The sequence below is a fragment of the Anabrus simplex genome, chromosome 14, assembly GCF_040414725.1.
Source record: "Anabrus simplex isolate iqAnaSimp1 chromosome 14, ASM4041472v1, whole genome shotgun sequence".
NCBI classification, from domain to species: Eukaryota; Metazoa; Arthropoda; class Insecta; order Orthoptera; family Tettigoniidae; genus Anabrus; species Anabrus simplex.
The window spans coordinates 95,899,975-96,852,333 of record NC_090278.1 but is presented as its reverse complement, the minus strand read 5'-3'; the positions used below and the strand labels follow the sequence as shown (position 1 = coordinate 96,852,333).

The 952,359-nt window shown below is 41.0% G+C and overlaps 12 protein-coding genes across 30 annotated transcripts; 6 read left to right on the top strand and 6 right to left on the bottom strand.

The window, feature by feature from the left end:
* The first annotated feature begins 25,444 nt into the window (after positions 1–25,444).
* LOC136885536 (2-oxoglutarate dehydrogenase complex component E1) lies at positions 25,445–174,882 on the top strand. 4 transcript variants are annotated; one of them, XM_067158142.2, is made up of 19 exons: positions 25,445–25,693; positions 27,215–27,380; positions 35,206–35,341; positions 62,451–62,612; positions 119,311–119,398; positions 121,612–121,929; positions 123,825–124,061; positions 126,453–126,654; positions 130,312–130,474; positions 130,555–130,870; positions 130,957–131,085; positions 134,418–134,696; positions 139,452–139,614; positions 146,286–146,590; positions 155,935–156,196; positions 159,941–160,219; positions 162,602–162,707; positions 171,071–171,284; positions 174,526–174,882. In XM_067158142.2, the coding sequence occupies exons 6-19, from the start codon at positions 121,633–121,635 to the stop codon at positions 174,667–174,669; spliced, it is 3,096 nt and encodes a 1,031-aa protein (XP_067014243.1). In that variant the 5' UTR covers positions 25,445–25,693; positions 27,215–27,380; positions 35,206–35,341; positions 62,451–62,612; positions 119,311–119,398; positions 121,612–121,632; the 3' UTR covers positions 174,670–174,882. The 4 variants fall into 4 exon arrangements, with proteins under 4 accessions (XP_067014243.1, XP_067014245.1, XP_067014248.1 ...); XM_067158144.2 differs by having other exon boundaries at positions 25,445–25,729; XM_067158147.2 differs by lacking the exons at positions 162,602–162,707; positions 174,526–174,882 and having other exon boundaries at positions 171,071–171,258.
* On the bottom strand, positions 52,010–318,979 carry LOC136885533 (phospholipid-transporting ATPase IF). 6 transcript variants are annotated; one of them, XM_067158138.2, is made up of 23 exons: positions 318,846–318,979; positions 112,280–112,387; positions 108,379–108,468; positions 104,818–104,982; positions 103,643–103,795; positions 101,387–102,059; positions 96,461–96,542; positions 95,899–95,999; positions 89,873–89,995; positions 79,228–79,508; positions 76,219–76,370; positions 74,345–74,591; positions 72,711–72,950; positions 67,460–67,602; positions 66,684–66,840; positions 66,501–66,603; positions 65,224–65,429; positions 64,952–65,138; positions 62,445–62,590; positions 62,029–62,132; positions 58,272–58,431; positions 57,067–57,164; positions 52,010–52,263 (listed from the first exon to the last, which is right to left on the bottom strand). In XM_067158138.2, exons 1-22 carry the CDS (start codon positions 318,846–318,848, stop codon positions 57,075–57,077), a joined length of 3,714 nt encoding a protein of 1,237 aa, XP_067014239.2. In that variant the 5' UTR covers positions 318,849–318,979; the 3' UTR covers positions 52,010–52,263; positions 57,067–57,074. The 6 variants fall into 6 exon arrangements, 5 of the variants coding, with proteins under 5 accessions (XP_067014239.2, XP_067014240.2, XP_067014237.2 ...); XM_067158139.2 differs by lacking the exon at positions 318,846–318,979 and adding an exon at positions 227,839–227,902; XM_067158136.2 differs by lacking the exon at positions 318,846–318,979 and adding an exon at positions 201,508–201,619.
* On the top strand, positions 279,820–672,615 carry LOC136885539 (uncharacterized). 3 transcript variants are annotated; one of them, XM_068230447.1, is made up of 7 exons: positions 618,711–618,780; positions 628,266–628,450; positions 630,525–630,612; positions 638,963–639,119; positions 648,219–648,413; positions 662,773–662,881; positions 672,340–672,615. In XM_068230447.1, the coding sequence occupies exons 3-7, from the start codon at positions 630,549–630,551 to the stop codon at positions 672,556–672,558; spliced, it is 744 nt and encodes a 247-aa protein (XP_068086548.1). In that variant the 5' UTR covers positions 618,711–618,780; positions 628,266–628,450; positions 630,525–630,548; the 3' UTR covers positions 672,559–672,615. The 3 variants fall into 3 exon arrangements, with proteins under 3 accessions (XP_068086550.1, XP_068086548.1, XP_068086549.1); XM_068230449.1 differs by lacking the exons at positions 618,711–618,780; positions 628,266–628,450 and adding an exon at positions 279,820–279,832; XM_068230448.1 differs by lacking the exon at positions 628,266–628,450 and having other exon boundaries at positions 618,759–618,780.
* LOC136885537 (uncharacterized) lies at positions 354,060–383,713 on the bottom strand. 4 transcript variants are annotated; one of them, XM_067158149.2, is made up of 6 exons: positions 378,794–380,576; positions 378,184–378,428; positions 373,514–373,675; positions 362,622–362,738; positions 356,743–356,985; positions 354,060–356,622 (listed from the first exon to the last, which is right to left on the bottom strand). In XM_067158149.2, exons 1-6 carry the CDS (start codon positions 378,992–378,994, stop codon positions 356,322–356,324), a joined length of 1,269 nt encoding a protein of 422 aa, XP_067014250.2. In that variant the 5' UTR covers positions 378,995–380,576; the 3' UTR covers positions 354,060–356,321. The 4 variants fall into 4 exon arrangements, with proteins under 4 accessions (XP_067014250.2, XP_067014251.2, XP_067014252.2 ...); XM_067158150.2 differs by lacking the exon at positions 378,794–380,576 and adding an exon at positions 383,649–383,713 and having other exon boundaries at positions 354,060–356,985; XM_067158151.2 differs by lacking the exon at positions 378,794–380,576 and adding an exon at positions 383,165–383,475 and having other exon boundaries at positions 354,060–356,985.
* LOC136885538 (uncharacterized) lies at positions 415,418–465,532 on the bottom strand. Of its 3 annotated transcripts, none has more exons than XM_067158153.2 (5): positions 465,441–465,532; positions 435,960–436,192; positions 433,775–433,936; positions 429,472–429,588; positions 415,418–415,956 (listed from the first exon to the last, which is right to left on the bottom strand). In XM_067158153.2, the coding sequence occupies exons 2-5, from the start codon at positions 436,184–436,186 to the stop codon at positions 415,728–415,730; spliced, it is 735 nt and encodes a 244-aa protein (XP_067014254.2). In that variant the 5' UTR covers positions 436,187–436,192; positions 465,441–465,532; the 3' UTR covers positions 415,418–415,727. The 3 variants fall into 3 exon arrangements, with proteins under 3 accessions (XP_067014254.2, XP_067014253.2, XP_067014255.2); XM_067158152.2 differs by lacking the exon at positions 465,441–465,532 and adding an exon at positions 465,293–465,310; XM_067158154.2 differs by lacking the exons at positions 415,418–415,956; positions 465,441–465,532 and adding exons at positions 419,375–419,524; positions 465,293–465,310.
* Prp16 (ATP-dependent RNA helicase l(1)G0007) lies at positions 453,291–465,283 on the bottom strand. Its single transcript, XM_067158141.2, has 2 exons — positions 461,450–465,283; positions 453,291–453,755 (listed from the first exon to the last, which is right to left on the bottom strand). Exon 1 carries the CDS (start codon positions 465,159–465,161, stop codon positions 461,481–461,483), a length of 3,681 nt encoding a protein of 1,226 aa, XP_067014242.2. The 5' UTR covers positions 465,162–465,283; the 3' UTR covers positions 453,291–453,755; positions 461,450–461,480.
* LOC136885295 (uncharacterized) lies at positions 491,611–523,219 on the bottom strand. 4 transcript variants are annotated; one of them, XM_068230391.1, is made up of 5 exons: positions 522,872–523,219; positions 522,409–522,702; positions 513,031–513,192; positions 501,401–501,523; positions 491,611–492,799 (listed from the first exon to the last, which is right to left on the bottom strand). In XM_068230391.1, exons 2-5 carry the CDS (start codon positions 522,666–522,668, stop codon positions 492,613–492,615), a joined length of 732 nt encoding a protein of 243 aa, XP_068086492.1. In that variant the 5' UTR covers positions 522,669–522,702; positions 522,872–523,219; the 3' UTR covers positions 491,611–492,612. The 4 variants fall into 4 exon arrangements, with proteins under 4 accessions (XP_068086492.1, XP_067013904.2, XP_068086491.1 ...); XM_067157803.2 differs by having other exon boundaries at positions 522,946–523,219; XM_068230390.1 differs by having other exon boundaries at positions 522,409–523,219.
* LOC136885700 (tRNA pseudouridine(38/39) synthase) lies at positions 545,034–564,849 on the bottom strand. The gene is made up of 4 exons (XM_067158419.2): positions 564,720–564,849; positions 557,632–558,482; positions 549,793–550,213; positions 545,034–545,332 (listed from the first exon to the last, which is right to left on the bottom strand). The coding sequence occupies exons 2-4, from the start codon at positions 558,469–558,471 to the stop codon at positions 545,274–545,276; spliced, it is 1,320 nt and encodes a 439-aa protein (XP_067014520.2). The 5' UTR covers positions 558,472–558,482; positions 564,720–564,849; the 3' UTR covers positions 545,034–545,273.
* Positions 565,089–589,618, top strand: LOC136885699 (beta-catenin-like protein 1). The gene is made up of 11 exons (XM_067158418.2): positions 565,089–565,247; positions 565,476–565,730; positions 565,815–565,924; positions 569,070–569,241; positions 572,146–572,305; positions 574,481–574,704; positions 576,099–576,247; positions 578,860–579,041; positions 582,315–582,493; positions 586,310–586,505; positions 589,493–589,618. The coding sequence occupies exons 1-11, from the start codon at positions 565,218–565,220 to the stop codon at positions 589,579–589,581; spliced, it is 1,746 nt and encodes a 581-aa protein (XP_067014519.1). The 5' UTR covers positions 565,089–565,217; the 3' UTR covers positions 589,582–589,618.
* Positions 672,616–695,889: 23,274 nt separating the features above from the next.
* On the top strand, positions 695,890–714,151 carry LOC136885541 (uncharacterized). The gene is made up of 6 exons (XM_067158160.2): positions 695,890–695,947; positions 701,728–701,815; positions 704,601–704,760; positions 707,403–707,597; positions 711,579–711,687; positions 713,850–714,151. Exons 2-6 carry the CDS (start codon positions 701,752–701,754, stop codon positions 714,093–714,095), a joined length of 774 nt encoding a protein of 257 aa, XP_067014261.2. The 5' UTR covers positions 695,890–695,947; positions 701,728–701,751; the 3' UTR covers positions 714,096–714,151.
* A 43,223-nt stretch (positions 714,152–757,374) lies between these two features.
* On the top strand, positions 757,375–823,936 carry LOC136885645 (uncharacterized). The gene is made up of 12 exons (XM_068230308.1): positions 757,375–757,404; positions 777,713–777,804; positions 786,833–787,056; positions 789,095–789,280; positions 790,958–791,200; positions 798,080–798,102; positions 801,710–801,864; positions 803,019–803,559; positions 803,848–804,059; positions 809,746–809,911; positions 814,721–814,810; positions 823,820–823,936. Exons 1-12 carry the CDS (start codon positions 757,375–757,377, stop codon positions 823,934–823,936), a joined length of 2,079 nt encoding a protein of 692 aa, XP_068086409.1.
* Positions 823,937–885,491: 61,555 nt separating this feature from the next.
* On the top strand, positions 885,492–925,967 carry LOC136885643 (alkaline phosphatase 4). Its single transcript, XM_067158338.2, has 6 exons — positions 885,492–885,509; positions 911,405–911,834; positions 913,393–913,662; positions 915,872–916,168; positions 919,805–920,033; positions 921,754–925,967. Exons 2-6 carry the CDS (start codon positions 911,436–911,438, stop codon positions 922,218–922,220), a joined length of 1,662 nt encoding a protein of 553 aa, XP_067014439.1. The 5' UTR covers positions 885,492–885,509; positions 911,405–911,435; the 3' UTR covers positions 922,221–925,967.
* Positions 925,968–952,359: the final 26,392 nt, after the last annotated feature.

Here is a 952,359-nt window from a genome sequence, read left to right as displayed (position 1 = left end):
TCGATTAGGATGTCTAAGAAGCAAGAAAAATCTGCAAGAACTGGTCTGAAAAGGAAAGCAATGTTACCTCCTGTATAAAGATCACTTCAGTCCAAATGGAAGGAAATTTCGTTATCAACGTAACCTATCCTTGTCTTGTCGCAACATTGCTATGGTTTGCAGACTTAGCATGTAATATATTTGTTTGTGTGTATTATTACAGCTTGGTTTCTCTTCAGTCCGACAAGTAGTAGCAAGTTTCAAAAAGGGAGCAGAATTCTTTACACGAGGTAAACACCGAAGAATATGGTTGCAGTGATGCGCACTGTGTATAAAAATAGAGGCAGAAATATATAACATTAAATTGAGAGTGCATATTTCCTTAATTCCTTATTGAGCTTGGAAACTGACCTTAAATTATTGAACATCTTCGGTAAGAGAATCTCCATTATTGATACATTGAGGTTCAACTACTAATCTGCATTTAGGGCAGTCTCCCAGGTAGATTCCCTACTGTTGTTTTCCTAGCCTTTCCTTAAATGATTGCAAAGAAATCGGAAATTTATTGAACATCCCCCTTGGTAAGTTATTCCAATCCCTAACTCCCCTTCCTATAAACAAATATTTGACCCAATTTGTCCTCTTGAATTTCAGCTTTATCTTCATATTGTGATCTTTCGTACTTTTAAAGACAGTGCCCAAACTTATTCGTCTACTAATGTCATTCCACGCTCTCTCTCCACTGACAGCTCGGAACATACCACTTAAAGTCAAAGAAATATTAATGTTTATTCCACCTATTCAATACATAAAAAGTGATTTTAATTAAGAATTAAAATCTGTGAATAAAATTATAGGGACATGTTTTGCCCTTTATTTAAGGGCATCTTCAGCCTTAATCTCAATCTGAAAGATAAAAAATCAGGATCCTGATTGTTCTTAATTGTGGTTGATTTAAAAAAAAAAAATATTACAAATGAATGTGAGGATGAAGAAGGAAATATGCTTCAAAAGGTGAGAGAGATGGTTGACACTAGTTAAGATATTCTTAAAAATAAAGTCTTGCAAACAAATAGTCGTAATTTATACACTTTCTTGAATGTCCTTGTCTAAAAATGTAACAAGTTGCATATTGGTAGTTCTATAAGAACGCAAATTGCTACGTTGAATCTTGTAAAGCGGCGCCCTGTGTTGGTTGATGGCGTTAGAGAAAAGTTTGGATCCTAAACAGTTTAAACGTCAAAATAATGAAGAATGTTGTTGGTTACTCCAGGTGGAGTTTAAATATATTTTGAAGCTAGTAATGAGACGTTTCTGCCGCTCACTCAAATTATGCTGTAGGGGCAAGGTAAATGCTTGATACTTCAAGTGGGGTTTATAATAACATATGAAGTGGTTAGATTGTTGTAAATCTCGTGTGAAGAGATAAATCTGTAGTCTTCTTAAAGCACGAGTGAAGAAGAGTGCTGAACGGTAAGCAGCTGTGTTAATTATTAGCTGGAAGGAGCGACTGTAGCTTCTTGTATCGAGTTGAAAGGGAAATTTGGTTTGAAGTCTCTTTATTAATGTTAAATTGGTTAACGTAAAGTTGAGTTGGAGAGAAAGAGATAAGAAAGTGCTTGGCTAACTGGATTATAGGCCCACTATACATCTAACTTCGGTTGTCAAGTAGTACACTAGGAATACATTTTCTTTCTCTCTCAATGATAGACAAATAATGTGGATGTACGGTTCCAAATTCTGCAAACCAGTGTTCAAAAAAGGTGCTATCATGCAAGTTTACATAATATATGCTCTAAGAAAAGTCATATAATCCGATATAAATGTCCAGTTATTCGCTATGAAATCCAAATTTTTCAAAATGTGCATTAGGCACTAATTTTCTCCCAAAAGGCACAAAACATGCAAACATGAGCAGGAAAAAGTATGTTTTTTTGGAATTGATTTGTCATAAAACAAATACTTGCAAAGTTTCAGAAGTGTAAGCAGCTTATTTAGGAGCGTGCATTTGCTCTAGTTATTACTGATGCTGCTTCTATGAGAACTCGAAATATTATTCAGCTAACACACTGCGTACTGCCGTTGCCCAGGCAACACCCACACCCGATTTTCTGAAGTAGTACACACGCAATATAGCTTGTTTCTAATGACGCGTGGCCTACAGGTCCACCTGCATGTTGAGCTGTTTTGTTCAATACCAAGTGAACTGTTATTGATGTAACTCATATTTTTAAACTTACAAAAACCTTTTTTTAGATAAAATGTTGTTCATTATTTGATTTCTTGCCCCTATTATTTTCCAAGTTGTAATTTGTGTATCTTGCAATGTCTTGACAAAGTCTACCAAAAGTACCAAAAATATAATTACACGACTTCTCCGCGCAAATAATTTTCAAGGTGAGGCTCATTGACCTCCATCCACTTCTCACAGCTTCCTGGAAACACAAGAGATACGCATCAAAATGACTCCTAAACGACGTTATAGAAAGGTTGTAAACCCTGAACATCAGTGTAACTTTCACAAGATTCCGTCTGCAGGAGCCACATTTACACAATGCAGGAAAACTGAAATATAATCACCGGCACAAAAAAATGCAACACTTCAATTCGTTAAAAACACTGATTTATTTTATGATGCTCATCTAGTATTTTATGATAAAATATTGTGGTACTGGCTCCTTTAGGTGTCTCACGATGAAAAAGAATGATTTCTTATAAACAGTTGAATGGAATTAAGCCAGGCACATGAAAGCTTCATGTATCGATTTACACCTGAAGAAAATTTTGAGGAAGCTCATGAAGTTAATTCACATTCGTTTTGGTTTTCTACTCTACACTTTACTAAAGGACCTCTTTTCTTATCCTCAGAAGCACGCATTACCTCCTCTTGCACCAATTGTGCCATCCAACCTTTCGGGCATGCTCCTGATGAACGCTGCAATGTCGTGTTCCACGAAGATCTCCCGTGGGATCTGTTTGGGTAGTGCTGACGGACCACCCTCCCCAGCTTGTCCAGTATATGTTCAATAGGATTCAGTTCACTGCTTTGAGTGGGTCAAAACGTAATACAAATCATCGTTTCATCCAAAAGTTCAGGAACTTTTTTTCATTTTTCATCCAAGTGTAATGGACTTGGAAACAATTCTGTAAATATCGAGCTTAAATTATTTTAATTATTATGACTTGTGAGGTGTGGCTATGAAGTTGTTTACATCTATTAGTATTATTATACACGTAGTTTTGTATAAATCATGACCGCATTATTTGTGAGGTTAGGCTATGTCATGAAACATCTGCTGTATGTATATCAATTTGAGTTTATTTAAAGTAAGAACACGTAATTAATAGTATAGAACTTATTACCGGTATATATGATACATAAATCCAATGCAATATTGTGCAACACTCGGTAATAGTCCTGAACAACATATCTTTGGCTCTAGAGAGTTACAGAAAAATCCATTCATTGTAAATAGGCTGTTGGAGACTTCTGAAATTACGAGAAAACATGTGTCATATTCTTCTAGAAGCCTGGCCAGGCAACGTATACAAAGAGACAGTCTTGAGGGTTGAGGAGAGTTGTTTTAGTGAGAGTGAAGAGTGCAAGTCGTTAATCGAGTATGTGAATTTGTTGTGTTGGTTGACATGCAAGTGTTGCAGTCTTCTTCGTAGTACTAGTCCAGTATTCAAAATGCTGGTTTATTGATGTGTATGTATAATTTGTAAATTAAAATAGTGTACATAATTGACAGCATTGTCTTTCTGGTAGCAACATCATCTTATAACGTGAGCTTGCCTTGTTCTGCATTACAGCGGAACTATCACCATTTATTGGTGAAGGATTTTGTCTACATACTGAAGGTCCCCAGTCCCCATTCTCTACAAAGACCAAATTCATCCTTGCAGTTGTGTTGATTCCTGCCCACACTATCAGAGAACCAGCGTGAAAAAGCATCCTAGAGTAAGAATTTGTCAGGGGAATACTTTTTCCAGACAATTTCTTTATCAAGTGATTGCAGGTCAAATCGCAAGTCGACAGTGAGCAGTCATGCGGTGCTGTTTGGAGAGTTCTGGACTGAAGATTGTCTTCTTCCAATCTTTTGTGGACAGTTCTCACCCCTCAGACATTGTGGTAGTGGTGGTGGTGGCGTGATGGTTGCTCCTCTCGAGCCTGATCCTCATCCTGTAGATCGTATAGACCTCAACACTTCTGCAACGTGACCACCCTCCACCAGAGTTTACTCCAGAAAACTGATTACGATAATGACAGTTACAAACACACGTGATTAAAGGGGTAGCGTACAACACTATGGCTATAAGTGCTCGGAGAATGGAAAAACGTTATCGTGTCGCATCGCGTGATGCGTTTTCCAGGTTCTATGGCAAGGAAAAAATTAAGGCTAGCAATAAACAACCCATACTTCATTCATTGCTCACAAAATAGTCACCCACGCTGTCAAAAAAAACCATTTCTTCAGCATTCACGTGCTGCATTTTTCCTGCCAGTGACTTGTCCTTGAGACTACAAGCCAAATTGTAAGACCTAATAGTTGATAGCCTTATTCTCGTTTTCTGTATCATATGTTTCATTTTCACACTGGTAGAGGTAGGTGTGCAATAAAATGGACAGGACATGCTAACGTGACAAACATCTTCAGTGTGGAAAGAGAAGAAAGCTGAAAAAAAAAAAACACAGGACAAAGGAAGGGAGAATGCAGGTGGTGAAAGACTCGACAGTTAATGTAAGGGAACAAACAACCGGCAACTCAGGTCATGTACAGAGTAAGATTTTCTTCCTGTGCAACGCAACCTAGAAGTGAGTTAAAGGAATTAAGTAGTTCTGAGATGCGAGGACAGTGGATGTCACACTAGAGTAATGTGCGAAGACATTTTCAGGGAACTTGAATCTCTCAGCATTGTACAGTTTGTTTGTCCAACCCTTGTCCCGTTTCCCTACGGGGTCGGGTATGAGGTGAGATGAATTTGTCGTGGCGGTTTTTTATGACCGGATGCCCTTCCTGACGTCAACCTCATCAGAGGAGTTAATGGGAGATGAAATGAATGACGTGATATATGATAGTAGGGAGAGGGTGAAACCCGGTGCCGGCACATAGCCTACTCCTGTCGAATAGCACCAAGGGGTCTGCTCAAGGCTTAACGTCCCCATCCGACGGACGAATCACCATCAACAGCGTCATATGCCCTCACTCCATATGAGCAGTGCGGAGAGGTTTGGAATTTAATCCAGGCTTTTGGCACGCAATCTAGTGATTAGAAATTGTATACCACCACCTCCCCTACCCTGCCGGCCAACATTCAGATGGTGAAAATTTTTTCGACCAACGGGACTCGAACCGGCTAACCTCGGTGTTAGACCGTCTTAGACTTCAGCGCCTTAACGATCATGGCCACCAGGCGGGCTCTCAGCATTGTACAGTATTATAAAAAATCGAGGAACGATCGCTTATTAAAAATTGTACGGGATTGAGTTTGGGTTTAAATCCCATGCAAAACAGTAAAATATTAGCCTAGATGCAGCGACAAAATGATGTTTGAGACAGTAACAGGTCTGAATTGATAACAACCTTCTTAGTCTGATGTTACTGTCCTCTGTCAGGTTCATCAAGGAGGCAGGCTTCAGTACTTATTCAAGGGGTCTTCTTTATAGATCTACAGTGTTGAAGAGTAAGACGGAAGTGTGGTAAACACAGAAAAGGGAAGGGACAAATGCACAAAAATGGATGAACATATAATTTAGTTAAACAGAATGCTTTAATCCACCTATTCAATACTATACATTAATGTTTACATCATAATGCATTGCTAGGGACTAGTTTTGACCCTATTTGGGTCATCATCAGCCTAAATAAAGTACACTCATATGTCGAATGTCCTGGAACAATATCTTCTTGTGAAGCAATAAAATTAATAAAGTGAACTATATGTTCAATACAATAATTATCATTGTAAAGTATGGTTAAATGCAGGAAATGTTATATGAGATTAAAATGTTGTGGTACCGATCAATTAGATTAAAATAGTCAATAAAATGTCCAAGTTTAGTGTACATATGTTGCCAGCGAATCTATAAATATAGTTAAATTATCTATCACCTCAATTTTACAGTGGGGTTTAAGATATCACATAAACATTATATATGTATGTTCAGTCCGTCAGCACTTCCGCTGGCGAGATCCTCAACAGCTCTGCCATCAGCTGTCATAGATGGCCGAGGCGTACTAGGGAAATGAGGAGTGAGGTAGTTTCCCGTTGCTGTCCTCACCGAGCCAGAGTTGCTATTACATATCAGTCTGCCAAGCCCACTGAAATGCATCAACTGACCCTATGAGCAACATTTTCACACCATTCATAGCAGGGACTGGCTGCATAAGGAATGGCATTACTAGCATCACTCATACCTCAGTCACTTTCATATTGCCAAAGCCAAGGATGAGACTGAGACAGATCTCTGAAAGTAACAAAATTGATCTAGCCCATACCAGAAGACATAGTGCACTGTAACACTACGTCCTGCCAGCAAAGGCATACATAAACATTAAATATTGCATAATAATAAAAAAAGTATAGATTTTCATAGCAGATCGAGTACAATATACGAATTGCTTCCAGTGAATTCTATAGCTCAATTGCACCTTCTGTCAAGAGATTGATTATTTATTGTGTGCAACATTGGTCATCATCATTCCGTGTCCGGTCAGCATTTCCAAAATGTAGCAACTCCGATGGCCTTGTTGTTCACCTCAATTAGGTCCTGTGTAGTGCAGGGATGTTCTAGTAGGGGACAAATGAGCAGGTGGTACGGATCTTGTGTTACACCACACTCGCAGGATGCGTCTCCATCAGCTGGAAGTATGGCCCATTTTTGCATGTTGGTCTTGCAAAGAGGTACGCCCACCCTAAGACGATTAAGTGATCTCCAAATAGGGTAGGGCAGGTCATTTCCTGGAGCTAGCTCTTCCTTTGCAGGAGTATCAGGCGGCAGCATGCTCTTCCACCTGGTGATGCGGTTATACTCAGGTGTTCCTACCAGTGCTTGAGTCCTGGTGATGAAGCTCTTTCTCGACTTCAGTCGACAGACTACAGCCTGGTGATCATGCAGTGGGTGGTGAGAATCATTAGTCTGCTTTGTCCTCTCTGCATCAGCAGCAACAGCCCTTCTGATAGCGGGGGGAGCTATTCCAACAATCGGGTAGAGTTTGTCAACTGGGGTTGGCTTCACACATCCTGACAAGATACGTACGGTCTCGTTGATTGCAATGTCAACCTCCTTGGTGTGAGTGGATGCACTCCACACAGGTGAAGCGTACTCTGCAGCGGACACACACAAAGCAAGAGCAGAGGTTCTCAGGACGTGAGGGCTTGCTCCCCAGGTGGTGGCTGTGAGCTTTCTCAAAATACTGTTCCGTGAACTAACTTTCAGCCTGGTGTTGTGGCAATGTTTCTTGAAGGACAGTGTTCGGTCAAGAGTAACACCTAGATACACAGGTGTTAGACAATGTTCTAGTCGTTTGCCTTGCCATATAATGTCCAGTTCCCGCCGAGCTTCTCTATTCCTTAAGTGAAATGCGCACACCTGAGTCTTGTTGGGATTTGGCTTTAGATGATTGCCTTCATAGTAAGAGCCAAGAGTATCTAGTGCAGAAGTCAACTTTTCCTCCACCTCTTCAAATGTCTTTCCTTGGGCAGCCACTGCAGTATCGTCAGCATAGATGAAAAGCCTGGTATGTTCCATTATGGGTTGATCATTAGTATAAATGTTAAAGAGCACAGGGGCTAGCACACTGCCTTGAGGTAAACCGTTCTTTTGTACGTGCCATCTGCTCTTCTTACCATGGAGATAGACGTGGAATCTTCTATTCTGCAGGAGAATGCCAATAAGAGATGTTAGTTGATAATCATTAGTGAGCTGGTAAATTTTCCTCAGTAACTTCCTGTGGTTGATGGTGTCATAGGCAGCTGTTAAGTCAACAAAGGCAACTCCAGTTACCTTACGCTGTTCAAAACCATCCTCAATGTGTTGAGTAAGGTTCAGGATTTGACTGCAGCATGACTTTCCAGGTCGAAAACCAGCTTGTTGAGGAATGAACTTTCCTTCGAGGATGCCACTAATTCGGTTAAGGATAAGGCGCTCGAAGATCTTGAAACAATGGCATAACAATGATACTGGGCGAAAGTTTTTAGGATCGTTTGGCTCCTTACCAGGCTTAAGTAGTGCAACCACTCGAGCTTTCCTCCAGAGCTTGGGAATATAAAGCTTAGATACACACTCATTAATCATTGTAAGCAGCCATTGCAGAGTAGTCCTGCCGAATTTCTTGATCTGTTCTACTCTGATATCATCGATGCCAGCAGCCTTATTTAATTTCAAGGTGGAGATGACAGACTCTAGTTCATTCAAGGTGAAGGGTTCTTGGAGATTTTGGTTCTCACTTCCTGGGGTTCGTTCCAGTTGCTCCCGTGTATTCCGACCTTTAATCTTCCCGTTCATGAGTAATTGGGTTGCAATCTGGTCAGCTGTAATTGTGGTGAAGTTTCTAGGTTTTGTTGGGTCACCGCTAAGGTTTTTCAGGAGATTCCAGGCTCGCCTACTGTTCAACTTCATGTCCAGATTCTCTACCAGTGAGGTCCACTTAACTTTGCGATTTGCTGAGATAGTTTGCATCAATTCCTCACCAACCTGGATAGTTTCATCAGCAAATGGGTCAGCCTCAAAAAGATCTTTGTAATGGTTCATCAGCTGTTTGCTGTCATCAGTCATTCCTGGTATGTAATTTGTTCTACAACCTCTTGGAATGGTCCTTCTAGAGGCTGTCTGGACGCATTTGACAAATGCCTCATACATCTCAGGTTTCGGTGGGATCTTGGCAACTTCTATATCAAGCTCGTTGGTGAATCTTTCCCAACTGGCCTTCTGAAAATTAAACCTTCGCTTGAAAGGTACCTCCTCTGGCACTACCATGGCATTCACTTTGCAGATTACAGGTCTATGTTGGGTAGATGGGATAGGCTTACCCATCATCTTCACACAACTCCCAGCAACTTTTGATGACACGAAAATATTGTCAGGGTTGTAGCCTCTCTTCCACCGACCGCTATTGAAGGATGCTGGTAGTTTTGGATCATGAATTAGATGAAGATCATGATTCTCTGCCCAGGTTTCCAGTTTATCTCCATTGGTATCTGAATCTGGGTATCCCCAAGATGTGCTTCGGCAGTTGTAATCGCCAAGGATGAAATTTACGCCCTGGTACTTAAAGTTAGTAGGTTCTTCAAACGTGAAGTCAACATTAGGAGGCTTGTATACAGAAGTAACGCTAAAGTGTGGCGTACATACAGAAAGAATCTCAAAGTCATCCCTTTCAGTTAGTGAGGTTGATGTGATATTTAGGTTTGGTCTGGTGAAAATGGCACTACCGTATTTATCATGGGGCCTTTCCAGAACAAGCTCCATGCCTGCGATTTTCGGTCGATGGCTGTTGTAGCCTCGGTGAGTCTCTTGCACTAGAAGAATGTCACCTTTACATTCCTTACACAAGTCAGCCAATAGGGTCTCTTTGGCACACGAAAAACCCTCAATGTTTATCGAGACTATAACAAGTGGTCTTAAAAAAGACCCTTTAGGAGGATTACTACTTCTGTGTTGACCGGTAGTGGAAGAATCCGCCGCTGCTAATTTGCAACGTTGCCCAGGGTGCGCCCGATTGTACTGATTTTTCATAGCGTAATTTATACAATCTTCGGGGAGGTACAGAGGGTATATATAGCTTGCTCAAAGTTCAAATGTATACAGATGTATACGGGCTGGATATACGTAGCTTCTTGTGGTATATAAAGTTCTGCATATGGTGAGATAGAATCAAATGGAACCTGATGTTGAGAAAAGAACGCGAGGCTCTCAAAAAAAAAAGAAAAGGGAGGAAAACGAAAGAAATGCGCGGCAATGTGATGGGCTTGAACGGTGGTGTGCAACTGGAGTGAGGATGTGTTGGAAATGACAACGAAGGTAGGTGAGGGGAGGAGCTACCGGGTACAGCAGGTAGCGTGGGGTAAAGGTGCGAAGAGAGGGAGGGAGACTTAAGGCGGGGCCGAATGATGTGGGAGTGATGGTAATTGTTTTGATGAAAAACCTTTAATTAACATTAGAAAAAGCTATTTTTGATCAGCCAAATTATTTTTTCTGAGAAAAGTAATAAATAAATCAAATAAAATATTGGATTTCTCCGTGATTTCGTTGAGGTTGTAATTGGCATTAAAGTACTGGTCTATGTGTATGTAGTATTTTTCCATTATATTTATGTCCATGTCCTGTTATTTGTGAAATTATCATTGTAATCAACCATGTGTTGGCCGATAGCTGAAGATTTATTATATTTGGTTGCATTGATATGCTCATGGTATCTTATATTACAATTTATCCTGGTCTTCCCTGCATCTCTGATGAGCTTATGGTTGTTGTCTGTGAGTTGCATGAAGAGTTGTTGTCGTGACTGGTAATTTTAATTCTTTTCATCTAAGGCTTGTTTTGATTTTGAAAGCAACAAACTTGTCAACTCTGTTCAGCTGACTTGCTAGGCTTAACACTGTACAGGATTTTCTGTCAGGGTAATCTCCATTAGCCTTTGGAAGTCCCCTGCCACATCTGCAAGGCAGCAGCATTTTGGTGAATGTGTGTGTTATTTCCTCTCAGCCGAATGCTACCACTGTTGAGGGGTAGGGACTAGGGGGGAAGAATATTATAGGATTGATATGTGTTTTGGGTAAAAGGTTGAAAGATTTTTTCTTTGTTTGGCTGCCACATACCTCTTCCCCCATTTCTTGCCTTCTGTGTGAGGTCTAGCGGTGCGATAAAGTGTCTAGCTAGGCCGCGCGCCACCAGTCCTGTTCGTCGGAAGTACAGCAGCAGCAGTGTTGAGTGTACCCAGTTAGTTACTTGTGTAATCATGTTAGGAATTCATTCAGTCAATAACTTATCTCTGAAATGATTTATCAAGGGTAGGAGGCAAGACTGTTATGTCTTTTACGGTCTGTGGAGGAGGGATGAGACTCTAACAGTGATACGCGACAGAGCACTAACAAAGAATTAAATATTCGTGATTATGATTTACTTCTTCTTCAATGATCAGTAACAGGAAGTACAGGACACAGGTGAGAAATTCAGGCAAATATGTAGTCATTTCAAAAATGTTCCACTGTTAGACATCAGTAAATTAAACCAAACTTCTCATACCAGATATGGCATGCACTTGAATAGCAAGTTAGGATGTAACATCATTACAAGCAAAGATTAGGAAAAGACTGTCCTAGAACTACCTAGTCCGGGAAACATGTGTTAGATTCTCGACCCAGTAACATTTCAATCCAGAATTAAAGAATGACTTGGAGGATGGAAATAGGGAGTTCAAAATATTTCATCAGAACATTCAGTGTCTTAAAAATAAAATTTTACAATTACAAGTAATTTAAAATTCAATACGGGACATTATGTTTATCTGTTTGAACGAACATTGATGTAATAATGATGAACTTGAACTCATTAATATTGAAGGTTATTATCTAGCAAGTAATTACAGTCGAGTTAATAAAGAGCATGGGAGAGTTTGTATATTTCCTAAGTCAGGAATTGATTGTAAAGAAAGGAAGGATCTTGAAGTGCATAATTCTGAATTAGAATTTGAACTAACTTCAATGGAATTTAAGCTTCGCTATGGTAAAAGGGTAAATCTGTTAACTGTTCACTGGATACGGATGTGGAGATTTTCTTTGGAAAATTAGATCAAGTCCTTCATAACATTTTCGGTAGGAATAGAGGCGCAGAAGTAATACTTGTGGTGATTTTAACATAGATTTCACTGAAGAAAACCTTCCGTCAACATCACAACTACTGCATGTTCAACTTGTGAAAATTTAAATTTATAATTCCACTCTTACAATATTGTAATTGTCTTCATTGAAAAGACTACATTAAACTATACTCGTGATACATGTTTCGTCCTCTTATGGGACATCTTCTGTCCCACATACAAATATTGAAAATAAGGTGAGGACACATCTTGTGACGACTAGTAACCTGAACGAGAAACCAGCATGGCAAAATAGAATAGATAAACTGATTACAGCACTGCATGTTACCAAAAATAAATATAATAAAATGTGTCTCTCAAAGCAACCAAACTGAAACACATGAGACAGTTTATAAAGAAATAGAACCTGTGACCACTACAATGAAAAAGAAACGAATATCATTCTTAGGCCATCTAATACGGTCACCAGAAAATAGAATTGGCAGAAAAATAATAGAAAAATTATGGAAGAGTAAGAATAATATTAGATGGATCACAGAACTTAAAAAAGACATGAGAGAGTTGCATATTACAATAAAACAGTTAAAATACAAAACAAATACACTGAAAATATTGAAAGATAAACACACTAGGCTATAGATAAAAATCAACAAGCAGAGAATAGGAAGAGTGATTCCAGAAGCAGAAAGAAAATTACGTTCAGAAAGGATGAAACAGTATTGGGCTGACAAAAACAAAAACCTCCATAAACCTGACTAAAAAATTAAAATAAATAAATAAATTAAGGTGAAATTATAAATTTAAATTTTCACAAGTTGACACTTTGACAATACGGGCCCTAATATGAAATTTATAACGTGCAATACTGCATGTTCTTCAAAGCTGTAATGTAAAACACTTAATTTTTACACTCACCCGGGTAACTGCTACCTCAACTACAATGACAGACATTAATTTCTATTGTTCTAAAATGCAAGCGTCCAATATCAATTTTGGATTATCTGCAACTAGGAATTGAGAATATTAACAAGCATTCAGCCAAAATGAAGCAAACGCATCTCTGCATCTGCATGTGGCAGTTTCAGACCAGGGCTCCAATAACATTTCGTCATAGCATTGGAACCTTTTAAAGCATTTCTTAAACACAATTTGAATTACTTTTTCCAAAAAAAACTTGCAGTAATTAATGAAACTTCAAAAAACCCATGGATCACAAAGGGTATATGGATTTTAAGTCAAAAATGTAAAGTACTAAGTAGATTAGCACAGCAGACTTGTGACCTGGATTTTTGTACGTTAAAAACTACAAATCAGTCTATCAATGAGTTCTTAGGGCGGCGAAGATAATGCTCAATAACAAGAAAGTTAAAGAGTCGTGCAATCAATCACGAACCATACGGAATGTAATCAAGGGAGAAACCAACAGACACGCAGTTGAAAATAAAGTAGCTGCCATAAAAAATAAGGGAATGCAAATAAATCAGATGTATTACCAGAACTCCCAACCTTTGTACAAAATTCTATGCAATTAACTCCAGGAACAGAATTGGAAGTTCTTACAATCATACAGTCTTTGAAGAATAAAACTTCCACAGGTGTAGATGAAATTCCCACCAAACTCATTAAAAAATGTGCTCCTTATCTGGTACAACCTTTAACTTATCTCATCAATGAATCATTTTCTAGTGGGCAGTTTCCTAATCTCCTAAAAACAGCTAAAGTTATCCCAGTCTTTAAAAGTGGAAACTTACACGATTTACATAAATTGTTATTTCAAAAATATTTGAATGTGCTATGAAAGATCGGCTTACTAAATTTTTAATCAAATATAACTTGTTAAATAATGCACAACACGGGTTCAGAGCTGGCAGAACTACTTTGTCTGGGTTATCACATTTTACACAGTTGGTCGTAAATGCTCTTGATAATGATGAAACTGTGATAGGACTATTTCTTGACCTTTCAAAGGCATTTGATACTGTTGATCATGAAATATTGTTGCACAAATTATATCAGACTGGAGTTGGAGGAATTGTTAACGACTGGTTTAGATCATACCTGGATAAACGATCCCAGTTTGTTGAAATTACACATTGTAACAGTAAAGGGCATAATGAGACATATCACTCTCAGGTAAAAAACAGACTTAGGTATTCTGCAGGGTAGTATTTTGGGGCCTGTTCTTTTCTTGATCTATGTGAATGATCTTCGTTACAATAATCAAGTAGAAACTGCAGTTCTGTATGCTGATGATACAAACATAACTATTAATAATCCTGACCCTATGTCTATAGAAACTGCAGCAAATACAGTCCTGTCTAGGTTAGAATCATGGTTCAGGAAAAACAAATTAACATTTAACCTAAAATAGACCCAATACATGGAATTCAAGGCATCTAACTACCATGACAAAACCATTAAGAGAATTAGGACTTAACGACAAGATCAATAGGCTGGTGCAAGCCACCTTGCACAATACCACAGCCAGACTAAAGTTTAGAGGACAACTCTTGGAGAGTTTCGCCATTAAAACAGGGGTGAGAGGAGATGGCATCTCATGCATATTATTTAATTGCGTTCTGGAAAAGATCATTAGAGACTGGATGAGATTCCTTCCAGAGAACACTGGATTACGGATTGGGATTAAAGCCGACAACCTAAGGATACCATGCCTAGCCTTTGCAGACGATCTGACTTTATTGGCAAATGACATACAGGAGGCTACTACTCAGCTCCAAACACTGCACTCAATAGTGGCTAAAATGGGTCTTTTGATCAACATAGGAAAGACCGAGTTTGTTACTAACATCAAAGATGCCCCTGGAATGATGAGAGTCAGTGATAATATCTACATCAAGAGAGTCAAAACTGTAAAGTACCTTGGGGAATGGTTCTCAGAGGACCTCAGCAAAACAATGGCTCTTGAACACAGGAGACTCAAACTAGATAAGGCTTACCATGCCTGGAGAAAGCTATATACGTCAAAAAATCTGTTGATGAATGTCAAACTAAGACACTACAATGCAGTAATCAGACCTTCAATCCTCTATGCAGCAGAGTGTCTATATTTAACTAAGAAGACCCCACTAAGAGCCCTCGAGGTAAAAGAAAGAAAGTTCCTGAGGCGGATAGTGGGACCAAGAATTTTACCAGATGGAAGGCGATGGTATCAACCAAATCATGAGCTATATAAACACCAAGAAAATCTCATAGATGGCATCAGAAGAAGGCGACTGGCTTTTTACAGACACCTATCCAGAATGGACTCAAATTGGTTATCCCATAAGATCTTCAAGGCTGCTAACAAGGGCAAAGCTACTGGATTTGTGTGGATGAAGCAAGTGGAGAAGGACCTTCCAGAACTCCATATAAATCAAAATGACATAGCTGATCGGAGCAACTATCATACAATTCTTAGAACTAAATCCTTTGTAACATCCCTTACAGAAGTTACCCACAGACCAAAAGACAAGACCAGGAAATTGTCTCAGGAACGTAAGATTGAATTTAGCCGGAAAATGGACTACTGGGCCATCAGGAAAGCTCGAGGTACCAACAAGAAAACAGCTGCCAAACTAACCGCTAAGAGCACCAATTGTGGGAAACGACGACGATGACATCAAGAAACAGCTAAAACACAAGCACCATGGTCCATAGATGGCCCTAATGAAAAAAAAAAAAAAATGAAAATGCTAGATTTTTCCATCATGCTGAGTCGAATGATCGACAAGAGAAAGGAGATTCAGAGCTATCATTGGAGACTATCCAGCCCACAAAAGGACTAATCAAAATGAAGAGCGATTGATAGAGTTATGTAGGACCTTCAATCTGGTCATGGAATCTACAGCATTTAGACACCTCCCAAGAAAACCTAGGAGAGTTCCAGACTGATCACGTAGCGATCTCAAAACATGCGGAAAAGGAGGTCCAAAATGTTAAAGTCCTGAGGGGTGCATATTTAGATTCAGATCACTTCCTCTCCAAGATCAAAGTCAAGATCATCCCAAGATCTCAGAAAAACAGGAACACAACTCGAAGAACAAAGTTTGACAGCGAAAATCTCAGACTGCATAAAGGATTTTGCAACAGAATTAAACAAAAGGACAGTACCCAGGATGGGAACAATTAAAAGAGGCTATGATTGATTCTGCAAGAGTCACAGTTCCTCTGGAGGAAAAGAGGAAACATGCATAGTGGACATCTGAATGTGATGATACAATGGAAGAACGCCGAAAGGCGTGGGAGAATTGGTGTTCCCAGAAAACACCAGAGAACCAGAAGAAGTTCCAGGAAACAAGGAAAAGAACATCCAAGACTATCAGGAATCTGAAGAGAACGCTTGATTCAGATCAAACAGGATTTTTAAAAAATAACACTCGGGACTTTCATAAAACATTTAAGAACACCATGAGTAGATGATCCACCAAGCCTCAACTTCAGAAACCAAGAAGGAAAAGTAGCTCGCAGTGATGGGGAGAATTGCCAGATTCTGGCAGACTAATTCGCAAAACTCCTCAATTGTGAGCCGCTGTCTCAGAAATTCGACTACAGTCACAAGGAACCAAACCCAGACTCGGACCCTCCGACTGTGGACGAAGTCACGAGAAGACCTTAAAGAACAACAACGCACCTGGAGAAGATGGGATTATTGCAAAACTTTGGAAATGGGCTGACAACAGAGCGATCGTTGAACTGCCAAGAATCCTACACAATATCTGGGAAGAAGAGAAGCTGCCAGATGGATGGACATCAGCGTTAATACACCCTCTTCACAAGAAAGGAGATAAGGCAAACATCAGCAATTACAGGGAAATATCGCTACTACCAGAGGCATATAAGATCTTTTAAAAGGCACTGCTAGATAGATCAGAAAAACAATTGGAACCGCAAATTGGTGAGTATCAAGGAGGTTTCACAAAGGGCAGGTCATGTGCGGAACAGATCCTGAACCTGAAGTTGATCACAGCATATCAGAAACAGAGGAACAAGAAATTCGTGCTCATATTTGTGGACTTCAAGAAGGCCTACGATTCGGTAGATAGAGAAGCACTGATCCGTATTAGGTCATTAGAGAGTGGCACAAGAAAATGCAAGGAATAGGTGGTATACGAATGGGATATAATAGAGGGACTGTAGTTGACTGCCTAGCCTTTGTGGATGACATTGTGGTTCTGTCAGAGTCAATAGAGGAGGCACAGAACCAGATCGCCCAGCTCCAGGAACAAGCAAGTAAGGCAGGCTTCTCCTTTGAGAAGACACAGTACATGACCAATATCGAAACAGCACCCAGAGGGATGACAGTGGAAGGAGGAAGGATTCGGAAAGTAGAGAAATGTAAATATCTGGAAGAGTGGATAGATAACAACCTGTCAGAGAAAGAGGCGCTGATATCGAGAATCAACAAAATGAACTTGGCATACAAGCTAAGTATGAACATCTATAACAAGAAGAACATCTCAATCAATGCAAAACTCAGACATTAGCAGACAGTGATCCGTCCAGAAGCCTTACATGCAGCTGAATGTTTGAACCTGATAAACGTAGGATTGGTCAAGAAGTTAGAACTGGTGGAGCAAAAAATTCTAAGGAAGATACTGGGAGCCCAAAGGACAGAGGATGGATCATACAGAAAGAACCAAGAACTGTACCGCAAAGATAGAAAAGATCTCAGACACCATCCGGAAGAGGAGAGCTATGTTCTTTGGACACATCTACAGAAATGGACCTGGGAAGACTGACCAACCAGATAGTAAGGTTTTTGAGACCTGCAAAACTGTGGTACGCTGGCATCAGGAAGTGAAGAAGGACCTGACAGAAATGGGAATACGAGGATTGGAATAAGCAACAGGGACACCTACAAGTCGAAAATAAAGAACACAAAGAATTTCCAAGGAAAAGTTAGTTTGCGGACCCAAACACCATGGACGGAAGAGAGAAGAAGGTTGCAGAGTGAAAGAATGAAGGATTACTGGGCACAGATCAAAGCCCAGAAGCAACTGAAATCAAATTAACGTGGTCCACATTTGGCCAAAATGAAAGAAAGAAAGAAAGAAAGAAAGAAATGCAAATGCAATTGAAAATACATTGACCACAAAATATTTAGGTGTCCATATTGTACCGGTTACGGCCTGTACATGAGTATTTTTTGAGTATGAATGACATTTAATTATCACGCGTAATGTTCTGAGCACACCTGGTTTGTTTACCGTCAGTGGGGCAAGCAAGCGAGTGAAGGACAGCTGTGAGCTGTGACGTAGCCACAGGGGCTAGCTAGACCGCCCGCCCGTCACACCACGTGTTCCCAGCCTGGACTCGTATATTCTAGATTCCACATCACATCTTCCAGATTGTTCGACGGGGAAAATTTTGTAACTCCCTTAATAATTATGCTAGCAGCTTGAGCGATATGTCATCTTGTTTGGGATCACCTGAACGTCACAATGCTCAAGTTTCAAGTAAATCCATCGAGGGATTCAGGAGATATTCAGTCAAGCCGTATTGTGACGTAGACGTCCCGGATCGAATAAAAGGAGGGCCCACTGTAGCCTGTTCACTCAGTTACAGCTGAGTAGTCAGCGTGGACACTCGCGCTGCTACTATCGTCGTGTAGTGACAGTCCCGACGAGGAACTCTGTAATTTTCTAAGTATTCATAAAGTGAACATGTATTTTTTTCGAGTGTGGGAGAACGAATTCTTCCAAGTATTCTCAAGTGGACTTGCAATATTTCGAGTGTTAAAGAACATTTTCTAAGTCTTCATAATTGAACTTACAATATTTATGGGTGTTCGAGATTGGAATTTTTCCAATGGACTTGTATTATTTACGTATGTTAAAGAACGAATTCTTCATAAATTGAACCTGCAATACTTGCGAGTGTTAAGAGACTCATTCCTCTAATAAACAGTGATTTATAAACTTTGCTAGTGATGATCTCTGAATGTGCTTTAAGTTCCCGTAAGCATAAATTTGTGATTTTGCCGGTACTGGTTCAAAGACTTATAAACTTTGCCGGTGATGAACTCTAACTTCATTCAATGTCTTTAAAACATAAATTTAGGATCTCACCTGTGTTTATTCAAAGACTTGGATACCTTGCCAGTGATAAGACTATAAATTTATTCATGTGGATGGACTTGTGTTTTTCGTACATGTTCACTCAAAGACTTGTACATTCGCCAGTGTTGATTCAAAGACTTATAAATTTCGCCAGTGATAGACTGTAAATTTATTCAGGTGGATGGACTTGTGTTTTTCGTACATGTTCACTCAAAGACTTGTACATTCACCAGTGTTGATTCAAAACTTTATAAATTTCGTCAGTGATGAACTTTAAATCTATTCAGATGTTCATGTGGATGGACTTATGTTTTTCGTCCGTGTTCATTCAAAGACTTGTACCTTCGCCAGTGGTGAACTTTAAATTTGGTCATAGTTTCATGAGAAGGGACTTGTGTTTTTTTTTGCCAGTATTTATTCAGAGACGAAGACTTTTGCTAGTGGTGAACTCTGAAATTATTCTCCTCGTATACAGAGACATATCATTTTTACGAGTGTTAAATTTTGAAAGTCTTGATGAATAATAACCAGTGACTTTGCTAATAGGTTAATCACCCAAGGTTTTTATGAACTCAGATTTATCAGTACTGCGAGTGACCTTGGAGACATCAACCCTCTCAGTCACATTGGACTGAGGTAGTAAATGATTATCTGCAACATAACCAGGATCATCGGGGTTCAACCTGGGCCTCGAAAGTTCGAGGCATCTCTACCTTCTACCAACCCAGACAGTCCAGCCGCTTCTGTACGGAGTCCCTGGAATCTTCTGGAGCGTGATCCAACCTGCCCGGCCTGGTGAACTGGAGAATCCGAGCCATATTATAGGACTATGTGGAAGACAACTTATATCTACCTGGAGGTGATGTGCAATTTCATGTCTTATATGAATAAACTCATGTTCAGTCAAAGTCAAAGTTTTCTTGTAGATAGGACCCTACCTCCTGTACCGAGCCCTAGCTACTAGTCACCCAGTTTTTGCCCTGAGAACTATATACTTGCTTACTTTAAAATATAATCTGAGAGTTGGGCTCTTTTACCGGTACATTATAGATGAAAAATTAAGATGGGATTGTCATATTAAAAAAATAGGAAAGTCTCTGAGTTCTGTTTTTTTGGTCTTAAGGATTTTGTCTAATAGGTGAAGTGAAGAATATGTTGGAATAGCTTATTTTGGATATTTCCGTTCAGTCATCACTTATGCTATTGGTCTCTGGGGCTGCTACAAATCAAATCTTGATGTTATTTTTCAAATACAGAAACGATCTATCAGAATTATATTGAGACGTAACAGGCTAGATCATCGAGCACAAGAGTAAAACCATTGCCTTGAGACATGTAGACTCTGTTGGAATCAGATTGTATAATAAGCTTCCAAATAAGATTAAATTATTAGTCCTGTCGGTTCATTTACCACAGCTTTAAAAAAATTCCTGCTGAGTAGCTGCTTCTATAGTATAGAAGAATTATGATGAAGTGCTGGTAATGATGCTATTACGTATTAACTTGTAAATGTTCTTAATATATAGCCGTAAAAAATATGTTTATGTCACACTGATTACGTACGTATTGTTAACACCACACTCATAGATTTTTATTTTATCTTGTAAATATTGATTATTAATATTATTTTAAAAAATTAGGATGTGCTGTCCTAACATTGAGGTGTTTGGTGTTCTTGTTTTTCCTATTTCTTCTTTTTCAAACTGTTCATTATTGTGCATATATTTTTGTTAGTATTAAGAAATCACTCGACAACTCCTATACTGTTGGCATATTTCAAAATATGTAATTCTACAGTCCGTGGTAAGGCTCTATGAGATGGGTATGCTTAGCCGCCATTTTGGTTCATACAAGCGCAATGGGCCATGTGATCAAACTCTGCGAGAGCTCACTTCCTCACATTGAACATATTGCTTTAATCACCGTGTGCATGGACAGAATAGTGCTATATTTATTACACAATGGTGGGTTGTTCTGTAACGTATCTACTGTGGTATACAGGTTGTTTAGATTAATCTGCATTATGCCTCGACTGCCTCTGCTACACCTTCTACTTCAACCACTGACTTAAACCTGGATCCAGCTCCCACTGACATTACTACACCCTTTAAGTCAGTCACATTGATCATTAAATATTCAGTGTTGCCCCCAGAGTCCGGTAGCAGGAGTTTAACATCCATATACCACAGTTACAATATTTGTCAAAGCTACGGTAACTTCATATGACAGAAATAATTTGTTTAACATTGGTGGTAGTACAACAAATGTATTATTGAAAACCAAGATTTGTGGTAGGCCTATATGCAGACAGGTTTTAAACTATAAGCTTTCTGACTCAAGCTCTGAAACACTCGTACTTTTTTTTTTTTAATGGGTGGTCTAAAGAAACCAAATTGTGAAGTTATGAAATTAATTTGTAACTGTGAGGTCTTCTATGGGGACTATCAGCATTACATAATGAAAAGTCCGCCTCTGTGGTGTAGTGGTTAGCGTAATTAGCTGCCACCCCCGCAGGTCCGGGTTTGATTCCCGGCTCTGCCACGAAATTTGAAAAGTGGTACGAGGGCTGGAACGGGGTTCACTCAGCCTCGGGAGGTCAACTGAGTAGAGGGGGGTTCGATTCCCACCTCAGCATCCTAGAAGTGGTTTTCCGTGGTTTCCCACTTCTCCTCCAGGCGAATGCCGGGATGGTACCTCACTTAAGGCCACGGCCGCTTCCTTCCCTCTTCCTTGTCTATCCCTTCCAATCTTCCCATCCTTCCACAAGGCCCCTGTTCAGCATAGCAGGCGAGGCTGCCTGGGCGAGGTACTGGTCATTCTCCCTATTTGTATCCCCGACCCAAGGTCTGAAACTCCAGGACACTGCCCTTGAGGCGGTAGAGGTGGGATCCCTCGCCGAGTCCGAGGGAAAAGCCAACCCTGGAGGATAAACAGATTAAGATAGACATAATGAAAAATGGTGCAAATCTTGTAATGGAGAAAATTTTGAATAATAAATGTACCAATAGCGTACATGTTATCCAACGTCTTGTAATTTAAAATTTTAAAAAATGTTTGACACTTCTTCAAAATTCCATCCTATGCTGTTGTGGACTTTAACAAGAATGTACGGAAACGAGGTAAAATGTATGGGATTGCTTCGGAAAAAAGAGAAAATGTAAACAAGAAATGGAATGTTATTGTTTTGTAAATGCTGTAATATAAGGAGACAGTACATTTGTAAAATATTACTTAAATATCATTTTTAATGTGCTGTCTGAGCAAGTTAACCAATGTTGCAACCCTATAAGGCGATTCGTGTTGATAAATCATACTACTTCGCCTCAAACCAGAGGAATCTCTGTTAAAAAAAAAAAAAAAAAAAAAAGTAGTGTTAACTCTGCCAAAGTAAATTTTTTTCTATATTCTCCACAGCTCATGGGTCACTTGCCTTACAAGTCGTTGGTAACTGATTATCAGTGCAATACTTCACGTTGGGAGAGAAGATTCAGCTACCAGTAGTTACTATATTCCTATCTTCTTCCTGAATGTAATTTTTAATAACATAACATTTGTTTCATTAATATTCGGTTGAATAAACTAAAATCCTCTGCTCATTACAACTGCATAAGCTTATGAGATTCGTAACACTCACCACAAATTATGTTTATTTTGCTCATAGAATGTACTCTTTTAAATACAAGTAAATATGAAATGAGACAAAATTTTAAAAGAAAGAAATAAAGTTCCCTCTTATTTGGGTGTGTTCGTCACATTTCAGCATTATTTTTGTTCTAGGAATATTTTTTCTTATTATTTCGACAACATTGAAAATCAATTTCACGCAAGTATGGAATACCGACTGAGTTCGTATGGTAACAAAATCTTCTATCACAATTTGTATATCTTCGACAATGACCGATTACCACGTCAAATTCCACGACTTAAGAATGACAGTATCCTATATCAATACCCCCATGTCCCTCATTTCATTTGACAGTACCGCAGCGCATAACTTACAAACAACCTATTGTACTTACCTATTATTATTATTGATTTAAGCCCACTAAGGAGCGCTGGTGACTAGTTCTTCCTCGATAATATATAATAATAAACCGATTTATTAGTAAGCTATTTTTTCTAATATTTCTACAGTGAGAGTACATGCTTAGTTTGTTTTTTGTTAAAAGGCAAATTATCAGTGATCTTGCTTTTATAATCACTGCCTCAAATAAAACTTACACAATGATGTACAAAATATACTAATTTTAATGTTGAGTAATCGTTTGAGTAATACTGAGAATGAGTATTTTTACATTATGTTAGTATAGCATTATTTTCTAGCGTGGAGAACATTAAAAAAGAGGATATACAAGGCTGGGGTGGTCAACTGCTTTACCAACGTAGTGCAGGAAGTCTTTAGAGAGCCCTAGTCCGTGGAAGCTAAATAAATGACCTCTCGAGGCTGAGAGGACTCCGTTCCAGCTCTTTTCAAACTTTGTCGCGGAGCCCGGAATCGAACCCGGCCTCCAGAGGTCAATTTGAACGGTCAACTGAGTAGAGGTGGGTTCGATTCCCACCTCAGCCATCCTGGAAGTGATTTTCCATGTCTTCCCACTTCTCCTCCAGGTAAATGCCGGGATGGTACCTAACTTAAGGCCACGCCTGCTTCCTTTCCTGTCCCATCCCTCCACAAGGCCTCTGTTCAGCATAGCAGGTGAGGCCGCCTGGGTGAGGTACTGGTCATTCTCCTCAGTTGTATCCCCCGACCCAAAGTCTGATGCTCCAGGAAAGAGGCGAGATCCCTCACTGAGTCGGAGGGAAAAACCGACCCTGCAGGGTAAACAGGTTAAGAAGAAGAAGAAGAAGTATCCTCCGACCCAATGTCTCATGCTCCAGGACAGAGGTGAGATCCCTCGCTGAGTCCGAGGGACAAGCGAACCCTGCAGGGTAAACAGATTAAGAAAGAAAGAAAGAAAGAAAGAAAGAAAGAAAGAAAGTAGGCTAAGTCAGATATCGATGTAAATGATACACAGACTACGGCCATAGCTATAAAAATTAAATTGGCTGCCTGCCAGTCGTTTATAAAAGAAGTTCAAACAATTCTACCATCCGCGCCTGATCCGGGCAATCTGACCAAAGAGGTTGTATAATATGGTACTGTCAGTGCTCTCTATAAGCGGTGGTGTCAACCATCGCGCCTGGTCCCGCCATCTGTGAGCAAAATTATGAAAGAAGAAATCATAGAAGTCAAACCTCTATCCTCTTTGGTCAAACCATTGACTCATGTCAACATTCTCTTTGCATGACAAGACGAAGCTGTGTGGACAGGACGGCTGTGATCGACATGACATCTTGCGCAGAAAGAGGCGTCCGTTCTGTCCACACCGCGGGTATAGTGCGCATTGGTATCACCTAAATATCACTATAAAATTTGTCACAAATGGAACATAATTACTTTTACACATATCAAGTGAAAAATCCCTGGCAAATTAAGAAATATATGTTTTTTTGGAGAATATTAATACGTACTTTACTACTTTACAAGTACATTTGGTGTTGCGCTCACAGTGACACACGTATGTCTTTTGTCTTACACTTTGAACAATTTCGTGTGTGATATCTGTGTTCACTGAAGTTCTTTGCTTTCGTTTCATTCTTCACTTGTCAATGACATCATTTCATGAATTGTATCGCGATATGCAATATTTAATAGGCGACAAAATGATATGGCCAATGTACATAAGAAAAATTCAGTGGACTAGTGATTTCGTTCGAACAGAAATAAAAATATTTATTGGTCCAGGGATCATGCTATTTTTCTTTTGACTATTTTGCTGTTTGTACTGGCCAAAGATAATGAGAATCTACAGACATAGCACTCCCATTCCACGGTGCTAGCCCTGGATTGAAGAAAGTAACAAAAGACGGCACCAGCAGTGTAGTACGACATAAACCAGTCCTGTCTACAAGCCTTAAATATGTTTTCATATTTCTCAAATAACGACGGTATTTCTTAATTTGCCAGGGATTTTTCACTTGATATGTGTAAAAGCAATTATTATGTTCCATTTGTGACAAATTTTATAGTGATATTTGGGTGATACCTTTGCGCATCATACCCCACACCGCTTCGGGATATTGTAGTCCGTCTTACCAAGACCATCTACAACAATAACATATTGTATAGTTGGTCTTGGCCAAGACTATCTTGATTGACCAAAGAGGTTGTACGAGATGGTAGTGACAGAGCTCTCTATGAGCAGTAATGTTAGCTATCCCGCCATTACAACTGGTCGCGCCATCTGTGAGCAAAATTACAAAGCAAAGCGGTTGTAAAAGTTGGTACTGATAGAACTCTCGAAGAGCGATGATTTAAATCAAGGATCATAAGAGAAATTCCAATTACTTGCCAGATTGAGACATAATTTACTTATTTATTTTTGAATTTTGAAAATAAAAAATAAAAATCTATTTGTAATTGAATAGAGGAGCAGTACTATACGACTATCCAACTCCATACCGCTAGTTTGTCAAATTAGCGCAGTGGCTAGCGCATTGAATTACTAAAGCGAACTTCGTGGGTTCAAATCCCATGAGGTTCGCATAATTTATTGAGAATACGCTCTCGAGGGATGTCATAAGAAAGCCTGATTCTGAGTGGCCATAGGAATCAGACACTGCTTATGAACGAACGAGAGGGCGAGAGGTACCCTTATTCTAAAATATCCTTACTTGATACTTGTTCACATACGAATGCATCCAACGTGGGTCGCGGCGGCCCGGCGTGCCTAAATGAGATGACGGGACCGAATGTCCTACGTCGTGATGGCAGGGTGCAAGTGACGGTGTCAGGTAGGGGTATTTTGCACTTTTTCAACCTTAGAAGAGGTTAGTTTATTTTTATTATTTTACGTTTCAGAATAGTTCGTTTATTGTTATTATCATTGGAATCTTACAATTACTTCAAGAATTTACGACAAATGCTACAGAAAGCTAAGTCTGCATCAAATTATTAAGCATAGTGTCCAAGTGTAGCCAAGGTGTGTGAATTTACGACAAATGCTACAGAAAGCTAAGCCTGCGTCAAATTATTAAGCATAGTGTCCAAGTGTAGCCATTAACATTTTTGCCGTAGATTATCGTATTAACCTCCCTCCTCGTGCTTGGAGGTTCCCATGATAATAACAATAAACGAACTATTCTGAAACTGAAAACACGTTTCCGAGGGAATGTTTTAAGAAAACGTTTCTGCCAGTCAATATTACAGGTTATTTTTACCATAAATAAGCAAATTATTATACCCAGAAACTTGTGGCAGCTCGTGCCCTGACGAGTCAACGACAAGATCATACATAACCAAAATGAATGATTTAATTTCAGCGTTTTTTCATTATTATTATTATTATTATTATTATTATTATTATTATTATTATTATTATTATTATATTGTTTGAGTCTATGTCTGGTTTGATGCAGCCGTCCATACCACCTTATCCTGTGCTATTCTTTTCATTTCTACATAACTGCTGCACCCTACATCTGCTCTAATCTTCTTGTCATATTCATACGTTGGTTTGGTCTACTCCTTTCGTTTTTACCAAAAAGAATGGGTAGTTTTTATTGCCTTCACATTCCTCAAAAACCAACTGAATAAGATATGCCCTATCATTCTATCTTTTTCTTGTCAATTTAAGCCAAAGCGATCTTTCACCAATTTGATTCAGTATCTCTTTATCCTTGATTTGATTTATCCATCTTCTGTAACACCACATTTTTGACCTAGTTATCGTCCATGTTTCACTTCCATACAATGCCACATCCAGACAAAAGTCTACAAAACATATTTCTAATTCCTATATCAATGTTCGAAGTGAGCAAATTTCCAGAAATGCCGTATTTACTTGTGCTAGTCTGCATTTGATGTCCTCCTTACTTCTTCCATTAGTTATTTTACGACCCAAATAACAATATTTAAGACTTCATATCCTAATCTAATATTTGCTGCACCACCTGATTTTGTTCGACTGCACTGCATTTCTTTTGTTATGGATTTCATCCTGTACTCCTTACCCAAGACCATTCAGCAATCATTATGCGAATAATGAATTCCTCTAGCTTGGTGTCTCATAAACTCCTCTTCATTTACATTTGCACCACAAACACGAGAAACAAGCTATAAAGAAAAAATGTAATTATATCCTTACACATCGGGAAGGGTATCCCGGCATAATGGGCCAAATCTGATTCACGTGCCAACCCCAGTTAGTTGAGAAATGATTATAACTTATGTGTGAGGGGCTTGGAGTAAATAAAACAAACTTGTCAATGTTGTGATGCATGTCCCAAGCTTCTCATCTGTTGTATGACTTTCAGCGTCGGAAGTGTCCGAGGACGTGTTCGGCTCGCCTGGTGCACGTCTTGGTGTGAGATGATGATAATGCAGTAGGAAGAGAGTTCTGTTCCTGGTGAATAACTTAACGTCTCCATGATGGTGTTCATTGTGATTCACCTCATCTACAGTTATGATCACTGTGGACAGGTATGGAATTGAATCCAGGCTTTTGGCATGCAATGTAATCCTAAAAAAAAAAAAAGAAAAAAAAAAAGAGAGAGAGGTAGTTGGGAATGTAGAAACTCCGTAAAATATTAGAAATTATTTAGAGTTTTGTTTTGGAGAGTACCGTAAAATGGGGTAACTTCGGCCACTTTCTCGTATATTTTTAAAAATAAAATGTGAAATATTCCCTCTAATCTTCTGAAAAACATAAGTTCTGCCACGTTTGTTCTTCATTTTTAAATATGAACATAATTCTAATTGTTATTCAGTAATGAATTATGATTATCGAAAAAGTTGCCAGAGTTACCCCATGTTTTGGCCACGGTGAAGGTTTTTTAAAAACCTGCAGAATGCCCAGTATCAACAATCACAAACAAATTAAAACGATTTGTGGTGAAACAGATGTATACTAATCAAATTCACTTCTTCCCCAAAGAAAAAACTATTTTATTTAGCCTAAGCGTACAAGCATTGTATGATATTACAAATTACATGTTGCATTGCATAAATATTTGTAATGGTACAAAAGATAATAAATAAAAGGTACAAAAATCATAAAGCCCAATTGTATGAAGAGAGAAGGAGGTCAGAAAAGAAGCAGTCTTGTTGACTGTCCTGATAATACACTGTTTTCTCAATTAGAAAACATATGGGCCGTCAATCAATTTCTTAAATGTGTATCGTTCATGTCAACTGATATCCGTCTATTTATCATTGAAAATGGAAACTGTCTTTCCCCTCCCTCTCGGGACAAACTTCCCTGTTTATTGTTATTGTGCCTTTATTGATCTCTTCTAAAGCGTTCTTGAAGTAAACAGGATTGTAATTACAATACCTGCGGCCGCGTAATGTTTTCCTGTATGTTCTTGGCATGGCCGAAGTTACCCCGAAAGAAGGCAACTTTTATCAAACGATGATTCCCTGAAAAACCTATTTGAATAAAATGCATCAAATTGTGTTGATTGGTTACGAGACGTACTTACATAAACCACTAGAATGGAGATTCGAATGCTGGGGCTAGAGAACACTTCGTTTTCTGCTGTTTCCAGACAAGACAACAGTCGGGGCTGCGAAAAAAATCGATTGACTCAACAATGAGCCCGCCAATGTTCCTTGGACTAACGAGTGTTGACAGAGCATTCTATTGTATGTGCATTTTGGTATTGCAAGTGATTCATTTTTTTCAGTATAGGAGGCAGGAGAAAATAAGTGTTATTATTTGTTATGGCCAAAGTTACCCCACTTTATGGTAATTATTTTACATTTAACAATTTCATTTATCAACAAAATGGCTTAGGAACTGTGGCAGAAAATTGCATAGACATCTTAGAAAAACTGAAATCATTAATAAACAAAAAATGTTGATTTTTTTATCGGACCAGATATTTGGAAGATATTTTTGCTATTGTAGATCATTAGATCACAGGTGGAAAAACTGTATCAGAACATTTTACCATAGATTCTGTTTAATGTATGGAATTTTTAGGAAGCCTACCTGAACTATTAACCCCTCGATGCCAACCTCCATGCATGGTATAAGCCTAACAACATTTTGTTTTAGCTGTTAAGTTTTAAATTTGTCGGAATGGAAATGGTATATCTTTGAAGCTGAAGATCTCTACCTTTGTTTTATGTATGAATCAACCCAAACCAGTGTTTCTTTTTTTTTTTTTTTTTTTTTTTTTTTTTTTACTTTCTGTAGAATTTAAAATGGTCTGATCTTTGTTCTGCTGCATCCTAGTGGATGTATGTATTACACAAATTTCCACTATATGGATTGAGAGTGACGGTGTAAATCATTATATTCAAAATCAAATCAAATTCTCTTTATTTGCAAATGAGGTGTCTATCTCGGTGGCAAATGGTACACTAAAATACATTATTGTCATGCACTAAATTTTAAGTTAACAAGAGAAAAAGAAAATTTTCCTAGAAAACAATTTTATACAATTTGCACTAACAATTTTTTCTATTAAACACACAGCACATACTTAATAAATTTATATTGTTTACAAAATTTTACTTATATTATCTCCTGTACTTACAAACATAGTCAACTCATATACAGTATGTGAAATTACTTCTTAAATACTATACAACTGGTATAAGATTAAAATTTACATTGCATTTATTTACTTATTTATTTTTACCCATTTTGGAACCTAAGTAGCATATTGACCTGCTGCGTCTTAACCAGAGCCCCTTTTGCCACCACTTTTCAGTGTTCCTGAAGGGCCTTCACAGCTACCGTAGCGGTCCCAGGGCCCTCGAAGTCCCCACTGTACTTCACCCCTACAGGCAGTCCCCTACTTCGGCTGTCCAAACTCCTTAGACTAGGGGATGGAATTAATTGATTAATTTATTCACCTGCACTGGTCAAATGCCCTCTAACATTTCATTTATTTTCTCTGTTGCTGTTTATTCTCTTCTTGAATATCTGTACAGATTTTGGAAAAGGATCAAACACCACCCCTGGTAAATTGTTCCACTCCTTCACACCCTTCCCAATGAAAGAAAATTTACCCCAGTCGCTTCTGCTAAAATTCCTTCTAATTTTGTACTTGTGGTCAGTTCTGCCGATATAATTATTTTCCAACTGAAGCCTCTCACGGATATCTCCCCATGCTTCTTCTCCTGTATAGGCTCTATATAACCTATAAGTCTAGTTTTCTCCCTTCTCTTACTTAAAGTTTCCCACCCAAGTTCCTTTAACATTCCTGATCCACTACTCTTTCTCCAGAAATCCCCTGTTACAAATCTTGCTGCTTTCCTCTGCACACTATCTATTTCTTTTATTAGATATTCTTGGTGAGGATCCCAAACACTGTTTGCATATTCCAATAATGGACGAACCATACTCAAGTAACTTTTTTCTTTTAATTCTTTATTGCATCTTTTAAGTAGCCTCATTATGACATGTAACGATGTATGCTTTCCCAACAACGTCATCCACATGACCCTTCCAGTGCAAATTACTTTCAAATCTCACACCCAAGTATTTGCACTTGCCATCTTTTGGGATAACTACCTCATCCAAAGTATATTCAAATTCAGTTTTAAAGCTCCTGTTTGTAAATGTTGTAACAATTGATTTGCCTCTATTAACCTTCATATTATTTTCTTAAACCCATTGTTGGATACTCTCAAGGTCCCTTTGTAATTTTGAACAATCCTCAATGTTATTTATTTCCCTATAAACAATTATGTCATCTGCATACAATCTTATTTTTGATGTAATATTGTTCCCTAAATCATTTGCGTATATTAAGAAAAATAACGGACCGATTATACTACCCTGTGCAATTCCCTTCCAAACTTTCTCATCCTGCGATACATTATTTCCTACTTTGATTTTCTGAACCCTTGAATTTAGAAATGTTTTTATCCAACGTGTAACCCTTACGTCCAATCCTATTCCCTCCAATTTCTTTAATAATATTCCATGTTCCACTCTATCAAAGGCTTTGGAAAGATCTATGGCTATGCAATCTAACTGACCTCCTGAATCTAACTGATCTGATATGTCCTGCTGAAATCCCACCAGTTGTGCCTCACAAGAAAATTTCTTTCTAAATCCATACTGGCTCCTCATGAACCAATTTTTATCATCACATATCCCTCTGATGTACTTTGATATTAAACTCTCCAGTATTTTACAAACTATACTGGTCAGGATGATTGGTCTGTAGTTCTCTGGTTTCCTTTTATCACCCTTTCCTTTAAAATCGGTATTATTATAGATTCCTTCCATTCCTTTGGTATTACACTATTATTTATGACATAGTCAAAGAGAAATTTTAAATAAGGCACTATGTACCACCCCATTGTCTTTAATACCTCCCCAGTAATTTGATCACTTCCTGCTGCTTTTCCTTGCTGAAGCAGTTGGATTTGTGAATGAGAAGCTTCTTGTTTCCCTATGAGTCTCTCCCTCTGTATCTTCTGTTACGGTTTCCAACTCCTGACAATCTTCTATTGAGTCTCTGAATTCCCTACTAAATAGGTTTGCTTTCTCAGTATCTGTTAAATGGTGTTCATGCCCTTCTCCCAATATTGTAGGAATTTGGATTCCTTTTCCGTTTTGATTCCTAATATATGAATACAGCTTTTTCCATTTCCCTTTGTGGTAATTACCCTCTGAAGTATGGCATTCATATAATTCTCTTTTGCTTCCTTTTTCACTCTATTCAGTTCCCTCATTAACTGTGTTCTAGTTTCTCTATTCTCCCTACCCTCTTTGATTTTCCTGTTTACTATTCTTCATTTTCTTCTTAATTTTCTATTTCCACTGGTATTATCTGGAAGATTCCTATAATTTATTCAATGCTTTGAAACTTCTCAACTCTTTAACTAACTGGCTCACTGTCACTTTGACATTCAATATTGCATAGTACGGGAGCAATTTGAATAAATCAGATGATAAACAGTACTACACCAGCCTGAAGAGAGTGAAGTAAGAGCAGATTCGAAACGTAAGGAATGAGAGTGAATTGTACAACAAATCCTCTTTCGTCCCATAAAGCTGTGATTTGTGCTAAATGTTTCCACTTCTTCTGCTCAGAGTTACTTAAGTGTCGAACAACCCATGCAAATACAAGAATGTCTCTTTCATATATATATATATATAAAATAAGACTTTTGTCTGTACATTGCTCAGTATTTGAAAAGAATGGTATTTCTGTATCAGTCATATCCATACTAACAAGGGAATGCACTTTTTAATTTTCCATAATTTCTGTGTGTCTGTATGTATGTACACGCATCACGAGAAAACGGTTGAAGAGAATTTAATGAAAATCGGTAGGGTGAAGTCGCGGGATGAGCCACTACAATCTAGGCTATAAATCATTTTACTCATGCTGACTGAAATGGTAGTTTAGGGGAAGGCCTAAAAGTGAATTCTCAAATATTTATATTATTAATGGTGCTATCGATAAATACTACATAACTAAAGTTATATAGAATTAAATTACTGATCATTTATGTCATACATTGTTACCGTACTGGCTTTGATAACACAGATATTCATGAATTTGTATTTTTGTTGCCAAGTCCATGTCAACGCTGAGCCATGAGAAAATGGGGTAACAGAATTTAATGAAAGTCAGTGTATAGAATTGGGGAATAAGAAACTACAGTCTAAGCTATAAACAATTTTATTCACCCTGGATGAAATTGTAGTTTAGGGGAAAGCACCTAAAATTGACTTTTTAAATACCTACTGTATGTTATTGGTCTGGTCGAAAAGTTAAAGAGAATACAATTTCCGACCATTTATGTTTTATTCCCGCCTTTGCTGACAGGACCTAATGTTTACATTGCACTATGTCTTCTGGTATAGGCTAGAGCAATTTTGTTACTTTCATAGATCTGTCTCTGTCTTTGACAATATGAAAGTGACTGAGGTATGAGCGATGCTAGTAATGCCAATTCTTATGCAGCCAGTCCCTGCTATGAATGCTCATAGGGTCGGTTGGTGCATGCATTTCAGTGGGCTTGGCAGACTGATATGTAATAGCAACCCTGGCTCGGTGAGGAAAGCAATGGGAAACTATCTCACTCCTCATTTCCCTAGTACGCCTCGGCCATCTATGAAACCTGATGGCAGAGCTGTTGAGGATCCCACCAGCGGCATTGCTGACGGACTGAACATACATACATACATACATACATACATACATACATACATGTTTTATTCAGTTTTACCGTGCCAACTATGATAAGTGGTATTTCAGAGTCGGAAGAAAACTAAATGTTGAAGGCCTACAATATTGAAAGTGCATAACATTGATCATTATTTGTGGTGATGTTCCTTGTCTCTTATGCTGCTGCTCAACTCCAATAGATAGGATTACTGATGTGTACCAAGTATAATAGCCTGACTGAATATTGGCAGGAAATAGCTGGGGAATTATAAAACTTTCTTCTTTAGCATGTCATTCCTCTGGTTTGTACATTTTCTGATACCATACTGCTGGTACGTAACTCACTGGTTTATCATAGTATTCCAGCTGTTCGATCCCCACTCTGACGCGCTGTTTTAAACGAGCACTGTGCACTCTTAGCATAACAATTCACTAAATAACTCAAAATTCAACCCTGAAAAGAGCCGTTACTTAAAAAGAGCTTCTTCCTCTTCACTTTTATTAAATTCTACATTCATTTTATTCAAAATTAGCAGTGAAGAGCGGGTTTCTCCTCTGACTTGGAGGAAAAAATTTCCCTCCAAGTCAGATAGATTTTTCCACCGCCAATGTACGGGTACTCCCACGAAACAGATCAGCAAAAGGGCATAGTATTTGCCCTGGGAGTCTCCACTATTCGACACCCCCCCTGCGAAAAAAGACTAAGAGTGTTTACGGATCACGGCTGTCTGCGGCCTTGTCATTCGAGCTCTGAAACTTTGGACTGGTAGATCGGCAGCGTAGTACTGTTAGTTAAAAGTGAGAAAATGTGTGGTTTTTCAATTGATCGAGTATTTCATGTGAAATCATTGCTTTTACTCGCGCCATTCCTACTGATGTCCAGTGTTCATTTCAGTTGGGAAAAGCACTAAGGTAGTCTTTCTGAGGAGAGTGAGTGAGTGTCTGCCATTATAATGCAATTCCCCAACCTGATTGTGAATGATTGTAGGCAAGCGGGCCTACCGTTACAATGAAAATTCCCTAACGCAGTCTTCATATGAGAAAAGACGTTTGGTGATTTCTCCGTCGTGTTTCCAGGGTAATGTTAATGCTCACAACGTGTACTCTACATAACCTAGAACTCCAATAGTAGACTATAAAGTTGATGAACGTCTCTACTGCAAACACTGGAAAATAATCAGAATTAAACTGTTGTAACAGTGAATTTTTAAAGTGCTCACACCTGCTGGTTAGAGCGGCACACAAATGTTGCGTGTCACAAAGCAAGATTCTCTTCACCCAATTTCTTACAACAACAAAAAAAAAATCTTTTATACGAGTTTCTCCCATTGGTTGGCCGGCAGGAGCACCTAGCATAGCAACAAGGGCAGCATTTCGCATGACATGACATAACAATTAAAATTAAGAAAGTTTAAGAATTAAGAAAATAAGCTTGTACCTTATGAGAGATGTTGGGAATGTTCTCCTCCTGCATGCATACATTTCCTTGGAAACTCCAATTCACACGCACAAAAGTGAAATACATACAGCATTAAATAAGGGCTGCAATGGAAGTTATGTTAATAAAATAAGGCATTGCAAATGAGATCGACTGGTTATTCTAAATTCATCATGTGCTAGCCAGGAGACCTTGGACTGGCTGCTCGCGTAGCATCACCCAGGGAGCGCGTGCAGGGTTACTTTAAGGTTATACTTACGGACCTCAATGCTGTAAAAGTGGGAATCTTCACCATACTTATCCCTTCGCAAATTGCTAGTGGATTTCATCTACTATGCAGGCGGTGGGTCAGTCTTAACAGGGACCTACTGCTTAACGTCACCAGAATGCAAACCATCCCTTGCATCATCGGCAGCTACAAGCTATGTGCTTACAGTGGATCCGCTTTGCATTTATCTTTCCTTGTTGTATTGTATTCAGTTGTGTATATATGACATAATAATCTGAATAATCTAAATTCATATTCATTTTTCATCATCATGCAAGCTCTGTTGCAGACAATATGAATATTCCCTTCACAGCTGATCACAGCTGGTCAGTACGAGCAAAGAAGATGATGGTAATTCTTCTGTATAAGTTACAATCGTTTTTTGGGACGAATTGGTACGATAACTCCTCTCTGCTACTTCAGGTATCCTAAAACATTATTTTTCTATGATTTCAGCATCTGAACCGGGTACGGAAGAGCCAGCAGACTTCCTTCAGACTACGTCACCTGGGCAAGAAAGGGGCCATGGAGAAGAATTTGGCGAAGAAAGATATACTTCAGTGCCTTCAAAATCTTCATAGATCACAAGAACGTGAGTATTAAGACAATTGTGCAGTGAACTTGTAGGCATTTCCTGAGATTTTCTTCTCTTTATATTGTGTCTAAATCAATAAATAGAAATGTGTCGTCTTCATCAACATTTCATCCTCATCACGACGCGCAGGTCGCCTACGGGAGTCAAATCAAAAGACTTGCACCTGGCAAGCCGAACTTGTCCTCGGACACTCCCGGCACTAAAAGCCATACGCCATTTCATTTCATCTATATTATTTTGTGATTGATTATCATGTATTGTGGCATCATTCCATTCTCAGTTCATGACACTTTAAGGCAAAATTTTGCACAGTGTAACCCAAAGTTTGTAACATTAAAAGGAGATGGAATTGCTTTTAGAGGAGAGATGTCTAGGAACTCACATCCCACCCCCCAGAAGTACATTTACTTTTATAAAGAGTAGCACCTGCCATCGTCCATTGGTAATTAGATTGTGTAAAGGAAACCATGTAAAATACACAACAGCAATAATTTTATATGAAACTTACGTTAATGCAATGGCGGACACAGGGCTGCGGCTCTTATCGCCCTACAGAGTGCTAGACACCTAAGAGCCGCTTCACAGCTCTAACCTGGGGCCTTATGCCCTCAAACCCCCTTTGCTTGGTCACAGTCCAATGATTTTGTTACTAGTCTTAGGTTGGCAGCATTGCATTGCGAGAAGGAAGCAAACGACAGATTGATACACTTTAATTATTCACCAGAAACTAGATTTGTTTTTCTTTTAGTTCAAATCGTTTGTCACATGCAGTGAGCCCATAGAGACCAGGAATGCCCTATATACCTTGCTATCAAAATTACGGTACAAATTCTGGTTCACTGAAGTCAGTTTGATCGAGCGAGTTTGCCTGCGGATGGCGACGTGCAGCTGTGAGTTTGCATTCCGGAGATAGTGGGTTCGAATTCTACTGTAGGCAGCTCTAAGGATGGTTTTCCGTGGTTTCCCATTTTTGCACGAGGAAAATGCTGGGGCTGTACCTTAATTAAGGCCACGGCCACTGTGCTCCCACTCCTAGCCATGAGACGTATCTGTGTGTGTTCTTGATTTTCTGTTAATTTAATTTTCATAATGCAGACTTTATTTGAGAGAGAGAGTTCTATTCTTAGGGGTCATTGTGAGTACGGCACGGAGAGTTCAGGGGAGCATTGCACGTAGCTTTTGAGGTCTATGAAGTGAATGAGAGCAAAATACAGCGTTTCACACAATAAGGGCTGATATCACGCCTGTATTGAGCAATGAGATGTTCACCTTCAGATTTAAAGTTGAAACCGTTCCTGAAGAAGGTGTTGCCTGTTCTGACCAGCACGTTAGGGCGAGAAGGGATTGACTGTGGCCTATAAGCTGTACCATATTTAATATATCAGGTGGTTTATCTTCTTCTAGCTCATCCTCCTGTGAGTGGGGGAGTAGAATAACACCTACAGTGTTCCCTGCCTGTTGTAACAGGCGACTAATAGGGCCCCTGGGCCTCTAAACCTGAGAGCAAGGGACCCGCTATCAGTTTATGCTATCCGACCTCCCTTGGTCAATTCTTGTTCTTTTCGACCCCAACGGTATTAGAGCACTCGAGACCTAGAGAATCTTTCATTTCCACTCCTTTCATGACCTTCATCTTTCATTGGCCGATACCTTCTTTCTTCGAAGTGTCGGATCCCTTCCATTTTTCTCTCTGATTAGTGTAATATAGAGGATGGTTGCCCAGGTGTACTTCCTCTTTAAACAATAATCACCGCTGCCGCCGCTACGACCACTACTCCAGTATATGGCACATAACTTCATGAAGAAATACATATGAATTTTACCTTGAAATCCTTTTAGAAGAGAAGGGAACCTACCACCCTCCACAAAAGGGTACATTTACTTTTATAACCTAATGAAAGATTTCATGCGCCATTGTGGAATAGCTGGCCAGCTACGAGGACAGATATTGGTCAACATTCCCAGAATTCCAAACTCGCTGCTTCCGTTACCAACCCACGCAAAGTAAAAATACAGGAAAAGGTTCTGTTAATAGCTGTAACCTATCTTCGCAAACCCAGGTTAATCTCTGTCATCATCGTCGCCATAAGACCTATCTGTGTCGGTGCGACGTAAAGACCCTAGCAAAAAAAAAAAAATCTGTCATGAGAACAACACAGAACTCCATTAGAGAGGCTTTTAACCATCACCGTGCCTGCACGGCAAGGAAAAAATTAATTTAGTGGTTGTAATCTTCAGTGATGCCTAGGCCATGTACGACAGCTGATGGTGGAGCTGTTGCGGATGCAACCAGCCTTCGGGGTGAGGACTAAACATATATAACCTTGCAAATGGCGGGGTGGAAGAGCTTCCATGCTTTTCTCTGGATGTTTTGTTGATAGTTCAGCAATCCTGTGAACTAAGCATAGAACAGCCGCCATGTGCAATGAGTGGAGTGCCTACACTAGCCCTCTGCTGATCTGTCATATTTCATTGCCTAAAGGCTGGTCTCAACTGATTAACATTCAACACCAACATGTTACAATTGACATGTATATTGTGGTTGACTTTGCATGTTAACTCAGAATGTTGAGGTTAACACTTTTAACATGTTGGCGTGTTTTCCGCTCCAAGTGGAAAACATGTCAAGTCAATTCGTTGTTCGTAAGATGTCGGCACAGCTTCGGCAACTTCCGTAGAATTATAATTACAACACTCTGCAACACTCATTCTCTTTGTTAGCAGCTACAAATACAGTACGCGCACGTGTGTCATTCTCTCTGCACTATACTAAAATTTATAGGGGAAACCGTACAGTTATTGGCCACTTAAGCAATTTTGTTTACTTTCTATAAGCTAGAAAGGAGAGATATGGTTCAAAAATAATTTCAAATACATTTTTGGGCTCTTTATTTATTCTATAAAACACATGCAAACGGACAAATGCATGAAAAAAATTATCAACACATTATGAGACTGAAAAGAATATCTTGCACAAATGTACAGTTATTGGCCATGTAAGACAGTTATTGGCCACTTTTGGTACAGTTATTGGCCACTTTTTTTTTTTTTCATCAATATGATTAACTGTCTCTCAGTATCCATGTATTTCACTCCTGGTTCATAACATGGCCATATAATTCAGTTATATCTTCATCTTCGTCTTCTTCCTCTTCTTCACTATCGAACTTCGCCCAGTTTTCATCGCTGCTGTAGTCAGTCGCCTTTACTTGATAACATCTGTGGCAAAGAAACCCATCTTCGTCGTCGGAATAGGGAATGTGCTCCTTATGAGCTTCGGGTATACATTTCTTATGGAACACACACTTACAAACATCGCAACATATCCTGGATTCAGTCTTGATAACTCGACAGCATGTGGCGCAGGAAGACTCAGTTTCTGTTTTTCTGAATAACTTACGTTTCACTGTGGTATCACTAGGTTCTGGTTTATTCTTCTTTTCTTTTGCTTGAATATGTCTTCGTTTCCTTGCTTCTTTTTCTTCTTCTAATCTGCGTTTTGCTTCTTTTTTCTTTTCAAACATTTCCTGATATGTTTTGGAAGTTATGGCATATGGTTGTCTTTCAGTCTGTTTCTTTCCCTTACGTTTAGGGGTGTCAGGCCACACAAGGAATTCTCTAATAGGCCTAGGCGTATCTTCTGTTTGAAGAACTTTTCTGCCGGGAAAGGCCTCACTCCTAGCACTGCTCATAGATTGATCAGGTAGCATTTCACAGCTCAGCGAACTGCTTGTTTGGATATGAAAATGACCATCCGTAGAGCTTGTCGTTTTTTCTGGATCCAATTCCGTTTCTGCAGAAGTGGAAGGGTGGCTGTTTGGTTGAGAACAGTCACTCTCCACTGAACTCCTTGATCCATCACTACATAACATCGAGGGTCTTTCTTTTTTTAAATGTTCCCAGAGACGGAACAAAGTGAAAAAGTCTTCGTTATTGTCCTCAGAAATTATATCTTTCATTCTTTTGAACTTTCCAACCCTTTCCTCTCCAACAATGTTGATGAATGTCATGTAGTCCATGGAAGCAATTTCGTCATTGTCCGTACTAGAGGCACCTCTTCCTTGAGTATTTTCATTGACAGCTGCACTTTTACCAAGGCATTTGGTGTAGTCTACAGCAATGGGATTCAGTGGGTATAGACCACATGCCCGAAAACCATTGATTAGTGTTTCAGGCTTTGCGGCAGATACTATTACCTCGCTCAAAAGGGGCGCAAATGCCTCTTTATTCAGAATTTCACCTGGGTGCTCTGCGTACCAGTTCCTCACAGCTTTCCGCCAACATATTTTGATTGGCCGGAACACAGCTACATCCGCCGGTTGCAGTATTCTTGTTGCGTTTGGATATAGTGCTATTATTTCTATTTGTAATTCATTGCACAAAACACTCAACTGGTATGTAAGGTGGGATTTGTGACCATCAACAAACAAAACCACAGGAAATTTAACCCCCTGAGAAATCAGAAAAGGATGAAAAACATTAGCAATATATTCATAAAATACCTCGGATGTCATCCACCCTCTGTCACTACGAGCAATTCCCCATTCAGATGGGACTGAGTTGGAAATCCTCTCAGGAATTCTTTTGTACGGATACACAACCATTGGACAACAAGTTTTGCCTTGTGCTGAAAATGTAAACATCACGGTTATATTTTCCTTCGTCACCAGAATATACATTTTTAGTCCCTTTCCCAGCTAAGACACGACCTGTTGATGGACATATCTCAAATCCAGTTTCGTCTCCATTATATACTCTAGACGGGTCATTCATGACTTCTTCTAAATGTTTTTCTCTTATGTAGTCCTGGACTTCTTCAAACCACTTCCTTATATTCTCCTCAGCTACATATGAACTGGCTGCCGTTACTCCCTCACTTGTCCTTTCAACTATTTCAGGATGGCACCGCAGAAAACCCTAGACACAGAGAAAAAAAGAAGCACATAACTGCTCATCATTCATTACGCATGATAATAATCTATAACGAATCCTAAATACGTAAAAATTACACCTTAGTAATTTTTGACACAAATAACCTACAGTTTATGAAAACATAGTAAAATGTATATTTTACCTTTAGCCACCCTTCTCCAGGACGATTATTTTTAAATGGATTCGGCCTAGGATGCGCTATCAGGAAATTTTGGACGCTCGATAAAATATCATCTTTCTTCTTAGGGAAACCTTTCCGAGCCAATTCCAATATCCACCTTAAGTTAGAAGAACAAAAATAGGTCTTGTTAGCTAAGTACAGATAATTGATTGAAATAAACCATAAGCTGTAAAACAGTGAATTTCATCATCACTCTAACCTCACTAAATCCTCCTCTTCTTCCTGTGAAAGAATAGGTGATGGACCACAGGATTCCTTGTGTCCCGGGTTTTTCAGTTTAAACTGTAAACTTGTCCTTGGAACGCCATACTTCTTTGCTACTGCTCTCAATGAGACCTCTGGATTACTGGGCAGTTCTTGTATTGCTGCCTCCATTGAGGCAGGATCATAAACGGCTCGTTTAGGCATAGTTGTAGCCTACAACCTAAAATATGTGCGAGTACAATACGTGTAAGGTACAGTAATGGGCCACATATAATTCAGTTATTGGCCACCCGGCCAATAACTGTCTACACTAACTGTAGATTAAAATTGTCGAAACATCCTTCACCTATGAGCTAAAAGCGACCAGAAAGATAGAAATCTACATGTTTTTCTACAACACAGTTATTGGCCAGGGTGGCCAATAACTAAAAACCGAAGTAAGTCAACATCCAGTTATTGGCCATGCATCATACAAGACTTGAAGAGGAATATAATTACTTTAATTTCCTTCCTTACTTGCACATGCATGTTACTTGCCTATTAAATCACTCCCAGGCTGGAAACAATAATAGTACAGCTACCACTATATCTTTATGTAGGCCTCAAACCTTATGAAAAACACAAGAAATACCACACAAGATTTACAGCGTTGTTAGACAGCAGCCATCTTAACTTCTCAGAGTAACTATGCTAGGTGAATGTTTGAAAGTAATGGAGGGAAAGTTCCCTCTGCCATCTGGTGGCAGAAAAAGGTAATAATAACAAAGCATTCTCTTATTCTTAGATTATCTGTGGAAGGTGGCCAATTACTGTCAGGTGGCCAATAACTGTATGGTCTCCCCTAGTGAGAAATGAAGTGGAGCAAGGAGATTACTCTGGACTTGTAATAGAAAGGCCTTGTTTGTGGGATGTCTCATCGAAGGAATACAGAGATAAATTAAAGAAAGCCGACAGTTTCCAGGAATTACATAAAATCAACTTCATGGTCCGTATTGCACTCTAACAGATTCACAGCTAAGTATTTTCCACCTTGTTGATACATTAGTTGCTTAAGACAACTTAATGGTTAAAAGTGGTACGTTTCGAATATTATTAACATCTTCAGCCACATAACACTGTTTAGATGAAAAATACATAAATTGACAAAGTATCAGTGCTTGTCAACCTTGACAACTGCTTTCAATTGTAAAAAGAATTTATATATTTTCTCATGAGTATTTTGTTTTTAAGGTTGTCATTTAATTTAATGCTATTTTTAAGGACACTTTCTCTCAAAGCATTGATGCCGTGGAGCATTGTCTTGTACAACAACACGTCCGAGTAGGTGAAAGCATTTGTGGTTGAAACTCTAGATACCTCGATTGATTATTTTCTGGCATTCTTGCTCTTTCTGTTACTTGGTTTCTGAGGTGAATTGATGTAATTATTGGTCGGTCAATCGATGTTTTGTTGTTGTGAAGATCACTTCAAAGAAACACGAGTGTGAGCGGGAAAAGCTCAGTAATAATGAAATTCAAAGTTTTCCTGATCTTTTAGGTTTTGATTTCAGCAGCAACAGTGGCCTCTGCATGTATTATCACATGATTTAAACCAGTACTGAAAGTGATGTTAGCAAAGCTAGATACATGAATAGAAAATTCATTTTCAGATGACAGTAGAGTACAGTAGATTGCACATGAAACCAGTAGGCATGCCAGTACTGATGCAAACTTTTTATTGACGAACTGGCATGTATTCTAATGGAATGAGTACTGAAGCCTGCAATTCACAGTTACTGGTGCAAAGACGTAATTGTTGACATGCCGTATATGAGGACTGGCATGCCTCGTGCTGTAGCTCATTCCATGTTAAGAAAACAGTATTACTCTTATGACAACAGGGTTGTCATATTGAACGGCTCTGCCCAACACCATCACGGGAAAACAGCGGCACATAAATTTGTGAAGCAAATAGACAAATATTTTTTATGGTCTCGAGGGGGTGAGGGGTGCATTTAATTGCATTTAATAAATTTCTCCAGGCAATAAAGGCTAGAAAACAGACGCAACAAGTAAATACTGTAGATGACTTCACTACAGAAGTGAGCTGCCAGCAGTTCACAGAGAGAGAGACTACACGAGGCTTGTACCAGAGCAACACATAAGAAGGAAAATGAAGGAAAGAGATGCCTGTTCCTGCCATTGTGCCTTCTCCCTAGAAATGTATTTATGAAGAAGAAAATGTTATATAGCTATATTTATAACTCGCAGGCAAATATGCCTCATCCTTTTTATCCATCTTTCATAATACCTTACAAAGTACAGTATAATATCCCTTGATCACGAGGAATTATGGGTGTCTCCTGTTCACTCCTTGTAGGACCATAAGAGCAATACTGTAGGTTCCTCGAACTGAGTAAATATTTACATTTTATACGATATGCTCCATGTTTAAAATGTACTTGTTGTTCAGTTGGTCTATTGGGATCAATTGTGTGGTATTTCTGAATAATATAAAACAGATCCTGTGATAATATTTGCAGTAAACCACCCATATACGGATTTAACTCAAAGCATGCAATCCCAAGGTTGTATATTTGGAAGATGGTGGATTCCTAGCAAAGTCAGTGTACTTGGCGGCCAGGTGCATGTGGGTTAAGGTACTTTAGTCCATTTTTTAAATCAACAGTTGTCACATTTGAATTCAGCTTGGAAATTCATACAAGAATTGACCAAAACATCACTTTCAGAAAAAAATTGACACGTTCGACTTTGATACTACCCTACTCAGTTTTAGTAAATTCAAGGTTGTCCAATAAAAAAGGCAAACAGTTAGACAAATGTCAAAATAATAATTTTTATTTACTCGTGTCAGAAGCATACTGAATCATACAGTTACAAATAAAATAATAAACTATTTACAAAAATTAACAGACAATGGAAATTGACCAAATTTACTGTACATCTAGATGGTGTTTTTCTAAAACTGAGCAACACCCAGGGCATTGTCATCAGCAAGCATTAAATGTTGCTCCGAGCATGAAAATTGATACATATAATTCACTGTTTGTTCTTCACCGCAGTCGCACTTGCTGTCCTCTGATGTGAAGCCCAATAACTTAAGTGAGGACTTAGCTCTGCCGACACCAGTTCTTAATCGGTTAAGGGACTTCCAAACACTCCAATCTTCATTGTAGCCAGTCGGAAGTTGTTCACGCGGCTCCATCCATTCTTGCTGCTTCGATTTCCAAAAGGAAAGTCTTGCCTTATCTGGAAATCCTTTCAAGGGCTTTGATGTCTGGAGGAAGCTTTTCCTGGATTTCAGCCTAGATTGTGATTGTCGATGACCAAACAGCGGGTGAGCTTCAAAGTTTTCAACCTTCAGTCGTTCTTGATCGGCAGCGACTTCTCTACAAATACTTGGAGGTGCAACGCCAGCAAGACAGTATAGGTTCTCAACAGGGGTAGGTGATTAATCTACAAGCTTCATTCAGGGCAGGGTCCACAGTCTTGACGTGGGATGATCTATACCACACAGGGGATGCGTATTCTGCAGCAGTGGTTCTAAGAACTTGAAGAAGCATCTTTTGAAAAAAATAATAATGAAACAGACACTACCAAACAGTGATCTGCTGGATGTTTGAACCTGATAAAAACAGGATTGGTCAAGAAGTTGAAACTAGTGGAGAGAAAGATACTGGGACCCCAAATAACAGAGGATGGATCATACAGAAACCAATAATTATTTCTCAAGATGGAAAAGATCTCGGATACCATCCAGAAGAGGAGAGCCATATCTACAGACTGAACACACCAGTCTATATGTGAAAAGAGTTTACTAAAAACAGCTTTGGCAAATCCGTCTGTCCGTTCTACTGGACTGATTTGCTTCGTTTTTGTATTATTCTCTCCGGAATTATCTGAGACATTGATAGGTCTCTAAGTTCAGCCAACTTTGAGTTATCATAAAATCAAATCATGATCACTCCAATAATTGCAGGAGAAGGTACTTTGCAGGTTGCTAAGCGACTAACACTTTCATTAATATTCTGATATATGTTCTTTTCATCCTTAGTAACGTGATTGCATGCAGCCGTGTTTGATTACTATTTGTCAAGCCAGAGAGGGTACACGTCGTGTGATCACGGAAGAATACTATTCACTGCTAGATACTCTTTGATTCTCTGACCTTCCCCAGCTTCCAAATATATTCAACAAATGACAGAGCATTCCTAATAACTTACATCCTGCTGAGAGAAGAAAGTCTACGTACAAACAGACCCCATCATGACATACGCCTTAGACATTATCTGGGAACACCTATCGAAGGGTAACCTAATCACACTAGAAAGAGTGAAGGCCATGTATCTTAAAAACATTCTATGTCTGACAAAAATACAAAAAATATATATGCTCCTTCAAAACTAATCTGTGAACTCACAAGAGAACCGTTCCTGCGGGCTGATAACTAGAGCCCTGCGCGGATATACAAAATAATATCCGCATACGCACCCGCATCCGCGAATGGTTATCCGCGGATATTGTAAATATTTAAGTACAGTATAGTATATTGCATGCCTTTGCTGGCAGGACCTAGTGTTTACAGTGCACTATGTCTTCTGACATAGGCTAGAGCAATTTTGTTACTTTCATTGACCTGTCTCAATCTTATCCTTGGCTTTGACAATACGAAAGTGACTGAGGTATGAGCAATGCTAGTAATGCCAAACCTTATGCAGCCAGTCCCTGCTATGAATGGTGTGAAAGTGTTGCTCATAGGGTCGGTTGGTGCATGGATTTCAGTGGGCTTGGCAGACTAATATATAATAGCAACTCTGGCTCAGTGAGGAAAGCAACAGGAAACTACCTCACTCCTCATTTCCCTAGTACGCCTCTTCAGTGATGCCTAGGCCATCTATGACAGCTGATGGCAGAGCTGTTGAGGATCCCACCAGCGGCATCGCTGACGGACTGAACATACATACATAGTATATTACACCCAAGGTATTGAAATGGATAGATCTGTGAACATAATACAATAGGCCTGACACCAGAACCCCTACAGTCACAGGTTTATGAGGGATTTTCTCTTACGACAACTACCGACGTATTGATTTTTATGCCTTCGTTCCATTAATTGCGAGAAGGAGCCAGTTACGCTTAGGTCAAATTTACTGATTTATGGTCTCAAAGCTCTTTGTATTCTCCCATACCAGTGTCAACGATCACCTAACCGCAAACAAAAACCATCGTATACCTGGGTGAAAATCAATAAACATCATTATTTATTAGTTATCAGCAAAATTATCCGCACTGCCATACAGTTTGTATCCGCCAAGACACTATTGTCACGGCCACCAAATTAGGCGGGTGAGGAAAACTGTGCTGTCGTCAGATATGCGAACGGAAAAGCGACAGATTGGCAACGCTGATCGTGCAGTGCTGTCTAGTTGAAGCCCATCCGCTCCAGGCCACCTTACCCGAGTCATTCCCCATGATGCAGCTGCTGAGCTCGCACCGTAAGTGCAGTTAAAATGGATAGTGAATGTGAATTGATTTGGGCTCAAGTCAAGAGAGAAGTGCCAGAGAGGACCAAGATATTCAAAATAAAGGAGGCAGAAAAACTCACGTCAGAAGCCATCGGCTTTGTGACTGCTGCAGATTGGGAAAAGAGCTCCAATCGCGCAGAAAATCTTCAGACAGACGATTGGGCCAAGGAAAATAGTAAGGGACGAAAGAATGGAGCCGTTCATCATCAGTGTAAATGACAACTCTACAGATAGCGAGATGAGTGATGACATTGGCTAAGAAATCTTAGACTACCTTGAAGCTAGAAACCGATTCTTAATTCATTGTAAATTAATGTTAACCTATTCTTTAAAGTAGTTCTTTTTCCATATTACTCAGTACAATATACAGTATTCAAATATTTAAAGTTATAATGTAATAAAACTGATATGGATTTATATGTAATCCGAAAGTATTTACGGAGACCTGCAGCCTGTGCTGGCGCACGCGCCCCAAACTGCCTCAGCCAGCGACATTTACATGATCGCTTTCCGGGCCATTTTCCAGGAAAATTGCAAGACTCACAGAAATATGTTTCAGATAAAAAATATAAGTCAGGCAATTTTTTACATTTTTCCTGCAGACAAAATTTTATTGGCTGAAGAAATAAAGACTTGGCCACTTTCTGAAATTTTCAATACATGATTCTACGGATTTAAATTTACTCGTTCAAGATTTTATTTTTAATAGTTATTTGAAGTGGTCTATATGGAAAATAGTTATACCACTGGAATCAGCAGTCTTTTCTGAAGCTTGTAGTGTAATTTGTATCGAAACATTGTATGAAGTAACATCAGGAGCTTGAGAGAGAACAACTTGCCTCGCGCTCCGAAATGATGTGTTCAGTTAGACATTTCTTTGCCAGTTGCTACATAACCTTGGCAACAGCGTAATTTCTCTGACCCGCCTAATTTGGTGGCCGCGACAATAATTTCGCAGATATCCACATCCGTGTAGGGCTCTACCAATAACCTAGATGTTAGGCCCCTTTAAACAACAAGCATAATAATCGTCAGAGAACCGTTCTATATAGAAGAACTGCCCTTGCCTTCTACCAAGAAATGCAGGAAAACAAAGTAAATATATGGATAGTATTTTTACCAAACAGACGGCACGATGACATAGGAAGGGATGAATTCTGACTGCGAACTGCGGCATACCATAACGCACTTCTTTATTAAATGTTCATAAAACCATTGAAAAGGGCAGGCAAAACAGTATGACAACAGGCTTATCAGACCTATTTATAACGAATGCTGCGGATAAGATAATAAGATTTTTTGAGATCAAGAAAACTACAGTGCGCTGGTATCAGGAGGTGAAGAAGGGCCTGGACGAATTGGGAATACAAGGAACGGCAATCAGCAACAGGATCAAGGCCGCCAAGAGTTAGATCCTGTACCCAAGTGCCGTGGACAGAAGAAAGGAGAAGATTGCAGAGTGAAAGGTTGGAGGAGTACTGGTCGAGGATTAAAGCCCAAAAACAGATGAAACTGAATTCGAATTAACGTGGTGAATAGTCGGCCAAAACGAAAGAAGAAGAAGAATGTAAGAGCAATAAAGGACTCAACATATATGTTTCTGAAGATCCTAACTGTCCACTTTCAAACACAAATATACAACTACACTTCAGGGATGCCCAATTTCAGTAAAAGTATATCAAAATTTTACAGTAAATATTTTTAATCCAAGATAAACACTAAGAATGCATTTGAAAACTTTTGTGCATCTTGGCACGAAGTTACTATCAAAAGTGGTCCAGAACGGGTTATTCCAAAATTATTGCAGGTAGCCTATATGTTTCAAAACACATGTCTCCTTTGGAAGTGCTTTTCCACTGTTGAACTGTTGTACTCCTTTGGTTGTATTGAACCATTCAGAGTGACCATCACCAATTCTGACACAGCTTTTACAATCTTCCTAATAAGGTACTCCGGTACACCAAGTTTTCTAAGACTTTTCCAAATAGTTGATCTAGGAACATTATCATATGCCTTTTCAAGGTCCATAAACACAATAATTAGGTCTTTTCCTCTTTCCCTGTTTTTCTCTGCCAACATCCTCAAAGCAAATATCAGATCTGTTGTGCGTCTTCCAGTCCTAAAGCCATGTTGTTCCTCTTCTAAGATAGGCTCTAGTATATCCCATACTCTGGCTTCAATGATCTTCTTCATAATTTTAAGGCCGTGTGATAGGAGGGTAATGCCTCTGTAATTTTCACTTTTCCTTCTACTCCCTTTCTTAAAGATAGGAACTATGACCCCTTTTGTCCAATCTTCAGGTATTTCGTTATTCTTCCATATTGTTCTGAGAACTCTATACAGCCACTGTATTCCTGGTGGACCAGCAGCTTTAATCATGTCAGCTGTAATTTCATCAGCTCCTGCTGACTTACCACATCTCATCCTATGGAGAGCTTGCTCTACTTCTGTCCATGTAATTGGGATATCTTCCTCCATTGTTTCCTGTCCTACATCCTCAACAGAGATCTCTTTAGAGCCATTTAGGAGCTTGTCAAAATACTACCCCATTGTATTCGTGATATCTTTCACATTGCGAACTATATTCCCATCTACTGTCTCCAGAGCTGTAATTACTTCTTTATCAGATCTTTTACTTTTTCCTATTCCATAAATCATTTTCATATTCCCTTTACTGTCTTCTTCCAGTTTAGTTGTAAATTCTTTCCAACTTTTCTCTTTTTCTTCCCGTACAATTCTCTTGACTTCCAACTTTCTGTATCCATGTTCCTTTGCCATCTCTTCCAATTTATTGTTGTCTATTTGGTCACTGTTGATTCTTCTGTCAGACTTAGCCACATCAAGAAGTTTTTTTGGCTTTATTCCTTTTCATTATGGCTTATTTCACTTTATCATTCCACTAAGATGTTCTTTTCTCTCTCACTCTTCTGCTTGTTCTTCCACATATTTTATCTGCACTACCAACCAGACTTGCCTTAAAATCATTCCATTCTTCATTACCTTTCTTTGTGTCTGTTACTGGTATTTTAGCTCTGATTTCCTCTTGAAACTGCTGTTTGACTTCCACATCTTTCCATTTCCAGTCTTTAATTCATGGTTTTTTTCTTCTTGTTTACTTTAGTAATAGGTTTGGTGACTTTTAGGTCTGCAATGAGGAGTCTATGGTCACTATCAAGGCTCTCACTAGGTATCACTTTTACATCATGCACCTTTTCTCCACTTGACCTATCTGTGATGATAAGGTCCATCACTGATCTATACTGACCATCCCAGCTGTATCTCGTTATCTTGTGGCTATCCGGTTTCTGAAACCACGAGTTCTTCACCAGAAGTTGGTTTTGTGTACGTAGATCAAGTAGAAGTTCACCCTCCTCATTTCTATTACAAAGTCCATATGGACCAATAATGCCTTCATAATCTGACCTATCAGTTCCTACCTGGGCATTAAAATCCCCAATTATCATTATGTTCTCTTCATCAACGATGTCCTCTAGTTTTTCTAGGAAGCTTGCTTTTTGGTCATCGCTACAACCCTAATGGGGAGCATAAACTTGGATGACAGTTTGAGTTTCTCCATTTAGGCATATTTTAGCTTTGATTAATCTCTCATTGATGAAGGAGACATCTGTTACACTATCAATGTCTTTATGGAGTATAAAACCAACTCCATTCCTCGCCACTGCAGGATTACCACTCCAGTATAATTTATATCCATCCTCTAACATTCTTGTGTTGCAACCTTTCCATTTGGTTTCACTTAGCCCTAGGATGTGAATATATCTACGGTTCATTAAATCTGTGATTTTGTTGCATTTTCCTGCTAGAGTCATAATGTTTAAAGTTCCAATCCGAAGCTTGTTTCTGTGATCGGTTCTTCTTGTGCATCTTGAATGAACATCGGACATGATGTCGTCAATAGTTCCAAGAGTACTTGAAGTATTGTCGACATTTAGAATATGTTTCTTTCTGAGGCTCGTTTTCGTTTTGAAAGCAATTGCACTGTACTCCTGTACTGACTTGCTAGGCCTAACGAACTAGAGGATTTTCTCACTGCAAGGCAGCAGCTGATGAATTTATGTGTTATTTCCCACACAAAGGTCTCATCTTATCCAACCTTCTAGGGGAAAATTCCTCTGTTCGCAGCTATTGGTTTTCCCTTAGTTTGCCTGGTTTGGTATCGGCCGCCAGACCCTCGGCCAGACAATCGCAGGTGGTATCTATCGTCTACTGTCGCATACGATAGCAGAATATATAATTGGGAAATCCACTGTGTAGGTCAAAATGGTAGTTCAAGAAGAGTGTACATAATTGCCATCGATAAAGTCCAAAGAGTTGGCTTCATCATTAATCTCACAATGGTGTTCGAAACAGCCAACAGTAGTCGACCAAGAGAAGAAATAATATGAAGCAAGTGCAGACTTTTCCAAAACCACATACAGTTTAAAGAACGTTGTAGTCGTGGGACTGCTAGTGGGTGGCAGGAATACCATTCCAAAATTGTTTTCATTTTTGAAATAATTTATATAAAGATGTGGCATTATTAGCATTAAGAAGTTCTCTTCAACTTCCAATGAATCTTTATAACTAGCAATAAATGTCTTGATAAAAAAATATTGTTTTAAATCTTTTAAAATTTTATAATGTAGTATGTCTACTGGTCGGCAACAACATGAACCGTGTATATAAGCATGAGAGGGTTGGTACTGATAAATCATTTGAAATTTTTTTTTTTAGATATTTCATGCCATTGTCATTTTATCACCTACTGAAGTTAGCCAATCAGATCCTTTGTGGGCAAATTCATATGGGCTTTGCGCAGCGTTCTGCACACAGACACATTGTGTACATTGTTTTATTTACAAATGATCCTTGCACTAATAAACTGCCGTCTTGGACTGCTACAAATAAGAAGGAGAAGAAGACTGCAACATTCGCATGTCAACCAACTACCAACACAAAAGAATCACAACATGGGTTCACACACTCGGCTAACGACTTCCACTACAAGTCTCGCTAAACAACTGAACTCCACTACTCCACTACTCACGACTGCCCGGCCAGGCTTCTAGAAGACTATGACACATGTTTTCTCGTAATTTCTAGTGTCTCCAATAGCTTATTTACAATGAAAGGAATTTTCTATACAATTCTAGTGACAAGATTTGTTGTTCTGGATATTACCGTGTGTTGCACAACATTGCATTGGATTCCTACATCATATATACAGCTAATAATAAATTATATACTATTAATGAAGTGTTCTTACATTAAACGAACTCTTATTAATATACATACAGCAAATGTCTCGTAACATAACCTCGCATACAACACACAAATAATAAGAGCACGATTTGTACTAAATAGATTCCGTCCATAACTACATGACATAAACAACTTCATAAACACACCTCACAAGTCATCGAGCTTGATATTTCCATTATTTACCCATGGGTTGGAGAATTGTTTGCTCCATTACACTTGCATCATGGTGCTTTCAAGCTAGTCTTAGACAGCTCACAAAAACCATTTGAATTCGCCTACAAAGCGATCTGATTTGCTAACTTTAGCAGCTGATTAAATAACGACGTGATATTGAATTATTTTTTCAAATTATTTATCAGTATGATAAACCCTCTAGTGCTCACGTTGTTTCCGACCTCCCTGTACACTGTGGTAAGATACTTTGTATCTCCTGCTGGTGTCCTTATAACTCTATAGTGATGGAGATCTTCGGTCTTGATGTGGAAAGTGTTGATAACAAGATACTGTATCAAAATTTGTGCGGGAAAGGATCACTTAACTCTGTTATGAAAAAATGAAATAGATGAAAATTAAAAATAGTTTGTATTTCATCAGTCACTTCATATTTACAATATGTACATACTCAATAAATAAAATATATATACAAAAAACACAGTCCCAATCCAGGGGTGTTACACTCCTTGGAGTCAGTCAGGAAAGGAACCAAACAGTTGTTCCCAGCGGACACGTTTCCGAGCCTGGAAACGGATTAAGCTCTGTCTCAGCTACTCGGTACTTCTTGTGTCTGTAGTTTGTAGAGTAAAGGTTTCATACCTGCAAAAAGAACAAAGTGAGGGACTCAGTTTTAGCACAAAGCCTAAAATATTCAAGACGATCCACCATCATGTACGTGACAAATGGATCATTACTTCATAGATTTGTCACAGCTGGAGCAGATCGTAGGTTGGCGAGTGGCTAACTTCTTGCCATCATTGCAGAAAGTTTTGTCAAGACTGACTAATGAGAAGAGGTGAAAGACAGGAGTACTTGTACTGTGTGCAACGAAAGTGCTGTTATTTGCGGTAGTGTTGGAGCAGGTCCTTCTTGTGCTTGTAAAGCGAGTTCCCATACATCAGCCCTCTAAAATACTGAAATGTGTCATGGCTATCCAACAAAACCCAAGAGAGCCTACTGTCACACTACTCCCACATGACCCCATTTCACTAGCAGTCAAACATCTGCCTCTCAGCTCCACTACACCAATCAGTCAGCCTTCACAACGCCTACTGCAACAATGGTAAATGTCGAACTCTGATCACACCAAGATGAGGCACAACAGCACAAATGGATCATTGTTGGTTGAATGAAAGTCAGACATTGAGGAGAAATTCTTGTTTTGTCCTGCAAACTCAAAACACAATATCAGCAGTAGCTGTGCCTTCCTCAGTGACAGGAAGTGAGGACTTGCTAATAGAACATTACATCGCTGATGGGCCTTGATCTACCAAGCGGCTGTTGCCCAAAGGACTGCAGATTCAAGGAGATGGTGGTCAGTGTGACCAGCCACCATCTCACTGTCACATGGCTTCTCAGTTGCAGCTATCAGTGTAATAGTGGCCTAACCCACATTTTGGGGAAATTGTGATTTCACACACATCTCTTCATACCCTACCATCATGTCCTACAGTGGCCATGATGCATAACGTGACAGCACAAGATGTTGTTTATATGCACCATGCACTTCCATGTACATCTTGCCCATCCAACCAGTGTGCAGTTATTACATCAGACAAGTTATGTAATCATGTTATAAGAGCCCAGTCTAGCTGGTATATGTTATAACACTAAGCCAACTACAGCAATCACGGATGCATCAGAGGGAGATCATAAAGAATACATGAAGGTTAAAGGACATGTTGTTCCAAAGAAACGTCTCCCCCTTGGAGCATGCCTGTATAAGAATGAACATTTTCAACACTTTTTACCTTAATATCAGCAACATCTATTCGACTCTTTCTACATGTTAAATAGTTTCGACCTGCATTCGGTATATATTTTTGCTGTGGTGAAAGTTGTGTCTAAGGCATGTGCATATGATGCCCCTGGTACAACTGAGAAGCGACGAGGAACAACACAAATATACCATTTTCATAATGAAGAGGGACTTGAAGTTAAGGTGTGTAAAGTATTCTTTAAGAATATTTTGCAAATAATAGATGGCAGGTTTACAAGGTTCTTTCACAAAAAAAAGTTAAGGAACACCCCTCACCCACAGATAAGAGGCACATGCCCTGCTAAACACAAATGGAAAAGACAGTTCAAGTAGAGAACTTAATAAAACGTTTTCCAGCATATCAGAACCATTATGAATAAAACTGTCACCAGACCTTATAGTCTGAGAAAGTTATATCATTTATATCAATCCGAGCATAGTGATCTGGTTTCATACTATATTTTTGGTGATATTTTTAATAAATGATTTCATCTGTCATTTCATCCTCCCGTAAGTTATTCTTGCTGAAAATGTGACTTTTATGAAATCAAACTTGACACAGCAAACACTGCAGAAGAGAAAGGTTAAATGGGGCGTGAAACTGAGTTGCATGAATGTAAGGCGGAGAATGCACTGACAGGAATACTTCAGAATTCAGAACGGCAAACGGCGATACAACTGTTATTGCATTTTACCAATACTTTACCAACATCGGTACTAACAAGAGGTATATGTTACTAAGTAAACTGACTAACCCCATGGCACTACAGCTCTGAAGGGCCTTGGCCTACCAAGCATCTGCTGCTCAGCCCGAAGGCCTGCAGATTACGAGGTGTCATGTGGTCAGCACGACGAATCCTCTTTGCAGTTATTCTTGGCTTTCTAGAATGGGGCTGCTATCTCACCGTCCGATAACTCGTCAATTCTAATCATGTAGGCTGAGTGGACCTCAAACCAGCCCTCAGGTCCAGGTAAAAATCCCTGACCTGGCTGGGAATCGAACCCGGGGCCTCTGGGTAAGTGGCAGGCACGCTACCCCTACACCACAGGGCCGGCTGTCTGTTACTACAAGAGGCAATTGTGGACGTTCTGGCGTGGAGTACACGACTTATGTACATACAAAGCTACTATGTAAATATGTATGTAGTGAATGCGATGCATCCAGGGGCCTCATGGAGATTGGATTGTGCCTCCTACTGTACATTAAAAATAACATCAAAACAAAGAGACTGATTATGTACTCAAATCAATGTGGCAGTCAAAATCGTAATATAAAAAAGACCTTTTTGTGTCAATTCATGGTTGTTATCTAGACTTCACACCAGAAGAAATCTACCATAAATTCTTAGTCAGTGGCATTCATACCTAACATGTGATCAGGACTTCAGTATCATCACAAAAAACAAGAAATTTCACCCTAATATACACACCCTTTGACTGGATGAATGTCATTACCACTGCGTGAAAAAAAGGACCTGTTCACCGCCACACCTATGACAAGGAATGACTTCATGTCCACATTACGTATAGAGAAAAAAGATACATAACTGAAAAGTGTCTAGAGTGCAATGGCCGAATATACAGTGGCTTCTTTATAAATATTAATGTAACCCACTCCCCCCCGTATAACGTAATACAAGTATTCCAATGAGCTATATGTTTGTTCTGTTTGCTGAAGCAACTTTTGCAAAACGTGGGTTGAAAATAAGGATTGTGCTGCAATTCGTAACTACCGCTTCTTACTATGTCTGTTATCTTAATGTAAGGACATCTGTACTGCAGTTTGCAGGCACCATTCTTGTAAATTATGATGATGATGAAGATTAACGCCATATTTGTTTGCTGTCAAATATCTGAATAAAGTCTGTATTGCGATAACGGACTATTCCACATGCACCCTGTATTATGGACAAGTGTGCCGAAACAATCACGGCTGATCCCACACCAAAACAGCCAATAATTCACTATTAACACATGTACTGAATGTCTGACCACCGTATACCATACCATATTATGTGCCGCAAACACTACCTTACATGCCAGTTACCATACCCACAAACCAGACTACTGATGTGCTGACAGCCTCAATTGTTCTCACGTAGACTGAGTAGACCTCGAACCAGGCCGGGACTAAGTGTGGGGCCAGCTTCATTTTCAACACGAGTGGGAAGTGAAAATGAAATGTCCTGTGGCCTCCGGAGAGGCCTGGTGCAGGTCTTTTGATTTTACACCCATAGGCGACCTGCGCATCGTGATGAGGATAAAATTTTGATGAAGATGACATATACACCCTGTCCCCATGCCAGGGTAATTAACCAATTATGGTTAAAATTCCCGAACCTGCCAGGAATCGAACCCGGGATCTCTGTGGCCAAAGGCCAGCACGCTAACCACTTGGCCATGGAGCCGGACGAGTGGGAAGTAATAACATTGTATTTGTCGAAAGGTTTGGCTACTTATTACATGTTATAAATCTCATTTTGGTCTGTATTGAAAATTTACAGTTCAAAAACAATAAAGGTGTTTTTTAATCCACCTATTCAATACTTTTATTTTCACTTATAGTGGTTATATAAACAGACTATCAGTTAAATGGGACATGTTTTGCCCTCAATTTAGGGCATCTTCAGCCTAAAAACAATCTTCAAGAGTACATTTAATATTAAATATGGAAGCTAAAAGTTTAGCTGGTTACTAAAAATCGGGGCATAAAAATGTGAAAAATGATACATTATACAAACATGTTAACAATGATTAAACTATAATCTTGTCGGAGGCTGAAACTTCTTCCATTAAAATTCTAATTAAAATAGTTCATTTAAAATTGTTAGTGGAATATCAAAGTGATAATAACATAATGCCAATGACATGAGGGCGTGTTGATGAATTTGTGAGCATAAGGTGAAACAGAAGCATCAGTTCCTTGAACATGTTGTATTTATGACATTCATGTTTGTGCTTGTGTTCACGCCCTCATGTCGTTGGCATTATGTTATTATCACTTTGATATTCCACTAACAATTTTAAATGAACTATTTTAATTAGAATTTTAATGGAAGAAGTTTTAGCCTCCGACAAGATTATAGTTTAATCATTGTTAACATGTTTGTATAATGTATCATTTTTCACGTTTTTATGTCCCGATTTTCCGATTTTTAGTAACTAGCTAAACTTTTAGCTTCCATATTTAACATTAGATGTACTCTTGAAGATTATTTTTTGCTTTATGTCACACCGAAGACACAGATAGGTCTTATGGCGACAATGGGATGGGAAAGGGCTAGGAGTGGGAAGGAAGGGGCCGTGGCCTTAATTAAGGTACAGCCCCAGCATTTGCCTGGTGTGAAAATGGGGAACCACAGAAAACCATTTTCAGGGCTGCCGACAGGGGGGTTCGAACCTACTATCTCCCGAATACTGGATACTGGCCGCACTTAAGCGACTGCAGCTATCGAGCTCGGTTAAGATTGTTTTTAGGCTGAAGATGCCCTAAATTGAGGGCGAAACATGTCCCATTTAACTGATAGTCTGTTTATGTAACCACTATAAGTGAAAATAAAAGTATTGAATAGGTGGATTAAAAAAACACCTTTATTGTTTTTGAATTGAGGTTTGGCTACTCCAAGTATGAGGAAGGGACTCACCATTAATGTCAGCTGTTAGGTGAAGTGCGACGGGTAATACTGATCTTGCCTCTCTTCACGTTGTATATGGTCTTGAAGCAGCGTCTCCAACGTTTGTTCTGGAAAAACACAAAACACTGGTTAGAGGGTATGATATGACTGAAAAGTAGACAGTTCCTTGATTTGCCTGGTGAGCACAATATGCTTTATAACTATTTAAAATGTCTTTCTAATGTGTATAGTTGGCTGAGGATGACCCAAATAGGATTGAAACATACTTTTTTTAATGATTAAATTTACCAATTATTAGTAGTATTATTGTCTTTTGTGTAATGGAAAGGTGGACCCACAAATATAAATTCTTTTAGAATTAATATTCAAGAATTGTCAAGTCAACATAGAACAATATGAAATTTCATCGATGTTGCTAACCAGGCAAAAATACACAAAGAAAAAGAAATATCTTCATCAAAATAGCAAAACATTTTTAACACATCTCCTTTTTAAAACAATGTTTACTAGACAGTCTGACTTGAAAAGTTATAAATTCTGTATCACAAGAGGTTCAAGAGAAACACAAATTGGATCCAAAGAGCTCAGTCTAACATCAATTCTTTACAGCTTAACAGTGAAATAAAAAATTTTCACAAAAGGACGAAAGAAATTGCAATGTTTTATAGCGCTGGATCTCGTGGGCTTAAACTTTGCACTTTTATGACTTTGTAAGGCTTAAATTTCAGTTTCTAACTGCCTGCCTTACAGAAGAAAATTAAACCTCCTTTTGCTCAGTGACTTGCCTTGAAGATTTCAGGTCGATCGCTGAAGTCTTTCACAAATATCCTGAAGTTGTTTGACTAACTCATCTTTTGTTTAGCACTAAACTATAGTTTTGTATTTATTTACAATGTTCTTAATTACATAACATGTTGGCACTCGCACTCCAGGAGGTTCTCTTCTCACTCTCCCAACAGATTGGTGCTTTAAAAGTCTACACCACCTTAAAATATGCTCTCAACACTTAATTCAGAAGCCATGATAAGGCATGCACTGCGGGCCAGTATAAAGAGCAGAACTGTCGCAAGTGAAGTGGGGTCTGCTGTTGACGGTTTGAGCAGTATAACAATAGTAAGTGCTCAGATAGGAAGGACTTCCTTCAATAAAATCATCACTGTTTGGCTCCCTTGTCCGATACAAATACTTGATATAATGGTGAAAAGTGCACTCACCTTAATCCAAGAGAAGAGTAGCGGTAGGTAGCGCTGAAGTGTGGTCCAAAAGAGATCAGGAATGAGGCACATTACAGTGAGTAACATCGACATGAACCAGAACATGGGAGACATGAGCAGCTTGGTGTAGACCAAGTACATACTGCCATCCATCATGGTCCTACAACACACCATTTCCAGAAGTTACATTAAGGCTATATCTTTACATTTTTTGGATGGATCATCACAGAATTATATGATTTAGTCCTGGGAGTTAATAACTATTTCTTTAATTTTTTACAATTTGCTTTACATTGCACCACCAGATACAGTAGGTTTTATTGGGACAATGGGCTAGGTGTGGGAAGGAAGTGGCCGTGGTCTTAATTAAGGTACAGCCCCAGCATTTGCCTGGTGTGAAAATGGGAAACCACCGAAAACAATCTTCAGGGCTTCCGACAGTGGGGTTCAAACCTACTATCTCCCGAATGCAAGCTGACAGCTATGTGAGTCATTTGCTCGGTAATAATTCAATGAAATATATAATTATATTTAGAGATATGTGGGAAAGGCTTTTGAACTGATAATTACCAAATAATATTTAGTTCAGAGGCAGTGTGTAGTTTAAAGTCACTTGGTGAAGAGTTGATGATCAGGTGAGTTGGCCGTGCAGTTAGGGGCGCACAGCAATCACATAGTTAAATCTTTGTTGACTTTAAAAACTAATGTTAGTAAAGGACGTATGGGTCGGAGAGGGCGGGGGGTGTAGTGTGTGACAAGGGAGGGGGGGACGGTTGTTAAAGACGTTAAACTTTAAAATGAATTAAAATACTTTATGCTGTTTTATCTAAGCTTTTGTGTATGCAGCTGATGATGATCGCAAAGCGATCAAAACATGTCCTGTTATTCTTAGTGATTTTATAAATTGCCTAAGGCAAAAATAAAAGAAAGGTATCGATTAGGTGGAAATATTATCTTACATTGAATAGACCTATCTGTGTTGGTGCAACATAAAACAAATTGAGGGGAAAGAAAATAACAAGAGGTGATGCAGATTTCAGATGTTTCTTCATCTTATGTACGTCATGCCTTGGTATCAGTTTGGTCTGATGAGGTTTTTGAACTGTCAGCTCTCACTTTTAACTGTGAAGAAAAAAATTTAACATTTTTAAGAATAATTTTAATATTTCAATTAAAGTTCAATTTTAGGTTTTAATACAGATTTGAAGCTCAACTGAAGAACTATATATATTTGCCTAAGTCATTATCTCCAGTCTCAAAAGGTTCTGTGAATTCCATCTGGTAAAGAGATGGTGTATGTACATTAGTTTAAGCTTTCCCATACGCACAAGCTGTGGGATACAAGGAGAGTAGGCCTAACTGTGATATGCAAACATCGGAGAAGAAATGAAAACTTTTTTCTTTAGTCTAGTTGGGAAGGTTAAACACACCATGATTAGCGTTCAGTGAAGTTTAACATGTTACATTATAAATTATAATACTAGTTTTTCAATAAAAGCCAAGCTGTGGTGAAAAAAAAAAAAAAAAGCCTATGGACAAAATGATTATCTTGATGTTCAGTCTTGGGCAATCTTAGTAAACCTTCAGAAGTTCTGTTAATACCTGAGAAAAAAGAATATATAACAGTGACTGAACTAACGTTTCAGGACTGCCAACATAGATTCAGACTGTAAAATTAACAGCCAGTTTCAGTAGCAGTGAGGCATCAGCAGAACATGTATTTGATCTCTGTGCTGTAGGAACTCGTTTATATGATTAACAAACTACAGCATTTTCTGTATTGACACACAGAATCTGAATTGTAAGAAAATACACACATCAAAAAATGTTTTGCATCGCCTCAAATCAAAGAGTTCCTGATTTAAAAATTAAAAAACCACACAAACGAGAGACATTCAGAGGTACCAGATCAGCATTTTTTGCCAAAAAAAAAAAGAGAGAGAGAGAGCATGTACAAAAATACAGCTTTGCTTTCTTAATATGAGTTACTGAATATTGCACTCACCAGTACCTTAATACTGGGGGAACATGACCCCTTTATGCCTGAATTTGTTTTGGCATACTGTCCACTAGTTCATCAAGGTAATGCTGGACCAAATTGTTCCACTTCTCAATGATTGCTGGGTTGTGAAGTCTATAAACAGTCTTCTTTAATTTATCTCAGACATGTTTGATAGGGCTCATGTCCTACACTCTAATCGAGCAATAACTTGATCACAAAATGTCATTAACGAGAACTGCACTGTGGATATGTCCATTAAAACAAATTCTCCAAAATGCCACCGGGTCGCTACGGGTTGGAGGATGTCGTTTCTGTATCATACAGCCGTAGCATTGCCCTGCCTGACTAATGCCACCCTAAAACATCAGGGAAACATCACCATGTTGCACACCGAGAGGTAAACCTGACCCAAATGCCTCTAACCATGTTGCTGACGATTGTCGGGAACAAGTCTTTTGCGACAGGATTTTATGCTGAATGGTCTCTTTACAATTAACATGGAGTCTTCTGTACTGTGCCCCATGATGTCTAGGTCTGAGATCTGGGTCTCACTGTGGGGGGTTGTGAGTGAAGCGTGCCTTGTGCAACCTGTTTCTCAGAGTTTCATTTGGAATGCAGCAACCGGTGGCCCCCACAGATCATTATTCAGCATGGTCGCATTGTGTTGAACGTTCCTCTGAGCCAAAACTGAAAGGTAACGGTCATCGACTGAAATTGTAGCCCTTGGACGACCAGTGCGAGGCCATTCATCAACAGTTCCTATCTACCGTTTCCAAATTCGAACCACAGCATTCTGATTACGGCCCACATGTTGAGCAACTGCCCTTGTTGACCGTCCTTCTTGACATAATGTGATTACGTAAGCACTCTCACATACCGACACCGCATGTCATGCCATCCTACACTCTCGCTACACGTCTAATGCTTCCACATTAGTGCTACAACTTCAATTGAAGTACTCCCTCCCAGTTGAGCGTGGGAGTACTTGCAGTTTACAAACATCCTTAAGAGTCGCCTTACCAGTCTGCACAGGACAGACCAAGATAGCAACACAGGGATGATTCAAAGCGTTTTTTGATCTGTATATTTTCACTGTCTAAAACACAATGACCATCCATCTAATTGATCTGATGAAATATCAGACAGAATTTTATTTAAACTTTGTGGTATTGTAAGAGAGTGAAAATGGAAAATTTAGTCATCTTCGGTACTGATATAATCTCACCAAATTATAGTAAGTATTACCGTGTGAACATAAATTCAGGAAAACCTGTAATCTAATCTCAGCAAGGCTGACTCACCTTATGCACAATGCTGCAAAGAAATGCCTGAAAGAATTATCTTTTGATGTTGAAGGGTTAGTTCTGAAACTGTTCAATAACTTTTCCTCCTCTACAAAAAAAAAAAAAAAAAAAAAAATACTGGCATTGCAAGTCTAATGCTGTAGAATGGGTTGAAGAAGCCACAGGGTACATCTACACAATTACATACCGTTATGCTTTGTAGGGTTCAGTCTGCAAGCCTCTGTAAATTAACTAAGCACATCCTTGTGGCATCGTGTAGTTCTACACCTTGCATCTTTAAATCATTTAAAAGTGAATCTCTCTCTGCTTCTCTTACCTTCCACAACTGAGGTATTTAGTGCTGACTGCTGGTATAAAACTAAGTTACGAATAAACCTTACAGATGAAGCTGTACTTCAGTGAAAAATAGGTTATTTAATATCTCTTGGAAAAAAAAAATTCTGAAACTTACATAGTGATGGAACAGTACATGATGGCGACGTACATGAAGCCTGCGATGGAGACTGCGACTGCCATCAGGAATATAACCGTCCAATAACGACTGTGTAGCACCAGCTGGAACAAAGACAGCATATTCTATTTTTATCACTATCCTTCTCTTATTATGTCAATGGCTCCTGTGCCAGGGAACTGACGGTCAACTTCGTTTACCATTGGTTCTGCTCACCTTTAAAACAATGTTTTGATAGTTTATTGTATGAAGACATCCACAGCATCTTGTATTTATAAGTGTTTGACTGGTAACATGACACAGGCAAACACCTCCTCTGTTAAATTAAACTTTACAGTATTAGTTATATAGTTTTTGTCTGGTTTTCCTTTCTTTTTGAATATCACATCAACTAATGTCTTGTATGTTTGTGTTACCTTGAGGTTTGCGACCACAACCACGCTGTGGAAGATGAGAGATCCAAATGCCCACTGTTCGATGGGCTTGTTGTCGTACATGATGACAGGATTGGTATTCAGAACGATGTGTGGTACGTAGTAGAGGACTAGAGAGTGCCACAGACCTGCAGAACAACAACGGCAATGGTAAGTCCCACTGAATTACGTCAAGAGAAATAGAAACAATTGCATACAATGTCGACTTCCAAGAATTGTATGGTCTCAGCTTTGAACTGAATCTATCTAGATAACAACAACAAGCCCTGAGCTACCATTCAATCCCAGTTAGGCTCACTATGTGTCACTTACAATGTCCCATTTTATGTTCTACCAGATGGCAGATGTTGACCAGAGATCATACGACATGGACTCTTTCCTGCCTTTTAAAAATGCGACTACCTCGACGATGTTGGGGTCTACCATGATCCAAAGAGGGACTGTGTAGTCAGTAACCCTTTCTTCTCTTTCATCATATAACCCAGGGCATTTAAAATGCTTTCCAAGTGGCTGCGCGTAGCTATTCACTTGTATTCAGGAGATAAGAGGGTTCAAACCCCACTGTCGGCAGCCCTGAAGATGGTTCTCCGTGGTTTCACATTTTCATACCAGGCGACGTACATGAAGCCTGCGACTGCCACCACGAATATAACCGTCCAATAACGACCTTACTTGAGGTCATGGCCACTTTCCTATCCCATTGCCGCCTATCTGTGTCACTGCAACGTAAAGCAAATTGTAAAATTGTTTTAAAATGCTTTTCTGCATCCTGGCAGGCCATTTAAACACTGTTCTTTAAATAATAATAATAATAATACGTGATCCATTAAACACATTTTTCATACCTGAGCAGTAACTTTCCAGCTGGTTGTGCTTGATAATCAAAAAATGATGAAATTTCAATATTGGTAGGAATCACCATAACTACATTTTTGTCCATGACGTGCAGTATGAAAGAAGGGTCTCGTGGACGAATATTCCTGTGCGCTCCACTTATAAATACTATTCCCAGGTATGACTATATCTAATGTATAATCGCTGTAGTTACAATCTTGTGAGCGAGGCGATAAGTCATGGGCATACATGCCTCTACCTCGGGAAATTTTGAATAAAGAAGAGGATAGATCAGTTTTGCAAGTCGCATCAATTTTTATTCCAGAATTACATGTAAATGTACCTATTCTTGACAAAATGTAACCCCCTCTTGACAGAACCGCAAACCATCACTCTCATTTTTGTTCCGTATTGAAAACGGTGATCTCACTTAGTTTGCAAAAGGAGTATATTTATTACCCCACCTATTCAATACAATTAGTACCACTTTATGTGGGGTAATAAATATACTCCTTTTGTAAACTAAATGAGATATACAACAACCCCGTGGCTGTTGTCACCATCACAGTGAGCTCATATAATTCTGAACAAACCCTCCTGACCACTAACGAAGTGCACAACCACTTGAAAACGTCTCTGGACACTCAGTGACAACTATCACCACCATGTAAAGCAATGACAGCTATTCTGCACGTTGGCAAGTAAGGTGGCGATATCATTTTTTGGTATAATGACCCATTTCTTGAAGAGTTGCTGCAGCTTGGTGAGGGTATGAAAATCTTGACGTTCTACACACGCTCAGTGTTGGCCAGTCTGTCTTCTGTAGGAATATCGACGTGCACCAGAGGAGTGTCATGATGGATTTAGGCATTTAGTGCCCCATTTTTGATGGACGTCAGCTCAGTTCAAGCATAAGAAGTGCCGCTTTCCCATACAGTGACGGAACTTCCTCTGTCGAATGTTCTTGCTGAGAAGGTATAGGTGGTCTAAAGCTCTCCAGGTCCCCACACCCTCTCCCTTCCATCTGCAGAACCGAGATTGAACCTGGATTCATCAGTGAAGAGGACATGTTCTTGTGTCCAATGCTGCTGTGTCAACTGGGAGCCAGTAAGACAGATCTGCCTCTCTAAGTCGTCTTCTCAGTGCCCACTCGGTAATATTGGCCTCTCATTGATACCTTTAGCCTGTATGGCTGTGATGTGGCGATCTCTTAACACCTATCCCTGGTTGATGTAGACCTCAGACAACCTGATTCACGCGATCTATAAAAGGTGGTGTGTTCTTGATAACGCCTTATAGCTTGGTGCACAGTTGTGGATGATGTTCCCAGCACATTTGTAACAGCATTCATCATCAATTAGTGGAACAGTTCTTGCAGCATCTTCTGGACTCAAAGTCATCTCGAAAGCAACTTTCATTTACAGAAGCTCATCAAACACTAAATAAAAAGTTTTTGGAATGCATGCAAAGAACGCTAGATACAAGCTCAACAATAAGAAACTACAGTGATATTGAATTAATGTCAAACTCCTTTGTAGGAATTGGTGCCAACAGGGCATAATCTACGGCTTCCATTCTTGTCTTATTTTTGAAACATTAAGGTTGTTGCTTCGTATAATTATTGTGAACAAAGAAGTTATGCAAGTGATATTTACCAAAGGATATCCAGAGGATGAAATGTCGCCACGTCATGTGCACATTGCCTGCAATGTCCTTGTACAACTGTGGGTATTTCAGTAGTGTCTCTGCCGAATGACTCTGCTCGAAGAGGCCATAGATTAAGATGGGGAGTGATGTGAAGAACACGTTGTACAGGGTCAGGAACAAACTGTCGTATAGCGGCTGCAAGCAAACAAACCGAGACATAATTCTAGGTGGCTCTCAACAGGATGTACTTATATCACACGTCACATGAATAAAGACCAACCTGCGTGGAGTAAGCATTGTAGAAAGCGTAGTACACTTGAGGAGTGATGAACACTATGTTCTTGTAGAAGAAGTATTGGACTAGAGTGGAGATACGTTCATAGTACCAATGGCCATGAACCAGAAGGACCTTGCGCAGGAATCGGAAACGAGCAAAGGCGAAATCCGAGCAGCGGACAGCTTGACGGCCTTCCTTACCCATTATACCTGTGCAGAACAGACAAGTTTTACATTTACTGACCACATGAGTAATAAATGTGACTTCTACATCTTACACTAAGCTTGTTAGTGATAAGAGGTATGTGTACTAAACAGTACAACAATTTTTGTTTGTGAAGTGTGCTTTCCTTCAATAAACCTAGCTCTTTGAAGAGCTATCTGGTCTGTTTTCACTCCAATCCAAGTGCAATAACTGTCGTCACCTGTCATCTATGGGTCTTTCTCCAACTTCTTCACGTTTTAGAGTTTCTCTAATGCTTGTGCTAACATGGTGTAAATTTAAAAAGGCTTAGGAAACAAAAGAAGCGCTTAAGTCCAAACATACTTTATTGTCAATCAGCCGTTTCATGTTTTAATCATTTTGTACAGCAGATATTGAAAGCGAGCTCAATATTTCGCAGACAATGAAAGTGATTAGTGATGAAAGTAAAGTTTTAGTGAATCAAGGATGTTACTGAAACTAATATAAGTGAAAATGTGACCAGATTCCTAAGAAAGGTCAGGGTCTGGAGGTGGAAAATGCTAAGACTCTTAGAGAGAGATCAGTAAGTAGTAATATTTTTCTGAAGTGTTGAACATCCGATTTGATTCTGTTGAATAATTTGCATTACATTTTAGATTTTCTTAATTTTTTTGCTCAATAATGGAGGAAATCGTGGAAATCAGGTGCCTGAGAATAAAGGGTAAAAAGTTTTAAACTATAAGAAGAATTTAGAGAATGATGGCTAATGCCTGAGAGAAGAACGAGTTCTTAGAGGTGAAAGCTATTCGAACTGCAGAATAAAATCTTAGTTACATGTAAATCAGACTGAATAAACAGGAAGCTGAAGTTATGAAGGCAGAAAACAGTGCAACAGCTGTAACATTCCATGAATAGGGGTAAAGAACTGATGGAGTCTCTTAGGCAGTTTTAAACAAGGGTTAAGAATTGAGCACCTCTTCTTTGTTTGACAGCACAGAAAGATCTGAACACACAGTTCAGTGATTTTTTAAACTAATGGTTTCATTAAGTTTTATCTGAGAAATGTCACAAAAAGCACCCAAACGAGACACACGTACCGAGTCCAACGTGAGCTTCTTGAATCATAGACACGTCGTTGGCACCATCTCCTATAGCGGCTGTGATGGGTTTTGTAGCAGAGTTTTTCACCAACTGAACAACCTGAAACACAAAAACAGTACAGTTTGTGTAACAAGTCTTTTGGATAAACGTGCCATCTTGTGTGACAGAAATCTTCTCACCTCACATTTCTGAAGAGGAGACATCCGGCAACAAATGACGGCCGTGCAGGACAGACACACATCACGTAGCAGATCTGCTTCCTGCAAGGCCAGCTTCAGGCTCTGACCATCGACTATCAGACCAAACTGCTTCAGCCGCTCTGACTGTACTCGCTCCCTGGAATATATCATTGTCTTTATGACATGCTAAGTCCGGACTAGTTGTGTTGGTAATGATGGCTTTTATAAATCACATCATATATAGAGAGAAGAAGATAAACATAATGCAGGTTGAGAGAGAGAGAGTGGGGTGGGTGAGGATAAGAAAAGAACACATACATGTGATGAGCTTGTTTCTGCTCCAGGGCAGCAAGCTCAACACTCATCTTCCAGACTGACCTGCTTTATCCTATTTTGTCTTTCTTTCAATGTTCCTATCTTTCTGTATCTGGCTTGATTTGCACTTGTTTGTTTGTTTCCATTACTTATACCAATTTTGTTCTTCTTTTAACGTTTTTGTTCTTCCCTTTACCTGTGTTTACTCCTACACTTCCCACATTAAGACAGCCCCTCAATGACCGTTGATGCCTGCCCTCCTGGGAAGCAGAAACAAGCTAGTCAGGCACTGAGAAGTACTGACACTGATCAAGAGAGAGCCTATCTATTTGACGACTTAAGGTCGGCAGGTAATTAAAAAATTAAACTTTTGTAGCTATGCCATCAAAAGGGAGCTGTATGGACTGCTCACTGCGTGTTTTAGCAAAAGGATGGGTGGATGAACAGAGAATGTCACTGACCTGAACATGTTCAAAGACTTGACGCACGAGTCATAGGAGTTGTGGCCTGTGAGGTAGAGCTGTTCAGTGCCGTTCTTGAAGTGACCACATGAGAAGGAGATGTTAACTGCCGTCTCCACCTTGTCGCCTGTCAGGATCCACACCTGCACATTGAAAACAGTCATCTCCGATTTAACAAGACCTTCATATCATAAGGTTTTATTTATTTGTATCAAAAACAACAGAACAATAATAATAATAATAATAATAATAATAAAATAATAATAATACCCCAACTTGTGCATGCATTTGATGTGACTGAGACTGCCTGTGTGTCAAATACGATAACAGGGTCTGATCTGTGGCTAAGTTTTACCAGAGATCTTTTACATGCTGACAGCTTACAACATGGACTCTTATGCTCCCTTAAAAAATGCGACTAGGATTTGCAGGCTGACACTTTACCACCGATATACAATACACTATACAGTAATAATAGAGGGTGGCACATGAAATGTCATACATCGAAAATGGTTTATAAAGTGTGTAAATCTGGGCTGAGAACCATGTCCTTTTGTGAACAGAAACCTTATTTCAACATGAATCAACAGATGGCAGTAAATGTTATGCATGCGTACCGTCCTGCAGTTATACAACATGGCGGACAAAGAGAGGTTGATGCATGAGCAGAAGGTGAAGACTGTGTTGTTTTATGCGGAAGAAAAGAGTTTCGCTCGGACTCAGGAAAGGTCTTGTGTTCATTTTGGTACGCAGTGTAGTGGGATGCTTGCCGACAGACAGTGTATAGACTGCCCAGCCAATCTGAAACTGGAGGCAGTATCATGGAGAGAAAATGGCCCCGTCTCAAGCTGGTCGGCTCACCGGAGAACATTGCTGCTGTGAGAGCGGCTGTGGCTCAGAGCCCCTCCAATTCCATCAGAACGGCCTGTTTTCAGCTGGGCGTCTCTCATCGGTTAATTTAGAGTATACACTGCAGTCTGAGCTTGACCTTTTCGCTTCCAAAATGACAAAAGCTCATAAACTAGCGGTGAGTACAGTTTGCTGCATGGGATATTGCAGAAGGTGATCTCATACTGCACAGCACATGGTTCAGTGATGAGTCATACGTTTATCTCAACGGTGCTGTGAACAAACAGAATGTTCAGTTTTGGGCGAAAGAACGGCCTGACATTGTGCACTAGGTTGAAAGTCATGGTGTGAAAGTGTATGTGTGCTGGCTGCAATTTCGGAATTACTGGGCCAATCTTCTTGAATGACAGAATCAACAGTGTGAGTTAGATGGACATGTTGAAAAAGAGTTTCTGTCAACAGCTCTTTGCAACAAGAATACCAATAGCAAATGTTGTTCTGGACTTCCTGCATGAACATTTCGGACGCTGTGGATGTCCCATCAATATCGCAAATGTTTTTGCGCAGCTCAATCTGGTCACCACATAGCTTCGATCTTAATCTCAATTACTTCTTCTGGTGGGAATATTTGAAGGATATAATCTACCGACCAAACCAGAAAATGTACTGCAATTGCAAGCGGCATTCTGACTATTCCATGGGTAGAGAGTGGTCACAGACATGCAGGTTGTATACTGAGATTGTGGGCATACTGACTAATCATGCACATTCTAGTGAATGTTGTAATGGCATTTTATATTAAATATTCTATAAACAGTTTTCATTGTATGACAATTCATGCACCGCCCTGTATTTTAAAGACAACACACACTATACTTAAAACACATACGAAACTTAAAGAAATGGAATTCAAGAAAAGCACTAAGTGTTGACATATAAGAGATTAACTTAACTCGAAACCTACCTGTGATATACATACAAAGTGGTCGGAAACAACGTGGGCCGGATATATGAGCATTAGAAGGTTGGTCATACTGATAAATAATTTGAAAAAAATAAATCGATATGTGGCATTGTTTTCCTTTTATCATTGCTGAATATCGTTTTGCAAACAGGCTTGAAGCGCCAGTGTTGCTGAATCTGGATGTGACTCAAGACTGATTTGAGGGCCATATTGAGACATCAGCATCAAACACAAACCTTTAAATGCAGGTAGCTGGATACAAGTTGTAGAAATGAAATGGTCATTACCTCAATAATGGTGTATTAGCTCTTCCTCACTATCATTCTGTTTGTGTATGTTCCCTTCCCTTCACATACTGTAATTACACAAGTTGGGTTTCTTTCCTCTTTCCAGCACTTGCCTTCCCCTTTTATGGTGTTTATACAGTTTTCTGCTCTTTGTACACCAGTCAGCAGCTGTCTGCTGCATCATTTTTATGTAGTTATCACATATCATTGCCTGTTAAGCTCCTCATTTCGCTGCACAAGGTCAACTGCTTCCGCATTGAACTTTTACCACCTATGACTTAGAACCGGTTTGACCTTCATATGCAACCTTTGCCAGCATTTCAATACGAGCTTCAATAGCATCATCGAATTTTAACTTTATTCATATTCTTTGCACAATTGCATTCCACATATGTTATTCATCATAACGTTGATTGAATTCAATTCTCTTCAGCATCAAGAATAATTACCTAAAAACTTGTTAAAGACTTTCAAGTGCCCCATTCTAATGTATAATATGCGCGGCCACGTTTTAACATTACTGTGACCATTTCTAACAGACAATTTTAAGTTTTTTAATTGATCAGTTTGATCCACACATGTTTCCTGTTATGAGCTTGTACATTGTTTTCGGACTTTTTAATGCCTTGTGTAAGTATAATTTGTGCCATTGGCTGATGATGACCCAGATCTGGAGTCGAAACTAGTACCATGTATAAACAACTTGTAACCAACAGAATATAATTAATTTTTAATGTAATCTCACTTCAATACGCGCCAATCAATATGAAATTTATATCCCACAATGTAAATTTTTAGCGAGGAGGTTATCATTTCTCTACATGCGCTTCAAATATATTTTCATGATACATATACGGTTAGGTGACGCCGATTGAAGAAGAAAACTGAAGTGTTCACCACAGAAACCTCTGGAGTGATACCATATTTCTCAGAATCCAAGACAACGTTTTTTTCTCCCTCAGAATCTCATGCGAAAACTCAAGGGTTGTCGCGGCCTAGCAGTAAGTTAATGGACACCACTGGCAACTACCGCGGTAACCACGCTGCTTCTCATCCCCGCACCCGCATGCACACACAAAACTCGTTGACAATAAACAACCGCCTCTTTATTATATATCGCTATCCACAACAACCAGTTATACAGTGCCTGTGTGTAATGTCACTGGATCTCGGGAAATAGTGAAGAGAGAATGATGTTCTATTAGCCTCTACAAAAACGTTTCTCAAATCTGCAGAATCATACCAAAACTGATTGCCTTCAAATTTTTAGAAAGGTCGGCTACTCAGTGGCAGAGTTATAATGCGTCTATTATACTTGATGCTTAGTAAAATTAAGTTTTATAGACAGCAGGAATAATTTCGTGATCGATAGTCGTATTGTAAAGATATGTGGAAAAAGTATCGCCGGCAAATTTTCAACGGGTTCTTGTCGATATTATGATGTCAATTTTAAGTTAATGGTCCTTAAACCCACGGAAATAAAGAATAATTGTGAAGCTGCAAAAAAAAAAAAAAAAAAAAAAAATTATATATATATATATATATATATATATGGCACAACGATAGTTAATGTTTTGCGTCTAAAAATAGTCTATAAAACGCATAGGCCTACTGTACAACAAAGGTATTTATATGATTTTACAAAGTACTTTTTGAGCCGGATTTACAGTAAATATTTTGAAGGAAAAAGTAGGGTTCATCTTGGATTCGGAGAAATATGGTACTATATTTTTTTCAGAATGAAATTAAACATACACTTTCACGTTGTATCACATTTCGAAAAACAACAAACAAGTAAGCCATGGTGTGGATATCATCTGCAGAAACGCAAGTTTTGAACAAACTGATTGCCGTTTCATACCGATTTTAATGTGTATTGGGGGGGTTCCAACTTTTACACAAAAATTGGATATAACAACAATTCATTATAGTGAGTAAATATTTTGCTGTTATGAATTCTCGCTATAACGGACTTCTTACTGTATGTGCGACATTTCTTCAATATTAAACATATTCTCTTTCTTTTGTGACGTATTGACAACAATGCTTCCCTCGACTCTTTAACAGACAGACTGATTTGAAATCAACACTCTATTGAAAACAAGGGTTTGAAAATAAGCTTTACATTGTTGCCAACAATCTCCAAATGCATAAGAAAGAAAAATCAACATGGGACGTTATAGTCCACACATTTCTCACAAAATGTGATAGATATACGCCGTTTTGTACGATATGTCGTAATAAGCAATTTTTTAAAAAATACAGTGTTTTGGAGTTCAATGGGACTGTTAGATTTCGCCTTTATATCCAATAAGTCGTTAAATGCAGTGTCGCAGCAAACAGTTTTGACTTTTGTTCTCTGTAAAGGTTATTAATATGCTTTATATTCAAGCACTTTTAATATCAATACTGACTGTGTGTGGCCTCTGGAGAAACCTGGTACAGGTCTTTCTATTTAATGCCCATGGGCAATCTGCATATTTGGGAGTGTGATTATGATAACAATCAAATAACACCAAGGCCTCTGCTGAAGGATTAACGTCTCCATCAGACAGACAAATCACCATCAACAGCGTCATATGGGGTTCGAACCCTATTGTCGGCAGCCATGAAGATGGTTTTCCATGGTTTCCCATTTTCACACCAGGCTGCACCTTAGTTAAGGCCACGGCCGCTTCTTTCCCATTCCTAGCCCTTGCCTATCCCATCGTCGCCAGAAGAACTGTGTGTGTCGGTGTGATGTAAATCAAATTTTAAAAAAATTCACACCATATGAACACTGCGGAGAGGTTTGGAATTGAATCCAGGCTTCTGACACGCAGTCACCACCTCTCCTACACTACTGACCAACATTTTGATGGTGAAAATTGTTGCCACTAAGAACACTCGACCGCCTCAACCATCATGGCATGAGGCGGGCTTATCAATATTTATTTAATTTTGTATTTGTTTGCTAGTAGTAAAAAAATTTTTTTTTAAAATAATAATTTACAACCTCAAGCTCCACATCAGAGCTCTTGTTTATCTAAGGAAGATGTGAAGACTGTGCTTGTCGTCGTGTTCATGTTTCTACAAATGACCTGATTCACTTGTTTGTTCCTGATGTCAAGTGTGATTCTCCTCTACATGCAAATGGTGTGACAAAAATTACCTTGATACCTGCCGCTCGCAGGCTTTCTAGAGTCTCCTGAACCCCATCTTGCAACTGATCCTCCACACCGGTCGCTCCCAGCAAGACGAGACCTTGCTCCATCTTGCTATAGCTAGCAGCCACCAGGGACTCCCGACGAGTAGACACAGTCTGTCGAGACAGCTCCACGTGTTGTGATAAGGTGTTGTAGGTGGCGGTGTCCAGCCGACGGAATCCTACCACCATAGTGCGCAGGCCACGCTGCAATAATAGTACTTAATTAGCAGTATTGCCAACAAATTGCAAGGCAACAGGAAAGGAAAGAATCAACAGAACATAATGCGAAAAATACATAATATTATTCCTTGTTTAATAATGCATTGTTTTACAGGTATGTTCTAGTGTAATATTTATAGTGAACTTGTAGTTCAACAGACTGAAAAGCTTTTAGGTTACATTTAACTGAGTCAACACTGGCTTCCTTTTTAACAAATCAGCAGAGCATAACAAAAATACTTGCAAGAATTTAGGACAAGTAAGCAGGAAGTCACTCCTGGAGATTGTGTAAGTATGAGTAATTACATACTTTGTTTCCTTCAATTTGGCTGTGGTACATGGGCAGAGTACAACAGCAAGGAAAAGGAAATACACAACAAATGTAGAGCACTTCCTTGTGTCTACATTCTCTTTCAAAGTGAGTCTCTACCCAAGAGATTCACAAGTTCTATGCACTATGGGACAGCTCTCTTTCATCTTTCAAATTTTAAATAATGTTTTCCTCAAAATTCAACCCTATTATGTTTACCTATGTAGTGTCTTAGTTTGTTGTTATTTGTGGTTCTAACATTTTTTCTAGCTGATTCATTCTTTAAGAACCTGAATCTCTTTATTTCAAGATATATATTGAGAGGGGCTCATAATATTGGGTTTGCCCCCTTAAAACAACAAATGACCACCTCCAACGAAACCTTTTTATCTTGCTGTGGTTCCTGCCTCGACAGAAATCGCAGCATAAATAGGCAACCAAACTGTAGCTCATTATCAAACTGAAACATTTTCAAAGCTAGAGACAGAAGTCTAAAGGTTGACTGCATGAGAATGGACTAGAAAATGCCATATCAAGGCAGGCACGATGATCTTCGGTACATGCACAGCTCAAGACATTTGTTCCAGTTGGCAAATCAGATCTTTGTAACCTACTCTGATATTTTTAACACTTCATTCCCATAACTGCAGAGTTTAACACTACATTATCTGCTTAAGAAAAAATAAGGTAAGGTAAGGGTTATTCTGCCCGAAGGCAGGTCCGAACCTCTGCAGAGGTGTTCCTGAGCCGGAGTTTACGTACGGTAAGGAGGCCAATTCCTTTCCGCTCCTCCATTCCCTTACCCCCCACCAACAGCGCGTGGAAACCCATCCAACTCCTGACCACGCCCAATGTTGCTTTACTTCGGAGATCTCATGGGATCCAGTGTTTCAACACGGCTACGGCCGTTGGCAAGAAACAATACAAGAATCTTAAACAATGTACCTGCTCACTCCACTAAATATAAGAATGCCAAGTTACACTTGGAGAATCGTTGCGGTTCAGTTACCAAGCCTGCTCCCCCTTGGAAAAAGGATCAGGGTGAAATTCATATCTAGTCTCTACTCACCATAGCGAAATCATTGATGTGCGCTTGGGTGTCGTGTAAGTAGCCTGAATCTGCCAGCGGGATGACGGCAGACTCTGCACCCTTGCAGTAGAGCCACAGCTGACTCTGTTCGTCCTCCACCACTACGGACATGCGCTTGCGGTCCGAAGTGAACTCCAGGACATCCAACTTGCGATAGCGACACACCCTGTCTCTCAGGTACACGGACATGAAGTCTCCTTCCTCTCCCAGGTAAACCACACCACATCTGGAACACAACAAGAGTGAAGAACATCCTTTAGCCTGTGGTCAAGTGAATAAAAGAGACAAGAGCGAGTCTGCTCTGGACATAGCCTCTGTTAAAATTGTTAAAAAGTATCTCTTCTTCCAAAAAGAAGAAAAAAAGGTCTTTTAAGTTTTTTTTTTTTTTTTTAAGCTTCTGTTCGGAAGCATATTTGAAAAACACTGACTCTTCACCAACTAACTACATATTACATGTTACATGTTATTCAAGTATAATTAAAACTTATTTCTAAGTAAAATATTAATAAAAACATATGTCATCTTTCAGACGAGGAGTTAAAATCTTCTTTTTAAGTCGCATTCATGTTTGTGCTTGAAGGTTTGTGGAGAAAGCTGATTAACTTGCTTTTTTTTATTGCCAAAGGTAGATTCTTAAAATGCCCTTGCAGCTCAATGTTGGGATGTGTTTAGAAGTAATTTCGTCCATAGACCATATAATTGGGCAGCTTGTAACACGATCTGCAACTGATCTCTTCTTATTGGAAGAAGAGAAAATTTTGACAATATTTTAGTTTCACTTTTCAAGCATTCTTCTCCCCTCCCTCCTTACTACTACCATCCTCCCCCAATAACAAAAATGTGTAAGTTTCCCATGAGAAGTTATCAAGACTAATATGTGAACATACATTGTGCATATTTTTACCTTATTTACACCTAAGGTTATGTAAATATAGGGATGTTGACTGCAAAGCAGTCAAAACATATACTATTAATGATTTTATAAAATTGCCAAAGGCAAACAAAGGTATTTATTAGGTGGCTAAATATTTCTTTGATTGTTATATTGTCATATCAGTATGGACATGAAGTGGACAGTTCGTAATTCCATTCAGAAGTTAGAAATTTATTTTGTGTTGAGTCGTACAGTGAGGTTTTGTCGCATGATACAGTGGCTGTTATCTGGATTAGGAACATAATCGCGTGAAACGGCTGGAAATGGCTGGGAATCAAATTCGGGACTCCTTGGACCATGGAGCCGGACAGCACCATTTCACCACCTGATGATGGAGGGTTGTCAAGTACAACATTTAACAGTTAAAATTATTTTGTAAATAATTAATTCACATTCACGGATAAGGATTGTTTTTTTAAAGGAAAAAGATCCATGGTTATGTTTAAGAATCTATGAGTTAGAGCAGTTACACATTACCACACTCCACTTGTGATTCATAAGTCTAATGGACTCTGACACTCCCATAGATCATACTCCATTGTTGAAGTAGGTGATCTGAACCACATGTATTGGAGTGGTGCTGCCACACTTTTTTTGTTTGAAATAATAAATGTTTTACATTGGTTGAAACAAATATGCTTTATAAAATAACCAGAGGTCACGGACAGGAATGAAACTATTACATTTCAATTTAACTGTAATCCTTTACAACGCATGACATAAACTTGTACCACAAACTTTATTGCAGAAGGAGATCCCAGTTAAAAAGAAGGATTACTGATGTCGACCACATCAAAAAGTAGTCCTGACCTATAGTTATTTCATAAAACATCTGCAATAGATCTATTAAATCTCTAGTCTTTCTCCTCATCTACAGTTTACTCTTGAAGAAATGAGACACAGTACGTGTTTGTCTCACCTGGCAGCAGCTTCCACGAGAGCCTTCTCGTCGGGACTGGAAGCCTGGTAGTCGAGCTCCGTGCCGACAACGTAGTTGTTGTTGGTGAATGCTGTTCCTGGCTGAACAGAGTGACACAGCGCTAGTCCCAGTAAGAAGTGGTCCAGTTCAGGCTGCAACACAAAATATTGTGCCATGCTCATTATGTCTTTTAACATCCAGTCTGCAGTTCTAATACAACTATAGTATGTCTCTTCTGATATTTGAGTTTGAACCTGAAGCACGTGCGATAAACTGATATAACTTGAAAACAATATTCTCTCACACATGAGTAAATAATGCAAGTATCAAGCTCGATTATTATTATTATTATTATTATTATTATTATTATTATTATTATTATTATTATTATTATTATTATTATTATTATTATTATTATTATTATTTTACGATTACGGTTATTACTATTATTATTATTATTATTATTATTATTACATCATATGTACATACGATACGATAACGTTGTTTGTGAGGTTATGTCATGAAAAATGCACTCTATATAGACATTTATATCAGTTCAATTAATGTAAGAACCTGTATATAATTTATTCTTATCTGTATATATAATTTGTAATCCACTACAACATTGCAAAACACACTGCAACTTCTAGAATGGTACTGGGTAGACGAGAACAATGGAGAATATTCTGTACACTCTATCTATGTATTAAGTACTCTAGAATTTTTGAGAAGGTATAATGTGTAACGTATCTTTCTAGAAGCCTGGCCAGGCACCTATATAAGGAGGCATGGTCATGACAAGTTATTGTTTAGTAGAGTTATGCTGTAGCAGTAGTATACTTGTGACCTCGTGTTGTTGTGACATGCAGTGGTTGCAGTCTCCATGGTGAAGTGATAGGCAGTTGTTAAAATGGCAACTTTGTTGATGTGTGTATTTTGCCAGTGGCAACAGTGATAAAGGTTAATTTGTACATAGATGCGAATAAATAACTGTACCAACTGACAGCATTTCGTGTGTGTCTTTGTGGATACGTTAAACCCAAGGTAGCATCTACACTGCCAGTTTGCTCAGATATGACTGTTTTCAATAACAGAATATTGCAAATCTTAATCATCATTGTTTGCCTAGTAGTCTGTTGCATCGTCTTGGAGTACAAGTGATGTTCGTTGTGCTCTGCGCATAAATATGTTTACCTTCTAAAAACAACCGCAATGGAAACAACTTCCCCTACGAGACAGACAATACATTTTCACCTCACACTAAATTACAAACCTTGCAGGTTTAGTGTACAACACACTTGCCTTTGGAAATGAGATTTGGTCCATCAAAAAGAGTGAATGACTGATCTTACAGATTATGTACTGGCAGTGTAGATGCTAGCTTGGGTTCAAACCCAACTATCAATAGCTTTCCATGGTTTCCTATTTTCAAAGCAAATGCTAGATCTCAGCTGGTTCCTTCCCATTCCTATCCCATCATCACCAAAAGTCTATCTGAACTAGTTAAACCACCAATGACAAGTTATTTTATGCGGGCACAGTACTTGGACTCCACGTATGCACTGTGCCATCTGTGAGCGACCAGTCAAGATGTTCTCAAAACAGGAAAAACGCAGCTAAATTAAAACTAAATATTCCTGCAGCCATACAGCAGGACGGTGTCACGAAGGTCTTCGTGAGACCTGCGGGGATTCTGACTTGCTTTACAGAACTGTGGCACAATAGTCAAAGCCTTCAATGAGGGACGACAGCATGTAGCCGACTTGCCTCGGCCAGGTCACCCGGGTGTTCAGTGACCAGGACGTGTGGATTGCTGGAAACAGATACAATTCAAACGGTTCGTGAGTTACCCTGAGAGAAAGGCACAGTGACTAAAAATGTGCTTCATATTCTGAAAGACCCTGTTGGCATGAGAAAACTTTGTCGCAATGGGTTCTGCACCATTTCATTTAAATGCTCCATGGCGCTGGGAAGTGCTCCCTCATTCCTTACACTTCAGGAATACAGCTCCCACATCACTGGCAATATCTTCTACTCTTGAGAGACTGTACATGTTTCGTAGAGGTACTGTGCATCTAGGTATTATATTGGTTGTAATTAATTATTGTCACTAATAAAGAAACTGCCCTTGTATTATATTGTTTTAAAATATATGTTATTGTGTCATTTCCCCCTTCTTCAACATTTATTGTACTTCTCCTTCTTCTCCATTCCACATTATACTGGTTTTGATCAATTCTGTCTGTCATGTTTCTGTGCTGTTATTTCATGCGTGGTGCAACAGTGCCTAATCGGGAAGTAACTTGCTGGACACCGTGTGCAGGGTGACGGGTTCAATTCCCGGCAGGGTCGGGAACTTTTAACCATAATTGGTTAATTCCGCTGGCACAGGGGCTGGATGTATATGTCATCTTCAACAACGTTTCATCCTTATCACGACACAAGATCGCCTACAGGCATCAATTCAAAAGACCTGCACCTGACGAGCTGAACTTGTCCTTGGACACCCCGGGCACTAAAAGCCATACATCATTTCATTTCACACTGTTCTTTCACTGCCCTCTCTTCTTGTACATCACTTCCTTACATTCTTGTAGAATTTATTACACATTATAAATAGTACTGGCTGGCTGTTTCAAAATAAACAATAACTAGGTTAAAATTATATCCGTTATAAGATTTCTCCAGTTTCATAACATCATCAGTTTGTTTCAAATTCTCCACATACTAATGTTTTTCTTGATTAAAAATTCAAGAGATGTTCAAACAGTTCATATGAACGTATACTCAAACTTATTTTTCTATTTTGAATATAAAGAAATGACTTTGTATTAAAATTATAAACTTTTTATAGCTTACATTTGAAATAATAATAAGACATTCTTTTTCTTTTGCAGAAGTTGTGAAATATAGATGAAATTGATATTAAAGTGTGTTTATGATTTTGTGTTTCTGCCAGTGAAAACTCTGCGTATTATGAAGAAGACGATATGACTAGCATTTCCTTACCGGGAACATTTCCAGTAGTCGAACCTCCCTTTCATCCCCACTCGGCGATAAGACAAAGAGCATGCCGTCCCGCTCGAGGTAGGCTGTGCCAGCCACAGAACATCGCCGGAACTTCATGTTGTTCTCCGTGAGCGTACCAGTCTTATCTGTGAACAGGAACTGTACCTGACCGAGCTCTTCGTTCAGATCAGAGCTGTTGCAGATGGCCGGCTCGTTGGTGCGTGGACAGTACATCTCGACGTCCCACTCGAAGAACAAGGTACCAAGGAACTTCTGCATCTCTGAAACAGAACAGTGAAGACAGATGACTGCACACAGCTATTCTTGAGAAATATAGCAATTGAGGCTTTCACGGCCGGCGTTACAAAATAATGACAATGTTTTCCAGGCTTGTAGGCTGTGGTCCAGGAGCACGTGATTGTCCCGACGTTTCACAGAACACTACGCTCGGCATTATCAAGGGTTCCAACTGACTTCGATAGCAGCGAAGCTCACTGTGGAATGGAGTAGTGTTGCAATTCCACCTATTATATAGTGCAGGCTACGGTGCACTGCTTGCCTATTGGTCCGCCATGTTGTAGGGGCAGTCGCTGATTAGCTGTTCTTCGGCGAATGATTGCCTTGTCGCCTGCCAACAATGAGTGTTCAGCGACTGATGATCTGTCTGCTTGTCCCAGCCAGCTAAGTCTGTTATGCTCCTTTAGTCGTGTGGCGATGCTGCGTTTGGTAGTGCCTATGTACACCTGGCCACAGCTGCACGGGATCTTGCAGACACCTGCAGTGGAGAGAGGATGGCGCTTGTCTTTGGCAGACCTAAGTAGGTCCTGGATATTCTTTGTTGGCCTAAATATGGTTTTTAGGAAGGCCACTGGAGTTCCTGAAAGCCTTAAATCCTGGAGGAAACGATGGCCACGGCAGAACAGAAAAAACAACGGGTGATCCGTTGGCTGTCTCTACCAAAGCAGGTCAATGTACATCAATTTTGGCCGAAGAGCAGCCAATCAGCGACCGCTCCTCCAACATGGTGGACCAATAGGCAAGCAGCGCATTGTAGACTACATTATATAATGAGATGGAATTGCAACACCACACCATTCCACTGTGAGCTTCGCTGCTATCAAAGTCAGTTGGAACCCTTGATAATGCAAGTGATAAATATCATTATGGTTCTGTATTGAAGATTACTATACTTGTAGGATGCTAATAAATTTATTATTTAACCACCTATTCTATACATTATAGTCTCATATACACTATGTGATCAAAAGTATCCAGACACCCCCAAAAACATACGTTTTTCATCTTAGGTGCATTGTGCTGCCACCTACTGCCAGGTACTCTATAGCAGCGACCTCAGTAGTCATTCGACATCATGAGAGAGCAGAATGGGGCGCTTCACGGAACTCACAGACTTCGAATGTGGTCAGGTGATTGGGTGTCACTTGTGTCAGAAGTCTGTACGTGAGATTTCCCCACTCCTAAACATCCCTAGGTCCACTGTTTCTGATGTGATAGTGAAGTGGAAACGTGAAGGGACACGTACAGCACAAAAGCGTACAGGCCGACCTCGTCTGTTGACTGACAGAGACCACCGACAGTTGAAGAGGGTCGTCAAGTGTAATAGGCAGGCATCTATCCAGACCATCGTACAGGAATTCCTGATCCTGATATCCACTCCAAGTACTATGACAGTTCGGCGGGAGGTGAGAAAACTTGCATTTCATGGTTGAGCGGCTGTCCATAAGCCCCACATCACACAGGTCAATGCCAAACGACGCCTCGCTTGGTGTAAGGAGGGTAAACATTGGACGAATGAACAGTGGAAAAACGTTGTGTGGAGTGACAAATCATGGTACACAATGTGGCGAACTGATGGCAGGGTGTGGGTATGACGAATGCCCAGTGAATGTCATCTGCCAGCGTGTGTAGTGCCAACAGTAAAATTCGGAGGTGGTGGTGTTATGGTGTGCTTTTCATGGACGGGGCTTGCACCCCTTGTTGTTTTGTGTGGCACTATCACAGCACAGGCCAACATTGATGTTTTAAGCACCTTTTTGCTTCCCACTGTTGAAGAGCACTTTGGGGATGGCGATTGCATCTTTCAGCACGATCGAGCACCTGTTCATAATGCACGGCCTGTGGCGGAGTAGTTGCACGACAATAACATCCCTTTAATGGACTGGCCTGCACAGGGTCCCGACCTGAATTCTATAGAACACCTTTGGGATGTTTTGGAACACCGACTTCGTGCCAGGCCTCACCGACTGACATCGCTACCTCTCCTCAGTGCAGCGCCCCGTGAAGAATGAGCTGCCATTCCCTAAGCAACCTTCCAGCACTTCACTGAACGTATGCCTGCGAGAGTGGAACTGTCATCAAGGCCAAGGGTGGGCCAACACCATATTGAATTCCAGCATTACCGAAGGAGGGCGGCATGAACTTGTACGTCATATTCAGTCAGGTGTCCAGATACTTTTGATCACATAGTGTAATATCCTTATTACCTTAAGAAATGTGAGACATGTTTCGCCTTTCATTGAAGGCATCTTCAGTCATTGTATCTTGTCAAGGTTAAATCAGGCACCTGATTTATAATTATTAAGATTTAATATTAACATACTGTAGAGCCTCCGTGGCTCAGACGGCAGCGCGTGGCCTTTCACCGCTGGGTACCGTGGTTCAAATCCCGGTTACTCCATGTGAGATTTGTGCTGGACAAAGCGGAGGCGGGACAGGTTTTTCTCCGGGTACTCCGGTTTTCCCTGTCATCTTTCATTCCAGCAACACTCTCCATTCTCATTTCATGCCATCTATCATTCATTAATAAATCACTTTGGGAGTGGCGATCCCATCGTAATAATAGCCTATATATGATTCATTCATCACATCCCTGACCCGGTCAAAGACTGGAAAACAGGTTATAGGTTTTCATTTTCATTAACATACAGTACTTAAAATAGAAGCAGTCTAAAGGAAAAATGAATAACTATTTTTGATATTACTGTGAATAACAACAATAACAGCCGTTGGCTGTTGATTAATAGTTGTGACAAAGATACATAGTACAGTGTTTAGTAGCAGTGGTCTGTTTTGAATTTTTAAATATTACAATTTTTCGGAATGTTAGGAAAAACATTCCAGCAATATGAGAATGTTAATTGAGACCTTATTCAAAGTAAAGTTGTAAAAATAGAAAAACTATCTGGTTGAAGTCTCAGGTGCGAGATTTTTGGCGTGCAATAAGTAAACTGTTGATTTAACATTTGGCATAAGTCAACAACTTGATTGGAGTATCTTAACTTGTACAAACTTAAAATAGGAGCAGTCAAAAAGAAAGATTGAATAGACAATTTTTGGTACTATTGTGAATAACAACAATAATAACCTTTAGCTGTTGATAAATAGTTGTGTCAAGGGTACGTAGTACAGGGCTTAGTAGCAGTGGTCTATTTTGAGTTTTTAAATATTACATTTTTCCGAATGTTAGGAAAATACCGGTATTTAAAATATTTAAAAACTCAAAATAAACCACTGCTACTAAGCCCTGTACTATGTATCCTTGACACAACTATTTATCAACAGCTAACGGTTATTATTGTTGTTATTCACAATAATACCAAAAATAGTTACTCAATTTTCCTTTAGACTGCGCCTATTTTAAGTATGTTAATATTAAATCTTAATAATTATATTTTAATTATAAATCAGGTGCCTGATATAACCTTGAGGAGGTAAATGACTGAAGATGCCTTCAATGAAAGGCGAAACATGCCTCACATTTCTTAAGGTAATAAGAATAAAATCCTAATTATATAAGACTATAATAATTTTGTGTGGCTATTTCTAGCCGAGTGCAGCCCTTGTAAGGCAGACCCTCCGATGAGGGTGGAGGGCATCTGCCATGTGAAGGTAACTGCGTGTTATTGTGGTGGAGCATAGTGTTGTGTGTTGTGTGTGAGTTGCAGGGATGTTGGGTAGAGCACAAACACCCAGCCCCTGAGCCAATGGAATTAACCAATTAAGGTTAAAATCCCCGACCCGGCCGGGAATCAAACCCGGGACCCTCTGAACCGAAGGCCAGTACGTTGACCATTCAGCCAACGCGTCGGACATATAAGACTATAATGTATTGAATGCATAGGTGGTTAAATAATAAATTAATTAGCATCCGACAAGTACCCTGAATAATGCCGAGTGTAGTGTTCAGTGGAACATCGGGACCATCACATGCTCCTGGACTGCGGCCTATAAGCCTGGAAAACACTGTCATGATCCTTGAAAAATGTTTGTCTTCATGTAAGATAGGAGGAAGGTGAATCAACACAGGAGAACAGAGAAACAAGATGAGATATTTTATACAAGTAGTAGAAGATAAGAAGCATAGGACAGTCACAGAAGTTGTTGTTGTTGTTGTTGTTGGTGATGAGCTGTGGACTTTTACCGTGGTAATTTCACCCATTCTAAAATCCTTTAAGTGCTGAATAACATTAATACAAGCGAACACTTTAGTCCATAACAAGTCGTCATTTTGATGGGATGCACACCACTAAATCACTATCACTGAGCACTCCAAAAATATGATGAACCACCCCAATGGAATCAGTAGTATCTGAATATGATCCACCATACACCACATAGAGACTTATAACGCAATATTTGCATCATCCAAAAATGTATTTAGAACTTTAATGATCTTAGCAGAAGGATTACATAGCAAACAAGAAACACTGATTGGAAAAACCTGCTTGAGTCGCATGAGACTACTGATAAGCTTCCTACGCGGATTGACATATAGAGGACACTGAAAAAGTAGATGATTCGCATCTCCATCACGAGCACCACACGAACAGTTTGGGTCCTGCGTCAAATAGAACCGAAATTTGTATTGGGGCGTAAGGGCATGATTAAAACGCAACCTAATGATGTTCGTAATATGTCTTCTGGAATATGATCCTCTCATAAACCATGGTTTTACCGGTATAGATGTTTGTAGTTGATAATAAAAGGTACCTTTGACTTGTGCAGTCTGGCACCATTCATTACGCGCAGTGTTTAATTACAGTTACATAATCGGACGAAGGAACTATATTAGAATTCGGTACAGGGAGGCGAGAAGCTTGTTTTGCAAGGAAATCTGTTTGTTCATTACTCAAAATACCCATATGTCCGGGCAACCAGACTAATGTTATATAAATACCGGAATTATCAAGCATATAGAGAAGACTTTTAACGTTATATACATACCAGTTATAAGATAGAGCATAGGAGATCAGAGACTGTAAAGCACTCAGCGCATCCGTATATATCATAACTCGCTTATAGTCATGCCACTGAACAAAGAGTAAAGCTTGTTGGATAGCGAATAATTCTGCGGTAAAGATCGAAACATCACTAGGTAAATTCACAATTAAGTATTTATTTTCCACCTAGTCGATACAATGATTGCTTAAGGCAATTTTTAATGGTCAAAAGTGGTACATGTTTCGTATATTATCAACATCTTCAGCCACATAACACTGTTTAGATGAAAAATGTATAAAATTGACAAAGTAATGCTTTAGAGGAAGTGTCCTTAAAATTAACATAAGATTGACAAGATTAAAACAAACAAATGTAATCACTAGGTAAACCATATTGTTTCTTAACATGTATTGAAGGTATACAGAAAGCGGCTCCAACTCCAGTGGTATTCTTAGCCCCATCTGTGTATATATCTATGCTTGGAGAGATACCAGAAAGTTTCAACCTTTTAGCAGGCAAATGATCTGGCTCCTGTGCACGAATGACAGCATTATAGCTACTGCGGGTAGGCTGGATTATCAGTGGCCGATAATGGAGAACAGAATACGGTAAAGTATAGAGCATTAAAGTTACACTTTGCAGTACTGTACCTTGGATTGATTTTAACGCATCGAAGGCATGATATAAAGCAGGCAGGCTTCGCAAACTTTGACGCCGTATGGAATAATACTCGTGGAGGAGCTGCAATTTCGAGATTAAAGGGTGCCTCATAAGAGAAATTTTTAAAAGTAAATATTGCATAGCAAGCATTTTTTTACGCACATGTAAGGGAGGTTAGCAAGATTCCACCAAAAGTGCATTTGTAGGTGTTGATTTCAGAGCTCCTATACATGTGCGTAGCGCTTGATATTGACTTATGAGTATTCAAGTTCGCACTCGCTGCCAAGTCAAAGATATGTGCTCCATAGTCCAGTATCGATCTTATAGTGGACTTGTACAATGATATTGCCACACACGGGTCAGCTCCCCAGTGTCTACGGGTGACAGATTTTATTATCTGTATATACTGATCACTTTTCGAGCATAAGTAGAGAAAATGCTGCTTCCATGCAAGCTTATGATCTATAAATAATCCTAGATATTTATGTTGACTAACTATGGGTATTTCATAAGCATCAAAAGAAATCGGTGAGCGATCATAGGTATGATGGTGTGTGAAGATCATCGCTCGACATTTAGCAATAGAAAGATGAAGTCCATGATCATCCAACCATGTTATGGCCTCTCTAAGCGTATATATAATATGCTGTCTACAAACCTGTAAATTCTTGTGCGTATAATAAATAAAAAATCATCTTCGAACGCCTGTATACGAGCATAACGGAGAATGACTGTTTCAAAGTCCTTCATAAATATAGCAAAAAGAATGCCACTCAGTATATCTCCCTGAGGCAAACCTGTACTCACCTGACGTGGTTGTATTGCATATTGTGATGTTTTAAAGTACAATGTTCGATATGCAAGTAGTTGTCTAACAATGCTAATAATCCCCACAGGTATTTTAAGAGATGCAAGTTTATCCCATAGGATATTCAGTGGTACAGAGTCGTAGGCTCGTTGGATATCTAGAAACGCTGCAATCGTGCTATGTTTCCTATGACGCGCTAGTAACAAGTCGATAATGAACATATTAAACGCATCGTATGAACTACGTCCCTTAAAAAAAGGCATACTGATATTGCGGCGTTAGACTATAATACTCCAATGCCCATATAATTCTCCGAAGTAAAATTTTAAAAAAGACTTTGCGGATACATGAACCTAACACTATACCGCAGTAATTGTTCGGTTCAGAGGGTAATTGCCTATTTTTAAGAATAGGAATAAGAAAAAATTCATTCCACGTAGGTGGCGTAATAACATTTTGAAAGATGTCATTATACATTCCTAATAATACTTTCCTAGCTCTAAGTGGTAATAATTTAAGCATCTGGTACGATACATTATCAGGACCGGGAGATGAAGCAGTCACAGAAGAAATGAAATCCTAAGGATTCATTAGTATGAAAATGCATGTACTGGAAAAGGAAAGAAATAACTGTACGCAAATTTTGTATGTTTCTATCCTCTTACAAGGTGTCTTCAGTATGTTCTCTGTTCATTATGTACACTTTTAGAGTACAAATAGGAAATAGAGAAAAGAGAAATGGGGAAGACTACAAGAAGACCAATATGTGTAATGTTGTATAAAATATAAGCCAAGACATCAGTAGTCCCCACCCTGTCTTCTCCTAGCAATAATATGCTGTGTTTTTAGAGGCTCAGCACTATTTTGAGGTTAGGCACAGGATGGAACTTTCACTACAGAGCCTGTAATGGCAAAACATATCTGAGAATCACACTGCACATTTATACAGTAAATAGGGTCTTACTTTACAGGTTGACCAAGTATGAGATAAAGGATAAGACAAAAAGAGGCACCTGAGATAGGACTTGTCAACATCATGATTAGAAAGAGAGGATGAAATGTCAAATGAAAACTTAAGGAATTTGTTTTGAAGCAACAGAGGTCGGAATAAAACTACTGTACATAGACTTACATTATTTATGTAATATGCCCAAGAAAATGTATGAATTGTGACTTAAAGTTCAAAAATTGGCAGAGACTAACATACAGGGATATAGGAAAGTGTAAACAGAGATATCGTGGGAAGCCTATGCTCATCTGGGGACTGAACAGATGTAGTGTCAGGGTGTGTGTTTTATATAATCATGTTCATGTTCTCCGAATTTTCTGAATCTGATACTAATAATGAGAGTTCGGAAGTAACCAAATTACTTGTAACGAATGCTTCTGAGTAATTTTACTTGTAATTGTTACCTTTAGCAAAATGTAATTTTTACTCATAATTTACTTGAAATAGAATTGTGATTGTTGCATTGAAGCAGAAGCAGGGGAACAATTGATGATTAAGAGGACTACTATAGCAATACCAGTAGCTTCACCATTGCTCCATGTATTTCCAGTATTTCCAAACACGTTTATCTTATCCTACAATATCCATCACTGGTGGGGATGTTCTTAACCCGTGAGGACTCGCCGCGCGGTCTTTTCGACCGCACATTCATTTATTCACTTGTAGTCTCGTCTTGCGCTTGCTTCTCTTATCCTTCGCTGGAGAGTTGACAACGCTAGTGCAGTAACAGTTAATCTAAATTTGTTGTCCATTGTTACCGGGAGGACGAAACTCTGACCTCGACGGAAGTTGCGGTCTTTTCCACCGCGCGCGAGGTCTTGCGTTTGGCGTTGTTCTTTTGTTTGTGTTCCATAAAGATACCTTTGCGTAGGATTTTGGTTATTGAAAAAGAGGACCAACGTCACCAAACTGTAAATCAGACAGACAATGGTCGCTGTGCTTATTGTGACAGAAAGAAGAATCGGAAAACCAAAACTAAATGCGTTTCATGTTCACGTTTCATATGTAAAGAGCACAAATGGCCATCATGTGTCCAGTGCGCGAAGAAAAGTGTTGAAATCGTACAGGAGGAGGGGGGTGATGACTAAATTCTTCAGCATTTGTGAGATATGGCAAGTTCTGAACGGTTTTCCTGTAATGCACTCAGTGTTTATTTCCGAGATTTGTTTTGAAGCAGCCATAGGTGATGAAAATTACTAATGACTGGTGCATTGGGACTTGAGTGGGTTTTCATTCTTTAATGTTTATTATTGTTTGCATTTTACATTTCCAGAGTTCAATTTTTAAACATCGGTAGCCATAAGTTCTGACGGACAGATGTTCAAAGTAGTCAATTGAAATGAATATGTCTTTATTTTGTGTCTTGTAGAATATTTTCTCAGCTGATTAGACATACATTTGTGTAATAAAGCTATGATATGACGTTTCGGTGTATTGTGTTCGAAAAAATAATTTGTGCATTAAATAATGGCCCATGGATTCTGTGCAGTCGAAAAGACCGCGCGCGAGTTCTAGCGAAAAAATATCCGTGCGAGTTCTCCTGGGTTAAAACTAAACACATGTACTTTGGCTTAGCAATGAGAATTTTAAGAACCAATAATTTTGCAAAGTAAATGGCAACTTATTTGAAATGCTAGAAATCAAATACAGAATATCGTGCTCAGTCTCACGTACTGAAAATGAAAACCTACAACCTGTTTTCCAGTCATTGACCGGGTCAGGGATGGAATGAATGAAGCAGATATAGGCTGTTAGTACGATGGGGTCGCCACTCCCAAAGTGATTTATTAATGAATGATAGATGCTATGAAATGAGAATGGAGAGTGTTGCTGGAATGAAATATGACAGGGAAAACCAGAGTACCCGGAGAAAAACCTGTCCCGCCTCCGCTTTGTCCAGCACAAATCTCACATGGAGTGACCGGGATTTGAACCACGGTATCCAGCGGTGAGAGGCTGACGCGCTGCCGTCTGAGCCATGGAGGCTCTTCTCACGTACTGATGAGAGCTAAAAAAATTAAGAGCACACAAAATGAAGTAACATCTTTGTGAACTTTGGAATCATTTCAGCCCCATGCAAAAAGAATGTCTGTGATCGTAAGACAGCAGTTATGTGAAGTAATTCTAATTTTACTGGTTACTTGTTGTAAAAGTAATGTGTAATTAGAATATGAGTAAAATATTTCTCAAGTAACTGTAATTTCTACTCTTCCCATTACTGGAGATAATCCATCATCATCATCATCATCATCATCATCATCATCACTGACCAACTCCAGTTTCCCAGGTGTGATATACGAGCCCCTTCCATTTTGTTCTGTCCATGAACCATTCTTCGTTCACAATCCGCTTCCAATCCTGACCTCTCTCCTCTACATCCTTCTTCACTAAATCTGTCCATTTTTCCCTAGGTCTGCCCACTGGTCTCTTTCCCCTGATTTCTCTTTCATACTCCTTTCTTGCACCAAAGAGAAACATATCATGACATGTACATTTAAAGAAGTGGGAGAATGTGTGTAATTGGCAGGTAGTGCATCATAACGGTCGTTGTGTGTTATGCGAGAAGGCTGACACTGTTAGTCATCCTGGCATCGTCAGCGATGTAAAGATGTAAATTTAAACTACAATTTATTCATAAAACTGTATACTAATTTAATTTTCGTATAATTTAGTGTCTTTTATAATACAAATAACCATCTCTTAGTTCAAGTGGAATACGGATGAGGAATTTCATTTTTCTGAAAAAGTATTTGTTTCCCTAATTTTTGCCAAAAATGAGGGAATTTTCCTATTTCTTATGAAAAATATCTGCACGTATGTGCATAATTTGGCTTGTTTAATAAGAACTTAAGACCCACTAGCTCTGAAGGGGTCAGGGATTTAACGTAAACAATGCAAGGTTTTACATCCAAACAGATTTCACTCACCTATTGTCACGTATAACGAGATAGGTATGATGTAGTTGTAGAGGATGAAGAAAGATAAGAGATCCTGGATGATGCCAGCAGCTGTCACTTCTGGTATCTCGTTGCTGGTGAAGAGGGCAAGCTCTGTAACAGAAACTGACTTTAGATGGAGTTTTCTCTTAGAGCAGTTGTTATTTGAAGTTAAAAGAACATCAAAGTCTCTAAATCCAGTGTGGAAAGAGGAGACGTCGAGGGTTCAGACGAATTAGAATTGATGAGGAGAGAGCACACTGGCCTCATCTCCTCTCCCCACACTGTCTAGTCACTGTGTTCATACCATCATTCCTTTCCCTGTTCCTATCTATATAAGTCATTTAGGACTGAAAAAGTTAACCAAAAGGAAATGAGGACATGGTGTACAATATTCTCTGATAAACATGATTGCAGCCACTGATAGGGAATTGATCCACACAACTTCTCAATTACAATTCATTTTCACAAAACAAATTCTGCTTTAATAAGGAAAGTGAAACACACTTATCAGTACTGTCCAATTTTTAAATTCTAAAGGTTTTTAAACTTTTGTTATTGTTGTGAATTTACGTGTGTTGAAGTACTTTTATTTAATGTGGGAGAGAGAGTGTGAAATTTGGTCTGACTCACTGGCTGAATGGTCAGCATTGAGGCCTTCCATTCAGAGAGTGCCAGGTTCAATTCCCGACCAGGTCGGAGATTTTAATCGTGTCTGATTAATTCTTCTGGCCCAGGAACTGGGTGTTTGTGTTTGTCCCAACACTTTCCTCTTCATATTCAGACAACGCACAACACTACCAACCACCAGAGAAACACGCAATAGTGACTACATCCCTACATATAGGGTTGGTGTCAGGAAGGGCATCCAGCCTAAAACATGGCCAAATCCACGTGTGACACAGTTCACACCCATGACCCCACAGATGTGGGAAAGGTGGTAGAAGAAGAAGAAAGAGTGAAATCTGGTGTCAGCACATAGTCTACTCCAGTTGCAAAACACCACGGGGATCTGCTCAAGGCTTAGCGTCCTCATCTGCTGTGAACAGCATCCTATGTCCTTACTCCATATGAACTCTGTGGAGAGATATGGAATTTAATCCAGGCTTTTGGCATGCAATCTAAAAAAATTCAAACTCCACAGTGCACAGATCCGAAGGGTTGACAGCTGCTCCAGCCTGGAGGTACGCAGATTAAGAAGTGGTATGTGGGTGGCACGACGAATCCTCTCTGCCGTTATTCTTTGCTTTTTAGACTGGGGCTGCTATCTCAGATGGCTCCTCAATTGTAAACACAGAGGCTGACTGGACCTCGAACAACCCTTACCTGACCAGGAATCGAACCTGGGGCTTCTAGGTATGAGGCAGGCATGCTGTGCACCTACCTCTCCTACCCTGCCGGCCAACATTCTGATGGTGTAATTTGTTTTCCACCAACGGGACTCGAACTGGCTAACCATGGCGTTAGATCTTACAGACTTGATGCTTTAATGATCATGGCCACCAACAGTCGTCAAGAACTAAATAGTTTTTAAAATATCTCAATTCACTAAACACTAACACATTCCCTGCGGCAGTGAATTCTGATGGCCCGATCCTCATTGTTTCAGGTCAACGCTGACCTGACAAATTTGAATTTTGTTAGTCCCGGCTATGAAATCCAAAACAATGAAGGTGCACTTGTTGTGTACATTCTTGTTGTGCAGACATTCCAACAAATTTATGCCTGCGACAGTTTTCTAAACAAGTGCACAACCCAGAAGTAAATGTTGTTTCACGCTCATTGATGTGACGGCTCCATGCCTAAAAAAAAAAGACTAAGCTGCTTGGTAGATATTATCTAGGGAAGACTATAAACGAGCCAATAACTACTCCAATAAATAAAAATCTGAATATTAAATTTGCTTACCTTAGACCAATGAAAAAAGAAATAGGTTCACGAGATATCAAGAGGTTGGTACTCTTTGTATTAAACAAGAATCTGCCACCTGTAGGCTTCATTTGCCATAACCACATTAAGCGATTCCTTTAAGAAAGAAAGGTTATACAACAATCCGAACACAGTTTGACCCGAAGCGGTATGAATGGAAGGTCACCGTTGGGCTGATCAAAACTAGCCTAATCCTTTTCTTCAATATGAACACAATGTTGCCATTACTTATCAGCAATTTGTAACTAGGATGTAGTTATTTACTCCGCAATTTTGGGAAGTTCGCGCTGACAAAAGAAAAGTAACACACTTAAGGGCACAGTGACCTGAACTACAGGGAATGTATTTTTCAAGGCGAAACATCTATGATTGATTAAATTAATACATTCATATGAAATGTATATGACTGGACGATAAAACTAGCTTTGTTTGTGTTTTCAGAGGCTATTTATTCAAAATACTTCAACATTAAATTTAGTCACCTACAGGGTGTGTTAGTTTACTGTTTTGTAAACAGAAACCATGAAAACGCTTACTGAGATGGACATATGCATGAGGTTGATCTAGTTATCACCTCTGAGGGCCGGTTGTATAAACCGTGACAAAATTGATCTCAGTTCATGCTAAACTTGGACTTTTTTTGTTGTATAAATGTTAACCTGAGATCAGTTTACAATGAACTAGGATTAACTTTGACTGGAGAAATTTCTCTGATCAAATTGTTTGGTCTCAGTTCAACGAGTTGTTTTCTATTCGAGATACCAGAACAGCTGATTGTGAACTTAAAATTATCTGTGTTGTTACGATAAATCATAAGAAAATACACAACAGACTAACCTAATACACTGTTAGCTGTAGTTGTTGTCCATATATAAGCTATATTACGCTTTTCATAATGCAGTGAAACATAATTCTACAACATAATCTCTATGAATTGCTTACGATATTGCATTATCTTGTTACTGGGATACAGACGGTTATTCAGCATATTCTATGGACCGTTCAAAATAGAATGGCGTCAATATCCTCTGAGATAATGTTATTAACTTCGTTTTTCAAATGGAACAACACTGTTTTCTACACCTAGCCTCTATGAACATTACAATTCAGCATGGTGACTATTCCAAAAATTGATCCAGGTACTTCTCAAGAAAATGTACTGTATTCAAACGTGCTTCATTTGCCAGCTGGGGACTGCTCAGTTCGATCCGTGCTACGTGTGAAACATGAGCTAGCTAATGACATGCAGAGTTGCTTCACCTTTTCCTTCAACATTAAAAACTTGAAAAAAGGTGGATCAATCACATTACCCTCTATTGTATGTTATCACCTTTTCCTGACAGTTACGTATTCGCTCTGCTGTGCTCATAAAAGCACTCTGACCAGATGTATGATTTAACACTTTTAATATCGCCATAGCTAACAGGTACCGTAAAGGAAAAACAGACATGCGACGGGCTGTATATGACAGCATTTTTATCGTGATGTGATATTAAACCACACAAGACCGAACGAGCCCAGTGCAACTGGTCAATCGCCCCTTCTTAACACTAATCGATTCTTCAAAGAATGAATAAAAGAAAGAGAAGGGCTACAAAGCCGTGAAAATGAAAGACACAACGCTTTGCAAATATAATACTGTTGGGATCAGAGAAAAAAAACCAAGAGTTGACTGAGGGAAGTTGGAGATCCGTTTTTCCTTCACCTGTGTTTGCTGCAAGAAAAGCATATGAAGAAATTCTAATACATGCTGCAAATGATATTCATTTGCCAACAGTCACGGCCAGGTCAATCCCACCATTTAAGTATTATCCAACGGGCAAAGCTATTTCATATTTCATTTGTTTTGCGGTGTTGCAACATCCACTTTCTCATATTGAGTTAATGAATCCTCTGAATTGCTGGGATATCCACAAAGAAGAGCTTAGGGTCCAGCAGCCAAAGTTGTTGCTCTCTTAACACCACCCAGGGGTCACGTGTAGGGTAATATGAGGTTAAACCTACGGACGTGTAGCAACGAAAACCCCGCTCTAAAGATGGCTGACTAAGTAAGGGCAGAAGATGTAAATAAACAATTTAAGTTCTGTGGCCTAGGCAACGCATAAAATGTAGGGTAGAGTTCCCATCTGCATCGTGGTTTCCATGGCTGTGTAAAATGGCCGACATTTAGGGCAGTAAGAATGATAGAAAAAAAGGGATAAGGAAAGAACAATAAATTGCCCCTCTGACTAGTGTTTACTATGGATGGATTGTAGGAAAACAAGATGTCTGACACTTAGGGCACAAAAATATAGTAAAAATATGAACTTAATATCGCTTGTAACAGAATGTATTCAGAAGATAACACCACCACATGGACATCAGATATAAACACACCACGGATAGCTCTGAAAACCACAACTGAGGCATTAGTTCTTAATAAATCCATAAACTTCTCAGCACATCTTTATCTGATCTTAATTCAAGGCCGGATTTTTGACTTACAGCGAACATGTACGCAAAACATCTGCCAAGATCAAAACCCGCAATAACATCCTGCACAAACTCACAGGAACAAGCTGGGGCCCATCTGCATCCACCCTCCGAACTACAGCACTTGCGTTAGTATACCCAGTAGCCGAATACTGCTGCCCAGTATGGCTCAACAGTGCCCATACAAAGAAGATAGACACTCAGTTAAACGATACAATGAGGGCTATATCAGGAACCATCCAATCCACACCTTTGGAGTGGTTACCAGTTCTTTCAAATATTCCACCTCCTCATCTCCGAAGACAAATGGCACTGAAGACAGAATGGGTTAAATGCTGTGACAATCCTCTTCTACCAATACATCAAGACTGCCTAAGTGAAGATCTCAGGCTGAAATCTAGGAAACCTTCTTGGTTACTAGGAAAGAGGCTAGTCCAAGATGAATTTCATACTAACACTGCCTGGCGCTATGGGTGGGCAGCTTCAAACCCTGACAGATTAGGTCTAATTTCGGATCCAGTTATGCAACCTCCTGGTTTCAACTTACCCAGAAAAATCTGGTCATCACTTAATCGGATCAGAACTCAACATGGCAGATGCAACTTCTGGAAACACAAGTGGAAGATTACCAGCGATCCTTATTGCGACTGCTCTGATGTGCCTCAGACCGTTCAACATATCGTCACAGAGTGCCCACTCCGAAGATTCAGTGGGACAATAAAGGATATCCACGAGGCCAGTGATGAAGCTGTGAGTTGGCTAACAAAACTGGACATTCAGCTTTAGCAGCAATGCAGGTATTGATGAGCTCAAATGTATAAATATAGTTAATAACCAATCCTCATGCCATACGAAATAAATAAATAAATAACATCCACTTTTATGAACTCCGATTACATTTGAACTACACAGGTATAAACCAAGTTCAAATTAATACAACACGACAAAGTCGTAATCTTGGTTCATTTTCAGAACTAGGTTCTAAATTGATGTCCAGTCAGATGTCTTTATACAACCGGATCTTACTGTTTCTGCTCCATCAGCAATCATTTGGTAATGCTATATTGTATATACTGTAAAGGTTTTCGTATATATACTGATGTAACATAGCATAATATTAAGGTATTAACATATGTGTAACCTGTAAAAGCTAAATAAATGGCAGACCGACTATTAGAAATGACCTGATAAGCTAACAAGTGGTGAACACTCTCTGTTCTATTCTTATCAGCTTAATATCTGATACGTCTTGCATTGCACAGTTAAAATATTAAACTTATTTTTCTTGTTCTACATTTTGTTTTACTGCTTCAGCCTTATTTGAACCATCTCCATAGCATTTAAGGTAAGAATCCAACCAAATTTATTTCTAGCTGTTTGTAAGTTACCACTACAGTTTCATTATGTAGACATCAGACACAATGAACAAGAAAGAAAGGGCGCACACTACATATCTACACATTGTTATCTCTTCACCAGCATCTCTTTGCTATCATGGTGGTCCATATTCTTGAAAGAGCTTCAGTTTGATATAGGATAAGCAGAATGCTAGGAAAGGTTATGACAAACACAGGAATGAACAAACAAGGTGTATGAACAGAACGGAGGACACTTACGATCTGCATGTTTCTTCTCCATGCGGTACTTCAGGCCAAGACACACCAGCACCTCGACCATCAGGAGCACCAGGAAGAAGAGCAGGAACTTGTTGATAGACCTGGAACAGAGCAGCAAGCAGTGACTTCCATTGTCTCAGAAAACTTTATCTGAGCTTCTTTCTAATTTTAGTTACCTTCTGCTTGTTAAAACACAAGAGAAATTAACATTATTTTCTTAGTCCAGAAATACTGTTGCTTCAGGATCTTGTTCACACAGAAACACTGCACCCTGAATTCTATCTTAACATGTACAAGACAGTCATATCGTGTGGCTCGTGGTCAGCGTAGTGGCCATGGGTTCAATTCCTAGCTGGGGTAGGCTTGGGGACTGAGTGTTTGTGTTGTCCCGAACATCACTGAAACTTGTACACTACAATAACAAGCAGTTTTCTGTACACGGCTGCACGGGGCTGGCAACAGCCTCACGATTACTTCTTTGATCTCCTTGCTCTATAATAATAATTCTTCCTGTTCAATGTGTCAACTAACCAACTACACTACGAGAATAAGAATCACTTACTTCTCCACAGTAGAGAACTTATTGCTCGTCAGTTTGGAGTTGAGTGCGAGTTTGGTTTCCTGACCCGTGTAGACAGCACATCCTGGAAAGAAACACAGTATTACAGTACATGTAACAACAGCGAGATGGCAACAGGGAACCCACATCAAAGTGTGTGCGTTGCTCATTATATCAAGAAACATACTGTATAGTGCTAGGCTCAAGTAGGTCAACAGTTGGTGGAGGTTTCTTGACAAAATTGTCTTGGATGCCACACAGCGCTCCCCCCTCCTGTACCTATACCCCCCGTGGGTGGGGTCAGCATCCCCTGCTTGTCCTAAGAGGCAGCTAAAAGAGGCCCCAAGGGATCTTAACTCTGGAGCATGGATTGGCGACCACGAGCCTCTTAGCTGATTCCTGGCATTGCTTCCACTTAATTGTACCAGAATCCAATCCCACCTTCCTTGGTCAACCCCTGTTCTTTTTTTTGACCCCGACGGTATTTGAGCATTCATTTTTGCACCCTTCGTGGCCCTGTCTTTCTTTTGCCGATACCTTAATTTTTCTAAGTTCAATTTTTCTCTCTGATTAGTGTTAACAGAGGATGGATGCCAGTTGTACTTTCTCTTGAAACAATAATCGCTACCACCACCTCCTGCACAACATACTCAGAGATTCACCCTCTGTAGAGAAACACACACACACATGTACTGATAAATAACCTGATAATGACAATACAGAAGATGAGGACACCACTAAATTCTGACCACACCTGTGGTCCTGCACCTCCTAACATCACAAACAGCTGGACAAGCATTTATATTGATGGACCCAATCTTCCCAAATGAGGAGTAGAGCACATTGTCAGCGACTCTGGACAGGAATTAAATTATGTAACACAAACATATCCTGCATTGCCAAAATCATGTGAAGAATACTGGAAAGATAAAACAGACATAATGCAACTTCAAGGACTGTTTGCTTTCATAAGCAGAAGATCAACAACAGAGCCAAATGTTCATTACAAGATAAAAAATTGAAAAGCAGATAATGGTCTAAGAACAAATTATTGCAAAATTCTGGCAGAGAAATATACAGGAAAAGAAACAGTAAAAACAGAAGAAGCTATCTTTGAATGCTTCAGTTATGACCTGAAATCAAGACTTCAATCACCTGATCTGTGGAAGACCATATTATGAGGGCACTTGCTATAGGAAAATATCTGAAATTTAGATTTATTTTAATTTTCGCAGTTGATTGCTGTGGCTCTAATGAAGAAAGCCTAAACAAAGCAAATGTTTATAAAATTGGTCCATTTTCAAAATGTCCCAACTGTAATAATTTTTGGTTTATTACTTTGAAACCTAATTATATGGGTTAGAGGCATTAAAAGAATAACTTGTACTATTTCTGGTTTTAGTGCATTGCTTAGATTTTCAACATTTTAATTAATATCTGCTATTGATTTCAAATTTTTCATACTTAAACTCATATTTCTGAAAAATTACCAACTATTACGATGGGCTATCACATTAAAACTGTTTTGCGAGGAGAATTTTGAATTCTAAGAAATGTTACAAATGTTACTTTCTGGTAATTTGCACTGAACATTAATTTCTGGTTCAGAATTAATATATATCAGCTCATCGTTTCTGAATATCTGAATGAACTTGTTCACTTCTACCTTTAGACATTCGCCAGACGATATCACTAGAATTTTTCTTCTTCTTCTTCTTCTTATATTATAAGCTTACCTGTATTTTAACTCTAAAAACTTTCAAAAGGCAGATGTGGCTTAAAAGTCTCTTTTGAATGCGCTGCACAGGAAAGAGGAATGATATCACCATGTGCCTCATCAAGTTTTGGTTTATTTTGGTGTGTAAGCCATTTCTGTGCCAATATTTCAGGGGCGGTTAAACTGCATAAGTAAGAGATATGACAATCCCATCACACAGTGTGAAACCACTGTAGTCAGCCTCCCAAATATTAGCGGGCAAACCGAACCGATCAGTGCGGGAGGATCAGCAATCCGTCACTGAAACAGGCCTGGTGATTAAGCTTCAAACCTTGAAGTCAAATAATGATATGTACCATTAAAGCCAAAAAACACAATCGGTTCTCCAGTTGGGGTCTACCTTGTTGTCCCACAACCCCATATTCAGCAGTGCCAAGAGCCACTCTCTTCTAGTATGCACTTAAAACTGTCGGTCATTATTGGGGAAGAAGATGAAGAGTTAAACAACATTTATAGGAGTATTGTCGGCTTAAGTGAGGTGCGTCGCAAAGGAGAAAGCTGTTTGCGGCTAAATTCTGGACATTTATTTTATTGTTTTAGAGAGCCAGATGGAAAACTTAACAGAGTTGGGTTTTAGATCAACAAAAGCATAATCGATAGTGTGTCATCACTTGAAGGAGCTTCCAGTAGAATAGCTTGTTTAGTTCTGAGACTATCAGAAAGGTACAAGATCTAAATTATTCAAGTTTATGCACCTACATCAAGCCATCCTGATGATGAGATTGAATCATTCTACGAGGATCTAATTAAGACAATTGATAAAGGGAAGAATTGCCACTTCAGACTGATAATCGGTGATTTTAATGCCAAGGTTGGCAAATATAAAGAAGGCAATATCGTCGTGGCAAAGTATGGCATTGATGTCAGGAATGAAAGGAGTGAACGGCTGGTCCAATTTGCAGAATGTATGAAGATGCCCAAATTTTCAGGTCACCAACGAAATTGACTTCATATTCTCAAACACTCCTCATATTGTTAAAGATGTTTCAGTACTAAATAAGTTCAACACGGGTAGTGATCACTGATTAGTAAGAGCAAAAATTGAGCATGGAGAGGCAAAAACTAGTGAAAGATAGGAGAACAATAATTGATCTTAAAAATCTGGAGGCAAACAAAGATGAATTCCAGCAAGCTCTTCAAAGAAAACTGATTGATGTCAAAGAAGATGATCTTCCTGAAGTATTAACTGCAACAGCTCAAGAAAAATTTTTTATCTAAGAAATTCACTGATGAAACAAAGAGCCTTATTAAAGAAGAGGAGAGAGATGAAAACTGACACTAACACTGATAGAGTAGAGTACACCAAGCTATGTAAGTCATTGAGGTAAAACATGAAAGCAGATGTAAAGAAGCATAATGAAGAGATACTAGATCAAGCCTTGAGAATAAAGGGAGTTCAAGGTCAGCTAACCATAGGCAAGACACAAATAATAGCAATGGATGGTGAAAATGGTAGAATAACTGATAAAGATGAACTGCTAAAATTCATTAGAAACTTCTACAGTTCATTATACAGCAAAACTGAAGAAACTACAACTATGCCCATCCTTGGCTCAACTTCATATGTCCTACCTTCCGAAGTCAAAAGCGCTATAGATAATATGAAAAAGGATACAGCTGCAGGAGATGACGGACTAACAGTTAGCATTCTGAAACTTGCTGGGGAGGCAACCGCTAATTATTGGCTAAAATTTTTACTTCTTTTCTCCAACGAGGATCAATTCCCAAATCTTGGAACAAAGCAAAGATCATTTTACTTCACAAAAAAAGGTAGTATCCACAACATAATGAACTATCATCCTATCAGTCTATTGGCCGTCCTGTGCAAAGTTTTTACCAAGGTCCCGACTAATAGAATCAGCTCAACTCTTGACTTAGCCCAACCCATTGAACAGGCGGGTTTCCGCAGTGGTTTTAGCACCATTGACCACATACTTGCTCTACGGGAAGTAATCAGCCAAATGAATGAATACCAACTGCCCCTCTGCTTAGCATTTGTTGATTTTGAAAAGGTATTTGATTCTGTTAACCACTCATCTGTCCTTTTGGCCTTAGCTGAACAGGGAGTAGAAGCAGAATACATCAACATACTTAAGGGCATTTACGAATCATCTTCTGCTTTTATTAGTGTCAGTAAAAAAACTGAAGATTTTCCCATTCAACGTGGTGTAAAACAAGGTGACCCCATCTCGCCAAAGCTCTTGTCTGCAGTTTTAGAAATGGCAATGTCCAAAATTCAGTGGAAAGATCGAGGCATCAGAATCAATGGGAGGAGGCTGAATCACTTGAGATTTGCGGACGATATAGTATTGTTGGCTAATGATAAGGAAGAACTGCAATCACAAGTACACGATCTTGTACTAGTTTATCAGTAAAGAGGCCTCAAGATTAATCTGTCGAAGACGAAGGTCATGCATAACAAGTGGGCAGCTTCAGAAAATGTAGTGATAGAGAGAATAACTATTGAAAATGTTGGCAAATACATCTACCTTGGCCAACAAATCAACATGAAAGGAGATTTGATTCTTCGGAAAATTTCCTGACTTATATTAGGATGGCAGGCATTTGGACGATACTCAACCGCCTTCAAATCCAACATGTCAGTAAAGCTAAAGAAGCAAGTTCATAACCAATGCATTCTCCCTGCCATGACCTATGTCTGTGAGACCTGGACAATGAATGAGTTCACTAAACGAAAACTAAGAACTGCTCAGAGAGGAATGGAGAGGTCTATGCTTGGGTTTACCAGAAGAGATAGAAAGAGGGCCCATGACATAAGAGCAGTCACAAATGTCGTTGACATGATAACGAGAATATCAACCTTTAAGTGGCAATGGGCAGGACATGTAGCCCGAAGAAGGGATAACAAATGGACCAAGGTTGTTCTAGAGTGGAGCCCAAGAGATAAACTGAGACCGCGAGGAAGGCCACCGGATCACTGGGACAAGGACATCCGTAAAATCGCCGGAGTTAATTGGCAAAACATCGCTCAAGATCGCTGGAAGTAGAGGCAACTCCTAAATACTTACCTGAGTTTCAGACTTCAAGAGGCCACATCAGTTATTGATAGAACTGGCTGATAATTGTGATTTCAGTATAGTCCTTCCTTAAGCAGTAAATGGAAATGAGAATTAGAGCACAGAAATACTTACCATAGATGTACTCGGTGTTCCTCAGTCTTGTACCTCTCAACAGAAGATTCTCGATGCCTAAGGGTGCCGACAGTCCGAGGGAAAACCTCCGGGCTGGGTCGCCCCTGTTTTCTACTTGACTAAGTCTCACGCTTTTCAAGCTACTGTGCCCCAAAGGAGCTCCCTCGAGAACGGACGAGTGCTTTGAGCCCCTCATGGGCACGTTACCGTTTGTCCACACGCAGTTACCGAGAGGAGCGTTGCTCACCACACTGTCTTCACGAGTTAAATTGTTAGCACTTTGAACTTTACCGAACGGACCTTCTCTATTGTTCAGACTTGCGCGGAGACTTCTGACGCTAGTCCTCCGCACCATGGTGCCTTGGCTGGTGCGGAACGTCTGGTCCGTTACTACCGTCACGCCGCGTAGACTACCAGACGTTATGCTGGGATGGCGAACGCCGATGCTTTGCTCGTCATCTTCGAAATGGCTGCTACGCACGCCGTCGTCGTCGGTAGTTGCGCCAAGGACCAAGGGACTCGACACGAGAGCTTCTTGGTCCGGGAAGATCTCGATCTTGCCGTAGAACTTGTAGAGGTCGGGCGTAGGCTGTTCGCACTCCAACTCCGCCCGTAGGCTCGCCAGCTGCTCCGGACGAGAGAAGTAACGCAGCAGTCGGGGACACAGCAGAATCTGTAGAGATAGTCACACATTCAGAACAGAATACAGAGTGTTGTACACGTTTATGTTTTACTCATTTAAGGAGTGCATTAGCCTTCAGACCTAAGAGTGTGTCATTTGTTGTCAGCATGCCAATACATTTTGTACCGGGCGAGTTGGCCGTGTGCGTAGAGGCGCGCGGCTGTGAGCTTGCATCCGGGAGATAGTAGGTTCGAATCTCACTATCGGCAGCCCTGAAAATGGTTTTCCGTGGTTTCCCATTTTCACACCAGGCAAATGCTGGGGCTGTACCTGGGGCCGCTTCCTTCCAACTCCTAGACCTTTCCTATCCCATCGTCGCCAAAAGAAATATCTGTGTCGGTGCGACGTAAAGCCCCTAGCAAAAAAAAAAAATACATTTTGTGTTTACTTGACAAAATTAAAACTCAGCCACAGAGATACAATTCTCTGCCATCTGTAAAGTTTTTAAACTTGAATCTGTAAAGTATATCAGAATGTCAAAATTGACACACAGGCAGCCTAGATGGCATCATGCACATGGTAGCTAAGCCATAATAAGGCTGGTTTTTCTACAAATGTGCAGGAAGACACAAAAACTGCCACTGAAAACTTGTTTTCCTATAATGAACATGGCCATTTCTTTCACCTGTAACCACGACAAAAAACTTGGTTCTGGTGGTGGTGATTATTGTTTTAAGAGCCAATCATCCTCTACCAAGAATAATCAGAGAAACGGAAGATGTCCAACACTTGCAAGAATGATGGTATTCACAAAAGAAAGGGAAAGACCATGAAGTGTGCGAAAATGAGAGACTCCCTAGGCCTCGAAAACCTAATGCCATTGAAGTCGAATGAGAATAAGGGTTGACCAAGAGAGGTTAGATTAGAGGACCCCGACACATCAGCTGCCCACGCTGGGGTCCTTAGTCTCCTCTTCCAACAGGCAGGCAATATTGTGGATGTTCCAACAAACTTGACTCAGAAACGATCCCTTTTGGAAATGTGTATTTATCTTATGTGAAGGAGGTATAGTATATTGTCTCATTCTGACCAGTACAAAACTTTATTTCTTCTGTAATTAGGTTACTTTCGTAGAAGACTTGCCCAGACAGGGGATGTATCCTACTAATAGTCTAATACACTATGAAAAATTCAAGCAAACAATTCCCTTTCCGTACTGTCCACAGTATGTATTACCGAAGGAATGTATAAGCCATACATCGCTCCGCGCAGGGTCTCATCTATACCAGCTGCCAATAGGTAAGAGGCTATACATGATGTCGTGTGGCCTCTGGAGGGGCCTGGTGACATCACATCACCTGGTGTCGGCATGTAGCCTCCTACTCTCAAATAAAAGGCCATTCAAGGTTTAACATCCCCATACAACATCATATGTCCTCACTCCATATGAATACTGGAAAGAGGTTTGCGCAGGCAATGTAATGATTCCACCTCCTCTCCTACATTCTCACGGTGCCCAATGAGACAGGAACTGAGTAACCACACTGACCACCATGTAGTTAACTTAAAAACTACTATTTTACTTTTTATGACACTTGCATAGATCTACCACCAGATACACACAAGCAAAATACCTTGAGATTCGTTTCTCCATCGAGATTGGCTGTTGTGACGAAACATCGTCCTTCAGGGTCGCTGGATGCCAGCAGCACCAAGTCACAGGGGACGTCCTCTTCTCGGTGCACCTGTACCAGGTCCCCCACTTGTATAAGCTTCGACTTGACTTGCTGGAACAACAGACATGACTTATTCCAACTGGAAGAACTCCTATCTCAATGACTACGTATTTAAAATGAAGAAAAATAAAGAAACTGGGAATAACTTCTACGTGCAAGGACATGAAAAATGTCTCTCTCCTTGGATCCTGACATAATTCAGAGTTTACCACGCCATTTAAGATACAGGGACAATGAACAGTTTGTAGCAACTCAGCAGTTAGCCAAGTCCATTGAAACTGTGCTAAGTAAAATGCTGAAGATAAATCTGAAGTTACCGGGCGAGTTGGCCGTGCGCGTAGAGGCGCGCGGCTGTGAGCTTGCATCCGGGAGATAGTAGGTTCGAATCCCGCTATCGGCAGCCCTGAAGATGGTTTTCCGTGGTTTCCCATTTTCACACCAGGCAAATGCTGGGGCTGTACCTTAATTAAGGCCACGGCCGCTTCCTTCCAACTCCTAGGCCTTTCCTATCCCATCGTCGCCATAAGACCTATCTGTGTCGGTGCGACGTAAAGCCCCTAGCAAAAAAAAAAAAAAAAAAAAAAAAATCTGAAGTTGGTCCAGCTCTTTTCAGATATACTTCCAATGGAGGTGAGCTGCATGTACCAGCCCTCCTGCCATTCTTAAATATCTGGCAGTGCCAGGAATCAAACCTGGGCCTCCAAAGACAGCAGGTAGTAGCACTAACCATTACGGTACAGAGGTGGACAAAAATGCTGAAGTACATAAATTATGTTCCTAGCTTTTTCATCATTTGATTGTTGTCTTTCCACTACTTGAAGGCACACCTCCACAGTGCCACTGCGGGTGTGCCTCAGGATGAAGACACAAATGTACTTATTATTATTTGAAAAAGTGAACACAACCTTCGCAGCTGAGATCAGTGTAGATCTCTGTGATACGAGAAAACAAACAGAAGAGAAAATTTGCAGTTTGACAATGTGGAGTGTTTCAGGACCACAGGAATAGAACCACTCAAACGCTGGTTCTATTCCTGCCATATTTAAATGTGGACTGTTAGCTCTTGCAGTTACCTGAGCACAGCCATTGCGTATGACGGTCACCAGTGTGTTGTTGACGTCGCGGTCGTTGCGGTGCCTCAGCAGGTCCTCGTAACCTTGTTTGAAGAGGGTCACGAGGATGACGAACACCAGAGGCGCAACACTCGTGATGGGCGTAACGGGACTCTCGATACTCACCTGGAAAAGAGAACAGTAATATTAGTAGAATGGTCTTGTTATTAACGAAGGTGAAACAAGTGTTATCAGGATGACTGTCAGCTGCAGTGCTACCACCCCGTACCGAGGAGTATTAAAATGACCCAAAGTTGCAATGAATATTTGCAGTTTCGCAAGTGGAAAGTCAGAAGATGCTCCTTACATTGTATATTAGTAGGAACGTGAACAGAGGGACAGATCAGACAAGGACAATGTTCTAGTTCTTCTACATCAATACTTATATTTGTTTCTTTACTCTTTCAGTGTTTGTTCTGTATTCCTAGTCTTTCTGTGCTCCTGAAGAAGCAATGTGGAGATTCTTCCTGTGACCTGTCGTTATGCTCATCCTATTCTATTTTCTTGGTCGTGTTTCTATCAGTACAACAGGAACTGGACATTTGTCCGCACACAATTTAAAACAAATAAATCCGGAATGCTCATCAGAACATCAGACTGCATCCCAGAGTAGTGTAGGAATAAAACACACTGAGAAGAAACTACGGCCATCCATTGTTAACCTAAATGACCACCCCACCAAAAGAAAGAAGTTTCCATTAAACACTGAGATAAAGTTTTCCAATTCACTATGAGTAGTAGTTAAATATCAATTTGGGACCAATGTCTGGCTCCCCTCCTCAACTGATTTCACATTTCAATCTTTTCTGTTATTCAGTCACATTTTTGGAAGATGAAACCACAGAAGACATGCTGCCCCCACATAACAAAGAACCTTCCAAATTCTACAGTAAAATTGTTATTTATTTATTTCCAGTTGTAGAGCTGTTAGTGCAGTCAAGTCACAGCTGTTAAAACTGACACCACTCGAGGAAGACCTATCTTCTTTACTTTCAGTTTATGACCAAGTTAGGGAGGCATCAACAGCACAGTGCTTTCCACCAAGATGGCCGAGGTTTGAATCCAGGTAAACGCTGGCTTGGAATTTTCATACGAAAAATGATGTTGCATCAGGAATACCATTCAGCCTTAAGTCCAAAATGCTCTGCTCTCTCTCTCAAATGTTGGCAATGAATGTCAAGAGTAATGTTCAATCTACAGGCACATGATATACAGTAGTTCTTCATTGCTTTTTATCCCCACTTGTGTGCCTGGTGGCCCGACAGTGTGGTTTGAGTCCTGTTGGTCGACAGGGTAGAAGAGGTGACAAACCTCTCCACAGTGTTCATATGGAGTGAGGGAATACGACGACATCGGAAGTCGACATTAACCCCTTTGTGCTATTCGACTGGAATAGCCTAAGTGCTGACACTGGGTTGGGTTTCATTCTGTCCCTATCTCCTACTCCTCCTCCTCATCATCCCACATGCAGACGCACAGGGCGCCCGTGGGCGTCAAGGAGGACGAGCACCAGGTGAGCCGAACATGTCCTCGGACACTTCCGACGCTAAATGCCGTGCGATAAATAATGTCTACCTAATCTTGAATATTCTTAAGGCATAAACTAGGAAGTAAGTGAGGGGGAGCTGAAAATTATTTAAACAACAGTTTTAAAAATGTGACTGCTCTTGATGATGATGCTTCTTGTTTAAAGGGGCCTAACATCAACTTCATCGGCCCCTGACTGCTGTTGGAATTCCCAGCTCACAAGATGCATTTATACACAGACTTCTGACATGCAATTCAATATCTTGAGCATCCAAACTGCCCTGTGGAAAGTTCATGGCAGTCATACTTTACTAGTGTAGCTTTATTAGTCCCATATAGATATTTCCAGCACTCACAATTATAAAGCTGGAGTTTCCACCTTATCAATACTTAACATTTAGGAGTACTGGTTTCGGCCTGCATTACAGGATATCTTCAGTTACTGAGGAACCTTCATTTGGTAAAATGACATACAATAACGTTAAAACATGGCTTATTTCTAAGTTTAAATGATACAATTTGTAACAAAACTTGCGTCAAATTGGAGTTATAAAGATCTAACATTACATCTAAAAGTTCATTTGTGAAGAGTCACTGGTGTCGTCTTGATGCTCTATTAACACAGCAGTTTGCCAATTCGAACTTTGATCTCGACGAGATAATGGAAAAAAAACATTCTTTTCGATGCCCCCGTTAAAAAATTCATTTAAAGAAGGTTAACAAACAGAAACACACAACCAAGACTCCACAGGACACACCCCCTCCCCTCTGCTCCATACGCTTTCCCCTCCATTGTCACAAACACCAGCCCTCGCCTCACATGACACGCTAGCGACTGGCTGGATACAACAGGAGAGTAAGTCAAAACACACATTATATAAATATTCTCTAACAAAAAACTCTTTTCTCTTTCTTTCATTTTAGATACTCCAATACAAGTTATTACAAGTTTCCAACAGATCACAATGTTCAGACCATAATACGCCAAAACATTGGACATTAAACTTGCAAGACAATGTGATGTTGACCAGTACCGGTACCTAACAATAAGATTTTAACTCATTTTATTCATTTCGCCAGTTTGCATCTTTTAAACATGCAGGATATGTACAATTCATGAAGAGCATCAAGGCGACACCAGTGACTCTTCACAAATGAACTTTTAGATCTTTAACTCCAATTTGATGCAAGTTTTATAAGAAACTATATCATTTAAACTTAGAAGAAATAAGTCCTGTTTTAACATTATTGTATGTTACCTCAGCAGCTGAAGATGTACAGTACTGCTAAATATACTGATTAGCTGGGAAATGCAGCTTTATAATTGTGAGAGTGAGTGGAGTGGCTGCTTCATACAAGAGTGCTAGGTAGTGCAATGTCCTTTGTCCAGGTGGAATGATTAATGCATCTGTCTCTGTTGCAAGTTATGAGAGTGGATCTTTTCAGGTCTATTTCTTTATTTCCTTAGGTAGCAGAGTGTGTAATTTTACAGGAGTCAGTTTTTCAGTCTGTTGAAACACTAACTACACTACAGCAAACTTCCAAATTGTCACTTTTTTTTACAGGTATCTTATAGTGTACTATGAGTTTTGATAGACTGAAAAATTTACAAGTTAAATGACGAGAAAGAAAAAAGGATAGAATAAACTACTCTATTTCATGTCACTCTTTTGATCTTTGAACTTTCAATATTTTCCTTTTGTTTATTTGTTTATTCTATCATTGTTCCTGACAACCAGCATCGTAGCACAACGCCCTCTAGTGTTTGTTACAACCTCCGACGCGGTGGGATGCCATCTAGGCCATCTATGCATCAACTTTGATGTCCTGCTTTACTCCACCAGATGGCACAGTTGGGTGATCTGCTCGAGTTTTCTCGAAAAAACACCAAATGTGTTGCTAGACATCTCGTACGACACGGACTACCTCTGCCAGGCTGCTGAATTCAGCAGGAGAAATAAACACACACACATACAATTAGAAGTAAACACTTACAGCAATAATTGACATGCAGAGGAAGTAGAAGTTAGCGACCCGTCTGAACTGTTCGAACAAGTTCTTGGGGATGAAGTTCCACAACGTGTACTGAAACAGAACAAGACACAGCTTCAGTAGTCTAACTTCAAAATAAGAAGAATGTTAGAATTAATTTGCCAAGGATACAATGGAACAGACAAGTGATGACGGGATCCTCCTTCCCATTTCCTACATCAAGATCCATCAGGAGGTTCCCTCAATGTGTGTTGTCAGGATCCACACTAGCCTGTCATGTGGGATGTAACCAAATAACACACTGGGTTGTTAGTGCATCCGCCCTGTCAATATTTATTACATACATAAAAACAGAGCTGATCTCCGTACATGTTTTGAGAAAAGTTGGATCATTCTCTTCAGCAGTGATTAAAATCATACATTCCAGGATCGTAAACAAAACTACAAATTGTCAACATGATGTTGTATATGTAAAAACTTTGTATTTTCTAATGCTATCTTATCAATATTTTCTGTATACCACATGGTCCACCAGGCCCTTATGATCCAGTTTTATGCACCCCTTCACATTTACTACAATTCTGAAAGACATCAGTCCCTCTCCCTAAACCGGGGTAATATAACGAGATGTGTGTTTACGGGATAGAAGACAACAGGAATTGTGAGCGCCACTATTAATTCATTATGGGTACCTCGAATGAACCTGTAAAACGAGTACAGATACGCAGAACACGTACTTTAAAACAGGAGGTGGACGCACAGACCACGAGCATGGTTCTGTGTAGGCTGGGAAGTGGGCGCCATAGGTCAAGTGTCGCGGTAGCTCACATGGCAAGCGGGAGGGGAGATATGTGATAGTGGGTAGTGCTCGAGGTAGGAGGTTCGAATCCCACATAAGAACTTTTTAACAGCCAGTTGCCTAGGATGTCATAAGGTTGCATACTCGATAGCTTCCAAGGAGTGATTTATTTATTTGACCCTGTAAAAGACTGTACGTATTGCTGCATTGGGTATGGTGCTGGGTTGATAGAGGCTAGGAAACATGACAGGATTTCAGTTATTCAAGTCATTTAACACAGCACCTGCTTTAACTGATGACCTCCGTGGTCAATACCGAGCTGCACGCGATGTTATAAGGACCGTCTCGCCCGTAGCAACATCTCTGGAGAAACAGATCCGCATGCCTCGGTGATGAGCTGTCTAAGGTGACAAGGACTCGCTGGCTCCTGTCCATACACCAGTTGTTTTACATGGCCCCACAGAAAAAAACCCAGGGGCATAAGATTGGGTGGTCTGACGGGCCAGGGGTAGGTCCTCCCCTTCCTATCTATTTATGAGGATACGTCGCATGGAGATGGTTACGGACGACCACCGCCGCGTGCGGTGGAGTTCCGTCATGTTGAAACCACATCCTGCAGCGGTCAAGGAGAGGCATATGTTCCAAAAACGGTGGTAGTTCACTTTGGAGAAACCGCAGATAGCGTTGGCTGGTCAAATGGCCCTCAAAGAAATGGGGACCGATAAGGTGATCACCCAAGATTCCACACCATACATTCACGCCCCACTGTAGCTGAAAAGCTGCCTGTCACACCCAATGGGGATTATCCACACTCCAGTAATGCATATTATGGCAATTAATGGTGCTATTGTTGTGGAATCATGCTTCGTCTGTAAATAAGAGAATCGCTACAAAAGCAGGATCAGTGTCCACATGCTGTAGGATCCATTGACAGAACGCCACCTGGGCATCGAAATCATGACCATGGAGTTCTGGTGTAAGTGCAGATGGTACGGATGAAACCGGTGGGTATGCAATACCCACATAACAGGCGCTTGGCTGATGTTCGTCTCCTGTGCAATGGCCCATGTACTAGTATGAGGGTTACGGTGGATAGCATCAGACACAACCTCTTCATTGTCAGCATACGTCACGGGATGATCTCGAACAGCCCATGTCCTTCCCAAGGATGCAGTATCCCGCAGGCAACTTTCCACACTCCGAAATGTTATGCCCGTCGGTTGTTGCCTATCCAGATAGCGTTCTTGGTACAGGCGTTGTGCCTGATATGCATTCTGTCTGGCTTCTCCAGAGATAAGTAACATATCCACATACTCATCGCTGGAATACATCTCGAGGCAATGAATAACCTTTGAGTTGTGAATTGCTTCAAAGGAGGGGAGTTTGCGCAGGTACATACGTACCTGCCATTGCATGTTGTTATTGTTGCAATGGGGCATACTTTGCCCTATCTGTGGTGTACAAAGCTTGGAACATGTACAACGTAGCTAACTGGCCACAGACCATCATTGCTCATCCTCGTTGAACCCAGCACCATAGCCAATGCAACGATATATACGGTTTTTTACAGGGCCAAATAAACAAATCAATCCTTGGAAGCTATCGATTATGCAACCTTACGACATCCCAGACTGGCTGTTAAAAAGTTCTTATGTGGGATTCGAACCTCCTACCTCGAGCACTACCCACTATCACATATCTCCCCTCCCGCTTGCCATGTGAGCTACCGCGACACTTGACCTACGGCGCCCACTTCCCAACCTACACAGAACCATGCTCGTGGTCTGTGCGTCCACCTCCTGTTTTAAAGTACGTGTTCTGCGTATCTGTACTCGTTTTAAGGGTTCATTCGAGGTACCCATAATGAATTAATAGTGCCACTCACGATTCCTGTTGTCTTCTACCCCGTCAACACACATTACCCCGGTTTAGGGAGAGGGACTGATGTCTTTCAGAATTGTAGTAAATGTGAAAGGGTGCATAAAACTGGATCATAAGGGCCTGGTGGACCACGTGGTATAATTTCCAAAGTTGTCAAGACATCCATTCTTGAAAATTAAGATAGAGACACAAAACACCAAAGAGATGATTTTTGATATGTTAAAATAGCATTGTGACAAATGCTTGTGTCATTTAAATGAATAGAATCTTATAGGCCGGCTTTGAAAATTTTAAATGATGCTTTCACAAAGTTCAGTGCCTTGTCATGCTATAAATTGTTTAAAATGACCATTTGAGAAGCTTAGAATTGAGTAATGGAGCAATTGTGTCTTATAATATTATTAGCCAAAAATTAAACAGTGCAGATCCAATAATGTCCTGTTACAGCACTGATTTTCATATGTCCCCCAGGTTGTGAGACGTTCTTATTTATGTACAACATGGCAGCATAATGCATGTCGCTCTGCGGTCGGACAAGCACTAAGAGACAATGACAGGACATTATCGGTTCCCCACTATTTAATTTTGTTTGTCAAATGGTAATTTTAAACAATTTACAGCATCATAAGACAATGACGGTCTAACACAGGCACTGAACTTCGTGAAAGCGTCATTTTAAATTTCAAACTCCATTAATTTAAATGAAACAAGCATTTGTTACGATGCTATTTTAACATATCAATAATAATCTGAATGTGCCTCTACATTATTTTACTAAAGTTGCATTACACATTACCTTCAAACTCTTTGGTATTTTATGTCTCTTACCTTAATTTTTAAGAACAGACATCTCAGAAACTTGGGAAATTATATCCCAAAAATATTAATAAGAAAATATTTTTTCATTTGTAATTTTATTCTGGGTCCTGGAATATGTGGATGTTTGTATGATTTTTGATTGCAAATGAAGAGAATGGTGTAATTTTTTTTTTTTAACATGCACAAAGATAACTTTGTTCTTGTAAATGTAACAAATGTTGACAAGGTTGTCACAGTCAATACGGACCAGATGGATCAAAAATGATCAAATTCATTGATTCTCTGCTATTTTAATGCACAAAATAATTATCATGGTCAAGGTATCTTGAGAAATAATTTTAAACATAAAGAGGAAGGTGTAGTCCTCCATTTTTCTTCAGTGTAATAGGACAAACAAAAACTCACCTTGGCCGAGACAACACGATTGTCCACAAATCCGACGTTACCGCCTGGTGCATCACTACCACCCAACCACAACGTGCGGGTGTCGCCTACTGATGAGACTCTATTACCCTGCAACAAACAAACACACCAGGACTGACACATAATACAGGAGAGAGAGCTGTGACATCTGCTGTTCATGCTCACTGAGTTCCCTTCAAGATGGAAACACCAGTAACTCTGGCTACAAAAGTTCATGAAACAAAAGTGTGTGTACTGTTTCCAGTTTACTTTTGTGTGTAAATTTGAAATATAATTAAAATAAGTGTGAGTCTTCTGACAGAGCTCTATTTCCAATTATGGCAAACAAGTATCTAACCCTGTCTCTGAGAGTTGAAATGATTATGTGAAAAGTAATTGGAAATTCAAAATGACTAAACAGCTAAAATATAACTGTCATTATGGTATTGTTCATGTAACGTACTAGCTGATGTACCCGTGCTTCGCTACGGGATTCTCAGAAAGGCTGTCTTTGTGGTTTTCCTAACTGAAGTCAATATAGGTCATTACAAACATGTCAGTAGGAATGTGGTGATTAAAAGCAATTTTATCATAAAATAATCGATCAAATGAAAAACTGCACATTTTTTCATTTTTAACGAACAGTACTATGGTGTCAATCTAACAGTCCAAAGTTCCAGTGCTGGAATGACCAGGCCGCAGACAGCCGTGAACACTCCTCTGCCATTATTCCGTTAAATTTGCACACTGCTTCTTCCAATCAGTGCCTCAGAGTAGGGATTGAATAGCTCGAATGTTATGATGAACCAGTGTGTTACATACGAGTAGTATCAGAAAATATATGAACCAGAGGAATGGCATGCTAAATATGAAAGTTTCTAACTCCCCAGCTACTTAGTACTCACGGTCAGGGGCACGAAGCTGAGCTTGCACCTGGGAGATAGTGGGTTCAAACCAAACTGTCGGCAGCCCTGAAGATGGTTTCCCGTGGTTTCCCATTTTCACACCAGGCACATGCTGGGGCTGTACCTTAATTAAGGCCACGGCCGCTTTTACCAGTGTCGGCCATGTTTTGGTGAATCCAAGCGAATGCATCCCTTGAGTTGCGTAAAAGCATCACTAAGTGGAAGAGAAAACTGTACTAGTTTTGGCCGTTGCTTTGGGTAAACCTTCTGGGAGATAATACTTCAATATACGTAGCTGTTTTTGTTTAAAACATAGAAGTTGGAATGGTCCTCGCCTTAACTAGAAATAATAATTCTGGCCCTATACTTGTTTTAAAATGGAGATTTGCAAACTAATTTGGTTCACATGGACAAAGATGTAGAAATATGTAGCTGTTTAGTTGACGGCTTCCTTATTCACGTGGCCTTGTGGAATTTAATTCTTAGATACCTGGTCCACTGGTCTAGATATGCAGACAATATTTTCACCATCATTGATCAGCGCAATACAGACAATAAAACTTTAACTTAATACTTTGGGACCGGGCGAGTTGGCCATGCGGTTAGGGTTGCACAGCTGTGAGCTTGCAACCGGGAAATAGTGGGTTTGAACCCCACTGTCGGCAGCCCTGAAGATGGTTTTCCATGGTTTCCCATTTTCACACTAGGCAAATGCTGGGGCTGTACCTTAATTAAGGCTAAGGCTGCTTCCTTCCCACTCCTAGCCCTTTCCTATCCCATCGTCGCCATAAGACCTATCAGTGTCGGTGCCACGTAAAGCAAGAAAAAAAAAACCAACAACTTTGGATTCCCACATAAAATTCACAGTTGAATGGAAACCAACAAAAGTTTTAATTTTCTTGACCAAAATTTAAGAGGAATTAAAGCTCTTTAAGTTTTGTAATCTTGAGGAAAACTACCCAAACATTAAACAATATTCTCTCCACCCTGGCATCCACAAAAAGGCCGGTTTCTGCAGTATGATACACAGAGCTCTTCAACACCAAAAAAGATTACAAAAAAGAAATTGTCATATACACTATAGCACATAGTAATGATTACAATACAAATGTTGTTGACAAAATCATCAGTAAAATAAAGAATAAGCCCACATTGATAAAGGAAAAGGTTAAGACTACGTCACTTTTACTTTCAATAACAGCAATGTACATACAATTACAAAACATATTTAAAAATCAAAACTTCAACATTGCCTTCAAAACAAATAACACAAATTCCAAATTATTTGCAATCGGAGGTTTACAAATTAAAATGCCATCAATGTGAGGCTATCTGTATCACACAAACTGGAAGAAGATTCGTAATTCATTATACAGAACATACAAATACAAATAAACGCAGAAAATTTTTCATGCTGGGGAATCACATGAATGATTACAACAGTTCGGAAGTTAAGGATAAGTCATAATTCTTTCCTGAGCTCATGTTACCCGAAATCTGAAAAATAAGTGTGAATGACGCATCCCTGTCCCCATTTAAACCAATTTTATGTTGCATTTAAGTGTATATTTTGACCAAGTTTATTATCTTGGTCATATTTTGCTCATTTTACTGATATAAGGTCATATTTGGTTACATTTTAAGCATTTTTGTTTAATTTGAGGCATCATTTTTAACAAGGTGCATGTTATCTGCGTTGAGTTTCAATCACTGGAATTTCAAATACTGCAGTAGATATATTTTTCTTTCTTTCTCTGAAAGAGATAGCTAGCAGGTTTAGAAGATATGATTCATACGTACGCTGACAGATACTCTGTCTGTTTTTTTTTTTTTTTTTTTTTTTTTACGTTGCACCAACATGGATAGGTCTTATGGTGACGATGAGGTAGGGTGTGAAAATGGGAAACCATGGAAAAATAAATTAATATCAACAAACTAACAAGTCCTTAACAAAACATAATACCCAGCCAGCTCCTGACCCTCCGATTCTCCTCCCCTCACGAGCGACAGTTCAAGGCAATCTCTGGTCAGCGCTCATTCAAACATCAGCACAACTTGAGTAGCCCAGGGGAGTAAGTACCTTTCTTGGCATTTTGAATTATCTATTGACAACACAACGTTTCTTATTCTTCTTCACATTACATTTCATCTTTCATAGAAGAGGAAAAGCGTCATTTGTGTACAAACTTCGTTCTCATGTTCCGTACTGATGCCCACATTTTACAATATACTCTGTATGACAAAAGGTCCAAGGAATAACAACTCCTCCAGCCAGGCATATTTTATAATTAGCACTGGACTGAAGATAGACCATAATGATCACCACTACTCAATGTAGAAAAATAATCCATGATGTAATATGTCAACACTAAACTTTTCCATCAAATATTTTTGAAAATTTTAAGATGCCTTTATTTTATGTCTACCAGCGGAGGATAAGCCATTAAGGGTTGAAACATGTCCTAGTTTTACAAGTTCTTATGAGTGCGCATTCCATTTAGTTTGAAGTGGCTTGAACAGGTGGACCAATATATTCCTTTAAAGAATTGTATTTATAAACAAGTATCTTTTAACATGGACACAGGATAATTTAAAAAATTGTGAATGTTATACTTTGCGCAATGATTTCCATGGGAATTGTCTAGCTTTCCTCTGACGGTATGAAATAAATAAAATAGTCCCCTAGCAATTCTACCACTACAAGAAAAGAAGAAACAAAAAAGTAGGCTATATTGTTATTGCTCCCATAAATTTTAAAGAACAAGAAATATTGCAAAGTAAAGATTGTAATTGGATACATACCAGAACATTTACAATACATTACTTCTTCATCTGAGCATATTTCTGTAGGTGAAGGGTTTACACCACACTCCACAGAGATCGGAACCAGAAGAGTTCATTCACAACTGTGCTCCACGTTCTTGGCTGAAAGCTATTTAATGATTTACGAAAAAATGAAATGGCATTTGGCTTTTAGTTCTGGAGTGTCCGAGGACAAGTTCAGCTCGGCAGGTGCAGGTCTTTTTTTATTTGACAATAGTAGGCGACCTGTGCGTCGTGATGAGGATGAAATGATGATGAAGACAACACATACCCCAGCCCCCGAGCCAGCGAAATTAACCAATGATGGTTAAAATTCCCAACCCTGCAGGGAATTGAACCCGGGACCCCTGTGACCAAAGGCCAGCACGCTAACCATTTAGCCATGGAGCTGGACAATGATTTGCGAGATTCCCTATAATTAGACAAGTCTTTGAAACAATGTGACAACTTAATTGTTTTTCAACAATGTAGTAGATTTCCATAGAAACTGATTTCAACATATCAGGACTTTAAAAATTTTCTAGTTAAATGGAGCAGATCTAGAGAAGACAGGTCTCGGAGAAATTTCCAGTGGAGTTGTCCAGTGAGTACCCGATATGGCTTCAAGCCCTGTAGAGCTAGTTCAATTTTTGAAAGAGAGAAAAATGTTCTATTGGCATTTACGATGTTATCTCTGGTGACATAATCAAATGGTTTTGTGAGGTCTTTTCTGATATCCCCAACACTTCCTCTCTTAATTGTTCTCTGTACTCTTGTGACAGTTCAAAGTTTTCTCGATGCACAGTCACAAATTTCACACCCTACGATGTCACAAGTATTTCAATTTTGCTTTTTCTTGAAATTTGTTCACATTTGCTCTGAAGTGTTAATTATTATTATTATTATTATTATTATTATTATTATTATTATTATTATTATTATTATTATTATTATTATTATTATTATTATTATTATTATTATTTCAGTATTTTTATGAACACATGTTACTGTTTCACCTTAGTTTTGCACACTTTGTGAACGATATTGTTTGTGAGTGGAAAGAGGATGAATTTTGGACATCAGTGAATTCAGTCTGTACACTATGCAAATGCAAAATATTACAAGTGATAAGCTTTAACAGCTTCATTTCAAGTAATACTAATTCCGTATTGACTATAATCAATCAATGAATATTCCAGATAAGTAGGGCTGTTACGCACACTTACCTCGGTAGAAGCGAGTCATTCTCTGCACATCGGGGCCAATAATAAGGAATAAAATTATATCCATTACCACACAGAACTTTACCATCATGGCCCCGATCTGACTTTAAATTCTGAAGCATTTAAATTTTAGTATACCATCTAAGGAATGCTTATTAAGTTTCAAGAAATCTTTCACCAAGTGATACAAATCAAGTGTGCTACTTACAACAAGTGATATTTTAAGATTTTATAAGCAAAACTGGTATTTTCCAAGAACATCAACAAGAGAAATATGGACAATTTGACTGTTTTACCTGTCTTATGACTTACAATTTTAACAAAATTTGAAGATCTTATTTTAAATTGTCAAAAATTTTAATGTGTCTTTCCAATTTTAATAATTATTTCTGATATATTAATGTTAATTTATTATTAGCTGATGATGTCCCTTAGGGGACGAAACATGTCCTAGATATAATAAATTATATATTGTATTGAACAGGCGGACCACTTAATAATAATATTTAAGTTTATCTTGAATATTCATTGATTGAATGCAAAATATACCAAATTTCTGTCAACTTTCACCTTTTAATATATTATAAAGCATGAGATTTATGTTTATAGCATTTTTTACAACAGTAAGGATTTTTCCAATTTGTACGTCATTTGATATTTAAGTAGGGCTGTTATCTTGTTATTTGTCCTACTATTTTCTCTTATGTTACTGCTTGATGTTGAAAGACAAAGTTAAAACTCTGTCATAGGTTGTATGATGTTAGGTTCAAGGGAAGGTGCTAAAGAACGATCCTACCAACACCAGTGACAGGAAAATAGCATCTCTTCTTAAAGCTAGCTCCATTCAAAGTGACGTTTCTCATGGTTAGTGATAGGGGCTTCCACAGTTCCCTGTCCAAATGGTCTTCCTAAGATTGATAAAGAAGGAATTCACCAAGTGGTAGGTTCAGTGTCATTGCTCTGCAGACAGTCTTGGTTGTACGACTGAAATATGTCAGAACCAAAACCAGACCCAGCGACCGCTGCTCAGCACAAACATCTGTGTCGTGTGGTCGGCCGTTATTCTTGCCTCTCTAGACTCGGGCCGCTTTCTGACCGTCGGATAGCTCTTCAATTGTAGTTGTAGACACGTAAGCTGAGTGGACCTCAAACCAGCCCTCAGATCCAGGCAAAAATCCCTGTCCAGGCCAGGACCTCGAGCTAAGAGGCAGGCCCCTACCCAGCAATGAAACAAGTCAGCTTGTGAAAACTATAACACAAACTAATATCCACAATATAACATTATGTCAAGCTTGAGTGGAGTTTGTAAAAGTGGGAAAGATTATAATGTGAAGACAAATTTGGAATTCAAGAGGACAAATTGGGGCAAATATTCATTTATAGAAGAGTTAGGGATTATAATAATTTACTAAGAAAGATGCTTGATAGATTTCCAACTTGTTTGAAATCATTTATGAAGAGACTAGGAAAATAACCGGTAGGCAATCTGCAATCTGTGCAACAGTTCTAAATGCAGAGCAGTGGTGACTGATGAATACATTTGGATTTTCTATATTTTATATCGAGAAATACAGTAATATGATGGTCAAACATGATTGAAATGAAAATCCACAGCCTGTTTCCAGTCAATGACCGGGTCAGGAATGGAATGAATGAAGCCCCCATCTAGCGGCGAGGATAGGAATCGTGCCGGCTGCCCAAGCCTGTCGCACTCCTCTGGGGCAATGATAAATGACTGACTGATGAAATGAAATGATATTGGAGAGTGTTGCTGGAATGAAAGATGACAGGGAAAACCGGAGTACCCGGAGAAAAACCTGTCCCACCTCCGCTTTGTCCAGCACAAATCTCACATGGTGTGACCGGGATTTCAACCACAGAACCCAGCAGTGAAAGGCCGGAGCACTGCCGAGTGAGCCACGGAGGCTCCTCACATGATTACTTCAGGTTTTTATATTGTTGTTGTTTTTAATATTAAGAAACAAGAAGGCTTCGTACGTAAGATGCAGTATCTACAGCAGGTATACCTCAAGCTAAAATGGCTCACTTTTCCTCTAGAGCCAGAAATATTGCATGCCAATAAAGTGTCACTTTTTTGTTGCAGTCAACATGATCATGGGATACCTCAAGTGTCCAATGGAAGCCATGACACAAAAAACATGAAGAGGATTTAGTCAAAGGCACAACCCAAGGTAAGAGCTTGCTTTATAGTCAAAAAATAAATGCTGTGTTAGCAGTGGCCAACATTGAAGGCTGATCGGCAGCAGTTTCACACATAGGAGCTCTACTGGCTGATGACTGACTTAATTACTGTTTCACATTTAGATGTTCTTCTAGGAGGTTCCGATGCCATTTTTCCTAGGAATTCCATTCAAGAGCCTGTTTTGGTATGCGACCTATCCATCTGGACTTGAGCCATGTTTTGCTGGGTGTCACGCCATCACACTCCTAGGATGGTTCTGAAACAAAGTGTTATAACTCCAGTCACCTAGCATAACTCAAGCCCGTAAATGAATATAGATTTCATGGCCGACTCAAAGATCCCCAATTTTATCTTCGTCCTCAGTTGTCGAGACTTCCACGCTGGTGGCCCCTTTGGACTTATTAAACTTATTTTTGACATCTTTACTCACTCCTCCATTTCTAGAAATAATGTTTCTCAAGAGAAGGCGTGATCTTGCTCTGTCACATTTTCCAGTATCAGTGGGTCCATGCCTTCAACATTCACCTTTAGCTCCTTGGTCTTATCAACATTTATTTTTGAGTCTCACCTTTGTGCTTCTGTTTCAAAGTCTTTCATCTTCTCAGACAGGAAACGTACAATATCGGCTCTTGCATACCTTCAGTCAGGCCCCACTGTATTTCTCTCAACCTTCCTCATGACCTGATTTAGTGTCATCAGGAGTAGCAAAAGAGAAAGTAAGTATCCTTGACTCCTTCCTGACTCTATATTTGGAAGAGGTTTCACTGATGTTCCACTTGATAGAAATAACCTCTAATTTACATGGGAACCATGTATCACTGTTGACGTTCCACATATAGCTATTTCAGTATTATTATTCAGCACAAGCAGAGGCACCTTCCAAAAATGATCAAATATTTTTTTAACACGACGGTGGGTACGCTCCTACGGTTGGCTCCCCTTCCTCCATCCAATGGGGCTCTCAATTAGCTGAGTCTGGCATTTATTCTGCTTGCTTGCACCAACTCTTTTTCTCTTCTATATTAAGTTTGTGAGACCTAGATACCCTCGAGTTGGTACTTGCCTTCCAATCACTGATCTCAGGTGGCAGACGGGGATTGGGGAATGTTCTGCAACTAATTCCTCTTCATATAAATTAATATTGTTCATCCTGCTCATGTTTTTGCCTCTCCTATCAAGTACCAAATGACTCAGAATACTGTGAAAGAATGCACCATAGGAATTTAAAAGGTAATTACTCTCTGATACCTTCCAAGAGATATACATCATATGTGAGCATGTTAGTTCAGGTTTGTATCTTAGATGTATTCCTTAGATTTTCCTCAGTTCTTTATCATGATTTGTCAGCCTGGTCTGATACTGTGGGTTTTTTTTTTTCCCTAATGGTTTAACATTGCACTAACACATCAAAGGTTTTTGGTGACAGAAGGATGAGAAAGTACCTAACGCAGAGCCGGGTACTACAGCTAGTTTACTATAAAATTGATGCTTGTTGATGCTTGTTGTTTAAAGGGGCCTAACATCTAGGTCATTAGACCAACTATAAAATTAAACTGTGTTTTCTTAATCTTTGTTGTTGTTCATTGAATTTGATTCCTTTAAAATATATGTTAACATGTAACTACAAAAGTTAAAAGAAAATACTACACTGAAGCTCCGAGAAAGTGTGATACAATTAGATAAACGTTTTGCGATAAAAACTCAAATCGTAAATTTACATGTTAATATCTAAAATCCATGTTTGCAAGAGCGACCAGTTTTCCTTATCAACAGGTATGTTACTATTTCCTTCCATGTAAATAACAGTAGGACCAGGAAGCAGAGGAAATGGCCGCAGAAAGGTTTGGCAGCCATACTGTACCAGTTGACAGTAAAAACTGTAGTACCTCTGCAGGCATCTCCCACTATTTTATAAGGCTCATACTGTATGTGTACAAAATATGAAAGAACCTAAGATTGAGCCTTGTGGAACTCCTCCCATTTCTACTACTTGAATTTAATTATTCAGATAAGAATTCACACCATAGTAATTTAGTTATGAAATTAAAACTAGATGAGAGATACATTCAAAGGCTTTGCTGAGATTTCAGAGTGAGGTCTGAGAAACTTTTTTTTTACTTTCCAAAGCTGAAATTGCATATTGTAAGAGAGATTCTATAGCTTGAACAAGTGAAACTGAGGTTGAGAAGTTTCTGGTTGCAGTTGTGCCAGCGCCAGTCCAAGATGCAGTTTGTCAGCAGAACACTGTTCAGTGTACTGCAACACAGCGGGCATTCGCCTCAGGTAATGCTCCTGAAGGGCTCTGTGACCTCCTACATCCAGATCTACCGCTGGGGAAACAGTTACTCTGCGCAGGAATCCTTTCTGAGTGGCACTGCGGCTTCATACTTGGAGAGTATGTACAACCTGTGGCTCGAAGACCCTAGTAAAGTGCATCCCTCCTGGGACGAGTTCTTCAAGAAAGTAGCACAAGATACCAAGAGCGGACAAATGTACCCACCACTTCCTTCGCAGAGATCGGTGAGTACAGCTGAGACCTTGTCATATCATGACCACTACAAATGAAATAGTATATTAACCTTTTGCACTCTGATTTATTTTCAATGCTGGTAATAGTCCACTCTGACTTATTTCAGCAGTTTTGCCAGAAAATTACCTAACATGTAACGTAATGGATTTATCCCAAACACTTGAGAAATAACTCCTAATATGTTAGCATTGCTGCTTTCATGGCCCGTAATTATAGGCACGACATAGGCTTTTTGGGCTTACGCTGTGTCAAGAAAATAAGGTGAAATTCTTTACATTTCGTAGAACTTTGCTCTGTGTCTTCAGAAGAAAATCTTGACTGTTCACGAGGAGAGTCTTCTTCTGAAGATGCAGAGCAAAGTTCTCTGTGAAATGTAAAGAATTTCACTTGTTTTCTTGTCAGGGCATAGGCCCAAAAAGCCTATATCATGTCTATAAGTCTTTTCTTTTTTTAAAATAAATTGCTTTACGTCGCACAGACACAGATATAGGTCTTATGGCGACGGTGAGATAGGAAAGGGTTAGGAGTTGGAAGGAAGTAGTCATGGCCTTAATTAAGGTACAGCCCCAGCGTTTGCCTGGTGTGAAAATGGGAAACAACGGAAAACCATATTCAGGGCTGCCGACAGTGGGGTTCGAACCCACTGTTTCCCGAATACTGGTGAAATGAATGACTAATTTAGTCAATAAAGGAGTGTTTGAACCACCTGTATTTCAGCAGGTATGGTATGCAATGCTGGCTTTTGGTCATATTTGGTGGGTGCTAATTCCAGCCTTGTAGGAAAATTCAAGGAAACGTATAATAAAAGTCACAAGGAGCGTTGCCATGATCGGATATGGTACTGCGTGGTATTCAGTAGTGTTCAACTATTGCAATGCGTGTGGATGAAATACCTTTTGAAGAGACACTCCTCAGTTATATCGTTCACTGTGACACCTTCACTCACTCTGTCTTCACTGCACACACGGAAGGATGCAGCTTTTAATTCCCACTCTTAATCAAAGCAACTGACCGATAGCCTCTGCCATCTCTAGAGGAAATAATTGTACGTAGAAGTCCTACATTACTCTCTAAAATATTTTTACTGTTTTTAATTGCAGTTTTCCTCTTTCTTTCTTACTCCTGACATCGTATAAACCGTGAAGGTTTGGGAAAAAAGGCATTGAGGTCTGAATATTGGAAACCACCATTTGAAGACCCCTGGCTTATAGTACTTTTCTATCCTTTATTTGTAATTGTCTGGCCATATTATTTGTCCTTTTAGCAGCCTGGTCATTTTTAGGAAGCTAATGAAATAAAATAATTATTTTTCTAGCCAAACAATAAATACTTCAAACTCATCAGGTTGTTGTAATGGCTTCTTAGTAACAGCAGTACTTCTGTATGCAGCGGATGTCCATTGCAGATTGGTGTTCAGTTTTATTACAATAGAACTAAGGGGTTAAAAACAAATAAAGTTGAAACCTGATGTAGATCTCATCTTTCATCAAAGCAGCTGTTCAAATGATGTCCATCGTTCTCGATACAAATACTGCAGCTGCGTAAGAAATTTCAAAACACTCATATCTCCGCCTCTGAAATCTCGCATATCGGTCATCTGATTTCATTCTGCAGAGCTTTAAGAGTACGTGGATTGTTCGTGTTTTAAAGTTCCCGATGAATAAAAGTCGGAGGACCAAGGGGACAAAAACCATGACTAATTGTAGGAGATGACTAGGTTTCACTTACTTCAGGATCTTTCCTATCAACCTCCGTTCGTCAACTCTGACCCCAACAGTATTTGCTTTGCGAGGCCTGTTGCCAGGTAGCTCTGTAGGGATCCACATTAAATTTGTTTTCTAATATGTCAATTGATGGTGGTTTTTTTTTTGTCTGTCGTCAACAGAATGTCTTGACGACAACCATACCAGCCAAGATGACGACATCATCAGGAGCTCCCTTGGTCATCAGCGAAAAGTCTATCGAGAACCACCTCAAGATACAGAACATCATACGGGCTTACCAGGTCCGTGGCCATCTGCATGCCCAGGTCGACCCTCTGGGGATTAGCTTTGCATTTTTGGATCATCACTTCGTGGACCGAAGCAGGCTGCCACAAGAACGCGTCGCTCAGTACATGCAGGTAAGAGGGATTATTAATAATTAGGACCGTGGAGGCAGAAAGGATCCAGAAATTTAAGCAGGCTGCCACAAGAACGCGTCGCTCAGTACATGCAGGTAAGAGGGATTATTAATAATTAGGACCGTGGAGGCAGAAAGGATCCAGAAATTTGAGGTATTTGAATGCCTGGGAGAATGGATAGGAAACAACTTGTTATAAAGTGTGACCTTAATGTCAAGGATCAACAAGATCATCAACCTGGTGTACAAAGTAACCTGCAGAAGGTCTCAGTGAGCACAAAACTACCAGAAACTGACAAGAAACAGGATTGATCCAGAAGTTCAAACTACTGGAGAGAAACATACTTGGATCATACAGTACCACAAGATGGAGAAAATGTCAGATGTCATCAGGAAAAGGAGTGTCATTTGGACACATCTACAGAATGGATGAGCGAAGATAAACCAAACCAGTACAAGTAGTAAGAGGTGAAACAGGCTGATAGGCAGCAACCCAGTTGGAAGTTAGGAGCTCTTTAATATTTCATTATGAACTCTTACTTAGTAGTGCATAATGCTTTGAATTAAGATGGCAATAAGTTATTCAAATATCGGCACCGGTTGCTGCAAATGTTCAGAATGTCTTCTGCTAGCTTCTATACAGGCAGAGCATCTGATATGGAAGTTAGCAAGGTGACCCCACAAGGAAAGATCTACTGGAGTTGAGTCTTCCCATCTATCTCTCTGGAAAATGTTTACTGAGGAGATCACAGGCAATTTGAGAGAAGAGTGTTGCCATATCACCTAACAGCTCATTTCTCCATCTAAACAGGGAACAGCATATACAGTCCACTTCATCTCCTGTACTAAATATTTTATGCTATACCGTTCCACCTGGAGATTTACCTGAGTTCACTACTTAAAGAGGCCACATCATGTAACAATAGAATTGGCTGATGATGATGATGATGATGATTATGATACCTACAAGTAATATATCTCCACCTTTACTAATTTATCCTCTAGCGGCTCTATGTATTGTATATGATACGTATTTTTCTGGCTCAGACAAGTAGTGTAACTTGTGGTGACCTTTTGTATCATACATTACATATTCTGCGTTTTATGTTTGTATTGTTGGGTCTCCTCGTATTGCAAGGTATAGGTGGCTGCACTGTTTAAATGTCAAAACTTGGTACAGTCCTGGACAACTAAAGATAACCGTAGAAACCCTCTCCAAAATTTTCCAAAATATACCGTTTTTACAGTATATCAATGTAAACAGAGAAGGAATGAGATTAATATAAAAAATCTCTCCCCAAAGGCACCCCATAGGTAAAAGTTTGCCTCCTCACCTAAAATATTATTTGCCATATTTTGTTAACTAAGAACCCATTAAACAAACAAAAAAAGTATAAATTTCACCTTGGGTCTTTAGACGTTATATAGAAGTCCACCAAAATTTTCTTCAGATTCCTGTGTAATGTAAATGCTCTTTACTGTCAGCTAGTTTACAAAAGTCCTTCGTAAGGATTTCACCGACATTTCTCTTAATTCCAGTGGGAGTATCATTCATGTGTAAATATGATGAGTGGTGTCTATATCATTTTTCCTTCTTGTATTATGTTGATGTGCTTCTTTATTGAGTAATTTAGCAGGTTTCCTTTGATGTTCATTGTGCACTGGTAAGTGTATACTGTATGCAGTTCCTTGTTTCCACCTGATTGCTTTCTCTTGCCATATAAAACCATCCTGAGCCCCTGTGGAATTTCCTCACATTATTGTTCCATACCGTAGATATGAATCAAAGAAAGCATACTAGGCAGACATCATTTGAGGTATTTTAAGGTACAGTATTTCAGCAATTTTTGGTTATTTATTTAATTGTGCTCCCTCTAATTACACTCATAGGCTGGGTATCAAGCGAGGAGTTTCTCCAGACTGTCTCAAGATTTCAGTCATAGTTCAGGATAGAAATCGTCCAGATACCTTCCGACATCTGATCTGTTTTTTAGTAGTGGTAGATTCCACAAAAGGCCGATAGTATAAAGAATGATTTGTTTTCCAAAGTTCCTTTGTTTCTTTTTTTCCTCTTAATAAGAGATATAATTTAGAAACATTTTACAGGAAGCTCCTCACTAACAAACAAAGCATTCCATGACAGGGAATTTGTTCATACTGATCTCCTCTTGCACCCCTCGAAGTTTCTAACCATTAGAGGTAGGTCATTTTTTAAATATTTTCCCCATGTAGAAGGAACTAAAATAAGAAGGGATAATAATATTTTATAACTTTGCTTTTTACAAATATAATCAAATTGATACCCAAAGTATTTAAAGTGACTGCTGTATCTTGATTTCAAATTTGTAGAAAATGAGGCCAGGGCAATATATCATATGTTGTGTATCCACAGGCCTCCCCGGGAGATGCTAGCCTGGACGAGCTATTCATCTTACCTACAAGCACGTATATCGGTGGGAGCGAGAAGATTTTAAGTCTACGGGAAATCCTGAAGCGTCTGGAGGCTGCGTACTGCCGCTACATTGGCGTTGAGTACATGTACATCCCTCAACATGCCAAGTGTGATTGGATTCGCAGCCAGTTCGAGGTACCTCGTAAGTAGAGATCTGTAACTACTCGTAAAGGGAAGCATTGTTTGCTATAGACAGATCCTGTTGATCTGATGAAAGTAAAATGATTCAAATCATTGTCATTATTGATCGAACGCCCCTGGAAAGGAAGTACACCGATCCCATATGTCACTCAAACATGTTGTGAGCGCTCGGTAGAAAGCAACAGCGATCGAAATAGACGTAGGAATGAGACTAAAACGGGCACTGTTATCAGTGCCCACTAATTATCTGTGAGATTTCTCATACGTTTCAGATAGCACATTCAACAGTGAGTGATGTAAATGAGAAATTGAAATGCCAGAGAAATATAAAATCCTCACCTCAAGCAAGGACAACCTATTGATAAGTGTTTAGGCAATTGCCATTGTGTGTATAATTTTGTCATGATTTGTTGTCAACCTATGGAGATGTATGTAGGCAATCTGCATGATAATTGTTATCAGATTTAATGTAAATAAGGCCTCCCTTGTAAACCTTTTCAGTCCGATATTATTACCATTGAAATTTGTGCCAACGGGCTTCTTGCCAATGAGCACTGTTGTATCCTATTTAAAGTGGAATACAGTATCCTGCCTAATACCTTCAACCTCGTAAGCTGCCCAGAGCTTGTTCGCTGACCGGCGTAGTGAAGCCAGGCATTCCAAGGTGAGCTGCGATGGACGGCAGGCGTGTGAAGGAGCTTCGCAGCGCAATGGCATGGGTCTGTGACATAGGTCCAGGTTCAAGCTGACCTTCTTCAGGCATTGTGGCCCATTGAGTTTGTGGAGTTGTCCTATTCGTCAGCGCTGGTTTTTCTGCAAATTTCTTCAGTTTTCATCAAGTGGAAAGAAGTGTTATGTGGACCCATGTGGTGTACCTGGTAATCCTGCAAAATTGTAAGTTTGTCTGTTCTTTCCTTGTGAAATCGATCAAGCACGTGTTTTTTTTTTTTAAGAAAGAAAAATGGATTGATTGTTCTGCGAAACTCTAAATTGAACCTCTAATACATCGAGTCTCGACCATAATAATAATAATAATAATAATAATAATAATAACAACAACAATAATAGTAATAGTAATAATTTTGGTATTAGCACGTATGTTTGCTTGTTCGGCTAATACCTTCAACGGCTTGATCAACTAAACTTCATCTAGGTTTCAGGAAAATGCTTGGTATCTATGGATTTTCAAAATTTTAACTTCATTTTTATTATTATGATTATAATCTTTGTGCAAACTGATTGTTAAAAATTAAATTGTGAATCAAGGATGGTCCACGCACGGTCCCATCTTAATCTCCCGAACTCTTTTCTAAGCTTTATTTCTCGTTGGGCTTTAAGGTTTAGTTCCTACCTTATTTTTTTCTGTTTATTTTTTTTGCATATTTTAATTTTGGGGCCGGATCTGTTTCGTTTTGCCTGGGTGGACATGTTGTTGGTTGTGGTTGCGATACCAACGTGTTGTTGATTGGATTGTTGTGGAAGCTTGTGATTGCTTGGGTCCGGATATTGTGATTTTACCTTCCTGCCTGTGAATTTTTAAGTGGAATTCTGGTTTTTCAGTTAAATATTAGTTCTAATATTTTTTCTTTTGGCCCCCTATTTATCTTCTATGTGGGTTATTTTTTGGACGTCTCAGTTCTTGTCCGGTAAATTATTTTACGTCCTTGCGCTGACCCCTTGGTGGGAAAGAAGAGTTAAGCCACATAAAGGTTTAAAGAATCTGAATGGAGAGTTACGTTCCTGAATTAATATATTGTAATTATTCCTAATTAGTAGTAAGGTTTTAATTTTAAGATTTCATGGTAGGTGACTGGTCATGTTTATGAGTGTAATTTAGTTTGAATCTTATTAACTACTTTCGTTAATTTGTTGGAGGAAAACTCATTATTTTTCTACCTTTTGAGTTACCCTAATTAATTTATCAACTCAGTGATTAATTTATTTTCGACCCTTTGAGTTATACTAATCAATTTATCGTTTATGAAATAAAGTTATCTTGCTTTACAAGAATGATGTTGATTTTCATTTCTTTGAATCAATTCAACACTGTCACTTAATTCTGTCTACGGCCTTGAGCTTACTCTATAAGTGTTGTTTTGGTGATGTGTTTTCCCTTGCATTCTTATGCCTTTCCTTCTCCTTCGGGGCCTAACACACTACCAACCTTCTTACCTGGTGGATTCCCATTGGGTAGGTAAGGTTAAGGCTCACCTTTCTAGGGGTTACATAGACGGTGCAAAGCAAGGAAGTCAAAACAATTTTTTTAAAGTTATTTATTTATTTATTTGCTATTTGCTTTACATCACACTGACACAGATAAGTCTTATGGCGACGATGGGACAGGAAAGGAAGCGGCCGTGGCCTTAATTAAGGTACAGCCCCAGCATTTGCCTGGTGTGAAAATGGGAAACCACAGAAAACCATCTTCAGGGCTGCCAACAGTGGGGTTCGAACGCACTGTCTCCCAGATGCGAGCTCATAGCTGTGCACCCCTAACCACAAGGCCAACTCGCCCGGTTCAAAACAATTAAGTGAGAGGGACCACTGATGCCTCTGACTTGTGATGAAGTCAAATGCGCAACCTTCATTAGAAACTCTGGTCACAGACTCTCAATTAGCATCTGGGTATGGAGGATTTCACAGGGAAGCTGCGGATCACTGAACAGAATGCTTGTTGCCACTGTGAACTCTAGAGCAATGGATGAGCACACTGAGGCATTCTCTGAGGTATTGTAGTGCTGGCCTATTTTTAGGTCCTCAAACCTCAAATGCCTGGCAGTATTAGACAATTCTATGTTACCTACCCTGTGGCAACAATTTGGAACTAGCCATTTTCATTTTCAATAGGACAATACAACCGTTAGCATAACCAAGTGGTTTGTTGAAATGGAATGGCCAGACCAAGGCCCTCAGATGAGTCTAATGGCAATGTAGTGTACTTCTATTATGCCAGCAATTTGCAGCAAGTCTTATCATTTAAATTTGTTCCGAAAGTGTAGATAAACATTATAACACCTTCAGGTTATTTTAGTTTTCCAATATTAGAATACCATGATGAGTCTTGAAGCAACCATCTGAAAAGGCACATTCCTCCATTGGTTTTATTTTTTACAATTTGTTTTACGTTGAAACCAATACAGATAGGCCTTATGGCAATAAGGGGACAGGAAAGGGCTAGGAGTGGAAAGGAAGCAGCCGTGGCCTCAATTAAGTGACTACAGCTATTGAGTTTGGTGATGTTTACTTGCTGTCAGTTGCAATAACAATAGGTCTGCAGACCTCTAAACAAAACAAACAACTTCACTCTGTTTAACTGAAAGCACTCCAGACTGTCACAACGCACCAAGAACACACTGTCTTCACATTCTGGAAATAGTTCTGTAGTTTTTGCTTTGATTTCCAGTACAGTTTGAAACACACCTTTAATTGTACGTTTTAAAGACCAGATTCTGCGCAACTCATATAACATATTTGTTTTCTGCTTACCCTTAGATACGACTGAAAAACACAGGACTTCACACTAAATTTCTCTTTCAACTGTGAGAGTTTTATCAAACATGCACTTTCCTTGTGAAAAGAAACCTGACATAAAGATGTGTGAAACTGGCCAGAATGCTTCCACTTTAAGAGACCTTGTGATTACTCTTTCTACCCACAGAGATTTTGGAGAAGACCAGAGAGGAGAAGCGTACCATATTGTTCCGCCTGATAAAGACAGTGGGCTTTGAAGCGTTCCTGGCTCGTAAGTGGAGTGCCGAGAAGCGGTTTGGTATAGAAGGCTGTGAAATGTTGATACCGGCCGTGCAACAGATTATCGACAGGTATGGCATGCCATGTACGGTCTATCTCCCACCGAGCAGTTAGACAGAAACGATTTGTGATGCATATTGCACTTTTTCAGAGCCTCAACACAAGGAGTAGATGTGTTCATCATCGGAATGCCTCATCGCGGTCGTCTCAACGTGCTGGCCAACATCTGCACAAAACCCTTGAACGAGCTGTTCACCCAGTTCACCATGTCCACGCCGACGGACACGGGCTCTGGGGACGTCAAGTATCACCTGGGAACCCACATCGAGAAGACAAACTCGGTAACGGGACGGAGGATGACCCTCAGCCTCGTGGCCAACCCGTCCCACCTGGAAGCCGTGGGTCCCGTGGTGCAAGGCCGCACCAGGGCGGAGCAGTTCAAGATCGGGGACGTCGAAGGCAAGAAGGTTCGAGTCCCGGTGTTGTCTGTCTTCTCTTGGTCTTAGTAGTGCCAGGAGCTCTTGCTGATGATGTGTAACTTTTCTGCCGGCAGGTGATGTCCATAATTATGCACGGAGATGCAGCCTTCTGTGGAGAAGGAGTGGTGTATGAGACATTCCACCTGTCGGATCTCCCCCACTATACCACCCATGGCACCATCCACATAGTGGTCAACAATCAGGTACGACTTCCTAATATGTAGAGAAGAGGAAAAGATCCAAAAATGCTTGGTTGCCGCGCACATCCCTCCACTTCACATGCCATGTTCTAGAGCACACACTTTTGTCTTTTCTACATATGACGAATCCATACAGGAATTTTGACCACTTTTTTTAAATTACATGCTGCATGTAAAATAAAACTAGATCTTCTAGAGGGACGAATAAAAATGAAATGCAATAAATTCCTATTTTGTTGCCCACCCACTCGAAAGGAACAAACAAATGTCAAATCAAGTCATGTAGAGAGAGAATGGCTGCCCTCCTGATGAAACTGGGATACAGATAAAGCCTTTTTTATATAAGATATACTTGTATGCATGCTTGTAAGGGGTTCTGTTAGATATGTTGAGCACCACTGAATTTGAGCAAAATTTCTGCTGCTTCTGCAGCAGCAGGGGCTGCAGAATTTTGTAGGACACAGCTGTTCTTGTTTAGACCAGTGTTGCCTTTCATCCAAGATGCAACTGCTGCACAAAGATTGCCACCCCTATTCTACAGTGTTGATTAATGATAAAGATGTTGATTCCCATAGGAAACCTGAAATATTTGTTCCGAATGAGTAAATTTATAATACCAATATGAATGGTCCGTTATTGAACTTCATAAATTTTCCAGTTAACTCATTCCTGGTTGCCAGCATTTCACCCCAGTGTGCTAAGTTGGGCTCATCAGTTGGTAAATAGCACAACTACCAAGACGAATGGCTAGTGCATACCGTGAAGGCCACTGCGTAGGCTACTTGGAGGTTTCTTATGGGAATCAACATCTTTATCATCTGATGGCCAGGCAGGCATCAATTTTTGAAAATGAGACAAAGTCTCTCATAGTGCACTGGCACTGCTGGTGGCTCCAAATAGCCTACACAGCGGCCTTCACGGTATGCACTAGCCATGCGTCTTGGTGGTTGTACTATTTACCAACTGATGAGCCCAACTTAGCACACTGGGGCGAAATACTGGTAACCAGGAATGATTTAGCTGGAATATTTATAATGTTCAATAACGGACTGTTCAGTGTTGATTAAGTAATAATAATAATAACTTAAATGTTTCCACCTTTTCAATACAATATATTCACAAAATTACAAAATTATACGGTACTAGTTTCGACCCATCTAGGGGTCATCATCAGCCGTATTGGAGCAAAGATCATTTGTGGCGAAATCCTAAGACAATATTATTTTAAAGAATAACAAGTGAAATGAGATGTTATGGTAATAGTTAATAATACAAGGAATATACATAATAAAGGTTTTTAACAAAGAATAAAGTATAAATGGGGTGTTGTAAAAATTATAATCATGGAAATCAGTAAGTTCTTGTATTGAAATGAAATATGGCTTAGGAAGAGGGCTTAAGGTGGGGCTGAAGGGTGCGGGAGAAAGTGTAATTGTCTTGGAAAAGTACCTTTGATTAAATTTAGGATTGAGTTTAGGTTGGCTGCATTATTGTTTCTGAGGAAAGTGATAAATAGATCGAAGAGTATGTTGGGTTTCTCTGAGATTTCATTGAGATTGTGACTGGCATTAAAGTATTGGTCTAGGTGTATGTAGTAATTTTCCATTATGTTCAGTAAAGGGCCCTTGTTTGCTAATACGAGGATGTCCATGTCTTGTTCAATATTGGTGAAATTATGGTTATAATCTTGCATGTGTTGGCCGATGGCTGAAAACTTGTTGTATTTTATTGCGTTAGTGTGCTCGTGGTATCTGATAATGAAGTTTCTCCCGGTTTGCCCGATGTAGGTTTTTTTACAGGTGGTACATTTGATCCTATAAACTCCTGATTTTAAAAAACTGTTGGTCTTGTTGATGTGTGAAGTATTGTATAAAACATTCATGTTCTTATTGTTGGTTTTGAAGGCTATTTTAATGCCTTGTTTCTTAAAGATGTTGGTTAACTTGTAGATATCATTGTTGAACGTGAAGGTGGAAAATGTTAGAGGTTTGGCTATTTCTTTTTTGAGGGTAGTTTTTGGGCGATGTTTGTGTTTATTGATTATCCTTTCTATAAAATGATTGCTGAAGCCGTTGAATTTTGCGATTCCGCGGATTGTGTTGAGTTCGTTTTTTAGATCTTTATTGGACATAGGTATGCTGAAGGCTCGGTGAACTAGGCTGTTGTATGTGGCTCGTTTGTGGGACTGGGGGTGCACTGAATCTTGGCAGCCAACCTAAACTCAATCCTAAATTTAATCAAAGGTACTTTTCCAAGACAATTACACTTTCTCCCGCACCCTTCAGCCCCACCTTAAGCCCTCTTCCTAAGCCATATTTCATTTCAATACAAGAACTTACTGATTTCCATGATTATAATTTTTACAACACCCCATTTATACTTTATTCTTTGTTAAAAACCTCTTATTATGTATATTCCTTGTATTATTAACTATTACCATAACATCTCATTTCACTTGTTATTCTTTAAAATAATATTGTCTTAGGATTTCGCCACAAATGATCTTTGCTCCAATACGGCTGATGATGACCCCTAGATGGGTCGAAACTAGTACCGTATAATTTTGTAATTTTGTGAATATATTGTATTGAAAAGGTGGAAACATTTAAGTTATTATTATTATTACTTATATATTGTTCAATACGGACCAAAAACATGAAATTCATAACCATCAACAGTGTTGATTAGCCAGAATATCCCTATCAGGCCTGTTATTGCTCTAATACCGTCGGGGTCGAAAAAGAATAAGAGTTGAACAACAGAGGTCGGGTAGGATAGATGAAAGTGAGGAGCCTGGCACAAGAAAGTGGAAGAAATGGACTCGGCTAAGGGTCCCACAGTTGCCAACTCATTCTCCCCAGTGGCCCATTTTTGTCGCCCCGTGGATATATTCTACCACCCCCACCCACAGGCCGAAGAGGAAGATGCTGGTTTTATAGTTATTAGAATAGTGAAAGACAAATGTTAAAATGTTCTTCGGACGTTTCAGGCAAATCCACTTAGTGGTAGACCTCACCCTTGTAACCCTACCAGGCCATCACTTCTCGATGAAAAGAAGGAAAGTCCATTAGTCAAAAAAGTTCACAATACTGTTCAAGCTGCAGAGAGGTGAAGTGTGGATCTCACTGTACATAGTCTGTACGCTCCGAACTGTGGACGTGCCCTTTTCCAAATGCTCCAGGCTCGAACAAATCACGTTACTAATGTACAGCTTAGGTAAAACAAACCTAAAATAAGGAAGTAGCATGCAAGAAATACAGGAATATCAGAGGAATCTGCATTTGATCAATGTATGTCCGCAGTGTTCTGATAGCATTTTCTCTTGCTTTCACCAGGTGGGCTTCACGACAGACCCTCGCTTCTCTCGCTCCTCTGTCTACTGCACCGATGTGGCACGAGTGGTCCACGCCCCCATCTTCCACGTAAATGCTGACCAGCCGGAGGACGTCATCCATTGCTGCAACGTTGCCACGGACTACCGTCAGAAGTTCCAGTCGGATGTGGTCATCGACCTGGTGGGCTACCGTCGCAACGGCCACAACGAGGCGGACGAACCCGCGTTCACGCAGCCTCTCATGTACAAGACGATACGGAGCATGAAGACTGTCTTAGATGTAAGTAATGAGCACAACACATTTCACTTTCTTATTCATTTTGTCTGACTGAAAATAGAAAAATGGCTTTACCACAAATAACTACAAAATTAAATCTGTATAATAATACTGAGTCTTCCAGAAGCAGATGTACGAGTGGGTACTCAAAAATAACCGGAATAACATTGCCGTGAGCGAAGCTTATGTAGTACGCATTTCTGCCACTAGGCGGAAGTTCAGTGCCACCTGTGTTGTCGACCTGGCTTGTTCTGTTCACCTGCAGTGATTGTTTTTTCTACCACTGTTTTGTTCTTGTTTCATTTTTTATGATGGCAAGTTTAAGTGAACAACGTGCAAACCTTTTATTGGGAAGTTTCAAGAAGATTGCGCAATAGTGTTCATAAAAAAAGATCCGATTTGTAGCAGACAAGAGACTGGTTCATCCACTATGACAACGCACCTGCACACAGAGCCATCTCTGTTAGTTTTTGGATAAAAATGGCATGGTTCCACTGTCCCACGCCTGACCTGACTCTGTGCGACTTTTTCTTATTTCCACGCACGAAAAGGGGCATGAAAGGACACAGATTTGACAACACTGAAGATTAGTTACTTGTAACACTGAAGAGGTCAAGAAAAAATACGAGGGAGGAGCTGTCAGCCATTTCTAAAGATAACTACGAAAAACATTTCGAACAGTGGAAGCACTGGAGGGACAAATGTATTAGTTGTAATGGAGAGTATTTTGAAGGGGATATTAATAATAATAATAATAATAATAATACACAACTCCTTGACACTCCATACGATTTATCAAACTCAGTTGACAGTTGAACAAGAGAGTGAGGTTAGGTAATGGCGGGGATCTTGGCACAGAGGATTTCTGCTCGACGTTAATGTTATTACCATTTTAAATAATAATCAAGGCCACATTACATAAGCAAAAATATAAAAATGAATGTTAAGTAGAAACGTTCGGGTGTCGAAAAAATATCTTGTAAAGAAAGTATTACCGACATATAAATAACTCAAATATACTTCTCATGTAAATGACAAAAATAATATCCTGCGAAACTCCTTTACTATCAAAATAGAATCTCTTACTAAATTGATTATTTCAACAGAGATGTTATTGCAAAGTGACATGGTACGTACTCTTGCGGTATTTATTTCCGTATGTTGACAGCAAACAAACCTCCTAGGTACATGCATGGACACAAGAGGCACAATAAGGATGCCTTGTAAAGTATGGGTTGTTCCTTATATCATATTTTAAATAGGGTGATAAATAATATTTAAGCTATTAATCCTTTAACCTGTCAGACTAATATATACAAAGGAATTGTACAATTTGGTGTTGTTAATGACAATATTCACTTTGCTATTTAGAATTTACAAGTTTCTTAGAACAGTGTCAAAGAAGTATGCAACAAATGGCTAGTTTCATAACTTTGTATTCAGTTCAGTGTCCCGTTGTCTTTATGTTTTGTGATAATCTGTTGTAGTGTATAAAACTATCAAATTCTATTGCTATAACTACCACGTTTTATTTGGCAGAATTTGTTAACAATGCGAGTAATAGAAAAATTAACTGGCTCCTTGATTTAAAAACATTTGTCATGGTCTGGTGATAACCACTGGCTAACAAAAGCGTAAAAAATGCTCAACAGAATAAGAATGCAAGGCTACTGGGGTAAAGAAATTCTAAGTAAAAATAAGAATTTTAGCAAGAAAGTAATGATCACAGTGAAAGATATTGAGCAAATGATTATGGCAGAATGTAAAACTTACTGAATTCTGTGAAATTATCCAAAATATGTCAGTAAGGAAAGAAAGGCTTTCAGACAGACAAGTACAACATACGGTGTGACTACTAATGGGGATATATAAAAATAAGGATCAGAGAGAAAATCATTGTTTATTGTGTGGAGAAATAATGGAAGAGGTGCATTTATTGTGATTACGGTACGTAGGGGAACTGACACACTTCGAGTTAAATATTTGGTTAGTGAATATAAAACAAAAACACGAACAGAGTTCAATATATAATTCAATACTTTTTTTTTCTAAAAGCAGGCTGGTTTTTTTGAGGATTCAAATACACCGTCTTATTCCCCGATCCTTTTGCTACAGTATCCTATTTTTTAACATAATCTCCGTTCAATGCTACGACCTTATGCCACCGTAATGTGAGGGCCTGTATACCTGCATGGTTCCACTCGACTGGTCGATGTCAGAGCCAACGTCGTACTGCATCGATAACTTCCCCATCATCCACGCAGTGCATCCTTCATTGGGCCAAACAGATGGAAGTCAGAAGGTGCGAGATCCGGGCTGTATGGTGGATGAGGAAGAACAGTCCACTGAAGTTTTGTGAGCTTCTGTCGGGTGCCCAGACTTGTGTGAGGTCTTGCGTTGTCGTGGAGAAGGCTCATTGTGCTTTTGACCACTGCCTGGTCTCCGTAGACATTCTGCAAGTGCCTATGAATATCTGTGATGCCCTGACTTTCCGCCAAAAGAAAGTAACTGGCCATAAGACCTATCTGTATCAGTGCGACGTAAAGCCACTAGCAAACAAAACCTCAATAACTGCTCTCTGGTACACACCTCCGTTACAGACGCCATTTTATTTTGAAGGCTAGTTATGGCGCTACCAGCTATCAGAAATTTAGTGAAACTCTACGAGACGAAGGGGGGATTTTCAAAGATGTCCCAAACAAAATTCCAATTTTTAAAAATCAAACGTGGCCAAGAAATAAAATGTGTTGCATTATACATTGAACGCCCCTTGTATATAGAAAGAGAGGAAAGAATTCTATACAACTGTTGAATTGCTAAACAAAGAGTCGATTACACCGGGAAGAATAGCAATTTTCTTTCTGTATTAAAAGAAATATGTGGCAAAAGGGAATGAAAAAAGCACTACCTAAGAGAATGAAGGGTAAGGTACATATCTGTCCTAGAATATGTAGAGTTGTACTACATCTAGGACAAAAAGAAAGTAATCTTGCCGAAAAATGCACACATACTATAAAGTACACTTGTCTTGCTGCACTGTTTGTCCATAAAATCAACGTCGTTAACAATAAACAACAATGACATTCTGAAACGTACACGCACGCACGCACGAGGGTGAAATTTACGCAGTCGATATTTCTCTCACACTATGGGTGGAACTAACAACGTTGTGCAGCTCATTCAAGGTCACGACATTTGAAAGAATTCACTACAAAGGTACTGAGTGGGGAGGAGTGAAGAACGCGTTAGAAATAACTGAAATATACATTTCAAATTTGCCTGGGTAACTTTTACACATACGTGCGTCCTTACGGGTTATTGTTCTTCATTAAGTCCTCCTTTAACGAAGTATTTGGATTCCTGGCTGTCTCTAGGATATCATGCAGCAACCGACACAAACAGCAAGAGGTGCAGCTGAGAAGATAAAACTAAGAAAATGGCATTAGAGTGGAAGTTTATTTAATTACCAGAAAGTACATTTGCTAGGCCAGACCTACAGGATATAAGAGACTGTTATGCATATCTTGAAATTAGTAAGTAGTGCAGCTTCCTTACTGTTTTGCTACAAATTAAGCACCAAATGTAAGACTAACACAAAAGAAGAAAAGGAACTCAAAAAGTCAATATTAACTGCTCAAGCCAGTTCGACGTGTACAGACCTACGAAACGTAAGCCAGGAGCAGTTTGATGTACAGCTGTACGGACTCTGTCAGCATAAAAAGAATTTGTTTCATCAACATTGATCAGTGTAAGCAGTACAGCAGCGTCTTTGCATAATCTGTATTTATCTAAAGCAGCTCTCGAATGCATATTAGGTGAAAGTAGTGATGAGAATGATTCGAAGAATTATGAAAATGTTAGAGATGATGATTATGCACAACAGGAAATTACGTATGATGTAAATAACGATAGTAATATCAGTGAATGCTAACCGGAGTGGTCATGGGCACCTGTTGATTTGAATTTTCTTCCAAGAAAATCCTTTTCACGGGTAAGTGTGGCTCAACTAGTGTAACTATGAGTGTTTTGGGATCTTTATTTACTGTATTTTGATGAAGTGTTAGTGGGCGTTATTGTTAGAGAGAACAACAGATATGCAGAAAAAAATTTCAGGAATGCAGTCCCTTGAATCAAAGGTCCTGAATGAGACAGTGGAAAGAAGTGACAAGGGAAGAAATGTGCATAGTTCTCGGCGTGTTCTTATGGGTACAATTCAGAAGACAGTAGGGATCCTTTTTTATGAAACCTCAATTTTCCCTCCAACCATAACAATGGATAGATTTGAACTAATCTTGAAATATCATGCTTTAGAAACTTCCACACCCAACTGGATTTCTAAGGAGGTAATTAGGCACTGTTTTACTTTACATGCAGGGTGCCACCCTTTTGTACGTAGATACTACATCTGCATGATATGAACTGCATATCCACTTAATTTGTCGTTTAGAAGTTATAGCAATGTTTGTGACAGCATGTAAAATTGTGATGTTTTAATGGACAAGAACAAACAAGAGAACGAGAGAGCTGATGAAACCAGCTTGCTGGTGGCTGACAAGGACCTATCAATGTATTCCTTTTCAAGTTCCTATTTTTTGAATTGACACCTGTTTGTTCCTTCCCAATTACTTATACTGTACACATTCTGGTATAAGAACAGAGAAAAGTTCAGACAACGTAGCTTTCTCGTTGCAATGAATACTTGCTATAAGACATAGTATTTTCCATTCTTTGATGCTCATATTTATATGACTGTTGCAGAAATATTCCGCAAAGTTGATAACGGAACAAGTCGTGACAGATGCAGAGATCCAGCAAGTTAAGGATGATTATGAAAAACTGTGTGATGAGGAGTATAAGAAATCACAGAAGGACTTCAGCTGGAAAGACTGGATTGATTGTCCTTGGAAAGGATTTTTTACTGGTTTGTATTTCTAAATTCCTAATTGGATCTTATGACTAAAGGCCACGTTTCAATTAAAATGTTACAAAATTTGAACATTTAATGGTAGGAAATAGCCTCGTCATCTTCAATGAGTGTATGATTTGTTCATGGTGGGTTTACAAATGATGATTTTTTATTTACTTTTTTATTTTGTATGGCAAAAGAACTCACTGTTACGATAATACAAATATGTTCAAATTAGTAGTAAGTTTACATATTTACAAATTAGGACTGATCCATTACTAACTGCAGTACAATTAAAGCTGAATATCCAGTTTTCTTAACCAATTCATAGCTTCATCGGTGGCTTTGTGGATATCCTTCATAGCGCCATTAAATTTACGGAGTGCGCACTCCATGACAATGTGATGGATGGTCTGAGGCACATGTGAACCGTTACAGTAAGGGTCCTTGACGATCTTCCATTTGTGTTTCCAGAACTTCCATCTACCATGTTGGGTTCTTATTCTGTTAAGTACCGGGCGAGTTGGCCGTGCGCGTAGAGGCGCGCGGCTGTGAGCTTGCATCCGGGAGATAGTAGGTTCGAATCCCACTATCGGCAGCCCTGAAGATGGTTTTCCGTGGTTTCCCATTTTCACACCAGGCAAATGCTGGGACTGTACCTTAATTAAGGCCACGGCCGCTTCCTTTCAACTCCTAGGCCTTTCCTATCCCATCGTCGCCATAAGACCTATCTGTGTCGGTGCGACGTAAAGCCCCTAGCAAATAAAAAAAAAATTCTGTTAAGTGACGCCCAAACTCCTTGTTAAGTTGAAAAAAGGAGGTTGCTCAACTGGATCCAAGATGAGACCTAATCTGTCTGGGTTAGAAGCTTTCCACCTGTGTGCCATGCTGCATACATTAAATATATCTTGAACTGGTCTCTTGCCTAGTAACAATAACAGTTAAATATTTTCTTTTTAAGGTCCACCTTTTCAGCACAAGTTACGCAATGTTTACATTACATCTTCATTCATGGACTAGTTTCGACCGAACTGTAGGTCATCATCAGCCATAAAGCAAATCACACAAATAGACTGAATAAAATCAATGTACAGACACAATGGCCTTAAAATAAAAATGTATGCAAAACCCATAGAATCTAAGTGAAGACTGGCTACATAAATACATTATGTTAGAAGTTCAATCGATTTAAGACACATTGCAGTGTCAATGACATTAAAATGATATGTATGTACTAGGTATGCATCAAAGTAAGGCTCAAGAAATGCGTTGCACTATGTTAAAAAGTTGTTTTTGATAGAGATTCATAAAATACTGGTTAAGGTTGACGCATAGAATTTTGATTAATGCTGGCTCCTTAAATATGTTGCATTCAATTAAAAGTTCAATTGAGCCGAAGTCAAGGTGTCTTCTCAAGATGTTAAAAATATCTGGGTTATGTTCACAAACACATGAATGTGATGCATGAAGTTAGAAGGGCTCTTCTGTTTAAAGACTCTTGAATGCTGATGATTGTTGCGCACGGAGGTATAAATACGTTGGTAGTTTTTAGAAGGTGGTGGGATTTCGCAGTTCAATGTGGACCATAAAGTTGACCTAAATAAATAATAGCCAAGATTAGAAAGAGTTATTTAACTATTATTGTGATCACAGTTGAATACAGATCAATCATAATGACATCTTTTGATCTTGCCTAGTAACCAAGGAGGGTTCCTGAATTTTAGCGTAAGATCTTGAAATGAGCAGTCTCGATGTACTGGTAGGATAGGATCGTTGCAACATTTAAGCCATTCTTTCTTCAATACCTTTTGTTTTCGGAGATGAGGAAGTGAGATGTTTGGAAGAACTGGTAACCATTCCAGAGGTGTAGACTGGATAGTTCCTGATATGATCCTCATTGTTTCCAAATGATGATGATGATAATAAAAACCATGGTGTTATTGTCCTGATTAGACTTGCCTGACCATGTGGCCTTTGCTCAGCCCAAAGACCTGCGAGACAAAACTCTTTGGGACATTACCAGAACCCAGATGTTTGGCAAAATGCCATTTTAGCAAATATGTCTTAGAACTGGGGGTCATCCACAAAACAGTGCCTTTTTTTAAAAATGTTTAGAGCCTCCTGCGCCTGCCTATTGTACGGACCAGGTACACTTTGTTCTGAAAAAAAACTTCACCAAGCATTTCAGCATACATGATCAATACAAATGACTGTGTTCTTGACCCAACTTGTCCACATATTCAGGATCCTATATTCACGTGGGCCCCATGGAGTAGGCGTAGTCTATGTGGCTCTCATCTTCCCCGTCAGGTCAGTGACTTTTACCTGCACCTGAGGCCTGGTTTGAGGTCCACTCATCCTACATGATTACAATTGAGGAGCCATCTGACGGTGAGACAGCAGTGAGAAAACCAAGAATAACAGTCGAGAGGATTCGTCGCGCCTACCGTGCGTCACCTCATAATCTGCAGGCTACCAGCTGCTTCGTAGGCCATGAGGGCTCTTGGATTATATTCCTCCCTCAGTTTTGAAATATAAAAGGGACACAATCCACTGTCCATAGAGTTCTGCTAATTCTGCTTCACGTCGCTCTGACACAGATAGGTCTTATCACGATGATGGGATAGGAAAGGCCTAGCAGTGGGAAAGTAGTGGCCATGGCCTTAATTAAGGTACAGCCCCAGCAATGGCTTGTGTGAAAATGGGAAACCACAGAAAACCATATTAAGGGCTGCCAATACTGGGGTTCGAACACTTCTAATTCTTCACTGGCTGTCGTACTCATCTGTCAGAAGTGCACCCTTTAACAGTACGTTGTTGTATCCTCCCTTCGACAGTCTGAGCACGTAACTCTCGTCCTCCTGTTCTGCCGCTAGCTACAAAAACTTTCTCTGTGGCTTTGATGATTTTTACCTGTCAGGAATGCCAGCAAGCAGCCGGACTTACACTTTCAGTTACCAAGGGAGGCTCTCAACTGTTCGCCCTAGAATTTGAACGTTACGCAGTAGGAAATGTACTTGTCACACTCAGTAATTACAATGACAATGGCAGAAAATTGTCCAACCACAACTAGTCCCACACAGTACTATAATGCACACACACCTTTGCTACCAAAAACATTCTTAATTGAAAATAACCAGCATGAGTTATCAACAATGAGTACTGGAAAAGCTCATGCTAAGCTCTAAAGGATCATATGCCTAAATATCCAGGTTCTAGATATAACATTACAAATACCTGACCATATCCAACAGCAACTACTGCTATCTGTTCCTCTGATGAGTTTGGGTGTGACTCTCTCTGCGTTGTAGGTGTAAGAGAAACTGTTGCCTGCACCTTGTTTATAAAGCACCTCATTTTTCATCCAACTTCTGCAGGCATTAAAAAAAAAGTACTTATTTTATTTTTTCCCAAAGACTTTTAGCCTGAACATGAACCTTACCTTACCTTACCAGGCGAGTTGGCCGTGTGGTTAGGTGCGCGCAGCTGAGAGCTTGCATCCGGGAGATAGTGGGTTCGAATCCCACTGCCGGCAGCCCTGAAGAAGGTTTTCCATGGTTTCCCATTTTCACACTAGGCAAATGCTGGGGCTGTACATTAATTAAGGCCACTGCTGCTTCCTTCCCACTCCTAGCCCTTTCCTAATCGTCGCCATAAGACATATTACAAGATATTAGAATCATTCCGTATTGACGGTTTTCACTTTACAATGGCGAAAAATGAGAGTATCCTCCTATTCAATACATCATATATTCCGTCATTAGACGGAGCAAACAAATTCAGACATGTTTCGGCTCGCTTGAGCCATCTTCAGTGAAAAAAATTAGGGGGGTTGGAACAATTTACATAATATAAGTTGAAAAAATGCTAAAAAACATAATGAAAGAGTAAACAAAAAAACAAAAGAGAGCCTAGACGGAAAACAAAATTAGCACAAATATACAATATTTACATCAATATGCAGAGCAAAAAACTTACTGCGACAAAATTCAGTGAAACAGGTGTTAATTTGAAATAATAATTGATACTAAAAACTGCGTTAACCTAAGAAACAAGGGAATGAGAAAACAAATGATGCAGATGAAAATGAATAATAGTAGCGCATGGTGAGGTTGTGGACCTCATAGTTTACAAATTATTGGTTTAAAAATGACAAAACAGTTTGAAATTGCTGTCAAAATCATCCTAGTGGAAACCCATCACATCAAATTGGTCAGGAGGAGAGCGGGAGCAAACATTTTTGAGAGAAACCAAGCCTGAATTAACCTGCAGGCGAAAAGCCTGTGACAAGGAGGAAAAAACACCATGAAATTTAAAGCTTTAGAAATGGCAGCATTCTCAATATCTTCTCAATCTAGCGGTCCCTTTCTTCATTATTGTTTCATAATGTTGGCTGGTGTTTTGCCTTATTATAGAGGGGTCGGAATGGCCGCATATAAAAATATGAGAAGCTGTGTTAGGTAGAAGACAGATGCATAGTAAATTGTAGTAATCTAGTGGAAACCGTCAATGAAGTTCTAATCTGTAATGGAAAAAAATGAGGTTGTATGAGAAACATGGGTTGATAAGTAAAAAGTGTGGAATGGTTGTGAAGAAAGCTTAAACTTACGGTGTGCAGTAGGTGGTTGTCCTCTCTAGTGGCCCGGCTTTCTCAAAGTAACGGTCTCGTTCGCGTGATCGAGTCTATTGTTGGTTCAGCTGTGTTTGCTAGGATGGAAGGAGCGGAGGGGGAAGGGGAGGTGCAGGGCTGGTTTGAGGAAGGGAGGGGTGTTGAGTTGGAGAGATGGAGGTGGGTTTGTTTGGCAAATATAAGGAAAGAATGTTTCAAGAGGATATTAGTTTACTCGCTGACTTCTAAAGCTCGAATGGTGTGGCCTTCACAAAGTGATGGTCTCGGTCGCGTGATCGAGTCTATTGTTGGTTTGGCTGTGTTTGCTAGGTTGGAAGGACCGGAGGGGGAGGGTTGGTGTGAGGAGGAGGGGGAGGGGGCAGTGGTGGTGAGTCGGGGAGATGGAGGTGGGGTTTGTTTGTGTTATGGAAATTCTGACAAATGTATGGAATGAATGTTTCAAGTAGAATGTTCTTTTTCTCGCTGACTTCATTTAAATTGTGAGTGGGGTTCATAAACTGATCTAAACTGATCTGTTTTTTTCTCCTTGTCACAGGCTTTTCGCCTGCAGGTTAATTCAGGCTTGGTTTCTCTCAAAAATGTTTGCTCCCGCTCTCCTCCTGACCAATTTGATGTGATGGGTTTCCACTAGGATGATTTTGACATCAATTTCAAACTGTTTTGTCATTTTTAAACCAATAATTTGTAAACTATGAGGTCCACAACCTCACCATGCGCTACTATTATTCATTTTCATCTGCATCATTTGTTTTCTCATTCCCTTGTTTCTTAGGTTAACGCAGTTTTTAGTATCAATTATTATTTCAAATTAACACCTGTTTCACTGAATTTTGTCGCAGTAAGTTTTTTGCTCTGCATATTGATGTAAATATTGTATATTTGTGCTAATTTTGTTTTCCGTCTAGGCTCTCTTTTGTTTTTTTGTTTACTCTTTCATTATGTTTTTTAGCATTTTTTCAACTTATATTATGTAAATTATTCCAACCCCCCTAATTTTTTTCACTGAAGATGGCTCAAGCGAGCCGAAACATGTCTGAATTTGTTTGCTCCATCTAATGACAGAATATATGACGTATTGAATAGGAGGATACTCTCATTTTTCGCCATTGTAAAGCCATAAGACATATCTGTGTCGATGTGATGTAAAGCAACTTGTATAACAACAACAACGAAAAACCTTGCCTTGCTAGCCGAATACTAAACTTGACACACTCCACCTTGTAGAAAGTCATGTTCCGTTTAAACAGAGAGCTTCTCCCACCCCACCCCCACCCCCCTCTATCCCGCGTGGGGCTGCCTGGCCGAGGCGGTAAAGGCGTGCTCGGTTTGCCTGGAAGGATGTGGGTTCGAATCCCCGTCAGGAAGTCGTAACATTTAAGAAACAAGATTTCCACGTCTGGAGGTGCATATGGCCCTGAGGTTCACTCACCCTACACCAAAAATGACTTCCAGGTTAATTCCTGGGGGCAAAGGCGGCCGGGCGTAGAGCTAACCACTCCACTGCATCACGTGCCGAGGTTACAAATGGTGGAAGCCTTTACCTTCCACACCTCCAAGTGCCTTAATGGCCTGTACGGAGATGACTTTGCTTTGCCTCCATCCTGCAGTTTACCATAGAGCTTCTATGATCATTTTTCATTTGGATCACGTGTGAAGTTGGTCTGCCAGTTAAATACAGTTTTTTTCTCCAAGCTCATGATTCCTATCTCCTTGTGAACAGTATGAGGGTTGGTGAACTGCACATCACCCGGTTACTGACTCAAACTGTACGGTTTCCTGCAAAGACAAATGACTCCTATGTTACCAGCTCTGGTTGACAAATAGATGTAAAATCACGAGGGGGTGTTTTGCTCATGAGTGTTATTTTTGAAAAGTGAGTTATGCATCAATGGTATCTGTTTTGATTACTAACTAAATCTGAAATAAGGACCATCTAGGTTCTGTTATAGTTGGATCGACTATTTTTATTTTTGAACTCTGTCTCTTCCAGAAATGGGAATAATGACAAGTATGTACGCCCAGCTGAAATCATCATTGTGAGTATCTGTGATTTCAGGCAAGGACCTGCTTGTCTGTCAGGAGACAGGTGTGCCGGAAGACATCCTCACCGAAGTAGGAATGGCTGTTTCTACACCGCCTCCAAAGGAGCTGGAGTTTGAGATTCACAAGGGGCTGGAGAGAGTCCTGAAGGGTCGCCTGGACATGGTGAAGGAGCGCCGTGTCGACTGGGCACTCGCCGAGATGATGGCGTTTGGTGCGCTGCTGAAGGAGGGTCACTATGTCCGTGTGAGCGGTCAAGACGTGGAGCGGGGCACCTTTAGCCACAGACATCACGTGCTGCACCACCAGTCCAAAGATAAGGCAAGTAGCTTACCACTAAGGGCCCCATTCACCATTGCAAGTAAAAGCTTTCATCTTGGTTTAAAGCTAAGAAAACCGAGGTAACAGTTCAGTTTGCATTACCAAACACATTATCTCGGATAATGGGTATTGTATTGGTTTAAAATTTCACCGGAGAAAGTTTGGGCAGTAAAACAGGAACTCTAAGATAATAGACTTTCAAGATGGCAGCTGGTAGATGGTTGGAATATTTAAGTGAAAGAGAAAATCAGAGCTATGAGGAGTATGACCAAGCTTATGCTATAAAATGTCTTAGGTGGATAAAAAGATGGCACTACATACTTTGAGGACTATGATGACACGCATTTTAGCTTATCTAAAGTGTTATCCATGATTGAACGTAACCGGAATTTTCTAACACATAGGTAGGCCTAAGATTAATTTTCGATGAATTATAGCTTATATCTTGTACAGTACAGGTCTGGATGACTTTTTAATGAATTAAGAAACACTGCCTTATTTTATGAGCAAAAAACAATGAGTAAGCTATAATTTGTGTTCTTATTCTTTATTATATTAGTGCTCTCTACTAGAAAATTCAATAACAATTCCTTCTCTAAGAACATCATATGAAGCTTCTTTCTGTTTCTGGTCAATTGCGGACATGATTTATAATAAATTATTCGAAAACACCAAAGTTAATTAAAAACTTGTTTACATTTCAATAAGGGTGGCACCACAGTCTATTCTTTTTCGTGTGTCAGTACAAAAAATTCAACGTTCAAATTGAGACTGAAACGAAAACTTAAGTTTTGGTAAACCGAGATAATAAATGCTGTGAGCGTTATCCGAGTTTTGGAAGTCTAAGATAACAGTAAAAGAAACTGACGTTCGTAAATACGGGCCTAACAAGGCTTGCGGAAAATCTCACATCATAACTGTCATCAGATTAGTCTATAGTTTATCTTGAGATGCACCACCCGAGGAATTCAGTTATCAGAATGTTTAACTGCTGACCAGTTTCTGCAAGCACTGACGCTTCTTGGCGGCTAAAGGCATGTCACTGGAACATAAGAGGGACCATGGGCGTGGTAGTTGGAGAACCAAGGTAGCTGTGATCATCCACAAAATTTATAAAGGTGTCAACAAAGCCTGGGGCTGCCTGGCCGAGGCGGTAAAGGCATGCTCAGTCCGCCCGGAAGGACGTGGGTTTGAATCCCCGTCAGGAAGTCGTAAAATTTAAGAAATGAGATTTCCACTTCCGGAGGTACATAGGCCCTGAGGTTCACTCAGCCTACACCAAAAATGAGTACCAGGTTAATTCCTGGGGGCAAAGGCGGCCGGGCGTAGAGCTAACCACTCTACCCCATCAAGTGCCGAGGTGAGGTTACGGATAGTGGGAGCCTTTACCTTCCACCCCTCCAAGGGCCTTCATGGCCTGTACGGAGAAGAAGACTATACAACCAAGCCAATCCTTAGAGCACAACAACTCCAATTGGGAATGAAGGCAATATTCCAGCTGGGCACCAAGTGTTTCGATAAAACAGCTGTGTCCATCGGATATACTCTTTGGGTTGCCACGTTATTGGAATGAATGTCAGGTAAGTTCCTGTGGGATGTGAAATCTAAAAATCTAGAAAAGTGATGTGGATCGATTTGTTCTTTTCTATGACCACACGAGGTACGTGAATAGCACATTCATCACCTTGGCTTGTGATGTCCAACAAACAAGTGTACCTACCTTGTCAGGCCCAAAACTTCCAATTCAAAATTTACTTGCAAACTAAAGGGATATTTTAAATAAGAGTGTATTTTGAAATATAGGCTTCATAAACTTTTTCTATATTGATGGGCAGAATTACATCACACTTCTGAATGTCCCCAAGAAGATGTTTTTATCCAATGTGGGAACTTAATTGTAGATGTTGGGACCACTGTCATACAAATAACAGTTATGGGGTATGTAATGACAACAAGCGATGAGTCCTTGATTTTGCCGATGCTAATAATCTTATCAAGAAGCACTCATCTCACCTCATCACCTACACTGATGGGAATCGTAGAAGTCAAACAGATTTTGCACTTGTGAGGCAAAATGCTGCTGACGTGAAAGAAATCCAAATAGATTGTGTGGCTCCACAATATAAGTTACTTGTTGCTGACATGAAGATTTGGAAGTGCATGGAAAACCAAGGCCTGATTGGGCCTGAAAAGATCAAGTGGTGCAAATTACGAGACCAGAAATCTGCCCTTACCACCAAAATCTCATTTCCTTTGATAAATGTTTCCACAATTCACAGTTCATGGACTCCATCACCAGTACTGCTAAATCAACCCTTGGTGTTACAAAATATGGTCGTCATTTTATACATAGAGAGACATGGCTCTTGACAGAGGAGGCTAGCATAGAGCCTCAATGTGTATGTCAATGCATGACAAGAATCCAAGAAAGCAAGAGCTGCTCACTTTCAGGCAGATGAGTTACCAGTTTGCTAAAGCAAACAAAATCATTGACAATTGATCACTATCAAAGGGTAGTGAAGGGTCCACCTATTCAATGCCATTAGCTTGTATAGTGTCCTATATAACTGGGATTAGTTTCGACCCCACATACATAGGGTAATCTTCAGCCACGATCCAATTGCAAGACATGCTCACATACAACCAATAAAAAAGTAAACAATCTGGTATATCTCAATTTAAAATCCAAATTTAAAACATTGATGAAGTCTAACAACACATCCAAAATTAAAACCAAATGACACATCAAAACTGCTGTGATTGGTGCCGAACTATGTCATCGCTCCTACAGCAAGTAAATATTCCTGAGTTGGATAGACGAGTCACTTGATTTATAAATTATGGTTTGTTTAATAGTAATATCGGTAACGGTTTGTATGTAGCTTGAAGGGGAACATTCATAACTTGAATAAGTATTCCTTTTCATCAAATGTAGTGATCTGTTGTTTAAATTGGTTTGAAGTGAATGTCTGAAAAGAAAATATTTGAAGTAAATGATTGTGAAAAGAAGGGAAGCTAGAAGATCGAGATAAATATATATAGCTATATGAGACTCACCGCTATGTTCTTCGTAAGTTGCGTGCATCTGATACGAACACCAAGACCAGACTGACTTAAGAGGGAGCAGGAGTATAGCTTATGATGGCACGGGTTGGAGGAGGGGCGGGTAGGTAGGTTTGAACTGATTGGTGGACTTGACGTGTCTTTTTTCCATTTATACTTAGTGTATATAGGAATGATTACGTCAAACAGAATATTAGGTTTTTCATTCATTTCAATATAATTATGGTTAGGGTAAAATTACTGTTCTAAATTAATGTAACAGTTCTCCAATATGTTGAGCATGGTGCCCTTCTTATCCACTTTTAATATGCTTAGATCTTGGTCAGTTGATGTAAAATTATGTTTTAAGTCTGTCATGTGTTGTGCCATGGCAGAGAAACGATTGCATCTCTAAGCATTGATATGTTCCATGTATCTTATTGCACTACATATGTACTTTTGCAGCTATTGTATTGTAGTTTGTAGACACCTGGTTGAGAAAATTTATTAGTTTGATTGATAGTACGTGTATTAAAGAAATTGAAAAAATTACTATTAGTTTTAAAAGCTATTTGTTGGTTATGTTTCTTGAAGATATTAGTAATTTGGTATATGTTTATATTATTGAACATGAAGAAGGAATACTTTTTTTGTCTATTGATTCTCTGTTTAAAGTAAAAATTGACGTCTTTTAGTTGTGTTGACGATTTTATTGATTTTATTGCATTTTACGCGTTTGATTTAGCTACTGATTGTATAACATTTCGTTCATTTTGAAGCAAGCAAGCAAAAGAGTAGCTCCAGACTTAGACCATTACATTTGTGTGAAGGACAATGAAGGAAGGTGACCATTTGAGAAACACAAGATCTTGGAAAGCTGGCGTGAACACTTCAACGAGATCTTAACTATTGAATTCACACATCCACCATTTCCTAAAGGTCACCCAATTTCTGGATCAATTCCAACTATGAGTGCACAAGAGACTGCAAAATTAGTAAATAAAACAATGTCCCTGAAAGCTCGTGGACCTGATGAATTTCTGGCAGATCTATGGAAGATCAAAGAATTAAACAGTTCAACAATAGACTGGCTAATGACCTTCTTTAATGCCATTGTGGTTGCTGTGCAACAAGTCTCACAATCCCAGTTTTCACGAACAAGGGCCATCCAGCTGTGTGCTCTAATTATTGTGGAATCTGCCTCCCATCACACACAAAGAAAATTCTCAAAAATATTCGTGATAAATGATTGCATGACATTGTGCAACTCAGTCAAAATAAATGTGGCTTCATTAACCCTCAAATGGTTAAACGACGATGCGTCGCCCTTTTTGTACACGTTGTTGTGGTCAATGACGATACATCGACTGTTTTGCAGCCGTTCATTAGACACGCTCTCGTTATGCGTAGTAACATCAAGTCCCATTCGGAAGATGTTGGATGAAATAATGAGTGACGCGAGTGATATGAATGATAATGACAGTGACATTGACAGACTTCCTGGAAAGCTGGAACGTTTATGCGTAATCTGTGGACCAACAAAAAAGGGGAAGGACCCGGCATTTGTGCCCTGGTTGTAACTGTGCCGTTCACAGGGAGTGTTACCACAATTTACAGCACTTTTGGAGGCCTGAAAAGAGAGCAAGAAAAAGGAGAGAGCAGTCTAGTTCTGGTAGCTCCTCCGAGTGACTTTGCGGGGGCGTTCTAGTGCTTGTGTATATACGTATATATATCTTTATACCTAAAGTGTCGGACAAATGGTTCAGGGAGGTAAGAAAGGATCTCAGACAGGTGGGACTAAATTCGGAAGACATCTCGAACCGAACAAAGTTTAGGTCAGTGATCGACAGATTTCAGGGATCCATGACGAACCAAAACTTAACCGTGGGTGGACGGATGAAAGAAGACAGGCTGCCAGAGAGAGGATGCTGAAGTTCTGGGCTGTGAGGAGGGCTTCCAGAAACATGTAATTGTTATCTAACGTGGTCTCTAATGGCCGTAAACGAATATATATATAACATCTAAAGTGTTTATATTTTTTTGAAGTGCATAAAATTGTGTACAACATTGTGATTTGACTTTCTCGGGCAAGTCGAGTATTTTGGTGTCTGGTATGGGCGCAAAAATTTTGATAATATCATTTTGGGACACTTTTTTGGAAACTCAGGATGGCTGTAAAAATATAATGAAAGGTACAAAATAAAAATATATTTATTTCAATAGCCTATGATATTATGATTTAATAAAATGTATTACACTGCATGATTTCCTTTTAAAAACCTATTTTTAAGAATTTTTAGTGAAAGTATACAAAAATCCTGAAAATCGTGTGACCGTAACAGTCGTCTATTGCCTTTCTTGATCCTGAGAAGGCTTTCAACTGCCTACATACTGTCTAATTTGGTACATATTGCGAGAGCACAGAGATCCAAAACAAGTCATAAATTGGGTTCAAATGTTCTGTGTCAACACCAATACAGTAGTAGAATAGCTATACCAGACAGCTTTCCGATGAAACTTAGTGTCCATCAAGGTTTAGTCTTGTCATCTCTACTCTTTATTTGTGTAATAGACACGATCACTCATGACCTACAGCGCAAAGTTTCATAGAACTTACTCTATGCGGATGATGTCATGTTCACCAGCACCTCCAAACATGATCTGCAAAACCCTGTCCAACCCTCGAATTACCCTCAGCAGATTTGATTTTTGCCTTAACATCAAGAAGACAGAATACCTAAAAAACAGGAGTGACTGTGATATTGAAGTCAACAGTGAATACATATCGAAGACCGATGTACCTTCCGTTACTTAGGATCTAATTTATGTAGTAACACCAACATCAACGCACAAGTGCGAGCAAGGATAAATGCTATATAGATGCGATAGAGGGATTTAATGAGAGTGATCTGTCATGAGAGAATGCTGATAAACCTGCAGTCGAAAATATACCGTGCAGCTGTTCTATGGAGCTGAGTGCTGGCCAGTTACAAAATGAGTAGAGCACCAACTTCTCGTTATGGAGTAGCGTATGTTGCGATGGTTGACAGGAATCTCTCGTCTTCACCACAATACAAACGATGCTATTCAGCAGAAGATTGGCATTGCCCCAATAAATGAGAGACGTCTCCAATGGTATGGCCACATCATGTGCGCAGCACTTAATATCGTTGCCAATACTGTCTACCACCTTAAAGTCAGCGGCAAGATCAAAACAACGCCATTAGTACCGACATAAGAGCTTTCTGTATGTATGTTCAGTCCGTCAGCGATTCAGCTGGTGGGATCCTCCACAGCTCTGCCATCAGCTGTCATAGATGGCCTAGGCATCACTGAAGAGGCGTACTAGGGAAATGAGGAGTGAGGTAGTTTTCCATTGCTTTCCTCCCGAGCCAGAGTTGCTATTACCTATCAGTCTGCCAAGCCCACTGAAATGCATACACCAACCGACCCTATGAGCAACATTTTCACACCATTCATAGCAGGGACTGGCTGCATAAGGATTGGCATTACTAGCATCGCTCATACCTCAGTCCCTTTCATATTGTCAAAGCCAAGGATAAGACAGGGGCAGATCTATGAAAGTAACAAAATTGCTCTAGCCTATGCCAGAAGACATAGTGCACTGTTAACACTAGGTCCTGCCAGCAAAGGCATAAGAGCTTTCTACTATGGTGTAATGATGTGATGGCATTCCGTGATCCGTCGAGTCGAGTCTACACCAGTAGGATAAATGACTGGATGAATAATAATAAGAATGGTATGATAAGGGGCAAGAGAGAAAATGATGTACAACAAGTTTGGATTTGAAATTGGTCAAACCAAAATAGTACATATGATAGGTAATGAGCAGAGGACAGCACTTGAAGCAGGAAGGTTACAGTGGCTGCAGTGGCAACGCTGACGAGCAACAGAAATGAAGTTCCTTAGGTTGGGGAACAGAAGACAACCAGTCTGCCTCCACCTCGGGCAACAACAAAGTGTACTTGATATTTTAGAAGGATCACGACTAAAAGGGTTTGTTAAGAAGGACTCAGTTAAATGCAACTTAGACTGGACTCACACTAATGACAGGGGAACAGTTATCCAAACACTGGAATGGAGATAAAGCAGGACATTATTAAGGTAAGTTCTAGAATTTAAGTTCCTAAATATTGCACAGAGATAACCATAAATATTATTTCTAAATACAGTAAAATCTTGTTAATTTGAACTCATTGGGATGCAAAAATTGGACTTTGAATCACATGATTTTGAATTAACCGCCAATGCATCATTCAGAAATGCCAACCCTTTTCAAATGCCATGGAAAAAAAAAATTATTTCCTAAATGTATCCAACAAGGTGCATTTACGGTATTCAAATAATGCACTTGGATAATTCACTGGCAAACGCAACCTCACGCAATTAAAAAGAAAAAGAAAACATGATTCAAAGACGAGGAGAAATCTTTACTGGCTCCCCTATGCAAGTGCTTTATTCATTGGATTACTGTACTGTATGCTTGCACGGAAAGTGCCCAATGCCCTTAAAACATCATGCCTTATCAACCTTTCCTATGAGGAGGAGAGATAGTCTTTCGCTTCCGTCTGCATTACAGTGTTTGGATAACTGTTTCCCCTGTCATAACTGATGTTCTTTTAAGGATGAAATATGTCAGTCTTTGTTTAATAGTGCATACGATTTCTCGCCATGGCACTTCTCTCGTAATTCAGAAATGCCAACACTTGCTGCGTCACAAAATATTGTAAGACCCATTAATGCATGCAATCATCTTGATTCTCAGTGTAATAATAATAATAATAATAATAATAATAATAATAATAATAATAATAATAATAATAATAATAATCGTATGGCCTCAGCTACCGTGTGCAGACATTTCGATTTGATGCCATCTGGCTGTCTGCTCGTCAATTTCGACGTTCCGTTTTACTCTAGGCCCACTAGATGGCAGACAGAGTAAACTGGATCTCTCTTGGGCGTCTATGGCTGAGATTTAATGAATTTTGTCGGGTAAACACCAAATGTGTCACCAGAGATCTTTTACATGCCGACATCGTACGACATGGAGTATCGAATGGACTTTTTTCCACCCTTCAAAAATCCGACTACCTCTGCCGGGTTTGAACCCGCTATCTTGGGATCCGGAGGCCGACACTCTACCACGGATCCACAGAGGCAGCTATTCTCAGTGTAAACCTTTCAAATGCCATGGAAAACACTATTTCCAAAATGTATCCAACAAGGTGTATTTACAGTACTCAAATAAATGCTGACAAACATAAGCCTACATAACGAAAGAAAAACAACACAATTCAAAGACGAGGACAAATTATGCTGGCTCCCCTGTGTAGATGCTTTATCTGTTGGTTTACTGCACTGTTTGCCTTTACTTGCATGGGAAGTGCCCGATGCTCTTAAAACATCGTGCCTTATATAACTTTCCTATGACGAGGGGTGAAAGTCTTTTGCTTCTGTGGGCATTGCAACACAGTGGAGGTACCCTCACCATTGTACGATTTCCCGGCTGGCCCTTCTCTCCTTTAAAACTGTAAATCCATTTGGGACCGGCATTTTTAAAAAATGCAGTTTTATCGGCACTGACAATATTGTTCGGTGCGTACGAACTGATTACGGTATATGAGACACGCTTTTTCGCCAACTGTCGGCATTGTCAGGGTTCACGGATTCTGCTTCTCCGCACATTGCATGCTATGTGATATTGTGGCGTTCCTTAACATGCTGAATACAAAAGAATTACGATTTCACTCAAACTTAGCAAATATGAAGCACACTGTAGAAAAACAGACACACCAAAGTAAGTGAAAGTGCGGAAAGCTACCCTTGCACATTCCAGAAGAGGCGTTCTTTCATGACGTGGAGAAATTTTAAATTTAAATTACTCTGTAAAATACTTTTTTTTAAATGTAAAGGCAGTTTGAATTCAAAGTCTGAATTTCCATAAGGGGACCGACATTGTTCTTCAAATTACGAATTATCCATATTTCGAATTAAACAATTTAAATAACATGCTAAACCATACCTCATATTTCTTGGAATGAGAGCTTCTTCAAATTAGGCCGGATTTTGAATTAACCGATTTTGAATTATCAAGGTTCTACTGCATTTGAGTGTGACTTGATAGAATCTGCTGATGTTCTTTTAAGAAGGAAACATAAGTGTGTATTTCTATCCCTTGTTTAACAATGTAGGTTTTTTTACAGATATGTTGTAGTATAATAATGGAATAATCTGAGCTGAAAAGCCAGGTGCAAGTTATATAGATGTGTGTTTTTCAGGAGGTGTTTGTACCTCTCCAGCACATCTTCCCTTCCCAGGCTCCCTATACCATCTGCAACAGTTCCATCTCTGAGTATGCCGTGCTGGGTTTCGAGCTGGGATTTGCCCTCTCCGATCCGCAATGGCTGGTCATATGGGAGGCACAGTTTGGAGACTTTGTCAACAACGGTCAGGCGATCCTCGATACTTTCCTTGCGGCGGGAGAAGACAAGTGGGCACGGCAGTGTAGCCTCGTCCTGTACCTACCGCACGGCATGGAAGGTAAGTGTTCCTGATTGAGTGTTACTGATACCATCGAGAATTTCTTCTAAACTTTGAAGAGCGTCATGAAGACAATCTATACATTGTCACATACATGTGCTCTCTTGTCATTAGTCTAAATTCATTTCTTCTTTTTCCTGTGTTCCTACTCTTGTACTACCCGCATTCACCGACAAACTGAGTTGACAGTGTATTTACTTATCAGTTACGGAGTAATACATTTCCTGTGTCACTATTCCTGAGACCAGCTGATCGGTACTGTGGACCTACCACACTCTAGCGCTGCCTGGCGGGGCGCGCTTGAACTCGATGAGTCATCACACTTGGTTCTTCTATTCGTCATGGTGATACTTAAAGGAGACCACATGCATGCTCTTTCTCATTATATTCTCATTATAATGGTCAACGAGAACGTCGCTACACATCGTGGGAGAGGATAACATGATGGCAAGCATAACTGGTGGTAGCCACCTTTATCTTATAGCTCTTCCCTTTCTCTGTGTTTATCTGGTTTTCTTTTTGTCACACATTTCACATATCAAGACTGAAGATCTGTCAAGATGAGTGTTGATGCCTGCTCTTTTGATGAAGCGGAAATGAGCTTGAAGAAATGGATGTAGAAGGACTGGAATTGCCTCAGTCTTGAAATATAGGTTATCATATCCTAACTTGAAAGTAAATGTAACCGAAGATGTACTTATTAGACACTGATCCCATTTTCTTTCAACTCAGTTTTGTTAGATAATTAAGGTCTTGCTGGGATGAATTCATAATTACTTCATGTCATATGCAATATCTTTATTCTAGTAGAATGTAAATCCAACCTTTCTCTCCATATCCGTACAGAACCTCACACTGACAAACAAAAACTCACAAAGATTGCGTCTCACAAGCGACCTGTAATATAAATCTACTGGATCCCTGTCCGGCTTCAGGGACTAAATGGTTAGCGTGCTGGCCTTTGGTCACAGGGGTCCCAGGTTCGATTCCCAGCAGGGTTGTCAATTTTAACCATCATTGGTTGATTCCAATGGCACGGGGGCTGGGTGTATGTGTCGTCTTCAACGACATTTCATCCTTATCATGACGCGCAGATTGCCTGCGGGCGTCAAATCAAAAGACCTGCACCTGGCGAGCCGAACTTGTTCTCGGACACTGCCGGCACTAAAAGCCATACGCCATTTCATTTTTTTTCTTTTACTGTATCCCAAGAAGTTTATTTTCAATAATCAAATACCTGTAACTACCTGTACTTGGCTGAAATGGCCTTGAATATCTTTAATCTTTGATGCATAAAGGAAAACTTGAACACTTCACTCATTTACAAAAATTATTTTGAATATAAGGAATCTTGTCGAACCTAAATGAGATCCCTGAATTACTCCTATAACATTTGAAGTACTTTGGTGCTTGTTCTCTCTGCTAGATCAACCTTCTTTAACATACTTTTTTTTACTGATGTGTAACTACAAAAGCTATCTCTGTATATACTACGCTGAACTTCACATAGTCTATGCTTTTTCCTTCTCCTCCGACCTAACCATTTCATTATTTTCACCTCATTCTTGTTTTACTTCTTCAAGCTGTTTATAACTCTTCCAAATCATCCAAATGAGCAAACCTCTTCACTTTGAACCCCCCCCCGGTAGTTTCCTATTAATATTATAAATGTTCATTATAAAGAACATAGAACTATGTCCAAATGTATTTTCTTTGCAACTCTAAACTACATATTTCCATATTAAAGAAGCATTTTGAGCATGGTACAGCAGGTATCCTTTAGTGGTGCAAGTCTGACACTCATTAGAGAGAGACTTCATTAAGGTGAAGAGTAACAATGACTGGGGCACAAGTAAGTCCTATCGTTCCAAAAGGGGCTTTCTCCAAAATTGGCAATTTTTGAGTTAGTGATACTAGCGCCATCCTCTTGAAATCTTGCATGCAAATCAGCAAAATGCAAAATCCAAAATGCACCCATTTCAATGTAATTGCATAATAAAAATCGGAGTTCGTTCCAAAAAGTACCTTTCCCGATATCATGTTTGTTTGATAACATAACTTCTCCTTTCTAATTTTAGTTTATTACACATCAGTGAGTGTTATTTCAATATTACGTGCACCTATGTTGGTAGAAGTACCTTCAGTAGTGTTGTCGTTGGTAAAAGTGGACAATGAAGTGCCATGTAATAATGACAGTCTATTTAATAATTTTGAACAGCAAGCACTATTCTATGAATGTACCTCAATATTAATCGACATGGATATGAACAGTAATGTACCGGTCCAGCAACCAGGAAGGGGAAGAAATAGAACCAGAGATCCAAGTAATTGGGAAAAACACGCAAAAAATTTGTACAAGTAAGAGCTCTGGTACTATTCACGTGTAAGAGTCAAATAAATGTAAGCTTGAAAGCACCAGGCTCTTGGCATTTTAAGGTCCAATCATCAAAAGGAATAGGTGTGGTAATACCCTAGAGCAGGGTATGTGACACGTCAGACAACATACTAACATGTTTTAAGGTTTTTAATATGTAATAAAATAGGTCGAAAATCTACCAACATTGCATATTTCAACATTATGCTTTAATAAAGATTTATTTCTCAATTCTATGGCCATATTTTTTTAAAATTCTATTAGGTTGAAGCAAAAATATACCTTATTCTTAAAATGTATCTGTTTTTTAAAATGTAATTTTCAGTGATCTTTGCAAAATAAAATCATGAAACATTCAGTTCAATGGATTTATGCAATCTAATACCTAAATGAAGTCGAATGGGGGTTCCAAGGAAAATAACCGATGGCACAGTACAAAGTAATAAACACGGCATTAAAAGGTTTGCCATCCCTGCTCTAGAGAAAGAAGAAACATTCTGCAGGACTGATTGTGGAAAAGTGGCCACAAGCATCTCCCCAGAAATCCTTCAATTGAACCACTCGTCAAAGTAGGGAAGTTGAAGGATATTTCAGACCTACTGGGGGAACATTTTGAAGACAATTCGATGAGTGAAGAGAGACTCGTTTTACCCTGATTTAATGAAATGTCAAGAGTAACTGAGGAATGGAGAACGTTTTGAGGTACCTCTTGCTGATAATATTTTATCTGAAAATGTTTAAGAAGATGGCACTGATTTGTGAATATAAGATATTCTCACTTTTCTTCATTTGATTTTCAATATTTTGTCCAGACATGTTTCTGTTATTCCAAATTACTACTGAAAATAGTTTTACAAAGTAGTAAATATTTCTCTTCCAGTTACATTTCCTTGAAACGACTTTTCGTGTAATATAAAAATAGTTCAATATCAATCAAACACGCTTTTTAATAATGATTACCTATACGTTATTATTGTCCCATTTGTGACCTCATCCACAGTTGTTCTGAAACTTCCCAACGATACAGCAGTATTCCAAAAGGGACCTTATCCATTTTTTAAATCAATATTTTATAGGAAGTGCTGGAAATTAATTATTTTAATTATATCGATCACATTTTGACAGGAACAAACTTTCAAATATATCTAATTTTCTAAGTTTAAATTATATTTAAGCTTAGAAACAGATTTTCTCAAAAATCCAAAAAGTCCATAGTATGGAGAAGATCACTTTTGGAAATATACGACTCAAGTAATGTTCCAATAATTGATGCAGAGAGAGCTTATTGCCAACAGTTTTCAAATCCGATTTTAATTCCAACTTCGGTGCAGGTATCATGTAGCATAATGTCGTTTTGTTTATGCTTTCAGGTATGGGCCCGGAACATTCTAGCGGCCACCTTGCACGAAAGCTATTGCTGTGCAACGACGATCCCGATGCCCTTCCTGATCTGCAAGATCCTCAAGTCAACATGAGGCAGCTGAAGGACGTCAACTGGATCATCGCAAACTGTTCAACCCCGGCCAACTTCTTCCACATCTTGAGGCGGCAGCTCGCACTCCCGTTTCGCAAGCCCCTCATCCTCTTCAGTCCCAAGTCTCTGCTACGACACCCACAATGCAAATCTAGTTTTGATGAGATGCTAGTAGGTAAGTACTAATGACCATGAGGAGGAATTAAATGGTATCTAGAACACTATTTGGCTTTAACTCCCTCCCTAATACAATACATCGTTCTAGATCATATCTGTGTTTTATGAGCGTATACCTCTGCCATCTCTTGGTGACTTTTAGAGTTAACTGCTGGCAATCTTAGCACGGAGCATTTAAAAGATTGTGATGTATTTTAATGTTTAGTGATCTTACGATAGTAGTTTAGATACCTTTGGAAATATGTGATGTACGGCACGGTGAGCAGTGGGTTGTGTTACTGATGATGGATTACCGTATTTGCACGACAAATGTGTTGATTTTTTTTTTTGCTTTACGTCGCACCGACACAGATATGTCTTACCGCGACAATGGGATAGGAAAGGCCTAGGAATTGGAAGGAATCGGCCGTGGATTTAATTAAGGTACAGCCCTGGCATTTGCCTGGTGTGAAAATAGGAAACCACGGAAAACCATCTTCAGGGCTGCCGACAGTGGGGCTCGAACCCACTATCTCCCGATTACTGGATACTGGCCGCACTGAAGCAACTGCAGCGATCGAGCTCGGTAGTTTGAAGTTTTAATGCTGTATGAACACTATCTACAAACTGAAGTAGGCAATGGACGACCCATAGTCAGAAAAAAAAAACCTTTTTAGAGTTGTCAGAAGAAAGTTTTGTATACCTATTACCAAAGCCATAATGAACAAGGTACCAGAAAAATTGAAAATAGGTAGAGTTTCCCACAGATTGACACTTATATGTGTGCTTCAGACTCTTTTCATGTAATTGTAGGTGACTATATTGATGAGTGCTAGACATGAGTGTGTAGAACTCTGCAACGAGTTTCCGCTGCATTGCATTACATTACTTTCCCCGCAGTAAAAGAATGCCCGAAAATCATTGAAGACTTATATGAATTATAACATTTACCCGATGTTGTAGGAGTATTAGATTGGACTCAAACAAGAACACGTTGAATATTGAGATATGTCCTTCCATTCTTTTAATTTTCAAGCACAGACTTGCATACTTTAAAATTAAATCTACACTGCCAGAAAAAAAATTAAACATGCAACATCTTGAAGGACGAGGTCATTTTATTCACAAGTGATGTGACAGATAGTTCATCACTGCAGGAGTATATGATCAGAAATTGAGACTAAATGAAACAAACATATCCCAGTAAAAGCTGCCCAAACAGTCACATCGATACACAGTGTACCTTTCTCTGGCAGCAATGCAAACGATGAACGGCATCCTGCGGGACATGTATCGTCCTGTTGAAAAAGCACACCACCTTCTTGTCAAAGAAATGGCAGTAGTACAGGGACAACAACCTGCACTGTACTAGGTGGGAATGAAGGAAAAACATCGTAGCAAAAGATCTTGGAGGTCGAGGCTAATTAGGAATTAATATTTAGAGGCCCCACGAAGAAAAGACGAAGAAGAAGAAGATCATAAGAGATAAATTTATACTAAGCTTTGTTATTAGTCTTTAAAATACTGTTCAAGTAAGTATTTTGTTTTTTGAAAATATAAAGTTTCTTAAGTTCTCTAATTCGGGAGGATAGGCTGTGAGAATGTAAAATTCTTAGAGCCATATTTAGTTGAGTTGGAGAAGACCAAATGGAACTGGTTGTTTGACCTTTTGTTATATGCATGTATATCTTCTATGGTACATAGTTCTGTATTGATACATGTCATATTATTCTGGCCTTTATACACGAACAGAGCCTGTGAGTATTCAGTTGTGGTTCTAACAGGCAGAATATTTGTTTCATTAAATACATCAATGGATGACTTTGTAAAATTGAACTTGTACAAAATTTTAATTGCTCTTTTCTGGACTAGATTACATACATAAGATGAGAATGAATGTTCCTTCATTCCAATATCTCTTAGCCTATCAGGCTGGCTACTTCACGTTTTACATTTGACCTATGTACATCCTAGTTTAGGTTAGTATCTAAGATTAGACCCAGTAGTACATTCTGTAACTCCTTCGATAGCTTCATTTCCAATTTTAATTGTAGTAGTTATGCTTGCATTGTAGGATTTGGTTTTTGAAGTGTTTATGACTAACTTATTCTTATTATTATTAAACCATGAAATGAATTTATTCAAATCATCTTGTAGACTTTGCATAATTTGCTGTTTGTGAGCATTTTCATAAAAGACAAAAATTTCATCTCCAAATAAGAATATCTTTTTGGTAAGCTCTAGATAACCTATGTCATTTATAAATATTAAAACAGCACTGGACCAAGTACCAACCCTTAGTTTACAGTGACCATTTCTCAACAAGACCAAGTGGATACCTATTCCATGATGACTTATTCATTTTCAGTCAATATTTGTACAATCAGTGTTTCTCTTGCAGGCAGCACATTTCGCTGGGTTCTGCCAGATGTTGGTCCAGCCACAAAAGCGCCTGATGCTGTCAAGAAACACATTCTGTGCACGGGAAAGGTGTACTATGACGTAGCGTGAGTGTTTCACTGAACATACTCCAGTCCCAACATGACAGTAACATGTTTCTTATTCATCTACCAGTGGCGTAAGCTGGGATCAAGACGTAGGCTACCACTACACTTAAGTTACTCCCTTTTTGATGGTTGGTTTAGTGGACGTTAAGCCTTAAGCGTTTTGAGCCACTGGAGTAGCCTACTGTGTTGTCAAGTCTGTTTCACAAGCCAATGCCCTGGCCTCTGCCATTGCCAATACTTGACACCTGATCAGTGGAAATGGTAGCCTAGGAGTTAGCAAAATAAAGCCCGGTTTTGTGGTTAAATGGATAGAATATCTGCCTTTGGTCGATGGGCCCGGTTCAATTCTTGGAATCAACCTCCTCGTACTGTTAATTCTCCTGGCTTCGGGCTGGGTTTTTATAATGACTTTGCCATTCATTTCATCCTTCTACAAACCAACGATAGGAAGAACATCTTGCGTCTGTCAACAAGAAGACACCATACTAATGGAGTCTGAGAGAGTGACTCGTAGGCCTATACATCGAACCACTGACCCCGATTGAAGACATCATAGCAATCGTGGTGACTGCTCTAGGAAAGTCGGCCATGGGAAAAATTATTATTATAGCAGGCAACCTAAACTGTAGGCTAGATAAGTATGATTGCAGAAGTAGGGAACTACTACAGATGATGGCTGAAGAGGAATTTACACTGGTTAGTAAGAGAGAAGACAACACATACTATGCACATAATGGTAGCAGTACCATAGACGTAATCCTGTACAAAGGCAACGATCTAGAAGTAACGGACCATAAGGTGTTATATTCTGACGCGGTGACACCAATAAAGAAACATTGTCCAGTGACAACTACTTTCAAATTGAATGAATCTACAGGCACACGACAGGAAACAAACCATACGAAAAGAACCTCCAGAAAGATAGGCGAGAATAAAATACACGAAAATGGAGACAAGCTTACCATCTTTGAAAACAAGATTCAGGAAAAGGACCTAAATGCTGCTGCAACAGCGCTAGAAGACATAATCAAATTCGCAACCTCCACAATAAACGAGAGAAAGGTAAAGAAATGGTTTGATCAACAATGCTACACAGAGAGAAAGAGAAGTATAGATAAGAAATGTGTTTTTCCACCATTCAATACACAATATATTTTAATAGATTAAACTAGTACCGGTTTCGGCTCTTTAACGGCCATCATCAGCTAGTACCGTGCCGGTACTAGTTTAATCTATTAAAATATATTGTGTATTGAATGATGGAAAAACACATTTCTTATCTATACTTTGAATCTGTCAATACGGAAAATGAAATTTATAAATAATAAAAGAGAGAAAGAGAGTCATATCAGCCCTTCACGTGGCCAAATGCACTCAAAATCAGGACGACCTGATCACATATAGCAGACTCAGAAAAGAATATAAAAACCTTCTAAAGAAGAAACGAGACGATTTCACAGAACTTGAGGCTAGAAGAATGGTGGAAGAAGCAAAAGAAAACCCCTACATTGCTCTAAAGCCACGACAGTCACAGACAATGGGGAAAATAGAGATGCCAATCTGGGAGGCTCACTTCACGAACATCCTAAACCAACAAAGGGTCAACGAAGCTCATGAAATAACAAGACAATATGATGACATCAGAGGATTCACAACAGAGGAAATTAGAAACACTATATCAACATTGAAAAACAAGAAGGCAGCAGGCCCGGATGGGATATTTAACGAGCACATCAAAGCAGCCTCGGAAGTTTTAATCCCAGCAATCACAAACATGATGAACTTATGTTTGTATACAGGACAAATCCCGGTGAGCTGGAAAACCTTGAAAATTAGAATGCTATACAAGGGAAAAGGAGAGCCACTTGACCCAAACTCGTACCGGGGAATCGTGCTGGAGAACAACTTTCTCAAAATTCTGACGAATCTAGTGAAGATAAGACTAACAGAAGAAATCGACAACAAGATCCTAGGGGAACAATTTGGATTCAGGAAAAGCCGAAGCACCCTACATGCAGTCAAAAACCTCATAGACGACATCGAGGAGGAAATAAGATTCCCAAAAGGAAAATTCCACGTAGTATTCATCGATTTTACAAAAGCGTTCGACAATCTCAACAGGACCTTAACATGCACCAAACTAGAACAGATGGTGGAGCAAAACAAGGAACTAAGCGTCTTGATACACAACATCCTGAGTAAAAACACCATCATAATTTCAGACAACGTAACAACCTCGCAAGAAATTATACAGACAAACGGAGTGTTACAAGGAGACCCCCTTAGTCCCCTTCTGTTCAACGTAGCCACACATGACGTGGTCCAAGCAATAAGAAATTCCGCTCCGTCCCTCAAGATTTATATATACGCAGACGACATGGTGATGGGTTCTCACGATACTAACGAACTCCAGAAAGGAATAAATGCTCTAGGAACATGGGCTGAATACAACGGACTGCAAATAAACACAGAAAAGACCATACACATGGTCATCAGGAAAGGAGGACGCTTATCTGCAAGGGACAAAATCACGTACTGTCATGTAAAAATCGTGTGAAATCAATCATAGACTTCTGTATTGATTAATGTATCCTAATATTGCACAACTTGTGCGCAATAAAGTTTATATATTATTATTATTATTATTATTATTATTATTATTATTATTATTATTATTATTTATTTCTTGCGAACCGGCCAAACTTAGGACCATGCCAATATCACTTCACTTCCTTCTAATCATCCCTTCTTCCTTCCTCTTTCTCCACAGTGCCTTCATTCTTTCAGAATGTTGGGCTCTTCTCTCTTCAGTCCATCTTCCCCCTTTGTGCTCTTTCTTTTCTTCAACCAGAACTTTTATGTTGGAAAGTCTTTTCCTGAATTGGTCTCTATCACGACATTCTTCATCTGCAATTCCTAACCTCTTGAGTTCTTCCTTCATCTGTTTGGCATATCCCCCCTGGCTCTTCAAGTAGTATATTTTATTAAAAATTTGTTTATTTAACCTTGCTGGATCCATTCTGACCATGTGTCCATAGAATCGCAACCGTCTTTTCCTTATTGTTGTTTCCAGGTCTTCTGTTCTTTTGTATATCTCCTTATTTGATCGTAATCTGTAGTTTCCCTCTACCACCCTTGGGCCGTAAATCCTCCTCAATATTCTCCTTTCAATCTTAGTAGTTTTTCCAGGTTCGTTAGTGTTGCTGTTTCCACCCCATACAGAATCACTGGTTTTACCACAGCGTCATAATGTCTTAGTTTCGCATTGATGGAAAGATTCTTTTTGTTGTAAATGGCTTTGGTGGCAGTGTTTAGCCTTTCCAACTTAAGTCTTCTATTTTCCATGGCCTCTTTATCCATCCCGTTGCTGCTGATAATTTCTCCCAGGTATTTAAACTGCTTTGTGACCTTCACTTCGCCATATTTCGTCTTCATTGTTCTCTTCACATAATTCCTGTCCGTGCTCATCATCTCTTTTTTCGTGAAGAAGATTTTTAAACCTGTTTTCTCGTCTATCTCCTGTAGTTCATTTATCTGTGTTATTGCTTCCTGTTCTGTCTCAGCGAAGAGTGCCAAATCATCAGCAAAGGCCAAACACTTGGGTTTGACATGTTTATTTTTACTACCTATTATAGCACCTGAGTCGTCATGTTTCCACAGTGTTTTCATGACCTTATCTAGAACTACGTTGAAGAGTGTTGGGGATAAGCTGTCACCCTGTCTCAGACCTGTTTTTATCTGGAAGGGTTTGCTGATCTCTCCTCGAAATTTCACTTTGGAAATGGTGTTTGTTAGTGTTAACCTAAGTAAGTTGAGTGTTTTTTGATCGATGCCATATTCTCTCAAAATTTCCATCAATGTGTCTCTATCTATTGAATCGTATGCTTTTTGAAAGTCAACGAAAGAGATGAAGATGTTCTTTGGCCGCGCATTGTAATATTTGATTATCATTTTTAGACTCAAGATATGGTCCTGACAAGAGCGCCCTCTCCTGAAGCCACCCTGATACTCTCTCAACTTGTGGTCAATTTGCGGTGTCAGTCTGTTCAATAGGAGTTTAGAAAAAATCTTATACGTGACAGATAAAAGTGATATTCCTCGGTAGTTGTTGACGTCTGTTTCCGGTCCCTTTTTATGTAGTGGGTGTATTAATGCCACTAGCCAGTCTTCTGGTATTTTCTCATCTCTCCAAATATTCCGGAACAGTTCTGTCACTTCAGTGATAAAGGCGTTCTGCTATTACTCCATCTTCACCAGGTGCTTTGTTGTTCTTTAGGGAGTTTATTACTTCCCTTACTTCTCCCTCATCTGGTGGTTCAGAATCTGGGTTCTGGATTGTGTCCTTCTCAATCTCCAATTTTTCCCGTGGTGATTCACAGTTAAGGAGGTCTTCAAAGTACTGTGCAAGGATTTCACAGTTATCTTTATTGTTGAGGGCAAGAGTTCCGTCCGTTTTCTTGAAATGCAGGCTCGGTGCTATATAGCCTTTGATTCTATTTTTAAAGGCCCTATGGAATAATCTGGTATTGTTTTCCTTGAAGTTTTCATCCATTTCTGTGACTTCTGCCTAAGGTGTTCTCTTCTGACTCTTCTCAGTGTTTGGTGGGTTTGTTTCCTTACTTCTCGTGATTTTTCCAAATTTGTCAGTCTTATTCTCATTCCATGATTTCCATGCCTCAAATCTTTCTTTGATTGCATTTTCACATTCTGCATTCCACCATGCATGCTTGCTTCGACGTTTCGTAGATGCTAATTCAACTGCTGGCTCCTGCAGATTTTTTTGTCACTTCATTCCAATTTTTTGGCACCTGTAGCTTTTTCCTGTATTCTTCCCTCTTTTCTTAGATGAGCAATTCACGGTCAATTTTTGGCACTCTATTGCTACAGATATGTGTTTTTCGTCCGGGTATGAAATTCATCTTAATCTGTGATAAATAATGGTCTGATGTTACATTAACCACTTTTCTAACTTTGACGTTATGACTTTCCTTGTAATTGTTCTTGGATATCGCTACATGGTCCAGTTAAAATTCGCCTAGCAAGGGGTTTGGTGATACCCATGTATTCTTTTTGTTGGGGCGTGCTTTGAAATTGGTAGACATGAGTTTGAAGTTGTTCATATTGCATAAATTGATCAGTCTTTCTCCGTTTTTATTCGTCCTGTTGTGTGCCGGATATTGTCCAACTATTTCAATGTACTTCCTTTCCCGCCCCACTTGTGCATTGAAGTCCCCTAGGAGAATTTTGATGTTATTTTTTGGGATCTTTAGTATTTCATCCCCCAGTTTGTCCCAAAACTCTTCAACCATATCGGGGTTCTTTTTATTATCTTCATTTATTGGTGCATGAGCATTTATCAGCGTGTATTTCTTATTCGCTGATTTGATCATCATGAGTGATAGTCTTGAGTTTACACTCTTGAAGTCGATTATTATTATTATTATTATTATTATTATTATTATTATTATTATTATTATTATTATTATTATTATTATTATTAAAAACAGCGTCTGTATGCTAGTGAATACCTCCAAATGACAAGAATGTCGGGATTAAGAAAAGCCGAGAAACTGAGAGGAAGATCCTCCGCAAGATAATGGGTCCAAAAATCATGGATGGCCAGTATAGGTTACGAGAAAGGGGAGAAATATACCAAGAAAGTGAAAGAATGATTGAGTCATTGAAGGAAAGAAGACTCTAATTTTATGGACATTTGTTTTATAATGGACAAGAAGAGGCTGACAAAACAGATTTTAAAACACTTGACAGTAGCCCTAAAATTTCTGATGAATTGTTCAGGGAGGTAAGAAAGGATCTTGAGCAGTCTGGATTAAATCAGGAAGACATCCTAAACCGGACAAAGTATAGATCAGCGATTGACAGCTTCAGAGGCTTCCATGACGAACAAAAAAGTAATAGGGGATGGCCAGAGGTAAGAATGCAAAGATTTTGGGCTGCAAAGAAGCAGTGTGTGATTGTTGCTTAACGTGGTCTCAAATGGCCGTAAACGAATATAATATCATTATTATTATCATCAAATTAAAATGCAGAATTTTACAGCACTGTCAGCGGTCGTACCCATCATTCACTGGTTTTCACTTTAAATTTCCTTTGTAATGTGTCCTCCTATTCAATACATAATATGTCCTTTGTAAAGTGAAAACCATCAATACAGAATGATTGTAACACAGTATCTTGTAATTCACTGGTTTGTTAGCTTCCTTGGTAGATCAGTGATAGTATCTGACCCATGATCACAAAAGTAACCCCACACGTTGTACACTAATTTTCTCATCTATAAACAATCAGGAAGATGTCTTGCACATTCAGCTATAAATGTGCGACACCATCGTACATGGGTCAATCATGTCAATTTGGAGTCGTCTGGAGAATTACTCTCTCTCCTTCAATAGCAGTGGCAAACTGATGGAGCGAAGCTTTGCACACCTATCCCTCGGTTCCCAGACCAATCACACATTCAGCAGCAAGCTGGGTGAGGTGAGCATGGGCTGCAATGTCAGTCTCCAATGCCTTGCACTCAGAAATTCGAGCAATGTTTTTCAAATTGCCTTCAAGTTTTGTAAATACAAGGTGTCTGGGTTAAAGGTATAATAATATAAAATTTAATAACTTGAGAAATAATGCAGATATTTATTGGCAGTTAACTCAAAATGTTTTCTGTATTCGCTTGTGGTGGCGGTGGTACCACATGCGCATGCGCGTAACTGCACTGTTCACAAGAAGCCCGCCAGTAACCATGTGGACTCTACAGCAGAAGGTGTTCTGTGTGCTTTCGCTCGTGGAGATAAGATCCGTTACACTAGTACAAATGTAGATTTCATCATGAGTGTGGACTGTTTCCAACTGATGATGTTCCCACTTACGTAACAATCATGAAATGGGACAGGCGCCTTTGAGAATCTGGGACCTTGCTGTCAAAGTCGGGCCACCATGCCAAGCACGCAGTTTCAGGGGCTACTGTTGATTAATCCTCGAGTCCGGAGCCCTTGTAAGTCAATTCGACAAGCAAGTAGGTAGTTACAGTTACCTCGTTCGACAGTACACGATGTCGTCCACAAAAGGTTGTGCCTACAAGCGTACAAACTGCAGCTTCGTCAAAAAATCAAATCTCAGGACAGGCCGCTATGAAAGGCATTCACGGAAACAATTCTGGCAAAAATTGATAGAAACGAGGCTTTCCTCAATTCGGTCTGTTTCTCAGACGAGGCTAAATTCCATATTTCTGGCATGGTAAACAAACACAATTGCCGCATATGGAGATCTGAACAGATCACGTACGTAGTGACAGAGTTGGAACAAGACTCTCCGAAAGTGAATGTGTGGTGTGGATTGTCGAAGGACACGGTTATTGGCCCATTCTTCTTCACGGAGCATACAGTTAATGGAACACGTTACCTAGACATGTTGGAGCAGTATGTTGTGCCACAACCTCCTCATGACGTGATCTTTCAGCAAGATGGTGCACCATGCCATTATGCGGAAGTTGTAAGGGATTTCTTGAATCGTGAGTTCCCAGATTGCTGGATTGGAAGAGGTAGTCCATCAATTGCTTGGCCCCCTAGAAGCCCCGACATTATGCCACTTGATTTTTTCCTGTGGGGTTTTGTCAAGAATCAAGTGTACCAGACACCAGTTCGTGATCTACCAGATCTGCGTCATCGCATTTGTGCAGCTATCGCAAATGTTGCGCCTACAATGCTGCAGAACACTCGGAGATGAAGTAGAACACGATTTTCTTCCTAATGGTGCGCATATCAAGGTTTATTATGTATGTAAGCAAACATGTTGAGTTACCCTACTTGTAGAAACAAACTGCAAGTAAATATCTCCACTACTTCTCAAGTTATTAAATTTTATATTATTCTACCTTTAACCTGGACACCTTGTAGAACAATGTATCAGATACCAAACATTATAATGTGCTTTAGATTTCCATCATTCTTATTTGATGTTCGGACTTCACCGATAGCCTTGGTAGCCCTCAGTATACGCCACTGTTAGGTGTCATAAATTCCTTACAAAGGAACAAACAAGTGCTAAATCAAGTCATGTACAAAAGAGGGGACAAGGACAACTGTATCCACAAAAGGTAGATTTTATGAATCTCATGTGGTAAGCTCAAAATTACAAGACATATAAATGCACTTTCAACCTAAAACAATAAATGCACAGGGCAGGATCTAATCAACCATTATAAAAACTATAAACAAGTTTCTTCTTCTGCATTTTTCCTGTAATGTGAAGAAGAACTGTGGCCTTATTTTCTCTTCCTTGTTTGGTCCTCTCCATGGTTGTGCTGTGTATTGGTCAGCGAGATGAAGGGCTGTTAACTCGTGTTGCAGGCAGGCGCGCAAGGAGAAAGACCTCGAGTCGACCATAGCCATCACGCGAATCGAGCAGCTGTGTCCCTTTCCGTATGCAGACCTGATCAAAGAGGTCGTCAAGTATCCCAACTCAGAGCTGTGCTGGGTGCAAGAGGAGCACAAGAACCATGGAGCGTGGAGTTACATGGTGGCCAGACTCTCCAATATGCTGAACGATACCAAATGGGAGACGGTAAGCCCCCACCAAAACCATTTACATTTTTAATTAATCCAAGGTGATACGAATAGAGTTTTCAGAGTTAATAATTAGGAACAAAGTAAAATTCAGCGATAACTGAACTCAACCAGAGGAATGGCACGCTGAAAAAAAAAAAAAAAAAAGTTATCTGATTTCCCAGCCAATACTAAGGCAGGCTCTTCTTCTTCTTCTTATTCTTCTTCTTCTTATTCTTCTTCTTTTGAGACCACATTGAATCACTTTAATCAATCTTTTGGTTTGCGATTTCTTGGTAGGAACTGTCTGAGCCTGTTCTAATAATAAAAATGTTATTTGCTTTACGTCTTACTACTTTTTCGGTTTTTGGAGACATTTAGGTGCCTAAATTTAGTCCCGCAGAAGTTCTTTTACATGCCAGTAAATCTACCGACACAAGGCTGACGTACACCTTCAAATACCACCGGACTGAGCCAGGATTGAACCTGCCAAGTTGGGGTCAGAAGGCCAGCGCCTCAACTGTCTGAGCCACTCAGCCTGGGGCACGCAGCAGTAATGCCATCTATCGGAGACAAAGGAACTGTGGTATTTCTCGGTCTTCGTCCGATTATGAGTCTTTTTGTGAGACTATGAGTATGAAGACATTGCACTCACACTGCAGATGTGCCAATGCCCTCTTTCTTTATAAGTGTCTCACAAATAGAGTGGACTGCTCAACATTACTGAAGTTTATTCCATTACATGTTTCTAGTCGCATTACTAGGCAAAGATATATTTTTCATCTGCCTAAAGTGAGAACTGTGGCTCGGACTAACTCATGGCTTCTGAGGGCATTAACAGCACTAAATGAGGTGGGTGAATCAGTGGATCTTTTCCACTCACGCCCGTCTAAAATCAGACGTGCCCTAACGACCTCATGAACTTAAGATGAACCTCTGTAAAATATGTAAGTATGTGTATGTAAATGTTTCTAGACGTAGTTTAATCATTACAATTATTTAAGGAGATTCAGTTTTATTTATTTAAGGTGTTGTAAATATGCATATATAAAGGTCTCCAGATTTAGTTTGAACATGGTTATTATTTTACTAAATTAGTGTTATTTATTTAAGGTGTATTTGTTGTATATTGTTTTATTTACTGTTTTATTGAATTATCTTTAATTGGGCAAATAACCTGTTGATGATAAATCTATCTATTATCTAGCACATCAAAACAAAAAATATACAATGTAATGTTATTGTTGATCAATTTTATTAATTTTTAATATTGTTATCATCATCATCGCTGAACCCTTCCAGCATGCCGGGTAGGGTGTTTCAATATTGTATGTCTTCCTATTTAGTTTTCTTCCAACATTGTGATATTAGGGTATCCAATTTAAAAGGAGCCCTTCTTCTTTCTTTCATGATGTTCCTTTATGATTTTTTCTGATTTTAAAAAATTCTTCAAAATTTGCTTTACGTCGCGCCGACACAGATAGATTTTACTGCGATGATGGGATAGGAAAGGGCTAGGAGTGGGAAGAAAGCAACCGTGGCCTTAATTAAGGTATAGCTCTAGCATTTGCTTGGTGTGTAAATGGGAAACCACAGAAAACCATTTTCAGAACTGCCAACATTGTGTTTCAAACCCACTTCGTTCTGTCGTTCACCCTCCTCCTTCCGACACAATGTTCCAATGTTAAACCATTTCCATGATGTCGTTTGGTGGTAGCTTGTCCGTGCCTGACCGAGTCATCAGTACATCTAGCGGCACTGCAACTTTTGATGTCAGCTGTTGGTTGGGGTTTGCCCCTCTTGTTTCCAGTAGTGCTTTGATAAGCTCCACATTCCCCCTGATTGTCGCGAGTGTGAGTGGAGAGTTCTCCAGGTAGAGTGTCTCAGAATCTGCGTTCCCCTTCTCCACCAGCATTTGTAACGTTGTCTAAATTAGCATCTGGCCACATGCATAGAGCATGCAACACGTTCTTCCCATTACGCTTGCAATCACCATCATCTGTGAAATCAAAGGCTTTGTCATCTTCACTGTATTCCATCTTTGTCCGAACATTGGGATTGCTCCTGTATTCAAGCAAACGTTCACACATTTCAAGTGTCTCTTGGCAGGGAACCATTAGTGCTAGTACATGAAGTGGACTTAGGCCTCCATCTAGGAAATTGGAACCATATCTGCTTAGTTCATATAGGCTATTGTTACGATGGGCTCGCCACGGCCAGAGGCATTTTATACCTACTGCCAAGTGCAAAATTAGGCTGCCCCTAACATGGAGACAGAGCCTTTCATTGCCGCCCCTCTGGAGTACACACGCTATGGTTTGCCCCTTCCGCCATCTCCACCGTACCAAAGTCTACCTTCTCCGCCATAGATGCTGCTGATGATACAGATGTTGATTCCCATAGGGAACTTAAAATATTTGTCCTGAATGAGTAAACTTATAATACGTCGTAACTCTGAGCTGGGACCCATACCAGATGTTACACACTGGGTCAGTGTGCTCTGGGATTCACATAGGCAGAGGCGCCACTCCCTGGGTAGGGCTGCCTCCGAAGAGGGTCCCTACCTGCTACCTGCTTCTTTTTTCTCTTTCTGGTAAAAGTCCACTAAAGTCAAAGAAATATTAATGTTTATTAAATTCCACCTATTCAATACATAAATAATCTCTGGTGGAGATTTTCTCTCAGTATATACAGCCCTCCCACTTGTCGTTAGGAAGGCATTACACAGAGCTCTGTTTTGGAGTCCTCTGTGTTACTGCAAGCTATGATTCACAAACAGTGGTCATCACAAATGAAACACTTCCTTACAAACAGAAATTATAGACTGTGAAAAAGTACTGCATCAGACAACTTGGAATTATTAGATTATGTTCATGAGTTGTTTCAAAGTAATAAAACTTGAAAGAAAAATTAATAACTTAGAATTTATTTCTTGATTTTGACATGTTTGGAAAAGAAATTAAAGGAAACTCGAAACACTATACTAAGAATGTTTTCTTGGGTTGTGTTGAATACATTCTGCTCTGCATGTGCTGAATTTGAAATCTGCTTAGGTTACCTTTTGTTGAAAGTCTGATGTTATGGAACACATCCATTTATTTCGTGGAGATATTTTCTCAGAGGATTTTAACCACAGTGAGCACAGTTATCCTTGTTTATAAATTTTCATCACTTCAGTGGTTTTGATGGAGGGAGCATAACATTAAAAACCCCTGATATTTTATGTTTACAAAGACTGGTCTGAGTTGTACATTTTGCAGATCAGCTACGCTGGACGAGGAGCATCGGCATCTCCTGCCACTGGCTCCAGGGCGGTGCACACGAAGGAGCTACAGCAGTTGTTGGATGAAGCCATGTACCTTGGGGAAGCAAAAGCCAAAGGAACTATCGAGTTGAAACACTGAACTAAATCTGTTCCCTATGGAACCTCTTTTGTTGTAATATCCTTGTCGTTAACTGTGAGTAGTGTGTGAGGTTGATTTGTTATTTTCTTTTTGAAATTTGCATCATGTGACTTGCTTCAAACAAAATGTTCCATCATTTGTCATTTGTTCATGTAAATTTCACCAGATAAATAAAATTGTGAAGTTCAGTTCCATTGTAATTGAAAAGAAGAATAAAAGGTATGCAACATTAAAGTTCAGTTTCCATTTGTCAGTCAGTTCACAGACACAGAGTCAAACATCTGAGCTATTTTCTTTAGGTCATACCCTCGTTAAGAACAGCAGCTTGTTTCTCCAGTAACTGGAAGGGTTTTAAATTCGGATGGTAAGTAAAAATGTTTGGTAGGTGAGCAGGTTAAGGTTAAGAACGCTGCTTTATTTCACTATCATTCTTTTAGTTTTCCATATACACTGAGTGGCCAAAATTCACGGGAAGGGGTGTCCCATTAGAAAATGTGCTGTGTATGACCCCCGAGCGTTGCAGCTAGCTGCGGCATAGCTGAGCAGTCTGTCACATTGTGAAGATGGCAACATGTCGCGAGCCAACCGATTTTGAACGTGGGATGATCATCGGCGCACAGCGCATGGGTCATAACATTGTGGAGATTAAACATAAATTCGGGTTTCCGAGGTCAACAGTGTCAAGAGTGGATCTTCAATATTGCAGAGAGAATGTTACCACCCGCATGAACCGCCACACGGAAAGACCACAGGTGATTAACGAATGGACATCACGTCGCGTCCACAGAACCATACTGAGCGCTCAACGGGCTACTGTGAGTCAGTTGAATGTTGGGAATCAAGAATACATTTTTACCAGGACTGTAAGGAGGCAACTGCACCGCTTCACCAGCCAACGACCACCTCGTGTCCCTTTGCTGACACCTCGATGCAGAGCTCAACGACGTGCATGGGCCCGCGAACATTGGCAATGGACCATAGAAAAGTGGCGGCGTGTGGTATGGTCTGATGAATCCCGGTTCCAGTTGTATTGAGCTGATGGATGCGTGAGAGTGTGTCGTATGCCCCATGAAGCTATGGATCCTGCGTGTCAACAAGGTTGTGCCCAGGCGGGAGGTGACTCAGTTCTGGTCTGGGCGATGTTCTTATGGTCGCAATTAGGCCCCATTGTCCGGCTGCATGGAACGCTGGCAGGTGCACGTTATGCAGGCATTCTTTCAGATCATTTGCATCCCTTTCTGGCCCTACAGTACACTGATGGAGATGCCACGTTGCAACAAGACAGTGCACCATGTCACCCCTCTGTAGTGGCACGCAGATGGTTGGAGGAGCACTCCAGTAAAGTTACAACCATGGATTGGCCCTCCAGATTCCCCGATCTTAACCAATATAGCATTTATGGGATTCTGTTGATGCTGGTGTACGCTCCATGAACCCCGCACCAACCACACAAGACCAATTGTGCGTAGCAGTGCAAGGTGCGCGGGCCCAGATCCCTCCAGAACGATTCCAACATCTTATAGAGTCGAAGACTTGCCATATTGCTGCAGTTTTGAGGGCTCGCGGAGGAGCAACTCGTTATTAATATCACGTTCAGTGCCTTACCATGACGTTTGGCCACTCAGTGTATTTACCATAGCATAAAATGAGTGCCCTGCTCCCTTGTAGCTAGAAAGTGGTGGTGGTGAAGTACAACAAGGCAACGCTAATCACAGGAAGAAATGGAAGGGGTCTGGCCAATGAAGGACTCCTCAAGCCTCGCAAGCCTAATACTGTTGGAATAGAACAAGGGCCTACAGTTAAGCTCCGTATGACAGAAAGCAACTAGCTCGAGCCTCTTTTTTTTTTTTTTTTTTTTCCGTGTAAGTTTGTTTGCGGAAGTCCAATCACGTTGTGAATGTTGACACTCGCACTCCTATGGCAACTGTCACTTGTGTAACTTCAAAGTATAGGTGGAATGAAACGCCCCAAGTCCTACTAACTGGTGACGAGAATACTGCTGGAGAGTGGACTCTTCAAGCACTTGCATCCCCTTTTGTCCATTTCAGCTTTGTACACTTTTTTTTGTCGCCCCCTACCAGCCTTCATTTTCATTGAAGGTAAATTCTTTTTTTTACATTTTGTTTGTTAATAGAGGATGTTTACCAAGATGTATTTCCTTCTAAAACCATAATCACCACTACCGATATAAGTAGCGAGCTCAGAGTAATAAAACAGGGGAACTTACTTTTGACTTACTCTAGAAAGAGGACTTGGTGAAATTTACAACCTGACTTTTCATCCCGTTTACCATCACACCATTATCTAGGCCCCCTACAGTGTTCTCCCTAGGTTGACAGACCGCCCAGCTAGACATACGCTAGTTATATAATATTAATACATATTTGAGTTGTTGGGTGTTCCAAATTAAAACGTAAATCTGTAAAACTGTTTATTTAATAATTTTCATTATTGTCAGCAACACTGCATCAATTACCTCGGAGTTTAAATGTTTAGCCTGACTATCGCATAGTAGTATGCGCGATCGGCTTGTGGATTAGGGTGGAATTGCATTGGAGCACTCAATTCCGCATGACGTTACAAAGCCCTATTGCACTCCACAGCAACCGAGTAATAAGCCACAAGCAGTAGAACACTAGTTCAAAATATTCTTATGTCTTTTCTTCATGATGATAACACTAAAATAGTTCAATTTTGCAGTTAATGTTTACCTGTCTGATATTATTGTTAATGTGCTGAATGGGATAAATTGAGATTTCACTTTTTAAGCAGAATTCCCCACCCGGCTTCTCATTCCTGCCACCCGATGATGAACATTTCTAGCAAGATCACTGCCCTGGCATTCGCTCACAATCCTGCAACTCATTTATTATTCTATATAGCCTACTGTACAACATCATCTGCAAATATCCTTATCTGTGATTTAGAGTTCTGTACTCATATAATTTATATATAAGAAAACATAAAGGACCGAGCGTGTTGGCCGTGCAGTTAGGGTCGCGCAGCTGCGGGTTCGAACTCCACTGTTGGCAACCCTGAAGATGGTTTTCCGTAGTTTCCCATTTTCACACCAAGCAAATGCTGGGACTGTATTTTAATTAAGGCCATGGCCACTTCCTTCCCACTCCTAGCCCTATTCTATCCGATCTAGAAATGCAGCCACCCATTCAACCACTCTTTTATCTAGTCTAATATCCCTAATTTTTGTTGGTAATGTCCCATGATCTGCCCAATCAAAAGCCTTGGGTAGGTCAATAGCAATACAGTCCATTTACCTCCTGAATCAGATATCTGCTATATCTTGCTGGAATCTTACAACTCGAGTCTCGCTGGAATAACCCTTTAGTAATTTTGCAAATGTGTCTCAATATAATCACAAAGAAAGCTTTCCCAGAGCTTACAGTAGAAACAACATGTCAAGCTGACTGGCCTGTAATTATCCATTTTATGTTTTATCATCCTTTACATTGTACACTGAGGCTATTATTGCAAGTCTCCATTCATTTGGTACCACTCCTTCATGCAAACCATCTCCCAGCTGCTTTTCTACCTTTCAACTTTGGTATGTTTTTGTAAATATCCTTATTATCAGGCAAATTTCAGTAATTTGCCAATATTAGTCACCTCCTCTAGTGGAACGTTATCCTTAAAACAGTGTTCTCCCTAAGATGTTTTTAATGGGTGCACCACCCAGCCATTTTTACAGACTGCCCAGCCGATATGTGCTAGGCCTAGTTACATAATATTAATACATATCTGAGGCATTGGGTGTTCCAAATAAAAATGTAAATACTGTAAAACCGTTTATTTAAATGATAAATCTTCATTATTGTCAGCATAATTACACCGGAGTTTCAATGTTTAGCTTGGCTGTCACGTAGTGTCGTGCGTGAGCAGTCTCGGTTGCGTGGGACGTCTCAAACCCGTATGGCACTCCACAGCAACCAAGTGGTAAGCCCCGGTGTTATGTGATTATGAACGAACAGTAGAACATGGGAAGTTCAAAATACTCTGTTGTGTCTTGTTAGTGATAATAACACTAAAATAGTTCAATTTTGCAGTTATATGTTTACCTGTCTGATATTATTATTAATGCCCTTAGCAGTATAAATTGAAATTTTATCATATTCACTTTTTACATAGTATTCCCCACTTGGTTACTCATTCCTGCCACCCAGCTGACGAAAATTTCTGGGGAGAACACTGCTTATATCCAACTAACGGTACCTTTATATACTGCTGCCTTCTGTAAGTCCTCACATATACACTCCCCTTGTTCATTAATGATCCCTGGAATGATAGTCTGTTTCATATTCTTTACACAGAAGGAAACACACAAAGCTCTTATTGCATCAAAAGTCACCAAATTATTCTCTGTTGCACAACCAAAACTCTAAATAAAATTAGAGTGTGATTTACAAGATGCAATAGCTCCTGCCAGCAATAACGGTGGTTCATTCAGATTTCTGCTCTTTAAACGACAGTCATGAAAACATGTTGCTCTTTCACACTTAGTATTATTGTGGTATCGGGGAAAAAGCATGTCAGTGGGGTCTGAAAAAGCATTAATAGAGAGATCTATCTTTAATGAGAGTATTATTAAATCAAGATGAATTTTATACTCAATTAATGGAATTAATGATGGGATCAGAATATTTTATTGTTATATAGGTGATTATTGTCGTATCGGTAATCATTGTATAGTGATTTCACTGTATTATGACAAGTGAAACAATCTTGAACACTGTGACCAAATTGGGAACAACAAAGTTAAAATTTCGATAACAGCACTAAATCCAAGATTATGACGCAAAAATATTTTCACTTTCTTTGATTTCTTTAAATTTTCTCTTTGAAGTTGCTTGTTTACCCACTGAAAATGTTGCAGTTTCAGATATAGAGGTTGTGCATATTCTATATTATATTCTAGTGACGTGTATCTCCTCATAGAAAGATGGCGACCATCATGCACTCATTTTTCCTATTTTGTGTTCCCTGTATCAGAGTTGCATACTGTAGATGTCAAACCATTGTCAGGGGTTGCATCACGAGATAATCATCTTGATCCACATCCCCGTTTCAGTTGTAGACTTTATTTGTCCAGTTAGAAGATGTGATCAAAACAGGCTACGATCTGCGAGACTTCACACAATTTCCCGGATGGACAGACTTATCTCCATGGGATCTTCAACATTCAGCAATACAAAGCTTCAGTCAGTTTATTGATGACCGAGCTCGATAGCTGTAGTCGCTTAAGTGCGGCCAGTATCCAGTATTCGAACCCCACTGTCGGCAGCTCTGAAAATGGTTTTCCGTGATTTCCCATTTTCACACCAGGCAAATGCTGGGGCTGTACCTTAACTAAGGCCACGGCCACTTCCTTCCCACTCCTAGCCCTTCCCTGTCCCATCGTTGCCATAAGACCTATCTATGTCGGTGCGACGTAAAGCAATTAGCAAAAAAAAAAAAGTTTATTGATGAAGCCTTTAGCAACATGGGTAAGCACGAGTTTTAAATCAGAGGTCAAAGTGTCATACGGCTGAAATCTCCCTTCATCAGCCTGCCAAAGAAATCAAATTCTAAGCGATGTAGTGTTACAGCCCAGTACGTCTAACGAGTCATACTCTGAAAGTGTTTTTATGAATTCTGCATTCTCAATTATGGATAAAAATACAGAAAAACATCAGTGAAATTCAGTTTCAATATAGAAAAGGTCTTCGTACTAGAGTCCATGCACAATTTAGTTCAAAAATGTCTTGAAAAACAACAAATATCTTTGCTTGATCATGGAAAAAGCTGTTAACAACATTAAACATATCCTTAAACACAGCTGGGCTTTACAGTAAACATGTGAACATCTACTTGTTAACTTACAGACAACAGGTACAGCACCAGAACTCACCTGCAAAGAAGAAAGGATCTACATTAATAACCAGTTCAAGAAAGGAATGTAGTGAAAATGTTAGAATCAGTTAAGCCTTTTAGGTACAACAATTGGGTCTGCAGATCATGTCTGGATATGAAAATGATGTATGGATACGGGGAAATAGAAACAAACAAGTTATAAATCAAGTCATGAATAGAAAGGTAGTGTGACACAGAATGAGAAGACAGTGTGGGGACAAGAGACATGGATGATCTATATATACTGCCATCTTACAACAGCAAGTAACATTGGGATGAATGACGTGAGAGCCCATCAATTTCTGTTGACGCAGTTTGACTCATTAGTGTCCTAGTAGATTTCCTTGCATTTCCTAACACAGTAAGTTTGACAATACAAACAGCCTTCAAGCTGAAAATGCATTAAAATCTCTCTCTCTCTCTCTCTCTCTCTCTCTCTCTCTCACTGCTTATTGAAATAAATGAACATTCAAGCAAAGGAAAGAAAGGAAGGGCAAATACATGGTGAGTAAGTTCTTGAACTTTTCAAAATCACACTGTCGTAAAGTTAAGATGTATCTCTCATTTTCATAATACAGTTATGATAATTTAAATATTAACCTAAAGGCAGATAATGTCTGCATGCATAAACAAATTAAATAATATGTCTCCTTAACCCCTCAGTGAGCTACAGGTCTGTATTTAAAAACTGTGCAAGGTAGGTGTGGTGTTAGTAGCAGGATTCAGCTGCAGGTCAGTGATGTAATGTTAATATGCAAGACTCATAAATGAAATCGTCTTGTTCTACTCTTAGAGGTGAAGAGGCTGAAACCTGGTGCTGGCATATAGCCTACTCATATAAAATAACATCAAGGGTAATAACAAATACAGTAGAGACAATACACGACACTGAGCGAGATATCGAGGGACAGCTATTGGAGCTCACTCTAGCGGATAGACCTGAACGGTACTGATTCTGTCATAAGAGCACATGTATTTTTGTGTGAAGTTTTTGGTGTTATTTATGCGTTTTCAGTGAGTTGGCATAATTAAATAGTAGCGTGTGTCATTCCTTGATATCTCCTCTCAACATGAGGGGAAAGGTATGTGCTATGTTTGGCTGCAGTAATTACGAAGTAGAGAAAAATGCGCGGTCGTTCTTCAGGTTCCCTCGTGACAAGAACATGTAAGTAATATTGTGTCTGCATATATATTTTTCCAGTGACAGAGATTTTTATAGTACTTCATAATCTTCTGACCTGCTCGACCCATGTTTTAATGGGCTTAAAATATAATACGCATATTTTATTGTATAGTGCAGCAGTTAACCTTCAATACCGATGTGTTGTTGTAGGTGTGATGTGTGGGATTTGAAATGTCACAGAAGCGATTTGGATAAAGTGTACAAGAAAGAAGGGACGTTACGCTTGTATAAGAATTATAAGATCTGTTCAGATCATTTCCAGGCCAGCGACTGTAAAAATCCTCGACTATACAGCCAAGGGTATGTTACATTTTTACTCTAATTGTACGTAAATATTCCTCAAAGCATCACTATCGACAACATTTTCAAACTTTTCTTTCTTTTATCCCTCTTCTCAGATTAAAGCCGAGATTTTATAGATTTTCTTTCTGTTAGTAGGCTTCATGTTAAGAGGAAAATTGTCCAGCTATTAAATGTTAATTCATTGCATCATATGTGTAAGGAATGTGCCGATATTTTTATTGACAAATGTCTTAATGTGATGATACAATGTTTTTAAATGAGGAAAAAAGACAAATCCAACCGTAAGAGTTCAGGCAGGTATGCTAAAGCTAAAAAAAGTAATGCATAAATGGAAGATCAAGCCATTTCACAGCAGTCCATTTCACACCTTGTTTATATGTCTAATTTCAGTCTTTGAATAATAACCTTTTAAATAATTCTTCATTCATTTATCCAGAATTGCTTTAGCAACTTCGAAGTTAATATCTCAATACCACTTTCTTTCTAGACGTAATTTATTTATCCATTTCCGTATATACATTTCCATTGATATTTGAATTTAGCGCGATTTGTTCAGGTCAAGTCGAATAGTCTCCCATTTTAGCAAGGCGAAATCCGTAAGTGTCGTGTATTGTCTACTGTATTTGGTAATAATAATAATAATAATAATAATAATAATAATAATAATAATGCTACCAGTTTCATACCACACGAACTATATACTTTTACGGTTTTCGGAGATGCCGAAGTGTCGGAGTTTTGCCCCGCGGGAGTTCTCTGACGAGCCGGTGAATTTAGACTGGCGGCATAATGGAGCACCATCAAGGGTACCACCGGACTAATAAGCAACTCCTCTAACCTATGCACCGTAGTAAACCTACGGTATATGTGTGCTGTACAGTCAGATCTAGCGGTATATAGCTCGTCTAATCCTCTGTACGGTACGTACCCAAAAATATCGTGACAAAAATGCGTCACGGAACGCTGGATATTTCTCGTGGATTCTTCCCAGTATTTCAACCTGAGAATGAACTGCACAGCATGATTTGTCTTTGCCAAAATTTGAATCCCAGAACTTCGGAACAATGGTAGCTACTGCACTCACAATGCGCAGCTCTAACCTTTTGTGTAGCGAAGCGACGCAAAGGAGATTTTAAAAAAAAAACCCTGTTGTGGCATTCAAGTCTTCGTCCAACATGCGGCCTATTTCTATCTGACGTATTCTCCAGCTACGTTAGAAGTACGAAAGAGGCTTCACCTGTTCGTTGACTGTACACGACTTGCAGACAACTGCCGATATTATTAGATAATTGTATGTTGGCTGTAAACTGCGGCCTGGAGACAACTACCACATTCTTCTTCTGCTAGGTACCGCTTTTCCCACACCTGTGGATTTGTCTCTTGTTTTACAGCCGGATGCCCTTCCTGACGCCAACTCTATACGGAGGGATGTAATCACTATTGCGTGTTTCTGTGCTGATAGACAGCTACCACATTAATCGTCTATTATTACGACAACCAAAAGTGAAAACAACAAGGGTTTAGAGAACTGACTTACTGTTGCAGTCTTGGCAGTCTTGAAACGTACGGGTATATTCTCAACCACTACCGGTAACCTCACTCGAGCATGGCATGACTTGGTTTACGTGGCTATAATAAATTCAACATATCAACTCTACACTGAACATGTCTTAAAATAACAACTGAACATGAAGAAGCCTGGAGTAGATTTTTTTACCGTTGTACTTGGCTACTTCTTCGTTTCTTCTTACAACACTCCGTAACCTTGGCTGTTTTATTAACACGTACCGTAACAGAGAAATTTGTCGACAGTTCAATGAACAGCCTACTGCAACCGTAATATATTAATAAGGCACTCTCCTGTTCGACTGACTATGGTCCTGCCTCCGTTTGGGAAAACCTTGCGTTATTATGTTAGTGAAACTAACATTACCCCATCATAAAATCCTACGGTCCACCATAAACTGGAGGACAAATCATTAAAGTGTGGCAGGCTACGCGAAGCAGCGTATTAGCGTCGTACCGGTATCTGAATGTGGCAAATTTCACACTTATTTATCCAGACTCTCTAACGTACGTAAACAACTTTGATAGAAGGAAGATCTTGTTGAAGAAAACAACATCATCTGTTTCGTGGATTAACCAAATGGAACTGAATGAGTACATTGTCGCAAATAACGCCGACTCGTCGATAACACGAAGAGCAAGCTTAAATGACGGGGAGAGCGCATTAAACGGAAAAACTAATGATCGTGAATGTGTTTCAAAATGAAACTCAAAGATTGATAACAACAGCCGTAGCATCTTTGGCGACCCAACGCCTACGTTAACGACTAATGTGACGTCACTTCCGTCAACATTTTGTCACGTCACGTCACACAAATTTTCGGATGACCCCCAGCCATAAGACAATCCATGTCAAAAACAATCAAGACTGTGAGATCCCTGCACTGTGCAAGCGCGATCAAGTGTGTAGGGAAGGCCCTATATGTTTTAACGAAAGACTATGAAGGTTCGGCACTAATTAAAGCTGATACGAAAAGACTGTTTCCTTTAATATGCGTTACTATGGGCTTATATACAGTAATATGATCAGTGAGCAACACGTGTCTATTTTTTTAGGTTTTCTTACAACTAGATGGATTACCTGTTACTGATACCGTCATAACTAACAAACAAGACGAGGATATTGTTGCCATTGATGCTTTCACGGCCCGTACTTATAGACATGATACTGAATACGCTTTTGGGCTTATGGTGTGTCAAGAAAATAAGGTGAAATTCTTTACATTTCGTACACTATACAGTATCATGTCTGTACGACACTTGTTGGAACCCTAATCACTTGGTGCTGGTGACCACACGATTATGAAAACAATAATAACAAGCACCACCATTGCCAGTTAATCTCATTAGCATGACGAATGAATAAGGGATGGATTAGGAAATAAAAGTCTAAATGTGTGGAGAACTCCGTTATCTCTATCAGATATAAAATATGTTCTACGACTCTTTTGTTTTGCTACGGGCTTTACGTCGCACCGACACAGATAGGTCTTATGGCGACGATGGGATAGGAAAGGCCTAGGAGTTGGAAGGAAGCGCGCGTGGCCTTAATTAAGGTACAGCCCCAGCATTTGCCTGGTGTGAAAATGAGAAACCACGGAAAATCATGTTCAGGGCTGCCGACAGTGGGATTCGAATCCATTATCTCCCGGATGCGAGCTCACAGCCGCGTGCCTCTAATCTCTACAACTTTCGTTACGTACCGAACATGGTTTAGATCAGACGTATTTGGGAACTTGCCAAAAATGTAACGTTTCTTCTTTATTATTCCTCATAGAGTCCGGCTCCATGGCTAAATGGTTAGCGTGCTGGCCTTTGGTCACAGGGGTCCCGGGTTCGATTCCCGGCAGGGTCGGGAATTTCAACCTCGATTGGTTAATTTCGCTGGCACGGGGGCTGGGTGTATCATCACAACGCGTAGGTCGCCTACGGGAATCAAATAAAAAATAAAAGACCTGCACCTGGCGAGCCAAACTTGTCGTCGGACACTCCCGGCACTAAACGCCATAGCAAACAAAAGATCGGAAATTATATTCTGTTGCTCTTAATATTGCTACACCAATGAAATAACATATAGCCCAGCGTACAATCCATCTGTCCTTGTTTCGAGAAATTGTGTTTATCCATTCTCCCGTGATGTAAGAAACACTGAAATGAATTTACTTGAGGAAGTAGACCTATGAAGTAATCTGTAATCTGTTCGGTGTGGTGCCTCTGTGGCCTCTCTCTGCTGGGTTCCGTGGCTCAAATCCCATGTGAGATTTGTGCTGGACAAAGTGGAGACGGGACAGGTTTTTATCAAGGTAGGTACTCCGGTTTTCCCTATCAACTTTCATTCTAGCGACACACTCCAATATAATTTCATTTCATCTGTCAGTCATTAATCACTGCCCCAGCGGAATGCGACAGGCTTTGGCACAATTGTTATCGTCGCCGTGAGGTGAGGGTCTCATTCCATTCGTGACCTGGCCGAATCACTGGAAACAGTGCGTGGATTTTCATTTTTCAATCTGTTCTGTGTAACCTTCTGCCCGATGTCAACAGATACACGAGAAAAGGTTTGGGTTACGTCAGCTTTAGCACTTTGCGCGCCGGGGTTAAGTTATGGCGAGCAGTAGCGGGTGTCAGTTGCCTCGCACTTTCTGGAGAAAAATTACATTTATCCGCCTGAAACTAAGAATTACTTAACAATTCAAACCCTGCCACCTTTCCTTTAGTTTATTTAATCATTAAGAAAAATACTTATAGGAAATACGCTCGTTGATCGCGGCTACATGTCACTTGTAACACATGCATAAGTATTGTTCCTTAGGTGCAAGTTTTACTGTATAGACCAGCCTTGCCGCACAGAAGTTGGTCGACAGTCAATATTTATGTCCCTATCGAAATTCGCTCAGAGAGCATCAAAAAATTGCCATTTTATGGCTATTTTCCTTAATGTTGATGTCTACTCCCCTCCCCTCGCTATATCCCCTAGACCTGCGTATGTTTTGCTCTTTATACATTTTTTTGCCCCCGTGCTCCCACTTCTTGTCCCTAATCGTCCCTACTGATATCTTTACATGAACAAATAAATAAATAAATAAATAAATAAATAAATAAATAAATAAATAAATAAATAAATAAATAAATAAATAAATAATAATAATAATAATCATACAGCCAGGAACTCTTTGTAAACCACGTTTGTGGTGCCTTTTGGGGCTGATATGACAATGCGACATAGAACTGTACATACGAGAGACGTCTTCTCTCAAGTCGGGAAAAAAAATAGTTTACTTTTAAAGGAGATTTGAAACACCTATTTCCACGTCTGTAACATCTTCACTTTTTGAGATATAAGTATCCGCATAAAACGAATTCAACCCCTTTATCAGTCGTTCCCCCACCATCCAAGCGGATTTTTCGGAAACAAAAAAATACATGTTTGTTTATTTTTCAAGGAGATTCCAATTACCAATTTTCATGTTTGTAACATCTTCAGATTTTGAGATATAAGTATCCTCATAAAAAATAATTCAACTCATTTTACACTTCCCCTCACCCGTTAAGTGCCTTTTCTGGAAACAAATAAATACATGTTCCTGTATTTTTAAAGAACTTTCCAAATACAAAATTACGCGTCTGTAACATATACTGGAGATATACCGGTACTCATTTTAAAAAATCGCCCGCTTTTTCAATTCTTTTCTCCCCCTTCAGTGGATTTTCCGGAAACAAAAGAAGGAGTGTTTCTTTATTTTTAAAAGAGATTCAAAATACCAATTTTCACGCCTGCAACCTTTTCAGTTTTTGAGATATTTGTATCCTTATAAAAAAAAGAATTCAACCCCTTTTCAGTCTTTTTCAGTCCTTTTTACCCTTGCTCCACCTTAACTGGGTTTTCCAAAAACAAAACATACATGTTTCTTTACTTTTAAAGGATATTCCAAATAACAACTTTCACGTCAACGTGTTATGTTTCCGATATATACTGTAGATATAGTATTTTTCTAATTCACTCCCTTTGTCACTCCTGTTCATTCCCCATGAATTGTTTTTTTTTTTTTTCAAAAACAAGGGAATACTCGTTTCTTCACTTTTAAAGGATATTCCAAATACCAAATTTCATGTTTGTAACATCTTCAGTTTTTGAGATACAATTAGTATCCTCAGTAAAGGTTTTCAACTACTTTTTCACCTCTTCTTCACCCACTTCAGGGGATTTTCCAAAAACAAAAGAATACGCCTTTCTTCATTTTTAAAGGAGATTCCAAATACCAATTTTTAAGTCTGTAAACTTTGTTAGTTTTTGAGATATACATATACTCATTTAACCATTTCACCCCCACCCCCTTTTCACCCCATTAGCGACGGAATATCCTGAAATCCTCCCTTAGTGAACACCTACACCCTAATATAAATGTATCCCCAAAATTTCTTTATGTCCAGTAGTTTTGGCACGGCGATGATGAATCAGTCAGTCAGGAGTCAGGACTTGTTATTTTATAGACAGTACTAGCTGGTGTTGTACCCGTGCTTCGCTCCAAAGTTCCAGAGCTGGAATGACCAGGCCGCAGACAGCCGTGAACACTCTTCTGCCAGTATTCCGTTAAATATGCACACTGCTCATTCCAGTCAGTGCTTCAGAGAAGGGATTGTATAGCTCGAATTCTATGATGAACCAATGTGTTACGTACCAGTATCAGAAAATCTACGAACCATAGGAATGGCATGCTAAAGAAGAAAGTTATCTAACTCCCCAGTTATTTCCTGCCAATATTCAGGCAGGCTGTTACACTCGGCACGATCGGGCGAATTGGTCGTGTGGTTAGGGGCGCGCAGCTGTGAGCTTGCTTCCGGGAGATAGTGGATTCGAACCCCGCTGTCGGCAGCCCTGAAGATGGTATTCCGTGTTTTCCCATTTTCACACCAGGCAAATTCTGGGGCTGTACCTTAATTAAGGCCAAGGCCGCTTTCTTCACACTCCTAGCCCTTTCCTATTCCATCGTCACCATAAGACTTACCTGTGTATTTAAAAATAAAACTCGGCACCAGGAGACACAAAGCACATCACAACAAACAATGGTCCATGTAATGTTATTGTTGACAACTTTATGAGCTTTCTATATTCCAGGCCTTCACATTTAGTTTTCTTTCCACTCTGTGATATTAGGGCATCTTATAAAATTATTTATAGCGTAGACGACCGTAGACTGCAGTTCCTTAGCGATTTTCATTAAATCCTGTTTACCCTTTTCTCGTGACTCGACGCTGATATGGACTTAAAAGCAAAGTCACCTCCGTACAGGAGTGGAAGGTAAAGGCTTCCACCATTGTTAACCTCGGCACGTGATGGGGTAGAGTGGTTAGCTCTACGCCCGGCCGCCTTTGCTCTCAGGAATTAACCTGGTACTTACTTTTGGTGTAGGCTGAGTGAACCTCAGGGCCATATGCACCTCCAGAAGTGGAAATCTCGTTTCTTCAATTTTACGACTTCCTGACGGGGATTCGAACCCTTCCGGGCGAACCGAGCACGCCTTTACCGCCTCGGCCAGGAAGCCCCTGCTGATATGGACTTAGTAACGAAAATCCTAACTGATGAATATCTCTGCATAGCCGGTGCGATAACAATATATAAGTGATCGGAAATTTAATACTATATGACTTTAGTTATGTAGTATTTATCGATATTTTAGGCCTTTCCCTCAACTACCATTTTTCTTAGCGTGAATACAATTATTTATGGCCTAGATTATAGCGACTTATTACCCCGACTTTGCATACCGATTTTCATTAAACTTTCTTCGGCCGTTTTCTCGTGATGCGTGTACATACATTTTATACAGACAGACAGAAATTACGGAACGTTTCCTTGTTACTGTGGACACGCCTGATACAGAAATTCTGAGCAATGTACAGACAAAACTCTTATTATATATATTAATTGCATTGTCGTTTTTTGCTGGGGTGACATGAAGATAAAAATTACTCTTTATAATTGGAACATTGATTTATGAATGGCTGATCCGTTATTAGCGATTGCAATATAAAGTTACCCTAGGGATAACAGCGTAGTATTTTTTAGAGTTCTTATCGACAAAAAAAGGATTGCGACCTCGATGTTGGATTAAGGAATATGATTAGTTGTAGAAGTTTAATTAATAAGTCTGTTCGACTTTTAAATCCTTACATGTTCTGATTTCAGACCGGCGTAAGCCAGGTCGGTTTCTATCTTTATAGCTGTAAGATGTTTTAGTACGAAAGGAGCAGATATCTGAAATATTGTTTTAAGATGAAAAATATATTTTAAAATATTTTCCCAATAAAGTGCATTGTATTTAGAATAAAGAAATGTAAGAATATTACAAATAGTATTGATAGTAGAAGTGTTAATAATAATATTAGGTGTTGTAATATTAATTGGGGCGGTGGCATTCCTTACTTTGTTGGAACGTAAGGGGGTCATGTAAGGCGAATGGCGGAGAATAATGGACTCTGTCATGGAGGGTAAGAGAAGTAGAGGTTAGACTCAGTTTCTAACGATTTAACGATAAGAGGTATAGAACTAAACGAGGTGGCGGTTAGAGGCTTGCAGACCGAACATAACAGTCTGTATTCAGTAGTAATGCCTCAGCTACCGTGTGCAAAAATGTTCATTTTAAGCCAGATCGCTGTAAGGATTTGTATGCGTATAAGGCACTAATAATTTTGAACCCTTCAGAAATGTTCTAAAATGACCAAGAAAATATATCCTAAATGTTCTCGAGGTTTTGGTACTCATACTCTGAAACTCGATCTCTAATGACTCTCAGCTAACACAGCCTTCTACAATAGGGGGCTCGCTAAATGTTGCACGTCAGACAGATTTTGTCCAAAATAGAGCCTTGGATATCATTCTGCATCTTTATTGGAGGAATGATTGGACTAGTCCGTCACATAGGAGGGGTGAATCAATCAATCAGTCACTACTCATGTGCATTTAGCGCAGTCGCCCAGGTGGCAGATTCCTATCAGTTGTTTTCCTAGGCTTTTCTTAAATGATTGCAAAGAGTTAGAAAATTTGTTGAGCATCTCCCTTGGTAAGTTATTCCAATTCCTAACTCCGCTTCCTAAAAACGAATACTTGCTTCAATTTGTTGAGCATCTCCCTTGGTAAGTTATTCCAATTCCTAACTCCGCTTCCTAAAAACGAATACTTGCCTCAATTTGTCCCCTTGAATTCCAACTTTATCTTCGTATTGTGACCTTTCCTACTTTAAGACAGCGCTCGAACTTATTCGTCTGCCGATGTCATTCCACGCCACCTCTCCACTGACAGCTCGGAACATACCACTTAGTCGAGCAGCTCGTCTCCAAGTCTTCCCAGCCCAAACTTTGCAACATTTTTGTAATGCTACTCTTTTTTGTCGGAAAATCACCCAGAACAAATCAAGCTGCTTTTCTTTGGATTTTTCCAGTTCACGAATCAAGTAATCCTGGTGAGGGAACCATACTCTAGTAGTTGGGGTTTTACCTCTCCTTTACATCCTTACTACAACCCCTAAACACCGTCATAACCCTGTGCAGAGATCTTTATTTAAAATACCGTTTAAGTGATTTCTTTAAAATGGAAAAAAGGTAAAAATGTGTAGACAAAATATGTAGACAATATATTACGACTGAACGTTCTTTCTCATTTATTTTATTTTATGTTATTTTTTTGCAAAACTGGAAAAATGGAAAAAAGGTAAAAATGTGTAGACAAAATATGTAGACAATATATTACGACTGAACGTTCTTTCTCATTTATTTATGTATTTATTTTATTTTATGTTATTTTTTTGCAAAACTCTCCTTCGAGAGAAACCTCTGAGGGTGAACCCAGGGTGAAAGGGGGAAAGGGAAAGGTAATCCCCGGGTTCACCGCCCAGAGGTTTTTTCACACACACATTCACACACATTCACACAGGCCGATGAAGAAGGTTATACAACGGCGATTTCCATGAAGGATACATGGCCGCTATATCCGACACGGAAATCTGGAGACTCGAACCTCAGAAGTTCTCCCCTCCCAGTCGTATAACCAACACCTAGACCACTCGGCCAAAGTAGCTAGGCGCTGGGAAAGGCCAAGAGCTGGTACTTACGTACAACCGGCATCAGTTCAGCGTAGCGCTACAAGAGGGCGGGCTATGCATTTCTCCGCTCGGCATAGCAGTCAGTTCCGAAGTGTAAGTCTTGGGAAAATTGTTCCCTTGTTAATTCTTTAACGAGAAAGCTAATACAGCAGAATATTTATATTTATAAAAATATAAAACAATATCATTATGTCATTGGAAAATAATTATATCGGCAGAACTGACCACAAGTATAAAATTAAAAGGAATTTCAGCAGAAGCGATTGGGGTAAATTTTCATTCATTGGGAAGGGCATGAAGTGGAACAGTTTACCAGGGGTGGTGTTTGATCCTTTTCCAAAATCTGTACAGATATTCAAGAAGAGAATAAACAGCAACAGAGAAAATAAATTAAATGTTAGAGGGCATTCGACCAGTGCAGGTTATTGTAAATAAAAAATGTGTGTGAATAAATTAATTCCATCCCCTGGTCTATGGAGTTTGGACAGCCGAAGTAGGGGACTGCCTGTAGGGGTGAAGTACAGTGGGGACTTCGAGGGCCCTGGGACCGCTACGGTAGCTGTGAAGGCCCTTCAGGAACTCTGAAAAGTGGTGGCAAAAGGGGCTCTGGTTAAGACGCAGCAGGTCGTTATGCTACTTAGGTTCCAAAATGGGTAAAAAAAAAAAAAAAAAAAAAAAAAAAAAAAGTAAATAAATGCAATGTAAATTTTAATCTTATACCAGTTGTATAGTATTTAAGAAGTAATTTCACATACTGTATATGAGTTGACTATGTTTGTAAGTACAGGAGATAATATAAGTAAAATTTTGTAAACAATATAAATTTATTAAGTATGTGCTGTGTGTTTAATAGATAAAAATTGTTAGCGTAAATTGTATAATATTGTATTCTAGGAACATTTTCTTCTTCTCTTGTTAATTTAAAATTTAGTGCTTGACAATATTGTATTTTAGTGTACCATTTGCCACCGAGGTAGACACGTCAGTTGCAAATAAAGAGATTTTGATTTTGATCTGATTTAAATTCCAAACAATCGAACCATGTTGTCATGAAATCGACGTATAACTTTTTGTTTATTATTATTTAATCCGTAATCCGAGATATTCCACCACTACAGCCTCAAAAGCAGTCCCCAGAAGCGTGCGAGCTGGTGGTGGTGATTATTGTTTTGTTATTGTGGCGAGCCCATACAACAAACCCTAGAAGACCAATTGCCATTATTGCATAAATTGTACCCAAGGTTCCAGAGGCTTCCTTTTCCCCACGTTCATGACTAATAATATGTGAAACTATTCCGAATCCTGGGAGAATTAAAATATATACTTCTGGATGACCAAAAAATCAGAAAAGGTAAAATTCGATTCCCGGCTCTGCCACGAAATTTGAAAAGTGGTACGAGGGCTGGAACGGGGTCCACTCAGCCTCGGGAGATCAACTGAGTAGATGTGGGTTCAATAGAGGTGGGTTCGATTCCCACCTCAGCCATCCTCGAAGTGGTTTTCCGTGGTTTCCCACTTCTCTTCCAGACAAATGCCACGGCCACTTCCTCCCCTCTTCTTTGCCTGTCCCTTCCAATCTTCCCATCCCTCCACATGGCCCCTGTTCAGCATAGTAGGTGAGGCACTCCTGGGAGAGTTACTGGTCATTCTCTCCAGTTGTATCCCCCGGCCCAGAGTCTGAAGCTTCAGGACACTACCCTTGAGGCGGTAGAGGTGGGATCCCTCGCTGAGTCCGACGGAAAAACCGAACCTGGAGGGTAAACCGATTTAGAAGAAGAAGTAGTAGTAGTAGTATTGTAACAGCCCCGGCTAATACAGGCAAAGAGAGAAAGAGAGTATAATAGCTACAGCTCAGACGAATAAAGGGGTTTGATCCAGTGATATTCCTGGGGCTTGTATATTAATAGTTGTAGTAATAAAATTAACGGCACCTAAAATTAGAAGAGACCCCTGCTAAATGAAGTGAAAAAACTGCCTAATCTACAGCAATCCCTGAGGAACCTGCACCGCTTTCCACCAAACTTCTTCTAAGTAGCAGTGTTAATGAACACTAAGCAGAGGGGATCCGACACTAGGCCTTCTGAAGGACAGCTTACCAAGTGCGATACATATATCGACGATGTTATTCATACGCTTCTTCGTCTGCTTCAACTACCGCTTTTCCGACACCTGTGGGGTCGCCGGTGCGAATTGAGTCGCACATGTGGATTTGGTCATGTTTTACGGCCGGATGCCCTTCACGACGCCAACCCTATAGGGTGTGGTGCGTTGTTGTTTTACGGCTGGATGCCCTTCCTGACGCCAACCCTATATGGTGTGGTGCGTTGTCTGAATGCGACGAGGAGAGTGTTGGGACGGACCATACGCCTGGTCCTGAGCCAGAAGAATTAATGAGAAGCGATTAAAATCCCCGACCACCGAGCTCAATAGCTGCAGTCGCTTAAGTGCGGCCAGTATCCAGTATTCGGGAGATAGTAGGTTCGAACCCCACTGTCGGCAGCCCTGAAAATGGTTTTCCGTGGTTTCCCATTTTCACACCAGGCAAATGCTGGGGCTGTACCTTAATTAAGGCCACGGCCGCTTCCTTCCTACTCCTAGCCCTTTCCTGTCCCATCGTCGCCATAAGACCTATCCGTGTCGGTGCGACGTAAAACAACTAGCAAAAAATATATATATCCCCGACCCGGCCGGGAATCGAACCCGAGACCCTCTGAACCGAAGGCCAGTACGCTGACCATTCAGCCAACGAGTCGGACTCGATGTTATTCGTACGCTTGCAAAATAGAAATAAATAAAAAAAGAACTGACTTGGTAAAATCGACAATTACGTCGAAATCGAACTCACATTTACAGTATTTGTTGTCCGACACAGAGGTCAGCAGGTTCGAGTCCCGTTGGTCGAAAACATTTTCACCATCAGAATGTTGGGCAGCAGGGTAGAGGAGGTGGTGGTATACAATTGCTAATCACTACATTGCGTGTCAAAAGCCTGGATTCCTCCCCGCAGTGCTCATATGGAGTGACGGCATATGACGCTGTTGATGGCGACGTTAAACCTTGAGCAGATTCCTTGGTGCTGGTTCCATTCCATCCGCTTCTATTATAACATATCACACCATTAATTTCATTTGATTAACTCCTTTGATGAGGCTGGCGTAAAATCTCGCTTCATAGCCGACCCGCTGGAGGAGGGTTGACATTCATTGTATGGCCCGGCCTGGTCAGGTCGTATTTGGCTCTCACGGGCGACTTGCGCGTCTGGGTGTGGGATGATGCCATCAACAGGTGAGGAAAGATAGCATTTTTTCCTTTCTTTTTTCTGCCAAGGTCATAGTCACTGAGGCACCTAGGGTTGCCAGGTCTCCCGTATTTCAAGGCTTTTCACGTATTTGTTAATGTTTTCTCTCGTGTTTCATAACGTTCTATTTATTTATGCTAACATTTCAGTATCATCTTTGATTTCTTCGTGTCGCCAGGCTCAAACAAAATGGTAAATATGAATAGATGAATGAATGTTCAACCTGTTTCGTAAAAGGAGTTTCAATATGTAAACGTTTCTGGAAACACTCATTTTTAGCTGCTTCTAAATTTGACAAGGTGTCGAATGCGCACCACTCGGTAAGTGGCGAGAGTCGGGATAAGGTGCTGGTACCGAGTTGTAGCCAATGTTTCTCGGGGAATACAAAGCAAGCGGTGAGTATTAATAGGCCTAGTGCTATGATATTTATTTTAAATTCTTTTGCGTACAGTTGTAAATAACGGCCTCCTAAAGGTAAAACATGTCGATAATGCCACGATGGGACTATTTTGGCCATCACTTCCAAAATCTCTGGTATTTTTAGTTTGGAAAGCTGGCAACCTTAGATTCACCCGCTTGCCGCGCGCGCATTCGTCAGTCTCTTTAGCAGAGACAATAAACATTCAGAAAACCAACAGACATACTGAATATATTTTCTAAGAACCTTACCATTTTGTAGCCATTTTTAATATATATAATATCCAGCCCTTCCCACCCCACAAACACCGCTGATGGCGAGAACAATCATGCTGGCAATATACCGTGTTTATGACCGCGACAGTAACTTAAAGAATTACTTCTAATTTTATTCAAGAGATGGATCCACCAAATAGTTTTACGTTCGACAAATGAAATCTCTTGACCGCGAATGTTTATTTTGTTGCACGGATGTATTAATTTGACATTTTTATCATTTAAGTTTACAGTTCATTTTATTCCGTTGATATGTTGTGTGTTGTATTGTATTTCCCGAACCATAATTATAATATTTACAAAAGGAGACAAAAGCTGAAAGCTAGAAAGACGATGGGATAGGAAAGGCCTAGGAGTTGGAAGGAAGCGACCGTGACCTTAATTAAGGTACAGCCCCACTATTTGCCTGGTGTGAAAATAGGAAACCACGGAAAACCAGCTTCAGGGCTTCCGACAGTGGTGTTCGAACCCACTATCTCCCGAATGCACGCCAACAGCCACGCGCCCGTAACCGCACTGCCAACTCGCTCGGTAATAGATAAATCTATCTTTTCTCTAGTTATCCATATAAATTCCACCAATGTTGAGGCCTTTGGCCTAACGCTACACCAATTCAATCAACTTCGGCCCATGCGCCCAAAATACTGCTCTCGCATTGGTCTAGACATTAAGCATCAGTTCGACAAAAGTGCTCTTGAACTCGGCTTTCGTCAAAAAGGCCCATTCTTCGTTTAGCGAATATTTTTCACCACTATCGCCCCATTTGCTCACACATCACCAACGAGTTTGATGTGGCTTTCAATGCGTGCACAACCCTTTGTTCACTCACACGGGTAGAAAAGTAGTAATAATCAATCACCATTTTGCACTAACGAGTGTTTGCCCCAGTTTGTCTTCTTTCCTACTTTTAAAGGTCAGGGCTACAATATACAGTATATGTAAGTCAAAAAAAAGTGCAAAATACCCCTACCTGACACCGTCACTTGCACCCTGCCATCACGACGTAGGACATTCGGTCCCGTCATCTCATTTAGGCACGCCGGGCCGCCGCGACCCACGTTGGATGCATTCGTATGTGAACAAGTATCAAGTAAGGATATTTTAGAATAAGGGTACCTCTCGCCCTCTCGTTCGTTCATAAGCAGTGTCTGATTCCTATGGCCACTCAGAATCAGGCTTTCTTATGACATCCCTCGAGAGCGTATTCTCAATAAATTATGCGAACCTCATGGGATTTGAACCCACGAAGTTCGCTTTGGTAGTTCAACGCGCTAGCCACTGCGCTGTTTCCGCATTTCAAGTAGTCGCTCGCTGCACAGAGCCACATGTGTTACAATCGGTTCAAACATTATAAGCAGGGAAGTCGAATTCGGACTTGCCCAGACACTATTCGTACAGAGCACTTCCACGATAGAGTAACGAAGGAACAAAGGTTCCAATTTGCAGGTAGAACTTTTCATTACGGAAAACATAATACTGTACTTATGGATAAAATAAATTTGATGTTTTTCCATCAGATGAGAAGTTGGTGTCCCGCGTAAACCAAACACGGAACTTCAACGAAAGAATCTGAGATCTACAGTGAATAAATGGTACTACGGGCAAGGATACACAATGGGACAAGCCAAGCGCAGAAATGTTAGATGTAAAGGTCTGTTTCTCATTTTATCAAGATGACGACAATAATAATAATAATAATAATAATAATAATAATAATAATAATAATAATAATAATAATAATAATAATAATAATAATAATCATCATCATCATCATCATCATCATCAGAGACGGGTTGAGTGGCTTCATCATCATCATCATCATCATCATCATCAGAGACGGGTTGAGTGGCTTCATCATCATCATCATCATCATCATCATCATCATCATCATCATCAGAGACGGGTTGAGTGGCTCAGACGGTTGAGGCACTGGCCAACTTGGCAGGTTTGACCCTGGCTCAGTCCTGTGGTACTTGAAGGTGATTAAAAACGACAGCCCCGTGTCGGCACCTTTACCGGCACGTAAAAGAAGTCCTGCATGTCAACATTCCGGCACCTCGGCGTCTTCGATCTTAAAAGAATTAGTGGGACGTAAAGCCAATAGCCTATTAATCAGATTGCCAAAACAGATATTCGAGTAGGCTACATTTGAGTGTAGGTCGATACAAGAAGTCAAGGAAGATTAGAAAGAATGAAAATAAGAGTTCGCCTCTGTGGTGTAGTGGTTAGTGTGATTAGCTGCCGCCCCCGGAGGCTCGGGTTCGATTCCCGGCTCTGCCACGAAATTTGAAAAGTGGTACGAGGGCTGGAACAGGGTCCACTCAGCCTCGGGAGGTCAACTGAGTAGAGGGGGGTTCGATTCCCACCTCAGCGTCCTAGAAGTGGTTTTCCGTGGTTTCCCACTTCTCCTCCAGGCGAATGCCGGGATGGTACCTAACTTACGGCCACGGCCGCTTCCTTCCCTCTTTCTTGCCTATCCCTTCCAATCTTCCCATCCTTCAACAAGGCCCCTGTTCAGCATAGCAGGTGAAGCCGCCTGGGCGAGATCCTGCCCTTGAGGCGGTAGAGGTGGGATCCCTCGCTGAGTCCGAGGGAAAAAGCCGACCCTGGAGGATAAACAGATGATGATGATGATCTGTGGTGTAGTGGTTAGTGTGATTAACTGCCGGTCCGGGTTTGTTTCCCAGCTCTGCCACGAAATTTGAAGAGTGGTAGGAAGAAGGCCTCGGAAGGTCGGAAGGTCCGCTAACTTCGCAGATCTTACAAGAATGATCTTTAGAACGCCCCTCAAAAGGAAGATAGTTAGTTCGGCGATTAGGAAGAACGGTGGTCGCCACATACGGTACAAATTGTCCTCACTTGAGCCTTCAGGCAGGTACCACTTTCACTATGATAGAATGTGTTTTAATGTTTTGTGTGTTTATACAGTAAAACCTGCCTTTAGCGGAACCTTTGTGAACCGTAAAACTGTCCATATCAAACAATTTCTTGGTCCCGTGAAATTTACCTGTATTTAACGGAACGTGCCTGAAACGGAAGGCAATTTTGCTACTATAACGGAAAAGTATGTACATTTCCTTTGTAACACTTTTCAATAGATCTAAGATAGCCGAGATAGCATTCGTCCAGGAAATGTCTGTCTCTGCTCGATGCTATGAAATGGATCGCGGAAGCAGTGAAACGAGTGTCGCTAATACGCCACATCAATGCTTTCACGAAGCCAAGTTCGCCTCTCACACCCTGACGAAGGAACCATAATAACCGAAAATACGGATGTGCTATAGCACACTCTCTCCCGGTTGTAAGCTCACAGCTGCGCGGCCAACTCGCCCAGTGATTCCCATTTTCGCACCAGGCAAACGCTGGGGCTGTAAGGCCACGGCCGCTTCCTTCCCACCCCTAGCCATCTCCTGTCCCATCGTCGCCATAAGTAAGACCTATCTGTGTCGGCGCGAAGTAAAGCAAGTTCTGAATATATCAAAATGTATCAATGCATAAGATTACGTGGCCACTGATCTAGGAGTTGAGACCGAGGCGGAATTAGTAAACATCGAAGAGTTTCTCACCCATATCTCCAAGAAAACAGAAATTGATGGTGGTGATAATGACGAGAACGAAGACTACAAAGAAGATGGTATATGTAACGTGAAATGCTACCGACATTCTCTATCAGCCGTACAGGACATCTAGTCGTTTTCGCTAGCGAAAAACTGCGTGAAATATTTCGACATCATTTGCCATGCCCGCATTTTAATTGAGAATCAGGAATAATAAATGTCAACTGTACAGTTTACTGTTGGTGTTATTTCTATAAAACATAAACTTGTGTAGTGTACTACTGTGCACTGTGAGGGAGTCCTAAACAAGAACAGATCTGTGGTGTATATAAGTGTGTGATTAGTATTATTATTGTATATATTACCCAACAAAGTCATATAAATCTACTACTGGATTATCTAACGGAGATGTGTAGGCCTACTTATGTTTTTTTTTTACCGCCTTTATGAAACGGAATCCTGCATGTAGCGGATGTCAGGCCCCTTCAAACAACAAGCATCTGTACACAAAACCTGATTTTTACATCAATACATTTAAAACAATAGGTGTACCATTTTCACTGTGAGTCACTGTACGTACTTATAGCATATGGGATATAGTACCATATCTGAAGTACTTATTTGATTATTGTTAACTTGAAGGAGCTAGAGCAAATGGATGGAGAGTTGCTATAGTAGCCCCTGTGTATAAAGGAAAGGGTGACAGACATAAAGCTGAAAATTACAGGCCAGTGAGTTTGACATGCGTTGCATGTAAGCTTTGGGAAAGCATTCTTTCTGATTATATTAGACATGTTTGTGAAATTAATAACTGGTTTGATAGAAGGCTGTTTGGGTATAGGAAAGGTTATTCCACTGAAGCTCAGCTTGTAGGATTTCAGCAAGATATAGCAGATATCCTGGATTCAGAAGGCCAAATGGACTGTATCGCGATTGACCTGTCTAAAGCATTTGATAGGGTGGATCATGGGAGACTACTGGCAAAAATGAGTGCTATTGGACTAGACAAAAGAGTGACTGAATGGGTGGCTATATTTCTAGAAAACAGAACTCAGAGAATCAGAGTAGGCGAAGCTTTATCTGACCCTGTAATTAAGAGGGGAATGCCTCAAGGCAGTATTATTGGACCATTGTGTTTTCTTATGTATATCAATGATACGTGTAAAGAAGTGGAATCAGAGATAAGGCTGTTTGCAGATGATGTTATTCTGTACAGAGTAATAAATAAGTTACAAGATTGTTAGCAACTGCAAAATGACCTCGATAATGTTGTGAGATGGACGGTAGGCAATGGTATGATGATAAACGGAGATAAAAGTCAGGTTGTGAGTTTCACAAATAGGAAAAGTCCTCTTAGTTTTAATTACTGCGTTGATGGGGTGAAAGTTCCTTTTGGGGATCATTGTAAGTAACTAAGTGTTAATATAAGGAAAGATCTTCACTGGGGTAATCACATAAATGGGATTCTAAATAAAGGGTACAGATCTCTGCACATGGTTATGAGGGTCTTTAAAGGCTGTAGTAAGGATGTAAAGGAGAGTGTATATAAGTCTCTGGTAAGACCCCAACTAGAGTATGGTTCCAGTGTGTGGGACCCCACCAGGATTACCTGATTCAAGAACTGGAAAAAAAAATCCAAAGAAAAGCAGCTCGATTTGTTCTGGGTGATTTCCGACAAAAGACTACGGTTACAAAAAAGTTGCAAAGTTTGGGCTGGGAAGACTTGGAAGAAAGGAGACGAGCTGCTCGACTAAGTGGTATGCTCCGAGCTGTCAGTGGAGAGATGGCGTGGAATGACATTAGTAGACAAATAAGTCTGAGTGGTGTCTTTAAAAATAAGAAAGATCACAATATGAAGATAAAGTTGGAATTCAAGACGACAAATTGCGGCAAATATTCGTTTATAGGAAGGGGAGTTAGGGATTGGAGTAACTTACCAAGGGAGATGTTCAATATTGTTCCAGTTTCTTTGAAATCACTTAAGAAAAGGCTAGGAAAGCAACTAATAGGGAATCTGCCACCTGGGCGACTGCCCTAAATGCAGATCAGTAGTGTTTGATTGATCTAGCATTCTCCCTGAGGTGTATTCGTACCCTACACACTAAACATCTTTTCAGTTCCAAGGTATTTCATTGTAGTCTGCCATTACGACCAAGTAGCCGACATATAACTACATGAATGAATGAAAGTAACAAATTTGTTTTAGCCCAGAGCAGTACAATCGTGCCACTGTACCTTAATCCATGAACGAGGACGTCTTCTTCGCCTCCTTCTCACTGGACTTGGGCGCACCATCACGTCAGGAAGTTCAGGTCCTAACAAACCTTTTTACACATCGAGAACCTGTCATCTTCCACGTGCAGTTTAATGGTTGATGATCTAGTAGTTCCTTGCCAGAACACTCGCAGTGTTCTGTCCGGAGTGAGACTGAGGTGGAGCCGTGCGTTTAGCGTCCAACAGCTAACGAGTTCGTCAGAGCGATATTAGCACCACCAGGAGCAAACAGGAGTTGAACCTCTTACGACATCCATCCTCTACTGTCGTGAATGTCGCTGGAACCACCTTATCGGTAGCGTCTGGCGTGCGATGTCGGCATGGTCACATATTTGGTGTTTACCACACAAAAAATAGTTTAAAATCAACAGATTTCTTCTTATTCTTCTTCTCCCTCTTCTACCCCTCTTCCCATACCTGTGGGCTCCCGATTGTGAACCGTGTTGCACATGTGGATTTGATCTTGTTTTACGGCCGGGTGCCCTTCCTGATGCCAGTCTATATTTTCAATAAATAAATCCACAGTTGTAGAGCCCTTCAGAGAAGCAACTCAATGTCTAAAACATCCTAGTGATATGAGCTACGAATTTTAGGTAAATAAAATAAAGTAAAGTATGAGAATATATTCTTTATGCATTCCTAAACATTACAATCCTTTTCTTAATCATTGTTATCCGCTCGATTAGATTAGCAGTTTGCCTTTTTCTACCACTACGAGCGCTAATGTGAGTCAATGCAGAGTTTCACTTAAGCACTTATAACTACATTCGGTGTGGACATTTAAAAAAAATCAAAAATCGCCTGAGGGTATTGAACCAAGCAACACATTACAGAAAGAATTATGTAAATAAGTTAACTAGGCTAGGATATGAATAAAAGAGAAAACGAGAAAAGGGACAAGCGATTTTATGCTGTTTTCCCGGATCTGCAATTAGGCCGGAAATGAATTTATTTTTTACTTTGATAGAGCTATCCAACACTCACAATTTGAAACCTCTCCGGGCACCCCTACTTTGTCTGCTAAGACATGTTTTCAACACTTTTCCCTTTGCGAAAAATCAAACGGTCACAAATATGTCTCCCGGTCATGGCCACCCAGCTCTAATTCAGACGGGAACAAGCCATAAGACATAGCGTGCCCGGTTGCTATGGTTACACATTGTGTCTCGTCTGACCTCCAGCCATACATGTTCACATCAAAATGTCCCCAGACAGTTTCGTGACTGGACGATAACACATGAGTCCAACCACACCTTTCAAGAAGAAGAAGAAGAAGAAGATGTCCCCAGACAGCGCCGGGTACAACAGCTACCATCTTATTGTATCGTTGTTGATGAAATATACTGTATCTGAGTGATGTCATACTGTATACATTTCAACCAATGGCAGTCGCTATTGACGCCAGCTGTACTCCATTCATGATATTAGGTTATATTGTATTGGCGAGTCCCTGACCTTAGCAATGAACACAGCTCTCTCCATCCGAGGTAACATTTATATGATTCGCCTTTCTAAATAGTGTGATTTATGCTTTGTTAACTCTTGGCACGAGTTGCCTAAAGGAGTTTAGTAGACATCGACTTATATGCTGTATTAGAAAACAATGCAACTATGCTGCAAAAAGTGGTGAAATATGCAATCAAATAAGTTATGCACTTATTTTCATGCTATTAAATACAAACGTAACATTCTTCTACAAGACTCACGCGATTCACTCACATGCATACAATCATGATCACGAATAAACAACTAAATGAAAATTTAAAGAAAAAGCACATTGGCCACAACAAACAATCCGAGCAGAGTTTGTGAGACGCATCAATCTATCATTGTTCACTGTTGAAACAACCCATCTCCTAGATAAGACACAGTGTGTTAATTAATACACATGATAAATCAGTTAGTAACGTTGTAAGAAAATCGTGTAAAAATATCTCAAACGTGAAGAAAGACACTTAAATACACATTCCTCTTTTATTTTACGCCGCACATCCTACTTTTCCTGTCAATAATATGCTTTGCAGTACGCCACAACAGTCTTCTCCAAGTTTTCTGGTGTAAATCTGTGGCGTTTGTCTGTTAAAACTAGCTTCAGTGCGGAGAATGGTCTCTCTAGGGCCGGGCTGAGTGGCTCAGTCCGTGGTATTTGAAGGTCCTCAAATACGACAGCCTCGTGTCCATACTTTTACTGGCACGTAAAAGAACTTCTGCGGGACTAAATTTCGGCACCTCGGCGTCTCCGAAAACCGTAAAAGTAGTTAGTGCGACGTAAAGAAATATTATTATTATTATTATTATTATTATTATTATTATTATTATTATTATTATTATCTCTCTAGATCAGGGTCGGCGTGTGATGTAAGAGAGACCGTGTGACGTCGGAGAGACCATGTGACGTAAGAGCGCAGAAGGTGGGGAGCCGCTGTCGTAGACTGGAGACGAAGAGACAGCCTCGCTTTGTAGTAAACACGTGAAGTACCATACATGCTGATGGCTACGGCTTTTATAGACACTTTTCACAACAAGCCACACAAATCCTTCTTATTTAAAAATTTAGCTCTTACTTCTCTATCACACTGTAAATCTAATAACTCTAACTCTAAGTCTAGATCAACGTTATCTGCAACACCTGAAAATGGCGTCGTTAAAAGTTGAATATAAGTTTCCAAACATTCCAAATTGTTAAATCTAGGATCAAATTCCGAAAAAAGGTTTTTTTATGATTTTGACATACCTATCAGTATCCTCAGGCGTATAGTGTTAGTGGTACAGTACATAAGTATGGACGAACCGGGCACATCTCGGTGCGAGAAGCTATCTACGCCTCCGATCTTTTTATCTTTATGGGAAGATCTATATTTATTTGTTGAAAATGATAGGATTGCTACAGCTAAATGTTTAGTTTGTAGAAATGAGCTACAGTATGTAAAAATGTATAATTTACAACGCCACTACAGTTTGTATCACGCTGCAGATTATGATCAGTATCAAGGCGAGGAAAGGGTATGTGTAATTACAGAACTAAAAGGTAAATTAAATAACCATGTCGAGCATTCGATCAGTGAGTCTGAGTCAGCAGTTCGACTGAGTTATAAAATGTCATATTTAATTGCAAAGAAACTTAAAAACCGTTCAGTGGTGGTGAGTTCGTAAAGGAATGTTTAATTCTGGCAGGTGAGGAGTTTTGTCTAAATATCATTCAAGAGTTCGAAGCTACCAGCTTGTCCGCGCACACAGTGTCGACAAAAATTCAAGACCTATCTGATGATGTCCACCTACAATTATTAGAACTGACAAAAAAGCTTCCGGGCATACTCCTTAGCAATTGACGAGGGCACAGATGTTTCTGACACGGCCCAGCTAGCCGTTTTCAAACGAGGGGTTGACAAAAACTTTACAATTTGGGAAGAAATACTGGATTTAGTGCCTATGAAGAATACCACGAAAGGCATCGACCTTTTCAAGTGCATTGTAAGTGTTGTTGAAAATGCTTCTTTGCCATGGAACAAACTAATTTCAATAGCAACAGATGGTGCACCTTCTATGTTAGGGCGCAATTCTGGAGTAGTTGGGCTCATAATATTAAAAAAAAGGTTTCCCCGACTGCATAGGTTTGCAGCGAGAATGTTGAGTATTTTCGGTTCCACATATGCCTGTGAACGAAACTCTTCTATTTTAAATCAACAAAACCAAAACATTGAAGCCAGTTGTCAGATCACGATTTGAAGAGTGCTCTTAAACTTAGTGTTTCCTCAAACATTAACTCCAAATATTGCAAAACTAATAAACGAAACAAGACTACAAAAATCAAGGAAACCCACGAGTGGCAACTGAGTATCGATATCATGAGATAAAACGTATGTTTTGAGTTTACAGATTACTCTCTGTACTATTTTTGTTGTAAAACTGTGCTGTTTGTCACTATTAGCACTATTTTTTACAGTGGGTGATATTGTAAAACACAGCAATCTTGTGTTCAATATCAATTCCGAAGATTCACCGGAAAATGCTATTTTAATTTGTATATGTAGAAATAAAGTAGCTTTATAAATTTTATGTTAATTCATAACAAAGTTACGTTACAATAAATTATGTGGAGAGAAATATGTACTACACATACAACATTGTATTACCTGCAGCCCTTGGGCCTCCCCCTAGGAATGACGTGATTCCGCTCACCCCTCTAGCCTTCACTTCTCAGTTACAGTACTAAGTAGCTCGTATCGCTGCCCGAGCAGAGTGTGTGACGTACACGCAGTTGGCTGACCCTGCTCTAGATCTACGGATGTGACTGGTAGCGAGTGCAGGTGTTAAACATTCCGGTGGATCCACATTATCAGTACCTGCAAAATACTTGTTTCTAGCTATCATGATGTCGCATCCTGGATTTCGTTTAAGGACATTACGATATTTTGTTTGCAAACGTAGTCCGAAGTATCCTGGGATACCTTCCACTTCACGCTTCACGTTCTCCATCATGTCCAGACAATCACCAAGACGCAATCGACGTATTTCTAGATTTTTGATTGGTTTTGGTATGATTTGGTGTATCTTGAATAGTGCTTAAAAACATGTTAAAATATGCATAATAACAGTCTAAAACATGCCCAATAAATCCGAAATCTGACATGTACACACTAATCTCAAATACATGCAAATATGTCCTCTTTCACCTTCAAACGCACTTCCTTGTCGGTTTTGGAGGTCATCTACATACCAATCCCATGTCCAATGATATCGTGGCCAAGTCCTGTCTTCACAATCTCTGCAAATTAACCATTCACGAAGTCAGACTACTAAACTATAACTAACAGAAACTAGTTATACAAGTCAAGGAGAAAGAATACAACTATACACCGTAAACACTACAGTTGCAAAAAAGAGATTACGAAACAAAGTAGAATTATTATAGTTGAAATAAAATTTACTCTTGTGTGAGTTTTCACCCAAGTTGAGTATAGGAGAAAAATGAAGTAAACGGGGCGAACACGATAAAGCAGAGGACAAGCAAGTAGATAAGTGCTAGTTGTGTCTTTCCGTCAGACATTTAGTGCATGATCGTTTAAATTTCTTGGGCTCTCACGTCTTGCGGCAGATTGTTCCATTCACAAATTGCAGTAACTGTGAAGGAATTGCCATATACTTAGGGCTTGTGATCAGGTATGGTAAGAATACGCATGTTCTTGTAGGTTTTTTCTTTTTTCTCCGTAGCGTAGTGAGAGATTATAGGTGAGCTATTTAAGGTACGAAGGAGAAAATTGAGATTTAAAGTTCGTTGCAGTAACGTTAGGCAGTGAAGACTGCATCTGTCTTGTGGACGAAGCCAACCGAGTCACGTGATCGGCATGTAAGGGAACAACATTACTATTTCTCCTCTATTACGAGTAATACTGAAGGTACTGATCTATAGTTCGGTTCAGTGTCGCTAACCATACAGTTTAGGGACCCTACTTGTCTTACAGTTAGGCTACTGTTCATCTTTCATGTTGGCACTATGTAATCATAATGTTCTCGTGACTTGCGAGATGATATGTACTGCCACTGTCGTATTGTTACATTTGCGAGAATAAGCATTTTAAAACAAAATGACCTTTGTTGTAACAACATTTGGTCATCCTCCATGTACATATTTTACAGGAGAATTTCCTTTTTCTGTAAGATTGTAAATCTATTTGGATAATACCAGGTAAGTAGAATTGTGGCATGTTGGAATAATGGATTTAATAACGTAGCTAATGTGAAATGACGAGCGCAGCATTTTATTTGACTTATAATACAATCGCACATTGTCTAAGAATTCAATGTGGATGTTTAAGAAGCAAGATAAATCTGCAAGAAGCTTCTGCTATTTCCTTTACGTCTCACTGACACAGGTAGGTCTTATGGCGACGATGGGATAGGAAAGGCCTAGGAATGGGAAGGAAGTGGCCGTGGTCTTCACTAAGGTACAGCCCCGGCATTTGCCTGGTGTGAACATGGGAAACCACGGAAAACCATCTTAAGGGCTACCTAGTGTGGGGTTCAAACCCACTACCTCCCGGATGCAAGCTTACAGCTGCCCGGTAGGAACGTTACTTACATTCTCTCTTATGACCTTATGACAATCAGACGAAACGGAAGAAAATTCCGTTATCAACCTAACCTAACTTAACCTCGTCTTGTCACGACTTTGTTAGCCTTTGTGTATTCTTATTGACTTACGGCACACGTATCTGTAATATATCAGTCCGACAAGATACAGCAAATTTCAAGAAGGGAGCTGAATTATTTACACCAGGCAAACACCGCGAGAATACTGTTGTAGTAATGCGTATATCAAAATAGAGGCAGAGATATAAAACATTAAATTGATTGAGGGTGACAAAGAGTGTTTATTTCCTTAACTCTTCATTAAGCTTGAACACCGACTTAATAATGAATATCTTGATTGATCATTTACTTGGGTAAGGAAATCTCCATTATTGATACTTACATTGAGGTTAGTTTTTATGGTTATGTCTGGTAATTTCAATATGTAACTAGCAGAGTTGGCAGCAGTGATGAGTCGTTTAAAAAAACAAGAATAGGGCGGCGAGATTTCCTTCTTTAGTGTATTGCCATAGCAAGTAGGTATGTCAAGTTCTATATTTAAGGTTCCGAATGAACCTCAAGCTTGCATTTTGCGAGCATTGTAATCTCTGTAGCAAACATTTCGTTAATTTTAATCGGGAAAGTAAGTTTGAACTTGCCGAGGGTGTGCACTGACGTATGCGCGGACCAGGATAAGTGTTCCTCTGGTGTGATTTCAAGATTCTTTACAGTTTTACTGTAAGCTATGACTTCGTTCCTCATCGCTGGAAGAGTTGCTCGATCTGCTTCCAATAATAATCGTGGACTGACTGCAGGGATTCGTCACTTCTTTACTGAATCGAGATCTAAATTTAGTTTTACCGTTGTTTCTAAAATTTCATCAGGTCTACAATCGTCGGCGTAGATTTGAGCTTATATTCGGGAGATATCGGGTTTGAATTCCACTCTTGGCAGCCCTTAGTTTAGACATTAAAGCAATGAGTGAAAACTTATCTTCACCTCGGAACTTAAGGCCACCTTCCCAGTCATAGACGTGTGCCATGTCTTACCTGAGGATGTAGACAGACCACATCGTCGGGCCTGATGCGGATCAGCGGCACGCCTTCACAACCATTCATGATTAACCAGAGCACAAGACTACACTGGAAGTGAAACAAACATCCTGCCCGGGAAATCACATGTTCAGGAGCCTTGTTCCGGGTAGCCGAGTTCCGTAGCGGATATTTTTATTGAGCATATCTACCGCAATATTGAGATATAACGAGAACTAGCTGAAGTACCCGTTCTTTGTTCGGATTATGAGCAAGATTAAAGTGATTAACGATGTAACATGAAATGTGAATTATAAACTCAGTAAATTTGAATACTAAACCAACACAGTTCGAAGGTGTAGGATGTGGTCCTGTGGGTTCACTTCTTGCTGGTGGAAGTGTACTAATGAAACACAAGAAATGCGTTTTATTCCTACCTACCGATACATGGACACGGCTAAATCATGTAAGGGCGAAAAAGCGACTTCCCGACGTTTCAAAATGGGAACCTACCAGCTAAGGGAGACAACCCTGAAAGAAAACATCAACCCTCCATGATTGCTGGGAGTTGGCACCGGGCTGACAACCCAATCTGTAAAACAACTCTCGTTACGAGATCTGAAGAAACTTGCAAAGGACTTGAGAACTGGTTCGTGGAAACTTAAGGTGGGAAGGTGTGAGAGAGGATGTAAAGATATTTGCAATCAAGAATTGGACGAGGTCTGCACTTAACAAGAAAGAATGGGGAAAACTGTGATAACGAAAATGCTCCAACAAACAAGCTACAGCCGACACCAGTTCTCAAATACGGATAACCCGCGCTTAGCACGCTCGGCAATACAACAAACGCTTTGCGCAGAATGGCGCTCATTCTTCATAACAAACGCTGTATCCTTACTGAACTTCAGGTCAGACGGTCCAGTAGTTATCGAGCCTATCCCGAACGAACAAACAAGTAGACGGAGACCAGCTCATTTTTATTAATGAAAAAGATTACTGGTCAAAGTGAAAGTGATTGAGTCCGATGTTTGCAAGAGAGAACAAGACAAATACGATCCGCTCCTCGTTGATCCAATGGTTCACCGAGCCTCCTACATCAATGGTACTTGCATTCCTTCATATACAATAATAATAATAATAATAATAATAATAATAATAATAATAATAATAATCGTATGGCCTCAGCTACCGTTTGCAGACATTTCGATTTGACGCCATCTGGCTGTCTGCTCGTCAATTTCGACGTTCCGGTTTACTAAGTCTGCCATCTAGCGGACCTAGAGTAAACCGGATCTCTCTTGGGCGTCTATGGCTGAGATTGAATTAATTTTGTCGGGTAAATACCAAATGTATCACCAGAGATCTTTTACATGCCGACATCGTACGACATGGAGTGTCGAATGGACTTTTTTTCCGCCCTTCAAAAATCCGACTACCTCTGCCGGGTTTGAACCCACTGTCTTGGGATCCGGAGGCCGACACTCTACCACGGATCCACAGAGGCAGCTCCTTCATATACATAAAGCCTTTGATAACGTAAACACGAATGTGCTCTTTGATATGCTAAGAAAGTTGAAAACAGACAAGGACAGAAAATACTCTACCTTATAATCAATCACATCAATCACCACTGATCTGCATTCACTATCTGTTGTTCTCCTAGCCTTTTTCTTGAATGATTGCAAAGAAGTTGGACATTTATTGAAACCGAGCTCGATAGCTGCAGTCGCTTAAGTGCGGCCAGTATCCAGTATTCGGGAGATAGTAGGTTCGAACCCCACTGTCGGCAGCCCTGAAAATGGTTTTTCGTGGTTTCCCATTTTCACACCAGGCAAATGCTGGGGCTGTACCTTAATTAAAGCCACGGCCGCTTCCTTCCCACTTCTAGCCCTTCCTTGTCCCATCGTCGCCATAAGACCTATCTGTGTCGGTGTGACGTAAAACAACTAGCATTTATTGAACATCTCCCTTGGTAAGTTATTTCAATCCCTAATTCCCCTTCCTATAAACGAATATTTGCCTCAATTTGTCCTCTTGAATTCCAACTTTATCTTCGCATTGTGATCTTTCCTACTTTTAAAGACACCACTCAAACTTATTCGTCTACTAATGTCATTCCACGCCATCTCTCCGCTGACAGCTCGGAACATGCCACGTAGTCGTGCAGCTCGTCTCCTTTCTCCCAAGTCTTCCCAGTCCAAACTTTTCAACATTTTTGTAACGCTACTCTTTTGTCGGAAATCACCCAGAACAAATCGAGCTGCTTAAGAACCAGACTACATTTATAGGCAATCAAAGAGTGGAAACTAAAACTGAAAAGGGCGTATGTCAAGGATGTGGACTATCGCCGTAATGATTTAACATCTATACAGAAGAAGCTACAAAGGAACTTTTAGGTACCAACCGTCATGGCATACAACAGCTTATGATTTGCAGTTGATAAAGCACCGGTAACTGAAAATGAAAAAGATACGGAAAAGGCACTAAAAGAGAGGTGCGGCAAGAGAACAAGATAATGTCCTGTACGAGGGAGTGATGGTGGTGATTATTGTTTTAAGAGGAAGTACAAGTAAGCAACCATCCTCTATATAACACTAATCAGAGGGAAAAAACGGAAGGGATCCGCCATTTCGAAAAATGAAGATATCGACCAAGAAAGACGAGGGCCACGAAGGGCGTGAAAATGAAAGACTCCCTAGCCCTCGCAAACCTAATAGCATCGTGGTCGGAAAAGAACAAGAGCTGACCAGGAGAGGTCGGATAGGAGAGATGAAAGTGAGGAGTCTGGCACAAGTAAGTGAAAGCAATGTCAGGACTCAGCTAAGGGCCCCGTGGTCGTCAACCCATTCTCCAAAGTGCAGAGCCCCTGAGGCCCCTTTTAGTTGCCTCTTACGACAGGCAGAGGATACCGTGCGTATTATTGTTCCGCCCCCACGCAAAAGAGAGAAAAACTAGATCAGGTAAAGGAATTCAAATATCTAGAAGTGTAATGTACGAGGGAAGTAAACGCCCGGATTGCACAGGCGAAGGGAGCTTTCTCAAAAGAAAAGGTCTCCATTAACATCTAACACCATCCGCATGGAGGTGCGAAAACACTTGGTATAAAGTTTCGTATGGAGTGTTGTAGGCTATGGCTCACAAGTATGCACCCTGCGAAAAGCGGAAGTGATGAAACTTAAGGCCTTTGAGATGTGGTGCTGGAGTAGACTCCTAAGAATGTCTTGGACTGATAGTCACAAACGAGAATGTTCTCAGAAGATCAAATGAGATATGCAACTTGGTTGACACCTTAAACAGAAGAAAAATAGCTTCGTCATTCCGATTGGGCACTACCCTGTTGGAAGGGAAAATGGAAGGTAGAACGACCAAAGGATGACCTAGATTGCAATTTATAGATAACATTAAGGCAATGGACACATCTTGGCACTTGACGCTGTTGGCCAAATAAAGGAAACGCTTGGAAGACATGCAACTTACACATTTCAACCTAAGGTTTGAGAGGAATAAGAAGAAGAAGAAGGTGAAGAAAGAGGATTTCATAAAAAAAATATATAGTTAAGCGCATAATGCCTGTACCCACTGAATGACTTGTTAACGGTACATAAATAACTCCTTTCATTAAAATGAACTATTATTTTCCCAGCATAACACGAGTTTCGCTGGATATTTTAATAAAATGTAATACATGTAATAAACGAAATTAAATATTATAAGAAATGAAATCAATGTATTATTAGTGTTTGTAAGTTTTATTCTGCAATGTCTTACATTTTGGGGCACCGTGTCTTTTTATGACATCTGGTCTTTGGTTCAATGGTCACCGAAGTGGTTTTCGATTAAGATGACTACAGTTAAAGGGTTAATTGTACTGGCTCGGGGACTGGGTGCTTATGCTCATACACCAGACACGACATCGCAGATGCCGCGCACCCTTGTCCCGTTTCTCTACGGGGTCGGGTATGAGGTGAAATCAATCTATCGTGGCGAGTTTTTATGACCGGATGCCCTTCCTGACGTCAACCTCGTCAGACGAGTTAATGAGATGAAGTGAATCACGTGATATATGATAGTAGGGAGGGGGTGAAACCCGGTGCCGACACATAGCCTACTCCTGTAGAATAGCACCAAGGGGTCTGCTCAAGGCTTAACGTCTCCATCCGACTGAGGAATCACCATCAACAGCGCCATATGGCCTGAGCACTGCGGAGAGGTTTGGAATTTAATCCAGGCTTTTGGCACGCAATCTAGTGTTTAGAAATTGTATACCACCACCTCCACTACCAACATTCTGAGACTTCAACGCCTCAACGATCACGGCCACGAGGCTACCAACAGCCACACTTAACGAGGACCTCAGTTCAGAGCAAATGTCTAACATGTGTATGTTTCTGGGCTCGATAAAAAGAAGGCTCTGGGTGGGTGGCAACGAGTGTACGTCATGTGGATAGAAGAAGGACGCCATTTTGGTGGACGTATTAGAGAGACTGTGAACCAAGCAATGACGAATAAACGTGAACAATGCGGAAGGAACTCTTTATCATCACCATCCAGGTATTCTTGTCATGGGATGAACCTGTTGCACTTTTGCCAGTCGTGGGCCAACTTGTTCATGTCCGACATTTCTTTCCTTTGATACTGTCCCGTGAGGCTGGATACTCGCTCTCTCGTGTTCTATGTTTTTCCTTGTAGCGTAGAAATGTACATGCATCGTTTTCACGTGCGCGATCACTTGACCTTGCTCTCTCCTCTCCGACCACGACGTCCATAAAAATAACAATTGCCAATTCAAGGAGGCGCCACACGACACAGGGCTGTCCGGCTTGTGATAGGGCGCACACAGTTCGCACCCCGGACCTCATTTAGACTCCGGACCGAAGATTGCCAGTTCAAACCCAGCACAGGTACACGGATTTTTTTTTAAAGTCCATTCGACAATCTATGTCGTACGATGTCGGCATGTAAAAGATCTCCGGTGTTTACCCGACATCCCCAGAGGCTCTAAACTTAGGAGCGTGGGTTGGCGACCACGGGGTCCTCAGCTGAGTCCTGGCATTGCTTCCACTTACTTGTGGCAGGCTCCTCACTTTCTTCTATCCTATCTGACCTCCCTTGGTCAACTCTTGTTCTTTTCCGACCCCGATGCTATTAGGTTTGCGAGGGCTAGGGAGTCTTTCATTTTAACGCCCTTCGTGGCCCTTGTCTTCCTTTGGCCGATATCTTCATTTTTCGAAGTGTCAGATCCCTTCCGTTTTTTCCCTCTGATTAGTGTTATATAGTGGATGGTTGCCTAGTTGTAGACTACTTCCTCTTAAAACAACAATCACCACCACCGTTTACCCGACAACGAATTAAAACTCTGCGACCTACTATACTCTCCAATCCGGTGGAATAAAACGGAACGAGGAAATTGACGCACGGGCAGCCCAGATGGCATCACATTAAAATGCCTGCTCGTGGACTCTGGTGAATTCGAATAAAAGCGAATTTCCTTTGAAATTCCTATTCTAATCAATGTAACCAAAATCGAATTTAATTCGAATTTTCGAAGCTTAAATTTGGATTTTACGGTAAATTTATTTTGCAACGATTCTTCGAAGTGTTTAGCGTGATTAGCTGCCACCCCCGGAGGTGGTGATTATTGTTTTAGGAGGAAGTACAACTAGGCAACCATGCTCTATATAACACTAATCAGAGGGGAAAATGCAAGGGCCACGAAGGACGTGAAAATGAAAGACTCCCTAGGCCTCGAGTGCTCTAATACCGTCGGGGTCGGAAAAGAACAAGAGTTGAGCAAGGAAGGTCGGATAGGATAGGTGAAAGTGAGGCGCCTCGCACAAGTAAGTGGATGAATGCCACGACTCAGCTAAGGGCCCCGTGGTCACCAACCCACGCTCCAAATTTCTGAGCCCATTTGGCCTCTTTTAGTCGCCTCTTACGACAGACAGGGCATACCGTGTGTTATTCTACCGCCCCCACCCGCAGGGGGTACCACCGGAGGCCCAGGTTTGATTACCGGCTCTGCCACGAAATTTGAAAAGTGCGACGAGGGCTGGAACGGGGTCCACTCACCCTCGGGAGGTCAATTAAATAGAAGTGGGTTCGATCCTTACCTCAGCCGTTCTCGAAGTGGTTTTCCGTAGTTTTCCAGTTCTCCTACAGGCAAATGAGGTATGGTACCTAACTTAAGGCCACGGCCGCTTCTTTCCCTCTCGCTTGTCTATCCCTTGTCCGGCCCCATGGCTAAATGGTTAGAGTGCTGGTCTTTGGTCACAGGAGTCTCGGGTTCGATTCCCGGCAGCGTCGGGAATTCTATCTTTGGTTAATTCTCCTGGCACGGGGACTGGGTGTATGTGTCTTCATTATCATTTCATCCTCATCACGACGCGCAGGTCGCCTAAGGGAGTCAAATAAAAAAGGTCTGCATCTGGCTGCCCTAGAAGCCACACGACATTTCATGTCTATCCCTTACAATCTTCCCATCCCCCCACAAGGCTCCTGTTCAGCATAGCAGGTGAGGCAGCCTGGGCGAGGTACTGGTCCTCCCCAGTTGTATCCCCCGATCCACTGTCTCCCGCTCCAGGACACTGCCCTTGAGTCGGTAGAGGTGGGATTCTTCGCTGAGTCCGATGGAAAAACTGTCCCTGGAGGGTAAAGAGATTAAGAAAGAAGGAAGAAGAAATAATTATCTGTTTTTATTGGAGCTTTCCAGTTATGGTCAGGCAGTCGCTATTCTTAACAGACTTAACCTTTATCTCTGCAACTGTCAATATTGTTACATGTGCTGAAATATGTGTAAATGCTTTTGTTTTAGGAGTGTTTACACAGTATATTTTCGTGTGAAAACTTTCTTCTACAGTACAGGACAACATCACAGCTATTAAGGGACGGTAGGATGCGTAATGAATTCATTTTTTGTATTTTTACAGGGATAATTCGACTTTTTTTCTGAATCACCTGAGTTGCAACTAAAAAGAGTCCACTTTATTATTATTATTATTATTATTATTATTATTATTATTATTATTATTATTATTATTAGCGCCTACAACTCATCCAAAGAGGCTGAAGGATCAAAATGAAGACATAGTAGCCATGCAGAAAGAAAGCACGGTGTGACAGCTACTGAAGCAGCAGGCCGTGGCCGAAGCGTGTCCAAGCTCAGCCGGCCATGAGGAAGAGCGGTTCTCAATATCACGGCCACCGCTGTCTGACCATGAAGCGCAATTCACTTTCGCTCGCGTCTCGCTGGTAACCACGGCAACCGGCTCTGTCTTTGTGGCCTTCTCGGCGTGAAACAAGGCTCTTCTGTTGTCGTTTCATTGTCTTAAGAGTAGTTTTACGAAAATGTTGCAAACTGCGGACTGGGAAGTAACGAGACGAGCTGCTAGACTATGTTCCGAACTGTCAGTGGAGATGGCGTGGAATGGCATTAGTAGACAAATGAACTTGAGTGTAACCTTTTTTAGTAACTAGTTGCTTTACGTCGCACCGACACAGATAGGTCTTATGGCGACGATAGGACAGGAAAGGTCTAGGAGTGGGAAGGGAGCAGCCATGCCCTTAATTAATGTACAGCCCCAGCATTTGCCTGGTGTGAAAATGGGAAATCACGGGAACATTTTGGAATTCAAGAGGAAAAAATTGGGTAATAATCGTCTATAGGAAGAGGAATTCGCGACTGGAATAATGAATGAGTTTTGGTCGTGGTGATTATTGTTTTAAGAGGAACTAAAACTAGGCAACCATGCTCTATAATACAGTGTGATTCAGCCGCCCCGTCCAATGTAGTTTTATGCAACGCACAATATTCATTCCGTCCTAAAATGTTATTCTGTATTAAACACTGGAATTCATGCGTGGGCCTTCTAGATCATATGATCCTGACACGCCGGCGAAACATTCAATTGATATTGTGACCGCAGTGCTATCAGCTGCCCAGTGTGTCGTATGGAACCTAGTGTAGTTAGTAAAGGCGCGGCGGAGTGGGCTTGTATGTCAGGTGAGAGGTTCGAATACAGGGCGAAGATTGCACATTTTTGAAATATTTTCTCAATACGTACGGCACGCAATTAAGTTCAAGACCCGCTTTCATTAAACTTGTTTGTGAATGAATGTGTTTGTGTCCCTAAGAAGGGCCGGAAATGTTTTATCGCAGCACATGCTCGATGTGATGACTGTTTTGCTTTATGCACATTCGGCCCCGGTGTCCAACAGATCGTCTTGCGCGCTGAATTGCTCGGCAGGCGTCCGCGATGAGTTGCCGGAGCTGGTCGGGATTTTCCAGCGCTTGTGTGTAAACGACATTCTTCGAATGTCCCTACAAGAAGAAGTGTAACGGCGTTAAATCCCGCACCTGGCGGGCCAGAAAAGAGGGCCTCCTCGTCCTCGCAGTTCCTCGTTCAGATGGTTACGAACGGGCAAAGTCGAATGTGGTGGAGCTCCATCCTGTTACAACCACATGGTCAAACGATCGTGCAAGTGCACATCCTCCAGCAGCAGTGGCAGTTCCTGACGCAGAAAGTGCAGGTAGCCTGGGCCCGTTCAATGGCCCTCAAAGAAATAAGGTCCAATCAGGTGATGCCCCAAGATTCCACACCAAACATTCACTCCCCATCGTACTTGTTGGACTGTCCGGACTCCAATAGTGCATTGGTTGGCGATTAACGTTCCCATTATTGTGGAAGCACTATTCGTCCGAGAACAAGATATGCGATACGAATGCTGCATCATTGTCCAGTCTGCCTAACAGCCACCGACAGAACTCTATTCGAGCTTCGAAATCTCGCCCATAGAGCTCTTATTAGTGTTTCTCAAGATGGTATGGGTGAAATTTATGTTCATGCAGTATTCGCCAGACGGTCGGCTGGCTGGTGTTCACTTGTACATAGTACAATCGCCCTTGTGTTACGAGCTGCCTCCAGAACGGCCTCTTCTGTTTCACCCGACGTAACGGACCTATCGCGGACTGGTGGCTGGTTGGAAATCACGCCTGTTGCGCGTCTTTCAACACGGCGGAATGTTGTAGCAGCTGGGTGTCGCCTGTCGGGATACCGTTCCTGGTACATGCAAGCACAGAAATGGTGTCCCGACGTAAACAATCAACGCTGCCCCACTCCAGTACTGAAAGGTGGCGAGGGAGTGAAGGGGTAGTGCTGAAGGCAGGGTGTGCGTATTGCTATACATCGACCACTGTGCCCATTTCAATCACAAGAGTCTTGTAGCGACTGTCTACCTGCAGCAATGCGTTAAGCGTGGAGGTGGGGGTATACCATGCTTTGTTTATACCGGGACACCATTTCTGTGCTCGCATGCACAGACGTAGTGCCTCGCGCGCGTTTTGCCTTGCTTCGCCATAAATGAGGAGCATGTCAACGTATTCCTCTGTGGAAAACATGGCGAGTGACAGCAAAGATTACAATACATTCAGGCCCTAACCAGCGGAGTATGCGAAAGGCACAAGATGAAATGAAATGAAATGGTGTATGGCTTTTAGTGCCGGGAGTGTCCGAGGACTCCCGTAGGCGACCTGCGCGTCGTGATGAGGATGGAATGATGATGAAGACGACACATACAGCCAGCCCCCGTGTCAGCGAAATTAAACAATTATGGTTAAAATTCCCGACCCCGCCGAGAATCGAACCCGGGACTCCTGTGGCACGCTAACCATTTAGCCATGGAGCCGGACGGCACAAGATGAATAACAGCGCCATTCTACTGTTTGAATGTGGGAAACGTGGGCCTGTGTTTACGTATTCAAAGATCATACCGATGCAAAAATATTTTAACGATACAGGATTCGAACCGCCGCTGGGACATTCTTTCGATTGCTAAGCGAACGCCTAAACACATCCGCTACGCTACACTGCTGAAAACATGCTGGCAGCACGAGAACAGAGTATATACGCCATCCGGTTCGGTGTTTAGGACATTACTGTTACCTAGTTTTATGCAATGATTCCCCTCTTCATTACACGCGGTCCGACACTTTAACATAGCTACATGGTAAATGACGTTGCTATATGATTTCAAGGCGTCGTGTTTTGCGAACGGGTGATATAACATTTCGCTAGGGTTCAGAATCGTGTGTAAAATGCGTTCACTGAACATCGGTACCATACAGTACGCCTACAGGGGAACAGCACCCCTATAACCATGTGCACGTTAGTGGGGCTGCAGCAAACGATATTGGAAGGGGTTGCTGAATCACACTGTATAACACTAATCAGAGAGAAAAATTGGAAGGGGTCCGACACTTCGAAACATGAAGCTATCGCCCAAAGAAAGACAAGGGTCATGAAAGGCGTGAAAATAAAAGACTCGCTAGGCCTCGAGTGCTCTCATACCGTTGGGGTCGGAAAAGAACAAGCGTTGACCAAGGGAGGTCGGATAGGGTAGATGAAAGTGAGGAGCCTGGCAAAACTAAGTGGAAGCAATGTCAGGACTTAGCTAAGGGCCCCGTGTTGCATCAACGCCGTGGTTGGAGCCGAAATTCACAGAGGCAGGTGGCAATCACGTGTTGCAACACGCTCTCTACGTCACAGTGATAAAGTGCAGAAAACATCTCAGTCTCATCTTTAAGACATATCTAATCCAAGATCTCTGATAAACATTTCTGAGACAACCATTCGACTCGGGTGATGTAACACTCTGAATCTCATTTGTACAGACACTTCCTCACACAATCCTTCAATGACCTGCATTTAGGGCAGTCACCACCACGAAATCTGCCAGCGAAATCTTTCCACTAACCAAGTAGAAACTGGCTCTGTATCCTAGTACCTTATTACCTGCTCAATGAAAATGAAAACCTACAACCTGTTTTCCAGTCAGTGACCGGGTCAGGGATGTAATGAATGAAACATATATAGACTGTTATTACAATGGGGTCGCCACTCCCAAGGTGATTTATTAATGAGTGATAAATGCTACGAAATGATAATGGAGAGTGTTGCTGGAATGAAAGATGACAGGGAAAACCGAAGTACCCGGAGAAAAACCTGTCCGCCTCCGCTTGTCCAGCACAAATCTCACATGGAGTCACCGGGATTTGAACCACGGTATCCAGCGGTGAGAGGCCGACGCGCTGCCGTCTGAGCCACGGAGGATCCCCTAACTGCTCAATATCAGTGTAAATATTTTACACAAACAAACTATCTCCACAATTTGAGAATATTATTATTATTATTATTATTATTATTATTATTATTATTATTATTATTATTATTATTATTATTATTGTTTCGTATAGGCCAGCTAAGGACCACGACATTCAACTATTGCATTTTGGAATGGGCTTTGATGTTTGCCCAGTAGTTGCGCATCCTCAGGCTGTGTTGCTCCTTCCTCTCTTTTGTCCAAAGGGCGCCAGTCTTCTTTGTTGGTAGTCTGTCCTGGAACTTCTTATGTTTAAGCATCTTCCTGAGTGCTGTACGATCCTTTAAGATTCTTATTATTATTATTATTATTATTATTATTATTATTATTATTATTATTATTTCTTCGATTTCGACCATCTGCGCACCAACTAATTTTTTCGTCTCCTTTTTTGATTTTCGCGTTCTCCAGAACCTTCGTCGTTTTACTGTATTATCAGTCCAGAACAGTTGCGCCCTTTCCGTCTTTCTCCTGAAAACCCCCCGAACTTTCTAATCGTATTGCAAAATGTGTGCCTGTCTACAATTTCCGCTTTCGCTATCCTCATTTCTGCTAAATCGTTTTTCACTTGGATGAGCCAACTTATTTGTGTTTTGGGATTTTTGTGAAAATAGTCGAATACATTTTTGTCAATCTTTCCGGGTTCATTCGGATCAAGTGACCATAAAAATAAATAATCTGATAATTTCTCAGTTTGCTTATACATTCATGAATTCCTACTTTCTCGTGCAAATACTCCCAACTTATCTTGGTCCAAGTATTTTCCTTCCTAGTTTCCTTTTATCTACTTAAATTTCAGCCGGGCTGAGTGGCTCAGACGCTGGCCTTCTGACCCCACCTTGACATGTTCGATTCTCGCTCAGTCAACGTCATGTCGGTAGATTTACTGGAACTTAAAAGAACTCCTGCGAGACTAAATTCTGGCACCTGGGCATCTCCAAAAACCGTAAAAGTACTTATGGGCTAAAGCCAATAACATTATTATTAGTATTATCTTCAATTTTTTGTTCTTTGCATACGACTAAAGATTCTGCTGCGTGAAGCCATTCCGGTTTTATGTCATTGTTGTAATGTTCAATTTCTGTTTCAACTAAAAGTGTTTTTTTAATTTTAAAAATAGTTTGTTTATTGATAAGATAATTCCACTTTCTGAGCTCTTTTTTTTTTTTTTTTTTGCTTCTTTGTCTAGTTTGACTGCGTTAATTTATTCACTACAGTGATTCTGCTGTATGTCCGACTCGTTGGCTGAAAGATCAGCGTACTGGCCTTCGGTTCAGAGGGTCCCGCGTTCGATTCCCGGCCGGGTCGGGGATTTTAATCCCTTCTGATTAATTCTTCTTGCCCGGGGACTGGGCGTTTGTGTCCGTCCCAACACTCTCCTCTTCATATTCAGACAACACACCACAGAAACACGTAATAGTGTCAGAAAGGGCATCCGGCCGTAAAACAGGGCAAAATTCACATGTGCGGCCCACAGTTCGCACCCGCGACCCCATAGGTCTGGGGAAAAAGGGGTAGGAAAAGAAAAAGAAGTGATTCTGCTGTATCTTGTTTTTAGGAATCTTGAAAGTGTTCGAAAGTAACTTCTGTGTGGTGCTGGAGGTTCCAGCTCCCTACAGACACAGTGTTACAACATCACAAGGGAACGGTACGTCTGCAGGTGTCCTCGTGACGAAGTCGCAAAGCGAGCGAAAGTAATCGACTGGAGCGAGAACACGCACCAAGGCCAATGCCTCTCCAGATATCCAAATGAAGTTGTTTTTGTTTTCTCACCTGGCAAATGTTAGGCCAGTAGCTCGATTTCAGAACCTCGGCGTTCTCTTCGTTGTCTCAGGCTGTCTGCCATAGAGCACGCCTTGCGGGTAGGCCACACTCCTGACAGATCAACGGAGGTGGTGGACTACCAGTCCACAAACTGGAGCGCTCGACAGAAAGGTACCATGGCCAACATTGAGCCCATCACGTAGCTCATCAGACGGTCAGGAGCTAACCAGTACCTAGGATACGCTGGTTTGGTGTTCCGTAAATGAGGACCACTCAACATGGGATTCTTTAATTATACTAGTGGACGCAGCAAGCAATTCAAACCCTAGAAATACTAAGGTGGGTGGGGAGTTATTTTGTGTCCACACTTCGGGTGATGATGGATAATTCTCACAAATGCACGTATCCCTTCTTGATATTCTAGCTGACTGTTTGTGAATTATTCCCTTATCAGCGGTTCTGCTTTTATGTACTCTAAAATAATGCAGTCGGCAGTGGTGGTGATTATTGTTTTAACAGGAAGTACAATTCGGCAACCAATCTTAACAGCAATGCAAGGGACCAACACTTTGAAACAGAAAGTGGGAGATCGGACTGGATAGATGAAAGTGAGGAGCCTGGCACAAGTAAATGGAAGCAATACCAAGACCGAGCTAAAAGCTCCGTGGTCGCCAACCCACGCTGCCAAGTTCAGAGCCCCTTGCCTCTTTCGACAGGCAGAGGATACTGTAAGATATATTCTATCACCCCCATCCGCAGACGGGATTATGGTTAAAGGTACGAGTTCTTACGGCCCAGGCTATGGACAGCAAACCAAGAAGACACACGACTTTGTTCGAACGTTAATAAGTTTTTAAATTGACTGGATTTTGCAAAGTTTTAATGCAAATTCATTAATTTTTACGCATTGGATTTCTGTTCTATTGAATAAATTACATTCTTCATATTAAACTACCAGTTGTTTCCCCCGCATTTTCCCACCGTTTTACAATTTGCTTTACGTCGCGCCGACACATTATCTCGGATCGAGTAGCGGTATTCACAAAAAATGTACAACACGGTCCACCCGGGAACAAGAACTAAATAACTCTACACACCGGGGAAGCTTCACATCTAACATTCTGATATAATTTCCAGTCTTTGTCAATTGCATGAATAGCTACAAAAAGTAATTCGACGCGATATTCTACCAGGACAGGCGTTTTTCTCGAAGGATGATAAGTTTTATTGAGGAAACCTACTGCCTCTTTCCTCAGGTTAAATAAGGAAGTTGTCCTGCACAGTAAACAGGAAGATATTATGCACGACACCCACGGACTGGGCTTGGCGAGTTGTGTCTTTCACCGACAGCAATCTCCCTTCTAAAAACATGCCGTATAAATCTGGTTATAAATTGTAATATTTACCGAGTAAAAGCACTCTTGTTTAACAATGCAGCAAGTTGCCAGTACAACTGAATGTCACCATAGTGTCCGGCTTCACGGCTCTTGTTCAGAGGGTCCCTGGTTCGATTCCCAGCCGGGTCGGAGATTTTAATCTTAACTGGAGCATGTTACAAAAGAGTAGAAGAGACAAAATAAGGAATGAGAAAATACGAGAAGAAATTTGTGATGGTTTGGGAACATAAAGCGAATGAGTGCTAAAACATGCGATGGAAATACAAACGCAGTATTAGAGGAAGAAACCTGGACTGGGACGGAGTGGTGGAAAGTGGAGAGGAACCATATTTTCCCCTACCCGGCTACAATTGGATAATTGGAAATGATGATGATGATGATGATGATGATGATGATGATGATGATGATTGCGACTGTGTGTGTGTGTGGCGTCTTGTCACTAGAAATCATCTTAGGTAGACAGACATGCATGTCACCTAAGGCCGTCAACTAGAAAAAGACCTGTACCAGGCCATACGCAATTTAGCGTAGTGTCGGGAGTGAAAGACCTGTACCAGGCGAGCCGAACATGTCCTCGGTCACTCCCGGCACTAAAAGCCATACAATAAGTAAAATAACCGTTGTCAAAGAATTTCTCCTTCTTCGCACAAACCTACCAACCACATCAACAGCACCTAAAAGAGGTCACGTGAATGATGTTGATCCACGAAATATCACTGTAATATTTGTCACACATGGAAGATAGTAATTGCTTTTACTCAAATAAAGTCTCTACCAGGTTGATTAAGAAATAATACGAAATATTTTATTTTAGAGAATACATACTTTACTGCCTTACAACTACTATTTCTGCTAGGTCGCAGCGCTTCCGTAAGTGTTTTGTCTGTCTAAGACTGTCTGTGTGATGTCTTTGCTCACTGAAGTTCTTTGGTGTCGTTTTACTGATTTTTCTCATCCGATGTAATTTGAAGGACTGTCACTTCATGTACACTAAGTGATTCATTAAACGATTTATTGGTCCAGGGATCATGCAGGTATTTACCTGCACTCCCCTTCATCGGTGCCAGCCCTGGACCTCAAGAAAAAAAAAAAAGACGTCACGAGCAGCGGAATGCAACATAATGGAGTCCTGTTTACAGCCAGTAAATACGTATACACATTTCTTTCTAGTTACGACGGTATTTCTTAATCAAGCTCCGATTTGAGACTTTATTTGAGTAAAATCAATGATTATCTTCCATTTGTGACAAATATTACAGCGATATTTCGTGGATCAACATCATTCACATAACCCCGAAAAGATAACTCGTTTCCTTGCCGAATGCTTATTCTTGAAGTATACCCGCATTGTAAGCATTAATTCTTCCCCTTGGTATTAACCTCTGACTTTCACAAATGTCAATAATCTCACCAAGCCTTGCACACATTAAATTATTAGCATAGCAACGTATAATTTATTTATTAACATAGCTTCTTTGCTGACGTAGCAAAGAATGACTAATTTACATTACGCGCCCTCACATCGCCCCTGAACTAGCGACAGACGCAAGGTCTGTCTAGGGAGGTCAAGTCACGAATGCTTCTTATGGAGCCGCCATATTCGGTCTTTAAGCGAGCGTAACCAAAGGCAAGTGCATTCCAATTTAGAGGATTTCGGTGCCGTTCATTGAAATAAAAACAAAATACCAACTATTTTTCATAAAGAATTTAATTGGGCATCTACTGTTCATGTATATATAACTGTATAACAATTAAATGATATTAATACATTCACAGCTATTTGAATAGGAAGATGATTAACAGAGTCTGATTTTTTTTCTTTTGGAGAAACAAGAATCAACAGAAAAGCCCATGTCCTACTCTTTCACTTCCTTACAACTTTGTCTTACTGTGTTTCTTATTAATATCATCTGTCAAATACGTAATCTTATTGACAGAAACATAGAAATCTGTACAGTACCTGTGTCATAATATGATTACCCGTACATGAAATACTGAACTTGAAGTACTGAACTTAAAGTACTAAAAGACAGTTGTAATAAATTACCTTCAGCATTTTCTTTATTAAGAAAGTAATTACCGATACTGCGTTTCTAAAAGGTTACCTCAGTATGTTGACAAACACTGAATGCCTCTTGAGTTGAGTGTATTAAATTATGTATGATAACTGTTGTTATCCATTCATGAGGTATTTCTTTGGGTTCGAAGGCAAAAATTCTCTGCACATGTGCAACAAGAGTGATGTTCTTAGCTACTCTTAACTAGTTTATTGATAACCCATGCAGCTATATAGTATCAGATGTCGGTGGAGATTATTGTTTTAAGAGGAAGTACAACTGGGCAACCATCCTCTATAAACACTAATCAGAAGAAAATAGATGGAAGGGGTCCAACACTTCGAAAAATGAAGGTATCAGCAAAAGAAAGATGAAGACCACAAAGTGCGTGGAAATGAAAAACTTCCTAGGCCTCGAATGCGCTAATGCCGTCGCGGTCGGAAAAGAACAAGTGTTGACCAGGGGAGGTCGGATGGGCTAGAATAGGTGAAAGCCTGACACAAGTAAGTGAAAGCAATGTAAAGACTCAGCTAAGGGCCTCGTAGTCACAACCCAAATGGATCTCCCCCTGTGGTTGGGGGCAATAGAATAACACCCACGGTATCCCCTGCCTGTCATAAGAGGTGACTGAAAGGGGCGTCAGGAGCTCCTAACTAGGGAGCGTGGGTTGGCGACCACGGAGCTCTTGAGTCCTAACATTCATGCATATAATAATAATAATAATAATAATAATAATAATAATAATAATAATAATAATAATAATAAAGGTTAAGAAAATAAAAGCCATTGGTAGACACGATTCCTTAAGAAATAGAAATTCAGTCACTATTAAGTTGAGTTAACCTAGGTTAGGCTATTTTAGGGATTATATTAGGATATTATGTTAGGCTACGATACGTTAAATTACAGTAATTGGTTAGTGCGAGTGTTGTAATCTTTAAGTATTTGTCCAGCCATATAATGTACTCCATAGAGCATTTAAGATGAATGAAATATAGCTGTAAATAATAACTACAGTACCGTACAAGACAGCTATAAACGATTATTGGTGTAATGATGGCGAGCTGGACACAAATTGTTGGTTTGAAGAGATAGGCCAGCGAAATTAACCAATTAGGTTAAAATTCCTCACCTCGCCGGGAATCGAACCCGGGACCCCTATGACCAAAGGCGAGCACGCTAACCATTTAGCCATGGAGTCGGACACATGAAAAGAAAATTTCATAAACATCATTTGTCACGCCTACAGTTTTGTACCCACTGAGCTCCCCTTTGCTTATCGCTCGGGAAGCGAGACACTCTAATTCCCTCAGTTGTCTTATTTTGACAATTTGGTGCGACACGGTATCCCATTTTCCTTCAAAATACAAGTAATAACTCACATCATTACATCGGGCACGCCCACATAACGATATTTAAGACCCAATATGGCCGCCACCGCAAAGGATTCTGGTAGCGTGACCAGACCTCCCTAGACAGACCTTGGACAGACGAACATCACACAGCGATATCTGCCGGTGAAGCTTGGTAAAGATATGGACTGATACTATGCCCCATAGGATATAAGAATTGGCAGGTCTCTGTTATCTTTGCGAAATGGACTCACAACTTCTAACATCAAACTGTTCGATTACCGGTCATCTTGACACCCAACGAACACTATTGTTATTTGTACAGCAAGGCAAGAACTGAACTTTTAAAACATACTGGCTGAGGAAACTGCAGGAACATCTTCAAACACAAGAACTGAGTGAATCTCCTAGTTCAGTGTCGTTACACTACATTACCCTCGACCATGACGACTCGGTGAAGCAGACGCCATTTCCAGACCTTGGACATGCACACAGCTGATCACTAAGTTTGGCATAGAGATGGCGAGATGCTGAGATGGGAGAGCATATCGATTATGTCGCTCACAGGGTCGTATGGTGCGTGCATTCTATGGACTTGGCAGACTGGCAACTTCTGACTCGGTGAGAAAAGCAACGGAAAATGGCATCATTTCCGTCGTCCTCCTCTTCTGTGACACCTTGGCTATTCATGACAGCTCATGGCGAAGATACAACCAGCTTTCGGGATGATATACTAGCGTAAAGTCACTCATCACCGCCAAGATATCTCCTAATTATATGATAATGTATTTATTATAATAATAATACGTCACGCACGATAAAAAATGCCTTTCCCAAAACACTGAGATACGTCACTGTGAAACCAGCAGTCCAAACCCTATCCCTAAATGCCAATAAAGGACTCCTCGAAGAAGGGGAGAAAAAGGAGCGCAGAATCATTAGGGGCATCATAGGAACCAACTACAAGAATGGCATCCACCAAAACAGATCCAACGAGGAAGTCTATAAGAAAATTACAGACACGATCCGCAAAACACGGATACGATCACCTCGAACGAATGGACGGAAACAGGTTGACCAAACAGATCTTTCGCCTATTTGATTCAAAACCTAAAAACCACAATGCCTTCGTGTACAAACACCAAAGAAGACCTCCAAGTGCTACAGATCAAACCGGAAAACGCCTTTGACAGAGGTGTTTACCGAAAGAAGATAGTACGAACGGGCTAAATCGAGACGAACAACCGAAAAAAGACACGGTGTCCGTTGACAGAGGAACGCAAGCAAGCCCACTCAGATAGAATGACGGAAATATGGGCTCAAAAGAACGCAAATAATAATAATAATAATAATAATAATAATAATAATAATAATAATAATAATATCTCGGTCATGGCCTGCGGTTGCTAGGGTTCCACTTCCGCCACGCTAATTTTCAGATGACGCGAGCCATAAGACAGGTACTCACCATTAAGATTGCCGGGCCAAGACGAAGAAGAAGTACACTGACTGTGATCCATGAACTAACCTGGTCGCCGTGTTACTGGTTATCGTAGAGTGGAGTAGGCCTTCCCTGATAACACACCTGACGCGCTCAGATAGTCAATAACGTCAATTATATCCCATTGCATCAGCAGAGCATCATCATCGCCAATTTTGTCAGATAGGTATGGCGCGAGCAGGAATTGTTGAGGACCCTATACAAGAACACTTTCATCTTCAATTTGAACATACGGCGGACCTCCCAGACAACGGGAGTCAAATCGTGCACGCAGACAATCGGCGCTTGTACACCTACCAGTGAGAAGTAGCCTACATAAAGTGAAAAAGATTGGTTCCTGAACTCCACACCAAACGTAGCCCCACAGGCGGAGTGGAAGCCATATTGTAGGCTTATGGCTCGGATGCCAGGCTTGAAAGAAAGCAATTAGGAGATTTCGTGGCCTGGCCAGGAAATAATACAAGCAAGTTCTAGGAAGCATTAGCAGCATTTCTCTTAATCTCTCGTATCAGCACGCTCCGGCATTACATCTTCTTCAACGAATACAACCTCATTCTAAGTATTTACAAGCGCTTCCTTCCTCGTCCTGATACCCAGGTCTTTCTCCATCCTATTGATGTAACGACTCTCGTACGAAAAAAACAAGTTTGACAATAGATTTTGTCAAAGGCACTTAACACGCAAAAAGTGCTTCAATAATAATAATAATAATAATAATAATAATAATAATAATAATAATAATAATAATGATGAAAACCTACACCTGTTTTCCAGTCAATGACCGGGTGAGGGATGGAATGAATGAAGCCCCCAACTTGCGGCGAAGATATCAATTGTGCCGGCTGCCGAGGCCTGTCGCACTTCTCTGGGGCAATGATTAATGACTGACAGACTAAATGAAATGTTAATGGAGAATTGCAGGAATGAAAGATGACAGGGAAAACCGGAGTACCCGGAGAAAAACCTGTCCCGCCTCCGCTTTGTTCAGTATAAATCTTACAAGGAGTGACCGGGATTTGAACCACGGTATCCAGCGGTGAAAGGCTGGTGCGCTGCCGCCTGAGCCACGGAGGCTCTAATAATAATAATAATAATAATAATAATAATAATAATAATTGTACGTCCCACCAATTAATTTTACGGACTTCGGAGAGGAAAATTGAAATAGAGATAGCGGTTAGTTCTAGATAGGCCTATATTATGAGAATCGAGTACCGCGAGAATTTACTGTAGGAGTAATTTCAGTCTTGCACTCTACGACCTATAGAAGAAAGTATGTAAACAAATATAAAACACCATAAATCCTTGCTGAAACTATAAGAAAGAGCTTTTCCTGCCATGAAATACCAGATATGTACAGGGTATGATCAAGAAAGCAATGCCTAGGATTTCTCTGTATCAATGTCAACTATGATTATTTCCTATTGAGTTCAAAATGGCGATGTACCTAAATGTGAATCCAAAGATTGTCGTAGAAGTATGAGAATCCCATTGAGCTACAAACATAAGAGTAAGGCTAGAGAGTGGCTAATAATTATGTCTGTTACGGCGCTCTGGGTGGAACCAAGTCGAAATGACGATGCCATATTGCAAGGGCCTTCCCTATAGGCCTAGCTTCGTCCGCTTATAATGTGTTTGTTTTAATATTATATCAGTTCGAATAAATTAATAGCATAAATGGCAGCGTTTGTATGTGCGGCACAAACCATAAAAACAACACAAAGAGTGCATCATCTTTCAAATAAACGTTTTAGTAAAGAGCACAGTGATTGGCAGAGCTCCGTCACACCACCAGATGTCGGCCATTACTACGTAGACCCTATTGAGAAAGGCTCTGACTCTAGCTATACATTGCGTCCTACAGTTGCAACACGAGTACAGAAAGGAAGTGTTTATTCTGCGAATAAAATATGCAGCAATAAAATCCAGCCGTAGCGAGTTCCAAGTCGTTGAACTACTGTCATTTTAATGAAGAGTGGGTTGCCAGCAGATAACCTAGAAAGAAGTCGCGCTGCATCTGGTCAAGACCGACTCCAATCCTCAGACCGTAATATTTAAAAAAAAAACATGGCTGCCGAAGTAGCCGGATTGCTAGTATTGGCTAACACGAAAATACCACGTACATATTATATAAACGGCTGTAATTTAACATGATAAATGTAACATCATAGGGAAAATCACTTTTACGCGTTTGAAAACGCTTCGCCAACAAGTACGCACCACATATCATCAACTAGAATCACATATATTCTACTAGAAAAGAGACCAACAAGCTGATTTAGATTCAATTCGTTAAATAACGTTTTCTCTTAGATTTCACTTCGCTGGATAGATGAAAATACATGATAAAACTATTAAAATGGCATTTCCAACATCATTCTGAATGTTTCAAAATAAATTAAGGTGCGAAATTCCTCGATTTATTCGCTCTCATGAGAACTGTGAAATACAATTTGTTGCCTTAGTTTTGAAGTGGTGGACAATTTCTTAAATTCAGCACCCAATGAGTGGGAAGTACACCCGAAATAATAATATTATTGGCTTTACGTACCACTAACTACATTTTTTACGGTTTTTGGAGACGTCGAAGTGCCGGAATTTAATCCTGCAGTAGTTCCTTTACGTGCCAATAAATCTACCGACACGAGGCTGGCGTATTTGAGCACCTTCAAATACCACCGGACTGAGCCAGAATCGAACCTGCCAACTTGGGTTAGAAGGCCAGCGCCTTAACCGTCTGAGTCACTCAGCCCAAGTAACCCAATAAACGGCCCTGGTAATGTTAACATAACGTTGACATAACGGCACTTCACACAATGATAGTAACGTTAGTAATGAATCGTTCAGACACTAAAGACATAATAGGTTTTTACCCATTAAAGAACATTAGTGCAAAAACTCTATTGAATAAACAATCACATGGACGAGCTTCAATTCGGTGCAGTCTGCTTGATAACAGATAACCACAGCATGAATCGGAAGGTGTTGGTAGTGTAAAACCCTACGTTACAAACCCAGCTTATCCCTCTAGGTCACTATTTCTTCTATGTAACAGAATACAGATTACTCCATCTGTTACACTTATAAGTTGTGTTATACTCCAAGATCCAGCCAAACATTTCCGCAGGCAAAGTGCAGATTATTGTAAAATACAGTTGCACCTAAATCACTCGACACTTCGAAGCACACAGACACTGACGGAATATCACAATATCAATTATATTCTATCTAAATATTTTTCGAGGAACACGAATAGTTCGGAAGTAGAGAAATGTCTTCCCTAACCTCAGACTTATTCTGAAAATGATGTATGCACGCTACAGTTTTGTCATGGACTTCAAAATAATCACGATGTATATTTCTAATCCATATCTCTATGAGTGTTCTATTCCGTAGGAAACATAAGAACAGTTGTATGAGAGGCATTGCCATAGTTAGACTAAAACCTGGTCCACCTAGTGCACTTATGTTCTTTAATGGGTAAAAACACGATCTATAAAAGCACATTCTCACATTACTGCGTATAATTACAGATCCTATGTGTCCACTGACTCATATAAATACACTTGCACACTTATATTCTACAAAGAAACTAACATTTATCGTCAATTTACATAAAATTACACTAACTACATACGATAACAATAACTAAAACAAACCCATATTTCAACTATTCCGGCTACTCGATTCGCCATCTTTGAACGATCGAGAGTAGCATTAAGGTCTGAGGATTTGAGTCGGTCTTGATCTGGTGCAACTTAGAAGCTCTATCAAGTGACGTAAAACAAGGAACGGTTTATAACGAAGTCTTTGGAGAGGTGAACGACTTATTACTGGATCATTCGAGACAGTTTTGGGGTTACTTGTTGCAGTCCAGTTTCAAATTTTAGAGAAGTTTCACGTTTCCCTGCCACTTTCTTTCAATTATAACACTGTAATATGATGATGATGAAATTTATTACAAGAGATTTAGTTATTATCACTATCAATCCAACCTGTTGACGCCAGGAAACTGTCACAGAGAATAAATTGTCACGGTATGTATTTAATTAAGAACGAAACCGATGATAGTAAAATCGAGAAAGAATTAACATATATGTTCCTAATATCTTCCAGTAGTTTCCGGAATATATTCTGATACCAACACAGACTCTATCAAGAACTTCCCTACAAACAGAATTATGCCTCAGTATAATCACGTGCACCATCTTGTAATAGACATTTTTAGCATGTCGGAAAACCAGTTTGCCACATCCTGCGATAGAGTGCTACAGTCTTTGTAAGATAAATGACATCTTGATATAAGTGACTTTATCCTTTACTAATACCGTATTATTTCCTCTTCCTCTATATCTTTCTTCTGTAATTAAGTTCTGTTATTTGTTGAAACCGTTGATTTACTGTATTACTTGTTGTAAATATTAAAATAGTAGTGAACATTGCAATCACAGGTTAGTCACTAAAAAGCAAATATCACCACCCCATTTTTTTTTCAATGGATCATCACGCTGCACACTTGAGTACAGTATACTGTAGTTACATCTTAACATCACGAGACATAACCGCAACAAACTAACCTCAATTTAAGCATCAATAATGGAGGTTCCCTTACACAAGTAAATGATCAGTCAGGATATTCGGTCAGGTCGGTTTTCATGTTCAATGAGGAATTATCACTCTCACCCTCAATCAATGTAATGCTATACATTTCTCCCTTTGTTTAGATATTCGCATTACTATAACCGTATACTTGAAGAGAGGGGTACGTCTTGAACAATGCAATTTATTTAATCAATCATTGCAGTGTGATTTTCAAAAGTTCCAGAATTTACTTAATGCGTTCATATTCATAATAGTTCTTGCAGATTCTGCTTCTTAGACATCGTAAGTAAATTCTATTCATAAGAATTGGACGAAATAAGACTAAATAAAATGCTGCATTCGTCATTTCACACCAAATACTTTTTGTAGTTACCTCGTATTACCCAACCAGATTTACAATCCTACAGCAAAAGAGAATATGCTTTACTTATACCCGCAAATGCAACACTACTGATTTTCACCCCACGGCAGTAACACTGCGTGGAATCTCGCAGGTAACGAAAAAATTATGACTATACACACTGCCAACATGCAAGATTAACAGTAACTGTAAGATGTCGTATGATCAAGTAGAGTCCCTAAACTGTGCGGTTAGCAACACTGAATCGAAAATAACTATAAATCCTAAGGAAGCGGAACATCTATACTGCTAATAATAAGAGTTGGTGTCTGACAGGTAAGGTTGGAGGGAGGAGCACTGCACGTGCCATTTCACGATGTTGCCACATTCCAGCATTCCTTTCTACATACTCTTACCCCTCGCTTCCGGCTCACTTGTTCCCTCCTTCATTCTGACCGCTGTGATTTGTTGTAGACTACCTGGCTAGGCGGTGTCGTCCCATTTGCGATAACTCTTATACAAACAATCAGGTTCTTATCAGTGACAGTGACAGGTTTGGCAACTCCCATCAAGACGAGCTGCCCTGAAGTGTTATCTCCATGGCAACCGCAGTCGCCCCACCCTCGTTTCCATGGCAACCACACAGCCACTCCCTGTATCCCGCCTCGGCAGGCAGTAAACGGACCTCCCTCTAAGAAATGTCAGACGCCAACTCTTATTATTAGCAGTATACTAGATTGGATGCTGTGCGCTGCATCTTGTACAACAGAAGAACTTTTCCTCGCGACACCAAGCGCTGTTGAGGTTGCACACCACTGGTGTACTGTGCTGTGACTTCATTTGTGTATGTACGTACTTTGTTTCTGACTTGAATAAAAAAGTATTAATGGAGGAGAAACAGTTAGGTTGTTCCTTTGGTGACTACGCTTACATGCTGAGGACTATAATATTGTCGAAACCTGTGATGTTCACAACAATGATTAATAAATAAATACATAAATAAATAAAAATGAAACACCCCCTAGGTCTCAGAAACCTAATACCGTCTGGGTCGGAAAAGAAAGGTGTGTGTATTTTTACAGGTATATTTGTAGGGTTATAATTTATATTGTATTTGCAGTGTGTTTGACAGACTCAAAAGGTTTTGTTACAGAAAAAAAAAATTACCAAGGGAGGTGGGATACGACATATGAAAGTGAGGAGCGTGGCACAAGTGGAAGTAATGCCAGGACTCAACAACCCATGCTTCCAAGTTGAGAGCCTCTAGGATACCGTGTGGCTCACCCACAGAGAAGAGGGGATCGTCGCCATGTCTTCCCGGAAAAAGCAAGCACTACAAGTATGTGGCCCGCAGCGAGCAGTGATCTCGAGTGGGCTGGCCCTTGACCCCTCAACAACACGTCCTCTGTAGGTGAGTCTTACATCACTACTGTCCTGCATTGCTTCCGACACGTACTCCTCTTTTATTCGCTAATCGGCCAACTAAGGACCACGATAAGTTCTCGATTGCTCCAGTAGGCTCGCAGTGTCGACCACACCATCCATCCGACCACTCTGCACCCGTTGTCCACTTCGCATCCCGGGAAGTTCTGGTCCTAGCTCCATTTCTTCGAGGTCTGTCTTGATGTTATTGTACCAAGGGAACTGTTGTTCTTGGTTTTGAGTCAAAACTGTTAAAAATGCGTTTTGTCCATAGAGAGCCGTCCATCCGTCGTAGGTGAGCCCTGCGTTTGCGCATTGTGCCCATAATCTTCTCTATCTTGGAGAAGATTTCTTGCCTGCGTTTTCGTTTGTACACGCCGTTTTTGTAGTTTGGGACAAGAATATTGCTCCAACTTAGCGAGTGCACATTTCTGACGCACAGCTTGACGACACTGTTGAAATGGTGAATTTTGGTATTTACAGAAAAGCACCTTTTCTTATTTATGTTCCGGGTGGTTTGGAAAGCTGCCTCCATTTTCCTTGCTCTGACCGCTAGAGCCTCTGTATCTAGCCCTTTTGATTGGATCCACTCGCCAAGGTATGTAAACTCGTACACGCGGTTTATTGTTCCTGTCCTGAGAATGGTTTTCCGTGGTTTCCCATTTTCACTTCGAGCAAAATGCCGGGACAGTTCCTATTCACAGGCCACAGCCGATTCCTTCCTTATTCATTCATTTAATTTTCATTAGCTTCTCAGCTCAGGTTGGTGTCGGGAAGGGCATCCGGCCGTAAACATGTGACATAATTTCATCTTACGTCATCCCCGAACCAGTATCAAGAAACGGGGCTAAGGGGTAGACAAACAGCGTTTACACATTCTAAAGCAACATGACCTAACGTGAAATGAAACGAGGAAAATGAGGTATTGCCGGATTTTCTGTAGGCCTGTTGGTTATTTCATAAGCAACCTCGAAACTCAAGTGCACAGTAACCGCGCGCCTTTCACTCGTAATTGTACAGTTTGTAATCGCACCTCCTTAACCCGTCGGAACCATCTTAGTCTATTTCCATTTTTAACATTACGGCACTCTTCTTATGTCTTCTTCTGCAAAAATTGATTGATTCTTTCATTATGTATCAGCAGCATCTCTGGTGAGTAGAAAGAAGAACATCCACAGTTCACGTAAGCAACTCAATGTCTAAAACATCCCAGCGATATGAGCTATGAAGTTTAGGTAAATAAAATATAATATAGTATGAGAATATATTATTTATTTATTTATTTATTTATTCCTACAAATTATAATCCTTTTCTTAATCATCGTTATCCGGTCAATTAGATTAGCAATTCACTCTTTTCTACCACTACGAGCGCTAATGTGAGTAATTGCAGAGTTTCACATTCGGTGTCGAATGTTTTCAAAAAATTAAGAAACGCCTGTGGGTATTGAACCAAGGGACACATTACAGAAACAATTATGTAAATTAGTTAATTTGGCTGGGATTTGATTAGTAAAGAAACAAGATATTTTAGGTTGTATTTCCGGAACTGCATTTAGGCCGGAAGTGATTTTCGATAGAGCTATGGAAGATTCACAATTTGAAGCTTTTCCGTGCCCTTTTAACGTTCGACACAATTGAGGAAATTGCTTAATTTTACCTTTTTCGTAGTCTGGGGACTTTGCTACGAAATGTTTTCAATCGTTGGCTTACTTAAAGAGAGGCAATCAGCTGCATCTCTGCTGGGAAGAAAAACAGGAGACTATGGACATATTTTCTGCTCATACATATCACCTCGTCACGGTGTTGATTCGGTGTCTGTTTTTTAAAACTACAATTTGCTTTACGTCGCAGCAACACACGAAGGTCTTGTGGCAACGACGGAAGAGGAAAGGGTTAGGGCTGGGAAGGAAGCGGCCGTGGCCTTAACTAAGGTTTGCCTTGTGTGAAAATGGAAAAAAAGCATCTTCAGTGCGGTTCGAACCCACTGACAGCCACTTGCTTGGTCACGGCAGTTTAAAAAATGACAGTGTAGATTGCAAATCAGGAGGATTCCCCACGCGGCGGCCAGTCTCCACAACAACATGTTAACTGGTGACACCATCAACATGTTAAATGTTGAATACTGTTCATTTAACAATGTGACCGCACTTAATAAACATGTTGAACTTGACTTCCTTTGTTTATATATAGGTAGCTCATCATATCAATTTGTGGTAATACATTTAGGTGGTGTCTAGTATTTTCAAACAAGGACAATGGACTCAGATGAAGAGGATTTGGCCTTTGTTAGTGCCACTGTTGCTTCTTGTTATGATTTAGAAATGCTGTTTTACCAGGCACATTTCCTCCCCTCATCCTGCTCGCTGCTTCAAAAGCAAACCACTCTGAAGTATAAACTTTGTCCGTTCTCGCCCCCGACTTTCAACTTTTCTGAACTTTTTTCCAATTTTCGAATGTACTGGGAGCGGAGGGACGCTAGTTTTTTTCTTTCGATGCACTCGCAGGAAGAATTATAGATAATTTCGAGTTCCTGGAAACTGTCGACTTTGTTCGCTTTATCTCTGTGACATCCCACAAACAAGGCCTTTCTAGTCCGGCCCCGCGTGTAGGGCGTTCGATTCCCGGCCGGGTCAGGGCTTTTAATTGTAAAAGATTAATATCTCTGGCCTGAGGACTGGGTGTTTGTGTCGTCCTTAAGGTTTCTTTCCTCACATTCAACACTTACGCCATTTACAAAATACACGCACGTATACATATGGTGCAGGTAGCTAATGGCTTTACGTCGCACCGACACAGATAGGTCTTATGGCGACGATTGAATAGGAAAGGCCTAGGAGTTGGAAGGAAGGGGCCATGGCCATGTTTAAGGTACAGCCGCAGCCTGGTGTGAAAATGGGAAACCACAGAAAACCATCTTCAGGGCTACCGACAGTGGTGCAAGTAGGTCGACGCCCCGAAAAAATAGCATTTTAAAATAAAATAAAAAATAAATAAAATCTCCTTGCTCCACTCCATTTCTAACTATAAATTTTAGTATAGTGCAGAGAGAACTATACAGATGTGCGCGTACTGCAGCTGATAACAAAGAGAATGAGTGTTGCGGAGTGTTGTAACTATAATCCTACTTCACGAGAAGCACGACGTTTGCGTCGTTTAGGCTATCTGTTGACATGGAAACGGCAAGGAAGTTGCCGAAGCTGTGCCGACATCTCCAAACAACGAATTGACTTGACACGTTTTCCACTTGGAGCGGAAAACTCGCCAACATGTTAAACGTGTTAACCTCAACATTCTGAGTTAACATGCAAAGTCAAATGGAAGACACAATCACAATATACATGTCAACTGTAACATGTTAAATGTTAACCAGTGGAGAGCGGCCTTTAGGTCGGACAGAGTACTTTTTCCCACAACTTTTTTTTTTTTTTTTTTTTGTTGTTGACCAGTACCACCGCACTCATTCAAGTCTTCCACGCGAAAACAATCTAATTCACTGCTGCCAACTCTCACAAAACGCGCGATACAAGCCAGAGGCCCAATTTGAATCAAAATTCCTGGTCTCAAATGTTATATTTCAATATAATTATTTATTATTTTCTTGTTAAAATATAAATAATCGGGCAAACATGGTCATATAATCTTACCATAGAGATTTGGCTGGCGCATGCTCGTACAATGGTTTGCCACACTGCCCACGTGAAAGCTTCTTTCCGCACCTTTCTACGCCCCGAAACCGTCCAGCAGCGCGCTTCCCCCTTACACCTCAACCCCCTCACCCGCCATGCCTTTACCAGCGAACTGCGCGCTGAAAGTCACTCACCTAAGTTTGATCACTTATGCCGAACAGTCTTCCTTACTGATGAGAATTTACTCGTTTTAGAATGAGCATTATTCGAGTCCAGTATTTGACTTCAAATGTCGAGAGAAATTCGCTCTCTAGGAAGGACAGTGTCCGGGCCCTTCCCTCTTCCTCACGCCTTACCGCGGCCTTGGTCGTCTCCATCTGATTCCGAGAAACCAGCAGGAAACATGAAGTCCGTGATTTCTTGGAGATGCAATAAGGAAATGTTTCATCTTCGATTTGAACGAGGGTTACCATGTTTGAAAAAAAAAAAAAACTACTGGGGGAAGGGGGGTTTACCATCCTATGAAGTTTAAAAACCGGGGGGAATTCATATCCAGTGGTTTATTTCACATATTTTTCACTCGCTTGGCCGGTTTCCTTTCTTATTTTTTTTTTCTAGAAAACCCGTTTTAGAGACAATGCTGTCATAAAACTGTACACGAGCGAGTGGCAATGTGGTCGGAATCACGTACCTGTCCGCTTGCATTCAGGAGACAGTGGGTTCGAACCCCACTGTCGGCAGTTCTGAAGATGGTTTCCGTGGTTACCCATTTTCATAAAAGGCAAATACATGGGCTGTACCTTAATTAACGCGACAGTCCTCTCCAATCCCATCGTCACTATAAGACCTATCTGTGTCGGTGCCGCGTAAAGCAAATAGCGAACATAAATAAATAAATAAATAAATAAATAAATAAATAAATAAATAAATAAATAAATAAATAAATAAATAAATAAATAAATAAATGAAAAGGAACATCACATACCTAGCTACGGTCAATATTAACTCGCTGATCAAGACCGGGAAACTTAAATATACCCTTGAAATCCTGAAAGACAAGAACATCAGCATTGCAGCCTTACAAGAGACACGGTTCCCAGATGAAGATGCCATGGAGTCTCAAGAATATAGAATATATAAGGGAAAGCCTGGTAAGAGAGCCATGATGAATGTACCCTTCCTGCGGACAGGGTTCGCAGTACACCACAAACTAGTTGCTAACATACTTGGCTTCTCTTCGCCCAATGATAGAACTTCAGTAATATCCTTCAGGTCTAGCAATAGGGGATAGTCTTTGGTTAACTTCCATGCTCCTACCAATGACTTTAACAAGAAAAACCCAGAGACTACAGATAAGTATTGGGACACCCTTGAGGAAACCCTAGACCACATACCACATCCCACATCATCATACGACAATACTGCTGGGAGATTTCAACGCTCAGATTGGGAGAGAACAGAAATACCGGAAGATTGTAGGAAGATACCCGGCTCATAAGAGAACCAACAAGAATGGGGAACGGCTAATCAGTCTGTGCACCAAGTATGGATTACTCTTGAAGTGTACGGCTTTCAAACGCCTACCTAGGAAGGCCATGACGTGGCGCAGCCCAAACAGCATGATGGGCGAGTTCCAAATTGACCACGTAGCAATAGATAAGAAGCACCACTGCGACATTATGAACGTGAAGGTTTTACGAGGAGCTAACATAGACTCCGATCATTACCTGTCCATGGTTAAGATGAATCTGAAACCACTGTATAAGACCAAGGCTATGCATATGAAGAAAAAAGAAGATTCCTAGGTTTGATGTCACCAAACTTAAAGAAGACAATGCAAGTTACCAAGAGAGTCTGAACCAACACATCAATAGGATTAACGCCACTACAAATTGGGACCCACTTCGGGATGCTATAACAGACGCGGCTCAGAAGACGATCCCCAACAGACCTAAAGGAAACAAGCACCCATGGTGGTCAAACGAATGCGATGAGGCTATAGAAGCCAGGCGAGTAGCATGGCTCAAGTGGAACCATCATAAAAACGAAACCAACCTACAAGCCTTTATTACACAAAGAAAGAACACCTCCAGCATCATAAGAGGGGCGAAAAGAAAATACAACAAAGAACTGATTAAGCAAGCCGAGGAGGATTTTGGAAGAAACAACTCCAGAGACTTATACACAGGTCTAAAACAACAGACGACCCAGTTCACACCCCAAACTTTACACTTCCAGAGAACAGACGGATCATTGTGCCTCAATGATGATGACTGCATCAAGACCCTAGCTGATTATTTCCAAGGACTTTTGAATGCTGAAGAACCTGCGCAGCGCCTCCCAGTTAGAGAACCAGCTAACCCGGACACCAAAGACATCCCTCCTTCCACCTATGAAGAAGTAAGAGAGACCATTCAACTTCTCAAGAACAACAAAGCTCCTAGAGAAGACGGAATAGTGGCAGAAATGTTGAAACAAGCTGGTGAGCAAAGATTCAGGCACATACAAAAAGTAATCCTGGACATATGGGCTAAGGAAAGGCTCCCAGATGATTGGACATCAGCTGTTATCCATCCAATCCACAAGAAGGGAAGCAAAACAGATCCCAGCAACTATAGAGGAATATCACTCCTTTCAGTATCGTATAAAGTTTTCCAAGATTCTGGAACAGCACATAACAAGACAACTGGATAAAGAATTAGGAGAATATCAAGCAGGGTTCAGAACTGCAAGGTCTTGTGCTGAACAGATACAAAATCTGAAGACCATCCTTCAATATAGCAAGAAAAGATGCCGACAGTGGGTAGCTATCTTTGTTGACTTCCAGAAGGCATACGACTCCGTGGATAGGATCACACTCTTCAACACCTTAAGAGAACTGGGACTAAACGAAAAAATTAATAGGTTGGTGCAAGCCACCCTGCACAACACCACTTCCAAAGTTAAGTTTAGAGGTCAATTATCAGAGAGCTTCACAATCAAAACAGGGGTGAGGCAAGGAGATGGTATCTCATGCATATTATTTAACCGTGTCCTGGAAAAGATCATAAGAGAATGGACCAGGTCATTACCTGAGAACACCGGATTAAGAATGGGGTTTAAATCAGACAACCTGAGGATTCCATGCCTGGCCTTTGCTGATGACCTTACTTTATTAGCAAACGACATGCATGAGGCCACTATGCAGCTTCAAACACTGCACTCTATAGCAGCTAAAGCGGGCCTCATGTTCAACATTGGAAAGACCGGGTTTATGACCAATATCAAAGATGCCCCTACAACAATGGGAGTCAGTGATACAAAACACATCAAGAGAGCTAAAAATGTGAAGTACCTCGGAGAGTGGATATCGGAGGACCTAAGTGAAACGATGGCTCTTGAACAAAGGAGAATCAAATTAGACAAGGCCTACCATGCCTGCAGAAAACTGTATGCCTCAAAGCATTTATCAAAGAATGTAAAACTGAGACACTATAATGCAGTAGTCAGACCATCAGTCCTCTACGCAGCAGAATGCCTATCCCTAACTAAAAAGACCCCACTGAGAGCCCTGGAAGTGCAAGAACGGAAATTCCTGAGAAGAATAATAGGGCCAAGGATCCTACCAGATGGAAGGTGATGGTATAAACCCAACAATGAGCTCTACCGGCATCAAGAAAACATCATAGATTCCATCAGGAGAAAACGTCTGACTTTCTATGGACACCTATACAGAATGGATCCTAATACATTATCCCATAAGATCTTCAAGGTTGCTAACAAAGGCAAAGCTACTGGATTCCCCTGGACCAAACAAGTGGACAAAGATCTTGCAGAGCTTAATATTAATCAAGCCGCCATTACTGACAGAAATGCATACCGTTTAATGATCAAAACTAAACCTTTCCTAACATCCCTTACATCAGCTAGCCACAAAGGAGCCGGGAATTGGTCAGAGGAGCGCAGGAAAGAATTCAGCAATAAAATGAAGGAATACTGGGCCAACAGGAAGGCTCAAGAGGCCACTAAGAATACAATCCAGTATGCTAAAAGGGGCAGACGACGACAAAAACACAGCTAGAACACAAGCACCGTGGTCCACAGATGGCCTAAACGCAAAGAAAAAAATGAAATATATTCCGTGTATGATAACACACTGCCAATATTTGGACTCAAAAAATGTTTAAATTTTAATTTCAATATATATAATTTCAGATTACATTTCATTCATACCTTGCACTAGAATTGTAAATATACACTGACTGACAGAGCAAATGCAACACCAAGAAGGAGTGGTCAGTACTTTATGCCAATTGCAGGGTAGACTGACGTCACTGAGGTATGCTCATGATGTGAAATGCGCCGCTGTGCTGCGCACGTAGCGAACGATAAATGGGACACGGCGTTGGCGAATGGCCCACTTCGTACCGTGATTTCTCAGCCGACAGTCATTGTAGAACGTGTTGTCGTGTGCCACAGGACACGTGTATAGCTAAGAATGCCAGGCCGCCATCAACGGAGGCATTTCCAGCAGACAGACGACTTTACGAGGGGTATGGTGATCGGGCTGAGAAGGGCAGGTTGGTCGCTTCGTCAAATCGCAGCCGATACCCATAGGGATGTGTCCACGGTGCAGCGCCTGTGGCGAAGATGGTTGGCGCAGGGACATGCGGCACGTGCGAGGGGTCCAGGCGCACCCGAGTGACGTCAGCACGCGAGGATCGGCGCATCCGCCGCCAAGCGGTGGCAGCCCCGCACGCCACGTCAACCGCCATTCTTCAGCATGTGCAAGACACCCTGGCTGTTCCAGTATCGACCAGAACAATTTCCCGTCGATTGGTTGAAGGAGGCCTGCACTCCCGGCGTCCGCTCAGAAGACTACCATTGACTCCACAGCATAGACGTGCACGCCTGGCATGGTGCCGGGCTAGAGCGACTTGGATGAGGGAATGGCGGAACGTCGTGTTCTCCGATGAGTCACGCTTCTGTTCTGTCAGTGATAGTCACCGCAGACGAGTGTGGCGTCGGCGTGGAGAAAGGTCAAATCCGGCAGTAACTGTGGAGCGCCCTACCGCTAGACAACGCGGCATCATGGTTTGGGGCGCTATTGCGTATGATTCCACGTCACCTCTAGTGCGTATTCAAGGCACGTTAAATGCCCACCGCTACGTGCAGCATGTGCTGCGGCCGGTGGCACTCCCGTACCTTCAGGGGCTGCCCAATGCTCTGTTTCAGCAGGATAATGCCCACCCACACACTGCTCGCATCTCCCAACAGGCTCTACGAGGTGTACAGATGCTTCCGTGGCCAGCGTACTCTCCGGATCTCTCACCAATCGAACACGTGTGGGATCTCATTGGACACCGTTTGCAAACTCTGCCCCAGCCTCGTACGGACGACCAACTGTGGCAAATGGTTGACAGTGAATGGAGAACCATTCCTCAGGACACCATCCGCACTCTTATTGACTCTGTACCTGGACGTGTTTCTGCGTGCATCGCCGCTCGCGGTGGTCCTACATCCTACTGAGTCGATGCCGTGCACATTGTGTAACCTGCATATCGGTTTGAAATAAACATCAATTATTCGTCCGTGCCGTCTCTGTTTTTTCCCCAACTTTCATCCCTTTCGAACCACTCCTTCTTGGTGTTGCATTTGCTCTGTCAGTCAGTGTAGAGCGAGTTGGCCGTGCGGTTAGGGACGCGCAGCTGTGAGTTTGCATCCGAGAGGTAGTGGGTTCGAACCCCACGGTTGGCAGCCCTGAAGATGATTTTCCGTGGTTTCCCATTTTCACACCAGGCTGTAACTTAATTAAGACTACGGCCGATTCCTTTCCACTCCTAGCTCTTTCGTATCCCATCGTCGCCTTATGACCTCTCTGTATCGGTGCGACGTAAAACAAATAGAAAAAAAAAATACAGTTTTAAAATACAAATTCAGTGAGAGAAAAGTAGTTTGAGTAAATACATTGTAAACTGTTCATTGCAGAGGTAACACTTCATACGTTGGCCTTACTGTCATATCAGTACTTGTCAGTGTTTAAAATTTAAAGTTCAGATTCTCTTGATAAAAATGTGTTGTGTTGCTGGCATGTGGCACATATGACTCCACCTAAAAATGAAAGAAAATTTGGGGATAATAATTACCCGATTAGCGCGATTATCTGCCACACCCGGAGAATCGGGTTCGATTCCTGGTTCTGCCACGAAATTTGAAAATTGGTACGAGGGCTGGAACGGGGTCCACTCAGCCTCGGGAGGTTAACTGAGTAGAGAGGGATGGATTCTCGCCTCGATGTGGTTTTCCATAGTTTCCCACTTCTCCTCCAGGCAAATGCGAGGATGGTACCTAACTTAAGGCCACGGCCGCTTCCTTCCTTCTTCCTTGTCTATTCCTTCCAATCTTCCCATCCCCTACACAAGGCCCCCGTTCGGCATAGCAGTTGCGGCCACCTGATGAGGTACTGGTCATCCTTCCCAGTTGTATCCCTCGACCCGAAGTCTCACGCTTCAGCACGCTGCCCTTGAGGTGGTAGAGGTGGTAGAGTTCGAGGGAAAAACCAACCCTGGGGGGGGGGGGAGGGGGTCAACAGATTATGAAAGAAAGAAGAAAGAAGATACATACCCTAAATAGAAACGGAAAACTAAGTTGAAAGTGCTAACTGCTTTGAGCCACTCTGGAGTTTTGTCCTGGTCTACAGATAATTCGTGAAATGATAGTGTCCCTTTGATCTTTTTTCCTGTTCGAAGTACAAAAAGTCACACAGCAATACATATTCGAATATTTCCAAACACAATTAAAGAAAAGCAAATCACCACACAATTTAAAAAAAAACGAATTACCGCATAAATTAAAATTCTTTTTAGGATGAAGTTATGGCGAGAAATCACTTTGAGCCACTCATTACATTTGTTCTTATTTGCAGAAAATTTCTGTTCAAGTACAAAAAGGCGCAAAATAATATCACATATTCCAAGATTTGTAAACACACTTTTAAAACTCATATCACCACACTACACAATAAAGAAATTAACTGATTAGGGCATAACAATCAGCTCTCAATGGCAAGCCAACAAACACCTCATTGCGAACATACTGCCAACATTTACGACAGCAAAACAATATAAATAAAACTGGAAATGCGGTAATTTGTGGTATACAGCTTCCTGACAGTGAGTAGGAGGCCAGCGCTCCAGGGGCATTATGGTGAAACTTTCCAATTACAGCTTTATGCTGGGCTTCACAAGCGATTGTCAGGTCCGGTACAAGGAGCGCAGCGAGGGATCCAGTCGGCCGTTAAACTGAGTTCAGCAAAGATTCGCTAGACGGCCAAGTATACATTATAAGCCTATTCAAATCTATAAAAATAAACAATAATATAATGCAAAATGTGAAGAATTATCTAGAAGGCTACATGACCGTAGGTTGCCACGAAACGACAGCCAGTTAATTAACATGATATTGTCTGTACATTGCTCAGAACTGAGAAAGAACGGTGTTTCCGTATCCACAGTAACAAGGAAATGCACTTTTCAATTTCCCGTTATTCCTGTCTGTTCGCGCATCACAAGAGAATGGCTGACTAGAATTTAATGAAAATTGGTATGCAAAGTCTGAAATGAATCACTACCATTCAGACTGTAAATAATTTTATTCACGCTGAGTGAAATAGTCGTTATTTAAAACCCAAATATTTATGTTATTAGTGGCCCTTTTTTAATACTACATAACTATAAATTGACGATCATTTATGACTGATGCATTTTTACCGCACCGGATGTGATAAAAGATATTCATGAATTTCGGTTTTTGTTGTTAAGTCCTTATCAACGCCCAGCCACGAGAAAACATGTGAACAGTATTGAATGAAAATCGGGATGTTAAATCAGGAAATAAGGCACTAGTCTTATTCGAAGTGGATGAAAGGGTAGTTTATGGGAAGGCGCCTACAATTTAATTTTTAAATACCTATGTCATTGGTGTTATCGAAAAGTACTACATAAGAAAAGTTCCAATCATTTATCTCTTATAGAGTTTCACCATAACTTACCGACCATGATAATAGAACTGATTAGACTCTTGTTGCTTACCAACGCGAGCACTGCTAATATGGAAATATATATTGTTCAACTGTGTTAAATGGCCATGGTTCTGTCATGATTGCGGCCATCGGTCCGTATCGAAGGAAAATTGTCAAGATGATTATAAAAATGAGAAATATCGTAAAGGAAGGATCGCTTGAAGAATAAGACGGGGGTTGCCTCAACCGTTAAACAAGAGAAATTAATACATGTCCCTAAAATGAAGAAAGAAGCGTTACATATGGAACAAGCATCCATTTATTACGTCACACATGTGAAGCTCTATTGTACCTTGAAGGAAGTAATCTCACAGGAAGTGACCACCAAAGATAAAAGAAGAGCTCAACATAGAAACAAGAGACGAGAGATACAGCGATATTTGTGGACCTTCTAAAATAAGTGAAGTGTGTCAAGATAACGCTCTATAGCGGAACAATCACTGTCTACGTTTCAAGACAGGAAGATTGCGATGAACATATGACACAGTTCATATGGTCTAGTCCTTGCATCCCCCCGCCTTTACCACAATTTTGAAATATATTGGTCCCGCTCCCCAAACCGGGGCAATACAATGGGACGTGTGTTTACGGGCTAGAAGGCAGCAGGAACCGAGAGCGCCACTATTAATTAATTATGGTACCTCGAATGTATAAGCTGGGAATTGCGGGCTGCAATTCAAGCCTTGCAGTAGCTCACTTGGCAGGGACGCGGTGGGATTTCTGATAATAAATAAATAAATAAATAAATAAATAAATAAATAAATAAATAAATAAATAAATAAATAAATAAATAAATAAATAAATGCAAAGCCAAGTTAAACATGGCCCATTATCAGCGACCATGGTATAGCAATCCTCCGCTAGCAGGGAAGTTCGAACTCTTCACTGACGGTTTGTGGTTCGCACATCAAAATTCAAAACAAACGAACGAAGTTGCAAGAGAGGCTAACGATTTGTAAAATACATAGTGTACTTTTTCTGGTGGTGGTGGTGATTATTGTTTTAGGAGGAAGTACAACTAGGCAACAATGCTCCATATAACACTAATCAGAGAGAAAAATGCACGGAATCCCACACTTCGAAAAATTAATGTATCGGCCAAAGAAAGACAAGGGCCTCGGGGTCGAAAAAGAACAAGAATTGACCAAGGGAGGTCGGATAGGATAGATAAACGTCAGGTGACCTCCATAAGTAAGTGGAACTGAGGGCCCCGTGGTCACCAACTCACGCTCCCAAGTTGAGAGACCCTGGGGCTCCTTTTAGTCACCTCTTCCGACAGGCAGGGGATATTATGGTGTTATTCTACCGCCCCCACCCGCAGGGGGACGTACTTTACCTGGGGAAATATCTACGAGTTTATTATCAATAAATATATAATGTATCCTAAGCGCGCTCTGTGTTGGTCTACATAAGGGCCATGGCAGCTCTTTTGTTTTCATCTCTGCTCTATAGCGTACACTGCCTTCTTGATCGGCTGACGAGTACTGGTGACTCAAACAACACAATTCTCTTTGAAGAACAAAACATATTATCGCAATTACCAGTGCCTTAGTCATTCTGCAACAAAGCACTTACAACTTTTGCGACTGAAAAGACTCAAGCTCATAACTTGAGGCGCTAATCACTACAAGGTTTTTCGACATAACGTGTCATTGTATGGCCACTCACAATTTGATCCGCAATTTTTGTTTCTAAAGCGAATAGTGTATCTTTGTGGTTATATACTGTACATATTCATAAAAAGATGAAATCAGATGCTAGTGCCTATCTTTCTCGCAGAAGATGCTGCTCTAATTTCCCCTACAGAAGATAATCTGAAACGATCAGTCCATAATATGCAGAAAATTCAATCCAAGAATGAGTATATCGAAACAGAAACGTGGACTTTAAAGAGCATGAACCCATCCCAAGTAAAATTTGTTTAAACAATGAACTTATCTACTTGGGCTATAATATCTTACAGAGAGGAAGCTTACTTAACAAATAAAATTAAAAATATGCATAAACTTTGGGAGTTATAAATAAGACTATGGCGCCATCCTTCGATCAAGATCATACACGAATACGTGTATATACAACCTTACGATGTAGAAGTGAAGCACTGACAATAAGAAAAACTGGTGCTAATAAAATTAGATTAAATACATGAGAAAAATAAATGGTTATAGGCGATGGGACCATAAAAGGAATGAAGCTGTATTGAAGGAACTTGAATCAGAATATTATATGCACATGTTTATCAAGAAAGGTGAAATAATGTTTGAAGAATGGTTACAGAAAAATTTCCCAAGGAAATTCTCAAGCACTACCCAAAATAAACAAGATCCACCGGTCGTGCAATGAAACATTGGTGAGAGAATGCTTTTGAAGATCGTAACAGGCCACACGGTCTAACAGTGAATGGATGATGATATTACATCTCTTCATTTGCAGTAAAATCAGAGAGGTTCTGATTCATATTGCTCCAGACGAAAGTTGCCGGGACATTCGGACAAGGCCACGGGGGTCTACCTCTTCAGTCGCAAATGGTCTGAATAAAACAGTCTTCTCCGCGATGAAGGAACACAGCATTAGCAGTTAACGGGTAGTTTTTGTATGAATGCAGCCAGTAGCGTAGCCAGGGGGTTATAGTTACAAATTGATGAGAGAACATAATAAAGATAATGTCATATCGTCGATATGCAGGAGTGGAGCGACACACCACACATCCTGAACAGAGTTGTGAGCTGTGCATCCAAGTAGGAAGGGCGCTGATTCCTTCGTTCAGTATTTCATTCCACTTACACTGTTGTGGGGCGGCAGCCTTGTATCTACAACTAACATGTTTTCGTTCCTCCCCTGAAGGGGGAGGCGGGCCTCCTGGACGGTGACGCCGTCTCTCAGACCGGGAGATTTGTTACGGTGAAGGAGATGCTCGGGGAAGGTGAGAGGCCTATACTAGGAACTGTCCCGGCACTCGCCTTAGTGCAGGAGAATAGAAAACCAAGGAAAACCATTCTTAGGACAGCCCTGTCCTGTCTCCCGAATGCAGAGGCGTAGAGACGTGGTTACCCCTCCTCTGCTCGGTTGGCCGGTCGGAGTGCAGAGCTGTTGAACCACGGACCAGCCGTGGCCACTTATGGGCCGAAACCCACTCTGCATCTACCGACCCGTTTCATCTTCGAGCATGTTGAATAATAAAGAACGTTACTGCGACAAACAGACGAGAGGAGAAACGATCTGCCGCATTCCTTGACTGACACGTGTGTCTTAATTATTATCTGCGCACTTTTTAGCGATAGATTTTACACCCTAGTGCTGAATCGGTCGACTTCGGTTATCTTCGAGATTCGTATTGGCAACCTTTGAAACAGAAACTAAGAATCGCTTATCATCGCTGGCCTACACTTTAAGTACTCGTATTGTTGTTGTTTACACAGCAAAGCCAAACTATAGAATTCATGCCAGGAACACGTTTCGCATCGAGAAATGTTATATAGTATTAGATATTGTGTGTGTGACACAGTTGTTGGCGTAAGATAATAAGGGTTTAGAAAATTCATATCGATCGATCATATTATCGATTCAATTCAGATTTCATTTCCATTCAGTTGGCAGTATTAACGGAACCGGCAGTGCTCCCTTCTTACTCCTCAACCGAGTACAAAAATCTGTAAGTAAAAAGTGCGCGTACAATACATGTGTTATTCTGCTGTGTGTGCAGTTACGGCTGTTTAGTAAATGAACTGTGGATATTGGCAGTAACAATCCTGTGTTATCTCTGTCTCCATCGTACACCCCTTCTCCTTCCTGAACCACGGCAGCGGCGTAACAAATATGGCGCCCGAAAGTAACAAAGTAACGTGATTTCCTCCGCCAATCCGCATGCAGCATCGTTCTAACACAAAGAGCATCTCTGATTTTCTTTTTGTCGGAATAGTTCTGATGCTCCTTGTATATAGCGAATCATGTATTACACAATGTTTATCTAAATGTATGACGCACGAAGCACACACCTACTGTTATACAGAGGGGTCCAGAAAAATGAAGACACTCTTTGATGGTTAATAACTTTGGAACGAAATAACATATTGTTGCAATTCTTGCGCGATAGCGTTGTCCATTGTTTTCTCAAGAGATGATGAAACCTTGGCACGCGTTTTCCATCAAATGACAGTGCAGCAATGAATGAAGTACGATTGTCGTTTGAGCAACGCAAGGCCATATTGAAGTGGTGCTGGAAGTAAGAAAACATAATGGAGGTGCAGCGGCAACGGCGCAATGTGTACGGGATAAATCTGAAGCCGACGGTACTCTTCAGGATGTGTATAAGAAAAGGTCTGCCCAACCAAAAACATCAACAATTCCAGCTCCTTGCGTTGCTGTGTTGCAACATTTTTACTAGGTCACTTAAAAAATCTGTGAATCAGAGTGCACGTGAAAGCGGGGTAAACCGATCAAGCGTACGACGAATTCTGAACGCTGCACGCTATGAACGTGGACGACCCGAATCCAATGCTGGAGTACTGCGAGGATTCGAAGCCATGCTTCGCGAGGATGAACGATTTGCAGGGATGGTTTTCTGGTCTGACGAGGCGCAATTCAAACTGAACGGTACTGTAAACCGCCACAACTGTGTGCACTAGGCTCACGCTCACGTGGACAAACATGTGTGATGTGGTCTGTCATCGCGCGGTTTGATTGGCCCACTCTTCCTTGAGGTGTACCTTTACATGCTGTCAACCCATAGGTGTTTAGAAATGAAATATTTTACCTACAACGAGATTTACCTACCGCATTGATGTCAGAGCCTATTTGGATGAAAATCTACCTGGACCGATGGATAGGTCGAAGAGGAGCTGTTGAAGTACCCACCACGGTCTCGAGACCTTACACCTCTTGACTTGTGCCTATGGGGGACCTTGAAAAAGAAGCCAGCTACGAGAAACTATCGAGGCGTCCTGTGCGGCAACAATGACAGCAGTTCAGCTGCTAATGGCGGTCACTTTCTCCCCGTGCAAGAATTGTAACGGTATGTCATTTTGTTCCATTAATACTGACTATCTACCCCTCTGTATAAATAACTGTTCAAGATATAAACAGATCCCTTCATGATTCCTCTTATATTCCTGGTCACACAAACCCGGTCCACAGAACAGATGCCCTATGAGTACCGAAAAGAAGACCCATTTCGAGTAAACGTTTTCTATTTGATGGTCATGTTTCTCTATTTGGCCAAGAAAGAATACAACGACTATTATCTGCAGATATGTTTATGTAACAGGACACATACGAACTGTTTGGAACACTTACCGCCATTCTACCATGTGTCCGTTTTAAAGTTATCATCAATCTATATCGATCAAAAGTGGCCATTCGTTCATTTGATTTAATTCTCAAAAATGAATTCTTATATGTTTCTGTTTATCTATATATAAAAATGAATGTTTGTTTGTTTGTCTCGAATGGACTCAAAAACTACGGGACAGATTTCGCTGAAAATTTTACTATTTGTTCTTATTACTCTTGGGAGGGTTTAGGAAGTGATTTGCACGAAATGTGATGGGCAGTTCGGCATAAGGGGTGAGAAGTGTGAAAAAAAAGAAAATAGGGGAAGGCAAGCAAACCGCATGACAAGTCTAATCAGCGGGTTGCCTAACCAACAGTATGCGTTTCTTAAAACTTTTCTTCTTCTTCTTCTTCTTCTTCTTCTTCTTCTTCTTCTTCTTCTTCTCTATAAACGGTATATAAAAATGAAAAGTCTAAGTTCAGTCCTCATGGCATAGGCGGTGAGAAGGAGTGAAGAAAGAACATGTATGTATGTTTCAGCATAACTCTCAACCAAACATGATACTCATATAACTTACTGTTTGCGAAACAAAAATGTAGGGCGGGGGTTGAAAGGGGGGGCATCTGCTAGTCTGTGGCACTTGGGAACTTTCTACTGATAAGTATCCAATTGCGGTGATGACTGCAGTCAGTCACTCATTGGAACAAACAAAAGAAAGGTCTCTTCTTTAATGGTGAAAACATTCCTTAGCACACAAAGTGGGGCTGCTCTAAAAGAACAGATTAACTTATTTACGAAATTCTTGGTTCAATAGGCCTACTCTCCAGCGTTTCTTCACACTGAATGTAGTTATAAGGGCTAAGTGAAACTCTGCACTGATTAACATTAGCGCTCGTAGTGGAGAAAAAGGCAAATCGCTAATCTAATCGACCGAATAACGAAGATTAAGGAAAGGATTTTAATTTTTAGGCACACTGTGTTAAACTATATTTTACCTAATATCCCTAGGATGTTTTCAACACTGAGTTGCTACAACTGTGCTTTTCTTTACAACTTACTCTGCGTCGCACCGACAAGGATAGCTTTTATGGTGACGATGTGATAGGAAAGGGGCAGGAGTGGAAAGGAAGCGACCGTGGCCTTAAATGTAAGGTACAGCTCCAGCATTTGCATGGTGTGAAAATGAAAAACCATCCTCAGGGCTGCTACCAATGGAGTTCGAACACACTATGTGCCGAATGCAAGGGCAACGTGATAGCCACTTGCTCAGACCAATCTGTTGGGACACAGGGAACTGTGTTATCCGGCTCTGAGTTCCGGGAAGGCGATAAAGCTATTTCAGCTGTGGAACGAAAACACAGGAGGCCTTGATCTTCCGCAGTCACGGACGTCAACAGCGAGAGTTCTTGTTTAATACGGAGTGGTCCATGGTGACGGTGTTCCTTGAGCCACGTAGCGGCCTGGCTTGAACAGGGATGCACACAGCCTCGAAACTGCATGTTGTCCTACATGAGCATGGGTTATCACATTGTAACCAGCCAGATCAGTCGCGTCATCCACACGTTGCTGTTAGAACGTAACCTCTTAGTTACGTGCAACAATCTATATTATACTACACTACAGGACCCGTGCTACTCCTCAGGTTTCGTTATAAATAAGACCGATATGCCTGTCGTAGTCAGAACTCATACCGTCTCTTTGGCAAAAATCTATCCATATATTCGCCTTTCTATCCTGCAGTTCTTGATGTAAAGCTTGGCATTGTGTCGTAGAAGGAAGCGGCATTTTTAATCGCACTGCTTCTATATAGATCGGTTGTCTTGTGAGCTCATAGGTTAGTCTCGATGAAGCGTTTTCTGCCAGGCAGAGAATTTCACTGTTCCTAATGTAGCTAGGTTATCCTTCGAGAGGTGCTCCACGGCAATGTTTATGTATGCCACGACGAGGTCTGTTTGTACTAGACTTTTTTCTCTTAGCAGCATGTAAGTTATTAGGAACGCTCTGCCATCTCTTGAATATATTTGGAAGCTGAGAAAGGTCAGTGAATCAAAGAGTATCTAGCAGCGAATAGTATTCTTCCGTGATCAGAGGAAGTCTGTACTCTCTGGCTTGACAGCTAGTAATCAAACATGGCTGCATGCAATCACGTTACTGAGGATGAAAATAACATATATCAGAATGTTAATGAAGGTGTTAGTCGCTTAGCAACCTGCAAAGTACAGAATGTATTGCGGGTTAGGGTAAGCCTTCACCTGCAATTATTGGTGTGATGATTTAATGATTTCATTTCATGATTACTCAAAGTTGGCTGAACTTAGAGACCTATCAATGTCTCATGAATCACTGGCAGGTAATTCCGGAGAATAAAACAAAAATGAAGCTAATCGGTCCAGTAAATCCGATGGACGGATTTGCCAAGCCGTTTCTTTTTAGTAAACTCTCTTAATATATAGACAGACTGACTGGAAGGGCTCATACAGCGCTCCTAGCTGAGGAAAGTTGCAGTACTTCTGCCGTGTTCTTCAGCTGTTAGTTGTGTTCTGCAATTAATTGCACAACTAGAGGGAATGAAATTGAAATAATAAATAAGGTAGTTCAACCTATTCAATACAAATAAATACGAAATGTAGTGTTACATTCCTATTTAATTATAAGTGGAAGCGGTACCGGTTTCGACCCCAATCCGGGTCATCATCAGCCAAATAAAACGCATAAAACAATGCATAGGTAAGAAAGAAATTAAAGATCAAGTCCCCATAAAAACAGTTGAAGAGGCAAAATAAAACAACGGGGATAGGCACTGTAAAATTCAGAAGTAGAAAGTAAGCCACTTGAAAGAAGCAAGGCGCAATCTTCTGAGCAGCAGCATAGCACACGCAAAGTTCGGCATTCTCTCATAATGTTTACGAGAAGCGGAGAACAGTTAAATGTGGCAGGCGCGAAGTCACAACACAATCCAACAAATGTGAAGATCCAAAGTCGTGCAGAAGCCGAAGACGAGTAGCTCAATTGAAGTAAATTGCCAGCGCGACATATTCAACGTCAGGCAGTGTGCTCTCAAACGCCGACTGAACTTGATGAATAGCTTAATGATCCAGTATTTGCTTCGGTCGCGAAGATGCACATATAATATATATAATACAATTCAATATAATTGAAATATGTGAGTGTTTTGTTCCTTACTGCCACCAGAGAACATGTCGGAGCTCTCTCGTCTTCCAAGCCCTCCGAGTCTATGCAGCGGAGAAAATGCCGAGCTTTTTCGTATCCCTCAGTGTCGGACCTCTCTGTTCTCATTAGAGTTAAGAACATGCCTTCGCTGGAGTGTTTACAGTGCACTATGTCTTGTGGTGTGGGCTAGAACAAATTTGTTACATTCATTGACCTGTCTCAGTATCAACCTTGGCTGAGGTAAGAGCGATGCTAGTAATGCCATTCCTTACACAACCAGTCCTTGTTATGATTGGTGCGAAAATGTCGCCCACAGGGTCGGTTGGTGCATGCATTTCAGGGGACTCGGCAGACTGATATGCAATAGCAACTTCTGGCTCGGTGAGGAAAGCAACGGGAAACTACCTCATTCCTCATTTCAACAGTACACCACTTCAGTGACACCTCAGCAGCTGATGGCAGAGCTGTTGACGATCAACCCAGCCTTCGGGCTGAATACTCACATATAACATACGACTGTTTAGTTGTTTTTCCTCTTAAACCAATTATGACCACCACTGTGCACTGATCACATTTTAATTAATATAGAAGTTCATAGGTGTCGTACTTAGCGTGCTTTTATGCTGTAATAATTGTAAATGCCATGTCCACGTTAGTTTTAAGGCGACGGTTACAGTATTCTGAATATAATGTGGGACCTTTTCTGACTAAGGTTGCCGCTTAAAAAAAAAAAAAAAAAAAAAAAAGATGACGATGATGTGTTCTTTTGACATAAATATATCTTATGACCGTAGGTGTAACGTGACGCGACAAAATGCGTGACGGAAGTGTAACCATAGCAACCGTGCAGGCTGTGTCTTATGGCTGGTTACCTAGCAGCTGTTGATGGGTGGCCATGACCGGAAGATGTATTTATGATCATTTGATTTGCGCGGAGTCCTTTGTTAAAAGTATCGCTTTTAACCGAAAGAACTGAAGTGTTTGCTTCAAGAGAAACTAATGGAGAATACTAACATTCTACTACTCACTTAATGAAACTGAAGGAATGGTAAAGGAGCAATAAGGTAATGCACCAGGAGAGTGAAGTCGGAGAAACGCTCAAAAGATTATTTCGTCAGATCTCCCAGAGAGGTACTGTTTCAAAATAATATTTGTTAGTTACTGTTTACATTCTGCGTAAGAATAAGTATGTCTGTACAAGCTACAAATGGCAGAGGAGACACACGCGGTGAAAGCAGACGGCATATCTTATCGTGCGTTCCGGTATTAGCCACCAAGGACGTGCGAGCTTCACAACGAGATACCGTGAGTTAAGAATGGCTAAGTGGTCGCAACACGACGGGCGAAGGTAAACAGGGTTGATGATGGGTCTACTAAGGACCACATTAAGCACCATTCATTTCTGGTTCTTCATCATGCCGGAATGGGCTTGTTTACCTCTTTGCGACCAGCTGGCGGTCCGTTTCCTGTTCGTGTGATCTTGGTTGAAGGTTTCATCTTCGAAACGCATAACTGTTTTGATAGAATGTAATAGCGTATGGCTTTTAGTGCCGGGAATGTCCGAGGATAAGTTCAGCTTGCCAGATGCAGGTCTTTTGATGTAACTCCCGCAGGCGACCTGCGCGTCGTGATGAGGAAGAAATGATGATGAACACGACACATACACCCAACCCCCGCGCCAGCGAAATTAACCAAGTATGGTTAAAATTCCCGACCCTGCCAGAAATGAAACTTGGGACCCATGTGACCAAAGAACAGCACGCTAACCATTTAGCCATGGTCTTCATATAATGATGTCTGTGTTATGTTCTTTTCCTCCTTTAAGCCAATTAATTTGTGTCTTCCTGGTCTCTGTTTAATTTTTCGTGGCTCAAGCGGCAGCGCGCCGGCCTCTCACCGCTGGGTTCCGTGCTCAAATCCCGGCCACTCCATGTGAGATTTGTGCTCAACAAAACAGAGGCGGGACAGGTTTTTCTCCGGGTACTCCGGTTTTCCCTGTTATCTTTCATCCCAGAAACACTCTCCAATATCATTTCATTTCATCTGCCAGTCATTAATCATTGCCCCAGAGGAGTGCCACAGGCTTCGGCAGCCGGCACAGTTCCCACCCTCGCCGCTAGACGGAGGCTTCATCCATTCCTGACCAGGTCGAAGAAACTGTGGATTTTCTGTTTCCCCTGAATTCCAGAATTCTCTTAGCTGTTGTCTCTGGTGGCATTCTTCTTGACGTGTCCGCAGAAACAAAGTCTTCTCTTTCTAAATGATGATGTGATTTTGTCCGTCTTGTATAATTCCGCATTTGGTCGCAGACGAAATTCTTGTCGCACTTCCCTAGGCTCTAGCATTTTCCTCAAGATTGTCTCCCTTTTTCTTTCCGTCAATGCTTTCTAGCAAGGCCTTCCTGTTCAATGAAGTGCATTCCATTGCATACAAACTTTCTGACTTTATCAGTTTTGTAATGTCTGAGTTTTTGAGTGACTGATTATGATAAACATTATTATTATTATTATTATTATTATTATTATTATTATTATTATTATTATTATTATTATTATACATTAGGAAATTAAAAATGATGTTAGTATCACATTTGTACAATACTATATCGTATGTCCATAACCTCAGGAACTAGAAAACGCCTCTATGGTCCTGCTTACAATGATGGGGAAATCCAGGCATTCACCGCCCCGCGCTAGAGAGGGGACAACGAATCTTTGTAATGACAATGTTATTAGATTACATACAGGCGGCTAACGAATGATGGGGCCGAGTGTCTCCCGGTATAAGGAGATCCCTCTGCCAAGTACCAACACTCTCTTCGGAGGGAGGATGAGCGGGTGGAGGTTCAGGGCACTCTATTGCCCATGGGGTGAGATATTGCCCCTAAAGGAGGATGAACCGTCTTGTTTTGGTCAACGGCATTGGGATGCAGAAGGCAATGGGAAACTACTGCATTATTATCCCTCGTAATGCAACCATGCAATCGTCTCTACTTGAGCAAATGATTACTGATCAGGAGCATCGGAACTCAAGATCCGGAAGACAGACTTGCAAGGCTTCCCAGGACGCCAGTCAGCAAAATCCTTGCAAAGAACAGAAAAATATGAAAAACTATGTTGACCTGAAACGCTGAGCAGAGGTTGCATCGACAAGGTGGCCATAATCTTCAAATCTATATGGTCTGACACCCTCGTTAGCCGGGTCAAGTCTCGTTGCTTCACCATCAGAATGATGGCCGGCAGGCTAGGAGAAGTGATGCTAGACAATGTATAATCACTGGATTCACTCCCGAACCTCTCCGTAGTGGTCATATGAAGTGACGCTGGTGATTCATCCGTCGGATGGGGATGTAAAGCCTTGCTACTATTCCACAGGAGTAGGCTATGTGCCGCCACCACGTTTCACGCTCTCCCTTCCTATACATCACGTCATTCATGTCATCTTATTAACTCCTCTGATGAGGTTGACGTCAAGAAGGGTATCTCACCTCACCTCAAACCCCACCCGATCCATAGAGAAATGGGACAAGGGTTGGACATACGAACTACTTGCAGGACATCACGATAAAACTACTGCAAATGAGATAAGTAGCGTAAGACAGGTAGATACGTGCCAAGGACCAAAGTTGTTCGTCTCTTTTCCATTTACGAACCGAGCCATTGTATCGAGTGGCCATGTCCCTGGAAGTCGCAACTCAAATGTATGAAAGTAGATCAGTGTTAGGAGGAAATTCATTGTTAAATCACTCGACAACACAATAACTGAGTCGACAGTTTCCTCATTTTATAAGAATGCAGTCATGTTGAATAGGACAACTGGCACGTTCAATTATGAGAGAAGCTAGCCGTGACTCTCCGTTTCCTCGCTACGGGTGATTCATACATCAGATTCCAGCGGCTTTTTAAGGTTTCAAAACAAGCAATAAGCAGATGTTTGTGGAGCTGAAGTAATGAAGGCACTCATCAATTGGTATCTCAATATTTCTGTCGCTATTTCATTCCAAGAGTCATTCTTAATTAAAATGGTCTTCATATTTCAGATTCCAGATACTGTACCTTCCGCGCTCCTATAAAGTTACATCAGTTCAATCGTTAACTGTTTTGCCCACTGAATTGCACTGTGGACCGAACAATTAAAAACAGATAAAAGTACCACTCCCAGATAAAGACTGCCCTGTCCTACACTGAGAAGAGCGGATTGCGGCGATGTCGCGGAATAGCCTACCGCTCGGTTCAGCATTTTGTACGGTGGTATGTACCGAAGAGTGAATTTACTGCGAATACTGCACAATTATATTGTATCTGCGAATACCTTTACAGATGACATCACCGATGACTGATGTATAAGATATTTTCGTAGTGGATAGATAGATATCTGCTGATGTGATACACCCAACGCTATGCACATAATCAGGTATCATATTTATGTTTCCTTATTTCGCGATATGATATTACACAACTTCGACAATCATTACATTCTTTGAAACGGAGACTCATTACAACACGTTTCCTTCCAGCTGTACAGAATGTCACAGAAAGCACTTCACTAGATAATTTACGCGTTATAAGTACCGCCTACATCATATTTCGGTCTGTGGTGGTGATTATTGTTTTAAAAGGAAGTGCAACTGGGTATTCATCCTGTGTATAACAGTAACACTTGTCAGAGAGAAGATAAATGGAAGAGGTGCGACATTTCGAAAAATGAAGGTATGGGTCGAGGAGGACAGGAGCCGTGAAAGGCGTGTAAATGAAAGACTCCCTAGGCATCGAGTACTCTAACACCGGTGGGGTCGGAAAAGAATAGGAGTTAACCAAGGGACGTCGGATAGGATAAATGAAAGTGAGGAGCTGGCACAAGTACGTGGGAGCAATGCCGGAATCAGCTAAGGGAACCGTGGTTGTCAACCTATGCTTACAAGTTGAGAGCCCCTGACTCCCCTTTTAGTCGCCTCTTATGACTGGCAGGGGTTACCGTGGATGTCATTCTATCGCCCACATCTTCAGAGCTACAGGATACTATCTAAATAACTATGTTACCGATGAAAGTTCAACGTATCCATAATAGTTAGGAAGATTATTGAAGACAGAGTAACTCAAAACATGAAGTCAATTGCCGGCTTTGTGGTGACGAAAATCAGGCGCATGCTAACCTGTCAGCTATGGGATCCTCCTGTACCACAGCTGTAAGTAGTTAATTAGCAGGCTAATGGAACGCGTCAAGTTGTCAATCTGACGCTCTGTTGTGACAAGAAATGTAGCATGAGGAAGCGGTAGAGCTCGCAGCCCACGGGCTGATAAACCTCGCACTTTATTAAATCATTATTTGGGTCATTACCAGCTGGTTATATGCCGGACACACCCAAGGAATTTTACGATATCAATTAAGTTATCTCATTTCCTTGACAGCACGGAGCATTGCGTCACAAGAGGAATTGCCTTCGGGAGAGCAAGTCTGGGCGACCTTGATCGTCAAGTACCTGTGCGCCTGATTGGCAATGAGCGGTGTGGTCTTTAATGGGACCTCACCGAACGCAAACAAACATGCTGTCACTAACTGGACATAGCCCTTAACTTGTTCCTAGCTCCCTCTGACCCGTTTCTGTTTCATTACCGCAGCTCTTCCGGAATAAGGACCAAATAGCGGACCAGATTAATATTCAAAAGATACTGTCTCATGTGGAGAAGGTAATCTTGTACTCTGTAAGAAGTAGTTGCTTTTGATTTTAGTAGGCTTGTATTTTATTTAATGTTCCACAATATCCCTAAAACATAACCTCGCCTACATGCCAGAACCACGAATGTGCCAAACTCCAGTTTTAGACTTAAATGCACAACTGGGATCTATGGCTTCTCTCCCAGTCACGGATGACCACGAACTGGGGAGAGCGTATTCCTTTATTGTAATCTAAATCATTACTGCCAAAAAGAATCCAAACATATTCCATTTCCTTAAATGTTACAATAATGTTGGTGTATGTTGCATACGCAATACATATCATACTGCAAATGAATGGACCATCCGACCATCGCAATCATCGCTATCACATGTCCGGCTCCGTGGATAAATGGTTAGTGAACTGGCCTTTGGTCTCAGGGGGTCCCGGGTTCCATTCCCGGCAGGGTTGGAATTTTAACCACCATTGGTTAATTTCTCTGGCACGGGGGCTGCGTGTATGTATCGTCCTCATCATTATTTCATCCTCATCACGACGCGCAGGTCGCCTACGAGAGTCAAATAGAAAGACCTGCATCTGGCGAGCCGAATATGTCCTCGTACACTCCCGGCACTAAAAGCCATACGCCATTTCATTTAATCGCTATCACTGGTTTATTCGTTTCCGAAATGTAACAGACTTACTCCAACTAACAAACCGGCATAATACATAATTAAACTATAATTTACTGCAACAGTACATATTCTTTAATAGTTATTTACGTATATTTTTGGAAGTTAAACAACCTTATCCTTATGAGGTACTTCCAGGGTATTAATTAAGTTATCCAGTCCAGGATACCTCTTCCTTGACTAAATGTAATTTTCTCTGATTTCAACTTCTTTACATTTCGTTTCCCAAATTTCTCTAATAATATTAAATAATTTTGCTGTTTTCCCAAGTTTTCTCCATTCTCTGTTTAACAGTTTACGTTGGCATCTAATTGCATACATCTTTGTTCTGCGAATGTTGGTTCTGCTCCTTGACGAGTAACAGCAAGTTCCATTTTCCCGAAAGTATATTTTTTCTGCATTTGTTATGCCACAACAACGTGAATTGCACATTCGCCCTTCTGGAAAGATACAATGACAATAAAGATTTTCTAAGCCATCAACAAAACAAAGTGAAGATCGAAAATCCTTAACGGAGTAATCAATTCGTCCCGATCATGGCGTCATGAGTGGGGGAGTCGCCACATCTTTAAAACATTGCCGGGATGATCTCAATAGCAACTCTTGTCTTCAACTTCCACACGACTGCCAATGATACAGTACAGAACAAAAACATTTATAAACAATATTCTAAATTAATTTCATCACGAACAATTTTCCTGTAGAACCAACCGTAAAACAAATACATCGTGTTTTAGGAGTTTATATTTTTCTCTCTCATCGAATTCCATCAATTTTCCCGTGATGCTACAATCAACAGACAAAAATTACAATGAATCTGACATAGGTTATCAATTGTCCTGCCCAGTGTAAAAACATCGCAGCCTCCACGGTTGTTAGGTAACACTGTCTGACCATCCATTCATACCTTACATCACAGCCTGCATGGTTGTTAGGTAACATTGTGTGGCCGTCCATCCATACCTTACATCACAGCCTGCATGGTTGTTAGGTAACACTGTCTGACCATCCATTCATACCTTACATCACAGCCTGCATGGTTGTTAGGTAACATTGTGTGGCCGTCCATCCATACCTTACATCACAGCCTGCATGGTTGCTAGGTAACATTGTCTGACCATCCATCCATACCTTACATCACAGCCTGCACGGTTGCTAGGTAACATTGTCTGACCATCCATCTATACCTTACATCACAGCCTGCATGGTTGCTAGGTAACATTGTCTGACCATCCATCCTTACCTTACATCACAGCTGCTAAAGTTACACTTCCGTCACACTAACTTCCATAATGTAAATTTTCAGATGGCCCCAGCCGTAAGATATATTTATGTCGAAAGAATATATAGGTATTAATAATCTCTGTAAAACGTTTTGTTTTTTAAGATTCACTGCATTAAAACTAAAAGGGTGATTGCACTACAGTTCTGTTGCCGGTGCCTCTTAGTTAGCTTATTTCTTTCACTCGATGAATTTTTTTCCAACACAGTTTGTCTGTCTTAATGATATAGAATTCACAACCTGAAAGTCCTGAATTTATGTTTAACACTGTATACTAGAAGTCTCCCTGATTCTGCAGACCAAATTCCTTATAGTTGGAAACATTACATCGACAAGATTTTCTTAGCAGTCACGAACATTCAACATATTCCCAAAACGTGGAGAGTACCCAGGAGACCACTGCAAAACCGTAATTTTTCGGGATAATCCTGGGTAAATGGCCTTTTAATCATGTAACCTTCTGTTGGTCCTGGGGTAGAGGGACCAACATTAGCTCTACGCTAAGTTCATTGTTTGTATACTGAACGAGGACAGTTCCCCAGATATTAATCGTTAACCTCTAAACAAGTTACTTTAGCAAGTAATCCAAATTATGTTAAAGGTAAAACAAAGTAAGATCACTATCACACTGGGCGTTCAAAAAGATGGCTTCCCCAAAGTGTTCCTAACGCTGGCTTTCGCGTAGTCGCCTAAATCAGAGGCGGATTTATAATACAGGCGACATTAGACGGGCGACAAATTTTGGCTAATATAATTCGTTGTTAATCCCTGCAACAATATTTGTGTATGCTTCAAATGATTACATTTGGATTTTATTCGCTATTAATTCTTAGAACAGCACAACACATGTATGGTTCTACCATTCATTTCTTTTTAAATGCTGTTTGTCCGGGGCGTCGACTCATGTGGATCTTTTGCCCCTACTGGCACCATATTGTATAAACCTGCGTGTAATTGGAATAGCGGTAGTGTAGAATGTTGTGTGTGAGGAAAGGAAGATTAAGGACGTCCCAAACACCCAGTCCCCAGGCCAGGGATATTAATTATTACTATTAAAAACCTCTGGCCCGGCCGTGAATCGAACCCTGGGCCGGACTATTACCATCTCACGTCATTACAGATTCACTGTAAAGATATAAGTTACTATGCTGAGTGAGGTTTTGGTTTCTCCTGTTTTATGTACATTTCGAATTAATTATTCCGGAAATGACAAAGTCGCAGAATGGTGAATACCTACGTAGTGTTTGAGAGTAGGGGAAGAAAGAAGAAATAAGGAAAAAAGGTAGAAGTAGAATTTCAATACGCCCATGTCCGGCTCCATGACTAAATGATTAGCGTGCTGGCCTTTGGTCTAAAGAGTCCCTGGTTCGATTCCTGGCCAGTTCGGGAATTTTAATGTTCACTATCAAAAACAAATATATTTTGTAAAATATTTTGTGCAAGTTAACTTTTATAAAAGATTAGATCCATTACACCATTGAAATAGTTTATCATAGTTCAGCAAAAGTGGACGATAGGCAGTTGTGCGCATGTTTGGCTACTATTAAATTTTACTTATCATAATCTGTTTACCCTCCAGGGTTCGTTTTTCCCTCGGACTCGGCGAGAGATCCCACCTGTACCGCCTCAAGGGCAGTGCCCTGGAGCGTGAGACTCTTGGTCGGGGATACAACTTGGGAGAAGGACCAGTACATCGCCCAGGCGGCCTCACCTCCTATGCTGAACAGGGGCCTTGTGGAGGGATGGGGGAAGATTGGGACAGGCAAGGAAGAGGGAAGGAAGCGGCCGTGGCCTTAAGTTAGGTACCATCCCGGCATTCGCCTGGAGGAGAAGCGGGAAACCACCGAAAACCACTTCGAGGATGGCTGAGGTGGGAATCGAACCCACCTCTACTCAATTGACCTCCCAAGGCTGATGGACCCCGTTCCAGCCCTCGTACCACTTTTCAAATTTCGTGGCAGAGCCGGGAATCGAACCCGGGCCTCCGGGGGTGGCAGCTAACCACAGAGGCGGACAGATTTTACTTGTACTGGTACTTAAAATGAAATGGTGTAAGGCTTTTAGTGCCCGGAGTATCCGAGGACAAGTTCGGCTCGCCAGATGCAGACCTTTTTGATTTGACGTCCGTAGGGGATCTGCGCGTCGTGATGAAGATGAAATGATGATGACGACACATACACCCACCGCTCGTGTCAGCAGAATTAAGCAATTATGGTTAAAATTCCCGACCCTGCCGGGAATGGAACCCGGGACCCCTGTGACCAAAGGCCAGCATGCTATCCACATAGCCATGTTTTAATTAAACCATTATAGAACAGTAGACCACAAGTTCTACATCTATATGCTTGTTCATACTGTAAGTTTAAAAACCCGCATGGTTTTGGGTTATCTCACGTGACTTATAAGGGAAATAAAAGAAGCTGCTTACAATAATCAAAATTAAATTAATGGAAGAAATACAATTTATAATGAAAACATCATCCTCAATTTCAGTTTTTTAGCCAAATACTGGCAACGTAATCCAAAACTGCCCATCCTTCCTGTGTAGTAGTTATCGCCTCCGCTATGTTTAAATACACTCGCTGTGTTAAATGTCTATGTTTATATCCCTGGTGCCTTGCGTTGTACTTGGAAATGAGCAGTTTTGTTAACGCCACATTCCAACTGAACTTACGATCCGCCATTTTGGATTTGACAAGTCAAATATTTTACAAAAGATAACATTATGCTCATACCTTTCTCATCAAAGAAATGTTATAAAAGCATTCCTCCATTAGACTGCGATATGTTTTACAAAAGATCTCTGACAAATTTCTTTGATAGTGTAATAACTAGGGCCCGGATTTTTTAAAAATGCATATGCGCATATGCAATTGCATATTTTGACATATTTTGAGGGTTAGTGCATATTCTAGACGTAACAGCATATTCCGGTATATAATGTCTGAATTTAAGGACAATTACAAGAACTACTAAAATAAATCTGTTTTGTACATCCCATGCTAGTTGCCTATTTTATGTGCATCCCTCGCTAGTTGGTATTTTCGACTGTCTGTGTAACGGCACTTTACTTTCACAACTGGCAATGGCAACAGATAGCTTAGGTGTGGGTAGGCAGGCTGGACTTCCCTGAATTCCTTTCTCTACCACAGCAGATAATAATCTCAGGGGGCTGGGCACTTGGTCAGGACAGAAGTATCTTCAGTTCACTAGTTACGTTCCATTTTAATGCCCTGCATCTCATTTCTAAAAGTGTTAGTTTTTAAAAAATGCCTAAGGAAAAGAGCAGCAGAAGTGAAATGTGAAAAGAAATTTCAGCTTGAACAGCATTCAAAAACAACTGCACATATTAAAGCAAAGGAGGAGAAGAACAGCACACCACAACAACTACTTCTTACACAGGTAAAGCCCAAGTCCTGTAGTCTTAATACATTTTCAAATGATCTTTGCAGGGCTTTCGTATGCAGCAACATTCCATGGAATAAATTAAACAATCCAGTTCTGCGATCATTTCTCGTGAAATATTGTGTAAATCAAAAAATACCAGATGAATCAACTCTTAGGAAAAATTACCTACCTCCGCTATATGAATCTACCCTGGAATTGATCCGTTCTGATATCGGAAGGAACTGTGTCTGGATATCGGTGGATGAGACAACGGATTCGTGTGGCCGTTACATAGCAAATTTCGTGGTTGGTAAATTACATCCAGACGAACCGGTAAGCCACATCTTCTTGCTTGCAAAGTACTAGAGAAAACCAACCATAGCACAATAGCAAGATTTGTAAATGATTCTCTGCGACTATTGTGGCCATCTGAAATTGAGACTAATAGTTGTAAAGTGCTTGTACTGCTCACAGATGCAGCTTCGTATATGTTGAAAGCAGCAAAGGCCCTCCAAGTATTTTATCCAAAACTCATACACGTAACCTGTTTAGCGCACGGATTACAGCGCATTGCAGAAGAAATACGCGCACAGTTTCCAGCTGTTAACAATTTAATTGGATGTGGGAAGAAACTGTTTCTGAAAGCACCAGCTCGTGTCCAGTTCTACAAAGATTGTCTACCTGAAGTTCCTTTGCCACCTGAGCCTGTCCTGACTAGGTGGGGGACATGGTTATCTGCAGTATCATTTTATCAGGAACATTTTAATGAAGTGAAAGAAGTGGTTACAAAACTTGAAGATGAACATATTGCGTGTGTCCGTGATGCAAAAGTTGTGCTTGAAACCGCTACTGTTTATCGAATTTCATTAATGCACATTTTTCTAGACTTCCAAAAGCTATTGAGGGCTTAGAATCTTCTGGTACTCCCCTCCATGAATCACTTGATCTCGTTGAAAAAGCTGCATCTTCGTTGAATTACGCTCCAGGCGAAATTGGAGAGAAGATTAAATGCAAGTTAGAAAAGGTGTTGAATTCGAACCCAGGACTGAAGAAGATTAAGTTAATTAGTCAATACTTGAGTGGAACTAGGGTATCCTTGCCAGATGTATGCTCCGAAACGTTAGTGCCCATGCATAAGTACTGTCCAATTATGTCAGTTGATGTAGAACGATCATTTTCAGCCTATAAACTCATTTTGACGGACAACAGACATAGTTTGTCTCCAGAAAACATTGAAAGACTACTAGTTACCTATTGTGATGCTTCTTTTTGCAATAAATGATACCTGTAAATAGGTAAGTGAATAAAATTGCATGTTTTTAAGAGCATATTTCCTTATTTTCCGTGCATATATTCTAAATTTTTAGTGCATATTTGCATGCATATTTTCAGGTTTTTTAGTGCATATAAATCCGGGCCCTAGTAATAACAGCCATAGATCCTCACAAACGTGCAGGTCAGCTTGAAAGACCTGCACCAGGCCTCTCCGAAGGCCCACACGTGATAACAATACACGTGCTCATTAATATACGTACATTCACCGGTTCTATTAATGATGCCTAATTATCCAGGAGGCAGGGAAAATCTACTTCCGACTTACTTGTTCATGTGTGGAAATTTACTGGCAAGCGGGACCTTCAGGGGGTTATTTTCTATACCCCTCGAATATGAATGTCCTGGCATTCTCGGCAAAATCGGCGATGATACATTTCAAGTGGTGCCTTACATCAACTGAACTGAACGAAGTGGGAAGCGGGCGCATAGCTCACTGGGTAGCGCCGGAGAATGCTGGTTCAAGTCCAGCTGTCTGCATGAGTTTCTTTTTCTTTCTTGTCCTCCTTACGTTTCATTCTGCCTATATTGTATGCGAGACTATTTTTAAGGGTTCAAAAGTTGGGAATACTTCTTGTTCGTACCTCCTACCTGCTTTCTAAGGCATTACTAATTCACGAGTATAATCAGGCACAGCTACAAAGATAACAAACGAACTACATACACGTAGAACCTATACTACGACACAGGTCGTCAGATAGATAGTTGTTAATAGATGTGTTTCCACAGGGAATACGAAGCAGCACTTTTACTGCTGATAGGAGTAAAACATAGGCTACTTTAGAAAGTATAACCTCAATTCTGACCATAACCAAAATGGCACTGAAGTCATTTCGAAAGTCAAGTCTCGATTAGTTTCTAACCTACAGTATCGCCATACATCAGCGAAACAAACCGTATTACGCTTCTATAACATGTTAAAGGTTGCATTTTGTTGATGAGCGTTGTTTAAGGCGTGACACGTGCGTGCTTCAAGGCCCATTACCAGGTTCATGCACATATTGTTTGTTGCAAGGCTACCAAACTGTCTTCGCCTTTTAACGTCAACTATCTGTCACCCTTAGTTCATCAACAAGCAGAAACAAACCACGTCTAAAATTTTTAATTTCTGCCAAAACTTAATTCTTTTAATGCAACTTGATAACAAAGTTACCTACAACGATTCAGTCTACAGCTCTATCCAAAAACATAAAATATTTTCCCCTCAAAAAATAATTGTAGTGTGGTTAATGCCGCACTAATAAAAATGCACTGTGTAAGCCTTCTTTCTAGATTTTCGTGTGCTGAGTTTGATTGCTCCAGAGAAAAAGTTCACTTAAATATTTAAAAAATCACTTTTAGGACAATAATGTTAGTTGTGGTGCCACCATGTGTATATGGTCATGGTCATCTATCAATACTTCACATCACACACTTCGTTACGTGCACTATTTCGTCATGCACATTATCGGACGACTCCCGACTCTAAGTCAATATTATTATTACTATCAGGTGTTGGATTGTTAACTTTTCTAGCATTCTGGTGAAATTGTGAAAGACTGGTTAAGTGTAAAAAAGGGCCCAGGGCCCTAACTTCGCCGGTTACGTAACACTTCCTCACAGCCTTTGGACGCGTCTACCTGATTAATGACTCAGAAATAATCTCGACTGACAGTTCCACAAAAATCCCCCTCCCCCCCCCCCCCACCACCCCAAAGGATACAGCGCGACTCTCCCTCCCCCAGACTATCTTCCGCCGCGCCAAATAAAAAGATTAATAATAATAGATTATTATTATTATTATTATTATTAGTCTATACTGTACTAATAATAATATATCTATACTAATGAAGCAGCTGTGTGTGCGTGTGTATGTCCGGCTTATCTCGAAAACGGCTACTTATAACTGCGCTCAAACTATACTTTAAAATATATAATGTTTTAAACCAAATGTATATTTTATTTAACTGATGTGAACGAGCGCCGCCCTGGCAATTCGCCTGTAACATCAAGGCTCGCCCACTGACCTTTTTAAGTTAACATGTGCAGTGAAGAAGACACTCGGTCTAGGTACTTCATTATAATTACTAATACGGTCTGGAAAATATCATTGATGTAGTGTAATTTCCATCGAAATAAAATAAATGCAAAGAGTCTGATTTCCATCACACTTTATCCAGGCTTTGGACTGGCAAAATAATAACACAATTGATCATTTTGGTGTTGTTACATTTTGGAGTATTTAAAATCATCTTTTCCGGCGGCGTCATTTTTTAATTTTTTTTTTTTTTTTTTGTTTTGGTCCAATTTTCTCAACAATAATAATTATTAACCTACTCCATTTCCTGTGAATAGGCAACTGCCTTCGTTTTCGATTTCTTCTGGATTTTCTCAATCCGTCTGTCTAGTTTGACATGTTTTCGCCTTCTATTCTTCGCTTGCATGCTGAGCTCAGCCTTCAGGAATGCGCAGTTTGTCTTCTCAGCTTCCGTCTTCAACACTTTGACAATCTCTCTTAATTTGGGATGAGGTCTCCCGACAAGATTGCTGAGTTGGTTGTTCCAGCCCTCAACAGCATTCGTTGTCCTGTGCCGTGCCGGCTGTTCCCAAGTGGGGACCAGAAAATATAAACGTGGATTTTGAAACTGCTGTCATTTCTTCTCTGCGAGAGATATTTCCAACAACAAAAATACATGGCTGGCATTTTCACATGACAAATTGCTTATGGAGAAAAGTACAGGATCTCGGATTGTCGGTGGAATACCGAGAGAATAGCGAAATCAGCCTTCATGTCCGTATGTACGTGCGTTTTTAAAGCCTGAAGACGTGCTCGATGGGTGGGTGGAAATACACTCTCAAGCTCCAGAAAGTTCCAAACTTACACAGTTTTTTTGACTACTTTGTTGAAAAATAGCTAGACAACCAAGACATTCCGGTCGAGATGTGGAATTGCCACCAAGCACCATCCCGTACATTTATTATACAATATTTGATGCGTCTATTTAATAATCTTCAGCTATATAATATTATGTCTAGTAGTACATTAAAAAGGATAAATTTCCCAGGGCTTCTGCCCATACTAGCCTAGCGCATTTTGCACGCCACCACTGTATGCCGCTCTGTAATGGTTATTCTACGCTCTGTGGCATTATCCCCTTGAGGCAGTGCCGGAAGTGGATGGTAGCCTTTGGGGAGGGGGCAAGGGAGTGGGGGAAAGATGTGTGTGGAATTATCAGTCGAGATTATTCCTGAGTCATTAATCAGGTTGCCGCGTCCAAGGGCTGTGGGGAAGTGTCAGTGTGGGGAACTGTCCGGACACCAACTTCGCCACTAATAATGACGATATCTAATCTTATCTTCGAATTGAATTTTAAGCAGGTGTTCCACAAGGGAACTGCTTGGCTCGGAGCAGGCAGATTTCAATGGAACTCGGGAGAATGAACTAACATTCTGGGAGCCTGTGCAACTCCCAGAATGGGAGGGGACAGTGAGGGATCGTGAGACGGGAAGACTAACTTGACTGGCACACAGTGTTCTGCACAACTTGGTTTAACCTGAGCAATTAGGAAGTTATGGACGCCTGGAGCTTTGTCGTTAGGTAGAGTTCAAAATAGCTCGGTACCTCGGAGCAGTTAGCTGTTCATGTTCTATTTTAAACTGCAATACAGCACTTTATTCCGAACTTGAGATTTTGACAACACGAATAGGATTTCCGTATCAGTAATGACCGGCCCACAAAGAAAATCTGGAATTTTCTAACACCAAAGGCTTCTAAGATGAGACGGTTCCAAAAGTTTGAGAACAATCTGAGGGAGGTGAGCAGAGGGTTAGTTTCAGAAGGATGGTGAAAAGCTACCAGGGTGTTATGGTGGAGACAGAACCCAGAAGATTGAGAGGCCCTGTACCAGATGAGCGGAAGAAAGCGCTCAAGAGATAGTGGCAGGACGTCAAAGCCGGCAGACGAACAAGACACAGACACTGAAAATGAGATTGGTTGCTAACACGCAGACCATAGGAGCTCGATTCGAAAAACAAAATTAAGAAAAGTATTGTACACAACAAATTAAATGTATCACTGTAGTAAATAAATTATAAACGGTACATAGTTTCTAAAGTAAAATAAACTATATCTTATTATTTATGTCAGCTACTGAACATTAGTTTTTGGAGGATGGGGAATATTCAAGCCATGTCAGGCTTAATAACCAAAAAGACGCGAGGCTCAATAGCAGAGCAGTGTTGCCAACTCGCAGTCACTGGCTCTCCATAGGCGCAACAACTCCGGTAATATAATTAATCAGTAACAAAAAGCTTCTTTCTTTCTTTCTTTCTTGTTTACCGTCATGTTTTTTTCGCCCGCTCCGTGCCTGCGTCCTAGGCGGGCGCCAATCTTTTTCCCATACCAATCAATAAACTTTACGGGCAGTCGCCCAGGTGGCAGATTCCCTATCTGTTGTTTTTCTAGCCTTTTCTTAAATGATTTGAAAGAAATTGGAAATTTATTGAACATCTCCCTTGGTAAGTTATTCCAGTCCACAACTCCCCTTTCCATAAAGGAATCTGCGTCCCAATTTGTCCTCTTGAATTCCAACTTTATCGTCATATTGTGATCCTTCCTACTTTTAAAGACACCAACTCAAACGTATTCGTCTACTAATGTCATTCCACGCCATCTCTCCACTGACAGCTCGGAACATACCACTTAGTCGAGCAGCTGCCCTCCTACCCCCCAAGCCTTCCCAGCCCAAACTTTGCAACATTTTTGTAACGCTCTCTTTTGTCGGAAATCACCCAAAACAAATTGAGCTGCTTTTCTTTCGGTGTTTTCCAGTACAATAGGTACAAACCTATCTTCACATTCCTCAACAATTGCTTTAAAGCCATCCCAGAGTCTGTTTAAATTTTTATTTAACGTTTTCCACCGATCATGGTTAGTTTTTAAAAACTCCCTCATGCCTACTTTATCAGCCATATGGTACTCCCTAATAGTCCTATTGTTAAGACCTTGCTTTCTATCACATTTATTTTTAACTACGACAAAAACAGCTTCATGATCACTAATGCCATCTATTACTTCGGTTTCTCTATAGAGCTCATATGGTTTTATCAGCACCACGTATAGTGTCAACGTGCAAGAGTTACAGTAACTGTAAGACGTCGTATCGGGAAGTAGCGTTCCTAAATATTTAGTATTGACTAGGCATATTTGTTGTGATCAAGTCAATACGTATCAAATACCGGCCACTATGGTCAAGATTATTAATAGTGTTCAGAATGACTCAGTCTATCCCAGCAAGTTTCATCAGCACAATACAAACGTCATCTTTGTCAGTGCAAATGGAAACTAAAAATAATGCGCACTACGTACAAGCGAAAGGGAAGCGCTTGATTTCCCCGCCTTATCTGGGCGTTGTTATTATCCTTATCAGTGACGCTGGAGATAATTAGATAAGGGCGATGTACTGTCAGGTACATTTAGACAGCAAATGCTCGATAACCGACCACTCTTAGAAGGAAAATTGTAGCCAAGACTGAGGCCGGTAGAGTGCCAAACATAAAGCGGATAATTGAGCCCAGTCACTTTCTAAGCTCTGGAAAAGCATTCTTTCTGATTACATTAAACATATTTACAAAATTACTACGTGGTTCGATAGAAGGCATTTTTGCTTTACGGAAGATTATTCCAGTGAAGCTCAACTTGTAGGATTCCAGCAAGATATAGCAGATATTTGGGATTCAGGAGGTTAAATAGACTGTATCGCGATTTACCTGTCTAAAGCATTTGATAGGGTGGAACATGGGAGACTATTTGCAAGAATGAGTGCAATTGGACTAGACAAAATAGTGGGTGAATCGGTGGCTACATTCGTAGAAAATAGAACTCACATAATTACAGTAGGCGAAGCGTTATCTGATATTGTAATGATTAAGAGGGAGGTTCCACAAGGCAGTATTATTGGACCGTTTATGTTTTCTTATATAAAAGATATAAGTAAAGAACTGGAGTCACAGATAAGGATATTTGCGGATGATGTTATACTGTACAGAGTAGTAAATGAGTTGCAGGATTTTGATAGACTGCAGAAGTCCTAGACAATGTTGTGAGATGGACAGCGGACAAATGGTATGATAAGTCAAGTTGTGAGTTTCTCTCAGTTTTAATTAGCGTGTTGTGGGGTGTTTGTAGCTCATGGGGATATCTTCACGTGGTTGTAAAGTTAAAGGAGAGTCTCTGGACGACCCCAATTAGAGTATGGCTCCACACAACGAGTAACTGACTCGAGAACTGGAAAAGATTCAAAGGAAAGAACACGATTTGTTCCTCAGGATTTCTGACAAAGGAGTAGTTTTACGAAAATGTTGCAAAAGTTTGAGCCACAACCAAAAACACAACGAAGCTGAATTTTCTCCAAAACCATTAGAGGTACGAAGAAAATTCATAATACTTCGTATGACGTTTCTTGCAAAGAAATTAATTTCAAGGCCGGAGTGTGCACATCCTTTCTTTTATAGGGCCAACCTTGTACCCGTTATTTTAGTTGATGCAGGACAAGAACTTCCTAAATTCAGAACATACCGCTGTAAAATTCCGCACTAGTTGCAAACAGTGATATATAAAAGTGAGCTGTTACTGGGACTGTAACCAAGCAGCCTAGCGACCCCGAAAACTTCGGATTCAACACTTATATCAGTCATTTTGGACATATTCTTTTCAACCGTTCTCAACTCCACGCCGACGGAGGCTGGCGTGGACTTCAGCGGCACCCCGACTGTAACAATTCATCTCGGCGACCCCGAAAATCATGGATTCGACGCTACTATACTATACTCGCCGCTCGGAGTGTCTTACCCTCAGAGATTTTAATGCGGAAAACATTTTGTTTCTCACCCCTTCTCATGCCGATGGGGGATGAACTTGGACTTAAACGACAACTGGAGTGTCACTATTACTTTTATATCTCACCTCCTCCCGCACCCACCTCTAAAGGGGTGTCTTAGCCCTCATGCGGTTTGTCTCCTGATAGTAAGTTATAAGTTACCAAGTTTGGTTGGCATCGTTCCAGTGGTTTAGGAAGAGATGTGAAACATTCATACAGGGTTATTAAACTAAGATGTCACGGAAATAACGTCTAAACAATTAACGATATCGGTATTCTGTTTTCATATTCGTAAATGATACCCAGAGGCTTGTAAAATAATGTGCTACTTATTCTCATGGGGTGATTAATAACCGACATATTGATACTAACTCCATATTTTTAAATGGAACGGCGCGCATATATATCAAGTGGCCTAAAAGTTCAACCGCGTACAAGTTCAAATATATAAGTATTTTCAAAATCGGACAGTTAATTTTTGAGATATCAATAAAAACCGCATTTGGAGTTTTGCGTGCCATCGGCCAAGGACGTACTGGCCACAGAACGGCTACCATGCACACATAATGTGATGTACCGCCACATACCGTGGGTGTGCAACTGGCGAACACACAACCCGGGAAGGGAGATAAAAGATATTTTGTTTTGTTTTGAAATCCATGTGTAACAGGCTGCGCTCAGTTTGGCGTTTTTCTCCACGTATCGGCATGGGAAGGATTTGGAAAGGATGTCTGCGTGACCTATCTCAAATGTATCAAAGTATTTTATTTACTGTATTCCTTTTAAAAACATCAACCCTCCCTGTCCTGTCATGAGTTTGCCTGTCAGACACACTTTGCAAACCTGTCACATGTGTACGATATGCTTACATGCCTGGTATCCATTCTGTGGCTAAAATCACACCAAGCAAACTGTATGTCCTTCCCCGACCGCACGCCGTCTGACGCGGCATGAAAAACCGCGCGTATTGTTCTTATTGATATCTCAAGAAGTAACTGTCCGAATTTGATAATGCTTACTTATTTGAATTTGTACGCAGTTAAACTTTTAGGCCAGCCGTTCCATTTTAAAATATGGAGTTAGTATCAATATCTCGGTTAGAATGAATAGCCTTTGGGTATCATTTACGAATATGAAAACAGGATACCAATATCTTTAATGGTTTAGACGTTATTTCCGTGTAACATGTTAGGTGAATATCCCAGTATACAGTGCATTACAGTCTTGTCTGTACACCCGACTTAGCAGATTTAATGTCTTTATAACTTCTAACCAATACATTACCAATGCACGAGACTTGGATAAGTTATTGCACAAGGTGTTGAGAACTTAATGTTAGCGATCAAAAGTCTCGGTACATCATTTTAAAAGAATGGGAGTGAAATATGCTGTGTAGTGGCCTACTTGCTTGCAACAGTCTTGTTTGTACATGTTCACTACCTCGTATTTGCTCGGGAACACTCCTAGTTACCTGGTGTGTATGTTGTGCTGTGCTAGTGTAAATAGTTTCGCAGTTAGTGCACCAGGCCGTGTTGTTACATAATGGATAAAATAACAGAGTTAAGTGACGAACTAAAAAGTGTAAGTGTATTTCTCGGATCACAAGGGTATTCTCTGCGTAAAATTGGACGCAAAGTAAATAAACCGCATCCCACATTACACTATGTGTTGAACAAATTCAGATATAAAGGAGCCACAAAGAATTTGCCAAGGAAAGAAAAAGAAAAGATACTGACGAACGTTATATTGTGAAACAAGTAAACCGAATCCACAATTAAGTGCGCCAAAGATCCGCGTAATACTGGAAGGAAGTACGGTGAAGAAAATGTCAAGTCATACAATTCGTAGGATATTGTGGGAATATCACGGTAGACGAGCACGGAAAAAGCCGTTTATTGCTAAGACAAATCGACGAGCCAGAATGAAATTTACCGGAGAGTTTGAAAACAAGGATTGTATGTTCTGGAACAAAGTTATTTGGTCAGAAGAGACCCAAGTATCTCTATACGGTTCGGATGGAAGTCATGAATGGAGAAAAGTAAATACAGCCAATAAACCGGCAAATAAGCTACCCACCCTACGTCATCGAGATGGGTCAAATATAATTTGCGGGTGCATATCTTCTTATGGAGAGGGAAATATCGAAATCAACAATGGCATCATGGACAGATGGGGTTATTTAAAGATTTTAAAGGACAGTGTCAAACAGAATGCAGTAAAAATGGGGTTGGGGTGTTGCTACATCTTTCAGCCAGACAATGACCCCAAGCACACAGCTCATATTTAGAAGCAGTGGCTTATATGGAACGTACCAACGCAACTGCGAACTCCTACCCAATGCCCTGATTTGAACCACATAGAACATTTGTGGGTCGATCTAAAAACAAGGGCTCAAGCAAGGAAACCTCAATCACTTGAGCAGTTAAGAAGTATAGTCAACAAAGAATGGGGTAAAACCGACCATAAAAGATGTGCTAAACTGGTTCATTCCGTGAAGCAAAGGTGCAAGGCAGTTTCCAAGGCCAGACGACACTCATCGGGGTATTAAATCCAAGGTAACAAGTGTTTTTGAGTGAACTTTTCATTTTCTTCTGTAAGTGTACAAACAAGATTGCTGCACGATGAAATGTTCAGTTTTGGTACATTGCTTGAATCTGTGTTAAAATGTACGATCACAGATCTGTTTTTTATTATTTAGATTGTTTATTAATGTATCTATTACGAGAGGGGCAATAAGTTGGTGTACAAACAAGACTGTTATGCACTGTATACCAGTATATCGATGTGTTCAGAACAAGTCGGGCTCCAGTGGACGGGACACGAGAGACGAAACATTCAAGGTGCCGTATGTTTGGAGAGTCGAGTACACGGATGTTGTTAATAAAGAAGTGATTGCAACCTTGGTACAGATCGGTGAACGTTTGTGACCGTGCCCCATTACCACAAGGAGAGAGATTTGATCGTATTGTAATTACCTCCTCTCAAGGTGGGCTTCTATTGGGAATATCGAGAATTGTGAATTACCTCAGCAAGACCCCAACTCAGTCTCAACAAGATAACAGTTATCCCCACAGTTCAATAATAATAATAATAATAATAATAATAATAATAATAATAATAATAATAATAATAATAATAATAATAATAATAATAATAATAATAATAAATGTCCAAACCCTTATCTAGATTCTCTACGGGGTCCGGTATGAGGTGAGACTATAATCTGTCGTGGCGGGTTTTTATGACCGGATGCCCTTCCTGACGCCAAACTCATCAGAGGACATAACGAGATGAAATGAATGACGTGACAGATGGTAGTAGGAAAGGAGAGGCTGAAACCCGGTGCCGGCACATAGCCTACTCTTGTCCAATAACACCAGTGGGACTGTTCAAAGTTTTACGTCCCCATTCGACGGACGAATTCATATGAGCACTGCGGAGGTGTTTGGAATTGATTCCAGGCTTCTGGCAAGCAATCTATGTATACCACCACCTCTCCAACATTCTGATGGTGACCAACGCGACGCTGGCCTCGGTGTCAGACCGTTTAGACTTGAACGCCACCAGGGGTACTAAATCAGTTTCAACAATACATTGTCTAATTTATAATCCGCGATTTACATCGCATAACATTATTATTTTGTAAATATTTCAAGTATTTTGATTAAGTTATACCTTTAATTTGATTATTAACACTGTCAAAAGAGTAAACAATATGAAATATCTAAAGCAACAAATGATCACTGTGTCATAAAATACGGAGATAAAACAATGTCATTGTCTCATGACACGACCATAAGTCATAATAAAAGGAATATACGAACATTTTTGTCAATTTAGTGCATAAATAGTATTACATATTTTATCAATACTACATTTCTATGTACATACTGTATTTGGTGATATATTTCATCCGGGCGCTAGTAACACTCTTGCGTGTTTCTGTGTTGGTTGTCTGAATCTGCAGAGAATATTGTTGGGACAAACACAAACACCCAGTCCCCGAGCCAGAATAATTAATCAGCGTCATTAAAAACTCCGATTCACCCGGGAATCGAACCCGAGACCCTCGGCTTTAACGCTGACCATTCAGCCAAGGAGTCGGACTAATAGAAATATACGCTAGGCTATATCTTGTAAAAAAAAAAAAAGTAATGTGTCGATAGAATCTTTAAGGCCAATAACAACGGTTTAATCTGTGATTATAAAAGGTCTTGGAGAAGCTGCGTCATCACGTTATCGGTTCCTTCCCGATCAGTCAATTCAAGTGACAAGCAGGAATCATCTGCTGATACGGAGTAATTTTCTTGTCCATTTAATCCTATACCGTGAAATTAAACATTATATTAGAGAGTACTCGTTCGTTAAGCGCTTAACGTGCGTGCAGACTCTGCCCTTCCCTTTCTAACACCCGTCAAGTACACTTTATAATCTCCCATCTCTTCCTTGTTATCTCCCCTTACCCGAATATCATTTACTTCCAGCACATCCAGGTGCATCCTCTTTGCTGACTCAGCCAGTTCTACTTTATTTCTTCCATAAGCCCCATTAATATTGATAGTTCCCCGTCGAATTCCATTTCATTCACCAAGTTGTTTCCAAGGAGTCCCTCGCCTGTCAAATGGGAGTGGGACTCCGTTACTCCCACAGGTCCGAGGCTTGCTTAAAATGTTCTGAACTCGGTAAATTCATGAAGCAGGATGCTGCCCTACTTACACATAGTCCAAGTGAGGATCTCTCCTCTAACTGGTTATGGACCACCGGTGGATTGTATAGTCCTAGCCGCCTGAGCACAAGGAGGGCCATGACTCAGAGTATGTCCGAGATGCCCACTCCCATTCCATAGCAACTGATATCCGGACTCTCAGGACCACTTACTAGGCCACTCGGTTATTGATTAATAATTAATTCTATTTGCTTTACGTCCCACTAACTACTTTTACGGTTTTCGGAGACGTCTAGGTGCCGGAATTTAGTCCCAAAGAAGATCTTTTTTACATGCCAGTAAATCTACCGACACGAGGCTGACATATTTGAACACCAGCCAAGTTGGGGTCAGAAGGCCAGCGCCTCAACCGTCTGAGCCACTCAGCCCGACCCACTCAGTTGTTGCCCATGGTTCACGAACTAGGACGTGACTACAGTAACCCACACCATGAACATTGAGTATATCTATATCTTAAAAACTGAAGATGTTACAGACGTGAAAATTGGTACATGGAATTTCCTTTAAAAAAGAAACATGCATTTTTTGTTTCTGGAAAATCCACTTAAGGGAGGGGGGAAAAGGGGGGAAAAGGGGGGTGACTTTTTAAAATGAGTACATCTCATAAACTTATCATATTACAGGCGTAAGAATGGGTATTTAAAATCTCTTTTAAAAATTAAAAAGCAAATCATAAGGAATCTCGTTTTAAAATAAAGAAACACGTATTTTTTGGTTTTCTGAAAATTCACTTAAGAGGAGAGAGGGTGAAAAGGGCAGAAAATGGGATTAAATCCTTTAATTGGGGTTCCAAAGTAAATACGTCTTTTTAGTTTTCGGAAAGTCAGGTTAAGCGCGGGGGCGGGGGGGGGGGGGGAAGTGAAGAAGTTCAAACTGTCGCTGTTACGATGCACTTTAAAAAACACCAAACACTTACGCAACTTAACACATCTTTTAACAATCTGGTTTAAGCCGCACCAACACAGATAGGACTTATGGGATAGGAAAGGGCGAGGAGTGGGAAGGAAGCGGCCGTGGCCTTAAGTAAGGTACAGTGGTTTTGAAGTTAACATGGGAATACGGAGAAAGAGTGAGATCAGCTGAGTCTCTTGCATACACCGTTTTATAGCTTTCTATATTCCAAAGTCTTTGGTAGCTAGGAGTACTGTGGCTGTTCGAGAGCGATCAGCGTCTGCTGCAGCTCATCACTCTGACACCATATAAGGAGTAAGGTCGTGCAAAACTGGAAACTCGCGGAAATCAAGAAACACCGTAACCTTAGACTCACAAATAATTTCCTCAGCAATAGACAAAGATAAACTGCAAACTGTCACGCAGAAATTACGGAGAATTTGCAGAGAGATAGATATGAGTGACGTAAATAAAAGAGTGGTGCAGAGAGAAAAACTGCAGGCCAACGAGCTTTGAAGTGCTGCTTAAGAACCCGCTTTACGTTGTCCGATTTCAGTTTCCATTTGAAGGGTTCTGTAGGTTGTTGAAAATTATTATTTTAACATGGATATATTTTTGGGCTGGGGGTCTGCCTGGATCTTCTTCTTCTTATTATTATTCTGGTGCTTTGCCCACACCTGCGTTGCACATGTGGATTTGGCCCTTTTTACGATCGGATGCCCTTCCTGACGCCAAGCCTATGCGGAGGGATGTAATCCCTATTGCGTGTTTTTTTTGGTGCTTGGTAGTGTAATGTGTTGTCTGAATACGAACAGGAAAGTGTTGGGACACACAAAAATATCCAGTCCCCGAGCCAGAAGAATTAAATCGTCGACACAGCGGGGAATCGAACCCGGGACCTTCTGAACGGAAGCCCTAAACGCTGACCAATCAGCCAAGGAGTCGGACTGAGGGTCTAGTGTGAGCAATTTAGCGCGGAAAAAACACGACGCCATCGAAATCAGGCAACGAGTGTACGTCATATGGACGACACCATTTTGGTGGGCGGAAAGGCGTGTTTTGTGAAGATGTAGGTGTTGAACAAAGCGATAGCGAATAATGGTAACGGGAAAACGTTCAATGAAATTCTGAACACTGCGGAAGGAAAAGGAATATGTTTATTGGATGTAAAATTATGTCTCCTGGACCAATAGGAGGTCTCATTTTTTATAATGCGCATCTTGCGAATATTTATGACCATAACATTGTCAGCTGCCATATTGTTGGACGTAGATGATGATGCTACTCTCTTTGGGTGTCGTAAGAGGGCAACAACCAAAGAATCTGTATTCGCCCAAAAACATATCCATGAGCCTATGCTTTTCCGTGTATCGAAGAAATGTATATACAGCTTCTATTTCCCTGTCGGTGTCTCTAGAGTGTAAAATATAGGAGAAATGGGTCTCCCATCTCTTCCTAACTTCGACGAACATTGTTTCAGAGTTTTCTCTGTTCTTCTTGGTCATGCAGACTGGTCTGTTCACTCTCTGCATACTCCAGTGAAGCTTGATTTGTTCAGGTTTGTCAAACTTTGAGTAAGGTGGTGATAGTTTTGCTTTCTTGTGATGTTCGTTCCTAGCGCATCATGATAGACAGAAAGTGAACAGCGCCATGTTATTAGAAGGCTGTGCTTTTAACCATGGATTCGTGCAACAAGAGGACACAATAGCGAGTGGCTCAGGCGATAGAGTTCAGTCCGGTGGTGCTCAGACACGTCAACGCCGTGTCCGTACATTTACTAGCACATTACTGTTTTAAGAGTAAGTACAACTAACCAACCATCCTCTACATAACACTAATCAAAGAGAAAAATGGAAGGGATCGGACACTTCGAAAATGAAGATATCGGCCAAAGAAATACAAGGACGACGAAAATGAAAATGAAAGACACCCTGGGCCTCGAATGTTCTAATAGCGTTGTGGTCGGAAAAGAACAAGAGTTGACCAAGGAAGGTCGGGTAGGATAGATGAGAGTGAGGAACCTGGGACAAGTAAGTGCAATCAGTACCAGAACTCAGCTAAGGGCCCCGTGGTCACGAACACACGCTCCCAAGTTAAGAGCCCTGGGGTCCTTTCATACGCCTCTTAGGACAGGCAGGGGTTGTTCTACCGCCCCCACCCATAGGGGGCGTATTATGCAGCAATTTTAAGGACCAGTGTAGGTAGCAACAACAGTCTGACTTCGGTTTGACGCAACAGCACGAGCATCTTGAGCTACTGAAATTAGTGTAGCTCCCGAGTGTGGCGTGGAGTCATTGGATTTGATTCAGATATTTCTGGAAGTATACGGCGAAAATAAAATCAAGGAGATAACATTCGTGGACATTGCTCATAATGTCGCCAGTAAATGGCTTCACAATGATCGAAGACCACAGAGCCGCTTGTCAGATGTTGCTAGTCGTTTAACCTCGCACTAACACATCGAAGATTTTCGGCGAAGCTAGGAGTGCGGTAGCGTGGTGTGAAAATCAGAAACCACGCAAAACCACCTTGACGGTTGACGACGGTGGGATTAGAATCCACCACCTCCTGAATGAAAGCTCACAGCTACGCGACCCTAACCGCATCGCCGTCAAGAGGCCAGTTCCGCCCTACATCTACTGCCCTACAGACCCACTGTGCATCGAATTTGTCTTGAAGACGTTTACATTTGTTTTTATTATTAACAATAACATTTCAGACATTGCATTTTGGAGATAGTGGGTTCGATTCCCCCTGTCGTTGGCCCTAGAGTTCGAACAGCTTAATATAAAGTTCACAGTCATATCCTTTTCACTCCTAGCCCTTTCCTATCGCATCGTCGCGATAAGACCTGTCTGTGTTGCTGCGACGTAAAGCAAAATATAAAAGTAACACATCTCCCTTTGCGAAAATCACGTGATAGAATAAATATATCTCTCAGTCATGGCCATCCACCTATACCTTACATCACAGCCTGCACGGTAGCTAGGTAACATTGTCTGACCATCCATCCATACCTTACATCATAGGTAACACTGTGTGGCCGTCCATCCATACCTTACATCACAGCCTGCACGGTTGCTAGGTAACATTGTCTGACCATCCATCCATACCTTACATCACAGCCTGCACGGTTGCTAGGTAACATTGTCTGACCATCCATCCATAACCTTACATCACAGCCTGCACGGTTACTAGGTAATTGTCTGGCCACCCATCCATACCTTACATCACAGCCTGCACGGTTACTAGGTAATTGTCTGGCCATCCATCCATACCTTACATCGCAGCCTGCATGGTTACTAGGTAACATTGTCTGGCCATCCATCCATACCTTACATCACAGCCTGCACGACTGTTAGGGTTACACTTCCGTCACGCATTGTTCATACGCCCCCAGCCATATGACATATTTACGTCAGATCATTCACTCTCATACTGACAAGACAGACAATTTCAACAATACCTATCTCGGAGTAGTCTTTGCTATGATTGGGATGCTAAGAGGAGAACACCTACGAAGCTTGTAATTATGTCGGAAGCAGCCTACTCACCATTCCGCGCAGATGTCTTGCGGCGAGCCAGCTTGCCCCATACTGAAGTCAGCTGTGGACAATCTCGGAGTCCTCGCATAATTAGCCTTCGTTCTGAACCCGACACTTGACCAGAGTCAAGTAACCGTTGTTTAGCAGGCGTCACACTGCCAATGAATACCAATCACTGATCGATCATACACTCCGGCCTTGGGCTAACTTCACACCATCTGCAAACTGCTGCACGCCAGCGAAAGCGGAACGTAACATACACCCTGCATGCTTCAGGTGATTCGTCCTTTATCAAGATCTTTGCTTTGGACGGTTGTCGTATTTCATTTCTTAATGAATGAATCGTCTGCACACCGGCCCAAGGATTGTGAAAAAAATAAACAGACCCAACACCCACCGGTCCCTGAGGCGAGTAACGCACCAATAATGCATTCCGTAATCATTAATGATTGGTGCGGTAACAACATGTACTGTGTGTGTGTGTATATGTTCAGTCATCAGCCCGAAGGCTGGTTGGATCCTCAAAAGTTCACCGTCAGCTGTCATAGATGGCGTAGGCATCAATGAAGAGGCGTACTAGAGAAAAGAGGAGGGAGGGAGTTTCCCGTTGCTTTCCTCACTGAGTCAGAAGTTGCTATTTCATATCAGTCTGCGTAGGCCACTGAATTGCACGCATCAACTGACCCTATAAGCGACATTCTCACATCAAACATAACAGGGACTGCTGCATAAGGAATGCTATTGCTAGCATTGCTCATACCTCAGTCGGGGCGGATAACCTTAGATGTTAGGCCCCTTTAAACAACAAGCATCATCATCATCCCTCAGTCACTTCCATATTGTGATGAGAATGAGAGAGGACAATGTTCTAGCGCATACCAGAAGACACAGCGTACTGCCTACTGATACTTTTTCTGAACAGAATTAAGTCAAATGTAAGTCATTTTACACTGATCACATTTAGAAAATTAAAATACTTACTCGTGCTATATCCCATCCTTCCAAATACTTATCAGCATTGTTCACCTTACTGAAGACCGCCTGGTGAGCACTGACTGTCGAGGCCATATCTAAATGGTCTGACACCGAGTGGGAAAAAAAAAAATCACCATCAAAATGTTCGCCGGCATAACACAAGAGCTCGTGGTACACAATTTCCAATCACCAGATTCCGTGCCTAAAGACTGGATTCAATTTCAAACCTCTGTGCAGGTTTCATATGCACTGCTGATCGTGATCCGTACGTCGGATGGAGATGTTAAGCGTTCAGCGTAATCGACGATTGAATTATCGTCCTCCTATAGCCAAACATGCAGGTTGCCCATGGACATCAAATAGGAATACCTGCACCAGGCGAGCGAAATTGTCGTCGGAAATAAATAAATAAATAAATAAATAAATAAATAAATAAATAAATAAATAAATAAATAAATAAATAAATAAATAAATAAATAAATAAATAAATAAATAAATAAATAAATAAGTACAGTACATAAAGAAAGAAAGAAAGAAAGAAAGAAAGAAAGAAAGAAAGCCTTACACATTTTCATTCGGTTTCCAAACTACGTATTCAACAGTGTTTTCACAGTCCCACATTTTAATATGGATATGTGGTTGCGGTCTATTTGATATCAGCTTCGACAAAAAGCCGACACCGTAACCAGGCAACCAGTGTACGTCATATGATGGAAGAACGACGCCATTTTGGTGGACGGAGAGGCGTGTTTTTGGAAGAAGATGATGTTGGAGGTATTTTAGACTTAGGGGGCCTGTATAGAGAGGCTGCAAACAAAGTAATGGCGAATAATGAACATTAACATTCTGAAAATTGCTGAAGGAAGAGAAAAAATATTTATTTATTTATTTATTTATTTATTTATTTATTTATTTATTTATTTATTTATTTATTTATTTATTTATTTATTTATTTATTTATTTATTTATTTCGGTTTATCAGAACTCTATCTCCCCTGAGGGTGGAGTGAAGGACGTTCTTCCGTAAAAGACCATCTTTGGAGGTTTCCTAACTTCCTCTCGGAAACCTTTCAACTGCGATACTATTCTTCTGGTTCTGCTTCGATCCTTGATATTTTCTTATCCGATGTCCATTTCCCCATATCCTTAAGGATTTCGGTGAGTTGTCTGGAAACTTATCCCTCCCTCCCTCAAAGTGAGCCTGTCTTCGTTCATTCTGAGGATATGTCCAAATAACTGGGCTCGTTTCTTTTTCATCGATTCCACTGTTCCCTCCGTTTCCTTCTATATTTCCTTATTTGATCTCAATATCCATTGTTCAAAACATACCTACTTCCTAGAATCTTCCTCCAAGTCTTTCCTTCCTTCTTTTCTAGTAGTTGTTCGCGTAAGCATTTGTTGATGTGGTCCAAAGTTTCAGCAGCGCACAATGCTTGGAGCCTGGTAACCACAACACCCTCAAACTGCACTCATCCATTGTAAAGTGCTATGCCAGTTCCATCTTCCCTGTTCGTTGCTTTCACTGCACCATTGTGTTGAATCATCCCACCAGCGAAGGTCATCACTTTCTCAATCTTTCCTTCTGCTGTCTTCATGAACCTTGGAAGTGACTAATATTATTTATTATTCGCTAATCGGCCAACTAGGGACCACGATAAGTTACATTATATATTCTGGCGTTCTCCCTACCACTGTGCACCCATTGTCCACTTCACGTCCCAAAAGTCACAATGTGTGTTCTGAAAAGGTCTCGTTTGTGCGCGTCATCTGGTCTTAGGCCCATTTCTTCGAGGTCTTTCTTGACAAGGATTTGTTGGTTTTGGTTTTGAGTCGAAATTGTTAAAAATGTGTTTTGTCTATCGAGAGTCGTGCCCGTAGAAGCGAACCCTGCGTTTGCGAATTGTGTCTGTGCCATAGAATAGATTTCTTGTTTGCATTTTCTTACGTAGATTGCGTTTTTGTACTTTGGGCCAAGTATGTTAAGGGAAAGCTTTCTCTCTTTCTGCTCGAACTTAGCGAGCGCACATTTCTGAGAGAGGATAAGGCATTCTGACGCATAGAAAGAGAGAGTGGTGGTGGTGGTTATTGTTTTAAGATGAAGTACAACCAGGCAACCATCCTCTACTTAACACTAATCAGAGAGAATAATGGAAGGTCTCCGACACTTCCAAAAATGAAAGTATCAGCCAAAGAAAGACAATGGCTACGAAGGGCGTGAAAATGAAAGACTCCCTATGCCTCGCTAACCTAATACCGTCTGGGTCGGAAAGGAACAAGAGTTGACCAAGAGAGGTCGGATAGGATAGATGAAAGTGAGGAGCCTGGCACAAGTAAGTGGAAGCAATGTCAGAACTCATGTCGTCCACCCACGCTCCCAAGTTGAGAACCCCTCGGGCTCCTTTCAGTCACCTCTTAAGATCTCTACCGCCCCCACCCAGAGTAGGAGAATAAAGAGATACCAGTTTGACGACAGTGTTGAAATGATGAAGTTTGGTATTTATAGAAAAGTACATGTTCTTATCTTTGTTGCGGGTGGTTTGTAAAGCTAATTCCATTTTTATTGCTCTGACCGCTAGGGCCTTTGTATCTAGTCCATTTGACTGGATCCACTCACCAAGGTATTTAAACTTATGCACACGGTTTATTGTTCCATATTTGGTGTTCAGTTGGGTCGTGTTGTCTTTGATATTCGACATTATTTCAGTCTTTTATATATATATATAATTCGCTGGGGCCATCAAGGACCACGTTAAGTCTTGTTGCATTTGACACTGAACTTGGCCTTCTTTAGAGCCCAAATTTCCCTCATTCTTTGTGACTGGGCCTGCTTACGCTCCTCTGTCCAAGGGGCACCGTGTCTTCTCTTCGGTTGCTCGTCTCGGTTTAGCTCGTTCGTCAATATTTTCTTGCGGAAGAGATCTCTGTTAAGGGCGTCTTCAGCTGAGATATGTAGCATTTGCAGGTCTTCTTTGGTATTTCTAAACCAGGGAATTGTGGTTTTGGGGTTTGAATCAAAAAAGTGAAAGATTTCTTTAGTTAACTTTCTTCCGTCCATTCTTTTCACATGACCGTATTATCGTGCCCGTCTTTTTCTGATTGTGTCGGTAATTTTCTCTATTTTGCTGTAGACTTCCTTGTTGGATCTCTTTTGATGGATTCCATTTCTGTACTTTGATCCCAAGATTCCTCTCACAATTTTGCGTTCTCTTTTCTCCAGTTCTTCAAGGAGTCCTTTGTTGGCATTTAGAGACAGGGTTTCGGCTGCATATAGAACTACTGGCTTCAGAACTGTTTCATAGTGACGTATCTTGGTGTTTTGGGAAAGGCATTTTTTGTTGTAGGTTGTGCGGGATGTTTGGTAGGCTATTTCCAGTTTGCGTACTCGCTCCTGAAGTGCTTCTTTGTCCAGTCCATTTTCCATGATGATCTCACCCAGGTATTTGAATTTGTCTACTGGGGCGATGTCCCCGTATTTCGTATGGAGTTTTGGTGGAGCCTCTTTGATGTTAGTCATTACTTCTGTTTTCTCAAACAATATCTGCAAACCAGTTTGTTCGGCAATTTCCTTTAAAATTTCAACTTGAGCTCTAGCGGTTTCTATGTCGTTTGAGAGAACAGCAATATCATCAGCAAATGCTAAGCAGTCTGTTGTGATCCCCTTGGATTTGGTTCCTATTCTCAATGGACTGTAGTTGGTTTCCTGTAATCTCACCCGCCAGCTTCTGATGATCTTTTCAAGAACACAGTTGAAGAGTATCGGCGATAGCCCATCACCTTGTCGGACTCCTGTTTTGATGTCAAAGGAATGCGAGAGACATCCGTGGAACTTCACCTTGGATTTTGTATCGGTCAGGGTGGCTCTAATTAATGCCACCAGTTTCAAATCAACTCCAAATTCATTTAAGATGTTTAGCAGGACTTCCCGGTCAATGGAGTCGTACGCTTTCTTAAAGTCCACAAAGACAGACACATACTGCTTGGACCTTAGTGTACAATATCTGATGATCGTTTTGAGATTTTGGATCTGTTCAGCTGTTGAGCGACCTTTTCTGAACCCTCCTTGGTATTCACCTATTTGATGTTCGACATGTGCTTCCAAACGCTCCAGGATGGCAAGTCATAGAATTTTGTAAGTCACGGGTAGCAAAGATAGTAGTTGTTGATGTTCTTCATGCTGCCTTTTTTGTGTAATGGATGGATCAAAGCTATTTTCCAATCTTCGGGTAGGGTCTCCTTGTTCCAAATTTTTTCTATTTGCTTTTGCAATATATCAAGTGATTCCTCTGGGGCATATTTCCATAGTTCTGCTACTACTGAGTCTTCCCCCGGCGCTTTGTTATTTTTGAGACGGGCAATGTGGCGCTTGATTTCATCTCTGTCGGGTGGTCTGGAATCTGGGTACCTGAGTAAGGGTTCCTTGGTCTCAATGGCGCTTTGCGGTTTAGAGCAATTAAGTAAATTCTTGAAGTAATCTGCCAGAATGCTGCAATTTTCTTCATTTGACGTCGCCAGTGTGCCGTCCTTTCGCTCAAAGCATAGAGATAGTGGTTTATAGCCAGTGAGTTTGCGTTTGAAGGCTCTGTAGTACTCTCTGCTTTCATTCTTCCTAAAGTTTTGTTCTATCTTTTCAATGAGAGATTTTTCGTATTTACGTTTCTCAGTTCTGAACACCCTAGCTGCTTGGGCACGTTGGGTTTTGTAGGTTTCCCAATCATTTTCTGATTTCGTAGAGTAGTACTGTTTCCACGCATTGAGTCTTTCTTGGAGGACTGATTCGCAGGTACCATTCCACCAGGCATGCTTTTTGCTTCTCTTGATTTCTGCAACGTCTTTGGCGGCCTCAACAAGGAGACTTTTGGCGTTGTTAAAGTCACAGTCATTTGGTCTAGCCTTCTCCTGGAACTCCTCGACCCTTTGCCGAAGTTTATCATTGTCGAAGCGTGTGATCTGTTTGGTTGTCTTCCTTGTGTTTGCGGGAATTGGTTTGAATTTGATAAGAGACATATAATGATCTGAGGCCACATTGATGCCTTTCTTTACCTTGACATTCAGAATCTCAGGGCTGTTTCTCCTGGAGATTGCAACATGATCAATTTGGAACTCTCCGAGAGCTTGGACGGGAGAACGCCAAGTTGTGGGTAGATGGCGAAAGTGGGTCGACATGACCTGCAGGTTGTGATTTTCGCAAATGGATACCAGTCTTTTGCCGTTGGGATTGGTTCTTTTGTGAGCAGGGTAATTTCCTATAACTTTCTTGTACTTCTGTTCACGTCCTAGTTGGGCATTGAAGTCACCCAAAAGAAGCTTGACATGGTGTTTGGGGATTTTGTTTAATTTTTCATCCAGAAGGTCCCAGAAATTATCAACTTCGTCTGGATCAGACTTGTTCTTATCGTTTGTAGGAGCATGTGCGTTAACTAGGGCGTAGGTTTTGTTCGCGCATTTAATTGTGAGTATAGACAATCTGTCATTCACAGGTTCGAAATTTGCAACCGATTTAAGGATCTTGGTTCTAACAGCAAACGCGGTTCCAAGCATCACAGCTCCATTGAGGATTCCTCTTTGCGCTTTGCTCTTGAAAAATCGGTAGCCTTCGGATTCAAAAATCTCTTCATCTGGGTACCTTGTTTCCTGTAGGGCCATTATGGATATATGATTTTCGTGAAGAGCTTTGGTGAGGGTTTTCAGCTTGCCAGTTTGTGTAAGTGAATTTATGTTGAAAGTTGCTAGAAAGGTTTTAGATTTTGGCCTGAGTTTTTGACTCTTCGGGGTACACCGAGACGCTCCGACTTGTCTCTTGCATGATGTCGAGTCTCCCCCAGAATCCGAATGAGACTCGTGCGCCGTGGCATTCACGACGAGGGATTTATCCGAAGATTTACCCCCTGGGGTATGTTTCTTGAAATGTTGTGCCATCATGCTTTTTGACTTGACTTTGCTTTGGACGGGTACCCATCCTTTTACAACTAGGGTTGTTAGCCCTAGATGTTGCCTCAAGATGTTTTCTGGCTTCTGGTCATTTACCAGTCTTCGCCGTAACCCTGGCAAGGGACCAGTTTTTTTTTCACGGTGGTATTTTATTTCCCTACTACCCTCTGACTCTGCTGGCGGCAGAGCCAGCGAGCTTCCCCAGTTCCAATGGGACGCGCCCGATGGAGGTAACCGGTAAATCCCCACACGGGTCCGTCTTTTATTATTATTACTATTATTAATATTATGATCAATCTCCCTGGACGATCAGACGTCAGCGACTTGCGTAAGGTACAGCAATTATCGTTCAAGAAAGAGAACCCCTATTACCTTAACACTAAGCTATTTGCGTTGCGAGTATAATTCAAGGTGAACCTTTAAGATTTCTGCGTCAAGGTCATTCAAATAAAATAACCGGCTTACGAGCTGTCTTCGCTTTATGAACAGTGACGTACTTCGACGTTTCACTGCCTGAAAATCCCCACACATAATTATTGGGTCTTTAATAGGTCGCCATTCCCAGTTATAATAATAATAATAATAATAATAATAATAATAATAATAATAATAATAATAATAATAATAATAATAATAATAATAATATGCATCCTCTATTGAAATACAAAGGAAAAAGGATTGCCCGAAGGAGCATTAATTTTTACTCTATTCACTTAAAGATTTTGTTTTTTCGTGGCACGTCGTTAGATGATACTTGGTACACCTCTGATTACAGAGTACACATTCACATTTGTCACTCGAGTTCTGGAATGATCTGACTGAATATATCTTATGGTGGAAACCATGAATGACTGACAACTCTCGTTATGTCTTTGATCTTGATTCTGTCCATCATGGCGTCAGTAGTATAAAAGGCTTGGTCGGTCTCTCTTCTCTTTGCTTGTCTACACCCTAATAGCTGTGTAGATGGCCCTGTACCTGACAATGATAATATTTCATCCTCAGGTCCTCTATGTCGAAGGATTCTTTCGCTAGCTCGTACGGGCCATTTTTCCAACTTTCAGGGCACATTTTAAGAAACGCGATTTGACACACTCTAATCTTTCGAGATCACAGATTGTGAGGTGATCCTATATTATTTCTAGACCATATGTCACAATGGGCGAGATGGACGTATGGAACAGTGACAAAGCTGTAATGAGAGATAGTGCTGTTAGATTTTTGATCTTATAGATGGCTCTGATGGCTTTTGCTGACCTCTTCTTGTATATGATGGCTGAATGATCTTGTTGAAGTCTGAAGAGTTATACCCAGGTAACTGATTTTGTCCACTACGATTAATGTTTCGTTGAACGACATAATATTTAAGATTAGATTTTCCGCCTTTCCTAAAAGTCATTTGAACTGTTTTTTGAAGGATAAATTCAAAGTGATCCTCATTTACCCATTTTTCTGGTTCTATCAATGCTATCTGTAATTCGAATTTGTTTGGGGACTCTAATAGCATGCCAACTGCATAAAGTAATAGCGTTGTACTTGGGGTGTCCTGAATTATACTGATGTCTGCCGTGATTTAAAGGATCACCCTGCAAAACTCCATTCGTCTGCCTGATATGCTAATGCCGTCGTCAATTTCTATAAGGTTGTATGCCAAGATGTGTTCCAAAAGAGTTGTTATCGGACGCAAGTCATTGGACACCAAGTAATTTATAGTATTTCCCTGCGGATTTTCTTAATGCTTCTTCCGCTTCATTTAGTAGGTAAGTGTTGTGCTTTTTCCGGGCGTAAACCCAAATTGGCATTCTGGAATTTATGCTATCTGTAAAAAAAGAAAATGAAATGGCGTATGGCTTTTAGTGCCGGGAGTGTCCGAGAACAAGTTCGGCTCGCCAGATGCAGGTCTTTTGAGTTGACACTCGTAGGCGATCTGCGCGTCGGGATGACAATGAAATGATGATGAAGACGACAAATACACCCAGCCCCCGTGCCAGTGAAATTAACCGACCCTACCAGAAATCAAACCCGGGACCTTTGTGACCAAAGGCCAGCACGCTAACCATTTAGCCACGGAGTCGAACTATGCTATCGGTGTTAGTTTGGTTGTGAGGAGCTTCATGAATATTTTGAAGATGTTATTCTCCAGTGCAGTCCCTCTATATGAATTGGGGTCACTTGAATCCGCTTTTCCTTTGTAAAGGATTTTTATTATGGTAGGTCTCCAAATGTCAGGAATGGTCCAGGTTTTAATGGTAGAAGTGCGTCAAGAGTCTGCTTTAGATGTTCCGGACAAATGTGGTCAGGTCCAGGAGTTTCTTATTTTTATTTTTCCATGTTCTATGGTATCTTTGATTTCTTCCATGATTACTTTTATTGTGTTCTCTTCTGGAGAAAGTCGAACTGAGGATAAGTTACATCTCTTGGACTCTTGGTTCAGAAGGGCAGTAAAGTGTTCTTCCCATTGTGCATGGGAATTTCATTGGATTTAAAACGGTTCATTTCTTCGAAGTGCAACAAAAGGATCGGCTTCTACTTCTATGTGATCTGATATTTTGGTGTGAAGGAGTTGTGATGTGCGTATAGTTGAAGGTTATCATCCGTGACATGAGTTCCTGCTTTGTACAATACATGGAGTTTCTTTCATTTAGCTCAGCATGTTTAATCAAACCAAATCCGGGACCTTCTTTTTTTCTCATGGGAAGAGTAGCTTTGTGTATTGAATCTGTGACTATTTTTAGTACTTCATTTAATTGCCGCTCATTTATGAGTCGTTCTGCTCCGGTGATATCTTCATGGCTGATCTTTTCTTGGTCTATTATTCTGGAGAATTTCCTTCTGTTTTTGTGTTGTGGAAATGTCTCATCTAATAGCAAGATGTCTGTTACTCTAGGCTTGGAAGATATAGATTCCTACGTTCCATACGTTCATGCGCAACGATATGGGTCGTACGGAGAAATATTGTACGAGCATGTTTTCACACTACAGCGACTGTATCCGATTTTCCGCACTGAACCACATTTTAGTTGAAGCGGCAGCAAACGATGGATGAAGAGGGTGTCGTTGCTATGCGGTATTGTCACCGAAGCTGAAAGGAAATATGGAGAGTGGTAGTGATTATTGTTTTAAGAGGAAGTACAACTAGGCAACATTCCTCTATATAACACTAATCTGAGAGAGAAAAAATGACCGGGCGAGTTGGCCGTGCACGTAGAGGCGCGCGGCTGTGAGCTTGCATCCGGGAGATAGTAGGTTCGAATCCCACTATCGGCAGCACTGAAAATGGTTTTCCGTTGTTTCCCATTTTCACACCAGGCAAATGCTGGGGCTGTACCTTAATTAAGGCCACGGCCGCTTCCTTCCAACTCCTAGGCCTTTCCTATCCCATCGTCGCCATAAGACCTATCTGTGTCGGTGCGACGTAAAGCCCCTAGCAAAGAAAAAGAGAAAAAATGAAAGGAATCCCACACTTCGAAAAATGAAGGTATCGGCCAAAGAAAGACAAGGGCCACGAACAGCGTGGAAATTAAAGACCCCCTAGCCCTCGGAAACCTAATAGCGTCGGGGTCGGAAAAGAACAAAAGTTGACCACGGGAGGTCGGATAGGACAGATGAAAGTGAGGATCCTGGCAAAGCGGAAGCAGCTCAAGGCCCCGTAGTAGCTAACCCACACTCCCAAGTTGAGAGACGCTGGGGCCCCTTTTAGTCGCCTCTTACGACAGGCAGGGGATACCGTGTGTGTTATTCTACCGCCCCCATCTACAATAAGGTAAGTGCCGGTCTGAGTAGCTCAGACGGAAGAGCGCTGGCCTTCTTACCACAACTTAGCAGGTTCGAACCTGGTGCTCAAATATGTCAGCCTCGTATCAGTAGATTTACTGGCACGCAGAAGAACTACCACGGGGCAAAATTTCGGTACCTCGGCGTCTCCGAAAACCTTCAAAAGTAGTGTGATATAGAAAACAATGACATTATTATTACGGTAAGTCAAATTACATTGCTTTCAGATGCATAAAAACATGTTTATTTAATGAGGTTTCAACAAACGACATCATCTGTAGATACTGATATACTTTCGAAACTTAGCAAATAGAAAGTGGAAAAAAAAAAAAGGCAGCAGATGTTCATTTACAAAGTGGATAAAAAATAGAAAATACCAGAACAAAGTGACACGTAGTCTACAAGGCTGGGCGGAACCTCAACACTTCCGCCATCAGCTGTCATGGATAGTCTAGGCGTCAAAGTAGTATAGTAGGGAAATGAGGAGTGAGGTGGTTTCCCGTTGTTTTCTTCGTGAGAAGTTGCTGTAACGTATTAGTCCAGCAAAATGCACATACCCCTAACTCTATGAGCGAAGTTTTCACATTATTCATAGCAGGGACTGGCTGCATAAGGAATTACATTGGTATCATAGCTCATACCTCATTCACTTTCATATCGTGAAAGCCAAGGATGAGACTGAGACAGTTCAATCTGCTGTAGGCTCTACGTCACGACGATGGGAGAGGAAAGGGCTAGAAGTGGGAAGGAAGTGGCTGTGGCTTTAATTTAAGTACAGCACCAGCATTTGCCTGGCGTGAAAATGGGAAACCACGGAAAACAATCTGCGCGACTCCCGCCGGTGATATTCGAACCACAGTCCCCCGAAGTGATCCAAACCGCACGGCCAATTAACTCGGTACTTAAATAAATAATAATGTAGTTCTTACAATCGTGGTAAACATCATAATATGTGTAGTCCTCTGTAACATTTAAGAAACTGTCATCTGGCCTTGGTCCTGTCAGAAGGAATACCTCGGGTTCAAAGTGACGCCTTATCGAATGCAAGAAGTGTAATATCTTTACCCCCTCATCCATCCGGGCTTTTTTCTTCCTTCTATTAACATCGCTCGTCAAAGTTTTGATGAATACACGAGTTTTTCTGTATAATTATAAACATAATTATTAATTTAATTGTTACACTATATTAACTAAACAGTTTTAGGACTTCCAGTTTCTGAGTACTTGTGTAAGTTATATTCGAAATGTCTTCCTCGTAGGTTAAGTCGCCCTTTGTTGTAACTACCAAACTCTGTCAATGTTTACAATTTAACCGTAATTAATTTCCTCCAATCGTTTAGACCAGGAAACAGATATTACAGGGATAAATGCATAACCCGCTCCGCTTCGTTTGCTCTCAGTTCTACTGATGTGAATCTTGTGTGACCGAGGATGAGAAACCTTGAAGTCGCTAAATAACCTGATATCCTTCTCACATCATGAAAAGGCGTACAAAATTATAAATTAAAAAAAAAAAAAACAATTAAGAGGAAAGTGAGTGTTCGTTACGCAATATCACTAATGAGGATCGCTCATTAAAACAGAAGAACGGGGAGTTGCGACACCAGCTTGTTGCTACGGTAAACAAATCACCATCAATGGACTGCCCCAACCTCATTCTCTCTGCAATGGCTTATTGAATGTTAGTGTTCCTCGCGCTGGGTCCGGATACAGAACCGCCTGGTCTTGTCTTAAGAACAACTAACAACTCTTGTTCATACTGTATGTACAGTCCAGAACAAAGATAATAATTCGAATTTCACTGCTAATATAAGCACTTGCACTGCTACGCATAAACAGTAGCATAGGGACGATGGAACGTCTGTTTATATTTTATTTTATTTTTGTTGCTTGAAAAATGAACACGTCAAAGCGATAAATGACCACCTCTGTGGTGTAGGGGCATGCTAGTGGTTAGTGCCCGGGTCGATTCCCGGTTCTGCCACGAAATTTGAAACGTGGTACGAGGGCTGGAACGGAGTCCACTCACTCTCGGGAGGTCAACTGAGTCGAGACAGAGAGAGAGAGAGAGAGAGAGAGAGGGGGGGGAATGATCGATATTCTGCTCACCCATCCTCGAAGTGGTTTTCCGTGGTTTCTCACTTCTCCTCCAGGCAAATGCCGCGATGGTAGTGTCTATCTAACGTAAGACCATGGCCGTTTCCTTCCCTCTTCCTCGTCTATACCTTCCAATCTTCCCATCCCACCACAAGGCCCCTGATCGGTATAGCAGGTGAGGCGGCCTGGGCGATGTACTGGTCCTCCTCCCCAGTTGTATACCCCTACTCAAATTCTCACGCTCCAGGACACTGCCCTTGAGGCGGTAAAGTAGGATCCCTCGCTGAGTCCGAGGGAAAAACCAACGCTGGAGGGTAAGCGGATTAACAAAGAAAGAAAGATAAGCGATAAATGCCGAAATAAAGTTTTCACTCATATGAAATCCTGTTCAAAAACAGAAAACAAGACACGAGTGTTTCTTTCTTATTAATAAATGGGTATTGCCTGACTAGAAAAGTACACGTTAAAACATGTTCTTATATTTTATACTTGACTAAGTGTTGTACTCGTCGTTGAGGGAACTATCAGTCTTATCTTGTGCATGTTTATTCATGTTGTTGCTGTCATTCTGAGGCATCTGTAAACGGCCTCTCCTGGCTCCCTCTGGCCCTGCGGAGTTTCATCAAATCAAAGGTGGAAGTATGTTGCGGCTGGACAGGCAGCGATGTTGTTGTGGATCAAGAAGGCGGTGAACTGGTGTGTTAAGTTTGAGAGGAATACCAATGTCACTACTGTGGTAAGAGTTAATTGTGCCTTCAAATACACGGCAGAGAATTTAGGGGCGGAGTGAAACGGGTAGTTTCCATTGCTGTCCCAACATTTTTAAGAACAAAGCATCAGATTAAAATTCAAGAAGTACATAGGGCCTACCTTGCAACTCTCATAGATATATTCATCGACTCTTGGATCGAACTATCAGAAGGCCGCCAATGGCATTTCCATTATTTTTCACTGTATCGGGAAAATGTTAGAACAAAGAAGCTTGTAAGTAATATTCTGATTCAATTTTATCATGGGCGATATTTCTGTAAAACCAATCGTAAAAGAGATTCATATAGTTTTATGTCTCAAAACCCTCCTCCTGCTGAATATTTCTGAACAACGTGTAGCTAAGATCCCACCCGCCTTTATCGTAAACTAACAATCACAGAAGGAAGAGGTTAGACATTTTAGAGATTAAAGGAGGACAAGCCCCGTGAAAAATCTGTAGTTACCTGAACCAAGACAACTGGAAAAAACTGATCGAGAGGTCAAAGAATTAGAAACCACCGTTCTATTTGTGAAGCTCTGACAGCCAGAGGTGACCTAAGTGACACGCTTAAAGAAGAATCCATAATTCATGAAGCATGCTACTGACTCAGTCATTTATGGCACTTTACACCGGCCTACACGACACACCTTGAGGAAGCCCGACTGCCTCTAGCTTCTTTACTTCTGGAGCGGAGTAGACTTCAACAGGACTCATAAATCATAATAGTATTAATTGTTTAACGTCACTTCAATTGAACTCAGACGCCACGGTGATGGAGTTTTGTTCCGTAGCAGTTCTTATGCATTATTTAGTGCTATCACTCAGACTTTTCTTAATTGATTTCATAGAACTTGACAATTTATTCCAATCCCTAACTCCTCTTCCTATTACTTAATATTTGCCCCAATTTGTCCAACGTTATCTTCTTCTTATTATCTTTCCTACCCTTGAAAGTTCTACTCTAAGCTTATTCATCTACTGGTGTCATTCCGCGTCATCTCACCCTGTGGGTGGGGGCGGTAGAATAACACCCATGGTACCCCTGCCTGTCCAAGGAGGCGACTAAAAGGGGCCCCAGGGGTTCTCAACTTGGGAGCGTGGGTTGGCGACCTCAGTTCTGGCATTGCTTCCACTTACTTGTGCCAGGCTCCTCACTTTCATCAATACTATCCGACCTCCCTTGGTCAACTCTTGTTCTTTTCCGACCCCGAAGCTATTAGATCACTCGAGGCGTAGGGAATCTTTCATTTCCACGCCCTTCGTGGCCCTTGTCTTTCTTTGACCGATATCTTTATTTTTCGAAATGTTGAATCCCTTCCATTTTTTCTCTGGTTAGTGTTATATAGAGGATGGCTGCCTAGTTGTACTTCCTCTTAAAACAATAATCGCCGGGCTGAGTGGCTCAGACGGTTGAGGCGCTGGCTTTCTGACCCCAACTTGGCAGGTTCGATCCTGGCTCAGTGCGGTGGTATTTGAAGGTGCTCAAATACGTCAGCCTCGTGTCGGTAGATTTACTGGCACGTAAAAGAACTCCCGCGGGACTAAATTCCGGCACCTCGGCGTCTATGAAGACCTTAAAATAGTAGTGGGACGTAAAGCAAATAACATTATTATTATTAAAACAATAATCACTACCACAACTTCCGCGTCATCTCTTCACTGACAGTTCGGAACATCCTGCTGAGTTGAGCAGCTCGTCTCCTAACTTGTAAATCTTCGCAGCCTACAATTTGTTACATTCTCGTGATTCGCATCGACACAGATAAGTTTTATGGCGACAATGGGATAGGAAAGGCGTAGGAGTAGGAAGGAAGCGGGTGTGGCCTTAATTAAGGCACAGCCCCAGCATTTGCCTGATGTGAAAACGAGAAACCACGGAAAACCACCTTTGGGGCTGCCGACAGTGGGATTCGAATCCACTATCTCCCGAATGCAAGCTCACAGCTTCGCGCTCCTAAGCGCACAGCCAACCCGCTCGGTGTTCTACAACACTCAAATTCTTTCAGATGCCACCGAACACAACTGCTATCGCTTGGAAATTGAAGGATATCTGCCCGACATACGACTTCATAACTTGACCAATATGAGCATCTTGTTATGTACTACTAGAAGACTGCGTCTCCCCAGGGAGCGTATATTACAATTTGCGAAGCCGCATTGAGTCCTGTTCTGGTCTCGTTATTTTTCCTTGCTCTCTGATCATAGCACGTTCTTTCCGATTTCCACAACATTTAAGGACTCCTTCATTCTTCTTACTTTCATGATCCTTCGTTTTCATTCTTCATTGTTGGTCCTTTCTGATTAAAGTGTATACATTAAAACCTTCGTAACCAGATAGCGTAAGGATAAATCTCCTTCAGCACATTAGTAGGCTACTGGAATGCAAACTATTAATGATCTGTTTCTTTTTTTTTTCATTTCCAGAAAAATAAGTTATTTCACAACAATTGCAATGTTATTAACTTTCTTGAAAAAATATTTTTAGCATCATTAAGCCTCATCTGTTCCTTGAAAATATGGGGTAAAATTTAATGTACTGGTTTCCTTCTTCAAATATTTCTAACATGCTGTTTCCCTAGTGGTTCTTACTTTACTGGTGACTTAAGCAGTTCCAAACTGTAGTCCGCCTTAGTGATGTAACTGTTCCCGTTCAAACTCTCTGCGTCCAATTTCTTTCAGATGAATCTCTGAAGGTTCGCTGCGTGGGACGTTTCCTAGCAGACATGTCAGTATATTGACTTATAAATTTTATACAGAGAAGGTAACTCTGTTAAATTCTTAATAGTAAAGCTTCAAACCACAGGTCATAGAAAATTCACGCTACCGGCTTAAGAGTACGCTAAGGCGCTACTGCTTGAAAGTAGCGGTTTTCCTCCAATAGAGCTACTGTAGTAGCCATGATACCAGCTGCTACACGGTATGCAGTGAAAGACTTTGTAACTATTTAAAGCAATTAAGACAATTATGTAGGAAAATTGGGTCCGTCTCATTGGCCTTGTCGGGGATTTTAATCGCGTCTTATTAATTCTTCTGGCTCGGGGACTGGGCATTTGTCTTTGTACCAGCACGTTCCTCTTTATATTGAGAAAACACACGACACTGCCAACCACCATAGAAACACGCAATAGTGATCACATCCCCCCATACTGGGTTGGCGTCAGGAAGGGCATCCGGCCGTAAAACAGAACAAAATCCTTGTGTGGTACACAGTTCGCTCCCGGGACCACACAAATGTGGGAAAAGCGGTAGAAGAAGAGGTAGGAAAATTGACAACCCTATAATTACTAATAATTTTTCGACGACCTTCAGATTGCACCCTTTAAATTAAGGGGTGGCTCGCTGAAATCTGCTCAATTGCTTTCTCAAACATTTCTATCATCAGAAAACGGCTTATCAAATTATATACGGTATATAAATGCAGAGAATAATTCAATAAAATCTTGCATGTAGTGAAGAAAATTTCCACTTTTTTATCATGGAACTTGAAAAGAGCTTGATACGAAAATCAGCATTTCGAAAACTAAAGAGGGGGTATATTGGGTATTCAGTCCTAAGGCTGGTTGGATCCTCAACAGCTGTTATAGATGACCTAGGCATTACTGAAGAGGCGTACTAAGGAAATAAGGAGTGAGGTAGTTTTCCGTTGCTTTCCTCACTGAACCAGAAGTTGCTATTACCTATCAGTCTGCCAAGCCCACTGAAATACATGCACCAACCGACCCTATGAGCAACGTTTTCACACCATTCATAGCAGGGACTGGAGGCATAAGGAATGGCATTACTAGCATCGCTCATACCTCATTAAACTGGGAAAAAACCTGAAACGACTTGGTTCAAGTTAGGAAATACAATGGAGTATTTCGAGTTCTTAGCATCTGCCTTCTCGCAGGATGAAAGTACAGTAAGTGAAATGAAGTTACATTGTAGCAAAGCTAATGCAGCGAGTGTGAGAAAGTGTTGAGATAAAGCTTAAACTATCTTTACATTACTTTGGTTTAGACAGGTGTAGTACGAGAGCAAAAGCTATATTTTCAATGCAGTGTCGATACAGTTTAAAATCAATTACCATACATCTTTCTGGACTTATATTTGGAACAGCAGCAACGGTGAAATGCACAACCACCATATCTCATTAACATGGTCTATCTGGAATCAGCTTCCCCGGCACTACTGTAACCATGGCAACCAGTGTACGTCATCTTCTATCAAGTGAACACCGTTCTACTCCTCCGTCCGCCGGAACTGGCATACAGAGCAGCAGGAAGAAGTAAAACCCTACGAACGGCATATCATTCCCTACTCTACTCTAGGGTCTTCCTTTTCCTAGCACTCAACGACAACGGAAAATATGAGAAAACTATAAGGTGTCCAGCGTCGAGCAGAACTTATAATAAACACAGCCAGGTCACTGCCACCAAAGGGAACTCGTTATGTAAACAAATAGACGCAGCCAACACACACCTCTCCCCTTTCAACCGCCTGCAGCTTAATTACCGAGAAGCCTAGATGTTACTCTTGTCGCCCACGTCACAGAAACCTCATACAGTAGAACTCCGTTTATCCGAAATAAAGGGGGCGGAGCCACTTGGGTTGACGCGGTTTTTTCGGATGACACATGATAAATTTTTTCGGAAGTTAAATGTCGAAATAAAAATGCACAAACTCTGTTAAGCAAAGGTATATACTGTATATTAGCATTAAAATGTTTACATAATGTCACTCATTCTATAAAATGAGTGATTTTCTTCTGGATTTTCTTGGCGCAGCAACATCGCGCCACCGTTTAATCAACAATACATCAGCTGGTGTAGATTCATCGCTTTGTTCAACGAAGCGCAAAGCAGCCTGAAATAATTAAATAATGTCTTTTGCTACTACGGTACAAAACTGAATATTTTATCATCATCATCATCATCATCAGTCGATTTACTCATTTCTTCACTTCATTAGTAACTGCAGATTTTTTCATCCTGAGCGGTCTTCAGCTCTTTAGTGTGAAGAGGTAGACCGGTGATCTTCTTTGCTTGGTCTAACCAATATTGTATACAGTAATTTTATTACAGTACTGTAATTAAAGCGTGTGGAACTGTATTTTAATAAAAATTCGAAATCAATCTTACTTTCAATGCATTAAATCCATCATCTGCTGTAACTCGATTCCCAGAATTGCTATTGTCAAGGTCGGAGTCGTCTGTTTCAACCCTTGGCACTAACACGAAATTCACTACTTCTTGCTCTGTTAGCTCAAGTTCACCATTATCCGATTGTACAATAGCTACTCGTTCACCTCACACTGGTTAACATTGTCACATCCTAGAATTTGTTTCACCATCTCTTGCAGGTAGTCATCATTTTCCTCATATAGTTTGTTCCAGGAATTACAAAGAGTCACTGATGTAATCTTTCCCAGGATTGGGCACATCAATAAATCACACGTTCCATGTTCATGGACTTCAACGAATCCGTAAGACTTTTACCGGATAATTCACAATCACTCAGAATAGATCGTAGCAGAAACGCACGATAATGGCGTATGAATGCTTCCAGAACTCCCTGGTCCATGGGTTGAACCACAGAACACCAATATATAACTAAGCTCATCACATTAGGGGGCAGAAACCGAACAACAATATCACCACTTTCCGAATTCCCTAGATGTGTTGGGGCATTGTCAATCAACAAAATTGCTTTTCTGGGCAATCCCTTAGACTTCAAAAAGTATTCAACGCTTGGTACAAACTTTTGAAAGAACCATTCTTCGAAAACTGGCGACGATATCCAGGCACTTTTTGAGCTCTATAATAAACTGGTAGGGCAATGGCGGCAATATTTTTAAGAGCTGCAGGGTTTTTCCATTTTCCTATGCACATTAGTGGTAGCCTATGAGTGTCTGAAGCATTGGCACGTGCTAAAACCGTAATTCTCTCATTCTTTTTGTGACCTGGTGCAGATTTTTCTTTTATTGATGCCAAGGAATTTTTGGCAACATTTTAAAATTTAACCCTGTTTCGTCAGCATTATATACCTGATCTTTCGTCAATCCTCCAATGATATTTTCAAATTCTGTTTGAAACATCACCAGCCAGTAGGTCCGCGGAAAGCTTCTAGCCGCTTAGATGTAACTGACGTATGCCATATCTATTTTAAATCTATCTAGCCACCCTGAACTAGCCTTGAAGTCCTTTCCATCATCCCTTAACACTGTAGCCAATAATTTAGCCTTCTCTTGAAGTATGGGACCGGATAATGGTATTCCTTTTTCACGTTCTTGTGTAAACCAAAGACATACCACTTCGTTTATCTTTTCATACCCACCCTCTTTAATAGATTTTCGGTTTGGTATCTTAGAGGAATGCTCAATTAGATGTTGTCTTTACGTAATCCGCCACTGTTGCCACACCAACTCCATAATGCGTAGCGACATTTCGCAATACCGCACCATTTTCCACCTGTCTCACTGCTTCGATTTTTTTTTTTAATGCTTGCAACAACGCGTTTTCGTTTAGTTGGCATTCGATAAACACGCACTTGCCACTGTACTTTTAACACAACTGATTACTGTATACTGTACCTTGCTACTGTATTTCAAAAGAACCCAGTCCAGATGCCTGGGACAGCGGTGGTAGGATAAGGTACAGTACCGTTGTGAACAGGTAGTTCATGTTGCAATGGGGTAAGAAAAGCATTGGAACTACAGTATAGAACTGCAGAGCCAGTGGAACGACCATGAGTGAAAGAAAAATATGAATGGAGAAGGGTCGCTGAACTTCCCCGGTTTCCTAACAGAAGCTGCAGTAAACAAGATGAAACTCCCGCAACTGAAGCAACGTCAACTACAGTCTACGTGATCTTCATGACGTAAAATACAGTACAATACAGTACGTTATAATAATAATACGTCCTGCTTGTTCAAGAAAAAATGTATCATGGAACGAACTAGAGGGTAAGAAAATGTTTTGTTTTATGCTACACGTGCATTCTAGCATAAGTCGTAAGATAAAAATATGGTTTGCCTAGTAGCTCTCAACACATAAAGCAAGATAATTACTAATATCGACAGCTAAGAACGAGAGGGTATAAACAGAATATTAAAATACAATTTTGCCAGAGCATTTCGATTAAGCGGGGTTCTACTGTATTTAAATGGATTTTACGCACGGTCTGCTGGTCTCTGGAACCTTCTACCATCTGAAGTAAGACTTCTTTCTCTTCCTCACTTCCTGCACGTAGTAAATAAAATGTATATGTAAAAAAATAAGCCCATAATATAGTATATAACGTGTATAAATTAGAATTTCAAGAATGATGTGTGCAAGTACAGCTGAATGTGGGCGAATATGTATGCGTGCGCATGTGGGAGTGGTTGTGAATGAGTATGTATACAGGGGTATGAGTGAGGGTATAAATGACTGGGTCTTCTTACATTAACATGTATAACATAAATCAAGATAACTGTTATTCTAAGACTACAGTGTTCGGAGTGTAAATATGTATATTTAAAATTGTCTATACATATATAAATATTCAGCAGAGTTTATGTAAACATACATATGGAGTTGGAGGCACTTCCGTGTATATGGATATTGCCCTTTCTTCGTCTTCCACCCCTAGATTGTTAAAGTGCAATTTAAGGAAAATAATAATAATAATACCAGTAATAATAATAACAATAATAATAATTGTACCGGAGGCACAGCCGCCCCGCGCATTTATGCCATGAAAAATATAAAACTTGCAACAACTAGCGCAAGAAGTTTGAACTTTTCTCAACAGATGTCGCTACTATAAACTTATGTTATGCCCTCTGGTGTGAAGATGAGCTATTACAATTCTAGCGTAATTTTGTATGTATAGGTTTCCTAAACTGAAATGTTTATTGTTTGTTTTCGGTGTGCTAAAGTTTTGAACACTTGTGTCTCTTCCCGCCAACTTAAGATGTTGGCCAATGAGAAATTTTGTACATTTATATATTCACCAATGAGAACATTTTGGTTTTCTTTTATTATCCCATGAGAATAGGAGGTGTGTTGGGCCTTAGCCCGGGGTTTTCTGAAACTTTCCGCTCGGCTATAAAAGCTGGCACATTTTTGGACCAGGTTGTCTTAGTGATAGCTCCAGTCTAGAGTGTGTTTATAAAGGAAGGCGGGGGCGCCTCGTCCATCTTCGAGAGGTCTACCAGCTCAAGGTAATGACGGATACTGATTAAAATTTTATAGTATTTCAAAGCTAGCTCGACAGGAAGGTTTCAAATCTTTAGTAATGTAACTTTATTTTCTAGAAATGTAAATTTTGAAATTCTTAATGTAAGTTTCAAACAAGCCGAAATAACCGAAATCAGGGAATAGGGAGTGATGTACCCTCTTTTGTTCCCTCTCAACTTGCTTGTGAGGTGACTATAATCTTGTAACCTTTTCTCTCTTGTAAATTCTGTAACTTTTTCCTCCATCTAAGCTTTTGTTTCAAGCATAGGCCTGGTAGAATGGGTACTTGCTACTCCTGTTTAATTTTGTTGAATATAGGCTGTGCCCTTGATAGGCCTCCAAAGTGTGAATTTTCGTGAACAGATTTTTAAGTGTAAATTCACAGAGCAAGGACGCTCTTCCTAGTAATTGTAAAGGTTGAATGGCGCCTATGGAAGGCTGGGATGATATAATGTTTGGAGATTAGGCTCCTAGATAATATTTTTTGAGCAAAGATGCTCTTACTAAGGGTGTAAAAGCAATTGGGAGGCCCGCCTCCTTGACTACTGTTTAAAAGGGAGCAGCTGTGCTCATGGAAAGTTTGTAATTTGGGAGCTTCAAGCTCATGTTGTAAATTGTTGTTGGTTTTGTCCCGCAAGATTACGAGCTAACCCCATTTCTGATCTGTTGTTATTTGCTCAGCAAAGTGTAAATGTTTAAAATTTGAAAAATTAACTAAATATAGCTCCAATTTTAAAGTTTTAAATCAATCTGCTGACTGTGTTATATCCACCCACACATGCCCGTACCGTCTTTCACCTCTTTAAATAACGGTATTCCCGTAACAATAACAATAACATTAATATTATATTTACGAGATCTAGAATGCCTTTCTTTTTCCCACAATTCACGAGCCCTGCCAATCTTTTGTGAATACATTCGTTTTTCTTTCGATTCATCGGAAATTTGTCCCCCTTGTGGGTGGAGCTTCATCTGAACCCCCTGCATGTCGTAAGAGGCTACTAAAAGAATCTCTCGTCTATTAAACCCCAAAACATATCCATGATGTTATGCCTTTCCTTGCAGCGGAGAAAATCTGCGAATGGGAAGATTTACCCAATAAACATAAACAAGAACTTCTAAAGTAAAGAGTTCTTTCTTCTCTCAAGGCATTGATGGGTTAAGGGCACCGGGAAGTGTGAAACGATAGAAAATGTAACTTCCGATGTTTAGTTACATATCTCAGAAACTAAAAGAGGTATTTCCTTTAATGTTTTTTATACATTCAGAAAACATTCATCATTACTTGGATGGAATATGAATCTTATATGTTTCATATTTTGTGTCAGAAAGAACATTATCAAAGTAATATTTTTAAAAAATATTGTGAAAAATTGCCTCAACTGATGTACTTTTTTTTTGAGAAAATACTCAAACCAGACCCAAGAAACTTTGTATGCATAATATTTAAATCTTTTTTGAGCTACTGAAGTAAAATTATTGTTATTGTTTACAGGAGTTGAGAACTTTTCAATATTTTAGTTGAAGACTGAAATTTTCTTAAAAAATTCTAGTACTCTTCAACCTGGCCTCCATGAACTAATCAACATATCTGATTAAATTTACTTCCACAAGCAGATCTATATAGTATACAAGAGACTACTAATGTTCAAATACATTTATGTGATAGTTTCTGAGAAAAAGGTACACAAAATTTCAAAAAAGTATAACTTACGGAAAATCTAAAAATAATGTTCGACTGGTCGCTGGCATCTAGTGATATTCAGCGTGCAGATTTTTGTTTAAACTTAATTTTATTGCCTCAAATATAACTTCAGTACAATAATTGATACATCAAATTCTTCAAGAAAGATTGGAGATTTTTTCGAAGTTCAAAAATTAATTTTGGCATTTTTGAGCCTATCACACTTTCCGGTTCTGAGACCTTATAAGAACAATCACCACAATCCGCCGTGCTGTACAAGTCCACGTACCAGGACAGGATATGATTGATTGTGATTCATTATCTCCGCCAGGCAGATAACTTAACGTAGACGTCTTGACTACTGCACTTACAGCGCAATCTGTGGGAGTTTCAAGCCATAAAAATATCGAAGACACAAATATGCTATACTTTTATTCCTTCAGTCAACTTAGAATAAGAATAAATAAAATGTTACCAAGTAATTATCACGACCTAATGAATCATTTAGTTGTGTAACACAGGGCGCGGTGGCCAGTGTTGCTAATGGCGACCAATAAATTAAAACAATATTTAAAAATTGATGAAAACTAAAGTCATTCAGTCCCGCCATTCTATCCGGTAAATTTCCTTCATTTTTTAAAAGCTGAAAGTTATTCATGCACAGATTTGTCATCAAATACTATAAATCACTTAACTTCCGCCTTCCTCAAATTATTTGATTTTTCAATTTTTTGTCTCTTTGAAGCAATCATATCTTTAGTTCTAATTGAGATACGCAGTTCGTTTTGGTCCAAAAACATTCAGTGGATCAAGCGCTTTCTTTTGAGGTAGTAACTACTTAAATTGGTACATTCTGAGAAAAGTTATGAGTACATTTATCTCCATGACGAAGATCTTTGAAGGACTTTTTAACAGTTCGCCGCGTAGTGTTGTTCCAAGGAACGTTTAATTCAATTTCTTTGTGTGGTGTATTTTTAAGTGTTTTGTTGACATAATATTACATTCTATTACCACAGAAGATCATGTGCTTTATTTCATTAAGTCGAAACTTTGCGAATACATCCGTGAGGATAGTAACGAACAACACCATGCTTTGCACATTGCGGGCGGAGCCAGCAGGAAACTGCTCGTCAAGATTTAATATTGCCTCTTCACAAATAACGACACTAGATTGATTACTGTGTTCTAGCATTATAATTCTTGTTTCTGTTCCCGATATTTAGAAATGTTTTACAATTTCGTTAGTGGTACTTACAGCACATTCAGTGTGTCATGTTATTTCATTTCAAATAATACGCCATGGAGATAAGACAAAGTAATCCTTTAATAATATTAACCATGAAGAAGTTAGTAATGACCAGATTGCATCCCACATGCAAACGCAAGCGGCTCCGAAACAAAGTGAGAGTGAATCGGCTGTAACAGTGGTTGAGTCAGTTCGCCTAGCTATTCTGCGAACAAAAAAAAAGAAAAAAGAAAAGTGGGAACATTTTTTCCTGTTAAAAAGAAGTTAAACAAAGATTGGTTAGGTCACGGATTTCTTTGTGCTGTTTGAAAAGGGGATCCTTTGTATTACGTAATAAGAGTAAAGTGTACTGTACTGTGAAAATACCGCCGATGTGAAGGTAAAGGAATGTCCTTCGGAAACGCCGATGGAGAAATGTGTTCGAAATATTTGCGAGGAATCTTTGTGGCGACCAAAGTATAGTGTCTTCTGCCTTCAAATTCCATGCCCTGATGTAATATATTTGACTTAATCATTCAGAAACAACAATGATGATAATAATCGTACGGCCTCCGCTAGCGTGTGCAAGCGTTTTATTTTGACGCCATCTGGCTGCTTGCTCGTTATTTTCGACGTTCCGTTTTGCTCTAGGCCTAATAGATGACGAAGTAAACCGGATCTCTCTTGGACGCCTATGACTGAGTTTTTATTTATTTATTTATTTATTTATTTATTTATTTATTTATTTATTTATTTATTTATTGGTTATAGAATGCCCCAGTGAGCTAGTGGCGCAAGGAAGGTATACGTATTTCTGCCTGCTTTTATAAATTTGAAATTCTTGAACGGCCCGCCTCTGTGCTGTAGTGGTTAGTGTAATTAGCTGCCACTCCCAGAGGCCGCTGGAACGGGGTCCGCTCAGCCTCGCGAAGTCAAATGAGTAGAGGTGGGTTCGATTCCCATCTCAGCCATCTTCGAAGTGGTTTTCCGTGGTTTCCCACTTCTCCTCCAAGCAAATGCCATGATGGTACCTAATTTAAGGCCACGGCCGCTTCCTTTCCTCTTCCTTGTCGATACCTTCCAATCTTCCCATCCCCTTACAAGGCCCCTGTTCAGCATAGCAGGTGAGGACACCTCGGTGAGGTACTGGTCCTCCTCCCCAGTTTTATCCCCACCCAAAGTCCAACGCTCCAGGACACTGCCCTTGAGGCGGTAGAGGTGGGATCCCTCGCTTAGTTCGAGGGAAAAACCAACCCTGGAGGGTAAACAGATTCAGAAAGAAAGAAAGAAAGAAAGAAAGAAATGATTGAACGAAATCTGCGACATACGCGTTTTTAACGAGGAATCCAGCCCTGGAACGAAGTGGTAGACCTATTGTACGACAAAACTCTAGCATTTAATCTCTAAACTTATTGGGACTTTTCAGCAAGCACTGCACTCCTCCCTGCCTCCAATATTTGAGTCTCTTATCTTCAGCGGCACCACGCATTAGTCTCGTATTAACCTATACTTTTTCATCGCTTTCCATGTAGAGGAATTTATACGCACTTAACTTGGTATTACGGGCTTCTCTCTTCTCTGCGAGTACCTTTCTGCCATAATTCTCTCCTTTTCGAAACAGTAATCAGTCATCCATCAAGCTTTCGCTTTCGTAAAGCAAGATTGGTCTAAAACCGCGTAAGAAACGGGTGGTTTCGTCTGTGAACATATTTCTCATTACAGAAGATCTTTCTTGGAATTTAAACTTACTACATCAGATTTTCTTTAACTTAATTTCATTTCTCTGATTACGAGATGCCAGGCTACACACCAAGGACTTCAAACAGTCTCCGTCCTATATCCGATGTCGCATGAGATCGTTTTAGATTTCTAATTTCCAAGTCAAGTTGTACGATAAAAGACTGGAAATTTTCTGCACTATTTGTAAGATATTTCCCTTTTGAATTACTACCTGCATTTTGAGATTTTTTAGTAAAATTGCAGTTTCACTCCTAGGTCGTTCCATCAAGGTTAAACATAGAGAAGGGCACCGATTGGTATATACAGAAGCCATGTTCAGCCTCTCATCACATCCGAAAGATTCGCAGATGACTAATCACTCCTGGAAGCAACGAGCTTCAGTGAGAAGTGATCTGTAAATTCTTCGGAAGGATTTAATACTTTTTTTTTTTTTTTTTTTTTGCTGGTTGCTTTACGTCGCACCGACAATGATATGCCTTATGGCGACGATGGGACAGGAAAGTCCTAGGAATGGAAAGGAAGCGGCCGTGGCCTTAATTAAGGTACAGACCCAGCATTTGCCTGGTGTGAAAATGGGGAAACCACGGAAAACCATCTTCAGGGCTGCCGACAGTGGGGTTTGAACCCACTATCTCCCGGATGCGAGCTCACAGCTGTGCGCTCCTAACCGCACGGCCAACTCGCCCGGTAGGAATTTAATAAGCGAACAAATGAGTGTTGTCAATGCGTTGTCTCCAGCATGACGGATGCGATTGTTATAATGCTGACACGTTTCTTAGACGAAAGTGTGCCATCGGTTATTTTCATCATGAAACTCATTTGACTTCATTTAGGTATTAGCTTGCATTACATAGCCTATAAATCTATTCGAGTGAATGTTTCATGATATTTATTATTTTGTAAACATAACTGAAAATTGCATTTAAAAAAAGTAAATTGTAGAATAAGTTATATTTTTTGCTCTAACCTAACAAGATTTGTAAAATATATGTCCATAGAATTAACTGGAACATACTTCTTTATTAAAACGTAATGTTAAAATATGCTATGTTGGTAGACTTTCGACCTATTTATTACATGTTAAAAACACTAAAATATGTTAGTGTGTTGTCTGACGTACCTCTCTGTGTGGGGGCGGTAGAATAACACCAGCGGTATCCCCTGCCTGTCGTAAGAGGCGACTAAAAGAGGCCCTAGGGGCTCTGAATTTTGGAGCGTGGGTTGGCGACCACGGGGGCCTTAGCTGAGTCCTGGCATTGCTTCCACTTACTTGTGCCAGGCTCCTCCCCTATCTCTCTTGGTCAACTCTTGTTCTTTTCCGACCTCGACGCTATTAGGTTGCGAGGGCTAGGGAGTCTTTAATTTTCACGCCCTTCGTGGCCCTTGTCTTCCTTTGGCTGATATCTTCATTTTTTCGAAGTGTCGGATCCCTTCCATTTTTCCCCTCTGATTAGTGTTGTATAGAGGATGGTTGCCTAATTGTAATTCCTCTTGAAACAATAATCACCACCACCACTGTTGTCTGACGTGTCACCTGGTCTAGGACATAGCATGATAACAACACTTGGTGGAAACTCAGAGCTACTGTTGGACCAGATGTTTCGAGACAGTTTCCTATTGCTCTACTGTGGTGTGGAAAGGAACGGGTGAGCTTTACATCAAAATCAGGAATAAAGGAAACTGACGTTCAGTGTAACTCACAGCTCTGACTCCCTGTATTATGGCTAGATATGAATGGTGATTGTCGGCATTTTAAGGGGAACAAAATCAGGGTTGGAAGTCGATAGGGGATCTGGACTTGGGAACGTGAATTGGCCGAATCTTGCATAGCTCCCGCTTACTTTCACCAGTCTCCTCACTTTAATCTTTCGTATCCGACCTCAATATGTACAGATGTATAGCATTTCTCAGGGTATCCAGTCAAGCAAATTAGGCTCAGCAACTCAAAGAATAAAAGCACACGTTATTTTGAATATTAACTGCGCAACGTTGATTTCTATACAATGGCAGAGGGTCTGAATTTTTGCCACCGATCACGTTTATTGTTTTGTCTAAAATAAACTCGTGAACATCGCGGGTTCTTGTACATAATTGCGGCAACAGATAAGGCCATCCAAATTTCGTATACACTGGAAGGATATGAACTGGTCAAAAGATATTTGGGATTCTGCTGTCATCTTTTTAAATGTTTTGTGATTATCTGCGAGCAGGAACTTCCAATATGTTTACCTAGTATTGATATTTATGTTAAGTAAACAGCGTTCTGTAACTCTATGTGTCTACTCGAAGGTTGTGGAGTACATTTTAAACAGATTGTGCCATCGACAAGCTGCCTTACGTCACGCTAAAGAGTTCAGTATCGGCGCTGTAGTTGCTGAGATATGCGGGTCTTTCCTCATCATTATGACCGCCCATGAGAACGTTCAAGAAAGTAGGTGAATCCAAGGGCGATACTAGTAGGTTACATTTTAGAGAGAGAGAGAAAAAGGCTCGCCTTCAGTACTCAAGGTCTGGGGGTTCGAATCCTGGCACAGTACATTTATATCCACATTAAGGAAACACTATTCAAAACGAGAACGCACACGACTCGTAACACCCGTACTACAGTTGGACGGACCACGATGTGCAATCCGGTTAATACACTGTGTGGACAGGTCCGATAGAATAATATCCACAGTATCCCCTGTCTGTCATTAAGAGGCGTCCAGGAACTCTTAGCTTAGGAGCGTGGGTTGGCAAACACAGGGCCCTTAGCCAAGTCCTGGCATTGCTTTCACTTACTAGTACCAGGACCCTCCCATCTATCCTATCCGACCTCTCTTGGTCAACTCTTGTTCTTTTCCGACCCCGACGGTATTAGGTGCCGAGGCCTAGGGAGTCTTTAATTTTCACGCCCTTCATGCCCCTTGCATTTCTTTAGACGATATCGTCATTTCCGAAGTGTCGGATCGCTTGCATTTTGTCCATATGATTAGTGTCAATAGAGGATGGTTGCCCAGTTGTATTTCCTCTTAAAATAATAATCACCACCACCACCACTTTCATATGGATGGTTATCAGAACTGAGGAAATAGGTAGTATTATGTAGCAATATAGACTATTGCATTTTATTTTATACACGAGGATAACAGCTTTGAAATCTGCAATCATAGTAAGTGGTGAAAGTTTGCTCTTAACATACTGGCCTTTCACTGGCATACAGTAAGGGAAATTAAGCATATTTCAGGCTGTCTAATTTGGTACTATAATTAGTTCATTAAGTATTGATTTGTTACAGCCTGTCGTTAGAGGCGAGTAAAAGAGGCCCCAGAGGCTCTCAACGTGGGAGCGTGGGTTTGCGACCAGGGGACCCTTAGGTGAGTCCTGGCATTGCTTCCACTTACTTGTACCAGGCTCCTCACTTTCATTTATCTTATGCGATCTTCCTCAGTCAACTCTTGTTCTTTTCCGACTCTGACGGTATTAGAGCCTTTCGAAGCCTAGGGAGTTTGTCTTTCTTTGGCAGATACCTTTATTTTTCGAAGTGTCGGATCCCTTCCATTTTTTATCTCTGATTGCTGTTATATAGAGAATGGTTGCCCAGTTGTATTTCCTCTTAAAACAATAATCACTACCACTACCTTACACCAAGACCGAATTATACATAGGTACTGCACAGGGTTATATAAAAATGAGTAGCAGATTTGTAATAGAAGATTTTGGGGAACAAGATGTCTAAGTTTCTTTGACATTCCCACAATTGGTGAGGCGTTTTTTAGTTACATATTCCACACGTTCTGTTTAACCAAATCCTGTATAGACAATACTGGTCACTTCCGTATTCTCCCGCACTAGACTGAAAGACATGTTGACAGTGGCGCACCTGGCGGCCCGACCTTAAACATCAGGCGGCAAGACAGAAACCCGAAAAACTGCATGTTAAAATTGATAGAAAACATGAAACTAAATAATGATTTTTGCTTTGTTATACAACGAAAGTTGAATGTTAATACTGACAAAAATAATGAAACTCAGGAATGATTTCATTTTGTCAGAATCCTTGGCTGAATGGTCAGTGTTGAGGCCTTTGGTTCAGAAGGCGCCGGATTCAATTCCCAGCCGGATCGGGGATTTTAATCGCATCTAATTAATTCCTATGGCTTGGGGACAGGGTGTTTGTTCCAACACACTTCTCTTCATATTCAAACAACACACTGCACTTTCAACCACCACAGGAACATGCAATAGTGATTACTAGATCTCGCATTTTTACGTGCTTAAATGTTATTTTAGCTGCTTAAAATAGACTCTCAAGTAGGTTCTAAAATATTTTTATGTAGCTTCTATTTTACGCATTTTAATAGGCATCAATTAAAACACCATGTTCATTTGCTAAAGTCGGGAGAAAAGTTTTATTCACCTCTTTGCTGCAAACATCACAGAATATAATATTACCATCCGATGTGAAATGGGGAAATTCCTGTAACCACTTATTAATTAAAGGCGACTTCGAACCTGACACTTTCGGCATAATTCATAGTGTATACACTCAGTTTCAAGGCCGTCCCGCTAGGTGCGCTGGCAAACTCAAATTCTTATCGACAATCAGACCTAGATATTTTACTTTATTGGTTTCTTTTATTTCAGTATCGTTTACACAGACTTTACAATGTTCTACATTGGACACTTTTTTTTGAGATGATCATGTAATAAGTCTTCTAAATGTTGATGGTTATTTTTCCCCTGAAAGCATTTTGAAACAGTAAGTCCGTGTGGTGGTGCAGCTCGTTTCAGGCACATGAAGGTGGACAGTTCTTCATGTATCCTATGATGGAGCGTACATCCTTGCCCGTATAGAAAAGGGTTGTGTCATCTACAAACTGTATGATGCAGCATTTTAAATTACAAGTAAATGAAGAACAATGCCGGTCCTTAAACTGATCCCTGTGGAACACCATAATAATATGCTGTATTCTCCCACAAAGGTAGTATCAAAAACATTTTAAAGCTACCCCCCCAACTCCTAGAGGTATTTTATGATCCACAGGCTTTGTTGCGGAAATATGTTATTGTCTAGAACCTCTGAGTTTAACTGTTGCTACCCTTGTGTTCGAATTATCCCTAAACCCATATTGTGAATTGAAAAATAATATGTTATTGTTCAAACATGTCAGTATCGTTCTTCTTGTTATCGTTTCCACATTGTAGAATGTTAGCCACCACAGATATGATAGAAATAGGCGTGAACTTACTTGGATTTTTCCTATCCCCACCGCTGGAAACTGGAATTACCTTGGCTGCTTGTAGTTCGTCTGGTAAAATACCAGTAGCCAAGGATTCGTTAATAATCTCCACCAAGATCCTACCTAATGGATCCTTGCGCTATTTTTAGGAAAGTAGCTGATACTTCATTTCTTTCATTAATTTCATTAATTTCCACGTTTCCTGCTGCAAGTTCAAAAGGTATTTGAGTAGTAATTCAGTTTTAGTTTTCTTTTTCAATTTGTAATACCATCCATAGTATTCCTCTTAGAAATAGTTATTATCCTAAAGAACTGTATTCTTAAGTTTTGAATGTAAACTATTCTCGTAGTTTTATAAGCCTAATAAGCACAGCAGTAACCCATGCAAGGTTGTTAGTTTCTTTTTTCTTCAGTAATACGTGCCATATGTTCCTCTGTGCTCTGATTTTGCCTGTTCCCTGACTGTATTTGATTGATGAACGAGTTATACAACTGTTGCTATCTGCAAGAATATCTGTGCGCTGTATAAATTGTGTTAGAAGGATGGATTCGGATTTATTTATTTATTTATTTATTTATTTATTTATTTATTTATTTATTTATTTATTTATTTATTTATTTATTTATTTATTTATTTATTTATTTATTTATTTATTTATTTATTTATTTATTTATTTATTTATTTGCGCGTCTTTGCCGTCTGCTTTCATTTTCTTTAGATCTTGATGTCTGTGAATGCTAGAAGTTGGGAAGCAAATGTCCAGAATTAACATATTGTGATGACTTCTCTTAACGTTTGATATTCTGCAACATTTCGGAATTACGAGTACTAATGGCTGTAGTGCGTCACGTTCGTGTCATATCTTTTATTACATTCCTTGGCACCATAGAATGATAGCAGATTCAGAGTCTAGGTGAGCACTGGATAAAATTTCGGTATTTGTGACACCAAAATATACGGACAGCTTATTGTTTGTCTGACTTTAAGAAAGTTGCTTTACGTCGCACCGACACACATGGGTCTTATGGCGAAGATGGGACAGGGAAGAGCTGGGAGTGGGAAGGAAGCGGCCGTGGCCTTAAAATTAAGGTACAGCCCCAGCATTTGCCTGGTGTGAAAATGGGAAACCACGGAAAACCATCTTCAGGGCTGTCGACAGTGGGGTTCGAACCCACTATCTCCCGGATGCGAGCTCACAGCTGCGCTTCCCTAACCGCACGGCCAACTCGCCCGATAATAACATTGAATAGGTAACCGGAATGTAGCACGATATGTTTTTAGGAGAATCAGTGAAGACGCGATTATGCAATATTCTCATCCGATCAGAGCAAGTGGATGAGAACGCATGTTGCACCACGTTTCCAAACCAAGCTCGCTGTTGGGAGGTAGGCGTATCCCTCCCCTTCTTGTAAGGGATACTGCGTTCGGCAATGTGTTTATCTCGAGAAATGGCCGAGCGGAGTCTAGTCGCAAGTGTCTCCAGCTCGTAGAATACCTCGATAATTATTTACGTTACTGCCCGCCTGGTAGCCATGATACTGCAGATAGCCGGCTTGACTCCAGCAGGGTACGCGAGGTGGTGGTACTGGTAGTAGATTGGGTATATGACGCTGTTGATAGTGAATGGTCCGTCCGATGAGCAGACCCTTGTACTGACATAGAATTTCACTGTCTCCTTTTTTTTTTTTTTTTTTTTTTTTTTCTTGCTAGGGGCTTTACGTCGCACCGACACAGATAGGTCTTATGGCGACGATGGGATAGGAAAGGCCTAGGAGTTGGAAGGAAGCGGCCGTGGCCTTAATTAAGGTACAGCCCCAGCATTTGCCTGGTGTGAAAATGGGAAATCACGGAAAACCATCTTCAGGGCTGCCGATAGTGGGATTCGAACCTACTATCTCCCGGATGCAAGCTCACAGCCGCGCGCCTCTACGCGCACGGCCAACTCGCCCGGTATTTCACTGTCTCGAGGTGGTGGTGGTGATTATTGTTTTAAGAGGAAGTACACCTGGGCAACCATCATCTATTAACACTGATCAGAGAGAAAAAAGTCCGGCTCCATGGCTAAATGGTTAGCGTACCGGCGTTTAGTCACAGGGGTCCCGGGTTCGATTCCTGGTAGGGTCGGGAATTTTAACCATCATTGGTTAATTTCGCTGGCACGGGAGCTGAGTGTATGTGTCGTCCTCGTCATTTCATCCTCATCACGACGCGCAGGTCGCCTACGGGAGTCAAATCACAAGGCCTGCACCTGGCGAGCCGAACATGTCCTCGGACACTCTCGGCACTAAAACCCACACGCCATTTTAGAGATGGAAGGAATCCGACACTTTGAAAAATAAAGATATCTGCGAAAGGAAGACAAGGGCCACGAAGGGCATGAAAATGAAAGACTCCCTACGCCTCGAGTGCTCTCATACAGTCGGAGTCGAAAAAAAAAAAAAAACAAGAGCTGATGAAGGAAGGTCGGATAGGAGAGATGAAAGTGAGGAGAATGACAAAGTAAGTGGAAGCAATGCCAGGGCTCAGGTAAGGGCCCCCTGGTCACCATTCTACGCTCCCAAGTTGAGAGCACCTGGGGCCCCTTTTAGTCACATCCTACGACAGGCGGGGGAAACCGTGGGTGTTATTTTACTGCCCTCACCCACAGGGGAATTTCACGCTTTCGTACCTGAGTATCATAATAATCTCACACGCAGATGTGCAACTCGTCCATGGGTGTCAAACAGGAACATATACGCACCAGGTGGATGGAACATGTTCTCGGATACTCCCGGCATTACCAGCCATATGGTAAATAAATAACAAATAGCCTACGTTTCACGACACTGCTCCTAGAAGTCGGATTTCTGAAGAGCGGGAAAAAACCCATTCGATGTCGTACGATGTCTAGAGACACATGTGGTGTTTACCCGAGAAAATGCATAAAAACTCAGCCATCCACATTAGGTTTACTCAGCCGTCTAGCAGCCCTACAGCAAAACGAAACGTCCCATTTGACGAACAGGCAGCCAGATGGACACGCTAGCTGACGCTGTACTTCTAAATTTATTTATTTATTTATTTAGTGTGTGTGAGGTATTACTATCGACGAGACGAAAAAAAAAAAAAAAAAAAAAAAAGGAATCGGGAAACAAGCTCACAGATCTGTAGTAATAATGTCTATTAGGTTACATTTAACTTGAACAAGGTCATTTCATCCTGCAAAATGTGTTATTTAATGCAATAGTTAACTTACTAACAAAGGTGTACGTCCAACCCTTCTCCTGTTTCTCTACGGAGTCGCATATGACGTGAGATAAATCTTCGCAGCGAGTTTTACGACCAGATGCCCTTCCTGACGTCACACTCATATGATGAGATGAATGAATGAATGACGAGTTTTATGACAGCAGAAAGGGAGACGGTCAAACCCGGTACCGTATTCCTGTCGAGTAGCCCCAAGCACTGCGAAGAGCTTTCGGCACGGAATCTAGAGACCACCACCGCTCCTATCCTGCAGGATAAATTATTTTTGACCAACAGGACTCGAACCGGCTAAGAACGGTCACAGACCATACAGATTTCACACCACCAGGCGGGCTAAAGTTACTAACAAGGGTATTTGGATTTACATGTCAACTCATTATACTAGAATTCGAGCCCAGACTCTTAACCAGGTCGCGGTGGTGGTGGTGATTACTGTTTTAAGATGAAGTGCAACTACGCAACCATCATCTCTTAGCGCTGATCAAGAGGGGAGAAAAGGAAAAGATCTACTCCTTCCAAGTATTAATGTATATCAGCAAAGACAAGGGCCACGAAGATGAAAGACTCTAAACCGAATGAGAACAAGAGTTGACCAAGAGAGGTCGGATAGTGAGGATCCTGACACAGGTAAGGGGGGAGCAATTTCAAACTGAGCTAGGGAAACTATTGTCAACAATCGATCCCCTTGTGGGCAGGGGCGGTATACCTGCCTGTCGTAAGAGGTGGCAAAACTTGGGAGTATGGACTGGTGACCACGGGGCCCCTAGCTGAATCTGGCATTGCTTTCACTTACTTGCCAACGAAAGTTAAAACGCGCAAGAATGAATAGGCATACATACTGCGCCAGATTGACACGTGCCGACGCCAATAATAAAGTACTGTGCGTACCATGTCTCGAGAACGAACAAGAATGTCCTGAAACTTGTTGTCCGTCCCGTTAGGGTCGCGCAGCTGTAAGCTTGCATCCGGGAGATAGTAGGTTCGAAGCCCACTGTCGGCAGCCCTGAAGATGGTTTTCCGTGGTTTCCCATTTTCACACCAGGCAAATGCTGGGGTTGTACCTTAACCAAGGCCACGGCCGCTCCCTTCCTACTCCTAGCCCTTTCCTATCCCATCGTCGCCATAAGACCTGTTCGTGTCAGTGCGACGTAAAGCCACTAGCAAAAAAAAAAAAAACTCGTGTTTTTAATATGCCAATAACCTAGTGACAAGGGTGTTTCACAATCAAATGTACAGATGAATAGGGTAGGAATGAACAAGTGGTACTGACCATTACGTGCAGGAACTGTTGACAAGATGTTTGCACCCCATGATGTAACTGACTGTCACTGTCTCACTGACACACCACACGCAGTCACAAGGATCCACCGGCAGCGCGAGTTGTGGACAAACTGAGGTAGTGGCAGGCGCTGTCTGACCTTGCGTGAGTGTGAGTGGCTTAGGAAAGTCCTGCCTGCCTTCAGGGTCGGCCACAGATAACCTTATCGCCGGTAACGCGGCCTCAATAGCCGCTCTGCACCCTCACCCAGGTGCATACTGCATTACCACTACTACTACTTCTTTTTCATGTAACATTTCGCTATTCAGGTTTCGGCCACAATGGTACCTCAGGGGCGGGAGCGTGGGTTAGCTGAATACTGGCACTCTTTCCACTTGTGCCAGGCTCCTCACTACCCGCAGTTCCTTCCGCATTTTCTTTCTGATTAGTGTTATATAGAGGATGGTTCCCTAGTTGTACTTCCTCTTAAAACAATAATCACCTCGACACATTAATTCGTCGAAGTATTAGATTCAGCACGGCAGTCCCAAAATTCTCAAAGAGTATACTCTAAAGCATGAAAAATGCCGGATGCAAGACCTCCCTGACGTTTAAAAGTGGTGGGTCACAACAAAGTGCCATAATTAAGGCAACAAGAGCATTTTATGATGACGAAGAAGAGTGCACTAGTTGCTTCCACAGTAGTTTTGTACTTCCAGTTATTTATTAAAAAAACAATCCAAGGTGCCTCCGAGTAGTGTACCCTACGGGGTCGGGTAGGAGGTGAGAGGAATCTGTCGTGGCGGGTTTTTATGACCGGATGCCCTTCTTGACGTCCACCTCATCACAGGAGATAATGAGATGAAATGAATGAAGTGATATATGATAGCAGGGAGAGGGAGAAACCCGGTGCCGGTACATAGCCTACTCCTGATGAATAGCACCAAGGAGTCTGCTCAAGGCTTAATGTCTCCATCCGACGGACGAATCACCACCAACAGCGTCATATGCCCTCACTCCATATGAGCACTGCGGAGAGGTTTGGAATTTAATCCAGGCTTTTGGCACGCCATCTAGTGATTAGAAATTGTATATCACCACCTCCCCTACCCTGCCGAGCAACATTCTGATGGTGAAAATCTTTTCAGACCGTTTAGACTTCGTCGCCTTAACGATCATGGCCACCAGGCGGGCTGGGGGGGGGGGGTCATGACATTTATATAAGTAAATTACAGATCTGAATGTCAGTTTCTCTTTATTTTGTTTTTGTAAAATTGCCCCCCCCCCGCCCCCTCTTTTCATTTGCAATCACACTTTTCACCGGAAGAAACTCTTGAATTGGAGTGTGTTGCAGCCAATACTTCTCAGGTATAAAGCTGGCGACGAAAACAAGGAATAGTGTTGTTCATCAAGCTGAACATTCGAAGTTCACGTCGATTGCGAGCGTAGCTGGAGAGTTAAACTTACGGACAGAAGAGCGAAATTAAAAGGAAAATAAGCCAAAGTAGAAGGTATACGCACGAAATCAGAAGACATATTCTAGTGAGTGGACTTAACGCCCGTTCACTCTCAAGCTCAGCTCCGATTAGACCTCTTGCATTTTCCTTCTAATTGAGTGATAATAGTGCATAGTTGCCCAGTTGTACTTCCTCTTGAAGCAATAATAATTTCGTGTGGCTATTTCTAGCCGAGTGCAGCCCTTGTAAGGCAGACCCTCCGATGAGGGTGGGAGTCATCTGCCATGTGTAGGTAACTGCGTGTTATTGTGGTGGAGGATAGTGTTATGTGCGGTGTGTGAGTTGCAGGGATGTTGGGGACAGCACAAACACCCAGCCCCTGAGCCAATGGAATTAACCAATTAAGGTTAAAATCTCCGACCAGGCCGGGAATCGAACGCGGGATCCTCTCAACCGAAGGCCAGTACGCTGACCATTCAGCCAACGAGTCGGACTCTTGAAGCAATAGTCACCGACCACAACCTCACATTAAGTATAATTTGTCACTCTACACTTTCATTCCTCATAGTTCCTACTATTGTTTGCATTCCTCCTAAAACTCAACATCTATCAATAAAATAAACACCAAAAGAGAACTGCTTATTCTTCTTCTCTTCCTACCGCTTTTTCCCACACCTGTGGGGTCGCGGGTGCGAACTCCGTCGCTCATGTGCATCTGGCCCTGTTTTACGGCCGGATGACTTTCCTGACGCCAACCCTATACAGTATGGAGGGATGTAATCACTATTGAGTGTTTCTGTGGCGGTATGTTCCCTGAATATGAAGAGGACTGTTGGAACGGACACCAACACCCAGTCCCCGAGCCAGAAGATTTAATCAGAATTAATCGAGCCCGGGACCCTGTGAATCGAAGGCCAGTACGCTGACCATTCAGCCGAGTCGGACATCATTATTGCTATGAAGGAGGGCAAGCTTGGCGATCATTAGGACATTAGAACGTTGACGCTATTCTTGACAGAGGAGGCCATGCAGTAACCTTCAGGTTTTCCGTGACCTCCGTATCTACACCATAAATAAAATGATATAGAAGACGACTCTCTGTTGTTTAACTCTTATACCGCCATTGAACAATATAAAGCCTGATAAACTAGCAAATGAAGCACCTAACGAACAGGGATTAGAATACCAAATTGCGATACCACATGCAGATCGTCACCCACTCATTACGGACCTGTGGGATGAGGAATACAGTACTTTCTTTCTCAATCCGTTTACCGCCCCTCTACTCAGTGGACCCCGTTCCAGTCCTCGTGGCAGAGCCGGGAGTCGAACCTTGGCCTCCAGTGATGGCAGCTAATCACACTAACCACTACACGACAGAGCGGACGGGAACAGATTTCACCGTCCAAAATATTTAAACATTTATCTCAATAATAACTATTTTTGAACGCAGTTTACAGAAGCACATATCACCACAATAATAAGAATGAGACTACAACATGCATGCATTCTGGTCCATTTGTAACATAGATATGTTTTTGGGCTGCGGGTACAGGATAACGAGAATTCGCGTGGATAGTTTTCCGCCACCACTGTAATCATGACAACCCGTGTACTAGGACAGTAGGGTCATCTATATATGAATTAGAATTAATTTAACAAGCCTGTTTAAGTAAACAATAGTAAGACAAAAGCAACCGCGTGGCTGACCACTTGGCGAAGTCCAAAAATGATCGAAGAAAAAGAAAGAAGACGGAACTGCTGACGGAAGTCGCTCCAAAAGAAGTGAACTTTAGCCGTGCGAGTACAGTAGTTGTTATAGATATTGGCCACTACCATAAAGAGGAATTAATAATAATATCATCTTTTGCGATTGAAAATTGCAATTTTATGATGTGGCCAGGCTACATCAGTCAGTTCCAAAGGCAGTCATTCAACGCTCATGCCATTTGCATTCCAACTTGAATATTTTAGTCGAGTTTGAGTTTACCTGTTCCTCTCCATTCACAAGATTCGCCGCGAATCTGTTCAGGAAAAACTTCTGCAATATCAGTTTGTAAAGCACATCTTTGCGGCGATATTATCAGAACGTTAGGTACGTAATCACAAATTTCAATGAACTGGACAGTAGCTGTGAGAAGAAGGACTCGAAAACCAACTCAATATAGTCATTTATATTTATATAGGGAACATTTTTCTGAGGAATTATATCTGTTTGGGAAAAAACTGGGGTAAATCTCTCCTTTATGTACAGTAGTCGGACCAGTATTATTAAATGCCAGGCTGAGTAACTCAGACGGTAGAGCGTCTGAGCTCAAATTGGCAGGTTCGACCCTGGCTCAGTCCAGTGGTATTTGTTGGTGCTCAAATACGTCAGCCTCGTATCGGTGGATTTACTAGCAGGTTAAAGAACTCCCGCGGGACAATATTCCGGCACCTCGGCGTTTCGGAAGACCGTAAAAAATAGTTAGTGAACGTAAAACCAATAACATTATTATTTATCATTATTATTCGTTCATTTTAAGATTACAAGATAAAATATAATGATAGGCCTGTGTCTAATCAGATTATTATTATTATTATTATTATTATTATTATTATTATTATTATTATTATTATTATTATTATTATTTTAAATTCCAAAGGTAACGTATAGATTGGTTTGTTTTTGACTTGGATCATCATCATTTGTAAGTTTGTAAGTTGCAACGGTAACACAATACACACATACGCCAAGTTCTAATGTTAAAATTTATAAATAGGGCCGTACTGAACTAAGACAGCGATTTCCTCTTTTCTAAGCGTTTTGTAACTAGACTTTTGTGTTCATATGTTGTATTAACAGTGCGATCATAATACATCGAGTTATCTATTACTCTATTCTTCACTTCAACATCTTTCATAGAATAAACATGCTTTCCTTTTGAAACGCGCACATTTGTAAACGAGGGCAATATCCTTCTCATTAACATGAAAATAGACCATCTAAGCGAATAGTTTAATGATTGTCTGTCAGTTGACCTACGTATGTAAACATTTTTTAACATGGATATGGGGGTCTATCTGAAATGAGCGTGGACAAGAAACAGACTTCGTAACCAGGCAACCAGTGTGCGCCAGACGCCACGTTTGTGGACGTAAAGGCGTGTTTTTTTTTTTTTTTTTTTTTGAAGATGCTGATGTTGGACGTATTAGACCTATATAGAGAGGAGCCTAAAATATATATCCATGATTCGATGTTTATCTGTGTAGTTGAGAAAAAACATTTTGTTGTAAAAGGAAGGGATGTTTTGAAATTACGCAACTTACAGTGGTTCTCACCATAAGCGCTCCGCATGTTTCTGCCCTGCAAGACCAGACCCAGTTCCAGGAATATATCAGCGAGATCAAGACAGTGATGCAGTCAACAGAGAAGGGCGTCCAGCAAGTGTAAAACTAGGAGAACATCAGCTAGAGTGTGTGGATAGTTTTCCTTACCTTGGAAGTGTAATCTCCAGTGATAATTCAGAGTGCAAAAGGGATCAGAATTCTACCAACAAGTAAAAACACTTTTACGGGATGACATGATTCCAAAACCGGCCAAACTGGTGAAGTTTAACATCTATTTAATACGAATATTGACCTCTGGTATTGAAGCGTGCAGCTTCACAAAAAGAGATTCACCAAGACTGCAAGCATCAGAGATGAAATTTCTTAGATCCACCATCCAGAAGACCTAGATGGACAAGTTAAGAAATGAGGAGGTGAGGAAAGAAGCCGGCTTACAGACATCCCTATTAGACAGAATCGGCACATCCAGACAACGGTGGTTCAGGCATGTGATGAGGATGGAGCCTACAAGAACAGCCAGAATAAATTTGGAAAGACAGGTGGAGGGGCTGCAGGAAGACCTAAAACCCGATGGATGGACATGATCAAGGTTGATGTAGTTACCAGAGGATGGACAGTGGATGATGTTCTCCATGACAAGTTGTATATGGACAGGAAGAATGGAAGAGGCTCATAAACAGTACCCAGGGAAACTGGAACTGTACAATGATGATGATGAGCACCAGACATGCCTAGTCGATATTAAGAAGATTCACTTCTCCCCGTTCCTCCTATCCCAGTGTAATTCACTGACAAATTCCCTGACTTAGTCTTATTTTATGCTGTGGGTCATGTGAAAATTTGCGTCACGAAATTAGCGATAGGAAATGTGTGACGCCTTGTTACCTAGCAACCACTCAGGCTGCGATGAAATGTCGTATGGCTTTTAGTGCCGGGATATCCCAGGACGGGTTCGGCTCGCCAGGTGCAGGTCTTTCTATTTGACACCCGTAGGTGACCTGCGCGTCGTGATGAGGATGAAATGAGGATGAAGGCAACACATACACCCAGCCCCCGTGCCATTGGAATTAACCAATTAAGGTTAAAATCCCCGACCCGGCCGGGAATCGAACCCGGGACCCTCTGAACCGAAGGCCAGTACGCTGACCGTTCAGCCAACGAGTCGGACCAGGCTGCGATGTGATGTACAGATGAACGGCCATGACTGATATTATAGAAGTCTCAGCATCACCAACGCACCCTGAAAAAACCCTCTGTACCTATCTTTGTGAAATGATGCAAATAATCTCCCGCTGTTGGTGGTGGCGGTAGAATAACATCCACGGTATCCCCTGCTGTCATAAAAGGGCCTGTCAAATTGGGAGAGTGAGCTGGCGACCACGGGGCCCTTAGCTGAGTCCCCCTGGGGGTGGGGGCGGTAGAATAACACCCACGGTATCCCCTGCCTGTCGTAAGAGGCGACTGAAAGGGGCCTCAGGGGCTCTGAACTTTGGAGCGTGGTTTGGCGACCACGGGGCCCTTAGCTGAGTCCTGGCATTGCTTCCACTTACTTGTGCCAGGCTCCTCAATTTCATCTATCCAGTCCGACCTCCCTTGCTCAAGTCTTGTTCTTTTCCGATCCCGACGGTATTTGAGCATTCGAGGCCTAAGGAGTCTTTCATTTTCGCGACCCTCATCTTTCTTTGGCCGGTATCTTCATTTTTCGAAGTGTCAGATCCCTTCCTTGTTTTTCTCTCTGATTAGTGTTATATAGAGGATGGTTGTCCAGTTGTACTTCCTCTTAAAACAATAATCACCACCACTGATGCAAACAAATTAATCGCTATCACTTTTTCATTTATTGAAAGATAGTTTATGATCATTTGAATTTTCCTGTCCGGCTTTATGGATAAATGCTTACCCTGCTGGCCTTTCGTCCGTGGGGTCCCGAATTCGATTCCCGGCCGGGTCTGGAATTTTAACCCTCATTGGTTAATTCCCATGGCTCGGGGATGAGGGTGTGTGCCGTCTTCAGCATTATGAGATTCATCATAGGTAGAGCCCCATCCTCACAGACCCGCAAATCGCCTATCATGCGTCAATTCGAAAGACCGGCATCTGGCCTCTTCGGCGGCGACACGCATTATTATATGGTTTTCCAAAGGAAAATTTGACACTTTTTTCTAGTGGCTAAACTTCACATTAACACGCTGAAAGTTTTCCGCGACGCAAGGATGGGAAATGGCGAAGGTGGCCACCGTTATGAATCAGTCTTGAAGGAGTAACCAACGTTAAAGGAAATTCAATGTACACAGTTTAAAAAAATAGGGGAACATGTTTTTGAACGTATGCAACGCTCTACAAAACAATACCTCACACCCAGGAATATTACCAACTAAAACTTTATTCCTTACCGTTGAAGTACACAAAAGAACATCGATGGATTCGCGTTCATTTTCAGAACACAAACGGAAATGTCCAAATAGGAGCGAAAACAAAGCGATATCAGTCCTCCAGGTGGATTTTTTTCACATCTGGAGAGCTTCAGTATGGTGTATGTCCTCCACGAGCATTTATTACAACTTGGCACTTACGTGGCATGCTCCGTATAAGTCGACAGAGGTCACGTTGCGGCATCAGGTCCCATTCTTCAATGAGAGCCTGTTCGAGGTCTTGGAGAGTCTGTGGTGGAACAGGACGCCCACGAACACTTCTGTCAAGCCTATCCCACACATGCTCGATGGGATTAAGTTCGGGACTCACCGCTGGCCATTCCAACTCTTGAATGTCCAGTTCTCCCAAGACAGCTCTCAAGATCCGCGCTACATGAGCCCTGGCATTGTCGTGCGTGAGTACGAATTCAGGGCCAACACCACATGCAGCAACCAACACATGCTGTAGCAGTATCTGCTCGATGTACCCCGCAGCCGTAAGATTACCACGGACGACGACATGATCCGTACGACCACTCCACACCATCACAGAACCTTGTCCGAATCGGTCGCTTTCCTGGACAACTTTTGGCATGTACTACTCACCACGGCGTCTCCATACACGTTGGCGTCCATCACGCTGTGTCTGTGAACACAGGTCTCCCTTGGCGAAATTACCAGTTGACGTGGGTACAGCCAAACAGAAGGCGAACTGCGCGATGTTGCTGCGTTAAACGGGGCACTCGAACAGGACGTCTGGGTCGTAAGGACACTTCTCTTAACCTGTTCCTTACTGTCTGTTCAGACACAGTGACTCCATTGACCCTCCTGAGGTCGTGTTGCAGTTCTTGGCAGTTGCTGAGCGACGCCGCGACGCACAGAAGGTCAATATCGGTCATGCTGTGGGGTTACCTAGCGTCCACGACCTTGTCCAACCCACCTTGTGAACTGACCTGTCTCAATGTAGCGATTCCACAAGCGGTGAATAACTGACGAAGAGACATTGAGATCCACACTAACACGACGAAAAGTCCATCCTTCCTGGATCAAAGTGACGGCCCTTGCGACTTGAACCTCGTTGGGATCTCCTGGTTTACGTACAACGTGCTCAAATGACCGCAGTAGTCTGTGTACCTCACAACGATACACGGACGCATCGCTATTCACTTTGTTTTGAGGGGTCACCTGGCACTTTGATGCATTGCTACGCCTATAGATGGAGTATAACTTCGCTTTGACATACCTGAGTGGCTAAGGTCTCAAGGTATGCTGTAAGACCACTGGAACCCCATCTATCAAATTAATATTCACATACCAGACGTTACAAAACACGTTCTCCTAATTTTTGAACTGTGTACAATAGGATGAAAAATATAGCTCCTCACCTTACTTGTAGAAATGGAGAAAGTAGCGCCTTATTTTTGGAGAGACACTTGCCTCTAAGATTCAGTCAGCCTACTCCAAAAAAAGTGTACCAGGTTAATTCTTGAGGGGCAAAGACGACCGAGTATGGAGCTGATCATTCTCCATGATCATAGCACACACATATATTTGACTTTGATATATTTGTGTGTCCTCATTTCATATTTTTAAAGTTAGACTCGAAGAACATGACAGCGTGATTCTGTCTCACATCTGAGGACTCCATCAGGGTTATTAAACAATAAAAAGAGATAATGGCGTGCCGCCTTCCAAAGATTATATGACTTAGATACGGAGGTCATGTATAAACAAAATGCTGTTGCATGGTCTGCTGCGTGAAAGAGCAGTAGCAACGCCCAAACATCTTCAACAACCTTCTTAAAACATTCAACTACTTACGAATTTTACGCTGTGGTTTATGCTTTGGCTTAAAAGAGCTTCACTCCTTTCCGATAACCTAAGAAACTCCGATTCTTGCCTCAAAACGGTAAGGCCTGATTCACGAGAAGATACCATCAAATGCAGATATCGTTTTTGGGGATATTTTGAGCAAAGCATATCGTATAAACCGGAGGTCTGTTCTCAGTATTTGTAATCAACAATTTGGAATGGTTTCTTCTTTTGTTTAACGAGTAGAAGATAAGCATAAAGATATTGACATAAATATGTCTTAATGGCTGGGGGTAATCTGAACAACAAATGTGTAACGGAAGTGTTACCTAGCAACTGTGCAGGCTGTGATGTGAAGTATGGATGGATGATCAGACAATGTTACCTAGCAACCGTGCAGGCTGTGATGTGAAGTATGGATGGATGATCAGACAATGTTACCTAGCAACCGTGCAGGCTGTGATGTAAGGTATGGATGGATGGTCAGACAATGTTACCTAGCAACCGTGCAGGCTGTGATGTGAAGTATGGATGGACGGTCAGACAATGTTACCTAGCAACCGTGCAGGCTGTGATGTGAAGTATGGATGGACGGTCAGACAATGTTACCTAGCAACCGTGCAGGCTGTGATGTGAGGTATGGATGGATGGCCAGTGTTACCTAATAACCGTGCAGGCTATGATGTAAAGTATCGATGGATGGTCAGACAATGTTACCTAGCAACCGTGCAGGCTGTGATGTGAGGTGTGGATGGATGGTCAGACAATGTCACCTAACAACCGTGCAGGCTGTGATGTAAGGTATGGATGGATGGTCAGACAATGTTACCTAGCAACCGTGCAGGCTGTGATGTGAGGTGTGGATGGATGGTCAGACAATGTCACCTAGCAACCGTGCAGGCTGCGATGTAAGGTATGGATGGATGGTCAGACAATGTTACCTAACAACCGTGCAGGCTATGATGTGAGGTGTGGATGGATGGTCAGACAATGTCACCTAGCAACCGTGCAGGCTGCGATGTAAGGTATGGATGGATGGTCAGACAATGTTACCTAACAACCGTGCAGGCTATGATGTGAGGTGTGGATGGATGGTCAGACAATGTTACCTAGCAACCGTGCAGGCTGTGATGTAAGGTGTGGATGGATGGTCAGACAATGTTACCTAGCAACCAGACTGGCTATATCTTATGACTGGCGGCCATCTGAAATTAGCAATTGTTGATGCATGGCCATGACGGGAAGACATATAAGACATACATTTATGATTATATGATTCCCCGGAAGAGAAATTTAACACGATTTTGTTTTTAATTCACAGTCTTGAACAATAGTACCATCTTCTGTATTTACATTTAAACAAAACGATATCTTTTTCTACCGCTTTTTCCCCACACCTGGGGGATAGCGAGTGCGAACTGCGTCACACATGTGGATTTTGTCCTGTTTTACGGCCGAATGCTCTTCTTAACGCCAACTCTATATGACGGGATGTAATCACTACTGCGTGTTTCTGTGGCGTGTAGTCCGAATATCAAGAGGAGAGTGTTGGGACAAACACGCAGTCCCCGAGGCAGAAGAACTGATCAGACGCGATTAAAATCCCCGATCTTTTAATCTGTGTGTTAGACTTACGGATTCTTCTCTCCGACGATATAATTATATTTGCGAAATCAATGGATTCTATAATTTCCATCCCGTTAATGACCCTTCCCTTCTCATTCTCCAACTGTAGAATGGTTTCCTGAAACACCACGACTGTCATCAGTTCTGTACATAGTTTTCTGTTGTTTGCTATTTTCATTCCAGGCAAATGCTGGGGCTGTACCTAAATTAAGATCACCGTAGTTTCCTTTTTATTCGTAGTCTTCTCTTATCCCATCGTCGCGATAGAAGTTATCTCAGCTCGTGCGAGGTTGAAATACTAACAAAATAAAATCAGCAAATTAGCATTTGTGTCTCGCGATGGCAGTATTGTAATACAAACCAGCCTCATAACTTCAAGGTTTAAAGCCAATTTGCGCATGAAAGAATGACGAGCGTCAGGCGCTAATGTATGCAGTGCCCAACCATACACCACACAGTATGTTGACAAACATTAGATTCTCTACGCACCAAAGAAAACATTCGGCGTGACTGTATTTACTGGAAAACAGCGCTCTCTAATGCGGTTATGCGCTGTGCATCAGAGAAGACGACAATGAAAGGTGGCGAGAATGTACATATTCCGAATACTGCTCGGGTTATGAGAAAGCAATATAGTTACAATAGACCGAGGGAATGTCAGACTCAAACGGGGCTTGCAAGGCTCAGGTAAACATTGTCAATGGACGATAAGAAATGCAAAAGATGAATATATTAGGTTGACAAAGTTTATCTCTTTATCCTGCGAAAAGATTGCCAACGTGTTAAATATCGACTCCAACCCTTAGTTTTTGTTACGCTATATATGGTCTCTCAGACAACTCACGGTGGTGGTAGTGATTGTTGTTTTAAGAGGAAGTAGAACTGGGCAATCATCCTCTATTAACAGTAATCAGAGAGAAAACAGGAAGAGATCCGACACTTGGAAAAATGAAGGTATCGGCCAAAGGAAGACAAGGCTCACGAAGGACTCCCTAGGCCTCCACACGTAAATACATAATACCGTCGGGGTCGGAAAAGAACAAGAGTTGACCAAGGGAGGCTGACACAACTAGCAGCAATGCCAAGACTCAGCTAAAGGTCCCGTAGTCGCCAACCCACAGTACCAAGTTAAGAGCAAGTGGGGCCTCTGCTAGTCGCTTTCTACGACAGGCAGGGAATACCGTGGGTGTTATTCTACCGCCCCCATCCACAGGGGGAGTCTTTCACTACAAGGCCTCGTGTTCGATTCTCGGTGTAACCGGGATTTTACCCGTGTTTGGTTAATTCCCAAGCTCGGGGACTGGGCATTGTGATTATTTTAATACATATGTTCATATCTATATAACACACTACAGAAACATGCAAATATATACATCCTTCCAAACACAAGGCCATAAAACCGGCGCTAATCCACGTTAGTGTCGACCCAGATAATTTGGACAAAGGCCGGGAATGAAGGGAGAAATGGTTTTGTACTTACATACTCCCATCAACCACCATATTAACTCCCTCGTCTTCCCTTTCGGTTAACTATTTTGATGCTTTCCATACCTTGGTATTCCTTCCACCAAATTACGATATCAGAATTCATACCACGCTGGATATATTCAATTTCTCATAAAATTAAATGTTTCACGAGAATGATTTTCTCATTTCGGACGCGAAGCACGGATATTGTTGATGGTAGCCAATAAAAACACGTGCACATGATGTCATCAGCCACAAGGAGAGCCGTCACGTGTCAAAGAGCCATAAATACAGGCATTTCCTCAAGTAATGACATACCTTCAACCCAGGTGTTGCCCGTCCGACAAAGGAGCAGTGTTACGAAAATGCTGCAAATTGGGCTGGGAGGACTTGGAAGTAAGGAGACGAGCTGCTCGACTAAGCCATATGTTCCAGCTGTCAGTGGAGAGAAGACGTGAAATGATATTAGTAGAGCAATAAGTTTGAGTGGGGCTTTTAAAAGGTAGATCATAATATGAAGATAAAGTTGGGATTTAAATAATTTATTAAGGGAAATCTTCCATACACTTCCCAAGTTCTTTGAAGTCATTTAAGAGTTGACTAGGTAGAAAACTAACAGGGAATCTGCCACATGGGCAACCGTTGTGGGTCCGGGCGGTAGAATAACCCCCACGGTATCCCTTGCCTGTTGTAAGAGGCAAGTAAAAGAGGCCCCAGGGGCTCTCAACGTGGGAGGTTGGCGACCACGGGTCGCTTACCTGAGTCCTGGCATTGCTTCCACTTACTTGTACAAGGCTCCTCACTTTCATCAATCCTATCCGATCTCTCTTGGTCAACTCTTGTTCTTTTCCGATCCAGACGATATTAAAGCACTCGAGGACTGGGGAGTCTCTCATTTTCACGCCCCTCATCACCCTTGTCCTTCTTTGGTCGATGCCTTCATTTTTCGAAATGTCGGATTTCTTCCATTTTATCTCTGATTAGTGTTCTATAGAGGATGGTTGTCCAGTTGTACTTCCTCTTCAAACAATAATCACCACCACCACCGCCGGCCACCTGGGCGACAGTCCTACACGCAGATCAATGGATGACTGATTGATGTTCTTGGAGGACATGGCACTTGGAGAAGAAGAAATGTATATTAATAAGTGCAAGTCGGTCTGGAGCGATCTATATATATATATACTAGCTGATGTACCCGTGCTTCGCTACGGGATTCTCAGAAAGACTGACTTTGTGGTTTTCCTAACTGAAATCAACATAGGTCATTACAAAAACGTGAGTATGAATGTAGCGATTAGAAGCAATGCTATCATATAAAATACTCGATCAAATGGAAAGCCGCACGTTTTATTACTTTTAACGAACAGTGCTGCGGTTAGATGGAGGTGCCAATCTAATATTGTCCAAAGTTCCAGAGCTGGGATGACCAGGCCTCAGATTGCCATGAACACTCATCTGCCATTATTCTGCTAAATATGCACACTGTTAATTCCAGTCAGTGCCTCAAAAGTGGGGTTGAATAGCCCGAATGCTATGACGATCCAGTGTGTTACGTACCAGTAGTATCAAAAAATTTATAAACCAGGGGAATGGCATGCTTAAGAAAGTTATCTAACTCCCCAGCTACTTCCCATCAATATTCAGGCAGGCTGTTACACTCTGTACGACTGGGCGAGTTGACCGTGTGGATAGCGGTGCGCAGCTGTGACCTTGCATCCGAGAGATAATGGATTCGAACCCCATTGTCGGCAGCGCTGAAGATGGTATTCCGTTGTTTCCCACTTTCAGACCAGTCAAATGCTGGGCCTGTACCTTAATTAAGGCCTAAGGCACTCCTAGCCCTTTCCTATCCCATCGTCGCCATAAAACCTATGTCGGTGCGACGTAAATCAAATAAAAAATACTCTGTACGCAGCAGTAATCCTATCTACCGGAGATGATGGGTAACAGAAGCCACAAAGCACATCACGACAAACAATGGTCAATGTAATGTTATTGTTGATCAATGTTATGAGATTTCTATATTGTAGGCCTTCACATTTAGTTTTCTTTCGACTCTGTGATTTGTAAAATATTTTATACCGTAAACTGTAGTTTCTTATTCTCCGACTTTACATACCGATTTTCATTAAATACTGTTTACCCATTTTCTCGTTACTCGGCGCTGATATGGACTTAATAACAAAAATCCAAATTTACGAATATCTTTGTGATCATAGCCAGTACGGTAAAAATGTATAAGACATGAATAATAGGAAATTTAATACTATATAACCTTAGTTATGTAGCATTCATCGATTACACCTCTAATAAGAAATATTTGAGATTTAAATTTTAGGCCTTCCCCTAAACTACCATTTCGCTCAGCGTGAATAAAATAATTTACAGCCTAGACTATAGCGACTTATTTCCTGACTTTGCATACCGATTTTCATCAAGATTGGACTACTAATAACAACATATTTGAGAATTAAATTTTAGGCCTTCCCCTAAACTACAATTTTTCGCAGCGTGAATACAATTATTGATAGCCGAAATTGTAGCAACTTATTCCCCAACTTTGCATACCCATTTTATTTAAAATACGACCACTAATAATATAAATAGTTGAGAATTCAATTTTAGGCCTTCCCCTAAACTACCATTTCACTCAGCGTGAGTAAAATGATTTATAGCCTAGATTGTAGAGGCTCATCCCCCGACTTCACATACCGATTTTCATTAAATTCTCTTCAACCGTTTTCTCGTGATGCGTGTACATACAGACAGACAGACAGACAGACAGACAGACAGACAGACAGACAGACAGACAGACAGACAGACAGACAGACAGACAGACAGACAGAAATTACGGAAATGTAAAAAGTGCATTTTCTTGTTACTATGGACATGACCGATACAGAAATACCACTATTTTCAAATTCTGAGCAATGTACAGACAAAACTCTTATTTTATATATATAGATATTATATGCCGTATATAAATATATTTATTTATTTATTTATTTATAAATGTATAACAATGCAAAGAGACATGAATTAATGAAGCACTTCCAGGCATCTTAGAAACTTAAAACTTGGTATCAAAGAAGCCGGTGACCTCATGGTGCTTAGAAAAATAGAAAATGCTGAAAATTCCCTGAGGCGGACACGCTGGGGGGGGGGGGGGAGGGTCAAACTTCGGGTTCAGCATAAGAACGCAGTCGGATTTACTTATCCAAAGCGATAAAATATAGGTTTCGTGGGCTTAAACATTTCCTCATATTTACCCTTCTCCCCGCAATCGAGATGGCAGCACAATCTGCCAGTCAAGATAGAAAATTGAAATTTGACTAAATTGTAGTTTTTAGCCTGTAACCGACGGAAAAATTTTCAAGGTGTTTAAATTTTTCACTTTTTACCCCTGAAAAATATCGAACTATGAATGTAATTTTAATGACGGTGCAGACTTTCCTTCCGAGGTATTTGGTGGCTAAACGGTACGTCGTATCACAGAACGGATGGCACAATCTCGGTTCAACTTGGGGTGAGCTTCAACTTTGGTCCTATGGCTTTTTGTCGTATCTCTATACGTTAGATTTGCCTGTATTTCTCAATTGTACGTAAATTTTGCACTTTTAACACGTATATATCATCGTTTGACACACTTATAGTAAAGACAGAATCATCAAATTCGGCACGAACATTGGACCGCCCAGTGTCAATATGTGTGCCAAATGCTGTTTCTAGCTGTCACACAAGTATTTGAAAAGTAATGCAGTGTGTGAAAACTGTACCCAAATTACGCCCTATTCAACGTTTCTAACTCAATGTAATCATAAATAGATGAGATACAAGAAAATGCCATAGGATTAACAATGTAGATCGCTAAAAGTGGCGCTTGCGGTACAATCCGTTTGTCCATAGACGCATCATTAAACAGCACTTAATCTGTAAATTAATTCCTGCAGGATGGTGAACGTGCATAGTGTTTCACATATATTAACTGAAGTCGATTTTTAGCGATCTAGGAAGGGGGTCTACCAAGGTCTACCATTATAAATAATCCTTTACAAATCGATAGTGACTGTTAGTAGGATGAGCGCCTCCAATTGCTATCAATTCCCGCCACATCGACTTTTACTCGCAGTAGGATTTGGGAACTTCTCCAACACCTGTGCATCTGGCATTAGCATATGAGGGCCTACCATTGTCGATTTGGCTGGCAGAAGACAAGGCAGCATGCAATTTTGTTCAAAAGTCCCCTAGCCGATTGTGTCTGGCAGTAGGCAAGTGTGCCCGCCGTATAAACAAATTTACCCATCTAAATTGTGACTGGCATTAGGAAAACGGCCTTTTATTATAATAACTGCACAATTCAATTTTGACTGGCAGTAGGGAAGGTGCCTGCCATTAACAGGTATATGCACAAGTTTTTGCCCCTTACACACAGTATCATCAGTCTTTGTGATCCATAGTACATACTGAACATTGCTATAAGAACGCAAGCTCGTTTCTCGTCTAATCTAGTACAGACAGGCTAGGTCACACTTGGCGATTTTGTAGCAGCGAGTCAGCTAGCAACAAGTACTCGCTGTTTAAATCGCTCAGTGTTATTTAAAAAGTCGCTACTCGCAGTAAGCCCAGCGAGAAGGAAAATCGCTGCGAGAAGAGTTGGACATGTTTAACTTTTCTCGCTGCTAGCTAGTCACGTGATCATCCCGCAGCGACTCGTCGCCTTGTGTGACAGCGTAATCGCTGATACAGGGAGTGCACAGTAGCGAGAAGTTTTAGCTTGAAACACTTTATAAATATACTTTCCAGTGTTATCATTTAAAATGAGTAATATAAAGTGGCCAGGTGATCAGATAATACCATTTCTGGAGGTTTTACGGAAGTATGAGGCCTTGTGGGACGTTTCGACCTGTGATTACATGAAAGGAGATCGTCGAGACAATGCTTATTCTAAAATTATCAGTGAATTAAACGAGTTGGGATTTACGGTTACATTAGATGAGGTCAAGAAGAAGATAAAAAAACCTAAAAGACGTATTGCAGAACAGACATTAGGCTGTCACCACTAGCCAAGCATCGTAGTGTTATTTCCAATTTTGTCCTGCATGAGATCGCCATACGCAATTTCGTATTTTGCTTTACAATAAGTGGTGTAATCATTTCAAGCAAGGCATCGAATTTGCGAGGGCATTGCAAGAACATTGCGGTACGCTTTCGGATCTTCTGCAGAAAGCTGTTGGAGGCTCCAAGCTGACCCCTACTTTCTATCCAGTCACCCACCCATTTACGTTTTCTTGATTGTTTCGCGACTGACCTCATGCACTGTAAGTATTAACAAACGTCTTATAACATTACACCGCAATCCAACAGGCGACATTATTATAAAACACCACGAAAATTACACAAAACTCAGCAAACTAGTCTACTGAAACGCAGAAACACAATGTTATCGCTGCTTGTACCTCGCTAGAGTCTTTGTAATGTGACATAAATTATCGTAGCGATTTTACTATCAGCGAGAACTCGGAGCTAGAATATCGCCAAGTGTGACCTAGGCTATACAGAGCATAGAACTAACGATATGAACTCGCTCTGTCATCTCCTAACATATCCATGACTCATCTTATTCGTGTGGCGAAGAGATACTGCGATTCTCGATTTATTTTCATTGTGACACTAATTGGCAGAACTAGGAATGTTAGGTGATGCTTCTTAATTTTCTGTTGTTATTTAAATGCCCAAATTAAGTTGCCTTGCAAATAAAACTACAGATTAACGTAACGAACTGTGTTTTCGTTGTACCTTTTCGCAATGTCAACAACCTCTTCCACTAGGTGAATATAATTCTTGACTCCTTTGCCGCATTTTATTCCTAAAAGACATAAATAACAAAAAAAATGGAACGTGTGCGACAAACTTTCGGACAGGGACACCTTCTGAGTGGTCTCCGGTCGGTCGTTAAAGAGTAATAATGTAATTACGACTTATTCGGTTTGTTACTCCAATCATCGTTGTTTCTTGTGAAAATACCTTCATATCAGTAAAGTAAGCTCGTGCTCTCATCCCGAGGTGGCGCAGCTCTTTTCAGGCACGCCCCCCATGGAGGTGAGGTGTATGCACTATTTCAACTACATACCAGTCCTTCTGCCATTCTCAGTACCGGGCAACCGACGACGGCAGCTAATAGTGCGGACATATCAGTGAAAAAGTGTATAATGTGCAATACAGAGACCAAACACGTACACAGTGTGTTCAATCTGTTCTATCAGTACGTAACAAATGCAGAGCTGTTAGCTTACACGTGTCGTTCAAAATGTCGACTACCATGATCACGGCATCGTTGGCTTAAAGAACTCCTGCGGCACAAAATTCTGACACCCCGGCGTTTGTCAAGTGCAATACAGGCACAAAACTGACGCAACAGACGAAAAGAAATGCAATTACGGTGTAAGGCACAACCGGAAACCACTGGTCCCGCATACCAACGTCTCCCTGAACAACCTCGCAAAGTTCAGTGGAGCTGGGCTTCACCCTTTATGGTTTTTTTTTTTTTTTTTTTTTTTTTTGCTCCAGTCCCGTTAGACGTAATATCCACAAATGAAAATTAGTGTGCGCTATGCCAAAGCTGTTGAATAGGATGGCCTATCATGAATGGGTATACACCGGTATTTCAACCAGAGCCATCTACAGTGTAACACACTGTTTTGAAATGTTTTTTGTTCAGAATATTCTTTGACTATCCTCCGCACGGCTCGATTTCGAAATCGACCGCTCGTAAATCACGTGAGCATCGCCTAACCTATTTTACCAGTGTTTGATGCAATACAGCCCGCGTTAAATGTAATACCGTACTCAGAAACGATAATGAATCACAAGTGAAAACTAAATGCACAAAACCTTCAAAGATCCACTTACTAACAACCTCCGACACTAAAACGAGAATACATGATTAACAATAAGAGAATGAGGAAATTATAAATTTACTCACAGCTAATGGTTGGTACAGGAAGGAGGTTATGGTCTACAAGGTGGGATACTCCACTGATCTCAAAGTGATTTTCTTGCCACTTGTCTTTCCCGAACTACATTGAGACAGGGTAAACAAAGACGAATTAGATACAATAACCAACATATGCATGTAAATAAAACTACATCTACACTGAACTATTAAACCTATAGTACAAAACTATAAGGATATGCCCTTGTACTAACTTATGCTAAGCTAAACTGTAAACTGTGCTAGTCAAAAGATCTTGTACTAAAACCAAATACACTATAGAGCCAGTGCTTTGTTAAAGCCAAAGAACACAGCAAGAAAAGTGGAAGATTGATGGCGCTTTCATCTAGCGGACGTGAAATATGTCAATTTCTGAAGGCTTCCTTTAATACTGGTTACAAAATGTTTCATTGCAAGAAACACAGGGATCAGATCAGATTAAATCAAATCAAATCAAATCAAATCAAATCAAATCAAATCAAATCAAATCAAATCAAATCACCACTGATCTGCATTTAGGGCAGTCGCCCAGGTGGCACATTCCCTATCTGTTGTTTTCCTAGCCTTTTCTTAAATGATTTCAAAGAAATTGGAAATTTACTGAACATCTCCCTTGGGAATTTATTCGAACCTCTAACTCCCCTTCCTATACACGAAAATTGGGACGGATATTCGTAAATGACTCACGAGTGAAAACTAAATTCACAAAACCTTCAAAGACCCCGTATCCAATGGCAGAAGGGGAACTTGCGGTATTAAAAATACACGGGTGGCGGGCATGCCTCTTCGTGTTCGATTTCCGGTCAGAGCAGGGATTTTTGCCTGGATCGAGGTCCACTGATTCTACGTGATAACAGTTGAGGAGTTATCTGACGGTGAGACGGCAATTCCGGTCTAGAAAGCCAAGCTGATTAAGAAAAGGCTAGGAAAACAGCAGAAGGGAATCTGCCACCTCGGCAACTGCCCTGAATGCAGATCAGTAGTAACTGAAGAATAACAGCCGCGAAGATTCGTTGTGCTGACCACACCTGATCTCGTAATCTGCAGGCCTTTCGGGCCTGTTATGCCATAGGGTTTGGTTTGGGTTAGATGTAAATTATTAATTTGAGTTTCATTTATTTGAAGTCGTATTTATGATCATTTTCGCGAAGAGAAATTCGACACCATTTTAAAACTAGATTTGTATCCTCTATTTTATTGCCTATTTTACTTTCACTTATATCTTCATTCTAGTCATTTGGTACGTTATGTGCAATTCACGCAATGCCATGTCATCAGGGGCCAATGACCTCGAAGTTAGACCCCCTGGCAGGTACAAAGTTATTTTCTGAACGTAGGAAGTGGCCTTGTTAAGTGGGTCACTACCTTGCTTACCCAAGGTTAGAGCAGTGTGGGTGTGTGAGGTCGCTGGACACCGCATCTATGAGTCACATGGATTCGAACCTTGGACATTAACGGAGATGAGTTACGGGAAAGCAAAATAATCTGTGTGATTAGCATTTGAAAAATACACAGTATTTTTGCATTCTTCGAGACCTTACAAGTTTGAAATCCCCGATATAAAAGATCTCTGGCGATATATTCGGTTTTTGTCTGGACTGACCCGCAAGCGGCCTAAATGGTGCAAATTACAACCGGACCAAGTACGATTATTATTATTTTCTTCCGAATTTCAAGGCTTCTTGGCCTTTCTTCTTTTCTCTTGCCAGAATCTCTTCATTCTTTCATTTCTTAACTTTCTCTCCTCTTGTGAAATCTATTTTAAGCGGTTTCTCTTCAAATTATTTCAGACTGTCGAATTTTCTACTTCTCTTGACCACTTGAATGTGGTCTTTAACCCCATGGTGTATTCTTAGCAGGTCTCCGTAGAATTTCAGCCTTCGTTTCCGCACTGTATCCGTGATCTTTTCAGTGTACTTGTACAGTTCCTCATTTCTCCTTTTCCTCCAAATCCCATCAGTAGTCTTCTGCGGTCCCACATTTTCCCCTCCTTCTTATCGAGTTCTTTGCAGCTCCACCTTTTTTAAATTTAAAATAAGACACTCTGAAGCGCAAAATCCTTCCGGTTTCGCTCTTTTTTTTTTTTCCTTATGAATCCGTTTACCCTCCAGGGTTGGTTTTTTTTTTTTTTTTTTTTTTTCTCGGACTTGGCGAGGGATCCCACCTCCACCAGCTGAAGGGCAGTGTCCTGGAGCGTGAGACTTTGGATCGGGGGATACGACTGGAGTGAAAGAGCTGTGCCTCGCCCTCGCGGCCTCAGCTGCTACGCTGTGGTAGTGGGGGGGGGGGGGGGGAGATTGGGACGGATAGACTACGAAGAGGGAAGGAAGCGGTCGTGGCCTGAAGTTAGGAGAAGAGGGAAACCACGGAAAACCACTTCGAGAATGGCTGAGGTGGGAATCGACCCCTCCCCCCCCCCCCCTCTCCGTCAACACCCAGGAGACTAAGTGGACCCCGTTCCAGCCCTCGTAACACTTGTCAAATTTCGTGGCACAGCTCGGAATCGAACCCGGGCCTCTGGGGTGGCAGCTAATCACACTGACCACTACACCACAGATGCGCACTTCTTTTTTACTGAGTTATGATGTCGGACTTTTCCCTTGTAGGATATTGCCTGTTTCTTATGACAGTTCTCGTACGATTATTATTAATAATGTTTTCGTGAAAAGTAGCTGCATTTTGCAGTTTAAAACATATAGACAATTCTAGGGTTTAAATACCTTTCAGAAAAACGAATTTTCGTTTATCAACAATCCTTTTCTTCTGCTAACTGTTGAAACTTAAATCAGTGACTTGTATTAAGATATAACATGACTCATACTGTTACTCCCTGGTGGGAAAGATTTATCGCAATCACTTTTAATGCGGGGACATGAATGTGAGATGAGGTTCCGGAACGTAGCGTACTCCTGTCGAACAACAGCAAGAGGGTCTTTTGAAGGCTTAACGTCTGCATCCGACAAACAATCACCATCAACAGTGTCATATGCCATCACTCACTGCGTGACTGAATCTAGGCTTTGTATAGCGCCTGCAGGCCAACATTCTGATCGTGAAAGGGATTGCAATAGGTTAACCACGGTGTCGGAGCCTTAACGATCATAGCCACCAAGCAGGCATTGCATTGCATTACACCACTATTGCTACTTTGGGGACAAAACATTACATTTTTGTTCCATTTTAACTGGCTGAAACTACGAATTATAGGAACTGTGAAAAAGAGCTATTTGTACAGGTCTTATCAGCTTTATTAGCGTAAGAACAGCGAGTACAGTGTTGCCCACCTCTTCGCATCATGTTAGGGAATGCTGAAAACAGCTCTGGATGGAGGCATCTCGTTAAGGCTGCAACGCAGAAATGAGACTTACGAGATCTCGACGTTCAGCAATGAGCAAAACAAGTAATGATGATTAGCGGAAATACGCACAAAATTTCGTTCGTCGCGACTAACGGATTTGTATAGCGCCACAGCAAGTAGTGGTGGAGACTTCGCATGTGCTGTGAGGAAGCCAAGGTTATGGACACAGGTAGGATTCACCCGTTTGCCGCGCAATCACTCCCCCCTGTGGGTGGGGGCGGAAGAATAACACCCGCGGTATCTCCTGCCTGTCGTGAGAGGCGACTAATAGCTTTGGGCTGGCGACCACGGGGCCACTAGCTGAGTCCTGGCATTGCTTCCACTTACTTGTGCCAGGCTCCTTACTTTCACCCATCTATCCCACCTCTCTTGGTCAACTCTCGTTCTTTTCCGACCCCGAGGGCTAGGGAGTCTTATTTTGACGCCCTTCGTGACCCTTGTCTTTCTTTGACCGATATCTTCATTTTTCGAAGTGTCGGATCCCTTCCACTTTCCCCCCCTCTGATTACTGTTCTACAGATGATGGTTGCCTAGTTGTACTTCGTCTTAAAACAATAATCACCACCATCTCATGCCGTACTTCTATTTCATTGTAATATATGGGTAATATTGTTCCCTTGGCGAACGTTTTATTGTATAGTACTGAATGAAAATCTCAGAGTCTACTTTTTATAATTTGGTTCACGTCGCACCGACATAGACAGGTCTTATGGCGACGATGGGATAGGAAAGGGCTAGGAGTGGGAAGGAAGCGGCCGTGGCCTTAAGGTACAGCCGCAGCATTTGCCTGGTGTGAAAATGGGAAACCATATTCAGGGCTGCCGACAGTGGAGTTCGAACCCACTATCTCCTGGATGCAAGCTCAAAGCTACGCGGGCCTAACAGCACGGCCAACTCGCCAGGCAAAAACTATTATTACAGCACTTAAGTTGGTAAACTGTCAACCTTTACCTCTGTCGAAATTCGCTCAGAGAGTACCACAAACAGACGACTTTGTAGCCTTTTTTTTGTGTGTGTGTATACCCCCGCTATATCCCACAACCTCTATAAAGAACGAGAGAAACAAGGAAATGCCATTTGGTCCTTGTTTCAATTACGGTGAAATCCTAACATTCACCTCCCCGCGGTAGAGAGGGGGCTACGACTGCATATAAAAATGCAGGCGGCTAACGAATGAAGGGACCGATTATCTCCCGGTATAAGGAGATCCCCTGTACCAAGTGCCAACAGTCTCTTTGAGAGTGGATGATCGGGTATGGGTAAGGGCACTCTATTGTCCTGGGGACAAGAAACTGTTCCCAAAGGCGGAGGAACCAGTTTGGTCAACGGCATTAGGATGCAGAAGGAAACGGGAAACCACTGCATTAAAGATCCTGAGAGATATTCCAATAAATTCACATGGCATGGCTGCAACGTCAAGATCAGAGCTGGTCGTGTGGATCGTCTACCTCCGTCTGGAGACGACGTCGTAAGAAGAAGATATCCCTTCCCCACTTCTAATTCCCAATCGCCGCTACCGGTAACAGATCAGGTCCGTCGTCCAGGTGACGAATCTGTCGTATTTCTTTTCTTAAATGATATCAAAGAAGTTGGATACTCATCACACGTCACCCTGGGTACATTCTGGACGTCAGAGGCGAACTATCGCAGGTGCAAATACTATACGCGAACCTTTTCTTGAGCCCTGAGCTCTCTAGTACTGAATCGGTAGACCTCGGTTATCTTCGACATCCATATTGGCAACCTTTGACACACAAACTATGAATCGCTGTGCGACATCTGGCGTACACTTTACGAACCAGCACTGATGTTGTTTACACAGCAAAGCCAAACTATATAATTCATGCTAGGAACAAGATTCGCATCGAGAAATGTTATATAATATTAAATAATGTATGCATGACAGAGTTGTTGGCGTAAGATAATAAATGTTTAGAAAATTCATATCGATCGATCATATTATCGATTCAATTCAGATTTCATTTCCATCCAGTTGGCAGTATAACCGGAACCGTCAGCGCTCCATCCTTACCCCTCACCCAGTAAAAATCGGGCTCAAGAAAAGTTCGTGTATAGTACGACGGTTTCGAGGGTTTTATAGTATGGCCATGTCTTGTTATGGGTGCACTATTGCATGTGTATGTTTCGCAGGAATTGTGATGCAAGGAGAACACAGAGATAAACAATGGTGAGTGATGATACGTTCAAATTTCATCAGCGGGGATGGAATTTTCGTTTTTCCTGGAAGCTGAGCGCCAAGCTCTCAGAGTTCATACTCTGTACATCACCATGAAAGGTTAAGTTTCAGGTTCTCAGGTGGAAGACACAACTTTTGCACACTTCCTTAACATTCAAAATCTTGCTGAGGAACTTCCTTTCCTTTTTCTCAATCGACATAGCATCCGTTATTTATTATTAAATTAGTAGCCTAAAATGTTTACGCTCACGAAAACAGTTATTTAAAATATCGGTTTCATTTATATGCATGTTGTTCTTAAAGCGGATTTCGACTAACAACACTAAGGCTGGTTCTAGACTCCATCGCGAACGTTCTGTCGTTTAGCATTCTCGCACCTAAAGATGGGCTCTTAACGCAGTCCGGAAGACAGCAGAGCCATCGCGTGAGTAATATGCCACCAACAAGGGAAAGCGACAGCTATGTGGTCGCTCATGTACACTAGTTCAAATTTTATATAAAAAATAAACAGATTCGTGTGATACTCCTTAATTTAACGAGAAAAACCCTTTAAGTAAAACAGCCTTCATACTGGTTAGCAATTTTCAGGTGAGTATCCGTAGTACCGGTGGTCTAATGGTCAGCGTCCTAGACGCGTTAAGGCTACTCTTCTTTCTCTGACAGCCCATGTAGACTAGGAAATGTTTTATAAACTACCGCCCTGTCTTATCACTCACGGCGACCCCATCGCCCAGTGGGTAACCACTGCAATTAGCTACCCGAGTATTGGCGGGGAAACCGTACCTACTTAACTTACGAGGAAATGCCTGCCTTTCACCAGAAAACATCATGAGGCCCTCTAAGGCTAACGACCTTAGTTGTACAATGTTGTACTATGTCCAATCCCTAAAATGAACATTAATATCATGGAACAAGATTCTTACGAATTAAATTACCCTGAAGACAAAATCAGGCTTTCGGATTCCAGGGTGCCTCACATTTTGAAGCTCGTGAGTGAATCGGAGCACCACAAGAACATTGCTAAATTCAAGAATAAGAGAAAATACTATTTTAGAACATTCAACATCAACTCCCTTATTCAGGTTGGAAAACTGAAGCAGTTAACAGCGGAGATACATAGACTCGACATCTCGATACTGGCCCTCAAGGAAACGCGGTACATGGAAGAACAACTCTTTGAATCAGATGCGTTCTGAATCTTCAAAGGAAAGGCCGGAAAAAGGCCATGAAAAACGTCCCGCAACCGGGAACAGCCTTTGTAGTAAATAAAAAGTTTCTAAACACTATAGTCGACTTCAAGAGTAATAATTTCGTGTGGCTATATCTAGCCGGGTGCAGCCCTTGTAAGGCAGACCCTCCGATGAGAGTCTGCGGCAGCTGCGTGTTATTGTGGCGGAGGATAGTATTATGTGTGGTGTGTAAGTTGCAGGGATGTTGGGGACAGCACAAAAACCCAGGCCCCGAGCCACTGGAAGTAACCAATGAAGGTTAAAATCCCCGACCCGGCCGGGAATCGAACCCAGGACCCTCTGAACCGAAGGCCAGTACGCTGACCATTCAGCCAACGAGTCGGACACTTCAAGAGTGTAAACTCAAGACTATCGCTCATGACGATCAAATCAGCGAATAAGAAATACACGCTGATAAATGTTCATGCACCAATAAATGAGCATAATAAAAAGAACCCCGATATGGTTGAAGAGTTTTGGGACAAACCGGGGGATGAAATACTCAAGATTCCGAAAAAATAACATAAAAATTCTCCCGGGAGACTTTAATGCACAAGTGCGGCGGGAAAGGAAGTACAATGAAATAGTTGGACAATACCCGACACACAACAGGACGAATAAAAAACGGAGAAAGACTGATCAATTTATGCAACATAACAACTTAAAACTCATGCCTACCCATTTCAAAGCACGTCCCCCAAAAACATGGGTATCACCAAACCCCTTGCTAGGCGAATTTCAACTGGATCATGTAGGAAGAACAACTACAAGGAAATTCATAACGTAAAAGTTAGAAAAGCGGTTAATGTAACATCAGACCATTACTTATCAAAGATTAAGATTAATTTCATACCCGGACGAAACACACATCTGTGACAATAGAGTGCCAAAAATTGACCGTGAAGTACTCATCCAAGGAAAGAGGGAAGAATACAGGAAAAAGCTACAGATGCCAAAAAATTGGAATGAAGTGAAAAAAATCTACAGGAGCCGGCAGTTGAATTAGCATCTACGAAACGTCGAAGCAAGCATGCATGGTGGTATGTAGAATGCGAAAATGCAATCAAAAAGGAAGACTGGCGGCGTGGAAATCATGGAACGAGAATAAGACTGTGGAAAATTTGGAAAAATCACGAAAAATAAGGAAACACACACACCAAACACTGAGAAGAGCCAGAAGAGAACACTTTAGGGCAGAAATCACAGAAATGGGTGAGAACTTCAAGAAAAACAATACCAGATTAATCCATAGGGCCTTTAAAAATAGAATCAACGGCTATATAGCACCGAGCCTGCATTTCAAGAAAACGGACGGAACTCTTGCAATGAAGAATAAAGATAACGGTGAGATCCTTGCAAAGTACGGTACTTTGAAGACCTCCTTAAGTGTCAATCGCCACGGGAAAAAATTGGAGATTGAGAAGGACACAATCCAGAACCCAGATTCCGAACCATCAGACAAGGGAGAGGTAAAGGGAAGTAATAAACTCCTTAAAGAAAAACGAAGCATCTGGTGAAGATGGAGTAATAGCAGAACTGTGGAAGAATGCCAATGATGCCTGTATCACTGAAGCGACAGAACTATTCCGGAATATTTGGAGAGGAAAAATTACCAGAAGACTGGCTAGTGGCATTAATACAACCGCTACATAAAAAGGGACCGAAAAACAGACGTAAACAACTACCGAGGAATATCACTTTTATCTGTCACGTTATAAGATTTTTTCTAAACTCCTATTGAACAGACTGACACCACAAATTGACCACAAGTTGGAAGAGCTTCAGGAGAGGGCGCTCTTGTCAGGATCAAATCTTGAATCTAAAAATGATAATCAAATGTTACAACGCGTGACCAGAGAACATCTTCATCTCTTTCGTTGACTTTCAAAAAGCATACGATTCAATAGATAGAGACACATTCAATCAATCAATACTGATCTGCATTTAGGGCAGTCGCCCAGGTGGCAGATTCCCTATCTGTTGCTTTCCTAGCCTTTTCCGAAATGATTTCAAAGAAAGTGGAAATTTATTGAACATCTCCCTTGGTAAGTTATTCCAATCCCTAACTCCCCTTCCTATAAATGAATATTTGCCCCGGTTTGTCCTCTTGAATTCCAACTTTATCTTCATATTGTGATCTTTCCTACTTTTATAGAGGCCATTCAAACCTATTCGTCTACTAATGTCATTCCACGCCATCTCTCCGCTGACAGCTCGGAACATACCACTTAGTCGAGCAGCTCTTCTTCTTTCTCTCAGTTCTTCCCAACCCAAACATTGCAACATTTTTGTAACGCTACTCTTTTGTCGGAAATCACCCAGAACAAATCGAGCTGCTTTTCTTTGGATTTTTTCCAGTTCTTGAATCAGGTAATCCTGGTGAGGGTCCCATACACTGGAACCATACTCTAGTTGGGGTCTTACCAGAGACTTATATGCACTCTCCTTTACATCCTTACTACAACCCCTAAACACCCTCATAACCATGTGCAGAGATCGGTACCCTTTATTTACAATCCCATTTATGTGATTACCCCAATGAAGATCTTTCCTTATATTAACACCTAGATACTTACAATGATCCCCAAGAGGAACTTTCACCCCATCAACGCAGTAATTAAAACTGAGAGGACTTTTCCTATTTGTAAAACTCACAACCTGACTTTTAGCCCTGTTTATCAACATACCATTGCCTGCTGTCCATCTCACAATATTTTCGAGGTCACGTTGCAGTTGCTCACAATCTTGTAACTTATTTATCACTCTATAGAGAATAACATCATCCGCAAAAAGCCTTACCTCCGATTCCACTCCTTTACTCATATCATTTATATATATAAGAAAACATAAAGGTCCGATAACACTGCCCTGAGGAACTCCCCTCTCAACTATTACAGGGTCAGACAAAGCTTCACCTACTCTAACTCTCTGAGATCTATTTTCTAGAAATATAGCAACCCATTCAGTCACTCTTTTGTCTAGTCCAATTGCACTCATTTTTGCCAGTAGTCTCCCATGATCCATCCTATCAAATGCTTTAGACATGTCAATCGCGATACAGTCCATTTGACCTCCAGAATCCAAGATATCTGCTATATCTTGCTGGAATCCTACAAGTTGAGCTTCAGTGGAATAACCTTTCCTAAAACCGAATTGCCTTCTATCGAACCAGTTGTTAATTTCACAAACATGTCTAATATAATCAGAAAGAATGCCTTCCCAAAGCTTACATACAATGCATGTCAAACTTACTGGCCTGTAATTTTCAGCTTTATGTCTATCACCCTTTCCTTTATATACAGGGGCTACTATAGCAACTCTCCATTCATCTGGTATAGCTCCTTCGGCCAAACAATAATCAGATAAGTACTTCAGATATGGTACTATATCCCAACCCATTGTCTTTAGTATATCCCCAGATGGACATCTTGAGAGAATATGGCATCGATCAAAAAACACTCAACTAACTTAGGTTAACACTAACAAACACCATTTCCAAAGTGAAATTTCGAGGAGTGATCAGCATACCCTTCCAGATAAAAACAGGTGTGAGACCGAGTGACAGCTTATCACCACCACTGTTCAACGTGGTTCTAGTTAAAGTCATGAAAACACTGTGGAAACATAATGACTCAGGTGCTATAATAGGTAGTAAAAATAAACATGTCAAACTCAAGTGTTTGGCCTTTGCTGATGATTTGGCACTCTTCGCCGAGACAGAACAGGAAGCAATAACACAGATAAATGAACTACGCCGAGAAAACAGGTTTAAAAATCTCCTTCACAAAAACAGAGATTATGAGCACGGGCAGGAATTATGTGAAGAGAACAATGAAGACGAAATATGGCAAAGTATAGGTCACAAAGCAGTTTAAATACCTGGGGGAGATTATCAGCAGCAATGGGATGGATAAAGAGGCCGTGGAAAATAGGAGGCTTAAGTTGGAAAGTCTAAACACTGCCACCAAAGCCATTTACAACAAAAATAATCTTTCCATGAATGCCAAACTAAGACATTATGACGCTGTGGTAAAACCAGTGATTCTGTATGGGGTGGAAACAGCAACACTAACGAACCTGGAAAAACTACTAAAGAATGAAAGGAGAATATTAAGGAGGATTTATGGACCAAGGGTGGTAAACTACAGATTACGATCAAGTAAGGAGATATACAAAAGAACAGAAGACCTGGAAACAACAAGGAAAAAACGGCTGCGATTCTATGGACACATGGTCAGAATGAATCCGGCAAGGTTAAATAAACACATTTTTAATAAAATATACTACTTGAAAAGCCAGGGGGGATATGCCAAACAGATGAAGGAAGAACTCAAAAGGTTAGGAACTGAAGATGAAGAATGTCATGACTGAGACCAATTCAGGAAAAAAAAAACTTTCCAACATAAAAGTTCTTGTGGAAGAAAAGAAAGAGCGCAGAGGGAGGAAGATGGACTGAAGAGAGAAAAGAGCAACATTCTGAAAGAATGAAGGTGCTGTGGAGAAAAAGGAAGGAAGAAAGGATGATAAGTAGGAAGTGAAGTGATATTGGCGTGGTCCTAAGTTTGGCCGGCTCGCAAGAAAGAAAGAAAGAAAGAAAGAAAGAAAGAAAGAAAGAAAGAAATAATAATCATATGGCCTCAGCTACCGTGTGCAGACATTTCAATTTGACGCCATCTGGCCGTCTGCTCGTCAATTTCGACGTTCCGTTTTACTCTAGACCCACTAGATGGCAGACCGAGTAAACCGAAACTCTCTTGGGCGTCTGTGGCTGAGATATAATGCATTTTGTCCCGTAAACACCAAATGTGTCACCAGAGATCTTTTACATGCCGACATCGAACGACATGGAGTGTCTAATGGACTTTTTTCCTCCCTTCAAAAATCCGACTACCTATGCCGGGTTCGAACCCGTTATCTTGGGATAGGGCCGATGACCTTCGATGTTAGGCCCCTTAAAACAAGCATCATATCTTGGGATCCGGAGGCCGACACTCTACTAGTGATCCATAGAGGCAGCTGTAAACCGAGCAAGTGGCCGTGCAACTTGGGTCACGTAGTATCAGCTTGCATTCGGGAGATAGTGGATTCGAACCCCACTAACGGCAGCCCTGTAGCCCTTTCCTACACCACCGTCGCCGTAAGACCTATCTCTGTCGATTGGACGCAGGGCCTACAGCAAATTTTAAAATAAATTAAAGAACCATTCTCTCGTAAATTAAGGACCCTTGGTCACAAGACACACGTCATGTAACTTTGTATCACTTCAAACCCGTTGGCCAACTAAGCGAGTGCTGCTCAGCCTGACGAGGTGTCGTGTGGTCAGCACGATCAATCCTCTCAGTCTTGGCTTTCTAGACGGGGGCTGCCATCTCACTGTCAGATAACTCCTCAACACTGTAATCAGACAGGCTTTGTGGACCTCGAACCAGCCCCCCACATCCACGTAGAAATTCCTGATCTGGCCGGGAATCAATCCTGGGCTCTCTGGGTAAGAGACAGCCTCGCCTGCCCTGCACTACAGGGCCAGCTTACATAAATGGGCTCCCTCCTAATTAATCTCAATCCTTCAGGAGCTTGTTTTGAAGAATAAAGGTACTGTCAAATGAAAATGAACATCTATGACAGACGTCAAAATGAAATACTCCTAGGTTTTGTAAACGTAATATAAAGAGATGTCGGATACGATGAATGTAGCACAACTTGAAGAACATCACATGCTCTGCGCTCACAGTTTGAGAAGCTTTTCGGATATTTGACAAGGTCCATGCTAAATATATTATTTCAATCCTAGAAATAGAGAGACAAGACTTTCAGAAAAGGCTACATCTATGAGGATCAACAATTATCCACAGAGTGCAGTGAATTCCTGGGATGAGTTCCTCCAACATTACAAAAGAGCAGGGTCAAGAATAAGACGCGGAAAGTAATTACTTGTTGGCAGTGAACCGCAGAATGCTATGTCCTTTACAGAGTTCTGCTTCACAGGTTTACGCTGGCAGAAAGGGATGTTATGTAACAGGTGAGAGTTATACCCAACTTGTAAAGGAATGAGCTGCATTGGCCACGGCCAATTCGAACCCTGTTAAGAGTGACAAAGGAAATAAAAACTAGATGGAGGATGACTGGCTGTTCTTTGATGACCAGCAGCTCATGTTCACAACCTGCCATTCCTTCCACATTGATCATTCATTTTCTGATGATCTGTGTCAATAACTGATACTCCTCAACACTGAATTGGCTGCTTAATTTATGTACCACCGAACTGTTGTATAATAAGATAGGATTAACAACTATGAACAAATTGGAGAGAAATGAAAATAAATTCTATAACCTATTTGAACTAGTTCTTAAAGATTTCATTATGTAGATTTACAAGAAATGTTAGTCATTTCATTTATGTTCTGGCATGTCTTATATGCATAGTTACAAAATACCACAGAAAAATAATTCAGATATTACCAGCGAGTCAAGTTGACGGATTGCTTCACGGAAAAATTTAAATGCGATTTGTGTTGCTAAACCTGCATGTAGCTTGAGATCAGCTTGAGACATCAATTGAAGGAAAAATCTTTACTAGTAGAACATGGACTTGCAAACTGACAGGTTCCCACCTCAGCAAGAACGCTATCCTGACACCCAGTGTGTTACTGTTAGTTCTAGGCTGTGGTCATTTACAGAAATGTTTGTTTTGCCTGTCATCCTGGCGACTGTGTTACTGGGATGGGATTTTCAGCTGAAAATGCCGTGCTGTGAGGAAGAACATGCGACCTTAAATCCCTACTTCAGTGCATGCAGTGCAAGCACGGTAAGCTGTGGAAGATGACGATAGATAATATTATTTGGCCTCCAGCAACAATCATTTGTTGTTTCTAGTATAATTGCTATACACTTGTATTTTAGGGAAAAAAAGGTAAAACAATTGGATTTTGGGAGTACACCAACCAAAAAGTTTGAATACCACTGTTCTATATAACACTAATCAGAGAGAAAACTGGAACAGATCTGACACTTTGAAAAATGAAGGTATCAGCGCAAAAAAAAAACAAACAAGGGCATTGAAGGGCGTGAAAATGAAAGACCCCTCAGGCTTTGTAAACCTAATACCGTCGGGTTCAGAAAAGAACAAGAGTTGATCAGCGGAGGTCAGACAGGGCAGATGAAAGTGAGGAGCCTGCCACTGTTATATGCGCATTAAACAGTTTGCTTCTCCCTTCTTCTTGTACAGTCAATCTCAATTCCTCATCATTGTCATATTAGTTACAGCATACTTTTGTGCTTGTCTTGTAGTTTCCATGTACAATTAATTTCTCTCTTCAATTCTTTTCACAAGAACCAAACCAGGAAGCAACATCATGGATTGGGTGAAAATGCTACTGTAATCTTGTTCTCCAAGTGTCTCGTCATTTCAACTGAGGAGAATTCTGCTGCAGTATTTGGCATACAGACTCTGGACTGCTACACATAAAGTGATGTAACCTTGGCTGATCAAGGGCAAGGTCTCACTTGATCGGTTTCACAACAAGAACAGGAATTGTGGAGAAAGCAAGGTCTGCTCAATGCCAACCAAGTTCTTTATCACGTCCACTGCCAGATCTGCTACTGCTCGGGATATTCCAGGAAAGCGAATATAAAATGTAGGACTGTACCTGCCCGTCTTACCCTCTGTGGGTCACAGAATAGTTGTGCTCATTAGCGTTCTAAGAACAAGTGCAACTGAACATCAATTCTCTAGTAACAAAGTAACTGTAAATATATTGTACTAATAAAAGACAAACTGTTTCATTGAATTCATTTAATCAAGCTTGCCCAATTAGTACACACACATACAATTATACGCAAAAAATGAATGCCAGCAATTCACTAATTACTGTCTATTTACAAAGGACTCCCGTCCTCACAGACGGTCTTTGGTTCGTACTCTTTACCTGGAGAGTAAACTTTACCTCTGTAAACTTGATTGACAAGTTTCAACTTGCACTCTGTCCTGCATGCACCACAGTTTGAACACATTATCTGTTGGCTATCACAACGCACGACTGCCGTTCGCTCGGTTGGAGTCCAGACAAGACCGATAACTCGTAGAATCAACTCCCGTGACCAGTCCATACATTAAAGTCTCACAGCTCATGACTCGTAACTAACTGGTCGACACACAATCCCACCTATGTGAGGCGAGCCTGCTTTATATACCTAGTGATAAAGTCCTAGATCTTCGGGGTACGACCAGAATACCAGTGTTCTAATTTCGCCTTGCACAAAATTCACGGAGACAGCAGACAAAATGGACAATAGGAGAAGAGGTTGTCACACATTTCCCAGTCACTCACCCCTTGCAGGAACTATGGAAGGGGGTTACAGAGAACACACAGTTGCACTACCATGAAACAATGAATGAATTTAGCAAACAAAGAGGGGAAGGAGGGGAGGCAGAGCATGAATGATTTAAAAAACTCAAAATAGACATCCAAACGAAATGCTTGCTCCCTGACTAACAGTCCACTCTCACACGTTAGCTTCTGTTATGCGCCAGAAAGAGGAGACTTGTCTTCCTAAATGCTCTCAACTTATCAGGAGTTTGGAGAGGTAGCCACTGTAATTCCCAGAATGCCATAGCTGAGAACAAATATCCCCACCTGATCTGCCAAAGTTCATTGTCTACAATTCCCACATGGCTTGGAAGCCATGCAAAGGTGACATCCTAAGCCTAATGTAAGAGATTTCCCATGTGATAGCAAGCAATTAACCAGACTCCCAACTGGCATCTCCCTTGGTCAAATCTTCTGATAACTCTGTACGTCTGCAGAGAGCAAACATCATCTCTTAACACTAACCAGAGGGAAAAATTGAAGAGGTCAACTCTTTGAAAAATGAAGGTATTGGCAAAAGAAATATCAGTGCCACAAAGGGCATGAAAATGAAAGACTGCCTAGGCCTCGAGTGCTCTAATACTGCTGCGGTCAGAAAAGAACAAGAGTTGACTAAAAAGGGAGGTCAGATAGGAAAATGATGATGCCTACGTCAATCTCTGAAATTGGCCATTTTCGACTGGCAACAGAGAGGAACGCAGTACTGTATTTGGCTGAGACAATCACTCTAGGACGGCAAGGGGTAAAACAATTGGAGAAAGAGACTGGGACCAAAAAGAGGAGGTGAACGAAAATGAAGGGATGAACTATGAGAAGCTGGACACTGGAGATAACGGATAGGACGAGAGGAAAGACAGGAACTAAGTGGGTTGTCTGGACTGAGACGGGTATCACGGTGGTAGGGACAGAGAACTGGAGAAATAAATATACACCAACCAATATGCCAGGAATAGGTTTGAGAAGCGGCTGAACACTTACATTAATACCAAAACAGTATTTATTATCCTCTTAAGTAAATACATTAGTATCATCTTATGAGTGTTAATTAGACATGTTTCAACCTGCTTTGAGTCATCTTCAGTAAAACATTGAATTAAAATGACACTAAGATTAACAATATGGAGCATTCATTAAAATATTGCTTCAAGTTTATGACAAAGTAAAATGGAAGGTACAAATGGGCACGTTATCTTGTGTGTACCGAAGCTCAGCCTCTTGTCCACGAGTAAAAATTCTAACATTTTCTGTCCAGAAGCCTCTACAGTACGAGTTTCACTCCTGACTGCTGTGTTCTTACAGGTGAGATACGGGTAGTGCTATTTGAAAGGGGTGGTGTGGAGGGGAGAGCGTTCAGTTCCTGAACTTGTGTGATGTTGGCAAGGTTTATTCTAATTGTGATTTTGTTCACAGACAACTGAAATAAACGCTTCCCACAGTATGTTTCCTTTTTTCATTTATCTCATTTAAATTACCTGCTGTGTTCTTATATTGGTTGATATTAATGTATAAACTCGCTGAAATATTAAGCAATGGAACTTTTTGTTCCTGTTGTGGGATTTTTAAGTCTCGATTTATTGTAGTGTAAAAAAGGGGTTAATCTTTGTAATGATTACTCAGGCCGAGAAGTGATTGTATTTAGTAGCGATTCGGCATTCGGTATATCTTGTTAAAACGTTTCTACCTGTCTGTCCTATATACGTTGACTACCGTATTTGCTCACATGTATCTCGCACCCCATTTTTAACATTTGAAATTGCAGGGAAAAAATCCCTGCACATAACTCTCGTTAATTTCTTACGTTGACATAAAGACATGCAGTACATACACGAAATAAAGTTTGGGTATTCCGTAGACGCGTCTACATTAAATATTGGGACTGTACCAATTGCTGTTATGGTACTTTGTACGTGACAGTATAAGAAGATACTGCATTTCTTTCTGCCTGCAGAACGGTTGAGGTTAGCAGTTGTAACAAAGTACCTAACCCGCAAACCCCCGCCCCAAGGCCGCATTCCTGGCCACTCAGCCATCCTCCCACTCTTCCGTCTTTGTCAATATGCTTATCGCTACCCGTCCGTCAGAGCTGATCACGTGAACTGGGATTGTTTCCCTGTCCAGGCAGTCAAGTGATCATGGTATTAGGTACAGTCCATCTCTTGTATTGTCGACAAGTACAAGTATTCTGTCTTCACATTTCGTTCTTGTTTCTCATTTAAGTTTTCTTGTGTATCTTTAAGTTAGGTTTAAACTAAAGGGTAGGGGTGGGTGGTCATTCATTCGACTCGAGCGAGCAGCCCGCCTATACGCTGCTCACGTCCGCTGCTTCGCTCCTCCCTACCTCTCCGCAAACTCCGATACTCCCGCGGCACTTCTAATTTTACGACTATTTATTTGTTCTATTTTGGAGTTTAGACTTGCGCTGGGGACATGCAGTTTTCACCTTAGCATTCTACTGCCTCCCACGAATATTCCTGCCAAATTTCAACCGAATGCGAGTGAAACACAAGTATGTGTTCCCTCGTTAGTGGAATTTTCACTGCTTTTGCAATCATACTATTAGGCTGCCTGTTTATGCTCAGCTGGATGTAAAGAATTTTGAGATTCATCACTTCTTCCTATTTATCCTTGAAGTCAAACAAGATGTTATAATCTACTTTTTTTTTTTTTTTTTTTTTTTTTTGCTAGGGGCTTTACATCGCACCGACACAGATAGGTCTTATGGCGACGATGGGAGAGGAAAGGCTTAGGAGTTGGAAGGAAGCGGCCGTGGCCTTAATTAAGGTACAGCCCCAGCATTTGCCTGGTGTGAAAATGGGAAACCACGGAAAACCATTTTCAGGGCTGCCGATAGTGGGATTCGAACCTACTATCTCCCGGATGCAAGCTCACAGCCGCGCGCCTCTACGCGCACGGCCAACTCGCCCGGTAATCTACCTTATTAAAATAATGACATGAAATAAAAGTGTAACCATTATTATTAGAGCATAGACTGAGCGTGTGAACTCCAAGCAGAACAATATTTCAAACTAATGAAATTACTATTTCAATTTATGGTGTCATTTATTATTATAATAATCTAGGACTGTATACATAAATCTTAGGTAGAGGAATGTTTTTTGGACGAAGATTTGTTCACAGCACAAGGAACCAGGAAAGTTTAAGAAGAACACAACACAGACATATAAAGACACATTTTACTTGTACAGAACAAACTTGAGGGACAGAAGGAAGATCTTCACGGTTACATGTAGTTGTTTCCGCGATATGCCGCGGGGCGTTGCTCGTATTCCGTCCTCCTCTCCTGCCCGTAGTTGTTTCCGCGATATGCCGCGGGGCGCTGCTCATATTCCGCCCTCATCTCCTGCCTGTAGTTGTTTCCGTGATACGCCGCGGGGCGCTGCTCGTATTCCGCCCTCCTCTCCTGCCCGTAGTTGTTTCCGTGATACGCCGCGGGGCGCTGCTCGTATTCCGTCCTCCTCTCCTGCCCGTAGTTTTTTCCGTGATACACCGCGGGACGCTGCTCGTATTCCGTCCTCTCCTGCCTGTAGTTGTTTCCGTGATACGCCGCGGGGCGTGGCTCGTATTCCGTCCTCCTCTCTTGCCCATAGTTGTTTCCGTGATACGCCGTGGGGCGCGACTCGTATTCCGTCCTCCTCTCCTGCCCGTAGTTGTTTCCGTGATATGCCGCGGGGCGCTGCCCGTATTCCATACTCCTCTCCTGCGTCTTCTGCCTTTTAGGTTTCCTCGCCTCAGATTGTGGGTTGGGTTCTCTCTCCTCCGATTGTGGGTTGCGGTCTGCGTATAAAAACCTAACCTTCACTGGTCGACCTCTGTACACGTGCTGCTTCTTATCCTCGAAGTACTCCATGGCGTGCTTTACGCAGTTGAATACCAGAAGGACCGACCTAAAATTAAAACGCAGAGAATTCAGTTGAAAACCAGTTCAAACTCAGATCACAGAGGGGCTGTCAGGACAAAATTTACAGTAAATGTCAACTGAAAAATGCTATGAGAGGGATAGACAGCATTTTTAGGAAGGTGAAAATCATTCAAATAAAAAATTATGTGAAACGATACCTATGCTCGGATGCATCAACCATGGTAATGACTCAACCATGGTAAAATGGACAGATTAATAACTAAGGTCAAGATGAATTTCTGTTGCATCAAGCCCAGTTTAGACATTTTACCACAGTTAATGCCTTTGCTGGCAGGACCTAGTGTTTACAGTGCACTATGTCTTCTGGTACGGGCTAGAGCAATTTTGTTACTTTCATTCATCTGTCTGTCTTTGTCTTATCCTTGGCTTTGACAATATGAAAGTGACTGAGGTATGAGCGATGCTAGTAATACCAGTCCTTATGCAGCCAGACCCTGCTATGAATGGTGTGAAAATGTTGCTCAAAGGGTCGGTTGGTGGACGCATTTCAGTGGGCTTGGCAGACTGATATGTAATAGCAACTCTGGCTTGGTGAGGAAAGCAACGGGAAGCTACCTCACTCCTCATTTCCCTAGTACGCCTCTTCCGTGATGCCTAGGCTATCTATGACAGCTAATGGCAGAGCTGTTGAGGATCCAACCAGCCTTACGACGGCTGGAGAAAAAAAAAACAACACACAGTGAGAGAGTTAAAAGTTTACCGGTCGTGAGAGCGTGCTTAAGCAGCTAAACTAGTATATGGAAAATGCCACGGGCAGATGTTGGGCCCGCCCATCAATCATCATAATTTTCCATTTCATTTACCCTTGTCCAGCTCCTGCCAGGTCGGGATGTTGATGGCACTCGTCCACCACTGCCTCTCCCTCCACAACTCCTCTTCAGTAATTGTATTCCAGTCATCACCATCTGCAGTTTCCATCTGTTGGCTGGGTCTGCTTGGAACATAATCCTCTCCATCTCCTCTTCTTTGTACACACTCTTCCCCTCCTGTTATCCACCTGTCTCTTGGTCGTTTTCTTGTTATCTCCATTTCGTGCATCCTCCCAAGAACTCTATTTCTTACTCTGTCTCTCATTGTCCTCCCTGCCATACTTTTCAGGAGCTTCATCTCACTGGCCTGAATTTTACTTTCATTTCTTGGTGTCAAAGTCAGTCTCTGATGCGTACGTTAATATAGGGGTATAGCACATCTCTACGTTTTATAGGAACTTCTCCGTTCCACACAGAGTACCTTACATCCTGGCAGAACGTCCTTCTCACTTGTACCCTTCTGCTGATCTCCAACCAACCTCGCATCTGGCATTATTTCACTTCTCAAATATTGGAAGTATTCAACAAGCTCAAGGTTTTGTTCCCTGATATTAATGATTCCTTTTCCTTCCCTTTCCCCTCTTGTCATCACCCCTGCTTTGCTCTTCTCCACACTGATTTTCATACCATATTTCTCAGTATTGTCATTTAAAGCCTCTAGTTGGATTTGCACTTCTGTGTTGTTGACTCCCTAACAAATCACAGTCGTCTGCAACCAACAATATTTTCATATCCTCTCCATATGTTGCCCTTGTTTTGTTTAGAATTTCATCCATAACCATCATAAACATAAGTGGAGACAACACACTTCAGCCTGTTCTCCCCACTGGAGTCTGGAGTGAACTGAAACAATTCTTATGCATTGCTTTCACTAGTTCCAGTAATTGCCTTCCACACCTTTTCTCTATCAACACTCTTGTATGCCTTCTCGAGATCAAGAAATACCATTACCGCTGTCAATATTTATTATAAAACTCATTCGTTTAAACAATTATCATCCTACACGTTTCGCTCTCTTCACCAGCGAACTTAGACATCATACATCTAAATTCCACATACTGTAAAATCTATTAACCTAACTTAAACTAAAAACACAAATAGTTTAAAAATAAAAATTATAAAACATACACATATGTACACACACTAAAACGTTTCCCTAATAATGCTTGTCTAAATAGCATTAACAATTGTTATGTTTGTCCTTAACGTTGAGCAAGCAACTTAAAAATTTGTATAAAAAACGAACAACTCTCTCTTTGATGAAGTCAAAAATAAAACAATTAACATCTTGCTTGCTGTTAAAAATCCTGGTCAGAAGATCTTGTCCTCGACTTCTAACTCATAAGACATAGTTAGGATGAGTTGCCCCACGAAGCTTAGCTTTACTGAACAAACTCGTCCTATGAAGGTTCTAGTCCAAATGTCCCTCTGTGCCCTTGAAATGACTGCCTGGTAGAGGTTCTTCTTATTGTAATGTACCGGAGCAGTGAATCCCTACTTGCTCTCCAGTCAGTCACAAACTACCAGGAGATACTGAAAGAAGTTGTATATGATATAGATGTTCATTCCCATAGGGAACCTGAAATTTTTCTCCCAAATGAGTAAATTTATAATACCAATGCAATGTATCTGGAGTGCTACAAGCAGTGTAGAAATTTCACTAAATATAATGAACCATAAAGAGATAACTATGGGTCTATATTTTAATAACATAAAATTATTGATTTTGGTGGATTTTATGCAAAATAAAGTTTAAGCATTTGGTACAAATGATAAAATTTGTGGATTTTTATGCAAATCCTTCTAAGCATCACCAAAATACAATTCATGCACAAAGGGTAATTTGAAAGTCAGTCATTATTTTCGCGTATACTGAAAAGCCTCTCACTGCCCACGTAAACATTTCCAGCATACCCACTATGATCTTCTATGAATACTAGTTTTTGTCCTCACTTCTGCTGTATTTTGGAAAGAAACATAACCCTGTAAACAATGTTCTTGGACATGTTGCTAAGGATAGATACATTCTTCACAATCACCAGGAAGTTCTCACCAAAACAGAGTTGAGTACAGTTGCCAGCTGAATCCTTCTTTATAATGCTGTCTAACTTGGTTATGCAAGTTGTTTTATTGCTTCATGGTGTGGGTTACTGTAGTCACGTCCTAGTTCATGAACCATGAGTCCACCTGACAGACGGGATACAAGTGGAGTGGGCACCTCGGACATATTCCGAGTCATGGCCCTCCTTGTGCTCACGTGGCTAGGACTATACAATCCACCGTGGTCCCTAACCCAGCTTCACTTGGACTATGTGTAAGTACGGTAGCATCCTGCTACACAGAATTTTCACTGAACACGCTCAGAACGTTTTAAGCAAGCTTATGAGAGTAATGTAGTCCCATTTCCTTTTGACAGACGAGGGACTCCTTGGAAACAAGCTGGCAAACAAAATGGAATTTGATGGCGAGCGATCAATATCAATGGACCTTAAGTAGAACTGACTGAATCCGCAAGAGGATGCATCTGGATGTGCTAGGAGTTAATGATATTCGGGTAAGGGGAGATAACGAGGAAGAGGTAGGAGATTATAAAGTGTACTTGACGGGTGTTAAGAAGGGAAGGGCAGAGTGTGGGGTAGGGCTGTTCATCAGGAATAATGCACACAACATAGTTCTTGTTAGGCATGTAAATGAACGAATGATCTAGGAAGTCTTCATAGAGTAATAAGATTAACGTGGAATGCTGATCGTTTCAGAGATCTGTACGTAAATAAAAGAAACAGAGCAAAACAAATAATTGTTGTAACCAAGAAATCATGCAAGATTTCAGTAATAACCTGGAAAAGGCTTAGGAAAGAAGAGAGAAAAAAAGGATGAATAGTGTTTTGGGTAAATCAGGTGAACTCATAATAGATCCCAGAGAATCGGTGGACAGATGGACGGAATATTTTGAAAATCTTCTCAATGTAAAAGGAAATTTTCCTGTAGACATCGCAAACAACTGAGCTCATGGGCAGGAGGACAATGATGCTAGTGAAATTACATATCAGGAAGTGGAAAGGATGGTAAATAAACTCCACTGTCAAAAAGCAGCAGGAATGGATGAAATTAGACGTGAAATAGGTGAAAAATACTGGGAAGTCTTCATAGAGTAATAAGATTAACTTGGAATGCTGGTCGTTTGATGTCCCTTTCCCTCCTGGTCATTAAAAGTTCCCACGAGTATTATCTCCTTGCTGCTTATGTTTCCTTCCAGTTTTTCTATGAAACCTTCCAATTTCTCCTCACTACCTGCTTGGGATGGACAGACTTGAAAAAATTCTCTTTCTTTCTCGTCCTCAAATTAAAGGGTCACTCTCAGGATCTATTACCCACCATATGAATTCCTTCAACAAATTCATTTCTACTTGTGATTACTCCAACTCCACTCCAGTACAGTGTATATCCTTTTCTTTCCTTTCTCTTCCCTTGTCTTTTCCACTTAGATTGAGGAGATCTATCTGTTTATGCAAGGATGTAGTCCTCTGTCCTCCATTCGCCCACTTCTCACGCCTCCCCTAGGGACATAAGAGAGGTACACACCAGCCTTTGTCCTGATCCATTTAGACATTTCACAGAGGCTATTATTGCAGTGGCTTTGGCATACGTAAGCTGCCAAGTATTATTATAACATGACCTATTCATCAGAATTTACTAATATTCCATGTCAATCATAATCATTTCCACTTATCCAGCTCCTGCTGAGTCGGGGTACTTATGGCACTTCTCCATCTTCCTCTTTCGTTCCACCATTCCTCTTCCACGATCTTGTCCCAGTCTAAAATCTCATCTTCTTATGCCGCTCTTCACTGATTCCATTCACTTTGTTCTAGGTCTTCCTCTTGCTCTCGCACACTGTCTCCAGCATCTGTCTTGGAATTCTATTCTCCTCCATCCTCTTTACATGTCCAAACCACCTTAGTTTATTCTTTTCAGTTCTCTCATTTAGCTATCCTATCTGAACTTCCTACCTAACAACTCATTTCTCACTCCGTTTTCCCTTGTCTTTCCTATCATACTTCTTAGGAATTTCATCTCACTGGCTTGAAGGTGGTGGTGGCGATTACTGTTTTAAAGTATAACATCTGCTATATAACACCAATCGGAGAGAAAAAATGGAAGGGATCCGACACTTCGAAAAATGAAGGTACTGGCCACAGAAAGACAAGGGCCACAAAGGGCGTGAAAATGAAGGACTCCCTAGCCCTCGGAAGCCTAATAGTGCAGGGGTTGGAAAAGAACAAGAGTTGACCAAGGGAGGTCAGATAGGATACATGAAAATGAGGAGCCTGGCACAAGTAAGAGGAAGCATCAATGCCACGAATCAGCTAAAGACCCCGTGGTCGCCAACTCACGCTCCGAAATTCTCTTTTTCTTTTCACAACTTGTTTTACGTTGCACCGATAGAGATAGGTCTTATGGCGACGATGGGACAGGAAAGGGGTAGGAGTGGAAAGGAAACGGCCGTGGCCTTAATTAAAATACAGCCCCCAGCATTTGTCTGGTGTGAAAATGGGAAACCATGGAAAACCATATTCCGGGCTGCCGACAGTGGTGTTCGAACCCACTATCTCCCGAATACTGGCCGCACTTAAGCAACTGTAGCTATCGAGCTCGGTTTAGTCACCTCTTACGACAGGCAGGGGATACCATGGGTGTTATTCTGCCGCCTCCACCTACTCTCTTGCCTGCTAGTCAAAGTCCATATAAATGCTATAAAACAGTCTCTGCTCAGAATGCGGTGTTATCTTACCCAAGCGGAACACGTCTCCTGCTCCTCTTCCTGCCCATGATACAGAGAGTCAGACCGACGACCGAGTCTTTAAATTCTTCTACCCTAGCATCGTGCGGGATGCCGGAGACCATAATCCTGCAAAGAGAGAGAGAGATTTTTTCCATGAACTGGTCTGTTACGTTTCTCCCAACTTCTAACACAACACAGATATTTCTTACCAATCTGCAGAAAGCAACAGACTTTGTTACTTAGTTCTTGCCTATACTTGATAGAAAGCATGGGAGACATATGGCAACTCTACAAAATTTAAAATGAATAAACAATATCAAGTAGCGAAATATTTAAGGATATGTACAGTACTAAAATATTCTATTTAGCAGTCCGGTAATTCAATACATGCTAAATACATTAATCTAGTACAAGTTTCGTCCCCTACGGGACATCATCGGCTAGAGTGCTAAATAAATGTACATCAGAAACAAAAATGACATTTTAAAATTATGAGACACAAGGTAAATATCACTGAAGTACAACGAGACATTTAAAGTAGATTATAAAGTTCTAAGTCTTCTTGAGGTCAAATCACACTGAAATCCATTAAAATTAATTAAAGAGGCAACTACAATTATTGATATCTTCAAACATAGCACCTAAAATTTTCTCCATGAACTTCAAGACCTAGTCAAGAGTCTTACAGACTTTCCTCTTGGATTAATTTTAATGGAGTTCAAAGCGATATGAACTCAAGAGGACTTAGAGCATTTTGTAATCTATTTTAATTGTCTACCATCCTGACTTCAACTGACGTAATTGGCAAGATAATACTAATAATAATAAGGATCAGCTATGTAAGGAGTGTGGCCTCCCTCACCTTTCAGTTTGGAGTTTAATCTCTCTGTGATAATAGACCGGTTGATTTATACTGACTTGCTCATTTTTTTAAATTGTACTGTTTTGTAAATTGCTTTGAATGGTCGTTTTGTCATCATCATTATCAATGATTCCCCTTTTCCAGCTAACACTGGGTGGGGGTGGGAGGAGCACCATCCCTCATCCAACTCCATGTTCCATTGTCCTATGCTGTTCTTCACAGAGCCCATCCATCTCAATCTTGCGTCTCCCTCATCCTCTGTCTTTCCAGAGCTTGTCTTGGCAGTCTTTCATCCACCTGACATGTCCAAACCACCTCAATCTGTTCTGTTCCAGTTTGTCGTTTAGCTCTTTTTGTATGTCTCCATTTCTCACTCTATGCCTCCTTGTCTTCTGTAGACTCATTGTCCACGTTTCTGCTGCATCTATTATAGGTAAGTAATATCCCTTGTATGACAGCCTTCATTGGTACGTTTTTATTCCATATTAATCTCACACCTGGTGGTGGAAGGCTCTCCTCAGTTGTATCCATATCCATTCTTCCATTTCCAGTCAGATCACTCCCCAAGTACAAGGGTTGGGGAAAAAGTCATGGCAACTATTTTTTTTTTTCTTGAAGATACCAATCCACTTGGAAAATGTGACATATACAGATGAAAGGACAAGGTGTTAACTACATGCGTGGACAATGAATAGCACTGAAATATCGTAACACACTAATTTATTACGGCAGTATACAGGGCAATATGGCTTTCCCGGTGCAAAAGAATGACAACACAGTACACATAAAGTTGACATGACAAACCTGGGCCTAAAGACCCTCAAAGTAGTCCCCTGCTACTGATACCACACGCTGCCAACGATGTGGGAGGCGCATCAGCATTTGCCACACCATGTGTGAATCGGGTCACCTGCTGGCGCACAGCATGAGCAATGTCCTCTTGTGTTGCAAACTGCCTACCACAGAGTGGTTCCTTAATCTTTTCAATGAGATCAAAGTCACAGGGAGAAATGTCGGGAGAGTACGGTGGGTGCTCCAATTCTTCCTATCCCCAACGTCGCAGTAGCTACCCTACACACTCTGCTTTATGTGGTTTTGCATTGTCGTGCAGGATTATTGCACTGTCCGCAAGATCCGGACGTTTCTCCCGAGCGCCACGTCGTACCTGTCGCACCAGGAAGTCCCTGTAGTACTGTGCGGTCACTGTTCTGCCACGTGGAAGAAAGTGGCAAACAATGACACCCCTGACATCATACGCGAGGATCACCATCAGTTTGACTAGGGAAGGATTCTGACGGACCTTCTGCCTCCTTGGTGATCCAGCATGTCACCACTCCACGGAATGACATTTCAGTTCTGGTTCGTATGCCCTGGCCCAAAATTAATCAATGGCAATTATTTGTGACAAGAATTGATCGCCGTCCTGTTGCCAGCGTGCAAGGTGGTCGGAGCATATTGCATAGCGCACCCACCTTTGAACTTCCGTCGGTGCATGCGGTACCCACCACGATGCGATTTTGCGCAGCTGCAGTTCATTACGTAATATCCGGTGAACGGTGCGTTTCTCGATGCCACTGCCCTCTCCAGTAGTGTCCATCGTCTACCTTCATCCAGGAGCTGCTCGATGACGGCACGTGCCACTTCGGTCCGCACACTGACAGGTCGTCCCAAATGTTGCTCATCACTGGTTGACACACGTCCTTTCTGAAACTTTCCTACCCACCGAGCTACTGTACAGTATGGTAGGGCATTATTCCCAAGGGCTTCCATTAATTCACTGTGACATTCCATCGCATTTCTCCCTCAGAGAATGGCTATTTTGATGTAAGCGCACTGCTCAACACAGGTTATTTCTATCTTGCACAACATTCACCAACTGACTGATTTCACAGCCCTCACTGTGCTACTACTAGTTATCATAGAGCCATCTGTTGTTCCGCATACACACTATCCCTGCAGAACTTTCACACGACACACATATGTTTGTGATGCGTTCACATATCTACAAGAAAAAAAAAAAAAAGAAGTTGCCATGACTTTTGCCCCAATCCTCGTATATGAAGTGTTCTAGTATTTCCAGTTCGTTGTCTAATTTTGATAACTCCTTTTCCTTCTCTTACCCGGTCTAACTACCATCTAGGGCGTCCAATAGGTCTTCCGTCATGGAACGATCTTTTCAAAACACTTAACGTGTCCTAAACACTTCAAGTTTGCAATGCTCAGCCTTTCTTTGTTGGTCAGGATGAGCTGCAAGTCTCAGAGGATATAAACTTCATGGTTTTTATCTGCATTGAATTGTGATCACAATAATAATAATTAAATTAATGTCGTAATGGTCCACGCTTTCAATACTATAATATGCAATATTTTGGAATTACATTACTAAACTAGGGACTAGTTTCGGCCTTGGCTGGCCATCTTCAGCCTTAATGTAATACATCTAATAACTAAACAAATGTACAAACACCGAGTGACATAATAAGAAATGTACAAAAATACAACCGACTTTAAAATCTAGGATGAACTATGTGTAAAACGTGAAAAATAAATAAATTAGGCTCTAAATTCTTAGCATCTGGTTATGCTCATCATCCAGACTCTTTCTTGCATTAATATTCATAAAATTGTTAGTTCCATCACTGCTAATCATTAAAATTTCAATTGCAAAACGGGAACTGGTAAATGTTGATTTTGTAGTCAGATCATCAATCACCAAATCTACTTGAGTGGTGTCAGCAGTATGCAAGCCACTGGACGCCACTGTAAATAACCACCAGCTGACACAGAACTGCTAGATGGTCTTTCCACATCAACCAACGTAAATAAAATGAAATGTAAAAATTATGCTGAAATGCTGTTGGACATTATCAGGACGGCACACGAAGATATGGTTAAAACTGACAATTCTTAATATGTGGCTGGTATAAATTCACAATTCCTTGCAGTGTCCATGAAGTTTAACCTGAATAAATGATGGGTAAAATTAGATAAAATTAATGAATTGAAGGAGAGAGCGTTAAGTCAAACCGTATAGGTTATATGAGACTTACCTCTCGTTGTGGCATGTGGTGCGTGGCCTATTGTTGTGTGCCTCATACTAACGGTTGTGAGGTTCAAAGGAAAAGGAAGGGGCGGGGCAAGGGGAGAGGTCGGGGAAAGGAGAGGGGGTGGGTAGAAGGGGGTGATTAAGGCGGGGCCGAAGGATGTGGGAAAGGAAATGACTGCTGAGGAAAGGTGTTGTGAATATTATGAAAAACTGAATTATGACCTGTTGGTTTGGCGTTTCTAAAAAAGGGAATTAGAAGGTCAAATAGGACATTTGGCTTTTCTGAAATGTCACTAAGATGATGATTGGGGTTTAAATATTGATCTATATGTATGAAGCAGTTTCAGTAATGTTAAGGAGGGGTCCTTCGTTGATGATTTTGAGAATTTCTATATCTTGTTTTATGTCTGTGAATTTGTGATTATAGTCATGCACATGCAGTCCTACAGCTGAAAGTTTATTGTACTTCAGGGCATTGACGTGTTCTGAGTACCTTATATTAAAATTCCTCCCGGTCTGTCCGACATAAAAAGAATTACAACTCCTAATTTTGAAAAACTATTGAACTTGTTAACGTCACCAAGTAGGGAGTAGCCTGTGGGGGTGAAGTACTGTGGGGACTGTGTGGGCCCCGAGACCGCTATGGCAGCTGTGAAGGCCCTACAGGAATCCTGAAAAAGATGGTGGCTAAAGGGGCTCTGGTGAAGTCATGACAGTCGTAGCAAGCCGGTGATGGATATTAACCCGCTTTCAAGGAAACAAGGAACGATAAGCCGGGCGGATGTAACAGACGATGACCCTAGCGAGGAACAGGATTATGAATTGGCACACTGAATATACAGTGAAACCTCGATTCTCCGTTTTTCGAGGGACCATGAAAATAAAACGTACAACACGGGAAAACGGAAAATCCGGGAATGAATGAAAACCATCAACAATTTGGCTAAACATCACAAAAATGAAATATGTATAATTATATTCTTACAAAAACTCCTAAACTAAACCAAACCAAACTACAGCCCCAGTGGAACTTTGCTTGCCAAGCGACCGCTGCTCAGCCCGAAGGCCTGCAGATTACGAGGTGCGCTTGGTCAGTGTGACGAATCCTCTCGGCCGATATTCCCGGCTCTGTAGATCGGGGTCGCCATCTCACCATTAGATAGTTCCACAATTAAAGGTAATCGCGTAGGCTGAGTGGAGCTGGAATCAGACTTATATCCAGGTAAAATTGCCTGACCTGGTCGCAATCGAACCCAGGCCCTCTGGATGAGAGGCGGGCATGTTAGACTGCGAAACCGCATTAATTACCGGTATGCGAGTTCAAAATCTCGATACTTTATATTCAGTTTTACAGGGGAAGCTTCGTCAGTTTCCCTTGAAAACTTCTTTCAGTTCAGCAACTTTGATTAGGCTAGCCAAACTCTTCGAAAAATCTAATAACGCCAAGCCAAACGACAAACGACCACAAGTAGTTTTTAATTCTCTCATCTAATATAATAAAGCACATTAGATACAAAAGCACCCAAAATGATGGCGAAATCCTTTCATTTCTTAATCTTTCATTGTAATTTGGTCTCCGGTATACTGTTCGTAGTCAGTTTCTGGAAATCTCGTACCGCGCAAATTAGGACTACTTCGACTTTTAAAGGTTATGTTGAACTCGAAAACACGGTTTCGAATGTAGGTATCGATTCTTAAAAGTTCTCGAATGCATTATATTCAATTCTGCGCGTCACAAATCCAATCAACTTGGAAAGATAAAAGAAATATCAAAACTTCAGAAATTACGGTTATTCGTGACCTTGAGGTCATCTGGAAAGCGCGCTCGCTGCATATGTCAGTACGAGTTTGAAATGATACCAACCATTTAAAACGTAACGTGTGCAAATAAAACGACTGCGGTTTTTGGTATTTTAACACGAAAACGTAAAATTCCCAGTCTTTCATTAGGACCTAAACAGTAATAGGCAATGCCAAGACCTCCCATAGCTTTCTTTTTTTAATGTAAGGCGCAACATCTATTTTGGTCTCGCTAACATAATCATGTACGATAATATAAAAAATACTGAATTTGTATTAAGAAGGAGCAGTTTCGATTCCTGCCTGAAAGCCCAGTTACTCTGCAGTGCCCTGAGCAAAGTGCCGAAAACCTCTTCGACAGTACGATCGAAAAAATGTAAAAATATAAACATCTAACCATGGACATAATATGGACGTTTTATAAGTGCGAACATTTGACGAAACTCGTTCCGTCTTCAAGCAGAGGTGTCGAAATCCGCCGTGTCTCCTTGCAATTGTTGTGTCCACTCTCTGCTTTATGATTTTCCAAGATTCTCTAAACAATACCACCCGAATGCGACGCTAAGATCGTCCCTTATGCAAGTTCACCGCCGATCGCTTTTCCAGTACCGGTACAGTACTTCCTTTAATAACACCAAGATCCATAAATATGCCACAGCCGTCCTTTCGTGAGATACAGTTTATTAAAGAACGATTGATCGAGGATTTAGCGTTGATGGGACTGGAATTTCTGGACGGTTGATCCGGGAAATCGTTTCTTCGAGGAACGGATAATGCGGGACTTTTACAATGTGATTTAATTATGATGTTCGCGGGACCACGTAATTTGAACGCATATTCTGGGAAAACGTATTTTCCGGGAATGGATAATCGAGGTTCCACTGTACAAACATTGACCAGAAAAGTAGAAGAGGTTGTAGACATGATGGAAAGAAGAAAACTGGATGTACTAGGGCTGGCAGAGACTAAGTGGAGGGGTGAGGGTAGGAGAGAACTGCGGAATGGTTTTTGGTTGTACTGGATAGGAGATGATGAAGGAAAGCAAAATGGAGTAGGAGTGGTAATAAGATATGGATTGAAAGAGAAATAAAGAGAAATAACAGTCAAAGGGAAAACCTGGGAAATTGTAAAAGTGTATGCTCGACAAGCAGGATGCACGCAACAAGTACTTTTCAAGATAAAGATGACTTTGAGGAAGAATTGGAGAGACAATTGAATGGACAAAATAAAGTGGTAATGGCGCACTTGAATGCCCATGTAGGCGTGGAAGGAAGGGTTATGAGAATAAAAACCGCAGTCGTTTTATTTCCACACGTTACATTTAAAAAGTTAGTAAACTTTCACACTCGTAAAGACTTGTACAGCGAGCGCGCTTTCCAGCTGAGCTCAAGGTCGTGAATAACCGTAATTTCTGAAATTTTAGTGATATTCTTTTCTCTTCCCAATTTGATTGTGATTAGTGATGGGCAGAATTTAGTATAATGCATTCGAGAAATATCAATACTTACTTTCAAAAGCATATTCTCAAGTTCAACCTAACCTTTAAAAGTCGACGTAGGCCTAATTTACGCAGTATAAGATTTCCATAAACTGACTATGAACAGTATACCGGTGACCAAATTACAATGGAAGATTAAAAAAAAGGGGATTTCGTCATCATGTTGGGCGGTTTTGTATCCAATATGCTTTATTTTATTAGATTAGAGAATTAAAAAACTACTTGTGGTCGCTTGTTGTTTGGATTGGCATTACTGGTGTTAGATTTTTTGAAGAGTTTGATCAAAGTCGCTAAATTGAAAGAAGTTTTCACAGGAAACTGACAAAGTTTACACGGTAAAACTGAATGTAAAGTTTCGAGATTTTCTAAGTCACGTACCGGTAATTAATGTTTGAAGCCAGCCCTGCTGTCTAATTTGCCAGTCTCGCACCCAGAGGGCCCGGGTTCGATTCCCGGCCAGGTCAGGCATTTTTACCTAGATACGAGGGCTGGTTCCAGGTTCACTCATTCTACGATTACCTTTAATTAAGGAGCTGTCGAATGGTGAGATGATGACCCCAGTCTAGAGAGCCAGGAATAACGGTAGAGAGGATTCGTTACACTGACCATGCGTCACCTCGTAATCTGCAGGCCTTCGGACCGAGCAGCGGTCGGTGGTAGGCGGAAGGCCCGTTGGGTTGCAGTTTGGTTTGGTTTAGGAGTGGCTGTAAGATTATAATTGTAATGTTTAGCCAAATTGTTGGTGGTTCATTCTTTCCCCGATTTTCCGTTTTCCCATGTTGTACATTTTTCCGGGGTCCCTCCAAAAACGGAGAATTGAGGTTCCACTGTATAATGTATAGAAGTAACAGAATTCTTTTTGAATGTTGTTCCTCAAGAAAGATCAACTAGCGGCAATTATGTATGGCACTGAGTTCAAACTTCGTTAATGTGGTGTAGTAACGTGGCTGGGAGAGTGGATCTCGTAGCAACAGTTTGTTGTTACAGATGTTAAAATAAATGGTTCTCGATCCAAGACGGAACCTATAAGATAAAATATGCTCGAGTTAGAGTGGGAATAAAGAAATGGTGCAAGGAAGATTTAAGTAGAAAACTCACCTCGGGTGACAGGCTGTTAGTTGTAAACCAGATAATCATACGCTCAGCGATACAGTGAAGAGGGGGTAACGGAGGGCACGGGGGGGGGGGGGGAGAGGGGGGGGATGACATGCAAGCGAGTTACGTCCTATCTGAAAAACTGATCAGTTTCTAGGTAATTTAACATCGTTTAATACAGCAATAAGAATGTCAGACAAGATTTTTGGTTTTTCAGATATATCGTCCAGAGATTTACATTTGGATTAAAATACCGTATTTACGCGAATAAACCCTACATATTTAAAAAAAAATTTGAGACATGAAATTGGGGTGGGGTTTTTATTTACGTCAAGGTTGCCAACATGCTCCTGGCTCACCTAGTTTTCGATGCCGAGTGTACAGTTATGCTTTGTGAAACCGTAGATGGAAGAAAACTGTCCCCATATGTCATATTTGAATAGAAAAATATTCAGACTTTAATTCTAAACTGACTTTACATTTTTTTTTAAATACTACCTATTTTACAGAGTAATTTAAATTCAAAATTTCTCCGCGTCACAATAGAACGCGTCTTCCGGAATGTGCAGGGGTAGTTTTCCGCACTTTCACTCACTTCGATGTGTCTATAGTGTGTTTCACAGCTGAAAATAGAGTGAAATCGTAATTCTTTTGTATTCAGCGTTTTAAGGAAGGCTACAATATCACGTAGCAGGCAGTACGGAGAAAAGCAGAATCTACGAAAACTGGCGAGGGCTGCCATTTCTGAATTACAAGATGGCTGTGAAATTGAGGTACATCTTCGTACGCTCAACCCATTTCTTTTATAAAAATTACAAACTCATCCTCGGCTTGCCTTAAACCCTTCTGATGAAAGTTCCTTTGTGATCTCTTAATGCCTTTAGCTGACACAGTTCGATTGACGCACCATATCCCAATTCCCGCCTTTCTGTAACATATTTATAAAGTTTTTTCAATTTCTGGAAACTCAGTCCATGAAAAGCTCTACGATCACCAATACATGTTAATAGCACATTTTTCTTCTTTCTCCAATCGCGAATACACGACTCGTCAATATCGTATTTCCTACTGGCGGTACGATTTCCAATAATTTCGACTTTCAGTTTCTCACTCGCAGTAAAAGATCGCAAATGCTTTGTGGAATTCATGTTGATACTCCGAGAACCGAGAACGTGCGAGAGATTGACGCCAAGCACAGAAGTAGCGTATACTGAGAGCGGAGAGAGAGCATTGTTGCTAAGCCACCCCTTCGGTGATACCCGATTTACGCGCATTCGGAAATATAAATTTCCAAAAATTTTAAATATGACCCGCACCCAATTTTGGAAGCAATATTTTTGGAGGAAAAAAAAAACAGTGCCGGTGGTATTCGAGATTATACAGTATTTGTCGTGTGATACGGTAGCTTATATCTGGATTAGGAACATAATCTCGTGAAACTGGCTAGCATGGTGCATATGTGTCTTGTGATAGCCTAATTATGGATAAGAAAAAAGGTCGTGAAATTCCATTCTAATGAAGACAAGATTAAAATCAGTCAGAAAGTGGACTGGCATCCGCATCTTAAAGCACGCAGAGGTCGCGAATACTGAACTCACACCTTTGAGTTTCGACTCGATCACTCAAGTTGGTCGAAGTTTATTCAAAATGGCAGCCAAAGTCATTCCTCCCGGTCGCACAGGGTCGAGTGTAACCTCCAATTCACTGTCTAAGAGTGTGACCAGAAAATAATATTTAATAACTAAATGGTCCGAAACAAAAGGCTTCTACTAACATTTGTTTTAGAAAGAGTGTGATATGCAATACTATTCTAATATTTTTATGAGCCTCCGCGCAAATGTTTCCATATTCGTTGTCTGGTGTTTTTCACACCTTTCAGTGCACTTGTGATTTTATAAGCCCCAGTGGAAAGGGTTTTCACATTTGTTTTCTCGTGTTTATCACACATTTTAATACTTTCCTCTCCTCTTTAGAAATGATAGATACAGTTTACACAGTACCCGCAGATACACGGTGTAAAATGCCCTTGTGTTGGAAAAAATGTATCTAGTGTTTCTATATCTATATGGAATAGCTTTTATTTGTATAGTCAGTGGTATGTTTTCTCGCTTAACACATTATTTTCCTTTGTACACTGCAGAAACGTCTTAATGAGGTTCTGTTGTATATCTGTCGTCATGGTTCTTCTAGCCTCTATTGATAGTTCCCCTACTGCTAAAGGTATTTGTAGTGTCAATACATAAAAAATAAATCAAGTACTGATTAGGCGAGAAATCGAAGTTCATAATTGTGATTGATGCTTCTTCAGCTCCTTGAAAAGCGTAGCAAAATGGGCGCAATTGAAGCAAATTCTGGATACTGGATGTAACCAAGTGTCATCTTCCACACTGGAGTAGACATTGACTAATGGCTCTGATTGAAAGGCTTCGCTGTTCAGAACTTTCCCATGGACCCCATGTCTATCCCACTTAGAAAACTAAATACAGTAACTAGGATTTGCTACTTCAAATTCAAAGTGTTGGCCTTTTACTGGATCTTTATTCTTGAAAGTAAGTTGTCTGCGCACCATTGCTATCAAGTTTGTGAAACACTGCACTCACCATCTCTTGTTATTGTCTGGATCCTTCTTTAAACGATTTGGTACGCTGGGGTCTCCTTTCCAAGTCACCTCGATATACTGCCCTCCCTCCAAACGCATCTTCAACAAGTCTTCCAGGGCCTTCTCCGCTTTCTCTCGGGTAGCAAATTCTGCCCAACAGTACCTGGAACATACATACTGCTGCAAGGTTTTCTTTCAAACGGTCAGCATAATTTTTCTTCTGCAGACTTACTTTCAACAAACAAGCGCAAATGTAGTCGTACATAGTGGTGGTTATTGTTTTAAGACAAAGTACAACTGGGCATCCATCCTCTATTAACACTAATCAGAGAGGAAATGGAAAAGTTCCAACACTTCAAACAATTTTATAAGTACAGGATAAGAACAAAAAACAGTGGGAATCTGGAAAAGAATACCGAGAAATATGGTATGAACATCAGTGCGGAGAAGAGCAAAACTGTGGTCATTGCAAGAGCAGAAAGAGAAGGAAAAGAAATCGTTAATATCAGGGGAAAAAAATCTTGAGGTGGTGTTTTTTTTCTTTTTTTTTTTTTTGGCTTTACATTGCACCGACACAGATAGGTCCTACAGTCACGATGGGATACAATTAAAATTAAAAGTACAATAGTTCCACCTTAAAGCAAGTAGTTAATATAAAGAACCACCTAATCAATACTTTATTTTATGCCTCAGGCAAAATTGAATATATATTAACACTTAGAGAACATGTTTCGACCACTAAAATGAAAAAAAAAAAAAAAAAAAAAAAAAAAAAAAAAAAAAAAAAAAAAAAAAAAAAAAATTAGGATAATAAGCACAAGTAATACGCTTACGTTATAATGAAAAAAAATTGCTGTGTTGACTGTTTGGTAAAAGTTCTTTATACAGCTGAAGATGACCACTAAGTGGTCGAAACATGCTCTGTAAGTGTTAATATATATTCAATTTTGCCTGAGGCATAAAATAAAGTATCGATTAGGTGGTTCTTTATATTAACTTCTTGATTATACTCATCGATACGGTCATGAAATGGACGACTTGTAACATAGTTCCACCTTTTCAATACCAATTCAAGTAAAAGTGGGTTACTTTACAGAAGAAACATTTCTTAGGTACTAGTTTCGACCCATTATCAGGGTCATCATCAGCCAAAAACACGAGTTGCACAATGTATCAAATAGTCCATAGAAATTGTAATAAAGTCGCAAAAACATAATGGATTTGACACTATAAAGATGAAGAAGAAATACAGTAAAACCTTGTTAATTCGAAGTCGTTGGGACTTAAAAATCGGACTTCGAATTAACCACCAATTCACAATTCAGAAGTACCAACCCTTGCTGCGTTACAAAGTATTCTAAGGCCCGTTATCGCATGCAGTTAACCTTGATTCACAGTTCATACCTTTCAAATGCCATGAAAAAGGAACTATTTCCAAAATGTATCTAAGAAGGTGCATTTACAGTATTCAAATAATGCACTTGAATATCTCACTGGAAAACATAACCTCACGCAATGAAAGAAAGAAAGAAAAGAAAAAAAAAAAAGCACGATTCAAAGACGAGGAGAAATCTATGCTGGCTACCATGTGCAAGTGCTTTATTCATTGGATTACTATACTGTATGCATTTTAGGTGCCCTTTATTTACACAGAAAGTATCCAGTGCCCTTAAAATCGAACTTCCCTATGACTCTATCCTTGTACGATTTCCCAGCATGACACTTCTCTCGTACTTCAGAAATGTAAACACTTGCCGCGCAACGAAGTATTCTAAGGCCCATCAATACATGCAATCACTTCGATTCACAGTTTAAACCTTTCCAATGCCATGGACAAACTATTTCCGAAATGTATCCAACAAGGTGCATTTACAATGTTCAAATAATGCACTTGGATAAATCACTGACAAACATAACCTCACGCAACGAAAGAAAAACATCACACAATTCAAAGACGAGGATAAATTATGCTGGTTCCCCTGTGCAAATGCATTATTTTTTGGATTTCTGTACTGTTTGCATTTTTAGATGCTTTGTACTGGCATGGAAAGTGGCCAACGCCCTTAAAACATTGTGGGATAAAGTTTCTCGCTTCCATGTGCATTGCAACGCACTACAATGACCCTGATCCCCCACTCTTATACGATTCTCCAGCTGGCACTTTCTCCTTTAAAACCATAAGACTGTTTGGGCTTGCATTAAAATAACGCCATGCATTTCAGAGACAATGACAATATTGTTCGGTGCCTACAAATTTATTATGTGAGCCAGGTTTTTTCGTTAACTGTCGGCATCACCAGTGTTCACGGATTCTGCTTTTCAGCACACTGCCTGTTGCGTGATATTACGGCATTCCTTAAAAGGTTGAATACAAAAGAATTCTGATTTCATTCAACTCAGTAATCATGAAGCGCACTGTAGACCCACCGAAGGGAGTGTAAATGCGGAAAGCTACACTACCCCTCCACGTTCCGGAAAATGCGTTCTATTCTGACGCGGATAAATTTCGAGTTCAAATTATTCTGTAACATATTATTGTTTTAAAACGTAAAGGCAGTTTCGAATTAAAAATCTGAATTTCGGTAATGGGGCCGACATTGTACTTCGAATTACGAATTATCCGTATTTTGAATTAAACAATTTAAATAACATGCAAAACTGTATCTCACGTTTCCGGGAACGAGACCTCCTTCGAATTAGGTGGGATTTTGAATTAACCGATTTCGAATTATCGAGGTTCTACTGTATTTTGTATTTTGCACTTAAATGTTTACCTGTCTGATATTATTGTCAATACCCGGGGGGGGGGGGGGGGGGGGGTGGACAAACTGAAATTTTAGCATGTTCTTTTTTTACGTAGTACTACTCATTCCTGCCACCTAACGGACCAACATTTCTGGGGACAACACTGGAAGACAAGGAGAGACAGAGTAAGAAATGTTGAGATCAGAAATGAGACAGAGGTAGAAAAATTGACTGATAGGATGGAGAAGGTTTGGACATGTTATGAGGAAGGAGGAGGGAAGGATACCAAAACAAGTGTTGGAGGCTAGGATAGAAAGAAAGAGGTCAAGAGGGAGGCACAGAACAAGATGGATGGAGTCTGTCAAGAACAGTATAAGAAAAGAAGACTGGAATGGAATACAATTACTGAAGAGGAGTGGTGAAAGGAGAGGCAACACCCTGACCTGGCAGGAGCTGGGCATGGGGAAATGAAAATTATGATGAAAGGAAGAAACAAGTGTAAGAAAGGAATACACAATAGGATCAACACTGGCAGGTCAGTGATGACAAGGACAATCTCCACATTAGCTCCCTTCTCAGCCCCTGACAAGCTTGTTTCTGCCTCCTGGTTTCATCTTGCATGTGGATAAGTGTAGGAAATGAAGAAAAGCTGCCTTCCTGATGAAGCTGCAACGAGCTCGTCAGTGGCTGAGAAGAGATGGATGTGAAGAACTGTGATTCATCCTCTTTTTAAAAAAAATTCTTCTACTATATTCTTCCCCGATTCTTATGATGACTTGCTGTTTACTCTGGACGCACATGCGATGGAATAAGAAACATCTTAAACCCGTCATATGAAGAGCTATGGTGTTATGGTGCACGAATTGGACGACCTCACCTCACAATGACGCAGTGCTTCACTTATCTTTGTATATTAGATTCCCTTTGCAATACACAGTGTAAGTAACTGGAGGCATCTACTGATGGTGAAGAATGCTGTCTTGGTATTGCAGCAATGAGACTGAACGTGCTCGCAGACATTGTTTTAGAGGTGATCGTGACAATAATGATGATGTGGAAAACGAATCTGAGCTCGAGGATAGTGATAGCAACAGTGAACGTTACTGATGTGAACAGAGCATTGCCACGCCAGGTTCTTCCAAATGCGTGCAGCCGGCGACACGAAAAAAAAACGTAGTGATTAGAAACTCGATAAAAAGGATAATATTCCTGATATACAGGTATATCCGTGATGTTACAAACTATCAGGGATGAAGGAGAACTGCAAATGGAACCATAGTTCAGAAACGTTCGAGTCAATCGATCATTTACCTCAAACTGAACCATTTGCCGTCCTCCACCATCCCTCAGAGTCTGTAACATCCATTTCGTGGATACAGCGGTGTTTCAGAAATACTTACGAACACCGTCCAAACGTGCAGTGCATTCAGAGTGCACGGATCCTCACTTTTGAAATGAAACTTTTATACCGCAGTCGTTCAAGGAATGAAGAATGGGTAAGTCATGGCATGAATGTGAAGTTTGAGTGAATTATCTGCATCACTTATTATTTTATGCATGTTTTTGAGAGAGTACGGGTGGACAAATTAACTCTGATACCATAGTCAACAATGTAGCCAATTATTGTGACTTGAACGGGTTAACTGGTGTCGTTATCTCCGAATGGGAAGGCTAGCACACAGTGAACCATCTACAGACAAACGAGAGCACCACATATTACAGGTCAATGGTAAAGCATTCTGAAATTAAAACTTTCATTATTAGAGAAGTCTTGCTCGTGAACAGACAAGACGCGGAGTCTCTGCGAAACATAAAGAATTTCACCTTGTTTTCTGACACGGCAAAAATCCAAAAGCTTATTATAATGTCTACAATTATTTGCTGTGAATGCATCAATCAAAATCTTAATCTATTATCAGAGCTCACCTGGGGTGCTTTACTTTGCGAGGTATTTCAACATCGGTGATGTCAGGGTGTAAAGCCATGATTTCTTCCTTCCCTGGCATGCCCTTGACAGGGAATTTCAGCTTGAGCTGTCGACTGGAGTCGAAGACTTTCTCGTCCTTTTCCTGCGTTCCACCCCCTCCGCTACCCTCATCCTCCAGCTTGGTCGACTCTTCCTCCTCCTCGTCGTACTCGTCGTCCATGCAGTCCGACATTGCTAACTGAAACTTAAATGAACGTACCCGTCACTCAGCAGACACAAAACCACAAGTTCAGTGCTCACTACACGCAAGTAGAAGCTATGCAGGGCCTTCACATGTCATCCCACGCTTAGACCAACAAGAGTGGCGCACTGTCAGAGGAGAGTACATGTTCCGGGCTTCCCGCAGACTAGGTATGGACAAACAGTTACTTCCCAGTATCATGTTCCTGTGTATCCGTTACAGTGCAGTATTAGCTTGGAGTATTAGGATATAAAACTAACATAATACAAGTTGCAGGTCGACTTTTGGGTGGAACATCCACTATACATGCTGTCTCTTGCAGCCCCTAACCGAACCTTAGTAAGTACTTATAAATAGCAATACTATACCTTTATCTCACTTTCTTCTCTCCCATTCTTGTTACTCACATTCTTGACTATTCCTAGAAAATGTTTGAAGTGACCCATACACACTCCGAAAACTAATACTTCGAAACCATGATTTGTAAAAATCGCCGTGACTGCTAGGTATCTCTGTGTATTCCTAGATGTCCAAGGATCTGTATTTAAACACACACTCAGACCCGACATTACAGTATAAATGATGTTGATGAACGAGTGTCGTATATGTATACTTCAGATGCTGCCAGAATAAGAGATGAGGAAACAGTCCTATAAGGGAAGATGTAAGCAGAGTTTAATCCAGAACTCTTTTCTTATTTCTCTTTTTGTCTTTTTACGTTGCATTGACACAGACTGAATCTTATGGTAACGATGGCACAGGACAGGAAACGACCCTGCCCTCAACAACTGAGGAATGGTCCCAGCATTTGCTTGGTTTGTACATGGGGAAGCCACTGAACATCATCCTCAGGGCTGCTGACAGTAGGGTTAGAGCCCAGCATCTCCCAAATACAAGCTAACAGCTACGTGACGAAAACTGTGTAGCCAACTTGCTCTGGAAATCCAGTATAAAAGTCTCCAAAACCTTCGTCTTCCGCCATACGATCAAGGTTGGGAATAACAACTCTGTAAATGGCTTGTCCAGCGTTTTATTCTGTACATCACTCTTTTTCCTTTGTACTACTAAAAAACTATGATAAAAGCTGTTGCTGCACTGCCTTGCAGGTTGCAGTCGATGACGAAGTTTCAGGAGGGACAGATACACGTGATGGCACTTACGATGGCTTTCCAGGGCCCGATACCCGAGTGCCATGTACATTAATGAGAACTACTTTAACCAGCTGAATTTTTAAAAATTATTATTATTATTATTATTATTTGGTACCGTCTTGCAATGCGTTTCTAAGAAACGGTTTCCCTGCAACTGAGTTTTTGTCCACATCAATCGTATTGGATCTTTAGCTCTCTGTCTACAATACGGCATGATACATGAGAAGCAAAGTGAGAAGACCATGCGTAACAGTTTTGACGAACTACGCTTCTGTGAGTATCACCACCTGTAAGCCTAATACGAACCACTTTGAATAACTAAAGAATAGGAATATCAGTACTGCCTCTAAACAGTTAAAAAAAACTATTGCTCGCGCCTGTGCAAGAATGCACCCTTAAAGCGAGCTGCTATGCTTCCTAATATCCATTAGTCAGGCAGAAACTCCTACCCTCCCCTTGGTTTCGTTCAGACAGTTACTTTTGTATTATGGTCTCCGGTGGAACACAATATTTTTCTGGAACAGTTAAACTGATGGAATGGGATAGAGTTACGATATGTAACTCCCATCTCTACTGCAGACAGTTCTGCTGTGGTACTGATAACAGGGGCATCACAGTGTGCACACGTGAAGTGACGCAATAAACCGGAAACGTACTCCAAAGTTGAAGTTCGAGACAGTACGATTCTTGCGGACAAAATGTCTAAATTACACAAAGATTCACCGTAAAGTTCTGGTGATATATGAACCAAATCAATGTCACATTCAGCCATCTTGAAATGATGCCAACAATTTGACCCAAGGCTGCAACGTGGGTGTTACTGATTGGGAAGGACTGCCATCAACGTCTACCACAGACGACAATCTCCGGGCAATTGCAAGGTGACTATAGCGGACAATATTAAGCAGATGCGCATTTTCAATAGGCAGGGCTCATTCCATCGTCCGAGATCGTCTCCAGTATCAGAAATTGTGCTCACGATGGGTTCCACGGTCACCGACACCCGCACAGAAAGACGCAAGGTTTATGGCGTATCTGCACTTCCTTCAGAGTTACTCCGCGGCAGGCAATGATTTCCTAAGCCGCATCATTATGGGCAATGAGACATGGGTGCATCATTTCACACCTCAAACAAAGAGAGCATCCATGAAATTAAGACACACCTCCTCGCCCGCAAGGAAGACATGCAAAGTTGCACCATCAGCAAGGAACGTTGTGGCCACCGTTTTCTTCGACTCTGAAGGAGTTGTGTACACAGAGTTTATGGCAAAGGTCACAACCATTCATGTCTATTCTGACTGTGCAACAATGATGACACTATACAACACCATAAAATACAAGAGGCATGGAATATTAAGCAAAGGCATTGTTCACCTGCACGACAACACAACACACCACATGGCATGCACAACACAAGCTTTGTCTCAACGTTTTTTTATGGGAGGTATGGAAGCATCCACCATAGAGTGCAGATCTTGCACCACGTGAGTTCCATTTTTTCGGCAAGCTGAAAGAAAGAGATTTTTCCAACGAGGAGGAAATTCACATAGTGGTTCACGAATGGCTCTCTAAGGAGCGGATTTCTATGACTATGTTGAAAAATAGTGTCCTAGATCTGTGTCACTTTGTAGTGTAATGCAGAACTGGTAAAAATTGACACCTGGAGAAGAGATTTTTCTAACATTATAAGTAAGTGGAAATTAATGAAATCTTATGGGTCTCAGAGGAGAGATGTGTTCACAACGATGTCCAGGAACCCACCATCCCGCTCCCAGAAGTACGTTTACTTTCATAACCTAATGAAGAGTATTACACGCCATTTTCATTGCTGAAGTAACTACTTATATTCCTATTGGCCAACATAGAGTGGCACGTGAAGCCATTCCCATCAATTATGATAATCATATATTCAGTTACCAACCCAAGCACAATAAAAGCGCAAGGAAATGTAACATGTTAAGGAAACAATGTACGATTAAGAACAGCAATAAAGTTATATGAAACTTATAAAGTACACAAGGAACTTGTAATTCATCATTCCAACCACTAGGCCTCATAGAATGCGCTGCTATCGCCTCCAGCCAAGGCTGCTTTGCGGCTGTTACACCCTCCAGACCCCCTTTGCTTGTCCCTATATCACTGGTCTTGTCAGGGTAGTATCATAACCGTCCGCACGGCAAGAACCAGCCTATACCAATGGTGTAACAATAATAATAATCACCGCCACCACCTATCGAAGCACCACTCACACATTAGTTCCTAAATAGAGAGGTTGGCAGCATTGAGCACCGCCCGACAACATCCTTCCCGAGAAGGCTGCGAGCGTGTAAACAAACGACAGTCGTTCGCACGTGTCTCCTGGGCTAAAGTATTGATAAAATAGGCATAAAAACCAATAAAACCAAACCCCAAGGCACAACAGCACTGAAGGGCCATGGTCTACCTAGCATCCTCTGCTCAGCCCAAAGGCCTGCAGATTATGAGGTGTCGTGTGGTCAGCACGACGAATATTCTCGAGAAGGCTGCGAGCGTGTAAAGAAACGACAGTCGTTCGCACGTGTCTCCTGGGCTAAAGTATTGATAAAATAGGCATAAAAACCAATAAAACCAAACCCCAAGGCACAACAGCACTGAAGGGCCATGGTCTACCTAGCATCCTCTGCTCAGCCCAAAGGCCTGCAGATTATGAGGTGTCGTGTGGTCAGCACGACGAATATTCTCGGCCGTTTTTCTTGGCTATCTAGACCGGGGCCACTATCTCATCATCAGACTATCAACTGTAATCACGCAAGCTGACCACGAACCAGCCCTCAGATCCAGGTAAAAATCCCCGACCTGGAGCCTGTTCCACAAACAAACTTTGCAACTTTGCACTTTTCAATTCTTGCAAAGTGCAAAGTCTTTCTGTTCTACGATGATCTAGGTTTTACCCTACTTTTCAATTCCTTTGTAAATGAGTGATCCGATCAAGTTTATTCCATGGGCAAACTGTATCATACCCCATGATTTTAATGCTTTATTTTTCGCAGTGAATTTGATAGTATAATTGTGGTACCAGTAGTTTTAAAGTTGTGATCATGGGAAAGAAAGATTATTACAAGAAGCTGGCTGTGCTAGAAGCTGTCAAGGAGAAAATGGAACATCCTTTTTGGCAACTTTAAAAATACCTCTCAAATAATGACAAGCATCAATATTAACTGGAGTACCATCAGCACATCCACACAAAGAAGGAAATTCACCCTTCATTAGAAATTCCGTCGCTATATTATGTGGATTATCAGCCCAACGTACTATGTTAGGAAATATTACATTTACTTTAACATCTACGACTTCGGTAACAGTTCTGGAATAATTGATTTTGATGTCCCATTCATTGCTGCTACACCGTGCAGCTGGGCACCATTTCCTAACCAATGTAAGCATATGAGAATTTGTACTTTTTCGGAAAGGGATTGACTTCTTTTTGTTGCATGTTTCAATAAATGACCGATCATTTCAAGAATATAGTCAGCCTGTCTTGGGGTAATACGAAAACACTTGCGAAATTCCGTCGAAGTGAGGTTATGAAAATTAAGCCTGTCTTGGTACCTTCTCTTGTTGGATTCTCAATCACCGTCCTCGCTTGATAGATAACAAAAGCTCTCGTCGTAACATGTTCATATCACTAAACCAAATTCTACGCCGAGAAACTAGTGTACATACTTGTTAATTAACAGATTTATGAAAACTTTTCACTTAATTTCTTTGCACTTTCCATTTCTGTACCAATGGAGGAACATAACAGGCTTGAAACGTGAAAAGATTCCTAAATTTTCAAACTAAATCTGAAAAGTGATGGTGGAACAAAATCTGAACTGAAAAGTTCGTTCGCTGAACAGGCCCCTGGCTTTATTGTTCAGCTAAGTAAACAACACAGTCTCCCGGTTATGAGAACGGATTGTGTCCGTGAATTTTCATTACAATTTTTGTCCTAAATGGAAGATAATAATTTAATTGCTTTCTCGCAAATCAACAGTAAAATTAGCGGTAAATTAAAAAATACCATTCTTAGTAGATAAATATTCTTACGTACTATTTCCCGTAGGCACGGCTCGGTCTTGACTTGATCTATCCTTCTTCTTCTTCTTCTTCTTCTTCCTATTTGCTTGCTTGCTTGCTTGCTGATGCTTATTGGGCTGTGTCTACGACATTTCACCCAGTCAATACTCGCTTACGCATGTAAACACACTAGTCTAAATGAAAACACTTCAATTCAATAATTGATGCCTGAACTTGCAAGTAGAAAAACACAAAACACGAAACTTCACTATATCACATAACTACCCCATTTTGCTAGTATAGACTGTTGTCATACGGGAAACTTCCAATCTTGCAATCACACTGCGTTTAAAGCGTCACCCACACGAAGAATCCAAAATAGCACTCACAAGTAATACACTAATGATATGAGGAATCACTCAAATGGAACCTGAGAAAGCATGAGTTATTCTCACTGGATATTATAGACAAAATTATAACACGATCTTGGCTTCATCTAGAAACAAATTTAGCACTCTAATAGTCTCTTCTGTAGGATTACAGAGCAAACAAGAAACACTGGTAGGAAAAACCTGCTTAAGTCGCTGGAGGTTAGCCATAAGTTTTTTACGTTGGTTAGCATACAAAGAACATTCAAAGAGGATGTGATTAGAATCGCCATTACGGATATCTGTACCACACAAACAGTTGGTATCTTGCGTTAAATGGAACCGTGATCGATATTGTGGTGTGAGGGCATGATTAAACCGTAACCGAATGATGTTAATAATATGTCGTCTAGTATAAGATCCTCGTATAAACCAAGGTTTAACTAAAAGGCTTGGTTGTAAATGATAATAAAATTTACCTTTGACTTGTGCAGTTTGTCGGAAGAAATTCTGCCAGTCTGAACGTCCCTCCTGTCGAAAAATAACTACATAATCAGAAGCTGGAACCATATTGTTAGTATTCGGAACAGGAAGACGAGAAGCTTGTTTTGCAAAACAGTCTGCTTTTTCATTACCGGCGATACCCACGTGACCTGGTACCCATACTAAAGTTATGGAAATACCGACATTGTCAAGCATATAAAGGATACTCTTGACATTGTAAATATACCAATTATAGGATAACTCATCAGAAACCAAAGATTGTAATGCACTCAGCGAATCCGTATAGATTGTAGCTCGCGTATATCCCTTTCGCTGAACAAAAAGTAAGGCTTGCTGTATGGCAAATAGCTCCGCCGTAAAAATCGAACAGACACTAGGCAAACCATATTGTTCACTAAAATTTAGAGAAGGTATATAATAAGCGGAACCGACTCCATTAATGTTCTTTGCCCCATCTGTAAAAATGTTTATGCTTCGTGGAATATGAGAAAATTTCACTCGTTTAACTGGACATATCTCGATCCCCTGCAGACAAGGAAATGTAGTAGAGCCATTACGCATAGGCCAAATGATTTGAGGCTTAAAATGAGAAACCGGATAGGGTAAAGTATAGGGTAGTAAAGTAGCACTGTGTATTAAGGTACACTGCTTCGACTTTAATGTATTAAATGCATGAAACAATGCAGGCAATCTGCTTAAACCCTGGCGCCTAACTGAATAATACTCCGAGAGTAACTGTAACTTCGGAATTAGAGGATGACTTGTGAATGAAAACTTTTTAAGTAAATATTTCGTTGCAAGTATTTTTCTACGTACTTGTAAGGGAGCTTCGCAGGCTTCAACGAGGAGGGCATTGGTAGGTGTGGATTTTAAAGCTCCAATACAGGATCGTATTGCTTGATATTGACAAGTGTTAAGAATATGTAAGTTAGTAGAAGATGCTACGTCGAAAATATGTGATCCGTAATCCAATATCGTCCGAATAGTGGTTTTGAACAGAGATAGCACCACAACGGGATCTGCCCCCCATTGCCTACGGGTTACGGCCTGTATAACCTGAATATACCGTTCACTCTTCGAACGCAAATATAAAAAATGATGTTTCCATGTAAGTTTTTGATCGATAAATAACCCAAGATATTTATGGTGGCTAACCACTGGTATTTCATACTGATCAAAGGCAAGTGGCGATCGGTCATAGGTTCTGCGATGTGTAAATATCATTGCTCGACATTTCGCTATGGAAAGATTTAACCCATGGGCCTCTAACCATGTTCTAGCTTCATAAAGCGCGAGACTAATATGTTGTCTACAGAGCTGTAAATCTTCGTGTGTACAATAAATCAAAAAATCATCAGCATACGCCTGTATGCGAGCATGACGTAAAATGACCGTTTCAAAATCTTTCATAAAAAGAGCGAAAAGAATACCACTCAGAATATCGCCCTGAGGCAACCCATTACTTACCTGCCGGGGCTGGAGTGTACAAGGCGTCGATTTAAATCGTAGTGTTCGATAAGTCAGAAGTTGTCGGAGAATGCTAATAAATCCCTCAGGAATCTTAAGAGTTGCAAGTTTTTCCCATAAGATGTGCAAAGGTACGGAATCATAAGCCCGTTGAATATCAAGAAAAACCGCTATGGTACTATGTTTTCTATGACGAGCTAAAAGTAAATCGATAACAAAACTATTAAATGCATCAGATGTACTGCGTCCCTTAAAAAAGGCGTATTGATATCGAGGCGTCAAGTTATAGTATTCTAATACCCATAGGATTCTTCGAAGTAAGATCTTTAGAAACACTTTACGGATGCACGAACCGAGGACTATACCGCGATAATTACTTACCTCTGTGGGTAACTGCTTGTTTTTAAGAATGGGGATTAGGAAAAATTCATTCCAACTAACAGGTGTACTGTGATTGCGAAAAATATCATTATACCTATTTAGTAATACCTTCTTTGCGCGAATAGGTAGTAATTGGAGCATTTGATAGGAAACATTATCTGGACCTGGGGAAGAATTTGAGCATGAGCGGAGTACTGCTTCTAATTCCTGATAGTCGCAGGGTTGTAGCAATACGGAAAAACGTGTGTCTAGTGCGTAAGGAACATACTGTGGCACTACAAAATCTGGCGCTTCTCTAACAAGAAAATCTGATAATACTTGACCGGGGATGGTCTTGGCAGGGGAGTGCTGCGTCACTCTTGTGATTGCCCTGATGGCATTCCACAAGTCTGCAATCGGAACCTGGCGCGTGAAGGACGATATAAACTCCCTCCAAGCGTCACGCCGTTTTTGATGGAAAAGTCGGCGGGTTTGTGCCATGTGTCGTTTGAGCCGGAAGTAATGCTCAGGTGTTGCGTGCTGCCTATATTGTCGAAACAATACTTTACGAGTTTGAATCATCAAATGGCATTCTTCATCCCACCACTTAACATGCACAGGTTTTCTAGAAGATAAAGGAGGTGAAGCGCTGATGGGGTGATGAAGGTTAATATAAGCTGTTAAAATCTGCATTAAAGTTTGATATGAAAAAGTATTTACTGGTATTTTTTGTAACGCGTCCTCAATGTAGGCAGTATATATTTGTGGTTTAAAACTCCTTAAAGATCGAATCATGTTATGTGAAACAGTGTGGGGGGGTGGAGAAAAAGGTCTGCCTACTCCATAAGTAATAACAATAGGGAAATGATCACTGGAATAAGTATCACTCAAAGTATGCCATGTAGCGATAGACACCATATTTCGCTTACACAATGTTAAATCTACTGCGCTAGGAGGGGCAGAAGGCGCAGTCAAACGCGTAGGAGAGCCATCATTCAAAATAGCGAAAGCATGGTTATTTACTTCATTAATGAACTGTGTACCTTGAAGGGTATCCAAATGTCCTCCCCACAGGGTGTGATGAAGATTAAAGTCCCCAAAGATAAAAACATATGGTTCGGTAGTAAATTGTTGAAAGAATTGGTTCCATTGTCTCTCAGTAATGGAAAATTCAGGAGGACAGTAGATATTCACAAGTAAAAAATGCATATAATATAATCCTATAACATATGTATGGGGTATGGCCTGAATGTTCAAATGGATGCTATATGTCACGGATGAGTGGACCAAAAAGGCAACCCCCCCGTAACCGGGTCCATCATTACGTAAAACTGTGTAATTTGGATACTTGATGAGAGTCTCTAGATGAAACCAAGTTTCTTGTATAGCTACGAAGTGAGGTACTGTTTCCTGTATTAATTTATATAGCTCATGACGCTTGTTCATGAGACTTCTAGCATTCCATTGAGTGATTCTGATCATAGAATTGAATAAAATTACAAATCCTGTCCCTTAACTGGAATACATTATGCGCTAACGCGGGGTGATCACCCAATAATTGTACTAATTGCTGAATAGATTGATAAAGACCCCTTTGAAGATGTTCTCTTTGCCTATGAAATGACGAAAGTGGCTGCGCCATGGATGCGCTACTCGTGGCAACAGGTTCGTCAAAAGGTGCCTCCATCCGACGGTTTGCGCCGCCGTAAACAGGTGTAAGTCTTGAAGCCGCCATCTCCATGCGGGGAAGCTCGCGAACCAAATTTTGGTAACCTTCCTTATCATATCCTGGGGCTGGTGCTGGTCTCGGGGATTTTAAAATTACTTGAGTGAATTTCCTCTTACGGGGATTCGACTGTGTAGGAGTCTGCCCCTCCCCATTTAAAGGGGGAAAATTTTGAGAAGTGTCCACTAGATTATATTCCCTAGGTTGGACTTTTTGAACAGCGTCCTTGAAAGATAAATTCTGGTGGCTCATTATCTTTTTAATGTGGACCTGCTGTTGGTGCGTTGGACAATCCACATTGCCAGTTGAATGGGAACCGCGACAATGCACACATTGAAAGAAAGTTTCAGTACAGTTCGCCGTAGTATGGTGCAATGCACATTTCCCACACCTGGGACTTGTTGCTCTGCAATGCTTATCAACGTGCCCGTACCGCTGGCATTTTTTGCAGATGATGGGAGCAAAAACATATGGCTCCACCTCTAAAAGCACTTGATATAAAGACACGTACTGTGGAAGTTTCTGTGCACGAAAAACCACTTTGATAGATCCAGTAGGTACATACTGTGTGCCTTCTTCGTTAACAACTCGACGGTTCAAACGTTTTACAGATTTTATTGTAGCAGGAGACTTCAAGTGCTTTAATATGGCATCCTCAGTCAAGGTCTTCTCTACTCCCCTGATGACTCCTACCCGCAATACATTAGAGCTAGGTATGTATGCCCGTAACTGCAGCTCAACTAATATAGGGTGTTTCAAAAATGAATTTGCCTGTACAGCATAGACAAATTCTATTTGTACCCTATTGCGTCCCTTGCGGGCCACTGATTTTATGCCTGGAATATTGTTCTCATAGAAAGTCCTACCTAGGGTCATAGGATGCATGTTACCGACATTGCCTGATACTGTGGACTCCACAAAAATAATGAAAGGTCCATAATGAGTACTAGGATAAAGTTCCTGCGACTCAGTCTTCGAATTCGAAGTAGCAGTCTCTTTATTCACTACCTCATTGGGTGTATTAGGTGTACTCACTGTACTACTATTCTCACTTAGACTATCATCCTCATCCTGTTCCATTTGAACTGTCTCTTCCCGAGCAACTTTGAGGGTTGAAGGATCAGGAGACTCCTCACCACCACTTTGCTCCCCCATAACTTACGTATTACACTCGCAAAAGCACTACTCTATACCGTCCACGCTACCTCCTCACAGCAACTGTCAACTCAACTGCACACGAGCACTGCTAAGAGGGAACTGTCAAACTCCTCCTATTTAAATGTTGTGTTAATCAAAGAGAATATGTATTAGTAATAATATTGCAACCAAATGGTCATGATATATACCGTCAAACGGGGCGATTTCGGACAGTATGGTAGATTTGCCGTATTTTGTCGCATAACAACGAGCCGCCGGTGTTTTGCATTTCCGCACGCGTTTTAGTTTGGCCTTGAGCAGGGGGGGTGACCTGACACTTCATAGGGAGCGTCCGAAGCAGTTCTGAGATGGGCCAATCGACCTTCGCCAACTAATGAAAACTAAAATTCTCTTTTAGAGGGTTAATTTAGAAGGCAGAGGTTGGCATTACACATTCAGTTGCGTGGTACAGCAAATTTAAAACAACACCGTTATCGTTGCGCGCGAAGGGACCTTGGTCGTACGGTATGTAATAGTGCTTGTTAGACGAAAATTTGTTGAGATTCTTTCGCATTGAACGAGATTTTTGATTTTTGATCGTCGTAACCTATCTTCAAGATATGTGGTATATAACTGCGGATTAAATCACCGCAAGAACGCACAGTGTTATCGGCAAGTGATTGCGGAGTTGAGGAACTAGGTCGGCCTAAATAATATGAAATAACAATGTGAAAATGGACACTTGAGTATGTGTCGGCTAAGGTGTGCCAAGTGGTTTTAGCCACCATACTCCGCTTGCATAGTGTTAGATCCACTGCGCTGGGAGGGGCAGAGGGCGCAGTAAGACGTGTTGGGGAACCGTCATTCAATTATGCTAGAGAATGTTTGTTAACAGCATTAAGGAAATAATTACCTTTAGGTGTATCCATACTTCCTCCGCACGCCGTATTGTGAATATTATAGTCACCACAAATAAAAAGATATGGTCCTGTGGCAAATTACTGAAAAAATTGATCCCATTGCCTTTCAGTGATGAAAACGTCTGGTGGACAATAAATATTCACAAGCAGGATGTGCTTATAATAAGTTCCGATAACGTACGTAGAGGGTATTGTCTGGAGATTCTAATTAAGTCTATATGTCATGGAAGAGTGAACCAAAAAGGCAACTCCTCCATATCCTGGTCCGTCATTTCGAACAACAGTATAATTAGGATACGCAATGCGCTGCGAAGGGTCAAACCAGGTTTCTTGTAGTGCTATAAAATGAGGCACCGTTTCCTGAATCAGTGTATATAACTCGTGTCGTTTAGTCATGATACTCCCAGAATTCCATTGTGTGATTCTGATCATAGAACTGTATAAAATTGTTAACCTTATCCCTTAACTGATAAATAGTATGAGCTAGTGATGGGTTAACACCCAATAATTGCACTAGTTGTGATATGCTTGGGTAGTTTCCACTCTGAAGATGGTCTCTTTCCCTTTGAATAGAGGATACCGGTTGCGTCATTGGGACGCTATTAGTGGTGGCAGGTACGTCTATGGCAGCCTCGGCCATTTGGTTAGGAATGTTAGAAGAAGTTGATACTCGTGAAGAATTCGTCCCCATGCTAGGTGAAGCTCGAATCAAGTTGTAGTATCCATCCTGATCATATCCCGGGGAGGGCAGAGGCCGAGGTGATTGCAAAATGACTTGAGTAAATTTTCTCTTTCGTGGATTTTCCGGTACATTAAGCAGCATCTCCCTAGTTAATGGGGGAAAACGCTGAGAATTGACAGCAGAATTGTATTCGGTAGGCTGGACTTTTTTTTTTTTTTTTTTTGCTAGTTGCTTTACGTCGCACCGACACAGATAGGTCTTATGGCGACGATGGGACAGGAAAGGGCTAGGAGTGGGAAGGAAGCGGCCGTGGCCTTAATGAAGGTACAGCCCCAGCATTTGCCTGGTGTGAAAATGGGAAACCACGGAAAACCATTTTCAGGGCTGCCGACAGTGGGGTTCGAACCTACTATCTCCCGAATACTGGATACTGACCGCACTTAAGCGACTGCAGCTATCGAGCTCGGTGGGCTTTTTTTTTTTTTTTTTTTTTTTTTTTTTTTTTTTTTTTTTTTTACAGCTTCCTTGAACGGTACATTATCAGCACTCATGGTCTTTATGTACCTGTTGCTGGTGCGCCGGGCACTCTGGGGCTCCGGTCAAATGGGTTCCCTGACAATGAACGCATTGAAGAAATGTTTCCGTACAGTCTCTAGTGATGTGGTCTGGAGCGCAACGCCCACACCTTGGACTCGTCGCCCTACAATGTTTATCCACGTGCCCACTTCTAAATGTACCTGATAAAGTGAAACATACTGAGGGAGTTTCTGTGCCCTAAAGACAACTTTAATAGATCCTGTAGGGACATACTGGTTACCCTCTTGGCTAACAATCTTACGATTCAGTTGTTGTACTGATTTTATAGTTGCCGTAGATTTCAAATGCTTTAAAATGGTAGCATCAGTTAGTATTTTTTTCAACTCCCATTATAATACCCACGCGCAACACATTGGAGCTGGGTATATACGCCCTGAGTTTAAGTTCAGCTAAAATAGGATGCTTGAGAAATGAGTTCGCTCGGACCGCATACACAAATTCAAATTGTACTCTGTTTCTGCCCTTTCGTGCCACCGATTTAATTCCTGGGATGTTATTCTTATAAAAAAATTCGACCCAAAGTCGTGGGATGAATATGACCAATATCTTTGGGATGCGGTAGTCTCTACGAAAATAATAAATGGGCCATAATGTGAACTGGGGGTAGAATTCTTGTGTCACAGCCTTCGGAACCTGATCACCAAGGTTTTTATCCGCACTCTTACCTTGCTTCTCAGCATTATTCACGTTATCACTATTTTCACTCGAACTATCTTCTGTATCTTGCTGCATACGAACTGTTTCTTCACGCTCGACTACTAACTTCGAGGGGTCGGGAGCCTCCTCACCCCCACTGTTCGCTGCCATAGCCTACTTCGTACACACTTACTATCACACGTCAAAAATGTCCACTGCAGCTCGTCACAATGATTATCAACGCGACCGCACGCTATCACTGCTGAGAGGGAACGATTGGGCTCCCTTTTATTTCTGCCCGTAGAATACTTTATAGATATACATGCATACATATAGATAAACAAATGAGAGAACTGAGTTATACACAAGAAAAAGAAAACACGGAACTGTGAAGATGGATACGAACTATGTACTTGATAAACTCGTAAAACGGTAACTGTATAGGATACAAGGGATAAGAGTCGGAGAGTGAGCACTGAACAGCTTCAGAAGCAAATATGAAAACTATTATGATTGATAAATATTCACCATAAAAAAACAAACGAGTAGTTTGTGTACACAGAGGAAGTCAGGAGCGTACCGACACAAACACTTGAAAGATTAATATTGTATACAGTTATTAAGTGAGGTTGGACTCATCACGAAAGGTGCTAATTATAAAAACTGCAGTGGGTGTCAGGCTACAGAGTAAACAAGAACCACTAATAGGCAAGGAAAATTTGTGCTGTACAAGGCGGTATAAAAAACGTCGTCGGTCTTAGTGATGGGTCGTTCATGAACGACTCATTGGAAAGAGCTAGCTCTCTCATTTCTGTTATGCGGAACGTAGTAGTTTTCCCGAATACTGATGTTGTTTCAGCATAAGAATAAATCGGCCTATTTAATCGTGGGACTATTTTACTTTCCAATTACAACAGCATTACTAAGAGTATTGCTGTTCCAAAAATTAAAAACGTGATTCTAATTAGATAATCTAATTGGTTAACAGCAAGGGCTAGGTATTTCAATATTCTTAATTGCTAGGAATCTACGAGAACAACTACATTTTTTTGTCTTCTGTACAAAATAGGTTAGGAGATCCTTTGAATAGCCACATTATTGCATGAAAGATATTAGTAAATGTCTTTAATTGACTGTACAGATGAAGGTGTGCCGTATAATCACCTCTGTCTACAATATTTATCCATTTATACAGGTATTTGTTGCCTAACGGGAACAGTATGCAGTAGAGGTAAGAATATTAAGATGGCGTCAGCGAAGGATGTAAGTGAAGATAGCTCCCGGTTCTCTTGCGAAATAATCGGGAATAAGTGCGGTGTAAACAAGAAGCGAGTGAAGAATGGTATCGAGTGTGAACAGTGTTTAATATGGTACCATTTTGAGTGTATATGTAGTGCTGGTTTTGCTAAAAATGAAGATACTTGGACCTGTGTTAGCTGTGGCGAGAGCAACTTGAATAGCGGTAACAAACCTAGGCCTACAACGGTCAACGAATCGCTGACCATACTCTTCGTTCGTCGCATGTCCACGATTTTTTCGGCTGGGTGGCGCTCTTCTCTGCTGCAGCTCAGTCGGCCCAAGACTAATCTCACGGGCAGACGCCTCGTTGGCTGTCGCCTTCCCACTCCACAATGTACACCTGTCTCATTAAAGGCGTGGACACTACCTTCTCGGACCAATTCATCTGTCTTGAACTCCACCATGCCTGCTTCGGGATATGGGAAGTTGTCCGGCTCCAAGACAAGGCCTCTGGTCAAACTTCACCGCATGTCCTGGCCTTCTTCCGAGAGCAAGATGAAGTGGCTCGTTTCATCACCAGTGGCGCCCTAAACTCCGGCAGACTCCATGAAGTGGTGCCTACTCCAGAGAGTCGTTTACATGACTTGCGCTACCTTCCTGATCCCCCTCTCACTGTTCACCCCCGTTCTTCTCGCACCACACCATCCCCACCGCCTCTCACCTCCGTTACGTCTACCACCACTACTCCTACCTTCACCACTTCTGCCTCCACTCCCTTGAATACTTCGTCCGTCTTTACCACGTCTAGCCACTCTTCTCCTATCATGTCTCCTTCCACTACCTCCCTCCCTCTCTCTTTTTCGAGTCCCTCGCTATTCCCTGCAAATCCCCACACTACCACCTCTCAGGCTCCACCAGCTAATCAAGGCCCATCATCCGACGACACGACGCGGCAACTCCCATCGTCTCTGAGTTGTGCCCTTCGTGGCATTGACCCGGCAATCACAGAACAAGATATCCTCCATGAACTTCAACTGGAAGGTGTCCCGGCCCGTCGAGCGTTCCGGATCTTCAACGATCACGGCCCAACATTCATGGTCCGCCTTCAACTCTCGCCTACCACCGACGTCGACCGGCTGATCACCACTGGCGTCCGTCTCCGCGGAAGGTCTTACCGAGTGGAACATTCCCGCTCCCCGCCCCGCCATGGTCGTTCTTCTTCTCCTACCTCCTCTCCTCGCCCCCCTCCAGTCCCGCCACCCACCCCACCACCCCCACCTATTAACGTCCCCGCTCCACAAACCACTTTTTTCCTACCGCCCCTCCCAATCTTGGATCTTCTTCCTTTACTCGCTACTTCCATCACTAACATGACCACCACCCTCTATTACTTCCTATCTCAATACTACCCTACTCCTTCCTCCAACTTTCTACCATCCCCACCCATTGTTCCAGCACAATATATGTAATATAATTCTGTAACACTATGTAACATTGTCTATTCCGAATTACGCGCCCGAGGTACATTACTACAACAAATAAATTTCTCGTCTCCTATCCCTTTGGTGTTCGCGGCGGTTCGGCTCTGTGGGGTGCCTTGCGGGTCTCCCCTGGGTCCCCACTTGTTGGCCCGGTCTCCTTACACCAGTTCACTAAACAATCTCCTTTCTATGGTATGTACGGCACATACACCCAATATTTTCTCTTCTTCACTGCTTTTCTTCCACTCTATGGCCGAAGAGCTCCTTAGTTGAGCTGATGGCCCGCCCCTCCTCGTCTGAGGAGAGGGAATGAAATAACTTGTTTTAGATTAGATCAGAATCGCTGGCGTCTCATTCCTTGGAGGATGGAGGTAATGACAATGTACTTGTAACTCTCTCTTTATTGCAACAGGATTTACAAGCATTAAAAGCGGAGAATGAGATTTTATAGGAGAAGGTACGTTTACTGGAATCGAAAGTACCGGTACCAGTAAACACTAAGAACACAGGTGGCTTCGTGAATTCTAGCGCGTGGTGTCAAGTTGCTTCAGGTTCTAGGAGGAAAAGTGTACAGTTAAATAAAGACAACTTTGTAATTGACACAAAAAATAGATTTTCAGCCCTGAGGGAAGTAAGTGATATGCAAGGTATCCGTATGGGAAGCAATCAAACGTATAGCGCAAAATCCGTTACGAGAAGCGGCAAAGTTAGGCCTAAAATCCCACACAGTGCACCGGCGAAAGTGTCGAACATTCTTATATTTGGTGATAGCCAGGCGAGAGGAATTGCGGAGAAAATGAAGATATTGCAGCATCGGCTGTCATCTATCCTGGGGCCCCAATGAAGAATGTATTGGAAAACACGGAGCAGGCGGCAAGAAATCTCGCAAGTCATGATGCAGTAGTGATCATCGGCGGGACGAACGACGTAGCTCACAACGATGCTAAGAATGTCATTTCTGAACTTAAATGTACACTAGGTAAGCTGACTCACACTAATATCTTTGTAGTGAACGTGCCCCATAGGCATGATTTGATTAGATACTCGTGTGTGAACATTGAAGTGGACAAAGTTAATACAGATATGGTTAAAATTTGTAAACATTTTCGTAATACACAGGTAATTGATAGCAGCAGTTTCGAGAGACACTGTTACACAAAGCATGGCCTTCATCTAAACAATTCAGGTAAACGGAAGATAGCAAATATTGTTCTAGATTTTATTAATCTTAAGGTATGTACTGTAAAAAAGGCAACTCCATTGAGTTATAATACTGACCAGGAAAACTAGTAGAAAGAGCCAGCTGTACTTCAAGCTGGCTCAGCCAACTAGAAAATGAAAATCTGGAAAGTAAGGAATTTCAAGTTACCCAATTGCAACAGTCAAGTTTTAGGGAGGAAGGGGGTCTGAGATTGCTCTTGGTAAACTGTCAGAGTGTAGTAAATAAACAATTAAAATTCGGTACATTGATGGTATCTTACGAGACTGATGTGGTCACAGGAGTGGAATCGTGGTTGAGAGAAGGGGTAGGTAATAGAGAATTATTTCCAGAAGGGTACACAGTCTATCATAGAGACCGAGGAGATAAAAAGGGAGGGAAGGGTGTTAATTCTGGTGAAGGAAACTTATTGTTCACATGAACGGTTTACCGATGAAAGGGATGAAATATTAGGGATAAAATTAGTTTGTGACAATATTAAGGGGGTGGGAATTATCGGAACGTACAGGCCTGGAAGAGAGAAAAGAGACATGAAAATATTTGAGAAAATAATAGATTATACTCATAAAAACAATAATAATGATATGGTAATAATTGGGGGAGATCTAAACTTGCCTGAGGTTGAATGGAATAGAGTTGCAAGTGAAGCCCATGAACAGAAACTGGCAAATAAGTTAATTTGGGAGGGAGGATTTACACAAGTAGTACAAGAACCGACTCGTCTGAATAACTTACTAGATGTATTCTTGGTTAAACCACGGGAAAGTGTTGATAACACTGAGGTAATTGAAGGAATAGGTGACCATAAGGCTGTAATAATGGATGTAGAACTCGTACCAAAAAGGCTTAATAAGAGGGTCACACAAGACAAGAAATTGTACAGAAAAACTGAAGTTGATGAATTTGCGACTTACCTTAAATCACAATTCAGTTGTTGGATACGTGAAGGGAGTAATGTGGATACACTTTGGACTAAATTCAAAGGAATCATGTGGGAAGGAGAGAAGAGATTTGTACCTGTTAAGAAGGGTAAAATGACCTCAGACCCTGTTTATTATACAAGGGAAATAAGAAAATTTAAAAATGTAGAATAGTAAACAAGAAAATCAAAGAGGGTAGGGAGAGTAGAGAAAGTAGAAAACAGCTAATGAGGGAACTGAATAGAGTGAAAAAGGAAGCAAAAGAAAATTATATGAATGGCATTCTTCAACAGCGTAATGTCCACAAAGGGAAATGGAAAAAGCTGTATTCATATATCAGGAATCAAAAAGGAAAAGGAATCCAAATTCCTACAATGGTGGGAGAAGGGGGTGAACACTATTTAACAGATACTGAGAAAGCAAACCTCTTTAGTAGGGAATTCAGAGATTCAGTTGATGATTGTCAGGAATTGGAAACAGAAACAGAAGATACAGAGGGAGAGACACAGAGGGAAACAAGAAGCTTCTCATTCACAAATGAAGATATTTTCAGAGAAATACAACTGCTTCAGCAACGAAAAGCAGCAGGAAGTGATCAAATTACTGGGGATGTGTTAAAGACAATGGGGTGGTACATAGTGCCTTATTTAAAATTTCTCTTTGACTATGTCATAAATAATAGTGTAATACCAAAGGAATGGAAGGAATCTATAATAGTACCAATTTTAAAGGAAAGGGTGATAAAAGGAAACCAGATAACTACAGACCAATCAGCCTGACCAGTATAGTTTGTAAAATACTGGAGAGTTTAATATCAAAGTACATCAGAGGGATATGTGATGATAAAAATTGGTTCATGAGGAGACAGTATGGATTTAGAAAGAAATTTTCTTGCGAGGCACAACTGGTGGGATTTCAGCAGGACATATCAGATCAGTTGGATTCAGGAGGCCAGTTAGATTGCATAGCCATAGATCTTTCCAAAGCCTTTGATAGAGTGCAACATGGTATATTATTAAAGAAATTGGAGGAAATAGGATTGGACGTAAGGGTTACACGTTGGGTAAAAACATTTCTAAATTCAAGGGTTCAGAAAGTCAAAGTAGGAAATAACGTATCGCAGGAAGAGAAAGTTTGGAAGGGAATTGCACTTTTCTTAATATACGCAAATGATTTAGGGAACAATATAACATCAAAAATAAGATTCTATGAAATGACATAATTGTTTATAGGGAAATAAATAACATTGAGGATTGTTCAGAATTACAAAGGGACCTTGAGAGTATCCAACGATGGGTTGAAGAAAATAATATGAAGGTTAATGGAGGCAAATCAACTGTTACAACATTTACAAACAGGAGCTTTAAAACTGAATTTGAATATACTTTGGATGAGGTAGTTATCCCAAAAGATGGCAAGTGCAAATACTTAGGTGTGAGATTTGAAAGTAATTTGCACTGGAAGGGTCATGTGGATGACATTGTTGGGAAAGCATACAGATCGTTACATGTCATAACGAGGCTACTTAAAGGATGCAACAAAGAATTAAAAGAGAAAAGTTACCTGCTTTCGATATTGTAGGCCTTTACATTATTAATTGTCTTCCAGTTCTGAAATACCACTCTTATCATAGTCGGTACGGTAAAACTGAATAAAACATAAATGATAGGAAATTATATTCTCTATAACTTTTGTTATGTAGTACTTTTCCATAGAACCAAGAACATAGGTATTTAAAAATTCAATTTTAGGTGCCTTCCCCTAAACTACCATTTCACTCAGGTTGAATAACATTGTTTATAGCTTAAATTGTAGTTTCTTATTCCCCGACTCTCTATACCGATTTTCATTAAATTCTGTTTACCCATTTTGTCGGGGCTCGGCGTTGATATGGACTTAGCAACAAACATCCCAATTCATGAATATCTGTGTTATAGCCGGTACGGTAAAAATGCATAAGACGTAAATGATCAGAAATTTAATTCTATATACCTTAAGTTATGTAGTATTTATCGATATGACCACTAATAACATAAATATTGAGAATTGAATGTTAGGCCTTCCCCTAAACTACTTTTTCACTCAGCGTGAATAAAATAATTTATAGTCTAGGTTGTAGCGGCTCACCCCCCGACTCTACATACCAATTTTTATTAAGTTCTCTTCAGCCGTTGTCTCGTGATGCGTGTACATACATACATACATACATACATACATACATACATACATACATACATACATACATACATACATACATACATACATACATACATACATACATACATACAGACATTACGGAAAAGTAAAAACTGCATTTTCTTGTTATTGTGGACATGATCGATACAGAAATACCATTCTTTTCAAATTCTGAGCAATGTACAGACAAAACTCTTATTATATATATTAGACGAAAATGTACTTTGTCCTGCCTGATCTCTAAAATTTCACACTGTGCGCCGGTACAGTATAACGGCGTGTGGCTTTTAGTGCCAGGAGTGTCCGAGGACATGTTCGGCTCGCCAGATGCAGGTCGCTCGTTTTGAATCCCGTAGGCGACCTGCGCGTCGTGATGAGGATGAAGTGATGATGAAGATAACACACGCACCCAACCCCCCGCCAGCAAAATTAACCAGTGATGGTTAAAGTTCGCGATCTTTCCGCGTATCAAACCCAGGACCCCCGTGACCAAATGCCAGCACGCTAACCATTATTTTAGCCATGGAGCTGGACTGTGCGTCGGTGATATTGTGGTACATAAGCACCTGTGTCCACACGTTCATTAGTTTACGTTACAATAAGGTTGTGTTGTGTAGGCCTATACATTCATGTAAATATGGCATAATGTACATGTTCGGCTGTATATCTTGTTGTGCAGTAGAAAAACGCATGCCCTAGTTGAGTCCACAACGTTCAATTGATTGAAGGAATGCTCTGGGCATTTTGTGAGGTAACCAAGAATAATTTAATTATATTGTTTCAACCTCCGGTATTTTGTCCTGCCGTATAATATCTTACTTATTTTTTCGGTAAGGTACTGTATGTATGCTTCGGGATTACCGACTGTTTAAATGGTGACTGTGTACATACTTCTTTAAAGTGATGTTCATTACCGCATCGCAACATTAGTTTGTACATTATATCACTGTGCATTATTGCTTATTGGGAAACGGAACCAATACTTGTCCTTGGCCTACCTACAAAATATTGTAGGGTTAATCGTGAGACTATATTACTTTCCAATTACAACAGCATTACTAAGAGTATCGTTTTGAATCCCGTAGGCGACCTGCGCGTCGTGATGAGGATGAAGTGATGATGAAGATAACACACACACCCAACCCCCCGCCAGCAAAATTAATCAGAGTATTGCTGTTCCAAAAATTAAAAATGTGATTACAATTCTATCTTTATAAGCAAGGGGTAGGTATTTCAATATTCTTAATCGCTAGGAATCTACGAGTACAATTATATTTTTTGTTTTCTGTACAAAATAGATTAGGAGATCCGTTGAATAGCTATATTATTGCATGAAAAGTATTGGATTTCTTCAAACAATCTGACAGCGGATATCGTGGAATTCCATAACACATCTTAGATTGGATATAAACACGTGACCCACAAATTTCACTGTACGAGATTGGTTTTCCTTCCTCCCAGTAGGTAGCAGTGCGCTCCGTATTTGTGCTGCTATCTGCTATCTTGATATAATTTAACTCGATAAACCGACTATCTCGCCGTAACTATTAATGCACAAATTCAAAATCTTAATAAAATAAGTCCATAAGATAAAATATCACCCCCAAAACAATAACTTAAATTACCAAAATCCCCTGATAAAGTACAACCCATAAAAATATAAAAGTATATATATCAAGCGTTAAAGTTCGCAACCGTATCTGTAATTCGAATAGAAATTCTAAAAATATTGTTGTGTAAATAAACTCGATAATTACCTACTCATCTTACACTATAAATTAATTTTGTTGATAGACGACGGTATCTGAAAACGTTAATGTCCGTGTGTGAAATTGGTGTGGTATTATGGTTTTATGGTGTAAAGACTTGTGTTCTCGTGATCAGTTAATTCAAATTTATGAAGTTCAGTAGTAAGATTACATGTTTGAGAGATCCTTCGCCGTCCAACGAAATATTTACTCTATATTTTGTTAACATCTGTTTTCTGAACTCCAACCGTGCTCTCCTGGACCTTTCCCTAAACCTGTACGACCCGGATATTTTTGTCCTTAACGAAACATTCCTCAATCCACTTGGGCTTAATCGTAACATTACCAGCAAACGTCATTACTATAATTTTGGTGCTAATTTCACGAAATATTTAATACCGTCAAACGGGGTTACTTGGGACTACAGTCCAACTTGGAACAGTTTGGACCCATATTTTCGGAGCTCTTTGCCGACACATGCTTAAGTGTGTACGCGCCAAAATACGACAGACGAGTGAACAACAACGTTTACCAGCTATATATATATTTCGAGGCAATATTAAGGTACCGGTAGGGGTATTACTGAGGTTGAATTTATATATTGTAGATCATTTTCAAAGAAAATGACCATAAAACCTTCGTGTGTATGAGCTGAGACATTAAAACAAATACAGTAGAGACAATACGCGACACTGAGCGAGATATCGAGGGACAGCTATTGGAGCGCACTCTAGCGGATAGACCTGAACGGCACTGATTCTGTCATAAGAGCACGTGTATTTTTGTGTGAAGTTTTTGGTGTTATTTATGCGTTTTCAGTGAGTTGACATAATTAAATAGTAGCGTGTGTCATTCCTTGATATCTCCTCTCAACATGAGGGGAAAGGTATGTGCTGTGTTTGGCTGCAGTAATTACGAAGTAGAGAAAAATGCGCGGTCGTTCTTCAGGTTCCCTCGTGACTAGAACATGTAAGTAATATTGTGTTTGCATATATATTCATCCAGTGACAGAGATTTATATAGTACTTCATAATCTTCTGACCTGCTCGACCCATGTTTTAACGGGCTTAAAATATAATACGCATATTTTATTGTATAGTGCAGCAGTTAACCTTCAATACCGATGTGTTGTTGTAGGTGTGATCTGTGGGTTTTGAAATGTCACAGAAGCGATTTGGATTAAGTGTACAAGAAAGAAGGGACGTTACGCTTGTATAAGAATTATAAGATCTGTTCAGATCATTTCCAGCCAGTGACTTTAAAAATCCTCGACTATACAGCCAAGGGTATGTTACATTTTTACTCTAATTGTACGTAAATATTCCTCAAAGCATCACTATCGACAACATTTTCAAACTTTCCTTTCTTTTATCCTCCTTCTCAGATTAAAGCCGCGATTTTATAGATTTCTGTTAGTAGGTTTCATGTTAAGAGGAAAATTGTCCAGCTTTTAAATGTTAATTCATTGCATCAAGTGTGTAAGGAATGCGCCGATATTTTTAATGACAAGTGTCTTAATGTGATGATATAACGCTTTTAAATGAGAAAAAAGACAAATCTAACCGTAAAAGTTCAGGGAGGAATCCTAAAGCAAAAAAAAAAAAAAAAAAAAAGTAATGCATAAATGAAAGATCAAGCCATTTCACAGCAGTCCATTTCACACCTTGTTTATATGTCTAATTTCAGTCTTTGAATAATAACCTTTTAAATAATTCTTCATTCATTTATCCAGAATTGCTTTAGCAACTTCGAAGTTAATATCTCAATACCACTTTCTTTCTAGACGTAATTTATTTATCCATTTCCGTATATACATTTCCATTGATATTTGAATTTAGCGCAATTTGTTCAGGTCAAGTCACTACGAGCGCCACCGTCGAATTGTCTCCCATTTTAGCAAGGCGAAATCCGTAAGTGTCGTGTATTGTCTCTACTGTATTTGATTAAAATTAGAGAATTGTACATATCATTGTTTACTAACCGCACTATTCAACATCGCACATGCATTGTATTTTGTTTTGCTGCCAACCTAAGCAATTAAAATTTATTGAAGTCATGAATTGCAATTTTGGGGTTACTTGGGACAATGTCCCAAGTTACACTTGTTTTAGAATGTGCTACAAAATTAATTTAGAACTGATTTCATTATTATATTTCAGAGTAAATATCATGGTGCGTCGGTATCGGCGGCAGTTAGGAGCCCGAAAATATCATGATTTTTCGGAGGAAAATCTGCAACTTGCTTTGGATGCTGTTAAAAAGATAGAACTATCATCGAGGAAAGCTGCTGAGATGTACGGTGTTCCTAAGAGCACAATTGCTCGCAAAATATCCGGCAAAACACAAATAAATATGGACGTCCATGTGTACTATCACCGAATGATGAAACAGTTTTGGCACATTCTTTACTCCTAACTGCGGACTGGGGTTTCCCAATGTCTGAGTTTGATGTAAGACTTTTTGTCAAGAGATTTCTTGACAAGCTTGGTGTGAAAGAACCAAGATTTAAAAACAACATGCCTGGTGTTGACTGGGTGAAGTAATTTCTAAAGAGACAATCATATCAGTTGAAAGTGAGATTGAGTGAGAACATCAAGCGAGCCAGAGCTGCTGTCGATCAAGAATCTATAAAAGACTACTTTGCAGAGCTAGGGGTGACACTTGATGGTGTAGCCCCTGAGGCGATAATTAAGTACGACGAGACCAACTTGTGCGACGATCCAGGAAGGCAGAAAGTTATTGTTCGCCGCACCTGCAAACATCCAGAACGTTCGGTGGACTCCTCCAAGTGTAGCGTTTCAGTAATGTTTGCTGGAACAGCTAGTGGACATTCGCTGCCCCCGTATATTGTTTATAAGTCAGAACATCTGTACCAAACCTGGGTGGAAGGAGGTCCTCAGGGAGCAAGGTATAATAGATCAAAATCTGGGTGGTTTGAAGGCCCAATTTTTGAAGATTGGTTTATTACTTTGGCTTTACCTTATCTCAAAACTTTGGGAGACGGACCAAAGGCTATTATAGGCGACAATCTCCCAAGTCACATCTCTATAAGGGTGATTGAAGAATGTGAGAAAAACAATGTCAGATTTGTTCTACTGCCACCCAATGCGACGCATCTTTGCCAGCCATTGGACCTAGCATTCTTTCAACCCTTGAAGAACGAGTGGAGGAAGGTGCTGGAAGAGTGGAAAAGCAAGCATCGTGGAACAAATCCCAAAGACACATTCCCACGTCTGCTGAAGAAGTGTTTGGATCACCTAGCTGAGCGAGCAGGAGAGAACTTAATTAGTGGTTTCCGAGCAAGTGGAATAAATCCTTTTGACTCGCAGCAAGTTCTAAAACAGCTACCTCAGAAAACTATAGAAGGCTGTCAGTGGAAAGCATCGCTGGAAGACTTTTTAAAGGAAACACGGACATCAGAAACTCACACACAGAAGAAACGCCAGAAAATTCAGCTTGCTGCAGGCCAAAGCATTTCACCTCAAATGCTTGCAGTAGTGAAAAACAACAGGGGGAAGGGTATCCATTCTCTACAGCCTACAGATTCTCTCTCCAGTCATGAGAGTACCGCTACCTCTTGTGCAGTTCTCTCTGAGAAACAAAAACAGAAGCGATGTAAAAATGAGGACTCAGACAGTGAAGCAGAGAGTGAACCATTTTCAATTCACGATACTAGTGATGAACTGGATTTGGATAGTTTTCGTGCAGAAGTGCTTAATGTTGCATCTGATGAATCTAGTGACACAGAGTTTTGGGAACCCAAGATAAATGGTAATGACGTGAGTTACAAGGAACTCTCTGGACGCACCCAGGCAAGTGTTAATGATTTTGTGATCATTAAACTCGTGTACGACGAAGGCAGTAAGAAACAGAAGGAAAAGTTGTTTGTAGGGCAAGTTCTTTCAATAGAAAATGATGGAACCCACCAGTGCAAATTCCTGCAAAGCTATGAAGGAAAGAAAAACAAAATATTTGTGTTTCCCACAGTCAATGACATAGACAATGTCAAGAAAAAGCAAATCTTGAAGGTTATTGTGCCAGTTAAGGTAATGAGTAAAGGTAGATATGTTTTCAATGTACCTAACCTTCTTTGAATCAACTAAGCTCTGGTACCTATATCTGTATTAAGAAATTATGTAATAATTAGAAGATAAATGCATTTATTTTGACAATTAATTAATTATTTCCCTTTTACTTTGTCAGTGTAGTGTCCCACATAACCTAGATATTGTTTAACATGGGACAGAGACATCAAAACAGAAGAGTACTATGAAGATTAATTTACTGTCCCAAGTTACACCATCCCGAGGGTAACTTGGGACAGTAACAAAATTGTACTTTTTGGGTAAAATCAAAAGCCGTACATTAATTAATTTATGAAAATGGTCATTAGCATACAGTTACTGGGGTTTATGTAAAATGAAAAAAGAATGACATTTAAATAACAGGTTGTAGAGGCATTTGAAAAATAAAACTCTCCCAATTAACCCCGTGTGACGGTACTTTAAACTTTACTACCGAATAATACGTCTATTAAGCCTCCTACTGAACTTATTCATTATGTAGATTCAACCTTTTCAAATTATATCTTCATTGCTGACATTAACATTAATTCCTACAATGTCACTCAGTCCAACGATTTTACCACTCTCCTATCGGAAATCCGGGGCATGCAGGTTCCTTACCCATTCCATACCCGACCTATTTCCCAGTCTACCCCTGACGACTTCATAATTTTCCCCCCTCCCTTTCTACCTCCCCTACCATAGACAAATGTCTCCATGTGGACTCCGATCATCTTCCAGCCCTCCTTTCATTTCCTAATTTTTCTCATACCACCCGTCTCCCCCCTCCCACTCGCAGTTTTTCTCAAACTAACTGGTCTAACTATCGCACTATCATTACTAATCTTCTTCGTAACTCCCCTCCCCCCACCTCCCACCTCCCACTACTCATTGCACAAGTTGAATACACTCTACAGGTTGCCGATAATCTCCGTATTCTCCGTCACTCATTTCACCCTACCAAACCCCCTATAGCCTTCTCCCTTCTTAAACTCGCTCATTATTACTATTTTTCCTACATTCGAACCCGGGACCTGACGAGCCTACTAGAACATCGACGGACACTTCGACAGGCGCGATCTTACGTCAAAGCACTCAAACTGAAACACTGGACTACTACCTCCTCTAAACTTTCTGACATGCAAATTACCCATACTTTCTGGACTACTTCCCGTAAACTGACTAAAACCAATAAACCCCTGCCTACCTATCCTCTTCATTCCTCGACCAACATTCCACTTACCGATAAAGACAAAGCTGATACATTTGCTGACTATTTTTCCAAAGTGTTTTTCTCCTTCCCCAATTCATTCACCCTGACGAACCCACTATTCTCCAACATTGTGATCCCACTCTCCCTCATCTCTAACCTTCTTTTTTCCATTTCCGCGATATCGATTTCACACATCCACTCAACGCCCCATGAAATCCAAACCTTCCTTCGCTACAAACGGAATACTGCTCCTGGTTCTGATCATATAACCTTCCGACACATCCGCGAAGCTCCCTTGTCTCTCATTTACGCTCTTTGCTCCATGTATAACACCCTTCTTTATACGGGTATGTACCCTGCGCACTGGAGTCATGCCCTTATTCTTCTTTTTCTGAAACCTAATAAGCCACCCTCAGACGTTAACATCTTATCGCCCTATCTCCCTTCTCCCCGTCATCTCCAAAATTTTCGAAGGCATTCTTTGTCACTGTATCTCTCGCTATCTTCATTCCCTCCTCTCTAGCTGGTTTCCGCTCTCATTTTTCAACCCATGATAACTTCTTTCATATCACCTCCTCCTTATCTACCTTCAATCTCAACGCCCTGCAGCATTCGTTTGTCTTTAAATAAGGTATTTGATTCCGTGTGGCACGAAGGTTTTTTTTTTACAAACTCAGTCACCTACCTCTCCATTCTACTATCCTTCACCTTCTGTTTAATTTTCTCAAGTGTCGAATGGCTACCATTCCTATCCGTGGTACCCGTTCTTACACTTTTCCACTAACATCTGGTGTAGCCCAAGGCTCCCCTCTCTCCCCGCTTCTCTATATCCTCTATACCTATTATATTTCCCAACCCTCCCCCACCTCTCCGTTTATACAAATACGCAGATGATTTAGCCATTCTCGCCCTTGGTCGTTCCTTCACTTCTCTATCTACTAAACTCCAAACCTATCTCGATACCCTGGAATCCTGGTTCAACTCCTGGCACTTTTCAGTTAATCCCACTAAAACACAGTCATCTTTAGTCTCAAATTTCGCCTCCGCCCTCTCAGCCACCGCATCCGACTTACAATGTATAACATCCCGTTCATCGAAACCAAACTACTAACTTACCTCGGTATCCCCTTCCAAAACAACCTAAAGTGGAATTACCATCTTGCTGCTATCCATCGAAAAGCCCTTTACCGCTTCTGCGCACTTCGTTCTCTGACCGGCCCCTCCTGGGGCCTGAAACCTCGTCATCTCATCACAATCTATAAATCCTTTATTCGTCCCCTCATCACCTATGCCTCTCTCACTTGGATCACAGCCCCTCCTCCTGACTATGCTTGACTATCACGACTTGACCGCCACGCACTACGTATAGTTTACCACCTTCACTACAACACGCCTTCCGCTCATTTCCAACCCCTTTACAGCTTTCCACCTATCTTCATTCACTCCGTTTAAAATATCTTACCTTTGGAACCTTAAGGCCGGTCTCCACTGTTTAACATTTAACACCAACATGTTAAATTTAACATGTTACAGTTGACATGTATATTGTGATTGTGTCTTCCAATTGACTTTGCATGTTAACTCAGAATGTTGAGTTAACACTTTTAACATGTTGGCGTGTTTTCCGCTCCAAGTGGAAAACATGTCAAGTCAATTCGTTGTTCGTGCGTTGTCGGCACAGCTTCGGCAACTTCCATGATGTTTCCATGCCAACACATAACCTAAACGATGCAAGCGACGTGCTCCTCATGAAGTTGGATTATAATTACAACACTCCGCAATACTCCTTCTCTTTGTTATAAGCTACAAATACAGTACACGCACGTGTGTCGTTCTCTCTGCACTACTAAAATGTCAGAAATGGGGTAGAGCAAGGAGATTACTCTGGACTTAATTAATGATATAATAGAAAGGCCTTATTTGTGGGATGTCTCATCAGAGGAATACAGATATAAAGCGAAGAAAGCCGACAGTTTCCAGGAACTCGAAAATATCTATAATTGTTCCCGCGAGTAAATCGAAAAAAAAAAAAAAAAAAAAAAAAAAAACTAGCGTCCCTCCGCTCCCAGTACAGTCGAGAATTGCAGAAAGTTCAGAAAAGTCGGTAGTCGGGAGCGGACGAAGTTTATACCCTGTACTTCAAAGTGGTTTGCTTTTGAAGCTATGAGCAGAGTGAGGGGAGGAAATGTGCCTAATAAAACTGAATTTCTAAATCATAACAAGAAGCAACAGTGGCAATAACAAAGGCCAATTCCTCTTCATCTGAGTCCATTGTCGTTATTTAAAAATACTAGACACCATCTAAATGTATTACCATAAATTGATATGATGAACTACCTGTATATAAACAAAGCATGTCAAGTTTAACATGTTTATTAAGTGTGGACACAATGTTAAATGAAACAGTTTTTGACATTTAACATTTAACATGCTGATGGTGTCACCAGTTAACATTTAACACTTTTAACATTTAACATGTTGTTGTTAAATGTTAATCAGTGGAGACCGGCCTTTACATAACAATCCCCTCATTACTAAAGCACTCACACTCTCTCCACTCGCCACTGCTATTTTACATAATACTTGCACTCTTGCCCACTCTCATCTCTTTCTCTCTGCTACTCCTTAGCTTCCACTTGATACCACCTGCCGCAAACCCCTCTGCCAGCTGTTGGTGATTGCACCTTCTTGGATGCTCTTGGTCTCTGTCCACGCACCGACTACAGCGCCGCAAGTGCTCTGTGTTAGTGTTCTAGTGCTGTGAAGTGTTGTGTACTCCAGTCGCTCCCTTCAGTGTTTACTAGTTCTGTTCGTTTCCCCCCTACTTGTTCCTTTGTTTATAATTACATGGTTTAGAAGTGATAAACATCTCCTTGTTTCATGTTTATATATTATGTTAATTATTTCTCACAGACTACTGACGTCACATTACAGGGAAACACGTTCATTTAAAAGTTTCAAATTGATTTCTTTCAATATTAGTGTCTTTTCTTCTACTGCTTTACTGTGTATTACACCACACTGCCTTTTTTTACTGTTCATCATGTTTTTGTCTGTTATCTTATGTACATACTTTTTCAATTTTCTTATTCTCAAATACTTACTTTGTGTTATTTCTCGGCTGCAGTGTCAGTGAAAAGACTTTATTACCCCGCTCAGTGCAAAACTATTGCCAGATGATACTATTTACGTTGAATGTAACCATTACTTTGAGTTAAATCCAGTGCTATTTTCCCATGTCTGTATCTGTGTTTTTAACAATAAACGGGGTTATTTGTGGGGGTTCCATCCTTTGGGGGTGCGGTGCGGGTCTATCTTGCGAGTCCGTCTGTTGTTCGCCACACTACGTACCTTCCTTTACGTATGTACAATACGTATTCCGCTCTCTATTAAACATTCCGAAAATATTTCTCTTTTCAAAGGCCGAAGAGCTGCTAGTTCAGCTGATGGCCCACCCACCTGTCTACAGGTGGGAATGAAATGGCACCTTGCTATGCTATGCTAAAGTAACATGAAAGGCTTTTTTCGCCATCTCCAAGGCAAACTGCTCACTAACTCCAAGCAACGCCCATTTTTTTTGTTCGGCCACGTGACTCAGCACCTTTATTTTAACACCTCGCCGAGCTCCCAACAAGCACATCGGCCTGACATCCAGTGGGAAGTCGGCCTCCCCTACAATGCCCAACTGCATCCTACACGGCGTCGATCTCGCCCTTACTGATCAAGATGTACTCGACCACCTTCGCACGCAAGGCCACCCACCTGAGAATGCATCTTGGGTCCAGGACAATCTTCTTCCAACACATCGGGTCCTGCTTCAACTCTCCACAGCAGCTGCCATCCAGACACTTCTTTCCAATAGGGTGACCTTCGCCGGCTACTAATACACAGCGACGCCTTGTCCTCACTACTTTGCAGATGCCTTTGAGCTGCCCATCACAACACCGTCACCTCACGGCACGTCACAACTACTGCCATTGTCTATGTTCCACACCACCCTTATCACCACCACAACACATACTACCCTCACCACTTTTGCTCACACCTCCTTTCATCCTCTCATCACCACCACTGCTATGTCCCATCCTTCCCCCATTATGTCACCTCGTATCCCCACCCCTGACAAACCCAGCCAACAATCCGCCTTCACTCCGCCACCCGGAGATGAATCTACCATCGACCAACATGCAGCTACAACACGTACACCACTGTCTCCATCAACGCCTGACCGTTCTACCATGTATAGCTGCGTTGTTTGTAGCGTGGATCCCACTATACCTGTAGCAGCAATAGCCCATAAACTTTGCCTGGCGGGACTACCAGTGAGAAGAGCATCTAGGATTTACAACAAACATGGACCTACATTTCTAGTGCGCCTACATCTCCTGACTCAAGACGCTGCTCAACAACTCATCGCCCACGGTACGCATATCAACGGCTGCTTCCACCGGGTCGAACCGTCTCGATCACCTCCCCAAACCCCGTCCCGATGTAACACACCTCGTCACCGTCCCCGGCCAGCCCCTCATTTCCCCTTACCTCATCAACACCTCCGTGCTTATCCTTCCCCAACTTCGACTACATCTGATCTACTTCGCCTACTCCTCATATCTTTAGTTAGCATCTCTTCTGTGTTTCCCAACCTCGCCTCTCACCTTACCCGTAGCACCTCAGTATAAAACTTCACTATGCTAGTATATCTATGTCTTAATAACCATGTAATCTCTTTGTAATATGTCTTACATCTCTGTATTGTTATTACAACAAATACTCTCCATAACACTAAACCCCCCTTAGCCAAAAGGCCTTTCTTTTTCCATCCCCCATTCGTCACATTGCCTTTTCCCATCTCCCACTTTTCACAAATCTTCCCAACCCCGCCCATACTTAGGTCTGCCAAAGATCAGCGCCATCCTCTCTCCACAGGAGGTGTCTACACGATCCCATGCAGCTGTGGCCAGGTGTATATAGGCACTACAAAACGCAGCATTGTCCCTTGACTGAAGGAGCACAACAGACACAGCCGGCTGAGACAAGCAGACATATCATGTGTCGCTGAACACACGCTGCTAGCAGCCCATGACATACAGTACAGCGACACCAAAGTACTGTCAACCACTGTCTTATCACTCCCGGCTACAGAGGGAAGCCACTGAAATACTGAACCACACCAACAGTTCTGAACGGGTAAACAAACACTGGTTTCCAGTCCTGAAAGCCTTAAATCCGGAAGGACAAGATGGTCGAGGCAGAACAAGAAAAGCAACAGCTGATCGGTTGCCTGTCTCCGCCGAGGTAGGTCAATGTACATCGGGCTCCTTAATGCTGAAGAACAGGCAATCCGACCGCCCCCAGCATTGCGGACCAATAGGTGAGCATTATATAATGAGGTGGAATCACAAAACAACTTCATTCCACTGAGAATGTCGCTGCTATCAAAGTCAGTCGGAACCCTTGACAATAAGTAACCAATATACTTGGTGTGTAATTGGATGTTAAAAATTTACCAGCTAACTCATTCCTGGTTGCCAGCGTTTCGCCCTAGTGTGCTAAGCTGGGCTCATCGGTTGGTAAATAGCACACCTACCAAGACGCATGGCTAGTGCATAATGTAGGCTACTTGGAGCCACCGGCAGTGCCAATGCACTATGAGAGACTGTCTCATTTCCAAAAATTAATGCCTGCCTGGCCATCAGATGATAAAGGTGTTGATTCCCATCTTTATCATCCTTGACAATGGTGAACGCAGTCTTCAGTGAAATGTCGGGACAATCACTTGCTCCTCGACCATACTGACATGATTTATACGACCACATTTACCAGTACTCAAATTAATTTCACTTGAAATTATTCTCCACCCACAACGTAAAGCAAATACCTGTCCAGACTGTCCAGAATCACTAGCGAAATCTTCCAGCATGGTAATGCAATAGTAACTTCTGGGAGGCTGAGGGTAACAGAGGAGATAGCGGACACTTGTGATCAACTGTAAATCTCTGGTTTACGGTCTGCTGTACACGAAGAGGCACATACGTTACCGCGCTCCTTGCCTATAGGGATTTCTGTGCGTAAAACATGACGTCATCTGCATGTGCATACTGTAACAGTAAAAGTTCATTATGTTGGCTAGCGAGGCATGAGACTTGACACAAGGTGTGTCCGGTCTCTATCTGAATCGTTACAGAGGAGAGGGTAGCAAGAAATAAGTATAATGGAATTTTTCTAAGTTTGTTGAAGAGTTTATTCATAAAGTAAAGATCAAAATTCAACATCACCTCAGTACAGAAGTTACAGTAAGTGTCTCTCCATGGGTTGGGAACGACACTGCACTAGTGTTCGAATGAACTCTTAAGGTATTCAATCTCTGCACAAACACAGTTATTATTATTGACGATTTCAAACGGATCACAGGTAACGATACACTGTCCCTAGAGTCTGATCGAACTTGACAATGATGATATGATGTCACTGACGTCAAAGTTAACAGAGTCAATAAAATTTTAAAAAATCAAATTGAACTCGTAATGTTAATTGAGATTGAATCTGTGATGTATCAGCCAAGAAAGAAAGATAATAAACAGGTCACTTTATCACAGTCAAATCTGAATAATGTTGGCTGAACAATAACGAAGAAAATAAAGTATCTCACTCTGAAGTTTGATTACGAATTTATCCTTGATATAAACTGTACCTAACTAAAGATTGTTATTCTATGAATTTAGTTCTGTTCACAATTAAATAATGTTGAAAAGAAAACACTGCTTGTCTTAGGACTGTCCTGGGTTTGACACAAGTCCTATCCTAATAATTAATAAATGTCTTATTCATGTTAATTACACCAGTTCATTTAATCACAGATTTGAGACTGAGTTCTACCAAGACTCTGATCGCTTGGAAAATATGTAAGTCCATTGGCACTGTTAGACTCAATTAATTATGTCAGTAACTTGGCAGAGTAAACATACAGTTTGACACTCCACTGTCAGAAAAGTTCTAACACTTGTTGAATGCAAATACTGGATTATGTACAAGTCGATATTTCACTGTCAGAAAAGTTTTATCACTTTTAGAATTTAAATACGGGGTTAAATCACTTTGTCAAGAAAACGTACAGTTTGATGTTTCACTGTCATACAAATTCTTTCACCTCAGGAAATTCAAACATCAAATAATGCTCAAGTGCTCGGTAAAGTAGAATCGTGCTCATGAGAAAAAATATAAGTTCGAACCACACTGTTCACGTAAATAATCAGTCACTCAAAATGTATACGTCTTGTAGAACCTCTCTTGTCACACGCAACACGATGCTAAAATATTCTAAGTCTTATTGAAGCATTGCGGAGTTAGAGTTCATAACGCGCACTTAAATTTTAGTCGAGGTCCAACTGGAGACTCACATTACGGCGGCGAAGACTGACCATCAGCCGACCAACCGGCTTTGACTGTGGCACAAAGTAGACTGGTTTAACAAGCGAAATGCCTGCGTTTTTATATAGGATCTCGGAGAATTGAAGCTATTTTATCTTATTCAATATCTCCCTTAGTATTTGATATATTTATTCCAAATTTGGGGATAATGATCATAAAAAATTGGGCTACACAATGTAGTTCATTTTTTCATACGGTGATCCAATCAAAAGATATTGGCGATAGAACGTATAGAATTTTCTATCAGCTGATGTAATCTGGCCTTGACCGTGTTCCTCAGGTCGTGACGTCACAACTCCACCTCGATTTCAGCTGTCGTGCTTGCAGGCTGCCGGATGTGATAGCTTGGAGCGGAATACAACTTTATATGTCGGGGACTCTATCTTGGACCATCATTCCTGGTATAATACGTAGAGTCTTCAGGGTCGTAGCACAAAATCCAGGGTGCTCCCTGCATTGGCAGTCAACATGAAGAGCTGTCAGTGTAAGAGAGCTTCGATATAAGTCGAATTCCTTCAATCAATTCCTGAAAACATTTTATAACTTCATACTTTAGTCCGTATTGAGCTCCAATCAACTTAAATTGAGATACAGAATTTCTACCTATTCAATACTGCCCTCCATTATGTAGGACTAACACGTATTATTTTAGGACATGTTTCGTCTTAATGCAAGATATCTTCAGCTAGTAGTTCATTTAAAACTGACACAGACAACGGATCCTATAAATAACACTTTAAAAAGTCACCTCAAAACATTAAGTCACTGGTGTTTGCAATGTCTTTCCTTCATCTCCTCCTCCTAATTCAAAAGTTCTTATAATTATCACAGTGTATTTTGATCTATATTTAAGCTCCTCTTACTTATTCAGTTATCTTAAAGGACATTGTAGTGGCTGGAGAAACTCCTCTCGTAGCTGACGTTTGAAGTCTTGCTGATAAGATGTTATGGTCCCGTTAGATCTTGTTGTGTGGCTGATGCTTCCGAGAAGGATTGATTATATTCATTACTGTACAAAGTGGTAGACTCCTTCACGACTTGCATTTGCAATGTGCACTTGCATATGGTTTTTGGGTTTAAACCTCTAGCATGCTGCTTCACCTATCTTCTTCTTATCATCATCATCACCATCATCGACCATCCGCTAGCAAACTTGAAAAAACATTTTAAAATGCTACAGCTTTCAAACGTCACTCAAAATGTGAAACGTGGCATCCAATGGGAATTAGTCAATAGGCTTGAAGATCAGGAATTTGCTGACGATTTCTGTCTCCTGTCTGAGGCACATGGGGAAATGCAAGCAAAGCTCGAAGATTTAGTAGAGGAAGGGAAAAAGGTGGGACTAATGATCAACTCAAAGAGACCAAGGCCCTAAGGATCAACACCAACAAATCAGATACATTTGTCTTCAATGGTGAATCTTGGAAAGCGACTGGAGTAATTACATCCAAGTTACAGACCTTTGTTAACCGCTGTTTGCGAAGGATTCTTAACATCTAGTGGCCAGAAGTAATCTCCAACCGTGAAGTCTGGAGTAGGACAGGAGAGAATGAGATGGCCATACAGATAAAGCAGCAGAAATGGAGATGGATCGGGCATACACTGAGGAAGGGGAACAAAGCAACTGAGAGAGAGGCGTGGACTGGAACCAGCAGGGTAAAAGGAAGAGAGGAAGACCTAAGCAGATGTGGTGAAGAAGGCAAGACCTGGAGTGAGGTAAAGAGGCTGGCTGTCAACAGGACCAGATGGAGATGCTTTGTTGATGCCCTATGTTCCACAAGAAACAACTGGAATTAAGTACAAGTAAGTAATTTCAGCCTTCAAATATGAACGTTAATAATTAGTTATGTAGTAAACACAGATCGCACTACAGTTCCCATTTTGTCACTTGTTCATGTAACAACAACATTTTGTATGGAATATTACTTTATTGTTGTCCCTATTATACCTTGCTTTACATTATCTTTGACAGGAAGAAGAATGTTAGTAACTAATATGTAATGTCCACCTTTATATCACGCTTGAAAAATCTGCCACTTTTTGTCTTACAATGCTGTTCCATAAAAGCCTCTTTCTGGGAGGAGATTTGTTCACAGCACAGGGAACAAGAAAAGTTTAAGAAGAATACAACACAGACATATAAAGACACATTTTACTCGCACAGAGGAACTCAGTACACAACAAACTCAAGGGATGGAAGGATGATCCTCATGGTTTTACGGCGTCGTTGCCACGAGCTGCCGCGAGACGCTGCTCGTATTCCAGCCTCTCCTGCTGCCTCCTCTGCCTTCTACGCTTCCTCGCCACCGATTTTGGGTGAGGGCCTTCTCTTAAAAACCTAACCTTCTTCAGCCGTCGACCTTTGTACACGTGCTGCCTCTCATCCTCTAAGAACGCCAAGGCGTTCTTTACGCAGTTGAATACCAGAAGGGCCGCTCTAAAATTAGAAATAGAGAATGCAGTTGAAAACCAGTTCGACCTCAAATCACAGAGGGGCTGTCAGGACTTTATTTACAATACACGTCAAGTAACTGAAAAATGCTATATATATAATTTCATGTGGCTATTTCTAACCGAGTGCAGCCCTTGTAAGGCAGACCCTCCTATGAGGATGGGCGTCATCTGCCATGTGTAAGTAAATGCGTGTTATTGTGGTGGAGGATAGTGTTGTGTGTGGTGTGTGAGTTGCAATGATGTTGGGTACAGCACAAACACCCAGCCTCCAGGCCATTGGAATTAACCAATGAAGGTTAAAATCCCCGTCCCGGCCGGGAATCGAACCCGGGACCCTCTGAACTGAAGGTCAGTACGCTGACCATTCAGCCATGTCGGACAAAAAAATGCTATAAGAGGGGTAGACATAATTTTTACAAAGGTAAATATCATGAAAAAATGATGTGAAATGATGCTAATGCCTGACTAAGCCAACCTTGGTTACGACTCAAAATGGTAAAATGAAGAGATTACCAAGGTCAAATTGAATTTCTGTCGCATAAAGCCAAGTTTTGACATTTTACCATAGTTAAAAGTTTACCAGTCGTGGACGAAGTGAAGGATATCCCGACATTATTAACCTCTTAACATGAAAGCCTGAGTATACTCGGGAATATCGCTCATTGATCGGTACCTAATTTAAAAGCCTGAATATACTTGTTTCTTGTTGTTTCTCAATATTTCCGCCAGATGTTTATGAAATTATTACTTTAGGGTCCTATTTTTGCCAACAGATGTCTCTGACTCAACCGCAGTGGATGTCGGTGACTCAGGCAGTTTGTTTTCTCGGCTTTCCCGCATTTGTTGCTATTTAAGTGTACTTTGTCTGTTAGGTGAAAATGGAGAGTGAAGACGAGTTTGAGTTTAGTGAGTGTGATAGTTCTGAAGAAGTTTTTGAGGACAGTTCAGAAGAAGAAAGTGGTAGTTCTAGTTCATCTGATTGTGATATCACAAGTGCCAGAGAGTGGTGTGACATTGATAATTCCGGAACACTACCACCTGCCCCACCACGTTTTCCTTTCAAGGCTAATCCTGAAATACATTTCCAGCCGTGTTGTAAGGATGTTACGCACTATGTTAGTCAGTTCATTGACGATTTTATAGATATTTTGGTGACCGAGACTGCATCGTACAGGTGTCCGTATCATCCAGCGCAGTCGGACTACCGGAGTCTGGCGATCTTCCTTCGTAGGTGATGGGATTGGGCTCCGCAGGTTCCGAGGGAGGAGAACCATTGGAGCAGGAATTGAAGACAGATCTACTGTTGAGTGGCTGCTTTATAGGGAATTCAGCACTTCCCTGGATGGCACGTCAGCCGGGTTGGCTGCGGAGGCAATGGGTTGCCACGAGAGGGTCACACCCCTCTCTAATGCTTTATTGATAAGTGAAATATACAGTAATAACAAATATTGATGCGCGTGGAGCACTGGGCCTCTACCAGTCCGCAGTGTCCATAGCGTTACATTGCTATCAGTATAAACATACAAAGTTTTAACATGTACAGGAATATGAGTTAGATACCAGAGGGCTGCCATGAGAGCAGCTGCAGTTTCTGCTGCATGAATTGGAACCGGAATGGCGAAGGCTTGGGTCCATCCTTGTGTCTGTCGGAGAGCTATGGCAGCGATAGACCTGGGCGTCGCGTCAGCATAGACGGAGTCCGTAGGGGCCTGTAGGAGTACACGACATGGCGTTGCGACGCAATCGGGAGTGAGGAGTCATCTGATCCAGAACGCCTCTCCAGACAAGGCGTGCTTTGCTAGAAAGAAGGGCAAGGGCATGACAGAAGCACACCATGATAGATAGCCTGCTATCTGCTCCCTCTCCTCTTGGGTTGCTGTGGGTATGAGGGCAATCAGCTGGAGTACCTTCTGCTGCGTGGAATGATGAAGCGTTAGCTCGGCAGCTGGAATGTCCACTGTGACTCCGAGATAGGTGAGCACGTCGACCGGCGTAGTGACAGACTTCCTAGTGTTGATAGTTATTCCAAGAATTACATCGAAATATAAGAGGATGTCTGCTGCCATGCGGTTGTCCAAGGTTTCACCATGTATTAGCCAGTCATCAAGGTAGGCGATAAAGCCTATCGGGAACTCTTGTTGAAGTACCTGGCCGACAGCAATAGCCCATCGCTGCATGATTGATGGGGCTAAGGCGTGCCCATTGGAAGACGAGTCCAGACGTACTTCCTCTGTCTGTAGTAGCTAGGGGCTTTACGTCGCACCGACACAGATAGGTCTTATGGCGACGATGGGATAGGAAAGACATAGGAGTTGGAAGGAAGCGGCCGTGGCCTTAATTAAGGTACAGCCCCAGCATTTGCCTGGTGTGAAAATGGGAAACCACGGAAAACCATCTTCAGGGCTGCCGATAGTGGGATTCGAACCTACTATCTCCCGGATGCAAGCTCACAGCCGCGCGCCTCTACGCGCACGGCCAACTCGCCCGGTTGTCTGTAGTAGACTCCCCATGGATGTTGAGTATGTGGGTCTATACCAATGTGGTAAAACCCACTCACTAAATCAAGCTTGATAGCTTTGTGCGTTGGTGGAATTGCAGCTAGGGCTTCAGCTGGAGCCTGTAGAGAGAATCTCGGCTTCTCGATGTATGGAATCCATGAAGAAAGATCATATGAGGCGCTCGGGGCTAGATAATGGTAAACCACATTGAGGAAATTTTACAGGAGAGCCATATGAAGGTTCAAAAAATTCCATAAATCAGGTGATGGACATAAGAGATATGTTTATTGAATGATAAGGTACTATATACATTGAGGTATTATTTTAACATGAAATAGAACCTTTTTAACTAATGTACATAGTATAAAAAACAATAATACACATAATTTTGTGGCTTGTCATTGTTTATCATCAAAGTTTCAGTGCCAACATTTGGCTTTACTGATCAATCACTTCACTCTCACCGTCATCTAAGAAACTGCCATCAATTAATTCAGGCTCCTCAACCTGCTCTGTGGTTTCGTACTGAGTCAGAGATAAATAATATCCATGATGCACCGCAGGTATGTAGGGAAGCTGGTCCATGACGTCAGACAGTTTCTTATGCCGTATAGGAATGGGCCTACGATTTTTTGGTGTTAAGGTCGCAATCCACGATGTCTGTGTAGGACAGCCACGCTTCTTGACATTAATTTCACAGAAGTCTCCGTGAACAGTGTACTCTTCACCCTTAAAAATTAAAAAAGAATGTCCATCTTACAACGTGTTTATGAAACATCGTATTGCTAATTTAATATTAATTCGATATTCTGTGCCAGCTCTCCTAAATAATAATATTAATTATTATTATTATTATTATTATTTAATTAAAGTAATTATTTTTCTAATATTTTTAATTCTGGTTAATAGCTATGTTTAAGTGCATACCTGATTACACCGGCATTTACGTTTAGCCCTTTTACTCAACTCCGGTGTTTACTGCCACCATCGATGCCTTCCATTCTTAGCAGGTGAGATGGGCTCCTCTCTAACAAGGGGAGCTAAGTCTTCATCCTTGCAGAATAAAAAAGAATAAAAAAAGAAATGGCATGAACCTATGAAACTGCACTGAACAATACAGCAATTCAACAGCTGTATAATGGCAAGCCACAATAACCCCTATCGCAGTCACTTAGTGATGCCCATCTTAGTCCAACAGTCGTTCATGGTTACTTGGCTCCTTATAAATATCTTAGAAGTAGTCCCATAGTTCATACTTCCATTAAATATTAGCGTTATCTTACAGTACTACATGTACTGCATTGTCATGATAAGCCACATTGTCATGTGCTATAATATGGCATGCCACATAATAACATGTTGTTGATGCTTACCTCTGATGATGATGAGATATCACATGGATTTGGCTGATAATCCACACCTACAACACTGTCATCGCACGAGGATTCACTCTCAAGACAATTGGCTTCCGTCTCGGTTCCAAAATGCATTTTTCATCGAAACAACAGCTCACACTGTTTCCTCTGCAAGACGCCATCTTGCTGCGGCTTACCATACTAAAGCACAAAAATGCCGTGCTGTGTCTGGGTGCAATACATAACAACAGTGCGTGTGCTGCCATCTCTTGGTTTCTTCAAATAGCACTCTGCCAGTGGCTTGCCATCCTCTAGCAGATACCAAATGCGTACAAATCTAAATATTGCTCAATGTGTGGCTTACCATTATCTAGCCCCGAGCGCCTCATATATGATCCTGGCTGCTCCCGTGTCCTTTGTCCATGCTCCGGACACAACAATTGATGAAATGTATATTTTTATCGCGCTGACAATACTGCAAAGCATTGTAAAGAAACCTACATATCAAATGTATTGGTCCAAGGCATCCACATTTCGTCAACTTCTTCCTTTTCGAATATTTCTTAACTTGAAGAGGTACCTACATTTTTCGGACAATAGTACATATGTAAAAGTTTCAAACAAATTTATTTAAAAACCACCATTCCAATACTTTATATTCTCTAAGTCTGAGATTTTATATTTGTATCTTAGACTTAGAGATTGTAAAGTATTGGAATGGTGGTTTTTAAATAAATTTATTTGAAACTTTTACATTCTGTACTCCAATACGGCTATCATAATGAGACTCATAACATGTAATAAGCAATAGTACATATGTTGCAGGAAATCATCTACAACCTAAACTAAACAAAATATGGCCTATCCTGAATCACATGTCTATTAAATCTGGAACTGTGTGTACCCCAGAAAGGGATGTGACAATTGACGAAAGCTTGCTGCTGTATAAAGGACGATTGGGCTGGGTCCAATATCTGCCTCTCAAGAGAGCCGGATTCGGTATCAAAACATTCATGCTGTGTGAGTCAGCTACAGGTTATGTTTGGTCCCCGATCATATACACGGGCAGGGCTCTAAATTTGATGATGACTACAAACACCTACCCATGCCATCACAAGTTGTTATGACACTGATGAAACCTCTGCTGAATAAGCGGTACTGCCTAACGTTATGATTACCAATCGCACCATGTTAGGCACTGTGTGCCCCAATAGAGCAGATATGCCTACTCAAGAAGGGCGAGATTGCAGCATTCCAGCGAGGTAAACTGACTGCAATAAAATGGAAAGAAAAGAGAGATGTCTGCATCCTACCTACCATCCATAATGCAGAAATGGAAAGACGCGGAGAACGGAAAAAGGAAGTTGTGAAACCTAAATCAGTGTTCGCGTATAACGAAACAATGGGGGGTGTTGATAAAGTAGATCAACACACTGCTACTAACCCCTGCCACGGAAGAGAGGAAAAAAGGTTTTATAAGAAGATATTTTTTCACCTCTTGGAACTAGCAGTATGGAATGCTTTTGTCCTCTTCAAAAAACATGGAGGAAGGACGAATGCTCTTGACTTTCGTGTGGCTGTCGTTGAGAAAATGATTGCACAACATTATAGAGAGGAATTTTCTCCGAAAGCAGCAAGTCGTCCTTCAACAAAAGCAACCCCAATGCGACTTATTGGCCGCCATTTTCCTTTGGTGATTCGTCCGACGGATAAGAAGCAAAACCCAACAAGGATGTGCAGGATGTGTAGCAGTGTGCGCGATGCTAGAGGGAAGAAGGCACAGAGGGAATCCAGGTACATGTGTAAGGAGTGCGATGTAGCATTGTCTGTTGATCCTTGTTTTAGGGCATTTCACACAGCCACAAACATATGAACAGTATTGAGTGTCATGTTGTATTATTTGCCATCTGTTTAGTGCTGTGTTATTTATTTTAGAACCCGTAAAACTTATCTCGAGTATACTCGGGATTTTAAAACAGGAACTTTTTGGTGGCTTATATTTCATTGTTAAGTTCGAAAAATGTATTTTCATTGTTACCACTGTCACTAGTTTTCAATAAATAGCCCATTTTAACAATTAAAAAAAATAGGTAAAAAAAGATCACAATTCTGTAAATAACTGGTATGTTAAGAGGTTAAAGCATTGCAAGCTGTCCACTTCATGACCGTATTGATGAATTCAATCAACAAATTAATTTAAAACACCACCTAATTGATACTTTATTTCTTGCCTTTTGGTGAATTATAAAAACATTGTCATATACAGGACATGTTTCAACCACTTAGTGGTCATCTTCAGCTGTCTTTAAATAGGTAATAAGGGGGGATTTTAGTGATGTGCTGTGTAAAAAAAAAACAAAAAAACAAAAACAACACAACAACAACAACTTAAATTACAATTCGCGTCTACGTTAATATTAAAAGTTATTTTCTAACTGAACATCTTTTTAAAAATCTTAAAAACAACTGTAATTAGGCACTTTTTGTAAAAACCACTAGGTGGCTTGATCTTGCTTATGTTGAAACCGATGTGTATAACAGTCTTCAAGTTTCTTATTGATTGTCTGTGGTGTTCCAATTTAGTTTGACCTCGGAAAGAAGGTGGTGATAAAGGGTATATTGCTTTAACTCACCTTTCTGGAATGGTGTTTATACTCCGCCGCCTTGAGACCGTTTTCATGTACACGACCTAGTGTTATAGCTCGCTTGTACGATTCGCCAGAGAGAGGGGAAGCGAGGTCGTGTCGTCACCTAATACGTCTCGCGAAGGGGGAGGGAGTACTAGATATGCTTCCGTGACGTCGTTATTTTACTTATTCGTCTTCTGTTTTCCATTCTATGTATTTAATAATAATAATGCTATTTGTTTTACGTCCCACCAACTACTCTTTTACGGTTTTCGGAGACGCCGAGGTGCCGGAATTTAGTCCCGCAGGAGTTCTTTTACGTGCCAGTAAATCTACCAACACGAGGCTGACGTATTGAGCACCTTCAAATACCACCGGACTGAGCCAGGATCGAACCTGCCAAGTTGGGGACCAGAAGGCCAGTGCCTTAACCATCTGAGCCACTCAGCCCGGCATTCTATGTATTTACTTATATGCTCATATAGGAGGTTATTTTGGTCATTCGTTTCATTTAAATTCCGTTCTTTGTTTTCTAATTTGTTGAGAATAATGTGGATAGGTTGTTCATAAGACTTCCTTTATTAATCCTACTAAGATCTTGTTTAATGTTAGTGAATCAGTGACATTTTATGTCACTCTTATTCGACACAAGTGAACTTTTGAATGCAGCCAGACCAAAATCATTTTCAAGTTTCATTAATCTTGTGATCAATTAGTTTTTATTCCAAATCCACTTGATCATTATCAATTTTCTAATGTTCGGAGTATGTTAGTGTATTGTCTGTGTTTGTGTTTTTGTCTATAAAGACACTATGTCCTTCTAATTCATGGATAGCTGAGGACGGTCACAGTGTCCTGCCTTGGGTACACATTTTCTCCGTCGGATTGGTAAGTTTTCGATGCTGACATGATAGAAGAGGATGAGTGCGGAGCCAGTTGCGCACAAACTCTTCTACACTTGCAACATCATCGAAAAACGCTGTCCTCGTAGATCTTGTTTGTGCGGTCCAAACAAACGGTAGTTGCAGGATGATGAATCTGGACTGTACGGAGGGTGTTCCAGAGGTGCCCAGTGAATTTCCTCCAGTTAAAGCAGCAGTATGCGGCCTTGCATTGTAATGGAGAAGAATGATGTTCCGGATCGGTCGCCAGCATCGCTTGTTGCGATACGCAGATTTTGCTTCTTCCAAAATGTGACCGTAATAGGCTGCAGTAATTGTTCATGATGAAAATACATCAGGAAAATGCCCACGGAGTCCCAGAAAACAATTGCAAGCACCCTTCCAGCAGATGGGTATGTTTTGGCCTTGATCGGACCTGCTTCGTCTCTTCGCTGCCAATCCATGCTTGCATGCTTCACTCTGGGGTGTAATCATGCACACCAGTTTCATCACAAGTCACAATACGACGCAAGAAATCCTCTCCTTCCACCTCGTGGCGACGCAGGAGTCTCTGACAAACTTCCTGGCATAAAGTTTTTGTTCCTGGTTGAGGAGACGAGGAACTCTGCTGGCAGACAATTTTCCCCTCACATAGAGGATATTCGTTTTATCCGTAGGAAGCCTTTGTCCTGATCCATTGTGACGTTTCATAGAGGCTGTTATTAAAATGGGCTCAGCACACCTAAACTGCCAAGTATTGTTATGACACAACACATTTACCACAATTAACTCAAATTCTATGCTTTTCTACAAAGTGCTACGTATATATTAAAAGAGTTTACTAAGAACAGCTTTGGCCAATCCGTCTGTCCATTCTACTGGACTGATTTGCTCCATTTTTGTTTTATTCTCTCCGGAATTACCTGAGATGTTGATAGGTTTCAAAGTTCTTTCTTTCTTTTTTTTTTTTTTTGTTAGTCGCTTTACGTCGCACTGACACAGTTAGGTCTTATGGCGAGGATGGGATAAGAAAGGCCTAGGAGTTGGAAGGAAGCGGCCGTGGCCTTAATTAAGGTACAGAACCAGCATTTGCCTGGTGTGAACATGGGAAACCACGGAAAACCATCTTCAGGGCTGCCGGCAATGGGATTCGAACCCACTAAACCCACTATCTCCCAGATGCAAGCTCACAGCCGCGCGTTCCTAACCGCACGGCCAACTCGCCCGGTAGGTCTCTAAGTTCAGCCAACTTTGGGTAATCATAAAATCAAGTCATTATAATGACTAGCTGATGACCCCGTGCTCCGCTACGGAATTCTACATTGTATAGAGAATTCTAGGTTAGGTAGTTTACACGTTGTGAGGAAGACTGTATTACTAAGGTAATCCAAAAAATAAGGTCTCCTATTTTTTTATAAATACATAGACCTATTTATTTCTACAATGGTTTACATCATCTTACAGCTTAAACATTTAGCTATTTTTCTACCATTTCGGTCGATGCATTTTTGTAGATGCTGTGACAGTTTTTGTATGCCCATGTCATACCAGCTCGCCGCCATGAAGTTCAGGAAGTTGTGAACCTCATCTTTCGTCTCATCGTCAGTGCTGAATCGCTTTCCAGCCAAATGTTCTTTTAACTTAGGGAAAAAGTGATAGTCACTGGGCGCCAAGTCGGGACTATAGGGTGGGTGGGTGATGTTCCACTGAAACTGTTGCAGGAGAGCAACGGTTTGTCGGGTGATGTGCGGGCGAGCGTTGTCATGGAGAATGTTTACGCCGTTGCTCAACATTCCTCTTCTCCGGTTCTGAATTGCCCGTCTGAGTTTTTTCAGGGTCTCACAGTACCTGTTAGCGATAATTGTGGTCCCAGCGGGCATAAAGTCGACCAACAATACCCCTTTTCATTCCCAAAACAGTCGCCATGACTTCACCGGCAGACTGTGTTTGATTGAATTTCCGTGGCTTTGGCGAAGAGGGATGCCACCACTGGTGTAATTGTTGCTTGGTCTCAGGTGTAAAGTGGAACGCCCAGGTTTCGTCACCTGTGACAATCGAGTCCAAAAAGTTGTCCTGTTCATTCTCAATGGCTGCCAAGCCAAGACTGAGTGCCTCAGTGCGGCGTGCGCATGTTTATATGCGAGTGCGGGAAACACTCTTCACAATATTGTGACCAACAGCCACACGAACAGAGTTCTGTATTTATAAAAAAAATAGGAGACCATATTTTTGGGATTACCCTCATAGATTGCATAGCTCTTAACGTTATCCTAGAAATGCAAAGGGAGGTCACCATACGTATTTTTTCATGTAAAGACTGGGCTAGAGAATTTTCATTGTAGTGGTATACCTGCTTGCCTACTATCAGTCAGAATCAGGTTTGGGATTTTTCATTATAATGGTAGACTTGCTCTCAACCTGCCTTTTTTTTTTTTTTTTTTTTTTTTTACATCCTCAGAAAGACTGTCTTAGCGGTTTTCCCAACTGAAATCAACATAAGTCATTACTATGACGTCAGTAGAATGTCACGATTAAAAGCAATGCTATCATATGAAATACTTGATCAAATGAAAAATAGACATTTTCTCACTTTTGACAAACACTACTACGCTGATATAGATGTTGACTCCCATAGGGAATCTGAAATATTTGTTCCGAATGAGTAAATTTATAATACCAACATCAATGGTGAATGAGTTAGCTGGAAAATTTATAACGGACCATTTATATTGGTATCAGTACTATGCTGCCGATCTAATAGTTCAAAGTTCTAGAGCTGGAATGACCAGGCCTCAGACAGCTGTTAAGTGTGCACAATGCTTATTCGAATCAGGGCCTCAGAGTAGGGATCGAATAGCTGGAATACCACAATGGACCAGTGTGTTAGCAATAAAAATACAAATTCATGAATATCTCTGTTATCATAGCCGGTACGGTAAAAATTTATAAGACATAAATGATAAAAAATTTAATTCTATAATAACTTTAGTTATGTAGTATTTATCGATAGGACCAGTAATAACATAAATAAACGCACCATTTCACTCAGTGTGAATAACATGATTTAGAGCCTAGATTGTAGTGACTCATTCCCCAACTTTACATACCGATTTCTATTAAAATGCCTTCAGCCATACATACATGCAACATCTTTACATAAAGATATCAGCGAAGCTAAATGATAAATAATGGCAGTGATTATAGGAAACCTACATTTACAACCAACTCGGTACTCATATGACTTACTATCTGGAGAGAAATGCTATGGGAGTAGGACACACCTAGCACCCATACGGGTGGAGTGGAGAGGGAGTGACATGAAAAAACCCATTGAAAACTACCAATATTAGTGTCGAGTGCATACTAATTGGGATCATTGAAATGAATACCGTGACACTCTCTGGATGACGTTTAAGTCCACGTTCAGCCTCCAGCAGCACGGGGTTCAGAAGGGGGTGAGAAAAAAAAAGAAATGTCCAAAATGACGGTGATAAGTGTTGAACCCTCAGCTTTCGGGTCGCTAGACTGATTGGTGAGTTCCAATGACAGAACTGTGTACATCAGAGACACATCCATCCTGATGCTGAGTGTTCTACTACTAGCAGTTGCCGGCAAAGTCCAGATGAACCCAGGACCGGAGGTAAATACCAGCTTTTTAACATCTACTACCAGAATGTCTGTAGTCTTAAGAAATCACTTGTGGACTTTAACGTTGCTCTGAGTGACATGCATTACGACTGCGTGTGTTTAGCGGAGTCCTGACTCAACTCTTCAACCGACAATAGTAAAATACTGCACGACAATTATGTTATTTTCCGCCAAGATAGGCAAAATATCATTACTAGTAAGAACAAGGGAGGTGGGGTTTTAATAGCAGTGAACTCTGCGTACGGTCCAGTGCAACGATCTGACTTAACGGGAAACTGGGAATGTGTTGTTGTAAAAGCCACCCCATCCCCTGGCCGAGCGCTATACATAGTCTGCTGTTACCTGCCCCCGGACAAGGTAAAAGTACGGTTCACAGACTTTCGAGAAACCCTGGCTCGAATCAATCGCGTAGCAAAACAAAATGACACTATTATCGTGTGCAGAGATTTCAATATAAGTCAATTAGCCTGGGCCTCAGACAATTCAGGATCTATTAATCCTATTTTCGCCCATGTCAACGAGGAAGCCCGCTTTCTTTTAGAGATCATCAACGAATTTAACCTTCGCAAAGTTTGCGGTTTTCCAACATGAGGAAATAACTTCCTGGACCTTGCTTTCGTGTCTGAAAAAGTCACTAATAACACTCTGTGTGAAGCAACAGAACAGTTAGTACAATTCAGATCATTCTGCGCATGAGCTCAGACTTCATATTTACCTTCCCGCATAATGAAGACTAGGCGTCTTCCCTCTTGGTATGATTCCAAACTTACAGACAAAATGCGGGCAAAGGAAAGAGCAAGGAAACGAGCTGCAAAGTCTTCACTTCCTTCAGATTACATCGAATTCGTGGCGCTAAGAAAGGAATACAAACAAATGCAGCAGAGAAAGTACAAGGATTATGTCAGGTCTGTTGAGGAAGATATTATCAGACATCCACAAAGATTTTGGAAATTTATTAATTGGAAATCAAAATCTAGGCGACTACCATCTATGATGATTAATGAAGACAAGGAAATTAGCTCACTGAAAGAAATTCTGGATAATTTTGCTGACACTTTCAAAAAATTCCATCCACCCAGTGTTCCCTGTAATACACCGAACAATTTGGGGAAATTAATTTATCATCAGTAGTAACTTCAGCATCGGAAGTCTGCAACATCTTGAAGTCGATGGATACGAAGAAGTCTTGTGGTCCAGATCAAATTCCAGGAATTGTGTTACATGAATGTGCCGAGGAGCTGCCAACCCCACTAGCCACGATAATCAACTGGTCTCTTCGTACAGGCAATTTCCCTTCTGAATGGAAGAAAGGATATGTTATTCCAGTTTTTAAGAAAGGTGACAGATCTTTATTTGTCAATTACAGACCAGTAGTTCTTCCTTCACTCATTTCCAAAGTAGCAGAAAGAGTGGTGTAAAAAGCCTTGTACAGTGCAGTCAGTGGTTTAATTAATATTCACCAGCATGGTTTTGTCCAGAAATGCTCAACTACCACCAATCTTGCTGTGTACTCCCACTTCATAGCTAGCGCTCTGGACAATTACAAGCAGGTGATGCCGTGTACACGGACTTTTCCAAGGTTTTCGACTCAGTGCAGCATAATGTTCTTCTGACTAAGTTGCCAGCATACAGCATTCATGGAAGCTTGCTTGAATGGTTTAAATGCTATCTTTACAAAAGAAGGTATTCAGTAAAATACGAGGGTATCATTTCTCACCCTTATCAGCCTATGTCTGGCGTCCCACAAGGTTCACTACTAGGACCTTTATGTTTCCTTCTATTTGTTAATGATTTGTCATCACAAATCCACTCGAGCAACTACCTGTTCTATGCTGATGACGTTAAAATCTACAGGTTAATTGAAAAGATGAGTGACTGTAAATTGTTACAGTCTGATATAAATAATGTTAGTGATTGGTGCAAAAAGTGGCATTTAACCCTAAATATTTCAAAGTGCAGTGCAATATCCTTCACGAGAAAAATGCAAGTTAATGTATTCAATTATCATGTAGGGGATCAAGAAGTGAAGGATGTCTCTCAAAGAAGCAAAAGAGTGATATATAGGACATACTATGTACCTACTGTGAATTATGCAGCAGAAACTTGGGTAATGAGGCAGAGAGCTGTGATTAGGATACAGGCAAGTGAAATGAAATTTCTGAGAAGCAGGATGGGAGTAACAAGAATGGATAAGATGAGAAACGAGGAGGTTAGAGATATAGTAAAAGAACAGCCACTACAGAGGCATCTACACATAAGATGGTGTGGACACATGAAGAGAATGACATGGGAAAAGATACCCAGGAGGATGCATGAAATGGAGATAACAAGAAAACGACCAAGAGACAGGTGGATAACAGGAGGGGAAGAGTGTGTAGAGAGAAGAGGAGAGGACTATGCAAGAGAGAAGAGGGAGAAGTGGTGGGAAGACAAGAAGAGATGGAAACTGCATATGATGAAATGCTTCCGTAGCCATGTGCTCATCTTACCCAGGTGGAACGTGCTTTCTGTGATTCTTCTTGCCAATGCTACAGCGGTTCACACCGAAGAACGACTCTTTGACTTCATCTGCCTTAGCATAGTGCGGGATGCCTTCGATCACAATCCTACAAAGAGAGAGCACACAGACATTTCTTACCACTCTGCAGAAAGCAACAGACTTTGTGGCGACACAATAAACAACAACAGCTGAATGTACTGAATTATGGATCTACTTGGAGAAGAGCAAGACAATTGTGATGAATAGAGGATAAACAACGAAAAGGAGCTACCAGAATTAGACGAGTAGAACATTTCAAATCTTGGGAGGTGAACTGATATAAAATGGAATGGATATGGAAATTAGCAGAAGGAGTGGGGAGTGCAGGTATGAAGGCTAAAGAAGTAATAATGACACACACAGCAGAATGACTCGGAGACATGAGAGTGGAGTACAGGCACAAGTTGGCATAATGGAGAAGAAAGGATACAGTGAGAAATGAAGACCTACGAAAAGAGCTAAATGACAAACCGGAACAGCACACATTGAGATGGTTTGGACATGTCCAGGGGGTGAAAGAAAAAAGACTGCCAAGACAAAACACTGGAAAGATAGATGAAGGGAAGAAAGGATGAGGGAGACCCAGATTACGTTGGATGGACTCTGTGAAGTAAAGCACAGGAGAACGGAACCTGGACCGGAACACGGTGTTTCGATCAGGAACGGTGGAGAGACAGAACGAAGTGGAAAGGAACCATACTTGGGCTGGAAAAGGGGAATAACTGATGATGAGGAAACAACCATTCAACATAATTTATAGAAAAAACAGGGCAGTTTAAAAAAATGAGCAAGTCAGTGTAAATTTTATAAATCAATCGGTCTGTATATAATAGAGAGATACAGATACATTCAAACTGAATGGTGAGGGAGGCCACACTCCCTACATAGCTGATCCTTATTATTATCATCTCGCCAATTATGGTGGTTGAAGTAAGGATGGTCATAGACAGCAAGCTACATACTTCAGTGATATACTGAGAAGTTCTCATATTTTAAAATGATCTACGCCATAAGCTATTGCAATTACAGTGTTTTCGGGAGGCCAATTATTAATGTAGTAACAAAACTCTAGAGAGTGAATTAAGATATATATATATATAAAAAAACTTACAATGCAAACAGCTGCAAAAAAGTTAATACTTTACAATTACCTTTTTTATTTGGTGAGAAATTGGTGGCAATTTTTCTCAGCAATAGTCTTCATGATGGGTGAGTAACTGGTAACACTGGTTCGAACCAAAACAGTATACTGAGTGATAAGTACTGGTTGGCTGGACAATGGGATTTACAAAGACTTAAGTTCATTGATGACACAATAACTAACAGGGTAGAATTCCAGCGACAGATCGCTTCTGCAGATTTTTTCCTTTTGCAAATACGACGTCCACCTTGGAGAGTGTTAGCGGAAAAACAGAGGGAGGTGATCACCCGATGTATGAAGAAGTTCTGGGAAGAAAACTACTGTACCATAGTCGCAGCTTCTAAGTGGTCTAAAATAAAAATACTGGTCACATGTCCCACTAATTACTTTTATGGTTTTCAAAAATGCCAAGGTGCCGGAATTTGTCTCACAGGAGCGACTGCGACAGAATGACTTTGGTCGCCGTTTTGAAAAACTTCGACCAAGTCAAATCGATCAAGTTGAAACTCGAAGGTGCGAGTTCAACATTTGCAACCTCTACGCACTTCAAGATGCTGATGCCAGTCCACTTTCTGAAAGATTTTAATGATATCTTCATTAGAAAGGAATTTCACTTTTTCTGTATCCATAACTAGGCTATCACAAGACAAATATGCACCACGCTGGTTAATTTCACTTAATTATGTTCCTAATCCAGACATAGGCTACACTTCACTTCTGAATGGAATACAAGCACAAATAGGCTTACTTTTTCTGTAATCACGCAACTGTGGCGACGGCTCTTACCTGTGTTGTAAATCACGTTTCTTTCAAAAGGGATGACAAATAACATTTTCAGGGCTAGGAAAAATGTGATCGTACTAAGTGGTAATAGCGAAAATTCGTGATGCGATAGGTATTTTTATATGCTCCTAATTCAGATATAGGCTACCGTATCATGCAGCAAATATTTGCTACACTTCACTGTACCACTCAACACAAAATAAATTTCTAACTTCTGAATGGAATGCAAAATTCAAACACAAATAGACTCACTCTGTTATTCAGCTATCTTGCTGCAAACCGCAAGCAAAATTGCACATTCCTGAGGCTTGCCCCCCGAACATGCACGTCATCCTGTGCAGTTCAGGAATTTAAGGGCCTTTTTTGGTAATCACGCAACTGTGGTGACAGATCTTACCCGAGATTGAAATCATATTTGTTTCACAAGGGATGACAAATAACATTTTCAGGGCTAGGAAAAATGTGATCGTACTAAGTGGTAATTAAAATTGAAATAATTGATAAGGAGATTCCACCTATTCAATACCAAAGAATAAGAAATGTAGTAAATTACGTTCTCATTTAATAATAATTAGAAATGGTACCGGTTTCGACCCTAGTCCAGGTCATCATCAGCCGATTAAGAAATGGAAAACAATGCATAGGATCAGTAGAAGATGCAATATGAAAAGGAAATGAACGGGGGTAGATGCTGTAAAACTTAGAAGAAGTAAAATACAAGTCATTCAAAAGAAAAACAGTGCGCAATTCTCTTAGCAGCAGCAAGGCACACGCAGCGCTAGGCAAAGTCCCACAATGATTACGAATAGCGGAGAACTGTTCAAAGCCAGTTCTTTAAACACTGTCAGGTATAAAGTCACATCACAATCGAACACATACGAAGGTCCATATTCGTGTAGGAGTTGAAGACGAGCAGATTCATTGAAGCAACATGCCAGCTCCCGGTGATCAGCGCGACACATTCAATATCAGGCACTGTGGTTTCAAACGCCAAAGTAAAATGGAGAATAGCCTGACGATCCAGTTATTTTCCTTGGTTGCGGGAAAGTAAGTATATAGATGAAAAAACAATTTCACGTGAACTGTTCTAAGAATTCTATAGGAGCACAATTACTTACTCAATTATATTGAATTGTATATTTATCTATATACTTACTTTCCCGCAACCAAGGAAAATAACTGGATCGTCAAGCTATTCTCCATTTTACTTTGGCGTTTGAAACCACAGTGCCTGATATTGAATGTGTCGCGCTGATCAGCGGGAGCTGGCAAGCTGCTTCAATGAATCTGCTCGTCTTCAACTCCTACACGAATATGGACCTTCGTATGTGTTCGATTGTGATGTGACTTTATGCCTGACAGTGTTTAAACAACTGGCTTTGAACAGTTCTCCGCTATTCGTAATCATTGTGGGACTTTGCCTAGCGCTACGTGTGCCTTGCTGCCGCTAAGAGAATTGCGCACTGTTTTTCTTTTGAATGAGTTGCATTTTACTTCTTCTAAGTTTTACAGTGTCTACCCCCGTTCATTTCCTTTTCATATTGCCTCTTCTACTGATCCTATGCATTGTTTTCCATTTCTTAATCGGCTGATGATGACCTGGACTAGGGTCGAAACCGGTACCATTTCTAATTATTATTAAATGAGAATGTAATTCACTACATTTCTTATTCTTTGGTATTGAATAGGTGGAATCTCCTTATCAATTATTTCAATTTTAATTGTGATATTCAATGAAATTTTTAACTCTAAGTGGTAATAGCGAAAATTTGTGACATGATAAGTGAGGTAGGTATTTTTATATTGATTTAATACGATGAGAATCGGGACTTCGAATTTATGATGTGCTAAGCGGGAAAACATGTTAATGAGGAACGCACTAAAGAGGTTTCACTGTGCAGTATTTATCATCATGCTTCTTCAGCTCCTTGAAAAGCATAGGAAAATTGGCATGTTGGCAGTGAGTTCTGAATACTGGATGTACCCAAGGGTCCATCATTGTCATATTATCAGTAGAATGACCGAATGTCCCATACTGGAGTACATTTTCCTACTGATGCGCAGCTCGAGTGGACAATGGCCAATGGCTATGTTCGAAGCATTGGCTCCCAAACTCTCTCAGGCCTTTATAAACTCTGCAAATCCCACAAACCCCATGTTTGTCTCAGAAACACTTAGAATAACTAAGAGCTTAGAACAGTAACTAGGATGTGTGTCTCTATCAAATTCAAAGTGTTGGCCTCTGACTTTTATTGGATCTTTCTTCTTGTAAGTGTGTCTGTGCACCCCTCCTACCAAGTTTGTGAAGCACAGGTTTAGAACAACTCACCATCTCTTCTTATCGTCTGGATCCCTCCTGAAACGCCGTGGTAACTTCGGGTCTCCTTTCCAGCTCACTGTGATATACTGCCCTCCCTCCAGACGCACCTTCGCCAAGTCTCCCATGGCCTTCTCTGCTTTCTCTCGGGTAGCAAATTCTACCCAGCAAAACCTGGAACATTCATACACGGTTTTCTTTCAAATGGTCGACAGGCTTTCTCTGAACAAACAAGTGCAGATGTAGTCATGTACAGTGTGTCCCATGAGGTATGACAAGAATGACCATTTGAAGCCAAAAAATAAAATTCCTGTGGACATATGCCCTACTGTAAATGGTTTCCAAGATAGAACACATTTAATGTGTGTCTCACCCACCCAACCTCTTCAAAATGCCACATATCTACACTAATGAAGATAGGGTGTGCTCCTGCTGCTGTCGGCGCTTACAGACACGTTGAATTCCTGATCATAGTGTTTACCACAGTTTTCAGCAGGTATTCTTCCAAGTTCCCATTTTTCTTCTGAACATGTAGTTCAACAACACATTATTGAAATGGTGCAGCGTAGTCCTGGAAGTGGAAATGGCATATAGCTTTTAGTGTCGGCTCGCCAGATGCAGGTCTTGATATAACTCCCGTAGGCAAACTGCACATCGTGATGAGGATGAAATGATGATGAAGACGACAAATACACCCAGCCCCCGTGCCAGCGACTTTAACCAATTCTAGTTAAAATTCCCGACCCTGCCGGGAATCGAACCTGGGTCCCCTGTGACCAAAGGCCAGCACGCTAACATTTTAGCCATGGAGCTGGACAGCGTAGTCCTACTACCAGCACACGGCGACTTTCTGCACATTGTGTACGGCGAACATTACATGCGGAAAACTTGCACCCATTTCAAAACGTGGAAGAGGTTGGGTGGGTGAGACACACATGCGTGCGCCACTAGCCAAAAACCGAACGTACATTACATGTGGTCTACCTCGGAAACCATTCGGAATGCGGCACGTGTCCATACAAAGTCTTTTGTTTCAAATGATCGTTCCTGTCATATCACTGAATAGGGAGCACTCCTCATGGGGTGCCCTGTATACTGGTGGTTATCGTTTTAAGAGGAAGTTCAAATGGGCACCCATCCTGCATTAACACTAATCAGAGGGGAAATGGAAGAGGTCCGACTCTCCGAACAATTATGTAAGTATAGGAAAGGAACGAAGACAATGGCAGGTGAGAGTGTAAAGAGAGGGGAGACAAGGATGATCTCATCAATACCAGTTCTTCTACATCCGTCTCTTCTCAGCCCTGATGAGCTCATTTCTACTTCCCAGGTTCAACAGGAGGGTGGACATCAACACTCACTGACACATCGTCAGTCTTCATGTTGGAGAAGAAGAGTTTTTCCCCTTTCTTTTTGTTATTTGCCTCACGTCGCACCAACACAGATAGGTCTTATGGCGACAATAGGATAGGAAAGGCCTAGAAATGGGAAGGAACCGGCCATGGCCTTAATTAAGGTACAGCCCAAGCATTTGCCTGGTGTGAAAATGGGAAACCATCTTCAGGGCTGCCGACAGTGGGAATCGAACCCACTATCTCTCAGATGCAAGCTCAGAGCTGTGCACCCCGAACAGCACGGCCAACTTGCCCAGTGGGAGAAGAAGAAAGTCACCCTCATGTTGAAGCTGGGAAGCAGAAACATATGATGATGAAGAATGATTATGAACGTGATGTAATCAACTTAATAAATACAATATAAAATATCAATAGGCCAAAATTAGTACCAACATTAAAATAAATTGAAGTAGTCATTGTATTGATTAGGTGCATTACCTCATTTAACTACAGTAATTATAGTGATACTAATCACAGGTAATCTCATGATTCAAAAACCATCGTCCTTTGGGCGGCCTCTTACGACACGCAGCAGATGCCGTGGGTGTATTCTTCCTCTGTGTCCCCCATCCAAAGGGGGAATTTAGTCACAAACGAGAATACCACTTACTAGAGACCAATGGTAAAGAATTCTTAAATTCAAACTTTCATCATTAGAGAAGTCTTGCTTGCGGGGCAAAGTTCTCTGCAAAACATAAAGAATTTCACCTTATTTTCTGACGGGGCAAAAGCCCAAAAGCTTTTTACATGTCTACAATTATTGGCTGTGAAAGCATCAGTCAAAATACTGTAGCAGAGCTCACCTGGGATTCCTCATGCGAGGCATTTCGACGTCGGTGATGTCAGGGTGTAAAGCCATTATTCCTTCCTTGTGTGGCATCCTCTTGCCAGGGAAATTCAGCATGAGCTGTCGCTTGAAGTCGAAGACCTTTCCCTGCGCTCCACCTCCTCCACTACCCTCACCCTCGTAGTAGTCCTCCTCCTCCTCCTCGTCGTACTCGTCGTACCCATCGTCAAAGTAGTCGGACATTGCTAGCTGAAACTCACATGAACCCATCTGTCACAAGAAACAGTACTCACTACATGCAAGTACAAGGTATGCAGGGCCTCCAAAAAGTAAGTTACACAATGAGGGCAAAACGTCTAAATTGCACAGAGATTCACCGTAAACTTCTGGTGGTTTATGAACCAAATGGTGCCAACAATTTCATCCAAGGCTGAACAGACGTGCGTGTTGCTGATCGGAAAGGAAGACTGACAATGTCGAGCACAGACGACAATTGCAGAGTGACTGTCACGGACATTGTTCAGCAGATGCGCACCTCAATAAGGCAGGGCTCATTGCATCGTCCGAGATCGTCTGCAGTATCAGAAACTGTGCTCACGGTGGGTTCCGTGATCACTGACGCCTGCGCAGAAAGACGTTAGGTTTATGGTGTCCCTGCCCTTCCTTCGGCGTTACTCCGTGCAAGACAATGATTTCCTAAGCCACATCATTATGAGCAACGAGACATGGGTGCATCATTTCACATTTCAAACAAAGAGAGCGTCTATGGAATGAAGACACAGCTATCACCCGCAAGGAAGACATGCAGAGTTGCGCCATCAGCAAGGACGGTCGTGGCCACTGTCTTCTTCGACTCTGAAGGGGTTGTGTACACAGAGTTTATGGCAAACAGCACAACCATTAATGCCAATTCTTACTGTGCAACACTGACATTGACTGCACAACGCCTGGAAAATTAAGCACAGGCATCATTAATCTGCACGACAATGCGATGCGCACAACATAAGCTATCTTCAACATTTTCGATGGAAGGTATGGAAGCATCCGCCATACAGTCTAAACCTTGCACCGTGCAATTTCTGTCTTTTCGGCAGGCTGAAAGAACATCCGGTGGGGAAAAAGATTTTTCGAACGATGAGGAAATTCACACAATGGTTCTCGAATGGCTCTCTGTCTAAGGAGCGGATTTCTATTGTCACGGAACTGAATGACTGGTAGAATGTTTAAACCATTGTTTACGGAGACTTGGTGACTATGTTGAAAAATAGTGCCCTGTCACTTTGTAGTGTAATGCAGTAAAGTTACTTGGCAACTTACTTTCTGAAGTGGGAGCGAAGAAAATGGTTCCTATTTTTATTCCCATTCTTTCATATGGGCTACAGACCTACACTGACTTAGCAAATGTCATGGGACAGTCATCTAATAGTGTGTGGGACCTTCAAGGCCCTGCGAACTGCAGTGAGACGCCGTGGAAGAGTCGACAAGTCCCTGGTAGTCTTGTGGACGCAGCTGACACCAAATCGTTTGCAGAGCTGCTGCAAAAGCTGGGCTCCTGGGTGGCCATGGCAGTCGTTGGACCTCCGCTGCATGTTCCTGGAACCATTCCCGGGCGACGTGGCGGCGCGCTATCATCTTGAAACACCGCAGAACCGTCTGGGCGCTGCTAGGCCAAACATGGGTGGAGATGGTCTCCGAGCAGCTCAACATACCCCGTACCATTCAAAGTCTCTTCCAGAACAACTAGGGGGGCCCATTCCATACCAAGAAAATGCACCCCAGACCATAACAGAGACACCAGCGCGCTGGACCACACCTTTGAGGCAGGCGGGATCCATCGCTTCATGTGGTCTGCGCCTACAGGGTGCAGTTGAAATCGTGATTTGTCCGACCATATCACGTTACGCCATTGTTCCAGTGTCCATCCCTGGTTACTGGCGACAAATGAGCGTCGTCATGCCTGATGACGTTGGGTTAATAGTGGCACCTGTGTACGGTGCCAGCTCCCATACCCCATAGAACCCATGTTCCTACGGATTGTCCACTGGGAGACGTGTCTAGCACGGCCTGTGTTGAATTGAGCCGTGATTTGTTGCATGGTTGCCCGTCTGTCACTATTGACAATTCGTCTCAGATGTCGCCGGTCACGGTCATCGAGGGTGGCTGGACGGCCGATCGTTCGTCTGTTGTGGACGGTGACACCCGCATTCAACCATTCACGATACACCCTGGACATGGCTGATCGTGTGAAGCCGAATTACCGCACCAATTCCGAAATCGCACTAACCATCCGTCGGGCACCGACCACCATACCCCGTTCGAACAGTGTCGGCTCACAACGACGTTCCATGTTACACCTGTCACATGCACAGCCACTGCTCACAAGGTCTCCTATACAATTGCCGCCGGCACAGGGGGCGTGTGGTGCGCAGACAACACACCTGCGCATCAGTGCTCCGCTATCCCATGACATTTGCTCAGTCAGTGTATACTATTTCAGGTGGGAAAAGTAGGAGAGAGCAAGCTGCAAAAATGAAATTTCCGAGGACAACAGTTCAGAAGAAAAGGTGAGATAGGATTAGGAATGGTAAAAATTATGAAGATGGAAAGATAAAAACAAAGTGTCCACAGAAATATTCTCTGAAGTTTCCCTGACTCTCTCTGACCTACTAAGAAAAATTTCCCTGACTCACGGAAACTGAGCGACAAGTTAATTCACCGAACAGCATGTTTTATAAGGAATAAAGAAGGAAATTCCAGCCTCCACCATTGTCATAGCTGGCCTAATTCTCTTTCACGTCTTTTTTACAATTATTTATGAAAAAACAATTACACTGATGGGCAATTTATATATATAAACAAGTTGTTGAGAGATGACATGTAGGCCTAACATATACCTTTATCTTATCATTTCCAAAGAATAAAGTACAACTAACTTATTAATAGAAAATAATATTAAAATAAAATTATTTGACCACAGCAATCTAATACTATTTCATGTCGATTTAAAGCACTCTTGAGACCAAAAGCAATTAACTTGTGTTTCTAATGGAGATGAATATAATGAATTCCAATTAGTCTAGGTCTATATTCAAAACAGTTTTGAAATTTCAAGACAAATCAGTCATAGGTACGATAGTTTTCTGACTGAAATATTCTGAGGAAAACAGCTTATTTAGGCCATGGTACCGGTTTCTACACCTTGTCATCATCATCCTTCATTTCCTTTTTCCAGCTTCCCGGGTCAGGTTGTGAATCAAGGACCTCCATCACTCTTCTCCTTTTTTTTTACGTACATCTTCTGGTTTTCCTCCCTCTTCTGTATGCACCCACGCTGAATCTGTCCACCTCTTTTGGGGTCTTCCTCATGGTCTCTTTCCTGTTAAATTCTCTGAAAAAGCTTTTTTTGGGCACTCTCCCTTCTCCCATTCTCATCATATGCCCATACCATTTTAGCTTTGTTGTATCTATCCTGTCTTGAAGTTTCAAGATTCCTGTCCTTATCTCTTCATTTCTAATTCTATCCTTTCTGGTCTTGCCCTCGATGCCTCTTAGGAATTTAATCTCTCCTGTCTGTATTCTACTCTCCTCTTGTTTTGTTGTAGTCCACGATCCAGCTGCGTAGGTTAGTGTGGTTTCATAATAGGTTGAATGTAATTCTTTACATTTCTTTGGGACATCTTGGTTCCACAAAATACCCCTTACACTCTGGTAGAAGCTGTCTGCTTGTTGTACTCTTTTCCCAATTTCCTCGGTTATCTTTCCATCTTCTGTGATCACACTTCCCAAGACTTGAAACTTTTAACCACTTCCAGAATTTTACCATTCAGTTTTATCTTTCCTGTTCCTTCCTTCCCCTTGTCATCACTATTGTTTTGCTTTTCTCTGTACTTACTTTCATCCCAAATTGTTCTCTCTCTTGATTCCACACATCTACTTGTTTTTGCACTTTTCATCCTCGCCCCATATCACTATATCATCTGCAAACAACATGACTTTTGTTGCCTGTCTTCCCAATCTCTGTTTAATGTTCTTATGAATTTCATCCATGACTATGATGAATAGTATGGAGGAGAGTACAGACCAGTTTCAACTTTAAACCATTTTCTTTTTCCTATACTAGTCTTCACACTGCTAACACAATTTATGTATATAGTTTTTTTTTTTTTTGCTAGGGGCTTTACGTTGCACCAACACAGATAGGTCTTATAGCGACGATGGGGTAGGAAAGGCCTAGGAGTTGGAAGAAAGCGGCCATGGCCTTAAGTAAGGTACAGCCCAAGCATTTGCCTGGTGTGAAAATGGGATACCACGGAAAACCATCTTCAGGGCTGCCGACAGTGGGATTCGAACCTACTGTCTCCCGGATGCAAGCTCACAGCCGCGCGCCTGTATGCGCACGGCCAACTCGCCCGATATATATATATAGCTTTTATCATTTGCACTTTGTTAACTTGTTTGTTTCCCTTAATGTGTCCCAAACCAACTGTCTGGGAACACTGTCAAGAGCTTTCTCAATGTCAATAAATGTGATCACTAAGTCTTTTCCAAACTCCCATCTTTTCTCCATCATATGACTTAATGTAAAGATCAGGTCAAACGTTGATGTGTCTACGCCCCATATTACAAGACCACCAAAACATTAAAGACTGGAGTTGCGTCAACAACTCTTCAAGTAAGCTAAAGAAAGGAGTTTTCTGCAGGGCAATCGCAAACGTCTGGGGGAACAGACACGGCCTCAGCTACCACATGCAAGCATTTTAATTTGATGCTATCTGCCTGCCTGCTCATCAATTTTCATGTTATGTTTTACTCCAGGCCCACTAGATGGCAGAGTAAACCAAATCTCTCTTGGATATGTATAGCCGAGTTTTATTGTATTTTGTTGGGCAAACACCAATTTTACATGCCTACAAAGTATGACATGGAGCGGTGAATGGACTTTTTTCCGCCCTTCAAAAATCCTCTGTCGGACTTGAACCAGCGATCTTGGGATCCCGAGGCAGACACTCTACCACTGATCCACAACGATGATGTTCCTGAGAGTCGAAGCTGGGATCAACAGCTGACTCCACATTTCTATGCAGTGCAGTTTAAACCATTCTCAACAGTCAATCACTTAGGACTGCTGCCCATTTGGCAGGTTCCTTATCAATTGTTTAGCAAGTATTTACTTAAATAAGTTGCAAAATTAATTGAAAACCTCCCTCGGAAATTTATTGCAATCCCTTACTCCTCATCCTGTAAACAAATATTTTCTCCAGTTTGTCCTCTTGAATTCCAACTTTATCTTCATATTGTGAGCTTTCTACTTTCAAAAGCTCTACTCAAACTCGTTCGTCTACTAATGTCATTCCACGCCATCTCTCCACTGACAGCTCGGGACACACCACTTAAGCGCAATTGATGAAATATCATGTTTGTTCCATATTGACTTCAACTAATAAAATAATTATTCCTTCAATTGTAATATTTTACATTTTCCACCATTCAATACTTACAGAAGATATTATATTATAAACCATGTTATCTTGCGGTACTAATCGAAAGTAGCGTAGACTCGCGGTATTCCACACTTTATGGTTCTAGTCACAGGTAATGTAATGTGCACATGTAACACAGACCTATGGTGTTTCTCACATAAGTGTACTAACCATGGGGACTCGTACTATCCCGTGGTGTTCGTCGTATAGTGGTACTAATTACAAGTAGTCTCATGGTTCTAAGTCGATCATCACTTATGATTTTTAGGGAGACTTGTTCTTAGAATGGTTGATCTGTGGCACCAACTCTGCCACCCCTCTTCTGAATATCATGTGAACCGTTTTGTCCATGTTTAACTGGAATTTGTTTCTTTTTGCACAGGATACCTGTAGATCCCAGCATTTCTGTAAGCCTTCTAAATTGGAAGAGCCAAGAGCCAGTCATCTGCATAGGGATGGAGATATTTTCACTTCAAAATCCCTTCAGTATTTCCACAACATCTGCAGTAATCAGGTTGAACAAGAGCGGACTAAGAGAGTCACCCTGTATCATGTGTTCTCCTCATTACAGCAGTTAAGTCTTTCTAATGTGTCATGCCGGGCGCTGGTCTCTCAGCGGAGCAAATGTTTGTTCTCCAGATTAGGGGCAGCCTCATCGAAACTTGGCAGTTAGGTGTGACAAGCATTAAGGTGAATCAGGAACGGAGCTCCCTGGACAAGGGTGATGGAATAAGTAGTAAACCTGTTTTTATTTGTGAATATCCCTTGTTGTTACGGGCTGGTAGTCATCTGAAATTAGCAGCCATAATTATGGTCATGTGATTTTCGAAAAAGGAAAATAGGGTTGGCAAAAGTGATAACATTTTAATAGTCATAATCACTTTATAGTTTCCCGGGTACTGTTGGCAAGCCACTTCCACTTATTGAGATATATTCTGTTGTTAATGACGTCCTGTAGATTCCTTCCTCGATCTGCAACGTCCATCGAGTGGGTTCTTGGTCTTCCTGCCACATGTCTGTCCAAGTTAACATAAGCTGGCTCCATCCTCATTACATGCCCAAACCACCTTAGTGTGGACAAGCTGACCCAATCTAACAATGATGTCTCAATCTGAACTTCCTTCCTAACCACATCATTCCGGAACTTGTCCAGTTTTTTTTTTTTTTTTTTTTTTTAAATTGTGGATCTGAGGAACTTCATATCAGATGCCTGCAACCTTGATGAGTCCTTCTTAGTGAAGGTGCAGGTTTCGATACCACAGATTGGATATTTTGATTTTGTTCGTACTGTACTTTGGGATCCCAGAGGAGTGCTCATACTTGCCTTGCAGTCATCTCCTTTGTGGCTAGTGTATCTCGCGATATTACAATGCTGAAGTGTGTTAAATTTTCCACACTTTTCAGTGGACGATTTCCTAGCACGATGTTCACTGGTCGTTCCTCGCTGTTTATTGCCATCTCTTGGAATTCAATTCCTGGACTTAACCTTCCATTCACTGAGTCTCTACTGTACTTGTCCCCGAGTTTCTCCCCAGATCAGAAAATCATCAGCGAAAGCCACTGCATTTAGTTCACCATAGGTTTTCTTGATGAAATTCATTATGTCATCCATGATGGTGATAATAATGATAGTGCACTTCCTTGCTGCTCTCCACTTTTGGTCTGGAACCAGGATGAATGTCCGTCACCCAATCGCACACAGCTACTACAGGGCACATACAGCATCTAAACTTTCCTCACCATTCCCTCTGGCACATTCCTTTTTCTCAGGCATTCCCGTACCTTCCCTCTTGCAATGCTCTCATATGCCTACTCGATATCAAGGAAAACCATGAAAGACCTTCGCTTTTTCCCCAATATTTCTCCATTAACATACGGACACTGAACATTAGTCAAAATAGGAAAAATAACATATCATCATTATGCGTCGATACACAGTTATGTGATGATGGGAGAAATACTGACCCACAGTACATGTCACTTAGAATGAAAATTCCTTGATACAGTTCGTGCAATACAGAACCTCAGAGGAAAGAACTTATCTGATCAGAGTTCTAAGCTGAAACATTATCACACAGCAGTTTTTCTGGCCACAGCAAAGGATATATATATAAAATTATATTTGTATCTACTACTACCTATTATTAAATTTGAGTTGACATCAGTTACAACAAAATAAGTTAACTACAGTATGGTTCCAGTGTATGGGACCCTCACCAGGATTACTTGTTCAAGCACTGGAAAAAACCCAAAGAAAAGCAGCTCGATTTGTTCCGAGTGATTTCCAACAAAAGATAACCCTAACAAAAATGTTGCAACGTTTGGTCTGGGAAGACTTGGGAAAAAGGAGACCTTTTCAATACATTGTGTTTTTTTTTTTTTTTTTTTTACATAAATATTTTTCCATTATTGTTATGTCTTAAGCGGGATATGTTTCGCCTATTTTTTTTAGGCATCTTCAGCTGCTGTTCCTACTATGATCAAAATAGCCAGGATCATCGGTTTTGTTTAATAATAAAATACTTAAAATGGTTAAGCTGACATGAATTGTTTTAAGTAAAAAATATTTTTATGTATATTATACATTCTGCAGAAACATCTGGCCGATGTGTATTGTTATGACTAGTGGATTGTGTTTACATGTCCTTTATATAAAAACATTTAGCTCGCATACAATTGTTCTGTCTAAAAAGGGGGTAAGTTTACAATTATAGTACATTTGATAAAAACATGATTGATATGCTTTAAAAACTTGTCATGACATTGGTTGGTTTGCGTTATTTGATCTGTGATATCCAATATGTGTGCTCTCGCTGGAATCTTCGTGGACTTGAGTCATCTTAGGAATAAAATTGGGTAGAATTTTGGTAAGATATTGTGTGGTCCATTGTCTAAATGTTGCTTTATGGTGATTAAAATTATGTAAAATCTTGCCGCCTGTCGCTGTGTGGGTTTGAACAATATACGTTGCTCAACACGGACCAAACAATGAGATTTATACCTTGTAATAAGTAGTGTGGTTTGAGCTGTCAGTGGAAAGAGAGCGTGGAATGACATCAGTAGACGAATAAGTTTGAGTGGTGTCTTTAAAAGTAGGAAAAAACACAATATGAAGATAAAGTTGGAATTCAAGAGGACAAATTGGGGCAAATATTCATTTATAGGTAGGGGAGTTAGGGAATGGAATAACTTACCAAGGAAGATGTTCAATAACTTTCCAATTTCCTTGAAATCATTTAAGAAAAGGCTAGGAAAACAACAGATAGGGAATCTGTCACCTGGGCGACTGCCCTAAATGCAGATTAGTAGTGTTTGTTGTTGTCGCCGCGTGGTGTGTGTAAAATGTGTTATGTAAGCAGGGAGTGATCATGGTCATTTTGGAAATGCAATCAATTTTCCATTTTCACTCCAGGTTAATGCTGGGGCTGTACCTTAATTAAGGCCACTGCCACTTCTCACTCGTAGCCCTTCAATGTCCCACTGTCGCCGTAAGACCTATGTGTATGGATGTAAAGTAAAGCAAATTGTAGGGAAAAAACTGTATCCAATGGGTCGATTCGGCGAGGTGGTAGGTGTCCGGAGGTATCTCGTATCACAAATACAACAGCGGATCTTCCAGTTGATGGGGCAGTGATGATGTAGCATGAACTCCAAGTCAAGCCACGTATATCTGGACTCTTTGGGGGCCAATACTGAAAAAGAAATCAGTTGTCTATGTGGCATCTCCTTGTGAATGAGTTGTTTGTACTGTGCACCATGGAACATTATGCCTGCATATTGTTATTTTATTTTATTTGCCTGCTGCTCCTTTTCTTGAATGCTGCGTAGTACTATTGCAAAATGGCCAATGTATCAGATACCTGATTAAAATAAAGTGTTGTGACTGAATTCATCACAGTGGAAGAAATTAGTCCAGGTGAGATCCACCAAGGGGGCCTCCTCCATAATCCTGGCAGTGTGGCACGACACACCGGCCATCATCAGCAGGAACACTTTTGACATGAACGAATTTACTTATTTCCCAATAAAATCCAGACATTGGACAGCTGTATGGGATTGGTATAACACCACCCAGATCATTATACCTCCTCCACCAGCTTGTATCCGCACGAAAGTGCAACCAGCTTCCATGCTCAACTGCCTAAAAGGAATCTTGTTTTTTTACAGTTTGCTTTACGTCGCACCGAAACAGGTAGGTCTTATGGCGACGATGGGATAGGAACGTGACGGAATTGGCCGTAGCCTTAATTAATGTACAGCCCCAGCATTAGCCTTCTGTGAATATGGGAAACCCCAGGAAAGCATCTTCAGGGCTGCCGACAGTCAGGTTCGAACCCACTATCTCAAGAATGCAGAACCAGGAATATGGACTCACCAGACCAACTGACCCTTCTCCAATCATCCACAGTCCATTATGGATGATTTTGTGCTCACCTCATGTGCTGCTATTAGCAGAATACATTTATCACTGGGTATCTGATACTGCACTCCCATAAGCAGCATTGTCGGCCTAAGGAACATTAACCTCCTCACCGGAGTAAGATCGACTGGTCACGCCACTTGAGGGGCGTCAGCTGTATGAAATAAAAAGAGGGGTGAATGTGTTTTTCAATATCTTCCTGCTTATATTTTAGGCCCTCATCATAATATCATTTTATTTTCTCAGTTTTTCTTCTTCCATACTCGCAAATTGAATACTGCATTCTGCAACATCCTCCGAAGCAGTTTGTATGATCCGTATTATTTAATGCAACCTTCATTTCGACCTTGAAGAGTCCCCTCTTCTGTAAGAATTAGATTAATTCACCATCTCAAGTATAATTTTTTGAATTGTCTGTAAACAATGGATTTAATACAAGACAATTCTACCTCAGATATGTTTTTAAATGTGTAAATTTAAGTATAACAAAAACAAGGGTGTGTGTTTTTCTGTTTCAAAGACTCTGTTACGAATAAAACAGTCTTTTATTACTCTAATTTATTTCAGGATGACCCAATAAATGCAACACACACACACACAGAAAGAGAGAGTACAAATGGCCACGCTTGTTAATTGCTGTCTATTTAAGGTTTCTCTTCCTTATGGTACAGGAGGCGTTCCGGCCTGTTGCTATTACCTGGGGACGGCTAATTCTCATAGAGCGGCTGCATGTGGACAGCTGGATTTCAAAACAGGACTATGGGCTTCACAACACACGATGACTGTTTGCTGCTTCGACTCCACAGACAGTCACATGCGGTGAACAACAGGACCCCCACACTAACGATAGCGGCTTCCCTCGCTGACTTACGGCGATCCTCAGTCCACGGAAATACACAAGCACACACTGCTCTCAGGTAGGACGCAGTCTTCAGTCAAGCAACTCTCTGGACGCTCCGATACCAACAATGGCTCCTCGTTCAGACCTCCGTGGGACACGAGCGACAGCCAACACCTCTGTCGCCCTCAGCCCAGCCACCGTGCCCCAACTCACTGACTGACTGCCTGTCTGTCCGCGGTTAGCCTCCCTTTCCATAGCTCGTGTGATGTGAGCCAGAACATTCCCGCTGAATCTCCAAGAAACTCACAGGTAAGCCAATACCTTAAAGACCAGCCCCACCCCACAAGCCTGCTGGGAGATGCCGCGTCTTCTGAGACACCACCCCTTCCTGAAAGTACCAAAAGGGCTACCACAGGGCCGACACGTAACAATTCTAATCGGTGGTTTTAAGCACTATTTCTTTCCGATTTTAGTGAACATATGAGAACTATGTACTGCCTGTATGTGTCTATTTTAATCTATGATGGAAATATGCAGCTGATGACGACCCTAAGAGATGAAACACGTCCTGCGAATATTTTTCATAGTCATGTAATTCAATTGCTTATGTGATTGTAATATGTATTGAAAAGACGAAAACCTCAAGTCTTTTTATTTTTAAGTATGTTATTGTTAGTATGGACCAACAATGGCATTTTTAACTTGTAACTGTTCCCACATTGCCACATTTTGTCGCAAATTTTCGAGAAATCTAACCTTAAAGTCAAGTCGGACCAGGTGGTGGTGGTGATTGTTTTAAAAGGAAGTACAACTAGGCAATCATCCTATAGAACACTAATCAGAGAGGAAAAAAATTGAAGGGAACCAACACTTCAAAAAATGAAGGTATCGGACAAAGGAAGACAAGGGCCGCGAAGGGTGTGAAAATGAGACTCCCTAGACTTCGAGTGCTCTAATACCGCTGGGGTCGGAAAAGAAAAAGAGGTGACCAAGGAAGGTCGGACAGGATAGATGAAAGTGAGGAACCTGGCACAAGGAAGTGGAAGCAATGCCAGGACTCAGCTAAAAGTTTCAAAGCTGCATTCAGGGTGACAGAACCTTCACAAGCTGTGCTTGTCATCCCTGGTACAGACACCGAGGACAGATTGTAGGATGACCTAGAAAAAGATTCCATCGGAGCAGAAAACCCTCAATCCTTGAGTACGAACAAGAAGATACAAGTTCACCAATGAAAACAATTCCTTTATTTTTTTTTAACACATACATGATAAAATTACATCGTTATGGATGAACAGCCCTTCTTTAAACAAAAAGTAGTCAGAGGTTTCAACAAGTACCTAGACAGCTATTTTCCCATGATCAATTTTTGCTTCTGGTTTGAAACCTGCATTTTGCACACCTACCCCAAAATCAAGAGAGTCACAGATTCAATATGTAGAGGCAATTATCAATAAAATTAGACGAAAGTGTGCGCTTAAAAAAAAAAAAAGTATATACACTGAAGAAAATGGAAATTGCAACACCCAGAAGGAGTGGTGCTACATTGCTGCAATTGAACATGCAGGACGAGTGTTCGGTTGTGCTTCGATGATTACACTTCCAGGTCCCTCTGACCGCAAGTTTGGACAACAATCAATACAGGATTTGCCCACCATGAGCTGCAATACATTGATGAATTCGTCCAGGCATGGAGTCAATAAGGCCCTGGATCGCTTCCTGAGGAATTGTGGCCCATGCTTGCTGCACTGCACGAGTCAGTTGTTCCACAGTTGTGGGTGGCTGAGGACAGTTGGCCAGTTGTCGACCCATCGTGTCCCACACATGCTCAATAGGACTGGGGTCCGGCGATCTGGCAGGCCATTCTAAGATTGTGATGTCGTGGAGAGCTTCTCTGGAGATGCGTGCAGTGTGAACCCGGGCACTGTCCTGCTGAAACATCCCATTAGCAATGTTCGCCATCATAGGGACAAACACTGGATTGAGTACCCTATCACCATATTGTCGAGCAGTCATAGTGCCTTCAACAAGCACTAATTGTGAATTCACATTAAAGCCAATAGCTCGCCAGACCATAATGCTTGGTGTTGGTCCTGTGTGCCTCTCGACAACAAGATCTGGGCGGCCCTTCTCCCTGGTACGTCGGCGCACACGATTCCGGCGATCACTACGGGCAAGACATAAGCGCGATTCATCACCAAAGAAGACCCTATGCCATTCGTCGACCCACGTCAATCTTTATCGACACCAGGGGCCAGCCTTACACTTCGCTGTTGTGGGGTCAATGGAACACGTTCTGCAGGGACATGGGCTCATAAGTCAGCTGCACGCAGGCGATTACCAACTGTTTGTTCTGTAACGCAGGGTGCCATAGCTGCTCGAATTTGCGCTGCTGTTGCATGGGGTTCCATACGAGCCATCCGAATGTCGCGGCGATCCTCTCTCACAGTTGTCTGTCACGCTGGGCCTGTGCCAGGTCTACGAGTGTGGGTACCTTCATTTGGCCACTGCTGCCATACACGTTGTACCGTAGATGCCTGTCGGTCAACACGTGCAGCGGCAGTCCTTAGCGATAATCCAGCCTCACACAGCCCAATTATCTGAGCCCTCTCAAACGGCGACAGTTGTTGGCAGCGTGCTCTACTCTGTCGTTGAGGCATGTTTGACGGGGAACACTTCACTGCACAGACTGCAAGTCAACTATGCTACACCAGAGTCCGTATACTGGAGTTGATTTCTCCGCGACCAATCACGTGGGGAGACATGTAGCAACAATCCAATGGGTTTGAAACTTTGATTGTTTACATACCTACATGGCATTGTTCCATATCTTGAAAATCAACACAAACGACCAATGCCTTCATGGTGTCGCAATTTCCATTTTCTTAAGTGTATATATATATAATATATATGAGAGTACTATATATACTTTCAAGGGGAGAGTTTCAATTAAGGTTTACAACCTGATGAAGCCCACAAAATGTTTGTTCTGTCTGACAGTAGTAACAGGTATTTGTATTCTTTCAAGCCTTTTAGAAGCTCACACCTTCTAAAAGCAAGTCAAATTGTCACTTCTTTGAAGATCTCCAAAACCCTCCTTCTGGCTATCACATAAATATACTGACAGGTACTATATATGAGGTTAGTTCAGTCGCAGTCGGTAGCGATTGTCATTGGGTTGCGAACTGGTTATTTTGTTTTTTTTTTTTAAATTATCCTTTGTTGTTCCCAGCATTTAATTATTCTGTTCCATGTCAAATATTCCCATCCTGATTTTGTTATTTTGTAACCCTGTTGATTGTAGGCAGGTTTTGAGGAAAGGGAATGCAAAACACAGTATCTGAACCTGTAACGAAGCTTTTATTCCCACACGGTATTATGAAACCATAAAAAAAGTTTTAAAGAATGAATCTTGACTTTCAAAAGAACACGAGTCTGTGAAAGGGGCACGGCGCTGCCTGTCACTAGCGACATTGTTTGGTGGTGTTTATTTTCTGTAGTTCAGTGCTTTGTCACTCAACTATCAGAAAACCAACCCTGATTAAAAAAAAGTGTAGCAACCTAGCAGTGATTTCAATTGAGAATATGTGAAACCAAATGCCACATGTTTGTCTCCAAGAAAGCATGCCAACTTCAATTCACCATACAACATGACAATGTTAGAAAGTTATTTTATTAGTTCAGAACACAGCATATTCACATTTGGCAGTAGGACAGATACCATGCCCTTAGATTCAAGAAATTGAAGTTTTCATTGACTGAACTAAGCTCAGATTAAATATGTACACATGTATCTCTATATATGTATAGTTCATTGTGTCACTAAACACTCTATTGTATCCGGCCGTTGGCTGCATAAAACTTTACGTAATAAAATCACATTCATTTTAAAATATTTTTTCAGAAAACTAGGCAAAAGCACTGTTTAGAAACAATCTGAATCGTTCCATTAAATATTTTGATAACGTGAATGCATTACCCAATTTAATATTATACTGCTTTTAAATTTGTACAGGAATGAGCACACCAATAACTAAGTTTAGGCCAACTCAGAAGAGTTCTCCTAGAACTGCCTGCCATTGGATACAGTTAAAGAGTAATTTTCTCTGCATATAAGATTATCAGAGTTTATGCACAACTTCACAGTTTTAGATAGACTCAACTAGTTGGGAATCTTTGCAGACAGCAACAAATACTTGATTCTGGAATATTGTGCACAAAGTGGACAACTCTACAGGGACAGAGAAGCCAATCAAACTTGCAGACACCGCTCCACCTACACCAAGGCTTCACGCTGCTGCTGACCAGAATATTCATTCCATTTGAAGAACAAGAAAATCTTCCATCTGTTAGCCAACCACCGTTGACTGATGTTTGGTGCTTCTTTTGAAATAACAACTTACGGAAGGATTTGAGAAATGCTTCACTAACAACAAACAATTCACCTTATTCAAGTGCCCAACCATCCGGCTGCAACTGAACATGCCATGAAAGCACCCTTCTGAATCATTTTACGACAACTTGCTGTATAAATGAGGTTTTTCCTATCTGCCACCATGCAAGTGTGGAGGAGCTCAACACACACAAAAACCGACAGATTTTAATACCTGAAACGACTTAACAAAATTTTTAAAATATAATATTATATATATATATATAACTCTTTTCACTTTCCTAAGCTTACCAACTAAGTTTCAAATCAGAAAACAAAAAATTGGTACATCTGGAGCATTTTGGAAAATAAGTTGTTGAATTCTGATTTTTCTTAATTCAGACTGACTACCCAAGATACCGAGATGAAAGCGAGCCGATTTTTTAAGGGCGGGGAAAAGTCTGTTTCCCCACTGTATGTCAAACACCGGCATGTAAAAGATCTCTCATGACACATTTGGTGTTTACCTGACAAAGTTAATTAAAAGTCTGCCATAGACTGTCCACTAGAAATCTGGTTTACAAATTAAAACGGCTGCAAAGTATGCAAGACTTTGTCAGGATTATGAATATTATTATTATCTATACTAATTCTGTTGTTGAAGGAAAATTATGAAAAAACTATGGCACCTATGATGTAAAATGTCTCATTTGATTTGTTATTAACTCCAAATATGTGCAAAATGTTAAAAACTTGAAATGTATGTTTAAAAGTTATGTTTAGTCAAATAGCACTCACAGGCAGATATCTTTGACACCACTAAATGCACGAAGTTCAAATTTCACAGATCTTTGGCCTTATATCTTAAGTGCTCACAGTGAATGGATTTAAAAAACTACATTCCTAAGGGCATGAAACGGAGGTCACGTCCCAAAAATCAAGATATTAATTTCTCTGAAACGGTTTGTTGTCATAATTTCGAGTTGCTCTTCTATGTCCGATATACACTCAAATTTCCACCCCTAAGGGGTTTAGCTAGAAAAAAACAACAAAAATGTTTATATACCATGCATTCCAGTCATTCTGTAAGATTACTTCTTTCAGTTACCTGTCAAATCTGCTTTGCACCCAGGGCCAATTTGTGTAGGTGGCGAACGTGGATTTGAGGGATGACCGTTTCTCCCATGGACAGCGATACAGTAGGCAAGCTGCTTCAGGCCCCTATTTGTTATTATGTTAGTAGATGTGGCCAGACAATTCACTCACAGAATACTAATGAAAAACTTGATTTAAAAAGAAACCTGGTTTGAATGTTAATGATGTCCATTTCAATTGCTATAGCTTTTAGTAGCCCTCATCAGTCTAGAGCCTGAGATGGCCAGTTTGTTTATGGCTTAGACCAACGATACCAACAGGATGTACTGGCAATACAATAACTGCTACCATCTAATGTGACCCTGACGAGTTCCACATTGGAAGCTGTCTCATTTAAATAGCCTCAGATGCCAACGTCAACACGGAACAAACATGTGTTACTGGTTTTACTAATTTCAAGATTTTCAGACATGCTATGGTGTCCAAATGCCATCCCACAAGACTTCTTTTTATGTGCCAGTAAATGAGCACCTCCAAATACCAGCTCCGTGGCTGACAGGTGAACGCGCCAGCCTTTGGTGGGAGTGGGATTTTTGTTCATTTCCTCTGCCCCGGGAACTGGGTGTATGTGCCGTCGTAAAACAACAGATTTCATCCTCGACAGGGTCCCAACCTCACAGGTGCCTTGACTTAAAAGACCCGCTCCAGGCCTCTCCGAAGGCCACATACCATTACCAGCACAGTGACCTGGGATCGAACCCACCCACTTAAAACTCAGTGCTACACTGTCTAAGCATTCAGCCTGGCACTCTGTAATGGAAAGCAAAGATAAAATAATTCTAAGGTAACAAAGATTCTGTTCAAAAACTCCAAATCCGAGTCAATCAAAATGCTCCAGTATGAAGCTTGTGTCAAGGGGACAGCCACTGCGAGACCATTCGGCTCACGGGCACAACTCAAGGCTGTATCGCCAACACTTTTTGTTATGAAGGAATATTCTAGTTATTGATATAATTAATTCATTTTGGACGCAATGAGAATTAAGCAAAGAACAGTCACAAGACACAAACCTCAAGAATCAGTCGGCTTACTCGCCAGTATCCTCGGACATCAAGGAAATCTATAACTATGGACAGTTTATTAGTGGGTGCAGCAGGAATTCTACCAACATTCATTGAGGAAATTTCAATGAAAGGAAAGCTTCCTATCAATGATTGACGAGGGTCAGTCTGCCTCCCCAGACATCTTAATAATCAGTAATACATTTGTGTCTTGTTGATGGTCAGGTTTTGTAATTAATAATTATATACAGGTACTGCATTTGTGTTAAATCATTTCATCAAATTTATTCTTCTTCAATGTCATCTAAACATATACAAGTAATTGAAGTGATCGGCTCAAAATCCAGCCAAGTGCCAAAATTGATCAACATTCAGTTTTTATGCAAAATGTAGCCAAGACTAAATACACTAATATGATAGGCAAGCGATAGAGGCTATGTTCTTCCCATCCCAGGTATGTCCAGCAATTGTTTTCCTCAAAGTCTCATCTGTTTTAGCTTTTCACAGGGACAGTGTGCATCCAGAACAACAATGAAGGGCTGAAGGCTAGATCAGAAAACAGCAGAAGAAAATCAATGGATCAGACCATAAACAATGATTCCACTCCTGAAAAGTACAAACATTTATAGCACAAAACATCAAATGAGGTGAACACATTATGAGAGAGGAATACAAAAGAGAACATGTATACATTTAAATTTCTGTTAGAAACTCAAAATCTCAGTTCTTAATATTTTAGTTTTTTAATACACTTGAACTCTTCTCGCATTTAATCTGAAGTAAAATACCATATTAGAATTCTTGTATATAAAGGATGATGGAACACTGCCTATGAGGGGAAACAGTGCTAGCCCGAAACAGAACTGTAGCAGTCGTGAAGCGAAGGAAAGTAAAAGCTCTTGGCCGCCTGATGGCTTCAAAATAATCAAAAATGCATTTTAAAAACCAGAGTAGCTTATCAGAATTCCGTAAAGTGAGCTCCTTGAATAGCCTTCTAGGTAGCTAACAATGATTCGGTAACCAGGAAAATCCATGCGTTGGGCCTAAACGCTGAACACCACAGATATCAGCAGACATTCCACTGAAGGCTCGGAAGGTGGAGACGCTTGGTAAAATATCCGCAAGAATGGCTAGGCTTTGCTACCAAAGGACAACTAAATTGAACTGAATTCTGTGGGACGACAAAATGGAAGTGAATTATTACCTGTATCGATAGATAAACAAACTTCAAGAGTTCAAAGTTATCGTACAAACAAAATCAAAGAAACAAATCAAAATCACCAGCTTTTTAAACAAGTTGGTAGAGAATTAATAATGTTTGTAGTGTCATGACTGATGTGCATTTCTGAAGCGATTTCATGGTAAAACCCCTGCACAGTTTTTGTCCTTTTTTCTTGGTTTGTTTTGTAATATCTGAGGCCATCTCTTTTCAGTTTCGACTAAATTTTTAACTGTTAGCTTCTTCAGTTTGCCAAAACTAATTTTTAGTAATAAACTCATTAACTACCTGAAAAAGAAGACCTATGGTAACAGTATTATACTTTCTCATTTAATGAAGTTATTTCTTTTTAGGCCAACCTTGCTTTCCAAGATCATTTAAAATATTTAAGAAAAAGCTATGTAAATAATTATAAATAAATGTAAATATGAGGTAAATAACTATAGGGAATCTGCCATGTGGGCGACACTGAAACTGGGTCGACTCAGGATATCTTATTCATAAATTAGAAGTAACAGACATGAAAGCAGCGAGAACAATTGCTGGCACAAACAGGTGGGAACAACGGCAGGAGGCTACTCGGAATGACGAGTTAGAAATGAATTTGATCAATGAAGCTCTGATCACAAGCCAACTTTGGTGGTGGGTCATGTGAGGCGAATGGAGGAGGACAGGTTACCTAGGAGTATAGAGGACTCTGTTACAGAGGGTAAGAGAAGTAGAGGGACACCAAGACAACAATTTAAAGGTAAGAGGTATAGAACTAAACAAGGCCACAAATGGAGGATTATGGCGGCAGTAAATTCAGAGAGGCTTGCACACTAAATGCTGAAAGGCATAACGCTGAACTGTGCATCTTCAAAAAGTTCAAGATTATTGAATCGCCCGACACGTATGACATACGGTCTGTAATACGTTTTTTGAGTGCAAGAAACACACCGGCATTAATCGTCAGCTTTGACCAATTAGCGAAGGTAAAGTGTGAAAATGGGTAAGAGTTTAAACATGACCGTGAAAATGTTCGTGACCAAGTCGACCATCTGAGATCACAGAAGATTTGGTGACTGCAATTGACACAAAAATTCACGATAACCACTCTATCAATAGATTTTCTCTATGACTCGGACGTGCAGTTCCGAACAAAAGACGTGGCATGCTGACAAAGAGAATTTTGCTCCTTCACGATAATGCAACGCCTCACACTGCTGTCCAGACTCGGGAACTGATTGACTCTTTCAGGTGGGAAGTTTTGAATCAACCACCATATAGCCCTGACGTTGCTCCGACCTTTCTTGGCAGCTGAATCATCATCTTGGTGGGAAGCATTTCAAAGACACTGAAGAAATTAAAACAGCTGCGAACTCTTGGCTGTCAGAGCAGACTTCTTTGAAGGGGATTTCAAAAATTAATTTTAAGGTATGACAAGTGCCTAAGGCAACTATGTAGAAAAATAAACACATATAAAACCTAAAAATAACTGTGGTTTGAAAATAAAATGTTTGGTTATTTTAATTTTTAAAAATGACTCTTAATTAGAAAACAGGCTTTGTATTTAAGTAATGTATGTAGATTTTCTATTTCAAATTCTATTTTAATTTAGTTGTTTCCTTTTTCCAAGTATTATTCTGTTACCATATGTTTTCTTATTAATGTAGCTAATTTCTTTCAGCAGAATGAAGAACCAAACAGTTATAAACTGTCATATTATGTCACTACACATCGGGGAACTCCTGAAAGAGTAGTAGGGATAGTAAAAAAGTTGAGATTCAGGTCAGTACAGTGTGAGATATTAATTTGAATTTATGGTTAATTTCAAACTTTCTTTCCTGGACTCTTCAGATTCGAAGTAACCAAGTTACTGTTGCCTCATACATACACTGTGTCAGAAGCCATATCTCACATAGACATGATAGTGTATAGGCTTTTGGGCTTATGCCATGTCAAGAAAATAAGGTGAAATTCTTAACGTTTCGCAGAGCACAGTTTTCTGCAAAACGTTAAGAATTTCACCTTATTTTCTTGACACAGCATAAGCTCAAAAGCCTATACACTATTATGTCTATAAGTACGGGCCGTGAAAGCATTAATGGCAACATATCTCGCTTGTCAACACACTAAAATGTTTAGGCTTTGTAAATTTAACACACATTGTTTGTTTGTTTGTGCATTACTTTCAAATTGGTGCTTGATTAATTTCTGTACAAACAACATTCATGATTCAACATTTTGTCACTTCTTACAAACAAAAGTTTTTCTTTCTTTTTTTCTGACAAACTTCTTTGGCACTTAAGAGGTTTCTGCATTGACCACTTCAATTACAACTTGATGTTCTGAAACGAGTAGTGAAAAATGTGTTATGTCAAAAAACAAGAGCATTTCTGTGTACCATATTACAGAAGTATTAAAGCACCATAGTTTGAACAAGTTAACGGTTTCCTCCATAACATTCCAAAGAGATGTTATTATGCACACTAATGCCAGAGTTGTTAAAGGAAAGTGGAAAAATATGCATGATAATAAACAACATGATTTTATTTCACTCTGTTGTTACTTTTATTAACATCCTAGTCTGACTTTCAGTAACAAAAACAGTATCCACCACTCATCCACAAAAGATGGCTCTATCCCCCGAGTTTACACTGGATCTGTACTAAGGGTTAACAGACAAGTTTTCCTTCCAATCCTGGCAATAGAACACATTAAATTAACGGTAATTTTTGTTCTAAACCTCAGGCCTAAATCTCACAACTCAACAAAGTACTTAAAATGTCTAGAATCAACACAGTTTCTACAATTAGTCAATGGAGGTACAGAACACAGGGTTTTCAGAATAGAAAGTCTAAAAATACAGGTTGATGAGTAAAGCTAACATTTAATCAGCCAGTTAATATTTTCTGTTGTGCAGCATATATATGAAGATGAAGTTGGAATTCAAGAGGACAAATTGGGGCAAATATTCATTTATAGAACTAAGAACAACGGACTGGAATAATTTATCAAGGAAAATGTTTGATAAATTTCAAAGTCCTTTGAAAACATTTAAAAAAAGACTAGGGAAACAACGGATAGGGAATCTGTCACTTGGGCGATAGCCCTAAATGAAGATCCGTAGTGATTGATTTTTCATCCTATTTAAGGGCTTCTTTAGTGCAATACTTTGATTCTTTAGGATCATCATTGTAAATACTGTATTATAATAATAATGTTATTTGCTTTACGCCCCACTAACTACTTTTACGGTTTTCAGAGATGCCGAGGTGCCGGAATTTAGTCCCGCAGATCTTTTACGTGCCAGTAAATCTACCGAGACAGGGCTGTCGTATTCGAGCACCTTCAAATACCACCAGACTGAGCCAGGATCGAATCGAACCTGCCAAGTTGGGGTTAGAAGGCCAGCGCCTTAACTGTCTGAGCCACTCAGCCTGGCAATACTGTATTATCAATGATAACCCAACATATACATGGATATAAAACACGGCATAATGATTAAGTTATTCAAATTAAGTCTTCAAATAAATTGTTGTACCAATGTTGAAAAGTTTGTGGCACAGCAAATGCCATACATTAATGGTTGACATTTTCAAAAATCCCCAACTCACTACCATTCAATAATTCCATCCCTACGAGGCAAAAGGGCATATAAAATATTTTTTTACCGGGCAAGTTGGCTGTGTGGTTGGGAGCGCGCAGATGTGAGCTTGCATCCAGGAGATAATGGGTTCGAATCGCACTGTCGGCAGCCCTGAAGATGGTTTTCTGCGACTTCCCATTTTCACACCAGGCAAATACTGGGACTATAACCTACCTCAATTAAGGCCACGGTCGCTTCCTTCCCATTCCTAGGCCTCTCCTATCCCATCATCGCCATAAGACCCACCTGTGTCGGTTCGACGTAAAGCAAAATAGGAAAAAAAAAAAAAAAATTTGTTTTGAGTTATGGCCAGTTTAGTATCCAGTATAATCGAACACATCTGCGGAATAAGGGGCACCCATCTTTTCTCTTCTAAGTAATCTGCTAATTTGCAGGAAGAATGTTAATGGACATTCGTCTTATGTCTGCATTACTGAAATAAGATATTAAAGTGTGCTTGTTACTGCAAAAGCAATTATTACCCTGTGTTCCTGTGTTATGCGAATATAAGAGATCTCCATTAGTGCATGAACTGGCTGCGAATTAGCATGAAAATAACAACAGTGAAATTATTGTAAGCTACAAGAAGTTTAAAGTTTTGTGGGAGTTCAGCATAACTATAAGCTACTGTTAAATGAATAGTTTTTCAAGAGGGAAGATGATATTCGCAGCAAGCTCGTGAAGTGAGAGGTAAATATTTTTATGTTTCTTCTTACTGAAGAGGTATTAGCTTACATTTTGTTACCGACTATGCTTTGTGAAATCGGGCCCTAACCATCAACTTCAATGTACACAATGCATGTATTACTAACTTAAACTGATTTAAATTATGTCTCTATAATGTATGCTGTATTATTATTAGTAATATCTTAATGATCACTGTTATTAATCCTGTATTAGTGCCATTTATTACCATAAAACTCTGCACCTAAACTTGAAATACAAATACTGGTTATTGCTCATCTCACTTCAACTTGGACCCAAATTTAGAACCTGAAAGAGGGTTTCTCAGGATGATCAGTTTTAATTTTTTGTACCCAAGTATATTGACCCTATCATTATTGCAATTAATATAGTTTTCATACAGTTTAAGTTTTTAAATTTCTGAATGTCAAAATTCTATAGAGGCATGTGAATTACCTTAAAGTACAAGGAGAGATATATCACGGGAGAAAAAGAATCAGTTATCCCTGAAGTTGGAAAAGAAATAGTGCTAAGAAAAGCAGGTTAACGGGGGGAATGTGGGAATGAAGTCACAGCACATACACTTAAGCCTCTGTGTAAATGTAGAACAAAATGTGCTGAAAAATTAAGTGAAGAACGGAAAAATATATCCAACAGTTTTTGGAAGGAGTCTTGTTACTGGGACCAGAAACGCCAGACAAACCTTGGTAACGGAATTTCCAAAAACCAGACACAAAACTCGTAAGGAAATGGGTAGGTTTAGAGAAAATAATAACTGTTTTAGCTTATACTGTAAAATTAACAAATTGAACATAAGTCATTCTGCTTATCAGGTACACAATTTATAACTATCTAAACAGAATTCAGCTTTGACATGTTGATTCAAAACTTCAGTTCTCCATCAGCTTTCCACGCTTGGGAAACATTTGTAAACACCACCTTTCCAATACTTATCTTTCCTATATTTAGGAAATAAACATTACAACAGGCATTGTAAGATGGGACATGTTTCGCTTAACAGTCGTAAGCATCATCAGCCGAAAATAAATCTTAGCCTAAAGTTACGGTCTACAATGAGATTTATTACATGTAAACATTTGTAACTCGGTGTCAATGCTGACAAACTGTTAGAAATTTAACCAACTGTTTCATTTCATATAACAAATCCAGGCCAAGAATACTTTTCATTTAGGCTAACTGATTTGGATATTCAGTAGCACATTCTTTGACCGTAAAGTCTGTGGCACTGCAAATGACATCCATTACTGGTTAACATTTCAGTATCTCATAGTCCTTAACAATGAACAGTTAACGGTGGCAGCATTGGTAATCATTAGTACAGATTGAAAAGGAACGTTTTACAATACCTGGAGTACCAGAGAGGAGAGATCTTTCCTCTATGCTTGCTATAATCCCACCATCCCGTCCCAAAAAATATTCTTTCTTATATAGGAAAATTGAAAGCAAGACAGCATGAAAGAAGAAATTGCCACCATTAACTTTACTCCCATTGGCCAGCTCCGATCAGCTGTGAAGAAGTCTATGTAACTTTTTTCCCGCTAGAGGTTGCATGCGCGCCACACCAACCCCCGCAAAATAAAAACACTCGCTCGTCAAGAAGAAAATGTAATTTAGTAGCTGTAACCTGTCTTTGTAAATCCAGGCCAAGCTCTGTCATGAGAACAGTGGGAGGCCACACTCCCTTCGAGAGGCTCTTAACTATCGCCGCGGCGCATACTGCCCGCACGGCAAGAAAAAAAGTTAATTTAGTAGTTGTAACATACCGTCACATTTTCTCAACAGTTAGTGACAGCATCACCCGCCGCCAAGCCTCCGTGTCTACAGCGAGCGAAGTGTGAGGCGCGCCATGCCCGGCCCACTTGCGGAAGTTTTACCCAGTTAACATGTACAGACAAAACTGGTTAATTCGAAGCTGAAGGGACCAAAAAAAGAATAAAATTATTCCCGATTTTGAATTAGACAAGTTTCAGTTTCTGAAGAAGTATTAATAAAAACAGGGATAAAAATAAATGCAATTACAAAAATATTTTACTTTTGTAGAAAGTTTTTTAAATGTTATTTTTCAGTTAAGTTGACAACACATTCTGAGGGACTCTGAAATCTCTTACTACAGGGACATTATTTTATCTGTTAACGGGATTATCACTCGCCCGACCGCCTGCACTACGAGCCTGTCTCCTGCCAAGCACTCTGCGCCCACCAGCAAAGAGTCATACAATGTTTTCATACACGATTTCCTGTACTTTAAGGACGTACTGTGTATATACACAAGCTCACGTAATGAAAATTGCACTGGAACAACACATTGAGTACTAAACATGCGAGCACTTCACTAAACTAAAACTGACGCCGATAAGGCTCTCGGCAGACTGCAAAGGAGGGGAACTTGTGGCACTGAGAAGCGCATTACGGCAAAGTGCTTGGCAGGAGACAAGCTAGCAGCACTGGCAACCTGGCGAGTGACAATCCCCCGCATAGGCAAAAGAATGTCGCTGTATTTCACACCTCACAGATCTCTGCCCCTTCTCAGTGTCTATACCAAGTTATCACTGAATGTTTCTCCAAAGAGTCCAACACATTGAAGAAGCCCTTAAAACAACATATGCTGCATAATAGTACAGACAGGCTGATTGAATGTGAACTTAATTTTGAGATTAATTATACAATAAGCTGCTTTTTCATCACCTTCTTCTGTATTAAACTTCTTCACATTCACTTAAAGTCCTAAGCGACCCGGTGTCCTGCGAACGTTAGGAGTTCCTGGCTCACGAACTCCTGGAGTCACTATCTCGGCAACTTTCGCATTTGCCAAAACCTTCCGTTCTTGTTCTTCTTTGCGGGCGCGAATTTCATCTTCAGCCAGTTTCATCTGGCCTTCCATCTCCTGCAGGTGTTCTTGCGCCTTGCGTCGCTTGGCACTCCCGGACCGGCCCGTCTCCTTCACCGAAAAGAACATGGGTCCGAGCTCGGCCAGCCAGTGCCCGTCTACGGCCGTCACGCACTGCATGTATTCCTTAGCCGTCATGATGAGCTCGTGGTACACCACGTAGTCGGGCGTAAATCCCATGCCGAACAGCGCCGAGGTGGGGTGCAAATGGCAGGGCATGCCCGTTCGACAATTAACGTACTCACCAATTCCCTTCAGCCGTGCTGCCTGATGGAAATATGCCGAACAGATACACTTGCGGATGATGTCCCAGTTCGTGCCACAGGACACCACCTCCATCTTCTGCTGCACCATTATGTCCTTGAGCTGCTGCCGCACCTCACGTACTTTACGCATCGCCTTTATGTGGATAAAATGATCATTACACCAAGAGGCTGAATAATTATTGCTCTTCCACTGGTTATACACGTTAAGATAGGTCAGATGATCAGATTCTGGAACCTGAAACTTTTCCCGAACAGAATCTGCTTCCTCCTCACGTCCCTTGGGACGATAAAATATGGACGGGACAGACAACATGGACACTATAATGAGAATGTCTGCCGAGCAACCCATCTGACACGATACTATCAGCATCTGACACTGAGGCGGGTCGAGAGGAAACTCTGCCATCTGACGGCCCAGTGGGGTTAAAGCTCCGGTATTATCCAGAGCACCGAGTATCCACAACTGATACAACGAGTTCAGTATATTGTCCTGTGGGGGAGGATCCATGAAGTGGAACTGAAGCAAGTCCTGAACGCCCAAAGATTTCAGCAAGAGCACGGTATTAGCCAGATTAGTGCGCTGAATCTCAGGCACGGTTGTTACCAACAACTCGTCCTTGTACTGTCTCTCGGTGTACAGTCTGTAACACTGTCCCGGCCCCGTTCTTCCAGCTCGTCCAGAGCGCTGGTTGGCATTAGCCTGGCTAATCGGGTAGATTTGCAAGGCATCCATACCTATCCTCGGATTATACACTTTCAACTTACAGTAGCCCGAATCTACCACAAACATGATTCCATCGACGGTGAGTGAAGTCTCGGCAATGTTGGTAGCTACTACGCACTTGCGAAGTCCCTCGGGGGATCGTTGAAAGATCTTAGCTTGTAAATCAGATGGAAGTTGGGAGTAAATTGGTAGGACCGAGAGCTGAGGCGCATTATCGATCTCGGCGAGTCGTTCTGACAACACTTCACACGTAACCTCAATATCTTCCTGTCCGGGCATAAAAATCAGTATATCTCCCTCGTGAGGCTGCAGGTGAATCTGCAATGCCTGTTTTACAGCAGAGTCCACATAATCCTCAACTGGATTTTTGCTAAAGAACAGTTCGACGGGAAATGTACGTCCTGGAATAGTGAAAGTGGGTACATTCCCAAAAAACATGGCAAACTTGGAAGCATCCATAGTTGCTGAAGTAACTATCAGTTTTAGATCCTGACGACGAGAAACTATATCTCGAAGCAACCCAAAGAGAACATCGGTACTGAGGGACCGCTCGTGGGCTTCGTCCATGATAATCGCACTGTAGTTGTCCAGGTCTGATTCCCTTAGTGATTCTCGCAACAATATACCATCGGTCATGTACTTTATCACCGTTTTCTCGGAAGTACAGTCCTCAAAACGGATGGCATAGCCAACATCTTCACCCAAACGAGTAGCCATTTCGTCCGAGACTCGCTTGGCCACGGACATAGCTGCAACACGTCTCGGCTGCGTACACCCTATCATTCCATATTTGCTATAACCATCTTCATGAAGATACTGAGTCAACTGCGTGGTTTTTCCGCTACCTGTCTCGCCAACTATGATCACTACACTGTTCTCACGAATTACATTTAACAGTTCCTGACGAACAGCAAAAGCTGGCAAATAACGACGTTGTTGAAGTATAGTCTTTTTCTTGGCGAACTCACTGCTTGCATGAGAAGAATCCTGGATATGTTCAGCAAACTTCTGTCCAGCCTTATAATCCATTTCATCGTCCTTAGCTTCCTCCTTGTCGTCCTTTTTGGGAACTCCCATGATATTTCCAATGGTTGTTCCAGCCAATTCCCAATGTTTTTTCTGTGCCTTTCGCCGCTCCTTTTGTTCTCTAAATGCACGCACAAGCGGAGAGCCTTTCCTCGCTACCAGAGCCATGTCTGATGAAGGGTCTTTAACAGGTACAACCGGTTCTGGCTGTTTAGTAAATACTATTCGTCCATCAAGAAATGGGGGTACAATATTGTGAACCAACAGATGAACACGATCTACGTTCTCTTCATCGTAATCTTCGTCAACATCTACTGCTTGGACAACACCACTAGTAAGCATGCGGTTTCTTTCCCATAACTCATTATCCTTATTAATTTGACGCTGCTGAGCAGACATTCGCTTTCTTTTCTTCTGTTCCATTTGTTCTTCCTTTTTCTTAGTGTACTCTTCACTCAAGTTGCGGAATGGATTGAGATCTTCGTCGAAACCATCATCCAATGAGTACCATTCACGATCCAGTCTTTGTTGCTCTTCTTCCCACATCTCTCTATCCTCTGCCGAGGACCACTTCAATGAATTTTCTTTGCCAGGCAATGGGGTAGCACCAGACCTTTTGCGGTCTCGAACCCAAGCATTGTATTTATGGGCAGGAGTAGGGCGAGGAGTATCGTCTAGGTATGGACCTCTCCTAGAACCTCTTTCTGACCATTCACCATCTTGTCGATGGGCTTGCGGAGTGGGAAGATCCCAACTAGAACGACGAGAAGGTGTGATATCGTCTTCATCCCATGCCGTCTTTGAAGTAGGGTCCTTTATTTTTATGACTGGTGTAAGAGGCTCATCCTTGAAGCGAGGAGTCTCACTCCACTCTCGACTGCTGTAGCCACTGCGAACAGACTCCCGATCCCAATCGCCATCACTTCCACCCTCTCGGTTCCTGCGGTCACTATGGTCATGCTTTCGACTGCCATCTCGCGGACTCCTCTCGCTGCCATCTCGCGGACTCCTCTCACGATCACGAGAATGTCTGCGTCTGTCCCTCCCTCTATCTCTGTCCCTCGAATTCTCACGTTTCCGTCTCTCTTTTTCTTTCTCCTTGGTGGATGCATGGACACCTCGCTCTCTGTTTTTCTGAAGCCGTTCCACCAGCCGGTCACGAGCCTCCTTAGATATTCCCCCAGTGTGTGATGGTGACTCTTCCACACTTGGGCGATAATGTCGCTCTTTTACGTGCTTGTGTAACTTCTTACTGAAACTATCAGAATCATTTCCTTCGTCAGAACCGGTGTATGAATGAATCCTAGAAACTTTATTTTCACTCTCTTCTTCTCTTATCTTTTCCGCCAGTCTCTGCAACCCCAAAACAGATGGTCTGGGAGCAGGAACCTTAAATATTGGATTAGAATTTGATTTCTTTCGCACAACAAGACCGACTGTTTCATTCTTCTCGCTGTTTTCCAGCCTATAGACATTCTTCTCGTCGTCATCCATTGCAGATTATGAATAGTTAACGTTTATTTAGGTCTTCCACAAAATAATGTTAACATATCGTAATAACAACAACAGAAAAAGACATCCATTCACTCAATAAACATTCATAGGACGCTACCACTTCAACGCACCATGTTTAACGTTCAGATTGATAACTCGAGGGTTGCAGTACGTTGCAACCTCAACATTAACAAAAACAAATAATCAACAACTAACATACAACCGACAAATGCTAAGCTGCAGCTTTTCTACACTGATTACGACCATAATTTTACTCACCAACAAGCCCGAACTTCAATCAGCTGTCTTCATGGAATATAAAATGCACCAAGGAGCATATAAGAGAAATGCACCAAATAGCGCAAGGCAACTATGAATGCTCTAAAACACGGAGTATATATACCCGAACGTCAAGGAGTAAAAACATCCAAACCGATCAAAGATTCGTCCAGGCCAACCAAGGATTCTGTAAGAGAAATAGACCAACCAATTTTAATAAATTGAATTATTCATATTCTATAGCTCGTTAGTAACATCACAGAACACCAATATTGACCACTTTTTGCACTTCTCACATACATCACAAATACAGTTTACCCAGGGCGGATGGCATGCCTATGCTTCGTTTTACGCCTTACATGATGGATCAGGGGTTTCTCGTGAAGAAATGCTTTCGTTCGTGATTTACTTCAATCCATTTCGTTTCTACCTTCGCATTTCTTTTCTAAAATATCGTATTATGATCCAGTAGAGGGATGCAGCATTTTGAAACGGAGATCCTCGATAAAGAAGCTATCTTTGGCTAACTCATAAAAAAAACCTTGAAGTCACCCACGTTTCAAGAAGCGTGATTATAATTTTTCAGTTCCTTTTTCTAGGTCGCTGAGCGTCAGATTTTCCGATATAATGCTGATTCCGTATGTTGCGATTGGTGATATTGAGGTTTCAGATAAGTTAGCAGGATTGCTGCACTTACGGATAGCTAAGATATATTTTTGATATTGTATTATATATTACTCCGGCGACTGCTGTAGTTATCTCTTTTTCGCGGTAGCTGAATAAATTCCCTGTAGGCTGTAAACTTACTCCAAGCTATTTTAATTTATTGACAACTTTCAGCGGTCGTTTTCTCCGCAATAATGCGGGCTTCCCTCTTTTCCGAATGACATTTGAACACTTTAATTACCTACATATTTATGTCCAATTCGATCAGTTCCACCTTTCTCACAGGTTTCAAGGCGCCTAGAGTTTGTCATTCTTTTAAATACCAGGGTCATGTCGTCTGCCTACATATCGTGATCTCCGTAGCAACTTGAAAATCCCCGTTATGTTATGTCCGTCGTGGTGCTGGTGATTATTGTTTTAAAAGGAAGTACAACTGGGCAACCATCCGTCGTGGCTATTTTAATAGCAATGGGCTTTTTACACCTCTCACGGTTTGTTGCTACTGTATGACTTCCGCCGATCGTTTTCATTTTTGTTATTGGCATTTGTCTACTTATTTCATCATATGCTTTCTTGTAATCAATGAAGACGGTGTAGTAATTTTCTTTTGGTTTGTTGACATGTCTTCTATTTTTCCCAGTAGATATTTTACGGCTTGTTTTATAATCGTATGCTCTCAGCTACCATGTGAACGTATTTTAATTTGACGACATCCGGCTGTTTGGTCATCAATTTCGACGTTCAACTTTACTCTAGGCGTACTAGACTGCAAAGCAAACCGAATCTCTTGGGCGTCTATGGCTGAGATTTTAATTAATTTTCTCGGGTGATCACCAAATATGTAAAGATCGTTTACATGCCTACATCGTAGGTTATGCAGAGTCGAATGGACTTTTCTTCCGCCCTTCAAAAATTCGATTACATCTGCCAGGTTTGAATACACCCCCTCCCCCAACAACTCGGGATCCGAAGACGGACTATACTGTAACACTCATTCTTGTCTAGAACTGGGAACGGTAGGAGCGGATCGGAGCTGTTGTTCTCGCTCTTTCTCCGGAGACCTCCGGTAGTCCTCCCATTGAATTCACTGGCGAAAAATTCAAATGCTTTAATGTAGGCGATGTGTTAACGGTAATCTAGGGTGGAATTACTATGTAGGTTTCAGTGCTTATTCCACAGATGCATGGGTTTTCCTACGTTTGTCATTCAAATGCTGCAATCATTTCAAGATTGCCGCATTACTTGTTACGCTATGAATAACAGATTTTGATCTGCTGAAATTCAGTTTGCAATAGGTGCAAGTGGACAGAATAATGTAGATTGAATATTGCCATATATTATACCCTTGCAATGCATTTACAATATTATTAATAGCAAACATTTTTAAGTAATAATTATATTCCATTGCATGTACACATGTATTATATACGATGCTCTTACACGAATTTTACTCGTAGCTCATTTATTACTGAAGAGAAATTTGGAATTTTTTATATGGTGTACTGGAGTGAGTAGTTCAGACGCTAGAGCGATAGCCTTCTAAGCTCAAGTTTGCGGTATCAATTCCGACCTTGTCGGTGGTACTTGAACGAGCTCCAATACGACAGCCTCATGACGGCAGGTTTACCGATACATTAAAGAACTCCTGTGGAACAAAATGCCGGCACCTCGACGTCGCAGGAAACCACAGAAGTGATTAGTGGAACGAATAATAATAATAATAATCCTTCTTTCCGTTTTATCCAGGGTTGGTTGCACCTTCGGACTCAGTGTTGAAATCCCACCTCTATCGCTTCAAGGGCAGTGTCCTGGAGCGCGAGACCTTGGGTCGGGGATACTTTTTTAAAAACAATTGTTTTATGTCGCACCGACACAGATAGGTCTTATGGCAACGATGGGATAGGAAAGGCCTGGGAGTGGCCATAGTCTTAATTAAGGTACAGCTCCAGCATTTGCCTAGTGTGAAAATGGGAAAACCACCTTCAGGTCTGCCCACTGTGGGGCTCAAACCCACTATCTCGCGGATGCAAGTGCACAGCTGTGCGCCCCTAACCGCACGGCCAATTCGCCCGGTAGTCGGACCAACCAGTACCTCGTCCAGGCGGCCCCACTTGCTTTGCTGAACAGGGGTCTTGTGGGGAAGGGGGGGTGGGACGATGGGAAGGGATAGACGAGGAAGAGGCCGTGGCCTTACATTATGTACCGTCCCGGCATTTGCCTGGAGAAGTGGGAAAGCAGGGAAAACCACTTCGAGGATTGCTGGGGAGGAAATCAAACACCCCTCTACTCAGCCGACCTCTCGAGGCTCAGTGGACCCCGTTCCAGTCCTCATACCACTTTTCAAATTTCGTGGCAGAGTCGGGAATCCAACCCAGGCCTCTGGGGGTGGCAGCTAATCACACTAACCACTACACCACAGAGGTGGATGATAATAATAATATAAACACTAACGATAAATGAGAATGTATAATTTTCATATATCCGCCTCCTTCATACTTATAAAACAGTATTTATTACGTCACTAGCGCACCACTACTGGAAGTCTGAAACTACAAGCGAGCACACGTTCAGTACTGTTCCTCCGTCCTCCCCTTGCCCACCGGATGGAATGCTGCACTCGCACTACCGATTGCAATCATAGGAGCAACTGCTCTAACTGATCCAGAGAGGGCTTGCAGATCCAGATTGGCATCCTGGTATAATGTCTTATGGCTGGGGCCAAGGCAGATTTACGGAGGGGGCTTCCGAAAACAAAAACTATAGTAGTTATCTCTTGTTCGTGGTAGCTGAATAAATTCCCTGTAAGTTAGATTGTAAAGTTAATCCAAGGTATTTGAATCTGTTAACAAATTTCAATTTTCAAATAGGTTTTACAGAATGAAAAGTTTGAAACTGTTTTAGATCAGTAGTTTCTACATCTCAACGGATGGATTAGAAAGGTAAATTCATTGCGGACTGGGTGGCAGAACACACTTTAACGTGTGCGTGCAGTACGACAAAGATTTCCGCAGTTTGTTTTAAAATGGAAGTAACAGCATGTTTCACTCTATTAAAAATACTTAAAAATTTGATTATTTTTTAAAATCTTGCAGTGGCTCGAGAACAAGAAAATATTTTTATATGTTTATTGAATCTGATATTTATGGTGCAAAATGTATTAAGAACATAAAACAAACAATCCGTATATCTCACCGAAATTAAAATTTCCATTTATGTTTTCAATGAATTTGTTAACTATATTCATAGAGAAACATTTAAAGATGGCACAGATTTTATAGGTTAAATTCAGTCGTTTATTTTTCAAATGCTCGTTCTAACAAAATTTCTAATTTATTGTAGGCTATTTAAAAACCCGTATATGCTGTTTACAGTAAATTCACAGAGTTAAATTTATTTCAGGGTGGGGGTGTTAAACCCCCGTAACCTCCTGTCTGGGTACGGCCTTGGCTGGAGGGTCATCCGAAAATTTGGGTAATGTAACGCGACAAAACGTGTCTTTGACATCACATTAGTCGTTATTGCAGGCCTTGGTCGCCAAAGATTCTACCACTACAAGTTGGCACCTTCAACGCAGAGTTGCAGTTCGCTTGATATAACACAGAGTTTCATTTACTGGAGATATTCCTGATCACTAGCTTTTCGCAGAGGGAAAAGTTACATTACTTGTAATCAAACTTCTTTTAGAGAGCGTCTGTCAGGATTTTCATATATATACATTTTTAAAGTGTTGTTATCAAGGGCCACTTCCCTGTATCAGTTTTTTTTTTTCCATCCATACTGCCTTTGCCACTGAATATCATTTTTTTCCAGGTGTCCACCGGTTGTTTGGTATACTGTAGTCCTGTTAGTAGACATCTGTTAAATATGTCCGTCAACAGGTTTTGTTGTCTTGATTTCTATGCATAGAATAGGAATAATTTTAAAATAGTTTAGAACACAGTAGATCCATTTCCCTTCCTATTTCACCACCTCATTCAACCCTCCTCACAGATTTCAATCATTTTTATCTTTTATAAATTCACGTTGTTTTTAAAACATAACAAGGTACTTTTTATGATGTTTTTTGAGAAGATAAAATATGCTTTGTAATTTCACCTATTCAATGTGATGATGATGCTTGTTGTTTAAAGGGGCCTAACATCTAGGTCATCGGCCCCTAATGGTACAAAATGAGACGAAATGTAAAGACAATTTAAAAATCCAAAATCATCCACTGACCAGAATTCAAAACATGATGACAAAGAATGAATGGATGGATATGAATTTAAAACCATCAGTGGATCCGACCCACAAAGCCCCACATTCCCAGAAACTAGCGTTAAACAATAACATTACTGACCCAGGGACTGCTTCTAAAGCACAACAGTGAACCAATGATGCTTGTAGTCTAAAGGGGTCCAAAAGTCAGGTCATCGGCCCCTCATAATGGTATTTATTGCTAGGAAAGTAGAACCATGGTGTTTGTCATGTTGCGGTACTAATAAAAAGTAGCATAGACTTGCGGTATTCCACAGATTATGGTATCATTCATAGGTAATGTAATGAACACATATAACACAGACCTATGGTGTTTCTCACATTGCGGCGCCACTTACAGGCAACGCAAACCTATGGTGTTCCTCACATAAGTGTACTAACTACAGGGACTCGTACTATCCTGTGGTGTTCCCCACATAGTGGGTGCTAATCACAGGCAAGGCAGACCCAAGGTGTCGCTCATATAGTGGTACTAATCAGAGGTACTGTAAAACCCACCCTGATTCATACAATGTCGCTATTAATCACAAACCTACTGTGTACCTAACATAGTGGTGCTACGCACAAGTAAAGGTGACCCATGGTGTTCCCCGCGTGGTGGTACTAATTACAAGTAGTTTCATAGTTCAAATAGATCATTTCTATTCGCCCTTTACGACAGACAGGGGATACCATTGGTGTATTCTTCGCCTGCGTCCCCCACCCACAGGGGGACCTATGCAACGTAACATAGCTGAAGATGTTCCCAAGGAATGAAACGTACAGACAATTTGGTGGTGGAAATTACAACATCAGTCTCACCAAGATAATAGATGCAAAAACCAAGGTTCTCCGCACTGGTTGCCAAGGTTAAGCAAAATTGTCGGTGCAAAACTGTTCACGTTAATTCTAGACAGACCCCAAGCCCAAAAACATGTTAAAATATTCATGGAATAAATGCATGATATGAAATAACACTGAATCCCTGTATTTCAGTTCTGATGAAGAAAGTCTACATTCTACAATCAGGGATATGGACGAACAGTTTGAAGAACATCATCATTTCCCCTTTTCCACCCAACACCGGATGGGAACAAATATGGTTCCTCGTCGAACACTGTGTTCCAGTCCAGGTACCATGGTCCTATGCTGTTCTTCAGAGTCCATCCATCGTCATCAGTCTTTCTTCTTTCATCCACTTGACACGTCCAAACCATCTCAATCTGTTCTTCTCCAGTTTGTCATTTAGTTTCTGCACATTTAGCTCTTTGCATAGGTCTTCATTTCTCACTCTATAACCCTCCTTGTCATCTGTACCAACTCCTGCCTCTATTCTGCTGTACAATCATCTCTCCGAGTCACTGTCCAGGTTTCTGCTACGTGTGAGTCATTATTACATCTATATTCCACATTAATCAGTCGGTGGATGCAAAGTGAGTCTTGGCCCACGAGTGGCCCCGGCTGCTCTGTGGTCCAACAGCTCTGCACTCCGACCGGCCAACCGAGCAGAGGAAGGGTAGCCATGGCTCTGAATTGGGAAGACGGGGCAGGCTTGGACCTCACGGGTGGCCCCAACCGTCGGCTGTCCTGAGAATGGTTTCCTATTCTCCTGCACTAAGGTGAATGCCGGGACAGTTCCTAGTATTGGCCACGGCCGCCATCCCTCACCTTCTCAGAGTATCTCCTTCATCGTCACGAATCTCCCGGCCGTCTATGAGGCCCGCGTCGTCCTTCAGAGGAGGAATGAAAACATTTTAGTTGTATTCTTCTAATTTTCATACCCAGTCTTCCATTTTCTGTCACTTCACTTCCCAAGTATTTGAAACGTTCTACTATCTCCAGTTTAGATAGCTTTTCCTTCCCTACATCGTCTCAATTTTACCACAAACTAAGACAACTGCTGTGGGATAAACAAGTACCATTATGACATTATATAAATCCTATTATAACCCCGATCCTCATGTATATCCTGGAAACCACCACATTAATGAGACAACTAAGTTCCTATGCACCATGATACAGAAGACCAAAAAAAGCCTGAGAGGAAGTGGAAATAGGAGACTCCTTACTACAAAGGATACAAAAAGCAAGACTGAAGTGGTTTGGCCATGTAAGAAGGATGAGTGCAAGCACGACTGGAAGAAGGAAATGGGAAAGAGAAGTAAAAGGAAAAAGACCAGTGGGCAGTTGCAGAGAAAAATGGGCCAATCTAGTAAAGAAAGATGCCGAGGAGGAAGGACAAGATTGGGAGAAGGTTACAAGAGAACAATGATTCATGGACAGACAAAGATGGTGAGGACTTCTACACAACACCTGGGGAATTGGAGATGGTCAACGATGATGATGATGATGATGGTGACTTCCTCTACTCATGTCCACAGTGTTACTCTTCTCCATGTTGATCCCCAATTGTTCAATCCCTCTATTCAGTACAATCTACTGTTGTTGTACCTGCTCATTCTCTCCCCAACAGTAAAGGTGACACTCCACTTCCATGTTTTAGTCCATTGTTAATTACAAACCATTCTGTTCTACCCACTGTTGTCTTCGCACAGCTGCAGAAGTCATAATTGTTATTAACCCTGGAGAGTTAATCCATCCACAATTACTCGTCACGCTCTTCAGTTTCAGCCTAAGTGCATTGTTTGACAAACCTGGTCTGGAGCTCTTGACGTGCCCCATGATGTGTGCGTGTTTAGGAACGTTCACTACATGTCAGAAGAGCCCTCAGCAGCTCCACAAGAACTGGAAGATGTGCCTACTGCAATTGAAAACCAAAGACTAAATGTAGTGTATGCCAGCGACATATCCACACAGAACACTTGGCAGTGACATGACTGTGCGGTACGGAAAGTCAAGAATCTAGTGATCACGCAGGATGAACGTCAACTCTTTAACACCCTATTTTTCTATTGTTAAAATACCTTTGAACATTATGTACAAGTTGGTTCAAAATTATTTACTAGTTTTGTAACATCAAATATAGTTTTTGTTTAATTTGTAGCTACATTTTCCTGACCCGGTCTAAAACACCGTGTGCTCCTCACGGAGTTATTATTACGCGCCCTCTCCAGGGTTAATACCTAGCTAAGAGGATATTCTTTACAATTTAATGTCTGTAGATGACAAGAAATACGTAACTCAACACTTCTCCATATTTCCAGCTGTGTAGCTTTAAAAATTTCTCCTAAGTTGCCATGTGAGGACTGTTAAGAACAAGTGAAAACATGAGTGATTCGAACATGGATGGTATTAACAGAGAAGGGTTAACGGTTTCAAGAAACTTGGTAATAAGCATCGTAAACAATCCATTCAATATCATGAACACAAAATTTTTTTTCCCAACTCCCACGAGATATCTTTTCTTATAGATTGTGTGAATCAGTATGAAATGTTAAAAACTGAAGGCTCTGAACTCGGTACAAAACTTAAGGACGAGATAGATAAAACAACGTAACATATCAACTACTTGGTGGAAATGAATGACAGTGCGGTAACATGTTGCCAGAGGTCTCCCACACGTGTACAGAAACCTGGTGTGAGGTCAGCGTGATTATAGAGCCAAACCCACAAAACGAGGCAGTTGAAGGAACGGGACAAGACAGTGTGAGTACAACATGGCCCGACTTCACACGGGGGAGAATCATCGGGAAAGCTGAAGGAGGACGAAGTGTGACGAGTGTAGCCCAGGAGTATGATATTACTCACAGCATTGTTTCACATGCATGGAGAGCGCTGCTGCCCGAAGGAATGGAGGGGTCGACCACGGTCAGCTACAGCAGCTGATGACCGCTAAGTGACTCACATCAAACAGCGGCTGCAACTGCAACCACATTTAACAGCACTGCAAGGCACCCAATCTAACGCTCCACAGTGACACGATGACTGCATGGGGATGGTCTGTTTGCCCAACGATCATTACGTTGTGTTCCGTTGACACCCACACTTCAGCGGCACCGCTTGCGATGGTGCCAAGAGCATCAGGTCTGGACCGACGAGGAGTGGGGTCGTGTGCTCTTCTCAGATGAGAGCAGATTCTAGATGTACCCTCATCTAGTGAGAGGTGGAACACGTAATGCACCTAAGAACGTTGTTGACCAGGATCAATTTGGTGGTCCAAGTGATATGGTGTGGGGAGGCATGTTAAAAGGGTGCACCGACCTCCAAATCTTTGAACGAGGTACACTCACTGGCCAATGTTATTTTGACAGTGTACTCCTTCCCCATGGAATCTTTTCTAGGGTGCATTTGGTCCAGACTTATTTTAATAGATGACAATGCACGACCGCATTGAACAGCACAGGTGGAGGAGCTCTTGGAACGAGAGGATATTCGGCGAATGGACTGGCCTGTCGTTCCCCTAACTTCAATCCCATCGAGCATGTGTGGGATAGTGATGGGACATTCGATTAATTTTACTGAATCGATTCATTTGATTCCGTTCACGTTACTGAATCGATACAGTGATCCGATTCATGGCACATTAGTCACCGCTCCTACTGCATCTGTGTAGTATGTGCTGGTAAGACAGCAGCAACAGCATTCAGTTCTCGCAGCTGCCATCTGGTCTTCATACTATGAACTCCTTTCTTAGGAAAAAAAATGCTAGACACTCTAATACATCGAAGGTTTCCGACGACGCAGGGTGGGAAAGGTTAGGATTAGGAAGGTAGGAGCCATAGCCTGAATTAACAACGTAACATATCAACTACTTGGTGGAAATGAGTGACAGTCCGGTAACATGTTGCCAGAGGTCTCCCACACGTGTACAGAAACCTGGTGTGAGGTCAGCGTGATTATAGAGCCAAACCCACAAAACGAGGCAGTTGAAGGAACGGGACAAGACAGTGTGAGTACAACATGGCCCGACTTCACACGGGGGAGAATCAGCTGCCGACGGTGGGATTCGAACCCACTATCCCCCGAATGCAAGCGCATAACTACGCGATACTAACCGCACGACAACTCGCTCATCATTTTTGAAAATATGTATTTTTCTAATCAGCTGAGGATATTGTTAAATCGTCATATTTTGTATAGGCTACCCGAGTTGTACGGTAGCACGCTGGTTTTCTGATTCATTATACTGTTGGTTAAGTTATTGCGTCTGTCCACATATGATTGAAGTCTTGTGCAACGATGTGACATATGAACTGAGAGAATACCGAGCCGTTCTTCCTAATATAAAACAGGTACTTTTGAGTGGTCATGAGCATGACTCATAGTCATAGGGCAGGCTAGAGTTGAGTTTAATTGTCAAATGTCAACTAAGTTATAATACTAAGACTCATTAAACTAATAAATAGTATAACCTAATAGCCTACCTACTTACTAGCTACTTCAGAATTATGTTTTGACTACCTTTTTAACACTGCAAATAAATCCATCTGTTATTTAAACCTCCCTGTAAGAAGAGGACAGTGAATGCAAATGGGTATTATTTTCAAATGAGCTGAGCTCGAGAGTTCATTATAGCATACGATTCTTTCAGTGTAGCATGCTCACTGTATGTCTCGCTGCAGCGGAAGCTCGGCTCTCCGCGTGTCCAGTGAGCCGATAAGGAGCCGTGTGTATCTTGTGTCTCACTGAGCCGTGCTCGTTCACGATTCTTTCGATGTCCCATGATTCACTGTCTCGCTGCAGCGGAAGCTCGGCTCCCCGTCAACGTCCAGTGAGTGCGCCACGCAGCACTGTCCGCTGAGAGTAAGCTGAATCGTGTGCCGTGAGCTCGCCGTTCCTGTGAATCGATTCACTCGGACACTTGAATGAAGCGATACACTGCTTCGAATCATGCATTCAGTAGCCAACACTAGTGTGGGGCATGTTGGGCAGACGTATTGCAACACGTCCACGTGCACCAACGACCATCCAGTAGTTGTCAACCGCGCTGGTGGAGGAACAGAACACCTCACCACAAGGACTCCTTACGAGTCTTGTGACCAGCATGTTGCAGAGCATACAGCCTTTTAAGAACCATGTACCTTCTTTTGTGATGTCCAGGGACCATCATGAGTTGTAGAGTGACTTACTTGTAATTTATTGTCTCTGTATAAAAGTGTCATTTCTGTTTGTCTCATCTCACATTCCTTTCAGGTGCCTACCGTACCATATGTAGCAGTATGGTTCAAGTTTCAATGAGCTATGGTACTTGGAAGCGACACAACATGCGAAAGTTACTTTCATCCTTAAGATTTACACAGCAATGTATATGAGGGGACCTGTATATATGGAAGTCATAAAGTTGTTACTGTTTTGAATAACATGTTTTCCAACTGTAAGAAGAGCTGTAATGATATCTTAACCCGAAAGACAGGAGTCACTTCTACAAGATAACTAGAAACTGAAAGATAAAAATATAAACCTATGCAAATCAACATTAATTTTTAACCTGTTATATAATTTAAATCTTGCAATATTTGTGGGTTTGTTCATTGTTATTCTGTGTACATGATTAAATCACAATTTGCCTAATTATAACAAGAATATTTAATCAAGATATTGGTATACCAATTTATTATAAGGTTAATGAACCACATAGTAATGTATGCTTAGAAGCAGTTTTCTTTAAAGATCGCAAGAGCTTCCACAATTTTTACCTGAATCCATTCAAACTACATCTCTTAACCAAAAACAGTCATTTAATGAATGGAAAACATACATCACTCCTTGTTGTTTTATCTCGTGTTTATGGCTACGATAAGATGCACTAGTCAAACAATCACAATGGGTTGTTTAATGGGTCTACCCTATCAATATTTATTAAAATATAGTTAGTCCAATTATTCATTCATCGTACATGTTTCGAGAAACTGTGCCATTCTCTTCATCAACGATATTACCAGCAAGCAAAATTTCCTTACTTTCTAAGACTCAATTTAAATAATTACAATTATTAAGTATACACTGCTACAAATCTTAAATTTTCTTCTCAAGAATTGTTTTAGGATATTGTACCAGGAAAGCCTATGTCCTGGCCCATATCAATCGAAAGAAACGTTATTCCAGCATAAAATATCCGTCCGACGTACGAACATTTAAATAAAGGAATGTTCCAGCAGGTGCCAGACTTCACGAGTGCACTAGGCGAAGTCAAGTGACGTCACCTGTCGCTCGAAGCTCACCTCCCCTAGAGATATTTCTCGAAAAGAATTTTCTTTTCATAAGCTTTTCAACACCTTAATCAATTTCAACGGGACAAACGCTGAATTGTAGCAGACGTCATAAAAGTTAATCCCTGCGAATTTCGAATTAATCCATCCCATGATTGTTGAGTTATAATAATTTAAAGTCTAAGAAAAATTATACACTCACGGTCACATGGCCAAGAGAAACCACCCCTCCCAGCGCCGGCATATATATGTCAAGGCTAACAAGCAGAGCAGGGCAGTGCAAGGACGAGTACACAGATGTGTGTGAGTGAGACAGAGGAGAGACCGACCGTCGTACAGTATGTCCGCGCAGTCACGGTGAAAGTACTTGCCGTCGCGTTTCCGGAACACGAAGTTATATCGCCGACAAAATTATAAAAGACGTCGCACTGTATTTAGTACATCGCGTCGCGACTACAGTCTAATTCTAATGACATTTGAGAATATAATACGAGTGAACTTATTGAAGTGCAAATACCAAATATTTAACGTTCACAGAATATATCATTACGTGTAGACTTAGTTTACTTCACATGATATTGAACTTCTACAGAAACTAATGTGTAGAATTACCAGAACTCATTTCTTTTCGAGTATTAAACTGTATTTCTTTATTCACGCCATATTAGTATACGACTTACAGTAGTAATCTGGGTGAATACTAAGAACTTTTTCTGAGGTAATATGACGTTATAATAACAAGATAATCAGAAAGTAATCCTTAGTGACTTAATGACCGTGTTCAAAGACTGTGATTATAGACTATGATTTGCCTTTTCAAGTGAACTGTGTAATTATGGACGTTTCAGTAACGACTTTAAATAGTATTTCATACAGGAAGGACTGTGATTATTCATTTAACGTCTTAAACAAGTTCAACAGTAAATGACAGTGTCAGTGATAACTACTCGCACTAAGTGAATTTTTCGTGTGAGAAAAATCACCTTAACAAGCTGCAATTCTACACGATCCAGTTCCAGCCGTCATCACCTCATCGGGGGACGTCAACATGGTGTGTTAAGGGAACATCGCCGACCCTGATTCTCCACGGAACATTCCAGATGTCCATCCTTCAACATTTGTAGCAACATTTCTTTCATTAAGTGAGTAGTAACAAACTGACTAAAATTTTCTCATTAATTTTGAACAGTGGAAACTTCAGTGCCGCGTGTGAACAAATATTTCAGAGTTCTCATAGTTTCTCAGAAGTGATTAATTTAATTTTCAAATTTAATTTTCATATCTCATAGAAAGACTTTAGGCTTTTCAAGTGTGCTATACATCAAGGTTTACAAACTGAAAAACTGAAAACTTTTAACAGAAATTTAATTTCTCATGTCAATTTGCAATTACAAGTGTGTGCTCATATTTAGAAAGACTTTAGGTGGAAATTTAATACCTCGTCTTCTCACATATAAAAGACTTAGGAATCAGTGATATTCATTTAATTTTCATGAACAGAATTCAGGAAGATTTCGTTCAAACTTTTAATTTCAATACCAGATTTGAGTCCAATAATCATATTGCAGGGTGAAGAATTAATAAATTGTAAAAAAAAAATTTTACCATCTATTATTCGCTCTGCGAGTCTATCCTACTCTGTATCGGCTCCAAAACCAAGTTCCACTCCCTGAGGTCCTACTCATGCCATTTCCCCAAAAACTTTTCCTGGTACAATTTTCACATCAATTGTTCCTGCAACTGTTCTTAGGATTAATATTGAAAACAAGCAGACGATAAAAGTTTATATAAAGTAGCACCTACATGATATGGATGAAGTTGGCAGATATTGAACATATTAAAATACATGGTAGTAATTTCTTGATATTATTAAAATCTTACAGTTGAGATATAATCTCATAAAACAAGGTTTTCTCCACAGAATTGCTTGTATTCAAGCCACCTATGATTTATACCATACTAGGCGTACTAGGATCCAGCGAACTAGTGTGGACTGGGAGAAGCAATTCCGCCTCTAATAGAGTACGCTGTGCTTTGGGTAATGGGATGGGAGAAAAGCCCAGCTCTTTGTCACATTAGTACTTAATGTATTTATTGAAGTACATGTAAAAAATAAAAATATATTGTAACACATATTAACAAAAGAAACCACAAATAACTGAAATGCTTAACATAGTAAGAGAACAAAGTTTACAGCACCGTGCAGAAGGAGAGAAGAGATGCACACTGGTAACAGAGCTTAACGTTTGTTCTTCATAAAACCGGTAATGTGTTAGGATGGATTTGACGAGCAGAGAGACTCATGTCAGCTGAAGTTGAAGGCAGTTTGGAGGTGAGGGTAGAGGATGAATGACCTTCAAGACAGCTACAGGAAGTATAATAAACGCCTGTTCTACCTACCCTATGCCTTGGGCTTTCACTAATATTTTCAAATATAATGAGAGATCAAAAAATAATATATTCTTTTAATGAAATATTTAAGGAGTAAGGAAAAAATGACAGATTTTAATGAATATGCAATTTTCACATCATTCTACTTGATGGGAACCTATAGTATATGTTGAAAATTTTTCCACACATGATTGTGACACTAAGTTGAATATGCCCTATTTATAGAACTCTGTTTCCTGGGAGTAGAGCTAACTGCTCACAACTGACTTCGCTTCATCTCCACTGAATAGTTGATCTAGAAATTTCTACAGTAAGATTAAGAGTCCCACAAGGCAGTGTTACTGGGCCTCTGTACTTCCTTATATAACCTTAGGCTACGCTGATGGCATTCCGATTCTGGCAGGTAACGCGCAGAAACTGCAAGTCCTCACGGAGAAGCTGATGCTAATTAGTAGGGAATACGGCCTGGAAATTAACAGACGAAAGGCAAAGGTCAACAGACAGCAAAGCAACCAAAAGTGAAGCAGATAGCTGGTTTCGAGGTCGTCCAGAAATTTGTCTACTACGGCTCGATGATTTCCAATACAGAAGGCTGTTCTGATGAAATCAAGCGAAGAACAGCTATGGCCAGGGCACCAACTACAGAGCTGAGTAGGATATAGAAGGACCGTACTGTTACGAAGAACACAAAACTGCAACTAGCTCACTCTCTCACATTCCCCATTCACCTATGCAGCGGAGATCTGGACAATCAAACAGGCAGATAAGAGGAAAATTGAGAAACTCAAGATGTAGGTTTACCGATGCATTCTCAAAATTTCTTGGACTGAGCAACGGAACACTGAACTAATGCATCTGCGCTGGAGGAACTAGGCTCGTCGAGTGGACCAGCCAGGCTTCGGACTCCTCGCCAGAAGAACAGACACTCCGGAGAAGCTCAGTGTTCTCCCTAAGATCTCTTTAATGGGCCTTGCCGATTTTACAGACTCCCCAGCTAACATAACCTAGATATGTGCTAGTTACATAATATTAATGCATATTTCAGTCAATGAATGCTCCAAATTAAAATGTAAATACTGTAAAACTGTTTATTCAAATGATAAATCTTAATTATTGGCAGCATAATTGCATCAATTACATAGGATTTTTAATATTTAGCTTGGCTATCACATAGTGTCATGCGTGGGACTAAACAAACCCATTCGGGCTCCACAGAAATCAAGTGGTAAGCTGCGGTGTTACATGATTATGAATGAGCAGTAGAACACTAGAAGTTCAACATACTCTTATGTCTTGTGCTAAAAACACTAAAATAGTTCAATTTTCCAGTTAATGATTACCTCTCTGATATTACTGTTAATGCCCTGAGGGGAATAAATTGAAATTTTATCATATTCATTTTTACATAGTACTCCCCAGCCGGCTGACGAAAATTTCTCGGGAGAACACTGAAGCTTGTGGTGGAGGGAAAGATGAATGTCAAGAGACTGCGAGGAAGACATCCAATCAGATGGGTGGATCAGCTGCACCCTCTGGTGGGAAAATCTTGCTGCAAGACAACACTTATAGCGGCAGACCGAGACTTTGAAAAAGAAAATGAACTCGGTGAAATCATGAACAATGCCACGCCCGGCGAAGGAGGAGAAGAGTAAGCAACTGGAATCTCAGTTAAAGATTTGTGCGGGAGATGTCATACTGTAGAGAGGAATAAATAAGTTGCAGGACTGTGAGTGACTGCAAAAAGACCTCGACAAAGTTGTGAGAAGGACAGTAAATGGGATGAGAGGGCCTCTCAGTTTTAATTACTGTATTGACAGGGATCTTAATATCTTATTGGGGTCACTGTAAGTACTTGGGTGTTAACGTAAGGAAAGATTTTTGTTGGGGTAATCACATGAACAGGATTGTAAATGAAAAACCACAGCCTGTTTCCAGTCATTTAACCGGGTCAGAAACAGAAGAGGATAGGGATTGTGCTGCCTGCTAAAGCCTGTCGCACTCCTCTGGAGCAATCATTAACGACTGACAGATTAAATGAAATGATATTGCAGAGTGTTGCTGGGATGAAAGATAACAGGAAAAACTGGAAAACCTGAAGGAAAATCTTACCCGTCTCTACTTTGTCCAGCACAATTCAATGAAGTAAGCGGGATTCGAACCACAGAACCCAGCAATGAGAAGCTGGCACGCTGCCACCTTTGCCACGGAGGCTAGGATTGAAAATAAAAGGTGCAGATCTCATCACATGGTTATGAGGGTATTTAGGGGTTGTATTAAAGAAGCAAAGGAGAGGGCATATAAGTCACTTGTAAGATCACAATTAGAGTACGGTTCCAGTGTACTGGGAGCATCGTCAGGATTTCTTGAGCTGAGAACTGGAAGAAATCCAAAAGAAAGCAGCACAATTTTTTCTGGATGATTTCCAACAAAAAAAAGTAGTGTTACTAAAGTTTTGCAAACTTTGGGCTAGGAAGACTTGCGAGAAAGGTATCGGGCGAGTTGGCTGTGCAGTTAGGGGAGATAGTGGGTTTGAACCTCACCGTCGGCAGCCCTGAAGATGGTTTTCCGTGGTTTCCTATTTTCACACTTTAATTGAGGCCACGGCCGCTTCCTGCCCACTCCTAGACCTTTCATATCCCATCGTCGTCATACGACCTATCTGTATTACTGCGACATAAAGCAAGGGAGAAAGGAGACAAAATACCTGACTATGTGGTATGTTCCAAGCTGTCTGCGGACAGATGGCAAGGAATGACATAAGTAGACGAATAAGCTTGAGTGATGTTTTTAAAAGTAGGAAAGATCATATTAAGAAGATAAACTTGGAATTCAAGAGGACAAATTGGGTCAAATGATCATTTACTGTATATGAAGAAGAATTAGGGAATGGAATTAGGGAGATGTTTCATAAATTGCCAAATTATTTGAAAACATTTAAGAAAAGACTAGATAAACAACTGATAGGGAATGTGCCACCTGGGTGACGGCCCTGGCGACTGGCATCTGAGTAGTCTGAAGAGGAAAAAGTCAGACTGTACAATGTCGACTGTATGGTGGACGACTGAGAATCTGGTAGCTTCTCAATTTTTGCCCAAATAGTACAGAGCTTTTACCGTCTCACAGTCGCCTCTTTGGACCACTTAAGAAATTCCTAAGCGGGCAACACTTTGGTTTGGATGAAAAGGTGTGCAGAGGCTATACAAAGTTCTATGAACCAGGCTTGGTTTCATGGTGTACATAAATGGGATTCTGTTTTAGGAATGGTTATTCAAATGCAATTTATTAATACTTTTATTATTATTATTATTATTATTATTATTATTATTAACTTTATTGGCCACACTGGACCACTTGAGTCTTCCATGTACACTTTGTCTTTGAAGGTTGTACTGTTTGATTTTTCTGATCTGCCCAGTACTTCTTCATTCATTCTGATCGCAGTGTTCTTAATTCGTCTGAAATCTATGTACTGTACTAATGTATTTTTTAAAAAAATGTGTGCATTATGGAAACTGACTCAGATGTCGGAGAGAAATAAAAGTTTTAGGTTTAATAATAATGTTATTTGTTTTACGTCCCACTAACTACTTTTTAAGGTCTTCGGAGACGCCGAGGTGCCAGAATTTAGTCCCGCAGGAGTTCTTTTACGTGCCAGTAAATCTACCGACACGAGGCTGTCGTATTTGAGCACCTTCAAATACCACCGGACTGAGCCAGGATCGAACCTGCCAAGTTGGGGTTAGAAGGCCAGCGCCTTAACCGTCTGAGCCACTCAGCCCGGCAGTTTTAGGTTTAAAGAAGTTGAAATGTTAAAAAGGGGCAGGTTAATCCAGTAACACAACCACCACCACCACCACCACCACCACCACCACCACCATAAAGGGCATACAACATGTAGATCTTGTGTACTTTTTTCATCCTAGTCGCTAAATATTTGGTAAAAACATGTGTTACTTTCCGATCTGCCTTCGTACATATGTAACCTAACAGTGTTGACAGCTATGGATTTCTATTTCTGTGTTGACAGTCTCACATATCTTGTTCATTATTTGTATGCAATTTTGAAATAGTTAAAAACTGTTTGTAATATCTGAAGCAATTTCTTTTCAGTTTTGACTGTCTCAATTAATAACTGTTAGCATCTACAGTCTGCTGAAACTGAATTTTAATAAATAAGTGTACAAACTACCTGAAACACAAAGTCTCTGAAGCATTTGAAATTCATACTGGTCTTCACCAGGGAGATGGATTATGTCCATTGATGTTTGTTTAATTGTGTGCTGGAAAAAGTTATGCATTAAGATTGGAAAAAATATTCAACTAAATTGTCTTGCATTTGCTGATGATCTGGCGCTATTAGCAAATAGTACAGAAGAAGCAAAATTTCAAGTAGAGAAATTAGGAAGATTGGGCTGAAAATATCTTTTGAGAAAACGGAAATGATGCCATCCTTTAAAGTCGACACTCCACATATTATATTAAATACTCAGAAAATAAAAGTTGTAAATAAATTTAAATATCTTGGCGAAACTGTCACTTGGAATGCTAATGAAAAAGCATCCATAGATAACAGAACTCTAAAAATGAGACAAGCACAACAAATTACATGGTGGAGTTACAAAAAACAGTCTCTTTCAATTAATGCTAAATTTCTCCATTATAACTCCGTCATCAAACCAGAAGCAACAGAAACAACAGAAACTGCAGAAAGTGGATAGAAGAATTCTCTGGACAATTATTAATAAAAAACATCAGGTTAATAGCCATTGGAGACTTTTACGCAATTCGGTAATTTACAAGGGAAGCGAGTCAAATACTAATAATAATAATAATAATAATAATAATAATAATAATAATAATAATAATAATAATAATGTTATTTGTTTTACGTCCCACTAACTACTTTTTAAGGTCTTCGGAGACGCCGAGGTGCCGGAATTTAGTCCCGCAGGAGTTCTTTTACGTGCCAGTAAATCTACCGACACGAGGCTGTCGTATTTGAGCACCTTCAAATACCACCGGACTGAGCCAGGATCGAACCTGCCAAGTTGGGGTTAGAAGGCCAGCGCCTTAACCGCCTGAGCCACTCAGCCCGGCGAGTCAAATACTGACATGATGAAAAAACAGAGGAATCCATTTTTTGAACACATATACTGTTTGCCAAATTTTACACAAAGTAAAACAAAAAACACCACAGTGGCTATACCGAGCCCCCAATGCCATATGGAAGGATGAAAGGATACCTGAAGATTGACAACAAGGAAGCATTGTACCATTGTTCAAAAAAGGAAATAGGAAGAAATGTGAAAATGATAGAGGAATAACCCTATTATTACATGGGCTAAAAATATTGGAGAAGTCATAGACAAAAGACTGAGGGATGTAATAGAAACATAGTTAGAGGAAGAACAATATGGCTTTAGACCAAATAGATCAACAATAGACTTGATATTTACAGTGCGAACGATAATGGAAAAACATCTGGAAAAGAACAAGGAAATCATACTCGTATTTTTTGGATTTGGAAAAAGCTTATGATACAGTTAAGAGAAAACCTGTATGGGAATGTCTACTGAAAAGGAATGAACCAAAATCATTAATTGACAAGATAAAAATGTTCTATCATGAGAGTAAAAGAAGTGTACAAGTGGGGAGTCGTGATTCTGACACATTTTATACAAAAAAAAAAGGTCTCAAGCAAGGAACGGAACTGTTGCCATTATTGTTTATTATATTGATGGATGAAATCATAAAACGTGTAAAAGAGAATATCAGTAGTGATGAAGTGAATGTTTTGGTATTTGCAGATGATGTGGTGATTTGGAGAAAGGGAGAAAAAGAAGTACAAAGGAGACTGGATGTTTGGAATGAAAATCTGAAGGAGTTTGGAATGGTTAAAAAAAAAAAAAAAGTAGTCATACACTGTGGAAAAGAGAAAAAGAGAAACCAAGTGAACACAGATGCAGAATGGTTAGAGAATGTAGAACAGTTTACAGATCTGGGTAGCATTACTACTGGAAGTAATCAAATCAACCCTGAATTTAATAACAGACTAAGTAAAGGTACAACTTTTTATCGTCAAGTCAGAGAGCTTTTATGGGATGACAAAGTACCCAAGAGAACGAAATTAACATTACATAAACAGTATTTCATACAAATTGTAACATACAGACTACAAACGCTGCTACCTATTAAGAGACAAGATAGTAAGATCCAAGCAGTAGAAATGAAATTTTTAAGAACATCGGTTAAAAAGACAAGAAGAGATACATTCAAAATATTAAAATCAGAGAAGACTGAATATAGAACCGTACGATCAGAAGCACAACTCCAGGCACAAACTTAGTATTTTACTTCAAGAAATTAATCAACATCAGCAATCAACAAGAGACTCTAAAACATTCGCAACATGCGCCAAACAAGTCATGTTCTCCAACTTCCCCTTCATACATGCTTCCCCTCACTAGTAACAGTACCGGGCGAGTTGGCCGTGCGCGTAGAGGCGCGTGGCTGTGAGCTTGCATCCGGGAGATAGTAGGTTCGAATCCCACTATCGGCAGCCCTGAAAATGGTTTTCCGTGGTTTCCCATTTTCACACCAGGCAAATGCTGGGGCTGTACCTTAATTAAGGCCATGGTCGCTTCCTTCCAACTCCTAGGCCTTTCCTATCCCATCGTCGCCATAAGACCTATCTGTGTCGGCACGAAGTAAAGCCCCTAGCAAAAAAAAAAAAAAAAAAAACCTAGTAACAGCTAAGGGCAAGCAACAGCACGCACTCCATTAAACGACAATCTCACTTGACAATAACAACATCGATGCCTGGAAGACAGGACGTTAAGTGTTAAATTTGTTTTAGTCCAGAGTGAGATGGTTCGGACATGTAAAAAGAATGGGAAAGGAACGAGTAGCAAGAAGGGAATTGGAAAGAGACCAGCTGGAAGACCGAGAAGAAGGTAGATTGATGAGATTTGGAAGGACATTAGAGAAGCTGGATTGGATGTGGCGGAAGTAATGGAGCAGGAAAAGAGGAAGGACAGAAAGAAGTGGAGGAGGCTTGTTAACCACACCCAGGCAACTGGAGTGGAACATTGATGATGATGAAAATTACTAGAGAGCAAATTGAAAATAGAGAAGAGAAGAAGATTCTAAACAACAAATACACAAAACTATCACTTAAAACATCAAAACGTATGTTATATCAGCAGAAGAACGGGCTGCAAGATCGACTATAAGGAACTTATTTTTTGAAGATTTTATTGTTTAAGGTTGATTTTGGTGCTCCAATGTGGGCGTAAACAGTGAAAATAAATACATAAACTACCTGAAAGAAAAAAAAAAGAGAAAAGAACAAATCTACGATATCGGAATTATAATCTGAAAATAATTCTATTCTATTTTAGTTAACCTGACAGCGTGGAGTGATGTATCTGACATGCATTGCCATTCCATCTTGGACTTTCCTTCGAACTCTTCACAGCCATTTAGATAAAGCTCCTTTCTATCGATCCATTTAAACAATTTTTTGCCTCGTTATCGATGTGTACTTTTCCTGCAGTGGCGTCGGAAAACAAGGATAATTTTTCTAGCAATGCTATGCAAGGCGTGTTAAACGAGTGTTTTAGTGATTACGAGGATAGTAGTTATAATGACAGAGATGTTGATATTGCCGAATTAGACTGTGAATAGGCTGAAATACCACAGAAGAGTTGCTGTTTCGTTCTAGATGTGGCAGTGCTGGAATAACATGGATAATTACATAAGAAATAAACATTTTGTAAGGTCTTTTCACCCCAAGGTTGTCCGACTCGTTGGCTGAACGATCAGCGTATTGGCCTTCGGTTCAGAGGGTCACGGGTTCGATTCCCGGTGGGGTCGGGGATTTTAACCTTAATTGGTTAATTTCAATGGCTCGGGGGCTGGTGTGTGTGGCATATTCAGCATTAGAAATCATCCTAGGTAAGGCCCTCATCTTCACAGACATGCAGGTCGCCTAATAGAAAAAGACCTGCACCAGGCCTCTCCGGAGGCCATACGCCATTATTATTATTATTATTATACCTCAAGGTTTAGCTCTAAATTCCATGCAACCAATAAAGTCTTTCAAACTTTTTTTTTTTCACTTGGACTCGTCCACCTGAACGTAACGGAAAAAATCACTACACTTAGCGCTACGTTATTTCTGTTTCAACCTAGGGTGAGGAATTAATTCCAGTCAATGAAAATGGCATGTATGTTACCTTAGCCCTCTTCATGTTGATGAGAATAGTACAGAAACTAAATTTTACGTCTTACTACTTGCCATTGTCACACCCCTATTTGATTGATATCTTTAGACAAACATCCAAATTACCTCACTTCAACGACAACGAGACTAAACACACGTGGACTGAAAAGCTATTTCCAATATAATCAAAACTTTCATGCACAGGTATGCTCCTTCCACACCCAGTGAAGGCTAAATTTTTAAATGCTCCCGCTCAGAAGGGTCAAGCTGTTTCTTTTCCACATAGTTTATAAACGTATTCATTAAAATCAGTTTCGTAAGACTGAAGAACCCAACACTTATAAATAGTGGAAAACTCTTAGAAATATTTTGACAACAGTTTTTAAGATCTGATGCCTCACATTTAAAGGGACGTGATTAGCTCAGCGGCTTCGCGCCCATAAGGCTGACATTAAAAATTTTCACGTCAAGAACCACGTCGGGTTAGGAAGAACATCCAATTTCAAACTCCCAGTGAAAACTGAAACAAGCCTGTGTGGCTCCAATGATCCCAAAAAAACATCATTTGAGAGCCATGCTGAGAAATCAGCATCAAACACACACCGTGAGGACCGAGCCGTGCAGCTGTGAGCTCGCATCCGGGAGATAGCGGGTTTGAATCCCTGACAATGGCTTTCCGTGGTTTCCCACTTTCACACCAGGCAAATGCTGGGACTGTACCTTATTTAAGGCCACACCACTTCCTTCCCACTCCTAGCCCATCATCAAAATATGACCTATCTGTGTCGGTGCAATGTAAAACAACTCTTATAAAGTTTGAGCTAAGAGTTCAACATTACGTTTGTTTTAGAAAGAGTGCAACCTTCAATAATACGTTGATACTTTCATGGACCCTAATTCAAACGTTGTCATTTCTGTTCTGTTGTGCTCTTCACACCTTTTAATACTCTCCTCTCATATTCAGAAACAGTAGATACAGCTTTTACCATACCCGAACATACACGCAAGTTGATAACAACATACTCAACAGTGCGTTTGGTCGTTTAACACGTTCTCTCTCCAAGTTCCCTGCAGAAACATCTTAACGAGGTTATTATTGTAGGCTATATGACATTTTGTAAACTGCAAGAATAAAGACCTCTTCCTTCAGAAGTCCAGGTCTGACCATACATGTCCCGCTAGAAAGTCCACCTTAGAGCAATTGCTCATCTTTATTCAACTGACCATGACATCAATCAATCAATCAATCAATCAATCAATCAATCAATCAATCAATCAATCAATCAATCAATCAATCAATCTGCATTTAGGGAAGTCACCCAGGTGGCACATTCCCTACCTGTTTTCCTGGTCTTTCCTTAAATGATTGAAAAGGAACTGGAAATTTATTAAACATCTCCCTTGGTAAGTTATTCCAATCCCTAACTCCCCTTTGCATATTTGCCCCAATTCGTCCTCTTGAATTCCAATTTTATCTTCATATTGTGATGTTTCTTACTTTTAAAGACACCACTCAAACTTATTCGTCTACTAATGTCATTCCACGCCATCTCTCCACTGACAGAAAGTTACAACTCTCATATTTGTTCCGTATTGAAGTTGACCATATATCAAGAATATTACAAGAATATTTAATAAGACCACCTATTCCATACATACCGATACACACAACAAGTGGGCTGATTGTCCTTACAAGACCGCCGTTAAGAACTGCTTCACTATTAAAAAACAATTCCAGCTGAGATTTTTTGAGAACTTATTATTCGTTCAGCATCAACACATATGGCACGAAGCAACAACTATCGCAACATTAATTATTCTAACGTTATAATGAATACTTTTTATTCAACTGCACAGCATGTTGATGTTGCATAGGTCACATCATGCACAAATTAATATTATATTCGGATTTTGAACTACGAACGTTCCTCCAGAAGAAGGACGCGTTCAATCCACGTCTTTTAATGTTACAATGGTAGCGTAAATTGAAAAATATTTGTTTTGGTTTTAGACATTCTACACTTCATTACCTACCATTTGTTCTGTCCACATATTTTAGATGTTTTCTAGTGTGTTAGTGTGTTAATTTTAAGATATCATGATATTAAAAAGGTTATTATATAGTAAACTTTATATCTTACAAAGATTGTTAAGGTCCAAGGTTGAGTTAAGGCTAATGATGCCCCTAATAGAGGGTATTAAAAAAAAAGTTATGATTGAATAGGTGATCTTATTAAATATTCTTGTAAAATTCTTTACATACCACTTAGTCGAGCAGCTCGTCTCCTTTCTCCCAAGTCTTCCCAGCCAGTCTTTTGTCAGAAATCACCCAGAACAAACCGAGCTGCTTTTCATTGGATTTTTCCCAGTTCTTGAATCAAGTGAGTTTCTTTTTCTTTATGTCGCACCGACAGAGATGGGTCTTATGGCGATGATGGGACAGGAAAGGCCTAGGAATGGGAAGGAAGTGGCCGTGGGCTTAAATAAGGTACAGCGCCGGCATTTGCCAGGTGTGAAAATGGGAAACTACGGAAAACCATCTTCAGGGCTGCCAACAGTGGGGTTCAAACCCACTATCTCCGCTATCGCACGGCCAACTCGCCCGGTGAATCAAGTGCTATTGAAACATACCCTCTTAGATAGATGGATAGGACACATCTCGACACATCAAGGACTTTCTGTTGATAAACTTAACCGTAATAGGTATTATAGATTTGATCCTGTATTGACTTGTCTCAATCTAGTAAAGAAACTGTTTAAAATAGTTTATGTCAATACACTTCATTCATACATGTTTCAAATCAATTTGACTTCAGTGATGAAGGGAATGCATATTGCTCCTGGAACATGTATGAATAAATAATTTTCAATAATTAAAAGTGTACTGACAAGGTGGACTCAATATAAACTATATTAACCCTTTTGCTTTCAAGCTCTCAGCTGATGGATGTGTGAAAACTGACAGCCATATTTAGCACACTATGCATACACTTCTTTTAAAATTGCATTGAAGGCACACCAATGAAGATATCAACATGAAAGTTGGCAAACTTATAGAATATACATCACTTAGTATCACTGCATGTAAGTCATTTCCCTAAACCAAAAGCGTATAATGTTAAAAAATAATAAATATAGAAGCAAAGTTATAAATTTCAGATTTTGAAAGTTTGGAAGTAATTCTAGGAAATAGTGTTCAAAATCCGAGTTTGTTATTCATGTCAGTAGAAAGGCTATATTATTGTTTACTATCATGGTAAATATCACGATTCTATGTCCATTACATCCAAGGATAGATTAAAATGTTTAAAGTGATGTAACACTGAAAAATGTCAGCCATTTTTGCATAAAACACACATTTCTTAAATCTGATATCGCCATCCACACTAACATCACTGTCTGGAGGTGCTGGATTATTATCATCATCGTCTACACTTTCCGATTCGGACAGAGAAACATCACCATCACCATCACTTGAATAATTCTCAAGGTATTCAGTGATATCATCGTCAGCTAAATGAACACTCTTCGCCATGTCGTGTGCGATAAATAACTAGGCCTAACCTAAATGAACTATATCTTACACTTCACTATCACTATGCACCTAATTACCTAAGAAAACTATTTCAATAATGAACTAACAAGTAAACTAAATATATTGCCTACGATACAGCCTAATTTCACTATATGATCACGAATGAAAACAGAGAAATGAACGCAAGTTTGCCGCCAACCACGATGTAAACAAGACACGGAACTCCAGTGAGCACATGTATCAGACCTCAAGAATAACGATAAATACGATTAGCCGGCAGTTCCCGCGGAGTATAACGTGAGATAAAACTGTACTCTTCTTATTCCGTGCAAAAAAAAAACGCTATTTGGCGCGTAAATAATGAAATAATTATAATAAAGGCGGGTAACGACGGATCGTTACCCTGACAGTTTTCGCAGGACCCATGGGTACCGATAGATCGTTACCTTGAAAGCCAAAGGGTTAAATAGTTTCTTTAACAGACATCAGTTAGTACTCGAGGGTATTACAAATAGATTAGAGCAGATGTAGCAGGTACACAGAGATGTAAAGTTTGGCACAGGATAGAGTGATGGAAGTTCATGATTCATGCATTCTTTCATCTTCTGTCACAACATAGGGCTAGGAACTCTTGCTTTCACTGCGAACGGTGTGAACATCCTCAGAGTCCATCACGAGATGTTTAGTTGGAATGAGGTCCAGAGGGCAGGTGTGAAACAAGCAGATCAGGAGGAGAACTGGAGGAGGTGAAGTGTGACATCATGTTTTCACTGTGAGGTCCTCAAATAAGCTCCAGACACTGGCAGTGAACTGACGTGCAGGCGGTCTTCTTGCAGCACACCGTGGCATGAAGGGTGTCTGTGATGACATCTCGCTACTAGGCTGAGGCCTGGTTCAGGACTGGCACGGAGTGTGTCTTGTCCAGGCTCATTAGGGCAAACAAACACTGTGAACGCAACACGGCCAGTAAAGTGCACTCAGGACACTTACATATGCACTGTCAACGAACTCTTACAAGTACCCCATCTGCTCCAATAACCTGCGTCTCACGTTTTTCTGTAACCTCCTGCGAGCAGATTTCGACGGTCCGGTGTTTAAGAACTTTACTTCGAGGGTAGCACCTTTATAATTATGAAGGTCCGTGTTGGCAACGAAAGCTTCTGAATCCTCGACAGTGTTAAATACCAACCTCGCAGATCTGAAACATGACACAACAGAAATGTAATCTTAAACATCATCAACAGAGCATACTATTCTCCAGGGCACCTTTCAAGCAGACTAAAGCAGAAGAGAGGGTACAGGGCAGGGGAAGACACGGGTGAGAGGGGCTGCGCCTAGTGTTGTCACATGGTAGGAGAGGGGCAAGGAGGCACGCGTTTCATGCCTTCTGCCAGCACGAGTTACAACAACGGTGTACCCAATGCAGAACTTATTCAGCAGACGTCTTGACCACATGGGTGCAGATACTATAATATTACGTTTAAAACAGCAGTAGCAGTATGGGACTCGACTAATACAAATACATTAATGCATTAATTGTTTTAAATGTGCTCAGGTTACAACTGGTGAGCTGTGCTGTGTTATAGTGTTAAAGTACAACTTTCAACCGTGTGCTGGTTCATTTGGCAACCAAGGCAAGTGTGACGAGACAATGTTGTAACTTCCGCTTTAATCTGCTCAAAACATGGCCCGGAATATAACAAAGGAATAGATACTACAAAGTCTGTAGAACAACATACAGGAACTATTGTTCTTAATAAAACTGGACAAAGAAATAATGTTAGAAATATTCACTTTGTTGATTACCACCGACCAATTTTTTGCTTTTTGATATCACATTATTTATTTATTTATTTATTTTGTGCCTTTGTATGTGGTGAAGTTATTGCCCCTATCTGCATTACCTAACAATAACTCTAAATCTTCTTTGAAGGGCAGCCTTGCTTCACTCTTCAGGAACGCTCCTGTCTTCCATGATCGATTACCATATTTACTCGTGTATCAGACCCCCCCCCCGGCTTTTCCAAACGAAGAAAAAAAGTCTTGCATACAAGTCCCCCCAACATAATTCATCAAAGAAGAACAACGATTCCGCTTTGAAGCCCGTGAAGTCTTATTGCAGCTCTGATGACATCATACAAATTTGTAAACAGTTTCGTCCGTACAACCCATGCAATGAAAACACGCATCAGAGTCATGTGGTAAATCTCTGTTTCGTAGTTAAGAAATGTCTGCCTCTGTGGCGTAGGCCTACTGCAGCTTTGATGACGTCGCACAAACAGGTGAACAGTTTTGTGTCCGATCAGTGCAAATCAAGCATGTATCAGTCATGCTACATGTCTGTGGTTTGTAGTTAAGAATGTCCACCAGCGTATTGGTTAGCACAATTAGCTGCCGTTATCGGGAGTCTGAGTTCGATTTCCGGTACCGTATTGCCAGAGATTTACTAATGGCGGGAAGGATGATATGCAGTAAAAATGGTACAAGTAACTCCCCTCCACTGGGAGGAGGGGCGCGTGTCTAAAAAGAGCTGCACCACCTCGGAATGAGCAAACGAGTTTACTTTAGTTGAGAAATATTCACGGTTATTGCTATTAATATAATGGGCGAGATCATTAACAAAGTGATTGTTTAATATCTCGTAACTCGGGCCAATATATGTATTTTTTGGAGAGAAGAAAGTTTAAAACGTGATAAAAACTACCCAATTATAATGAATGTTTTACTAGCCAACATACCTAACAACAAATAATAATAATATTAATTTTATGTCCCCACTTTTAACGATTTTTGGAGACGCCAAACAAAACATACTAGGGTATGCATTAATTTAAAAAATTGAAAAAAACAAAGTACATAATAAACATTATGATAATAAAACAGATTACTGTACCGTCACACCTGTAGATATGTATAAATGCGGCAAACTTTCCTGTTATTTATTTTTATTCTTTCCGTCGTCGAACTTTTGGCACAACCCGAGCAATAGCATATCTAACCTACACAATGGGCTCTCTCTTGTGTCATTTACAGCTGTTTAGGTAAATCCTTATGTGCTAAATACAGAGAATAAGCATGAAATAAACTTAATAATAAGGGTCTGGCTTTCAACAGCCGCAGTTTTGAAAAGAATGCTTCGAGTCACTATGTATTCAATTCTGAAGTACAACTCGTAACGTACACGAGTTATCAGCTGGTGGTTTGGCACGCTTGCTACAGCACGGCTTTATTCGGAAGGAGTGGCTTCTGTTACACATACACCAACTGGGATATCAGAGACCATCTTCAGAAACCATTTGGGAATAGATTCACACAGTTTGGACTCTACAGTTGGGAACAAAAATATTTGTAAAAGGTTCAAAAAGACAGGACCTTGAATGTTCTTGATTGCAGTGCACCTACACAGCTGACGAGATGGCAGTGAAGATATCACTCAGAATGACGAGACACTGGTAGCAGGGAAGTTGGCGGAGCAAGACGATAATTCAGATGAAAGCAGTCATTAGTTTTACTGTGTGGTAGGCCTACTACTCAAATGACAGAGACAAATGACGGGCAATTAAGTTATTTTGTATCAATATTGCATAATATGAAGCCTCCATGGCTCAGGTGGCAGCGCGCTGGCCTCTCACCGCTGGGTTCTGCGCTAGATGGGGGCTTCATTCACTACATTCCTGACTAAGTCAAATGATTCAAAAACAGGCTGTGGATTTTCATTCATTACATAATATGATAATACGATACTCTAATCCCTTTTCACTACGGGGTCGAGTATGAAGTGAGACGAATCTTCGCAGCGAGTTTTTACGACCGTTTTGCTCTTCCTGACGTCAACCTCATCAGAGGAATTAACCCTTTGGGGTCCAATTGATTTTCCACCTGCATCCTGCACAGGTCCAATTTGACATTAGGCAAATATGGGAAGGAAGTACTACATAAGTAAAAAGCTGAATTTTTACATTAATAATACGAACTGCAAATTTATTTATTATCAGTCAAGTTGACCACATTATCAGCGATATTTTTTCAAAGTATGGTACTTCCGGAAGCATTTGTTCGGGTGTAGTCCTGGGTTCCCTGGACAGGTCTCTCAAAAAATGATGTCTCCTTTCTGCCTCCTTTCACTTTCCTGTCGGAACACATGGCACAGTCCTTGGTTTTTTTTTTATCCTGGCGAGCATCTATGATGTGTAGCTTCCAGTTCAGTCAAAGTTCTTCGTCACAGCTGCTCCGTCGGCCGCGCTTACGGGCATTTTTGTTCCTAACGTCCCCAACAAGCCCCTGAATGTTTTGCGATTCACCTCGAGCTTATTTTCTGCCTTTTGTTGCATATATAGGTGAAAACTGTTCACCAAAGCTACCTCCAACACCCAGCAGTACAATTTCCTCCACCCCTTCAGGCTTTTCACTACAATACCATAATATGAGCAGTAGTGATCAGCACGATCGACCCCTCCCATTTTGCCTGTGTAATCTATGATGGCACCAGGTTCAAAAATTCTTTCTTTTCCTTGCCCATTCCGGTTGTCACCATCAGAATCTGTCAACAAATCATCGTCAATATCGCCACTGTCACATAACTGTTCGTAAATATCATTAGGCTCCATGCCGCGGCTGGTGGACGCCATGTTGATAATGAAAGTAAACTCAGCAGTGACAGTGAGGAATTATCTCCAAAGAAAACACAATTCAGCTTAAAGGAATGAACAGCAGATGGCAGTAGGCAAGAGATAAATGCCAAGGCTGTATACTGCGTAAAGCTCGGCGCCATTTCTGCTCCAGCATACGAAATATATAACCTCAAAGTTGTGTCGGACTAGGTCCGACATAGGACCGGAACTGAAAATTAATGATGTCGGACTGAGTCCGACATTGGAACCCAAAGGGTTAATGAGATGAAATAAGTGACGTGATAGGAGTAACTATAATTACATTTACTTTATATGTAGGACCTACAAGTCGTGTTCACCATTTATTGCCTTTTCACACTTAGAAATACTGCCTTCCAATGAAAATAGCCAGTATTCGTAACTAAAATAGATTCACAAGTTTGTTAAAAAATAGTGTAGAATGTTTACATGTACAATTTATAGCTCTTCATAAACCAAACAGACTTCATTATGATTAGTCAGAGATTCAGAAACCAGGTGTTGGATTGCAAAACTTTCCCAGGAGCAGACGTGGACTCCGACCACAACTTGTTGGTCATGAAATGCCATCTGAAGTTGAAGAAATTGAAGAAAGGAAAGAATGCAAAAAGATGGGAATTAGACAAGTTGAAAGAAAAGAGTGTGAGGGATTGTTTCAAGGAACATGTTGCACAAGGACTAAATGAAAAGGCTGAAGGAAACACTATAGAGGAAGAGTGGAGAGTTATGAAAAATGAAGTCAGTAGGGCTGCTGAAGAAATGTTAGGAAGGAAGAAAAGATCAACTAAGAATCAGTGGATAACTCAGGAGATACTAGACCTGATTGATGAACGACGAAAATACAAGAATGCTGGAAATGAAGAGGGCAGAAAAGAATACAGGCGATTAAAGAATGAAGTGGATAGAAAGTGCAAAGTAGCTAAGGAAGAATGGCTGAAGGAGAAGTGCAAGGATGTCGAAGGCTGTATGGTCCTGGGAAAGGTAGGTGCTGCATACAGGAAAATCAAGGAAACCTTTGGAGAAAGGAAATCTAGGTGTATGAATATTAAGAGCTCAGATGGAAAGCCACTTCTAGGGAAAGAAGACAAAGCAGAAAGATGGCAGGAGCACATCTAACAGTTGTATCAAGTGAAGATGTAGATAATTTGGTTCTGGAACATGAAGAGGCTGTTAATGCTGATGAAATGGGAGACCGAATTTTGAGGTCAGAGTTTGACAGAGCTGTGAGTGACCTCAATAGGAACAAGGCACCTGGAATTGAGGACATTGCCTCTGAATTACTGACTGCCTTAGGAGAAACCAGCATGGCAAGGTTATTTCATTTAGTGTGCAAGATGTATGAGACAGGAGAAGTCCCATCCGATTTTCGGCTGAATGTGGTTATACCTATTCCCAAGAAAGCCGGTGCTGACAGGTGTGAAAACTACTGCACCATTAGTTTGGTATGTCATGCCTGCAAAATTTTAACACGTATTATTTACAGAAGAATGGAAAAACAAGTTGAAGCTGAGTTGGGAGAAGATCAATTTGGCTTCAGAAGAAATGTAGGAACACGTGAAACAATCCTGACTTTACGTCTGATCTTAGAGGATCGAATCAAGAAGGACAAGCCCACGTACATGGCATTCGTAGATCTAGAAAAGGCATTCGATAATGTTGATTGGACCAGGCTATTTATGATTCTGAAGATGATAGGGATCAGATACCGAGAACGAAGAATTATCTACAATCTGTATAAAAGTCAGTCTGCAGTGATAAGAATCGAGGGCTTTGAAAAAGAAGCAGCAATCCAGAAAGGAGTGAGGCAAGGCTGCAGTTTGGCCCCTCTTCTTTTCAATGTTTACATGGAACAGGCAGTAAAGGAAATCAAAGAGAAAATTGGAAAGGGAATCACAGTCCAAGGAGAGGAAATCAAAACCTTGAGATTTGCCGATGATGTTGTTATTTTATTTAAGACTGCAGAAGATCTTGAGAAGTTGCTGAATGGTATGGATGAAGTCTTGGGTAAGGAGTACAAGATGAAAATAAATAAGTCCAAAACAAAAGTAATGGAGTGCAGTCGAACGAAGGCAGGTGATGCAGGAAATATTAGATTAGGAAATGAAGTAGATGAATATTGTTACTTCGGTAGTAAAATAACTAACGATGGCAGAAGTAAGGAGGATATAAAATGCAGACTAGCACAAGCAAGGAAGAGCTTTCTTAAGAAAAGAAATTTGCTCACTTCAAACATTGATATCGGAATTAGAAAGATGTTTCTGAAGATTTTCGTGTGGAGCGTGGCATTATATGGAAGTGAAACATGGACGATAACTAGCTCAGAAAGAAAGAGAATAGAAGCTTTTGAAATGTGGTGTTACAGAAGAATGCTGAAGGTGAGATGGATAGATCGAATCACGAATGAAGAAATACTGAATCGAATTGGTGAGAGGAGATCGATTTGGCTAAATTTGACGAGAAGAAGATATAGAATGATAGAACACATCTTAAGACACCCAGGACTTGTTCAGTTGGTTTTTGAAGGAAGTGTAGGTGGTAAGAACGGTTGGGGTAGACCAAGGTATGTATATGACAAGCAGATTAGAGCATATGTAGGATGCAATAGTTACATAGAAATGAAAAGGTGAGCACAGGATAGGGTGGTATGGAGAGTTGCATCAAACCAGTCTATGGACTGATGACTCAAACAACAACAGAACAAAAGGTGCAAAGAGGTGGTCAAGTAGAGGTTGTCTCACATTTTCACTAGGACGTTCCTGACTGCTCTTCAGAATAAACAAAGGAGCTGGAAAAGGACAGATGATCATGAATATCAAAATTATCGTTACCTCGCTGAACAAAGATCAATAGCTCCTTCCCTATTGGATGGCACATTTTAATCATTTAATTAGATCAAAGAAAAATGGAGGAGTAGTAAGGTACTATGTCAATGACAGCAGCAATTAGATCCAAATACCAAAGAGCGGAAGTCAAACGAGAGCGAGACACAACTATCCCTGACACCCCAGTATGCTACTAAACAAAAAGTGATGTATCGTACAAGTATAAAAGGAGGCAGGGAGGTTTGTGCTGCTCAGTATGTCTACAGAACAGCAAGATGCATCGGTCAGGTGGGCTTAGTGACTTCCTACATAAGGTAAACGTTATCAACAGGGGACTTTTCTAACCTTACGAATGAACCCAAATCAACTGCGTTATGATATTTTCAGGTAAATATTCCATCTATACAACACACTTGCTTTTTAATAGCAAATTCACGGCCGACGCTACAAATGATGTCAGTGTTTTCCGGACTTGTAGTCCAGGAGCAGGTGATGGTGCTGACGTTTCACTGAAGACTGTGCTCGGCATTGTCCAGGGTTCCAACTGACTTCGATAGGAGCGAAGCTCACAGTGGAATGAAGTGGTGGTGTAATTCCATGGTTCGCCGCTCGCCTATTGGTCCGCCATGCTGGGGCGGGGCAGTCGCTGATTGGCTGTTCTTCAGCCAATGGTTGAAGCATTAAGGAGCCCGATGTACATCGAGCTCCCTTGGCGGACACAGGCAACTGATCAGCCGTAGCTTTTTCTGTTCTGCCTCGGCCATCGTGTACTCCAGGACTGGAAACCAGGCTCTGTTTACCCATTCAGATTCCTCCTTACGGCTGAAGCTGTTGGTGTGCTTCCCTCTTGTAGCCGGGCATGATAAGATAGAGTCGTTGACAGAACTTTGGTGTCGCTGTAATGTTAGCGGTGAGTGTTCAGCAACTGATGATCTAACTGCTATGTCTGTTATGCTCCTTGAATCGTGTGGCGATGCTGCATTTTGTAGTGCCTATGTACAGCTGGTCACAGCTGCACAGGAACTTTTAGACACCTGCTGTGGAGAGAGGACTTTGGCAGACCTTAGAAGTTCCTGGATTTTCTTCGTACGTTTGTATATGGTTTTAACCCCAAGGGACTCCAGTGGCCTCCCTATTCTGTCAGTTGTTTTCCCCAATATACGGCTGCCGGCCGCTCCTCTTCTTTCTCCCTGGTTGTTGGAAATCTGGATGGAGTGCTTGCTGGATATCTTTATGGCTGTAAACGTTATTGAGTAGGGACATATTGAGGTGCTTGCTTTTTATTCTTTTCAAAATAACATTGTTTGAGTAAAATGGAACATATTTCATCCCATTGCAACATCTTCAGCCATAATCGTAACACAATGTATACAATATATAAAAGAAGAGTACGTTAAAAAGCACTGGGTACTTCTAGGTATGTTCTGTCCAATTCCGATTAAGAATATAACTGTTGGCAACTTACCAGATTACTTGTAGGCCACAATTTGTTCATGAAACTTGCGTAAATGATTTTTGTAACCAGTTCTATATATTCCCAACACCAAGTGCAAGCAAGTTGATAACAATCTGGAACAGTGAGCAAGTTGCAGGAAAGTTGGACAGAACATACCTAGAAGTACCCAGTGCTTTTTAACGTGTGAATTTTAATGTACTCTTCTTTTATATATTGTATACATTATAATACCAATATAATGGTCCGTTATTGGACATTATAAATTTTCCAGCTGACTCACTCTTGGTTGCCTGCGTTTCGCCCTCGTGTGCTAAGTTAGGCTCGTCAGTTGGGACCTAGCACACCACCCAAGACGCAAGGCTAGTGCATACCGTGGAGGCCACTGCATAGGCTAATTTGAAGCCACCAGCAGTGCCAATGCACTATGAGAGCTATGTCTCATTTCCAAAAATAGATGCCTGTCTGGCCATCAAATGATGTAGATGTTGATTCCCACAGGGAACCTACAATATTTGTCCTGAATGAGTAAATTTATGATACCAATATAATGGTCCGTTATTGGACATTGGACAGCTGGAAAATTTATAATGTCCAATAATGGACCATTATATTGGTATTATAAATTTACTCATTCAGGACAAATATTTTAGGTTCCCTATGGGAATCAACATCTACATCATACTGTATACATTGTCTTAAAATTATGGCTGAAGATGTTTCAATGGGATGAAATATGTTCCATTCGAATAAAAATTCCAAGACTCTGCCAGGAATCAAACCCGCAACTCCACGGTCCTAACACCAGAATGAGGAACAGCTGGAACAATGAAAACCAAGAGGACAACATCATTAAAGAAGAGAGTAACACTCACCCTTTCTTGAGCACCTCATTAATATCTTGGTGGTGCACGTGAGCGAACGTGCAGCCGAACCGACGGAACGCTTCCAGGACGTCTAGGTCTGGTTCATTGGGAGGGATTCCATAGACAATCAACCTGGAAAGATCAGAAGTTCACAATACATACATACATTAGCATTAAAGACTTTTATGCCTTTCAGCGTTCAGTTTGCAAGCCTCTGTGAATTTACTAAACGTCACCACAATCCTCGATTTGCAACCAGTGTTGTGGCCTCATTTAGTTCTATACCTCTTATCTTTAAATCGTTAGAAACTGAGTCTAACCATCGTCGTCTTGGTCTCCCTCTACTTCTCTTACCCTCCATAACAGAGTCCATTATTCTCCTAGGTAACCTATCCACCTCCATTCGCCGCACATGACCCCACCATAGAAGCCGGTTTATGCGTTCAGCTTCAACCATCATGTTCATTCCTAAATTAAGCTGCCTCTGTGGATGCGTGGTAGAGTGTCGGCCTCCGGATCCCAAGATAGCGGGTTCAAACCCGGCAGAGGTAGTTGGATTTTTGAAGGGCGGAAAAAAGTTCATTCGACACTCCATGTAAAAGATCTCTGGTGATACATTTGGTATTTACCCGACAAAATTAATTAAATCTCAGCCACAGACGCCCAAGAGAGATCCGGTTTACTCTGTCTGCCATGTAGCGGACCTAGAGTAAAACGGAACTTCAAAACTGACGAGCAGACAGCGTCAAATCGAAATGTCTGCAAACGGTAGCTGAGGCCATACGATTATTATTATTATTATTATTATTATTATTATTATTATTATTATTATTATTATTATTATTATTATTATTAATCCTAAATTAGCCTTTATCTCCTCATTCTGAGTACCCTCCTGCCATTGTCACCTCCTGTGTGTACCAGCAATTATTCTTGCTACTTTCATGTCTGTTAATTCCAAGATATGAATAAGATATCCTGAGAACACCCAGCTTTCGCTCCCATAAAGTAAAGATGGTCTGAAAACAGACCGATGTAAAGATAGTTTCGTCTGGGAGCTGAATTCCTTCTTACAGAATACTGTTGATCGCAACTGCAAGCTCACTGCATTAGCTTTACTACACCTTGATTCAATCTCACTTACTATACTACCATCCTGGGAGAACGCACAACCTAAATACTTGAAATTATCGACCTGTTCTAGCTTTGTATCACCAATCTGACATTCAATTCTGTTGAATTTCTTACCTACTGACATCAAATTAGTCTTCAAAAGGCTAATTTTCTTACCATACTCATTGCACCTCTTTTCAAGTTCCAAGATATTAGACTGCAGGCTTTCGGCACAATCTGTCATTAAGACCAAGTCGTCAGCATAGGCCAGACTGCTTACTACATTTCCACCTAACTGAATCCCTCCCTGCCATTTTTATACCTTTCAGCAGATGATCCATGTAAACTACGAACAGCAAAGGTGAAAGATTGCAGCCTTGTCTAACCCCTGTAAGTACCCTGAACCAAGAACTCATTCTACCATCAATTCTCACTGAAACCTAATTGTCAACATAAATGCCTTTGTTTGATTTTAATAATCGACATTTAATTCCATAGTCCCCCAGTACGGCAAACATCTTTTCCCTTGGTACCGTGTCATATGCACTCTCTAGATCTACGAAAAATAAACACAGCTGCCTATTTCTCTCGTAGCATTTTTCAATTACCTGGCGCATACTGAAAATCTGATACTGACAGCCCCTCTGTGGTCTGAAACCACATTGGTTTTCATCCAACTTCCTCTCAACTATTGATCGCACCCTCCCTTCCAAGATGCCTGTGAATACTTTGCCTGGTATACTAATCAATGAGATACCTCGACAGTTGTTGCAATCCTTCCTGTTCCCTTGCTTATAGATAGGTGCAATTACTGCTTTTGTCCAATCTGAAGGTACCTTACCAACACTCCATGCTAATCTTACTACTCTATGAAGCCATTTCATCCCTGCCTTCCCACTATACTTCACCATTTCAGGTCTAATTTCATCTATTCCTGCTGCCTTATGACAATGGAGTTTATTTACCATCCTTTGCACTTCCTCAAGTGTAATTTCATCAACATAATTTTACTCCTCCCCATGAGCTTGGCTGTTCGCAACACCACCAGGAAGATTTCCTTTTACATTGAGAAGGTGTTCAAAATATTCCCTCCACCTCTCCAGTGATTCCCTGGGATCTATTTTAAGTTCACCTGAATTACTCAGAACACTGTTCATTTCCCTTTTCCCTCCCTTCCTAAGATTCTTTATTACTGTCCAGAAAGGTTTCCCTGCTGCTTAACCTAGCCTTTCCAGGTTATTACCAAAATCTTCCCATGACTTCTTTTTGGATTCAACAACTATTTGTTTCGCTCTGTTTCTTTCATCTACATACAAATCCCTGTCTGCCTCGGCCCTCGTTCGGAGCCATTTCTGATAAGCCGCCTTTTCACGTTTACAAGCAACTCTCACTTCATCATTCCACCAAGATGTTCGCCTTTTCCCATCTTTACACACAGTTGTTCCTAGGCATTCCTTTGCTGTCTCTACTACAGCATCCCTGTATGCCACCCATTCTCTTTCTATATCCTGAACATGCTTAGAGTCTACTGTTCGAAACTTCTCACTAATCATATCCATGTACTTCTGTCTAATTTCCTCGTCCTGGAGATTTTCTACCCTTATTCGTTTGCAGACAGATTTCACTTTCTCTACCCTAGGCCTAGAGATGCTTAATTCACTACAGATCAGATAGTGGTCTGTATCATCGAAAAATCCCTGGAAAACTCGTACATTCCTAAAAGATTTCTTGAATTTGAAGTCGGTTTATTATGGATCTGGTACCCCTAGCCTCCAATGTGTAGCAGTGAATAGCCTTATGCTTGAAGAATGTATTTGTAACTGCTGAACACAAACTAGCACAGCAGTCCAGCAAACGCTTCCCATTCCCATTAGCTTCCATATCTTCCCCACATTTACCAATCACACTTTCATATCCTTCAGTTCTATTTCCAACTCTCGCATTGAAATCGCCCATTAGCACTATTCTATCCTTGCTGTTGACCCTGACCACGATGTCACTCAATGCTTCATAAAACTTGTCAACTTTATCCTCATCTGCACCCTCACATGGTGAAAACACCGAGACAATTCTCATCCTAATTCCTCCAACTGACAAATCTACCCACATCATTCGCTCATTTACGTGCCTAACAGAAACTATGTTCGTGCAATGGTATTCCTGATGAACAGCCATACCCCATACTCTGCTCTTCCCTTTCTAACACCTGTCAAGTACACTTTATAATCTCCTATTTCTTCCTCGTTATCTCTCCTTACCCGAATATCACTTACTCCTAGCATATCCAGATGCATCCTCTCTGCTGACCCAGCCAATTCTACTTTCTTTCTTCCATAAGCCCCATTAATATTGATAGTTCCCCATCAAATTCCATTTTGTTTGCCAAGTTGTTTCCAAGGAGTCCCTCGCCTGTCAAATAGGTGTGGGACTCCATTACTCCCATAGGTCCGAGGCTTGCTTAAAATGTTCTGAGCTGGGTAAATTAATGTAGCAGGATGCTACCCTACTTAGGACGTTACTACAGTAACCCACACCATGAACCACGCACTGCCTGGGCAATTATAGAGGAGACAAGAAAGTGAACATAAAGTAGAAATTGCATTTCTCCAGCTCACCTGATGGCCAGGATTGTGTTATGGTACGACACAGCGGTTAACTTGTTGAATTTCTGTTAGTGGAAAAACAAATTACCATCAGAATACTGGCCGGCATGGAAGGGGAGGGGAGGTGGTAGTATCCAATTGCTAATCAACAGATTGCGTGCCAAAAGCCTGGATTCAATTCCAAAGCTCTCAGCATGATGCTCTTGACGGCGATTTGTTAAGCCTTGATCAGACCCCTTGGTGTTATTCCACAGGATGAGGCTACGTATCGACACCTGAGTTTCACTCTCTCCCTACCTCTTTATGTACACACTGGTCACAGAAAAAAAGGAGTAACAACAAGGATGGTGCGCAGAAACCGCCCATCAAAAAAGTTAATGGACTCATGTCCAAGAAGAATACATACTTTTCACAAAAGTGAAGATATATTGAAAAAGAAAATTTCATTTAGGCCAAAAATATCTGTAAAAATAAAATAAAAATTGAATACACAAGTCAGGTAGCGTATATATGTGACAGTCACTTGGGAATTGTACATTAAGCCAAAAAATATTATTTTATTATTTTATAGTACATAATATACCATCGTTTTCTTTGAAAACAAGAGGACAAGTGTGAAAATACGCATTTGCCAAAAGCTTAACATTTAGACAGAATTATCTGTGAAGTTTATGCAACACATGCTTTGAGGATTTCAAGAAAACCTTCGACAAGGAGAAATGGTTAAAGATCTGGATAATTCTCATGGAAATGAGACCACCTGAGGCACCTACACTAGTGAGACTGATCAAATATGGTGGCAGTCCGTGTCAATGACACCCTTCCTGCTATTTTCTCGACTGTAGCTGGAGCGAGGGAGGGGGTGCATTTTATCGCATCTCCTTTTTAACATCGATACCGGGCACGCCATGAGGGCGGACCTCGAAGATGCAAAGGCGGCATCGCAGTTGGTGGCAAGAAAATTAGCAATCTATGAAATGATGATGACATACTGATAACAACCAAAGATGAGCATGAACTAGGGACCATGATGCGAAGACTAGAAAATCAGAGCAGAGCGTACGGACTCATTCCGACAACGGATAATTGAAGTTGCTCTTCAGTAGAAACTACATGATATAGATGTTGATTCCCATAGGGAACCTGAAATATTTGTCAACATCTATATCATCTGACGGCGAAGTAGGCATCAATTTCTGGTACTGAGACAAAGTCTCTCATAATGCATTGGCATTGCCGGTGGCTCCAAGTAGCCTACGCAGTATGCACTAGCCAGCGTCTTGGTCGGTGTGCTAAGTATCAACTGATGAGCCCAATCTAGCACACGGGGGTGAAACGCTGGCAACCAGGAATGAGTTAGCTAGAAAATTTATAACGTCCAATAAAGGATCATTTATGTTGGTATTAGAAACTACAGTCGAAACTGGTTTAGATGTCCCTCTCTAGCAAGTTTCCCTGGTTATTACGCCATTATTCCGAAGTCCCACGACGTGTTCTCTTAAATACATGCTAAAGAAACCTAGATAGCATATTTATGTCACTCTTTAGTACGTTCGTAACTGCCACCATAAGAAATGTAAATTACCGATCCTGGCCACGTTGCGCGCATGACAGGCCAGCAACAAATGGCCTGGGTAAGGATTTGGTAGAGATCTAACTTCACGGCCGCGGAGCGTGGTTGCGTGTCGGCCTACGGCTGCAGGGGGTGTCAGTCCTAAGACAGTCTTATTCACTTCGCGTCTGACGTGTTGGTGCTTAATTAGACGTTCGTGAGGTGACTTTCAGACGGGGCGGGTTCGATCTGCTTCTGCGCTTAGCCGCTGGTCTGCCCAGGCCTAAACTAAGAACTGACTGTTCAAATAGAATCTTTCAGATGATGCAGAGGTGGAGAATAACAGCACGCAGGAGAAATATTTTAGCGGGCAGTCCATGGTGAGCTGCGGTCCCACACCCACAGTTTCTTGTTATTGGACATTAATTTTTATGCATGTCATCGTACACAACGAATCGACCGTGCTCGCGTCATCAGTACAGAACCCAATATTGTACCTATAAGAAAGTAGAAAGGGATTTAGACAATAAACAAAAGTAGGCCTGCTCTCACCCATTCCATCATCGTCTTCATTTCCCGTTTCCAGCTTCTCGGGTCAGGTTGTGAATCAAGGACCTCTATTGCTGCCTGTCTCTCCACCACTCTTCTCCCTTTTTTTTAAAGCATATCTTCTGGTTTTCCTCCCCTCTGCTCTATGCACTCCCACACTGAATCTGTCCACCTCTTTAGGGGTCTTCCTCGTTGTCTCATTCCTGTTAACTTCTCAGAAAAAGTTTTCTTTGGCACTCTCTCTTCTCCCTTACTACTTCAGCTTGTTGTTTCTATCCTGTCTTGAAATTACAAGATTCCTGTCCTTTTCCTTATCTCTTCATTTCTAAATCTATCCTTTCTGGTCTTGCCCTCGATACCTCTTAGGAATTTCATCTCCGCTGCCTGTATTCTACTCTCCTCTTGTTTTGTTGTAGTCCACGATCCAGCTGCATAGGTTCATAATAGGTAGAATATAATACTTTCTTACGTTTCTTCGGGACATCTCGGTTCCACAAAATACCCCTTACACTCTGGTAGAAGCTGTTTGCTTGTATTCTTTTCCCCATTTCCATCTTCTGTGATCACACTTCCCAAGTACTTGAAACTTTTAACTGCTTCCAGAATTTAACCATTCAGTTTTATCTTTCCTCTTCCTTCCTTCCCCTTGTCATCACTATTGTTTTACCTTTCTCTGTGCTTACTTTCATCCCAAATTTTTCTATCTCTTGATCCATACATCTACTTGTTTTTGCACTTCCATTTCGTCCTATACCACTATATCATCTGCAAACAACATGGCTTTTGTTGCCTGTCTTCCCAATCTCTATTTAATGTTCTTATGAATTTCATCAATGACTATGATGAATAGTACGGGGGATAGTACAGACCAGTTTCAACTTTAAACCATTTTGTTTTTCCTATACTAGTCTTCACATTACTAACACAATTTGACATACAGTATTTATTTCTCATTTTAAATTTAAAAGTTATTCATGTGCTTTTTTCTTTTCCTGTGTGATGTACAGCGGTTGTTATGGAACCCATAATAGACAATGAGAACTTAACTTTAATGTCGGAAATACCAGTGGTCACGTGTTTGAGAAAGTGTGATATCATTTAGACCCGTAACTGACAGAGAATCCTCAAAATTGTACCCATCTTCTTCTCTAACAAAGTGTGAACTATTTTTTTTATTTTCATAAGTGTAAACAAAGACTATGATGGTCCATATTTATTATCCACACTGAAAAGTGTTGAAAATGATCCGCAGGAAAGCGCGGAGAGTTTTGCACCGCTTGACCCCTTGTGTGTGCAAGAGTCAGCAGAAGTGGGTGCACCCGCGCATACACATGGACACATTTTACTATTGATTGACTTATGTACGTAAATTAGGCCTGCTGTACATATGTATAGTGGTTTGCAGGACATTCAGTTATGGATACGAAGAAAGCTAGACAGTTTACAGATGATGAAAAATTAAAGTTTATTGAGAAAGTGGATGCTAAACCACACATGAAACGTGTGCAAATCGCCCAGATGTTGGACTTTCCAGTGACAACTTTAAACATAATTGTAAGCGACGCGTGTAGTTCGCATTGCTAAGAACATTTTTCTTCGAAGTTTTACTATGTTGGTGTTCTTAAAATGTATTTCTTTATTTATTTACAATTATAATTAATGAAACACTTCTTTCTTTGTTCTTATAGTAATTATTTTTACGTTAGAAAACCTGAAATTTAACAGCAAAATTGTTCTTAATGTTTTTTAGCATGTTCCCTCTTTATGACATTCTTCTTTTTTCAGTCCCCACAAAAACGTCCTAATCAGTTTTGGATTATTTGATTCTATTTTTTTATTCTAAGAATAATATAAAGTCAGAGACAAAGAGGGGGTGAGAACTGAAAAGACAGTACACAGTGCTGCATGGAATGCAATGTCAGATTATGTATACTCCAATGTTTATAAGATTACCATACAAAATCAACCATGCATAAATTAGTATCTTCCATATTTCTTAAGTGAAATCATTACTTTTGCAACCTAATAGTTATTTCCATAACTTTATAGGTAAAACTTCACTGCAGAAGAATTTTTCCTTACAAGTTTTGTAAGTTTTTCAGATGGGTAGTATAATTAAATTACTTCAGATACCTAACTGGCAGTACGTCAGGTCAGGTACATCCTGCTATCGTATGCGACAGTAGACCGTACTATCTGCGACTGTCTGGCCGAGGGTTGGGCGGCTGTTACCAAACCTGACAAACTAAAGCTGCTGCCTTGCAGATGTGACAGGGGACTGCTAAAGGCTAAGGGAGATAACCCTGACAGAAAATCTTCTCCAACGTTAGGCCTAGCAAGTCAGTTGAGAGTAACTGCAATCACTTTCAACACTTATATGAGCCTCGGATGCAAACAAAGAACTCAGAGCAGACAACAGCAGCCGCAGACCCATGCCAGGTATGATGGCTTACAGCCTGATGATAGACCAAGCCTTGCGATTGTGGAATAACCCCAGAGAAGACAACACACTCGAATAGGAACAATCAATATGAGAACCTCAATAGCGACCATCAGTTATTAGTAGCAGAAATGAAAGACATTAATGTACCAAAGATAACAACCACCAAATTACATAAGATTAAAGTGTGGGAACTACAACAGATTGGAAAAAGGACCAACTATCAGGACCGTATAAGAGGACAACTGGCTACGTAAAGTAGAGAGGGGTGAGGTAGAGTGGACAAGATTTTAAAACACCTTGATAAAAGAAGCAACAGAGGTTTGCGGGAAGACAAGTGCGAGAGTAAGGGAAAAAGAGACACCGTGGTGGAATGAGAGAGTAAGATCCTCAATAAAGGAAAGTAACATGGCACAAGAAGAACAAGATAGAGAGAAATCCAAGCCAGAACAGGTAATGGACGAGGGGAAGATCAGAGACCTTAAGCAAGAAATTGAGAGTTAAAAGAGTAGTAGAAGAAGAGGAGAAGATAAAGTGCTGGGAGAAATTTATTCAAAAACTGAAGGAAGACAGCAGAGGCAATGTGAAACTACTGTTGAGAGTGATTAAAAATAAATGGAATTCAGTTGAAACCAGCAAAGCAATTGAGGATCATAATGGAAACCTGGCCAGGAAAGAAGAGGACATTAGAGAGGTTCTGAGGAATCATTCTGATCACCTACTGAACAGGACAGAAGCAGATCAGAGGACAAAAGAACCAGCTGTTGAAACCTGCACAGAGGTACCTCCCATTACATGGGCAGAAACAGAAGCAGCCCTTAAGAAGATGCTGCAAGGGAAATCTACAGGAATCGATGAAGTCAGCACAGACATGATTAAAGCAGCAGGAGTCCAGGGTTTGCAGTGGCTACACAGAGTGCTCAATGCAGTTTGGAAAGATGGCACGATACCTACTGATTGGAGCAAGGGTGTCATTATCCCCCGTAATCACCAAAAATGCTCCAACTACCAGGGAATAACACTCCTTTCTCTTGGGCTTAAGCTTCTTGACAAAATCCTACAGAGCAGATTGCGAGTGATCTTACAGCCACAGTCTGAAGAGGAACAGTATGGCTTTAGGCCTAACAGGTCCACAAAAGACCTATTCTTCAATGTCCGTACGTTAATGGAAATATATTGGGAGAAAGGCAAGGCAAAGATCTGTTTATGGTTTTCCTTGACATTGAGAAGGCACATGACAGCATTGCAAGAGAGAAGATATTTGCCAGAGGGACTGGTGAGGAAAGTTCAGATGTTGTATGAGACCTGTACCAGCTGTATGCGATTGGGTGACGGACATTCTTCCTGGTTCAAGACCGAAAGTGGAGTCCAGCAAAGCAGTGCACTATCCCCATTGGATGACATAATGAAGAGCATCAAGAAAACCTCTGGTGATCTAAATGCAATGGCCTTTGCTGATGATGATATGATCTGGGGAGAAACTGAGGAACAGTACAGTTGAGACTCAATGAATGGAAGATTAAGTTCCAGGAGTTCAATCTCAAGATAAGCGAACTCAAAACAGTAGTGATCCACTAGAAAGTGTGGAAAGCTTTTCATACCTCGGCAGTGTAATATCTCGAGATACACTAGCCACAAAAGAGGTGGCAAATAGAGTGCAAACGAGCTCTCACTTTTACCAGCAACTATGAACACTAATCTGGGATCCCAAAGTACCAACAAAATCAAAGCTGGTGATGTTCAATCAGTACTTCATACCAATCTTAACGTATGGTATTGAAACCTGCACCCTCACTAAGGAAGACTGATGAAGGTTGCAGGCATCTGAGATGAAGTTCCTTAGGTCTACAATTCAAAAAACCAAACTGGACAAATTGAGGAATGATGTGGTTAGGAAGGAAGCTGGGATTGTTACATCATTGTTAGATCGGATCAGCATGTACAGACTGAGGTGGTTTGGGCATGTAATCAGGATGGAGCCAACAAGGACAGCATACGTTAACTTGGAGAGACAAGTGCCAGGAAACGGATGGTGGGAAGAACAAAAACCGACTGGGGATGGACATCGTAACGATGGACATTGTAGATCGGGGAAGGACACTGGAGGACATCATTAACAACAGAACGTATCTCAGTAAGACAGAATGGAAGAGGCTCACCAACAGTACCCGGGAAACTGGAACTGTAAAATGATGATGATGATTAATTGGTACCATGATTTCCAGCAGAGGTACTGCAGATGAAGGGAGGCTAGTAGTTCCTACTTCTACAACCTTGTAAGACATCTACTCTGGGATAACAAGGTGCCCATGAGAACCAGACGACACTGTATAAGTCATATTTTGTGGCCATTCTCACACATAGTCTAGAAACATGTCCACTGAAAGAGAGAGACGTTAGTAAACTGCGGGCATGGGAAATGAAGTTTGTACGAGCTTCCCTTAAAAAAAAAAAAAAAAAAAAAAAACCACAAGGACTATGTAAGGAATGATGACATCAGAAGGGAACTGGAAGTGGACTTTACAGAAGAGAAGCTAATGACTTCGAGGCTAACATGTTATAGACATGGAACAAGAACATGACATGCATGCCTAGAAAGGGTTGAAGGAAGAAGACTAATGAGAAGACTTAGGAAGAGAGGATGTGGAGAGAAGAGAAGAAAATTGTGAGGCAGCGGTGAGAGAGGAGGTATTCCTGGACAGACAAAGAGGGTGAAGACTCGTTTAACACTGCCTTACGCAGTGCGCTGGAGGGTTTTTATGATAATGATGATGATATCTAATTGGCTATCCCATATTATGATTACAGACTACTAACACCTTCATTTGATACAAATATTAAGTATGAAATTGACTACGCTGTTGTGTAATCATTTGTAAAAATCAAGTATCAGGGTCCATGCTTGAAAGTGTTGAAGAAGAAGAATTTGCCTAACGTTGCACCGAAACAGATAAGTCTTATGGCGACGATAGGAAAGGGCTAGAGGTGGGAAGGAATCAGCCATGGCCTTAATTAAGGTACAGCCCCAGCATTTGCCTGGTGTGAAAATGAGAAACCATGGAAAACCATCTTCAGGATTACCGACGGTTTGGTCCCGGATGCAAGCTTACAGCGGCACGGCCAACTCGCCCAGTTCAAAGTGCTGAAGAAGGGAAGCTTGATAGCGACTACTTACTTTAACACAAGGGCAGAGTCCATATGCAGTGACAGTCCTTCATCAACAAGAAAGGCTGATTAACATGGGACAAGGAACAAATATGGTTTACAGAAGTGGTAGATGACGGGAAAAGCCCTGATCTGAGGCCATGCCGAATAAGCTACATATGTTGCAAAAAGGAAAAGATCTAGTACTTTTCATTTAACGATGTTGTAGGACACTTACCACCTCTTTCTATCGTCTGGAGCTCCTGTAGACCGAGGTAAAATGAGGTGATCGTCCTTAGGTCGAACGTGCAAAAGGCCCAAGTCCTTGTAAGATACACTAGACAGTTCTTCCATTGCCTTCTGCGCCTTCTCTGGGCTGGAGAAGGCTAAATAACAAAACCTGAAACAGGCATTAGCTATGAGCAACTAGTCCTCAAATTTAAGATCAAGATCCGTCATCAACAACATCCCAATGTCAGTTATGGAAAGGAACAGACAAATGTAAATCAAGCCATACATACAGGTAGGAAGAAGAAAAGCAGGACAAACACAATCAGGTTGGTGTGAGAAGATGCAAGATTAGGAACATAGCACAAACACGTCTAATTCTTCTGCCAGCATTATTCCTGAACTATAGTGGGGCCCGCTCGTCGGCACATCAGTCTCGATTTGGCCTGATCTTTGATGGCTGTATAATCCAATTCTGGAACCACAGACTTCCACAACGTTGGATAGGTATCGGTCCTTGAGGGTCAATTCATGCGCACTTTCCCAGCATTGTGTTTGTCGGACAGGAGTTTCCTCCGCTGTAGTTCAAAGGATGCCACAACCTCCCAATTTTCAGGGTCAATTTGACGCTTCTTTAGATTTGCCTTCAGAACGTCTTTATATAGCTATTGTTGCCCACCTTGTTTTCCCTGTCTGACCATCAACAGACAGTACATGATTTGTTTTGGAGCCGTGACTCAGACATGCGAATTACATGACCTGTCCATCGATGCTAGTGTTTTATTACGAGATCCTCAATGCTGGTTGTATTAGCTTGCTGCAAAACACTTACAGGATAATACAAGTATTGGAAAATGATGATAAGGCTTGTTGTTTAAAGAGGCCTAACATCTAGGTCATCAGCCCCTTATGGTACGAAATGTAATGACAATTTAAAAGTTCAAAATAATCCACTGACCTGAATAAAAAATATGATAAAGAACGAATGGTTGGATATGAATTTAAAATAATCGGTGGATCCTACCCAGAAACTATCATAAACAATAGTATTACTGACCAATGGACTGCTTCTAATGCACAATCCTGAATCAAGGATTCTTGTTGTCTAAAGAGCCCCTCATAATTGTACTTATCGCTAGTAAAGTAGAACCATGGTATTTGTCATGTTGCGGTACTAATCAAAAGTAGCGCAGACTCGTGGTGTTCCACAAATTACGGTACTACTCACAAGTATTGTATGTCGCACAGGTAACACAGACCTATGGTGTTTCTCATATAACGGAGAGTGCAAGTGTACGAACTGTGGGTGTGGCAAGGCATTGAGGGGTATGAGGGAGGCGTTGGAGAGTTTGAGGGAGATAATTAGGAATCTCGCAGAAGACAGGAAGGAAGATAGGACTCCCTTAAGCAATGTACAGGTTACAGTAGGTGTACAACAGGGAGGGAAAGGAAAGGGGGGAGTTGTAGAAGACAGGTGGTCTAATGTTCTAAGGGGAAGGAGATTGCAGGCTAAGAGCTCTATTCAGGATCAGAATTCAGGACAGGTGTCTGTGTGAAATCGGTACGAGTCACTCCAGGTAGAACAACAGAGGGAATATGAGGGACACGGGACTGTTGCTGAGATGTGTGGAAGTAGGAAGAAGGGAAAACGTAGGAAAGGGAACTGAAGAGAAGAGGATAGGAAAAGACGGGTGGAACAGGGTCAAGGGAAGGAGAAAAGGGAGGAGGAAGTAGCTTCTGCAGCTATCAGGAAAGATAGGGCTGACCAGGAGGGGAGGGGATCAAATGAGGTGGGTAGGATTGAGGCTCTGGTCATGGGGGATTCCATCGTTAGACACATGGGGAAAGTGTGTGGAGGAAAGGGTACCAGGGTAGAGTGTTATCCAGGAATTAGGTTGAGGCAGATGTTGAGGAAAGTAGAAGAGAGGGAGGAGGAGAAGGAGAAGGTGGTAGTGTTTCACATTGGTACCAACAATTTAAGGCAAGATGATATAAGTACCAACAAAGCCGGAGATGTATGGGATCTGGTAAATACAGCACGGTTGAAGTTTAAGAAAGCAGAGATTGTTATCAGTGGAATACTGTGTAGGAGGGATACTGACTGGAGGGTGATTGGGGATTTAAATGAGACTATGGAGTGGTTATGTGGGAAACTAGGAGTGAAATGTCTAGATCCTAATGGGTGGGTAGGAGACAGGGATCTGCGCTCAGATGGCCTTCACTTAAGCCGCAGTGGTACGTATAAGTTAGGAAATTTGTTTGGAAGGGTAATAGGGAGGTACATTCAGGGAAACGGGGTGGCCTAGGGAGCGGTGATAAGGGAACAGGGAACTGAAAATCAAGTAGGGATGACATAAAAATGTTAGTGTTGAACTGTAGAAGTATTGTAAAGAAAGGAATAGAATTAAGTAATTTAATAGATATATATTTACCAGATATTGTAATAGGAGTTAAATCATGGCTGAGAAATGATATAATGGATGCAGAAATTTTCTCAGGGAACTGGAGTGTGTATCATAGAAATAGGATAGGAATGGTGGGGGGGGGGGAGTATTCATTCTGGTGAAAGACGAATTTGTAAGCTACGAAAAAGTTAAAGATGACAAACATGAAATTCTACGTGTAAGGCTCATTTCTAAAGATAATAGGCAACTTGATATATTTGGAGTGTACAGACCGGGAAAGGGTAGCGCTGACACGGATTCAGAATTATTTGATAAGATAATCAGCTATGTGGGAAACGACACGGAAAGGAATGTGATTGTAGCGGGAGATCTGAATTTACCAGATGTCAATTGGTAAGGAAATGTGAACGACAGGATGCATGACCAACAAATGGCAAATAAGTTAATATGGGAAGGACAGCTGATTCAGAAAGTGATGGAACCAACGAGAGGGAAAAATATCCTGGATGTGGTGCTGGTAAAACCAGATGAGCTCTATAGAGAAACCGAAGTAATAGATGGTATTAGTGCATGAAGCTGTTTTTGTCGCAGTTAAAAATAAGTGTGATAGAAAGGAAGGTCTTAAAAGTAGGACTATTAGGCAGTACCATATGGCTGATAAAGAAGGGGTAAGGCAGTTTCTAAAAAGTAAATTTGATAAGTGGAAAATGGTAAATAAAAATGTAAACAGACTCTGGGATGGATTTAAAGCAATTGTTGAGGAATGTGAAAACAGGTTTGTACCCTTAAGGGTGGTAAGGAATGGTAAAGACCCACCTTATTATAATAGAGAAATAAAGAGACTAAGAAGGAGGTGCAGACTGGAAAGAAATGGCTGTGGATGTAAGGAGAAATTGAAGGAACTTACTAGAAAATGGAATCTAGCAAAGAAGGCAGCTAAGAATAACATGATGGCAAGCATAATTGGCAGTCATACAAATTTTAGTATAAAATGGAAGGGTATGTAGCCTATAGGTATTTTAAGGCAGAAACATGTTCCAAGAAAGACATTCCAGGAATAATTAATGAACAAGGGGAGTGTGTATGTGAGGATCTTCAAAATGCAGAAGTATTCAGTCAGCAGTATGTAAAGATTACTGGTTACAAGGAAAATGTCCAGATAGAGGAGGAGACTAATGCTAAAGAAGTATTAAAATTTACATATGATAACAATGACATTTACAATAAGATACAAAAGTTGAAAACTAGAAAAGCAGCTGGAATTGATAAGATTTCTGGGGATATACTAAAGACAATGGGTTGGGATATAGTACCATATCTGAAGTTATTTGATTATTGTTTGGTCGAAGGAGCTATACCAGATGAATGGAGAGTTGCTATAGTAGCCCCTGTGTATAAACAAAAGGGTGATAGACATAGCTGAAAATTACAGGCTAGTAAGTTTGACATGCATTGTATGTAAGCTTTGGGAAGGCATTCTTTCTGATTATATTAGACATGTTTGCGAAATTAATAAATGGTTTTAATAAATGGTTAACAAATGGTTTTAGGAAAGGTTATTCCACTGAAGCTCAACTTGTAGGATTCCAGCAAGATATAGCAGATATCTTGGATTCAGGTGGTCGACTACTGGCAAAAATGAGTGCAACTGGACTAGACAAAAGAGTGACTGAATGGGTTGCTATATTTCTAGAAAATAGATCTCAGAGAATTAGAGTAGGCGAAGCTTTATCTGTCACTCTAATAATTAAGAGGGGAATTCCTCAAGGCAGTATTATTGGACCTTTATGTTTTCTTATATATATATAAATGATAGGAGTAAAGGAGTGGAATCAGAGGTAAGGCTTTTTGAGGATGATGTTATTCTGAATAGAGTAATAAATAAGTTACAATATTGCGAGCAACTGCAACGTGACCTCGATAATGTTGTGAGATGGACAGCAGGCAATGGTATGTTGATAAACGGGGTTAAAAGTCAGGTAGTGAGTTTCACAAATTGGAAAAGTGCTCTCAGTTTTAATTACTGTGTTGATGGAGTGAAAGTTCCTTTTGGGGATCATTGTAAGTATCTAGGTGTTAATATAAGGAAAGATCTTCATTGGGGTAATCACATAAATGGGGTTGTATATAAAGGGTACAGATCTCTGCACATGGTTATGAGGGTGTTTAGGGATTGTAGTAAGGATGTAAAGGAGAGGGCATATAAGTCTCTGGTAAGACCCCAACTAGAGTATGGTTCCTGTGTATGGGACCCTCACCAGGATTACCTGATTCAAGAACTGGAAAAAATCCAAAGAAAAGCAGCCCGATTTGTTCTGGGTAATTTCCGACAAAAGAGTAGCATTACAAAAATGTTGCAAAGTTTGGGCTGGGAAGAATTGGGAGAAAGAAGACCAGCTGCTCGACTAAGTGGTATGTTGTATATAGGAAAATATTTAATACTTATTTCCATGTATTCAGTACAATGCAAGTTGTTGCCATTTAAGTTAAAACATTTTTTAAATGTGAGACAAGTTTCGCCTCTTACTGTGATGCATCTTCAGTCACTATCAAAACGTTAATATTTTTGTCAGGCATCAGGTTAAAATTATCCCAGAATGTGTTTGATGATGATTATAGGTGAGATAAAAATTTTACAGTTATTGTAAAAATGTTCATGAATGACTAAAAATCTAATATAATGATAAACTCATGTGTAGTTCACTTGATGAATAGGACGTTATTTGATGGTACAGTAGCATAGATGATGGCTTGAAGCCTTAGTCAATACTAGATATCTAACACATAGTGGAAGGCATATATTAAAAAAAAAAAAAAAAAAAAAGTGAGGATATACAATACATTCAAATGATATTTAAAAACTAGTAGATTCTTAGGTAGTACACTTAAAGATGGAGGTGTTGTATAATTATAAGTGACAGTTGATGGCTTAAAGCCGTAGTCAATGTTTGAGGTATAAGTACAGGGAGAATAATTTAAGTGTTCCGACTTCTTCTTGCATGCCGTGGGAAGTCCCGAGCGATCGCCATATGGCTTCTGTCAACACGGCGATAAGAAGGGTTCACTGCAATGCGCAGCTGTTTAGCTCTCTGTCCCTCAGTTTTTTAGAAAATATTGGGCTTTTAAGGTGTGTTGTGAGGTAATTATCGCGATGGTTAAATACACTATAGAGCAAAGAATATTTTTGGTCAAGTGTTATTTGCACAAGAAGAAGAAACCAGTTAAAAGGTGCCTTCAAAAATTCCGTAGACAATTTCCCGGTGCGACAGTACCATCAAAACGTTACGTGGATCAGCTCGTTTACAAGTGGCGTAGTACTGGTTCTGTAATCAATAAGAAAAAGAAGCGAAGGAGAACAGCTCTCACACAAGAGAGGTTAGAAGATATACAGGCAAGACTCCAGGTCAGTCCACATAAGTCGCATCGGAGATTAGCTCAGGAAAGTGGCATTTCACCTTCTTCAGCACGTAATGCAACAAAATTGTTACGTTTACGATCTTATCGGACTCATTCAGTCTATAACATACTGCCTACAAATTTCAATGCAAGAATACGATTTTGCAATTGGCTAATAAATAGTGTCCACGACGGTGTTGTGGATCCGAACTTTCTTTTTATGAGCGACGAAGCCTGGTTTCATTTGAGTGGATATGTCAATTCACAGAACAATATAATCTGAGATACAGACAACCCGCACATTTTACAGCCGAGACCTCTGCACGATGTGAAGGTGGGTGTGTGGTGCGCTATCAGTGCCCGACGAATTATCGGTCCGATATTTTTTCAGGACACGATTACTTCTGACCGTTATATTCACAACATTCTGGAACCATTTTTTGCTGAACTGACTGAAGAAGAGAAAATGTACGGCTATTTCCAGCAGGGTAGTGCAACGGCCCATACGGCGCGTAGCTCTATGCGACGGTTACGGGAAATGTTCGATGATGATCAGATCATCAGTAAAGGCTTATGGCCCCCTCGTTCGCCTGATTTAAGCACATGTGATTTTTATCTATGGGGAAATCTTAAAGGAAAAGTTTACAGGAATAATCCTCGAACTGCAGAAGAATTAAAAACTGAAATTAGGAACATTGTGCGTTCTATCGGTGTCCATGAACTACAAACTGTGTTTCGAAATCTCATTACAAGATGTGAAGCTTGTATTGCAGCTGAAGGAGATCACTTTCAGCATCGTCTGTAAATACTGGTGAGTTCAGTTTGATTTCCTAGTTGATTTATTTATTTGTTTATATATTTATTTATTACTGGTGAATTCAGTTTAATTTCCTAGATGATTTATTTGTTTATTCATTTACCTATTTGTCCAGAGCATCTATGTAGCCAGCGAGTTCAGTTTCATTTAGTTTCTATAGGCGTAATCTTGCCGCTTCTTTAAGCCGACTATGCCTGCTTGTCATGGCGGGCACTGCGCTCGCTGTCCCCGCTTCCCAGCACGCCTAATCCTCGGCACTCCACTCTATACTTTCAAATTAATCACCCTGTAAAATAACATGCTAATGTATAGTGAATAAATATGAAACAAAGTACATTGTTGAATATAAAATATAAAGGAAAAACATTCCAATGTATTGTATATCCTCACCGAAATGTTTTTTTTTTATTTATTTTTTTATATGTCTTCCACTATGTGTTAGATATCTAGTATTCTTCTTGTCGTGCGGACGGTTAAGATAAGGCGTGAACGAGACCAGTGAAATGAGGACATGCAAAGGGGGTCTGAGGGTGTAAGCCCCCAGGTTAGAGCCGCAAAGCGGCATTAGACCTCTAGTGGAAAAACCAGTGGTCGGGACTGGTTAGGGCAGAGCCTGGACAAGACTACTGATCATCCTTCATCTGTTCCATTTATTGTGCTGGGATTGGTAATGGAATCTCATTAACATAACTGACGGAATGACGCCACGTGCCACTTTACCTTGGCCAATAGGAATGCAAGTGGCTACTTCAATGAAAATGGCTTGTAATGCTCTTTATTGGGTTACAAATGTAAATACACTTCTGGGGGCGGAATTGTGTGTGGGTGCCTGGACATCGCACTGCACACATCTCTCCTCTGAAACTCATTCCAAGTAAGATTTCAGTAATTTCTACTTACTTATAATGTTACATACATCTTGTGACCTGGTGTCTATTTTTAATGAACATTTAATCCCAATTGCGTTACGAGGTTTTGACCTGAGTAGAACTTAGACCTTGCTGAATAGGACACGAACAAAACATGGAAGATGTCCTTACTTACTCCATAAGAGGCGTTTCATAACTTCCCAAACTGCGACATACCAAACTGTCAACCACTCCGCCCATATCACGGATCACAGGAACATTAAGTAGATGTTCCAACACCCTAGTTCCAGTAGCTGAATGAACCAGAGTACAGTTGTTAAATAGTGTTGTATACATAATCATGTGTCAGTGCCTTGCTGATTAATTACCATTCCGTAACCTCTTTTTTATTCAAATCTAATTTTAACTATAATTTTATATTTATTGCGCATGTATGCCACACAATAAATAAGGTGCTGTGACTAACGACAATGTTTGCTGGTTAGTGCCACGCAAACCCATCATCCATCAGAGCAAAGCTGAAAACACCGCGGTGAGCAGACAACAAAGGGGGAGGTGGCATGATGTCAATGTTGAAACGATAACTGCGCATCTCTTGTTCTCTCCCGATTCCTGACAGTATTGGACGTGTGCTCAAGGCCTTTTCACGTTCTTCCCTTTCCTCTGCCAATACTACAAACCTCTTCCACAGAGGATGGTTGTCCAGTTGTACTTCCTCCTAAATCAATACGTAAGGCATATGCTAGTGGCACCAACAATTCGAGTTTTACCCCAACAAACTCAGTCAGCTCCTATTGTACGATATTCTTTTCTTTTGTTATGCACATTTGTGTGCACTTCTTATATTGTTAACCCTGGAGAGGGCGCGTAAAAACAACCCCGTGAGGAGGCGCGCATGGTGTTTTAGACCGGGTCAGGAAAAAATAATTAAATTAAACATAATCTATTTTTAATGTTACAAAACTAGTAAATAATTTTGAAGCAACTTGTAAATAATATTCAAAGGTATTTTGACAATGTAAAATTGGATGTTAAACAACTGACATTTATTCTGCGTCATCACTTGACTCTTGACTTTTCGTACTGCACCGAACACGTCACTGCCAAGTGTTCTTTGCAGATATGTCACGGCACCTAGTATTGGTTTTTCAGTTTTTTCAATTGCAGTAGGCGCATCTTCCACGTCCTTCTAGTTCTTGTCGAACTGCAGAGGGCTGCTCTACTAACATTTGATGAATGTTCCTTTTCTAAAAGTCTTTTGATTTCTCTTTCCCTATTTCTATCCCTGATGTGTTAGACTTCAGTATATATGAAGGCACACTATTTTACACGAAATTAAAACAAAACTGACACATTCTTACCATATTAACTGAAAAAGGAAAATAAAACTTACCACATAAACACGTACACGTCATTGGGCGCGCCAGGAGTTTTAGGCCGGGTCCGTCAAACAATGCACTCAAGTTGAAACTCAGGAGCATGGGGGGTGAATTGTTTACGCACACTGATAGCGGATGAGTGCAATGTAAGGTACTGAGGCAATGGAAGCTAGCAGCCCGCTACGTTAAGAACCATAAACATTTATCTCTGAACCCACTCGAAAAGACCGTGATGTGCCCTCTCCAGGGTAAATAAACAGAGTTCATAGAACACACTAGGTAGTAACTCACTTATTTACTGGGAGTGGCAAGAATTATCCGGTGAAAAATGCCAATATAAGAATGGGTTCATGATGAGTAAGCTTCATAGGACGCAGAAGTTATATAGAGATGAGAAAATTAGCAAGGTCTATCAAGACAGAAAAATTGCTGCATTAATGTACATTTTCCAAACCATATCAACACAAGAAATTACTTGAATATCACTTCCTAGCATAAAAATTTAATATTTACCCAACCTACTTTGGTTTCTTTCGTTTCCTGGCAAACACGTGAAGTATGTAGGGGTGTAGAGCCTTGATCTCCTCAATCGGAGGTAACACACAAGGAAACCTTACATACAGCTGACATTTGTGATCAAGTGTACTTTCGAGCTTTGTTTGCGCTTCCTCTTTGCCCAAATCTTCTTCCACAGCATCCGTCTCTGTGCCTGGAGGCCATACGTCCGGCTCCGTGCCTGGAGGATATAACACCTCCGTTGTATACTGTTTATTTCGATTCATGTTTTTAAGGCAAACTCACAGGAGGAACTACGAACTGCAAATAAAAGCACCCAACAAAATAATGAAAAATAACTAATATTTCCAGGACTAATTTAATTCTGTACCAGATAATTGTAGTCGCCTAATGCCAGCTTTACAAGCTCCAAATTGACATAATTATTCAAATATTTTAAAAATCAAACTATAAAATAGCGAACACACACAATTCGTATTCAATCGTTCCGCAAAACTGATGCTACTGGCGTGAAGAATTACTGAATAGAAAACGCAATTTTACCGACAATGCTACCGCATTCACTCTCAGGCGATTTCTTGCAAACAAATCTTACAAAATGCTGTCTTAAATGAACGATAACTGTGATGCTGCCGTTCAGAGTTTCCAGTTTGTTTATCTGGCTAATAGGTTAATGTTGGTCATTTTAATCGCCATACGCCATTATGATTTGTTTCCAAGCAGGGTCATAAACCTCGGGCGAAGTCGAAACAATGATAGAATTCGCCAATTATCAGCGTGTGAACTGCTTCTTTGCTGATTACAAGGAACAGTTGACCATTAAGACATAGCTCCTTCTTCATACAAACGTCACCAAATCACACCAAAGAAAATAAGAGAATCATCACACCAAATCACACTAAATGTACGTGCAGTTGGTACTGAGCTACTATCTTTTGTTAGCTACAACCACCGCCGTCTCGATCCTCTTATACCCACTACCCCCAGTTTAACGCAGGAAGGTGCGAATACTATAGTTCAGTGGCGAATACCAATATTTCTTCAAGTCGCCGTAAAAGTGCAGTAGTACACGCAAAATCTTCGCTGTCAGTGTGGGTTTAACACTGTGTTATTGGTGCATGAATGTGTGTGAAAAGCTGAGTAAACGTGTCTGGTCACTTCCGTTCGTACTAGAGATATTTTGTATGGAACTACGAAATGAATTAATCATGTTCTGCTTATAGATATTTCAAAAGTGATTTTAAGGTGTTCTTGTTTTTTCCGTTTGTGCAAGGTGTGTAGAACTGAAACATCAGATCCCTTCCCCGAAATATTCAACTGTTGTGTACAATTTTGCCAATGTCGGCAAGGTAGTTTACAGCCCGAAAAGATACAACTCCATGAAATACCGTCTAGAAGGGAATTAAGAGAAACGGCTGTCGGCTATATCTACGCAAGGACCTAATAAAGGAAGCAATTGGATATCCTCAGATTACTCACGCATCTGTGCCTTTACACCTTATTTCAGAAGGTGATGGAGGGTCAGTGGCACAGGCGGCAGCCTCTCACCACTGGGTTCCGTGGTTCAAATCCCGATCACTTCATGTGAGATTTGTGTTGGACAAAGCGGAGGCGGAACAGGTTTTTTCCCGGGTACTCCGGTTTTCCCTGTCATACTTAATTCCAGCAACACTATCTAATATCATTTTATTTCATCTGTCATTCATTAATCATTGCTCCAGAGGAGTGCGACAGGCTTCAGCAGCCGGCACAATTCCTATCCTCGCCGCTAGATGGGGGATTCATTCATTACATTCTTGACCCGGTAGAATGACTGGAAACAGGCTGCGGATTTGTTCTTTCAGACGGTGATTTAAGCCATGGAAGATAGTGGATTTCTTGTGATAAGAACTGTGACGGACAATCACAAAATAAACCTCTTAATGTTTAGACATTTTGGACAACCTGAAATATCCAGACGATAATATCCCAATCAAACTAGAAACAGGAAATCAAATCCTAATTTGCAGGTACTTGGTTCGCGTTGTTGAAGAGAAGATGGAATGTGATATTTGCATCAGCAACATTTCACTGCCTAGAGCTTCGACACCGCTAAATGGAACTGATTATGCATCAGGACAGAGGAGGAGTTCGATACCCGAAACCTCGTTTTGTTGTTCTGGTGAAGCATCTGCAGAAGTTCGTTTAAGCTGCTGTGCCCTATTGTCGAAGGCCTTCAAACGCACGAGCGTAATACGAGGACTTGCGAAGTCTTCCCTTTCAGAATGTAATTTTATTACAGTGTGAGTTCAAAGAACATCAACAAACTGTTAGTGATATTATCCTAACTAAGTTCGTAAGACCTCTATTAACTGATACTGTGTTGGCAAGAACACAAAAAGTACGGTACCACTCATAGCAGACTACAGTCACAAGCCGGAGTCATGCAAGTTTGGCAAAGTCCAGTGGAGGCCAAAGTGAAAGCGCAGGATCTATCCGTGCATGTTAATGTCTAGTGAACTTCGTCTCGTGTTTCATTTTCTTTTTTTCACGGATAGGTTCGAATACATATAAGAAGATAAGTGATAGAATAAGCATACGCACAGCTTATTATCAATATAATGTGAAGGCTAAGCAGGGCTGAGTAGCTTGGACTGTAGAGCTGGCTTTCTAAGCCCAACTCAGTCCGGTGGTATTTGAAGGTGCTCAAATACGTCAGCCTCGTGTCGGTAGATTTACTGGCACGTTAAAAAACTCCTTCGGGAGAAAATTTCGGCCTCTTGGCGTCTCCCAAGAACCGTAAAAAGTAGTTATTGGGACGTTAAATCAATAACGTTATTATTTGTGAAGGTGCGGACTGAATTTGGCTTATTAATAAAATGTTTCATGTATCTGCAGATGCCCAGAAAATGTTTCCATGTATCGTAACAACTATACCATTAAAAAGTTTTGGTTACCTCGTTTAGTTTCCCTTCAGACGAGGAATTAAAACAAAAATGGATTTGTCATTTTAAACGGGATAATTGGTAACCTGGGAAAGATTCAGTAGTATGCATAAAACATGTCACACACGAAATATTTTCAATAGGGGATAACATTTGTGATACCGTAGTAAAGTCAACGTAACTATACTACCACATAAACGTAATGAGCTTCTCCCTGATGCATGTCCAATTATTTTCCCAAATTTGCCAAAATAGTTGTCATCGAAAAGTGTTGAAAGAAGAGATCCTGAATGTATAAGCCTGGAAATGTAGAGTATAGGGTAAACAAGAAGATGGATGATATGCCAAATGTAACCCTTTTACTCAAAATTCACGAAGATATGAATGTCGCTGTATATGTTATGTTATCAGGTGTCGGTGAAAGAAATGACATCTTTAGCAGATGGTAAAATATCAAAGACCGGGCGAATTGGCCGTGCGGTTAGGAGCGTGCAGCTGTGAGCTCGCATACGGGAGATATGGGTTCGAATCCCACTATCGGCAGCCCTGAAGTTGGTTTTCCGTGGTTTCCCATTTTCACACTAGGCAAATGCTGGGGCTGTACCTTAATTAGTGCCACAGCCGCTTCCTTCCAACTCCTAGGCCTTTCCTATCGTTGCCATAAGACCTATCTGTGTCGATGCGACATAAATCCACTAGCAAAAAAAAGTTCCTACAAGTCTCGTTTCTATGTCAAGGAAAGGCTACGAGAATCTATGTTAAATCTAAAGATATATTGATTGGATTTCAAATGCCAGATTATGAAAAACAGTCTTTATATTGAGAAGTAGGATACGGTAATGAAATCAGAAAAAATTATTTGAGGTACCGGTATATGAACTTGACCAAAAGGTAAACCAAATTGAAAACAATGGTACAAATGATCATTTAGGAGCTTTATTCCTATTAGAACAAATCGAATCCTACGGGAAGAAAAAGTGAAATACGGATAAACGACGCTAAAAATTTGCGTCCTCTGTCATAGGAAAGCTCCTACCGGCTACAGATTTGAGATCCTTGCACTGCCTAACTGCACGACATCAGAAGATGTTGAAAAATTACATAGGATTTTCTAATGGCGAAACGGGCATGATAACGCTCTCCAAACAGTGGCTTCAATACGAATGTCGCAACATCAGATGTGTACAGGAAAAGATACGATCGCTGATAATTTAAAATATAGCGATTAAACCCAGAGTTCTTTTATGACCACAATCGCTAATACACTCAAGCAGAATTAGAGAAAACGGGATGAAGTGACAAACTCGCTACCGTAAAATGGGGTGAATAGGATCACTTTCACGAGGAACATTAACCTACCAACAGAAAGAATACAGAATTATTCTCCTTTTTTTGTTTCAGTACATGAGTCCTACTATGTTTTATAACTTTATCCACAAATATTCTAGAATTCCTTCATATTTCCTTGACTTTAATCAATTTGTTAAGTGATCCTATTGACCCCTTGACTGGGGTCAATAGAATCGGGCATATTAATATGAAAGTTATTCGATTCACATCAAACTGGGGTCAATGGGATTTATTATATGATAGTTAAAACACATAAATATATTTTCTATTATAGTTTAATGTTCTGAAATAACTAAAACAAAACTGATTAGGGTAAAAAAACATTGTTGTCAAAGTAAAAAATATCTGTGAAAATTGTAGCAAGAATAGTGCCATCATAAATAACATACATACATACATACATTATCATTATAGACTGTTATGCCTTTCAGCGTTCAGTCTGCAAGCCTCTGAGAATTTACTAAACGTCGCCACAATCCTCGATTTGCAACTAGTGTTGTGGCCTCATTTAGTTCTATACCTCTTATCTTTAAATCGTTAGAAACAGAGTCTAACCATCGTCGTCTTGGTCTCCCTCTACTTCTCTTACCCTCCATAACAGAGTCCATTATTCTCCTAGGTAACCTATCCCCCTCCATTCGCCTCACATGACCCCACCACCGAAGCCGGATTATGCGTACAGCTTCATCCATCGAGTTCATTCCTAAATTAGCCTTTATCTCCTCATTCCGAGTACCCTCCTGCCATTGTTCCCACCTGTTTGTACCGGCAATCATTCTTGCTACTTTCATGTCTGTTACTTCTAACTTATGAATAAGATATCCTGAGTCCACCCAGCTTTCGCTCCCGTAAAGCAAAGTTGGTCTGAAAACAGACCGATGTAAAGATAGTTTCGTCTGGGAGCTGACTTCCTTCTTACAGAATACTGCTGATCGCAACTGCGAGCTCACTGCATTAGCTTTACTACACCTTGATTCAATCTCGCTTACTATATTACCATCCTGGGAAAAAACACAACCTAAATACTTGAAATTATCGACCTGTTCTAGCTTTGTATCACCAATCTGACATTCAATTCTGTTGAATTTCTTACCTACTGACATCAATTTAGTCTTCGAGAGGCTAATTTTCATACCATACTCATTGCACCTATTTTCAAGATCTAAGATGTTAGACTGCAGGCTTTCGGCACAGTCTGCCATTAAGACCAAGTCGTCAGCATAGGCCAAACTATTTACTACATTTCCACCTAACTGAATCCCTCCCTGCCATTTTATAACTTTCAGCATATGATCCATGTAAACTACAAACAGCAAAGGTGAAAGATTACAGCCTTGTCTAACTCCTGTAAGTACCCTGAACCAAGAACTCATTCTACCATCAATTCTCACTGAAGCCCAATTGTCAACATAAATGCCTTTGATTGATTTTAATAATCTACCTTTAATTCCATAGTCCCCCAGTATAGCGAACATCTTTTCCCTCGGTACCCTGTCATATGCTTTCTCTAGATCTACGAAACATAAACACAACTTCCTATTCCTCTCGTAGCATTTTTCAATTCCTTGGCGCATACTGAAAATCTGATCCTGACAGCCTCTCTGTGGTCTGAAACCACACTGGTTTTCATCCAACTTCCTCTCAACGACTGATCGCACCCTCCCTTCCAAGATGCCAGTGAATACTTTGCCTGGTATACTAATCAATGAGATACCTCGATAGTTATTGCAATCCTTCCTGTTCCCTTGCTTATAGATAGGTGCAATTACTGCTTTTGTCCAATCTGAAGGTACCTTACCGACACTCCACGCTAATTTTACTACTCTATGAAGCCATTTCATCCCTGCCTTCCCACTATACTTCACCATTTCAGGTCTAATTTCATCTATTCCTGCTGCCTTATGACAATGGAGTTTATTTACTATCCTTTCCACTTCCTCAAGCATAATTTCACCAACATCATTTTCCTCCTCCCCATGAGCTTGACTGTTTGCAACACCACCATGATGATTTCCTTTTACATTAAGAAGATGTTCAAAATATTCCCTCCACCTCTCCAGTGATTCCCTGGGATCTATTATGAGTTCACCTGAATTACTCAAAACACTATTCATTTCCTTTTTCCCTCCCTTCCTAAGATTCTTTATTACTGTCCAGAAAGGTTTCCCTGCTGCTTGACCTAGCCTTTCCAGGTTATTACCAAAATCTTCCCATGACTTCTTTTTGGATTCAACAACTATTTGTTTCGCTCTGTTTCTTTCATCTACGTACAAATCCCTGTCTGCCTCGGCCCTTGTTTGGAGCCATTTCTGATAAGCCTTCTTTTTACGTTTACAGGCTGCTCTCACTTCATCATTCCACCAAGATGTTCGCCTTTTCCCATCTTTACACACAGTTGTTCCTAGACATTCCCTTGCAGTTTCTACTACAGCATCCCTGTATGACACCCATTCACTTTCTATATCCTGAACCTGCTTACTGTCTACTGTTCGAAACTTCTCACTAATCATATCCATGTACTTCTGTCTAATTTCCTCGTCCTGGAGATTTTCTACCTTTATTCGTTTGCAGACAGATTTCACTTTCTCTACCCTAGGCCTAGAGATACTCAGTTCACTACAGATCAGATAGTGGTCTGTATCATCGAAAAATCCCCGAAAAACTCGTACATTCCTAAAAGATTTCCTGAATTCGAAGTCTGTTAAGATATAGTCTATTATGGATCTGGTACCCCTAGCCTCCCATGTGTAGCGGTGAATAGCCTTATGCTTGAAGAATGTATTCGTAACAGCTAAACCCATACTAGCACAGAAGTCCAGCAAACGCTTCCCATTCCCATTAGCTTCCATATCTTCCCCACATTTACCAATCACCCTTTCGTATCCTTCAGTTCTATTCCCAACTCTCGCATTGAAATCGCCCATTAGCACTATTCTATCCTTGCTGTTGACCCTGACCACAATGTCACTCAATGCTTCATAAAACTTGTCAACTTCATCCTCATCTGCACCCTCACATGGTGAATACACAGACACAATCCTTGTCCTAATTCCTCCCACTGACAAATCTACCCACATCATTCGCTCATTTACGTGCCTAACAGAAACTATGTTGCGTGCAATGGTATTCCTGATAAAGAGACCTACCCCAGACTCTGCCCTTCCCTTTCTAACACCCGTCAAGTACACTTTATAATCTCCTATCTCTTCCTCCTTATCTCCCCTTACACGAATATCACTTACTCCTAGCACATCCAGATGCATCCTCTTTGCTGACTCAGCCAGTTCTACCTTCTTTCTTCCATAAGCCCCATTAATATTGATAGCTCCCCATCGAATTCCATTTCGTTCGCCAAGTTGTTTCCAAGGAGTCCCTCGCCTGTCAAATGGGAGTGGGACTCCATTACTCCCATAGGTCCGAGGCTTGCTTAAAGTGTTCTGAGCACGGTAAATTCATGAAGCAGGATGCTGCCCTACTTGCACATAGTCCAAGTGAGGATCTCTCCTCTGACGGGTTATGGACCACCGGTGAATTGTATAGTCCTAGCCGCCTGAGCACAAGGAAGGCCACGACTCAGAATATGTCCGAGATGCCCACTCCCATTCCATAGCAACTGGTATTCCGACTCTCAGGACCACTTACTAGGCCACTCAGCCGTTGCCCATGGTTCACGAACTACGACGTGACTACAGTAACCCACAAACATGAACCATGAACCACAAACATGAAAAATAAAATAATAACAAAAATGCTATTTATAGTACATAGTTCAAATGTATTGTAATGTGTATGTAATGGCAACAACATATATGAAGGAGAAACATTTGTTTTTGTTTTATCAAGGAATGACATTCTATGAAAGCAGAGTCTGAGAGTGCACATTGAATTTCAATTGGCCCCTTCTCATTATATGTGGATTGTCCATTTTTCCTATTACTTGAGTATAGGAAAATTCACATGTCCGCAACATCAGGAAAAGTGTAAATGTAACCAGGATAATCTCGAGTAACCTTCGGCCTCACAAAATTGGCCACAAATCGATCCTTCTCTTTCTTCTCTAGAACTTGACCAATAAAGGAGTGACTCATACTGGAACTAGTGCCTGGTTTATTGGTCAGAAAGGAAACCAGTAGTCAGTCCCCATTTTCAACTTCATCAGCAGGAACTTGTATTATGTTATTTGCATTCCCTTCTGAATTCTGTTCATGCAAACGAGGTTCGGAAATGTCACTGTTAGCTGCCGGAACATGCACTTCACATTGAGATTCACTCACGTTGGGATTTGAGGATGAGTCACTCTCACCTACAAGTCACGCTTTTGTCTGGAGCAATATCCAGCTTCTTCTTTTGCTTCTGCACTACGTTCTCTTCATATCGCATGCCGGGTGCTCATTATAAAAGCCTCGAAAGAATCGTCCAACACTTCTCTGACGTGATCAGGATCATTTACCCCCATCATCAAGTGGCAACACTTTTAAAACTCTTCCCCAAACTGCTTACTTGCAGCTCTTCTGCTAACACCTTTCTTATTAATTGCATCCTTAGCCAAATGTATGGTATCAGGATCATGGTTCTTGTAAGCCCTTGCATATGGATCTCGTTTGTAAGTTCTTGGCATGGTGATCCTATTCACCCCAAACAAGCGTACAAAAATTACAAAGCGAGGTTAACCTAAATTCGAGAAACTCTAATAGACATACAATATTGCCTATTTCACACATGATTCTGGAATATATTTTCAATACAAAATACCAACTGTGATTTCGGGGAATCTAATAGCTTCTGAGATTCAGACAAAGTTATTTCACTCCCATATATTGTCACAGTGACACAAATGGCGGGAAAATGTGCAGGTGTCACGACAGGCAACCCCCACACATGAAATTTACTGGATTCCAAGTAGAAGAAAGCATATGATTGTATAAACATGGAAATCTTTAAAAATAATGTCGTTTACTCCTTGAAAAGTGAAGGCAATAACTTTATGATCCTATTCACCCCAATTTACGGTACGTACAGACTTCTCTGCTTCTTTCGTGAATTACTTTCGTTTAGACATACTGTACGTTGTAGAAAGTAAGTCATACAACTGCTCTTGGTCTATTTTATTATCTCACATCTGTTTGGTGTCTTCTGAAATTACTAGTTTTAATTAATTTTTATAGTTTTTCCTACTGGAACGTGTTACAATGAGCGGGCGAGACAGCTCAGTAGAGAACTCTAGCGGCGCTTGTCGGAAGTATCTCGATGCCGAGTCTTGTGTTCTGTATTTCCCGGCCTTATGTATCTCGTAGGTAAAGGTCCAGCGTAAAGAGGATAGAATAGAAGGGTCCAGCGCGTTGCCTGCGGTATGCAAGGCGAAGTGTGCGCTAGTTCCGAGCATAAAAACCGTCCCCAACCAGGTTCGCAGTACCGCCGCCAGATGTCTCGACATCGTGCTATAGTTTGCATGTGCTGTAGTGTATTAACAATATGGAGAGAAGTGTTTTTAATACGTTTACATATAAATTTCACTGATCGTTAGTGTTCAAATGAACTCAAAGTAGATTTAATAAACACTATAGGCCTAAAATATTGTATATCGCACTATAAGTCCAACTCGTCAAAGAAAGGAGAACATTGGAGTTTTCAATCGTTTCCTGCCGATCCAGTTTTAAAGGAGAAGTGGAGAATAGCTCTATTCAGTCACGCGGGGGGGGGGGGGGGGGGAGGATATTTTTTCTTTTTGTTTTACGTCGCACCGACACAGATAGGTCTTATGGCGACGAAGGAATATGAAAGGCCTAGGAATGGGAAGGAAGCGGCCGTGCCCTTAATTAAGGTACAGCCCCAGCATTTTCCTGGTGTGAAAATGGGAAACCACGGAAAACCATCTTCAGGGCTGCCGACAGTGGGATTCGAACCCACTATCTCCCAGATGCAAGCTCACAGCTGCGCGCTCCCAACTCGTCCAGGGGAGGGGGGGGGGGGGCAAATTAGGTTCCCTTTGGTCGCCTGGGATGTCATCCAGAGTCTTTAATTTACATTTTAATTATCAAGACTTCAGATTATGGGCTACAGATTCATTAGATCACTTCACTGCCTCCAACTTCCGCACCAAAAGACACTTAAGAATTATGTCGGCTTTTCAAATGGAGAAACTGAATAACATCCCTCATTAAGGAAAGGCTCCATTACAAAGCCATGAATTCGACATGTGTGGAGGAAACGTTATGATCCCTTATCATAGATGAAATGGCTATCAAGCCCAGAGTACCCTATAATCGTAATCTTGACCAAGAACAGTTTTGGAATTATTTTATGAGACGCTTGAAGGTAAGCTAGCTAATCAATTTGCAATTATTGTATTTTATTTTAAATGTACTATTTTTAATAGACCTAAGATATCTGCAAGTTTTATATTATCTTAGATGCTGTTGATATTAAGAATGACACCATGCCTTTTCAGAGAAACCTCTCACTCTGGAGTTGTTTTCCTTGGCCATGATAGGTAGTTATCTTGTTCGAGTTGCGGAAGAAAATTCCAAATGTGAATCATGCTTGGGACAGATATCCTCGGCCACTACTGACAGTATCGGGTGAGTTGGTCATGTGGTTAGGGGCGCACGGCTGTGAGCTTGCATCCGGGAGATAGTGGGTTCGAATCCCACTGTCGGCAGCCCTGAAGATGGTTTTCCGTGGTTTCCCATCTTCACACCAGGCAAATGCTGGGGCTGTACCTTAATTAAGGCCACAGACTTTTCCTTCCAACTCTTAGGCCTTTCCTATCCCACCGTCGCCATAAGACCTATCTGTGGCAGTGCGACGTAAATCCACTGGCAAAAAAAAAACTACTGACAGTCCACTGATGTACCTCATTAGGATGAAAGATCGTGAAGCATTACGCTACCCCTCAAGCAAATTTGTGTACTTTCTGCAAAATATTTTGAATTTTACGTGTCACTCCTTACGTCGTCTGGGCAATACAAATTTAGTTTAAAACCTTAAGGTTTTTGTTGTTCCAATGTTCATTGAGGAATTCAGATGTGATGAGAATGATCAGAGAGCACTGACTGTAACTCTCATTACAAAACATTTAAAACCAATACACGACAATGAAGCTCATAAAATTACAGATGCTTTTGACTTGGAAAAGAACTTCAGGACAAAGCATTTAAGTTGGAAGATCTTAAAAATGTGAGTGATACGAGCAGTGATCATGGCAAGTCATTTTAATGTATTGCTTTCATTATTAATTGCACTTGATTCGCCTAAAATAATTCCAAATATCACTTACTTTACATCCAATCACTCTAAATCACATTTAGGTGGTCCTAACTTCATTATTTGTAGTTTTTTACGGCTTTAAAAACCAACATGTACTATTAACTGAATGTATTTAGCGCGAACAGCATAGCACAATGTCGAGACCTCTAGCGGACGTTCGTAAAACTACTTGTGACCCGCATTTCTATTGGTCCACTTTCCGGCCTTGTATATCTCGTAGGCAACACTTCGCTATAATACAAGGCCTTGAAATGCACTCATGAAAACGGGTGGAATCCCAGTTCACCATTCTGCCACTGGGATCGCGTTGTTGCCCCCTTGTGTTCACATGACCGTATACAGTATGTCAATAAGTAAACTGTTTCCTAAATAAACTGAGATGAATGTTTTTGTGAGTACTGACAGTACTTCATCGGCTTGGATATGTCATTGAAGTTCCAAAACTTTCCTTTTGAGAGGATTCTTATCAAGTTGGAAACTTTCTCTCTTCTGCTAGAGTGGCTCGAAGGAATGTTGTCTACTACAGGTCTCACTAATTTTTGGAGTAGGAAAAGAGGTGATTTATTGTATTTACACTTTCTACACTTAATTTCACTGATGAACAGGTCTTTCGAAAAAAAGTACAGTTTTTAGTGACACTTTTCGGGGCAAGTACTGCACAGCAGAGGTGACACAGACAATGATTTCGGGTATCTGAGGGCTCCTCGATCTTGAAAACGAATAAGATACAATGTTGGAGTTTGAGTAGCTTGAGAATAGATAATATGTTCTAAGCAGTTTTAACAGTCCTTTTGTTCTAAGTATAATGCTACCATCGTTACAGAAATACTAGGCATTTTAACGGATTATCTTCAAACAAATTAATCATATTTATATAATAGTAGCCGACTCTCCACAACCAAGTATTGTTCAAGCAGATTTGATGTAATTTACCTAGCAAGGGTTTTGTAATGATAGACATTATGTGCTCAGGAAGCTGCAGAATTCGCACATATTCACGAATTTCATGTGTTCTATATTTTTCACCCATATGGGACTCTCTTGATTGCAGTAAACTGGTTCGTACAGTGTGGGTCTTCTCTTAATTCTACAGCTCAACAATGCCATGTTTTGATGCCGCAATAATCCTAGTATGGAGCGTTGTTTTGATTGCGTTAAGGCATGACATTGCCGTCCAGTGTCATCGTATCCCGCTTTGCGCCTTAGGTAGTAGAAGAGGAGCTCGATGTCGTAGCTCGTTAGGTTACTTGTCAATACAAATGTATACTTATGAGGTATTTTACGCAGGCCACATTGGATTAGGTAGTCAAGATCAATGCCTGACAATTTCCCTCGTGAATCTTTTCACTTTCTCTGAATGCATTTGAATTTTGTTAATATATGAAAGGAAATCATTTATTAACGAAGTGAGGCACTCATCTTCAGTGCTAAAAAATGCTAGTTTGTTCTCATTCTTGGAATATGTAACATGCACCGTGCTACAGACGTTATGCGCAATGAACCATTTTATAAAATGCTCCATAAAACAAGTGGTTTCTTTTAAACTGTCTCTGTCTTTAATGCTCTCGGGACAAACCAGATACATACTTCTCAAAACAGAGATTGTTTCAGGAGAAAATACAACATTTTTCACTCTTGCTACATTAATTCCCTCCAAATTTGTTGGGCAAATTACTTTTCAGGTTAGTTTCCCTATTGGTTTAATAATTGAAGATTTATGTGTTTGAGGAGGCCTTTCAAATGATCGCCGGACACGGTAGCATTGATTACGAAAGAAGTCCAGTGACAAATTTTGGGAACAGAGGCTAGTTTTATCAGCTGGAAGTCGTATCTCTTTTTTTTTCTTTTTTTTTAAAAATCCTATTTGTTCAGGGCGTCGACCCAGAGATATCTTTTGCCTCTACTTGCACAATATGTGAGGAACCTGTGTGTATTTTGTAAATGGTGGAAGTGTAAAGTGTTGAAAGTGAGGAAACGTTAAGGACGACACAAACTCCCAGTCCCCAAGCCAAGGATATTAATCATTTACAATTAAAAACCCCTGACCCGGCCGGGAATCGAACCCGGGACCGCCGGGTGGCAGGCGGACGCATTGCCCTCTACACTGCGGGGCCGAACTGCGTAATGCTTCCTCTGCATCCAGTGAGCATCCATGGGAATCTTGTGAAACGAAATTCCACTACCTTTAATTTCTATGAATAAACCATGACTGGAATTGCAAGTGCTTAACATCAGACAAATGCACACATTAACAAGCAACTCACTTAATAAACACGTTTCAAGACGCGAACCTGCTAACAGGGGGCAAAAATGTGATCCTAGTGGCCCGGCATTGAACTTCAATGTGACCACTTTGATAGAGTCTTACGGGCTCTATTTCAAAGCCTTGTGTTATAATGTAGGCAATGGTCCTGCATCATAAACGAAAAATGAAAGACATATCTTCTAGTTAAGACATTTTCTTCAGATTTCCATGATTTAATAAACACAATCCAGAAATTTCTGGGAAAGGCACGGAGAAATAATAATAACAACAATAATAAATTGTGGAGCTAATAGCACAATAGTAGCCAAGCACAAATTCGTAGAGAAATCTTTTTGCTATTTGCTTTACGTCGCACCGACACAGATAGGTCTTATGGCGATGATGGGACAGGGAAGGGGTAGGAGTGGGAAGGAAGCGGCCGTGGCCTTAATAAAGGTACAGCCCCAGCATTTGCCTGGTGTGAAAATGGGAAACCACGGAAACCCATCTTCAGGGCTGCCGACAATGGGGTTCGAACCTACTATCTCCCGAATACTGAATATTGGCCGCACTTAAGCGACTGCAGCTATCAAGCTTGGTCGTAGAGAAATCTAAAAAGAAAACTGGTAGAAGTAGTCCACTGAATGCAAGATGCAATACAGTGCATTCATGAAGAGATTTTGTGAGGATAAGAAGGCCTCTTATGACAGACAGGCAGGTATTACCGTGGGTGTATTCTTCGTCTGTGTCCCCCACCGACATTGGGTAAGGGTGTGAAGTTGAAATTAGTATTCAAGCTTGAATATGTATGAGAAAACGGAGATTGAGTGTCTGATTAGCTGCATCCTGAAGATATGCAAGAACTAGGTGCCTATTGCATGGATGGATATTTAGCAATGAGATTATAACAAATCTGACCAGATTCTCAATTTGTAGGGTGGGGAAACAGTGAATAGGTGGGCGTGGTTGGTGGGTCGGTAGTGCGAATTGGGTCTATTAATTCCGGGATGATTTGAAGGAGGTGTGGGACGTCCTTTGCATCGGTGAGAATAGACTGGATGGTTACCCCTGCAGGTGTTACACGGGGAGGGGTTAAAGGTTGTTGGGGCACTTGGTGGTGACATCATGATGTATTGTGAGCAACTGCAAAATGACCTTAATAATGTTGTGAGATGGACACCAGGCAATGGTATGTTGATAAACGGGGTTAAAAGTCAGGTTGTGAGTTTCACAAATAGGAAAAGTCCTCTCAGTTTTAAAGACTACGCTGAGGGGGTGAAAGTTCCTTTTGGGGATCATTGTAAGTACCAAGGTGTTAATATAAGGAAAGACCTTCATTGGGGTAATCACATAAATATGATTGTTAACCCAATCGCATCATTTGACGACCCTAGCTCGTCATAGTTACTCGTGGCATATGAATCAAATGACGAGCTCTGCTCGCGGCGATGCACAGCTGTGCATCAATTCATATAGTTCAGTCAATAACCCACAGACGCCACTTGTATGCATTCTGAGCTGAAGTTTACACATGTGGCTTCGGTTTTTTCCCTTTCACCAGGTTCTCGCACACTTCCGGAACAAGAGATAAGAGAATCTTTCTTCACATAATTTCGCTCATGTCAGTTGCCATCATGGCGTCAAGCAGATATGCTGGTGTTGATGAAGAAGGAATACGAAAGCTAATAGATAGTGTTTTAGAGAGTGATATTGAAGGCAGTGATGTTTGTGACGACGAAATAGACCCTGAAGTCCTTAGTTCGAGTACTAGCGATGCGTATAATAGTTCTGATGACACGGAAAGTGAAGCAAATAACTACGGTGTGCCGAGTCTTTCGAAACGAGCTCGTACCTCGGCACAGACTAACTTGACTGACTGGAACTGGACAAAAAGTGACAATAAACCTGTTGTACATAAGTTTAGTGAATACAGTGGGGTTAGTGAAAATTTATTGAAAAAGTTTGATACGCAACCACTATCTGAACTCTCAGTTTTTTGTGAATACATGAACCCTTTGTTTGACAATATATCTGTCGAGACAAATTCATATGCAGCAAAACAGTTGAGCAATCCTGACAGAAAAAAGTTGAAAGACGATGACAAATGGTTTGAGACTACACCCGACGAAATTAGGGCATATTTTGCGTTAGTTATACTAATGTCACAAGTGCGAAAGTCAAGAATACAGTTATACTGGAGTAAAAACAGGTGTATAAACACTCCAATTTTTCGTGAAACCATGAGCAGGGGAAGATTTATTATAATTTCACGATTTTTACATTTTGTTGACGATGAACAAGTCGATAGTAGTGACAAACTAAGAAAGATTAGGCCTATAATACAACATTTCTGCTCCAAATTTTCAGAATTATATTTACCTTCACAAGACATTGCTCTAGATGAAAGTCTAATGAAATTCAGAGGCCGCCTTTCTTATGTCCAGTGTAATAGGTCTAAACGTTCTAGGTTTGGAATAAAAATTTACAAAATTTGTGAATCAAGTTCTGGCTACTGTCTGTCTTTCAAAATTTATGTAGGTGATGATGTAACGGATCCAAGTCTGCCAGCGAGTACAAACGTCGTGCTCAACATGTGTGAACCCTTGTTAGGCCGAGGACATACATTGTTTTTAGATAACTGGTATTCTTCCCCAGATTTATTCAAAAGGCTACACGACAAGCAGATGAATGTAATTGGAACTGTTAGACAGAACCGAAAAGACATGCCTCGCGATATCAGTAAGAAGAAACTAAAACGTGGAGAGTATGAGACGTGGGCTGCCAACAGTATGTTGTGTGTGAAGTGGAAAGATAACAAGGATGTTTGCTTTCTCACCACTAAACACAAATCAGCTGACATGACAGGGACAGGCAAACTCAGGCGAAAGAGAGGACAAACTCCGAGGGAAGAAGCGATAAAGCCCAAGTGTGGCCTTGAATACCAGAAGGGGATGGGTGGTGTTGACCTTCAGGATCAGGTTACAGCTCTGTTCCCCGTCATGCGACGCACAGTGAAAGGATATAGGAAAATATTCTTTTATCTCCTAGATATGTGTATTTTCAATTCCTTCACTGTGTATCACAAGATCGCTGCTAACAGAAAGACGAGCTACACAGACTTCCGAACTAGCATTGCGCAGCAGCTACTAGAGACTGTTCAGTTGCCGGAGTACTCGGTTCGAGGTCGACCTTCAGCGAGCACCACCCCAACCAGATTACAAGCTAAATTATGGGCCCACTTTCCCATGCGTATTCCCCCTACAGAGAAGAAATCAAAAGTCACAAGAAGGTGTGTTGTGTGCTACAGCCGGGGTAAAAGAAGCGAAAGTTGCTGGCAGTGCAAAAAGTGTGGCGTAGCTCTTCACTTAGAAGAATGTTTTGAGGTGTACCACACCCAGCAGACGTACTAAAATAGCGGCATTGGTAAGTTTATTACTTCTGTATCCTGCATGCAAATTTTCAGAAAGGAATATTTACTGGTTGGTTTTGTATGATTTTCTAAATAATAGTGTGATGACGACGGCCGCAGAGCGGTATTTAAATGTGATTTCTTAGTGAACTCCTATGGTATTTAAATGTGAGGCGAATGGGTTAATAAGGGGTACATATCTCTGCACATGGTTATGAGGGTATTTAGGGGTTGCAGTAAGGATGTAAAGGAGAGGGCGTATAAGTCTTCGGTAAGAACTCAACTAGAGTATGGTACAGTGTATGGGATCCTCACCAGGATTACGTGATTTAAGAACTGGATAAAATCTAAAGAAAATCAGCTCGATTTGTTCTGGGTGATTTCAGACAAAAGAGTAACGTTAGAAATCTCTTGCAAAGTTTGGGTTGGAATATTTGGGAGAAAGGAGACGAACTGCTCGACTAAGTGGTATCCTAGGCATAGAATCTCAAGGATAATTTAATAAAACCATCTATTCAATACTTTCCACGTTTAATGTGGTTTGAATCTACATGAATTTATGTAGACTTACCACGTCACGTACATGTTTCACCAATTATTTGGGCATCTTCAGCCCGTAGACAACCTTTAGGTCAAGGTTTGGGACCTTTTGACCATATATAGTATAATATACGAACATTAATAATCTCTTAAAACTAACATGACAGGATAATAATTTAAAAAATGTGAACACAACATAACTGTGGGTAACATAAATTAATGGTGTTTCACAATTAAAACTTGTCAGTCCTATTCTATCTAACTTTAAAAAAAGCCCAAAACTAAAATGGATCTTCTTCCTCTTTCATAAGTCTTGGGTAAAGAAAATATTACATACTGGGGTTCATTTGACCCACCTATATCATTTCATGTTCTTGACGTACCATAACTAATGTCAGAATGTGTAGTCTTATTCGCAGATATATTTCTGACTTGTCCCTGTGGAGTAGGGCATTCGCATTGGTAATTTATTCTTTCACGTTTGAATCCGACCTTGATCTATTTTTTACTTGTGAACAACATCTGTTTCTCATGTGAAGCAATGAGGTTGAAGTCTCATTAACGCTCAGCGCCTACATGACGTATTAAATGTGCTCGTAGTGAAATGCTTTGTTTCCAAAGCTTCCATGAAAAATACCACCCAAATTAGTGTAATAATGCGTCGAGTTTAAGAGATTCATTGTCAGACGAACAGTGAAAATGTGACAAATATTGAAAATAATGTGAACAATAATGTAAATATTTATTAACATTGTAAATAGAAAAAACAACAAATATAAAGTATTTGATGCAATCTAAAAAATTAAATACTGTACCAAATAAAAGAAAAGAGTACTGTACACATCCTCACATAAACAGTTGCTTTACGTCGCACTCACAGACAGGTAAAGGGCTAGGAGTGGGAAGGAAGCAGCCGCAGCATTTGCCTGGTGTGAAAATGGGAAACCACGGAAAATCATCTTCAGGTCTGCCGACATTGGGGTTCGAACCCACTATCTCCCGCACTTAAGCGACTGCAGTTGTCGAGTTCGGTCGAGTATCTTGTAGTCTGGCATATCTTTTAACTTAATCCGTGTTATTTATTAAACTACTCATTAAGGCACACGGGATTTGAATTTTGCCCAAATCCTGTAAGATTTTAGAAATTAAGAATCAGGTCCTGTGTTTAGAATAAATAGCTTTTTTTTCTTTCTGCTTCGTATTTTAGCCGACTGATTTTATCTTTTTGTCCAAAGAAAAGCATGCTATTAGATATTCCTCCCATCCTCAGCACATTTGAACCCAGAATATTAAACAAGCCAGTCTAATTATTACTGGCAATGATATGAAAGGATATTTTCATTATAATATAAATACAGCGACTGTTTCCTAATGTGCCATTCTGTTGTTGATCTCCGCTTAAAAATTGGAACCAGCCGTCCGGTGATAGACTGATAAAAGTCTGGGAGGAGTATGTCTTACGATATCTGAGCCGATAATGTTACTCCTATTTAATATTATGCTTATGCACTCATGATTCCTGTACATGGATATTATTTTCCACAGCGCCTAGCGTAGAGAAGGCGTTAAGGTGATTGTAGAAACACCAGCTGGAATGTGTGGAAATATAGCACTCCCGCACTTTTGCTGCGAGTTGTCAGAACACGCAGGTTGTTTTAATAATAATAATAATAATAATAATAATAATAATAATAATAATAATAATAATAATAATAATGGTATTTGCTTTACGTCCCACTAACTACTTTTTCAGTCTTCGGAGACACCGAGGTGCCAGAATTTAGTCCCATGGGAGCTCTTTTACGTGCCAGTAAATCTACTGACACGAGGCTGACGTATTTGAGCACCTTCAAATACCACCGGACTGAGCGAGGATCGAACCTGCCACGTTGGGGTCAGAAGGCCAGTGCCTTAACTGTCTGAGCACTCAGCCCGGCCAACAGGTTGTTTTAATAGAACTATGTTTCACCGTCATTCATTTCATCAGTATCTCAACTGAAGTTGGGCATCAGGAAGGGCATACGGCCATAAATATCACCTCACCACATCTGCAATCCTCTATCTGTAAAACATGACAGTTTTTTTAAAATTTTGTGAGGCTATTTCTAGCCGAGTGCAGCCCTTGTAAGGCAGACCCTCCGATGAGGGTGGGCGGCATCTGCCATGTGTAGGTAACTGCGTGTTATTGTGGTGGAGGATAGTGTTATTTGTGGTGTGTGAGTTGCAGGAATGTTGGGGACAGCACAAACACTCAGCCCCCAGGCCATTGGAATTAACCAATTAAGGTTAAAATCCCCGACCCGGCCGGGAATCGAACCCGGGACCCTCTGAACTGAAGGCTAGTATGCTGACCATTCAGCCAACGAGTCGGACAAACATGGCAGTGGAAAGGTTAAATAAAGAATGGCATGTTTCGTACAGGTAGACCTCGTTATACGTGATAGATACGTTTCGTGGAACTGCCGCGCATAACGAATTCATGTAAATCGAGTATCACTTTATGTGTAAAATATAGGGTTAGGTTTCCGTTTACTCACATATTAAATTTAAAATAGCAGAGATTCTTAGTATTTTTTACAAGAAATAAGCATTATCACGTTTCTGAAAGGTATTTTAATACAACTTTCATGCACTTGAAAAATGAATACTGAAACACACAATAATAAACTAAACTCTGCATACAAGCTCTTGACATTAGCTCCAGATCGAGGGACATGTTTGTTCGTTGTGATGCTCAATCCAATCCAATCCAATCCATGCTTTCCATCACTTCTGAGCGAAAATTGGTCACTCTAGTCACACTTAAGTTAGTAGAAGATTGAGCAGTTTTTCGAACTGATTCCGCATTTTCATGAATAGTTCTCACAGTGGATTCACTAAGACCCAAAGCACGCTGAACGTCGACAATACCTTTCTCATAGCGATCCAAAACGTCTGTGTTTCTAACGAATACAGCTTTGGTACACGCTTCTTTCCTTCGACAGGCAGACTTTCCTTCCTTTCACGCGGAGTTTTAAATACGAAATCTGTCAAGTGCAACTTGATAGCTCTACTGACCGGAACTGACGATTCATGTCTCGACAAACACGACAGAAGAGGCGTGTAGCGACGCGCTTGCCCCATTGAATCTTAGTGTGCGATGTAGTGTACGTTACAGAGCTCAACACGCATGTCTGTACCCACCTTAAGGCATTACAGTTTCCACGTACTGCTAACAGATGGCAGCACTAGATTAAAAAAAACCAAAATCGCGGATAACGAATCCGCGTATAAGGGGGTTTACCTGTACTTTGTCATTCTCAGTTTAACAGTGAGTATTTATTTGCGGGTACGTCATAGTGTTATACGCGTTATAATTAGCGTTTTTGACAGAATGAAAAGCTCTTGAGTTACTTTAACTGAGCCGACAGTGAACAACCAAATATTAGCAAGGTGACAGGCTCAGCTTTCAGCCCTCTGGATTGAGCGACGGTGATATTGCACCAGGCTACTGCGACCTTCAGTAATAGTAACTTTTGCCTTCCATCGTCGGCCTTAAGGGCCTGTTTGCACTAATAAACGATGATGATGTGGAAAAGAAATGCATAATTATACCCACTAGTTCAAAATGTTGTTCATTTCATAGTTTTTATTGTAATTCAATAACTGTTGAATATATTGGTATTCTTGGGGACCAAATATGACCTCAGTTCCTGGAAGACGGCAGTCAATCACACCCTGCACTCTGCTGAGTTAACGAGTTCTAAGCGATCCTTGTTTGTTGTGGAGAGGTTACCAAACAACTTTCTTCAGTCTTTAACCTTTTGTCGTGTTGAGTGTAGTACACTACTTGGCAACTCTGGTTACAGTAGACATACACTGCTGGCCAAACATTTCCGGACAAAACATATGTACCTGCAGAATATGTTTAATGACAGATTATATAACTGTAACCAGGTTTCAAATGTTTTCGGGCAACAGCAACAAGTTAATGTTTGACATTCAGCATCGGAAAAAATGCGTCCTGACTGTATAACACCTACACTGAAACATGGAGGGGGCTCTGTCAAGGAACACTGGACAAGAACGGCTACCATTCCATTGTATCTCGTTACGCTGTTCTGTCTGGACCAAAACTTATTGGACGTGGGTTTCTCCTGCAACAAGACAATGACCCCAGACACACATCTCGCTATTGCATGAATTATCTGCAAAACAACTAAAACTCTGGGAAATTGTTTTTAATGGAATGGCCCCCAATCTCCGGACTTAAATCTAGTTGAGCTGCAGTGTGAGGACTTGGACTGGCAACTCTGAAAAGAGTGACCTCCTTCACTGGAAAGGCTGTGGGACATCCTGCAGAATGCTTGGCAAAATATACCTGCATCAGTGTTAGAAAAACTTGTTCTGAGAATGCCGACAATAGTTCAAAGTGTAATTGCAGCAAACAGGGCTTTCTTTGAGGACAAGAGAGTTTGATGTGTTCTGGTGATCTGAGGGAGTAAACGTGTACATATTGTCAATTCCTTGCATAGGTATGTTGTTTGTTTTTAATCTCAGTCCATTCTTTAACAGTTCAATGCTTGTCCGGAAACCTTTTGCCGGCAGTGTAGTAAATCTTAACAGACACCGAGCTGTCGCTGGAGGGTAGTGGTGAGAGGCGAGGTCGCCATGTTTTCTCCTCCAGTATATGTTTGTGCACGAGGCTGAGACACATTCGAGACCGAATGACTTTGAAATACTTAAATAATCTGAAGTTTGTATGTGTATCTGATATACTTCATGCGTGGACTGCATAGAAAGCCAAACATAACAATGTGTGATATTCCTGTTATTGGAAACCACTTTCTACAACATGATTTTTTAAAAATATTTTAGTTGTAAAAAAAAAAAAAAAAAAAAAAAAAAAATTGTCTGAGCTTCTTCGAGTAAACCCCCTGCAGGTAGGCTGAGGCAGTCGCTGTCAGTCGTAAGGGTTGCGTAAAGCTGAACATCTTCAATACTTCCAGGCGCAAGAAATAAAGTGGTGTTGCATATCTTGCCAGCAGCTGTAGCAAGTACCTTCTGCTGCCAGTATTCCAGTTTGAAAGATGGAAGTGCTTCCTTCTGAGAATCCTTACAATGGTTTAGTTCCATAAACCTCTTCTTGGCAGTTTAGTCATTCGTCCCCTTCTTCCGCCTCCAAGGTCTTCGTATCCGCATCGCCTGCAGAGTCATCTGGAACACACAGACAGGTATTACCACTGTAGCTTGAAAGTACTCCCATCAAAACAAAGTCAACAGAGAGAAATATTATTTGGAGAGGTGGAAGTGATAAAGAACATGATCGGCGCTCCTTTGTAACAAACTAAATGGAAACCAAAACAAACATCTGCATAAATAAAATTATAAAAGTACAGTTAGGCGAACGGATAACATAATGGAGTTCAACTAAGGTTAGGTTAAAGGAAGAACCCCACCTTCCAACACTTACTTTTTATTGCTAGGCTATGAAAATTTGGCAAAAAGAAAACCCACCTAAAATCAAAATTGGAGCAAAACCCTCAATAAGGACAAACTGCCTAGGGTTTGGAGATGATTTATCTCTTAGCCCTTGACATGGAAGAAGTCCGTTCTCAGATCGCCAGTCTCCAGAAAATTGCTTTAAAATAGGATTACAAATATCCTTTGAGAAAACTGAGATCATGCCAATGAAACCCTTTGACAATTTAAATACCTTGGAGAAATCATTATGCACAACTTAAGCGAGAAAGCAACATGGATAAATAGAACCAACAAAAGGAAAAAAAGCACAATTTCTAACCTGGTCGACTTATAACAAGAAAAGCTTGTCAATCGACACTAAGATCCAACACTACAAAACTGTAACTTTGCCTGAAGTCACTTACGCTTGTGAAACCTTGTTCCAAATTAGAAATGAAAGAAGAGCTGATCAGCTCCTCAAAACTGAAAGAAGAATTATCAGAACTTGCATAAATAGAAAGTACCAGGTTGAAGGAGTCTAGAGAATCCTCCCCAATGAAACTGTCTATCAAGAGATTGACCCAGTTAGCAGCATGATGAAGAAGAAAGAATTTCTTATTTCTTTCACATCTTACGATTACCAGAAAACAGCATTTTATGACAACTAGTGGTGAGAAATCTGGGAAAGAAGACAGGAGGGCATTGGATCAAAGAAATTCAAGAGGATCTCAAAACAGTCGGACTCGAAATTACACATTCAGAGAACAAGAATAAAATTACCACCCTTCTTAAGAATCACAAATTTTCAACTGAAATGATGCACAGAAGGCCTGTGGAGATTTCAGATGAAAGAACACTGCGATCAGAACGAATGAAGAAGTGCTGGACAGATAATAAGAATCAAACAGTACAACCTTCAAAGAAAAAATGTACATGGAGGACTCAAGTGCTCCAATGTGGCCAATGAAGTTAATAATAATATAAAACATATTCTGACTTAAAATCTAGTTACATTATTTTAAAAAACTACATCTTTTTCTCGTATTGTGGAAGATCTTGAGCTAAAAAAGGATACAAAAATTGGCATGAATGAAATACAAACACTTATGATGATAATGTTCCTTCAAGTTGAGATGATCTTTCTTCAAAATGCTGGAGACGTATGTACTTTAAATATCTTGAGGATGGTTTAAAATTTTTAAAATGTAAAATTCAAAACATGATGATCGGGGGGAAACTCCTTAAGATGAGGTTAAGTTTTTGGAATACAGTTGTAAGATGTTGAAGGGAGTTTCCCGGCCGGTTCCGCTATGTTCACTTCTTTCCTTACGTCGTCAGCTGACTGAGCGTTTGTATCTCAGACTTGAACATTGACTTGTTGAGTGTTCTATGTCAACATAAAGGAATATTTCATGTCATCGTTATCATCATCATAAGTGTTTTTATTTCATTTATGCCAACTTTTGTATCATATTTTTTTAGCTGATAGGAACGAAATATATAATTTTTAAAATAATGTAACTAAACTTTAAGCTGGAATATGTTTTATAATTACATAGACTAGCAGCAAAATACAAACAAGTATTGGAAGGTGGAATTCTTCCTTCAACCTACCCTTAGTTGAGTTGATGCCAATATGGGACAAAAAATAGAATTACAGTCAAGCCTCGATATCTCAAACCTCCTTTACTTGAATTTTCAGTATCTCTAAGTAACTTAAATTTCCCAGCCGTTTATCCTATTCTTCACGTGTATTTCTCTGTTACTTGAAATTCAGTTTCACAAATTTCTCAATTTCTCAATGCAAACATTTCCTCCCTTGAAGCAAAAAACACTCTGTAACTCGAATTTTGTGCAAAATTAACTGAGCAATACAGCATTTGTGGTTTGTGAGGAACAGTTAACAAGCAAAGAAAGGGTTACAGTGATGCTGGGAACTGAAAAACAAACTTCTTTTGCTATTGGTATTGGCTTTACGTCACACTGACACAGATAGGTCTAATGGTGACGATGGGAGAGGAAGGGGCTAGGACTGGGAAGGAAGCGGCCGTGGCTTTAATTACGGTACAGCCCCAGCATTTGCCTGGTGTGAAAATGGGAAACCACGGAAAACCATCTTCAGGGCTGCCGACAGTGGGGTTCGAACCCACTATCTCCCAAATACTGGATACTGGCTGCTCTTAAGCGACTGCAGATATCAAGCTCGGTAAACAAACTTCTAGTGATCAGAAAATCGGCAAAGCCTCGCTCTTTGTCGGGTGTGAATTAATTGCCGGTCACATACGAAAGCAACCCCCGAAGACGCAGACGACAAGCTCCATTTACGAACCTCGGCTGCATGGTGTTGACAAGAAGTTCCAATGTGAAGGAAAGAAAGGTTAACAGTAACAAATAGAAGAGACTAACAGATTTTTTTTTTCGAAAGGTATTAACAGAGGTAACAGTTTCTCTACTGTGTGAACTCTACCCTGTCTTCTAAAAAATGACTATAAGAAGGGTTATAATTAAAGTGATGCCGCAAAAGGGAGTTTGTGTATTTTTAAATACTGTTAAAAATAATGTAAGCCTATAGATACATATGATTCAATTATGTGCTATACAGGCTCAAAAATGGTTACCTGTATCCCAAAATTTCAATAACTCGAAATTAAATTCAGCTCCTGAAATGATTAGAGATATCAAGGTTCTACTGTATAAGTTATAATGCAGCTCTGCAGTTAATTAGCAGTTTTGATCCTTTGCAGAGGAGAATTTTGTTTAATTGATCAGAGAAAACAGCTCTCTGGAACTGGCCTATCGACTGACTCAAGACACCAGTGACAAGAGAGGAAGGTGAAACACTACACTACAGTACACTAAGATGCCCTGTATGTCGTGAAGTCAAGGGAGTAGTGCTAAGGCCTGCGGAGCCCACATACTGCTTGTAAAAACACAAAAATAAAATATATCTAGTCTAATGTCACTCCGGTCATAAGATCAGATCAAATAAAATAGTCTGTTTTTACAATTTGTATGTAGAGGAACTGCCATTCAGTAGAATCTAACATCAGTCACACAGCACAGCTGTGAACATGGCTTGCCGTCTCTCGCAACAGCTTAGCCATTACAAGTTGTCCATTTCATGACCGTATCGATGTTTAATCAAGAAGTAAGTATAAATAACCACCTAATCGATACTTTATTAATGCCTCAGGCAAAATTGAATAAAATTAAAACTTACAGGACATGTTTCGACTTATACTTACTTCTTTACAGCTTAGCCATGAAACCAAGGAGACAGTCTCTCACAATAATCGCTTTGTTCATACAATTTGACAATATATTGAGTTAGTTCTACTTGCTGTAATGATATTCATATTAGTTATTCATAGGTTTCACATTTCTGTGAGGGGGCCCGTATCACATTTGTTACTTCCTTGCATGGAGTGTCTCTCACTAACAAGAAAAGCTGGAAGAATTCTCAGAAAGATCCTAGGCCTGGTACTAGAAGAAGGGGAATATCATAGTCTCTCTGAGTGTGCCAGTGAAAGGAGGGTAACTTTCCATGGTCACGAGGCAAGGAAATTCCTACAGCAGTTGAGGCTTTCATAGTTGGCGTTATGAACCATGTCTGTAGGTCGTGTGGTCCAGGAGCACGTGATGGACCCGACGTTTCAGCGAAGATTGTACTTGGCATTTTCGAGGGTTACGATTGACTTGGATGGCTGTGAAGCTCACAGTGGAATGGAGCAGTGTCACATATCCACTTCATCATATAGTGCAGTCTGTGGTGGGCGCTCGCTGATTGGCTTTTCTTCAGCTCATGACTGAAGCGTTATTGAGCCTGCCTTAGCCTTCAGGACTGCAAAGCTTTAAATAGTGGAGGACACGGTGACCGCAGCAAAAAAAGCAATGGATGATCAGTCGCCAGCGCAGGCTGATTTATATGGATCTGAGGGGAAAGCTATATATATATATTTTTTGCTAGTTGCGTTACGTCGCACCGACACAGATAGACCTAGGTCTTACAGCGACAATGGGATAGGAAAAACCTAGCAGTTGGAAGGAAGCGGCCGTGGCCTTAATTAAGGTACAGCCCCAGCATTTGCCTGGTGTGAAAATGGGAAGCCATGGAAAACCATCTTCAGGGCTGCCGACAGTGGGATTCGAAAACACTATCTCCCGGATGCAAGCTCACAGCCTCTCGCCCGGTCTGAGGGGAAAGGTGAACATACCCGACATTTCGATTCTCCTCTTCTTAGCGAAGTGCTGGATGCGGCCCTCGACACTGTCGCACGTTGGTCTGAGTAGCAGAGGACAGTACAGCTTGGGCTTCACTCCTTGCAGCAGCCAGTTGCTCTGGGCAGTCGCAGCGGGCAGGTCGGACAGCATGGAGCGCACCATCCTGGCCCGGACCGCGTGCTCGGCCCACTTCCGTTGAAGCGTCTGGACCACTTCCCGCTGGGCCTCCTCGTCCACCACCTCCGCCCGTGACGACCCCTCGTAGTCGCAGTGGAAAAGGTTAAGGGGTAGTTCGCTGGCCAGGTTGTACTGCGGCTTGTGAGGTCGTTCCTCTACTTCCAGGAGCTCCTTCACGACATCTGGGTGCTCGTATCCACCACCCACTAGCAGCAGGATGCCCATAATACACCGCACCTGATCACAAGACATATGAATATTACTGATAGTGTACAAACGAGTTTCAATAATAGGCCCTAGTAGCTGATGTACCTGTGCTTTGCTACAGAATTCTAGGTTAGGTAGTGTACATGTTGTAAGATTGTATTAAATTGCACAGCTCTTAACGTTTCCCCAGAAACGCGATGGGGAGTCACCATACATCTTTTCTCATGTGAAGACTGGCTTAGGGAATTTTCAGTGTAATGGCAGACACTCACTCTCCACCTGCCTTCTTACATCCTCAGAAATACTCACTTTGTGGTTTTTCACAACTGAAACCAACATTGGTCATTACAATGACGTCAGTAGGAAGGTCGCAATTAAAAGCAATGCTATCATATAAAATATTCGATCAAATGAAAAACTGCACATTTTCTCGCTTTTAACGAACAGTACTACACTGCCAATCTAACAGTCCAAAGCTCTAGAACCCGAATTACCAGGTTGCAGACAGCCATGAACACTCCTCTGCCATTATTCCGTTAAGTGTGCAAGGTGCTTATTCCCATCAGCGCCTCAGAGTAGGTACTAGCTGGAATGCTATGATGAACCAGTGTGTTACGTACCAGTAATATCAGAAAATTTATGAACCAGAGGAATGGCATGCTAAAGAAGAAAGTTATCTAACTCCCCAGCTACTTCCCACCAATATTCAGGCAGGCTGTTATACTCGGTACGCAACAGTAATCCCAACTATTGGAGATGAGTGGCAGCAGAAGACAATGGTCAATGTAATGTTATTGATTAGTTTTATGAGCTTTCTATATTATAGGCCTTCAGATTTAGATTTCTTCCGACTCTGTGATATTCGGGCATCTAATGGAAAGTGAATCCTTTCTTTTGAAGTGTTGGACCCCTTCCATATTTTTTCTCTGATTAGTGTTATATGGAGGATGGTTGCATAGTTGTACTTCCTCTTAAAACAATAATCACCAGCACCACCAATCTTATCATAGTCGGTACAGTAAAACAGAATAAGACATAACTGATCAGAAATTGTATTCACTATGACTTACTTTATATAGTACTTTTCGATAGAACCAATAACACAAGTAATTAAAAATTACTTCAACCATGGTGGATAAAATTATTTATAGTCTAAACTGTAGTTTCTAATGTATAAGACATAAATGATCAGAAATTTAATACTACAGTAATGTAGTATTTATCGATAGTACCACCAATAACAAAACATTTGAGAATTAAATTTTACGCCTTCCCCTAAACTACCATTTCACTCGGCGTGAATGAAATCATTTACGGCCTAGATTGTAGCGACTTATTCCCCGACTTATACGCACCAATTTTCATTAAATTCTCTTTAGCCGTTTTGTCGTGATGTGCCTACATACAGACAGATAGAAATTGAAAAGTGCATATCCTTGTTACTGTGGACATGGCCGATACAGAAATACCATTCTTTTTTACATTCTGAGCAATGTACAGACAAAACTCTTATTTTATAGATATATATTTATGTGTGTGATAACCGTTCACAATATTTTCAGGGAAGAAGGAACAAGCACAAAGGCTAAGCAAAATAAAATGTGAGAACATGACAGATCAATACTAGCTTCTTCAGGGCGGCAGATATTCGTAGTTGCTGTGGAGGCATTGTTAATGTAGGACAAGGATAACACATGATCAAGGAGAACCGAGACCGATCAGACAGCAGTGTTTGACCATCTCTCTCCTTTACATAGCTTCCTCTGGTCGTACTGAACTGTCACTCTGATTTTCCTACTGTGTCCCACAATCCTGCTACCTTCTTGCCTTTGATGTATATTAGTATACCTCTTGTTCCTTTCTAATTCAGATTTATAAATAAATGTAGTGACACAGTCACTTTTACCAGTTCAACTGATCTTGTCCATTTTCTGCCACACCGACATCTCAAAGGCTCCGATTTATATGGAGATTGGAAAGGTAAATGAACATACCAAAGACTGCTTCAAAGAATGAAGGGTAAAACTTTACTGACAGGAGTGCAAAATAGATGCTAGGAATCCAACATGGTGCAGCTCGCATGGGTTCGTAACATGTTACACAAGGCTGCCAACTTAGGTGCAGCTAGAGACAAGACTTTTGGTCTGGCTAATCAATCTGTGAATTCTCCTTTTGTACTTAATTGGTGCTGTCTATTCAGCATTTTGACGTTTATCCCATCATGTGCATACCAAGATCGTGCTGTACCATGCTGTTGACATATCAACACCGCTTTGTGGTTGTGAAACGTGGACCCTCTACCGTCAGGATATCAAAAAGCTAGAGCGCTTCCATCTGCAAAAACTTAGATCCATCTTGAACATCAAATGGGAGGAGCACGTCATCAGCCTCGCAGTTCTTGAGAAAGCGCGTGGTATAAGCATTGAAGCTACCATCTCGGATGGACAGGGCACGTCCGTCACATGAGTGAATTCAAAGTTCCTTGTCAACTCTGCTCTAGCACAAGGCTTCATGGAGCCCCTTTGAGGCGTTTCAAGGATCAGCTAAGGCATAAAGAGCTGGAATAAAAATTCAATCGTGGGATACGCTGGGATACTCTGGCGCCACACTGTTTCTACATGAGTACAGTGTTTGAAGAGGAACGTCGCTAAACAACAAACACGAAAGTTCTGTTAAGTCCAGCCATTCCCTGTGATTTGTGTGGAGGTATGTTTCATGCCAGGATGGGGCTAGTGAGTCACATGAAACATTGCGAGTGCTGAGTTGCAGCCGACGACTCAATACAATCATGTTGGGGATACATCCGGCACACACTACGACACTTTCAAACTTTGCGGTTTTGTTATTTTCAAAGAATGTGTTTTCTTTGAAATTCACATAAATTAATTGTAACCCATAGTAGAACATAACTATGTAAAATTACGCTCATAATTTTCAGGATTTCATTGGCAGGTGCCATGTTCACGTGATCACGCTAGGAGGATGTGTTGGCATTTAAGTCTGTACAGTATTTCTTCAATATGCCCTGGTCTTGATAAATTATGAAGAAAATACACTAAAATAGACAGAAGATAGTAATTTATGAAGAATCTATCTATATATAAAGTAAGAGTTTTGTCTGTATATTGCTCAGAATTTAAAAAGGATGGTATGTGTGTATCGGTTGCGTCTACAATTACGAGGAAATGCACTTTTTCATTTTCTGTCATTTCTCTCTGTTTGTATATACATACTGGAATTACGAGAAAATGGCTGAAGAGAATTTACTGAAAATCGGTACGTAAAGGCGGCGAATGAAGCGCTACAATCTAGGCTATAAATTTTATTCACTCTGAGTGAAATGGTAGTAGGGGAAAAGCCTTAAATTTAAATCTCAAATATTTCTGTTATTAATGGTCCTACAAATACATACTAAATAATTAATGTTATAGGTAATTATATTTCCTATCATTTGTGTTTTGTACATTTTTACCCTACAGCTATGATAAAAGAGATATTGATGAATTTTGATTTTTGTAGCTAAGTCCGTATCAACACCAAACTATGAGAAAATGGGTGAACAGAATTGAGTGAAAATCGGTATGTAAAGTCTTGGAATGAGCTACTACAATCTAGGTTATTAAATAATGTTTATTCACACTGGGTGAAACGGTAGTTTAGGGGAAGACGCCAACATTTTAAAAAAAATATCTATATTACTGGTCCATATAAAAATGTATTACATAACAAAAGTAATAGAGAATACAAGTTCCAATCATTTACGTCTTGTACAGTTGTACCGTACCGACTATGATAACATAATTCATGAATTAAGACTTTTGCCACTTCATCCATATCAATGCCGAGCATTGCTAATGGACATATTGTTTAACTGTGTTAACTGGCGACGGTTCTTGTCATGATTATCTTAACGTGTAAAACTGGGTGGTCATCAGTCCATAATGACAAGTACGTATTCATTCCCTTCCATTCTTCACTAAAATTTGTATGAATGCCAATTATTATGCTTGCCATTATGATATCCTTAGCTGACTTCTTTGCTAGATTCAATTTCCTAGTAAGTTCCTTCAATTTCTCCTTACTTCCACAGCCATTTCTAACTCTATTACTTTCCAACCTGCACCTCCTTCTTAGTCTGTTTATTTCTCTGTGAAAATACAGTGCATCTTTACCATTCCTTACCACCTTTAAAGGTACAAACCTGTTTTTACATTCCTCAACAATTGCTTTAAACCCATCCCAGAGTCTGTTTACATTTTTATTTACAGTTTTCCACCGATCATAAATACTTTTTAAAAACTTGCATATGCCTGCTTTATCAGCCATATGGTACTGCCTAACAGTCCTAATTTTAACACCTTCCTTTCTATCACATTTATTTTTAACTACAACAAAAACAGCTTCATGATCACTAATACACTCCATTACTTTGGTTCCTTCTTAGAGCTCATCTGGTTTTACCAGCACCAAGTCCAGAATATTCTTCCCTCTAGTTGGTTCCATCACTTTCTCAATCAGCTGTCCTTCCCATATTAACTTATTTGCCATTTGTTGGTTGTGTTTCCCATCGTTCGCATTTCCTTCCCAACTGACATTTGGTAAATTGAGATCTCCTGCTACAATCATGTTTCTTTCCATATAATTTCCCACATAGCTATTTGATAAGTGTATCTTATCAAATAATTCTGAATCAGCATCAACGCTACCCTTTCTCGGTCTGTACACTCCAAAGACATCAAGTTGCCTATTTTTAGAAATGAGCCTTACACCAAGAATTTCATGTTTGTCATCTTAACTTTTTCGTAGCTTACAAATTCTTCTTTCACCAGAATGAATACTCCCCCTCCTACCATTCCTGTCCTATCTGTATGATACACACTACAGTTCCGTGAGAAAATTATATAATTTTTCAGCCATGACTCAACTCCTATTACAATATCTGGTAAGTATATACACTAAAACTCGTGAATTCGAATTAACTGTCAACTCGTAATTCAGAAATGCCAACCCTTGCGGTGTCACAAAATATTCTAAGACCAATTACTGCATGCATTTAACCTTGATTCACTGTTTAAACCTTTCAAAAGACATTAAAAAACATCGTGGTTTATTAAACTTTCCTATGATGAGGGAAGGAAGTCTCTCGCTTCCGTGTGCATTGCAACACAACGCAATGACCCCCACCCTTGTACGATTTCCCGGCTGGCACTTCCCTCCTTTAAAACTGTAAGTCCATTTGGGTTTGGTATTAAAAAGCAAAATTCAGTTTCATCTGCACTGACAATAATGTTTGGTGCGTACGAATTGATTATATGAGCCACCCTTTTTGCCAACTATCGGCATCGCCAGTGTTCGAGGATTCTGCTTCTCTGCACACTGCCTGCTACGTGACATTGTGGCAGTCCTTAAAACACTGAATACCTGTACATAAGAATTACAATTTCACTCCAACTTAGCAAATACGAAACACACTGTAGACACACCGAAGTGAGTGAAAGTGCGGAAAGCTACCCCTGCAGGATCTGGAAGACGTGTTCTTTCATGACGCAGAGAAATTTTGAATTAAAATTACTATGAAAAATACTATTATATTAAATGTAAAAGCAGTTTTGAATTAAAAGTCTGAATTTTGGTAATGGGACAGACATTGTCCAAATTTTGAATTAGCCGATTTCGAATTATCAATGTTCTACTGTATCTATTAAGTTACTTAATTCTATTCCTTTCAACACTAACATTTTTATGTCTTCCCTACTTGACTTCCAGATCCTTGTATCCTTATCACCGCTCCCTAGACCATCCCGTTTGCCTGAATGTACCTCCCTATTACCCTTTCAAACAAATTTCCTAACTTATACGTACCACTGCGGTTTAAATGAAGGCCATCCGAGCGCAGATCCCTATCTCCTGCCCACCCATTAAGATCTAGAAATCTCGCTTCCAGTTTTCCACTTACCCACTCCAGTCTCATTTAAATCCCCAATCACCTTCCAGTCAGCATCCCTCCTACACAGTATTCTACTAATAACAATCTCTGCTTTCTTAAACTTCACCCGTGCTGCACTTACCAGATCCCACACATCTCCAACTATGTTGGTACTTACATCAGCTTGCCTTACGTTGTTGGTACCAACGTGAAACACTACCACCTTCTCCTTCCCCTCCTCCCTCTCTTCTACTTTCCTCAACATTTGCCTCAACCTAATTTCTGGATAACATTCTATCCTGGTTCCCTTTCCTCCGCACACTTTCCCCACATGCCCAACAATAGAATCCCCCATGAACAGAGCCTCAACCCTACCCACCTCATTTGATCCCCTCCCTTCCTGGCCAGTCCTATCTTTTCTGACAGCTGCAGAAGCCTCTTTCTGCTCCCTTTTATCCCTCCCATGACCCTGTTCCACCTGACTTTTCCTATCCTCTTGCTCTATTTTTCCCTTTCCTGGCTTTTCCATTCTTTCTACTTCCACACTTGTCAGCAAAAGTTCCCAGTTCTTCATCTTCCCTCTGTTGTTTTACCTGCAGTGACTCCTACCGATTTCTCACAGATACCTGTATTGAATAGAGCTCTTAGCCTGCAATCTACTTCCCCTTAGAACATTAGACCACCTGTCTTCTACAATTCCGCCCTTTACTTCCCATCCCTCTTTTACACCTAGTGTATCCTATACATTGTTTGAGGGAGGTCTACCTTCCTTCCTGTCTTCTGAGAGAATCCTAATTATCTCCCTCACACTCTCCAACTCCTCCCTCATACACTTTAATGCCTGGCCACATCCACAATATAAATGATTAAATAGAAATAAATATCCAAGAATTATGTGCTTTATACTGTGTGAAATAGAACAAAACATGGAACACAGAGACCAACAATGCATTTTCTGCATTTAGTACAAACAGTGCCGGAGCATTCCTTTCCATACTAGCATCATTGATTGTAAGGCACTATGAGGGGATCAATCCTGTCGAGGCACATGAGATATGTCTGCACAATATGGTGATTAAATTCCAGACATGATAAATCACTTCCGTACCACTTTAGAAGAATTTTTAACTGAAATGTTCAGGAACCATGTGACCAGCGACCACCATAATTTCTTTCCATGTATACCTACACTGTAGTACGAGATATTTTTGTCCATCCTGTCTGTTCCACCCATTTCATAATCATAAACTCCAAACACAGGCAGTTGCTTGACTTGTGCAGTTTTTTTCTCTGGCTGGGAGTATTGCGTCACCATAGAAACTGATTCAATGCCATGGCAAGTTGGTGCCATTGTAACTACAGAGGTATCAGCCCAACAAACATTACTTCTGCTGTCCGAGTTCTTTACCACGTTGTAAGGATATCTCCTCTCTGCTATTTCAGGTATCATTTCACATCATTTCTGCACAATTTTCTTATTCTTAAACATGCTAGTACCGAATAAAAGAGGAGAAAACCTTACCTGGTGCCAGAGGAATGCCTTTCCTGACAAAGTCAGTTCACACATATCGTAGGACAGATCTCCTTCAGGGTCAGTACAGCTCACTCTGACATCGGCACTGCTTACAGACCGCACATAGTTGGTCACTCCATTCTTGACATCTAGTTTACACAGGTTACGGAAGTCATGGGTGCCGACCACGTACTGCACGGCTTCGTTCATCAGAGCTATGTCCAGATTTCCCCGAGGGAAGAAGTACTTGTAAGTCCTCGATGTACAGTCAAACCTTGCACTGAAGTCTGACGGAACTGGCCTCCACGAGAGGACTCGCATGTCCTCGGGCAGGAGGCGGTTCAGGATCTTGGCGTACGGCATTTCCCCGGCAGTCATTCCGGCGTCTATCTGCTCCTGAGTCAGGGAACTACGCAGGTCTATCGAGATCACTTGGCAAAAGGCGCTGACTCCCTTGTCGGTGCGGCCACAACGGTGATAGTTGCTGGTCTGTCTACTCTCGATGAGGCAGGACTTGGTGAGGGCGGCAAACAGGCGGTGCTCGACGGTTTGGTGGGTCCACTCCTGGGCGGAGAGCCCGTGGTAGTCCCAGCCTAAGTAGAGCAAGCGCAGAGCCACGTGGCGCCGAGTGCACTTGGAGAAGTCGAACGCTCGCTGCTTCTTGTCCTTCTCCTTCTGGTCAGCGTCAGCGCCAGCACCGGACAGCTGCTTGTTGAGAACGTTCTTCAGCTGAAAGTTGTAGGCCTCCAGTTTGAGCACCTGCTCTATCAGCTCCTCCTTGGACAGCGCCATCAACTCTTCTCGAGTAGACACTGACTTCTTCTTCTTCTCTTTCTTATTCCCATCCATCCTATCAGCTCCTGAAACACAGAACAGCCTTATTTTTGCCATTTTGTTCTTTCACTCTAAATAACAGGTCAACAGGCTTGTGATTTAGTGGGTGTAAAGTATGATTATTTAACTGTTCCTGTGTGTACTATAGAAACTGTAAATTTGTTGCTTTGTTCAAGAGTGGCATAAAGCTTCTTTTCAGGGGGAAGTTCAACATATTACTGACACTTTACATTGCTTGATTATGTTAATTAATATATATATATATTTTTTTTTTTTGCATATTTCTGACGTACTAGTGATGGGAAGCTCACAAATGAGTCCTTCAAAATAAACGCTTCACTCCTGTGATGTGTGAACTAACCACTCAATTGCACAAACTAGCAGGTCAAACACTTCACAGTTCTCAAACTTCACAACTCATCTGATTCGTCCGTCGCTCTCTCCCACTATCTGCGTCATTCATTACTCCTTCACTCCCAGTTCCATCCTACCTGCCAATCGTGTTCTTACCGTATTTTCTTTCCTTATATGAGACAGGCTTCTCTGTTTATCTTTTCCTTGCCCCTATCAGCCATCATCTACATCAGAGGTTCTCAGACTATTTTAAGATTGTATACCTCACTCATGACCAAAAGTTCAATGTAGACCCACAATAAATCCCTAAATGATAGATTTAAAAAATATGAGTAGCTGGCTAATTATTAAGGCATTTTTAATTGATTATAAGCCTTCTTTTAAATGCACATCGTAAATAAGATGAGGTAGTTAAATTACGTTAAATACATATTTATAACCCACCAGAAGAAATTTAAGAGTTTGTGTCTGTATCAAGTATAATGCAATGCACTGTTTGTATGAAAATTTCACAAAATGTTAGATTTTTAGCCTCAATATCAAATTATAAGTACGGAAGAAACATTTTGGACCTTAATTCAGGAATTCGGACACTATGAACCATCAAAATTTCAATGGGATAGGTATGCCTGAATTGTCTGACAAACATTCAATCGAAGTGTGGGTCCATATATATATATATATATATATATATATATATATATAATTATATAATTATCTTTCTTCTTATTTATTTCCATATTTCAATTTTTCTTAATTCTTTCCTGAAGGCTGTCTCAGAAGTACCCCTAGGGGTATGCTTACCACAGTTTGAGAACAAGTGATCTAGATGCTGTAGGCGGGTAAGCCATTGGGTGTCCATAATTACATAGCTCTGCCATCTGTTGATAATATTATTAAGTATTATGGAGCTTTATTGAGTGAGACACTGAACAAAGTCGCTGCTGAATGACATAGCGAGCAGCTACGTCAGGCTTCAGTATTTCATTTGAACAATTTCCAGTAACGAGTGTGAATGAGTGAAGTAGTTAGACCCTACGCTGTGACGTACATATGCATAGAAAATGAGTGCACTTAAAAAAACATCATTTCTCACATTATGAATTTTGATAATGTATACAGTGACAGTTGAATTTGTTCTCTCTGTCCCGACATAATATGTGTAAATGTAATTAATTGGTCTTAGGACTGTGAGAGAAGCAACAAACTGTCTTACATCATTAGGTATTACAGATTGTGAAAGAATTTGGGCAAAGCAGCATGGTTGGCTTGACACAAGAAAAGGAAGACAAGAGCTATGTCTCAAGGTGTTCGAGAACAGGAGTAATAAGCCTCATAAAGGAGAGGGAGTAATCCTTTATAACCAACATATTCCAGCTAATAAGGACTTGCAATGCAGTGAACGGAGAGCGATCGTACGCTGAACTCAGGACAATAGCCTCTCGAGGCTCGCAAAGACAAATAGAAACACTTGCACATGTCCTGGGATCCTGTCCACTTGATAAACTGCCATCATACCATCGCAGGAGAGTTGTGGTGGTGATTATTGTTTCAAGAGGAAGTACAACTAGGCAACCATCCTCTATTAACACTAATCCGAGAGAAAAATGGAAAGGATACAACACTTCAAAATATGAAGGTATCGGCCAAAGAAAGACAAGGGCCACAATGACAATGAAAGACTCCCTAGGCCTCGACTACTCTAATACCATCAGCGTCGGAAAAGAACAAGAGTTGACCAAGGGAGGTTGGATAGGAGAGATGAAAGTGAGCAGCCTGGCACAAGTAAGTAGAAGCAATCCCAGGACTCAGCCAAGGGCCTCATGGTCACAAACCCACACTCCCAAGTTGAGAGCTCCTGGAACCCCTTTTAGTCACCTCCTACGCCCGGCAGGGGATACCTATTTTTTTACAAGTTGATTTATGCCACGCCATCACAGATACGTTTTATGGTGACGATGGCATAGGGAATGCCTAAGAGTGGGAAGAAAGCAGTCATAGCCTTAATTAAGGTACAACCCCAGCATTTGCCTGGTGTGAAAATGGGAAACCACGGAAAACAATCTTCAGGGCTGCCGACAGTGGTGTTCGAAACCACTATCTCCCGAATACTGGATACCGGCCGCAGTTAAGCGACTGCAGCTATCGAGCTTTGTAGCAGGGGCGTGGATACCGTGAGTGTTATTCTACTGCCCCCACACAAATACCATCAGATTCCTGACTGACGATCGTCTAAGGCTAAGAGGCTACGCAACCTATATGGAGGTGCATGGTCTCTCAACGGACGGGAGCAACAGACGGCCATCGACCCTCACACATCAGTAGGCCACATAATCGACCTGACTGTCCGATTTAAGACAAGTGGAAACCACCCTGGAAAGGTCGACCTTGAAAAGAGACAAATCTATGAAACCACAATACTGTACTACGAAGACAAATACAAGCCTGAGTCCAGAAGCATCACTGGCTTCAGGATCAGTGCTTGAGGGACCATTCCCCAGCTACTCATGGACTGCATGAAAAGATTTGGACTAAGTACTGACCTTCTCCACTTAACTGTGACAACCATATTAAAGGGGTCGATAGCCATCTTCAGAAACCCGCACCTACAATATACACCATTACAACTTTGAGACTACCCTGTTTTCACGTAAGTATCAAAAGATCTTTTGTTAAATAATATCTATTGGTTAAGGTGCTCTTTGTCCTTGTGGCAAGCAGCCTGCAAGTGTTGTACGAAGATTAAGAATGTGTATTTTTAAGTAGGGAAAAGAAACATGGAACAGGATAAACACAACGCCACGTCAGTATGAGGAGAAGAGACAGGACAATCTCTACATAAACGTGTTCATCAATCCCAGCCCCTGACATGCTCATTTCTACTTCCCAGCTGCAATGGGAAGGCAGACATCAGCACTTGCCAAGGGCCAGCTTGACATATCTTCAGTGGGATAAGAAGAAACGTGGATAAAACACAAACGACGGGGAGAGACAAAACAGATAAAAGATGAATATAGGTGGTAAAAGATTAGGAACGCAGGACAAATACTAACAAAACCAAACAGGTGAATCTAAATAACGTCCTAGAACTAGAGAGAGTAGGGCAGTACACTATCCTATCCAAAGGTAAACTCAAACAGAATATGGTCCAAGGGCCTTACACTTCTAAAAAATAGAACTCTGAGAATTATATGAATTAGATGAAGCATTATCTGATCCTGTAACCAGTAAGACGGGAGTTCTTCATGTCAGTATTACTATACATGGTATGAGTAAAGAAATGCAATCAGAGGTTAGGATTTTTGAGGATCAATGTCATATTGTAGGCCTGTCTGTCTGTTAGGTCATCAACCTAGAGGTTAGACCTATATAGTAATAAATAAATTACAGGATTATGAATGACTGTATTTTTTTTTACAATTGGCTTTCTGTTACACCGACACAGATAGGTCTTATATGGCAACAATGGGACAGAAAAGGGCCAGATGTGGCCTTCATTAAGATACAGCCCCAGCATTTGCCTGGTATGAAAATGGGCAGTATGTACCAAGCTGCCATCGGAGAGATGGTGTGGAATTACATTAGTAGGCAAATAATGCCGAGTGGTGTTTTTAAAAGTAGGAAAGATCACAATATGAATATTTTATTTATTTATTTATTCCTGACTTACATTTGTGGCAAAGTTAGGGCTCATGGCCTTCTCTTAACCACTATAAACAGTAAAATTTAAAAATGTAAACAAAAAAGTAGGATATAGAAATTCTAAAAAGAAATAATACTACGGACAGATAATTCTAAGACTAAGTTAGGCCTACATATCAGTACAGCAATTAGTGTGACAATACTACTACTACTACTACTACTACTACTACTACTACTAATAATAATAATAATAATAATAAAAAATGAAGAAAACCCATTCACACAACATACACACAATGATTCACACAACTCACTTTTACGTTCTCAGGAAAAACTTTCGGTACGCAGATTTGAATTTATGAGACGAAATAAGGTGCCGAATGTCCGTTGAGAGAATATTCCAGAATCTCAATGCAGTAATTAAAAAGGAATTATTGTAGGAATTCGTTCGACTTAGTGGAATTTCAAATAGGGAACCAGAACGGGTACTAATTTCATGGAATGAGGAAAGGAAACGAAAATTAGAAGAGAGGTAAGTAGGAGTGTTCGTCGAGACCACTTGGTAAACAAGTGTCATTAGCTGAAAATTCCTTCATTCATTTATGCGTAGCCATCCCAATGTTTTTAAATATGGTGTAACATGAGCGTCATGCCGCAGTTGGAAAGCATATCGTATGCATGAGTTTTGTGTTCGCTGAAGTCTCAAAGCTTGTTCAGCATTTAGATTGACTAGTACCGTATCACAGCAGTCTAAAATTGGTAATAGTAGTGCTTGGATTATACTGATTTTAATTTAAGTTTTTGAGGAAAAGAATTCTTGTGACGTTTCAGGGGACATAGAGCTACATGAACCTTTCTACATACATTTGATACGTGTTCATTCCAGGTCTGATTCTCACTGATGGAGATTCCAAGATTAGTTACATTTTTAAGGTACAGTACAGCAATGTCATTGATTATGATAGGAGGAGAATTGATATTGCTTATTACATGTAATAATTTAGAGTTTCCTATGATAATACTTTGCGTTTTACGAGGATTTAGGAGTAAGGGGTTGTTTTTAGCATAGGCGGTCTTCCAATATCCGAATTAATATGCTGAACTGTTTCATGTAAATTGTTTGTAGTGGTGTGTTTATATATCTGCATATCATCAGCATATAAATGGTAGTTGCAATACTGAAGTGTTGAAGATTTGTCAATATGCTAGACGAACAGTAAGGGCCCTAGAACAGACCCTTGAGGGACACCAGATGATTTTACAGCCCATTGGGATCTTCGATTGTTTACCACTACGCACTGGTGACGATTTGTAAGATACGACTTAAAAAATTAAGGGCTATCGGGCCGATATGCAGAGAAAGTAGCTTGGATAATATAAAGTTGGAATTCAAGCAGACAAATTGGGGAAGTTAGTGATGGAATAATTTACAAAAGATATGTTCGATAAATTTCCAAATTATTTGAAATTAATTAAGAAAAGACTAAGTAAACAACTGATAGGGAATCTGCCACCTCAGTGGCTATTCGAAATGCAGATAAGTGATTGAACCCGTAGCCTATTCTATATGTTTCATGCCCACCTCGAAATGTGTAATACCGTTACTGCCAAACTCACTCTACTGACTAGATATGTGCAAACACGGACATTGGCCATGCGGGTAGACGAGGCACTGCTTCAATCAACTTGAGCCAGCATGCCTGGAATCAAAGATATTTACATCTCTAGGCAGACAGGGGAAAATATTCCAACTAGCGTTGATGACGAGTTGTCAATCCGGTTATGAATGGTCCATGTATGTGTGTTAAGTCTTCATCCCGTAGGGTGGTTGGATCCTCAACAGCTCCATCGTTAGCTGTCATAGATGGCCTAGGCATCACTGAAGAGGCATACTAGGGAAATGACGAGTGAGGTAGCTTTCTGCTGCTTTCATCACTGAGCCAGAAGTTGATATTACATGTCAGTCTGCTACGCCCACTGACCCTATGAGCAACATTTTCACCCCATTTATAGTAGGGACTGGCTGAATAAGGAACGATATTACTAGCATCGCTCATACCTCAAAGATAAGACAGATCAATGAAAGTAACAAAATTGCTCTAGCTCATACCATAATGGAATCGAACATACAAAAGGTGTAGAACACAACCGATGAAACTTTTGAATCCACGATTTTAACAGGGCAGGAACTAATGGAAAACAGCAACCAACAATGTTAACATAATAATACATGCCACGATGATGAAACCAAGTAAATATCTACGAACCTCAAGTCTACCAACAAGAATTTCGCAAGAGAAGCTGCAATCAACTTAATAGCATCGTCATTTATACTAATATTACCTATAACCGAAATAACACTCGCATATCTATTCCACAATGCGTGGTGTGTACAGCTTAACCTACAAATATAGTCCACTGACTATATTCCTTTCTTCTCTTCGCCGAACAATCGTCAGCTGTCATCTCCCGGATGCTTCGAGCATTGCCGGATGTTGACGAGAAAACGAAAACAATTAGCAAGGGCTTTTCAGTGATACCAATAGCACCATACCACCGACATTAACGTTTTCAGATACCGTCGCCTGTTAACAAAATTAATTTATAGTATAAGATATTATCGAGTTTACTGAGACAACAATATTTTTAGATTTTCTATTCGAATTACAGATACGGTTGTGAACTTTAATGTCTTTCAGTTTGCTAATGTTGTATAGCCTAATGGTAGCGCTATTCGTGGTCAACGTTAGTCAGTTGTTTCCAACATGGATATAGGGGAGTTGTTGTCATACAAGGTAGGTTAAACAAGATCGAGATTTATTCCATAACTCATTTTCGGAATTTTAACTTCTGATATGAGAAAAGTTGTGTATATCTCATACGCTCCGTGTTCATAACATGTTAATAGTTGTTAGGTATATATAGTTTTCCTTGATTACCCTTTCAATTTCATTTGCTGTCTACGTCAAAAATTGATTTTGATAATTATATCATTGGTCTTTCACAATTGCTGTGAATTTTAGCCTCCCAATACACCAAAACGATTGCAAGATGATGACGAGGAAGAGGACTATGATAATGAATACGAAAGACAGCGCAAAATGCGCAAACTGGCAAGAAGTCGCTCGTCTATTGATAACGAAAGATACGAAAAAGCTGCACATAGGAAAATGCAACGGGAGACGCGAGAAGAGTCTCCGCCGCCGACAGAAGAAAAACAACTGACCGAGGAAGAACGAGAGAAAATACTTCAGTTGGTCGAAGGTGAAGAAGTACCGGTAAGTAAATCACTATTAACCAAAGTTATTTATAGAAATGTAATGTGTAATATATGTGTAACTTACAGCTGTATATTTTTCCAGCCTGCCGATACTCTGTCGGAGTCAGACATCAAACGTATGATACTGCTGTTCGAAAAGAGAGCATTGAAAAATCAGGAAATGAGGATCAAGTTCCCGGATATGCCTGACAAGTAAGTAAAATTCACCTGTTACAGTTGGAAGTTAGCTAAGCGAAAGTAGATCTATATCCATCTGTTTGGAATAGTATAGGTAGTCTCGTAGAACTTCGGTCCCCCAGCAGAGTGTATTGCAGTAGGCATGGAGGATGTTGCCCTTTTGTTATTAGTGGCTGTGTCACTTGCTCATTCAGTGCTACCGATTATTAAGGTAAGTTTTGGGATTGGACTGTGCATTTCCTGGCTAGTGATAAAAGAAAAAGGTCTAAACTGTCAGGGGTGCTTAATCTCTCAGACAGGCATTTACATTGCCTAACTTGTGCACTGTAGATGGTATTTAAATTGACTAGCAAAGTGAGATTTTGTAGTACTTCATAAAATGTTGCATATTTATCAATAGTTGGCACTGCACCACCCAATACTCACTATAGTCCGTGCACCTTTTAACGATATTTCTTTGTTCGGGGTTGAGGGGTAAGGAGGGAGCTTTCTCGGTTCCGGAAATACTGCCAACTGAATGGAAATGAAATTTGAATTGAATCGATAATATGATCGATCGATATGCATTTTCTAAACCTGTATTATCTTAAGCCAACAACTGAGTCATACACACATTATATAACATTTCTTGATGTGAATCTCGTTCCTAGCATGAATTCTATAGTTTGGCTTTGCTGTGTAAACAACAACAGTACTAGTACGTAAAGTGTACGCCAGATGTCGCACAGCGATGCATAAGCGATTCATAGTTTGTGTTTCAAAGGTAGCCAGTACGAATCTCGAAGATACCCGAGGTGACCGATTCAGCACTATGGTGTCCGTGTATCGCTAAAAGGTGCGCGTACTATATATTCAGCTGCGTGCAGAATGATTGTCGTTTGTTTCTCTCGCTGAGGATGTGAGTACGTGCTTAGGTGGTCTAACATTTCTGCCAACCTGTTCAGTTGGGAACTAAAACTGGTGACATTGGACTGATGGCAGTGCATTCTATATTGGACAGTGTGGAAAAGCTGAATTGATTTATATTTTGGGTCAGTGAGAAAACGGTTGGTTAGGTCCGGTTAGTGGACCAAACAAAGGGGGGTTATGCCTCCAGTAAGGACCACAAAGCAGCTTTTAGGTCTCTAGCATTTTGTAGGACGATAAGAGCCCATTCTATTTCACCTAAGGCGTTAGGAGAGCATTCTATGTGTATTTGACATTGTTTCCTTTTCATGGTGTTTTTTGTTTGTATTTTCATTCAGCCGGGGTTGGTAACGCAATCTAATTATATCAGCATTGATGGCAATGACGTCGCATTCTGTTCACATTGATCAATAGGAATGCAAGTAGCCGCTTTAGCCATGGGCGATGGCTGGTCTTGCTCTTTATTAGGTTATAAAAGTAAATGTACTTCTGAGGGTGGGATGGTGGCTTCCTTGACATCGCAATGAACACATCTTTCCTCTAAAAGGAATTCCAAGTAAGATTTGCATTATTTTCACTTCCTTGTAATGTTATAAACTTTGGGTGGCGCGGTGTCAATTATATGCATATTTTAAAAATTGTGCAAGATATAACACAGAATTTTCAGGGTAACTTGTCAATGGTATCTTTAATATCTCTGGGTGTTAATAATGGATACCCATAGATTATTTGCAAAGTTCATACACATGTTTTTATTCTAAACTTCACGACTTTCAGAGAGACACATTCTTGGTTGCCTGCGTTTCGCCCTCGTATGCTAAGTTAGGCTCATCAGTTGGGACCAACCAAGAATGAGTTAGCTGGAAAATTTATAATGTCCAATAACGGACCATTATATTGGTATTATAAATTTACTCATTCAGGACAAATATTTTAAATTCCCTATGGGAGTCAACATCTGTATTATTTCAGAGAGACGTGCTGTTTTTGGCCTCTTCGCATGGCTGAAGATTACAGTAAAATGAAAATGTTAAAGTTCCACCTTTTCAATACCATGAATGTTTATTGATGTGAATATATATCACATAACGTTTAGAGAAGGTTGGTACTAGTTTCGACGCTCATTGCGCGTCATCATCAGCCAACAAATCAATTGGGCAAAATGCAACTTATCGAATATGGTAGCAATTTATAACACATGATAGCACCTACAAGACAAATGTTAAACTATGACTAGTTGAAATATACAACACATGACAGCAAATACAAGGATTAATGTTGAAAGCTAAATTGTCAAAAGTTAAAACAATGAAAGCAAAACAGAGAAGGTAACAATAGTTAGGGTATGTATACGAGAACGTAGTCCAGCTTGAGGTTAGTCAATTATGATGAATAGTTGTTGATATTCATTGACTTTTCTTTTGTCTCGTAACATTAGCATGGTGGTCACTAGCACTGTCTGATGTTTGTTGGTTCCTTGCAATATTACGAGACAGTATAGTACCTGTTCATCTCCTCTACTATGATATTTATAACCTCCTCATTAAAGAAGAGTAAAAATGCATCTAAAACACTAGCTGGTCCCAATTGTCCAGTATAATGCACTTGCCATACGCAGTATGTAACTCGCCCACTGAAATTCACTAGAAGCAGATGTTAACATTGACATGTTCCTGTCGTTATCTTCTTCTCCTTCATAAGGCTAAAGTTCTTCTTGGGTATAATCTACATCGCTTACTGCACTATCAGAATTACTACCAAAACTGCTTACACTACTTTCTTCATTACCTAACACAGGAATTTCAATTTCAGAATTTGAAAGAGCATGCAAAGGCCTTGCCATTTTTCATGGTACCTATACTTCACTTTCATCTACGGTATATCATATATAAGGAGTTTAAATTCTTAGCACTGATGGCAGTTAAGATCAAGTGGCTTATAGTTTATAGTTTCTATTATGTCTCAGTAGAGGGCACTTCATTGACACACAAAGCTAATGATATATTTGTTGTGCAGTGTAGATGGTGAGGAAGTTCGAGGCTTCTAGAATTCATTGGTATATGTCATTTTCAGAAATGTTTGATAGATGTCATACAAACGCTGTTTTTTTTTGTACTCTGTGAAGTGTACCTACGCAGTGGGTGAGAAGTTAGCAAAGAGCCTCGTGAAGGAAAGGGACTGTTAGTGTAATTAATAACAATAGTGCATAATGAACAGCCTTGTCAGATGGAATACTATGCTTCATTACTTTCAGGTTCATGGAGTCGGAAGTGGAACTTCACGAAACCATCCAGGAGATGCATGCCGTGACCTTGGTGCCAGACATGTATCCCATACTGGTTGAGCTCAACGCCATACCTTCTCTCTTGGAGTTGCTGGCACATGACAACACTGACATGGCTGTCGCCGTCGTCGATCTGCTGCAGGTCCGTCTTCATTGCAAACAGTGGAACTTACGGGGCCTGGATCAAAGAATTTGTCACTCATTAACTTAAAGTAGAGTGTTAATTATCATTCTCAAGATTGACCAATAATCACATTATCCGATGGTCTTTCCAATTTTATATAATCAATCATACAATTTAAAAATCTTTGTGCATGCTAGTTTTGTTGCGCCCCTTATAAAAATAAGATATAAAGCAGACCAGAAAATTTGAAGTCAGAAGACAGTAGCTCTCCAAATACCTTAGTTGCTTTCAAGTTTATTCCTCACATGTATAATCAAGTTTTAAAATACTACTTCTCCTCTCTTTGATTGACGAAAAATATTCAAGATCTGAATTCCAAATTTTTCTTCATATTATGATCTTTCCCACTTTTAAACACACTGTTCAACTTTATTCATTTATTAATGTCATCGATGCCATCTCTTGGAACATACTGGTTAGTCATGCAGCTCGTCTCCTACCTCCCAGCCCAAACTTAGCAACATACCCCAGTTCTCTAATCGAGTAATCCTGGGGAGTGTCCCGTACACTGGCCCCATACTATAATTGTCTTTCCATTGACTCACTGTATATGTCCTCTCCTGTACATCTTACTAGAACCCTGAAATGCCCTCATAACCATATGAAGAGATCTTTAACCTTTATCTACAACCTTGTTAATGTGATTACTCCAGTGATGATCTTTCCTTATATTAACATCTACATATTTATCCCCATGATCACTCCATCAACAGAGTAATTAAAACAGAGGACTTATCCTGTTGGTCCAACTTATGGCCTGACTTTTCAACCCATTTTCCAACATACTGTTGTCTGCTAACCATCTCATAACTTTTGTTTATGTCTTTTTTCATTCGTTCACAATCCTGCAACTTATTTACAGTGAAACCTCGATTATCCATTCCTGCAAACTACGTTTTCCTGGGTTATTCATTCAAATTACGTGGTTCCGTGATCATCGTAATTAAATCACGTTGTAAAAATCCCGCATTGTCAGTTCCTCGAAGAACGATTTCCCAGATCAACGGATATCAGGGTTGGTTCCTGGTTCACTCAGTCTACCTCATCACCTTTGAGGGGCTATCTAATTGTGAGATGGCAACCCCGGTCTAGAGCACCAGGATTAACAGTCGAGAGGGTTCGTTACACTGACCCTGTGTTACCTCGTAATCTGCAGGCCTTCGGGCTAAGCAGCGGTCACTTGGTAGGTGAAGGCCCATTGGAGCTGTAGTTTGGTTTGGTTTAGGAGTGTATTTAAGATTATAATTACTGTACACATTAATTATACATACTTCATTTTTGTGATGTTCAAGCCAAATTGTTGATAATTTTCATTCCCGGCAGAGGGAGTCGGATTTTTGAAGGGTGGGAAAAAGTCTATTCAACACTCCATGTCATACGATTTCAGCATGTAAAAGATCTCTGGTGACACATTTGGTGTTTCCACGACAAAAGTAATTAAATCTCAGCCACAGACGCCCAGGAGAGTTTTGGTTTACTCGGTCTGCCATCTAGTGGGCCTAGAGCAGGGCCTCTCAAACGCCCAAACTCTCACGCGTGCAGAGCGAGGTGCATAGGCTCTGTGCACTGTGCATCGGTACGCTTCGCCTCAACTCGGCTTGACTCGGATGGTGTAGTGTGCTGAGAGCGACGAAGCGTTTGATGGTAGACGACGTGTTTATCAGTGAAATAGATAAGCGCACGACTACAACATAATAATGGAGCAACCTGTTTCGAAGAAAGCAAAGACTTCCGAAAGTCCATTTCAATCGAACTGGGAACTTTCGTATTTTTTTTGTTTGTTTGTTTGTCGTGACGATAACGCCAAATGCTTAATCTGTGGGACGATAATTACGTGCGTAAGAAAATCGTCTATTGAAAGACACTACAACAGACTACATTCGGAAAATTATTGTGAAATCATAGGAGACGTCAGAGAGAAAGAATTAAGGAAGTTGAAACAGCTTGAAGAAGAGCATTCTATATCCACAAATGAGGTTTGTTCCAGTACTGTAGCATTTTCATTTTGGTTACAGGTTCTGCATTTTTTTTAAATTATGTTTACATTCCTCTCAAACATGTATGTGTATTTCTAATTCACTTTTTAAATTTTTTTAATAACACTGGTAACCTTGTCCCATACAACTGTGCGTCTCCGCTCACCACACGTAAACATTTCGCAGTGGAGGAGAAACAGCAGTGAAGGTGAGGAACGTGGAGACAGGCCGAACGGGGAGACAGGTGTAGGGAGAGAGGAGTGGGGGGTCTGCACTCTGGTCAACCAAGTGAAGTCGTCTTTTGCACCGTGCACAGTGCATGCACCACGCGCATGCACCCTGAGAGGCCCTGGCCTAGAGTAAAACAGAACGTCGAAATTGACGAGCGGGCGGCCAGATGGTGTCAAATTGAAATGTCTGCACACGGTAGCTGAGGCCATACAATTATTATTATTATTCCTGGATTTTCCATTTTCCTGTGTTGTATGTTTTTTTCATGGTCCCTCCAAAAATGGAAAATCGAGGTTCCACTGTATTAATCTGTATAGTTGAACATAATCTGCAAAGAGCCATATCTGTGATTCCTGTTTTTTGCTAATTTCAAAACATGAAAGTCCAATGATACTGCCTTGTGGAACCCTCACCTTAATCACTACACGATCAGATACTGCTTCACCCACTCTAATTCTCTGAGTTCTATTTTCTGTAAATTTAGCCAACCATTCAATCACTCTTTTGTCTAGTCCAATAGCCTCCCAAAATCTAGCCTCAGTTCAGTAGTGATACAGTCCATTTGACCTCTTGAATCTAAAATATCTCCTATATTTTGCTGGAATTCTGCAAGTTGAATCTGACTGGATTAAACTCATATTGTTAACTGCTCCAGGAGCTGACAGATGTGGACGTGCTACACGAGAGCCAAGAAGGAGCGGACGCTCTCATCGACGCTCTCCTCACCCAACAAGTGTGCGCACTGCTGGTTCAGAACCTGGAGCGCATGGACGAGAGTGTGCGGGAGGAGAGCGAAGGCGTGCACAACACTCTCGGTGAGTATTGAGTAAAGATGAGAGCTTTCCTTCTGACTCGATTTGATGCCACTGTCTTGATGTTCTCCCAGGACTTCCCAACTGTTGCTGCCATGTTATCCTTGGTCTCCCCCTTCTAGCTCACTGGGAATTATGGGGACATGGAGAGGAGGCACTTGATGGTTTTCTTACACATCTGAACAGTATTCATCCTCGTATACAATTCACTGTGGAGAAGGAAAAGGATGGAGAATTAGCTTTCCTGGACGTGCTGGTGAAGAGGAAGAATGATGGATCCCTAGGGCATCAAGTATACCAAAAACCAACACACACAGACCGATACTTAGAAAACCTCCAATCACCATCCTGGCCAGAAGCGCGCCATGATGAAGACCTTGGTGGATCGCGCCCTTCGTGTCTGTGAACCAGAGTACATCAAGAAGGAACTACGGCATCTTGATCTAGCCTTACAAACCAATGGCTACACGGTACAGGAGGTCAGGAGAGCACTCCACCCCAGAAGACAGCCAGCGAATAGTAATCGAGAAGAACCCAGGAAGAAAGGTATCGCTTGTTTGCCGTATATTCGGGACGTCACGGATCGTATTGGAAGACTCCTTGAACGTCATGATGTTAAAACCATTTTTCAGCCGACCCAACAGCTACGAAACATGTTACGTTCTGCCAAAGATCCACGTGACCCTCTAACATCTACTGGGGTCTATAGGATACCGTGGAGCTGTTTATATTGGCACGACTGGCAGAAGTGTCAATACTCGCCTTACGGAACACAAAAGGAACTTGCTCTTGGGGCAGTACGACAAATCAGCAGTAGCAGTGCATGCACTGCTTGACGCAAAGCATGAGATCCGTTACAAGGATACTGACATACTGGCCACAACATTCCACTTTCACGCCCATCTCTACAGGGAAGCAATTGAAATACATAAACATCCGGATAACTTTAGTAGAAAGGAGGAAGGACTGAAACTCAGCAAGGCCTGGTACACCCCTTTATATAACGTACGGCCGAAGTTTACTAAGATCAGAGACATTACAGTCAACCAACCAGAGGATCCATTGCTCGGCACGACCCAATCAGAGGTCGTGCACTCCGAGATCCAATCAGACGACAGACTGCTCGGAGCGACCCAGTCACAATTCATGCCCTCATATACTCAACCTGGTGACATACTGCACGGCGCGAACCAATCAGAGGTCGTGTGCTCAGAGACCCAACCAAACACCAGGCTGCTCGGCGCGACCCAATCGAAGGTCGTGCTTTCAGATAGTCAATCAGATGTCGGATTGCACGGCGCGAACCAATTGGAGGCTGCACACTTATATATAAATACAGCTGCTTCCCAAACAACTTTTGCAGTCGCCAGCGGGATACAGGAGAGCGTATCGACACGACGCCACAGAAGATGACTACCGCAGCAGTAGTCGAAACGTCTGGGAGAAGCGAGAGGAGTGGACCACAGCATAATAGCCCGGAAGATTTTTATTATATTGACACCGGCCGTGAAAGTCTTCATACTTTAATGTCCCTGGGAATTGCTTTCAAGAGCCTGTTGTCAGGGCCTCGGCGCAGGATGTGTCTTATCCATTTCCATTTTAGTTGCAAGGTGTGGTCCAATAGTTCTTGATTCAATATCATGTCCGGCCATCGCACCCCTAGGAAGGTTCTCAAACATTTGTTGATGAAAGTCTGGACTTTATGTGTCATATCTCCAGTTACCTTCCATGTCTCACGAACATAAAAGAGTACAGATTGCACGTTAGACTCGAATATCCTCAGTTTAGTCTTTGTTCTCACTATTCGGAGCTGGGCGAAGGCCCCTTTGGCCTTTTTGACCCTATTTTGGACATCTTCATTTGCCCCTCCATTTAAAGAAATAATGCTTCCTTTACTAGTCTCTTTTACTTTTATATACCACATCCTCGAGAATGTCATTCAAAATATTCAGCTATTCACAGCCAGCAATTGAGTTTTCTCTGGATGTATATTATTGTATTTGATAAGTCGCTGCTGTCCATGTATTTTTATGATGTGTATGTATATGACACAGATCACCTCTTAAAGTAATGTTCTCTATTTTCTCCATACTTCTACACGTCATCCAAAATGCTGTTATCAGTAGAATCCTGTTACACTTGCGAAGGCATAGTTCACATTTAAGTGATTCTTTGCAGCCATCTTTGAGAACCTGACGGAGTTCCGTCCGGAGGTGTGTGCGGATGCTGCTCGACAGGGTCTGATGCAGTGGTTGCTGCGCCGTATCAGGGTCAAAATGCCGTTCGACGCCAACAAGCTGTACGCCAGTGAGATACTGTCCATCATGCTGCAGAACACTCCAGAGAACAGGCAGATGCTGGGAGACTTGGAAGGCATCGATGTCATTCTACAGCAGCTGGCGGTAGGATAAGTAACAATATGTTATGTAATTAAAAAGTTACAGTGTTCTATCTCTTTAATGTTAAAATAATGGCCAAATTTCTTCTTGGTGCGTTATTCGTTGCGGATATTGACGATCATCATGGTGATGTCTTTTGATGCGACAGCCCTGGAGAGTTCCTCAGATGTTAAGTCGCACCATTTGCAAGCGTTATCCAACCATGAAATCTTGTTCCTCCCAGGCCCTCTTCTCCCGCTGATCTTTCCTTGCAAGAAGAGTTGCAGAAGCCAGTACTTAGACTAATTTCCCATTATATGGCCCAGAATTCAGACCTACCATCTTCCCTTGTGTATCAGTTTGTTTTCGCAGAACCACTAAAACTTGGTAACTGAGAGACACTTGTTTCTAGATAAAGGTTCTTAACAAATGATGTACCAACTTTATAATGAAATTTTAAATTATTTTGTGGGATGAAAATCTAAGAAAAGTGTAAAAATGTCATCAACATAATTTCTACATATAGATGATGGAAGGAACGATTAATGAAATACTGTGCAGAAAATGTAAGAAGATACTCTGCGGAGATACGTTTTTTTCCTCTCGGCCTCTGACAAGCTCATTTCTGCTTCCCATCTTCAACATAAACACTTATTAAGAGGCCATTTTGATGAGGGAAGTGACTTGTAATTTGATGTAGATTAAAAATAGGAAATGTCATCAAGTTATATTTATGAAAAAAATAAAACCTTGATTTCACAGAAAAGAAATGTTTAAAACTTATCATGAAGGTATCATATTTAAAATACTTTTGTTAGTAACAGTAGATTTTTAAAATAATATTTTACTATCCAACTTTATTCACTGGAGGAATGTTTGCAAATATGTACAATGCGAAAGTTAAGTGCAATGCAATAACTTCACTCTTGTTATCACGACTCATTCATCTCGAGAAGATTGGGGATCTCTTCCTTGGTATGTCTGACAGGAGATGAAATAAAAATAGTTGACCTACTAATTGGTGCCAGAGGGACCATACCACAATTCTTTGTCAATATCTGCAAAAAACTAGTCCTTTCGGTAGACATTCCTCTAATAGCCCGTAAAGATTCCATGTATATATTAAGAACTCATTTGTATACTTATCTGTTCTATATAATATTGCAAATGTCCATGTATCTATCTTATTTATTACCCCTTTTACTAGTTTCACTCTTCACACTTTCATTTATATTCATTGTTGATGTTATTGTATGGGACTCATACATGCTGTCAATCTTGTATTGGTTTTGGTAATGGTTTGTCAAGAGACGACCTTGAATTCAAGGAGGAAGCGTTTAAAATTAATAGTCTTAAGTTCTACTTAAGGATGGTTTGACTGTGATGTTTTGCCTGTAATGTATAATGTGTTCCTACAGTTCTACAAACGTCACGACCCAGCGTCGATGGACGAACACGAGATGATGGAGAACCTGTTCAACTGCCTGTGTTCCAGTCTGATGTACGCCCCCAACAGAGAGCGCTTCCTCCGAGGGGAAGGACTGCAGCTTATGAACCTCATGCTCAGGTGAGATGACAAGGCCTCATCTCTCCATTAATGGAGTGAAATAGGTGTTGAAGAAACAACATTATTTTCTGGTCCCCACCAGTTCAACAGTACATCAGTTAGTATGTGAAGAAATAAAATTCAATTCTGTTTTGGGAAAGAAATCAAAATACTATGGCTATTTTCAATGAGTAAATGAAATGGCGTATGGCTTTTAGTGCCGGGAGTGTTGGAGGACAAATTTGGCTTGCCAAATGCAGGTCTTTTGATTTGACAACCGTAGGCGACCTGTGCGTTGTGATGCGGATAAAATGATGATGAAGACAACACATACACCCAGCCCCATTGTCAGCGGAATTAACCAATGATGGTTAAAATTCCCGACTCTGCCGGGAATCGAACCCGGGACCCCTGTGAGGAAAGGCCAGCATGCTAACCATTTAGCTATAGAGCCAGACATTTTCAGTGAGTGATCACACGTAAAGTTACTTAGAAGTGGTTTTAGGATATAACTTTTTTTTTTTTTTTTCTGTTTTGCTTTATGTCGCACCGACACAGATAGGTCTTATGGCGACGATGGGACGGGAAAAGCCTAGGAATTGAAAGGAAGTGGCCATGGCCTTAAGTAAGGTACAGCCCCAGCATTTGCCTGTTGTGAAAATGGGAAACCACAGGAAACTATCTTCAGGGCTGCCGACAGTGGGGTTCGAACCCACTGTCTCCCAGATGCGAGCTCACGGCTGCGCGCTCCTAACTGCACGACCAACTCGCCCAGTAGGATATAAATTCTCTTAATCTGGTCATTACCTCGGGCACAAGAGAAAAAATAGTGATTTCTCTTTGCCATGTTCTACTGACGTGTGTTAACCCTCTTGCTTTTAGATCTTTTCAGGTCGTATGCTCAAAGACAGTATTACACAATATTTTCAAAAAATTTGTAACACATAGACATTCATATATTTCACAACAAGAAAGATCAGACATGGCATAAATACCAAATAAACCAGGCAAATTCATCATGGCCGTATGAGGTTCAGCAAAATTTACTGAAAATTTAAAAACAGTTTTCATGCAGAAAAATGTAACTTTTGACAAGAATATACCTGAACCTGTCCTACTTTGAGTCACGTATGCAGTTGCATTCAAAAAGCATCATAATTGTTCCCACCTCTACTTAACCCATTTGCATCATTTTGACGAGCTGTGGTCGTGCACAGTGTCTTGGCGCATGATCCAGTTGGTAAACAATGTTGTCAGTCAGTATCTTTGTGTAACCCTGGAATTGTTGAACAACAATTATAGGTAATAATAATAATAATAATTTGCTTTATGTCCCACTAACTACTCTTTTAAGGTTTTCGGAGATACAGAGGTGCCATTATTTAGTCCCACAGGAGTTCTCTTACGTGCCAGATTGACGTATTTGAGCACCTTCAATACCACCGGACTGAGCCAGGACCAAACCTGCCAAGTTGGGGTCAGAAGGCCAGCGCCTCAACCGTCTGAACTACTCAGCCCGGCTGTTGAACAACAGCTTATTTTCATCGGTATTTAGTATTCATTATGCAGTAAACCTGCATCGTGGTAATGATGGCGTGAATTTGTAAGCAGTGTTTCACATGGTGATTATGGCAATAATGAAGTTTTGGAAAATTAATCGGAGTTTGAGCGTAGTGATAATAACAGTGAAAGTTAGTTGAGTGCGAAGACCACTGAGAAAGTGAGAGGGAAATTGCTGTGCCAGGTCCTTCCAAATGTGCTTGGGCGCTGACACGGTTGGAAATTGGAAAATAAAGGCAATAATCCTGATACATCCATTTTGTGGATACAGCAGTGTTTCACAAAGATTTAGAATCCGCTCATAGTTCGAACTTGCGATGTTCTGCTCTTTTTGAAATTATTTCAAATTAAACCACAGTCAGCGAGTGAAGTATGGGTAAGTGGGAAATTTTAATGGCAAGAATGTGAGATTTAAGTGAATTATCTTCAGTAGTTACTATATTATGCATGTTTTTGTGTGACAGGCACGCTCAGACTACGGACGGGCAAGTTTAATCTGATTCCACAGTCAACAACGTGGCCATTTATTGTGACTTGAATGGGATACATTAACTCACTTACTACTGAATAATTTGTGTCATATAATTGCCTGTATACTCAATACTCATTTAGCCAACATGACGATGCAGCCATAATGCAAATACATTCACTCGGCTAATTTAAACTTAAATATATCACATAGAGAGCTTCAAAAGACACTTCTACGATCGTACTAACAACTTCCTGACTATGTTCTACGTCATCGTCCTCCTCACCTCTTTTCCGTCTCCTGCAGGTCCGGGCATTTATGGCACTTCTCCGTCTTCCTCTCTCCTTCCACAATTCCTCTTCCATTTTTTGTCCCAGTCTCTTGCAATCCTCTTTATTCAGTTGATCCACCTTGCTCTTCGTCTCCTTCTCACTGTCTTTCCCTTGAACTTACTTGGTGTAAGCACCTACTGTTTCAGCAAATTTCTTTAAAATCGATTTGTATTACTGTATTTTCTGCAGTGCCTCAGAGCCCAAATCAAGTAAAAAAAGGTTAAAAAAGTTATTTTAAAAATAATTTTGATGCTAATGGGTTGGTGTTTCAGAGAGAAGAAGCTGTCGAGGAATGGGTCTCTCAAAGTGCTCGATCATGCCATGTCTGGTCCTGATGGCAAGGAGAACTGCAACAAGTTTGTGGACATCCTGGGACTGCGCACCATCTTCCCCCTGTTCATGAAGACACCCAAGAAGAACCGCAAGAGGATTCTCACCACGCAAGAGCACGAAGGTAACTGTGTGTAGTCGGCCCCGGGAGCTTGCTTTTGTTTCTCTGCCAATACTTTAGAGCTCTGGAGACTTAATATCATGTCCTTCCCACACTTTCAGTGTAATTCTTATTTGTCTTATAACTTTGTTGATCTTCTAAAGCCAAAATGTTCTTGAATTTATTGTTGGCACCTTTTCTTTATTTCTGTTTCCTTTTTTTTTTTTTTTTTGAAGATAGTGATTCTTCCTTAATTATTACATGCGTTCTTCAATTATATAATTCCCTGTGACCAATCTTTCCAAACTCTCATGATCAGATCTAAATTACCGTATTCACGCGAACAATCCCTGCATATTTTTAAAAAAATTTGATGCACGAAATTGGGGTGCGGGTTTTATTTGCGTCAAGGTTGCCAACGCTCCTGACTCACCTAGTTTTTGATGGCGAGTGTACAGTTATGCTTTGTGCAACAGTAGATGGAAGATAACTGTCCCCATATGTCATATTTAAACGGAAAGCAATTCAGACTTTTAATTCTAAACTGACTTTACATTTTTTTAAATAGTACAGTATTTCACAGAATAATTTAAATTCAAAATTTCTCCGCGTCATGATAGAGAACGCGTCTTCCGGAACGTGCAGGGCTAGCTTTCTGCACTTTCACTTATTTCGGTGTGTCGATAGTGTGCTGCATACTTGAAAATAGAGTTAAATCGTAATTCTTTTGCATTCAGAGTTTTAAGGAACGTCACAATATCACGTAGCAGGCAGTTCGCGGAAAAGCAGAATCCGCGAAAATTGGCGAGGGTTGGCATTTCTGAATCGCAAGATGGTTGTTAATTCAAAATCATGTAATTGGAAGTCCGATTTCTGTATTACAAAGACTTCGAATTAACAAGGTTTTACTGTATCGCAAAACTAACATCAGATTTCGCCGGTGTGTCTACAAGGGTTTACATTGCACGAAAAGAATTGTACACCACCGGTTGTGTTACTGTCCAGTAAACAGAGACCACGTGTGAGAAGTTTTTGAGACGTGGAGTGTGACAAACTTATAAGTAATTTAGGAGAGGATTCTAGAGTAGAACGCAGCCGGGAAGGCGGTATGCAGAGGGTTGCGCAGTAACATTCGCGCGCTTTGTAGTATGATGTGTTTTTTGCAGAGCCAATAGAATCATTTCAGTAAGAAGCGCCTGTTTGTGCGAGTCACGAGTGAATGTTTTGAGTTTTATTTGTAAATATCATAATCAACAAATTTAGGGAAGAGCAAAAAGACAAGTATTGTATCGACAGGCGAGGGAAATAGTATTTAGAGTGTATTTTGTAAGCATGCAGCAACAGGTGTTCAGAGGCGTTCACGCCTCAAAAGAAGATAGCACTCACGTGTGGTATCGGCCTGCAAACAGAACTGGCCCGTCCATTTACCTTCCTTAATATCTCAAAAATTTCCCTCAACACTTTCTCGGGGTTTGGTGTTAAAAATTAATTTAGACTTTTAGGAAACATTTAAGCCCACGAAAATTATAGGTCATCGCTTTGGAATTCAAGATATAACTGGAGGAAAAAATTTTTACACTTTGGGCTGTTATGCTTTCTGTGCTTCGCCTTTCATTTCTCTCAACTTCCATTTACTTTCTTTCGAAAATTTCCTCAACACTTTCTCGGTGTTTGATGTTAAAAATTAATTTGGACTATCAGGAAACTTTTAAGCCCACGAAAAATATAGGTCATCGCATTGGAATTAAAGATATAACTCAATGAAAAAATGTAGGCCTACTTGCTCATTTTCATGGAATATATATTTCATAACAGTGATAATGTATTTTTATCATCTCAGGCAAAGCAGCTATATCCGTAAATTTACATGTTCATATTTGCGTAAAGACCACGTGCACCTCGCGGAGTGATACGAAATGTTTGTTTATGCCTGCGTTACTCTTTTGATGGAAGGAATTTTAGTTCATTTAATTTTTTTTTTTTTTCAAAATGAGCATTCCTAAAATGAGGGTGCGGGCATTATTTGACGGCGGGGATTATTCGGGTAAATACGGTAACACTTCCCACAGTTTTAAACTTTTTAAGAACCTGTTCAGCGACTGCCTAGCTACTTCATCTTTTCTTTAAGGCTGTCGTGTTATGGGCGTTATTTATTTCTTAACCAACTTGCCTAGTGATATAGGCCAAGCATAGGTTTCAAAATATTGGTGATTTGCAAAAGTTTGTTCACCCTGTAACTTCTCTAATTGTACCGTTGTGTGACGCGTACAATGATGTCCCCAATGATACACGTATCAAGGGTCGGAAGCCGATATGAAGCATGTGGCTTAAGCTTTCTAACAGTCGGAAAATCTGGTGTATGTTTTCAAACTTCAGGGAGACCAGATGTATTCACTAGCTACAATACTCTGGAGTGCATCAAATGTATGGCTTGTACAGTTTGCCAAGAACGGCCTGTGATGGACATGTAACGCCAACTTTATCTACATGATGAGGTGTTATCACGTCAAAAGTAAGTAAAAAGAAAGCATGAGAGTGAACACAATCTGTAAAGGAGAAAAATTAAAGGTATATGATATGTTAAAGCCAACAGCATGGAGCAACGACACAAAGATATCCTTGAAGCATCGTACAGTAATTCAACCTGCAGCGGACAATTCAAATCGAACTGTCAGGTTGACGTCGGTTCTCGTTCACTTTCAGTATGGTAACTGATTTTATGAGGGAAGTTTTTGATTGCTTCAAATGAAATTCATATTTTAGGTTACATATTGACTGCAGTATCTAAATTAAAGTATAAATTTTCCACTTATTCAATACTATAAAAGTTTCTACACAGGAGTTCATGTGCACTTTCTTCCTAACTTTTCTGTGTCTTATTGCATGCTTTATCCAAGACAAACTCAGTAGTATACCTGTAGGGTTTAGAATAAAACTTAGAACAATATTCAAATGCAATTTCCTCATAACTCTGGTTTACATGTTAAGGGAGCATTTCAGCTTGAAAATCTTTATTGCTCTCTATTAATGGTGCAAGTCTAACAAGAGTTCTATTTTTTTCGCTGTGTAAGAGGAAGTTTGTTTAGCTGGAAGGTCAGGGAGGGCAGTGAAAGAGAATGTGGACCGAGGGGACTTTGAAACTTGAACTGTTCGTTTCATGATATAAATAAAAGGTATTGAGCGGAGGATGAAGTGTACGCACATTGTTTAGTTTCAGTAAATGTTAGTCATTTCATCGTAGCATTGTCCCATCCAGATTTTGTTGCTCATTGTGTAATAGTCGATGGTTCCTTCCAGAGCACGTTACCTCCATCATCGCGAGCATGCTCCGGAACTGCCGAGGCCCTCAGCGGCAGCGGCTGCTCAGCAAATTCACGGAGAATGATCACGAGAAGGTGGACCGTCTGCTGGAACTGCACTTCAAGTACCTGGAGAAAGTGGAAGAGGTGGACTTGGAAATTGACCAGGAGCGGAAGGTAACGAGCCTCTCTTGTCATCTGTCAGACTTGTCAAGTCAAATCAGAGGAGATATAAGTCCTGATATTTTGATACGTAATAATTCTTTCTTGCCATTAATTGATTATTCTGTTGTGTAGATGGGAATCTTAAATAATTCTTTAACTTTCGGTGCTTATGTAAACTCAAGTCGTAATGTTTGATATAATCATATTGCACTATTATCATTTTTCGAACATAACTTATCCTTAGCAGGCTAGACCACATAAACACACACATATCTTTATATGATCGTGTTTTGTTGTGACTCATGATTACATTGGAGCCAATTACAAATATTGCCACTCATAGCATAAGATTTTTACAAACATGGCAGATGTTATGGCCAAGCATTAACATCAGGTTAGTGAAGATATATCATTTCATATTCCACTAAATATCTGTAGGCTGTATATCAGTTGTACCAAGTCCAGTAGGAATATTGAATTATACTGGTGCATATCGAAATATTTTGGTGAAAGCTTCTCACGAATACAAATAACGTGCCATAACATGTTACCATGTCATTAGTCAAAGCTCGATTAGTGTGTGCATTCAAATAGCCTACTTGGGGTAATCACCAAGTCCGAAACCTACAAAAATGAAATATCATTTCTGCTAACAGTCTTTTTGCTGGGAAAGGGCTATTGCTGTTCATGTAAGCCATCTACATCCAGAAAAACACAATTACTATTACAGATTACAAAATATTCCTAGCACAGTCATTTCCCACTCAGTATTGAGAATAGACGAACAAAACAATCAGTAGACATTTCGTAAGGTTGTTTCACTTGAGTTTCAAACTGCATTAAATGATTCTGTACAAGGGAAATGCCAGTTTTTCTGCAGTGAGGGGGGCATTACCATCCCCATTAGTCTCTCTCACCCAGAAAAGCACTGCAAGGGATTACTTTGGAACCATATAGTAAAAATACGAGACAAATATGAGTTTTTCGGATAATGTTGACAGCAGAGAACCTGCTACTAACAATTGCTTAAGAAAATCTAACGGACTGTTATCAGGATATACATGGTTGCAAATTTATGTTGGGAGAAATCAGTGACAACAAAGACTATAACAGGCTAGCTCAAAGACTGCACAATTCTTATTTATCTATTAACTTCCTACCGGGCTTTAAACATCCAGCCACAAAATATTATGAAGCTAGAAGAAAACATTGTTTAGCTCCTGATGGCAAACGCCATGGTCGCACATCAAATCTGCAACGAGCAAACAGGCCTGTGACATTAGGAAAAATAAACACAGCTATGAACTATCACAGTATCAGTTTTATAATCAAAGACGTAAGGCCATAAGATGAGAACATAAGTATGAAGGATGAGTTTTCCACATAATCAATACTTTATTTACAAAATGTTTAAAATTATCTACATTAAAACAGTACCAGTTTCGACCCGTAAATAGGTCATCATCAGCTGTTGGTGAACCTGCTTAATAGCGATTGTACATAAAACATTACTAAAAACTAATTTAACAAGCTGATAGATTATAGGCCATAAGATGTGCATTGGAAACTAAGTCGACACATGTAGAATTGATAATGAACATGACAGGGAATGTCTGATGTACAAATCACCGATATTTTCGTCGCCACTATATCAAAAGTAAACTTATCACAGTAGATACCACACCGGGCCCATATCATGTCCTGATGAGAGCTAACTCTGAGTACGTCCAGTCATCGCAACCATCACCGCTAGGATGCTCAAATGCCTTCACAATGCTTTAACGACCTCAACCTCGGGTCGAATTGGCAATCGCTCTGTCATAGGAAGAGTTGTCAAGAGAGTATTCAACAGCCGCATGCACTATTACACCATGTTCAATGATCACCAACGACGGGCCTTCTGTTCAACATCAGAGACAATATTGGTCATATTCCTGTTTTTAAAACCCTTCAATTTGAAGGAAAACCTAAAAAACTGGTGAACATAATTTTTAATATACACCACGAGGATCGAAACACAGAAGGGTGAAACAAAACCTATACCCATAAAAAGATATGTGATGCCAGGCTCTCCATTATTACTTGCCCTCTATAAATAGTAGTCGACCATATCGTGGACAAATTAAATGAAGACAGTCTATCATGTCAGTATATTATGGAAAAACCTCGAACTTCAGAGCTTCCACCATTAACCGCCATGGGCTTCAGATGATGATATTGTCATCATCAAACTGAACAATAAATTTGCAATCAAGCTCATGAGGCTGCGTGCAGGAGGTTTCGAGAAATTGATCTCAATATTAACCTCAGAAATGCGTGGGTATGTGTGTGGTTAGAGGTGTCTTGATATATAGTTGACATGAATCATCTGCTGAAAGGTATAAAGTGGCAGGGAGAGATTCACTTAGGTGGAAATGTAGTAAGCAGTCTGGCCTATGCTGACGACTTGGTCTTAATGGCAGATTGTGCCGAAAGCCTGCAGTCTAATATCTTGGAACTTGAAAATAGGTGCAATGAGTTTGATATGAAACTTAGCTTTTCCAAGACTAAACTGATGTCAGTAGGGAAGAAACCTAGGATAATTGAATGTCAGATGGGTGATACAAAGCTGGAACAGGTCGATAATTTCAAGTATTTAGGTTGTGTGTTCTCCCAGGATGGTAATATAGTAAGTGAGATTGAATCAAGGTGTAGTAAAGCTAATGCAGTGAGCTCGCAGTTGCGATCAACAGTATTCTGTAAGAAGGAAGTCAGCTCCCAGACAAAACTATCTTTACATCGGTCTGTTTTCAGACCAACTTTGCTTTATGGGAGCGAAAGCTGGGTGAACTCAGGATATCTTAATCATAACTTAGGAGTAACAGACATGAAAGTAGCGAGATTGATTGCTGGTACAAAGAGGTAGGAACAGTGGCAGGAGGGTACTAAGAACGAGGAGATAAAGGCTAAGTTAGGAATGAACTTGGTGGATCAAGCTGTAAGGTAGGTATTGGGGTCACGTGAGGCGAATGTAGGAGGATAGGTTATTCAGGAGAATAATGGACTTGGTCATGGAGGGTAAGAGAAGTAGAGGGAAAGAAAGAGGAGACGATGTTTCAGATAATTTAAAGATGAGAGGTCTAGAACTAAATGAAGCCACAGAACTAGTTACAAATAGAGGATTGTGGCGGCATGTAGTAAAACTCACAAATGCTCGCAATCTGAATGCTAAAAGGCATAGCAGTCTATAGTAAAGATGTATGTCTAGCTTCGGACAAAGGTACACTACATTAGCAGATATTCAAAATGTCTCCCTTTAGCTTGGCAACACAATTCACATCAACGCAGCATTTGCTTGTGTATTCTTCGGATAATTCCAGGAGTGGCGACGGACAGACGGAAGAATGCAAGGAAAACAGAAAGAAAGCCGTGCAGCAAAAACTGTGCTACCCTACTCATTTACTGTTGAGTTTCGGAGACATAGGCAGCGGAAACTAATCACCACAGACGTATTGTTCCTATGTTCACATTACTTGTACGTTTATCTTCTAACATCTTTTTTTTTTTTTGCATTCTTTATATAAAACATTTTCAGAACAGTTGGCTTAAAGTTAAAAACTTCATCACTGATCCGTATTGAACTAATAGTTACAATGCTAAAAAGAGAAAGATGTTCCACCTAGATTTAGATTTAGATGTAGGTACATTGATTCGTCCAACAGTGTTATTGTATTGAACAGTTGGCTTGTAAATGCTATCTGCCCCTGTTGTCACAAAACCACTTATAATTTAGTTGAAACAGAGAGAACCATGAGGTCCTGAGATATGTTCTTTTTGCTCTTTGACCAGGAGGAGGAAGAGGATGACGACGAAGACGAGAACCGCTACCTGCGGCGGCTGGAGGGAGGCCTCTTCACTCTGCAGCTCGTGGACTACATCCTGTTGGAGGTGTGTACAGGTGGCCCAGCCTCTATCAAGCAGAGAGTGACCCAGATCCTGAACCTGCGCGGCGGCTCTCTCAAGACCATCCGGCACGTCATGAGAGGTGAGGAATATGACGAGGAAGGGGAAGATTATCCAGAACATTGTTTTAATTAAACAAACATTACCACTTCTCTGTTCAGTGATTTTAGACTTTGTTTCTAATACAGCACAAAATAATGTACACTTATATTATAGTTGTGCTTTGAGGTCCAAAAAAAGTATATGGCATTTTCAGATATGATGATGTTGCTCCTATTGTGGAATTGTGGGATCAAGAGCAGCCTCTGAGGGACTTACGTTGACAATTAGATTTAGTTCATGGGTCAAGGAATGAAGGGTCAATGAAATAGAACTTATCATTACATTAACCCTTAGCACTCATGCGGCGGACCATGCCCGACAAAGAGAATATCCCACATAGGCCTTACGTCAGGCAATGCCGACATGATTTTCTTCCTTATATAATTCCTTTGTCGGATTACGCATGCATGAATTACAGGTACAGTAATCTACTGGTATCTTTCAGTGATAATTTGAAACCATGTATAGGTATAATTTCTTCGAAATCAGGCTCTGTGGGCATTCTTTGAAGACCATGCAAGTTTGTAAATAGACGTTGTTTAGCAACATGGTGTCGTTTGAGCAGAAAGAGAAGGAAATAGCCAGACTTTTAGATGAAAGTGATGTTGATTTCATTGATAGCGAGAGTAATGTTCAATTAAGTGGTGATGAAGATATTGCTCAACTAGATTGTGTTGGTGAGTTGAGTGACAAAGATCCCGATCAATAGAAAAGTATGCTAAATGGCAGTGCTGGTACCTCCACTGATGGCTGGAGGAAAACAGTGACACGAACTTGGACTACAGAAGAACCCTATTCACAGGTACATCAGGTTATAAGCCATCGCAAAGGACTAAACCTAAGGGTGAACTTGACCTTTTCCAATTATTCATGACTCACGAGTTCTTGTCGAAAATTGTGCGCGAGACTAACTGGTATGCCAGTGTAAACGTTCAAAAGTTTACGCTTCTCAGACGTGAGACTATTTGGAGGCCGTGGATAGATGTTACTCTTCCTGAATTCAAAGCATTTTTAGGTGTAATCCTAAATGTTGCAGTGAACAATAAGACTGAATTATGACTTGAGACAGTATTTTTCTGCAATACTTGGGGGGGGGAAAGCCTGGATTTCATCCTGGTGAGTGCTTTGAGAAGTTCCACACAATGCATAATTAGAGATAAAAAGTGACTGTCTGAGGTAATTTCAGGCTTAAAAATGCTGAACATTGCACCCGAATATTGTATTATACTTGTATTATATTTATTTTGTGTTTGCTATATTTGGTTTTTATAAATATGCTGTCAGTATGTTTGTGCTGTCTCTTATCCCTCTGGAAGCAGATTCTTAAATGGAGCTGGAGAGACAGCAGTGTTCAGAAGAAAAAGAGGAGGGCTAAAGTTTAATGTTTATCAAAAAAACATTTGTACATAATCTCTACTAATGTCTACACATTCTTTCTATCCCACTGGCAGTTTCTTTACACATTGCTGACCGGATGCTTGAGTTTGTCACATACCCTGTGGGCCAGAAATTTTTCTACTGAGCATACTAGAGTGCACATGATTATAAAAATGTACATAAATATTAAACTAGTCAATGCTTTATCTTTCAAGTTGATGAATCTGTCTTATATTCAGCGTCAATTCCTAATACATCATCAATGTTTACATCGTTGTCGTCATCAGAGTCACGTGAATAAACGAGTACACTATATAAATTATGGCGTGTAGGGGCTTGAATATCACTCTCACATTCAGTTTCCCTTAATTCACAACCACCACATCCATTTGAACAATCATCGGCATACAATTCTTCTAAAATATTGTCGTCAGCAAACACTGTATTATGCGAGCGCTCCGTCTTATCATTGACTGAACCGGCAGAAAGAAAGTCGACGTTTCAAAACTAAATCAAAGAATAAAAGATAGGTGGCAGATATACATCTACAATTTATTCTACTCAATGTGCAAGTCCAAAATAGTTCAGTACATGGTCAAGAGATGTCACAGGGAGACCGAAAAAGATGTCGTGAATAAAACCAAGATTTCTCGGGGCCCATCGCCTACCACTGGCGAGCGTACTACTAGATTTCTCAGGGCCCGTCGCCTACCACTCACGAGCGTACTACGAGATTTCTCGGGGCCCATCACCCGTGCGTTAAAAGAATGCACACGGGTTTGTAGCCAATTGCACACATGGTTTTCTACCTTTTTTCAGGGCTAGTCACATGTTGGGGGTGATCCACACTTGTCCAGTGGATTTCTTTCAGTTTGAGTTTTGTAGCAGCAGCAGCAGTGTGGGACCTGGGGTTATCATGAATGAGGGTGAAGCTGCAGAACAGAATTTTGCATCTTCTGGAATGAGCAGTTCATGGTGTGGGTTGCTATAGTCATATCCTAGATCGTGAACAATTAGTGGTCCTGAGAGTCAGGATACAAGTTATTGTGGAATAGGAGTGGGCATGTCTGACGTATTCTGAGTCGTGGCTCTCCTTGTGGTAAGGCAGCTAGGACTATACAATCCACCGAAAACAAAGGAGTGGGCTGGCTGCTTCTTCCAGCATGTCAGTTTTGTTCTACATCAGACATTAGATATACTATACATTTCACTATAGAGATTAACTTCGTTGCCTGGGTTCCCAACCCAACTTATCATATCATGACAAGATCACAACCATAATTTTTGTTATGTGTATTTTAATGCTATAATAATTATTCCTGCAACATTGTCTTTATCTTGTATGCATATATTTTAGGTATGACATGATCTGTTTAATTTTTATTTTGGCTGAAGATGGCCACTAAGTGGTTGAAACTAGTGCCAAGACTGACGTATTTTATTGAAAACGTGGACCCTCCTCTTTTGAATTTACTTCTTATAATTGCACTTCAAAATGGAATAAAAATGAATTTTATAAATGTATTATTAACTGGCTTGGGGAATGGGGTCTGGAGGGGGTGTTTTTAATAATCTTTGCGTTTGTTGCAGAGTACGCGGGTAACCTGGGAGATGCTGGCGACACTGACTGGCGAGACATAGAACAACAACGTATTCTTCAGCTTGTAGATAAATTTTAACGACTCTTGTCAATAAACATTTTCTATTTCAACATAATTGTTCATCTCTTTGAACTTCATCCTAACCTTTGTGTTGTGCTTGTAGAATGGAAGAGATGTTACACCCCTCACTCTGTGAGAGTGTTAAAAAGGTCAGTATCGTGCCCTCGTCATCTGCCGTTAGGAGAGTGCTGGTTTATCACCACATATTCTGTACGAGCAATTTAAGAGGAGGTTCCTGTATGCACGCAAATACTATGTGCATGGCGCCATAAACAGGAAGTGTACGCACTATTCAGGATAAGGTTGTCGCTCCTGGCAATAGTTACCTAGTTATGAGAAGAAAGTAGGATATCGGTAAAAGTTATATTTTCAACTCGTATAAAAGCAAAACACAACTTTAAGAAACAGATAGTAATCGCCAGGTGGTTCACGTTACAGTTACAAGTAATCAGGCTCATGGTCCATATTGACTAATAACTTGAGAAAATATATAGTTAAACCACCAAATCAATACACATATTACAATCTAAAAAGATTATTAATGGAATAAATGTAAAATTGTTTGAGCCCTTGGAAACATCATCAGCACAAACAAGTTTAAAATCACCCCCTGTAGGTGGGGACACAGAGGAAGAATACACCCACGGTATTCCCAGCCTGTCGTAAGGGGCGACCAAGGGATGATTGAATTAGAACCATGAAACCACTTGTACTTAGTACCTTCACGCGAGGAGCACCCTGGGTCGTCTTTACTTGCGACTAGTACCACTCTGTTAGATACACACTAGGTTTGTGATTAGTACCACCATATGAGCGACACCATGGGGCTTTTAGTACCCACTATGTGACGAACACCATGGGCTTGCATTGCCTGTGATTAGTACCCACTATGTGAGGAACACCACAAGAATACTGGCGCCCGTGATTAGTACATGTACGTAAGGAACATCGTAGGTCTGCATTACCTGTGCGACGTACAATACTTGCGAGTACAGTGGAACCTCGATTCTCCGTTTTTTGAGGGACCACGGGAAATAAAAAGCATACAACATGGGAAAACGGAAAATCCAGGAATGAATGAACCATCAACAATTTGACTAAGCATCACAGAAATTAAATACGTATACTTTTAATCTTACAAACACCCCTAAACCAAACCAAACTACAGCCTCAATGGTCCTTCCACCTACCAAGCGACCGCTGCTCGGTCTGAAGGACTGCAGATTACGAGATAACGCATGGTCAGTGTGACGAATACTCTCGGCCATTATTCCTGGCTCTCTAGACCAGGATATTTGCCCCAGTTTGTCCTCTTGAATTCCAACTTTATCTTCATATTGTGATCTTTTCTACTTTCGGATACTTCCGAAATTACGGTTATTTGCAACCTTGAGCTCAGCTGGAAAGCGTGCTCGCTGTACAAGTCGGTACAAGTGCAAAATGATACAAAGTTTTTTAACGTAATGTGTGCAAATAAAACGGCTGCAGTTTTTATAACACAAAAACGTGAAAATTCCCAGTCTTATATTAGGACCAAAACAGCAATAGGCAATCCCAAAACCTTCCATGGCTTTATGTAAGTAAGGTGTAACACCTGTTCTGGTCTCAATAACATAATCGTATACAATAATCATGCAATAATATTAAAATACTAAATTTGTGTTACCAGTACTGAAGGAGCAGTTTCGACTCCTGCCTGAAAGCCCACTGACTATATAGTGCCCTGAGATCAATGTCAAAAACATGTTCGGCGATACACTCGAAAAAAGTAAAAAATAAACATCTAACCCTGGACATAATGTACAAACATTTGACGAAACTTGTTCCGTCTTCAAGTAAAGCTGTCGAAATGCTCCCTGTCTCCTTCCAATTGTTGTGGACACTCTCTGCTTTATGATTTCCAAGGATTCTCTAAACAATACCACCCGAATACGATGCTAAGATGGTCCCTTATGCAAGTTCACCGCCGATCGCTTTTCCAGTACAGCACTTCCTCAAATTACCGCAATGACGGGACGTTAACACCAAGATCCGTAAGTATGCAGTAGCTGTCCTTTCGTGAGATACAGTTTCTTGAAAAATGCGTGATCGAGGATTTAGCGTTGATGGGACTGAAATTTCTGGACGGTTGATCGGGGAAATCATTTCTTCGAGGAACGGATAATGCAGGATTTTTACAACGTGATTTAATTAAGATGCTCATGGGACCACGTAATTTGAACGGATAATACGGGAAAACGTTTCCGGAAACCATAATGTGTGGAACACCGTGAGTCTACATTACTTTTGATTAGTACCATTGCATGAGAAATACCATAGTTCCACTTTATTAGTGTTACGTACCATTATGAGCGGCAGTTGACTTTAATTTTGGACAGCTTTAGCCAACAAGCATCATCGATTCAGGACTGTGCTTTTGAAGGAGTTTCTTGGTCAGTAATACTGTTGTTTTAACATAGTTCCTGGGAAGCTGGGGCATTGCAGCTTGGATCCACTCATATCATTGTTCCAATCCATCAATACTGATCTGCATTTAGGGCAGCCGCCCAGGTGGCAGATTCCCTATCTGTTGCTTTCCTAGCCTTTTCCTAAATGATTTCAAAGAAATTGGAAATTTATTGAACATCTCCCTTGGTAAGTTATTCCAATCCATAACTCCCCTTCCTATAAATGAATATTTGCCCCAGTTTGTCCTCTTGAATTCCAACTTTATCTTCATATTGTGATCTTTTCTACTTTTATAAACACCATTCAAACTTATTCGTCTACTAATGTCATTCCACGCCATCTCTCCGCTGACAGCTCGGAACATACCACTTAATAATACCAATATAATGGTCCGTTATTGGACATTATAAATTTTCCAGCTAACTCATTCTTGGTTGCCTGCGTTTCGCCCTCGTGTGCTAAGTTAGGCTCGTCAGTTGGGACTTAGCACACCACCCAAGATGCAAGGCTAGTGCATACCATGGAGGCCACTGCATAGGCTATTTGAAGCCACCAGCAGTGCCAATGCACTATGAGAGCTATGTCTCACTGGTGGCTTCAAATAGCCTATGCAGTGGCCTCCATGGTATGCACTAGCCTTGTGTCTTGGGTGGTGTGCTAACTCCCAACTGACGAGCCTAACTTAGCACACGAGGGCGAAACGCAGGCAACCAAGAATGAGTTAACTGGAAAATTTATAATGTCCTATAACGGACCATTATATTGGTATTATAAATTTACTCATTCGGGACAAATATTTTAGGTTCCCTATGGGAATCAACATCACATCACATACCACTTAGTCGAGCAGCTCTTCTTTTTTCTTTCAATTCTTCCCAACCCAAACATTGCAACATTTTTGTGACGCTACTCTTTTGTCGGAAATCACCCAGAACAAATCGAGCTGCTTTTCTTTGGATTTTTTCCAGTTCTTGAATCAGGTAATCCTGGTGAGGGTCCCATACACTGGAACCATACTCTAGTTGGGGTCTTACCAGAGACTTATATGCACTCTCCTTTACATCCTTACTACAACCCCTAAACACCCTCATAACCATGTGCAGAGATCTGTACCCTTTATTTACAATCTCATTTATGTGATTACCCCAATGAAGATCTTTCCTTATATTAACACCTAGATACTTACAATGATCCCCAAAAGGAACTTTCACCCCATCAACGCATTAATTAAAACTGAGAGGACTTTTCCTATTTGTGAAACTCACAACCTGACTTTTAACCCCGTTTAACAACATACCTTTGCCTGCTGTCCATCTCGCAACATTTTCGAGGTCACGTTGCAGTTGCTCACAATCCTGTAACTTATTTATCACTCTATAGAGAATAACATCATCCGCAAAAAGCCTTACCTCCGATTTCACTCCTTTACTCATATCATTTATATATATAAGAAAACATAAAAGTCCAATAATACTGCCTTGAGGAATTCCCCTCTTAATTATTACAGGGTCAGATAAAGCTTTGCCTACTCTAATTCTCTGAGATCTATTTTCTAGAAATATAGCAACCCATTCAGTCACTCTTTTGTCTAGTCCAATTGCACTCATTTTTGCCAGTAGTCTCCCATGATCCACCCTATCAAATGCTTTAGACAGGTCAATCGCGATACAGTCCATTTGACCTCCAGAATCCAAGATATCTGCTATAACTTGCTGGAATCCTACAAGTTGAGCTTCAGTGGAATAAACCTTCCTAAAACTGAATTGCCTTCTATCGAACCAGTTATCAATTTCACAAACATGTCTAATATAATCAGAAAGAATGCCTTCCCAAAGCTTACATACAATGCATGTCAAACTTACTGGCCTGTAATTTTCAGCTTTATGTCTATCACCCTTTCCTTTATACACAGGGGCTACTATAGCACTCTCCATTCATCTGGTATAGCTCCTCCGACCAAACAATAATCAAATAAGTAGTTCAGATATGGTACTATATCCCAACCCATTGTCTTTAGTATATCCCCAGAAATCTGATCAATTCCAGCCGCTTTTCTAGTTTTCAACTTTTGTATCTTATTGTAAATGTCATTGTTATCATACGTAAATTTTATTACTTCTTTGGCCTTAGTCTCCTCCTCTATCTTGACATCATCCTTGTAACCAACAATCTTTACATATTGCTGACTGAAAACTTCTGCCTTTTGAAGATCATCACATACACACTCCCCTTGTTCATTAATTATTCCTGGAATGTCCTTCTTGGAACCTGTTTCTGCCTTAAAATACCTATACATACCCTTCCATTTTTCACTAAAATTCATATGACTGCCAATTATGCTTGCCATCATGTTATCCTTAGCTGCCTTCTTTGTTAGATTCAATTTTCTAGCAAGTTCCTTCAATTTCTCCTTACTTCCACAGCCATTTCTAACTCTATTTCTTTCCAGTCTGCACCCCCTTCTTAGTCTCTTTATTTCTCTATTATAATAGGGTGGGTCTTTACCATTCCTTACCACCCTTAATGGTACAAACCTGTTTTCGCATTCCTCAACTATTTCTTTAAACCCATCCCAGAGTCTGTTTACATTTTTATTTACCGTTTTCCACCGATCATAGCTACTTTTTAGAAACTGCCTCATGCCTGCTTTATCAGCCATATGGTACTGCCTAACAGTCCTACTTTTAAGACCTTCCTTTCTATCACATTTATTTTTAACTACCACAAAAACAGCTTCATGATAACTAATACCATCTATTACTTCAGTTTTCCTATAGAGCTCATCTGGTTTTATCAGCACCACATCCAGGATATTTTTCCCTCTGGTTGGTTCCATCACTTTCTGAATCAGCTGTCCTTCCCATATTAACTTATTTGCCATTTGTTGGTCATGCTTCCTGTCGTTCGCATTTCCTTCCCAATTGACATCTGGCAAATTCAGATCTCCCGCTACAATCACATTTCTTTCCATGTCGTTTCCCACATAGCTGACTATCCTATCAAATAATTCTGAATCTGCGTCAGTGCTACCCTTTCCCGATCTGTACTCTCCAAATATATCAAGTTGCCTATTATCTTTAGAAATGAGCCTTACACCTAGAATTTCATGTGTCTCATCTTTAACTTTTTCGTAGCTTACAAATTCTTCTTTCACCAGAATGAACACTCCCCCTCCCACCCTTCCTATCCTATCTCTACGATACACACTCCAGTGCCGTGAGAAAATTTCTGCATCCATTATATCATTTCTCAGCCATGATTCAACTCCTATTACAATATCTGGTAAATATATATCTATTAAATTACTTAATTCTATTCCTTTCCTTACAATACTTCTACAGTTCAACACTAACAATTTTATGTCATCCCTACTTGATTTCCAGTTCCCTGTTCCCTTATCACCGCTCCCTAGTCAGTGGATCGATTTTGAAATTATTTTTAATTTTCAGTATTGTGAGTTAGATCCCCTGATTCATTCTTCATCATCACGTTTTGAATTCTGGTCAGTGGATGAATTTTGGACTTTTAAATTGTCATTACATTTCGTCTCATCTCATACCATTAGGGGCCGATGATCTAGATGTTAGGCCCCTTTAAACAACAACATTATCAAGATTAAAATCACAACATAAATGCACTTGAGACATGAAAGTAAGGAGAATGAACACTGGTTTAAACTGGAGGAAATAATAGCAGGAATGTACTGGGAATGAGGAGATAAAAGACTAAAAGCATGTGTAAAGTGGCTTGGATGGTGGGGTCATGTGAGGTGAATCGACGAAGACCTGGGAAAATACTGGACTCGATCATGCAAGGTAAGAGATCCAAATTCTTTGCAATTATTTAAGAAAAGACTTAACACCTGGGCAACTGCCCTAAATGCAGATCATTGATGGCTGAGGATTGTGGAGGAGGAGGCTTGCAGACTGAATGGTGAAAGGTAGAACAGTTTATAATGAAGTACGTTAAGATCATTGTATGCCAGAAACAGAGAAATAAGAGATTTGTGCTCACGTTTGTGGACTTCAAAACAGCCTACCTTTCCATAGACAGGGAAACAATGTTTCATATCCTAGAAGAAATGGGTCTGGGTAGAAAGACGACAGATCTCTTTACAAAGACGGTGACTGGCGTAACATCCAAAGTCAAGTTCAGAGGGGTCCTATCAGAATCTTTTGGGATGCAGACAGGGAGATGGACTATCTTCCCTTCTATTCTTGACAAAGTGATTTAGAGAGTGGCGCTGCAAAATGCAAGGAATAGGTGGTATACGAATGGGATGCAAGAACAAAGGAATTGGAGTTGACTGTTTAGCCTTTCCGGATGACATTGTAGTTCTGTCAGTCAATAAGGGAGGCACAGAACCAAACTGCCAACTCCGGGAAGAAGCAAGTAAGACAGGCCTACGGATCTCCTTCTAGAAGATACAGTTCATGACCAACATCAAAGCAGCACCCAGATGGATGACAGTTGAGAGAGAAAGGATTCAGAAAGTGGAGAAATTCAAATATCTGGGGGAGTGGATAGAGAATAACCTGTCAGAAAGAGAGGCACTGTGGTGGTGGTGATTATTGTTTTAAGAGGAAGTACAACTGGGCAACCATCCTCTATATACAGTAGAAATCCGATAGTTCGGGACCGGCCCGGTGCCGGATTATCGAAAATGCCGGACTATCGGGCGGTACCTATTACTACGATATAGGTTAAGGCTTACAGCGAAAACAGCTGTAACACGGCGGTTTTTTGCAGTAAAATCTTTTTGACTTTTTTATGCCGTATATGGTTGACGAGCCAATATTAAATTCATTCAACAAAATATTTCTATTCTCAACTTTCTCTAGGTGTTTGATGATTTCCAGTTTCTGGTTGATGGTCAGAGTTACATGCTTACGTTTCTCTCCTGATTTGGAACTTGAAGAAGGTTTCGGTTTCGAGAACATTGTCACTGCTTAAATACCAAGAAAACTTCCACAGGGCACTATGATATGTGTGTTCACTACACTACTGTAATATGGATCCTAGATCGCAAGAAAAAATACTGCAGCGAAAAGTGCTCGCAATCAAAACAATGAACTGAACCTGTATGTGGTGACGGCCAACAGTGCCGATTGTCTAACAATAGCAGACGCGTAGTGGACACTTCCTTGTGGTTTCGAACCGCGCCGTGCGCTTTAACTGTCACAAACGTAAAAACAATCCTGGATTGGTGCCGGACCATCGGGCGTTCCGGACTGTTGCATGCCGGACTAATGGAATTCTACTGTAACACTAACCAGAGGGAAAAATGGAAGAGATCCGACACTTCAAAAATGAAGGTATCGGCCAAAGTAATACAAGGGTCACGAAGGGCGTGAAAATGAAAGACTCCCTAGCCCTCGCAAACCTAATAGCGTCGGGGTTGGAAGAGAATAAGAGTTAACTAAGGAAGGTCGAAGTGGAAGCAATACCAGGACTCAGGCAAGGGCCACGTGGTGGCCAAACCACGCTCCAAAGTTCAGAGCCCCTGGGGCCCCTTTTAGTCATCTCTTACGACAGGCAGGGGATACCATGGGTGTACAGGCACTGTTAATGAGAATCAACGACTATGAACACTTACAACAAGAATATCTCGATCAATGCAAAACTGAGACACTACCAGACATTGATCTGCGCGGAGGCATTATATGCAGCAAGAACTTGGAACCAGGATTGGTCAAGAATTTGGAAATAGTGGAGAGAAAAATACTGGGGCCCCAAAGAACAGAGGATGGATCGTATAGAAAGAAAGGAAACCAAGAATGATATCTCAATCGGAAAAGATCTCAGATACCATCCGGAAGAGGAGAAACATATCTACAGAATGAACCCGGGAAGACTGACCAATCAGGTAATAAGATTTTTGAGATCAGGAAAACTACAGTGCCCTGGTATGAGGAGGTGAAGAAGGACCCGGAAGAAATGGGAATACAAGGAACGGAAATCAGCAACAGGGATGCTTACAAGTGGAGGATCAAGGCCGCGAAGAGGTTTCAAGGAAAAGTTAGATCTCTTGTCATGGACAGAAGAAAGGAGGAGATTGCAGAATGAAAGGATGGCGGAGTACAAAGCCCAGAAACAGATGAATTAACGTGGTCTATAATATGCCAAACCTGGAGATGAGGGACAGCCTTGTCAACACAACGTGACTCTCGAGAGTAAATGAAGGCTGAAGAAAATGCCGTTGCTGTTGCCCGATTCTGGGCAAAGGTTATTTAATTTTTTTCCCCTCCAACATGGAATTACTTGTATTATTTTGTAATATTTTATTATTTTGCACACTTATATAACGTTAAAATTTGTATAGCTTCTGACACGAGTAAATAAAGTATTATTATTTAGTTCCAAACCAAACCCCATGGCACTACAGCCCTTGAAGGGCCTTGGTCTACCAAGCGACCGCTGCTCAGTCCGAAGGCCTGCAGATTACGAGATGTTGTGTGGTCATCACGACGAATCCACACGGCGGTTATTCTTGGCTTTCTAGGCCGGGGCCGCTATCTCGAATAGCTCCTCATTTGTATTCAGCCCTTAGATCCAGGTAAAAATCCCTGACCTGGCTGGGAAAAGTGAACTCATGTTGCAGCTCTTTTTCAAGCACACCCCCATTGGAGGTGAGCTGCATGTACCATTTCAACCACATACCAACCCTGCTGACATTCTTAAATTTCTGGCAGTACCGGGAATTGAACCCGGGCCCCCGAGGACGGCACCTAATAACACTAACCATTACACTACGGAGGCGGATTGGACGGATTAAGTTGAGTGTAAATACATGAATTCTGTTTTGTTATTTCATTCCGTGTGTTACTAAGTTTCGTGCTAATTTTTTAATTTACAAATTGCTTTATTCCGCATTATTTTATATAAGTTCATTTTTCTTTCCTTTAATGTGCTTTTATGTACAGTTTAGTAGTTGTAGTGTGTATGCAATTTTTGTATGTCATTATCACTCTTTTTTGGGGGGCAGAATAGCGGGATTCATAGCCTGAGGCACGCCGTGTACACGGCTCCGGCTGAAGTCGCGAGGGGCTATAATCGCAGCAGACGGCGTTGGTCTGGTAAGAGGGCATTGAGTTAAGAAAAGAAAAACACAGAATTAAAGTCTCTCTTCCTTTTTTTTTTTTTTTTTTTTTTTTTACTTAAACATGTCTGTAGTTTTTCTCGAGAATGTCTCAATATCTAGCCGAATCGCTCGGGGACGTCCATATTTGAGGGGGCACCTTCATATAACCTAGGTACTATAGTATGAGTACCTATGGAAACTATGTCGTGTCCGGTCAGCACCCACTTGTCAGTGAATTTCCGGTCATGAACAAGTTACGAAATAGGTCATCATCATCATCATCTGTTTACCCTCCAGGTTTGGGTTTTCCCTCGGACTTAGCGAGGGATCCCACCTCTACCGCCTCAAGGGCAGTGCCCTGGAGCTTCAGACTCTTGGTCGGGGATACAACTGGGGAGTATGACCAGTACCTCGCCCAGGCGGCCTCACCTGCTATGCTGAACAGGGGCCTTGTGGAGGGATGGGAAGATTGGAAGGGATAGGCAAGGAAGAGGGAAGGAAGCGGTCGTGGCCTTAAGTTAGGTACCATCCCGGCATTCGTCTGGAGGAGAAGTGGGAAACCACGGAAAACCACTTCCAGGATGGCTGAGGTGGGAATCGAACCCACCTCTACTCATTTGACCTCCCGAGGCTGAGTGGACCCCGTTCCAGCCCTCGTACCACTTTTCAAATTTCGTGGCAGAGCCGGGAATCGAACCCGGGCCTCCGGGGGTGGCAGCTAACCACTACACCACAGAGGCGGACATACCAAATAGGTACTTTAATATTAAAGTATTTGAAGTTACCTAGTTGAAAGTAGGTGGTCTCGGCCTCCTAGATAATTAGGCATCATTAAGAGTACCGGTAAATGTAATATAAATTATGTTTATAATTAACCAACAAGAAGTGTCCAGTCAACGCCGCTTTGGTATTACTCCCGTTGTAATTTCATCATGCTTTTCGCCCCAACATGATTATTTTCAAACCACGTAACGCGAATGGACCAAAAATGTCCTAAACCCTTGAATTCCCTCTTTGAAACAGCTCTTTTTCACCAAAAATATGACTGCCGCTATGAGCTCTCAAGCGAGCCGTGTTTACGAGCTCTACAATGTGGAGTGTATTGCGACAGCCACAGATACCATATCGTTTAATGACAGCACGTCAATGTATGATGGGCACAGATGATAACGGGCAACACAATCTCATCTGTAATCAACTACAACGTCATGACTGCAAGAAGAATCTCCCTTGTTACAAACAATATTAAGAAACTATATACGCTGTCAACAACACAAACAGCAAATGCTAGAAAACTATTACTGTCGAGTAACCCCAAAGTAGTTAGAGTAGGGATCACGCGCAGGTCTCTCCACCACGCGCGGCCGTCGGTGACGTCATCGAGAACCCTCAGTGCCTTGTCTTCTGTATGGTGTAATACATAGCCGTGAGCTATTCTGTTTTAGCCACAACTTAGAGATAAAAGAACTTCATTGATATTTTAACATCACCTCAGAAAAGGTATTCCACTTCACTATTGCATTAGAGTAATAGTAGGAGATTAAATACAGTGTGAATCAAGAAGCGTTCCTGAAGTATTTCGATCTGTACGAAAGGTTGTAATAATGCAAAGACTGTGATCGCAGTGGAATGGCCATTCCATATCTTTATGTTATCAATAACTATGATAACAATAACAAGGGGGCTCTAATTGTTATAGACTCGAACATTAAAGCTTGATGACTGCAAGAAGTATCTCCATTGTTACGAAGAATTTAACAGGTGTGTTATACACAAAGCATAATGCTGATATTTCTTAAAAAGGTACCGGTATTATCAAACACACGTATCTATAGCATCAGTGGAATTTCTTTGCTTTTCATCTTTTTTTATCGGTATTGTATTAACTAAAACCTGGTCTCTTGAATATCTAATTTTTTAAAGCGTTCATTCGAATAAAAGAACGCCTTCTTACGAAGCAGCTTGCAAACTCATAAATTTCGGAGAATTTCTTCTTCAGGGTATCCATAAGGTTTGTGATGATGTTAGAAAGCTCTTTCTGTTCTTTCCCGTGGTAAAATTTGGACTATTTTTCCATCTGCAGTACCGTGATGTACCGTCTCATTGTAGGCTGCATCAAATTGTTTCTAGACGTCTTTGAAGTCTTATTTCCATCCCTTGTAGGTTGACCTGTTCTCTCTCCATAATCGCTTTCCATATTGTGGCTCCTCTTCTTTACCCTAAAAGCTATGTAGCCAGTGAAGTCTCCAAGCAGCTCATCACGATCCTTGCTTTCGTGACTGCCCTCGAGCTGTTCCGAAGCTCTTCAAAGGCTTTAACGAACCCTTGCTCACCCTCCGGTAAAGAATAGGATGTTGTGGGCTCAGCGCTGGCCTTAGTCTGGCACACGATATTCGAGTTTCGATCGACTTCATCAGTAGCATAAAACATATTTGAACGTAATCTTTCATAATCTTCCGGAGACAGTTGGAATTTCTTATCGCCTAGGAAGCACTGAGGCTGAGAAGCAATGATTTCACCCTTTGCGTCACAACTGTAGGAAGAGGATGGTCATAAAATCTTCCGAACCCTCGAAGCTGAGAAAGATAGCTTTCAATAAAGTCTTGATTACTTCTTACTGCCACCATTTATTGAAGTCATTGACTTTAGGGAATACATGAACGTATATGTTTCGTTCCTGCTATGATTTCTGCAGCCTGCAATGGCACAACAAACCATAGACTGAAAAGTGTATACTGTTGCTGCTTTTTACGTTTTATCACATAAAATAAACACACGCGGTTTCTTATGCACCGCGGAGAAATGTTACTATCGTGTATTATTAGCTCCAGCTTTTGCGTGCACAGCGATTCTTATTCAAACTACCTCATTCAGGGTGCCGTGCACCAACCAAGAGTAAGTTCTACTTCCGTAGAAAAGTGCTCTTGAAGTCAGCATTCGGCGACTTCCATACGAGAGTAAATTACTTCCGAAGTATTTTAGTCCCTTCAGATACTCCTGGACTAAATTACTACAAGAGTAAAATGTTGAAGAGCACTATCTTGTAGTGGCCTATTACTAAAGAAGTAAATAACGTACGAATATAGGTTAGAATTTACTCTCACGTCGTGCATGGAGTAAGCTAAGTTTAGACTTGTTGACTAATGATAATATCGTGCCGTATATGAGAGGAAAGAAGTTTCAAACGTGTTTATGGATTACTTAGATTATATTGACGATCTCGGCGCAGTAAACGATAGGAAATATAATAGTGCGTAGGCCTACAGTGCGTGAAAGGCGAGAGACGTGTAATGTGAACACGGCGAGTTTCAGGAACGTTTTTGGTCTTAGGAAGGAATCCTTTACTTTCCTTCTAAATCTACTTGGAAATCACTTACAGCTGAATTCTTGTCTTAATTTTGTTATATCTCTCAAATTACAGTTGCTGTATGCCCCACGAGTGTTTCGTACCGGAAAATTTCAGTACAGTTGCCGGTGATCTAATTATCGTTTACCGCACAACTGCTAGCGGTATCTTTCATCGCGTGGTTAAAGCACTAGTTGAGGCAAAGAGCGAGGTACGCCTGGAAATGATGATGATAGTTCGGAAAATAAAAGGATATTCTTCACGTTGACAGGTTTCCACACATCGTGGGTGCAATTGACTGTGACTGCGCGCATATTCCAATTTATTGCCCTCTCGGTGACAACGGTGAACTTTTCAGAAATCGGAAAAGGTATTTTTTTTTCAATTTGCTTAACGTCGCACCGGCACAGATAGGTCTTATGACAACGATAGGGCAGGAAAGGCCTAGGGATTGGGAAGCGGACGTGGCCTTAGGGTAGGGCCTACAGACCCAGCATTTGCCTGGTGTGAAAATGGGAAAATTTCGCTGTGGATGTAGGCCATCTGTATGAAGAAACCACCATCAGTTTTAATTTTTTCCTGCGTGTCCATGACATTCTGCTTTGCTTTCGTCTTCGCTTTTAAGTCCTTCTACAGAATCTTAACTTGCTTTTCACTGCGTTTTCCGTTACTCGAAGCATTGAATTCTTCCGTCACGACTTTCCATGAATTTCTTTTCTTATCCAGCATCTTTATGTTGTGTTTCTTACACCTTATATCCTTTGCATAGATCATCATTATCTCTATTAACAAGCATTTATCTTTTTCGCTTACGTTTTTTTCACTGTTTACTATCTCATATAACCTTATCTATTTAGATTTCTTTGAAGAAGATACACGAATACAGCACTACTCCGCGAGTAACGAACACTATTTCTGTAGTAGTAACTAAAAGAGTAAATTGTACTTCAACTCTCCGACGTTACTTCCGGAGTAAATAACTCCCGTAGTAATTTACTTCTGTAGTATGGACTTCTTTAGTAAACGCTACCTCCGTAGTAATTTACTCCAAGATGGTGCACGCCACCCTCAGGGGAGCTTCAACGCGAGGGTCCTGCGTGACGTCACAGCTCTGCTTTGCTACTGCGCAACTCTCCCGTGATCCCTACTTTGTAATCTACGTACCTTGGTAAGGTAAGGTAAGGTAAGGGTGTATTCTGTTCGAAGGCAGGTCCAAACGCAAGAAAAAGAGGCCTATCACTATCAGCGGGATGACAGATATTCGATTTAATGTATTTTGAAGATGAAAGTCTTATGATTATCACTCACAATACGCAACATGAAAGAAAAACGCAATCTTCGACTTCCTTTACTGTTGTGAGTGTTAACGTATGTAGCTCTCCACCTGAAAGCCTCCTAGAGAAGAGAAATGCTGCTGCTGGCCTATATTTTGTAGTCACACCAGAAATTAAAAATACCGGAAAATGGTATTGACAAGGGTAATTGGATTTCTACTTTCGTTTACATGACAGTCATGTTGAGTAATTTTTATTCACTCAATTATGGAATGAAGCGTCTTTGTGTTCAAAGAAGGTGTCCAGTTTCTTGTCATAGCCTATAACATCTGCTGTTCGATGGACTTCCAATAACCTATCTGCTTCATTTAGACGCTGACTTTCTGCTAAGAGACCCTCCTTTACTAACGGCGTTATTCCAGTACCACAGATTATATTTCCTACGCAGCGTGAAAGTTTGGATTTACTTGGTGTGGCGAACATGTGGTTTCCACGATCTCGAATTGAAATTCGGCGAGAAATCCTTGCTTGAAATAACATTTAGCCATTCTTTGTTGTTGTTCGTTGAACGGAATTTCATGAAACGAAACCCAATTCTCCGATCTGCTTTTCGTCTTAAATAAAGGTAGGCCTACACAGCAGTAAAACATATTATGAACATAAACATTAAAACAGTTCATGACCAAAGAAACAAACCAAATAAGGTAAACCCAGGCTTAAATTACACCAGCACTCTTAGCAATGATCACCGAGAATGTCTCGTCAAGCAGACTAATGCTAGCTTCTCAGCACTCCAGGCACCTGAACTGGTAACTACGCCGTGTTCGCTCGTTTACATGTATGACTGGGCGAATGAGAAGGCGTATTAGCGCAGTCATAGTAGAGGGCGATGATACAGTAGCTTTACAGTTAATTTCTTAGGCCAACCAGAGCGATGATTGGGTTCAGTGCTTCCGTGACATTTCCACTTCACATTAACATCGCTATAAGATCATTGCACGTTAAGAAAACAGTATTGAACTTATGGACCAACAAAGAGTGAACACCCATAATTCTTCGTGATTAAGAAATGTTATAATGTACTTTATATTCTATTATGAAAGAAAGAACAATGATGAGACATTTTTTATTGTGAGTTATTAAGATAACTACTTAATATTCTCTATTTCATAAATACATTCGCAGGGAGGAAGCACAATGGCAGGAACAGCCACCGCCTTGTTGCCTTCTTTCATTTTCCTTCTGAGTTGCTCTGGTGCATGCAACGCGCAATCCGTTACGCTGTGAATCGCCGACAGCTTGTCACCGTTGAAGAGAAGTCATCTATTTATTTGTTTGTGTGTGTTCTAATGTTGTTGTACTGTACAGTAGTTGTTACTGAATATTTTGATGCTGTGGTGCGCAGCGATACATCACGACATGACTTGTACTCATACAGAAATTCGCTATGATGTTTATCTGTGCTTGGTTTTGTATGACTCGGGTATTTGAGTCTAATGAATGAACCATTTCTGGATTAAATAGCTTTCGCCACAGAAGAAGTTGCAAATATTTGAATTCCCTGTATAAAAGAATTAATGATATAATTGATGACTCATATATATTGAAGTCAATAATCTCTATGCGCCACATAAACTAAGTCGTCCTAGAAATATCTTCTTTCCAACAAAGGCTAAGACTGAAATACATAAGAACTCCCCAATTAACAGAGCAATGCGACTATACAATAATATCCATCCCTATGTTGACATTTTTAGTATGACCGAAGCTACATTCACTTCGTCACGTAACACTGTACTCCTGAATATAATTTAAGAGAATATGAAGAAATTTAAAAAGGAAAACTAGTATAAACTAGTATAAATGTTGTAAACCATATTTTTAAATGTATTCATTCCAAGTGAAAATCCTGTTAAAATAATTGTTTTTAAGTATTACATTAATGCTAGTTAGAATAAATTAGTGCTGAAATTTAATATTAGTTATATCATCTTGCATGAATTTTTTTCTAGTAATGTGACTTATGTGTCTCTGGAATTAAATTTCAAGATTATTCTAGCTATATATTGTTTTTTTGTATTTTATTTTTGTAATTTTAAAGTCTAAGTAACAATATTGTCGTGAATATTGTAATTGGGATTCATGGCCTGTTATGTTCACAATAAATAAATAAATAAATAAATAAATAAATAAATAAATAAATAAATAAATAAATAAATAAATAAATAAATAAATAAATAAATAAATAAATAAATAAATAAATAAATAAATAAATAAATAAATAAAGTTATCTCGCATTCGCATAAAAAACGAAGCTAAGGATATTTAACTCAAATGTTAACTCTGTGTTACTGTATGGGAGTGAGACCTGGAAAATGACCACAAGATTACAGACTTTTATAAATCGTTGTTTGAGGTACATTATGAAAACATGGTGGCCAAAAACCATCTCACACAAAGACCTTTGGGAGACCACAAGTCAAAGTGCCGTACAGCAAAAGATAATGAGAAGAAAATGGAGATGGATTGGGCACACCCTGAGAAGAGCACAAGGCAGGCATTGAGCTAAAATCCACAAGGTAGAGGGCAAGCAAGGCAGACCTAAGATTACCTGGAAGAGAACCACAGACGGGGAAATAACACCGAGGCATTTCTATCTCAGCTCTTAATGGCATGAAAAATCATTAAATAAAATCGTCTTTACTTTGCCGCTCCAACTCCAGCAGTAGGCACACGTCTCTATCGTATCTAGTTATCCAGATACGACATTTAATAATAATAATAATAATAATAATAATAATAATAATAATAATAATAATAATAATAATAATAATAATAATTTATTTACAGGAGTTAATAGCCATAGCGAATAAATAGTACAGATATTGGAATATCTGATATATCTTATCCACCACAGTGTCTATATATACATTTCCTATACGTTTGGCGAGTCCTTTACTTTACAGTTATTCGGAGCAGAAGTGTACCAGCTATACTTTCCTCTGGGCGCGAGAGATAGCGTGGTGTAGCACTGCCACACGGAGCGCAAGCGCACTGGTAGTCTGGTTCGTGATATCCATTTCTTGTACACATCTTGAAGTGGAAACCGTGGACTGCAAAGCGGTTGATCGTGTGTCGTAGGCCAAAGTTGGCATTCATCCAGTCTGTTGACATAAGAGCCTAGTCGGACCATATTTCACTTTGCTTGCTGTTCAGTTCTTGGATCAGCATCTCGTGTTGCGTTTTAGATGGTCGCGAGTTCTTCTGTAAAGAATGTCTTTAGGAAGGTAGACTTAACTTTTTCTAATTCTCTAAGGTTGTTTTGTATTAGACTAGCTTATGTACCCGTGCTTCGCTACAGAATTCTACATTGTATTCAGAGTTGTAGGTTAGGTTGTGTACACGTTGTGAGCAAGACTGTATTAAATTGCATAGCTCTTAACGTTATCCTGGAAACGCGAAGGAGAAGTCACAAAACGTCTCTTCTCATATGAAGACTGGGTTAAGGAATTTTCATTGTAATGGTAGGCCCGCTTGCCTACCATCAGACACTCACTCTCCAACTGCCTTTTTAAATCCTCAGAAAAACAGCTGTCTTAGTGGTTTTCCCAACTGAAATGAACATAGGTCATTACAAGGACGTCAGTAGAAATGACGCGAGTAAAATCAATGATTTCATATGAAATACTCGTTCAAATGAAAAACAACACATTCTCTCACTTTTAACGAACAGTACTACGCTGATGATCTAACAGTCCAAAGTTCGAGAGCTGGAATGACCAGGCCGCAGACAGCCGTGATCCGTAAACATTCTTAGTTTTTTCGGAGGGGGGAAGGTGTCGAATAGTGGAGAGTCCCAGGCAAAAACTATGCCCTTTTACTGATCTGTTTCCTAGGAGTACCCGATGAGTCGTAAAATCTCAATTCACTACACTGACGGTGAAAAAATCTAAGTTGGAGGCAATTTTTTCCTCTAAGCCAGAAAAGAAACCCCCCTCTTCACTGCTAATTTTGAATAAAATGAATGCAGAATTTAATAAAGTGAAGAGGAAGAAGCTCTTTTTAAGAAACGGCTCTTTTCAGGGTTGAATTTTAAGTTATTTACTGAACTGTGGTGCTATCATTTTGAATATGCCTAAATTGTAATTCTAGACCAGGTCATACTACTAATACTACTACTACTATTACTACTACTACTACTACTACTACTACTACTACTACTACTACTACTACTACTACTACTACTACTACTACTACGTGAGCCTCTGCCTTAAGAGTGCACGCTGCTCATTCAAAACAGCGCGTCAGAGTAGGGATCGAATAGTTGGAATACTATGATGAACCAGTGAGTTACGTACCAGTAGTACGGTATAAGAAAATGTATGAAGCAGAGGAATGACGTGCTAAAGAAGAAAGTTTTCTAACTCCCCAGCTATTTCCTGCCAATATTCAGTCAGGCTGTTATACTCGGTAGGCAGCAGTAATCCCATCTATCGGAGTTGAGTGGCAGCATAAGAGACAAGGAACATCACCACAAACATTGGTCAATGTAATGTTATTGTTGATCAATGTTATGCGCTATCAATATTGAAGGCCTTCACATATAGTTTTCTTCCGACTCTGAAATGCCACTCTTATCATAGTCGGTACGGTAAAATTGAATAAAACATAACTGGTCGGAAATTGTGTTCTTTATAACTTTTGATACGCTGTACTTTTCGATAGGACCAATAACAAACAGTAGGTATTTAAAAATTAAATTTTAGGCGCCTTCCCCTAAACTACAATTTCATCCAGGGCGAATAAAATTGTTGATAACCTAGAATGTAGTTTCTTATTCCCCGACTCTATATACCGACTTTCATTTAATTCTGTTAACCAATTTTCTCGTGGCTCGGCGTTGATATGGACTTGGCAACAAAAATACAAATTCATGAAAATATGTGTTATCAAAGTCGGTACGGTAACAATGTATGACATAAATGATCGGGTGTTTAATTCTATGTAACTTTAGATATGTAGAATTTATCGATAGACCACTAATAATATAAATATTTGAGAATTACATTTTAGGCCTTCCTCTAAACTACAATTTCACTCAACGTGAATAAAGTGATTTATAGCCCATATTGTAGTGGCTCATCCCCCGACTTGACATACCAATTTTCATCAAATTCTCTTCAACCGTTTTCTAGTGACGCGTGTACATACATACAGCCACACATAAATTACGGAAAAGTAAAAAGGGTATTTTCTTGTTAGTATGGATGTGACCGATACAGAAATACCATTCTTTTCAAATTCTGAGCAATGTACAGACAAAACTCCTATTTTATATATATATATATATATATATATATATATATATATAGATGATCCCAAGTTATCTGGGTGCCATATGTCACTATTGGGGTTATTTTTGTTCTGAATAGTTTCATTGCGGTTCGAATGGATAAGGTTTCCCAATTGCATGAAGTCCTGCATGGCTTCTATGGCGCATGTTGTTCTTTCCCTGACATGTCGTGTGAAGATGTTCCCTTGCGTTTGTCGTATTACTCCTAGTTAGTTGAAATGATTTACGATAGGCAGCGGTTTACCTTCCATTAGTATGTGATCATTTGTAGAAGCTTCCCACTTTTACGGAATGCCAGCACTACTGTCTTGGTGCACTTTATCGTCATCTCGTTTTGCTCATCCCATGTGGCAAGTTTATCAATGGACGATTGTAGGATTTCCTTTGATGGTGATGCCACAACCATATCGCCCGCATAGATGTATGTCTTCACTCCCTCGAGGTGAATGGCTTCTATGAGATCGGCTGTAGCGATGCTGAACAGTAGCGGGCTCCCTGAAGTACACCACTTGTTCGCTCTATTGGTTCCGATTGAACTATACTGTCGTCGTCTATGTTGCAGGCTATTCTTGTGAAGGATGTTCTTTATTATCCTCGAAAGGTAGTGCTCCTTTCCGATCATGTTTTAAGCTTCCTGATTAAACCACTTCTGTTCACTAGGTCAAACGCCTTTGTGTAGTCGACGTAGTCTCAGCGCGTCTTCTACATCGGTTAGTAGGCACTTGATGGTTTGTAGAGTGTTTCTTCCTTTCCGGCAGCCGAACTGCTCTTCAGGGACCTTATTGTCAACTTTTATTTCTATTTGCTTTACGTCGCACCGACACAGATATGTCTTATGGCGATGATGGGATAGGAAAGACCTAGGAAGTGGAAGGAAGCGGCCGTGGCCTTAATTAAAGTACAGCCCCGGAATTTGCCTGGTGTGAAAATGGGAAACCACGGAAAACCATCTTCAGAGCTGCCGACAGTGGGGCTTGAACCCACTATCTCCCGATTACTGGATACTGGCCGCACTTAAGCGACTGCAGCTATCGAGCTCGGTATTGTCAACTAGTTCATTGAGTATCTTCGTGAAGATCTTGAAAATGGTGTTTTCTAAAACAATACCTCGGTAAGAATTCGGGTCTCCTGTATTACCCTTTCCTTTGTATAGCATCTTCAAAGTTGATTTTCTCCAATTTGACGGTATGCGGCCTTGAAGTAGGCATTCGTTCATGAGTTCTGTCCATAGTTCTTTCAACAGTGGGACTGCTTCTTTCAGATGCTCATGGTGAATATTGTCCAGACCACATGCTTTCTATTCTTTGTAGCTGTTGATCGGTACTGCCGTTTGGGAAGGGTCGTTGTGATGGGTAGGTCTGGTGTCTCGCGCTTGCAGCCTTGTATTAAGGTGATGAATCCACGTTTTCATCGGGATGTCCTTCGGGAGTTTTGGGTCGCCTGGGATTCAGGGCTGAGAACGGGCTCTTGGTCTAATCGAGCTTCTTTCAGTTGTTGATAGTTTTCCTTTGTTCTTTTCACTGCCTCCTTATAGTATCTTCTTTTCTCGGCATACTCCTGTAGTGCCCTTCCTCTTTTGAGGAATGTTTGGGGTGACGTCCTTGATGTGGTTCTCGATCAGTGTTATTGCAGTGTCTATGTTTCCAGATTTGATAATATTCATTATTCCTTCCTTGTCTATGCTGCGTAATTTTTCCATTCTAGTTTCCTTGATATAAGTGTTCTGGAGCTGTTTTGACTGCCTGCATCAGTGTTAACCAAGAGGATAGTTTCTAATGGAAGGTGTTTTCTTGCTACAACGTTGGATAGCTTGATGCGATGCTCTTATGTCGTTGCTTATGAAGAGGAGATGTATGGTGCTGGTATGTCTTCTCCTCACGTCTGTTCATTAGGGATAGGCCGTCTTCCTCTAGGTATAAAGAAGTGCATTTATTTTCGTACACAGGACGTCAATGAGGCAGTTGAAGTCTCCAGCTGTCAGTATTGGGTTCGTGGTGGGTGCTGTCGTCATTGCGGTGCCCAGTTCGTCTATAATGTCCACTTCTGTCAGATCTGGTTGGAAGTATGTGCACAATATCGAGAACCTGTTCGTTAGTAGCAACTTCATATGGTTACGTGAATGGGGAAAGGGCTAGTTCGATGAGGCATAAAATGCCGCGTTTGGGCCTGCCCTTGTCACCCTGTGGAGGAAGTAGAAATTCTGTGTTTTCCAGTGTTTTGTGAGGTTGGATTCGGTAAGTATAATAATATCGTATCGTTGTAGTGGGTGGTTCCAAGCGAGCTCTAGTGCATTTGTGATTCCCTCGATGTCCCATAGCAGTGTCTGTAATTTAACAGTATTAGTCGTGCCTCTCAGTTCATTAGTGCTTGGATTATTTTGGTCTTCTTGTTGTGAACTGGCGTTCGGTAGTCATAGGTTTTTTTTACTTGTTCCTGTGGTTGCTATGAGTCCGGGTTCTTGTCTTGGAAAGCGGTAGGGTCGTACTATCACGTTTCGTGGCCAGAAGAGTGGGTCCTTAGATTTCTCTAGATCGTCGAAGTTGAAACTGACTTTAAAAGCATTGTTTCGTCCTTCCTGTAGTTTCTATTTCACACATGATGTTCTCTGTGATACCCCTTTCTTGGAGATGTGCGATGATGTATTCTGCTTTGTTTCTTCGTGAAGTCTCCCCACATATAACCAAGCTCTGCGTGGTGCTGCCTTCATCCTGGTATTGTCCTTTGAGCCAACTATCCTTTGTCTTGTCTCTCCGTTTGTCCGTTTGACATTTGTTGTCCCACAAAAAGAGTCTTCAGGTGAGCGTTGAAGCAGAGGAATGGTTAGTTCTCGGTCGGTCGTGTTTGGGGTTCTCTTTTCCTCGTGTTCTTGCCCTTCCTCCGAGTACTGATTCGGTGGATTTCGAGCGCGTGGATTTTTCGGTGGCGAGTCTATAGGCTGTGCTGATGCTGACTTAGCTCCTGCCTTTATAGTTTCCTGTATGCTTTGCACCAAGGTCTCTATGATGGTTTTCATCTGAGTTGCTAGCCTCTTTGTCACCCTTTTTTCCATATCTGTTATTTTCAGGAGTTGAGTTTAGCGTTTCGAGCATAGCCACGTGAGCTTGCACTTGCAGTTCTTTCTTTTCATAACGTCGAATTCTCCCTTTGTAAGACTCGAACATTCAAAATGTTGCCAACTACGGCAATATTCACATTCTATCGCGTCTTCGTTGTTATTTACATTCCTGCTACAGCTACTGCACTGGGTTGTATTTGTTTTTTCGGAGACCATTCTGTCTACCAGTCTTCGCGGGAGTCGCAGGCGTTCTGTCTCTCTAGTAGTTCTCTACTGTCGACAATACGGGTTCCCGGCTGATTTTCAGTTGTTTGCGAAGCAGTCCCACCTCCAGTTAAGCAAACCAACTAGGCATGCAACACTTCGTCGCACTCTATTCACTTTTCCACTATATATCGACCTATCTACACGGACTCACATTCACATGCTGTTCACCATAGATTTAATAATAATACCATAACAGAACAAGGGATAGAATGAATCTATTTAGGCACAAGGAAGCAAGATGTGTTGGTGGATTACTTAGCATTCGCTTATAACATGCCATTGTTAGCAGGAGATAAAGAAGAACCCCAATTAATCCTTGAAATATTACATAAAATCGCAGAGAAAGCAGGACTCAGGATCTCATATGAAAAGATAGAGTACCGGTACATAGAATACAGACATAATAAAGAAAAGCATCTGGAAACAAAGTATGGGAATGTCAAGAGGTCAGACCAATTTAAATATATTGGTGAATGGATTTAGCCGAATGGGCTTGATAAAGAAGCAAATAAGGGAAAGACCATAAAGATGGAGTTAGCCTGTAGATCAGTACAGAAAAAATACAATAAAGTAACGATTTCTTACAGGGCAAAGATCAGACAATTTACCACGGTTGTAAAGCCAGAGGGACTTTACAGTTCAGAATGTCAGATATACAAAAGGGAAAATGGATGAGCTAAAGAAAGAAAGAAAGAAAGAAAGAAAGAAAGAAAGAAAGAAAGAAAGAAATATCTTGAGAAAGGTCTTAGAATACGAAGAAAGAAAGGATGATATATGGAGTAATAGGAGAAATTAAATTCTATACAGACAGACAGAGAAGATCACAGGCATCATACGTAAGAGGAGACAGAAGTTTTATAGGCACCTCAGAAGAATGAACGATAGTCGATTAACATTATCAAATTAAAAGCAACTACTAAATGGGTAGAAGAAACAAGAAAAGACATGGAGGAAATTGGCATCAATCCAAAGTAAATCTTAGTAGAGATATGTTTCGAGCTAAAATTGATACATTCAAGAGGTTCAATCACAGATATTATCATCGCTATCACTCTTTTGCTTGCGCAGTTATTTTGCCCCTCCCCAACGATACGCAATTTACAGTCAGATAAGATACAAGGAACTCTCCTACTGCCATTAATACATTCTCTAACCGACATACCGAAAGTAGTTCAAAATATAATAAAGACTAGCTGATGTACCCTCGCTTCGCTACGGGATTCTCATAAAAACTGTCTTTGTGGTTTTCCTAACTGAAGTCAACATAGGTCATTACAAAAATGTCAGTAGGAATGTAGCGATTAAAAGCAATGTTATCATGTAAAATACTCAATCAAATGAAAAACTGAACATTTTCTCAATTTTAACGAAGAGTACTACGGTGCCGATCTAACAGACGGAAGTTCCAGAGTTGGAATGACCAGGCCGCAGACAGCCGTGAACGCTCCTCTGCCATTATTCCGTTAAATATACACACTGCCCATTCCAATCAGTGCCTCAGCTCGAATGCTATGATGAACCAGTGTGTTACGTACCAATTGTAACATAAAATTTATGAACTAGAAGAATGGCATGCTAAAGAAGAAAGTTATCTAACTTCTTAGCTATTTCCCGCCAATGTTCAGTCAGGCTGTTATACTCAGTACTACTGGGTGACTTGGCCGTGCCGTTAGGGGCGCGCAGCTATGAGCTTGCATCCGGGAGATAGTGGGATCGAACCCGACTGCCAGCAACCTTGAAGATGGTTTTCCGTGGTTTCCCATTTTCACACCAGGCAAATGCTGAGGCTGTACCATTATTTAAGGCCACGGCCGTTTCCTTCCCACTTCTAGTCTTTTCCTATCCCATCGTCGCTATAAGACCTATCTGTGTCGGTGCGACGTAAAGCAAATAAAAAAAAAAAACTCTGTACGCAGCAGTAATCCCATCTATCGGAGATGAGAGAGAACAGAAGACACAAAGCATATCACAGCAAACAATGGTCAATGTAATGTTATTGTTGATCAATTTCATGAGCTTTCTATATTGCAGGCCTTCACATTTAGTTTTCTTTCGACCCTGTCATATTAGGGCGTCTTATGAAATTATTTATGGCGTAGACTGTAGTTCCTTATTCCCCGACTTTACATACCGATTTTCATTAAATTCTGTTTAACCATTTTCTCGTGACTCCGCGCTTATATGAACTTTAGCAACAAAAATCCAAACTCATGAATATCTCTGCTGTCATAGCCGATACGGTAAAAATGTTAAAGCATAAATGATCGGAAATTTAATACTATATAACTTAAGTTATAAATATTTGAGATTTAAATTTTAGGCCTTCCCGTAAACTACCATTTCTCTCAGCGTCAATAAAAATTTTTAAGGCGAAGATTGTAGCGACTTATTTCCCGACTTTGCATACCGATTATAATTAATTTCTCTTCAGCCGTTTCCTCGTGATGCGTGTACATACATACATACATACATACATACATACATACATACATACATACATACGGAAAATTTAAAAGTGCATTTACTTGTTACTGTGGACATGACCGATACAGAAATACCATCCTTTTTAAATTCTGAGCAATGTACAGACAAAACTCTTATGTATATATATAATGTATGGTGCAGGTCTTGCGTGTTGACTCCCATGAGCGACCTGCCTCTCAAAACTACTTTCACCTAAACTTGGCCACAGGTAACATTTCGGTGAGACTTCGAGGTACACTGGCTCCGAGTCACAGAACAAGTATGTCCAAGCGAGCTCGATTCCACGTCCTGCGAGAGTAAGGATGTCTACAAAACCTGAAACTAACACCATCCGGGACCTTCTCAATCCTTTGTTAATTCTCGCTTAGGAACGAACGAACTAAGAGGTCGAGAGTTCGATTTCTGTTGTTAATTATGAGGAAGGCAAAGGTGTGATCCTCATCACGGAATATTCACCCGCTAACAAATGGATGTGGCACCATCAGGGTCTATCCAACTCTAAAGATGACTGGTACTGTTGGGGACGGTAACCGCTGTCAGCGGTCTTGTCTTCTGCTTACGCTGTGAAACTCTTCACTACGGGGAGATGTCGCTCATAAAGAAGTTGCAGCAATAGGCGGGTAGATATCGTCACCTAAAAGCCTGGCTCGAATTAGGTCCGTTTGGAAGTCAGCTCTACCCAGCCGTGCGACGTTCATAGAGAGAAGAAAGTCATTTATGAGCCTGCATATGAGCTTGTGAAATTTGAGGTGGTCGCGCTGATCATCTGCCGTGCCCTTGGGATCTATACACCAGTGATAATAATTTGCCACATCTGCCATTAAAGGATCCGTAGCCATCTCTGCAGGTTATACGTAGGACTTGTTTACACGTTAATGCTATACTTATTTTTAGCACTTCGACACCTTGGTAGACATTCCACGATATACTGTCTATTGGACGAGTATTAACTGTCGCTTATTAAATTCGACTATCTATTTTAATATTATACTTTCCTAAGCTGTATTATCAAAGATTATTTCCATTCAAATTCATTTTTTATAATTACATACTTGGGTAGTAAAATAAAGCAGACATAAGGAGGACACAAAATCCAAACCAGCTCAATCAAGGAAGAACTTTCTTAGGAAAAGAAAATTTCTCACTGAGAACATTGACATAGGAATTAGAAAGTCGTTTTTGAAGACTTTCGTGTGGAGCGTGGCATTGTACGGAAGTGAAACATGGAGGATAACTAGCTCAGAAAGAACGATTATAGAAGTTTTTGAAATATGGTGTTACAGAACGATACTAAAGGTCAGGTGGGTACATCGAATCAGGAATGAAGAGATACTGAGATTCTTCGTCGGGTAGCTATGTTATCTTGAGACATACAACTACTAGTAGACATCGTAAGCAGGCAATATAGGTGATTTCAATTAATGTTCTCTTGTCCAGAGTATCGTTTGCAAGAAATTTAAGTTGGAAAGAAAGGCATTCGCGTTTTAAACGTTAACACTGAGGCCAGACGAGGCAAGGTGCAAATAACTTTACGATTGTTCTTGCTCACCAAGATGTCAGATGAAATTAGGCCAAGATGGTAATGGCCACTAACAAGACGGCACACATGTCTTGTGCTCCACCACCCTCTAACGATGCGAGACTGACTTGTGAGGGCGGCGGCGGAGTCTACATTCCCCGGCCAAAGGGTGGGGTGGGCCCCCTAGAGTGTGTCGCTCTCTCTCGGGCCGGGAGAAGTGAAGAAAACCGTGCGGTGTGTTAGATGAGGGAGGTGGGTAGACGATGTGCTTATGAGGATGGGAATGATGGAAAATGTACGCGAGGAGTGAAATCTAGAGAAGGGTGCCAGGAGGAAGATGGAGGGTAGCGGTGATATTACAAAGTGAGGTGGTAACAAATCGAAAGAGATCCAATGTCGAAAGTGGTTGAGGGAAGAAACTAGGTAGGAGAGGGGTGGACAGACTGGTTGAGGGGGTGGAACTGGAGGAGGAGCTGGCAACGGGAGGCATTATTGGAGGGAGAGCGAAGAGTTTGCGAAGGCTCAACTCGGTAACGATGGCGGTAAATATTTGCGTCTGTGACGATCAGTTGTTGGACGTACCGGGCGAGTTGGCCGTGTGGTTAGTCGCGCAGCTGTGAGCTTGCATCCGGGAGATAAGTGGGTTCGAATCCCACTGTCGGCAGCCCTGAAGATGGTTTTCCGTGGTTTCCCATTTTCACACCAGGCAAATTCTGGGGCTGTACCTTAATTAAGGCCAAGGTCGCTTCCTTCCCACTCCTAGGCCTTCCCTATCCCATCGTCGCCATAATACCTATCTTTGTCGGTGCGACGTAAAGCACATAGCAAAAAAACTTGTTGGACGTCGTCTGCAGTCGGAAGGTGGAGGCGAACCATGAATGTAGGGCCGGAGCTGTTCTGGATCCGGAACGCACGACGGGCGAGGGCGCCTGCTCTTCGAAGTTCACGTAGTATGTCCTGTTCAGAGATGGTAGGGTCGAGGCCACAGATTAGGCTACACAGCTAGGCGTATCGTGTAAACATGGAGGTGGTGGCAGTGATTGAATCCGATGGTGTGACAGGGAGTTGCTGGGGACTAGATTGTGTGGGAAACGAGGAAAGAGGGAGGGATGATGACATAATGGGTGGAGGGTGGCGTAGTGACGGGAATAGATGAAGTGGTAAGTCGTAGTCCTGGGTTGAGACTCATTGACTACGGGAGGAGTAGATGAGTCGGCGAAGAGTTGATCTAAGATGGTGGAAGGAGTAGGCAAGTCTTCCTCTCTGCGTAGATATAGTAGAACGTTCAGCAGCCTGGAGACATTATGGACTGGGACGTCGGCTGTGCAGAGTTCTGTGAAAATGTCGTCTTCAGAGAGCACCAAATCTACACCGAGAATGAAACAGGTATACATGGTCGTGGGAAGACCGACTGCCAACTCGGTGTCAGCCTGTATGCTAGATCAGGGCCTCTCAGGGTGCAAAAGACGACTTCGCTTGCTTGACCAGAGTGCAGACCCCCACTCCCCAATTTCGAGCAATAGCCCTGTCTTTCTCTTTCCTCACGCCTGCCTCCCTCTTCCTCATTTGCTCCGTAGCGCTCCAAATCTGAGCCGAGTTGAGCCGAGCTTAGGCGAGTGGAACCGATGCACTGTGCACAGGAACTCTGCGCCGCTGTTTGCACGCGTGAGATTTTCGGTGTTTGAGAGGCCCTGTGCTAGATTAAGGTCGGCGAGGTAGAAAAGTAAAGATGATAGCCACCCGGCCGAGCAAAAATATTTGCAGATGCGTAAACGGAGATCAGCTGTCCTCGTTAGAGAGGTCGATCAAAGACGTTGTGAGGGGTGGAGCCCGGGATATATAGCACGATGGAAAAATCTAGAAGAATAGTTAAGATAGAGCGAGCCATGGGCGCCCGCAACGGGGGGGCAAGGGGGGCACTTGCTCCCCCCCCTGGAATTCTAAAGATGTTGATGTTCAATTGTTTAATATCATACCAGATTATTTCATAAACTGAAATTACTGACAGTCATCTAGCATATGTTATAACTGGAAGTTTCTGTAAACAATTTAATGTTGCTGACGTTATATTGGTTTTTATATTCAAGAAAATTGTTAATGTGCCCCCCCCCCTGGAAAAGATCCTGCGGGCGCCCATGGAGCGAGCGTTTTCCAGAACGATGACGTCACGGTCACATTTCCATAGGTCTACATAGCAACAGGCGAAGGAATAAGTGGTGGCGGGAGAAGGTAGGAATGTAAGAAAGTTCCATTTTGTAGAGAGATTGTTGCGCCATCCATTATCTGAGTAATGAGATCAGATAAGCTGAAGAGTCCTCGAAAGATAGCGCCAGCTCTTATAAACAGACACCGGCCTATTGTTGTAAGACTCCGAGCCGGGCTCTTCTTCTGTAAGTACGATTATATTGCCACTGGTGTGTTGTGAAATCACTAGTATTACATTTGTGGGTATGAGTAAAGGATATTTTTTTTCTGTGGGATTGTAAATATGTTTGGGTAATACCAGTTAAGTAAAATAATGACATTTTCGAATAATGCAGCATTATGGTCTTATTTCGTCCAATTTGCTTGAGTAGAATGAAATTACGATATATAGGAAGCAAGAAGAATCTGCAAGAACTTCTTCCAAAAAGGTCAGTTCAGTTCAAATAGAAGGAAATTTCGTTATTAACTTAACCTAACCTAAGATTGTCTTGTCACGACTTTGCAGATTTGGCCTGAGTGTATTCTTATTGACGTACATGTAATATGCTTGTGTGCTTTATTACAGAGTGGTTTCTCTTCAGCCCGAGAATATTAGCAAATTTCAAGAAGGGAGCTGAATTATTTACACAAGACAAACACCGAAGATTACTTTTAGAGTAATGCCCATATTTAAATAAACACAGGAATATATAACAGTAGTATAATTGGATGGTTCGGCCGCCACCACCACCACAGCCAGAGGCCTCTTCCAGTGCTGCCAACTTAACCTAACTAGCGCGAGATTTGAATTTGTAAACAAATCCACGTGCTTTTTGACAGCCACGTGCTTTTTGACAGACAACAACGCATCGCAAACCTCAGTACTGCCATCTTGACGGGCCTAAACCTCAGTGGTACCAACTTAACCTAACTAGCGCGAGATTTGAATTTGTAAACAAATCCACGTGCTTTTTGACAGCCACGTGCTTTTTGACAGACAACAACGTATCGCAAACCTCAGTACTGCCATCTTGACGGGCCTAAACCTCAGTGGTACCAACTTAACCTAACTAGCGCCAGATTTGAATCGGTAAACAAATCCACGTGCTTTTTTGACAGCTGTCATCCGCCATCTTTAAACTACAGAGCACTGTGCTGCCCTCTTTATCGCAGTAGCTGCAAATTCGTCACCTGTCATCGGCAGTGCTGCCATCTTCGCGGGCCTAAACCTTAGTGCTACCAACTTCACCTCACTAGCGCGAGATTTGAATCAGTAAACAAATCCACGTGCTTTTTGACAGCAGCCATCCGCAATCTTTAATCTATAGAGCACAGTGCTGCCCTCTTTAGCTACTTACCTTTGAAATGTGGTGGCGGATAATTTGAAAAATGCTTTTTGACAGCAGCCATCTTTGAGCACCGTGCTGCCCTCTTTGCCTTTGAAATGTGGTGGCAGGCAATTCCACGTGACAGTAGCCATCTTTAATCAAGAGAGCACCGTGCTGCCCTCTTTATCGCAGTAGCTGCAAATTCGTCACCTGTCATCGGCAGTGCTGCCATCTTGGCGGGCCTAAACCTTAGTGCTACCAACTTAACCTCACTAGCGCGAGATTTGAATCGGTAAACAAATCCACGTGCTTTTTTGACAGCTGTCATCCGCAATCTTTAATCTATAGAGCACAGTGCTGCCCTCTTTGTGGCGGTGGCAAATTCCACGTGCTCTTGTTTGGAAACAAACTCACGTGCTTTTTTTCTGATAGCTGTCATCCACTATCTTGCATCACAAACCTCAGTGCAGCACTCTTTAGCTAGATACCTTTGAAATGTGGTGGCGGCAAATTCTATGTGCTCTTGTTTGGAAACAAAGCCACGTGCTTTTTTGACAGCTGTCATCCGCCATCTTTAATCAATAGAGCACTGTGTTGCTATCATGCGGGCAATTTCGTCAGCTGTCATCCGTCATCTTTAATCCACAGAGCACCGTGCTGCCCTCTTTATGACAAGTAGTAGCGGACAATTTGAAAAGTTCCGTTAGCTGTCATCCGCCATCTTTACCTAGATACCTTTGAAATGTGGTGGTGGCAAATTGAAAAATTCCACGTGCTCTTGTTTACTAAACAAACTCACGCGCTCTTTGTCAGCTGTCATCCCCCATCTTACATCGCAAACCTCAGTGCTACACTCTTTAGGTACATACCTTTGAAATATGGTGGCGGATAATTTAAAAAGAAAAATTCTACATCAGCCATCTCTCGACGCTAATTGCACAAGATGGTGGCTATACATGACTCCTTAAAGGTGCTTATGCAAGATGGCCGCTATACATAGGTTCTTATGAAACGCCCTTGGGATGCTTGCGCAAGATGACGGTTATACAAGGCTACTTATGAGACGCCCTAGGGATGCTTGCGCAAGATGGCGGTTGCCCTTATGAGGCGGCTTAAGGATCTTTTGCACAAGATGGCGAGAGGTGCCCTAAGGATGCTTGCGCAAGATGGCGGACGCAAGATGGCGGACGCAAGATGGCGGACGCAAGATGGCGGCTATACACGATTCCTTATGAGACTCCTTAAGGGTGCTTGCGCAAGATGGCTGCTGCTCTTGTGAAGAAAGCTAGCTTAGAGGCTAACGTGTCATGCTAGTTCGATTCATTAAACTTGGGGCTTAAATGCAAAATGTTAAATATCTCGAAAACGGTGCATCGTAGAGCAAAACGGACAAAATTTTTCTACCTGATACCTAGGTTTGCAGTATCAGGAACATGATAACATAAGAAAAACATAGTCTAATGATGAGATCGACGGTTCGATTCCTACTTAGGCCCTTTGGCAGCTATCTATTTCTACAAGATGGCGGCTATACATAGCGCTTGCACAAGGTAGCAGCTACAAGACGATGACTATACACAACTGCTTATGATACGGCCTAGAGGTGCTCACACAAGATGGTGGCTGCTCTGATGAAGAAAGCTAGCTTTGCATCGTGCAGGTATTTTTACAGCACTAAACCTCATACCTTTGAAATGTGGTGGCGGGCAATTTGAAAAATTCGACGTGCTTTTTCTTCACAGCAGCTATCTTTAGACAATAGCGGCTATACATAAGCTGTTAAGGCCTCCTCTTATGTCAAGGCATAGCTCTATCGAACAAGTTTAAACCTGCATCGGAATAGCTAGAGTAAGCACGTGCTGCAGTGATGACGTCATTAAGCATGTTTAGACTTGCAAATCACAAAAGAAACGTAACAAGACTAGAATCGAACACTGCACTCTATGCCGAGAAATTTATCATGTGATCGGAACATTGATTGAAGTGTTTAGAACACTAAATAAGTAATCAAGACTAAAATAGAACACTGTACTCGATACAACATGTGTTTAGAACATGTCAGGGGATACCTTTGTTCTAAGAAGATTAGATTACCGCACATTCCTTGTAGGGCTAATAGGCTGAAGGGCTAACGGGCAAAAGGGCTAAAGTGCTAATGGGCAAAAGGGCTAAAGGGCTAGGGTGCCTCTCCTCTCTTTATCTGGGGTTGAGACCGGCTCTACAACTAGAGGCGGAGTTAACACCCTAAGGAAGGGAGAATGTTGGGAAATAATCTATACGAATATAGCTACTCGATCGGCTATATACTACAGATCGATGACTTAGGTGAGGGTAAGCGCTTACTTAATAATACCTATACGACGTAATTCATGCTCTATTTCAAAAATATCTTCTTTGTACTGTGTGTAACCAGCATCATGATAGGCTCTTAGCAGTTGTAAACGTTTTACGAGTACGTTGGGGTCTTTACAGTAGCTTATATCTACATAGGGTAACAGAGGCTTGTTGTGAACTTTGAGTCTATATGCAGACAGTTGATGTGTAGGGACTTGTTTTGATGTAATACGTGCTTCAGCAGTAGCGTTTCTAGGTACAAACTTAACTTGTTTCGATAGCGATGAAGCGTTGAAATTTCCTTCTTTTTTACCTTGCATCTCTTCTTGAGATGTTTGCACTGCGACAGAACGTGTAGTAGGCTTAGGAAATGAAGTAAAATCATCAAGATGTAATGGCAATGAAACATTAAGATTTTCTTCTTCTTCTTCTACTTTCCCTTTACTACTGTTTTGATCAACATCATTATCCTTATCATAATCATGATCTTGCCTCTCTTTATCTTGAAGTTTGTGCTTAGTAACAGAACTTGTAGCAGGCCTGGACAACAAGGGAGAATTAAAAATCTCTCGCAGAGGTGTACTTTTTAAACATAAATCAGTGTTCGCTTCAATATGGTTAAGCTCTTTGTATTTTGTTCCCGATGAAGCTACGTTACACGCGGCTTCATGACGTTGAGCGTTGTATGCGTTCTTGAACTCTCTTCTACAATGTTTGCATTGAAAAATTGTCCTACATGATATCTCATGACGTCTCTTGTGATAGCTTCGGGAAAATACTTTTCCACACTCTTCGCAAATATACCTAGAAATAGGTTTTTCCATGACGGACTTTTATCTTCTGCTAACAGATTCTTCTTTAAATCTACTTGACATTTGTTACTCTCTACTTCGATGATGCGAACAGCTTAGCGATTAACAGTAAACTAACACAAAAGCGTATAACCAAGGTAGCAACAGTAAGGTTTAAGCTCATCAAGATGGCAAGAGTAAGGTTAGCAATGTTCTGTTGCTGGATTTTAAATTCCGCACTATAACATGCATAAGGTGGCAGCCTTGAGCTTTACCGCCGTCAAGATGGCAGCAGTGAGGTTAGCGACGCTCTATTGTCCTTCAAAGTGAGGTTAGGGTCCGTCAAGACGACAGCTGTCAAAAAAGCGCGTGGCTTTGTTTACTAAACAAGAGCACGTGGCTGTGACGTCACGGTCACGTAATCAATCCTTGGCTCGACGTCGTTAAGAGCAGCAGTATGAACAGCCATGTTTCAAAGCGTGTACACATCACCTATCGATTTTGCATGCATCGACTCTCGTACTAAACTTCTTGTGCGGAAGCAGAACTCGTGTTCTACGTGGACTCTAACTCCATACCTAACCGAAATGTATGAAGGACAAGAATAATTAAAATTAATGGCTACATTTTCGAAGTTGTAATTTCATTTTATATTACAGTACTTACTTAAATAGTATACGATACACTTAAATGTGAAAATATCCTTTTGTATATTAAATGGCTACAATAGATCTCTTCACATGGTTATGAGGGTATTTATGGATTGTATTAAGGATGTAAACAAGACGGCATGTATTTTTCTGTTTTTATTTATTTCGTATGTCAAAAGAATACACTGCCACGACAGTACCAATATGTGCAAATTAGTAAATTTAAATATTTACAAATTAGGACTGATCAGTGAGTATGTGCAGTACAATTAAAGCTGAATATGTCCGACTCGTTGGCTGAACGGTCAGCGTACTGGCCTTCCGTTCAGAGGGTCCCGGGGATTTTAACCTTAATTGGTTAACTCCAATGGCACGGGGGCTGGGTGTATGTGTTGTCTTCATCATCATCATCTCACCCTCATCACGACGCGCAGGTCGCCTACGGGTGTCAAATTGAAAGACCTGCACCTGGCGAGCCGAACCCGTCCTGGGATATCCCGGCATTAAAAGCCATACGACATTTTTCAAAGCTGAATATCCGATTTTATTAAGTATTTCACACTTTCATCGGTGGCTTCGTCGATACCTTCATAGTGCCATTAAATTTGCGGAGTTGGCACTCCATGACGATGTGATGGTAAGATCCTCACCAGGATTACTTAATTCGAAAAATCCAAAGGTAAGCAACTGGATTTGTTGTGGGTGATTTCCGACTAAAGAGCAGTGATGTTGCGAACTTTGGCCCGAGAAGACTTGGGAGACACGAGACGAGCTGCTCGACTGAGTGGTATATTCCGAGCAGTCGGTGGAAAGATGGCATGGAAAGACATTAGTAGACGAATAAGCTTGCTTGGTGTTTTAACAAGTAAGAAAAATCACAATATGAAGAAGAAGTTCGAATTCAAGAGGACAAATTGCAGGACGAGGAATTCGGGAATAATTCTATTTATCAACGGAAATGTTCCATAATTTTCCAAGTTCTTGCAAGTCTTTTAAGAGAAGATTAGGTAAACAACTAATAAGCAATCGGCCACTTGGGCGGCAGTCCTACATGCAGATAAGTGATTATTACGTCACACTATGAGATGTTATTTGCATTTAGTTTTTCTGTTACTGAACAGTACTGCATATACAACACGCCAAGGACGATATACAGTTATAGTGGCTGTAAAAATATTCTCATTGCAATTTCCAAATTAGGTAACAGTTCTTGAATGTGGTTTACAAGCAACACACTACACAATGCGTTTTATTTCATTGTTCTTAATATATACTTTAAAATAAACAATCTCATCAGTCGAAAGTTCTTCCAAGTTATCTTTGTTACGCTCTTTAAGATCACCACACCAGAAGGCATGACACTTTTAAACGTGCTAATGATCGCATTTAAAAGAAAACCTGTTCTCTTTGTGTCATCAGACGGTTCGTTATATTTGAGGTGCCCGTTGGTAACGTTATTCATATTCAGAAAGCGACAGCGGACTGTGCCATTGTTTTGACAATAATAGACTATGTCTTAGAGCTGGGGTGTCATCCGAAACGTTGTGTAACCTAGCAACAGTACCTTGAGAACTGCGATCTGTACGTCATGGCCATCCATCACAGCCTGCACGGTTGCTAGGTAACACATATTGTACCGGAAGACAATTTTAAGATCGTTTGATTTCCGAAAGGGGCGTTTAATAGTAAGCCTAGGGGTAGGCCTATTAAAAACTACTTAGTATTATAATCTATTCAATGAATGTTAAAATAAATTAATCAGGATTTAAAAACCACAAATGGTACAGACGGTACTATGAAAATTCGTAAAGCCTTCGGAACTCTGATTGCAACTCACACATTTGTGGATAAAGATGATAAAACAGTGGGCAGAACAATGCAACAAATAACACAGCGACTTAATAAAGAGGCTTTGAGAGAAAAAGAATTTGGAAAAAAGAAGTAGAAGCCGCCAGACAAAGCTAATAATTCAAACACGCCCTTCAATTGGGCCTAACGAACAAAGAAGGAAAGACTGACAATAATTAAAACTGTGATTTCATAGAATCTGATGATGTAAGGGGGAAGTCAAACTTCCGCTATAAAAGAGTGAATTAAGTCCGATAATATTAGAAGTAAAATTTTTCAACCACATGCTTCATTGTTAGAATTCTATGCATCATATTTTCATGAGAATTGCTTAGTTAAAAGACACCTTTCTACAGAGGAGACTATGCTGTATCACTTTTCCTCTTGCCAGTGTGTGTACTTGATTTCTTCGGCGATATGTTGAAGAAAGAGACCGAACCCAGGGACCGGTATACAGCGGTGTATGATGATTGTATCAGAAGGCGAGGATGAGAAATACTTGCCATTTATTTACAAAACTTGTAGAACTCCAGCAGGTGTATCCTATGGACGTCTAATCTTATCTGCTGATATATAACGGGGTATAAATCATAATCTACTGAAGATAAAATTACCGCTCCCTCCATATCTATTCTCTATATTTGTAGACCCCTTTTCCCTTTTTATATCATTAATCTGTCTCACCAGGGATGCTATTCATAATTTCGCTTTGATGCGTGGAGCAGTTCTTCTTCCAACTGAGGGGAAACGCAGCCAACTTCCGATCCATGAATGCTGGAAGGAGTATGAAGGGCATAATGCTTAATATTTGATTTCAACAATTAGGGCGCACGCAGAATGTTAACGTAATATTTTTACATTTCTTAACAGTATTAAATGAAAAATAATACATAATAATACCTCAATTAAATTGGCATTAATGAAGAAACCAGTCAAGATAAAATGAAGTTCAGAACCTTAATTCCCAAACAGGAATTTTCTATAAAGCCCACCAGCCTAAATACAGGATGGACTGAACAACGTTAAAAAGACACAGCGACAGGACGAAGAGATATTGAAAATAGAATAAGAAATCCAAAGAAAGTGCTAATAAGTTCAAATGCGCTCCTTATTTGGGCGGAACGATTCAAGAAATAATAATAAGAACCACTTTTCCGTTTGCGAAAATCAAAAGATCATAAATACGTCTCTCGGTCATCAACGGCTGCTGATGTCAGATGCCCGCCAGCGTGCACGGTTGCTAGGTTACATTTATGATAATGTTGACAGTCTGGTTCTTCCCCGAGAAAGGTGTAATCAAGGAGTGTGTATTGTAGGTGCTAGATGGCAGACAAATGCAGTTTGCCAGTGGTGGCACAGATAAACATTCCTCGGAATATTACTCAAATTTCAGTGAAATAGGGATCAAGGCATATCATTTGAGTGCTGTCCGACTCGTTGGCTGAACGGTCAGCGTACTGGCCTTCGGTTCAGAGGGTCCCGGGTTCGATTCCCGGTCGGGTCAGGGATTTTAACCTTAATTGGTTAATTCCAATGGCACGGGGGCTGGGTGTATGTGTTGTCTTCATCATCATTTCATCCTCATCACGACGCGCAGGTCACCTAAGGGTGTCAAATAGAAAGACCTGCACCTGGCGAGCCAAACCCGTCCTGGGATATCCCGGCACTAAAAGCCATACGACATTTCATTTTCATTTGAGTGCTGAAACCCTCCGCTGCAAGGAGAAGTGGGATAAGACACGTAACCGCTAGATCACAGTAGTGGTGGGGACGGAGCGGAGCGGAGCAGTTGCTGTGACGTCATCACCCGGTTGTACCGGGTGAATGTAATGTGGCGGCACGTTTAAATACGTTAATTGTATGGCAACGTAAATGCAATGCCCTTTTCTCACAACAGAACTATTTTTCTGAATACAGGAATGTTGTTTTCTCCTGGAGAAGCCGACCTGCTCATTTCATCCTTGTGATGCCTCTTGATATAATCCCACAAATTTGATACGCCCCGGTCGCGTAAACGCGGCCCCAAAATTTGCATTTTGCTTATTTTTATCACCAGTAATTTCAAAGAACTGCCATGCATCAGACGGTTTACGTGGCATTTGTGGTACAAATTTCTGTAAAAATTTATGCAATTCCTTAAATATTATACAACATGAATACCATCTCAATATGGGATTAAATATCAAACGAATCCCACAATTATTATCTGCTATGCTTTGCATCATCTACAATAAACAACAAGCGGAGGAAATATAGACGCAGATTAAGAAACACAGACTGAATACAGGTTCAATACCTTTACAAGGGGTGGCCACGACGTTCGGACGACCACGGAGTATCTTCAAACTTTGTAAACTTTTAGTAGTCCATTAGGTCAAGATAACGTGCAAGTAGAAAGTTGTACTACTAAGGCGTTCTCGAGAAAATCGCAAGAGAAGTTTTCGCGTCCAATATGTACCGGTGCGTTGCGTTCTTGAGCACGAAACTATGGTGGTTGAGTGGTTAGCGTTCAAGCTCCGTAATCGCTGGCCCACTGGATCGAGTCCCGCTTGTCGTTTTGTTTTTCAACACTGGTCATATTATTTCATATATATTACAATTCAAAGGTAATATAATGAAAAAAAGTATATTTGCATGAGCTTTTATTGGATTTTCAATGTTATGTGGCTCTTTACTAATGTTTATCATTACAAAAAATTCTTTCTTTCTTTCTTTCTTTCTTAATCTGTTTACCTTCCAGGGTCGGTTTTTTCCTCGGACTCAGCGAGGAATCCCACCTCTACCGCCTCAAGGGCAGTGTCCTGGAGCGCGAGAGTTTGGGTCGGGGATGAAACTGGGAAGGATGACCAGTACCTCGCCCAGGCGACCTCACCTGCTATGCTGAACAGGGGCCTTGTGCAGAGATGGGAAGATTGGAAGGAATAGGTAAGGAAGAGGGAAGGAACGGCCGTGGCCTTACATTAGGTAGGGGCCTACATCCCGGCATTTACTCTGAGGAGAAATAAATGGGAAACTACGGAAAACCACTTCGAGGATGGCTGAGGAGGGAATCGAATCCCTACCTACTCAGTTGACCTCCCGAGGCTGAGTGGACCCCGTTCCAGCCCTCGTACCACTTTTCAAATTTCGTGGCAGAGCCGGGAATCAAATCCGGGCATCTTGGGGTGGGAGCCACTCACACTAACCACTCCACGACAGAGGTGGACTACAAAAAAATTATCATTTATAATTATCAACAAGTAAACGGTCCAATGCATAATGTATTCCTGTCGTGATTTGTGAAATACCTCATACCTGACAGTGAAATCGAGTAAGGTACCCGGACGCTTTGACCCGCAATATATTTGAAATAATATGACCGGTGTTGAAAAACAAAAAAGCGACGAGCGAGACTCGATCCAGTGATGCAGCGATTACGGAGCTTGAACGCTAATCACTCGACCGTCGCCATCTGGTGCTCGTGACCGCAACGCACCGGTACAATCGACGCGAAAATTCTCTTGCGATTTTCTCGAAAACGCCTAAGTAGTACGCCTTACTATTTGCACATTATCTTGTCCTAATGGACTACTAAAAGTTTATAAAGTTTGAAGATAATCCGTGATCTGAACGTCGTGGTCTCCCCTTGTTAAACACTTGTCGTGCGCTACACTGTGCTCTGGTCCTCCGCGAGTACTTGCAGTTGTAAGCGCAGGGGGTCGGTGGTGCGCTCTACCGCTACAACCGGATTACTCACCGGTATTACTCGCTCTGTTCCCACCTCTAGATCGCAGTACAACTCCATGCGCGATGCTCAGCTCGCCACTCCACGCTGACAGTGACAGGCTATGTCTTAAGCAGACCCTACACGGTCAATAAAACTGTCAGTACCAAAAAATATTGAGAGTAATACTGATCGTGTATGGACTGGAATGATGGAATGAAGGCCAGTTCTGAAGCAGATCCGGATTCCCTGATCAGCAAGCGTCAGTACTGTAGAGTGGTGGGGATACTGACAGTTATACTGACCGTGTGAGTGCGCTCGTCATTATTTCTGTCATTATTAACGGAGCAGCGATGTGTTTCTCACCAAGGTCAAGTAGAGGTGCTTATGGAAGCACCAAGTAGGCCTATTGCAAAAGTTTATCGAGCTATATGAAACGCTGCCAGAATAAACGTAACACAATACTTCACATGCTTCCACAACTGCTGTTCTGGTGGAAACTGGTGACATTATAGCGGAAAACTTTAAATCTTCAAAATTTCTACCAGTTGCAAGATACCTCAATGTCACCGCTAATCTCTCTGCCACCGATAAACAGGTCCGCATGTTTGTGTTTTGCCTTATTAGAAAAGAGTCTACCATTCCTAGTAATTTCGCAAAAGTACCCTCACTCATTCGGAGATAGTTCTGACAATCTTCTGCTTCGGTATATTGTATTTTCCTCAACATATGATAATGTTCTTCCCTTCTCCTAAGCTAATCTTTAACCCATCGTTTACGTTTAACACCGCGTTTCGTGCAGAGTGCTAATGTGATAGCTACACATGCCCGTCATTTACGATCCATTTTGATTGAATACCGCAATTGCATGTTATGAATCTCATTCCGTATTGACGGTTATTGACTTTTTATTTGTAAAGTGAGAATACCGCAATGGTAAGCAGTACTGACCAAAATATTGACAGTAATAATGATCATGTAATGTCGCTACAATATTGATGCGTAGTGTCAATATTATTGACTCAATATTACTGACCGTGTAGGGTCTGCTTTAGAGTTGTAACGAAATGCGTGAAGTGATGTTACCTAGCAACAGTACCTTGAGAGGTACACGCCATGGCCATCACTGCATTGCACGGTCGCTAGGTAACATCGCGTCACTCATTTTAAGACATATTGTATGATCATTTTATTTTCGCAAAGGGAAATGTAAGAAACGATTAATATGGTGCTGGTGTAGGGTAAGTATTCTGTGTGTTAATGGGAAGAGTGCTTTGATTGTTATTCTTGTTTCAGGGAAAGTGACGTAAGACGTTCAATATGCAAGGAGTTTACATCGTGCTGGTGGCGCTCGTCGCTGCAGCGAGTGCAAGCGAACTGAAAGGTATGACAACCTGACATGGAATATATATAGTGCTTTAACGTCACACAGACACATTGAATGATTTCATTGACGCAAGAAGGGGGAAGGGCCAGGATCGGGAAGGCAGTGGCCCTGGTCTTAACTAAGATACAGCCCCAGCAAGGAATAAACAACAGGGGTTTGGGATCGTAGGGGCTCCACAGACCTGAAGATGGTTTCCGTGCTATCACCCCAGGCTGCACCCTAACTAAGGAGACGGCCACTGCCTTTGTAATTCTTTCCCCTTCTTGCATCGCTTAAATCCTTGGATATGTTCGTGCGACGCAAATTCTTAGAATTTGTTTGGTGTGGCTGCTTGCAATGTTTCCTCTACTTTAGTCGATCCACAGCTTCCCTGGGCTGAGTTTGGTGAGCCGCATGTCTTCTCTCACCCGGTCCAGCCACCGTGTTTGAGGTCACCCTCCACGTTCAGTTTCATTCCTACCAATTACATGTTCATACTGCCGCAGGTGGGATTCACGCGTTTTCTCTGTAACTGGGAGAACCTTGAATTACTTGCGCACATTCAGCCTTCCTGATATGGTCTAGTCGAGTCAAGCCAATGGACCACCGCAGCATCTTCATTTCTACAAGTGCCTGTTGATGTTCCGATGCCATGGATTTCTTTATCGCACAGTACTCCAGTAATTTGGCGCCATTTTATCCATCCTGTTACGATCTCCTCTTATACTACGTATATTCCTGACCTTGCATGCCGCTGCTCCACGCATTCAACTACTCCGCTCACCTGTTGTCTGGCTACTCCATTCATCACGTGACTCTACGCTTCGCCTTCTCCACTTGTGTGTGTGCTGTGCTTACCTATTGGACACGTGATAATGACGCTTCTGAAACATGCTGGCTTTCAGCTTCTTTACCTTTCTCGATCTTCCTGTTCTGCTATATATTCCCACTCCGCTGCTCCAAAAATTGAGTCTGCCTTCGTCTCGGAGTGGTGGAGCACCATAATAACTGTGCTACGTTGTATATGTCACTTGCATCTGGACTGCTATTTCTTCAAGCAATTTGGTGAGCAAGATTTATCATTATGTTATTTGGACATTAAATTTTCTATTGGGCCATCTGCCACAGCTGAACGTTTCTTCCGCCGGCTTAAATTTGTATCTTCAATTCACATATGCAAGACTTTATTTCTGCAAACATTTTTCAATCCCGAACTGCGCTACGGACAACGTAAAAAATTGTACATCTCGTCATCCACCTCCTAGGGCGTATGCTACTTTGTATTATAAATATCGTAATAACAGATCCCGCAGCATAGACACACACGGCGAAGAAAATCCTTTCCCCACTTCCCCTTTCCCTTCCTTTAGCATTTTCTTTTTTTCAGGTTTTGCTCCTTTTTCATATTAAGTTTTATATATTCTTAATTGTACGCTTTGTATTTGGTCATAAGTTTTGTTTGGATACATTTCTTAAATCTATATTGTGAATGTGGCACATTTTTCCTATCTTCTCAGGTTTCCTCTATATAATTCACTATTTATCGAACTCTTGTCGTCGATTTATTATCTTGTTGCAAAATATTTCATTATTTATTTGTTTATTGTTAAATATATCTTGTTTATATTGTTAATATTTGGTTTTCTCTTGTTCCTATATTCTTTCATTTCTTGGCCTAGCTCCTTCCTACTGCGCGTCTTCATCGTTCAATTATTATTAGTATCTGCGCCTCTTTTTCTACGACCTTTTTTGTTTAAACTATACTTATTTACTAATTCTATTCTATATTATATCAGTATCGTATGTATATTACCACTACTGCCGTGCACTACAATTGTTTAATTATTGATAATTGCACGCTATCAACAGCAACAATCCGCCACTGACTTTTTTTTTGCTAGGGGCTTTACGTCGCACCGACACAGATAGGTCTTATGGCGACGATGGGATAGGAAAGGCCTAGGAGTTGGAAGGAAGCGGCCGTGGCCTTAATTAAGGTACAGCCCCAGCATTTGCCTGGTGTGAAAATGGGAAACCACGGAAAACCATCTTCAGGGCTGCCGATAGTGGGATTCGAACCTACTATCTCCCGGATGCAAGCTCACAGCCGCGCGCCTCTACTCGCACGGTCCACTGACTTTTGTCTTGACATCAGGAATCGAGCGGCACTCCGAGATGATGCATGAGCCTAAGTATTGCTGAATTATCACCGACAAGACCATAAGAAGGTGCGGCTCCATAGGATCTGGACTACGCAAGGATTTAGGAAACTACCCAGAGGGTGAAGATATCAATCAATCACTACTGATCTACATTTAGGGCAGTCGCCCAGGTGGCAGATTCCCTATCTGTTGTTTTCCTAGCCTTTTCTTAAATGATTGCAAAGAAATTGGAAATTTATTTAACATCTCCCTTGGTAAGTTATTCCAATCCCTAACGCCCCTTCCTATAAATGAGTATTTGCCCCAGTTTGTCCTCTTGAATTCCAACTTTATCTTCATATTGTGATCTTTCCTACTTTTAAAGACACCATCCAAACTTATTCGTCTACTGATGTCCTCCCACGTCATCTCTCCACTGACAGCTCGGAACATACCACTTAGCCGAGCAGCTCGTCTTCTTTCTCCCAAGTCTTCCCAGCCCAAACATTGCAACATTTTTGTAACGCTACTCTTTTGTCGGAAATTACTCAGAACAAATCGAGCTGCTTTTCTTTGGATTTTTTCCAGTTCCTGAATCAAGTAATCCTGGTGAGGGTCCCATACACTGGAACCATACTCTAGTTGGGGTCTTACCAGAGACTTATATGCACTCTCCTTTACATCCTTACTACAACCCCTAAACACCCTCATAACCATGTGCAGAGATCGGTACCCTTTATTTACAATCCCATTTATGTGATTACCCCAATGAAGATCTTTCCTTATATTAACACCTAGATACTTACAATGATCCCCAAAGGGAACTTTCACCCCATCAACGCAGTAATTAAAATTGAAACTCACAACCTGACTTTTATCCCCGTTTATCATCATACCATTGCCTACCGGCCATCTCATAACATTTTCGAGGTCATTTTGCAGTTGCTCACAATGTTGTAACTTATTTCTTACTCTGTACAGAATAACATCATCCGCAAAAAGCCTTATCTCTGATTCCACTTGTTTACTCATATCATTTATATATATAAGAAAACATAAAGGTCCAATAATACTGCCTTGAGGAATTCCCCTCTTAATTATTACAGGGTCAGATAAAGCTTCACCTTCTCTAATTCTCTGAGATCTATTTTCTAGAAATATAGCAACCCATTCAGTCACTCTTTTGTCTAGTCCAATTGCACTCATTTTTGCCAGTAGTCTCCCATGATCCACCCTATCAAATGCCTTAGACAGGTCAATCGCAATACAGTCCAACTGACCTCCTGAATCCAAGATATCTGCTATATCTTGCTGGAATCCTACAAGTTGAGCTTCAGCGGAATAACCTTTCCTAAACACAAACTGCCTTCTATCGAACCAGTTATTAATTTTGCAAACATGTCTTATATAATCAGAAAGAATGCTTTCCCAAAGCTTACATGCAATGCATGTCAAACTGACTGGCCTGTAATTTTCAGCTTTATGTCTATCACCCTTTCGTTTATACACACGGGCTACAGGGGATACTTGATAGCCGTAGGACATCCGCTTGACTAGAGTTTATTTAACAACATTAATAGACACTAACAACTATAGAATGAATTAAATATTAACATAATTAAAGGTTACGTTGATACATACCCTAGAATAGTTCACAAGACACCTGCCCACGTGGGATTAAGTTTTGACAGCTATCCTACGCTCTAATCAGTTTCATAATTTAATTCCAACGATATCTAAAGCTTAATTGACAATACCAGACTCAAAACGCACTAATTATTCACCTAATTAATTTACTCGACGGGGAGCAGAAAATCCACCTAAAACACAATACACTTAAAAGTTTCAGGTACTTTACAAACTGTCCGCCCCCGTTAGCGTCATTAGTTGCCGTCCTCGGGGACCCGGGTTCGATTCCCGGTACTGCAAAAATTTAAGAATGGCAGGAAGGCTGGTATGTGGTTCAAATGGTACACGCAGCTGCTCCACCTCGCGATGAGGACACGAGTTTACTTTACTTTACAAACTTTCGTTAAGTAACGCCTCAAAGTGCCCAAGCCTTCTGGCCAAGTTCAATACACTATTCAACATTTAGAATAGGCACAAACTTCCAAGAACTTCAAGTAAAAACTGCTGAAAACATACCAAGTTAGATTGAGAAGTTTCACACATAACTTTACGTAACATGTTTCTAATATGTTAGATTACGAGTAGCTCGAGTCTTATAATCCCTTAATCCAATTCAGCGCCAATCAAGTGGCTTACAAGCAATATACATGTTCCTCCCATATCCCTTGCGGTCCTAGGGTCGAAGAAGGACAGCCCGACCACAAGCGAGCCACCGTGGCCTCTCCGAGAGAGGCCCAGCGCATCAAGATCGGGGCAGAGGGCTTCCAGGGCGGAAGAATTCATTTTACCCTGGGGCCATGATCTAGGAAATGCTTCATTAAGAATTGCCCGAAGGCACACCAAAGGAGTTAAATAACACAATTATAAATAAGAATGAGCAGAAAAGCCCATTAAAATACATATGCCAAGTTTTAAAGGTGGGTGGGGGAGATAAAATTAATGTCTCACGCCCCACATACAACTCGTAAGAAAACCCACAACTGTGTTTCAAGAATACACGGCGTAAGTTCAGGGTTCCAATTCTCGAATATAGGCAAGGAAAAAAGTCTATATAAACATGGGTCCGAAAGGGAGTACTTTTCGAGATATCAGAATCTGTTATGCGGTGATGTTCTCCGGTCATTACCTTACAAGAGGTGTTCCAAGTACCCACACTACAGGCTTTATGCTCGACGTCGCATGGAGTTACGAACGCACTCGAATATGTCCGATGTTGTACGTACTGGTTGAAAAGCCATTACAATTCTACCGTGAAGTGTTGCTTCATACTCCACAGCAGTCGCATACAACAAACACTTTGCTTAAATCCACACAAGTAAGTCCAACGGGTTCAGATCAGGTGACCGGGGACGCCAACAAAGTACGCATTTTCCTTCTCTGCATGTGAGGAATCCAACCCTAAAATTATGGCGCGTATTCTTGAAGCATTCTGTATACTTGTCTTTTAAGTACCACGCTCGATACTCCAAAAGTTGTCTGCCACTATGTTGAAAGCTATGTCCTCTTTCCTTTCAGTATTAGATGAAGCATCTGCTATGATTAGCATGCATGTGTTACGCATGCGTGGCAGAGTATTCACTATTTGCTCTTCTTAGGACATCCCTATCAGTCCAGGGTATTTTTAGATTCTTCGGTTGATGAATCCACATTTGAAAAGGTCCTAGTTTTTTCTCTGTCCGAGCTTCTCCAAGTTTGACGTAGTTTCAGGTTTAAGTTGTCACTATTTCCTACATCTACCGTTTGGAACGTCTGATTTCAACGCCACGGTCCAGGCTACCAGTGATTGTGTTCGCTAGATATTTAAAATGGCGAAGACATTTCACTGGAAGTCTTCTGATACGCACAGTAGCTTTCTCATGATTTTGACCAACGGATTCCATACATTTGGCCTTACGTTAATATCGAGTCCAAATACTTCAGTTTATACATTTCGGTTTCTACGTCTACCTAATGAACGTCAAAAAACAATTAGGTTATCAGAGAAAATGTCCAGTACGAAAAAGTCCAGTCCAAAGCACGTGAAGGCCCAATAATCGAAAGTGTCCTATGGTGCAGATTGTTCACGTACAAAATAACCAAACCGAAATTTTCCCCTTCATACTGTAATCCAAATTGAAAAAAGTTCGGAATGGTATTGGATAAAGTCTAGTAATGAAAATGTCCTTAAATTTGAATACTTTTCAATGGCAGTTTAAGGAAATAGAATTATGTATACACCCTTCCGGGCCTCGAATGGATGACCCACGCATAAGAATGCCTCCACGTAACGGGGTAAACACCTACGGATGAGACTGGATTGAAGAGCGGGTCGAATTGCTTAACGAGCTTCGAATCGCTCCCCTTCCTACTTTCTGTGCTGGCCCGGCAGCCTGAACACTTCGGGAGTGGTACGTTCGAAAGAAAGAAAAAAAAGAAACAAATACTTAAGATGGAGCCTTATGTATATAATATGAAAGTAGGGTCTCTGGGTTCAAATGCCTACTGGATACTGCTTAGCACTGCTACAAATGACAAGAATCATAAAATAGGGGTTACGAATACTAATTTATTCAAATATGACATATTAAAGAAATTGATACAGCTCTATACAATGAACTCTCCACATATGGGAGGAAAAGAAAATAATGATCACTTTAAAATATGAATCGTCGTCTGCATAACGGTGTAATTGAGGTTTTGCGATTGCTATCGTTCATCTTTCCTCGTTAGTTCATACCGTTCATGACATTTTTTATATTATTCTGTCGATCACACCGTGAGATGATCTGATGTCCCTACTCACATATTACTTCCTGTTCTTAGCACGAAAATAACCGGTGCCTACGCTACATAATTACCATATTAAAAGAAACATTTGCATAATACACAGACGAACACACATACCATTTAGCTAAACCCCGGACTTCCTCATCTATCAACAAGACCACGCAACGTTGTACAAAGGTTCTGTTTGAACCCAAAAATATATGCACATTAATTACTAAACATGTTGTTGTTGTTAGTCGTTTAGTCGCTTTCGACTCTCCGTGACCCCATAGACCAAAGTGCGCCATTTCTTCCTGTCGTATACAATTTTCCGAAGTCTTTCTAAATTGAGAGCCGTGGCTTCCTTGATGTCATCAATCCACCTCATCCGTTGTCGCCCTCTTCTCCTGTTACCATCAGTTACTAAACATACACACACACATATTCATATACTTCATGCATAACGGAGAGCCATTCCTAGAAATAAACAGCATGGTTATCACTGTCTCCGGCCCAAGGCGCAAGCTTGGGGCCGCTCGCTTAAGGGCGCCATCATGATCCAGGGTCGAACTAGCCGACTTCCGACCGAGAGGTACTGTGGATATCTGAAAATCCCTAGACTAGCTACAGTCTCATATCACCGGATATCTGGGGGAGATCCCTACTCATTTATTAAATACCTTCTAAATCAGCGTGATAATATCATTGCCGGCAGTGTTTTAGTTGGACCAGTTAAACAACAGCAACTTACGGGGGAAGCCCATAGCCTCAAACCTTAACCATAATAGCACAGCGGGACCAGTTCTGTCGTGAGAGGGCGAGGAGCAAATACTCACAAAAAAAAGAAGGGAAGGTCATTCGCTACTACAGCCATCACTCATTCATTAGCCACGGCAGGTTCTTGACCCCTCTCAATTACCATGGCCAGCCGGGGCACATATCCCTGGCCCATTTCATTTGTTTACATCATCTTACCGCTGAACGCCGACTGTGGGCACGATCACTTCTAACTCATCTCATCGTAAATTCCTCGGGCATTCGGCCCTCTCATTACGTCTCATATCGCATATCTTCTTTCCTTGGGCATAGGGCTCTCATGACTCCTCAGTCCACTTTTTCCATACTCCTCGCACAGGAAATATACCTATATTTAAATCTTTTGACCAAAGATTAGAGACTCCTGCCTCTATGTCTCACCCCGGCTATAGATAAAAAAACCCACTCCAAACCATTCTGGCCAATTTATCAAAAATCACGGGAGAGTTGCACATGGTCCCTCACAACTACTTAAATGACACAGCATATACCTCTCCCGGTCGGGATTTCTTCTCTCTTGCTGTACATGCACTGATTATATGTTAATAATTTTATAAAATAAGAAATATAATTAAGCACTTGTTGTTTACCAGGCACTGCACACTTTACGATGAAGTCAGGGTCAATGTGTGGACGTTGAATGAGCATTCTTCGAATGATAGTGATATACATTGTCAATAGTTTCATTTTTGGGTGTTATTGAAGACATCAGTTCCGATGTTTGTATAGATAACAAACATAACAGTTCGACAACTTTAACTGGACTTCTTACGGCTGACTGGAAACATTGGTTTAAATATCAGACACTGAACAGTTTAATACGCTGAAGTTTAAAAAAATGTATACATTGGACATTTTCTCTGTCGACCACATTGAAAGAACAAAACGTTTTTGGACGTTTTAGTATGCAGATTTTCTGTTCATGGAGTTTTAGAATTGGAGCTGGCCTGTTGGAACAAATAGTGTGGTTATTATAAGAGGTCCCTCATTTTGTTTCCAAAATGCACAAACTTGATGGAGTATGTTCGTTCTTCCAGAAGTGACGAATTCCTCTGTGAGGATCTACGGTGACAAAATCAAGGCGCTGTTGGAGGAATTCAAGAAGAACATGAACAAACCCCAGTATGGACTGCCCGCTCTGGACCCCTTGGAGATCACGCACTTGGACTTGAACATCAACGAACAGATCGCCACGTGAGTTGCTAACAGCTAGAACTAACATTCAAGATAACAAATTTTAAATTTCTCGAAACATATGGAGTCATCATACAAAAATGCAGTATTCGTTCAAGGTGAGTTTTTTAATTCACCGGCGAATTCATCGGCGCTTTCGATGTATGGCTGAAATTTTGAGCATAGAAAATTCACCACTTACAAAGCCATATTTAAAAGACAGACAGCCCCAGACAAAATTTGGAGTTGACTAGTTGATGGGTTGCTGAGTACGAAGAGGAAAACTAATACACACAGACACATAATAATAATTTTGAAGAGCCAACCTGCCTTCCTGCTGACTTCTCCACATACATGAACAATAAGAAACGAAAAGACAGGTCTTTAAAAGTCTGAGCTATTCAGCGCGGCAAATAATTTGCTAAGTGCTGAAATTACAATCCACGCTTCAAACAGTTTTCGAAGACGCTAAAGTGGCAGTAAATCTGCCGACACGAAGTGCCAGAATTTAGTCGTGGAAGAGCTTTTCTCGCCCAGTTGCCAGATATAAAAAAAACTATTGTCCACGAACATGCGCAGTGCCAGTGTTGCAAAACATAGCAGTACCACATTTATTATGCATGATTCTTGCGCACGTCTCGCCTGCAGTAACATAAAACTTCATGTTTGCTTTCTGGAATTATTACTGTGGGCCTGGTACTTGACAATTAAACTACGTCTCATAGCAGCTGGGTGAGAAACATTTCTCTTTGGTTCAGCCTTAGCATTCAACTGAATATGTGTGTGTGTAGTCTGCATTTAGTGGTTGAATTGTCGGGCTGAATAGTTCAGACGGTTAAGGCACTAGCCTTCTCACCCCAACTCGGCGAGTATTGACTAACTCTTGGAAACTCAGAAAAACCACCCTGAGAGTGGCTGCGCAGTCCGCGTTAGTAGATTTACTGGCATGTAAACAAGTCCTCCAGGATTAAATTATGGCATTTCCGCGCGATAGATTACCTGGCTTGTAAAATAACTCCTGCAGGACTAAATAATGGCACTTCCGCGCGGTAGATTTACTGGCACGTGAAAACTCCAGCGAGAATAAATACCGGAATTCCTGCATATTCGCGAACTGTAGGAATCGTCAAAATTTCGGTGAGTTTGGAGCGCTTGCGTGGTGGAGTGGCACAGTGGAAATCCACGTATGGCTCCAAATTTAGCTTTCTACATTATCATGCTTATCGTTTATGAACACCCGCTCTGGTATAGACGCGCCTTCTTGAACGCTCGGTACCTATATTTAAATATCTCTGTATTTATTTCGAAATAAATGTCTTATGCCTCGAGGTTATCCATAAACTTGTGTACCGTGAGGCGACAAATTTTGTGACGAAAAAAAACATAGCAACCGTGCAGGCTGTGATGTAAGGTGTGGATTGATGGCCAGACACTGTTACCTAGCAACCGTGCAGGCTGTGATGTAAGGTGTGGATGGATGGCCAGACACTGTTACCTAGCAACCGTGCAGGCTGTGATGTAAGGTGTGGATGGATGGCCAGACACTGTTACCTAGCAACCGTGCAGGCTGTGATGTAAGGTGTGGATGGATGGCCAGACACTGTTACCTAGCAACCGTGCAGGCTGTGATGTAAGGTGTGGATGGATGGCTAGACACTGTTACCTAGCAACCGTGCAGGCTGTGATGTAAGGTGTGGATTGATAGCCAGACACTGTTACCTAGCAACCGTGCAGGCTGTGATGTAAGGTGTGGATGGATGGCCAGACACTGTTACCTAGCAACCGTGCAGGCTGTCATGTAAGGTATGGATTGATAGCCAGACACTGTTACCTAGCAACCGTGCAGGATGTGATGTAAGGTGTGGATGGATGGCCAGACACTGTTACCTAGCAAACGTGCAGGCTGTGATGTAAGGTATGGATTGATAGCCAGACACTGTTACCTAGCAACCGTGCAGGCTGTGATGTAAGGTATGGATTGATAGCCAGACACTGTTACCTAGCAAACGTGCAGGCTGTGATGTAAGGTATGGATTGATAGCCAGACACTGTTACCTAGCAACCATGCAGGCTGTGATGTAAGGTATGGATTGATAGCCAGACACTGTTACCTAGCAACCGTGCAGGCTGTGATGTAAGGTATGGATTGATAGCCAGACATTGTTACCTAGCAACCGTGCAGGCTGTGATGTAAGGTATGGATGGATGGCCAGACACTGCTACCTAGCAACCGTGCAGGCTGTGATGTAAGGTGTGGATGGATGGCCAGACACTGTTACCTAGCAACCGTGCAGGCTGTCATGTAAGGTATGGATTGATAGCCAGACACTGTTACCTAGCAACCGTGCAGGATGTGATGTAAGGTGTGGATGGATGGCCAGACACTGTTACCTAGCAAACGTGCAGGCTGTGATGTAAGGTATGGATTGATAGCCAGACACTGTTACCTAGCAACCGTGCAGGCTGTGATGTAAGGTATGGATTGATAGCCAGACACTGTCACCTAGCAAACGTGCAGGCTGTGATGTAAGGTATGGATTGATAGCCAGACACTGTTATCTAGCAACCATGCAGGCTGTGATGTAAGGTATGGATTGATAGCCAGACACTGTTACCTAGCAACCGTGCAGGCTGTGATGTAAGGTATGGATTGATAGCCAGACATTGTTACCTAGCAACCGTGCAGGCTGTGATGTAAGGTATGGATGGATGGCCAGACACTGCTACCTAGCAACCGTGCAGGCTGTGATGTAAGGTATGGTTGGATGGCCAGACAATGTTACCTAGCAACCGTGCAGGCTGTGATGTATGGTATGGATGGTTTGTCAGACAATGTTACCTAGCAACTGTGCAGGCTGTGATGTAAGGTGTGGATGGATGGTCCGACAATGTTACCTAGCAACCGTGCAGGCTGTATGTAAGGTATGGATGGATGATCAGACAATGTTACCAAGCAACCGTGCAGGCTGTGATGTATGGTATGGATGGATGGCCAGACAATGTTACCTGGTAACCGTGCAGGCTGTGATGTATGGTATGGATGGATGGCCAGACAATGTTACCTGGTAACCGTGCAGGCTGTGATGTAAGGTATGGATGGATGAGCAGACAATGCTACCTATCAACCGTGCAGGCTGTGATGTAAGGTATGGTTGGATGGTCAGACAATGTTACCAAGTAAACGTGCAGGCTGTGATGTAAGGTATGGATGGATGGTCAGACAATATTACCTGGTAACCGTGCAGGCTGTGATGTAAGGTATGGATGGATGGCCAGACACTGTTACCTAGCAACCGTGCAGGCTGTGATGTAAGGTATGGTTGGATGGTCAGACAATGTTACCAAGTAAACGTGCAGGCTGTGATGTAAGGTATGGATGGATGATCAGACAATGTTACCTGGTAACCGTGCAGGCTGTGATGTAAGGTATGGATGGATGGCCAGACACTGTTACCTAGCAACCGTGCAGGCTGTGATGTAAAGTATGGTTGGATGGTCAGACAATGTTACCAAGTAAACGTGCAGGCTGTGATGTAAAGTATGGATGGATGGCCAGACACTGTTACCAAGTAAACGTGCAGGCTGTGACGTAAGGCATGGATGGATGGCCAGACAATGTTACCTGGTAACCGTCCAGGCTGTGATGTAAGGTATGGATGGATGGCAGGACACTGTTACCTAGCAACCGTGCAGGCTGTGATGTAAGGTATGGATGGATGGTCAGACAGTTTTACCTAGCAACTGTGCAGGCTCTGATGTAAGGTATGGATGGATGGTCAGACAGTGTTACCTAGCAACTGTACAGGCTGTGATGTAAGGTATGGATGGATGGTCAGACAAAGTTACCTAGCAACCGTGCAGGCTGTGATGTAAGGTGTGGATGGATGGTCAGACAATGTTACCAAGTAAACGTGCAGGCTGTGATGTAAGGTATGGATGGATGGCCAGACACTGTTACCAAGTAAACGTGCAGGCTGTGACGTAAGGCATGGATGGATGGCCAGACAATGTTACCTAGCAACCGTGCAGGCTGTGATGTATGGTATGGATGGTTGGTCAGACAATGTTACCTAGCAACTGTGCAGGCTGTGATGTAAGGTGTGGATGGATGGTCAGACAATGTTACCTAGCAACCGTGCAGGCTGTATGTAAGGTATGGATGGATGATCAGACAATGTTACCAAGTAAACGTGCAGGCTGTGAGGTAAGGTATGGATGGATGGCCAGACAATGTTACCTAGCAACCGTGCAGGCTGTGATGTATGGTATGGATGGATGGCCAGACAATGTTACCTGGTAACCGTGCAGGCTGTGATGTATGGTATGGATGGATGGCCAGACAATGTTACCTGGTAACCGTGCAGGCTGTGATGTAACGTATGGATGGATGAGCAGACAATGCTACCTAGCAACCGTGCAGGCTGTGATGTAAGGTATGGTTGGATGGTCAGACAATGTTACCAAGTAAACGTGCAGGCTGTGATGTAAGGTATGGATGGATGGTCAGACAATGTTACCTGGTAACCGTGCAGGCTGTGATGTAAGGTATGGATGGATGGCCAGACACTGTTACCTAGCAACCGTGCAGGCTGTGATGTAAGGTATGGTTGGATGGTCAGACAATGTTACCAAGTAAACGTGCAGGCTGTGATGTAAAGTATGGATGGATGGTCAGACAATGTTACCTGGTAACCGTGCAGGCTGTGATGTAAGGTATGGATGGATGGCCAGACACTGTTACCTAGCAACCGTGCAGGCTGTGATGTAAGGTATGGTTGGATGGTCAGACAATGTTACCAAGTAAACGTGCAGGCTGTGATGTAAGGTATGGATGGATGGCCAGACACTGTTACCAAGTAAACGTGCAGGCTGTGACGTAAGGCATGGATGGATGGCCAGACAATGTTACCTGGTAACCGTCCAGGCTGTGATGTAAGGTATGGATGGATGGCAGGACACTGTTACCTAGCAACCGTGCAGGCTGTGATGTAAGGTATGGATGGATGGTCAGACAGTGTTACCCAGCAACTGTGCAGGCTCTGATGTAAGGTATGGATGGATGGTCAGACAGTGTTACCTAGCAACTGTACAGGCTGTGATGTAAGGTATGGATGGATGGTCAGACAAAGTTACCTAGCAACCGTGCAGGCTGTGATGTAAGGTGTGGATGGATGGTCAGACAGTGTTACCTAGCAACTGTACAGGCTGTGATGTAAGGTGTGGATGGATGGTCAGACAGTGTTACCTAGCAAACGTGCAGGCTGTGATGTAAGGTGTGGATGGATGGCCAGACAATGTTACCTAGTAACCGTGCAGGCTGTGATGTAAGGTATGGATGGATGGTCCGACAGTGTTACCTAGCAACTGTGCAGGCTGTGATGTATGGAATGGATGGATGGTCCGACAGTGTTACCTAGCAAACGTGCAGGCTGTGATGTAAGTTATGGATGGATGGCCACACAATGTTACCTAGCAACCATGCAGGCTGTGATGAATGGTACGGATGGATGGATGGCCAGACAGTGTTACCTCGTAACCGTGCAGGCTGTGATGTAAGTTATGGATGGATGGCCACACAATGTTACCTAGCAACCATGCAGGCTGTGATGAATGGTATGGATGGATGGCCACACAATGTTACCTAGTAACCGTGCAGGCTGTGATGTATGGTATGGATTGATGGTCCGACAGTGTTACCTAGTAACCGTGCAGGCTGTGATGTAAGGTATGGATGGATGACCACACAATGTTACCTAGTAACCGTGCAGACGGTGATGTAAGTTATGGATGGATGTTCAGACAATGTTACCTAGCAACCGTGCAGGCTGTGATGTATGGTATGGATGGATGGCCAGACAGTGTTACCTAGTAACCGTGCAGGCTGTGATGTAAGGTACGGATGGATGGTCCGACAGTGTTACCTAGTAAACGTGCAGGCTCTGATGTATGGTATGGATGGATGGTCAGATAATGTTACCTAGCAACTGTACAGGCTGTGATGTAAGGTGTGGATGGATGGCCAGACAGTGTTATCTAGCAACCGTGCAGGCTGTGATGTAAGGTATGGATGGATGGCCAGACAGTGTTACCTAGCAACCGTGCAGGCTCTGATGTATGGTATGGATGGATGGTCCGACAGTGTTACCTAGTAACCGTGCAGGCTGTGATGTAAGGTATGGATGGATGGTCCGACAGTGTTACCTAGTAACCGTGCAGGCTGTGATGTAAGGTATGGATGGATGGTCCGACAGTGTTACCTAGTAACCGTGCAGGCTGTGATGTAAGGTATGGATGGATGGTCCGACAGTGTTACCTAGTAACCGTGCAGGCTGTGATGTATGGTATGGATGGATGGTCCGACAGTGTTACCTAGTAACCGTGCAGGCGGTGATGTAAGGTATGGATGGATGGTCCGACAGTGTTACCTAGTAACCGTGCAGGCTGTGATGTAAGGTATGGATGGATGGTCCGACAGTGTTACCTAGTAACCGTGCAGGCTGTGATGTATGGTATGGATGGATGGTCCGACAGTGTTACCTAGCAACCGTGCAGGCTGTGATGTAAGGTATGGATGGATGGTCCGACAGTGTTACCTAGTAACCGTGCAGGCTGTGATGTATGGTATGGATGGATGGTCCGACAGTGTTACCTAGTAACCGTGCAAGCTGTGATGTAAGGTATGGATGGATGGCCACACATTGTTACCTAGTAACCGTGCAGGCTGTGATGTATGGTATGGATGGATGGTCAGACAGTGTTACGTAGCAACCGTGCAGGCTGTGATGTATGGTATGGATGGATGGCCACACAATGTTACCTAGTAACCGTGCAGGCTGTGATGTATGGTATGGATGGATGGTCAGACAGTGTTGCCTAGTAACCGTGCAGGCTGTGATGTATGGTATGGATGGATGGTCCGACAGTGTTACCTAGTAACCGTGCAAGCTGTGATGTAAGGTATGGATGGATGGCCACACAATGTTACCTAGTAACCGTGCAGGCTGTGATGTAAGGTATGGATGGATAGCCACACAATGTTACCTAGTAACCGTGCAGGCTGTGATGTATGGTATGGATGGATGGTCAGACAGTGTTACCTAGTAACCGTGCAGGCTGTGATGTATGGTATGGATGGATGGTCCGACAGTGTTACCTAGTAACCGTGCAAGCTGTGATGTAAGGTATGGATGGATGGCCACACAATGTTACCTAGTATCCGTGCAGGCTGTGATGTATGGTATGGATGGATGGTCAGACAGTGTTACGTAGCAACCGTGCAGGCTGTGATGTAAGGTATGGATGGATGGCCACACAATGTTACCTAGTAACCGTGCAGGCTGTGATGTATGGTATGGATGGATGGTCAGACAGTGTTACGTAGCAACCGTGCAAGCTGTGATGTAAGGTATGGATGGATGGTCAGACAGTGTTACCTAGTAACCGTGCAGGCTGTGATGTATGGTATGGATGGATGGTCAGACAGTGTTACGTAGCAACCGTGCAAGCTGTGATGTAAGGTATGGATGGATGGTCAGACAGTGTTACGTAGCAACCGTGCAAGCTGTGATGTAAGTTATGGATGGATGGATGGCCACACAATGTTACCTAGCAACCATGCAGGCTGTGATGTATGGTATGGATGGATGGCCACACAATGTTACCTAGTAACCGTGCAGGCTGTGATGTATGGTATGGATGGATGGATGGCCACACAATGTTACCTAGTAACCGTGCAGGCTGTGATGTATGGTATGGATGGATGGTCAGACAGTGTTACGTAGCAACCGTGCAAGCTGTGATGTAAGGTATGGATGGATGGTCAGACAGTGTTACCTAGTAACCGTGCAGGCTGTGATGTATGGTATGGATGGATGGTCAGACAGTGTTACGTAGCAACCGTGCAAGCTGTGATGTAAGGTATGGATGGATGGTCAGACAGTGTTACGTAGCAACCGTGCAAGCTGTGATGTAAGTTATGGATGGATGGATGGCCACACAATGTTACCTAGCAACCATGCAGGCTGTGATGTATGGTATGGATGGATGGCCACACAATGTTACCTAGTAACCGTGCAGGCTGTTATGTATGGTATGGATGGATGGATGGCCACACAATGTTACCTAGTAACCGTGCAGGCTGTGATGTAAGGTATGGATGGATGGTCAGACAGTGTTACGTAGCAACCGTGCAAGCTGTGATGTAAGGTATGGATGGATGGTCAGACAGTGTTACGTAGCAACCGTGCAGGTTGTGTCTTATGGGTCGTCGCTATGTGAAATTAGCAGCCGTTGATGGAAGGCCATGAACGGGAATGTTATTTATGATCATTTGATTTTTCGCAAAGGGGGAAGTACTCTGTTTTCTTAAAGATTACGTCACTGAGCTGGAGAATGCGACGTGCTACTGTTTGATGTATCCGCAAAAACGTACACAAGATGCGTCACTCTGGTATATGGTTTTTAATTTACAATTATTTACACGTTACACATAAATAAACCACCATTTTAAACTACTTTCTATCACAAAGATCGGAAGAATAAGACTGCCATCTTGAAACAGTTGACTGCTACGGTAGCACAACACGAGTTCACAGAAACAACAACACCAAACCACCATCGAAACTGTCTCTTTGTATATGTTGCCTGGCCAGGTTGCTAGAAGGACATGTCACAACATATCTTATTGTAAATCTTAGAGTGAATAAAAGCCTAGTTATAATGTAGAGAACTTTCTACAACAATCTAGTGTGAAAGATAGGTTATTCTGAATGTTACAGTGTGTTGCACAATGTTAGTTTGAATTATACAATATGTATACAGAGAACAATAAATTATATACTATTAAGTACGGGTTCTTACATTAACTAAACTCATATTAATATATACAACACATGTTTCATGATATAACCTCTCAAATAAAACGGTCGTCTGTACATACTACGTAAATACTAATAAATGGATGTAGACACTTCATGGCGATGCGTCAGCGGTAATAATAATAATAATAATAATAATAATAATAATAATAATAATAATAATAATAATAATAATAATAATAACAATAATAATTCGAGCTCGATATTGGTTAAAGAATATTCTTACACTTGCGTCATGTTTCAGGGTGAAGGGCGCTCTGGATGACTTCAAAATGTTGAAGCTGTCCACGTTCGTGGTGGAGTCCGTGGATCTGGACGTCTTTGGCTTGAAGCTGACCTTCAACATATCTCTTGCTTCTCTGGACATCAGCGGGGCTTACGACATCGACGGCACTATCCAAGGAGACCTGCTGCACATTTACGGCAAGGGACCTTTCGAGTAAGATCTGTCTTCACTAACAGTTTTCGATTTCCAATATAATGAAAGTAAAGAGTCGCGACGAGAGTGACCAGTTGTCTTTGTATACATCGTTCGTGCTATTTCTATGTGACTCGTGTTTTCAGAGTCATGGCTCAGGTTGTCAGTGGTCGAAGACAGTACCTGTGCCAATGTGATGGATGTCATCATAGCCAGCACGGTACAAATGTATAAGACATACACGATCGGAAATTTAATTCTGTATAGCTTTATTTATGTAATATTTATCGATCGGTCCCTATAAACACAGATATTTGAGAATTAAATGGTAACCCTACCATTTCACTCGGTGTAAATAAAATTATTTATAGCCTCGATTGTAGCGACTTCTTTCGTATCTTTACATACCGATTTTCATTACTTTCTGTTCTGCCATTTCCTGGTGATGAATGTACATACACAAATAAATACATTGTTTAAGTCCTCCTGCAGTCTCTCACAACTCACACATCGTCAACAAATAGCCTTGCTCATATCATATGTATGTAAGTAAACACTGCCCTCTTAATCATTATGGCACTTCACCTAAACTGATTCTCTGAGATCTATTTTCTAGCCTCCCTCTTTATCACTACTCTCCCATGATCTGCCATATCAAAGGTCTTGAATACGTCAATTTGCAATACAGTCCATTTGACCTACTGAATCTGAAATATCCGTTATATGTTGGTGGAATGCTGCAAGTTGAGCTTCATTGGAATAATCTTTCCTTAACATAATTACCATATTACTTTAAATATTTGGTTACATTACCCTTGAAAATATATAAAGTTGGTAAAATGTTTATATTTTTTGGAAGTGATTTATACATTGTTATAGAAAACTGCCAAAGAGAATTTTGACCATAAATAGTAGAATGAATCCGACTCTAGTGGATATTATAAATAATTCTTGTTTCATAATTATGAATCTGTGTATGCGAATTATTGATCTGTTTAAGCGGACTAATTTGTTTTGAATTTTATAGATCATAATTATAGAAGCCTTTATGCGGAATTTTTAAAGTGATAATATATTACGATGTTTATACTCATCTTTACTCGGTGTTAAAATGGGCAGTTAGAAAATTACTTTTAGTGCTCTCTTCCTCTTTCTTATTACAGCATGCCCAGACATGTATCATATAAGAGTGTAGCTTTCAATAAGAGCACAGTAAATACCCCTCAACAACCCACGAGAGAATTTATATCTCAGTCTACTAAGGATACCAGTCACAGGAATAATTTTATTACAATAATCTCCACGTGATTACTCCACAACAGAGTTTGATCTATAATCAGTCCTAAGAATTTAGTACTCTGCACTCTCATTGCTCTATGAATGAAGAAAAGCACTTTTATCCAAATTTAATACATAAAGTTGTGGGAAAAAATATGTAGTTTGTTTTATTAGATTTATAAGTTAATCTGTTTGGAATTAAGCCGTGTTTCAAGTAATAGAATATCTTGGTGCATATTTTGTTCAAGTTCATGATTGCTAGAGCCTGCATAAAAAATATTAATTTCATCAGCAAAAATGGATATATACAATAAAGGACCCAGCACAGAACCCTGAGGCACACCAATTGAGATCACTTTTATATTACTCTGAATATTATTACATGTTACACACTGGTCCCTATTAGAGTGGTAGTCAACAAACCTATAATGCCTGATACTTCTATTTAATGTAACAGAATTTTATGATCAACTGTGTCAAAAGCCTTCTTAAGATCTGTAAATAAACCAGCTGCTAACATACCTGAGTCTAAATCTTGTTGTAGTTGCATAATAATAATATCCACAATAGCATTATTGTTACTCAAGCGAGGTAGGAACCCATATTGAAATTGATTAAAATATTTATTATTTAACAAGAATCTAATAATCTTTTCTTAACCACTTGTTCTAAAATCTTAGATAAAGGAGGTAATGCCAAGATTGGTCTGTAATTACTTACATTAAATTTATCCGTGCCTTTATAGACTGGTACAGTTCTGGCGATTTTAAGTTTAGCTGCTACTTTACCCTCTGATAGAGATTTATTAACTAATTTTGTGATGTGAGGCATAATAAATTTAGAGAGTCTCTTTATAAGAATATTACTAATACCAAAACAGTTAACACAACTGTTTTTAAGATTATTATTATTATTAGGTTCGTTACGACCCCTGAGGATCACGAGTGACGTCTTCTTTCTTCCCAGTACCTCTTCATTCTCTCACTCCTCCTCTTTCTCTCGGCTTCCGTGATCTGAATCTGGATCCTGGTGTCTGTCCATCTGTGACCTTCCACGAGCTTTTTTATTTGGACCTATCCTGTACTGTCATCAGTGGATATTTTTCCTTTATGCCAATAGTCTCCCAATCTTCTCTGACTTCCTTTATCCACTTATTTCCAGTTAAGCAGGTTGCATTCCATATCTTCTTCGTCAGCCTACTGTCATCCATCCTCATGAGATGTCCAACAAATCCTAACCTTCTCTTTCTTATCACACTCGAGATTGGTTCTATACTCGCATATAGTTCCTGCCTTGATCTGTGTACCCAAATTTCACCTTGCTTTTTGGTGCCCCATATATGTCTCAAGATTCTTCTTTCCTCCTTCTCCAATTGTATGCAAGCTCTCTTGCCTAATGTCAGCGTTTCAGTTGCATATAATGCAGCATTCCTGATGGTTATCATGTAGTGTCGCAGTTTGCCGTTCCTCGAGAGGTTCTTCTTTCCATATGTAGTCATGGCTGCACATCGTAGTTTCAGCAGCAGTTGAGCTCTGTCTGTGGTACTTTTGTTGCTTTGTACTTTACCCGTGATGTTCTCACCTAGGTACCGGAAGCTGTCGACTCTCTCTACCACTTGGCCTTTTACATTCCAATCGGTCTTCGTATTCAGTACCTTCGTCTTGTTGTAGGCTATTTTCAGACCAACCTTTGCTGCAGTTTCTGCTAGATTTGCTAGTGCCAACTTTGCTTCTTCTTCCTTCTCATGTAACAACACCATATCATCTGCGAAGGCAAGGCAATCCACTATGACATTGTTTTTGATCTTATATCCAATATGTTCACCTTCAATTCCCATGGTTCTATTCAACTGTCTCCACTGCTTCACCACTTCATCCAAAACTAGCTTAAATAATATTGGCGACAGCCCATCCCCTTGTCGGACTCCTGTCTTAATTTCAAAGCTGTCTGACAACATACTCCGGTATCTTACTCTAGCAGTTGTATCCTTCAATGTTTCCCCCACCAATCCATGTGTCGTAGAATCCAATCCTCTGTCGCGTAGGATGTTCAGTAGTGTGTTCCTGTCTATTGAATCGTAGGCTTTTGCGAAGTCTACAAATGTAACTATTGTGTCTTTTCCTTTCCTGTGTCTGTGTTCTATGATTCTCTTTAGTCCAAAGATCTGTTCTACGCAGTTTCTCCCTTTCCGGAAACCACCCTGGTATTCTCCTATGTTCGATTCAAGCTGTGCTTCCACTCTGTTCAGCAATAATCTCGAGAGTATCTTGTACCCAATATTTAGCAGCGAGATACCTCTGTAGTTATCCAGTATTCTTTTGTCTCCTTTCTTATGTACTGGTATAATTATGGCTTCTTTCCAGTCGCTAGGTATCTTCTTATTTATCCATATGTCAATTATTATTCTGTACATGCTTTCTTCCATTGCAGGACCACCCCATTTGATCTCCTCGGCGCATATACCATCATTACCTGCCGCTTTGTTGTTCTTGAGATCTTTGATTGCCTTCACAACTTCTGTTTTGGTGGGTGCTCGTCCTTGGTTGATATCTCTGCTCTACTGTAGAGTAATGCTCCCTGTGGGTGCTTCTGTGTTCAGTAGATCTTTGAAATATCTTGCCATTTCCTCGCATACATCTTTTTCTCCTATTTTCAACTCGCCATCTTGTTCTTTCACAAAAGGTTCTCTCGCCTCAGAACCCTTTATCCTGCTCTTCATCTCCTTAAAGAAGGATCGTGATTTATTTTTCTTAAACGCATGATCAGTTTCTTCCAGCCTTTCATTCCACCGTTTCCTTCTGGCATTCCTGATCGTCTTGGCAGCCATCTTTCTCGCTGTCTCGAAAGTCCTCTTCCTTCTTGATAGTCTGCCACCTTACCCACATCATTAGTAGGGGTTAAAAATAAGGAATTAGATGGGCCAGGTTCAAGGTGAGGGTATTTACACTGAGGAATGTTTTTACCTAAAGACCGATTCATATCAGTGAAACAGTCATTAAATATAGTAGAAATTTGACTTGAATCAGTCACCAACTTATCATTTACTTTCAATTGTATTTCTTCATTATTACAGTTATTGGTTGTTAAAATATCATTCATAACTTTCCACTGGTTATTTGTGCTGTTTAACTTATTGATGTAATAATTATTTTCTAGATTTATTTTCATTCTAGTTACCCTGTTACGTATGTTTTTATAGTCTTGAATTAACTGCTGTGAAATATAGCCACATCCCATACAAAATTTCATCTAATTTTATAATATAAATTTTTGTCTGATTAAATTTAACAGCTCTAAAGTAAACCATGGGCAAAAGTAGTTTCTTTAAAATAATGAATTTATTTGTTATGATATCAGAACTATCATCATCATTTGTAGTTAATGGTGTTTGAGATATTTATTTTTTCATAGATGAAAAATGGTATTTTGTAGGTTGCGTTACGTAATTTCTTCGTATATTCATTTTGGGCGAAATATGAATAAACCAAACCCATGGCGAAACAGCCCCGAAGAGCCGTGGCCTACCAAGCGACCGCTGCTCAACCCAAAGGCCTGCAGATTACGAGGTGTCGTGTGGTCAGCACCACGGATCCTCTCGGCCGTTATTCTTGGATTTCTAAACCGGGACCGCCATCTCACCGTTAGATAGCTCCTCAATTGTAATCACGTAGGCTGAGTGGACCTCGAACCAGCCCTCAGATGCAGGTAAAAATCAATGTCCTGGCCGGGAAACGAACCGGGGCCTCCGGGTAAGAGGCAAGCACGCTACCCCTACACCGCGGGGCTGGCGGTGTAAATTTAATAAATTTTGATCACTCAGGTCAGTTATTATGTTATACAAATGATCTATAAGTGTACTAGTTGTCGATGAAACTCTAATAGGAAAGACAGTGTTACATGAACTCTGATTATAACACCCACAGAGATTCTGAAGCTCAGTAGATATACGACTCTGTTCTAATTTTTTTTATATTGAAGTCACCATCAGTAGTACAAACGGTTTTACTCCCTTTATTCCAAATATATTCTAAACATTTTAGAAAATCTTTGGAGAATTCGGTATGAGGGTTATATACTGCCAACTAAGCGAATGTCATTCACAAAACCCTTTATCTCGATTAACAATTATACTATATGAAAGAGAATTACTGTTAAAATAATAAATTAGCTTTATACGGTTCCTTTATATACAGTAAATGGCAATCCCACCACACATATTATGTGATCTAGAGCAAAAGGGACCATCATATCCATTCAGATTTAAATATTTTTCTTCCTCAGGAGAAACCCATGTTTCAACAATTACAATTATTTCAGGATATTGTGCTCCCTGTATTGTATAAAGTGAATTACTCCACTTATTACGAATGCTTTGGGAGTTGATGTATAGAATTCTAATTCCATCTTTATAGATATCATCTATGTTTCTGATATGTATAATGCTAGAAGTATCATTTCTCCTTACAAAAACTCTCCCTTCCCTTGACCACACATACTTGAAGCCTTTTGGTCTAAGGCCTTTAGCTCTCTTAAGAAGACCTTTAGATTTAGGTGTTAGGTGGTCATTGATATAAATAGTATGGTTAGTGGCATTAATATTAAGTGCAGTGGATTAAAGTTGCCTAACATTTTTCTTTGCAACCGTAAGATCCTGCATCTTCCATCTATTCACGAACTTAACCACAATAGTCCTAGGCAGAGATTTATTTGATGTTGGCATTCTATGAGCAATGTCAATGACAGTTTTATTGATTACACAGCCAACTGTTAACCCAATATCCGTGACTAATTTATATACATCTTCACTTTGTAGCTCCGGCACACCATGAATTTCCACGTTAATACGTCGTAAGTACTGATTAAGTTGATCAATCTCGTCACAAGATTTGAATTTCATAGTTTCAAGTTATAGTTGCAGTTTTTATTTTTGTTTGCTTTTTACTTCTTTTCTAAGTTCATATTGAAGTCGATGCTGTCCTCAAGCCAAGACCGACTCCAATCGTCAGACCGTAACATAAAAAAGACATGGCGGCTGAAGTAGCCGGTACTGGCTAACACGAAAATATCACGTACATATTATATAAACGACGGTAATTTAACATGATAAATGTAACATCATAGGGAAAATCACTTTTTCACGAATGAAAACGCTTCGCCAACAAGTACGCATCACATATAATCAACTAGAATCATATATACTCTACTAGAAAAGAGACCAACAAGCTAATTATTTAGAAAATTCAATTCGTCAAATAAAGTTTTCTCTTAGATTTTACTTTGCTGGATAGATGAAAAAATACATGATAAAACTGTTAAAATTATATTTCTAACATCATTTAGAATGTTTCAAAATAAATATAGTGCGAAATTCCTCGATTTATTCGCTCTCACGAGAACTATGAAACATAATGTGTTGCCTTAGTTTTGAAGTGCTTGACAATTTCTTAAATTCAGCAACCAATGAAAGGGAAGTACACCAGAAATAATAATGTTATTGGCTTTACGTCCCACTACCTACATTTTTCACGGTTTTCGGAGACGTAAAATTGCCGGAATTTAGTCCTGCAGTAGTTCTTTTACGTGCCAGTAAATCTACCGACACGAGGCTGACGTATTTGAGCACCTTCAAATACCTCCGGACTGAGCCACGATCGAATCTGCCAACTTGGGGTCAGAACGCCAGCACCTTAATCGTCTGAGTCACTCAGCCCAAGTACATCCGAAATGATTATGTTAACCCAATGAACGGTCCTGGTAATGTTAACATAATGTTGACATATGGCATAACAGCACACAATGATAGTAACCTTAGTAATGAAACGTTCAGACACTAAAGACATAATAGGTTTTTACCCATTAAAGAACATGAGTGCAAAAAACTCTATTGAATAAACAATCACATGGACGAAATTGAGTTCGGTGCAGTCTGCTTGATAACAGATAGCCACAGCATGAATCAGAAGGTGTTGGTAGTGTAAAACCCTACGTTACAAACCCAGCTAATGCCTCTAAGTCACTATTTCTTCTGTGTAACAGTATACAGATTGCTCCATCTCTCAGACTTATAAGTGTTGTTATACTCCAAGATCGATCCAAACATTTCCGCAGGCAAAGCGCAGGTTATCGTAAAATACACTTGCATCTACATCACTCGACACTTTGAAGCACACAGACACTGACGGAATATCACAATATCAATTATATTCTGTTTAAATTAATATTTGTCGAGGAACACGAATAGTTTGGAAATAGAGAAATGTCTTCCCTAACCTCAGACTTATTCTCTAAATGATGTATGCACGCTACAGTTTTGTCATGGACTTCAGAATAATCACGATGTATATTCCTAATCCATTTCTCTTCTATTTCCTTGAGCGTTGCTTCATGATATTCCTCTTCCTTCTTGTTGTGTACCTGCTTTTCACTTCTTCTAAGGTGCTAGATGTTCCTCTTGACCCACTTGGGCATTAAAATTCCCCAGCATCAGCACAATATCATGTCTGGGGCACTTTCCATATTCTCTTTCTAGGAGTTCATAGAAGGAATCCTTTTCCTCTTCATTTTCTTTCTTCTTCTGTTGGTGCATGAGCACTGAATAAAGTACAGTTTCTAAACCTTCCTCTGATACGCAGTTTGCATAGTCTTGGTGTGATGGGTTGAAAATCGATGACTAGGTGCTTCATACTTTTGTTCACAATTAATCCAGTACCAAACTGGTGCGTTTTATCATGACAGCTATAATGCATGTTGTATTCCTTCTTTTCCATAATGCCATTCCCAAGCCATCGTATCTCTTGTAGGGCTAATATATCTATATTGTATTCTTGTATATTACTCACAAGATTTTGGAGGGAACCAGTTCTGTTCAATGATCGTACATTGCATGTTCCACATCATTGCCATTTATCCTTGCAGGGTCGTCTATATTCAATCCGTCCGGCTTCTGTTTGTTGAGGATTCGTAACAATTTCTTTCTTACGAGGTGGGGTTGTTTACCCCACGCACAACCCCCAACCTGGAGGACCAGGAAACCTTCTGTTAGGGTTACCATACCTTAGCCCAAAAAAGCCCCGTTTTAAGGCGCCGGGCATTCTCCTTCACCCATCCCCATACGGGGTAGGATTTGCTGGTTGCGCAAGCAGGTCAACCTGCCAACTAGAGCATTTCCCAGTATTTTCCAGAGGTACCTGCTTGGCACAGCCACCTCCACTGGGACTCAATAACCAGCCATTCACTTTCACCATTTTCCCGGGCTTGGGACCGGCACAGAGTTGAGCTGGATTGCTCCCCCTGTGACTGGATTCTCATGATTCACCAGCAGCGAATTCCGGAGATGATAAACCCAAAATGAAGCAAATTGGTCCAGTAGAAGGGAAATCTGTTTTTAGTAAACTATTTTAATAGATAGAAGATTACATAATAACGTATACATTTTTACTACTTTCACCATACTTTAACTTGTTTGTCTTGACCACGTATTTTAAGAATACCAACACTGAATTTATCAGGAGACATTTTATCCAACAAGTTGTGAACTATATTATGCCTCAATTGTACTGACGAGTTTACATTCTAGATTGTTTTGTTTCGCGTGGAACTTCGTACTTGTGGCAGCCACATACTGCGGGAAATCGTTGATCCTTTCAAATAACAAAAATAAGTGATAAATGTTTGCATTTACATGTCTCGCTGTACAAATGATTTACGCGATTCCACTGACACCAATCACCCTAGCGAATTCAATACTAATCGCGGTCATTCTAACCCCTTCTGACCCCAATGCTAATGGAGTCTGAACTTGTTCTTAAACAGCATCTAGAGTGTCACAAATAATATCAGTGACCCCTAAACGTATGAATTCGACACTAATATTGGTCGTTTTCAATTAATTTCACATGTCACTCCCTCCCAACCCCCAGCCGTACCAACTTTGGAGATGTACCCCATAGTCACTCCGCCAATATCTTCACTCCTTAATTGTTTGCAACCCGCCAAGTACAGAATGTATTGCGGGCTAGGGTAACCCTTCGCCTGCAATTATTGGAGTGATAATTTCATGATTTTATTTATATATTTTAATTTTATTTTTTTAATTACTTTACATTAAAAAGCCCTACTTTGTCTAGCATATTACGGCTGTAGGTTATAACTAGTTACCTTAAATATTACAAACATATAATATAAAATTTTTGAAGTGAGTGATTACACACACAATTAATTAAACTGGGAGAAAAGTAAAACTATCCTTAATTTTTTTTCTAAAATATACTGCATAAACTTAAAAAATTCTTTCAAACAACAGATCTTGTGAAATATCCTAAAAATAAGTTTAACTAAAATTACTGTGCAACAGTTTAAGTGTTGTTCCAAAATATATCTAGCTTTGCTGAAGAATGGACAATCAAAAATAAGATGCGTTGCAGTTTCTTTATCTCCACAAACACAACTCTTATTACTACTAGTTTTGTATTTATGTAAATAAAATTTACATTTTCCGTGACCCGAAAGAAACTGAGTGCTGGTGAAGTTTAGTTTCAATAAACTGCAGTCCAAACGGTCCTGTACCATGTTTGCTCGTTGCTCTACGTCGCACCGACACAGATAGGTCTTATGGCGACGATGGGACTGGAAAGGGCTAGGAGTGGGAAGGAAGCGGCCGTGGCCTTAATTAAGGTATAGCCCCAGCATTTGCCTGGTGTGAAAATGGGAAACCACGGAAAACCATTTTCAGGGCTGCCGACAGTGGGGTTCGAACTTACTATCTCCCGAATGCTGGATACTGGCCACACTTAAGCGACTGCAGCTATCAAGTTAATAACTTCACCCTGAATACTATAGATCCCTTTTGTATACAGTTTCATTGTCACTAAATGCTGCAAGTTTAGCAAGCTCATCTGCTGCTTCATTACCTAACAGACCGTCATGCCCTGTAACCCACTTAAAACAGATACAGTATGTCTTTCATACTGTGAGAGATCTGTTCTAATGTTACATGCCAAAGAATTTAAATGATATTTGCTACTTATAGATTTCAGAGCTGCTTGCGAGTCACTATGTATACATGCACTCAAATTTCTTTCTTTTATCCACTGAACTGCATGTTTTATAGCAAGAACTTCTGCTTGAAAAGAGGAACACTGGGAGGAGTCTTAAAATATATTTCTGCCTCATCTTTGTACACAACAAAGGCACCTCCTACTAGATCAGTACAATTCTCTTGAGCCATCTGTGTAAACTTGTACCTCATGTGAGAGAAAACATTCAGCGATTTGATTTTACGATCACTTAAAGTTGACTGAAATTAGAGACCCATCAATGTCTGATGATTCACCGCCAGGTAATTTCAGAAAGAATAAAACACAAATGGACTGAACAAAGCTTTTTTAATACACTCTTTTAATATACACGATGTTTCTGTAAGAGCGTACAAAAATTTAAGAGGACATAGAGGATGTTCCACTGAACAATATAGGATCGGAGAAGCCAGCTTAAGGAGATAATAGGAATACAAAAACATTACTGTGAACTTTTTTTTTACATTAGTTACAGTTAACTGCAAATACCATCATTGACACAATGAACCTACCATTTGCACTGCATCTTAGAAAATGTGCTGAAATTGACGGCCATCATGACACCGGCGAACAAGGTTCTGACACACCCTGACAAATATCCCTGGTGTCTTTCGAATCACATCACAAGCAACTACAATTTTGGCAACAAATTCCATCCCTGTATCCACTGGGGTCTCATACACAAGTGACTTTAGATATCCCCATAGGAAATAATCAAGGGGATTCAGGTCAGGTGACCTCGCAAGCCATGGAATAGGATCTCCTCTTCCATTCCAGCGTCGAGGAAATACAGCATTGAGATGGGTGTAGACACCCACACCGAAGTGAGGCGGCCTACCATCATGTTGTATCCACATTCTCGCACGAACAACCAAGGTTACGTCCTCCAACAACTCTGATAGAGCTCAAGTACAGGTGGCCATTCACACTGCCAGGGAGAAGATATAGACCGATGAGATTGTCGCCGGTCGAGATATTCACAGCAAAACGTACTTGATGGTGTGTCTCTACTACCGTGGGAGGGTTTTCCACAGCCCATACATGGCTATTCCTGGTGTTCGAAACACCATCACGATCAAATGAGGCCTCATCACTAAACAACACTATTTGGAGGAAACCTGGTCGCTCAATCCATTGTTTGAGCAACCACTGACACAATGCAAAGTAAGTCACAAGCATTGTTGTTCGTGGAGTATACACGCTGGTATGTGGTATTCCACGTGCGTACTTGTAGTGGGGTCCCCTGCAGCACGTTCCAACACTTCCTTTTCAAAATTGGCTGTGCGAGTGGTCCTCAGGTTGCCAGGGCCCTCGTCTCCCGCATTCGTCGACCGAGAGCGTCGTGAGTAGGTGGACCCATCTCTACCCTTTGACAGGATGATGCCTGTTCTCTGTACAGCCTTTCAGCAGCGTACTTCCTCGTAGTGTACTTATCTGAATGGATCTGTCCGTGATTCATCGCACGTTCAGTCATGGGGCAATGTAAATAATTATGATACAGTCGACTCTCGATAATTTGACACTTGTTAAATTGAATCTCTCAATAATTTGAAGTTTTTCCTTATCCCTTGAAAAATACTCGATAAATGGAAAAAAAAATCAATGTTATTTGGACCCCTCAGTAATTTCAAGTTGTAGGAATGGCATCTTGCTCGCCGACATTCTATAATTTGAAGTCAGTGATTACAGTATGTATTGTTATCGTGCACAGACCTGTCATTTGTTTACATCAATAATGAGATGTATCAGTGAGTTCACAGTCTTGAGTCGTCTTTCAAATGTTAAACGTGTGTTACAGTATGTTAACATTTGATTTGTGTAATTTTTAAGTATCAAAATGAATTCAAGAAAGAACAAGTGTCTTTCCATAAGTGAAAAAAGTGTGTGATTCAAGCTGTGGAGGATGGACAATTAAAAAAACATGTCGCCAAACAGTTTGGTATTTTACCATTGACATTGTCGATGATTTTGAAAAATAAAGATTGCGGCACCGAAAGTGCCTTAAGTGCGAGTAGAAAAAGGTCACGTCAGGGTGAATTTCCCCATCTTGCATCCGGGAGATAGTGGGTTCGAATCCCACTGTCGGCAGCCCTGAAGATGGTTTTCCGTGGTTTACAATTTTCACACGAGCCAAATGCTGGAGCTGTACCTTAATTAAGGCCACGGTCCCTTCCCTCCAACTCCTGGGCCATCGTCGCCATAAGACCTATCTGTGTCGGTGCGACGTAAAGCCACTGGCTTAAGTGGATTCGTCAGTGTAGGGGACAAAACGTTCTTCTGGGCGGTTTCATGTTGAAGGAAAGAGCCAAGTCTTTTGCACAGTCTCTCAGGATTAAAGGATTTGCAGCAAGTGAGGGGTGGCTTTCAATTTTCAAAAACCGACACGCCATCACATTTAAAAAGATCTGCGGCGAGAGCGCCAGCGTGGATAATTCCATTTGTTCCGAACGGATTGACGAACTAAATGAAATTTTGAATGACTATGACCCAAGGAACATATTCAACACAGACAAAACCGGGCTTTTTTATAAATGTCTTCCTGATCGCACCTTGATGTTCAAAGACGAGAAGTGTCCTGGAGGGAAACTGAGCAAGGAAAGAATAACTGCCCTTCTAGCATGTAACATGGGTGGATCTCAAAAGTTGAAACCACTCATTATAGGGAAATCTGGGAAACCGTGCTGCTTCAAAGGAATAAAATCGTTGCCCACAGCTTATCGGTCAAACAAAAGAGTATGGATGACGACAGAGTTTAATGAATGGCTGACCTCGGTTAACAGTGACATGAAAAAGGAAAAACACAAAATCTTGCTGTTTTTGGACCACTACACCGTGAATAATAATCCACCACCATTAGACCACGTAAAATTGATTTTTTTTCCACCCAACACGACATCAAGATTGCAACCATTAGACCAAGGCATTATTCAGAATTTAAAAACTCTCTACTGCAGAGAAATTGTTTCTCTTGTGCTGGATAGCATCGAATATAACAGTTTTGACCGCTATAATCATGATTGATAAGGTATGAAAAAATGTCAACCCTATCACCATTTATAACTGCTTCAAAAAGTGCGGGTTTGAGCAAACCGAAAACACGGAACAATCATCAGAGCCGCCAAAATTTACGAATTTTGACTCAGGATGGGGACTTCTACCTAACTGTGGAGAGTTAACGTTTGAGGATTACGTTCAAGGTGTCCACGGTGCCCTAATCGATGCTGAACTGTTGGATTTAGCCTCTCTGGATGAGGCAGAGGAAGGAAACGAAGAAGAACAACCGCCAATTCACATTGAGCGAGGCAAGGACATCTCTTACTACCCTACGCTCCTAGGCCCTCAGAATGGACACAAGTGACGATTTCTTCTCAGCTCTCACCACTGTCGAAAATTCATTGGACAATGATAGATGGAAGTCGTTCACTTGAAAGAAAATTACGGACGTTTTTCAAAATGAATATTTCTGTATGAACATTTCATAATTGTACAAATGTTGTGAAAGGAATGAGTAAATATAAGTGAACCTCTTGTTTATTTGTTTTCCCTCCCTCCCTCTTGGTTACTTGAACTCCTATTATTTTGAACTCTCGGTAAATTGAACTTTTTCTCTGGTCCCTTGAGTTTCAAATTATCGAGAGTCGACTGTATAACAGAATCACCTCATGGACAGGTAAAGTAAACAAAACTTGCATCAGTAATCAGGCTCATCCTTCTTGTTTCCTTGCAGGAAATAAAGAATGTACATGTAAAAAACAGCGCAGTACATGTAAACTTGTACGCATGTTACTTGTAAATAATCTGGAAAACAGTAATGCGAGACAAAGCGGTAGACAAGTTTACTTCCACATCTCCTTAAGCCGGCTTCTCTGACCCCAGGTTCCCTACCTCAAATTGTTCAGTGGAGCATTCTCTTTGTCCTGTTAAATTTTTGAACGCTCTTACGGAAACACCCTGTATAGATTTTATAATATCATACATGATCTCTTTAAGTCAAACATTCCCGTGGAGCTGTTGTTGTTGTGTTTCAGTGTGAAGCTTGGTGATCTGTGGGCATCTGGAGTCATCTTGATAGGATCCAACCATTCGTTCATCTACCTGAAGCAGATCGATCTGGACTACCACCTCGGACTATTCAAAGTAAGTCACGCATACTGTGCTCTTCAGGTTGAGGCCACATTGCTTTCTCAACGACCAAGAAATGAGACATCTAGGCTTGTAAAACGGACGGCGAAAGACACCTTCATTTATTATAAAATTTATAAACCACATTTCAAAATAACAAGCAGCTTCCTAATTATCTGCATGATTGCTACGTTAATTCTGACTTAAATAAAACAAAACAAATCTAATACAAATCAATCGCAAGTTAATGCGGTGAGTTACAACTAAATCCCTATTTATTTCAATTAATACATTTTGTTTGCATTGCCACGTTAAAGTTATTTACTAATGAATTAGTGCTTCGAATTAAGTCGACTCTGTGGCTATGCGAAATTAGGAAATGAGAGTAATTAACAAGGTAAAAGATATTCTTATTCTTGAATGGTGTGTTTGGACTCATTTGTTATAGTCCAGTCACGAAACCAGATTAATAACACTGACACACATATCACTCGTATAGTTGATAGAAAAAAACCACCATGGGACTCACACATAACATGATGACCTCATATAAGACACAGGTTAAGGTGATTTATATCCCACCAAAAATATGACAAAAATTTTGCAATGGAAGAGTGAGAACAAAGAGGCTGTTAAAGGATTATAACACAATATGTGCATCATCAAGAAACTGATTTATGCTGTTAACAAGAGCAGGAGTTAGAGAGGATATTAAACACGAAATACTTGTGGGGAAGGGGATGTCCATGTTAAACAAGGAGGATAGGAAGCGCTGGCGGGGAACGTCAAAAGCAGAACATTGTAAGAGGAGTGATTACTGTCGGTATCAGGCAAGCCACAAACACAGGAAGATGGGGAAGAAAGATGAAATCGATTTTTATATTGGGGAGTAAGAGCATGATTAAAACGTAGACGAATAATAGATGTGATGTGGCGCCGAGAGTACGTGCCATAATAAAACCACGGTTTAGGAGAAATAACAGGTTGTAATGGATGATAAAAATGTCCCTTTTCTCGTGACATTTCATTCCAATCGGACTGACATTGTTGATACGATATAGCCCGCAGTTCATGCACGAGATCAGGAGGGATCGCTAGAGAAGGAGGGGGAGATTGTTGTGATGCTCGTTTAGCTGCCTGATCAGCAGTCTCATTCCCCATGATACCAGGGTGACTGGGAACCCATACCAGAGTTATGTAAACACCAGAACGAGTAAGGATATATAAGAGATACTTAACGCTATATAAATACCAATTAGGGGAAGAGAGAGGCGAGCATAAGGCATGCCGAACATTTTGTGCATCCGTGAAAATCGTAACTTTATCATGCGCATGTGACCTGATAGAAATGAGGGCTTGTCGAATAGCAAACAATTCGCCGGTAAAAACAGAAAAGGCAGAAGGGAGGGAAAACTCGGAGAGAGTATACGGTTGAGGGATATAAAAGGCTGCTCCAACGCAGTGTCAGTATAAATACTTACTTCCCTTAAGTAGAGGGAAAGTCGAATACGTTTAGTTGCAAGAGAGGAAAGAGGAGTAGAATGTGTTAGACAAGAAAATGATTCACAAGTAGATATAATAAGTTGAGAACAAAAGTACTGACTGTCATGAGGAATAGAGTATAAGGGCAATGTGGGTAAACGGAGGAGCTCAAATTCTCTCAAGATAAGAGAACGAAATGCGGTATATAAAGAAGGGACACGATTTCCACGGGGAGATTGTGAAGAATAATACGAATATAAAAGTTGTAGCTTGGGGATAAGCTGAGACGGGGTGACAGTAAAATGTTTGAGGACATACTTAGCGGCTATGCTCTGTCGCCGAATCTTTAAGGGCTCTTCACCGGCTTCTATTAATAAGGCGTTGGTTGGTGTAGTTTTAAGTGCTCCTAAACAGACACGTAGTGCGCGGTATTGTATTGTATTTAAACGTGCAAGGGTAGTAGCAGAAGCGTGTCGATAAAAAGAGCGCAATAATCTAGTAAGGATCGAATAGTTGCTCTGTAAAGGAGAATAGCTGTAACGGGATCAGCGCCCCAACTTCGCCGGGTGATCGTACGTAATATAGAAATAAAACGATCAGTTTTACGTTGAAGAGAGACCACATAAGGAGTCCACGATAATTTGTGGTCCAATATGACTCCAAGGTAGGGGTGCTGATTGACAAAGGGGATGGTAAGACGATCAAGAAGGAGAGGAGAACGGTTAGGTGCGCGAGTATGGGTAAAAAGCTTTGCAGCACATTTGGAAGACGAGAGTGAGAAGCCATGTTCATGTAGCCAGAGAGCAACCTCATGAAGGACACACTCCATTTTTCTCCTACACACATCAACACTATCATGTGATACGTATAAAACATAGACGTCGGCGTAAGCTAAAACTCGGGCCTTTTTTGTAATTATACGTTCTAAATATCACATATAAAGCGCAAAGAGGGTACTGCTTAGTATATCACCCTGTGGGGCCCTATGCGAAACGTGTCTCCCTGGAAACGGGAGGTAGGGGGATTTGAGAATGATAGTACGAGAAGTATATAGGCCTTCTAATAGAGAAATAAAAGCAGAGGGAAAGCCAAGCGAATCAAGGCAAGACCATAATAGGTGTAAAGGAACGGAATCATAAGTTCCTTGAATACCAAGGAAAACGGTAATAGTGCTATGTTTACGATGTCTAGCTAGTAAGAGATCAGTCAACAAAATATTGAGTGGATCTTGTGTGCTACGTCCTTTAAAAAAGGCATACTGATATTTAGGAAGAATTTGATGTTTCTCCATAACCCAGAGAAGACGCTGTAGTAGAATTTTTTGAAAAAAGTTTCCTAATACAGGAACTTAAAACAATGCCACGATAACTTAAAGGAGAAGAGGGATCTTTCCCAGGTTTAAGAATTGGGACTAAATGAAAGTTGTTCCACTGTGTCGGCACCTGTAAGGCGAGAAGGATATTATTAAAAAGAGAATGAAAAAAAAAAGATGACCGGAAGGGGTAAAAGTCGGAGCATAGTGTAAGTTATACTATCAGGACCAGGAGACGAACTACGAACTGTCTGTAAAACGGACTGTAATCCGGACAGTTGAATGAGTTGAAGTAAAACAGAAAATTGGGGAGATATGGGACGGGAGGAAGAAAAGGAAGGCGGAATTGTGAAGTCAGGTGTTAAAGTATATAGAAAAGAAAGAAGGACATTAGGCAGAATTATCGAATGCGCAGGGTGCACAGAAGTAACACGGGTGAGCGCGCGAATGGCGTTCCAAAGGGATGTTGCAGATACGCGGTGATTAAGAGAGGAGATGAAGGCTTTCCAAGACTCGCGTCTCTTTGCATTAAATATGCGTTTGATACATGCATTACGGCGTTTCATTGTTAAATAATTAGCTAGTGTCATATTCTTACGATACAATTTAAATAAAGCTGTTCGCCGCAGTATTAACTTGTGACATTCGTCGTCCCACCATTGTATTTTCTGATAAGGACGGGGACAGAGGGAGGGGATGAATTTGCATGGATGAAAAGTCTCAACATATGTGGAGAGAATGCGAAGAAGGGTGGGACAGTCTAGGGTGGTGGGCGTGAAGGAAATTACAATACGATTGTTTGTCAAAATTCCGGAAAGACCGAATATTACTGAGCTGGGAGGGTGGAGATGAGGAAAAGGGTGGTTTACAAACACCATAAGAAATAAGAATAGGGAAATGATCACTCAGATGAGTGTCACGAAGTGTACGCCACACGGAGTCATGTGGTCATGGCAGAGCGAAAGATCAACAGCACTAGGGGGTGCTTCAGGAGGGGAGAGCCTAGTTGGGGACCCATCATGTAAAAGGATAAAGTGATGGGATGGTGATGCCGTAAAAAAAATTCCCTTTAGATGTATCTTTAGAACTACCCCAGTCAGTATGGTGGCAATTAAAATCACCATAGAGAAAAACATTGTCAATGGAATCAAATTAGGTAAGGAAGTGGGACCAGTGAGAGGTAGAGATATAAACACCAGGAGGACAACACACATTGATGAAATAAAAATTACGCACAATCATAGTCTTATGAATAAAAATGGCAAGGCCTTGATTTCCATTGGTATCAAGGCGTTCGACATGAAACTCAGGACTTTGAAAAAGGGTGTCTGCATAAAACCACGTTTCTTGTATTATAATGATGTCAGCACGTGTTTCCTGTTTTTTGTGAAAAAGACTTCTAGCGTTCCACTGCAAAACGCGTATCATATAGGGTAAGGATATGAGCGATGCGATCTCGTAGTTGATAGATTACCGGTGAAATGGGAGACTCTCCTCCCACATTCTGGAGAAGCAAGAATAAGATTTGTTGGATTTCTTGACGCACTTGGTTTCTTTGAATTAACAGTTGCGAGTCGTGGGATCGGGGCGGGTAACTAGGACCCGAAGTAGAGGGAGGTGATGCTGTGGGAAGAGAAGATGATGTTGTAGCAGGCGGAGGAGAAGAAAATGGAACTCGGCCTATAGATACAGGGTCAGGGCGTACCAAGGCAAGATAACCAGTTCTATCATAACCCGGAGTCAAAGGTGGGGGTACAGATTTCTGTATTACTTGTGTAAATTTACGTTTTCTAGAAAACTCTTGAACAGGGGAAGAAGAGACTTGTTCTGGTACCGGAGGGGGGGGGGGGGGCGATCCTGGGGATGTTGAGACGGGTGATAATGAGGGAAGTCTTGTTCTTAGCATCTTGAAATGAGATATGTTCCGTGCTCATGACCTTCTTTATCTCTTGTTGATATTTATGTTCCGGACAAGTTATTGCTCCCGTTCGATGTGGGCCTTTGCAATACACACATTTTGCATTCTGAGATGTACATTGATCGGTGGCGTGCCCGATTGAACACTTCCCGCAGCGTGCTACCTGCGCACGACATTGGGCCTGTGTATGGCCATATCGGAGGCATTTTCTGCATAGAACAGCGGAAAAAATGAAAGGCTCAACATGCAAGTAGACTTGGAATAAAGACACTTATGCAGGCAACTTTTGGGCTCGAAAAGTAATTTTAATTGACCCAGTGGGGACATATCCAACACCGTCATTGGAAACAATGCGACGGTTGAGACGTTGTACTGCTTTAACCGGCATGGTTGAAGTAAGATAAAGTCGAATGTCGTCCTCAGAGAGATTCTTATCCACATCTCGAATACTCCCCACACGAAAAATATTAGATGACGGGATATATGTTTTAAGATGTAGAGATGTGAGCAGAGGGTGGCACAGAAAAGTGTTGGCTTGCTCCGCATTATTAAAAATGATTTGTAGACTATTACGACCTTTACGGGAGATACAATGGACGGAAATATTTTTGTTTTCCAAAGATTCAACATATTCAATATAAGGTCCACGGTGTGAATGAGAATACTGTTCACGTTCCACAGGCGGCGGTACATTGTCACCATTAGAATTAGAACTTTGTGATAACTGTGAGTCTGTCAAATTTGATTGAGCTGCCGGTTTTCCAGAATATTCGTCTTGCATCCGAAGTTCTTCCACCTGCGCGACAACTAACTTATCTCCTAACAAAAGGCTGTCACCTCCACTGGAGGCAGCCATCATAACACAACTCAGTAGCACTAAAACAACAAAAAAGAATCCTGACAACCAAGCACTGAAAACACAAAGCACACAACTAAGCGTACCGCACTGTGTAAGTACTAGGAAGCGACTGGACGCCCAAAGTTATTAAAAATATACCAGTAAAAAAACTTCAAACTATTTGCCGAAGTTCAAACAACACCTCTCTATGGTTGCCAAAGAAAAAACATCCGAAGGTAAAAGATCAAATAATCACATTTGTGCATTCTTCCAAAGATTGCATTGAAGTTGGTGTTCTGCTTCATTGTGAAAGTTGATGATCTCTGGGTGACTTGCACGCACTCTACAGTAGTGCCAGACATGTAGCTTGGATCTTTTCCAACAGAGCAAACATGACTTAGGTCACCATCCCTCATTTGGATACAGCAATCGACGCGAAATCGGGATGTGGTGGTTCGGATCCACATCTCTTCAACATGCAGTGAAGTGACCTAATATATTGACAGTTTATTTTGAGAAAATCATCAGTTTTGTAGAATATGATGAAATAACTTCTATTTTATAAAAGTCTTCTGTAAGTCTCTCAGTCACGGCAATGCACCAGTACTTCACATCACAGCCTGCTAGATCACATGGACCATCTGTACTCTAATGCCTATATTACACTATCACATTTCTGTGTCACAGAAGTTTGATAATGTTTATGTGATAAAATATTTTACAGTGTAATACAGCATCTTTGATCACATCTAGCTGTGACATAGTTGTGCGAAAAAAGTTATACCCACCATCATACCTTTGATCAAATCTGTGACAAGGAAGAAAGAAAATGGCGGGTAATGAAGTAGGCCTACACATGGTCTGTAATAACCACAAAACTACTTATTTCACATTATAAGTCACATGAAATGTTGTACAATCCGAAGTATAAAGATTATAAAAACAGGAACACAAGGCTGGAAATTTACAAAAATATTGCAGAAGCCATAAATATCATACAAGACGGATGTACAACGATTGGCTCAAGGAAGAAATTTAAATGGACTGAGAAGCTAATATCTAGGAGAGAAAATTAAAGTAAGTAATTATTATAACCATTTATTAATTGCTGTTCTTGCTGATGATATACTATGTGATAATAATAATTAACATTCATTGCCATATTCGTTGTTTTAAGGGTTAGGCGATAAGCACATATAGAATGTTAAAAACAGGTAAACATGAATTTGCCATAATACGAATCCAATGCATAATGACGACACACACAATAAAAATTAAAATAGTACAAATGCAATATTTTATTATTATATGTTTTGTGAAGAAACACTATTTATAATAAATATCCTGTTTATGCGTTTGAAAAATTAAAAAAAGACTTAGGCTTACTGCATGTCTATATTGTTTTATAGATACTTAATAGCAAAAGAAGTGAACAAGGTAGCAATGACATTTATACACCCGCAGCCTACTATTGGTATCTATTACTGTCACTTTGGTATGGTTCAACTGCTTCTGACAAATCTCTTTCAAATATCGACCGTTCGGAACCGGAGACAGAAAACAGCGATTTTGAAGAATAAGTAAGTAGGCCTACAATGCACTTAAATATATTTATTTTCCCATGAAGCTCTCCCTACGCCATTGTAGAATGCTTTGAAAGCCTGTGGAATCTCTCGGCCACGACCACCGTATCGTGAATTTATTTGCCTTTCTATGGCTTGTATTTGTTAATTTTCTTCATGGGTTTGCATTTCTAAATGCTGGTAGCCATCATCTTGAACTGAAGAGAGCTCCCTCTGTTTTCTGTTGGACGATTGTGTAATGTCCATGCTGCTACGGTTGCTGTTGTGACTTTGGCAGGAGATAGAAACCGACCAAATGTACTCTCAGTCATTGTTCTTCCACGAGACAATCTATTATTTAATACTTTTCCTCTTATGCTATATTTGCTAAAGGATAAGTGCCTGAGCGGGAAAGCAAGTACTACATATGGTACTGAAATATAGAGTTGTGCAACTGCTTGTCACCTGGTATTTTCAAAATGTCCCTATCAATCAGGCAGCGCTGAAGAGGACTTTTGGCAAATACTCCACTGTCACCTATTAGACCATTTGTTCCAATGTCTACAAATGTAAATTCATAGTTTGTATCAGCAAGGGCAAATAACAATATCCTATTGTACGATGTATAATTGAAGTGATGGGAACCCCTATTATGTGGGTAGATAATACGGATATGTTTCCCATCCATTGCTCAAATGGTGTTAAATATATTCCACTTCTCCTCAAAATCATTTACTATATTTTTCCATTCACTTTCAGCTCAAGGTACGGTACTTAAAAACAGGAAAATATTATTTTATTCTTTATTTACTTTTTTGTAGGAGGAGCCTCCACATGAAAATAAAGATCCCAGGTCTTCAACTTCAAGAGCTGAAACTGTACCTAGTGATCATTCTTACATATTAGAACCACCACCAAAAATAAGAACAAATCATTGTGTGATTCTTTATTGTCGGAGGCTTCTAAAACTATGTTCAAAATGTGTAACACTGTAAAGGAATGCCCAAACGAAAAAAAATGGTTCTTTAGATAACTTCGGGAAATTCATTGTTTCTGAATTAAGAGACATAAAGATGATATTTTTGATCAAACGAAGAAAAAACTTCAACATGTTGTTGTGGATACATTGAATAGGATTGACTCAGCTTGTCCAGATGTATCACACACTTCTGAGTCAAGCCCTTATGCTAATTCTTTAAGCCCTCTGTCCCTCTCCCTCAATGAAAATGCAATTCTGAGCCATCAGTCTGGTGATTCAATAGGTAATGAACAGCTGGCACAAGATGGTGTGAATTATTTAACAGATATTCTGTAAAGTATTCATCTTTCTTGTAGCACAATAATTAAATTATATTGTTATATTATTAGAGCATTTTGCTTCTATTTAATACTACCTGTTTTTTAAATTTTACAACATGCTAAATTACTTTCAAGTAGTCCGACTCGTTGGCTGAATGGTCAGCGTACTGGCCTTCGGTTCAGAGGGTCCCGGGTTCGATTCCCGGCCGGGTCGGGGATTTTAACCTTAATTGGTTAATTCCAATGGCCCGGGGGCTGGGTGTTTGTGCTGTCCCCAACATCCCTGCAACTCACACACCACACATAACACTATCCTCCACCACAATAACACGCAGTTACCTACAAATGGCAGATGCTTCCCACCCTCGTCGGAGGGTCTGCCTTACAAGGGCTGCACTCGGCTAGTAATAGCCACACGAAATTATTATTATTATTATACTTTCAAGTATTCATCTGTCATTGATCTGTAGATAGCTTCACAGGTTTCTGGAACTATTTTTGAAATAGTACAGTGTGGAATTCTGGTACTAAACTGTAAGCTTGAAAAGCTTTCTCCAGGAGCCAAATATCTTAGTGTTACCATAACACTATCTAACACACTTATAAGTCAAGTGAGTAGTTTGTTTTTCTATATAAGGTGACACTTTCGAAACAACAAATTGAATTGTTTCATCATTAACTCTTAAGTACTTAGTGCAGGATTTCACATCTTCACATTTAAGATCTCTCAGTAGTGTTTGATGTATTCCCTTTGTATCTCTTCTCCCTACACAGTCTCTAACCCAAATACGTTTCTTCTTTAGTACTGCACTTACAGTTGTAGCACATGCATAGAACTGTTGTGGATCCATTTTTACACATTTATGTGATCAAAGACTTTATCTGTGACACAGAAATGTGATAGTGTAATATAGGCCTTACGCCCCCTATGGTTATATGTCTTTCAGTCATGGCCACCCATCAATACTTCACATCATAGCCGGTACGGTTGCTAGGAAACATCCCGTCACACATTTTGAGACTTTCCTGCGACTAAAACTTCTTACTGTGACTGTGTTCCAGACTGACATCGCTGGCCTGATGGGTGGAGGGGAATTGAGCGATGTCCTCAACCAGGTAATTGACGAATTCATCCTTACAGCGGCAGAGAAGTACAAGCCGGAGGTAGCGGGCGTCATCTCTGACCTGATCATCAGTGTGGCCAACAAGTTGCTGGACGGAGTAACTCTCGGAGACATCCTGGGCCTCATTAACGGAAAGACCACAGCTGCAGCTGTATGAGCCACAGCTCCATGACTTGTAATACCAACTCTAATAAACTACCAATCGTTCATCTGAGTACATTTATTATTACCAAACCTATATACAATGTGTTTATCGCCCCCCATTTGCGTACGGATTGTTCGTGGTTAGATAATTCACCGGCCTGGTAAAGAAAACCACACATTTTCTCTCCGGTGAAAGATTGAAGAGGTGATTTGCTGTAATTTAGATGTGCTGACTTCAAATATGTAAACCGTATTCGCCTACCACGCACAGTTCGTTTGCTATTTGAAATCCAAATTTGACATATTATTGTAATTTCGATAGAAAACAGAGAAAATATGTAGTTTTAATGGGACACGATCAAATTGCAACGAACACACAAAAAAGTAACATGTTCATTGCTAGAATGTATGAATCTCACCAAGGAACACTATTGTTTGCTGCACTTTGATGTGAATGAACGCTGTGTTGATCTGCGTTTGTGTTCCTCAGTAGTGTTATCCCACACTAGACACCAACAGTAATCTGACATCATGGAGACGTCTCATCGCCCCTGATACCTTGTTCCATTTCTTTTAGATCCTGATGGAACCGCTGGCCATGTTCCTCGCTAAATGCTCCCAGATTTGCAGGAAAATAATACAGATGGCTGTGAAGGAAATGTAATTTTAAGCTCATGCGGCAACTCAATTTCTGGAAGTTGTACAACCACAATCTGTTGGTAGTTGACATCTTTAACATTACCACAAACATCCTTGCCTGAAGCTGTGTTTCGTTCATCGTCGTACTGAATGTCGGATCCTTCATAAGCTTCCAAATTTGGCGGCCGTCAAAAACACATTCCTTAGTTTTGGCATCTGACACTCCTGCAAATTTCTGACAGATGTACCGATAGCAGGGACTGCCTCTATCCAAACTCTGCACGTACTGCTTCATAATTCGCAATTTAATATGTAAATGGGGTAATAACACACTGTGAGGATCAATTAATGGACTATTTACAATGTTTTTCTCCAGACGCGAACTGTTTCCTCTTGGGCCACTCAGACACTAACCAGTGACGATCCCTGTCCCGAGAGTCCCGCTCACACAAAAAACAGGGGAAAATTGTATAACCTCCTTGCTGCCCTAACGTGATACCGCACACTTTTAAATCACCGCACAGTAACCATCTGTGTTCATTGTAGTTCAGTTTCTGCAGCGCTATAGATAAACTGTGATAGTTTTCACGAAGAAATGTTGAATGGGCGACTGGCACTGAAACAAATTTATTTCCATTGTGCAGAAGAACACCATTGAGACTTCTTTTACTGGTATCAATAAATAGACGCCAGGTAAACAGTTCCAAGACGACGAATAAAGCCAGGGATATCACAACAAAACACAAGTTCGTCTTCGTGAAGAAAAACGGCCGGAATTCTTCCTCCCGATTTCTGTAACAATATGAATTTGTCCCAGGAAGTAAACAAATTCTCTCTTTTAATCTTGATGCTAAAAGTTCACTCTTTTGTTTAGTGAGGTCTAGGTCACACACTACATCATTTGTGTCACTGATTACAAAGACGTTGAGTTTTATCCGCAACATCCGGTACAAAGGTATCATCATCACCATCCTCCGCACTTGAAGATGACTAAGACACACTCCCTGCTAACTGTATTGGTGGTTCTGGGACAGGAATATCGGGTCCATGTGGTACGGGGGTTATTGCAGATGGAAGGCAGAGATACACAATGTGCTTTCTGTTTTTCGTATCGAACCCGGACACTTTACATACAAATAAATAACATTCGTCAAAATGATTTATTTGTTCCCACCAAGCCATTGGGGTTTCGAATGGTATTGAGGGCAACAACCCATTTTAAAATTGCCGCAGGTTTTCTACACACGTTTTACAACAATATGGGGTGCGAAACTCTTGTCCTGATCACCTAACTTCATGTTAAAATACGCCAAGTACAGGCTTTTTATAAATGGCGTAATATTTCGCTTCTCGCCTTTAATTGTATAGTGGCCTCATATATAACAGAAAGAGTTGGGATTGTTCACTTGCCACAAACGAACTCACTTATTCACTCAATCGACTTCAAGTGGACGTTGTAACTTGTAGACAATGGCGTGACACACGTTCTCAGATTCTCCTCTCAGACTGCGGAGAAACGCCATCTTAGCGTTTTGACCTTGACTGACAATGCGCATGCGCGAACTGCAACTGTTCTTCCGGTGTTCCTGTATGATTACCTACTCCCCTCCAGAACAGAGCACATGCGCATAGCTGCATTCCATACAACTAATCCAAACCTCATTTACAACAAGGAAGCTCCATTATCACAAACATGAGACGGACTTGCGATACAAAGTAACTGGTACATTAGGACACTAAATGTAACGTATATCACACACAATTACTTTTGGCGGAAAATCTTCGCAGGCCGGTGAATTGAAGCACTTCTCTATCTCGATTTCCGGGATTTTTGCACAAACTTGGAAGAATAGCCCATGAAACCTACGAATTATATTTGATGTCGTGACATAACGTCTCTGCCACGTCAGTCAGTCATTTTTTTCGAAAAGGCAGAAGACGAAGGCCACTTACAATTGACTGTTGCTTTTTTTCCCGCTGCAATAAGGAATAATGTTGCATACAGTAAAACATTTTGCCCACAGGCCATTACTTGAGGGGAAGAACATTGCTAATTTACTATTCCTGCATTTTGAGTTTCCGCAACACCTGCAGCACTCCGGGTTTTCTTTACTTTTTCATTGGTTAAATTACTCCTGATCAGTCTGCGTTGTGAATGCTAAGCCACGGATGGTACATTACGAATGTTGAGACCTGTGATAGCGGCTGTGAATTCGTCGTCCTGTGATCCCCCAACAATGACGAAATGTGACCGGCTGGGTTGATTGAAACAGGAGCTGGTGAACTGGATGTCTAAACGCCGTACAGTGATGTGTGGAAGCAAATACAGTAGAGACAATACACGACACTTACGGATTTCGCCTTGCTAAAATGGGAGACAATTCGACGGTGGCGCTCCTAGTGACTTGACCTGAACAAATCGCGCTAAATTCAAATATCAATGGAAATGTATATACGGAAATGGATAAATAAATTACGTCTAGAAAGAAAGTGGTATTGAGATATTAACTTCGAAGTTGCTAAAGCAATTCTCGATACATGAATGAAGAATTATTTAAAAGGTTATTATTCAAAGACTGAAATTAGACATATAAACATGGTGTGAAATGGACTGCTGTGAAATGGCTTGATCTTTCATTTATGAATTACTTTTTAGCTTTAGCATACCTGCCTGAAATCTTACGGTTGGATTTGTCTTTTTTTCTCATTTAAAAACATTGTATCATCACATTAAGACATTTGTCAATAAAAATATCGGCACATTCCTTACACATATGATGCAATGAATTAACATTTAATAGCTGGACAATTTTCCTCTTAACATGAAGCCTACTAACAGAAAGAAAATCTATAAAATCCCGGCTTTAATCTGAGAAGAGGGATAAAAGAAAGAAAAGTTTGAAAATGTTGTGGATAGTGATGCTTTGAGGAATATTTACGTTCAATTAGAGTAAAAATGTAACATGCCCTTGGCTGTATAGTCGAGGATTTCTAAAGTCGCTGGCCTGGAAATGATCTGAACAGATCTTATAATTCTTATACAAGCGTAACGTCCCTTCTTTCTTGTACACTTTATCCAAATCGCTTCTGTGACATTTCAAAACCCACAGATCACACCTACAACAACACATCGGTATTGAAGGTTAACTGCTGCACTATACAATAAAATATGCATATTATATTTTAAGCCCGTTAAAACTTGGGTCGAGCAGGTCAGAAGATTATGAAGTACTATATATATCTCTGTCACTGGAAGAATATATATGCAAACACAATATTACTTACATGTTCTTGTCACGAGGGAACCTGAAGAACGACCGCGCATTTTTCTCTACTTCGTAATTACTGCAGCCAAACACAGCACATACCTTTCCCCTCATGTTGAGAGGAGATATCAAGGAATGACACACACTACTATTTAATTATGTCAACTCACTGAAAACGCCTAACACCAAAAACTTCACACACAAATACACGTGCTCTTATGACAGAATCAGTACCGTTCTAGTCTGTCCGCTAGAGTGAGCTCCAATAGCTGTCCCTCGATATCTCGCTCAGTGTCGCGTATTGTCTCTACTGTATTTGGTGGAAGTACTCCCCCCTTTTCATCAAAATCAGATAGCACTTACTTTAATGGTTAATGTCCAACAGCACTAGCCGCCAGCGCATTGGAAAGGTTTAGCAATCCAACTGATGAGCCCACTGCTACACTGGGCCGAAACGCTGGTAATTTCACGATTCAAAAAGCCTAAAGACTTAAGGAGATTATTGATTTAATTTGAGAATCCATTACAACTTCGGTTTCTTAACGTTACTACTGCACAAGTTAGTATTCCTTCCCTGAAGGGAACGGCGGGCCTCTTAGCCCTCTCTTACGCCAGGAGAAGGAGATGGTAGTGGTGGTGATTACTGTTTTAAGAGGAAGTACACCTAGTCAACCATCCTCTATGTAACACTTATCAGAGAGAAAAATCGAAGGGTTCCGACACTTCGAAAAATGAAGGTATCGGCCAAAGGAAGACAATGGCCACGAAGGGCGTGAAAAGGAAGGACTCCCTAGGCCCCACATACCTAATAGCGTCGGGGTTGGAAAAGAACAAGAGTTGACCAAGGGAGGTCGGATATGATAGATGGAAGTGAGGAGTCTGGCAGAAGTAAGTGGAAGAAATGCCAAGACTCAGCTATGGGCTCCGTGGTCTCCAACACACGCTCCCAAGGTAAGGGCGCCTGGGGCCACTTTTAGTCGCCTCTTACGACAGGCAGGGGATACCGTGAGTGTTATTCTGCCGCCCGACTCACAAGGTGGCGGGGTATGGAATTGTAGAAGACAAACTGGGACAAAGTTTCTTGTTTTACAATATATTTTTTATTATAATATGCTAACGGCGTACGGCGTCGGAAGACCATGCGGCCTGTATTTACAGAGTGAGAGAGCATGCAGTTATAGATCTTCGTGGTTGAAAAATAGTCACAACGTAATACGACAGTCTGATACATACATACGTCATTATAGACCGTTATGCCTTTCGGCGTTCAGTCAGCAAACCTCTGTGAATTTACTAAACCTCGCCACAATCCTCTATTTGCAACTAGTGCTGTAGCCACATTTAGTTCTATACCTCTTATCTTTACATCGACAGAAACTGAGTCTAACCATCATCGTCTTGTTCTACCTCTACTTCTCTTGCCCTCCATAACAGAGTCCATTATGCTCCTAGGCAACCTATCCTCCTCCATTCGCCTGACATGACCCCACCACCGAAGCCTGTTTATGCGTACAGCTTCATCCATCAAGTTCAATCCTAAATTAGCCCTTATCTCCTCATTCCGAGTACCCTCCTGCAATTGTTCCCACCTGATTGTACCAACAATCATTCTCGCTACTTTCATGTCTGTTACTTCTAACTTATGAATAAGATATCTTGAGTCCACCCAGCTTTCGCTCCCGTAAAGCAACGTTGGTCTGAAACAGACCGGTGTAAAAATAGTTTCGTCCGGGAGCTGGCTTCCTTCTTACAGAATACTGTTGATCGCAACTGCGAGCTCACTGCATTAGCTTTACGACACCTTGATTCAATCTCACTTACTATATTACCAACCTGGGAGAACACACAACCTAAATACTTGAAATTATCGACCTCTTCTAGCTTTGTATCACCAATCTGACATTCAATTCTGTTGAATTTGTTACCTACTGACATCAATTTAGTCTTCGAGAGGCTAATTTTCATACCATACTCATTGCACCTATTTTCAAGTTCCAAGATATTAGACTGCCGGCTTTCGGCACAATCTGCCATTAAGACCAGGTCGTCAGCATAGGCCAAACTGCTTACTACATTTCCACCTAACTGAATCCCTCCTTGCCACTTTATACCTTTCAGTAGATGGTCCATGTAAACTACGAACAGCAAAGATTAAAAATTAGATCCTTGTCAAACCCCTGTAAGTACCCTGAACCAAGAACTCATTCTACCGTCAATTCTCACTGTAACCCAATTGTCAGAATAAATACCTTTGATTGATTTTAATAATCTACCCTTAATCCTACATTCCCGCAGTATGGCGAACATTTTTCCCTCAGTACCCTGTCATATGCTTTCTCTAGACCTACGAAATGTAAACACAACTGCCTATTCCTCTCGTAGTATTTTTCAATAACCTGGCGCATACTGAAAATCTCATCCTGACAGCCTCTCTGTGGTCTGAAACCACACTGGTTTTCATCCAACTTCCTCTCAACGACTGATCGCACTCTCCCTTCCAAGATGCCAGTGAATACTTTGCCTGGTACACTAATCAATGAGATACCTCGATAGTTGTTGCAATCCTTCCTGTTCCCTTGCTTATAGATAGGAGCAATTACTGCTTTTGTCCAATCTGAAGGTACTTTACCAACACTCCATGCTAATCTTACTACTCTATGAAACCATTTCTTCCCTGCCTTTTCACTATACTTCACTATTTCAGGTCTAATTTTATCTATTCCTGCTGCTTGATGACAATGGAGTTTATTTACCACCCTTTCCACTTCCTAAAGCGTAATTTCACCGAGATTTTCCTCCTCCCCATGAGCTCTGTTTTTCGCAACACCACTAGGAATTCTTTCTTTTACCTTGAGAATATTTTCAAAATATTCCCTCCACCTCTCCAATGATTCCCTGGGATCTATTATGAGTTCACTTGAATTACTCAAAATACTGTTCATTTCCTTTTTCCCTCCCTTCCTAAGATTCTTTATTACTGTCCAGAAAGGTTTCCCTGCTGCTTGACCTAGCCTTTCCGGGTTATTACCAAAATCTTCCCACGACTTGTTTTTGGATTCAACAACAATTTGTTTCCTATCTTTCTTTCATCTATATACAATTCCCTGTCTGCATCAGACCTTGTTTGGAGCCATTTCTGATAACCCTTCTTTTTACGTTTACAAGCTGCTTTCATTTCATCATTCCACCAAGATGTTCGCTTTTTCCTGTCTTTACACACAAGTGTTCCTAAACATTCCCTTGCTGTTGCTGCTACACCATCCCTGTATGCCACCCATTCTCTTTCTATATCCTGAACCTGCTTACTGTCCACTGTTCGGAACTTCTCATTAACCATATCTGTGTACTTCTGTCTAACTTCCTCGTCCTGGAGATTTTCTACCCTTATTAGTTTGCAGACAGATTTTACTTTCTCCATCCTAAGCCTAGAGATACTTAGTTCACTACAGATCAGATAGTGGTCTGTTCCATAGAAAAACCCCCGAAACCCGTACATTCCTAACAGATTTCCTGAATTCGAAGTCGGTTAACATATAGTCTATTATGGATCTGGTACCCCTAGCCTCCCATGTGTAGCGGTGAATAGCCTTATGCTTGAAGACTGTATTCGTAACTGCTAAACCCATACTAGCAAAAAAGTCCAGCAACCGTTTCCCATTCCCATTAGCTTCTATATCTTCCCCACATTTACCAATCACCCTTTCGTATCCTTCAGTTCTATTTCCAACTCTCGCGTTGACATTGCCCATTAGCACTATCCTATCCTTGTTATTGACCCTGACTACGATGTCACTCAATGCTTCATAAAACTTGTCAATTTCATCCTCAACTGCACCCTCACATGGTGAATACAATGAGACAATTTTCGCCCTAATTCCTCCAACTGCCAAATTTACCTAGATCATTCGCTCGTTTACGTGCCTAAAAGAAACTATGTAGCGTGCAATGGTATTCCTGATGAACAGCCCTACCTCAGATCCTGCCCTTCCCTTTTTAAGACCCGACAAGTACACTTTATAATCTCCTATCTCTTCCTCGCTATCTCCCCTTACCCGAAAATCACTTACTCCTAGCACATCCAGATGCATCCTCTTTGCTGACTCAGCCAGTTGTACTTTCTTTCTTCCATAAGCCCCATTAATATTGATAGCTCCCCATCGAATTCCATTACGTTCGCCAAGTTGTTTCCAAGGAGTCCTTCGCCTATCAAATGGGAGTGCGATTGCGTTACTCCCATAGGTCCGAGGCTTGCTTAAAATGTTCTGAGCTCGGTAAATTCATGAAGTAGGAAGCTACCCTACTTACACAGGGCCCAAGTGAGGATTTCTCCTCTAACAGGTTAGGGACCACCGGTGGATTGTGATAAACATTGACAAATTACGCGTATAATTGTTGAGTTAGGTTTGATAAAGGGATGATAACTGAGGTTGATAGTGGGGTATTTAACTTCACTAGAGAAGAGTACAGATGGTTCTGCTATTGGGAGATCTTCTTACATGACGGTAGGATGTATTTCTCCACTGTCTTTTGGGCAGTAAGGCGTGTGTAGATGACTCGGACAGCATCCATGAGCCAGACGCATTCTTATTACAGATGAAAGGTGTCTTCGTGTGTAAATTTCAAATTCTTGAACCAGACTTCGTTGGGATGGGGGGCTGAATTTTAGCATGGTTCTTTCGTCTTGCAAGCTGTGACGTTTTGCAATACTCAGACCACTCGCTGTAGGCCTGCTGCTTGATTGTGAGTAGGAAAAGTCAGAATATGCTAACTGTTTGTATACTCCGCACAGTGTAAGCCTAGTCATTAAGGGAACAGTATTAGGGGAGGATGAGGCAGAATGAAACAATAGTATTAAATTCTTTGAATTAAGGTGTAGAAATATGTCTTCCGAGCGGTGTATATCTTAGCTGGTACCTGATTCCTTATACCCATTTGAATATCGCCGCTCATCTTTGCTTTCTAGTGGCATGCTTTTTACTGTTTGGGTGTGCCTGAAGTAATTCTTAAAGGTTGTGAACATGTTTATATTGTTCAGTCTGTATTACATACTATCCACTTCATTCCGTATCGATATTGTAATCAAGTTAACAAATGAAAAAGATTCCACCTGATCGATACTTTCCTTCTGCTAAATTTTTGTCATTAAAACTTACAGTACATGTTTCGATTGCTTAGCAATCATCATCAGCTGTTTTACATAATGCATAGGTGAAAAATAGCATAAAACAATTCGATAATTAAGATTAAAAATTATGTTAGTAAGGAACAATTTGTGGTGGGGAGGCAGTTGTTAGTTAAAGATTAAAAACTTATACAAATTAAAAAACACTATTTTAAATAAAAAAAGTCTTTGGTTTCATTCTATATCACTTGCACTGGTTATTTATTAAATTCGACGGTTTTTAGCATGTTCCTCGTGCGAACTTCTTTGGTTGTATTATGTTCCTTCTTTTGCTAGGCCTTTCTTGTTTGTATCTCGTTACTGTCCGGTGGGGAAGATTATGTTTATTGTTGGCCGAATTATTCAGGTTTCACTCTACAGGATCTTCATTCGGTCACGCAAATGAACTTTGAGAGTTATATTCCACTTTATAAATCTTGCGATCACTAACAGTTGGATAGAATATAAGCGAGATGCAGAGGTGAAATTTGTCTCCAAAAGGGAACAGAAGGATCTGCTAGAATTTTCCTTTGATATCACCGAAGCTTTAGCTAAAGCTGGTGTTCCTGCATTGAATCCCAAGAGGGGAAGACCAAGCAGTGAGTCCCCTGTCACTGTTTCTTACAAGAAGAAACTGAAGAAGGATGTAAGACCAGTGGATGACATTAGATATGACAATGTGAGTTATGGGCCAAAAATAGCCAACAATCAAGGAAGAGGCAAGAAAGAAATGTGTACTCAACGGTCAAAAACGAAGTGTGAAAAATGTGATGTTCACTTATGTTCGACAAAACATAGCAACTGTTTCAAGGCTTTCCACAATCATTAGTTACCCAACTGATTAATAAAACCAGTTTGCAAGGTAATTAAATTTACAACAAAGAGTTTCTTCTGTGTAAACTGTATTAAAAACAACAGAAGATACAAGGGAAACTGTGCTTACGTGTGTGAATGTATACTATGTTTGAAACCTGATGTGCTATTTATAGTACATCCACTAATTGAAAAACTATGCGTGTAAATTAATTTTTTTGTATTTCCCTGATTAAATGAAAGCTTTTAGATGTACAATACCAAGTTTTAATTTTTGTGTGTGAAAAATAATAAATCAGGCCCGAAAGGGTTAAGAAAACTCTAAATGCAGAAGGTTGTGGACACAGTAAAGGAGCTATGGTTGTTCGTAACAACATGACAATGAACCTGTCATAAAGCTGCGCCTGCGAATAACGTTCTTGAAATGAACCGGCCTGCCCAGAGTCACGACCTCAACCCAATGAAACACGCTTGGGATGAGTTAGAAAGTCGACTTTGCTCCAGACCCCAGCGTCCAAACATCACTATTTTCCCTGGTTTCGTCTCTTGACGAAGAACGGGGTGCCATTTCTGCACAGACATTCACACATCACTGAAAGTGTCCCTAGCAGAGTTAAACCATCATAAAGGCGAAGTGTGGACCCACCCCACATAAACGTCCAATAATAAGGAAAATGGGGAAGTCTAAGTGTAATTTCAAATATTTATGAGACATCTGAAAGGAAATAGTTAATTTCTCGTCGTAAGAACTACCAATAAAAGTATAACGTTAAGAAACGAGCCAGAGGCTGTTCCGTTATTGCCCAGCAGTGTTGAGGCGCTTGTCCCCCTGTGAATGGCCGTGTCGTAAAATTCCAGGGGCTGCGTTGTGAACCAGTTACGAACGTACTGCTTGACGTCGTCGTCCGAGCCTTCTTTAGCTCAGCGTGGAGTTTTGGGTCGCATGTTTGCATTTCACTGTTGTCAACACGACTGGGTGCAGTGGGTGGTCTAGGGGTGCGCGGGCTCGATCCGTCGTGACGTGGTGTGCTCCCATGTCCCTTCAGGAACTCAGCACTCTTATAGCGACCGCACCTTCTTCCGCAGGCAATCGCATTACGATCCTTTCAGCGGTTTTCAATTTATACCCTCCGGCTCGTTTGTTTTTCGATGGCCCTCATACTTAACACAGAGGTAATTCAACTTAAACCGGGCGAGATGGCCGTGCGCGTAGAGGCGCGCAGCTGTGAGCTTGCATCCGGGAGATAGTAGGTTCGAATCCCACTATCGGCAGCCCTGGAGATGGTTTTCCGTGGTTTCCCATTTTCACACCAGGCAAATGCTGGGGCTGCACCTTAATTAAGGCCACGGCCGCTTCATACCAACTCCTTGGCCTTTCCTATCCCATCGTCGCCATAAGACCTATCTGTGTCGGTGCGACGTAAAGCCCCTAACAAAAAATTCAACTTAAATGATGAAAATAGTAAGCAACTGTGGTTATATTCTGAATATAACATTAATACTGAACATTCGTACCTCAGACGACGGTGGTCCTTCATCAGCAATGACTAGTGTGTCTTCCGAAGAGGCCTAGGGCAGTCCTACAGGCGACCTGCGCGCCTGTTATGATGAACCCTACCTAAGATGAATACTGATGATGAAGACGGCGCAAACACCTAGCCCCCAGCCAGATTGATACAATCCACGACCCGGCCGGGACCCCTGAATCAAAGGCCAACACTCTAACCGTTTAGCCATGGAGCCGAGCAGCGCCGGTGAAGGTACTGGAAATACCGCGTGGCCCACGTAAACGCAAATTACATACTTCATAATGTTGCCAACATGCGTAGCCTGTCAGACAAATGTTTAGTAATTAAAAGTTACTCTACAATGATACTTAAAAGTTGTAGTTGTTTACAGATGAGATTGTCCTCGAGATTTTATTGTCCGTTATCTGTGCCCATCATACATTCACGTGCTGTCATTAAACGATATGGTATCTGTGCCTGCCGCAACACTCCACATTGTAAAGCTCGTAAACACGGCTCGCTTGAGAGCTCATAGCGGCAGACACATTAACGACCAAGGCTCTGCAAAAACAACACTTCACCACTTACTTTTAGGCCTTCTGAAAATGATGCCGAGCGGCTTCAAAGAGGGAATGTAAGGGTTTAGGAGACCATGTGACCTTGCCGCGGTGGGGAGGCTTGCGTGTCCCAATGAAGCCGATAGCCGAGCCACAATAGCAACCATATCGGATGGGTATCTGTCGAGAGACCAGACTAACAAATGGTTCATCGAAAGGGGGGTAGCAGCCTTTCGGTAGATGCAAGGACGGCAATGGCCTTGTAATAATACTCAACATGGCTTAGCTGTGTTGATACTGCTACACGGCTGAAAGCAACGGGAAACTACAGCCGTAACTAACTCTCGAGGACATGCAGCTCTCTGTTACTGATGATGGCTTCCTCCGGGGAAAATATTCCGGAGCTAAACTAGTCCCCCATTCGGATATCGGGGGGGGGGGGCGATCATCAGGAAGATGGATGTTAACATTCTGCGAGTCGGAGCAGGGAATGTCACAAGAATCGTTGTGGTAGGTTAGAGAATCTGAAAAGGGAGATGGATAGACTGAAGTTAGATGTAGTTGGCAGTACTCAAGTACGTTGGCAGGAAGAACAGGATTTTTGGTCAGGCGACTGCAGAATTGTCAACACAAAATCAAACAGGAGAAATACAGGAGTTGGTTTAATAATGTATAAGAAAATAGAGCAGCGGGTAAGCTACTAAGAGCAGCATAGTGAAAGAATTATTGTCGTCAAGATAGACACCAAACCAATTCCCACCACAATAGTGCAGGACTATATGCCTACTAGTTCAGCGGAGGATCAGGAAATCCAAAGAATATATGAGGAGATAGAAGATTTAATACAGTATGTAAACGGTGCCGAGAATCTAATTGTGATGGGAGACTGGAATGCAGTGGTAGGCCAAGGAGGAGAAGGTAATACAGTAGGAGAACTCGGATTGGGACAAAGGAACGAAAGAGGAAGTCGGCTGGTTGAATTCTGCACCAATCACAATTTAGTCCTTGCTAATACTTGGTTCAAACACCACAAACGACGGCTGTACACATGGACGGGACCTGGCGACACTGGAAGGTATCAAATAGACTTCATTATGATTAGGCAGAGATTCAGAAACCAGGTGTTGGATTGCAAAACTTTCCCAGGAGTAGACGTGGACTCTGACCACAACTCGTTGGTCATGAAATGCCATCTGAAGTTGAAGAAATTGAAGAAACGAACAACTGCTAAAATATGGGATCTAGACAAGTTGAAACAAAAGAGTGTGAGGAATTGTTTCAAGGAACACGTTGCAAAAGGATTGTATGAAAAGGCTGAAGGAAACACAATAGAGGAAGAGTGGATAGTCATGAAAAATGAAGTCAGTAGGGCTCCTGAAGAAATGTTAGGAAGGAAGAAAAGATCAACTAAGAATCAGTGGATAACTCAGGAGATACTAGGCCTGATTGATGAACGACGAAAACCCAAGAACGCTAGAAATGAAGAGGGCAGAAAAAAGTACAGGCGATTAAGGAATGAAGTGGATAGAAAGTGCAAGGTAGCTAAGGAAGAATGGCTGAAGGAGAAGTACAAGGATGTCGAAGGCTGTATGGTCCTGGGAAGGGTAGATGCTGTATACAGGAAAATCAAGGAAACCTTTGGAGAAAGGAAATCTAGGTGCATGAATATTAAGAGCTCAGATGGAAAGCCACTTCTAGGGAAAGAAGACAAAGCAGAAAGATGGCAGGAATATATCCAACAGTTGTATCAAGGTAAAGATGACCACCTGGAATTTATGACGTTCCCCCTGAATTACAAACTGCTTTAGGAGAAACCAGCATGGCTAGATTATTTCAGTTAGTGTGCAAGATGTATGAGACAGGAGAAGTGCCATCAGATTTTCAGCAGAATGTTGTTATACCTATTCCCAAGAAATCCGGTGCTGACAGGTGTGAAAACTATCGCACCATTAGTTTAGTATCTCATGCCTGAAAAATTCTAACACGTATTATTTACAGAAGAATGGAAAGACAAGTTGAAAATTAGTTGGAAGAAGATCAATTTGGCTTCAGAAGAAATGTAGGAACACGTGAAGCAATCATGACTTTACTTCTGATCTTAGAGGATCGAATTAAGGAGGATAAGCCCACGTATATGGCGTTCGTACATCTTGAAACTGCATTTGATTAGGTTGATTTGAGCAGGCTATTTAAGATTCTGAAGGTGATTGGGATCAGATACCGAGAACGAAGAATTATCTACAACCTGTATACAAATCAGTCTGCAGTGATAAGAATCGAGGGCTTTGAAAAAGAAGCAGCAATCCAGAAAGAAGTGAGGCAAGGCTGCAGTTTGTACTCCCTCCTTTTCAACGCTTACATAGAACAGGCAGTAAAGGAAATCAAAGAGAAATTTGGAAAGGGAATCATAGTCCAAGGAGAGGAAATCAAGACCTTGAGATTTGGCGATGATATTGTTATTTTATCTGAGACTGCAAAAGATCTCGAGTGGCTGCTGAATGGTATGGACGAAGTCTTGGGTAAGGAGCACAAGATGAAAATAAATAAGGCAAAAACAAAAGTAATGGAGTGCAGTCGAACGAAGGCAGGTGATGCAGGAAATATTAAATTAGGAAATGAAGTAGATGAATATTGTTACTTGGGTAGTAAAATAACTAACGATGGCAGAAGTAAGGAGGACATAAAATGCAGACTAGCACAAGCAAGGAAGAGCTTTCTTAAGAAAAGAAATATGCTCACTTCAAACATTAATATCGGAATTACAAAGATGTTTTTGAAGACTTTCGTGTGGAGCGTGGCATTGTATGGAAGTGAAGCATGGACGATAACTAGCTCGGAAAGAAAGAGAATAGAAGCTTTTGAAATGTGGTGTTACAGAAGAATGCTGAAGGTGAGATGGATAGATCGAATCACGAATGAAGAGATACTGAATCGAATTGGTGAAAGGAGATCGACTTGGCTAAATTTGACGAGAAGAAAAGATAGAATGATAGGACACATCTTAAGACACCCAGGACATGTTCAGTTGGTTTTTGAAGGAAGTGTAGGTGGTAGGAACGGGAGGGGTAGACCAAGGTATGAATATAACAAACAGATTAGAGCAGATGTAGGATGCAATAGTTACGTAGAAATGAAAAGTTTAGCACAGGATAGGGTGGCATGGAGATCTGCATCAAACTAGTCTATGGACTGATGACTCAAACAACAACAACAACCCACAACAAGCGTTCAAGTACTCTGGAGTGCTATTCTCGGCCTGGTCGGGGATTTTAACCTCCCTTGATTAATTCCGGTGGTTCGGCTGCTGGGGGTATGTGCCGTCTTCAGTGCTACAATAGGGCCCCATCCTTAGCCACATAGGTCGCCCACCTCCTCACCAGGCCTCTACACACTACTATTATTATTATTATTATTATTATTATTATTATTATTATTCAGGGTACTTACAGGGGTTAGACAAGGCTGTAATCTTTCACCTTTGCTGTTCGTAGTTTACATGGATCATCTGCTGAAAGGTATAAAATGGCAGGGAGGGACTCAGTTAGGTGGAAATGTAGTAAGCAGTCTGGCCTATGCTGACGACTTGGTCTTAATGGCAGATTGTGGCGAAAGCCTGCAGTCTAATATCTTGGAACTTGAAAATAGGTGCAATGAGTATGGTATGAAAATTAGCCTCTCGAAGACTAAATTGATGTCAGTAGGTAAGAAATTCAACAGAATTGATTGGTGATACAAAGCTGGAACTGGTCGATAATTTCAAGTATTTAGGTTGTGTGTTCTCCCAGGATGGTAATATAGTAAGTGAGATTGAATCAAGGTGTAGTAAAGCTAATGCAGTGAGCTCGCAGTTGCAATCAGCAGTATTCTGTAAGAAGGAGGTCAGCTCCCAGAAGAAACTATCTTTACATAGGTCTGTTTTCAGACCAACTTTGCTTTACGGGAGTGAAAGCTGGGTGGACTCAGGAATGAATAAGTTAGAAGCAACAGACATGAAAGTAGCAAGAATGATTGCTGGTACAAACAGATGGGAACAATTGCACGAGGGTACTCGGAACGAGGAGATAATGGCTAAGTTGGGAATGAACTCGATGGATGAAGTTGTGTGCATAAACCGGCTTCTGTGGTTAGGTCATGTGAGGCGAATGGAGGAGGATAGGTTACCTGGGAGAATAATGTACTCTGCTACGGAGGCTAAGAGAAGTAGAGGGAAGCCAAGACGACGGTGGTTAGACTCAGTTTCTAACGATTTAAAGATAAGAGGTACAGAACTAAATGAGGCCACAACACTAGTTGCAAATAGAGGGTTGTGACGAGGTTTAGTAAATTCACAGTGGCTTGCAGACTGAACGCTGAAAGGCATAACGGTCTATAATGATAATGAATGTATGTATATTATTATTACTATTATGACCATTTATGTGAAATCATTTCCCAAATCACATATTGTTTTAAAACTAAAATTTACAGTTTAATCTGAAATGAAGGAAGGGTTACGTTCGTTAATTTCTAGCTCGAATTTAAATATGTGTAGAGTTTGTTCTTATATCGACGTAACTCTCTCTTCTGGGGTTCTAGCTCAGTTTCTTTTTTCTTTTTTTTCTTTTTCTTTTTTAAATTCATTATTTGCAAGCCGCAGTTTTATTCTTGCAGATTATGAACGCTTTGCGGCTCTTAAATAATTACTCTGAGCATCATTTTCAGTGTGAATTTCACGGAACTTGCTATTATGATCGGTCAGATTGTTACAATTCACATCGTGGACGACTTTAGCAAATCTTCCTGTTTTCGCATTAACAGTAAAGTAATTATTTCCTTGACATGTACTGTTTTTAGTCATCGACTAACATATTACTCCACGGTTTTATAGCTGTTATCCTCTCTGGGGTCATTATAGCTATTTTATACACAGGATAATCCTCAGAGGGGGAAGCATAATCCTTCAATTTCTTTATTCTCAGACCAGGGCAAAAATCAGATGGAAGAAAATACCGCCTACATGCAGAACAAATTATTTGGTAAAAATTGTGTACAAATGTATCTCTAGAAATAGCACTGAGCCATTCCCATCTGAGCTCTGAATGGCATGAAAAATCATGAAGTAAAATCGCCTTTACTTTCCCGCTGTAACTCTGAAGGGCCCCATAGACGGTCCGTCTTACCTGCGCAGTTCTAAGATGACAGCTAAGACGGGACCGTTTTTGGTAGAATTTTCATCCCTGTACCGTCTTAGGCTTGGCTCGAAGTGAATCTGGCATCGCGTACAGGTAAGTCGGCGAGCAAGTTGGAGCGTATGTGGGGTCTTCAGACTTGGCGTCAGTTATAACCAATTGCTCCCACAGTGCAGTTCGCTTGTAGGGCATAATGCCTCGAACGTTCCTAGTGGAATTCATCCAGCTGTGCCGTTGTAATCCATCAAAAGTAAAGAGTACACGGATAAAAAGAATGTTGCTTGTGAACAGTTACGCATAAAGTTGTCGGAAATTGATCCCGAAGCAACGAAAAAAGCAGCGGTAAAAAAAAATTCACTTCGAAGTTGTTTTTGAAAAGAACTGAAGATAGTTAAGGAGTCTCAGAGTGTGACGGGAGACATGGGGGCGTGATTCCGCAGAAGCTTAACTGCTGGCTTCTCACCCAGGCGTGCGGGGTTTGAATCCCCGTGACTGCAGGGTGGAATTTTTATGTGAAAAACTACGTGGCGTCAGGAAGGGCATCTGGTCTTAAGCTCTCGCCCAAAAATCCAAATGAGCCAGGGTGAAATATGCGGAAGATTATTATTATTATTATTATTATTATTATTATTATTATTATTATTATTATTATTATTATTATTGGAGAAGATTATAAATTAACGTTATGCACCTCCATGGTGTAACGGTTAACCAATTGGCTGCCATCCTCGGGGCCCGAGTTCGATTCTTCGTACAGATTGATGAACACCCCTACACTGCATTTGTACATCAGGCTTCCCGGGTGTAAATTAGAAGTTCCTCCAACATGTTATCCGTGCACGACTAGCGAAAACTGACCATAAGTCTGGCAGCAAAACAGAGCATCTGTGTCCTCTTCCGTGTTCCCCCTTACCTGTCATCTTAGAACTGCGCAGGTAAGGCGGACAGTAAGACGAACCATCTATGGGGCCCTTAAGAGTGCGGCACACGTCACCACATCGTATCTAGCTATCCACATGAAACATTTAATAATAATTGTACCGGGCGGTACACCTCCGCGCCGCTAATTCAAACATTGCGCCAGTTGAAACTCCTCTACTGGAGGAAGCCTGAACTTTAACCACCATGTTAATTCTAAAGTTTCTCAGAAGATGTCACTATTGTAAATTTTGAAGAGTTCTGAACTGTGTCTTTTCCGATTTATATTTGTTTTCTCTGTAGTGAGAAGTGTGAACATTCTCTTCTAGAGGGCACTACTGAAGAACTACAATTGTGCACCCTGGTGCGAAGTGAAGGAACTGTTTTTTGAGAAATTTTGTGTTCATAAGTTTGTTCTTTGTTAAATTTCTTTCAGTCATCTTTGGGTTGGCAGTATAACCCTTCTCTTTCCGCTTGTTTTGAATTTAGCCAATCCCGAATTTCTTTAATTAATTTTTAACCAATAATGTGTGTCTTCTCCGATATGGATACGTTGCTTGACCCTATCCAATAAAGTTGAGGGGGGTGTGGGTTCTCATTCTTGAAACGTCTCGAATTTTCCGCGAGGATATATAAACTGCTGATTTTCTTGTCTCCTGGCCACTTCAGTAACATCTTTCCTAGTGTGATTATATAGCAGGGGGCGGGAAGCGCCCCTTTCTTCAGGCGGCAGTTCACCCATCAGGTAATGGCCTTTTAATAACTTCTTTGTTTGCTAGCTCAGCAGTTTAACCCTCGGGGCAGGTTCGAAACTTTTATCATGTAACCTTCCTTTAAAATGTAAAAGACACTTGGTATAAAGTTCTGTCTCTGTAACTACAAATTGGGATAGAGAGTGCCTTACCCTCTCGAGCTACCACTCATTGTTTTGAGGTGACTACGTTTTCTCAACCGTTTTTCTTTGTTTCATAACGTAATAAAGTTTTCCTATCGTGTCACCTCCGTAGTATGGGATTAGCCCTTACATAAGTGGCCTAGTGCCAAATAGGTTTTAAAGAAGTGTATTAGGAGTGCAGTTACGCCTCCTCTCAAGTTGGTATTTTGGGGGCCATGTAATTGTCCTGTTTTTTTATTGAATAGGCCTCAGTAGGTTGGGTATTTTTACCCCTGTTTTCATGTGCTTGGAGGACAGCTTGAAGGTGGAGTTTGGTGTGGCCTTCGATAGGCTTGAACTTTGAGAGCGGGTTGTTCTTTCTTAAATTTGGTTTCTGTGTGCCTCGAGCAGGCTTTACTGAGTAATAGGGAGCGAGTGCTCCTGGGCACGATTGGGGTTTTCCGCCCCTTTGTTAAACCTTGTGTATAAGTAAAGTTGGGCTCATTGCTCAGGGATTGTGTTTCTGGAACTCGAAGCCCAAAATACATTAATAAACTGTAATTGTACATTCTTATTTTGTTGCTATATAACTAAGTTCCTGTTGTATTTGTTATTTCTTGATCTCGAAAAGGAAATATAACCTTGTTGAATTTTAAATTAACTTTAATTTCGTAAGTTGAGACCTGTTCATCCCAGCACCTTCTTTCACCTCTAACTACCACGGAGAACTCCGTAACAATAATAATAATAATAATAATAATAATAATAATAATAATAATAATAATAATAATAATAATAATAATAATAATACCAGGCAGGTTTCGGTAAGGGCAGATCATGTACAAAATAAATACCCAATGTCAAAACTATCTTATCGTCGCCATAAGACCTGCCTGTGTCGGTGCGACGTAAAGCACCTAGCAAAAAAACAAGAGAATTGATCAGACAAACATTAACTGACACTACTTCCAAAGTTAAATTCTTAGGATAAATATCTGAGCCTTTTGACGTCAACACAGGGGTTCCACAAGGAGATGGACTGTCACCTCTCTTGTTCAGTCTTCTTCTAGAAAAAGTAACCAGAACCTGGGAAAAAGAAGTTAAAGGAATAACTCTTGGCAGACAACTGAAAAACGGAATTCACGCGCGGTGTCTAGCTTTCGCAGACGAACTGGCGATTCTTTCTAATAATAGGCAAGAAGCAATCGACTCCCTCGAAAACCTACATGAAATTGCAGCCAAAACAGGGCTTCAAATATAACATGAAAAACCCAGTATCTGGAAGGAATCTCTCGGTTTCTAGATGGGCAAGCTATGATGACTAAATTTGGACAAATTTCCCAGGTAAATAAATTCAATTATCTTGGAGAAATCATTCAACCTTCTTGATTAAATCGTGAAGCAAATACGGACAGAATTACTAAATTACAGAAAGCATATCGAATCACTTGGAACACATAACAAAATATCATTATCTCGGAAAACAAAACTAAGACGTCATAATACAATAATAAAAAGTGAAGCATTGTAATAATTGGCGGTAGATCACTCATAAAAGATATAGAAAAGCAAGAAAGAAAAATTTTACGGAAAATATTCGGCCCAGTCTGCACAGAGGATGAAAATGTAATCTCATGAAATTTATTGTCATACTGAAAGATCTCACACACTATCAGGAAAAGGAGGTTGAAATTCTATGGTGACATTCTCAGAATGAAAAATGATAGACTGACCAAAATAATTCCAAATCTTGCCCTCACACTGAAAGTCAAGAACAAGAGGCTAATGAAATAGAATCAGATCTTCAAGAAACCAACATCAACCGGGAAACTGAAGAACCGATCTGCTTTCAGAACATTGATTAATAATCATTGTTTCGCGGAGCCGAAAGCTAGAACTAATAAAACCTAGATAGAAGAACGTAAGAAGAATTTCAGTGAGAGGATGAAGTTCAAGCGTGCTCCTCAGTTGGGCACAACGATGTGAAGCGTCCAGTAACTACTTTTACGGTTTTTGTAGACGCCGAGGTGCCGTAATTTAGCCCCAGGCGTTCTTTTATGTGCCAGTAAATCTGCCGACACGAGGTTGACGTATTTCAGCACCTTCAAATACCAGCGCAGTGAGCCAGGATCGAACCTGCATGAGAAGGGAAGCACCTCAACCGTCTGAGCCACTCAGCCCGGTACGCGGGGTTCATAAGTACGCGGAGAATAACGAAACGCAGTTTAGTCATTTGAACTTTGGAAACCCGTGCAATAAACATTCCTACGTTGGTTCCTAAAGCGTGATACTTATCCAGTCGTAGCTAATGAAGATGAAACTCATTCACAGTCGGAAACACTTCATTAAACACAAGGAAAATGGCTGCGCAGTGGAACTAAGGAGGCTGTCAAGAGGGACATCCTACTAGCGCTCCTGTGAGATAAACATCAACTACGAGCTGTTCCCTGAGGCAAATGGTAAGGCTTTATAAGCGTAGCAGACGGCGATGACCAGACAGTCAACTCTAACCTAGGACTCCATTTAACGATCATGGTCCGTTCTGTAATCAACAACGAGTAGCAACAACGCATCACCTGAAGACGAGATAGCGCGATCTCAATCACAGATATTATCACCGCTATCGCTCTTTCGGTTGCGCAGTTATTTTGCTCCTGCCGACCGATATTCAATTAACTGACAGATAAGATACAAGAAACTCTCTAATTGTCATTAATATATTTTTAAAACGATATACCGAACTACTTGAAAATATAATAATGGCGTATTGGTTGAAGGAGCTATACCAGATGAATGGAGAGTTGCTATAGTAGCCCTGTGTATAAAGGAAAGGGTGATAGACATAAAGCTGAAAATTACAGGCCAGTCAGTTTGACATTCATTCCATGTAAGCTTTGGGAAAGCATTCTTTCTCATTATATTAGACACGTTTGCGAAATTAATAACTGGTTCGATAGAAGGCAGTTCGATTTTAGGAAAGGTCATTCCACTGAAGCTCAACTTGTAGGATTCCAGCAAATTATAGCAGATATCTTGGATTCTGGAGGTCAAATGGACTGAATCGCGATTGACCTATGTAGGGCATTTGATAGAGTGGATCATGGGAGACTACTGGCAAAAATGAGAGCAATTGGACTAGAAAAAAGTGTGACTGAATGGGTGGCTATATTTCTAGAAAACAGAACTCAGAAAATTAGAGTAGGCGAAGTTTTATCTGACCCTGTAATAATTAAGAGGGGAATTCCTCAAAGCAGTATTATTGGACCTTTATGTTTTCTATCAATGATATGTGTAAAGAAGTGGAATCAGAGATAAGGCTGTTTGCAGATGATGTTGTTCTGTACAGAGTAATAAATAAATTACAAGATTGTGAGCGGCTGCAGGACGACCTCGATAATGTTGTGAGATGGACAGTAGGCAATGGTATGAGGATAAAAGGGGTTAAAAGTCAGGTTGTGAGTTTCACAAATAGGAAAAGTCCTCTCAGTTTTATTTACTGCGTTGATGAGGTGAAAGTTCCTTTTGGGGATCATTGTAAGTATCTAGGTGTTAATATAAGGAAAGATCTTCATTGAGGTAATCACATAAATGGGATCGTAAATAAAGGGTACAGATCTCTGCACATGGTTATGAGGGCGTTTGGGGGTTGTAGTAAGGATGTAAAGGAGAGAGCATATTTGTCTCTCGTGAGACCCCAAGTAGAGTATGGTTCCAGCGTATGGAACCCTCACCAGGATTACTTGATTCAAGAACTGGAAAAAATCCAAAGAAAAGCAGCTCGATTTGTTCTGGGTAATTTCCGACAAAAGAGTAGCGTTACAAAAATGTTGCAAAGTTTGCGCTGGGAAGACTTACGAGAAAGGAGACGAGCTGCTCGACTAAGTGGTATGTTCTGAGCTGTCAGCGGAGAAATCGCGTGGAATGACAACAGTAGACGGATAAGTTTGAGTGGTGTCGTTAAAAGTAGGAAAGATCACAATATGAAGATAAAGTTGGAATTAAAGAGGACAAACTGGGGCAAATATTCATTTATAGGAAGGGGAGTTAGGGATTGGAATAACTTACCAAGGGAGATGTTCAGTAAATTTCCAATTTCTTTGAAATAATTTAAGAAAGGGCTAGAAAAACAGCAGATAAGGAATCAATCACCTGGGCGACTGCCCTAAATGCAGATCAGTAATGATTGATTGATTGGTTGATTGATTGATTGATTGATTGATTGATTGATTGATTGATTGATTGATTGTGTCAGAGTTTGTTATTGGCTTGTTGTCTGATAGTTGGGCAATATTGTCATATTTAATACCATGGTGTTGGCTAAGACCATAAGAGAGGTCACTGATATCTATGGTCTTACATTCCTCAGCAAGTAGCGAAGGGCCATCCATTATCTGAGTAATGAGATCAGATAAGCTGAAGAGTCCTCGAAAGATAGCGCCAGCTCTTATAAACTGACACCGGCCTATTGTTGTAAGACTCCGAGCCGGGATCTTCTTCTGTAAGTAACATTGTAAGCTTATACACTCTTTCTCCTCTGTTAATACTGAAGATAGTGATTTATAGTTATTCTCTGACTGTTGCGTTTGATTCAGTGTCGCTAATCATACAGTTTAGCGTCCCTACTTGCCGATACCACTTCTTACAGTTACTGTCAATCCTGCAGATTGGCACTATGCACTCATGGGTTTTTTTGTGACTTATGATGCCACTGGTGTATTGAGAAAATGACTAGCGTTACATTTGCGGGGAAAAGTAAAGCGTATTATCTTTTTCTGTAGGATTGTAAATCTGTTCGGGTGATACCAGGTGAGTAGAATTGCGCATGTTCCAATAATACATTTTATAACGCAGTTGTTGATAAATGACGAACGCAGCATTTTAATAATACGGTCTTATTTCGTCCAATTCGTATGTGTAGAATACAATTAGGATGTAAAAGAAGCAATAAAAGAACTCTTCCGAAGGAAAGCAACGTTACCTCCTCTATAAAGATCACTTCAGTTGAAATGGAAGAAAATATCGTTATCAAGCTAACCTAACCTAACCTCGTCTTGTCACCACTTTCTTACTGTTTGCAGACTTAGCCTTTGTGTATTCTTATTGACTTACGGCATAAGTATTGTATATGTAATGCATTTGCTTGTGTGTATTATTACGGCGTGGTTTCACTTCAGTGCGACAAGTAATCGCGAATTTCAAGAAAGGAGCTGAATGATTTACACCACCAAAGAATACGGTTATAGTAATGCGTATATCAAAATAAGGGCAGAAATATATAACATTAAATAAACTGAGGGTGAGAGAGAGTGTTTATTTCCTTAATTCCTCACTGATCTTGAAAACCGACTTAATTATGAATATCTGATTGATCATTTGCTGGGGTAAGGGAACCTCCAGTATTGATACTTAGATTGATGTTAGTTTGTTGATGGTTATGTCTCGTCATTTCAATATGTAACGAACTTGTCAAGTTGGCAGCAGCGATGTGCCATTCAAAAGGGAACAGGACGACGATATTTGCTTTGTAGTGTACAGCCTTACGCGCGCAGTACTATAATTAAGGTTAAGAGGGATAAGTTGTTATGCAAGATGCCATGCTAATCCGGAGAGGACGTATGCTAACGCTGTATTCCCTCACAAACATTGTGTAGCTGGAAGCGCGTAACAAATTACAACCTTGTTAATGCCGTATAACATCGGGCAGCTACATTCTATTCCTTCGACTTATCAGTTTAAAGGCAATTCTGTTGCAGAAGCAGAGCTCGGGTTTTCTCTGTGTATGAATGTGGATGTGGCTTGCTAGTCCATAGTTAATCGAAATGTGGGAAGGACAAGAATGATTAAAATTAACGATTATTATAATTTTTCTACAAACATAATAAACGGCTACATTTTCGAAGTTTTACAGTACACTTGGATAGTATGCAACACACTTTCATGTAAACATATCCTTTTGCATGCTAACTGGCTACAATAAATAAAAGTTACAAATCTCTTCACATGGTTATTATTAGGGATTGTCGTAAGGATATAAAGGAGAGGGCATATAATTCTCTGGTAAGACCATAGACCATAATTAGATTATGGTCCCAGTGTATGGGGCCAACACCAGGACTAGTTGACATGAGAGCTGGTAAAGGTCCAAAGGAAAGCAGCTCGGTTTGCTGAGGGTGATATCCGAGAAAAGAGTAGCGATACTAAAATGTTGCAAACTTCGGGCTGCAAAGACTTGGGAGTAACGAGACGAGATGCTCGACTAAGGCCCTTCGCCCACCGGTGCAACGCAATCGCGATCCGACTAAAACAAATATTACATGAGCGTTGCACGGGAGTCACTTCAAAGTCGGACCCTGTTAACTGCACAGTTCTCGTCCACCTGCGCAACTGCAACGCACTCGTCGACAAACTCACAAACGACTGGCTTGTCACTTGCCTGGCCCGACTCGAGTCAGACGCTCGTGCTATTTTTCTTAACTCATCACTGGTAGAATGAGTGCAAAATCACCCTTCTTTATTCAACTATAGTTTGTTAGAATACTCAAACAAGAACGTTGAGGAAAAGACATGGGAAGCTGCAGCCAAAGAAGTTGATAAGTGTTGTAAGTGTTGCACATCCTTCTCCTATTGGGTCATATAGCGTATGTATATACACAAAATAAGAGTTTGGTCAGTACACTGCTCAGATTGGTATTTGTGAATCGGCGAAATGGTAGTTATGGGGAAGTCCTAAAATTTATCTCTCAAATATCTGTTATTAGTGGTTCTATCGATAAATATAGCATAAAAAAGTTATAGGCAGTACAGTTTCCAACCATAGTTTATTAATACATTTAATACGATTCATTACCTCTGTATACGAAAGAAACACCAGCATTTTTCAATGTACTGAAGTCGTTTATATCAGATCCAATGACATAGTTGCTAGGTAATTTATTAAATGAGGCGATTAGAGTAATAACGGGAGACCCCAACTGCTACTGAATTTGGGGATGAGAGTAGGACTGTAAACCCCTGTAGCAGAGGAACGTTGCGTCAGTGGACGAAGAACGTGCAACGCAACTCTCGCACAACTGTCCTGAACAAGTTGGTTTCAAGTTGAGTTGCGTTGCGTTTCACTGGTGGGCGAAGGGCCTAAGTGGTATGTTCGGAGCTGTCAGTATGGGGATGTTAGTAGACGAATAAGTTTGAGTGCAGCTTTTAAAAGTAGGAAAGATCTAAATATGAAGGTAAAGTTACAATTGAAGAGGACAGATTGGGACAAATATTAATTTACAGGACGAGGAATTAGGGAATAATTGTATTTATCAAAGGGAATGTTTGATATATTTGCAAGTTCTTTCAAATATTTTAAGGAAGGAGGAGATCAGTAACTGAGAGGGTATCAAGCCAGCTGGGCGACAGTCCTGTTTAACGTTCACACTTATGGACTATGAGATGTTTTTCTGTTACTGCAAAGTACTGCATATACAACACGCCAAGGACGATATACTGTTATAGTGGTTGATAAAAATATTCTCATTACAATCTCCAAATTAGGAAACAGTTCTTCAATGTGGCTCACAAGCAACACACTACACAATGCATTTTATTTCATTAATCTTAATATTAGAAGAAACGACCTCATCACTCAAAAGTGCAGCTCCCTAGCACATTTCAATACGTTTACTAAGGTTATCATATTATGAGAAGACATGACACTGAAAAAAGTGCTAATGATCGCATTTAAAAGAAAACCTGTTATCTTTCGGACGTCAGACGGTTCATTAAATTTGAGGTGACTGTTGGTAACGTTGTTCATATTCAGAAAGCGACAGCGAACTATGGCACAGTTTTGACAATAATAGACTATGTCTTTGAGGTGGGCGGGATCCGAAACGTTGTGTAACCTAGCAACAGTACCTCGAGAACTGCCATCTGTATGTCATGGCCATCACAGCCTGCACGGTTGCTAGGTGACATCGCGTCACCCATGTTATTGAGAGACATATTATTATGATCATCTGACTTCCGAAAGGGAAGTTTAATAGTAAACGCAGGGGTACTTAAAAGTACTTAATATTACACTCAATTCAAAGTAGGTCCAAGATCAACTGCTTAAAAGAAATTAACCAGGATTTTTTAAAAAAAATAAAAAATAAACGCTATGCATGATACAATAGAAAATCGTAAAGCCTTTGGAACTCTGGTTGCAAATCACAGGTGGTGGTGGTGGTGATTATTGTTTTAAGAGGAAGTTCGTCCTCTATATAACACTAAAGAGAGATAAAAAATGGACGCGATCCGACACTTCGAAAATTGAACGTATCGGCCAAAGAAAGACAAGGGCGACGAAGGGCGTGAAAACGAAAGACTCCGTAGGCCTAGCGTCGGGGTCCGAAAAGAACAAGAGTTGACCAAGAGAGGTCGGATAGAATAGATGAAAGCGAGGAGCCTGTCAGAAGTAAGAAGAAGCAATGGCAGGACTCAGATAAGGTCTCCGTGGTCGCCAAACCACGCTCCAAAGTTGAGAGCCCCTGGGGTCCCTTTCAATCGCCTCTTACGACTGGCAAGGGATACCGTGGGTGTTATTCTACCACCCCCACTCACAGGTGAGGGTACAAATCACACATTCGTGGAGAAAGCTGATAAACCCGTGGAAAACAATGGACAGAACAACGCATGAAACAACACAGCAACTTCATGAAGAGCCCTCAGACCAAGCTAACAAGTTCAAACTCGCTATTTAATTCAGCAGAAAGAAGGAATAACTATAATAATTAAAAGTGTGTTTTCATAGAATATGATTATGTAATGGGTAAGTGAAGTTCCACTAAAGAGGAGTGAATTTTAGTCGGATAATATAATACTAGAAGTAAAAATTTTCATTCATATGTTTCATTGTTATAATTCTACGCATTATGTTTTCATGAAAATTGCTTCATTAAAACAAAAGCAATTTTACAGATGAAAAACATGTTTCCAGACTGTCATATAACTTTTTCTCTTACCAGTGTGTTTACTTGATTTCTTCGGCGATAAGTTTAAGAGAGACACAAAACTTCCGAACACTAAAACGCTCAACACTTTCCAGAAAAAGTCTGCCTATTGACACTGATGAAGAAACGGAGCGAATCCACGGACTGGTATACAGCATCAGAAGACGGGGATGAGAAACACCTGCCGTTTATTTACCAAACTTTTAGGTGTAGGCCTATCCTATAGACTTCTAATCTTATCTGCTGATATATAACGGGGTATAAATCACTGAAGATAAAAACACCGCTCCCTCCATAAAGCTATTCTCCATATTTGTAGACCCTTTTCCCCTTCTTATATCATTAAGGAGTCTCACCAGGGATGATATTCATAATTCCGTTCTGCTACGTGGTGCAGTTCTCCTTCCAACTGGGCGAAACGCAGCCAACTTCCGATCCATGAATGTTGGAAGGAGTATGAAGGGCATAATGCTTAATATTTGACTTCATTATCGTATGGAGACGGTAAAAATATTTACATTTAAACAATAGGGGTGTACAAAAAATTCTAAAGTAATATTTTTACACTTCTTAATAATAATAATAATAATAATAATAATAATAAAACCACTTTTCAGTTTGGAAAAATCAAATGATCATAAATATGTCTGTTGGTCATGGCCGTCCATCAACGCCTGCTAATTTCAGATGGCAACCAGCCATAAGACAGAGCCTGCACGGTTGCTAGGTAACAGTGTCTGACCATCCGTCCATAATAAATGTATGATTGTATTGATAGTCCGGTTCTTCCCGAAGAGTAAAGAGAAGTATAATGAAAGGTGTGTGCATAGTAGGTGCTAGATGGCAGACAAATGCAGTGGTTGCCCTTTGGGGGTATATAAGTCAAATTTCAGTGAACAAAACGCTATTGAAATAGGGATCAAGGTATATCATTTGAGAGCTGAAACCTTCCGCTGCAAGGAGGAGTGAGATAAAACACGGCCGTAACCGCTAGATCACAGTACAACTCCTCCATGCACGATGCTCAGCTCGGCACTCCACATATTATGTTACCTAGCAACAGAACCTCGAGAGCTGCACTGGCCGTGGATGTGTATGTCATGGCCATCCATCACATCCTACACGGTTACCAAGTAACATAGCGTCACCCATTTCACGGAAAGACATATTTACAATAATTTTATTTTCCAAAAGAGAAATGTTATAACATTTTTGCTATTGTGGTGGGTGTAGGGTCAGTATTCTGTGTGCTAATGGGAAGAGTGCTCTGTTATTTCCTAGCTGATTGTTATTCTTGTTTCAGGAAAAGTGACGAAAGACGTTCAATATGCAAGCAGTTTACATCGTGCTGGTGGCGCTCGTCGCTGCAGCGAGTGCAAGCAGGTTGCAAGGTAAGACCATTAACATGGAATATGTATATGTATATATATACTGCTTTAATGTCACACAGACATGTTGAAGGATTTCGCTGACTCAAGAAGCAGAAAGGGCTAGGATCGGAAAGGCAGTGGCCCCAGCATGGAATAAATAACAGACGTTTGGGATGGTAGGGTTTTCCGTGCTATCTAACTTTTCACACCAAGCTGTACCATAACTAAGGCGACCGCCACTGCCTTTCTAATTCTTTCCCCTTTTTGCGTCGCCAAAAACTGTGAATGTGTTCGTGCGATGCAAAACATCATCTTTGCATTTTCCCATTTATGTGGGGTCTGCCTTCTTGAAAATGTTTCCTCCACTTTAGTCGATCCACAGCTTCCATGGGGCAGAGTTTGGTGAGCCGCATGCCATCTCTCACCCGGTCCAGCCAGTGTGTTTGAGGTCGCTCTCGAGGTCGGCGATACTCTACGTTCAGTTGAAAAGGAGTCTTTGTAACTGAGGTGTCACCACTACGGAGTACATGTCCATACCGTCGCAGGAGTGATTCACGCCTTTTTTCTCTGATTGGGGCAACCTTGAATTTCTTCCGCACATCACCGTTCCTGATATGGTCTACTCGAGTCAAGCCATTGGATCACCACAGCATCTTCATTTCTACAAGTGTCTCAAGATGTTCCGATGTTGTAGGCCAGCAATCAGCTCCGTACAGGGCCACCGGCCTGACCACTGTGCCGCAGACTTTAGAGTTCCGCTGTCATGGAACATTTTTATCGCACAGGACTGCAGTAACTTGGCGCCATTTCATCCATCCGCCACTGACTTTTGTCTTGACATCAGGAATCGTAATGCAGTCCGAGGTGTTGCATGACCCTAGGTATTTGAACTGGGTCACTTTATTAAGTTGAATTTCACATACAACACGTAACGACCAGGAGTAATATCACGTGTTTCAAAAATACATGGTGTAATTTCAGGGTTGGATTCCTCAGATACTCAGACAGAAGAAAGTCTGTATAAACATGGATACAGAAACCCATACTTTTTTGAGATACCACGCTCTGTCGTAGGCTAGAACATCAAATTTTCTGTATTGGTGTACTCCGGTCATTACGTTACAAGAGATGTTCAAAATACCCATACTGCAGCCTTATGCTCGACGTCACACGAACAGACTCGAATATGTTCGGTGTAGTACGGACTGCTTGAAAGGCCCTCACAATTCTGCCTTGAAGTATAGCTTCGTCCTCCATAACAATCTCTTACAACAAAGACATTGCTTGAACTCACACAAAGAAGTCCAACGGGTTTAGATCTGGTGATCGTGGAGGCCATATATACTTTCTCCGTATGTGAGGAATCCAACGCAAAAATTATGCTGGGCATTCTTGAAACACTGTATATTTGTCTTCCGGTATCAAGCTCGATACACCGAAAGTTGTCTGTCACTATGACAAAGGCTATATCCTCTTGCCTTTAAGTATTAGATGAAGCATCTACTATGTTTAGCCTCTTATTTTACATGTCCTAAACATGTTTTTTTCTAGATTGAATGGCAGATAACAGCTGAAATTCACTATTTGCACTCATTACAACATACCTGTTCGCCATTTTATCGGTCCAGGGTATTTTCAGATTCTTCCGGTTGACGACTCCATATTTGAAATGCACCTAGTTTTTTCATGGCGTAACCTTCAATCTCCAAGCTTCCCCACTATATAATACTGTATGTCAAGCTTGATACAGTTTCAGGTTTAAGTTGTCACTATTTTTTACATTTACCCTGTGCAACGTCTGCTTTCAACGCCAGGGTCTACGTTGCCATTGATCATGCTCTCTAGATATTTAAAATGCGAAGACATTTCACTGGAAGACTTCTACTACGCACAGTAGCTTTCTCATTATTTTTACTAATGAATACCATACATTTGGGCTTACGTGCGTTAATTTTGATTCCAAATTATTGACTTAATGTAATTCAGTCTGAACGTCTACCTAAGAGATGTCAAAGTCAACAAATAATTAGGTTATCAGAGAAATTTTCCAGTACGAAAGGCCCGTTCTACGTGAATGTCCATAGCACGTGAAGGCCCAATACTCTAAGATGTCCTATGCTGCAGAATGTCCACAAACAAAATACCCAAACCAGAAATTTCCTCTTCATACTGTGATTCAAACTGGAAAAATTTTCGAGATGGGATTAGATAAGTTCTAGTAATGAAAATGTCCTCAAATTTTAATACTTTTCAAGGGCAGTTTAAGGAAATCAAATTAGGTATTCATTCAGGTTAATACAAAAAAATATAAATTAAGAAACATAATTTATCATTTGTTGTGCACCAGACACTGCACACTTTACGATGAAATCAGGGTCAGTGTGTGGACGCTGAATGAGCATTCATTGAGTGATAGTGATATACATTGTCAATAGTTTCATTTTTGTGTGTTTTTGAAGACATTGGTTCCAATGTTTGTATGGATATCAATCCAAACTCTTTGACAACTTTAATTGGACTTCTTACCGCTGACTGGCAACATTGGTCTAAATATCAGACATTTTGTTACGATAGACATAACCTTACGCTGACCTTTTTTTAAAAAAACTCTATACATTGGACATTTTCTCTCTCGACCATATTGAAAGAACAAGAAGTTTTTGGACGTTTCTGTACGGACCTTTCCTCTTTGTGGACTTTCTGACTTGGACCTGAGCTCTTGGAACCAATAGTGAAGTTACTATAAGAACTCCCTCGTTTTGTTTCCAAAATGCACAAACTTGATGCAGTATGTTTGTTCTTCCAGAGGTGATCAATCCCTCTGTGAGGGCCGGTATCAATGACCAGATCAAGGCGCTGCTGGAGGAATTCAAGAAGAACATGAACAAACCCCAGTATGGACTGCCCGCTCTGGACCCCTTGGTCATCACCCACTTGGACCTGAACATCAACGAACAGATTGCCACGTGAGTTGCTAACAGCTAGAACTAACATTCAAGATCAAAAATATTTAAACTTATCGAAACATAAAGAGTCCTCAAACAAAAGTGGATCATTCGAACAGGGTGAGTTTTGTTTGTTACCGGCGAATTCAAGGGTGGGATCGATTTATGACTGAAACTTTGAACAAATACAATTTACCACTTATCGAAACCAAATTTAAAAGTCAAACACACATAAATAAGATACAGCCCCATACAAAATTTGGAGTTGACTAGTTAATTGGTTGCAAAGTTATCGACAAATATTTTTTATTTTTGTACGTTGCTTGGAAAATGCTCCTTCAGCACAGTTTTAATTGTTTGTGCTAAATTCGGCAGACTTGTCAAAAATACTCATATATTTAAGAATAACTCTGGGTTTTGTACTCAGATGTAAATTATAGGAGATATATTTTTCAATTTTTCATTATTCATTCGAAAGGCAAAAATCTACTTTGTAAAAATTTGAAGGAAATATTCAACTAATTATCAAATGCATAACTACTTTTAATTCACTTGGCCATCGGCTTGGGTTCGACCTAGGGTTTGAGCGTGGCTATGTTTGACAGCTGTTACGCTACATGCTTTGAAGACTTCTTTTGAATGTTATAAGAGTTTGTTTTACACACACACACACACACACACACACACACACACACACACACACACACACACACACACACACACACACACACACTAATAATAATAATAATAATAATAATAATAATAATAATAATAATAATAATAATTATTATTATTATTATTATTATTATTATTATTATTATTATTATTATTATTATTATTTTAAATATTCAACCGGCTTTCATGCACAATAACAATGGAAAGGAGAGCTATTCAGCTCGGCGATTAATTTGCTAAGTGCTGAAATTACAATCCACGCTTTAAACAGTTTTCGAAGACGCCAAATTGCTGGAATTTAGCGTCGCAAGTATTGTTTTACGTGCCAGTAAATCTGCCGACACGATGTGCCTGCAGGAGTTCTTTTACGACACATTCAATAGAACGCTAGAAGACGTGTTTCTCGGTCAGCTGCCAGATATCAAAAAACTATTGTCTACGAACATGCGCATTGGCAGTATTGCAAAACATAGCAATATCACATTTATTATGGACAACAGGATTCTTGCGCACGTGTAGCTTGCAGGAACATAGAACTTCCTCTTTGCTTCCTGGCATTATTACTGTGGAACTGGTACTTAATGACAATTAAACTACTTCTTCTACGTCTTATTTAGTCTACAGCAGCTGGGTGAGAAACACGTCTTCTAGCATTCAACTGAATGTGTGTGTGTGTGTGTGTGTGTGTGTGTGTGTGTGTGTGTGTGTGTGTGTGTGTGTGTGTGTGTAGTCTGCATTTAGTGGTTGAATTGTTGGGCTGAGTAGTTCAGACGGTTAAGGCGCTAGCCTTCTCAACCCAACTCGGCGAATATTGACTAACTGTTGGAAACCAGCGAAGACCACCCTGAGGGTGGCTGAGCAGCCCGCGTTAGTAGATTTACTGGCATGTAAAAAACTCTTGCGAACTAAATTCTGGCATTTCAGCGCCTTCGAAAACAGTTTGAAGCGTGGATTGTAACTTCAGCACTTAGCAAATTAATTTCCGAGCTGAGCCGAGCTCTGACGGTTAAAGTGTAGCAATAATTTTGATATTTATAGGTTTTTATTTTATTAGATATGATTTAGTGATTTTTATTGAATGGGAAGTGTTGAGTTTGAATAGAAGTTCAATTGTTATAACCTTTTTGTTTGATTGAATATCACTACTATTTATAGGGTTTGTATTGTTTATCTCAGCTTTAGTAATTTTTTGCTGGCCTTTTATTTCTTATTGTTCATGTATATTGACTATTGAGCATGAAATCAGGTTGGATCTTCATAATAATTATTATTATTACTATATTGCATGTTTGTAACATAGGTTTACGATTCATATTTCATTTTACCTCATTAACCAATTAAATCCCTGCTCATAAATCAGAACGGGAACTTTAGCTAGTCATAAAAAACAAGATGGCGAAAGTTAACACAATTTTAATATCACATCGCAAGGAATTTGAAAGTGTGTGTTCATTTTCAAGTATTTCACAACGAACACAGCATTGGCTGCTTGTGCGAAAGCTTCACAAAACGCTGGTTGTTTGTTAGCCTCAATTAGAAATGATAACAAATATTGAATAATGTTTAATCTTAATTCTGGAATTCAAAGATTAGGAATCGTCGACATTTCAGTGAGTCTGGTGCGCTTGCGTGGTGTGGTACAGTTTTCTGGTGTGTGGTAGTGCAGGTATGGCTTTCTACTGTATCATGCTTATCGTTTACGAAGACCCGCTCTTGCACAGACGCGGCTTTTCAATCGCTCGGTCGATTTTTTAAAAGTAAATATATTTAACTTTCTTTGTATTTATTTTGACATATGGCAGGGATTCATCCGACAATTGATATGACGTGACGTGACAAGCAGTAACCATAGCAACCGTGCAGGCTTTGTCTTCGGGCTGGTTGTCGTCTGAATTTAGCAGCCCTTCATAGAAGGCCATGACCGGCAGACATATATATGATCATTTGAGCCTCACTGAAGTAGAGAATACAAAGTCCTTCTGTTTCAGGTTGAAGGGCACTCTGGATGACTTCAAGATGGTGAACCTGTCCACGTTCGTGGTGGAGTCCGTGAATCTGAACCTCTTGGGCTTGTCCCTCACCTTCAACATATCTCTTGCTTCTCTGGACATCAGCGGAGCTTACGACATCGACGGCACCATCGGAGGAGACCTGCTGCCCATCTACGGCAAGGGACCTTTCGAGTAAGATCTGTCTTCACCCACTGTATTCCATTTCCAAAATATTGAAAGAAAAGAGTGGCAGGGAGATGTAATTTCTAGCCATCCTTTAAGGTATAGGTTGTCGCTATTGAAGAAGGATGACGTCTTTGTATACATATGTGACTTGTGATTTCTACGTCGTCGGCCAGATTGTCAGTGGTCACAGACCGCGTGATTTAAAATGTTGGATACAGGAATAGCACCTGTCATCATAGCCAGTAAGGGAAATGTAATTCTGCGGGTCCCTCACATAAACTAAGACCGTCCAAGCGCCCTTTTAAAGCAGGGCTGCCGTAGCGCAGAGTTCAGTCTGAGAGACCCTGTATTAACCAATCTGTCCAGTGAAATGAAATGTCGTATAGCTTTTAGTGCCGGGATATCCGAGGAAGGGTTCGGCTCGCCAGGTGCAGATCTTTCTATTTGACGCCCGTTGACGACCTGCGCGTCGTGATGAGGATGAAATGATGATGAAGACAACACATACACCCAGCCCCCGTTCCATTGGAATTAACCAATTAAGGTTAAAATCCCCGACCCGGCCGGAAATCGAACCCGGGACCCTCTGAACCGAAGGCCAGTACGCTGAACGTTCAGCCAACGAGTCGGACATCTGTCCAGTAATGGCGTACATATTTGAGAATTAAATTTCAGACCTTCCCTGAAGTACCATTTCACTCAGCGTGAATAACATTATTTATGGCCTACATTGTAGGTACCGATTATCATTAAATTCTCTTCTGCCATTTTCTTGTTATGAGCGTACATGAATACATACAGACATGACAGAAAATTAAAACGCGAATTTCCTTGCTGCTGCGAGCACGATCGATACAGAAAAACCATTCCTTTTAAATTCTGAATATTGCACAAACAAAACTCTTATTTTATATATAGTCGGCGAAGGTTAAACTCACCGACCCGGCACGAAATCGAACCCGGGGCCCTAAGAACAGAAGGCGACTACGCTGCCCAATGACCGTAGGAGCAGGACAACTCTCTACTGACATCTCGGAATATACCACTTAGCGCATCAGCTCGTCTCCTTACTCGCAAGTCTCCCCAGCCCAAACTTTGCAACAATTTTGAATCGCTATTCTTTTGTCGAAAATTACCCAGAACAAATTGAGCAACTATTTGCATGACGATATAAAAATGTTAAAATTTCCACCTGTTCACTGCTATGCGTTTTAATCTTAAAGATTAATTAGTAAGCATTACTTTAAGTGTGTTTGTGTCTATCACGTATTTTAAGAATACCAACAATGAAGTTATCAAGAGACATTTTATCCAATAAGTTGTAAACTATATTATGTCTCAATTGTACTGATGAGTGCAACTTCGTAGTTATGGCAGCGAGATAGTGTGGGAAATCCTTGATCCTTTCAAATAATAAATATAATTGATAAAAGTAAGGGGAAGCCCCCAATTATGGCCCCCATTTTGTTTATCGCACGTATGCGAAGACTTAAGAGTGATAACAATTTAAACATTAAAATACATACAATCCGGAAATTGCTTTGTCCACGTCTTGAATTGGTTCCATGTAATAAGCAATTTGATGTAAATAAAGTGGGTTTAAAAAAAAGTTTCGCTGAACACATAACATTGGCTCCAAATATGGCCCCACTTAAAATAACTCAAAGAAAAATTATTGGTATAATAATTAACAAAAACCATATACACGGTGTTACAAATTAATCATTATTTGTGGTGAAATAATTCTTTCGGGTATTCTCTCATTGTTTTTCACAAAGAGTTCATTTAAATGTCTTCGTAACTTTGGCATTGCACTTTCCATGTCTCCACAGGAAACACTTAGTGGACTGACACTTACTGTCTTCTGAGTACAGCTTGTTGCATCTTCTTCACCACTATTTTTATCGTCGGTTGAGGCAAATTCCACTTCTTCTCGCCACTGCTGCTTCAACCGAAACCTCGTCGAGTGCATGTACTGGTTTCGATGACTGGAAGGTCATCGGGCAGCACGTAATCATCGTGGCCATAGTTTGACTCTCTAAAGAAGTCTTGTTTGTCCAACCCTTGTCCCGTTTCCCTACGGGGTCGGGTATGAGGTGAGATGAATTTGTCATGGCGGTTTTTTTATGACCGGATGCCCTTCCTGACGTCAACCTCATCAGAGGAGTTAATGAGAGATGAAATGAATGACGTGATATATGATAGTAGGGAGAGGGTGAAACCCGGTGCCGGCACATAGCCTACTGCCTACTCCTGTCGAATAGCACCAAGGGGTCTGCTCAAGGCTTAACGTCCCCATCCGACGGACGAATCACCATCAACAGCGTCATATGCCCTCACTCCATATGAGCACTGCGGAGAGGTTTGGAATTTAATCCAGGCTTTTGGCACGCAATCTAGTGATTAGAAATTGTATACCACCACCTCCCCTACCCTGCCGGCCAACATTCTGATGATGAAATTTTTTTCGACCAACGGGACTCGAACCAGCTAACCTCGGTGTTAGACCGTTTTTAGACTTCAGCGCCTTAACGATCATGGCCACCAGGCGGGCACTCTCTAAAGAAGTCTGCATGAGTAAAACTGTTCTGTCCAGAAAGAAGGCGATACCTTCTACTTGGCTCTCCCCTCCCATTCGGGGAGGGGAGTGAAACCTTTCCTAGGTCCTACGTAAACATGTTCTTATTCAGCGGGTAAATCGCCATTGCGCGTAATCCATTGGTGGCTGCTTTAACGTTTTTGTTGTAATTCAGTAGGCAAAATCATTTTCCGTTAAACACTTCACGGGTTTCAAGTCATTAGAGTACTTTATTTTCCTTAAATAGCGTGCGGGTTATTTTCAAATCCCTTACAAACTGCTTCACTGACATTTTATCTTCTTTAACACGCTTAACAGCTTTCACGATTGTTTATTATTCCCAACATTTTCTTTTCGACATCTGGAAAGATAAGACAACGACATGAACAGCATTTTTTCCGAAGCCTACCTGAGTTCACTAAAGTACGCAAATGCCGCCTCGGCGTTACGTTATGGCTGAAAATAGCTCCACTTGCATATCAACAAGACTACTAGATCATACGAAAGTACAACACAGAGAGTACTTTTAGAAAAGAACTACATCTTTAAAACATAGCAATTAGATACAGAAATATAATTATGAAGATATGTCATTAAAAATCTCACCTATTCAAAGAAATTTCAGTGTTAAAAGAAAACCACTACACGTAAGATTTGACTTCGAAACGGTCACGACTCACGCATAAGAGCAAACTGACTTAGTTTTAGAAGTTTTCGCTAGAGTTCACGACCTAGTAAGGGTGATATGAGGATGGGCCATACATGGGGGTCTACCCTTATGTATTTACACGTCCTTCCAGAGATGTGATGTACACGAGACTGTCAACAATCAGCCCAGCAAACATAAAACCGGAGAATTCAATACTAATCGTGGTCATACTGAACATTTTCATTCTAAACCCTTCTGGCCTCAATGCTAATGGAGTCTGAAATCGTTCTTAAACAGCATCTAGAGTGTCACAAAATAAGATCAGTGACCCTAAAACGTATGAATTCGACATTAATATTGGTCGTTTTCGATTAATTTTACATTTCACTCCCTCCCAACCCCCATCCGTAAGAGGTTCTAGGGATGTCTTATCCAAAATCATTTAGTTCTAGGTAGCAAGTCATATGTGTACCAAGTTTGGTTGAAATTGCAGCTCTATCTACAGTCGCCGGTATCTTTACTCCTTAGCTGTGTGCAACCCGCCAAGTAAAGAATGTATTGCGGGCGAGGCTATCAAAATAGAGCAAATGAGTCCTGTACAATGGACATACGGACTGAACAAAGTTGTTTTTAGTACACTTTTAATATATAGATGTGATAATATCATACACAATTGTTTAAAAGTCAATACATAACATCGGTACATTTGCGCAGAACATTCCCGTAGAGCTGTTGCACTGAAGTTGGTGTTGTGTTTCAGTATCAAGGTTGGTGATCTGTGGGCATCTGGAGCCATCAAGATAGGATCCAACAACTCGTTCATCTACCTGAAGCAGTTCGATCTGGACTACCACCTCGGACTATTCCAAGTAAGTCACCCATACTGTGCTCTTCAGGTTGAGGCCACATTGCTTTCTCAATGACTATGAAATGAGACATCTAGGCTTGTAAAACAGACGGCGAAAGACACCTTCATTTATTAAAAAACTGATAGGCTACATTTCAAAGTAAGCAACAGCTTCCTAATTACCTGCATGATTGTTACGTTAATCCTGGCTGAAATAAAACAAAACAAATCTAATACAAATCAATCGCAAGCTAACGGTTTGAGTATCAAGAAAATACCTATCTATTCATTTCAATTAATACATTTTGTTTGCATTGCCGCGTTTAAGTTATTTAATAATGAATTAGTCCTTCGAATTAAGACGACTCTGTGGCTATGTGAAGTAAGAAAATTTTCAAAAATGACAATTAACAAGGTAAAACAAAATAATCACATTTGTGCATTCTTCGAAAGATTGCATTGAAGATAGCGTTCTGTTTCATTGAGAAGGTTGGTGGTGTCTGGCGACTAGCACGCACTCTACAGTAGTGCCGGACCTGTAGCTTAGATCTTCTCCAACAGAACAAACATGACTTATGCCCGGTTTCTGGAACGTGAGATATCGAACCTAGAGCGGTATCGAATGGTTAACTTGTGTTCTGGCGTTGCACGAACGTAAGATACATCTATCGGTTCGATAAATCGTCTGCTAACTTAGAGGGCCCTGAGTAGGAAATATCTATTTGTTAACTTGGTAGGCGCTTGCGCAGAACTTCAATATCGGCAGCTAATATTGTGTTTGTTAAAATTTTCTATGGCTTTCTCGTCTTCTTCCGACGAAGAAATTTTAGAAATGGTCAACATTCTAGAACGACCACGATTATATCATCGTCGGCCTGATGTTCCAATGAAGTGCAGTGAAAGTGAATTCCAAATCAAGAATCAGGCTAAACAAATATACTGCATACGTTTGGTTGAGGTTATAGGCGACAATTTGCATCCTGTGACAAATCATTTTCCATTGTCCCCTGTTGATCAAATATTAATTACGATACCCTTTAATACTACTGAGTCTTATCATATTTGTATCTGTGACCGCATTCGTGTCTATAAAGGCACTGGTACCAGTAACTGAGTATAACAAACAATTATGCATTTATCGTAGAAGGGCTACTGCGGGCCTACTTGCATTGGCAGTGAGCATATACTTTTATCGTGGGATTGTTTATAACTAACGATATTACATTGCAAGGAGCTAACAAGGTGTATAATTACGCTAATTACCCGATATGTATCGTTACATTGTGGTCAAGCAATATTATTATTTTGGAATAACAGGGAATAGATACGGTATATTTATAAGGTTAAGTGCAAACTGGATCGCGCGTTACCTGTGCATATTTCATTAGAAATCCTCAATGTCAAATTTACACTTCGACGCAATTTCATATATATTGGTACAATACGAAACTGACACCCATGTCTGCAAGAACTGCTGTAGTCGAATACCAATTTCTCGCTGCATGGCAAAGAGGAGATAATAGGAGCTGCATGGAAAGCTCAAATGCAATACATTACTTGTGCGCATGCGCCTGACAGTCTGGGGAATACCTCTAATGCACGAAAACGAAGTAGTGCGAGGGGTAGCATCTGGTGTGTAATTATAAAATTTGATCAAAAAACCAATAGCTAACAGTTCGATAACTTAGCTGCTATTCCGCTGTGCAACGCAGCGAAGATTTATCTAGTCGACATCTGTAACAAATCAACAGCTATCGGACAGATATTTCACCATTACATAAACCGGGCATTAGATCAGCATAGCTCAACTGAATAGAGCAATCGACGCGAAATCGGGACGTGGTGGTTCGGATCCACATCTCTTCAATATGCACTGAATTGCCCTAATATGTTGACAGTTTATTTTGAGAAAAGAATCACTGCTCTAGAATATTATGAAGTGACTCCTCTTTTAAAAAAGTCTTCTATAAATCTCTGTGTCACGGACATCCATCAATATTTCACATCACAGCCTGCTAGATCACATGGACAATCTGTACTCTAACGTCCTTCTTTGATAATATGTCTCTCAGTCATGGCCATCCATCATTACTTCACATAGCCGGCACGGTTGCTAGGAAACATCCCGTCACACATTTTAGGACTTCCCCGTGACTGTTTCGATAGAGAGTTGTTGTGTTCCAGGGTAACATCGCTGGCTTGCTGGGTGGAGGAGACTTGAGCGATGTCATCAACCAGGTAATTAACGACTTCATCCCGACAGTGGCAGAGAAGTACAAGACGCAGATATCGGGCGTCATCTCTGACTTGATCGTCGGTGTGGCCAACAAGATGCTGGACGGAGTAACTCTCAAAGACATCCTGGACCTCATTAACGGAAAGGGCACCACTGCAGCACCTGGAACAACCCCAGCTGCTCCTGTGTTTTAGATGCAATTACTTATAAAACCAAAGGTTCTCTAATAAACTACCAATCGTTCATCTGAGTACATTTATTATTACCACACCTATATCGAATGTTTAATCGTCTCCCATAATGCACCGCACTTGAGCCCGAAAAGCCCTTTTCTTAAATCGCAGCTCTAGGACCGTGGTTCGTGCTTTCCTCTTGAAGCACTTCTCTAGCTCGGTTTCCGGGATTTCTGCACAAACTTGGAGGAATAGCCCATGAAACCTGCGAATTATTTTTGACTAGCTGATGTACATGTGCTTCGCTACGGAACTGTCAGAAAGACTATATTTGTGGTTTTTCCAGCTGGAGTCAGCATATGTAATTGCAATGGCGTCAGTAGGAATGTCGCTATTAAAAGCAATATTATCATATAAAATACCCGATCAAATGAAAAACCGCATATTTTCTCACTTTTAACGAACAGTACTTCGGTGCCGACTGAACAGTCCAAAGTTGCAGAGCTGGAATAACCAGGCCGCAAACAACCGCGAACACTCCTCTGCCAATATTCTGTTAAATGTGCACACTGCTCATTCCAATGAGTGCCTCCAGAGTAGGGATTGAATAGCTCGAATGCTATGATGAACCAGTTTGGTACGTACCAGTAGTATCAGGAAATTTATGAACCAGAGGAAGGGCATGCTAAAGAAGAAAGTTATCTAACTCTCCATCTACTTCTCGCCAATATTCAGACAGGCTGTTATACTCGGTACGCAGCAGTAACTCCATGTATCGGAGATGAGTAGCAGCAGAAGACACAAAGCAGATAACAAAAAAACAATTATCAATGTGATCTTATTGTTGATCAATTTTATGAGCTCTCTCTATTGTAGGCCTCCACAATTACTTTACTTCCGACTTTGTGATATTAGGGCATCTTATAAAATTATTCGTAGCGTAGACTGTAGTTTCTTATTCCCCGATTTTACATACCAGTTTTCATTAAGTTCTGTTTACCCATTTTCTCCTGACTCGGCGCTGGTATGGACATTGCAACAAAAATCCAAACTCATTATTATCTCTGTTATCATAGCCGGTACGGTAAAAATGTATAAGACATAAATGATCGGAGATTTGATAATGTTATATAACTTTAGTTCCGTAGTATTTATCGATACGACCATTAATAATACAAATATTTGAGAATTAAGTTTTTTCTGGTTGCTATTTGTTTTACGTCGCATCGACACAGATAGGTCTTATGGCGACGATGGGACAGGAAAGGGCTGGGAGTGGGAAGGAAGCGGCCGTGGCCTTAATTAAGGTACAGCCCCAGCATTTGCCTGGTGTGAAAATGGGAAACCATGGAAAACCATCTTCAGGGCTGCCGACAGTGGGGTTCGAGTCCACTACCTTCCGATTACTGGATACTGGCCGCACTTAAGCGACTACAGCTATCGAGCCCCTTTTAGTCACCTGTTACGACAGGAGGTGATAGCGTGGGTGTTGAAGACAAACTGGGACAAAGTTGTATTTAAAAAAAAAAATTATATACTAGCGGCGTTCGGCCTCAGAAGATCATGCGGCCAGTAATTACACAGTGAGAGAGCATACAATTATAGATCTTCGTGATTGAAAAAGACTCCGAACGTAATACTACAGTCTGATAAACATTGACAAATTACAGCGTATAACTGTGGAGTTCGGTTTGATAAGAGGATGCTAACTGAGGTTGGTAGTGGGGTATTTAACTTCACCAGAGAAGAGTATAGATGGCTCTGAGTAGGTAGAAAAAGAGAACTCTGGCGCAGGGGCTAATGTGCAAGATGGCGGCTATACACGGGCTCTTATGGAGAAAGCTGGCCCAGGGGAGACATAGGACTTAAGGAGACGGCCTACGGGCGATTGCGCAAGATGGTGGCCGCGTAAAAATTCCTAGTGTTAGGACCCCCGAGCCAAGATTGTGCTATACATTGGTTATAATTATGACACTCTTTAAGGAGACGGACCAGGAGCTAATGGCGATACGTTGTTCTTATAGGCCTAACTCTACAGAGCTCCCTCAGGGGCTCAAAACTTGTAACCTATGAACTATTAGTTTCATCTTTTTCTTGCTATTTGCTTTACGTCGCACCGACACAGCTAGGTCTTATGGCGATGATGGGAGAGGAAAGGCCTAGGAATGGGAAGGAAGCGGCCGTGGCCTTAATTAATGTACAGCCCCAGCATTTGCCTGGTGTGAAACTGGGAAACCACGGAAAAACCATTTTCAGGGCTGCCGACAGTGGTGTTCGAACCCACTATCTCCCGGATGCGAGCTCACAGCTGCACGCTCCTAACCGCATGGCCAACTCGCCCGGTGTTAGTTTATCAGCCTGACTTTCGAGAACTGACGCAAGGCCTGCTATGCAAGATGGCTGATGTATTCTATTTGTTTAGACTTAACTTCAGAGCTAGCTCAGGGGCTCAGAATTTGTAACTTAGGGTCGCGCGCTACGACCTCTGACAACTCGAGACAATAGGATGTCGTCATTTTATGGAATACTTTCAGAAGAGGCTACTAAAAGCGACACCTGACTTGAGAGAGCATGGGTTAGCGATCTCGAGGTCTTTAGCTGAGTCTGGGCATGATGCGTGCTAAGCTGTCGTCTATATAACCTCCTAGGCTAACTATCGTGGGAGGCATTTCTACTCAAGGTGTGGTTGAGCAGAGTAAATGCCACTCCCAAGGATTCGAACTAAAGAGCTTAAGTGTAATGCAAATGTCCTTATCCTGATTAAAATGTATGAAGGCGTACACTTGCGCTCCTTGAAAATCAAGTATAAAACCCTAATTGCGTTCGCGGCCCGATTACACAGAGGCTAATCCCAAGCTACTGAGGTAACTAGAAGGAAAGGTAGGTTTAGTGCATTACAGGAAAAGAAACAGTTACAAAATCGTAGTCACCTCAAGATAAATTGAAGGGGAACTCGGGAGGGTAACGGACTTTCTACCCCCGATTCACAGTTGAAGACTTTATGAAATTTTACATGAAAAGGAAGAAGTTTACATTTTAGCAATCAAACGGTTACATAGTTAAAGTTTAGAACCTTCCCCTCGGGCAAGTTGCGGAGATAGCTACAGAAATAGAGAACTGGTGGCCATTACCTGGGCTGATGTACTGCCTGCCGAAGGATGAGACACCCCGCCTCCTGTCTTAACACACACATTCTCAGAAATTCGGCGATGAATAAGACAAGGTAGCTTGAAAAAGCCGCAGCTTAGATACCCGAGGGGATGGTTCGAGAAGGCTCTGCACTAAATCCGGACACACCCTCTCATTTTTAAAGGCCGAATAAAAGTCTACAAGAAGCCTGTGATAGGGTGAAATATAAACACAACATTTTCTAATTGGTCAGATTCAAAGCTGGCGGGATGAGAAGGAAGTTTAGCAAACCTTGAAATAACAAGATAAATGAACGTTGATTTGGTTATGAAAACCTAGAAACACAAAACTTCTTTAAATCACTAGTTCTTCCACCGTGCACCAGAGTGCATGACCACAGTTTTTGTAAGGACATCTATGGAGAAAAAGTTCAAACTTATTGCTGTACACCAAAACAAAAATAAATAAATCCAGTCAGTTTAGGAAACTTTAAAATAACACAATACTCTGTTTTTTATGAGTGACATCTTGAGATTAATTTCCCAACTTCATGCACTACCTGTTTCAAGATTTGTATGAGAGATAGCGTTCCTTAAGGCGCTTCCTTTAAATGTGCGGAGTTGAGGCGTACCTCCCGGTGCAATAATAATAATAATAACAATAATAATAATAACAATAATAATAATTACAAGCACAAATAATGGTGGAAACTCTACATGACACAGCCATTAAAACTGGTCTTCAAATTTCATATGAAAAACTAGATACACTGCTGTGCACAACTTAAGGACGAGATAGATAAAGCAACATAACTTATCAACTACTCGTAGGAAATGAATGGAAGTGCGGTAACAAGTTGCCAGAGGTCTGCCACACGTGCATAGAAACCTGGCGTGAGGTCAGCGCGACTATAGCGCCAAACCCACAAAACGACTGTGTGAGTCAATCAGCGAGCTCTTACAGTGCACTGTGCTGGATGACTTCACACGGGGAAGAATCTTCGGGAAACTGGAAGAAGTGTGAGGAGTGTAGCCCAGGAGTTTGGTATTGCTCACGGCATGGAGAGCACTGCTGGTCGAAGGAGAGGAGGGGTCGACCACAGTCAACTACAGCAGCAGATGTCCGCTCACGTCAACCAGCGGCCATTAGGTTGTGTTCTGTTGACACCAGCACATCGGCGGCACCGTTTGCGATGGTGTGGGGTCCTGTGCTCTTCTCAGATGAGTCTCTACACGTACCCTCATCTGGTGAAAGGTGGGAACACGTAATGCACCCAGGAACATTGTCGAACATGATCATTTTGGTGGTCCAAGTGTTATGGTGTGGGGAAGCATGTTACATGGCCGTACCGACCTCCAAACCTTTGAACGGGATACACTCACCGGTCAATGTTATTGTGACAGTGTATTCCTTCCCCATGTCCGTCTTTTCAAGGGTGCATTTGGTCCTGACTTATTTTTATGGATGACAGTGCATGACCGCATCGACCAGCGCAGGTTCAGGAGCTCTTGGAACGAGAGGATATTCGGCGAATGGACTGGCCTGCCCGTTCCCCTGACTTAAATCCCATCGAGCACGTGTGGGACATGTTGGGCAGACGTATTGCAGAACGTCCACATGCACCAACGACCATCCAGTAGTTGTCAACCGCACTGGTGGAGGAATAGAACTCCTTACTAGTCTTGTGGCCAGCATGGGAACACGTTGCAGAGCATGCATCGCTGTCCATGGTGACCACACACCCCTTTCAAGAACCGTGCCCCTTCTTTTGTGATGTCTAGGGGACCACCATGAGTCGCACTGACTTACGTGTAAGTTATTGTCTCTGTATAAAAGCGTCATTTCTGTTTGTCTCATCGCATATTCCTTTACCATAGTGTAGCAGTTCTTCCTCTGTATGGTTCAAGTTTCAAGTTACCTAGCAGAGACCCAACATGCGAAAGTTACTTTCGTCCTTAAGTTTTGCACAGCAGTGTAACTATCCGGGTGAACTTCTGGCGACAGACCACTTCTGCGTATTTTTCAGTTTTGTAAATTAGTCGTCAACCTCGGAGAGTGTTATCGGAGGAACAGAGACAAGTGATCAGCCGACGTATGAAGAAGTTCTGGGAAGAAAATGAAAATAGAAATACTGTACCGTAGTCTTAGGTTGTAAGCGGTCTATGATTGGCAAAATTCTAATAAAATTAAATAATAATAATAATAATAATAATAATAATAATAATAAAGAAATAGCTCATAACATGCTTTTCCTCTACGTTCGCCAGATACGTGACACGGGACGCTGATACGAAAGACATCGCCAAAGAGATGTTATGTTGATATTAATGCGGAAAGGTTCTCTTAGTGGGAAAGTAAATGGGAGCAGTTTTAACAAGAAATTCATCAACATCCTTTTCTCTAGTTTTTATTTGCGAGATAAGCCATGGCCCTCTTAACGTGTAACAAAGACGCGACGTTAAATGTTGACATTTCCCGCGCATGACCGAATACCGTTTCTAATCTACAATTTCTTTGCTTAATCTCCATGACCGCTTGTAAATCAGCTTTCATGCGAGATCGTAAAGGAATTAAGGCCACCATAATGCCGTAAAATTGTACATTTATTAGCGCTAGCGGATGTTATGGGTCAGCGAGTAAGTCGTCAGGATTGTAAAACCATTTACAGCCTATTTGTGAATATAACATCGAGCTATCGTTATAATATTCTAAAGTATCACATTAATAATATAGTGATCGAGTTCAGGAAGTGCTGCTACTGAATGTTTTGTGGGCCTTTTCTCAACATACCATGCTGGCCAAGTAGGTAGCGTAATCAGCGTTTACTATTCTTCCTAAAACTTGTTTAAATGAAGCTGTGGATGGTGGTGATTATTGTTTTGAGAGGAAGAACAACTAGGCAACCATCCTCTATATAACACTAATCAGAGGGAAAAATGGAAGGGGTCCGACACTTCGAAAAATGAAGATATCGGCCAAAGGAAGGCAAGGGCCACGAAGGGCGTGAAAATGAAAGACTCCCTAGCCCTCGCAAACCTAATAGCGTCGGGGTCGGAAAAGAACAAGAGTAGACCAAGGGAGGTCAGATAGGATAGATGAAAGTGAGGAGCCTGGCACAAGTAAGTGGAAGCAATGCCAGGACTCAGCTAAGGGCCCCATGGTCGCCAACCCACGCTCCAAAGTTCAGAGCCCCTGGGGCTGAAGCTGTGGAGCATCATTCCTGATTAGTATTTGAATTCCTAATTATTTTCGGTTACAGTTAAACAGTCAAGTTACCAAACATAAACAGTAATTATCAATACACGTAAAATGGCTGCTGCCCAACTTCAAAATGATTTTGAAGTTGAACTGCTGTGTCTCAAATATTTGAAACATAATAGTAATGAGCGCAATTGCATAATAGTGGAGAGAGGCTCTTAATGATAGGAAATGTGTGGAAAGGTTCCGTTTATCTAAACAAACAGTTTCATTTCTTCTGGAAACGATGCAAAACAAGCAATGCACAGAAATCATCCTGTTTATGCTATCGAACTGCGATTGCATTCCATGTGTTTTCTTCGTATTTCATGGTGATGGAATCTGCGTTTATATTTTCAATGAAGTCTTTGTGTCTGATAACTAATATCGGTTTCAAAATCGGAAGACTTAAAGGACCGTTTTCTCTTTTGTTCTTTCATGTTGCTAATGAGTAGAAATGGTCGATAAATCACAACCTGTTACTTTGTCACCGATAAATCGGATACACAGTCACGGAAGTATCTGTGACAAAATATCGTTTAAGTCGTGTACTTGGATCACGTTCACAGGGCTATGCTATCTGCTGTAGCTCTCGTTTTTCATTTACCAGTTACCTACGACGATATTAAAGCTGTTAAATCATCCATTTTATCATAGTGTATTTATGAGCGCAGTAGAGAGAATTCCTATCTAGCAACTCTATATGTCAATAGCTAGCTCATGCTTCATACGTAGCGGGAATTGAACAGATCAGTCCTCAGCTGGGAAATGAGGGATGTTTGAATACATACTATTTTTTCGAGAAGTACTTGTCCGATTTTAAAAATGATCACGGTGCTGGATTTGTAATGTTTGTAGATTTAAGGATATGTGTACAAAATAGTGTAGTACGTTTAAAAAAATGCGAGGTTAGTACCATGATCTCAGAGAATATTAACGTCATGACACAGTATTTTAAGTCCGATTATTAGCCCTTTGGTACGATTACTGAAAGTGAAAACAAAATGTCAATATCTTTAACCGTTCACGAGTTATTTGAGGTGGACAACTTTGCTGAATAGCCCTGTCTGTATATGGGAGGAATCTTTGTATTAAGTTCATCAATTTATTTAGTCTTTGTATTTTTAAACCTATATTAAGTACCGTAAATGACTGCTATCCCGGAGACACGACACGGCTAATCACACTCTGCTTGTTAATTTATTGCGCATCATCTTAACAACCCTATGCATTATTAAAACTTCAAATTATAACTGTGCATATTATTTTTCCCACTACTTATGTCTTCCGAAAAGTACTACCAGACATTGTCATGATATCAACTAGAAGTATTTCGATACCAATGAGTGACCGTGACGATAATCATATGCTCGTGCTTCCTGTGACTGAATCACAGATGTTTTTGTGTCAGAGATATTCTGAAATAGCGTTTAAGCTCATCTCTACTGACGAGTACGTTCAGTAGTGAAGGCATGAGTATTCTCCCGACTAACAAATGAAACGCGAAATCACCGTAGCGCCTTCATAATTCTCCGTTCGCAAGCAAAACTTCACGGCAGTGTTTAATTCCACTGCCAACTAGTAAAACATGTTTGCGAACACACTGGTTTTAACAAGGTTGACGCATTTGGCCACATGAGTAATAAACACTGCGAAACAAGAAAGAAGATTCTGCGGGAGAATGACTTTACTCCGGCCCGGAGCTGATCATCCAAGCGAGAGCCAGACTATATCACAATCAGTTTTCAAGCTCTTCTGTTGTACATTTAAGCCTCGTTTCACGGGAGATATTTCTAAATTGAGAGAATGTCAATGCCGACTCACGAGATACATGCAAGCAAAACATAACATTTACAGGTACTAACAAACGCTTTTTAAATTTTACCCAAAACGTATTTTTTAATTTTACTCTCCATATTTAGTAGCTTCAAGAAAATATAAGCATTTTAGTTACGACGCACCGTAACAGTACTGAAGAGCATGACAGAATTAACGACACATTCAACGAACAAAACTCAAGTTCTTGTCTAACAGGGATGTACTGAAACACTTCCCATAGATGTCTCACGAGTAGTAGACGGTATGCGCTTGTCGATCGTAATTTGTTTCTCTAATTTTTTAATTATAAGTTGCCTAGTTAATTGATGAAGTTAAAGTTTTACTTATCGTAACGACAGCAAAACAAGAAAACTGTAAAGCCTGACTATTGCAGTGTTCCAATGTACCAAAATCAAGGTAAATCCTTTTCATACCATCAACTTCCTAGGCACTAGCCCTTGCGTTAAAAGTGGTTACATGCGCTTCGTCAGCAGAACCTAAGAAAAAATTTGTGACTCGTAATGCAATATCAAGGTCTGTTCGTAGCATTTTGCAGTTGAAGATTTTATTAGTTCTAGTCAAGGAATAATTCTATAATAATATAGTGATATTCTGAGTAGTTAATGTGACCTACTTCAATAATTTTAGGTGAAAGGCGAATACATGAGGACAACTCTGTACCTTCGATATTTTTACGGAGTGCCACCTTACCTCGGTAATAACTCCTGGAGCAAGAAGATACAGAAATAGGAAAGTTGCCATAACAGCGCGTGCGGGGGTGTACCCTAAATCAGAGAGTGACCTGTAATTTGACACTGGAGCACCATCAATTTCAGACTTCCCGAATGCGAAATAATTCAGCTATTTCTAATTTGAAATATTTTTATCTGTCTTATTATTGAAACAAGGTCTTGGAACTCGTGCGCTGAAGGGAAACGCAAAATTAAATCAAATGGCATATGGCTTTTAGTGCCGGGGGTGTCCGAGGACATGTTTGACACGCCAGGTTCAGGTCTTTTGATTTGACTCCCGTAGGCGACCTGCGCGTCGTGATGAGGATGAAATGACAATGAAGATGACACATACACCGCGCTCCCGTGCCAGAGAAATTGACCAATGATGGTTAAAATTCCCGACCCTGTCTGGAATCGAATCCGGGACCCCTGTGACCAAAGGGCAGCACGCTAATCATTTAGCCATGGAGATGAAATTCAGCCTTAATAAAAACACTAAAAGAAAAGGTTACTACATTTAGTCATTATCTTTCACTCAACTCTTGCCTCTAATAATAATGCTATTTGCTTTACGTCCCACTAACTACTTTTACGGTTTTCGGCGACGCCGAAGTGCCGGAATTTAGTCCCACAGTAGTTCTTTAACGTGACAGTAAATGTACCGACACGAGGCTGACATATCTGAGCACCTTCAAATACCACCGGACTGAGCCAGGATCGAACCTGCCACGCTGGGGTCAGAAGGCGAGCCACTCGTCATGGCAGCTATATTACTTCCCATCTCTTTGAAAGCATCAGCAGAATATGGTAATTCCATTTTCATGCATTTAAAGTAACAGTGTCGTTTCGATTATCATACAGTTAGATATACTCCATATGTCTCATGTAAAAGAATAGAGAAGCGGAAAGCGCTGCGCGATAGGAAAACCTTGAAACATCATTCTTAAAACAAGAAAGGAAGGCGGTGCAATATCCAGTACGTCTGAGTTGATTAGTTGTTCAGTCTCTTAACTTGAGCTTCTAGTCGGCCATGGTTACACTCGCATGTAGCCAACTTTTGCAATAAAAATAATTTTACCGAGCGAGTTGGCTGTGCGGTTAGAGGCACGCGGCTGTGACCTTGCATCCGGGAGATAGTGGGTTCGAATCCCGCTGTCGGCAGCCCTGAGGATGGTTTTCCGTGGTTTCCCCATTTTCACACCAGGCAAATGCTGGGACTGTACCTTAATTAAGGCCACGGCCGCTTGCTTCCAAATCCTAGGCCTTTCCTATCCCATCGTCGCCATAAGACGTATCTGTGTCGGTGCGACGTAAAAACAATAGCAAATTAAAGTTACATCACATAACTCTGTGTAATACTTTCAAACATTACGAACTTCACAGTAAGAAAAACAAAATTTGACTTGTGAGAAAGATGGCAGGGGAGCTGATACAAACAGAAGAATAGGAAATCCTGAAGTAGAACAAGCGCAACTTTCTTGTTACTTAAGAAGCTTTAGAAACGAAGACAAGAGATGCAGCAAGGAATAGCTCTTGCCTTTCAAAATAATATAAATATTGTAACAAATACCCAAATACGTTTAGTTACAACAAAGGCTTTTGTAAAATCCTAGGAAAAATTGGAAAAAAAGGAAAGAGACTCATTGGAAGCAATTGAAATGTGGATCTGGAGGAGAATGAGGAGGACATGCTGGAGTGAAACAAAGATTCGAGATGTTCTAAAGGAAGTCAATGAGCAACGGAGACTGATAAAGAATATGGAAGTTAAAACTTGTAGGTCATTTCCTGAGACAAAAAGACTTCCTTGTACACGTCCTTGAAGCAAAAACACTAGGAAGGAAAGGAAGAAGAAGAAAACCAAGAAAGACTACTTCGACGACGTGAGAATATCGATAGGATGTAAAGACCGCCAGAAAGTGAAGGAAACAGAATGGTTTCAGCCTTTAGTGTACGATGATGATCGCATAATAATGGGTTCGTGGTCGCCAACCCACGCTCCCAAGTTTAGAGCGCTTGGGCTCCCTTTTAGTCGCCTTAAATTTTTCGATAATTCAAAAATGTAAATAGTCACTTCCGTAATGGACTACCAAGATTCATAAGGTACAGTAGGACTACTTCTGTTACGTATTCATCTGTCTCAGTCCCGTCTTGGATACGAACACATACATTTATAAGAGATGTTAGTTTGAATTTGTTATTTTATTTTCTACAATTTGCTTTACGCCGCACCGACAAAGATAGGTCTCATGGCGACGATGGGATAGGAAAGGGCAAGGGTTCGAAGGAAGCTGTACAGCCACAGCAATTTCCTGGTGTGAAAATAGGAAACCACGGTAAACGATCTTGAGGGCAGCCGACAATGGGGTTCGAACCCACTATCTCTCCAACGAAAGCTCAAAGTTAACTACGTGGCCACCTCTCTCGGTAGTGTGATATCCAGCCAGCCACACACTCTTATCAGTATATTCTGCGGAATTATGCTCCTATTCTGGTTTACCTCAAGGATCTCACTTAGAGCCAATATTATTATAGGATAACAGCTGCGCTCGATAGAGATGATAGTAGATCTGTTCGACATGGTCGGATGACATAACATGCATTACTATTGTAGATCAAGATCACGACTTCAAAGAAATAATTGCAGTCATTACAACGATCCGACGTGACCGAATTACTGCCATCCAGACACAAGCTTGTCTGTTTATGTTCCACGCTTAGCGACCTTGGCACATTTTTGCATTAATGTGGAACTTACGATGACAGTAATTGAGGCTTTGAAACTAGGACCGCTTGGGACAATAGTCAGTAAACTGGCATGGCCCCGGCACCATGGCTTCTGGGTGAGTTCAGCATCCATTTCCTTTGAACAAATAATTTGATTGAATTACATCGACGGCTCGAAGTATTAACATCGTAAGTCCAAGAATAGCCAAAATAAGTTACGATTATCACCAAAACCATTACTTCAGTATTTTCTTTTACCGGTATAGAAATCGTATTTCCTGCGCCCCAAAACTTAGCAGCAATAGTAGATCTTAACGTCGTCTCCTAGAAAAATGATAGCATAAATACAACTGTAACTCTATTTACGATGTTAATACTTGGAGCCGTCGATATTTTCATCCATATTTGGAAATATTTCATTAATTAACGTCAAAAAATTAAATCGTGGCACCATGAGAAAATATTTTACGTTTATCAATCAATCAATCAATCAATCAATCAATCAATCAATCAATCAATCAATCAATCAATCAATCAATCAATCAATCAATCAATCAATCAATCAATCAATCAATCAATCAATCAATCAATCAATCAATCAATCAATCAATCAATCAATCAGCACTGGTCTGTATGTAGAGCAGTCGCCCTGGTGACACATGTTTCCCTATCAGTTCTTTGCCTGGTCTTCTCATAATTGCAAATAATTTGAAATGTATTGAACACCTCACTTGCTAATCCCTAGTTCGTTTTCCTATAAAGGAATATCTGCGCTAATTTGTGTTCTTGCATTCCAACTTTACATTGTGTTTTCGTACCTTTAAAACTCACCTCACAGACTTATTCGTCTACTGATGATATTCCACGCCTTCTCTCCACTGACAGCTCGGAACATGCCACTTAGTCGAGCAGCTCGTCTCCTTCCTTCCAAGTCTGCCCAGCCCAAACTTCGCAACATCGTCCTTAATGCTAGTCTTTTGTTTGAAATCAGCCAGTAGAAATCGAGTTGCTTTTCTTTGGTTTTTTTTCCAGTTCTTGAAACAATTAATCCTGGTGTGAGTTTGATACACTGGAGCCATACTCTATTTGAACTCCTAACATAGACTTTATCGGACGTGCCAATTTTCAAAACTAAAAAATCAGGAGATCTTTCTGTGGCACATCGCGACATGTTACGACACATCGCTAATATTTGACATGCGCTACTTTATTACGTAATTTTATTTTATAAATACTAAAATACTGTATATATCTGAGCTTTAAAACACATGCATGACACTTCGGTCCTCTTCAGGTATTCTGAACTAAATTTATGCTCAAAACACTTGCCTCGCTGAACATATTTTAAGGTTAAAAGTTCTTTTTTTTCCTTCAGATTTTCTTCCGGAAGCATTAATCTGAAGTGTTTCTGTCTTTGTCAATATGGTAAACATAGTCTCACAGTCGGCACTCCTATGTGGAAATGATAAAATAATACATTTGTTATTCTATCTTATTAAAGAACACCACCAGCTGTCTTGCCGGTGCGCGCTGAACATCACGTCTCTCCAGGTACTCAAAGAACAAGTAAAAAACGTGGGATTTTCAAACATCACGGGAATACTAAACCCACTCTGAAAATCGGGTGATAAATCTCTGTGACGAGTAGAGAGGAAGGAAGGAGCAAAAATCGCGAATCTCCCACTTCAACCGGGGAAGTCAGCACGCCTGCATTATGCCCTCTCCTCATAACTATGTGCAGAGATCTATCTCATTTATGTGACAACGTCAATGAAGATATCTCCTTAGGTACTTACAGCGATTCCCATAACGAACTTTCACCCCATCAACACAGCAATTAAATCTGACAGGACTCACAACCTGACTTTTAAAGAACCATTACGTACATCTCTTCTGGACATCAGTACCTCGAGTTCAAGCAACCAAATTTCTAGGACTTAGTACAGATGAGTCGCTAACGTGGGAGAATCACATCACAACGCTGTGTGATAGAATAACTCCTGTTATTCGTGCATTCAGCCGATTAAAGTACAAAGTTTGCCGTGGACTGTTGAGGAGTATTTATCATGCTCTAATTGAAAGCCACCTGAATTACACGATTCATATCTGGGCATGTTGCAACAAAGAACAATTTGATAAGGTCACTCTCTTGCAGGAAAGAGCACAGAAAATACTTTTCAACTTACCCACCTTAACACCAATCATACAGATCTACCAGTGTTGCAATGTACTATCTCTAGATGGTCTTCGTAAAAATGCTTCAGCTATTGTGCTGTATAAATTGAAAAATGGACAAGCTCAGTCTAACACTCTATGCAAATTTAATTCTGATATGCATTCATACAGTACAAGAGGATCTACTAAAATTCACTGTAAATCATCAAAGTCTAGTAAATACGGCACTAATTCTTTATGGCAATACTCTATAAAGTATTTCAATAGCCTTCCTGAGCATATCCGAGAAGCTACTAAATTGCCATCTTTAAAACCAAGCTTGTTAATTTTCTAAAATTAAAAATATCTAGCTTATACAGTACTGATTTAGTATTTGGTTTCTATCACTATGATACTTTAATATTAGAATTCATTGTACAGTATATTTTTGTTGTAGAAACTGATGATCTCAAATCTCATCTCTGTTGTCAAATGTAATTAACTGTAGTGCACCATTATGAGCCTTGGCTCAGGTGCCCCTTTTGAAATATATACATTAAAATAATACCACTTCCTGCTGTCCATGTCACAACATTGTTATTTTCAGATCGCGAAACTGTTACCAATACATTCTTTATACACGTTTCGGCTTCTAGCATTTTAAAAACACTTTATATCAACGGCTTGTGATGTACGCTGACGACCAGTTTGTCCCGGGAACATTTATAGCGCCTGGAGCGAAGAGAAACGCTGACAGGATGGGAAATGTAGGCGATCTCTCGCAATTCGATGGTCCGGCTTGTTCCCTGCTGTTGAGCACATATCGAGTGTGGTGAAACGGTGGGCCATCCGAGTGTCGATTGGGGCTTATCGACATCTGAGGCCAGTAAACGTTGTTGCATACTGCACGGTCACAGTTGGAGAAATCCACGAGAAGCACAACAGTAATGACCAGGGCAATGTTTCAGTGCTGCTCACGTAGTGTGACCAAATGTTGAAGGAAGGAGTGAGGAAGAAGCCAGTCAAAAGAAGGTGGACATCCAACATTTTTAGCAGTAATTTTTAAACGAAAAACAATAATTTAACATTTTCAAAAGCATTGTGTTCCTACATTACCTCTTTTTTTTGACCAACAGTGCTCTTACTGATTTAATAACATACATTTCACTCATCTTTATTGTACAACTTTTTTTTTCAGTCTGTGGATTGAAGACAGATATACTAAAAGTCTTCTTGCAATGTTACTTCGATCGGGAAATGAGTATGGCACATATGCGTTTAGTTTTCTGGGGTTTAAATTATGGCTTTCTTGTTTGCGACGAAGTAGTACAGTCATCACTCATCACTATCCGACGTCGAATCCATTTCAAAAATCACAAAAACTTAAAGGAATAATAATACTCGTATGGCCTCAGCTACCGTGTGCAGACACTTCAGTTTGACGCCATCTGGCTGTCTGCTCGTCAATTTCGACGTTTACTCTAGGCCCGCTAGATGGCAGACCAAGTAAACCGAAACTCTTGGGCGTCTATGGCTGAGATTTGTTGAATTTTGTCGGGTAAACACCAAATGTGTCACCAGAGATCTTTCACATGCCGACATCGTACAACATGGAGTGTCGAAAGGACTTTTTTCCGCCCTTCAAAAATCCGACTACCTCTGCCGGGTTTGAACCCGCTATCTTGGGTTCCGGAGCCCAACACTCTACCACTGATCCACAGAGGCAGCTACTTAAAGGGAAACACCAGTTTATACAACACGTCCATGTTGTTGGGCGACACACGCGCCACGCCTCAGACTGACGGTATCTCGGAAGTCGGAAGGTACATCCGGAACACTTCTCCAAAGATACTATAACATGTTTCTTTGCACTTTCAAAGACCATACTGTTGGCAACGGTTATTATATGTTTATTTGAAGTTAGATGGCAGGACAGTTGCGTACCGATGACAACACGAACATTCGTTCAGACAGAAAGGGAAAGAATTGCGGGACGAATGACGTGTAAGTTGCCCATCAGGCGGTTAATACGTTAACGGCAGCGGACTTGGTCTATATTGTGTTGTTAATTATGTTATAGAATAAACGGACATGACTACAAATACGAAATTAACACCCAATATTTAAAAATAACTTACATGCCGGTAATATTGCTGTGAAACGAACCCTCCCCTCAACTTCAAGGAATATATATACTCCTATCCTACTGTAGGGTTGCCAACATAGTTGTAGGAACGTACTAATTAATATTTTCAACTACACAAGCTTAAAGTACGGATCTTTTTTGTTAACAAGCCGTTAGTTGAAGCCTCTTCGGTTCATTAAGCAATTATTATGTTACATCTGCAACTGACAATTAACCAGTGCATGGTAACAGCTCTAATGCTGCCATCTTTGGGATTTGAGAAGAACTTGACGAGAAGGCATTAGAAGCGGACCAGCGGAACGTGATCACACAGGAAATTATGCTCATATTCGCCATACACACACCATTGCCCCTCCAAGCTCTATGATTTACGCTCAACTTTATAGTTATAGTTGAAAACGGGGTTGTGATCGGCTGGCGTCGCGCGTGATTCAAATGGAAACGTTAAGTGAATCGGCACTTAGAGCTTCTACGTTCTCAAAATACAAAAATCTTGTTCTTATCATACAATATCTGTAAATTGCAGTCGTTTTGGATTACCAGTGTGTTCACCTGCTCGTGTGATCCTTACCACGAGACGCCCCTGCTTACTTCTCTTTAATTGTAATAGATAATTGTTTCTTTCGAGAAAGTTTTATTGTATAGTGTTACATGAAAATGATTATTATTGCAGTTAAGTTAGTAAACTGCCAGCCTTTACTTCTCTGTCGAAATTAGCTCAGACAGCATAAAAGAAATCTACCATTTGGAGCTATTATTTTTTAATTTCGTTGTCTGACTCTCAGCCCTATATCCCCCTGATGCTAAGTACTTTATGTTGTCTACAACATGTTGTGGCACTCCCCCGCCCCTGCTTGCAATAAATACGACAAGTATATGCATGTGCAGAGAAACAAACAAATACCACAAAGGCTAGTGAATTACAAAGGGCTGCTGGATCATGTTCTCGATGAACATTCGAGTGTAGTGTAGAGTAATGTACATGTAAGCGTGCTCTGATGGAGCCAACACATTGTTCCAGCTCTGCTGCTGGTGATAGTCCGCGCGGCGTGTTCCTCGCCGTGTAAACAACAGAAGTGTTGGTACGAGATGGTGGTGTGTGCCGGCAGCAACTCGACCGGCTTCCAGAAGACATTCTCGCACCCTTGTGACGTGGCCAACTACAACTGCGCTACTGGAAAAGGTATAAACGAATGAATGAATGAATGAATGAATGAATGAATGAATGAATGAATGAATGAATGAATAAATAAATAAATAAATAAATAAATAAATAAATAAATAAATAAATAAATAAATGGATTGATGTCATGAAGGGCATCCGGCCGAAAATAATATAAGTATAGAACAGGAACCACAGCTAAGGTTATTTGTACAGAGTACTAAATAAGAAGTTGATTAATTTTTCTTACGACACACTAACTACTTTTACGGTTTTCGGAGACGCCGAGATGCCAGAATTTAGCCCCACAGGAGTGTTTTGACGTGCAAGTAAATCTACCGATACGAGGCTGGCGGATTTGCGCACCTTCAAATATCACCGGACTGAGCCAGGATCGAACCTGCCAAGTTGGGGTCAGAAGGCCAGCCCCTCATCTTCGTAATGTAGTGGTACAGTTAGATAAGTCAAGCACAGCACGGTGGATGAATTATGAGACGATCGAAATTAATGGTTAATTCCTTGCAAGGGCCGAAATAACCTTTTAGCTCAAATTAAAGTTCAAGTTAAAATTAAAATTTAAAACAGGAGTAAATAAATAAATCTTCTACCGATAATAACATTTGTTGACGATGTTAAGGAATCAGAAGTTTGTTTTAAAGTGGTAATGTATAAAAATCAGTCTGCAAGCAGCAATCCATAAAGGAGTGAGGCAAGGCTGCAGTTTGTCCCCCCCCCCCTCCTTTTCAATGTTTACATAGAACAGGCAGTAAAGGAAATCAAAGAGGAATTTGGAAAGGGAATCACAAGCCAAGGAGAGGAAATCAAAACCCTGAGATTTGTCGATGATATTGTTATTTTATCTGAGACTGCAGAAGGTCTGGAGAAACTGCTCAATGGCATGCACCGTCTTGGGTAAGGAGTACAAGATGAAAATAAATAAGTCCAAAACAAAAGTAATGGAGTGCAGTCGAACGAAGGCAGGTGATGCAGGAAATATTAGATTAGGAAATGAAGTCTTAAAGGAAGTAGATGAATATTGTTACTTGGGTAGTAAAATAATTAACGATGGCAGAAGTAAGGAGGACATAAAATGCAGACTAGCACAAGCAAGGAAGAGCTTTCTTACGAAAAGAAATTTGCTCACTTCGAACATTGATATAGGAGTTAGAAAGATGTTTCTGAAGACTTTCGCTCTGGAGCATGGCATCGTATGGAAGAGAAACATGGACTATAACTAGCTCAGAAACAAAGAGAATAGAAGATTTTGAAATGCGGTGGTACAGAAAAATGCTGAAGGTGAGATGGATAGATCGAATCACGAATGAAGAGATCGAATTGGTGAGATGAGATCGTTGTGGCTATATTTGACGAGAATAAAAGATAGAATGATAGGACACGTCCTAAGACACCCAGGAATTGTGCAGTTCGATTTTTAGGGAAGTGTACTGGGTAAGAAAGGTAGGGGTAGACCAAGGTATGAATATGACAAGCAGATTAGAGCAGATGTAGGATGCAATAGTTAGCCTATGTGGAATAGGAAAGTATAGCACAGGATAGGGTGGCATCGAGAGCTGCATGAAACCAGTCTATGGACTGATGACTAAAACAACAACATCATAATGGACTACAATTTATTTTCTCTTTGAGAAAACTTTTAAGATGAATGCGTCTTTTCCCAAATATTTTCTCAATGTCTAAGAGGTAATATATGTTGCAATTTGTAAGTTCATTTATAAATTTTATCACGATCAATGTGTTTGAATTTTTGGCCCCTAGCTAAATACGCTCCTGAAGTGGGCACTATTTATTGCACAAGGAACTGTTTCTCGTCTAGTGATATTCCATGCGTTCTTTGTGTTTGCAGAGCTGACTGTCCTTCACGATGGGCCGTGCAAGAATGGAATGTGACCTGAAATCAATAAACAATGTTTGAACGAAATGTTTCATTCAATTCCCACACAACTCTCCCTAGGCAAAACCAGTTCCGTCAATCAACATTTCAATTAGGATTTTTAAAATCTGGTTTACGTCACACCGACACAGATGGTAACGATGGGACAGGAAAGGTATAGGAGTGGGAAGGAAGCGCCTGTGGCCTTAACACTGCATTAGAAGCGTCCTAAAAGTAGTATCATTGCTCGCGTCGTATCTGAGAGATACGTAAATTCAATCCCATTACACAATCCCTATTTAATTTCTGGAAGATGGAAACCAACATAAAATGCATTTTAAGGTTTAGTTACAACATATACATTGAAATACTTAAGAAGGACACTGCAATATTTTATTGTTCTTTCAACAGACTTCAGGATCCTGAGATCGTAAAGTTCCTGATTAGACAAACAACTCGCTGAATACAAGACAGTTTTACAAAGCATCCTCATCTTCATTTTCAATTTTCGATTTCACTTTAAAAAATTGCCAAGAACATATTTTCCTACAGCCAGTTGTATTTTCACATGTAATGGCGGGATTTTTTGCTTGGACCATAAATATTTGTCTTCCTCCATGGGGGGTTACACTTGCACACCTCGCTTTATGAATAAACCCAGTTCCACGATATTCTTTTCTTGTTTTAATCTGCTGTCCTTAGAACTGTTAGTGTTGACAAGACGCCGTATTGTCTTGACACTTCACTTAATGAGGTGATCATATTTCTTGTTTCACTGTCTTCACGCCGATAAACAGTAATGACAGCCCGTTTAGTTCTGCGGAGCGTCTGTGACAGGAGCGGCTAAATACAAGTGCTCTTTCTATCAGCCAGTAAATAGACACTTCAGGAGAAAAAGGTTGTAATATTTAATATGTCTTGTTAGGCACTAAACAAAGTATACACTATCTGAACACCTAATTTCTAGGACATGTTGTTCAGTAGTGGACTGTATCGCTAATCTTTTGAGAGGGTAGATCAGGCGTTTCCAATTAGTAAGGGCTCGAGTGCCACATTGGAAACCTTACGCATCATCGCAGGGTGCACTTTAATAATAGGCCAGTTTTCATACAATTCCGAAAACAGAAGTACCACTATGAAATAAGGTGCATAGTTCAATTGAAATTAAGATTTAATAATTTTAATAGCTTAAAACACTATTTTAGAATTGTATAAAAGAGAGGAAATTAAAAATGAACGCTATTATACACAGCGCAATTGAATTGGAGGGAAAATATCTAAAGACAAACTCATATTAATAAGCAAATTTAATGGGAGTCGGAAACCAAAAATATTTAAAAAATGACTTTTTCCAAATGTTGCCTCATTCAATTATTTGGACTCTGCTGATTAACATGGTGTATAATTTATTTTAATACAACACATGGAAGCATTTTAAAAAAGTATTTCAAAATATCAATACATAACTGTCAAATTGGCCAACTTAGACATGTTTCGTTTTGAAAATATAAATATCTGGAACCCTTTAATCTAGAAGGCTGTGGTTTCACGGTTCTATTCCTGAATGTTATGCGCAGAGGTTTCCGGCACTGCCATAACAAACATTTCAATAGTTTCGGTTAAATAGAGTTGGATTTTAGGCACTGTCGTGAAAGAACATTCTGTTTTACTTTGAAATCATATTCTGGAAAATGCCTTTTCTTTCACATGTTTGACCCATTATCTCAGAAACTAGACTGGATAGGCAGTTCATTGTTTGCCATGATACAGCTACTGAACCAGATAAAAGCTCTTCACATGTATAGTTTCTGATTTACACTTATTTTAATGGCAATGGAACTTATTAAACAAATTCATAACTTCACAATCGTTTGCTCCAACCATTCCATCCTGGTTCAGACTTATGGAAAGGGTGCAAATACAAGTAGTAAAAATATCAAAGCTCTAAACTTAATACTTCCTGAGATAACGGGCCACTTTTTCTGTCAAATTAACATTATCAAGATAGGGTTTGACGACTCCCCTTTTAAAGGAGGACAATTTAGTGGGAGAAGTGTGAAGTGAACAATGTATACAGTTGTAAGAGCCTAAAATGCCAGGAGTGTACTTCCCTGAACATTTCTACGACCAGTACCAGCAATGAGAGAAGAACGAAGAATTGAAACCGCTTCTTACATCAATGGCAGCTAAAGTATTCCTTGGTATTCATGGCATAAAATGTCCACCGTAAGGTTGGCGTGGAGTTCAATAATTGGCATGGCTGCCATAGCCATTTTTATAATGATTAAAGCTTAGCACGGAGGGCTCGTTTTCCCCCCAAGCTTGGACTTTTCATATTTTAAATCAAACAAAATTTATTCAGACCAAGTGAATACTTAAAAACAGGAAATCATGCTAAAGAAGGTTTAGTTCTGACTTGGGTGTATAAAGGCTATAAAAATGAATACACTTTTGAAGGAGGTATGAGATATTTTTTTTGTATTTTTTTTCTACGGCTTTTCCCACATATGTGGGGTCGCGGGTGAGAACTGTGTCGCACATGTAGATTTTGCCCTGTTTTACGGCCGGTTGCCCTTCCTGACACCAAGTCTATACGGAGGGATGTAATCATTATTGCGTGTTTCTGCTGAGGTTGGTGGTGTGATGTGTTGTCTGAATATGAAGAGAACGGTGTTTGGACAAACACAAACACTCAGTCCCCGGGCCAGATGAATTAATCAGACGCTATTAAAATCACCGACCCGGTCGGGGATCGAACACGGAACCCTCTGAAACGAAGGTTCCAACGCTGACCATTGAGCCAATGAGTCGGACTGTAAATTTTCTTCACATTTCTTTAAATATTTGTTTGTTAAAGCCCGTGGGCAGCCATCTGAAAACGCCTGTAGCAGATCATGGCAGGCTGGTGACAGAAATTAAGGCAATCAGTGACTGAATCTGTAGCTAAATTGGTAGAAAATAGAATTCATAGAAGTATAGTAGTAAAATATAGAAGGGAGTTCCTCAAGGTACTAATATTGGACCTTTTCTTACATACGTAAATTATTTTGAGTAAAGAAGCGGAATCAGGATTGTGAGCGAGTGCAAAAAGAGCTAGATGAAGTTGTAAAATGGACAGCAGACTGTTATGATGGTAAACAGAATGAAGAGTTTCACCCAGGAAATGATCTTCATTGCGGTTATCACATTCATGAGGTTGTTATGAGCGTATTTAGGGGTTGTAGTAAGGATGTAAAGGAGAGGGCATTAAGTCACTGGTAAGACCCCAACTAGAGTATGGTTCCAGTGTATGGGACCCACGTCAGTATTACTTGACACGAGAACTGGAAAACATTCCAAGGAAAGCAGCTTGATTTGTTGTGGATGATTTCGGACAGACGAGATGTTCCAAACTTTGGTCTGGGAAGACCTGGGAGTACGGAGACGAGCTTCTCGACTAAGTAGTATGTTCCGAGCTGTCAGTGAAGAGATGACGTGGAATGACAGTAGACGAATAAGTTTGAGTGGCGTCTTTAAAACTAGGAAAGATCACAATATGAAGATAAAGTTGGAATTCCAGAGGACAGATTGCAGCACGTATTCTTTCCTAGGAAGAGGAGTAAGGAATTGGTACAATTTACCAAGGGTGATGTTCGATAAATTTAAACACATTTAAGAAACGACTGATAGATAATCTGCCATCTGGACGACCGCTCTGAATGCAGTTAAGTTGTAACTTAAGTACAGAAGCCATTTCTTCGCTCTTCCCAACAAGTTTGCATATTTACAAGGTCATTAAACTTTGCACTGCCGTCGTATATTAAAACATTGTAAATTAATACTGTATATCTATTATTTCTAAATGCTTCTGGAAAAGTCGATGAAATGGAAAATAGACGGGATGTTTTTCACCCTACACAGAAGGCTCCACTAAATCAAGCGGTTAAATCAGTTTAAACACCTGCAAATGATCAAAAATGTATTAATTAACTTATCAAGAGGAACTTACGAAAGTACCATTCAACCTAATCACAGATTAAAAAATTAAAGACAGCCAAGGGCTCTACTCAGAAACACAGGACGTAGGATAATTGAGATCCTACGGCTTGAAATGGCCTAATACAAGAACACGATTATCTAATATCGTTCTTAACGTAGACAGTGGAATACATTCCGAATCAGCGGGCTTCTTCTGGTTAAGATTCGTGTTTTACCCGCAATATTTCTCATTTATGCGTTCGATATACTGGAGAGAACTGAAAGGCAATATTAGAACTGTACAGGTAAACCGGTAAGGGATGTAGCGTTCTTCTCTCACTTCCTTGACACAATTTGGCAATCGGTCTGCAAGACTATAGCCGCTTAACAACGACGAAACGGACATGGGGAGTGAGACTTTCTGTTTCATAAGTGTTTGATATAAATTGGTTACTTGTGATTTGTATCTAGTGGGCCTGGATGAGTGGCTCAGACGGTTGAGGCGTTGGTCTCTGAGCCCAACTTGGCAGATTCGATCCTGGCTCAGTCCGGTGGTATTTGAATGTGCTCAGATACGTCAGCCTCGTGTCGGTAGACTTACTGGCACGTAAAAGAAGTCCTGCGCGACAAAATTCCTACACCTCGTGGTCTCCGAAAACCGTAGAAGTAGTTAGTGGGACGTAAAGCAAATAGCATTATTATTATTATTATTATTATTATTATTATTATTATTATTATTATTATTATTATTATTATTATTATTATTATTATTATTATTATTATTATTATTATTATCTAGCGCATCCTAAAATTTTATGGTTGAGATTTGCTTCTTGATTGGAATCAGAGAGACAATTTTGGGAGTCTACAAGCAACAGATGACTGGGGTAAGATGCATGTCCAAGTCTCACTTTGATAATTGATGTGATATGTCGGCGAGTTAAAGACACTATATTGAACCATGGTTTCTGTGGGATGTGTGTCTGGATAGCAAAAAAAATTCTTCCCTTTGATGAGTTGAGTTGTCCAATGGTTTGACCATCTTCTGTAAGCGTAGTTCTTGATGTGATTGTGGAAGTCCATATATGCTAGGGGTATTGCTTGGAACTGGCTTTCTGTGATGCGGTCTACTGTTTCGTTGTGTAGAATTCCAATGTGGCCTCTCATCCGCATAAGATGAACTTCTTCACCATTTTCCTTGGCTTCTTATGTACTACTCAGTATATCTATGATGTATTTATTGGAACGCTTGTTCCAGCACGGTTATTCTGATATTTGAAGTGCACGTTTTGTTCATGATTTCTCCGCCTCTCCTCGCCTCGCCTCTACAGTGTGTATCCCCGTGGCGAGAAATAAGCTGATAACGAGGTCCGGGCCTTTAGCTGTAGATAAACGTTACAGTTCTTCAAATCTGTAGGAACAGTTGCAGCGAGGGAGTAAAATATGTCCATGTCTTCTGAACTTTCCTGCAAATTAACCGCAGAATATTACCTTCGAAAACGAGAGTCTTAAACGGCAACGATATAGCAGAGTACTTTATTGTAGTTGCATATAAGAAAGTCTAGGGACCAGGCGAAAAAGCTTGTATTTCCCCGGATAACGTACGAGCCTCGTATCGAGGTTTTAATGTAGATAATGATAATTTATATCGACTGGCATTCAAACATCGTATCTTCAAATCTATGTACAGTATTTATTATGCAATGAATCAGTCTCAAATGTTATCACTGATGTGATCCTAGCATAACGTCTTATCAGCACAAACGGCATTCACAATAATGATTGCTGCCGTGTACCAGGACGCTGTCTTCTAGGAGACAAAAATGGCGCCGTGTTTTAAACGAGCTTCCGCTGTCTTTGACTGGCGCTGGCGTTTCGTCTAGGTAACGTCACTGAAGGGAGCAGATTTGTTTATTTATCCCAAGGGGCAATTTATTCCTTTCTTGTATCACGTAATGAATGAACTAACTTATCTGCACGTTCCAGGAAAATAAAGTAGTTGTCTTTGAAGTTCGGTTTTATGTCTGCCAAACTTTGCTTGTGGCCAATGAGATCGTTGTGTTCCTAACCTCTTCATAAGTCTAGTGTTAAACGAAAACACATTGGAACGGCACATGCAGCGATGATAAACAAAATGGTCGCTGACATTGCAGATGGAGTTCTGGAGGAAATGGCGAGGAGCGTCTCCCGCAGGACAAGACTCCAACAAGAACTCTTTCTACCGCTCTGTTAGTGGCCTCATCGTTCTCGCCCAGTGCTTTAGCATGTTCCCTGTGCAAGGCACCAACGGGAGCGGAGCTGAGTGTCTCAGGTAATTTATTTATTTTCACTCATATTGACAGAGCTGTGCCCAGAATTTTTTATGGAGGTTTTTATTACTGGAAATAAAGATAATCTTATACATTATTTTTAACCACTTTGTATGTATACTACTATTTAAAACAAAATACACCCTTATCCGTTTTGTACGGGATATTTTCCGAAGCCCGATATGTTTATTAGGTACCGGTACCTATTTCGAGTGAGCCTTATTTGGTGGCTTCTACAATTAATTTTCATTCGAGTCAAGGATTATTTAATAAAAAATTCAGCTCAAAATGCCTACAAAGTAAAGAGTTAACATTTTTCTCTAATTTTATCCTAATATTTTTAAGATTTGAATATGAGAATGTTTCTGAAAATACTTGGAATATTTTTAGAATGCATTATGGGCCAAAAATATATTTTCCGTTTGATTTGTTTTGTTTTGTCCATCTACGGTAATTTTTAAGGTATTGATAAATAAACTTGTTTAAAAAATTAAAACTTCGACGCGCTGGAACTCGAAAAAAAAAACATCCTAAAAATATTGTTACCTAGACTTTTTGCACTTTTGCATGCATAATACATGGAAACAAAATTTCTCGTGGCTATTTTGGGCCACAGAGCGTACATATATATTTATAGCGTATGTTATCACATCAACGCAAACATTTTTCGAAAAATCTGCACTTCGTTTCATTACTTATTATTAATTGAAATGATTTGTTTAACGTCGGACTAACACATCGAAGGTGAGAGTGCAAAGATTGGGAAGGTGTGAAAATGGGAAACCACTGAAAACCCTCTTCAGGGCTGTCAACGGTGCGATTCGTACCCATCATCTGCCGAATGCAAGGTCACAGTTGCGCGACGAAAACCACGCGGCCAACTCGCTCTATTCATTATAACTAGGGAAAGGATTTTAAGGTGAAAAGTATAGTCAGAAAAGGGGGAGAACATGTTCTGAAAATACATACAATTAGGTGTTGATGAAATCACTTCATTAAGGTTTAAATCAGTTACATAAAATTTGATTATCCCATTTACTGGCTTCTAGTAATTAATAAACTTGTTATATTGGATTGCACACAACATTTAAATGTTTTTGATAGTAATTCGCTGGCGTTTTGAGCTCAGTAGATCCTTGAAGAATCCTTAACGGCTGAACGTCATAGAATGCACAATATTCACAATATTTCACTCCGACTAGATGTTAATATAAAGATAGAGAGCCTTTACAAGATCCTCACTGAGCTCATGCAATTGCTGCTGCTTTTCTATAGAGCGCAGGCGTGTGCTTAAGTTTAATGTTCTTTATAAATGTTTGCTGACTTAATGTTTATTTGATGCTTGTCATCGACTGCAATATTTACCTCACAAAGTGCACATCGAAGAATGATGCCATCAGTTTCGATATACTGGATCTTTTTTTTTTTTTCTGCTTTACGTCGCACCGACACAGATAGGTCTTATGGCGACGATGGGATAGGATAGGCATTGGATAGGCATAGGAATTGGAAGGAAGCGGCCGTGGCCTTAATTAAGGTACAGCCCCGGCATTTGCCTGGTGTGAAACAGGAAACCACGGAAAACCATCTTCAGAGCTGCCGACAGTGGGACTCGAACCCACTATCTCCCGATTACTGGATACTGGCCGCACTTAAGCGACTGCAGCTATCGAGCTCGGTTTAAATAGAACGGAAAAGGGAGGAAAATGTAATAATCTCACAAAAAGATGCAATAAATTCATGTTTATTTCGCTTCATTCCCAAATACAGCACAGATATTGAGTTATCGGTTTGAGAATAACTATATTTTTGGAAAGGCGCCTCACATTAAAATCCTATCGCTACTTTTTGCAGAGTTATTCAATAGAGCTATTCTCACGAACACCTCCACACTGTTATGAACATGAAAAATCAGAGTGGTTGAACAGGTACAATTTGCGAAGTGTTTGTCATTTAATTTCTAGCACAATACTGACAACTATGCACTCTCATATACGCGAGGGTGAATTGAAGTCTTTGCTGCTATTTCTTTCCGCAAAATCGTGTAGTGTGTTACAGTAAACAAAAATTCTCCGTGGCTCAGGCGGCAGCGCGCCGGCCTCTCGACGCTGAGTTTCGTGGTTGAAATCCCGCTCACTCCAAGTATGATTTATGCTCGAAAAGGCGGGGGCAGGACAGGTTTTTCTTCAGGTATTTCGGTTTTTCCCTGTCATCTTTAATTCCAGCAACACTCTCCAGTATCATTTCCTTTCATCACTCAGTCATCAATCATTGCCCGAGAGGAGTGCGACAGCCTTCGGCACCAGGTTTATCCGTCCAGATAGTTTCACGCTTTCTGTTTTTCCTGAAGAACCCCAAATATTCTAATCCTATTGCGAAATGTAAGCCTGTATAAAATGTCTCCCTTCGTAATTCTCATTTCTGCTAAATTGTTTTTCACTTCGATGAACCAACTTATTTGTGTTTTGTAACTTTTGTCAAATATATTTGTCAGTCTTTCCGGGTTCATTCGGACCAAGGGAGCGTAGTAAGAAATGTTTCTTTTCCTGAGGACATCAGTTTCTTCATTACTTCTTCTCATCTAAGCACTCGCAAGTATCTTAATGTAATTTCCATTTTATCTGATTCTTCAGTTTCTCCTTTTTGACATGAATATGTCTTATGACCGGGGGAGGGGGTCAACCGAAAACTTGGGTAACGTGACGCGACGAAATGTGTGACGGGAGTGACGTCACATTAGTCCTTACCGTAGGCCTTGGTCGCCAAAGATGAAAGACATACGGGTCATGATCATTAGCTTTACGCAAAGGGGGAATTTTGTTTAAGACTAAACATTCTGCAGCAGTATTGTAATATTGGATTTTTTATTAACTGAGAATGTTTTTTGTTATAAAATCCGTTCGTTAAAGGTAAGCCAATTCCATTTTCTGAGCTTTATTTATATTCGCTTCTTCATCTAATTTGGCTGTATTACTTCCCCTAGGTACTTGAATTTATTCTGATTCTGCAGTACGTTGTATTTAGGATTCTTGCCACATAGTTAATGTTCGTTAGAATTTTGTTTCCACAAAATAATTCATTATTATTATTACCAGGTTCCGGTGGTGTAGTTGGAGGGTACTGTACTCACTACTGCTGATCACAAGCGCACTCGCCATGTCCACTCTAACTTTCCGACATCTGATCCTCACGGACTTCAGCTTCCAGTACACAGGTACGTCTCCTAGCAACCATCACTTGTCGTACTATGACGACATTACCCCCTGTGGGTGGGGGCGGTATCCTCTGCCTGTCGTAAGAGGCGACTAAAAGAGGTCCCAGGGTCTTGTAACTTGGGAGCGTGGCTTGGAGACCACAGAGCCCTTAGCTGAGTCTTGCCACTACTTGCACTTCTGTCAGGCTCCTCACTTTCATCTATCCTATCCGGCTTCCCTTGTTCAGTCCGGCTTCATGGCTAAATGGTTAGCGCGATTGCCTTTGGCCACAGGGGTCCCGGGTTCGATTCGTGGCAGGGTCGGGAATTTTAAACTTAATTGGTTAATTTCGCCGGCAGGGGGGGCTGGGTGTATGTGTCATCTTCATCATCATTTCATCCTCATCATGACGTGCAGGTCACCTGCGGGAGTCAAATCTAAAGACGTGCAAATGGCGAGCCGAACTTGTCCTCGGACACTCCCGGCACTAAAAAAAAAGCCATACGCCATTTCATTTCCCTTGTTCAACTCTCATTCTTTTCCGACCCCTAGGGAATCTTTCTTTTTCACATCCTTCGTGTCCCTTGTCTTTTTTAGTTTTGGCCAATACCTTACAAGTTTTATCTCTGTATACTGTTACGGTATATAGAGGATGGTTGCCCAGTTGTACTTCCTCCTAAAACAATAAGTGAAGGTTTGCTCGTAGATGGTTGAGTAAACAGTCCGATAGTTAGCCTATTACCGCTTTGTGACGAACTGTTCCAGGGGGCACTGTCTTCTACACAAACGGGTTTGTGGCCATGGTTCTGTTCCTGCGGCTCGCTCGCCGGTGGCCGGACTTGGGCCGTGCTTGGGACAGTGTGGACCAGCAACTAGCGAACAACTACGGGAGGCCGTGCCGCCTTTGCAGGAGAGTGCGGTGTTTGACAGCTGTCATCATGTCAGTGGCTCTCGGTGAGGGAGCATCCAGGTGCTACCTACGTTACTTACTATAGCTAAAGTGTGTAGAGACAAGGGAACTTCACAAAACAGCCATTTTGTCTTAGAGCTGGCGGTCATTCAAACATTTGTGTAACGGAAACAATCCATGTAACAAAATGTGTGACGGATGTGTAACCTAGCAACAGTACCTTGAGAGCTGCACAGGCCGTGGACCCGTATCTCATGGCCATCCATGAATACTTCAAATCACAGGCTGCAAGATCACGTCGATCATCTGTACTTTAACGCCTCTATTTGATAATATGTCTTGCAGTCATGGCCATCCATCATTACTTCACATCACAGCCGGTACGGTTGTTAGGTAACATCCCGTCACACGTTTTGCAAGGCTAATGACCGCCACCCATGAGACATTTATGTCAAAATGCTTTTATATGCGCTGCATGGAGCACTTAAATATTAATGTGTATGCACCTGACACATACTCAAGTACGATAAACTGTTGCAGTGGAGACGCTGACGGCCAACATGATGGGGCTCTTCAAGGCTGTCCGCAGTGGTCCCGGCTGGTTCCAGTTCTACTGCGAGAACGCCTTCGCTCAGGTCCTCGTGTACGTGCCGTACTCCGCCCCGCTGGGGGTCATCCTGGTCGTGGTGAACTTCGTGGAGACCTTCAGCTGGAACTTCACAGACCTCTTCCTGATGGTGGTCAGCTTGACCTTGGCGCACCACTTCGGCCAGATCAACGGCCGGCTGAGCCGTGTGCGTGGCAAGGTGGTTGCCTTCCAACGTCACGGATATTGAAGTATATTCTGGATAATTTGCACACCACCGAGGTCCAAATGCTTGTTACTGTTGTCTAGGGACTTAATGTGTGTACGAAATTTTAGAGGTTCTGTTTCAATATACAGCATATAAAGCCCGGTTTCATCAACGAGCGTTAAACCGTAACCTCGTGTTACACAATCTTAATTCTGAATTTGATTATTCATTCTATTTGAGGTTTAGTTTTAACTCTAGGTTAAGGTTGGGTTAAACTGTTAACTCGATGTTAAAAGCCAAATGGCGGCTTTAAAATGCAGAGTTGCTCCGTTTTCGTATGCTAGACGGTGTTCCTAACATACTTTCAAAATGTATCTGAGGAGTGATTTATAAAGAGATATAGACAGTCAAGAACCATCGTCAATAAAATCATCGAGGAAATTCACAAGAGGCTGGACCACACACCAGACACAAACAAGGCTCTCTCCTAAACTACAGGTGCTGATTGCATTAAGATTTTACGCCCCTGGGTCATTCCGTATAATAGTCAAAGAAAACGTTGGCAGTATCAAAAGCCAGTCTCTAAATGTATCTGCAGGGTTTTATAATTGCTTGCTAATTCGCACTCTCATGTAGTCTATTAATCTCCCCTGTAATCTTTTCCGTGCGTGCTCTTTTCCTTTTAATATCACACCATCATTGTTCTTGTATTCTGTTACGCTTTGAAACTTTGAGACTGAGTAATGTTTTCTGTAAAGTATATTAAACGCTTTTTTTACAATTCGCTTTATGTCCCGCCGACATAGATAGGTCTTATGGCGATGATGGAATAGGAAAGGTCTGGGAATGGTAAAGGAGCGGCCGGGGCCTTAAGTTATATATTAACGTTCAAAATAGCCTTTTTCGCCCAAAAATGCCATTTTAATTTTTTCACTGGAAATGAAAGCTTGAAGTCTCTACTTCAAAATGAGATATAATTCATACATATATTCTAGCTGTAAGTATCCGAAAATAAGATTTAAATAGCCTCGTGCGCGTGTGATAAGGGGCATGGCTGCAGTGTCCTGCTTACATGTAAACATCTCGTCAAATTTTCTTATTCAAATTTACCTCTTTGGTGCGGCATGCCTCCTGAGTATATAGTTCATAGTTCTGAACAACAGATGTCAATACTTGTATATTCCAAAGACTTATTCCATTGCTAGGGAAAAGATATAAACAAATATGTCAGCTTCCTTGTGGCCAAGTGGTCTTTCACATTGTGACCTAAGAGTTTGTTTCTCTGTAAGTGTGTATAAAATGGGTTCTGAAAGCCGATGTGGAGCAAATAAAAAGAGAAAATTTCATGGAAACAGATATAGCAAGGTGAATGTCAGTGTTACTTGTGCAGTCAGTATAAATAGTGAGACAGAAGGTAGGCCTAATATAAGGGAATCATTTGCTAGTGCTTCTCAGTCCAAACTTTCGTTTGTAAATATTGAATCTGATAGTGTTAGTGACATTTACAATATCATTATTGACATAGAATGCATTAGCTTGCCCTAGTTGCTTCAGCTGTAATACAGTTTTTGTAAAAAATCCTAGAAATTCTGAGATTTGGTTGGGGAATGTCCCTTGAATTGTTCTGCAGCAACTGTGATTATGAATTCCCCAACTGACAGGAGCACTCAACGATAAGATGCAAAATTATTTGGAATTTCTTTACGTTCCAACACAAGCAGTATTTACGCCATGTCAAATGGCATATGAGCCATACTGTACCATTTGACAGCAACAAAGGACCGTCCCACCCACGATAGGTGTCCTGTAGCGAGTTAAAGTAAATAATGAGATAGAAAAATTTAAATTCATACCAGGCCTGTCCTTTGACATTCTTCAAGCATTGAAGCCTATATATGAGTGACTCACCGACCCAGAAATGCTTTCTAAGTCCTTGCATGGACTGACTCAAAATAATGAGTCATTAAATGCCATGGTATGGAGAAGGTGTCCTAAGGAGACATAAATGTGGGGCTTGATACCTTAAAATTAGGAGTGATGGATGCTGCTTGCCATTTCAAATGGGGAAATAGAGTGGGAATATAAATACTGAAGAGGATGGGAATTACTCCTGGGAAGTACATGTCATCTGGTGCACTTGAAGCTGATGCAGTACGGTTGCACAAAGGTGCAAATCAAAGTACTGCAGAACAAAAGCAGAGGAGGCAGTACTTGAGAGGCAGAAGAAAACTGAAGGAAGACAAAAAACTTCTAAAGAGGGTCCAACCCATGGAGCAGACGAGTTTAAGTGGGTTATGTTCACAACTTAGTCCTAAAACTTCAGTGCTGTTTTTCTTGAATGTAATTTTTTGCTAACCTTCTCCCATTTCAAATAAATTTAAATATCCTTAAAATTGAGATAGATAGAAAACTCAATGATAGGTAAAATTAAAGCTAATGAATGTGGGAATGTTGTAAACTAGTACTTTGTTAATATTGTGATTATTATTATTATAAGCATTTTAACAAGGATGATTAATTATTTTAACACTTTTGTCAGAACTGATGTCTAGCTCCCTTTATGTTTTTGATAATTAGAAGATCCTAGTTCACAACATTCTATGAATGAAATACTTCAACTTGGTGAAAATAATTTCAAGATTATAACATTTTTGGAAATTTTATAACATTTTGAAAATTGATGAGCCTTTTTTCTTAAACATTATTATTGGGTGAAGATAAGGCAGAAAAGGTTGATTGCATTATACTAAATTGTTAGTCTAGTATTCTGTGTTTTATGGTGCGAAACTAAAAACATAACGGTTAATAATTTTGGATTTTCCTTCAAAACGTTAAAACATACCTTAAGTGCATCCCCGCCGTTTGCCTAGTTGAAAATGGGAAACCTGGGAAAACCATCTTCAGGGCTGCCGACAGTGGGGTTCGAACTTACTATATCCAGAATGGAAGCTGAATTAAGGCTACGGGTGCTTTCTTACAAGCACCAGCGCTGCACTATCCCATCGTCGCCATAAGACCTGTTTGTATCGGTGGGACGTAAAATAAATAGAATCATATTTTGAAGCTGATTTATGCTCTCCATTATTATTATTATTATTATTATTATTATTATTATTATTATTATTATTATTATTATTATTATTATTATTATTATTATTATTCCAAGAAATCTTGAATTCCTTTGAAAAAATCATTAGCGTAATGTTTTCATTCTTAGGAGTTTCATCTTTCGTGCTTTCATGATCTCTTCTTCCTTCTTCCAAAGGTCGGTATCTAGTTCTATCTCCCTTTCTGTCAGTCCGGTACATGTTTTACCATCCCGTAAAGTGAGGAGAACGGAAAACCACGGTAGAGCCAACGTGGGACCGGTCCACCGCCTCCAGCCGCTGTTAAGGCGAAACCTACTCTGCTCAGTGTCGCTCGTACGGCAAACTTAACTGGAAGTGGACGCCACCTAGTGGGAAAAGTGTAGCTGCACGACTCCAACTATCATCAGTGAAGCTTTCAGCTCATGTCAATACTCGGGTAATAACGCTTTGCAGCCGGAACAGAAAAAAAAAAAAAATCCATCATGCAACCCGCACAACGGCAGTGCAGGAAGGTTTGCAGATGAGATCTACGTCACGGCGGCGTAGAGCAGGCAGCCAAGGCAGTTAAGCAGGAGATTCCACCACGGAAAATCTCTAGATTACAGTGGAATTTCCAGCTAATAAAAATACTATTTGGCAGAAGAATTTATCCACTTCAAACGAGCCCGCCTGCTGGCTTTGATCGACAAGTCTGTACGATCCGACTCCGTAGTTAGCCGGTTCGAGTCACGTTGGTCGAAAACATATTCACCATCAGAATGTTGGCCGGAAGGGCAGAGGTGGTCCATGGCTAAATCGTTTGCATGCTGGCCTTTGCCCCAAGGGATCCCGGGTTCAATTCCCAGTCGGGTCGGGTATTTTAACTTTTATTCGTTAATTCCTATGGCTCGGGTGCTGGGCGCTTGTGACGTTCCCAGCATTGGATTTAATCTTACATAAAGCCCGGTCCTCACAGACATGCACGTCACCTATACGGCGCCAAACAGAAAGACCTGTGGCAGGGCACACGCCATTATTACATTATCACTAGATTACGTGCCAAAGTCTGGCTTCAATTTCAAATCTCTCCACAGCGCAGCGTTCGTATGAAGTGATGACATTTGACGTTTTTTTTAATGCCGATTCATCCATCGGACGGACACTAAGTCTTGAGCAGGCTCCGTGGTGCTATTCTACAGGAGAAGCCTATGTGTCGGGAGTGGGTTTTCACCCTGTCCCTTCCTATTATCATTCATTTCATCTGATTCACTCTTCTGATGACCGGCCCCGTGGCGTAGGGGTAGCGCGCCTGCCTCTTACCCGGAGGCCCCGGGTTCGATTCCCGGCCAGGTCAGGGATTTTTACCTGGACCTGAGGGCTCGTTCGAGGTCCACTCAGCCTACGTGATTAGAATTGAGGAGCTATCTGCCGGTGAGATGGCGGCCCCGGTCCAGAAAGCCAAGAATAACGGCCGAGAGGATTCGTCGTGCTGACCACACGACACCTCGGGCTGTGCAGCGGCCGCTTGGCAGGCCAAGGCCCTTCAAGGGCTGTAGTGCCATGGGGTTTGGTTTGGTTTGACTCCTCTGATGAGGTTCACGTTAGGAAGGGCATCCGGTCCCAAAGGCCTGCTACAAAGTTTCATCTCAGCCCGCGAAGAAACGGCACAAGGGGTCGACCGTACTTACACTTACTCATTTCCAACATCATCATCATCATCATCATCATCAATTCACGTATTAGATCTAGTGCCAATTTTTCGCTAACGACATTGGACGACCGATGAATGTTGTTCCTTAATGTTGGGAACTGGCAGCAGGATCCTCTCTCATATTCGGCAGCGGATGTGATACTTCTCTCAACATTTCCGGTTTATGATCTCTAGAACGGCAGAAAAATCTTAGCGAGAGAATGAAGCGATTTTGGGAGGAGAACAAACCAAATTCATCTGCTACGTAAGTTAAATCCCTTTCCTTAGTTGGGCACAACGTTGTGGTATAATAACATCATTAATTATAATGATGATGATAATAATAATAATAAACATAAACCACACAACCTTCGTTGTCCATGAAACTGAATTTTATAGTATACGATCGTATCTCAAAAATGGAGAGAGCTTATAGACTGAATAAAAACATCTACAACAACAAATGCATTCCATGGAATACGAAAATAAGGCATTACAACACTGTAGTCAAAACAGAGTGTCTGTTTGCCAGCGAATGCCCCTCGATGAATTACAAGTTGGAGAAGTTGCAGATCCTTGGGCCCAAACCAGACTGAAACCGGCTTGAAACTTCGGAACAACAATATTGTCTACAAAAATGAGGAGAACATTTCAGAGACCATGAAAAAGAGAAGGTCGGACATTGTACAGAATGGGCAAAACTAGACTACCTGTGGAACAAGAAGACAACGACGGCATGGAATAAGGAACTTCGTAAAGATCCAGAGAAGTCGAACATCCAGGAAATTCAGATGTTAGACAGGAAAACATTTCAGACCGTGACTGAAAACTTCGAAGGGTTTAAAGTGGACAGAACTGCAAAGGCGGTGAGAGGATGGAAGTATGAACAGAAGAAACATCATTGAGCCGATAGGAAGGAGTAGTGGAGGGAAAGGAAATGTCAGACAAAGAAAACTGAAATTGTAGCGTGATCCTCAGTGGTCAATTCGCTAATTTAAAAAAGGAAAAGAAGAAGAACAATAATAATTGTAATTATAAAACACAGATCATTCAATTTCATGCATAACAAAGGTTGTGAGGCTTACGATTATTATTATTATTATTATTATTATTATTAAGACTAAACTAAGACAATATCGAACAGTAATCCAATCAGAGTGTCTCTATGCTTCAGAATGCCTAGGATTAACAATCAGAAGAGACATTGAAGAAATCGAGAGGAAAGAAAGAGAGATTTTAAGAAAAATTCTCGCACCAAAATAATGTGCTGACACATACCGATTAAGCAGTAACAAAGAAGTATGGGGCAGGATTTCAGGCACAACACGCGAACGAAGGGCGAATTCTTTGGACATATTTGAAGAATGCTCGACGACAGACTCGCTTAAGAATTTTTTAAACCATTTCAACAATCCCAACAGGAAAGGCAAGTCTTATGACTAACGGTTTGTTAACACCAAGAAGTATCTGCAAGAAATGAACATCATGGATTAAGACACACCTTTGAGGGGTTCCTAGAGCCAGAAAAAGCATTGGAAGGCCGAAAAGAAAGAAGCTGTGAGCAAGAGAATGAAGGAATACTGGCGCAAAAGAAAACTGAAATCATGAAGAGTTATTTACCAGGTCCACAATTGAATGAACTAATATTATAATAAATCAATAAGCTGAAATATCTCTAATACTAGTGTTCATTCTTTATTTCGCTATCCTACAAGAGAACAAGGCTTTACATTCGGACACAGCCACGTGGTCAGCGAGCTTGCAGTCATTGTGCTTGCGTTGAGGGACAGAGTTTCGATCTCCGCACCTTCACTAACTCGCACTGTTGCACCGTTGCCAAACACCTTGAGGCGGCCAAGCCAATTACTGCTACTGAGCCCTAGTTGCTTTACGTCGCACCGACACAGATAAGTCTTATGGCAACGATGGGATAGGAGAGGCCTAGGAGTGGGAAGGAAGCGGCTGTGGCCTTAATTGAGGTCCAGCCCGAGCATTTGCCTGGTCTGAAAATGCGAAACCACGGAAATACATCTTCAGGGCTGCCAACAGTGGAGTTCGAACCCACAGCCTACTCGCCCTATTGAACCCACTCATTTACTTGAGAGTATTCCCCTCTATATATTTTCTATGGAGATGACCCCATTTTTTATACCTTACATCTCTAAGAGTGTTGCGTATTTTTCTGGTATCAAGGAAGATGATTTTATTATGATGGCAATTTTCATTCTTTTGCTGGAGGTGACAAATGAAAGGCACTCAATATGGACAATTTCTCACATAGCGTCGCGTTCATTAGAATATTTTACAGAGGAGTTGTTTGTCGGTAAATTATAGCCTTTAGTCTCATGCTCCTTAGTTTCGACGAATTGTTCTTGAACCATTCAATAGCGTATAGACAATATTTTTCATTTTTACAGCGGCTTGCATTTAGCGTTAATGAGGTCTGAGATTCTCCGCCTCAATTGTTAGAGACTTTAATTACAATCAACAGGTGTTCAATTCCCAGACAATTTAATGAGAAGTTGTGTTGTTTTCCAAGAGCGACTAACACTGGCTGATGAAGTTTTCTAACTAATAAATTGCTTCTAAGGTGGTTGGTGGACGATGTTATGGTGACTCTGTCATCCACGTTAAACTGATTCGTTTTATCGACATGCCACTTTACGAGCTTACAAGGTGACAATTTTACTTGGGAATGAGTGCCCTTCTATTGCAATGCCAGTGAACAAATTAGAAGGTAGCTTGAACTTGGAGATGTTTTGTATCCAAACCGTGTATCAGCAGGTCGCAACTGTCTCTTTTTTTTTTTTTTTTCATCAGCATTCTCTTTTAATGTTACAATAGCAGCTCTTCCACCTTCAGCAAACATTATAACACTTTCACTATATTATTATTATTATTATTATTATTATTATTATTATTATTATTATTATTATTATTATTAGCCTCCGTGGCTCAGACGGCAGCGCGTCGGCCTCTCACCACTGGATACCGTGGTTCAAATCCCGGTCACTCCATGTGAGATTTGTGCTGGACAAAGCGGAGGCGGGACAGGTTTTTCTCTGAGTACTCCGATTTTCCCTGTCATCTTTCATTCCAGCAACACTCTCCATTATCATTTCATAACATCTATCAGTCATGAATAAATCACTTTGGGAGTGGCGACCCCATCGTTCTAATAGCCCATGTATAATTCAGTCCGCCTCTGTGGTGTAGTGGTTAGCGTCATTAGCTGCCACCCCCGGAGGCCCGGGTTCGATTCCCGGCTCTGCCACGAAAATTTGAAAAGTGGTACGAGGGCTGGAACGGGGTCCACTCAGCCTCGGGAGGTCAACTGAGTAGAGGTGGGTTCGATTCCCACCTCAGCCATCCTGGAAGTGGTTTTCCGTGGTTTCCCACTTCTCCTCCAGGCGAATGCCGGAATGGTACCTAACTTAAGGCCACGGCCGCTTCCTTCCCTCTTCCTTGCCTATCCCTTCCAATCTTCCCATCCCTCCACAAGGCCCCTGTTCAGCATAGCAGGTGAGGCCGCCTGGGCGAGATACTGGTCATACTCCCCAGTTGTATCCCCGACCAAGAGTCTGCAGCTCCAGGACACTGCCCTTGAGGCGGTAGAGGTGGGATCCCTCACTAAGTCCGAGGGAAAAACCGAACCTGGAGGGTAAACAGATGATGATGATGATGATGATGATGATGATGATATAATTCATTTATTACATCCCTGACCCGGTCAATGACTGGTTGTAGGTTTTCGTTATTATTATTATTATTATTATTATTATTATTATTATTATTATTATTATTATTATTATTATTATTATTACAGGTGCTCGGCCAGCACCAGTGGAGACAACTTCGAGAAGATTACAACGCCGTCTCGAATCTCACCAAGGTGGTGGACTGTGAACTCTCAGCGATCGTGCTGCTCTCTTTCGCCAACAACTTGTACTTCATCTGCCTGCAACTCTTCAACAGCCTCAGGTGAGCTCCGACAGATGGCACTCAAGTAACAGGCTTAGGAGATTGTTTTCTTCTTACAAAACGTCTTGTTTATTGACAATAGAAGTTCTCTGCGGTTTATTTCATCAACACGTGAGATCTCGACGCGAATATCGTTCATTTTCATTTGGAAGCCGACAGACAGTCATGAAGTGAATACTATCTTTCTGACATTCTCTATTCCCTACACATGTATCTTGTAGCCTGAAGGCGTGAAAGAAACATGAAAACAACAAAAACATTTTGAAATGATAAAAAGTTATAAAAACCAAAAGAAGAAAATAACAAAAAGTTAAAGTGGTCAAGAAATTCCAGTGTTGTAAATTCTTTTTCTCAGGTTCGGAGCTTCGAAATAATACCGACCAAGCAAACAAAATTCCTTCTTTTGTACGAGTATAATGTAAATTTTAGGTTCCAAGAAAATATTTTTTGTTTTTGTTTGTTTATTATTATTTCATTACAATTTGTTTTACGTCACACCGATACAGATAGGTCTTATGGCGACGATGGAATAGGAAAGGGCTAGGTATGGGAAGGAAGCGGCCGTGGCCTTAATTATGGTACAGTACAGCCCCCGCAACTGTCTGGTGTGAAAATGGAGAACCACGAAAAACCATGTTTAGGGCTGCCGCCAGTGGGCCAACTCGCCCGGTTTTTGTTGTTGTTGTATACTTACTATTGTAAACTGATTGGTGTATGAAAACAATTCGCCCATAGGCGAAAAATACGTAATCCCATCTCCTTCTTACTTCACATCCTGTATCCCTTCTCCTCAATCCTTCACTTCCTCTTCAACCAGTCCGCATTCATTGACCACAGAAAGGTGGCCCATTTCACCCCTTCAGGATGGGAGTGAAAACATTTATAGGTAGATAGATGACTTATTTGCGAACTACAGCGTTCACGGAGCTCTGTCCAGTCACGGTACAAGTGGTAGTGCTGACTCTTGGCCCAGTCTCTACTAGTCCAACTTAGTGGTGGTTATAATCTTCTTTCTGGCAGCAAGCAGAATATCTTCACTGTTATGTAATCACTAGCTTAAGGAGGGAGAAATGGTAAGGTTTTCCTTAGGGGTACTGAACGTGTTTCAGCCTGGTCCACGACTGGGGTATCGTCTACTTCTACATCTCGTTCGGCTACCTGCTGACCCGAACAGCAGCTGTTCTGTTCTTCGCCGCGGCGGTCAACGACGGCAGTAAGGCGGCGCAGGACGTCCTCTTCTCCGTGCCGTCAGCCAGCTACAACATTGAGGTGCGTCCTCTCTTTCCTGAATACAGACATGTGTTTCTTATGTAGCTACTTAAATACGCCACTTGGCAGTCTTGAAGATGGTTTTCCGTGCTTTCCCATTTTCACACCACGAAAATGCAGGGGCTGTACCTTAATTAAGGCCAAGGACGCTTCCTTCAGACCACTATCGCTTTCCCATTCCATCGTCGCCATCAGACCTGTCTGCTTCATTGCGACGTAAAGAAAATTTTAAAAAATACTCAGTTCGCAGTAGTAGGCCTACTATCGGTGATGAGTGGCAACAGAAGAGAAAAACACATCACAACAAACAATGGTCAATGCAATATTATTGTTGATCAATTCTATGAGCTTTCTATATTGTAGCCCTTCACATTTAGTTTTCTTTCGACTCTGCGGTATTAGGGAGTCTTATACAATTATTTATAGCGTAGACTGTAGTTCCTTATTCTCCGACTTTGCACGCCGATTTTCATTAAATTCTGTTTACCTATTTTCTCGTGACTCGGCGCTGATAAGGACTTTGTAACAAAAACCCAAATTCATGAATATTTCTGTGATCATAGGCTGTACGTTACATTAATGATCGGAAATTTTAATACTGTATAACTTTAGTTATGTAGTATTTATCGATACGACCACCAATAACATAAATATTTGAGAATTAAATTGTAGGCCTTCCCCTAAATTACCACCTCACTCAGCGAGAATAAAATTATTTATGTCCTAGATTATAGCAACTTATTCCCCCACTTTGTATACCGATTTTCATTAAATTCTCTTCACCCGTTTTCTCGTCATGCGTGGACAGACAGACAGACAGACAGACAGACAGACATTACGGAAAATTAAAAAGTGTTACTGTGGACACCGACTGATACAGAAATACCATCCTTTTTTAATTTTGAGCATGTACAGAGAAAACTCTTATTTTATATACAGATTTGTTTATTCACTTTATTATGTCAGGGTTCAGCAGGTTAAATGGACTGATATGTCTTACGGCGACGATGGGATAGGAAAGGCCTAGGAATTGGAATGAAGCGACCGTGGCCTTAATTAAGGTACAGCCCTGGCATTTGCCTGGTGTGAAAATGGGAAACCACGGAAAACCACCTGCAGGGCTTCCGACAGTGGGGCTCGAATCCACTATCTCCCGATTACAGGATACTGGCCGCACTTAAGCGACTGCAGCTATCGAGCTCGGTCAAATGGACTGTATCGCGATTGACCTATCTAAGGCGTTATCATGTCTAATGTGTGTTGGCAGGTTGAGCGGTTCCTCACTCAGGTGATCTTCGACCAGGTGGCGCTCACGGGCCTCAACTTCTTCTCCATCACCAGGAAGCTCATCCTCACGGTGAGTCCACATTATTATTATTATTATTATTCCTTCGATTCTGGCCTACTTTGGACCACGGTAAACAATTTAATTGCTGGTTAGTCCTTTTATCTTCTCCCATAACTTCTTCATTTCGCTGTGGTTCCTCTTCGTCTCCTCTGACCGCATGTTCTTGGACTTTTCACTTTGTTTTTCCTGGAACCCCTTGAATTTATCAAATTTAGCTTGAAACATATCTCTGTTAAAGACTTTTTAGATTGATGCCAACTTCCTTCATGTCCTTTCTTATTTCTTCTACCCATTTAGTAGTTGCTTTTAATTTGATGATGTAGTTATAGATGTTCTCTCTATAGATATTCACTTCTCCTCTTCCTCCATGAACCATCGTTTCTTTACTCGGGTCCTAAGTTCTTTATCAAGATTTTTCTTTATCTCTTCTCTAGCTCATCCATTTCCCCCTTTCTTATTCAGTATGAGACATTCTGAACCCGACTTGATAGCCGTGGTGCAGTGTCTGATCTTTACTCTGTAAGATATTGTTCTTTTATTGTATCTATTCTGTACTAATCTATAGGCTAAATCCATCTTTCTGGCACTTCCCTTATTTACTTCTTTATCAAGTCCATTCGGGTGGATCCAGTCACCAACACATTTAAATTTATCTAAGCTCATGACTTTCACATACTTTGTATCTAGATGCTTTTCTTTATTGTGTTTGTATTCTATGTACTCTGTCTTTTGTATGAGATCCTGAGTGCTGCTTTCTCTCTCATTTCAAGTAATATTTCAAGCATTATTTCGTGTTCTGCTCGCAATGCCGTGTCATCAGCGAATGCTAAGCAGTCCACCTTCACATTCGGTTTCTTTGAACGTAAATAGATTCCTTCTATCCCTTATTCTTTCATGGTTTTCCTCCAAATTCTCATAACTTTTTCCACGACAACGTTTATCAAAAATCGGTGAAAATTCGTCACCTTGCCTGACTCCTGTCCTAATCTCAAAGGGCTCTCAGATTTCCTCATGAAATTGAATTACATTCATATTTCACTCGTGTTTTTGTACAGGTGGTGGGGACCATAGCCACGTACGAGGTGGTGGTGCTTCAGCTCTACGGCAACAAGTGAACAGATGGCGCCCCTTAATTGTTTTAAAGACCACCATTTTTAAACTGTACAGCCGGTCACCATGGTAACTTTTTCAGTGGCTTTGTTTCCACTTATTACCAAAGAAATATGTTAGAATAGGAAGAGTAATATTAAAATTGAAACTTATTTGTTATCATAAGCTCTAATGACAGTATAAAAGTCCATGTCATGGGCATGTTTTTCTATCATGTCATTCAAACTTCGTATCGAAAAAGCAAAAAAAAAAGTTAAAGAATGTTACAAGTTATTATGATTCATTTATGCGAAATTCTCAATATCTCAATGGCATACATTCTTGAAACTGTTACTTAATTCTCTTACTAGACGCAGACATGAGTATCATTTTGAAAGATTCCAGTTTACCTTATAAATTTTAATCCCCGTATCTTTGTGCAATCGCATCACTCACCAGCGTTCGCCGAGGTTAATCACTTGCTGAACCGGGCTCAGGTACCACTGAAGTGTACTTTTTAAACCTGTACAGATAAAGATGACGGAGTAATGCCGGTCAAGTTAAGATGAGCCACAGAACACCTTCTCATCCTTAGCCGCAGTAATGTGATACGAGTACCAATGCTAGTTAGAATGACTAAAATAAGGTAATACCAAGAATAATCCAGAGTGCGCAATCATAACTCATTGCGGAACCATGTTGGGCATTCAGAGTACTCCATGGACGGTACATGCATAGAGTAATTAGTTAAACAAAGGAAGAACAAGTTATTTGAAGCAGTGTTTTATTATAGCTTTAAAAACGCAATGTACAACATGTGTCACAAATTTTCATTATTCAAAAACATCAGATACTTCGATAACAAAGCCATTTATGGAAGAAAAGTACAGTTGGTGGACACTGTAATGTGAATGAGGCAATTAGAATGAGAACATCAACTAACCACATTATGGAGTCCACACATATACGGGGAAATAACAAGCGAGGGGCAGCACTATCCAACCACACACCGACGATAAAGGCGGACTGTGTTGATCGGGTTTTTATACCAATGCACAGGGAATTCGCGATGGAAGATTACATCTTCTCGAAGGTCGGAGAAGTGTGTGACGCCACAGGTGACGTAGAAATTAGTAAGTTCATGCAGCAGTAGTAGTGTTCAGTATGTGATTCACCTCGACGAACACTGGTAGTATCGGGTAGTAATGCGATTGCATGAATATGCGGCGATGAAAGTGTATAAGGAAAGCTGCAATCGTTATCATTTCGATTCTGGGTTTTTTCTATCTCATCAATAGCATTGAAATAATTGTCGAACAAATTCTTAAAATTTCTATACTATATGAAATTTCTGTGTAGACTCAAAGAGTTCCATATAGATGCATCTATTATCTATCACCAAAAAACCGTAGAGGAATACTTCAGCTTATATTTCTGCATAAGAGGGTTAGGGGCCTAATAGATTAAGTGATTATTCTAAGTTTTCCCAGAATTTAAACATTAAACTAAAACTAGAAATTGACTTAGATACTTGCAACCTATTTAACACCAAGCATCTCTTTATAAATCTTTGTTGCATAACAATTTACCCGTAATTATGATGTGTGATGAGTTTAGCGGGACGGCGACGGATGACACATTCTTGGACTTTGTAATGTCCTTCGGAAAGTGTGTGTTATGTTGTGGAAAACGTATTTTTGAATAAATTATAGTCAAGAGGACTCAAGTGCAGTAATGATTACTGTAATTACTCAGTGACACTGTAACAATAACCATACATTTGATTCGGACTATATTATATGTTTGCTATGTCATTATAGTTGTTTCTAGTATGATTTCTTATTATTAAAGTATTGCATTTACTTGTAATTTTATTGCAATGTTATTTTTTGCAACAATAAACTTAATACTGAATATTTAAATTGTACTATTTATTTAATTGGTGAGCCATCCTCATGATGGACAAATAAATAAAAATACAATGTTACGTTACGTTTCAAGAATTGTGTCTGTAATTCGACAATGCTGTGAGATGGGCAGCAGACAATGGCATTGTGGCAAACGGGATGAAAAGTCAGAGGAAAACTCGCAATTTTAATTACTGTGTTGATGGGGGGGGGGGGGGGTGAAAGTACAGTGACCCACTTAGGAACGATCTTCACTGGGCTAACCACAATAGCCAAGTTGTAGATAAAGGTAGTTATGAGAGTATTTAGTGGTTGTAGTGGCTCCAGTGTATGGGAGCCTCACCAGTCGAGATCTAAAACTTTCCACAGGAAAGCAGCACGATTTGTTGTAGGTGATTTCCGACAAAAGAACAGTGTTACGAAAATATTGCGAACCGTCCTAGCAAGTGATTCCGAAAGTAATTCCAACACAAATAAAGACAAGCTTTCTCAACTTTCTAAAGGATTAACGACGGCAAATAAAAGGAGTAACAAGAGCTAGAGGGAATCTGGAACTCAACTTGTACGTATTCATTTTGACTATTCAGCGAATAACCATAAAATTAAATAAGTAATGATAATAAAAGTGTATAAATATCAAACAAATCGAATACATAACCTTTAGAGACAACAAAGCTTTCAGCACGGAAATACACTCATTTGTTTTTGCATTGAAACTCCTTGAGCCGAGGTCTGTACAAATATGTCGACTGTGGCCTTCGAGCATACAGACAGAGAGGGCGCTCCGTATGTTTCTACCGGCCAAGCGTGGCACCAACATCAAGCTCTGAGTGATCAGCTGATGTAGGGCAAGACAAGGCGGTCTTCCTTAAGAAGAGCATTGCGGAGTGTTTTTAAATCCCGATTTAAGCGTGCTCCTTATGATCGATTGATTTAAACTATTGAAGATGGTAACAAATACAATTCCTTCGGAATATTTCCTTTCCTTTTTGTATGAAAAGTGTTACGTATCACTATATGTGTAATATTTGGATGTGTTTACATATAAGTTGAGCGATACGGTGAGGTGATTAGGCCTTACGTGGTTAACCTATTTTACTTAGTTTTCTTCTAAATTCATAAGCTGAATTTTCTGCGTAATATTTATCTAAAATAGTTCGTTTAAAAATACGTTTACAGTTCTGGAAATAATAAACTCGACGAAACATACCAATAACCAGCATTTCTAATAATACTGATATTTTGCTGTAAGTCTTATAAGTCGAGAAACGTGGCCGATAATTACGCAGTCGGAGCCATTACACCTAGAATAATTATCGTCAAAGAAACTTTGAAGGTACCAATACTTAATGCAGCTGATAACCTCAAGGTTCTGCCCCTAAGAACAGCTATAACCACCACCATCACAATTATTCACATACCTTCACATTTAGTTTATACTCGTAGATATACCATGCAGTTATGCACGTTGATAATTATTGTTTTACAGGGCCTAACATCTGGGTTATCAGCCACTAACATATACGAATAAGCACACACACCACAAGTTGTTCAACACTTCTGAATTCTCAGGCTATAACAAATTATAACTGAGTTAATGAAGCCTAATGAGAGTACCATTCAAAAAACTGTCCTTAAAAATGTAACATAATTTACAATATGATGAAAAACAGGAAGCGATGTAGGCTATAACTCACCAAAACAGCCAGTCAATAAATGTATGATACAATGCAGGAAACAAATATTTACACGAAAGTCACACACTATTTTTCTCTAGAAATGTTGTGAAAAGGTGAGAACTGCATGTCTTAAAAATATTGCCCCACAGGAGTTCTTTAACGTGCCAGTAAATCTACCGACACGAGGCTGACGTATTTGAGCACCTTCAAATACCACCGAACTGAGCCAGGATCGAACCTGCGAAGTTCGGTTCAGAAGACCAGCGCTTCAACAGTCTGAGCCACTCACCCCGGCCATCTTTCATTAAATAAATGATGTTGTCAATTTTTTGAGGGGCTTGGGTCATATTGGCCATCATCCAGGTATACTTACTGTAGGTGTTTGTTGAATTTGTCTGATAACCTAGTGTGTATAACTAGATTTTAGGGCTGCGATTGGGGTAGGTGGCCCAGGACTTGAAATAAGGTACTGTTCCGGCATTTTCCTGGAAATAGCGTGGGAAAACCCGGGGATGGTGATGGTGGTGATTATTGTTTTAAGAGGAAGTACAACTGGGCAACCATCCTCTATATAACCCTAATTAGAGAGAAAAAATGGAAGGGGTCCGACACTTCGAAAAATGAAGGTATCGGCCAAAGAAAGACAAGGGCCACGAAGGGCGTGAAAATGAAAGACTCCCTAGCCCTCGCAAACCTAATAGCGTTGGGGTCGGAAAAGAACAAGAGTTGATCAAGGGATGTCAGATAGGATAGATGAAAGTAAGGAGCCTGGTACAAGTAAGTGGAAGCAATTCTAGGACTCAGCTGAGGGACCCGTGGTCGCCAACCCACTCTCCAAAGTTCAGAGCCCCTGGGGGCCCTTTTAGTCGCCTCTTACGACAGGCAGGGGATACCGTGGGTGTTATTCTACCGCCCCCACCCACAGGAGTAAAACCCTGGTAAACTACTCTCAGGATGGCCACTGTCAGGACCGTGATTTGAACCTTCTATCTCCGGATATCCGGCTCAGTCATGATGAGCGACTTACAGATATGCTGTGAGGTCCAGAAATACGTATATTTAGAAAATGTTCAAAGTAAGGTAAGTCCAAGATGTGAGTCCTGGAAGGGTTTTCGGCCTTTGGTCTAAGTAGATAGTATACGTCAGAATTAAACTTCGATGCTCGAAGTGTAATGCTGAAGACAGTTGAAGTACGATAGTACAGCAAAGAAGGTATACAGATATGAGGGCGTCATTTCGATAAATTTACAGAAAAACGTACGTGCGATAATACGAAAGAATTAATACGAAATCGATCATTTCCGCGCGAATTGTAATTGTTTACTGGTTGAAATTCAGAATTAGAAAATAGATTTTATAATTCAAATTAGCTAAATATGTTAATTAATTATAAAACCGTGAATCCAACATTTTCCCAGTTCAAGGTGTATTGCAGAAGATAAGATTTGTTGAGAGGTCGTGGTGGTGAATATTGCTTGTTTGAAGAGGAAGAACAACTGGGACTAATCATTAGGGAAAATGGAGGAAGTCCGACACTTCGAAGAATGAAGGAATCGGAAAGAGAAAGCGAAGAGCGTAACATTAAAGGCTCCGTTGACCTCGAAACCTAATAGTGCTGGGGTCGGAAGAACAGAAGAGTTGGAACAAGGGAGGTCGGATACGAGGAACCTACACAGGTAAGTGGAAGCTTAGCGCCCCTTTCAGTCACTCTTATGACAGGCAGGGGATACTATAGGTCTCCAACCACAGAGGAGTAAATTGTTCCCTGAATTGAGTAAATATTTGTGTTTTTCAGTTATTCATAAAAGGTGATTAAGATTGTCTCCCGTCGCCACAAGACCTATTTGTATCGGTGCGACGTAAAGCAACTTGCAAAAAAAAAAAAAAAAAAAAAGTTATCTCTGCCATTTCTTCAGCTGCAGTGGAAGACCTACCCCTGACCCTGACCATAGGCTCCTTCTATTCTCTCTCCCAGGTAAATCGTGCCACGTGGGGAGTCGACTGTGACAGCAGGTGTGGTTACCAAGCAACCAGGGGGGCGGCGATCTTATCAACACCTGTTTACCAACACGGCGAGTTATTGACGTCTTCAAGTATGAAATCTCTGGTTGTGTGATTAATCGGGCGGCCTTGACACAGTGAAGCCGCAGTCAGCCCCTGATACGCAATTACTTGCAGATTTATAGCATAAACTATAATATTTAAATATTTCCCAAAATAAAGCCCTTCAAAGAAGATGTATAACCTAGGGTAATAACACACGGTGTACGAACACTTCAGGAATGGATAACTCATGAGAGAGAAGAAAATGCATTATTACACAGTTTGGGAACGCTAGTTACACTGCTGCACCGTTACAACACACTATTTGCATATCAGACCACCTCCTGCCTCAGTGGTGGTGGTGGTGATTACTGTTTTAAGAGGAAGTACAACTATGTAACCATCCTATATGTAACACTAACCAGAGAGACAAACGGAAGGGATCCGACACTTCGAAAAATGAAGAACCGGGCGAGTTGCCCGTGCGGTTAGGGGCGCGCAGCTGCGAGCTAACATCCGGGAGATAGTGGGTTCGAACCCCACTGTCGGCAGCCCTGAAAAAGGTTTTCCGTGTTTTCCCATTTTCACACCAGTCAAATGCTGGAGCTGTACCTTAAGGGCACGGCCGCTTCCTTCCCACTCGTACATCTTTCCTATCCCATCGTCGCCATAAGACCTATATGTGTTGGTGCGACGTAAAACAACTAGCAAAAAAATGAAGATATCGGCCAAAGGAAGACAAGGGCCACGAAGGGCGTGAAATTGAAAGACTCCCTAGGCCTGGATTGCTCTAATACCGTCGGGGTCGGAAAAGAACAAGAGTTGACCAAGGTAGGTCGGATAGGATAGATGAATGTGAGGAGCCTGCTACAAATAGGCGGAACCAATGCCAGGACTCACCTGAGGGCCCCGTCGTCTCCAACCAACGCTCCCAAGTTAAGAGCCTTTGAGGCCCCTTTTAGTCGCATCTTACGACAAGCAGGGGATACCGTGGATGTATTGTACCGCCCCCATCGGCAGAGTGTATTACAGTAGAATTAAGCTGCAATGCCTCCTAAGCGCAGAGTTGTGCGTTCCATTCCCAATGGGTCACGTATTTCAGGCTCGCCTGATCAATTCCTCGGGCTCGGGAACTGCGTGTTTGTGGCGTACACTGAGGGCTATCAAGGCTATCCGTGAAGCCCAAACCTCAATTGACAACGATGGAAGTCTAAAGCACATTATAATGTAAGCATATGACACATTGTTCCATTTTCAAAATTTGAAAGCAGTGAGAAAAAACGATGCACGTATTTCTGAGAGCAAGGCATCGCAGACTGATATCGCAGCCCAGACTCTCGCCACTCGCCCCTCGCGGCTTGCTGCTGGATATCGGTTAGGAGCGGCGACCTGGGGGTGTGCTAGGCTTCGGTCCGTCAGATCGCCACTGGTATCAACTAAGCGTTACTCATCGTATACTTCCTCATCTCATACTTCTGACTTAATGATATAGATAACAGTGTCGGTATTTCTCTCCCGTTTCCCTCTATATCCTTGTAGGAAGACACTGCAGGGCTGCTGTTATAGGAGCAATATAGCTTTATTTTTACAGGTACAACTGCTAACACGAAATGAAATGGCGTATGGCTTTTAGTGCCGGGAGTGTGCGAGAACAAGTTCGGCTTGCCAGATGCAGGTCCTTTGAGTTGACTCCCGTAGGCGACCTGCGCGTCGTGATGAGGATGAAATGATGATGAAGACGACACATACGCCCAGCCCCCGTGCCAGATAAATTAACCAATTATGGTTAAAATTCCCGACCCTGCTGCGAATCGAACCCGGGAATCCTGTGACCAAAGGCTATCACGCTAACGATTTAGTCATGGAGCCGGACACTGCTAAAATGAAATGCAATCATTCAGGTTCTCTTTCGTTGGTTGGAATCGAACCCGTGACCATGGTTCAAACACCACCACTGATTTATCAAGGAAGCTAATAAACCAGTGAACGATAGGCACGACCGCTGTAAAATTGAGCATTTGTATTTAATAATAATAATAATAATAATAATAATAATAATAATAATAATAATAATAATAATAATAATAATAATAATAACAATGGTGCATGGCATCTGTGTAGTCTTGGTGGTGTCCCAATGAGGATAGAACGAATGGCGAGGACGTCATAAATACCCAGTCCCCAAGCCAAGGGAATTAACGATATGAAGGAGTTGATTCTGAAAATTGAACGGGGGCCATCGGACCAAAGGCAAGCATTCTATCCGTTTAGCCACAATACCGGACTTTAATTTGCTAAACCTTCTACTACCATCTCCACTGATCAGGTGTTGAGTATTGGCAGTAGCAGAGGCCAGGGCAGTAGGTTGTGAAGCAGCCTTCACAACACAGCAGGCTTCTCCGTTGGCTATTGGCCACGTCTTGATCCCAGCATACGCAATCAATCAATCAAACAATCGATCAATCAATCAATCAATCAATCAATCACCACTGATCTGCATTTAGGGTAAACGTCCAGGTGGCACATTCCCTAGTCTTTCCTTCAATAATTCCGAAGAATTTGAAAATTTATTGAGCATCTCCCTTGGTAAATTATTCCAATCCCTAACTCCTCTTCCTATAAACGAATATTTGCCCCATTTTTCCTCTTGAATTCCGACTTTATCTTCATACTTCTTTCCTACTTTTAAAACATCACTCAAGCTTATTCGTTTACTTATATCATCCCACACGAACTCTCCACTGACAGCCCGAAAATACCACATAGTCGAGCATCTCGTCTCCGTACTCCCAAGTCTTCCCAGCCCAAAATTTGTAACATTTTTGTAATACTACTACTTTGTCGGAAAACACCCAGAACAAATCGTGCTGCTTTCCATTCTCGTATCAAGTAGTCCTGGTGAGGGGTCTTACCAGAGACTTACACGCCCTCTCCTTTACATCGTTACTACTCCCCCTAAATACTCTCATAACCATGTCGAGAGATCCGTAACCTTTCTTGACAACCTCCTTAATGTGATTTCCGCAATACACCTTGCCCTGTACTATTCCTTAGTATCTAGTCAAACAATCAGCAGTAATAACGTTAATATTACGGGGAATTACCTCCAGAAGACCAGGGATAAATGCCAGTCGAGATTTGATGCTCGCCATGTCAGTTATTTCTCTTCTACCAGACGTAAATATTGTGCGAGCGTTAATATATTTTAACTTGCCTTGTGGGTGGGGGCAGTAGAATAACACCCTCGATATCTCCTGCATGTCGTAAGAGGCGACTAAAAGGGGCTCAAGGGACTCAAGCCTGGGTTGTGATTACGGGGTCTCTAGCTAAGCCCTGGCATTGTTTGTGCCAAGCTCCTCACTTTCATCTGTTCTACCAGACCTCAGTTGATCAACGCTTGTTCATTTCTGACCCCGGCGGTATTAGGTCACGAGGCCTAGGGAGTCGTTCATTTCCATGCCCGTAGTGGACTTTGTCTTTCTATGGCCGATATCTTCATTTTTCTAGCTGTCGGATATCTTCTCTCCCCCTCCCCCGATTAGTGTTATTGCAGGATGACTGCCCAGGTGTACGTCCTCTTAAAACAATACTCACCACCACGAGCGCTGTGACAACAATGGTGCGCCACCACATTCTCTATGCGGTCCGTCCTTAATGTTATAAGTGGCGGCTGCAATAATATCCTACTTTGAAGGGGGTATGCGAAGTAGCTCCTTTGGGAAGAGCTTTCGCATTACTGGCCATCCGCATGGGCGTTTGCAAGGCTACTTTTATTTATTTATTCTGTCTCGACCGCGCGTCAAAATGTCTTTTTTATATTATTATCTTCTACATTTTCTACTCTGAAAGCCTTGCAGGTGGCCATGGACCGGGGGTGACAGTGGCTCTTGAGCGGCAGTGGTCTACCGCCAGGGATGTCTTGGTACGACCGCGACAGGGTAACCAGTGCCGAAAGGAGATATGGGATTGCCTGGTGGGTTTAGGGAGGTTTCTCATAACTTCTCCTTTACGGAGGGATGCAAGTAGCTGCACCTCAAGTTATTCTGTACTCTTGTACTAGGCTATGTTCCTGCGTTAGTACTCGCGTGTCGGTCATTTGTCCAAACAGGTAGGTCACCACGGGCTGTGAGGCGGGGCGGAGCCTCACGGCACCCCCCCCCCCCCCCAACCGAAAAAGACACTAACACATATCTCATGTAGAAAGAGGCAAACCTTGTCGAGCTGGCCTGAGCGATGACCATCCGACAAGGCCTCCAATGATTTCTCTCTCTTCGGATCGTTGATGAAGCACGAGGATGAATGTCATGTCGTGGGTTCAGAGACTGGAAGCAGATTTCTTTCTTGCCAACATCGATGTCTTGGCGTAGAGGAACAAGTGCTTGGATAAGAATAGTGAGTATGTTGAATAGCAATGTGTACTTCTATATATTCTTTGATCTGCCTGTAAAATAAAGTTTCTCCGTGCAAGATCTTGCTTTCTTATTCTTTTCAAAGGTACATTGTACTTATAACAGATGGTGCCCGTCATTAAAAAGGCTGCACCACTCTTAGTCTAGTAATAAGCCATATAAAATACACTCTGGGGTGTACAAAATTCCCTGTACTTGCGGCAAGCTACACATTGGCCAAACATGCCGGTTCCATTAGTACTCGTATCAAGGAACACCAAGGTAATATCGTCTCAACCAGCCAGACAAATCGGCGATACTGAGCACGCCCTGTCAATGCCGCGCTCCAAGATGTTCGACTGCTACTAACAGGTTTTCATTCCTTCCTTGAAGAAGGCGAGCCTCTTAGACGGTGACGGCGTCTCTCACACCAGGAGATGCTTGGAGAAAGTAAGGGCGTTGCCTTTCGTGGCTTGTACTTAGTGCAGGACAATGGAAAATCATTCTCAGGACACCTGAAGGTGGGGAACTAGCCCCTCCCCGTCTCCCGAACTCAGAGGCGTAGAGCCGTGTAAATCTTTCCTCTGCTCGGTTTGCCGGTCAGAGTGCAGAGCCGTCGGACCCGATGTTTGAGTTCTTACCCACACTAAACACTACAGGTCTGGGACTATACGGGAAGCTGTGGAAAGACGTAGTTCAACAGGGATACTCTCCGTGGTTGCCAGCCATTAAGGATTTATACAGGTACTTCTCTTCCCTCTCCTTTCACTATTATTATTTCGTTTCGTTTTTTTTTTTAAATTCGTTTTGTCCACGTCACTGCGCACAGCGAGCCATCTAGTGGCAAACGAGAGTACCACTTACAACGGTAAAGCATTCTTAAGTTCAAGTGATTCAAACCTTCATTCATTTTTAGAGAAAACTTGCTCGTGAACAGGTGAGATTATCTTTTGAAGACGCGGAAAAAAAGCATATTATCGTATCCACATACAAACTATCTTTGTAATGTCATTATTCATTGTGGAAAATTTGAATCACCGGTGTGTGTTTCGTGCTTACTTACACTAATGCGTGTTTTTTATATACATCATCATTTAATTGGTCTGAAGGAATGCAGTTCATCAAGTTTCCATTCACTCAAGGGGAAGTATAACTGGGCAACCATCCTAAGCAAAACATGAAAAGTTCCAGCAATGCTTAGAATTAATGTATTGTCCAAAGAAATACAAGCACCATGAAGGGCTTGACAATGAAAGACTCCCCAGGCCTCGAAAACCTAATACCGTCGGGACAGAAAAAGAACAACAGTTGAGCAAGGGAGGTCGGATAAGAAAAAAAAAAGGGAGTAGCTTGACACAAGTAACTGCGAGTAGTGATGGTAGTGGTGATTATTGTTTTAAGAGGAAGTACAACTAGGCAACAATCCTCTATATAACACTAATCAGAGAGAAAAATGGAAGGGATCCAACACCTCGAAAAATTAAGATAGTCTATTGGCCAAAGGAAGACAAGGCCCACGAAGGGCGTGAAAATGAAAGACTCCCTGGCCCTCGCAAACCTAATAGCGTCGGGGTCGGAAAAGAACAAGAGTTGACCAAGGAAGGTCGGATAGGAAAGGTGAAAGTGAGGAGCCTGGCACAAGTAAGTAGAAGCAATGCCAGGACTCAGCTGAGGGCCCCGCGGTCACCAACCCACTCTCCGAAGTTCAGAGCCCCTAGGGCCCCTTTTAGTCACCTCTTACGACAGGCAAGGGGGTGTTATTCATCTCACTTCAATACCCGACCCCGCAGAGAAACAGGAGAAGGTTTGGACGAATATAATTATATTGGTTAATTTGTATTGCATTATAATAACATTCTGTATGTGTCCGAATTCTAGGCTAAATTATCATCACACTGGCCTTCCGTTCGGTTCAGAGTTCCCCGGATTCGATTACCGGTAGGGTCGAGAATATTAACACCGTCTGGTTACTTCCCCTAGTTCAGGGACTGATGTTCGTCTTAATACAGACAACACATCACACTGCAAACCACTATAGAAACACTGAATAGTGATTACATCCCTCCACATAGGTTTGGCGTTAGGAAGGGGATCGGTCTGTAAAACAATCCGCATTAGTCCCAACCCCAAGGCAATGAGAAAAGGCCAAGAAGTGAGAATCAAATTCTGCGAACGAGAGGTGAAGACCAATAAAGTCGATATCGATGTAGGCCTATCTGATGCTAGTGGCGTGGATATAAAATAGAAGATGCTAAAAGCAGATATACTGTACATGTTTTAAACTTCTTTCTTCAAACGTTCCACAGATACAGGGACGTTGATATGGCAGGTTTTAACCCTGTCGAAATGAAAAAATGTGATGTATTGAACAATGGCTTGCGTGCAGCGAGTTTCTTTTGTTACTCATCAGCACATCTTGTTTACTCCATGCCTTGTTATCAGCCGTCGTGTGGCACTCCATTAACCCAGCATCCTACTCAAATGTTAAGAAATCAATAGGCACTAGCAGGCGCGCACGACTCATTTATTTTTCACCAGTTGTTGTTTATACACGTCAGTAGCGTGTAGCTGGTCACATGAAGCGCTGCAGGATTGCAATCATCGACGAGGTAATATAAGAATTACGACAAGGAATTTATATTATAATTTTGTCTGATCAGTTCGTTTTTACTTCGGATTACGTAAACAAAATTCGAAAGTGTCTGTATGAACATCGCAGGTCTTACGGCGACGATGGGATGGAGAGGGCTGGAAGTGGGAAGGAAGCAGCCGTGGCCTTAATTAAGGTACAGCCCCAGCATTTGGCTGGTGTGAAAATGAGAAAGTGGTGGTTGTGGTGGTGATTATTGTTTTACGAGGAAGTACAACTAAGCAGCCATCCTCTATGTAACACTAATCAGAGATAAAATGGAAGGAGTACCACACTTCGAGAAATAAAGCTATCGGCCAAAGAAAGACAAGGACCAAGAAGGACGTGAAGATGGAAGAGTGCCCAGTCCTCGAGTGCTCTTAATACCGTCGAGGTCGGAGAGGAACAAGAGTTGAACAAGGGAGGTCGGATAGGATAGATGAAGGTGAGGTGTCTGGCACATGCAAGTGGAAGCAATGTCAGGACTCAGCTAAGGGCCCCGTGGTAACGAACCCAACTCCCAAGTTGAGAGCCCTGGGGCCCCATTTAGTCACCTCTTAAGTCCGGCAATGCATACCGTGAAAGTTATTCTACCGCCCCAACGCACAGGGGAAAATAGGGAACCACGGAAAAGTTCGGTATTTAAGGTCAGATATATCCAGAGAGTGCACTAGGCTATTACAACGGCTTGCAAATTTTAAGGGGGTCAAGACAGGAAACGTGAAATATTCAGTGGCGGCTGGTGCAGAAAAGCAGTTGTGTTGTAACCCACCCCCCAGCCCCCTTCAAAAAAATAAAAAAAATTGAGAAACATATGCGGTTTTCAAGAGGCTCTCGATTGAGTTTTCCATACTGAACAAATACGCAAAAAGCCCCAACACATATACACATTCCTTATACAAAACTAATTAAAAACACAATAACACCTGCAATGACAAAATATTCACGAACTCAGAAACACTTGGTGTGAGCGCACAAAAAACAAAACTTGTCAATGTTACCAAAATATTGAAATAAAATGTCATAATGCAAAATTGCACGTTATGTTGTCATAGTGAAATTTATAAAGTAGACATTTCCTTATTTTGACAACATAGAAGGTACAATTTGTATAGTTCATCGATTTACAAATGTGGCTATGGAATAGGCAAGTCGAGAGTATTAAAAGACCTGGCGGGAACAGTTGTACAGTATTTTGTTTTCCCGCTTGCTTTGAGCGATCCCATCTTAAATACTACCGCTGAGTCAAGAGGGTGCCGGCTGCCACGCTCTCATTTCGGTGACTCGCTGTGAAGTGATATCTTGACTGTTGTTTCCACAGCACATCGGAAAAGTTACGCACGCATGCGCAAAAGGCAGAGTTCCTGCTTTCTGGTAGAAAGCTTAGAAATTCTCGCTGAGCTGTGATCTGCACAGCACCCGGCGTGGACCGCACGACTAGTTACCTGGTTGTGAGCGGAGCTAAATTATTTCCTATTATTTGGCTGACGTCTTTTTCACTGCACTGCATTTGATTTTAAATAATATTATTAAAGTAATTTATTTTTCAAACAGACGATGTGCTGGAGCGCACAAGGTGCGGCCGCCCCGTTAACATTCCCCGCATCCAAAAATTGTAGGCCTACATGACAGAAGTTTTGCAGCAACAGCCATGAGAAGTGACGTTTTACCTCACGACTGAGATGTTCACGTTTCGAAATGAGGGACGTAAAGTTATAATTTTAGCATATTTTGCACTCCATCAAATGAAAAATCAACTTATTTTAAATTAGATATACTTTTGATAAATAACACTGAAACTCCGCCACCCATATCATGCACGATGGAGGAGACTGTAATCAACATAAATGACACAACAGTACGTGAACAATGATAAAACACGCAGGGAAGTTCACAAAATCAATCGTGGAGAGGAAATTTGAACCCGTCAAGACAAGCTGTAGTTAAGCGAAACGGAGTTCAACCAATCAGAGACACATTCTAAATTAAAGTGTACGGAAAGTAGCTATTGAAACTTGAAGTGTCATGTATACCATACTATGATGTAATTGGCTTCTTCCCGCACTCAAAGGAGTACTGACACTTGAGTGCAATGTTTTATCACAAATCGTATCTGACTCGTTGAACTCCGCTTAAAAGTAATGTCAGCAACGATAGTCAAAGAGGTCGTAAATTAAGGAAAGCCTTGTTGAGCTGTTTCCCCGCCTGATTGCAGCACCGTACCTATCCACAGCAAAAATAACATCCCACCGCCATGTTGACTAATGTATAACTTAATCCATTTCCAACAGATGTATCAAAAGTTCGCATTACTTTCATTAATCTAGGACGACTCTAGTAGCTTAGGCCCGTATTCATGAACGAGACTTTGACTTCGATTTAGATTTAGAAGGCGGTAAGTCACCATTTCTATTTTATAATCTCTGCTTGGAGGTAAGTAAACTTAGAAGGCGACTTTACTTCCAAGTCACCGATGTTCGGTACTTAAGTACATACTGAGATTGGAAAATTAATAAAATGGCAGATATTTCTGGTGTAGTTAATTTTGTAGACGAAGTTCAAGAGATCAAGGAAATTATTCACTACGCTGTGTCTTATCTTCGGCGTGTTATAAGAGAAGCACAGAACCCAGTTGAATTTTTATACAGAAAATGAGTTCAGGAAACGATACAGATTCGACAAACGTATAGTGTTAGATGTACTAACGACGTTTGAAGACGAATTAAAGAAATATAATAATCGAGGATCACCCATACCTTCAATAATACAGTTGCTGCTAATTTCGTTAAGATATTATGCTACAGGTAAGGGTAAAATTATTGTTATTATAGTGTAAAGTGTTTGCACTTTCTAGACATCGTGTTATCTGATTAGGTTAATGGATGATCAGTACAGATTAATGCATTCTTATGGTAAACACAATAGCCTTTCACACTTACATGGTTTTCAGGTAACTTCCAAATTGATTCCGCTGATTTGCGAGGAGTAAGCCAGCCCTCAATGTGTAGAATAATCAGAAGAATATTGATGCTGATTGCCCTAAAGAGACCACAGTTCGTTTCGTTCCCAAATGAAGCTGAATGTCGAAATAATGCGCGTCGTGTGTATGAAAGATCCCGATTCCCTGGAGTGGTTGGAGCTATTGATTGCACCTATGTACCAATAATTAGTCCAGGTGGCAACCATGCTGAGGTTTTCCGTAATAGGAAAGGAACTTTTAGTTTCAATTGTCAGGGCATAGTCAACCACGGGATGAGGTTTATTGATTTCGTAACGGGTTGGCCGGGTTCTACGCATGATAATAGAATTTTCGACAACAGCACGATTTGTTTACAATTTGAAACGGGACAGCGACGTGGATTACTCGTTGGAGATAGCGGTTACGCTTGCAGCTCATCATGTGTGTCAATTATTACCTCTCTACCTCCAGTATTCCATGAAGAATTGCCTCGTCACATGTGAAAGAACTTTTGGGTCAACGTGTATGAAGGAATGTAAAGTTTTAGTGCTAATGGATTGTCCATCAACGTGGAACATGGCTGACATTGTTCAGTCGTCATGATGACGGTTGTGTGATGTGATTAGTTTTACAGTGTGCAAGAGCACGTGGTCGTCAGTCCATATTCATCAGGAAGTTACTGAAGAAGACCATCAAAATGTGAAAGAAAACATGAAGAAGAGAAGACTTCCTTGTCCCCGGCTCGTCTAACTGTTGGGGTGTAGTGCTACTCACCTCCGGTAGATGGCACCACTGTTACACTGTACGCGCAAGAGCTAACTTTTAACTATTACCTTCTTCAATCTGCAGAAACTAACTTTGACAAATACATTTATACACTACGTGAAATATAGAACATATGGTAACAGAATTATAGTTGACAAAGAAATAACTTTATTAAAATAGAATTTCAAATATAATACTGTTACCATATGTTTCATTTTTCATTTTATAAATGTATTTACTCAAAGTTGTTTCTGCAGACTGAAGAAACTAATGAAGTGGTATACGAACTTGAGACTAAACCAAAAAGAGATAGCTAAAAAGGACAAAAATGCACAAGAGCTAGTTATTTTCACAAGAGTCTAGCTCCTGATGGAGCAATAGTTTCGTGTTTTGCCGCATAACGCTGTACGACAATAATAGCAAACAGAGTAGAGACAATACGCGACACTCAGCGAGATATCGAGGTACAGCTATTAGAGCCTTCTCTAGCGGGTAGACCTTAGAACTACTGATTCTGTCATAAGAGCACGTGTATTTGTGTGTGAAGTTTTTGGTGTTATTTATGCGTTTTCAGTGAGTTGACATAATTAAATAGTAGCATGTGTCATTCCTTGATATCTCCTCTCAACATGAGGGGAAAGGTATGTGCTGTGTTTGGGTGCATGACTATGAAGTAGAGAAGAATGCGCGGTCTTTCTTTCGCTACCCTCGTGACAAGAAAACTTAAATAATATTGTGTTTGCATATATATTCTTCCCGTGATAAAGAGATTTTTATAGTACTTCATAATCTTCTGACCTGCTCGACCCATATTTTAACTGGCTTAAAATATAATACGTATATTTTATTGTATACTGCAGCAGTTAACCTTCAATACCGATGTGTTGTTGTAGGTGTGATCTGTGGGTTTTTAAATGTCACAGAAGGGACGTTACGCTTATATAAGAATTATAAGATCTGTTCAGATCATTTCCACGCCAGCGACTTTAAAAATCCTCAACTATACAGCCAAGGGTATGTTACATTTTTACTCTAATTGTGCGTAAATATTCCTCAAAGCATCACTATCGACAACATTTTCATACTTTTCTTTCTTTTATCCCTCTTCTCAGATTAAAGCCGGGATTTTGTAGATTTTCTTTCTGTTAGTGGGCTTCATGTTAAGAGGAAAATTGTCCAGCTTTTAAATGTTAATTTATTGTATCATGTGTGTACGGAATGTGCCGATATTTTTGTTAACAAGTGTCTTAATGTGATGATACAATGTTTTTTAAACGAGAAAAAAGACAAATTTAACCATAAAAGTTCAGACAGGAATGCTAAAGCAAAAAAAGTAATGCATAAATGAAAGATCAACCCATTTCACAGCAGTCCATTTCACATCTTGCTTATACCGTTGTATGTCTAATTTCAGTTTTTAAATAATAACCTCTTAAATAATTCTTCATTCATTTATCCAGAATTGCTTTGGCAACTCCGAAGTTAATACCTCAATAATACTTTCCTTCTAGATGTAATTTATTTATCCATTTTCGTACATGCATTTCCATTGACATTTGAATTTAGCGCAACTTTTCAGGTCAAGTCCTAGGAGCGCCACCGTCGAATTGTCTCCTATTTTAACAAGTCTAAATCCGTAAGTGTCGCGTATTGTGTCTACTGTATTTGATAACAGGACTGGGAACTTCGGTGAGTAGAGGTGTAATAAACCGTTATTTTTGTGTAACTGCTACAATGAAGTAACTGCGAAAGTAACGGTTAAAAATTATGTCCAACGTTACTCACCTTTTATTGGACACGGCTTGGAGCTTGTCTCCTTACAGCTGTGTTGCGAAGTCCCGCACATTCGCGCACGCATCACTACACTGTTGAAAGTCAGTGCAGCAAAACATGCATTCCTATTTGCTATAAAGTTAACGAGAGGCAGACAACGGATGAAATGAAAATACAACATAGTGTCTTTTCTGAAATCTAGAGGAGTGAGTACGACAATGCCCCGATCAAGGATAGACGACAAGAAAACATGTTGATGTGTCTGCCAGACCTCGACACAGACCGGTACAAGAGGATCTACTGAAGTAATTATATGTTATCTATGATATGTTCTGTATAATATCAATACAGAAAGTTAGCATACTAATTTATTTATGGTACAAGAAAAATTATACGGGTGGAACTTATAATAATATTATAATGTAGATAGCCCTGCGCGATGTCTGAGTCAACGATTACCCGTGAGCAGTTTACTATGTCATAACAGTTTACACTTTAGTTACCAGATGACAGCAGCAACTGAAACAAATACACTATAGAGTATATTATACACTATAGTGTATTTGACTTAAAGCAATCTCCTACGAAAGCGCTGTCACTTGGAAGACTGAACTCTGAACTCTGAAGGTCATATTCTCTGTCTGTAAGCTGCTGCTAATGACAGTTCCCACTTCCCTGTTACTGTTTTCACTAGTACGTTATTCTGTTGTTGATATTCGGTAACCTGTTACTTTTTGCCCTTGTTACATTTGTAACAGTGACAGGCATGTAAGTGTGACGAAGTAACTGCTACGTCATTTTTCAGCCATCTCTATCGGTAGTTTCAAGTTGTGGCACGTAATGTCGCGAACGCGCTGGTGCAGTGGATCTTGCGAACCAGGACGTTTTCTACCATTTGTCTACGAGGTAACTGAATGCCTCTGCATGTGCGGTATTTTCAAGTACCAAATTGACAGTGGGGCAGCAGTTCAAATAGTGTCGCTAGATGTCAGGCTATCCATCTATTCATCAGCACGATTGTAATGGCATTATGAGAATAAATTGCACATAAAAGCACATTATTTCATCGGCTTTATATCACCACCATCATCATCATCACCACCATTTCACTGGATTCTTCGAAGGTGGAGGAATGACTGAGTTGCCGTAGAGACGAAGTCTCGGTTCGCTCCAAGGTCTCGGACTCCCCATAAATGCACATTACAAAGATAGCCTTTTGAGAGAAAAATTATATTTATATGACGTTTAATAAAGGGAATTAATGATATTATACTGTACAGAGTAATAAATAAGTTACAAGATTTTGAGCAACTGCAACATGACCTCGATACTGTTGTGAGATGGACAGCAGGCAATGGTATGTTGATAAACGGGGCTAAAAGTCAGGTTGTGAGTTTCACAAATAGGAAAAGTCCTCTCAGTTTTAATTACTGCGTTGATGGGGTGAAAGTTCCTGTTGGGGATCATTGTAAGTATCTGAGTGTAAATATAAGGAAAAATCTTCATTGGGGTAATCACATAAATGGGATTGTAAATAAAGGGTACAGATCTCTGCACATGGTTATGAGGGTGTTTAGGTGTTGTAGTAAGGATGTAAAGGAGAGGGCGTATAAGTCTCTGGTAAGACCCCAACTAGAGTATGGTTCCAGTGTATGGGACCCTGACGAGGATTACTTGATTCAAGAACTAGAAAAAAATCCAAAGAAAAGTAGCCCGATTTATTCTGGGTGATTTCCGAGAAAGGAGTATTGTTACAAAAATGTTGCAAAGAACTGGGAGAAAGAAGACGAGCTGCTCGAGTATGTGGTATGGTCCGAGCTCTCAGAGGAGAGATGGCGTGAAATGACATTAGTAGACGAGTAAGTTTGAGTGGCGTCTTTAAAAGTAGGAAAGATCACAATATGAAGATTAAGTTGGAACTCAAGAGGACAAATTGGAGCAAATATTCATTTAAAGGAAGGGGAGTTAGTGATTGGAATAACTCACCAAGGGAGATGTTCAATACATTTCCAATTTCTTTGAAATCATTTAAGGAAAGGCAAGAAAAACAACAGACAGGGAATCTGCCACCTGGGCGGCTGCCCTGATTGCAGATCAGTATTGATTGATTGATTGATTGATTGATTGATTGTAATTCAAGGAGAGCTTATACGTTGCGACTGGAAAGTTCACGTCCTTGTAGAAATTAAAATACTTCATAATGTGTACAACTGGCTGCAGGCCGCACCGTCTTATGGTGATGATGTGATAGGAAAGGACTAGAAGTCTTAAAGAAGCAGCCGTGGCCTTAATTAAGGTACAGACCCGATATAAAACAAAATGACGTGTCTGTTGGTCTGTCTTCCCAAACGAGATCGCATCTGAGCGGAACTTCATGAAAACTTGCACGAACATTGTCAGAGAGAACTGTCACAGAACTAAGCATGGTTTGTTTCAAAATACCGATCGAAGATTTGCAAAATATTGCTTAAATATTGGCTTAGATTGAGGTGGTAACTCGCTCAGTCGACGGATATATCTCAGATCATCTTTTTCTGCAGCTCATTCTACACTATGCAGCGTTAGTCTAAGAATTTACCTCGTGTGAAAATGGTAAACTACGGAAAACCATTTTCAGGGTTGCCGACAGTGGAATTCGGACCCTAATGCAAGCTAACAGCAACCAATCCGCTCGGTCGTGCAAGGAATAGTGGTTATTGTTTTAAGAGGAACTACAATCATCCTCTATTGACGCCAAGCAGAGGGGAAATGCTAGAGGTCTGACACTACCAAGAATGAAGGAAGATCACAGCCTCCCTGGGCCAGACAAACCTCACGTTAATTTCGTCTTGTATTCGCAGCGAAGTTTTGTACTAACATAATTAATACAGTTTGTATTTGATGTGTTCCAGGAGAACCTCCCTAGACAAGTGCCCCAGGTGTGGTTTGTGGACAGAGAGGAGCCACCTCGAAATGGCCGCACTGAAACCTTCTCACATCCAGGGTATGTTCATCTTACAGTCATCATTAGAGTAGAATCTTGACTTTTATTCCACGATCAGAATCATTTCTCGCTCTTTACTTGGAGTGTCCTTGGAAGGAAATTTATTCCCTATTCATCTGCTATGACACCCCAAGATATGCCACAATTGTTGAGCATAAAAAGCTCTACAAAGGAAATCTCCACGACGGTATACAGTTGTCAGCTGTTGAGAGTGCTCTTGCATTATTGTAGTGATAAAGTAGTTAAAACCAATTTAAATTGTCTAATTTTGTGTGTGTGATCCATTTAGTGCTATTTATATATTGGTGTTTAGTGCTTGTTGGTAGAAATAGGGAGTAGTGATATTTATTTGATGTTTATGTCAAGGAGTTCAGTTGGTGTTCAGTAGATTACGTTTTCTAGGCTAAGTGGGCTAGCTAGGTTCACTTTGTTTCGAATTTAGGTTTAGGAAATATTTTAGGTAATCATATTAACTTTTTTTAAATGTTTTTTTAAATACTGCATCTGTAGGTTCGGTCGTATAATACTTACAAATGCAGATTATCAAAAGGAGTTGTAATTTCCGTAGCTTTCACACTCGAGCAGACAATAGACCTGGTATTTCGTACAGATATTCGTTAAATTATCACGAAGGTAATAAATTATTCAATTAAATAACATAACACGGCTGTAAATTTCGACTTAAAAATAAATTATTTTCTCTTACATGATCCTTGGAAGTTAGAGAGAACACACTGTATTTCACTGGAGAATTAATCATCAGTCTTTGCATTGTTGACGATTGTTTGCTGTATTCCGATAATTTGTAGTTCGTTTATTCATCGAGGAAAAGTTAATAAGTTAATCAAATTCCTATGTCCCAATAATATTGAAATTTAGGTCCCCGCGTTGTTTTGACAGAAAAAATCATTTTCTTTTAAGGAATTATTCTAGACAAACTCTCGTTTTTCACCATTTAAGGACACTTATTCTCCGTCCCGCGTAGTAGGGAAAATATTATTAATCCACAAGCTATAAAAATCATATAACCACATTTCAGTTAAGAATTGTAGTGTAGATACGGTTTATAAGATAGTATCTTGCCTGCTATATTCGTGTGCATCTTTGTGTGTATCTATTAGAGTTTAGTAGGACAAAGTAGCACTAATAATAATAATCTGTATACGCATTTAGCTTTGTTGTTAATCTTGAGTAGTTCTTGCGAATTTAAACTTGTAATTTTCATTTATGTTTATACAGTAATAATAATAAGTCAAATGCGCACAAATGTGTAAAGAGTTTAAGAGTTATTTGCCTTTAGTGTACTCGTTGAATGATCTTGTTTTTTTTTTTTTTTTTTTTTTTTTTTTTAGTATGTGGTAGCGATCACACACTTCCTCACATAGAGAGCACACACACTCATCGTTCACCTCATGGAATCGCTTAGTCGCACACAGCTTATGGTGGAAGCCATGGACTGCCATCCTTGTAACTACATGTCTCTGTTTGTAGTTCGCTTCTGTTCATTTTCGCTCCAGCATGGCGTCGGTGGCATAGAATTCGAGCTCGATTTGGACTCGTTTCATCTTCTCTCTTCAAGTATCGTTGTGCTTTGTCTTGCGAATGGCAGAACTAGGCAACGTGATGTCTTTGGAGCGTACAGACCGGGAAAGGGAAGCACTGACGCTGATTCAGAATTATTTGATAAGATAACAATAAAAATAATATTATTATTAATAATAATATTATTATTATTATTATTATTATTATTATTATTATTATTATTATTATTATTATTATTATTATTATTTGATTCACGTCCTACTAACTACTCTTCTGCGGTTTTCGGGGACGCCATGGTGCCGGAATTTAGTCCCGCAGGAGTTCTTTTACGTGCCAGTAAATCTACCGACACGAGGCTGACGTATTTGAGCACCTTCAAATACCAACGGACTGAGCCATGATCGAACCTGCCAAGTTGGGGTCGGAGGGCTAGCGCCACAACCGTCTGAGCCACTCAGCCCGCCGATAAGATAATCAGCTATGTCGGAAACGGTATGGAAAGGAATGTGATTCTAACAGGTGATCTCAATTTACCAGAGATCAATTGGGAAGGTAATGCAAACGACAGGAAGCATGACCAACAAATGGGAAATAAGTTAATATGGAAAGGGCATCTGATTCAGAAAGTGATGGAACAAACTAGAGGGAAGAATATTCTGGATGTGGCGCTGTTAAAATCAGATGAGCTCTGTAGAGAAACCGAAGTAATAGATGGTATTAGTGATCACAAAGCTGATTTTGTCGTAGTTAAAAATAAATGTGGTAAAAAGGAAGGTCTTAAAAGTAGGACTGTTAGGCAGTACCAAATAGCTGATAAAGCAGGCATGAGGCAGTTTAAAAAAAAAAAAAACTATCATCGGTGGAAAACGGTAAATAAAAATGTAAACAGACTGTGGAATGGGCTTAAAGCAATTGTTGAGGAATGTGAAAAAGGGTTTTTACCTTTAAAAGTGGTAAGGAATGGTAAAGATCCACCATATTATAACGGATAAGTAAAGAGACTAAGGAGTAGGTGCAGGTTGAAAAGAAATAAGAGTTAGAAATAGCTTTGGAAGTAAGGAAAAATTGAATGAACTTACTAGGTCATTGAATGTAGCAAAGAAGTAAACTAAGGATAAAGAGACTAAGGAGTAGGTGCAGGTTGAAAAGAAATAAGAGTTAGAAATAGCTTTGGAAGTAAGGAAAAATTGAATGAACTTACTAGGTCATTGAATGTAGCAAAGAAGTCAACTAAGGATAAAGAGACTAAGGAGTAGGCGCAGGTTGAAAAGAAATAAGAGTTAGAAATAGCTTTGGAAGTAAGGAAAAATTGAATGGACTTACTAGGTAATTGAATGTAGCAAAGAAGTCAACTAAGGATAAAGAGACTAAGGAGTAGGTGCAGGTTGAAAAGAAATAAGAGTTAGAAATAGCTTTGGAAGTAAGGAAAAATTGAATGAACTTACTAGGTCATTGAATGTAGCAAAGAAGTCAACTAAGGATAAAGAGACTAAGGAGTAGGTGCAGGTTGAAAAGAAATAAGAGTTAGAAATAGCTTTGGAAGTAAGGAAAAATTGAATGAACTTACTAGGTCATTGAATGTAGCAAAGAAGTCAACTAAGGATAAAGAGACTAAGGAGTAGGCGCAGGTTGAAAAGAAATAAGAGTTAGAAATAGCTTTGGAAGTAAGGAAAAATTGAATGGACTTACTAGGTAATTGAATGTAGCAAAGAAGTCAACTAAGGATAAAGAGACTAAGGAGTAGGCGCAGGTTGAAAAGAAATAAGAGTTAGAAATAGCTTTGGAAGTAAGGAAAAATTGAATGAACTTACTAGGTAATTGAATGTAGCAAAGAAGTCAACTAAGGATAAAGAGACTAAGGAGTAGGTGCAGGTTGGAAAGAAATAAGAGTTAGAAATAGCTTTGGAAGTAAGGAGAAATTGAAGGAACTTACTAGGTAATTGAATCTAGCAAAGAAATAAACTAAGGATAACATGATGGCAAGCATAATTGTAGCCATTCAAATGTTAGTGAAAAATGGGAGGGTATGTATAGATACTTTAAGTCAGAAACAGAATCCAAGAAGGACATTCCAGGAATAATTAATGAACAAGGGGAGTGTGTATGTGAGGATCTTCAAAACCCAGAAGTATTCAGTCAGCAGTATGTATAGATTGATGGTTACAAGGGTAAAAATGAAATGGCGTATGGCTTTTAGTGCCGGGAGTGTCTGAGGACAAGTTCGGCTCGCCAGGTGCAGGTCTTTTCATTTGACACCCGTAGGTGACCTGCGCGTCGTGATGAGGATGAAATGATGATGAGGACGATACATACACCCAGCCCCAGTGTCAGCGGAATTAACCAATTATGATTAAAATTCCCGACCCTGCCGGGAATCGAACCCAGGACCTCCGTGACTAAAGGCCAGCACGCTAACCATTCAGCCATGGAGCCGGACGTTACAAGGGTAATGTCCATTTAGAGGAGGTCACTAATACTAAAGAAGTATTAAAATTTACCTATGACAGCAATGACATTTACAGTAAGATACAAAAGTTGAAAACTAGAAAAGCAGCTGGAATTGATAAGATTTGGGGGATATATTAAAGACAATGGGTTGAGATATAGTACCACATCTGAACTAATTATTTGATTATTGTTTGCATGAAGGTGCTATACCAAATGAATATACACTATATTTGCTATAGTAGCCCCTGTGTATAAAGGAAAGTGTGATAGACATAAAGCTGAAAATTACAGGATAGTAAGTTTGACCTGCATTGCATGTAAGCTTTGGGAAAGCATTCTTTCAGATTATATTAGATATGCTTGCGAAATTAATAACTGGTTCGATAGAAGGTAGTTCGGGTTTACGGAAGGTTATTCCACTGAAGCTCAACATGGAGGATTCCAGCAAGATATAGCAGATATTCCGGATTCAGGAGGTCAAATGGACTGTATCGCGATTGACCTGTTGAAGGCATTTGATAGGGTGGATCATGGGAGACTACTGGCAAAAATGAGTGACAAAAGAGTGGCTGAATGGGTGGCTATATTTCTAGAAAATAGATTTCAGAGAATTAGAGTAAGCGAAACTTTATCTATCCCTGTAATAATCAAGAGGGGAATTCCTCAAGGCAGTATTATTGGACCTTTGTGTTTTCTTCTATGTATCAATGATATGTGTAAAGAAGTTTAATCAGAGATGCTGTAAGGTTTTTGCGTATTATGTTATTCTGTATAGAGTAATAAATAAGTTACAAGATTGTGAGCAACTGCAACATGATCTCGATATTGCGAAATGGACAGTAGACAATGGTATGATGGTAAACGGGGTTAAAAGTCAGATTATGAGTTTCACAAATATGAAAAGTCCTCTCAGTTTTAATTATTGTGTTGATGGGGTGAAATTTCCTTATGGGGATCATTGTAAGTATCTAGTTAATATAAGGAAAAATCTTCATTGGGGTAATCACATAAATGGGATTGTAAACAAAGGGTACAGATCTCTGCACATGGTTTTGAGGGTATTTAGGGGTTGTAGTAAGGATGTAAAGAGAGGGCATATAAGTCTCTGGTAAGACCCCAACTAGAGTACGGTTCCAGTGTATGGGATCCTCACAAGGATTACTTGATTCAAGACCTGAAAAAAATCCAAAGAAAAGCAGTTCGATTTGTTCTGGGTGATTTCCAACAAAAGAATAGCGTTACGAACATGTTGCATAGTTTGGGCTGGGAAGACTTGGAAGAAAGAAGACGAGCTGCTCGACTAAGTGGTATGTTCCGAGCTGTCAGTGGAGAGATGGCGTGGGAGAACATCAGTAGACGAATAAGTTTGAGTGGCGTCTATCAGTGTAGGAAAGATCACAATATGAAGATAAAGTTGGAATTCAAGAGGACAAATTGAGGCAAATATTCATTTACAGGAACGGATTGGAATAACTTACCAAGGGAGATTTTCAATAATTTTCCAATTTCTTTGAAATCATTTAAGAACGATGGTGCAACCGGAAGTTACTTTATTATTTCCAGAAGCGGGATTCAAATTGACGAAGTCGCCGTATTTGCTACGTCAGAGTACAAACCTCTGCCTGTTTCTGTGCGTCAGAGAAGGGGAAGTAAGAGGCAGGTAACGCTCGGCGCGGATGTACGAGTTTCTCAGCCCCAGTACGTACTGTGCTCTTTGTTCTGCACTGTGCGAACCGCGTAGAAGGAGAAGATGAACTTGTAACAAGCATAGAGGCAGCTTTTCAGGTCACATCACACATCCTGTACAGAGTCACTACTGCACGGTTGTGAACTGTACATCCATTTACACGGTTGTGAGTGAAGGAAGCACAGCGTTGCATCTTCGAGCATGTTAAATAATGAAGAACCTTTCCGCGACCAACAGACGAGAGGGGAAACGATCTGCTGGATTCCTTGGCTGACTATTGCGTGTTCTTTCACTGTGTGTGTGTGCAGTTACGGCTGTTTTATAAACGAACTCCGGATATTGCGTGTAAGAGACCAGGACAAACTTGTGCACACGGGCGGAGCATTATGTCTGTCTCCATCAGACACCCCACTTCCCCTCCCTTCCCTTCTCTTACGTGAAAAACGACAGCGGCTGACACTCTGGCATAGCAAATACGGAGAGTTCACCGCGCGCCCGGAAATAACAAAGTACCTAACTTAAATTTCTTGAACGGAAACATTTTTTGCGCATCATCCTTCTTAGCATACCATGAAGAGCACCTCTGATTTGTCGTCGGTATAGTTCTCCTACGCCCTGTAAAAGCTATCGGTCACAAACCGTTTTCATGTTATAATTGTCATTAGTGTATCAGCTGATGAGAATGGACTTTTCCACGAAATGATCTATTTGAGAAAATATGTTATAAAAGATAAAACTGCGCAGAAGCTTTTGTTCCTACACACGTGGGCATCCGAAATCAACGTGAAGTACGCGGACCAACCTGAGGGATCTGCAATTATTGGTGGACCAGTTCACAACTGCGAGCAAAGCTTCCGGTTTAGAACTAAATACTAAGCGCACAGGTCAGTATTTCATGCATTCATTCGTAATGTGATGTTTGAATCACTTCATCACTCACTCACTGATCAATGAATGTTCTCCCCAAAGTTAGTGGCTGTCCGTGACCGGGTGAGAAGAATGTTGTTCATTCACGCACCACCACAAGTCAACCATGAAAGCATCCATTTACCAATTCATGCAGTCATCCACTGTTGAAGTCAGTAAGACTTGTGACACAAAAGTAGGCACTAAATAAGCTAAGGAAGGGGAAGGTACGTGTTGTCCTACACTATATAACATCGTTAACGTCTAGGACAAAATTAATTATAGTGTACTATTAGTCAAATATATCGCTGTTTTTTTGCTAGTGGTTTATCGTGGCACCGACACAGATAGGTCTTATGGCGACGATGGGATAGGAAAGGCCCAGGAGTTGGAAGGAAGCGACAGTGGTCTTAAATTAAAGTACAGCCCAAGCGTTTGCCTGGTGTGAAAATGGGAAACCACAGAAAACCATCTTAAGGGCTGCCGACAGTAGGATTCGAACCCACTATCTCCCGGATGCAAGCTCACAGCCGCGCGCTTCTAACCGCACGACCATCTCGCCCGGTGTATACGTATAGAACGGTGTTAATGGTTTATTTCGTTCTCCTGAACCTGCATCCTTCCTTTCCCTACATCTCCCAACTCGTAAAATCAGGATATATCCACCCCTTTATATTCCGTATTCCCGCCTCTCCCTTGTTCAAATAACTTTATTTATCCGCATCCCAACCCTCCTTAAGTCTATCTTCTGACAGGAACTTGGACGTTTTTTCTTCGTATGCCTCCTTTAATCGATTCTTCCTTAACTTAACCTAGCTCATTTCCTTCTCATTGTTGTCCCCTCTATTGTACTTAATGTAATATTTATTTATCTTTTACTGTACTATACCGTTACTTTTGTGTCATATCTGTATTTATCTTACTGCGCCTAGCTATAAGTTCTTCTCTTCGTTTCACTTTCAATCTTTAATTTTTCTCGTTCATTTCTTTTTCCCTTATGTTTTCTTATTAATTGTTGTGTATCTACAGTTATTTTGTTAGTTTTAAATTTTCTTCCGCTACTTTATCATTAGATGTTATTTTTTCTGAGTCTGCACAAGATCTGGAGAAATTGCTGAATGGTATGGACAGAGTCTTGGGTAAGGAATAAGTCCAAAACAAAGTAATGCGGAGCAGTCGAACAAAATCAGCCGATGCAGGAAATATTAGATTAGGAAATTAACTCTTCAAGGAAGTAGATGAATATTGTTACTTGGGTAGTAAAATAACTAACGATGGCAGAAGTAAGGAGGACATAAAATACAGACTAGCACAAGCACGGAAGGCCTTTCTTAAATGAAGAAATTTGCTCACTTCAAACATTGATACAGGAATTACAAACACGTTTTTGAAGACTTTTGTTTGGCGCGTGAAACATGGACGATAACTAGCTCAGAAAGAAAGAGAATAGAAGCTTTTGAAATGTGGTGTTAAAGAAGAATGCTGAAGGTGAGATGGATAGATGGAATCGCGAATGAAGAGGTACTGAATCGAATTGGTGAGCGGAGATCGATTTGGTTAAATGTGACCAGAAGAAGAGATATAATGATAAGGCACATCTTAAGACACCCAGTTCTTGTACACTTGGTTTTTGAGGGAAGTGTAGGTGGTAAGAACGGTAGGCGTAGACCGAGGTATGAATATGACGAGCAGATTAGAGCATATATAGGGTGCAGCAGTTATGTAGAAATGAACAGGTTAGCACAGGATAGGATGGCACGGAGAGCTGCATCAAACTAATCTATGGACTCATGACTCAAACAAGAGTTGATTTTTCCTCATTTTTCTTCCACTTTTTTTAATGTTTGCATTGTGCTACTCCATTGTAAATATATGTTTCATTGCGGGACTCTGCAATTCAGCTTCTCGCTGTTTTGGTTTCCCAAATAAATAAATAAATAAAAGAGGAGAATGTGTCGAATTTAATGAATTGCAATAAACGAATGCCCGCATCTCAATTTCAGGCGAAGCCGCATACAAAGAAGAGGCCCAGTGATGTCAGGTTGGAGCACGTGACCTTGCAGCGCATCGGCCACGAATCGTAAAGAAAAGGATACTGATAAATTGTATTTCGGACACGCCATGCGGAACGAGGATAAATATCGAATACTTCAACTCCTCATGCAAGGCCCTGAACGTCATGGGACCTCCTGGCAGAAAAACCTCCGTCATCTGCCGAGATGTTTCGATGATCTATGAGCAGAACTCCAACAGATCTGATGATTATATACCGGATACGGCACGAGAAGGAGACTAACTCTCCTAGTGTAGAGCTATTTCGAATACAGTTTAATATGAATTATAGGAACTAGTGTCCCCCATGTGAATGCATTAATACGTTGTGAACTGTAGTGTACATCGGTATATTAAATATTCTGGATGAATGGTATGTTGTGTATTCTCCAGGCAGGACAGCATCCACCGCTCCATGACGTCACTGTTGGTCACCGCGCAGCTGTTCGGTCTGATGCCTGTCCAGGGGATCACTGCTCCGTCTCCCAGCAGACTGCGCTTCCACTGGCGGAGTCTCCGAGTGCTGTACTGCCTGGTGGTGTTGGTGTGTTCTATCATCCTGCTGGGGATCAGCTGTGCCAGGCTCGCAAGGATCGGGGTCACTTTCCCTCGAACAGGTTAGCTCATTGATCCTCAAGAGTCGCCCCTCCAATAAAACCAAAAGGACCTGCTTGACTTTACTAAGTAGAGTCAGTTGACTTATTTGCATCAGACATCTACCTCGTATTGTACACTGACTGACAGAGCAAATGCAACACCAAGGAGGAGTGGTTCGAAAGGGATGAAAGTTGGGGAAAAAACAGAGACGGCACGGATGAATAATTGATGTTTATTTCAAACCGATATGCAGGTTACACAATGCGCACGGCATCGACTCAGTAGGATGTAGGACCACCGCGAGCGGCGATGCACGCAGAAACACGTCGAGGTACAGAGTCAATAAGAGTGCGGATGGTGTCCTGAGCGATGGTTCTCCATTCTCTGTCAACCATTTGCCACAGTTGGTCGTCCGTACGAGGCTGGGGCAGAGTTTGCAAACGGCGTCCAATGAGATCCCACACGTGTTCGATTGGTGAGAGATCCGGAGAGTACGTTGGCCACGGAAGCATCTGTACACCTCGTAGAGCCTGTTGGGAGATGCGAGCAGTGTGTGGGCGGGCATTATCCTGCTGAAACAGAGCATTGGGCAGCCCCTGAAGGTACGGGAGTGCCACCGGCCGCAGCACATGCTGCACGTAGCGGTGGGCATTTAACGTGCCTTGAATACGCATTTGACCTTTCTCCACGCCGACGCCACACTCGTCTGCGGTGACTATCACTGACAGAACAGAAGCGTGACTCATCGGAGAACACGACGTTCCGCCATTCCCTCATCCAAGTCGCTCTAGCCCGGCACCATGCCAGGCGTGCACGTCTATGCTGTGGAGTCAATGGTAGTCTTCTGAGCGAACGCCGGGAGTGCAGGCCTCCTTCAACCAATCGACGGGAAATTGTTCTGGTCGATATTGGAACAGCCAGGGTGTCTTGCACATGCTGAAGAATGGCGGTTGACGTGGCGTGCGGGGCTGCCACCGCTTGGCGGCGGATGCGCCGATCCTCGCGTGCTGACGTCACTCGGGCTGCGCCTGGACCCCTCGCACGTGCCACATGTCCCTGCGCCAACCATCTTCGCCACAGGCGCTGCACCGTGGACACATCCGAATGGGTATCGGCTGCGATTTGACGAAGCGACCAACCTGCCCTTCTCAGCCCGATCACCATACTCCTCGTAAAGTCGTCTGTCTGCGGCCTGGCATTCTTAGCTATACACGTGTCCTGTGGCACACGACAACACGTTCTACAATGACTGTCGGCTGAGAAATCACGGTACGAAGTGGGCCATTCGCCAACGCCGTGTCCCATTTATCGTTCGCTACGTGCGCAGCACAGCGGCGCATTTCACATCATGAGCATACCTCAGTGACGTCAGTCTACCCTGCAATTGGCATAAAGTTCTGACCACTCCTTCTTGGTGTTGCATTTGCTCTGTCAGTCAGTGTAATTAGAATCATTTCCTTATGGCGAAAATCAAATGATCATTAATATTTCTTACTACGTCTCTCGGTCATTACCATCCATCAACAGCCAGTTAGTTCTCTGATGGCTGGAGTAAAATTTATGAGTTTCAGAGGAATGTGTTCAGAGTTTCAGTGCCAAAAAGTACCAAATCCATCCTTTTTTCCTTCAGTATTACCTAAACTGCAAATGTTTTATCAGAAATACTGTGTATAATAACACATTTGTTCTATCTGATCATAATAAAAGTTCTAAAATTAGTTTTCAGTTGTAAATTTCCACTCTGAGCAGTATTTTTCACTATCCTGTTAAATTTTACTTTTATACCTGCTATCCTTTGGAAATGAGCTTCTCAGTTGTCCTCCGCATTCTCCTTCAGATCCACAAAAACAATACAAAAATCGTATTGCCAAAATACAGAGATCAAATCGTATTATGTCCGAAGTGCTTCTCCAATTTTGTAAAATCCAGTTCTGAAGGGATTTTAATTTCTGTGTTTGTTGGTTCCATGTATAACGTAGAACAGCTACAGATTTTGTTTCCTTTGCAAATCACTGGACATACAACGTTACTGAGTGAGCTCGACGTGTTCTGTTCCAGCGGGGACGCTCTTCTTCGTGGTCCACATCCTGGCGATAGTGCTGTTCCTCCAGCTGGCCAGGAGATGGCCCCACCTCATGTGGGAGTGGGCGCGTGTAGAGAGCGCCTTCACCCACTACGGTCCTCCTCCAAGACTGGCCCGCACTTTCCGCGCGGTGACCGCCACTGTGATGCTGGCTGCTCTGGGTAAGGCTACATCTCACTGCATACGCATTATTAACATTCACATGTTTTGGGATGGGGTCTATCTAGACTTATTAGCGTGGAAAGATTTCCGTCGACAACTTTCCGACACAATAGAAACCAGTATACCTCATTTATGACAGGGAAAATACATTTATTTCATACTATGAAGTAATTGCTTTCTTGAAATCCCAACACACGGAAGCAGTTCTGCTAAATAAACGAAATTCGAAAGGCGTGTTTGCACAATTGAAAGAGTGTTCCTATGCGTATTTGTGCGCTAGTTCACGAAGAGTGGTGGTAATAGCGCCACTATGGGATTGCAAAGCAAGTTTGTTTTAAATATGCGCTGTGCACTTCGTGAGCGTTAATGACTCGGTATGGGTTAAACATAGTTTAAGGGCACGAAGAAGGGAGTATCAGCAGCTTACTGAGTTTGAACGACGCCGTATAATACGAGAAGGTGGATTTTCTTCCACAATATTGCAGAACGACTCGGCAGGATATATCCACAGTGCATCGGTTACGGGAACGCACTGCCACAAGAAGACCGGGGTCCGGCCGCACATGGGTCACTATGGAGAGAGAAAGACGACCGCCGTATTCGTCGCATGGCTGTGGTGGATTGTGCTGCATCAGTAGCCGCCGTTAGAGGTTCAGATGGAACGAGATTAACACAGCAAACTGTAACAAATCGATTACTTAACGGGCAGCTCCGAGCCAAACTTCCAGTAGCGTTCATGTCACTAACTCCGAATCACTGCCATCTCCGACTTCACTGGTGTCAAGCTAGAGCTCATTGGAGAGTGTAGTGTGTGTTCTGAGATGAGAGCCGTTTCTGGCTTGGTGCCAGTGGTTAATACCGTGGTTAAGTGGGTGTAGACATTTTAGTTTCGTAAGGACCAGGCCGGATGACCGCTTGGAACCAAACTGCCTGTCGTGTCGACACAATGGAGCTGCACCGGCAGTTATGGTCTTGGGAGCGAATTCTTTAGACAGCAGGAGCACTCCTGTCCTTATCCCAAGAACTTTGCCAGCGGATTTGTACGCCAGACTAGTATTCAAGCGGGTGACTTCCGCAGCGGTCACCCAACACACTCTTACAGATTATCGACCAGTTGACTTGGCCTCGGAGATCACGAGACCTTTCGCCCATTGAGCATGTACGAGACATTATGAGACTATAAAATCAAGCATCATCCAATACCAGCATATCACATGTCTTCTCGTGCATAATTGAACATGTGACCTGCAAACATAAATCAAATAAAGGTGTTTCCCAGACAATTGCTTAGACTAATTTTCATTCCTCTTCTTGGTGTTGTTATTTCATTTTCCGCCAGTCGATATTCAAAGAAGTGAAAAACAATGTGTTCTTCATGACTTTTCATGTTGAGATTCTGTTAAGACACGGTGTATGCAATCTCATCCTGCGGAGAATGAACATAATGAAGGATTGCATCGTAGGTCAGAAGTATGCTGTCCAGCCATCCATTGCGAAGAAACCTATGGTCGTCGCATCTTGAATTAATATGGGGTGAGAATGGAACCATTTGTTCAGCACATACTTGGCTGTCCCTTTAGGCAATTTTCTCTCTTTCAAAGTGTGACGCTTTCTCGTCAGACATTGTATGGACAGTAATCTGAGCGAGTCTGATGGTTTTTGTTATTTCTCTACAGTGGAGCACCTGCTGTCGAACGCGAAGAGCCTGCGCACCTTCTACTTCCTGTGCCCTGACAACTGGGTCCGCCTGTTCGCGTCCAGCCACTACCATGCCTTCGAAGTGGTCCCCTACGCCCCGCTGTGGATCCCCGTGTTCGCCCTATTCAACCTGCTGTCCACTTTCTCGTGGAGCTACGTGGACGTCTTCCTCATGCTGCTCAGCGTCGGCGTCTCGGCGCGCTTCAGGCAGCTGAACCGGCGTCTGGCCGAGCTCAGAGCACAGGTTTGATATTCATTTCTAGATCTTGTGAACACTGAGACACAGTTTGTATTCGTCACAGTAGCGACTCCTGCTTTTTCAAGTGTATAGGATAAGTGTTAGGTTTTAGTTATACATACAAAAAATTAAAATCCTTCGTTTTATTGATATTTACAGAAAATAATTTAAACCAGCCACACCTTAATTGTTCCAAGCAGTTTTCTCGTTGAAAAACAATAAACATGACCAACAGAAAAGTTTATTTCAATGTCCACACCCACTTAACCACGGTCTTCTGTATACTTGAAACAGAGAAATTACTGTCAATGTTTTGCCGCTTGTTTTACGAAACTGAATTACGTTGGGTAAAGATGGTATTTCTTGAAAGCTTAATGAACTGAACGGGTTTTTTTCATTAGTCCTTCGATTACACAATCTCAAGGTTCACCATTTTGACGTACTCGGACACATTCTACGACGCGCTGATTCAGTACACGCTCGGGGCCTGTCGGACGAACGCCCGATGTCTTGAGCACAATTCCCCGCCTTCCTCCCGCAGCGTTGACGTCACCTACAGCCCTGTGGATTCAAGGACAGTTTAAGATGAAGGGAAGAGATCTTCACGCTCAGAATAAAACTCTTCCCCATTACGGCAATGAGTCTCAACAGTTTATGCAGCTAAACTGTGGAGTGTAGGATGATCCTCACATCCTATACGGAATAATCACCACTGACTCCTTATATAAAACAATTTTATTCCTTAACTTCCTAATCCACTTATTAAATACTTCATTACACCATTCCCCTTATTAAACAGTCATACAAATAAGGACACGTTTCGGTTCATTTTCACCCATCTTCAGGTAGAAAAATACGATTGTTCTGAAATGTTTACAACATTTTTTTGCCATTAAATTGACAAATATTGAATAATCAACATGGAAAAAGTCACAGGCTTCCTTATTGACAGTAAGGTTCTCAGATCAAATATCAACATAAATGGAAATTCTACAATGTCTTATCTTCCGGCACTCATTAAACTTCTAAAAAAATTGTATCCACTCATTCCAAACATTTATCTAATAATGAGAAAATTCACTGGCGGAAAAAATATGCAATCACCAAGAAGGGACTGTGCTAGATAAATGAACGTTGGTAGGCGTGTTTATACGGACCATCTGAAAGGTGATGCTGATTCAAATTTCCCGCAAATCGCATTAGCGTGCCGCTAGTAGCGGCCCCATGATATTACACATCGGGTTTGTTTTAAATACGGGCTGCGCTGTGCGAGAGCGTTAGTTACCTGTGAGATTGGACGGAATGGTGTGAGTGGATCAAGAATGCCTTTACAACGACGAAGAGGTCAGTATCAACAACTCACTGCGGTTGAACGAGGCCGTATAATAGGGCTATGTGAAGGTGGATTTTCCTTGCGCATTATTACAGAACAACATGGCAGGAATGTCTGCACTGTGCATGCGTGCTGGCAGCAGTGGTCACGAGAAGGTACGCTCGCAAGAAGACCGAGCTTCGCAAGTCCTCGTGGCATCACCGCGAGGGACGACCGCCGTGTTCGGCGTGTGGCTGTGGCGCAGCGGACTCCGTCTGCAGCAGTAATTCAAGCGCCAGTTGGCACCATAGTGACGCAACGAACTGTTCGAAGTCGGTTACTTGAAGAACAGCTCCGAGCCAGACGCCCTGCGGCGTGCATTCCACCTTCCCCAAACCACCGCGGTCTGCAGGTCCAGTGGTGTGACGCGAGAGCTCATTGGAGGATGGAGTAGAGGTCCGTTAAAGCCGGTTCTGCCTTGGTTGGCCGTGTGTTGGTTAGAAGGAAGCCAGGTGAACGCCTGCATTCCACCTGTCTGCGGCGTCGACACACTGGACCTACACCGGGAGTTCTGGTCTGGGGAGCAATTTTCTATGACAGCAGGAGCACTCTAGTGGTTATCTCACGGACCCTGATTGAGATGTGTACGTCCGTCTGGTGATTCGACCTGTTGTGTTGCCATTCATGAACAGCATTCCCTGGGGTGTTTTCCACAACAGGATGGTGCTCGCCCCCATGCCGCTGTTGTGACCCATGTTGCCATGGGCTGCTCGATCCCCCGATCTGTCCCCAATCGAGCACGTGTGGGATATCATTGGACGACAACTCCAGCGTCATCCACAACGTGCCTGCATTGATCGACCAAGTGCAACGCGCATGGAACTCCACCCCACAAGCTGACATCCAGCACCCGTACGACACAATGCCAGCATTCAACAGTCAGGCGATTATACCGGTTATTAATGGACCAGCATGGCACATCTGCGATGGCTTTTCTCGCGCGGATATTAACCTGTGGTTTTGTACCTTTAATCAATTAAATATTTTGGACCAAAGGGTTCAATATGTTACCTCGCCAAATATATTGCCAAAATTTCCGTATTCTGTATTGCTTATTTCATGGTGTTTGATTTTTTTCCACCAGTTTATTTTAACGACTTTTAATTACTTACATTTATTCACACATATTGTTTAATTTTGTAATAGGTTAATGTAGACCTACAGTATATTCAATGTGGCAATTTAATGACAATTATTGTTTTAATGTGAATAGTCTAATGAAGTATTGAATAGACGGATCAGGAAGTTTATATTACTGTCTATAAGGAACCCAGGATGAGGCTTATTAGTTGAATTCGTCATATAAAGGAAAATTTCACTTTATTTTATAATTAGGTCATATCTGACAGAAACTCTCTCTCTAGTGAACAGCCGTGAGGCTTGTTGGGAGCAGTTCTCCATTCTTTACCTTTCTCTACTTTCCTTCTCAGTTCGTAGTAAGAGTCACATCTAACGCCATCTACTATTCGCGTCACGTACTGTAATCTTAGTCGTCCTCTATAATTTTTCCCCTGCATGGAACCCCCTCTATTATTTTCTTCAATAACCCATGATGTCTAAGTATATGGCCTGTTAGATGATCCTGCCATATTTTTATTCGTGTCATGAAACGTCTTCTGTCTCCTACTCTTCTAAACGCCTCGTGAACATTTCTCTCAGTAATCTCCTGTAGCATCAAGCTTCAACTAATGTCCACGGTTCACTTCCACTGGTCATATTATTCTCCAACAATCAGTTCCCTGTGGGTGAGGGCGCAAGAATAACACCCTCGGTATCCCCTCGTGTCGCAAGAAGTGACTAAAAGGGGCCCCAGGAGTTTTTAACCTGGGAGCGTGTGTTGGCGACCAGGGGGCCTTCAGCCGAATCCTGACATTGCTTCTACTTACTTGTGTCAGGGTGCTCATTTTCGTCTATCCTATCCCACCTCTCTTGGTCAACTCTTGTTCTTTTCCGACCCCGACTGTATTAGAGCACCCGAGGCCTAGGGAGTCTTTAATTTTCACGCCCTTCGTGGTCTTTGTATTTTGTCCCGATACCTTCATTTTTCGAAGTCATGAGCCCTCTGATCAGTGTTATATAGAGGATGGTTGGTCAGTTCTACTTCCTCTTAAAACAATAATCACCACGACCAACTCTCTCCCAGAATTATTCACATGTTTTGTGCCGATAATATCCAATATTTTGTTTGCTTTCCTCAGAAATATTTTATGGTTAACCCTTAAGTACTCGCGTGACAGAGAAGAAACATAAATACTCGCGTCGGATTTTTTGACCCTCCGTTGTAAATAAAAATGTGTAAGTGTACTCAAGGCGTAATATAAGAGAACTTATTAATTCTTATGCATAATATGAAGTCCTGATTGCTAGCTGAATGATCGGCGTAGTGCCCCAGGTTCGACTCTTGGCCGAGCCGGGGATGTTAACTTGGTGCGGTTGATTATATTATACTTGACGCCGACGGGCGACCTACCCACTTCTGAGAGTGGAGCTACACCTGCGATAAAATATAATGTTGAAAGCAGCACAAACACCCAGTCCCGAGCTGGAGGAAACAACCAATGAAGATCACAATCACCGACTCAGCCGGGATCAAACCCTTGCACTATGTTGAAGTTTGTTTAGCCCCTCACTGACTTTCTAGTCATTTTTGCGTTTATCTTCTAGCAGAACACACACTCGCGTCGGCTCAAATCTCACAATTATTGTCAACAGTGACCCTACTGCACTATGACAACTCAACAGCAGACGAAATTATATAGAATGAGACATAAAAACTTTCCCCTCTGTGAAACACACAAAATTTCAATATAAATTATAACACTATAAACATACCTGTAAAAATGCACACTATTATACAAAGAATGACATGTTTCGTTCTACAAAAACATCCTCAGAAAGAAGTCGTGAAATAGCCTCGGCAATCCAGATAAGTACAACATTATGTTAATACGGTGATGGTTGAGTCCTTATAACATCATGATTATTTGTTAATAATTGTTCATATTATCACTAAACTCTCTCTCATTGACAAGTTTACGCAGAGGCCGGTTTCCACTGATTAACATTTAACACCAACATGTTAAATTTAACATGTTACATTTAACATGTTACAATTGACATGTATATTGTGATTGTGTCTTCCAATAGACTTTGCATGTTAACTCAGAATGTTGAGGTTAACACTTTTAACATGTTCGCGTGTTTCCGCTCCAAGTGGAAAACATATCAAAACAATTCGTTGTTTGTGAGATGTTGGCACAGCTCCGGCAACTTCCTTGCCGTTTCCATGTCAACAGATAGCCAAACGATGCAAACGACGTGCTTCTCGTGAAGTAGGATTATAGTTACAACACTCCGCAACACTCATTCTATTTGTTATAAGCTAAAAATACAGTACTGGTATCGATACGCGGAAGTGTGTCGTTCTCTCTGCACTATACTAAAATTTATAGTCATAAATGCAAATGGAGTGGAGCAACATTACTTTGGACTTAATTAATTATATAATAGAAAGGCCTCGTTTGTGGGATGTCTCATCAAAGGAATGCAGGGATAAAGAGAAGAAAGCCGACATCATCTAGGAACTCTAAATTATCTATAATTGTTCCCGCGAGTGCATCGGAAAAACGTAGCGTCCCTCCGTTCCCAGTACAGTCGAGTATTGCAAAAAAAAAAAAAAAAAAAAAAAAAATCAGAAAAGTCGGGGGGCGGGAGCGGTTTGCTTTTTGAAGCAATGAGCAGGATGAGGGGAGGAAATATGTCTAATAGAACTGCATTTCTAAATCATAACAAGAAGCAACAATAGCAATAACAAAGGCCAAATCCTCTTCATCTGAGTCCATTGTCCTTGTTTAAAAATACTAGACATCACCTAAATGTATTACCGCATGAACTAACTGTATATAAACAAAGGAAGTCAAGTTTAACATGTTTATTAAGTGTGGACACAAGGTTAAATGAAACAGTATTCAACATTTAACATGTTGATGGTGTCACCAGTTAACATTTAACAAATTGTTGTTAAATGTTAATCAGTGGAGACCGGCCTCAACGTAAACAATACTGTACATTATATACATGATTTAAGTGATTTGATAGGATTTGAAGATGTTCTTGTACAACAAAACATGTCATTCTTTGTAGAATAGTATGTATTTTTTTTACAGGTATCTTTATAGTGTTATAATTTATATTGAAATTTTGTGTTTGACAGACTGGAAAGTTTTTATGTCTCATTTGAGTAAGTCGACACTGGAAAGTATAGGTTCCTTCTTAACGAAATTATATACGTAGCGTTACCGATATTTTATATTACCATGTATCGAAGAAAATTTAGTCTGGTCTCTGTGACCCGAGGCGAGTAAATTGAGGGTTACATAAAGTTTCAAGATAACGAGTTCCGTGACCAGAAAGGACAAGAGAATGGCCACTTTGCCGCTGGTCCACGCCACTTCAGACTACCATAACTTTTCATGCGAAGCAATTGTCGCCAGACTCAGCCAGACCAATCGACTGTAATGATAAGAGGATGATGTCCTGTGTATGGTAATTACTGTTTTAAGAGGAAGTGCAACTGGGCAACCATCCACTATTAACACCAATCAGAGGAAGAAATGGAACGTATCGGCCAAAGAAAGTGACAGACTCCCTAGGCATCGAAAGCTCTAATACCGCCGGAAAAGAACAAGAGTTGGTCAAGGGATGTCGTATAGGACAGATGAAAATGAGAAGCCTGGCGCAAATAAATGTAAGCGCTGTGGTCGCCAACCCACTCTTGATGCAATCGGCGGGTGGGGTGGTGCGGAGAGGAGCATGGCCTGATGTCCGTCAGAATGTCGTTGCTATCCACTAAATACCAAAATTACAAGCGTATCGGTATAACACTACGGTAATACGACCAGACCAATCAGAATGTATTCCCGAAAAGTATGGCCAGCATAGCCGACTATGGCCACTGACGGCCTTTGCCTTTTGTCGCGAAAATGCTGCCATCTTGTATGATTTGTAGTAAATATGACAATCGGTTAGCAATTGTTTTTGCGTAAATGGAGGGGAAAATTGTTGTTTGAATTGTGTCAACGCGTGGTCAATAAATTCCTTTGGAAATGTTCGTTAGATTTCCAAGTTCTTTGAAATCATTTAAGAAAAGACTAGGTAAAATGATAGGGAATCTAGAATCTTTCATAATCCATCAATACTATTATTACACGTAAAAGAACACCCTAACCATCATTCTTTGTGTTAACCAAGCTTGAAAAGTCTAACTTGCAAAAAGTACAGGTTATGTACTATACGCGAATCTTTTCCTGAGCCCTGAGCTCTCTAGTGCTGAATCGGTAGACCTCGGTTATCTTCGACATCCATATTGGCAACCTTTGAAACACAAACTATGAATCGCTTATTCATAGCTGTGCGACATCTGGCGTTCACTTTGCGAACTAGTACTGTTGTTGTTTACACATCAAAGCCAAACTATATAATTCATGCTAGTAACAAGATTCGCATCGAGAAATGTCATATAATGTTAAATAATGTATGTGTGACACAGTTGTTGACGTGAGATAATAAATGTTTAGAAAATTCATATCGATCGATCATATTATCGATTCAATTCAGATTTCATTTCCATCCAGTTGGCAGTATTACTGGAACCGGCAGCGCTCCCTCCTTACTCCTCACCCCGTAAACATCGGGCTCAAGAAAAGATTCGCGTATAGTATCCTTCATAATTCATCAATTGGGAACATGCATCATTTTCAAAAATATTTTTATTGAAAAGTACACCAATGAAATAGTACGTAAACGTATTACACTGTGGTATGTTGCCTTGTTTTCTACCATTAAAAAAAATATTTAATAGTGCCTTTCCGCAAGGCGAGTGAAACGGCCTCTGACGTAAGCGGCGCGCTGTGACGTCACGATCCAGTACCGCATGGAGCTCTACCAGCCGTTGTGCATCAGCCGTTGCTAAAAGCCGATTGTTTATTATTGATGATAGCGAATAACTTAGAAATGACGGAAGAAAGGTTCAAAACAGCACAGTCAGACAATCTATCATGTGTAAATGTCATTATTCTTGAAAAATAGTGACTTTTGTGGCCGCAGAAATTCGCGGATAACAAGCAAGTTTCTAAGTGGTGTCTTTTATATACGTGCAATGTACTGTAACCCATAGTATTAGGATAACAACGAACCTGGATAGATATCACATCACGTTCAACATTTCCTTCCAGACTGACTCCCCTATTAAAGAATAACATTACATTTTCGGGCTTTCAGCAATAGTAAAGTAAGAACTCGGATTTCAGCACTAACATAAACATATAGGTAGCATTATAGTACTAGTCCGCTTCTGTGGTGTAGTGGTTAATGTGTGCCACTCCCGGAGGCCCGGTTTCGATTCCCGGTTCTGCCATGAAAGTTGAAAACATAGTACGAGGGCTGGAACGGGGTCTACTCAGCCTCGGGAGGTCAACTGAGTAGAAGGGTTTCGAATCCCACCTCAGCCATCCTCGAAGTGGTTTTTCGTTTCTTCCTACTTCTCCTCCAGGCACCTAAGGCCACGGCCGTTTCCTTCCCTCTTCCTTGTCTATCCCTTCCGATCCTCCCATCCTCCAACAAGGCCCCTGTTGAGCATAACAGGTGAGGCCGCCTGGGTGAGGTAATGGCCCTCCTCACCAGTGTCATCACCATACTCAAAGTCTCACGTTCCAGGACACTGCCCTTGAAGTGGTAGAGGTGAAATCCCTCGCTGAGTCCGAGAGAAAACCAACCCTGAAGGATAAACTGATTAAGAAAGAAAGAAAGAAGGAAAGAAAGAAAGATCATAGTACTATAGGGCTATAATCAATCATTCCCAAAAAATATATATATTTATGGTTGGGACAACTGGCCTACCCACTTCCGGGGCCCATGAAAGAGAATTAAATATCTTTGTGGAGGGAAAAAGTTAAACATGATAAAGATAAATATGACTTCATCTAGTTTTCACAAGTCGGGCTGAGTGGTTCAGACTGTTGAGGTGCTGGCCTTCTGACCCCAACTTGGCAGGTTCGATCCTGGTTCAGTCCGGTGGTAGTTGAAGGTGCTCAAATACGTCAGCCTCGTGTCGGTAGATTTACTGGCACGTAAAATAACTCCTGCAGGACTAAATTACTGCACATCGGCGTCTCCGAAAATCGTAGAAGTAGTTAGCGGGGCGTGAAGCCAATAACATTAATTACATTTGGCTTTTAACAAGCTGAGCATATCAGGAAAGAAAAGTGTCCTGGTGACATTTTAGTCGCTCAATACAGGAATGTCTTTGGGTGCTGTGACTTTTATTTTTTTGCTTTACGTCACACCGTCACATATAGGTCTTATGGCGACGATGGGACAGGAAAGGCCTAGGAATGGGAACAAACGGCCGTGGCCTTAGGTACAGCCTCAGCATCGAGCTCACAGCTGCGCGCTCCTAACCGCACGGGCAACTCGCGCGGTATTTTACCCTTCGGTTTATTGACTTGGCTTGTATAACCTAAAACTTAGGCTAAGTTGGATAATATTTTAAACACCTACATCACTATTTTCACCTGTGTGCAATTATGTTATTTATTTCATTAATATTATGATAATTATTATAATTGAGCGTTATTAACTTATAAGACCCCAACAGACAAGCATTGGTTTTGTGTAGAGTTATATATTTGTTAAATTCACATTGTTTCCTTTCATGATGTACACGCTATTCTTTGTTACATTATAGAGCATTTAGATATAGCCTAAATTTCTTTACCAATTAAGCTCTTCATTAAAGACATACATAACTGTCCCATGCCAAGATATATTGGTAGAATTAGAGCTGTCAAAATGGTTCATAACCCCTTTGATTTATTATCTTGACATGGATCACCCAAAACATAGGTTAGGTTTGGAGAATACTTTAATAATCAGCATTATTTAATGCACTGTTTATTACTTTCATATTCCAAGATGTAATTGAAGCATTTAAATAAAGCATCATACATTAAAATTTAAAGTATTACCACTAGAACAGCTGACATGGAAAAGTGATTTGAAAATTCAAACAAATTCATCTTACGTTAAAATCTTCAAAAAAATAAACTGTAGACTTTTCCGATATATCACCAGCATTTCTCCAGCTCGCCAAAATCCATTTCTCCCTAGTTTTAGCGTCTTTGGAACGTTTATAAACAATTTGTTTGGTATGCTATTGCACATCGGAACTCTACACCATTTATAAGTTTTCTGCCTCACTGTCTGCGCAGGATTCATTTTAAGTCTAAAATATACCACTCAGATTATTATCCAATGTATAGACCTCGAATTTAACCATACTAGACACTAACGTAAAGTAGAAATACGCGAAGTGTATCCTGCTTCTCACAGCACACTGTGTGTTATTTCGTCTGCTAATTCAGTCAACCTGTACGATGACGTCAGGCCAATGAGATCGCGTACTTGCGTGACGTGACATTTTCGTAGATTTTTATCATGTTTCAAGTTATTATTTGTACATTCTGATCACATTTTTGAATTCTGCATGCAATTTTGAATCAGATTAGCATATTTTTAATTAAAACCCCGGATCATGCATGTTCCCTATTATATTATAAGTAAAATAACAACCCTACTCCTCACTGTTTCTACTAAGAAAGTTTCAAAAGTTTAACACCTTATACAAAACTGTAGGTTACGTAATTGAAAAAGTGAACTAATAAAAGCATCGTCTTAGTTTTCTGATTAACTGAGCACGAAATCATCCATAGTATCTTAAACGCAAAACAAATTGTATTATTTCGAATCCGAGTTTTAAATATTACTTTGATCAATTTCATTATTCTATTTTAAGTTATCAAACTTATATAGTGTAGATGGCATAACTAGGCTGGATTCGATCATAGATGTCTTCATCGGCTGATCAACGTAAACAAACTAGTTGTCACCATCACCGAATCACGAAACCGATGGGATTATGGAAATAAAAGCATCCACGGCCATACACACTGCTAGAATGCGTTGTAATTGGACAGGTCGTATTATCGCAGTGTTATACCGAGACGCTTGTAACATGACCGGCACAGAAATGTATTGCTGAGTTTCATCGCTTGTGTTCAACAGTTCCTGCCTGAGCTGTTGTGGCGCCAACTGAGAGAGGACTACAACAGCCTGTCGTACCTGACCAAGACCGTGGACTCGTGCGTCTCAAAGTTGGTCCTGCTCTCCTTTGGGAACAACCTCTATTTCATCTGCGTGCAGCTGCTCAACAGTATGAAGTAAGTATGTCTTCAAGAGGGGCTAAACCCTTCCAGGTTAAACATTACAATGCAAAATGACCACAAACAGCGCAGAAAAGGTTGGGAGAAATATTCCACTCGGAAAAAGTCCACTAGTGAATCATCATTATCGAAAACGTCCAAAATTGTGGAATGTCAAAATATCTTTAGATATTTCCTTCTTTTTTATAAAATAGTATAGTGCAGTCTTGTAAACAGTAACGCTAACCTCCAGTGCAATTTGCTATTTTGTTCTGTGTCTACAGAGAAATAAAATGACAACTTTGTATGAGTCTTTGTTATTTACCCGTGAGCGCGCTGATGTCTGTTTTGAATACAGTATATACACAGAATGAACCGCAACTCCACCGACAAGCTTTCGCAGTTGTTCACGGATACCTTCTGAGTCTCCGGTCACTCATTACACCATAACTGCATTTCGTTTGGTTTGTTGTCCCAATTACAGTCTTGCTTGTACAGCCGGTCAAGCAGGTTGTCTGGCCGGTCCACTGCTAACTTGACGAGGACGGTAGTGTGAGTGTTTGTTCATTTGAAGTCGAAGTTATTGAACGAGTACAGTTAGGCAAAATGGCATCCAAAATTACACGGCAAAACAGCCGGAAAGTTGTATTCGGCAAGAAGACCAACAGCCCACGAAATTCACCAGTGGATAGAAGATGTTCTAAAGGTATGTGATGATGAACTACAAACAATTCAACTAGTTGGAAAACAGAATGCAGCCTATCTCAAATTTAATAATGACAGAAGCTACCAGAAGTACTTACATTCATTTAGAGGTACAAATTCTCTTACATTAATGAATGGTGAATCAGTGACAGTTAAATCATGCCCGGTGAAATAGAACTTACCACTGTACGCTTAATGAGTATACCGCCGGAAGTACCGAACGAGCGGGTACAGTACGTCCTGCAGAATTATGGCAAGGTACAACAGATAGAAAACGAGAAGTGGTCAAATAGATCCCGGTATCAAGTCGATACAGGAATAAGGATAGTTCAGATGTCAATTGAAAATCCTATTCCTTCAACCCTCAATGTAGCGGGTTATGAGGCATATGTAACCTACCCCGGACAGGAGCAACATTGTTTTTCATGCGGAAGTTGTTCTCATATTCGGACTAATTGTCCCACTAGATTTACTAATACCAAACCATCGACGGCATCTAGATCACGCTTCACATTGAGCGATATATTCAAACCTCCCTCATTTGACAGCGCACGGTCAGATTCAGAACCCACTCTCACGGATGTAAACAAACCAACGTCCGTACAGGGCAGGGTAGCGAACGGTGCAGTGGAAAGTAGCAAAGATAGCAACATCAACCCTACAACACCTGGCTCGAGTCATGACAATAGGTTAGAACATATGGACATAGTAAACACACCAGTGTTAAAAGCCGATTCACAGGATATAGCTAACGCACCTGCAGGGGACCAACTTCCATTAGCTTCAAATGACAGTACAGACTCAGATATCGTATCAGTAGAAGAAACATTAGATATCAAGGACATGCACGTATCAGATCAAGGAACCATAGAAGAAAATAACGCGATCGCAAACACGCTGAGACAGGAAGACCAACAACTTGATACAATGCCCATCACTCTTCAACCTTTGAGAAGGTCTGAAGCTGAGAGCCAGCGCCCTCCGGAAAGTACATTATCTTTGATACGGGTAGGTCTCTGATCACTGAACAACATCCTCCCACTCTCGGATCGTGGAACAGTCAGATGGACCTAGAGGAGGAAGTATTGCGTAGAGAGGGCCCAGTAGCAGAAATATCGTTTGACGTAACAAAATGCAACCCCGGTCAGCAAAAAGTAAGCAAGTTAGCTGGTAAACAACGAAACCATTCGTATAAGACAGGAACGAGTAAGCAAGGATTACCTCCCCCGACTACGAAGAAATAGTTTGACAGAATATCGATATGTGGACTGCATTCTATTTTTCTCTCTGTTGTAGTGTCATGACCCTCACACAACAGTGGGGACAGTCAACTTCAACAATAAGTCAACAACAACTCAAATGTATTCTCTACTGAAATTTCTACAGTGTCATGATATAGATCTTGTAATGCTACAGGAGGTCTCCATCAATTATTTTTCTTCGGTATTAAACTATAATGCCTATGTAAACACTGGTAGTGATAACGTAGGTACTGCTATCCTTACTAAGTAAGGTATTGAACTGCAATCCATAGAGAAGCTTCCCTCTGGTCGTGGAATGAGTGGCAGATTTCAAGATTACCTGTTTTACAATGTTTATGCACCATCTGGGAGTAATAAACGCCAGGAAAGGAACGAATTCTTTCAGTCGGACTTAACATATTTACTTCGCTCCTTGCCTACGCATTATGTGATGGGGAGTGATTTTAACTGAGTACTGCGTGCAGTAGACTGTACAGGTCCCTTTAAGCCGAGCAGCAGCTTACAGACTTTAGTTACAAATCTCCAAATGGGTGATCCTTGGGTGCTAAAACATAATACCCCAGGATTTACTTTCTTTTCTTCAAATTCAGCAGCAAGACTGGATCGATTTTATGTTCCTCAAAATTTAGCAAATGACATAAGTCGTGTAGAAGTAGTACCAGTCACATTTTCTGATCATGAAGCTGTTATCCTACGCATAAGATTAAATATAAATTTTATACCAGGAGGACGCTCTTACTGGAAGATGAATGTAACCTGTCTTCAAAATGCTAGTATCCTTGAAGAGCTGAAATTTATTTGGTCAGAATGGAGTAAAAGAAAGATTAGACATCACGATTGTGCTGATTGGTGGGATCGGTATGTAAAGCCGCAAATTAAATATTTCTTTAAGCGAAAATCTTACGAACTTTATCAAGACGAAGAACGTCTAACAAACCTTCATTTTAGGTGTATTTATGACTTACAAGAAAACTACCAGCCATCACCAGAGAGAAGAAGTAAAAGCAGCCGCTATAAAGCAAAAATATTTGCTATATATCACCAACGACCGCAGGGATTCAAAATACGCAGTCGGTTCAACGAACCAATCGAAAATGAACAGATCGATTTTTATCATTTAATGAAGGACTTCAAGCGCCGCAGATCATCTCCCATATTGAAAGTTCAAGACCCAGAAGGACAAGAGTACACAACACAACCGACAAGTAAGGCTTTCGATTCCTTTTATCGACAACTGTTCGATGCCGAGCCCACCCACGACAATGAAATTATTTTTTTTTTTGCTGACTGTAAACCTCCACCGCTCAGAGAAGAGGATAACTAAAGCCTTGAAGGGCCCATAACCAAAGAAGAGATTTAAAAGCAATACGACAAGGGAAGAGCTCAAAAACACCTGGGATTGATGGAATACATCAGGAATTTTACTCTACCTGCTGGCCGATAATTGGAGAAGACTTCACCTTCGTCCTGAACACTGTGTTACAGAGAAAACAACTTTGTGAATCGCATCGTCGAGGGATTGTTGTACTGATAAAGAAGTTCTCTACAGCTATTACTGTCAATGACTATCGCCCAATCACCCTCCTAACTTACGACTACAAAATATTAGCCAGAATTCTCGTCAACAGATTACGACCGTTATTATCCTCCATAATCCACCCTGCACAACACTGTGAAGTGCCTGGACGAACAATTTTTGGTGTTACCTGTTCGCTGCGTGATTACGTGGCGTCAACGGAACGCACTCATTCACAGAGCTTACTAGTGTCCTTAGACTATCAGCGTGCATTTGACAGTGTGAATCATCATTATCTGGTAAACTGTTTAAAATGGCATTGTCTTAGTCCCACATGTATCTCTTACATTCAGTGTCTATACACAAACGTATCTGCGATTTTGCATATTAATGGCTTTCACACTAAAACCATTCCCATTAAGAGGTCAGTAAAACAAGGATGTCCGGCTTCGATGGTGCTGTTTACCTTGGCCATGAATCCTCTCGTTTGCAAGCTGCATAAGGAAATAGGAGAAATACACAAGGAAGTGCAAAGCTCGCGGTAGCTGCTTAAGCGGATGACGTCAGCGTAATATTAACATCGGATAACGATATACTGCACATGCGAAATGCTCTCGTACAGTTCAGTGCAGTATCTGGGTTGTCTATTAACTATCGTAAACCCAAAGTGATTCCTTTAGGAGACTGGGCATCATTACCTCAACTCCCACCGCTACAAATGGTAGAATCAAACAAGATACTTGGAATATATTACGCTCGAAAGACCAGTGACATGAATCAACAAAACTGGGGACCTGTTATCAACAAGATAAAAGTCTATGCAAAAGAACTCTACTGCCGAGACCTCTCTCTAATCCAGGCAAATATTGGGGCTATACCTTAATTAAGCCCACGGGCGCTTCCTTCCCACTCCTAGTCCTTTCCTATCCCATCGTCACCATAAGGCCTATCTGTGTCGGTGCGATGTAAAGCATATTGTAATTATTTTTTTAGTTCTCTTCAATCATATAATTTATCGCTCTCCCTTCCCATTAACGGAAATCATTTTACAAGTTAGAATCTTAAAGCAAATTATACATTTCAAGAAAAGCTAAATAAAATCTCGATAATAGGCTGAAACCACAACCGAGTGTCATATTTCCACTTGTAATCGCATTTAGAAAACATCGGTAATAATAATAATAATAATAATAATAATAATAATAATAATAATAATAATAATAATAATAATAATAATAATAATAATGGCTTTACGTTTTTCTAACAACTTACGCGATTTTCGGAGACGCTGATGTGTCGGAATTTTTTTTTCCACCGGAGTCCTTTCATGTGCCGGTAAATCCATCTATAAGAGGCTGACATATTTGAGCACCTTCAAGTATAACCGGACTCAGCCAGGCTCGAACCTGCCAACATGTGCTCAGAAAGCTAGGGTCTAAACCGGCGATGATAATAGTTTATCAACTTTACCCCAAAATCTCGCCAACATTTTTAGGCCTAAAAACTCGCTCATTCCCTTCGTACGAGAGAGGACATTTTCAGTAGTTGGGCAGAATTATACCACAGTCCTGGTCATTTACACAAATACAAGCCCTCCTTATGAACGTATGTTGTTGGAAGACTTAATATGAACAGTAAGTAGATTTTGTGTTAATTAACTGCACCTGAAAACCGCCCTCATTTATTGTGCATTTAGTCCTGTATTCGTGCTTTTTGGGCCTTCTTTTTTTACTGCAGAGAAGCATCGCAAGTAAACTGTAGTATCAGAGAATATTTACATGTAAGAATTTTAAACGTTATCTATATCCACACAGTTTTAAAAGCCCCCTATTTACATTGATGAGTACAGCGGAGAGAGCTTTTTGCCAAACAGCTACTCCGCTCGCTACAGTGATTCTCTCGTAGACGGTCCCCCTGTGGGTGGGGGCAGTAGAATAACACCCACGTATCCCCTGCCTGTCGTAAGAGGCGACTAAAAGGGGCCCGAGGGGCTCTGATCTTTGGAGCGTGGGTTGGCGACCACGGGGCCCTCAGCTGAGTGCTGGCATTGCTTCCACTTACTTGTGCCAGGCTCCTCACTTTCATCTATCGTATCCGACCTCCCTTGGTCAACTCTTGGTCTTTTCCGATCCCGACGCTATTAGGTTTGGGAGGGCTAGGGAGTCTTTTCATTTTCACGCCCTTCGTGGCCCTTGTCTTCCTTAGGCCGATACCTTCATTTTTCGAAGTGTCGGATCCCTTCCATTTTTCCCTCTGATTAGTGTTATATAGAGGATGGTTGCCTAGTTGTACTTCCTCTTAAAACAATAATCACCACCACCACCACTCTCGTAGACGGTGGCGCCAATGCTACGTCTAGTGTACCATTTACTAACTCTATGGTCCGCGGTGATTCTTGTGAACCAAAGTGCTGTTGTGAAGTTTCCAAGTGGCGGTGGAATTCTGCTTTAGTTACACACTTACTCTACTCTATGTACTGCAGAATGATAATGAATAGGACGCCATGTCCGGTTTCATAATAAATACGTAAGTACGCTACGTTTAAAAATATTCATTCGGTATTAGCCTACATGTTTCTTTATTATTATTATTATTATTATTATTATTATTATTATTATTATTATTATTATTATTATTATTTTAGGACTCTGATATTTATGACCTAACATTGTTAGAAATATGCAAGCATTTGTGACCTAAAAGGTATTGAAATGAAATCGCGTATGGCTTTTAGTGCCGGGAGTGTCCGAGGACATGTTCGGCTCACCAGGTGCAGATGTTGTGATGAGGATGAAATGATGATGAAGACAACACATACACGCAGCCCCCGTGCCAGCGAAATTAACCAATGATGGTTAACATTCCCGACCCTGCCGGGAATCGAAGCCGGGACCCCTCTGACCAAAGGCCAGCACGCTGAACATTTAGCCATGGAGCCGGACCTAAACAGTATTAAAATATGACTTCAAAATGGTTTAGTAACATTTTCGAAATCTTCACTGCTTAAATTAGGCATTATATTGAAAATATATTTTTAAAATCTAGCACATTTGTTAATTATAAATAAGTAATACTATTAATTTTTACTATTATACGCTATTTTGAATGTATTTAATGTCGCAATCCAGAGGAAATTCTCGATTCTGCACAGAATGAAATAAATATCACATTTTGATGCGCGATCAGAAACAATTACAATAGCAAATTACGTACATTTTAAAGTTTTCAAATAGGAACGATGTTCTATTTTCACGCAATATTGACTTGTGACGGGGAAAAGACCGCTCAACATCGCAGGATGTTATAGGGCTATATTTGGAATAGGCCCCTACGTCAAATCATTAGTTACATTGAGCCTCAGCTTTCTGATCATTTGTCTCTTTCTATACAGTTTACTCTCCTGATTCGCATACATAAGTTATATATTTCTAAGAAAGATAATTGTAAGAAATTAGAGACAACGATTAGGAGATGTGAAAAATCCGTCTTTGAAAGAACTGCAAGCGTGTATGCGAAAATGGAATAAAAAAGATAAATATATGACCAAAATACGAAAATTCGCGGGGATATATGACCCTAATATGGACAAAATTACGAGAAAATGACAAGAACGTTAAAAAAGCCAAAATGTGACTTTATATGACTCATGAAAATTGCATAGTTTTAGTCACCGTAGATAAAATCAAACTTAAGTCGTATTTTCCATGGAAATAATATAAAGAAAAAATATGACATATCATAAACATCTGGGCTCTAATAATGAATATGCAATGAAGCTGCCGCGACTCCTCATCAGACACAGACAGTGCGTACTGTAGAGTGTAGTACACTGATAGAACACGCTGTGTTTCGTTTGAGGGTTGTTGAATTACTCTGTCTTTTGTATTGTACAGTACGGTTGGGTTATTTCCACTGTCGTGAAGGTATTTTCACAGATTGGGGAAACAAACTGAATAAATCATAATTACATTATTACTCTGTATTGAGCCACCGGAGACTACGGGTCCCTTGTACCAAGGTATCCCTGAACAACCTGCGAAAGTTTGTCGGTGGAGTTCGAATTCACCCTATACGTATACAGCATATAGTTTTAAATTGTTGAAGTAAGTCTCTTGTATACATTTTTGTGGGACTTTACGTTATGCATACGAAACTACAATCTATGCACAGTCCGTGTGGTAGTTTGTGAGAACATCACAGATAAACTCGGTATTTAAGTTCAGAGACATCCACAGAGTTTCAATTCATTCGGGGCATTCTTTAACAGTGTTGTAATTTTCACAAACATTAATGTATAATTTCCGATCTTTTCGTTCTGTGTATATTTTTATCTTCTTTTACACGCAGACACGGAAATATTTGTTTTCCTTCATATATGGTTGATAGAGAGTAACTAGAGCAGAGATGTGTGTACAGCCCCATGTCCCCCAACCTGCTGGACGCGGTCTACTTCTACTGGTCGTTCGGCTACTTGCTGCTCAAGACGTGTGCAGTGTCTCTGCTCGCCGCTGACATATTCGACCGTAGTAAGGAACCCAAGACTCTCCTGTACTCCGTCCCGCCAGAGAGCTACTGCGAGGAGGTAAGGCCACACTGTTGTTGTTATTATTATTATTATTATATATTGATGTATTCATTTATTTACACGATTGTTCCCCTTAAGGAGAGCGAATATCATCTTCGGGCGTTTTTCCTCTTTTCTTCCCAAAATCTCGTCATCCTCTCTGAATGCTTCCTCTTCCACTTCTCTGTCCACTGTTTCCAGGTTGTAATATTCTTGACTCAAATTTTACATCTGTGATTTTATTTCGGAACTCGGTGCGGTCCTCGAGTTTCACTTGTTGATCTGTTGTAGGTCGCTCTGAACCGCTTTTAGCCATTCCGTACCGCATTTATTCTTTGTTACGATGTTGAGTAGCTTCTTTGCCGTTCTGGAGTTGTCCATTCTGTAAATGTTTGTGTAAAACTTTGCTCGGATTTTTCTGATTTCATCCGTATAACTGTGTTTATCTTTTCATTGAGCTCGTTCTGCGGTCTCTTCATCCAGATGTCATTTGTCTTGATTGCCCCATAAATCATCCGAAGAATTTTTCGTTCCTGTTTTTCTATGTCCTTAATTTTAGAATGACCGTCGGTCACCATTGTTTCGACTGTATAGGTTGGTCCTGGAAGAATTACTGTTTTATAGTGCCGTAAGTTTGCATCTATCTAAATGCTTTTCTTGTTGTAGTGAGCCCACGTTAGCCTATAGGCCTTCTGTACCTTGGTGATTCTTTGTTCATTCGCGATCCGGTTTAGTCCCGAGGACGCTGGTCAGTTGTTTTAATTTACCTGTTTTAGTGAGGGTGTTCACATTAATTGTGCCAATAAAGTTTTAACGGCCGGGCGAGTTGGCCGTCCGGTTAGGGGCGCGCGGCTGTAGCTTCCATCCGGGAGATAGTGTGTTCGAATCCCACTATCGGCAGGCCTGAAGGTGGTTTTGCGTTGTTTCCCATTTTCACACTACGCAAATGCTGGAGTTGTACCTTAATTAAGGCCACTGCCGCTTCCTTCCTACTCCTAGCTCTTTCCTGTCCCATCGTCGCCATAAGAACTATATGTTATCAAAAAAAGGTTTTACGTCCAGTTTTGAGAGTATTACAAGGTCTTAAGTAGCTCCGATTCTTCTCCGCATGGTGTCCCTGATCCCCCAGAATCCGATGATCAGGTAAGGCCAGTCTGTCGACTGGTGCCTGGGGGTAGTGATTCTAAGGTCGTCTCTTCCATCATGCGGTCAACTTGAGGTTTTTCTTTTTGGGGTGATCGCAATTGAGACCACTATTGTACGACTCGATTTTTGAGTTGGAGAGGATTTTAATGCAGCCGCCTCAACTAGAGGATCAGACGCTGACCACGTTGCCGCTTGTTACAAGTCGACGCAATGTGGATTTTGCAGGATGCTATGCCTCTTCCGTCAGTTCCGCCGTACCGAGACCTCTCTCTGCCTTCACCGTAACCGTGGCAAGGGGCCCTTACATGGGATTACCAGCCGGGTCAGCTGGACCAAGGTTTTTTAAAGAGGAGTTACTCCTCTATCACTCGCCCTTCATCCTGACTGGTGACAGGCAGAGCCTGGCTTCCCAAACATTGGGCTCAGCTTGGTGGAGTTATATTGATATTCGATAATCGGCCAACCAGGAACCACGATACATTCTGGCGTTTAGTCAGTTTTCGATTGATTCAGTAGGTTTTCATGGGATTGCTCTGTCGAGCTCGGCCTTCATCGGACAACTTGGCGCCAGTTGTCCATTTCACATCCCGAAAAGTCCCAAAAGTCTCAAGGCTTGTTCTGAAAACTTCTCGTTTGTACGCATCTTCTGGTCGTAGGCCCATTTCTTCGACGTCTTCCTTGACGTTAATGTGCCGGGAAATTGTTCTTTTTGGTTTTGAGTCTAAACGAATTTTCGTTTTGTCCATCGAGAGTCGTCCATCCTCCGCAGGTGACCGCAGAAGCATTCAGTCCGTCATTTTCTCCTTCTTAAGAGTAGATTCCTTGTCTGGATTTTCTTATGTCGATTCCGTTTTTGTAGTTTGGGCAAGGTAGCTTGTGCAGAATCTTTACCAGTGTTTCTCTAACTTGGCGAGCGCACGTTGCTGAGAGAGGGTAATGCATTCTGACGTGTAGGGAGATGCCGGCTTGACGACAGTGCTGTATTGATGAGTTTTGGTATTTATAGGAAAAGCACGTTTGTTATTTATGTTCTGGGTGGTTTGGAAAGCTATCTCCATTTTCTTGCTCTCGCCACTAGGGCGATTGGATCCACTCACCAAGGTATTTCAATTTATGCACATGATTTATTGTTCCATATTTTAAGTTTAGTTCGGTCAGTTTGACATTATTTCCGTCTTCTCAAAGGATATCTGCTAGCCTGTTTGTTCTGCAATTCCTTTCAGCACATTCATTTCTTCTGTCGCACTTTCGAAATCCTCCGTCATTATTGCTATATCATCCGCGAAAGTGAAGCAGTCGATTTCCACTCCATTCTTCGTCTCAAGTTTGAAAACGTTATGATTATTATTTTTCCTACCGTGTACTCCCACGCTCTGCGGGGTTGTGACCCTGTTTTATGGACGGATGACCTTCCTGACGCCACTATTGCGTGTTGAAAATCAAAAAATAAGATTACCCAGCGAGTTGGCCGACTGCATTGTCCTGTTGAAACATAGCATCTCCATCAGCGTACTGTAGTGCCAGAAAGGGGCGTAAATGGTCTAAAAGAATGCCCGCACAACGTGCACCTGTCAGCGCTCTCTGCAGCCGGACGATGGAGCCTAATTGCGACCACGAGAATGCCGCCCAGACCAGAACTGAGCCACCTTCCGCCTTGTTGACACGCAAGATCCATAGCTTCATGGGGCAAACGCCACATTCTGAGCGCCCATCACCTCAATATAACTGGAACCGGGATACATCGGACCATACCACACGCCACCACTGTTTCATGGCCCATTGCCAAAATTCGCGAGCCCATGCACGTCGTTGAGCTCTGTGTCGAGGTGTCAGCAAAGGGACACGAGTTGGATACCGGCTGTTGAAGTTGCCTCCTTACAGTCCTGGTAGAAATGGGTTCGTCACTACCAACATTCAACTGGGTGGTGATCTCACTCGCAGTGGCCCGTCGAGCGCCCAGTATGGTTCTGTAGAGGCGACGTGATGTCCATTCGTTAAACACCTGTGGTCCTCCCGTCCGGCGGTTTACGCAGGTGGTAATATTCTCTCTGCGATATTGAACATCCACGCTCGACACTGTTGTTCGCGTGTAATCTCCGCAATGCGCCGAGCGCCGATGATCATCCCACGTTAACTCGCGACGTGTTGCCATCTTCACGACAAACTGTTCAGCTACGCCGCAACTCTCAGGGGTCATACACTGCACATTTCCTAATGGGACACCCCTTCCCGCGACCTTTGGCCACTCAGTGTAGCTTACTCCAATGATCCCAACACTTCCTGGTAGACGTCCCTGTGGTGCGCAGATAAGAAGTGCAGATTTGCTGCTGACCCGTCCTTGTCCATGGGTGAAACAGCTCGAGAACATCACTACTACAACTGAAACGTCTCCCCTTGAGATTTGTTGACAGTGATCGCGAAGCAGACGCTTAGTGGAAACTCCAGCTAGGCTGACCAATGGCGGACAGTCGGTGAGGTGACAAGGGGATTTCAGAAAACTTCATCCTATCAACATTTTTCATGTGACTAAAATTACTGCAAATTAAGTTCTAAAACGTTTTCCACCTTTAACTTTCGTCCTAAACCCAATATTAAGAGAGATGCATTATTTCGAAGTTTGAATTTAATGCTTCCTTATGAAGTCTACGTCTTGGCGTCAAGTCTATATAGTCTGACGCTGTGGTTAGCCAGTTCGAGTCCCGTTAGACTCGCTACGAAGATTCATCTCACCTTATGTCCGACCCTGTAGAGGAACGGGACAAGGGCAGGACATACATCCTTCCTCATGAGCTGGTGTTCAAATCTGAATTTCGAAAAAAAAGGTAATCTTAACTTTCATCGTGGTCTACCTTAGTTTAAATACCAAGTTTCACCAAAATATCTTCAGCAGTTCCTGTGTGATGTGACGAAACAAATGTCCTTAGCCGTTCAGTTTTAAAAGGTATGAAACGTGTAAAAAGAAAGATGGAGTTCCCGCATAATATCAAAATGACAAACAGATGTTTTATTTACATCGAAGATTTTTCAGTATCCACAGTAGAATATCAGCGATTGCAGGTGGATCCAAGACGCCGTAAGCAATGGATGGAAGTTTTTGCTTTTTTTTTTTTTTTTTTTTTTTTTTTTTGCTAGGGGCTTTACGTCGCACCGACACAGATAGGTCTTATGGCGACGATGGGATAGGAAAGGCCTAGGAGTTGGAAGGAAGCGGCCGTGGCCTTAATTAAGGTACAGCCCCAGCATTTGCCTGGTGTGAAAATGGGAAACCACGGAAAACCATCTTCAGGGCTGCCGATAGTGGGATTCGAACCTACTATCTCCCGGATGCAAGCTCATAGCCGCGCGCCTCTACACGCACGACCAACTCGCCCGGTGGAAGTTTTTGTTTTGAGCATTAGTTATATTCTTGTTAGAAATATGTCTTAGTATTTTGCAAATGAGCGGTAACATTTTTAAATGATTGAGAAAATATTATCATTAGAACATATCAGTGTTTTCATGAAAATATAAAAATGTTTCATTGAAATATAAAACGTTCAGCAGGAATTAACATGATGTAATCTGCGTGGCGGATGGTGTTTATTTGCTTCCAATTGATCTTGAATCCTATAGGAACTTAATCAAGGACAACAGAAGCTGCACAAGGACTGGAAATGATTATGATAGGTTATGTGTTTCCAGGTCGAGCGGTTCCTCGCCCAGGTGGTCTCGGACGACGTCGCACTGACGGGTCTCAACTTCTTCTCGGTGACGCGCACCCTGCTTCTCACGGTGAGTGCTTGTCTTATGTCTCACACAACATCTATCTTATATATATAAAATAAGAGTTTTGTCTGTACATTGCTCAAAATTTAAAAAAAGGATGGTATTTCTGTGTCGGTCATGTCCATAGTAACAAGGAAATGCATTGTTTAATTTTCCGTAATGTCTGTCTGTCTGTCTGTCTGTCTGTCTGTCTGTCTGTCTGTCTGTCTGTCTGTCTGTCTGTCTGTCTGTACATGCATCACGCATCACGAGAAAACGGCAGAAGAGAATTTAATGAAAATCGAAAGTCCGGGAATAAGTCGCTACAATCTAGGCCATAAATAATTTTATTCACGCTGAGCGAAATGGTAGTTTAGGGGAAGGCCCAAAATTTAATTCTCGATTATTTGTGTTATTAGTGGTCTTATTGACAATTACTATATAAATAAAGTTACATAGTATTAAATTTCCGATCATTTATGTCATATAGTTTGACCGTGCCGGCTATGATAACGGAGATATTCATGAATATGGATGTTTGTTGCTAAGATCATATCAGCGCCATCACGAGAAAATCGGTTAACAGAATTTGGTGAAAATCGGTATGTAAACTCGGGGAATAAGGCACTACAGTCTACGCTATAATTAATTTTATAAGACGGTCTTATATTACAGAGTCGGAAGAAAACTGAATGTGACGGCCTACAATACAGAAAGCTCATAACATTGATCAACAATAACATTTCATTGACCATTGTTGTGATTTGCTTTGTGTCTCTGTTGCCATTCATCTCCGATAGATGGGATTACTGCTGTATACCGAGTTTTTTTTTTAATTTGCTCTACGTCGCGTCGACACAGATAGGACTCATGGCGAAGATGGGATACGAAAGGGCTAGGAGTGGGAAGGAAGCAGCCCCTACGTTAATTACGTTACAACCCCAGCATTTTCCTGGTGTAAAAATTGGAGGTCACGGAAAACCATCTTCAGGGCTGTCGGCACTGGAGTTCGAACCCACTACCTCCCGGATCCAAGCTCACAGCTATGCGCCCCTAACCGCACAGCCAACTCACCCGGTCGTACCGAGTATAACAGCCTGCCTGAAAATTGGCGGGAAGTAGCTGAGGAGTTAGATAAATTTCTGGTACTACTGATACGTAACAAACTGGTTCATCATAGCCTTCGAGCTATTCAATTCCTACTCTGAGGCACTGATTGGAATGAGCAGTGTACATATTTAACGGAATAATGGCAGAGAAGTGTTCACGGCTGTCTGCGGTCTGGTCATTGCAGCACTGGAACTTTGGACTGTTAGATCGGCACCGTAGTACTGTTCGTTAAAAGTGAGAAAATGTGCGGTTTATTAATTTGATCGAGTATTTTATATAACATTGCTTTTAATCACTACATTCCTTCTGACGACTTCAGGTAGGAAAACCACAAAGACAGTCTTTCTGAGAATCCTGTAGCGAAGCACGGGTACATCCGCTAGTATATACAATCTATATACAATCAGCCATTTCAATCATTAAAATGATGTGGCCTCTTTAAGTCGTGGGTATAGGTAGGCCTTCAACAGTCTTCTCCAAGTAGAACGGTCTTGGGCAGATCTCATCCAAGTGGTACCAGCGATCTTCTTGATATCTTTGTCCCATCTGTCCGGTGGTCTTCCTCTAGGCCTTCGATGTTCTCTCGGACTCCACTCCAGCACTAGTTTTGTCCATCTATCATCATTTCTTCGTGCAACATGGCCAGCCCACTGCCATTTTAAGGAGCGTACTCTCTCTAAGATGTCTTTAACCTTTGTAACAGACCGGATGTCATCAGCTCTTTTCCTATCTTTCTTTGTATAGCCCAGCATTGACCTTTCCATGGCTCTCTGCGCGGTCCGAAGTTTCCCTTTTGTGAATTCATTCAGAGTCCAAGTCTCACAGCCATAAGTCAGCACAGGAAGGATGCATTGGTCAAATACTGTTTTCTTCAGATTTGCTGGCATTTTTGATCTTAATACTGAAGAATTCCTTCCAAATGCTTGCCATCCGAGCTTGATGCGCCTATAGATTTCTGGTCTTATATCACCTGTCATATTTATAATCTGGCCAAGGTAGATGTAATCACTGACCTCTTCTAATGGCATGTTCTTAATATTCACATTTCCAGCTTGAACCCATTCGTTGGACATAACTTTTGTTTTGGAAAGGTTTATGCTTAGGCCAATCAACTGACATTCTAATGCAAGATCTGTAATTAAGGTCTGGAGCTCTTCGAAGTCGTTTGCCAGTAAAGCAATATCATCTGCAAATCTCAAGTTATTTAGCCTTTTCCCATTAATTCTAATTCCCTTTTCTTCCCAGCTCAGCTTAGACATAGCCATCTCTAGGACCGCTGAGAATAGTTTCGGGGAGATGGGATCACCTTGTTTGACACCTCTGTTGATGGGGAATTCTGGGGTTGATTTACCGATATTAACAAAAGCTGAAGAAGTCTCATAGATATTGTTGAGCACTTGGATGTAAGCTGCTTCCACTCCTTGCTCATGTAAAGCTTGCATGACAGCTGTATGGCTGACAGAGTCAAATGCCTTTTCAAAATCAACAAAGGCAATGCAGAGAGGCAAATGATATTCATTTGCTCTGCTTATCACTTCTCTTACAGTCAGTATGTGGTCTATTGTGCTAAAATTACTACGGAAACCTGCTTGTTCAATAGGTTGGGCTGAGTCAAGGATGAAACTGATTCGATTTAACAAGATCTTTGTAAAAAGTTTATACAAAATAGAGAGCAAGCTGATAGGACGATAATTTTTGATACTGTGAATATTTCCTTTCTTATGTATCAGTATGATCTTTGCTTTGTTCCATGATGTTGGAATTGAAGCCGAGTGCACACAGGAAGTGAATATTTTTGCCAAGTGATTTATTGTCTCCTCCCCTGTGAGTTTCAGGATGTCCACACAAAGCTCATCATCACCCGGCGCAGTTCCCTTTTTCATACTATCTAAAGCACACTTGACTTCCGAAGGGAGAATATCTGGAACATTAGATATATCATTTAGTTTAGGTCCATTCAGGGCTTCCTTTGGTTTGCTATACAGATTGCAATAAAAGTCTCTGATGAATTTCAAAACTTCCTCCTTTTCAGTAATTCGACCATCATTTCCATCTAGAGCAATTAGCTGCTTTTTACCGATTATGAGTTTTCGTTTGGCTGTCTTGAAACTCGTCTTGCTCTCTAAGCTTGTTCTTAAAGTGTCCTCCCTGAATTTCTGTAAGTCAGTTTTCATTTCTCTTCGTACTGCCTTACATATTTCAGAATATTCTATCATGTCACGATCAGTCTGAATTTTCTTTTCTCTCCTTCGCTTTAGCAGGGTTTTAGTTTTGTCACTGAATTTCTTTGGTTGGTCACTTTCCTTACATATGCCCCCGATTTCTTGAGCACACGAAACAATCATTTCTGCTAGATCTTCAGCCTTAGTTACATGGTACTTACTTTGAAGAGCTGCCCGGAATGATTCCGAATTGTTTTCTAGGTTTTCGAGATTGATTCTGTTGCTCTTTCTTCTTATGAGTTTGTTCCTTTCATATCTTACATTAAGTTCAACTCTTGCTCTCACAAGACGGTGATCACTCCCAGTGCTGAATCGGTTTAACACTGATACGTCTTTTACAATATGCGGTCTATTCGACAGAATGGGGTGTAATGGAAGTGAGATGCGTCGTTGCTGCCCATCTAGCAACAATAATATAAGAACTCGGCAAGTTTGAGTTCTCTAGCCTCTCTCACTTCAACTCCAAGCACGTAACCTACAAGAGGTGCCCCTGTTAAGCCGAGCAACCCAGTGGAAGGTTGGGTATCCAACCCCAGCGGGAAACTGGGTCGGCGAGCCGATCAGTGCGGGAGGATCACCAATCCGTCATTGAAGCAGGCGTGGTGATTATGCTTCATACCCTTTAAATTATTCATCCGCTAGTATCAAGATAAATTCCTTCTTCTTCCTCCACGTCTCTTCTCCTTGGGCCAGAATGGAGACCCTCTTCCAGATTCCCGCATTTCTCTTTCCAAAAGGTCCGTCTGTATGCGTATTCGAGCCATTTATAGTACCTTATATATGTGTGACGGACACAAGGAGAAACGGCACGCTATCTAGTGGTTGTTGTAACGTATATGTATGTATTTGTGTGGAGTCCGGGGATTGATAATAAAAGGACTAGCTTGTAATAAACCGGTGTTACTCCACAATATATATAACATATATATAATTGTGTGTGTGCCTTCTTTTCATATCTTTTCTTCTGTCATATTTTTAACATAACTTGGCTTTTTATTGTATTCCCTTCCGGTTCTTCTTTCGATCTTCCATTCTCTGCACCTTGTGTTGTGTTTTCCTTTCGTAACGTCACAGTAGGATTTTAGTTGCATCAGGCTCATACAGTTCATTGTGTTTATATTAGAGTCGTTTCTAAAACGTGGCCAGAGAGCTAGTTACAAATATAAGATTGTGAAAGCGTTTAGTAAATTTACAAAGGCTCGCAGACTGAACGCTAAAACACATAACAGTCTGTATTGAATATATATCCATGTAAATGTGAGAATAACAGGCCTAATTTCCATTTCTAACCAACTATTCTAAATACTATGCATAAGAGACTTATCGTTGTTATTCACGCTATCCTGTTTCAGATAATAAATAAATAAATAAATAAATAAATAAATAAATAAATAAATAAATAAATAAATAAATAAATAAATAAATAAATAAATAAATAAATAAATAAATAATTTTTTATAAGAATGTTTGTCCGCTGGTGCCAGCAGTTGTTCTGCAAAAGTGGTCCGCAAATTTTTGTCTTGCCCTCCTCCTTCAACATAACATTTCTTGTTCTCCTTCTATTCTTCCTTCCTTCCTTCCTTCCTTCCTTCCTTCCTTCCTTCCTCCCTACTACTCGTACTTTGCACGCAAAAGAACCAGTTCACGGGTTGCTCTGTTCGGATCTACGTATCCAATTAATAATAATAATAATAATAATAATAATAATAATAATAATAATAATAATAATAATTCTTTTTCCTGCCGCTTTTTCCCACACCTGTGGGGTCGCGGGTGCGAACTGCGTCGCACATGTGGATTTGGCCCTGTTTTACGGCCGGATGCCCTTCCTGACGCCAACCCTCTATGGAGGGATGTAAGCACTATTGCGTGTTTCTGTGGTGGTTGGTAGTGTAGTGTGTTGTCTGAATATGATGAGGAGAGTGTGGGGACGGACATATACACCCAGTCCCCGAGCCAGAAGAATTAATCAGAAGCGATTAAAATCCCCGACCCGGCCGGGAATCGAACCCGGGACCCTCTGAACCGAAGGCCAGTACGCTGACCATTCAGCCAACGAGTCGGACAATACTACTACTACTACTACTACTACTACTACTACTACTACTACTACTACTAATAATAATAATAATAATAATAATAATAATAATAATAATAATAATAATAATAATAATAATAATCGGGCGAGTTGGCCGGGTGGTGAGGGGTGCGCAGCTGGGAGCTTGCATTCGGGGGATAGTGAGTTCGAACCCAACTGTCAGCAGGCCTGAACATGGTTTTCCGTGGGTTCCCATTTTTACACCAAGCAAATGATGAGGCTGTACCTTAATTAAGGCCACGGCCGCTTCCTTCCCACTCCTAGGCCTTTCATATCTCATCGTCGCCATAAGAGCTATCTGTGTCGGTGCGACGTAAAGCAACTTGTAAAAGAAAAGATCCAAGACATTGAATTGCAGGCTTTCAGCACAATCAGACCTGGTCGTCGGTATGGGTCAAACTGCTTACTACATTAGCACCTAAGTGAATTCCGCAATGCCACTTTATACCTTTCAGTAGATGATCTGTGCAAACTATGAAGAACAACGGTGAAACATTACACGATGCTGATGCTGCTTGTTGTTTGAAGGGCCCTAACATCTAGGTCATCGGCCCGTGAAACATTACAACCCTGTCTAACTCCTGTAAGCACTTTGAACCAAGAACCCATTCTACCACCAGATCTCATTGTAGTCCAATTGTCAACATGCGTGCCTTTGATTGCTTTTAACATTCTACCAAGTTACTTTCAGATTGACATAAATAAATGCACATTAGGATGAGGACAGTGTGCATATACTAGCTGATATATATAAATACACGGTCAGCCAATACACTATTACTAGTCTATTACATTTAGGCCCTACATGCTATTATTATTCCCGGCAGGGTCGGGAATTTTAACCATCATTGGTTAATTTCGTTGGCACGGGGGCTGGGTGTTTGTGTCTTCTTCATCGTCATTTCATCCTGATCATGACGCGCAGGTCGCCTACGGGAGTCAAATCAAAAGACCTCCACCTGGCGAGCCGAACACGTTCTCGGACACTCCCAGCAAAGCCATGCGCCATTTCATACTTTATCTGCTTTTAGGTAAAATCAGCCCTCATTTCCTTCTGTGCCGCAAAAACTATACAACGCCCTATTCAAACTGCAAACATAACCTCCGCTAGATCTGCACTATTCTTGTTGATTTTCAGCACGTATCTTTCGTCTCGTGATACAAATGTTCACCTGATATATTAGACACGGAATTCACTTTCATAAAGATATTCAATCCTTACAGCAGAATTATAAAATGCATGTCTCCCTACTGATAACCGCACCTGAACAGATTGAGAAAATTGTATTCACAATACGTAACCAAATTTAACTCACGCGCTATTCAAGAACTCGCCCGATGGCTTTTACACCTGAACGGCTGGCACCGTACAGTGCTGCTATCTGTAGGAAATATTGTTAACTGCTAGGCAATAACCACGGCCGACTGAATCCCTCGCTGCGCTAGCTAGAGCGACGTATCAAGTCGGCCATGCAATAACAAGCAAGATCTCTCTTCTTACTTGTTGAAGTATTCTAGATAACAGATCATTTACTGGTTATCAGAGAAGTCAGAGCTTTAGTACAAGCATAATACTGTTAAGATTGTAATTTCACGGTGTTATACTTGAGGAGTTGGCAAACATGATGCTCTGCCTAAGTCTGATCAAATACACTAGGTCTGATCGGCCTGGGATGATTCTAAAGAATGAATGAGCCACGCGTACAGGAGTTCTCGAAGGGCCTATGCCGTTAAAATTAGCTTTGGTTATAGCCTTGCACTATGTTTCTATTATCCATGTAGGAAACATCTATCAATATATCCTAGCGACCTCCTTTGGTCCACTCGTGTTTTTTCCGACCCCGACAGTATTAGGTATGGTGGTCTACGAAGTATTTAATTTTCACACCCTTTGTGGCACTTGTATTTTTTTGGCCGATACCTTCATTTTTTGAAGTGTTGGATCCCTTCAAATTTTTGGGCCTCCCTTTAAGTGTCACTGCTTGATAGGTCTCTTTTCGAGGGCAGTCGACACAGTTCCATCCCCGCCGTTTCTATTCCTGACCCTGTCGAATGACTGGAAACAGGATGTGGATATTCATTTTTCTTTCCATCCACAACTATTCCGAACACTGTTTCTTTCCAACCTGCATCTCCTTTATTTCCACATGAAGCACGTGTATATTTCTAAATTCAGTGATCGTACCAAACGGGGAAGAGAATTTAGAATGTATCTGCCATAATTAAATTCTTCTTTCACCGAGCTCGATAGCTGCAGTCGCTTAAGTGCGGCCAGTATCCAGTATTCGGGAGATAGTGGGTTCGAGCCCCACTGTCGGCAGCCCTGAAAATGGTTTCCCGTGGTTTCCCGCTTTCAAACCAGGCAAGTGCTGGGGCTATACCTTAAATAAGGCCACGGCCACTTCCTTCCCACTTCTAGCCCTTTCCTGTCCCATCGTCGCCATAAGACGTATGTGTGTCGGCGCGACGTAAAGCAACTTGCCAAAAAAAATCTTTCTTCCTTTCTTTCCTTCTTTCTTCCTTAATCTGTTTTCCCTCGGACTCAGTGAGGGATGCCACCTCTACCACCTTAAGGGCAGTGTTCTGGAGTGTGAAACTTTCGATCGAGGGATAAAACTGTGGAGGAGGACCAGTACCTCGCCCAGGCGGCTTCACCTGCTACGCTGAACAGGGACCTCGTGGGAGATGGAAAGATTGGGTCAGGCAAGGAAGAGGGAAGGATGCGAACGTGGTCGTGGGAAACCACGGAAAACCACTTCGAGGATGGCTGAGGAAGGAATCGAACCCCCCTCTACTCAGTTGACCATCCGAGACTGAGTGGATCCCGTTCCAAGCCCTCGTACCGCTGTTCAAATTTCGTGGCAGAGCCGGGAATCCAACCCGGGCCTCCGGGGTTGGCAGCTAATCACACTAACCACTACACCAGAGGCGGACTATAATTATACTCTATATTCCATTATTAACGCGTCACTGCGTTCTTGCCCTAAGCGACCAGAGAATCAATAACATGATCTTCGTCTTATCTTTGTTAACCATCAGACTACGTTTTTCACTTTCTCATTTAACTCTGTTCTTTCACCTCTGTTTCTGAAAGTAAGTCATGTCACAGCTTGCTGCTTTTCCCCCTATGGGTGGGGGCGGTAGAATAACACCCACGGTATCCCCTGCCTGTCGTAAAAAAGGGGCCCAGGGGCTCTGAACTTTGGAGCGTGGGTTGGCGACTACGGGGCCCTTAGCTGAGCCCTGGCATTGCTTCCACTTACTTGTGCCAGGCTCCTCACTTTCATCTATCCTATCCGACCTCTCTCGGTCAACTCTTGTTCTTTTCTGACCCCGACGCTATTAGGTTTGCGAGGGCTAGGGAGTCTTTCATTTTCACGCCCTTCGTGGCCATTGTCTTTCTTTGACCGATATCTTCATTTTTCGAAGTGTCGGATCCCTTCCATTTTTCCCACTGATTAGTGTTATATAGAGGATGGTTGCCTAGTTGTACTTCCTCTTAAAACAATAATCACCACCACCACCATCACAGCTTGCTGATTTCTCGTCTACCAACTTTCATGGCACCAATATTAGAAAATAGTTTGTAATGCTCGTGTGTTCCAGGTGGCAGGCACCATCGTCACGTACGAGATCGTCCTCGTCCAGTTCAACAACCTGGGGGAGTCAGACGAGCCCACACAAGCATCGAACGAGACAATAATGGCGTGTAGAGAGGGGTAGTGCATTGAGCTCCAACCCTCTCCCTTCTCACCTTAGCGCTAGTTAAAGCCGATATCACACTATCAAAGAACTTCGATAAGGTAACAACTTTGATCAAATAATCTGATCAATCTTTGACGCCATGTTGTAATCAAAGATATGCTATTACACTACATGAAATATCTTGGACAAACTCCGCATCCTCTTCCCGAGAAGGCTTTGTAAACAAAAATAGGTTCTGAGCCGACTCCCGCTCTAGTTGAAAGTGCACTGTTACTGACATTTTTGGGTTACGAGGAGAAGCTCAATGGGAATTGTGAATATAATAATAATAGAGGAAGATTCACACAATGTGCGTAAGTGGTACAGTCAGTATATGGATCGTTGACTCTAGCTCTAGCACAGAACGAAATCAGTGATTCGGTCCTTTGCTTGCAAAACATCGCATGATATCTGTCACACAGCCCACCACAGCGTTTGCACACACATTCTTGTCCTGGATAATGGAAATCTACTTTCTGGCACAATAGGTGGTGAAAACTATGTACTGCAAACCGAGTCCTCACATGTCTAAGGTCATAGTATGGTTGTTTCCAATCTTGTATGATCATGGCGTCGGTGGCATAGAACTCTTCCCAGATTTCTTCTCTCTTTGATGCAAGTTCCATCATGCTAGATTTGTACGCGGGTGTGGCTGTAAGTAGAAATTTTAGCCTTATTTCCTCTAGGTAGAATAGTTCCCTTGCCAATACGTAAACCAAGCGAGATGAAGTGTACTTGGAGACACATAAAGCTTTCTTCAGAAATGATGCTTTGACTTTTTCTATGCTTGACAGTTGAGCTTTAGTTAGGTATGGCCAGATGTTTTCTATTCCGTAGGTGATGACAGGTGAAACCTTCACGTTGAACAATTTTACTGCTGTTTTTAGTGATAATTTCCTCAGATTTTTATGCTATTTGCGCTCCTAATGCTGCGCTGACTCTGTCCTTAATGTGGTAAGAAAATTTGTCTCCAGCTGTTTGCATGATCACTCCCAAATATTTCACATGTGATACTGCTGCTAGCGGAACTGTTCTATGGAAGAAAGTCGCCCGTTTCCCGCCTCTTTTAAATGTCACAGCCACTGTCTTTTCTTAATTAATACATAGCTCGTTATTCTCCGCCCAGTCTGCCAATTGATCGAAAGAGGTTTGCAGATCCTCTTTCGATGTTGAGGCCACCACAATGTCATCTGCATATATATATATATTTTAACTTTCTCCGAGTGTATCTCCTCTATTACGTCCGCTGTTGCCACTGTATGTAAAAGGGGACTAAGTGGGTCACCTTGTAGCACCACTACTGTTTGCTTTATGGTTCTTGATCGGGAGATTCCATCGTCTATCACTATATAGTTTTCGCTTAGTATGCTTCTTATAATGCAGCATATGGGATTATCCGGGCCAAGTAAATTTTCTAGTTTAGTTAAGATAATGTCTCTACTGATGGTGTCGAAGGCTTTTGAGAAGTCAACGAAGATCGCGTGTAGTTTCCCTTTCGGTTTTGATAACGCATCTTCAATGTCCCTTTGAAGACACTGAACAGCTTGCGTAGTGCTTCTTCTTTTCCGGAAACCAAATTGCTCTTCGGGTAGGTAAGTATCAACTAGGTCCGTTGAAGACTCCGTAAGGGTTTCGTTCAGCGTCTTCATTCAATTTCCTCTCTTCTTCATCTTGGAAATTTATTTTGGCTTTATTAACCAGCTCTTTATATGTTCTTGCTTCTGCGATGTAGATCTGTCGGTTTTTATCCGTAGGGACGTTTTCCATGTTATGAAGAGCAGTTAAAGCTACTTTCCGAGCGGCGTAACAGTCTTTATTGAACCACGGTTTGGATTTTCTCCCTGTTAATCGTATAGGAACTGTGGCCATGTTTATAACTTGTTCCAATGTCTGTGTTGCTACGTTCATGTCATCCGAATCAAGTGATTTTGATAAGGCCTTAATGTGATCTGCGTCTATTAATGTTTTATTCAATTTCCTTGATGGTCTTTTAATTGCTGGAATGGACTGCCTTTGGTGTCCATTTAGAGAAAATGATGTTACAACTCGGAGGTGTTTCCTAACAATGACATTTAATGTTCGTTGTGAAATTGGGGTTGCATTGTTCATATTCGAGAAGACTAAGTCAATGGAGCTAGAACCGTTGAAGCTTATGTATGTTTTCATGTGGTTATTATTTATTAAGGTGAACTTGAAAAGTGAGTACCCAGAATCATACCGGAGACACATAAGAATGGATATATATATACATTCAAGAAGTTAGTTGAGAAAGTTGCTCCAATAGCGATGAAACAAAATACCCATTTGAGAAATGCTATAAGTACAGAAGAGCGACTGGCAGTTAACTCTTCGTTTTCTTGCTACTGGAGGACGTCCAAATATATTAACAATATATTACACGTATTCCGGGAATTACGATGGAGGATGTGAGAAAAATAAACGCTCTCATGAGCCAATACTTGGCTGAAAAGATGATGGTAATTGCTGATATTATTTTATGTTTGTAATTATAACACTAAGGGTGGCGTGCACCAACCAAGGGTCAGTTCTACTTCCGTAGTAAAATACTCTTGGAATTAGTATTTAGCGACTTCCATACGAGGGTAAATTACTTCCGATACTTTCAGATACTCCAGGACTAAATTACTACAGAAGTAAAATGCTAAGATCACCATCTTGTAGTATATTACTGAAGAAGTAAATAAAGCATAAATATAGGTTAGAATTTACTCTCACGTCGTGCATGGAGTAAGCTAGGATAGACTTTTTGACTAACTAGAATACCGTGTCGTATACGCGTTTGTGGATTACGTAGATAATATTGACGATCTCGACGAAGAAAACGACGGGGATGTAATAGTGCGTGAAAGGCGAGATGCGTATGATATGTACACGGAGAGAGTTTAAGGAACGTTTTGGTCTTAGGAAGGAATCCTTTACTTCCTTTCTCTTGAAGATCACTTACAACAAAATTCAGGGTGAAATTCAGCTGTATCTCGCAAATTACAGTTGGTGTGTGCCCTGCGAATGTTTCGTACTGGAACATTTCAGTTAGTTGCCGCTGATCTAATTAACGTTCACCTCACGACTGCTGGTCGTATATTTCAATGCGTGGTTAGAGCTCTAGTAAGAAGGTACATAAACATGCATGAAAATGATGATGAATGTTCGGAAATGAAAGGGAAATGCTTCACGTTGGCAGGTTTCTCACATATCGTGAGTGCAATTGACTGCACGCATATTCCCAGTGTGTGACCTACCGGTGATAACGGTGAACTTTTCAAAAATCGGAAGGGGCATATTTCTATTAACACGGTGAAACACTGCTCATGTAAACATCCGCAATGTAGAGGAACGCACTTTTGGAGCGTAGAAAGAAAGATTCCAAATCCTTGAAAAAGAAATGCGATGTGCTTCACGCCTACTGCATGCAGCAATGCAATTGTAGCTACGGCAGTCTTCCACAACTTCGCTCTGGAAGTAGGCGATTTGTATGAAGAAACCACCACCAGTTTTAATATCTTCCCACGTGTTCACGGCTTTCCATGCATTTCTTTCCTTACCCACTACCGGTATCTTTATGGCGTGTTTCTTATTCCTTTGCATAGACCTTCATTATCTCTACTAGAAAGCATTTTGTGCATTTTGTGTCTTTGCTGGTGGGACCTAGTGTTTACAGTGCACTGTGTCTTCTGGTATAGGCTAGAGCAATTTTGTTAATTTCATTGATCTGTCTCTGTCTTATCCTTGGCTTGACAATATGAAAGTGACTGAGGTATGAGCGATTCTAGTAATGCCATTCCTTATGCAGCCAGTCCCTCTATGAATGGTGTGAAACTATTGCTCATAGGGTCGGTTGGTGCATGCATTTCAGTGGGCTTGGCAGACTGATATGTAATAGCGATTTCTAGCTCAGTGAGGAAAGCAACGGGAAACTATCTCACTCCTCATTTCCCTAGTACGCCTCTTCAGTGATGCCTAGGCCATCTATGACAGCTGATGGTGGAGCTGTTGAGGATCCAACCAGCCTTCGGGCTGATGACTAAACATACTGTACATACACAACAAGCATTTATCTTTTTTCGCTTACGTTTCCCCCCGTTTCCTATCACACATAACCTTATCCATTCAGATTTCTTAAATGAAACACGCAAATATAACAACAAACACTCCGCGAGTAACGAACGCTACGTCTTTAGTACTAACTAAAAGAGTAAATTGTACTTCAGCTCTCCGACGTTCCTTTCTGAGTAAACAACTCCCGTAGTAGTTTACTTCTGTAGTATGGAGTTCTTTAGCAGACGCTACTTCCGCAATAATTTACTCCGCCACGATAAGTTTCACTAGGCATAGTTAATAAAAATGTAATAATATCAGCAATTACCTTCATCTTTTCAGCCAAGTATTGGGTCCTCAGAAGTATTTTTCTTCCTTTTCTCATATCCTCAACCGTAATGTACCTTGAAAGTTCATTTGCCTTATCGCTGTACGTCTTTACTCACAATCCTCTCTTTTATAATGTGTGGCCTACAGCAAATCTTTCTCCTCATACAATGCAATAAGCGGTTTCACTGCGGCGACGCTCCAATTTAATTGCTGGGCATTTTTACCAGGTTATCTTTCACCTTTATCACAAAAACTTTGATCAAATACTGCACGGTATAACAACATGGAGAAACTAGTCAAAGATTGACCCAAGATGGTTTTCATCCAAGTTCCTTTATCAGAGATTATCGAATTTCTTTGAACCTACTTATTTGAACCCAATTTCTTTGATAGTGTAATACCTGCCTAAGATGGAGGTGGACAAGGACCGGTACGAACGAGGTAGATGAGTCTGAAACTAGTGGACTAGGTACGTTTCCATTTTGGTCATCTCACCACAATAAATAACATCACAGAACACCAAAATGCAGTTATGACATTGACTATTGTGACATCGTGTACGGCCACGGCAACACTGTCTTTGTGATGCAGGGGCCGTACCGTAGAAAGCGCGCCGATCGAGTGGGGCGGTCCAAACGAATACTGCCATTTGTAGTTGTGAATGTAATACATAGTGATTGAGACCTAATTGTGACTGTTGAAGGACATACATTTATGTTTAAGTATATTGCACGCCTGTCCTGTAAATCTATTACATCAGGATTTACACGAACAGCTCTTATAGAAATAACGGGACGTGATAGGTTAGGCATGAGTTTGTTATTTTCATGTGGTAAGTAACTTGGTAAGACCCCAACTAGAGTATGGTTCCAGTGTATGGGACCCTCACCAGGATTACCTGATTCAAGAACTGGAAAAAATCGAAAGAAAAGCATCTCGATTTGTTCTGGGTGATTTCCGACAAAAGAGTAGCGTTACAAAAATGTTGCAATGTTTGGGCTGGGAAGAATTGAGAGAAAGAAGAAGAGCTGCCCGACTAAGGGCCGGTTCTACCACCTACTGGTAAAGTAGCGCGTAATTTGCCCTCCGCGTAAAAGGATGTTTCCGTCCGACCACTCCCAGGTAGCGCTATCGGCAGCATAAATCGTCGTTACCCGGCGCGTAATTTCTCGGCCACTTCGAGGGCCCGATAAGACTTTACCTGCCGGGCAAGTTCTGAGAGCTGAACATTATTAGCTGTATTTCTGGTGATATGCAACTCAAATTAGCTTAGTATACTGAAAAAAGCAGTATACTGTAACAGTGATCGATATTGTATTGCAGGATTTTGAACATTAATGCTTCCCTTTAGTTGCAACGGTCACACCAGCCTCTCGCATCGGTAGCGCAGGGAGCACATTTTATACGTCAAGCTTTCGTAAAGAAACTCTAAAAGGATGTAAAATCAAAATCTATTTGGAAATCATTTCAAATGGGCTTTAATTTTCTACTTTTTTCAGTTTTCGGACACGAGATATATATTACTGTATGTATCCTACCTATCCCAAGCGTTTTCGTAGCGTAGTGGTTAACACGTTCGCTTCGTAATACGAAGTGTGCAGGTTCGAGTTTTTATTGTGACGAATCTTTTTTATTTCCATTGTTAGCGTTGTGTTAATCTGTATGCCTCTTTTCATACGTTCTTATCACAATATTATGTCTACTATGAAAATTGCTTTATATGTATGCTACCTATAGCAAGTGATGTTATGATTAATAGCACATAGGACTGTCGCCCAGGTAGCAGATTCCCTATTAGTTGTTTACATAGGCTTGGAAATTATTTCGAAGAAATTGGAAACTATTCCATTCCCGAATTCCTCTTCCTATGAATGGATATTTATCCCGATTAGTTCTTTACATTTACAGTACCTTCCAACTTTATCTTCATAAAGTTAAAAATTAAAATGAAATGCTTTATCAATAAAAGGAAGCATCTGGAACTAAACGAGGTCACAGAACTAGTTGCAAATAGAGCATCGCGGAGATACTTAATCAGTTCACAGAAGCCTGCAGATAGAATGCTCAAAGGCAATAAGTCCGTAAAGAAGATGTGTGTATATACGTATATGGAAGCGCGTAAAAGAGAGTTAAGAACAACGGCAGGGAACGAAAATACACTTTAAAATGTAAATTAGAAATACGATGAAAACCTGCGTACCTTCTATTACGGAGCGAGCGACTTGACCAGTCTACTACGAGAATACCTTTCAAAAACGCTGCCTTGCATGACAGGTTATAACTGGCGTAAGAAAATGTAATCTCGAGATTTTAATCCCAATTAGGTATTGATATTGAAGATCATAGATTAAAATCACGAAAGCTTGACATGAATCGTTGTCCATAACTCTTAAGACTCCCCTTATTAGGCTTTTTGGTGATAATCAGCAGACGCAAGCACAGGGAAATAAGACAATCGAAATGGGTTTCATGCATCTGACGATAGATAGCACCACACTCGAAAGCGAGAAATCGCTGAAAATCAGTCTAGCCAACCTCGTATATCGGTGTCTAGCTCCGGGTAGCTACCTAGCGCTTGCGCGGAGGTGGTTGGACGCAAGCCAAAGTACCAGCCGATTTACACCTCCAGGTAGTTTACCTCCCGGGCAGCTGCCAGCCACTTTACCAGCAGATGGTAGAACCGGCCCTAAGTGTATGTTCCGAGCTGTCAGTGGAGAGATGGCGTGGAATGACATTACTAGACGAATAAGTTTGAATGGCGTCAATAAAAGTAGGAAAGATCACAATATGAAGATAAAGTTGGAATTCAAGAGGACAAACTGGGGCAAATATTCATTTATAGGAAGGGGAGTTAGGGATTGGAATAACTTACCAAGGGAGATGTTCAATAAATTTCCAATTTCTTTGAAATCATTTAGGAAAAGGCTAGGAAAGCAACAGATAGGGAATCTGCCACCTGGGCGACTGCCCTAAATGCAGATCAGTATTGATTGATTGATTGATTGATTGATTGATTGATTGAAATTAATGCAAATTCAAGGGATGCAAAGCTTCTCCTGGAATGTATTCATTGAATTCTTGCCGTATAGCACATTTTGTGTAAATATAATGCGTTACGAATTTTTATAAATTGCCACAATGCCAAGAAGCTGTGCGCACCACAACGAACATCCAAGTATGCACGTGACAATACATGATAAGGGCAGAAGACATTCGTGGAAGACAAAAATCCTAACCGAAAATGTAACTATTACGAAGAATAAAGGAATGTGTTTCACTAATTTCCCCGAAATGGTGGTGAGTTCCGCTTTTGACTTCCTTCTTGTTGTATAGATTTATAGCAGTGCGTTTTATTGTCGATACAGAACAAACCAAAAAGTAACATAGATGATCAGTAATATTAGGTAATAGTGAGAACGTGCGAAGGAAAAGAAAAAGAGTCTAAAATGTTTATAAATCCCAATCTTCTATTAAGTGATTATTATACGTACACTTTAAACATCTTCAATTGTTAGTAGGCAATATGTAGGTGTTACAAGCGATGCATATTTAATTCCTTGAAGGATAGTGCCGAAAATTCCAAGAAAATAAACCCGCGAAAGCTGCACTGTAAGGGGCCGGACTGGCAGGTGTATGCTGTTGAGCCACAGTGACTTTATGACTACTTCACAGGCCGTGAAGGTTGGATGAAGTTCTCCCAGCCACTATCGATCACTGACGCGATACCCCAGTTTGAAATGAAGGCAGAAATCCACGTTATTTTCATTTTACGTTGTAAGAAATAAGTTATTTACGTCGATTGCAGTTTGCGTATTTTGACCGGATACAATGTACGTAATAAATTACAATTTTCACTATTAAATTTTAAGAGGTGCTTTAGAAACAGTTCTAATATAATACGGAGTTAAGGTGGATAAGCTCTTGCTTGTGGGTGTTTGGGTTTAAATTATCTGATAAACTCACCGACAATCCAATCATGCTTACCGGGAATAACATCATCTCGCTATTTGCTTTACGTCGCACCGACACAGGTAGGTCTTACGGCAACGATGGGATAGGAAAGGCCTAGGAAGTGGAAGGAAGCGGCACCCACTACCTCCCGATTACTGGATACTGGCCGCACTTAATCGACTGCAACTATCGAGCTCGGTGGAATAACATCAGTTAGGTTATTTATTTGAACGCATACTGTATATCTATCTTGTAGATACGAGTACATTTACATTGTTGTTGTATTTTAATCTTGGATAGTAAATATCTATGTCCTCAGGCATGATGAAACTCTCTCTCACCATTTAGACTCTAGCTATTATCAATGGACGGTTGTTAAATTTTAAATACTGTTTTCAGAAATTCAGTGAAAGTCACACAATACTCCAACACTGTGCAAAATCAAGCAGTAAATTTCGTCAATTATGGAATTACATTACATTTTGCTTAATGAATAACAGGAATTTTACTTTTTTTAAATGGAAATATTGTTATGTCCATCCAAGGAATTGTAAATCGTAGCGTGTACCCTTAAACCCTGTACCTTTGTAGATTGTAATAAAATATTATAACGTGTCAGTTTTCTTTGCAAGAATAAACAAATATAAGAAAATAAAACTGACTGTTTATATCGAGCACAGTATTATATCAATTCGGAATATCTTGAGAATGTCAGGTTCTTTTGCCTTATTTTAGATACTGAACCCCAGTCAGCATTTCGCTGAGTAGTGAAGGAGATATTCGTAATCACAATCGAACGTCACTGCTCCCTTCCTTCCCTGCAAAGTGTGTTCGGTCTCACTGTGACGTATGCTTGCTACGTAAGCTGCCCGCATTTACGTCACGCCAGCCCGACCGCACTCGGCTAGTCTCAACGGGCGCTCAGCTGAGCAGCTCTGGTCTGGAGATGTCGTGGCAAAGCCGTATTATTGTTTTTATTTTTGGACGTTCGTTGTCTCCATATTTTGATTAATGCAAAATAATGACGATTTGTTGGGTGGACGAGTAAAACAATCGTTATGCTTTGACCACTGTGGTCACATTTCAAGCCGACTTCTCCTCAAATTAGGCAACATACGCCTAAACGATTATAGGCGTTAATACAACATTTGAGGATAATTCTTAACTACTAGGCACAGACTATCGCATGCTTGCATCATCATCATCATCATCATCACTCAGAAGAACGAGCAGCTTTTTGTTCATTGAGAAGGAGAAGACTGTTGGAGATCAATCATTTGAGAAAGGTATGTTTGTACATTCATATTATGATGAAATATTTTGCATTGCGGCGGTCTAACGGAAAAACTGTTCGCCTCTTTGCGTGACGTCATCGGAGCTACAGTACGGCCTGTACAATACGAAAGCAATGACAACAGACTAAGTGACGCCCTCTCTTATTCAGAATGCTTCTGTCCACTTAATAATGAACATTCCATAACTTCATCATATAACTTCTGCAGTCCATGAGCTAAATTCGCTTGAAGTAAACCAGCGACATAGCTTGTCATTTTTTCCTTCTGCTCCACAAAAAATACACAAGCAGATCCCCTGTTATCTAACAGATTAGGGCTCAGGGACTCTTAACTTGGGGCGTGGGTAGACGACAGCGGAGTCCTTAACCCTTAACTACTGACGTGAGATTCCTGGGACCGTTCAGCCTCTATTTTTTTCCCCTTCATTAGCATCAGTGGTCTTAAAAATATCTTTCTCTGTCTAGCTTCCGAATTTTCAGTCTGCTCTGTGTTCCCATTGCGAACAACGCTGCCAGTATTTTCTGGAAGTCACTCTTGTAAAACATGGTCCCTGGGACCTCACATCCATAGTTGCGTAACCACGAGAGATCCCTCTGTGGGTCAGTGGTAGAGTGTCGCACTCCGGATCCCAAGATAGCGGCAGAGATACTCGGATTTTTGAAAGGCACAAAAAAGTACATTCGACACTCCATGTCGTACGATGTTGGCATGAAAAGATCTCTGGTGACACATTTGTTGTTTACCCGACAAAATTCATTATTAAAGACTCAGCCACAGATACCCTTTCGGTTTACTCGGTCTGCTATCTAGTGGGCCTAAAGTAAAACGGAACGTCGAAATTGACGAGCAGACAGCCAGATGGCATCAGATTGAAACGTCTGCACACGGTAGCTGAGGCCCTACGATTATTATTATACGTGAGATGTTCACTCCCGTAGTGTAATAGTTATCACTATTACCTGTCATCCTATGAGGCCTCGGTTCAATATCCAGATTTAAAAATGGCAGGAGAGCTGGTATGCAGTTCACCTGAGAAGCAGAAATGAGCTGCACCACCTCGGGAGGAGGACATGAGTTTACAGACACTCGCATTGAGCTGATACATGGATGATAATCCTGTACCGTCAAAAATGAGACTGGTGGACTGACGATTTCTACACACAGAGACTTATATCTTTACAAAAAAATCTCGGGAGAGGAGTTTCATTATAAGGTGAAAGGAAGTGTTGCACAGATTTTCTGTTGCGTGTGATAATTATTCTAAGCAACTTTTAATTTTCTCCCTTGTGTGAACACTGCAGCTGTGTAAATGTGTGTTACAGATTGCGAATATTCAGACATTTTCTTGTTTTGTGCCACAGAAACTACAGCCTTACAATAAATATTCCTTTTGGTGATTTAATATTGCTATTAACTGCTTATGTTTTATGTGTTTTAATTCAGTACTGTGTGATTTATTAGGATTCGCAGTTAAAATATCAAAATGAATATTTTGGAATTTTCTAGCCTATATTTCCAATAGTGGTCCGTAGGACCTCACGACAGTAACTACACACAAAATGTTAATACCCGTAGTTAAGGCTTAACCGAGTTCTAGCATTGCTTCCATTTACTTGTGCCAGGCTCCTCACTTTCATCCATCCTATGCAACCTCTTTTGATGAATTCTTGTTCTTAACGGACCCAGACGGTATTACGTACGGAGACCGAGGGAGTCTAATTTTCACGCCCTTCGTGGCCCTTGTATTTCTTTGGCCGATACCTCCATTTTTAGAAGTGCTGGATCCCTTCATTCCCCCTCGCCCCCGTCTGATCAGTGTTAATAGAGGATGGTTGCCTAGTTGTACTTCCTCTTAAAACAATAATCACCACCACGAGTGTATCGCTCTTTTGGTCTCCGTGCAAGTGTCACTGTTTGATAGGTCGAGAGTGGGGTTATGACGTTGGCGCTGGTGTTGCGAGAAATGGCGTCCTGCTGTCATTATGGCTCTACACCAGGTGTTCACTTGTCATAGTCACGTCGTGTCGTTTCCCAGCAAACTGTGTTTTGTGTGGTAGGGACCCTCTTCGGAGGCAGCCCTGCCAAGGGAGTGGCGCCCCTGCCTATGTGAGTCCCAGAGTACACTTACTCGGTGTGTATCATCTGGTAAGGGTCCCAGCTCAGGGTTACGAGCGAAGACCTCAACGGCAGTGAAGGCGGAGATGAAGATCATTGGTACGGCGGAAGTGGCATCCTTGCTTTTTGGGATAATGATAAAAAGCATTTACGAAAATAGTCAACAGCTTCAGCAGCGGATGAGTAATTTGGATCCCAACGGCGAAGAAGGTGGAAGAACTATCTTTGAAATATAAATCCGCGCATGTCAGATCCCGTAGCGGCCGGTGTTGTGGTCAGCGTCTTACCAATCTGATTCTAATTTTTGTGGGACCTACGGGTTACACCCTCATGTGAAATGATTTACACAATCTACCATGATGGTAAAATGCACATCGGAAACTACCCCAGCCGGTAAAATCCGGGACCAGTTGGAGTCTGGTCTAAACAGGGCATTGGATTCTGGGGGCCCAGCACCATGATGTTCGGACCAGTCGGTGGATTCCTCACTCCCGCAAGATCAAGGCCAAGGAAAAACACTTATTTGGTACAATGAATGTCAATACCCTCCTAAGAGTCGGAAAACAGATGGAACTTATCAAAGAACTCGAGAGATAACAGATCAAGCTACTCGCTGTACAAGAAACAAGATTCCCATCAAATGAAGTATCTATGATGGGCAAGTACGATATAATAAAGGGACATCCAGCGATCAGGGAATATAAAATAGGTAATAAAAGAAAATCACCTTCAGTTCTAGGAACAGCATTTTTTGTTCACAATTCAATTATAGATGCAATATTGATTTTCCATCACCTTCCCCTAGGCTTTCCATCTTAACCTTGAAGAGTGGAAACAAATCATATGCAATCTTCAATGGGCATGCACCTATTAATGAGGACAACAAGAAAAATCCAGATAAAGTTGAAGAATTCTGGTCTCTCCTGGAAAAAGAGTTGTTGGAAACTCCAAAACATATGATTAAAATATTAATGGGTAATTTTAATGCTCAAGTTGGAAAGGAAAGAAAGTACAGGAGAATAGTTGGCAGTTATCCTGGGCATATAAGAACCAATAAAAATGGGGAAAGGCTTATTGAAGTGTGTGAAGCATTCAACCTCAAGTTAATGTCCACCCAATTCAAGAAAGAAAGGAAGAAATTAATGACATGGCGTTCACCAAATCCCATGTTAGGGGAGTTCCATATAGACCATCTAGCCACTTCGAACCCGGCAGAGATTTTGAACGTTACACTGCAAAAAGGTGCAAACATAGATTCTGAGCACTACCTTGTTAAAGTCAATATAAGGTTTATTCCAAAGTTCTTCAAGAGAACTGCACCCAAAATCAGAAAATATCGAACTGATGAACTCAAGATAAACCAAGAGATTGTCGAGAACTATCAACGAGAGCATGAGATCTTGGAATCTTCGAGTTGGGACGAAATCGCAAGGAGGATTCAAGAAGCAGCTGAAAAGACTATAATGATCGCCAAACGGAAGAAACATCCATGGTGGAATAACGATTGTGAAGTGGCATTAAGGGAAAGGTCTAAAGCGTAGAATAAATGGTGTACTAATAACAGGAATTTCGAAGACTTCAAGGAACAATGAAATCACACAGCAAAAATTCTTAGGAATACGAAAAGAAAGAACAGCTGCACAACATAGAAGAAGATTTCAAGAGAAACAACACAAGAGATTTCTATAGAAGGTTTAAAAACAAAATCAAAAAATTCTCCCCTGGTAATGTATGTTTTAAAAGTGAACAAGGGAAACTCATTATTGGTGACAAGAAGAATTGCGAGTATCTGGCCAACTATTTCCAGAATCTTATGAACTGTGAACCTCCTGAAGATGGATTGCTGAAGGATTCATTACCACCAAATAAGGAAGAAATTAGGGACATCATTAAACAACTAAAAAGCAACAAAGCTCCTGGGAAAGATTCAATTATTGCAGAGTTATTCAAATTTGCAGGTGAAAATATAGTGGAAAAACTAGAGGAATTATTCGATTTTATTTGAGAAAAAGAAGAAATACCAAGTGATTGGAAGAATGCACACATTCATCCTTTACACAAAAAAGGGGACCAAACTAACGTCAACAACTACAGAAGTATCTCTCTTCTTCCTATAGCATACAAAATCCTATCCAAAGCATTGCAGAGGAGGCTTGAAACACATCTAGATAAACAAATTGGTGAATATCAGGCCGGGTTCAGTAAAAGGCGTTCATGTCCTTAGCAGATTTCTATTCTAAAATCATTTATAAAAATAAGATCAGTGAGAAATCAGAAGAGAACAATCATAACCTTCGTTGATTTCAAAAGGGCATATGATTTCATAGATCGTGGAGTGCTCATCAACGTTCTGCAGGAGTGTGGAGAGGATGAGAAATCTCTGGTCAGAATTCGACAATCTCTTACAAACACCTTTTCTCAAGTCAAATTTATGGGCGAACTCTCAAATCCGTTTGAGATAAAAACGGGTTTGAGGCAAGGAGACAGCCTTTCTCCACTACTCCTTAATTGCATTTTAGAAAAGGTTATTAGGGAGTGGAGGTTCAGAATGACTGAAAATGGAATGAAGGGTGGGGTAAGGATAGGTTGTGCAAAATATGCAATGATTTTTTGGACGTCCTTGCCTTCGCAGACGACGTCGTTCTTATTACAGACAACCGTCAAACAGCCAAGAAACGAGTTGAAGAACTATAAAATGTTGCAGTCAAAATAGGGTTAAGAATCTCCTTCGAAAAAACAGCATTCATGGATTTTTTTTAAAAAAAAGACACTGACAGAATTGTTTCACTGTATGGGGATATCCAGCGTATGCAACCTGGGAGAAATACTCACCCCCAGAGGAGATGAAAAGGAGGGATTAAAGGAAAGGTTGAGAAGGGTGGAGTTGGCATTCAGACTATGTCATGACACCTATAAGACCAAGTCCCTCTCATTTCAGGCCAAGTTAAAACATTACTGCACAGTGGTTAGAACAGAGTGCCTTTATGGAGCAGAAACCTTGATGAGGATGGCTGACCCAGTCCTTGAAAAAAGAGAAAGAATGTTCGTACGAAAAATCTTAGACCCAATAAAGTCGACGAGTGACCCAAAGACATTCCGGTTAAGATCGAATTTGGAGCTCTACAAGACAGTAGAAAGGATCACGACTGTGATGAGGAAAAGGAGACTGGCGTTTCATGGATATATAAAAAGAACGAACCCTGAGAGATTGGCCAACAGCATACTTTATTTGCAGGAAATGTGGAAAAAACAACCGGGATGGGTTACACAAGTGCACAAAGACTTGACGGAAATGGGTATCTAGGAGGAGGATATAAAAGAAAGGACATCATCCAGGAAAAAGGTTGCAGGAATGAAGGATGCGTCTGAAGAGCAACATGCGAAGCCACGGAACATCTCGGTGGAAGAACGAGCAAGAAGAAGTCAAAGACTCAAGAATCTTTGGCGAGAGTGTAAAGAGAAGGGTATCAGTCTGGGCGATAGAAGGAAGATTGTGTAAACGTGGTCCACAGGTGGGCGTATTGATAAATAATAAATAATAATAATAATTTTTATCATTGTGTGCGTATGTTATTTCATTCCACGTGTGCGATTATTATTCATAATTAGCTTACTAATAGTAGTTGGTTGTCAAATTACGCTGGGATAGGATTGTCTGTGCGTTTTCACCTGTGGATTTGATGTGGATAAGACAGTGGTTGTCTTTCAGGTCGGGGGGGGGAAGGGGGGGCGAGGGCACAGTACTTTTTCCCACAACTCTTCCTTTGCTACTGACCAGTACCACCGCACTCATTCAAGTCTTCTGCGCGAAAACAAACTAATTCACTGTAGTCAACCATCACAAAACGCGGGATGCAAGCTAGAGGCCCAATTTGAATGAAAATTCCTGGTTCAGATCTTACATATCAATATAACCTATATCTGTATAAAAATGAATGTTTGTATGTAGCCGGCTGAATGGCTTAGACGGTTGAGGCGCTGGCCTTCTGACCCCAGCTTGGCAGGTTCGATCCTGACTCAGTCCGGTAGTACTTGAAGGTGCTCAAATACGTCAGCCTCGTGTCGGTAGATTTACCGGCACGTAAAAGAACTCCTGCGGGACTAAATTCAGGCACTTCGGCATCTCCGAAAACCGTAAAATTAGTTAGGGAGACGTAACGCAAATAACATTATTATTGTTTGTATGTCTTGAATGAACTCAAAAACTACTGGAGCGATCTGGCTGAACATTTCACAATTTGTTCCTATTACTCCTGGGAGGCTTTAGGAAGTGGTTTGAACGAAATCTGATCGGCGGTTCGGCATAGGGGGTGAGAAGGGTAAAAAAAAGAAAAGAAAATAGGGGAAGTAAGTGAACCGCATGACAAGTGTGAATAGTGGGTTGCCTAACCAACAGTATGTGAAGATAATTGTGTGTTTCTTAAAACATGTCTTCTTATTCTTCTTCTTCTATATACAGTATATAAAAATGAAAAGTCCAAGTTCAGTCCCCACGCCGTAGGAGGTGAAATGGAGTGACGAAAGAAAATGTCGAAAATTACAGAGATTATGGGTGAATGTGTGTGTATGTTTCAGCATAGCTCTCAACCAACATGAGACTCATATCATTTACTGTTTGGGAAAGAAAACTGTAGGGTGAGACACCCCTACGGGAGGAGATTGAAAGGGGTTGAAATATTAAAATACTAGAAAACGACCAATATTAAAAGTGAAAACGGTTTATGTTAATAAATGTAGTTTTTCTTTTACATTTAATTAAACGGTTTAGAAACATCTAACGCGGTTGAATTAATAAACGCGGACGAAGCCGCGGGCACCTGGACCTTCTTCTTAAAATATAAATAATAGGGCAAACAAGGTCATAAATTATTATTTAATTTTATTGCATGCGGACATGGAGATTTGCTCGTGAGAACATCTTTACTGCCACGGACTCTGGCCAAGTGAAAGGCTCTTCCCGCACCCTTCCTCCCCCCGAAACCATCAACCAGCGCGCTTGCCCCTTAGACAGCAACCTTCTCACCCACACAATATCCTTGGCTGGAAGCTCGCGAGTCCGTGCCTTACATTCAACCTGAAACATTTACCAGTGAACTGCGCTCACACACCTAAGTTTGATATTGCCAAACACTTCCTTATTGATGAGAATGTACGTTTTACAATGAAATGTAATTTTTCTGAGCATTATTCCAGTCCAACTTCAAATGTCGAGAGAAAATAAAAGAACCTTTTCGTTCTCTAGGGAGTACAGCGTGAGTCCTTGCCGGTCGGCCGCTACCGAGATAAGACTTGCGCAGTGAGGGAAGTGGAACAATTCCTTGTCACAGCTGTCGATAATGTGACAGCCGAGAGTTGCACTGCCTATTGTTGGCAACATTGTTTGCTGACGTTTCTTTATTTTCTCTAAATAAAGTTCAGGAAACTCAATCGTTAAAAAAACAGTGTTTCGCCCCAGTGCGGCATGGGCTCTTCAGTTGGATACCGCACCTTCCCAGCACACTGGTCAGCTAGCACGCCGGTAGCGACACAAGGACAGGTTTCTCTCCGGTTTTGCCTGTGTTGTTTCATTCCAGCAACACTCTCCTATACCATTTCATCTGTCAGTCATTAATCATTGCCCCAAAGGAGTGCGACAGGCTTCGGCAGCCGGCACAGTTCCTATTCTCGCCGCAAGATGGGAGGCTTCATCCATTCCATTCCTGACCCGGCCTAGTGACTGGAAACAGGGTAAGGATTTTCAAGCCTATTATATATTTTTGGATTCTGGAAAGTTTGCTCTATTGAACTCAGTGGTAAACAAAAAATGTGAATATTTGAGGACATTTGAACTGCCCTCATGACAATGTTGGACAAGTGTGTTCAGCACGCTATGTTCCACGCGTCTGTCATAGAGAATTAGCTCTTTGATTTACAGGAGCTCTGTCTTGACGTCAATCTCCGCTATCTCACAAGGTCGGACGACGTTCTGGGGGACAGAGACAGATTACTTGTCGGTTCATCCGCATCCAGTAGCATCCTGTTTGTGCGGGATGATCTCGACAAGAACTGAATTGCTATCGATACTGACTTCACCCTTATCGAGAAATGTTTAGGAGTAGGGAGTCCAGTAATGGCGATTTCAGTGATGGAAGTTGCAAAAAAAGACTGTCTTGACTTACGATGCCTGAACCGTCAGTGACAGACACCAAGTACGCGATGAAGAATGCGGTGAAATACAGCCATCTGTAGGAGGTAGATCGAGGTGTTGATGTAGAGCTGCTCCCTCTGTGAACCAGTTGTAGATCGCGGAACAGCGATCTGTCTCTCTATGAACCTCTCACCTCTGGGTTCCGTGGTTCAAACCCTGATCACTCCATGCGAGATATGTGCTGAACAAAGCGGAAGCGGGACAGGTTTTTATCCTGGTACTCCGGTTTTCCCTGTCATATTTCATCCAGCAACACTCCCAACTATCATTTCATTTCATCTGTCAGTCATTAATCATTGCCCCAGAGGAGTGCGACAGACTTCGGCAGCCAGCACAATTCCTATCTTCGCCGCTAGATGGAGACTTCAATCATTCCATTCCTGACCCGGTGAAACTGTCTCTCTGTTACGTGGTATACTACAATAGAACATGGAAACTGGCATGCAGGCAGTCTAAATGACGTCGGCTCACAGTGGCCGAGGTCATATTATTATTATTATTATTATTATTATTATTATTATTATTATTTATTCATTTATTTACTTCTTAATCCGTTCACCCTCCGGGGTTGGTTTTTCACTCAGAAACGAGAGATCCACCTCTACCGCCACAAGGGCATTGTCCTGAAGCGTGAGACTTTGGGTCGCGAGGATACAACTGGGGACGATGGCCAGTACCTCGCCCAGGCGGCCGCACCTGCTATGCTGAACAGGTACCTTGTGGAGGAGTGGGAAGATTGGACGCGACAGGCAAGGAAGTGGGAAGGAAGCGGCCACGGCCTTAAGTAAGGTACCATCCCGGCATTCGCCTGGAGGAGAAGTGGGAAACCAAGGAAAACCACGTCAAGGGTGGCTGAGGAGGGCATCGAACCCACCTCTACTCAGTTGACCTCCCGAGGCTGAGTGGATCCCGTTCCAGCCCTCGTGCCACTTTTCAAATTTCATGACAGAGCCGGAAAACGAATCCAGGCCTCCGGGGGTGGCAGCTAATCACGCTAAACACTACGCTACAGAGGCGGACATTATTATTATCTCCGGATCCATGGCTAAATGGTTAGCGTGCTGGCCTTTGGTGACAGGGGTCCCGGGTTCGATTCGCAGCAGGGTCGGGAATTTTAACCTTAGTTGGTTAATTTCGCTGGCACTGGGGCTGGGTGTATGTGTCGTCTTCATCACCATTTCATCCTCATCACGATGCGCAGGTCGACTACGGGCGTCAAATCAAAAGACCTGCATCTGGCGAGCCGAACTTGTCCTTGGACACTCCCGGCACTAAAAGCCATACGCCATTTCATTTTTTCATTATAAATATGAACGTAATACGGTGACTAACTGGTCTGCTTTCTTTGGGAGGGTCGAGGGGAACAATTTCTACATTTGTCGTTAACTGGCGCGAGTATTAAAAATTGGAAAATATTATAACCAGTAAGTATTCAGTAGCTATTCTTCAAAAGATGTCTTTGCTGGCGAGATGTAGTGCTTACAGTGCGCTGTGCCTTCTGGTGTGAGCTAGAACCAATTTGTTACTTTTATTGATCTGTCTGCTCATCCTTGGCTTTGACAACATGAAGGTGACTGAGGTATGAGCGATGCAAGTAATGCCATTCCTTCTGCAGCCAGTCGCTGCTATGAATGGTATGAAAATATCGCTGATAGAGTCGGTTGGTGCTTGCATTTCAGTGGGCTTGGAAGACTGATATGTAATAGCAACTTCTGGCAGTGTGAGGAAAGCAACGGGAAACTACCTCACTCCTCATTTCCTCAGTATGCCTCTTCAGTGACGCCTAGGGTATTTATGACAGTTGATGGCGGAGCTGTGGAGGATCAAACCATCCTTCGGGCTGAATACTCAAAATACATTCTTCAAAAGTGTTCGTATGGATTACGCCATGTGAGGTAGGCTATAATAGACTTTATTAAGCAAAGTTTGTAAAATGTAAAATCTATCATTATTATTTTGTGTCCTTAGGTAAACCCAATTTGCGTCAGACGAATAAATGAAATTATTATTATTATTATTATTATTATTATTATTATTATTATTTGTTAGTTGTTTTACGTCGCACCGACACAGATAGGTTTTACGGCGACGATGGGACAGGAAAGGGCTAGGAGTGGGAAGGAAGCGGCCGTGGCCTTAATCAAGGTACAGCCCCAGCATTTACCTGGTGTGAAAATGGGAAACCACGGAAAACCATTTTCAGGGCTGCCGACAGTGGGCTTCGAACCTACTATCTCCCGAATACTGGATACTGGCCGCACTTAAGCGACTGCAGCTATCGAGCTCGGTATTATTATTATTATTATTATTATTATTATTATTATTATTATTATTATTATTTACACGACTGTTCCCTTTAAGGAGACCGATTGAACTTGAATGCATAATGTCATCTTCGGGCGTTTTCCCCCTTTTCTTCCCAAAATCTCGTCATCCGCTCTGAATGCTTCCTCTTCCACTTCTCTGTCCACTGTTTCCAGGTTGTCGTGATATTCTAGACTCAAATTTTACATTTGTGATTTTATTTCGGCGTTCGGTGCGGTCCTCGAGTTTCACTTGTTGATCTGTTGTAGGTCGCTCTGAACCTCTTTTAGCCATTCCGTACCGCATTTACTCTTTGTTACGATGTTGAGTAGCTTCTTTGCCGTTCTGGAGTTGTCCATTCTGTAAACGTGGTGTAAAACTTTGCTCGACTTTTCCTGATTTCATCCGTATAACTGTTTATCTTATCATTGAGGTCGTTCTGCGGTCTCTTCATCCAGATATCATTTCTCTTGACTGCCCCATAAATGTTCCGAAGAATTTTTCATTCCTGTTTTTCTATGTCCTTAATTTTAGAATGATCGTCCATCACCATTGTCTCGGCTGCATAGGTTTCATCTGGAAGAATTGGTTTTATAGTGCCCAAATTTTGCATTTATCTAAATGCTTTTCTTGTTGTAGTGAGCCCACGTTAGCTTGTAGGCCATCTGTAGCTTGGTGATTCTTGGCGATCCGGTTTAGTCACAAGGACTACATAGTTTCACCAAGGTATTTAAAACGACTTACTTGTGCGATTTTACCGTATTGTGTGATTAAAGGGGATTTATTTTCCTGGCCGTCTTTCCATATAACGTACTGGGTTTTCTGATAAGAGATTTGTAGTCCGGTTTTATACGCAATTTCATGTAGTTTTTCCACTGTATACACTGACTAAGCAAATGTGATGTGATAGTCACCTAATAGCGTGTGGGGCCTCCTCTGGCCCTGCGAACTGCAGTGAGATGCCGTGGAAGTGAGTCGACAAGTCCCTGGTAGTCGTCTGGAAGCAGCTGACACCAAATCGTTTGCAGAGCGGCCGCCAATGCTGGTCTGTTCGTGGGTTCAGGATCCATGGCACGGAGCCTGCGTTCCAAGACATCCCAGATATGCTCGATAGGGTTCATATCGGGACTCCTGGGTGGCCATGGCAATCGTTGGACCTCCGCTGCATGTTCCTGGAACCATTCCCGGGCGACGTGGGAGCGATGTGGCGGCGCGTTATCATCTTGAAACGCTGCAGAACCGCCTGAGCGCTGGGAGGTCAAACATGGGTGGAGATGGTCTCCGAGCAGCTCAACATACCGCGCACCATTCAAAGTCTCTTCCAGAACAACTAGGGGACCCAATCCATACCAGGAAAATGCCCCCCGGACCACAACAGAGACACCAGGCAGGCAGGCGGGATCCATCGCTTCATGTGGTCTGCGCCATACACAGTGCCTCCCATCGGCATGGTGCAGTTGAAATCGTGATTCGTCCGACCATATCACGTTACGCCAATGTTCCAGTGTCCATCCCTGGTGACTTTAGGTTAACAGTGGCACCCGTGTGCGGCGCCGGCTCCCATACCCCATAGAACCCATGTTCCTACGGATTGACCACTAGGAGACGTGTCTAGCACGGCCTGTGTTGAATTGAGCCGTGATTTGTTGCACGGTTGCCCGTCGCCGGTCACGGTCATCGAGGGTGGCTGGACGGCCGGTCGTTCGTCTGTTGTGGACGGTGACACCCGAATTCAACCATTCACGATACACCCTGGACACGGCTGATCGTGTGAAGCCGAATTCCCGCACCACTTCCGAAATCGCACTTCCCATCCGTCGGGCACCGACCACCATACTCCGTTCGAACGGTGTCGGCTCACGACGACGTTCCATGTTACACCTGTCACATGAACAGCCACTGCTCACAAGGTCTCCTATACAACTGCCGCTGGCACAGGGGGCGTGTGGTGCGCAGACAACACACCTGCGCATTAGTGCTGCGCTATCCCATGACATTTGCTCAGTCAGTGTATATTGCTTGAGTTCTGTTGTCTGTAATAATGGCGATGTCGTCCGTGCAAGCGAGACACTTGGCTATCATTCGGGTCTCTTTTTTCATACCTAGTTGTATGCCCTTTACATTCTCTAACAACATTTTCTAGGACAATATTGAAAAGGTTAGGGGATAGTCCATCCCCCTGTCGGATTTGAGTTTTTATTTCAAAGGGATCCGATATTTCGCCCATGAATTTCACTTTGGACACTGTTCTTCTAAGTGTCTGTTCAATGATGTTTCGAGTCTTTCTGTCTTTCTAGAATTCTTCCATGATTTTTAAGAGGGTTTTACGGTCTACTGAGTCATATGCCTTTCGAAATCGATTAATGTATATACTGTATTTCTGCATTTCCTCATTTGTAGTATCGTCTTCAAGCTCCAGATCTGTTCAGCACATGATCGCCCTTTTCTGAATCCGGCTGGGTGATCACCAATTAGTGGATTCGCTTGCAGTTCTATCCTGTTTAAAAGCGCTTTGGAGAGGATTTTGTAAGCAACCAGGAGCAAGGAGATTCCTTAGTAATTGCTGATGTCCGTCTTATCACCCTTTTTGTATAAGGGGTGAATTAGAGCATATTTCCAGTCTTCTGGTATACGCTCTCTCGTTATGTTATGGAGTCTGCGTTAGGGTAGGATCGTTTACTTTCCAAAGTTCAGCAATGATCCCATCTTCTCCTGGTGCTTTGTTCTTTTTAAGCTGCTTGATGATCTCTTCAATTTCTTCGAGGTCGGGGCTTATGAGTCTGGGTGTGTGAACACCGGAGGGGTGAAGGCAAGTTTTTGTTGGGATGGTTCTCAGTCAAGAAGGGAGTTGAAGTATTGGGTTAAGATCCGGCAGTTATTTTTTGTGTTGGTTTCCAATGATCCGCCGGGTTTTTTAATCACAGGCTGGGCACTTGATATCCCTGTAGTTTCCCTCTAAACATCTTGTAGAAACATATTTTATTATTTTGGTGAAATCCTGCTGAATTTACCGGAGTCGGTTATCATATCCTTGTTTTCTTTTCTAATTATTTTTGAGGCATGTTTTTGAATTTGAAGGAAATTCTCCCAGTTTTCCTCGGTCTTGTGACTGTTAAACTTCTTCCACGCAGTTATGAGGTTGTCAATTGCCTGATCGCAAATTTCGTTCCACCAGCGATGTTTCCTGGTGCGAGGGGGTTGTCCTAGTTTCACGAGTTCCTGAATTTTCTCCTGATTAATTTGCATGAAAATTTCTTCTTTGTTGAGTTTCAAGTACTCTGGATCTGGTTTAATAACTTTAGGTGGGCCTCTGTCTTCTATTGGGTTGGAAATACATGTTTATTTGGAGAAGATAATGGTCCATTCAAAGGCTCCTTTGCGGGCTCTAACATTAAGAATGCCTTTTCTGTTTTTCTTTGAAATAGCGTTATGGTCAATTTGGTATTCACCCTGTCGAAGACTGGGTGATCTCCATGTTGCTAATTTCTGTGAAGGTTTCTGAAATTGGGTACTCATTATTTTAAGTTCGAAGTTTCTGCAAAATTCAATTAATTTTTCACCGTTCTTGTCGGTATGGTTGGGCTTGGTATGGGACCCTGGGGTATCCCTGAATTTCCTTTCTTTACCTAGCTGTGCGTTAACATCGTCTAATAAGATTTTCACACGATGCCTTCGTATTTTGTTGGTTGTTCATTCTCGAGTTTCCCAGAAATATTCCACAGTTTCAGAGTCAGTCTTGTGCTGATTGATGGGGGCGTGCACGTTGATCAATGTGTAAGCTTAGTAGCTGTTGTAACGGAAAGCAGAGAGACTATTTCTTTGGGAGAAGTAAAGTCAATGACTGAGTCGAGTACGGAATGGTGTATGGCGAATCCGGTTCCCAGGAGAGGTAGTTTGTCTCCAACTTTTATGGCAGGTTTGCCCTTGTTCATTCTGAGATTCTCTATATCAATGTGTCCTTCATCCGTGAATCGTCTCTCTTGGATTGCGGTGATTTTTAAGTCACATTTTTCCATGACGTTGGTGAGTTGTTTTAATTCGCCTGTTTTAGAGAGGATATTCGCATTAATTGTGCCAATAAAGTTTTTACGTCTAGTTTTGAGAGTATGAAAAGGTCTTGAGAAGCTCCGATTCTTCTCTGCATGGTGTCCCTGATCCCCCAGAATCCGATGATCAGGTAAGGCCAGTCTGTCGACTGGAGCCTGTGGTAGTGATTCTAAGATCGTCTCTTCCATTATGCGCTGAAGTTGAGGTTGAGGTCTCTCTTGAGACCACTGGTGTACAACTCGATCTTTGAGTTCGAGAAGATTTTAGTGCGGCCACCTCAACTAGAGGATAAGACGCTGACAACTTTGTCGCTTGTTACAAGTCAGACGCAATATGGATTTTGCAGGATGGCTAGGGACCCTTACATGGGACTACCAGCCGGGTCAGCTGGACCAAGGTTTTTAAAGAGGTGTTACTCCTCTATCACCCGCCCTTTGTCCTGACTTGTGACAGGCAGAGCCTGGCTTCCCAAACATTGGGCTCAGATTGGTGGGATTATTATCATTATTATTATTATTATTATTATTATTATTATTATTATTATTATTATTATTATTATTATTATGCTAATTGCTTTACGTCGCACCGACACAGATAGGTCTTATGGCGACGATGGGACAGGGAAGAGCTAGGAGTGGGAAGGAAGCGTCGTGGCCTTAATTAAGGTACAGCCCCAGCATTTGCCTGGTGTGAAAATGGGAAACCACGGAAAACCATTTTCAGGGCTGCCGACAGTGGGCTTCGAACCTATCTCCCGAATACTAGATACTGGCCGCACTTAAGCGACTATAGCTATCGAACTCGGTATTATTATTGTTATTATTATTTGTGACCCTGTCTTCAAATATTCAAGGACTTCGAATCCGGGATCTTGGATAGAAGAATTTAGCACGATTACCATTCGATCATCAGGACACTACTGCAGTAGCCTATTGTTGAACCTAAAACATCGATGAATCTAGACGAATTCGACACCCATACACCTACAGTAAATAATCCCAGACTGCTATTGAACTCTCTGTCCGACTCGTTGGCTGAACGGTCAGCGTACTGGCCTTCGGTTCAGAGGGTCCTGGGTTCGATTCCCGGCCGGGTCGGGGATTTTAACCTTAATTGGTTAATTCCAATGGCACGGGGACTGGGTGTATGTGTTGTCTTCATCATCATTTCATCCTCATCACGACGCGCAGGTTGCCTACGGGTGTCAAATAGAAAGACCTGCACCTGGCGAGCCGAACCCTTCCTGGGATATCCCGGCACTAAAAGCCATACGACATTTCATTTCATTTCATTGAACTCTCTGTAGAGTGTTTCCTGTGATATAAATTTGTCGAAGATTCACCATGGAAGAAAACACCAGAGTCCATTATTGTAGCGACGGGCTCACGGAAGAGCCATTAGCGGTGACGTCACGTAAGTTCTAACGTCACGTATTAGTTCAGTGACCCAACTGCCAATGCAGTCTCCACTAGGCCGGCTTATAAGGAAGGTCAGTGACTTGGTACTCAACTTCCTCCGACTGATACCTATCTTTAATTTTACATTTCTTTTAACATATTATTAGTGAAACTACATATTTTTCCATATTATGTGATGAATGTAACATTTTTGTACATATCTAGGTAATTATTACAAAAAATTATGTCAGCTCGGTTTATTTTGAGACCATAGTAAAATAGGCCTACTTGGCGAATTTCTTCTCATATAAAATGTATATCAATCGCTTAAGTTGGTTTTAACATTCCTTTAAAAATCTTTGTGTGCGAAATACAGTAAGCCCGAGTGTCTCAAGTGCATACAGCATCACTAATCCTTTCTCACCGGGCGAGTTGACCGAGCGGTTAGGGGCGCGCGGCTGTGATCTTGCATCCGGAAGATAGTGGGTTCGAATCCCACTGTCGGCAGCCCTGAATATGGATTTTCGTGGTTTCCCACTTTCACACCAGGCAAATGCTGGGGCTGTACCTTAATTAAGGCCACGGCCGCTTCCTTCAATTTCCTAGGCCTTTCCTAGCCCATCGTCGCCATGAGACCTATCTGTGTCGGCGCGACGTAAAGCCAATAGCAAAAAAAATTCCTTTCTCGTGTTTTTGTCATATTTTATATTTTTATTCCATTTTCGTATACCTACTTTCAGTCCTCTCAAATACAGATTTTTCACATCTCCAAATTGTCGTCTTTAATTTGTAACATTATGTTTCTTAGAAATATATATTAATGTGAATTAGGAGGGTAAACTGTATAGAAAGAGGCAGATGCGTATAAAGCGACAGACAGTGAGCCTCAATTGAACTCTAATGATTTGACGTATTCCAAATATGCCCAATAACACCCTGCGATGTTGAGCGGTCTTTTTCCCGTTACAAGTCAATGATGAGTGAAAATAGAAGATCGTTCGTGTTTGAAAACTTTCAAATATATGTAATTTGTTATTGCAGTTCCTTCTGATCGCCCATCAAAATGTGACATTTATTTTATTCTGTGCAGAGTCGAGACATAGCCCTAGAATGAGTGAAAATGAAAACCTACAACCTGTTTTCCAGTCATTGAACAAGGTCAGGGATGTAATGAATGAATCATATATAGGCTGTTAGTACGATGGGGTCGCCACTCCCAAAGTCATATATTTTAATGACTGATAGATGCTATGAAATGAGAATGGAGAGTGTTGCAGGAACTAAGGATCACAGGGAAAACCGGAGTACCGGGAGAAAAACTCCTGGAATGAGTAAGTAAATTCAAAATATAATAATAAAATTAGTGTTTTTACTTATTTATTATTGTATAATGCTCTAGATTTTAAAAGTATATTTTCGATATAATGTTAACTTAAACAGCGGCAAAATTTTGAAGATTTCGAAAATGTGACCCAAAAATTTTAAGTCACATTTATTGTCATATTTTTAAACATCCGGGCCCTATTTATGAGGATACCACTGGCCGTGCTAGTAAATTATTTCTGGAATGCAGGAAGTGTAAAGCTCAACAATCATTTGTTGTTTTTAATATGATTTAATAATGGAAATGTGGCCGGAGTGAGCATCCTTCAAAAGTTAAGCATACATAGAGGATCGAACAAGTGGCCACGCGGTTTGGGGTTCGAACCCCACTATCGGTAGCTCACAGTGTACTCTTCTTGTTGAACGCGTGTTTCAATATGTGAAAGAAACTAATTTCCTGGAGAATCATTTAAGTTACAGAATAACCTTTTCACAGGTGTATGCATAAGTTTTTACCGGGTTTTGTGGTAAGAAAAGCACGTAATTTTCAAGGGAAATTCATTTTTTGTTTATTGTTTTTTTGCTTTTGTTTAGGAAGAGGAGTTAGGGATTGGAATAACTCACTAAGGGAGATGTTCAATAAATTTCCAATTTCTTTGCAACCATTTAAGAAAAGGCTAGGAAAACAACAGATAAGGAATCTGTCACCTGGGCGACTGCCCTAAATGAAGATCAGTATTGATTGATTGATTGATTGATTGATTGATTGATTGATTGATTGATTGATTGATTTTATTCAAAATATTGGTCATCGCTTTCTACACACTTCACCCATCTTTCAGGTGAGTTATGAATACCATGTCAGAAAAACTGCTTGTCTTTTGCGGCAAACCATTTGTCGAGCCATTTTCCAACTTCCTCGGAATGCTCAAGTGCCGCTCTGCAAGCGCGTATGCCATTGAGGCGAAGAGGTGATATATACTCAGATGGCGCCAGGTCGGGAAAGTACGGCGGGCGCGGAAGGATGTCCCATCCAAGCTATTTCAAGGTGTCTTTCACTGGTTTTGCTGTGTGAGACGGCACGTTGTCCTCTAACAAACTCATTTTGCCATATTTTCTCGCCTATTTCGGTCGTCTTTCCATCAATGCGTAATTTAAATTTATTATTTGCTGGCGATAGTCTTGTGCATTAACTGTTTCGCCGGGCTTCAAACCCCGCTCTCCTCCCACCAGACACAAAGCATCGTCTTCTTTGCCGAAGCGATTTCGCCTTGGTGTTGAAGGACGGGCTTCGCCAGGTGACACCCGCGATTTTCTCCGCTTTGGATTTTCAAAATAAATCCATTTTTCATTGCCCGTCACAATTCGGTACAGAAATGTTCTTTCGTGGTGTTGAAGCAGCATTTCACAAGTGACTTTGCGATTTTTCCATTTGCCGTTCATTCAAATCGTGTGCGATCCATTTACCGAGTTTACTGATCTTCCCCATTGCTCGTGAACGTCCGCCGATTGTTTCTTGTGACACATTTAATGCTTGTATCAATTCCTGTTAAGTTTGAGTTAGGTCATCATCCAGAGCGCGCACTGTTCGTCACAGTGAAATCACTACGTTTAAATTGTCGAAACTATGTCTCACATGTTCTAATCGATGGAGTGTGTTCGCCATATGTTTCTACCAGTAAATGATGACTTTCCACAGCCTTTTTCTTTTAATTAAACAGGAAAAGCAATGCGTGCCACAAATATTATTTTACAGGCACAAACGTCGACATGATCACTGAACGATACAACACAGATACTAGTGTTTGGCGGAATCAACTTGTGTGTGTTGGTAGTTTAATGTCAGAAGAACAAACTGACATATGTGTCAAATTCATACGCTGCGTACTGTTCACTGGCGCCATCTCTTAGTGAAATCGGAAAAGACGTATCCATACACCTTGTAGCTATCAGCTTGCATTCAGGAAATAGTGGGTTCGAACCCCACTGCCGGTAGCTCACAGTGTACCTTTATTGTTGAACGCGTGTTTCAACACTTGAAAAAAAAAACGTATTTGCTAGAGAATCATTTGAGTTAAGGTAAGACCTTTTCATGTTAAAATCTCCTTCTTTTCAGTTTCGGCGCTGGGCGAGTTCTTACACTGAAACGCTCTGATATCTCTGTATCTGTTAACTATGTCGCCTTACCTTCAGTAAGAAACCCCAAAGAAAAATTTGTAAAAATAATGCTACGGTATTCAAGTTAATAATAAGGTCATAACCATGTAACAATAACAATGATGTTTAGGGGATTGAAAATCACTTAAGTGCACACATAATAGAGCATGTAATTGAGGTACGAATGTCTCTATTGTGTCCTGGATTAAGTAATGAATTAATGTTTATGTTATATTCAATTGAAAAAACAAAGACTCTTGTAGTAGAATTTGACTCCTAAAACAATAGTCTGTGACGTCACCAGTCAAAACAAGATGGCCGCCAACATGGCGGTACCGCGCTCGATTGCAATCGTTATAACTCCGGAATCGTCGGTCTCATTTCGAAATACAAAGTGTCTTTCGGAAGCCTGTATAATATCCCGCAAGATAACTTAAATATTATTTCAATTGGTGAAGCTATTATCGACAGACTATTTTGTGAATATTCTTATACATTTTCATAAACGACAACAAAGCAAGCGAAAACTTCCGATTACTCCATCACTGATGAGAGGAATAAGTTCCAAACAAAACGTGACTAAAAACAGGTGTGCAGGATCACAATCGAGTGCGAAGGGGTCAAAAGGAGTACAGAAACATTAGTGTAATCGCTCATACTTCTCATATCATTGCCCTGTATTAAATAAATGTTTGTTGAAATAATGTGAGTTAAAATAAAGAAGTATTAAATGAATGTATGTAGAAATAAAGAAAACATAAATGTATGATAAAATAAAGAATAAAAGAAATGACGAAAATAAAAACATTTTATTTTAGATGCGTTCATGCTTTTGAAGTTAACATTGCTTCCGCCGAACATTTTGTTGAGGACTGAATTTTAAGTACACACATGCTGTCTTATTTGGTGATATCACTAATCATTTGCTCAACTGCGCAACTACGGTAAATGCCTGCATTTCAATGGCCGTCATGTTGAAACGGTTAAATATTGAAAAATAAGAATAGGCCTGTGTTGCAACTGAATATCAGAGAGTGGTGGTGGTGGTGGTGATTATTGTTTTAAGAGGAACTGCAACTGAGCAATCGTCCACTACAGTTTGCTTTACGTCGCAGCGACACAGATAGATTAATGGCGACGATGGCATAGGAAAGGGAAGGAAACGGACGTGGCCTTAATTAAGGTACAGCCTGGTGCGAAAATGGAAAACCACGGAAAACCATCTCCAGAGTTGCCGACAGTGAGATTCGAACCAACTATCTTCAGAATACTGGATACTGGCCGCACTTAAGAGACTGCAGGTATCGAGCTCGTTCCCCTATTAACTAATCAGAGGGGAAAATAAGAAAGGTCGGACACTTCGAAAAATGAAGGTATCGGCCAGAGAAAGACCACTGTCTCGAAGGGAGCATAGCCCTCGCAAACCTTATGCAGTCGGGGTCAGAAAAGAACAAGGTCGGATAGGAAAGGTGAAAGTGATGAGCCCGGCACAAGTACACTGACTGACAGAGCAAATGCAACACCAAGGAGGAGTGGTTCGAAAGGGATGAAAGTTGGGGAAAAAACAGAGACGGCACGGACGAATAATTTATGTTTATTTCAAACCGATATGCAGGTTACACAATGCGCACGGCATCGACTCAGTATGATGTAGGACCACCGCGAGCGGCGATGCACGCAGAAACACGTCGAGGTACAGAGTCAATAAGAGTGCGGATGGTGTCCTTAGGGATGGTTCTCCATTCTCTGTCAACCATTTGCCACAGTTGGTCGTCCGTACGAGGCTGGGGCAGAGTTTGCAAACGGCGTCCAATGAGATCCCACACGTGTTCGATAGGTGAGAGATCCGGAGAGTACGATGGCCACGGAAGCATCTGTACACCTCGTGGAGCCTGTTGGGAGATGCGAGCAGTGTGTGGGCGGGCATTATCCTGCTGAAACAGAGCATTGGGCAGCCCCTGAAGGTACGGGAGTGCCACCGGCCGCAGCACATGCTGCACGTAGCGGTGGGCATTTAACGTGCCTTGAATACGTACTAGAGGTGACGTGGAATCATACGCAATAGCGCCCCAAACCATGATGCCGCGTTGTGTAGCGGTAGGGCGCTCCACAATTACGGCCGGATTTGACCTTTCTCCACGCCGACGCCACACGCGTCTGCGGTGACTATCACTGACAGAACAGAAGCGTGACTCATCGGAGAACACGACGTTCCGCCATTCCCTCATCCAAGTCGCTCTAGCCCGGCACCATGCCAGGCGTGCACGTCTATGCTGTGGAGTCAATGGTAGTCTTCTGAGCGGACGCCGGGAGTGCAGGCCTCCTTCAACCAATCGACGGGAAATTGTTCTGGTCGATATTGGAACAGCCAGGGTGTCTTGCACATGCTGAAGAATGGCGGTTGACGTGGCGTGCGGTGCTGCCACCGCTTGGCGGCGGATGCGCCGATCCTCGCGTGCTGACGTCACTCGGGCTGCGCCTGGACCCCTCGCACGTGCCACATGTCCCTGCGCCAACCATCTTCGCCACAGGCGCTGCACCGTGGACACATCCCTATGGGTATCGGCTGCGATTTGACGAAGCGACCAACCTGCCCTTCTTAGCCCGATCACCATACCCCTCGTAAAGTCGTCTGTCTGCTGGAAATGCCTCCGTTGACGGCGGCCTGGCATTCTTAGCTTTACACGTGTCCTGTGGCACACGACAACACGTTCTACAATGACTGTCGGCTGAGAAATCACGGTACGAAGTGGGCCATTCGCCAACGCCGTGTCCCATTTATCGTTCACTACGTGCGCAGCACAGCGGCGCATTTCACATCATGAGCATACCTCAGTGACGTCAGTCTACCCTGCAATTGGCATAAAGTTCTGACCACTTCTTCTTGGTGTTGCATTTGCTCTGTCAGTCAGTGTAAGTGGAAGTAATGCCAGGACTCAGCTTAGGGACCCGTGGTTGCCAAAGTACGCTCTCAAGATAAGAGCCCTGGGGCCCTTTTAGTCGCCTCTTACGATAGGTAGGTGATACTGTCGATGTTATTCTAACGGCCTCACCCGCAGGGAGGAAGAATCTGTGAGATATGAGCTCAGTTAATTCGGTAGTTCTCGCTTGATTGAAGCGCCATCTCAAATATTTTCAGGTCAACATTTTGAAATGACGCAGAGTTCTGTGACAGAATGTTCGTGCGTCCTCCCAGCAGGTGAGATACCGTTCACTTCATTCTTAAGAAGGCTGTGCGTCTGCTGCGTATCCCAGGATTACAACTCGACGGTAACAACACAGTCATGACGTGGTGCCCACGTGGATTACTTACATTATCTCGTGGAACGCGATGGTTAAAATCCCTTCGACTGGAATGATACTAAATCCCAAGGTCTTTAAGAGAGATCGTGTCTGCAAACAAACACAAGTGACGTCCTTCCTCGTCGCGTTATGTAGGAAGCAGCCTCTAATGAGCAAGAGCTCTTAAAATAATGCAGGTGATGGTGATTATTGTTTTAAGAGGAATTACAACTAGGCAACAATCCTCTATATAACACGAGAAAGTGCAAGGGATCCGAGACTTCGAAAAATGAAGGTATCGGCCAAAGAAAGACAAGGGCCACGAAGGGCGAGAAAATGAAATATCTAATACCGTCGGGGTCGGAAAAGAACAAGAGTTGATCAAGGGAGATCGGATAGGATAGATGAAAGTGAGGAGGCTGGCACGAGTAAGTGGAAGCAAGGACTCAGCAGAGGGACCCGTGGTTGCCAACCCATGCTCCCAACATCAGAGCCCCCAGGGCTCCTTTTAGTCACCTCTTACGACAGGCAGGGGATACCGTGGGTGTTATTCTACCGCCCCCACCCACAGGGGGAGGAAGTATCGGGTTCGGGGCTGGCCGACATTGGAGGCGCCCTTTACGGTAGATGTTTAAATACTGGCCTCCGTAGCTCAAGCTCTCACATCCGGATTCCGGGGTTCAAATCCCGGTCACTCCATGTGAAATTTATGCTGGACAAAGTGGAGGCGGGACAGGTTTTTCTCCGGGTACTCTGGTTTACCCTGTCATATTTTTCATTCCGTCAACATTCTCCAATATCATTTTATTTGTCCGGCTCCATGGCAAAATGGTTAGCGTGCTGGCCTTTGGTCACAGGGGTCCCGGGTTCGATTCCCGGCAGGGTCAGGAATTTTAACTATCATTGGTTAATTTCTCTGGCATGGGGACTGGTTGAATGTGTCGTCTTCATCATCATTTCATCCTCATCACGACGCGCAGGTCCCCTACGGGTGTCAAATCGAAAGACCTGCACCTGGCGAGCCGAACATGTCCTCGGACACTCCCGGCACTAAAAGCCATAAGCCATTTCATTTCATAATTGTATTTTCATCTGTCCCAGAGGAGTGCGACAGGCTTCGGCAGCCGGCACAATTCTTAATCTGGCAGCTAGATGGGGGCTTCATTTATTACATTCCTGACCCGGTCGAATGACTGGAAACAATCTGTGTATTTTCCGTTGCCTACGCTATAATACAAGGTCTTGAAATGTACTCATGGAAACGGGTGGTATCCCAGTTCACCATTCAGCCGCTAGGGTCGCGTTCTTGCCCCTTGTGTTCGTATGGCTGTATATGTCAATAAGTAAATTACATCCTAAATAAAAAGAACTGAATGTTTTTGCGAGTATTGACAGTACTTTATTTATAGAACGGTGCTGCATTGGCTTGCATATGTCACTGAAGTTTCAAAACTCTCTCTCTTCTACTTGAGCGGCTCGATGCAATGTTGTCTAACAGATGTCTCAGAAATTTTCATAGTAGAAAAAGATGTGGTTTGTCGTCTTTACACTTTCTACACTTAATTTCACTGATCAACATGTCTTTGAAAAAACGTGCACCTTTTCGTAACTCTCTTCGGGGCAAGAACTGCATAGCGGAGGTGACAAATTCCGTTGTTCACTGCAGAAGTGCCACAGACGATGATTTTCGGTATCTGAGGGCTCCTCGATCTTGAAAACGAATAAGACACAGTGTTAGACTTTGAGTAGCTGGAGAAGAGATATGTTCTAAACAGCCTTTACAGTCTGTTTGTTCTTTTGCCACACGAACCATAATGTCATTTTATTCCGCTTGGCGTCTCAGATAGCTGAAGAAGAGCTTGATGCCATCGCTTGTCAGGTTCGTCGTCAATGCATAATGCAAATGTATACTTATGAGGTATTTTACGCCGGCCACAGTGGATTGGGTAATCAAGATCTATGCCTGATATGTTTCCCTCATGAATCATTTTTACTATATCTGAATGCATTTGAATTTTCTTATTATATGACAGGAAATCATTAATTAACAAACTGAGGCGTTTATCTTCAGTACTAAAAGATGTTCGTTTGTTCTCATTTGTGCAATATGTCCCATGTGAGGTATTGCAGACGTTATGCGCATCGAACAATTTCATAAAATGCTCCATAAATCAAATGGTTTATTTTAAACTGCATTTACTGCTCTCGGGACAAACCACCTCCATACTTTTCAAACCGGAGATTGTTTCAGGGGAAAATACAATATTTATAGATATTGCTGCATTATTTTCTGCTAATTTTGTTGGGCAAATTACTATTCTGGTTGGTTTCCTAATTTAAGATTTCTGAGTTTGAAGAGGCCTCTCAAATGATCGCCGGTCACTGTAGCATTGTTTACAAAAAAAACTCCAGTGATAAATTTTGGAATCGCCCGATTCTTATGACGTAACTCGGATCAAAACTTAGGAACAGAGGCCTAATTTCATTGAACATTTACTGGACGTTTGTGAAACGAAATTCCACTACATTTAATTTCTCGTGAATAAACTCTAACTCTAACTGGGAATGCTTAACATCAGACGAATACATAATACATTCACAGCCAACTCAGTTAATAAACACCTTTAAAGGTGCGACCTGATAGACAGGGGGCAAGAAAGCGATTCTAGCGCCCCGGCATTGAACTTCAGTGTGACCACTTCGATAGCGGTTTACGGGCTCTATTTCCAGGCCTTGTATTATAACGTAGGCAACGGTATTTTCATTCATTTAAATGAATCAGCTGAATGTCATATGATAGATATCCGGCGCGCTAACAAACTTCTACAGGACAGAAATCCGACTCTGTGGCGTCCCTTAAAATTCGTTGAAGCTGAAACGATATGAAATTTATTATATTATTATTATTAGGTTAGAAAGGGAAGGTCAAAGCACGGCTTGGCACGGCGATCAATTACGAAGTCTTCCCCCGTAAAAAGAGGGAGAAACCCGTTGCCGACACAGCCTACTCCAGTCGAATAATACCAAGGGGTCTGGTGAAGGCCTAACGTCCTCTTCCTACAGACGAACGCCGAGCAACAGCGTCGTATGCTCTTACTGCTTATGAAAACTGCGGAGAGATTTGGAATTGAATCCAGGCTTTTGGCTCGCAATCTAGTGATTAGTAATTGTACACCACCACCTCTCTTCCCCTGCCGGGCAACAATAGACCACGGTATCCCTGCTCTCTCTGTGGTAACACGTTGGCAGTGACTGACGATTTCTCGCCATGTTCCTCAACTAGCTGTAAAAACTTGTACATGGATTTCGCAACAAACTTCCTCTTGTGGTCAAGACATCCTCCTCCCCTCGCCCCTGTGGGTGAGCGCAGCAGAATAATACCCACGGTAATCCTCGTCTGTCGTAAGAGGCGACTAAAAGGTACCCCAGGGGCTCTTAACTTGGGTTGGCGACCACGGGGCCCTAAGCTGAGTCCTGGCATTGACCATTATGACCATTGACTTTCTTTAGCCGATGCCTTCATTTTTGAAAGTGTCAGACATCTTCTATTTTCTTTGTGATCTTTGGCAAATGCGTACCTCCATTCTACTGGACCGATTTGCTTCATTTTTGTTTTATTTTCTTGGAAATTATCTGCCGGTGAATGATGAGACACTGATAGGTAATCCTAAAATCAAATCATTAAATGATCACTCCAATAATTGCAGGCGAATGCTTACCCTAACCCGCAATACATTCTGTAGTTTGTGGTTTGCTAAGCTTCTAAAATGGCCCTAACACTTTCATTAATATCCTGGTACATATGATTTTCATCCTTAGTAACGCCACTCCATGCAGCAGTGTTTGATTATTATCTGTCAAGCCAGAGAGTATACACTTACTCTGATCACGGAAGAATACTCTGATTCTCTAACCTTTCCCAGCTTCCAAATATATTCAACTTCCATGCTGCTGAGAGAAAGAGTCTACATACACACAGACCCCATCATGACATACGCCTTAGACATAACTGGGAACACCTATTGAACGATAACCTAGCTACACTAGAAAGAGTGAAGGCCATGCAACTTAAAATGTTCTCTGCCTGGCAAAAAACGCTCCTTCGAGACTAATCTATGAGCTCACAAGACAACCGTTCTATATAGAAGAACTGAGACACAGTACCAAGCTTTATATCAAGCATTAAAAAAGCGAATATATGAATATATTTTTACCAAACAGATGGCATGATGACGTCAGAATGGATGAATTCTGACTACGAAATGCGACGTACCATTAACGCGCTTCGTGTTAAATGTTCATAGAACCATTGGAAAGGGAAGGCGAAGCAAGAGGACTACGAAAGGCATATCAACATGAATTATCTGACCTGTTCATAAGAGCAGCACGGGTATTCTAGTTAGTCTGATTAGAGGATGGTTAGCCAGTTGTATTTTCTGTTATCCACCACCATTAACGTTAACAGAGGATCTTTGTCCAGTTGTAGTTTATCGTAAAACGATGATCATCACCAACACGTGGAACTTCAACCCCCTTTCCTTTCGTTTGAAAAGTTGCAACAGCCTCAAGAATGAAAGTTGTGGAGCATTTCCTTCGGAAATAAATAACGATGGTGTGGCCTTAGCTACCGACTTGGCACCTTGTAAAGTCGTGTCATTCAGACATTTGTGGCGGCAGGACCGTGTCGACCTTGCGTGCACTGAGCTGTATTACTGTAATCTGTGCACGAACGTGCTAACCACGTTGGAGGTAAGCCTGGAGGCACGTTTGTGATATACGACAGTAGCTGCCTGCACGTGGCTTATCATATCGGCACCTCATCTCTGTTCGACAAGACGTCATTAGAACTGTCTTGAAGACAAGAACATCCAGTCTTTATTGTGGAAACCTGTCAGTAGTCAATATATTCACTTACCTGACTTCTGTTCTATCAATGGACTGCACAAGAGATGCAGATGTAACGCACGGAATACATGCTGCGACACCGGGCGCAGCTGTGAGCGTGCATCCGACAGATAGTGAGTTCGAATTCCACTATCGGCAGCTCTGAATATGGTTTTCCGTGGTTTCCCATTTTACACCAGACAAATGCTGGGGATGTACCTTAATTAAGACCACGGCCGCTTCCTTCCCAATCCCAGCCTTTTCCTATCCCATATGTTTCGGTGCGACGTAAAAAAAATGCTGCATGGGGGTAAATATCCTTAAGAAAGCTAAGAAAGTTCATCAATAGGAAATCCAAACTGCTACCAAGTTGCGAATTTCTCTGAAAGAAGAATACGAAAGAGGAAGTTTCGAAGTTAAGACCCATAGCGAAAAGTTTACCTGAGGACACGTATCTGTCTATCACGGCAAATAAAAGACGCCCTGTGAAAGACTTCTGACTACCTCTTCAGAGAAATATGAACAACTACTACTACTGTCTTCATTCCTCCCCTGAAGGGGGGAGGCGGGCCTCTTAGACGGTGACGTCTCTCAGGCCGGGAGATTTGTTATGGTGAAGGAGATGCACAGGTAAGGTGAGGGGGTTGGCGGCCGTGGCCTACACTAGGAACTGCCCCAGCCGACGGTAGGCGCCAGCCGTGAGGTGCAAGCCTTTCCCGTCTCCCGATACAAAGGCGTATATCGACGGTAGAGCCGTGATACGTATGAACAATTTTGGACTAAAGGGAGAAATGGCAACTGTCGCCTTCTGATTAGGAGAGCTGACCTCGTTTTACAGGGATAAATCCAGAATGCAGAGGAAGACAAAGTAATAGAAGAACTATTTACAATGTCCACACACAACCACAACCCAATAATGATTTTAATCCTAGAAGTATTACTATAAGAATGATGGAGAAAGACTGAGAGAGATTCTCGAAGGTAGTAGGTAAAAATGCATAGAATGTGTAGATAATAATAATAATAATAATAATAATAATAATAATAATAATAATAATAATAATAATAATAATAATCTAACTTCTTGTCGGCGGATGCGCTAGAATGCATCAATGGTTCCCCTTGCCTGTTGTAAGAAGTGACTAAAAGGTGACCCAGGGGTTCTTTACTTACACGCATAGGTTCGCGACCACGGGATCCTTAGATGAGTCCTGGCACTGCTTCCACTTGTGCCAGATTCCTCAATTTGATCTATCCTATCCGACGTCACTCTGTCAACTCTTATTCTCTTTCCACCCGACGGCATTAGGTATGGAGGGCTAGGGAGTCTGATTTGTACGCCCTTCGTGGCCCTTGTGTTTCTATTAACACTAATCGGAGGGAAAAATGAAGAGGTCGGAAAAGAACAAGAGGTGACCAAGAGAGGTCGGATACAAAAGATGAAGGCGTGCAGCCTGGCACGACCGCGTGTCGGCGGGAGACTAATCGCGCTGAAGAAGAAGAAGAAGAAGAAGAAGAAGAAGAAGAAGAAGAAGAAGAAGAAGAAGAAGAAGAAGAAGAAGAAGAAGTCTGGTTTCATTGGTAAATGGTTAGCGTGCTGGGCTTTGGTACAAAACGTCCCGGATTCGATTGCCGGCCGGGTCGAGGTTTGTAACCTTCATTGGTTAATTCAGATAGCTTGGGGACTGGGTATGTGTGACGTCATCCTCACAGACTGGCAGCTCGCACATACGGCCTGCACGACGCTACACGTCAATACCATTAGCTTATTAGGTCGTACATAGGTTATCCCGAAGAGACGTTAACTACAGAAAACTAGCAGTGCCGGACGAGATCCAGGTCTACCATCGTATGGGGCAGGAAGACTTATTACGGTGAAGATATTGAGTTTTGATGGAGATTTGTTGTTGTTGTTGTTGTTGTTGTTGTTTACAATTTGCTTTACCGACACAGATAGGTCTTGTGGCGACGATGGGACAGGAAAGGGCTGGGAGTGGGAAGGAAGCGGCTGTGGCCTTACTTTAGGTACAACCCGAGCATTTGCCTGGTGTGGAAATAGGAAAATACGTAAACCATCTTCAGGGCTGCCGACAGTGGGGTTCGAAGCTACTATCTCCCGGAGACAAGCTCACAGCTGCGCACGGAAATTTGCGCGGTTTTTGATGGAGAGACATTATGGACAGCCCTGCACGGGAGGTCGTGGCCAGCCTCTTGATTTTGCGTCAAGCGCTCTTCCGGTTGAGTTTCCTTGAGATCCCTGTGTGACATAGGCAAGCTGCTGCTGGTGATTATTGTTTTATGAGTCCGGCTCCATGGCTAAATGGTCAGCGCGCTGGCCTTTGGTCACAGGGGTCCCGGGCTCGGTTCCCAGCAGGGTCGGGAATTTTAACCATCATTGGTAAAGTTCGCTGGCACGGGGGCTGGGTGTATGTGTCGTCTTCATCACAATTTCATCCTCATCATGCCGCCCAAGTCTCCTATGGGCGTCAAATCAAAAGATCTGCATCTGACGAGCCGAACTTGTCCTGGAAGACTCCCGGCACTAAAAGCCATACGCCATTTCATTTTTTCAATCAATCAATCAATCAATCAATCAATCAATCAATCAATCAATCACACAGATAATCGGTGGATCTAAAGTAGCCAGTCTACTCCTGTATGGGGCTGGAAGATAACGAGTTTTGATGGAGAGAGGTGAGCTAGACACCATGGACAGCCCTGTGCGGGAGGTCGTGGCCAGCTGCGTGATGGGGTCATGACCGGCGCTCGACGTCAGGGTTAAAACGCCCGCGCGAGAGGCAGGCCTGGTAGTGTCTCTGAAGACGTCTAGCGGTCCACAGGTGAGCTTACAGTCTTAGTACTTACTGCGCATGCGTGGTTTGTCTTTCGACGGTCTCTTGAAAACAAGAGATCGTTGCATATTGCAAGTGTTCAACTTCTGTTCAATTCTCTGGTTAATGTCATTGCCTTTTTTTCTTCAGCATTGTGTGATAGCAACACGAAATAATATATTCGAGATGTTTAACGTTCGTTTTGCATTCACGAATTACGTTTTTAAGTGACGTTACAGTTCTTTGAGTTCCTAGAACTGACTGGTAACAATGGCTTAGATCTCAAGAGATCGTTTCAAATCTCAAAAGAAATGTTACAAGTATTTATTTATTTATTCATTACTTCTCTTGAATTCTATGTTTAATATAATATTTATTTCCTTTAGTATTGTATGATAGAGTCAGCTTATGTTGTCATGTTTGCAATAGATTAACGTCCGTTTTGCTTCCACGGTGATGCTTGTTGTTTAAAGAGGCGAACACTGCAATATAATCTTTATGAATGAAGAACTCATTTTACAGTCATGTACGTCTAATTAGTGAAGAAACGTGAATTGGCGGTAGTAATGATGGTGATTATTATGTTAGGAGGTACAAACAGGCAGACATCCTCTATTAACGCTAATCAGAAGAAACATGGTCCGGCTCCATGGCTAAGTGGTTAGCGTGCTGGCCTTTGGTCACATGGGTCCTGAGTTCGGTTTCCGGCAGAGTCGGGAATTTTAAACATCATTGGTTAATTTCTCTGGCACAGGGTCTGGGTGTATGTGTCGTCTTCATCATCATTTCATCCCCATCACGACGCGCCAAATCAAGAGACTTACACCTGGCGAGCCGAACTTGTCCCGGGCCACTGGAATTAACCAATGAAGGTTAAAATCCCCGACCCGACCGGGAATCGAACCCGGGACCCTCTGAACAAAAGGCCAGTGCGCTGATCATTTAGCCAACGAGTCGGACATCCTTTTAGTAATTATAATAAATGCCCGCAGGTGACGAAATAATTAAACGCGTTCGAACAGTCGTAAGTCCTCGTCAGGTCACTGTCGGCAGCACTGAAGATAGCTTTCCGTCAAGGTCTGTCGCTTCCCGTGGTCTATCCAAACGTCGCCGTAAGACCTGTCTGAGACGCTGTGACGTAAAGAAAAGAAAAGAAGTGATGCCTTCATTATTTAACTAAGTTCCTCGGCTGCACGGAGAAGTATGGATATGTTTATTCCCTGTCCTAGTACACACACAGGTTGCCATGGTTACCGTGTTCTGTGAAAACTGTCCACGCTCATATTGTAGATAGAGCTCCAGCCGAAAAACAAAAATGTCCCTGTTAATTATTTTGATTTAGTGTTGAAATAGGCTAATATTGCGTCTCCTGTAATTCATTTTACATGCACTGTGGTTTTCGTTTGTGGAATGCGCTGAATTCTTTTCCAGAGATAATGTTTTGTCTTTTCTGGTAATGATTTAGATTTTTTTTTTTTTTGCTCCATCAAGTTCATCCCTTGGACCTGCCGTCTCCTGACTAAAACCGGAATTTGCCACTTCTATCGAAACCAATTACGATATCATGGTTAATAGTGATCAGTCAACAGAGTGTTTTTGTAACTCTTGCTATGATACAAACTAATGATTTCGCTTACTTTACAAGCAGCATATTGAAAATTAAAATAAATATATAAAATACATAAGATAATAAAACATTGTTGATGTTGTTGAGTCATCAGTCCATGGACTGGTTTGATGCAGCTCTCCACGCCATCCTATCCTGTGCTAACCTTTTCATTTCTACGTAACTACTGTATCTTACATCTGCTGTAATCTGTCCCACTCACACCTAGGCTTACCTCTACCATTCTTGCCGCCTACACTTCCCTCAAAAACCAACTGAACAAGTCCTGGGTGTCTTGAGATGTGCCCTATCATTCTATCTCTTCTTCTCGTCAAATTTCATCAAATCGTTCTCTTCTTACGAATTCGATTCAGTATATCTTCAGTATATCTTCATTCTGATTCGATCTACCTACCTCACTTCCAGCACTCTTCTGTAACACCACATTTCCATAGCTTCTATTCGTTTCCTTTCTGAGTTCCTTATCGTCCATGTTGCACTTCATGTCGTTACTTCTGCCATCGTCAGTTATTTTACTACCCAAGTAACGATATTAATCTACTTCCTTTAAGACTCCATTTCCTAGTCTAATATTTCCTGCCTCTGTAAATAATACGTGTTAAAATTTTGCAAGCGTGAGATCGTTGATATCAAGGAATTGAACAGAGCTTCTACCGGGCGAGTTGGCCGTGCGGTCAGGGGCACACAGCCCTGAGCTTGCATCGGGAGATAATGTGTTGGAGCCCCATTGTCGGCAGCCCTGAAGATGGTTTTCCGTGGTTTCCCATCTTCACACCGGGCAAATGCTGTGGCTGTACCTTAATTAAGGCCAGGGTCACTTCCTTCCCACTCCTAGGCCTTTCCTATCCCATCGTCGCCATAAGACTTATCTGTGCCAGTGCGACGTAAAGCAAATTCTAAAATTAAAATGAGCATCATGGCTCAACATTTCTTCTTCAAGAAATAAGTCTCTACTTTGATCCCTTGATACAGGAATGATAACTTAGCTCCTCTGCCATTTTCTAAATCATCCTTTGTATCGAATCTTGATGCATTTCCCCTACATAGAATAGCTGCCTAAGAATCCAGTTCCTGTAAAAATTCATTGGCACTTGAGAGAAAGTCGTCAAAGGTACACAAACATTAACTGTCTCTGTTTTTTTAAATGTACGATAGTGCATTTTAGTACAAAGATTATTATAGTTAATCTAGGGCTAATATTTAGACTGATGCTTTCACGGCCCACAATAATACGCATGATAATATAGCTTTAGCCGTGTCAAGAAACCGAGGTGAAGACCCCACTAAGAGCCCTCGAAATAGAAGAAAGAGAGTGGGACCAAGGCTCCTCTCAAATAGAAGGCGATAGTACAACCCAAACCGTGAGCTCTACCTGCACCAAAAAACCCTCACAGATGCCATCACAGGACGACGGCTGGCTTTCTACGGACACCAGTACGTGATGCATACCCACATACTGTCCTATAAGATCTTCAAAGTAGACAGTAAGGGTAAAGCCACTGGATCTCTGTGGACCTAGCAGGTAGAGAAGGATCTCGCAGTACTTAATGTTAATCATGCCATAACAATTAACAGAAGTAACTACCGTTCAACTGTCAAAACCAGACGATTCCTAACATCCCTTACAGAAGACATCCACAATGAGACCAGGAAAGGGGTGACGATTATTGTTTTAAGAGGAAGTACAACTAGCCCACCATCCTCTATATAACACTAATCAGAGTGAAAAATCGGAGGGATCCGACGCTTCGATAAATGAAGGTATCGGCCAACGGAAGACAAGGTCCACGAAGGGCGTGGAAATGAAAGACTCCTTAGGCCTCGAGTGCACCGACGGGTCGGAATAGAACAAGAATTGACCAAGGGTGGTCGGATAGGATATATGAAAAGGAGAAGCCTGGCACAAGTAAGTGGAAGCAATGCCAGGACTCAGTCCTGTGGTCATCAACACATTCTCCAAAGTTCGGAGCCACTGGCACCCCTGTTAGTCGCCTGTTACGACAGGGAGGGGACATCGTAGATGTTATTCTACTGCCGCCACCCACAGGGGGAAGACCAGGAAATGGTCCGAGTAACGCAAAATAAAGTTGAGTAAGAAAATGAAAGATTACTGGGTCTACAGAAAAGTACCGTACCCAGAAGAAAGCAGCAGCGAAACCCATGATCAAGAACACCAGAAGCGGCAAACATTGACAACAACACAGCTAAAACACAAGCACCGTGGTCCTCAGGCGGCCCAAACGAACTCTAATAATAATAATAATAATAATAATAATAATAATAATAATAATAATAATAATAATAATTTACAATTTGCTTTACGTTGCACCGACACAGATAGGTCTTACGGCGAAAAATAGTAGAGACGTTAATTTCAACGGTCACTAATCTATTTAAAATCTTTAGAGAAGATGATAATGTGACTCGTGAACTTTTATTCTTATCAGCACACAGCACTGCCTCTGGTGTGTGTGTCTGCTGTACTCACGTTTCGCTGTGGACCACTAGAGCAGACATTGCGCAATCATAGCCTTGCGTTGGTCGACATCCGTTTATCGCATCTCTCCACTGCCCTTCGGAACGAGATATACAAACCAATAAATATAAACAAACTTATGCAAATAAATTAAATAAAGAGTTATATGTACATAATTCAACATGAGTTTCGAATACCATAGTCTACTGATTTTGGGACAAAATATCCTAGATTGTTCTGAGACAGCGGATTTGAATATGAAACGCTCATCTCAAACCCCCGACACGGAGCAATAAAAGTGGTTTGGAGGGAGTAAACTCGATTACCGGACTGAGTGGCTCAGACGGTTGAGGAGCTGGCCTTCTTAGCGCAACTTGGCAGTTTCGATCCTGGACCCGTGGTATTTGAAGGTGTCAGCCTCGTGTCGGTAGATTTACTGGCACGTAAAACAACTCTGCGCTACTAAATTCTGGCACCTCGGCGTTTCCGAAAACGGTCAAAAGTAGTTAGTGGGACGTAAAACAATTATTATTATTATTATTATTATTATTATTATTATTATTATTATTATTATTATTATTGTTATTATTATTGAAAACCGGATTTGTCTGTTGAGATTGAGGTCGACTGCAGCACTTCCCTGTAGAGTCTGGTGAGCACGAGAGGTCGGTATGGCTATGTGTCTTCTTAATACGCACCTATCAACCATCACAAACATATCCCTTCTAGGCTACATCCATTTTCTTAAACATCGACACTAGAATTAAACTTAATAAAGACACCTCTGGAGCAATGGAAACACTTTTTGTGATGAAGGAGGAAGTACACACATCTTAGAACCAGGCGAGCAGCTGTAAGATTGCATCCGAGAGATAGTGGGTTGGAACCCCACTGTCCGCAGCCCTGAACATAGTTTCGCCTAGTTTCCCATTTTCACACCGGGCAAATGCTGGGGCTGTACCTTAATTAAGGCCACGGTCACTTCCTTCCCACTCCTAGCCCATCGTCGCAATAATAATAATAATAATAATAATAATAATAATAATAATAATAATAATAATAATAATAATAATAATAATAATAATAATAATAATAATAATAATAATAGTATGGCCTCAGCTACCGTGTGCAGACATTTCAATTTGACGCCATCTGGCTGTCTGCTCGTCAATTTCGACGTTCCGTTTTACTCTAGGCCCAATGGATGGCAGACCGAGTAAACCGAAACTCTCTTGGGCGTCTGTGGTCGAGATTTAATGAATTCTGTCGGGTAAACACCAAATGTGTCACCAGAGATCTTTTACATGCCGACATCGTACGACATGGAGTGTCGAATGGACTTTTTCCGCCCTTCAAAAATCCGACTACCTCTGCCGGGTTAGAACCCGCTATCTTCGGATCCGGAGGCCGCCACTCTACCAGTGATCCACAAAGGCAGTTATCGTCGCCATGAAACCTATCCTATGTCGGTGCGACGTAAAACCAATTGTAAAAAAAGAAGTCTCAGGAAGGTAAATACTTCATTGCGAGATATTTAAATAGCTTCTGGCTCAATTGAGGTGTTCCCAATAATTCTGTAAACTGACCTGGTTGATTTCCTCTTCCTGTGGCGTAAGCAGAAATAGAGCGAATGTCCTCCGTCATTTCCCCAAATTTATCCGACAGCGAACGGAGCGATTTTACACAAAACAAGACCTGACACAGCAGTCTCATTTAAGAGTTTCGTGGTGACAGGGGGCTCTGATAAAATGACTCGGTAATTGAGCCGAGATGTGCATAAAAATCTCCATTACAAACAGATAAACTTATTTCAAGTTCATTTTGTATTAAAAACAAGCGATTAAATATTGTGGAGTTTAATTTATCACAAGATTTATTAGCAATCGAGAAAAGCAAAGAGACAATAACATAAAAATACAAGCACCTAACTTTTCCATCCTACATTTCCGCATTTCGTCTATTGCCATTTATCAATGAGATTACACATCTCACAAGTAATTGGCACCATGGCCTTCTCCAACACACCCATTCTCATAAGATAATATTTTAAGACGCATTCTTCTTCGTTCCTCAGTCCAAAAATTGGTGAGCAACGATTCTTCTCCACTTCTGTTAGACTTTTCATTAGTTATTTCTTGAACCCTTCAAAGACTTCACAGTAACAACTGTTCTAAAACACGTTCAATTTCATACAACAAAATCATTAACGCTAAAAGCTCTTATCGAGTAAATGGAGCTGAAGACAATCTTGAAGTCGGTCTTTTGAAGGAAGATCTAAGTAAATTTGTTAAGTGTAAAGTTAGTTGAGGCAGAATTTTTCAATATATTTTAAGGTAGCATAACTTTAATTTTCAACATATGTGTCCAAAATAAAGGCAATGTATGTTTTAACAGGTCCGCCTCTGTGGTGTAGTGGTTAGCGTGATTAGCTGCCACCCCCGGAGGCCCGGGTTCGATTCCCGGCTCTGCCACGAAATTTGAAAAGTGGTACGAGGTCTGGAACGGGGTCCACTCAGCCTCGGGAGGTCAACTGAGTAGAGGTGGGTTCGATTCCCACCTCAGCCATCCTGGAAGTGGTTTTCCGTGGTTTCCCACTTCTCCTCCAGGCGAATGCCGGGATGGTACCTAACTTAAGGCCACGGCCGCTTCCTTCCCTCTTCCTTGCCTAACCCTTCCAATCTTCCCATCCCTCCACAAGGCCCCTGTTCAGCATAGCAGGTGAGGCCGCCTGGGCGAGGTACTGGTCATACTTCCCAGTTGTATCCCCAGACCAAGAGTCTGAAGCTCCAGGACACTGCCCTTGAGGCGGTAGAGGTGGGATCCCTCGCTAAGTCCGAGGGAAAAACCGAACCTGGAGGGTAAACAGATGATGATGATGATGATGTTTTAACAGTAAATATATGAAGACAAGCTTAGATGAAAGGTGGTCATATAAGACTTTAGAACGAGATCGTATCGTTCGTCCTGTCGTTCGTAATTACGCCATTCCGTGCGTATGTTGATGAGACAACAAAATATTGGAACTACCTAAAATAATTATGACCTGTTCTTTGTTATAATGTAAGTGTATGGAAACTAAATGTAATGTAAATAAACAAAAGAAGCTTCTCCTAGTGCCTTAGTTTTTGCCGAGTCATTAATTTCTACATCGAGTTAGACATGTTCCTAAATGATAATTGATCACCCGGAACCTCGGTGCACTGTTTGGACATTGGAACTCAGATTGCCAAACATCACGACTTACAAGTCATGTAATGAAAAAAATTAGTATCATTTTGTTGTGACAGATGAGCGCAAATGTTGATTCTTTTTTTAAGTTTATTTCTCTTTGTCGGCCAATCGTACGACCGATGTTATCACAGAGGAACACGTCTGCTGGACTTCCCGACGTGATTTAATGGATGCTGATAAACGATATCACTTGACCCCAGAGAACGCTAATCTCGTATTATCGACACTTGATGCTGAACTATAAATAGATGTAGACTGAGGCCGCGAATAGTTCCTTTACAATCTATATCGGACATCTATTCCCCTGTGTGCGGGGGCGGTAGAATATATATCCTCTCTGTCGTAAGAGGTGGCTAAAAGGGGTGCCTGGGGAGTGTGGGCTGGCGACCACGGGACCCTTAGCTGAGTTTGGGCATTGGTTCATTTGATTTACTTGTGCCAGGCCCCTCACTTTCATCGATTATATCTGACGTCCCTTCGTCACCTCTTGTTCTTTTCTCAACCCGACGCTGTTAGAGCACTCGAGGCCTAGGGAGTCTTTCATTCTCACGCCCTTCGTGGCCCCTGTCTTTCTTTGGCCAATACTTTCATTTTCGAAGCGTCGGATCCCTTCCATTTTTCCTTCTGATTAACGTTAAGAGAGGCCGGTTGCCCAGCTGTACTTCCTCTTAAAACAATAATTACCTAGTTGGCCGTGTGGTTGGGGCGCGCAACTCTGGGCTTGAATTCGGCAGATAATGGGTTCGAACCCCACTGTCGGCAGCCCTGAATGCGGTTTTCCGTGGTTTCTCATCTTCACACCAGGCAAATGCTGGGGCTCTACCTTCATTAATGCCACTGCCACTTCCTTCTCACTACTAGGCCTTTCCTATCCCATCGTCACCATAACACCTATCTGTGTCGGTGTGACGTAAAACCAACTGTAAAAATAAATCACCACCGCCGCCACTCTATGCCCTTCCTTACACTAAACCACTCATAACAGTAACATGATGATGATGATTATCATTATTATTATTATTATTATTATTATTATTATTATTATTATTATTACATTCGTGTTGGCCTTCTTTGGTCTACGCTTAGCTTATGCTTCTGCTTCTCGGCTTCCTGTCTCCTCTGCTCTCAAAATCTCATCATATTTTGACTTCTAGCCTTCCTCTGTCGGTCTGTCAAAGTTCGTTGTTGCCTCTCTCGTTTCTGAAATTTCCCGTGTCTGTCAATTATTTTCTTGAATTTGTTTCTGTCCAACATGCTTTCGGTGTTTAGACCTAGTTCAGTTAGATCTCTGATAACTACTTTCGTCCAGGTTGTGGTCCTCTTACATTTCCCACGGTACTCCCATATTCTCTTAGCAAATCTGTCGTTACTCATCCGATGAATATGTCAAGCAAATTTCAGTCGTCTCTTTCTCATTTCATCAGTCACTTCATTAATATGTTTGTACAGTTCTTCATTCCTTCTCTTCTTCCAAATGTCACCTGTCTTCCTAAGACCTAATATCTTAAGGAAAACTCTCCTTTCTATCATCCTCACCTTCTATAACTCGAGTACATAATTATATTCTAAGAACAACAATTCATTTAATTTGATCAAACAAATATTCATAGATAGCTTCGATGATGACGATGATCGCTAAAGGAAAATAAGCAAAGCTAAGTGGCAAAATGAATCGCAAGTTAATGGGGTGGATTACAGAAGAAAAGTCCCTCCTAACTAATAAGTCTCATTTTACGATCAAATTACAATTATTCGAATTATTTATTCGTTCATTTCATTTATTACAAGATTTGTGCTGGAGTTCCACTCCTGAGGTAAGAACCTCCAAAAAAATTAAAGGAAAAGTAATCATCGGCAAAAGCCGTAATATACAAGTGAAATTAGGTACTTCTTTTGAATTGAACAATAATTTAGCGTTTCAATGATCGATTAACAAGAATTATTAACTCTGTCAAGTAGATCTTGTTTAGAAATAAATGAATTTATCAATCTCGCTAAGTTATGGAAAATAAAATGGCTCTGACTGGCTGAATCACAGCCGAAAATATCAGAACACACTGAGCGGTAAAACTAATATAAATACAACGCTGGACTGATATCATATCAGCGATCATGAAACAGCAAAACAGCACTGCTGAAGAACACATGGCGTCATAAATCAACTACAAACTACTTCAAAAACAAACATCTATAAATATCAGAGCAATGCATATTCAGAAATATGAAAATAAGAGATCGTTGTTTCTAGGATATTTCAATTAATACGACTGTGCTATTATTATTACTCTAAAAACCGAATCGAAGTCGCCGAAAACTTGTCCATCAGAACATGAAAAATAACATGTAATTATCGGATAAACGTCCGACTACATGACTAAAAGGTTAGCGTGCTGGTCTTTGGTCACAGGGGTCGCGGGTTTGATTCCCGGCAGGGTCGGGAATTTTAACCATAATTGGTTAATTCTAATGGCACGGGGGCTGGGTGTATGTGTCGTCTTCATCATTTTATCCTCATCACGACGCGCAGGTCGCCTACGGGGGTCAAATCAAAACACCTGCATCTGGCAAGCCGAACTTGGCCTCGGACACTCTCGGCACTAAAAGTCATACGCCATTTAATTTCATCGGGTAAACACTCGATAGATGATTTCGATAAATTAGTTCAGATCACTAATATCAGATTTAAAATAGTCCGAGAAGAAATATTACAAAAGCTCGATCCAAAGCCGTCTACGAGAAAGGAAACAACTTTTTTCCTTTGCGAAAATCAAATGATCATAATATGTCTCTCGGTCATGGCCATCCATCATTGCAGATGGCCACCAGCCATAAGTCAAGAGGTGGACTGGAGAAATGAAGAGTGAGGTAATTTCCCATTGCTTTCCTCACTGAGCTAAAATGTACTATTACATATCAGTCTATCATCCCACTGACATTTTCGCGCCATTCATAACAGGCACTGGCTGCATAAGGAATGACCGGGCGAGTTGGCCGTGCGGTTAGGGGCGCGTAGCTGTGAGCTTGCATTCGGAGATAGTGGGTTCGAACCCCCACTGTCGGCTGCCGCATAGATGGTTTTCCGTGGTTTCCCATTTTCACAGCCGGTAAATGCTGGGACTGTACCTTAATTAAGGCCATGACCGCTTCCTTCCAATTTCTAGCGCTTTCCTATCCCATCGTCGCCATAAGACTTATTTGTGTCGAAGCGACATAAAGCAAATAGCAAATTTTAAAAAATAGCATTGCTGACTTCCCTCATAACTCGATCACTTCCATATCGTCAAAGGCAAGGATGAGACTGAGACAAATCGTTGTTCCAGCCCGTGCCAGAAGCTATAAACACTAGTTCTCGCCAACAGAGATATGTCGGTAAATAAAGATGTCTAAATTCCCTTCCATATTTTTATATACAAACCGATTAGGGCAAGCCTTATTTGTTTAAAAGTTTGACGGATTTTCGGTTGTTGGTATGACGACAGTGTTGTGAGAAGGGCATGAGGCAATGATACGATTATAAATGGGGTGGAAGGTCAGGTTGCTACCTTCACCAAGAGGAAGTACCTCGTGGGGAACACTGTAAATACTTAATATAAGGAAAGATTTTAATTGCGGAAACCACATAAATGCTATTGTAAATAAAGGTTACAGATCTCTAAACATAGTTATGAGGGTGTTTAGGGTTGTAGTAAAGATGAAAATGAGAGGCAGACTAAGTCTATGGTAGGAGCACAGTTAGGGTGGTTTCAGTGTGTGGGGCCCTCATCAGGAGTACTTCATTTGAAAACTGAAAAAACTAAAATAGGGAAAAGCAGCACGATCTGCCCTTCGTGATTTCTAACAAAAGAGACTTCGGAGAAAGGAGATGATTTGTTGGACTACGCAGTATGTTCCGAGATGTCAGGGGAGGGATGACGCGGAATGAGGTCAGTAGAAGAATACATTCGAGTGGAGCTTTTAAAAGTAAGAAAGAGCACAATATGAAGACGAATTCGGCAAATATTAGTTTATGGGAAGAAGAGTTACGGATTGCAATGATTTACCAAAGAAATGTTCGATAAATTTAAAAAGAGACTAAGTAACAGCTGATAGGGACAGATCAATAGCGAATGATTGACGGGGAAAGAAATCGCTCGTTGACAACACCACCTAGAGCTGGGATGGCATGCGAACACGTCAGACTGCATATTTTAGTGTTTTAATACAGGTCGAAAATCTAGCAACAAAGTATATTACGCTTTAATAAAGAAGTATGTATCAATTAATTCTATGGCCATATGTTTTACAATGTTATTGTGTTAGAGCAAAATATGCATTATTCTTAAAATTAGCCTGTTTAATTTTCAGTGATACTTCAGTAGAACGGATTTATATGCAACGCAGTCTAATTCCTAAACGAGGAGTTTCAAAGGAAATCACCCGATGGCACCCTGGACAGTAACTGACACGCTAGTTTGTAAAGGTTTGCCATCCTTTGTTTCCACACAGCGACCGGCCTTGCTCGGTGGATAAGCAGGAATATCGCTAATTTTTCCTCGAGCGAGGTTGCTGTTGTTGTTGCCGATAGTATTATCAACACTGTCAGAATGAACGAACTTCTTTTCGAGAATGATAGCAATGGCGACCTTGTCGATTCATTTTGATGACTAACTCGCAATCCGCGCGACATATCAACAATGTGGCAATATAACTGTGGTCAATAAATAATAATGCAACCGTTATATGTCTACAAATATAATAAGAATGTAGTATATGTCTGTACATTCGCTGTTTTTTTGGTTTGGTCACGATTTAAAGTGTTCATCGATTTTTCGCTTGAGAACCCACAACCTCAATCTGAAAGAAGTGTCACGTCTTAGGGAAAGCGGTCGGGTACTTCAATCGGCATGCATGAGTCACGAACAGGAATCAATCAATCAATCAATCAATCAATCAATCAATCAATCAATCAAAGGCCATCAATAGTAACGATACAGTCCATTTGACCGCTGAATCTGAAATATCCGCTATATCTTACTGAAATCCTACAAGGCAACTGCCTTCTATCAAATCAGTTATTAATTTCGCACACGTATCTAATATAATCAGAGAGAATGTCCGACTCGTTGGCTGAACGTTCAGCGTACTGGCCTTCGGTTCAAAGGGTCCCGCGTTCGATTCCTGGCCGGGTCGAGGATTTTAACCTTAATTGGTTAATTGTAATGGCACGGGGGCTGGGTGTATGTGTTGTCTTCATCATCATTTCATCCTCATCACGACGCACAGGTCGCCTACGGGAGTCAAATAGAAAGACCTGCATCTGGCGAGCCGAACCCGTCCTGGGATATCCCGGCACTAAAAGCCGTACGACATGTCATTTCATCCGAGAGAATGCTTTCCCAGAGCTTACAAACAACACGTGTCAAGCTGACTTGCCTCTAATTCTCTGCTTTATATTTTATCACCCTTTCTCTTGTACACTAGGGCTACTATTGCAACTCTAAGCGGTAATCAAATTACTATTTCAGATGCGGCATTATATCGCAACTCACCATAGCCTTTAGTATATCTCCAGCAATCTTATCAACCACGGCTGTTTAGTCGCTGCCTCTATCTGAACATTCTCCTTGGAACCAACGATCTTTACATAGTGCTGACCGAATACTTCTGCTTACGGTAAGTCCTCACTTTCGCCTGTGGGTGGGGGCGGTGTTCTGACACCCAAGGTAACTCCTGTCTATCTTAAGAGAGGCTAAATGAGGCCCAAAGGGCTCAGAACTTGGGAGCGTGGGTTGGCGACCACGGGGCCCATAGCCGAGTCCTGGCATTGCTTCCACTTATTTGTGCCAGGCTCCTCACTTTCATCTATCCTGTCCGACCTCCCTTGCTCAACTCTTGTTCTTTTCCGACCCCGACGGTATTGGAGCACTCGACGCCAGCGGAGTCTTTCATTTTCACGCCTCCCGTGGCCATTGTCTTTCTTTGGCCGAAAACTTCATTTTTCGAAGTGTCGGATCCCTTCAATTTGTTTCTCTCTCTCTCATTAGTGTTAATAGAGGATGGTTGCCTAGTTGTACTTCGTCTTAAAACTGTAATCACCACAATCATCTAAGTCCTCACACTCGCTTTGTTCGTTAATGATCCCTAGAATGTCCTTCCGTGAACCTCTTTCTGCCTCAAAGTACCTGTGCATATCCTTCCATGTTCACATAAGAGTTCGGGCAGCACCGAGTAGGGGAGGCCTGGTGCCCATCGCCCCCTATCCTGAATATGGTTTTCTTGTTTTCAATTCTCCTGCACTGAGATGAACGCCGGGACAGATCCTTTTATAAGCCACACACTCACATTACCCGGAACACTGGCCGGCATACCCCTTTAGTGCTCGAAATGAAAATAGTAGTAATATCAATAGACACTACAGGCTTCGTCACCGAACCGACTAAAGGTCTTTGGAATGTTCAGGAACATCGGTAAGCCACGCCACCAATAAGGAAGTGCTAAGTCGTGCCGGGAAATCACGCAAAGTCTTGACTGTCACAAAACCCTAGAAAACAGTCTACTTCGGTCACATCTTCAGAAATGAAAAAATACAGGAGCTTACAGGCTAATGCATGTTGAACACCATGAAATTCTTCTTTCAGTTCAATACTTCACAATAAAATTGGTCATAACTAGTCAAAGATTGTTCAGCAAAACAGCAGTTTTAATTGTTCGACTAACAGTGGGATACATTCTTGAAAAGAAGAGAAACGCGCAATAAACCATAATTTACAAGAGGAGAATATTAATTTGATTATCTTCAACATAATTTTTCCAGTGTATTTACTGCCATAAACTCATTTGCAGATGTGTTACATTGCATTTACTAACAAGAAGTGAACAAAAATTCATATCATATTCATATCTTCTTCCATGAAAACATATTAGGAATTCCATAATAATAATAATAATAATAATAATAATAATAATAATAATAATAATACGCGAAGTTCGTCATAAATCGAGCATTCCTGACGGCGTTTACGTACACGTTGCCGTAGAGTAATAAACATAAATACTGCCCTTCCTCGATATATTTATCTTGAAATCTCCTCGTACGCTGCCATTTTATTAATTGTATTGCGGTACTCTACAGAGTATAGGCAGGGATGTGCCTCACACTTAACAATTAATACACACACAACATCCCTCTGTCATGAAGACGAAGCCATTTTTATCGTTTTGATACCCGGCAAAACCAGCTCGCCTAACGTCATACCGCGCACCCTTAATACTCGAATTCCGCTGGTCACTTGTGTCAAGCGATTTGACAATTAAACTTTTGAACTACTTAAAATTCTTGTGAAGTCTTGAATTTCATCGTGTACAACAGGCTTAAACGCTGAAGGCATTACAGGCTATAATGACGATGACCGTATTTTATTATTGTCATTTTCAAAACAGTGTAAGTCAAGTTATCATGTCTGACGTGTGTCGTTGTGAGGGTCATAAATACTGATAGGTGCCGACACCACTTTCACAATACTGACCACGTCGAAGCGCACCGCCAACTAAGTCAAGGTTGAAGAAACCCACCGAGGTTGGACAACCTTCGTAGCAGTACGCATCATTGAGCTTACACTTGTAAGTTCCTCTGCTGGAGCTTGGTTCTGGCTTTTCCTTGTGAGTGGCTATGGTCATGAGAACTTGATAAATAATAATAATAATAATAATAATAATAATAATAATAGTAGTGAGAAGGTGATGGACTCTCTCCTATTCTGTTCAACGTCGTCCTAGATAAGGTTACGGAAGAATGGGAGAAAGAACTCAAGAAATGTGAAGTTTGGAAGCCAATCCGACTGGGCTTTCCCAAACAGTCCGACTCGCTGGCTGAATGGTCAGCGTACTGACCTTCGGTTCAGAGGGTCCCGGGTTCGATTCCCGGCCGGGTCGGGGATTTTAACCGTTATTGGTTAATTTCAATGGCTCGGGGGCTGGGTATTTGTGCTGTCCCCAATATCCCTGCAACTCGCACACCACACATAACACTATCCTCCACCACACTAACACGCAGTTACCTACACATGGCAGATGCCGCCCACCCTCATCGGAGGGTCTGCCTTACAAGGGCTGCACCCGGCTAGAAATAGCCACACGAAATTATTTCCCAAACATAACCTCTACATACCATTCCAAGCTTTTGCAGATCTGGGGATACTAACAGAGGATGAGGAGTCTGCCGTTAAACAGCTCGAGATAAAGAAAGTGCAGAAAAGGTGGACAAATATTGTTCGAGAAAACTAAATTCTTACGTTCAAAGACAGATATCAAGAGACAGAACAAAATATGGTACAATTGACAGAGTCCCTTTGTTGTAACCAAGGTTGAAGTTTACAGAACACAACTTTTATTGCTTCACTTTATGATATTTACACAAATAACAGAAATTTATCTTGAAGCAAAAAGGAATATTGAATCTTGAGAAAAGTCTGTCTTTATACAATATGTACAGGTTTGCAGTCTTTATATACACTTCTATCTTGAAAAGATAGTCTTTGTGAATTGACACTTTGATAGTCGAGAACTATCTGGCACACTAACATAAATGTTCATGAGAGTCCTTGTTTGTTGAAGTGCCTGAATTCCTAAAAAGCAAGTTCAATTGATTGAAGAAATTCCACCTAGCGAAACTAAGGGAGCTTGCATAATTTAGGGAATGAAAATGGCTTGTAAAAGAATTACGGAACATAGGCAGCGGAAACAGGTAAGGGAGCGGTGACCAGAGGTGAAACCTCGTACTGCCAGAAATTCAGTCCACCTGGTCGAAGCACATTTTCAAGAGGAGTAGCCTCCGTGCTCGACGTAGGGTGTATTCTGGAGCTGGACACCGGGGCAAGTGGGCGAGTAAGCTGACAGGGAGCTCCTATTTATAGTACACTCGATGGTCAGGCACGCGCACTGAGGGCTGCGCGTCGAAGCTGGCAGAATGATACACAGGCGCGCGTGCAGCTGGCTGGCTGAGCGAGAAGAGAGCGCCGGACATACAACACCCTTACTTTAAATACCTCGAAGAATTTATTGAACCCATAGGCCTTGAAAAGATCTCACAACAAATTGGTCTCTTAAAAATTAAAAGGGCATTAGGGTTAGTCCTAACCATTTACAACAAGAAATCCATGTCAAGACATACAAAAAAATCGGCATTACAGCAGTCATAAAACAACAGTCCTTTACGCAAGTGAAACATTGGCACTCAACAGAAAACAAGAACCTGATGAAATCAAAAAAGAAGAGAGGAAGGTAATTAGGAAAATCGTAGGAGCAAGATACCCCCAAGACGGTTACAGGTTACAATCAGTCAAAACAACAGAAAAGTTCTCAAACATCGAAATTTACAATAGGAAAAGACGAATGAAATTCTTCGGCCATCTGACTAGATTACCAGAAAATCGATTGACAAAAAGGATAATAGATTATGTAACCTCACTTAAGAACTCAACACCTTCGCTTAATGAACTTCGAAAGGGCCTCAAAAACGCAGAGATAAGTTCAACGGTCATCCTAGAAAGAGACATCTTTAGGCCGACGCTTTAGGCACAAAGTAAACATTTGGGAAGCTAAATCAGAGCAACCACAACAAAAACAGTACGGACCAAAGAACGTAAATAAGACTTCTCGGAAAGAATGAAAACCTATTGAACAACAAGAAGAACCCGCAAAAGAATTGATTGAGTTATTTGCTTAACGTTTTCCAATATTGGGAGAATTCGCTACTACTACTACTACTACTACTACTACTACTACTACTACTACTAATAATAATAATAATAATAATAATAATAATAATAATAATAATAATAATAATAATAATAATAATAATAATAACGAGAGGAATCTTTGAATTATTCAGAAAGAGCAAGGCAGGGCTGAAATGGTTTCAAGATGTGAGGTTGGACTTGACGAAGATGGGGGTTCCGGAAGATTATATCATGGACAGATATAAATTTAGACAAGACATCCAAACGTTCCGTGGTTTCCAGGAGGCTGGGGAAACGCTAGTGAGGAAAGGGAGGTCTTGTATGGAAGACCAGAAGAAGGAAGTTTAGTTATTTTTCTTTCAGTTTCCTTTACGTCGCGCCGACGCACATAGGTCTTATGGCGACGATGGGTAGGGAATGGCTAGGAATGGGAAGAAAGCGGCCGTGGCCTTAATTAATGTACAGCCCTAGCACTTGAGTGGTATGAAAATGGGAAACCACGGAAAATCATCTTCACGGCTGCCGACAGTGGGGTTCGTACCCACTATATCCCGGATGAGAGCTCACAGCTGCGCGGCCTTATCCGTACGGCCAATTCGCCCGGTGAAGAATGAAGTTGGAGAAAGGATACAAAGATATTGGCAGAGAATGAAGACAGAGAAGGCTAAAATTATTTCAAAGATTGTCAATGTGGCCCACAGACGGCCGAAACGAAAATGTATGAAATAATAATAATGAGAGAATATCCAAGAGACAGCGAATCTAACCGATCGGCCTGCTAATCAGTTCACACAAAACAATGACAACGATTTTTTTTTGCTATGTTGTATTGCTAACAAGCAGGTTACATGGTTATATCTGGTACTACTACTACTACTACTACTACTACTAAACGTTTTCATTCCTTCCCTGAAGGGGTAGGCGGGCCTCCTAGACGGTGACGCCGTCTCTCAGGCCGGGAGATGTGGTACGGTGAAGGAGAAGGTGAGGGGGTGGGCGGCCGTGGCCTATACTACAAACTGTCCCGGCATTCGCCTTAGTGCAGGAGAATGGAAAACCACGGAAAACGATTCTCAGGACAGCCGACGGGTGGCGCCAGGCGTGAATTCCAGCTCTGTGCCCCTGTCCCGTCTCCCGAATGCAGAGGCGTAGAGCCACCTCTCCTCTGCTCGGTTGGCCGGTCAGAGTACAGAACTGTTGGACCGCGTACAAGCCGTGGCCTCTTAAGGGACGAAACCCACTCTGCATCCACCGACGATCTGGTATTATCAGCGAAACGTTTACTCTTTAGTGACACTTCGTTTTACGGGGGTAAGTAGTAAGAAGGGAGCTACTGTACAAAGGTTCCGGTATACTGCCAACTAAATGGAAATGAAATGCGAATTGAATCGTCGTTTCCCTGTATGAGTTCTAGGTTGTTCCTGTGATGTACTTAGATTTTCCTCACTCATGTTGAAGCTTAACCTATATTTTGACTTTGCTGTGTAAATAACAACAGTATTTAAAGTGTTGCAATTATACCGCCAGATGTCTCACGGCGATGCATACTTGATTCATATTTTTTGTGTCAGAGGTTGCCAATGCGAATCTCGAAGATAACTGAGGGCTACCGATTCAGCACTAGGGAGCCGAAGTATCACTAAAAGTTTCGCGGATAGTATTGTTATCTGTCCGTAACCCGCTCGTCTCATTGGCCTTCCACGTGGACGATGTCCTGCAGGATTGAAATGAAGAGCCTCTTTTGCCTTTTGTCTTGGCGGATTTTCTTTCACTTTCTCTACTATCGGGGCCACGCCTAGGCTTTGTCACATGGCCACGTCGCCAAACACAGAAAGCTAAGATAAGCTAGACCATGCTAAGCAATGCCAAGTTATGTTGTGCTATGTCACGAATAAAAAGCAAAGCCATATAAACTATACTACGCAGCCGTTTAAAGATGGCGCATTGATTGAAGAGGAGACATTTTTTTATTCGCCGCTGTCGTGAAGGATGGAGAAAGAGAAAGAAACGGAAATAGAAGAAGAGTCTGTATACGTGAAATTGGAAGGAGAGTAATTCGTGGTGAATTCCATCATTTCATTCAAGCATTCCAAGGAAGTGATGAAGAATTAAAAATTACGTTCGTCGAATCAGGAACAGTTCTCTATTGCTGAGGATGATATTTAAAAAAAAATGACTATGTAATACACAAGTTATAGAATGCAGGTAAAAATGTATGTAAACGCAATAAATGATACGTTCAATCAGTTTCAACAATTTCATTTATTTCTTGCCAAGAGTTATCTTTCATGGTCCTTTTCTCTTCAATTAATCTTTCTTCCTTTCGTCTGCCTTCCATGATAATTCATATAATAGGTACTCTATTGAACATAGATGATCTGTGAAATTTAGCTTGGCATGTATCGTCACTATTTAGAAGCAATGATCATCCAGTTTCTTACCCACAAAGGACCTTTCATTTCATCGGCGTGTTGTCTCGATCTAGACTGCCTAGCGAGTTCAAGAAACATTGAATGTAGGTATTAATTAGGGAAAGCCTGCCTATAGTAGATAACGCTGATGGGAATACTTTTTCTGAATTTCCATAAGATGACGTATTCTTTTATTTCTGCCTTGTGTGGTTAACTTGCGAGTGCTGCTTCTAAGTATATTCCACCCACGAAGTCGCGTGACAATTTCCATGCAGTAATTTTGAGATAAATATTTAAGCCCACCTTGTGGCCATGGTCTGACACCGTCGTTAGCCGGTTCGAGTCCCCTTGGTCGAAAAAAATGTCACCATCAGAATGCTGGCCGACAGGGTAAGGGAGGTAGTGGGATAAAATGTCTAATCACTAGATTGCGTGTCAAAAGCCTGGATTAAATTCTAAACCTCTCCCTAGTGTCCACATGGAGTGAGGGTATATGACGCTGTTGATGGTGATTCTTCCGTCGGATAGAGACGTTAAGCTTTAGCAGACCCCCTGGTGTTAGGCCTATTCGATAGAACTAGGCTATGTGCCGGCACTGGGATTCACCTTCTCCTTTCCTACTATCATATATCACATCAGTAATTTCATCTCGGAGGAGCTTGACGTTAGGAAGGATATCCAGTTATAAAATCCCACCATGACAGATTAATCTCACCTCACCACATACCCGACCCCATAGAGAAACGGAACAACGGTTGGACAAACAAACAAACAAACAAACAAACAAATAATTTTGACATAGGATAAATATGCCTTATGGCTGGGGCTCATCCGAAAATGTGTGTGACGGAAGTGTAACCATAGCAACCGTGCAGGCTGTGATGCAAGGTATTGCTACCTAGCAACCGTACAGGCTATGTCTTGTGGCCGGTGGTCATCTGAAATTAGCAGCCGTTGATGGATGGCAATGACCGAGAGACATATTTATGATCATTTGATTTTTCGCATCTATGACAGCGCTATTGAGGATTACCCAACACACATCCTACTTACCGATGTCGATTAAAATAATAATGTCTACTCTGCAATACGCTGCCATCGTGCCAATTTGCTTGAGAACATTTTCCGGTAGGGCGCAGGCTTAGAACCGGCACGGACAGTGATTATTGAATTCACTATTTTCGTTTTAAGTCTATATCTCAGGGACGTCTGTTTTCATATTATTGAGCATGTTAAATGCGATTTCATTCGTAATAATTTCCGCCATAAAATCAGTCATCCGTCAAAGCAATTATCTTCCCGCCGTCTACATTGAAATTCAATCAGTTTTGAGGGAATTTCCGACAAGTTGCCACTACCTAGGACTGATGTTAGAAGAGAACAAAAATTGTCCAATGGAAGATGGATTGTCGTATTCGAAGGCCAGTCCTTGTTTCTGTAGCAAGAAGTATCCGCCGTCAGCTGTGTGTAGGACCTGCAGTTCATACTATGAATAACAACCTTATTGGCTTAATGGCTCTTCAAATCAAAACTCACTGGGCGAGTTAGCGGTGCCGTTAGGGGCGCACAGCTGTGAGCTTGCATCCGGGAGATAGAGGGTTTGAATCCCACTGTCGGCAGACCTGAAGATTGTTTTTGGTCGTTTCCTATTCTGTACCTTAATTAGCGCCATGGCCGATTCCTTCCCACTCCTAGGCCTCTCCTATCCCATCGTCGCCATAAGACCTCTCTGTGTGGGTGCGACGTAAAGCAAATTGTAGAATTGGTAATAGTTGAGGTGAGAATGGTAGCCCCAAGGACTGGAACAGTAATAGTGTGAAGCCCCGTCTCTGGTGTGGTGGGGGAAGTCGCAGTCGGCTCGGACAAGCTAAAAGCCTGCCTGTTCTGCATGTAGCCGTCTCAGTGCAGCGGACTACAACCAGCTGTTACCAGGTAGGTCACACCGTACTCAGTTATCTGCTGTAGCAATATTATTATTGGGAGCGCTATCTACTATAGTATTATTATTACCTGTCATATTCTCAGATTTGCTATCACAGTAGGCCCAATCGTCTTATTCAGTTCCCAAATTTACGCTTCCCTATCGAAAAATTTATACTAAGGTAGGCTATGTAATAAGCAGATTTGGAAGTCGCATAATATGTTTGAACTGTGAGCTCATCGTTGTTCGTGAATTAAACAACGAAAATGTATTCGCAATTTGAACGTAAATACGTGAAGTTATGTTAGATTAAAATATTTTTAAATAGCACATTTCTTTCTCTGGAATCTATGTTTTATTTAATTTAGCCCGCCTGGTGGCCATAATGGTTAACGCGTGAAGTCTATACGGTTTGACAACGTGGTTAGGCGGTTCGAGATCCATTGCTAAAGAAAATGTTCATCAGAATGTTGGACGGCAGGGTACGAGAGGTGGTGTCATACAATTTACCGGGCAAGTTGATCGTGCGGTTAGGGGCGCACAGCTGTGAGCTTCCATCCGGGAGATAGTGGGTTCGAACCTCAGTGTCGGCAAGGCTGAAGATGGTTTTCCGTGGTTTCCAATTTCTACACCAGGCAAATGCTGGGGCTGTACCGTACTTGAGGCCACGTCTGCTTCCTTCTCACTTCTAGCCCTTTCCTATTCCATCGTCGCCACAAGAGCTATCTGTGTCGGTGCGACGTAAACCAACCACTTGGGGCAAATATTCGTTTATAGGAAAAGGAGTTAGGGATTGCAGTAATTTACTAAGGGAGATGTTCGATAAATTTCCAAATTCTTTGCAATTATGTAAGAAAAGACTAAGTAAAAAGCAGATAGGGAATCTGCCACCTCCCTAAATGCAGATCATTGGTGATTTATTGATGATCCATGGGTGTGAGTTGGCTGCCCAGTTGCACCTCCTCTGACTGCATTTCCCCGATGCTTGAAGAAACAAGCTTAAGGCAGTGTTATTACAAGACTTCGTAAAGTCATGATCATAAACTGTTCGTTCTACGATGGCGAAATCTTTATGTCACTTCTGACCGCAAAGCGGCGGTGTCAAGTTTACGATCGGCTGGGCACACCGCCTTTGTCCTCTTTATTCTTATGCATTTCTAGCTCGATATTTCTTATGTATTTCGCGTAGGATAGAAAAGGAGAAACATAAATAAAAATGCAGGTATTATCTAAAAAATCATTATTCTTTTTCTTTCATTTTGGCCGACTATGTCCCACATTAATTCGAATTCAGCTTCATCTGTTTCTGGGCTTTAACACTCTGCAGTCTCCTCCTCTCTTCTGTCCACGGCGCTTCAGTACGGGACCTAAAACTTCTTAGTGTCCTTGATCATCGACTAGTAAGCATCTGTGTTGCTGATTTCCGTTCCTTTTGTTTCCATTTCGTCCAGGTCCTTCTTCACCTCCTGATACCAGCGCACTGTAGTTTTCCTGGTCTCAAAAATCGTATTCAGTCTTCCCGGGTTCATTCTGTAGATATGGCTCTCCTCTTCCGGATGGTATCTGAGATATAATTCTTCGTTTCCTTTCTTTCTGTATGATCCATCCTCTGTTCTTTGGGGTCCTAGTATCTTCCTCACAATCTTTTTCTCCGCTAGTTGCAACTTCTGCTGCATATAAAGCCTTCGGGCGGAGTTTTGTATTGATCAAGATAGTCTTCTTGTTGTAAGTGTTCATAGTTAGTGTATATGCCAAGTTCATCTTGTTGATTCTCGATAAGAGTGTCTCTCTTTCCCAGATATTTGAATTTGTCCCCTTCCTGAATCCTTTCTCTCTCTACTGGCATCCATCTGGGTGCTGCTTTGATGTTGGTCATATCAACATGAACATCAGGGAAAAAACTTATATTATCGTGTACACACAAAATTTCTCATAACGAAAAATAATGTTTATGTTATGAATTCAGATCTAGGACTGTTGGGAATGCAATATTCAATAAAACTTAGCCAAGAAGCCAAACTCCTTCCCATCTTCTCCAGTTTTCACATCCCTTACTCACCTCTTTTCTCCATCACATCTGCCCAACCCACCCGCATCTTTTGGCCAGAGAGAGGGCGTAACCGTCTAGGTGGCCCGCCCCGCATCTTCGGGGTGGGCAATGAAAACTTGTTCAGCCAGTCCGCGCTTGTTATTATTTCAGATTTCGCGATGATTATGAAGTTCCTGGTCAATGCCCTTGGAGAGACTCTTCGAGAACACAAATTATTATAAGCGGTCACTACATTGCACCTGACCTCCTCGTGTTAGCTTGGCTTAGTGCCCAGTAAGGAGGAACACCTTGTTTCATTACGGCATAAAGTACCTACTTATTGTCCATTAGCGGCTTATGATGTTCCCTACAAGACAATGGACTGCTCGAGTTGCGCTCTTTGCAGTGAGAACAAGTTCAGTGTTCTCTTCACTGACATTAGCACAACCACGGAGACTGTCGCATTCCTGTTAAGAATCACGACACTGTCATGCTGTGAACAGCCCATGTAACAACCTACCATGTTTAATTGTTGTAACGTGGATAGTTACCGTCGCACTGTCTTGTTTCTCTATTTTGAAACTTCGTCCCGGGATTACATGTAAGTCAACAAACGATATATTTTCGTGGAACGCTGTTACTCATACATTCGAAAAGTGATACATCCAAGCAGGTATTATTTTTCTTTTCGCTATTTGCTTTGCGTCGCACCAACGCAGGCAGACATGGTATTATGGCAACTATGGGACATGAGTGGCGAGGAAGCGTCGTGGCCTTAATTAACGTGGAATCCAAACATTTTCCTGGTATGAAAATGGAAAACCACCGACAACCATCTTCAAGGCTGCCAAAAGTAGGGTTAGAACCCACATTTTCCCGAAAGTATGCTAACAGGTGGTTGTTCGTAGTAATTATTGTTTTAAGAGGAAGTACAACTGGGCAACCATCCTCTATAGAACAGAGGGAAAAACTGGAAGGAATTCAACACTTCGAAAAATGAAGATGTCGGCCAAAGGAAGACAAAGGCCACGAAGGGCGTGAAAATGAAAGATTCAAATGGTCTCGGAAAAGAACAAGAGTTGACCAAGCGAGGTCCGATAGGATAGATGAAAGTGAGGAGCCTGACAAAGTAAGAAGCAATGCCAGGACTCAGCTAAGGTCCCTGTGGTCACCAACCCACACTCCCTAATTAAGAGTTCCTGGAGCCCCTTTTGGTTGCCTTTCACGACGGAAGGAGATACCGTGGATGTTATTCTACCGCCCCCACCAACAGGGGGTGATCCAAGAAGAGCAAAACGCCAGTCTTCGATAAGGGATCAATCAATCAATCAATCAATCAATCAATCAATCAATCAATCAATCAATCAATCAATCAATCAATCAATCAATCAATTACTACTGTTCTGCATTTAGGGCAGGCACCCAGGTGGCAGATTCACTACCTGTTGTTTTTCTAGCCCTTTCTTGAATAATTTCAAAGCAATTGGAAATTTATTGAACATCCCCCTTGGTAAGTTATTCCAATCCCTAATTCCGCAATATTAGCCCCAATTTGTCCTCTTGAATTCCAACTTTATCTTGATATTGTACTTTTAAAAACGCCACCGGGCGAGTTGGCCGTGCGGTTAGGGTCGCGCAGCTGTGAGCTCGCATCCGGGAGATAGTGGGTTCGAATCCCACTGTCGGCAGCCCTGAATATGGTTTTCCATTTTCACACCAGGCAAATGCTGGGGCTGTGCCTTAATTAAGGCCACGGCCGCTTCCTTCCCACTCCTAGCCCTTCGTCGCCATAAGACCTATCTGTGTCGGTGCGACGTAAAGCAAATAGAAAAAAATTTAAAATGCACTCAAACTTATTCGTCTACTGATGTCCTCCCACGCCATCTCTCCACTGACAGCTCGGAACATACCACTTAGTCGAGCAGCTCGTCTTCTTTCTCCCAAGTCTTCCCAGCTCAAACATTGCAATATTTGTGTAACGCTACTCTTTTGTCGGACCTCGAATTATTGACAGTGTTGCAAGGCTTTTCCATTCGGCAAGGGTTGACACAACATTCCCCACAGCGATCGCCAACATCAGAGGTACGTCATATAGTAATTTGAAGACAAGAAGAAGAAGAAGAAGAAGAAGAAGAAGAAGGAGGAGGAGGACTCCTTCCTATTCTCTATATTCCTGATTGTGAGTTCATTCGTGTATGTATTCCTAATTGAATGGGTTTTATTTTCGAGTTCATCGACTGTCAGTCCAGTAGTGCATTCGACCGCAGTCATTTAAAATAACATCGTTAAAATCCCATAAACACGTCTGGATTGCGTTCATGTCGAGACATTTCACTATTTCTTCACGTCCCCACTTCATAAGTAAAGGATCAAAACGTTCTTATAACCTCAAAATTAGCAGTTTAGTTTCACGAAGTAGCCGCAAATTGCTAGTGTCGTAACTGCAATTCCCGCATGCGCATTCGTGTAAAATCCAGTTGCGAAACCTAGTGTCGTGTAAACTAACCTTCCTGGCGTCTGGTGATCAAACAGTTCGTACCTAACTACACATTTATTAATTGCAATGTTACAAAGTGATAAATGTTTTAAAAGAAGACAATCTGCAATAAATTATTATAGGTGATTTTATTTTTAAGCATTAAATGCAATTCCCTTAGCTAATCCTAAGACCATTAACAGTTAGAAACATAGCGGCTGTCTGAATTGTTCTTGTTGTTATTTGTTTTTGTTTTTTAACAATTGGCTTTACGTCGCACCGACACAGATAGGTCTTATGGCGACGATGGGCTAGGAGTGGGAAGGAAGCGGCCGTGGCCTTAATTAAGGCACAGCCCCAGCATTTGCCTGGTGTGAAAATGGGAAACCACCTTCAGGACTGCCGACAATGGGGTTTTTACTACCTCTGTATGTATATGTAAGGTATTGATCGTGAATAAATGTTTTTAAAATAAAATATAAAATAAAAACCCACTATCTCCTGGATGAAAGCTCATAGCTGCGCGCCCCTAACCGCACAGCCAACTATTTCAATCCAATTTCTAAACTGTAGTTTTTTCTTTAAAGTTTATTTATATATTTATTTTGTCCTTTTTGTCCTCGACGTTATTAACAGTTATATAGTCTAGGACAACATGTATCTTACTCTCCCTAAGTTGTATTAGTGCTTAATTTTGTGTCATCATTCTTCATAGTGTTATTGCAACATACATATTGAATGAATTAAAGAATTATTGAATAACTATATGACCGAGCTCGATAGCTGCAGTCACCTAAGTGCGGCCAGTATCCAGTATTCTACCGCCCCCACCCACAGGGATTTGAAGTGAGGTCCGTAAAGTTAGCCATCATTTAACATAGTTGAATTCCATCCGAACTTTGATCCGAGAGAGCTTTTACAAAAAGTAATAATGGCAAAAAACGACGCAAGGCCTAGGTGAGTTGTGTGACCGCGATTCACTGCACCTCACTGATTGGAATGTCAGCCGGCCATGGAACTCATTACAGATTAATATCCTTTTTACGAGCTTCTTGGGACTTTACGGTCGTAAGGAAATACTTCTCGCAGAATAAAGCTATTTGATTATCCTGTTTATCTGTCTGAACAAGGGAGAAAACATCTCAAAGAATGGCGCTACTGCTAAGCAACAGCCAAAATTAAAGGGGGGCCGGGCGAAACTCCCCTTTCGGGAGGAAAGTAATTATTGTTTTAAGATGAAGTACATTGCACAACCATCCTCTGTTAACACTAATCAGAGGGTAAAACACTAGAAGGGATCCGATACTTCGAATAATGAAGGCATCCGCAACAGATAGGAAAAGCTATGAAGGGCTCTCTAGGCCTTACAAACCTAATGTTGTCGAAGTCGGAAGACAACAATAATTAACCAAGGGAGGTCGAATAGGAAGAATTAAAGTGAGGAAACTGGCACAAGCAAAGGGAAACATGTCAGACTCAGACGTCCTGTAATTACCAATCCACTCTTCCAAGACTCCTTTTAGTGGACTATTAGGACAGGCAGGAGATATCGTGACTGTATCCTACCTTCCCAATCCACAGGGAGAAGGAGGAGCCTGTCATAACTAAGCAGAAACAATGCCATGCTCAGCTAAAACCCCATGTTCACAAATTTACATGTGTCATGAAAAAACCGATAAACACCTTTCTGTTTAATTTTGGGTTCAGGTATTCTTTCTTCTTCGAGATCTCGCGCCATTTAAACACTGTCTCGCAATTTATTTGTAAATAGGCCTATATTTCAACAGCAACATCAAGAATAAGAATACTTCGACGTCACATCCTCTATAAAATATCGTACTTCCAACTGAAGAAATTAAACCTCATCGCATATAAGGCATAGTTTGCTTAAATTTGGATTATTTGACAACTTTTGGTTGCATAGCGGAATATACCGGAATTCTGTCAACATGTAACAACATTTCATGTTGTTCTGGTCTTACGACGCGGTATGTCTCTTCTTACCCCATAGCTATTATAACACTGATGGTCTGGTGTTGATGAGTTTCGAGAGAAACGAACAGGCTGAGGTAAGCACACGGAAGTTTTATATAATATCACGGCCACATTCACTAGGATGACGTCGCGCTGGTACGACCAGTTACGTGGGCCATGAATACGTAGTCTATTAATATGTATTTAATGGCTAGAGGGAACAAGGAGAATGGTCATTTGAGGGATATTAGGACTAAATGTCGATAGCTTGTTAATTAGTCGCTGAGGAGTTCTTTTTGACGAGACAAATTGTATAAAACCAGGCTGCACACACTCTTACCTTAGTGTAACTAACTTACTCATGAACTCACATTGAGTATGGCTTTTGTAGCATGTTTCGTTATTGTTTGAAGCTCCTGTTAAGCAGTTTGCACTTTTCTATATACAAATAGTTATTTGAACATGCATTTTGCATTCATTTTCACTATTCTTGTATTATGTATGGTTAAGTTTTGTTGTATTTTTCATTATTTTTAAAACTGATCGAATTTATGTATTTCTCCTTGGATGAGCTATCTGTCCTTTGTACAACAGAAGTATTTTCATACCTGCAGGACAGTATGAAGTGTAACTTAGCTGTCGTTACAGGACAGGTACTGTATTCTCCTTGAAGATACCGGGACCTTTGTACTGCTGCTGTTTAACCCTTGCCGTTAACGAGTATTTGTGGATAATCGTTCCAGTGGTAATCGTTAACCAAAAATAACAGCTAAGCACATTCCTAGTTCGATATTCCTTTAAGAAGACGACCACTCTAAAAACCAAACCAAACCCCATGGCGAAGGGCCATGGCCTACCAAGCGACCGCTGCTCAGCCCGAAGACCTGCAGATGACGAAATGTCGTGTGGTCAGCACGACGAATCCTCTCGGCCGTTGTTCTTGGCCTTCTGAACTTGGGTCGCCACCTCGTACTCAGATAGCTCCCCCCCCCCCCCGTGCGTGGGGGCGGTAGAATAACACCCGCAGTATCCCCTGCCTGTCGTAAGAGGCGACTGAAAGGGGCCCAGGGGTTCTCAACTTGAGAGCGTGGATTGGCGACCACGGAACCCTTAGCTGGGTCCTGGCATTGCTTCCACTTACTTGTGCCAGGCTCCTCGCTTTCATCTATCTTATCCGACCTCCCTTGGTTAACTCTTGTTCTTTTCCAACCCCGACTGTATTAGAGCACTCGAGGCCTAGGGAGTCTTTCATTTGAACGCCCTTCACGGCCCTTGCCTTCCTTTGCCTTCATTTTTCGAAGTGTCGGACCCCTTCCATTTTTCTCTCTGATTAGTGTTATATAGAGGATGGTTGCCCAGTTTACTTCCTCTTAAAACAATAATCATCACCACCACCACCAATCATATAGCTCCTCAATTATAATCACGTAGGCTGGGTGGTATTCGAACAAGCCCTGCGATCCAGGTAAAAAAACCCTGACCGGCCGGAAATCGAATCCGGGTAAGAGGCAGGCACGCTTCTCCTACACCGCGGAGACGGCCAGATTACCCTCTAAAAGACCAAATTTTAGTTATTCATCATCTGGTCGACTTGAAGAGATTTTGCTGCATTTTGCTTCATGTCCGCCAAGTTTACGATACAAAAGAGAGTGACAGACGAATGGACACTGGCCTCCTGCAATTCTATCGTACTTTCCGCACAACCACGTGAATGTTCTAAACCATGTAGCTAGAGTCCGGTTTCAGCACAGGAACACGATCTGTGAACTGAACTGCAAGTTAACCAAAAGCCTCGCACATCGGGAGTTTAGATCAGTGGATATCAGCATCATTTATCATCATTGTAGATCTGAATGACCTCTCCCGAGGCAATGAACTCCAAACAGAGTTATTGTGACACACTCACAATTGTTGCTGATAGTTCTGCACGAACCTGTCTTGTCCCTCTGCTCGCTGCCATCTTTGTTTTATCAAGCTGATACTTCGTAACACAAATATCTACCTTTCCTCACTGGACTGACTCGTGTATTCCAGAAACCCCTTATCTACAGTTTACCATGTTTCTAGGAAACCTAAAACAAACTATCCTAGCTCGAGAATAATTGTTTTTAACCTATTAAAAACCACTCTTTTGGAGCAAGAAGTTTCAAACACTGTACTGGACAATGCGATTTTTCGTACTCTACAAAAATGTTTTCAGATTTTTAACAAAGAGGGTTTCTGTAGCAAACTGTTTTTCCACGCTTAGCTGTCATGTTTAAGGGAGGGCGAATAATTTTTGTAACAAATTAAAAGTTTCTTTTTCTCTGTATTTTACAGCTGTACAAAGTACATGCTGCACGTATACAACAAAAGTAAGAAACTTACAAAACCTAACACAGAAAACTACTTTAGGTAGAGAGCATATTCTTGTACAAATACAAACATAAATAACAGCTCTTGAACCAACAAAACTTAGTACTGAAAACTGAGGTCGATTTATATTTTAAATTACTGCGTACGAAGAACATTTTCGAAAACTTTCGGAACTTAGAGTACGGATGTTAATAGTGAGGACTCTGAAGGGCTATTCATATTCTACTTCAGAGTCTGGATAGACAGTCAACAACTTCAATATCTCACTGCTGAAATGTTCAGATTCTCTGAGGTATTCTGGTACATTCTTCAAGTTTTTGTTATTTACAGGGAACTTTCTACCAGGATTATTCAAAGCTACCAATCTGATTGCTGTACGAATTTTAGTGCAGAAAGAGTATTTGTTACGGCAACTGAGGAATTTCTGCATTATTTCAAAGTAATAGTGAAGGTTAGCATAATGGATTCCTGTGCTAAACGATACGATCATCTACATAGAAGCAGACTATTTTGTGAATGGCGTTTTAGCAATAAACGATTCGATTATATCCGTTTTTCAGTTCCGTTGGGCTTCATGGTAACTTTAAAGATACAGTATATTATTTTTAACACTAGCATGCATAACTCACCAACAAAAGCGAAAATGAAAATTCCGGCTTCGAGGTGAATTCGGACCCCCTTCCATCTATCTACGTTCAAAATTTCAGATCTCTGCGTGCTGTAGATTTTCCTGGTCATCGCGCAAAGACACACAGACAGACAAACACTTCCTTTTATTATTATAGATTGCAGGGTTTTATTTACAATACTTTGACGTTACGATGACGTTTGCAGCCTACGGTTCCTAGTCAGTGGCTAATCGTGTCCAAGGTCTTTGAATAATGGTGTCGATTTACTATCGTTGTGCTGGCTACGACAAATTTGATGCCCTGAATACATTTCCGAGGTCATGTAATACTGAGCCATGGCTGACGAGTTAGACAGGTTATGGCGCGTGAGTCGCCTTCTTTTATGACGTCACACTAAGTCTGACAATTGACAATGAAGATAAAGTTGATCCATGTTTATACAAGAACCCGACACCCAAACTGCCTTGTTTCCAAGGGTACAATATGAAGTCTATGTGACGTTACTTGTAGGTGCTCATTTCTTGCCGGTATCACAGTATTCTGATATTATTTTCTTACAGCCGAATATCATGGCAATGCATATAAACTCAGTCACTATCAATCACTACTGATCTGCATGTAGGGCAGTCGCCCAGGTGGCCGATTCCCTACCTGTTGTTTTCCTAGCCTTTTCTTAAATGATTTCAAAGAATTTGGAAATTTATTGAATATCTCGCTTGGTAAGCTATTCCAATCCCTAACTCCCCTACCTATAAACGAATATCTGCCCCAATTTTTTCACTTTAATTCCAGCTTTATCTTCATATTGTGATCTTTCCCACTTTTAAAGACACCACTCAAACTTATTCGTCTACTGATGTTATTCCAATGACAGCTCGGAACATACAACTTAGCCGAGCAGCTCGTCTTCTTTCTCGCAAGTCTTCCCAGCCCAGACTTTGAAACATTATTTTGTGTAACGCTACTCTTTAGTCAGAAATTACCCAGAAAAAATCGAGCGCTTTTCTTTGGATTTTTCCAGTTTTTTAATCAAGTAATCCTGATGAGGATCCCATACACTGGAAACATACTCTACTTGGGGTCTTACCAGAGACTTATTTATTATTCTATACAGAATAACATATCTGCAAATAGCTTTATCTCTGATTCTACTTCTTTCCTCATATCATTTATATATATATATAAGAAAATATAAAGGTCCAATAATACTGCCTTGAGGAATTCCCCTCGTAATTATTACACGGTCAGATAAAAGCTTCGCCTACTCTAATTCTCTGAGTTCTATTTTCTAGAAATATAGCCACTCATTCAGTCACTCTTTAGTCTAGTCCAATTACACTCATTTTTGCCAGTAGTCTCCCATGATCCACCCTATCAAATGCTTTAGACATGTCAATCGCGATACAGTCCATTTGACCTCCTGAATCCAAGATATCTGCTATATCTTGCTGGAATCCTACAAGTTGAGCTTCAGTGGAATAACCTTTCCTAAACCAAAACTGCCTTCTATCGCACCAGTTATTAATTTCGCAAACATGTCTAATATAATCAGAAAGAATGCTTTCCAAAAGCTTTCATGCAATGCATGTCAAATTTACTGGCTGTAATTTTCAGCTTTATGTCTATCACCCTTTCCTTTATACACAGGGGCCACTATAGCAACTCTCCATTCATTTGGCATAACTCCTTCATGCAAACAATAATCAAATAAGTACTTCAGATATGGTACTATATCCCAACCCATGGTCTTTAGTATATTCCCCGAAACCTTATCAATTCCAGCCGCTTTTCTAGTTTTCAACTTTTGTATCTTATTGTAAAAGCCATTGTTATCAAATGTAAATTTTAATACTTCTTTCATATCAGTCACCTCCTATCTTGACATTATCCTTATAACCTACAATGTTTACATACTGCTGACTGAATACGTCTTCCTTTTGAAGATCCCCACATACACACTCGCCCTTGTTCATTAAGGATTCCTGGAATATCCTTCCTGGAACCTGTTTCTGCCTTAAAGTACCTATAAAATGTACCTAGAAATAAATCTGATCGAAGTTATTTTAAAATACAAATTCTATGTCGTCATACATTCAGTTTATTCACGCCAATAATTATATTATTAAGATAAACTGCCGTAATTGTCATGAAGGGTTTATAAGTTGTCGATTTACTGAGAGCGCAGGAATGGTTTAAAACGACTGATCTTGACCCCCGTACATACAGTAGAAGGAAAACAACCAGTAAATCTTATAAGATGAGTTGCTAGTTTTATAATAATTTTAAAAATGACCATTGAAAAATACTATTACAGCTGCCACTCTGAGTATTCAGTTTTTGTATTGTATAGGTTATGTGTCATGATGATACCGTATGTCTTCCTCGAAAAATTCCTTACAAGCAGGCATTTTGTTGCTGGGGTAAACAATCGTGCAATGTATCCGATAGGCCTACATTAATGTTTAAATTCGTCGGTCACCTCGTGATCTAGGCCAAGTTAGAAGGCTGTGGGTCCTCGACCGTCTTATCCCGCTGCTGTTTCACCGGTGTTTCACAGAGCAAGATTTATATAAGAGCTTTGTAAATCTCGACGCAACTAAACCAACAGCTTATTCAAACAGGATGGCGTGTCTACTTTTTTTTTTTTTTTTTTTTCCACTGTAGTTGCCATTACAGTAGTAAAAGCTCAGAAAATCCGTCAAGGTCGTGATGTGCCGATAAGCTGACGGTGTGATGAGATCTGTCGACTGCATGCGACACGCTCTGGCCTTCAGCGTTAACGGCTGCCATTTTCCAATTTCCTTTCATCACTCTTTATTGTGTCAATTGCCAGTGTGATGGACCAAGAATCGAAACTTGAAACTCTTTGTCAGCCCATCAGTTTCGTCCGGAATTAAAGGTTGGTTACTCTTCAGGATTAAGTAACAAGAAGAGGCTACAGCAGGGTTACCAGATGTCTGCTCTTCCTGTCCTCCAGCCATTTAACAATGTGCCAAAATGTCCGCTGTTTTAGAATACATGACTGTTGAAGACAGAACATTTCATGGCACATTATTTATTCAAATTCACAGGGAAGATTTGTCAATTTTATATATTTAGGTTGGTACTCTTGTCCCCTACAGCCCGTCTGGTGACAGTATCGTTAAGGCGAGTCTATATGATCTGAGACCGTGGTTAGCCGGTTGCTGTTTGCCGGCAGGGTAGGAGAGGTGATGGTATACAATTTCTAATCACTAGCTTGTGATAGTACATATATCACACCCCGAATTATATGTAGAAGAGATATTATTGTCAGTATTCGATTTGTATTATTATTATTATTATTATTATTATTTCATTTGTATATTTTGCCATTTATATTGGTAAGCTGGAAGATATCCACATATGTAGGTATGAGTAATTTGTTTTGCACGAGTGGGAAAACCTTGCTTTAATAACTCTGGTAATTTGAATGAGTCATCTGGCTACCCCAGTGTCTGTTGTGATGTACTTGTGTCAGGAAATTCCATTTACTCATGTATATATCCCAGCCTGATGAGATAAGCTTGTTGTTGTACCAGGAAAGTTTGGTGATTCATGAAAACTCCCCAGAGTTTGTTATTGTCTTGGGAGGAAGAAGTAGTTCAGGGCTTGGTCTTGATTTGAGATCACTCATGATTGGCTGGCAAGCACCAATCCAGACGTCTCATCTGAAAGGAGGGGGATGTTGATGTCTATAAAGGTTGATGATACGGCGGCAACCTGAACATTATAAGTGACATTGTATAGGAGATTGTATGAGAAACATTGTAAGGGTGATTGTGAAGGTGATTGTATAGGAACGAGAAGGAAGATAACTACAACTACAACTGACGGACTGTACGGGAAGGAAGTGGTGCTGAGACACGGTACTGGATTGACATGGCTGCAATGGACTGGACTTCAAACGTTCGTGGAGCGTAGTCGTGTTATGTTTGTGGAAAGTGGTTGATTGTGGAGAGTGCTTGCGCCTTAAGTATTGTAGCACTTGTGGCGGCCTAGCATTATATGTTGGTGAAAGCTATCTCAGACTTTCCATAAATTTATATGTTGAGGATCGACAGACGTGTGTATCTATCTTTACAACAAGTGTTAAAATATGTGAACACAGTAGTACAAGGTACAGTATCTGTGTGAAGTGATAACTGCCGATTATGAGAATCGGTAAGTCGAATTGATATAGAGACAGTGAAGGGTATTTATCTTCATACATGTACATTGTTCATCGGACTATCTGCAAATGGTAGCTTAGTTCTCGCTTTCGTTTTCCCACGATTTTCATTATTATTGTTGTTGTTGTTGTTGCAAATATGGAGTCTTCCAGCAATATTTTATGTGTGTATTATATGTATAATGTTGTATGTTGATGAGGTGCTCATGCACGGAATTTGTTCAGAATATAGTTAGCTATTTTAGAATCAGTGTTATTGATAAACCTAGGTGCAGTTCCTACCTAATTAGTCGTTTTCAGGAGGTTGGGTAAGGCCTGCAGCAGATGTACCAGTACGCAGCATTATGTACACGCCCTGGGATATAAAGTCTATCATGCTCTTATCTAAATTCGAGGGATCCATTCTGGTGAACTCTGGCGCCCATACTACGGACATTTCGGTTAATAATGCTTATTAATTTCATTAAGTTTTTGAGTAATTATATTTTTATATTATTATTTATATTTATTTTTTTATCATCAAAAAAATAGTTACAATTGGCTTCCCAACGTGTGGCTGAATGATTGGTACATCTGTTAGGCTTATAAGCGTAGGTGCACTTGTCAGGTGTGGTTGGAATTCTGCAAACTATGTCAGTGAAGTGTTTTATATGTACGTGATATGTAAGTTGGAGTATGAAGAAATGTTGTAGCGAGTCGAGTATTATAAAACTGAGAAGTAGAGAGGTTGTTAAAGTTGTTGGTACTATGAATCAGGATAAGAGAAGTCAAAAGAATTCCACCACATTGAGTTTATCTAATTTAAGTGAGAATAGCGAAATGGCTGATAGTAGGAAAGATCAATTGACAACGATAGGTGAGGAACCGAGTAACCCGTCTCAAACTCAGAATGTAGGGGATCAAGACGAGTCTTCAATGCTCAGTATGCTTAAATCGCTACTTGATAGTCAGAGTAAAGAGTTGAAGAGTGAATTGAATTCCTTAAGTAATGAAATATGCAGTATTAACAGTAAAATCGATAATAATAATGTTGAATTGTCCAGTAAAATCGATAATAATAATGTTGAATTGTCCAGTAAAATCGATAATAATAATGTTGAATTGTCCAGTAAAATTGATAATAATAGTGTTGAATTGTCTAGCAAGATTGATAGTCAGAGTAAAGAGTTGAAGAGTGAATTGAGTTTTTTAAGTAATGAAATATACAGTATTAATAGTGAATTAAATTCAGTTAGTACGGAATTGTCCAGTAAGATTGAGAATCAAAGTAAGGAGTTAAATTCAGTGAGTGTTGAATTATCTAGTAAAATTGATAGTTTAAGTAGTGCTGTGAATGGTAGAATAGATGAATTAAACCAGAAGTTTGACCATCAAAGCAGGGAAATTCAGGAAGTCAATAATAAGGTAGAATCTCAACGCTTGGAATTGACTGAGAAAATCGAATGTCGATTTAATGTAGTTAGGAAGGAATTTGTTGAAAACAGCAAGGAATGTGATAAAAGAATAAAAATAGTGGAAGATAAAGTCGAAGAAATAGATAGAATTAAAACCAGCCAGTATGTTTTAGCGAAGCGAATAGATGAAAAGACTGAGAAATTGGAGAAAGACCTCAAGTCAGTAGAAGGAAATGCCAGAATGGTAGTTGAAGAAGGAATTAAAGCATGTCATGTAAAGTTAAGGCAGGAGATCAGTCAAATCCAAGTAGGTAGCAATATATGTAATAGGTACGTATCTTGTACGAAGGACTCTGAATTACCCAAGTTTAATGGCCGGCAGTTTAATCCGATGGAATTCTTGAAAACGGTGGAGAAACGGTTTTCTAAGAATCTTGACGATGGTTTGATTGATTGGAGTATGGTTGATGAGATGTTGGATGTTGCATTTGTTGGAGAAGCGAGATCTTGGTTTCAAGTTTATAGACAGGGTATTTCGAGTTTGGAGGAATTTAGGGAGAAATTTAGTTCTAAATTTTGGAGTGATGCTATTCAGGGAAGGGAAAGAGATCGCGTGCTATTTGGCAAATATAGACCTCAGGAAGGTGTATCTATGACGGAATATTTCTTGGCGCATGTTCTGATCAGCCAGAATATTGAAGGTCTAGCATCGGAGAGAGATACAGTCCGCCAGATGTTGAGGCATTTTCCTGAGAAGGTCGGATTAGCTGCATGTATGCAGAATATTGTTACGATTAAAGAATTAGAGCAGCTGTTAGAGAGGTTTGATGCTTTGGAAGGGCAGGGGAGGACTAGGCAAAGTGAAGGTAGGAATTACGGAGATAATGGGAGACAAGGTAATCAGGTAGCGGGAGATAGGAATAATCAGAATTTCAGTCATTCTAGGCAAGGGAATCAGGGTGGTAATTCCGGAAGGGGAAACAGACACTCTAACCAAGGAGGTAATCACCAGGAATATTATGGCAGTAGACCTAATCAAGGGGAATCAGAAAGTAGGGGGCGTACGGATCAAAGACCTCCAGATCAAGTGCCGAGACATGATAATAGTGAACAGTCCACGTCAAGTAATTTAAACCGGAATCGGACTTCTTAGTTGGGTCAGATAGGCAGTCCGATACCGAAATTCCTATTCACGCGATGAAACAGGTAAGTTACGAGGTAGACGTGAAAGAGGAATTATTGTATGACCATGTGTTTTGTGTTCAGGGAGATTTTGAGAATAGGGGGCGTGATGAAGGTAAGAAAGCTGTGTCGGATATCTTACTTTGTGCTAGTGGTGATGGTAATAGCGGTGTTGCGATCGATAATCTTGTGGAAGTTTCTGAAATTGAAAGTGAAGTTTTTTGTGAAGTTGATGAAGGTTGTTTTGTGAGTGAAGAGTTTTTACGGAGTATACATCATGAGGATGTTTGTGTTAATTTAAGTGTACGTGAGGAGAGTAAAGTTAGGTCCATTATGTGTGAAAATGGTGACTTTGAGATTAATGAAACTTCTGATAAGAGAGTCGAAAGTAGCAGTGTTGTTGGCATGAAAGTGGTGCAAGTAGTAGCTGATATGGAAGGTGGTGAAGATGACTTGATTGTTGGGTCATTATGTAGTAATGACAGCAATTTCAAAGTGTATTATGGTAAGAATTTCTGTAATAGAGTGAACGTGAGTGAGAATGGAAGTGTGCGTGAGATGAAAGAAAGTCTATCCAAGCGTGTGTGTAATGTTTTATTTAAGTCTGAGACTTGTGTGAATGATTTGAATGACGTGCTGAGTGATATCGATGTGGAATGTGTGAAAAAGTATGTGATCTGTTTGTCTGCATTAATTATGGTTTTGTGGAAGAGTAAACGTAGTGAGATTCCCGCGCATTTCAGAAATTGGGATTTCTTTGTTATGAATGTCTTGAATGAAAGTTTGTATGATTCTTGTGTGACTGGATGGTATGAATGTTTGTGTGTGAGATAGAGTGGATTCTAGACGTAGTTAGTTCTTATTGCGGTACGCATTCCTCGCTTATCGATGCCAATGTTAAGTTTATGTACAGTTTTTTTCATTATATCAGGGTCCGTATTCTGTGGACAGTAGAATAGGCAAGTGTGCTTATAGGCTCCTAACCGCTGAAAATAAGGTCCTTGGGACATTTAATATCTATAGCCTTCGCAGATATAAGAGATAGGATCTGCACCTTGGATGTATATATTATCATTTATGAATTATGTGTACAGTAGTAAGAAGGGATTGTATTCAATGGTATATGAAACAATCGGAGTTGTGTGTATATAGCCATATTATTATTATTATTATTGTTTGGACAAATTGTATTTCGTGTGTGCGAATACAATGCAGTAGACGCAATGTATATATCATTATTACAGTAAATTAAGAGTTCAGTTATATAATTTATGAAGTTCTGTTTTATGGTGAATCATAATATATGATATCATCGATTCACCAAGGGGGCGTTATGTGATAGTACATATATCACACCCCGAATTATATGTAGAAGTTAGAGATATTATTGTCAGTATTCGATTTGTATTATTATTATTATTATTATTATTATTATTATTATTATTATTATTATTATTATTATTTCATTTGTATATTTTGCCATTTATATTGGTAAGCTGGAAGATATCCACATATGTAGGTATGAGTAATTTGTTTTGCACGAGTGGGAAAACCTTGCTTTAATAACTCTGGTAATTTGAATGAGTCATCTGGCTACCCCAGTGTCTGTTGTGATGTACTTGTGTCAGGAAATTCCATTTACTCATGTATATATCCCAGCCTGATGAGATAAGCTTGTTGTTGTACCAGGAAAGTTTGGTGATTCATGAAAACTCCCCAGAGTTTGTTATTGTCTTGGGAGGAAGAAGTAGTTCAGGGCTTGGTCTTGATTTGAGATCACTCATGATTGGCTGGCAAGCACCAATCCAGACGTCTCATCTGAAAGGAGGGGGATGTTGATGTCTATAAAGGTTGATGATACGGCGGCAACCTGAACATTATAAGTGACATTGTATAGGAGATTGTATGAGAAACATTGTAAGGGTGATTGTGAAGGTGATTGTATAGGAACGAGAAGGAAGATAACTACAACTACAACTGACGGACTGTACGGGAAGGAAGTGGTGCTGAGACACGGTACTGGATTGACATGGCTGCAATGGACTGGACTTCAAACGTTCGTGGAGCGTAGTCGTGTTATGTTTGTGGAAAGTGGTTGATTGTGGAGAGTGCTTGCGCCTTAAGTATTGTAGCACTTGTGGCGGCCTAGCATTATATGTTGGTGAAAGCTATCTCAGACTTTCCATAAATTTATATGTTGAGGATCGACAGACGTGTGTATCTATCTTTACAACAAGTGTTAAAATATGTGAACACAGTAGTACAAGGTACAGTATCTGTGTGAAGTGATAACTGCCGATTATGAGAATCGGTAAGTCGAATTGATATAGAGACAGTGAAGGGTATTTATCTTCATACATGTACATTGTTCATCGGACTATCTGCAAATGGTAGCTTAGTTCTCGCTTTCGTTTTCCCACGATTTTCATTATTATTGTTGTTGTTGTTGTTGCAAATATGGAGTCTTCCAGCAATATTTTATGTGTGTATTATATGTATAATGTTGTATGTTGATGAGGTGCTCATGCACGGAATTTGTTCAGAATATAGTTAGCTATTTTAGAATCAGTGTTATTGATAAACCTAGGTGCAGTTCCTACCTAATTAGTCGTTTTCAGGAGGTTGGGTAAGGCCTGCAGCAGATGTACCAGTACGCAGCATTATGTACACGCCCTGGGATATAAAGTCTATCATGCTCTTATCTAAATTCGAGGGATCCATTCTGGTGAACTCTGGCGCCCATACTACGGACATTTCGGTTAATAATGCTTATTAATTTCATTAAGTTTTTGAGTAATTATATTTTTATATTATTATTTATATTTATTTTTTTATCATCAAAAAAATAGTTACAAGCTATTGCTTGCTAAAAACAGTATTTACATGAAGTAAGGTCATATGACGCTCTAGGTGGTGATTTGTCCGTCGGATAGAAAAAATTGAACTTTGAGCAGATCCCTTGGTGCTGTTCATTTGATCTCGTAAACGGCTCTGATCAGGTTGACGTCACGAAGGCCATCCGGCCGTAAAACTCTCTACAAATATACATCTCACTTCATACCCAACCCGGTCGAGAAACGGGACAAGGCTTGGTCATACATACATACATACATACATACATACATACACACATACATTGCACTCTTGCCCGCTAGACCCATCTCTCCTGCAATTGTTGGCTCTCCTGTTAAGCAATGTTTTCATTTTAGAATCCACTAAGTGACTCGCGGTCTTGCGTTTGGTGCTAGTTGTATTGTGTGCTTACAGTAGGATCACGTCAAAAGGAATCTTATTTCTCCACAGTATAACTTCAAATATGTAGAACTCCGATAATTCGAAATCGGTTAATTCAAAATTCCGCCGAATTCGACGAAGGTCTCGTTCCCGTAAACATGAGGTACGCTACGGTTTTGCATGTTATTTAAATTGTTTAATTCTGATCCTGCTCCATGCCTAAATGGTTAACGTGCTGGCCTTTGGTCACAGGGGTCCCGGGTTCGATTCCGGCAGGGTCGGGAAATGTAACCATCATTGGTTAATTTCGCTGGCGTGGGGGCTGGGCGTATGTGTCGTCTATATCATCATTTCATCCTCATCACGACGCGCAGGTCGCCTACGAGCATCAAATCATAAGACCTGCACCTGGCGAGCCGAACATGTCCTCGGACACTCCCGGCACTAAAAGCCATTCACCATTCCATTTGTTTAATTCGAAATACGGTACGGGTAATTCGTAATTGGAAAAACAATATCGGCCCCATTACCGAAATTCAGACTTTTAATTCAAAACTGCCTCTACATTTAAAAAGGAGTATTTTACAGAGTAATTTACATTCAAAATTTCTCCGCGTCATGATAGAACGCATCTTCCGGAACGTGCTGCAGAAGCTTTCCGCACTTTCACTCACTTCTGCAGTGTGCTTCAAATTTGCTAAGTTCGAGTAAAATCGTTATTATTTTGTATTCAGTATTTTAAGGAACGCCATGATATCACGTACAGGTAGCAGGCAATGCGTGGAGAAGCAGAATCCGCGAACACTGGCGATGCCGACAGCTGGCGAAAAAGCGTGACTCATCTAATCAATTCGTACCGGTACGCACCGAACAATATTGTCAATGCCGATGAAACTGCATTTTTGGTTTTGAATGCCGAGCCCAAACGGACTTACTGTTTACCCCAGACGGAAGTCGTACTGTGTTGCAGTTGCAATGCACACGGAAGCGAGAGACTTCTTCCCCTCGTCAGAGGAAAGTTCGATAAGCTACGATGTTTTAAGGTCGTCGGGTACATTCCGTGCAAGTACAAGGCATCTAAAATGCATACAGAGAAGTAATCCAATGAATAAAACACTTGCACAGGGGAGCCAGCATAGATTCCTCTTCGTCTTTTAATCATGCTTTTTTTTTCTTTCGTTGTATGACGTTATGTTTGCCCAGTTAATTATCCAAGTGCATTATTTGAATAATGCAAACGCACCTTGTTCGATACATTTTGGAAACATATTTTTTCCGTGCCTTTTGAAAGGTTTAAACTGTGAATCAGACTTAATTGCATGCAGTAACCGATCTTAGAATATACTGTGACGCGGCAAGAGTTGGCATTTGTGAATTACGAGTTCACTAATTCGAAATCACATAACTCAAGTCCTATTTTTGGGTCCCAACGACTTTGAATTAACGAGGTTTTACTGTAATGACGAGTATAGATTTTCAAAATTACCTGAAAAAGAGCCCACTTGTCGTTCAATAAATTTCATCAAGCAGGAAGTATGACAGTCACTGATAAACAGAAACATACATTGTTTAGTAACACTTTTTTTTGTATTGTGAATGTCTTGATATCTCATTCACTTGTATAAGGGAACCCTCATTATTGATTCTTATCTTGAGGTTATAATTCGTTATGGTTATGTCTGGGGATTTTAATATGTAACCAGTCAAGTTGGCAGCAGTGATGAGCCATAGGGCGATATTTGCTTTTTAGTGTGTATAGCCTTACCTTCCCAATACTTCTAATAATTTGTGGCCTCAGTTAAGGTGTGCAGACATTTTAATTTGACGCCATCTCCTGCTTCCTCGTCAGTTTCAACGTTCCAAACGGCAGATTAAACCGAATCTGTTTTGGACGTCTAGGGCTGAGGTGTAATTGATTTTGTCGGGTGAACACGAATTGTGTCACCGGATATCTTTTTACATGCCGATATCGTACGACATGGAGTGCCTCATGGACTTTCTTCCGCCCTTCAAAACTCCGACTACCTGTGCCGGCTTTGAACCCGCTACCACTGATGTACAGACGTGGCTCTTTAGTAAGGTAAGAGCCATTCGCTTGGCCTCCTGGTTCGGAAGAGAACACGTGTTGCTCAAGAAAGATCACACGGCAACGGTGAGAGGAAGCGGTAAGTGACTACTGTTCTGTTGCTCGCTGCCGCTTCCCAGAGAAACCAAAGTTCTTGGAGGCAGAATTACACAGAACTGTCAAGGTGATTTTTCTTGTCAAAAAAAGCGGAATGCCGGGTAATTATGGAAGAGTCTGAGAATGTGAAGACAGGCACAATAGAATTTAAATGACACCCGTAAGTCTGTAACTTCTGTTAATTGAGTGCACTCTGTTATTTTACATCCTGTAACACCTAGCTTGTCCTTCACGTAGGTCATGCAGCTGATTACATCACGGGTAAAAACCAGTTGTCGAGGTAAAAGTAATACCTGCAGTAACTTGTGCGGAGAAGTTTCGTCCCAGGCTACTCTATACCATTTCAATCTAGAAGTACAATTTAATTCCGAATTGGTTATTTAGAATTCAGAAAACATGTTTTGAATTTCGGAAATAGTAATCCTGATTTCATAAATGAAGCTTGAGGAAAAGAATCATAGATTTATTGACGTTGTAAGTAGACACGAAATAACTGTATTCAGTTCTTGGTCCGGGTTGAACCGTGTTGTTATTTTCTGAAACTTAGGTACAGTTTGCGGACGTTTCGAATACTTTGGAGTGTTCCTTGCCAACCCTGGGAAGTCTGATTACCTCGGATCGAGGAGAGGTTTTTGAGAAAATTCGGTCCGTACAGGTGGCGGAACATCAGCATCATATTGTTTTAAATAACTATGGACCACGCGAATAACTCTTCGCGATTTGAGTTTTCTTTGGCGCCAGTATTCCTTCATTTCATTGCTCACAGCTTTCTTTTCAGCCGCCCAGTGTTGTTTCTTCTTGGGCGCTGTTTCTGGCTCTAGGAACCCCTCAGATGTGTGTGTCTTGTTTCTGTTGTGAATGTCTTGATACCTGATGTTCGTTCCTTGCAGATCCTTCTTGGTGTTAACAAACCATAAGAGTTGCCTTTCCTATTGGGCTTGTTGAAATGATCAAAAAATATCTTAAGTGAGTCTGCCGTGGGGCATTCTTGAAATATGTCCAAAGAATTTACCCCTTCGTTTGCGTATTGTATCTGAAATCCTGCTGCGTAATCGCTGTGTATCAGCATCTGTTTTTGGTCCGAGAATTTTTCTTAACTTTTTCCTTCTCGATTTATTCAATGTATCTCCTGGTTGTTAAGCCTAGGCATTCTGAAGCATACAGACACTGTCTAATAGTGTCGTAGTTTAGTCCTAATAGAAATCGCTTTCTCGTTGTATGCGTTTTTCGTAAGGTGGAATGCAAGCTCTATTTTTCTTGCTCTCTCGCGGATTTCTTCTTTATCGAGCCCGTTTATTTTATCTTTATTTATCTTATTCAGCATCATTATTGTAGAAGTTTGCAAAATATAATCCGTGAAGGACATTACTGTTTCGCTTTCTGGCTGAAGAGGCATCAAATAGACAGTAGGTCTTCGGGATGTGAAGGTGAATTCAGAATAGTTCATATTTAGTCAGCTTATTAAAAGAGAAACTTGGAACACCGCTTGTGTATGGGTCCATAGCTCATTTCCGGCTGGGTCGGCCATGTCGTGGTCTTCAAGCCTTAGAGTCTTGGGTTTGATCGTGGCATTTTAACCACGAATGGTTGGTTCGAGAGTTGTTCTGTTGTGAATATTCCTCGCATCTCACACACTACACTTTCAAGCATGGCTTGGGAGATGTCGTCCACCTATATCGGAGGATCTGCACTAGAAGGACGGAACCAGGTCATGAAGGCCGCACGAAAACTCCTTCCACATATCTCCACTTCCTGACGGAGATGGAACCCTCATCCTTCAGAGTGAACTGATTACGCCTTAACAGTCTCGGTTACGTAGCCCCTGCATAATAATAATAATAATAATAATAATAATAATAATAATAATAATAATAATAATAATAATAATAATAATATAGCCACGCCTTTCTGACGTTCATATTAAACACGTTTCTTGTGGAGAATTGGCATCAGAAGCGCTGTGTATAATCCCAGTCTACCCAATTATACGGAGTTGTGTCTTTTATAAACCTCTACTGGGCAGTTAATAACACTTAAATCAGTAAAACTTCAAAAACTGAATTGAATTAACGGTGACATTTCAATGATTCTCAGTGCTAATGAGAGTGCAGTCTTAAATCTGATATCTCATGTCGTTTGAGCTACATTACAGACCAACACCAACCACAACATTAGATCTGAATGCGTGTATCGATATAAGCCTATGATAAAATGGCCACGAACTTTGGCCAAGTATAGAAGGCGGCATTGGATCATGTTTACATTCTGTTTTGTTTTATGTTTCGGGCGGTAGAAGTTATCTTGTTTCTTGAATTCGCGATTCAATTATATGTTAGTTATTTTCCATGTTGTTTATTGGGAATGATCTAACAATACGATATTTAGAGTATTCTTTATTAATATGGATATGATTTTGGTTTGGGATCTATGTAGAATACAGACAGCCATGTCGATTGATGTCGATTTCCTGACACCACGGTAACCATAGCAACAAGTGCACGTCATCTGCGTGTACTAGGAGAGAAAATAAACATATCCATGCTTCTCCGTGTAGCTGAGGAACTTACTGTAGTTAATTTCTCTTTCTACAATTTGTTTTAAGTCGTACCGACACAGATAGGGTCACGAAGGGCGTGAAAACAGAAAGACTCCCCAGCAAACCTAATAGCGTCTTTTGAGTATTCACCATCAATGTCCATGTAACGCAGTGTGTTCAGATTTTTCTAACTGTCGGCTGTGAACTTTTATTTTCAGTTACAGAAGTAAAGCGATGCACTGGTAGAATTTAGAACTCAGTTGACTTAGAAAAGTATGTATAACCTTGATTTTGTGTGTCCGTGCGGTGATATGTCGCTAGAAGGAAGTGGATTAATGCGATAGCTAATGATTTTAACGATAGTTGAGAAAATGCTGTTGAGGAAAACATTGATCCATAGATTTGCTAAGAACCTCGAGACTAAAATCTTAAAGAGAATTAACTGTGATGTCGTTCGTAAATTCTCAGAGCTCAATGCAGAGGAATGAGACATGTTGTAACTTAGAAGCAAATGTACCGCTTTAGAAAGTAACATAATCACTGAGATGACTTAACTGTGATCCTGAAAAGGAGCAAGATGATGTTTCCGTTGACAAAGGATTAACCGGCGATTTCGCCGTTGCCCAGTGAGCATCAACTGTAAATCTGTATGTTTACGACTAGAGAATAATAATAATAATAATAATAATAATAATAATAATAATAATAATAATAATAATAATAATAATAATAATAATATAGTTATAACTGTTTTTGTCTCCAACTCTGAATGGTGTCTTCGGGGATATTCTTACAAACACATCTTGATGTGTACATATGAAGTAGACCTATGAAATGCTGGTAAAATTTAGTTATTTTTCAACCATGGCTGTATGGTTATGAAGGTAGGTCGAATATTTCTGTCGTTTTTAACAAAATTATTTTAGGCGATACAGCAATATCGTTTCGAGATATTTAATTTTGCAAACGCGATTTATATTTGATATGTTGAGTCCTCAGCGCGAAGGCTGGTTACATCCTCAACAGTTCCGTCATCAGCTGTCATAGATTGCATAGGCATCACTGAAGAGGCATAGTAGGGAAATGAAAAGTGAGTTAGTTTCCCTTTGCTTTCCTCGCCGAGCCAGAAGTTGCTATCACACATCAGTCTGCCAAGCCCACTGAAATGACCGCATCAACCGACCCAATGAGCAACATTTTCACACCATTCATAGCAGGGACTGGCTGGAGAAGGAATGGCATTACTAAAATCGCTCATAACTCAAGTCACTTCCATACTGTCAAAGCCAAGGATGAGACTGAAGACAGGTGAATGAAAGTAACAATATAAAAATAAATTATTCAAATCTTGTGAAAGTGACACGAAATATATATGTTTAATCGTGTTCGTCTGGCCTACGTAAACGGACGTAATCATTGCACACAATAAGAAGAATAGAATGTAAAGGGTTAGGAGTGGGAGGGAAGCGGCCGTGGCCTTAAATAGGGTTCAGCCCCAGTATTTGGGTGGTGTAAAATGGGAAACCACGGACAACCATCTTCAGGGCTGCCGACAGTGGGATTCGAACCTAAGATCTCCCGAATGCAAGCTCACGAATGAATATGTTGTGAGCAATAGTATTAATTTACTGGAATTTCTCTTGCTTCTTGACGTTTCGCCTATAGCTACGGTAGGCATCTTCAGGGTCTCTGTTGCCTTGATCCTACTTCCCTTGTCGTCACACAGGCCAAAGCAGAGGACGAAACATGTGGAGGGAATGAGAGCTCTACAACGAAGACGTTCTGTTGCAGACATGATGCTGCTGACCTCGCTGTTGGTGCTACTTGTGGGAGCAGCGATGTCCGCCGAGGATCAGGAGCAGACGTCGTCCTACTGGCAGCGGGCGGCGCGTGAGCAGCTGGACCGCGCTCTGCAGAGAGCGACTGACATGGACCGGCTGGCTCGGGCCAAGAACGTGGTGCTCTTCATAGGAGACGGCATGGGCATCGCCACCATCACAGCGTCGGGCATCCTCAAGGGCGGCGAGGGCCAGCTGCTGACATGGGAGCGCTTCCCCACCGTGGGGCTCGCCAAGACCTACTCCACGGACCACATGGTGCCCGACAGTGCGGCCACCGCCACGGCCTTCCTCAGTGGCGTCAAGACCCGCCAGAAGGTGAGTACTCTACAGTGCCACAAGAGTAGACTGTAGATATTCAACAAACTTAAAACTAAAGAGATATTTTATATGAAGAAAAGGTAAACATAAAAGTTCGATTTACTTTGCATAAGTATTACATGCGTGCGTTTTGACGAAGTGTCATATGCCTGAACGTATTAACTGAGCTAACTCGAATATAGTCTGGATCAATTTAGTCTAATCAAGCCCTGATTCTGCGACTATGATGATACAGAATAAGCCTAGCGACAATTTATCCATCAAGATCGATCCAAATCTTGGTACGGATTTGTAATTAATTGAATTACATAAAAGAAATGTATTTCCGTTAACTTTTCTAAGAATGTAACATCTTTCCTGTACTACTGACACGATTTGGAAGATTTTGATACAAACCGCACCTTTTAAATCCCTCTGGTTTAAGAGCCTGAGGAAACATAGACGTTAGTGTACGAGAAACAGCAGCATTGTGTTCTCGATCTTGACCGCAACAATTATATCTTCAAATATATTGTTGTTGAGGTGTTGCTCATTAAGAGAACGAATGAGAGAAGAACGGGAAAACTAAACGCGCATGTGTATATAATGCACAAAGGGGGGAACTAACACGCCATACTCACTTCCTGATCGAAATGTCGTCCAAGTGCAAGAAGACGTTCAGTATATCTCAAGGATAAGAAATTGCACCACAAAGATGAGTGAAATGTATTTGTCTATGTTATTACTTCAGTAAGAGTACAATACTGTTGCTCAAAAAAGAGGAAAGAGGAATTACATTCATTCTTCTGTGCCTGATTGTCGAAACCTAAGCAGTAATCAGTTAAATCTTCGCCCACTATCTACTCGCAGAAAAGTAGCCGACCTTAGATTCCACTGTAACGCTGTTACCGGTATATTTCGTTCTCCTGAATCTATATCCTTCTTTTCCCAACATGTCCCAACTCACAAAACCAGGACAAATCCACCCAGGCTTCATATTCCGTATGCCCGCCTCTCTCTTGTTCAAATAACTTTATTTATAGGCATTCCAACCCTTCTTAAGTCTATCCTCTGACAGGATCCTGGACATTTTCTTCTTCGTATGCCTCATTTCCTTCATATTCCATTTTTTCTCTTCTCGTTGCTGTCCCCTCTATCATTCATAAAGTAACATTTATTCACTTTTTACTGTACTGTACCGTTACTTATGTGTCATATCTGTATTTATCTTACTGTGCCTCGCTTGTAAATAAATGTTTCATTGCGGAACTCTGGAATTCGGCTTCTCGTTGTTTTGGTTTCTCAAATAAATAAAATGCTGTTAAAAATGTTACAATTTTGGTCGTTTTAAAATGACTGCTAAAAATATAGCTCCCCGCCCCCACAAATTGTGGAATATCCCCCTTTTTTTAGTATCTTGTCCCTCATTTCTTGCTTCAACAATTCGTCATCCTAAACAAAAAAGAAAGCGTGCTAAAGAAATCAGAATCATCATCTCTGTCTTTCTGATAAAAGACGATTCATTAAAAGAAAACACGTGATTTGTGCAGAATGTTATCGTGCTTGCTTGTTTCAGATGCTCGGTCTGGACGGACGCGCTGCCCGGGGCCAGTGTGACCCCGAGCTGAACAAGGTGGCCAAGCTGACGACGCTGGCTGACTGGGCGCAGGCAGCCGGCAAACACACCGGGGTGGTGACAACCGCGCGCATCACCCACGCGACGCCCGGCGCCCTGTACGCAAACATCAACCACAGAGACTGGGAGTGCGACAACGAGATCTCCAACCACTCTGTGGGCTGCGTCGCGGACATCGCCCGCCAGCTCGTCGAACAGTCGCCGGGCAAGGTACACACCATCCTTAGTGACCGATTCACTTCTTTTCCTTCCTCCAACTACGTTATTATTATTATTATTATTATTATTATTATTATTATTATTATTATTATTATTATTATGTGCGTATGGACCCAATGGATCACGCAAAGCTCTAACGATTCTGTTTTCTGAGTTGCCAAACAGCTCTCATCCTTTCTCCGTGGATCCTTTTTCGTTCTTCTGTCCACTTTACTCCAGTCTTCTTTTTCACTTCGTTCTCTGGTTGCACTTTCCATCCATTAATTATTATTATTATTATTATTATTATTATTATTATTATTATTATTATTATTATTATTATTGTCTCATAACGACCACCTGCCAATTTCAATGATTCACCCTTTATTGTTCCTTCTTTTTCCTCCTCCAGAAGTCCTTTCATCTTCTCACTATCTGTCCGTTTCCTCTCTTTGGACTATTTTGACCCTGTTTTCTTTCTCTTTCCAACTTGGAATCATTCCATTCTTAACACTTTCTCTCTGCTTCTTCTTGTTCTTCAATCAATCAATCAATCAATCAATCAATCAATCAATCAATCAACATGATCTGCATTTAGGGCAGTCGCCCAGGTGGCAGATTCCCTACGTGTTGTTTTCCTAACCTTTTCTTAAATCACTCCAAAGAAATTGGAATTTATTGAACATCTCCCTTGGTAAGTTATCCTAATCCATAAGTCCTCTTCCTATAAATGTATATTTACCCCAATTTGTCCTCTTGAATTCCAACTTTACCTTCATATTGTGATCTTTCCTACTTTTAAGGACACCACTCAAACTTATTCGTCTACTAATGGCATTCCGCGCCATCTCTCCACTGACGTACGGCTCCATGGCTAAATGGTTAGCGTGCTGGCCTTTGGTCACAGGGGTCCCGGGTTCGGTTCTCGGCAGGGTCGGGAATTTTAACAATCATTGGTTTATTTCTGTGGCACGGGGGCTGGGTGTATGTGTCGTCTTCATCATCATTTCATCCTCATCACGACGCGCAGGTTGCCTAAGGGAGTCAAATGGAAAGACCTGCACCTGGGGAGCCGAACATGTCCTCGGACACTCCGAGCACTAAAAGCCATACGCCATTTCATCTCTCCACTGACAGCTCGGAACATACCACTTAGTCGAGCAGCTCGTCTCCTTTCTCCCAAGTCTTCCATTTTTGTAACGCTACTCTTTTGTCGGAAACCACCCAGAACAAATCGAGCTGCTTTTCTTTGGATTTTTTCCAGTTCTTGAATCAAGTAATCCTGGTGAGGGTCCCGTACACTGGAACCATACTCTAGTTGGGGTTCTTCTTCTTCTTCTTATTCTTCTTCTTCTTCTTCTTCTTCGTATTCTTCTTCTTCTTCTTCTTCTTCTTCTCTTATATTGTTTCTTTCCAAATCTTTCTTGGCTTCATGATTCCAGGTTGTTGTTGACTTCTTTGTTCCAAAAATATTTGAAGGTCTGTTTGGTTAACCTGTTGTCATCCATTCTGTATAAATGTACAAAAATATCAGTACTGTCTTCCGCCCTGTTTCTGTTATCTTTTCTATGTTCCGATGCATTTCATCATTACTTCTTGATTTCCAGACTTATGTAATTCTTGGCGGACCGAGTATTTTGCGAAAAATTAATCTTTTCAGTACATCTAATTTATTCACTTTGATAATAGTAATAATAATGGCTTTACATCCCACTAACTACTATTACGGGTTTCGGAGACGCCGATGTGCCGGAATTTAGTCCCGCAGGAGATTTTTCACGTGCCAGTAAATCTATCGACACGAGGCTGACGTATTGAGCACCTTCAAATACCACCGGACTGAGCCAGGATCGAACCTGTTAAGTTGGGGTGAGAAGGTCAACACTTCAACCGTCTGAGGCACTCAGCCCGGCTATTATTATTATTATTATTATTATTATTATTATTATTATTATTATTATTATTATCTGGATTTGATTAACTATGCACAGCATAGATGGAACTTTGTTCTTTTCTCTTTCCTGAACCTCTTCCTTGTTTCGCCTTTCATCTTTCTCTCCTCTTTCGGAAACGGTCCGTTTGGGCCTCTTTTTTTTAGTGGTTTATCTTCAAAAGATTGTATGTGGCAGTGTTCCTAAATTGTACAACAGTTCTGTAATTTCCTCTTATGTCCTAAAATCGGTTGAATCAGGATGTTGGATACAGCAAGTTTGTTTTTCAGGATCTGCGGGTGGTCCTGGGCGGTGGTCGCCGTCAGATGGGGGTGACAGGGCTGGCGGACCGCGACGAGGACAACTCGTGTGTTCGCAGTGACGGCAGGAACTTGGCCCAGGAGTGGCTGAAGCTGGGAGCTGGTCGGCGAGTGTACGTGAACAACACGCAGGAGCTGATGAGGCCAGGACTAGTGGAGGAGGCCGACTACTTGATGGGCCTCTTCAGCGGCGGGCACATGGACTACGAGGCCGAGAGGGACAACAGCCCTAGTGGCCAGCCCTCGCTCTCCAACATGACCAGACAGGTACTCACTCGGGCCCTTTGCACTTTTATATTTCTTCTCACTGTTGCTGATCTTGATTTCGTCTCCCCCTACTTCCTGTATAAAAAATCCAAGTATCGTGTAAAGGGCACCACAACCTATGAAATGCCAACTAAATTTTACGGCTCGCCAACGGGGCGATTTTCATAGCTGCAATCGGCCTCCCGAATGCGCACAATCACTGTTTTGCCCAGAATGTAGCAAACGGTCGTTTCATGTGAGTGGCTTTCGTGAATTATGTCAATACAGTAGCTATTGCTTAATTGTTTCTGTGTTTGTTAATTGTCATGAAAGCCTGACGAAAGGAAAAAAGAAAGAAAGACTGATTGAAGAAAAAATATACCAGGCGGGTCGCGAGCGCCGTACTTTCTAGTATAAATGCCCCGTATGCAACAATGATGAATGGGATGTCTACTAACAGGGGCACTACTGCCAGCAGGCAGGTTACGTCAGAATATGAAGAGATAACAACCGGACGGTCGCTTGCAGCATGTTCCTCTGCGCTACCCGTCTAATGCAACCCCAACATCATTTAGACCGCATAGTACTAGGCTGGTGTATGGTACAGCAGATACATTTGCTGTCTGAATATCGGCAATGGCTAGTGTGTTCAACAACCACGAATACACAGACATCATTTTAATCTATGGATAATCTGGTGAGAATGCAGCCGAAGCTCCAAACAGACATCTGCCTTGTACGCACGTATTTCACCGAACAGTATTAGACTTTGTTTCATACAAACAACTCTTTTGTAGAGTGCAATGTCTACACGTATATAAATTAATAAGTTATTGAATTTTATTTTCTGCATCTTTGGCGTATTTACAAATGCACCCTGTTGTGGAACGTGTGCAGTAAAGTATTTGTTACACAACATCCACAATGCAGCACGTTGTAGCGCTTCTTCGAAAACAAGTGATTAGGCACCCCATGCATCACTAGTGTATGCGGGACAATTGTAAGTAGGCAATACGGCGCTTGCGAGCCTCATTGTACGTATCATTTATTACTGTTGCATACATTTTTACCCTACATTCTATAGTTTGGATACCTACTTAATATTCATTTTTTCTTAATATGTTCCACAGTGGAATATACAGAAATTCATGAAGCTGCTCCTGATTTAGACGAAAGTAATATATTTGAATTCTTCATCATTTCCATGCAGTGGTTGAATAAAATGATGGAATTCACCACAAATTGTTCTCCTTCAAATTTCACGTATTCATATCTTCTCCTCTTCAGTTAATCCCTCATTTTTAAAAGGCTGCCTAGCGTATTTTGGCTTAGATTTTTATTGGAGACATAACACAACAGAGCTTGGCATTGCTTAGCATGGCTTTCTGTGTGTGGTTGGCTTTCATATTCAAGAAAACACCGACAGGTGTACAAAGCCTTTAAGACGTTATCCAAACAGCTAGTTGCCGTTCTTGCACTTTCATAGGTATTTAAAAATTAAAATTGAGGTGCCTTCCCCTAAACTACAATTTCAGTGAACATGAATTAAATTATTTATAGCCTAGGCTCTAGTTCCTTATTCCCCGACATTACATACCGATTTTCATTAAATTCTCTTCGCCCATTTCCTCGTGACTCGGCGTTGATGTGGACGTAGCAACAAAAAATAAAAATCCATGAATATCTCTGTTTTGATATCCCGTGCGGTAAGTAATAATAATAATCGTATGGCCTCAGCTACCGTTTGCAGACATTTCGATTTGACGCCATCTGGCTGTCTGCTCGTCAATTTCGACGTTCCGGTTTACTCTGTCTGCCATCTAGCGGACCTAGAGTAAACCGGATCTCTCTTGGGCGTCTATGGCTGAGATTTAATTAATTTTGTCGGATAAATACCAAATGTATCACCAGAGTTCTTTTACATGCCGACATCGTACGACATGGAGTGTCGAATGGACTTTTTTCCGCCCTTCAAAAATCCGACTACCTCTGCCGGGTTTGAACCCGCTATCTTGGGATCCGGAGGCCGACACTCTACCACGGATCCACAGAGGCAGCTCTCCCGTGCGGTAAGAATATACAAGACGTAAATGATCGGAAATTTAATTTTACATGACTTTAGTTATCCAGAATTTATCGATAACACCTCTAATAACAAATATTTGAGAATTAAATATTACGCCTTATCTAAAACTAACGGAGGATCGTATGTGCGAGATTCAGAAGGTGTGATTCATAATGTACGAATCATTGCACTGAACGATTGAATCAGGATTCAGTGTACGAAATGAATCGACTCGTTAGTGAACCGAAAGCTGAATCGAGAGGTGCCTGCTACAACTCGTTCCTTGGTTCCTTCTCCTTTGATTCGTTCTGGTTCATGTCGCGAAATCGGGTATCCACCATTTTTTAAGCCACTAACAACTTGTGAAGGACTCTTATTAAGTTAGTCTAATCAAAACTAAAAGTTTGGTTCACAAATAAAACACTCCTAACATAACCTTACAGGAAAAAATATATTGTTTAAACAAGAAATGATCACTTCGTTTCAAGTTCCGGACTTCACGGAACTGTAATAAACACTCAACCTCTAGCTCGCTCCGAAATGTTAGATTAAGTTTATTTCAAGGTTCACGTTCCCGAAAGTGATGCTGTTCATTGACGAAATGCTTTTCGAAATACATACAATAGAACAAGCAAACTGTAATTTTAAATAAATGACAGTCAGATGTATTGCTTCGATAACACAATGACTTGGGCGGATATACATTTATTTTGCTTTTTAAAGTGTACGGGTATTTACTGTTTACGAACCGTTATTCTCTTGCCCAAATTGACCATGATCCATTTGAGGATGCCATTACATCCACATTCTTATAAGTGGGCGAAAATGTGTTTCCTTGTATTTCACTGCCTACTACAGAGTTTTCGACTGTGCTCTCCAAAAAGGTTGTTACTCTTGTTAATATTGCTAACAATTACCTTGAATATTACATTTCTTGTAACTTTTAAACTTGTAAAAAGAACATAACGGACTGGTTCATCTGATTCCATAGTTTCGCTTGCGGCTCTCATTCACGTGGTAATCGAATGAACGAATCATCTTGGTGAATCGTTTCAAATGAACCGATTCTTCTAAATGAATCAGATTCCCCATCTCTGCCCAAACATTGGTTGTAAACCTACTAGCGTGTTGTGTTATGGGGCAGCGGCACATGGCGGCACGTAACACGGGTCTTCCATGAGCGGTGGATTAGCCGGCGAGAGACCATACCTTGCCTGAACCGTCACCTGACCTTAACCTTTTCTATTTTTGGCTTTGGGGACATGTAAACACCATGGCGTATGCAGTCCCCATGAATGATGTGGATAACTAAGAGAACGCGTGTTCAGTGCCTGCGATGCAATCCGGCAACACCAGATATGTTCCAACGAATACGCTTTTCCATGTGACGTACTGTGGAAGGCCGTCACATCGAGCACATGTTGTGAAGAGCAGACCATAACTGGCTTTGTTTACAGGACCTAATTTTCAATCATTTGTTGCCTGCTGCCTCTTTTGTAAATGGCGGAACATTTTTCAAGGACACTCTATATAACATCCTGGTAGAAATCAGTAACTCCCGTCAAGTCTGTAATGTTGTTTTGTTTGCGCAGGCCATCAGAATGCTCAAGAAGAGTCCAACTGGCTTCTTCCTTCTCGTGGAGGGGGGCAGAGTGGACATGGCTCACCACAAGAACTACGCCCGCCTCGCTTTGCTGGAGGCCATCCAGCTGGACCAGGCAGTGGCCACCGCCCTGCAGGAGGTGGATCTCAAGGACACTCTGGTCATCGTCACCGCCGACCATTCGCACGCCGTCACCATCAACGGCTACCCTCTTAAAGGTACGTTAATCTCACATAGCACACTCATCGTGACAAGTGATAGGGGAATCTCAGTATTGGAGTGTTCGCAGACGGCATTCATCTGATCCCAAAGCAGCGTTCGATTTTGAGCTGGGCAGGTCACAACATACTGGGTAGGTTTGTAGAGGAATGTGAACCTCTTCCAGAGTTATGAGATTCATCCCGCCCTTCGTACAAGGCAGCCTCCAAAAAAGAAGGTACCTGGAGCTTACATGGAGAAACATTACCTTGCTGTTTGAGTCATCATTCCATACACTAGTTTGATGCAGCTCTACATGCCATCCTATCTATGAAATCTAAAGCCTACCCGGCGTTCTGCAGGTTTATTATTAAACACCGTACTTCACAATCTTTTAATTTTAAGACTTCAATGTAACTTTTATTTCATGTCTGTGAGATTGCAAAAGAATGAAGCATTAGCTATAGTAGAGTTGAGACGTCAAGGAATATGTATAGGTCTACTTAGATGGCAGAGCCCTCTTCAGTAATCCTACACTATCCATTGCTAACCTGCAGCAATGCGAGGACGTGGGAGGACGTCATGTTTTGTTTATATCGGAACACCATTTCTGTGCAAGGGAGCATACTGGGCTACGAGCCTGGCACACATTCACACGGCCATTCGCTGACACAATCGTCAACCGATGCTCGCAGCCCAGCAGCCTTGGGTTCAAAAAAAAAATTAATGCTCAGGCAAAAAGAAAGTGGGAGAGAAAAACTGGACGTAACCAGCCACCAAGAGTACGTTTGTGGCGGGAAGGGAAGGAACAAGACGGGAAACAACCAATACGGAAACAGAAAAATAATAGACCAATAATATTACTCTTTACAATCTCAAATAATTGAGCAGGCCCACTTCAAGTGTCCATTGAGCGTCTTTTGAGTAGCAGGTAATATTTCGCAGGTTATGTCTTGTTATACGATTTTTTAAAATGAAATCAGGCAAGTAACTCCATGATGAAAACGTCCTAGGGATATAGGCTACGAATTTTAGATAAATAAAATATAATACAGTATGAGAATATATTATTTATTTTCTTCTTCTTCTTCTTCCTGGCCGTATGTACTCCCGAGCTCAGTCAGAGTCGGCTAGTCTGACTCGGAGAGAGTATATCCGACCATATCTAATGGCACTCTCAGCAGTTTTTTAGACAAAGCGCTCTCTTCGATGGCAAGAGCTTTGCATACTAAATGGTTTTCATTTCTTCCTCATTTATTTATTCCTAAAAAGTTCAATCCTTTTCTTAATCATCCTTATCCGTTCGATTTTAGACTAGCAGTTTGCCTTTTTCTACCATTACGAGCGCTAATGTGAGTCAATGCAGAGTTTCACTTAGGCCCTTGTAAGTTCATTCCGTGTGCACATTTTTCAAAAAATCAAAAAACACCTGAAGGTATTGAACCAAGAAACACATTACAGAAAGAATTATGCAGATAAATTAATTTGTCTAGGACTTGAATAAAAAAGAAAACGAGAAAAAACATGAGATTTTAGGCTGTTTTTCCGGAACTGCATCTAGGTCGGAAGTGATTTTCGAATTATTATTTTTTTTTTTAAATTTTTAGTTTGATAAGAGCTATCCAGGTCTCACAGTTTGAAAACCTCCCTGCCCTTGAATTTTCGACACATCTGAGAAATTATTTCAGCACTAAAAGCCGTGATAGGACTGAAGTTAATATTGACGTTTTTTGTCCTCAGGTAGCGACATCCTGGGCGTGACGATGGACGAAGATGACGACCCCGCCGAGGCGGTGCCCTACGAGACCATCAGCTACGCCAACGGCCCTGGCGCCAAGGTGCACGGCGGGCGTCCTCTCAAGAGCTTCTCCGAGGAGGAGAGGGCGGGTTTGAGGTACCAGCACATGTCGGGGATCTACACGGGCCACGACGAGACGCACGGCGGAGAGGACGTTCCGGTGTACTCCACAGGGCCGGGAGCGGCGCTGCTGGGCGGCGTCTTCGAGCAGAACTACCTGGCCACAGCCATGGCGCGACTGATGCGCGTGGGAGAGCACAGCAGTGCGGCCGGCAACGAGGTGTCGGCCTCCATCAAGGAGTCTGGACCCAGCGGGGAGGTCACCTACACCGACAGGTCGTCCGGAGGAAGAGTAGCGCCCCTATTGGCCCTCATCGTGGGCAGCGCGCTCTATCTCTCACTTCACTGATTGTCTTCACTCGACTACACTTCGATCAAACGAGATCTCTGCACAAAATATATTAACACACAGGCACACATCCGGTTTACTGTGTCGTCAGCTAGAGAGTTGACATGGACACGCATGCAACCTACACAGTGTCGAATTAAAAAGCGCTCATACGATTATTATCATTTCACAACGTTGAGCCCAGCTAAGGAGCGCCATTGAACTTATTTAGCAGAATCTCTTCATCATTTCTTCCGTTCTTCCGTCCATCATTATTATTATTATTATTATTATTATTATTATTATTATTATTATTATTATTATTATTATTATTATTATTATTACAGCTGGAAATCAGTGGTAGAGTGCTGGCCTCCGGATCCCAAGATAGCGCGTTCAAACCCGGCAGAGGTAGTCGCACTTTTGGAGTGTCAAAAAAGTCCATACGACACTCCATGCCGTAAGACGTCCGGATGTAAAAGATCTCTGGTGACACATATGGTATTTACCTGACAAAAATCGTTATAATCCAGCCTTAGACGCCCAAGAGAATTTCCGTTTACACTGCCATCTAGTGGACCTAGAGTAAAACGGAACGTCGAAATTGACGAACAGGTGGCGTCAAACTAAAATGTCTGCACACACGGTAGCTGGGACTATGCGATTATTATTATTATTATTATTATGTTCATATTCTCGGCGTAGCGTAAGTTGTCTTTTACATCTCATAAAATAATTCTTGGCATAATCCAGAGTGACAGAATCTCATTTTCCTGTATCAGTATTTCCGTGACATTCTTTAAAGCTTTACTGGCGCCGACCATTACCGGACATATTCCTTTCATCGGGTCCAAACTTCAGAGACATTCCAGCCCTTTCCAAAGTCTGCGATGAATTTCCTGGGACATTTGGGCCACAACAATATTGTCAAAGTGACATAACCTAGGAGATAAATGTCGGAGTGCAGTCGAATCGCTTTGCAAATTGTTTGCATAAACTGTACGATGAATTCGAAAGGAGAATAACTTATTCGGTACGTGTTCGTAAACAAAGAAAGACTGTGATTACGGACGCAGTGACAAAGAAACAAAGGAAAACAGTATTATGTGGCGAACAGTGTTCAACAGTTGGCGTGTAAAACAAAACAAAAACAGTGTGTGTTCAGACTTCCTTGACAGTTGTGTGAGTGTTCGATAAAGAACAGGCAGCAGGCTTTCCGCTAATATACTGCAAAACCATTGGCTGACTTCTGCTCATACAGGGTAGCGCGCCTGGGAGACATGTGTATCGCGTGTTGTAATAAATTCTGAGCCAGCGATATCAAGTTTTCTCTTTAACGAAACTAATTATTTCTGCCGCACACACGGTTGGTCGTAAGCAGTCAGATACAGCGATGCATCTGCAGTCGAAATTCGGTGTCTCGAAGTGATTACGGAAGCTGAAAATGCTTCCAGTTATCGAAAATTCGAAGCGTACTATATCGGTTCCAAAAAGAAAAGAAATCATCCGTACCGTTACTTCCTAATTTTTGTCGAAAATGCCAATATCTTTTTCTACACCTATAATTTCAATATTATTAGATGTCTGTCTGTCAGGTCAACAGCCCAGAGGCTGGTTGGATCCTCAAATAGCACCACCAAAGGTTATGCGGTTATAAGGAAACCCCAAAAACCAATGGCAGCACCAAAATGAGGCGTACTAGGCAAGATGAGGAGTGAGGTAGTTTGCCATTGCTTTCCTCACTGGGTCAGAAAGTACTATTGCAGCACGACTGACGCTGTGAGAAGCACCTTTCATAACACTCAGATATACTAGTGCTCTGAATGTCATTACTCAGCACCACCCATACCCCAGCAGCTTCCATATTGTCACAGCCATGGATGAGACTGGGACTTCGATGGAAGCTACACTTTACTCTGGCCTGTGCCAAGAGATGGATGCAAAAGTACTGTATCCATCAGGCAGGTATTATTAGATATCGCATGAAAATATAGTGTTTTAAAAATCAATTTCATTATGCCTTAATAAAGAAGATGCTCTTCTTAAGAAACTCAACAGTTCATATCTTTAAATAGAAGTCGGTCGTTTTATCTTGCTTTTTGACATGATTATGCTTTATAGCTGGAGGTCATCCGAAAATTTGTGTAACGCGACAAAATGTGTGACGCAAGTGACGTCACATAAGTCGTTCCCGTAGGCCTTGGTCACCAAAGACGCTGCGGCTACAAGTTACGTTCTTTGACATAGAGTTGCAGTTCTCCTTGATATAACATTGAGTTTCATTTATTAAATGAGACATAGGGCCTATATGAGCAGTAGCTTTTCGCAAAGGGAAACTCTTTCTTTTTTCTTTCTGCTCAGGCTTGTGAAGTAGACTAAAGTAGGGTTTATAAGGACCTAGTCAATTATCCACTCCCGACGGAAGTGTAGAGAATGTTTCTTCTTATGTATTGAGACGACTTAAATTCGGTTTCTACTGTAGGAACTAGTTTCATGTGGCGATAATCGAGTATTTCGAGATGCAGAAAAAATATTTTACATCTGGTGTTGAAAATACCCTTTGATACATCGAAGAATTCGAGTATTAGAAGTCGGAATTTTATATATGTGTAGCCTTCAGCCCAAAGGCAGATTGGATCCTCAACAGCTCTACCATTAGCTGTCATAGAAGGCCTGGGCATCACTAAAAAGGCTTACTAGGGAAATAAGGAGTGAGGTAGTTTCCCGTTGCTTCCCTCACCGAGCCAGAAGTTGGTATTACATATCGGTCTGCCAAGTCCAATGAAATGCCCGCATCAACCAACCCTATGAGCAACAATTTCACACCATTCATAGCAGGGACTGGCTGCATAAGGAATGGGATTACTAGCATCGCTCATACCTCAGTCACTTTAATATTGTCAAAGCCAAGGCTAAGACTGAGACAGATCAATGTTCTAACCAACACCAGATGACATAGTGCACTGTAAACACTAGACTTCGGCAGCTAAGGAAAATGTCTAAGATTCCGTCCGAAAACGAAAATTCCTTCGAGATATCGAACATTGTACTTATAGAAGATTGACTGTATGTTATGTAGCACTGGCGAAAATGAGGAGACTGTTCTCGAGGTATGCGTAATGCTTTTCCTCTTCACATACACGTACTGCATGTCTGACTGTCGAAGTAACCGCATCGTTGAATGTCGCTACATTTCTATTAAAAAAGAAGTACTTGATATCATCTCGATTCTTATTAAAACACGCGACATACATATGCCGATTACAGATGTTCACTTAAGTAATCGACTATCGCTATGTTCAACTAATCGCAAGATTTTGATGTAAAACGCTAAAGTAGACCACCTCGTACAGGATTAAAAACCCTACGACGTATTTCAGTTACAAGGGATTGAAATGTTACTAGTGCCTATCGAGTTTAACAGCTCCCTGTTTTGAGAGTTTTTGCCTATCATGGTAGTCGTTCCAGTGATCTGGTATTTGTAGCCGCTCCTCGAAGAGAGGAGTCTACTGCCTGAGAAATGTCTGTTCTGTAGAATGCTGCGAAGTGGAACTCTACCGCCCACACCACTTCAGCTTGATGAAGGAATCAACTTTGCAGCTTTCAACTCAACTTTTGTGCCACACAATGTTTGGCATCAGTTGTCTTGTTCCTCCAAACCATTAACAAGGAAGTACCATACGAAATGTTTATTGTTGGACATTGTGCATGTAAAAATTAAGTATTGTGTAACGCTGGATCGTATGACAATAAATGTTTGTTTTGAAACACGTTGTAAAACATAATTTTCCCTTATGCAACATTTTCCTGGAAAAACTAAAGAACCCTACCAGTTACTGCTTGTCTGACCAGTCCTTTCCGCTACCAAGTAAGGCGGGTAGAGAACAACAACAACAACAACAGAGATTTCTCACAGCCGTTAGTAATACCATTACTAAGAATGACAACTTGCTAGTGTTGTGACTGCACCTCTCCGATAAGGTAATAGGTTCTATTTCAAACTAGGCCCCTATGACGTATTTGCCTTCTTCCCGCACTGTACGGAAAATGACATTTTACCGTACTGTAATTATTTTATCAGAAATCATCTCTGATCGCTTGAACTCCGCTTCACAGTAATCTAAATACGGGTAGCCAGAAAGATCACGAATCAACGAACACCAAACTTAACCGTGTTGAATTGTTTCCCCGCCTTATTGCAACACTGTGGTTTCATACCCATCTACACATCACCAGCTCAAGTAATGTGCAGCCATCACATTAGGCTATATCGTAAATGTCATATTACTTTCATAAATGTAGGGCCAGAGAGGCAACTAAGGACTGTCTCTGTCGCTCCGGCTGTGCCCACGTAAGAATGCGAACCTTGTGTTCTAACTGGCATTATATAGTAATAATGTTATTTGCTTAACGTCCCATTAACTACTTTTACGGTTAGCGGAAACGCCGAGGTGCCGGAATTTTGTCCCGCAGGAGTTCTTTTATGTGCCAGTAAATCTACCAACACGAGACTGACGTATTTGAGCACCTTCAAATACCACCGAACTGAGCCAGGATCAAACCTGCCAAGTTGGGCTCAGAAGACCACTCAGCCCGGCACGGACATTACAAATCATTTGAGTGATTTGAATGTTTCTTTGAAAGGTAGTGCTGCTCTGTGGGACACAACTCCTGCTTTTAGAATATACATTTCACTGTTGGGAAACGAATTACAGATGAGAGATTTAGTACAATTCTCATCTTTAAAATTCACCGGATTGTAACTGTGTAGCCCTTAATCAATTCGAGAATGGTTCTAGAAATATCGGAGTCATGTCGCCTGAATTAAACAGTTTTCTTTTTATTAATCCGTTTACTCTTCAGGGTTGGTGTTTCCCTCCGTGTCAGCGAGGGAGCCCACATCTACCGCCTCAAGGCCAGAGTCCTGGAACGTGAAACTTTGGGTCGGGGGATGTAACTGGGGAGGAGGACAATTACCCCGCCCAGGCGGCCTCACCTTGTATGCTGAACTGGAACCTTGCGAGAGGATGGGAAGATCGGAACGGATAGACAAGAATGAGGGAAGGAGGCCGGCGGTGGCTGAGTGGACCCCGTTCCAGCCCTCGTACCACTTTTCAAATTTCGTGGCAGAGCCTGGAATCGAACCCGGGCATTCGAGGGTGGCAGCTAATCACACTAACCAGTACACTGTCCTTGAGGCGATAGGCGTGGGATCCCTCCCTGAGTCTGAGGGGAAAACGAACCTAGGAGGGTAATTTATTAAGAAAGAAGAAAGAAACAAGGAAAGAAGGAAAGACAGGCATATTCGCAAAATGCACCAGTTTACAGTTTATTTGCGTGGGATGAAAGCTCGCATGTCTTGTTGCTCTTCTTTAAAAGTTTCTGTGACAGAGTCGTGCGCAGTTCAGAGTTTAAATGCTGTTTTTATGACTGATAATTTGGGCAATGGTACCAGCGATGTTCGGGAAATACTGAAGATCGATTTCAAGGACGAGATCTTGTGATCGATGAGGATAATGAAGTGCAATGAGAGGAAGGGCGAATGATGGGATGTAAAGCGCTGTTATCATAACCTAAAACACCCCTGAAGGCTTGACAATCGGGGAGGAAAAAATGAAAACTCGCCGAACGGATCTATAGACGTTGCAATGTACAGTTATTACATACACTTCTTTTTTTTTAGAATGGTTCTATTATACTTTATTTATTTGGTCAGGCTGACTAGAATCTTGGCCTTCTAAGCCCTGTTTGGCAGGTTCGATCCTGGCTCAGTTCGGTGGTATTTGAACGTATTCAAATACGTCAGTCTCATGTCCGTAGATGTACTGACACGTAATAGAACTCCTGCGGGACAAAATTCTGGCACCTCGGAGCCTCCGAAAACCGGAAAATTAGTTAGTGCGACGTATGTACAAGTACCAATATGTATGTTGGGTATTCAGCCCGACAGCTGGTTTGATCCTCCACAGCTCTGCTAACAGCCGTCATAGATGGCCTAGGTATCACTGGAGAAATGAGGAATGAGGTAGATTCCCGTTGCTTTTCTCAACGAGCCAGAAGTTGCTATTATATATCACCGCCAAGCCCACTCAAATGCCCGCATCAAGCAATCGTATGAGCAACATTTTCACACCATCATTAGCAGGGACAGGCTGCAAGAGGAATGGCACTACTAGCATCGCTCATACCTGTCAATTTAATATCGTCAAAGCCAAGGATGAGACTGAGACAGGCCAATAAAAGTAACAAAATTGCAAATATTATTATTATTATTATTATTATTATTATTATTATTATTATTATTATTATTATTATTATTATTATTATTATTATTATTATTATTACATTTATTTTTATTTGCTTCAAAACGATGTTCCTTCATTGCGTTATTCTTTCCTAAATATAAAACATTCAACATGCAGTAAAAGGTTTACAAAAAAAAAAAAATTTAAACAAACTCCACAGGTTTTCTCAAATTTAAGCGTATTTTCAAGGCAGATAACTTTTGGGGTTTTGTGAACGAAATGGTATATTTATATGTGTATATGATATGTTGACGATTTTTGTCAGAATTTATGTTTAAAGCCTGAAATGCCAGTAAAATGACTGCTAGTTCGAGGGTTAATTAACACTCCTTAGATTATAGTTTTATTTACAGATCTCTTCACATGGTTATGAGAGTATTTAGAGATTGTGAAGCAGAGGGTGTGTAAGTCTCTGAAATGACCACAGAGTATGGGGACCAGTGTATGGGACCCTCACCAGGATGACTTAATACGAAAACTGAGGAAGAACCAAAAGAAAGCAGCTCGATTTGTTCTGGGTGGTTATCTTTTAACGCCATTTAGTGGTGCTGTGTTAGGAAAATATTTCAAAGTTTGGGCTAGGAAGACTTGTAAGGAGCCGAGCTGCTCGACTAAGCGGTATGCTCCGAGCTGTCAGTGGAGAGGTGGCCTGGAGTGATGTTAGTAGAAGAATAAGTTTGAGTGGTGATAGGAATGATCATGATATCAAGATAAAGTTATAATTCAAGAAGACAAATTGGGGCAAATGTTCGTTTATAGGAAGAGGAGTTTCGAATTGGAATAATTTATCTAGGAAAAATTCGACAAAGAAAAAGCTAGGTGAACAACTGATAGAGCCTGATATCAACTAGTAACATTTAAACCAAATCTGCGGAAATGGAACTGGACAGTCACTCCAACACAGGCAGAGACACAGTGTGAACATAACTCGGGACCTAACTTAACCTAACGTGAGTATGAACACACTAAATCACTGCCCGAACAATGGAGGTCAGCCCAGTGACAACAACAACAGCAACAACAACGAAGCTTGGGACCTGAAACAAAAAGACCTGTGGAGAAAGAAGGATTTGTATTAGTAAAAGAGGTGTGCTAGGGCACACCCCTCCATGAGTGTTGTAAGCAACACCCTGGCTATAAAGTGGTATCCATTTCTTTAGGGCTGGATGGACCCCGGACAGTCCTATGGATAGCATAGGCAATGCAGCATTGATCGCCTAACGACCAAGCTTTCCGTCCAAGATGATACAAAGCGGACAGGTCGACCCCCCTCCCCCCCACAACGATGGGTGCCACCTATGCGAAGTGGGCACATGCACGGAGCTATGGGTACGCGGTCTCTAATGTGGGTTTCTCTAGACTTACAACTATGACTCACGTTCATCCAGGACTGCTACCCGCTCGTCCCACGTTGGTGCAGACTAACAACACCGTCACTGCTACTGCTACCCCTCCACCAATCAGTGACGCTGTCTTCATCTACACTTGTTCCTGCAATAAAACAACAGAGCGCAGCACAAACCTGGTGGTGAGCAATTTTATTTTGAGAACATCTTGGTATTTAGTGACGTTTGTGCTGTGCTTTCAAATAACACTCAACAAGCCCCACTACAAGACGCTCAACAGAGTTTGTGGAGGCTGATGGTAAGCGTCCTCACCAGCGTCCACAAACTGTGTCGAGTAGCACAAGTCCTCCTGCAACCTACCTAACAGTCCCTGATGGGAACTGTTACAGCTTCTCAGACAGTTCATGAAGAGAACTGTTACAGCCTATCAGACAGTTCACCTATCAGAATGTTCTTGAAGAGAACAATTCGGGAGGACAAGTGCTATACCATAAATCTCACTCACTAATTTAGGTCCCACGAAGTGAAGCGATGCGATGCGAAGAGTCTTCTCTCTTGATGCGAGTGTAGGACATAAACAGAGTAATTCTTTAGACAGCCTCGCTTCGTTGGCACCGTTAGGATCCACTCGGTTGTCAGAACTACAATGTTTACTTTGTGTGTTCCAGTGTGTGTAACTGTCCTATCATTAAACCTAGCAGATACAATCTAGCTCTAGCATTATCAACTATCCCTTGAAGAGGGTATAGTTATATTAAACACAAAGTTATCTACTTTCTATAAACCCTATCCTTCTTTACTAGTACCTACAAACATATAAAGAGGAGACATATCTTGAAGTGGACAAGTGCTAACTATTCCTAACATCTAGGGGAGGACGGTGAATGCTTGATGTGGGTTCTTCGTGTGTTCTTCACAGTTACACACCAGCTGTAATGAGAAATTTAAACATTAGATGACCTTCAATGATATTGTATACTAGATAGAGAGGTAGAGTCGCCAAATACTTTAATACACTAATACCGGACAGCTCTATCTCAACAGCATTGAGTGGAGTGCGAACAGCGACGGTGGTGACATCTAGCGTGTTGGTGTGAACTGCATACTTGTCTATACTACAGTCAAGACAAACGGGAGAGGAATGCACTACACTCATTGGAAATGTTTTTGTTAAAATAATTGAATAATAATAATAATAATAATAATAATAATAATAATAATAATAATAATAATAATAATAATAATAATAATAATAATAATGAAATTTTAATATATGAAATGCCTCCCTCAAAAACCTCCAAACGAGCATTATGTTAGCCGTGCCTTTCGCTATCTTAAAAATTATAAAGCAGAATTTGTTTGAGGATCCACCCAGCCTCTGGGGGAATTATTTAACAACTACTCTCTCCTCTTCTTTTTAGCCTTTTCTCAATTACCTAGCGCAGGATTTTGTATGGACTTAGGAAAGGCATCCGGCCGGAAAACTAGGCTAACAGCAATCATATGTGGAGGGATGTATACCGTACTCACGATCGCGTGTTTTTGTGGTTGTTTTCTGTATGATGTGTTGTATATACTTGTAGATGCGTATGAATACGAACACAAATCCGTAGCCCTCGATCTACAGGAATTAACTGACGCGATTAAACTCTCCGACTCAGCCGGGAATTGTACCAGCGCCCTCTGAACCGAAGGCCAGTACGCTGACCATTCCGTGGTGATGATTATTTTAAGAGGAAGTACAACTGGCCAGCCATCCTCTATTAACACTAATCAGAAGGGAAATGGAAGAGGTCCAACACAGAATTCCTGCGGGACTATATTCCGGCACCACGGGATCTCCGTAAAAGTACTTAGTGGGACGTAAAAATATATTATTTTCTTACAGTAAAAAAAGGTGACTGGATTCGAAACTCATGTCCTTCAATTTTCAATTTCAAGACTACCACGATAACCATTACGCTACAGGCCCACAAGTTTCCGATTGTGAAATTTATGGTACTGTTTAACATTGTGGACCCTCAAGTTTGAGTATACTAGAGTTCCATATGTGTTAATATTATTGGTTTTAGGTTCCACTAACATTTCAGTAGAGTATTTGGTTGATATTCTTATTATAAGGAGCATAGAATGTAACCTCAACACAGATGCGAGGTCATTACCTTTTTTTATACTTGCGGTCCTTATCAGTTCCCTTGCCCATTATCTTGCTGGGTAATTTGTTCAGCGCATAACACTGTTCTTTGGAATATAACTGCAATGTAAGATTATTTAGTGACAAACACTGATACATTATAAACAACACGGCAGTGCGTCAAGAATCATACAGAGAGCAATATGTTATTGAAGAGTTGGTCACACCAAGCTGTGTAGGTAGCAGCACTATCGACTTTCTCGCTGAAAACAGCAAGCTGTCCCGTATTGTCATATTAAAGTATTTGGAGTCGCTCAGAGAAAGGATTTGCTTGTGGTACTCTTCTCACCATATTTAAAATGTTATACATAATTTTAACTGTCAATATACAAACATTTTGGATACCCACAACAAATGTATCCTATGAGAAATGTGAAAGTTTAAAAATCTTATATGCTACCAAGCAATCATTCTCTGTTTTTGGGTGACTGCACATTCCGTTGGTATGTAATCAGTCACCCATGCCGTACAACAAAAAGTAATGGAAAAGAAGGGAACAGACAGCAGTTAGTAACTAGTACCTAACTATGACATTAGTTAAATGTCCTACTAAAATCGTTTACACTTCAAAGAATATTGCTGGAATATTGTACCTACTGAATGGTAACTTACTCCGGCATCTATAGAAACCATCAGGCTGAGTCAGAGGGAGCTCGCCAACCTGGGCAATATTGTCTTAGCAACTCAGCCTGAAACCAGGCTATCCGAATTATCTTCAGTAACACTTACTTTTACTTAACATTCTGGGGCCTTGATCCATTTATTTTTGTTTTTCCTTGAACTCATAATTTAGTTCATCCCTAATAGTGAAGGGCTAGATTCCAAGATAATGCCTTTTTTATGTTATACTGTATAAAGAAATTAAAAATTTACAGGATTGTGACTGTAATAGAGACTTCAATACGCTTAGACGGACAGCAGACGATGGGCTGAGGGCCAAAGGGTAGAAAATTCAAATTGTATGACCAAGAGGTGATGATGCTTGTTTAAAGGAGCCTAACAGCTAGGACATCGGCCCCAAGAGGAAAAGTCCTCTAATTATTAATTATTTAATTATCGATTCAATGTACCCCAAGGGTATGACTAAGTACCTAAATGATGGAATTCAAGGATGAAATGGGGTGAATATTTCTCTTTGGAAGAAGAATTCGAGACTAATATAATTTATCAAGCATGATGTTCAATAAATTTCCAAGTTCTTTTCAAACATTGGAAGAAATACGAATAAATAGCCGCCGTGGCTCAGATGGCAGTACGTTGGCCTCTCACCGCTGGATACCGTGGTTCAAATCCCGGCATTTTATTAATGTATTTCATGTCAGAGTGTTGAAAAAACGTAAAATATAAATAAGGTATTATATACAAATAAAACAAAGTACATTTTGTGTCACAAAACATGTTTTGCACAATGTGTGCCGAGAAATGGGCAACAGAAATTCCCTCTTCAGTGGCTTGAATCAAGTCTTGAAGTGTACAACGAACAGGGCAGGACTGACAGACATATAGGTGTTGGGTAGTTTGTTGCTCCCCACAATCGCAGAAGTCTGACTGATCTTTCAGATAACCCCATTTCTTTAGGTTATCCTTGGTTTTACCTACTCCACTCCTCAAACGATTCAATGCCTTACAGGTTATCCATTCCAAATGATGACCAGGGGGTGGAGATTCAGAAGGCACCATCCAATCAGAAAGATGCTCCATTTTTGCTCGCCACATATCACAACGTGCTGTTCTTGCTGGTTTATCCAGAGCCTTGGAGACATTGAGGAAACTTTTCCTGGACTTCAGTCTTCTGGGTGGAGGTCGATGTAAAAATAATGGGTGGTTGCTTGTGAGATCCACCTTGCAAACACTTCTCGCCGAATGTCTGGAAGAGAAATACCAGCCAAGCAGTAGAGTTTTTGTCAGTGGGAGTAGGTTTCAGACACCCAGTTACTATTCTACATGTTTCATTAAGGGCTACATCCATCCGCTTCGTATGGGCTGATCTGAACTATACAGGACACGCATACTCAGCAACATTTTACGGAGGATGTTATTTCGGGCTGAGACTTTCTGCCCAGAGTTAACACAGTATTTCTTGTATGTTAAGGTCCGGTCTAAAGTGACACCCAGGTACCTTGGTGTAAAACAATGCTTCAGTTGCTTACCTTCCCACGTCACACACAGCTGTCTAGTAGCTTCTCGATTTAGAAGATGAAATGCACACACCTGGGTCTTAGTTAGGTTTTGCAGTAGCCGGTTCTTCTGATAGTACACTGAAAGTTCCCTAAGTGCATTTGAGTGCTGCATTTCAGTGGTTTGAAAGTCGACGCACTGGACCGCTAAAGCCAGGTCATCGGCATAAATGAAGTTTCTTGTATAGGAAGGCCTTGACTGGTCATTCGTGTAGATATTAAAGAGGAATGGCGAGAGGACACTGCCCTGAGGATGTCCATTCTGTTCATCCCTCCACCTACTGCACTTTCCTTGAAACTCAGCAAAGAACTGGCGACTCTGCAGGAGAGCTTCAACAATCTTCGTGAAACCATAGTCTCTGGTGAAGTTATAGAGCTTGGTGATTGATGCACTGTGTTATACGCTGCTGTAAGGTCCACGAATACCACTCCTGTGATTTTAAATCTTTCTAACCCAACCTCTATGTGCTCAGTTAAATTGAGCACCTGTGAAGTGCAGTTCCTTCTGGATCTAAAGCCCGCCTGTTCTGGAATAAGATGTTGATCTACTTTAGATGTGAGGCACTCAAGTAGGATCCTCTCAAATATCTTATATAGCTGACAAAGTAATGATATTTGCCTGTAGCTCTTAGGATCTAATGGATCCTTACCTGGTTTCAAAATAGCCATCACTCTAGACTTCCTCCATACCTTAGGTATCTGTTTATCCTGCAGGCAATTGATTAGAAAATCAAAAACCCACTTCCTTGCTCTGGAACCAAAATGTTTTATTTGTTCCACTCTCATATCATCTAGACCTGTAACCTGGCCATTTTTGGATTTCTTTATGGCTTTTTCTAGTTCCTCTAGGGTGATATTATTAGTGAGGTCGCTAGACTCACTATCTATTTGGCATTCTATTTTAACTCTATTAATATAACCCCCTACTTTTCCATTGAGAAAAAGTGGATGAGCAATGGAATCTCGGGAGAAAATTGACGTGTACAGGGGCTTTTGTTAAGTCATTATTAAGCCTCTTTAAGAGTTGCCAGGCTTTCTGACTACTTTTAGACATGTCCAGCTCTTCAAGGGTAGATATCCAATGATTTCGTTTATCTTCCGCTAACATTGTTGCTAACTCTAGACTTTTCTGCTCAGTCTGTTCACCAAAGGGATTTGTCTCGAACAGATCAACGTATTCAGCCAGAAGAGCTGAGGAATGCTGATTGAGACCAGGAACATAATTCATTCTACCTCTGGGAATAGACTGTCTGGAGCTCTTGTTCACTGCATCTACAAACAGGTCGTAGTCGGTCATAGAAATACGTATATCAGATACAGAATCTTCCGGATATGCAGAGAATTTGTTCCACTCTGCTTTCTTAAAATTATATTGCCTGCGGAAACGTACGCTCATGGGACGTACCGCAGCAAATACCTGACACATGATGGGTCTGTGCTGGGTGAGTGGTATAGGGGTGCAGATGTTGAAAAAATATGTTGAAAGATGTTGAAATCCTGGTTATTCCATGTGAAATTTGTGCTGGACAAAGCAGAGGAGGGAAAGGTTTTTCTCTGGGTACTGTGGTGTACCCTGTCAAATTTCATTCCACCGACTCTCTCCACTATCATTTCATAGCATATATCAGTAATTAATAAATCACTTTGTGGGTGGCGACTCCATTGTACTAATAGCCTATATGTAGTTCATTCATTACAACCATGACTCAGTCAACGACTGGAAAACAGGTTGCAGGTTTTGACTGGGTAAATAACTGATAGCGAATGTGTCAAATTGAGAAAAGTTCGAAGAGCAGTGGCGTATTAGCCGTACCTGGAACAATATGTTATGCTCCAGGGTTGTTGAATTTAGGAATGAACCAGTGAGGCCAGAGTAGATTAGAGTAGATTCGATGTGACAACAATGTACTTACCAGTGACAGTTGAACAGCTGGTTGCAATGAAGGGGATGTTATTAGGCAACTCCAGATTTCTGCCATCTGCAAGACATGAAGCAGACCTGGTTATTAAAGTACTTGAATTAATTAAATAAGTAGAAATATTAACAATAATGTTCATCGTTAGTTCTACAAACTTACTGAACACTGTAAGCAGAACGGACTAGCAACACAGCTGATTCTCGAAAGACAGTTGGATATATGCAGTACACACCAGAGAACCTCTTTCACCAGCAGTTCGTAGACCATGAAAGAGAGAATTGTGACATTCAGAAAGACACTATTAATTTATGAATATGTATAAGGGTAACCCCTTTATCACATCATCTCATGAAGCGAAATTAATAATGCAATATCATACCACCTTACAGATCCACCATCACCAATACCGCAGGTACTGGAACTCTGGAAGCCCAGCAACACTTTCAGAATACGGTACTTACATTCTTCATGCGTGGTTCTCATGAAAATAAAGGTCCAAAGTTTAGACTAATGAAGAGGTGAAACCTTCCTGCAAAAGAAAACACTATTAGATTATTGAATATTACAGGCACCAAGGAAGGTCAGCAGAGCTGAGAGCATCTGAACAGTCACTCCAACGCAGGCAGAGACACAGTGTCAACATAACTCAGGACCTAACTTAACCTAACGTGAGTATGAACAGACTAAATCACTGCACATACATTGGAGGTCAGCCCAGTGCCAACAACAACTAGCAACCAACCTTGGGTCCTGAAACAAAAAGACCTGTGGAGAAAAGTAATTGTATTAGTAAAAGAGGTGTGCTAGGGCACACACCTCCACGGGTGTTGTAAGCAACACCCTGGCTATAAAGTGGTATCCATTTCTTTAGGGCTGGATGGACCCCGGACAGTCCTATGGGTAGCAAAGGCAATGCAGCATTGATCACCTAACGACCAAGCTTTCGGTCCAAGAAGAAACAAAGCGGACAGGTCGACCCCCCTCCCCCCACAACGATGGGTGCCACCTATGCGAAGTGGGCACATGCGCGGAGCTATGGGTACGCGGTCTCTAATGTGGGTTTCTCTAGACTTACAATTATGACTCACGTTCATCCAGGACTGCTACCCGGTCGTCCCACGTTGGTGCAGACTAACAGCGTCACTGCTACTGCTACCCCTCCACCAATCAGTGACGCTGTCTTCATCTACACTTGTTCCTGCAATAAAACAACAGAGCGCAGCACAAACCTGGTGGTGAGCAATTTTATTTTGAGAACATCTTGGTATTTAGTGACGTTTGTGCTGTACTTTCAAGTAACACTCAACAAGTCCCACTACAAGAGGCTCAACAGAGTCTGTGGAGGCTGATGGTAAGCGTCCTCACCAGCGTCCACAAACTGTGTTGAGTAGCACAAGTCCTCCTGCAACCTACCTAACAGTCCCTGATGGAAACTGTTACAGCTTCTCAGACAGTTCATGAAGAGAACTGTTACAGCCTATCAGACAGTTCACCTATCAGAATGTTCTTGAAGAGAACAATTCGGGAGGACAAGTGCTATACCATAAATCTCACTCACTAATTTAGGTCCCACGAAGTGAAGCGATGCGATGCGATGCGAAGAGTCTTCTCTCTTGATGCGAGTGTAGGACATAAACAGAGTAATTCTTTAGACAGCCTCGCTTCGTTGGCACCGTTAGGATCCACTCGGTTGTCAGAACTACAATGTTTACTTTGTGTGTTCCAGTGTGTGTAACTGTCCTATCATTAAACCTAGCAGATATACAATCTAGCTCTAGCATTATCAACTATCCCTTGATGAGGGTATAGTTATATAAGTTAAACACAAAGTTATCTACTTTTCTATAAACCCTATCCTTCTTTACTAGTACCTACAAACATATAAAGAGGACACACATCTTGAAGTGGACAAGTGCTAACTATTCCTAACATCTAGGGGAGGACAGTGAAGGCTTGATGTGGGTTCTTCGTGTGTTCTTCACAGTTACACACCAGCTGTAATGAGAAATTTAAACATTAGATGACCTTCAATGATATTGTATACTAGATAGAGATGTGGAGTTGCTCAGAGAAAGGATTTGCTTGTGGTACTCTTCTCACCATATTTAAAATGTTATACATAATTTTAACTATCAACATACAAACATATTGGATACCCACAACAAATGATCCTATGAGAAATGTGAAAGTTTAGAAATGTTATATGCTACCAAGCAATCATTCTCTGTTTTTGGGTGACTGCACAGTCTGTTGGTATGTAATCAGTCACCCACGCCGTACAACAGAAAAGTAATGGAAAAGAAGGGAACAGACAGCAGTTAGTAACTAGTACCTAACTATGACATTAGTTAAATCTATATACACTGACTGACAGAGCAAATGCAACACCAAGAAGGAGAGGTTCGAAAGGGATGAAAGTTGGGGAAAAAACAGAGACGGCACGGACGAATAATTGATGTTTATTTCAAACCGATATGCAGGTTACACAATGCGCACGGCATCGACTCAGTAGGATGTAGGACCACCGCGAGCGGCGATGCACGCAGAAACACGTCGAGGTACATAATCAGTAAGAGTGCGGATGGTGTCCTGAGGGATGATTCTCCATTCTCTGTCAACCATTTGCCACAGTTGGTCGTCCGTACGAGGCTGGGGCAGAGTTTGCAAACGGCGTCCAATGAGATCCCACACGTGTTCGATTGGTGAGAGATCCGGAGAGTACGCTGGCCACAGAAGCATCTGTACACCTCGTAGAGCCTGTTGGGAGATGCGAGCAGTGTGTGGGCGGGCATTATCCTGCTGAAACAGAGCATTGGGCAGCCCCTGAAGGTACGGGAGTGCCACCGGCCGCAGCACATGCTGCACGTAGCGGTGGGCATTTAACGTGCCTTGAATACGCACTAGAGGTGACGTGGAATCATACGCAATAGCGCCCCAAACCATGATGCCGCGTTATCTAGCGGTAGGGCGCTCCACAGTTACTGCCGGATTTGACCTTTCTCCACGCCGACGCCACACTCGTCTGCGGTGACTATCACTGACAGAACAGAAGCGTGACTCATCGGAGAACACGACGTTCCGCCATTCCCTCATCCAAGTCGCTCTAGCCCGGCACCATGCCAGGCGTGCACGTCTATGCTGTGGAGTCAATGGTAGTCTTCTGAGGGGACACCGGGAGTGCAGGCCTCCTTCAACCAATCGACGGGAAATTGTTCTGGTCGATATTGGAACAGCCAGGGTGTCTTGCACATGCTGAAGAATGGCGGTTGACGTGGCGTGCGGGGCTGCCACCGCTTGGCGGCGGATGCGCCAATCCTCGCGTGCTGACGTCACTCGGGCTGCGCCTGAACCCCTCGCACGTGCCACATGTCCCTGCGCCAACCATCTTCGCCACAGGCGCTGCACCGTGGACACATCCCTATGGGTATCGGCTGCGATTTGACGAAGCGACCAACCTGCCCTTCTCAGCCCGATCACCATACCCCTCGTAAAGTCGTCTGTCTGCTGGAAATGCCTCCGTTGACGGCGGCCTGGCATTCTTAACTATACACGTGTCCTGTGGCACACGACAACACGTTCTACAATGACTGTCGGCTGAGAAATCACGGTACGAAGTGGGCCATTCGCCAACGCCGTGTCCCATTTATCGTTCGCTACGTGCGCAGCACAGCGGCACATTTCACATCATGAGCATACCTCAGTGACGTCAGTCTACCCTGCAATTGGCATAAAGTTCTGACCACTCCTTCTTGGTGTTGCATTTGCTCTGTCAGTCAGTGTATATAAAATAAGAGTTTTGTCTGTACATTGCTCAGAATTTGAAAATAATGGTATTTCTGTATCGGTCATGTCCATAGTAACAAGAAAATGCACTTTTTACTTTTCCGTAATGTCTGTCTGTCTGTCTGTCTGTCTGTCTGTCTGTCTGTCTGTCTGTCTGTCTGTTACACGCATCACGAGAAAACGGTTGAAGAGAATTTAATGAAAATCGGTATGTGAAGTCGGGGGATGAACGTCTACAATCTAGTCTATAAATCATTTTACTCACACTGAGTGAAATGTTAGTTTAAGGGAAGGCCTAAAATTGAATTCTCAACTATTTATGTTATTAGTGGGCGTATTTTAAAGAAAATGAGTATACAAAGTTGGGGAATAAATTGCTAGAATCTAGACTGCCAATAATTGTATTCACGCTGAGAAAAATGGTAGTTTAGGGGAAGGCCTAAAATTTATTTCTCAAATATTGTTGTTATCTTGATGAAAATCGGCATGCAAAGTCAGGAAATAAGTCGCTATAGTCTAGGCTGTAAATTATTTTATTCACGCTGAGTGAAATGGTAGTTTAGGGGAAGGCCTAAAATGTAATTCTCAAATATTTCTTATTAGAAGTGTAGTCGGTGAATGCTAGATAACTAAGGTTATATAGTATTAAATTTCCTGTTATTCATGTCTTATACATTGTTACCGTACTGGCTATGATCACCAAGATATTCATGAATTTGAATTTTTGTTACTAAGTCCATATCAGCGCCGAGTAACGAGAAAATGGGTAAACAGTATTTAATGAAAATCGGTATGTAAAGTCGGAGAATAAGAAACTACAGTTTACGGTATAAAATATTTTACAAATCACAGAGTCGAAAGAAAACTAAATGTGTAGGCCTACAATATAGAAAGCTCATAACACTGATCAACAATAACATTACATTGACCATTGTTTGTCGTGATGTGCTTTGTGTCTTCTGTTGCCCCTCATCTCCGGTAGATAGGATTACTGCTGCGTACAGAGTAATTTTTATTTGATTTCCGTCGCACTGACATAGATAGGTTTTATGGCGACGATGGGATAGGAAAGGGCTAGGAGTGACTTAGGCCTTAATTAAGGTACAGGCCCAACATTTGACTGGTGTGGAAGTGGGAAACCACGGAATACCATCTTCAGCGCTGCCGACAATGGGTTTCAAATCCACTATCTCTCGGATGCAAGCTCACAGCTGCGCACCGCTAACCACACGGTCAACTCGCCCAGTCGGACAGAGTGTAACAGCCTGCCTGAATATTAATGGGAAGTAGCTGGTGAGTTAGATAACTTTCTTCTTAAGCATGCCATTCCCCTGGTTTATAAATTTGCTGATACTACTGGTAAGTAACACACTGGATCATCATAGCATTCGGGCTATTCAATCCCTACTCTGGGGTACTGATTGGAATTAACAGTGTGCATATTTAGCGGAATAATGGCAGATGAGTGTTCATGGCAATCTGCGGCCTGGTCATCCCATCTCTGGAACTTTGGACTATTAGATTGGCACCGCAATCTAACCGCAGCACTGTTCGTTAAAAGTGATAAAACGTGCGGCTTTCCATTTGATCGAGTATTTTATATGATAGCATTGCTCTTAATCGCTACATTCATACTTACGTTTTTGTAATGACCTATGATGATTTCAGTTAGGAAAACCACAAAGTCAGTCTTTCTGAGAATCCCATGGCGAAGCATGGGTATATCAGCTAGTGTTCTACTAAAATCCTTTACACTTCACAGATTATTGCTAGAATATTGTACCTACTCAATGGTAACTTACTCCGCCATATATAGAAACCATTAGATGGACAGCAGTTTGTGGGTTGAGGGACAAACTGATCAGGGATCAAATTGTTCCACCACGAGGAAAATTCCTCTCTATATTAATTTATTTATTATTTGTTTTTGGAAGAGGAATTTGAGACTAAAATAATTTACCAAGATATATTCAATAAATTTTCAGGGTCTCTCCACACATTTAAGGAAATGCTGAAACAGTCACATTGGGTTAAGTTAGAAGATCAGTGGTGGTTGTGTAGTGAGGTATTAGCCGTACTTGGAACAAAAAGTTATGCTCCAGGGTTGTTGAATTTAGGAATGATCCAGTGAAGCCAGAGTCAATTACATGTGACAACAATGTATCTATTGTTGATGGCGGGTATACTTACCAGTGACAGATGAACAGCTGGTTGCAATGAAGGGGATGTTATTAGGCAACTCCAGATTTCTGCCATCTGCAAGACATGAAGCAGACCTGGTTATTAAAGTACTTGAATTCATTAAATATGTACAAACATTAACAATAATGTTCAACGTTAGTTCTACAAACTTACTGAACACTGTAAGCAGAACGGACTGGCAACACAGCTGATTCTCGTAAGACCGTTGGATATTTGAAGTACACACCAGAGAACCACCTTCACCAGCAGTTCATAGACCATGAAACAGTGAATTGTGACATTCAGAAAGACACCATTAATTTATGAATATGTATTCGGGTAACCTCTTTAATCACATCATCTCATGAATCTTGATGGACAGTTCATAATGAGAACTGTTACAGATTATCGGACAGTTCTTGAAGGGAACTGTTACACATACCAGGATGTTCTTGAAGGGAACTGTTACACATACTAGTGAACTGTTACACATACCAGGATGATCTTGGAGGGAACTGTTACACATACAAGAATGTTCTTGGAGGGAACTGTTACACATACCAGGATGTTCTTGAAGGGAACTGTTACACATACCAGAATGATCTTGAAGGGAACTGTTACACATACCAGAATGTTCTTGAAGGGAACTGTTACACATACCAGGATGTTCTTGAAGGGAACTGTTACACATACCAGAATGATCTTGAAGGGAACTGTTACACATACCAGAATGATCTTGAAGGGAACTGTTACACATACCAGGATGTTCTTGAAGGGAACTGTTACACATACCAGAATGATCTTGAAGGGAACTGTTACACATACCAGAATGATCTTGAAGGGAACTGTTACACATACCAGAATGTTCTTGAAGGGAACTGTTACGCATACCAGGATGTTCTTGAAGGGAACTGTTACACATACCAGAATGATCTTGAAGGGAACTGTTACACATACCAGAATGTTCTTGAAGGGAACTGTTACACATACCAGGATGTTCTTGAAGGGAACTGTTACACATACCAGAATGATCTTGAAGGGAACTGTTACACATACCAGAATGATCTTGAAGGGAACTGTTACACATACCAGAATGATCTTGAAGGGAACTGTTACACATACCAGAATGATCTTGAAGGGAACTGTTACACATACCAGAATGTTCTTGAAGGGAACTGTTACACAACCCAGTGAACTGTTACACATACCAGGATGATCTTGAAGGGAACTGTTACACATACTAGTGAACTGTTACACATACCAGGATGATCTTGAAGTGAACTGTTACACATACCAGGATGATCTTGAAGTGAACTGTTACACATACCAGGATGATCTTGAAGTGAACTGTTACACATACCAGGATGTTCTTGAAGGGAACTGTTACACATACCAGGGTGTTCTTGAAGGGAACTGTTACACATACCAGAATGATCTTGAAGGGAACTGTTACACATACCAGAATGATCTTGAAGGGAACTGTTACACATACCAGAATGTTCTTGAAGGGAACTGTTACACATACCAGGATGTTCTTGAAGGGAACTGTTACACATACCAGAATGATCTTGAAGGGAACTGTTACACATACCAGAATGATCTTGAAGGGAACTGTTACACATACCAGAATGATCTTGAAGGGAACTGTTACACATACCAGAATGATCTTGAAGGGAACTGTTACACATACCAGAATGTTCTTGAAGGGAACTGTTACACATACCAGTGAACTGTTACACATACCAGGATGATCTTGAAGGGAACTGTTACACATACTAGTGAACTGTTACACATACCAGTGAACTGTTACACATACCAGGATGATCTTGAAGTGAACTGTTACACATACCAGTGAACTGTTACACATACCAGGATGTTCTTGAAGGGAACTGTTACACATACCAGTGAACTGTTACACATACCAGGATGATCTTGAAGTGAACTGTTACACATACCAGTGAACTGTTACACATACCAGGATGTTCTTGAAGGGAACTGTTACACATACCAGAATGATCTTGAAGGGAACTGTTACACATACCAGAATGTTCTTGAAGGGAACTGTCACACATACCAGGATGATCTTGAAGGGAACTGTTACACATACCAGGATGATCTTGAAGTGAACTGTTACACATACCAGGATGTTCTTGAAGGGAACTGTTACACATACCAGGATGTTCTTGAAGTGAACTGTTACACATACCAGGATGATCTTGAAGGGAACTGTTACACATACCAGAATGATCTTGAAGGGAACTGTTACACATACCAGGATGTTCTTGAAGGGAACTGTTACACATACCAGGATGATCTTGAAGGGAACTGTTACACATACCAGTGAACTGTTACACACACCAGGATGACCTTGAAGGGAACTGTTACACATACCAGGATGATCTTGAAGGGAACTGTTACACATACCAGTGAACTGTTACACATACCAGTGAACTGTTACACACACCAGGATGATCCTGAAGTGAACTGTTACACATACCAGTGAACTGTTACACATACCAGGATGATCTTGAAGTGAACTGTTACACATACCAGTGAACTGTTACACATACCAGGATGATCTTGAAGGGATCTGTTACACATATCACAATGTTCTTGAAGGGAACTATTCGGGAGGACAACTGCTATACCATAAAGCTCACTCACTAATTTAGGTCCCACGAAGTGAAGTGACGTGAAGAGTCTTCTCTCTTGATGCGAGTGTAGAACATCAACAGAGTAATTCATTAGACAGCCTCGATTCGTTGGCACCGTTAGGATCCACTCGGTTCTCAGAACTACAATGTTTACTTTGTGTGTTTCTCATGTGTGTAACTTTCCTAGCATTATCAACTATCCCTTGATGAGGGTGTAGTTGTATGAGTTAATCACAAAGATATCTACTTTCTGTAAACCCTGTCCTTCCTTACTAGTAACTACTAACTTATAAAGAGGACACAAATCTTGAAGTGGACATCTGCTAACTATTCCTAATATCTAGGGGAGGACGGTGAAGGCTTGATGCGGGTTCTTCGTGTGTTCTTCACAGTTACACATGACCTGTAATGAGAAATTTAAACATTACGTGACCTTCAAACTGGATAGAGACATACTGTCGGTCAGAAAAATAATTTGCTTGTGGTAACCTTCTTACGATATTTAAAATGTTATACATAATTTTAACTGTCAATACACAATTCACGATTAGATAAAAACAATAAATGTATCCTATAAGAAACGTGAAAGTTTGAAGAATTTTAAGCTACCATGCAATCAATCCCCTTTTTTGAGCGACTGGACAGTCTGTTGGTATGTAATCACTCTCCCCTGCACTAGAAAAGAAAAAAGGGAAAAAATGGAACAGACAGCAGTTAATATTATTCCTTGACATCTGGTCGTGTGCCGTATTTACATCTTTAAGAAACAACAATACATTATTTATGGTTTCCTGGCAGAGTCCAAGACAATATAATGTGTACTGAAGGCGGATCAATGTTATCTTAAAGTATATCATCGTTCAATAGTGTTGTTAGACGCGAACATGGCACCAATTTTGTGTCATAATTAAACCAAAAATTGATCCATAGGTAACAGTCCGAAGAAAGGCACTCGATACAATCTTTACCTAAAGGGTCTGCCATATGAATCGGTTTGTTGAGACAGCCATGGAAACCATGTAGAAGGTAGGCACATTGTATGTTCTTCACGGCATTGTCTAGGACACACAGGTTACATGAATTATCCGCTACAAGTTGGAAACGGGTTGGCGACAGGAAGGGCATCCAGCTTTAAAACTAAGTAGCCAAAACCAGAAGTTCTACAAGATTAGACTCGGAAACTGCTAGGGCGTGCCCCACGTGAGAAATGAGCTAAGAATACCGGGTCAGGGGCGGGTCTGGTTAAAGAAGCAAGTTCAAGTGCGAATTTGAATCCTGAATGTTGGTTTTATGGCGGGGAAGGGTAGAGAGGTTGTGGATCTAATGATGAGGAGAAGGATAGGAATTCTGTGTGTTCAAGAAACTAGGTGGAAGGGTAATAAAGCAGGAGACTTGGCCGGGGTTTTAAGTTTCTGTAGAGTGCAGGTAGAAATGGTGTTGGAAATAATCTTTCAAATGACTTTGCAACCTGCCTGCTCAGTGTAAACAGAAGAAAAAACAGAGTAATGAGTGTGAAGCTGTGCCTTGGGGAAGAGTTCACAGTTATAACTGCTTATGCTCCACAAGTTGATTGCGAGAGGCATCTTTGGACATACAAAAGTGGAGGACGGGAAAGCCGAATAGATTTCCTCTTGTGTAGAAGAATACATCTGAAGGAGGTAAAGAACTGCAAAGTCATACTAGGGGAGAACATGGCTCCACAACACAGAGTGCTGCTGCTTGACTATGAATGCACAGGAATGAGGAAAAGAGCAGTAAGGAAAAGGTGATCCTAGAAACGCAGTTAGTGAAAGGTGTTCAGAAATGGTGGACAGTAAACGCTGAAGCCATCAGGAAAGTTGGTATGGACGTTCTGGGTCTATCACCCTTTCCTTTATACACAGGGGCTTCTATAGGAACTCTCCATTCATTTGGTATAGCTCCTTCGACCAAACAATAATCAAATAAGTACTTCAGATATGGTACTATATCCCAACCCATTGTCTTACCAATTCCTGCCGCTTTACTTGTTTTCAACTTTTGTATCTTATTGTAAATGTCATTGTTATCATATGGAAATTTTTATACTTCTTTAGCATTAATCTCCTCCTCTATCTGGACATTATCCTTGTAACCAACAATCTTTACATACTGCTGACTGAGATGTGAGGAGTATTTTTTAAAGCTGCTTAATGAGGAGAATGAACGGCTTGTGTTTGAAGATGGTATTCCAAATTATAATGTAACAACTGACATACACAGAATAGAGGTTGTAACGGATATGAAGAAAATGAAAAGTGTAAAAGCAACGGGCCCCGATGAAATTCCTGTAGAGGCCTGGAAATGCCTGGGAGAGGAGGCAATAGATATGTTGCTAAGCCAATTCCAAGAAAGAGGAATTCCAAGAGGAAAGAATGCCCAATGAATGGCGGAAGAGTACCGTAAATCCCATTTTTAAAGAATAGGATTGTGCAAATTACAGAGGAATAAAACTCATGTCGCACACTATGAAGATCTGGGAAAAAGTCATTCAAAGTAGGCTTAGGCAGGAGACAATAATAGCAGAAGAACAGTGTGGATTTATGCCAGGGAAAGGAACCACAGATGCCATTTTCTCTAAGTCAGCTTATGGAAAGACACAGAGAAAAGAAGAAAGAATTACATATGGTGTTCATTGATGTAGAGAAGGCTTATGATCATGTGCCCCGCCAAGAAGTAGGGAGATGCATGAGATCCAAGGGAGTACCAGAGAAGTACGTGCGCATTATTCAGGATATGTACCATAGGGCAAAGACGCAAGTGAGAAGCAGTGAAGGACTAATGGAATCCATACCAGTTGAAGTTGGTCTCCATCAAGGATCTGATCTGAGTCCCTATATCTTTGATCTGATAATGGATGTTCTCTCTGAAAGCCTTAGAGAACCAGCTCTTTGGTGCATGCGTTTTGCAGATGACATCGTACTATGCAGCACTAATAGAGGACAACTTGAACTTAAACTAAAACACTGGAGAAAAGCACTGAAGGATAGGGGTCTGAAGATTAGTCGGAATAATACAGAATACTTGTGCCTCGGTGGTAAGGAAAATTATAGTGCGAAAATGGACGGAAATCAACTCCACGATAGTAATAGTTTCAAGTACCTTGGATCAACTGTATCTGATGACGGCAATCAAGATCTAGAACTTACACACTGAATTCAGGCTGCCTGGTTAAATTGAAAAAAGCTGGCTGGTGTCTTCTGTGACAGGAGACTGAATGTGCAAGTGAAGGGGAGAGCCTACAAAAGTGTGGTGAGACCTGGCATGATATAAGGAGCAGAAACTTGACCAATAGAACAATCACAATATAAACGGCTGGATTTAGCCGAAATGAAAATGTTGCGATGGATGTGTGGTGTTACTAGGAAAGACCACAACAAGAAGAGCATCATACGAGGCAGTGTTAAGGTTACTCAAGCATCAGAGAAAGTTCAAGAAAGGCAGTTGCTCTCGTATGGTCACATTAAGCACAGGGATGAGAACAGTGTAGCAAGAAGAGTGCTTGACATGGTGGTGAAGGGCAGGAGGGAGAGAGGCAGACCTAGAGGAAGATCAATGGACCGCATGCCAGAAGACTTCGCAGAAAAGCAGTTAACTGAAAACAACCACTTGAAACCGAGGGAAATGGAAAAGACTTGTCAAAAACGTCGACCCACCATGACCGGAAAATGACAAAGAGGAAGAAGAAGAACACAGCAGTTAGTAACGAGTACCTAACTACGACATCAGTTAAATCTATATATATAAAATAAGAGTTTTGTCTGTACATTGCTCAAAATTTGAAAATAATGGTATTTCTGTATCACCATGTCCATAGTAACAAGGAAATGCATTTTTTAATTTTCCGAAATTTTTGTCTATCTGCCCGTCTGTCTGTATGTACACGCATCACGAGAAAACGGCTGAAGAGGATTTAATAAAAATCGGTATGTAAAGTACGGGAATAAGTCGCTACAACCTAGGCTATAAATAATCTTTTTCACGCTGAGACAAATGGTAGTTTAGAGGAAGGCCTAAAATTTTATTTGTAAATTTTTACGTATGTTACTAGTGGTCCTACCTTAATTAAAATAGGTATGCAAAGTCGGCGAATATTTTGCTACAATCTACACCATAAATCATCATAATCACTTTAAGAAAAATGGTAGTTTAGGGGAAGGCCTAAAATGTAATTATCAAATATTTGTTATTAGTTGTCCCATCGTAAATAAAATCGGTACGCAAAGTTGGGGAATAAGTCGCTACAATCTAGGCCATAAATAACTTTATTAACGCTGAGCGAAATGGTAGTTTAGAGGAAGACCCAAAATTTAATTCTCTAATATTTATGCAATTAGTGGTCTTATGGACAATTACTATATAAATGAAGTGACATAGTATTAAATAATTCCCATTTCCCATCATTTATGTCTTATACATTTTGACCGAATCGGCAATGATAACGGAGATATTCATTAATATGGATTCTTGTTGCTAAGATCGTATCAGCGCCGTCACGAGAAAATGGGTAAACAGAATTTAATGAAAATCGGTATGTATAGTCGGGGATTAAGGAACTACTGTCTACGCTATAATTAATTTTATAAGACGGCCTTATATTACACAGTCAAAAGAAAACTGAATGTGAAGGATTACAATACAGAAACATTGATCAACAATAACATTTCATTGACCATTGTTTGTTGTGATTTGCTTTGAATCTCTGTTGCCATTCATCTCCGATAGATGGGATTACTGCTGTATACCGAGTCTTTTAAAATTTGCTTTACGTCGCGCTGACACAGATAGGACTCATGGCGACGATGGCATATAAAAGAGCTAGGAGTGGGAAGGAATCAGCCCCTACGTTAATTATCTTACAGCCCAAGCATTTTCCTGGTGTGAAAATTGGAGACCACAGAAAACCATCTTCAAGGCGGTCGACAGTGGAGTTCGAACACACTAAATCCCGGATCCAAGCTCACAGCTATGCGCCCCTAACTCCACAGCCAACTCACATGATTGTGCCGAGTATAACAGCCTGCCTAAAAATAGGCGGGAAGTAGCTGATACTACTGATATGTAACAAACTGGTTCATCATAGCATTCGAGCTATACAATTCCTACTCGGAGGCACTGATTGGAATGAGCAGTGTGCATATTTAACGGAATAATGGCAGAGAAGTGTTCACGGCTGTCTGCGGTCTGGTCATTGCAGCAGTGGAACTTTGGATTGTTATATCGGCACCATAGTACTGTTCTTTAAAAGAGAGAAAATGTGCGGTTTATTAATTTGATCGAGTATTTTATATAACCTTGCTTTTAATCACTACATTTCTTCTGACAACTTCAGGTAGGAAAAAAACAAAGACAGTCTTTCTGAGAATCCCGTAGCGAAGCACGGGTACATCAGCTAGTATCCTAATAAAATACTTTACAATTCACGGGATATTGCTGGAATATTGTACCTACTCAGTGGCATTTAGAAACCATCAGGCAGAGTCAGAGGGAGCTCGCCAACCTGGGCAATGTTGTCTTAGCAACTCAGCCTGAAAACTTGCTGTCACGAATTATCTTTATTAACACTTAATTTTAAATAACCTTCCAGACTAAAATAGTTTACCAAGAGATGTTCAATAAATTTCTAGGGTCTCTCCACACATTTTATGGAATACTCAGTAAAAATTGATAGAGAAACAGTCTCATTGGGTTAAATCTGAAGATCAGTGGTGGTTGTGTAGTGAGGTATTAGCCGTACTTGGAACAAAATGTTATGCTCCAGCATTGTTGAATTTAGGAATGAACCAGTGAAGCCAGATTACATGTGACAACAATGTATCTATTGTTGTTGGCGGGTATACTTACCAGTGACAGTTGAACAGCTGGTTGCAATGTAGGGGATGTTCTTAGGCAACTCCAGATTTCTGCCATCTGCAAGACATGAAGAAGACCTGGTTATTAAAGTACTTGAATTCATTAAATATGTAGAAATATTAACAATAAAGTTTATCGTTAGTTCAAATAACTTACTGAACGCTGTAAGCAGAACGGACTAGCAACACAGCTGATACTCGAAAGACAGTTGGATATATGCAGTACACACCAGAGAACCTCCTTCACCAGCAGTTCGTAGACCATGAAAGAGAGAATTGTGACATTCAGAAAGACACTTTTAATTTATGAATGTGTATAAGGGTAACCCCTTTAATCACATCATCTCATGAAGCGAAATTAATAATGCAATATTCTACCACCTTACAGCTCCACCATCACCAATACCGCAGGTACTGGAACTCTGGAAGCCCAGCAACACTTTCAGAATACGGTACTTACATTCTTCATGCGTGGTTCTCATGAAAATAAAGGTTAAAGTTTAGACTAATGAAGAGGTGAAACCTTCCTGCAAAAGAAAACACTATTAGATTATTGAATATTACAGGCACCAAGGAAGGTCCACAGAGCTGAGAGCATCTGAACAGTCACTCCAACACAGGCAGAGAAACAGTCTGAACATAACTCGGGACCTAACTTAACCTAACATGAGCGTGAACAGACTGAATGACTGCCCGTACATTGGAGGTCAGCCCAGTGCCAACAACAACAAGCAACCAACCTTGGGACCTGAAACAAAAAGACCTGTGGAGAAAGAAGGATTTGTATTAGTAAAAGAGGTGTGCTAGGGCACACACCTCCATGAGTGTTGTAAGCAACACCCTGGCTATAAAGTGGTATCCATTCCTTTAGGGCTGGATGGACCCCGGACAGTCCTATGGATAGCATAGGGAATGCAACATTGATCGCCTAAGGACCAAGCTTTCCGTCCAAGAAGCAACAAAGCGGACAGGTCGACCCCCCTCCCCCCACAACGATGGGTGCCACCTATGCGAAGTGGGCACATGCGCGGAGCTATGGGTACGCGGTCTCTAATGTGGGTTTCTCTAGACTTACAACTATGACTCACGTTCATCCAGGACTGCTACCCGCTCGTCCCACGTTGGTGCAGACTAACAACAGCGTCACTGCTACTGCTACCCCTCCACCAATCAGTGACGCTGTCTTCATCTACACTTGTTCCTGCAATAAAACAACAGAGAGCAGCACAAACCTGGTGGTGAGCAATTTTATTTTGAGAACATCTTGGTATTTAGTGACGTTTGTGCTGTACGTTCAAGTAACACTCAACAAGTCCCACTACAAGAGGCTCAACAGAGTCTGTGGAGGATGATGGTAATCGTCCTCACCAGCGTCCACAAACTGTGTCAAGTAGCACAAGTCCTCCTGCAATCTATATAACAGTTCCTGAACTGTTACAGCCTACCAGACAGTTCACCTATCAGAATGTTCTTGAAGAGAACAATTCGGGAGGACAAGTGCTATACCATAAATCTCACTCACTAATTTAGGTCCCACGAAGTGAAGCGATGCGATGCGATGCGAAGAGTCTTCTCTCTTGATGCGAGTGTAGGACATAAACAGAGTAATTCTTTAGACAGCCTCGCTTCGTTGGCACCGTTAGGATCCACTCGGTTGTCAGAACTACAATGTTTACTTTGTGTGTTCCAGTGTGTGTAACTGTCCTATCATTAAACCTAGCAGATATACAA

Bases quoted from the DNA above. Each gene is read 5' to 3' on its own strand.
- LOC136885539 (XM_068230449.1), top strand. From the start codon at position 630,549: ATGCAAGGAGTTTACATCGTGCTGGTGGCGCTCGTCGCTGCAGCGAGT. The intron at 639,120-648,218 runs GTGAGTTGCTAA...GTCATGTTTCAG, and splicing joins ATCAACGAACAGATCGCCAC to GGTGAAGGGCGCTCTGGATG. The intron at 648,414-662,772 runs GTAAGATCTGTC...GTTGTGTTTCAG, and splicing joins TACGGCAAGGGACCTTTCGA to TGTGAAGCTTGGTGATCTGT.
- LOC136885536 (XM_067158142.2), top strand. From the start codon at position 121,633: ATGCAGTTTGTCAGCAGAACACTGTTCAGTGTACTGCAACACAGCGGG. The intron at 124,062-126,452 runs GTAAGAGGGATT...GTGTATCCACAG, and splicing joins GCGTCGCTCAGTACATGCAG to GCCTCCCCGGGAGATGCTAG. The intron at 134,697-139,451 runs GTAAGTAATGAG...TGACTGTTGCAG, and splicing joins GCATGAAGACTGTCTTAGAT to AAATATTCCGCAAAGTTGAT.
- LOC136885643 (XM_067158338.2), top strand. From the start codon at position 911,436: ATGAGAGCTCTACAACGAAGACGTTCTGTTGCAGACATGATGCTGCTG. The intron at 911,835-913,392 runs GTGAGTACTCTA...TGCTTGTTTCAG, and splicing joins GCGTCAAGACCCGCCAGAAG to ATGCTCGGTCTGGACGGACG. The intron at 913,663-915,871 runs GTACACACCATC...TTTGTTTTTCAG, and splicing joins TCGAACAGTCGCCGGGCAAG to GATCTGCGGGTGGTCCTGGG.
- LOC136885537 (XM_067158148.2), bottom strand. From the start codon at position 378,994: ATGTCGGGTCTGAGTGTGTGTTTAAATACAGATCCTTGGACATCTAGG. The intron at 378,429-378,793 runs GTATAGTATTGC...CGTTCATTTAAG, and splicing joins GAGAAGAAAGTGAGATAAAG to TTTCAGTTAGCAATGTCGGA. The intron at 373,676-378,183 runs GTGAGCTCTGAT...TGTATGTTCCAG, and splicing joins CGCAAAGTAAAGCACCCCAG to GTACTGTTGGGCAGAATTTG.
- Prp16 (XM_067158141.2), bottom strand. From the start codon at position 465,161: ATGGATGACGACGAGAAGAATGTCTATAGGCTGGAAAACAGCGAGAAG.
- LOC136885699 (XM_067158418.2), top strand. From the start codon at position 565,218: ATGGATATAGGGGAGTTGTTGTCATACAAG. The intron at 565,248-565,475 runs GTAGGTTAAACA...TGTGAATTTTAG, and splicing joins GGGAGTTGTTGTCATACAAG to CCTCCCAATACACCAAAACG. The intron at 569,242-572,145 runs GTCCGTCTTCAT...TAACTGCTCCAG, and splicing joins CCGTCGTCGATCTGCTGCAG to GAGCTGACAGATGTGGACGT.
- LOC136885533 (XM_067158136.2), bottom strand. From the start codon at position 201,567: ATGGTGCGCCCAAGTCCAGTGAGAAGGAGGCGAAGAAGACGTCCTCGT. The intron at 112,388-201,507 runs GTACAGTGGCAC...TGTTTGTTGCAG, and splicing joins GTCCTCGTTCATGGATTAAG to GGTAATAGAGTCTCATCAGT. The intron at 108,469-112,279 runs GTGAGTTTTTGT...GTTCTGTTTCAG, and splicing joins ATCGTGTTGTCTCGGCCAAG to TACACGTTGTGGAACTTCAT.
- LOC136885541 (XM_067158160.2), top strand. From the start codon at position 701,752: ATGCAAGCAGTTTACATCGTGCTGGTGGCGCTCGTCGCTGCAGCGAGT. The intron at 701,816-704,600 runs GTAAGACCATTA...TTGTTCTTCCAG, and splicing joins GAGTGCAAGCAGGTTGCAAG to AGGTGATCAATCCCTCTGTG. The intron at 711,688-713,849 runs GTAAGTCACCCA...GTTGTGTTCCAG, and splicing joins ACCACCTCGGACTATTCCAA to GGTAACATCGCTGGCTTGCT.
- LOC136885295 (XM_068230390.1), bottom strand. From the start codon at position 522,668: ATGAATCGAAATAAACAGTATACAACGGAGGTGTTATATCCTCCAGGC. The intron at 501,524-513,030 runs GTAAGTGTCCTA...TGATCTTTCCAG, and splicing joins CCAGACGATAGAAAGAGGTG to GTTGATTGTCTATGGAATCC. The intron at 492,800-501,400 runs GTGAGTGTTACT...GTCATGTTTCAG, and splicing joins AATGAGGTGCTCAAGAAAGG to ATCTGCGAGGTTGGTATTTA.
- LOC136885645 (XM_068230308.1), top strand. From the start codon at position 757,375: ATGTTGGGCATTCAGAGTACTCCATGGACG. The intron at 787,057-789,094 runs GTTAGCTCATTG...GTTCTGTTCCAG, and splicing joins GGTCACTTTCCCTCGAACAG to CGGGGACGCTCTTCTTCGTG. The intron at 791,201-798,079 runs GTCTGGCCGAGC...AATTCATGCTAG, and splicing joins CTTCAGGCAGCTGAACCGGC to TAACAAGATTCGCATCGAGA.
- LOC136885700 (XM_067158419.2), bottom strand. From the start codon at position 558,471: ATGGATGGGAATAAGAAAGAGAAGAAGAAGAAGTCAGTGTCTACTCGA. The intron at 550,214-557,631 runs GTAAGGTTTTCT...TCTTGTGATCAG, and splicing joins AGGCATTCCTCTGGCACCAG to GTGCGGTGTATTATGGGCAT. The intron at 545,333-549,792 runs GTATGTTCACCT...TGTGTGTTCCAG, and splicing joins GAGGAGAATCGAAATGTCGG to ATGACTCTGCAGGCGATGCG.
- LOC136885538 (XM_067158152.2), bottom strand. The intron at 429,589-433,774 runs GTGAGTTGTTCT...CTCTCTTTGTAG, and splicing joins CCAGACGATAAGAAGAGATG to GATTGTGATCGAAGGCATCC. The intron at 415,957-429,471 runs GTAAGATGAGCA...TTCTAATTTTAG, and splicing joins AGAAAGCACGTTCCACCTGG to AGCGGCCCTTCTGGTATTCA.